We start from the raw sequence: 1,110,235 nt of genomic DNA, 5'->3' as shown, positions 1-1,110,235 counted from the left end.
AAATTAGTTCCAAAGTTAGCAGGAAATAAACTATAAAGATTATGAGAAACCAATCAAATGGGAAACAGAAAAACAATAAAGAAAATGAATCAATAAAATTGATAAATTTCTAGTCAACCCATCCCAAAAAAGAAGAAATAAATGACCAAACTCAGGAAGTTAAGTGAATTACAAGAAAGCATTATGAACAAATTGATACCAACACATTATGATACCAATTCACTGAAATAGGCATATTCTTTTTTCTTTAAGATTTTATTTATTTGAGAGAGAGAGATAGTGAGAGAGAGCATGAGAGGCGAGAAGGTCAGAGGGAGAAGCAGACTCCCTGTGGAGCTGGGAGCCTGATGCGGGACTCGATCCCAGGACTCTGGGATCATGACATGACCCAAAGGCAGTCGCCTAACCAACTGAGCCATCCAGGTGCCCTAGACATATTCTTAAGAAGACATTTTGATGAAGACCCAAATGTAAGAGCTGAAATGAAACCTCCTAGGGGAAAACACAAGAGAATACTTTTGTGAGGTCAAGTTAGGCAATGATTTATTAGATGTAGATGAAAAAAGCACAAACTATGACAAAAGTTGGTAAGTTGGACTTTATCAAATGTCTGCTCTATGAAAGATACTCTTTTCTTTAAAAAAAAATATATATTTTATTTAGGGTGCCTGGGTGGCAGAGTTGGTTAGGTGTCTGCATTCAGCTCAGCTCATAATCCCAGTGTCCTGGGATCCAGTCCCACATCCGGCTCCCTGCTCAGCGGGGAGCTGGCTTCTCCTTCTGCCCCTCCCCCTGCTTCTGCTTGCTCTCTCTCTCTCCCAAAATAAAGAAATAAAAAAAAAAGATTTTATTTATTTGAGAGAGAAAGAGAGAGAGCACGAGCAGGGGAAGGAGCAAAGGGAGAAGGAGAAGCAGACGGCCCCCTGAGGAAGGAGCCCGACGCAGAGCTCAATCCCAGGACCCTGGGATGATGGCCTGAGCAGAAGGCAGATACTTAACCGACTGAGCCATCCAAGTGCCCTACGAAAGACACTCTTAAGAAAATGACTAGGCACTCCACAGACCTGGGAGAAAATATCTTTCAAGACACATATCTCTTAAAGGGTTTGTATGTAGAATACATAAAGAACTATTACCACTCAAATAAAGGAGGTGACAAAAGGACATTTGGATGGAAAATTAAGATCATAGTGTTATACCACTACATATCTCCTAGAATGGCTAAAATGAAAAGGACTGAAAGTACTCAGTGATAATATAGATATGGAATAATTGGAAATCTCACACATTGTTAGTGGGAATGCAAGGTGGTGCGACCCCTTTGGAAAATAATTTCCCATGTATTAAAGACTTAAACATAGATGTAATATATATATACCAGGAATCCCACTCCTAGATAATTACCCAAGAGAGATGAAATCATATGTAAAAAAAGACTGGCATATAAAGGTTCATAATAAGTTTATTTATAATCAGTCAAGAACTGGAAATGCAAATATGCCATCAATTAATGAATGGATAAACAAATAGTATATCCATGGAAGGAGATACTATTCAGTAAAAAAGGGGAGCAACCTACCGATACACACACAACTATGGACGAATTTCAAAAGTCCTATGCTAAGTTGAACAAGCCAACCCCAAAAGGTTACACTCTGAATGATTCCATTTATAGCACACCTTGGAACATGCAAAACAATAAGGACAGAAATCAGATCAGGGACCAGGAAACAGGTGTAAAGGAACCTGAGGGAACTTCCTGGCATGATGGAAATGTTCTACATCTTCATTGCAATGGTTGCATGACCGTATACCTTTGTTGAAATGCATCTCACATAAGTAAGTACAAAAGGGGAAAAAGATTATTGGTAAGTATAATCCTCATGTGAAAATTCAGGTGTGGAAGTAGGTCTCCTTATCCTCGCATGCTAAAAACTCAATATTTATCTATAATCCAGCTGAGAACACTGGAGAATTACTTAGAAGTTCCACAGATCCGTGCACCTGGAATGGCACAGTTGGTTAAGGTCCATCTCTGGGTTTTGGCTCAGGCTGTGATCTTAGGGTGATGGTATCAAGCCCTGAGCAGGGCTCCATGCTCAGCGCAGAGTCTGCATGAGATTCTCTCTCCCTCTCTCTGTCCCTCCCGCTCATGCTGGCTCTCTTTCCCTCTCTGTAAAATAAATAAATAAATATGAAGAAGGAGAAGGAGAAGAAGAAGTAGTACTAGTTTCACAAGTCAGTGCACTGCCTGTATGAGGAGAAAGACATGGTCTAATTTGTCTGTATAGTCCCAGTTCCCAGCAAAAGGCCATAATCTCATAACTGCATAACAAGTATTTGTATAATAAATGGACAGATAAATGGTTTCTAAGATACTTAGCCAAAATCAGATGCTCTTCCAGGTGTGAAGGTGGAATATTAAATGGTGAAATCTGAAAACGGAAGATTCTATAAATTCACCCAATTCCCCACACTACTGTGTCAGTGGTCCCTGGGTGGCTCTTCTAGAATCTCAGCACATAACTGTACGGCCGAACCAGCAGAGAAACGTTTTTTTTTTTTTTTTAAGGGATTGTATATAAAGAACAAAATGCCTCTCCAATGACTCACTAGAAGATTAAAACAGATAAACAAATCAAAATAAAGAAACTCTACCCAAATCTTAAAATTCTCTGCAAGTACAATTGATCTAAGTTAGATAATACTGAAACAAGGTTCTGTAATAAATTTGTTTCCCTTGAAATAGGCAGAATTTCTTATTTTCTTGCATTTTGAAATCATGAAACAGACTCAAAGGCTTCTCTGCAAGCTGTTCATTTCTTAGCTCTAGATTGCTTTCAAAATAACATTCAAATCAATTCATATTATTTCTAAAGAAATGTCAAAACGTTCTCAATTATTTGTAAAGATACTCCTATCTTTTCTTGCCCAACTTTTTATTTTGCAAATTTTCCTAATAACATCCTTTATAGCAATTTTGGTTTTTTGATCCAGATGAAACTCACTGCATCTACTTACCATTCCTCTTCAGACTCCTTCAATCTGGAACAGTTCTTCTGCCTTTTGTCTCTCATGATATTTCCATTTTGAAGAGTAAAGGCTAATTTTTTTGTAAAACGCCCCTCAGTGTGGGTTTGTCTGATGCTTCTCATGCCTAGAGTGCAGTTGAGCATTTTAGGCAGGGGCCGAAAGACGTGAGGTCCCAACCTTCACATGGTGTCCCATCAGGACCCACACAAGGTTCGTTTGTCCTGGTGTCGGAAGTGTTAACTTGGATCACTTGGTGTCGGTGGCATTTGTCAGATTTCTCCATGGTAAAGGGATCTTTCACCCTTTGTAATTGATAAGTAGTCCCTGGGGAAATACTTTGATAGCTCATAATCGAGTTGTATTACATATACCGGAGTATTAAAGTATTATGAAATTACAAAGTATACCTTTGAAAATAAACACATTTGAAAATAACCTCATTTGAAATAGTTTTAGGATAGAAAAATATGTTTAGGGGCACCTGGGTGGCTCCATGGGTTAAAGCCTCTGCCTTCGGCTCAGGTCATGATCCCAGGGTCCTGGGATCGAGCCCCGCATCGGGCTCTCTGCTCCGCGGGGAGCCCGCTTCCTCCTCTCTCTCTGCCTGCCTCTCTGCCTACTTGTGACGTCTAGTCTGTCAAAGGAATAAATAAAATCTTTTAAAATAAAAAATATGTTTACTTGCTATCGTATATTTCTATTATTTTTGAGGCATAGATCTAAGTAGATGTTGCTAGAAGGGCTCTATAGAAGATGTCTATTTTCTTCCAACATGAGGCTCATTGCTTATGCTTTTGTGCCCATGAGCCCTGTTGGACAGTCGTTTCTTCTGTTTAAAATTCAAGAGCAGTGCTCTTCATTCTGGAGGAAACAGAATGCTCTTCCAATGTACTGAAAAATGTACCATCTCACCAAATATCAAGAAACCCAAGAGGCCAGACTAGATCAATAAATAAACCTTCAGCCCCTGGCCTAAGCTCCAATGATTTAGTCCCATTTATAAAGTGTTAACCTTGAAATATTGTTTGAGATCAAGCTGAAGATACTTTATTACAACACAAACTGGTAGCACACTACAGACTCCGCTTCTTCAAGGTTAGCGCCTTATAACAGAATGATCCCTAGAGTTTACAACAGCCAATGTTTTTACCTGAAATCCATCACTCTAACGTAGCCTTTGGTAATCCACTTTTCCTTTCTGGAAATCCAGTTACTCCTCTTTAAACTGGGGGCTCACAGTACTGACTCTGTGGGGTTGTCTAAGAAATAAAACATCTCGTGCACCAAAGAGCTTTGGAAGCCAGAAAACACTTACAAATGTTAGCCAAAGAGGGGAGAATGCTCTCCAAAACACCATTATATTGTTATTTCCCACATGAAAAATCCTTCAACTTAGACTTGATGCCAAATAAAAATCTATTTATTAAAGAATTTTCAATGCTCCAAATGTCTGAAAAGGCAGCGTTTTGATTGTACAAATGAAGCAACACTGAATAGAACAGAATTTAAACGATGCCAAGAACCAGGCATAAACGGCCCGAGAGACTGACTGCTCTCCATGCTCACTTCATGAAGTAAAGTGCAGGAGCAGCTGCCAGCTTGGTGGGAAGCCACCGCATACCTTTTACAGTGACGCTAGAGCTACCTAAACACACAGTCACAAGGAGACACTCAGTCACAGGCTGCTTTTTACCAGCCGTGTGTACATACACACAGGTGTGCATACACACAGCAGTTCTGGCAAAGAAACAGATCACTGAACCCCAAGCGTGATTCCCTTCCAGTGATGCCTGCATGCCGGTTTATGAGTTCATCGAAGCCAATCCTTGAGTGGTTAAACTTCAGGGATGGTGGATGAGCGGACCTTCCCAGTGAAACAACCAGAAAGGATGGAGCCCAAGGGCCCGGCGGTCTTGGAGCTGGTGCTCTATCAGCAAGGGCTACAGGAAGTGCCAGTGAAGGTTTCCACTTCCCCTGAAGCTTCAAGGATTATGGACCAGGTGAAAACGTTTTCAGTGAAATCAATTCTCAGTGGAAAGAAGCAGCAGGAGGCAAGAGCTAGACGGATTGGAGCTCAGAATGAAGGATAAGCAAGAGGAATACTGAAAGCACTTGCAGGCCTTGTGAACACAGAGAATGTTCAGAAATTAGTGTTGAAGTGCAGAAAAATGAACTGATCATCTGAATACTGACCTTGCTTGTATCCATCTCTGTCTCTATTCCAATAACCACAGCCCTAGATCAAAGACCTCATTACTGGGGCACCTGGGTGGCTCAGTGGGTTAAAGCCCCTGCCTTCGGCTCAGGTCATGATCTCAGGGTCCTGGGATCGAGCCCTGCATCAGGCTCTCTGCTCAGTAGGGAGCCCGCTTCCCCTTCTCTCTCTGCCTGCCTCTCTGCCTACGTGTGATCTCTCTCTCTCTGTCAAATAAATAAAATCTTAAAAAAAGAAAAAAAGACCTCATTACCTTTTCATCTGAGTTGTGTCTGCCCACTCTGACCAATCCATTTTTTTTTAAAGATTTTATTTTTAAGTAATCTCTACACCCAATGTGTGCCTTGAACTCACAACCCTGGGATCAAGGGTCACATTGTATCCATGGAGCCAGCCAGATGCCCCGAACCACTCTGACCGATTCTTACATCCTCTCTCATGTCATCTCCTTAGATATGTTCACAGGGATTTCTCAGGACAGTGAAATAACAGGTTTTTTCTTCTCTCCCATGTATTCTTCTCAAGTTCATTAAGCAAAAAGATGTCCACATCCCATAGTGTGGTAGAGAAATAGATCTAGGACTTCCTCAGCCTGCAAGGCCTCTTCTGTAGACCACCAATCCTATATCCTGGGTTTAAAGTATCTCATGGGTCAGGGCACCTGGGTGACTCAGTCAGATAAGCATCCGACTCTTGGTTTCAGATCAGGTCATGATCTCAGGGTCATGGGATCGAGCACTGCATCAGGCTCTGTGCTTAATGAGGAATCTGCTTGAGATTCTCCTCCTTCCCTATGCCCCTCCCCCACTCACGCTCGCTCTTTCTCTCTCTTAAATAAATAAAACATTTTAGAAAAAACAAAATACTTCATCTGTGGATGACACCCAGCACCACCTTCCCCTCACATCCTCCTTGCCATTACCTTTATGTATGTATTTATTTATTTATTTTAGTTGTACACTTTACTTATTAACTTATTTATTTTTAAAGATTTTATCATATTTGAGAGAGAGAGAGCACAGAGGGAGAGTAAGAGGGAAAGCAGACTCCCTGTTGAGCAGAGAGCCCAATGTGGAGCTTAATCCCAGGACGCTGAGATCATGACCCGAGGCGAAGGCAGCACCCAGGAACCCCTATTTATTCATTTTTTAGAGAGGGAGGGGTACAGGAAGGGAAGAGAGAGAGAATATTAAGCAGGCCCCACACCCAGCATGGAGCCCAACATGGGTCTCGATCTCACGACCCTAAGATCATGACCTGAGCTGAAATTAAGAGTCTGACACTACCAACTGAGCCACCCAGGTGCCCCACCATTACCTTTAAGTCTCTTTCCACACTCCATGAAGGCGTTTCTCCTTCAACAATCCACAATGACTACACCTCTCTGGTCCATGTTAATTTGGATACTACATTCAATGACCTTGTCTCTTGAGTCCTTGATTTCCGTACCTACAAATACCTTCACTTTTGCTTCACTTCCGCCTAATCTCAAACTCGGAGCACTCCCCCTGTAACCGTAGCCCTCGCTTCCTCCACCTCTGGTTTCTTCAAGGAGCTATTCTCTCAGCTAGAGGGGCCCTTGATTTCCTTGGTCATTCTATTGTTTTCTCTTTATCCGCCACTCCCCATCCTGTCTTCACTTCCTTCTCCATTTCACTTGGGTTTTGGACATTTATTCTACAATACCCACTCTTTTTTCTTTTTTTAAAATATTTTATTTATTTATTTGACAGAGATCACAAGTAGGCAGAGAGGCAGGCAGAGAGAGAGAGGGGGAAGCAGGCTCCCTGCTGAGCAGAGAGCCCGACATGGGGCTTGATCTTAGGACCCTGAGATCATGACCTGAGCCAAAAGCAGAGATTTAATGCACTGAGCCACCCAGACACCCCCACAATACCCTTTTTTCACTCATTTTCCCTCAGATCCAGTTGGCCAAACCTTAGCCCTAATAAACAAAAAACTCTCTACCTTGACACTGCCTTCACCAAGATGCTGACGACTGCTGTCGAGAATGTCAAACAGAATGGATTTGTGGCACCACGATGAAGGAAGCCAGACCAAACTGGGCCTCAGAATTCCTTTGATTGGAGAGCCTTTGTGTTTCTTTGGTCATACCTTTTTTCTAATTCTCACAGCAGCACTTGCCAGATGCTATGTCTGACGTTCCAAGAATACATTTAATGCACAAAATGGCACGAATACACATTGCTTTGAAGGGACTCACAATAATAACCTACAAATCCAGATAGCTTATGTTAAGAAAGATTAGAGAGGTGTCAGGGTGGCTCAGTCAGTTAAGTGTCTGACTTCAGCTCAGGTCATGATCTCAGGATCATGCGATCAAGCCCCATGTCGGGTTTTGTGCTGGCGGTGGGGCCTGCTTAACCTTCTCTCTCGACCTCTGCCCCCTGCCCTCCACTCAGGCACACACTTTCTCTTAAAAAAAAAAAAAAGAATGATTAGAAACTCTATAAAGCAAGAAAGTTTCTTTCTGATTATGAAAAAATCATATACACGGATATTCATATATATGACTATTAGATGAATAGTAATTCAATGGAAATGTAAGAAGAAAATCATAACTGAAGAAAAGAAAGGTACAAACTATTCTAGCTATCATGTTCAGATGCTCAAAAATCAGAAATGAGCTTCAAGTTTGGCCCTGAACCCCCTGGCTACTAAAGCAAAAAAGGGCAAGAAGATCTATTACGCGGCTCTTATTAAACAGGAAATGCAGGAACGTTCCTCGGCAAAGGGTATTCTTTTTTACCAGCAATAAAATTAACATTAAATGTCTCATGTAGGGCATGAACAGTGTCTTTTTTAGTAAATCAAAAATGTCATGGGGCGCCTGGGTGGCTCAGTCAGTTCAGCATCGGACTCTTGGTTTCAGCTCAGGTCATGATCTGAGGGTTGTGAGATCGAGCCCCGCCTCTGGCTCCACTCCTCAGTGCCTAGTCTGCTGGGGAGTCCCTCTCCCTTTCCGTCTGCCCCTCCTGCGTGTGTGCACACTTGCTGTCTCTCTCTCTTCCTCTCTAAAATAAGTAAATAAATCTTTAAAATGAAAGAAAATCATAAATGTCATGTTAAATTTTGTATGTTTATTTTTAGTGGAGGATTTTGACAAAGGTAAAAAGTAAAACATTCAACTGCATGATTGTACGAGGTGCTAAGCTAGCACCGTCCAAGGAGGTAGCATTTGCCAGTTCAACTTTATCCAATAACAGAATGCAAGTTCCTGGAACAGCGTTTCACACGTTGGCACAACTGACCTTTAGGACCAGAGGGTCCTTTGCTATAGGGGGCTGTCACTGTGGGATGTTGAGCAGCACGCCTGACCTCTACCCACCAGATGCCAGTAGTACCGCCTGTCCTCCCCGCAGCTGTGACAATGGAAAGGTCTCGAAACATTGCTGAATGTCACCTCTGGCCTGCGGACTTGAGCGATAGAAAGCAAATGACTCCTCAGCTTTGACCCTCCTGGGTCCTCGTGTACTCCCATCATCCCCGCCTTGCCGCCGGCCTCATGAGCAATTCACCACCGGGGACGGCATCTCCTGCAACATTTTTGAGCTTTCATTCTTGACCCTCCTCCAGTCTTCCACATTTCCTCTTAACCTGTCAAATATCTCTCGCAGACATAATTTCAGAAGATTTTAACAAAGAATTTTTTGCTCTGCAGGCCCTGTATTATATGGACACAGATGATACAGGCTTCTCTAGTCACGGCAGTTTCTACCAGAAGACTGACCTCCTGAGGGAAAGCGCGGGCACTCCTGTGACTGAAAATTGACCAGGCATGTGGAAACACGCTTTTCCATATTCATTTCTCCTCTCTCTCCAGTTCTCTCATGAATTACTGTGAACGCTGGTGTCGAGCCCTTAGAGTTGTCTCCTCTAGGGAGATGGCACTGTGGACCCCTCTTACTGTGTCTCTTCAGCTCCTAAAGCTCAGCGTTTGCCATGTGCATTTATCATCTGCCAGGCATTATGGGAGGCATTCGAAGGCATTCCTGGGGTCCCTCACCCACACTCTTTTATAGACATATTCCTGGCATCCGTTCGGGAATCTTCGAATAGGAAATGCTCAGTTAGATTTCGGGTAATACTAGGCACTCAGCTTAACAGAAAAATGTCTGCTGTCAGAACGGAGCCTGCATTTCTCAGCTTTTTGCTTTGTTTCAACTAACATTCTGTCTCTCCTTACCTCTAATAAGTCAATGGCTAGCTCTAACTTGACTTTTGATTTCCTTTTCTTTTTTCTCCTTACTAGTGCTAAAGGATAGTATCTTCTCTAACAACATTCATGTCCATTTGTCTTCGAATGGTCCAGAGTCCCTGTGTAACTAAGCGATGGTCAGATGTGTGTGGTTCATTGGCCTTCCCAGCTTTGCCAGAGAGAATATATGCCCTTCTCGTGGTCTGTCTTGCCAAATGATGTTGGATTTGCAGAGATTTCAATTGCCAAGAAATAAGGTCTCACTAAGTAGCTCAGGATGACACTTTCCGTGCTGCTGACCATAACCAAGAGACCTCAAACAACCAAAATGGAAGCCAAACACTAATGGATCTCACTGGGCGAGAAGGTCTCATTTGGAGGTTTACTCCACCATCCTGATTGTGGGTGTTCCTTCTACTTATCATGGGGTACTGTGCTAATGGCAGTGGCACTGACCTGGGAGAGGACCGTGAAGGATCTGACAGTGTAGATACTAACTTTTCAGGAAAGCCTGTCCCTTTGAGATGATCAAGAAGACATAATATTTTCCTTCCAAAATGCCAGTGTGCCTCATGAAGTCTGGGAAGCGTCTTATGATTCTATAAACCAGACTAGTTTCTATCTTTGTCATAATAGCATAAAGAAAAACACAGAGTTATTGCTAGGAGTGGGGTCCTAATATCTCCAGCAATTCTCGGTTGATGGATGATATAAGTGAAGCTCAGGGGTATTAGGATCAGAAATGAGCAAATGGAATGTAGTATGCTGAATTCTGACGTGGTCCCCCCAAATGCCCACTGCTCCACTGCACATGCCCTGTACATCCCCCTCTCTTTAGATGTGGACATGACCTGTGAATATGATGGGACAGTTGCTCCCATGGTTAGGTTACATTATTTGTCAAGGGTAGAGGAATTCTGCAGATATAATTAAAGTCCCTTGTCATTTGACATTAAATTAATCAAAAGAGAGATTGTCCTGGGTGGTTCTGACCTAAAGAGGTGAGCCCTGTAAAAGAGGTTTTAGAGATCACAGAGATTGTCCTGCTGGCTCTGGAGATGTAAGCTGACATATTGTGAGAAAGTCAAGTGGCAAGGAACTGCAGGGGTCTCCAGAAGCTGTAGCAGCACTTGGCTGACAGCCAAGAGGAAGTGGGGTTGTCAGTCATACAACTGAAAGAAACTGAATTCTGTCAACAACTACATGAACTTGGAAGTGGACCCTGAGCTCTAGGAAGGAACAAGGCCCACTCAACATTTTGCTTTCAAATTTGTGAGACGTTGAGCACAGAACCCAGTTAAGCTATGCATGGTCTCTTGACTCATAGAAACTGTATGTTTTTTAAGCCACTAAGTTTCTGGTGATTTGTAATGCAGCTAATGAAAACCAATGCATCCTGGGTGCCCAGCTGGCTCAGTTGGGAGGACATGTGACCTTTGATCTTGAGGTTGTGAGTTTGAGCCCCACATTGGATACACAGATTACTTAAATAAATAAAATTTTTTTTAAAAAAAAGAAGAAAACTAATGCATCCTTAATGTTAAAATATGAAACCCAACAGTTGGCAACTGAAGACCAGTGACATATATAATAAATTTGCTTCTTCCATGATACAGAAATGTTAAAGACATGGGCAATATTTAAACACCAGTAACAGAGGGGCACCTGGGTAGCTCAGTCTGTTAAGTATCTGTCTTCAGCTAAGGCCATGATCTCAGGGTCCTGGGATAGAGTCTTGCATCAGGCTCCCTGCTCAGTGGGGAGTCTGCTTCTCCCTCTCCCTCTCTCCCTGCTTGTGTCCCCTCTCTTGCTGTGCCTTTCTCTAATAAATATATAAAATCTTCAAAAAATAAATAAATAAACACCAGTAATAGAAAAGGATGTTATAGTTTATAAGCAAATGATTCTTACGTATTAAGATACTGACCAATGGAGCACATGGGTGGCTCAGTCGATTAAGCATCTGCCTTCAGCTCAGGTCATGATCCTGGGGTTCAGGGACTGAGCCCCATAGCAGGCTCCTGCTCAGAAGGGAGTCTGCTTCTCCCTCCCCAGCCTGTGCTCTCACTTGTATGCTCTCTCTTCCTCTCAAATGAATAAAAAACCTTAAAAAAAAAAAAGGCTACACTGACCATTTATCAGCAATAATTTCATCTGCATAGTTAACATATCCCAGATATTGGCTTTACTTTTGACTAGAAAAAGAAGGTACAATTTAGCTCAAAATATTGCATTAGATATTTATAAATGCATCACAAAGTCCAATTTATAAGAAGCAAGGGCTGAGATTTTTTTAATTAAGACTATCTTTCATACTTATTTACGTCTTATTTATGCCCCAGGCAAATTTGTTTTCAGAAAGCAAGGACTGAGGAATGAGTGTTGACTTCCATAAACAGTTTTTGCTTATCACTTTGTCACCCTCCATGTAACAGAAAGGAATTGTTGCAGGCTGATTCTAGTTTTCCTCACATAGATTGCTTGCTCACATCAGATGACTACATCAAATATCTATGTGATTGAGGAAATTATAGTTTCATACAATTCAAGTTCTAAGACTGTCTGTTGCTATAAAGAATCCATTGAAGTGATGTGAGGACATACAAAATTACCTTTGAAGACCAGAAGTAATAAGCCATCTAAAAACCTTAGTCAAGAAGGGTAGAAGCTTTTTGATATAAATTTACAGAGCAGCAATGGACCCTAGGTTAGAATCACTCAGCTTTGCTAGAAGTAAACAGGCCCCACAGACATAAATCAAAGTAAAGAAGATTCTGAGGTGCCTGGCTGGCTTAGTTGGTAGAGCGCCTGACTCTTGGTCTCAGGGTCATGAGTTCAAGCCCCACATTGGGCACGGAGCCTACTTAAATAAATAAATAAATAAATTTGTAAAAAGGAAAGAAAATTCTAATTAATATAAAAGGTCACAACAATTTCATCTTTGTAACAATTAAATGAGGTGCTTTGTGTGACAATGAGTTGCTAATTACTAGAAATGATTATGCAGCAGCTGGAAGATCGCTGGTTATGAAGACTGTGGGGAAATTTCCACACTATACTGGAGAGTCAGTCCAGTGACCCATAAAGTCCCCATTTGAACTCTAAGAGTTTTTATGATTCTAAAGAAAAATAGATTCAATAATTTCAAGAGATATCCTATACCATTATAAGCTTGCACTGGAATACTCATTCATTGTACATTTTCAGGAAAAACTTTATGACTTTTTTCCTTAGGTATAATGAAAGCTTGATAATTTGCCCTGACTCTTTGACGGGGAAGGTGGGGAAGAGCACCCAACCATAGCTTCTGGTATTTAAGGCCCATCCCTGGAGATTCTTTTATGTGGAGGGTAATAAAGAAAGGAAAGAGAAAAACTAGTCAAATGATGGAACATAATGCCACATGCATAGCTTTATCACTCACCACTTTCAGCACCATTCTAGAAAATTCTGCCTCGAACAAACAAGTTTGAAAGCCCCTCTGACCAAGAATGATCCTCAAATCAATTTCTTGAGAAATCATAAGCAAATTGGGATCTTACTAAAATAGAACCACATATCCCTTCCTCAGAGAATTTTCACATTTCTCAGTTAATCTTATAAGATGTTATCTCCCTTGCAAACTCCATGACTCTTGGGACCATGTTAGGTTTTGATCACCATCCCTAGTACTTAAAAGAAGGAGCTCAGTAATAAAACTTTATTAAATAGGAAAATATAAATTAACAAGAAAAAAGGGCAGGAGGATAAAATGTCCTTAACGTCAAAGACCTGCTCTTTCTCCCTCAAAATAAGAAATGATGATGGCTTGGCCTAGTGTACATCATTGGAGAAAGAAGTTGAGATATGTATGTTAGATTTTGAAGATAGAAGCTACAGGACTAACAAAGGGATTACTATAGAGGATGAGGAAGAGAAATGAGTCATAAAAGAATCTAGTTTAAAACCTGAGTTATCAAGTGGATGGTTTATTGAAATAGGGACTGTTGGAAGGTGAGAACGATTTGTATTAGTTATCTAACACCATTTAACAGATTACTCCAATGCTTAACAGCTTAAAGCAACAAACGTTTATTATCTCATCCTTTCTATAGGTCAGTAATCCCAGCGTGCCTTGGCTGGATCCTCTGTCTCAGAGTCTCACAAGAGCACAGCTAATGTGTCAGCAATGGCTGTGGCCATCACAAGGCTCAACTGTAGCAGGGACATCTCAAGGACTTGTTGATAGAATGCAATTCTCCACTGGTGTTAGGCAGAGACAGCTTTCAGTTTCTTGTCGTGTAGGCCTCTCCATTGAGCAGCTCACAACCTGACAAATGTCTTCATTAGAATGAGAAAGCAAGGAGAGCTAGAAAGAATGCAAGCTGTCTTTTATAATCTAATATTGGAAGTGACATCTCGTGTCATGCTTTTGCTCTACTCTACTCTATTCCTTAGAAGCACTCACTAGATCCAGCCCACACTCGGGAGAGGAGATTACACAAAGATGAGACTACCAGGAGGTGGATCCTTGAGCACCATATTAGAAATGCTCTACCATGGGTTTAGATGGAGAATGAAGAGTCTCTCTCTTTATCTTTTTAGATTTCTCAAGTTTGAACTTGAGTGGCCTCTGAGATATCTGCGAAGAGGTGTCAAGCAGACAATTGTCATGATTCATATGTGGAGCTCAGCAGGAAGATGTAGGCAGAAGACAGCACTGTGAGTATTTAAAATCATGGAAATAGATGACACCATCTAAGAAAAAAATGGGCGGGAGAAAGAAGGGTAAAGGGTCCAGTACCACATTTGGGGGAATCCCCCAAATTTCAGGTTAAGTGAAAGAGGGCAGGAAGGTAAGGAAAACTGAGGAGTCACCAAAGGACATGGAGAAAAACAAAGACTCTTGATGTTGCAGAACAAAGAGAGAAAAATGTAGAAGAATAAAAGTGGCTAACTATGGAACATGTTGCTGAGAGGCAGAAACCAATGAAGACCAAAAAGCGACATTACCATTTTCTAAATCAAAATACGGAAACAACCTAATTATATATTAATAGGTGGCCAGGTAAATAAATTGTGGCATATTCATGCAATAGAATACCATGTGCAATGAAAAGGAATGAAAGAAACATGGATATCAACATGGAAAAATTCCAAAAAACGTAACACTGAGCTAAGCAGAAGCAACTGTTACAAAGATATTATCTAAAAACTGTTACAATGACAGATACAAAAAGTATTTTTAGTAGACCCATTTGTATATAGGAATAATGTAAAAAAGCAAGCATATGAACTGTTTTTTAAAATTCATGAAAGCAGTTACAACCAGGGAGGGAGAGGGGCAGTGTGATCAGGGAAAAGCATACAATAGGCATCACCTTATCTGTAATGTATTAATCCTTTTAAAAGTTGAAGACAATATAGGATTATACAGGAGTATTCCTGATATTATTTTCTCTTTTTGTCTATATGTTTGAAATGTTTCATAGGAAAAATATGAAAGTAACAGAGATTGGCAAGATTTGGCAATTGCTTAAGAGTGATTTTATCTTGGGGTGCCTGGGTGGCTCAGTGGGTTAAAGCCTCTGCCTTCAACTCAGGTTATGATCTCAGGGTCCTGGGATCGAGCCCCGCGTCGGGCTCTCTGCTCCCTGGGGAGTCTGCTTCCTCCTCTCTCTCTCTTCCTGCCTCTCTGCCTACTTGTGATCTCTGTTTGTCAAGTAAGTAAGTAAGAATCTTTAAAAAAAAAAAAAAGAGTGATTTTATCTTAACTATATAGAACAAATGGATGGTTACCAGAGAGTAGGTGGGTGGGGGGTGGGGAAAATAGGTGAAGGGGATTAAGAGCACACTTACCATGATGAGCAAGCGATGTATATATAGAATTGTTGAATCACTATATTGTACACCTGAAACTAAAATGACATTGTATATTACCTATACTGGAGTTAAAAAAAAAAAAAAAGAATGAGAGGTGAGGAAGGGTGGGTTCTTTTTTTAAAAAGTTTATTAAAAGAAATAAATAAAAATTTAAAAAACATTTTAAAAACCTGTAACCTGTAAAAAAAAAAAAAAGAAAAAGAAAAAGAAAAAAAAGTTTATTTTACCTTCCAAGTGATCTTTTGTTTTGTTTTTTAAAGATTTGTTTGTTTGCAAGACAGCACAGGCACATGTGCCTGTGCAAGTAGGGAGAGGGGCAGAAGGAGAGAAACTTCAAAAAAAAAAAGATCTTGTTTTGCTCAGCATGGAGCCTGACACAGGGCTTGATCTCACAATCCTGAGATCTTGACCCTGAGATGAAGACCTGAGCTGGAACCAAGAGTTGGATACTCAACTGACTGAGCCACCCAGGCGCCCCTGCCTTCTCAGTGATCTTGAAGAAGTTATTCCACCTCTCTGAACCTTAGATTTCTCATCTATAAGGTGGTATTTATGTGTATGTGTGTACATATATATGCACATACGCACAGATTCACACATGCAAACACACACACAAATGCACATATAGACAAATGTATTGCAGAAAATAAATAAATGAGAGCTATAATTCAACTTTCACAGTGAGGGCTGAAAAAAAGACAATCTTTCAGAGCTTAGCTAGAATACGGATTACTGATGAAAGAAATGGCAGGGGAAAGAAAATGGCAAGGAATACTGCCAAGCTGTGTTCAGATCTGTCTGTATTAGTACAAAGAAATGCGAAGAAAAGACGATCTTCAGAAGCTGGCCAAACTTTGTGGCTGGACTATAGTTACGTGACTTTCTAAAGAAAGCAGTCTTCTGTCCCTACCCTTTCCACCACTGCTCTGTCCCAAAAAGCCTACAGTTAAAAAGGGAGTGAGCGTCTCTTCACCAAGAAAAGACAGGCTGGGTTTGGAGCCTGAAGGGTATGGCCAATGTAGTTGTGACTTTGGATGAGAAAGGCAGGTGAAGCTCAGAGACTCTGAACAGAAATTTAAAGGGAATTCATGCTGGAAAGGAGAGATGAGGCAGAATTCCCGCAGGGGGTAAGGAAGCAGAAGCAACCTCTCCCAAGGGCCACATGCCCATTACCGGTAGAGGGCCACTTGATGCTTGTTTTTCCAGTTTCTACCACGCGCCAGGAACTGTTGTGCCACTAGGAAGAAGTGGCAGACAAGGCAAAGTCACTGCTTTCATGACAGTTGTATTCTGGAGGGAGGACACAGACAATAAACAATGAAAGAAATGATCAGCAATGTTAATTTAGAAAAATAACACAGGTGAGCACCTGGGGGAAGGATAGGAAATTAAAAATACAGTGAGCAGGAACACAGTCCCTGGTAAGGTGACATGTGACACAGGTAAGGATGAGAGTCCGGGAGATGAGGGATGATTTGGGGGAGTCTGAACTTCTTGTGACTCCCAGTTCAAACAGGGATAAGCAGAGATTTGATCTGGTGGCTTCAGGGCACATCACTGGTGGCATCAAAGCTGTGAGTGTGGGGGGGGGGAAGGAAGGGCGGAGAGGAGGGAAGCGGAGTGCTCCCACCGGCTCCACACTGACGGCAGCCCAGGGGCTTCTTCTCAACGCTGGTTTGCTCTTCTAAGTAGCTTGAACCAAATAACCTACTGAAACACTGAACTGACAGAGGAAGAAATATATTTCGACTCTTGCCTGGGCTGGAAGAAGCTATGAAGAACGCTGTGATTAAAGGCATCAGTACAGGGGAGAGCCTGAGTCCTAAGGGAGATGACCAAAGAGACATCTAGATCTGGGCTTTCAGAGACATCATGATGCTGATGATGTCTAACGCATGGCTGAGAAGGCCTGGTGCCCCATGTCCCGGCCCAGCTCCACACTGATTTCACATCCCAGAATGATCCAGGACGGAGCTTTCCCTGGTAAGGGAGAAGGAAGGGTGCTGAGTGAACCCATGAGTATTTCATCTTCACATATATTTTTTTCTTTTTTTTAAAAAAAAAATTTATTTATTTATTTGACAGGCAGAGATCACAAGCAGGCAGAGAGACAGGCAGAGAGAGAGAAGGAAGCAGGCTCCCCGCTGAGCAGAGAGCCCAATGCGGGGCTCTATCCCAGGACCCCAAGATCATGACCTGAGCCGAAGGCAGAGGCCTCAACCCACTGAGCCATCCAGGTGACCCTTCACATATATTTCTGACAGAAATTCTGTTATTGACAATTTTTTTGATGTTTTATTTTTAGTAGGTGGGGGAAAAGGGGAAAAAAAGATTTTGTTTTTAAGTAATTTCTATAGCCAACATGAGGCTTAAACCTACAACTCCAAGATCAAGAGTCACATGCACTACCAACTGAGTCAGCCAGGTGCCCCTGGTATTGAAGATTTTTGATGTGTGTCTTCTTGGCAAGGAATGAGCGGACCTAGCTACCAACAAAGGTTCAACTCAGCCACTTACCTGTGCTAGGAAATGTGCTCAGGGCACGCACACTGCCAGTGATTCCCATGAATACAGACGGACTGTTCTTCAAAATACTATCAAACAATTGTACAATGCTCACACCGTACCAGCCCCTTTCCCAAGCACTTTACATGTCTTGCTTTACTGACTTCTTTCCATTTACACATTGGAGAAAGGATTAGGACGGGCAGATTTGAATTTGAACTGGCAACAGAGAATCCCGTAATTCATAGTTTCTGTTCCCTGGGAACAACGGAAGCATGGTCAACAGGATAGTCTGCACAACAAAGCAATGTGCAGAAGACTGCACACCCACCAGAACGGCCAAACTCGGGAAGAGTGACCACACCAGATCCTGACCAGAGTGAGGGTAACAGGAGCTCTCCTTCACTGGCGGTAAGAATGCGGAAACACTAGAGCCACTCCGGAAGGCAGTTTGGCAGTTTCTTATCAAACTAAACAGACTCTTACCATCTGATCCAACAATCATTCTTGTTGGTATTTACACAAGGGAGTTGAAAACTTACACACAAAACCTGCACACAGATATTTATAGCCGCTGTATTCATAACTGCCAGGCTTGGAAGCAACCAAGATGTCCTTCAGTAGAAAAATGCATAAATTAACTGTGGCCAAGTCAGATGACGGAATATTACTCAGCCCTCAAAGGGAATGAGCTATCAAGCCAGGAAAAGACATCGAGGAACCTTATACGCATGTTGCTAAGTGAAAGAAGCCAATGTAAAAGGCTATGTACTATATGATGTTAACTACATGACATTCTGGAAAAAGCAAAACTGTGGAGACAGTAAGATGATCAGTGGATTCCAGGGGTTCCCAGGGGAGGAATGAATAAATGAGCACCGAGGATTTTTAAGGCAATGAAAATACTCTGTATGATATTACAGTGATGGATACATGTCATGATACATTGTTTCAAACCACAGGATGTACATCAGCAAGTGTGAACCCCTGAGATAAAAGTGTTCTAAAAAAATCACTTGGGTGGAATTTAAGAAATCAAACAGATGAACGCAGAGGAAAGGAAAAAGAGAGAGAGAGAAGCAAACCATAAGAGACTTAACTACAGAGAACAAACCGAGAGTTGGAGGGAGGGAGGGAGGCGGCAGATGGGCTAGGTGGGGGATGGGCATTAGGGAGGGCACTTGCTGTGATGAGCCCTGGGTTATATGGAAGTGATGAATCACTGAGTTCTACTCCTGAAACCAATATTACACTATATGTTAACTAACTAGAATTTAAATAAAAATTTGAAAAGAAAACAAACCAAAAAAGGAATTAATAGCTAAGTGGTTGGAATGTGGACATCTAAAACAAAGGCCCATTCATAAAATCAGATTCCAGGAATTAACAAGTCCCTGGCTGGCTGAGAAAGGGATTCTAGAAACACGGTCACAGGCATGAAGTCTGGCTCCTATTGTATGGGACCTGTACGGGGTTATGTGCTCATATGAATTTCCTGCCAAGCGATTCCTCTCTTTCTGCTTGTCTGCATGAGACCCTATAGAAGAGCTCCATGAGTTGCAAGGGCCCAGCCCAGGAACCAGGGAGGAAGATAGAGGATGTCAGTGACGGACTGAGCAAATATGGGAAGTCAGAGCAGGAAATGGATGAGAAGCCACACAACAAGCCAGTAAGGAAGCATACCCAACCATCCAAGATCAGGACAAGTAAGGATTCCAAAGCTAGGTCAATCAGCAAGAAGTAGGAGTATATAAATAGGACTGGTATATGGGGCAAGCACTATTCTAAGGCGAACAATAGCCCAGCAAAGGGAGAAAATAGAGAAACAGTGTAAAACTCAGGAGGTCAAGTCAGATGCAAGTGCTCGAGCGGTGAGACCGGAGTTGGCCTCTAATGAGAGGCTTTGGCCTGCTTCATGGGAAGCCCACGACTTTCCCTGGTGTGGACAGTCTGATGCCCACGCTTGGGGTCATTTGGAAAAATCTGTCTGGAGGAGGGAATGGGGGGCATGGGGCTGGGGACAGAAGTGCCCAAGGTTAAAAAGCACACTAAGTCATCTACGGCATATATGAAAGTCACTAGAGAAAATAAATAAATAAAATAAATAAATAAATAATAAATAAATAAAATAAACCTCCCTTCCCCAAAAGCTTCCAGAGAAACACATTTGCAGAGTTGCATTACTCATTATTTTTCTAAAAAGATGGCAGAGCATAGTTGTACAAAATCAATTCATTCTACATTTAATGCACTCTGGTTTGCTTAATGCACATAATAACTACATTAACCTCATAGAGCCTCTCTCCTCCAACCACACGTAATATTAACAGGAACATTAGATATACCACAGACCCTCGTAACTTCCCCTCCACTTCCTTTGACGTAACTCGTTCAGGGACTGCTCTTCCCTTCTCCAGTGGGGTGCTTTGTTCTCCACCGACTTCTTTAATCACGAGTTCCCAGGAAGGGTTATGACTCCTCCACATTACTCCACAGTCTAAGAAAATCTAGCTCTCTTCTCTAGGCAAAATAGTCCCCATATCATTCCTTCTTTGCTTATCCTTCTGTGCCACTAGACAAACAAACTAATAAAACCGGAAAAAAAAAAAAACCATGACAATCCCAAGGTGGTTATTTTTCTGTAAAATGAAGTCCCAAGGACTATGGTGGCTCTGGGATAGCACTAGGAGAAATCTGTGCTGCGTCTCTCTCCTTACTCAGCCTCAGCATACCCTGTGCCTTTCAGCGGATGCTGGTTGCCTTGTGGGTTCAAAGTGGCGGCTTCTCTTCCAATGTTGAGACTCTGCCCACAGCAAAAAAAGAGGGAGCATGACAGGCAAAAGCCGCCCAAGTCAACTGTGTCTGTTGTCATTTTAAAGAGCATTCCCTGCGCGGCACCTGGGTGACTCAGTCGGTGAAGCGTCTGCCTTTGGCTCAGGTCATGATCCTGGACCCCCGGGATCGAGCCCCATGTTGGGCTCCCTGCTCAGGAGGGGAGCCTGCTTCTCCCCCCTCACCCTGCTCTTTCTCCTTCTCTTGCTCTCTCTCAAATAAATAAAATCTTAAAAAGAAAGAAAGGAAGGAAGAAAGAAGAAAGAACATTTCCTGAAGCCTCACTGTATAATTTTACCAACATCTTAACGGTTTGAATTATGTCACATGACCAGCTATAAATGCATAGGCGCCTAGGAAATGTAGATTTTAGGTAGAAAAATTTCCACCTCAAACAAAATAGTGTTATTTTAGATAGAATTAAATGGCAATAACACAAGCAGCAGAAGCAAAAGTCAACAAGTGGGGACTACATTAAACCGAAAAGCTGCTGCGCCCCAAAAGAAGCAATCAACAGGATGCCTGGGTGGCTCAGTGGCTTAAGCATTCAACTCCTGATTTTGGGTGGGGATATGATCTCAGGATAGTGAGATCGAGCCCCGAGCTGGGCTCCATGCTCAGCGGGGAGTCTGCTGGAGATTCTCTCCCTCCCTCTGTCCCTCACCCCACTCACATATTCTCTTTCTCTAAAATAAAGAAATAAATCTCAAAAAAAAAAAAAAGGAAGTGGGGCACTTGATGGCTCAGTAGTTAAGCATCTGCCTTCAGCTCAGGTCATGATCCTAGGATCCTGGGACCGAACCCCACATAGGGCTCCCTGCTCCACGGGGAGTCTGCTTCTCCTTCTCCTCCTCTCCCTGCTTGTGTTCCCTCTCTCGCTATGTCTCTCTCTGTCAAATAAATATATAAAATCTTTAGAAATAAAAAGAAGCGATCAACAAATTTAAGAGGTAACCTACAGAGGCACCTGGGTGGCTTAGTTAAGCATCTATCTTCAGTTCAGGTCATGATCCCAGGGTTCTGGGATAGAGCCCCATGGAAGGATCCCTGCTCAGCAAGGAGTCTGCTTCTCCCTCTGCCCCTCCCCCCTTCCCTGCCCCAGCTCCTGTGCACACATGTGGGCTATCTCTCTTTCAAATAAATAAATAAATAAATAAATAGAAATGAGAAGAGAAGGCAACCTACAGAATGGCAGAAAATATTTGCAAAGTATGTATCTGATAAGGGATTAATATCTAAAATCTATGAGGAACTCATACAACTCAATACCAAAACAAACAATCTGACTCAAAAATGGGCAGAGGAGCCTTCAGCTCGGGTTAATGATCCCAGGGTCCTGGGATCGAGTCCCACATTCGGGCTCTCTGCTCAGCAGGGAGTCTGCTTCCCCCCCCTCTCTCTGCCTGCCTCTCTGCCTACTTGTGATCTCTGTCTATCAAATAAATAAATCAAATCTTTAAAAAAAAATGGGCAGAGGATTGGAATAGACATTTTCCCAAAGAAGACATCAAGATGGCCAACAGGCACAAGAAAAGGCGCTCAACATCATTAATCATTAGGGAAATGCCAATGTAAAACCACAATGAGATAGTACCTGACACCCATTAAGATAGCTATCATCAAACAGACAAAAGGTAACAAGTGCTGGCAAGGATATAGAGAAAAGGGAGCCCTGTGCACCACTGGTGGGAATTTGAATGGTGCCGCCACTGTGGAAAACAGTATGGAGGTTCCTCAAAAACTTAAAAATACCATGTGATCCAGCAATCTCACTTCTGGGTATTTATCCAAAGGAAATAAAAACAGGATACCGAAAAGATATTTGTACTGCCGTACTGCAGCATATTCACAATAGCCAAGATGCGGAAACAAGCCGTCAGTGGATAAATGGATAAAAAGATAAGCATATACATGGAGTATTATTCAGTCATGAGAAAGGAGGAAATCCTGCCATTTGCTACAACGTGGATGGCCCCTGAGGGTGTTGTGCTGTAAATCAGGCAAAGGGGAGGTAAATCAGAAAAGACAAACACTGTCTGATCTCACTTACATGTGGAATCCAAAAGAGTTGAACTTGTAGAAACAGAAACTAGAACTGTGGTTGCCAGGGACCGAGGAGAGGAAGAATTGGGTGGATGTTGGTCAAAGGGTACAAATTTACAGTTGGAAGATTGAGGAAGTTCTGGAGAGTTAATGCACAACACTGTGCATACGCACAGTTAACAGTACTGTATAATGTATTTCAAAGTTGCTATGAGACTAGATTTTAAATGTTCTCACCACAAAAAAAGAAATGGTAATTATGTGACATGATGGAGATGTTACCTAAGGCTAAGGGAGGGGGCCAATCATACTGCAATATACAAACGTATTCAGTCCACACACTGTATACCGTAAACTGACACAGTGTTCTATGAGATTTGTATCTCAATAAAAAATGGGGGAGGGCAATAGATAACAGCAATCTGGTGACAGACATAAGGAAATAATTATAAAAATACACAGTAACACGTTTTGATAAATTGTAAGATGAAACAGTATAGGCTGGTGGAGAGTATATAATGGGGCAACGTGATCTAATGTGCTAAATAAAGATGAGATGGTCACAAAAACCTTATTTCCTTTTTTTAAGATTTTATTTATCTATGACAGAGAGAGACACAGCAAGAGAGGGAATGCAACCACAGGGGAGCTGGAGAGGGAGAAGCAGGCTTCCTGCTGAGCAGAGAGCCCAATATGGGGCTCGATCCCAGGACCCTGAGACCATGACCTGAGCCGAAGGCAGACACTTAATGCTTAATGACTGAGCCACTCCGGTGTCCCCCCAAACCTTATTTCTTTAAAGATTTACCGATTTATTTGAGAGAGAGAGAGAGAGAGAGAGAGAGAGCATGAGCTGGGAGAGGGGCAAAGGGAAAGCAGAGAACCTCCAGCAGACTCCCCGCTGAGCAGGGAGCCCGATGGCGTGGGGCTCAATCTCATGACCCTGAGATCATGACCTGAGCCAAAACCTAGAGACAGAGGCTTAACTGACTGCGCCACCCAGGCACCCTGATCATAAAAAACTCAAGTGAAACTGGAGAAAGAAATAGGAATTAACTAGGTTGGGGGCAATGTGTTTCCTCCTTGCCACCTTCACACTGGGGAGCTGGCCAAAGAGCCAAAATCGGAAAGAAGCTTTTAAAATTTACTATGAAATGAACTATATAACATGGCGGGTATGTATTTTTAAAATTCCTAAACTCGGAGGTAACAATCTTGCCAAAGCTAGTCTACATCGCGATCAATTCCTTTGTCTGACCGCACTCTCAGATTTGTGGAAAAAAGGAAAAAAAAAAAAAAAGCCAAGATTTGTTTTTCCTTTTTTGAGAAAGCCAGCACAGTGCTGCCAACGACAGAATGCAGCGAAGACACTCACCCACCCTTGCCCTTCGTTCTATATCCTTGTGTCCAAGCCCAGAGTCCTCGTCAAGCTAACGATTCGTCCTCGGCTGCCTAGAATGTTATTTTGGAGTGTTCTCTGTTGGGAAATGGAGGGCGATTTGCAATTTAATCATCACAGCTGCACCTCCGCCGCCTTGGATCCCACTTCTCAGAGGCAGCCTGCACTACTTGTATGGCGACTGCTTCCATGGAAGCATCCGCTCTGTGGCATCAAGGAGCCCTTGATGCTGTATATTCTCAGCAGCTCTTCAGGCGCGACTCTCTCTAGAATTCCTGAAACACACACCTCCACCCACGCTATACACATGCATAATCAAGTCTGTATAGATTTCTAGTTCTGTATCGATAGACATTTTTTTTTCTTCTCTTCTTTCCTTTCAAAGCACTGGAAACCCTGGTGCCAGGTTACTATCTTTTGCTTTCCTTCTGACTTTTCCACAATAACCTGGCTGAATATTCTGCCAAAACAGGCACTGAGCAGACACAGATGGCCATACCCTAGCACGCAAATCAGTACCAGCCAAAGGTCTGAGCTGGTAGAAATAAGCTTCCAGACTCACCAGACAACTGGAATATAACATTAAGAATAATCACTTGTAACTAGTAAGTCAGGCAGCAACTTGACATTGTAAAATCCAAATGGTACAAAAACAGGTCAACTACTACTCAGGGAACAGAAGGATAAGTGCCATTAGAGGGACATGTCCCCATTAGGGGGACACTGGGTTGAGGCTCCATGGGCACTAGTTGTCCTCTTTCTAGTTGAGCAAAGAGGGACAGACCTTAAGAAGCTTCTGCCCCATTTTTTTCTTGCTGCTTCCTAGCAGGAATCCACCGGGCACTGCTGACAGGGCTCACATCGCCAAACCTGTCTGGTGTCATCCGGATGAAGGAGTGCTGGAAGGCTCAGCGGACACCTTTCTGCTCTTGGCTCGGGGAACGTGTAGGAGAAAAATGAGATCTCAGTCTAGTCCGGCTTTTGATAAGCACATTCCTTGGTTCTCAAGAAAACTAGGGAAACATAGTTTAACCAATGGGCCTGACTTGAGGATCGTTTTCACAGAAGTACTAATAAGTGATTTGTATTAAGTCAGTTTCATAAGGGTTAGTGCTCAGTAAACCAGGATGATTTCATAGTGACTTAGGTAATGGGCTTAAAGAGTAAATTCACACAGTATTTTCTTAATAAGGCTAAGTTGGGGGATGTGGCTGACAGCTACAGAGAAGCAGCTGGAACAATTCTGACAAGCTGGAGAACTGGGAGAGTATGTACCTGCTGCAGGTCAATGACAACATAACTGGGTCAGACCATAAAAGAAGAGAAAAGGAATAGCCCCAGAAATAGGCCTATGTCACATTCACATACAGCCATTGTGAATCGGGCAAAACAAATCCTCAAGAGTTGGTTATTAGGGATTATAAGGTTGTTAGCCGCTACCAGTAAAGATGACCCACAAAAGAACACTTAGCAATGGTCTCCATGGGGCAGAGTCAGGGACAGCTCTCACTCCAAATTACTGCCCTTCCTGCTTCTAGATATCTGGATGTTCAGTGTTTGGGAGCCACTACCTGGGATTAGGTATTGTCCACTTGTATGAATGACTGACAGCTGCATAACAAATTACTCCCAAATTTAATGACTTACAAAAACATACACTTATTATCTCATAGTTTCTCGAGTCAGGGATCTGAATGTGACTGGCCGAGTCCTCTGCTTTCTGGTGTCCAAGGAGGCTGAAACCAATGTGTCAGCCCAGGCTCTGGGGATTCGTCTGAAGGCTCAACTAGAGAAGGATCCACTTCCAAGCTCATATGGTTGTTGACAGGATTCCATTCCTTGAATGCTGTTAAATTGAGAGCCTCAGTTACCGACTGGCTCTTGGCCAGAGGCGGCCATCAGCTCCTTGTCATGTGGGTGTCCCCAGCACCGTAGCCTGCCTCACCAAAGCATTCAGTCAAGAAAGCAATAAAACAATGGAATATTATTCAGTCATCAAAAAGAACTAAATCTTGGATGCCTGGGTGGTTGAGTCGCTTAAGCCTCTGACCCTTGGTTTCAGCTCAGGTCATGATCTCGGGATACTGGGACTGAGCCCCATGTTGGACTCCCATTCAGCAGGGAGTCTGCTTCTCTACCTCTCTCTCTCTCTCCATTTGTCCCTATCCCCTGCTCACACACGCTCTCTCTCTAAATGATAAATAAATAAATCTGTTTAAAAATAATGAAATCTTACCATTTACAATGACATGGATGAAACTGGAATGTATTATGCTGAACAAAATAAGTCCATCAGAGAAAGACAAACACCATATGATTTCCCTCATTCGTGGAATTTAAGAAACAAAACAGATGAACAGAGATAAGATAGAAAAATAAGATAAAACAGAGAGAGAGGCAAACCATCAGAGACTCTTAACTATAGGGAACGGGTGATGGGCATGAAGGAGGTCACTTGATGTAATGAGCGCTGGGTATATTACATGGAACTGACGAATCACTGAATTTTACCCCTGAAACAAATAATACACTATATGTTAACTAACTTGAATTTAAATTAAAAAGCAAAAAAAGCAATAGAGTCTCCAGCTAGACAGAAGCTACAATCACTTGTAAAGTAATCAAAGAAGTGACATCCCATCACTTTGCTGAATTCTGTTCATTAGAAACAAGTCACTAAACCAATTCCACACTCCCCAGAGAGACATAACTGTGAGACCACTATGAATAATGGATTCCAGATCTAGGTTCATTAGATTAAGTTAAAGTTTTATAGGAGGACCTTTGTGGAAAGACTCACACGCTACCTATTCATGCAACAAAAACACCTGACTCATATACATTAACTCTGTCTCGTCACATACTAGTTCTTGAATATTCCATGATCATTCTACTTCCTTGTCTTTGCTCATGCAGTTTCCCCAATTTTCCCTCCCTTTCCCATGCTTTAGCTTATCCTTTTCAAATCTCCACCTTCTATCTCCTAAAACAAATTCCATTGTTTTCCATGTCAAAATAATAAATTTCAGGGGCACCTGGGTGGCTTAGTCGGTTAAGCAGCTGCCTTTGGCTCAGGATCTCAGGGTCCTGGGATCAAGTCCCACATCAGGCTCCCTGATCTGCAGGAGCCTGATGAGTCCCTGCAGATCAGGGAGCCTGCTTCTCTCTCTTCCTCTGCCTGCCACACCCCTGCTTGTGTGCTTGCTCTCTCTCTCTCAAATAAATAAAATATTTAATAATAATAACAATAATAATAAATTTCAAACAGTAATGGTATATGGTGCTTCTGCCAAGAGATATGTTTCCCACTGTGGTAGGACATGAGTTCTGCCCTGATTCATTAGCAGTAGCCTTAACATAGATGGCATGGATTTGTTTAACTCATCCATGTACTCTTGTCTGGCCTTCCTAGAAAGGAAATTCTTTAGGGAATGCCAGGTATAATGAGTCACCCAGCTAGTTTCCACTCCCATAAGTAGCTAATAGAGGAAAAAAAAAAGAAAGAAAGAAAGTAAGCGAAGGAGCTAATAGAAGGTGATAAATGAATTAAATGAGCAGAAGGGAGCATGGACAAACACATCTCCATAATAAAAAATAAAACAAACTCAACACACTAAGAAGGGAACTCCCTCAATATGTTAAAGGGCACATACAAATAATCCACCGATAACATCATACTCAATGGTGGAAGACTGACTTTACATGTAAGATCAGGAATAAGACATGAATATCGGCTCTAACCACTTCTCTTCAACACTGTACCATAGATTTTAGCTAGAACAATTAGGCAAGAAAATGAAATAAAAAGGGCCCCTGGGTGACTCAGTCGGTTAAGCATCTGCCTTCGGCTCAGGCCAGGATCCTGGATCAGTTAAGTGTCTGCCTTTGGCTTAGGTCATGATCCCAGGGTCCTGGGATTGCGTCCACATTGGCACCAGGCTCCTTGCTCAGCTGCGGGTCTGCTTCTCTGCCTCTCCCCTGGCTCATGCGTGCTCTCTCTCTCTTTCTCTCTCAAATAAATAAATAAAATCTTAAAAAGAAAAGAAAATGAAATAAAAGGCATCCTATTGGAAAGGAAAAAGCAAAACTATCTCTATTTGCAAATGAAATAATTTTGTACACAGAAGCAAACATGGAAATTGCCTGAAGATGCAGATATGGTATCACTGAAATAATAGCAATGTCTTATATTTATGAAGTATTTCACAGCTTCCAAAGAGCTGTGCATCATTTTGTCTTCATAACCACCTGTAAGGTAAGTACTAGTAGGACCCCTATCACAGATAACAAAACTAATACAATTGACCCTTGAACAACACAGGTTTGAACTGTGCAGGTCCACTTATATGGGACATATATACGTGTATATATACATGTATATGTATATATACATATACGTATATATGTACATATATACGTGTATATACACATATATATGTATATAATTTTGGTTACATATGTACATATATACACATATATATATGTATGTGTATATATGTATATACCTATATATACATATATAGGTATATATATATGTATATATATAACAGTACTATAAATGTATTATCTCTTCCTTATGATTTTCTTAATAACATCTTTTGTCTAGCTTATTTCATTGTAAGAATACAGTATATAAAACATATACAAAATAGGTATTAATCAACTATTTATGTTATCTATAAGGCTTCCAGCCAACAATAAGCTATTAGTAGTTAAGTTTGGGGGGAATCAAGAGTTATACATGGATTTTTTACTGTGCAGAGGGTTGGTGACTGCAATCCTTACATTATTCCTGGGTCAAGTGTCCTTAGAAAGTGATGTACAGGTATCATCTGCTTTCCAAAAGTTCATGTTAGCCCACTTCCCTTTTTGAAAGATCTCTGTTTATACCTGGTTTTGCTAACCAAATGAAATCGAAAGAGAATTTTAACTTTTACCAAGAAAAGCCATTACTGTGCTAATATAGGTCTTCATACAAGCATAGTAGCCTAATGTAAACTTCCAGAAAGTGGGGGAAGCTCTTTGATTTACACACGTTTGACTTACAAAAGGTTTCACAGAAATGCTCTACTTTTGGATAGCCAGGGGAACCTGTTTCGGTTAATGGCGCCAGTCACTAAATGTCATAACTGTCATCCAAATCTCCAGCCCCAGGACTCTAAGTTAATGCATAACAGTTGCTTGATTTCTTATCTCGTAAGAGCAGCAAGGGCCGATAATACCTTATGCAATGGTGAAAATGTTCTATATCTGCATCATTCAGTGTAGTGGCCATCAGATACAAGTGGGGACTGGACACTTTAAATGTGGCTAGTATGACTGAACAACTAAATTTTTAAATAGCTACATGAGTCTAGTGGCCACCATGTTGGACACTGTAGCCTCTAGAGAGCTAGACCCTGTTCTGAATCAGACATTCCTTCTCATGGTTCTGTCCTTGGAGTAGTGGACCTACGTGCAATTCCTTATTGATTGATGAGGGGTAGCACCATGAGATGAACAAACCACCCTTGGGACTAATTACAAATTGCAGCACATCCTTAGAAGTACCTAAAATGGGGATGCCTGAGTGACTCAGTTAGTTAAGCATCTGCCTTCAGCTCAGGTCATAATCCCAGTGTCCTGGGATGGAGTCCCACATTGGGCTCCCTGCTCAGCAGGGAGCAGGCTTCTCCCTCTGCCTGCCACTCCCCCTGCTTGTGTTCTTGTGTTCTCTCTGTCTCTCTGACAAATAAAAAAATGAAAACTTAAAAAAAAAAAAAAAGGAATCACCTAAAATGATTCTCCAACATAGAAACATGTAAGAGATCTAACCAAGCAAAAATACAAGAAATACCTTCCTAAGCACTAGAGCTTAGTATTCATTACGGACGTGGTGCGAGGTCAGAAACAATACAGCTTACATTGAAGTGACTACATCCGCTTCTCTTCCCTTACACCCACTCCAGTGAAGTCTTGCTTCTAACTTTACCCCTATAGTTAGGCCAAACAAATTGCTTGCTCTTCTTTACTCATTTTATTTTTCTAGAGAGAGAGAGAGAAAGAGCGAGAGAGCATGCAAATGTGTGTGTGAGTGGGGAGGGGCAGCGGGAGAGAGAGAATCCCAAGCAGGCTCCATGTCCAGCAAGGAGCCCAATGCAGGGCTTGATCTCACCACGCTGAGATCATGACCTGAGCAGAAATCAAGAGACGGACACTTAACTGACTGAGCCACCCAGGCACCCCTTCTTGCTCTTCTTTTAAATACCCCCTTGTTATTTCCACCTTTCGACCTTTCCTTGGACTATCTTTTCTGCTGGGAATGTCCTCCTCCTTCACCTAACAATTCAAACATGCCCACATTCTTCAAGGCCTAATTCAAGTCAGCAATCTACTAGAAGACTGTGTCGCCTCAGATGGATGTCCTTGACTCTTCATTTAATTCCTTTGTAGTACCTAGTACTCTGACTGTATATTACAGTTACATGTGCACATCATCTCTGATGAGACCCAGGGTCAGCAAACTACAGTCTGTCGACAAAATCTGGCCCACCGCATGCTTTTGTATATAAAGTTTTATTGGAATGTCACCATGTTCAGTACATGACACACTGTCTATGACTGCTTTTGTCCTACAACAGCAAAGTTGAGTAACTGTTATAGAGACAATTTGGCCTGCAAATCCTAATATATTTCCTATCTGGCTCTTCACAGAAAGTTCGCTGGTTCTCTATTACTATAAGCTTCCAGAGTGAACTACAGAATCTACCTGATTTATTTTTTTTAATCTTCACAAACCTAAAATATTGCCCTACATATAGTAGTAAATCATAAATATTTTACATGAATTTTTTGTTTATAAGGAAGAGAAGTACTGCTTATGTATATCAATTTTCTATTCATAAACATTATCCCATCCAATTTGCCATTTCCTAGTCAAGACAACTTCCTGACACAGAGAAAGTAGGTCTCATTATCTACATTTTACACTGTGAAAAATTAAGGCACATGGTCACACAACTAGTAAGGAGTTGCAAAACTGGGTCATAAACCCAGATCTTCCCATTTCTGGCTTCAAGCTACCCCATTCTGCCTCTGTGCTTATCTGCTTTCCCTTAAATTGAACTAAGATGCTGACAGAACCCAAAATAATAAAACACTGTATCTGTATCTACTTAGTATATTAATAATCATGGCTCAAGTAAACCATGGTTATTTTTAATAGAAATGGAAGTATTTTTGTGAGAACTAGTCAGTTTAAAATATTTTTATGTATTTATGTTCTAAAAAAATTTTAAATTAAATTTAAAACTGAATTAAGATGTAAAAAGATTTATGAAAAAAAAAAAATAACCTTCTCCCCTGACCAAGAAAAAAAATAAATGAAGGGATCTTTTATTCAACACTTCAAAAGATACAGAAAATGTACATTTTCTACTCTGGTCACACTGATTCTCCCTGGTCTGTTCTCTTCCTTACAAAGGCAGGTACTCTCTTTTTTTTTTTTTTTTTTTAGATTTTATTTATTTATTTGACAGACAGAGATCACAAGTAGGCAGAAAGGCAGGCAGAGAGAGAGGGGGAAGCAGGCTCCCTGCCAAGCAGAGAGCCCAATGTGGGGCTTGATCCCAGGACCCTGAGATCATGACCTGAGCCGAAGGCAGAGGCCCAACCCACTGAGCCACCCAGGCACCCCATGCTCTTTTTCATTCAACATCTTCAAGTTATTGACTTCAAGTAACTATCAGATTAAACCGTAAGTAAGAATAACATGCCCCCATGGTATGTTCAGTCTGTCCCAGCCAAGTTTATCTAATTCAAGCCCATTATCTGCTCAGCAACACCTCTTGACTATTCAGTATGGGCTGTTTACACAGCTGATATGAAACACTGGAAAAAAGCAGAGTGGGGAGAATACAGGACAATTGTTTTATGTCTTCCAGTAAAAACATTCTGACTTTATTCTGAATGTATTAAACACTAAACTCATGAATTTTTTAAAAATAGTTGTAATGTCTTTGCATTTATATTAGATAACTACATCGTGTTTTGAAACACAAACAGGATTTTTTAAAAAAATATGTACCCCTTTCTCTGAAATGGGTAGCATTCTTTACAGTTATGGAGAGTCTACTTATTTCTGCCCAGTGAGAAAGAAGGGATTTGTTTTTGAGCTTTTTTGAGGTGTTAAATTATGCATGCAATTTAATGCAAATGAAAGGTTTCAGTATAAGCAGGTGGCTCTCTGAGCTGGAGGCTACCCTATTGGCAAAATCCATATCATGAAGTATGCATTTAATTCTCTGTGGGCAACCAATAAATGTTTGCAGACTAAAATAAATCTACGTCTATTTTTTTAAAGCAAGAATTAATATTTTTAAAAGTCACTGTAGTAAGTGTTATTAGAATGCTTGTAAATTCAGGAATACATGCCTAATGCAAATGTGACCTAGTTTCCTGGTTGATCACAGTAAAGGCCAGTAGGCTAACTGGGTGATGGGCTAGGCCCCCAAATCTTCATTCTTAATGCACAAAACTACTCTGTGGTCTTTTATATCAGTTTCTGTAAGATACGTTTCCACATTTGTTCATTTTCACCCTCCCTTCCTCCGAGAATAACTTTAAACAGCCTACAAAAGGACATATGATATATCTAAGATTAAAATGTGTTTTTAAAAATATTTTATTCATTTATTTGAGAGAGAGAGACAGCATGGGTAGTGAGGAGGGGCACAGGGAGAGGGAGCAGCAGACTCCTCACTGAGCAGGGAACCTGAAGGAGGGCTCGATCCCAGGACTCGGGGATCATGACCTATGCCGAAGGCAGATGCTTAACTGACTCAGCCAACCAGGTACCCTTAAAATGTGCGGTTTTTTGTTTTTATTTTTTTAAGATTTATTTATTTATTTGACAGAGAGAGAGAGAGCAGGAGAGCCCAAGAAGGGGGAGTGGCAGGAGAGGGAGAAGCAGGCTCCCTGTTGAGCAGGGAGCCTGACGTGGGACTTGATCCCAGGACCTGGGATCGTGACCTGACCCAAAGGCAGTTGCTTAACCAACTGAGCCAGCCAGGCACCCCTAAAATGTGTTTAAAATAAGAAAAATGAAGCATCTCTTAGCTCGTGTGACATGAGTATGACGTGATCCACAACATGAAGCAAAGACTACAGGTGCACTGGGAACTCGGACTGGGCTCCCTGCAGTCTTTGTGCCTAGAGTTTTGACGTCAGGGGTGACAGATGATGAAGCCAGGTCCCCTGGGATTGAATCCTGGTTCTGAATTTGGTGATGCACTGTCATGCTGGGCTGGCCGAATGGCCTCTCCTCCAATGCCTCAATTTCCTCAGACATAAGTCAGGGTACTAGTAACATGCCTTAATTCATACAGGATGTGGAAACGTCACCCAGCACCAAGAAAGCCCTACTATGTCGTCGTATGGAAGGAGTATTAGTATTAATCACAGTGATGTTTCATCATCAGCCCCACAGGCAGTGACTCAGGAATATACTCTGCCTTGGGCAGGGTAAACCACCTAAGTGTATTTTTGACATAGTCCCCATTTCTCGTCTCTTTTTTCCGTACATCTCTGCTTCCTCTTCTCAGTGGCAAGTGTCCTCACCCTCTTAGCATTCTTTGGAGGGCAGGTCCCATCCTGTGGCCACCAATAGGCCAATCCTTGCTCTTGGCTAATGGTCACCAACCCCTGCTCACAATTTAATATCACAGATTTCCCTACACCCTTAAAGACCTGTTTATGTCACCTGGGTGGGGCGGCAGATATAGAAGACTGAGAAGGTTTTCACCTTGATAAAAGTGTTCTATTGGTGTAACTAGCGGTAGGTTGGAAATCTCAGGCTACTTCTTGCTTTTGACCTCAAACACATTACTTGGTTAATCAGTGGGCTCTGAATGAGAGAAAGTAATACTACAAGGATGATGGAGCTGGGGGAGGGTATGGAGCATTTTAGACTATGGCATTTGCCAGGGAAAAGAACTGGAAGGACACCAGGACATCCGTTCCAAGTGTATCATGGGTTTTGGAAATTTCAGCAGGAGCCTGCCTGAAAAGCTCTGCCATGAGAGCTGTTGCATGGTCTTGGCATTGTCTCAGCATGGAAAAGAGTAGAAAAGTAGAAAAAGGAGATGCTCTTTGTCCTGGATATCTATTGCTATACAGAGAATCGCAATATGAGAATATGACTTCAAAATTCAGCAGTTTAAGATAATGACAATCATTGATGTTGCTCCTGAATCTGCAAGGTGTACAGGGCTTAGCAGGAAGGCTTACGTCTGTACCACACAGTAGCAGCTGGGGCAGTTCTGCTGCAGCTGGAGGCTACGATTCGAACATGGCTTACTCATGTGGCTAGCAAGTTGGTGCTAGCTGAGATCTGGTCTCAGTCCCTCCATGTGGGCCTTTCCACAGAGTTGCTTAGGCTTCCTCACGACATGGAAGCTAGGTTTCAAGAATGGGTTTTCTTTTAAGGTTTGGGCCCAGAAACTGGCACAGCAATATCCCACTGTATTCTATTGCTCAAGCCATCACAAAGCCCACCAAGATTCATGTAGAGGGGGTCATAGAATCTTTTTTTTTTTAATTCATTTGAGAGAGAGAAAGAGAGAGCACATAAGCAGAAGGAGCAGAGGAGAGGGAGAGAGGGAATCCCAAGCAGACTCCATGTGGAATGTGAAGCCCAATGTGTGGTTCAATCCCATGACCCTGGGATCATGACCTGAGCTGAAACCAAGAGTCAGACACTTAAACAACTGGACCCCCCAGAAGCCCCATGGAAGGGTTACAGAATCTTCCAATGAGGGGCATCAAGGAATTTGTGGTCATATTAACTTGCATCCTTTTAAAAAAGATTTTAATTTTAAGTAAACTCTACACCCAACGTGGGACTCGAATTCACAACCCCAAGAACAAGAGTCGCATACCTTTCCAACTGAGCCAGCCATATGCCTCATACCTTGCCATACTTAATTGCCTTAAAGTAGAAGAGACGGCTGAGACTCAACCTCTCTCTCCTCCTTCTCCATCACCTCGGCAAAACAGAAGAGTGGTGTGGCCCTTCCTCTAGACTCAAGATCACAGAAACTCTTTGGACTTTGGGTTGCCATATTTCAGAATCCCTTCTCGTTGGGTTCCTGGTATCCCTTCACAAAATCCACCTCCTGCTTTCCTGAAATTGATGGTCTCTGTCTCACCCAGTAAGATTAAACTGTAGAAATAAAATGTTACAGTTATGGGGAGGGAGGGAAGGATAAAATGAAATGTGCTGTGTTCCTCTCCAGGGATCCTTGGCTTCATCAGCCACCAGGTGATTATGAAATTTTGATATGCTTCAAAATGACATTCCCAACTCCATATTTACAGATACAGGTTCATTAAAAACAAAAAATTGGCTATTTTAGTGAGCTTTCTGGTAGTAAACTCATTAACACAACATCTAAAAACAAAAACTGATCGTTTTGGCATCCTTCTGGTAGTAAACCCATTAAGATGGCATTTATTTAGCCCAAGGCAATGGAAACATGCAAAAAGTTCTTGTAATATAACCCCAAATTTAAAGACATTAGAGAAATCTTGTTTTCAGTTATTTCTGCTTCAATATAGATATCTATTAAATCCTTCTGTCCGTAAGTGAAAATTTGTACATACCTACTCCAGAGGGCTATTTTGCTAAGAATCAACTTCCATTATGGATTTTATAATGGGTTTAAAGAGCAAATGTTAAGTGTATGATAGAATTAGTTTCTCAAATCCTAGGTTTGAGGGGGCCAGGAAATCAGAAGAGCCAAGGGATTCTCAAAAAAAGCTAAAAAGATAAAGCTGGTTTAGATGTAGGGACCAGGAGCAGTGACTCCTGTGGGAAGATTGCCTTTGTCTGGAAGAGAGGCAAATAGCTTCATTGTACCAAGGCTATAATCATTTTACCATTTCTCCTAACAGCCTGAAAATTTTCTTAAAAGATCAGGTTCTTAAAATTTACCCAAAGGGAAAAAAGAAGCAGGAGAGAGTCTAATGACTAATGATTTCTTCTCTAAAAATAAATCCCACTTTTGAATGTGGCAGCCTGGGAGGAGACAGGCCTGTTCACACAAGCATGGAGGCAGGAGGCTTGAGTAACAGGGTTGCGAGCCACCCCTTCTCCACTTAGCGCTGGCCACAGGGTTTTCTGTCACACTTCTGGGACAGCCTTCAAGTCAGAGCTACTGTATGATGGGCACACTGAAGCCATCATTTCACATCAGACCCAAAGGCATATCAATTCTTTCTGCAGAGCTCAGAAGAATGACATAATGCATTTAGTGAAGGCTCACATGTCTGTTAAAAGATGATTCATCAGGGTAAAAAGTAGGACAATAAAATTCTACACAATGGTTCTGTATCTCCAGGTACTTAGGGATAAAGGAAACACTGGAGGTGAAATGGACACTGTCTAGACTACAAAAATATATATAATGGCAAAATAAAGAGAACCAAGCAAATGATCATCTTGTCACAAGTTCTTTGCACTGGGGAGGCTCAGTAATGATCCAGCTGAGGTTCAAAGAGAAACTGTCAACTTGGGATGGGATATCTGTGATTGAGGCCAGTGCTCCTTGAAGTATCGTCCACCGACCAGCAGCAGCAGCATCACCGGGCATGTTGGAAGTGCAAATTCTTGGGACCCATCCCAGAGCGACTCAATCAGAATCTCTTGGCGGGGGTGGGGGGGGAGGATGTCCAACCATCTGTGTGTTACAAGATTTGCAGATGATTCTTAAGCATGCTAAAATGTGAGAAGCCCCAATTCAGACTGTGGCTAGAGAATAATAACAAAAGACAACTGGTTTACTCAGACTTAATTTTGAAGAATGCATAATAAAATGAGGCATAATTCAGGTGTCATTTAGGTGTTTTGAAAATTGCTAAGAGTTTGACAGAATCTGAATGCATGCTAATTGATGAAACCTGACAAGTTCACAGATCAGTTACTAAAAGGATTTGTCCCCATATTACTGATGGTGTATTTTGCATTTCAGGGAATGATGATGAAGGTTATACGTGGGGCGTAAAGATCTAAATAATGGGAAAGAAGCCAGGCAGAGTGCTGGGCCAGCGGAACATGCTTCCTGATACTGGGATGGAGGAGCACCCAGCCTCAGTACAGAGGCCAAGGGGCTGCGCTGGGCTGGACAGAACATGGCCTCCTGGCACTGAGAGGATGCAGAGCCCAACAGCCCACATAAACATAAGAGGGCACTGTGGACAGCAAGCACAGATGCTAAACCACAAGGTTAAAATCTAGCCTATTTCAATTTGTTTCCATTTTTACCAAGATGATACATAATATAAGGATTTAGGGGCCTAAGTTTATTAGGCACTGGCTCAGAGTGTGGTATGGGGCAGGCCAGGCTTCCTGGTCAACACAACCAGGCGGGTAGTAGGTGGGCTGCCTGGCAATTAAACACGATAATGCCACTCAGAAGCCATGTTCATAATTAAGTACACTGTTGATGTGTCCAAAGCAAGGGAACTCTACTCACTTATTCTCCAGCAACTGAGTAAGCGCCAAGAGGCAGCTGAACTCAGGATCCTACTGCTTTAAATTGGAAGGAGTAGTCAACCTGAACCAGACTGGCGGACCCTTGGCCCAGGCAGATGTCTGTCCTCCATCCTACCAGGACCCACATGGAGCTCCGCTTTAGAGCAGCGGCTCTCAGCCTCTGGTGCTTTTAATACATAATGTCGTCCAGGCTCAGGTCAATTGTGTAGCTGAAGGTGGGACCCAGAAGCAGTTTTAGAAAGCTTGTCAAATTATTCTATTAGGCAACCAGCACTGAGAGCCAAGGGGAGAGGAGAGGAGAGGAAACGCCAGTCTTGGCCCAGTCTATCTTTTGAGAGGTAGACGGAGGGAGGGAGGGACGGAGGGGAGGAGGGGACAGATTTGTAACAGGCCTCAGCTGAGCTCACCATGTTAGAAGCCCATGCGCCTGAAACCCACACTCTATCAGTTGTCTACAACCTGAGATCAAGCGTACTGAAAAAACAAAAACCAAAAAATGGTGGATTTCATAATGTTAACGATGTATGTTTGGGTGACGATGGGTAGATAAAAGAGGCACGGCAAGAGGAACAAAAGGAACCAGGTGACAAATGGGGAAAAGAACTAACAGTTCCTTAGCAGAACCTCAGTAGGGGTATAAGGTTCAAGGTTCTAGTAAGCTGCAACAGATCCCTTCCCTCGGTGCTGTGACATCTCTATTACCCTCTTATAATATCCTTATTTTACTCCCAAGGAAGTCAATCTCATGTAAGTGTAAAGCAAGTTGCAGAGCGAGCTTTCCAAATCAGTCCCCTCAAATCTCAGACTCTCATGCACTGTGTCGGACTAGAAGAGGTAGGAATGGCTGGGGGCACCCAGCTCGAAGCAGCGGCTGCTCCTGCGTCACTGCACTTGGTGTGTTTGAGTTTGAGTTCCTTAAATCGTGGGGACTTGATAAGGGGAGCTTAATGTAAGAGCAGCTTCTAGAATAGAGATTGTAGACACCTATTCAGCTCCTGCTTCTTTTATTAAAACTCCACCCAATAATGTCTGAGAGCCTGAGTCTTTGAAAGAGAAATTCTTTCCTCTATTAGTGGGACTACTGAAATGTATGTCTACCATGGCAACTTTGGTAAATATATTATGTCAGTGCATCTACATGCTCCAAATCTTACCTCTCGAGGCTTAAAAAACTCAAGCATTACACCCTCAATGCCCAATACTAGGAGATAAGTAGTAATTTCTTAATAATGGCCCATTGATGGGTGACCCCAGTGGTGGGTATTAAGGAGGCCATGTATTGCACGGAGCACTGGGTGTTGTACATAAACAATGAATCTTGGAACACTATATCAAAAACTAATGATGTACTGTGTGGTGACCTAACATAACACAATTTTTTAAAAAACGGTCTATTGGAAGAATGAGTGAATGAATACATGACTCCTCAGGGATTCCTCCTCCAGTTTCTGAGGGATTTTTTTCATTCATTCAACAAACATTGGGCATCTACTCTACACTGTGCACATTCCAGGAAGTAGAGATATAGCGATAAACACAAAGGCTGTCAGTTGTCAATACTATTGCATTCGAATTAAGGCCTTAAAAATTGTGCATAAGGTAGAGAGGAACAAGAATATGGTATGATTGCTTTTGCCTTCTAACATGACTTAATTTTACTTGGCTTTTCGGTTACACACTTGCTTTAAATCAGTCTGTGGCATTGTCCCGTGATTAGAAATGCAATTCTAAGAGCAATGCTGTCGAGTTTCTTCAAATTGCTGACTTGACACACAATCAAAGCCACCTGCCTATGAATAAGCCTAGGAAAATATCGGATTCCTCTACCCGCCTGAGCAGAAGCTGCCAGCTATTACTTCTGTATATCATTCCAGGCACATAAAGGGGAGTGAGGGGTCCAAGAACTCACTAGAGAGAAAGTTAATTAAAACACATCCTTCATTGTCCAGAATTTAGGTAATAAATGCTCTACAGAATGCACTGAGAAGGAAGTCCAATGCTCTGTGGTCACATTTTGCATCTTCCTTTCCAGCATTATGAGAACAAGCCTCTGAGGAGGTGCCTAAACCCGTGTTTAACGCAGAGCTTTGTGTGTCGATGGCTGGTCTGCTGGCCCCAGGAAGAGTGAGAACCACGATTATTATAATTTACTTCCAAGATTCTGGTTATACACAGATACGACATTCATGGCCCACTCTACATCATATTTTGTTTTAAAGCCTAGGCATTGGTCTTAGTCTGTTAATTATGGAAAGTCCATCTTTATTCAAAACCAATAGTCTTTGGGAAAAAAATGATGGGGAGAGGATTAATTCCATGGTGATTCTGAAAAATTCATTTACAGGGAACACTTCCAAAAGTCTCGTTTAATTACAAAGATAAAAATGCATCAGTTTTGCAGGTCAAGTCATTCCAGCAAGCCTCTCAGAGGAAAAATTCAAAACTGAAAATTGGTGTTGTGAGTGTACTAGATAGGATGACTTCCCCGTCTTCTTCAATAGCTTGATTGCTTTCTTTGTTTTTTTCTTTTTTTCAGTTTTTTTTTTTTTTTTAATGTCAATTTCTCCGTGTTTCTGGCCCTCTGGGCTGGAGGAGATGGCTTGGCAACATCGTTCTCTTAAATCACTATTTGTCTGGGCTCATAAAATATCTGAGAAATAGATGGTCATTCTTCTGGTCCCTTCTTTCCTAATGTAGACTATCAATCACCTATCACCTTCCTCTATTTTCAATTATACTCATGTGATTGTCAAGTAAATCATCGGAAAAGGCAACTCGCTGAAACTCCCGCACTTCTGACTCAGTTCAATTCCATGTGGTCCACCTTAAAAGAATATTAGGGATCATATAATGGATGTGGTTGTCTCTCAGTCTTTTTTTTTTTTTTTAATTTTTAAAAACTTTTTTTTTTTTAAGATTTTATTTATTTATTTGACAGAGAGAGATCACAAGTAGGCAGAGAGGCAGGCAGAGAGAGAGGAAGGGAAACAGGCCCCCTGCTGAGCAGAGAGCCCGATGCGGGACTCGATCCCAGGACCCCGAGATCATGACCTGAGCCGAAGGCAGCGGCTCAACCCACTGAGCCACCCAGGTGCCCCTGTCTCTCAGTCTTTATTACAGCAGCTGGCACAGCCAACCTTAACTAATGCAAATGCCCACTAAGTGTAGGTACTGTGTCAGGGAACAGCGTGTATGTGGAGAGATCCACCAGCCTCTCTCTGAAACTCTTAGGGTCATACCCATACCCCAAGTCATCCTTTTCCTTCTGATTTTAGAAATGTGAGCAATGCACATACCATTTAATACATAACCCACCAGGAGGGTCCAGAATAGCACCAAATACTCCAGCACATTTAGATTTCTGCAGCTACATGCAGGAACATTCACACGAGGCATAACAAATAAAGATTTCAAATAGATTCATGTCAGGTTTTGTTTGTTTTTCTAATGATTTTACTTATTTATTTGACAGCGAGAGAGAGAATAAGCAGGAGCTGGAGGGAGGGGCAGAGAGAGAGAGGGAAAAGCAGGCCCTGCACCGAGCAGCAAACTGGCTGCAGGGCTCGATCCCATGACCCATGATCATGACCTGAGCTGAAGGCAGATGCTTAACTGACTGAGCCACCCAGCTGCCCATCATGTTAATTTTTTAAAATGTATCTGATGAGTTACATATTGTATCAAGTAGAAAAGTAAGATTTACAGATAAAGAACCATTGATTCAGCAAACTTCTGTGGTACTACGGGTTTGAGAAATGAAAGACACAATTTTGTAGGGAAGGAGCTCACAGATACATAAAACACAGTAATGTAGTGTGATGGAAGAGCTAGCCAGAGGATGCCAGGGTCACAGAGAGAAAAGTCACTAAATATAGTTCGGGGTTTGGGAAGACTTCCCAGGGGAGAACAACGCTGAAGTTCATCTTGGGAAGTCTGAATATCATCTGAAGAAGGGAAGAATGTTCTCGGCAAGGAAAATACACTCTAATGCAGCTACTGGGATCAGGAAGGAATGAGCAGAGGATGCTTGGAATAAGCTGAACTCACCATCACATTTGACAATTTCTCTACAAGCAAATGATCTATTTTTTGTCTATTATGATATTGAACTTCTTTGCTCCTACTAAACATTGCTGTATATTTATGTCAAAGTTGCTTTTTATTAGACTTTTGTCTTTGTTTCTCTTGCATAATTACAGTCACTGTTCTGGGGCTATTTTCTTTTTTCTTTTTTTTTTTTTTAAAGTAAACTCTACTGCCAATGTGGGGCTCCAAGTCACCATCCCAAGACCAAGGGTCACACATTCTACTGACTGAGCCACTCTGACACCCCCGGGGATATTTTTAAATGTGAGTTGAAATCCATGCATGCTTCTTTGGCTTATGGAGCACTTTACCTCCAGGTAACTCAAAATCTTCACAGATATTTTCACAGCCCTACTCTATGCCAAATTAATTGGGCAAAAATAATCCAATCTGGTGTTAAAACCTACAGAAAAGATTTAGTGCAGTAAGAGCAAAGAGAAGGTGGAACCGAGATGGCGGAAGAACTCAAGCAGGTAAGACCCAGCAAAGCGGCTTTTTAAAACTACCACCAAAACACGTGATTCTGTGTAATTAAAAAATAATGAATCTGAGAAGGTCTATCATTTTTCCACTTCAAGCTTAATTCTCAAACACGGGCCTTTAAAATATTTGCCAGTTGAGTCCCTTTCTTCAAAGAGTAGACGAGAATTCAAAGCATAGAACATCTCTTCAGGATGTGCTTGGTGCGTTGACGAGGAAAGGCTCATCGTTCCCACTTTCTGAATATCACTGATGGGCTCCAAAGACAGACACAGCCGTCAACAGCATGCACAGATGCTCATAATCATTTTAAGAAGAGGCTTTCAGTTGGGGGAGCTGATGCGCTCCATTTGCTAATTGCTTCCTCTGCCTGTTTTTCTGTAATCTCCCATTCAGACTTGCTTTCTGTCTTGTGAGAGTCTCTAATGTGATGAGCAGTGAGAGATACAGACCTAATTCCCGTGTGATTGTTACAGGTGCGCACGTCACTTTGCATGAGCCGTTCATCTTGTCGTGGTGAATTTGTCAGTAACTTCTATAACTTGCCCCACCAAGTTTCAAACATGTTTTAATGACATCTGGAGGAAATCACTGCGATATACCCAATGTTATTTGTCTTAATTGTATAATCTTTTGTCAGGGTTGTTGAAAAAATTTTATTGCACTTGATAGTTTTCTGATTTAATTGTTAATGTTACTGTTTCACTATTAAAACTTGATGTTAATTTATGCGGTTGGGCCATTTCTTGGATCTCCTCTCTCCTCAAGTTTCTTTAGAACATTAATCGGTGAGAGGTTGCAAGTTGAACTATTCCATTTCAGCCTGGTATAGTTAGCAATGTCTTTATTGCTTCTGGATTGAGTGGCAGGGTCATGGGCAAATACAGCAACTGTCAAGAGAGCCTCGTGGACATGAACATAGGCAGGATGTGGGCACCCAGGATAAAGTGATGAGGCAGAGGGGGGGAGGCCCATTGGCGGCCATCCCCCAAAGCCTTTCTAGCGCATGGAAGGGCTTCCTAGATGAGATCCATATACACCAGTATTCAGATGATCAACTGTTCTATACTGTGTGTCCCGCAGACCTATAAAATTATGCAAAGACTGATATCCCATTTAAATAGCAATCCTGAGCTACCCCTGCTCTAAAAAACCAAAGACGATTTTTTTTTTAACCAAGCAAAGGAAAAACATCATCCCATACAAACTGAAAAGCACTTAGTCAACTAGTTCTTTTAAGTGACTGTGCAGCTGTTCCTGATGTAAGCTGTTTAGAAATAAAAGTTTTAGAGGTAGGATGTGTCAAATTGAAACAATCATTTTTCCTCTGAGTATGAACACTCACACATTTTCTATGATTTAGACATGATTTATGGGTTGACTGCCAAAAAAAAAAAGTCTTTAAAAAAATTCCCTTTTATGGCAGAACTTTCAAAATTAGGATTTTAGATGACAATTAAGCAGAAAAGACTATACCACCATAGTCAAGATTTCAGTACAAGTTTTACTGCAGATGGTGGCCAAACTGGATTTTCTATTCCAAACCTTTCACCTTCACTGCAGTCCCAGACTTTCAGCTATGGAGAGTCAGTTGGATGTCCTGCCCTCATCTCAAACCCAAAATTGCTAAATTAATTGGGCAAAAATAATCCAATCTGGTGTTAGAACTTCATTTTCTTATCCTTCCATCCACCTACCCAATAACAACCAAATAAGAAACAAATCAAAGAAAACCTTTGGTTCTGCTTCCCAAGTTCTCAGTTCCTTCTAAAGTCACCCCCATTATCTTGGGCTTATCCAATCAACACACGTAAGGAAAATATAGATACACAAGCCAGATGCCCAACATCCAGGGCACAGCATTAAACTGTGGAAGGTTTTGTGACAGTTATGCAAAAAGTATCAGGGAATAAGAATCAGTGGCATTAACAACAGTCTTTCAAGGGGGGTCAGAAAATCCTGAGAGAAGATAACACGTAGGTTGAGAACTAAAGGATTCAAAGGAGAAAGGGAACATTCCAGGCAGAAAGGAACAGTGTGTGAACAGGAGGCATGAAACTTCATGGTGAAATGCAAATCGGTCAGTGTGATCAGAGTGAAAGAGGTGGGAGCATGGCAGCACAGGGAGGGGAATGTGAGTAGATCGTGAAGAACTCTATTTGCTAAGAAGTTTGATCTCTACACAAGTAAGGAGCCATGTAAATGATTTTTTTCCAGATGCATTTCAAAAAGGTTATGCCAGTTTTAAAAGTTGGGGTTGTTGCTCAGAAAATATTCACTTAACTTCCCTTCTATTTGAGTGGGATATATACATCTTTGCCCCATGGACTTGGGCTTTGTCATGTGACTGACTTTGACCAAAGGAATATAACTCAAACAGTAGCTTCAAGTATACTTTGCCCTCCTATGATGATCACAAGAAGAGCATATTCTGGATATCCTCTGCCCCATCAGCCTGAGTCCCATAATGAGACCCAGGCTGCAGATATGAAGCCTGGAGTGCAAAGCCTGATTCCTGGATTCCAAAACCTGAAACCAAGCCCCACCAAGTTGCAGCATGAAAAAGAACCACTTTAGCCAACCTAAAGACTTATGAGCAGGAACAGAAAATGCACACTGTTATAAACCACTAAGTTTGGGAGTGATTTGTTACACAGTATTCCTGTAGCAGTACCTGACTAATACATGCATGTTGGGAAATATGAGAAAAAGTTTTTTAAAGGTTATTTATTGATTTATTTGACAGAGAGGCGGGGGGAAAGGGAGGGAGGGAATGAGGAGGCAGAGGAACAAGCAGATTCTCTGCTGAGCAGGAAGTCCAACGCAGGGCTCTATCCCACGACTGTGGGATCATGACCTGAGCCAATGGCAGATGCCTGCCTGACTGGGTTGCTCAGTCAGAGAACAGTTTTTAACTTCCATTTAACCTTATACCCCTTCCTCCAAATCCAAAATATCAAGGAGATATTCTTGTAATCCTTCTTTAGAATTAGATTAGAGAACAGCCTCCTGACCAATATTCTTGAGCCTGTTTGCTCAGTTCTCATCCGTCCTAGACTCTAGGTCTCCACTATTCTTCTTCAATACCACTGTCATGTCACATCTCATGCCACCATCTGCAGGGCTTCCCACTGTACAGCATTTCAGATTCAAATCCTGCCTTGTTTCCAAAAACCATGAGGTAGTTTAATTTGTTCATGGTTTGCATCCCAGACTAACTCTTTATGCCATATCTTTGTTCAGACAGAAGAATGTCTCTCCCTGAACCCCATTTGGAATATTCATTTCTTCTTTTTAGCCCATCTACAAAGCTTCACTTTAAGCCACCTTTCTTTCATGTAGTAATCATCCTTCCCAGACTTCTTAGAGCTACAAGGACTGTACCATTCCTATGACATTTTCAGTCTCTATCACAGGAGCATCTAGTTACACAGAGACTTTGCATATACATATGTGTGCCTATCTCATCTTCCCAACTACCTTGAAATCTCCTTGCAAGTCAGAACTATATCAAAGTTTACTACATTCTCTGGCTCTCCCCTCAAAGTTCTTTGCAGAATTGCTGGACACAAGAGGGAATGCATATTTGTTTGGTACCCTAAAATAGGCTTTCATTTGCTCAATCATACTGATTAATCACCTACTATGTGCCAGGCACTGATAAGTAATGACTGAAAAAGACGAATAAGCTACCGCCTATGGCGTGGAGAGCTTTATAATTTACAGCAACAATAAATAAATACATAAAAGGGAGCATTACTATTTTCCTCTGAAGGAGTTTCATTCTATTTTCTGCATATACTTTAAATGTTTCTATCCATTGCCAGACTAAAAAGATGGAAGTGGAGCACTAGGGATGCATTTCCTGAAGATGTAATCATGTCTCACCCAGAGAATTTTCTTAACCTGCCACCACTCTGGGAATATGATTGTCAATTCTTACTTATTTTCCTTGCAAAGGCAGTGAGGAGGGGCCAAAAGGGCTTGTGGGGATGGAATTTTCTGTCAAAGCACACTATTTATGGTTTTTCAGTTTACCAGAAACAAATATTTAAATGTATTTTCTTAATTTTCCCCTTTGTCATCTGACAGAAAGATAGCAACTTCCATAATTTATCAAAAGAGGTAGCATATTATGTTACAAAATCAATGCACCAACTAATGGAACTGCATTTTCTACAGACAGTCTTCCCCCCTGCCTCTTTTTTTTTTTTTCTTTTATAAATGGAGAAATGATCTAAATGACTGAAACTTTACACCTGGCACATCTGGGGGAAATTTTAAGTCCTATTGTTGATTATGAAGTAAAACTCAACAACAGAATTTTAAAGTAATACTGGCCAAAGATTCTGAAAATTAGCCTTGCCACGTTTACAAAAGTGAAATTTAATTGAAGACCACTTATAGCCTCTAATACCTCAGTCACACTTCGTGAATATAAGAGTTGGAGCTTAGATATTTCTAACTCAATCTGATATTAACTATGGAAGTGGATGATTTTTGCTCCCACTTTTGGTCCGAGTCAACCATGGTCCCCAGCCATGACAGATGCCGAATTAAAAGGGGGATTGAGGGGCACCTGGGTGGCTCAGTGGGTTAAAGCATCTGCCTTCGGCTCAGGTTATGATCCCAGGGTCCTGGGATCAAGCCCCCGCATCAGGCTCTCTGCTCAGCAGGAGCCTGCATCCCCCTCTCTCTGTGCCCGCCTCTCTGCCTACTTGTGATCTCTGTCTATAAAATAAATAAATAAAATCTTTTTATAAAGAGGGGGATTGATATACTGACTGGGTGAAGGTCTTCAAGTGAACAAGAAGGATGGCATTAATAATTATGGTGACTTAACAGTGAGATCTTAACAATTTAAATACATTTCTCTTAATACTTTAAGTCACTATGTGCCTAAAAATCTAACTGATGAAAGAGCATCAAAAAATTCATTATCTTCAATTCTCAATCTCTCAATTTTAAGGAGTGTTTTCCAAGGAAAGTAGAGTCTTCCCTTGCACCTGTCGGTGGGGGACAGAAGTCTGAAATGTGGAAGATTCAACTCTATTTACAGCTCACTGGCAACTAAAATGGGAAACCTGAGAAAATAAAGATAGCAGGACCCAAGCAAGAGTGGGAAAGATGGAATGGTAAAATTAAATTTCTCTGGGACCTCCGCCAGCTGATCTGTGACTGAAAAAAATATGAAGTGTTACAGGATGCCACTGTGAAAAACCAGATGTCAGGAAATACAGACCATAGGGGACTGTGCCTCAAAGATTGACCCTGTGGTGTGACTATCTCTGATCTTCAGATCACTTTTGAAAGTTTGTGCCCAAGTCTTAATTAAACTCACCTTTCCTTGTACAGAACCACAATTTCCAAATGAGAACCATTTCAGTACACGGGCAAAAACACAGAATCTGGGAAGAACAGAAATGGTTCAAGGACCACAGATTCAAGCTGTTCTGAGAGAAAAAGGAGAGCTGTTGCAAGTATTTTGGAGTCTTCAGTGGAAAAGGGACTGGGGGGGGAAGGACTTTAAGTGATACCAGTATTTCAAATTATTCTAGTCCTACTTCAGAGCACATATGTGGCATTAAATATGCAACAGTGAAAAGAAAGAACATAGAAACCGAGCTAGAATGAAGGACTAAACTGAGAGCTTCTGACAGAATTGATGCCTTGTAGAAGTCTATGAGCAAAATGTAACTCTGGAGTACTTGAGTTATTGGAATGGGTTGTCTCCGATATCACTCATTAGCTGAAGAATTAGAAAGCATGGAAGATATGGAAAGTTCATTTTATAGGAATCATCTTTTAGATTTAATCTAAAATACAACTCCTCTGCACACGCCCCTGAACATACAGCTTACCATTCTGTGTGTTCATAAACTTTAATAATGCTCTTGAAAACAACCCACCATAAGGAAATGTAGCAATACTAAAGTTCAGCCTTACAGATACCATACCCCTTTCAGCAGCTTCTCCCTCATTTCAAAGATTTCTCCCACTCCCAGATGCACTCCCCAAACACAGTTGTTGTACTTGCTTTATCCTGCAATCTTCTTACCATAAGAGCAAACCGTCTGGAGGGTTCTGACTGTATGTTAGTAACTTAGTAGCTTACCTCTCTCAGGACTATCTGCCTTTTAAAAGAAGAGAATGAGAAGTTTATGCTGGACTCAAAGGAATGAACTTCCCTAGGCCAACAGGGGAAGAATTTTTGCAGCAAAATAGCTGTTCTCTGACCCTCAAGTCACATTGTGTGCTGAGGCCTTCCTTTCTCATATGTATACGCCAGGGTTTCTCAACCTTGGTGCTACTGAAGTCCGGGGCTGGAGAATCCTTTGTCACGGAGGGCTATCCTGGGCACCGCAGAAAGTTGAGAAGTATCCTGGATCCTACCCACCAGAAGCCAATAGCATCATTTCCCTCAGTTCCGAAAATCAGAAATCCCCAGACATTGTCAAATGTCTCCTGGTTGTGGGGAGGGGGGTGCAAATTCACCCAGTTGAGACCTGCTGTCCATGGGAAGACAGGCCTCACTTGCAAACACCAATAATCTTAAATTCATTGCCTCACATTCTGTTTTTTATTCTTGTTCAGTTGCTATTAGCACATAAATCACTCTTTGGAAACAAAACAAAACAAAACAGGAAACCTGTTCATCACAAAATAATTAGCAGAATTGGACTCCAGTCAAGAGCTTTTGTTCTTGTTTTGCTGGAGAAAAATTTACACATGAATAATATTCTCAAGGAAGAACTCACTCAATACACCATCATTCTTTGCCCTCAGCCTGATTTACAAATATCAGCTTGAAAATGTACTAAAGGGCAAAAAGTGACTATATATATTCCTTTAGACTTATGTAGCCCTTGAAATTACTGTACCACAAAAACTGTTAAAAAGAAAAATAACTTTTAAGAAAACGGGAAGAGGCAAAGCTTTGATTTTACAAAAGTTCTAATATTAGATTCCTGCCTTGTATAATACATGTCACTAGCTCAAGTTAGACACAGTAATCTATAAAACATACTGACTTTAAAATGAATGTTTATTTTTGTTTTCTTTTTTGTATTCCCCATCTCCATTCCCTATTGTTTCCTGAGACCAATGGTTCTCAACTGGGGGAAATTGTCAATGTTTGTAGACATGTTTTGGTTATCACGGCTCAGAGGCACAGGGTTGGGGAGGGGGTGTGACTAACAGCTAGTGGGTGGAGACCAGAGATGTTGCTAAACATCCCACAATGCATAGGGTGGTGCCACAAAGAATTACCCGTAGTGCCAAAGCTGAGAAATCCCCATCTAGACACATAATTAGAATTCCCCCTAATAGCTCCTTATCTGGTTACAACCTATGGGAAAGGAATGGTACCCACATCTCCTCCATGTGCTTACTGACTACAGTGATATATCCACTACAGGTACCTAATGTGACTGTGACCTGAAAAATCCAATATTTTGGAAGAAGACAAAGAGATAGTATTATTCCTTTTGGTTAAAACATTCTTGGTAAACCAAAAACTTAAAGTAAGTACAGTTGGAATAAAATCCAATTTTTAAATGAATGAATTACAGCATTTGCCAAAAAAAAGCAAAAACCAAGAAAACGAGAACAATAAAGGTCACAAATCTGTTGGTTGTACATTTGAATCTCCAGGGGGTGCTCAAGGCTCTTCTTCAAGCTAGACAGCTACTTCTACCCCCTTGTCCTCCACCAAGAGTAGGCAGCTCCCTGATGGGCAATAATGTGAAGAGCCTTCTGAGGGCCCAAGGAGGCCACCATTGTGTGTGGGGGGGGGGGGGCGGTGGGAGGAGGGCAGTGAATGGAAAAAAAAGAGAACTGGGGGAGGGTAAATAAATAGTGAATATGGAAGCATATTCACTATCTATTTCTCTCTTTGCATCTCTTTGCTGCAATTACAGCTAAAATTTATGAATGAGAATTCTGATCTGACTTAATTTGGGGGGAAGATTTATATAAGAGTAAGCCATTGCTCCAAGTTCCCCAAAGGCAGTGGAATTTAAACAACAACAAAGGGCAGCCCGAGTGTTGAGGCACAAAACATGGGTGGCAAAATAGCTCAGGAAATGTTGTCACCTTGCCCTTGGGACTCTGGGTAAGCTACACTAGAGAACAAATCTGAGAGACAACATGTGGCCCCAGCAATACCATGTTGGTTTTTATAATCCTTGAAAATGTAATAAATAAACCAAATTGCTGCAAATAGAAATCCCACCAGCTCTTCTTGAGATTAAGAATTTAAAGCACCAATCTTCTCCTGGGCTTGGAGACTTTCAGAACAAAAAGTTTTAAGTGGAATTGGAAAACAGTTAAATATTACTGATGCACCCATATTGCTCATGTAATATTTATGAGCCACAGAATGATCATTCTGATTATTCCCAGCTGATTTTAACAAGGGATTATTCCCAGCTGATTTTAACAAGGGATTTTTCCCCCCCTCTCTTAATTAGGTGTCTGCATGCAAACAAAAGCCTATTATAGCACTCAGAAAGAACATACTGAATAAAATTAGAGTATATCTATCTTCTAAATCACTGGATAGTAGTCTAGATATAAAAATACAACAGTTGCCTGTAATCTGGATGTGAGTGCACTTGCAGTGAAACTTCAATGTGATTTCAATTGCCACTCTTTGCAATTAGGGCAAGTGAACCTAAAATCAACTCTTTCATGCTCTTATAGTGCATCTCACCTGAAATACGAGCTTTACCAGTGTCAGAGATACTATTGTCTCTTCTTCGGTTTAGAAGAGCAAATGGCTAAATGTTTTCAGGTAACTTCAAGGCAAATGACTAAAATTTAAAGGAAATTCAGGGTGTCAGGGTGAATCAGAGGGTTAAGCCTCTGCCTTCGGCTCAGGTCATGATCTCAGGGTCCTGGGATCAAGCCCCGCATCGGGATCTCTGCTCAGTGGGGAGCCTGCTTCCCACTCTCTCTCTGCCTACTTATGATCTCTCTCTGTCAAATAAATAAACAAAATTTAAAGGAAATAACTTTTCTTGTTGCTCAAAGCACATCAGAAATACTTCAGATTATACTTCAGAAATAATACAGATAGATGTAAGAAGGGTGGGAGTTTTAGAAGTAATCACTATCCTTAAGCTTGACTTTAAAAGTCTATTCAACTACAATTAGTGTCTAAATTTAAATCCCTGTCTGTTGTTGGAATAGAGGTACAAAGTTAGAAATTCTGCTCCAGTGTACACCTACGTGTCTTTTCTTGAGACATATTATCATATATGTCTGTTTCCAGAAAAAGACCAAATAGATTCAAAGGCATGATGGGATCTTTACAGGCAACAGTAAAAGGCTGGCTCCTTGTATTATATGATAATTAGTTTATGGAAGCATAACTTGGGAGTGTTAATGTCTGAAACATTGGGTCTTATTTTAAAATGCTGTTAAGGAGCACCTGTGTGGTTTAGTAGGATAAGTGCTAAACTCTTAATTTTGATTCAGGTCATGATCTGTGGGTCCTGAGATCAAGTCCCACATCAGGCTTCCTGCTCAGTGGGGAGTCCGCTTGAGATTTTCTCTTTCCCTCTCCCTCTGCCTCTTCCCCACTCATGCACATGTGCACTCTCTCTCAAATAATCTTTTAAAAATAAATGAACGAATGAATGAATGAATGAATAGAATGCTTTTAAGGATTAGACACCAGCAGATAGACCCTAAGATGGCTCCCAGTGAGTCCCACCTCCTAGTGCTGATATATACACCATTATCAATTTTCTTTTTTTTTTTAAGATTTTATTTATTTATTTGAGAGAGAGAATGAGAGAAAGCATGAGTGGGGAGAGGGTCAGAGGGACAATCAGACTCCTTGCTGAGCAGGGAGTCCGATTTAGGACTCGAAGCGACCCGAGCTGAACGCAGTCGCCCAACTGACTAAGCCACCCAAGTGCCCCAATCAATTTTCAAAGATAGCAATAATTACAAAAGTGCTTAATGCTACCATGAATAGGTATTATGGGAATAAAGAGGGACCTATTCTAGAGTAAGTTGTTAGAGTGGAGAGCAGTGGTACAGAGAAAGAAGACCAGAAACACTACCATTCTACATATGCTGGGTTTCAAGAAAAGCACTGGTTCTAATGTGAGTTAAGATCTTTAGGATGCCAAAATATGGAAACAACCTAAGTGCTTGTCAATGGATGAATGGATCAAGGAAATGTACCACACACACACACACACACACAGAGGAATATTATTCAGCCTTAAAAAAGAAAGAAATCCTGCCACTTATGACAATATTGATGAACATGGAGGACACTACACTAAGTGAAATAAGTCAGACACTGAAAGGCAAATATGGTGTGATCTCACTTAAATATAGGATCTTAAAAGGTTAAACTCATAAAAGCAGAAAGTAGAATGATAACTACCAGGGGCTGGGGGAAAGGAGGAGATATTGGACAAAGGGTATAAAGTTTCAGTTAGGATGAATAAGTTCTGCAGACCCAATGTACAGCATACTGACTATAGCTAACAACACTGTATTGTACATTTGAGATCTACACTTGTAGCAAATTTCAAGTGTCCTCACCACATACACACACACACACACACACATACACACAGAAGTATATGAGGTGATGGATATACTAATTGGCTTGATTGCTGTAATAATTTCATAATGTGTGCATATATATATATATATATATAAACATGTACACCTTAAATATATACAATTTTTATTTGTGTATTACATCTTAATGAAGCTGGGGAAAAAAATAAAAATCTTTAAGATGTTCTTTTCTTTTGTTCCCTAATTTTCTAATTACTTCAAAATAAATTTTTGTATTTGTGGGGCATAATTTAGTCTCTACAAGCACACTCTACTCATTAAGATTCCAATTTTCCTACCAGCACTGAATTATAGTGCTCATAATAACCATTTCATTAATACAGTGATTCAGTTTAGATTTCTCATGCAGTAATTACTAGAAGGATTTCTTTTCCATCCCTTCAAAGATGGGTAACATATATTCTTTGACTTGGTTTTCAATCCCAAGTGTATTTTGTTTTGTCTTTATTTTTTAAACAGGCAAAATGCCCTAGATATGTCAATCTTGCTAAAGTAGATAAGCTGCAGGATTCTTAGATCTAGTTCTCACACCTCCAGTTAGCACCATTTAACATATTCTAGCCTTTTGAAAGAGGTAACCAACCCCTTTTGAATCACAGGGGATGTCAGTCCTGGAGAGGTGGGTTTTTTTAGGAGGAAGGACCACTGTGAAGCCCCCACAACATCAGATCGTTTTGAGAACCCATTAGAACACCAAAGAATAAAAGCACATGGGCTGACCAATGCCCTTGACTCAACTTCGCACACAGACTCCATTTCTGAGACCCAGGACCATACTGGAATAATTCTGAAAAGCAAATTTACAGAAATGCAGCCATTTGCTCAGTTTGTTTTCCATCATTTAGCTACTTTTTAAATAAGAAGCAGCAGCAAAATCTATCAGTCTAAATGCCTCAAGATGAGAAAAACACTACCTGTTTGGTAGTACAGTTTCCGAATGTTTCCATGAACCAGAACTTATACTTTTATTTGTTTTACAAGAAAAAGCCCTTCTACAAGAAATATGATCCTGTGTGACGGAAAATTAAAATAAAAGTCTGGTGCAATTTACAAGAAAGGACAAAACAAAGTGAAAATGATCACAGAATTGGTCCCATCAAAGCTGATGAGTCATGGCAAATAAGGAGAAAAGAACTGAGTCTCATGGAGACTGCTGAATCACAACCATTCAGGGGCTCTTTTTAAAAAAGGTTAAATCTCTTAAATGGCTAGTCACTGGCAATTTGTTTGGCATGAATTCTCATAAAGCAACAACCTGAATAAGGAAAGGCTTGTTTGTGAGAAAACAGAGTGTGGGAGCTGAGGAATCACATTATAATTGATCAATTGATCTAATATTTAAAACTGGGTCTTCCCAATTGCTTTGATGATTGTAATTAACATATTCAACGGTTGAACAGACTGATGCCCTTGCCAAAAAAGTAGGTTTTCCTTCCCGCTTAAATGAAAATCAATGTACTGATCAAGGCCACAGCTTACCTGAAAATGGATGTGTAACCAAGAGTGTTTGTGTTTTAAAGGGTTTTGTTTTGTTTTGTCTTGTTTTGAAAAGACATCAAAGCAGAACAATTTTTCTTGAAAGAAACAGTAGCTATTAGAGGAAATACTTTTATCTTTCATGAATATCTTCCATGGTTTTCACTATCAAAAGGCCAGTAGACCCTTCTTTTTCTTTTGCTGACTTTTTCATGGCGAATTTATCTTTATTTGTGTGTGTGTGTGATAAGCTACACATTATTCAGACACTGCTGTGGCAGAATCTGAACACTACGGCCAGAGAACAGCTTGACAAAAATCTACTCCCCACATCAACGTCAGGGAACTTTGGGGTTCATCTGGAAGAAGAGAGGCTTACATGGAAAGAAAATGTTCGGGAGCGCCAAGGACAAGTACATAAAGGCTCCCTGTCTCCAAACTGTTCTCCAATGGATCCGCCATGGCTTCAAAAATTCGTAGTGAGAGTGTCACTGCTTTGAATGGTGGCATTTTTCTCTGAAGATCTCTGTAAAAATGCAAATGTCTTGTCCAGAAAGGGGAGTGACCTAACTATACCCACCCACCGACTTCAAAAGCAGATCATCATACACATAATTTAATAATCCACCAAGTAAATAGCAGCTCGTGGACTGATCTAAGCTGAGACCTTGGCCCTCAGTGACAGAGACCTTCAGGATTAGCACTAAAAGACTCTCACTTTCCTTGAGGCTGGCTGCCCACCAGACAGAGGCTGCCTGTAGACAGCAGCTGTGCCTACGGCTGTGCCGTGTGCACCTTCCAGGTAGAATTCAACCTTTCCTCTGTCAATTCTGTTTGAAACCAAGAATTTCATTTTTCCTCTTCCACTACCCTCTAGAAACAGAGCTATCACCTTCTTCATACAGCAAATGCAAAAACAGAAACAGAAACAAAACAACAACAAAAACCAATTTGTATGCCTTGAAGACAAAAAGAATATCGAAAGGTCCATAACGAGCACTCACAGGTAGAAGGCTCAGGCAGCAGGTAGGAAGGCTTCCTCCTCCCCACAGTTATTTAGCTGCATCTTATGGAGCCCCTGTGATGTGTCTGGCGTTCCTGTGTTACATGTTCTACATGCTTTAAGCCGTTGCAACAACCCTGCAGGGAAGATCACCTTTTCTCAACTTTATAGATATGGAAACTAAAGCTCAAACATAATTTTCTATAGCCCCAGTGTATCTGATTGCAGTGCCTTCAAATTTTCATGAGAGCATGCTTTGTCCTCTATTCAAAATGCTATCATTTTCTTTGGATAAAGATTTAGGCAACTGAAAATACTAAACGAAGTACGAGCTTCACTGGTTTGAGATAGCTTGCTCTGGTTCTCTGCAAGGTGCTGCTGTCCTCTGTGATGGGGTTTCTGCTCTGGGTCATCCGTGCTGGGCAGGCTCTAGGTCCAGAACAGAGAACCAACAGGCAGACCTCAGTGTGCCGGGCCAAGCCTCATTCGCCTGATTCTTCGCCTTTCTGACCCGGGCTGACCTTCCATTGTCTTCCTGCCCCAAATGCTCCTTCAGAAACTCTCTGCTCCTCGGCTGGGCAGAGTGGAGAAACCGGGGCTCCTCCATTAATCTTTCTCACTCTTTGACCTCATGGACTTGATCTCTCCTGCCCAGGCTTGCCCTGCTGCTACCCATGGCAGAGAGGTCTGCCTGGGTCAACAGCTCCTGGTCAGGAGCTGCCTCTCTCCTCACTCAGCCAGGAGCCCCCACTCTGTAACAACCTTAGATTCCTGGCGAAGCCCATCCGAGGCTTGGCATCCCACACTCACCAACAGCAAACTGTCCATAGGGCTGACATCCCACATCTCTTACTTTACTGTTTCCCAAACTCTTCAATTCCCAAGCGCTTCTGGTTTCTGATTATTGCTTTGAACTTCTGATCTTTCTCTTTGCTCTTTCCTACACCATGTGTGGCTCTGTCTCTTGACTCTGACTTTTTCTCTCCACAAATTCTTCCACTCTGGGTTGACCAGAGTTCACTAGGAACCACTCACTCCCGGTCTCTAGTTAAAGCCTGACTCCCAGCTTCCAGCCCCTCTTGGGACCTGACTCTGGGCCCACACCCTTGAGCTTTGATGAGGGTCTGTTGTCCCCGATCCCCTTTCATCTCAGGGTGCACAGGAAACTTCTATCGTTGCCAGCTGCTGCTGTATCCAATCTGGATTCTCCTCAAGACTTGAGTAGAATGAATTAACTGCCATCCTTGAACCTTTTCTGGCCAAAGACGTGTTTCACTGTGTGTTTCCTCGTGTTATCACAAGCTGGTCTCCATCAGTGTGGTTGCTTTCTTATAAATGATCAGCTTTCTCTCTTCATGACAAAAGAGAATACAAAAGCCCAAAACTAGGAATAAACACTTAGCATAGAGTTACACGAAGCCCTTCTTCCAATTGGAAGAATGAGCCTGCCTCCCAGTCTCTTCTACACACTGGTCCACTTGGGTTTCTGAGACCAGAGCTCCTCCAGCTTCATGGTCATTCGATGTACCTGTTAACATGCAGATTCTGGCTTGGTAGGTGGGGGAGGGGTGTTGTGATGTTTGTACTTCCAACAGGTTCCCATATGACATCCTGGCTACATCAAGGTCAACATTTTCTGCAGCAAAGCCCAGACCTCGGGAGGAATTTAAACCAGGCCTCCTTCTTAAGCAGTACCCACAAAATTAGAGAGCCCTAGTCTCGGATTCAGAACGCAGCCCTTTTCTTTGAAACATCACATTTTATAATACATTTAAGCAAAACCAAATGTTTTCAAATGATGATCTCCTTATTCACAGCTATGGGTAGGAGCCTGATTAACAGACACAGAAGCTGTCTCTTTCAACAAAGGGAGGAAAAAGGACAGAGGAAGTATGGATTAGAAAGGAGGCACTGAAGTAGAGGTTACTGGAAAACCAGCCAAAAATAAAGCTACTGAACTCTGCAGCTGAAAGACTAGAAGGCCCCCAAAGACATGAGCCCATGCAAGAGGGAGACGATGTCAAGCCTTCTGTTTCAAAATATTGCACTGGGTCGACTCTAGAAAAGACTTGACTGAATCTAGGCAATTAAGAATCTTATTTGTCTATTATCTTTTTTTAAAAAAGATTTTATTTATTTATTCATGACAGAGAGAGAGAGAGGCAGAGGGAGAAGCAGGCTCCCCACCGAGCAGGGAGCCCCACATGGCACTTGATCCCCCCAACCCCGGGATCATGACCTGAGCCAAGGCAGAGGCCTAACCATTTGAGCCACCCAGGTGTCCTCTATTATCTATCTTGAGGCCTAGCAGCTTTTACTGGCTCAAAAGTTGTCTTTATTTATTCTGACATACTCATGAGGCTAAGGCCGCCAGACCATGATCGCTTCTAGTTATGGCATATAATTGAAAACGACTTCTAAGTTTTTCCAATATTAAAAATTACCCCCCATAAGGCACTCATTATGTCTTTACATGCACCAACCTCGCTTAATTCTCTTAACAATACAAAGGGTTAGACCCATTTGGCAGAAGAGGAGAGAGGACAAGGAGAAGTCAGTGAGGTGCCTGAGGTCCTAGGAGTGAGCGATAGAATTCTAACTCAGGATCGGACTCTAGCCCTAAGCTTTCAACCACTTGCTATCCTGCTTCTTTGTTACTTCTTTTGTTTTGTTTTGTTTTCCCCAAACTGGACAATTCGAATTTATTTTCTTACATACCCTCCCTGGAAGACTTGTCTGGAATTATGAAAAGGCCTGCAAATGGACTCGAGAACAGGGACAGTTGTGGCCTGAGAATTGAGCCAAAGTGAGGACACAGAAGGGATATTTTGCTCCATGGACATGTCACATTTTCTTTCACATCTTACAGTATGTAACAGTTGGGATTTCTTTCCCTATGATTTTAACCGCTGCACAATGTATGGTCTGTCCTCTTGAGCTCAGTACCCTTTATTAAAAGTCATACTTGACTCGGGATATTTTAGGTTCCACATTTATTTTCAAAATTTTATTTATGTATTTGACAGAGATAGCAAGAGAGGGGACACAAGGCCAGGCAGGGGGCAGGGAGCGGAGCTGGAGAGGGAGAAAGCAGGCTCTCTGCTGAGCAGGGAACCTGATACAGGCCTTGATCCCAGGACCCTGGGATCATGACCCGAGCTGAAGGCAGATGCTTAACAACTGAGCCACCCAGGCACCCCTAGGTTCCAAATTTTAAAATAAAAAACAGACGAGGACTGGCTGAAAAATAAAAGAAATGTCCTAATACATATAACTACAGACCTCCCAAGACATGACAGTGTCAAGAACCCAGCTTCCTTTCAGCATTCCACATGGTCTTTGCGACCATGGGCCATGACTGAGGCCAGCCCTCCTCAGAGTCATAGGATGTTGGTGGCCAAGAACACTGAGAGCCACCTGCTTCCTCATTTGTACTTGAGAAGGGGGCTTCTCTTCCCCAAACTATCAAACACAAGTTCTGAGCTTCACTCGGAACCAACTCACCATATTCCACCCATTATGAGATGCGTACTTTTCGTATTGTAGGAGCTCTGCTGTCAAATATATCTAGATGTACTTTGTTACACATATACATTACATGTTCTGTTACATGTCGATGTATAGTTATGTCAGGGTTTTTCCTCATTTTGTTCTCGGTGGTACCTAAAAGAGTGTGTGCCCTTTCTGGCATCTAAAACTGGGACAACAGGCCTAGAGCAGTCAAGAATGATCCCTAGAGCTGGAATGGCCCCAATCTGTGCCAAATCCATTACTGCTGTATCCCATGAGGAAGCTTGGAACAAATGTTGGGAAGACAATCAAAATGTTAAGTTACTAGCCACAAACCAAGGGGAAAAAGCTAACAGTACAAAGTCATTCATTCTTTTATCTATTCACTTATTTATTCATTAAAATGAAAGCATTTATTGAATCCCAGTTATGAGCTGATACTCTTCAAGGTGCTAGGATATAAATGGCTAATAAGATACAGACTGTGCCATTGAACAGTTCACACTCTATGCTGTTCTTTACAGTTAAGTTACACACATACATATACACCTCTCTGTACATAAGTAATAAAATTATAATATGGTGATAACTCCTGAGTCATAGTCTACAAATATCCAAACAATAATGAAATACACAAAATGGCAAGGCCATAGACAATGTGTTATATGGAAGGTTACACCCAAAAAACTTTGCTGTGAGTGAAGGGAAACAGGTTTCCCTGACCCTCACAAAATCTGGTGCGGATAAGGCAGCAACTCAGATTCTGATTTTGGAATAAGGGTGGCCCACCAGCCCACGGCTAAGACACATCAGTGACTCACAGATTGCAAAAGTCAGGAAATAAAGAAACCCTGGGGATCAGATCACGACGTGTAGAAATCGAGAAAACCCAGTGGGAAAACCTCTAACAAATTCAGCCATCATAAAACATGTGAGACACACAAATGATCTGGAAGAGGGGAAGAACAATTGCCAATTACACATACTGACCACCAGATCAATACTATATTTATTTGTAGGGGAATCTTAAACCAGGGGATAATCAAATGAAATTGGACTGAACCAAAGGGTGATCATCCAATTTCTATGAGATTCTTGGTGCTGGGAATAAATTCTCTGCCTCAGCTGTGGTAGTATGAGATAAATGACAGGCATTTGTGAGGAGAGCCCCAGTGAGGTCAAACCACATTAGCAAAACTAGCAAGTGCTTTAGGCAATCACTGAAACCTTCCGGGAAAAATCATCTCACCCAGCCAAAGTGGCAGAGATTTGCAGTCAGCAGAAATTTTATTCCTGACTTGGCTTAAACACCTACTCTTCCTGTTCCCCTGGTGGTTCTTGGGTAGCTCATATCTATGAAGAGTGGTGATCCAGCTCATTTGCGTGGAGCATTCTTAGTTAATTTTTGTGATTGGGATGGAGCCAGTTAGTGCTAGGATGAAGCCCTTCTCTTCCGTTTTCTAGGTAGAATCAGTGGGATTAGGCATTTCTCCAGACCAGGATGTGTGGGCAATGAAGAGACAAAAGAATGATCAAGAAGGTCGAACACAATGTGGCCGCATCAGGCTCCGTTTGGGAATGCAAGTCTAAGGGCTGCGATCATCTGCTACAAAGTGCCAAGGGCCTGCGAGAAGTGACGTCACCAGATGGACTCAGGAAGAGAAGCAGAAGACACCCCAAGAAGCTTTACCCCATAGCCTCCCTTGAAAATCACTGCTTATTATGGGATGAAGGTTGTCATGGTGACAGCAGGGGGTGAAGGTTACTTAGTTGAAAGGGTGCCTTACTAATATACATCTTTGGAAAAGTGTCTCTTTTTGGTTTGGGCAAGAGACCCAAATCGCCTTCTCTCTTAGTGCCAACAGGCATCATAAAATTAGTAAAGCTTCCCAAAATACAACAAATTCTATCTGTCCCTGCTTTTGCTACAGTATCTTAGAAAACCCCCCAAATACCACAGCTCCTGGATCTGAGGGTAGAGGAGGAACGGACTAGCAACAGTTTATGACTGTAACTCCTAATCAGACTACCTGTGCTTTGGATATTCCAATAACGATTTGTGCAGGTAGAGAGGCAGGAATAAAGGCAGGGAGCAGTTAAATCAACCCTTTCGATCTATTAAACTAATGACCTTATGAGATGTAAGAATGAATTGACATGTTTGTTACATATTTTTACATAGCAAAGCATCTCCCTAATCTCAAATTTAGCCAGACTTTCACAGACCATAACACTTCACATTTAATCAGTGGGTTTATATCAAAATGGCCTTGGGCTCCTAACTCTTTGATCCTGATGATCAATGCCATCAGAGTAACTTTAAACTTGGACCCATTTCTAAGCTGTGGGACAACAACCCCGTACGATTGCTTTAAGGCCATTTGGAATCTCAACACCTAGGATTCTTTTAGTCCATTATCCAAGTCACTGATGAAAAGCTCCCTATTTTCAGATCTAAGGCCTAAGCCCATGGAAATCCATGGGTGATCTCCCCCCTGGCATGGCACTGCCCCATCAGTGGCATTCTTGGCAATGTCCCTCCACAGCTCAATTCATCAATATTGATGAGAAAGTTCAGCAACTTGGCCTGGTGTCAGTAAACGGATTGGAGCTGCACTAGAGGTGTCACCCAAGGCACTCTGCCATCCTGAGAGAGCTGAGAAGAGGTCCCTCTTGGCAGTCCTGTTGCAGAAGAGGAAACGTTGATGAGAAACAGCCTCTGTTTTCGGTCTATTCTCTGTAGGCACGATACAATTGGAGATAAGATCCAATGACCCAGATGGTTCAAGCCAAAATCCACACCGCTTCATGACCTGCCTAGCTGTAAGCTTTGCTTTAATAATAGCCTTGCCTAAAACTGTCTCATACACTGTATTCCCACTTCAGCATCCTGTTAGAAATTTCTTTACAATCCCAAGGTCACTAAAACTTCCCTAAAATGTGATCCAACTTCTAGGAGACTCTTGGTTGGGGATACAATTCACGGCTTCAGTTATGGTAGTATGAGATAAATGATAGGCAATTTGGACCAAAACACAGTGACTTCAAAACTAACAAGTGATTTAGGTAACCATCAAAACTTTAAGGGAAAAAACATTTCAACAATCCTAAACTTCCTCGAGGGACAACAGATGCTCCCTATCTTCCAAAAGGCATGCTTCTCTGCCCACCAGCAAACTCTTGGTTGTCTTTTCCTCCTCGAGACCACCTATCACCTTTTAAAAACACTTCCCTATAACAACTAAACAATAGCTAACAGCACCTCCATGAAAATATCACGTAGAGTAATATTCATGAGGGTAGTGTATGGCAGTTCAAAGAATCTCCAGATTGGAATGAACGTGATCAAGACAGGAGAGAAGATGAACACCTTACTCAGCCTAAATATTTGAAAGAAAACCTTCCACCAACTCTTTATTTTCTCTGACCAGAGAATAAGAAAGAAGTTGAAATGAAAGCAAATGGGATTTTAGTTGGCCTACTCATCAGGTCTCACGTGGTTGTAAGTGGCAGAAGGAAATGGTTTTATTGTCTCCCATAACTGGGAAGGATGGGGAGAAACGGCGGGGAGCAACTGAGTGACAGTGTGGTCTGTTGGTTGAGAACACAGGTGCTGGAGCCAGGTTGCCTGGATGTGACTCCTCTCTGCCACTAGTTACCCACATATAACTTTGGGCAAGTTACTTACCCTTTCTGCTTTGGTTGCCTTATCTTAGAAAAAAAAAAATACTAGCATCTCCTCATTGGGCTGTTGAAAATATTAGCACAGGGGCACCTGGGTGGCTCAGTGGGTTAAGTGTCTGCCTTTGGCTCAGATCATGATCCCAGGGTCCTGGGATCAGGCTCTGCTGAGCAGGGAGTCTGTTTCTCCCTCTCCCTCTGCCTACTACTTGGCCTACTTGTGCTCTCTATCTCTTTGTCAAATAAATAAAATCTAGAAAGAAAGAAAGAAAGAAAGAAAGAAAGAAAGAAAGAGAAAGAAAGAAAGAATATTAACGCAGTGCCTGGCGTAAAACAGTAGCTTTTACCATGAGCTAAACCCAAGGCTCAAACAAAAGGGGTTGGGGGTAACAGGCTCCCCAGTTGGTCAACAGAGAAAGTGATGGAAGAGCAAGAGAAGATGGAACCAAAAGAATTGGTGGACGTGTGTGGTCAAACAGAGAAAAGGGGGAATGAAGAACTCTAGATGGTGGCCACCCCCCCCCCCATCTTGCATTTCTGCTTCTCAGAGAAAACCCAGGAGGTCAGTGACAGTAGCACCTGCAAGGAACAAGCCCACTCCAGCTGCCATCTCAATCCACTTCTCAGTGTATCTTGGGCTCTGACACTCTGGGTCTAAACTGAAGGAAGCTGCTGAGCTTCCCCTCCATTCCTGAGTCTGTTAGAACAGGTGTTCATTGTAAAAATGCAAATGATCAGGGCCTAGGGTAAGAGCTCAAGGCATTGAAAATTTACAAATTCAAATGCTTATTGCTTTGAATGCATTGTGCAACTACAAGTCAAGCAGGAACCTGGAAGGCACAGTTCTAATTGAGGCAGTAAATTGTGACTCTCAAGTTAAACTTAACAAAAATGCCTCTATCAGGGTCTCACAGCACACCATCATGTAACAGTCCTGTCGAGTTCATTACTTCATACATTTGCAATAGTATTGGGTGGGAGAGGCAGTGTCTCCAATTTCTGAAGGCAATGAAATGGGTTGAAGTCCCACCGTGGATAAGATATATCTTTACATCTAAAGTCTTCCCAATTTCAACTCCAGGATGGCAATAAAATTCTTTGTAAATATTTAAAATATTTTGTATTGCTGTTATCTCTTGCCATGAAAAGCAGAAAAGAAACCCAGATGGGGTGCCTGGGTGGCTCCGTCGGTTAAGTATCTGGCTTCACCTCAGGTAATGATCCCAGGGTCCTGGGATCAAGTCCCGCATCAGGTTCCCTGCTCAGCAGGGGAGTCTGCTTCTCCCTCTCCCTCTGCCCCCGCTGCTCCCCTCCAGCTCGTGCTCTCTCTCACTCTCTCAAATACATACAATCTTTTTTAAAAAGGAAAAAAGAAACCCAGATAAGGGATTAAAACTCAGACCCAAGAGGCACCCGGCTGGCTCAGCTGGTGGAACATGTGACCCTTGATCTTGGGGTTGTGAGTTCAAGCCCCACTTTGGGTACAGAGATTACTTAAAAATAAATACAATCTTTGAAAAAGAAAAATCCACCCAAGCCATTTACTTGTTGATGGCTGGGGAAGTAGGGGCTGAAATGAGGACCATTAGAAGAGGATCCTCCAGTGTAATCCAAGTAAGTGTGGCCACTTGGAATGTTTAATCTGGCCTACTTGAAAAAAAATCAGCTGCATGCATACAAGCTGGACACTTAAAAATAAATGAAACTGGAGATTTAAGAGGTGAAGGGTTCAGGAAGATTTTGAATCGAAGTGAGAATCTTTGTGAATCAAAGGAATTATCACTTGGGTTACGAGAAAGGTTAAACAGTAGAAAGTGAAATCAACTTCGTTGGTTTTACTCACTGACTTTGCTTTAGAAAAATACCAGATTGGAAAGAAAAATTAAGTCTTGATGGAAGTATTTTGAAATCACAGATGATTGTTACATATCCATGCTCTTTTTTCAACTCTCTGCATGGCAAATTGGGGCTATTACAGCTAAAATAACATTATGATTATTAGAAGCAAACATTCCCATGGCGCAGAAAAGGTCCAGTTAATTCTACTCTTTGTACAGAAACTTTTATTTCCCCAAATTTGTATATATTTCCATTAGATTTTCAGCCGCTTTCAGGCAAGGTTTTGTAAGGACCTATTTTATATTTTTATTTTAGCCAGAGGCTTCCACTGAGGTTAAACAAGAACTTCGTTGTTTAACCCTTAGACTGTCCCTGCTCCCCTTCCCCCAGGGGACTTAAAAACAAGACCCGGAAACCAGCTCCAGGTGTGGAGGCCAAGAAAAACAAGGCTGTACCCACCTCGAGTCTAGCCCTGACAGAAGTACAGCCATCTTGGCAAAGCAAAAGCTGGCACCTTGCTCTGTAAGAGTGGGTTAGCATAAGAATGGCCATCCTGAAGGCCGGGAAGCCATTTTACTGAGCGTCCCTAACCAGCCCACAGGGCCTACGTGACTTGAGATAAAAGGAACTAGCTAAAACCTGAAAAAAACAACTTAATCATATACCACCAGGGCAGTTAGGTGGTGGTGCCACAGGGACCAGATGTTAAAGAAAAACAAATGGTTAACTTGCAGAGATCACAATCCTGCAAGACGGGAGTCTCCCTTGGTTTGTAAAATGTCCTAGTGATTTACAACAAACAAGCTGTCTTCTCAATAGCTCAATTTCCAGGGTCAAATGGCTCAGTTCCTCAAGGCCTAAGGTTGCCCTCCCCACCATAAAACTGAAGGAGGCTGAGGCAGAAGGAAATGTAAATAAAGTTAAATTTCTTCTAAACCTAAATCTCACTTAACCGCCAGGGTGACACCGGGGTGGCAAAAAGTTAAACAAAGTTAAACTGCCAAAGTGGAGCGCAAGATATGTATGTAGCTATGAAAAAGTGCCTTGAAAATGCTATATAAACCCTTGGCTTTGAGTGCTCGGGGTCCTTGTTATAACCCACTGCGCCTGGCAGACACTTGGACCCCAGCTAGCTGGAAATAAACTTCACTGTGTGACTTGCATTATCGAGAGTGTTCTCTAATTGAGGGGTGGTCGACTCCATACCCTAACATTTTGTGTCTCAGAGGTCTTTTTATCAAGCACAGTGTTTAAAAAAATGCTCCCTGATTGATTCTTTAAATTTTAAAACATGGAGTTCAGGAAGTATGACCATATTGTGAGAGATATCAGGAAACTATTATTTCCCCTTTTTTAGAAAGGAAAGAACTTTTTGATTTGGAGCTTAAGAAGGTTGCTTCTAAATAACAATCAATCAAGACACTATTCAGGTTCCATACTGGGAGGAAAACAGGCAATACCATTTTCTTTTGTATTCATGTATTGTTTGTTTGTTTGTTTAATTTAAGATGTTGAGAGAGTGGGAAGCAACAGACAAGAACGATGTTCCCTACTGACAAAAGAATGATGATTTCTGTTCCCAACAACAGTGACAAAACAGGAAGATGATTGTGCTGGACTCATCCTGCCAGACTCTCCTGGGACTCTTGAAGTGCAACATTTACAACCAACAATGAGAGGAGCGTGTGATCTTGGAGAAATGACAACAGCTCTGGGAGCATGTATACTGATCTAAATAAGCAGAAGTAATATCTTCTTGGACACTGAGATGCGTTACAGCAAATCAATGAGCTCTATACCAGATTACAATGTAACCCTGTAATGCTACATCTCTATGTCTATTTCTGCTTCGCCAGCCTCTCCCTGATAGGCTCTTTCAGTAGGGGAACTAGAGGGGGGCCGGAAGCCTGGAAGCGGAAGATGAGGATGGGTTTGCTCTCCTGAGGTCGGCCATGGGCATGCAATTCCCCGGGGGCGCCTCGGGAATGCCCCCTCGCTGCAGCAGCAGTTTGATCTTGCGGCTGAACACTGCCTGCCCCAGAGTATGGGCTGCGGGGACTCCCGCTTAGTTTCTAAACTCCAACAACTGCAACCTCTTTGCTCTTGTCCCTCAGCCACAGAGGTGGTGGGAGCTCTAGCAAGTGGCGGCCTCTGCTACCTCCCAGTCCCGCCTCTTACCTCTGCGGTACTTAGCACCTGTTTCTCTAGCTAATAATTTCCATGAAATATTGCCCGTGTGCTTTCCTTCTCCTGATTGGACCTGGCAAATCAGGAGTGACATGTGCAGGGATGCCTCGGGGAAAAGATCATCCAACGGAGTGGTCGGGGGAATGAAGATGAGGGTCCTCCAGTCCGAGTGTTTGCCTCCGACCTGAAAAGTCTGAAGCGTGAAAGGTGAGCTGGCTAGCTTCTCTGAAAGTGCTGTGTGGTGGAGGGGACCACTTGGCTGGATTTGAACTCTTAGGGTCCATCAGGAAAGATAATGGAGAAGTGCTTCCCAGAGACTAGATGTCAGCTGCTCTATGAGGGTGAGCAGGCGTAGCGTGGCCTTAATCCTGTATAAGATGACCCCTGGGAAGGGCAAACAGACTTAGCAGTGAAATCTGGAGATATTTCCAGATTTGTCAGGGCTAAGAAATGGGTAACAAGGACAGATGTAAATGCTCAAGATACTACCAAAAAAAAGTGGGGCGGGGGGGGGGGGAGGAATCAACTTTATATCTCTGCCTAGTGAGGACACCAAGGCTAGACCTGTCTGGCAGTACCCATCAAGTGAGAAGTTTCCTGGAATATTGAAAGTTGTTTTGTAGATGTTACCTACAAATATATCATTGTGTCCTTCAGCACAAGCTGCGCTCTCCTTCCTAGCTGACAGTTCTTGGCATCTAGAATAGCAGATAAAGAACAATCAAGTTTGTAAGATGTACAGACTTGCATATTTGGTGACCCTAAAGGTAGTGAACAGATTCCCAATCCCACCCAGAGATGAGTTTTAGCTGCAACATGGAACAACTATAGGACTTACTGGGGAAACATACAGATGTGCTGAAAAGCCTGGAAACAGCAAGGTAATTGTAACTAAGGGACATTCAGGACTCTAATCCCCACATCCTAGGTCTACAGGAAGACCAGAAGCGCCTTTCTATAAGCTGAACCGTCATTGGTACAAGGTGAACAGTCTCCTTTTCAGTAGGAAAAAATTCTTCCTTTTGCCTTTATTCTATTCATCAATTTTGACTTTTTAAAATACCTGTGAAAGGGTTAAGAGGGAAATTCTGCTTAAGTATTTGAATCATCTTTAGTAATGACGGTATATTTATCCCATTTGATTCTTTTTTCAAGTCTTACAAAGTAGATAGTATTACACTCTGAACAAATAAGTTGCTTCCACACACACAGCGTTTTCTTGCCTACCCCTGTTCTGTCTCCCTTTCCACGCTGGAGGAATCAGAAATCATGGTTAACAATCTGAGAGGGCAAGAGGAACTTAAGAGGAGAAAAGAGAGGAAAAGCCAGGCAAGCATAGTCCCTGGCCACAGTAGGTTCAAGGTCAGCATGAGTTTGATGGCGCCAGACATTTGAGTTATTGGATTAAGATGGTATTGTGCAACCAAAAGTGACCATAGGGCTTTGTCTTATCAAAGAATCACTAGACAACGTAAAACACAACTCTACAGAGCAGATTTCGAAGGATAAACGAAGCAAAACTAAAGTTGCTTTAAGATTCCACCCCCAAGTCCTTCTTTATTCCACACACTGGTTATAAGTAGGTAATCGAGGGACAGTAAGGTGAGAAGTTAAATAAGGTTTTGACTATCAGGCTAAAGAGTTTGGACTTCATCCCTTCAGGCAATAGGGAATACATTAAATTTAACTCCAACATATAGTGAGCATTGTGCTAGACACTGCCGATATAAACATGAATATAAGAGGAGGCACCACCAAAGAGGGAGCGGATATATACACGCCTGGATTTAACGTGCTTCACTACTCTGTGACGAATGCCACGATCGAGATGTGCGACCAGTGCCGAGCAGGTGACATGCACAAGGCAGAGCTTTGGCAGAGTAAATTCGACTACAGAACAAAGGCAAAATACATCTGAGGAAAAAAAAAAAAAAGAGAGAGAGAGCATATCCATCTTTGTATTATAGGAGATTTAAATCCCCAAGTATCTATGTGGGCACCAAAATTTTTAACCATGCTTAAATCCATAAATATCTCTAGAAAATTGTGCCAGAAAACTGATAACTGGCCATGGTCTTTAACAATTTCTTGATACGGATCAATGCATCTCAGTTTCAGACTGCTTCTCGGGGCCTCTTTGGTGGCACTGTGTGGCCTTGCCAATGACAGACTGAATGCAATGACAGCCAGAAGAAGGAAGCAGCAGGTAACTGGTCAACCTCAGGGAAAAAGAACTTGACTTACTTCTCAGCCTTTAAAATCCAAATGGTCCCTGGCAACACACACACACACACACACACACACACATGCACGTGTACATATGCACACACACACCCCAGATGGAAAGGAATACTGGAGGAAGGAAAAGAACGGGGAATGACAGGAAATCCTAAATGCTCCATAAGGAAGCCTCTCCATTTTGACATATTATTCTCCAACAGTATAATAATCAGTGCTATAGTATGTGTAATATGCTGGGCCCGTTCTGGGAGGCACACCCCAACTGCTGAAAAGGTTAACACACCTGCAATTTTCTGCACATGTTGTTCCTTTTCCACACTGATGGATTAGGGTTTCTTGAATTTGTTGAGTGATGCCCCATCATTTGAGACACTTGAACCTCCAACAGAGCTGCCTGTGGTACCATTGATTATTGTTTGCTGAGATGAATTTTTTCCCCTATGAGATACAGCATATGGCAATTAAGGTCTTTTATATCCTTTATAGGAAGTACTTGTGTTGAGGGCACCTGGGTGGCTCAGTCGGCTCAGCGGCTGCCTTCAACTCAGGTCATGATCCCAGGGTCCCGGGATTGAGTTCCACGTGGACCCCCTGTTCAGTGGGGAGTGTGCTCCTCTCTCTCCCTCTGCCCCCCCCCAGTTCGTGCTCTCTTGCTCACTCTCTCTCTCAAATAAATAGATAAAACATTAAAAAAAAAAAAGTACTTGTGTTGAGAACAAAGCATGTCTACTTCACTTATGGAAATTGTTGGAAGAAATAATATAAAGAAAAAGACACTCGTGTGTCTCCTTTTCTCACCACTCTGAGACAACACCGCTTCACTTCTGACACTGGATGTGTGGGTTTTGCACAGAGCAAGCAAATCTGTGACACTGGCTGAATGTCCTACAATTCAATTCAGTTCTCACTGATTGGAGGTCTCCATGCTCACAGAACAGAATTCAGTTTTACTAGATTACTGGCTTATTACAAAGGATATTCAAGGACACATGTAACCACCAGATGAAGAGATATATAGGGGTCAGTCCAGAAAGGTCCCGAGCACAAGAGCTTCTGTTTTTACAGAGTTTGGGGTGTGTCACCCTTTGACATATGGATGCTTCTTGTTCACCAACATGGATGGTCTCTGAACCTCATCCTTTGCGGTGTTTAGTGGGGGCTTCATTACACTGCACGGACTGGTTAAATCAATGGCTGTTGGTGATTGAGTCAACCTCTAGCCCCCTTTTCTCTCCTGGAGGGGGGAGGCTGAAAACTGAAACCTCAAATCAGGTATGTTCCCCAGCCAGCCCCCATCCTTAGGGAACCTGGAGCTTTTCAAAAGTTAACCTCATTAGCAAACTCAAGGGTGTTTGGAAGGGAATTGTTATGAAGGAGAAAAGGCATTTATCACTAAATTACTAGGATTTTAGGAGTTCTGTGCCAGAACCAGACAAAAACCAAATGTGTACTTCTTATCATAAATTACTGATGGGATAAGAACATGTTGCCCCCAAATACGGCATCTTGGCATAATGAAGCTGAAGGAGTTTGAGAAGACAGCAGAAGCGAGCAAGTAACTCTCAGCCCTCCTCTCCCACCTCATTCTCTCTAAACTAGGTCATAAAACCCTCAAGTGAGAGGGGGCCTCCCATATACATACATACACACATACACACACACACACACACACACACACGAATATCCTTACCTCTGTTGTTGAACACGCAGGTCTAGTTTCTTTGGCTCTTCAGTTCCTTCCGAGAGCTCCCGAATCACCTATAGCTTACATTAAATACATTTGCCTCCACTTTTCTCCTGTTGATCTCTTTGTCGGTTTAATTTTCAGACCCAGCCAAGGACCCCAGAGGGTTAAGAAAAACTTTTTCCTCCCCAACATCACAATATCATAATATCACCTACAATAATAGTTAGGGCTTTCCATTTAAGATTTCTTTTCAGAAACTACAAACTGCACTTTGATTTTTAACATGATTTTTTCATAATATCTCTCTCTTTAAAATAAGCTTGAGGCCCAACATGGGGCCTGAACTCTCGACCCTGAGATCAAGAGTCATATGTTTCACCGGCTAAGCCTGCCAGGCACCACTTTTTGCATGACTGTTTTAATGCCGATTAAATTAAACTTAATGGGACTGCTTGGGTGGCTCAGTAGGTGAAGCACCTGCCTTTGGCTCAGGTCATGATCCCAGGGTCCAGGGACTGAGCCCCACATCCATCGGGTTCCCTACTCAGTGGGGAGTCTGCCTCTCTCTCTGACCCTCTGTCCCCCCCTTGTCCTCTCAAATAAATAAAATATTTTTTTAAAATTAGAATTAATGGAGAGGCACCTGGGTGCCTCCATGGGTTATGCCTCTACCTTCAGCTCAGGTCATGACCTCAGGATCCTGGGATCGAGCCCCGCATCGGGCTCTCTGTTCACCAGGGAGCCTGCTTCCCCCTCCTCTCTCTGCCTGCCTCTCTACCTGCTTGTGATCTCTCTGTCAAATAAATAAATAAATAAATGTTAAAAAAAAAATTAAACTTAATGAAGTTTGAAACTAGTCAGTTAAGTGTCTGACTCTTGATCTCAGCTCAGGTCTCAGTCTCAGGGTTGTGAGTTCAACTGGGCATGGAGCCTACTTCAAACAAACAAATGAACAAAAAACCTACCAATGAGGGAACAGAAGGCCAGGTGAGAACAAAGCAGAAGCTGACACCCCATAAGGCCCCTGCCATGGGATATACTTGGCATTCCTCATGCACTCCTGACTGCCCCAAAGCTAAGGAAAGGAAAAACATATAGTTAACTTGTAGAAATGACAATCCTGCAAGACAAGAGTCTCCCTCAGTTTACAAATGTCTTAGCAATTTACAAGAACAAAGCATTTCTCTCAAGAACGTAGCTTCCAAGAAGAAAATGCGGATACAACTCAATGTCCTTATAACCTATAGTGCATTGACAGATACTTGAAGTGGGCAGAGTATAATGTTCCTCCAGGAAACTCCCAACTATCTTCCTGTTAATGCCTTGCTAGAAGACAAAACAACCTTAACTTGACAGTGGCAGGGCCTCCAATACCCTAGGAGTCTTCTTTAACACATGAAAATCCTTTTTGAAAACCTCCTTTTTCCTTCCTCCCCCAACTCCCAAGTATATAATCAGCCACCCCTGATGACCCTGGTACAGCAGCTCTTTCTGCCCAGGGGTTCTGTTCCGTGCTTTAATGAAACCAGCATTTTGCACCAAAGACGTGTCAAGAATTCTTCTTGGTCGTTGGCTCTGGACCTCACCCCACCAAACCTCACCTATATTCCACAACCCCGTTACTACCAACCATAACCTTGACTTTCATTGGCTTTTGGTATAAAACAGTATATGGGCAATATAGAGAACTACATTCTATCACAAAATGCAACTTTCTAAATTATGATAAATGCTGGAAATCATTCCAGATTGGTAGTAAAGAGAGAAGTGTCTCTTTACTCATTAGACATGAGTGTCTAATGATTTAAATATTATAAAGATGCTAATGAGCCTTACCACTATCCAAGTTGCACAGTGACTGGAAGTCATCCTCAACTCATGAAAATTCTTCCTCCTCCCCCATCATCCAGTACAATATTCTTTGGTCACTAGGTCCTGTCACTTTCACTTTCAATATCCCTCTAGCCCAAGCCCCCACCTCCTCAACCAAGGCTGGCATTTTTTTCCTTCCAGGCCCCTTGGTCGCTAATCCAGAGTATATCCATGGATTCCTAACATGAGCTTTTGTTAAAGACATGTATGTCCATCAAGAATCAATCCTCAAGAACCTGGATCAGAAAATCCAGAGATAGGCTCCTGGATGGCCCAGTTGGTTAAGCGACTGCCTTCAGCTTGGGGCATGATCCTGGAGTCCCAGGACTGAGTCCCACATCAAGCTCCCTGCTCAGCAAGGTGTCTGCTTCTCCCTCTGACCCTCCCCCTTCTCATGTTCTCTCTTATTCTCTCTCTCAAATAAATAAATAAAATCTGAAAGAAAGAAAGGAAAGAAGAAAATCCAGAGATGGACCTGGCTGTCTATATTTCTGAAAATCCAATATGATTCTGGTCAAGCAGACTTGGGAATCAAATGTATTAAGTGCTGAATTTTAATTGCAGAAAAGGCCAACTGAGGGGTGCTTTAAATACTAAAACCTACTTCTTAGGGTATATTGCTAAGAACTCTCAATTGGCCAGTGAAGAAGGGAGGAAAGAAAGGGATCAAAGCCAGGAGAAATCAGTCCTACAATTGCTCTTCAAGATAATGACGGTCAGCACAAGAAGAGGTCAGACAAGTTTACGAGAAAATCTGAAATAAGCAAAAAAGATGACTGGGTATCTCCAAAGGAAATACGGATTGTGTAGAGCACAATCTTCTGGGCTGACTCTAGCCTTTCATTTCCTTTGAGCTATTTTGCAACTCTATAAACTGTAGATAATAGCCATGTAAAATAATTCTTGCCTGAGACATGCAAATAAATTGTCTGGTAGCAGTTCAATCCACTCCCTCAACATCACCCACTGTGAAAAACCAGTTTTGTGTCCATTTGTAAATGCATTTCAGCATTTCTTCACTTCATATAAATTGTACTTTGAACTGGTCATAGCATCTTCCTGGTGCCCTCGTTTAATTAATGAGCTATGTAAAATATTTTATGTGTTCATTTTATATTTGTATGAGAGTCATGAGTTTGCCTATTGTTAAAAATTATCCTTTAATAGGTTCTATCAAGGAAGTTAATATTGAAGGGATCTAGAGGGAAAGGAGGCCAGCTAGTGAGTTCATCTCGCTTTTTCTTACTTATTTCTCTGTTTTTTCCCACAAAACCCACAGCTTTCCTATAAGGAGAAAATGCAATATCAGATATGACAGATATCCTGGTCTTCTGTACCTCAGGGTACATGAATTCTGACTCTGATGATAAACCAGCCTCTTATGAGTATGGTTAGGCTACATTTAAGGCTGACTGACTCAGTACCACACAAGTCCCATTTCTGAAACTCCAAACCTGAGGGCCAAATTCTGGAACATATGTTAGTAGCCTGCCTGCCTCCATTCAGTGACAATTCTATCTCAGTTCTCTGACTTCAACGTGGGGGAAAAAATTCTAATGCTCTTGAAACATTCTGAGTTTATTTTCTGAAAGGCCAAAAATGAAAAAGAACAAAGATGCTATTTAAAACAGATATAAAAGAAGGTTTCAAAGAATTTTCTACACAGAAGGAAGAACTAGGTTACACTAGAGGGTCATTTAAAAAGTGCATCCAGTTATCATGGGACTGTAGCACCAGTGAATCCCACTAAGGGTTTTCTATGGACTAATAGTGAAGCGGGCTCCTCCTGTTACTATATTCAGTGTTGTTGCGGTTCTTTTCTTTTCTTTTCCTTTTTTTTTTTTTTTTTTTTTAAAGACAGAGACGGAAGTGGGGGTTGGAGCAGAGGGATAGGGAGAGAGAATTTTATGCGGGGCTCGATCTCACAACTCTGAGATCAGGACATGGGCCCAAATCAAGAATTGGACACTGGGGCACTTGGGTGGCTCAGTCAGTTAAGCATCTGCCTTTGGCTCAGGTCATGGTTCCAGGGTCGTGGGATGGAGTCCTGAATTGGGCTCCCTACTCAGCAGGGAGCCTGCTTCTCCCTCTCCTTCTCCCTCTGCCTCTCCCTCTGCCTCTCCCTCCAGCTTGTACTCTCTCCCACTCACTCTCTCTCAAATAAATAAACAAGAGTTTAAAAACAAAAAACAAAAAAACAACAAATCAGACACTTAATCGACTGAGTCACCCAGGCACCCCAATATTCAGCATTTTCTAAGGGAATGGCTCTACATTCTATTTGAGCAGCTAATGTTCTCTAAAGCAGTCCTCTCCTCTCTAAGCCTCACACACATCTTTAACTGAATGTATTATAATCCCACCTTTTGGAAAGCAAGAAACAGAGAACAGAGTGGCCTACAGTTCCAGAGAGGAAAATGGCACGCTAACAAGGAGACTGAGTGGAAATGGCCAGTGAGTCGCAGATGGGGGTGGGGGGGGTGCCAAGGGCTAGGGCATCGGGAAGGCTCTGGCTCCGAACATCACACCCTCGATCAAGCATTGACAGGCAGTGAGAACCCTAGAGCTCATCTCCCAGAGGGTGTGAGCCATCACAGAGGAGGAAAAATATCTCTTCCTTCTATCCTTCAAGGTTTTCAGCTGGGACCCCTATAATGAAAGGCAGATTATCAAAAGAAAAGCATCTAAATATATGTAATACAAGTTTTATGTGGCATGGGATGCTCCATAATGAAGCATTATGAAGGAACCATTATACCTGAGTGTTTTTATGCTCAGTTGAAGAACTGAAAGTCATAGAAAAATGTGCTAGGGCAGAAGGGCATATAAAAGCTAAGCGTAGTAAAGCCAGGGAAGCCTAGCTAGTCCCATTCCTTCACTCTTCTCAGTACCTCTCTGCCTTCAGAGATAAGGATGTTCCTTTCCTCCAGGTCGAAGAAGGGCACTCTCACAGGGTTCTCTGCCCCACTTCAAGGAAAGATCAGAATGCCTTTCCCATGCCTGCCTTTTCCCAAAGTTCTTCAGCTTAAAATATTCAAATGCTGAGGTACCAGATTTGGGGGTAGTGTATCCTGAGCCCCATAACCGTTAATATACTGCCCACAGGTGTCTGAACTGATTCTGCAACTTGGCAAAGATGAGCCTAAAACACGAATTCACCAAGGCCCACGGCAGGGAGAAGCTGCAAAGAGCAGGCCTACCTCTGCTCGCCCCCCTCCATGGCCCCTTACTTGTCCTTCCGAAATCTGGACTCAAAACACCCCTTTCTTTGTCATATATTTTAGAAATTTCCCACGGTGATCTCAGGGTCCTGGGATCGAGTCCCGCATTGGGCTCTTTGCTCAGCAGGGAGCCTGCTTCCCTCTCTCTCTCTGCCTGCCTCTCCGTCTACTTGTGATTTCTCTCTGTCAAATAAATAAATAAAATCTTTAAAAAAAAAAAATTAGAAATTTCCCACGGTGTCGTAAAAAGACAAGAGACTAATCTTTTGGAAATTCAATTTTGCCATCTGTGGAGTAAAATGATACCCACTTAATAAGTTGCGAGGTTTCAATGAAATAAAATGCGTAAACTTCTATTTTCTAGGGTAAGGGAAGCTAGCTGAAGCTGAGTAGGAAGATCGTGATTTATATTAGGTTCCTTGACAATGAGGTGCTTCCTGTAAGTGCAGGGTGAACTAGGTTTAGATTTGCTTTTGGGCTGAGTCACTGGGGTGGCCTCCATTTTGTGAGTCTCGATATAAGAATTCACTTTATCACCACCTAAGACAGCATCTGGCTAATTTCTAATAAATGGTTTCCTGGTTCTTGCTGCCATTGTGAATGTTTTAGAGTTTTAGGCTAGTCCCTGGTGATAAGACTTTTCTATTCTGCTAAACTGCCCCCAAGGACACCAACAAGGTCAAGAACAAATCCTCAGTGAGAAATCAGCAGTTCCTACAATCAATTTATGATCCTATAATGAAAGACAGACTGACAGAGAACGACAATGCAAACTGTAGAACACTAGGGGCAAGACCCCAGGATGAGAGTGGAAAGGATTTGTATTATTTATAGAAGTTGCAGCCGGCTGGTGGTCATCGTGGACCACAGGACTGAAAAATGTGGCGGTAAAAATGTCACCTTTTTTCCTCCCTCACCTTTACTTAAAGATTCTCCTGCTCTTGGTTGTTCTAATTATTAAGCTTTCCACATGGAAAAAGCACTTCAGCCATGATGATTATTTTTAGGAGGTGCTAATGGGACAACTTGTGAACACTCTCTTAGCCACACTGTTCTCTTGTTAGTGTGATTAATGACGTCCCTGCATCTCTTTGTTCACCAAAGTCACCTATTGTGTATACCAGATCTACTGACATGGGCAACAAATATGTAGTATATTTTCCAGTTGCAACTCCTGCATCCAGCTTTAAATAGTTCAGTCAATTCTATCCTCAAAGTACTTTCTTTTTTTCTTTTTTCGACAGGGAGAGAGGGTAGGGGAAGGGAGATGGGGAGAGGGCGAGAAAAAATCTCACCAAATGGGGCGCATGGCTGGCTGGCTGGCTCAGTGGGGGGGGGGGGGGGTGTGACTCTTGATCTCAGGGTTGTAGGTTTGATCCCTACGCTGGGTGTAGAGATCATTTTTTTTATCTTTAAAAATAATAATAATTAGCACCAAGGAGACATATTGGATGGGATGTGAAAATTCCAGTCACTGATTTTTTTTTTTTTTCCCTGCACAGAACTGAGTGCTTGTTCAAAAGACCGTTTTAGGCAGTTGGGGCCCAGGCTGCACTTTTCTCCACCCTCTGATAACACTGTTCAGGGCGATCATGGTCCCAGGCTAACTGCAGCCCTCAATGAGCCTGTACTTGACCTCAAGTAGACTTCTAATGATATTGGTCTCATATAAGAATCCAGGAAATCAGTGACATTCTGGATGGGTGAAAAGAGGGGAAATAAAGACTCTGTTCCCCCTCTAGCTGCACCTCACCAACACATCCATAAACCCTTCCACAGCGCTCTCCCCAGACAAAACTTCAAAACAATCAGATCTGTCTTTGGAAACATGCCACCTTCCAAGAAAGTTTCTAAATTAGATGAGGTATGAGCAGCCCTCCATCCTCTTCCGCTTCTGAACAAGTACTCTCTGAGAGTTTCAAGTCTCTTTTGTTTTCCCCAGAAGGGCTCCCAGAAAAGGAAACCTTGAAGCACCAACAGTAAGGAAGAGTGAGGATCCTATTGTGAGACCTCATGGGTCAGTCAGTTTACGAGGGGACAGCTTCCTTATATACCGCCCTTACACCCCCGCAACACCTGACACAATTCACAAGCCAGACTGTACTAATGTCACTCAGTGACTTCCCACTTATCACATAAATGGCACCTCAAGAATCCACCCAATGGCCTTTTCTCAAAGTCTCCAATTTTACCTTAAATCAAAATACGAATACAGTGTGCCCTTTAGGGCCCCTAATTCATGAGCCAAGGAGGCCATTCCAGGAGCTTCAAGTAACATCTCATTAAATTCTAACATAGCAGAACTCTCCTGTGATGAACCTACACATTTTTAAATCTATTACTTGGTTTTGAGGAGGCAGGGAAAACGTTGTGGGGACCCATATGCTCACGACTGCTAGAGCGTTGAATATTTTTTTAAATGTTATATCAACATGTGACATTAAAACCTTAATTAGCCAGAACACTATGAATAACTCATTCATTTATTTTAAAATGAAATTTATCAAAAAGCCTTGGTTTTCACCTCTTGCTGCCAAAGGTCTCTCTAAAACGTATCACTCTAATGACTTTCAACATTGTTGAAAGGACCCATAGGATTCTTCCTTCAAACAAAAAGTCCTCAGTGGAAACTAATCCATGATGGTCGTAAGGCACAGCTGCTGAGCTTGGAACAGTGATGCTTCAGGCCCTACCCACCCTTGGCCTCCCCGGGGCTCTGAGATTTCCCACCACAGGGCTATTAAGAGGTGCTTCAGGATTCATGGAACGCAGTAGAATACGGTTTAAAAACCACAGTGTTGGGGAGCCTGGGTGGCTCAGTGGGTTAAAGCCTCTGCCTTCGGCTCAGGTCATGATCCCAGGGTCCTGGGATCGAGCCCCGCATCGGGCCCTCCGCTCAGCGGGGAGCCTGCTTCCCTTCCTCTCTCTCTGCTTGCCTCTCTGCCTACTTGTGATCTCTGTCTGTCAAATAAATGAATTTACAAAATCTTAAAAAAAAAAAAAACAACACAGTGTTAGCTAATTTTCTCCCTCATATCCAGAGCTTCAGAAGGACTGTTACTATTTCATTCATATTAATAGCCAAAATGACTACAAGTTCACTATAAACCAATTGTGTGCCCAGAGCCTTACTTGTTCTAATTACTTCAGTTCATCTTGGTATCAACACATGAGCATTTACTTACAGTTATTATATGGTCCTTTCTGCATAGGATTTGCTCTGTCTCCAGGTCATTATTTGAACAAGGCAAAATTGCAAAGTAGATGAAAGAGATCACTTCCGCCTTCACCTCTTACACATTCTCGGTTTGCTCTTTCCCCTGGAGCCTCAAGCTCCAGGCACCGTCTCTGAGTCACAGAGGTTTTCAGTGCCTGTGGACTAAGTGTTCATCATCAGGCACGGAGCCTACCCAGATAAATGAGACAATCTCTGATTTCCAAGAGCTCAGTACAGAGGACATTGCTCAGGACATTGCTCAGGACCTAGTTACTCTGCAGGAAATGGCTATGCTCAAAGCCTGGACACAGTTCGGACTTTCTTGGGGGGGGGGGAATGCCAATTTCATATATTTAAATAAAGATCCACAATCTCTTGTCTGCAATCCTTGGCACTGGATCTGTTTCAGAATTCAGAGTCTTTCAGATTTTAGAAAGATAAGGTGGCACTTATATTCATTTAACTGTCAGAGGAGGTTAGATTAGGCTCTAGCAACGAAGATCTGCAAAATCCAGGGTGCTCTGCATCATCTCCAGGTCTCAGGCTGTCAGAGCAAACGTTACCAAAAGCACAGCTGGTCAGAGTTCCCGAGGGAGAGACCCTGAAGCTGATTGCAAACTGCCTCCTCAAACTTCTGCTTGGAAGTTACATGCATCACACCTGGTCAAAATCCATTGGCCAAATCAAGTCACGTGGCCATACCTAACTTCAGAGGCGAAGGGAATTGCAACCCTACCATGTGCCCAGGGAGTGGAGGGCTGGAGATATCTGCTACACAGAATGTTGGATCTCCACAGCCATATACTATGTAACAGTTCTAGCAGAATCAGCCACAGCAAGGAGTAGTAAAACCCAATAACTATGCCACCAAAATGTGAATGTTTATAGTACAGGGAGTAAGAAGAGATTATGCATCACCTTCCATTTGTTCAGCTCAGTCTTCTAGGCAAATGAAATCGGGGACCAAATTTCAAAACTCTGTTTTTCAAGCCTTGGGCATTTCAAAATTAAGATAATAAAATTATGGAGTTGTGCTATGCTCAAGGATTTATATTTCAGCTCAGTTTTATGTTTGTTTTGTTATATAACTTGTTTCTTTTTCATAAAGACATCAACCGTTTACAAAATTAAATGTAGAAGCAGTGTAGCCATGACTTTGAGCCCTGGAGATAGACTCCCAGCTCTGCCACTTATGTCCTGTGTGTAACCTTAGACAAGTAACTTAACCTCCCTGTGCCTCAGTTTCCTTATTGGTAAAAATATGAAAATGAGGGGTACCTGGATGGCTCAGTGGGTTAAAGCCTCTGCCTTTGGCTCAGGTCATGATCCCAGGGTCCTGGGATCGAGCCCCACATCCGGCTCTCTGCTCAGCAGGAAACCTGCTTCCATACTTCCTCTCTGCCTGCCTCTCAGCCTGCTTGTGATGTCTGTCTGTCAAATAAATAAGTAAAATCTTTAAAAAAATATAGGAAAATGATAATGCTTCCCTCATAGGGCTGCTATGAGGATAAAGTGAGACACTATATTGAAAGTGCTCCAAATAGTGCCTAAATTTAAGCTATTATTCATAATTAATTAAATATGACATAATTCTCATATTCTTACATTTTAAAAAATCTTATGTTCTAAAACCAAAATTATACTCAAGAGTTGCTTCACTTCCTCTCCCAAGTCAAAACACTCTTTGGCTCTGTGTCGCATGCTGGTGTCAATTTCCTATTGCTGAGGAAAGGAAGCTGGCAGTAAGCAAATGCAGGGCTCCCCCCACCCCACCACATCCTGGGACATCTCCACTTTTCAATCCGATGCAGAGGTTCTCAAAAGCCTCTGTACATGAAGCACCTGGAGGGCTTGTTCAAAGTCAAAAAACTAGGCCCCATTCTAGCTTCTGCTTCAGTTGGCTTGGATGGGGCCTAAGATTTTTGCATATCTAAAAAGTTTCCTGGGGGCCACACTTTGAGAACCACTGCTCTAAAGGAATGCCTGGGACTACAGGAAAAATGGCAGTCACCTGGGGAGACAAACTGCAGCAGAAACATTTCCTAAAAAGGGTGTGCTTTAAAACAGGAGGTTTCAACCTGGCCATGCACTGAAATCACCAGGGCACTTTAAAAGAATTTTTTTTTCCTTTTTTCCTTTTGATTACTTTGTCTTACTGTGGTAAGGCTCTTAACTGAGATCTACGCTCTTCACAAGCATTTAAGTGTATAGCACAGTACTATTGTCTAGAGATCAACAGCATAGCACATCTCTAGAACTCATTCATCTTGCGTAACTGAAATTTTGTACCCACTGAACAACAACTCCCCATCCTCTTTCCCCTGACTCTTGGCAGCCACCATTCTACTCTCTGGGTTTTTTTTTTTTTTTAGGTCAGAGAGAGAGAGAGACAGAGAAAGAGCACAAGCAGGGAGTAGAGGCAGAGGGAGAAGCAGACTCCCCACTGAGTGAGGAGCCCGATGCGGGCCTCCATCCCAGGACTCTGGGATCATGACCTGAGCTGAAATCAGACACCTAACAACTGAGCCACCCAGGTGTCCCCTACCCTCTGTTCTATGAGTTTAACTATTTTAGAATCCTCATATAAGTAGAATCATGCCATGCCTGTCCTTCTGTGCCTAGCCGATTTCACTTAGCACAATGTCCTCCAGGTTCATCCATGTTGTTTATGGCAGGCTTTTCTTCTTTTACAGGGCTGTATAATATCCCATTGCATATGTATATACTACATTTTCTTTAGGCATTCCCTCATTGATGGACATTTAGCTTGTGTCTATATCTTGGCTATTACAAATAATGCTACAATTAACATGGGAATGCAAATATTTCTTTGGGATCTTGATTTCAATTCTCTTAGATATATACCCAGAATTGGGATTGCTGAACCACAGGGTAAGTTCCATTTTTTATTTTTTTAAGAAACCTCCATACTGTTTTCCATGGTGGCTGCACCAGTTTCCATTCCCACCCACAGTACACAAGGATCCTGCTCCCTCAACATCCTTTCCAACACTTGTTATCTTTTATTATTTTCATAATAGCCACTTTAACAAGTGTGAGGTGATATCTCATTGTAGTTCTAATTTACATTTCCCTGATGAGTGAGATTGAGCACCATTTCATGTACTGCTTTGGTGGCCATTTGTATGTCCTCTTTGTACAAATGTCTATTCAAATCTTCTGCCCACCAGCATAGTGAATGCAGAAATATAAACCAATGGAACGGAATAGAGAGTTCAAAAATAAACCCATGCATACACAGTCGATTGACTTTTGACAAGGGAGCCAGAAATACGCAACGAAGAAAGGATGGTCTCCTCAACAAATGGTGTTGGGAAAACTGAATATACACGTGCAAAAGAATGAAACTGGATGCTTAGCTTACACCATACACAAAAATCTACTCAAAAAGAGTTAAAGATTTAAATGTAAGACCTGAAACTACAGGGGAACCTGGGTGGCTCAGTCAGTTAAGCGTCTGACTATTGGTTTTGGCTCAGGTCATGATTTCAGGGTCATGAGATGGAGCCCTACAATGGGTTCCATGCTGGGTGTGGAGCCTTCTTAAAGCTTCCTTCTTTCCTTCTCCCTCTGCACCCCCTATTTGCATACACTCTCATTTGATCTCTCTAAAAGAAAAAAAAAAGAATTTAAAAAGACCTGAAACTATAAAACTCCTAGAAGAAAACATAGGGGGAAACGTCATGACATGAGATTTAGAAATGATTTATTGGAATATGACACCAAAAGCACACACGACAAAAGCAAAATAGACAAGGAGAACTACATCAAACAAAAAAGTTTCTGCACAACAAAGAGAACAATCAACAAAATGAAAAGACAGCTTACAGAATAGGAGAAAATATTTGCACATCCTATCTCTGATAAAGAGATGCCCAAAATATATAAGGAATGCATGCAGGAGCTTTAAAATGCTAATTCCCAGGTCCTGCCCCCTGAGAGTTTGATGTCAATAATCTAGGGTGAGCCCTGGGTATTAGGATTTCCAAAGCTCCCCAGGTGTCACCATTGTGCAATCATGGTAGAAAGCCACTGCTCCTGTGGCATTTCCTGCAATATTGAAGGAGGATTCTCTAGTTGGAAAAAACAGTGGATTTATCTTACAGCTTCTCTCCTAGGCCAATATAGCACAAGGAGAATTTTTTATTTTGTTCTAGGAGAGGAAGGAAGAATTTTGGAGCATAATCATGGTTCAAAGACATATGTGCTGCTATCCCTACCTTATTGGGAGGTGTTGGTTCTGAGAGTGGTTTCTTGTCCTATTTGCCACCATGGCTCAACGTTCCGGGGTGCAAGGACTAGCCACTGCTCCTGCTGGCCTCGATTCTACTTCTGGAAGGTGGAAATAGAAGCAGCCATCTCCAGGTTCTCTGAACACATTTGGCTGGTGACAGCCTCTCCTTGGGAGAGCTGTTTTTCTGACCTACCATTTGCAAATTAGCCTCATACATTGACCGTGCTGCCTAAAATCTGTGGTCTATTAATTTTACATGAAATTATAAATGCTAAGATCCTACCAACTGCTGGAAATAGATTGCTTGAAAAAGGCTAAAATAAAAGTCAGATTTGTGTCACAAGAAAAAAAAACAAAGATGAAAGAACCTGAACTAGTAGACCCTGCAAAAGGGTAAAACAAGTAAAATCAATTAAACGGCTAGTGTCTGGGTCAAATTACAGAAATAAGTAATGTAAACACCTCACACTCTCCTTTATTAGTTACTGCTTAACTGCAGTGTCCAGGTAAAGGTGACAGAAGAAACAAGATACTTATTTACTGTTGCTCCTGAAACTCCAGGAAAAGGCCTGAAAAAGGATTAAAAACATACAATCTCAGAATAAGAATTGGAGGGGAAACAAAAGACAGCAACAAAATCTGGGAAGCTGGTAAGCAGCTGGATGGGAAGCTGATGAGTTAGCAGACCAAAAGAAGACGAAAACCTGAACCAGCAGCAGGGAGAGCCACAACATAGCCCAACTTCCATCACGCACCAGGGGTGGGGAAATATCGGGTGCACGTCCATTCACTTCAGTCTTGTCTACGGCTTCTTTCCTGATACAGCAGCAGAGCTGAGCAGCTGAGAGAAGCTGTGATTTCATGGGCAGGCAGCTGCATGGTCCCCAAAGCCTCAAATAGTTACTATCTGATCTTTCAGAGAAAATGTTTGCTGATCCCTGTCTTGGTTATTGCAAAGGCTGGAGAACTGGCCATGTCAATTACGTCAGGGAGCTGGGGAGAAGATGGCGCTATTTAAAAAAAAAAAAAAACCAGGTTGATTAAAAGTATGTTTAAGAAGCAGTTAGATTTCCAGGTTCCTGGGATCTGCACTAAAAGGAACATCCTTTTTGTACAAAAAGGAACATCCTGTACAAAAGGAACATCCAGAGATTAAATAGAAAAGGAGGGTTCACAGAAATTAAAAATAAATAGCTCAATGGATGGGCTAGAAGATAAAATTGAGGAAATGTTCCAAAAGTAGAAAGAAAAAAGAGAGAGAGAGAAAGAAAAGACCAGACTAGTGGTTCAATATGTGGATATAGTAAGATATGGAGAAAGTAAGAAGAAAACAGGAGACACGAAATCATTGATATAATTATTTTTTAAATTTTAGGTACTGAAAAGCATGCATGTTGACACTGAATTGGCTCAGTGAGTGCCCAGCAAAACGAATGATCAGACACCCCAACTGAAGCCTGTCATCGTGGAAGACCAGAAGAGAGAAGATCCCTCCTCCAGCTTCTGGAGAGAAAAATCAGGTCGAAGCAAGGGATCAAGAACTGAAACGACTTTAGTCTTCTCAACAGCCGTCCTGGGACCAAGAAGATAAACATGGGAGCAAAACCTTCAAAATTCTAAAGAAAAATGGTGCCATCTGCTTGGCACAGAGAAGTATTAATAAATGTTTATTAAACTGCAACAAAGTACCAACTTGATTCCTGATTTGCATTTTATTTGTGTCCAACTCCAGTAGAGGGATGTTACATGGGTGGAGCAGTGCGAATACCCGGCCTATTCCATTCTGCCTAACAGAGGATTCTACAAATGACTGCTGTACAAATAGATGCATCTTCACTATGTCCAGGCCACCACTTTCTTTCATTTGGACCTTTTCATTACCCTCCCAACTGGTCACCCTGAGTCTGCTCTTTGCCCTTTAATCCTATCTCCTCACAGCAGCAAGAGAAAAAAACGAAACAAAACACCATTGGCTCAAGTCAACCTCTTACTTGATATTGTCCAATGACTAATGATTCCTTTTATAATAAGTTCTGTACCACAGACTAGAAGTGCTGCCTGATTGGGCCCTTGGGTACTTCTCCAGCCTCACCTCACTCACTGGGTTTCTGATCTTTTCTTGATAGAATGTGCTACGTGCCTTCTTGCCACAACGCCATTCAAATGGCCTTTCTTCTATCTGAACTCTTATATACCACTTTTCACATGGCTGCCTCCTTTGCAACCTTCAGCTCCCAGCTTGAGTATGACATCCTCAGAGAGGCCACTCCCGAACAGTTGGTCTAAAGGTGCTTCCCACTTCCATTATTCTCACTCATAATATGGTGTTCTTTTCCTTCAACACTTACAGCACTGTGCTGCTCCTCATTTTACTGTCTCTGCATGAGTGTGGAGTCTATAAATGTAGAGGTAATGTCTGCTTTGTACATCATAGTTTCCACAGTGTTGATCCTACTATAGGCTCCAAAAAGCTCATTTTTTAAAAAGGGGCACCTGGCTGGCTCAGTCAGTGGAGAGGAGACTGTGACTCTTGATATCAGGATCGTGAGTTTAAGACCTACGTTAGGCATAGAGCTTAGTTTAGAAAAAAGAAGAAGAAAGAAAAGAAGGAACGTGGGAGAGCTAGAGAGAGTTCTGGAGGGCAGTAATTTCATATACCAGACTTAGGTCTCTGTACCAATTTGAGATTCTATGGAATTCTGCCCGAATTTCTAGTTTGGGGACATAGGAATTCACCTCAAATTCTACACTTTCATCTATAGGACCTAGGTATTCCAGCATTGGTTTTTGCTCAATTATCAAGATTCTCCAGCTTGTCCTTCACTTCTGGTGTAGCCAGGTGGCAGAAGGAAGGATTCCAGATTGTAAAATCCAACCATTTGCTCATATCCCACTTATGAAATGATAGCTACTGCTCGCTTGGATTTTCCCCTGTTAAAAAACTGATTCCAGGGGTGCTTGGCTGGCTCCGTTGGTAGAGTGCGTGACTCCTGCTGTTGGGATTATGAGTTTGAGCCCATGCTGGGTAGAAAGATTACTTAAAAATAAAATCTTAAAAAAATTGATCTTAAAAAAAATCTTAAAAAATTAAGAAAAAATTAAAAAAAAATTCATATACACGATCCCATGTATCTGAAATACTTAGAATAGGTAAGTACAAAGAGATAGAAAGTAGGGCTCCTGATTGCCTAAGTCTGTACTTGGCTACAAGGGCTGGGAGGAGGGAGAAAAAGGAAGAGACTGTTTAATGAGCACAGGGCTTTTTGGAGGGGTGATGAAAATGTTCGGGAACTACCTAGTGCTGATGGTTGCACAGCACTGTGAATATACTAAATGCCCCTATATTGTATACTTTAAAATGGTTAAAATGCTGAATTTCATGTATATTTTACCATGATTAAAAAAATGTCCCCATGTGCTTTCCTTTTACTTATTCTCAAAATAAGAGACCATTATTATGCAAGACAACCTAATCCCTATTACCCCTTTGTCAGACACAAAATCTGGTCCTAAATTTATAATAAATGTTATTATACTGGGGGGGGGAACCTCCTCTTTTTAAAAAAATTTTAATTCTAGTATAGTGTTTTTTCAATTTTAATTCCAGTATCGTTAACGCACACTGTTGTAATAGTTCTGATGACACTCCACTCTCTTATTTCCAGTTGATGAGATGTGGGGGTTATTGTTTCTCCCTTAATTCTACCACAGCCAGAATTTTGCATGTGCTTCCTCTGTGCCCATTTTTTATTTGATGCTTTTATTAAAGTAATGACAGATTTTATTTTATCTATATATATTTTTAAGAGTCTTATTTTTAAGTAAACTCTACACCCAACATGGGGCTCGAACTTAAAACCCCTAGATCGAGTTGCGTGTCCTCTAAGACAGCCAGGTGCCCCAAAGTAATGACAGATTTTATTTTATTTTTTATTTTTATTTTTTTAAAGATTTTATTTATTTATTTGACAGACAGAGGTCACAAGTAGGCAAGAGAGGCAGGCAGGGAGAGAGAGGAGGAAGCAGGCTCTCTGCTCTACGATGTGGGGCTCAATCCCAGGACCCTGGGATCATGACCTGAGCCGAAAGCAGAGGCTTTAACCCACTGAGCCACCCAGGTACCCCATAATGATAGATTTTAAAATGGATCTTAGTATTAAGTTAATAATCAACATAAATGTCCAGAACACTTCCACAGGGTCAGAGTTTGAAGGAAACTTACTTTTAAAATGCAAAATCTAGCATAAAGTTCTATGAAAGCAGAACTCTTTCAAAAATAGGTTTTCTGGCAGGGATCAGTAGAGGCCTTCACTTGCTATTTTATATGCATCAAAATCAGAAGCCAATTTGCAAGAATGTTTAGCCTTTGTCCTGTTCAAAGCTTTGGCATTCATATGTATCTGGGTAGTGTGTTTTCTTGACTTCTCCACCGCACAAGTCTTTTCTGAAGCTCCTGGTCACCGCTGACAACTGAGGACTGATAATTATAAACAGGGGCCCCTATTAGTTCACACACACTGGATTAGAAGCCAGCATTGCCTTAGGAAGGAGGAAAGAGACCCGTTTTCAGAATAGCAGAAAAAACCTTCTCAACTTGCAGAGTGGTAAATGTGTCCCTCCACGATTTCAATAGTGCTAAAAATAAACTCCATGCCTTCATCTCCCTTCCCTAAGTCTTTTAAAGTAGGGGATAAATCTAGACGCTTGCTTGAAACCGACTGGATTTCTTCAAACTTTGAACACTGGATTTGTTCCCACAAAGGTACTGCTCTCTTTAAGCTTTTAAATACTTGAGGCTGAAGTATTTCTTAAATTAAACATTGTACACGCTTCTCAGTTTGGAATGAGTCTTCATATACTGGAGCTGTTTTTCTTTCCCAAGAGGGAGTGATGTGGACAAATTACCTATAGATACGAAGTGGCATATGGCTAACTGTGGGGGAGCAAGGGCAGAATGCTTCTATATTTCACTAAGTGCTGAGGGCAAGGGGAACGCAGTTACCAGCAAACACCAGAATGGCCTACAGGTAAACATATGGCATTTCTCATAATAATCATCTCTTAAAACCTCCTGACAATACTGTAAAAAAAATTCACCCATAGTTTATTATACTGCTAGAAATCCAGTATCACAAAAGGCCAAAAGTTTACTGACAGATTGATATATATGAACTTGACCTTCAACATTCACAAGAAAAGACCAATTACATGTACTGCGTCTTGTTCACAAAAGATGGCGTAGGTTCTTCCTCCTCTATAAACAAAGTTCACCAACAATAACAAAAACGAACTTGGGCAGTAAATGGCTATGAACTTCAAGGATATCATTCATCCCTTCATCATTCAATCTATAAATATTTATGGACACTCTGCCAAGTATCAGACCCTGTCCCAGGATAGGGATACAGCAGTGAGAGAGATAGACATTGTCCGTAAGTTCGAAGAATTTATATTCTCACAGGAATGCAGATATATAAGCAATTAGAAATAAGTAATCATTTTAGAAAAGACAAATGCTTCGTTCCTCAAGTTATCTATCAAAATACTAAATACTGCCCATTATGTTTGGCAAGAACACACTACTTCTTTGTGTAGAGACACAAAATGCTTCCCCCAAATGCTCCCTTTACATTTATAACGAGGGCCGTCTCTCTTGTGAATTAAGTAAACCACCCTTACCATGGAGACTTTCCTGGGAGTGGCTCTAGTCTAGAAACCACTGTAACTAGAAATCCAAGCAGCCAGAGAGATGTTCTCCATTTCTCAATAACTTTTGTATTGGTGGTGTGCTTGGAGACTTGGGAGTCCGGATGTTCCTTCCGGGCCCTAAACTCCTTGTTTCTATGTAGATCAACTGCCATGAAGGTTGGCAGAACCTTGCTTATGTGAGAACTCAAGCACACTTCACTATTTTAAAAAGTTAGAGAGACCCAAGTAAGGTAAACAAATGGACAAAAGCCCAACAACATCAAGTCCTAGCACCAAGTGTAGTAAACCAATCAGCATGCAGTGGTCCTCCCATCTAGCCAGTATGGTAAATGAAGTTCACACCACTTGCTTGACATTCTTTGAAAGAGATTATCAGATGGTAGACCTGTTGCCTGGCATTATCAAACTACCTTGATAAGCTCATCCACCCTTTAAGTAAGACTAGCAATAGGCCAGGAAAGCTGGGTATATGCCAAGAATGAGCCAGGCCTACTTAACTGAAATAAAAATTCCACACCTTAAACTCTCTTCTGAAGAGTTTAATTTAAAAAGAAAATTAGCACAGAGGCAAACATAAATGAAGGAGCAAGGTTATTGCAAGCTTTTAGCACCAGATTTATCAATAGACTCATAATTAGAAGCTCTGCCACTGAAATAATACAATTTGATGCTACATTTATTCTTGTGAGATATTGATCATCCTTAAAGAAACAAAGTGAACCTCAATACCATCACCAAATATTTTGGAAACTCAGTTTTGATCCTACAAATGGACACAATTGTTTTCCCCAATTGGGGGTTGATAGGTACAATTGGCTCCTGAATTAGAATTGACAGTAGTGGAGCACCCGGGTAGCTCAGTGTGTTAAGCATACAACCCTTGATCTCAGGAAAGGTTTTGATCTCCTCCTCATGAGGACAAGTCCTCTGTTGGGCTCCAAACTGTGGAGCCTACTTTAAAAAAAAAAAAAAAAAAAAAAGATGATGGTGGAAGCACTGAGAAACAGCAAAGTTTTTAATCCTTCGGAATTCCTGGGCACTGCTTTGGGTGTAGGAAGACTTGAAAATCATTGTGCAACCAGAAAATAAAATGTTTGGCTTTCTGCTGACTTTGTCCTCGTTTATTGCAACTCCTCCCATCTGGAAAACTTCCACTGATCCAAATGAAAGATATTTCCAAAGAACCATTTGAGGTTGCTGATGTAGCTTATAGCTTAAATATCGAAAAGGAGGGCAGCTACTGGGGGAAGGTGGGGAAGGCCATGAAAGGCAGGGAACCCATCTTCATGAAGAGCATTACGAGGGCAGGGTTAGTATGAAATGATAAATAGTGATGATGATGAGCCATCTTCCAAGGAGAAGAAACAATTCTTTTTTACACCTCATGAATAACAAGGCCAATCTGGAACTGGCAGCCTTTTCCACAATTGGTGCAGATGTCTCCACATTAGACTCTAGGGTTGGCACTCCCATGGGCAGTGTTTATCTTTCCTTTTTGTGGAAATGTGTACCTGTCTTGGAAATGTGTGAGCCCTCAACTCCTGTACATTACATTAAGCTGACATTTGGGGACTAGATCTTATGGACAATACACATGTATTTACTGAGCTGCTGCTAGGCACTGTAGGGTGGCAATGGGAAAGGTAGACCTCTGCTCTCAGTGGAGAGGGACAAATTATAAAAAACTAATCAACAACTCCATGTGTGTGCCTAAAGGAACTGAGAACAATGGAGATGCTGCTTTAATAAGGGTGATGGGAAAAGGCAGCCCTGGTGAGTGAGGCGGAATTTGAGCAGGCCTTGGAGGGGAGTCAGGGGCAAGTCCTGCCAAACAGGTGAGTTGTAAGCAAAGGAGGATATGGGGAGAGGAGGCTAGAAAAGGCACCCAGGAACATGCTTGTTGGGTACAAAGCATTTTTTAATGTTTCTTAATTTGTTCTTTGGTCCTCTTGAAAACCTCCCTTTGTTCAAACAGAATAGTAATTGCTTTGTGTATTTAATACCTAGTACATGATTTGAGACACCCAACTCAAAGAAGTAAATGTTAAAGAACTTCTTCTTTACATTATGTAACTGGAGATTTCTCTTTTATTTTTTTTATTTTTTTTTTTAATTTTTTATTTTTTATAAACATATATTTTTATCCCCAGGGGTACAGGTCTGTGTGGAGATTTCTCTTTTAAAATGGCACAGCCAAACCTGGTGATTCACAGACCTTACCCCCGGGGCTAATAATACATTATATGTTAATAAAAAAATTTTAAAAATTAAAAAAAACTGAAAAAAAATGGCACAGCCATTTGGACAGTTGACCGATCTCTTAATTTAAATAACATTTTCCAAAAAACATATTAATATTTTCCCCCAGCATTTTGATATACTTTTTGTGAGATGTCTGAATCATTGATATAACCAGTAGTATTTAATTTATAACATTAAAACAAAGATAGTATTTTAAGTTAGAAAATGTATGACTCTCAGAATTCCTATCATAGGAAAGAGAGATGGAAAAGATTAGGAAAAGGTAAGCAAAGGAAATAATATGACTTATGAATGCAGAATTACTCGGTAAAGATGAAATGCATATATTGATTTAAAAGCTTTTTAATTTTTTGAAGTTTTTAAGTGAACGGTTCATCTTTCTTAATTCATGCCTGTAGCAGTTTTATCTGCTAGATTAGAATTCATAAGAAATAAAAAAAAGAAATGAAATGTCATTAATACTTCTTTGTAACAAGTATCTTGACTAAATGGCTAGGGGCAGACAACAGTGTCTTCCTGGGGCTTAGCACTGTGGTATATATACACCCTGTAATTAACAACACGATTCATTAATAACACCAGTCCATGCTGACATTATACTCTTAACCAGACAAGAAGCTTTTCTCTTTTTTCTAATCTAACCCTTAAACAGTATCTCTGGGCAACATCAGTACCATAACCTCACAATTACCCAATTCTCTTTTTAGAGGAATTCAGATATTCTGAAACATGGATGACTGATGGCATGTGTGTATTCACTCAGGCTCTTCATCAAATAGTCATCAAATACCTACACTGTGCCTCCTCCACTCCCATTTGTTCTGCTGAGGGAAAACAACAAAAGTGCAATTTTTTGTACATAGCCCAGAGATGGCGTTAAAGATGGGTGCCCATACTCTGTCTTCTCCCATCAAAAGATGGAGGTTATTTCTCCTTCCTTGAATCTTGATTATAACAGTTCTGCTTTTTTCAGAATGGAATCTCTAAAAGGAACTCGTTACCCTCCATCCAGTAGTGAACTGGCCATTCTGAGAGTGAGATAAAGGCAGCCCATTAAATATCCCCTGGGAGGGTGCTGGGGTAACTCACTGGGTGGGAAGAGGCTATAGAACCTCCTGGCCAAGGCAAAGCCAGTGTCTCTAAAGGCAGATGGTCAGTTTCAGCTCCACTGCACCTCAGGGCTCACCCATAGCTCATCATCATCCCGCTCCCGAAACACAACTGGACTGATCATAATTGCCCAAGACCCTGAAGAGTTCCCAGAGCTGCCTTTCTTTCTGATGGACAAATCAGACCATATCAGTTCCATTTTTATTTTTTTTACAGAGAGAGCACAAGTGGGGAGGGGCATAGGGAGAAGGAGAGAGAATCCCAAGCAGGCTCCACACCCAGCACGGAACCCAGTGTAGGGCTTGGATCATGATCTGCATTGAAATCAATAGTCAGACGTTTAACTGACTGTGCCACCCGAGTGTTCCATATCAGTTTCATCTGAAAGATTATCAGTATTGCCCCTCTGCCCAGCCCCTGCTCTACATTCCTCAGCAAGACATAGAATAGACTCTTCCTATCTTCAGGTATTAGTTTCTTGTGGTTATCATAACAAATTACCATAAACTTTATGGCTTGAATCAACAGAAATGTATTCCCTCAGCTTTAGAGGCCAGAAGTCTGAAATAAAGGTGTTTACAAGGCTGTGCTCTCTCCAAAGGCTCTAGGGAAGAATCCTTCCTTGCTTCTTCCAGTCTCTGGTGGCTGCAGGTATCCCTCAGTTTGTGTTATATCATTCCAACATTCACCTCTCTCTTCCCACCGCCTTATCTGTGTCTGTGTTCTCTTCTTATAAGAACACTTATCACTGGATGTAGGACCCACCTGGGTAATTCACGATAATCTCATTTAGGAATCCCTAGCCTATTTGCATCTGCAAAGACCCCCTTTCCAAATAAGATCATATCTACATGTTCCTGGTGGAAATACCTTCCGGGATGGCACCATTTAATCCACTACACCTCACTCCTCCATGTCATCTCTTCCTCCCCATTGTCCCTGGCCCAGTGATGCTGTGATCTGGGCACTCTTTGCCACTTGCACTTCCCATGACACACTGTACTCATATGTGTGTCTGTATGAGGGCAATCACATGACAACACCCTTCTGCCATTAGCTATATGTCATGGAGGAACAAAGTCTTTGGGTCCAGTTCAGATGCAGCCTCTTCCATACAACCTTCTTAATACCTCACAGGGAAAATTAGTTGCTTCTCACTTCCCATAGCACATTGTCCAGGGTCTTACACAGTCATGGCTAAGTGCTAAATAGATACTTGCTGAACTAGATGGGTCAAGTTTGGCTTATGAGCAGATGCATGTAGCTTCTATCCCCCTCTATCAGGTAGATTACTGGCATTTTATTCCTTTGGGGTTCACAAGGCTTTCTAATCCTTAAAAGTCCTTTGTTAAAACATATGTATCTTGCTGGCTCAGTTTGTAGAGTATAAGACTTTTGTTCTCAGCTTCATGAGTCCAAGTCCCATGTTGGTTATAGAACTTACTGAAAATAAAAAGAAAGAAAAAAAGAAAGGGAGAGAAAACAGATATGTATCTAAAACTCTATGCCACTGCCAGTTAATACTTGGGGTATTATTAACAGCTGGAAGAGACGATCACTCTCAGGAATTAAACACTGGGGATAGATTGTCATATAGAGGGTGACAAAATGCTCACCTATATTTCCCTCTTTTGGGCATTCTGGAAAATCTATATTTCTAAGCCTCCCTTACACTTAAGTTTGGACCACGAGATTAATTCTCATCAAAGAAATGGGGCACCTGGTGGGCTCAGTTTGTTAAGCATCTGCCTTCAGCTTAGGTTATGATCCCATAACCTGCTAACCCTGCTCAGCAGGGAGCCTGCTTCTCCTTCTTCCTCTGCCATTCCTCCCACTTGTGCTCTCTAGCTCTATCACTCTATCAAATAAAGAAATACAATCTTTAAAAAAAAAAAAAAAAAAGGAAGAAAGAAAGAAATGAAGACAGGGTGGGGTACCTGGGTGGCTCAGTCAGTTAAGCGTCTGCCTTCAGTTCAGGTCATGGTCTCAGGGTCCTGGGATGGAGCCCCGCATAAGGCACCCTGCTCAGGGAGCCTGCTTCTCCCTCTCTTGCTACCCCCGCTTGCATGCTTTCTGTCTTTCTCTCAATCTTTGTCAAATAAATAAATAAAATCTTAAAAAAAAATAAAAGAAGAAGAAGAAGAAAAGAAAAGAAATGAAGACAGAGTGATATACTCCATTTCTAGGTCTGTCCTCTAAAATCTCCCAAGAGATCACTGGTTTTCTCTTGTTTCCATCTATGTGCCTGGAAATGAGGACGTCAAGATCACAGAACCCTACCATGCAAGGAGCCCAGATTCCTGAGTGACTATCAGGAAAGAGAAACGAAAGGAGACATATCCAACCTGCATTAGACTATAACTGAACAAGAAATACATATTTATGTTGTTACATTATAAGCCAATTTTTGTTAGGTTATGCTGTGGTAACCACTCCCCAAGTCTCAGTAGCTTATGACAACAAAGGTTTATTTATAATTCACATTACATGATAACTGGTTTTTGGCTGTGGCTATGCTCCTTATATATTTTTTTTATTCCAATCCATGCTGAAGGATCTGTCCCTATTTGGGACATGCTGTTCTCATGGCACAGGAGAACATGAACCACCAGCAGAGCTGCTATGCAAGGCTCTTAAATGTTCTGCTCAGATGGGACATCTATCACGTTTGCTTACATTCCACTGACCAAAGCCTGTCATATGGCCAAGCCTCAGTTACCAGCATGGAAACTCTACTTAACCCTCTGTTATGGGCTGAATTATGTTCTCCAAAATTCATAGACTGATACCCTAACCACCAATTTGACTATATTTGGAAATAGGGCCTTTAAAGACGTAATTAAGGATAAATGAAATCATAAGGGTGGGGGCCCTAATCTGAAAAGACTGCTGTCCTTATATGAGGAAGAGTCACCGGACTAGATCATGTGAAGATGCAACGAGGACGTGGCCATCCGCAAGCCAAGGAGAGAGGCCTCAGGAGAAATCAAACCTGCCAGAACCTTGATCTTGGACTTCCAACCTCCAAAAATGCAAAAAAATAAATTTTTGCTGTTTAAGCCACCCAGTCTGTGGCATTTTGTTGTGGCAGCCCTAGCAGACTAATATACCCCCACAAAGAGGCATCACAAGTTACATGGCCATGGATGAGAATGACAGTCTCCTTACCAAGTAGGCTAAATAACTGGGGACAATTAAACCATCTACTACATTATGCCACTGAAGTCAGGGGATCTTTTGTTAAAGCAGTGAGCTAGTGTTACCCTGACTTTTCAGATACATCGAGAGAGTCTAAATAGACACATGGAGAAAGGTAGTTTGAGGGACACCAACAGTAAAACACTCTTCTCTATTTGTCCAGGGCTGACTCTAGGCCCCTAGACCTCACAGAATGCACTGCTTGTTCCAAAAGAAGAGATGGATGTCATAGCTATCGCACTTCGTCCTTGGAACCCGATTTCAATTCTTTGAGTTCTACTGTGTTTGTTGAATAAGAATACTGCTAACTGCTTCCCAGGGTTGCTGTGAAAAGTAAATGAGAGAAAAGTCTTGCTACACAGTAGGTTTTCATCAAATGTTATTTTGCTCTCCTCCTACGTTCTTGTTAGGAACTGAAGAAATTCATCCTGAGGGGAATTTAAAGCTTAGCATGTATCAGTCTTATCAAAAGAGACATTTTCCTTTGTTCTATAAATCATTATTTCAAATCAGAGCTCATCTTACAGGACTAATTACCATACAGAAGATAGTGTGATTAATTGTTGGGGACTGGAGAGAGTGGAGATGGGAAAGGAAGAATGGAAGCTGTTGGAGGCAACCTGCAGGCAAGAAGAAAGGTTCAATGCATTTATTTAATAGGCCACGATGCAGCTGACTAGAGTTTATTTGTCATAACAACACTGGCATTTAAATAAAGATGTTAGCATTAATCATCAGTTGTGGTTAAAGCCCACAGCTATGGCAAAAGCTAAAAACATGCTTGGCTTTTTTTTCCTCCCTTATTTTCCCACTGGTCTCAGAAATGCAGAATCTCAATGGTCCAGAAGAAAAATTCTCTATTTTTATTAGAAACAAAATGGGGTGGGGGGAGGCTTTGAAAGTTATAGGAATATAGAATTTGGTGTGTTTATGTAAAGGTTCATAAAATGATGCCAGCTGTATTGTTTTTAATTCAGGAATTATAGGGCTAAAAAGAGATTTACTCACTATTAAATATCTATTTCCTTATTCTTCAATGCCATATTGTCCTTCAGTAATTTCATACTAATTCCAGAACAGTTTAATATTTACCCAACAGATAGCATGCAATGCGGTCACAGCTCCTAAGCTCCGTACCATTGTAGAAACAGATAATCTTTGAGGAGGAACAAGGAGCGGGGAGAAGACTTTCTAAAAAAATGCTCTCTCTGTTCCAGCTTCAAAACCTTCAGATTTGACTATAGTGATGCAGCTTCGATTAATAGCTTTGAATTAGAAACATGAACCAGTTTTCATGGTAGAATTCCTGATATGGGCAGCATTTTCTCTAAACAGTCATCCCCAAATTCAACTCTTGGAAGTAGGCAGGAATTGTCATTGAATCCCTGCAATGATAACTGCCAAGCATGATTTCTTTGTGCCCACTGTTGGCCCTGACTCCCTAGGAATTCTGTGAAACATTCCAGGTGACCAATCCTCCCTCCATAGCACCCATGATCTCACCCAGCTCCCCTGACCTCTATGCAGAGCCACCTACCCTCCATGGGCCCTATTCTCCCCACCAACCAATCTATTAGACTGATGGATTCTCGTGGACTCATCAGTAATTTATAGCAGATATCTGTGTAGATCTTAATATTTGCTCTTTAGATTTTGACATACAAGTACAGCATTTGCCTAGAATAGTAGTCCTCAACTGGGGAAGAGTTTGCCTCTGAGGAAACATAAAAGAACACCTATTTAAAGGCATTGTAAAAGTGTGCCTGGGTGGCTCAGCCAGTTAAGGGTCTGCCTTTGGCTCAGGTCATGATCCCAGGATCCTGGGATCTAGCCTGCATTGGGCTCTCTACTCAGTGGGGAGTCTGCTTCTCCCTCTCTCTCTGCCTGCAACTCCCCCTACTTGAACTCTCTCTGTCTGTCAAATAAATAAAAGCTCTAAAAAAATAAAAAATAAAAAAAAATAATAAAAGGGATGTAAAAAGTGGGAGGAAGTATGAGGAGAAGGGCAGTTCCATGTTTGGTCCAGGGCCTCAACAATATCAGAGTTCAGAGTCAGCTTCTTTGCTCTTTTAAGATTTGCCTCATTGTGACAATATGGTGGCCACAGCTCTGTTACATTTTCACAGAACAATGTTTTAAGTAGGAAGGGGAGGGAAGCCTCCCATCTTACCTTGTTCCTCTGTCAAGGAAGAAAGCTTTTACCCAAGCTCAGCTCTACGAGTTCCCTCAGTTCACAATGGCCAGAACTGTATCACTTGCCCATGCCCATGCCTTAGTGGCAAGGGAGGCTGGAAACACAGGTATCCTGCATTTTAGTGGGAGGGTGTGCCTGCTAGCAAGAAAGAGAATGTGGGAGGTTCCACAAGAAGGCACACGACAGTGCATACACTGCCTGGTCCTCCCTTTGTGGAACTCACAACCTACTGCAGGGAGAATCAGATTAGTACCAGGCAGTGCTGGTGGCTAACAGCTGCTGCCATCTAAAGTTAGAATATAAGGATGAGGGTTCCAGTCCAACATGATGACACAGGAAGGCCCTGAACTCACCTCCCCCACAGAACACACCAAATTACACCTATATATAGAACAATTCCTCCTAAAGAATAACTAAGGGCCCACTGAACAGCTTCTGAACAACCAAATATAGAACTGCTTCCCAGAAAAACAAATCACTAAACCAACCTTACAAGAAACGTTAAAGGGACTTCTTAAGTGGAAAAGAAATGTCCATAATTAGACATAAGAAAACTATGAATGAAAACATGTAAAATATGACAACATACACATAAGATGTGGAGGAGACAGTAAAAAGGGACAAGAGAAAGAGAAAAACAAAAAGACTTTTGTCTGTCTTTATGTTCATTAATTTCCTTTTTTAGAATGTCTTTGAACTTAAATGACCATCAGATTAATATCAACTGCTATTGACTTAGGATGTTATATATGAACCTCATGGTAACCATAAATCCAAAACTTATAGTAGGTTCATGAAAAACAAAGAGAAAGAAAGCCAAACATAACACTATAGAAAATCATCAATCACAAAGAAAGAGAGCAAGAAAAGAAAAAAGAAACAAAGGAGAACTATAAAAACAAACAGAAAACAAATAACAAAATGGCAATAAGTTTACTTATCAATAATTACTTTAAATGTAATTGGCCTAAATACTCCAATCAAAAGACAAAGGGTGGCAGAATATATTAGAAAACAAGACCCATCTCTATGCTGCCTACAGGAGACTCACCTCAGACCTAATGACACATACAGACTGAAAGTGAAGGTGAGTGCAAAAACATTTACCATGCAATTGGAAGAAAAAAAAAAGTCACGGTGACAATATTTATATCAGATAAAATAGACTTTAAAACAAAGACTGTAACAAGAGACAAAAAAAAGGGACATTACATAATGATAAAGGCATTCAATCCAACAAGAGGACATTGTAAATTATAAATACTATACAATTTATGATTGTGAATATCTATGCACCCAATACTGGAACATCTAAATGCATAAAACAAATATTAACAGACATAAAGAGAGAAATTGATAGTAATACAATAATAGTAGGGGACTTTAACATCCCAGTTACATTAAGGGTTATATCATTCAGACAGAAAATCAACAAGGAAATAAGATCTTTGAATGACAGTTTGGACCAGAGGGACATAACAGATATATACAGAACATTTCATCCAAAAACAGAATACACATTCTTTTCAAGTGTACATAGAACATCCTTCAGAGGAGATCACATATTAGGCCACAAGACAAGCCTCAGTGAATTTAAGAAGACTGAAATCATATCATACATTTTCTCCAATCATAATGGTATGAAACCACAAATAAATCACAAGAAAAAGGTGGAAAAAAACACAAACACATGGAGACTAAGCAACATGACACCAACCAACCAAAGGAACAATGAAGTAATCAAAGAAGAAATTAAAAAATGCACACAGACAAATGAAAATGGAAACACAATGGTCCAAAATCTTTTGGACACAAAAAAAGAAGTTTTAAGAAGGAGGTATATAGGGATACAGGCTTGCCTCAAAAAACAAGAGCTCAAATAAACAATCTAACTAACCAGGGCACCTAGGTGGCTCAGTTGCTGAGTGTTTGCCTTCAGCTCTGATCATGATCCTAGGGTCCTGGGATAGAGTCCCTCGTCTGGCTCCCTTCTCAGTGGGAAGCCTGCTTCTCCCTCTCCCTTTCCCACTCCCCTGTTTGTGTTCTCTTTCTTGCTATGTCTCTGTCAAATAAAATCTTAAAAAAAAAAAAAAAGACCTAACCTTACACATAAGTAAACTAGAAAAAGGACAAACAAAGCCCAAGATGAGTAGAAGAAAGGAAATAATAAAGATCAGAGAAATAAATGCCATTGAAGGGGCACCTGGGTGGCTCCGTTGGTTAAGCATGCAGGTCTTGGACTCAGGGCTGTAAGAGCAAGACCTGCATTTTGCTCCACACTGGGTGCAGAGCCTACTTATAAAGAAGAAAAAAAAAAAAGAAAGAAGAAATAAATGACACTGACACTAAAAAAAAAAATTAAAAAATTAATGAAACTTAGTTGTAAAGATAAACAAAATTGATAAACCCTTAGCAAGACTTATTAAGGAGAAAGGACCCTAATAAATAAAATCAGAAATGAGAGAGGAAGTAATAACTGACATCACAGAAATACAAAGAATTATAAGAGAATAGTATGAAAAATTATATACCAAAAACTGGACGACTTAGAAGAAATAAATTCCTAGAAACATACAATCTTCTAAAAGTGAATCAGAGGGGCGCCTCGGTGGCTCAGTGGGTTAAAGCCTCGTCCTTTGGCTCTGGTCACGATCTCATAGTCCTGAGATGGAGCCTGCATAGAGGTCTCTGCTCAGCGGGGAGCCTGCTTCCCTCTCTCTCTGCCTGCCTCTCTGCCTACCTGTGATTTGTCAAATAAATAAATAGGATCTTTAAAGTAAATAAAAAAATAAAAGTGAATCAGAAAAAAAAAATCTTAACAGACTGATTGCAAATAATGAAACTGAATTGGTAATCAAACAAGTACCAAAAAATAAAAGTCTAGAACCAGATGGATTCATAGGTGAATTCTACCAAACATTTAAAGAAGACTTAATACCCCCTCTCCTCAAACTATTCCAAAAAATAGAAAAGGAAAGTTTCCAAGTACATTTGAGGCCAGAATAACTCTGATACCAAAACCAGATAAAGATATCACAAGAAAGGAAGGAAGGAAAGCAGGTAAGAAACTATAGACCAATATCTCTGATGAGCATAGATGCAAAATCCTCAGCAGAGTATCAGCAAAACACATACACAATACTTTAGAAATATCATTCACCACGATCAGGTAGGATTTATTCCAGGGCTGCAAAAATGGTTCAATATTCACAAATTAATCAACATGATACATCATATCAACAAAACAAACTACAAAAATATCATCATCTCAATAGATGCAGAAAAAGCATTTGACAAAATTCAACATCTATGTTGAATTCATGATAAAAACTTCAACAAAGTAGAATTGGAGGGAATATAGCTCAACATAATAAAGGCAATATATGAAAAACCCACAGCTAACAACATATTCTTTTATATATATATATATATATATATATTGAAATCAAATTTTATTTTTTAACAACATATTCTATGGTAAAAAGATGAGATCTTTCTCTTTAAGCTCAGGAGCAAGAAAAGGATGTCCACTCTTTTGACCTTTGTTCAACAGAGTCCTGGAAGTCTTAACCACAGCAATCAGACAAGAAAAAGATATAAGAGGCATCTATAATGGCAAAGAAGAGGTTAAACTGTCATTATTTGCAGATGGTGTGATACTATACATTGAAAATCCTAGATTCCACCCAAAAAACTACTAAAAACAATAAATGAATTTGGTAAAACTGTAGGATACAAAATTAATACTTACAAATTGGTAGTATTTCTATACACTAATAACAAAGAAGCAGAAAGTGAAATTAAGAAAACAATTCCAGGGGTGCCTGGTTGGCTCAGTTGGAGGAGCATGCAGCTCTTGATCTTGGGTGTTTGAATTCCACATTAAGTGTAGAGATTACTAAAAATAAATAAATAAACTGTAAAAAGAAAAAGAAAGAAAACAAACCCCTTTACAATTGCACCAAAAAGAATAAAGTACCTAGGAATAAAAATCAAAGAGGTGAAAGACCTGTACTCCAAAAACTATTACATATTGTTTAAAGAAATAGAAGATGATACAAACAGATAGAAAGATGGTCCATACTCATGGATTGGAAGAATTTATATTGTTAAAGGTGCACATCACCCAAAGCAATCTGCAGAATCAATGCAACAGCTATCAAAATACCAACAGCATTTTTAAAAGAACTGGAACAAATAATACTAAAATTTGTATGCAACCAGAGAAGACCCCAAATAACCAAAGCAATCTTAAGAAAGAAGAACTATGCTGGAGGCATCACAATTCCAGATTTCAATATATATTACATAGGGCACCTGGGTGGCTTGGTCTGTTAAGTGAGCAACTCTTGATTTTTGACTCAGGTCATGATCTCAGGGTTGTGGGATCAAGCCCCGCATGGGGCTCCATGCTGTTGGAAGTCTGCTTTAGATTCTCTCCCTTTCCTTCTGCTACTCCCCCTGCTTGTGCTTGCTCTAAAATAAATAAATAGGGGCACCTGTGTGGCTCAGTCAATTGAGTGTCTGACTCTTGATTTTGGCTCAGGTCATGATCTCAGGATGGTAAGATCAAGCCCCACTTCAGGCTTGCACTCAGCTTGGAGTCTGCTTGAGCTTCTCTCTCCATCTCTCTCTGTCCCTCCCACTCTTTCTCTCTCTCTCTCTCTAAATAAATAAATATAAAAAATAAAATAAAATAAGTAAATCTTTTAAAATAGATATATTACAAAGCTGTAGCAATCAAAACAGTATGGTACTGATATGAAAATAGACATATAGATCAATGGAACAGATTAAAAAGCCCAGAAAGAAACCCACACTTACATGGTCAATTAATTTATTACTAAGGAGTCAAGGATATACAATGGGGAAAAGACAATCTCCTCAATAAATAGTACTGGGAAACTGGACAGCTACATGCAAAAGAATGAAACTGGACCAGTTTCTAACAATATACCCAAAAATAAACTCAAAATGGATTAATGATCTAAATGTAGGACCTGAAATCATAAAATCCTAGAACAGAAGCAGTAATTTCTCTGATATTGGCTATGGCAACATTTCTCTAGATATGTCTACTAAAGCAAGAGAAATAAAAGCAAAAATAAACTATTAAGACTATCTCAAAATAGAAAGTGTTTGCACAGCAAAGGAAGCCATCAATAAAACAAAAAGACAACCTACTAAAGGGGAGAAGGTATTTTCAAATGATATTTGTGATAAGGGTTTAATATCCAAAATACATAAAGTACTTATACAATCCAACACACACACACACACAAAATCTGTTTAAAAAGTGGGCAGAGGACCTGAACAGACGTTTCTCCAAAGAAGACATACAGATGGTCAACAGACACATGAAAAGATGCTCAATCTCATTAATCATTAGGTAAATGCAAATTGAAAATACAATGAGGTATCAACTTAAACATATTAGAAGAGCTACAATAAAAAAGGCAAGAAATAACAAGTATTGGCAAAGATGTGGAGAAAAAGGAACCCTCATGCACTGTTGATGGGAATGTAAGTTGATAACAGCCACTTTGGATAACAGCATGGAAGTTCCTCAAAAAAATAAAACTAAAAATACCATATAATCCAATAATTCCATTACTGGGTACTTACCATACCATCCCCCAAAACAAAAATGCTAATTCAAAAAGATATATGCACCCCTATGCTTATTGCCGCATTATTTACAATAGCCAACATTTAAAGTAACCTAAATGTCCATCAATAGATGAATGGATAAGGAAGACATGGGGTCTGTATGCATGTGTGTGTGTATACACACATACATTTATACATACATAATGTAATATTACATAGCCATAAAAAGGATGTGATCACACCATTTGTGATGACATGGATGGACCTAGAGGGAATTATGCTAAGTAAAATAAGTCAGACTGAGAAAGCCAAATACAGTATGATTCCACTCATTAGTAGAATCTTTAAAAAAAAAAAGAATAAACAAAAAAAGAAGAATCAGATGTATGAATACAGAAACAAATTGATAGTTGCTGGGTGGGGAGGTGAGGTTAGACAAAACAGATGAAGAGGAGTGGGAGACACAGGCTTCCAGTTATGGAATGAATAAATCAGGGGACTAAAAGGCATAGCATAAGAAATAGTGTTGATACTGTAAGAGCAATGTCTCAGGACAGAGGGTAGCTATACTTGTGGTAAATATAGCATGATGTATAAACTTATCAAATCACTAAACTGTACACCTGAAAATGTTATAACATTGTGTGTCCATTCTACTCAAATAAAAAATGAATAAATAAAGCTAGAATATAAGACACAAAACAGGAGCTACCCCACTGTCTGGAGAAGTCAGGGAAGGCTTCTCAGAAGATGCATGCCTGTTTCTCTTGAAATCCTGCTTCAGTAAGAATATCTCCACCCACATCGGAAGCCCAAGGAATTGTTTTCAAATCCCCCTTTTCCATCTTCCCACATGTGATTCACCTGCATGATTTATCACCATCCCTCTCTCCTTTACTTCCAGACTTTTGGCCTTAGTTCACAATCTCCTCATCCCCCTTTAACCTTTCTGATTGCTGGGCCCTCACCTTAATCCATCTTCCACAATATCACCGTAGTTATCTTTTCAAAACTTAGGTACGATAATGTCAAAATCCTTTGAAGACTCCTTTTTTTTTTAAACATTTTTTTAAAAGGTTTTATTTATTTATTTGAGAGAGGGAGAGAGAGCATGAGTGGGAGGGAGAGTGGCTGAGACAGAGGGAGAAGCAGACACCCTGCTTCGAAGGGAGCTCGATGTGGGGCTCAATATTAGGACCCTGAGATCATGACCTGAGCCAAAGGCAGACACTTAACTGACTGAGCCATCCAGATGTAACCTAATTTATTTTTTATTTTTTATTTTTTTAATAGAATAAAATCTGGCCTCCTTAGTGTGGCATGCAAAGCACACTACAGAGTCTTTCTTCACCTGCCTTCCTGGCTTCACCTTCTGCCTTCCCTTTTTCAACAGACAAGTTGGGCAATTTGCCATTACCCAGATGTGGCACATAATTTCATGCCTCCATGCCTCCGTGCCTTTGCACAGCCTGAATACCCTGCCACCCCATGGACTTCCCTTCTTTACTTGTTACAATTTATCACTCTGCCCACTTTTTAATCATTCTATCTAGGTCCAACTTAAATGTCACCATTTCCATGAAATTTTCTCAATCTCTGTGTCAGAATTAATTTGCTGACTCTTCCGAGACTTCAGAATGCTCTATAGAACTTTTATTGAGGAATTACTCCCACTGTTTCTATTGTGCTTCCTATAGGCCAGATGTTTATAAAAGAATTAAATATTATAAACTCATTTAATTTTTGCAGCAGCCCTCTGATAAGTATCATCTCCACTTTATAGATGGGGAAGCTGATGCACAGCGATCTCAAGAAACTCTTCTTGGTTTCCAGCCCAGTCAGTCTGACTCCAGACATGAGTTCATGATTTCTATACCAGTGCTGTCCAGTGGAACTTGTGATAACAGACCTGTTGTATAGCTCTGCTCGCCAACATGGTAGCCACTAACCACATGTGGCTATTAAGCACTTGTAATGTGGTTATTGTGATGAAAAAACTGGATTCTTAATTTCATTTTATTTTAGTGAGTTTCTGTGAAATGTAAACAGCCACATGTGGCTCTTGGCTACCATACTGGACAGCACAGTTCTGTACCATCTTCGTCTCCATATGAGGGCAGGGACTAGAGCCTGCTCATTATCAGACGCCCCCAGAATCCACTTCCAATGTTTGTTAGATTGAAATAGGCCTATTTCATTTTCAACCATAAAAAAAAGTAGCCCAGCTTTTCTACCCCTACAACTGACAGACAAGACTATTTTCCTGAGTTCCCATTTTGCAGCATATGCTGAACAATCCCCATTATTATAAATTTGGTTAACCGCTCTAACTGAAAATGCTTCTCAAAAGACTGCTTTATTACTTTTGATATAATGACCTCACAAAGTAATCTCATGCAGCTTAGAGAAGAATCTGACCTCTGTGTTCAAAAATGCAATTGCTCTTATTGACAATTCCTAGTTATATTTACAGGTCAACACATAATAACATTTATGAGGTCAGCACATTGCACCCAGGAATAGGAAATAAAAGTTAACTACAGTAAAGATAAGCAAATCCTCAAAGCTATTTGTGTTGCGTTGCTACAAAGCTTTTTTTCTTTTCTCCCTAAAAATACATATGTCCTATGGAAATTTATGCTTAAGAAACTTCAGCAGTTATCTGTATCAAGAAGTTACATTAATACAAATTTCTGAACACTATTCACAACTCAGTGTGAAAATATCTAAGTGACAACGGCAATATAGGTTTTGCCTACACCGTGTTATTTAACATATACATACAAGAAAGTTTGTTTTTCTCCCCCATTTGGCACAGTGTGTAGAGAAGAATAATAACTGCAGAAATAATTTTCCCATATGTTTAGCCACCAGCTGCCACAGTTTAAAGAGCACACAGGGTTGTTTCTGTGTTTTGGGTTTTATTTTCTTTCCCAGGGAGAGAAGAGAACCTGGCAGGAAAGTGGTATATTAAAAGTTGTAAAGCATTTTCAAATAATTCAAGGGATTATAGTATTGAATCTATACGGTATAAGCCTGCAATGGGATACTAATTGGTTTTGTTTGGATCAGAGGTTGTAAAGTGGTGGCCTTTTATTCCACTTACACAATGTTTTTTATAAATGTATACTTGGATGCTTTCAGATAGGACTTGCATGTTCCAATATTCCATTGTTCCCTTCATCCCTTCTTGTTTTACATCTGCTCCTTTCTCCTGTCTACTGTACCTGCCCAGCCCCCTGTAGACATTGAAATTTGCAACCCCTGGTTAGGCAGTATTCCACTACAGGAACTCAGAGCACTCAAATGCTTTCCAAAAGTCATATTCTTACCTAGTTATCATTCAAATGATATCATCATTGAAGGACACTGTGCAATGTGCCGTTCAGATGCAGTGCACTATCAGTTTTCCACGGTAGATGGATTAATCCTTTCAACAAAAAGGACAAATTCCTTTTCTGTTATCTACGAACCTTCTATAAACCTAGAGGAGTTAATTCATCTGGGAAATATTTATGGAATACAGAGCTGTAGACTTGTGTTCTTCAAGACACAGAATTCTAGCAGAACTAGAATTCTAGGATGTATTGGCAGCTCTCACCATCTACTGCAGTTAAAATGATTATAATTACCACATCTAAAAATACTGTCATTCTCCTTCCTCCATATCTGTTTCCTCCAGAGTTTGCTGAGCATCCCAATGAAATAGGAAGCTGGACCTGGGTTCACATGCTGCGTCTGTTCACGTATTCTACCTACCATCTTCAGCTTTTGTCCTTCTTCTCCCATTCTATTTCATAGCTTTGAGAACATTCTTGATCTTTATTCTATGGGAAGTGTTGAAACAAAATCAGATTTTACTTGCTGCAATATTGTATTTCTCCTTATTGGCCAAAGGGAAATGATATTTAAAATTTAAATTCCAGAAAGCAACCATATATTAGATACTTGGAAGTTTTACTGAACAATGCATCCAATATCAACTAGTTTTCCTCTAGGACCCAGATATCTGGAAGAGATCTCGAAGGTAGAGTTCATGTTTTAGTCAGGGTTCTACAGAGAAACAGAACCAATAGGATATAGAGAGATATATACAAGAGGAGATTTATAATAGGAATTGGCTCATGTAGTTATAGAGGTCAAGAATTTGCCCTTCTTCTGCCTTTTTGTTCCATGTGGGCCTCCAGTGGATTAGATGATGCTCACCTACGTTGATAAACGCAAATCTTTTTTCCTCAGTCCACTTATTCAAAGCAGATCTCTTCCAGAAACACTCTCACAGATACAATCTGAAATAATGTTTCATCAGCTACCTAAGCTTAGTCAAGTTGACACATTAAAATTAACCATCATAGTCTAATGCCTTATGGAGGAGGAAGGACTGTCAGTTATCATGAAATTACTCAATGATGAAAGTGAGACTAGAAACAGCTAGACCAGAGATTTACAACTCTCACTGTCTATCAGAATGACCATTATCCAGAGGGGGCAGGACTTTACTTTTACATACTGGTGCCTGGGCCCTGTTCCAGAGAACCTGGGGAGAGGTGGCAAGCATTGGTATTTTATAAACTTCCCAGGTGATAGATGTGCAGCCAGCATGGAGAACCTCAGGTCCAGACCAGCACTCCTCCAAGTATTGTGTTCAGTTAGGATTACAATCATAAGGAATGCCTGGAAAATGAAAATTTATGACTATACACCTCCCCCAAAAGCAATAGAATTAGGATCTCTGGGGCCAGGGTTCAGGCATCTGCATATTCCCAGCTCTCTCCGAAATATATAGGTCCAGTAAAGACTGTGAGCCACAGGCTAGACAGAAGTAGAAAACTACAAGTACCACTGGCTTTGGAGGCAGATAAGGATATTAAGACCAATTTGGCCACTTGAAAGCTGTGGGCCACCTGTAAGAGTCCGTTTCTTCCTTTCCTTTTTTTTGCCCCCTGTATAAGGTTCAGTCTCGTATCCTTTGCCTTAGTTTCTTTATCTCTAAAGTGAGACAATGGTAAGAACATCAGAAATAAATAATAAGAAGTAATAAAAGTAGAGTACCCAGACCCATGTCTGGGACAGATTTGGTGGTCCATAAATTCCCTTCCCCATTTTGCTATTGTCTAAAAGAAGCCTCTTTTTTTAAGTAAACTTTACCCCCAACGTGGGGCTCAAACTCATGACCCCAAGATTCAGAGTTGTATGCTCTACCAATTAAGCCAGCCAGATGCCCAGAAGCTTCTTTTTTTGTAATCTCATTTATTCTGCTATATCAGAAAATTAGGAATTTGTTGTCATGTCCTACAATTATGTTGGATAACAGAGTGCTTCCGCTTATTAAAATATTACAAGAATTGATGGAGCATATTTTTTAAAAAGATTTATTTATTTATTTTGGAGAGAGAGATAGATTGCATGTGTGAGTCATAGGAGTGGGAGGGGGGAGGGAGAGAGAAACTTCCAGCAGATTCCTGGCTGAGCACAGAGCCCAATGTGGGGCTCAATCTCATGATCCATGAGATCATTACCTGAGCTGAAACTAAGAGCAGGATGCTTAACCAGCTGAGCCACCCGGGCACCCTGATGCAGTATTTTAGAGTACTTTATTTGACCATAAGGAAATCCTCAGGCAGAATCCCAAATTTTGTTTTGTCATCATGAATACATAGGATTTTTTTTCCTCCACAGGTCAAAATAAGTTCACTAGCTTGTCAGGCCAATGGGCTCATCTGTCAAGTGGCATTTTTGTCCTCAGAGGAATCTGAGCCTTTATATTTCTTTTATATGTTATTATCCCAACAAGCCATTTGCTATCCAACTTCCAGGAGCAGTAGTAAACTAAAACTATCTGTTCATTGTGTCAATCATTTAGACAGAAGACATGCAGGAAAAGATATTTCTGGTAAGTTATCTCCTTTTTGATCTCTGAGAAAAGGAGAATACAATTTGTCCTGCGTTCAGCATGAGTTTCCATTTCCAAAGGTAACATTCTAAGGCTGAACTATGTCTAAAGATGGGAGGCCAACCTGGTGATATTAAAATTTTCAAACTAAGGGGCAAAGAGTAAGACAAGAATCTGGGTGTGGCTCACAGAAATTGACATTCTCCCTAGCTACCAGCTTCAACTGAGAGGACCGAGGGGGCATATTCTTCTCCTTCCCTGGTGGTTTCAGAGTAAGAAGTACCAGCCTCTGCAGTTCAAGTAGCCTGTGAAAGTCTTTCCCTCTCTGTACTGTTAATCTCTTCCTGATAACCAGCCAGTCAGTGAAACCCACAAACTGAGCCAGAACGCCATTCTATTCTTCCAACAAAGTACCCCAAGGGAAAGTATATAGCTCTTGCCTGCCCATCTGCTCTTCTCTGGCCAAATCTGGCTGTGGCACCACTTTGCCGCATCTCAACTATTTCCTCTTCTTGCTTAAATATCTTCTGGTTTAATAACACTCACTTATAAAGCAACTGGACTGAAGCCCCAGCTCTCTCCCCTACCATTATGATCCCAGTAGCTCTCAGTTCTCAAGAGGATGCTTCCCCCGTGTCCACAAAAATGTCTGCCAGCTATAGTCCATCTGAGATGTCTACCCTGTCCTCTGTTCTTGCTCTGGCTAACCTGGTCTCCATCCACTATCCACTCAGTCTCCAGAAGCAGCCTCCCAGCTCCCTGCTCAGGTCCCACCAAAATTATACCCGAGTCTCCCCACAGATGTTCTCCAAGGTGCCAGAATGGAATTGGAGTCCACTTAGAGGGACAGAGAAGTGCTTTGCCAGTCCTTTGACAGCCAGGACCACAACGCTTCTGTAATTGTGGTCAGGGTCCTCTAGAGTACTTGAATGATTTTGTTAACCTTGGCATCTACATTGCTTTCACTGTAGGGAATTCCAAACCAGCCCAAACCATTCCAGCCTCTTTCATCCTTCTAGCCTTTTATCTGTCATCCTCCCTGAATAGGATATCTTCTTACCTTCTCAGTTACCAAATAAATGTATAGAGATAAACAAATGCAGTGTTTGAATTGAGGGAGGGGAAAACAGGAGTTACTATGTATAGCCGGGGTTGGCAAACTATGGCCCAACAGGCCAAATCAGGCCTACTACCTGTTTTCCTAAACTAAGTTTTACTGGAACACAGCTATGCTGATTCCTCCTCATGTTGTCTATGGTTGTTTTTTCACTACAACAGCAGTTGACTAGTTGAAATAGACTGTGAAGTCTATATACTAGTTGTCCCTTCACAGAAAATGTCTGCTGACCACTGTGCTAGACTAATAACATGCTAAAGACAAAAATATGTGGTTACAACACTTAGCAGAATAGATAGTCCCTCTACAGGGATTCTTGGCAGATTTTATTTTAGGGCTACATTTTCATTTCTCTCTAACAGCAGAAATAACTACATTCCTTTAAATATAATGATGAAAACAGTTGATTCTGAAAGTGTCTTGTGATGTTGAATATTAATCCTACCAGGCATTACCCTGTGCCTTGACATGTGTATAACTCCTTGAAGAAGGCTTGATACTTACAAATGCAAAGTCATACGTTCTATTACTATATTATTAAGTCTTTATGTTTATGTTATGTTGCAAGGTGGGTTTTAATGAGATAATACATTTATACAGTAGTATATGGCTTATAATGCTTCTTCCTGAATTGTCCATTTCTGTTAATACAACAACTCTCTGAGGTGGGAAAAGAGTATTAGCATTTTAACCATGAAGAAACTGAGTCTCATGGACTTAAGCAGATTGTTTATAATGATGTAATTAGTGAATGAAGATTTCTTGAAATGGACAGATCAAAAATTACAGTCGAAAGTTCCAAAATTTTTTTCTCAGGAGTTGAACACGTAAGCAGAAAATCAGTGGTGATGTAAGACTTGACAAACATTATCAACTACCTTGATAATATGATCATTTATAGAATATTTCATTCAATAATAAAAGACTACACATACTTTTAAAGTATGTATAGAATATTCACCAAAATAGACTATATTCTGGGACACAAGACGTCTCAATATGATGTGGGAAACAAAGGCGGAAGAAAAATTATTAAATTTCCTTACTACCTATAGCGCATTGACAAGTCCTTGAAACAGGCAGAGTGACATTCCTCTTGGGACTCAACTGCCTTGATGTTAATACTTTGCTAAGGGCAAAATGCAATCCTAGCCTGAGCCCTCTTTCCCCCAGGATTCTGTAAGTCTACTTTAATGTAGAAAAATTCCTTTGGAAACTTCCTTTATCTCTAAACCCTCAAGATACTTGTTGGAAATCATCCCCAAAGCTTATGGCCCACCGATAAACATCTGAAGGGTCTCATGACTAAGGTTTTATTAGATGGTAATAAATGACCTTTTCCTGACAATAGCTAAGTCCCCTCAAGGCCTTGAAAACTTTGTTGCCAAAATTCCTTAAGACTTACTTCTATCCCTAAACCCCCTCCCAACTTGTAGGTATATAACCACCACCCCTCACTACCCCACTACAGCTCACAGCTCTTTCTGCCCGTAGGTACTGTCCGTGTGCTTTAATAAAAATTACCTTTTTGCACCAAAAAGTCTCAAAAATTCTTTCTTGGCTGTCAGCTTCAAACCCTAACGTCCTTCCTACATCAAATACATTTCAGATGATTGATTACTAAGATGTTCTCTGACTGTGACAAAACTAAACTAGGAATCAATAAGAGAGAGATACTGGGAAAATCTCTCACATATTTGGTTAGGTAACACAGAGCCCAAATAAGTCAGAGGCTGAAGAAAAATCATGATGGATATTAGAAAATATTTTAAACAGAATTTTGAAAGTGAAGACAGAACACATCAAAATTTGTGGAATAAAGCTAAAGCAGTGAATTACAGCATTGAGTGAATACATTATAAAAGAAGAAAGATCTCAAAATCAGTATTCTAAGCTTTCACTCAAGGAAACCTGGCGGCGCGGGGAGGGGGGTGCAAATAAAACCCAAAGTAAGTGAAAGGAAATAATAAATTTTAAAAGAGCAAACATCAATTAAACAGAAAGAAAACAAATAAGTTTAATGAAACCATTTTTTAGAAAATAAAGAAAAATGAAAGAAACTTAGCCAGACTGATCAAAATAACAAGGAATACAAATATTAACAATATCAGTAATAAAAAAGGAGATATCACCATAGATCCTACAGACATTAAAGGATATTACAGGAATATCATGATCAATGTTATGGCAACACATTTCAAAACTTGGGTAAAACAGAAAAATTCCTTGAAAGACACGAACTACCAAAGCTCATTTAAGAAGAAATAGAATACCGATTTGTAGTTTAAAAACCTTTCCGAAAGAGAAAGCTTCAGAGGAGGGAACTGTATGAACTCAGGGGAGGCTAAGAATTTTGGCATAAAGATTATTTCAAGTTAGAAGTAATCAAAACCCAGCAGATGCAGGAAAAGCTCTCAGCCTCCCTGTCGACTGCCTACATTTACATTGGAAAGGAGAGCCTAAAGCAGGAAGAGAGCTATTAATGAACTCTCCCCTTTACCTAAGGGACTTATCTGCATAACAGGGTGACCTTTGTATTTCAAAACATCTCTCACCGTCCTCCAATTCCTTCTTCCCTTTGTATCCTCAGACCCAACAGCTCTCCTTAGCTCATATAAGCCTCAGGTTACCTCTTTTCTTTGGAATTTCATGCTTGTGATTCCCCACACATACACCTATTTCCAATTTTATTTTCTCTTGCCTTTAAAACAAAACAAAACAAACAAACAAAAACCAAACAACCCCCCCAAAAATATTATTTTATTAAAAATAAACCCAGATAACTTCAATGGTGAATTCTATCTAATACTTAAAGAAGAAATAAGACTAATTACACATAGACTCTTCCAGAAACTTGAAATAGGGGAATATTTCCGAATAATTTGTTGAGGTTAACATTACTTTGACACCAAAATCAAAGATTATACAAGAAAAGAAAACTGGAAACAAATATCACTTAGGAACACAAATAGGGAATTCTTAATAAAATGTCAGCAACTCAGATATAGTAATATATAAAAAGCATAACATGTCTTGACCAAGTTGGGTTTATTCTAGGAATATAAGAACTAACATTAAAAAAAATTAATCAATGTAAAAGTAGGACCTTCAGTGATTGCACAGTAAAGCAGTCAGCAAATCTCCTCCCAAAAATCCATTAGAAAACTGGATAATTGCCAAAAACAACCATTTCAAAGTGCTCAAAATCAACCAAAGGCAGAAAAAAAAATCTGAGATGTATTTATTAATGAAAACCTGGTAAACCCTAAGTAAAATAATGGGACTCTATGGCACTCTTGCCTGGAACAGATCACACATACCCCAGTCTACTTGATTTGGGAAACAAAGGCAGAAGAAAAATTATTAAATTTCCTTACTACCTACAGCCCTTTGACAAGTCTGTTTTTAAAAAGATTTTACTTAGGGGCGCCTAGGTGGCTCAGTGAGTTAAAGCCTCTGCCTTCAGCTCAGGTCATGATCTCAGGGTCCTGGGATCAAGCCCCACGTCAAGCCCCGCATCAGGCTCTCTGCTCAGCGGGGAGCTTGCTTCCCCCTGTCTCTCTGTCTGCCTCTCTGCCTACTTGTGATCTCTCTCTCTCTCTCTCTCTCTGTCAAATAAATAAATAAATTCTTTTTTTAAAAAAGATTTTATTTATTCATTTGACAGAGAGAGAGCAAGCACAAGCAGGGGGAGAAACAGAGGGAGAGGGAGAAGCAGGCTCCCTACTGAGCAGGGAGCCCGATGCGGGGCTCGATCCCAGGACCTCAGGATCATGACCTGAGCCAAAGGCAGATGCTTCACCAACTGAGCCCCCAGGTGCCTCTGACAAGTCCTTTTTAACAGGCAGAGTGACATTCCTCTAGGGACTCAACTGCCTCAATGTTAATACTTTGCTAAGAGCAAAGGCAATCCTAGACTGACCCACCCTCCCACACACACTGCATCCCCAATCCTGTAAAACTACTTTAATGTATAAAAATTCTTTTGGAAACTTCCTTTATCTCTACCCTCCCCCAAATATGTGTTGGTAATCATCCCCCAAACATATGGCCCACTGATATACATCTGAAGGGTCTCACAACTAAGGTTTTATTAGACGGTAATAAATTACCTTTTCCCAACAATAGCTAAACCCCTCAAGGTCCTGGAAACCTTGCTTCCAAAATTTCTTAGAGACTTGGGCTCTCCCTAACCCCCTCCCCATTTCAAAGTACATAATGGGCCACTCCTTATGACCCCATGGCAACTCTTTCTGCCCATGGATCCTGTCCCTGTGCTTTACTAAAATCACCTTTTGCACCAAAGATGTCTCAAGAATTCTTTCTTGGCTGTAGGCTTTGAATCCCAATGTCTTCCCTACATCATTCATATTCACTCACTCAGATTATTAAGCAAACAGTAATACTTTGTAGTAGTGTCAGGTGGGGCTGATTGTGTAAAACGAAACATTCACTGCTAGATGGGGCTGCCCTGATTTGAAGCAGAAGGTGGAAAAGCCACAACCAGTGGAAGTGTCAGTAAAAATTCCAAATTTGGTAGGAAACAAAAAAGGAAAGTCCACAGCTGTATTAGCCTAAGGTATAATCCCAGTGGGGGCGAGTGGCAGACCAGCTGGAAAGTGAGAAATTTAATAGGCAGATCCTAACAATTTAGATGCATAGGAGGGCAAGAAATTCTCTACATCCATCCTTGGCTAATTGGCTGTGTGCAGGCTCAGGGCCAATCTGAGTGGTTCTAAGCTCTCCACAGATTCCTAGATGACTGGGAGGCTGCTTGCACATGCAGAGAAGACCCAAGAGGACCCAGCAAAAAATTGAAGAAGATTGAAAACTGCCTAGATTTTGAAAGTGCTTCCACATGCACACACATATCCATCAGCAGAAAGTAGAATCCTTACTGACATAATTTGTTCTAGCATAATTTCTCTCTAATCACTGACTGAAAATGAAGCTGTACAGACAAAAGAATGACCTATAGGAAGCCAGGTGAAAAATAAATGGGTGCCTGGGATGTCAGTGGAACATGGGACTCTTGATCTCCGAGTTGTGAGTTCAAGCTCACACTGAGCATAGAGCTTACTTTAAAAAAAATCAAATCAAATCAAGTCAATTAATCAATCAATCAAACTAAGACAAGTGTTAGCAAGGATGTGGAGAAAAAGGAATCTTCCTACACTGTTGATGGGAATGAAAACTGGTACAGCCACTGTGGAAGACAGTATGGAGGTTCTTCAAAAAGTTAAAAATAGAGCTACCCTATGATCCAGTAATCATGCTACTGGGTATTTATCAAAAAAACAGAAAAACATTAATTCAAAGAAATAAATGCACCCCTGTGTTTATAGCAGCATTATTTCCAATAGCCAAATTAGGGAAGCACCCCAAGTATCCATTGATAGATGAATGGATAAAAAGGTAACATATATGATGGACTACTGTTCAGCCACAAAAAGAATGAAATCTTGCCATTTGCGATGACATAGATGGAACCAAAGAGTAGAATGCTAAACAAAATAAGTCAGAGAAAGACAAATACCATATGATCATATAATTTCACTCATATGTAGAATTAAGAAATAAAACAAATGAACAAAAGAAAAAGAGAGAGAGAGAGAGAAGCCAAGAAACAGACACTTAACTACAGAAAACAAACTGATGGTTACCAGAGGGGAAGTAGGTTGAGGGGATGGATGAAATAGGTGACAGGGATGAAGAAGCAACTTGTGGTAATGAGCACTGGGTGATACATGGGATGGTTGAATTACTATACTGTACACCTGAAACTAATATAGCACTATATGTTAATGGTACTAGAATTAAGATTATAAAATATAAAGTAAAATAACAATAAAAATAAAACTTAGAATTGAAAAACAAACAAAAGAGACATCACAGCCACAAACATGGGGAATGAGGGAGGGATGGAAGAGATTCCACAGATCAAAGGAAAGCAAGTTACCAAACAAAATAAAACTGAAAAAGAAAAATTGACAAAAACAACAACCATAAGAGGAAAAAATGCAGAACTCACAGTTTCTACATTATCTAAAACATCTAGGTTTCAATACAGGTTTCAACAACAAAATGACACAAAGAAATAGGGGGATGCCTGAGTGGCTCAGTGGGTTAAGGCCTCTGCCTTTGGCTCAGGTCATGATCACAGGATCCTGGGATCGAGCCCCAAGTCGGGCTCTCTGCTCCGAGGGGAGCCTGCTTCCTCCTCTCTCTCTGCCTGCCTCTCTGCCTACTTGTGACCTCTGTCAAATGAATAAATAAAATCTTAAAAAAAAAAAAAGAAATAGGTAAGTATAATCCATATACAGAAAAACAAAAGGAGTTAAAAAAAAAAAGGGGGCGGGGGGCGGGGAAGGGCTCACAGTGGGTCCAGATGCTGGGTTCAGCAAAGACTTCAAAGCAGTTATTATAAATGTTGTTCAATAAATTAAGCAAAACCATGTTTATTTAAAACAATTAAACAAAAATGTAATGATGATGACTGAAGAAATGGGGAATATCAATATATTAATAGAAACTGTAGAGTCAAAAAGTACAATAATGGAAGTGATAAATTTGCTAGATGGCCATAGCAGCAGACTTGAGATGGCAGAAGAAAACATTAATAAACTTGAAAATACATAAGTAGAATTATCTAATCTGAACAATCGAGAAAAATGGAAGAAAAAATTAACAGACAATCAGAGACTTGGGGAACAATGTCAAGTGTATCAATGTACATGTAATGGGAGTACCAGAAGGAGAAGAGAGAAATAGAATATTTGAAGAAATAATTGTTGCAACCTTCCCAAGTTTGATAATACATACTAACCAACAGACCCAAGAAGCTGAACAAATCCCAAATAGGACACACACAAAGAGATCTGTACTTAGACACACCATAGTCAAACTGCAAAAGACCATAAAGAAGAAAAATCTTGCAAGCAGCAAGAGAAAAACAACTCACTATAGACAGTAGAAAAGAAAAATTAAAAGCTAACTTATCATAAATAATGAAGACAAGAAGGCAGTGAGATGATATATTTTAAGGAGAAAAAGAAAAAGAAAACTGTCAACTAAGAATTCAAATTCAGTAAAATTAACCTTCAAAACCAGAGAGAGCTAAACACATTCATTTCACATTCCAGAAAAGGCAAGACTATACAGGCTAAAATGAAAGCCGATGTTTGCCAGGATCAGAGGATTCAGGGAGAGGATTAATTGCAAAAGGAACTTTTTGGAGGGATATAAATGCTCTGCATCTTGATTTTGATGGCTGTTACATGACTGCACATAAAATTTAAAATTGGTTAAATTTATTGTTTGCAAATTACATGTCAATAAAACTTGATTAATAGGAAAAATAGTCTATTCAAAAGCTTTCTCCCTGCTTTACAAAATGAAGTCCATAACCCCAGTTTCTGCTCTAATAACTTTTAGTTAATACTTCTCTTATCATACTTGACTCGGTGTATAAAAATTATCTATTTGAGGGTGCCTGGGTGGCTCAGTCCATTGAGCGACTGCCTTCGGCTCAGGTCCTGATCCCGGACTGCCAGGATCGAGTCCCGCATTGGGCTCCCAGCTCCTTGGGGAGTTTGCTTCTCCCTCTGACCTTCTCCTCTCTCATGTTCTCTCTCACTCATTCTCTCTCAAATAAATAAATAAAATCTTTAAAAAAAATTATCTATTTGAAGTCAATATCACCTACTTGTTGTTGGGGCTTTTGTAAAGATTGTATTTATTCGAGAGAGAGTGAGAGCACCCCCATGGGCTGAGTGGAAGGAGAAGCAGACTCCCCAGGGAGCAGGGAGCCAGACGCAGGACTCGATCCTATGACCTGAACCAAAGGCAGATGCTTAACCAACTGAGCCACCCAGGTGCCCCAATATCTCCTACTTGTTTCTAAGATCGTTTGGAATTAAGAGCACATATTATCAATCTTAATATCCCAAATATGTAGCACAGAATCTGATGAATACTAGGCATTCAAACCTAAGTGTTCTAAGACTAGAACCCAAGTCTGGGCTAACTCAAGGTTCTTTTCGGTAGGCAAACCTTGTTTCTACAAAGTGGAGTATATGGATGATTTGCCCAAAAAATATAACAGAAGATGAATCAATAAGGAATATTTCGGGGTTTTTTTAAGGATTTATTCATTTATTTTAGAGAGAGAACACGTGAGCACATGAGCAGGGAGAGAGGAAAAAGAAAAGGGAGAGAAGCAGACTCTCCACTGAGCACAGAGCCATGAAGCAGGGCTCCATCTCATAACTTGGAAATCACAACCATGAGATCAAACCTCAGCTGAAATCAAGAGCTGGATGCTTGATTGACTCAGCCACCCAAGCACCCCAATAAGGAATGTTTCTCACTGAGGAACAGAATTATTAACAATGTAAAAAATAAGCACACTTTATTGTTTCAAAACAAAAGAAGGGAGTTCCTGGTTCAATGCGTCAGAGGAACAAGATCACCAAAGTCTCAGGATCATTTTGATTTTTTCACTTTGTAATCTTCAGTATTTTGCCTTAGTTTGTAACACCATGGTTTCAAGATGGATGCTATCAATCCAAGCATTGTACAACCACATTCGAGGCAGGAAGAAGGAAGAAAGTGAACCGCTGAGGAGGTATCCTCCTAAACTTGCTTTTTTCAGGCAGTAAAATCTCTCCTGGATATCTTTCAGCAGGCTTACCCTTATGTGTCCTTGACCAAAAGTCATATAAGCACCTAGTTTCCAAGAGGGGACAGGAAAGGGAGTTTCAAGGAAAACAGAATGACAGCGCACTTATTTAGACCACTGGTTTAGACTCATCTCCTGGGGGGGGGGTGTATACTGCCAGCTAAATAAAATTGTGTTCCTGGTGGCAAGGAGAAGGGGGAAGTGTTATTATGGATATAACTAACTTTGCCGCAGAAAGTAATAGAAAAAAATAGTCTTGCCATTTGAGGAGCTACTTCCATTATCACCAAAAATAGATTCATTCTCTACATGTCAATATTACTTTTGTATCTTTAAAAATAATCATATTATAAAAGCTCCAGAGCTCATGGGGACAAGGTCAAGACTTCAGAGTCCTAACGTTGAAGTGAGAACAGCAATCAAAGGATCAATAACGACTGTCTGAGTATGGTCATTGTTGATATTCCTAAAAGGTGGCTGATGAGTATTGACCTCCCATGGGCCTTGGAAATCAAGGCTGCTGCAGAGCCGATTCCAAGTTGCTTCCTGAGAAGGGTGAAAGTGAGGACCAAGACAGGAAACTCAATATTGACTTCACCTAATCGTGCAAAAGCACCTGACTCAATGTTGGTTGGACAAAATTGGATGCTAAAATTAAAACCCAAATCAAGCCCCTGTCTTCCTTACAGCCCACATTAAACAGGGCCCCTTGCCCTTCAACTAAAAAGGCCAAAGATCAACAGGATTTGATGAAAGCGACAAATACCCTTCCTTCATCTCAAGCTTAGTGGCAAAGTCTCTCCTTAGTGATTTGAATTCAGTGAGTAAAGCAACACTTTAAGAAGATGAACCTTTCAGGATAGAGGGCTCTGTGTTTTTTCTTGAAAGACACTAGAAAAAATAAAAATGACAATGCTTTAAACCAGATGATGACTATTTATAGCCACCTATTCAAAAAAGAAAGACAGAGGGGATAAATGCGACCATTTCAAAATAAATTAACAACGCTTCTGCAATATCCAGATGTTTCACTTAGTAGTCTCAAAATTAGACTCAAAACAGCAGGATATATTAAAACTGAAATAGCACAGGATTTAAAATAACAGTAATTGTTAAAAAGACAACCTGTAGGGCTACAAAGAGAAATGTCTATGGAATTTTGGCCAGCAAACATAAACTCTAAATTTTTTTTTAAGATTTTATTTATTTATTTGTCAGAGAGAGAGAGAGAGAGAGAGAGAGCACAGGCAGACAGAGTGGCAGAGGGAGAAGCAGGCTCCGTACAGTACAAGGAGCCCGATGTGGGGCTCGATCCCAGGACGCTGGGATCATGACCTGAGCCGAAGGCAGCCGCTTAACGAACTGAGCCACCCAGGCATCCCATAAACTCTAAATTTACAACTATGATTCAAGTTTTGGGTTTCTAATATAATTTAATGACTTTTAAATTTGTAACTTCAAAATGTCTTGATTTCAAACAAGAAAGCATGGGACTTAAAAAGGTGGAACTTGAAGAAAATGGGATTGTGATTTGGATTTAAATCAGAGAAGAGGAAGTAGGGCCTTAAAGAATCAAGAGGGGATTTCCATGTGGTTTATTAATCGGCTTCATTATTTCCTAGCTACACTAAAGGTTTTGATGTTCTGGCTCAAGGAATTTAGACTATATACCAGTGTGCTTTGCTTTAATTTGCTCTTCAACCAAGGTTGGATTCAATTTGTCTTCAATGATAGTATTCTATTAGCATAAATACTAAAGTTGAAAATATTATAGCTTAAAAGACAAAGCAATAGATTCCATTGTGGGGTTGAAGTCTATGTTCAATACTGACATATAAACATACACCACTTACTTTGCCCAGCATTTTTCATTTATTCAAAAGTTCTGGAAAATGGCCAGTGGTAGATCACACTCGGAATCATGCTCGAAGACGGCCGACAACATGAAAACTGGCAGCTGTTCCTGCTCAACGCCACTTCGTTCTTCCACATCCTGCCTTCCTCAGGTTCCCTCCCGTAGGCCTGCAAGAACACCGTGTCTGTGGACTTTATTCTTGCAGTAATTCAGGCCACAAACCTCAGTGTTATCCTTGACCCACAGTGTATCTTTATCCCATCAGCAAATCCCATTAGCCTTATATTTAAAACATATCCAGAATCCATCTCCAGAGAGCTCCACAGCTAGCCCAGTGGTGCCAACCCAACCTCCCTCATCCCTCTCCTGGGTAACTGCAACAGCCTTCCAGCTGGTCTCCTGGCCTTTACCTTTGCCCTTCGCTCAGCCATTCGTTTTCCTTCTGGGAATTCTCCCACACCGTGAGTGGGAGAAGGACCTAAGAGGCCACCGCCATCTCCATGCCAATTCCATTCCAGGAGAGAATTTCCCATGCCAAGCGTGAGCAGCCACAGAGCAGATTCTTAGCAACTGCATTTTTCTGAGGTGAGAGTTACATAACAAAATCTCGCTGAAAGGCAATTTAATAATCTGTCAAATTATTACATCTTTCATATAGTATTGCTTACAACTGGATGAAAAAGCAAAAGAGAGACAGGGACCTCTCAGCTCATGACAGACCTGAGAGAAACTTACCCAAAGAAAATTGTTCAGAAACCTAGACCGCTGAATCAAAGAGTATTTTTCCAAAGACCACTCATTTTTTAAAAAGATTTTATTTATTTATTTATTTGAGAGAGAGAGAGCACGTGTGCATGCATATGAGTTAGGGGGACGGGCAGAGGGAGAAGCAGGCTCCCGCCAAGCAGGGAGCTTGATGTGGGGCTAGATCCCAGGACCCTGGGATCATGACCTGAGCCGAAGGGAGATGCTCAACCAACTGAATCACCCAGGCACCCCAAAGACCATGCATTAGAATAATTCTTTAATATCCAATACTTTTGTATTATTGTGGGATTGTGGTAATAGCAGAAAATGATTCAGGGAAATACGATGTTATACTGATAGTGAATAACAAATTGATGGGAAGGAAAGAATACTGTCCATTTATTTTTAAGATTTTACTTATTCATTGTCAGAGAGAGAGAGCACAAGCAGGGGGAGTGGCAGGCAGAGGAAGAAGCAGGCTCCCCGCAGAACAAGGAGCCCAGCGCAGACTCGATCCCAGGACCCTGGGATCATGACCTGAGCTGAAGACAGACAACCCACCTGACTGAGGCACCCTGAATACTGTCCTTTTACTGTATCGCTGGTACTAATTGACCCAGTAGCCAGTGTAAAAATTCTTTCACATAATAGTCCATTTACATGAATGCATACTTATATTCGAAACTCTTTATGAAAATGAAAGTATTATTGTGTAACTCAATGGCCATGGCTAAATAATCTATCATTTAAACCTTATTCCTTAACTCTCATGAAAAGAAAGAGAAAGATGTTGGTGGGGTGAAAAAAAAAAAAAAAGCAAAAACAAAGAAAGAAAAGGGGAGGTTGGCAGCACAAAGTGTCAGGTGCAAAATCAACATCACTCCTGAGTCACAGCAATTGAAAATGAGATTAGGATTGATGTCAGGTTTTAGTCTATGGTAAACCCTTCAGCCATTTTCTTCTATACTAACAAATTATTCTGCAATATTCCCCTTGCTACAGTCACCAGCCACATCCTGCAAAGAAGCAAATTCATTCTCAATTACCCAAGTGCATTCTAGGCATGAAAAATGAGGATGCTACAGAGAGGAAGACGGAGCGTATCGCCATTAGCTGCTAGCATCACACGTAGCGCCCTACAAAGTTACAGTTCAGACTTCCTGCATTCCTCAATAACCTTTTCAAATTTGCTTTGACAGAAAAGCCATTTTGTAGTTTTTATGAAGCTACTGCACAAACATACGTCTTTAAGGAAGTTAGATGGGATGTTCACGACAGAGTGGAGGGTTATGTCAAGCCACCTTTAAACCCCTACTTAGACACCCAAAGCATTCTTCCCATCTCGAAGGCAACTCTAGTTTTCTATTTACTCAAGCTCTAACCTTGGAGACAGCTTTCACTCACTGGTACTCTCACAGTCCACGTACAACTGGTCAGGATGTCCTGTCGACTCTACTTTCAAATTATTTTCCCGAATCCAACTTCTTTTCTCTACCTTGGGAGCTTCCATCTTGTCTGACTCTCCCGTCATCTCTCGCTTGGATTAGTGATGGAGCACCTCCAAGGCTCCTCCCACGGGAGGCTGATGCTGCTGGTCCGGGGACCAAACTTGGGCAGTGAGGCTCCGGAGTGTGTTTCAAACTGAAGGAAAAATGAGAGGAGCGGAAAGACTAGAAGAAGGAGAGTAGCCCTGGCTGCGAATGATAGGACACAGAAGCATCTACATGCAGCGTATGAGAGAAGGCCCTGGGGACAGACCAAGCAAGTGAAGTCTCCTGCCAGCCAGCCGCCCTAACTTCCACCCCTGCCCCCTCTAGAGTCTGGTCTCCAAACAGCAGTCAGGTCCTGCTACTCCCAGTTCACAACTCTCAGGAGGCTGCCACTTCAAAGTAAAAGTCAGTCTTTGCAATGGCTCATCTGGACCTGTCACCACCACCACTTCCTTTCGTGCTGCGCCCTCCCTCCCCCACACACCACTCAGTCACAAGGGCCTCTTCCTTTCTGCTTGAGCCTCCTGCCTGAGACCTTCTCAATGCTAGTTCTTAGCCTAGAATGTTCTCTCCCATTATTTACATGGGCTAAATCCCTCACTTCCTTCAGGACTTGAAGCAAATGAAACCTTCTCAGGAAGGCCTACCCCGAACACCCAACTCCTCAACGAGCTCTCACCTGTCCCTCGCGCCGTCTCACCCAGCCACCACTTCCAGTCCCCTTACTCTGGTCCAGGTTTCCACAACACTTGTGTCTAACATACTCTACAAGGTACTTATTTCTTTATCACCTTCATCAGTTACTGCTTGTCTTCTCTACCAGAATGCAAGCAACATGGCAGTAGCAATTTTTTTTAGCTTCCTTCATTGATATATTCCCATTACCTAGCACAGCACATTGAACATAGCAGGTGTACAATGAATTTACATTGAATAAACGGAAGTAGTCCTCGGAGATAACATCTCTTACATTTGTAAAAGGCATTCATTATGAGAGGAAACATCTCAACAGAAAATCACCTTAAAAAAAAAAAATGCAGGGGCGCCTGGGCGGCTCAGTGGGTTAAAGCCTCTGCCTTCAGCTTGGGTCATGATCCCAGGTTCCTGGGATCGAGCCCCACATCAGGCTCTCTGCCCAGTGGGGAGCCGAGCCGACCCCCCCCCCCCGCCTGCCTCTGCCTACATGTGATCTCTATCTGTCAAATAAATAAATAAAATCTTTAAAAAAATTTTTTTTAATTAAAAAAAATAAAATAAATTTTTTTAAAAAGCATTCTGGTCATACACACACATGCACAAAAGTAGCGAGTGATACAATGAAGGCCGCAGACCCAACACGCAGCTTCAATAATGATGAACACATGACCACTCTTGTTTCATATATACTCTGGGAACTTGCTAGAAATGCAGAATCCCAGGTCCTGTCTCAGACTTACTGAATTGGCATCCGCATTTTTAAAAAATCCCCAGGCAGAGGGCACCTGAGTGGCTCAGTTGTTAAAAAATCCCCAGGCGATGAGGGAGCACGTCCAGGTTTGTAAAGCACCTGTTTAAATACTCTTTGGAGAGAGGCTTTGTAATGCAGTCATCAGGCCACACTCTACTGTGTGGCCGCTGGGCCAGGAGGCAGCTGGAACACAATTCACGGCCACTGCTCCCTTGACATAAACCACGAAACGAAACGACTCCCTGTATCATCTTGGCCTCTTTACAAACACCAGCTTGGCACTAGGGGGTGGACAGATAAGGAATACCGCAGGACAAAGCAACGAATGCGGTCATGTTTGAATTCCCTTCTTGAAAACGCATATGCCTTTGAGGTTTGGGAAAACTAATTGGATTATCTAAACTCCGATAGCCTCTAGAGCTCCAGGAGGATGTCTGTGTAATTACAAAAGGGGAATCATTGAGAATGCAATGGCTGGAATTCTGAAACTGAGAAATCACACCAAAGAGCAGCTATTCAGGAATAGTTCCTTAAAAGAGAGACTCCTTCAGCCCTCATGTATCCATCTAAAGCAGAAGAGTAGTTTGATTAGAGAGGATTTAAAAATACTGGGAAAAGGATTCAGGTGCAAATATTAATAGGAACTTTCCAAAGGGCTGTCACAGCTCAGGGTGCTTACACAGCTCTGTCAGAACCGTAAACTGACCCAGCTGCGAGAAGGAAACAACCCGTGTGAGCGGGGCGCTCCCTATTAAATGGCTGCGAGGTTCCTGGAACTACAAGGCAGACAGGCCCTGGGTAGGCACTAATGGAAGACAAAGAGGCAGAGGACGTTCCCCATGTTAACGTAACGCACAACGAACCTACGTATTGCAACAGTCTGTCTTCCCCTCCACTGGTGTCCGCGGGGTCGCCGCCAGCAGCAGGACACTCCCCGTTTGCTCTCCTTAAACTGCCTACATTTGCAGTGCAGAAAAATTTTTGTTGATTTTAGTAAATTCATGCTTGGCACACTGGATGAACCCAAGTCCCTTTGTTTTTATTTCCTTCTCCTTGCCGAGAGCTCCCTGTTCTCCAGGGCAGTCACTCGATCTGCCATGCAGTCTTTCTACCTGAAAGTTTTCATGAATGCTCTAAATACTTGACCTTGGAACAGTGCAACAGCCTGTGCTAATTTTCAGTCTATTCCAGTGGATCTCAACCAATCAGAGGCAATTGTGTCCCCCAGGGCACCTTTGGCAATGCCTGGAGACATTTTTGGTTGTTACAACTGGGTGGGTGGGGGGCCACCGGCAGGCACGTGGAGGGTGGAAGCCAGGGCTGCAGCTCACCATCCTACAATGCACAGGACAGCCCCACAGTAAAGCATCACCTGGCCCTAAATATCGATTTGTGCTGCTGTTTAGAAACCATGCCCTACTATAATCTGTCATACAAGCAAGGGCAAGAATCATTTTGTCCAAATCAACCATTCGGGAATCTTTCCAGTCCTTTGAGTTCCTATTTCTGGGAGGAAGCTCTAAGACCTTTTACCAGTGAACCTCCCTGAGCCCCCAGCCCCCACCTCCAGCCTGGGCGTACCCATCCGGCAGGGCACTCTGTTTGCTTGGTCTGCCCCCCAGGGCCCTCTCTCACATGCTCTGTATAGACTGCTCCATATCCTGTAATTCACAGCCAAGAATACCCTCCTCTTTTCCAGCCTCTCACCTCCTCTCAAACATCCTTCAGTTGAAGCACACTTAAGAGCCTTGCTCCCCAAATGCGGTCCCTACACCAGCAATATCCTAATTGCCCGGGAGGAGCCTCTTCCAGGCACAGAAACTATGTTCCTACCTAAGCGTTGTGAGTTAGAACCCACATTTTAACACCATGCCTAGGTGAGTCTCACACACATCAAAGTCTGAGACATACTGCTCTGGTCTAGAGCAGTGATTCTAGAATTTGTGCGCTAGAATCATGGGGCGAACTTTACCAACACTGATGTGTGGGCTTCACCTCCACAGAGCCTGATGTAACTGGTCTGAGGTTCACCCCAGGCACTGGGATTTCTACAGCTTCTCATAAGATTCTACGGTGTGGCCAAGGGTGAGAACTACCACTCTGGATTAATTGTTCCCGTTATGGTTGATACTGGCTTCTTTCGTTTATATATCCCACAGCCTATAGAGGAGTCAGTGTAATAGAGCAGTCAAGAGCCTGGCTTTGGGATTAAATTCCCTGGGTTTGAATTCTAACTGTCATTTACTGATTATGTGATCCTGGACAAGTTATTTAATCTCTCTTTGCTTCAGCTTCTCCAAATGTAAATGGGAATAACTACCTCATATGATAAGGGCTTCCATCAATCAGTCTTCAATCTGAGAAGCAGAGCCAGTAGGGGAGAGAGCGAGTGAGAGAAAGAGAGAGAGTATTTTACAAGGAACTGGCTTATGTAGTTGTGAAGGCTGCTTATAAAGCCTTAGGTCTTTAGTGCAGGTAGTCAGGAAGGCAGGATCGTAAGCATGGTGCAGGCCCGTGGGCATAAGCATCAGCTTGTCCATAAACATCTCTCTCTTTTTTTTTTTTTTAAGATTCTGTATTTATTCATTTGAGACAGAGAGAGAGAGAGAGACAGATCATGAGCAGGGGGAAAGGTGAGAGAGACAAGCAGACTCCCTGCTGGCAGGGAGCCCGATGCACGGCTCTGTCCCAGGATCCTGGGATCATGACCCCAGCCAAAGGCAGATGCTTAACCAACTAAGCCCCTCGAGTGCCCTCCCCCCAAACATCTCTTAACTCAAGGATGCATACATTCTCTTCTAAAGACCTTCTAGTTGACTAGGTCAGGCCAACTCAGGATAACTGCGTTTTGATGAACTTAAAATGAACCAATTATGTGTCTTAATCACACCTGGAAAAGCTTTTCATGGCAGCATCTAGACTAGTGTTTGTATACCTGGGATAAGATGTATGTGCTACGGAGCACCTGGGTGGCTCAGTGGGTTAAGCCTCTGCCTTCAGCTCGGGTCATGATCCCAGGGTCCTGGAACTGAGCCCCACATCGGGCTCTCTGCTCGGTGGGGAGCCTGCTTCTTCCCTTCTCTCTCTGCCTGCCTCTCTGCCTACTTGTGATCTCTGTCGGTCGAATAAATAAATAAAATCTTAAAAAAAAAAAAAAAGATGTATGTGCTAGTCATATAGTGATACCCAAAATAGTCACTGTGTCCCTTTCTTCCTATGATACTCTTGAAAATAACCCTTGTAGCCCACCCTAACCGGAACAGAATTCCCTAGAAGGGAACCACTGGACTCTTGCTGAGCATAGCCAAGCTGACACATCGAATGCTAGCACAGAGTGAAATGCCTTACCGCATCCAGCTCACTAAAGACACTACCTCATCCACAGTCAGCACTCAGTAAATGATTATTGTCTTTATCACCACCATAAAAGTTTTTTTAGCCAAAGATTCTTACACCGAAGTGCTTGGGCATATAATGTGTTCTGACGTGGCTGAATCTCAGTTTCAACTTTACACTGGCTTCTATTCCAGCCAAAATACGTTTTCATCCCTAACCAAAAATAGGTTATTTGTCACCAAAATGTCACAGATACCTGACAGGCGGCAAGAAATCTTAATAAAACCTTTAAGAACTCAGGGAAAAGAAAATATATACAAAAAAGAAAATGCAAGCCCAAGCACCTATACAGAAAGGAGAGCCTTACAGTGGTGCCCTTCAGAATCAGAATGAACTTGAAACTTGAAAAAAGTAAATAAACTCCTGGTCAGGATTCCTCAAGACGATCAAGGTCATGGAGAACAAGGAAAGACAGAGAAACTGTTACAGACCAAAGACTGGAGGGACATGACAACTAAACGCAACGTAGTATGCTGGATGAGATCCTTGAACACACAAAGGAAGAACAGAAAGACTGATGAAATCTAGATAAAGTCTGGAGTTTAGTTAATAGCGATGTCGCCATGCACCATGGAAGTCTAGGAACTGGGTGAGGGTTGCATGCGAACTACCTGAAGTATCTTCGAAACTCTTTTATAAATCTGAACTTATTCTAAAACAAGGAGGGTTATTTAATACTGTGGAGGCCGAGAAAATTAAGGCCATCCCACCTCAAGTTTAGCTGATGTGGGAAACAGAGGCAGAAGAAAATCATTAAAATTCCTCACCTACTGACAAGCCCTTGGAACAGACAGAGTGGCTCTCCCCTGGGGACTCAACTGCCTTCACCTTGAGGTTTTGCTAAGGTCAATCCTAGCCTGACCGACCCCCTACCCCGACAGGTCCGACCAGGATCCCGTAAGTCTACTTTAACAATTCCTTTAGGAAACTTTATCTCTAAACCTCCAAGATAGTGTCGAGAATCATTCCCAAGCATACGGCTAAAGGGTCTCACAAGAAGATTTTTACTACTGGTAATAAATCAGCTTTCTCCCAACAATAGCTAGCCCCTCAAGGTCCGGGAGACCTTGCTTCTGAAAGTCCTTGGAGACTTACATCATCCATAATCCCCTTTGTCCTCCACCCCTACTCTGCCTTTACAAACTCTGACTGTAATCTGGTTCGGGGTCCAAGTCCCTACTCTGCTGTGCCGGGTATACTTGGGCCCAAGCTTAAGCTTGTCCAATAAACCCTCGTGTGATTGCATCGGTGTTGGCTCCTTGGTGGTCTCTCGGACGTGAAAACTCGGGCATAACAATACAGTAACAAATATTCAATGATTCTGAAGCAAACTCTGGGGTTGAGACCCATTCCAAGCTTCATTTCTAAAAGAATACTTTCTATTCCGAATCGTTAATATAAAATCATCCCTCCAGGAAACAGCAGATACCTGAAGAATACGAGAGCAAGCCATGCCCAGGGTCCCTGCTGCACTTTCGCGATCCCTGACCAAAAGCTGCAGAGCCCAGGGGCATGCAGGTTTAGTCTTCTTTCATTCTTTGCCCTTTCTTTCACAGAGAAAAGTCCCCTCAGTTTCACCATCTGAGAACTTAATTATTGGCAGGGTAAATCCATTCTCCACAAAGCAGATTATTATGTACTCATTCTTAGGCCTCTGGTTGTATCATAGTGCACTTGTGTCTCCCTGCTTCTCCTGTCTTCCGTCCCACACGTGTGGGAGTGAAGGAGCATCGTGGCCTTCAACAGGCCAAGGCCCGGAGGCCACTCACACCCCCGAAGAGGACTGCAAAATGACTGCTCTGGCAGTTGAATTACAACAGTTAAAAAGAAAACCACAGTCCAAAATGGTATGGCTTACTTAGGTTAAGACCCCGAGTCAGTAAATCAAGACTTAATACCTGACCTAGTTTTACCCCCCAGGATGATAACCTTTAACCAGTCAACGGGGAATATCCTGATCAATACTAGAAAATACTAGGAAATAGACCCCTTGGGAGGGCAAATTTGCCTAAACAATGCAATCCTTGCTAATACATTTCTTTGTTCCTTTTTTAATGGCCTCTCTCTGCCTTTAGAAAACCTTTTGTTTAGCTGGGGGAACTTCCCTCTACTTGCTAAATGGGATGCTGACCAATTCATAAATCGTTCAAGAAAGCAATTAAATCTTCAAATTTACTTCTTTGAACTTTGTTTAACGCGACAAAAGCAAGTGAGCGCGCTGTTGCAAGACCATAGTTAGAGCAGAAAGGCTGTACGGTTTCCCTTGGCAATGTCCCTGGCTCTACTGTGAGTATGAAAGCTGTCTCAGTAGGCTCTGAGGCAGGATTTTAACACCAAAGCCAAAATGGAACGGAACGGAACGGAACGGAAAGGAAGAAAGAGCGCGTGTGAGAGTGAAAGCAGGAGTATGCGAGAGTGTGCAGGTACATGAAGGAAGGAGAAAGGAAGACAGAAAGACAGCTCTGGGGAAAAAAGGCGGTGTCATCTCTGACCAACTCAGCAGCATCTGAAAAATCTCTGTCTATCCCTGTCTATATGCAGATATATACCTCCTGTGTATACATACACACAAACACAATCACACACTCAACCCTCTAAAGGCCCATCAAGTCCTTTGATAAAGCACAAAAAGAACTGCCAGACTACTATAGAGTTTGTATATTAATCCATTCATCAATTCATTCTCATCAAATAATTAATAAGTACCTACTACGTGCCACAAACTGTTCTGGGAGCTGGGGACGTGCCAGTGAACAAGACAGGTTCTACCCGCAGAAAAATTTTAACATTACTAAATAACATTTATCAAATACGCACTAATTGTCAGTTATTGGTGTAGGTAATCCCTTTAAATAAATTTTCCCATTTATTCCTCACAGCGATTGTATGCGGAGATAAAATTATTACTCCCAATTTCCAGATGAGAACCTTGTTGTTTATCAAGATCAAGTAAGTTACCCAAAGAAAGTGATAGCGTGTAGATTTTGATCAAGAGAGGGTAATCACAGTACCGAAGCTAGCTCGTGCGACATGTCGAGTGCCAGATGCCAAGTATTAACCTATCTAGTAGGGGCAGAAAGTGCTGGCAGAAAGGACCAAAGCAAACATAAATATTGCTCTGTTTACTCCAAGATGGAAAGACTCTGGAGCTTTCTTTCTTGGCCCCCCTTCCCTCCCTCAGCTGCTGGGTCTCGGAAGAGGAGTGCCCTTGCTCGCACTTGCTCCTCATTCCTCATGCCTTCCTCTCTCATTCCTGGAAAGGGAACAGCAAGGAGGAAATCGCCTTTCCAACCCACGCACAGCTGTTGGAAAGAAGCTCTGGCAGGCGCCAAGCTCTCCCAGAAGCGGGAATCCAGGAGAAGCCGTTCCCTGTTCCCTGCTCCCTGCCTTGGCTCACCCACTTCGGGATGAGCTCTGTCCACATACCAGCTGTTATGTGCAGCTCAAGGTCTGGCACGGGCCGCCAGTCAGAGCCCAACAGTGTTCTCTGTTCCAGGTGGAGACCTAGAAGCAGAGGGAAGGCACATCTAAAAGGGAAAACACTGGACTGCGCTCTTGGAGCAACAGCCCTTGGAGACACTTCAAGAGGCAGCTGCCCAACTGGCAGGGTCTGTATCAGGCAGCTGTGTGCCCAGGAACAGGGAGCAGGACACATACGGCCGAGCGGGCCCTGCCATCTGTCACAGGCCTGTGCCAGTCTCTGTGTTTTAGGCAAGGTGGGAGTGGGAGGGCACCGGCAGAGAAGTGACCGCTCGCCAGGCTGAGCCACATGCCACGGCTCCCCTCAAACAATCTCTTCCTCTAAACATTTGGACTCTTCCACAGCGGCTCTGTGGCAGTTGCCAGTGTATCTGGTTCCGTAATTAAGGGCATGGAGTTCAGAGTCCGAAAACCCTAGGTTTGAATTTGGGGGTACAAGTGTGGGTCTCAAAGTGTCCATCTGCTCTTTTGTAAAATATACAATATAATAATGGTAATAATTATTAATAATACAGTAATAATGAAAGCTGCCATGATGATTAAATTCAGTAATAATTTTAAAGAGCAAAGGGCAGTGCTTCAAAAAATACACAGTAAGTATGAAGTCAAACAAAACGTTTTTCATGCTGAGACAAGTCTCTGATGGTAAAACACTCTTATTTCATAGGTGGTAGGTTTTCTGTCTCGGTTTTGGAAGTAGAAGGAGCAATGGAGCTTTTCGGCACACCGTGATGGGCATTCAGAGCCCCTAGGGATCTTGGGAAAAGGCAGGTTCTGGTTCGGCAAATCTGGGGTGGAGACTCTCGGGAGTCTCCATTTCTGGTGAGCTCCCAGTATTGATGCTGCTGGTCCAGGGCCCACACCTGGTGTAGCCAAGTTCTGGAAAACCAGCTGTGGGACCTTGGGCAAGCCATTTCATTTCTCTAGGCTTCAGCTTTGTAAGATGCAAAATTTTTAAAATTTATCTAGATCATTTCACATTCCTACCACATTATCATGTTGTGACAGGTTATCCACAAAAATGGCTGCCAACGGTTCCTCCCACCCTACCTGTCCTTCTGCAGTGCGAGTTTGCTGCTCCTCCCATGGAGAAGTGGAGTCCCTCCCCTTAAATCTGGCTTGTCCTGTGACCTGTCTGGACCAGGAGAATATGGCAGAAGTAAAGCTGTGTGATTTCAGGTTTAGGCCTGAGAAGCCTGGCAGCTTCCACTCAGTCTGCTTAGAACTCAGCTGCCATGTAAAAACAAGCCTGAGCCAGACTGCTGAGTGAGAAAGGGGGTTTAGGGCTGGCTAGACCTCAGCTCTAGGCACGGGAGCTGAGGGGCCGGACATGTGAGTGCAGCCATGGCAGACATTCCAGCCCTAGCTGACCTTCTCGCTCTCACAAGTGACCCCAGCTGAGAACTCACACAGTATATGAACCACCCTGCTGATCCCAAGCCACAGAAATTACAAAAAATAAGAAGTCTGCCTTAAGCTATTAGGTATTGGGTGGTTCCTTACACAGCAAGTGATAGCAGATACACATGTTCTGCTTGCATAGGAGAGAACAGAAATTTTAAAAGCCAAAACACTTGGAAGAACTATATAGAAATATGTCTACCAACTGGAGAGCAGAATATATGCCAAGATCTGACTTATACATTTAGAGCAGATCTTCTTCATAAAGACCTCTCATCTGTATTCGATTCAATTTCATAATTATTTTTTCAGGGCTACTGGGTGATGTAAGAAAAGTTGGAAACATAATTCTAAGAAATTTGTAATGTATTTGGGAATACTAGTATTTTACAAAGAAAAAAATTAGAAAATATGCCTCAATCAGTAACAGTACACTAAGCACATATCTGAGAATCAGAATATTTTTACATCAAAAACAAAATTCTACAGACACCTAGAAAAAGTTCAGTTAGTGTATTCTAGAGTTATCAGAGAACAGTCCAACAGAGGAGGTATAACTTGAATCTGAATAAATAGACGAGTAAAAATGAGTATGTAATGATTGAGCAGCGGTGTTCAAATCTGGTATAGAAAACTGAAAAAGTCAGCCCTACAGACAAATACATTCTAGAAAGTACTCAATGTCTTTATAGAGAGAATGACAATTCTTTTTTTTAAAGAGGATCCACGCCCAGCATGGAGCCCAACATGGAACTTGAACTCACGACCCTGAGATCAACACCTGGGCTGAGATCAGGAATTGGACACTTAACTGACTAAGCCACCCAGGTGCCCTGAAATGACAATTTTATTTTGTTTTATTTTTTTTAAATTTTATTTATTTGACAGAGACAGAGCACACAAGCAGGGGGAGCGGCAAGCAGAGGAAGAGGGAGAAATAGGTTACCCCTTGAGCAAGGAGTCCAATGTGGGGCTTGATCCCAGGACCCTGGGATCATGACCTGAGCCAAATGCAGATATTTAACCAACTGAGCTACACAGACACCCCAAGAATGACCATTTTAAATAGACATGGCATACGTAATTTCACTAAACTAGCAAATTGTGAGGATATAAGAATATCATAGAACATATGCTCCAGAAATAGTAACAGAATTGCAGAGATGTCATAGAGGTAAAAATTGTGAAGGTGTAGTGTTAAAGCCAAAAGATGACTAGAGCTTTGAAGACGAAAGGTGGACACAAACTAGTACTGGAAAATAAACATAAAGGATTTGATGAATGCAGTAATCATCTTTAGGCTTCTCATCTACATCTCAGTCATAATGTGCTTTTTGGGAAATATATTGGATTTAATGGTTGCTACTGGTCACATGAAACCTCAGAATTAAAATTTTCCAATAATATTCCAATAAAATGAGTTTCATATTTAAGATGCAAGAAAATATAAAAAGGTACTTATTTTTCTCAACCTCATAAGCATTTTCTGTAAGGAAATTATGTACTTACAAATCATGTTTTAACTGTACTAGATAATAAATAAATCAATCTACTTTGTTAGAACAGGAAATTAATCTTGTAGGCACCTTTTCAAAACTTCATTTATCTATGTTATCATTTTGCTACCTCTTTCCTCATGAAAACACAGGGAGAAGAAACACAATCCTGACATACTGGTAATGTGAGACCTCAGAATAGTACCCATTTTAGATGAAAGTTTCAACCAAAACTCATAGTCGATCAAAAAAAAAAAAATCATAGTCAAGTGTTCGCATACTTACACAGAGACAAAAGACTGGCTCAGTAGTGGTATAATGTTACCCTCCGACTAGCACAGAGCTCAGTGTCAGACCCACTGTTAGTAAGCAGAGTCGTTAAATGAATGGACTTCAATGTGGGCAAGCTTTGTCCAGGAAGGAGCCATTTGAGCAGAGACATGAGTGATAAAACATCCCAGAGGCAGGGAATAATTTGCACAAAATCATGAGTCAGAAGGGAGGGCTAATATTAAGAAATGATTATTGGGGCACCTGGGTGGCTCAGTGGGTTAAAGCCTCTGCCTTCAGCTCAGGTCACGATCCCAGGAGCCTGGGATCGAGCCCCGAATCCGGGCTCTCTGCTCAGCAGGGAGCCTGCTTCCTCCTCTCTCTCTGCCTGCCTCTCTGCCTACTTGTGATCTCTCTCTGTCAAATAAATAAAATCATTTTTTAAAAAAAGGCATGATTATCAGATAACAACAACAATCATACTTTAAAATAGAGAAACAGAATAAATAAAACAGAAGTATGAACAACGAAAAAAATGAAAGATGTGATTACTGGAGCTGGTTTGTATGTGCGTGTGCATGCCTATTCCCCCACTTTGGGCTTTGAATTTTGTACTGGAAAGGTGACAAGGTATTCCCCCAGCAAATATATTCAAGGCACAGAACTTCCAAACCATTAGCCCCAGTCCCCTGGGAGGATTGTGTTCAACCCCATCAGCAATTATCTGTACTACAGGATAACCATCTTTACCTGAGAGCAGGCTTTGAAAGGGCAAAGCGCAGTCCTTGCCAGAGGAGGGTCCTTCAATTGCATGTTCAATTGCCTAGGGAAAGACCTTCTGACTTCTCTGTTTGCTTTTCAAAGCGCTGGGTTTGTCTGTGTTTTGTAAGGGGGAGGGGCTTGGGCGGTGGAGGGGGGTGGTGAGGGAGCGGGGTTGGGGCGGTGGGGGATGCCAATGTCTAAATCGATCTCCTTTCTGTAATTCCAACATATCTCCCAGCTGTTTCTTTCTAGAAATCCACTGTACTAAAACAGAAGACTGCTTAATTATCATCTTTAAAAAAATCAGAAAACAGAAGTGCATACTGGAGGAAAATTATGAATGGGAAGTACAAATTGGCGGGGTTTGAATCATTGATTATTATCGGATACACCTTCTTGATGTGTGAGAGAAAAGCTGCAAAACTAACAAATACGATTCCTTGGGGACATGTGCATTTGTAGAATAAGGTGCCCTCTAAGCCAAGCACTTCACAAGAAACTTTAGCTTTATAAGTATGAGGCCATAAATTCATCCCAGCCACTGAAACTACAGATGGAATCATCAATCACATAAACGAGCCTCAACAAGATTTTTTTTTTAAAGTAGGCTCCATGTCCAATGTGGGGCTCGAACTCAAGACTCTGAGATTAAGCATCTCATGCTCTATCGACTGAGCCAGCCAGGCATCCACAATAAGATTTTGATTTATTTGAGTATATATTCAACTCAAAGCTTTGAAATAATAGTTTTTGTGCATAGTTAATTAAGTTTACTGAATAGAGACAATTTGTTGAGCAGTACTTCTAAGCCTTTTGGGTGAAGAGGGAGTTTATGTGCCTCTTTGAGGAACTCAAGAAAGTGGGGCGCCTGGGTGGCTCAGTGGGTTGAAGCCTCTGCCTTCAGCTCAGGTCATGATCCCAGAGTCCTGGGATCGAGCCCCGCATCGGGCTCTCTGTTCAGCAGGGAGTCTGCTTCCTCCTTCTCTCTCTGTCTGCCTCTCTGCCTACTTGTGATCTCTGTCAAATAAATAAATAAAATCTTTAAAAAAAAAAAAGTGATGAGCCCTTTAACCCAGAAAAATACGCCAACAGATAAGAATTTGCATCAAGCATGGAGGAATTCATGGGTCCCCTGTGTCTACTGTGGAAGCCCACTGCCTTCGAGACACTGGAAGCCAAGAGCAATACCTCAGGTCTGCGTGGCACTGGAAGAAGAATTTTCATTTTGTAGGTGGTATGCACATCCAGGCAGGCTGTGTTGACATACAACGTTTGTTTTTTTAATATGTAAAAAATCTTTTAATTGTGGTAAAATATATGTAACATAAAGCTTACCATCTTAACCATTTTTTAGTGTACAGTTGTGTTAAGTGTATTCACACTGTTGTGCAACCAATCTCCAGAGCTATTCTCATCTTGGGAAACTGAAGCTCTACAACAAGTCCCCCTCCCAGCCCCCCATAGCAACTACCATTTTACTTTGTTTCTATGATTTGACTACTCTAGATGCCTGGTATAAGTGGTATATAAGAGAGTATTGGAGGTTTTTATCTGTCTTATTGCACTTCGCACCATGTCTTGAAGGTTCTTTGCCTATGTTGTAGTGTTTGTCAGAATTTCCTTTCCTTTTATTTATTTTTATTTTTTTAGAAGATTTTATTTATTGATTTGACAGCCAGAGATCACAAGTAGGCATAAAGGCAGACAGAAATGGGGGGAAGCAGGCTCCTCTCTGAGCAGAGAGCCCAATGCTGGGCTCGATGTCAGGACCCTGAGATCATGACCTGAGCCAAAGGCAGAGGCTTAACCCACTGAGCCACCCAGGTGCCCCTTCCTTTCCTTTTAAAGACTGAAGAATATTCCTTTGTATGTATAGACCACATTTTGCTTATCCATGTGTCAGTAAACATTTGGGTTGTTTCTACCTCTTGGCTATTATGAATAATTTTGCCATAAACGTGCATGAACGGATATTGTCTCTTCGAGATCCTACTTTTAATTCTTTTAGATTAATACTCAGAAGTGGAACGACATGATGGTTTTGATACAGTCGTTTTGGTGGGCCCCTTTTATGCAAGGAACACCATGACTCAGCAATTGAGAGTCAGGTCCCTCAAAAGTGTCCCTCCCAAAATGTGAAATTGGTGTTTCATCACTAAGTCATGCATATGACAGACTTCTTGATCCTTGTGCTATACTTAGCCCCTCCTCAATTATGTGACTTTTACTTTCAGCTTTATTCCTTTCAGTATTTTTTTTAACTTTTACAGGTATGCATTAAATTTATAATAAAAAGGCAATAAAGATCTTTTAAAATCTGTTAAAACTAAGTATTTAAGGGTATCTTAGCTAACTCTTAAGATACCAATTAAAAATGAATATCAGTAAATGAATTCTATACAGAGAGAATATATATATTCTAATATAATATACATTAGATCTGTTAGAAATTTATTTGAAGACTTTATGTACAAAATGGAGCCAAGAATAAAGACACATAAATTCTTCCTCCTCTTTACCTTTAGTGTCCAACATAACACTGATGAATAAAACTGAGTATATTTGAGAAGACTTCAAATAACAGAGATGTCTGTCCCTGAATTATCAAATGGAAAAGAAAATAAGTTAAATTTTTAGTTGAGTTAAGTGGAACTCGTTGTTACATGTAAACAAGTAGAGCCATTGTCATTTTTTTTCTTTCCTTTTTTTTTTTTTTAAAGATTTTATTTATTTATTTGACAGAGAGAGATCACAAGTAGGCAGAGAGGCAGACAGAGAGAGAGGAGGAAGCAGGCTCCCTGCTGAGCAGAGAGCCCGATGCGGGGCTCGATCCCAGGACTCTGAGATCATGACCTGAGCTGAAGGCAGTGGCCTAACCCACTGAGCCACCCAGGCGCCCTGAGCCATTGTCATTTTAAAAGAGAAATTAAATAACATGAGATGTAGACCATTCAAGATGCCATGGAAGCTCCAAAAATGAGTGGTAACTGAGCTTAGAACGACCAAAAGTCCTTTATAAGCTGACAATGGTTAGTTAGCACATGATTCTGTCACGGGTAGTTTGCCCACCAGATGGTGCCTGAACCTTTTACCTTCTCACTTTTGACTCCCAAATGTCCCAAACCCACCACAAGGAGATGAGGCCTCAGGATGGAGAAACGACATCACTTGTTTATTTCCTGGTTGTCAGGACAGCTAGAATTTTAATGTTTTGGTTGGGGGCAGGGGTTGGTCACATCAACATGGTAGCATCAATAGGAACCTGAGTCACAATAGCTCTGACAACACGTCTGGGTTAAAACTATTTCATTAAAAGAATCTCTTCAAAATATCACATGCCCATTTGTGCTGCCCAAAGTCAAAGCCAAGAACTTGGCCTATGTCATTCCAATTATTGTCAGGTCATCAAAAATTGATTTCAGAACATACTCCTTTTGGAAATGTCCTTGATGATTGCTTTGCGACTCAGCCCGTGCATATGTACAGCAAGATTCAGTACCCTTAGCAACCTAGAATTTCTACTTATTTGCTTATGGCTGTTCTCAAGCACCACAAACACAAAGGGTAAAGGAGCTAGCTCTCCTTGTGAGACTCTTAAATGTTTTCAGAACAGGGACCCGATCTACTCTTTTTTTCTATCCCCTCCCCACCCTAGAGCTTAGTATAATGCTCTGCATGTCAGAAACATTTGTTAATTTTAACACCATCTCTTCTAGAAAGATTAGAGAACACTTTACCAGGATGTCAGAAAAAAGGAAACTGGGCAGATAAGCACCCTTGCGATTATAGTGTAAGCTAGATGCATCTCTCCTTCTCACACATATGAACAAATCTTAATGACAATTCACTGAGAATTTTGGTGAAAAAATAAATGGGTTTTTTTCCAGCTTTACTGACGTATAAAAAATGGATTCTTGAACCAATTCCCAAGGCTCTGATTTCTTTGTACCAGTGACTACTTGTTTGTATTTTCAGCCCAGACTGGTCTTTAGAGGGCCTGTCTACTATGTATTATTACCTCAGAGTCCCTTTACACTTCAAAATTGTCCAAAGCTGAGCTCATTTAGTTCCTAAAATATCAGCTCCACAAGAGCTAGGACTTGGTGTTGTTCACTGTTGGATCCCCAGGACCAATAGTGCCTATCATGCAGGTGTGTGCTCAGTAAAGATCTGTTGAATGAACTGATGAACGAATGAGTGAAAAGGTCTTCCCAGGAGGCTGAGTCTTCCATGACGGCTGCACACTGTAAGAGTGCTCGCCAGCACTTGACAGCTGAGACTGAACACTCTGCTTCTTCCCATGATCTCCTCCTGCCAGTCTCCTCTTCTTCCGTCAAATCGCCCTCTCTGCTGCCTCCTCCCTATCCATCTCTAAATATGCTCAGAATCTAACTATCAAAAACCCAAATGTTCCTTTCTTATACAAGGCTCTCCAGAAATCTGTTCCCAATCTCAGTTCTCTAGCCCCACCTCACCCTTCATACTCTTGTAATCTTGAAAACCCTAGAGCTCCCAACTTGCATCCCACTTGGCCTCTTCTGTGCCTTTCTCGGGCAAGGTCTGACTTGCTTGCAATGCCTAGCCCGTCTTATCCTCCGTTTCCTACTGCAGCCTTTACCTCCCTTATGGAGTCTTTCCCAGGACCCTTGTCCTCCCGGACAAGCAAACTGCTCTTGCTCTGTGCTCTTGTAATACCTTAAACTAGGACTTCCCAAGCTTTTTCACATTTCGGTGCACACAGAAGAAGGTTAAGGGTAAAGGGGCCAGGCTGTTCCTGGCCATAAGCAACTGGCCTGGGTCTCAGGACACCACAGTCCTTGTGCAGCAACCTCTGGGTATACCTGTAGCCCAGTCATGGCATATCGGCAGGACACATCACACTAGTTGACATGCTCTCAGCATGTCACAATCACTGCATTCACCCCCCTATGCTATAAATATTTGTGTTTGTCCTTCATTGCACCTGTGAACTCCTCAAGGGCAAGAACCCTGTATTCTCATTTTTCGTGTTTTAAATTATCACACGGTAAAGCTGACTTTTTGATGTATAAAGTTCTATAAACGTTATCACATGTATAGATTCCTGTAATGAGGACCACAGTTAGGATAGAGAGTAGCTCCGTTACATAAGGTATTATCACACCCTTCCCTAACCCTCACCCCCGGCACCCATTGATCTGTTCTCTGTCACTATAGTTTGTCTTTTGGAGAATGTCATATCAATGGAATCATACAGTACCTAACCTTTTGAAACTGGCTTCTTTCACTTAGCATAATGCCTTTGACATTTATCCAAAATTGTTGTGTGTATCAATAGCTTGTTCCTTTTTATTGCTGAGTCATATTTCATTGTAAAGATTTACCACAGTTTGTTTATCCATGGATCCGTTGAAGGAAGTTTGGGCTGTTTCCAGTCTGGGGCAATTTTGAATACAGCTGCTATAAACTTTTTGTGAAAGGTTTGTCTGTGAACATGAGTTTTCATTTCTCTGGGGTAAAGACCCAGGAATGGGACTGTATGGGTTTTACTGCAAACATGTATTAAGCTTTATGAGAAGCTACCAAATAGTCTCCCAAGTGGCTATACCACTTGACTGGTCCACTGTCCTGGCAATCAGTGAGAGTTCCGGTAGTTCCACATCCTGGCTAGCACTTGGCATTGCCAGCAGCTGTCCTTTTTGCCATTCTAGTAGGTGTAGTGCGGCACCCTACTGTAGCCTTGACTTTTATCCTCGTGCCCCAGCGCTCAGCACATTGGTAGGTTATCCACAAATATTCGTTAAGCAGAAATCAACTCATCCTATTTTACTTCTATTTTTAACCTCACTAGTGTTTTCATTATACTTCCTACCAAGCTTTGTGTTTAAAAAACCAAAGAAACTGCAGAGAAGTATTACATTCCTTCCTACCCGCCTGTACTCACTCCTCCTACCAGGTTCTAAATGAATCATTTTTCCCACTAGAAGACTAGAATCTTCCTACCAGAAGATACAGCAACATAATCTATAACTTCCTCTCAAACTTAAGCTGGACCTGAAGGCCTGCGATCCAGATCGCTTCTGAAAGGCTCTGCTATCACTGCTCCTAGCTTACCTGTGAACAGTAAGAATCATCCTCAGTAGGCAGATAATTGGATGAGCCAGGCACTGGGAAAGGAGATGTTCCTAATAAGAACTAACTTACCCCTCTATCCCCATGAGGTAGGTATGATCCTCATTTTACAGACATGAGGACTAAGACTTACTGAAACTGACAAAGTCACCCAAAGCCATAGAGCCAGTAAATGAAGCAGGAGGGTGCACACCCAGGTCAGACTAGTTCTGGAAACTACGGTCCTAACCATTCTGTGGGGCTACTCTACTGGGCAAAGAAAAACCAGGTGCTCTTTAATCAACAATAAAAACAACCTCAAGTCCCTTTAATTTTGAAGGTTATAAAACTTCAGGAAAGTGAACCATTCCCAGGGACCTCCCAGTCTAGGGAGCCTGTACTGCCTGGCTGAAGGACAGACTAAGGATTTTGGATCTTATTCCTGTGAAAAGTCAGCAGCACGAGTGAGACTCAGTTCTGAGTGAACGGGACCGGCAGCACTTGCTCCGTGAAGACTGCCCCTGCCCATTGAATCCTGAACCCCATTAAGAGTTCTATGTTCTATACCTGATGGCGTCCTCCACTCTACACATGAGCTGAAGTAATAATAATGGTTTGCTTTTTGTGTTGAGTCATAAAAATAAAATCATATTTTATGTATAAAAAGAAAACTAATAATATACTAACTCAGATCATCTAATGACTAAGCACATCCATGGGTAACACAGAACTTCAGTCTTTAGAAACTTATCTAGCAGTAATTCTAATAAAACAAGACACACGAGACTTGTCACCGGATACATGGAGCTAAAACCATGGCCAATAAACCATCAAACTGGAATTTGGTGGCTTGGCTTTAGTATTTTGATTTACAGTATTTCTTATCTCTTTCATTACCTACTTTCTCCCCAACCTGTAAACAATACGCTTCAATGAGCTTGGAGCTGAGTCTATTTCTTTTCATGTTACTGATCAGGCAAGCAAGAGACACAAATCTCAGGATCCTAGGGCTTAAGCAGTCATTCTCCTTAATCCAAATACAGTCAATCATTTCATTTTCAGGTATGAAATCAGGAAGAAAATGTGCACACTAAAAAGAAAAGTTCTCCAATGAAATGATGGCACAAGCAAACAGTTTGGGGACATCATAGTTGCCAGTTCTAAAATGTCACAGTCCTGTGTATTTTAATCCCATAGAATGACAACCTCTGTTTCTAAATTTTCTCTACAATGAACTACATAACAAAAAGAGGTTTCCTTTGCACCCATGCAAACTGTAAAAATGTTTTAAAACAGACAGTGCTAACAAGTGACTACTACTATGGAAAATTACGGCAACTCTAAACACATTTGGCTCAAAGTGTCAAGTGATAAAAGTCAAGGCTAATGAATTTTACCCATTTGGAGAGCTTTTCTTAACCTGTGGCAGTTCTTTTATATGTGGGCCTCTACACAATGTTCTCATTGCAATGCTTAAACACTCAATAATCATAGAATCTGCTGAAAGAATAGCATTTAAACAAATTCATAGGTGCCAGTGATTAATGAGAAAGCATTAAATAGCAGAATGACTGGAAACTTTCCAATTAGCATTCCAAAGTGTATGCATTACTGACAAACTTCTCACATTTGAAACTTCAACAACCTCAAGAAAGACTTACATATTTATATAAACCATAAGCCACTCATCAAGGATCTGAACTTTCTGTAAAAAGCAGTTTTTTCCAAAGTAGAAAAACTTATTTATCAAGACCACTGAAGATAAAGAAGCAATGAAATACAAACTAATGTGTATAGCCAATAGAGCATTTTCTGTTTCAAAATCAAAACTTTTCATCCTGATAGATACATTTGTCACTGAGAGCTACTACTTTTAAAAGAAAATAAGCACAGCACAATCCAATTTCCCTTGCAAAAAGCGTAGTCCAAAGTTTACTGTGAATGATAACCTATTATAATACCATATATAAAGATGAGCAGCTAAAATCAGTTTCTCTCTTCCCAAAAGTGCCTCTAGACAGTGAGTCTTAAGGAAATAAACAGCCAAAGCAGTGTATGGTTGTCACACTTTTCTTTGACAAGATATTCCTGCTTCACCTCCAATATTCTTTTTAAAAATTAGAATTATTGAGACAAAACTCATAAGGATCCCATCGGTTTTCTATCAAAGGCATCGTTTTTGTATAATTCTGAGACATGGTCTTCAACCCATGTCCAATTAAATTCATCTTACAAAAAAACATAAGCTAATCTCAGAAAACAATGATAAGACCCCAGATATTTGTACTTGAGGACTAGTACTCACTGGCAGGTATGTTCTCCTTCATCCTCTACTGCCTGGCCGAAGCCCCAGGGAGTGGAAATAGTCTGCCAAGTCTCTCCTTCAAGATCCTCGTCCATGGTAGGAAGGCAAAACAGCCCACCTTTTCCTAAGGATGGAAAGAAAGAACTTCGCTCTTTATTCTTTTAAAAGAAGAATGATTGTATCCTCGCAAACAACTAACTGCTAGGCAAGAAGAGTGAGAGAGGAAGGACAGGAGGAATCAATGCCGAGAGGCCAATCATATTTCATCACTCAGCTACTTGGAAACCAGATACGCTCAGACAATCACATGCTCGGAGAGATTTAAGGATGCAAAAGAGGAGCAGCTCTGTCTTTTGTAAATTATTCACAGGGACTTTTTTTTTTTTTTTTCTGACCATGAGCAAAGTTGCACAGGTTACCCATTTAAGAAAAAAGCAATCAGGTTCGGAATAGAGCATATAAACCGACCAGTCCAGAAACGAGATTTCTTCTGATTGAAGTTCTGCCCCTGACCACTATGAAGCAAGACAACCCAGTGCCGTTAGAATCAAAGTGGTAGTACACTGGGAATGAACTGGCACCTTCTGAAGGTCTGAAGAGGTCACAACTGCAGTTTCAGCGTTTGCCTCTGACGAAAATGAATATTCGCTTCTCGTCTTCTGAGAACTCACTATGGGGTGTTTTGCGCCATGAGCTGGAATGAAGCCACCCGCACGCAACTCACACAGCTCTCTCAGATTTCAAAGTGCTGCCTGACTTCTCTCATGGCTTTCTCGTGTTTCATCCAAATTTGATACGGTAGCATGTCTACCTTAAAGCTATTCAAAAGTTGCCAATTTTTAGGCTAGATCCTACCCAGTAATTTAAACCCAGTGGAAAAACGCCAGTCCGGGAAGCTTTGAGAAAGCATGGGTTTCTCGTGGCAAAGATGGGGGATGTCGGGGGCACATTGGAATTTGGAATGCTTCTTTTTCTCTAGACCGGGATTTCTCAGCCTCTGCATTATTGACATTTTGGGCCGGGTGTTTCTTTGTTGTGGGGGTGCCCGCTACATCAGAAGGTGCCGAACAGCATCCCTGGCCTTGAACTACCAGATGCCAGCAGCATCTCCCCAGCTGTGACAATCAAAAATGTCTCCAGACCTTGCCAAATATCCCCTAGGAAGTACAATCCCGCCCAACTGAACCCACTGTGCTAGACTCATTTCTTTGGTGAAGTTGTTCCAAAGAGGAAGAACGGGATTTACATTTGAGATAGGCTCCTGCCAAAGACAGGTGGTGGGAAAAGTGAAGGCTGTGGGTGAACCATACAACTGACATGCAGGTGGCCAGTTCGATTTGTCAGAATGGAGACCTATCGGGGGTGGGGGGTACCAACTCTCCATGGATATTTGCTAAACTGCTCACTACCTGTGAGGATGAATTCTGTGTCACCTTGACTGGGCTATGGGGTGCCCAGATTTTTGGTTAGACGTTATCTGAGGTGTACCTGTGATGGTGCTTCCAAATGGATTAACATTTGAATCCATAAACTCAATAAAGCAGACTGCCTTCCCCAACGTGGGGGAGCCTCCTCCAGTCCACTGGAGGTCTGAATAGAACAAAAGGGGGAGTAAGGGGGAAATTGCTCTCTCTGCCTAGTCTTGAGCTGGCCCATGGGTCTTCTCAGTCACTCCGACTAGAACTTATACCCGTGGCTCCCCCGCGTCTCCAGCTTACAGATGGCGAATCATGGGACTTCTCAGCCTCCAGAATCACGCGAGCCAATTCCTTAGAATATACCTCTAGGATCCCTGGTCCCAATATGTGCGTGTGTGTGCATGTGTGTATTCTATTGGTTCTGTTTCCTGGAGAGTCCTAACTAATACACTACTATAGTTTGTAAGTCTCCCAAACCTGCCGTTTAAAATATGCTAATTTCTCCTTAGTTACACATCCTTCATTTTACCTTGGTTTCTGTCATCCCGTTGCAAGTAAGGTTTGCTCTGGCAAACTATTCTGAGCTGATCTTTGACAGCAAAACAAATCAAGGCAGAGATAATGAGGACATAGATTCCCTGCTTATTCGTGTAACCTTAACTAACCCCAGTTGAGATTTTTCCTTATGAGCCTCAGATTAGTGCAAAAAAAAAAAAAAAAAGAAGAAGAAGAAGAAGAAGAAGAAGAAGAAGAAGTCTTTTCAGTTAAATACATTAACAGCAGTCTATTTACATTCAACACTGGGAAAATGAGGCAGATGGTTTCAAAAGCAAAAGCGCAGTTCGAGTCCACAGGTGATGGTGGACATCTTGTCATTAAGAAGGATGGCCCGCCTAAGGGTGCAATCTTGCAGACAGGACATTGTCTTGGGAGAAGGAACAGCCTTCGGGGCCTCAGAATTTGCTTTCTGAGTAGGAGTGGGTGTGACCCAAAGGAAGGCAAGTTTCCCACATGGTAAACTGTGTCAGTACAGCCACCTGTCCACTCCAGGGCTTATTCTAGAAATTAGTGTGGAGGGGTCAGTCTCTGAAGTGCTGAGGTTTGTGCTTTCAGGCTCCTCTGAGAAAAGGGTACGGAATAGGCAGAGGAAGAAAGATGCCTGCTCCATGTGCTTTGGGATAGGAAAGAGAAACGAAGTATCGAATAGAGCACATTGGTGTCCTGAAATGTGTAAGCCATGTCTTCCACTATGAACTGGACTGGAGGAGGAGGAAGCTGTCTGCCTTGGGAAATGTCCAGGATGCTCAGTGTGGCCTGGATGGGGGGAAGGACCCTCCAGGTAAGTGCTGGGTCCTCGAAGAAACAGCTTCAAGAAATAAATCTATTTCCAGCCTGTTCCCATGTTTATTCCTTGGCTGTGTGCTAGGGGTTTTTTCTTAACTTGGCAACGCTCATTTTTTAATAATGTCAAGAGCTACCGAGTGAACTGCTGCAGTTCTGCATCATTGCTGGATAGCAAGGGCTTATTAAACACCTACCAAATGGTCCGCACAGTGGCAAATATGAAAGACTTAGATCACGTTTTGCTACCCTCAAAAAGCCTATATCCTAGGATTCTATGGAGAGATGGTAAATATCCAAGAGCAGCACATTTGAAACGTTTCATGTCATGTTCTCATTTGTTTTTACATCAAACTGGGTTGTTTTGCCTACTCCAAAATACTAAGGTACACTTTGAGTGATTTTATTTATTACTTTTTAAGATTTTATTTATGTATTTGACACAGAGAGAGAGAGCACAAGGAGGGAGAGGGGCAGAGGCAGAGGGAGAAGCAGGTCCCCTGCTAAGCAGGGAGCCTGATGCGGGGCTCGATCCCAGGACCCTGAGTTCATGTCCTGAGCCAAAGGCAGATGCTTAACCAACTGAACCACCCAGGTATCCCTCTGAGTGATTTTAAATTACCTATGAACATAATCATCTTTTTTGACTAGTCAACAGGAAAATAAGACTATTATTTTATAGCTGAGAAGATAATTTTATAACACTTTAAGGAAGGCTTTGAGAATTGTTCCAAATTGTTCAGATCAAGTCCTTAATTCTAGGTCTGACATTCAAGGTCTGACATTTCAGTGCCATGATTTTCCATCTCCAAACATTTGTTTTTTCTCTGTCCTCCCATTAGAACGTCAACTGCCTTCCTCCTGACCAAAATCAATCTTCCCTCAAACACCTGATTCACAGCTGACCTCCTATGATGCCTTCCGCTTTCTCCAAGAGAATTAATCTCACCACCTCAGTACTCGGGAAGGACACAGTATCTCTATAAAGCAGCTATCACATTCTGCCATACATTACAGGTACTTGGGTATAATTTTGCTAGGCTCACTTACTGTTCTAGTAGGCTTCTTGTAGATGCTTTAGCATTTTCTACGTAGATGATCATGTGATCTACAAATGAAATCCGTTCTGCTTCTTCCTCTTCCTGTCCTTCTCGCCCCACTTCTCCCCCTTGCCTTAATCTACTGGTTAGAACCCCCAGTACAATGCTGAATAGAAGTGGTGAGCAGGGAGATCTTTGCCCTGGTCCTGATCTTATGGGGAAATCATTATTAAATAGTGGCAAGAGCTGATAAACTGAACTTTATCAAAATTTTTGAAGTGTGGTATTCAACAGGGTGGGTGCAGAGAAAATATTTTTTGTGTTTCTGCAGAGGTGGGGATTTCTGAATAAATTTTGCTGAAAACTTGGGATTCAGAGCCAAGAGCAAGCCTTGGGAAAGTCACGTAGAACAGGATAGAAACTGAGAGAACTCCAGCGAGATTCTCCTAACTCTGGAGGTATGTGTTAACATTTCAAGGGAAAAAAAGGCTCAGGGCCTTGGAAAACCTGTCATTCAGGCTTAGCTAGTCATTAAAAAGATACATTCTAAAAGGTTAGAGTGAGGGGCGCCTGGGTGGCTCAGTGGGTTAAGCCTCTGTCTTCGGCTCAGGTCATGATCTCAGGGTCCTAGGATCAAGCCCCATGTCTGGCTCTCTCCTCAGCAGGGAGCCTGCTTCCCCCTCTCTCTCTCTCTGCCTACCTCTGCCTATTTGTGATCTCTGTCAAATTAAAAGGAAAAAAAAAAGGTTAGAGTGAGAACCCAAGATCCTTTCACCCTATCCCCAAGAAGCAAAAGTTTTAATCCCTCTTTTTAAGAGAACAGGGGAAGACAATTGCCTGTTTCTCTTATGCATGAGCAGGGAACATGCATTCTTCTCCATTCCTCACCTATGGACCATCTGGTCTCTCAAAGGAGAGATTTTTTTTTCTATCTGACTTTCTTTGTGAGGCCCCAGGCTGTAAGATTGGGGGCAAATGAGCCAATGCAGTGATTATTAGTTTTTTAATTTTTTTAAAATGTTTTTATAAACATATAATGTATTATTAGCCCCAGGGGTACAGGTCTATGAATCACCAGGTTTACACACCTCACAGCATTCACCATAGCACATACCCTCCCCAATGTCTACAACCCTACCCCCCTCTCCCGACCCACTGCAATGATTCCTATGTAAATAACACTACTGATAGTCTGTCTCTGAGTCAGAAACCTCATGGACACAATCATGATAAAATTAATGAGATGAGTTATTAAAAACCTAACAAAAAGACTCTATGCTTTGCTCTCTGTCTCTCCTGATGCAGGAGGCTGTAAAGAATAGGTCTTAATTTTCTGAAAATTGGTAAATGCTATTAGGTCAAAAGCAACTTCTGTGCTCAGTTACCTGTCGGGTTTCTCCTTCATTTTTCCCCCCTGTGATTAAATATACATAACATTAAATTTGCACCATTTTTAAATGTACAGTTCAGTGACATTAAGTACACTCACATGCCATGTAACTATCACCTCTATCCATTTCTGGAATTTTTCATCATCCCCAAAAGAAACTCTATACCCCTGAGGTAGTAATTCCCCATAACCCCTTCCCACAGTCCCTGGTAAAATCTGTTCTACTTTCTGTCTCCATGAATTTGCCTATTCTAGATACCTCATGTCAGTGAAACCACACAGTATTTGTTCTTTAGTATTTGGCTTATTTTTCTTAACATAATGGTTTCAAAGTTTATCCGTGTTGTTACATGTATGAGAATTTCACCCCTATTTATAGATGAGTTAATATTCCATGGTAATGGATAGACCACATTTTTATCCATTCATCTGCTGATGGACACTTGGGTTGTTTCCACCTTTTGCCTAGAGCGGCAAATGTTGCTATGAATATTGGTGTACAAGTATGTTTGAGTTCCTGCTTTCGATTCTCTTGAATATACACCTAAGAGTGAAATTGCTGGATCATATGGTATTTCTATGTTTAACTTTTTGAGAAACTGCCAAACTGTTTTCCACAGCAGCTACACCATTTTTCATGCCCACTGCAATGCACAAGGGTTTCGATTCGCCACATCCTCGCCAACGCGTGTTATTTTACATCTTTCTTCACTTTTGTGCTTTTGTCAGCTCTTCGGTAATTTTAAGCTTTATAAAAAATATTTTATCCAGGGAATTGGTCTGAATGACTGACCCTGCCACTCTCAGACAGGAGGAGACCTCATTTTACTTCTTTTACATACTTCTATGACAGTACCATGCAGATTTGGTAATAAACCTCAAAGTAACATCATTGGCTCTATTAAATAACAAAAATTCAACAGAGTAAAACCTAAAGATTTAATTGGCTATATTGAATGATTCATGAATTGGGCTGCATCCCATCCAGCAAGTATAAAGGAACCCAAGTTGCTGTGCAAAATGGAAGGCTTTTATAGACAGAAGGGAGCAGAGATAAAGAAAGAGCAGATTACATCATCTCCCTTTGGGGGATAGAAGAGAGTCTATGTGGCAGATTACCTCACTGGTGCTAACCAGAAAATTCCAGACTGACCCATTAAGACTACATTTCCAGGGAAGTCTGAAACTGCGATTAGGTTAGGGATTAAGCCCTGGTTTGGTGAGGTGGGCCGGGTATAAGTGACTCCAATTGGGGTCTATGGTTTTCTTTTTAACAGCTCTATAGCATCAGAGAAAACTTATACTACTGACAGAAAAGTTAGAACAAATACATCTTTAATTTTACATTAAGATGTATATTATTTTGAATTCCTAGGTGCATTTTTGGTATTTCTCCATATACAGATTTCTGCCCTTCTCATGTGGTTGACATACTGTTAACGCAGAATGAACTCTAAAGATATATCAGTCATAGAATGAATGATTCAAAGTTGAAACCACCCTTTGGAGACTGGCCTGATTAGAGTTTCATAAAAAAATGTTTTTGTCTAGTAACAATAAAAGGTGACTTTAATGAAAATTGAGGACATGTTAACACTACTCTTCTGTTATCTATAGCATTCATTTATTTTTGTATTTCCTTTTATTTTCTCTATAAAAGAGTTAGGAAATTTCACATAGCTTGCTGAGGATAAAAACCAATCTTTTTCAACTTTGAACTTATAGTTAGAAATAATAAACATAGGATGAGATTCTACTTTCCCTGCAGGAAGAAAAGAAAATGTCATTAAAAATATAAATTGATTACAATCTTCTGAAATTGAATGGGGAATGTTCATCCTAAACTCCCTCTGTCAATCTAAATGCTCCAGTAATATTGTTCGAGGTTCAGATAAGTTAGCTATTAGCTAAATTAGCTTTGAACATACAAGTGGCACTCAAAAACCTGGCTAGCCATGAAAGATTTAAGTTGAATGGTCCCTGCAATGAGAAATGAGGAAAGGGTTAGAAAAGCTCATTACTTACAATTCACACAGCAATTCATATTTTCTATGCTTCTATAATCAGATGCAAGTCATTGCTCTAAAAGGCCCCGTGCAGTTTTTAGTGGGCAGCATTTTCCATAAAGCTCACAAAAGAGAATTCCCTATTTCCGCCAATCTTCCTTCCCTACCCAGTTATTCAGTGTTCACTGAGTACCCAGAGTGAGCCAGGTACTGCGCAAAGCAGCGGGGCTAGAGAAATGAATTAATGTCTGGGCAAGTTCACTGACTTTGGCATCTCCTTCCCCACAATGTTTGAGATGATGGCTGGTTGCAGTTTTGTTGTACCCGGATTTTGCCTTCTCGCTCAAGTTCTTTGATCGTTCCTCATCCACCACTTTACACCCATCTCCTATTTGGTACAGGATATGTCCTTATCTCTAAAGCATTGCTATTCACTCCCTCTACATTCTACATTTGCTAAGCCAATCCCAATCACCCTCTTTTCCTCAGCTCTGGAACAGGTCTAGCTGCCCAATGAGAGTTGGGATTCAGGATGACAGGTAAAATACAGGACCCCCACCATATCTGAATTTCAAATAAATAATGACTTTTTTAGTGTAAGTATATCCCATGTAATATTTGGGATAGAATAAACTTATACTAAACAATTATTTGATATTATCTGAAGCTCAGATACAACTAGGAGTCCTAAATTTTTATTTGCTAAATCTGCTAAGCCTAGTCGGGGTAAACAAGATATATTCCTCAAGGAACGGACCACTGTGATTTAATGCATATGCTACTAGATGAATTGCAGTAGGACTTGCTTGGGGCTAGTCTTAGGTTGAGCTCCCCCAGAAGCAGACCCTCAGAGAAGGATGTGAGTGCAAGTGGCTAATTTGGGAGGTGACATAAGAGAGGGAAGAGAAGGAAGTCAATGTGGTGTGCACTAACCAACAAGTTACTGCTGTGGGTAAGTGAGAACCCACTTCAGAACTGTCTCCCCCAAGGAAAAAGAACGCTGCAATGTCTTTCTTCAGCTCACATTTGGCCTCAGTGGAGGACCACTGCTGGGGATCTGAATTCCCCTGCATTTCCACCCAAGCATGTCTCAGCAGCCAGATGAAAGCCTCTGGCAGAGTGATAGTGAAAGCCTGCAGAAACGGGGAGTGCCAAGGGGATATGAACAGGCACTGCCGTGACAGCATCTGCTACAGTGATATCTCTGGATCATGAGCCCTGCATAAACTGAGTTAATTTGGGAATCAAGTTTAAGTCCAAAAATCATGGGAAGTAAGAACTGGGAAAGACCTCAAAGATAATCTAGTCCAACTCCCTTGTTATGGCTCAGGGAGTTACTTACCCAAAGGCAAAGAGTTACCTATCGACAGGTCTAAGATGCTATTTCTATTATTATTAGGTCATCAGACACTGACGGATGATGTGCAAAGAATATTCACGTTTCATGGACACCCGTACTCTACTCCCAAGTGAGAAGGAGCTCTTTTAGTTTGGTTGCGGGGGGGGGGGGGGAGGTGGTGTTGGGTGAGCACCAGAGTTATCTGGTAATTATGTAGACCCAGAAGGGATGCTCTTGCTGTGAGCTGAAAATCCAGCCTCCTGCTTGGGTCTGGGAGACAGAGTAGGACATAAACTAGGAAATCATACCTCTTGCATGCAGAGGTTGCCCTGCATGAGTACCATGTCATTGACCTTTCTCTGCTCCCCAACTTCAGGTCAGTGAGGTGCCTGGTGTTCCCCAGTTCACACAGCAAGATCCCATCTTTAAAAACTCACCTGGAGGAGGCCGGAGCAGGCTGGACTCACCTCCCTACTCTATCCACTCCAATATTCCCCCAGAAGGGTCCACACAAACCTTAGGGTTGAACAGAATCCTTGTTCTGATTCCCTCTCAACGTTTTGTGTGAAAATCGAGTGGGATCATGGTGTGAAATCTCTAAATTTCTATAGATTAGCATTCTGTAAAAGATAACATAACACTGAGATATTCCAGCTCCTGGTGTAGAACTGCCACATAGTAGATGCTCAACAAATGTTTAATGAATAAGGGATAGAGTCCCTGAACTGTAATTCATTGCTTGTCCTCACATAAAAATTCAATGTATTCCATTTCTTTTTGTTCAGTTTGTTAGAGACTCCTGACTCCATGATTTGCTCATCTTCCGTGATCTCTGATATAGGGTATGGCAATGGAAATAGGAGTAGCTAAGGACAAAGATGGCAAGAAGAAATATCCAGTGCAAATTCTGTGACCTGAACCAAGTATCTGCAGATCTAATGATCTTTGAAAGGTATCCATGAGGCTTTTATTTGCTTAAGCATTCATAATTTAAACCCATAACAAGAAAATCAATTGAGATAAAGTAATTGGTTCTAACTTAATAGACAATTTTTTCTTCCCAAACCAGAATTTTTCTTCTGGAAGATGTAAGCAACTAATAATTTTCTTATCTGGCCCATAAACAACTTCATAGTAAGTCAAAGAAATTCAGCTGAGATTTTAATGTTATATTTAACATGATTTTTCACTTCTTAATTCAATATACTAGACCCACACCTAAAGCATTATAGATAATAAGCAAACCCACCTTTCAAAGTTTCTTTACAAACTCTTGACTTTCACTTTAGCAAAGCCTTTGGTAAAAGCAGTGGGAAGGAACTAAGCAGCACAGTAAGTCTGCTGATCCAAGCACTTAAACACCAAACCAGAGAAATTAACTCAACCTGGAATGCTCCACACGTCTTTAAGACACATGTGGTAAAATATTTATGCTCATTTAATGAACACATAGCTTCTTGAAATCTTCTTTTCTAAGAAGACACTGAGGGTAACCTTAAATCCATATCACTTTGAGTTCCCAAACATAGTCTCCTGGATTCCAGGAAATACAGATGTGAGATCTGAGAAGGACTTCAGACACCACTGAGTCCATTTAACTCATTTTACGAATGACAAAATCAATGCCCTGGAAAGTTAAGTGACATTCTCCAGCCCAGGGGTCAGCAAAAATTTCCTGTAAATATCCAAGTAGTAAATATTTTAGGCTTTGTGGGCTATATGGTCTCTGTCACACCCACTCAACTCTGCTGCTGGCATGTGAAAGGCAATACTTCAACAAACGAGCATGTCCGTGTTTCAATGAAACTTTGTTTATAAAAACTGGTGGAGGCCTGGACTGTCAGACCCTGATCCACGGTGCACAATTAAATAATGTCAGAGCCAGCCCAGACCCAAATCCTAAGACTGACTATGTTTATTTATTTATTCATCTAACTAATGCCTATTAAGAGTCTACCGGGTACCACACATAAGGCAGGGTGGTGGTGCATTTAGGTACAGTCGATTAACTCCAAATTCAGAGTGTAATACTTTGTCTACAGGGATAAAATTTAGCAGTCTCTACTAACCGTGTCTCAAGAAAACATCTCCAATTGAAGATCAAATTTCTGATCATGGAAATTGTCCATGGACATAAAACTTTGATGTCCTTTAGAGCTAACAACATAATTCATCGGGAGTTGTAAGTCTCTGTTCTCAAATGCGTAAGTGGAATTATCATTTTATTACCAAAAAATAAACCATCAGGACTTCCAGGACCAGCATCCCTACCCAACCCCTGTCCATGAGCATTTCTTCCAGGGAGTTTTCACAGCATTTGGCTTATCCTACAACCACCCACCCTTCAATATACAGTGTCTCTGCCAACTGATACCATGGGAAGGAACTGGTTTCAGAGAAAAATGAGAAAACTAGATCCAAAGGCACTGGCTCAAGTGAGGCAGAGGGACAGGAGAAATGTTCAATCATTTGTTGAATCTCTCCAGAAATATTTACCAGCCCCCCCAAAAAAACATCCTGGGAATATTGGGGTATACTGTGGAGACAATATCTCATTCTAGAGGCTCATCTAGAAGGCTCAGATTTAGACTGTGGGGGTAGGATTAAACAGATAGTGATAACTTTTATGAAAACAAATAAGTAGAAGAGAATAATGGAATCGAGAGTAACTGAGGGTTAGGGCTGTGGAAAGAGGAGGGGGCTATATGAAATACAATAATCAGGAAGGTCCTCTTCAGGAAGGTATCTTTTGAGCCAAATGCAACATGATGGCAAAATCTAGACTCAAAGGGATCATGTGGGATAGTGAGAAGCACCGATTCAAATGGCCTGAGCAGGAACTTGTTTGGGATGTTCCATGTGGTCAGGCTAGAGCAGGTACAGTGGTGTGACAGGAGGTCAAAACAGAAGGCAGGGGTGGCTGCAACTAGAGAATGTGTCTACAGAGCAGGACCCACGCCCCCCAGGCATGACCCAAAACAATCCACCCGGCTGCAAGATAACAGTATCAGCACTTTAATTTAAACGTGTTTTTTGTCTAAAATAGTAAGAAAGAAATTAAGCTTTGCTAACAAGTCATATAAAGATCGTCAGTGGTACTCTCTCTCAGTTGGGATATCTGACGGTAATAAGCCGAGTATGTTACTGGAAATCTCCTGAGGGAAAAGAGTTACCAAAGGGTTTGTCAGGCACCTGGAATACTTTTGTTTTGTTGCAGCTGATACTGGCTAAGTGAATTTGCAGACTATATTCTCCACTTGGAACTAAAAGAACACTCACGCAACTCATGAATGGCTTAAAAAGCTCTGTGTAAAGGAATCAAGGTGTGACACTCATTGAAATAATGCAAGCACAAGAGAAAAGCAAGAAAATAGAGTTTACGTTTCTCCTTCTTCTATTATAACCTCTTGAACAATGACAAGTCCTGGACAAAAACAATAATGATGCAATTCAGTACTTTCAAAAGCATCTGACTACCACATTTCACATCATAATTTTGTATTTAGGTATTTATATATAGATGTGTAAGTATATACAGATACAGAGATAGGGGTATATAACCAAAAGAAGAGTTTCTTAAAACAATACTTATTTGTATTGTATCTAACATTTTGTCTTTTATTCTATTAAAAAGTAGTATTAGCTATTATTAATAGCATAATCCACCAATAGGTTGTGCTATTAATATTATAATCTACCAATAGGTTATGATATGCAGTCCTTGAAAAATACTGATACAATCAGATCCAAGGAGAAATCAGCCACACAACATTGAAATTAAGAAGGCTCCCTACGGTACTGTTAGCCATCAATCTCAGCACAAAAGTATATTTCTATTTTAGAAACTGGCTAATGGTAGCACAAAGTCATCAAAATTTGCAAAATATTTTAAAACTAAACATCCAGGGGCGCCTGGGTGGCTCAGTGGGTTAAGCCTCTGCCTTCAGCTCAGGTCATGATCTCAGCGTCCTGGGATCAAGCCCCTTATCAGGCTCTCTGCTTGGCAAGGAGCCTGCTTCCCCTTCTCTCTCTGCCTACCCCTCTGCCTAGTTGTGATAAATAAATAAATAAAATAAAAATAAACATCCAGACTATAAAAACAAACCATTACCATATTTTTCAATAATATTATGAACCTCACGGTTTTATGAGGAACCAGCCCAAGTGTCCCTTGACTGATCAATGGATAAAGAATATGTTGGGTGTGTGTGCGTGTGTGTGTATAATGGAATATTATTCAGTCATAATAAAAGAATGAAATCTTGCCATTTACAATGATATGAATAGTACTAGAGAGTATTATGCTAAGTGAAATAAGTCAGTCAGAGAAAGACAAATACCATATAACATCACTCATATGTAGAATTAAAGAAACAAAACAAAATGAGCGAAGACATAAGAGGTAGGGGGAGAGCAAGAGAGGGAGGGGGAGAGAGAGAGAGAGAGAGAGAGAAACCAAGAAACAGACTCTTAACTACAGAGAACAAACTGATGGCTATCAGAGTGGAGGGGGTGGGGGAATGGGTAAAACAGGTGATGGTGATTAAGAAGTGCACTCGTCATGATGAGCACCTGGTGATGTATGTAAGAGCTGGATCACTATATTTTATACTTGAAGCTAATATAATGTTGTATGTTAAGTATACTGGAATTAAAACTTTTACAGAAACCATGAGACATATTCAGTCCATTACTTTGCAAAATCTTACTAAACCTGATGTATGTTAAAAGTCTCAGGTCTCATTGAGAGGCACCTCGGTGGCTCAGTCAGTTCAGCATCCGACTGTCGGTTTTGGCTCAGGTCGTGAGCTCTGTGCTCAGTGGGGAGTCTGCCTGAAGATTCTCTCTCTGCCTCTGCCCCCTCCCCCTGCTCATCAACTCTCTCTCTCTCTCTGTCTCTCAAATAAATAAAGAAATCCTTAAAAAAATAAATAAAACTCTCATTGACGATCTCTTAATATATTAATTTAGTAGTACACTTATCCTCCCTTATCCAAGGGAAATGCATTGCAAGACCCCCAGTGGATGCCTAAAACTACAGGTAGTAACGAACCATATCTGCGCTATGTTTTGTCCTAAACATACATACCTACGATAGAGTTTATAAATTAGGCACAGTAAGAGATAAACAATAATAACTAATAATAAAATAGAACAATTATAACAATATACTATAATAAAGGCTATGTGAATGTGGTCTATCTCCTCAAAATATCGTATTGTGGTGTCCTCACAGTTCTTGTGATGATGAGATGACACAATGCTTGTGTGTTGAGATGATGTAAGACTGGTGATGTGCACTGTGATGGAGCACTGAGCTCCTACTGATCTTCTGATGAAACGTCAGAAGGATCAGCAGTTGACCAAGGGTAACTGAAACCGTGAAAAGCAAAACCACAGGTATGAGGGGACTGCTGTGTATAATCTAGAAATACACACACAGTATTCATGGCCGATCTCAGCATTTTTTGCTGAGATGATGTGTGAACAAACACGTTTGGAGATCATCACTACAGCTCACAGAATTTGTCTATCCTGGGCCTTCAGCAGCTGTCTGTGGATTTCCAAGACCCCAGAACTGAGAACTGTGCTTTTACACCGTATTTCCCCTGCTATTGCTTAAACTCAATGTTTGCAGTCCTTTATTACCTGAACTACTTACCTGGAAACTACTACTCGGTGAAGTCCTTCTCCCAAAAGCAATTAGCTGATGGACATAAGATATCATAAGACCAGGCCACATAGTAGTTCTTCCTATGGCAAAGCCTTGTACAGATCAGAGCATTTTGATTTGGCTTACTCTACAATCTGGATATCCTTGCAGGAGAATCAAATGTGTGAAAGGAGCTGGTATAGTCCCATCAGCACTCATTTTACCACTTACATAATCTGCCTTGGTTAAGAGAATTACCTCTAGAGATAACAAAGTTGGACTAGTCATATTAGATACCTGAACGTCAGCCAATGTCTTAGTCTCTCTATGCCTCCATTTCCATACTCATAAAGCACTGAAAATACTTACCTAATGAATCTTATGATAAGGATTCAGTGGAAAACCTACGGAGTGCACCTTAGGACAATGTCCAGCACAGAATGTGGATTCCCTAGGCTGTGGCTATCACTGTTGGCTATTGTTGGAGTTGTCCTTCCTGTAGAGACTGAGTTCTGTGTAGCCCATCTTCATAGGTCCTACACAGCTCACAGAGATGTGCTTTTAAAAAAATCAAGCCACCTATTTCCACATTCACAAATAAGAAAACAATACCATTCTAATTGTATTTGCAAGAAAACTAAACCAATCTTTGAACCAGATCTGCACTGCTGTCTTGGCCACTCTGTTTTCACAGCCACTAGATCAATTTTTGAAATGATGATGCTCACCTGTGTTTTTCAGAAATGAAGATGAAATGGAAGGGCGGGGTTTGGAATCTTGCATTTTATATTCCATTCTCTGGGTAAAGTTGGGTGATTAAGCCACTTATTTTTTTCTCTTGGTCTCTTTTCCATCCACCTAGAAGATAAATGATATCTGGTTTTCACTACCTTCTTTGTACAAAATGTGTTATACATTTTTAAAGAACAGTATAATCCACTCAGCTTTACTCACTGCGAGAATTCGCCTCCTGAAAACGTCACAAATAGCTGTTCTTCCAACTTTTCTATCTCTACCACCTTCAATTTAAACTACTCGTTAACAATGAATTATAAAGCCTCGTTCACATTTTTCTGCATAGGAACAAACATTTACTAGAGAAAAATCCATTTTACTGCCCAGGGAAACACTCACATTTTACTATAAACAGAAATTAAGAATGCCAACAAAATCAAAGCATGGGATGGTCAATGGAAAATATCCATTCAATTCTTCAGTTCTGGAATGTATCTTTGTTTTTAGGGAATCAGCAGATGACTCAAAGTCTTCAGGGATAAATGAGGCATCAACTCTCTAGAATATTCCCAGAGTAACAAAAGAATGACAGGATGGTTTTGCATATAAAGACAATAGGCCTGGTTGATTTTGCATTTGTTAAATAACCCCTAGGTCACTCAGGATGAAGTACATGCTTTCCCTAAAGGATACCAAAAGCTCCTAATTGCTCAGTTATGCATGCAAATCAAAACCACTGGCCACTTTCCCCTTCCCTTCTAAGAACCCTGTTCAGTCTTGCTGATTCCTGTGGGCTCTCACATCCCCTAGCTGGCTTCCTCTGTCCTCCCCCTTTGCTGTGTCTGACCACCCAATCCCGTGCCCTTTAAGGGCCTTCAGTCCTCAACCAGGCTCCTCTCTTCTTCCTCCCTCATTCCTTCACTTTTGTTAACTTTCTGAGCAGTCTTTGTTTATTTATGGCACATATTCCCAGTAGAAGCTATTTTCACAGACTCATGCGATGTGTGCCACTTGCCAAGGCCGCAGGATGTGTGGAAATCCAGTTTCCCCCCCCCCTCTGCCTCTGCTTGGCAGCCTATTGTCTCCTCCGGTTAGCACCTGCAGCAAAGTCACAGCCCAAAGTTGTGACAGTACCAGGAGATCCAAGGCAACCAAGGGCAAGGTCCTAAACATAGAATTATTTCAATGCAAGACCAAGCAGAACCCAAAGCTGAGTAACAGGTGAACAGGGAGCATGTCTTTATTAATGCTAAACTGACTCAAAATAATTTCTGGCTGTCATAAGAGTTCTCTCACAAATTACACAAAGAAGAGGCACTCTAAATTAAGAAGTTGTATGGTCATGCCATAATTCCTGATAAAATGTATAAAAGAACACTGAGGGAAGAAAATAATAGAGAAAAGAATTTCTAAGCTGTCTTTGTCAAACACTTAACAGTTCTAAGTCAGAAGCACTGAACTAGAGGCAAAAATGAGTGTTATTATGCAATAACATATAGTTTATGGCTGAACTATGAAATAATGTGTCATCATTTATGTAATAAGTCAAAAATATTAAGTGACTACCCACTACCAATACCCAGGGGAACCTAGGGAGGTCCTATAGACCTCTATAATCACCACTAGTTTCACCAAAGTCTCTTCAAATATCCACATGATCTAAATAAAAGCAGTGTGCCAGCCATACAAACACATCTCCCAAGTCATATACCTCCAACCAGTTTGCCACCCTAAACACCTCTTTAGTCCTGGTGCTTTATCTAAGAAGCAAAAGTCAAGACAAGATTAAATAAATGAGTATTTTGTTAATAGAAATAGCTATGCAAAAGAGAACTAACAGGGGTCCTGGGTGGCTCAGTCGGTTAGACGTCTGCCTTCAGCTCAGGTCATGATCCCGGAGTTCTGGGATCAAGCCCCATGTTGGGCTCCCTGCTCAGCAGGGAGTCTGCTTCTCCCTCTTTCTCTGCCTGCCACTCGCCCTGGTTATGCTCTCTCTCTCTCTCTCTCTCTCTCTCAAATAAATAAAATCTTCAAAAAAAAAAAAGAGAGAGAGAGAGAGAGAGAGAGAGAGAAACAACAGATGGGTTAAGGCAAGGTTAAGAGAACTGACAGACCCCCATTTACTTGAAGCATCCTAGACCCCTTAATATCTAAGGAAGGTTCAGCAAAGCTGTCTGGAGTTCTTGAGGCAAGGTCAACCAACAAAGAGATTGCCTCCTGAATACCCCCCCACTCAGCCATGGCTGGGGAGCAGCCTATGAGAGGCAAGAGACACAATGGAGCCCAGAGGGCAGAGGCTGGGGCTCTGGGACAATTGCTTCCCAGTGTAGGAGGCCTATGAAGTGAATTCTTGGGGACAACATGCCACTACTACATAGAAATTCAGAAGTTTTTATCTGTGGAATAAGTCTTGAGCTTGGCATTCAAATTTTCCCTGATCTCCACCTAACCCACGTGTAACCTTGGTTTTTGGCACTTCCTTTTTGGACACTTTTTTTTTTTTAAAGATTTTATTTATTTATTTGACAGACAGAGATCACAAGTAGGCAGAGAGGCAGGCAGAGATAGAAGAGGAAGCAGGTTCCCCACTGAGCAGAGAGCCCGATGCCGGGCTCGATCCCAGGACCCTGGGATCATGACCTGAGCCGAAGGCAGAGGCTTTAACCCGCTGAACCACCCAGGTGCCCCCCTTTTTGGACACTTTTACATTAGTCTAAGTAATCCCTTGGTCCCCACAGGAGCCCCAAAGGTGACTAAAATGTTTTGCTTTATATATACCATTCCCTCCCTCTAATACTTTCTTCACCTCTAAGCCTCTTTTCAAGCTCCTACCTACTCTGCTGTAAGGTCATTCTGAAATGCCAATACAACATCAAGACCAAATTCAAACCTCTCACCCACCTGCGTCTGCTCAACCTCTACCCTTGCAGAAAGGTTCCTTCTTGCCTTAAAGCACGCAGAGAACTCTGGATACTCTTGTGCTTAGAGTATTAAGCACTTCCTACTTATTTTAGTTCTTACAAGTTCTATCTTCATAGCCAACCCCAGGAAGAAAGGCAGACATTTTAAGTGTATATTCCTGTACAATTGTACAAACAGTGCATTGAAAAAAAAAAAAAAACAAATGAACTAATGAAAGAGAGATTCTGGCCCTGTGCCTATCTATTGACCCAGGACAAAAAATAAAGCTAAAAGAATTTTTTTTCTTATTTTCATGTTTGTGTTGTTTAAAAAAGATTTATAAGATAAATAGGAGGGGCGCCTGGGTGGCTCAGTCAGTTAAGTGTCTGCCTTTGGCTCAGGTCATGGTCTCAGGGTCCTGGGATCGAGCCTGCATTGGGCTCCCTGTTCAGTGGAGAGCCTGCTTCTCCCTCTCCCTCTGCCTGTAGCTTCTCCTGTTTGTCCTTTCTCTCTCTCTCTCTGTCAAATAAATTAATAAAATCTTTAAAAAAAGATAAACAGAAACTATCAAACCCAAACGAATGTTGATTCTTAAATGCAATGCAAAACCCCCACTGACCTGAGAAAGAACGTCACTGCAGTCATAGCAAATCCGCACAGTATAATTAGCTGACATAGGAAACTGACCCAATAAATGAATATTCTTCAAGAGATTTAAATATAAAATCCTATTAAATTAAACAAGGAGGCCATTAAATTGAGAAGGCTCTAATGCTGTGGAGACCTGCAAAAGCAGAGCAAAACCAAAGCCTCTAAATGCCTCAGGGTTACAAAATCAAAATGCTAAGAACAACCAGTCACAAACAGCCAACAACTAGGCATGGAGTGATGGCCAATCAATAATTGCCCTACTTTGCTTTCATGTTTTCTCCATGAAACTCTCTCCCCCAGCTCCTGTGAGGGGAGTGCTCCTAACCATTTCTGGTTTGGCAATGCCCAGTTTGAACTGGCATTTGTTCAAATAAACTCTAAAAAATTTTAATATGGGACGCCTGGTGGCTCAGTCGGTTACGCATCTGCCTTCAGTTTGGGTCATGATTCTAGAGTCCTGGGATTGTGTCCTGCATTGGGGGTTTGGGGGAGGTCCCTGCTCAGCAGGGAGCCTGCTTCTCCGTTTGCCTGCCACTCCCCATGATTGTGCTCTCTCTCTCTCTCACACAAAATAAATAAATAAAATCTTTATTAAAAAAGAAAATAAAGGGGGGCCTGGGTGGCTTAGTCAGTTAGCATCTGCCTTTGGCTCAGGTCATGATCCCAGGGTCCTAGGATCGAGTCCCACATTAGGCTCCTGCTCAGCGGGGAATCTGCTTCTCTGTCTGCCTGCTGGCCCCCCTGCCTGTGCTCTCTTTCTCTCTCTCTGACAAATAAATAAAATCTTTAAAAAAAAGTGAATAAAATAAAAATAAAAAAATTTAATATGCCTCAGTCGTTTAACAGTTCCAGAGCAATGAGAAACCAAACACAGGTACCTGCTGAGCCTCTTCAGCTTGCTGCTTTCTTGCTGCCTGTGGCAATAGTAGACAAGTCCTACTTGCTTCCTGGATCCTAGTTCCACAGCTTTCGTGTTATGAGCTTTCAGACTATTTGAACATTTCGTTTTCCGGACTGGGTCCAAAACTTCTAGGAATGGACTGGGTCTGACCGAAAAACTGGACTGGGTCTAGGGTCAGACTAGATCTGACTTTAACTGAATCAGTGCCAATGAGAGGCCTCAGACAAATAAAATTTTGTTTTAAGATTGAACAAGTACGTTAATCGTACCAAAGATAATCTTCAATTACAGTGGCTTCAGTGCGAACTTTTAACCATTTTAGATAATCTTATCAATTTACAAGATGCCCTAGAGAAAGAGGGGTTTCAGCCAGACACTGACTACAAAGGGTAGAGAGAAAATTATTTTTCTTCCTGTACAGTTTCTGGTGGTCAATATAAGACCAGCTAGGACATGGGACACCCTGGCTCAGGCAGGAGGCATCCTGGGAAAACTGGCAGAGGCCAGAAAAGGGTAACAAGTCTTACCAAAGTCAGCCCTCCCAGACCTCTGTTGCCTGGTGGAGCGAAGGTAAATTTCACATTTTCCCTTCCTTTCTAAATTCGGATCGGCGGAGGGGGAAAAAAAAAAAAATTGGTTATCCATTCTTTCTCTCCTAAGGACAGCGATAGCCTTTTTTTGTCTCATTTTGCATCTTTCAGAATTTGGCTTGGCAACCATCAGACTGGGGACCCCCAAGAGATAGCTGAACAGAAATGTGTGTTGTGCCTCCATTCATGGCTAGATAAGCCTGGGCAGAAATGTGGGTTGCATTCCATTTGTGGCGAGGGTCCTACCAACTGTTAAAACTCCTTAGTAATTTCAGCTCTCAGGGGGAACAGTCTTCTTTCTATTGGTGATCTTTAGGAGTGGCTCTGGATTTGGGAAAAGTATTATCTTTTGCACCTCTTTGAGAACTCCTCTTGGTTCCGTGGCATTGTTCAGTACTACCAGGAATATTTACTCTTTGCCCCAACTGAAACTTGACAAGTTACTCAAGAGGACTTTTTTTCTCCCCAAGTAGTTTCATGGTCATAAATTGGGCAGATTGGCCCCCGTTATACAAAACCGGGTAGGAACTGGGTGTTTTTTGTTCTTGTTTTTTAAGAGAGGGAGATAGAGGACATATATGTAACTGGGGGAGGGGCAAAGGGAAAGAGAGAGAATCTGAAGCACTTTTAAGTAATGTGAAGTTGTGGATCCCAATATAGGGACTCCATCTCCTGACCCTGAGATCATGTCCTGAGCCGAAACCAAGAGTCAGACACTTAACCGTATGAGACACCCAGGCACCCCAAAGATTATTTTTTAAGATTTTATTTATTTATTTGACAGGGAGGGAGAGATCACAAGTAGGCAGAGAGGGAAGCAGGCTCCCTGCTGAGCAGAGAGCCCGATGCGGGGCTCGATCCCAGGACCCTGAAATCATGACCTGAGCCGAAGGCAGACACTTAACTGACTGAGCCACCCAGGCATCCCCGAAGATTTTTTTAAAGTAATCTCTACACCCAAAATGGGGCTTGAACTTACAACCCCAAGATTAAGAGTCAGTCCCATGCTCTACCAAATGAGTCAGCTAGGCATACCAAAATTTATCGGTATTTTTAATTGAAGTATAGTTGATATCTAATATTATATTAGTTTCAGGTATAGAACATAGTGATTTGACAATTACTATCATGAAATGCTCACCACAAGAAGTATAGTTACCATCTGTCACTATACAAAACTGTTACATTATTGTTGACTATATTCCCTATGACTTATTTATAACTGGGAGCTTTATAATTTGGAAATTGCCAATCCCATTCACCTATTTTGCCTATTCTCCTCCCTGCCCTTTGCCAACCACCAGTCTCTATATTTATGAATCTGTTTCTATTTTTGTTTTGCTATGTTTATTTCTTTGTTTTATTTTTTTGGATTCCACATTTAAGTGATATCATATGATATTTGTCTTTCTCTGACATTTCACGTAGCATAATACCTTCTACGTCTATCCATGTTGTCACAGATGGCAAGGTTTTATTCTTTTTCATGGCTGAGTATTGTTCCATTGTGTGTATATACCACATCTTCTTTATCCACCTTTTTTCACAAGATCTTTATAAAAGTTATCTCTACACCTAATGTGGGGCTCAAACTTACATCTTCGAGATCAAGAGTCACATGCTCTACTGACTAAGCCAGCCAGGCACTCCTATTCATCTTTTGATGGACATTTAGATTGCTTCCATATCTTGGCTATTATGACTAATGCTGCAGTAAACATAGAGATGTATGTATCTTTTCAAATTAGTGTTTTCATTTTCTTTGGGTAAATACCCAGAAGTGGAATTACTGGACCATATGGTGTTTCTATTTTCGGATTTTTTGTGGAAATTCCATACTGTTTTCTAGACTGACTGCACCAATTTACATTCCCAGCAACACAGGATGAGGGTTCTCTATTCTCCCACATCCTTGTCAACATTTGTATTTCTTGCCTTTTTGATACTAGCCATTCTGACTGGTGTTAGGTGGTATCTTTTGATTTGCATTTTCCTGATGATGAGTGAAGCTGAGTATCTTTGTATGTGTCTGTTGGTCTCATGGCTAAATTTTTGTTTAATATTTATTTACTTATTTATTTATTTAAGAGAGAGTGAGAGTGAGTGAGCACTGTGGTGGGGAGGGGCAAAAGGAGAGGGAGAGAGAGAGAATCAACTCAGGGCTTGAGCTCAAGACCCTGAGATCATGACCTGAGCCAAAATCAAGAGTCAGATGCTTAACCAACTGAGTCACTCAGGTCCCTCTAAAAATATAAGATTTCTGTCTGCATTTCTATGTGTGTATGTTATAGATGTGTGATATTTTTCTACCTCCAGATGATATCACCAAAATTAATTTGTAAAGACTTCTATTTAATGAGCTTAAGACATGAAAGTATTTACATAAATCAGTATATTCTTAGAAATACAGGAACTTACCCAAATGGTTTTCAAGTTTATGTCATCTAGAATAATCTTGGTAAATAAAAGCTCGTTTAAGTGTTGTGTTGGTTTAATTATAATAGGCATGTCTTTAGAGTTACCAGCATTAATTATAATACTTTTGTTCTACCTAGGTTTCCTAAAAGTGAAACAAGCTCATGTTATCTTTGTTACAGAATATGTCAGCAAAAATGATGCTTAGCTGCTTAATGCCTTATAAAATTTTCACAAGTAATTTCAAGATAATTGTTAAGAACAAGTAAATTAAATATATGTAAGGAACATAGAGGTTCATAAATGCATTTTCAACAATAATTATGCCTAATTGTTTATCTTCTTAAAAACAGTTTCCAAAATCCAGGTTGGGAGGATAGGCAAACTAGGTGAAGGGGATTAAAATGTATAAAGTTCCAGTTATAAAATAAATCACAGGGATGAAAAGTACAGCATAGGAAATATAGCCAATAATATTGTAATAATGACATATGGCAATGGAGGGTAACTACACTTGTAGTAAGCATTTCATAATGTTTTTAGTTGTTCAATCACTGTTATACACCTGAAACTAATATTATTTATTTATTTGGGAGAGTGTGTATGCACATGAGAGAGAAAGAGAGAGAGGGAGAGGGAGAGCGAACGAGTGGGGCAGAGGGAGAAGGAGAAGGAGGTTCTCCACTGAGTAGGGAGCACAACACAGAACTCAATCCCAGGACCCCAAGATCATGACCTGAGTCAAAGGCAGACATTTAACTAACTGAGCCACTCAGGGGCCCCTCAAATTAATATTATATGTCAACTATACTATAAAATGAAAAAGATAATGTAAATAACACATCTAGACAGTATATTAAGAAAACTTAAAAAATAAAAAGAACTCAAGCCATTTCTACATTATAAACTGTAGCACTGAATCATGTTATGTGTTTTATGTATATATATTTCATTTGCCAAAAATCATCTGTTCTATTATTTCCATGATGGAAAAGAAATATTTTTAAGATATGAACTAAATATAAAATTATATATATTAATAATATGTGTATTCTCAGTGATCATATATGTATGTTTGTGCATATATATATGTACTTGTATATGTCCATATAATAGTACATGTTTCTTTTTATTTATTTATTTTTTTAAGTAATCTCTGTACCCAACATGGGGCTCAAACTCATGAGCATGAGATCAAGACTCAGATGCTCTATCCATTGAGCCAGACAGAAACCCTTAATAGTACATATTTTATAGGGTTAATATTAATTGTATTTAATATTAAATACAAAATGCTTAGAACATAAAAAACACTATAGATTTCGTTAAGATTACGATTATCAGTGGGTTATACAATTTTGGGGGGTCAAAAAAGATAGTTTTCAAAATCTCCTTTTTAAGTATTTACTTATTTATTTGAGAGATAATGAGTGTGGGGCACTTGGGTGGCTCAGTCAGTTAAATGTCTCCCTTCAGCTCAGGTCATGATCTTGGGGTCCTGGGATCAATGCTTATGTCGGGCTCTCCCCCCAGGGGCAAATCTTCTTCTACTTCTCCTTCTGTGATCTCTCTTGCTTTCACTGTCTCTCAAATAAATAAATAAAATTTGAAAAAAAAAAAAAAGAGAGAGAGAAAGAGTGTGGGTCGGAAGCAGTGTAGGGGCAGAGGGAGAGGGAGAGGAGGAAGCAGACTCTCTCCACTGAGCAGAGAGTCTTAGGCAGGGCTCCTCTGAGATCCTTACCTTAGCTGAGTGAAATCAAGAGGACCCTTAACCAACTAAGCCACCCAGGTACCCCTCGAAATCTTTTTAGTACCTGGAAACCTTGAAATTATACTGAGATAAGTTAAGTGATGGCTATTCATTGAGTATCTCAATGAATCATTCCAAATAGAATAAAATACTAAAACATTAATTACTGAACACAGCTTTATCCACTTTTGGCTTTCTTTTACAGAGGAACTAAAGATATTTGGATTGATTAGTAGACCTCTTTTATAACACATCAAAAATTTAACTGAGGAAGAATATACTTCTAGAAATTGTGAAATATATTTATAAATTTCCCAATCCACAGAATGCTAGTGTAACTGACAGTCGATGTTGCTTACTTCTTAGTTTTCACTAGAAATAAAGGACTCTCCGGATTAAGAATTCTAATCAACATATGTAATTTAAACTACTTAGGAGGGGGGTCTGGCTGGCTCAGTCAGAGAAGCATGTGACTCTGGTCTCAGGGTCATGAGTTCAAGCCCCACGGGGGGGGGGCATTGAGATTCCTTGAATAAATAAAACTTAAAAAAAAAAACCTACTTAGAAATAATAAGGGTGAAAGGAAACTACTGCATACTCCTGAAACCAATATTACACTGTATGTTAACTAATTACAATGTAAATAAAAAATGGATACAAAAAAAAAAAAAAGGAAGGAGGAAACTACTATGTATCTATTACCTGAACTGGATCCTGAATTCTAGTTTCCTCAAGTGTCTGGCTACAACTCTCCAGGCTAACATTTCTAATTTTCTCCCACCTTTCTGACTTGGAATCACCAAGAACCAAGGCTGCCCTTGAACCTCCCTGGAAGAAATCATAAACAGTCCTTCTCACTGCCAAGACCACAGCCAAACTTCAGGGACTTGAACTTGGGTCCACTTTTCCCCATGAAAAAGGGCTCCTCCAGACTCTTGGAATGGCATGCCAGCTGGAGATCTAAAATTCAAGTTGACTAGGGAGGTTCCTCCTCAGAAGCAGATGGCATCTTGAGGCGGACAGCTCCTCCAAGATCATGGATCAAGATCTTCATCTCCATTATTCCTTCTTCTTCTTTATTCCTTCTGCGTTTCCACCACTTGCCTCTTCTCTCTGGTAACGCACAGGAAAATAACGCTCCTTCACCAGGGCAACTATTGCTGAACTACTGCTCAGGCCATAGCTACACAATTAAGTCTCCAGATGTTCTTGCTAAGATGGTTTCGGATAAGAGAACTGCTTTAGGTGACTTACGGGCTGAACAAGGAGGAGCCGGCACCACAGCAAATACTTCCTGCAGCACCTGGACCAACACTCTGGTCTCACAGCAAATACAGTAAATTCACAAACCAGCTGCTTGGCTAAAACAGGCTGATGTCCCCTCTTTGACTTATTTGAGACCCATTGGCTTGGCTCATGGGGGTTGAGGAGTATATTCCAGTCTGTTAGTGTTATTCTTATAATAAGTCATCATTTTAGTGATCTGGTATGTTATTTCCTCTTAAAGGTCTTAAGTGCATGTTCACAGCCATCAGCAGCACATCAGATGGTCCCACTGGGCTTGGAGAAACAGAAACAAGAGGAACAAGATGAACAGCAGAAATATTTCTTCCACGGATCTGACATCATCACCTATGAGGTTCACAGTAAATTAAGAGCAACTTAACTCTGATGGTGACAGACTGGCACTCATACCAAGGTGCCTGGCTGGCTCAGTCAGTGGAGCATGTGGCTTTTGATCTTGTGGGTTCAAGCCCCACACTGGGCATAGAGTTTACTTTAAAAAAAAAAAAAGTAAAAAACAAAACAAACAAACAAACAAAAGAGTGCCACTAATACCAAAACGTGTTCTGTCACATATGAGAAAATGACCAAAAGTGGGAACAGTTAAATTAATAAAATAAAGAGGTCATTAGACTGAGGTGGCTGGAATGCTGAGGGCAGCCTAGATAAGCAAACCCAAATGCAAGCTTGTAAATGCCTCAAGGTTACGAAATCAAAACGCTATGGACCACCAATCACAAACAGCCAGCTAGGCTTTGAGGTACAGCCCTTCAATGATTTCCTGTCTTTGCTTCCTCCTTTGCTTTATAGAAGTTTCTCTCCAAGCTCCTGTTGGCGAAAGGCTCCTTACCACTTAAGGTTTGGTACTGCCTAATTCCAACGGTATTTGTTCAAAGTCTTAAAACATGCCTCAGTTTCTCTTTTAACAATCTTAATAAAACCTCTTCAGCTATCTATGTCCTTTTTATCACTGTATCACTTATCACTTATGTCAGATCTCAGTGTCCATCTTCTCTTGGAGCTTTTCGCTCTTGTTCACCTTTGTACCACATACATCCACAATTAATACAAAGAAATAAAATCAATAAATGCCTATAAGTTTCTTAAGACTCTCAAAGCAAAGATTTAACTGCTATTGTATTTTTAAAAAATTAAATCCTCTGAGAAAGTGTTTCAGGTGAATTCAAGAGTCTTAGACTAAAAAGACAATCTCCAAAGTAACTACTCTTACGTAGAGAACCTTGTAAACGTCAATAAAAGAACAATCAGTAGCAAATGAAGATCGATCAATCAACCTTTATCTCCAAGGATAACCTGGAATTTGAGGTTTACAGTAAGCCCTTTAAACTCCACTTGTGTTACCTGAAGCAACAAACAAACCGTGTATTCCTAACTTGGTTTAGGGAAAATCCAACTGGCTTATAAAATTTTTATCTCTTTCATGAGTTCATTTATAATCAGATTTCAAGAACCTCATAAGATGCTTCCAAGGCAGAAACATTTTCTCCAAGACAATTCGTGCCCTCTAAATATTATTAAAGTATGATTGTCACAGAGCCCTCGGGGAGCTGACACCCAGAGGGAAAAGAACACATCACTAATAGCTAGTCAAGTAGCAATTGGCTCTAAGCTGCCAACTCCCCTTCCTGGAACAACCAAGTATATCTGACCAAAAGGAACACTGATGATCATCAGGAAACATCCTCTGGCATCAATATGCTGCTGGTAAGGGATGAATCAGGATTGCAAATGTCACCTGAGTCACGCAGTGGGTTCAAGTACAGAGTCCAGATATATCCCGGAAGAAGCAGAACCTCAGGCCAACATCCCATTGAAAATTCTCAACCAGAAAGTTCTTCTCACATCTCAATCTCAAAAAAGTGATTAACATGAGAAATAGTAACCACATATAATAACTCTGCATACAACAGCCAGCCAAGGACTATAGCAATGCATTTGTAGAAAACAGTAAATTGAGAAACTATTATTTCCAAAATATATGCCTATTGTCAACGATTTCAAGTGCTCTGGCAAATGTGTTCTTAATTTTATACTGTCCTGAGAAGTAGCCTTGCTGCATTTAATTCCTCATTTGACTCATTTAAGTCAACAATAATTCTTGGGAGTTTGCAACACACAAGGCAAAAGTTAAGCAGAGTTAATAGAAATGACAGTCCAAATCCTCAAATATAAAGACCAGAAAAACCACGTCCAACAACAGGAACATATCCCCAAAGAAGGAGAAGGACACAGGCAGAGTGAAAACATCAGGGAGGAACCGGGGGCCATTCCTGTGAAGAGGCAGCAGCAGCTAGCCTAAACTCCAGGGGAATCCAGTTACTGGGAAACCAGTAACAAGAGACAGATGTCAGGTGGTAAATAACTCCAAAAGCAGAACTCTTAAAATATGTGGAGAAAACAATTCTTCCCTGAACTTCAACCTCAACGGTATTTCTATAGCAGTGATAAACTGAATAACAAAGCAATCTTAACTATTTACCTTCTACAACACAAAAAGGCAAGAACTCAAAAGTCTTGGAAAAAGGCCTTCCTCACTTTAGGAAAAATGGAATTCTGTTGTCCTAACATGGACTTTATTTTTTTTAATTACCCTAAAAAATGTCCACCTCATCTCAAGATTCTATCTCAAAATGATCAGTTTTAAGTTTGACAGAACAAAAGCAAGTATATTTTGCAAAATTTTTATCACATGAAAACATAAAAATTTTTCTTTTAAAGATTTTATTTATTTATTTGAGAGAGAGCATGGGTGGGGGAAGAGGCAGAGGGAGAAGGAGGTGGCCCACTGAGCAGGGAGCCGACACGAGGCTCAATCCTAGGAACTTGGGATCATGACCTGAGTCCAAGGCAGACACTTAACTGACTGAGCCATCCAGGTTCCCTTTGAAATTTCTTTTTAATACTGCATGACAAAGCTCAAAACATTGCATAATGCTATGCTTTGCCTCTTTGTGCTTCCTACTTTTAGTTATTATCAACTTCATATGCCAGAGAATAAAAATTGATATCCTGGATAATTATGTCCTTAGCAAGTATAGTTCTTCCCATGTGCAGTATATGAGTAAGTTTTTAATTAAATAAATGCCAAATAGCTCAGTTCAACCATGGGAATGGTCTTACTAAGGCTCTCTTTATGTACATAAATGTTGAAGAATATGGTGAGAAAAAAAATAATATCTTCACACCTTCACCTGTTTATTAAAACCAGTGATAGGAAAAACAAAATATTTTGACAGCTACATTTTTGAAGATTTCTGCAAGTATATTTGCTTTCTTAATAATTTGCACCATAAATATGCATCTCCTTGTTAAGTTTACCTTAGGAGAATAGGAAGAAACCTCATTTACATAGTGGTGTCAGAAACTGATTCAAAGTACATTTCACAAGTTACTTTATAGTCAGCATCAACTTCTTCTATGAGAGTCTTCCTAGTAAGCATTCTTTTAAAGCACACATGAAACATCCTACAGGATAGGTGCACTTGGGTGGCTCAGTGGGTTAAGCCACTGCCATCGGCTCAGGTCATGATCTCAGGGTCCTGGGATCAAGTCCCAGGGAGCCTGCTTCTCTCTCTGCCTCTGCCTGCCACTCTGCTTGTACTCTCCTGTCTCTTTCTCTCTCTCATTCTGACAAATAAACAAATAAATAAAATCTTTAAAAAAAAAAAAGAAAGAAATATCCTACAGGATAGACTATAGACTGGGCCATAAGAGAAGTCACAAGAAACTTGAAAAGTCTGAAGTCATACAGTGTTGTCACCATACGCTCTGAGAAGTGTGAGGAGTGTGGTCCATTTTACTGATGAAGCCTGGTGCTGCCTTCCTTCCTGCTCATACACAAGTAATTCCCAAGTAGAAGTTATGACTATGTGGTCCAGATGATGTGAAATGGACACACAGGAATATCCCAATCCCCACTTCACTCATCATCCATTTTTCAGGCCAGTGCACTGGTCTCTTATTTTCAGCTAATATGTAGTGAAGAAAGGAATCTTGCCACTGGACCATAACAATTCTTTTCTTAGTTATACCAGACAAAAGGATTTCATTAGCTTCCTTGTGATAAAGAATTACAAGTTGAGAACAGAACCTTACTGTATATCTGTTAGAATTGGGATTTTTGTACAAATTTATACCTGTTCCTATAGGTAAACTATACATAATTTGCATTCCAAGGTGTGAGTTTGGCTCCTCTTGAAAATTTCTATTGTCATCATACCTAAGCTAAAGCCAGGTACTTCCCAAAATCCTTTGTTGACAAAATCCATAAGAAGAGTTCAAGATTTAAACATTTATTTTTTTAGTTTTTTGTATCCAGAATACATAAAGAACTCCTGTAACTCAATAAAAACACAAGCCAATTTTAAAAATGAGTAGGAGCCACAAATAGTAATTTTACCAAGAAAGACACACAAATAAATAATAAGCACATGAAAGGATGTACGCCATTAGTCATTTGGAGAAACTAGAACACTTACATACTGCTGGTAAGTTTGCAAAATGGTACAGCCACTTTGTAAAACAGTTTGGCAGTTTCTTTAAAAATTAAATTTATCATACAAACCAGCATGTCTACGCCCAGGAACCTACCCAAGAGAAATGAAAGCATATGTCCACACAACACTTGTATGTGAATGTTCAAAGCAGCATTCTTTGTAATAGTCAAAAAGTAAAAGTGACCTAAACGTTCATCTACAGGTGACTCTAGAAACACAATGTGACACATGCATATAATAGAATGTTGCTCAGCAATGAAAACAAACTACTGGTACTGGCTAAGACCTGGAGGAAGCTCAAAAAAGTATGCTAACTAAAAGAAGAGAGATGCAAAAGACTATTATTATACAATTCCATGTATATGAAATTGCAGCAGGCAACTCTGTTCCAGAGAGAGAAAGCAGATCGTGTTTGCCTGGGCCTGGTAGGGATGGGGCTGGGAGAATCGGGCTGGGAATTGTCTACAAATGGGCTCAAGAAAAATTGTGAGGGTAATGGGAAAATCCTAAAACAAGACTGTGATAATGGTTATACAAGTCCATAAATGTACTAAAAATTTAAAAAGAAAACCACTGGGTTAACTTCATCCAAAATCTTTATTTTACAAGTAAGAAAACTGCCTTTTAAACCCATAAAAATGTCTGAATATCCTTCTAGTACCTTTGGTTTGTATCTCACATTTGAACTCTGATATTGCTTTCTAATTCTTCATGTTGAGGGTCCTATTCCTATGAGATAAAGTAAATAGAAGGCAGGAATTTGTGTTAAATTCTTGATGAGTTAATCTGGACTGAATTTACTTAGTTTAAATTCGTAGGAATAAGCATGGTGAGCCTGAGCCATTCTCCTGAATCAGACGGAACATAGTGGCTTTTCTACTCCTTAATTACTCAGGTTGTACTGTTTAAAATTCCCCAAACATACATAGGAATACTCACAACCAGGGACAAACAAAAAGTAGCCTCTAGGATAAAAACAAGAAACAAAAAACGAACCACAAACTGTCGTCTCATTGTGGATCAACAGTCATTTCTGCTTCTCATCATTAGCAGTATGGAGAGCTCTACATGCAAAATGAGGGGACGTGCCAGATGAGCTCTAGGATTCCTTCCAGTTCTAACATAAATCATGACCCTCTGTTATTCTGATTATTTATCATTTCTACCCATTATCACCTATTTCTGTAGTAGCTGAGCATAAATCTATTTTTGTCACACTATTCTTTTACCAAGAATAAATCCTTAGGAAAGTAAGATTTTTTTCCCCAAATTCAGAACAGAAGAAACAAAATCTCAGCTTTTAAAAAACTGAATCCAGGAACATTTCGAAATAGCTTTCTTAAAATCCAACATCGACATAAAGATTTGAGATTCCTAACGTAAAGCATTAACTGGTAGGATTTTTTTTTTTTTTTTAATGAAAAAGACGTGTATTGAAATACAACTCTTTTTCTTTCTTTCTCTCTTTCTTTTTCTTTTTTTTTTTTTTCAGTTTAAAAATGAACTCAAAGAGTGGAGCCTGGGTGGCTCAGTCAGTTAAGTGCCTGCCTTCAGCTCAGGTCATGATCCCAGGGTCCTGGCATGGAGCCCCCAGTCCTTGGGCTCCCTGCTCCGTGGGGAGTCGAATTCTCCTTCTCCCTCTACCCCTCCCCTACTCACTCCTGCCCCTTCACCCCACTTGTGCTCTCGAGACTCTAATACATAAAATCTTTTTTAAAAAATGAATTCAAAGATAAACTTAAATATAATTCATCGTCAGAAATATAATTCATCATCAGAAACATATACTCAGTCCAACATGGCCATGGGCAGGCAGGATGCTTAAACTCTGCCCAGAAAGGCTGTAAGAAAAGTGATTTTTTTAAGGATTAAATTTAGGAATTTTTAGGCTCATATCCTTTTATTTGATATTTTCTAGCACTAACGAACGTGTAAGGCAATAGAAAAATGGAAAAGTGGCTCTCTCTGGGGAATGGAATGGGGGCTATTATTGAAAACCAGATGCATGGGGTGCCTGGGTGGCTCAGTGGGTTAAGCCTCTGCCTTCGGCTCAGGTCATGGTCTCAGGGTCCTGGGATCGAGCCCCGAATCAGGCTCTCTGCTCAGCAGGGAGCCTGCTTCCCTCTCTCTCTGCCTGGCACTCTTCCTACTTGTGATCTCTCTCTCTTTGTCAAATAAATAAATAAAAGCTAAAAAAAAGAAAGAAAGAAAACCAGACATGGATTTTGACCTTTCACTTTGGTGTTTTTGAACTGTCAGACATTTTGGTCATGAACATATACTTCTTTTAGATTTCAAAACCTAATAAAAATTATTCAAAAACAACACACAACTTTTTCATTTTCTCATATGTATGTCCCTTGAAAGAAAGGAGGGCCATGGCAATAATGAACTTTAAAAAGCCCAATTTCAAATTCCCCAGCACTCCAGGTATATATATATATATATATATATATATATATATATATATACATATATATATTTTTTTTAATATTTTATTTATCTACTTAAGAGAGAGCGCAAGCATGAAAGGGGAGAGGGTCAGCAGGAGAAGCAGACTCTCCGGGGAGCAGGGAGTCCGATGCGGGACTGAATCCTGAGACTCCAGGATCATGACCTGAGCCGAAGGCAGATGCTTAACCCACTGAGCCATCCAGGCACCCCCCCAGGTATATATTTTTAAGCTTTCACCAGAGCAAAATGGTTAGGTTTCTCTGTCTCCTCCCTAAATAGTGACCAACTCTCTCACTCTCTCTTTAAATAAATAAATAAAATCTTTTAAAAGGAGGAGGGGCACCTGGGTGGCTCATTTGGTTAAGGGTCTGCCTAGTGAACAACTTTATAATTGGCTCTCAGTCTCGCTGATCACTTTCTCTCTTGTGCCTAACACACTGCTGTTCGTCATTCAATAAATGTTCATTAAGCAAAACTAAACCACTGAAGTTTTGTCCTCCGACTCCCATCTTTGTGATCTTTAGTGAGTCAGTTTCCTGCCTTCAAAATAGGTGACAGAACTACCTCACAGGGATGTTAATTAAATGACACAATGTATAGAGGAACTTAGCACCGTGCCTCGTATGTGGTAGTGTCCACTCCCGTCACCTCTTCTTTTAAGTAAGTTTCTTCTCAGTGGGGAAGAGTAATAACTTTCTCAAGACTAAAAAAAAAAAAAAAAAAAAAAAAAAAAAAAAAAAAAAAAATCAGCAGTACTTTTTCTGACTTTTAAATGCCAATTTAAAGGCCGCAAAGATGAGCCAGGTAAAACGTTAGCTTTGGTATGCGTTTCGGGAGTCCTAAGACCACCCATATGTTCAATGATTTGCTAGAAGGACTCGCGGGATTCAGAAGAAGTCTCACTCCGGGGTACGACGCCTTCCCGCAATCAGTAAGGGGAAAGGACCCAGCAGGAGGAGTCTAGAGGAATCCATGCCCGTATTTCCTGCTCTCTCCCTAGCAGCAGGAAGGAACGTGTTCCTCCAGCAAGAACATGCAGCAACACTTGCGGGGTTCTGCCCGGCGACGTCTTCCTGAAAACTCCGAGTTCAGGGTTTTTCTTGGGGGTCTGTCACGTCAGCATCATGACCCTCCACAACGGCCCAGCGGCTGGATGCCCGGAAGGAAGCAGGTTCTCAGTGCCCCGGGTGGGCAAAACAGCCTCGCACTGAGAGAGGGTTTCAAAGGCAGAGTGCCCAGGTGCCAACCAGGGACCTCACAAGAAGGCCTTTTAAAGATAGCAGCCTCGGGCCTCCTGCACACACGGCAAGTGAGAAACTGGGAAAGAAGGGCACAAGTTGCGGGAAGAAGAGTAGTAAGAGCAGCGGAAAGCAGAGAAAGGACAAAATTGCGGAAAAGACAGAGAGAAAGAGGAAGTCAAGTTAAGACCAGGAAAGAAGCTGGGGAAAGGGAGAGGGAGGGCAGGAGGAAGAGGAGATCATCTCCAGGAAATCATCTAACCCAACTTGGCTTCTTCCTCAGGGCCCTGCCCCTCTAGCTCCGGGCTCAGGGCTGCTCCTCCCACAGCCCCACCTCACACTTCACTTCCTAAGCTGTCACAATGCTGTCCTGTACGTGCCTACTTTCATCTCGTGCGTTTGCCCACACGAACAGCAGGCATGTGTGTGTGTGTGTGTGTGTGTGTGTGTGTGTGTTTCCTTTGTCCTGCTGGCTCCGTGTAATCTTGCTGCTTTGATGAGGAGATGGAAGGATAAGGGAGAGAAAACCCAACAGTGATGAGATTAAATAGGAAAAGGCATTTGAGCTAAATGAACAAGAGGACGAGAACAGGCTGCCAGAGTCCCTCTGAACTTGAGAGAAATACATAGCCCTTCCGGCTTTCGAAGACAAGAAATACTGGGAAAATACGATGGCAGAATGGATTCTTTTCAATGTATAGTTGACCCTTGAACAACATGGTCATCAGGGGCACTGACCTCTCCCCACCTCCATGCAAACTTCACTACTACCTGCCACTGACCCGAAGCCTTACGGATAATATCAACTGTCGATGAACACAGAGTTTGTATGTTATATGCATTATACGCTGTATTATTACAATAAAGTGAGCTAAAGAAAATATTTTTAAGAAAATCACAAGGCAAATACATTTACAGTACTGTTCTATGAAACATCCACATACAAGTGGACCCATGCAGCTCAAACTAGAGTTGTTCAAGGGTCGACTGTACTTTTCAATTATAGTGGCCTCCTTGACTTCTAAGAGGTCATTGGCTACTGTTACTTTGTCCATTTAAATATCTAGAGCAAGTTTATTTTTTTTAAGTTAAAAGATACTAGGGTTTTATTCTTCCAACCCTCTCTCTTTTTTGGACTTTGAGTTCATAAAAAAGAAAAGAAGATAACTGAGCTATTTCTTGCCATAGTGCTTTTGTAATTGAAAAATATAACAGATCCTTTTCTCCTTTTCTCACATTTTGTATTTTAAAAATTGCTGTCAGACTAAGGCTTTGCCAAGTTTCAACCCCAAGTGAAATCTTATCAAGAAAACTGAAAGATATATAAAAAGCAGATGGATTATAGGTATAATCATACAGCCTACACACATGTTATGGTTTTTTTAAACAAGTTCATCTCTCTTGTGTTAAAGGTATAATATTAATTATATTTACATACTGAAATAAATGTCTTTTTACAATTGCATTTTCATATTATCAGGAAGGTTTTACTTGTGTAAAGACCACATATGTATTCATCTGGATAAAGACAGATATCCTAGGTAAGAGAAGAAATTAGAAAAAACATGATAGTTTTCCAACTTCTGTTACTGACAAGTCTACTACATGGACAAGTGAGAAGAAATTTTGACAAGTCCAGAGGATGGAGGTTGAACAAATAGAACAGTTTTCATCAGGCACATTAAACTCACTTAAGGAAAGACCTGGTATCCTATATCAGTTAGTCCCTTCTAGAAATAGAATGGCTACTTCATTTATAATTGTCAAGTGAGGGGCATTGTCACTGAGAGTACTCAAGACTGGAATGCCAGTATTATTGAGGCTCTGAGAAATCAGTGGAGAGCCAATGGAAGGACTGGACAGAAGAGTGAACACAGAGATTCCCACAGAGGCCAAAGACAAAGATGGGCTTCCAAGAATGAATTGGGAGACTGGGAACCTTATTGACATAGGGCACATTCCGAAAGCCTTGTGAGATGGGTCACGTGGCCAAACACAACTAAAGAGGTCTGAAGTTGAAGTTTAGCACAAGCACAGAAGGGAATTCCAACTGGATAGAGAGAAAAGGATTGAGCTCCAAGAGGAAACCTAAGGGTCAGCAAAGAGAGATCTGGTTAGGCTAGACTACGTGAGGTAACAAATTCACCCTGGAATCTCAGTGGTTTAACACAACAAAGTTTATTTCCTGCTCAAAATACCTGTTTCAAAGTAGGGAGGGAGGGAGGTCTGTTTCACAGCTATTCTGAGGTCTGAGCTCACAGAGGTCGGGTGCTTTACAGCTGCTTCATCTGTATCACATGGGCTCCAAGTCCTCTGAACATACAAAACAGGAAAAGGCAGGAGCACTCAGACTCTTAGAGGACTCAGAAGTATAGTGAAGCTTCGCCTCTCACATTCCCATTGGCCAGAGCTCAGTCACACTGCCCCAGCCCAACTACAAGGGAGGCTAGGACACGTAAGGAAGGGAACCGCCATTCAGTGAGCTCAGTTGCCAGAGGAGACACGGCCCAGATTGAACACTTTCCAGGCAGAGATGCTATATACACAAACTCCATCTCAGTTTACTACTCTGTAAGGCCTTCCTTGCCCAGCCATTAAACAAGTTCTGAATTTCTGACATGGTGGGTTACCATTGTTTAAGCATTCAAACAGAAGCTGGGGAACGGCCAAAATCCAAAACACTGACAACACCACATGTGGGCAAGGATGTGGAGCAACAGGAATGCTCTCACTCATTGCTGGTGGGAACGCAAAACCGTATAGCCACTTTGGAAGACAGTTTGGCAGTCTCCTGCAGAATTATAAATACTCTTACCATATGATCCAGCGATTGCACTCCTTGGTGTTTACCCAAGTGAACTGAAAACTTATGTCCATACGAAAACCTTAACAGAGATGTTTATAGCAGCTTTATTTAAAATTCCCAAAATTGGAAGCAACCAAGATGTCCTTCTCTAGGTGAATGGATAAATAAACAGTGGTCCCTTCAGACAATGGACTATTCTTCAGTACTACGAAGAAATGAGCTATCGAGCCATAAAAAGCCAGGAAGGAACCTTCGACACATATTAGTAAGAGAAAGAAGTCAATCTGAAAAGGCCACATATCATATGATTCCAACTTTATAACATTCTAGAAAAGACAAAACTATAAAGACAGTAAAAAGATTATGGTTGACAGGGGCTTGGGGGGAGAGAGGGATGAATAGGCAGAATATAGAGGATTTTTAGGATAGTTTAACTATTCTGTATGATACTACTGTGGTAGACATATACATAGACATTATACATTTGTCAAAACCTATGGAGTGTGTGCACACACACAACCCTAATATAAACTACAGAGTTTGGGTGATAAGATTGTGTCAATGTAGGTTTATAAACCGTAACAAACGTACCACTCTAGTGAGGCATGTTGATAGTGGGTAAGGTTGTATAAGTGTGGGGGTGGGGGGTATAGAAGTACTCTCCATGCTTTCCCCTCAATTTTGCTGCGAATCTAAAAGGCTCTAAAAAAAGTTTATTAATAAAAAAAGTAGGGATGTTCCTCTTCAATAAGGCAGTAGGAGGGATGTATTTATTTGGTATGAAGTGAATCAGATGACCTCTTAAAGTCCCGTCCAACCCTGAGCTTCCCTGATTTCTATGCTCTATTTGGTGTTGAGAGACCACTGACTTCTTAGGACAAGAAGGGATTTTAAAGGTCACCCAGTGGATGAATTCTTTTCTCCGCGGCAGGACTGCTGAAAGGTCATCTGGTCTATGCTGGAAGACCTTCAGAGAATGGAAATTTGGTGCCTCCTCGATTAACTCTTTCAACACCTCCTTGAATCACCTTGTCTGAGAGTCATCCTTACACTGAGCCAACCTATAGCTCCATAATGCCCACCGTGTTGGTATATCAGTGGGCATCAGAAAGATACCGGCAAGTGTTTGGAGACAAATCTCATATCTATTCAACAGAAATCCCACCAAAAAATTGAAGCCCTTGCCTTATAGATAGGCTTTGCAGGAAAATGAGGCAGGAATCAGGGACAACCAGATAGCAAGCCAGACTCAGAGTGACCCTGAGGTCCTGAAGGACAGAGGCAGGGGCTCAGTTTAGATGCTTGTGAGGTTATCACTGTGTGGGGCCACAAGCAAATTTGGGCAAAGAGCACAATCATTTGTTTTGGATAGGGTCATCATCCTACTGATGAATATTGAGTTTATTTCAACTAAACCTTCCTATACCATACCTTCTCCAAAAGCTTCCTTTAAATTGATTGTAGACAGAAGTAAGAAGTTCACAGCCTTGTTTAGGAAATATAAAAGAATTGTGCCAAATCAACTGGATACTGTTCATTCCTTATTTTGCTTGGTATTCCTTAGAAATCTAACACTACTAAATACTCTTTCTTTAACACTTCCCTTTTCCTTGGCTTAGACCTTCTTTGTCTTGGGCCTATTTTGTCTCAACCTCCTTCATTGGATTCTCTCTCCCTCCTTCTAACAGTGGTGGTTTCCCCAAAGCCCAATCCCCAGCCTTGTTAGTAACACACCTCTACTGGGCAATCTATTCACTCCTATGGCTATATCTACACTCATATGTTGATGGATCCCAAATGTGTATCTCCTGTACTCCCAATTTACCCTCAATTTAACAGGGCACAGATGCCAAGAGTATGGGTGTTCACAATGGATCCCATTGTCATTTACTCCCCTGTTCATGCATTTCCAACTTGGCACCATATTTATCCAGTCTCCAAAGTTGGGAAACCAGAAGTCATCCTGTACTCTTCCTTCCCCATGAACTTCCATAATCCAGGCATGAAGCCCCATCAGTTCTATCTCCAGGCAGCTCTAAAGTCTACCTCTTCCCTCCACCCTCATCACCAATGACATGGTTCATTGTCTCTCATCTGGACTGTTGTAACACCCAGCTTTAACATGTTCCATTTTACTGCATTGTAGTTTAAGTTATTTTATAATGAACAACAAATTTCTTTTAAAGATTTTTAAAGTTTATTTAAGCAATCTCTACACCCAATGTGGGGCTTGAACTCATGACCCTGAGATCAAGAGCTGCATGCTCTACTGACTGTGCCAGCCAGACGCCCCTGAACAACAAATTTCTTGACTCGAACGTATCCTGTTCCGGTCTAGCTCCCCACAAACCACTAACTGAAACTATTACACATATTTGATCATCTAGTAGTCGACACAGTATCTCTAGATAGTATGCTTTATGTCACAATTTCTTGGTTTATCAAAATTAAACTTCTATTAATTTTCTGCTACTGTAGATGAGATTTAACCTATCTCTCTCACCCCCAAATTTCCAGTAGCCCTTCTTCCCAAAATTCTGTATTTATCCAAATATAAGGCAAGATTTTTCCTCAAAATCATCCCATCATTAATAAAGTTCTAACAAAATAAAATAAAGTCTTTATTAAGATTTTCATATTACAAACAGTAGGCATTCTCCCAACTACGTAATTTTGAACAACAAAGTGCTATTTGGGGAAGACACATTAACCTGAAATGACCTCAATCAAACTCAGCTTGAATGCTTATAGAGGTCACTTGACATGATGGGGGAAGGTAAATAAATTTAACACAGATCGAGTCACCATTTCTGGAGAAAGGACTTCAAACTGCAGCTCACGGTGCCACTGCATACAAGTTATTTTTTTTTAATCAATTTATTATAATACATTAAATACGTATGTTGGGGAGCTTACAGCAAAGTAATGGGCATATGTGAATCATGGTAAAATTTCTAATGGCAGCACCATGCTGAGAATAAAAAAGTGCTACAATCAACTTCGTGGAAGTGAATATGGTACTGTCTTCAAGTGGCTCTTGATGGAGGAGAAATGAATGTCAATGTGCACGTGTGGAGTTTGAAAAAAAATTGGTTCATGAAACATGAGGGTAAAAAAGAGCAGTTTTGCATAACTATATTTTATATGACATGAGATTTAAAACATGTAGATATAATTAAAGTTCAAGTTAGGGGTGCCTGGGTGACCCATATGGTTAAGCGTCTGTCTTCAGCTCAGGTCAAGATCCCAGAGTCCTGGGATTAAGTTCCTCATCAGGCTCCCTGCTCAGTGGGGAGTCTGCTTCTCTCTCTACCCTCTCCCTGACTTGTGCACACAGGCTCTCTCTCTCTCTGAAATAAATAAAATCTTTTTAAAAAAGTAATTCGAGTTCAAGTTCAGTATTATAGGTAGACATTTGGCTATTTCAACTCTTTCCCTAAATATTATATATTTAAGTTCAAAAAAGGAGATGTTGTTCTCAACTCTCTCATTTGGGAAAGGGATGCTTTCACTAATATTCAGGGTCCACTTATGCTTGGGCATATATTCTGGTTATAGCTTCAGATCAAGAACTCCACTGGGGGGCGCCTGGGTGGCTCAGTGGGTTAAAGCCTCTGCCTTCAGCTCAGGTCATGATCCCAGATTCCTGGAATCGAGCCCCACATTGGGCTCTCTGCTCAGCAGTGAGTCTGCTTCCCTTCCTCTCTCTGTCTGCCTCTCTGCCTACTTGTGGTCTCTGTCTGTCAAATAATTAAATAAAACCTTCAAAAAAAAAAAAAAAGACCTCCACTGGTCAATACTGCTACTAAGTACACTTTTGTTTCTCTATTTCATGTTCCCTCCATCAGAGGCACCATCTCTTGGCCCTTCATTCTGTGAGGGGAAGCAGTAATGCTCTCTCCTTTCTCTCTACTGCTCCTTCCCTGGCCCTACCAGCCTGATTCTATAACAAAACTCATCTGTGATGTGCCCAGCAAGGGTCGCAAACTGTGAGCTTCTGGGTGAACAATGACATAAATGTTTTTTGTTTAATTTAAATAGAAATTTCTAAGTTAAATTAGCTTCCCAGTATTTTAAACTGAGAAATGTCACCTGTAACCGAAGTACTCTTTTCTTATTTCTTTTGTGCTTCATTCTTTTGCCTTCTCAATTTTATGACCTTCACCCTAACATCTGGTCATACAGCTGCCTGGAGAGAGACTGGAATTCATTAAAGAAAAAAAAATCTGAAGAGAAAACCCAAGGAAATATTAATCTCCAGGTCTCTAACATCAGGTTTATAGAGCAGGGCACTAATCCTCCAAAACTAACTTATTGCTTGAGAGAGGATTTTTGCAATTACTTTATGGCCCTCTTAAGTTTGCCAAGGAACAAGCTTTGAGGACCTGGCCTCACAGATTTCCACAGTACCCTGACAGTAGCTAATCCGTCTCTGCCAGCTGGACACATGTTACGACAGACAGAGAATATCCCATGGAAGCTCACTAGACAGCCTGGTCTGACTCGTATGGTCCCGTTTTTTTTTTTTTTAGCTTTTTTTTTTTTTTAAAGATTTTATTTATTTATCAGAGAGAGAGAGGGGGAGAGAGCGAGCACAGGCAGACAGAATGGCAGGCAGAGGCAGAGGGAGAAGCAGGCTCCCTGCTGAGCAAGGAGCCCGATGTGGGACTCGATCCCAGGAATCTGGGATCATGACCTGAGCCGAAGGCAGCCGCTTAACCCACTGAGCCCCCCAGGCGCCCCCCTCGGTCCCGTTTTACACGTGTTGTCCCTTCAGCCTCTCCAGGGAATACCTCCTTTCAGCTCTCAAATGCATTCCAGGTCACAGGATCCATTTTATGGGTCACCCTAGCTATGACGGAAGCTAAGCAGCACCCTCTGTGATGGTTAATTTTATGTATGAACTTACCAAGCCACACAGTGCTCAGATATTTGGTCAAACACTATTCTCAGTATTTCTGTGAAGGTGTTTTTGAGGGAGATGGAAACTTAAACTGGCGCACTAGGTAAAGCAGATTGCCCTCCCTAACTTGGTTGGGCCTTGTCGAATCACTTGAAGGCTTAAATAGAACAAAAAGGCTGACCCGTTCCCAAGTAAGAGGAGAACTCGTCCTGCCTAATAGCTTTCAAACTCGTACACTGGCTTTTTCCCACCTTGGGATTCTAACTGAAACGTTGGCTCTTCCTGGGTCTTGAGCCTGCTGGCCTTCAGACTGGAATGACACTACTGGCTCTTCTGATTCTCAGTCCTTTGGATTCAGACTTGAACTATACTGTTGTCTCTGCTGAGTCTCCAGCCTGCTGAGTCACCCTACAGATCTTAGGACTCGTCAGCCTCCATAATAACATGAGACAATTCCTTCTAGTAAATATCTTTAGACACACACACACACACACACACACACACACACAGGTTCTGTTTTCCTGAAGAACCCTATTATACCCTCCTGTCTTCTGATCTGAGGAACTCTCAGAAAGAGAGAGAAAAGCAGGAGAGGATAGTAGAGAGTTGGGCCTCCTGATTTCTTTTCCTTAGCTTGTGCCTGGCAAAGGAGAGACATCATGGGCAAATGCAGGAGAACACAATCTGCAACAGATGAAGATCTCATATGTCTCTGAAGTGCAATCATATACCTTGCCTGATAACCAAGTCATGCAGGAGGAGACCCTCAAATTCAGCTTGCTCAGACTACCCTGCTTTCCACTATGGAAAAAAGCTGAGCTTCTAAATGTAGAATTTGCTAAAGAGAATGGCCACAGAGGGGGTAAGGTGGCATCCACTGAAGATTCTATAGAAGACCACTTAAATCAAGACTGCTATGGTCTCAATGTTTTTGACCTACTCCCCCCAAATCATATGTTGAAATCCCAACCCCCAAAGGTGATGGTATTAGTAGGTGATTAGGTCATAAGGGTGGAGCCCTTATGAATGAGATTAGTGCTCTTATAAAAGAGAGCCCACAGATCTCACTAGCCTTTTCTGCCATGTGAGGATACAATAAGAAGTCTGTGACTCAGAAGAGGGCTCTCACTCTGATCTTGGACTTCCAGCTCCCAGAATTGTGAGAAACTCATTTTTGTTGTTACTAGATACTCAATCTTTGGTATTTTATTAGAGCAGCCAAATGAAAGTCTGGGTCAGACTTCAGAGGAATGTGCAGTGACAAGAGAAAGATCTGAGGCCAAAGAAGCCACTGCAACACAAGACCCTTGCAAAGCCAAGAGTGGCCATATCACTGCTTCCCCCATCAAAGATGTAAGCCACACAGGCCTGCCAAGATAGCAGCACCCAAGGGAACAAGTAATAATGCTTCCAGAACCCAGAAGGTAACCCAAAGAGCTGGACTCTTCCCACCTGCCACGAGGTTACAAAAACTACACCCTACCCCACACACGCCAATGCTCTTCTAGGGAGAAAAGCAGTAGAAAACTGGGTATTTTTATACTAGTTTGAACCATATTAGTCAGCAATTTTCAACCATTTGTTGAAATGTTTGAAACAACCTCCAATATGACTATAACATATAAAAAGGGTGTGTGGGTGGCTCAGTAAGTTAAACATCTACCTTTGGCTCAGGTCATGATCCTGGGGTCCTGGGATCAAACCCACACTGGGCTCCCTGCTCGGTGAGGAGTCTGCTCCTCTCTCTCCCTCAGCCCCTCCCCCTTGCTTGTGCTCTCTCTCACTCTCTCTCTGTCAACAAACATATAAATAAATAAAAACAATATGAAAAGCTTACAACTCAGTAATAAAAAGATGTAACTTATTTTTTAATGTAGGTAAAGGATTTAAATCAACATTTCTCCAAAGTAGATCTACAAATGGCCAACATGTATATGAAAAGATGTTCAACAGTATTAGTCATTAAGGGAAAAAAATTGAAACCACAGTGACATAGCACTTCATACCCACTAGGATGGCTATAATCAAAAAGACAGACAATGACAAGAGTTGGCAAGAGGTGGAGAAACTGGAATGCTCACTCACTGCTGGTGGGAGTGGAAATTGGTACAGCCACTTTGGACAGTTCCTCAAAAAGTTAAACACAAAGCTCCTATTTGACCCAGCAATTTCACTCCTAGGCATATACATAAGAGAAGTGAAAACATGGGGCGCCTGGGTGGCTCAGTGGGTTGCAGCCTCTGCTTTCGGCTCAGGTCATGATCCCAGGGTCTTGGGATCAAGCCCCGCATCGGGCTCTCTGCTCAGCGGGGAGCCTGCTTTCCTTCCTCTCTCTCTGCCTGCCTCTCTGCCTACTTGTGATCTCTCTCTGTCAAATAAATAAATAAAATCTTTAAAAAAAGAGAGAGAAGTGAAAACATAGTCTACAAAAAGACTTGTACACAAATGTTCATAGCACATTATCCATAATAGCCAAAAAAGTGGAGACAACACAAGATGTCCAACAACTTACAGATAAACAGGGTGTGGTTTATCCATACAATGGAAACTATTCAGACATACAAAGGAATGACGTATTGATACATGTTACACAGGGATAAACCCTAAAAACATATTAAATTAAAAAAAGCCAGTCACAAAGAGCCACGTATTACATGATTCCATTTATATGACATCTCTAGAGTAGGCAAATTCATAGAGACAGGAAGTAGATTAGTGGTGGCCAGGGGCTGGAGGGAGGGGAGTGACCACTAATGGGTATGGGTTTTGGGGGTTCCTTGAGGTGATGAATGTTCTGGAGTTAGATAGTGGCAATTGTATAACTTTGTGAATATTCTAAAAACTACTGAATTATAAACTTCTGAAGGTGAATTTTTTTGGTATCTGAATTATACCTTAATAATTTAGAAAAGAGGAAAACATTTCCTGGAACTTCAGAGTGGAGTAACATTTAAACAAGTTTGACTTTTAGGTGTTGCTTGTGTCTTCTTGTGTTTTTCCTCTAGCCAGAGGAAGGGAGATTGGGAGAGGCCAAAATTACAGACTAAGTAATAGAATGAGCTCATTTTCTTCATATCTAGAATGTGGTATGAAAAGGATTTTCTTACCCTGTTATATGCATAAAGATCCATCTTTCTGGGGCGCCAGGCTGGCTCACTCTGTGAAGTGTGTGACTCTTGATCTCAGGGTTGTGAGTTCAAGCTCCAAGGTGGGTGTAGAGATTACTTAAAAATAAAATCTTTTTTTTTTTTTTTAAGATCTACTTTTCTTGTTCTTTTTAAGTGTTTTTATCTGGTAATAGGGGCTGGTCATCCTGTATGAAAATAACCCTCTCAGTCCACCAGCAGCAGTGGTAGCCCACTTTGGATGGGCCATACACTCTCCAGGTTGTCATGGCCCCTTCCTCAACCAGCATCGTTCACTCACACTGCCTCTCTAGTTCTGAATATATTTTAATTTGTAATTACTGGTAAAAAGAGTCAACTTCACATCTTCAACATCAATAAGCAGTGTTCGTATTTGTTTCAGTTTGGAATATGTTGAGCTGTGAATTACAAACATCTAGATAACACTACCTTAACAAATAGGGGTTTTTTTCCTTTCATATTTCAAGAAGTTTGGAATCAGGTAGTTATTCAAGTTGGATCAAGAGCCCAGTGATAATAAGATCCTGATGTCCAGAGGGTACTGGCTGTCTACCAAATATCTATTTTTCTCTTTTTTGTATTATTTGAAACCTGAGGTTATTTGAAGGGGCAATGTGATGAGCTAAAAACAAAATTTCCTGTTTCTCTTACAACTAGGAGTGTTTGAGATAGTCCTGGTCAATGTGATACAGGTAAAAGTCACCAAAGTGGACTTTTAGGAAGGCAATTTTAAGGGGTTAACACAGTGGGCATATACCTTCTTTTCTCTTTGCTCTTCCCCTTCTCTATGGCTAAAATGAAAATAAGATGGCTAGAGCTCTGACAGCCATTTTGAGAACAGGAGGATTCAGATGTCAAAGCACAAAGCCAAAAGGAGTATAGGTCCCTGGTTATATCATGTAATTACTATAGCAGTCTTAGACTACCCACTGTGGACTAATAGAGCCATAATTTAAGCCACCCTTTTATGGGTTTTTATTACTAGCAGTTGAATGCAATTTCTGATTCACATACTGCCAATGTACCTATGACTCCTTTGGCCTTTTCTTCAAAGTACTAAAATTGATGCTGCCTTGCTTATTACAAGAATATGGAGAGGGGAAAGGGTCTGTCATAGGCACAGCTTTCCTGTTTAGTTATAGGCACGGTAAGCACTGGGGCATTATTCAGAAACTAACTGGATATCTTAAACAGCTGTGGTTGAAATTAGGAATATACAAATTCTTCATTGAGTATGTACCACCACACTTCTTGTTAAGGAAGCTTTGCTGGTTGGAACAAATAAAGATGGCATCTATGCAAAACATCACCCTGTAACTCAGAATAGGCCACTGACGTTCTAGTTCAGGTTCTCTGAATCCCATATTTCCAACTATGTGTGCTGTGGAATAACTCGGTTTTCTTATCTACTCCCTCTATCCAAACTAAAGCAAAACTCTCGTTTGAACAGTTTATAAACGCAAATGCACTAAAAGCATGTGGACATGAGCATTCAATAAGATAAAGGCTCATCCAATTCACAGTAACAAAGATGTGCAAACAACCTAAATGTCCAAGGGTGGACAAATGGATAAAGAAAAAATGTGGCATATCCATACAATGGAATATTATTCTGCTTTAAAAAAAAAAAAAGAAGGAAATTCTGCTATTTGTTACAACATAAATGAACTTGGAGGACATTATGCTAAGTGAAATAAGCCAGCTACAGAAGGCAAATGCTATATGATTCCACTTAGATGAGGAACTCAGTGTAGTCAACTTCATAGAAGCAGAGAATAGAACAGTGGTTGCCAGATGCTGGGAAGAGAGGAGAATGGGGAGACACTACTCAACAGGTTAAAGTTTCAGTTTTGCAAGATGAGTAAATTTTAGAGATCTGGCTACAACACTGTGCCTATAGTTAACAATACTGTATTATGCAGTTTAGAATTTGTTAAGGGTGGGGAGGGTGGTTGGGTGGCTCAGTCAGATAAGCATCTGCCTTTGGCTCAGGTCATGACCCCAGGGTCCTGGGATCGAGTCCCCGCATTGGGTTGCCTTCTCCGTGGGAGCCTGCTTTTCCCTCTCCCTCTGCCTGCCACTCCCGTGCTTGTGCTCTCCCTCTGTCAAATAAATAAATAAGTAAAATCTTTTTAAAAAAAGAATTTGTTAAGAGGGTAGATCTCATGTTAAATGTTCTCTCTACAATAAATTTTTTTGATACACACTCATCCAGATAACTAGAAAAAAATAAATGTGTATACATATAATTTCCACCTAATGAAAACACAAAATTCTGGGTTGCCTGGATGGCTCACCCAGTTAAGCATCAGCCTTCCATTCAGATTATGATCTCAGGGTCTTGGGATTGAGTCCCACATTGGGCTTCCTGCACAGTGGGGAGCCTGCTTCTCCCTCTCCCACTCCAGCTTCCGATGCTTCTGCTCACTCGCTTGCTCTCTCTCTCTCAAATAAATAAATAAAATCTTAAAAAGAAAGGGAAAAAATGGGGCTCCTGGGTAGCTCAGTGGGTTAAGCCTCTGCCTTCAGCTCAGGTCATGATCTCAGGGTCCTGGGATCGAGCCACTCATCCGGCTCTCTGCTCAGCAGGGAGCCTGCTTCCCGACCTCTCTCTGCCTGCTGCTCTGCCTACTTGTGATCTCTCTCTCTGTGTCAAAGAAATAAACAAAATCTTAAAAAAGAGAGAGAGACAGAGAGAAATGAAAACACAAAATTTTTACATTCTTGTAGCAAACAACACACTCCAAGAGGACACCCTTTTGTAAGGCTCGGTTTGAGCCATACTGTCCTAAATAGTTAATGACCTCCGTCTTACTCCTTTCTCTGGAGCTTGTATGTGTTTCTCTGGCTGTGCTTGTCATTTTGTAATACTTTTCTTTGTTTTCTCATCTCTTTCCTACTTGTCTGGGAGCCTCTTAAGGTCAGCAACTGCTCTTCTCTATTTCCTTACAGATAAATCTAATGACTTAACACTGGATAAAATGTTCTATAAATACTGGTTGCTTTGAATGAAGCTCTAGATAAAACTCATCACACTTTGAAGGAGGCCCATCAGTATGACAAATTTGAAATTATCTTTACTTGCAATTTGTACAAACACAGAAAAGGAAAATCCATTAAAAAGTACTCAAGTCTTTAAGAACTTGACTTTGATGGCCAGCAAAGAAGACCAAGGAAAGCATGCTGTTCCCCTTGATAGGTATTTTTTATTTATCCTTCCTATCAGAACTCATAGATTTTGTTTATCCTTCCTGTTCAATGAGCACCAAGAGGTGTAATGGTTGGGAAAGGTCTCTAATGTCTTTGGCACCCTCCTTCCAGCCTCCTATTTTAGGGTAGAACCGATGAGCTCATTTACAGAAAGGCTTGCCAGGCTCTGCATATGGTTTGTAATATAAATAGATCACATCTTAGGCATATCAGCAAGATAGAGGAGGCTTGCCCTCCCCAAAATCTGCTGAAGTAGAAATTCTCACCTAAAAAAGTATGCAAGCCACCTCTACTTTCTACTTCTCAGGGAATTTAAGGATGTGTTGTGTGAAAATTTCTTTGGCAAACTTAGATGAGTCTTGGACGATCCAAAAATAAAATATTCCAAAACTAAAGACTAAATGGTAATTCTGCTTAATTTCAGACTTTCACCTATTGTTGGGTTTCATGACTACGTATTTATTAAGATCAATTTATGATCACAATCTGGGGGTTATAACCTATTGCATTAGTGTAAACATAGAGTGATTTGATTCTACAGTCTCACTTACAAATAAAACCTGATAATCTGATTTGCTCATGATATGACTCTCCAATAAAATAAAAATGAAACTACAAGGTAGAGTTGACAACAAAACCAAATGATTCGGAGGTATGCAATAGTCACAAACGGGTTGGGGGGGCTCTGTGATATATTTTAACATCTAAGTATTTGGTTTTTTTTAAAATTTTATTTATTTATTTGACAGACAGAGATCACAGGTAGGCAGAGAAGCAGGCAGAGAGAGGGGGTGGGGGGAACCAGGCTCCCCGCTGAGCAGAGGGCCCGAAGGACCCTGGGATCATGACCTGAGCCGAAGGCATAGGCTTAACCCACTGAGCCACCCAGGTGCCCCTAAGTATTTGTTTTTAATGCTTTTCTATTTGAAATAGCTTAAGACTCACAAGAAGTTGCAAAAATAATAGAGTTCTCTGTACCTGTACCCAGCTTCCCCAAATGAGAACATCTTACATAACTATGGTGCACTGTCAAAACCAGAAACTAACATTGATAGAATATTACCAACTCAGCTAATAATCTCATTTGGATTTCACTCTTTTGCTATACTTTTTGGGGGGTGGAGCTTCAGTGTCTAGTTCTATGGAATTTTATTATATGTTGAGACATGCGCAACCACCACCACAAGCAGGATACACACTGGTATTCTTTTTAAACATTTACGGAAGCCCGACTAGGCACTGTTAGGCAGTTTTATATAGTAACCTCATGAGGTAAACTTACTATCTTCATTTCAGAGTGAGAAGACAAATATAAAAAGGAGAAAGTATACACCATGGCTTCTTCCATCCTTTACTATCAGGCATGTGACTAAGAGGAACTCTTGTCTAATGACATCAATTTCAACATGAGGGACTGATTTTCATAATCTTTATATTGGGCCTTCATTAAGTCATAGCTCTTCATTTTTAAATGCATAAAGAGAGAGTTCACACAAGTTCAAGTTCACATCCTTCAACTATTTTTTTTTTTTTTTACTACCGTTAGACATGAAGTAAGAGAAGAGACAACAAAACAAAGAAGATCTACCCTGCAGCTCAGAATGGCAAAAGCCCCAGGTCTTGAGTCCCTTTTGCTTTCCCTCAAAACCATAGCAACTCTATTTCTGTTCTAGCTTTTCTCCTGCACCCAGACAATAACATTTTTATCCTCTGAGGATTATTTCTAAAAATAAAATGAAAAAGAAGAAACATGGAGCAGCCTCTATCTTTGGTTTGTAAATGTTACTTTTAACCGGCTATCTAGTTTAGTTCCCTACTAGAAAACACTGTCCAATGCACTGTCATGCAGTTAGAAAACATATGACCTAATACTTCATGTGCCTTGCCACCCCTATGACCACTGGGGGTCCCATAAAGGAAACGCAGTGGGGTTCACCGGGGCTCATCCCTGAGCCATGGGCCATTATTTCTTGTCTGACTTCCGCCTCTGCCTTTCCTCAGCCATTACACCCAATCCAGCCTAAACCGTTGGGACCTCACAGCTGAGTTTTTCTCCTACTTCAGTGGCCACTCCTCTCAGTCCCTTTCCCCATTTCCTCCTCCTCTTTCTGACCTCCAAAGTTGCGGTCCCTGGGGACCATCCTCAGCCTTTTGCTTAAGACAGTGATTCTCTCTCAAGCAAGGGCAATTTTCACCCTAGGGGACATGTGGCAGTGTCTGGAGCTGTTGGGGTTGTGACAACTGGGGGTGGGGTGAGCAGAGGCCAGGGAATGTTGCTAAACACCTTACGAAGTATGCTGTAGGATGGGACAGTCCCCCAACAAAGGATTATCCCCCCAAAAAAGAATTAACCCTCCCCAGATGTTAATAGTGCCAAGGTTATGAAATTTTGCCCTAAAAGACCTTATTCAATGCTATGATATACCCAGATTCAGTCTACATGCTGGCCACTTCTAAAGTTTAATCTCTTGTCCAGCCTTCCCCTGCCAACTCCAGGTTTTTAAAAGCAACTGTCTTCATTATGTCTATTAGGTGCCTCAAACTTAACTTGTCCACAAGCAAACTCTTGCTGTCACCCACACACCTGCTTCTCCCCCAACCTTTCCCATGTTAATGATGTGTGTAAATAAAGTTTTATTGGAACACAGCCACATCCATTCATTCATTGGTGTATTATGTATGGTTACCTATGAGCTACAACAGCTGAAATGAGAAGTTGTGACATATATAACCTGACCAGCAAAAGTGAAAACACTATCTGGTCCTTTACAGAAAGAGTTTGCTGATCCCAGTATCCGAAAAGAGCTCAGAGTTTAGAGTTTAGAAAAAATAAGAGATTTCAACTTTGTCTCAGCTGGCACTATGATCTTTGAATATGATTCAACATCTATGAGCCTCAAGTTAAATGAGGATGATAATACTTTCCTTGAAGGATGTTAGGAGTATCAGATGCAATGGCCATAAAGATTTGGAATATAGTAGGAACTCTACAAACACAATAATACTTATTAATATTAGTTATTAGTATTAACACAAACTCTACCCCTCAAAATTTCCCCTTTGATATGCTTTGAGAGTTCCTACGTCAAATGTCTTTTTCCGAAATCCAAGCAAATACAAAACTTCAAACGACTGTCCTAGTCCCTTTCATCTATTAGTTGGGTGATGACAGAACAGGTTCTCGTCACATCATGTTTTGACAGCAAACTGGAGGAAGGTTAATATCTTAATAATTCAAATGTCTTTGTACCCAGTCGTAAATTCCCTGAGTAATTAGTTTCCTGGAAAATTGTCTCCTGAGTGATAAAGGTGACACTATCTGAAATAGGAAATTATCCTGCCCTGCCCAATCCTCTTTCCAACTTTGTCATCCCAAGAATGTCACCATTTAAGTCAACAGAAAACGGGGAACTGACTTTGGGTGAGTAAACAGCATGTGGAAGGAGTCTCTGAGCTACCAGACCTCCTTGTCCAGAGAATGGCCTTGATTGTGACGGGCGCCCCTGCAGGCTTCCAGGGGTAAGAGATGGGAGAACGCATGCCTGACACTCACCTTGCCCGTAGCCTCCATCGGGGCCTTGACCTCAGCCCTGGCCACCTCCAGTCCTTCAGACGATTCTGCCATCCCTGGTGGCTTCTCGGCCTCAGGCTTGTGTCCTGGCTTACAGCTCATTCCTGGAGTGGAAAAGAGGTCAACTCTAGCTCTTTTTCTTTGTGTGACCCCATCCTTTGGCCCTCTTGCATCCTGCCATTTTCTCCTGCTCTCTAAGGTAGTTTCGGCTAGACAGAGAGTCACTTCCAGCCTCCTTAGACTTCCTCTTCCTGCTGAACTCCCCTTTCTATGGTACTTTCTGGGATGATCCACATCTCTCACGAGTGACAAGACGTCATCTTGCTAATTAACATATGGCCTAATTATGGCTGTGTTACACTTTAGAAGACAGAATTAAAGTCTGAAGTGACCTAAGTAATTAGGAGGGGCAGACAGAGACAAATGAAAGCAGCAGCAGTAAAGTGGGGGTAGCCACTGACTTGGCCATGTCCTGTGAGGCTGAAAACAACTGGCCATGACTCAGGTGCATGGGCACCTTGGGACCAGCTCCAAGCAGGCTTCTGTTGTAAAAAGGGAGCATCCTATATAGGACAAGATGGGATTTTCTTTCTTCCTCCTGCTCTTTATCCTCTCCTCCATCACCCCGGTGCAGAGGTGACACTCAATAAGATAGAATATGTGAACGAGAAAAAGTCATGCCCACAAGGTTGAATTTTCAAACAGTGCTGCAGAAGAGACAGGACAGAGGGGGTGGGAGGGACGTGACAGTGTAATCATTGTGCTGATGTTGACCCTGCTCGTAAGTGGACCCTGCTCTGCTAGCCAGTTTGCCCTGGAATTAGGACAAACGAGGACATGATGTGTGCTTCGGTTGGGTTCCCCCAGAATTCCACTTTGGGTCAAGAATGTGTGTACAAGTCATTTATTTAGGATATCTAGGAAACACTGGCAGGGAGTGAAAAAATGAGACAGGGGAGTGAAAGAAGTCAACAGAAAGTATGTTAGCAAGCAAGTTAGCACTGGGGAGCTCAGCCCAGCTGGGGAACTAAAGGAGACAGAGTACAATAGCGCTCGGCCCAACTTCCCTGTAAGGGCACAGAGTGAATATTTCAGGCTCTGGGAGCCATGCAGTGTCCGTCACAATGGCTCGATTCTGCCACTGTAGAGAAAAAGCAGCCCTGGATAATACATAAATGCATGTGTATGGCTGGGTTCCAATAAAACATTATTTACAAAACCAGGCAGCCAGCTCAAGGGCTGTAGCTTGTCAACCCCTTGCTGGAGAATAGTGCTTCTCAAACTCCCATGATGAACCAGGTCTTAAAAAGTGCCAAATCCACTGTAGAACAAGACTTTTGTAAAAACAACAAAAATCAGTTGCTAGAAAAATGAAATTTAAAAAAGACATACAAAAGACACACTTCTTTTTAAATTATTAGAATCAAAGAAACAATGTCTCCGTCCAATTACTAGAAGAGCTTCTAAACATTTACTGTGAAGTTCTGCACCTAACATCACCGACAGCTTGGGGCCTTGACTTCAGCCATGGCCATCACCACTATCCACATTTCTTATCAGGTGAGGAGGCCGGAACAGTCATCCACTGACATCTGCCCAGCATAATAAAGGGCCGCCCCCCAGGATATGGACTGCCTGTCTTTCTAACTTACTGGGCAAACAGGCCAAGCACACCTCTGCAGTGGGAGGTGGAGGACCACAGGGGCTCCTGAGAGGAAGCTGTAGGCATGTGTGCCATGTACGGAAAAAGTGAGAACAAAACACATTGTGGACAGGGCACTGTTGGTGTCGCTCCATTGTGATGGAGTAGAAAGACTGGGCTTTGGAAGCAAAGAAATTGAGATGAAAGTCCTGATTCTGCCACTTAACCTCTGTCTCTCCAATTCCTTATTCTAAAAATGAGTATAGTATGCTAAGGGCCAGCTTCAGTTTTGGGGGTTTCCTTTAAAGAAGGAACTTTAGAGCAGTTTGAGGTTCACAGCAAAATCGATGGGAAGGTACCAAGAATTCCTTTACATCCTCGGCCCCACACATGCCTAGCCTCCTTTGTTATTAACATCCCCACCACAGTGGGACATTTGTTACAAATGATGAACCTATACTGCCACATCACCGTCACCCAAAGTCCATAGTTTACCTTGGGATTCATTCTTGGTGTTGTACATTCTATCATTTTTCACAAATGTACAATGATATGTACCCATTATAGTATCATACAGAGTATTTCCACTATCTTAAAAACCCTCTGTGCTCTGCCTATTCATTCCCTACCCATTCCATCCCACTGCCTGGCAAACACTGATCTTTTTACGGTCTCTACAGCTTTGCCTTTTCCAGGATGTCATGCAGTTGGGGTCATACAGTATGTACCCTGTTCGGATTGGCTTCTTTTACTCAGTAGTATGCACTGAGGGGTTTTCCCTGGCTTTTTATGGCTTGATAGCTCATTTCTTTTCAGTGCTGAATAATATTCTGTTGTCTGGATGGACCACTGTTTATCCATTCACCTACTGAAAGATATCTTGGTTGCTTCCAAGTTTTGGCAATTATGGCTAAAGCTGCTATAAACATGTGTGTTCAGAGTTTGTGTGGACAGAAGTTTTGAACTCCACTGGGTAAATTCCAAGGAATGCAATTGCTGGATCATATCATAAGAGTATATTTAGTTTTATAAGAAACTGCTGAACTGTCTTCCAAAGTAGCTATACCATTTTACATTCCTACCAGCAATGAATGAGAGAGTTCCTGTGGCTCCACATCCTTGTCAGCATTTGTTGTCACTGTTTCAGATTTTGCCCATTAGGTGTGTAATGGTGTCTCATTGTTCTTTTAATTTGTATTTCCCCAATGACATATGATGCACAGCATCTTTTTATATGTTTAGTTCACCATTTGTATACATTCTACAGCGGTGTGTCTTTTAAGGTCTTTGGACCATTTTTTAATTGGGCTGTTTTCTTATTGTTGAGTTTTAAGAGTTCTTTGTATATTTTGGATAGCAGTCCTTTATCAGATATGCCTTTTGCAAATATTTTCTCGTTCTGGGTTGAGTCTTAAATGGCATGACAAGCCCTAGCATATGTGGAACATTTGGGCATATTTAACAAGAGCTCAGTAATAACTCCTTCCCCAGAAAATTCCAAAACTATATAAAAACTTAGAGCTAAGGGACACCTGGATGGCTCAGTGGGTTAAGCATCTGCCTCCAGATCAAGTCATGATCCCAGGGTCCTGGGATCGAGTCCTGCTTCAGGCTCCTTGCTCAGCAGGGAACCTGTTTCTACCCTCTGCCCAGCACTCTCCCTGCTTGTGCTCTTTCTCTGACAAATAAGTGAAATCTTTTTTAAAAAAAGGAGTTAACAGAGATCCAATGGACCATCTCCATGAACCTCTATTTTTCCTCCCTTATCCTCCATTTTACATCATTCAATTGTAGTCACTAACCCAGGTTAATGGTGGTAAATGTGGCAAGGATGAGTCATGAAGGAGATGTTGTGGCAGAAGGCACCTGGGAGAATGAATGGGATTTTAACAAGAAGGAGAGAAAGGAGGAAGTCGAAATAGTAAATGTTTATTATGCACCTATAATATCCCAGGCTTCATAGGGTGTTTAAGTGTAGGAATAAAGAACCGTCCTTATTTTTAAAGAATTTATAGTTTAATGATGATGGTTAAAAGAAGTCATAAGATGAATAATGATATTCATTGATTACCTACTAAGTAACAGGGATCTTGCTAGGTTCTTTGTATACATTAGTGATAAACTAGTTGACAACTGTGCAAGGAAGACATTGTTGACTTCATTCTAAAGAGGTAATTGATGCTCAAAGAAGATGAGTGACTCATTCCAGGCCATAGAGCTAGTGAGAAACAGAACTGGGATTCAAACCTAGGGCTGTCTGATTCTAACGCTCACACACTTCATATACCAAGCTGCTGAGGAAAAGCTTGTAATACAAATCACACATAATTTCACTGTGAAAAGTATAACCTTGACTGGGAAAAGAATACACAAAGACTTAAAATGGAAAACAATCAATACAGAAGATATGAAAAAATGGCCTAATATAATTTAAGTTTGTGAAAAACAAAAATAGGAAAAGTGGAATCACAAGATTGAGGGCTGTGACTGCAAGTCTATGGGTTCTGAAGGAGTTTGCCAGGGCAATGGACACCAGAAACCCTCAATAGGATTTTTTAAAAGATTTATTTATTTATTGTCAAGGAGAGAGAGAATGTGCACGCATGCGCACAAGCAGGGGAAGCAGCAGCAGAGGGAGAAGCAGGTTCCCTGCTGAGCAAGGAGCCTGATGCAAGACTCGATTTCAGGATCCTGGGATCATGACCTCATCTGGAGGCAGATGCTTAACCCACTGAGCCACCTAAGTGTCCCTCAATAGGATCTTTATAGGAGCTAGAAACAATAATTTCAGATTCAGCTCAAAAAAAAAAATCAATCAATCAAATAAGGGGCACTCAAATGGCTCAGTTAAGCAACTGCCTTCGGCTCAGGTCATGATCTCAGGGTCCTGGGATCAAGTCCCGCATCAGGCTCCCTGCTCAGCGGGAGTCTGCTTTTCCCTCTCCCTCTGCCCTTCCTCCCTGCTCTCTTTGTCTCTCAAATGAATAAATAAAATCTTAAAAGAAAAAAAAAATCAAATGAGGGTTGCGTGGCTCACTTGGTGGGTGGTTGAGTGTACGACTCCTGATTTTGGCTCAGGTCATGATCTCAGGGTCATGAGATTAAAGCCCCACAGTGGGCTCCACACTCAGCAGAGAGTCTGCTTGAAATTCTCTCCCTGTCCCTCAGCACCCCCATGGGTGTGTGCTCTTTTTCTCTAAAATAAATAAGCAAATCTTTTTTTTAAATTTCATATGGACTGAGGAGATCTTTTTTTATTAAATAGAGAAAAACTGGAAGAAATTTGAAGTCTAAATGTACAGAGTATCCTTAGAAAATAATGAAACATGAAAAAAAGAAATGCAGAAAACAGTTCACACAGCTGATATTCAAATGAAGGGATGGCTAAGGAATGACAGTACTTCAGCTCCACAGAATACTACTATATGGCCATTCGAATAATCATAAAAACTACAGCAACACATTAAAAATAGGTATGATGTAACTATGAGAAATATGGTATAATGCTTTTTTATTGCTGCTGCAACACATTACCACAGACTCAGCTGCTTAAAATAACGCACATTTATTATCTTATAATTTTGGAGCTCAGAAGTTCAACACAGGTCTTACTGAGCTGAAATTAAGGTGTCAGCTGGGTGGCATCCTTTTCTGGAGGCTGTACAGGAGAATCCATTTCCTTTCTACGATCTCTAGAGGGCGCCCACAATCCTTGGCCCATGGCCCTGCCCTGTCTTCAAAGTCCACCAGGGCCCATTGAGACCTTCTCACATCAACATCACTCTGACTTACCTCCAGTCACATTTCCCTCCGAGTCTTCTGCCTCTCTCTTCCACTTTCAAGGACTCTTGTGATTACATTGGGCTCACCCAGATAATCCAGAATAACCTCCAATAAGCAAACTTCTTGGTCTCTAATAAGCAAACTTCATTCCTTCTGCAATGCTAACTTCCAAATTCTTATATAACCTAACAAATTACCAGTCTCAAGGAATTAGGATACGAACATCTCTGAGAGTCCATTCTTCTACTATCATGTATGGTTTCCAACAGACAGAATAAAATATATAAAAATACAACTATAGGGGTACCTGGGTGGCTCAGTGGGTTAAGCTTCTGCTTTCTGCTCAGGTCATGATCTCAAGGGTCCTAGGATCCAGCCCCACATCGGACTCTCTGCTCAGGGAGTATCCTGCTTACCCCTCTCTCTCTGCCTGCCTCTCTGCCTACTTGTGATCTCTCTGTCTCTGTCAAATAAATAAATAAACTCTTAAAAATATATATATAACTATATAATAGGGCAGTGGGACAGTGAGTAAATATTTGGTACTCTATTTTCCAAACCCTATGCATTGTTATATTACTTCCGTGATCTTTTGCAGCCAAAAGAGTGGTGGCTGGTGGGGGCAAGATATGAGAAAGGTTTGCTCGGTTTCAGCCTACTCGATGCCGGGCTAGCACATTAACCAACTGAGCCACCCAGGCGTCCCTTCCGGGCTAGCACATTAAGAGCTATTGCATTGCCATTGCCTTTGCTTTCCTTCTGAACATTTTGAGATTCCTCTCAGTCCAGGACCGAAAGGTGCAGCCCTGACCCACCGCGCTGGTCAGCAATTCTTGCCAAATAACCTCTAACCATACCCAGCGCACACACGTGACCACCATTCATTTTTCTGGAGACTTCCTGTAACAGTGCTGCACAGAGGCGGGGCTCTGGCCTTCCACACATGCGCTAGAGGGTACTGAACGCAAAGAGCTCAGCAGTGCGGGAGCTGAGAGAAGTGAGCGCGAAGCAGGGAAGCAAGAAGGAAAGCAGATGTCAGGCTTTCAGCTTCATTACATGTTTCAGAACTAATATTCCGGAGAAGGGCCAAGTAGTATTTCCATTCAGGGAGTATTCAAAGCCAGGGAAGTCACAGGAAGGCAGGGGGCAGCACAGAGGAGGTCACCGACTGGAGGCCACCAGCCAGAAAGTCAAGGCTCAGGGGGAGGCAGCTCCAAAGGCTGCCATCACCTCGACAAGACTGGAACGAGAAAACAACTTCTTGCGACCATCTAGCCCTTGCTATTCAGTTTGTGGTCTGTGGGCCGTGGGGCACTCATGACCCAGCACCATGATAAAATGCAGACTGTGATAGAGAAGGTCTGCTGTGGGCCCAAGAACCTGTGAGAGTCCGCACTGTTAACAAACCACAAGCTGATGCCGATGCTGCGGGCCCGCGATCGCAGCCTGAGAGGGAAGGGTCACCTGGGAACTTGCAGGAACTGTAAATATTCCTGCCCCATCTCCGACCTAGAGAATCAGGAACACCATGAGGGTTTGGGGGGGTTTGGGTTTTTTTGGTGACCGGGAACTTTAATTCCCCCAAATCGGAATTCTTAATCATTTACCTTCAGGATTTGTAAGCCCTTTTGTAAGAAAACAAAACAAAACATAACCAAAATTGCTATGTCTCTACCACATAATTTTGAGCACTAAATATCCATGATGTTTGATACCCAACTACAGAACATGAAAGGCCTTCCTCAGCTGCGGCTGAGCTTTGTAACTCGCACAGCCATCAGTCTGAAAACTGTGGCACGTCTTTTATGTGTGTGTGTGCTTTCCACGAAGGGATCCCGGTAAGATACCTTGCTTAGAAAGAAGTCCAAGCTTTAGCTACCCGGAGGATGCTTTTACTCTGAAAGGGCAGCTGTGGTCCTCCAAGCTTTCTGCCATGCTCACTTAGAACAGTGGTAGGCTGCAGGGGCCAGCATCCGGTAGAAAGGCAGGAGCATCACTGCACCGGCCTGGAGATGCAGAGAGGCAGGAGACACGGGGGTGCCGGGCTTAGGAGGGAAACAGGAGAAATAGGGAAAATTACCCTCGTGCACATGACCTCCTCTCCCCAGAGGAGTGCGATAAACGCAAAGATCTTACCTGAAGCAACAGGAATCCCTCGCTTGTTTCTGCTCCTTTAATATTTGCTTACACCTCGGTATCTCAGGATTTGCTTACATCTCAATATTTATCACAAACATGGTCACAAAGTTGGCATGTAGGTATCGGTCTCGTCCTCTGGACTCTGAGAACCCACATCCTCAGAATCTTGTATGTGGGTACTCTCTGTATGTATGTCAACCCATGAGATGGGTATTAATAACATTAATTCAGGGGTGCCTGGGTGGCTCAGTGGGTTAAAGCCTCTGCCTTCAGCTCAGGTCACGATCCCAGGAGCCTGGGATCGAGCCCCGCATCTGGGGCTCTCTGCTCAGCAGGGAGCCTGCTTCCTCCTCTCTCTCTGCCTGTTTCTCTGCCTACTTGTGATCTCTGTCAAATAAATAAATAAAATCTTTAAAATAATAACATTAATTCACACAGGCAAACACATTCTGGGTTAACTTTTCTAAAGATCTTAGAAACTGGGTGTATAAGATCCCTCTCACTGAAATGGTATTAATTTTTTTGACTTTGCACATACTATTTTCTCTGCTAAAACAAATGGGGAAAAAACCCCAAGTATTCAAAGTTTACTAATGAAAAATATGCCTCTCGGGATTAGCTTAGACAAGGTGGAAAACCCTATGTTACTTGCATGGTTAATCTGCATTACTGTAAATCATAAATTATAGATTGCCTTTGAGCTAATTTGCATTATTCTGACCAAGTCAGAATGCTAGAATTCGGCAAAATAACGGTTTTGGTGTTTAGAAGTTTGAGAAGTCTATTTTTACATCCGATAGAGCCAACTGCTGAATATCAAGTTTGTCCCAAACAATACCTCTGTAGGAAATTATTAATTTAAAGTACAATAAAATTGGGGCACCTGGGTGACTCAATTGGTTAAGCATCTGCTTTCGGCTCAGGTCACGATCCTGGGGTTCTAGAATGGAGCCCCACGTCGGGCTCCCTGCTCAGTGACGAGCCTGCTTCTCCCTCTGCTCCTGTTGCTCCCCCTGCTTGTGTTTTCTCTCACTCTCTCTCCTGCTGTCAAATAAATAGATAAAAATCTTTTTAAAAAACTAAGTACTGTAAAATATGTTTAAAATTCTATGGGGTACCCAGCTGGCTCAGTTGGTGGGGCATGCACCTCTTGACCTTGGGGTTGTGTGTAGAGATTACTTTAAAAAATAAGATTTTTTTCCTCTCCCTGATATGACGAATTTGAGAGGCAACCTGGGGGGTGCAGGGTAGGGAAGGAAAAAATGGAACAAGATGGGATTGGGAGAGAAACAAACCATAAGAGACTCTTAATCTGACAAAATAAACCGAGGGCTGCTGGGGGGAGGGGGGTAAGGATAGGGGGTCTGAGTGATGGACAGTGGGGAAGGTATGTGCTATGGTGAGTGCTGTGAAGTGTGTCTGGGGATTCACAGACCTGTACCCCTGGGGCTAATAATACATTCTATGTTAATAAAAAATAAATTTAAAAAAAAATACTAAAACTAAAAAAAAAAATAAGATCTTTTCAAAAATCTATTAAAATGCTTAACAACTTTAAACTACAAAACTTGTCTTTAAGGTACATCTAATATATACAAATCAGATAATTAACATTCCTTAGTAACAGAATTAATAACATCATCAAGTGTTCAAATTTAAGGCATGGGAGTTAAAAACAAGGGGAAAGACTCCATCATTTTGTGGGAAAATGACTTGTAAGACTTTTAATCTGACTAAAAGTGATCATATTATTCATATTTTGATAGATAGCCACAGGTTTCAACAGCTCAGTTAAGCTGGAAAAGACCAATGCGGTCCCGAGAAAATGCACAGGGGCCGCACTTATACCCCGTCTTGTTCTTCCCTGCTCCTTCTCCCCCAGCTCAGGAAATGGCGACTCTCCTGTGGTTTAGGACAAAAACCATGCAGTGATAACTGATGCTTCCCTTTCTCTCACATCCAAACCTTGAGAAAATTCGGTGAAGTCTGTCTTCAGAATATATCCAGAATGTTCTCCTCAGCTTCCTTGGTATCACTCGTGATTTCTAGCTTGGATTATTACAATATTTATAATCCTAACGTGTTCATTCGTTCAACATGTTCATTCATCCACCCATCTCACAACTACTAATAAACAACCACTTAAAGCGGACATTCCGGTACTTAAGTACACAGAGACTGACCTTGTGGCCTGTATGAAAGGAATACCTCTTACCCATCCTGAATCTTCCTACGGTGTCTTGTTCTACACTGAGAAAATGAATGGCTAGGTAAGGAGTCATTTTTCAAGTTGGGATTTCAGTCTTTCACTTCTAAAGCAGACTAAACTGGAGCACATAACAGATATCTCATTAACAGTATTCTGCTCGATCACTCTCATGAAATCAGTTTTGGCATAGAACTCAGAAGGAATAAAAAGAACTGAACGACATTACTACATTAACATTCTTTTTATTCCTCTCAACTTAAATGAACAAGATGTTTTGGCCTCACATCTCTAAAAATAAGAGAGAGAAAGAACTGATGTTTACCTCTGTCACATTCTAGCAGTGAATAACATCAGTCCATGGAAACTTAAGCCAAATGATAGAAAGCCCGATCTCATTAAGAAATACATTTAATAAAATAGTACTTTTATAATTATTCAGAATTGTGATATTTATAATCAGCTATATACTAATAATAGTTGTACAGGTTTCCTCCACTATCTGAAAGTAGAGCATTCCTGTGAAAACTTTTGTAAGCCAAATTGGCATAAAGAAGCAATTATAATTAATTTACACTGAAAACTTGTTTGAGGGTTCCCAGACCCAAAAAGCCCTATCTCTCTTGGGCTTTTATGATACCTTAGAATATATCTCTCCAAATAGATGCACAAAATAGATCAAGATATAGCACAGACACAGTTCAAAAGCGTGGGCTGCTAGATGCTGAGAGGCTGGGTGTAATTCCCAGGGAAGGAGCTTGGTGGAGCCTCTCTTGCTCAGGGTGCACCCTGCTTGCTGCAAAAAGCTGAACACTATTTCTGCTTTTCACGTTTTTTGTAAAAGCGAAAATCCTCTACGAAATTTTTTCAGTTAGCAAAAACAAGTACTAGTGTAAGTCTTTCAAAAAGCAAAGTGACATAATGTAAACTTCCAAAAGGCAGAGGATGCCTGTAATGATTTAAGAGAAATGTTTCTCTGGATTGACTTAACATTTAGAACCTTATGATCACAAGATATTCAATAAATATACACACATTTGTGCTGCGGGAAAGAATGATAACGACTATGACTTTCATTCCTGGGGCACCTGGGTGGCTCAGTTGGTTGAGCATCTGCCTTCAGCTCAGGTCATGGTCCCAGGGTCCTGGAATCAAGTCCTCTTCCAGCTCCTTGCTCAGCAGGAAGCCTGCTTCTCCCTCTCCCTCTGCCTGCCGCTCTGGCTCTGCCTACTTGTGATCTCTCTCTCTGTCAAATAAATAAATAAAATCTTTTTTTAAAAAAAGACTTTCATTCCTAAAACCACACTAAGTGAGAGTAGAATTCTGTAGGTCAGGGTTTCTCAACAGCACAGCACTACTGACATTTTGGGCTGGTTAATTCCTTGTTGTTGGGGGTTGCCTTGTGCACTGTAGGATGTTTTGCAATATCCCTGACCTCTTTCCATGCCAGTGTCCCCCACTCCCTAGTGAGGGCACCAAAAATGTCTCCAGATATTGCCAAATGCCCTCTGGGAACCCTTGTCCCCAAATCAGAACCACAGAGAATAGCAATATGATGTAAAGTTTTGACTATCAAAGAGCTAGTTCACTTTTTAAAAATGGATGGTAGGTAACAAAAAAAATTTAATTCCATTGCATACATTTACACAAGAGTGTAAAATGACATTTTATAATGCACTGGAAATTACATTATTTGCCATTATTTAAACTTATGGGAAGAACTTTAAATGTTAGCTTAAAACCCATTAGCCAAAAGCATTCTGTATTTTATAGGTTAGGTGGGTAATGTACCTTCACATTCACTTTCTGATCTTTTCTGAAACCTTAATACAGTACTTTAAAGCACTCTCAAGTTTACCTCCTATAGCTCTAAGCCTTTTTCTGCCCTTGAAGAATATATTAAGATCTTGAAGACTACCTTTCTTGATAAAAATGTAGAAAACTGAACTGAAGATAAGGGCTTTTAAACAAACGTAAAATGTTTAGATACAAAGCAAATATTTTTCAAGATTCAATTTGTATAGACTAGTAACTTTTTTTTAATTTAATTCTTTTCATTGTAACAGAATTATTTATGCACCACACCCAGTGCTCCATGCAATATGTGCCCTCCATAATAACCACCACCTTTTTTTTTTACTTCCACTCTCCAAATGATGCCTCTACAATTCCAAGGATTTGGAGACTGCAAATAGTTTAAGAATTCTAAAAACCTTTTCCATACACCTTTTCCTTAATCCTATTACTATTCCACTGAATAGTGGGTCACTAAGCCCTATTTCTCTCAGCTCAGTTTACTGAAAAGAATGACAATAGAATCATTCACTCTAACCAAAAAATAAAAATGTATGTAGTGCTTTTATTGTTTCAAAGGACTATGGGTTTAATTCCACATAAGTTACCTAGTATTAATTGAACATATCTACAGGACAGGTAGAAAAGATGTTAAGGGTAAGAAATTCCCAGTTTAGTAATAACGTGGCTAGTTTGCAAATTCAGCAGCAATCAGCAGAGCTGACATCTCCAGAGCAATTACATCAAACTCTTTTCTTACGAAATCCTCATTTGAGATTCTGCTCAAAACTTCACCATGTCTGGAGTTTTGAGGTGCTTGAAGGCAAGTTAAATCAAATTATTGCCAAAGGTGGCAGAATGTCCTCAGTTGTAGCAGCCAAGTTTAAGCAGTCACTCTGTACAAGGCTTTGAAGCCTAAATCTTCCCATCTATATTCAGTGTAATACCGCTTAGAAATCACTTTAATAGCAAATATATTATCCAGATGTCCTAAGGTTTTTTCAAAGTTTGAATTGTGACATCACGAAGGACAACACAGTAAGCTCAACAGGTCTTCTTAAAAGGCTGACTCTTTTACAATCAAATAGATGTTGAGAATCATACAGATAAGATGATTTTGGTAATCCAGTATAGTAGATCCTTCTCATTCAGCCCCAGTAGAGCTGATCTATTCGTGCTCGTTCCTAGGCTCCTCTAAAAACCGTTGTTCAATCTCTAAAATTAACTCAGTTAAGACAGTTAAGATAATGAATACCGTTAGCAGGAACCACTTGTTCCTCAAAATAACAAGTACTCCTCATTTTAACTATTGTCGCGCTAAAACTAACAAAATACACTGCAATTATATATTCGCAGCTGTTGCTAAAGAGTCCAGATCCCCTAAAATTTATACCAAAACAGGGCGACATTTCCGAAGTTAGTTTTTTGCTTTTTTCCCCCCTCTCAGTGTGCAGTGACTCTGACAACGTGCCCCCGTGGAGCGCCAGGCTGCCACGGGTCCCCAAGGCTACCGCCACACAAACGCTTTCTGGCCCGCGGGGCGGCTGCAGCCCAGGTGGGGAGGGGGAGGGAGCGGGGCACCTGCTGCTCCTCAGGGACCTGCAGTGACCGCGCCGGGAAATTCACTTCGCCGAGGACAAGGAAACCGCTGCAGAGCCGGCCCGGAAAAACCGGCTTGGAGCCAAGCAAACCTGCACTTCTTTTTTTCCCTGCCCACTGAAAGAAACTTAAGATGTCTCCACAGATACGTCAGACGCCACACCACACGCCTTTCCCACGCTCTGCGCAGGCTCGGCCCAGGCTTAGAGACTCCGCCCCGCTCCGCCCCGGGCGCAGGCCGGGATGACGTATTCGGCGCAAGGAGGACGTTCCCCGCCCATGCTGCGCGCGCCGGCGGGAGGGGCGGGGCTGCAAAAGGCTTCCGCCTTTCACTTTCCTTTTCCCCCTTCAGAGGACCCTTTCCGCAATGGCGAAAGACAGGCCCTAGTAAAATTTGACTATCGTAGAAGATTAACCATTGCTAAATGTCATTTTGCCATCAGAGCTCGCGAGTATCTCCCTCCCGCAGAAGCGAGCGCTCCGCTCTACGGATCCGCCCCGGAGACGGCCCCACCAATCCGCGCGGACGCTTTCCGGGCAGCGCCCAGCGCGCGCTCCGCCCTCCACCGCCCCCCCCACCCCCGCCCCCGCCCCCGGTCTAGTCAGCCCAGCCAGCCACGCCCCCTGGCCGCCCTCCCTCTTCCCGGAGACCGGCGCGTGGGAACTGGGGCGAGCGGCTTCAGGGAGTGCCGGCACCTTTTGTTTCTCTGCTTCCTACTCTGCTCCTACTTTTCGGAGCGAGATCTTCTACCTTCTCTTCTCCTTCCGGGCGTCCCTCCTTTCCTCTCCGTAGAGCGCCGGCTCGCTCAGCAGGCGGTCCCCGCGACTCTCGCGCCCGGCTAATCTGCTGTTTTCTAACCCCTCCGGGTGGTTCTAATGCATGCTCAAGTCTGAGAACCACTGATCTGAGGCTTTTAAGGCTTCTCTACAGATCCAACCCCTGTTTCCCCCATTCATCATCTAGCATGGGATCTTAGGACGGACGCCACTGGCCGCATGACCAAAGGGTGAACACGAAGCAAGAGAGGACAAATGAACTTCCCCTTTTATCGCTCAGGGTCAGTTGCTGTTGGAGCAAGAGTTTCAAGCAGCGTTTCCCCCTTCAGCGCCCCCACCTACTACTGTGCCACTAAAATATTAGAGCAGTTTCAAAGTAGTTCTGCAAAGCCTCACTCTCCTTCCTCTCATTTTCATATAAATCTGGAGTGGGAGAGAAGTGTGCCATTGCCCACTTCTGCAGAGCATAGGCTGTGTATGTGACATTATGTCACATGGGTGATGTTCCAAGTGCAAGGGGATTGGGAGCCATTGATCCATAGACAGTGACCCTCCGGCAGGACTTAAGCCCTGCAGCAGCTGCTCACACTTCAGTGAGCGTGAATCCCCAGGAGACCTTGTGAAAGTACAGATTCCGCTTCAGTAAGTCTGGAGTGGGGCAGGAGAGTCCAGCCTGTAAACAGACTCCCAGAGGAAACTGATACAACTGGTCCATGGAGCACATTGGAGAAGCAAGGTATTACAGTACACCCTGTTCCCAGTTCCCCTGGCTTCCAGAAAGATACCCAGGTGGGTATGTAGGGTGGCCAACGGGATTGAGGGAGTTGCCAGGATGCAGCACTTATCTTGCTAAAACCAGGAAGGGTCGGTCATCCAACCCAGGTGCCTGTGTCAGAACTGACATTAGAACAACGCAATTCCTGGCAAGTGTCCTACACTCCCAGTTAATCTCTCACTGATCACGACTCTTTTCGCCAACAGAGCCTCGACTTGGGCTCCTTACGATCCTTCTTAATGCTGAGTTCCAGCCACCATTACCAATCAATTGACATTGGCAAAGGAAACAGGATCTATTTCCAACAGGATCTATTAAAAAAAAAAAAAAAAACCTCCGGCCCAAAATGGAACCTCTTAGGCCTAGACACCAAATCAGGGCTGATATCTAACCTCATTGCAGTTTCCACCTCCTGCAGAAATGTAGTCAGGAACCGGTCAGTCAGGAATTTTCTCATCAGTGCCAGTGAGGCAATCTGTCACTTGGCCCTCTTCATTCCCCAGATGAAGAGCTCATGTGCATGGTGAGATCTCCTTGCCTTCCTCCGATGAAAAAGTGACCTTGCCTGGAACAATCTTTCCCACAGAAACCTTCCATTTTGTACACCTCCTCAGAGCTCCCCCTCTACTTGCTAGATGGGATGCTGCCTGATTCGTGAATCACTTAATAAAGCCAACTAGATCTTCAAATTGACTCCATTGAATTTTTGTTCTTAACACAACTGAAGTTGGAACTAGATGTAAAAGGACAGGCTGCATTGCTTATTGCTCTCTCCACAGAAATGAGACATCCTGATAACTCAGCAAGAAATGGTGTGTGTATGAAGGGGGATCATTTTTTACATTTTGTAGCAGTAATTGTCGGTAGGAATAACGCATTCAGGTCACGATGATTAGTTATAAATGCAGCTTGGAAGAGTGGAAAATTCATATTGAGGCAAACATAGGTTAGGGTCTGAAAAAGTGACATAATTGCCATGAACCTGTCCCATCTGATGGCTTGATGGGGAAGAATCCACTTCTAAGCTCACTCAAGTGGTTGCTCACAAGATTCACTTCCTTGTTGGCAAAATTCACTTTAAGGGCTATTGGACTGAGAACCTCAGTTCATCACTGGCAGCTGACCAGAGGCCACCCTCAGTTCCCTGCCATGTTGGCCTCATTCAGTTTGCTTCTTCAGAGACAGCCTGTGAGGTGAGTCAGAGAGAAAATGTAAATATTTTGTAAATAACAGTCTTGTGATGTAATACCGGAAGTGACACCCAGTCACTTTTGCTGTATTCTATTGGTTAGAAGCATATCACTAGGTCCAGCCCACCCTCAAAGAGCAGAGCTTACAGAAAGGCATGACTACCAGGAGCTGAAGATGATTGAAGATGTCTTAGAGAACACCTACTACAGGCATCTCTTATAGAAATTACTGTTTCCCTCCCAGCTTCTAGAAATGGAAGCACAACTATTCCTCTGTCACACCATTCAAGGAATAAAAAGAAAAGACGATGTGTACTTTATTTGTCATGGTACAGTATCAAGACAAAAAGGTTGTTAGAGGGACCACCATGGAAAAATCATAGCCAATATGCAGTTTCCGAAAAATCTTGTTAAGTTGGCCTTTTGTCCTTGTTCATGCTCAATCCATGAACCCTGGTATCGGAAGAGTTCCTCCTCTTAGTTGCTCCCTAGCCCTCTGGACATCCCAAGTTTGCTAAAAACTCAACTCCTCTGAATGTGTTCCAAGATTAACTCTCTCCAGTTCCAACCATTCTATTTATTGAATGACTTCAAATAACTCATGAATAATGCTACATGCATGTCAAGAGTCAGCTATGTAGCTTGAGAATTCCTCCTCCCCATGAGTGTAAAATATTTCAATATTATGAATCATGTCAACCAAAATCATTGGCATTGAAAATAGAAGCAGAACTGGAAAGGATCTTAGCAATGATCTCTTTTCTAGTTCTCAAACTTAACTGCATATTTGGAATCATGAGGGGTTGTTCTGGGGCACCTGGATGGCTCAGTCCGTTAAGCATCCAACTCTTGATTTCTGCTCAGGTCATGATCTCAGGGTCATGAGATCAAGCCCCACACCAGGCTCCCTGCTGGATACAGAGCCTACTAAAGATTCTCTTCTTCTCTCTCTGCCCCTCCCCACTTCTCTTTCTATCACTCTCTCTATCTCTCTCAAAAAGAAAATAAAAATCCTGATGTCCAGAGCATAACCCAAAATGGTCGCATTAGAATCTCTGGGGGTAGGACTCAAAAAAATTAGTGTTTTTAAATCTCTGCAGTACTATAACAGAGATTTAGAACCATTGCTCTATTTTAGAAAATAGATGCTCTGGAGGTAGAGTGACTTCCTTAAGATGACATAGCTAAATAGTAGCAGAACCACCAGCACTATGCTTTCTTTAGAGCTGGTACTAAAGGACTGAATTGTCTGCTGGGTACGATCCAAAGCAGTGGTCCCAATCTTGGCTGCCTAATAGAGGCACATGGAAGCCTGTTAAAATATAAATTCCTGCCCCCACCCCAACAGAGATTCTGATTTAAATTTTTTTGAAGCTTGCCAGGGGATTCTAATGTGTAGCTAGGGTTGGGAACTACTACTGTAAAATTTTAGCATATAGCATATGCTGTCTTTCTTAACCACAGACCACAAAGTAGGAGGATGTATCTCCTTCACATCCAAGGGGCTTTATCAGAATGAAGTTGTATCAGTAAGTTCTTAATGTCCAGAAGGGAAGCGGAGAATGGACACAATACATTAAAGCTACCCCAAAATTACAGGAATTCCTTTCTGGAGAATGAGGAAGATTACCAAAAACATGCTTCATTGTTTAAAGCTTTAATACCAGAAGAAAATACAACATTGATCATGTGAAAATTATGCTACGCAAGGCATGGCATAAGGGAATTTGTGAAACAAATATTATTTTAAATATGAGATGTTCGAAGGTAATGGGAAAAGACAGATAAGTTCCTAGGAACCTTGAGCGAGTCAGTGTGAGAAGGATTTATTAAAGAGAGAGGATGTGGAGATGCCCAGACTGGGCTTCAACCAAGGAAAGTGTATTAGGTATCTATTGCCACATAACAAATTACCCTAAAAATTAGCAGTTTAAAACAACAAACATTTATTATCTTCCAGTTTCTCTGGGTAAGGAACTTGGGAGCAACTTAGGGGACTGGTTCTGCTTCAGGGTCTCTCATGAGATTGAGGTCAAGATGTTAGCTGGGCTACGGTCATCTGAAGGTTTGACTGAGGCTGAAGGATATATTTCCAAAAAGGCTCATACGGTGGACAAGTTGATGCTAGCGATTTGTATGATGCCTCAATTCCTTGCTAGACGAACTTCTTCAAAGGGTTTCAGGTATGCCTTTATGACATGACAGCTGCCTTGCTCCAGAGTGAGTGATCCAAGAATGGGCAAGGAGGAAGCCGCACGCCATTTATTTATTTGTCTATTTATTATTGTAATTCCAGTGTTGGTAACATACAGTATTGTATTAGTTTCAAGTGTACAATATAGCAATTCAACAATTCAATATATTTCTCCATGCTCATTATAAGTGTACTTTTTTTTTTTTTTTAAGTAGGCTCTACGCCCACTGTGGGGGTGGAACTCACAACCAGGAGATCAAGAGTCACATGCTCAGGGCACCTGGTTGTCTCAGTTGGTAGAGCATGTGATTCTTTTTTTTTTTTTAAGATTTTATTTATTTATTTGACAGACAGAGATCACAAGTAGGCAGAGAGGCAGGCAGAGAGAGAGAGGGGGAAGCAGGCTCCCCGCCGAGCAGAGAGCCTGATGTGGGGCTTGATCCCAGGACCCTGAGATCATGACCTGAGCCGAAGGCAGAGGCTTTAACCCAGGTGCCCCAAGCATGTGACTCTTGATCTCGGGGTTGTGAGCTAAAGCACCACGTTAGGAGTAGAGTTTACTTAAAAAAAAAAAATGCTCTACCGACTGAGCCAGCTAGGTGTTCTGATACATTTATTCTTAATCCCCTTTACCTATTTCACCCATTACCCCAATCTCCACTCCTCTGGTAACCATCAGTTTGTTCTCTAAAGGTAAGAGTCTCTTTTTCAGTTTCTCTCTTTTTCCTTTGTTCATTTGTTTTGTTTCTTAAATTTCATATATGAGTGAAATCATACAGTATTTGTTCTTCTCTAAGTGGTTTATTTCACTTAGCAATATACTCTCTAGCTCCATCCATGTCATAGCAAATGACAAGATTTTATTCTCTTTTATGGCTCTTTTATTTCACCTCATCTTTATCCACTCATCTATCAATGGAAACTTGGGCTGCTTCCATAATTAGGCTGTTGTAAATACTGTTGCCATAAACACAGGGCTGCATAGATTCCTTCAAATTAGTTTTTTGTATTCTTTGGGTAAATATCCAGTAGTGTGATTAGTGGATCCTAGGGTAGTTCTATTTTCTGACTGTCTTCCACACTGGCTACACCAGTTTGCATTTTCACCAGCAGTGCACAAAGGTTCCTTCTCCAAAACCTCGCCAACAGTTGGTGTTTCTTGAGCTTTTAATTTTAGCCATTCTGACAGGTGTGAGGTGAGATCTCCTTGTGGTTTGGGTTTGCATTTCCCTGATGATGAGAGATGCTGAGCATCTTTTAGCTACATGCCTTTAATGATGCAGCCTCAGAAGTCGTGTATTATCACTTCCACCTGAATGTATTAGAAGCAGGACAGTCAAGGCCACACTCAAGGGGAGAAGAAATAGACTCCACTTATTGAAGAATGTGTCAAAGAGTTCATGGACATATTTTAAAACATCACGCAAGGCAAGAGAGAATAGACAGAGACCTGAGAGTAGGCTTGTTGGTAGACCCAAAGCAAACTTCATTTCCTGTGAGAAGCTGATGACAAGCAACACAAACCCTTCATCCTTTGACAACTGCCAAGAGGTCCAGGCCTTTGGAACTGGCCAGAAGAGCCGCTGGCAGGAAACAGCAACTTCTAGAACTCTATTTCCTCAATCACTACAGTTATTTGTCCTTGCAACTGACTCCGTTGTGTGAGGGCCCTTTTTTGTGATGTTTCTTGTTCACAACATGTGTTAAGAGCCAAATCATACTCCTGGTGTCGCTCCTGAAAGTAGTAAGGTTAATTACAACATGTCAATAAATGTGGTTTTTTTGCTTTTTCTGATATCCGCTTTTACATGAACAAAAATAATATGTGAACATAACTTTGATATTCAAAAACAGTTTATTAAAGTTACCAACTAAAAAACTAGTTCTCAGATTTTTTTTTACATTCAACTTACTAATCATATTACTGTATCTATTAATTTACTGAATTTTAATAACTCTTGCAGGATCTTTAATTAATGTTTCTTCCCATTGCCAGTATAGTTGATTAGACTCTCTTCAGTATGTGAAACAGCACTTAAAATTTTAATATATTCTTTTTTTTTACATGTTTCAATTGTGTAACAAACCTTCCTGAGTACTTAAGTAATATTTACAAATCTACTAGATTAAATTTTAAGTATGTTAATAAACTTAAGTTTTCCTGAATTTTCTGATACTATAAATTTCATAAGATTTCAATCTACAATCATACATTTAATAACTAAAAACACACTTCAAATTTGTATCATAGAACTGATAGGTTATTTTAATAGGCCACATTCTCTTAAGTATAATAAAGACTTAAATACCAAATATGTATAGGTTATTTTAAAAATATTTTTGTTTATTTATTTGAGACAGAGAGAACATAGAGGAAGAATCAGAAGTAGAAGCTGACTCCCTGCTGAGCAGAGAGCCTGATAAGGGACTTGATCCCAGGATCTTGAGATCATGACCTGAGCTGAAGACAGAGGCTTAACCCACTGAGCCACCCAGGCACCCCTGTATAGGTTATTCTTTTTTTTTTTTCTTAAGATTTTATTTATTTATTTGACAGACAGAAATCACAAGTAGGCAGAGAGGCAGGCAGAGAGAGACAGGAGGAAGCAGGCTCCCTACTGAGCAGAGAGCCTGATGCGGGGCTTGATCCCAGGACCCTGGGATCATGACCCGAGCCGAAGGCAGAGGCTTTAACCTACTGAGCCAACCAGGCGTCCCTGTATAGGTTATTCTTAAACACAAAGATATTAATGCTACAGTTTTGATTCTCTTAAATTTTTTTCTAAATTCTAACTTTCCCGTGGATTAAAAGATGTTTACCCACTAAGAAACTGTTTCCTTAAGCACTCAGCACCTTGATGTTGTCATTCAAATACTTATGGCACACACACACCCCCAAGAATGTTGGGCTTATCTCCTAGTTCCCAGTGAAAAAGGCCCATGTCTCAGCCCCTGAGATACTTATACACAACCCTCAAGGGACTCAATGAAATCTCTTTATAGCTGATACATTAATGCTCTCCATACTGGGTGGTCTCACAGTTCAACTCCTTGTTATCTGATTCTGGAGTCTGCCAGTGAAAGCCTGGAACCCCTTCTCCAAATCGAAATGATTAGGTTTTGAGTATATTTGGCTCATGGAAGATGCTGGATACTTTCTCCTCTAGCTCTGAAGACTTGTGTGAACCCTATAGTCCTTTCGCAGCCTTACTATCATTAGAAAACAACATTCAACTGGCTAAATTTGAAGATCTAGTTGGTTTTGCTAAGTGACTCACGAATCAGTCAGCATCCCATCCAGCAAGTAGAGGGGAGCTCTGAGGAGGCGAACAAAATGAAAGGCTTTTATAGGAAAGAAGATGAGGCAAAGTAGTTATTAACCCAGAAAAAAGGGGAAAAAATTATTGTTCCTGGCAAGGTCATCTTCCCTTAGGGGGAAAAACAGGGGGTCTTATCATCTTATCATGCAGATGACTTCCAAAGTGCCATGTGACAGATGACCTCCTTAGTGCTTATGGGAAAATTCCTGACTGACCAGTTCCTGACTACATTTCTGGAGGAGGTTGAAACCAAAATGATGTTAGATTTTTTTTTTTTTCAGAATAAAATAACTTTCATTCAGTTATATGGAGCCAGATGTTATTTTTTAAAAATTTTTTATTTCTTTTCAGTGTAACAGTATTCACTGTTTTTGCACCACACCCAGTGCTCCATGCAATCCGTGCCCTCTCTAATACCCACAACATGTGTCGGGGAGGATGATGTTAGATATTAAGCCCTGATTTGGTTTCTGGGCCCAAGGGGCTCCATCTGGGGGCTGTGGTTTTCTTTTTAACACTATCTAGGAAAGTCATAGCATATAGTTACTAAAATAACATGCTACTAGAGATGGGATTGTTGGGCCAAAAATGGAAGCAGGAGGGAGAGTTAGGAAAGTTTTTCAGTGGCCCAGGCAAGACAGGACAGTGGCTGGGACCGGGGTGATACTGGTGGAAATGGACATATGTGGACAGATCAGGATTATGTTCTAGAGGCAACACTGGCAGGACTTAGTGGTAAATTGTAACTGTTGGAAGAAAGAAAGGAATCAGGAAGAACATCTAGATATTTGCCTGAAAAACTGTGTGGTTGGTACTACCCCAAGCTGAAGAAGACTTGAAGTTTCAAAAGAAACTTCAGTAATTGTCTTTTAGACATGTTAAGGTTGAGATGCTATTGATGTGGGGAAACAAGGACACAAGAAAAATGTCCTGACTACTTACAGCCCATTGACAAGTCCTTGAAACAGGCAGAGTGACATTCCTCTAGGGACTCAACTACCTCCCTGTTAATGCTTTGCTAAGGGCAAAAGGCAAGCTTAGCCTAAGCCCCAGGGTTCTGTAGGTCTTCTTTAACATATAAAAATTCCTTTGGAAACTTCCTTCATCTCTACCCCCCAAGATATATGTTAGTAATCATCCTCCAAGCATATGACCCACTGATACACATCTAAAGGGTCTCATGACTGAGTTTTTACTAAACAGTAACAAATGACATTTTCCTAACAATGGCTAACTCCCCCTACTTTGTGTCCAAAATACTTTGGAAGTTTGTGCTATCCCTAACCACCACGAAATTTGAAAGTATATAATCAGTCACCTGTCTCAACCCTAGTGCAGCTCTTTCTGCCCGTGAGTCCTATCCCGTGCTTTAATAAAACCACCTTTTTACATCAAAGAGGTCTCAAGAATTCTTTCTTTTTTGTCTCTTCTGGATCCCAGTACTTCATACCACATCACTATGATACTGTGATTTATAATAAGATAATTATCTTTGGTGGGTGGGGAGTGAGCCCCAGCACCAAGACAGAAGCAGGAGTATTTTTTTCATCAGACAGCCCAACACTTCGGCTTTATTTCTAGAAGAAAAGACAAGACTTGGGTTATCTACCACTAGGTATATTTGCTGCCTGAATCTAAAGACCCGTATACCTCCTTTAACATTTCTATAGAAACTAAGCCACAGCTTTATGTCTATGGTAGACATTGTTTATCTTCAGGTAAGCAGGAATAAGTCTTTTCATTATCAAAGCTTTGAATACATGGAATTCTTTATGCCAAGATATCTGATAAATGGTATTGCTTTTGAGAAATTGGATTTTTTACATAAAATAAATTGGTTCCAAATAACCTAATAGTCAAATATCTGCTCACTCTTATTGTGATGGTTAAATTCTATGTGTCAGCTTGTCTAGGCTACTGTTGATTGGCTGACCAAACACTAGTTTAATGAAGGTATTTGGTAGATGTGACTAACATCTATGATCAGTTGTCTTTAAGTAAAGGAGATTACTCTCCATAATGTGGGTGGGTCTTATTCAATCAGTTGAAGGCATTAGGACCAAACACTGAGGTTTCCTGAAGAAGGAATTCTGCCTCAAGACTGTAACAGAGCAGTCTTGCCTGTGTTTCTAGACTGCTACCCTGCCCTACACATTTAGAACTTAGAACTACAACATCAACTTCTGAGTTTCCAGCCCACCCTGCAGATTTCAGATTCATCAAACCATTTGATCACATGGCCAGCTTCTTAAAATAAAAATTTTCAATGTATGTATGCATGTATGTACACGCGCATATAGATACCCATACACATACGCATGGATCCCGTTGGTTCCGTTTTTCTAGAGAGCCCTGGTCAATATTCACATATTCTCATTCACATTCACACATTCACAATATTCACATATTTCATGCAGGCAAAAATTAAGAAGAAAATTACATTTAACAAACAAGAAGTATCCTTGGTGCTTCTCTAAGTCTGTGAACTGCCCCCCAGTACATCACAGGTGCTTCATAAATCTTTGATGAATGGAAGAAGGAAGAATAGAGGAAGGAATTTCCATCTGCGAACCAAACCTTTTCTGGAGTTTCTGCTTGGAAATAGAGAGGGAAGTCCTCTAGAGCAGCTGGCCTTGTTGGCGATAAAGATCATTCTCAGCACCTCTTGGAGGGTTCACCATGTGCCACTCAGAAAAGAAAAGGGCTGATGAGTTCTGCATAGAAGCTGAGGGAAGAGATTTCCAAAACCGGAACTATTTCCAGAGACAATATGCCATTGATAAGAAATTATTTCAAATTGCAAAATGCATCTGTGTAAAAGAAATGCATGTAAAAACCTGCACATCCTTTTGTTAGCAAAACTGAATTCAGCTAGATAGATAATCTTTCCCATATTATTACAAAGGGAGTTTTACATTAATTAGCAAGCTCTCCCAACAGAATGAAAGGCAGCTGATTTTCTAAATCACTTGCTTACTAATACATGATTGCAATTTAATAGGCCACTATGAATAGCTTATTTTTAGGACATATGTTTTGCATGCCATTATTTTCACAAAGAACTGTTTTGTCATATAAATTGTTTTTCAAGTCCTGAAAGATCTGTATATAAGTAGTAAATAAGAAATACCTTTAGTGGTATTTCTACATTTTTGCATTTTTCTACATTCTGCATTTTTACATTTAGTGGCCTAAATGTAAAAGCAGAAACCATAAAAGTTCTTGAGAAGTCATGGGAAAATATCTTCTTGACCTTGTAGTAAGCAAAGATTTCTTTAAACAGGACCCAAAAAGCGCTAACCAGAAACAGAAAGAGATAAACTGCACTTCATCAAAATTAAATGCTTCTGGTCACCGAAAGACACCTTTAAGAAAATGAAAAGGCAAGGGGTGCCTGGGTGGCTCAGCTGGTTAAGCATCCAACTCTTGATCTCAGCTCAGGTCTTGGTCTCAGGGTCCTGAGTTCAAGCCCCATGTCTGGCTAGGAAAAAATAATGAACAGGCAAACCACAAAGTATGATTGGATTTGTAATATACCATGAATGACAAACTATGTGAATCTACCTGATAAAAAGAGCTACTACAAATCAATAACAATATGACAGAAAACTTAGTATTTTAAAGGGGACTTGAAAAGACACTTCAGAAAAGAAGATCTTTATGGCCTTAAATAAGCACATGCAAAAGATACTCAGCGTCATCATTAGGAAATGCAAATTAAAAGCACAAAGAGAGGTACTTGGGTGGCTTAGTCAGTTAAGCCTTCAGCTCAGGTTATGATCTCAGAGTCCCAGGAGGATGGAGTCTGCATCAGGCTTCCTGTTCAGTGGGGAATGTGCTCCTCCCTCTGACCCTCTCTCTCTCACTCTCTCAAATAAATAAATAAATAAATAAATAAAATCTTCAAGGAAATTTAAAAATTTAAATAAAAGCACAATGAGCTTCTACTAGGAACTCAATAACACAGTTTAAATGAGAAGTTTAGTGTTAATAATAGTGATACCTAGGGGGCGCCTGGGTGGCTCAATGGGTTAAAGCCTCTGCTTTCGTCTCAGGTCATGATCTCAGGGTCCTGGGATCCAGCCCCACATTGGGCTCTCTGCTCAGCGGAGAGCCTGCTTCTCCCTCTCTCTCTCTGCCTGCCTCTCCTCCTACTTGTGATCTCTGTCTGCCAAATAAATCAATAAAATCTTTAAAAAAAATAGTGATAGCTAAGAGATGAAGCAACAGGGATTCTCATACATTGTTAGTAGGGGTGTAAAAGGGTGTGTGATATATTTGGAGAACGGTTTTGACACTTCCTTCTAAATGTTCCATACTCTTCATCCTAGGTATTCCACTCCTAGGTAGTTATTCAGCTGAAATGAAAACATATGTTTACACAGAGACTTAGATGTGAAAGTTCATCGGGACTTTACCCATGGTTGCCAAAAACTGGAAACTAACTTCCATCAACAACTGAGTGGGTAATCAAATTGTGGCATATTCACACCGTATTATGTTACCCAGCAATAAAGAAGGAACAAATTAATGATACATGTGATGTGAATGACTCTCAAAATTAGTATATTGAGTGAACAAAGCAGACGTGAACGAGTACATAGTGTATCGTTCCCTTTATACTAAGTTCTAGGACAGACAAAGCTTCTGTAGCGAAGAAATCAAATGGTGGGCACCGGGGCTGGAGGTAGAAGAGGTGGAGTACATCTGATTGGAAAGGGACATGCCGGAACTTTCTGGGGAGACAGAAAGATTCCACATCTTGATTGAGGATATGGGTATATAGGTGTATTCTTTGGTCAAAACTCACAGAACTGTGCACTTAACATCTTTGCATTTAAAAAAAAAAAAAAAAGACCGTTGCACTTTTCTGCCTGTATATTATGCCTCAGTAGAAATTTCTTCTTCATGAGTAACATACATTGTTGCTTCCGTGTTTTCCCTACTCGTAAAAATTTTCCAGAATCTTACAGTTAAGGTTATAGAATGTAAGATTTTTTTTTAAAGATTTTATTCATTTACTTGAGAGAGAGAGAGCGAGAGCAAGCCAGACAAAGAGCACAAGTCGGGTGGGAGGGGGAAGGGCAGGGGGAGAGGGAGAAGCAGACTCCTCGCCAGTCAGGAAGCCCCATGTGGGGCTCGATCCCACGACCCCGGGATCATGACCGGAGCCAAAGGCAGATGCTTCACCAACTGATCCACCAGGCACACCTAGAATCTAAGACTTTTTTCCCCCCAAAGGCTCCGAACAGAGCATGATCCTACGAAACTACAGCAAGTATTCTAACACTGTTACACAAATCTTTACTTTCTATAAAAGAGGCAGAATGGAGTAGCGAGAAGCTAGCATTTGACGCTACCTCTGCGGGCTGTACCAGCATGGAGACCTGCAGGAACGAGGTCACACGAGGAAGAGCAAACAGCATCTTTGCAGCTCACAGACTCTACCCAGCGTGGTCTCACTGGCCCCACACGTCGTGACATCTGTGCCCATGATCTATCGTGACATCTGTGCAGCTCTCAATAATCTGCTGTGGGGTCTGGGACCAGGGGGCCATGGTCCCCTCTCAAAATGTTGTTGGCTCTGTGGCCCCCAAGCCTCTCCAGGGAGCCCTCCACATCCCCTCTCCCCAGGCAATCCCAACACACCACCGGCAGTGCGTGGGTGCCCTCCATTACTTTAAAAAAGACTCTTAATGGGACCCCCCAGTGGCTCAGTTGTTAAGTGTCTGCTTTCGGCTCGGTCATGATCCCAGGATTCTGGGATCCAGCCCCGTGTGGGGCTCCCTGCTCAGCGGGAATCTGTTTCTCCTCCTCCCACTCCCCCTGCCTGTGTTCCCTCTCTTGCTATCCCTCTCTCTGTCAAATAAATAAAATCTTAAAAAAAAAAAAAAGGACTCCTACTTTCAGTTCCCTCTCCCTAGAACTGTGGCATTTATCATTTATGCCCATGAACTGGGATGGGCGGATACTTCCAGAGCATGCAAGGAGCTCTTCTATCCTTACTGGGCCCTGAACTCTCACGTCTTCACCTATGCCTGGTCTACTTCTAACTCTTTGGCTCTGCTGTCCAAGGGAAACTTTGAGGAGTTTGGACCTCAGCTGCTTCCTCCGTGGCTTGGACCTTAAATAAACCATCTGGCTCTCAGCATCCCATGTTCTACCCCCACAGATTCCAAACCCCGATCCAGGCGAGGGGCCATCAGCCCGTTATCCTCCACCTCTGTGGGTGGAAGTTGAGAAACGATGTATACCAATTAAGAATATGTTGATAAGAAAGCTAAAGTTTGGGAACAGTGTAAAGAACTCAAAGCTTAGCAGGTTTATATTATCCCAAATTTATAAATCACTTTTTCATATTTTGTAGAAGCAGCTGAAAAAATTCCCACCTTTCATCGCACTTTGGGCTGGCAGCTCCTACTGGATTCTTGATTCATAGAATGCTTTTTTTCTCTATTTGGTGTTCTGAGGTGTACTTCTGAATGGAAATCGTCTTTAAACTGCTATAATTCTACACACTCAAGCTTACAGGATAAAAATGCATTTTCAGAAATACTGTACCAAACCAGGGAGACGACAAATTTTTCTGTCAGCTGAGGAAAGTATTTTCCTTCAGATACATTTATTGGCCCTGAACCCACTTATTGTCTAAAAATAAAGAGCCTCTGTTTTGGTCTTCTACCCATCTGGATGCAGGAACTCAGTTGAGTTTATAGCCTAACCCAAGTAGCACATCTTCATTGACTGAAATCAAAAGAATGGTTTCTGCAAAATTAAGTATGCATCACACTTGAAAGCACTGAGGTTGAAGAGAAACTAAGACACTCTAAGGCAAGTCTTTTGTCCCAGGCTGAAACGCAACAGACTGAAGTTCAATTTAGAAGGCCGGAACTCTAATGTATTATTTTTCACCTTAGCCACCGTGCTGTTGAAATGGAAGATGTGGCTAATCAGTTCCAGCAGCTGAGGTGGAACACAGTGCAGTGTGTAATCTCTGAAGCTTAAAAGAAAATCCGTTTACAAAAATTCGGAGATACATCAAAATGACAGGGGGAATAAAAGTGCCTTCATTTTCAATTAACACCAGCCAGAGTTTTAGAAAGCTGTAATATCCTTATTCCCCTTTTCTCTAACTCTTCTAACATCTTCCAAGTTGATCATAAACATGTCGCGGAAAGAGAATTGATGGGATATTTACAAAACAGATGTTTTCAAGGGATGCTAATAATATATTTAAGCCCAAGATCTACCTTTCCAAAGGGACATAAATTACACGTGACAGAATACAAGGTACACAAGAATGCATTAAACTATGTAGCACCGAGCAGACAAAATCACGGGAAATGTCATCTAGTTGGTACCCACCGTATGATAGAAAGTTCCCAAATTTCTCCTGAAGAATTAATATGCTTGCACTCTGTCAAATTATGGACTATCTGTTTAGAAGATGACTCAAAAAGAGAAGCATGATACATCACCATGCTCAGAACCAACAGGGAAAGAAATGAGAATTCAGGATACTACCTTCTTACCAATGACTAAATGAAAGCAGAATCATATGTATGTGTGTGTGTGTGTGTGTGTGTGTGTGTGTGTGTACGCGCATACACACGCATCTTCGTAACAACAAAGTGCTTTTCCTGGACTTCATCACGAAGGAAATAACGCTTGTGTCTTCCAGTGGGGAGTGCCCTCAAAAGGGAACTTCGGTTTGGTCTTGGTGTAGCCGTCTGGCTGTTGGTGATGCTTTGGTCGCATTTCCTTCTTTGCTGCTCTGCCTGGACATAAGCTTCTCAGACCCAATACAGATTTCAGACCTCTCCTTGGCGCGGAGCAGTGAAGTTATCCGCATTGCTCTGGGTAGCCCAACCTCAGCTTCACAATCACTACTCCTTTGGCCACTTAGTGCTTGGTCAGGGCTGACTCTGTACTGTTAGGGACATTTGGCAATGTCTGGAGATATTCTGGATTGACACAACTGGGGGATGGATGCTATTAGCGTTTAGTTGTTAGAGGCTGCAGATGCTGCTACATATCCTCTGACACATACCACACACACCCCTGCTCCCATGACAAAGAATGTTCCCGTCCAAAATGTCAATGGTGCTGAGACCGAGAAACCCTGCTCTAGAGTTGGTGTAACTAGTTAGGTATAACCAGGTCTGCTGTGTGATGGTCTCCCCATGAAGCAGTTTCATTTTGGGATTTCAGAAGCAAAGGGTTGAATTAATCAAATTCTCCACTTGACGGCACATTTTCATCATTGAACTCTATGAGGTCTTCTTTTATTTATTTTCTACCCCCATCCCCCATTCTAATGCATTTGATGTATATCCTTTTATTTGTACATGACATTATATAGCATTTAGGAGGGTGTTTGTATATGTGTATTTTATGTTACATGCACAGCCTTGGGACTACACCCAGAACATTCTCTTTCTGACTTTTGTTTTCACACAGTGCTGTTTTTAGGATCTACTCATGTTGTATGCAAATCCAGTGTGCTCCTTTTAACTGTTAATGCATATTCCACAGTATACTTTCATCACAGTTTACTAATAACCACCCCCCCCCACTACCAGTGGTGGCATTTCCAATGCTCCACTCTTGTGTCATAATACATATCTTTGAAAATATTCCTATGGGGGCACCTGGGTGGCTCAGTGGGTTAGGCCACTGCCTTCGGCTCGGGTCATGATCTCAGGGTCCTGGGGATCGAGTCCCGCATCGGGCTCTCTGCTCAGCGGGGAGCCTGCTTCCCCCTCTCTCTCTCTGTCTGCCTCTCCGACTACTTGTGATTTCTCTCTGTCAAATAAATAAATAAAATCTTAAAAAAAAAAAGAAAATATTCCTATGTACCTATGCGAGAATTTCCTGAAGCCATATATCCAGGAGAAAGATTACTCAGTGTTATTTCAGATCCTATCACAATGGATCTTCCAAGAGATAATGTGAGATAGGCATCACTGTTTTCCATGGTACGGATGGGGAAACCAAAGCTTCGGATTATATGATTTGCCCAAGGTTACCCAGCAGAGCTAGCATTCAAATGTCTAAATTTCCTGAAGTTCACACCTTACTTTCTCCTCAGAAACCTCTAGATGCAAAAGAGAATGGAGCCCAGAGCAGAACAGGCACTGACAGAAGGGAGACATGGAGGGATTTGTGTGAGTCTGCACTCACATTCTAGAGTCTTCAGCCTTTCCCCAGAAGCATCTTCCTCTCCAGCCTTTTATTATCCCCCAGGAGCTTCGGTAGCAAACCTCAGAAGGGCAACTGGACCCATCACAGGGAGGATCAGGAGGACTGATGATCTGAGGTTCAAGCCCAAAGGAGACTTTGCAGAGAAACCCCCGATTATTCCTGGTATGTGAATGTCTTCACCATTTATTCTTCCACTCATTTTCTTTTTCTTTTCTCTTCTTCTTCTTTTTTTCCTTTTTTTTTTTTTTGAGGGGGCAGGGGTGGGAGGGCATAAAAAGAGAAAAATCTCTCTCTTTTTTTTTTTTAAGAGAAAGAGAGAGGGGGGGGCATGGGCAGAGGGACAGGGAGAGAGAAAGAATCACAAGCAGGCCCCTTGCCCAACGGAGAGCCCAACATGCAGCTTGATCTCATGACCCTGAGACCATGGTCTGAGCCAAAATCAAGAGTTGGATGCTTAATCAACTAAACCACCCAGGCATGCATCTTTCATTCATTTTCAATATTAATTGATCAGCTACTATGTGCCAAGCAAAACCTATCATTTGGGGGACTGCATTCCTATCTGTGACTCTCACATTACAACCAGAGAGTGCTCTTGCTTGGACCACTGTCTGAGCCACCACATACATGGTCTTCAGGGAAATGCCAGATGGCCATGACCTGAAACACAGAGGGGAGGTTTGGCAGCAGAGCTGGGACCGGCTTCTGTCCACAAGACCCCACTGCACAGGAGCTTGTCAGAGACCTCCTCCCCATCCCAGATAGTCAGACCTTGGTCAGTAGGGCCCCCTTGCAGCACTCCCCACACACCAAGGATCTCAGGGTGGCTAAGTTTCCTCCACTCAAAAGCACAGCTGCTGGGTCCAGAACAATACTTCAAAGGAGTATGGAACTAAAGCTTAAAAAGTCATCGGAAGTTGGAGGGAAGGTTGCTAACCAACATTATTTTCACAGTATCTTCCAGCCGAATCATGTTTAGAGGCTTTAAAACTGGCTATGACTGTGACTCTTTGGACCCAAGTAGGCATAGGCGGAGGAGAAGGCTAGTAGAAGCAGCCCTGGCTTGGGGTCCAGATACACAGGCCGGGGACCAAGTGTCATTGATCCTCTGAGCAACTGTGAGCAGCTAACTTCTCTGTGTCTCCCCAACCTCCTCGGGGAAAGACGTGAGGGTTTAGATTATGTCCTAGTATGCCTTAACAGTCAGTGAGAGTCCCTCAAGGGTCCTTTGGGATGAGAGTTTTATACAATGATTTTGCATATAAGACTTCCTCTTTTCACAACAAAGAGGTACAACACTAAAGAAAGATCTTGAAAATGATTGTTCATGATGACTTTAAAACTCTGCTCAAAAGAATAAATGAAACAAGATGGGATAGGGAGGGAGACAAACCGTAAGAGACTCTTAATCTCATAAAACAAACGGACGGTTGCTGAGGGTAGGGAGAGGGTGGTGGGGTTATGGACATTGAGGAAGGTTATGAAGTGTGTAAACCTGGCAATTCACAGACCTGTACCTCTGGGGCTAATAATACATTGTATGTTAATAAAAAAAATTTTAAAAAAAAACACCCAACTCTGCTCAGTGACTCATTACACTTCCCTTGACCCGAAAGCTCTGGCTTCCAGGAACTTTCCCTTCTCCTATAAAACAAAAAAAGTTGAAGGAGGAATCATGTTAGAGTAGACCAGAGCAACTTCTCTACTAGGCATAATAAGTCCAGGTCCCAGGGTGCCTGGGTGACACAGTTGATCGGATATCTGCTTTCGGTTTGGGTCACGATCCTGGGATCCTGGGATCGAGCCCCATATCAGGCTCCCTGCTCGGCAAGGAGCCTGCTTCTCCCTCTCCCTCTGCCTGCTGCTCCCCTTGCCTGTGCCTGCTCACTGTCTCTCTGTTGAAGAAATAAATAAAATCTTAAAAAAAAAAAAAAAGTCCAGGTCCCAAAATATGTTTAGAGGCTGATGAAAATTATTTTCATTTTAATTTCTTTTAAAGTCAGAAGAGGGACACCTGGCTGGCTCAGTCAGTAGAGCATGTGACTCTTGATCTCAGGGTTGTTGAGTTCAAGCCCCAAGTGGGGCATGGAGCCCACTTAAAAAAAAATCGGGGGTCGCTGGGTGGCTCAGTCATTTAAAAGTCTGACTCTTGATTTTGGCTCAGGTCATGATGTCAGGGTGGTGAGATCCAGCCCTGTGTCAGGCTCCATGCTGGGTGTGGAGCCCACTTAAGATCCTGTCTCTCTTTCCCTCTGCCCAGCCCTCCTCAAAAAAACAAACACAAAAGACAAAACAAACAAACAAAAATTTTAATTTAAAAAATTAGAAGAAAAAATATAGTAATCTATATATAATAATTAATCCAGCTTGGATTATATTGTCTTTATGTCAAAATTCTGGTAAGATATAATTTTTAATATCTATGCATATATATAAATATTAATTTGGGGGGCCAGCCCCTATACTAGGAAATACAGTCTTTGGGAGACAAGCAGATCTGGTTCCAATTCCTGCTTTTCTCTTATTAATTGCATGTTATTCACATCTGTGTCTCAGTCTCTTCATCAGCTAAACGGGACGACAGATCCCTCCAGGAGTTGCTGAGGGCTGAAATGAGCACACGCATGAAGCTGCGGCCCAGCTCAGGCCAAAGTGCTGGGGGCTCTCCTCCGCCACCCTCTCCACACAAGCTCCTAGCCAGATGGCATCAGCAGACGTTTCAGGGGACACTTTGACAAGATTTACGCCTTCAGCTTGCCTCTACGTATCTAAAAATCTCCTCCCCGCTTTGTTCTTCTGTGTCAGGGATTAAACAGAAATCATATCGTGGTCTTAGAGTTACCTGAGGCTTTGCTGTGGAAAAATCCCAATTTTGACTGAAATATACTACGGCAAATGAAGAAGTCACAGCCTGGACCTCACCCTCTCTCACTTTTATCCCTAAGAATGGAGAAGTCGCCAGACCTGACAACAGAAATAGAAAATAAACAGAATGTATGGTCCGATTGACATGAAAGCTCAATGCCTGGAAAGGTGCAAATAAATCCTGTTTTCAGAGAGTGAATCGTGTTTGCCTTTCAAAGACACAAAAACTTTCACACTTACAGATGATTATTTGCTATTTGAATTAAAAAATAAGAACATAACACTAGCAAAACCATTCCAAGTTAAAAGCATACTAAAAACAAAGCAGAAGTGATGAGATGCTTTAAAGCTATGGAGACAGCATGAAGAACTGTGTCAGAAAGTGAACTACGTTTCTTTGAGAAACTGTGCAGAAGGTGTGTATGTGTGTGAAGAGAGAGAGAGAGAGAGAAATAAGCACACATGTAACCAGTTAAAAGGTAATTAAGGTACAAGAGTGACCCATGGGTCCACCCCCATTTGGGTCACTTGGACTAAAACACGGTTGGGATCATGGTTTATGTGAAAAGGATGCTTCTACCCGGCCTCCCAGTGAGAGGGGCCTCAGCTGAACTCAGCTTCCCAGAGGCCCATTGAAGTTCCCATGGACTCCAAAAGCCTTGGGTCCTGGGGAGCTAGCACTTTGACATGTCCTGCAAACACCCGGCAATCAAATCTAGACTCCCCAGAGCCAACCTTTGGATTACTCTACCCTTGACACAGTCACTCCCATGCTCTCCTGTAAGAATGGAAATTCACAAGGGGCAGGATAATTCCACTCGAACATGGACCTCCGGTGCACATATACAGCAAAGAGTCCTGACCTGAACACTCCTTTCAGTGGAATATTAGGAGGAAGGTGTGTCCATGCCTCTCATCTCTTGCCAACCCCGGTTTTATGTCTACCCTTTCCCTGTAGGGCCTACTTCTTACTTCATACTATGTAACATATAATTTCTCCCAAATCTTGATAGATGACCCACAGGCAGCCAAAGGAGCCTCCTGTAGGACAGATGTAAGCTGAAATACTGGGAGTGATCATGTCTGGGTAGCAAGGCTGTGGGCAACAGCTATTTTCTTTCTATTATTCTGACTGCTAATTTTCGACCTTACCCTTAGAGTGGAGTCAGGGAGGATAGTTACTGCCAATGAACTTGAAACCACCCAAATGGTAGCCTCTCAAAAGAAACAGATCTACTTGGTGATTTGGTCTGGAATTAACCACTGCTTCCTTGAAGATGTAATCTATGTGATACCTACTTTAAGGGAAAGTTAATCTCACTTCCCAATTTATCATCCTAAATGTGGCCAAAAGAGAAACCAGTCCATGTCTCTTTAGTTTAGGGGATGACAGTCTCTGTTTCGAACAGTCTTTCTTAGGAAATGTCTTGTAGCCTCTTTACAAGGTTGCTTTCCTTCTAGGACTTTCAGGGAAAGCTCTTCTTGTAAGAAATAATAAATCAAGCTAAATAAAATATGGCCTAAAAATGGATTTACACTTGCATTTATGAGAATGGATGGTGGCAGTAGATGAATCAAAGTCACCTCATTTAATTCATTGTCGTAACAAGGATGGTTACCTGGCTTCCCAGCGTACAAGAAATAGAAGAAGCAAAGTAGGAGATGGACAGAGAGGCAAGGTTCAGAGATGTAGACTGTAAGGCTGCTGGTGGCGAGCAGACAAAGAAATGCCTGCTTGACCCAGAGGATGAAAAGAAGAGGGGTCAAGAAGTATTTTTAGGGGTGTCTGGCTCAGTTGGCTGGGTGTCCTGGGACCGAGCTCCCCATCAGGCTCCTTGCTCAGTGGGGGTCTGCTTCTCCCTCTCCCTCTGCTGCTACCCGTGCTTGTGAGCTCTCTCTCTCTGTCAAATAAATAAATAAAATCTTTAAACAAAGAGATATTTTTAAAGTAGATATAAAATTTTCAGAATATTTGTGAGGTACCATTGGACCAGACAATTTTAAAAAGTTGAGTTTTTTTCGTTTTGTGAACAGCACCACACACATAGTAGGCACATTACAAGTGTTTGTTGTATGAATATTGAATGTATAAATAATACAGATCCCTGACAGGAATGCAGTGAAATGATGATGAGACGTGGCTGTTGCCAGGAGAAATTATATTTTCTTTTGGCAAGTAATTTAGAAAAATACATCAGGCCTTAAAAATGCCCATGATTTCATGTTTAGCAATTGTAGTTTTAGGAATCTGATCTAAAAAAAAATAGTCTTAAAGTCAGAAAATGCCTTAGTGCAAAAATATTTCCAATGGGTAGGCTATTAGCAATAACACTGTAAAAAAAATCAAATTTTCAACAAAGAAGAATGGTTGTATAAACCCAGTAGAATATTGCACAACCAGTAACATGATGTTTAGGACATCCAGTAAAAATAATAAGAAAATGTTCTAAATTCTTTACATTTATCAGTTTATCTATATACATATGCCTACATATGCATGTGCATGTATATGTGTACAAAAGCATATATATGGCATGATTATAATTCAGAGTGAAAAGATTAACTATTTTTACCTATACCAATTGTACCACAGAACAATCAAACAGTTGTTGGAGGAAAGTTTCTCTCTATAGAAGTATTCCAGCTCAGGGATACCTGGGTGGCTCAGTCAATTAAGTGTCTGCATTTGGTTCAGGTCACAATCCCAGGGTCCTGGGTTGAGTCCCCATGTTGGGCTCCTTGCTCAGTGGGGAACCTGCTCCTCCCTCTGCTTGCTGCTTTCCCTGCTTGTGCCCTATCTCTCTGTCTCTCTCTCTCTGACAAATAAATAAATAAAATCATAAAAAAATGTATTACAGCTCAGAACATGGAGGCTTAATTAGAGTTTCTGCAACTCAGTAATTCGGGAGTGGCTAAGCTAGGGGTTCTGGGCTCAGGACCTCCCAGGAGGTGGAATCAAGATGCCAGCTGCGGCTGCAGCCATCTGAAGACCCGACTTCTAAGCTCACTCATGGGGCTACTGGCAGAAACCCTCATTTCCTTTCCACACGGTCCACATGACATGGCGGCTGGCTTTGCTCAAAGTAGGTGACCCCCTCCCCCAAAAAAGGGGAAGGGCAGAAGCTACACTGTTTTTATGACCTCACCTCAAAAATGGCATACCACTACTTCTCCGATATTCTCTTTCTTGGTCATTCAGACCAACCCTGTTACAATGCAGGAATGGGGCAGGAATGCAAGGAGACAGGAAACACTGGAGGCTGTTCTAGAGGCTGGCTATACCACAGTCCCCATTTTCCAACTGCCTCTGAATGAACGGATCTATACTATAATCATCGGTGGCTGCTGCCATCACAAGTGGGACAATCAGACCTAAAGTGCCACTTGATATAAGTAACAATAACAGCTATGAAGTAGTCTTGCCAAAATGCCAAAAATTTTGAACTTGAATCTGATTAAGCCTCTCATCATGTCTACACGTGTAAAGAAACTAGAGGGGACAAAGAACATGTTCAATAGTACCATGCAAATGCAATTAGCAAAGTCCAGCCCGAGAGCGTGTTTACAAGACCAAGAACTAATTTCTTAAAAGAATAAATTGCAAGAGGATTTAAAAAAAAAGAGGGGAAAAGCCTACAGATTAAAGACTGAAGGACAGATCAATAATTACAATGGTCAAACATTATTTCTATTCTGATCTGAACAAATAAGTTGTGAAAAAGAAGACTAATATACAAATATAAAGGAAACGCTTTAGACAAATACAAAATGCAACATTCTGAAATAATTCATTTTCAGGGGGAAGAGAATCTTATACACCCAGTATCTTAAGAAAACATAATAAAAACATTCATTTATCCATGTAGTTGACAAATGCTTATTGAGTACCCAACATGACCAAGGCATGCAGTAATTGCCCTGGACCAAAATAGAAAAGGGTATGTTATGCTTAATATCCAGTGTTCAGAAGCACAGAAAGTGAAAACTGTTATAAAAAGATTGAGCCTAATAATCCAAAATTTGACTTGGGCAGAAGACATCAATACATTCTCGTATCTTCTTTTCATTGATTAATTTTATATCAGATTTTTTAAAATTAAAAAAATTTTTTTAGAGTAAGCTCCACGCCCAACATAGGGCTTAAGACATGACCCCAAGATCAAGAGTCACATGATCTACTGAGCCAGTCAGGTGACCCTATTTTTATACCAGATGTTTTATTTTCTGTTATTTTTTTTAAAATATTTTATTCATTTATTTGACAGAAAGACAGCAAGAGAGGGAACATAAGCAGGGGGAGTGGGAGAGGGAGAAGCAGACTCCCTACTGAGCAGGGAGCCCAATGCAGGACTCAATCCCAAGACTCCAGGGTCATGACCTAAGCCAAAGGCAGACGACTAACGACTGAGCCACCCAGGCGCCCCAGTACCAGATGTTTTGAAACACTTCACCATTTTCCAATAATGGTTAACATGCCTGCCTTAACCATTTGAGGTTTTAGTGGCAGAGTGGTCCTATCTCCCTTCTTTTGGTATGATTAGATATTCTTATTCCCATAGTGCTTTTTTCATGGCAGTTTTTAGATAAAGATACAATTCACACATCATTAAATCTACCCCTTTAAAGTATACACCTTGGCAGTTTTCAGTTTATTCACAAAGTTGTGCAACTGTCACTACTATCCAATTCTAGAACAATTTCATCACCCCCATAAAGAAATCCTGTTCCCATGAGCGTTCCCGCCCCACAGTCCCCACTATCTGTGGCCTCCTTTCCACCCTAAGCGACTGTTAATCTATTTTCTACCTCTCTGGGTTTGCCTGTTCTGGACATTTCATATCAATGGAATCATACAATCTTTATGGTCTTTTGTGACTGGTTGTTTTCAAGACTCATCCACATTGTAGCATCTGTCAGTACTTCATTCCTTTTTAATGGCCAAATAATATTCCATTGTATGGATAGATTACTTTTGTTCATCTATTCTCCAGCTAATGGACATTTGTGTTGTTTCTGGGTTTTTTGGCTATTATGGATAATGAATGCTGCTATGAACATTTGTGCACAAGTTTTTGTGTGGACATACATTTCCTTTTTTTAATTTAAAAAAATTTTAAAAAAAGATTTTATTTATTTATTTGAGAGAGAGAGAGAAAGAGAGAATGCAAGTGAGTGAGCAAAAGCAGGGGGAGCTGGAGAGGGAGAGGGAGAATCAGGCTCCCTACTGAGCAGGGAGCCCAATGCGGTACTGGATCCCAGGACCCTTTGATCATGACCTGAGCTGAAGGCATGTGCTTAACTGACTGAGCCACCCAGGCATCCCAATGTGGACATACATTTTTAATTCTCTTGGCATATACCTAGAAGTAGAATTGCTGGGTCATATGATAATTCTATGTTTAATTTTTTTTAGTACCTGCCCCACCCATCTTCTTGGTGTCTAATCCACTCCAGCTCTTATTGGACTGGTTTGCCTCCATCACATGTCCCTCCTGAACCAGTCACCATGGTGGCCGAGGGTCTGCGGGGAGCTGACCAGCCAGTATATGGTCAGCCTTGGAGCAGCCTTGGAGCTGGAGCGGAAGACACCACTTCACATATGAGCCACAGGGACTGGGACTGAGGAAGGGGTGGCTCCCACGGGAAATGTGAGGGAGGCAGAACAAAGAAGAGAGCAAAAAGCAAAAACACCTGCCACACTGGCTTTCCAAGTACATAGAGCTAGCCCAACCCAAACCAGTCATGGATTGGGAATAAGAAATAATCGAATACTGGCACTTTGTACAATAGCTTGCACATAGTCAAAATCATTTTTAATACTTTCAAAATCATTTCAGAAGCAATAAATTCCATTGCAAGGAATTTGTAAAATAAGGAAAAGCACAAAGAAACAAAAGACTTACTACTGTGAGCGACCTTGGCTAAAATTTCAGTGATTGTGTAAATTCTTTTTACATACATACATAAATATGTACATACATAAAATAAATACTTGTTGATCAATTCAAATATTTCAATTTGACAGGCTCTCAAGTTATACCTAATTCATTATTTCATAAAAGTCTGGTTTTCTGCCATATGGTTGACATTTAAATGCCAAACATCACTCCATTTCTTGAATTACGTAGACATAAAAGCTCTTGTTACCTATTACCTGTTTATACTTTATTTTGCCTAAAAATTTTTAAAATTTATTTTAAAGATTTATTTATTTATTTAAGTAACCTCTACACCCAACACGGGGCTTGAACTCACCACTCTGAGATCAGGAGTCGCACACTCCACCAACCAAGCCAGCCAGGTGCCCTGTTCAACATTTTCAGATGCTTCTATTCGTAAAGGTACTTCTATATGATACAGTATCTGGAATTTACTTCAGAATAATCTGAGAGCTGTAGAAATGGGGAAAGGTATGAATAACACAGGACTGGCTGTGAATCAATAAAGCTTGAAGTTGATGATCATACCTGGGGCATCAACATTCTACTGGGTCAACATTTGTATATGTTCAACATTTCCTGTAATAAAAAGTTTAAAAATAAACATATTGTATACATTCCTTTCATAAACTTAAGCCAATTTTTTTAAAAAGACTTATTTATTTGACAGAGAGAGAGAGAGATCACAAGTGGGCAGAGAGGCAGGCAGAGAGAGAGGGGGAAGCAGGCCCCCTGCTGAGCAGAGAGCCCGATGTGAGGCTCCATCCCAGGACCCTGAGATCATGACTTGAGCCGAAGGCAGACGCTTAACTGACTGAGCCACCAAGGCGCCCCAAGCCAATTTTTTTAAAATGCTGAATTTATAGTTTTCATTTTGGTTGAAAAAAATCATTACACCCCCCTTTCCTGTTATAAAACTTCAAATATATTTCATTGGATAAATTTTCTCTTTGTTTTTTTGTTCAAGAGGTACTATAAAAAAGATAAATGTATATATTTGTGTGTTTTACATTTTGGTTTTAGAGTCCATGTGTAAAGGATCTCCCTATAGTGTCGATGGGAAGGGAAAATTCCAGAATCATGTGGCAATGCCTGAGATAAGCCACTTCCTTTAATACACTTGAGAGCTGACTCCATGTTGACAAATGGGCCACAGGAGAGCCAACTATGAAAAACGGTGCTGCAGTCAGAGGGGCCCAGGCAAGTATTGTTGGTCAAGCTGGGCATCCTGTGGCCCATTAGGAGCAGTGGGCCCAGCGTGCATGTGATGGCTTTCAAGCCGACAGGAGGCAAGTCTCCAGCAAAAAGCACATGATTGCCAGTAATTACAAGGTATTATCCATGTAATGCTGTCTTTAAAAAATCCATATTTTAAGCTAACTAAAATATGCCCAGACGCTCTTCGGTTGACTTGATCAAAATACACAACTCAGTCATCAACATGAAAACATAATTTGCATCCCAGCACTCTCCTTGCCTATCCTGATGGCAAGCTAATTTTGTAGCGCATCACAGAAAAAGATACTAGATTTGGTTCACTTAGACAGAAAATCTGGGAAACGGGAAAATGTCCTTAGGAAAAGAATACCTTTTTTTTTTTTTTAAGATCTTGTTTATTTATGAGAGAGGGGGCAGAGGGAGAGGGAGACAGAACCTCAAGCTGACTTCCCTGCTGATCCTGAGATCGACTGGGGCCTTGATCTTACCACCCTGAGCTCATAACGTGAGCCAAAACCAAGAGTCAGGCACTTAACACACTGTGCCACCCAGGTGCCCCGAAGAATGTCCTTCTTAAGATTATTGTTCACAATGAGACCTTAAAGATAAAATTATCAGTTTAGAAGGACTGAACACGCTATTGGAAGAATAATTTCTCAAAATATATACTGTGAAGTGCCCAAGGAAAGCATGCAAGTTTCTATGAACTAGGCTGAAGAGTAAATGGTAGGTTCTAAAGTGTTCTTTTTGCACCTGCCAAAGCCCGCATCTTTATGAGGTAGCAATTTACACAGTAATCCAGGAAATCAAAATGAAATAACTGTCATTTCCAAGTCTTCAAAAAACTCATTACTGGCACTTTGAAACTACTCTGCGCCTTTTGGAAAATAGAGTAAAAAGAGGATTCTGTTTCAGAGTGGACCCCTGACTGCCCTCTTAAGCCTTAAACGTCAACATCAACCAGCAGCCTCAAAACATAGTTAATGCCTCAATTTTGGTATCTCTAAAAAAGACATTTTAACAGATGGTGGAAAAGGAAATAGGACAAGAATCAAAGGAGATGGCTCCAAAAGGAAGCTTAGAGAAACGAAGCTAACGCAGGGAAACTTCGTATGTATTAAAAGAAGTGCCGGTCGGCTGGCCGGTGCATGAAACAGAATAAAAGTGCGTGTCTCTCTGTGGACTGATTTTCCTTAAGGAAGCAGAAAAGAGAAAGACCCAAGACTTCCTGCTGGGTTCTAGAAACTGGTCCCATCAAGCCAAAGGGGAGGAGCCAGGCCCTCAGGCCCAGTGCTCAGAGTTGAAGGGAAAAAAAATCAGAAAATGAAAAGATCCTACAAAGTAGGTACGGAATGGAAAGGGCTGAAGAGGAAAGCAAAACCCACATCCAAACCAAGGTGTTTGGAAAGGATTCTATTCATTTGTATTTCGTGTTTGAGGCAGTTCCTGGGGAGATTCAGGGTGGGCGGAGGAGCTGAGAGCTGGAACTTTCTGCGGGGGGAGTAGGAGGAGTTCAGGCATCAGCTATTCTAGTGATGTATACAGTTTCCGGCTAAAGCACTTCAGCAGGTGTCCGCGCCAGCCCCCGAGCACCGGGCGCTGTTTGAATCACACATGAACTACGTGGACAAGGGTACACAAGAGGAGAAGCTAAACACAGCCCCCCACGCTCACAAAACAGGCACTCAGAAGCTCAACTCTGCAGGGAGATGGGACTTTTCCCTTTCCACGGTGCCTCAAGCCCTTTCCTCCGCAGCCTGGAGCCCTGGGGGGAGGGGGCAACTGGGGGCATGGGGATGGCAGGGGTGACAGCTGGGCCCAAGGGGCAAGCTGGAAAATATGGCAACACAGCCACAAAAGACGGCATTTTCTTATTAGCTCTTAGAGGCTGGTAGGGCCTGTCAGTCAGTTCCTGCGAAAAGGAAACCCAGCAGGCAGCAAGGGCTTTTGTGTTCTGGTGTCTCCTTTGCAGGCAGAAAATAAACCATGCCCCGGGTACCTGGCTGGCTCAGTTGGTGGAGCATGGGACTCTTGAGCTCCGGGTCATGCGTTCGAGCCCCATGTGGGGTGTAGAGATTACTAAAAAATAAAGAAACTTAAAAGAAAATTAAAACGATGCTAACCAAGAACGGAACTGCGGTATAGTTCCTGAGAGTTGTAAAGGGCAATAATATTACTACAGTTTTGAAAACATGTACAATACTTGCTTTTTAATACACTGCGTATTGCTTGGCTGCCCTATTTGAATTTCAAAAAAGAATACTTCTCCTTGGATTTAACGTAAGGCATACTGTAGCAAAGAAAAGAATGGTATATTTGATTTAGATAATGCATATACATAAAAATGTATGAAACGAAGTATCTTTGGTGCTGAGGGTGGAAATCATTTTCCCTGGGATCTCTTCGACTTTTAAAGATTTTATTTATTTTTAAAGTAGTCTCTACACCAAAGGTGGGGCTTGAAGTCAGGACCCCGAGATCAAGGGTCGCACCTTCCACCGACTGAGTCCGCCAGTTGCCCCCTCTTGTTCCTTTACATGGATGATAAAAACGATGAGATGCAAACCGATGAGAAACTTTGCAATTCCCACCCACGTACGGACATGTGGGGATGTGAACAAAACCAAGAAACCATGACCTCAAAAAGCACTAATGTGTTCTGGATAAAACATGAAATGGTGAGGGTCTACTGCAGAAAAGTGCAGAAGTCAAAAAAAATCGCTCCCTACAAAAACGGTCAGGAGCGTTTTGAGCGTTTTGAAACCTTGCCTTGTCTTTTGCTTCATCACAAAGAACCCAAGAACTCAAATATTCAGTGTCCTGCGAACATAAAGCTAGTAAATGTATTTTGAAGACAGCAACTATCCCACTGTTTGCTTTTTGTTTACCAAACAGGATCTCACATGATCGAATATCCTTTCTCTGAGGATACTAAGGGATTTTACAGAATCTAAAAGGCAATGGTAATCAAGTAAGGAAAAAGGATGTGCTGCCATGTATTGCTCTCAAGTTATAAACGGGTCCATACACGGTACTTAACGCTATTAGCATGGCGTGATGTTGATGCCAATAACACGTACAAGCTCACAGCAGGTTGATCATCATAGTAACTTTACATGGTTTCAGATAGTTTATGTGGGTATTGTTAGAATCAGAAATCTCCTTCCTACAGAATAATTTTTAAATTCCTGTAGAATGCAGAAGCACTATTTCTCTAGAACAACGGGCAGCAAAGTACAGCCCACAGGACAAATCCTACCCACTAAGCCAGCCCTGCCTATTTTCTAATACATCTTCTGTGGCGGCTTACACACCATAATGGCAGAGGTTGGGTTGCAACAGAGACTGCCTGGCGCACAAAGCCTACATTATTTATTATCTGGTCCTTTACCAATCAATGCGCTAGACATTTAATTATTTATCCTCATTGTCCCATGGCACAATAAATAGCAGATAGGTAGATTTTCAATATCGAGTATGTTGTTTTCCTGAATGTAATTGATGGGATTTACATTAGGTTTTGGTAGATTCTCCTCGAATGTGGCTGCCAAAGGGTCTTCCCCTCACCATGTTGCATTCTTCTCTCTCCATCAAGATGTAGAGTTTATCGCCCCCCACCCATAGCACAGTATGACAAAAGATGCCTGGAGGCTTTTACTTTGCTCTCCATGCCCCAAGTCACCATGTCGAAAGTCTGTCTCCTCTGCTCAAGAGAGGGGCCCTGCCAGTCCCCGACATAGCAGGTGCCCCAGCCACGGTGCCAGTCATGAGTGGAGGCATCTTGGATGTTCCCACCCCAGATGAGCTCCCAGCAGAACGCAACCACAGAAGGGCTGCCCCCTCATGGAGCAGAATTGCCTAGCTCGGCCTAGGCGACCAAGGCAGTGAGAGGGAATTGTCTTAAACTACCAAGCTTTGTCATTATGCAGCAATACATGAACTCAACTTAAGGTTTTGATGTCCCATTTAGTATTTCAAAACTTTAAGATATTTAAAAACAGTTCTAAAACAAGCCAACCCCATCACCTTCTTTTATAACTTAACAGCAAGAAACACCATTCTGTTCAGACGGCAGTGGGAGCAGGCTCGATGAGAAACGCTTCTGCTAAACTATAGGTAAGATGTAAGACATAGAGAATTGTTTAAGAAAGAGCAAAATTGGGGCGCCTGGGTGGCTCAGTGGGTTAAAGCCTCTGCCTTCAGCTCAGGTCATGATCCCAGGGTCCTGGGGTTGAGCCCCGCATTGGCTCTCTGCTCAGCAGGGAGCCTGCTTCCTCCTCTCTCTCTGCCTGCTTCTCTGTGATCTCCGCTGTCAAATAAATAAATAACATAAAAAAAAAAAGAGCAAAATCATCTGGCAACAGCACAAGACACAAAATACAATCATACTCTAAACCCTGGAAAGATATTTTAAAATCTATCAACTCAGTGCCAGGGGTTTCAGAATCTCATCTTTGAAGAAAGCATTTTCCCCCCATCCTGCTTGTCTTAATAGACAGAACACAGGTCAGGAGAAAGAAAGACTTCATGGAAACAGAAAACATAGTTGTTGAATCCCTGTCTGCTGATGAGAGGTAATTATGATTGACTAGTGATAAAAGGATTCACATGGATCACAACTCCGGGGGTGGGGGAAGCCGGTTAAGGAGAGGAAGGCAGGGGCGCCTGGGTGGGCTCAGTGGGTTAAGCTTCTGCCTCTGGCTCAGGTCATGATCTCAGGGTCCTGGGATCGAGCCCCGCATCAGGCTCTCTGCTCAGCAGGGAGTCTGCCCCCCCCCCACCCCGCCTGCCTCTCTGCCTACTTGTGATCTCTCTCTCGGTGTCAAATAAATAAATATAATCTTTAAAAAAGGGGGGGGGGAAGGCAGTGAGAGAAGAGAAGACATAGATACGGACACGAAAACAAAAGTCCCCTTGGTGTCACAGAGACCTGGAGCAGGGGATTAGATTCCCCATGGAGTGTGGAAAAGGGGCTCAGGCAAATAGAATTTAAATCTTAGAGGGCAGAGTGGCGTCCACTAACCCTTGAAATACGTGTGCCTCAAAGAAGAGACGAGAAGGAAAAAATCTCCAGCATGGTTATGGCAAGCAGCTATGCTGGTGGGTCGGGGATGATTTTTCCCCCTCCTTTTAATTGTGCTTTGACGTGTTGGTGCCTTTTAGTTTTTAACTCGGTGTTATTTTAGAGGCCGGACACGGTAGTATTCTGGTTTTAAAAGAAATGGAGGTGGGTGGTTTGAATAATAACCCTAACATTTTTAGAAAATGATTTTTTAAAGACTAAGTAATTAGAAGAAAATAAAAGTAAACATATTAGAAAACAAGAATGTATCACTATAAATCCAAGAGCAAATTTCTTAAAAAGGCAGAGCAGAGATGACCTTTGACAAATACAATCCATTAAAAAGAAAATGCCTCCTAAAGGCCTTCTGAGTGTTGAAATGGACCTTAACAGCCACTGAAAAGTAACTCTGAGAATGTACAAACTGGGTAGCCCCAGCTGTCATGTATCTGGAAATCCAGACCAGGTGTGGCCAACTCGATCTGTAAGGGACCTGATAACACGTAGAGTTTCGGCTTTGTGGGCCCTACAGGCTCTGCGGTGACCACTCAATTTCTACAGGCCTGTGGGGAGCACTGAATTTAAAAATTAAATGTAAACATCTGGAAAAGACAATGAAGAATTCATTAACAATCGTGGGAGAGAGCTTTCTAGAAGTATTTTCACACATAGCCAGTGAGAGTGTGGATCCCAGTAATTCTGCAAAGGGAACGCGTTGATGCATGGGGATACCGGTGCAGGAGGGAGCGCTTGCCGCCAGGCTGCTGCTGGGGCCGGGCTGTAGCCAAGGGCCTACTGAGGCAGGGGCACCTCCCAGGACACTTCTTCTGGAAGGGCTGAGAGGAATTGTGGGCTGCCATAGCGTCCGGGACAGAAGGGCGAGCCAGTCCGTAGGCAGTCGCGCGTCCTCTGCTCTCCAGCGCTGCCTCCCCCAGCAGAAGCGGGGGTGGGGGAGACGCTTGCTTTGCCTCACGTTCTCAGGAAAAGAGCACAGCCTAGAGCGGTGGATTGGAGCTGCCAGATGATCAATGAAAAACTGGCAACACCTGAAACCTCTTTTTATAAAATTTCCCTCAAGTGCACAAAATACGCAGGCTATTTCCGAAACCCGAGCCTTGATTCCAAAAATCTTAAAGAACAGAACGAAAAAACTGGCATCAGAGAGGTCAAGTCTGAAAACCTGCATGTTAACATGCCAAGACATGAGATGGTAAACATACCATGGCAGGATCAAGGTCAGGTCAAACAATATTGTCAAACAATGAGATGCTCCTTTTATTAATTTATTACTACTTTTAAATCAGCTCTATGGCTTACGTGGGCTTGAACTCACAAACCCGAGATCAAAAGAGTCGCGTGCCCTACCGCCTGAGCCGGCTGGGCATCCCTAGATGTTCTTTTTAGTGATTTCTGAGGGGTGCCTGGGTGGCTCGGTTGGTTGGGCCTCTGCCTTTGTTTCAGGTCATGACTATGGGATCGTGTCCCACACGGTGCTCCCTGCTCAGGGGGAGCCTGCTTCTCCCTCCCTTCCCCTCCGCAAATGAATAGATGAATAAATACCTTTGGAGTGATTTCTGGGAGCACGCAGGAGATCATTTAATTACTTTTATCTTATTGCTCATTTTAATCGTGATTTTGTGATCAGCCTGGCTTGGAAGTTTGAGGACAAGGATGTAGTTTTTCTACAGTTTTATTTCTCATTTTTCTATACAGAATGCCTGATAGAGTACTACTTCTGCTAATCACAATTCTTTTCGGCAGTTATATAAATTTTAAACTAAGAGCAGCTGCATTACAGAGCACCTATAATGGAACGTGACATAAATCGAAAGACCTCAGGCAGCTCTCAGATATGGTTACACACGGAAAGCTATTGCTTTGATGACACCGGCATCATCTTCTATGATCAGCTGGTGCGGACTGAACCCAAAGGGCAAAGGGCACACACGATTTGTTGAAAAGAACATTAATTATGAGAATGGGCTTCTTGTATACTAATTCACTTTTGACAGGGGATGTGTAAAAATCTAAGAACATTCCACTATTTACTGCTTAAACAAGAATGATTTTCTCTTGTTTACAGAGACAATATTGTTTGACCCAACCTTGATCCTGCCATGGTATGTTTACCATCTCACATCTTGGCATGTTAACATGCAGGTCTAAAAAGACTTGACCTCTCAACTGAGAAAACCCAAAAGACAACTGGTTTGCCTTATTGAATCATGAACCTGAGACCCCTCAAAAATGATCTCATGTGGTACATTTGCCCCACTCAATGAAATAGTCCTCGGATGACCAATCGACTCCTTTCCACAGTGTCATTAATAGTTGCCCCAGAAATCAATCAGTGAACAAAGCAGCAGGCCATCACCTCCTATCCTGCTTTATACCACTCTGAAGTTATTTATTTCTAATTTCTATGAGACCACCAAATCATCCCCAATACTGCAGAAAAACACAGGGCAAGGCGAGAGTGGGCGATGTGAGATGAGGTAACATGGAGAAAGTTGCAGAGACCAAATTTTCATCCAATTTTTCTTCTTTTCAGCTCCCAGTGTTACAAATGTCCCACAAGACAACAGCCCTGAAACCAAACACCCAGGAACTCATAAAGCCAGCTCCCTGTCCAACAGGGTAACTTCAGACTCCAGAAAATGTGAAAAAGCATATATCTGACCACCCAGCAATTCTGAGTACGTGACCTACAGAAAGACTGGAATTTGAACACAAGGACCAAAGTACAAGTGCTGTTCTTTGCAGCACTGTTAGTAAAAGGGGAACTTGGAAGCAATCGGACTATCCAACAATGGTAATTAAAACTGGGTATTATATCCATGTGGTAGTCTTACACAGCAGGTAACAAGATTAAACTAAATGTGTGTATGTGTAAAAACACAAACTGATGTGTGTGTATCCATATACACACATATATGGATACACATACATGGATACACACACATATGTACACACAACACACGTTCGTTGCACATGCATGTGTATGTGTAAATATGCATCTCTATGTATGTGAGGAACATGATGAAGAATACGAGAGCAAGAAACTCCATGTGCACAATATGAAGCCACACCACACTCGGCTCAGGGTATTAGCCCCTCTGGGAGAAGGGCTGGGGATTGAGAACCAGGTAACGATAAAGGGGATTTCAGCCAGATTCAAAATGTTTTCTTCCTTTCTAAAGCAATGGCTGGAAACAATTTGCAACTACGTGGATGGAACTAGAGGGTATTATGCTGAGTGAAGTAAGTCGATCAGAGAAAGACAATTATCATATGATCTCCCTGATATGAGGAATTTCAGAGGCAGGGCGGGGGCTCGTGCGGAGAAGGGAGGGAAAGAAAATGAAAGGAGATGGGACCAGGGAGGGAGACAAACCATAAGAGACTCTTAATCTCAGGAAACGGAGTGAGGGCTGCTGCAGCGGGGAGGGGAGGGACAGGGCGGCTGGGGACGGACACTGGGGAGGGTGTGTGCTGTGGTGAGCGCTGTGAATTGTGTAAGACTGATGAGTCACAGACCTGTACCCCTGGGGCAAATAATACATTATTTGTTAATAAAAAAAATGTAAAAAACCAAAAAACAATGGCTGGAAACAAATCTTACCAAATAACAATAGTTAATTTTATGATAGAAGCATATTTTATATTCTCTTTGGTTTCTGCAAACTAAATTTCTTACAAAACAAAACCCACATAGTGTTAGCTCAAAATCCCAAGGATTTGTCACTGTCTCTATCCATTTTCTTCCTTGTTACCTGAACAGTGGCAGGAGTAGGTACATGTTCCCTTGGTTAGCTGATGGCTTCTGAAAAGACCAGAATTTCAGCAATTTCAGCTAAGGCAATGAAGTTTGAGCTGTGCCATGGAACACGATGCAAAGCAGAAACACCACAAAGACATACTGTGATGTTAGCTGTTGCTGCATAACAAACCACCCAAAAACACAGTGGCTTAAAACAATAAGCCTTCATTATTGATCAACAAAATATGCGTCAACTGGGTGGTTCTAACCTAGGCCAAGTTTGGCAGATTTTGGTTCACTTGTCTATGCATCCGTAGCGGGCTTGTAGGTAGGCTGGGGGTTGGCTGGTCTGAAGTGGTTTCTTCCACATGTGGGGCAGTTGGCTGGTAGGTGGTTGGGTGATGAGAATAACTAGGCAACATGTCTCTTATCACCCAGCAGGTTAGCCTGGGGTTGGTTCACATCTCAGCAAGGTTCCAAGGGAGAGAAGGGAAGTGAAAAGCACTTCTGCCCTATTTTCTTGGCTAAATCAAGTCCCAAAGCCAGACTAATGTGGGTTTCATACTAAGCAGAGCAGTTCCCTTGCTGCGATCTATTGAAAGTCAGCCCTCAGCACAAGAAAAATGAAAGCCAGACCAAAATCAAGGAGAAGGAAAATGGATCCTAACTCTCGATACGAGAAACTAAAAATTCACATTTGAACTTGATATAATGAGCACTGGGTGTGATATGCAACTGATAAATCACTAAATTCTACTCCTGAAACTAATGATACAGTATATGTTAACTAAATTGAATTTAAAAAACTTCAAAAAAATACACATTTGAACGATCAGAGACAGGAACATGGGTGTGTGTGTGTGTAAAGATTTAGAAGCATTTTGTGTGTGAAGATTTAGAAACATTTTTCAATCTACCACATCATGGCTTCTTAGGGACCACCAAATTAACAAAGGGGTTCAATGCTATGATTGGTTAAACTTTATGTGCTACAGAATATAAAGGCTAAGATGAATAATCATGTATCAAAAGAAATTCTTACTAGGTTGCCCTCCATTTTTGGTTTTCAGACTTTTATGTACTACCCAAACACACTTAAATAGGCTTCCTCCTCTAATACTTATAGGTGTGTTTCTACACAGCTCACAAAGCATCTTACCCAAAATCATTTTCTGGTTAATAATAAACAACTAATAGGTGCTGACGACCTGAAATTGTCTCCGAAGTCACCTTTACAATGGCGAAGACTGAGCAGTCTATAGAATTAGCAGGCTGGTGTAATTTACCTTGTGCCAAAGCGGATCTCCAAAATGACTTACTAAATCATTCCACTGAAAGTTGTAAATCTGAGTGAGAAAAGGACAAATCAATAGAAAAACACAGTCGAACACTTTACTACCTGTGATTTTTCACGACCTTCTGGAAGGATAAAGACTCATGTTGTAAAGAAATTCCAAAACATGAAAACTTGTAAACATGACCTGACTACGATTTGCATTATTCTTAATTCATGCTGTTTTTATAGTCACTAACTTCTTCTGTTTATTAACTTTCTTTGCTTCTATACTTATTCCTTATGCCCTGCCATGCAGAATTTGAAGGTCAAGGAGGTTTGAAGATCTGTCAACTCTGTATTTGCTCACAAAGAAAATTGTATGAAGGCACAGCACTGTGTCTTCTGAACTTCAGGTGAAGTCTGAACTCAGTGGAAGTGGAGAAAAGGAAACTCGGCCTGCCTTGGCTAGTGGTGCATTAAAGAAGCCATGTTAAAGGGCGCCTGGGTGGCTCAGTTGGATAAGCGTCTGCCTTCAGCTCAGGTCATGATTCCGAGAGGGGTCCTGGGATGGAGCCCCATGTCTGGCTCCCTGCTCAGCGGGGTCCTGCCACTCCACCCCACTTCTGCTCTCTTGCTATTTCTGTTGCGGTATTGGATCAAATAGCTTTTCAGGTCTCAAAAATGCATTTTCATGGTGTATATTTCTTGAGTTGTAGTTACATCCAATCCCTGGGTCTCCCTGTTTCAATTAAGTTATAATTTACATACTGTAAAATTCATCTTTTAAAAGCATACGATTCAGTGGTTTTTCGTAAAATCACAGGGTGGCACGTGATCACTAATTCCAGAATATTCCACCAGCCCAAGGAGACCTCAGGCCTCTTAGCAGTCAGTTCCAATTCCCTCCTCTCCTCGTCCTCTAATGACCATTAACCTATTGTCTATCCCTATGGTTTATCTATTATGGACATTTCATAGAAATGGGATCACAGACTATATGGCCTCTTGTATCTGACTTCTCCTGGAACCCTTCTGATGAGTTTCAGAACATATCAACCTGATGTCCTCATCTCTTGGGGTGCCCTTGCTCTTTATCCACCTGTAGAGGCCAGTCTCAGCCTGGCAGCCCATCTCCACTAAAGGTTAAAAGTACAAAACTACTTCCTCAAGCATTAAGTGAATGGTCGCTATTTTGGCAGAGTTACCTTATAGAACTGAAGGGGAAGAGGCTTAGTGCATGTCACCCAGCAAAAGCACCCCAATCCTTTTCCATTTCTAAAGCAGACCTTTTGTTGTTTTTCTTTCTTTCCTCCTCAGCCATCTCCAGTCTCCCCTGAGTGCTCAGCAGACTGTCCACCACCACATGAGCACTTGCTCATTCACCCTCTGATACTAACTGCAGTCCTTCGGCAACATGTATATCATCTCGAGAAGACGGTCTGGGCTAGGGTCCCAACAGATGTTCCAGTCAACGTGCAGAGAGAAGAGCTAAGCACCTCACCCCAGGCCTAGTGGACACTCACAGGGGACGTATATTCTGCTCATCCATCAGAGGAAAAGCTAAGGCAAAGAAACGGTCATTTACACCTTCACTTTGAGCTTAGATGTATTCCATGGAATAGGGAGGCAGAAAGTAGCATTCTCTTTTTACTGGATTAGGTAAAAACAACACAACTCAATTAACTTAAATACGCACTGACAATCTGTCCCAGATGAGCATCGGGGAGAATCTGGCACAAGAATAAGACAAACAGAATTAGAACAAATAAGTGTCTCTCCAATTGCGTTGCTTAAAAAAAGATTTAATTGGTTTATTGAGGAGTCTTATCTCATTGTGAAGTAAACACGATTTCCCCAAATTACTGCTTTTAATTTTCATCTGCTGAGACTCCCTTCCCCAATGGATATTAAGTCCCTTAACATTATGTTGGCAGATTTTTCAACTAGCAAAAAGTTAATGATCGAACTTACCTAAATGGACATTCATACATCAATTAGCAGTACAACTATCCCTTCTCTCTTAGACGGTGGAAAGCTTAATTTTGGAAAATGCTGCCGTTTATGATTACATTATACTTTTTATAGTTAAGAAGCAGTTAAAATAACACAATTCCTTATTATAGAACTTAAGGAAGACTCAGTCTTAAGTGCATTCCCCACCAAGGATCATCCCTTATTCATCCTTACCTTTCCAATACCTAGCAAAGTTTTTGCTGTGCTAAACCACAGCAGGTGGTTGTCAATACATGTTCAGATAAACTTACTGTTGACAAGCTAAATATTAAGGAGCAGAGGCCACTGAGTTATTAAAACAATGGAAAAACAGGGTAACTGCACTTCCTCAAATTACAGAGTTATTTGACAGACATTAATACAGAGTTAACAAAATCTAATGACAGATGTCAGCTTTTATAAATTGAGAGTTTAAAAAAGATTCTTTTACGTAGGCTCCACACCCAACACGGGGCTTGAACTCACGACTCTTGAGATCAAGAGTCACAGGCTCTATTGACTGAGCCAGCCTGGCGCCTCAGTAAATTTTTTTTTGCTTTTTTTGTGTACACTGTACAATGGAATGATTTATAAATCTACTTCTGTTCAGACAAGTGTTTTTTGTTGTTGTTGTTCTTGAATGTTCTTTTCAAAGTCCTAGTACAAGGACCTACTATACAAATTATTGAGATATTATTTTCAATATACCTTTAAATGGGAAACATTAACATGATAAATATACTTAACTGCAAGGTTTGGCACTTTGGAAAAGTAACAATTTAAAAATTGAGAAGAGTGGGGCACCTGGGTGGCTCAGTGGGTTAAAGCCTCTGCCTTCAGCTCAGGTCATGATCCCAGGGTCCTCAGCAGGGAGCCTGCTTCTACCTCTCTCTTTGTCTACTTGTGATCTCTGTCAAATAAATAAGTTTTTAAAAAAAAACTGACAAGAGGAAGATAGCGTATAATTTTTAGGAGAATGGCCTAGACATTTAAATCATATTTTTAACTGATTTATTATTTGAAAATTTATTAATGATATATAATAAAGGGACACTTGAAGGTCTCTTAATCAACCTAAGCTGTAAATAATTAGCTTATAGGAAGTTATGATTAGGAAATGCCTTAGGAAGAAAACTTTTCATTATTAGAAAATGAATGAAGGGGTGCCTGGGTGGCTCATTGTTAAAGTGTCTGCCTTTGGCTCAGGCCACAATCCCAGGGTCCTGGGATCGAGCCCCACGTTGGGCTCCCTGCTCTGTGGAAAGCCTGCCTCTCCCTCTCCCACTCCCCCAGCTTGTGTTCCTTCTCTCACTGTCAAATAAATAAATAAAATCTTAAAAAAAAAAGGAAATGAATGAATTGTGGTTGTCTCTAGAAGAACTCCTGGGGAAAAAGAAACACTGGCGGGGTCTACACAGTATACCTGGGGTAGAGACAGCGGAAGCAAAGGGGCTTTCACTGTGTGCTCTTTTGTGTCTTTTGGATCTTAAGTGACAAGAATATATTATCTTTTAAGATACATTTAGATTTAAAGGAAGGGAATGAAAATCTGTATGTAGAGACCTGGAGAGATACACAAGATCATGATTAAATGATAAACAGCTGCTAAAAAGGAGAAAATGAATGAATTGTAAACTTAAGGTATGCAACTGTATAAACATTCCCAGAGATAGTCGGTATCCATTTCACTGGAGACTTTAAACAAGGAGATTCTCATAAGGGAATTTTTTTTTCTTCTTTTCTTTTCCAGGCCATGAATAATTACTGATTAAATTTTTTCAGCAATTCAGAGCACACTGCCGGTGCACCAGATTTAATTAAAGAGGCACTGCATGAACCAAATGGAGATGAAACATAGTACGAACTCAGTGCTATACCTGATGAGACACCAAAAACCTGAGTTACTTAGCTACTAACCACGCTAAGATGATGTCTACTCTGATTTACAGGCTCTCAATCTCACTGGTCAATATATGCAGAAGTCTCTTTGATGGAACCACTGAACCATTTTAGATTTAAAAAAATCCCCTGTGGCCTTTGTCATTCATGACCAATAGTCTTTGGAAGTTAAGGTCAACTGAACTGAGCTACAAAAAAAGGCGGGCGCTCTAGTCAAGGCTTGTGTGGTACTGGGATCCCTTTAACTGAGTTACAACTTTCTTAAAAATCTAGGTCATTTTCCTAAAAATTATATTTTCCTCCTCTTGTCAATTTTTAAACTGTTATTTCCCTAAACTCCTATACCTTGCAGTTAAGTATCATATTCATCATGTTAACGTTTGCCTTTTAATCATCGAAGCAGAGAGGGGGTACAGGAGAGATTAAAACGAGGATTAGAAGGGTGACTGCAGGGGTACCTCAGTGGCTCAGTCGTTGGGCAGCTGCCTTTGGCTCGGGTCATGAACCTGGGGTCCTGGGATCAGCCCCGCATCGGGCTCCCTGCTTAGCGGGAGGCCTGCTTCTCCCTCTCTCACTCCCCCTGCTTCCGTTCCCTCTCTCGCTGTCTCTGTCAAATAAATAAATAAAATCTTGGAAGAAAAAAAAAAAGGGTGACTGCAGAGACCATCAGCTGGTAATGGTGTACAAGGATAATGTGTTGGCCCCAGACCACCTCAGAGAGCAGCAGCAAGACAGCAAAAAACTGCACTGACTCCCAGTAGCCACCTTATGGTCAAGCCACCAAGTGGGGCAAAATCAAAGAGGGATAGAAAACAAAAGGCCCTAGCAAAAAAGGCACAAAAGTATAACAAAATAAAACAAAAAGTTATGAGTCAAGAGATTACCTCACTGTTCCTTTGCAACAAAGAAAGAGGACAAGGCCAGAGTGAAAACTGGTTCTTTGCAACAAGATGGGCAACACTTTATTTAGATCACCAAAAATAAGGTTTTACAGAAAGGGAACCATAACATTACACAACAAAGTATAGCTGTAAAATCTCAAACAAGAGAGGCAACACTTTATTTAGATTACCAAAAATAAGATTTTGGAGAAAAGGAGCTGTAACAAGCAAATGTGTGACTGCAAATTTTCTTTTGCCATCAGTATTAATTCCCTCTAAAATATTTTGGTACTACTTTGTGATTTCCAAGCAAAACTAAAATTTGTTGGACAGAGTTTTTGAGCCTCATCACAAGAATGAAAACAGTTTGGAAAACAATTTCGCTTAACGCTAACAAATAACTAAAAAATGTGGTCATCGCTGACGAATTAACTCCAACAGCTACTGAAACAGCCTGACTTATACATAATTTCATTAATGCTTCACAGTGACCACAGCTGTTCTTTTTCTGCTGTCACAGATGACATGAGCGGTGGCAAGGGTCTCATGCTGGAGGCTGGTCAGGCACCTAGGAAGTAAACCTTAACAGAAATAACTATAGTATGTAAGCAACTCAAACAAATGGGCCCACCTCTGCCAGAGCCCCTAGGGGTGGGTGTCATGTCAGCTCTGTAAAGAAGGTCCACCTTCTCCCTAGATCTTCATTGGGATCCAGGAGCACAAAGCTAGGCAGAGAAGCTGTTCTTCTAGAACCATCAAAACTTTAATAAATTGCCCTGGGGTTCTTGGTGCTATAGTGTGCCTCACAGGCAGCAACATAGGCAGACTCTGGAAAGAAGTCATCATGGTATTCTGCCAAAAACCTGGGAAAAGAAGAAAATGGCCCTGATGATCTTTAACAGTGAGGACTGAATACCAGCAAGCAAAATTTTAACTTGCAACCATCCTAACATTTCAGATATTTTTGGTATTCCGAAGGAAGAAAATGAATGAAATCTTGATTTCTATGTACTCATCACTTTCATTGCATATATCTGGCTCCTCTATCAATTACCATTTCATTAGGATCCTTTCACTGTCAAGTGTACAAAGAGAAATAGAACCGAAACTCCACTAGGTGGCAGGCTTCATTATACAAACATTGGGGGAAAAATGGGGCTCTGACGACTACTGCATTTTCCTGTTATGAAAACAAACTACACTGGGACGCCTGGGTGGCTCAGTCGTTAAGTGTCTGTCTTTGGCTCAGGTCATGATCCCCGGCTCCTACATCGGGCTCCCTGCTAGGGTGGAAAGCCTGCTTCTCCCTCTCCCTCTGCCTGCCATACCCCTGCTTGTGTACACTTTCTCTCTGTCAAATAAGTCTTTAAAAAAAATAAAAATAAGCTATAAAAAACTATAACCTCAGGGCGCCTGAGTGGCTCAGTGAGTTAAGCCTCTGCCTTCAGCTCAGGTCATGATCCCAGGGTCCTGGGATGCAGTTCTGCAGCGGCTCCCTGCTCAGCGGGGAACCTCCTTCTCCTGCCCTTCCCCCTGCCCGTGCTCACTCTCTCAAGTAAATAAAATCTTTTAAAAAAAAAAGCACTATAAACTCAACAAATGTCACTTAAGAAATTTCCAATACTTCCTACAGGCTAAGCCAAACCGAAATTGAGCAGTATAAATAGTAAAGGGTATCTGGGTCCTAATTTGCCACCCAAAGGTGTTACAGTTTCAGCGTATAGTAGCAAACTTCATAAACAAGGCTGACTTAGTGTCTGGCCATGGACGTTACAATGAGGCCAGTTATTCAAAAGTTCACATTCCGCAGACGCTATTTTGTGTCTCAAGTGTCAAAGATTTCACCACAAGGGGCTTAAACATCTTTACATGGGCCATATTAACCGAAGGCTAATTAATTTCATGCTTGCTTCTCCAGCCTCATTCCACCTTTCCAAATTTCTAAAAAAGTAAGGATAAACCTAGTATCTTCTTTAGTAAAAACCGAGTCAAAATTCATGAGATAGCTAACTCTTCTCTGGATTGTGCCATTTTTAAGGTGATCATTGAGTCTACCGAGCAGTCATACCGAGTCTACCGTATCTACTGGATACGTTTTCAAAACCAATTAGAATATTTGTAAATCTTTCTACATTAATTCTTAAAACATTAATTTCTATTTTGTTTTGGGCATGACAAAATCAGCAGGCTTTCCTATGCTAACATGCAGCTATTCTTCATGTTTTATTGGCACTATTTGATTTTGGCCTACACAATCTTTATGCCAAACAGAATTGGGTGTTTGAGGGGAAGGCTGGAAGGGAAGAGTATATTTTTCATAATTGTTTCTAATAATGTGTAATAAACTCTAATTTCACTCACAGACACTCTACTCAAAATGTCTACATAAAAATACCCTTTAAAACTCCAAATACCCTTTAAAAACTCCAAAAACCTATTTCTCTTGCTGGAATACTTTCCACACCAATAAATCCTACTTGTTTAGCTCTTGCAGGTTGGAGCCTGACTACAAAGAGAAGGCACCCCCTTAGAGAGAAGGAAGAAACAAGATCAGGTAGATACATGAGCTGGGTAAGGCGGTGTGATGAGTAGCCTTGAACATGAAGCAGAGGAACTGGTCAGTAGACATCTGAATGGGAGAGAGCTGGGCCACAGGCACAAGTGAGTCTGGGGCCCACAGCATGGTACGAGGAGTGGGGGCAGAGCCTCAGAGCAAATGATCCTCAAATACAATGACTGGCTCTGTCAGATGCAGAGAACAGTACCTTTCTTTAAGTTTACAAACTGTCAGCATGTATCGGTCATTTATCTTAACTCTAAACACAAAAATCCAACCTGTAAATGCTAATATTTAGGTTAGTTTATGTAAATGCAACAAAGAAAAGCCTAATACTTAAGGTACTTCTAAATGAAAAATGTAAAACTAAATTATCAATCTCAATCACTTCTACTACAAAAAATTAATTTTCTATTCAGTTACCCAAATGCATTCTTCTAGTGACACAAAAATTTTCCCTTTATACAATAAATTACAGAAGAAGGAAATAGCCAAAAAAACCCTGATGTCATGATTACAGTTGGAATCAATCATTCTTAGCTACTACTGCTACTGTTTAAAATACCACAAAGCTAGCTTCCACATCTATTATGGAGAAGTTCAGAAAAGTCATATATAAGGCAGATAAGTGTTTACAAACAAATTTAAAATACCTAAGAAAGAGATCAAAGTGCTTCAGTAAAGCCTTCAGATTCTTCTCAGAAAAGGACATCTTTCCAAGGATTTCTGGAAGTTTCACTGCATTAAAAATAAAACCAAAACCATATACAACTGGCAGACTCTGGAAATGAGCATACACACTGAGGGTCCTTGCTTACCTTATTCAAACTGAAATTAACGTCTACATTATCAAACAAAACCAAAACTCTCACTGAACACAGTACAGTGGTACACATGGCACAAATACAATTTTTATGAAATTTAAGATTGAGTCAGTGCCTTTTTAAAAAAATTATTTTCAATGATTTTTCTTAGACCCTCAAAGTTACCACGAGAGGTACATAAACTAACAAGGGTGTTAAAACCAAAGTGGAGGGGTGCCTGGCTGGCTCAGCTGGAAAAGCGTGACTTCTGACCTCAGGGTTATAAATTTGAGCCTCACACTGGGTGTAGAGATTACTAAAAAAAAAAAGATTAAAAAACCCCCAAAGTGGAAGGGAGTGGGGGGCGGGGGAGGAAGAAGAAAGTAGGATTTCTTACCAAACAATCGTAGCAAGTGTTGTGCCCCGTAAATGTAAGACGGTGGAGGGGGCTGGTCACCTGGGGGGTAGCTGTCAGGTACAAGTTTCCAGGAGAGGACCTGAGAAAAAATACAGTGACAAATTGTTCAATGCATACTTAACACTGTCACCAAGAGATCTCAAAATTTAGAATCCAAGCGGAAATACACTTGCTTTGAGGTTCTCATCTCGAACTGAGGGTCAAATTCTCACTCCCAAGCTTCGTGGGCTCCTACCAACTTAGGAGTTGCTTCACAGCTGGACCCAGAAAATGGCAGTGAACAGTAATGACAAACCACTGTGGAATTCTGAATGCCACTCCTCTAACTTTCCCATGAAGCCTTTTTAGGACATGATCTCAGCATATAGGAGTATAATGCATTATGTTGAAAAGGATCAAACTACAAAATAATGAAATTCAATATGACACTTAGAAAAAATACACAATATAATGTACATAATTATTATGTAAATACACAGAAGACCTACCAGGAAGTATATATCAAAAAGTTAAATGTCCATTTCTTACTGCTGATGATTATGATTTAGGAAGTTTGGGAGGATAAGGTATGCATCTTCCATATTGATTATATATCAGCATATATCTAATAGTTCCCTACAACTTTTTCAAAACATTCTTGCCTCTTATATCACATGAGGATCCACCTTCCTTGGCAACATGGAGATACTGCTCATCACCTTAAGAAGTTAAACAATAAATTGCACATAGAGGAAAATATACAAAATATACAGCTCTATGTCAAAATAATAGAAAGCTTATAAAAATAAAATGTGGGGTGCCTGGGTGGCTCAGTCGTTAAGCATCTGCCTTCAGCTCAGGTCATGATCCCAGGGTCCTGGGATTGAGCCCAGCATTGGGCCCCTTGCTCTGCGGGAAGCCTGCTTCTCCCTCTCCTACTCACTGTCTCTCTCTGTCAAATTAATAAAATCTTAAAAAAAAAAAATAAAGCGTGTGTGTAGGGGGAGAGGAGACCTAAAATAAGATTAAGGAAATATTTGATTTCCCAATTCTCCATAGCTATGACCTATAAATTAGCTGTAACTGTTTTGGTCATTTTTGTCCCTTTTCCTTTATTGGAAATCATGCCATATGCAAAAACTAACCCAAACATGTTTTGAGTATTATTACCATTGTTTTAAGATTCCCTAATTTCCTGATATATTTGATTCCCTTTGGAAACTAATCCGAACCACTGGATCAAGTGAAAGCAGACTTCAATCCTGGTAACCAATTTCTTTTCCTTTTTTCTAAAATTTCAGAGCTGTGGGTGGACTTTGGGCTTTTGTTAAAGTCAAGAGCTATATTTAGAAGCTCTCTGAGTCTCCACAGAGATATTTCAGCACATTATAGGACTATTTTACCGAGTTGCTGCTTTGCCTTTTGGGATCTGTCAAGTTTAATCTGGAAATAGAGTAGGGCCAAAGAAATCCTCTGTAAGACAACGCAGAAGGATGCCAAAACCACCCCAGAAAGGCTGATGTACTAAATTGAGTACAAGTGTACACAATGAAACTGTAGAAGTGAGTCTCACCATGGTTCTGGATGGCTCCACGCTGCAAGTCTGGGCTTCAGCCCTGGCCTCACCCGCCCCACCCATCTGGGGTGTAGACCACTGAAGGGAGGGATTTGGTTTCAGCATCTTTATTCCATGCCCAGCACCTCAGCCTGTGGTGCACACAACGGAAGCTTGGCAACTGTTTTGACAGCAATACTTGAAGTTAACGTAGGGGAAACCGCAATCACTGGAACCATGAGACACATGTGTGCAGTTATCTGGCTACTCAGCAGGCCGGCCTACCTCACTCATTCCGCTCTGCATTTCGATACAGTATATCACCTTCTATTTACCAAAGATAAATTTCATGGGGAAAAAACGGGTTTCTAGCAGAGCGATTCTCACCTGGGGTATACAGACAACCACCTGTGAATCGTAAATGTGTACATCCAGACTCTACCCCAACGCACTAGGTCAGTGACAGTCTCAGGTGATCTGGATGCAGAGCTTTTACTAAAACACACGGAGACAGAGGCGCTCAGGAAAGTGGCAGTTTCCTAAGATGTCATGAGTCACTGCTGGGAGCCTGTCTCACTAGACCGCCTGCTCTACTGGAGCTTGCAGCTGTCCTTGTAACCACTAGATGGCGGGCTCTCGCTGCCAACCAGAGTGGAAATGGCCTTGCCTGAATATTCATGAGCCTCTTAAAAGAAAAGAGCTCCCCTTAATAACACCTGCAGGGCCTTGTCTGAAAAAAAGGACGTTAGGGACTGCTATAATAGGAATTTCCTAACTTTCCCTCAGTGTCACTGTAAAACAAATTAAGTTTTCCAGCTTTACTATCGGGGGTCAACCAGTTAAGGACTTCTGCCAAATCCAGCCTAACTTCCTTGTGCTAAAAATAAAAAATGACTTGTATTTTTAAGTGGTTAATAAAATCACATGAATAAATATTTCATGGCGTGAAAATCACGTGAAAGTCAATTACTAGTGTGCATGAATACATTTTGGGGGGCAGAGAGCCACACTCATTCACTTATGAGAAGCTCTCACACTACAGCAGAGTTGGATAATCTCCAAAGACACTATACAGTATACAACCCTGAAAATATTTGCAATCTGACTCTTTACAGAAAAAGTTTGCCAACCCTCATCTTTAACTGTTCTCTCTCCCTAGTAAAGCCATCTCCCCTATGCACAGAAACAGGGAAATCCTACCTCCTAGGTGAGATTCACAGAGTATCCCAGTAGACCAAGACATTTCTTAAACCCCCCGGTACATTCACTACCTACACATGAGTTAACTAGCCTTAAAAACAGAATTTTTAAGATTTTTTAAAAGATTTTATTTATTTATTTTTAAAGATTTTATTTATTTATTTGACAGAGAGAGATCAAAAGTAGGCAGAGAGGCAGGCAGAGACAGAGGAAGGGAAGCAGGCTCCCTGCTGAGCAGGGAGCCCGATGCGGGGCTCGATTCCAGGACCCTGGGATCATGACCTAAGCCAAAGCAGATGCTTAACCACTGAGCCACCCAAGCACCCCTAAAACTGAATTTTTATATGAAAAGTTTCCCCACTTGTAAAATGGAAACCTGATGGCAAGGTTGTTCTAGAGAATGTGAGGCGATTTAGGTCAAGTGGCTCACACAATGCTAACACATGAGTGAGGTAGGCCAGCCCGCTGAGTAGCCAGATAACTGCACACATGTGTCTCATGGTTCCAGTGATTGTGGTTTCCCCTATGTTAATGCTACCCACCCTCAAAGGGATGGGTACTGGTGCAACTATTAACAAAGAATTTTATATTTTTAAATAGTTGGAAAAACTCAAGAGAAGAACCGTATTCCATAACACGAAAATCATGATACTCAAATTTCAGTGTCCATAAATCAAGTCTTATTGGACCACAGCATGCCCATTTGTTTACAGAGTGCTTTCGGAATTGGGGAGTCTTGAAGGAGACTGTGTGGTCCACAAAGCCTAAAATATTTACTCTCTGGATCTCTCCAGAACAAGTGTGCCAACGTCTGTTCCATAAGATGAAAATACTCATATATTTCAATACTTGTGCTTACTTAAAAGACGACCATAAGCACAGGGCTGGAATCCTAGGATTTTCTCATTTTGGAAACCCAAACCAGTATAAAACGTCATCAAATGAAGCATTGTGTTGCTATCCACAGCAAGAGCAACACAGCGTTTCTAAGGAAACCTGATTTCCGCCCACAAGATTTAAGCCCCAAGGAGGCTTAAGGTCCTTTAAGGTCCTTTAAGGAGGACTCACTACGGATGACCAGCAACAGTAATGCTTTACCTCGTTTATTTCATTAGTTCTTCTGCCTTCAAAACCAGCAAACACGGCACTCCCTTCCTTGCTGGGGGTCAGAGGAACCGGTGAGGATGATCTGCTATGCACAGGTGTCTCTTCAGAAGGAAAAAATGTTAATTATTCGCTTGTAAATCATACAGCAACTGAAGAGTAATAACTTTGCTACTGTTTTAACAGTCATCTGGCAGTTAAAACAGTAAAGAAGTTATTAATCTTTAACAGTAAGACTTTCCCATCATCAAAGACAGTACCTGGATTCTTGGGGGGAAAAACAGGAAACAAGTATTGACATATGCTACAGCACGCTGAACTTTGAAAACATTATGCTAACTGAGAGAAGCCACAGACAGGTCACTTACTGTGTCATTCCACTCACAGGAATTGATGCCTAGGAGAGGCAAATCCATAGAGATAGGAAGTAACTAGGGATTGCCTAGCAAGATAGATTAGGGCCGGGAGGAGGGAACGCGGAGCTACCGCTACAAGACCCACGAGACAGCTAAACCGGCAGGGCCAAGCATCCAACTGCGGAGCCGAAGGTGTGGGGCTCCTCTCTCCAGGCCACAGGGAAAATGCCTCGTGAGTCTTGGTCGGAGCCAGACTCCCGAGTGGATTTCCCACAGCTGAGTGGGTGAATCTGGGCGTGGCCGCGCACCCAGCCTCCTCCTCCTCCCAGGCTCCCCTGTCCACTGGGCACCCGCCAAGCCCAAAGTGAAAGGCTTGCCCACACCTGAAAGTGGACCTACTCTTCTCCAGGTGCAGGAACAGCTTTGGCATGCTGGAGGGTGTGTCCTGCTGCCGGCGCTTGGGCTGAGGCGAGGCGCTGCTCTCAGACAGCCTGTCGCAGTTGGCAGAGTGCCGCGTGGACCGCCTCAGGGACTGCAAGGCTTCCGGTTCGGCTTTGCGCCTTTTGGGTGTGGCTGGCTCCCCTGTGGCGGGCTGGCTCTCCGTGGACTGCGGTGTGGATGGATTCAACAACGGTGGGCTCGGAGAGAGCTCCTCTTGGTTCCTACGGAAGGAGAGGAGAGAGCATCACAGACACCTGGGCCCCAGAATCTCTGCAAAACCGGACGTTCTTAAATGTCCTCCTTCAGGCAGAGCAGAAAACACTCTGGACTCCACTCTAGGAGACTTAAAACTTTTACTTTCAAATGTGGCAAAACAAGAGTTTTCTTAAAGAGTAACCATACGTACTCGATCATTTAAATCCTCTTGACTTGATAACTCTGCAAGGCATGCTGGCATTAAAGGCTGTAATACCCCTTTTGTATTTGTCTTTTAGCGATGGTTCTCAATGGGGAGTCACTGTGCCCTGCCCGGGACAAAAGCGCTATCTGGAGACAGTGCTACTTCGCTTGTCACAACTGGCAAAACACTCCTGGCATCTAGTGGGTAGAGGCCAGGACTGCTGCCCAACAACCTACAGCGCACAGGACGCCCCACCACAAAGAATGATCTCACTCAAAATGGCAACAGGGCTGAGGTTGAGAAACCCCAGTCAAGAGATCAGGATTACTGCGGTAGCTCCATGTATGGGTAACATAGAGGTCTGTGCAATCACTGTGTCTTACATCCGAAAGTAAAATAACATTGTGTCAACTATACTTCAGTAAAAGCTTTCTTTTTTTTTTTTTTTTAACAGAGAGAGTAAGAATACCATGTTATCTCACCACAGTGTAACTACTCACAAGACTAGAACGGAAAAGCCACAAGCATCTGCCAAGCTTTGTGGAACACACAGTCCACCCTGGACACTGGCAACCTTGAGATCTGGAGTAGGGCATGGGGACATCAACACAGGTCCCCAGCGAGTGGCACACGCCTCTCGCGTAGGGTGAAAGCAATGGGAGAGGCAGGCAGGCAGGCTGAGAGATGATCATGAGGCAAACAGAGAACCAGGAGCAAGGAGGCATGAAGGGAAGGGACAAGGGGGTGGTGGGGAAAGGTGGCCAGAGCAGAGCATGGCGTGTGACAAGTGGGAAGTTGTTAGTACCCTCCCTTGGGGAGCAGAGTTAGCAGGGGCAGTTGGTAGACAACAGCAGAGTGCAAAGTAGGCAGGAAGAGAAGAAGTGGAAGTCATGAGAACACGCCATTCTCACCAAGAGAGGCAGAGGAAGACAGGGAAGCAGCTTATACAGGTGAGGGTACAGACTTCAGGCTGGGGATTTCCACCCCTTCCCCCAACCAAACAGTAGAGATTTGGGCATGCTTGGTGACTGAGGGAAGAGAGCAGTGATGCAGCAGAGCAGGAAAGGAACTAACCTTTAGTTGAAGGCAAAAGGTGGCCAGCCCTTTCTGACCTTTCTCATTCAATAACTACCCAAGGAGGCAGCCGTTCTTTCCATCGCACAGAGGCAAAAGAAAGAGCCTCAGAAGGCATGTCCTCAAGCCACACACTCAGTAAGTGAAGGAGCTAAATTCAAACCCACTTCCGCCTTTCTCAGTCTGCGCCCTCTTCACCCCATTAGTCTTTGGAAAGACGGGTCAGCTGCTCAAAATCAAACCAAGTTCTCGCACTGGAACCTTCACTTGGTTCAATCTTTTAGAGCCATCTGAAAGTGAATGATGACTTAGCTTACCCAGGGAAAAACTCTACTTTTCAATCTCCTCCTCCAAATCTGTTGGCCCCATAGCATTAGGTGGAAATCTTCAAAGAAAGAGTCAACTCGGTTGCTGACATCTAACAGTCAAACTTCAGACTATCTAACTTACCTGTTTGTGTTTGTGGCACTTTCCTTAATCGGAAGGAAAAACTTGGATGAAGTCACCTTTTTATACTGAACTTGTTCATACGGATAGAGTAAAAGCAGTGGCAGCGTGTAATCAAATGTTATTCTTACTCCATCCACCATCTCCTTACAAAGGTCAACGCTAGGAGAGTAAGAGATTAGAGATGCGGTAAATACTTTCCAAAAGGTCATAATGAAGTTGCATGTTTTTAATCAGGCAGAGTTTTAAACTTAAACACCATATATTTCACCTACACATTTAAAAAATACAGTGAGTTTGTAATTTTTTTGCCACCAAAAAATTAAATGAAAATCTTGATCTATAATATAAAGTGAAAAAAGTACATCAGTCATTTTAACTTACTGCACTGAACACAAATGTATACATTCAGTACCACACAAGGAGTCCAAGCAGCCTGTGTTGCAGAACACAGACTACTGGACCCCAGTTACTGGGAGCGGAAGCGGGCAGACCTAATGAACCATTCCTAATACTTATTTCCAATCAAACCACTTGCCTGTCTGCCTCTAATCCAGCTGGGCAACATGCACAAGGCAGGCGATGAAAACGATTATCCTGGCTAAATAAAAACCTATTTGTAAACAAGCTTTGATAAAATTTTATTTGCCTATTCTGGTGCTTCTCAAGGACAAAGAGTTATCTCCCTATATCATATCACAGAAAAAAACTGGCCTTGGTGTTGAGGCAGTACATACTCAGTATATCCAGACCAGATATCTAAATAGTTACAGAACATTTCGTAAAAGGAACAATATTTTGGTGAGAAATTTCTTACTTAATGAATTATTAGGTTGATCGGATGATATATTAAATGAATTCCAAGTTACAGAAAGAGAGTGTCACCTGTTCGAAATGGAAGTCACTTCCCTAACACACAAAGAGCGAGCCGCTGAGACATCCATCACCCCCTGCCTCACTACTCACTTCTTTTCTGCTGGGATGTAATGCACGTTCATATTGGCATGTGGCATAGCATGATGGTGACGAGGCCTCTCATTGGCTGAAAAGGCTGCATTGATAGCAAAATGTTTCACGTAGGATTCCAAAATAGTTATGATGTTGGTCTGGCATGGAAGTTTCACTAACTGTTAATAAAAATACAGACATGTGATGCATCTCATTGTATAAACCACATGTGCCAAGAAACAGTGCTCTTGTCTATATACATTTTTTAACTCAAAAGTAAAGCCAATTCTGTTTGAGAATGTTTTAAATAAATATGCTTTGAAGGTCTATGATTGCTTCTACTAATCATATCCGCATGAAGACTACAGTATAAATTTTAAAAATAAATGTGACCCGTGATTCACATCTTAATGATCAATTGCAGCTACCTGGGAAGACTATGTCCACTGTCTGCCTCCGTGACAGATCAATTCTGTCTTAACCTCTTCTTAAAATATTTGAGAGAGAGTGCATCTGTGCACGTGAGTAAGGTGGGAGCGGGCAGGAAAGAACGCACGGAGAAGGAATGAGAGCATCTCAAGCAGACTCCCACTGAGTGCAAAACCCACTATGGGTCTTGACCTCAGGACCCCGAGATCAAGACCTGAGCTGAAACCCAAGAATCGGACGCTTAATCGACTGAGCCACCCAGGTGCCCCATGTCTTAACCTCCTAATGAAGCCCAGGAGTGAGGAGTTTGACAAAGCTCCCCAGAGGATTCTAATGGACAGCCAACGCTGGGAATTCAATCAGCAGCAGAAGAGTACGGTCAGAGAACTTTAAAACCTAACTCACTATAAAACTTAAAATATGAATTTCATTCTTACAAGGTTCTTAATTGTTTGAGTCTGTAACTGTAAAATATGGCAGAATGAAAGTTCTATTACAAATCCAGGTTTTATGTATTCTCCCCTACATACCCGTTTCCTCCTGTTGATATAGTAACAATCATCCTCAAGCTTCTTTTTCAGAACTTCAGGGATTTCTATAGTTATTGTTCTTTCTTCCATCTCCCTTTTTGTGTGCAGCTCTGGTTCTTCCTTCTGCAATATCACAATTTCATTTTTAACTAGTTTTCACAATAACAGAGTCTATCTCCAAAGGAAGACTAACACAGAGAGCCTACTATGAAACAAACCCCATTAATCCCCGACATTCATACCAGAATGCCACATGTCCTACAGAAAAGTACATTAAAGGCCAAAAGTTAATGTATTTTAGGGCACTAACCATGTTGCCGATGCTAATTTTCTTTCTCCCCCTTTTAAGTTTGCCAGTGAGATTTATGTTAACTTTGAAGGCAGGCAGAAGATGCCAAACTCTGATACACAACATTTAAAAACTAATCACGACTATAAAAACGAAGTTCATGGCCGTAATGGAAAGAAAGAATTAACTATGATTTGTGAAAACATCTTACAGGTAAAAACAGCGACCAAGAGGTTCATACAGTGACTATAAATATAAATAAAGGTTATTTTCCCTTAAAGATCAAGTACAGCTTTACAGTATCTGGTTAAAACAATGCACTTTTACAAAATTATCTGCAACTGAAGAATTTTATCACATATTTTTACCACTAAATATATACCAAAACCAGCATTTTTACAATAGAAACTTTATACCACTTCTGTCTTTTCTTCAATATCACTTTCTTCACTTATTTCTTCATCCTTTTCTTCACTACTGTCAGCAGAGGAACTGCTTATTGCTAGAAAAACAAAAATTATCAGGCATAATGGCACCATATACTTCCCTAACCTTTACAATTATAATTCTTTTATTTAAAAATATTTTATTTATTTATTTGACAGAGAGAGACACAGTGAGAGAGGGAGCACAGGCAGAGGGAGTGGGAGAGGGAGAAGCAGGCTTCTTGCCTAGCAGGGAGCCCGATGCAGGGCTCGATCTCAGGACTCTGGGATCATGACCTGAGCCAAAAGCAGATGCTTAACGACTGAGCCACCCGAGCCAAAAGCAGATGCTTAACGACTGAGCCACCCAGGCGCCCCTACAATTATACTTCTTTAAGGTGAAGCGTGTGTCCTACTATTGGCAATAATTAACTGTAGTCCTGCACATATTTTAAATGCCGAACATAAAAACTGTACCTTTCAGAATAGAAATTTATTTTGAGAACTATAACACCAATTTCAATGAGGGCAAAACCCACCCAAGTTAATGATCTGAAAGTGTTTAGTCACCCAGGATCCTATGGTTCTCTGTTGCATTCATAACTGGGGACAAGGCTCAGAAGTGCCAAGAAGGAAACATGAGGGGTTAGTACAAATAAAGACCCTCGCTGAAAAGGCAGCAGTCATGAGCAAGACTGATGAAGTATTATGGACTAACTGACCACTGCTTTAATTGTTAAGAACAAAAGGGGCACATGTTATGTGTGGTGAGCTTAATATGTTTCCTTGTCTGTAACTGCAATGACTCCTACCCCTCGATCCTGCGGTATAAAAGGACTAGGTAAAAGTTCTTTAAGCCAAAGAAAATGAAGTCAAACCACTTACAGTTTTCATCATTTTCATCTTTTTCTTCAACAGGGAGGCTTTTTAAGACAGAGTCAACACCGGGCAACCTGCAGCGCTTCTTCTTTCTTCCTGTGCTTCTCCTGAAAGAAAATAAACACAACCGAAATAAAGTTTGATGCTGACTGATACGGGTATTGAAGTACAAACAAAATATAACAACAATTCTTAAGAACCTAAAAATCATTAAATCCCAGAACATAAATGTTAATCTCCATTTCAGAAGATTACACATTAACCTCTGTGAAAACACAGAATTTAGAATACAAGAGCAATTCTTCATGAACACACTTTAAATATATAAAGTTATTAATAAGCCATGTTTGCCATATTTTTACTTTAATATTTTAAAGGTTCTAAACACAAAGGAAAACACGCTGAATAACAATTATGTCACAATTTTTGTGTTCTTACAGGCGAGCTACAGCTTTTCTTGCCAATTTACGCTGTAATCTCCGATTTTCATCGGTGTCACGAAGGACATGATCTTCAGCTGCCCATCTATCCCAGCTAATCAAACAAAAAAAGGAAAAGCATGTAAAATTCAGTATTTTAGGTTGATACGAAACAAATGCTACAAGCATCTCACAGAAGCAGAAGTGTCCCGGAAGTACTTATGTTTTAGAAAACTATTTAAACATTTAAAAATCACAACAAAGATGCAAATAAACTGAAAAAGAAACTCATGCAGACAGAAAGATCTAGGGTTTCTAGAATTATCCACAGAGAATCCAAATATAATTGACTTAAAAGTAATCCTTCTTCAAAATACGCAAGGTTTGATAAAGCAGAAACAGGAAGTGAAGCTTTTCTACAAGTGTTTCTAAAACTTAAATAAGTTTGCAATGTTCTTGTGCTGCAAAGATGATCAATTTTCAATCCCGTTGAACAAGTACACTCACCTTCTGTTCCAACCATTAAAATGGATCAGATATTCTGGGATCTTTCTGCCTTTTTCGTCTTTCCCAACAATAACATCGACAATCTGAAACCAGGAAATATTGTCCGCAAATGACAGAACATAGAGAATATTGGAAGCTAGATCAGGAAAACTAGATCACAGATCTCTTTTTAAAAGAAAAGAAAGCGTTCTCTCCTTTTTTAGACTGAAAGCTGGGTTGAAACATTTTTCCTTTCAATTCCATTTTTTTCCCCTGAGTGGATGCCTCAAAATAGGAAACATCCCTCCAACCAGCCCGCGATTGGTCTCAGATATTGAGACTGGGTTCAGCTTCTTGAAACCCATTGGCCGACCCATTTGTCACTAACGAGACAGTCCAGGCCAGACAAGAGCGCTGAGGCCCTAAGATCTCTGGGAGTTGTAGTATCCCCAGCTTAGCCGCGTCCAGGGTCTGGACGTTTGGCAAATTATGCCATCCCTCCGAGGTGTCCCTAGAGGGAACAACTGGGACAAATAATGAGGCGTGTGACCCCTACGGAGGCTCAAGGCGGGACGCGAGGTGGGATAGCAAGCAGCCGGAGGCTTCGGGGGCGGAGCCCGAAAACACAACTCGCAAAAGCTAGAGGCCTCGGGAAGTCCCCTTAAGGCCAGAGTCGCCCCGAAGCACCTGGGGCCCGAAGCCAGCCCCCAAACCCGAACTGCGGTGCCCACTCCCACTCGTCATCCAGGCCCCAGGAGCTGCGGTTGTGGCTCAGTGCCCCCGTCCCTCCCCCGCGTCCCCGAAACTTAGATGGACAGGCACAGGGCGCGACTCGGGGACCGAAAACCTAAATGCTGCAAGACCCCGAGGGACGAAAGCACCGGGTCAACACTGCCCTCGGGTGGGGAGTCGCGGCCTACGGGAGGGACGGGCCCAGACACGATTGGTGCTCCAGAGCAATGACGTCGTGAATCGACGGCCAGTGCTATGGCGCTACGGTTTAAGACCTGGCTCGGTCAGTCAGGGCGTCGCACGGCAGCCCAGGCAACGATGGGCCGCGCAGAATGGTGAAAGATTTAACAAGAAGCTGAAGGCCGCCAGCAAGCGACCTCGCGACGGTAGCCCTCGCTGGCGTCGGGTACGCAAACCGCCGTCGCCGCCCCAGCCTCGCGACACTGCACGCGCGAGGTTTCCGATGGCGCGTGCGCAGCCCAGCGCCGGGCGGAAGCGGAAGCATCTGGGCCCCGACTCCCCAGCGCCGCGCCCCGAGAGCGCCCCCTGCTGCACGCACGGCGCCTCGCAAGCCGAGGAGCCGCCGGCATGGAGCGCCGGGCCCCGCCACTTCCCCTGCTCCGCGCCGCCGTCCGCACCCGCATCCGCATCCGCCACCCGTCCCGGGGTCCCCGGCCCGCGCCTCCTCCCTGTCCCTCCGCGGCGGCACCTTGGCATCGTACAGCACTCGCGCCTTGGTGGGGTCAGGCTCGAAGCACAGCACTTTCTCCCCTGAGTGGAATTTAAATTTCATGCCCTCGCTCGCGCTCATTTGCTCATCGTGGCGGAGGGCGAGGCTCCGGGGCGGGCGGAGCGCGCGCGGTGGGGGAGGGGGGGTGGGGGCGGGGAGGTGGCGCGCAGCAGCGGGGGTGGGGGGAGGGAGCGGGGAATGGCGGAGGCTGCGGCCGCTCCGCCCTCGGTCCCGCCTCGGCCCGCCCCGCGCGGTGGCCAGACCTGGGAGTCTCGGGGCGGGCGCGCTCCCGCCGGGGCGCGTGTCCGCGAGTCCTGCTGGGCTCCGCAAAGACCGGCAGGGAATGACGCCCGTGGCGGTCTTCCGGCAGGACGGCCCCCTCCCGCGATCGTGGGAAAGGTGGCCGGCGCGGGCTGGGCCCGCGGGGTCATCGGGCCGGGCGCGCGCTCTCCGGCCCGGGCTGGGAGGCACCCAGGAGAGGGTCTGTCTGGGGGTGGGCAGTGGCGGCGGGGAGGCCAGCCGGCGGCCACCTTCCAGCAACCACCGGCCGCGCCGCGTGGGCCACCTTAGCAGAGCGGCGCGCTGCCCAGGGTGGCTCCGCGAGGAGGACGTCCGGCTCAAGTCGGGTCTAGGTGGGCGAAGGGTGGTGGGGGAGTGAAGAAAGCCCTGGCGCATACCTGGGCCGGGACAAGCAGGTGACAGGTCTGGAGCCATCCAGTGACGGCGGGTGAGCATTGGGAGTGAGGCTGTGAGGTCCTTAACCAAGTCATTAACATCTTAAGTGTTGGCATGGTTTTCAAACCCCGCACTCAGGAGTTGCTCGGTCTAGGTCTGCTGCAGTATGTTGAAAATTCCCCCAAGGGGGAAAGAACTGGGAAGCTGGTACCAGGAGGTACCTGCACCAACGAGGTGCTCAGGAGATCTTGATGAACAAGTGACAAGTGCTGGGAGACCAAGGCCAAACCTCCAGAGACAGGAAAGAAGGTGCCGAATTTTGGGCTTTGTTTTGAGGTATGAAAAGCGTTTGGGTAGTGTAGTGACTGGATTAAGATGGGCCTAGAGACCACCTTGGCGGCTCTGAAGTCGTGCTCTATTCTTGCAGCCAGAAATTTGCGCTTGCGCTCCCTTTCACTGGGTTTCTTGCTATACATCCTTCACAGTTCACCTTGGACATTGCCAGGAGAAAACCCCTCGGGCTCCCCCCCCCCCCAATCACATAGCCCTCCAGTATTCCCTCCCAGCCTCTACCTACCTGTTGCTTACATTTACGGTGTGCTGCAGTAGAATGGGCTGTTCGTTTCCAAAGTGCTCCTCATTAGATTCTCCGTTCCTTGAAGTTGGGAGGGCAGAGCTGTGGGGAATCTCATCCAGCAGACGGCATAGTCCTGGCACACAATAAATGTTTAGTGAATGAGTGAACAGATAACAGATTTATGAAATAGAATGCCCAAAACTCAGTGACCAGTTGGACTTGACAGGGGAAAGGGAAGGAGAAATCTTGAGAGACGTCCAGATTTTCTGGCATAATGAGTTGGGCGAGCAATAGATCCACTGGGCAAAATAAGGGCCCTGAGAGGGACAGGTTGGGGGAAGATGGACGGATAGTGAGCTGTGTTTTTAATAATAATACAGTGGTGAAACCGGAACTGGAGCTGTGATCCTTCTACAGGTTGTGGCTTATCAGGAATGAGCTGTTGATGGTGATGTTCCCCATAAATAGCAGGGGGAGCTCTAAGGCACAAGGAGTTGCCTGTCATGGCTAAACCACATCAGAATATTAGCAATTTTATTTTTCTTGTTGGAGAATGGAGATTTCCTTTCCAGACTCTAACCTCGCAGGGCAAGACTTTTAGATGCTTGCTTTTGTTTCTCTCCATTTCCACCCCTTCTTATGTGCTTGAGCCACATCTTTTCCTCTGTTGCCCCTAAACAGTCCAAGAATGCAAAAGCCTTCAGTGACAGCACCCCTTGCTGGCCTCCTCTGGATTGGGAACCACTAGAGAGGCCTCCATCTTTAATGTGGGCCAAGCATCCTTTTCCCTCTTATGTGCAAAGGTAGAGAACATAGAGGGCTTTGTGATCCAGTGCCACACTTGTCACTTCTCGTTTGTGACCTTGGACAAGGAGATTAGTCTCTCTGTGATGCAGTTTCCTCACATTTAAAGATAATAGTGGCTCCAACCTCCTCAGGTTGTTTTAGGAATAAATCTACTCAGTCTACATGTGTTTGTGTAGTGCCTGGCACATAATAAGTGGTGGGTACATGTTTGCCATTAATATTAGGCATTCCTTGGTCATTTCTCCTTGACCTCATTCATTCATTCACTGAAAAAAAATATGTGTGTGTGTATATATATATATATATATATACACACACATATATTTATATATATATTTTTTATATAAATAAATTATATATATATGTGTGTGTGTGTGTGTGTGTGTGTGTGTGTATGTGTGTGTGTGTGTATGTAATCTCCATGCCCAACATGGGGGCTTGAACTCACAACCCTGAGATCAGGAGTCACCTGCTCTACCCACTAGGCCAGCCAGGCACCCTGTTCTACAGATTTTTATTGAGCCTCCAGTGTTTCGGACGCTAGACACACAAGCTAGAACACAGGTATTACTCTTGGCCTTGAAGAAGAGACGTTTCAGCAGGGGCCCCGCAGTGAGCATCACGTGTGCTGTTGGAGGGAACAGACAGGTGCTTACATCTCTCCAGGAGGAGGCAGAGTATCAGAAAAGGCTCCAGAGAGGAAGTCTCTCCTGTTAAATAATAAACTGAAGCATATTAAACATCTTTAAGAATGTGAGCAGAAATCAACTGCAGTCAAGTAAATGGGAAGTGCTGAGGAGTACTTACTTCAGCGTTAGGAGCCCAGAGAGAGAGAGATTTATTTATTTATTTATTTATTTATTTTAGAGAAAAGGCAGAAATAAAGAGGTTCTTGATAGGCTATCGTGTAAAGACTGGTTGGCTATTTGTGACTGGTTACCCTTAGTGTTTTATGTCATGACCTTGAGGCATTTACAGGCTTGGGTTTTAGGCTGCCAAAGCATTAGAGCTACCTCAGTCTAATAGCCTCCTCGTTGAATTAATTTAACAATTCCCCCCTTTTGGTCCTCTTCTTCTACATGAGAGAATGACCAAAACGTTGGTATGAGTGTCACTCTCAGTCATCATGAGAGTTACGTTGCAGCCGTCTCACTGTGACCCTCATAGGTGACGATGTCAGATCCGTGGAAGAAATGTTTCTGCTGTTCATCTTGTCCGTCTTGTTTCTGTTTCTCCAAGCCCAGTGGGACCATCTGATGTGCTGCTGATGGCTGTGAACATGCGCTTAAGACTTCTGAGGGGCCCCTGGGTGGTTCATTGGGTTAGGCCTCTGCCTTCAGCTCGGGTTATGATCTTGGCGTCCTGGAATGGAGCCGCGCGTCGGGCTCTCTGCTCAGTGGGGAGCCTGCTTCCCTCTCTCTCTGCCTGCCTCTCTGTCTACTTGTGATCTCTCTTTCAAATAAATAAATAAAATCTTAAAAAAAAAAAAAGAATTCCGAGTGAACATACCATACAAGGGGAATTACAATGACAACTATGAGGATGATAATATGGAGAGACTTCACCAGGGCTCCCATGAGACAAGCCAATGGGTCTCAGATAAGTCAAAGAGGGGACATCAGCCTGTTTTAGCCAAGCGGCTGGTTTGTTAATTAACTGTATTTGCTGTGAGACCAGAGTGTTGGTCCACGTGCTGCAGGAAGCATTTGCTGTGGCGCCGGCTCCTCCTGTTCAGCCCGTAAGTCACCTAAAGCAGTTTTCTTATCCGAAACCATCTTAGCAAGAACGTCTGGAGACTGAATTGTGTAGCTATGGCCTGAGCAGTAGTTCAGCAATAGTTGCCCTGGTGAAGGAGCGTTATTTTCCTGTGCGTTACCAGAGAGAAGAGGCAAGTGGTGGAAACGCAGAAGGAATAAAGAAGAAGGAGAAGAAGAAGGAATAATGGAGATGAAGATCTTGATCCATGATCTTGGAGGAGCTGTCCGCCTCAAGATGCCATCTGCTTCTGAGGAGGAACCTCCCTAGTCAACTTGAATTTTAGATCTCCAGCTGGCATGCCATTCCAAGAGTCTGGAGGAGCCCTTTTTCATGGGGAGAAGTGGACCCAAGTTCAAGTCCTGAAGTTTGTGGTCTTGGCAGTGAGAAGGACCGGTTAAGATTTCTTCCAGGGAGGTTCAAGGGCAGCCTTGGTTCTTGGTGATTCCAAGTCAGAAAGGTGGGAGAAAATTAGAAACGTTAGCCTGGAGAGTTGTAGCCAGACACTTGAGGAAACTAGAATTCAGGATCCAGTTCAGGTAATAGATACATAGTAGTTTCCTCCTTCCTTTTTTTTTTTTTGTATCCATTTTTTATTTACATTGTAGTTAGTTAACATACAGTATAATATTGGTTTCAGGAGTATGCAGTAGTTTCCTTTCACCCTTATTATTTCTAAGTAGGTTTGTTTTTTTAAAGTTTTATTTATTCAGGGAATCTCAATGCCCCCCCCCCCCCGTGGGGCTTGAACTCATGACCCTGAGAGCTGAGTCACATGTTTCTCTGAGCCAGCCAGGCCCCCCCTCCTAAGTAGTTTAAATTACATATGTTGATTAGAATTCTTAATCCGGAGAGTCCTTTATTTCTAGTGAAAACTGAGACGTAAGCAACATTGACTGTTGGTTACACTGACATTCTATGGATTGGGAAATTTATAAATATATTTCACAGTTTCTATAAGTATATTCTTCCTCAGTAAGATTTTTGATGTGTTACAAAAGATGTCTACTAATCGATCCAAATATCTTTAGTTCCTCTGTAAAAGAAAGCCAAAAGTGGATAAAGCTGTGTTCAGTAATTAATGTTTTAGTTATTTTCTCCTAGTTGGAATGATTGAGATACTCAATGAATAGCCATCATTTAATTTATCTCAGTATAACTAGGGTTTCAAGTTCTCAAAAAAATTTGGGAAACTGTATTTAAGTAGACATACCGTAGAGAATATTTATTATTGAAAATATATAAACTTCTACTGACACTTATTTACTTGTTCTTAACACTTATGTTTAGATTACTCATGAAAATTTCATGAGACATTAAATAGCTAACTGTTCTTGCTGATATATCCTATAACAGAGATAACATATGTTAGCTTATTTGACTTTTAGTAAACCTAGGTAAATTCAAGTATTTTGTTTTAATGCCGGTAATTCTAAAGACATGCCTGTTTTAATTAAACCAACACATTTAAACTAACTTTTACTTACTGAAGATTATCCTACATGATGTGAACTTGAAAAACATTTGGGTTTCTCTTTCTGAGAGTTTGTTTGATTTATATGAATACTTGTTTGTCTTTAAGCCTATTAAGAAGTTTTTACAAATTAATTTTGGAAATACCATCTGGAGGTAGAAAAATACCGCACATATATAACAGACAGACACACATACAAGACACAGAGATCTTATAGCTTTCCGTGTTAAAATTTTAGCCATGGGACAGGTATGATAATGCAAAACTCGTTAGTTTAAAAAAGAATGGTTGTATCTAAATTTCCAGCAGAGAAAGTTAGAGTTACCTGCTCAGATGGCTAAAGCTTTTACTAATATTTGTGGAAAAAATTTTAAGATTTTTCATTTGGCCTAATTTCCAAATAGCTTCTTTTTGTTTTTCTTGTAAGAATTATCTTCCTGAAGTTTGCACTTCAAGAGATGGCTCTGGGTTCCTAGAGAAAGCCAGATAGAACGTTTGCATCTCAAAGCCACAGGGAAAGGCTGTTTCTCCAAGAAGAGCTTTTGTTTCCTAAATTCAGATCTTTTACAGTATCTGTGAGCCTTTGGGGATGAATAGGGCAGAGTTTGGGATTGGTAAAAGGATAGGTGGGCTTTGAATTGTTTTTAGAGCCGCATTTCCATTCTTGGAAAGACTCAATTGTAAGGTAATTTTTAATTCCTCAAAGAACTGGGTTGCAGTCTGAAGGATTTCTAGCCACTGACCCAGCCATCCAACTACATTATCCTCCATTTGCTTCTTTGTATCAGGGAGAAGATCTGCAATGAAGATGGTTATCAAAAGATTTATATGTTCCAGATTTAGACTTGGGTTTCTTTAATTTTTTTTTTAATTTAAATTCAAGTTATTTAACATATAGTGTAGTATTGCTTTCTGGAGTAGAATTTAGTGATTCATCACTTACATGTAACACCCAGTGCTCATCCCAACCGGTGCCTGCCTTCATGTCCATCATCCATTTAGTGCGTGTCCTCATCCTCCTTCCCTCCAGCAACCCCGGTTAGTTCTCCATAGTTAAGAGTCTCTTATGGTCTGTCTCCTAGAGCTGGGTTTCTTTAGAACATTTTATTTTAAAGATTTCCTTTAGAGAGAGAGTGCGGGTGGAGTGCGGGCAAAGGGAGAGGGAGACAGAGTCTCAAGCAGACTCCTTCCTGAACATGGAGACCATCGGGGGCTGGATCTTATGACCCTGACATCAGAGCCTGAGCCAAAACAAGAGTTGGATACTTAACCAACTGTGCCAGCGGGTTCCCTGTCTTTAGAACATTTTAGTAAATCCTTCCACAGTGGCTTCAGAATGCTTTTCTTTCATTTTAGCTTAAGGGAGAAGTCCTAAAAAAAAAGTTTTTATCAGGCTCTCAATATCAGGTTCCAATCTGGCCAATTATAACCATAGTGATGCTTTAAGAACTCCTTTGTTAGTATTTTGTCAGGTTTCAACTGACACAAACAGTAAATATTCCTGATAGTATTCAACAATCCCATAGAACCAAGAGGGTTCCTCAAGAGGTGCAAAAGTTACTACCTTTCCAAGATCCAGAGCCACTCCCTAAGATCACCAATAGAAAGAAGACTTGGACAATTCCCCGAGAGCTGGAATTACTGGATAATTTTTCTTCCCCTACAGTTTCTGGTGGCCAGGTTAAGACCTGTCGGGACTGGACTCCCCACCGCCCCCCCCCCCCCAACACACACACACACTCTGGAGTGTGAAGGCATCATGGGAAAGATGCCTTTGCAGAAACTAGCAAAGGGTAACAATTCTTATCAAATACTATCAGGTCCCACAGTTGGTAGGACTCTAGCTGCAAATGGAATGCAATCCACATTTCTGCCCAGCTTATCTAGCCATGAATGGGGGCGCAACACACATTTCTGTTCAGCTATCTTTTTAGGTCCCCTGGTCTGATGGTTGCCAAGCCAAGTTCTCAGGATGCAAAATGAGACAAAAAAGAAGGCTATCGCTGTCCTTAGGAGAGAAGGGACAGTTACCCAAATTTTTTTAAAGCCGATCCAAATTTAGAAAGGAAGGGAAAATATGAAATTCACCTTCTTTCCACCAGGCCAAAGAGGTCTGGGAGGGCTGACTTTGGTAAGACTTGTTACCCTTTGCTGGCCTCTGCCAGTTTTCCCAGGATGCCTCCTGCCTGCTCCAGAGTGAGCCGGGGTGTCCCGTGTCCCAGCCGGTCTTATCCTGGCCCCCAGAAATTGTACAGGAAGAAAAATAATTTTCTGTCCACCCTTTGTGGTCAGTAAACACTGAGTGACTGAGGGCCGAGACCCCTCTTTCTCTGGGGCACCTCGTTAACTGATAAGGTTACCTAAGATGGCTAAAAGTTCCTCACCGGGGCCGTACTCGATTAATACTTGTGCAGCCTTAAGACAAAATCGTCTTCACCTGAGGCCTCACGCAGGCCCCGGTCCGCTTTGTAAGTCGGCCCAGGCCAGCCGCGGACCAGTTTCTAAGGCGGAACCAGTCGGTCCCGGACCCGGTCCGGTTTTTAAGTCGGACACAGCCCCCAGTGCAGCTGCTTTCGGGACCCTGTCAGGAGAAAGAAATGCTCAAGTGATGTGAGGAAGCTCAGAACGCAGAGAGCGGCCGGGAAGGCTGCGGAGCGAGAAGGCAGGACCTGAGAGGGACCCGCCCGCCACCACCACACCCAGGGAGAAAGCAGCGAGCTCCAGGGGCGCCTCAGGTACTCGCGCTTGTGGCTCCGTGTGCCTGGGGGCTGTTGGGGGGTCTCCTCCGGTTCCCTGTTCTGAGATGAGAACTGTTAAACGCTAAGCTGGGGTACATTAAAAATGTTAAAGTTTCTTTGAGCGGAAATCGCTTTAAACGTGGAAGCACGGAACCGGAAGTGGGGGGCGGGCTCCGCCTGCGGGCGCTCAGGCCCGCCATTTCCTAGAGAAAAGGCGGAGGCGGAGTTAGGGAATGATTGACACTTCAGGTGTCCTTGGTTCTTTGTGTTGCTTATTGTTAGTGTGTCGATTTCATAACCTTGAGGCATTTACAGGCAGATTTTGGTTGGCCTATGTAGGCCGCCATGACATTATCACCAACTCTAGAAGGCTTTTATGTTTAACAACCGGGAGCTTACGTTTATAAAGTATTTTCTTCATTTTCCGGTTTTTGTAGGGGTTACGGATCAACGCCTACACATCTTTTAAATTTGTCATTATAGGTCACCTAGTGGGTGGCCGGCCTTCAGAGACGCCTTCTGTCAGCTCTAGCAAGGTGTGTCTACACCGCGGATGTAGTGAGGTGCTCACCTCCGGCCTTAGCTGTTGCCTGCCCCATGGCTGCTGGCAGAGCCCCAAAGTCCATGCAGGGGTGAAACTTGATTAGGCTAATGCAGTAGGGCTAGCTTCTAAGTATACTCTTGGAACAGCTGGGGAACTTTTAAAACCTCCTGTTGCTGAGAATTGGAATTTTGTTTCTGTAACTCTGAGGATTGATTCATCTGTGTGGGTAACATTGGGAACCTTTCCTCTTGCGGTGATTGGTTTCAGCATGGCCATGTGATACATTCCTTTCCTAGTGAGGGGAACTTCTGCCTGTGTGTGTGGGGGTGGGGAGTGCTTCTGGCAAAGAAGATTCCCCTACCCCAAGAAGAGATCACTGTGACATAAACTCTCCTCTTCCTCACTGGGCCTTATCCTCTGCGTGGAAGTGTGGCAAGTGCTGCAACCATCCCTGATTCTCTGACAATAACGGCAAAGAGCTGCGGCTCAGCTCGCCCACCTGGGTCCTGGATACTTTACTGAGCCTCTGACTCACCGGATTAACCAACCCTGCCGCCTCACTCCAGTCTTCTTGCTGTGAGGTCTAACAAAGCCCGGTGGGGCCCAAACCATCTTGGTCACACCTCTTCCACATTTGTAGCGAGTTCTTGGCACCAGCACAATTTATACTGCTACTCTTGGTGGTATTGGTGAGATGGACCTCCCACAGTGAGAATGCATTTTGCATTTTTACCTGGACAAGAAGGCATAAATGCTGGTACATTTGAAATAGCACTTCACATGTCTTCAGGATTAAATAGGCTTTGGGGGATGAACAGTAAACCTGATGACCATTTATGATATGGTTTCAATTAGAAGCTCTGTGTTACAAACCTTAAGTGAATTTCTGGAATAACCCATTTATAAATTAGGAACAGCTAGACACTTTAGAAAAAACTTTAGTCTTCAGTAATATGCAAGTGCATATTCTATGAATGTGGCTTGTGGTTAATGAAAATTCTGATACAAAGTTGTAGTGATCCTTTTACAGAAGTTGCAGTGCCTTCTTTTTTTTTTTAAAAGATCTCATTTTTAAATAATCTCTACACCCAATGTGGGACTCAAACCCACCACCCTGAGATCAGGAGTCATGCACGTTTCTCACTGAGCCAGCCAGGTGCCCCCCAAAGTCACAGTGCTTCTTAATCCTTATCTGTGTTAGTGTTTCTTAAGTGGGGATGACTTTTGCTTTCTGGTTCCTACCTCTGCTTTTTCAAATGATAAACAGATAAAGTTCAAGGTGAAAGCAAGCTTCCTACATTTTAGTTCCGTAACAAAGAAAGGGTTCTGGAACAATACCAGCAATGTCCTCCAGCTGAAGACCGTCAGGGACACACTCATTCAGCTTGAGTGGAACAAGGTGGGTTTATTGCAAGCTGCAGCTGGGGAGAAGTACCTTGGGGAGCTGCGGGGCCTCTCAGTGAGGGGGTTAGAAAGGACTTATTAGTGCACTGGACTTGTGTTCGGTAATTTGGGAAGGAGGTAAGGAACTGGGGGCTTTGGATTGGATGCTGCTAAGAAGAGGGGATTGTTTATGATTGGGTAGCTGAGTACTTCTTGCCAAGGAGGACACTAGAATGAGACAAATAAGCAGCAGTCATTCATTTGCTGGGAGGACTACTTAATATTTTGTGGTTTGGACAATATTCGTGTTTTCTCTGAGTTCAGGCGGGTTCATAGATTGGGTCACTTGGTGACCATAGTCTCTAAAATCTGCTTGTCTGATATTCTGTGACATTGTTTATGGTCACTAGGAGAATAGCAAGGACCAGCTGTGAAGGCCTGGCCAGCTTCTGGATGTCAGAGCCTGCGTTTTTCCTTCTTTTTTTCCCTCTCAATAGTTAAGACTTATTGTTTGTGTTGTACTAGGCACTGTGCTAAGTACCTACATATTCAAATTGAACCATCCGCCCCTTGTGAGGTGGCATTAGCATTGTCCTTATTTAATAGGTGTAGGAACCTGCAGGTGTAACACCTGCAGTGCTAACCAGTTTGTCCAAGGTTGGGGTGTAAGTTCAGACCGATGCCAGAGACCACAATGTCTTAACCGCTCCTCTCTACAAAACCATAAGGCTGTGCCTGGGCATTAAGACTCAAGTTAGGGCCACTTTATAAATAGCAAAGGTATTAATATATGTGGTGCCTAGCTTGAACTAGAAGCCAAGCACGAATCGGAAACAAATTATAATAGCGCACCTGATGAGGGAGCAGGAGGCTGGCTGAAAACAAAGCAAAAGCTGGCACCTTGCACCCCCTCTCCACCCGCTCCCCTCCGTAATATGTGTCACATTCCTCAGGCCCCCCTGACTGCCCCAGAAGGAAAACAAATAGTTAACTTGCAGAGATCACAGTCCTGCAAGGCAGGAGTCTTCCTTGGTTTACAAATGTCCTTGAGATTTACAACAAAGAAGTTACCTTATCAATAGCCCAATTTCCAAAGGCACATAACTCAGTTCCTCAAGCCCTAATGTCGCCCTCCCCTCCATAAAAACTGAAGGAGGCTGAGGTAGAAGGAAAAGTAAATAAAGTTAAATTTCTAAACCCAAATCTCACTAACAAGGACACTTGATAGCAGGAATGTAACATTCCACCAGGAGACTCTCAATTGTCTTTATGCTAGTGCCTCATTAGAGGGAAAGTGGCCTTGGCTTGATTGTAATCAGGCAATATCCTGACAGTCTTCTTTACCCCAATAGCCCTTCTGAACACCCCTTTGTTTTCACCTACCCAACTCCTGTGTATATAACCAGCCACTCCTCACATGCCCGGTGCAGCATCTCCGTCTGCCCACGGGTCCTGTCCCCGTGCTCTAGTAAACCACCTTTTTGCACCAAACGCGTCTTAAGAATTCTTTCTTAGCCGTCGGCTCCGAACCTCACCTAGGTTCAAGAACTTCATCACACCTATACTATGAAGCCCTTTGAAATTATGCTGTAGAAAGATACTTACTGACCTGCAAAAACTGTTGATGATATAGGAACAACCAAAAGCGTTAGAAAACGGAATCTGGATTTCTGCTCACCTGAGGAACTTTTTAAACCTGAAGTTTAGACCCACCGAGACAAAATACTGATGGTGGGGCTCCGGCATCCGTATTCCCCGGCATTTGAACTCTTCTCGCACAGGCTCAATGTAGCGTTTCGAGGGGTAAGCTGAGGCTTATTCGTCAGTTACTCGTCAGACTTTCCTGTTGTATGACCAAGAACATTGATGGTTCTCAGGAACTCAGAACTGTGGGACGCGGCTATTTAACACTGTTTCTGGACATTTTACTTAGCGAGGGTTGGCTGGTGCTCTTGAAGAACCAAATAATAATAGCAACTCTTTATGAAGTTACATGGCTCCACGCCAGCATTTTCATCCATCTTTTTATTTATTGCCACAAATAGTCCTCCGGTGTAACTATTATTACCTCCACCTAGAGCAAGAAAACTAAGACACAGGGACAGAGAGGGACTTGTCCACGGAGGCATGTCAATAATCGTGTCACTCTGAGCCCAGTTCCCATGTCCTGCTACTTTCTCAGTTTACTTGTTAACATCCCAGCAAGTTTTACAAGCTTTGAAAAAGGCATGCAAAAGTCTAAAGAGGTTTCGAATGTCTGTCTTTATACTACTATGTAATCTTTGCTTTCTGCACCTGTGATATATCAAATTAGCACTAGCACAGGGAATATCATTTGCATGACAAAAAGACACTGAGCTTACAGTCATAGAATCATTTCAGTCTTCATGATACTGAGAGTCAGATCAGCTACAATAACCAGATTAAAAGTTTCTTTGGAATTGGAATTCCAGAGATATTTACAGAAAAGAGTTTTACACAAGGTCCAAAATATCAAATCAGTTTTTTAAAAAATTTTACTTACATAATAGAGTCCAAATGCCAAGGCCTCTGGAATATTAATGCCTAAAGTTTGGTGCAGTAATTTTAAAGGGAGCACTGAATGTCTTATTCATGTCAGATTTGCTTTACTTAAGACTCAGATGACATTTCTAAGTAAAATGACTATATTCTTGGCTAATTTTACATGCAAATGACTTTGTATTTTGAATAATAAAACTACTTTAGTTGTATATTTTGAATTATTGGTGAATCTTGACTGAGGAACAAATTCACATAAACTGTACATTTTGCCGTTAAACATACTCTGAAATGGATTAGTTTCTTGATGATTTAAGCATTCACATTTCAGTTAATGAATCTTGGAAACAGTGTTGTTTGGTTTTATCATGTTTGAAAAATGGCTTTTTGGTCCCTATAATTAATTTTTTGTTTTTGAAGAAGGACTGATAAAGAGAACTGAGCTACAGTAAATGTTTATTATTAGCTTTCAGTTCTCCCAGGAATCATGGCTAGAGGTATACTTCCTTCCTCTTTACTTAAAGCTGTCATTAATGTTTATGTCATGATGATGTTGATTTTAAAAAACAGAATCTCATGAAAAGAATACCATGAGTATATGATTAATGGATCATGAAAAAGATTAGCTCAATCACCAAATTAAAAGTTACTGGTTTAGGGACGCCTGGGTGGCTCAGTTGGTTGAGGAGCTGCCTTCGGCTCGGGTCATGATCCTGGCGACCTGGGATCGAGTCCCACATCGGGCTCCTTGCTCGGCGGGGAGCCTGCTTCTCCCTCTGCTTCTGCCTGCCATTCTGTCTGCCTGTGCTTGCTCTCTCCCCTCCTCTCTCTCTGATAAATAAATAAAATCTTTTAAAAAAAAGTTACTGGTTTAGAGTTTTCTTTTTTTTTAAGATTTTATTTATTTATTTGACAGAGATCACAAGCAGGCAGAGAGGCAGGCAGAGAGAGAGGAAAGGAAGCAGGCTCCATGCTGAGCAGAGAGCCCGATTCAGGGCTTGATCCGAGGACCCTAGGATCATGACCTGAGCCAAAGACAGAGGCTTTAACCTACTGAGCCAACCAGGCACCCCTAGATTTTTCTTGTACTTGTATTGCATGTAGTAAAATCTAGATTAAAGATGGCAAATTTGAGGGACACCTGGGTGGCTCAGTCAGTTAAGTGTCTGCCTTCTGCTTAGGTGGTTCTGGGATCAAGTCCTGAATCAGGATCCTTGCTCAGTGGGGGGCCTGCTTTCCTTCTGCCTGCCGCTCCCCCTGCTTGTGCTTTCTCTCTCTCTTTGTGTCTTTGACAAATAAATAAATAAATCTTAAAAAAGTAAAGATGGCAAATTTGGTTCAAAAGTGACTGAAATGATTTTTATATCCAAATTTTTTGGAGATTAACATTTACTACAAATATAATATTTTAGGGATGTTCAGCAACATACAGGCTTCTGTCCCCAGTCTTATTCTGTCAACATACACAATACTCCCCAATGAGAATTAGCATTCACAAGGATGATTCCGAGGTATTGTCACAGGGTTTTTTCATGCCATCCGAAATACAAGATTTTGGGCATCGCCATTGTATGGGTTGTATGGTAATGATTTTATTTGGTAGACCTCAGAAAAATTTGCCATGTTCTTTATTGTGATAGTAGATCTCTCCCTCTGGCCCAGGCCTGACCCAGTGAAATATCTCATCTCTCCACCAAACCGAATTATTCCTTGTTCTTGTTACTTGGACATGGAGCAAAAGCAGCTTGAGTGGAAGGGAAGCAGACAAACTCTGACTGAAGTGACATCTTTCCCACCCCACAGAGAGGATGATGAATGGTAACAATGTATGAAACTAACTCATAAAGAGAAACAGAAACAAGTTGAAATCCCAGTAGGTAAGGTGTGTTGGTGGTGATCTTCCCTGATTTCTCAGATTCTGCACCTTTTTCTTAGATTCAGTCAGTGAGCTACCTAAGCTATCAAAGGCAATATGTTCTCTTTTCTTAAGCTACTTTCAGATGGGCTTTTGTCACTTGCAACCAAGAGTCCTAAAGAATGTAGTAGTCAACGTACTGAGTGCCTGCTCATATGGCCACTATTTTCTATGTAGCAAAAGCAGGAAAGTGAGCCAAGTTATTTTAGACACACTTAAAAAAAAGAAGATCTGTTTATTTTTGAGAGCAAGAGAGTGTGGGTGTGGGGAAGGGAGGGACAGAGGGAGAGAGAATCTCCAGCAGACTCCTGCTGAGCATGGTGTCTGATATGGGGTTCCTTCCCTCCACCGTGGATCAGGGTCTGAGCCGAAATCAAGACTCAGTCACCCAACTGACTGAACTACCCAGGCTTCCAGACACACTTTTCTTTTTTCCTTTTCTTCTTCTTCTTTTTTTTTTTCATCAAGTGCCCTTTTAAATGCTCATCATCTGCTTATCCCATCCCCCCACCCACCTCCCCTTCAGCAACCCTCAGGTATTTTTTTCCTATAGTGCCCCTAGACACACTTTTTAACAGGGTTTGAAATATACGGGATTATAGCTTTGTGCAGTGACAGTATTGTAGCCAATGAGCTTTATCCAAGGTGCAGTTATTGCTAATTGAAAACTTTCTCCAGTATCCTGCTGTGGTAACTAGAAATATAAAAGATTGTACCAGAGGTGGTATTAGAGTGGTACATGGCTCTCCACAAGCCTTATACCAGATAATTTTTCATTGTCTTGGCATGCAACTAAAATTTAATAATGAAAAATAAATATTAGGTATAATGATAAATCATATCCCAGGTCTGCACATGGTTTTCTGAGAGTGGTGCAAGCCTGGCTTGTGCATTTCGTCTCACAAATGTTTGTTGCAGTAAGAGGCTAGAGAGGTTGGAGAAAGATGAGTTCTCATATAGGAAGAGGAAGATTGAGAAAGAGGCTGATATGTTAAATTCTTCTGCTTTTCTTTACTCAACACTTGGTTTCCATTGAAGGAAAATAGTGAATCTAATTCTCAGTCACCCTTCCTGGGTTGTAATTAAACTTGGGGAGGTTACACAGACAAGATTTGATTTCCTTAGGGGTTAGCATGTGGCTAAAGGAGGTTAGGTTCTAATTAACATAAGAGATGGTGAGACCTGCAACCTTGACTCGTTATGGTGGTATTTCCCCAGAGTCTCATTTCCACCCCACCAGTGGGGCCATCTGTAACCTGCAAAATCATGAATCCCACTGCTTTGTCTCTACTCCACACTATCCCAGTGTCAGACTCCTGTCTCTAAACTACCTGCTTGTCTTGCACCATGGAATACTCACTCAAAGTATCTCAGTGCAGCGAGTCCAAAATGAAACTCCTCACCTCTCTTCCTAAACTTCCTGCTGTATCTCTGTGAGTTTCAGTGGCGAAATCATTCTGCACTATTGTTCAGGCATATGTCTGGATACCACCTGTTACTTTTCTGACTCACTTGGAGCATTCAATCAGTTTCTCCTAAATAGCTCTTAAGATTTGTAGTCATCCCTGATAACCCCTTTCTCTCTGCCCTCTCAGTAATCCTGCAACAAGTCCTCGCACCTAAATGCCTGTCCAACTCATTTATCTTTGACTGCATCTCTGCTGCTGCTACTGTGTTGGGAGCCACTGTCCCCTCCCTCCTGGATCAGCATGGTAACCTCCTAACTGGCTGCCTTGCTTCCAATCTGGACTCGACAGTCTTTTCACCATGGTACAGCGGGACAGGCTGTGCACTACATGGATCTGCCGTGACACTCCACTGCTTTTGATCTTCCAGGGGCTTCCCTTTGCTCTTAGAAAGAAGGTGTTGTGTGGTCTGGATGCATTTCTCATGGCACTCTCCTCCTCCCCTTTTTTATGTTATCTATGCTGATCTTGTCTCTGTTCCCTTAACATCCTATCCAGAATGTTCTTTCATCCTCCTCACTTCTTTTTATTGAAATATAATTAACATAAAGTATTATATTTTAGGTATACAATGTAACGATTCCACATTGTGTATGTTACTTGATGAGGAATTAATATCCAGAATATATAAGGAACTTACACAGCTCAACACTGGGAGAAGGAATCCAGTTAAAAATGGGCAGGGGTGCCTGGGTGGCTCAGTTGTTAAGCATCTGCCTCTCTGTGTCAAATAAATAAAATCTTAAAAGATAACAAAACAAAACGGGCAGAGTACTTCTTTTCCAGAGAAGACCTTTAGGTGGCCGACAGACACATGAAGAGATGCTCAAAGTCACTCATCATCAGGGAAATGCAAATCAAAACCACAATGAGATTATCACCTCACATCTGTCAGAATGGCTAAAATCAACAGCACAAGAAACAAGCGTTAGTGAGGATGTGGAGAGAAAGGAACCCTTGTGCACTGCTGGTAGGAATGCAAACTGGTGCAGCCACTATGGAAAACAGTGTGTCGATTTCTCCAAAAATTAGAACTACCCTATGATCCAGTGATTCCATTACCGAGTATTTGCCCAAAGAAAATGAAAATCGTAATTCTTTCATCCCTTTGCCAAGTTGCCAGATTAGTCTTCCCAGACCTCAGAATTAGGCTCAGGTGCTCCTATGTCCCCTGCTCTCTTCCTTTTATCTTCTTACTCATCTCAGATGATCATTATACATTCATTTGTATAGTTATTTGTCTCTCACTAGATTTTAACTCCTGTGAGATCCAGGTCTATGTTTTCTTTTACAGTGTATTCCCCAGAGCCTTACATTTTTCCATTCACTCGACATAATGGTGATTCAGTATATTTGAAACAGGACAGTTCATGCTTTACACCATGTGTATTATGCATTAAGTTGGCTTTGGGTGCCAGAGAGTAAACCTAACCGCCATTTATAATATAGTTTGATTTTTAAGCTATTGTTTAAGAACAACCAAACTGTAAATGAATTTCTGAGACCTCCAACTAAAAAGTTAGAAACTCTTAAATTAGAGCTATTTAATATACATATTATTAACTTCTGTCATAGTAATATAACAATGTGCAGACTATATTACCAGAAAGTGTTTGGAAATTAATGGATATTTAGGAGCGCCTGGTGGCTCAGTTGGTTAAGCCTCTACTCAGGTCATGAGCCTAGGGTCCTAGGATTGAGCCCCATGTTGGGCTGTCTGCTCAGCGGGGAGCCTGCTTCTGCCTCTCCCTCTGCCTGCCAATCTGCCTGCTTGTGCTCTCTCTCTGTCAAATAAAAAAATTAATAAAATCTTGAGAAAAAACAAGTTAATGGATATTTAGATGAAGGTCTTATAGTCATTTTATAAATGCCTCTTCTTTATGTTAGAGCTACTCAGGAGAGAAGGGACTATATCGATTTTTACTTCTCAGTACCTTGTGACTAATACAACATCTGTGACACAGGAAAAACTCAGTGTTTGTGGAATGAATGAATGATGCAGTTTAGTTTGCTTACTTTTAGCCCTTTACTCCTGATGCAATATTTCTACTTCTATTCCCCCTTTACTTAACTAACTTATATTTCTCTCTCTCTTTTTAAAAGATTTTATTTATTTATGTATTTGTTTGTTTATTTGACAGACATAGATCACAAGTAGGCAGAGAGGCAGGCAGAGAGAGAGAGGAAGGGAAGCAGGCTCCCTGCCGAGCAGAGAGCCCGATGCGGGGCTCCATCCCAGGACCCTGGGATCACAACCCGAGCCGAAGGCAGAAGCTTTAACCCACTGAGCCACCCAGGCACCCCTATATTTCTCTTTTAAGCTTCAGTGCAGGCGTCACCTGTGCAAAGTCTTCGCAGATGATGACTGCCCCTCTGTGTATGATCACGTGTGTGTGTATGTCAGTGAACTTCCCATGCTATCTGATCAGTGTCTGGGTTTCAGTCTCTTCCTGTGTAATCAGACCTCTTTGAGGAGAACTAAATATCTCTAGGGCCTTGCACAGTCCCAGGTGTACCATAATTTCTCAAAAAAAAAATTCTTATTAAGTGAAATAAGTAGTTAATTGATGAATGTTCAGCCTTCAAAAGGTCCTGGAGCCCAGCATCATTCTTGGTACATTGTAATTGCTCTAAAATTGCTTCTTAAATGAAAGAAATGAATCAGTGGATCTTCAGCCTTCAAAATTTATTTTGATCTCAATTTAAATTAAAAAAAATGTAGATAAGAGGAGCACCTGGGTGGTTCAGTCAGTTAAACATTCTGCTCTTGATTTTGGCTCAGATCATGGTCTCAGGGTCTTGAGATCGAGCCCAGTGTTGGGCTCCACACTCAGAAGGGAGTCTGCTTGGGATTCTCTCCTTCTCCCTCTGGCCCTTCCTTTTTCCCCCCTTTGAAAAAAAAAAAAGGTGGGTAAGTGACCTGAATATCTTTGATTTAAATCCAGATCTATGTATTTTTATTTTTATTTCTCAAAATGCAATAAAAAGATAATAGCCAAACAAAAAATAGAGCCAGATCCCTTTATAGATTTTAGTGAAAGCAACATAGCTACCCAAAATGGAAATCATATGCCAGAAATTTATCAAGTATTGACCTTTAAAAAAAAAGAAACACAAAGGAGCCTGGGTGGCTCAGTCAGTTAAACATCCAACTCTTGATTTCAGCTCAGGTTCTGATCTCAGTGTTGAGAGATCGAGCCCCACACTGGGCGAGCCCCACATCAGGCTTCTTGCTGAGCATGAAGCCTGCTTAAGATTCACTTCCTCCCTCTGTCTCTGCCCCTTCCCATTTGCTTGCTCTCTCAAAATCGATCAGTCAAAATAAAAAATTTACAAAACCACGGTTACATTTTATATAAAAAAAGAGATTCTTAAATGCAGCAAACTATACATATAATGAATATTAAAGATCTAGGGATAAAAAGTCATTGTTGAAAAAAAGGTCACTGTAGAACATTGCATTTAGCAGTGAATTATGGAAAGCTTTTCCCCTGAGATTGGGGAATGAGACAAGGAGGCCCACTATACCTCAGTCTTAGTCAATACTGAGGTCCTAACCAGAGCAAGAAGGAAAATAAATGTGAAGGGCAAATGATTCAAGGGCAGGAAGTGAAATTATCATTATTCTCAAATGACATCATTGTCTATGTAAAAAAAAAAAAAATCCAAAGCTCTATCTCTAGGTAAACTATAAGAAATAGTAAGTACATTTAGCAAGGTTGTTGCATAGAGATAGTTGTATTTCTGTATGCCCGCAATAAACAAGTAGAAAATGAAATTTGAAATACCATTTATAGTAGCATCAAAAATGTCAGATACCTAGAATAAATTTGATAAAAGGTACAAAGAGTGTACCATTGCTGAGAGAAATTAAAAAGACCTAAGTAAATGGAGGAATAGCTCATGTTTATGGATTGGGAGAGTCCATGATACTAGTTCTCCCCAAACTGACCTATAGATTCATTAATACAGTGCAATCCTGGCAGTTTTTAACAATTGACCAGGAAATTCTAAATTTTGTATGGAAATGCAAAGGTCCAGCAATTGTCAAGAATACTTTGAAGAGAGGCCTTTGGGTGGTTTAGTGGGTTAAGCCTCTGCCTTCGGCTCAGATCATGGTCTCAGGGTCCTGGGATCGAGCCCCGCATCGGGCTCTCTGCTCAGCAGGGAGCCTGCTTTCCCCTCTCTCTCTGCCTGCTTCTCTGCCTACTTGTGATCTCTCTGTCAAATAAATAAATAATATCTTAAAAAAAAAGAATACTTTGAAGAACAGAACAAACTGAGAGGACTTAAAAGATATCAGATGTCATGACGTATTATAAGCTGTAGCATTTAAGATACTGTGGTATTAGCATAAGAATAGAAAGACAAATTGAACAGAAGAGAGTCCAGAAATAGACACATTTCACTTGAATTATGAACAAGGGGTTGTTTCAGTGTGGTTGGGCGAGGAGGGATGATGCTGAGTCAACTCCATGTCCATATGAAAAAGGCATCTTGACCCGCTAATCCAACCATATGCAAAAGTCAATCTCAGATGGATTGTAGCTGTATATGTGAATGGTAAAAACCATAAAACATTTAGAAGAAAGCATAGGAGAATGTCTTCATAATTTTGGAGGTATCAAATTATTGGTGCCTAAAAGCACTAATTAAAAAGAAACTGTACTCATTGAAATTAAGAACTTCTGTTCATCAAAGGGCAGCATAAAAGTGAAAAAGCAAGTCAGAAGTCACAGTGTGGGAGACACGATATTTGAAAAGTGATGGACTTCAGCAGGCAGATGTACATTGTGAAGATATCATTTCATGCGCACCAAAATGCCTTAAATGGAAAAAAAACCAATAATACCAAGTTTTGGCGAGGCCATGAAAAAACTGGAGCTCTCATATCCTGCGAATAGGAGTATGCATTGAAACAACTCTTTTTGAAAATTGTTTGGGGGACGCCTGGGTGGCTCAGTTGGTTGAGCAGCTGCCTTCGGCTCAGGTCATGATCCCAGCGTCCTGGGATCGAGTCCCGCATCGGGCTCCTTGCTCGGCAGGGAGCCTGCTTCTCCCTCTGCCTCTGCCTGCCATTCTGTCCGCCTGTGCTCGTTCTCTCTCCCTCTCTCTCTCTGACAAATAAATAAATAAAATCTTAAAAAAAAAAAGAAAATTGTTTGGGAGGCTTTACTAAAGTGGAACATAAAATACCCCATGACCCAGCTGTTGTATTCTAGCTAGGTGCCCTGCAGAAAGGTGTGGGTAAGTTTCCCAAAAGGTAAGTACAAGAATGCTCATGGGAGCACTTTGCAGTAGTTCCAAGGCTGTCCACTGTCCAAATAGCCATCAACTGTAGGCTGGGTACATAAATTATAACATATAAATACAACAGAACACAATATATCAGAACAAATGCAGATGAATCTCTTAATATTATTGAATGGAAGAAGCCACGTACTAGGCAGTAAATACTGGGTTATTCTATTTACATAAAGTTCAAAACCAGGCAAAAAGAATGCATAATATTAAGAATTGAGATAGGGTATGCCCTTGTGAGAAGGAACAAACAAGGGTACTCTGGGTGCTGGGGATGTCCTGTTTTGTGATGTGGCCACTGGTAACCTTTGTGAAAATGTACTGGGCGCCTGGGTGGCTCAGTGGGTTAAGCCGCTGCCTTTGGCTCAGGTCATGATCTCAGGGTCCTGGGATCGAGTCCCACATCGGGCTCTCTGCTCAGCAGGGAGCCTGCTTCCTTCTCTCACTCTCCATCTGCCTGCCTCTCTGCCTACTTGTGATCTCTGTCTGTCAAATAAATAAAATCTTAAAAAAAATGTACTGATGTACTGACCTGTGTACTTCTGATTTGTGTACATTTCTGTGCGTATATGTCAATTAAAAAAATTACTAGGGTACCTGGTGGCTCAGTCATTTAAGCACCTGCCTTCAGCTCAGGTTATGATCTAGGGTCCTGGGATGAGCCCTTCCTCGGGCTCTCTGCTCAGCAAGAAAGGAGTCTGCTTCTCCCTCTGCCCCTCCCCCACTTGTGCTCCCTCCCTCCCTCTCCAATAAAATCTTTAAAAAAAATTACCTAAAGAATTGGCTTACATGAGAGGAAGAAGATGTCAGAGAATAATTTTTACAGAATGCTTAGGAATTAGTAAGTACAAGATTAATGACCTAAAAGAAAAATAACCAACAATAAATAGGCAGTCACCATGGGAGAAAGTTATAATGACAGAAGCATTTGAAAACATATATAACCTCTTCAGTGTTTAGGGGAAATAGGTCTTCAAACAACAATACCAATATCATGTTCTCAAATTGGCAAACATGTAAAGGCTAGATAATGCGAAGTTCCGGCAAAGATACTGGTTGGGGAAAATTCTTATATGCTGTTAGTGGGAGTGCAAATGAGCAAGCCCAGTTTGGAGAACAATTTGGCCAGAGATGGTAAAGTTGAAGATGCACTATCCTTTGATTCACCAATTCCATTTTTAGGAAGATATCTAGAAAAATTCTTAACCTTATCTAACAGGAGACAAGTAAGAATGTTCTTTGTAGTATTGCTTATTGCAAAAAATTATGAAAATGATCTAAATATAGGACAGATGGAGACTGGATGAAATATGTGTCATGTTCATACAATAGAACACTATACAGCAAATAAAATAACAGAACCATTGTATTAAAGCTGTGAAACATAATTTTTTAAAAAGATTTTGTTTATTTGACAGAGATCACAAGTGAACAGAAAGGGGGAAGCAGGCTCCTCGCTGAGCAGAGAGATCAATGCAGAACTGCATCCCAGGACCCTGAGATCCTTACCTGAGCTGAAGGCAGAGGCTTAACCCACTGAGTCACCCAGGAGCCCCTGTGAAACATAATTTTAAAAAACATGCAAAACAGGAGTGCCTGGGGGGCTCAGTCAGTTAAGCCTCTGCCTTTGGCTTAGGTCATGATCTGGTAGTCCTGGGATTGAGCCCTTCCTTGGGCTCCCTGCTTAGTGGGGAGCCTGCTTTTCCCCTTCCCTCTGGCCCTCCCCCTGCTTGTGTTCTCTCTCTCTCAGATAAATAAAATCTAAAATCTTTTAAAAAACACACAAAACAGTAGTGTCTATGATCTATGCTATCTGTATAAAAATGCACAGAAACCGGGGCACCTGGGTGGCTCAGTGGTTTAAAGCCTCTGCCTTCGGCTCAGGTCATGATCCCAGGGTCCTGGGATCAAGCCCTGCATGGGGCTCTCTGCTCCATGGGGAGCCGGCTTCCTCCTCTCTCTCTCTGCCTGCCTCTCCGTCTACTTGTAATCTCTGTCTGTCAAATAAATAAGTAAAATCTTTTAAAAAAAATAAATAAATAAAAATGCACAGAAACAATAAACAATGATCATGATGATGATTGCCCATAAGAAGGAAGACAAACAGGAGGAGGAAAGAGGTACACTTTGGGGAGGGGGTGTTCCACTTGCATAATTGTAGAACTAATTATATTTTACTTAAAAATAACTGAGACAGGATACAAGGTAAATAATTGATAAAGCTGTGTAGTAAGTATGCAGATATTATATTCTCTTTAACTTTCTCTCTAATCTTTTACAATAAAAAAGATTTAACAGGAATAAAAATTGAAATGCCGTGCTGTTTTTCACAAAAGTAGAACCCCCTCAAAAAAAGAGCTACTTAGGCATGTGTGGTCACGACACTTCACTGGATATATCTTACTGATGAATATTTTGTTCCTGCACTCAAAAATGCATCCAAAAGCATAGGGAGTTGTCTTTAAACAATAAGAGCTAACAGTTACATAATGCTTCCTTTGTCAGGCCCTTCCTTTCCCGCCCCTCCCTGTGGCTTGCTTTCTCCATCTCCGCCCCCTTCCTTCCTTTCCTCGTTCACACTTCTTTTTTAATTGCAAAGTGTTACGTTCATACAAACACTGCATACAGCCGAAACATATAGCTTACAAATTATTGTGAAGTGAATGCTTTGTAAATGCCCCGAACTGCGAACTGCGGGTGAGGAACACAGCCTGGTCAGCCCCCTGGGTCGCCCCTGCTGGGTTCTGTTGTAAGAGGCACAGAAAGGCAGCACACAAGTGTGCACTCACATTTCAGTTTCCACATGTGGCGGTTAAGAGATTCCTATCTGATTCTTAACTCCTAGGGTTGCTGCAAAGCTTAAATGAGAACGTATTAGAAAGTACTTAGAAGAGTGTGCCTGGAAAGTAGAATTGTTTGTGTTCCTCTGGTCCTATTTCTCCTCCTCCCCCACCCTCCCGCCTGTCAGATGTGACCCCCAGAGGTCAACAGGAACACTGTTTTCAGGACTTTCCTTTTCAGTAGGAACGTATGGGCAGGAAAACTCATGAAAGATGTGTGAAACGGGACGTGCATTTCCTGCTCTAATACTGAAATGAACACGCAGAAGTTTACAGTGGGCGCAGTTCCGAAATCGAGAGTCCTAAAGAGACATGTACCCTTTTTACCCAGCGGTACTTTTACATCAAGGAGAAAAGTTGATGTCATAGTGAATCTGTAATGTGGCTGAGAAGCAACACGAGTAGTGAAGAGATGATTGTGCATTGTGGTCATGTTGATCATTAAGTCATCCAAAAAATTTTTTTTAAAGATTTTCTTTATTTGTCAGAGAGCGCACAAGCAGGGAGGGTAGTGTTGGGTCCCCCCAATAATGGGTCCATGGTCAAAGGAGTGAGACTGATACAAAGTGAAGGTCAAGCAAAGCTTTATTTCTTGCCAAGCATTGAGAATCAAACCAACCGGTCAGGGCCGCCCCTTACAGAGAAGGCGACCCCTCCCTGCCTTACAGACTAACTTTTATAGAGCAAAGGCCATGTGGTTGAGCCTGGCCACACACATGTGGCCAGTGAGGTTGCAACACACAGAGAAAGCTGCACAGTCATGCTAGGTCACACACGGGTGGCCAATTAAATTATAATTCACCCCATAGTAGCTATTTGAACTAGCCTATCGTCTTGGTCAGAATGGGCGCCCAAAGGTCAGGGCCCGCGCTCCTTGGTAGCTAGGGAGACAGTATGCATGCTCTACTGATTGGATGTCTCCACTTGACCAGACTCATCCCTTCATTCCTGCTGTTATCTCCACCTGACCTGACCCACCCTTGTATTTGGGCTTTGTTACCTGGGACTGGTTTCCCGGATGTACTTTTAAGTCAGTTGGGGGGGGGCGTTTAAGTTTTACTGCATAAACAGCAAAATGGCTGTTCAACCAAGGTGGGGTCGCTCTGGCTAAATAGGCCCTTACAGTAGCAGGCTTAGGGAGAAGCAGACTCCCTGCTGAGCACAGAGCCCGATGTGGGGCTCCATCCTAGGACCCCAGGATCATGACCTGAGCCGAAGGCTGACGGTTGACATACTGAGCTACCTAGGCGTCCCCCCAAAAGTAGTCTGCCCTAAGAAAGTTTGAGGAGGTAACAACTCCAGTGCTTGTTCCTGGCCTCAGGAGACGAGGGATTTGACTCATGGACAAATTTACAACCTCAGCAAAGAAAAAAAATCTAATGATAAAGCACGCACAGAGCACTAAAGTTGCATCGAGAAGCAAGCATTTTCATGTGTGAAGGTCCAGGAAGGGTTTTCTGCGGGTGGAGGGAGATACTGTTCTGAAAGACCAGGAAGAACTGGAAAGGAAGCGGTTGTGGAGCTGCACGGGAAAAGCGTGTGCAGAGGTTTGGATGTGAGCGAAGCCTGCTTTGCTTGGAGCCTGCACATCAGGGAGCTTTGAGAGTTGCTTCATGCCCAGGGTAGCCTTTTTAACCACAGCTGACAACAGAAAAATGTGGTCAAGTATGTCATATCAGCTCACTGCATTTCCTAAATCCTCATGTTGGATTGTGGCTGATCTAAATCACCTGTCTTATAAACATCTTCGGGCTTTCTTACTGAGATGGATGATTAATTGTGTTAATTTTGCAGTTTACTATATTGAATCTTTTCTACCACTTTTTGTTTACATCCCAAAGGAAAAAATACAAATAATACTGGATTCCTTTTATAAACAGAAAGCTCCTAGATTCCCTATAAAGACTGTGTCTCTGCCCAAATAGATTTGTGTTATCAAACTTCCCTTTTTTGGAAATCTTTAAAAATTTTCATCTAACAGTGTTTAAAAAAGTTTTTAGGATTATCATAAACTGATGTTGTAAAATAGCACTTGGGACAAGTCATGCATTCTTTACTCACTGTTTAAACTCTGTCATTTCAACTAGACCTACATAATAATTCATTTTATTAGTTTAATAACATTTTCTGGGCGATTTTTTTAATGAGAACTGGTTATTTTGCAGATTGGTCTCTTACAGACTTGAGACCAATAGACCTTCAAAAAGGAGCATGAAAATGATAGAGTGTATAGTATTGTGACTTTTAAGTTCTTTCATAACTGAGGAATGAAATATATGGAATGAAATATATATTACATATATGTTTTTTCAGCTAATATATAATTTAAACTTTATGCTGTCTGCACCACTGAATATCTATATCAGCACTGTTTTTTTTAATTTTTAAGAAAGATTTTATTTTAAGGTAATCTCTACACCCAACATGATACTTGTGAACCCACTACCCCAGGATCAAGAGTTGCACACTGCACTGACCAAGCCAGCCAGCCACCCTTTTATATCAATATTGCTTTTAGTTACTTTATTTATTTATTGAGAGCGTGCCAGCAGGGGTTGGCTGTGGGAGAGGGAGAGAGAATCTTAAGCAGGCTCCATGCTGAGTGTAGAGCATGATGTGGGGCTCAGTGTCACGACCCCAAGATCATGACCTAAGCTGAAATCAAGAGTTGGACACAACCGACTGAGCCCCCCAGGTGTCCTCATCAACATTGTTTATATGAGATTTCAAAATCCAAGAGACAAAAAAATATGGTTAACAAATTACTCTGAGCTATCTATTTATTCTGGAAGACAAATGAAAGTAGTGGGCTTTAACATTAACTTGGTGGAAGAAAGAAAAAAAATCTCACAACCCATGACACCATTTCCTCCTAATGACCCTTTTTTTTAGTCTTGAGAACACTTTAATCCTTTGAATCTCATTTTCCGTATGCGAAGTAAAAGTAGCCATCCACATTACCCTACAGATTAGTAGTGATCATCAACCTCTTAAAGACTTTATGAAGACAGTAGTAAAGGACTAGGATTGTAGTTTGGAGATAAGAGGCCAGATCTTACTGGATAACCCAGCTATGTCCTAGGAAGGTATGTTAGTGGGGTGGGTTCTAAAGCTCAACTGAATGACTGCTTTGCTTAAGTGACTTCATTTCACTTAACAAGAAATATATGGACTTTTAGTAATAGACATTTATTAGTGTGTATGCACTAGCAGTATGTAGGGTTCTCCAAAATGATTTCAATCTTTAGAGTTCTTCTGAATTGACTCAGCATTTCAACAAGCAATACAACTTTGGAAAAAAGGACACTTGTGTCTCTTTGAATCCAGTGACCTCTTGGTGTTCTTGAGGGGGATGGAGTGTGCATTCCATTAAAATTTCTTTCACCAAGACCTCTGATTACCTTGTTCCTATACCAAGTGACAATTCAGTTTTTCAATTTCGCTCTTATTGGTCCTCTCACAGTATTTGGCCCAGTTGATGACTCTTGTTTTCCTTAAATGCTCTACTGCCTTTGCTTTTGTGTCACCATTCTTGCCTGTTCTCCAAGCTTTCTCGCACTCCTCAGCTTTCTGTCTCTGCTTCTCTTCCTTTGTCTGTTGGTGTTTCTTAGGGTTTTCTTCCATGCCTTCTTTCCTTTTTACCCTACCCCTTTCAAATTTCTTTCTTCCTTCCGTAAACTCTCTCTCTCTCTGTGTGTGTGTGTGTAATATATTTAGTTGGTACAAAATCCCAAGGGTACAAAGGTGATGAATGAAGACTACTTGGCTTTCTACTCCTAGCCACCTGAGTTCTTTTTCTAGGGGAACCTCCATTATGGATTTCTTGTGTGTCTTTATAGAGTCATTCTATGCATATACAGACACACAAACATGATGCTGTATAGTGTTATATGCAGTATTATTGTGTGTTGTGCTTTTAAAAAATTTATTGAGATGTAATTGACATAGTTGAGGTGTACAGCATAACGATGCAACATTGTGTAAATTATGAAATGGTCACCATGATAAACCTAGTTAGCATCTGTCACAAAGTTAATACAATATTATTGATGTATTTCCCATGTCCTACCTTACACCCCCATGACTTATTTATTATATGACTATAAGATTGTACTTTTTAATCCCCTTAACCTATTCCCATCCCCCAGCCCCTCTGGCAACCACACGAATCTGTTCCCTGTATCTATGAGGTTGAATTTTGTTTTTTTTAGGATCCATATATAAGTTAAATCATATACTATTTGTCTTTCTCTGACTTATTTCACTTAGTATAATACCCTTAAGATCCATACATGTTGCAAATGGCAAGATCTCATTCTTTTTATGGCTGGTTAATATTACATTGTGTATATATGCCACATCTTTATCTATTCATCTATGGACACAGGTGGTTTCCATATAGTGGCTATTGTAAATAAGGCTGGAGTGAATGTAGGGTTGCATGTATCTTTCCGAATTAGTGTTTTGCTTTCTTCAGATACCCAGTAGTGGAATTGCTGGATCATATGGTGGTCCCATTTCGATTTTTTGGGGACACTCCATACTGTTTTTGATGGTGGCTGCACTAACTTGCATTCCCACCAACAGTGCATTAGGGTTCCTTTTTGTCTACATTCTCTCCAGTGCTTTTTATTTCTTGTCTTCTTGAGTCTAGCCATTCTGACAGGTGTAACGTGATTCTCACTGTGGTTTGGTTTTGTTTTAAAATTTCCTCTCATTTAAGATTTTTAAAATTTATTTTTGCAAGAGAGAGAAAGAGCACACACGTGAGAGAGACAGAGAATGCATGCACAAGCAGGGAGAGGGGCAGAAGGAGAAGCACACTGTCCTCTGAGTGGGGACCCTGATGAGGAACTCAATCACAGGACCCTGGGATCATGACCTGAGCCAAAGGCAGATGCTTAACTTTAGACTGAGCCACCGAGGTGCCCTCATTTCTTTTTTTTTTTTTAAAGTGTATTTATTTATTCTTTTAAAATAATCTCTACACCCAACGTGAGGCTTGAACTCACAATCCTGAGATCAAGAGTAGCATGTTCTTCTGACTGAGCCAGCCGGGTAACCCTCTCATTGTGGTTTTGATTTGCAATTTCCCTGATGATTTGTGATGTTGAGCATTATTTTATGTGCCTGTTGGTCATCTGTATGTTTTTCTTGTAAAAATAATGTTCAAATCCTCTGCCCATTTTTTTCAAATCAGATTTTTTTGGTTGTTATTGAGTTGTATGAGTTGAACATGAATATTTTGGATTTTAACCCCTTATCTGTTATATTATTTGCAAATATCTTCTCTCATCCAGTAGCTTCCCTTTTTGATTTGTTGATGGTTTCTTTTGCTGTGCAGTTGTACAGTTGGATATGGTCCCATTTATTTTTGCTTCCATTTTCCTTGCCTTGGGTGTCACATCCAAAAGAACATTAGTAAGGCTGATGTCAAGGTGCTTACCACCTATATTTTTCTAGGAGTTTTATGGTTTCGTTCTTACATTCAACTCTAATCCATTTTGAATTACTTTTTGTAGTTGATGTAATATAGTGGTTCAGTTTTCCCACCACCACTTATTTTTTTTTAAGATTTTATTATTTGAGAGAGAGAGAGAACGAACATGAGCCAGGGGAAGGTGCAGAGGGAGAAGTGGACCCCCCCACTGAACAGGGAGCCTGACGTGAGGCTCAATCCTAGGACCCTGGGATCATGAACTGAACTGAAGGCAGATGCTTAACTGACTGAACCACCCACCACCACTTATTGAAGAGACTGCTCTTTACCCATTGAATATTCTTTTTTTAAAAAGTAGGCTCCATGCCCAAGGTGGGGCTTGAACTCACATCCTGAGATCAAGAGTTGCATGCTCTTCTGACCGAGCCAGCCAGGCACCCTCCGCATTACATATTCTTTTTTTTTTTTTTATAAGGTTTTATTTATTTATTTGACAGAGAGGTCACAAGTAGGCAGAGAGGCAGGCAGAGACAGAGAGGGGAAGCAGGCTCCCTGCTGAGCAGAGAGGCCAATGCGGGGCTCAATCCCAGGACTCTGAGATCATGACCTGAGCCGAAGGCAGAAGCTTAGCCCACTGAACCACCAGGGTGGCTCACCCCATTACATATTCTTGCCACCTTTGTAGTGAATTAATCGACCAGATACTTGTGGATTTATTACTGGGCTCTCTGTTATGTTCCATAGATCGATGTGTATGCTTTTTATGCCAATATCATGCTGTTTTGATTACTAGAGCTTTGTAGTATGTTTGAAATTAGGGAGCACGATACCTCCAGGTTTGTTCTTTCTCAAGATTGTTTTGGCTTTTGTGGTTCCATACAGATTTTAAAGTTGTTTTAGCTCTATGAAAAATATCATCGGAATTTTGATAGGGTTGCATGGATTCTGTAGATTGCTTTGGCTAGTATGGACATTTTAACAGCATTCTTCCAGACCATGAACACAGAATATCTAATTCAACAATACCATAAAACTCCTGGAAAAAATAGGTGGTAAGCTCCTTGACATCAGCCTTACTATAATGTTCTTTTGGATGTGACACCCAAGGCAAGGTGTTTGCATTTTCTTCAGTTTCTTTCATCAGTGTCTTATAGTTTTTGGCATATAGTTCTTTCACCTAATTTGCTTCTAAGTATTTTATTCTTTTTGATGCATTTATAATTGGGATTGTTTTCTCAGTTTCTCTGTTTATTAGTGTATAGAAATGCAACAGGTTTTTGTGTGTTAATTTTGTATCCTGCAACTTTACTGACTTTTCTAACAGTTTTTTGGTGGAGTCTTTACGGTTTTCCATATATATTATTATATCATCTGCAAATAATGACGGTTTTACTTCTTCCTTTCCAAGTCGTATGCTTTTTATTTCTATCTTTTGGCTAATTGCTGTGGCTAGGACATCCAGTACTATGTTGAATAAAAGTGGGGATAGTAGGCATCCTTGATCTTTGAGGAAAAGCTTTCAGCCTTTCACCATTGAGTATGATATTAGCTGTAGGTTTTTCATATGGCCTTCATTATGTTGAGATATGTTCCCTCTGTACCCATTTTGTTGAGAATTTTTATAATAAATGTATGTTAAATTTTGTCAAATACTTTTTCTGAATCTATTGAGATCACCATGTGATTTTTATCTTTTATTAATGTGGTATGTCATGTTGATTGATTTTGTAGTTGTTGAACCATCCTTGCATCCCTGGAATAAATACCACTTGATCATAGTGTATGAGCTTTTTAATGTATTGTTGAATTAGGTTCTCTAATACTTTGTTGAGAATTTTTACATCTATGTTCATCAGGGATATTGACTTATAATTTTCTTTTTTTGTGATATTCTTTTCCAGTTTTGATATCAGAGTAATACTGGCCTCATAAAATGAGTTTGGAAGCTTTCCCTGCTTTTCAGTTTTTCAGAAGAGTTTGAGAAAGATTAGCCATAATTCTTGTTTAAATGTCTTGTAGAATTCTCCAGTGAAACCATCTGGTTCTGGGCTTTTCTGTGTTGGGAGATTTTTGATTTAATTTCCTTACTAGTAATTGGCCTGTTCATATCTTCTATTTCTTCATCATTCAGTCTTGGAAGATTATAGATTTATAGGAATGTACTCATTTCTTCTAGGTTGTCCAATTTGTTGGTGTACAATTGCTCATGGTAGTCTCCTATGATCCTTTGTACTTTTGTGGTATCAGTTGTAAGTTTTCTATCATTTCTGATTCTATATATTTGAGTCCTCTTTTTTTTTTCTTGTATCTAGCTAAAGGCTTGTCAATTTCTATCTGTTCAAAAAACAAGCCCTTAGTTTTAGTGACCTTTTTAAATTGTGTTTTTAGTCTCTATATTATTTATTTCTACTCTGATCTTCATTATTTCCTTCCTTCTATTAACTTTGGGCTTCATTTAAAAAAAAAGATTTTAGGGGCGCCTGGGTGGCTCAGTGGATTAAAGCCTCTGCCTTTGGCTCAGGTCATGATCCTAGGGTTCTGGGATCAAGCCCCGCATCTGGCTCTCTGCTCAGCAGGGAGCCTGCTTCCTCCTCCCTCTCTCTCTGCCTGCCTCTCTGCCTACTTGTGATCTCTATCTGTCAAATAAAATAAATAAAATCTTTAAAAAAAAAAGATTTTATTGGGCACCTGGGTGGCTGAGTTCTTAAGTGTCTGCTTTTGGCTCAGGTTGTGATCCCAGGGTCCTGGGATTGAGCCCGGTATCAGGCTCACTTCTTTGTGGGAAACCTACTTCTCCCTCTTCCATTCCCCCTGCTTGTGTTCCCTCTCTCACTGTCTCTCTCTGTCAAATAAATAAAATCCTTTTTTAAAAGGATTTTATTTATTTGAGAGAGAGAAAGAACGTGCATTAGCAAGGGGTGGGGCAGGGAGAGAGGGAGAAACAGACTCCCTGCTGTGCTTGCAGCCTGATGTGGGGATAGATCCCAGGACCTTGAGATCATGACCCGAGCTAAAGTCAGATGCTTGGCCGACTGAGCCACCTAGGCACCCTGCATTTCATTTTTTTTTTTTTTAAATAACTCCTTTAGGTACAAAGTTAAATTGTTAGAGCGTTCTCTTGTTTCTTGAGGTAAGCCTGTATGGCTCTGAATTTCCCTCTTAGAACTGCTTTTGCTGCATTCCATAGATTTTGGTATGTTGTATTTCTGTTTTAGTCTCTTCATATTTATTGATTTCTTCTATTAGCCAGTGTTTTTTAGTAACATGTATAATCTTCATGTTTTTATAGTTTTTCCAGTTTTTTTTCTTGTAATTGATTTCTAGTTTCATACTATTGTTGTTGGAAAAGGTGCTTGATAGCATTTCAGTCTTCTTGACTTTATTGAGACTTGCTTTGTGGCCTAACATGTGATCCATCCTGGGGAATGTTCCATATGCATTTGCTGCTTTTGGGTGGAATGTTGTGTATATATCTATTTAGTCCATCTGGTCTAATATGTTGTTTAAGGTTGATATTTTTTCTTTTTCTTTTTTAAAGGTCTTATTTATTTGTTTGACAGAGAGAGAACACAAGCAGGCAGAGAGGCAGGCAGAGGGAGAGGTAGATGGAGGCTCCTTGCTGAGCAGGGAGCTCGATGTGGGGTTTGATCCTAGGACCCTGGGATCATGATCTGAGCTGAAGGCAGAGGCTTAACCCACTGAGCCACCCAGGCACCACAAGGCTGATGTTTTCTTACTGACATTTCTGTTTGAATGATCTATCTATTAATGCAAATGGGGTGTTAAAATCCCCTGCTAATATTGTGTTGCTGTGTCCTGATCTTGGACTTCCAACTCCCAGAACTGTGAGAAACAAATTTCTATTGTTTTAAAGCTATCTAGTTTATGGTATTATGTTATAGCAGTCCAAATGGACTAAGACAGTTGTTTAGTAATATATCATGTAGCCTGTTCCATATATGAACACACAGAGCTGCATATTTTTTTGGGTAGATGTAGAGTGTGCCAACATATGGATATACCATAATTAATTTAACTAGCCTCCTTGTATCAGCCAGAATTTAATGTAGAAAGTAGAAACTCACCCTATTTCTGGCATAAATGACGTTCAGTAAAGGGATTTAGATGATAACGAAGTAATTGAAAGGGGCAAAGGAGTCAAAGTCATGGCCATTGCTTCTGGAATGCTGATTTCCAAGTTTCACAACCATGGGCATGGCACAGAGCTCCAGAAGCTGCTGTTGCCGTAGCCACAAGTATCACTGCTGTCTCATACCCATGGAGCTGGAGGGTATTCCCTGGAACATGGAGGCCAACAGCCGCATCTGCTCATGCCTCTCTGTCGGTAACCTGCACAGTGTCAGAGAGATGGCCCTTGTCTCACTTTTACTTGGACGCTTTCCAGCCTTGATTCACTTTCTTATTGTCTAAGAGCGACTCAGAGCAGAACCTAAATAAAATAGAAAGGGGGAGTGGAAATGGATACCAAGGACGGATGCGTCAACACTGTCCACCCTTTTGGCCGTTTGGCATAAACAGCCAGCCTTCCACCTGTCCCTAAATTGCAGCAACATGGTCGTGCCTTATATAAAGTAATCATACCTTATGCAAGTGAAAATATATTCACCCTTCCTCCATAAAACAGAGAACCAGTTCCATCAGTTGCAAAATGCACCCCTGGGCGATTTTAATACTCTCGATATTAGTCATATTGGAACTTTTATATCCTCGAACCCAAGGACTAAATGATAACAACCACCACTATTTACATGTCTTGGTATAAAATTAGACTAGAAAGGAGGAGGTAGAAAAGGAATCTGGCTAAAGTATAAACATAAAAGGGCGAGGAAAAACGTCTATGCTGTTCCTCAATTTGACAACTGACTGTGGTGTTGTACTTGGTATTTACAAATGTTTTTCTTCATTTGGCATTCCGTGTTCCTTTTGCCTTTGAATGGTATTTCAGCTAAGTAGGGTGATTTGTACAGTGGGCTGGTAAGAGCCAGTATGGTAATGGAGTTGTCACTCCCTCAAACACCAAACTGGTGAGATGTCTCATCCCGGTCCGGTCCTCCAGCTTAGTCCCGCGCGCTGCTGTAGTCGCACTTCCGTGCAGAAGCCCAGTGCGACACTCGAGACCATTTCAAGTGGAATGGGACTGACTACAGAAGATCTGGTGCTTGAAAACTCACTGGAAGCGAGTCAGGAATTAAATTCGAGGGTGAGCACTGAGCCGATGGTTTAAAGGTCACACCACACTTGGTGTGGTGACCAAGTCAGACAACGGCTCTGGCTGCCATCACGGCTGTGGCTGTCGTCACAGCTGAGCCGCTCACTCCCGGAGCTAGCGAGGAGACCCTGGGGTGAGCGGAGTCCCGCTGCCACAAATTCTCACGTCTTGTCAGACTTCCCTTTCCAGACTCCACAGTGTCAGGAAGATGTCTCATTTTGATTTTCAGTTTCACATAAAAGCAGCTCATTGATCATATCTAAATCATGTCCCAGATCCTAGCTGCACGAGAGTCTGGGAAGTGCAGTGTTTAGTTTCTTCACATCCAGCAGATGCAAAGTAGGAACAAAGAAAGAGTGGGGAAAGTTCTGTGCTAGCACACTTAGAATGACATTTATGTTGTTTGCTGTTTTTTGTGATTATACCCAGTTTCACAAGGCATTTCTGTGTGCACGGACCTTTCCTACATATGCGGGAAAGTAAGTAGGATAAATTCCTGGAGGTTGTATTGTTGGTTTAAGAGAAAAATTTTCAAAGTGTTACCAAATCACTAGGTTTTATAACAGAGTGTGATCTGTGGACCAGCAGTGTTGCCCTTACCTGGGAGCTGGTTAGAAATACAAATCTCAGACCTAATCCTTAAGGCCCTGAACCATAATATGCATTTTCATAAGATCTGCAAGTGATTTGGGTGCATGTTTCCCTTTGATAAGCCTTGAGCTAGAGGTCGTAGATACTGGATTGCCGGTAGCGGTATCTGTATGATATTCTGTCTGTACCTTCACCGAGACTGTATTCTGTCTTCTTGATATTTTACAATTTAATATTTGAAAATGCATTTCTTTATTATGAAACTGAGTATCTTTTCAGATATTAAAATGCTTTTTAATCAATTTCTGTGAACTTTTTATATCTATTTAAGTTTTATCAAGTTAAAAATGTATTTAATACTGAGAAAATTAGCTCTTTGTCTTTGATGTGAGTTGCAAATATTGACATTTTGTCATTTGCCTTGTGATTTTGCTTATGGTTTAATTTCCACATAGGATACACACTTATCTTCCTATGTGATTGAATTTATTAGTCTTTTCTTTCACGGGTTGGAGATTTTTGTCTTATGTTTAGAAAGACCTTTATCACCTTGATAGTAATTTAAAAACTCTTTCCTGTTTTCTTTTGTGATGATCAAATCTTTGATCCATCAGAATGTGTTTTGGTGAGAGGTGTGAAGAAAGGATCCAACTGAATAATTATGCTAGATGACTATACCCAGGGGTTCCTAACCTAATGTTCAGGAATCCTTTTAAAGCCCTTAAACCCCTGCAATTGCATGTGAAGTAGTATATTAATTTTAATTTTTCTCAAAGATGTGTAGGGTCCATTAGATTCTCCAAGAGGAGTAAGGGTCATTGCCTTATGCCATGTTCTGTCACCCAGTACCGCTTCACTGGCTTTCTGTGTCTTCAGTACTCCCAAGTGTCCAGTCAGATCCTTTCCTTGACCTCCAGATTTGGGCACACCAGAATGGATGCACCCAGTGTTATCCTAAGGATCCTTATAAGAGAGAGGCAAGAAGCAGAGCACTTTGAAGATGGAGAAAGGGGCCAGCGGAGGAATACGGATGGCCTCTAGAAGCTGGTAGAAGCAAGGAAATGGGTTCTCCCCTGGAGCCTACCAAAAAAATTGCCGAAGGGTCTTTGATTTTAGCCCCTTAAAATTCGTTTAGGACTTTTGACTTCCAGAATTGTAAGAGAATACATTGTCTTCTTTCTTTTTTTTTTCTTTTAAAGATTTTATTTATTTATTTGACAGAGAGAAACACAGCAAGAGAGGGAACACAAGCAGGGGGAGTGGGAGAGGGAGAAGCAGGCCTCCTGCTGAGCAGGGAGCCTGATGCAGGGCTCGATCCTAGGACCCTGGGATCATGACCTGAGCTGAAGGCAGACGCTTAACGACTGAGCCACCCCAGGTGCCCCCATTTGCCTTATTTCAAGCCACTAAGTGTTTGGTAATTTGTTACAGTAACAACAGGAAACAAATACGTGCTGTACCACAGAGAAGGCAGCAACAGTGTAGGTCCAGGAATTTAACAAATTTACTGGTCTTAACCACTGCTGGTATCACAGGTCCAGAAAATACAGTATCCAAGCCCATCTTAATAGGATACATTTTATAAAGTTTTATAAAGTTAAAAAAAAAATGGAAGTGCCTGTCTGGGTCAGTTTGAAGAGCGTATGACTCTTGATCTCAGGGTTGTGAGTTGGAGCCACACATTAGGTATAGGTAGTACTAAAAAAATAAGAAGAAATAAAATGAAGTTGAAAAGAAAAGAAGAAAACATGACATACTTGCAGACCAACCCTCTTCTGTTGCCTTAAAACTGCATCTTATTGCAAGTGACTAGAGCATTATTGAAAGAGGTGGAAGAAACAAGCCTGCCATTAGAACCTTGGAGGAAAGAGTTGAAACCTCTCGTGGAAAGAGTTGAAACCTCTCGCTCTTTTCTAGCCCAGAATGTGAGAGGAAGAATGCTATGTCCAGGAGGATATAAGAGTACCCTCGTGCAGGAACGTATGCAGGGGGCAACAGGAAGAGACTGAGTAGCTAGTGCCCCTGCTGTTACCAAGGGGCATACCCTAGGGACCAACCAGCTGACTGCCTTTCTATGCTCAGAGAGCTGAAGAGCAGTACTTCCTGAAGATTTATTGTATGTGGAAATGAGCTGGGGATCTTGCTGAGTTGCGGGTTCCGATTCTGTAGGTCTGCAGTAGAGCCCCTGATTCTGCATTTCTAAGAAGTTCATAGATGTTGCTGACATTGTTGCTCCAGGGATCACATTTTGAGTAGCGATGGCAAAGAGTTACTTAATGAGAATTCAAACTTGTATATTGGGCATGGGACTCTGTGCTTTTCCTTTGTGTTGTAGAGGAATACCCAAGTTCAAATTCGAGTCTGCCACCTATTTTGTGACCTCAGCCTTTTGAGGCCTGTTTCTCTTATTTGTTGAACAGGAACAAAAGGACATACCTTATAGGATGTTCATGAGAATGGAATAGTTATTGTATGTGTGATATTTGGTAAGGGCTCAGTAATTGTTAGTTAACTCGGAACCAGCCACAGTTGCTAGTATTCCAAGAAGACTCAGAAGTTCTGGCTACATCCCACCAAACTATCTAGAAGAAAAATTTTATCAGCCTTCCAGATGGCTGTCGACATGATGCCAAGCATCCAAATGTTTGGACCGCATTCAAAACATATTCGACAAGCATCTTTCTCCTTTCGGATGGGTGTTTTGGCCTTAAGACCGAGTGAGGAGGTTTTATGTAGAAAGATGTTATCTATCTAACTTCACTGGCTCTTTTGTATACTTTGGAGCAGCTTACAGACACATTGGAAAACAGTAATGCATACAACATGGATAATCTCAATTTTCAGAAAGCCTTTGATACTGTTCCATCTAATGGGCTGCTTAAACCCAAGACAGCAGGGATTCTTGATGGAACCCTGGGAAAAAGGAGAAACTGGCTAAAGAACAAAACAAAAAGTTTAGAATGAGACAGAATGGAAAATAGATAGAAGATGGGGTTACATTCAGAGAGCAGGGGAAGAGGTCCAGATGTTACTGTTGTGACTGTGACCTAGGTTGGTGTGCAAGGCTGAGCCTCTGGGAGAGATGGCAACGAGGACCACAGTTCTCCCATACACGGGCGCCCAGATCAGTGGGGATGTACACTTTGTGTGACAGTCTCTTCACATTAGAAGGGCCGTGTGTTCGTTAGGCTAGAAAGACTGTTAAGGACACTAAAAATGGTATGAAACTAGTTCTGATTTAAGAATAAAAATATCCAGGGGCGCCTGGGTGGCTCAGTGGGTTATGCCTCTACCTTCAGCTCAGGTCATGATCCCAGGGGCCTGGGATCGAGTCCCGCATTGGGCTCTCTGCTCAGGAGGGAGCCTGCTTCTCCTCATCTCTCTCTCTCTGTCTCTCTGCCTATTTGTGATCTCTCTCTCTGTCAAATAAATAAATAAAATCTTTAAAAAAAAAAGAATAAAAATATCCAGATGCAGCACAAGACTTTAAGTATACATTTATATATATTTAAAGGAATTTAAAGGAATACATATTCCTTTAAAGCATCAGTTCTCAGGGTGCCTGGGTGGCTCAGTAGGTTAAGTGTCTGCCTTCGGCTCAGGTCATGATCCCAGGGTCCTGGGATGGAGCCTCACATTGGGACCCCTCCCTCTGCCTCTCTCCCCACTTGTTCTCTCTCTTTCTCTCTCTCCTCAATAAATAAAATCTTTGAAAAAAAAAAAAGGTTCTCAACTGGGATCAATTTTTTGCCCCCCCCCCCCCCCGCCAGGGGATATTTGGTGATGTCTGGAGACACTTTTGGTGGTCCCATCTTGGAGGTGGGCGGTGTGACTGGCATCTAATGGGAAGAGGCCAGGGATGCTGCTGAATGTCCTCCAGTGCATAGGCCAGCCCATGAACAGAGTTGGCAGCCCCAGATGTCAACACTGCCAAATTTGAGAAACCCTGTTCTAAATCATTGTACCCTGAAGTGTGAACAGGAGGGAAAACTTCATAAGGTAAGAATGTTCTATAGAAAACACTTGTCTAAAAAAGTACCGATCATTTGTAGAATGAAGTGTTCATTATCACTAAGCTGTAATGTGGTGCTCTAAAACTAGAAACAGGAGCAAGGAGGGGAGGCAGGAGAACAACAGAAATTTGAGCAGAAAACGAAAACAGAGGACCAAGACTTTTAACCTCTGCTGTGAACTTTTGTGTCCTCCTCAATCCCCTTTCCTCACAAGTCTTCTGCTCAATTCACTTCAAATGAATTGGCCTGGAGCTGGCTATAGAACAGGATCCATAAAAAACATCTGTTCCAGTCTGGCACCCAGATGTTTGAGTCTGCATATGCCAGCTAGTCACTTTTCAGACAGCATTTTCTTTTAGAGAAAAAAGGTCCAGTGAGAGAATGAGGGATGGTAGTTGAAATAAGGAAAGAATTCCAAAACTTTAAAAAATGTATGAAATTGCTGATCTTCCTTTTCTCCCTGAAAGTCAGAGAAGAAAGTAATACTTCTTACTGGATTTTCCTAGAAGTACATTAAAAATAAAAACAGCCTAGCTTTTGATAACTACATTCTAGGAAGTTGTGGTGTACATGGTATAGTTTCAGGGCTTCTGGAGAGGCCTAGGTCCTGCTGTCCACCCTACTTCTTTGTCATTTCACAATTGCTACTCTCTTCAGAAGTTTAGCCTTGTATTAGGGCACAAACTTTCTATTCAAGCCTCCTTTTTTTTTTTCTTTTACAGATTAAAAAAAATTCTTTAAATTTAAATTTAAAGAATTTTTAAATTCTTTAATTCTTTAAATTTAAATTTAAAGAATTTTTAAATTCTTTAATTCTTTAAATTTAAATTTAAATTCTTTAAAGATTCTTTTTTCTTTTAAAGATTTTTTTTTTAAGATTTTACCTGTTTATTTGACAGAGAGAGAGAGGTCACAAGTAGGCAGAGAGGCAGGTAGAGAGAGAGAGAGAGAAGCAGGCTCCCCACCAAGGAGAGAGCCCGACGTGGGGCTCGATCCCAGGACCCTGGGATCATGACCTGGGCCGAAGGCAGAGGCTTAACCCACGAGCCACCCAGGCGCCCCTAAAGATTTTCTTTTTTTTTTATTTGAGAGAGAGGACAAGGGGGAAAGGAGCAGGGGGAGAAGGAGAAGCAGAGTCCCCACTGAGCAGGGACCCCGACTTGGGGCTCGATCCCAGGACCCCGGGATCATGACCTGAGCCGAAGGCAGAAGCTTAACTGACTGAGCCACCCAGGAGCCCCTCAAAGTTTCTTCTTAAGCAACTTAGCTGACTCCATTTATTAGTTTATATGGAAGATGAACCAGAATGGAACGCAGGTCAGAAATTAAAGAATCCCAAGGAGAAAAGAAATCTGGCTGAGATTAGTAGCAGTAAAAGCTGTGTTAGTTTGCATTGTCCTCAAAATTGAGCCTTGTTTGTAGGAAGGCAGGGCCATGAGTCATTTAGAATTCCCTCTAATTTAATGGAAAGCAAAATGTACCTGTGACGGGTCCTTGGCTGTCAAAATGGCACTTACTGATCTCTGGCTAATTCCACTCAGGAGATTGTAATATACAGCCCAGGAACCTGGTCTGGTCTCCTAAAATGAAAGGGTTCATCAGGAAATTCACGAGTTATGTTGAATAATGTCATGCCAGAGCCGGAGACCCCTGAAGCAGCTTGAGCAGGACTCTGCTACTAAGCTCACTTATATGCACAAATATTCTCACAGATGGTATTGTGTTTCAGCACCATTGCCAACATTCTTAGTTGGATCGTTTAAAAAGATTAATTGGTAGAACTCTGTAAATTAATCAATTCAGTTTTTAAATTGATTTGTGAGATGTGTGTGTGCATGTCAACATACACGTGCACACGCTGCATACACGAACAGAGGAATTTGAGCACATTTTCATCTCTTTGTTCATATTCTATTTTTTTAAAAGATTTTATTTATTTATTTGACAGACAGAGATCACAAGTAGATAGAGAGGCAGGCAGAGAGAGAGGAGGAAACAGGCTCCCTGCTGAGCAGAGAGCCCTATGCGGGGCTCGATCCCAGGACCCTGGGATCATGACCTGAGCCGAAGGCAGAGGCTTTAACCCACTGAGCCACCTAGGCGCCCTGTGTTCATATTCTATTTTATAGTTTGTGAGGGTGTTATTGAATTTAAAGGTCTGTATTTGGTATCAGGTAGGGCCAGGTATACTTTTTTTTTTTTCAGTCCTTACCTGTAGATCCTAGCTCATGACTGAAAAATCCGTATCTTTGTTCGCAAATCGGAAGGAGCAAGAAGACAATGGTCAATCAGTGCCACCACTTACCCTCATCTGATCCCTTGGTGACAGGGGTCAGTAAGAGCATTTCTGTACACAAAGGGGAGGACATTTTATATATATTTAACATACCAGAAAGGGTTCTCAAAGGAGATAGATGGTCAGCGTGAGTTTCTAACATTGAGCAGCCAGTCGCTCCTCTAGGTGCTAGTCTGTCTTGTAACTGCTTATTTAGGGGCTAGTCTGTCTTGTAACTGCTGCGTGTAGTTTTATCAAAACAGTAGAAGTGAGATTGTGGTGTCCCAAGTATAATGACAGTTCCTCATTGGCTTTCTAAATACCAGTGGTTTGTTCAGAAATCTGTTTTGCATATGCTTTGGGGCCTTTTTCAATTACCTGTAAGGCTTTACTTACTTTTGAGGCTTTATTTACTTGCAGATGCTTAAAGGGGTAATGAGTAACATGGATAACGTGGAAACATCACAAATAGAAGCTGCTCAGTTCACATTACGTTTCAGTGATACATCATCATCACCATAAAGCATCATAGAAGTTTCATTATGTGAAGGCAACAGTTAACTTTCCACATATAAGGGATTGACTCATGATTTAGAGCCAACTATTCAAAGTAAATATAGAATATAGAGAAAATACACAAGAATGAAAAAGAACTATAGATTTCAGGCAGCTTAATAAGGAAGATTAAAATTTCTTGGAAGATTAAGTATTTTATGCCATATTCTTTATCTACAAATAGTACTTTTGTAAATGTGCTATTATCCCTAACCCTTATAAAGTTTTTGGAAGTTGACTTATTTTGCTTAGCATAATACCCTCTAGTTCAGTCAGGGAAAGACATTTGTCATGTGATTTCATTCATCTGTAGAATTTAGGAAACAAAACAGGATCATAGGATAAAGGAGGGAAAAGTAAAATCAGACAGAATGAGAGAGGGAGACAAACCATAAGAGACTCTTAACTATGGGGAACAAACTGCAGGTTCCTGAGGAGGAGGAGGCTGGGGGCCTGGGGTAACTGGGTGATGGGCATTAGGGAGGGCACTTGATGTAATGAGCATTGGATATTATATGAAACTGATGGATCACTAAACTCTACCTTTGAAACTAATAATGTACTATATGTTAATTGGCTGAATTTAAATAAAATAAAATTTTGAAGATGATGCATATGTTTTATGGAGGAAAATATCAGGGACCTATACCTGGATCATCCTCTAACGTAGTATACTCTGAGATAAAATCAAATTTGGTGCATCAGTATTACCAAGCAACTACCATGTGTGAAATTCTGACATTAGAGGACACAAAGGTGCCTAAGGAAGAGTCTCTACCCTCAAGGAAATGACGTTAATAATGATGGCAAGAAGACATAGACTTGAATAAGTTAGATGGTAAAAACGTTTTACTTAAACACCAAGACATTAATGGAAGCTGTGTCATCACTGACAGGTACACCCAGTACTGCTGTGCTGGGCGGAATAATGGCTCCCCAAAGATGTCTGCCTCCTAATCCCTGGAACCTGTCAATGTGGTTCCTTGCATAGCAGATCATACTTGGTGAGTGTCATTATGTTAAGGCTCTTGGGACAGATCATCTTGGATGATCTGGGTGGCTCTAGTGTTGTCACAAGTATTTTTTTTTTTAATTTATTTATTTGAGGGAGAGAGAGAGCATGTCCATGGGTGGGTTGGGGGTAGAGGGAGAGAGAATTTCAGGAAGACTCCCTGCTGAGTGCAGAGCCAGATGCAGGGTTCGATCCCACGACCCTGAGATCATAACCTGATTGGAAACCAAGACTCGGATGCTCAACTGACTGAGGCACCCAGGTGCTCCACAAGAGTCTTTCAAAGCTGGAGGCAGGAGGATCAGAAGCAGAAAAGGAGGTAGAAGGAGGGAAGCTGATCAGAGTAAGGCAGGGCCACAAGTCAAGGAACTCTGAGCAGAGGCAAACAAATTCTCCCCTAGAGCCTCTAGAAAGAAGGAGAGAAGTCCTGCTGACCCCATTTTGGACTTCTGAGCTCCACGTCTGTATGATAAATTTGTGTTATGTCACTGAATTTGCGGTAATTTGTGATGGCAGTCATGGGAAGCTAATGTACTTGCTATCAGAATCCACCTCATTTCAGTGGACTCCAAAGTTACAGCTGTCAGAGGGGGAAATGAGACTAAATTAGTATTTTGTCATCCCAAATCATACCCTTCACTAATGGTATATGTAAATATGCTGTCTTTCTAGAAGAAGACAGGAACAGAGGAAAAGTAGCAGAAGCTCAGAGGGGATGTGATGGGAGGCACTGCTCAGTTTATTTCTCTGGGCCTCTCCTGGAATAAAGATGGTAGGATTTTCAGGTCTTCTCCAGTTTTGTTTTTTTTTTCCTCCGTGGTCTTCTCCGGTTTTAACTCTGTACGAGGTAAAGTGAAGCCAGGGAGGATTGTCGCCAAGTCTACCAAAGTCATCGATTCTACCAACACTCGTTCGATTGGTTTGATTTTCAGTAACGAGCAAAAGTTTTTACAGGTATTTTTTTTACCCAAACAGATGTTCCCATTCTCAGCTAAAACTGGGTCTCATGGCACAGATATTGTTTTCTAATTATCCTTTTATGAAAATTTAAGTTTATTTTTTCTTTTTTGCAAAATAATACTCTGAATGTTTTTTTTCCAAAAATTGCACCAAGATAATGCAAAGCTCTAGTTGATGCGGGCGTGTTGTTCAGGCATTAGCAGTACTGCCCTCACTGGGCGCTCATTGGACAGTAGCGCAACCCCAAGAAAAGGATGGTTCAATAGTAATCTCAATGTATAGAGAACATTGGCATTGAGATAGGTGTGGACATGCAGGATCAAAGTAGAGGTGCTAATCTAAGAGCAATGGCACAGTGAGGGCAGCAAGCTCCTCCCTGTGAATGAAGCATCTCTTTTTGGCTGAAATCCACGAGAACAAGACAAGAGTGGTTATTATCCTAAGCTCCATGAAAAAAAAATAAATAGGAAAGTCCCTTAAGAGTGTGAAACCACTTGGTGTTCAAAGACATCTATTTTTGTTTTTAATTGCTGTCTCAGGGATGGCTAAGTGACATGGGCTTCTCATTTCTTAGAGGTCACAGGAGGCTCTAACTTCAAGACAGAAAGATAACAAATAAAAAGAACTCTATGCACATATGAAATGCCAGATATCCTAGTGTTGTTGGACGATCCAAATGGAATACCTCCATAATGACACAGGGGCAGTTTTCACCAAGGAAGCTGGCCGTGATGCGGATTCTGTGTGAGATGACAGGGAAAGTAAAAAGAACACAAGATACACAGCCCCCCCCGGCTTCTGCAATGAGAGAGAAGTTAAAACAAAAATGATCTGTATAGGAATATTGTGGAAGAGAAGAAGACCACCTCAAGAACTGAAGTGAGGTCATCCAAGGTGCCACCTTAGCTCCCAAATCAATTCCACACTATAGCTGAGATCTTTCCTGTGCTTCCCAGTTATAGTAATGGTAACTGCTTAAAAAACAAACAAACCAGTCTCTGCTTTAAGTCTCCCCTGTCTAGCTGTCACAGTCTTCCTGGGGAAGGTAGATCGACAGATGAGAAAATCAAGGCTTAAGCTATTTGTTCAAGATCTCTGACTGACCACAGAACCATGATCAACCCCAAATCTGTCTGGTTCCAAAGTCCATGTTTGCAAGTCCCCCCACTACACAAAAATTAAATTTACACATGCCTACAAGATTTCCTGGAGGGGTGCCTGGGTGGCTCAGTGGGTTAAAGCCCCTGCCTTCGGCTCAGGTCATGGTCTCAGGGTCCTGGGATCGAGTCCCGCATCGGGCTCTGCTCAGTGGGGAGCCTGCTTTCTCCTCTTTCTCTCTGCCTGCCTCTCTGCCTACTTGTGATCTCGATGAAATAAATACAATCTTTAAAAAAAATATATTTCCTGGCTCTCTGTCTGCCTTTATCCCCGCAGTTATCGCCGCCTCTCCTCTCCATCCTCCCGGCTCTGCTTCTGTTGACTGCATGTTAGAGCTCACCGTGTCGGCCGCTCCTTAGCCCCTGTTGAGCGATTGTGTCCGTCTTTGCCCTTCTGCAGTGTAATTTGGTCTTCTCTTTACATCTCTCTTCTAGTTCACAACTCTCTGGTCAGCTGTGTCTACTGTTGAGCTCATTTACTAAATCCTTTATTTTAATGATCAAATCAGATTCATCGCTCCTTGTTACTGCTCATGGTATTTGATTTCCTCACATGCTTTGTAAAGTCTGTCTGTGAGCTCATCTTTAGAAAGAATGATCTCCTGTAGGGATCCATTACTCAGCCCATGACTTGCTTTTTTCATGGTTGTCTTTGTTGGGGCTTTACAGGGTTTGAGGTTTCAAGAGGGAACGTTAGTCTCACTGCCCCGCTTTTCTCTACTGTGTGGAGACAGAAACAAAAGACACCCAGCACGTGAGGCACTGGATCTCCTTCACAGTCCTCCTGAAGGAAGGCCAGGAATGGGACAGTTTGTGGGCTAGACCAGAGCATGGTCAGTCGGCCAAATCCTGCCTGCTGCCTGTTTTCACAAGGCCTGTGAGCTAAGAATGGTTGTGGCATTGTTAAATGGTTGAAAAACATACAAATAGAGATGCCTGGGGGCTCAGTCAGTGAAGCCTTTGCCTTTGGGTTAGGTCACAATCCTGGAGTCCTGGGATCGAGTCTCACATTGGGCTCCTTGCTCAGCAGGGAGCCTGCTTCTCCCTCTGCCGGCCACTCCCCTGCTTGTGCTTGCTGTCTCTCTCTCTGACAAAAAAATAAAATCTTAAAGAAAAAATACAAATAATATTTCATGATGTGAGAATGACATGAAATTCAAATTTCATTGTCCATAAACAAAGATTTATTGGAACATACCATGCCCATTTGTGTACATATAGTCTGTGACTGCTCTCATCCTACAGCAGCAGAGTTGAGTAATTGCAACACAGACCATATGGCCCACAAAACCTAAAATATTTATTATCTTACCCTTTACAGGAAAAGTTTGCTGGGCTAGATCATCTAATTGAAATCATTTCTGTTTGAAAGTGAAAGTATACCCCACAGCTGTGTGTCAAAATTCTCCACTGATAGAAAGGAAAGCTCCAAGCATATGAAATAAAAAAGGACTGTGATTTTCAGTCCTTAAGATATCAAGTAAATACTTCAAACTCCTCCAGTTTTAATAGAAGGCACAGCATATCCCTATGTGACTAGTGACTAGTATTGTCTAGTGACTGGTACTAGTTTAGTGACTAGTACTGTCATAGCGCTGTATGGTGACCGATGGTAGCACAGTGTAACAGAGAGAGAAGTTGAATCACTATGTTGTACACCTGACACTAATGTAGCGTTATGTGTCAGCTCTCCTAAAAAAATTAAAAAAAAAAAAAAAAAAAAGATCCCCCAGTTTTACAAATTCGCCTGTCATTTTCTTCTCGGGAAAACATGCCACTCCTTCCTGTGACCACCAGATGGCGAGCCCAATGATGGGTCAAACGTTCCTCAACATTCACATATAGAGATACCTTAAGCGTAATTTAGAAAGATGAAACTTGGGGCCCTTGGGTGCCTCAGTTGGTTGAGCATCTGCCTTCAGCTCAGGTCATGATCCCAGCATCCTGGGATCAAGCCCAGTGTCGGGCTCCCCGCTCAGCAGAGAGCTTGCTTTTCCTTCCTCTGCTGCTCCCGTTTATGCTCTCTCTGTCAGATAAGTAAATACAATATTTAAAAAAAAGATGAACCTTGTGAACAGTCTGTATTTATAGATCAGCTAAATCATGTCAAACTTTGAATAGTCTCTTTGGGAAAACAGGCTGAGACCCAAATCTTAGCTTTTGGGGGAGTGGGGACACCCCAGAAGTAAGTTATATATGCTTGACCTAAGGCAGTGGTCACAAACTATAATGTACAAAGAATAATCTAGAATACTTGCTAAAAGCCATCCTTTACCCCCAAGCCATTCTGTTAGTGAGTCTGCCTTGACAATTTGAAGAGCCTGCTTTAAAAACAACAACAACAACAAAATCCCCAAGAAACCAGTACTACATATATTTCTGATGCAGGTGGTCTGAGGACAACAGATATACATATCCCGATTTAGGGAGATTTCTTTTCTCTAGGCCTGATGAGAAGGGTGGCCTATTGTCCAAATTACAAGGCCCAGTGAGGAGCAAGAACTTTGTGGCCTACTTTGTGGGCAGGGGATCAAACTTATGGGCAGGATGGGCATACTGTTTGATCTCTCTTTGCCTCAGTGTCCTTAGCTACTAATGGCATCCACCTCAGGGGGTTGTTAACATTAAATGAGTTAATGTATGTGAGGTGTTTAGAAGACTGCCTGCTTCCTAGAAAGTTCTGTGTAAGAGTTAGCTGTTAGTATGAGCCATATTGCTCCCATCACGTGGCCTCCAAGCTAGCCCATGGAAGTTCCAAGCTCTGCTTCCACGCCTTTACTCATGCTGAGCAACTGTGCCAGTTCAAAAGTGTTAAAAAATGTGCATCAGGGGGGCGCCTGGGTGGCTGAGTGGGTTAAAGCCTCTGCCTTCGGCTCAGGTCATGATTCCAAGATTCTAGTGATCGAGCCCCGCGTCTGGCCCTCTGCTCAGAGGGGAGCCTGCTTCCCTTCCTCTCTCTGCCTACTTGTGATCTCTGAAATAAATAAATAATCTTAAAAAAAAAAAAGATACCAACCAAGCCCGCATGATGCTGAATGCTCAGGGCTGGTAGACTATAAAAAATGTGCATCAGGAATAAGCAATTAAGACGTAGGACAGACTAACAGAGCATATATTGGGTCTGTGTCAGGCATGTCAGATGTATCAACCAGCAAGGTGCAGAATTCCTTTCTAGTTGGGCGCAGCCCATACACAGCACCCTGAAGGAGAAACAGTGATGGCCTGTTCTTAGCTCAGGGGGAGCCTGAGAGCAAAGCAGAGTCTCCACAGTTTGGAGACTTCCCTGAGATGACCTGGTGCAAAGGCTTTGCCTCAAAGGACAGTGGGAACTAGCTAAGCCGATGAGACTAGCTCTGAGTGAAATCTGGGTTGAGGGTGGGGGATACGGTGAGCATGGGCTGGTCAGGACATGGAGAAAAATGGAGCATTTGGAAGGAGGCAGAGGTGTCGACGGCCATACCCCCCTGAAAGTGCCCAATCTCATCTGGAAGGAGGTAGAGGGGCCGTGAGGGAGGTGCCATAGAAACCATGGGGAGACAGAAAGAGAAGCAGGTCCTGGAAGCAGTCTGGGGGCCCTGCAGGGATGAATAGTTCCTGTTCTAATATTGTTTATTGCCTCTTATAGTAACTCTTCCCTTTCCAAAGGAGGCTTTCTTAGAATCCCGAGGCTAAATACAGAGGATAATACATTTTCAAGAAGTTCAAGGAACAGAGATGGAGAAGGACATGCACCGAGATGGGACTTCTTCTCGGAGAGAGGTTGGGTGAGGCCCATGAAATCATGACCGAAAGGCTCTTCTTCTCCGACCGGCTCCCCTCCGCTTTCTTCCACCATCAGCCATGCTTCCTTCAGCAAATACAAAGCAGAGAGAACTTCAGAGGCAAAGGTAGACAGCTTGTGGGCCCAGGGAGTTCTCGCATGACTTTTTTATACTACAAAGTTTTAAAGGTGAGAAGTCTGAAATTAAGGTATCTACAGGGCCACCCTCCCTCTGAAGATTCTAGGGAAGGACCCTTCCTTGGCTCTGCTAGCTTCTGGTGTTGCCAGAATTCCTTGGTGTGCCTTGGCTTGTAGAAGTATTACTCTAGACTCTAGTCTCTGCCTCTGTGGTCACATAGCTGCCTTCTTTCTGTATCTCTCCTCTTTCCATATGAGGCCAGCCATGCTGGATTAAGGGCCCACCCTACTCTAGTATGACCTCATTTTAATTCACTGTATCAGTAATGACATTACTTCTAAATAAGCTATGTTCAGAGGCTCTGGGGCTAGAACTTCGTCATATCTTTGGGGGGACAAAATTCAATTACTAGGTCTCCCCCACCCCAACCTGCTTTGAGTTAAAGCAGTGTATTCATTATGGCAGAATGCTGGATGTCCACCAATAGTTGTGCTCCCCTTCTAGCATGAGGCGTGACCACCGAAAGGCAGCTTCCCTGCCCAACACTATGTTTGCCAGCTGCCCTTGCTTCTGATGTGACCATGCCATTAGTTGTCACCAGTGAAATGTGGATTGAGTTGAGTTTGTCAGCTCAGGTGGGTCTGGGCCGGCTGGTGCCTTCCTTATTCTCGTGACGCAAGGCCTTGGGGAATGGCAGATCCCTGTAGAGGAAAACTGCCTGCCCAGTGACCAAAAATATCCAAGTTGGCCTGTTAAATGAGTGAGAACTAAACTTTTAACCTGTTCAGTGTAGCCATTCAATTTGAGTGGTTTGTTACAGCAGCTACCACCACCCTAGCCAGTTCACTCAAAAGGCACGGTTGGCTTTTTTTTCATTATATTCACACAGCAGTTGATTCACTACTGAATATACCTTTAAGGTGTATAAAGGAAGGAAAGCAAAAAGTTTGAATGAATTCCAGATTCATTAGTTATATTAATAATTTAAAACTATTTTTTTTGGCCCTTATATTGCTACTAATAGTGAAGTAGCTCACAGTCTTTATATTGCACAGCTAAGGAGAAGATTAAGGAGATGGAGGAGACAGCGGACATTTTATCTTCATGGGTATTTTTTTTTAAAGATTTTATTTATTTATTTGACAGAGATCACAAGTAGGCAGAGAGGCAGGCAGAGAGAGTGGGAAGCAGGCTCCCTGCTGAGTGGATTGCCCAATGCGGGCTTGATCCCAGGACCTGGAGATCATGACCAGAGCCGAAGGCAGAGGCCCCACCCACTGAACCCCCCAGGAGTCCCTCTTTTTATTTTTTTAAGATTTTATTTATTCACTTTGACAGACAGACGGAGAGAGATCACAAGTAGGCAGAATGGCAGGCAAAGAGAGAGGGGGAAGCCGGCTCCCCGTGGAGCAGAGAGCCCAACTAGGGACTCGATCCCAGGACCCTGAGATCATGACCTGAGCCGAAGGCAGAGGCCCCATCCACTGAGCCACCCAGGCGCCCCGGGTGTTCTCTTTTCATTCATCACTCCAGCATCATGTGGTGCTGTCCTGGTTTTTGGATGAGAATGAAAGGATGTTTTAGTTTCCAAATGCATTCATTGACTTTCAGCCAAATATCTTCGTTATGTGCCTCTTTGTTCAATCCTATTGGCTCCGACGTCTTTGGTGACTGGTTCTGGCACCATTCACATTTTGAGATCTCAAGCACATGAGGAAGCCTAAGAGACTTCTCAGAAGAAAAGGCAACCTCACCTTATATGTACATTTTCGGATACAACACTCATGGTGACAGAAGGTCTTCAGAAAGGAATATCTTTGGTTTGGATCTAGAGGAGTTTTTCGACCTTGGGCAGTTTTGCCTGTCAGGGGGTGGTTGACAGTGTCAGGGAACATGTTTGGTTGTGACAACTGTTGGGAGTAGGGGAGTGCCGCTGGCATTTAGTAGGTAGAGATGAGGGATGCTGCTAAACATTCTGTAATGTGTAGGTCAATACCCAATAGAGAACTATCCGGTTCTAAATTTCAGTTATGCGGGCTTGAGATACCCTGACCTATAGTAGTAACTCATGTGAAAATAATTCATATTTACATTCTCCTTTTATGAAATTTGCTTTATTCTCAAAGCTGAAGTTTCACATAGAAAAAACGCAAGAAATCTTAGAATAATACTGACTTTCATTAAAATCAGACTGTGTGCCAAGCACTGTGATAACTGCGTTCCATAAGCAGGAGAGATTTGCATCAGTGATACACAGCAGGAGTGATTTACAAATTCCCTGATCTCCGTTATGTTTTTGATGCAGAAAATAAAGGTGAGACTCTAAGACATAGAAAATAGTGGCTTTTTAAAATAATAAATTTAGAGCTTGATTTAAAAATCATAGACACACTTAGGGGCGCCTGGGTGGCTCAGTCAGTTAAGCATCCAACTCTTGATTTTGCCTCAGGTCATGATCTCAGGACTGTGAAATTGAACCCCGTTATCAGGCTCCATGCTGCGTGTGGAGCCTGCTTCAGATTCTTTCTCTCCCGCACCCCCACTCACACACACTCTTTCTCTGTCTCAAAAAATCCACCAAAACTGCTTTAAAAAAATCCTGGAAACAATATATCATCAAATAAGCTTAATTCTTTGAGTGCTAATACTTTTAGGAGAAAAGTATAAACATAAGTAAGCATAATATGCCAACATGAACAAGTTGAGAAATTTTATTTAATTTTTCAAAAGATTATTTATTTAAGAGAGAGACAGAGAGCATGAGCTAGAGAGGGAGAGGGATAGAGAACCCCAAGCAAACTCCATGCTGAGCACAGAGCCCATGCAGGGCTCAGTCCCAGGACCCTGAGATAATGAATCTTCACCAAGAGCTGTGCACTCAACTGACAGTACCACCCAGGCACCCCATGAATACTTGATCTTTCTGAAGAATATTTGGCCTTAGGAGAACATGTGCATGATATTATGTTCAACAAAAGATATAACTATAAAATTTAAAAACATGATCTCAAGTCATACCTATGCTTTTTTGACAAATGAATACATTGACAAAAATTGGTAGAGAAAACACACTGTAATAAATGACATACCTTAAAATATTGTCTGGATTTTGAGATTAGCTGCTTTATTTTGGTTATTTTGTAAGCTCTTTAATAAGTTTTTCACACTTAGCATATATTATGCACTATAAAGAGAGGAAGGGAGGAAAGATAAGAGGAAGACACCACGTCCCCTTGAACAGAATATTTTAACATCATCAGTGAATAGAGACACACTTTTTTTTTTTAAGATTTTTTATTTATTTATTTGACAGAGAGAGATCACAAGCAGGCAGAGAGGCAGGCAGAGAGAGAGGAGGAAGCAGGCTCCCTGCCGAGCAGAGAGCCCGATGCGGGACTTGATCCCAGAACCCTGAGATCATGACCTGAGCCGAAGGCAGCGGCCTAACCCACTGAGCCACCCAGGCACCCTAGAGACACACTTTTGATTGAACTATTTATGATTTAATATTAGCTCCATTAATTGTATAGAATTAGATAATTGTGTGGGATAGCTTTGGTGGGATAAACGATCCTTTTTACATATTTAAGGAAGTTTAAGCAAAATTAGTTATCAATTCACCTAACCAAATGTGCTTTGGAACCCTTCATTTTCTTTGTGCTAAATTTATTTTTGTTGGGTTTTCGCTTGAAGGCATATGAAAAAGAGAGAAACATTTCACATATTAGCTACAGGTATTTCAAATATTCTAAGGCATTTATCTAAATAGAGAAATACTTCTTAAATCTTTAGTATTTTGATTTAATGTTCTTTACTAATGAGTCCAAAAACTGATTATTGAGAGAAACTATTTTCTACTTTCACCTTTCTTTTTTATAAAAAAAAAAAATCCAGTTTGAAAGCTTTCACAACTCAGACATCTTAGAACTCTGGCTTCAACCACAAAAGCCCAAGATAAATAGTATGGAGCAGCTAAAAACCAGAGCTCAGTAGTTTGAGCTTCGTACTTGGGAATGCAGCAAGGCACGTTCAGATTCAGGAATCTTCCCCCTTCAGTTACAAGCATAGATGAAAAGACTCTGGCCCAAATATGGGAATGGTCTCCTCAAAGATGAGAAACATTTACCCCCCCCCCATAATGAAGCTGACAGGATTTTGAAACCCAGTTACAAATTTCATGTTGCGTTAGCAGAGAGGCGGTTCCAGTTAGGGATAGTAAGAATGAGGGGCTCGTTTCTCAGTTCTCTTCATTATTATCTACATTTAACTAATACATCACTCACGTGGTGATAGACCAGTGGTTCTCTACCAGAGTGATTTTGGCCCTTGGGACATTTGGCAAAGTCTGGAGACATTTTTTTAGTTGCCCCAACTTGGGCCTGGGGGTACTAAGGGCATCGTGTGGGTAGAGGCCAGAGATGCTGACTTTGAAATGTGTTTTCGCTGCATACACATCTCGTTAATATCGACCCTATCTCCGAATTGGATTTAGAAATTTTAAGACATCCCTTACTGACAACTAATTGACAGGAACCATGAAATCATGAATCCAGGACATTAACACGCGAACTATGTGACTTATAATTGTAAAAGTTGATAGGTTTCAGAGTTTTAATTTACATACATTGGTTTTCTTAAATATGAACCTGGGCAGTACTAAGTTAACAAATAAGCTGATCATCAAGTTCTTGTCTCTCAGCCCAAGCCCGGTCTCCTGTACTCTTCTCTCAGATGTTGGCACCGAGAGTCTGCAGACCGGCTCCCCGGCTCCCGGTTGTGGTCAGGCACGGCTGGGGGGGGGGGGCGGCGAGAGGGAGGCTGCGGGAGACGAAAGGGGCTGCTCTTCACTGTTTCTTGTTCGTGTCAGTGTTAACCCTGGCCATGGCAGTGGCAGTTGTTTCAAGTTACAGGGTTGCTTTTGGTTTCTCTTTTCATTTTTTTTTTTTTCGTATTCCCAGAACCATCCTCCGTGCACTGGCTCAGAGACAGCAGCATCAGCCCCTCAGGGCCCGCTGTTCAGGGGCCTGCGTTCTACTCTGCTGCAGCTCCTCCACGGGCTCCACCCTGCTAACCCCACGCACCGCTACTTCCTCCGCTCCGGGCAGTGCTCTCACTTCTGTTTGTTTATTTTTTAAAAAATATTTTATTTATTTATTTGACAGAGAGAGAGAGAGATCACAAGTAGGCAGAGAGGCAGGGAAGCAGGCTCTCTGCTGAGCAAAGAGCCAGATTTGGGGCTTGATCTGATGACCCTGAGATCATGACCTGAGCTAAAGGCAGAGGCTTAACCCACTGAGCCACCCAGGCACCCTCTCATGTTTTTAAACCAATTCCTTAGGTCACATTCTCTGTTAAAATACCTGGCGAGAGTTTCCTTTTCCTGACTGGACCCTGACTGAAAAGTTACACCTTTCATAAAATATCACCACAGTATAGTTAATTTGTCTTCATCTGAATTATGAAGAAGTATAAAAAATCAATTTTTAAAAAAAAGTTTTTATTTATTTATTTATTTATTTGTCAGGGACAGAGGGCACAAGCAGGGGGAGCCGCAGGCAGAGCAGGCAGAGGGAGAAGCAGACTCCCCACTGAGCAGGGAGCCCCGTGCGGACCTCGATCCTAGGACCCTGGGATCATGACCTGAACTGAAGGCAGCCACCCAACGGACTGAGCCACCCAGGTGTCCCTAGAAAACAATTTTAAACTGTACTTGAATTTTATTAAAAAACAAAACTAGTAAATAATGTTGTAAAAAAAACTACTGGAAAACTAATCAGAAAGTAGGCAAAGCTATGGGCATCATTATTTACAGTCTGCTATTTTATACCTGCTTTCTTTAGGCTGACTTAAAACAATGCCACCTCTGTGGAATTACATTCTGTTTGACCAGTGAAAACCTTTGGGCACTCCTTCGGACTGTGTGTGAACCATTGGACAGTTTTTTGGCGGCATTCTCCACTTGCTTTTCAGACTTGCAAACACTCCCTGTGGTTCATAAAAGATAGGCAGCCATAATTGTTTTATCCTACATCCCTAGGTGCCTAGTCATTCTTCCCTATTATCTAGAGCAACGACATAAAATAAAAACTTATCAACCTCGGGGCAAAGCCCAACACTGCTCCTGAACATCAGGACCTTAGAAAGAGATAGCTAATAAATTCTGTGAGGCTCTGGAATCCCTCAAGAAGGGTTGCATCTGTGATGGTGGCATGTTTCTACCAAAGTGGGCACTGGAGAGCTGTCATTTGAGTTGGGTCTTAGAGGATGAGAGGAAGTGGTTTAGGTGGGACAGGGAACACTGTGAAGAAGAGGCCAGAGGGTCAGATGTGGGAAACCCTATGAGCTTTGGGGGGAATGCTCTGTGGGCAACTCACTGTATGGGTGGTCCCAGACCCAGGTAAGGGAATACTGTGATTGCTCTTGCTGGAGATGTGGGCCGTGGCCACTCCTCAACAGGAGTAGGGGGTCATTCTTTTTCTCTTCTTTCCTTTTTCTCTCCCATGTTTTTCTTTTTCTTTCTTTTTTTTTTTTTTTGGAAATTCACTTTGACATTCTAATTAAAATGTAAACAGCGAAATCCAATAGACTGCAGGGTTTTAGGTGTTTATTACAACAAATGTGCAAATTCCCCAGTATGTCATTAGCAGAAGACAGTAGAGAAGAGCTTAGTGGCGAAGGCTCAGTGGGAGTGAGCAGGTCTGGCGACAGTGTGTGAATGTGGGCATGGTGCTTCTGCAGCACCTGAAGGGGATCAAAAATAATAATAGTAATAATAATAAAAATAATAAGAATAAAAAAAGAAGAATAAGAATAATAATAATAGAGAAGAAAAACTAGGAGTATGGAAGTAGAAGTAGATATTGAGTTTAATAGTAGACTGAAGTCTGCTAGAAATCACATTGTGGATGTTGTTCACAAGTGCTATTGTAACAAGTGCTGTTTAAAAATCATTTTTTGCTTGGAATTTATGTTTTGCTTGAATGCTTTATGATTAAAACAAATAATGAACTGAAGGAATGGGGAGTGACTGCTAATGCACAGGGTTACTCCAGGGGGTAATGAAGAATTTCTGGAATTGGTGTGACGGTTGCACAATTTGTGAATATACTAAAAAGCACTGAATTGTAAACAAAGAAATTTGAATAGTAGCTTTAGCTCCTGTTTCAGTTGTCATCTTATCTTCTTTTAGCCAAATCAGAACACAGTTTCACTTGATTTTTTAAAGAAAGATTTTATTTATTTATTTATTTGAGAGAGAGAGAGAGAGAGCACACACAAGTGGGGGGAGAGGCAGAGGGAGCGGGACAAGCTGACTCCCTGCTGAGTGCAGGGCCCATGTGGGGCTCCATCCCAGGACCTGGGATCACGACCTAAACTGAAGTCAGATGCTTAACCACCTCAGCCACCTAGGCACCCCTGATTTTTTTTTTTTTAAGTAGGCTCCAGACCCGACATGGGGCTTGAACTCATGACCACATGCTCTACTGACTGAGCCAGGCAGGTGCCCCATGTTTCATTTAATTTCGAATAGATCTTATTTTATTTCATTATATTTGAATAGCTCATAGGTTAACTTGGTTCAAAAAGCAAAATACATTAAACACTATGCCTTGAGAAGTTTTACTCCCATGAATGTTTATTCTTATTTCTCACCTTTTCTTCACAAAAAGTACTGTTCTATATGTACTGTTAACGTGCCTTGCATTTTTCAATCCAAGTGTGACCTGAGCATCTTCCCCCATTGGAACATAGTGAAATTCCTGACTCTGGGATTTATAGTTGCAGAGTATCCACTAGTGGAAGCAAGAGGATTTCTTTAAGCGGGCCCTTGTTTCATCTGATTTTTTAAAAAATATGAAGATACCTTTAAACAGAATTTCAAAATGTCAGTGCGTGAAGAACACACATACATAGCTCACACAGACAAATGGTTTCAAATATTTTTACCTACAGAATGAACAGAGAGGGCGCCTGGGTGGCTCAGTTGGTTAAGTGACTGCCTTCGGCTCAGGTCCTGATCCTGGAGTCCCGGGATCGAGACCCACATCAGGCTCCCTGCTTGGCAGGGAGTCTTCTCCTGCTGACCTTTCTCCACTCATGCTCTCTCTCTCTCAGATAAATAAATAAAATCTTTAAAAAAAGAACAGAGAAAAAACCATTTTATTTATAGGTTCCAAAATAATCATTGATAGAGAATATCCTATAGAAAACTCATTTGGGGGGCGCCTGGGTGGTTCAGTCAGTTAAGCCTTTGACTCTTGATTTCAGCTCAGGTCATGATCTCTAGGTTGTGCGATCCAGCCCAGAGTAGGGCTCTGCACTGGTTATGGAGCCTGCTTAAAATTCTCTCTCTCCCTCTGCTCCTCCCCACAACCCCTACCACCCCTACCACCCCTACCCCTCTCATGCCTGCACTCTCTCTCTCAAAAACAAAGCAAAACTCATTTGGAATCAAAACACTCATGAGTTACAGAAAAGAAAAAAAAATCAAGAGGCATAGAGCAATTGTTTTTCAATATTATAAAGAAGATACATTTCTTTTTAAAGTTTATTAAAAGTTCACATACTGGGGCTACTTCTGTAATTTCACATTTGATAATAAAACAGGTAAAAGCCTTTTGTGATAGAAAATTTATTTTTTGAAGTCATTATTCACAATCATCCTGGGTTTATGTTGAAATTTCAAAAACAGACAACATGCTTTCATAGATTGCAGCAAAGCAGAAATATTTAATATCAGATTAAAGTTCAGATCATGCAAAATGAGCTAATTTTAAAATTTCACATTTAATAGGAAAACAGCAACCTTTTCCCCCTCTGAGAGACAGAGAGAAAACATGGACGTGTGAGGGTGGCCAGGGCAGAAGGAGAGAGAACACCAGGGCGGCTCCACTGCAGAGCCAGAAACGGGGCTCAGTCTCACAGCCCTGAGGTCATGATGTGAGCCGGAATCAAGAGTCTGATGCTTAACTGACTGACCCACCCATGAACCCCAAACAAAAACATTTAATGATAGTACGTTTAAATTTTGAAGTTTTGTTCGAGGGAATTCTAGATTAATCCTAGATCTTAAAAATCCACAATTTTTAAAACAAAATGAACGTTTTTGCCTTCATTCAAAAGCTGAGATATAAATGTTGACACTTGCAAGAACACCAAGAGTTTGTAAATCAGCATATGACATTCTTTTCCTATTCATCTTGATAAAAAAGTACTGACTTTGTATCATTTATACATTTAGAAATTATACCCTGCTTTGTAGGAGATAACGAAATGTGGGGAGCAATCATAAAAGTAGATGACATGCCGGAAAGAACAGTTGGTTCAGATATTTGTTAGGTAGCTATTAATGATTTGACCAAGATAACTTTGGGTTTTGAGAACTATTATCTGTAATAAAATACATTTCCCAATAAGCTAATGGGTGAGGTGATCATAAGTAGCTCTTTCACAATTCATTGTCTGTTTTCCATGCATTATACATTGGAATGTCTTAAGGGCCAACCATGCCATGTTTGACTTTTAAAATCTGATAGTCATGGGAAACAGTCCCATTTAAAAACAAGCATGAGTTTTCAATGCGATCAGTTTTGCTGCTTCTAGCAAAATGGCATGGGAAGTTACTTTTTAAAGTTTGTTTGCTTATTTTAGTAATCTCTACACCCAACATGGGGCTTAAATTCATGACACTGAGATGAAGAGGTGCATGTTCTGGGGCGCTTGGATGGTTCAGCCTTTTGAGCATCTGACTCTTGATTGCAGCTCAGGTCACAATCTCAGGGTGATGGTATCGAGTCCAGCCTCAGGCTCTGCACTCATTGGGGATTCTGCTTGGGATTCTCTCCCTGTGCTGCTCCTTCCACTTGGGTCTCTCTCTCTCTCTCTCTCCTTCTCTCTCTCTCTCTCCCTCTCTAAAGTAAACAAGTAAATCTTAAGAAGAAAAAGAAGAAGAGTTACATGCTCTTCCAACTGAGTCAGCCAGGCACCCTGAGAAGTTGCTTTTTTTTTTTTTTAAGATTTTATTTATTTGAGAGGGAGAGAGAGAACAAGCAGGGGGAGCAGCAGAGGGGAGGGGAGAAGCAGGCTCCCCACTGAGCAGGGAGCTCGATGCGGGGCTCGATCCCAGGACTGTGAGGTCATGAGCTGAGTGGAAGGCAGACACGCTCAACTGACTGAGCCACCCAGGTGACCCAAGAAGTTGCTTTTTGAGAAAGTTGTTTTTCATTGTGGCCTTTGACCGAAAATTTATTTTCTATTCCTGGTCTATAGGGTAATACCAGTCAGAAGACGATTCCTCCTTTCTTACTCTCCACATTCTCCATATCACAAGAAACTTCCTCAGATCCTTATAACTGTACATTGTAAGTGTTAATTAGCTAATTCAGTTTATTCAATTAATACCTTTAAAAAAAGGTCTACTATATGAAAACCCTATGAAACTTGCTTTTTGAGAGATAAAGCGAAAAAAATATAGTTGCCTAGAGCACATGTAGTGTAGCAACATGGAAACACATGAAAGTGTAAGTAGCAGTACCTGAAGTGGATACTATGATGTATAGCAGTCTAAGGGGAAAGCAGAACACAGGCAGAACATACATGATCGTGTTAGCTGGTTTGAATAGACACCCTATGGATGCAGAGAAGAGTGTGGTGTGTGTGTGGACAGGAGCAGTTTGAGGGGCTTCACAAAGAAAGAAAGATATCAACAGACCATGGATAGAACTTGGGTGAGCAGAGTGTAGGGAAGGTCTGTAGATGTGGGGGCATTCAGTAAGAACCCTCGGTCAGACAGAAGTCCTCCTGTTTGGGAGCCACTGACAGGGCCAGTATGGCTGGGAGCAAGAGTGAAAGGAGGGAAAGAGCAAGCTTGGGAAGGTGAAGTTGGAGTAAGGACAGGTCTTGAACGTGAAAACAGAGATGAGTCTGGAGTTTATCTTTTCTACAGTGGCCATGATGAATTCCTGCAAGTATTTACAGAGTGCCAGGCTGATCCCAGGGGCTGATCATGCGGTGATGGCTAAGATGCTCAGAGCTTCTGCTGCCCTGGAGTCTTCACTGTAGAAGGGGAAGGCAGAAGGGAAGCCAGAAAGCAAATCAGCAAGATCATTTAGAATAATGACAGTCGTGGTGAAAATAATAAAACAGGAAGGTGAGAAAGTTGATGACTGAGGGCTGGGAACACATTTGGATCGTACTCTTAAAAAAAGATTTTATTCATTTATTTGTCAGAGAAAGAAAGAGAGAGAGAGCGTGAGCGAGCGAGCGAGTGAGCGAGCACAAGCGTGGTGAGTGGCAGGCGGAGGGAGAGAGAAAAGCAGGCTCCCCGCTGAGCATGGGGCCCGATACAGGGCTCCATCCCAGGACCGGGATTTCATGACCTGAGCGGAAGGCAGATGCTTAACTGACTGAGCCACCTAGGCATCCCCATTTTTTTTTTTTTAAAGCAAGGAAATAATACTATCAAAATCACATCTTAGGAAGTTCCATTTACCTTGGCGTAGTAACTGATCATACCCCATTGAGAAAGAGGAATCTTCTGGCTTTCTCTCCTCTTCTGAGCTTTATAACACATTTACTGTGTTTACTGAGTGGAACTTTTCTGGGGACAATTAATCAGTTTTACTCTGTAAGTTAAATAGGAAGATCTCTAATGATAGAGATTTTGATCCAAGTAGAAAAGTGATGAACTCAAGGCAAGTTATCACCTTCCCCATGTGGGTCAACAGGAAGTTCCTTTTTTGGCTTCTGTTAATGATGATGTTGCTGAAGGAGCCATGACTTTTTGGGAAAAGGGCCTTCCCGATCCATACAGTGTCAACGACTATCCATGTTCCCTCATGCTCAATTCTACTGAACATAATCGTTCTTAAGGAAAAATAAATATGCCCTAAAGCCTGTTGGGTTCAGTCTGTGTTTTCCTAGGTTATGTGAATCAACACCATTGTAGGCAGTTCACATTTGCCCAAACGAGGCCCCCTGACCAGATGTGCAATGCTAAGCCAACAACATAGTCAGCAGAACTGCCTATGAATATGAACAAAAATGAGTGTTTCAGATAAGAAATGATCTCCTGGACTTCATGCCAGAAAACAACTGTGTGAGTTTAGAATTCTGGCTGAGGATTTCTGAAGCAAGTCAGTTTCATAGCATTGCTTACTTCTTTATCCTTAACATCTTTAGTTTTTCTTCTGAATTAAGTGTGTGCTTATCATTTGCCACTCACAATGTAAACTCCATTCTCCCCTGTACTTTCCCATCTTGTTCTCTTTTCCCCCAGGAGCCTTTGATCTCCCTAATCTCCCAAATTCTGCCCGGAGATGCAGATCCTAGCAGTTCATTCTACTGATCCCTCACCATTAAAGCACATCTCTCCCTTCGAAATTTCACTCATTTTCAACCTATAGCCGGAAATTCAGTGTAGTATAGCAGAAAGGGAGGGGGGCTTTGAAGTCAGAAAGACCTAGGTTCAAGAAGCAGCTCTGTCTGAATGGCTCTAGAGATCATGGCACTTTTTAAAAAAATTTATTTATTTATTATTTTTTATTTTTTTAAAGATTTTATTTATTTATTTGACAGAGAGAAATCACAAGTAGTCGGAGAGGCAGGCAGAGAGAGAGAGAGGGAAGCAGGCTCTCTGCTGAGCAGAGAGCCCGATGCGGGACTCGATCCCAGGACCCTGAGATCATGACCTGAGCCGAAGGCAGCGGCTTAACCCACTGAGCCACCCAGGCGCCCCAAGAGATCATGGCACTTTTTAAAGCCATATTTCCTCATCTGTAACATGCGGATCGATGACTACCATATCTGAGGTTTAAGTAATATAGTGAATATAAACTGCAGTGTGTGTATAAACAAACAAATAAAATGCCTGCCACATAGAAGGTGATATGCAGACAAGTGTTTGAAACTGAGCCCTCTGTTCCTCCTTTTCCCCTATGACTCCTTGTTTGAAAAAAATTACTATATTTTATGTATGTATGCAGAGTATATTTTTCCTGTTTCCCTAACATGTCAGAACCATGATTTTCAAACTTTACATACAAATCACGTGAAGCACTTCTTAAAATGCAGATTCTGATTCAGAGTTTGAGGTGGGCTGAGATTCTGCATTTATTTCATTTTCGTTTTCTTTCTTTTTTTTTTATTATTAAGATTTTACTTATTAGAGGGAGAGCGCACACATGAGCACAATATAAGGTGAGGGGCAGACAGAGAGGGAGAAGCAGACTCTGGCCTTGCAGGGAACCTTGGGGCGGGGCTTGATCCCAGGACCCCAAGATCAGGACCTGAGCTGAAGGCAGATGCTTAACCGACTGAACCACCCAGGTGCTCTGAGAATCTGTATTTCTAACAAGCTCTCAGGTGATACTTAGGCTCCTGGTTCATGGACCATGCTTTGAGTAGCAAATTCTTAAAAGGGAGGGTAACAGGTGTAGTGTTTGAAATGCATTTAATTGCATATACTATAACAGCTAAGAGTGTCTTATCAGGATTTGTCCTTACACATCGAGAAATCTAGAGATGGCAGATGGCCATTAGCATTGGTTTTGTGGCTCCATGATATCAAGCCCAGAATGGCTTGGATTCTTTTGCTTTTTCTTCATACTTGTTGGTAAATGGCCACAAAACACACTTCATATTTAAGTTCAAGGCTGTAAGAAGGGAGAATGCCTGTGCCAGCTGTTTTCTTTAATCATGAGCGCAGAAGCTTTTTCAGAACCCTCTGAAAGCTTTGGCTTATGTTACACATATCATCTTGGTGTCACATGGCCAACATTTGCTCCAAGACAGATTGGGAGAATGAGTCTTCTGGGAAGAATGGAGAGACTGCTTATTGAGTAGGCAGCTAGCAGAGTCTACACTATCTAGGTTCATCCTACCTTTGTTGAATGATTTCTATATACCTTTCCTCTGATACCTAACCTCTTGATATATACTTAAAAATACTTAGTAACTGCTTTAGACTGGCTGTGTACCCCCCAAATTCTTAAGTTGAAAGCTCACCCCCAATGTGATGGTATTTGGGGTATGGGGCCTTTGGGAAGTGATTAGGTCATGAGGACAGAGCTTTTATGAATGAGATTAGTGTTCCTATAAAGGAGACTCCAGAGAGCTTGCCTGGCCCTTCCACCATGTAAAGATACAACAAGAAGACAGCCATTTATGTACAGGAAGCAGACTCTTCCAGGACACTGAGCATGCCGGCATCTTAATCTTGGACTTCCCAGCCCCCAGACCCGTGAGAAATAAATATCTGCTGTTTGTAAGCCACCTAGTCTATGGTATTCTGCTATAGTTGCCTAAAAGGACTGAGACAGTAACCCTTTGAAAATTTATGTAGCTACTCCAGTGGGTCACTTGCTTTTTAGAGCTTTCATATCACACAAGACTAATATGACATTCAATATTACACAAAACACAATTGTGGGTAAATAAAGTCAGATTTCAGTTATTTAAGAAAATGTTCAAATTCTTACTGAGCACAGATCACATAATTTCACTTAAGTAATTTGGACTCTTAAATACTTTAATTTACATTTAATTAGGTTTTAGCAAAGGAATTAGCTGTTGGGAATAATAGGTCAAAGGGAACATGGGAATGTTAATCCCCTGACTATAAATAGAAGACTAGTGATACACAGTAAACACAGATCAAAATTAAGTTCAAAAGGCATGCCTGAAATAGACTTTTGCAAATGGGGCTTCTAAGGAGAAATTATTTTAGTAAAAATAACTCTAGCTTCTATTTTAAGAAACCACGCATGTTACAGTAATATATTTAACTAGTGGCAAATAAATTAGTCGATGTCTAATAAAATTGTATGACAGATAATTTGTAACATGATGAAGAGAAGCAAATTTACTTTGTAGAAAGGTGAAAGAACTCTTTGGAAATGGGAAAGAAAAAACTTCATATCAATATTAAATTAATATTGATTAATATTAAATATCAAAATCAGATTTCAATTATTCAAGTCTATATTGACATTTTTACCAACTTTAATGAATCAGTCAATATGCATGGGATCTTTCCTTTTCCTTCAAATTTTTATTTAAATTCTAGTTAGCACACAGTGCAATATTGGTTTCAGGAGTAGAGCATGGGATCTTTAAATAGCCTACTAGAGGCCATAAACTAATATTTTAAGTCAACATAATTACCCCTATGTCCTGTGATGGCATGAACCAAAGAAAAAATCTGATGTGCAAAGACATGACTTTGGGTTTAAAATCTGTATCTACCAACTTCAGCTGTCTGACCTCAAATTATTTCCACACCCTACTGCCAAGGGTGACCACATAGGCTTGTTCTGAGGGTTAAATGAAAGGATGTAGGTAAGGTGTCAAGCATGCAGTAGGCCCTCAAAAACATTTTTTCCTCCATACCTTTCAGAGAACATGCACTCTTCTTTCTGTTGTTTGATTTCCTGATACTAGAAAGGTGCTTTGAGGGAAAGCATAGTAGGGAAATCCGGGAGATCCTAACAGGTTGATTCCATTGTTTTAAAGTATTTTAAGTCCTTTAAGACTTCTGAGATAAAGACTAAAATAATATCTAAAAGCAAATGTAAATTAAGTTAGAATGAAAACTTTAAATTAAATTTAAAAAATTAAAAATCAAATTCTTTACTCTTTTATCATGGAAATCTCAAACTTTACCAGACTTTGACATAGTCGGATGATTAAGAGCTGATGAGTTCCAGAGACTAGATTAGGCTCAGGAATTGCTTGTTTTGCTTCATACTTTAAGAAACATCTTTTTAAAATTCATATCAGTTGGCCTCTGAGTTTAAGGAGTCCTACTGTGGAGAGAACTTGGGCAGCAAAGATCATTTCTAAAGAAAGTGGCATCCCCTGGCCAGACTTATCAAAAAGAAAAGAGAAAGGACCCAAATAAATAAAATCATGAATGAAAGAGGAAATAGCACAACCAACACTGAAGAAATACAAACTGAAGAATGTATTATGAGCAACTATATGCCAAAAAAATTAGGCAATGTGGAAGAAATGGATGCATTCTTAGAGAGGTATAAACTACCAAAACTGAACCAGGAAGAAATAGAAAATGTAAACAGACACATAACTAGCAAGGAAATTGAAGCAGTGATTCTCCCAACAAACAAGAGCCCTGGGCTAGATGGCTTCCCAGGGAATTCTACCAAACATTTAAAGAATAATTAATACCTATTCTTCTGAAACTGTTTCAGAAAGTCAAAATGGAAGGAAAACTTCCAAACTCTTTTTTATGGGCCAGCATTACCTTGATCCCCAAACCAAAGACCCCACCAAAAAAGAGAATTACAGACCAATATCCCTGATGAACATGGACACAAAAATTCTCACCAAAATACTAGCCAGTAGGATCCATCAGTATATTAAAAGGATTATTTACCATGACCAAGTGGGACTTATTCCTGGGCTGCAGTGTTGGTTCAATCTCTGCAAATCAATCACTGTGATGCATGAGGTAAATAAAAGAAAGGACAAGAACCACATGATCCTCTCAATAGATTCAGAAAAAGCATTTGACAAAGTACAGCATCCTTTCTTAATTAAAACTCTTCACAGTGTAGGGATAAAGGGTACATACCTCAATATCATAAAAACCATCAATGAGAAACCTACAGCGAATATCATTCTCAATGGGGAAACACTGAGAACTTCTCACCTAAGGTCAGGAACATGGCAGGGATGTCCACTCTCACCACTAATGTTCAACATAGTCCTAGAAGTCCTAGCCTCAGCAGTCAGACAACAAAAAGAAATAAAAGGCATCCGAATTGACAAAGAAGAAGTCAAACTCTCATTCTTTGCAGATGATGATGCTCTATATAGAAAACCCAAAAGACTCCACCCCAAAATTGCTAGAACTCATACAAGAATTCAGTAAAGTGGCTGGATATAAAATCAATGCACAGAAATCAGTTGCATTTCTCTACATCAACTATGAAACAGAAGAAAGAGAAATTAGGAGTCAATCCCATTTACAATTGTACCCAAAATCGTAAGATACCTAGAAATAAATCTAACCAAAGAGGCTAAGGATATGGGCTCAATAAACTATAGAACACTCATGAAAGAAATGGAGGAAGACACACACAAATGGAGAAACATTCCATGTTCATAGATTGGAAGAACAAATATTGTCAAAATGTCTATGCTACCTAGAGCAATCTACACATTCTTTGCAATCCATATCAAAATACCATAAACTTTTTTCACAGAACTGGAACAAATAATCCCCAAATTTGTATGGAACCATAAAAGACCCCTAATAGCCAAAGGAATGTTGAAGAAGAAAATGAAAGGCAGTGGCATCACAATTCCGGACTTCAAGCTCTATTACAAAGCTGTAATCGTCAAGACAGTATGGGACTGGCACAAAAACAGACACATAGGTCAATGGACCAGAATAGAGAGCCCAGAAATGGACCCTCAGCTCTATGATCAACTAATCTTTGACAAAGCAGGAAAGAATGTCCAATGGAAAAAGACAGTCTCTTCAACAAATGGTATTGGGAAAATTATGGACAGCCACATACAGAAGAATGAAACTGGACCATTTCCTTATACCACACATAAAAATAGACTCAAAATGGATGACAGACCTAAATGTAAGACAGGAATCCATCAGAATCCTTGAGGAGAACACAGGCAGAAACTTCTGTGATGTGACCTTGACTGCAGCAACTTCTTGCTAGTTACCTCTCCAAAGGCAAAGGAAACAAAGTCAAACATGAACTATTGGGATTTCATCGAGATAAAAAGCCTTTGCATAGTAAAGGAAACAGTCAACGAAACCAAAAGACAACCGACAGAATGGGAGAAGATATTTGCAAATGACATATCAGATAAAGGGCTAGTATCCCAAATCTATAAAGAACTTACCAAACTCAACACCCAAGAACAAATAATCCAGTCAAGAAGTGGGCAGAAGGCATGAATGAACATTTCTGCAAAGACATCCAAATGGCCAACAGATACATGGAAAATTGCTCAACATCACTCAGCATCAGGGAACTACAAATCAAAACCATGGTGAGATACCACCTCACACTAGTCAGAATGGCTAAAATTAACAAATCAGGAAACAACAGATGTTGGAGAGGATGCAGAGAAAGGGGAAACCTCCTACACTGTTGGTGGGAATGCAAGCTGGTGTAGCCACTGTGAAAAACAGCATGGAGGTTCCTTAAAACGTTGAAAATGGAGTTACCCTATGACCCAGCAATTGTACTTCTGGGTATTTTCCCCAAAGATACAAATGTAGTGACCCGTGGGGGCAGCTGCACCCAAATGTTTATAGCAGCAGTGTTCAGAATAGCCAAGCTATGGAAAAAGCCCAGATGTCCATTGATAGATGAATGGATAAAGAAGATATGATACACACACACACACACACACACACACACACACGGAATATTATGCAGCCATCAAAAATGGAATCTTGCCATTTGCAACAACGTGGATGGAACTAGAGGGTATTATGCTAATAAGTGAAATAAGTGAGTCAGAAAAAGATAATTATCATATCATCTCACTGATATGTGGAATTTAAGAAACAAGGTAGAGGATCATAGGAGACGAGAGAGAAAATGAAACAAGAGGAAACCAGAGAGGGAGACAAACCGTAAGAGACTCTTTATCTTAGGAAACAAACTGAGCATTGCTGGGGTGACTGAGTGATGGACATTGGGGAGGGTATATGTTGGAATGAGCACTAGGTATTATATAAGACTGATGAATCAAACCTGTACCCCTGAAACAATTAATACATTATATGTTAATAAAAAAGAATCACAATGGACCCTTTTAAAAAATCCCCCCCAAAAAGAAAAAGGAAGTGGGTATACCAGTACTGCAGAAGTGAGAAGCAACTTCCTACTTGCTATTTTGGAGCAAAATGGGCCCATTGATATTTGACTAATACAGCACTATCCTGAAGACTGGTTTCTTCTGTGATACAGTCATCATTGTTGCCAATTGTTTTGAAGGTCATAAAAATGATTGATTATATTCTTTTGTATTGAGGTATAATTGATGTATATTAGTTTCAGGTGTACAGCAGCATAATGACTTGATATTTATATGCACTGTGAAGTGATCACCCCAATAATAATTATAGTTAACATCTGATTGATGATATTTTTGATACAGGATTAAAGCAGGCAGGGGACAGAAGCAAGGACAATTTATTCATTATATCTTATGAGCATATGATTAAGGCTTTGGAGCTTTTCAGGGATTTAAAAAATACTTGAGATTTGAAACTGAATTTATGGGCTCGAAAGTACAAAGTGAAAACTGTAAAATAGAAATGAATAAATGTATAATTAAATGTCCACAAAGCCTAACATTATGTCAGTTTCAATAATTAATATATTTAGTATCCATAAACATTTCATTACATTTGAAAACCATCTGTAAGTTGTATTTTCTTATGTTGTGAGAGTTGATGTGTATGTATGATGACTGCTGAGAAATTATAACCAACTCATAAATCAAAAGTTACTTGTAGCTAAATATCATAAAACAGAATTATAAAATCCTTAACTTTTTTTTTATAGCAATGAATTATGCTTCCTCTGGGATATGGGTTTGTTTTAATGTTTCATAGAATGTAGAACGGAGACTACAAAATTAAGAGAGCATGTTTCGGCCAGCCCTGGTGGTAAAGACTTGGTTGTATATAAAAAAGTATGAGCTGGTGAGCACCCAGCCATTTTCTAGAAATCCCAGAACTGAGGAGTGTGATTAGTATTTGATACGCAATTATGGCAGTTACTGGTGGAAGCAATCTCTTTTATGCTTTCATGAAAAATGTATCTTTAAAATTCTCATCACCCTTGTCGTCTGTCCAATGTCCCTAATGATTCCACATTTTAAGACTTTTTAAATAAAAAATTCTAGGCTTGGTTTTCATGGAGTATCATAATTTACTTCTAATGGACGCAATTCTCCACAACTGTTAAACACTTTGTCTTGCTGGCATTACCCTTTCCCACTGCCCTTCTCAATAACCCTTCACTGGAATGATGCCCCTTCTCCTTCATTCTCATTCAGTCACAAGTTCATTCAGCGTTTATTGAGGTTACTATGTGCCAGGCATGTGCTGGGTTTGGGGAATGGGAGGGTGAGCAAAACTTGGTCCCTGCCTCAGAGAACTAATAATCCATCACCTTGCTACTCAAATGTGAAGTGTGTAAACCTGGCGATTCACAGACCTATACCCCCTGGGGATAAAAATACTTTATATGTTTATAAAAAAAATTAAAAAATTTAATAAAGTAAAAACAACAACAACAACAACAAAAACCCAAAAAACAAAGGGTGGTCTTTGGACCGGCAGCAGAGTCAACATAACCGTCAGTTTATAGAAATGCAAATCTCAAGTCCCATGCCAGACCTGGTGAACCAGAATATGTCCCTTGACAAGACTCCCAGGTGATTCATATTCTGAAAAACACTTCGGAGTAAACAATGACAGGGCGCCTGGGTGGCTCAGTGGGTTAAGCCGCTGCCATCGGCTCAGGTCATGATCTCAGGGTCCTGGGATCGAGTCCCGCATCGGGCTCTCTGCTCAGAGGGGAGCCTGCTTCCTCCTCTCTCTCTCTGCCTGCCTCTCTGCCTACTTGTGATCTCTGTCTGTCAAATAAATAAATAAAATCTTAAAAAAAAAACAATGACAGAGAAATGGCTATTAAAAGAATGGTACATTTTGCAACAGTTAAATGTGCTATGCAAGTGCTACTCCTTGGGCTCAGCTTCTACCTCTCCTATGAAGCCATTCCTGCCTGCTCTAGCTCACATTCATTTCTGAATGTCTGTAGTAACAGCATTCTACCACCCAGCTTAGCCCTTAATCATAGACCTCTCTCTTGTCTGCTGATGTTTTCAGCATGGGCTCCTCTTTTTCCCAAATGGAGTTTCCGTTTGCCAAGAGCAGGCATAGGGATTTACATTTCTGTACCACATGAAAGCAGCCAACATTTGCTGAACTCTGTAATTAGCAAATACTTCTGCTTCATCAGTTTAGTAAACTAAGATAAGGTAGGCTTCATCTGAGAAATCTAGAGACTATACCAGCTGATAGCATTCATGGTAGCTGAAATACCCTCAAAAGAGAGATTTAGATTGGACCTACTTATATATCTGAGTGAAAATGAAGTCAGATATTTCTCTAACTATCTGAATTCCTGTTATGCAAACATGAGCAGCTATCCAAGCAAATATACGCCAGGCCTGCTTGGAGAACTGTTCATTGTGGGAAAACTCAAGGAAACAGAAGCAGTAACCAGCATGCAGGTCTCTAGGGCAGCGTATAGCAATCTTGCAGGACCAGATATGCCTTGGGAGAAGGGAAAAATAAAGCAGAGAGGAAACTTAATCCAGTGGACAGCAGGAATAGAGAAAAGGGAAAAAGAGAAAAGAAAGATTGGGACAAAGGAAAAGCATACACTAAGTTGGAAAAGTGAACCCAAATAGTTTACAGTGACAATGTTTTTATAGCTATAATATATATTATATATAGTAAAAATAATTTTAACTCGAGTTAAAAAGCAATGACCAGCAGATTGATTTAAAAAAGAACTTTTTCTCTAAGTTAAATAAACATAACTTAGAGAAATATATATATATATATATATCTTAAAATCTTAAAACATATATATGTGTATATATATGCATATGTGTTTTTAAGATTTTATTTTTAAGTAATCTTTACATCCAACGTGGGACTCAAGGTTACAACCCCAAGATCAACAGTTGTATGCTTTATTTACTGAGCCAGCCAGGTGCCCCAGTAAATTATATTGTTTATAACAAATATATCTAAAACAAAAGCAGTATAGAAATGTTGAATATAAGATGATTAGAAAGGTTATATAGGACTTTTTTTTTTTTTGGTGGGCAGCAAATCAATGTTTATTGAGCAATAGCAAAGCGATAGTACAGAGCTTCCGAGGAGGGAGGGTACCTGAGAGGTTTGCCTGTATCAGACAAATATTAAGCAAGAGAAAGTTGGTATATCCATGGTATTATCAGACAAAATAGGCTTTAAGGCAAAATATATCACTAAGAAGGCTATTAAATATTAATAAAAGGTTTAGTGCATGAGAAATTTTTTCTTTTTTTTTAAAGTTTTTAAGTTCCAGTTATACAGTATAATATCAGTTTAATGTGTACAATCTAGTGATTCATAATGGATGAGAAATTTTAGCAATTTAAAACTTAGATTGTCTAATAATATAACTTCACAATCTGTAAAACAGGTATTGATGGGATTATAAAGAGAAATAGCCAACTTCTAATCATGGGGATCATTTTCACCTTTCCTTCTCAGTAATTCATAGGTGAAGGAAAGCATTATGATATGGAAGATAATATAAATAATCTTGGCCATATGCATATGTGTCTGTAGGTAGAGACACACATGCACACTATATAGAAGTAGACAATATGTATTCTTTTCAAGCACGTGTGGAACTTCACAACAGCTGACTATCTACTGGGATATAAAATAATCTAAACAAAAGTCAAAAAACCATTATTATCTCAACTTTTCTATCACAACTACATTAGAAATCAAGAACAAGCAAGATCATAGAAAACAAAAACCACATACTCTGGGAAATGAAGAAACATTAAGAGTTATGTACAGTTCAAAGGAGAAAAAACATTGGAAATTTGAAAATACTTAAAATTTAAAGACATTAAAGGTAGTACAAAATTTGAGGGATGTAGCTGAAGTGGTATTTGACAGGGAGTTTATAGACTTAGATGCATATAAGAAGGCTAAAAATAAATGAAACCCCAAATTTAATAAATCAGAAAAGAAACAGTTCAAAGAAGTAGAGACATGAGAATAATAATAGTAAGTTAAAAGAAAGAAAGAGTAGACTAAAATAAAAGCCAAGTTATATTTTTTAAAAAGACTCACAGTAATGACAACTGACAAAATTCATAAAATAGAGAAGGCAAACACACCCACCCATGCACACACACAAACCAACCTCACTATTAGGAGCATAAAAAGGGCTAACTTCAGATGCCAGAGATTTAAAAGCTAGTGAGACAATGGATTAGAATGTGGACAGCTCTTCCACAGGAGAGGGTGGAAGGAAGGGTACCTGGCTTAGTGCCAAGGCAATAGGAAGAAGTCTTGTGACTTTCTAGGTGAAACAGGAAGCAAGGACCTCAGATGAGAATGAGAAGGCAGATAGGGAGTTACACCTCCTTAACTATCTTGGAAGTCACTGTAACCTATCTTTTTTTTTTAAATATATCTTCTCCAGAATTTTCTCCTGTAAAAGAAGTAAAAGTATTCCCTTGGCAAAGACTTGTGAAGTATTCAACTTAGCAGTGATGAGGCCTTTTCCCAGAGTACTTGGGTAACCTGTCTTAGGAAATTGTGCTTAGTACAGTAGCAGTGAGTACTTTGAGATTATATTTAATTTTTTGACTCAGATAAAAGCCACTTGGATCAACGCTGAAAAGAAAGATGAGTCAAGATGAAAAACATGTATTTGGAATCAAAATAATACATAACTTTTTTTTTTTAAAGATTTTATTTATTTATTTGACAGAGAGAGATTACAAGTAGGCAGAGAGAGAGAGAGGAGGAAGCAGGCTCCCTGCTGAGCAGAGAGCCCGATGCGGGACTCAATCCCAGGACCCTGAGATCATGACCTGAGCCGAAGGCAGCGGCTTAACCCACTGAGCCACCCAGGCGCCCAAAATAATACATAACTTTAAAGAAAAAAGTGTTATTTGATTCTAAACTGACATTGGAGACCCTTTGTATAAAGGATTTTCACATATTTTAAGCAATAATAGCATAATACATACCACCTCCATAGGTGGTTATGGTGGAGAACTCACTCAACTGGCACATTTTTAAAAAGAATTAGGTTACCTTACTCATGATAATTGTTCATTTAATATTTGTTGGACTGAGGAAGCTGATTAATAAACCTACTTACTTAGTATGTCAGAGGTGCTCAATAAAGGGTAGTTATTTTATCAGTGTTTAATATTTTTAGTATATCTTATATATTAAAACATGGTTCCTAAAAAAACAAACATGGCTCCTACTCTGAAAAGTTATTTCTCAGTGATCCATTAAACAGATAGCAATAGACTGGGATATACACCATTATCTTTAGTTTATTATTTGAGATTTAGTATCGGATATTTACAGAAATTGCATATACCTATAATAATCATTAAAGATTCTCCATGTCCAGTAGATGATTAATTCCTCTATTCTTTATTATGAACTTTTTCTGTGCTTATCTTCCCGGACTAGGATGATGTCTTGCTGATGAGTTGAATTGACTAAGCTGGGAACTGGGGATTTAGTTTTCCTTAAAACTGATGGTAAGCAAATAATTAACATCAGTGGTAGTAGAGCCATTAGATTTATCTAGTTCAATTTAGGTCAGTACTGTTCCTTTCCAGTACAAAAATCCCTTCTGCCATTGGACCATGCCTGTGTAAATAGAAAGTAGCAGATTTATTAAGTTTATGACATCATGAGGCTTATGCACAGAAAAAAATGAATAGAACATCACATAACTGTACATTCAGTCTGGAAACTGATCTGTCTAAGCACTGTATGCATGTTAGTAGGATAAACATTTCTATCTCGTTTTCTTCTTTGTGCAGCCAATAGCTCACAGAGCAGTGTTTTTCCATTTGGATTCCATCATTTATTTTGTTTATCACTTCCTGGCCATTTCCCACGGGATAGCCCCAAACTGATGACTCAGGTTTCAAAAAGCTGCTCAATAGGGCAAAGATAAAGTTACTTCTCTTCTCTTGCTAGCCCCCTCCTCTTTGCTTGCTGTATCATCATGTAAACAATGTTGAACTCATCACAGCACACACACACTCAACGATAAAATATGAACAGGCTCTTATAATTTTTTTTAAAGATTTTATTTATTTGTCAGAGAGAGAGAGAGAGCGAGAGCGCACAAGCAGGGGGAGCTTCAGGCAGAGCAGGCACAGCAGGCAAACGGAGAAGTAGGCTTCCTGCTGAGCAAGCAGCCCGATGCAGTACTCATTCCCAGGCTCCTGGGATCATGACCTGAGCTGAAGGTAGATGCTTAACTGACTGAGCCATCCAGGCAGCCCATGAAGAAGCTCTTTTTTCAAAAAATTTTATTAGTATATAATATATCATTTGCTTCAGGGGTACAGGTCTGTGAATCATCAGTCTTATGCAATTCACAGCACTCACCATAGCACATACGCTCCCTAATGTCCATTATCCAGCCACCCTGTCCCTCCCCACTACCTGCCAGCAACACTAAACAAACTATAGTTTGTTTCCTGAGATTAAGAGTCTCTTATGGTTTGTCTCCCTCCCTGGTCCCATCTTGTTTCATTTTTTTCCCCTCCCTTCCCCCCACAACCCCCCGCCCTGCCTCTCAAATTCTTCATATCAGAGAGATCATATGATAATTGTCTTTTTCTGATTGACTTGTTTCACTTAGCGTAATACCCTCTAGTTCCATCCACATCATTGCAAATGGCAAGATTTTGGTGTTTTGTTTTGTTTTTTAAATGGCTGCCAAGTATTCCATTGTAGATATAAACCACATTTTCTTTATCCATTCATCTATTGATGGACATCTAGGTTCTTTCCATAGTTTGGCTACTGTGGATATTGCTGCTGTACACATCCAGGTGCAAGCGCCCCTTTGGATTCCTACATTTGTAACTTTGGGGTAAATACCCAGTAGTACGATTGCTGGGTCATAGGGTAACTCTATTTTCACTTTTTGAGGAACCTCTATGCTGTTTTCCAGAGTGGCTGCACCAGCTTGCATTCCCACCAACAGTGTCGGAGGCCATGAACAAGCTGTTTGCAACTTATCCCTTATCTACTGCTACAGAGAACACCACTCTTTCATTTTACCCAAAGTCAGGAATTTTTTTTAAAAATTTTATTTATTTGTATGAGAGAGAACAAGAGAGGGAGAGAGAGCACAGAGGGAGAGGGAGAAGCAGACTCCCCCCTGAGTACGAAGCCTGATGCAGGGCTCACTTGCGGGACCCTGGGATCATGACCTGTGCTGAAGACAGATGCTTAATTGACTGAGCCACCCAGGCACCCTTTACAGTCTGTTTTAAAGTCTGTTTTGTCTAACATAAGTATTGCTACCCTGGCTTTCTTTTCACTTCTATTTGCATAAGGGCTTTTCCATCCCTTCACTTTCTCTTTTTTAAATTTTATTTATTTATTTTATTTATTTATTTTTAAAGTTTTTTTTTTTTTTTTTTTTTTTTTTTTTGAGAGAGAGAGAGAGAGAGAGAGCGAGCATGAAAGGGGGCGAGGGGCAGAGGGAGAAGCCGGTTCCCTGATGAGCAGAGGGCCTGATGTGGGACTTGATCCTGGGACTCCAGGATCATGACCTGAGCCGAAGGCAGTTGTTTAATGAAGTGAGCCACCCAGGTGCCCTAAATTTTATTTATTATTTAACTGAGAGCACACATGAGTAGAGGTGAGGGACAGAAGGAGAGGGAGAAGCAGACCTCCCGCTGGATGGGGGCTTCCATTGCAGGACCCTGAGACCATGACCTGAGCTAAAGACAGAAACTTAACCAACTGAGCCCCCCTGGTGCCCTCCATCCCTTCACTTTCAATCTGCATGTGTCTTTAGGTCTGAAATGAGTCTCTTGTAGAGAGCATATAGGTGGATCTCGCATTTTTATCCATTACATCACTCTGTGTCTTTATTGGAGCATTTCATCCATTTATATTCAATTTAATCATTGGTAGGTATGTATTATTGCCATTTTGTTACTAGTTTTATTGTTGTTTTTGTAGTTCTTTGTTTCTTTCTTCTCTCGCTCTCTTCTCTTCTCTCACAGCATGTTGGTTTTCTTTAATGATTTACCTGGATTCCTTTTTCTTTATTTTTGTATATGTATTACTGGTTTTTGATTTGTGGTTACCATTAGGTTTGTATATAACATTTTCTGCATTGGCAGTCTGTATTAAGTTGATGGTCACTTAAGTTTGAACCCATTCTTTTTTTTTTTTTAAGGTTTTATTTATTTATTTGACAGACAGAGGTCACAAGCAGGCAGAGAGGCAGGCAGAGAGAGAGGTAGAAGCAGGCTCCCTGCTGAGCAGAGAGCCTGATGCAGGGCTGGATCCCAGGACCTGGGGCCATGACCCGAGCAAAGGCAGAGGCTTTAACCCCCTGAGCCACCCAGGTGCCCCGAACCCATTCTTTACACTTCTCCCCTCCCATGTTTTAGGTATAAAGTGTCATTCTATACATCCTTTTATCTGTGACTGATTTTTATAGATATACTTTTTTCCCCTGCTTTTGTGCTTCTTACTTTTCTTACTCCTACTTCTAGTCTTCCCTTCTCACTCAAAGAGTCTCCTTTAACATCTCTTGTAGGGATGGTTTAGTGGTCATGAATTCCTTTAACTTTTGTTCGTCTTTTTGTTTGTCTCTCTCTATTCTGAATGATAGACTTGCTGGATAGAGTATTCTTGGCTACAGGTTTTTTCTTTTAGCGCTCTGACTATATCATGCCACTCTCTTCTGACCTGCAAAATTTCTGCTGAACAATCAGCTGATAGCCTTATGGTGTTTCCCTCATATATAACTGTTTTTTCTCTTGCTTCTTTTAAAATTCTCTCTTTATTAGTACTTTTTGCCATTTTATTTATTATATGTCTTCGTGTGGATCTCCTTGGGTTGATTTTGTTTTGGAGTCCTCTTTCCCTCCTGGATCTGGTTTAGACTTCCTTCCCCAGATTTGGGAAGTTTTTAGCTGTTATTTCTTCTTTTTATTTTTAAAATATTTTATTTATTTATTTGTCAGAGATCACAAGTAGGCAGAGAGGCAGGCAGAGAGAGAGCTGGGACAACAGGCTCCCTGCTGAGCAGAGCCCAATGCGGGGCTGGATGCCAGGACCCCAGGATCATGACCTGAGCTGAAGGCAGAGGCTTTAACTCACTGAGCCACCCAGGTGCCCCTTAGCTGTTATTTCTTACAATAAATTTTCTGGTCCCCTTTCTCTCTGTCTTCTTCTGAGATCTGTATAATGCAAATGTCATTATTCTTGTTGTTGTCACTGAATTAACTAAGTCTATATTCATTTTGTATTATTATTTTTCTCTCATGTTCAGCTTGATTGCTTTCCATTTACTCTGTCCTCCATGTTGCTGATCCGGTCTCCTGATTTCTCCAGTCTGTTCATTTTCTCTAGTGTATTTTTTTAAGTAGGTTCCATGCCTACTGTGGGGATTGAACGCATGACCACAAGATGAAGAATCACATGCTCTGCTGACTGAGCCAGCCAGGTGTCCCTCCAAAGTTAGTGTCAGCAACATACTGGTTTCTCTTAGGTGCCCATGGTTTTATGCTGGGGAAATGGGAGGGAAAGGTACCTGCTATCTCCTTTTTTCTGGAGAAGTTGCCCAATGATCCATACCCCTCCAGCACACTCGGTGGAGGTTGGTAAATGAATCTCTCTCCCATATACCCCATGCATTTTCCAAACTGCTGCTTCTATGCTCTATCTCTGTAGGGCTGTTTGTTGTGCTGTCACTTTAAGGGTGCAGACTGTTTGCTGTCACCCTCTTGGCTCTCCCAGAGCCAAGCCTGCTGAGTTTTAAAGTTTCAGGTGTTAAGTCCTGCTGATGTGAAATTTGGCCCCTCTAGTTTTTAAAGCCGAAGTTATGTGGATTCATCCTCCCCTTGTGGGTCCCTGGTGTGAATCTGTTTTTCTCCCCTCTCCGTGCCTATGACATCCCTGTGGGTCTGTTTAGCTCCCCGCCACACCTCCACTCTTCCTACCCTGTTTGATGTGGCCCCTTCTCTACATTTAGCTGTGGAGTTTGTTCTGCCAGTCTTCAGGTCATTTTCTGGGTTATTTACACTGATGTGGGTATCATCTAGTTGTATCCATGGGATGAGGTGAGCTTAGGGAAGCTTCCTCTTATTCCACCATTTTCCCTGGAAGTTGAGATCAACCCAGGTTTCTGAGATCATGTCAGAGGCTTGAGTTCTAGGCCCACTCTTAGACTGTAAGTCTTGTGAGTAACTTCAACAGTTGGTGTTCTCTTTCCTTCAAGACTTTCCCCACTGGTCACTCACCTGTCCAACAGCATGTTATACATCTGAGTAAGGTATTGTGTGACAACAGTGCCAAGTTTCCAGGAAAAAACTACAGAATAGGCCATAGGCAGTGGTAGCTCACGAAAAGACTTTAGTTTAAGTTGTCTTCAGTTTACTTCTGGAAGAGTTCATGTCTTTAACACAGCAGATTCAATTATTAGTGGTAAAAAAATTATTCTTTTTGTCAATATAAGTAATTTGGGGATTCTCTTAAAAGGTAATTTCTCACATTTTATAAATATTTGCCTTCAGTCTAAATCATAAGACATTCTAACTATAAATTGTGTCAAAAGAATAATAATATTTAATAAATTCAGATGGCTGTTTTGTATGAAAGAATGAGGGTTTTCCTTGTTTATGTTAGCAGATGAGTGGAACAGGTGAACTTTGCATTTGGTCCTACAAGTGCAGTTAATGGTTTCTATTTAATCAAAACAGGAAGGAAATTTCAAGGTCATCCCTCTTGCATGGGAACTATCTTATCCTCAGGTCCTTGAAACACAGGCCCCAGGCTGTTATCATGTGACCTCCATCTAACCCTGCTCTTTAAAGATGGAATGGGAGCCAAGGGTGTCCATTAGTTGAGGTCTGCATCATATTGACCATAGATCCCTAGAATCTGGATGGTCCTCCAAAGACACACAGATGGCTAAGTGATCCTCAACAGATTCTAAGGCACAAGCTAACAGACAACAGGTGGGTTCAATGGTTGGGCCACTTATCCTTAGCACTTACTTTCCCTCCTGAATTTCAATACAATGGCTGCAGACTTCTGACAATGGGGAGCAGGCACTCTTCACCTGGGAGCTGAATTCCCCCCTGCTTAATGTCTTTAATATCTGGAGGGAAATGGGTCATTTGTAAGGTGCAGTCCTTTCTGCTTGCTGTCTCGCACCCTCTCTGACGAGGCATGGGTATTGTTATCTGTGTCATTCTGATAAGGAAGCAGCCTAGGAATAGGGAGGGGGTGGCCTGTTGGGATCACCTAGCAAGTTCCAGACACAGCAGGAACTTGAATCTTCTGTCAGGTCCTGGCCTGTTCTACATCACTGCTTTCAGAAAGGAGCCACCAGCTGATTTTCAGATGCCAGAATGTGACATCACACCTTGAAGATAGATGCTTTGCTGTCCGACACACTCATTGTTTCATGATACCAAACTGAATATTCTCACATTTCTGTAAGCTTTTAATTTCATTATTTAAACTTAGAGGCACAACTGAGTTACTTATATTGCTGAGCGCACAATAGATTACCCTGTACTTTACCCATGTAAAAATTTTTATTTTTCCTCCTCTATTTTCCTCTCACACTACACCAGTTTAATAGGTTCAGTCTACAGTTGACCTTAGAATAATGCAGGGGTTAGGAACTCTGACCCCTCCACATAGTCAAAAATGTAACTCTTGATATCCTACTGTTGACTAGAAGCCTTAATGATAACACAAACAGTTGCTTAACGCATATTTTGTATGTATATGTATTATATACTGTGCTAAGAAAATCAGAAGAGAAGAGATATTTGAAGTACTGTAGTATGGTGAAAAAAAATCCATGTATAAGTGGACCCACACAGTTCAAACCTGTGTTGTTCAAGGGCCAGCAGGGTCTTTACATTGAAAAAAAAAATCCTCTCTCAGAGCCCACTATTATCATTTCAGGCAATGTCTTTCTTCTGTCTTATTTTGTTAATTTTCTTCTTCATTCTGTACCCTGCCTTAGGCCATACACCCAGCCATGGTTAATATATGTCTTTGAAAAAGAAAGTATACTGGGAAAATATTCATTGTTGTTTTATATTTGTATATTTATGATTTTAATTTCCATAAATGCTGTTGTATTCTTGGTCTGATTCTGTTGCTTATATTTTACTTAACTATGTTTTTTACCAAGCCATTTTTATGCACTTCTAGTTCATTGCTTCTGTTCACTACTTTGTTTTTGATGGGAGACTTTCATTTTGGGGTTTTTAATTCATTCTGAGGTCACTTTTACACAGTTGTTTGAGATAGCAGTACAAATTATTTTTCTTCGTAGAGTCAATTTTACCAACATTACCCAGGAAACATTGTCATTGATTTGAATGAAATGAGTCAGGGTCCCCTCTCCTCCATTATTTTCCAGAAATTTAAGTTGAAATTAATTTAACTTAAATATCTTAAATATCTTAAATATCTCCCTACTCAGAGCTAAGTATTGTGCTAAGCAGTAGAAAGCTGAGTTGAATTAAAGCAAGTGTTCTTTTTACTTCACCTTTTACTTCTAGTAGGGAAATCACTTCTGTTAACAACATAATGTGGAAAATGCAATAATGAAGGCACATACTGAAGATTATGAGAGTCAAGAGGGAGACTTCATAAAAGTGATGTTCAGGCTGGGCACTGATTCCTTTTTTTTTTTTTTTTTTAAGTAGGCTCCACGCTCAGCATGGAGCACTTCATGCCCCCCCCACCTTTTATCCCTTTAGGAGGCCTTTATTCTTAAAGCAGTTGTGTTAGATAGTTTTAAGAAGTTATAAGTCACATTCTAAAAAGGAAAAACCTTCTTTAAGATACTAAGGTGTGAAAAGGGAAAGTGTGTTTTAATAGCAGCCAGACAATATCATTAGGAGAATGGAAGGGTGTGAGGGTGGAGCGCTAAGTTAGGGCTAGCCTGTGACGAAATAAGACCACACACGCTCCTGAGAGCTGGTGATAGTGATTGTGGTGCTTCACTGGGAGAGTGTCCTGATAAAGTTTGAATTCTTGAGACAAAACTTTGATGGCCTGGTGAATGCAACTGGAAGAGGAGGAGGAGGAGGCTGGTGTCAGGGTGACGAGTTTAGGAGGTAATGGTCGGAGTCAAGGGTGACATGGTGAGGGCCCAGTCCACAGCAGTGGCAGTAGTGATGCAGAGGAGGGGATGGGAGATGGGTCGGAAAGGTATTCAGGAGACAAAATTAATTTGTAAGCCACCCATGGCTCTGTAAGTTGAGCAGAGGTTCCTGTGGATTGATGATTCCAATGTGCCAGATTTTTGTTTAATATGGCCACAATCTAAGAAAATGGTGCTTTGTTTTAAAATTGCAGTCATGTATGTATGCTAAGAGATAAACTTAGAGAAAATAGCTTCTCTGTAGCTTAGGAAAACACCAAATGGGTCTCTAGGGTCTGCAAAGCTTTGTGCCTGGACCTACTCACACATTAGGCGTTTGGGGAGGATGAAGTTGCCTGCTCTGTACCTTGAAAGAAATAGATGTGAAGTCTTGGAACTGGGGCCAGAGGAGAGGGCTGAGGCCTCTGGAAAGGGAGTCAATACTAGCTTTCTCTGTAATAGCTATAGCTAGAGGAAAGCCAGAAGAGTGGGGGTGCCCAGTGCTAAGTGATTGCTGGCGCTCTAGGGCCATTCCTCGCCCCCATTTTTCAATCTTTGGTAGAGTTTGCTACACAACACACAATTCTTTGAGTTACATCTTGGCAGTGAAGAAGAGGAGACTTGGTATATCCGACCCAGGGCAAAGTGGTTTGAAGACAAAGGTAGCAAGAAGCCTGGAGAGGTCACTAGGATAGTAGGTATCAGGAGTTCGGGCATCTGCCACATTGTCCACCACAGTGTAGACACAGCGAGAAATTCTGAAAACTGAGAGTGCTGGAGGGAGGAAGTATGAAGTGGAGGACACCTTGGACATGAATTACTTGATTTAGACACCCAGCAGGTCAGTCTTGGGCACTCCACTTACAGATAAGCGGATCATGTAGACTAGAACCCGGCCTATAAAGTGTTTAAAACCCAGATCAGTTGACTTGGTGTGGCCTCAGTTTTCTCAGTAACTGAGGGAAGACGGGTCATCCTGGGTCCAAGATAACTTCTGGTTCAAAAATTCTCCTATATGCTAAGCTGAACTGCTTGTTCGGTTCTTTAAGTGCTGACCGACATGGCAAGTCTTGCAAATGGTTTTCAGAGTTTTGTTTTGGTCTACCATATTGTACACGAGTGTCAAATGTGTTCTCTTGGTGTTTTTCTTCTCATTCCCTCTTTGATGTTTTTATTTCACTTAAATGCAGGAATGTGCCCAATTAACACCCTGAGTCTTCACTCAGTTCAAATTTTTGTGCAACCACATGAAAGGAAATACCTCATTTTTTAAAACTTCAAAATGGTTTAAATTACTCACTGCATAGCTAGAGGGAATTTACTTCTCCTTTTGCTGGGGGAGATAAGTCTTTTTGTGCAGACCAGACCTTGATAAAGAGCATACCTCCCGCATCAGTTGCATTTTAAGTGACTCATGTTCCTCTATGACAATCCTAACATTCCTAAGCACCTTCGTTAGGTTGATCCCTTACTTCCCTGCCATTCCTTTGGGGTTACTGTTTTTTCCCCCCTGATTGTGGACTTGAGATCATTCTCAAAATAACTTTTATTATGAAGCTTAGATCTTTTCTTACTGTGCCAGAAGAAAGACGGGTAAAATATATTCTGTTTTTATTTTCTGAAATTAGAAAAAAATAGTTGTAGAGGAAGAGTATTTGCTTATATATTTCCAGCCATTGGCAGAAAGAAAATATAATTTTATGTAACATCTGTAATTCTCATTGGTGGTTGTATTCCCTAGAATGCTGTATGCACTGATGAGTGGTCGGAGCACCCCTCCCCCACCCATGAAAGTAGAAACAATGGGACACATCTAGTCAAAGTTCAAGGTCCAAATCAATCCACTTGCTCCCCGAAGGTGTGGTTTAGAACTTCAGTGGACTGAACGTGTTCGCTGCTCTCATTCATAGGTTGAAATCTTACCACTAACCGCACTCCCCCGCCCCAAACCTGCAGCCACTCACCACCATTGCCATGGTAACACGAAGACCTTTATGACTGGGATTTGTGCCCTTGTAAAGGAGACTTCAGAATGCACACTTGATTCTTTCTGCCATTGAGGATACAACAAGGAGACAGCCATCTGCAATCTGGAAGAAGGCCATTACCAGATGTGACTGTGCTGGCATCGTGATCTTGGATTTTCAGCTTCTGGAACGTCGAGAAAGAAATTTCTGTTGTTTAGAAGCCACCCAGTCTATGGAACTTGGTATAACAGCCTGAAATAAGGAGGCACAATTGGAATGAATTCTACAAAGAAAAAAAGAGAATGGCAAGCTTGGGCAGGAGCAAGTTAGTGATGATTGGCGCATGTGTGACCTCCTGTGAGCAAAGGAAGGCTGTTTATTGTGTCCTTGGAAGAGTGTTGCTGGAGAACTTGGTGTCCAGGACCTGTGTGACTTGCTTCTTAGGGTGCATGCATCAGATTCTTGGTCACATGATTAGGATATAATTGCCTGGAGGAAAATGCATTTTTAACCATGAGTGTGCGCGAACTCCCAGCAGGGAAATTCACCTTAGGAGGAAGGGCATTTGGCTAGCAGATACACCTTCGCCTGCTTTCTTCGCCACTGTTTATACCAGCTTTCTGAGCACACTTTATAGTTTCTGTAATGTAATGTGCTGAAGTATGGTGTGCTTACGGGGGGAAATGGTAGTTAAATGAGCAGTTTTATTTGTAACCTGTTTTAGTGTCTTTTGGCCTTTGGTCCTGATCACTTGATATTTATGTTGGTATTTTATTTTTTTATTTTAAAGATTTTATTTATTTGAGAGAGAGAGAACAAGCATGAACATGGGGGCAGGGGCAGAGGGAGAGGAAGGAGCAGACTCCCTGTTGAGCAGAGAGCCCGATGCAGGACTCCATCCCAGGATCCTGGGACCATGACCTGAGCTGAAGGGAGTTGCTTAATGACTGAGCCACCCAGGCACACCTATTTATCTTGTCCATAGCTGAGGAGGAATTTTTAAAGTGCCTGCGTTCAAATTTCCCAGCGTAATTCACCGGAGAGAATTACTTCATCTTGCCAACCATTATGGAAACATTATATATGAAAGAAAGTTAGGAAGGCATATCTGTAACATCTGTGTGTATAAACGTGCATATATATGTATGTCTATATGTATACGTGTATGTGTCTGTGTATGTATGTGTATACATGTATATTCACAAAAATAATTGGGACACATTATAGATTATTATGTAGAAAAGAAATCTGTTCTCACTTTTTCCTTTAAATTGCCCAGTAGCCTAGAATTAAATCTAGAAGAAATGATTATAGTGAAACAATTATTTTGTTCAGTTCCTTGGCTGAAATTTAGTATACTTGCATTCGAACCACTTTCTTTGGGAGAAAATTGGCATTAAAATATGTTGGAAGAAATAAAATTCATCAAATGTAAATCACTTACAGAATATTCAAATTGAATGTGCAAGCATGCCAGGCAACTAGATAAGAGCAAAGTAGTGTAAGAAACAGAATAAATTCAGAGTAGTATTAACTTGAAACTATCTTTTCTGACATATGAAGAATAGTAAGACAGCTTTTTCACATTTTGCCAAAATGGTTTTGAGTTAACAAGAGAAGTCTGGCTCCAGCAAGGACCACCAGACTAGAAGCTAAAGGTAGCGCTGAGAACACCCTCAGTTCACCCAACTCACATTCTTGTGGTGACCCAGTAACAAAGGGAAAGCTTATGGCATCTTTTATGTTGTTCTTACAAATAGATGTAGGTCTTAGCATTGAGGGCAAAACTCATTTTCCTATATATTCTAAGATCACTGGTGCACATCTTTTGTGGACCAATATATAAATATTTTGGTTTACTTCTCAGAATTTTCCTGCTCTTCTCCATGCCAAGTGTTACTTACATTTTCCACAGAATGAGTGGATTGAACTTCAAAAGCAGCACCATTCATTAGAAAAGTTTCCATAAAATCACAAATGGATTCTTTGAAAGTCTCAATGTGAAAGAAAGTCAAGGCAGTTCACAGAGAAGAAAAAATCCTCAGTACCTGTAATGCATTGTGTGTACATGCTATGCAATGTATTAGGTGACCGTAATGGACCGTAACCAACTTTCTGAAGACCAGCTTCATTTCAGAAAAAAAATTTTTTTGTTTGTGGAGATGTCTGTTAGAGAACTTTTCCAGAACAGTAAAAATTGTAAAAATAAATGGAAATACTACAACAAGGTCCTCTTTATAAACAGAAACTCTTGGAAAGAAAGAAATTGAAGTATGAGTTATAAGCAATCAAAAGTACTGCCCATTTTCTATCAACTGATAAACCTACCAAAACATAGACTAAAGCATTCTAGGTGTAAGTGTACTTACTAGTTCAAAAACTCATGGAGTGTTCTCTATGTGTCAGGCAGAGGTCTAAGCATTTTGCAAGTAGTAACTCGCTGAATTCTCCTAGGAGCTAGGGAGCAAAGACGGCTACTGTCCCATTTTTTCGGAGGAGGAGATGGAGGCACAGAGCTGGTAAAGGGCGGAGCCTGACTTCCCACCTGGCTCTGATTCCAGCATCCACGCTCTTCAGCCTTTATTCTGTTGCCTCTTGGATTTGCTTTTGCTACTGTCTGATTCGCTGGCTGGTGGCCACTGCGGGATTCGGCGGCCGGTGATGCCTGCACGGGGAACGGAGAGAGCTCTCTCTCCTTTGTCTTCTCCCGTTGCTTCCCTCCCTGCTGCTCCTGAGACGGTGCAGACCCCTTTACAACCTGTCAGCCTGCGATTTCTGACCCGCCACCCTATTTATTTCCCTCTCTTCCCGGGTTTCTATTCCCAGCAGCCCTCGTCTTAGCGCCCAGCATTTATTCTAAACAGGGATCTTTCTGGGAACTCTGAGTTTTTCTCTGAATCTCATAGATAATTGGGCTAAAATGCCTGACCCTAGCATGACTTGGCTGATAGGCACCCAAGAGCTAGTATCCTACTCAATCTTGCTCATTTCAGCCGCACTTCTAAGAAGCATTCTTCCGTCGTCTCTACAGTGCTGCAGTACTCAGGAAACTCATTAAAAAGCTGCTATTTTTCCATGTGAGTTATTCCTATAACCACTGAGCTCTCCTATTTAATTCCCCTTGCGGTTTCTGTGGAAATAATGAAGCAAATGGCTTAGAAATTGTGTTCTACAAATTTCCCTTCAAAGCCTAACAAGTAATGAAAGTTACATGTTTAAGCTTTGCTTTGTAAGACACATGTTTATTTTCTTTTAAAAACCGACTCCGTTACTACAGTGTTGGCGTTGCTTCTCACAGGGTGCTCAGTCGCTGCGGTCGGCTGAATGCAGCGACGGGGCTGACGCGTCCGCGGACTCCTGTTACCTTCCTCGCCTGCAGACGAGCAAGCGAAGCGGCTGCAAATATTTAGAAAATTGACCGAAGTACCGTGGTCGGTCGGGAGTCAGGAGCCATTCCTTAAATCGTGGAGTCCTGTTAAATTAGCCCATTTACTGCTGATCACTTGAGCTGATGTTATGATGTGGACGTTATGACCAAGAAATCATAACATTGGGGCTGATCTTCAAAGCCCAAGATGAAACAGAGTCCAGAAAATACCTCAGAAGAGTTGGGCAGATAAGGAATTCAGGTAACACTCAGCGAGGTCTCTGGCGTGGATTCCCCCCAAAATAGATACTCCCCTTGAATGTTTGTTTATCTTCCTTCCCCCAAAATAGACTCTTTTATTTTCCCCCAGAGCTGTTGGGAGAATTGTAGCTCTGTTGACCTGGCCTCAGAAAACTGGAGGGGATCCTGTCTTCTATTTCGGCACCAGTTTCTGGCTCTTGTCACGTCTTCTAGTTATTTAAAAGATGATATATTTTGAGGTCAAATTAGTCAAAGCACCAAACTTAGGATTTTGTGAAAGAAAAAAAGAGCACAAGGGCAAAGGTTTGCAAAACCTAACATGAACAGAAATGTTTGTGTAAGGTTTTTTAAGAATTAATGGAAACATGGGAGGTCACTGAAACACTGCCCCTGCAGGGCTGTGAACCCGACTGACAGCCGCGTCTGAAAGCCTGAGAACTAGAGAGTGAACATAACATGCCCTTAAAGGCAAATGTAATGCAGGGAAGTCAGCCAATGGCACAAGTGCTGAAACTATATTTAGTTCTGGAAACTATATTTTGTATGGAAGTGAAGTATTTTTACAAAGACTTCTTCTTTGAAATCACAGAAGTACTGTCTTTTCAGAGAGATGATAGATCTGTGGGTGGGATTAGAACACCCAGCCTCCTAAAGGTAAGAACCCCAAGGCAAGTGATTGTTTAAATCTCCTCTCAGGTCTCTCTCTTTTTTTTAATTTTTTAATTTTTTAATTTTTTAATTTTTTTTAAAGATTTTATTTATTTATTTGACAGAGAGAAATCACAAGCAGATGGAGAGGCAGGCAGAGAGAGAGAGAGAGAGGGAAGCAGGCTCCCCGCTGAGCAGAGAGCCCGATGCGGGACTCGATCCCAGGACCCTGAGATCATGACCTGAGCCGAAGGCAGCGGCTTAACCCACTGAGCCACCCAGGCGCCCAGTACATTTTCACAAAGGTTACCAGTGGCCACATCACAAAACAGGACATCCCCAGCACCCAGAGTACCCTCTCAGGTCTCTTAAGAGAAGCCAGACTTTGCTTTTCTCACAAGGACAAGGAAGCAGACCTTTGGGAACATTTCAGGGTCATCACCCTTCACATCTGCCTTGTTTGCTCAGGGTATTTATGTCACCCCCCCCCCTTTGCCTTTTGGATTATTGTCTTGGTCTGAGTTCTCTACAGACACATAGAAATCAAATATGTTACCACCTCCTCAGGAAGGTCTTTTTTCACTGTAGCCAAAGCAACCCGCTAGTCGCGTTTTCCACTCTACATAGCACATATTATTTCTTAAAATGATATATTAGCTTATTTACATATTTGTTATTACTCAAAATGATATATTAACTTATTTATGTATTTGTCATGTACCTCCCTTTACAATTTGGTGAGCTCTCTGAAGGCACGGAGGAGAATTTCCAGGGTGTAAGCGGTTGCTCACTAAATGTTTGTTGACTGACTCGAGAGATAAAGCTGAAATCATGCATTGTGGGGTGAAATGTCTCAAAAGGATACTTGACTTGAAATTGGAGGTTCAAGCGCACTGACTAAAATCTATCTAATTTGAGTCAGGTTAGTCAAAAGATCTGTGGCAAAATTTCTTTCTTTAGAAAGGTGGTGTGTGAAAATTAGTATTTCCAAGGTGTCCTGTGGTTGTCACAGAAAAGGGGCCGCATATTGGGAGAACTTTCATTTCCTTTAGCGAGAGAACATAAGAGCTGACCGAAAAAAATATTCATTTGGCTTCATTTGGCTTTCGATCTTACCAGATAAAGTCTCATTGAGTTCATTGCCTTCCTTTAAAAAGCTGGTGATGTTCTGCCTTAGACAAATAATTTGAGCTCCTAGAAGAGAAAGAAGCTGGTTGGCCAGGATTAAATCTTTTCGAATAAGGAGAGGCACCAACCAAATAGTCCTTGGGGCCCTGGGCTGTCTAGGGCCGAAGAAAGGGGTTCTAGGTCACCTTTATCAATTACTCTGTCCCTCCAGGGTACTTTGGGGTTTTATTTTATCTGGCCCTCTCATTTCCAGTGTTTTTAATTTGCCTTTTAAAACAATAGTAAATGTCAAACCAGGACACTAAAGCAATCTGTGAAAACAAATACTTTATCTTGCTGAAAATCGGTAATAATAAATCCATCTGGCTTCTCCTTAGAAGTCTTACTCTCTGGATCTGGTCAATCATCTGAAAATCTTATGACTCTCTTTTGGAAGCTCTTTTTTTCAAGCAAGATTCTGACTAAAAATAAGCAATCTCCTCATAATTGTAAGGATTTCTTCACTAAGTTAAAAATACACAAAATAACCTCTTAGTTTAGCCAATATATATTTTGGAAAATATACTCTTTTTGTTTTCTGAGGTAAAATTGATATGTAACATTTTATAAGTTTCAGGTATACAGCGTTCTAATTCGATGTTTGCCCACACTACAGGGTGAACACCACTGGAAGTCTAGATGTAATCATCCCCGTGCAGTTCAGCCCCTTTACCCATTTGGCCATTGCTCTACGCACCTTCCCCCTGGCACCCACCAATCCGTTCTCTGTGTTTATGAATTTGTTTTTGTTTTTGTTTTTTAGATTCTACATATAAGTAAAATCTTACAGTGTTTGTCTTTCTTCATCTGACTTATTTCACTTAGCATAATGCTCCTAAGATCCACCCATGTTGTCATAAACAGTAAGCTTTCCCTTTTCCCCATGGTTGAGAAGTAGTCATATGTGTGTGTGTGTGTGTGTGTGTGTGTGTGTGTGTGTTACATCTTCATCCACTTATCCATCATTGGACACTTAGGTGGTTTCCCTATCTTGGCTATTGTAAAGAATGCTGCAGGAAACATAGGGCTGCATACATCTTTTTGAATTCATATTTTTGTATTCTTCGGATGAATACCCAGATGTAGAATGGCTGGCTCATACGGTAGTTCTGTTTTCAGTTTTTTGCAGAACCTGCATATGGTCTTGCACAGTGGCTGCTCTGGTTTGCATTGTCAGACACACTGCAAGGGGATTCCCTTTTCTCCACCTCCTCACCAACACTCGTTATTTCTTGTCTTTTTGATAATAGCCATTCTAACAGGTGTAAGGAGATGTCTCATTGTGGTTTTTGATTTGCATTTCTCTGATAATTAGTGATGTTAAGTATCTTTTCATGTGCTTATTGGCCATCTATATGTCTTCCTTGGAAAAATATCTGTTCAGGATCCTCTGCCCATTTTAATGGGATTGTTTGTTTTTGTTATTGTTAAGTTGTATAAGTTCTTTATATATTTGAGTATTAACCCCTTATTGGTTGTATGATTTGCAAAAATCTTCCTCTATTCAGTAGGTTGCCTTTTTGCTTTCTTGACGATTTCCTTTGCTGTGTAGAAGCTTTTTGGTTTCATATAGTTCCATTTGTTCGTTTTTGCTTTTGTTTCCCTTGCCTCTGGAGTCAGATCCAGAAAAAAACAAAATCATTAAGACTCATGTCAAGGAGTTTACTGCCTATGTTTTCTCTTAGGAATTTTCTGGTTTCAGGTCTTGAAGATTCAAGTCTTTATCCATTTGGAGTTAATGTTTGTGTCTGGTGTAAGACAGTGGTCTAGTTTCATTCTCTTGCATCTGGCTGGCTAGTGTTCCCACCACCATTTATTGAGGAGACTGTCCTTTCCCTGTTGTATTGTCTTGTTTCTTTTGTAGTAAATTAATGACCATAAATGTGTGGGCTTATTTGGGGGCTTTCTGTTCTGTTCCATTGATCTATGTGTCTGTTTTTATGCCAATATCATACTGTTTTGATTATTATTGCTTTGTAGTCTAGTTTGACATCAGGGAGTGTGATACCCCCTGCTTTGTTATTCTTTCTCAATATCACTTTGGCTACTTGGAACCTTCTGTGGTTCAATACACGTTTTAGAATTATTTGTTCTTGTTCTGTTAAGAATGCCATTGGGATTTTCATAGGGATTGCATTGAATGTGTAGATTACTTTGGATAACGTGGACCTTTTAACAATGTTGATTCTTCTAGTCAATGAACTTGGAGTGTCTTCTATTTATTTGTGTTCTTCCATTTCTTTTATCAGTGACTTGTAGTTTTTAGTTTTCATTTCTCAACTGGTGGTCTCAAGGGATGCATTATCAAATAAATTAAGAGATAGATCCCCAAAACTAGTTTTAACTATGTGTGCTCACCTCCTCTCCTGACAAATCTTGAAGCAGACTTTAAGTAAGTTAAAGTTTAAGTTTTTTTTACACACCTAAAAAAAACAGTGGTGCCATATATATATATGGCACCATTTAGCTAAATTGAGTTAAAGTGAACTGAGCTGAAAATGGGTGAATTTAATGGTATGTGACTTATACCTCGATAACGTTATAGAGGGTGATCTCAGCATGTAAGATGGCAAAAATAATTCTAGCCCCTGTCATTCATTCACTTTTTTTCATTTTAATAACTGCCTATCTTGTATCAGCCATTGTGGAATATTCTAAGGCCAAAAAAATGAATGGAATATAGTCTCTCATATAATGGGCATGTTACTTGCCATTTCTGTGCCACAACTTTCTCCGTTTCTCAAGCAGATTGGGTGTTGTGTTTCTTCTACTTGTGTGATCTCGTTGCTGGTGGGGATGCTGACAACTAGGGAGAGAGGGGTGCAGACTTGAGGACATACTGAATGCATAGAAGACTGCCTTAGCAGGTGCTGAGATATAAGGGCTTACTATCAGCAAAGGTTGTGTGTGTGTGGTTTTGTTGTTGTTGTTGTTATTGTTATTGTTTCTTTTTTTTTTTAAGTTCGGGACCTTTGAATAAAAGGTTTATGTGATCACATTTCTTCCAGTCAGGCTCTCAAGTAGTTTAAACACACTTTTTCCATTATCTTAATGATCCACGTTGTGTCACATGCTTGAGCCAAATAGATACTTTCTTGGCCCTCTGCTTTATCAGATCAATCTCCATTTAGAAAGACACTTTTTGCTACAGCATGCAATTTGGAAATGCCCCAAGGATCATCTGGCTCAAGATAGTGACTTTCCATTGATGAGAACTCATTTGGGCAGAAGGAGCTGTTCTGAATAATAAAAGGGAATTTAGCAACTTATTTCTCATAACCTTATAACCCAATTTGGTAGGATTGATTTCCTTTTACTTTATAGATAACAAGAATTTGATGAACTTATTGTCATCCTACACATATCAGGCAGGTCATAAAATGTGAATAAAAGCCTTCTACTCAACTTCTTATTTGGTGGACATAAATTAAACTAAACACAGCTTGAATATGTCTCTTATAAGAGCACTGTGTCCAGTTTGGGGCTTCACAATTTAAGAGGGATATGCAGTAAGGGAAAAAATATCCAGAAGAAAACATTTAAAACAAAGCAATGATACCAGAAAACAAAAATCTGAAGACTTACCCTGGAGGAAAGAAGGCTAGAACTCCTTTAATAAGTGAAAATATGCACAAGAAACACAGAGCTATGGCTGTCTAATTTCCATCTGCATTTAGAAAGGACAAAGGGTTAAGTTCAAGTTAGAGATATGACATTCCCATTCAGGTTTTATGATGACCATGTTCTTTTAAAGTCAGATTCGACATTCATGAAGTGTAGTGGGAAGTGAGGAGGTTTCGATGTTAGACAAATGTGCCTGTAGATCACTGGTTTATGGTGATTTCACCATGGTGGAGATGGGAATAAGAACGTTCCCATTTTAGCCAAGTTGTGTAGGAATCATCTATGCAGAGGGTTTGGCACAGAATAGGTGCTTGGGAAATGTTAAGCCTGCCTTCCCCCTTCTTCCACATCTGACCCCCAGACCCAGATGCCTCCTGTCCTGTGCATGTGGTCTAGATCATGTCAGTGGGGAGATGAACGTGACCTTTTTTTAATTTGTCACACATCTTCCATAGAAAACATATTTTATAAACCCAGTTAGCATTGTGCGTCTGAGATGAACTTACTGGCTCTGTCATTGATCAGCTATGTTGGGAAAATCCTGGCTTTACCATTTATTAGCTCACTTAGGCAAGTCTGTAACCTCTTAGAGACTCAGTTTCCTCATTGGGCAATGAAGACAATAAATATCTCATCAAGTTGTGAGCATTAAATAAGCTAACCCATGTAAAGTACTTGGTGAAGCACTTAATGTGTATGAAGGATTGGCTATTATTACTGTTACTGTTATTAGGTGTTTGATTTCATGATGGTACATAGAAATAGACAAGCCTCGATAAGCCATACTGTATACTTTATAATTCATGCTAGTAAATTTTATTAATAATAGGGAACAGTTATTATGTGTGTGTTCTGTGTTGGAAAATGTACTAAATGGTTTACATCTTAGAGTTATAAACTCCCTGTATCAGAGGAAACATTGAATCTCTGAAGAGTTAAATAACTTTACCCAAGGTTGGTTAGTTGGTTTGTCTGTCTGTCTCTGTCTGTCTCTTTCTCTCTCTCTCTCTCTCACACACACACATACACACACAAAACCCTAGGATTCAAAGTTGGAGATGTCCAATTTAGAGGCCATGCATTTAACAAAATAGCAACAGTTGTGATAAACAGATGTCTACATCATTATTGCTTATTTCAGTCCTTTCACAACAAGTCAGAGCAACAGAGATATCTCCCTGTGATGCCCTGAGGATAATTCCAAGTTTTCTGAGACACAGAAGGCAAGAGCCAGCGGGACCAAAAGAGCCAGATCCCAGATGAGGGGACAGGGGCTGATTTATGATTATGGATTGAGCCCTTATTCTTATGTGATCTGAGCTGTTTCAGCCCTCGGCATACAAGGGAAAGCCAATCAGTCGTGGCTCCTGCTTCATGAAACTCATGATCTTGGGGCTGTTAGAGCTTGAACATATATGATTGCATTAATGAATACCATGTAATTACCGTTCTGTTGGCAAGTGCTATGACGAAGGAAAAGTCTGTGAGTCAAAGAGCATGTAACAGGGACCTAACTTAGCTGAGGCAGGAGGAATAGGCAGGGAGAGAGCTCCTCATGAGAGTCACTCTGAAGCTGAGACCAGGAAGGTGAATACGGATTTATCTTGCACAAGGGTAGTTGACTGTTCTAGTTAGTGGCCAGTCCTGTACTAAAAGTTAGATCTGGGAAAAGCAGCAGCTTTCCCTCACTGCTGTGTAAACCTTCAGTGACTTCCCACAGTCTGCATTTGGCAACTTTATAGCTCTGCTTTCTGGAGCCATTTCTATTTAAAAAGGGGGGAAACCCCTTAAATTTAGCTCCCTGATCCACAGCGTGCTTATTACAACCTGTGAGTGTCTTATTTTCATTCCTGTATCTTTAAAGGGGGTGGGAGTTCTTTGGTATGTCTCTAATCTGTGTCATGCCACAAAGCAGTGAACTGTGAAAAATACCCAAGGAATTCCCAATAAATCGTACAGAAGGCAAATGAAGGACATGCAGCTATGAACTTGAGCAGCTCTGCTTTTTTCAACCGGATCCCTCGAGATTTTCTTTAGCGAAACCTTACTGGGCACTGGTTCTCCATGCCTGTTGAAGAGTTTGATCAGCTCCCATCTGTCCTTTTAAAGGCCTTTTTTCCCCCCAGGCCTCTTCTGGCATTTGAATTTGCTTGGATCCCAGGTGTGTGCTCAGCACCTTAAATGAAGAGCGCATTAGGCACTAAAGAAGGTAATCGAAAGCCTCATAGCCCTCCAAGTTTGTCTCTTTTGGGCTTGAACTAGTGATACACTTCTTTGTGTTGCTGACCAGTTACAAAAAAACCGAGCCCCCACACCTTTCTTGAAACAGATGCATGGGCGGACAGAAGGTTCCAAAGGGGAAAAGCGCACTGAACTCCATCCTGAAGGAGGGTTAGAACCAGGCATGGGACCCAGCTGTGGCTTAGCTGCTGCTGTGCAAGGATGTGACTGTACTTGGAACCATTGAGTAGCTCTTCTCTTGCCTTATTTTTAAAATTCTCTATGATTGCTTTTTACTCAATGAATTTCTTGGTTCTGGGTTTTATTAAATTGTTACAACGAGAACCAAGCTGTGGCATGCTATGCTTAAGAAATACAACCAATTATTACAAAGTGGGTGGCTTAAAACAACAGAAATTTATTCTCTCACAGTTAAGAAGGCCAGAAGTTGGAAATCAAGGTGTCAGAAGGATTGGTTCCTTCTGGAGTCTCCAAGAGAGAATCTGTTTTATGCCTCTCTCCAGCTTCTGGTTGTTGCCCGCAGTCTTTGGTGTTTCTTGGCTTGTAAATGTATCACTCTGATCTGTGCCTCCATTTTCACTTTTCATGTGGTGTGTGTGTGTGTGTGTGTGTCCAAATCACCACTCTTTTCTCTTATAAAGACACCAGTCATTTTAGGTCCCACCCTAATCCAGTCTGACCTAATCTTAACTTGATTGCATCTGCAAGGACCCCATTTCCAGATAAGGTGACATTCTCTGGTACCAGGGATTAGGACTTGGACATGTCTTTTGGGGAGACATAATCTGACCCACTACAAGAAGCAAAGAGCTCTGTTCTCTATTTAGTCCACCCTCCCTCCCTCTGAATATTAACTAAAGGCATAATTCAACCATTACATGGTGTAAAATCTAGTTGTCAGTGTTCATGGAACATTAATAAGAACTAACCCAGGAGGTGATGGGAATGTTCTGGACTTGATTGTGTTGGTGGTTTCATAGGTATTTACAGCTGTCAAAACTCATTGATATAGTTTATTGTATCTAGATTATTCCTCAGTAAAGTGGATGAGAAAAAATATACACCCTAGGCACAGTACCAGCTGGTTTTCTTTTTTCCCTCCCATGCCCCACCCTGTCTTGTCACTAGAAAAAATGTTGAGCAAATAGGTTTTCCTGTTTCCATTCAATGATGAGAAGTCAGGATTCTGGGGAAAATGCAAATTTCAGAAGCAAAAATTTTACATTGTTTACTTTTAAAAATAAAAAATATTGAAAAATGCTTAGATTATGAAAATTTTAGAGTAACAAAATATTAAAAGTCATTTACATTATTACCTAATTAAAAAAAAGATTTTATTTATTTATTTGAGAGAGAGAGAAAGAGCAGGAGCACAAGCCAGGGAGGGGGCAGAGGGAGAGGGAAAAGCAGGCTCCCCGCTGAGCTGGGAGCCTGATGGGGGGATGCAGGGCTCGATCCTGTGACCCTGGGATCAGGACCTGAGCTGAAGACAGACATTTAACTGACTGAGCTGCCCCATTACTTAATTCTTCATCCTCAAAAGTAGTCTAAAACATGCTATGGGAAGATGTTAAAAACTAAGAAAGTAAGTACAGCTGAGCCATATAGCAGGTTTAGGTAAAATTAACGACTTTGAGACTCCAAGTGCACCTTTACCTGCAAAGACAGGAGAAAGCAAAACAAAGAAGGAACGCTACTGGCACAAAGTGTGTGTTCAAAATGTTTATAAACTGATGAGGTGCCTGGGTGGCACAGTTGGTTAAGCCACCAACTCTTGGTTTCGGCTCAGGTCATGATCTCGGGGTCGTGAGATGGAGCCCAGCATTAGCTCCACGCTCAGCACAGAGTCTGCTTAAGATTCTGTCCCTCTCCCCCTGTCTGTCCCCTCCAAAATAAATTAAAAAATAAAATTTTTATAAATTGAAACAGAATTTGGTTGTCAGCCAACTTGTATTATTATTAAAAGTCTCTTGAGATCAAGTTTCAAAGCCCAAACCGAAAGTGCTGATGGTCATACATTTAGGATGTGATGTTGGAAGATTCTTTCAAACCCATACTGGAACTTGACTTTTTTTTTTAAGGTTTATTTACTTATTTTAGGTGGGGGCAGAGGGAGAGGGAGAGAACCTTAAGTAGACTCTGCAGTGAGTTTGGAGCCTAACACAGGACTCCATCCCAGGATCCTGAGATCATACCTCAAACCTCATCTGCATGCCTTTTTTTAGAGAGAGAGGGTTCATGTTTATAGGTCTGGGCAATGTGAAATTGAGCCAAAAAACTGACCTTTTGGTATATAAATGTAGTAGGAGGCAAAACATTTCCTATACTCCTCTCTGAATACAGAGAATCCCAAATAGTCCTTCGTTTAACTCAAGTGCCCTACCATTTTTTAAAAGTTTTTATTTATTTGACAGACAGAGATCATAAGTAGGCAGGGAGGCGGGTAGAGAGCGGAAGGGAAAAAGGCTCCCTGCTGAGCAGAGAGCCCAGTGCAGGGCTTGATCCCAGGACCCTGGAATCATGACCTGAGATGAAGGTAGAGGCTTTAACCCACTGAGCCATGCACGTGCCCCTCAAGTGCCCTACCTTGAAAGGCTATGTTGGTATTGTTTAGTTGGTATTGATAGCACCTCACGAAAACTTGGGGGAGTGGTGAAAATCCCAGCTATGACTATTCAGAATCAACCACAATTCTTTTTCAAACATTTTAAAATGATTCATTAGCAAATTGGAAAGATTTGGATAGGTCTTTTGGGTGTTAGGCCAGGTGAACTCACATTAGGGCTGGTTGGTCATTCAATATATTTGGATTCATAAAGTAATTTAGAATGTATAGATTTTGTATAGATTATAGTTGTAACTCCTGTCATTGTGCTTGTTCTATCTGGAATGCCCTTTGCTAAGCATGCTGCATCCCCCGCCATTTCTACAGCCTTCCGAAGTGGATGTGATTTTGCAGATGGGGAAGTGAGATCGAGAGCCGTGAAATGATGTACACAAGGACACACAGCTAGATGGGAAAACAACAAATCGAAATCCATCCAGAAGGGATCTCAAAGCACCTCCAAAATGAAGGGCTTCTTAATCTGCAGTTCTAGTCCTGCAAGAGTTAGAGGTTAAGGTTAGGTGACATGGATCTGAATACTAGCTCTGCCACTTAACCAGGGGGTGACCTGTGGGACCGATCCAGGTCTTGGTTTTCTTCATTTATAAAATTGGGGGTTAAGTATTCTAACTCTGCGTGTGTGTGTATGTGTGTGTGTGTGTGTGTGTGTGTGTGTCTGTCGATTTCAATAGTGCATGCATGATTTCAGCCCAGTGCCTGCCATGTAGTAAGTTCCAACAAGTGTTAGTTATTATATTGTTATGATTAAAAAGGTCAGGACCAAGCTGTTTGAATAAGTGACCTTGAGTACAACACTAAATTCAAGTTAATAAATGCTATAGATATGTTCAGTGCTTTTTCCCTTTAGTGGTTGTGTGAAGATTTTCCCTCCCTGAATATTTCTTTTGGTAATAGAATATTTTTCTTTAAGCTAGAGAGTGGAACTTATTGTCTTAGTCTTCTCACATCATAGTATAGATTATGATTTAAGCTCTCAAATGTCCTTCTACCTTGCAAATCATTAAATTCACCTTCTAGAGAATATTTATGACAATTTTTTTAAGAGTTTGAGAGAGAGAGAGAGAGAGAGAGCACGAGCAAGCAAGCATGAGTGGGGGAGCGGCAGAAGCAAAGGGAGAAGCACACTCTCCACGGAGCAGGGAGCCCAAAGTGGGGTTCAATCCCCAGACCCTGAGATCATGATCTGAGCCGAAGGTAGATGTTTAACCAACTGAGCCACGCAGGTGCCCCAACAATATTTTCATGTTTGGAAAATGATCATTCTTCCTCAATGCTGGGTTGGTGTTTAAGACAGTGAGTTTTTGCTAATCTTACCCATATGGAATTATCCTGTGCCTCTAGATTTACCTCCACTGACATCCATCAATGGTAGTTTAAGTGACTAGGCAATTATATTCATTCAGGGAGATGCTACAATGGGACTCAGAAGAGACAATCTTAGTTCAGCTGCAAAAAATTCCTAGCTTAAAATCAAGCAGTTTGAGTATGGAGCAGTCTGGTTATTTAATGTAACTAGCATTCTTAAGTCCTGTAAAGTTCTCATATAGTCCACATCACATAGATTAAAAACCTGTCCCCCCTTTCATGTTTCAGGAACTTAGAGACAGAACTCTGGACTTCCTCTATAAGAAAGTGAGGTGCTGTGAACTGTTTACCGTAGATACCACTAAAAATGTAGAAATGATATCAGAGGGATCACACTCAGTTTGAGAGTCACAGGCAGAATGAAGCAAAAGTCAGTGATGAGAGCCAATCATATAGAAACCTGAAATATTACATGGCAATCAATCAGGAAGTTGAATGTGATTGGGGACGATATAAGCAATGGGATTATATAACAAACAAGGGCAAAATAGGATGCCCCAACCTAGAACATTAGACATCGGAACTCAAAAGAAATAAGCAACTGGAGGAACTCCAGAGGAGATCATCTACAATGATGGTTTTAAAGCAAAATATGAACTTTATAGTGTAGCCAAACCACAGAGTCAGACCCAAGGGGCATGATAAAAATCTACAAATAGTTTGAGGGTCTAAACACCAAGGGGAAAGAGGAATTTTGGCTTGAGATAAGAAAAATTTCAAGGGATAAAGTTAAGAAAAGGGAAATTTAGGCTTAACAGAATATATCCTTTGGTAGTAAGATATATGTGTTTGTAGAACAACATCTCAAGGGAACACAAAGGAAACTGATGAGTATTCAAGGGTCCTTGATAAGAGGATACCTTAATGTCAGACCAAGGACTCTAGAACTTTCATTAGAATATTTTTGTGCCATGACCAGATGGGATATATTTTTTATACTGAATTTCTAAGATAATTATAATGCGAATGAAGAGTGAACAGGCTGTGCTACCCTTTAATAGCAGGTATCCTAAGGCTTTGATTAACTTTGGTTCTGAGGGAAAGAAATAAACGTGGACACTACTTTTCAATAGCAAATGTCCTCGTAAAGGAGCAAAGTCCTGAGATCTGATTTTTAAAGTATATATATTTAAAAGCCATTTATTTCTAGACTACTGGTTATATTGCTTATGAAGCAGGCTGATGAATTGCAAGAAAGATTCTGGGGAGCATGTAACACAACCAGCCATTTTTGAAACTGTTGAGTGAAACCCAGATCTTCCTTAATCCAGATGGCAGTCAATCAGAAAGGCCAATGTGAGTTGGGTCTGTATAAGCAAAGGGATTATATAACAAACAAGAGTAAAATCGGATGCCTTAACTAGGAATGAATAAATATGCCACAAACCACAATGACTACAAAATAAACCTAATAGCTAGCAGTCAGGTTGGAAATCAAGATAGTTCAAAAATATTTTAAAAATCCAAATAATTTTCTTATGAATGCTTTTTTTCCCCATAAGTACCACTACATTTCCCCCCATGTTTTAAAAGCTCACATGCTTACACTGGGGTTTGAAAAAGGAGCCCAAAGTTAATTTTATGAATATATAAAACAATTTATTCATTGTTTCCCACAGTGAGGCAAGCTTTAGGCTAATAGAGGGTCAAGACCCATTGGAAACAAGGTGATGAAAAAAAAAAAAAAAGAAACAAGATGATGAATTAACTGGATGTGTCTGCCCCAAGCCCCCAGTACCAGTAGAGGAGTCCTTCCGCTCATTGGTTCTCAACATCCATAACCAGGAATATATGACTTTGTATCTAGAGCACATTCTTAGAAGCCTGGCATAATCATGGCAGGGTTCATTTTCAATTCCATGGTCATCATATGGGTTTAGAGGAATAGAATATATATGAACCATAAATTACATTTTCTCAACCACCTTGAGTTATAAGAGGTTCTATGAAGTGTGACTTTGTTAACCATCTACTTCAAATGCCAAGATCCAGTGAGGCATAACCAATGCCATGCAATGGTATCTGAATGGTAAGGATCGTCAGGGTTTTCATTATTAGTGACAGGTTACAGGGTGTTGTTAAGAAAGGAAAGGGCAGGCGAGACCTTCCTTCTTTTACTTCCAATGTGACTTGTTTGAGGGGGGAAGAGAGCAAACGCCAACAGTCCCCCAAATGTAATTTGGCGTGTGTAGTCAGGCAGGGAAGTAAGCAACGTGAAAATCTGTGCTTCTCCATACACACGTAATCATCAGCCAGTGGAAGTACTTCAGTCTCAGTGTGCTAAGCGATTGACAGCGGTGAGAGTCTTGGGGAATATATAACTCACTGTGTCTTCAGGCAACAGATAGGTCATAAAGTCAACAGAAGGAAATCCCTGGATACAGACTGTCCCACCACATTTACAAAAACCTGTGTAACAGAGATCCTGGGGGCCCAATGAAGCCTTTTGTGGAGGTGTTGGATTCTTCTGTTAGATTTCATGAAGTACTTCTTTCCTAGATAGTTGGATATCTAGGAACATCAAACATACTTTTGAAAAAGACAAAATTTTCCCCTGAAAATTTTATATGGAGTAAAAGAAATCTTCCAAAATCAAACTTGGACAATTCTTATATACCCATACCAAGGTGAACATTTGTGCCAAATACCTGTTTGTAAGTTCATTGTAAGTTTTTTTTCTTTAATACGATAAATGGTAGAGAAAAGTTACCTTTACATTCATATATGATTCTCTTCACCCTGAAGGGGTAAGAGGACACACGAACATAGTTTAAAAAAGTATGTAGGCATTTCCAACATTCTGCTCCCCTATTGAGGAGGTTATAAGTTGCGTTGCAAAACCTAAATGTTACTTCACAAAGCCCGCTAAGAGGCCGGCGAGGCTTTGAGCTTCTTAGATTCCAGGGGTTGGACAGTAGCTGGAAAAGCTGCTTCCAGACTTGTTTCCAAGTGAGGAACATTGACATCGCCAGCTTTCTTCAGCTTCTCAGGAATGTGGCCGCTGTGCACTTCGCCCAGAGGCGTCCCAGAGCGGAACCGGGAGACCTATCACTTGGGAGCGCCAATCTCCGAAGCCTCTGGGCGGACGCTGCTTTGGGCGCCTGCCTCTCACTCACCCCTCCTCCTCGAGTACATTCACACATGACCCTTACTGGGCCAGGATTCCCCCCACCTCCATAGTAGGTCCCCATCTCCAGCCCGTTCATTTGCAGTCACTGCTTTTGAACTGAAATCTGCCCTTAAAAAAAAAAAAAAAAAAAAAGAAAGAAAAGAAAGAAAAAGCTGTAGGGGTTGGAAAAGGAGGACAGGAGATTGAACTCCAACTTTAGAGCAACCGTCCTGGGCTGCCCATCTGACACCAGTGGGTGGGGTGCAATCTGACACTTCCTTTCCTTTCCAGAAACGTGAGTGGAGCTGGCGCCCCCTCTATCTGGGGGAGGGGAGACAGGGAGAAGGTCCGAACTTCCGTCCTCACTCGCTATCTCCCCTGGACACCGGGTATCAGCAGCGAGCTGCGCTCTCACAGCGCGGCTGCCGGGTTGGCGCCTGGAAAAACTCCACGTTCTGCTTTCTCCTGCTCTTGGCTCCGCCCCAGCTCCAGACCTGGCTTCCCTCCCGCCCTACCCGGCCCGCCCACCCCCTTCCCTCTGCCTCCAGCGTGAGCGTGCGGGGACCGCTCCGCTCCAGCTCTGGGCCCACAGCTGGGCTGCGAAGATCCAGAGCCTTTATCCGGTGGGGCTTAGACTCTCGCCCCTGGGGCTCTTTCCATAGCTCCCTGAGCGCAGCCAGGAATTCTCTCCCACCGTAGCCACTCAGCCCTCGGGAGGCCCTAGGCGCAGCGTGGTTCGTGTCCCCACTTCGTAGCAAGGTTTGCACCCCGAGGGATCCTGGAGCTTGGAGACACTCTCGCACCTAGCCAGTCGGAGGAGTGGGCACAGCAGCCAAGTGGAGGCCAGACGCGCAGCTTCAGGGGCCGGGGCACAAGGACCGTACAGCCCAGGCGCAGCTCGGGCGCCCAACTTCAGAGCGGAGGAAGTCCCTCTCGCATTGCAGGGGAGCGCAACAGACGGACGCGCCCTGAGCGCACGCCCTGGAGGCCTCCTCCCCAGCCCTCGAGACCGTCCTCAGGGCGCGAGGAGGAGCTTGCTGAAGACTTCGAGGCTGTCCAGAGCCAGCGAGCGGGAGCGCGGCGTCTCCTGCCTCGGCTGGGAAGGGGGAGTGGCGCTGGCGGGCTGGAGCTGGGAACCCAGAGAGCGCCTGACCTTCCTCCTCTTCCTCACCCCTTTCGAGACTTGGGCTCTGGGGGAAAGTTCTAGTGGCCGCAGGAGGCCATCCGACCTCTTTCCCTAGAAGGCTGGTGATGGATCTTCTGCTTCTGCACCCGCTGGGGCACTTGGAGCGCGCTGGTGGCGCGTGAGCCTGTCACTGCCCTCCACCGCCCTCCACCGCCCTCGGCCAGCCTCGGGCCAGTTCCGCCTGGCAGCCCAGTCTGAGCCCCCTTCCTTTCCCGGCTCCAAATCGCCTGCGTCCGGAGAGCGGGAAGAGGGTGGTCCTTAGGCACAGTCACGCCGGGATGTCCGCGCAGAGCCTACTCCACAGTGTCTTCTCCTGCTCCTCGCCGGCCTCGGGTGGCTCGGCCTCGGCCAAGGGCTTCTCCAAGAGAAAGCTGCGCCAGACCCGCAGCTTGGACCCGGCCCTGATCGGCGGCTGCGGGGGCGAGACCGGCGTGGAGGGCAGCTCGCGGGGGGCCACCGGGGGCCGCCTCTGCTCCCCGCTGCCTCCAGCCGAGGGTCTGGGCTCCCGCTCGGCGTCCTCCCCTAGGGGCCCACACCCCCGGGCCAACCGACTCCCACCCCCTAGACCCCTCTGCTCATCCTTCTCCACGCCAAGCACCCCGCAGGAGAAGTCGCCTTCTGGCAGTTTTCACTTTGACTATGAGGTGCCCCTGGGTCGCGGTGGCCTCAAGAAGAGCATGGCCTGGGACCTGCCTTCAGTCCTGGCTGGGCCTGGCAGTGGCCGCAGCGCCATCCTCTGCTCCTCGGGGGGTGGCCCTAATGGCATCTTCACTTCTCCCAGGAGGTGGCTCCAGCAGAGGAAGTTCCAGTCCCCCCCCAACAGCCACAGCCACCCCTACGTTGTGTGGAAGTCCGAGGTAGGTAGGGTCCGGTGCTGTGCATTCTCATGGCCCAAGGCTGGCCCCCAGGGCATTTGTTTCATTCCATCACGTTTACAGTGCCAGGGACCCATTGAGAGGTCTCCATGGTGTGGCTGTCCCTCTTTGGCTGGTTAAATGGTGCCTGGACATGGGATGTCCCTAGTGGCCACCCATGTGTGTCTTGTTAGGACTTCTTGGCTTCACTTTGGAGCAGTGGTGGGAGCTGCAGGGAGAGCTGGTGTGCTTTCCTGTCGGTGCTGCGGGCGGTGTCCGAGGGTCGTCTGATCCCTTCATGCACTGGGGATATTTTTCAGAACTCAAATGATCTAATTCCTGTGCTCTTATAAGGATTGGATGTAATGTGTTTTGAAATATGTCTGCCATCTGGTTGTTCTACAGAGAATTCAGAAACATTATTCTGGAGGGTGCTGGTGTGTGTGTGTGTGTGTGTGTGTGTGTGTGTTTGGGTGGAGTGGGGCGTAAATACTAGAATTCTCTAGTTTGATCTTATCTTCTCTCTACAGGTCTAATTTCAGGTATCTATGATACTGAGTACTAGTTTAATCTAGGCGAAAAAGAATCTCTGGTCAGGCTATGAGAGATCGTGGAAATATGCCCCAAGTTCCACTAAGGACAACGACTAGTTAGTGAAATATATGTGAATCGGGAATCTTTAATAAACAGGGAACTGAGAGGGAGCTATTTGGTACCTTTAAAATGTTTGCTGTCTGGTTAAGAAGAATGGAGACTAGAGCTCTTGGGAAACTGTGGTCGATGGGTACTTGGAAGGCAGCATGCTTTTAGAGAATAAATAGTAGTTGTTTTAGAAATGAACAACTTCCAATCTCTTTCAGTTCACAAATTCTATAGATTTGCCTTGGATCTCTTTCCATAAGGGAAGGGAGATTCCATCAGTTGTAATTAAATATTTTAAAGTACAGTTAGAATTACAGAAATGAAATGAAATACCATGTAATTGCTGGAGATTTGGACTAAATAAAGGAAACGCAACCAAGAAAAACAGTTTGAAAATAGCATCCAAGATCATACCTCGCTCTGTTACCATGAGATAACTATGAAATTTTGGCTTTTAATAGACTGTCTTAGAAAAATCAACAGTGTTAATCAGAAATATTAGTATCACATATTAATAAAATATTGGTTATTATGTCAAAGTAACTTGCTGTTGGGTGGGGAGTATGGATTACAAAAACTAACAAACCCTGCTGACTGTTCTGCCTATTTTCCTGAGGAAGATAGGCAGTAGAAAGAAAAGTCAAGTCAGAGAACAAGAGATTCTCTCCGAACCAGAGAGCTCAGCATTAGGAAGAGGATAAAAAATCTAGATGTTGAATTTCTCTTGGTCTTTAAAAGGGGCTGAATTCCTGCTGTACAGCAGAAGCACACATTATCAGAATAATCCTGTGAGTTGAGAGGAGAGAGAAATGCAAAAGCAAGCCAGATTCTTGGATTGGACAGCCACTGATGTTCACGTTTAAACCCGATTGCATCATTAAGAATGTCTCTGCGTTTCTTAACAACTGTACATACTTGAAATATAGTATCCAGATGCTGTTGCCGTTACGACCAAAAGGTCTTCTGCTATAGATGATCACGGCTGGTTAGAAATTATCTTCTTATCCACTAAAATCTCATCATCAATGGACAAGTATGTGAACTGCTGCAATACCGGTGGCTTTTCACTCTTCTGTGCAGTGTCTGGGCAGTTGGCTAGCTTGTCTACCATAACTTTCACCTCTTTGCACTGGTTAAAACTTAGTACATAGCCATCTAGCAAAAGAACATTTTCTCATCAAATGTTCACGTGGGTGTATGTGTGTGTGCGCGCACACAATTTCTTTAGTCTCAAAGCAGACATGGAGTGACTGGATGGAAGGAATGTCCGAGGCTGGTTTTGTTTAGTAGAGGCCCAGATATCCTATTTAACCCCTGGGTCTGGGATTTAAGGGTCTAGATTGCCTTTCAAAGGTTTAAGGCTTTGGAACCATCTCAAAAACCAAGGAAATTCATGCGGTTGGGCACTGCTTCTCTTCACTTGCAAACGAGCTGGCTCATCTCTCCTAAAAGTGACTCTTTATCAATAATGTCAAAAGTCCAGCAAATGGACACCTTGCAAGGTTACTTCACGTGGGCTCTGGAGGGGGTACTTGGGTTGCTTTGCTTTTCCTGGTTGCCCTGGCTCAGGGTTTCTCGGCCTCTGCATTGTTGACAATTATGGCCGGATGATTCTTTGTGGTAGAGGCCATCCTGTGCCTCATAGGATGTTTAGTAGTGTCCTGGGCCTCTACCCGCTAGATGCCAGTAGCACTCCTCCCCACCAGTGTGCCAGTGACAAATGTCTACAGACACCGCCGAATGTTCTGTGGGGGACAGAATTGCCCCAGCTGAGAACCACTGCACCAGTGAGCTGAATGTGGGCTCCTCGTGCTACCTATCCAGCGCGCGCCCATGTCATTGCTCTCAGCTGGCATGAAGTTTCCCTGAGGCCTCTGTCCCCTCCTAAAACCACATGGACCTCTCTTTGGTCATGTGTGCCTCTGACGGTTCATGAACAGTTCTGTTTATCTTCCACTGAATCCGTAGCCAGACCTGAGAATTCACCCTCATTCAGGTCTAGCCAGGGATGGATCACAGTTATTTCTGCATAGTTCTTTGAGCAGCTTCTCTGGTTTTAAACTAAATTGTTCCTAAAGTGGCTCCCGCTCCCAAGCTTCCCATAAGTGCCTGTAGTTCTGTGCCTTGTGTTCACTCAGAGCTCCCAAATGGCCCTTTTATGGCCTAAAACAAGGAGGTATTAAACAAAGTCAGCTACGACTCTATTAGTATTTCCTTACTATGTATTTCAGGATTGTTTTAACAAAAATGGATTCATGGACATGCTGGGTAGAATACCTGTTGAGTAGAAAAAGAGAGAAGGCAAAGGAATAAATGGTACATGGTGACCCAGTTGGTACGTGCTTCTCAACTCGTGTTCTTAGAAGCCCAGCTCTGTCCCTGATTCTGATCTCAGAGGAGTGAGGTCTCCTTCCAACCCTGGCATTCTCCTGATGCTTACGGGTCAGAGCTACCGATTATGCTCATAGCTGACTTGGAGCTTGCCGGCTTTGAGAACCCGTAATTAACACGATCTCTCTCTACCCATGACTTCTTTTCTTCATTCCTGCCATAAGCACTTCTCAAGCGCAAGATTTCTCTAGGTACCAGAAATACAGAGAGGCTAAGCTATGGTGTTGGCCCTTAAGGAGCTCACAGTCTAATGAGGAGGACAGATGAGTTGAGCGGTAGGTACAGTGCAGAAGGATCAGGACAGTGGGGGACTGGGCTGTGTGTGGGGTGGGTGGAGGGTGATGATTCATTGTGCTTTGGAGAATTTTGGAAGGCTTCACTGTGCAGAGAACACTTGAACTTGATCTTCTGGGGTGCCTGCCATTTAGAAGAAGGAGGGAGGTGATTCCTTGGTGGAAGAGAAAGGAGTGGACGCGCAAAGGCACAGAGGAGTCGGTGACGTCAGGACGTCCAACGAAGAGGACTTAGTGGCGCTCGAGTGCAGCGCTGGTCTGCAGGAGGAGGTGAGCACATCTGTGGCTTATGTTATGTAGCAAGCAAGTGGCTGTCTATATAGTAACCTAATGAGACCAGAAATCAGGCACATATTTGGGGGATCATAACTGACTCTGGGCATGGATGCCAATGGCAGGAAGGCCAGAGCTCATGGCCCACGCTCCCAGGCCCCTCTTGTTAGTAAATCTGCAAGGAAGTGAAAGGGCGTAAAGCGCTTTTGAAGTTGGAAGTCCCAGGAGTTTGGACTGGACATTTTGTGGGCTGATGGTTCTCAACCTGCAGGTGACCTCATCCCCAGGGGACATTTAGCAATGTCTGAAGACAGTTTTGGGGTGGTGATGTAGTAATTTCCTATTGCTGCCATAACACATATTTTTGTGGCTTAGAGCAACATACATTTATTACCTTCTAGTTCTGGAGGTCAGAAGTCTGAAATGGGCCTCGCAGGGCTAAAGGCAAGGTGTTGGCAGGACTGTGTTCCAAAGGCTCTACGATCTGTTTCCTTAGCTTTTTCAGTGCCCCCCTTCTTCCATATTCGAAGCCAGCCTTGTTGCATCTCTTCCATAGTCCTTTCTCTCTCTGACTCTCCTAAGGACCCTTGTGATTACAGCGGGCTCACTTGGATAACGCAGGCTATCTCATTGTTCTGAGGTCAGTTGATGAGCAGCCTTTAGTTCCATCTGCACCCTTAACTCCCCTTGCCACAGAGCCTAACATATTCACAGGTCTCAGAGATGAGGGCGTGGACATCTTCTGTGGACATTAGTGTGTTTGCCACGGCAGCAGGTGCTCTTGGCATGTAGTGGGGGAGAAGCCAGGGATGCCGCTAAACATCCAGTGATCTACGGGGCAGTTCCACAGCAAAGCATTCTCCGTCTTTCGATGTCAGGCGTGCCCAGGTGGAGAAACCCTGTGCTAGAGAATGGGAGAAATTGGTGATTTGTTTTAAAAGCATGAGGATGTAACATGATCAGATATGTATTTTAGAGCGATCAATCTGGTGTCTGTGAGGCGGTGGGAGACAGTGCATTAGCAGAGTGAAACACACAGGGGGTACAGAGATTCAGAGGAGGCCGGCATGGGAAAACCATGCCAAGCATCCTACAAACAGAAGGGAGTTGGCATATAAACACAATACTTCTGTATTTCTTTTCCACTTTAGCAAATTGTTTCCTGGCATTATTGAACTACTACTGGGTTCGTCTCTGTAGGCTAGTGGTTTTCATCTGCGGGTGAGTTTGTACCCTGAGCACATGTGGCGATACCCGGCAGCGTTTTTGGTCACCAGAGCTGGGGTATGGGGTCGCTACCTACATCTGGTGGGTTGAGGCCGGGGATGCTGTTAATCATCCTGCAGCATGTAAGACAGGCTGCTGTGGCAAAGAACTATCCTGCTGGAAATTTCAATAGCACTGAAGTTGAGGAACTTTGTGTAATGTGCTAGTTTATACAAGAAATAGAATTCTAGGTTTTGTTTTCCAGTACTTTTTCTCTCATGTCATTTTCTTCTTCTTTTCTAGTATATGTCAACCAGAACTCTGAATTGGGAGGGAAAAAAAAGCCTTTCCAAAAGATACTGAGGATAGGAAGAAAATGTGGGGTGTCTAAATATATGTGTAGGGAAAAATTGAGTGGTAAATATATAATGGTGGAAACTGGAATTAAAACTTAAAGTGTAGGCAGAGATGAATACTGTTGTTAAAAATAGAGGCTCACTGGTGTCACCAAAGAGAAAGTAATTCCAGTAAGACAGCTTCGCATATGAAATTGACAAAGGGCGTTTTACAAAGAATTATGTCTCAAATCAGCATAATGTTGTGAGAACTGACAAATTAGGAAGATAGTTACTCAGCTTTCATATGCTCTCTCTTGGATTATCCCTCTGTTAGAGTTCATCCCTAAAGTAATTTTAAACTTATTTATTTGACAGACAGAGATCACAAGTAGGCAGAGAGCGAGAGAGGGAAGCAGGCTTCCTGCGGAGCAGGGAGCCCGATGCGGGGCTCGATCCGAGGACCCTGAGATCATGACCTGGGCCGAAGGCAGCAGCCCAAACCACTGAGCCACCCAGGCGCCGCGTAATTTTAAACTTAAGTGGAGAATAATGTGAAGGTAACTTCTCAGATACCTGGAGATTGAACTTTCACCAGAATTTAGAGATTTGCAGGTTGGAAAGAGCAAGTTTTAGACTCAAGAAGGACCTTGGGTAGCATCCTCCTTAAAGCTACAGATTGGAAGGATTAAGCTCAAATTCAGATAAGCCAAGGGCAGAACTACCTGGAAATTCTTCTGGACTCTCAGTATAAAGTGCCAAACTCCTGGAAAAAGTCTGTGGCTACAAGCACCTTATTCCTTGGCAATCTCTTTTCCATCCCCATTACTTACAGAAACAGTTCTCTTGAAGGTCCCACGATTCCAGGACTGTTCTTAGACCTCCTTTGGGCTGGACTTCTTTTTATTTTTTTTTTTTAATTAAAAACATTTTTTTTAATAAATACATACTGTATTTTTATCTCCAGGGGTACAGATCTGTGAATTGCCAGGTTTACACACTTCATAGCACTCACCATAGCACATACCCTTCTCAATGTCCATAATCCCACCCCCTCTCCCACCCCCTCTCCCCGCAGCAACCCTCAGTTTGTTTTGTGACATTAAGAGTCTCTTATGGTTTGTCTCCCTCCCGATCCCATCTTGTTTCATTTATTCTTTTCCTATCCCCCAAACCCCCCATGTTGCATCTCCACTTCCTCATATCAGGGAGATCATATGGTACTTGTCTTTCTCTGATTGACTTATTTCACTAAGCATGATATCCTCTAGTTCCATCCATGTCATCACAAATGGCAAGATTTCATTTCTTTTGATGGCTGCATAGTATTCCATTGTGTATATATACCACATCTTCTTGATCCATTCATCTGTTGATGGACATCTAGGTTCTTTCCATAGTTTGGCTATTGTGGACATTGCTGCTCTAAACATTCGGGTGCACGTGCCCCTTTGGATCACTACGTTTGTATCTTTAGGGTAAATACCCAGTAGTGCAATTGCTGGGTCATAGGGTAGCTCTATTTTCAACTTTTTGAGGAAACTCCATGCTGTTTTCCAGAGTGGTTGCCCCAGCTTGCATTCCCACCAACAGTGTAGGAGGGTTCCCCTTTCTCCACATCCTCACCAGCATCTTTCATTTCCTGACTTAATTTTAGCCATTCTGACTGCTGTGAGGTGGTATCTCATTGTGGTTTTGATTTATATTTCCCTGATGCCGAGTGATGTGGAGCATTTTTTCACGTGTCTTTTGGCTATCTGGATGTCTTCTTTGCAGAAATGTCTGTTCATGTCCTCTGCCCATTTCTTGATTGGATTATTTGTTCTTTGGGTGTTGAGTTTGCTAAGCTCTTTATAGATTTTGGACACTAGCCCTTTATCTGATATGTCGTTTGCAAATATCTTCTCCCATTCTGTCAGTTATCGTTTGGTTTTGTTAACTGTTTCCTTTACTGTGCAAAAGCTTTTGATCTTGATGAAATCCCAGTAGTTCATTTTTGCCCTTGCTTCCCTTGCCTTTGGTGATGTTCCTAGGAAGAAGTTGCAGCGGCTGAGGTCAATTGGGTTGCTGTCTGTGTTCTCAAGGATTTTGATGGATTCCTTTCTCACATTGAGGTCCTTCATCCATTTTGAGTCTATTTTCGTGTGTGGTGTAAGGAAGTGGTCCAATTTCATTTTTCTGCATGTGGCTGTCTAGTTTTCCCAACACCATTTATTGAAGAGGCTGTCTTTTTTCCATTGGACATTCTTTCCTGCTTTGTCGAAGATTAGTTGACCAAAGAGTTGAGGGTCTATTTCTGGGCTCTCTATTCTGTTACATTGATCTATGTGTTTTTGAGCCAGTACCATGTTGTCTTGATGATGACACCCTTGTAATAGAGCTTGAAGTCTGGAATTGTGATGCCACCACCCTGAGTCACAGCTGCCGCCTCTCCATCTCCAGTGTCTCTTCTTGCTCTTCTGTCTCTGTGCTGGTTCATCTTTGTCCACCGATCCCCTCGGTCCTCTGTTTTTCCTTCAAATCATTCTCCTGTGATGATCTCATTCAGTCTTGCGACTTGAGCCATCATCTCTCTTGGGGACATGCTTAACATGTTTGAGTTCCTAACATCTCTGCCTTCCTCCTGGACGTCTGCTCACAGTGTCAGCTGGACTCCTCATGTTCTGCACGTCTGCAGCGGAGCAGGTCATGCCCTTTCCCTGTGAGCATGCTTCTCTTTCTGCATTCCTAATTTTGCCTGGTGCCACCATTCTTCCACCTGCTTACTTTTCCCAGGTTGCAGGCATCTCCAGTGCTCCCCTCTGCTTTCTCCTGTCTTCTCAAATAAGTTACTCAGTCCTGTTGTGTTTACTTCTCATTTGCTCCATTCTGAAATGGATTTGAAGTGGAATGTATCCCCGTTCCTACGTCTTTCTCCAGCTCTTCCTTCTCATTGCTGCCGCCTAGCCAGTGTCCTCATTGGCTGTGACCTCCTGCTTGGCCACCCTGCCTTCAATTTCTTCCTCTCCCCATCTGGCTTATGGCCTTTTACTCCAAAGACACTTTGTAATCATGTTAACTTTCTGAGCAAAAACCTTTCCTGGGACTCAGTATGTACAGGATGAAACCCAAACTGCTTGGCGAGTCATTTCAGGGGCTTTTACAATATAACCTTAGCCTACCTCCTCTGTCCCCTAGGAACTCTGGTCCAGGAAAACCAAACTGGCCACTCAGCTAGGCAAGTCATCAAATATTTATCAAGTACCGGCTGTGAACGTGACACAGGGACATATGTGGAACAAGCAGGCATGGCCCCATGAGGTGCTGACCCTTTTATGAAAGCAACATTTTCAAATAAACAGGTCCCTGTGCTGTTCAGAATGCTGTGGCATTATCATAGGACTACTGTAGACAGAGCAGTGCCCACCCCCACAACAAATGTCCATATCCCGATTCCTGGAACCCATAGTTACGCTACCTTACTTGGCAAAAGGCACCTTGCAGATATGATTAAGTTAAGAATCTTGAGGTGGGAGATGATCTTGGATTATCTGTGTGAGCCAGGGTCATTCCAAGAGTCCTTTTTTTTTTTTAAGATTTTATTTATTTATTTGACAGACAGAGATCACAAGTAGGCAGAGAAGCAGGCAGAGAGAGAGGAGGAAGCAGGTTCCCCGCTGAGCAGAGAGCCCAATGTGGGGCTCGATCTCAAGACCCTGAGATCATGACCTGAGCCGAAGGCAGAGGCTTTAACCCACGGAGCCACCCAGGCTCCCTCCAAGAGTCCTTGCAATAGGGAAGCAGGAGGGTCAGAGTCTGAGAAGGAGATGTGGGGACAGAATGAGTGAGAGAGGGTGGGAAAGAGAGAGGGAGGGAGGAAGAGGAGGGATGACCTGGTTTTGAAGGTGCTACACTGCTGGCTTTGAAAATGGAGGAAGGAGTCATGTGCCAAGGAATGGGGCATCCCCTAGAAGCTGAAAAGGGCGAGGAGATAGATCCTCCCCGAGAGCCTCCAGAAGGAGTACAGCCCTAGTCCAGTGGGACTTCTGACCTGCAGAACAGTAAGACAATAAATGTGTCTTGTTTGAAGCTGCAGAGTTTGTGGTGACTTCTTACAGCGGCAATAGGAAGCCAGTACAAGGACTAAGGGCGCCTGGGATGTCTAAACTGAAACCAGTGGATGGGGAGGCTTTGGCCAAACACAAAGGAAGGCAGGCGGCACGCTGGCTAGCAGGAACAACCTGTAGGTCAGCAAAACATAGTATGCTCCAGGAACTTTGAGAAGTCTCCCAAGAGTGGAGTATGAGAGTGAGAGATGGCAGAAAGTCTGATTGGGCCTTGAGCTTCACGATACAGATTTTATCGCTTAATGCCAAGGTTTCTGCAGAAATTTTTGTCTTCTCCTTCTTACTTTGCTTTTGATCAGTTGGTCCCCTATCTCTCTGAGAAAGCTCCATTTCCATTTCTTGGCTCAGCCAGATGCCATCTCAAAATAAACAGGCTTTGAGTATGGTACATGTCGTGACACATTCAGGATTTGCAGAATTGTGAGCTTATTTTTCCACAGTGGGATTCTGATTCTTCTGGTCCGGTGCCTGCAGCAGGCAAAGTGTGTTCATATCAGAAGCCAGTCAGTGATTTGTGGGAGTCTGTGTTCTGACAGCAGTTTTCCAAATCCTGGAGACACACCTTTGGGGCGTGACATCTTGTTCTAAAGTTTACTGCATCCTCTCTGGGCCATTGCTTCTGAAAAAGAGAGGGAGACTATAATTGCAACTCTGTTACAATACGGCAGAAGAGGTAGAATTTAACATGTGAAAAAATGAAATTAGTTATTGTGTTAGTTAAGAATGATACTTTCATGAGCTGTTAGGGAACTGCAGATCCAAACTACAATGGCATACCCCTTCGTGCCCACTAAGATGGCTGCAATAGAAAGGATAATAACAGGTGTTGGCAAGAATATCTCCCTTTTGAAAGGCTCCTATACTATTGGTGACAGTGCAAAATGGTGCAGCCGCTTTGAAAAACAGCATGAGGGTTTCTCAAAAAATTAAACGTAGAGTTACCATAGGACTCAGTTAATTCCGCCTCTAGGTACAGATTCAAGAGAAGCGAAAATTTGTCCTTGCAAAAACGTGCCCATGAATACCCATAGCAGCATTATTGTAACAGCCAAAATGGTGGAAACAACCAAATGCCCATCAATAGATGAAGGGATAGGCACACTGTGGTCTGCCCGTACACCGCAAGATTGTTCAGCAATAAAAAGGAACGAAGTACCGCTAACGTGCCATAGCATGGATGGATCTTGGAAGCAAGCTAAGTGAAGGAAGCTTGTCACAAGGGGCCACAAATGACATGATTCTGTTTATAGGAACTGTCCAGAAGAGCCAAAATCAGACACAAAGTAGATTAGTGGCTGCCAGAGGCTGGCAGTAGGGAGGGACAGGGAGTGACTGCTAATGGATACTGGGTTTCTGTTTGGGATGTTGAACACATTCTGGAACGAGATAGAGGTGATGGTTGCACAACCTGGTGAATATCCTTTAGGACATTGCTGACCTGTGCACTTCAAAGGGTTGGATTTTACAGGATGCGAATTTGAATGTCCGTTAAAAAAAGAATGGTGTTTATAACTTTTAGAAAATATACCAACATTGTTGCTACACCATCTTTTCAGGAAAACATAAACCCAGAGAGCAGTCATGCAGTTGGCCTAGGCCTAATGTATGTGAAATGCTGGCCTTGAAGACACAGCAAGGGAGGCAGTAATGGCTCAGGCAGATTCGGTGCAAGAGTTGACAGCCAGCCCAAGATTTTCTGAGATTGGTTACCGTGGAGATCCTGTAGCCTGATCATTATGCCTTGAAAGCAAAGTGCTTAAAAAGATTGTTTTTCAAAATACACAGGGACTTTAAAAACTACTTATGATCTTGAAAAATTGCCCAGCCATATCACACCAGACCTATTAAATAGCCAAAGATTTTGAGGAGCCATTAGAATTAAAAGCAAATTGAGAAACCGCCCATCAAATGATGTGCCGATGGACCCAAGAGAAGACTAAGCCTAGACTCTTCATGTCTGTGGAGAAATTGGAAATGAATTGAGTTGGGTGGCCCACTGATCAAGGAAAGTGACATGTTATTGTTTCTGTGTATCTGGGCCACTCATGGAAATAGGTGAATTCATACCACCAGTAGGAGCCGAAGTGTGAAGAAGCGTGGCATTGCTGATAACTTCATCTCTCAGGTGTTAAGAAGCAGTTAGGCAAGCTGGTCCTCTGAGACCTAGTGGCTCTTGAGCCAAATATCACTCTTCTCATGTTGGAACTTCCAGTTGATTCTCTGTGCCCTTATTTCAGTTGATGGACGTTGATGGTGATGGCAAGTGAAACAACAGTTCGTGTTTGCAGAGTGCTCACTGGTTTCTTTCTGTTATTACAACAATCCTCTGGGATGATGCTGTCAACGTTTATTTTGTACATGAGGACACTGAGACTCTGATTAAGAGGCAGCCAAACTGAGTTGGAGAGGAAGAAAGGGAATGGGTTAGAGCTGGACTCTGAACCAGACTGCCTGGGTTCAGATCCCAGCTCTGCCTTGTAGACTTAGAGAAATTACAAAGTGTATTTCCTCCTCAGTTTCCTCATCTGTCAAATGGTGATAAAGTGCCTGCCTCAGGGAGTTTTTGTGAGGATCTCAACACTTAATTACTTGGAAAGTGCCCAGCACATAGGAAGGACTAAAAGATACAAAGGAGAACAAGGTTAAATAAGTGGAGGAAGTGCCCAGGTCAAACAACTAGGAGGCAACAAAATTGAAATAAATATTAAAATATTATATCAGTAAAAAATACGCATTCCACACCTACTGTGTGCCGGCAAACTTAATCTTTTTGCTGTGGCTATCGAAGAGAGCTTAGGTGATCAACAAGTGAGTGAGTAGGCCTCGTTGAGTTAGACAACAGTGGAAGGCAATTTGAAATGTATTTTGCAAGCTGTTAAGTAAGATATACTTTTCGTGATAGGCGCTGTAGCAACAGCAGGCTGTCACTCCCGGTGTTTTGGCCTAGTGACTTGGAACACAGCAATTTGTCAGACTTGCGTTGTGGATTTGTTATAACCCGACATGCCAGCAGGCCTAGGGGTCGTAACCTTTATTCCCACATGCTAGTCATAGTAAGTTCATTGCATCAGACACTTTTTGTTTGTAGAACACTTAGAATGTTGGAAACTGGATAGCTCTCAGTCCAGCCCTGGTTCTCTAGCTGGTAAACGGCAGACTGCTTTCTCACTTCAAGCCTGCTGTTTTTCTCACCTCCTCATACCACCACTGTCATGTGAGATCAAGCTGACTTTGCTCACGGCTCATCTCTCCAGCATCTTCCCAGGCGAACAGGGTAGCATCACTAAATAAGGCTGTAGCATCTACGTTCAGATGCTTGTTTTTTCTCTCAAAATCTAACTGTAACTCCCATTAACATTTCTAGACTGACTTCAGCAGGCTAGGAACAAAAGAGAATATTAGGAGGGGAAGGCTTTAAAAAGTTTTCTATGTAGTACAGACACCCATGTGATACTTAAATCCTATCTGTGACATCTCCAGTCTATGCCTGGACCCCACAAATGAAGACCTTCACAGTTCTGCCTTTAGATTATAATAGACATGGAAATTCTTCCTGAAATTGTGTTAAAAAACCAGTCTCCCTGGTACTTTTACCATGCTGCAAATGAATTCTGCCACTCCTGTTCTGCAGATAGTCACCAATATTGTGTTATCCTTTTCTGCAAGTTGGCTTAGCTTTCTTTCTGAGTGTCAGCACAAAGTTTGGTCATATTTTCTTTTTGGCAGATAAGAATTGTGAATACATCAAACTAGAATTGAAGAATAGTTTAAAGTTATACTATTGACCCAAAGTTCTCTTGGAAACTACTTACAGAAATGCAGGATTAGAGCTCACTGTGTCAGAGTACCTAGGTGGCTCATTTGGTTAAGCATCTGCTTTCAGCTCAGGTCATGATCCCAGGGTCCTGAGATCGAGTCCTGCACTGGGCTCCCTCCTTGATGGGGAGTCTGTTTCTCTTTCCACTCCTCCCCCTGCTTGTGCTCTCTCTCTCACGTGCTCTCTCAAATAACAAAATCTTTTAGATTTTAAGAGAGAGCGAATGTGAGTGGGGGTTTTGGGGGAGAGACAGAGGGAGAAGCAGAAGCCCCGTTGAGTAGGGAGCCCAGTAATGGGCTGGATCGCAGGACCCATGAGATCATGACCCGAGCCGAAGTCAGACAGTTAACCAACTGAGCCACCCAAGTGCCCCAGACTTACAAATTTTTGAACAAATGGATTAGTGCATTTCTTTTTGCAATATTATTCTGTTTTGGTTATCCCCGGGAGAAGCTAGATGCAGAAGAGTTAGTAGGTTGTGATTGTCAAGTTTGTCTCTCTATACCTAGAAGTATCTCTCTTATAGGAAATATTTAAACTCATGCTATGTATGTTACTGTCCTCATAAGGCATCATTTCTAATTTATATAAAGATATGGTAGATTATCTTATGTAAATGTTCATTGAAATCTAAAACCATTCTAAAGAAGTAAAGTTATTTTTTTAAAGTTCACTGGATGAGAAAGTTGAATGGTCAAGAAGAAAATTAACTTAGTATACCAATGGAGATTTTCTCCAAGTCATTGTTCCTATGCAATATTTTTACAGTGCAGAAAGGTTAATTTTTTCTTTTTAATTTTTTTGGAGAGAGTGTGTGTGCATGTGTGAGCAGGGGAGGGGAGGGGCAGAGGGAGAGAGAGAGAGAATCTCAAGCACACTGCCCATTGAGTGCGGAGCCAGACTCGGGGAACTCGATCTCATGACCCTGAGAGCGTGACCTGAGCCAAAATCAAGAGTCACATGCTTAACCAACTGAGCCACCCAGGCACCCCAATTTTTTCTTTTATTTGGAGAGACTTCTTCCAGAGTTTTATTTATTTACCATTATATCTTGTAATTTAATATTTTTATTTTTAAATTTTTAATTGAGGTACAGTTGACATAATATTATTATTTTAGTTTTAGGTATACAACATAGTGATTCAACATGATGAAATTTTCACCATGATCAGCATCGTTACTCTTTATACAAAATCACTGCATTATTATTGACTATATTGCCTGTGCTATACTTTTCATCCCCCGACTTATTTCATTACTGGAAGTTTGTATCTCTGAATCCTGTTAACCTATTTTGTCTTCCACACTTGCTCCTGTGCCGCATTCTCTGAATCTGTTTCTCTTTGTTGTTATTATTTGTTTTGTTTCTTAGATGCCACACATAAGTGAAATCATGATACTTGCTTTTCTCTGTCTGACCTATCTTACTTAGTGTGATATCCTCTAGCTCCATCCATGTTGCCAGAAATGGCAAGATTGTATTCTTTTTTATAGCTGAGTAATATTTCATTGTGTATATACATAACACCTCTTCTCTATCCATTCATCTCTTTTTTTTTAAAAAGATTTTATTTATTTATTTGACAGACAGAGATCACAAGTAGGTAGAGAGGCAGGCAGAGAGAGAAGAGGAAACAGGCTCCCCGCTGAGCAGAGAGCCCCATGCAGGGCTCGATCCCAGGTCCCTGGGATCATGACCTGAGCCGAAGGCAGAGGCTTTAACCCACTGAGCCACCCAGGCACCCCTATCCATTTATCTCTTGATAACACTTGGGTTGCTTCTATATCTTTTTTAAAAATTATTTTTAAAGAGGGAAAGGGAAGGAAAATCTTAAGCAGGCTTCATGCTCAGCACGAAGCTCCATCTCACAACCCTGAGATCATGACCTGAGCTGAAATCAGGAATCAGGCGTTTAACTGACTGAGCCACGGAGGTGTCCCTGCTTCTGTGTCTTGGCTATTGTAAATAATGCTGCAATAAACATAGGGGTGCCTATATTTTTTGAATTAGTGTTTTTGTTTTCCTTGGGTAAATACCCAGAAGTAGAATTACTGGATTGTTCGGTTTTTCTATTTTTAGTGTTTTTAAAAAATTTTAATTCCAGTGTAGTTAACATGCAGTGTCATATTAGTTTCAGGTGTACAGTACAGTAATTCAGCAATTCTGTACATTACTCAGTGCTTGTCATGAAAAGTACTCTCTTAATCCCCTTTCGCCTATTTCACCCATCCTTCCCCCCACCTGCCTTCTGTCTGGCAACCACCAGTTTGTTCTCTATAGCTGAGAGTCCGTTTTTTGGTTTGTCTATTTTCCCTTTGTTCATTTGTTTTGCTTCTTAAATTCCACATATGAGTCAGATTATATGGTATTTGTTGTTCTCTGACTTATTTCACTTAGCATTATACTGTCTCCATCCATCCATGTTGTTGCAAATGGCAAGATTTCATCCTTTTTATGGCCAAATAATATTCCATCATGTATATATACACCACCTCTTCTTTATTCATCTGTCAGTGGACACCTGGGCTGATTTCATAATTTGACTATTGTAAATAATGCTGCAATAAACATAGGAGTACAGTATATCTTTTCAAATTAGTGTTTTCATATTCTTTGGGTAAATACCTAGTAGTAGAATTACTGGATCATATGGTAATTCTGTTTTTTAATTTTTTTGAGGAACCTCCATACTGTTTTCCACAGTGGTTACACCAGCTTGTATTCCCACCAGCAGAGCACAAGGGTTCCTTTTTCTCCACATCCTCACCAACACTTGTTTCTTGTGTTTTTGAGTTTAGCCATTCTGAGTGTGTGAGGTGATAGCTCATTGTGGTTTTGATTTGCATTTCCCTGATCATTTGTGATGTTGAGTGTCTTTTCATGTGTCTGTGGGCCATCTGTATGTCTTCTTTGGAGAACTGTTTGTTTGTGTATCTGCCTATTTTTAAATTGGATTATTTATTTTTTTTGAATATTGAGTTAAGTTCTTTGTATATTTGGATACTGACTCTTTATCAGATGCATGACTTGCTAATATCTTGTCCCATTCAGAAGGTTGTCTTTTAATTTTGTTGGTTGTTTCCTTCACTGTGCAGCAGCTTTTCATTTTAATGTAGTCCCAATAGTTTATTTTTGCTTTTGTTTTTCTTGCCTCAGGAGACATATTTAGAAAAATGTTGCTGTAGCCAATGTCAGAGAAATACTGCCTGTGCTCTCTTTTGGGATTTTTATGGTTTCAGGTCTCACATTTAGGTCCCTATTCCATTTTGAGTTTATTTTTGTGTCTGTTGTAGGAAAGTGGTCCAGTTTCATTCTTTTGCATGTAGCTGTCTAGTTTTTCCAGCACCATTTGTTAAAGAGACTGTCTTTTCGCCATTGCATATTCTTGCCTCATTTGTTAAAGATTAATTGACCATATAGTCCTGGGTTTATTTCTGGGCTTTCTATTCTGTTCCATTGATCTATGTGTCTGTTTTTGTGTCAGTACCATACTGTTGTGATTACTGCAGCTTTGTAGTATATCTTGAATTCTGGAATTGTGATACTTCCAGTTTTGGTCTTCTTTCTCAAGATTGCTTTGTGGTTCCATACACATTATAGGATTATTTGGCTAGTTCTGTGAAAAATGCTGTTGGTGTTTTGATAGGGGTTACATTTAATCTGTAGATTGCTTTGTGTAGTATGGACATTTTAATAATATTAGTTTATTCAGCATGGAATATCTTTCTATTTATTTGTGTCAAAAGACATTTCAAAGAATTTTAGACATGATCTATTAGCGTCATTTCTCTGTTTGTCTATATATCTCTACTCATTATTTTTAATTTCATAAAAACATCTCTCTTTAGAAATAAAAATGAATGGTTAATTACTACTATATATAATTAGAACAATCTGGATAAATTATTTTTATGAAAATATAAGTTTTAGAACTCCATGATAAAAATTTTTAAAGGGGGCAAAAGTTCTGGGTCTTAGTTTGAGTTCCTCCAAAGTCAGGACCTGGCTGAGTGCGGTTTATTGGGAGGCGATCCCAGCAAGTAGGAGTGAAAAAAAAAAAAAAAAAAAGGAGAATGAAATGCTGTTGTAAGTTGTGTCATGGAAGTTGCAGCTGTGGACAAAGGGACAACTGGAGTTCCATCAGGACCGCTGGAAAACACACAGAAGGCCTCTCAGGATGATCCATCTGTGTTTCACTTGCCTATTGCTGCATAACAAACTACACCCAAACTTAGTGGTGTGATTCTGTGAGTCAGGAATTAGATCAGGGCACAGCTAGGCACTTCAGTTTCACATGGCATCAGCTAATGTCTCCGGTGGTTGGAAAGTTCAAGATATCTTCATTTACATATGTGGTGCCTTGGTATTCTTTTGTGTGGCTCCTCTCTCAGGGGCAAGGGAAGTAGATTCTACTTCTTGATGGGAGAAGCAAAAAAAGAATATGTGGCCTTTTTTGTTCTGTCACAAGCTAAAAGATGGGGATCGGGGATCTGGGCAATGTCCCCACTGGTTTCCATCCTCCACTGGTTGAGATTCTTTCCAGGGTGTTTAGTTTACCTGATAACTTCTTGCACAATACTGTGCATTCACTATAGAGATGGGTCACTAGCGGCACAAGGTTAGTGTGAGCTTGCACAGAACTTCTCAGCACAGTTCCACCTGAATTCAAATGTTTAGCATAGGCTCATGGGGAGCAGCATTTAGAATTAGTCACGCACTGTCTTAGCTAACCAAAAGCATTACTGAAGGATGATATGACCATAGATTTTAGAGGTAGCTAAGCCTGAGGTCAAATCCCAGGGCTACTACTTGTGAGGGATGAATTTCAGTTTCTTCATCTTTAAGGGCAAATATAATTGTATTTTCTTTGTAGGTGGTTGTGAAACCAATGATGAGTGCACTTAGGACCCGTAAGAGGCACTCACACCCTCTGATGTATTATGCACCAGGGTCTAGTGTTTATTACTCAGTCAACTTCATTCTGAAATCCTATCACAGACAGATGCAGATTAATGACTATAATGCCTTCAGAGGAAAAAAGGCAATAATACTACGGTACATGTAAGTAACAAGTGTAAGATGCAATTTCAATCTTTTTAAACTGTAAGGAAAATATGTAGTAGTTGAAGAACTATGACATACGGTGTTTCTTCTATGTATTAGCTTTTAAGATTTGTGTACTGCATTTTAAATTGTATTGGAAAGAATGCAATTTGGTTCCTGTCAAATGGATATACCAATAAATAAATGGCAAAATAAACCTCCCTTTTAATTTTAGTCAAAGTTGGAGCAAAGAAGTTAATTAAGACTGTCCATCCGGTCTTACAGCAGTCGTTTATTAGAGGAGTCATTGTATTGATTGATCTGCCGCCTTTAGGGAATTTGCACATAGTCTTCATCTGGCAATAACTGCCGCTCACACAACCCCATTGGCTGTAAGAGTTGCCTTGTGCAAAGCTGCTTGTTCCTAGAACTTTGTCTTGTGGTATGTAGAGATCCTTCCAAATGACTGGAATGACAAAACACAGAGCAAAACAAACAGGTCTCTTTGGTTAAAACTGGCATTCTAAAGCTTAGAGGCATGGGGTGACAAATGAAAAAAATTGTTTCTACCATTAGCTGATAATGATAATCTATATCAGCTACTGAAGTATTTTACATCAGTAATTCTTCTTACCAGTTAATTCACTCATTCATTCTTCAAGTAATTCAGCATATCCTAAGTGTCAAGCTTGGGGTTAACAGGACAATAATTATAATAACCAATATTTATTGAATGCTTGCCTTGAACTAGTTATCCTACTAAATGCTTTGAAAGGCATTGGATCATTAAATCCTCACAATAATAAAAGGAAATCCAAAGCTGGGAAATAGGGAAGGTAGGGTTTGAATCCAGCTTGGAGAATTTCACCCAGAAAAGTAGGGGTATATGGTCCTTGTTCCGAAGGTCCTCCATCTGGAAAGACATGTAATAACCATAATAATAGCTAACAATTATTAACCACTTATCTGAGTCAGACACTCTTAGAATTACTTTATGTGTGGGAATTCATTTAGTTCTCCTATCAACTCCATGAATTGTTGTTATGAGCCCCATTTTATAGACAAAGAAGCATAGACACAGAGAATTAAGTAGTTTGTTCAAAGTTACACTGCTGGCAAAGAACTGGGTCAGGATTAGAATCCATATAGCCTGATTTTAGATCACTTGCTTGTAACCATTATTCCATGTAGGGTAGATTTAGTCCCTTCTCATGTGAGCTAAAATGGTTTTGTAGAAGGTGCTTTAGGAATGGAAAGTAAAACTTTGCTTGGGGAAGCCAGGTGAGATGATATTTGAGGCCAGTCTTTTTTTTTTTTTTTTTTTAATTTGAAGTCAGTCTTAAAACAAGGAGTATGAACTGGGAACAAAGAAGGGGAGGAAGGCAGGTAGAAGAAACAGAATGAGCAAAAATATGGAAGAATTAGTAAGCGGGAAAAGTTGTTTGATATGATTGGAAAATGGGTCATGAATTCTAGAGTTGTTTTGCATATGAGTTAATCTTCTACTCAACTAGCCATTAAGATCCAAAGAACGGGATAAACAATAAATATACAATACCTTTCTTAATGGTAATATCTCATATGACCGTGGTACATTTATGAAAACTAAAAAATAAACCTTGGTAACAAGATAATCTTAGTGATACCAATTAACTGCAGTACTTTTAACTGAAATAGAGAACTTACTTGGAGTCTCCAGGTTTCCTATTCTCGCTCTTTCTCGGTTTCAGGATCCTGCTCAGGAACCCGCATCGCATGTAGTTAGCAAACCTTCTTAGCCTCTTCCAGTCAGTCTTTCATGACCTTTGCACTTTGTGGAATGTTCCCCAGTTTTGGTTTGTCTGGTGTTTCCCATGGTTAGAACCAGGTGATGGAAAGAACACACACTGCATGTTTGAACACCATTGTTACTGTTTATACATCTACATTAGTAAAATTTAACGTATCTGTTAATGGAAGTACTTTTCACCCAGTGAGTCACCTCCTCCTGTCCTGTCTGCGTGGCAGCACAGTCATATGTCTGTTGAGCAGATGCAATATTGAGAGTATAGAGTGTGGTTAGGGGACTGAAGAAAGCCCCCACACAGCAGTGACCTTGCTAGCAACCAGTAGACCCTTGAGCCATATTCTCTCTCTATAACTTGGATTTGCCCACCCTTCTCCACGACCGGAAAAGCTCTGTCATAGTCTCCTGCTTTGTCTGTGCTTATTGCCACCCTGAGCCTTTAACGAGCATTTCTTTGGGTGCTGCATTTGTTGGGGTGTGAGGCTGGGAAAAAGCCAGCATCAGAATGCTCTTTGTCATTCCTCGAAGTTGGGGAGGTTGGTGGGGGGGGGAGATTTGGACTTGGAGTAAATATTCATTTACATCAGCTGCATTCCTCTGTGCTCTTTGGATGCTTGCTTCTCTCTTGTTAACAGTGCTAGAATAAACACATAATTCTACCAAAATATTAGCAGTGTGTGCTGTTTTCTTTCACTTGCCAAGATTGTTTTATAATAAATACCATTGGGAAAAATACCATTGGCCAGCATCCTCGGCGATTACGTTCATATCTCTAGGGAATGAAGTATGGATTTGGGAGGTGCTTTGCAAAGAGAAGCAAAATATGCCTGGTTTATACTGCATTCCTTGAATATGCTGATCTTGTTATCTTTGAGCCTGATTTGAACTTAAAATATTTCTCTTGGTTTACAAAATTTGATACAATTATTTCCTATGATATTCACTAATTAAATATCTTTTAGAAGGTAAATCTAACATCAGGTTTCTTTTGAAATGGAGTGGTACTAAAACAGATGTCTATAATGTACTTTCATGGTAGAAATTTGTAAATTAAATTGGATATTCCTATTTGTCAAAAACAATTTTAGTCAAATGGAAGAAATGGGTTTTCCCAATAGTTTAATTCACTTTGTTAATATGGTATCTTAGTTTCAATAATCAGTTCTGTCCTTTACAAGTGCAAATGGTTATTTACCTCCTCAATTGAATCCTAGTCCTATATTTCCATTTGTCTACAGGATGGTTCTTTTTGTAGGTTCAGTTCAAATTTTATTTTTTATTTTTTTAATGATTTTTATTTATTTATTTGACAGATAGAGATCAAAGTAGCTAGAGAGGCAGACAGAGAGAGAAGAAGGGAAGCAGGCTCCCCGCCGAGCAGAGAGTCCGATGCGGGGCTGGATCCCAGGACCTTGGGATCATGACCTGAGCTGAAGGCAGAGGCTTTAACCCACTGAGCCACCCAGCCACCCCTCATTTCAAATTTTAAATGCTCAAGATAATTAATGATCCTTTCTCTGCAAGAAGGAAAGTAAGTAGATGAACCACGGCTAGCTTCTTCTCTAAACTTTCCTGTTTTCTTCCATGATAACCATTTACAGAACCTTGGAACCCTGAAAATATTTTGATTATTCCTTCTTTTTTATATTCTGTATTCATACGCCCCCCCCATGGGGGATAACTTATCCTTCTTTCTAAATAATATTCTTATTTTTCCTTTTCTTTCTGTCCATTCTGGCACTGGCCCTCATTTCTCATGCTGGACCTTGTAACTAGTTTCCTGGATGACAGGTTTCCTCATTTTAATTCCTGCTTTCTTCTTCCTTAAGCACTAAGGTCACTTCCTATTATGAAGTCCTGTTACTATCAAAACAAAATATCATTTGTCATATAGACTCTCCCCACATTCATCCCTTGTTATCGATATTTTGTTCCTTTTTTTAAGGGGGGAGGGGCAGAGGGAGAGGAAGAGAATGTTTTTTTCTTAAAGATTTATCTGAGGAGGGGCGGACATGCATGAGTGGAGGGAGGGCCCGAGAGGGAGAGAGAGAAATCCCCAGGAAGACTCCCCATTGTCGTGGAGCCCAACATGGGCTTGATCCCAGGACCCTGAGATCATAACCTGGCTGAAATCAAGAATCAGACACTTAATCGACTGAGCCACCCAGGCGCCCCAGGAGAGAGAGAATCTTAAGCAGGCCCCACGCCCAGCACAGAGCCAACCTGTGGCTCAATCTCACAACCCTGAAATCATGATCTGGCCAAAACTCAAGAGTTAGATGCTTAACTGACTGAGCCACCCAGGTGTCCCAATAGTTTGTACCTTTTTGTTGCTGAGTGGTAAATTCCATGGTATGGATGTACTGTAATTTATATATTGACCTGTTAAATGATATTTGGGTGTTTTCCAGTTTTGGGGGATTGTGACTAGAGCTGCTATAAATAAACCTGTGTAGAGGTTTCTGTGTGAACATGGGTTTTTATTTCTCCAGGATAAATGCCAGGAGTTAGATTGCTGGATCATATGGTGAGTGTATGTTTAAGTGTCATCTTCTAGAACGACTGTACTATTTTTGCATTCCCGCCAGAAATGTGTGAGAATTCCAGTTGTTCTACATCTTTGTTAGCACTTGGTGTTGTCAGTGGTTTCTATTTTATCCATTTTAAGAGGAATGTTGTGGTATCCCATTGTGGTTTTGATTTGCATTCCCCTAACAGCTCATAATGGTGAATCTTTTTTTATGTGCCGATTGGTCCTCCTTAGATCCTGTTTGGTGAAATGTCTGTTCAAGTCTTTGCCCATAGCTTTGATTTTCATAAGAGAAAATACGCCCTAGGTTTCCCTAGGTAAGAGCATCATGAAGGCATTCATTTCTTAGCAACAGTGGAGGTAGAAGCTTCTAGCTTTTAGGAGTTGTCTGAAAGGTTAAGTTTCTGATGAGAGTGGCATCTGTTTGGTGACAACATAGTTGCAACAAAGTCAAGGTTTTGGAAGCAACATCTGCTGCACCCTCTGAGCTTGAGGAAGGCCAAATGCAATTTAATCATCAGGTCAGTTTGTGATGTGATTTGGGAAATTGTTTCGGGAAACTTGGTCCTCAGTATCTCCGTGATCCTGTTAGCTGCTCAGTATCTTCTTAATTGCCTTTCTGATTAGATGGATTCAGCTTCTAAGAGCTCAGATGAGGGTGATACACTGCATCAATGATCTCTGGCCACAGAAAACGATGTAACAAACGATCACAGAACTTGACTTCATCTAACAGTGAATAATTATTTTTGCACACCATTCTGTAGGTTGGTGGAGTAGTTCTGTTGATGTGAGCAGAATTCAGCTGATCTCTACGGGGCTTGCTTGTGCCTGTGCAGTCACGGAGCATGTTGGTAAAGGATATTCAGCTTGCTTCCACATGGTCTCTCATTCTCCAGCAGGCTGGTTCAGGTCTCTACTCATTGGGATGCAGGGTTTTAGAAAGAAGGATAAGATGCTCCAGAGCCTGTTGGGGCTGAGCTGGAAACTGTACATTGTCACTTCTGCTGTCTTCTCTTGTTTGGGTCACAAGGCCAGCCCAGATTCGAAGGATGGGGTGATAGACTTCATCTATTAATGGAAATTTCTGCCGCATTGCAAGGGCCTAATTTGGTAATCAGTCTGTTTTATGTGTAAATGACTTGGAATTTTGAAGTGAGTGTGTATTAAAAGAGAATCCAGCCAGAAATACATCAAAACATTAAATTGTATATTGTTGGATGAATTTAAATCCTATTTTTGCATTTTTATATTTTTATTTCTTCTAAAGTAAATAGGTATTGCTTATATAAATTAAACATAAGGGAGTGATTACTTCTGTCTGTGAGGAAGGCACTAACATTTCTTCCCAAATAGAAGAATTGTAAATGGTAAACTTCTGGGGGATGAAATTGTTTAGATTTTTTCTTTTTTTGGTGTAAAATGTTAAATGCATTATATTTGGATGGGAACCTCTGCTTTTTATCCAAACTTTCAGAGTTTTTACATGTTTTTTCATAATAGCTTTGTGCCAAGAAGATAGAGTGTAGAAGATGAGACATTCTAGTGTTAGCTCTTAAATTTGGGAGACTGGAATCATGTATGGGAAGGAACTCTGTGCAACAGACTGTTCTTTTGACTGTTGGGGGATGGGCAGTAGGATGGTGGATCCATGGATGAGACCAGGGCTAAGAAAATTGCTTTTCTTCCCTAGAGCTCATATGTGTTCTCACAAAAAATAAAAGTAAGTGCTGTTAGAGAATCCATTTATCAAGTAGATTTGAGTTACAGCCATTATTCTCTCTAATTTTTTAAGAAAGTTGCATTGAGATTAGTTCATACACCATGAAGTTCACCCATTTCAACTGTAGAATTTAATGATTTCTGATATTGGCACAGACATGTGCAACTGTCAGTTTTAAAACATTTTATGGCCACGAGAAGAAACCCTGTCCCCGTCAAACAGTCACTGTCCATTCTTTCTACTCCAGCCCCTGAACAGCCATGATTCTGCTTTTGCTTTCTGTCTCTTTGGATTTGCATATTCTAGACATTTTATATAAATGCAGTCATACAATATGGAGCATTTTGTCTTTGGCTTCTTTCACTTAGCACAAATTTTTCAAGGTTCATCCACATACTGTAGCATGTATCCGGACTTCATTTAATTTTGTTGCCGAATAATATTCCATTGCATGGAGAGGCAACATCTTGTTTACCCATGTATCAGTTGACGGACATTTGGGTTGTTTCTACTTTTTGGCTTCTATGAATAATGCTGTTATGAACTCTTAGTACAATTCTTTGTGTGAACATATGTTTTATTTATTTTTTCTTTTTAATTTTTAAATAAACATATAATGTATTATTAGCCCCAGGGGTACAGGTCTATGAATCACCAGGTTTACACACTTCACAGCACTCACCATAACTCATACCCTCCCCAATGTCCATAACCCCACCACCCTCTCCCTCCCCCCCTCCCCCTGGCCCCCCTCAGTTTGTTTTGTGAGATTAAGAGTCTCTTATGGTTTGTCTCCCTTCCGATCCCATCTTGTTTCACTTATTCTTTTCCTACCTCCCAACCCCCCCACATTGCATCTCCACTTCCTCATATCAGGGAGCTCATATGATAGTGTCTTTCTCTGATTGACGTATTTCGCTAAGAATAAGACCCTCTAGTTCCATCCATGTCATCGCAAATGACAAGATTTCATTTCTTTTGATGGCTGCATAGTATTCCATTGTGTGTGTGTGTGTGTGTGTGTGTGTGTGTTTATCATGTCTAATTTATTCATTCATCTGTTGATGGACATCTAGGTTCTTTCCATAGTCTGGCTATGGTGGACATTGCTGCTATAAACATATTTTTTAAATTCTCTTGGGTATATACCCGGGAGTGGAATTTCTGAGTACGCTAAGGTTTAAGCAAATTCACTGCTTAGGCTCCTTTGACAAATATAGTTGGTTTTGCTGAGAATACAGTCTTTGGGCTTAACCAAGGTGTGAGTGTGATACATGTTATGAATGAATACCTGAGGGGCGCCTGGATGGCTCAGTCGGTAAAGCGTCTGCCTTAGGCTCGGGTTGTGATCCCAGGGTGCTGGGATGGAGTCCCATGTCAGAACCCTGCTCAGTGGGGAGTCTGCTTCTCCTTCTCCCTCTGCCTGCCACTCCTCCTGCTTGTGCTCTCTCTTTGTCAAATAAATAAATAAAATCTCTTTAAAAAACGAATGACTCTGAGAAGTTTTCCAAAATTCCACTCTACATATACTCTACATATACAGAGTTTCCAAAAAAACTCTGAGAAGAGTTTTCCAAAATGCCACTCTACATATACTTTTAAGCAACAGCACAAAAGTTGAAATAGTGTTCAGCATCTTTAGTGAGTTTTAAAATTATATGTAAGTTTCTGCTGCTTGTTTCTAATATGTTTTATACACACACATGCATGTGCGCAGACACACACATATATATTTTTATATGCACACACACATATACATATATATATGAAACATTATATTTGAAATTGAATATATGGTATATTGCATAGTCTTGGTATTACCATGCTTACATGGTGAACTGGAGAAGATGAAATGGCTCTGTGCCCATGGAATGAAAGTGAGTAAAAGAAGGGGTAAAGTTATAAGCTATTAATTGGTCTGTCAAGCAGTGTAAGAATAGTCTGGAGTTTTTTTGTTTTTTGTTTGTTTGTTTGTTTTGTTTTTTCCCAAATGATATTTTTCTATAGGGAAAAGAGCATAATGAGAAAAAAAGATGAGAATGCAAGTGATGTCGTCGAGCTTTTGCCAGAATGATATGATTGATAATTACCTGCAGCTGAGCAGAAACCACGTGGGCATGCTTAGAATTTGCTTAAGCAGTTTCTAGGCTTTCCTCCCTGTGGGCTGTTAAAATTCTTCAGCCTAAGAGCATTTGAACAAGGAGAATATTGCCTTTTTCTAACTATAGAGTCTGTTGAAGCATGCAGAATGCAGGCTGTGCTGAAATGCTCCAAAGCCAGGTTGTGGAAATACTTATAATGTACTCATCAGTTTATTCACATAATTTAAATACATGCTTTTTACATTTCTATTTTTCTCTGAAATGTTTGTGTCTTTATGTCGGAATTTATTGCATCATCTGTTACTTTCCCAAGATGTCACATGTGGTGTGACCTTCAGGCTGAAAGTGACCGTTCAGCATATCACAATGAAAAGGTTCTCCTCTTTCATGAATGTTGAGACTCTGAGGTGCTTGCAGTAATGGTCAGTATGCCAGGTCCCAGGCTATGTGCTGCTGTTGCTGAAGAGTAAGATAAATGGCTTTGGAAGAAGTTTTCTCCCCTCTGGGCAATCTTCTTGGAACCACAAATGTCCCCTTCTTCCATGCAAGGGAATATATTTCCTTCTCCCCTCTCCCTGTGAGTATACTTTTGGCAAGTCCTTGTCACTGTTAATTCGGTGGGGGGGGGGCAGGGAGGGTGGCTGCCAATTCGAAGGATGTAGTGATTATCAAAACAAGACTCCGCATTTAACCTATACTTGCCTTGAGGCAGGATAGGATTCTTATGCTGTGATCCCTTGTGAAGTCAGATAATTAGGTGACTGTTTGTCCCAAGGACAAGTCTCCCTATTCCTACACCTTCTTACGAGCCAGGAAAAGAACTATCCATCAGCCCATCTCCCAGCAAGTATTTGTCAAATATCCGTGCCCCCGTTACTGTCCAAAATCTTGTTATGTAAAACTGCCTTAGCCTTCCATCCAGTTACCATTGTAGTTGGATAGTACATGGGGAAAAATTAGGGAATAACCCAAGTATTAAACTGAGGGAAAACTGTTGAGGTGTCTGATAATTACATCTAAATTGAAAGAAGGGAGAATCTGGAATGATCGGGAATGAGTGAACAAGACCTCATAGAAGGGGGGCCTTGAGCTGGCTCTGGAGGTAGATAGAACGTCAGTATAGGACGTGGGGACTCGCAGGCACTTGAGGCTAGGGAAGAAACATGATCCATAGTTCTGAGAGAGAAGCAACCCAGCCAACAGCTCTGAGGAAGAAGCAATCACTTTATGTACGAGGTTATAACTGGAGCTGCCTGGAACAAAGCAGCAAAGCCAGACGCTGCTTTTTAAGCATCTGAGCAAACCTCTTATTTTCTTGGTGTATCTTTGTTTGTCCTTTTGCATACTTTACAATAGAAGGTCCTTTAAGGCGAGGCAGCACTGTTCTTTATTAGGTTTGCATTTATGTTTTTGATTTTTGAAACCCCACGACTTTTGGAAGCCAACAGGGGCAGAGTGAGGATGAACACCCAATTCCAGTGTAGGAGAACTTTCTTTCTCCAGTTCATTGAAAAGATTAGTATTTTTGGATTTTTGTTATGTTCAGATGGGAAACAAAATACAGATGCAAGCCTAGAAGACAATGCAGATGCCAAGTTTATGTTTTCTTGAATAGTAGATGTGGGATCAACAAATTTAGCACAGTGAAAGAGCAGTGAGGATGAATTAAAGAGTGGAATTTTCATGTTCCCTTCCTGGGGGCATTAGTTTTATCTGTCATGTACATGTTATTAGATTTTAAAACTATGGAATCAGAAGCTTATCAAAAGTTGTAGGATGACCTTGCTTACTAAAAATCACTTAAGATTTTAATACACATTGGCTAAAACTTAAAAGAAAGCTTTACAAATGCGTGGTTCTCATCTACTTTTACTTAACCAGGAGTATGGGGATTGGGAGTTTGGTAGTAAAGCCGGTTGGTGATGATCTCTCCGTCTCCTCTCTACCCGCCCCTCCCCCCCAATAATCACAGAAGTGAAATCCTGTAAAAATGTACTACTGAGTTACAGTATCATATGGTTATTTACTCCAGAAGGATTATTTAAAAAATAATTTATGTTCTTTTCATTACTTGTTCAAGGTCGCTATTTTCTTTCAGCCTTATGTTTCTCTCCTTTCCATTCCTGCTACCTTGTCATTGTTTTACCATTTCACATTTATTATACTCTTTCATTCTTAGTTTCCATCCCTGATTTTTGTCAGTCAGAAATCCTTTCAAATGAGACCATGTCAATTCGTGCTTCCTAAAATCTCTAATTTTCAGATTAACTCAATTATGAACTTTTCCACTGACAAGTGCTGTGTTCCTTTGTAGCCTAACAGTTGTTTAAAAATAGGGTTTGTATCCATTAGATCTCATTTGTCCTAATATACAAAATTAGTACTTTAGGAGCGCCTGGGTGGCTCATTTGTTAAGCATCTGCTTCCTGCTCAGGTCATGATCTGAGGGTGCTGGGATGGAGCCCCACTTTGGGCTCCCTGCTCAACAGAGAGCCTGCTTCTCCCTCTCCCGCTCCCCCTGCTGTGCTCTCTCTCTGTCTGTCTCTTTCTCTCTCTGTCAAATAAATAAATAAAATCTTTAAAAAAAATTAGTACTTTAGCTTTTCTTTTTTACTAATAATTAAAAAAATTTTTTTTCAGTGTTCCAAGATTCATTGTTGATGCACCACACCCAGTGCTCCGTGTAATCCGTGCCCTCCTCAATACCCACCACCAGGCTCACCCACCCCCCTACTTCTCTCCCCTCTAAACCCCTCAGTTTGTTTCTCAGAGTTCACAGTTTCTTATATATTTAAGTCTTTGTATTAGTTGTTAGTCTGGGGCTACATATGATTTTTCTCTCATCTGCTGGAAATTAATACTTTCTTTTCGGTTGCTGATTAAAACTTAAATTTAATGTGAGGAGAGTAGTAATTTGGCCCTGTTTTCTCTATATACCAACTGATTTCTTCTTTTCTCGCATAGATACCAGGAGGAATTACCCTTATAACTTCAAACAAGTGAAGATTTTAATGGAGGTATAGAATTAAATTAATTAATTAATTAAGAGGGCACACACGGGAGTGGGGAGCAGGCTAGAGAGATTAGAAGGAGAGGGAGGAAGAGAATCTCAAGCACCCTCTGCACCCAGTGCGGAGCTTGACATGGGAGTCATTCTCACCACTCTGAGATCGTGTTCTGAGCTGAAATGAAGAGCTGGATTCTGAACTGACTGAGCCACCCAGGTGCCCCAGTAGAGAATGAATTTTATTTTATTTTATTTTTAAAAAATATTTATTTATTTGACAGAGAGAGAGAGAGACAGACAGACATCACAAGTAGGCAGACAGGCAGGCAGGCAGAGAGAGAGGGGGAAGCAGGCTCCATGCTGAGCAGAGAGCCCGATGCGGGACTCGATTCCAGGACCCTGAGATCATTACCTGAGCCGAAGACAGAGACTTAACCCACTGAGCCACCCAGGCGCCCCTAGAATGAATTTTAGATGGCTATAATCACTAAAAATAGCTAAACAGTTCAGTCAGATTAGTTGTGTGATCATGTAGACAAATCATCTAAATACCTGAAATTTGGTTATTTGCGCAGAGCCTCACCGTTATTTCAAGCTTCAGTTTTTAATGTACGCTAACTTATAAACAACTTTCATGGATTTAGTTCTGGTAGATTTACCTCAGACCATTGAGTTTCCATTGCTTCTGTCTGCATTGTTCAGTGGTATTCTTGCTCTTTTTTAACTTTACCATTTTCTTCAGTCCAACTGTAAACATTATTCAGAGTTTATTTGGGTTTGGAAGAGATAGTTCTAGATAGCAAATGCCTAAGAACAGCTTCTTGTTCCTATTTTTGCTTCTTCTGGTGATACTGTTTGTATATTGCTTTCAAGAGGTGTCCCACCACTGTAAGGCAAATTTGTACTATTAGCTATCTCTCTGTCTAATCCTCTGCTTTCCTTCCTTATGGGGACTAAAAATAGAACTTCTCCTGTTATCATTGAAAATTGTTACTTTTAGCCCTGACCATATTATTTTGGCAGGAAAACAGCCCATTTGTGTCATGGAACATCCTTTCTCATTTTTCTTTCTCTATAAGGAGAAATTCATAACTGTTTATCACCTGAACCTCCATGAAACTACTCAAAAACTAATTTCAGAGAGTCCCAAAAGAACCATTTTAATTTAAGCCACCCAGCCACTGGTAATTAGGAATATTTTTAAATGCCAATTGAAAACATTATCAAAATTTGCATTTATTATAGCTAACACTTTGGAGGAAAGGGTAAAAGCAATTACAGAAAGAAATTTAATTAGTTTTGAGAAGAATTTGGAAGAGAGAAACTTATTTAAACTCAGTAAAGTGACTTTTTGAGCTCTTCACAGAGACATTTGAACTAAAACTGTGCTTATTATCAAGTTAGTTTTGTCTCTGCTTTCTTTTAGTATAAATAGGTGTTAGTCTTGAATCAGAGTTTAAATAATTAGGCTAATGAATTTTGCTTTCATATATTATTAAATAAACCAGGTGGAATGAAAGTGAATGCAAGATTTAGAATAATTTTCTTTTCTAAAGTTCAAGTATTGTTAAAAGTAATTGATGCAGTCCCAGCAGAGTCCTGGATAATGGCAGGATTTTGTATCATATATTATCATTGATGCCTTTTGCCAGATTTTAATGGAATTGCCTGCCCTAAACATCAGCTTGACCATTCCAACTCTTACGTTTGAGATTTTTCGCCAGCACAGTCAGACCATGGTAAAACCCATGATGTGCTAAGTAATGAATACTGTGCAGTACGGACTTTTAAAAAAATGACTCTTCTTTAAAAAAAAAAAATCTCCATCTTGCTGTTAATTGCATATTGGATGATAGATTATTTTTCCTCTGGGTCAAGTTTCTCTGCTTAAATTTATAGCTTATAATAAGGTAGTACCTTGGAGCAACACTATTATTGGAAGGTAGTTCAACTTTGATTTCACAGAGTCTTTTAATTTTACTCTGCACAAAGTGAAATTATGCAGATATTTTTATCAAATTGATCATGGCTTAAAATTTTATGTAACATATTTGGTTGACTGAAGTTATTGTTAAATTTGGCCTAACCAAAATTTGGATTTCATATTCCATGGTTACTAGTGAACTCTAAGAAGTTGCGATTTTCTTGTGGTGGCAAGAATACTCAATGACTGTGGCTTTTATCTGGTGCCAGCTGTTTCATATGATTTAGTACTTCCAGTTTCCCATTGTACTGAGGAATCTGAGGAATGATGATGCCCAACTTAGGTTTGATCTGATGACCATGGAGATGGCAACCTCTACCCCAAATCTTGCTGGATTTCAGACAAGTCCTTTAATTCAGTGAGCATTAAACTGTAGTTCTGAGGACACAGCTGGGGGGAAGAAACCTCATCTCAATCCCTGTCCTGGAGAATCCTAGAAAATCTATATAATCCTCTTCCAAAGCCATTGGGGACCTTTATTCATGCTACAAACTCTAGGTGTGCCTGTAACCACCAAGCTTTAGGAGTCTTTCTGGTATCTGCTCTAGTATCCTGATAACAGTACAGAAGAAAAAAAGGGAAAACAACTATGCAAAAAAAAATACACTCTCACAGTCCTTGTCTCTAATTGACTAGTATCATGCAGCAATAATAAAAAAAAGGTAAAACAAATTACCCTTTTAATAAATGAACAAATAATCTGAGTGAGTAAATGTTCTTTTGTTGGTGCTGGTAAGACATATTAGCTATTGAATAAATGTACTCAAGTTAGTGAACACCCGTGTTCTCTACTAGGGAACTTTTGCTTAGGGTATTCCTATCATTTTATTTCAAAATTGAGACAGTCTGGAATGTGAAAAGGAGCGCTATTAATTACTGCTCCAGAGTAACAAGCATAACCTGAGATTGTACTGGGCAAACCTCACCTGGAATGTTTTATTCTTCGCCCTTCCATGTATGTTTAAGTGCTACCCACTTTGGAAGGCCCACATCAAGTGTCTGACAAGAAGGATCTTGGGAGTACTTTGGCCTTCTTTTATCTGAATTATTAAGACAGAAGTGGGGCAAGCATGTGGACATCAGGATGTTTTTTATACCTTAAAGTAAAGAATTATGTGCTATTATTTGTTGTGTATTTGTTCTTTCTCTTACCAATTAGAACACAATCTTCTTGAGCACAAGGACTGTCTGCCTGAAGTTCTGAGGACATTGCTATGTCCAAAGTGAAGAGCGAGGAAATTCTTGTTTGGTTGTTGACATTCCTTCATAGTAATATTCCTCTCTATGATTGTGACTAAAAGCATGGGTGATGGTGCAAAAAATGATTATTTAAAGATATTTCTCTTAGGTTCATAGTTTTATACAGTAGAAAGGGTTAAAGATTAAGCCACATATGGTTAATCATGACCCAAGTGCCCATTTATTTACCAAGGTTAGAAAGTATTCACCTGGATTTAGACATTTTAAGTACAACCAGACCTTTATAGGAATATTTAATCACAGAAGGGATCACTTGAGAATAACTTGATTTTGCCATTCTGAGCAAACTTATAATTAAATTTTACTAAGTATTCATTAAAAAATAGAGCATATTTCTCTAATTTTAAAAGTAATGTATGCTCACTGTAAAAAAAAATAGTAGAATATAGAAGAGTGTAGAGACAATGCTGAAAATCACCCACACTCCTTCAATTTAGAGATAATTACTTGCAATATCTTGGCATATATCCTTGCAGTATTTTTTTTCTGTATATTTATATATTATAGCATTGCATATAGCAGAGACTTCTGGGCAGTCTCTAAGATGGCCACTGATCCCTGCCTTCTGTCCTCACAGCCTTGTGTGATTGCTTCCCTGTGAGTAACTTGCTTATAATCAATCAATTTGAGGGGATGTCACTTCCGTGATTAGGTCACAAAGGATTGTGAATTTTGACTTGCTAGCAGGCTCTCTCTTGAAGCAAGCTGGCATGTTGGAGAGACCCACATGGCAAGGAACTTAGGGAGACCTCTGGCCAATCACCAGAAAGGAAATGAAGTCTGTAGTCTAATAGCCCTCAATGAATGGATCCTGCCAATAACCTGAGTAAGCTGGGAAGCATATGCTTCCCCAGTGGAGCTTCCAGATGAGACCTCAGCCTCCACAGATTCCTTGACCAGAGTCCTGTGAGACCCGGAGTGGAAGAACCAGCTGCGTGGCTCCTGTGCCACAAAACCTGTGAGATAAAAAATGTGTGCTGTTTAAGCACCTTATTTTTGAGGTAATTTGTTGCATAGCAATAGGTAACTAATACAATTAGGGAATGTCTCATTTAGAGTTTTATAGTGTTTTTATGTAACATTCTCTTATAAAATCTCCTGGGTCATTAAAAATTATTAAAAATTGATTTTCTTATGGATGCAGAAATTACTTAGTAAGGATATGCCATGTCTTAATTATTCTATGTTATTGGCTATTTAGATTATTTCTGATTACTGGCTGCTGTAGACAGTGTTATGCTGAATAACCTCACACATCCATCTTTGCCTACACATCTTTTTATTCCACTAAGGTTTATTGCTAAAGGAAGAATCAGTGATTTAAAGGGTATGAATAATGTTAAGGATTTAAGAGTATTACAAAATTACTTTCCAGAAAAGTTAGATAGGCTGTTTAACATGCCTCAGAGTATTTGACTTGCCAACACTGAATACTTAAAAAAAAATAGCCAACTTGAGAAATAGTATCTCCTTGTTACTGTAATCTTTATGTCTCTCATTATATTTTCACATGACTCTCAGTTGAAGCTTAGGAAACATTTAGATTAAAATAATTACATATGTATCTTAAACCACTAGATCTACAAGTAAAGATAAATTTAAGGATGTGTATAAGTGAACATTTATCAACTGCTCCTTATTCATCTTATGAATATTATCTTAATCTGTCTTTCATGCCAACTCCAAGGCAGATAGCACTATAATCCTCATTTTATTGAAAGTAGGCGAAGACCAACTTGCTGAGGGCAGCACAGCTAAGGAAAGCATGCTTTCAAACTATGTAGCAAGGCCACTGTCTTAGTCAACTAGGGCCACTATAACGAAATACTGGAGGATGGGTAACTTAAACCACAGACACTTAGTTGTCCCAGTTCTGGAGGCTGTTAAGTCCAAAATCAAGGCATGGGCAAGTTTGGTTCCTAGTGAGAACTCCTTTCTTGGCTTGCAGATGGCCACTTTCTTGCGTGTCTTCATCTGGTCTTTTCCTCTTCCTGTAAGGATGTTAATTCCGTCATGTAGGCTCCACCCTCATGTCCTAAACATAATTTCCTCCTAAAAGGTACTGCCAAATACCAACACATTGGAGGTTAGGGCTTCCATGCATGAATTTTGAGGTTGGGGAAGCTCAAACATTCAGTCCATAGCAACAGTGGATCAGGAGAACAAATCCATTTAAATACTGCTCCCAGGGGTGCCTGGGTGGCTCAGTCAGTGAAGCATCTGCCTTTGGCTCAGGTCATGATCCAGGGGTCCTGAGATGGAGCCCCCACATTGAGCTTCCTGCTCATCACAGAGCCTGCTTCTCCCTCTCCCTCTGTGGCTCCCCATGTTTGTGCTCTGTCTCTCAGATAAATAAATAAAATCTTTAAAAAAAATACTGCTCCCATGTATTTGTGAAAACTGGAAGAGTTTTTAATTTGTTGGTTGAGCTGTTCCTGCTGAGCCTTAATGTACCAAACAGAAGTACCAAAGATAAATTATATTAAGTTCTTTACACTGTGATCATTTATGCTGAATCTGTGGGAGTTAGATTGAGGTCAATTAAAAATGCAATTTTCTAAGGGAAAATAAGGAAGACAAATAATTCCAAGTCTCTCACTTAGAAGGTTCATGTTAAAATCAAATCGGAGCTGTGCAAATGGTAATAGTTAAACTATGGTCAGGGCATTTCAATTCTGTCCCTAAAGGCAGGTTTTAATAAGTCATAGAAACTCTAGTCCCAAAAGCTTTCTAACAGCAGGATAGGAAATCGTTATGTATCATTTATTATATTAGGAAATGAAATGTGCCTTTCCAATTGTCATCACCCTAAAATACACTTCAACAATTAAGCAGAAACCAGAAGAAAATTGTTTTTTCTGACTTTTCTTTCTTTTTAAAAAAAGATCGTATTTATTTATTTGACACACAGAGAGAGAGAGTAAGCGAGCATGTGCACAAGCAGGGGCAGAGGAAGAGGGAGAAGAAGGTTCCCCATAGAACAGGGAGCCCTACCTGAGACTCAGTCCCAGGACCCTGGGATCATGACCTGAGCTGAAGGCAGATGCTTAACCACCCGAACCACTCAGGCAACCCTTTTACTTTTATTTTCTTAACTTTTCTTATCTTTGCTATGAAAGACAGATGTTAGCTAATCTGTGTACAGCAACAAATGCCTGCGTGTTTTAAGTATTACCAAACTTCACTGACAGTGTAGCTTAATGGCAGTGCTTCATGTGTAGGTCAAATATGAAATTTAAAAATGTTTAAATTTTTAACATTGGATCACCAGCAGATCATCAGCATCGTATTTATTTTTAATTTTTTAATTTTTTAGTTTCTTTTCAGTGTACCAGAGTTCATTGTTTATGCACCACACCCAGTGCTCCATGCAATACGTGCCCTCCATAATACCCACCACCAGGCTCACCCAACTTCCCACCCCCCGCCCCTTCAAAACCCTCAGGTTGTTTCTCAGAGTCCACAGTCTCTCATGGATCATCTCCCCCTCCAATTTCCCTCAACTCCCTTCTCCTCTCCATCTCCCCATGTCCTCCATGTTATTCCTTATGCTCCACAATTAAGTGAAACCATATGATAATTGGCTCTCTCTGCTTGACTTCTTTCACTCAGCATAATCTCTTCCAGTCTCGTCCATGTTGATACAAAAGTTGGGTATTCATCCTTTCTGATGGAGGCATAGTACTCTGTAGTGTATATGAACCACATCTTCCTAATCCATTTGTCTGTTGAAGAGCATCTTGGTTCTTTCCACAGTTTGGTGACCGTGGCCATTGCTGCTATGAACCTTGGGGTACAGATGGCCCTTCTTTTCACTCCATCTGTATCTTTGGGGTAAATACCCAGTAGTGCAATGGCAGGGTCATAGGGAAGCTCGATTTTTAATTTCTTTTCTTTTTAAAAAGATTTTATTTATTTATTTATTTGACAGAGAGAGATCACAAGTAGGCAGAGCAGCAGGCGGCGGGGGGCAGGAAGCTGGCCCCCTGCTGAGCCAGAGCCTGATGCAGGGCTTGATCCCAGGACCCTGAGATCATGATCTGGGCGGAAGGCAGAGGCTTAACCTACTGAGCCACCCAGGGACCCCTATTTTTAATTTCTTAAGGAATCTCCACACTGTTTTTCCGAAATGGCTGCACCAACTTGCATTCCCACCAGCAGTGTAAGAGGGTTCCCCTTTGTCCACATCAACATCATATTTAAAGCAAATACTCCTGCTTCATTAAAGGACTCCAGTCAAATATTAAAGTAACGGCTTGATCTAGACTAAAAGTTGGTAAACTATGGTCCATGGGCCAAATTCAGCCTTTCACACATTTCACTTTATGGCCCAGCAGAACATTTTGTGGCACATGAAAATTATAGGAAAATGAAATTTCAGTGTCCATAAATAAAGTTTATTGGAACACAGACACACCTATTTATTTATGTTTGTCTCTGACTGCTTTTGTGCTATAATGCCAGAGCTGAGTAGTTGTGACAGAGACTGTATGACCCTCAAAGCCTAAAATAGTTACTGTTTGACCATTTAGAGAAACTGTTCGTTGATCCCTGCTCTAGATTTTTGTGCCACGCTTTGCCCACACTTTGTGGTCTTTTAAAACAATACTAGAACACACAAAATCTGGGGAATCATGTGATGATGAAAATAAAGTTCAGTTTAGCTCTTTAGGCAAGAGAGGACTACGGTTTATCTTGATGAACATTTTACTTAAACACATAATGCTATAGCACAGACACAGTGCAAGATCTTTTATCTCTGCATATTTGAAGCGATCGATTGTAGATTTCCAGGGGCCTGAATTATTTGAACTGCTATCTCTGTTACCTATACGTGACTGACATGTCCTTTAACCCAAAGGTGATTATCAACTCTCTTCAATATAGCTCTTTCCAGCATATAAAAAAAACATGGTGCCAGGCTGTCCCATGGGCTCTTTCACTGTTACTTCATTTTATCCTCTCAATAACCCAAGTACATTTCACTTTTTAACTTTAGTGATAAGGAAATGGGCACCCAAATGTGGCATTACCTGATTAACCTTGCATAGCTGATCCAAGGTCACTGCAGGACCTATACGTAAATTCACCTAACTTCAAAGCTTGGCTCAGAGTATTTTCTCTTATTGCTAAAGGGAGAGGGTAATTAATATGGGTCAGAAATCTTTCCCAGGGCACCTGGGTGGCTCAGAGGGTTAAAGCTTCTGCCTTCGGCTCAGGTCATGATCCCAAGATCCTGGGATTGAGCCCCACAACGGGCTCTCTGCTCGCCAGAGAGCCTGCTTCCCTATCTTTCTCTCTGCCTGCCTCTCTGCCTCCTTGTGATCTCTGTCTGTCAAATAAATAAATAAAAATCTTTCCCTAACTCATTGATTATTCTCTCTCTCGAATCCCTCCTCTATTCATCCAAATAGGGAACAAAATCTGTGCATTCATTCACCTTTCCATCCACCCAACCATCCATCCATCCTCCCTCCCTCTCATTCACCATTAATTCAGACATCAAATATTTATTGAGCACTTGCTCCATGCTCATCATCAGGCTACCTGTGCCAGGCATTAGGCACACAATTATAAGGAGACACGGTCCCTGCCCTCAGAGACAGCACAGTCCTTTTTTCACCTGCCAGAGCCACACGGAGGATAAATGTTATTAATCTACAGATCTCTAAGGCCCAGGCATCCCCATCACATGTGGAGTTCGATGTCTGCGTGCATCAGTCTGCTCGTTCAGAAGTCACTTGAATTGGATTGCTTGGATATTTTGCTTTTACAAATAGTCTGAATAGTGGAATGAAGATCTTATAGTTTGATTTTTTAATTGAAGGATGAAAAATATACTGGACATCAGCTTTATTTTTATCTAAGTGTAACACTTTATTTTTCTCTGAGCTACCAAACACATGCCAAATGTTGCTAATAATTCTCTCTCTCTATATATATATCTTTATATATACTTCTCTCTATATAAATGTTTATATATAAATAAAACATTTGGTTATATATTTCTCTTGATCCTATCTGAACAGATTTTTATCTATTGCTTGTTTTGAGAAAACAGAAGCCAGCGGGGGTGATTAACAGACTTGAACTCTAGGGTGAATAGACACGCATACTGGTTGGGGGGGGGCGGGCTCAGGTTCTTTTCAAAGGACTTTGCTGGTCAAACTTGCAAGCACTGTGTGGCTGCTCAGAGAAGTTTTGTTTTGGTAGTAGTTACTGGTTAGGCTCTGTAAATTTTCCTTTCAGACGTTTGGCTGGTTCTCAAGAATTGCCTTTAAGAATTGTATTTTGTGAGTTAAGAGCAGAAGCTATTATTAGCTGTGTGTTTGTGGTTGAAACATGAGGTCAGATTTGGCAGGGAACTCTTAAGGGTGTGTGAGGGGGAACCTCAGCCCAGCCTTCCTGCTGCCACTTGGTGCCTTGGGGGAACAGCTTATTCCTGGGCATAGAAAGAATGACTTTGTCTTCCAATTTGTGGGAGTATGTGCTTTAATAATGGAATGCTGCCTTTGGGAGCTAGGAGTGACTTGTGGCAAAGTTCTTGCAGAATTCAGTGTCCTAATGAGGATTTATATAATATTCATATTCATGATAGCTTTATTAGGTCAGGGACCATGTTGGTCTTGTTCATTATTGTACCCAGCTCTAGGTGCACTGCTTGGCATATATAATAAATATTCGTAGAATGAATGAATGAGTTAAAAATGACAAGAAAGAGCAGGTTTAGAAAGATAAGGACATACATTAAATGGAAGAGTAGGAGTTTGGAGTTGGAGCACGTTTCCGGGTCAAGTACTTCCAAAGGGTGGCAGATATTCCAAGGGGAGTTGGCCATCCTCATGAATGGCGTTGTAAGATAAATGCAAAGTTCTCTGGACCTGAGAACATGGACCACTATGAGGTTATGGGCTGTATTGACGACGAGGTCACTACTGGTAATGGCAGATGAAGGAGGTGGGGGAAAGGAGGCAAGTCCCTCCTTTCCTAGTGCTCTCTTGAAACGAACTAAGTCATTGTGTATCGATGTATAAAGATAGAAGACTCGCAAGACCCACTCTCCACCTTGTGTGTGCACATGGCCCATATTCGCCACATTTGGGAGCTGTGGGATGATTAGTACACATACTTATTTTCTCGTGATAGCAAAACGGGAAATATTCACATAATCTGAAATATTCAAATAGGGAGAGAACAATTCTAGTTTTGCCAAACTGTCTTTATATTCATTTTTGGGGAAAAGTTTCCATGTTAGGAAGAGGAGTTGATCTGTTCATTGCCTGCTTTTTCTGATGTAGCAGGTGTTGGTCGGATTTGCAAGGGAGCTTTGGAGGAAGTGGCTATCATCTTTCCACTTGACAAGTGCTATCTGAAATTGTGTATGCTTAGAATGTCGGTGTATATATGCGTTGTGTGGGGTGTGTGTATGTGTGTGTGTATGTATGTGTGTTTGTGTGTGCGTATGGTTAGAATTTCTGTATGCTCTGATATCAGCTTGCTGTAGAGTACCATACAAGGGGACATAGCCTTGCTTCTCTGTGTACAAATGTGAAATAGACAAAGAATGTAACTATTTTTAAAGGAAGCTTTTATAAAAAGAGATTTGTAAGGCTTTCAGTAAGAAACCTGTTAAGTCCTCAACAGTGGATAATAATGCAATTTTCTTTTTACAGATTCATTTGTATCTTTACTGAATCAGAAGATGATGTTGGGTGGACAGTTCCTTTTTCAGTGTAGCAGTAATGTAATTTTCTCTGCAGCTTTCAAATAATTGTCTGTGAAATCATTTTGTGATTTCTATTTCAGAAGTTTAGCCAGGACAGCAAAATCATAAATATTTTTCCCCATGTCAAACATTTTAGGTGTCACTCAGATCCACCTAGTACATTTTGTTTTCCTCTAAAGTCTCAAATATTACACAAGCCGGTCCTTTTCAAAGTTGTGGTGTAATAAACGATTGGAGAGCAAACTGATTTATTGCACAGAAAATGACTCATCTTCATTTAGCTTTTTTTCCTCAGATGTACAGTGACACTTTTATACTACATCATTAATGGAAGTTTACCTATGGGTCTAAAAATAGAAACGAAAGACAATGAGTTGACTGGAAGAATAACCTTTAGAATTTGAATTTTGTGGAAACTGTGGCTTTGTTCTGAATAGTCCACGCCACCCAAAGGCTTAGAGGTTGCAGATGCCAGCCTGCACGGCACAGGGGAAATGGTTTCTGCAACAGCAGTAACATTCATCACTTAATGAGGGGATGATTACTTATGAGACCAGGTACTTTGTGAATTTGGTCAGTATGCTCATTAGTCCTCCCTGAATCCTATGTAAATTCTGAGATAGGAAAGTGAGGCCCAGAGATTAGATAAGATACTCAAAGTCACAAAGCCAGTAAGGGCAGAAGCAACACTTAAAGCCAGGTTTGTGTTCTCATCACTTTGACCTCATGATGAGGTTGCTACCACTGTGTTCTTCTTATTCATTCAAAGTGGGAGAAACGTGATCATGAAGGCAATTTATTGTGACTGATACACTTAATGGCTAAACTCAGCATTTTTGCACATTTAAAAAAAAATCTCATTCTGGGGGCACCTGGGTGGCTCAGTGGGTTAAAGCCTCTGCCTTCGGCTCAGGTCATGATCCCAGGGTCCTGGGATCGAGCCCCACGTCGGGCTCTCTGCTCAGTGGGGAGCCTGCTTCCTCCTCTCTCTCTCTACCTGCCTCTCTGCCTACTTGTAATCTCTGCCTGTCAAATAAATAAATAAAAAAAATCTTTAAAAAAAAATCTCATTCTGCAACATGTTTTCTTTGCTCATCATAATTCTAATTATTCATGTTCTCTGATATATAGTATTCTATCTTATGAGTAGAAGATCAATTCATTCCTCCCTTTTTCTATTGATGATTCTTCAAAATCTTCTTGGCTGTTCTTGGATACCCCTTTCATATAAATTTTATGATAAGCGTAGTAAGTTCCTGAGCAATCATGTTGCAGTTTTGTTTGGAATTGCTTTGAATTGGTATATTAATTTAGGAAAATTGACATGTGCATGATATTGAGTCTTTCTATCATGAAATGGTATGTATCCATTTGTTGAAGTAATGTTTTATGTTATTTACAATTTTACAATTTTCTCAACTTAGCTTGTACTGATTGTATTACGTGTATTTCCAGGGATCTTATAGTTCTCATTGATATTTTGTGTGATGCATTTTCTTCCTAACTAGTTATTACTGGTATATGATAAGGCTCTTGATTTTTGTGTTTGGCTCTTTATTTGGCAACCTTGCTGGATTCTTGTATTTGTTCTAGTAATTTTCTGTAAATTCCTGTGGGAGATCATCACATCTTCATTAGTATGGGCAATTTAATCTCTTCCTTTCTAATTATTCTTAACTCTTTTAGTTTTGTTTTGTTTACATTGATTATGGCCCTAAAAAAAGGCTGGTGTGAAAGTGATAATCTAATATTTTATCTTAGGTGTTTGTTAAATGCTTATCAAGTTAAAAGGGTCTTTTAAAATTCTTACATGATAAGAGTTTTTAAAATAATGAATAAGTGATGAATTTTAGGGAATTTTTTTTTCTTGAACTCAAGGAGATGCAGATATGGCTTTTCATCCATAATATATATTAGTGTGGTGTATTAAATTTTTAGATTAAAAAAAACTTGAACCATTCCTGCTTAATCGATATACATGGTAGATTAAAAAAAAAGTTCTGTATTTTCTTTCAGACTTTGATATCTATATTCATTAGCAGGTAGGTCTCCAATTTTAGTTTTTTATTCAGTCCTTATCAAATTGGTATGAGGAGCATTCTAGCTTCATTCAGAGAATTAGGTGATTTTTTGTTTTTGTTTTTGTTTTTGTTTTGCATCTTTTGAAGTTGTTTGAACAAACTGTAAAACCATCTAGGCCTAGTTGTCATTTTCAAGGGCATACTTCTAGCTAGCAATTAGATTTCTTTAATGGTTATTTATTCTGGTTTTCTGTTTCTTCATTACCAATTTTCATAATTTACATGTTTCTTTGAAATTATTCATTTTACCCAAGTTTTAAAATTTCTTATGTTGATACTATTTTTTATGACCTAAATCTTTGCTGTATTTGTATTTTTTACATTATTAATATTGTATACATGTATATTTTCTCTAGGTATATCTTACTTAAGACTTTCCAATTTATTAATTTGCTTTTTAGTAAAAAAGTAGCTTTTGGTTTTATGTATCTTTTATTATATCTTGTTTTCTGTCATTAATTTCTACTTTTCTCTTATATTCTGTTTTTTATGCAATTTTCTTTTATTTATTCGTGAAAGTGTATTGAGGATATATCATAGACCAGGCACTGTTGAAATATTTGGCGTACAATTAGTATACAACTTCAGGAATTATTAGAAATTGTGTAGTTCATGGTTCAATGTCTCCTTTGCAGTTTTACCAACAAATATTAAAGGTAATATAGGATGTATTTCTTGGGCTTACAAATAATAAGATTTTACCTGGGCTGTTGATAAATGCTGTGTTTTGGTTCCATTCTCTTTGTTGAATATCTAGTATGAAAAACTTGGCATAGATCCATGGAGAAAATGCAAAATATTTTCTAGGAACACCTAAAGCTTTAATACATATATATTTCAAGCCTAAGATTTTATACTTGTGACCACTACATAATTTTTGCTAAGTAATTGAGCAAAAAGATGCCTTAAAATGATCTTTTAGGTTAATAACACCTTTGGTCAAGGATGCAGATATTGATTTCCCTCCTTTCCTTGTTTTGTAGATAAAGTAGTTAAAGCAGTCTCAGTTTTGTCCAGGATACATATTTCTTCCCATTCTATTTTTTTTTTTTTTTGGTGGTTTTATTGTCTTTACTTTTCCCCTAATGCTTGGTCACTATTTATTTGAAGAGGTTTTTTTTTTTTGTTTTTGTTTTGTTTTGTTTTTGTTTCTTTGGTACGTTGTTTCTATCTATAATTGATCTGTTCTGGTCATTCCAAGTTTTTATAAGCTTGTTTTTGACAATCTTTCTTTTGTCTCTGTACTTGAAAATAGAATTTTCTCTTTTAGTGAAATTAAAACCCATATATTCAGGTACCTGGGTAGCAGAGTTGGTTAAGCATCTGACTTCAGCACAGGTCATGATCCCGGGGTCCTGGGATGGAGCCACACATCGTCATCTTCATAGGGCTCCCTGCTCATAAAGGAGTCAGCTTGTCTCTCTCCCTCTGCGCCTCTCCTCACTGATGCGCGTGCACACACACACTCTCTCTCTCTTAAATAAATAAATAAAATATTTTAAAAGCAATACATTAAAGTAAGGATTATGAGGTAAACTACTAATATTACTGAAGTCAAGGTCATTTGGCATTTTTGCGAGTGGTACAGTTTAACTGTTGCAGCAATATCATTTTGTTTTTCATCTATAAGAAATACAAATGCTTTATTTCTTTTGTTCCATGCCTTTCCTCCAAGTTCATATTTCTTCTTGCTGAAATAAGTTCTTGAATAGTTCTTCTAGTGAGTGTGTGTGAGTGCTAAACATTCTTAATGTTTTGTACTACCATTATTTTGCCCTCAATGTCACGTGATAGTATCCAGGAATAAAATTCTGTATTGACAGTAACTTTTCATCTTCATTGTAAAGGTTTTGCTTCAGGTCCTTCTATCAACTTTTGTCACTTATCACAAATCAGCTTTGAGGAACACCTGGGTGGCTCAGTCATTAAGGTCTGCTCAGGTCATGATCTCAGGGCCCTGGGATCGAGCCCCACATCGGGCTCCCTGCTCAGTGGGAAGCCTTCTTCTTCTTCTTCCACTTCCCTTGCTTATGTTTCTTCACTGGCTGTCTCTCTCTGTCAAATAAAGAAATAAAATCTTCAAAAAAAAAAAAAGAATTTGGCTGTCAGTCTGATAGTCACTTTTTTTTTTTTTAGGTTAAGCTACTGGTTGTCTCTGCTGACTTTTAATACTGATATTTTTCAATTTCGCTAAAATATGTCTATGTGTAGGATTTGTTCATATTCATGCTGCTGAATACTAATAGTGTACTTTAAACGAGGATTTTCATTTTTTTTGATAATGGAAAAAGAACTGTTATGTATTTATGTACAGATACTAATCTTTAGTTGTTTCAGACTTCCAGTTTTTGAAATCTCTTAGGAATTTATAAATCTCTGATTAAGTCTCTAAAGTTGGAGATTCTCAGGCCATCCTCCTGATTCTTAAATGCTCTTTAACAATTTAAATTTCTTTTTCTATTTTTGCTGGCTTCTGGGCAAATTTCTTTTTTTTTTAATTTTATTTTTAATTTTATTTCTTTAAAATTTCTTTTCAGCGTAACAGTAGTCATTGTTTTTGCATCACACCCAGTGCTCCACACAATCCGTGCCCTCCCTAATACCCACCACCTGGTTCCCCTAACCTCCCACCCCCCGCCCCTTCAAAACCTTCAGAATGTTTTTCAGAGTCCATAGTCTCTCATGGTTCACCTCCTCTTCCAATTTCCCTCAAATCCCTTCTCTTCATCTCCCCTTGTCCTCCATGCTATTTGTTAAGCTCCACAAATAAGTGAAACCATATGATAATTGGCTCTCTCTGCTTGACTTATTTCACTCAGCATAATCTCTTCCAGTCCCGTCCATGTTGATACAAAAGTTGGGTATTCATCCTTTCTGATGGAGGCGTAATACTCCATAGTGTATATGGACCACATCTTCCTTATCCATTCGTCCGTTGAAGGGCATCTTGGTTCTTGCCACGGTTTGGCGACCATGGCCATTGCTGCTATGAATATTGGGGTACAGATGGCCCTTCTTTTCACTACATCTGTATCTTTGGGGTAAATATCCAGTAGTGCAATTGCAGGGTCATAGGGAAGCTCTATTTTTAATTTCTTGAGGAATCTCCACACTGTTCTCCCAAGTGGCTGCACCAACTTGCATTCCCACCAACAGTGTAAGAGGGTTAGCAGACACATAGACCAGTGGAACAGAGTAGAGAGCCCAGTAATGGACCCTCAACTCTATGGTCAAATAATCTTCAACAAAACAGGAAAAAATATACAGTGGAAAAAACACAGTCTCTTCAATAAATGGTGCTGGGAAAACTGGACAGCTATATGTAGAAGAATGAAACTCAACCATTCTCTTATACCGTATACAAAGATAAACTCAAAATGGATAAAAGACCTCAACATGAGACAGGAATCCATCAGAATCCTAGAGGAGAACATAGGCAGTAACCTCTTCGATATCAGCCACAGCGACTTCTTTCAAGATATGTCTCCAAAGGCTAAGGAAACAAAAGCGAAAATGAACTTTTGGGACTTCATCAAGATCAAAAGCTTCTGCACAGCAAAGGAAACAGTCAACAAAACAAAGGCAACCCACGGAATGGGAGAAGATATTTGCAAATTACAGTACTGACAAAAGGTTGATATCCAGGATCTATAAACTCAGCACACACAAAACAGATAATCATATCAAAAAATGGGCAGAAAATAAGAACAGACACTTCTCCAATGAAGACATACAAGTGGCTATCAGACACATGAAAAAATGTTCATCATCACTAGCCGTCAGGGAGATTCAAATTAAAACCACATTGAGATACCACCTTACACCAGTTAGAATGGCCACAATTAGCAAGAAAGGAAACAACATGTGTTGGAGAGGATGTGGAGAAAGGGGAACCCTCTGGGCAAATTTCTTGGTACCAAATTCTAATTTATTAATTCACTTTTCAGCTTTTTCAGGTCTAAAGACTATCCTAGCCTTTGAATTTTTAATTTTAAAACTGAATTTTTCCTAATTTTCAATTTATTCCTTTTTTCATTTTCCTGTCCTTTCCTCCCTTCTGCCCAATTTTGTGTCATAATTTCTTGTTTTTGTAGATGTGATCTTATCTTTTATATTCCTGAAGATTTTAAACACACTTCTTTTTATGTTTTTGTCAAGCTATTTTGTAAAATTATTTTAACTGGAGTGAACTCACTTAGGAATATATATATATTATTGCCTGTCTTTTTCAGTGTTATATTTATTCACAGGTTTTATGATTTGGGTTCATTGGCTAATTTTGAGTGAATTTTTTTGTTTGTGTTTTTTAAGCTCTCTCTTGCTCATTTGTTTTTGCATTTTTATTCTCTTTATGCACTCTCTCTCTCTCTCTCTCTTTAATGAACAACCCTTTGTGTCTTGACTCTTTCAGTTGACTTCTGCCTGGGTCCCCAGGACAGAACCACGTCCTGTATGATGGTTTGGAGCTCTTGTCCTATAGTGAGATGAGAGATAATACAGAGCCAGTCTCCAAGGCAGTAGCAGCCTGATTAAAATTTTGGTCTAGACAGGCGGTATTGATGCCTCCTGCTCTCATAGGTCTTCAGTTTCATGTAACCCAGGATTTCTTGTTACGGAAACTCTTGACATTTTAGACTAGATGGTTCTTTGTCATAAGGGGCTGTATTTTGCATTGTAGGATGTTTAGTGGCATCCTTGGCCTCTACTCATTATGCCCTAGTAGCACATCTTTCTCTCCAGTTATGACAACCCAAAATGTCTCCAGACATTGCCAAATGTTCCCTGGGGAGCAAAGTCATTTCTTCGTAACCAATGGTATAATTTATACATCTGAGAATCAGTTGTTAATAGTTTATTTTAATTTCCTTTAATAAGCAAGTGGTTCTAAATCCTGTCCAGCTTTAAGCCTAGAGCCCGGGTTCAGTCCTTCATATTAAATAGAGGACTTTTAATCCTCCACTGGAAAGGAAGTCCCACCTCTTGCTGCCTGTTTAAGGTCCCAACACCCTGCAGATTGTGACTTCACATTCACCACTACTGGTGAGGATATATATCTTTGTATCTTGCTGTTATCTTCTTTAAAAAGATATATTTATTTGAGAGAGAGAGTGGGCACATGCACCCGTGTGAGCTGGGGGAGGGGCAGAGGGAGAGAGAAAGGATTTCAAGCAGACATACTGTTGAGCATGGACCCAACTTGGAGCTTGATCTCATGACCCTGAGAACATGACCTGAGCTGAAATCAAGAGTTAGACACTTAACTAACTGAGCTACCCAGACGCCCCTTTGCTGTAATCTTTTAGTGTTATCTTTTTATAGTCCATTGATAATAACTATATATTTAGAGCAGAAGGGACACTATACAGCATGGACTTTAAACTCTTTCTTATCCAGAAGTCATAGAAGAAAGGTTTGCAAAAAAAAAAAAATGGGTTTTTTCTAACTGGGTTTGAGGGTTTTTTTCCCCCTTGGCACAGACACGTCTTGGAAATATTGTGAGTTTATTTCCAGACCACCACAATAAAGTAAGTGTTGTAAAAAAGTGAGTCAAATGATTTTTTTGGTTTCCCAGTGAATATTTAAGTTATTCTTACACTGTATTGTAGACTCTATTGTACACTCTATTGTACACTCTATTAAGTGTACAGTAGCATTATATCTAAAAAACAATGTACATACCTTAATTAAAAATACTTTATTGCTAAAAAATGCTAACCATCATCTGAGCTTTTGGCCAGAATAGTCTTTTTGCTGGTGGAGGGTCTTGTGTGTCAAATGTTGAGGGCTGCTGACTGGTCAGGGCAGTGGTTGTTAAAGGTTGGGATGGCTGTGGCACTTTCTTAAAATAAGAAAACAATAAAGTTTGCAGCATATACTGATTTTTCCTTTCACAACTGATTTCTTTGTACCATGCAACGCTGTTTGATAGCAATTTTACCCACAGTAGAACTTCTTTAAAAATTGGAGCCAATCCTCTCAAACCCTGCTACTGCTTTGTCAACTAAGTTTATGTCATTTTCTAAGTCCTCTCCTGTCATTTCAACAACCTTTACAGCATCTTCACCAGGAGTAGATTCTGTCTCAAGAGACCACTTTCTTTCCTCATCCATAAGAAGCAACTCATCTGTTCAAGTTTTATCGTAAAATTGCAGCCATTCATTCCCATCTTCAGGCTCCACTTCTAATTCTAGTTGTCTTGCTGTTTCTACCACATTCGTAGGTGCTGCCTCCACTGAGGTCTTGAACCCTTCAACGTTATCCGTCTTGAACCCTTCAATGTTATCCATGAGGGTTGAAGTCAGCTTCTTCTAAACTCCTATTAATTTTGATATTTTGACCTCTTCCCATGAATCATGAATGTTCTTAATGGCATCTAGGATGGTGAATTCTTCCCACAGGTTGTCGATTGAGTTTGCCCAGATCCATCAAAAAAATCACTATTTATGGCAGCTATAGCCTAGGAGGTGTATTTCTTTTTTTAAAATTTCCATTTTGTATTGAGAAAAATTGTATCCCTATCTCATACTACTTGGTAGTAACATTTCCCTTCTTTATGATTATAAAATTTTCTTTCTTTTTAAAATTTAAATTGAATTAGCCAACATATAGTATATCATTCTTTTCAGATGTAGTATTTAGTAATTCATCAGTTGCGTATAACATCCAGTGCTCATCACATCACATGACCTTCTTAATGCCCATCACCCAGGTCCCATCCCCCCCCATCTCCTCTTCAGCAGCCCTTAGTTTGTTTCCCAGAGTTAAGAGTCTCTAATGGTCTGTCTCCCTCTCTAATTTCTTCCCATTCAGTTTTCCCTCCCTTTCCCTGTGATCTTCTGCACTCTCTGTTATATTTCTCATATGAGTGAAACCATATGATAATTGTATTTCTCTGAATGACTTATTTTACTTAGCATAATACCCTCCAGTTCCATCCACATCGATATAAATGGTAGGTGTTCATCCTTTCTGATAGCTAATATTCCATTGTATCTATAAACCACATCTTTATCCATTCATCTGTTGAAGGACATCTTGGCTCCTTCCACAGTTTGGCTATTGTGGGCATTGCTGCTATGAACATTGGGGTGCATGTGCCCTTTTGTTTTACTACATCTGTATCTTTGGGGTAAGTGCCCAGTAATGGAATTGCTGGGTTATAGGGTAGCTCTATTTTTAACTTCTTGAGGAACCTCCATACTGTTTTCCAGGGGTGCCGCACCAGCTTGCATTTTCACCAACAGTGTAAGAGGGTTCTGTCTTTTCTACATCCTCATCAACATTTGTTGTTTCCTGTCTTGTTTATTTTAGCCATTTTAACTGGTATATGGTGGTATCTCATTACAGTTTTGATTTGCATTTCCCTGATGCCAAGTGATGTGGAGCATTTTTTTTTAATGTGTCTGTTGGCCATTTGTATGTCTTCTTTGGAGAAATGCCTATTCATATCTTCTGCCCATTTCTTGACAGGATTATTTTTTTCTTGGGGTGTTGAGTTTGGTAAGTTCTTTCTAGATCTTGGATACCAGGCCTTTATCTGATATGTCATTTGCAAATATCTTCTCCCATTCCATAGGTTGCCTTTTAGTTTTGTTGACTGTTTCCTTGGCTGTGCAGAAGCTTTTTATCTTAAATAATAAGACTTGAAAGTCAAAATGATTCCTTGACCATGAGCTGCAAGATGGATGTTGTGTCAGCAGGCATTAAAACACCATTAATCTCATTGTACATCTCCATCAGAGCTCTTGGGTGACCAGGTGAATTGTTAACAGTAATATTTTGAAAGGAATCTTTTTTTCTGAGCAGCAGGTCTAAACAGTGAGATTAAAATATTTGGTAAACCATGGTGTAAACAGATGTGCTGTCCTCCAGGCTTTGTTGTTCCATTTATAGACCACAGGTAGAGTAGATTTAGCTTAATATTTAGGGGCCCTAGGATTTTCCAGATGGCAAATGGGTATTGCTTTCAACTTAACAGTCAGAAGCTACATTAGCTCCTAACAAGAGAGTCAGCCTGTCCTTTGAAACTTTGAAGCCAGGCATTGACTTTTCCTCTCTAGCTATGTCCTAGGTGGCATCTTTGATAGAAGGCTGTTTTGTCTACACTGAAAATCTGTTATGTGCAGTAGCAACCTTCAGTAGACACCGAAGCCGGATCTTCTGGACCACTCACTGCAGCTTCTCCATCAGCACATGCTGCTGCACTTGGTGCTCTGACGTTGTGGAGTCAGCTTTCTTCCTTAAACCCTGCGAAGCAACCTCTGCTGGCTTCTGACTTTCCTTCTGTGGCTTCTTCACCTCTCGCAGCCTTCAGAGAACTGAAGAGAGTAAAGGCCTTGCTCTGCATTAGGCTTTGGCTTAAGGGAATGTAGTGGCTGGTTTATCTTCTATCCAGACCATGAGAACTTTCTCTGTATCAGCAATAAGGCCATTTCACTTTCTTATCATTCACAGTGTTTATTGGAGTAGTAGGGTTTTTTTTAAAAAAAGGTTTTATTTATTTATTTGACACAGAGTGGGAGAGAGAAAGAGAGTGAGAGCTCGAGCACACAAGCAGGGGTAGTGGCAGAGGGAGAGGGAGAAACAGGCTCCCCGCTGAGCAGGGAACCTGATGCGGAACTCAGTCCCAGGACCCCAGGATCATGACCCAAGCTGAAGGCAGACGCTTAACCGACTGAGCCACCCAGGCACCCCTGGAGTAGCACTTTGAATTTCCTTTAAGAACTCTTCCTTTGGGGGCACCTGGGTGGCTCAGTGGGTTAAAGCCTCTGCCTTCGGCTCAGGTCATGATCCCAGAGTCCTGAGATCGAGCCCCACATCGGGCTCTCTGCTCGGCAGGTGCTAGAGGCTGAGCTTTTGGCCTCTGTCATCCTTTGACATGCCTCCCTCACTAACCTTAGACATTTCTGACTTTTGATTTAAAGTGAGACATGTGACTCTTCCTTTCATTGGAACACTGAGGGGCCATTGTAGAGTTTTCAGTTGGCTTGATTTCAATATTATCATGTCTCAGAGAATAGAGGAGCCCAAGGAGAGGAGAGAAATGGGCGAATGGCTAGTCAGTGGAGTAGTCAGAACATACACACTTGCCAATTAGGTTTGCCATCTTAAATGGGAGTGGTTTGTGGCACCCCAGGACGATTACAAGAGTTGCCTCAAAGATCACTGGTCACAGATCACCATAACACATATAATAATAATGAAGAAGTTTGAAATACCATGAGAATTACCAAAAGGTGATACAGAGACACAAAGTGAGCAAATGCTGTTGGAAAAATTGTACCAACAGACTTGCTTGATGCAGACTTGCCACAAACCTTTAATTTGTTTAAAAAAAAAAAACACTCTCAGTGAAGTGCACTAAAATGAAGTATGCCTATAGTTCAGTTCCTTTAGATACTTCTTAAAAAGAAGATTTATTTACTTATCTGAGAGAGTGAGAGAGCAAGTGAGCGAGCCTGAGTGGGAGGGACATAGGGAGAGGGAGAGAGAATCTCAAGCAGACCCTGCACTGAGCGTGGAGCCTAACTCAGGGCTCATTCTCGTGACCTCAAGATCACAACCTAAGCCAAAACCAAGAGCCGGACGCTCAATGCACTGCACCACCCAGGCTCCCCTAGATACTTTCGTATTACCTTCTTGCCCCAGCTTGGGCAAAGCCTTCATAAGCCTGCTTTATTTTTAGCTAAATTCTACATTTTTAGTATTGACCAGGCTAACTCTAAACTCTAAAATCTCCGGATATTTTTGAATGTCTTATGCAGACATCTCTCTATGACTTTATATATTATCTCTGTGACTGAGCACAGGCATCTCATGTTGCACGTGAAGACAAGGAGATTGTCCTGTAAAGAAAGAAGTAAAGGGAAGTGCTGCCTGTAGTTGTAATGTAATGTAGAAGGACAGTGAAGACTATGAGGGGGAAGAGGACAGCAGGAGGTTTAGACCTTGCTGGAAAATCTTCAGGAATGAAGAGAAATGTAGCCAACTTGGAACCTACCCCAGCCCTTTCCCTCCATGTTAAAGTTAGTTAAGTCAATTCCAGTGCCTATTTATAGTTAAGCCTTGCTTTTGATTAATGATGTTGGACCGTGATAGGAGGGGGTGGGGGCTGCTGCCAGGAGAAAGGGAGGAGATAAAGCTGCAGAAGCTGATACGCTGCTCTGTTGTTTGGATCCTACTCTTCCTCGTGCACATATTTCTGGCCAAATATAATGAAAATTATTTTTATTAGAGGGCAATAATCTGTGTCAACATTTTCACTATAAGCCAAGTGAAGACATCAAATCCCTAAGCACTGAACAAACTATAGGATGAATTACGCTGCTCTTTTTCATTGAGTCATCAGACATGCATTGTCATGGACATAACCTGAGATTTAAAAGTCTTTATAAATTATGCTTTTATATGGTAACAAAGATGAAATTAATAAAACAATCCTGTATGAATGTTTAAGCATGGATTGTCCTTGAGCTGTAAAGAGCCATAGAGACACACGCTGGTCTAATATTTTAATATTGTGAAGGGGAAGACCACAATTTGAGAAACCAAGGACCTGCTTAAAGCTGCATAGTATCTTGGTTCCGGAACAGGGACTAGATCCTATGTCTTCCCCCTAATCCAGAGCTCTTGCTACTTCAGCCCAAAAGAGAATCAATTTTAATTTTGGTAGCTAGCCATAAATACTTTTCTGGTTGACTTATGTTCTCTGCTTTTAAAGTTGGAAATAGATTAAAGTTTATAGTTCTCATAAATTAGCTTCAGTTACTAAGGAGATTAGTGTATTATTAATCCCTCCTATTTAAATTTTTTTTTTTTTTACTGAAGCCCACCTTCCTTGAAATGTGATATTATCCAAAGGATTAACTCTCCAACTATGCCCTCAAACACAGAGGCTTGTGAATAGGGATGGCCTGCGTTTTAAAAATCTTCATTTGCCTGGTAATCACATGCATTTCAATATTATTGAAAAGTAGAGAGACTTACAGTGACCATTCTTGGCCTTCATTTAGGTGTTTAGCTGAAATGTCCTCTTCTTTGTATATATAATTATTGTTCATGTACAGGCAATTTGATTTTGTGTTGGAATTTCAATAGCGTATCCATCCATGAGACCCAGTCTTATATATGAATATGTATGTTATATAGGACAATTTTTAATTTTTTTAGCTTCCTATTCTTTTTCTCTTTAGTGATTTCTACTTGGGGCGCCATGCCTGTTGTGCAAATCAGTTATCCATGCATGGGCCCAGTATGGTTTATGGTAATTCACTAGGTAAAGTAGTTTTGGTAAATGCATTGCATTGTAAATGTGGAGGTGGTTTAGACCCCCAGAACACGTCAGCTCTCAATGAGTGTGCTTAATCAAAGTCATATAGATTTCTACTTCCTAAAACGCAGTCGTGTATTTTGCTAGAGTTTTCAATTTTGAAGGAAAGCTGATGTGCAACATAATTCACCTCTGCGTTTATAATGCTGGATTAGTGGCCCGTGCTGCTGTAACAAATTACCACAGATTTAGTGTCTTAGGACAGCACACATTTATTATCTTACAGTTCTGGAGGCCAGATGTCTGAAATGGGTATCAATGGGCGAAGCCCAAGGTGTTGGCAGTGCTACGCTCCTTCTGGAATCTCTAGAGGAGAATTCATTCTGTTGCTGATTCCACCTTTTAGAAGCCATTGTGCACCCTTGGCTTGTGGCCCCTTTCTTCATTTTTGAAGCCAGCAGCATAGCAAGCACCTTTCAGTTTCTCTTGGACACGGTTTTTGTCATCACATCTCCTCTGACCTTCCTGCCTCCCTCTTTTCCTTATAAGGATCCTTGTGATTATTTTGAGCCCACCCAGATAGTCCACCATCATCTCCCTAACTCAAGGTCCTTAACTTAATCATACCTGCAAAGTACTTTTGCCTTGTAAGGTGACATATTCGTTGGTTCCCAGTAAGGGGCTGGGGACATCTTTGTGGGGGCTATTACTTTCCCTGTTACAAATTGGAAGACCCTTTTTTCAATAACCTGTTCTCATGCTGTTTTGCATAATGAATATGACGTATACTGTTTCAACTAGCTATTTTCTGGCAGCAACAATCTCTATAGCACCAGTATCCAAAGAAATATAATGCAAGCCACAAGTGTTAAGGCACATATAGAATTTTAAATTTTCTCATAGCCACATTAAAAAAAGTAAAAAGAATCAAGTGAAATTGATTTTAGTTCTATATTTTATTTAATGCAGTAGATCCGAAATATTATCATGTCAACGTGAAATTGACGGAAAAATATTGAGGGAATTTGTATGCTTTATTTCACACTGTCTTCTGAATCCAGAATTATCTTGGTATGGCCTGGACACATTTCATGCACTTGATGCTTACATGTGGCTCATGGCTTTTATGTTGGAAAGCACGGCCCTGTAACCAAAGTTTTTATAATTCCCTACCTATTTAAGAGCTAATTTGTCTACTCAGAGACAAAGCAATATGATGGTAAACACACGGGACCAGATCAGGGTTTCTCAACTTCAACGCTGTTGACATTCTAGGCCAGGTAATTCTAGGTTATGGAGGGCTGTCCTGTGTAGAATGGTGCGTTTAGCCACATTTCTGATCTTTTGCACTAGATGCCAGTAGCACCTCACCCTCGGTTGCAACAACCAAAAAATGTCTCCCATTATTGCCAGAAATCTCCCAGGGGGCAAAATTGCCTTGGACAGAGAACTGCTGAACTGGGTATAAAAGGTTTGGGTTTGAATTCAGTTCTTTATATATTACTTTGCAACCTTGAGGCCTTGAGGGAGCCACTTGCACTTGTTAAAACACTTTCACCCCTTTTTTTAAAAAAAAAAAGATTTTATTTATTTATTTATTTGTTTATTTATTTATTAGAGAGAAAGGATGGTGGAGAACAGAGGGAGAGGGACAAGCAGACTCCATGCTGAGCTTAGAGCCTGATGTGGGGCTCAGTCCCACGACCCCGAGATCATCACCTGAGCTGACAACAAGAGTCAGAGGCTTACCTAACTGAGCCACCCTAGTGCCCCTACTTTCATCCTTTTTTTAAATGGGTAAAATATTATCTAGGTTGACTGAACGTTGAAAGAGACAGTACAGATAAAATAAACTACATATAGTCTGCAAGAGGAAGTCAGCATTATTTATATTTTATTTATGTTTAGCACTTGAATTCAAGTATAGCTATTTCAGTAGAGATGTATTTTCTCCTAATTTTTTACTTATTCAAAAATGTTCTATTTATGACAATTGGATTATATCTTGACAGACTTTCAGGTATTTTGTTTTCTTGGCTGTTGGTGCTTGTGGGAGTGCAAAAATAAGTGGAATTGGGTCTTTTCAGTGGCTGAACCAACTTTGAAGTAAGTGGGAGTTGCTTTGTGGCTTTCTCCACTCTTGTAGTGTGCACCTTGCCCAAAAACTCACAAATATGTTCTATAAACTACTTTGATTGATCTTAGCAGTTAATGAACACCTGTTCCTGCCAGAACATTGCTAGGTCCTGGGAGCAGAAAAAAGAATGAGGCAAGGTTCTGTCTCTCAGCATGCTTTTAAGAGTCACAGGAGAAAAAACACCAGCACTAATGAAAAATATTCAGATGGAAGCAGTGCTTGGAAAAGAGCGGAGTGGAAAGAGAAGGTTCGGTTTGTAAAACAGAGAGTTGATTGGGGGAAGGTCTGAGAAGGATGCAGAATGAAAGCGTGCTTGGACAGGCTCGTCATTCACAGAAATGGAGCGTAGCATATTGGAGAGACATAGAAAAGGGGTTAAGAGGGAACATAGCCTTCCTGGGAGAGGTGGGTCCTCTTCTGCAAAGGGTAGTTCTTGGGAGAAAGAGTCACCTGGAAGTCCTTAGCCAGTGTGCACAGAGCTGGGAATGGGTCCGTTGGGGTGAGGGAGCCAGAAAGTCACACCACAAAATCCGCCTTACAGGTTTCAATGTCTCTTATCCTTTTCTCTTAAGTAGACATTTTTAGACATTTTTTCCTATAATTGCCATCCCCCATGAAATGTTTTTAAAAATATTTTATTTATTTATTTATTTGATAGAGAGATCACAAGTAGGCAGAGAGGCAGGCAGAGGGGGGGGGGAGCAGGCTCCCTGCTGAGCAGAGAGCCCGATGCAAGGCTCGATCCCAAGACCCTGGGATCATGACCTGAGCCGGAGACAGAGGCTTTAACCCACTGAGCCACCCAGGCGCCCCCCCCAAGCCATGAAATTTTAATACCACAGATGTAGTGTATGTATTTTATACATAAAAAAGAGTAAGTTTTCTTCTCTCCCAAGAGTTAGTTTTTACTCCCTTGGTGGCAGTATTGCCTCCTTGAGAATGTATGTACTCAGCCCATCACTCATGAATTGTGTTCTTGTCCTTGGTTCCCTTGACTCAGAAAGGCCTTGAGAATAATTTTGTGTTTTAGGGGTTGCCCTGAAAAACAACCCTTTTTCCAAGCCTTGAGGGAAGAGACTGGAATTGGAGATTCTGAGCAGTGCAGGGTCTGTGATCCTGCTTGGGTGGGATGTGTCTGGCCAGTTAAGGTTAGAACAGTTGGCTGTGTCGGCCATGGAGAAGGGTCAGTTTGCTGAATTCGATAGATAGGGAAGTGGGTCCTGCCAGCAAAATTGCCTGCCTTCAAATGGACCATGTGTGCCCGTGGTGCGAGGAGCCCTCGATGAGGCGCCATGATGGCCTGGAGACCAGAGCCCTTTCTGTTTCTTGCCAAGTGCTCTTGGCTTCATCTGGGCTTATTAGAAACAGGCTCAGCTAAAAATAAAGTAGGACCTTGTCTTCACTTTTGCTATTTTTTTTTAAACACATGGAGTCTTTTCACAAACGTAGAAGTGGCCGATGGAGGGAGACGGCAGGCAGGACTCAGCGCAGAGCTGTCAAACACAGTCTTCCTAAAGGTGTGAGTCTGTTTCCTCTTCTCTAAAGAACAGCAACTTGGACACAGACCATAGTGCCAGAGTATGATGGGACTGACACTCAGAAGCCTTCGAGTTTCATTGTAGATGGCAAAGTATGAACTAAAAAATGTGGGAAGCTTCAAATTTGTCCTTTATCACCTACCGCAAGAAGCTCTGTCAAGGCTTTCAATAACTTCATGTGCCAGTTATGCTCTTGGTTGTTAGTAACCTAAGCCGATGGAACTAGCCAGAGGGCATCTTGTAAAAGTATGTAGGGATATCTGTGGATCACAAGAGCAGCGATAGAGGCAGATCTCAGGAAAAGGCCAGAACCCAAAATTAGAATGATACATGTATTATCCTGGATTCTCAGGTTGCTGTATGTCTGCTTTATTCATCTCCTCCTGTTCACAGTCCTTTTCCGATTCTTGGTTCCCACAGTGGCCAAAAGGTAGGCCTCTCTAAGGGGTTGTATCACATGGGCCCTGCTCCGCATGGAACCTGATAACAGCCCTTCGGCCTTCTAGGCCCAGTTCCCAGATGCAAGAATACCATCAGCCATGCTTAGGTTGGTTGAATGCTCCGGGTTGGTCAGCTGTAAGGCAACAGACATAGCTGCTGGGGGCCAACCCCTGGGGTGGGAGTAGGGTGGGTAGGTGAACAGATGATGGGTCCCAGAGAAAATAACAATGAATTGTTGGCTTCTGAAGGTATCTGCCACAGGCAGTAATCATTGGTTTTCCCACCTGGGATAAACCATTCAATTTTAGGAAATTATGGGCATTTTTATTAATGGCAGTGTTATTGTTTAAACAATGTTCTTTCCTTAATTTGTGTCTTGGCTGATAGGCTTAGTTGGTTGGTGTATATCCAAGGAATAATAACTTAATTTGAATTTAATTTTCAGTTGCAGTTTTATTCTTAATTCTTAAGTCAGAATTCATATAAATATCTACTGTGGACCCAAAGGGTGAGTGGGAATACAGAACTATTAGGAACAGAGAGGAGTTGTGCTCACCAGGGCTTGTGGGGGAGACGGGGAGATGCTGGTCAAAGAGTGCAAATTTTCAGTTACAAAATGAATAAGGGGATCTCATGTACAGCATGATGACTATCGTTAATAATACTGTCTTATACACTTGAAAGTTTCTGAGTAGATCTTAAATGTACTCACCACAAAAAAGAAATGGTAATTCTGTGGTGTGCTGATGGAGGTGCTAGCTGAAGCTGTGATGGTAATCACTTTGCAGCATGTAAGTGCATCAAATCAACACACTGTACACCTTAAACTCACACAATGTTAGATGTCAGTTACATCTCAATTATCCGGGGAAAAAATAATGCAGAAGGGTTAGCTGGCTGACAGCACTTACTGAAAGAATGACACCGAAGTGCCATCTCTGTGGATACTGAGTTATGAACTCTCCTCTGTGAGAACCGTTCTTTCTTTCCATCTCAAGAGTGGGACCCAATAAACATTTGTGGTATGTGTGGTGACAACTCATTGGATCAGAGATGGACACTTGACCCAAGATGGCCAATCTGTTTTTCTCTTCTGAAATTTAGCATTGAAATTGGGAGGCGTTGGTCTGTTTGGGTGCCTACAATGTGCCAGAAGCTAGAGGTTACATGTACAGTGTTGAACAAGAGAGAGGTCATTGCTCCTGTAAAAGCTTGCATTTTGGCAAGCAGTTATGTTCAGCCATGTGCAGATGAACACTCGCATGGAATTATAATGACTTTTACTTCCTCCCAAGGCAGTACATGTGGCCCTTCTAGTTATGTGAGATTGAGACACCACAGTATCTTTCCAATGATTATATTCAGAGGATTAAGCTAGTTAGAATTGATTTTTTTTAACTTAACACCAAAAGAGTGTGTGTGTATCTCTATATGTGAAATGGTTTTGATTATTTATATACTGATTGATTAGCCTCCTTTTTTTTTTTTTTTTCAAAAGTAAGTTCCTTGAGGATATGTATGGGCCTTGCCTGTTAGTATTTTTCTGTTCCTGGACCAAACACCGTGTTTGGCACATACAGGCACTCCGTCACCATTGCGTGTTATCCGGTGTCCTGAGCACTCAGTGGTATGGGGTGAATCTGAGGTGGAAAGTGGGGCCAAGGAGTGAAAGGAAATGTTGTCAAGAGGGGATGACATGGGGCGCCTGGGTGGCTCAGTTGGTTAAGCATCTTCCTTTGGCTGAGGTTGTGATCTCAGAGTCCTGGGATCGAGTAGGGCTTCCTGCTCAGCGGGGAGTCTGCTTCTCCCTTCTACCCCTCACCTCTGCTCATGATCTCTCTCTCACTCTCCTCAAATAAATTAAAAAAAATTTTAAAACTCTTTTTTTTTTTTTTTTAAAAAGGAGATGTAACATTGGTTTGAATTGAGAAAAGTCATTGGGCACTTGTTTTTGGAAGGTTCTGCTGGAAGATTTTTCCTGAGTTTCTGGGTAAATTTTAGGCAGCACATATAAATTATTAGATTTTTTAATGTTTACTTGAAAGAGAGAGAGTGAGAGAGCGAGAGAGGGAGAGTGTGTGTGCAGGAGCAAAGGGCAGGGACAGAGAGAAAGGGAGAAGAAGACTCCCTCCTGAGCAGGGAGCCCGATGCAGGACTTGATCCTAGGATCCCGAGATCATGACCTGAGCAGAAAGCAGACGCTTAACCAACTGAGCCACCCAGGCACCCCATTAGATTCTTTAGAAAAAAATTTTTTTTTTTGCTTATTCGTTTGAGAGAGCGAGCAAGTGAGCATGAGTGGTAGGTGGGGGTGAGAGGCAGAGGGAGACCAAGGGGAGAGGGAGACGCAGAGCTGAGCAGGGAGCCCCACTCAGGGCTCGATCCCAGGACCCCAAGATCATGACCTGAGCCAACGCTTAACCATCAGAGCCACCCAGGTGCCCCATAAATGATTAGATTCTTATTAGGTCCTAAATGATTCCTCTGGAAAGATAAGCTTTAGCGACTACACCTTTCACCTGAAGGAGGATAATCCTATTTATTCCTCATCCTGTGCTCTGTGAGGAGCAAAGATGCTAAATAGCTCTTTTTCTCATTACTATGTTCAGTAATATATCTGCACTCCATTTCAGTAAGTACATTATGCCCTGGCTTCTTGCTGTTTCTTTTGGAAGTGCAGTTTTGTCCCGTCCTAAAGGTTTTCTATTTCCTTATAAAGGGTCTTCTCTAATGGATTCATGTTAACTGTTCCCTTTGTTAGAAAGGTTGTTTTTAAGGCCCTAGCTCTAGAGATCTTCCTTAGGCTATGATGGATTATATGAAAACAACCTGATGGAAAATAATACGTATTTAGAATTAAAACATAAAAACAAATATTCACAGTGGCCTTACTCATAATAGCTAAATAAAGAACCCAAATATCCATTGGCTGATAAATGGATAAATAAAATGTGGTACATCCATCACATGGAATATCATGTGGCAGTAAAAACCAATGAAGTAATGGTAGATGCAGTGACATGGGTGAACCTTGAAAACATGAAATGAAAGAATGAAATGAAAGAAGCCCACCACAGAAGACCGCATGTTGTATGGCTGCACTTCTACAGAATGTCCAGAAAGGACAGATCTGTAGAGATAGAAAGTCGATGAGTGATTGCGGGGGGCTCGGGACAGGTGGATGGGGGGGATGGGGGATTGGCCTCTAACGGGGCTGAGCTTTCTTTCCAGGCAGATGACATGTTTTACAGTTGAGTGTGGTGATTTGAGCACAGCTCTGTAGAAACACTAAAAACCACTGAAGTATACACTTTAAATGGGTACATTGTGTCCTATGTGAGTTACACCTCAACAACGCTGTTAAAGAACTGAAGGCACACTTCTGAGCATGTGTGTTTATGTGCACGTGTTTCTGTGTGATACATTTACATATATTGGTGATGTCGCAGATTTGGACAGATGCGGCCTGAGTCAGGGTGGGCCCTTGTTCCCTATGACTGCTGGAGGAACTCCGAGTGTATGTAAGAAGCCGGGGCTCTGTCATTGGCTGTGTGAACTTGGGATGGGCCATTTCGCCTTTCTTAGGCTCCATTCCACGTCTGGAAAATGGGAATAAGAAATCCCTTTTTCATGCTCCTTGTAAGAATTAAATGAAATCGTCTATGAAGGCCAGCGGTCCATCGGGCACAGCAGGTGTGTGTCTGGGACCTGCAGTACGTTGGGGAGCCTAAAAAGTCCCTCCCGTTTGCCGAGTCCTTGTTCTGGACCAGGCACTTGGCGCTCCGGTCTCAGATCCTCACGGTGTCTTGGAACGGTAACTGCCATTGTCCCAAGAATAGCAGATGCTGTTATGCCTCGGCCTGCCCCCATAGCCCCTCCACAGACCTGCCGTTCGCCTGCAGCTATAGTCTGTGGCCTGCGGCCGGGTTCCCGCCTTCCCACCGCCAGGGCCTGCCAGTGTTCTTTGTGTCTCTCCCTCTCTTTCTTCTTGGCCTTCCTGATCTCTGCCTGGCTGCTTCTCTGGCATTCCCAGGGCCAGCTTTGTTGCCTGTAGAGGCAACCTGGAAAGGCCAAGGGGGATTGCCACTCCCCAGGGCAGCCCTGAGTGGATGGTGGGTGGAAGTAAGTAGAAAAATGCTACAGCCCTCCCTGTTTGTAGTGAGTGATTCTGAGCTGTGCTCCTTGTGGTTTCTCAGAGCGCCTCTGAGGAGGGAACCCCACCTAGCTGTGGCAGGAACCCCTCACTGAGGTACTGTTCACCGGCTTTCCTGCCGTCTTCCTCTCCCTCTTCCCACTCCCTGCCTTGAGCTTCCTGAGATCACCTCCCATCCAGACTACCTGCACCCCCATCCTTCTGCAGGGTTGGCGACTCCAATTAGCATAACAAGTTTGTAAATGCAAAAACTAAGGTTTGGGCCGGAGCTGGCCATAAACAGCGGAGCCAGGTTTGCAACCTGGGTTTATCTGGTCGCAGGGCATTCTGTCATCTGGTGGTTGCCATGACTCCTGTTACAGGTCAGAAGTTCCCTCCTTAATTCTGATGGAATCGGCCATTCCTGATGCCACCTGGATGTCCAGCTGTGCCCTAGTGGGCAAAGACCACATAGCTGAAGGGATGCAAAATCACAGTGTGTCACAGCCAGACTTGTCCAGCTCTGAGGCTGGGTTCCTTCTCCTAAGACCCTGTGCTTCTCCACAGTGGTGACGATGGTCGTGTTGATGGTGGTGGTGGTGGTTTTGATGGTCAGACTTTTCTAGCCCATCAACGTGCCATGTATCATGGCCGTGTTCTCATAATTAGTACATTCCATAGTTCAATTTTACAGAAAAGAAAAATCTCTATATTTTGAAGACTGAACTGCCCCAGAACCATGCTTTTCATCCTTATTTATCATATCATTACTTAAATTTATTTGTATTTGTAGGAAGAGTGTCATTTCAGTCTCTGTGATCCATGATCTTGCCATTTTTTGCACAATAATCCGTTACTTTCTCTAGTGTTGTGGCTGTGAAGTTTCACTTCATAAAACTGAAATTTATTTGTAAAATAGTAGAAAATGAGAGATTAATGAAAACCAGGGTTATTTTTTTTTTCTAGTAGGAAGGACAAAACATCTTTAAATAATAGCCTGTTCTATCCACAAGATATAATTTCATACAGATTGCTGATTTAATTCTTAAATTAGTGTTTTTGAAGCAAATACCCTATGAAGAGCCAAAATGTGATTCTTTCCCCTTATTTTTTATCATAGCCTATAGTGTCAGTTGTGCTGCTATGCTTTTGCACTGGTTCACTCAAAACTTTGTTGAAAGAAGCCAGAAGACTGCAAGTTATTTGTCAGCCTAGCTCTTTGGCTACAACTGCACATAAATTTAAAGTAGAATTTAAAGTAGACTATAAGGTCACTGTGACAAGCTATACTTTTATACACGACCTGATTTAACAGTAACCAAGCAGCCAGCAATAAGAATTAGATTACATTCCTTCAGAGCTATTTTTATAATATATATTTACAAAGGAAGATGGAGTTTTTAAAACCCTGAACATAACCCCAATTGTCAGTTACTTTGCCTGTGGTTCTAATTCTGTTAGCCTCATGGATTTTTCCTCTGGGCAACTCAAACCTCACCTGACCCATCTCTGAGTGCTAAATGATGGTAGGAATGCTTTCTTTGCTTGCTTTTAATGAAACGAAGAGTGTGGAACCAACTATTGTGCTGTAACAACCACCAGAGACACTCATTTCCACATCTGGCTTTTTCAGGAAACTCTGGACAGAAAACGCTGCCTATGAATGAGCTGTGGAAGTCGTGCATGGTCACGGTCTGTCATCCCTTTAGACTTTTGTTGATGTTATCATTTGAGATGGTGGGAACTAGGATAAGAGAAATAAGGTTCTTAGAAGGCGGCGTTGAATGCAGGAAGAGCTGAGCATTGTACATTGTCAAAACACAAAGGGGCAAAAAAGCCTACCTGCCTAGTCTGTTGGGGACCCATCCATACAGATTGTAATCTTAGCTGTACACAAGTGATAGCTAGCATTGAAGGGTCGTAATGAAGATGCTTCCAGTCTTTTACTTGTAGGACAGAAAACTTAGTCCTGAATATAGCTCGTGAATTGGCTGCTGTCAGAGCCAAATTCCACTTAATGAAATGAATACTTATAGAGGGTGAAGTATTTGAGCATCATGTTATAGGAAGTAAGATGAACAGAGGAAATAAGTAACAGACTGGAGAGAGTTCAGCATTGATTGAGGTGATTTTGCAATGTGCCATTTTCAATCACCACGTGTTCAGCAATGTTTATGTTTTGCTAAGTGTCTTCCTAACATATTTAAACTATTAAATTACTGATGATGGACAGGTTTCGTTTGAAAGTGAAAGTAGCACCTAAATGAAAGAATGGATAAATTTACTATTGCATCCAGATGGGGTCTTAAAGATTTTAAAAAGTAACACAGCCTCCAGAGATCTGAAAAGCAATCTGAGAAATGTTGTCTTTCACACTCACAAGATGCTCCCACTGCTTTCTTGAATGTTCCCTGGATTAAGCCTAAGGGAGATCCTGGCCACTGATTTCATGTCCACTTTAGCTGATCATGTGAGCCCATCCGGATCCACCCATTCTTTCTCTGAGTTTCATTCATTGATCCTGTGCTCTACAAGGACTGCCAAGCACCTTGGATCAGCATATATAACATTTGCCCTCAAAGAGATCATGAGGCATGTGGAGGCTATGAATAAGTAGAAGCTGCAGCTACTTCTTGGGGTTCTTAAAAGCCAATAACACAGTAAGGAGTAGCATAAAGCACAAGACAACCCTTTGAGAACCATCACAAGGACATCCCCTAAGTGTTGCACCTCCATCCCTGCGAATCTTTGTTCCTTCTCTCGTTTCTTTTGTATAATGTAGATAAAGCCAAGCCACTTCCTGTTGAGTCCAACTGGGTGTTGCAAAAAATGAAATTACACTTTAAAGAATTTGTTGCACTTGAAAGTATTAAAATCAAGTTAGATTGCATGGCACATAGAAAATCTTAAGTGGTCCAAATCCCTAAATCCTACCCTACAGCATGGTAGCCATCTTTGCGTATTTTCTGTCTCTCCTCTCTTCTTCCCCTCTTTTCCCTTTACTCTCCCTACTTCGCCTCCTCAGGATCTTCCCTCTTTCATAGCACTGCCCCAGCCCCCTCCCCCTCCTTTTCTGTATCCCTTCTTTTCTCCCTGGGATGGGGTTGCTCCTGGCTGTCAGATAGAGCATTCTATCTTCTCTGGGCTTCTTTCAGTTTACCTTTATACCCATTGCCCAGATCAGTACGAGCAAAGTCCCGGCCCTGTACTCTCCAAGCATGCTGCTGGTTTCCATGCAGAGGAGAGGAAGAGTGGACAGCTCCCTAGCTCTGGGTCAGCCTTGGCCATTTTGATCTGCAGCTTGGGTGTGGAGTCTCTCATGGAAATGGAAGGGCCTTAACCAACTCAAATCCAAGCCTAGGGACCAGATGGAGGACATTCCTCCCATTCTCTTCCTCCCTTCTCCTGGCCCTCTTGTACAATCACTGGCTCTTCTCTCCTCCCCCAGTTACTTAGCAGAAATTCCCCCAACAGATCAGTGGATACCAGCTGTGGTGGATTCTTCAGTGCTCTGTTAAGGACCCTTTCCAGGGACTGACACCCACCCAGCTCCAGTTGCTGGGGAGGATACCTTCCGAGGGCTCACAGATGCTCCCCCCCCTCTTTTTTTTAAGATTTTATTTATTTGACAGAGAGATCACAAGCAGGCAGAGAGGCAGACAGAGAGAAAGGGGGAAGCAGGCTCTCCACTGAAAGCTGCTCCCCTTACTGGAATTGTCTTCAGCCCCATGGCACTGACTTTCTCAAGTTTACATTGCCTCTGAGAGGGTGATCCATAGCCATGGACTGGCCAGTTTGGTGTTATAGAGGCCCTACCTCCTTGTGTCTGAAGGGCCACCCAAGTTCCAGAGCTCCTGTCTGCTCTGCTGAGGCCTCTGTTGCAACTGGATTGCAGGACTCCTCCCTGTGCCTGGTCCTTCCTTCCCCCACTCACTTCCTCATAGGTTTATCTCCCTAGAGGATTCTCTAATCAGCCTTCTGCATGCAACTCCCAGGCTCAGAGTGCTTTCCCAGAGAAACTAATCCTAGGACTACCACAAATGTTACTGTTTGGTGAGGATGGAGAACTTGGGGCAAGGCTCCAAATAAGCTAGCTTTGAGCTCAGTTACACAATAAATAATAGCTGTATTTTGCATGGAATGTGTAGATTTCATGTGAACACTGGAAATTTCTAGATGTTTGTAGAACCCAGTTTCCTAACTCACACATGAAACCTTGGACTGCTTTGTGATTTTAGGGGCAGTTTCCCTTTGTTGGTGAACTCAATGAATAAGTCATTCATTTCTACCTTTTCCAGAAAACCCGTTCCTCATCAAAATGTGCTTTGAGTGCTGGCATGCTCTTTTTCTTTTGGGTCATAGTGATGGGCTCTCTGTTCAGTATGATAGCTTGTGTTCTCAATTCTTCATTACGCATGTAGTGCATTCTTGCAGTGTCCTCGGGTGACTAGGATATATTTTTCATACCTCTTTGATGTTGGTCTTGGCCATATGACTTGCTTTAGCCATTAGTTGGTTAGCAGATATAAGGCCAGAGGAACTCTTACGTATGCTGGCATGGTTAGGCTTGGCCTTTGGCTTCCTAATGGTGCAGTGATTAGAGCATGCCCCACGTAGCTGTTACCCCTTCAACCTAGGCTTCAAGAAGTAGATCTGGACCCAGCTTGAAGCCTGGGGCCAAACCCAGTTGATTGCAGCCTGAAACAGAGCCGTGTAAGATACATGAGCAAGGACATCATGGTTTTCTTGGTGAGTTGTTTTGTTACGTAATTTTATCACAGTTCTAGCTGACCATTGTAGATCATTAGTTTTTGACCCATGGTTTCACATTCTTCAGACTAATTTACCTTAATCAAGGTTACCATCTTACCCTTGTTTTGTCCTTTTCCTCTTTTGAGCTTTATAGTCTCCTCTCCTCAGTTTATCCTCTGAGTGCTTCTGAGCCCCGGAGGCCCTCCTTCTTCCTGTTGTGCTTTCAGGTACATTGGAAGTGGTGCAGGTGGCAGAAAAAAAGAGATAAAGGAGAAAATCATTGTGGTTGGGATGGTCCGAGAAAGCTTCATGCAGAAAATGACACCCAAGCAAATCAGGTTAGATAAGAAATATTTTAGGGCCTGTGATTCACTCAGTAAGCACTGAATAAGTCCCTACTATGTGCTAGGCACTAAGGAATACAGTGGTAAGCAAAACAATCTAGATTCTTGTTACAGAGTTTATAGTCTAGTCTTGGAGGCAACCATTCATCAGAAAATGACACAAAGAGATACTGGGATTCAAGGAAGGTTAGGAAACTGGTGGTAAATGCCTAGGAACTCACAATCTGAATCCTAACCATGATGGGTCACCAGGAACTGAGTTTTTTTGGTGAGAAAGTAGCCTGTTTAAGCTATGTGCTTGGGCAGGGGTCATAGAAGAGTCAAGCATTTGAAAGGCCAAGACGCTATCTTGGGCTTTGAAATGGAATGTTAGGGCTTGTCTGAAAGGGTGGATAGTGCAGAGGTTTCTGGAGCCTGAGGTTCATGTCCATGGCAGCTGCTGATGTGAGCCTGCTTCAGAGTTCTGCCCATATCTATATGGGCCTGGCAGTTCCACCAAGGGGCTGGACAGCTCCCTGGATTTATGGGTGCTTCCTTGTTACCAGGCTTCTCCACTGTCTGTGTGGAGGGGGTGTGGGGGCATGTCAGAGTTAAAGAGTTGGAGCCCCAAACCCCTGGACTTCTTCCTGCTGTCACCTTATGAAGTTTGGGAAACGATCACAGTAATCTCAATTGGTTTCTTTCAACTTAAAAGAACTCAGCTCGAGTGGCTGATGCAAGGTGAGAAGTTGGAAAAGCATTCTAGGAAAAAACATTTTTTTCTTGAATTTAATCTCAAATTGGGAAATGAGGTGATAGTACAAAAAGGGAAAATGAACATTGTAATCTTAAGCAAGACTCCTTCACCTGTGGGTCTTGGTCAGAAGAGGACAGTCTTCACATCAAATGTTCATTGGTATAGATCCTCTTAATCTAAATTGAGTTTGCTATTTTCAGGATAAAAAAAGTTCTTTAGCAGTGGAATAAATTGCATGAGAACTAATTTAGGAATCTCACAACTTCTCAGAGTTTAAAGGCCACTTGAGAGCTACTACCAGTGGGATGGGCTAGAGGACCTCAGTGCTACTTTCCAGGATAGGAGCCCATCTTATAAGATGGTTATGAGGATTGGCTGAAGCTGGCCACTGGCGGACACATAGCTGTAACTCGGCAATTTAGGTTAGCAATTTACATTAAAAATTGTGAATATTTTTTGTTTGTGTTTTGATTTATTATACTCTTTTATCTTCTTAAATCAGAGGAATATAATATAGGCTATGTGCAATGGATAAAATATTTATGTCCCCTCCAAATTCATATGTCAAAATCCTGATCCTCAAGGTGATCGATCATAATAGGAGGTGGCCTTTGGGAGGTGATTAGGTCATGAGCGTAGATGAATAGGATTAGTGCCTTTATAAAGGAGACCCCAAAGTTCTCCCTGGTCACAGTGAAAAAAAGCCATCTATGAACCAGGAGGTGGACCTTCAGCAGATCCTAAATCTGCTGGCACCTTGATCTTGGATTTCTCAGTCTCCAGAACTGTGAGAAATACCTGTTTTTGCTTACAAATCCTCAGTTCATGATATTTTTGTTATAGGAGCCTGAACCTACTAAGACAGTGTGTATACAGACTAGAAAAGTACACCTTTAAGAAGATTCTGTTCTTGGGGCTCCGGGGGGGCTCAGTTGGTTAAGCGTCTGCCTTCAGCTCAGGTCATGATTCCTGGGGTCCTGGGATCGAGCCCCACATCGGGCTCCCTGCTCAGCAGAAAACCTGCTTCTCCCTCTCCCTCTGCCTTCCCCCCAACTTGTGCTCTCTCTCTTGCCCTCCCTTTCTCTCTCTCAAATAAATAAATACAATCTTTATAAAAGAAGATTTTGTTCTGTATGCATAAACCTGAGTCCTGTATCCACAATTCTGTTTTCTTCTTTAAGTATAAATTACATTATTTTTCTTACAAACTATGTTCAGGTATGTAATCCCTTTTCCCCCACTATGTGAAGAAGACAAAAAAAAAAAAAAAAGTCCCGTTAATAAATCAAACATCTAGTATTAGAGTCACAGAAACCACTGGCCCTTTGATGTTTCAAGTCTGATGTATTTAAAACACCCCCCGACTCATGCATGCTCACAGACACCCACACACACAAGGTGTGTAAACATTGCACACACACATGTATTTGTAAGCCAGAGCAGCAATTAGCTGAGGGAAAGACACATTCCAGAGCATTATTATTATTATTATTATTATTACCATTTTGCAGTTTTATACCTTTATTTGACAATCAGCACTTCATCCTCAGCCCACATTAACTGTCTGCAGATTTTGGAAAGTGGAGGCAGGTACAAAGGGAACCAGTGTTTTGGACTTGTTTGCTGAATCTTCACCCTCATTACATTTTCTGGGCAACTGCACACAGGTATGGTAGAGAACGTTCCTTACTCCTCTGACCCAGACAGCTTTGCTGAGCTCAGAGTCAGTGCACACATCTGGAGTTCCCATCTTCTTTGTGGCAAATTTCCAGATCTTTCTGAGGGCCTGAGAAACCCACTCTGTGATGTGCTTGTGAATGTGGGTGATGTATTTTCTGCTCACTCCCTCGATTGCGGCGGAGTGGCCATCATCACTACTCTTCTTTTCAGGAGCTGTTCTGCCGGGCCCCAGTTCGAAAGGGAGCCAGTCTCTCATTTTGTGTGAGAAACAAAAAGACTTCCGTATCAGAGCCTGGCCAATTAAAAAATAGGACTGCGCTGTTCACATTTATAGCTCCTCTTCCTCCGAATAGCACTGGCTTCTTTCCAGTATAAAAATTATTCTCTTGGTGGATTAAATTACCTGAGAATTAATTAGAAATCTCAGAGTTTCTGCTTAAGGTCTAAATGCCGTTTGAGAGCTTCTACCAGTGGGATCGACTGGACAACTTTGGTGTTGAATTCTGAGGCAGGAACTCTATTCTAACGGTCAGATCTAAGATCATATTCTTTTTTTAATTTATTTTTAATTTATTTATTTGACAGACAGAGATCACAAGTAGGCAGAGAGGCAGGCAGAGAGAGAGTGGAGGAAGCAGGCTCCCCGCTGAGCAGAGAGCCCGATGTGGGGCTCGATCCCAGGACCCCGGGATCATGACCTGAGCCAAAGGCAGAGGCTCTAACCCACTGAGCCACCCAGGCACCCCCTAAGATCATATTCTTGGTCATTTGCTCAGCACTGCACCCTCGACCTCAACACATATAACACTACCATAGCCTGTAAAACCACATGGTTATCGTAAGTTCTTTTCAGTCTTTATCTTCTTCATGTTTTTTCTACTCCACTGACCATTTGTGCTTGGTTTCTTTCAAATGCTTTCCTTCTGCTGACTGTCCTTCAGACGCTGGAAATGCTCCGCGTTCTTCCGTTCTCAGTGTTCACATTCTTCTTGGATGTCTTATTAGCCACCATGGTTTCTGCCAACATCAGGGTAGCAGAAACTGTACTTTACTGAAAGATCCAGTGGGGAAGAGACTTCTTCCTTCATATTCATCATGGCGTACCTGTAGGAAGTAACACAGTGCCTGGCACAGAGTAGATATATTTTAAAACATCTTTGTGGAATTAATTTTGCTCCCTATATTCTCATGATAGGCACAGATTGCTTCTAAGTTGCTGACCAGTAATGTCCACAGCATCTCTCTACTCGGCTTCCCCGTAGGTTTCAAACTCAACATGTTAAAAAAAAAAATTAAATCACGATGTTCACTCGAGGGTGTTCTGTTTTTCTGTGTCCCTGGCATAATGAACACTGCAGCCATTTGGTCTCTTGAGGCAGCCATCTACCAATCGTCTTCTTCTCACATTCCTTTACCATCACATTATTCGTGTCCCCTTGATTCCATCTCTCTCCAGCTCTACTTCCTTTCCCTGGCGTCACGCCTGCACCAGTTCTCCTGGGGATGGGCCCAAGAGCTTCCCGACTCTGCTCCTGCCTACTGTCCTGTCCCTCTCCCATAGCACCCCCCTCACCCTGCCCCAAACCCTCTTGGCTCCTACTTGCCCTCTATGACTTAGCTCAGTCAGCCACTGAGAACTGCTTGCTGGCACCCTTCTGTGGAGTTTGTGCCTCCCTGTAGTAGATGCTGTCAGTGCCCCTTAGCATTCATCGTTCTTGGGCACCCTGACCCATTGGCCTCTGGCTACCAGCACATGCTCTCCACTTCTGGGATTCACTTTGAGCCTGTGACCGCTGGTCACTGGTACATAAATGTATCAGCTTTCTTAGCTTTGCTGGGATAACTCTGATGCATGTTCTACAACCATCTCTCAGAAGCCCCAATGGGATCAATCCCCAGTTTCCCAAAGTGGTAATCTGCGCTACTGGATATCTTCCTTTTCCTATCTCACTTCACACTCCTCTACTAGTTTCCTGGGAACACCTCCAAAATAAACTACATGCGCTCGAATGTTTGCCTACTACCTGTAACTGGGCTCAGTCTGGCCATAAGACTTTGGGAGACCATGTAGAACCCCCTCAGAGTTATCCCAACTAGGGGCCTAGGAGATTGGTGTATTTGCCTACTAACACCTTATTTGTCAAAGTAAGGGCTGCTTCCAGGGGCATTAACTTTCTGGTATTTCCAGCTTGCCCTGTGTGAGGAAGACTTGCTCCTTCAGCCAGAAAAAAAGCCCTCAGGCCTAGATTTACTGGCGTTCCTGGTAGGCAGCCTTCAACAGGCAAAGGTGAAGGTCAGGGGTGGGGCATCAACCATATATACTCTACAAGTTTAAATTTTGTACAAGATTTTATTTTATTCCTGCAACACTGAGGTTTTTCCTGTTTGTTTCTGGGCCAAGAGTCTTGAAATAGAATATAAGACTATTTGCATCCATGTTAAACATGGAGAGCATCTGGTTCTCTGACAATCTTCTTGAGCTGGTATGTTATCATCCAGATATGCTCTGGGATTCTTACGTAGTCGAAGTTACAACTCTCCTTGTGGTTACCATTTTCCCTTGACTCCCTGTGGATTCCCAGGAATTCGTGCACCGGCAACACAGTGGCCTGTGTTCTGGTTAAATTGCTTTTGAGAGTGGCGTGTGGTATGTTGGCAATCACCACAGAGCCATTTGCCTACAAGAAAATTTACAGAAAAAAATGCCACAGGGCATTCTATCATTGAAAGTCCAGACCTATTACAAATTGGCACCTCTATTCCCTCTACTTTCTGCGTTCTTTATTTTGCACAAGTAGAAACATTTGTTTTGAGACTGTATTTGATTCTTGGGATGTGTTTCTGAAGTGAAAATAGGTATTTGGATTATAAACATGGCACTATAAATTGATGTGTTGTGATCTTAGGACTCAATGTATAAAGCAGCTGAACTCCTTGTCTCTCCAACCCCACCCAGCCCCCTTGCCCGAGCTCCCAGGCCAGTGAAGGGCACAGGGTCCACTGATTGCTGAAGCCAGACTCTCGAACGTCAGTTTCATCCGTTCCCTCTCGCATGACCCCATCCCACATCCAGTCACTTATCTCGTGACATGTCTTCTACTTAAACATCTCTCCAGTCTCCCTGTCTCCCTCCCCACTGCCCTATATTCCATCACACCATGGCCAGTGACAGCCTCAGGAATGGGCTTTTTGTCTCCAGCTTGACCCACCAACAGCGTACTCTCTCCTTTTGCTATTTGAGCGGTGTGTCAGAAAATGAAAATCTGACATCCGCTTCCCTACTCAAATACTTGGATGTCTTCCCATTGCTCTTTGAATCCAGTACAAACTCTGTGACCTTGTTGGTAAGACTCTCTGGGGTATGAATCTACCTCTTCACTTCCTCATCACTGGTCTAGCACTACCTGTCCTCTTCTCAAATTCTATCTCAAGCAACTCTTTCAGCTCCTTGAATACGCCTTGTGGTCTCTCACTTATAAGTCTTTATGCATGCTCTTCCCTCTGCCTGGAACATTATCGCTTCAGCTTGATTGCTTGCTTTTCTCAAGAGCCAAGTTCAAGGCTTGACCTGATGTCACTTTTTGATTAAAAATGTTGACTTTGGCTTTGCCTTTTATATTAACAGTGATAAACTCTGTAATTCCTTACAGCTCACAGAATGATACTTGCTTCCCTCATGGGGATTCAAAGTAATTTTTAACGTAACATATTTGACAGGGATAAAAGGGCAGATTCAATACCTTACTATTACTATCAAGAATAAAGGTGGTAGAGGGGTGCCTGGCTGGCTCAGTTGGTGGAACATGAGGCTCTTTATCCTGGGGCTATGAGTTTTGAGCCCCATGTTGGGCTTAGAGCTTACTTAAAAAAAAAAAAGGTAATAGAACAGATGTTAATCATCTATAGTAATTGGTCACAAACCTTAATCCTTCTCAAGTATTTCTTGGTGGTCATAGATAAGCTGTAAACTCTGTTAGCAAGGATTTTCTTAGCTCTGCCATATTTTTAAATGCTATTAACATTTTGGCTCTGTGCTTTTCTTTTTCTCTTCATGTTCAGGTTGCCAGGAACTGACCGTTTTGTCTAATTATAACAGTACTTGGACCTGATGATGAATTCATAGAAAAATCACTTATGAAAATGTCTTCTTAAAAACACAGTGACACAAATGCATGTGGTTGAAATTAATCAGAAATTTTTTAAACAAAAATTATGCTTAAATCCCTGTGTTAAGCCTGTGGAAAACACAGATAAGCTCATGATTTATATCAAAGTTTACAGAATGACCAACCACCCCTGTTTGCCCAGGCCTTAGGGAATGGAGTGCGGCTTCTGAGATACATACAGGACTTTCAGCGGTAAAGGTGGAAAGCCCCCAGCAAACTGGGATAGGTTGATCACCCTAGTTACTTGTCAAAGTATAGGTTCATAGCATGGGTCGTTTTATGGAAAGTACTATATAGTTAGTTTTAACAACAACAGAAAAAGAAGATTTATTAAATGCTTGAATCAGGTGGGCAGAAAAGAGACATGAAGACACTCATAAGCTAGGAACATAGCATGATCAAAGATAACGTGCTGCAGAACCATAAAGTGGATCCACCTAGAGTGTCCAAGTTTGAAGATAAGTGTAGATCAGGGGATCAGAAAATGAAGAGGCCAAACTCGAACATCTTCTAGGTTCCAAGCCTGGTGTGGGGACGGGGGTCAGACCTTATTTGCTAAGTCCTTGGGTGCTAGTTTTGGATAACTTGGATCCTTTTGGACATCTGTGACTGACATTATGATATAATAGAAGTGATGTTTTGTAGGAGTAGTCTAAGCCTTGTTTTGATCCTTCATTTTTAAGAGAATGGAGACATTGGTAGGAAATTGTGGTCATCCAGAAGACAACATCATTGTAGGCTTTGATGTTATCTTGTAAAATTCATCCAGAAGACAACATCATTGTAGGCTTTGATGTTATCTTGTAAAATTCCAAATCAAGTATTTGGAAACTTGTGCTTTTTCAATAATTGACAATATGACAAGCTATACTGAAAACTACCAGTCTGCCTAATTTAATGTGGAATCATTTTGTGAAAATACAGATTTACATATATCAAAAATGAGAAGGTTATTTCTTATATAAAAATATTTTTTTCTTTCTCTTTTATTTATTTTTTAAAAAGATTTTATTTATTTATTTGAGAGAGCGAGAGCAAGAAAGAGAGCACAAGCAATGGGAGGGGCAGAGGGAGAGGGAGAAGCAGGCTCCCCGCTGAGCATGGAACTGGGTTTGGAACTGGCCATGGGGCTCAGTCCCACAATGACCCTGAGATGTGACCTGAGCCAAAATCAAGAGTCGGATGCTTAACCACCGAATGAGCCACCCAGGTGGCCCAGCTGTCACTTCTTTGCTTAACTGAGGCTTGCAAGATCAGTAGCAGTTACAGTGATGAAAAACGGGGAATTACAGTCCCAGTAAGGGAAACATATGCAAAGATGCTGTGGCCAGGAGAGCATAGAAAGTTCAAGAAACTGAAGGAACTTTAGGTGACTAGAATTCGGAGAATAGGGTGAAGACAGGTGGGACTCCTCGCTCATTGTTTACAGGGGATCCTAAGCGCTTTAAGTGGGAGAGTGGCAGCCGCTTGCTAAGGCTGGGCTGCTTCACTGGCATGTGACCTGTGCAGTCACATGGGACCTGATGTTTAGAGGGACCCCCGCTGGGTTTAATGCTTTGTTGTCACCATCTTGGAATTCTTAATAATGTTTGAACAAGGAGCCCTGCATTCCCATTTCTGGGCTCTGCCGGTTAGCTAGCTGGCCTTGGCCAAGGCTCCACGGAGACGGGGCAGAGTGAATGAATAGCTACTGAGAGCTGAGAGGCCCATTTTTTTCTGCTTCCTACCTTTTTTCGTTAAAGAGACTCTACTTTTTAGAGCAGTTTTAGGTTTACAACACCACTGCGGGGAAGGTACAGAGACTTCGCCTATGCCCTTGCCTTCACACACAAGTGCACAGCCTCTGGCACTATGAGCACCCTCCACCAGAGTGGGACATTTGTTACCACTGTTGAGCCTACACTGACCCGTCATCGTCACCCAGAGTCCACATTCTACATTAGGCTTCACGCTTGGTGTCGTATGTTCTATGGCTTTGGACACATGCGTAATGATGCGTATCTACCTCGTAGTGCCGGACAGCGTAGTTTCCCTTATTCACCCCTGCCAGTCCCCCCTCCTTCACCCTCACAACCATGGACCTTTCTACCATCTCCATAGATCTCCATTTTGCCTTTTCCAGATTGTTGCGTAGTTCCAGATAGTTGCGTAGGAATCATATAGTAGGTAGCTTTTTCAATTAGCTTCTTCTCACTGCTTTATTTTTTCCTTGTTCAGCTTTCAATAATTCTGCAGGCCACTCTCTACGCGCCAAAGGTCACATTTCTACTCCTGCTGTAATAATCATGGGCACAGGAGGTATTATTGCCGGAGCAATCAACTTTAGAGGGTTAGAGGACACAGAAACGCTCCAGTAGTCACAATGTTCCTGAGCAATAATGTGAAGAAAACATGGATGGATGTGGGAGTTTTTATTCTCATGTTCTCTAAAGACATTTTTTTTTGTTGTTGTTTTTCCAGGTTAGTTCAAGGTGGTCTACAGCATTGCTAGGTCTAATCAGCAAACTAGTCATTCATTGCAAATGCTAAGGAAACCAACTTTTAGAAAACAACAAGCCAATGAGATTTATTAAATATACCTCATTCAATCCCAGACAATAACGTGATTTTGCATGCCCAACTTTTGTACTTAGAGACATCCCTTCCAGAGTCTGACAGAAATTCAAGGTGCAGGGCTGCCTGGGTGGCTTACTTGGTTAAGTGCCTGACTTTGGCTCAGGTCATGATCCCCGGGGGTCCTGGGATTGAAGCCCGCGTCAGGCGCTCCTCTCAGTGGGGACCCTGCTTCTGCCCCTCCTTCCCTCTCATTCTCTCTCTGGCTCGCTCAAGTAAATAAATAAAATCGTCTTAAAAAAGAATTAAAGGTGCAAATATGTTCTGAAAGAATGCTGGTTGTCAGTGAGGACCATCTTCTCCCCAACCAGAAATTTGCCGGAGGCCCTTCAAGCCACACTTCTCCTATAGGGAAGCCCCTCCGCTGACAGTTTCCCTGGTGCTAATGAGTCCTTGCTCCCTGTGCCACTCTGGATCTTAATTCTCTCTACTTCAAAGAAGGCAGCAACCACATCTTTTTCAACTTTCCTCTACATTTTATAGAATGTCTCAGAAATGCCGTCAAACCGTTATTATGACGTACGTGTGGTTACATCACTAATATACTATGTTTTGCAGATATCATATACCATGAATAGTGTTTTTGTTTTGTCCTAAAATATTTTGCTTTTTTTGGCCTATGTAATCAAAACATGCTTGTCGCAGATCCTGCCAGGGCTTCATCCTTATTCTCTGGCACCCTTATTTCCTGGGTGCTTTCACTCGCAACACCCAGTACCCTGTCTGCTGTTTTGGAGGACCAACCCTAGGCTATGGGTCCTACCGCTTAGCTGGCACACAAAGAACCACACATACCTGGGAATTTACTCCTCCTGGTGGGTGGGGCATGGTGAGGACGGCCAATGACTGGTATTGTGGTGACACGCACACACACGTGTGTGTGTGTGTGTGTGTGATAAATATTTCAGCTTCCTTAACAGGTGACTGATATGGATCCCACACTGTCTCCCTAGCTCCCTCCATCAGTATGGACTGAGCCATGGTTAACCTTCCTGAGATCTTTGCCTGATGCTACATCTTTCTTTGGCATCTTTACTTTCCTGGCCTCACTGTCCCACTTCGCTTCAGGTTCATCCTGGGAATTATTCTAATGAATCACTTTCTCTTCTTTATTTTTTTAAAAGATTTTATTTATTTATTTATTTGACAGAGAGAGAAAGAATGAGAGTGAGCAGAAACAGGTGGTGAGACAGAGAGAGAGAAGCAGACTCCCCACCAGATAGGGGGCCTGAACCCAGGCTTGATCCCAGGACCCTGGGATCGTGACCTGAGCTGCAGGCAGAAGCCTAACCGACTGAGCCACTCAGGCGCCCCTGCATCACTTTCATACAGTTCTTCACCTGGGTCTAATTCTGGGGAACCTAGTATAAGAATTTGCTCACGTAGAAAATTTGCAAATCATTTGCAACAAAAACAGAAAGAAGAAAAAATCACACACCATTCTCCACCCCCAAGGTACCCACCATCAGTCCTTTTCTATGAATTAAAAAACGGTTTATTGAGGCATATTTTGCTTATCATATAGTTCACCCTTTCAAGTATATATTCCAATGAGTTCTTCATAAATTTGCTAAGCTGTCCATCCAGCACTACAAATTGGTCTTAGAACTATTTTGTTACCCTAAGCAGACCCATTTAAATGGCATTAATCCTCATTTTCCTTCACCCCAGCCCCTGGCAACCACTTAGCTATTTTCTGTGTCTATAGTTTTACCCATTGTGGGCATTTCATACAAATGGTATCCTAACATGTGGTCTCTTGCAGCTGCCTTATTTTAGCCTGTTTCTGAGGTTCAACTGTGTTGCATCATGTATCAGTTCCTTATTCCTTTTTATTGCTGAATAGTATTCTGCTATATGGATACACCACCTTTTGTTGATTCATCACTTGGGGGCATTTGGGTTGTTTCCACCTCTTGGACTACTGTGAATAAGGCTGTTATGAACCTCACGTACGAGTCTGTGTTTGCCCGGTTCTCTTGGGTGGATACCTAAGAGTGGAGTTGCTGGGTCATGTGCTAACCCTGGCTTAAGTTGTTGAGGAACTGCCTGAATGTTTTGCAGAGGTACTGGGCCATTTTACAGTCCATCCGTGTATGAGGATTCCCGTTTCTCCACATCCTTGTGAAGTATCATAATGCAGGAACGGATCTCCGGGAGACTGTGTTTGTAGAGCTGTGATCTAAATTTTTCTCAAATCTGAATGGATTTCTTAAACTTCTCTGTTATCATTGTAGTACATTTTAAAAATACCTGATCCCTGTTCAGGTCCACAGAAGACTCAGGACACAGAAAGCCTATCCGATGTGTGTCTTCACTTACTCTGTCTTCACGCTGCGCTCTCGTTCGTTCTTCCTTCATGCCTCTGCTTCTTCCAAAACAAAGCTGGTTCTTGAAACCATGCCAAACGAGTCTGGTCTTTCTCTTACCTTCCAACAGCAACTAATTACTTCTTTCGATTTTGATGGGGGCATTTTGAATGTGTCTCACTGCTGACCTTTGTGCTGAGGTACTGGATTCTTAGAAGCTAACGGTAAATGAACAGGTCGCGCACATCAACAGGGGCTGGGGACGTGAGGGCAGAAGGGTTTGGGGTGAGGTAAATTTTCTCCAGCAAGTCTCTTAATGAGACATCACCCCAGGAGTGGGTTGGTCTGCATTTTGTCACTCTCATGTATCAACCTTCCCCCTCCAAACTAGCCTATTGGGTTCTTCATTAGATAATTTTCTTCGGGCTCAGCATTTCTGCAGATAGTAACTAAACACCTACTTTCTTTCACTCAGAAAATCTCCCTGTTTTTATAGAAAACAAGAAGAGCTTGCTGAAATATTCTCAAAGGCAGGCTTTCTAGATGAGTTTATTTTCCCAGGATTTTTATAGTTTAATCTACTCACAAACTCCTAGAATCGCGGTGTGTCTCTTTCTATGCAATCTTCTGCCTGATACCCGTGCATAAGAAGCTGTACCAGTGGTCATAGAGTTCTGCATTCTTTAAAAGCGCAGGAGAGCAAACCAGATGACTGTGTCTGATTTTCCTACATGCAGGTATTGACAACAGGATCACAGACAAGCGACAGAATACAAGATTACTTTTTAATAACAGCTTCATTGAGATACAATTGATAGACCCCAAAATTCACCCTTTTAAGGTGTCCAAATGAGGGGTAAGGGTCTTTTAGATTATTATTTTTTTTTTAGTTGTTGAATTTATTTACAGTTGTGCAACTATCATCACTATCTAATTTTGGAACATTTTCGTCACCCCCACAAGAAACCCTGTGTCATTCAGCAGCCATTCATTCTTCCCATCCTCCCCAGCCCGAAGAAACCACGAATCTACTTTCCATCTCTCTGGATTTGCTTATTCTGGACATTTCACACTGATGGGATCATACAGTATGTCATCTTTTCATGACTGACTTGCACTTCGCATGTTTCCAGGATTCATCCCTGTTGGAGCACGTGTCGGCACTTCTTTTCCTTTTGTTGCTGAATAACTTCCATTGCCTGCATCGAATGCATTCTGTGTATGCAGGCAGCGTTTGACAGACAGTTGGGTTTTACACCCTTTTGGCTATGAACGTTCACGTACAAGCGTTTGTACGGATGTAAGTTTTTCACTTCTCTTGGGTTTATACCTAGGAGTATTAATTGCTAGGTTATATGGTAACTCTACGGTTACGTTTTTGAGGAATTGGAAAACATTTTACCAAGTGGCTGCACTCTCTTGAACTCACAATAATCACAGGAAGGGATGATTATATTTGTAGATCGGGAAATGGTGGCCCAGAGAACTTTAAAAATCTACCTAGTAAACCACGCCTGCTATTATCAAAACGTTGGCGCATCTCAGAAGTGGGGCCTTTTCAGATTCCTTTAAGAAGGGCCGGTAACCGAGACGGAAGGCAGGAGCTTGGGGCCTGGGTAATAGGTGTGTCTCCCTCACACTCTGAACATCTCGAGGGTAATTCTGTAAATAGCAGAACGCATCTGTAAAAAATCGCACTTCTGGTTTTTTTTTTTTTTTATTAAATTAATTTATTTATTTTCAGAAAAACAGTATTCATTATTTTTGCACCACACCCAGTGCTCCATGCAATCCGTGCCCTCTCTAATACCCACCACCTGGTTCCCCCAACCTCCCACCCCCCGCCCCTTCAAGACCCTCAGGTTGTTTTTCAGAGTCCATAGTCTCTCATGGTTCACCTCCCCTTCCAATTTCCCCCAACTCCCTTCTCCTCTCTAACACACTTCTGTTTTTAACGATGAAAAATGGCAGTTATTTCTATAATGAATACATATCATTTCGGAAATCAGGGAGAGAGCTTAAATAAACAGAAAACATTATGCTACTGAAAATCATGGTACTATAAGAATTTCTTCTGTTAAAATCACCTCTTTTCCATAGTCTCTTTTGGTGGGGATGAAGAATCCTGTGGCGCATAGATAGATTTTTACACTGTTCTCTATCTTGCAGCGTATAAGGAGTTAATATTTTCAGCAACTCTGTCTCTGCTGAAAGACTCCCTCCTCTAGCCCCTCAACAACACGCGTGCCCTGCCTTAGTTACACTTCATCTCTTCCCAGGACTGACCCCATGGGATAGTTACAGCACAGTCTTTCCTTGAAGAGAGCAAACACCCCAGATTTGTTTCCTGTTTTAAATTATTGGGAACCGATGCGTCAGAACCATTCATATGGCCCATCCTTCTACAGCAGTCTCAGTACTCTTGCTGGCTGTGGTTTTCGGAACTTTTTAATCAGTCTTGACCTAGGGTCTTCGTTCAGATTGCCCTCTGTGCCTGTAGTTATCTCACAGATTCTTATCTACAGTTTTCATCTCTTTGACATGCATGTATTCTTCCCGTGGATTACCAAAAATATTGCTTTAAAATGTATGCAGTTTCATACTTTTCCATTACATCTACAATTATTACAATCCTAATGTTTTGGAGCTATGCATACAAAGGATCAGCCTCAGGATCTGCAGTTTTGACAGCGGAACAGCCTGAATATATGAGACCTGGGTGGGCTTTTATTCAGAAGTGAAGTTATTCATATTCCTTGAAATAGGAAGGTAATTTACAATACTCCAACACCCAACAGCCTGTGTGCAGACCTTCCTCCTCAGGGCACCGTGCAGGATATAGAATCCTGGCCAGGAAGGGATCAGTGGGGCCTTCTACTCCCTAAGGGGCTGATAAATACTCAAGAGGGGGAGGATAAATGCCCAACGGATGGGGTCTGTTTTTGGCTGGCCACACTAGCCACGCTGGCAAAATATCGGTTATTTGGCAAATTAGATCTGGGCAGCCAAAGTGAATAGTTCAGCATCTCCCCCCTGTGAGGTTTTAATAGCTGACGTGCTCCTATTTGATGATAATTATTCATCAAAGTAATACTTGTAATTAGCAGATTTTCATTTTTGTAAAATCCTCATACAGATCTGGCACATTTCTTGTTAATTTTATTCCTTACCACTTTACAGATTTATTTTTGTTTCTTCTGTGATTGCTTTGCTTTTCTGGATGAAATCTATTTTTCCATTATGTTTTCAATTTGGTTCTTGCTGGCATATAGGAACTCTATTAACTTTTATATTGGTCTTCTATCTGGTGACCTTATTGCTTTTATATTAATTCCAATACATTTTAAATTAACAGAGTTGGATTTGTAGATAGGAAAGCATTTATCTCCCAATAACAATAATTTGAGATTGTATTTTTTATCTGAGGTTTCTTTGTGTCTTCTTGTCATGTGTATTGATGGAATCTTCTGGTACAATGTTAAATGTGGGCATGTTTGCCTTGCTCCTGAGTATAATGGGGCCACTTCTCAGTTTCCACTGTTAACAAGGATGATTTCTATCACTTTCTAGTGGATACCCTTGACCAAGACGAAGCAGTTCTTTCTATCTTGATTTATTAATAGTTGTATTTTTCTTTAATATGTAAGCCTTTGAAATGTTGTAAAATATATTTTAGCATCTGCTGACATGACAATGTTATTTTCCTCCTCCTTTAATGTAAACACGTAGAGAATTCCATCAATAGTTGTCCTAATGTTGAACCTTGTTGAATCCCAGGGATAAAGCTTACTTGATCATGATTGATTATTATGGAGTTTTTAATTTACTTTAAAGCTTTGTGATCATTCTCCATTAAAAAACACTTACTGAGTAGGCCAAAATACCCAATGAACCATGAAGTTGTTTGAAATTATAGTAGGGAAAACAAATAGACTAGCTGGCAATACTGTTTGCTTTTTTCCTGAGTAATTCCATTCCATGCAGACACGAGCAATAGGATTTGATCTTAAAGAGAAATGACTCCTTGGCTGGGTAGACTGTATTTTTCCTGGTAATTCATTTTGTATCCAACACGGAGTAGCCTTCTGGCTTACTTTGTATGTTTAAACAACCTGTTCAAATTCACCTCAGTTGCCATAACCGTCACTTGCTGACAGAACACTTTTCTGAGCTTGTAGAAGTTATTACAACCAGGAAATTTAGTTGATTTCAGTGTGTGCATTTATCTTTGCCCAGTGATCTCCAGTTGCAGAGGCTCTCGCTTTTTCTTCCATCAGTTGTCAAGAGCAGTTAGTAGGCTGCAGTAGTTCAGAGTAGGAATCGTCTGGCTTCACACCCCAGCTCTGCCATTAACTGGCTGCCAAAACTGTAATTAGTTTCATCATTTTTAGAATGGGACTATTAAGATGCCTTATGGGTTTTTGTGGATATTAACTGAGTAAATAGAAAGCACTTGAAATAGTACCCGGGGCACAGTGAGTATTATGTATGTGTTAGCTGTGATTTTTAGGTAATCAAATTGAAGTCATTGATTTGTCAGGAGTTTTGTTACAGATACCATTGTCTTATGATTGCACATGAAATATACTTTCTTATATATGACTTAAGGAATTACATCCCATGTGGAATTTCACTGGGCCTTTACTCATTCAGTGCATTTCTGAAAATAGGCAGTTTTGTTTGAGTGTTTTTCCGGTAAAAAAAAAAAAAAAGGCTGGCTGATTTTTCCAAAATATTTTACGTTTTGGAAAACTCAGAAGGATGAGGTTGAAGCTGATTTTCAGGATAAGCCAATGGGTCTACTGATACAAAGAGAAAAGTCATTCAGCATTGGTCACTTATTGTCAACAAGCAGTGGGGCTCACAGAATATGGGTTGAGAGGCACGGGGTAAGTCCCACCTCTCCCTGCTCCCCACGGGGCTCTTCTGCCACCTGCATGTTGGCTCAGAGAGCTAGTGATGAGCTGGAGCAGCTTATGGGGGGGACTCATGATGGAGACAGAGATGGTGGGCGAGCTCTGCTCCCAGACTCCCTGACTTCAAAACTGAGCATCACCACTGCTCACTGCTCACCCACTAGTTGATCTTGGATATGTTTGCAGTGCCTCCGTTTTTTCATCTGTAAAATGGTGACAGTAATAGTAATTAACTTCTAGAGCTGTGGGGAGAATTTTTAAGGGGAAATCCCTGTTCTGGACCAGCATAGGACCTGGCACACAGGAGGTGCTCCATCCATGATGTGTTCTTTGGCACAAGGCGTTCTTTGTTCTAGTTTTTGTGGTCTTTGTTCTAGTCTGCAGGTCATCATATTTCCAGCCGGGCAGCATATCATATGTGAAGTCTGATGGCAGAAGAGTTCACTGCCTTTTATTTAAAAAAAAAATAGCAGTTTTTAGTATATTCACAGTGTTCACGGATGTGTGCAACCATCACTCCTGTCAGTCTGAGCACATTTTGGTCACTTCAAAAAGAAACCTCACACTGTTTAGCTCTTACTCCCTCCACGCACACCCCATCCTCTTTGTTAGCCCTAAGCAACCGTTAATGTGCTTCCTGTCTCTATGCTTTGGCCTATTCTGGATCTGTCATGTCAATGGAATTATACAATATTTAGTCTTTTGTGACTGGCTTCATTCACGTAGTTTAATGTTTTCAAGCTTCATTGGTGCTGTAGCATGCATCAGGATATCATTCCTTTTTTTTTTTTTAAGATTTTATTTATTTATTTGTCAGAGTGAGTACAGACAGACAGAGTGGCAGGCAGAGGCAGAAGGAGAAGCAGACTCCCACTGAGCAAGGAGCCCGATGTGGGACTCAATCCCAGGACGCTGGGATCATGACCTGAGCCAAAGGCAGTGGCTTAACCAACTGAGCCACCCAGGCGTGCCGATATCATTCCTTTTTATGGCTGGCTAATGTTCTACTGTATGGATAGAACACATTTTTTTTTTTAAGATTTTATCTATTTATTCGACAGAGAGAGAGATCACAAGTAGGCAGAGAGAGAGAGGAGGAAGCAGGCTCCCTAGAACACATTTTTTTAAGCATGAAATACTTTTAAGGTGTTTCAAATTTTATTTTATTTTTTAAAAGATTTTATTGATTTATTTGTAAGAAAGAGAGAGAGAGGGAGTGAGGGAGAGCACAAGCAGGGAGAGCAGCAGGCAGAGGGAGAAGCAGGCTCCCTGCTGAGCAAGGAGCCGGATGTGGGACACCATCTCAAGATCCTGGGATCATGTCCTGAGCCAAAGGCAGACACTTAGCAGACTGAGCCACCCAGACATCCCTAAAACACATTTTGTCTGTCCATTCATCCACTGATGGACATATGGGACTCCTTTTTTCTTAACAAATATTTATTTATTTAGTATTTGAGGGAGTGCAGAGGGAGAGGAAAGGAGAGAGAGAGAATCCCGAGCAAACCCCAAGCTGAGCGTGGAGCCTGACACGGGCCTATAGCCTACAACCCTGAGATCACGACCTGAGCCAAAACCAGGAGCCGGACACTTACTTAGCCAAGCAAAGCCCCCAGGTGCTCCAGGCTGTTTTTGCCTTTTGACCAATAGGAGTACTGCTGCAGTGGGCATCCATGTGCAAGTGTTTGCATGGGCGTCTGTGTCTGGTTCTGTGCGGGATACACCTAGCAGCAGAACTATTGGTTCATCTGCCATACAAGGAGCTGTCAGACCATTTTCCAAAGTGGCTGCGCCATTTTCCACGCCCACCAGCAGCATGTGAGGCCTCCAGTTTCTCCACCTCCTTGCCAACACTTGTCATTGTTTGGCTTTTTTATTATAGCCATCCTAGTGGGTAAGGAGCGGCGTCTCATTGTGGTTTTGACTTTACTTTCCTTAATGGGTAAACAACCCCAAGCATCTTTTCATGTGCAGATAGGCCATTTGTATATCTTCTTTGGGAAAATCTCTCTTCGGATCCCATGTGTAAATTGGGTTATTTTATTGAGGCACCTGGTTGGCTCAGTGGGTTGGGCAGCCAACTCTAGATTTTGGCTCAGGTCATGATCTCAGGGTCATGAGATTGAGCTTCGATAGGGCTCCATGCTCAGTGCTGGGTCTGCTTCGGATTCTCTGTCCCTCTCCCTCTGCTCCTCCCTCAACTTGCACTCATGCTCTCTCTCTCTCTCTCAAATAAATAAAGTCTCTCAAAAAATAAATTGGGTTTTCTTTTTAACTGTTCAGTTGCAACACTGGCATTATTATCGAGCTACTGTCTGGTGGGTCAGTGCTGCTCACCCGTCTGTGCACATAGGTCCCCTGGGGCCCTGGTTAAAATGCAGATTCTGCTTCGGTTGGTTCAGTGTGGGGCCTGAGAGACTGCATTTCCCAGAAGCTCCCAGATAGTTCTGCTGTCCATGGACCCCACTCAAGTATAAAACGAAGATATATTATTTCCAGGGGCTTAATTTTCCCCGCAGTGTGAAAGATCCGTAGGAAACACGAGTTCGGAAAAGAGGCTGGAAATGAAAAACACAATTTAATGAGGTTAATTGTGAACACCCAGGAGTTTGTTCAAATGAGTTGCTTTTTTGGGTCATCGTCACTCTTATAGTGTCCTCACCTATCCTCTGGGACATATTATTTTACTTCTGCAGGGAAGTTTCTGGCCTTTAATGAGTGCTGGCTGTAGTTAAGCCTCGTTGCAGTGGCTGCTGGTATAATTTGGAGGTGCTTTATGTTCTGCTGTTGAGACATTAAAATGGAAAATATGAGGCCAGAAATGATTTCTCTGGGGATGCACATACATGGTTAGAGCTCATAATGGACCTGTCAACATCTGCCCTTCTGCCCCTCCTTGGGTGAGATTTTGTCTCCTGACGCAGTTTTGAATGAGACTTTCATGAGGGCTGAGTCTCGTACCTTTTACAGTAAAATATTTGCCCAGATGAAGTCATCTCCTTCGGAATTTGAGATTTCTCTCTGAAAATACAGCTAAACCCACAAGCTGTGGAGAATTATAATAATTCATTTAGAGATACCTTTTTGGGCAGCTGGAAGCCCTGGGAATTTTCTGGATTGTAAACTGGGGGAAGTTAGGCAGGCTGAAGACCTCTGTCCCCGGATAAGTGGCGCTGAGGGAATTTGCCAGATCCTAACATGAGGGGAACGATGGGAGATAGGTTCATTTATCAAGTTCCTGAGTCAACATCTTGTTTCTGCGACTTGAAATAATTAACAGTTACTGTACACACATTGATGAAATTAGAAAATATTTAATCTAAAGTCATGTGACTGTAATTTTTAAATGTAGCTCAAATAATAAATTTAATTTATCCAGTTATAATAGAGTAATACTGTAGTATTGCCATACAGATAAGGCTTCGAGGCTAAGGAATTATAATTTTTTTCTTTATTTCTTTGTTCAGGCAAGTACAGACGCTTTAAAATCTGTCCTTGAAATTGTTGACTTTCTTTAAGTGGGCCATGCTTGTCCAGATAGTTCTCCAAGGAAAGTCCCCTTGAATAAAGGCAGCCTCTTCGATCATGGAAGTAACAAATATCCTCCACATGCACTGAGTTGAATTGATGACCCTCCACTTTTTATCAAGTTGGTAGAATCTCCACCTTGTTACTCACTGGCTTCCATTAGGAGACTGGAGGTAGGGGGTGCCCATGCCTGCCCATGGGACCCTGGGGTCCACTCTGCCCTGACCACAGCAGTGCTACCTTTACATCTTTTTCATGCAGAACCTCCACTCCTTTACTCTTCTTCACAGCGTATAAAAATGCCCTGTTGTCCGGCCCTGCCTCCCCCTCCGTCTTCTCCTTCCCTTCTTTCCTTTTTATCCCTTGAAACTTAGCGAGCGAGCTCATACATGCTAGACAACTGCCAGGCGTGAGCACGTAGTGTCCCCTCAAGATGATGCCGTGGTATGGGCAGCCTTCAGATAGTTGTGGGCTGGGGAATAGAAGGGGAGCACTGCTGGTGTGGGCGGAAGGAGGATGAGTTCCCGTTTTGACTCTGTGCTTTTCAGCGCTGCGGAGCCCTTCAAGTCAAGGTGCCTCATAGGCAGCTATAGAGCTGAGGCAAGAGGTCGAGAGGTAGAAATAAAAAAATGGATTGTAACAAGAATCAATAAAAATTCTTAAAGGTAAAGGCAGAAAAACCACCTGTATAAATCCTGGATAGAGGGGATACAACTTAGAATTATGTTTACATGTTTTAACTAAGAATCAGCTGGCAATGTAAGCTCACTTACTGAGGCAGTCTCCAAAAAATAAAAGTTTTCTTGGATTGCATTATTAGAAGTATTACATCTAGAATTAGGGAGGTGGTAATCTTGTTATATTTTAGGTCGAGGCTACAACTGGAATAATGTATTCAGTTCTTAGCTCGTGAGCTATACAAAACTGTGGAACAGGCTGGATTTGGCCTGCGAGTTGTAGTTTGGCAACCCAGGCTTTGTAGACTTCTGTTCTACTAAACAGCCACTTATTACATCTAACACTACTCGTAGGTGTGTAATGTTGTCCAGGTTTGTTAGGACAGTATTCATACTCACATCTTAAGGGTGACTAAGAAGATTAAATGTGGAAGAACATGTCAAGCCCTTGGTACAGTGTCCAGCACACAAGAGCCTGAGATACTAACTAAATGGAAGCAGCCATCACTTCTTTTCTTTGTCTCATGATCTTGGGCCATCCCTTCTGGGCCTCTGGTCTTCTGAAAAGGGGATATGGTCAGATAAGATGATTCCAGAAGCCACTTCTTCCTGATAGCAAGTGCTTGAGAAGAACACCTGCAGCTTTCTTCCCAGCACGTTCTAGCTGTTGTGGGTACCCACTGCCAGCACAGGGAAAGCTGGTAGTGTCAGAGTTAGTGACAGTGGGAGCAGCCCTCACATGGTGGTAGATGGGCAAATCATAGGCAGTCACCCCCCTTCTGATATTACTGAAGCATATCAGCCCTACCTCACAGAGTCTCGCTGCAGGACTGAATCCCAGTTGCCCTCGGTGATGGCTGCCTTGTTCACTCACATTTGCTGACTTCTTTCCCTTCTGTGTCTCACTTCTTCACTCCCCTACCAGTGTTTTCTGGTATCCCCTCCTGTGGTGGGCAGAATATTGGCTCCTAATAGATGTCCATGTCTTATACACAGCCCTGTGACTTTGCTACCTTACATGGCAAAAGGGACTTGACACATGTGGATTAAATTAAGAATCTCAAACTGGAACGCTGAGCCTGGATTATTCAGATGGGCCCAGCATAATCACTAGGATCCTTACAGGTGAAAAAGGGAGGCGGGGCAGGCATATTCAGGAAGGGCGAAATGATGACCAAAAAGAGTCAGAGACTGGAAGACGGTACAATGCTGCCTTTGAAGATGGAAGAAGGGGCCACAAACCAGGAAATGCAGGTGGCTTCTAAAAGTTGGAAAAGGCTGGGGCCCCTGGATGGCTCAGTGGGTTAAGCCTCTGCCTTCGGCTCAGGTCATGATCTCAGGGTCCTGGGATGGAGACCCGCATAGGATTCTCTGCTCAGCAGGGAGCCTGCTTTCTCCTTTCTCTCTGCCTGCCTCTCTGCCTACTTATGATTTCTGTCTGTCAAATAAATAAAATCTTAAAAGAAAATAAAAAAAATGAAAGTTGGAAAAGGCAATGAAATGGGTTCCTCTAAAGTCTCTAGAAGGAATGCAGCCCTGCCAACACCTTGATTCTAGCCCATTGTGACCCATTTTGCATTTCTGACCTTCAGAACTCTAAGATGGTATGTTTGTGTTGTTTTCAGCCACTAAATTTGTGGTAATTTGTCACAGCAGCAACACGAAACTGATACTCCTCCTAAGTGAACTGTTTGTCTACGAATCTTTGCTTCAGCATCTGCTTCTGGGGGAGCCCACATTAAGACATTTCTGGAGCTGACATTGTATGTTTATTTCTATCTCACTTAAAATATCAATGCTTTTTAATTGTTCCATAGGCACTGAGTTATTGTGTACTTCTTTATGCTTGATGTTGCTCTAAAGCTAGTCACAAAAGAGGAAATAAACTCAGCTGTCCCAAGTGGGATCTTACTGTCTAATGGAGGAAATAAGCCACAGATAATTCTAGCATGTGCCTTGTGTTATTCATTACTTTTTCTCTCAGAGTCACATAACCGTGTTTATTAAGTTTTTGCTGTGAACTGTGGTCAGATCAATACCATATATAAATATATGCCATAGTCACTGCTAACAAAAGGCAGATTCTCAAATCTAATTTTTAATAAAATGATAGTAATGCCTTTAAAGAGGCCAGTCTCTCATTTTGTCAGTAGGAAAAAAAAAAAAGGAGAACAAGGAGTTCTAAGTGAAAACAATTCAGGGATCCCATTTTAGGGAAATCGAAGCACTGATTTCACCTCCTGGTTCCCATAAAAACCATGCAAAGTTTGTTTTGTTCCCAAGGAAATTCACTGTTGTTTAGCTCCTGAACCATCAACACATTTTTAAAAATTGTAATTTACTGCAGCATTTGGCTGCGAAATATTCTGAAAGAAGGTTGATGTCAGATTCACAAGATATGAGTTCGAATTCTGGATCTCTCGCTTCATAAAGGCACGTGATCTCAGGCAAAAATGTAACTGCTCTGTACTCCACCTGTTAACTGACCACAGCGATGTGAGCCTCTCAAGTTAGTTGGCTGGGGCCCCTGGGTGTGTCAGTCAGTTAAGCACCTGCCTTTAGCTCAGGTCATGATCCTGGAGTCCTGGGATTGAGCCCCATGTTGGCCTCCCTGCTCAGGCAGGGAGTCTGCTTCTCCTCTCCCTCTTCCCCTCCCCTCCCTCATGCGCTCACCCTCCCCTCCCCCGCTTACCTTCTCAAATAAATAAATAAATAAATAAAACCTTAAAAAAAAAATAACGTCAGTTGGCCAGTGGAGGCCAACATACACTGATGTTCTAAGCCTTTCTTTATTTTATGTAGTTGGGTATCTAGAAGAGTAAGCTTCTCCAAACTTTATAGGTTCCAAGTCTGGAATCCCTATTCCTTTCATTTCTGCTGGCAGAATTGAAATTCTCTCCCAGGCTCCTCCTTTTCAGTTGCAGTCCCTTGCTCTGAATGCACCCAGGAGTAGCCAACATGTACTAATAGTTCATCTCTAAAGGTGCTGGGTCTGCCTTCCAGGTCATCGCAGGTGAGCATTTTAACAAGCGTCCCCCTGCTGCAATAGTGGGACTGCAAAGACAGTCACCTGTCTTTCCAGCTACTACTATTTCCTCTCTGCCTGTGACCTGATGGCTAAGCCTGTTCTACATGTTTTAGGTCTTGTTGATGACAGCACCTCATGTTAAGGTTCAAGTATCTCTACTGGGGCAGGCTAAATACTGCAACAAAAAGCTAGTTGCTGGAACAGTCTGAACGTTTCTGTGGCTTAACACATTAAAAGTTAACTTTTTGGTTAGCATTGGAATTACATCAGGTGTTTGAAGGGCAGACTTCCATGTGGGCACTCAAAGACTCAGGCTTCTTCCATCTTGTGGCGCCTCCATGTTCAGTCTGTGTGCTCCATGGAATGGCATGAGGATGGCGTACATCCCATGATCCTGACCTGGAGGTGACATGCAGCACAACCAGCTCTCGATCATATGGTCCCATCCTAGCTGCAAGGGGGTTCCAGGGAACGTGGACTCCTGGCTTAGCATAAGTCCTTTGTCATCAGCTTGCCATTTCTATCTCTCTGTGTGCTTGTCTCAAAATGTTGGTGTGGGTGAAAAATGAAAAATAGATGAAAATTCCTTTGAGAGTAAAGTGGTGCTATAAATGAAAAGAAAGCTTGTTGCCTGTTATGATTAGGTTCTCCCAAAGACAGTTATCCACCTCATCAGTTAATAGGGTTTGAGTGGACTTGAGCCCTCATCACTGAGTCTTAGCATTACTCTTCTGGGAGAATGACTACCTAGTCCAAAACTACTGGCCTAAAAATAGGCTCTTGGAACTGATTTCATAAGTTAGTAGCTTCCTCTGCAAGCTTTGCAGAGTCTATGTTCATTTTGATTTGATTTCTACTTTATTGTAGCTTAATTCAACTTTATATATAGTTTGTAGTTTTATGCTAATTTTATATCTTGTCTGTATTAAATATAAAGCACAGTTGCATCTCAGCCTGGAGTTCTGGAGTCGTTAGTGGCACTTACTGCCTCCTCTATGTTAGGTACACGCCAGTGTACCTCCTAGTAATGCGGCAACATATGCATGCTTACCTCTATTTGATTATTGAGAAAACCAACCTAGAGAGGGGTGACTGTATTAGTTTTCTCTTGCTTTGTGACAAATGACTAAAAACTTAGTGACTGTGTTCTGTGCTAGAGGCTCTTGGGGGAGAATCACTTGTGAGCTCCTTCTGGTGGTGGGCAGAACTCCATTCCTTGTGGTTGTAGGACTGAGGTCTCTGTTGCCTTGCTAGCTGTTGGCATGGGCTCTTTCTTAACTTTGAGAGATCATTAGCATTCTTTGGCTCATGGGATCTCCACCTTTAAAGCCAGAAGTGGCATGTTAAATCCTTCTTGTGCTTCCAGTCTCCCTGACTTCTGCCTTTTTTTAAAAGTTTTTTTTTTTTTAATTTTAATTCTAGTATAGTTAACACACAGTGTTATATTCATTTCAGGTGTACAGTATGGTGATTCAACAATTCTATACATTACTCAGTGCTCATCATAAGCCTGCTCTTTAATCTCTATCACCTATTTTACCCCGATTTCTGCCTTTTAAAAGGTACAGCCAGCTGATCTCCATCTCTGAAGGTTAAATTACTTGGGACTTCAGTTACATCTGCAAAATCCCTTTGTAACAGGACCTGGATTAGTGTTTGATTGATTAACCAAGGGTTAGGAATCTTAGGGGGGCCGTATTTAGAATTGTGCCTGCCACAGTAACTACGTTGCCTAAATTCACACAGCTAGAGAGTTGGGAAATGAGCATTTAAAACCCAGTCTATCTAGCATTATTAAAGTCTAGCCCTTTTCTGTCTACCGGGCTGCCCATCTTACAGGAAGGAGTGGCAGGCAATACCTAAAGAAAATGTCCTAGAAGGAAAACCCAACCCTAATTCCTAACCTCAAGGCATACAATTTAATTCTTACATTAAAAATTATAGATTTAAAATTGTAAAATCATACATCAAAGTAATACTGGCTCTTTCCAAAATGCCATCACCAGAGAGATGGTATGATTATAGGCTACACAGACAGATCTGGATACATTCCAAGAGTTGCCACTTACTCACTCTGAAATGCCAAGCCTCAGTTTCTGCACTGTAAAATGGGATAATAATAGTGTCTTACAGTTGCATCAAGAGACTGAAGCAATGGCACTTAGGAATGGTTTTCCTAGTTCCTGGCACACAGTAAGCACCCAGTTGTTGACCGTCACCTTCACCATCATTATCCTCCTCATCATGTTGTGGTCATTGCTAGCCATCAGCCCAGACAGCAACGATGTATTAAATGTATCAGGTATTTATATTCCATATAATAACATGTAAAACCAATCATGTTCATCTATCAAATGGGGAGAAAAAATTACTATGCCTATGATCTCATTGTTGACTTGGCTTCTGAAACCTTAGCTGTGGATTAATAAGTGTAAGACTTGGTAACTTTTCGGTCTCTTGGAGACTCAGAAATAAAAGGGGAGGAATTTTCTCTGCCACTCATGTAATTTAGAATCTGTCTGCTTGGTTCTGATGCTGCCGGTAACTTAAATGTATACAGATTTCATGTCACAATTCATGAGACCTTGTGTCACTTTCAGAGTCTTCCTCTCTGGGCGTCTTTGTCCATTTCTCTCTCGATCTGAGACCCATTATTGAAAGGTCTCTAACATATGGTTCATTTTCTTCTTACTCCAGACTTGAGCTTGCTGTAAATAAGATATTTATTTTTAGTATTTTTGCTCTGCATTTTATTCAGATCTTTTCCTGCATTTTTGCCACATTCCTCGGCTTCTGTTAAGCCAACTTTTTGAATGTGAGAAAAAGAAATGTCACGAATGAAGACTCTGTAGCACCCAACAGAAGTGCCAGGTTGAGTCCTTTGTGGGAGGAAGCTTGAGACCCCCGGACGGTGTAAGCAGAGATTGGAATAAAGAATTAAGGACAGAGGTAGGAGGAGGACCCTCCAAGACTGTTTATAAGCAGCAAATGCTAAAGAAGATGTGGGGATACCCAGACCTCAGTTAGGATGGGGGAGCGTGGTTGGGAGAGGCCACCGCGGGCCAGACTTTATCCACCCAACACCACGCAGGTAGAACGCAGCGGCAGAAATGGTCGATGGTACCGTAGTGTCGCCCTGGATTTAATCCCCTTATGTTGGTACTATGTATGATTAAAGCATGAGGAGAGGAGAGGAATTTCTAAGGGACAAAACTCAGTGAAATCCTTCTAGCTCGGCTCCCTTCCCCCAACCCCGAAAGCAGCCGCCTGCAGCAGCCTTTACGAGGTACTAATTCGCTTCCCCTATTAACCTTTAGTACTCTGAGTGTCTGAGTCGGAGTTTTTCAGTGGTGACCCTCTGGACATTTGGGGTTGGGTAGGTCTTTGTTTTCCCTCAGCATTCACTCTGCACCCGGAAGGCTGCAGCCAAGGGTTTCTCTCGCCACCCCCCCCCCCAATGCTGGCAGTGCTGGGAGTGAGAGTCTAGGAAAGCAGCCCCGGGGATGTGATGGATGGAGACTTGCCGGGTAGCTGTTTCAGCCTCCTTGTTCCTTAACTGGGACAACTCCGAGGCATGTTCCACACTGTCTCCTGCCATTCCCTGGTGGGGCGGAGGTCCAGGGCCCGCAGAAGTGACTCGTTAGTTAACACACCTCTATGGATGTCTTCCCCATTCTCCGACTCACCTCCCAAGTAAGCCATGTACCTTCATACCCTTGCCTCAGGCTCCACTTGTAGGGGAACCCAAACGGAGACTCCATGTCCCAAACAGTGCAATTCAGGCTGTTTAGAGAAACCCTGAACTAATTCTCAAAAGATTTGTCCATGAAATGCCATTGATCAGTGTTGTCACCAAGTGCTCAAAGGCCTGCGTTCTGGGTGGGCCAGGCCTCGCCGGGGACGGGTGTGTGCTGATGCGTGTGTCTGCGATGATGTGGGAATTGTTATTTCTCGTGGGTTTGTTCTGAGTAAAACTTTTGGAAATTGTGTTTTCCCACAAGTTCCACAAATGTTTCCACATTTTAGAAATTGTTTGAGCATGCTCTAAGCTGCAACTTGGAAAGTCAAACAATTTTGGCTGATGATATTATTTTTAAAGAAACAAAACAGTTTTGTTTTGTTTTTCATTTTGGCTTTTGTTATGCTTTGCAATCCTTTTCTGCTCTAAGGGCCTTTACTTCCTTTGTTTAGTGCGTGGCTTTGCAGAATGCTCAGGGAAGTATTTGGTAGACATTTTTGCGTGGATATGGTTGCAGTGATTTTTTACTGGTAATACTTTACATTCTAAAGCTCTTATGCATATAATGTTTCATTTAATTCTCACAAAAACCTGGTATAATAGGATTATCATCATGCTTTAATGAAAGGGAAAGCCAAGTTCCAGAAAGTTGAAGTGGTTTTCTGTTTAGCACTCTTATCTAGTCATGAATTAATGGGAAACTTTGATGAATGTGATCAGTGATTCTTCAAAGACAGCAAAGAAGGAGAATTAACTCAAGGGGATGCAAAGCTCTAAGAGGTGGGGGAACTCGGGGAGGAAAGGACACTGCCCTCACTCAGCAACCGCCAGTACCCTGAGAAAATTAACATGAGCGCGTCAGAGACCAGAGCGGCATTTTCCCAGGTGCTTTTTTTCACCTTCCAGGAAATCTTCACTATTACCGTCAGGCTCTGGTGACTGGCTAAGCACTGTGAAAGCTGTGGGCCATCTTTCCTGCTTCACTGGCTAGGAGACCACGGCACTGCTGTGTTGGTTCACACAATTCAGTGCGGGTCTTTATCTTGCTTGCGTCAAACTTTTGCCTGGCATGAAGAGGAAGTACATGGCTATTTCCGACGTCAACACTGGATTTTGAGGTGAGGTCCAAAGGGAGTTGGTTCTGTTCCTGCCAGGGGCAGCGATCTTGCCTCTGATAGCCAGCTCAGCATCAGAGTCCCCACTGGTGGTTGCCATGCCTGATGGCAATTAGCTCAGTCTAACTTCTTGAACTTTTGCCTGTTGCCCACTGTTGGTACCAGAGTTGCTCCTGTGGAACCCCGTTAAATCCTTTTGGCCCTTCTACCAACAGTGAACCTGAGTTATGACTAAGGCGCTCTGCACTAACCAGGATTTGTTTGGGAAAACAGAAAACCCTTTCATATTTCAAGAAGGAAGTGATTTAATACAAGAGTTAGAGGCTTACTAAAGAATTGAAAAGGACTACAACCACCATTACAGAATTAGGGAGATGGCAACATTAAGAAAGAGCCACTGATGATCTCAGTTAGCTGCTGTACCCAGAAGCACCTGGCAACACCTCCCATTGACCATCTGCCAGAGCCCACACGCCTGCCTGCCACCATCACATTGGGCTTTGGCTTCTCTTTTGCCTTATGAATGTGTTCTCATTGTGTGACCTCACTCTGAACTGTGATAACGAAAAGTCTGGGGGATGGATCTCCCAGACTTTAAGCCTCCGAGATACAGGGAACAGCATAAAAGACAGAACATGGTGCTGAGTAACTTACTGGTACTTCAGGCCATTTCCTGACTCTAGAAATTTTCTGAAGCTGAGTTGTAAGCCTGGGACACTCAAAGAAGAGGATGTTATCCCTCTAAAATCAAAGGTGCTAGGAAAGGTATTTCCAATCTGGGACAGGCCAATAGAAGTAAAGGATAAATCACAACTGGGAACATCATGGCCCTCAAAGTTGAGAATCTGTAATGGTGGCCTTGCCGCTGCTGCCACCCTGGAGCCTTTTGTGCTGCCCAGCCATGGTCAAGGCCACTGTGTGCTTCGACATCGCTATGGATGGCAAGCCCTTGGGCCACATCTCCTCCTGCCGAGCCTGAGTGGTCAGATGGCAGGCGTGTGGTCTTTGGCAAGGTGAACAAGGGCAGGAATATTGTGGACGCCATGGAGGGCTCTGGGTCTGGGAATGGCAAGACCAGCGAGATGATCACCACTGCCAGCTGTGGACAAACCTCATAAATTTGACTTGTGTTTTATCTTAACTACCAGACCGTTCCTTCCGTAGCTCAGGAGGGCCCCCTTCACTCCCATCTACTTGAAATACCCTGCAGTCTCTGTGCTCTCATTGCAGCTCCATGGGTTCCATATTTCCTTACTCCCCTCCAAGTCTAGTTGGATTGCAGAGTTAAGTTTATGGTGATGAAATAAAAACTAAACAACCACAGCAAAACAACGACAAATGGTTATAATGGTTGTAATGGCTCTAATAGTTGTGGATGTGACATAGGAGGAAGCTGGGCCTTATACTTTGAGCAGAACTACCAGGAACATTGGGCAGCTCTATCCTCGCATACTTACTAGGCATAGTACTTGGAGATTTCCTTACTTTCTTGTAGAATATGTTGCACGCTTTGATCAGCTGGCTGAATGTCTGTTCTACTCCTGTATGACAAGGTCAGAGTCTTGGATAAGTTGTCGAATAAGTCTGCTCCCCCAGAGATAAATCTTGGAAAAAGTCCCCAGGAGGCAATGGGGACTGGCCAGAAGGTCATCCCTGGATATATATGCCATCAGACTTTTCCTACAGGGCATGGGACCTGGCCAGGAGTTCTAAAACTACTGTAGGGGTTGCTTTTAGTAGCGCATTAGACTTGTCATCTGATTCACAACATTTGCTTCCAGAAGCTGTGCTTTTGGCCTAGGTACAAGTCTGGAAGGCCAAAGCATCCATGAAATTGACCTAATGCTGTGTAAAAACGTTACTGCAGCACAGGAGTTGTGAGGTCTGATTTGCTCTTCATTGAATGCTAGTAGTCAGTTTTCTTTTCTTCACAAAGTAAAATAGTCTTTGTGTATTTCTGATTGGGTTTTGGGAAGGAATTTTACTCTGCTTAGTAGATGAATTCATAGTAACTATCAAGCTGTGATGTGGGTTTTTTTTCCCCCCTCAAGAACACTTTACAAAACCAAAACTCAGTCAATTGTTCTTTCCGATAAGCCAAATGAAAGGTACTCTACCTGAGCACGTAGGGACTCTTGATTTAATCCAAGTAAAATATTAACTTCACATTTTTAAATGCTCAATTATTCTTCTAATTTATTTCTTCTAAGAAATTTGTATTGGAATTATCAGCATTCTAACTATTTTTAAAAATTCTGGTTGGAAAGTAGAGATCTATCCACCAATAAAATTTTCTTTCTTTGATAACAATTAGCAAGCAAACAGAAAGGCATAATAACTTAATAATGAAAACACTAAATTTTAAGAGTATTTTTCAAAGTAGATAATTAATAGGAAACTGTACTCTTTTCTCTCTCTATATTAGAATTTTCCTTTAGTTGCTCTGGACACTGGTTTATTGTCTCTCCTTGCTGTATCCCGTTTTTTCTTGAAGTAAAGACACCTTTTAGACTTGATATGATTTTTCTGTTGACAGGGATAAGATAGCATGTCTACAAAATGTTTAATAAGAGAGTAGGTTTGGGGGCTGCATCTGACTCTCTGTGACCTTTGACACATGATATGTTAGACCTCTAGACTAATATAAAAGGTGAGAAGTCAAGACCAAGAATGCTAAGAGACATTCTAAGCTAATGAACAGTAGCTTATCAAAGGGTGCAATGTTTTAGTTGTGGGAATAACCAAGAATACTAGATTTTGTTCAGAACTTAACTTCACATTGATTTAATCTGTAAACCTAAATGTGAAATTACGCCAGTTCCTTCTAGACTTAACTTGTGGTAGGAATTAGGAACTGGTAGCTGTGATTGTGTTCCTAATTCTTACAAATGATGAATATATGCAAAGTATATTTCTAGTCTTTGTATAAATGCATTAATGTTCTGGTTCATTTGGACTATCTTTCTGATTAATCAGTGGGTATGTCCTTATATGTGTGTGCATTCATATAAGAAAGACAGAGATGCTTACTCTTAATTAATGTGCTGCTGATCATTTACATCTCGTGGGGCTTCATAAAATTGAAAAATGATCTGGGAAGAGTGATAGTTCTCAGTATTCTTTACGACAGCTTTCCATAACGCCTGCTCTTATTATCCATGTTATTTATACCCCTTAACATCTTTATAATTAAATTGGATTCTCTTATGATTTTAAAATTTTTTAAATTTTAATTCCAGGCTAGTTAATATATAGTGTTATATTCGTTTCAGATGTACAATATAGTGATTCCACACTTCCATACATCACCCTGTGCTCATCACTAGTGAATTCCTTAAGCCTCATTACCTATTTCTCCATCCCTCTCACTCCCTCCCCTCTGGTAACCATTAGTCTGTTCTCTATGGTTAAAAGTTCCCCCTCCTTGGTCTTTCTCTTTTTCCCTTTACTCATTTGCTTTATTTCGTAAATTCCACATATGAGTGAAATCATATGGTGTTTTTCCTTTACTGACTTAGTTTACTTAAATTACACTCTCTGGTTCCATCGATATCATTGCAAATGAAATAAAATTTCATTCTTTTTATGGCTGAATAATATTCCATTGTATATGTGTACACACACACACACACACACACACACCACCTGTTCTTTATCCATTCATCTATTGATGGACACTTGGGCTGCCTCCATAATTTTGCTATTGTAAATAATGCTGCTATAAACATAGGGGTGCATATATATCTTTGAATTAATGTTTTCATATTCTTTGGGTGAATATCAGTAGTGTGATTACTGGATTGTAGGGTAGTTCTTTCTTCTTTAAAAAAAAAGATATTTATTTGAGAGAAAAAGAGAGAAAGGGCACAAGGGGCGGGAGAGGGAAAGAATCCCAAGCACACTCCATGCTGAGCATGAAGCCCTACACCTGTTCAGTCCCACGACCCTGAGGTCATGACCTGAGCTGAAACCAAGAGTTGGACACTTAACCTACTGAGCCACCCAGGCTCCCCAATCCAACCATAGTTCTATTTTTAACTTTTTGAGGAACATTCATATTCTTTTCCACAGTGGCTGTACCAGTTTGCATCCCCACCAACAGTATAAGATGGTTCCTTTCTCTCCACCTCCTCGCCAACACTTGTTGTTTCTTGTGTTTTTGGTTTTAGCGTTCTTACAGGTGTAAGGTGATATCTCATTGTATTTTTTTAAGATTATTTATTTATTTATTTGACAGACAGAGATCACAAGTAGGCAGAGAGGCAGGCAGAGAGAGAGGAAGGGAAGCAGGCTCCCTGCTGAGCAGAGAGCCCGATGTGGGCCTCGATCCCAGAACCCTGAGATCATGACCTGAGCTGAAGGCAGAGGCTTTAACCCACTGAGCCACCCAGGCACCCTCTCATTGTAGTTTTAATTTGCATTTCCCTGATGGTGAACCATGTTGTCTGTTGGCCATCTGTATGTTTTCTTTGAGGAAATGTCTGTTCATCTCTTCTGCCCATTTTTAATCTTTTTTTTTTTTTTTTGGGTGTTGAGTTGCCTAAGTTCTTTATATATTTTTGGATACTAACACTTTATTAGATGTCATTTGCAAATATCTTCTCCCATCCTATAGGTTGCCTTTTAGGGTTTGTGGGTTTTTTTTTTTTTTTTGGTTGTTTCCTTTGCTGTGCAGAAGTTTTTTATTTTGCTGGCGTCCCAGTAGTTTATTTTGCTCTGTTTCTCTTGCCTCAGGGAACCTATCTAAAAAAAGCTACAGCCTACATCAGGGTCATCACTGCCTGTGCTGTTTTCTAGGATTTTTATGGTTTCAGGTCTCCCATTTAGGTCTTTAATCCATTTTGAATTTATTTCTGTGTATGGTGTAAGAAAGTGGCCCAGTTTCATTCTTTTGCATATAGCTTGTCCAGTTTTCCCAACACCATTTGTTGAAGAGACTTTTTCCCATTGCATATTCTTTCCTCTTTGTTAAAGATTAATTGACCTGAGGCACCTGGGTGATTCAGTGAGTTAAGCCTCTGCCTCTGGCTCAGATCATGGTCTCAGGGTTTTGGGATTGAGCTCTCATGGGGTTCTCTGCTCAGCAGGGAGCCTGCTTCCCCATCTTTCTCTGCCTGCCTCTCTGCCTGCTTGTGATCTCTCTCTCTCTCTGTCAAACAAATAAAATCTTTAAAAAAAATTAATTGGCCATATAATCATGGGTTTATTTATGGGTTTTTTATTCTGTTCCATGGACCTATGTGTTTTTGTGTCAATGCCGTATTGTTTTGATTACTACAGCTTTGTAATGTAACTTGAAGTCTGGAATTGTGATACCTGGTGATTTTTTTCAATAAGTGGGTTTTTCAACTCTTGGCTCACTTAATTATAGTTGGTACTTAATTCATTCAAGGAATTTTAACATTGCAAGTACTTATTTGAAATAATATATTCATATAATATCTTTTTTGGTTTTCTTATTAGTTTTCTAATAAAAGTATATTCTCTTCCTTATTTCTTTTCAGCTTAATGCCTTTTAAAAATTGTATTAATATGTGGTCTTAAGGAACAATGTATCCCAAGTTCTCAGAAATCATTGTGCTTTTCTAAATAACTTGTATTTGTGGTGGGTTTCTCCCCAAAGCAGAGATTAGTCCAAATACACATAGCCTTGAAATTGAACAGTTAGGCAATTAAATTAGAAATATGACAACTGGCATGTGTTCAAAGTAATGAAGTTCCAAAAATAGAAAGTAAATCAAATTAACATAAAGGCATTAACTTTTTCTGGGTGGCGTGAGTTTGCAAAAGTCTTGAGTAATTAGATTTGCTTATTCTCAAACTAGTCCTCAAACCTTGAGTGACATTGCATTTCAAAGGTGGGAGCCAGAGGGAAGGTCGCTGTTGGTATTGGAGTGGCAAAAAAGGAGAGGTTTCACTTTGAAGTCACCTCGACTAGTACATGCTACTCTACTGTGAAGTTTTTACCCAGTACCATAAAGAAATTATTTTGTGATTTATAAAATAATCCCTGGATTTGGAACTTTACACAGCTTTTAGAACTTTATCTTTGCATGGTTGTCTCTTTTTTTCCAAGAGATTTTGTTTATTAGAGAGAGCGCAAGAGAGTGAAAGTGAGAGAAAACGTGTGAGAGTGTGGGGGGGGGCGGGGGGGATTGGGGGGACGGACAGAGGGAAAGGAGGAAGCAGACTCCTGGCTAAGCAGGGAGCCTGACTTGGGGCTCCATCCCAGAACCCTGGGCTCATGACCTGAGCTGAAGGCAGAAGCTTAACCAACTGAGCCATCCAGGTGCCCCTTATGTTTGTATAGTTTTCTATGTCATTTATATTTTCCTAACATTCAAGTAATAATAAGGTTGTTTTCATTTTGAAAAGAAACAATTCCAGAGAGCAATCCCATTATGTGGGCTCATTGGCTCTAAGTTTTGTGTTTCCTTGATATATTAGTTATATGATAATAGGCTTTTAAAAATTTGTACATAAGCGTTTTAAGAATGTATGAATGAATGAATGATCATGCCATTTCCATTACAAGCTGTGAGACTTGGTGTTTCATGCTGCAAGATTTGTTTCAAATCCAAAGATTTGGAGACCAGTGGGCAGTTCCCCAAAATACTACAGTAGTTCCACTATTTTGAAAGACAGTTTTCATTTTACATAATTTCTGGCATGTTCTGACAAAGGATTACATGCACCCTTTTTTGTTGACTGCCCCAGTGTGGCTGTTTTTTCCATTTTGTTGTTGGCGTTGTTGTGCAGGTCCAGACCAGTTCTGGGATGACGTATTACCCCTGTTGCCCTTGCTTCCTGACCTTCTGTCAGAGCTCCCGCTCCTTCGCTGGTCCTTAGGGTGGGCAACATATTTCATGTTGCCCAGAGGTAGCCATGCTGAGTCCCCTGGGCTGGCACCTTTTGTGGGAGCTCTTTCCTAGTGCTTCCCTCTTCAGATGGCTCTTGCCACTGGCCTTCATCTGAGTTTGTCTCACCACACTGGCCATGCGTAGACATCCACATGTTATGTTCTTGGTTTTCATGTGGGACAACTGGTGCTTCTTGATTGCGAGGAGGCTGAGGTCTCTCTTACAGCTTCCTTTCTTTGACATGAAAAATGAATGTGGATGGGGAAGGTTGAAATGGCTAGTCTGTTTTTGTCCAGAGCTGGTAGAAAATTTGGGTTGGCCAAATGTAACTATTTCCTTGGGGGCAATAGCTAGCCTTGATTTTATTTAGTGTATTAATTTTGAAAAATACCATTTCAGGGGTATGTGACTGGTTCACTTGGTAGAACGTGTGACTCTTGATCGCAAGGTTGTGAATTCAAGCCCCATGTTGGGTATAGAGATTACTTAAAAATAAAATCTTAAAAAATTATTTCATTTTTGTATACTTATTAATGTTAAACAGATCATAAGTGCACATGGTTAAAAAGTTCACATGGTTCAAAACAGATGTGCCTCTCACCTCAGTCTAAAGTCTAACATTTTACTTTCCCTGAGTCAACCACCAAGACTGATTTCTTTTTTTTTTTTAATTTTATTTATTTATTAGAGAGAGAGAGGAAGAGAGTGAGCACAGGCAGACAGGATGGCAGGCAGAGGCAGAGGGAGAAGCAGGCTCCCCGCTGAGCAAGGAGCCTGATGTGGGACTCGATCCCAGAACGCTGGGATCATGACCTGAGCCGAAGGCAGCTGCTTAACCAACTGAGCCACCCAGGCGTCCCGAGACTGATTTCTTGCATATATTTTTGTTCTTCCTGTGATATCATATGCATTTATAAGCAGGCATTTCTCTCTTCCTTTCTCTCCCTCTCACCAACCCCCCACACATACAGAAAAATTGTAGTATACTATTTGCACAGTTTCTTACACGTAACATAGCATGGAGATTGATACCTCTGGGTGTACATATGATTTCTTGTTTTTTAAGGGCCTCCTAGTATTCCATAAGATGAAAATTAATTATAGAACAGCAGTCCCTTATTTTATTTAACCCGCCCCTCCTGATGAACATTTATGTTGTTTTGGGTCCTTTACATTGGATCAGGGGTTGACAGACATTTCTGTAAATAGCAAATCCTGGATCTGTTCGGCTTTGTAGGCCTTGTACTCCCTGTCAGAAGTGCCCAACTATGTCCTTGTACCACGGGAGCAGCCACAGACTGTATGGAAATGAACAGGTGTGGCTGTGTTCCAGTAACATTTTATTTATCAGAACAGGCAGCAGGCCAGATTTGGCCCCTGCCTGGATGATTGGACAATTTTGAGAAGTACTGTCATCACACCTAACACTCTGACTGGCCTGTAGTAAGTGTTTGATAGATATTTGTTGATTGATAGGTGGGCTGTGTGGAAATTTGTGTTAGAAATAAGGAGAATGCTGAAGAATGAAAGGCCTGAATTGGACGTATTGATATTGGAAAAGAGTTAAAAGGAAAATTCATGACCTTCAGAGATTTCTACTTTTTGGTGTTTAAAAGATTTTTTAATGTGGTGCTTTGACTTCTTTTTTAAGTGTGATAAACACAAATGTGAAAATTATGTAATGGAGGAAGGATTGATCTACTCTTCCTAGCAGTGTTAATTACCCACTGAAATTTTGCTTCTTGCCATATGGGGCCTCAGTCTCATCAGTAAACTCAGAATCACCCATAGAACTGGGTACAGTGACATAGCTCATGGTCATTAAAACCACTTGGTTTTGGACAAAGAGTGTATCTTCTTGAAAATGAGTATCATTTCCATAATATTTCCTTCTGAGTAGCTTTCCTGGCTTTTTCATCTTTGTGACTCTTGGTAGGAGTCTAAGATACCACATGACAGGACTTCTCCTTTTATTAGATGCTTAATTCAGTACTTTTGAATTATTTGAAGTTGTTGATCATGGATCAGGCCCAATCCAACCTGCTGCTTGTTTTTGGAAATAAAGTTTTATTAGAACACAGCCGTACCCGCTTGTTTATGTACTGCCTGGGGCTTCCTTCCCGTTACAACGGCAGACCTGAGCAGTTGAGACAGCGACGATAAAATTCACATGGCCAAAGTATTTACCATGTGGCCCTTTATAGAAAAAAGTTGGCTAATCCCTCTAGATTGTACTGTTCTTTTACCAACTTTGAGAATTTGGTGTTCTCTGGTCTGAAGTTACAGGGGTCTATTCCTGTTTTTCAAGAGAGACCTTGCAATAGGCCTGTTTCTTGGCTTTTAAGGAGCAGGCATGGTTGCTGTTGTTGTTTTTGATTTGTCTTTATAATACAGTGAACTCCTAGTTTTTTGAGCAGACAATTATTGAACACCTGTTCTGTTCAAGCCTGGGCATACAAAGGCAGATATGACTGATTTCCTGTCCTAAAATGCTGGGGCTAATGGTAGACACAAATAGATCAGTGGTTATAGTGAGTGACAGAGGTTTGAAGGGACTCCTGTGGGAGGAGGAACCCTCTTTATTATCCTTGAGGACAGTGAAGTCTTCTTTATGCACGAAGGTGAAGCTTGAGCTAAGTTTTGAAGGCTGAGTAGGAGTTGGACAAAAAAAGAAGCAGAGGCATAGAGGGCAGATAGAGGGAACTTGTAATGTGTACAAAGGTGTCGGGGCCTTAAACCACTTTAAATCACCGGAGATAATGGAAGAGGAGGTGACAGAGGAGGAAAATAGCCTCATCCTAAAGGACCAAGGATATGGATGCTATAAAAGTAAGGTGAAAGCATTGCCTCCCCTTTCATACCATGATCCCCACTAGGGGATCATGACCTTGAAATTGCTGGAAAATGAAGGACTCTGAAGTTCTGGAGGAGCTGCTGTTGTCTCTGACTTCTTCAAAGGAAGGGAGGATGAGGATTTGTCGCTTCAGCTGAAAAGTGACCATGGCCAAAGCAAACAAGTCACCAGAGGCCGAAAAATGGGTCCCAGTAAATGCCCGAAATTCTTCATCTGGAGGTAGAGGGAGTTTTACGTGACTTCACTCTAGAGTTTTCCATGGGGAGGGACATCTTTTGGGGTGTAACAAGTCTCCTTTTCAAACTCTAGCTGAAGCTCTTTATTTTGGGAGAAAACTAGAGTTGATAAAGTCTCCATGACCCTCTGCAGACCAGTTCAAGTTAAAAGCAAGAGAGGAAAACAAAAGCAAATTAAGCCCATTCTTTTGCCAAGAAGAAGTGTTATTTGATTTTTATTTGCATCCTGAATGTTCTTTGGAAAAGAACATGCCATTTGGCAATGTCCAAAGGCCTGTTGACAATCCTCCGACATCATTTTCTGTTTCCATTGCCTCACTCGGCATGAGGGCTCTCATAAGCTTTCCAGTCAACGATGAAGCCCAGATGTTGTGGATAAACCACAGCCTTTGGGGGGAAAATAAGCAAATACTAATAATAAATAATGCCTCAAGGTCATGCTGTGGCTCTCTCTAAAGTGGCCTGATGATCAGGCTTCATCATTCCCCAGGCAGATTACTTGGATTTTAATCTTGGCAGCAAATAACATGGAGCATATGGCCTTAGGAATGGTAGCTCCATCCCAGTAATTCCTGGTGATGGTTCCATTCCAGCTTTCTTTAACTTGGTGATTTGAGTGTGTATTGTGGTGGGTCAACAAGCCATTTCTGTCTAGAACGATTTAGACAGGCTGCTCCCAGTCCGGGCCCTTTTTCATCCAGATAAGTCATTGGAGGCCATATTAGCCTTATGTATAACTTGGGAGTTAAAATTTGCTCAAAAGCAAGCCTGGGTTTGATTAGCAGGTTGGAGGTTAGAAACATCCTTTCTTGTGATTTGACCCCAAATTCCCAAGTTATATTGTGGCACCTGGGGCATTTTTCTAATTAAGGATGACTTGATGGTACCACCATGGGGATGGTTTTTGGATGAAGTTCAGTGTGCTAACAGGTTATTCCATGATAAGTAACACTGGAACAAATCACAAGGCTCATCTTTGGATAAGAGCAGCGTCTCTCCAGTTTGTTTGTCTTTTTTTAAAGGGTTATCCCTGAAATGATGTTGCTTGTGCCTGGGCTTCTTAAAGCTATCTCTATTCGTTTCTTTTGTGAATTGTTTTCTTTGCATCTTTTTCCATATACTTTTCGCATTGCAGTAAAAGCAAAGAAGCAGCTTAAAATTCAAGAGGTTCTCGGGGCTGTGGGCTAAAACGTGCAGTCTCTCGGTGCCACTTGTAACCTCTGCAGACTCCTAGAGTTTTACTCCTGTTTCAGCTTTGGGGCTGCTGTCTTCCTCATTGTGAGTAATCTAGCATTCATGCTGCATTCTATTCATAGTTGTCAGTACTCTCTCTGACAGCATGATTTCAGAACTTCTGATCTGCTTCCAGAAAGAACTTTTACATGAGTGATAGGATTTAGAGAGGGAACTGTCAACTGAATAACAGGTACTAACTTCCTGGAAGGAGCAAAACACGAAGCACCGTCTCCTCCCCCTCCTCTTCCTTTTCTTTCTTCTTCTTTTCTATTAGAGAAGCTTGGTGTGCAATAACTTGATGTTTCCTTTTTATAACAGTGCCTTTGTATTCTTCAATAGCAATGTCCTAGGGTAGAAAATGTGATTGTTGTGGGGGAAGAAGCAGGAAAAACAACTCACTTTGACAAAGATTTAATGAGTTCTTGCTAAGTGCCAGACTCTTATTGGAGTACAGCTGCAGATAAGACAGCTTCTCTCTCTTTGGGAATTCTAGGACTTAGTAGGGCTACAGTTGCATAAATATTGTACAATATAGGAAGCGATGAGCAGATATTCTGGAAGTGCTAAAGACTCTGAAAGCTGAGTCCTTTTCATTTCTTGGAGAAGAAATATAGGTTCTGAGATTAAATTCCTGAAAATAAGGGCAACCCTGGAATCACTGTGGCATGGTTAGCAATAGTTTGTTATCCTGATAGTAACTGAACTCCTTTTCTTTAGTTCTCAAGGAGCCCCAACTTCAGTTTTGGGGGTGGGAGGGCGGTGTTAGCTTTGTGAAAAACTCTATTGTTTACAAAGAATGGGTCTGTTGCCAGAAGTTGGCCAACTGAGTGTTGGCTAGTCAGATAGCAGCCTTGCTCTGGTGTGGCACAGGCTGGCCAGTTCCATTGGCGCATGGCCTGGCACCTTGGCTCTGCCTTGCAACTCCGATCACCTTGTGAGCTCTGAGAACTAGAGGGAAGTCAGACCTACCTCTCGCTGACCCCTTGCACCCAGCTCTCCTACAGGGAAAGGTGTTGTGTCTTGGCCTGTTATGTGGGAAAGCATCCCAAGCAATGGTTGTATAAGAAGTAACATAATTTGGGGGGGATGAGGAGGAGCAGGGGGAGGGGGAAGAGGAGGAGCATGGTGATGATGATAGCGATGTCGATGGTTCTGGTGCTGAGGATAATGGTGTTGATGGTGCGTGCTGCTGCCAATCTGGGTGATAAGGATGTGCAATTGCAATAATAGGCAGGGACTGGTTCTTTTTTTTTTTTTTCTTTAAGATTTTGTTTATTTATCAGAGAGAGAGAGAGAGAGAATGTACAAGCAGCGGGAGTGTCATGCAGAGGCAGAGGGAGAAACATGTTTCCTGAGAAGCAAGGAGCCCAAAGTGGGGCTGGATCCCAGGACCCTGGGATCACGACCTGAGCAGAAGGCAGAGGCTTAACCGACTGAGCCACCCAGGCGCCCCCATTCTAACTTATTATATGCCTGTATTTGGTACAGAGTAGGGATTTCAAAATATTTTTTGAAGGATGGGGTGAGGGCTTAGTTTTCCTTACGAGGTGATGCAGGGGGGTGCCCAGCTGGTTCGGGTTGGTGGAGCGTGCCCCTCTAGATCTCGGGGTTGTGAGTTCAAGCCCCATGTCGAGTGCAGAGATTACTTCAAAAAGAATCTTAAAAGAAAAAAAGGTAATGCAGGGCATGCTACCCCCTTGTTCAACATCCCGCAATGGACTTCATTTCACCGGCATACACCCTGTTTGTTGCCTTGGCCTCTCTGCACTCTGGCCCTCCTCTGATGTCACTCTAACCTCTACGGTTATCACTCCCTAAGCACACCGGGTTCTTCCCTTTTCTTCAAATATTGGTACATATTTCCATCTCAGACTCTTCCGTCTGCCTGGAATGCATTTCTTCCAAATATGAATGTGGCTCACTCCTTTACTTCCTTAAATGTCTTCTTCTGAGAGAGGTCTCCCTGAGTACCATGTGTAAAACAGCATTTCCTCTCTCTCCCTCTCATGTCGCTTTATGTGGCATCAAGGGCTGAATGTTTGTGACTGCCCCCAAATTCATATGTCGAAGCGCTAATCCGCCCGTGTGATGATATTTGGAGGTGGGGACTTGGCAGGAGAGTTAGGTCAGGAGGTGGAGCCCTCATGGATGGGATTAGTGCCCTTATAAGAAGAGGCGGGAGCAAACCTTTGTCCCTGCCACGGGAGGTGGGGGGGGGGGTAAGTCAGAGTAAGAAGGCAGTGGCACACAAACCAGGAAAAGTGCTCTCACACTGAATCCGGTCCTGGAATTCTCAGCCTCCAGAATATGAGAAATAAATGTGTATTGTCTAAGCCGCCCCAGTCTATTGTATGTGCTTTAGCAGCCCGAAGTGACTAAGATACCCAGCTTTATTTTTCTTTGTCACATTTACATACGATGCATTATTTATGTTTTTTCATCACCTGCCTTTCTTTTCTCGCACTGTCTCCACTGAATCAAACTGTATGAGGGCAACTGCTTTGTTTCCTTACAACCATTCCCCCAGAACCGAGAACCGTGATGGTACATAGGCAAAGAGCCACAAATACTGGCGACTGAATTTGAAATGAGTTGATGAATCCTTTATGCCATCAAAGGACAGATATATTTCTAGGTATTGTTCTAGGTTTGTCCTTTTCCTCAGCCTCCCGGCTCTATGAGGCCTTTCAGTACAGACAGCCCATCAGAAACTTTCGCTGTCCCAGAGAGAGCCCAGCACAGACTTGTTTGCAGAATATTGTTCAGGGAAGGCTTCTCAGTAGGCCATCTAAAAGGCCCAGCTGATGGGGCTTGATCGCCCTTCCCTGTGGGGCTTTTGCCACATTTCCCAGTTTCCTTGTTTTCCTTTCTGTGTTTTTACATGTCCGCATACTTTCTTTCATTCTCGATTTCCACGTATACAAAAACCATTTAACCCTCTCCTCTTAAATAAAGGCGGTGGGCTCAGGCTTCATTTTGTTTTATTCAGACCCTACACCAAAGACCAACTACCAGGACAATAATAAGAGTCAGGGTATTTTTTTCTATTTTTGATGAAACATAGTTTCTCTGTAAAAAACCGAAATTCCTAACTTTGAAAGATTGAGTAGGATGATTCTTAAAAGGGACTTTTAGGGGCACCTGGGTGGCTCAGTGGGTTAAGCCACTGCCTTCGGCTCAGGTCATGATCTCAGGGTCCTGGGATGGAGCCTCACATCGGGCTCTCTGCTCAGCAGGGAGCCTGCTTTCCCCTCTCTCTGCCTGCCTCTCTGCCTACTTGTGATCTCTCTCTGTCAAATAAACAAATAAAATATTTTTTAAAAAAAGGGACTTCTAGCTAATTACATTTAGTCCAAGCTATTTAGATTTTGCCTTGGTGTTTAGCATTCTTAGGAGCTTCTGAATAGAGCACGTTGTCACAAACTCAGTGCCCTTGAAATGTCTTTCTGAAATAGTTAAGCTCATGTTGCTATTCACATGGAACTCAGTATCACAGCTTCCCTCACCCAAAGGAGCTTGGCCAGTTCCTTGGCCAATTGAAGCTGGCCTGGTACTTGCTGACACATTTTTCAAGAACTGGTTGTGCAATACATGTTGATATTCTGTGTGCTCCCTTCCCTTATTCATCCATTTGGCTCCTGCCTTCTTCCCTGACTCCCTCTCTGCCCTCCCCCTTGGCTTTTTGGAATCTATTATCTGCTTTAGTGAACTTAATGGTAAATTGCCTCAAGGGTAAAAATGCTCTGCATTTCTAATCGGAAAGGACTGTTTTCCATATTTCTTGAGCATCTCACTCTCTCATAACTCTTGTTTTAAACAAGTTTCAAGCAAGTATTTTGTTTTTTCAGGATTGGATTTTCTACTCACTTGAGTCTGATTTGTCACAAATAAAGCTTAAAGAACACTTCTCCCATCCTTCCTCACAAGACATATTCTCAACTAATAGTTTTCGTTTTCATTGGGAATGTTGTCTTAGTCTTATAGCAAGTCAACTTCCCCCAGTTTTGATCCTGTCTTTGTTGTCCTCCCTTATGGCCCACTGTATTAGTGGGCCTGGGCTGCTGTAACGAGTAGCACACACTGGCAGGCTAAAACAACTGAATGTGATTGTCTGTCAGTTCTGGAGGTCAGAAGTCTGAGATCCATCCAACTCTTGGCCTCTTTTGGTTTGTAGATGCATCAACCTGTTCTCTGCCTCCATCTTTACATGGTGTTCTCCCTGGAGTGTTTCTGTCTCTGTGTCCAAATGCCCTTATTTTATAAGGCCACTACTCATGTTGGAGTAGAACCCACCCCAATGACTTCACTTTAACTTCATTACCTCTGTAAAGACCCCATCTCCAAATAAGTCACATTCTGAGGCCCTGGGGGTAAGGATTCCAGTATATCTTTGTACAACCCAATAACATGCGTTTTCTGTATATCCAGTATAGTCAGTATCTCTTTGTATACTGTATACAGTATATCCTTGTATATACTTTGTATACTGTATACTGTATATCCAGTATATCTTTGTACAACCCAATAACTTGCATCTTCTGAACCCTGAAGCTCTGGGGTTAATGAAAGGAACCTGTTTTCTGCTTTATCAAGTCTTTAATTTTTAAATTTGGATGTATTTATTTATTTACTCTAGAGGAAGGAAGGACAAAGAGAGAGGGAGGGAGAAAGAGTCTTAAGCAGACTGTGCGCTAAGCACAGAGCTCAAGGCAGGGCTCTGTCTTATGACCCCGGAGATCGCGACTGGAGCTGAAACCCAGAGTCGGTACTCAACTGACTGTGCCATCCATGTGGCCCTCAAGTCTTTAAGTTTGACTCTAGATACAGTTGAGCTTCACCTGATTCAGAAGAAATGCTCTAACAGATGGAATTTTCTAATTTACTTGAGAATTAACAGGTACATGACTTTGTGAGGTGTGGTCTCTGATTCTCCAGTAGAATATACAAAATTGAAATTGTATTTTTAAATTTTTTTTTTTCAAAATAGAAATTTTAACAATTACCAGTCTTTCAGTTCAGTTCATAGTTTCCCATCCTGACCTCATTACCCTCTCCTAGGCCCACATTTCATTTCACAAACCCACCTGCTTGCCCATTATAGCAAAAATCACTACCCTGATCTTGCCTGTGAGTTTCATCTCAGGCCCTTCTTCCTTGTTCCAGTCACTCCTCCACCTCCTAAATCTTACTTCTCTGTCCTGCTTTTGGGCATTTGCATTTGTTCTCTGGATTTCACCACTCATCCTCCCCTAAAGAATTTGTCTTCTATGTGCTCTACTGGCTCTCCCTGACTTAAATCCTGTTGTTGGAGGCGCCCCCCTAGCCAGCCCTTTGATGTCAGCCACCACAGTCAAGTCTAAACACCGGTATACGGGGTGGGCCCCCTTAGTTTCTCCACCAAGTAGGGAATTTGACGAGAGACTATATTGTCATCTCCAAGGTAAGTATTATGGTAGCCTTCTAGGTGACTTTGCCCATGGCTCTTCTCTACCTTGTCTGATTCAACTAGGGTGCAATTACCTGCATCACCTTTCTAATGCATACTTCTGGAAATTCAATTTGCTGCTCCACATCTCTCTGTTGCCCATTCATTGAGTGCAAATTCTTCGCCTGACCTTTACCTCCATATATGGGCAAGAGTTCTAAACCAGTGGTTCCCAGCCCTGGCTGCTGCACATTGAAACCACCTGGGCAGATTCACACACTGATACCTGCATCCTACTCTCACAGGTTCTGATTTCATTGCTTTGGGGTCTGGTCTATGTGTCAGGGTTTTTTAAATCTCCCTAAGTGATTCTAATATTCGACCAAGGCTGAGAACCACCTACTGAGAGCAGTAGCTCTCCAATTTTAATGTGTATAGCAGGTGACTTGTTCAAATACAGACTCTGATGTATGGGTCTGCAGCCAGCCAGGATTCTGCATGTCTAATAACCAGTGATGCTGCTGGCCCACACATTGAGAAACATGGTGATCAATTGAGCTTTCTGAGGTCCAGGACCCCATTTTGCCCAGTTTTGTGCCTGCAAAGTATAGTGCAGAGGTTCTCAGCAAATGTTTGAAACCAAATTCAGTGTCAGCCTACCACCAACTGTCTAGCCTTTTGCTCTGCTTATCAAAGTCCATATAAGCTTGGGTCCATCTACTTTTGGAACCTATGCCTCGCCACAACCAGAAGGCCAGTATTTCATTCAGTCATTCAACTAACATTTGGTCATTATGACCAGGTACTGGGCACTCAACGGATGATAAAATGTGATTCCTGCCCTCAAGTTTACATGTTGGTGGAGGGGATTATCCTCTAGGCTGGTACTTCATAGATTTCCTATGCAAGGACCAGCTGTTTTGTTCCAATCTCTTTAATTTTGTAAAATACATTATTAGGCACTTAGATGTCTCAGCAGTGTCCAATTGCTATAAAAGTTTCTGAAATTTCAAAGAGAAGGGACTGGAGATCAAACTCCACTTAGAACTGCCCCATTATCTTCCTTCAAGTGTGGCCCATGGACCAGCAGCATGGGCACCACCTAAGTGATCATTAGAGATGCAGAACCTCAGGCCCCAACCCAGACCTGCAGAATCAGCAAGATTCCCCAGGTGATTCCTATGCACATCAAAGTTGGAGAAGCAAGGGCAGTTTTCTTCCTGTAACCCCTTTGCAATTCCCCTGTTCCTTCCGCTCCCATGGGAGATGGACTCACCACAAAGGGAAGACCATCAAGAGTGCAGGCACATTCTTTGCTTGGGAATTCAAACATCTGTGTTCACACTGCAGTGTGACCGTTGTAACATGTTCTATTGGAAAGTCACTACCTAGATGCCATCATGTAGAGCCATAAGCTATTTTTAACTTTTCTGGACAGGCCAAAGATTCTGCTGCCCAGATGACTCCAGAGAACATGAAGCCGATCCGTCTCAGATTTTCCTGTAACCCTTGCTTTTCAAAAAATATCTTGGGTGTTTACTCTTGAGTTCAACCTTGTTTTACTAACTAAAGAAGCCCACACATTCACTGTCCCACTTGTCAGGTTGTCCTTTTCCCCCTCTTCATTTACCAAAACATGTTAAGTTTCCTGGCACTGCTTTATCAGAGAGATAGAACCAGAAATTGATTTGATACGCATAACATTATATCAGATGGTCATGTCCCTTCTCAAATTTTTCTGGGGGTTTGAGATAAGGAACATTGGACGTGGTGCTGGAAAAGAGACAGGGTGGTGGAGGTTCGAGTTTCCTCAGTTTTTGTTAGATGAGTTTAGATGTTGCTGGGAAGTGATTAACAAATAAGCAGGCAGCCACCTGAGACAGTCCTTGGAGACTGGAAGAGCAAGTATAAAAAAAGTGGCCACAGGAGAACGAAGTGACTTAAGCCTAACACAATTAGTTGAAAGTGCTTTTCGAATGTGCGCCATTATACCCTGTTTTGTAACCCTCTGAACACCCCCCAACACTCCTGATGGAACTTGGGAAAAAATAGCTGTGAATTTAGGTTTAAAACTTACTTAATCCTCACACTTATGTTGTACAGTCTTTTGAAGATTTGTATTTTAAAAAATCCTTGCTGCCGTCATGAAATTCTTCCCACTATGACAATTTAGAAGGGCTCATTGGCTGGAGAAAGGCATTTACATACAGTAGTCATCTTTTATCACAGACCCAATAAGTGCCAGGCATTAGGGGTATAAATCTGAATATAAATAAGATAATGTCATAGCATAAAAAGCACAAACAATATATAAATCAGGAGTTTCACAGGAGACAATGAAATAACCCTTAAATCATAGTTGATTTCTTAATTCTCCCAGTAGGAACAGGCTCATTTTTCATGTTTTTCTTTATTATTTTGAAGGCAGGACTTCAAAAGAAATAAAAACAGAAGGTCAGCTGCAGGGCAAATCACAGTGGCTCCGTTCTCCCATATCCAGATGGGCGTCACCTGTGTTTACCTTCCCAAACTGGGGATTCTTCCATCCCTTCAAAAAAAACGCGATCCCTTATTATTTTGTTACTGGTAGGAAACATGCTGTTGATGGTAAGATAGTTTGTGAGTGAAATAAAATTAACATTTCATAGCTTCATTTCAAGGTGCTACCTCAAGCCAACTTCAGCTTCTGCACTCTTCAGAACAACTTTCTGAACTGAAGACTCTTTAATTCTGTCATAAGGGTGTTGTGACTAGAATTTGAGTGATAATTTTCTCCAAACCTCTAGAAATGAAGGATAGAGTCAGGGTGTCCACCTGACCCCCATGCTTAATTTTCTAAATGTTACCTTGCACACTGTGTCTTTTGTAATCTAGAAGTGATAATTGATGGGCCATTTTGAAACCCAAATCTAAAAACAAAACAAAACCCCAAAACCCAAAAAACCCTACCAAAGTCCAATAGGCTTATCTGAAAGAATTAGCTCCTTTTGTGCAAAAATTTGAAGGAAATAAATTATATAGCTACGTGAATTATTATATTTTAAACTTAAGGGTTATTGAAATTAACAGAACTGTTATCTAATTTCATATTTCCAGATGAGAAGCACGATATCTACTTGAAGTCAACATTGCTGCAAAGCATTATTATTAGGAGAACTGAACATTGGTTTGCCAAATAAGATTTTTCCTGTTCCCGGGAATTATATAATAGGATCAGGGGCCTTTTGTAGTTGCCAAGAGTCACTTCCTGTTTCACGCAGAGCACTTTCCTCCTCCTTCATTTTATAAATGAGTAACTCAGAAGGAAAAGCATTTGCTTCAGGTCACACAGCTTGCCAGTATCTGAGATGAGTGAAACCTGACAGGCTGTCTCATTCACCTTGGGATGGATCTCCAGCTGAACATTAAATGTGATCATGAGCTATCTACATATTTTGTTTATAGGGTGTTTCAGAGCGACGAGATAATTTCTTCAAAGGTTTTGCTTGTTTGTTGTTTGTTTGAGATAATGTTCTAATTTCTGCCAAATAGCTTCAGCCCTGTTGGAGGACTGGCATAAAATATTTATCATTTTCTTTATTTGTTGAAATGTTTATCTTGTTACCCTTGCATAGGAACAGTCTGGGGTCAGAAAGGCTAGTGAAGAATCAAGGTGTTCACAAGACAGAAAGCATACTACTCAAATGGCCAAGATATCAGTGTAAAATGAAGTTCCACCAGAGAACTGATGCTTGAAACAAGTAAATAAGATGGACAATAGAAGGAGTCCCATTCTAAACAGGGCATCAACAACTGTAATGATGGCTTAAAAGACACTTGTCCTTGGTTCCAGAGTTTTCAATCTCAAAAGTAAATTGGTCATGAAGCCGGTTTCAAGACTCAGCTTTTAGCATTGGTTAGAACCTTGGCCATATTCTTAAGGCCACTCAAGTTTTGGCATGGCTTAACCATTTGCCGCTTTGCCCCACATATAGTAAATCTCGGACTTCTAACTCAAGTCTTGCCAGTGGAGCTTTCCCCATATGTAGATTCAAACATTTTGTGTTCTCTTAAATAAACATTGATTAGACGTTGATTATGCCCATTGATTACGGGCAACCACTGTTGACGTGGATCCTCTAGTCGTACACTCGTTTTTTAAATGGTTTCTCTTCATCTCTTACTGAGCATCATCCCTTGTGTGGACAGTGCTCTTTTCACACATTGTATGTTTTGTGTTTCACTTTATGTGCCTCATAATAATCCTGAATATCTAAAAGTCTTTAAACTGGTCTATGTACAAGGAAAGAGTTGTTGGAAGCCCCAAGGCTGAAGTTACCTTCTAAATCACTAATGATTGAATTACCCTTGATATGGTTTTAGCATGAAGACAATTTCCTTGCAAATTGGTAATCCATCTACCAATGTATGCTGCATTGTTCTGTTTCTTAGGGACTCTTGACTTCAGCTAAGATTTCAAAAATTAAGCACATTTCCAAAATGAGCACCAGAAGTTAAAACTCGCCTCTTCCCCTTTTCTCTACACACATGTAATTATTTGCAGGGTTTCTGGGCCGTGCATGTAATGTACTGTTTAGGAGTACACGCTTTGAAATTAGGCAATCTTGGATACAGACTCAGCTTTGTCACACTCACTTTTGACACTGGTGGGCTGCCATCCTCATGTGAGCAGCAAAGTGGGGAGGATGATATTCACCTCTTGGAGTTGGTAAGGTTTAGCAAGATAATTTGAGCAAAATACTTTTGCATCTTCTAAACTAGGGTCTCTTACATTCAGCATTAATGACATTTGGCCTGGATAATTCTTCGTTGTGAGGGGCTGTCTTGTGGGCTGTTGGGTATTTCCAGCATCGCCAGTGTCTGCCCCCTAGAAGCTCCCCTCCCTCTCTTGCGATAGCCAAGAATGTTTCAAGACTTTGTCAGATGTCTTCTTCAGAGCAAAATTGCCTCAGGATGAGAACCACTATTCTAAAATGATATGAAATGCCTCCCCTTCTTGATAAAGCAAAGTAATTGTTAAATATTCTCAGACTCCTAAGAAAAGGAATGTTGAAATGCATCAAACCACTAAGGCCATTTGAACTGAGACGCTGCAGAGAGCAAGTGTGTTCACAAGTGCCTAAATCTAGGAGGTCTGAGGGCCTCTCCCTGTCTTCCCTGCGCTGCTGAAGTTCCATTAGTATCTGCAGTGAATTATTATGTAAACACTGCCAACTCCATTTCTCAAGTCACTGTTTCATCTCTCATTGGAAATCCCAGGTAGTAAAAGCTTTTCTTTTAGATTATCCCCAAATACATGATTTTTTTTCCTACCTGAAAGAGACTCTTCCCATCTCATGTCCTAACATGTCTGTGCATTGACTCTTGGTATATAAGGCAGTTGATCAAAAGATTAATGTGAACCAGCTGATCCTCGGGTTTTCCCTCCCGCAAGCCCAGAGGGTTTTCTAACTTCACATGTTAGGTCCATAGACTCTTGAACCTCAAAGAAAGTCTTTCCATAGCATCCTTGACTTAAGGTCCAGGATGTGACAGATGATGCTTGTGGACAGGTGGAAGTGAGAGGGGAGGGGAGCAAACCAGCCTGTTTCCAGGAAGTGGAGTCAGCTCCATGCCCTTCCATCACACATTTCTGAAGGTTGAGTCCCAAACTCACACTTGAAATTGGGCACATTGCTTGAACTAGGGGATTGAGAGTGAAGCCTGGGCATGATCTGTCCATAAACCATAGAAGGTTCCTTGTATCCCTCGCCTCCACTCTCCCCCATTCTCCTTCCTCTGGTTGCATTGGCATGAAGACGCACTCCTAAGGAATGAGCTGACAGAAACAGGATTTGTTTGAGCAGAGCTGTCTTTTCCCTTTGGGAGAGAAAGAAAAAGCAAATTAGTGATTTGCCCAACCATTATTTACAGTTCCAAGAAACAAATACAGTTGAAATCTAATGGGAAAAAAACCAAGTAGAACCTTAGAGACAGAAGTTGTTCGCAAAAAGCTCGCCATTCCTATTCCAGAGTACAGCACTGAGACGCCTTCAGTTCAGGTCAATGGACATTTTGAAAACTGAACACTTACATGGGGCTTACAAGGCTTTTTATAAGTAGTAACCAATTATTTGATTTTCATATCAGTCATATGTGGCTGGTATTATTATGATGATTTCTTCTGCTTCTCATTACACTGAAATGGAAGGAAACTGAAGGGCAGAGGTAGAAGCAATTTGCCCGAGGTCGTGAAGCTGATACACGGTGGCTCCAGGAGTCAGGTTTATGAAGCAGTTACCAGATGTACTAAATCCTGGACAACAAGGGAAAAAGTCTAGAGTTCTGTGGGGGAAGCCTTGAAATTGTTAGTCCTGGGATGAGGTGGTGAAGTGCTATTAAGCGTACCTTTTTTAATCTGTGTTTCTGATGATTTGACCTCTGAAGTCTTGCTGACCCCGCAGAGAAATGCCCCTCCGGGGGTTAGCCAACTCCTAGCGACAGTCAACCCAGTCAACCGGGGACCTACAGACAGATTTTTCATATGTAAACTAGGCAATCTGCAGTCCCTACCACAACTACCTTTTTTTTTTTTTTTTTTTTAATAGGGCTCTCATATTCCAGGCCACTGTTCCCCTGCCCTGATTATCCCAGGGCACCAAAACCAGAAACAGCCCCCTTCTCCCCAAGCCTGATGAAATTATTCACACTCCCCGATCCGAAACCTGCTTACCTGCCTCTCCCATTTTTTCCCATGGAAACCACAATAAAACTCTTGCCCACGCTTTTCCCTTGCTCTCTTTGCCTCCTGACTGACCCTAAGTATTTCCCCTGTATGGCCCTGCCTGGCATCGTGCGCTCCCTCCTCTTAGAACTGTCAGTCATAAGCTCCCTTTTCAATGGCAGTTGTCTCCTGCTCTGTCGGCCCCACCATATGTGAATAATAATGAAACCGACATTTGAAAACAGTTGTGTGCTCATGTCGCTCCATACGGCACTGAGGAGAGGAGCACAGCTGGACGCTGTTCGCAGACCACTCACGGCGACGCCATACTGTGCCACCATATGTAGTTCCTATGCCCTGGCTAGTCCCCAGCAGCTTTTCGATCCCCCCACGGGCCTGGTTTGTGCAAATGGAACAGATGACTGCATACTGTTCATAAACTGCAGCCCGTGCAAACATCACTTTGCTTTAGCAGGACCACTTAGGAACAGCTCCCATCACCCCAGGACTGCTTTGTCCATTCCTTAATTAAAGGAGCAGTGTGCCTCAGTTAAAGCAACAGTCTTTTATAGAATTTTCTACGTATACTCTCAGGGCTGTGTTGGTGTCGGTTAGCCATTTCCAATGATGAAAGCCGCTGGCGGCTGCCGAGTGGGTGCCAGTCACCTTTGGAGGCCTTCCTGTAGGGCCTAATGCCCTCTCAAGCTGGCCTGGCCATTTGGCCGAGGAAAGACAGTTCCATGTCAGGTGGGTAATCAAGCCTTTGGAACCTCACTCCTCCCCTAAAAGGTGACCATTTATCATGATTGTTGAAAAAGAAGATTCTAAAACTGGGAGAAAGAATAGGAGGAAACTTGAGGTCTCTTGTCGCAGAGGGTCCCTTAAGCTATAGTATTGATCCTCATGGAGGTTTTTCTAATTTAATTCCTCTAAATATTGTACTTGTTTATTTTTTATTTTTTTGCCCCTAGCTAGCAAATAAGCTCAGATCTAACTGCTCTACCCACCCTAGTTAGTTATCTCCCTTAAGCTTAGTGGCTTTCATCCTCATAGGTTTACAAGAACTGCTTATAGACTTATAGACTCAGTGGGGCTCAGTGGAACAGAGTGTGGGGATGCATGAAGATACACGGGTACTGTGACTGCAGGTCTGTGTTTTTCTCCAGAGTGAGAATAAAGTCACATTCCTTTTCGTATTCTCAGGACCCAAAAGTGGACAGTGATTGGGCCCCCCGCTAACATGTATTGGATGAGGGTATTTCCTGGTGTTAGATCACTTAGGCTAGTTTCAAAGTGGGAGTTGTGGTCTAGATCTCTGGGAAACATTTCTTGAGAGGATGAAAGAAAGTGTTAACCCCCAAAGGTCAGGGTCTATGTCCATGTGGATGGCTAAGGGGTCATCTGTTCAGCAGGGCAGACAGCTCAGCACAGAGAGAAATGAACGTTCTTGGAACTGATGGAATAATTTTAAGTAGACTTCATGGTAATGAAGCAACGTTCTGGTGTGGATCCTACCAGGAAAGTATAGAGTCATATTCCCAATTCTGCTAAATTTGCTATGATGAGTAAGTTAGTTTTCTTAGTAACCAGTTTATCGCACAGTTGAGTGGTGAATTGGTGGACCTCTCTCAGTGGTTCTCTACTGAGGATGGTTTTGTGATTTTTGGAGACATTTTTGGCCGTCACAACTCAGGGAGTGCCACTGGAATCTGGAAGGTGGAGGTCAGGGTTATTACTGAATATCCCACAATGTATAGGATGCCCCCCCAACAAAGAATTGCCTGGCTTCAAATGGCAGTAGTGCCAAGTTGGAGAAATCATGATCTCTATTTACACAGAACAACTGGATTAGTTTTTAGGAATCTAGGCTAAAAATCAAGTGTCCAGAATGTTAAGAAATGGAGAAAATGGGGTGCCTGGGTGGCTCAATGGGATAAGTGTTGCCTTCAGCTCGGGTCATGATCTTAGGGTCCTGGGATCGAGCCGTATGTTGGGCTCTATGCCCAACGGGGATCCTGCTTCTACCTCTTCCTCTGCCACTCCCCCTGCTCGTGCTCTCTCTCTCTCTGCCAAATCAATAAAATCTTTGGGGAAAAAAAGAAATGGAGAAAATGATTGTCTAAAAATGAATTACTTTAATGTTTTAAAAATGAGAAATATTTTCTGAAAAGTCAACTGCTTTCTGTTTACTGATATCTAATACTGAGACTATGCATAGCTCTCTCTGTGGGAAATTCTGTCATTCATTATTATTGTATACATTCTGGGAGTTAATTCTTCTTCAAATGCAGAAAAAAAAGTTACAAAAATTTTGAGTTCTGTAATCTTCATGAACAAAAAAGCCGTTCTGGGTCTCTTCTCTGAGCAGTTGATATTTTGAGAGGTACAGCTTGTGTTGTTCTTCTCCTGGAGATACATTTTATTGGGAAGTGCTCAACCATGAAGGACTAGGGAAAAAAAGTAAAGAAAAATCTAATTCAAGATCTCAGGGTCCCTTTTGTTACCAGATTTGATTGGGCTTGGACCCTTTAAACAGGAAACTGTGATCTTTTGATATTTCCAGATGTCTCAGATTGGAGGAAACTTAGAACAACGGATTCTTTTTCTGAAATGATCTTTGAGACCAGCGAGCCAGTTTACATGTTCAATATTAAAAATATCAAAGGTTGGGGTGCCTGGGTGGCTCAGTGGGTTAAGCCTCTGCCTTCGGCTCAGGTCATGATCTCAGGGTCATGGGATGGAGCCCCACATCGGGCTCTCTGCTCAGCAGGGAGCCTGCATCCCCCCTCCCCCTCTCTATCTGCCTCTCTGACTGCTTATGATCTCTCTCTCTGTCAAATAAGTAAATAAAATTAAAAAAAAATCAAAGGTCACTCTTATGCTATAGTTATTTTTTCTCTCTTCCTCTCATTTGTATTTGCTTTGGGCTTTGGAGAAACTATAAGAAAGAATTATCTTAGCTCAAACTTCCAGAATGTGGAGCTACAATGGGGCCAGAACATCCTTAAGAATGACCACCAGGAGGGTTTCTGGAAAGTGAAGGAATTCCTGCAGAGCCAGGGGAAGCCAAAATATACCCTTCTGCTGTACCATGTGATGATGGGTGACAGCAAGGTGGCCTAGATCCTTGCCAAGGAGACCTTCATGGCCACTGCCCTCCAACTCCACTGCAGCCTTGTCAGCTATGTCCAGCAGATAGTGGTACCCAAGGGCAGTTAGAGTCCTGGGCCTGACCCCTGCCCCTTCAGACTTTGCAGGTTTTCAGAATACTGTTCCCAAATTCCGGTTCTCCAATCAAATTCCTGAAGTCTACACATCTTCGAGAAAATCTCTTCTCTGGGTTTGGTATCTCTGACTCTTGGGCCTCTGCTCCAGTGGCAGCTTCTCTGGACCAGTGAGTCCAGAGACCAGAGAACCTTCCATAGCTCTCTCAGTGCAGGCTGCTGGCTTTGGTGAGGGCAGGCAGTCTTTTCCCTCCTCCCCATTCTCTGTGAAGAACAGAGAGGATTTTTATGTTTCTTTTCTGATTCTTTTTTTTTTTTTTTAAGATTTATTTATTTATGAGAGAGCGAGAGAGAGCCGGTGAGGTGGGAGAGGGGTAGAGGGAGAGGAGAGAGAGAATCCTAAGCAGACTCCCCACTGAGCATGGAACCCGATGTGGAGCTTGATCCCGTGACCCATGTGATATGACCTGAGCCAAGACCAGGTGTCAGACGCTTAACTGACTGAGACAGCCAGGCACCCCTCTCTTCTGATTTTTGAAGTATTATGCGAAGGGCTGCCTTCTGGTAATTCTTTTTTTCAGGTATAATCTTTATTTTAATAAATATTTTTAAGTGAAAAGTTAAAAAAAAAGAAAACTATCTGTACCTTTTAGAAATGGTGAGCATAAATTTTACAAGGGGAAATACCCTTTTCTGTCCCAAAGGAAAAAAGAATATTAATATCCGGTGGCACCTGGGTGGCTCAGTGGGTTGGGCCTCTGCCTTCGGTTCAGGTCATGATCTCAGGGTCCTGGGATCGAGCCCCGCATTGGGCTCTCTGCTCAGCGGGGTGCCTGCACACCCCTCACCTGCCTCTCTGCCTACTTGTGATCTCTATCAAATAAATAAAATCTTTAAAAAGTTAATATCCACATCTTTAAAATGAGTTATTTAGTCCTATGTTTCTCAAAGAATGGTCTGAGGAACTTTTGTGGTCTTAGGAGTTCCTTGAGGTTAAAATTATTTTCATAGTAAACTGAAAACATGATTTGCATGTTTTCATTCTCACAGCCTCAGGAATGTCTAATAGAATTTTTCCTGAGAGCACATGGTATATGATGGTATCATCCTGCTGATAGCTACTGAAATACATGCTTATGTTCTACAACTTTCTCCATTTTCATTACTAATCTGATAAGTAGAAATACATGAAAACCACATAAATGCAAGGATTTGGAATCCTCAATGATTTGTGAGAGTTTAAAGCGGTCCTAGGGCCAGAAAGTGACAAGACCACTGTTTTAGTGAATGATGGAGAACATTAATCAGGTTAAACAAAAATTCAGGACTCAGAATACTTCAAATACCATGGCTAAGGCCTGGGTCAGCACCATCTCTGATTGCTTTGTAGCTATCAGGGAAGCTAAAGGCATTTGGATTCTGTGCAGTGCTTAATAGAACCAGAAGCAGTTGTCTCTGAGTTCTTGCTTCAAATTCAGAGTCTAATCCAGAGTTTCAAAGTCGCAGTGCTGTTGACAGTTTGGGCAGGATCATTCTTTGCTGTGAGGACTGACCTGTTCATTGTAGGATGTTTTAATAGCATTGCTGGTCTCTGCCCATTGGATATCAGTAACAACCTTCAGTGTGATAATTAAAAATGTTTTGAGACATTTCCAAATGTCTGCTGAGTGACAAATCACCATAGTTGAGGAAGACTGTCTCTTAAGTCAGTTCTCTGTTGCTACAGGACATTTATGCTTCTATCCCACTGTCCAGAATGTAGTCACATGGCTATTCCTAACTAGAAAGGAGGATGGGTGACATAATATTTGTTCCAGCTGGACATATGCCAGCTAAAATTGGATTCTTTATTACTGTGGCAGAAGAGAACAAGTACTGGGGAAGCCCCAAGTCTCCATCATGTATGAAAAGAAAAGTCATGCCTGAAACATTTGTGATTATAATGGCACATTCTACCAACTTGAGACAAAAACAAGTCATTGGATTTTACTGATGTATTTAGGTCTAGAAATTTGGAGGTCGTTCTATTGAAAACCTTCTAACTGGCCATTTTCTTTTATGTAAAAGTCCTATTCTGTTATCTGGGAGAGTTCAAACATACCATTTATCCTTGATAGTTATGGCACAGGGCAAAATTCAACTACCAGAAGGAAATATGAAAATAATTATATGGGCTCTTTGCTTTCTCCCAGTCACGTTGCAGTCCAGAAATTTTTTGTGTGTGCAGATTTTCATACTGTAAAGCTAAATTATTTTTCAGCTTTCATTAAGACTTCATCATCTCTCTCAATGGTTATTGTTCACAGGCAACATAATATTTATCTCCTAATGAAAATTAGTGTGATTTGGGTGGGGTTCTCTAAGAAGTAGGATCTGATTCTAGGATTCAGGTTCAAGGGGGTGAACTGAGGAATACCAGTAGAGAAGTAGAAAAGAAGTGGGTGAGACTGAGAAGGAAGGAATCCAATAACCAGAGGATTATCAAACAAATTTCCATCTTAACCACTGGGCCACAATCCCATTAGGAGAAAGCAGTGTAGACCCTGCCTCAGAGCTATCCTACCCAAGGGCAAGGCTGAGGGGATATTTATCCTCCAACAGGCTTGGGGCTACATCCTGGAGCTTGAGCTGTGCCACGTTTCCTGGCCGGGAGAAAGTCTTAGGCCCAGAGCTGCACACATGTGTAGGAGGATGCCATTGTTGTGCACTGGAACAGTGAATGCTCAGAGGATGTGAGGGGCCACCAGCTGCCATCTGCTTCCGCCTGTAAGCTGGTAAGTTGGCTCAGCTCAGTCCGCAGGCTCTGGCCAGCCAGCCTTGGTGTATATGTTCTATTGTGAGGTGACTGACATTGACTAAGCAAAGGAAAAGCAGCTGAAGCACGACCTCGAAAGCCTTACATAACGAATCAGTATGCACATTTCACCGACTTGACGCTTAGGAAGACACAGACTTTAACACATGTGCCAAGCTAGTCTGCAAGAGCCCTGGGGATATAGCATTCAATTCCAGCCCAAAGGAGAATGCAGAGTGACAATGGGAAATTGAATGTTTTTGCCCTTGTTTGACTGGAACATATCAGACTCATCCTCTCTAGGATGTTAATCAGGGACATCTTTGCGCCATACTTACTGTCAGATGTAAGCCAGGCCTCAGTTAATGAGTGTCGGGAATGCAGCCCTAGGATCAGTGTCTGTTTCAACACAGATGGGCATGCAAATGAGAGGAGGTGGGTGGTTGTGCAATGTGGAAAAACAATATGGTGACCTAAAGAAGGGCAGATGCCCTCAAAGCTTCTTTTTTTAGAGTACATCAAAGCTGTTGACCAGTGCGGAGAAAAGGCCCTAGGTGGGCCTTTGTGGCCTGGTTTCCACAGGAATGCTTATTATTTGGAACATAAGTAAACCAAAGGACCTCGTATAAGGATGCAGATGCCGGTTGAGCCCACATCGTTCGCAGAACACTGCATTAAGCCTGCCACCCATTCCATACAAGATTGATGGAATTTGCTCAAGGAGATGGTATAGCTCAAGTCTACATGTGAGCAGGAATGATTCTAGAAAGCAAGTGTTGGTCAGTGAGCCGAGGGACATGATGAAGGAGACATCAAGACTTCTCTGGTTGGTGGGGGAGGGGAGCGCATCAGAGGTACACCAGAAGGAGAGTATCGTAATTCAATTTGTGTTTTAGACCAAGGAGGGTAGCAGTGGTCAGATAATGAAGAGGCTAGAGGGGCAACTTGTTCATAATTTTATGTCTGTCACCCTTTATTGCAGTAAAAAAGGAGCCACGTGGGGCACCTGGGTGGTTCAGCTGGTGGAGCAGGTGACTCTTGATCTCAGGGTTGTGAGTTCGAGCCCCATGTTGGGTGTAGCGATTCCTTAAAAATAATAAAATCTTTTTTGAAAAAGGAGCCATGTGATACTTTCAGAACATCTCTAATATGTGATTAAAAATATAAAACTAAGCTTGAGGGGGTGGAGGGGGAAAAAAAGGTGAAGAAACTAAGAGGCCATCAGTATACAGAACTGCACGCTGTGAGATCCTGTACCTGTATGGTCCAACAAGGTAGCCTCTAGCCACATGTAGCTATCGGGCACTTGAAAAATGGTGAGTCCAAATGGAGATGCTCTATAAGGCTCAAGTGGGCACACTGGATTTCAAATACTAACATGGAAAAATTGTAAAATATATCATTGATAATTTTTATGTAGGTTAACGTGATAATACCTTAGCTATATTGAGTTAAGTAGAATATAGTTTAAAAATTAATTTCATTTCTTTTTCTTTTTAATATGGCTACTAGAAAATTTTAGATTACATGGTAGCCCTCACTCATGGGTTACATTACATTTCTTTTGGATAGGGCTGTTCTGTACTGTGTCTTACACCAGTGCCTCTCAACTGGGAGTGATTCCTGTCCTCCAGGAGACATGTGGCAACGTCTGGAAACATTTTTGGTTGTCACAGCTAGAGGGGAGAGGGTGTTCCTGACTTCTGGTGGGTAGAGGCTAGGGATGCTACTGAACATCCTACAATACCCAGGACAGCACCCCCCCCCCACAAAGAATTCTCCAACTCTGAATGTCGGTAGTGCTGAATTTGAGTGACCCTAGTTGAGATGATGCAAATCTGTTTTGCTCATATTATCTCACTAAATCCCAACAACTCCAAGACGTACAGGACAGCCCCCTACAATAAAGAATGATCCAATCCTAAATGCCATTAGCACCAAGGCTGAGAAATCCTGCCCTATCGCATCAGTGCAGGAGTGCTGGGAGACCTAACAGTGGACTACAGTATCAACAGACGTGTGAGGGTACGAAGGGTTTTCTCCAGAGCGGAGGCAATGGGACCCATAATAACATCCTTTGCCGCTCATTTGTGAATTGCCAGGCAGTACAGCACGTACGCCTGTTGATGTTATTTAACCCCTGTGAGAGCATGAGTGAGGTGGGCAGGATCTCCGTTTTACTGGTCAAATTCCCTGTGGTTCATAGGGTTCAAGGAGCTTGGCTGAGCTCTTGCGTTCAGACAGTGGGGAGGTAGACTTGAATCACAGCCATTTCACTCCAGTGCGGGAGCTTTATCCACCCCAGAGGCAAGGTCTCAACTGCTTCAAGTTCAGGTCTTCAGATTCCATTTCTTTCTTCCCATGAAAAGGGCCACTACCCTGGTCTGGGCCACCTAACTGGTATCTGCTATTGACCACTTTAGTCCCCCAGTTCTTTTCTCCACATTACAGTGATCTTTCCAGAAACCCCAGACCTTTCAATTATTCTTAGGTTGTACTTAAGATACAGTCCACACTCTTTGTCATGGCTTAGAAACTGTGATTTGGGATTCAATAAATTTTTCTTAAGGATGCACAATATATTTTGGGTTAAGTGGTAAGAATCAAAATATAACTGCACGATATTGTGTTAGTGACTATCAGTAATAGAAATATAGCTTGAGGACAGAGCTGGTGATGTCTCTCTCCTCTGTGAACAAAGATTTGGGGGCAGGATTTTGCTCATGTATAGTGGGACCCATGACCATTTGGGTAAAAACACGCTTAGAAAATTTAAATAACTACCAAACCAGAACAAATTTATTGGAGTGAGACGACTACTTTGGGAGTTAGGTAGGATGATTTATGTTTTACTTTAAACATTTTTTACTTATTATTTTTTTTGTTAAGAGAGGAGGGTGGAGAGGGGCAGAGGGAGAGAGAATCTTAAGCAAGCTCCACGCCCAGCACAGAGCCTGAAGTGGCGCACAGTCTCAGAGCCCTGAGATTGTGACCTGGGCCACAGTCAAGGGTCAGTCACTTACCCAACTAAACCACCCAGGTGCCTCAGATATTTTTTACTTTATTTTCTTCTATAAATTTTTGTTTATATGAGAGAGAAAGAACCAGAGATCGCGAGAGAGAGCATGAGCGGGGAGGAGAGGGAGACGCAGGCTCCCCGCTGAGCTGGGAGCCTCCTCCCAGGACCCTGGGATCCTGAGCCTAAGGCAGACGCTTAACTGCTTAACCTACTGAGCCACCAAGGAACCCCATATTCTTTACTTGAAATCAGCAAATTTGTTTTACTTTAAATCTACAAATGAACGGTACTTTGGGGGGAGAGGCTCTGATTTATATCCTTTTTCTGTATCTCCAGCAATAATAATGTACAGTAGGCTTTGCTAAATAGCTGCTCTCAGTTAAATAGAATACCTAATGACAATCCTGAAATAGGTTAGTTTTGAAAGTATAAAGGCTCCTAAGTGCCACCTAGTGGTAACGAGATGATACCTCACACAATATATTTAAAAGTGTGTTAGTGTAAATTTGTTCTCTTTATCCTGGCAACCCCAGCATGACTTAAGACCTATGAATATAAAGCACAAAAATACTGTCTCCTTAAGAATAGGCATTCTTACGCTTCATTCAGTTCACCTGAATCAGCATCACTCATCTGTGTGCCCCCACCCCTTGACTTAGGCATCAAAAAAGAATTTTTTTTTCTTATCCATGTTCTTCTTAATGCTTCTATATGCATTGAGTTTAAAAGCCAAAAGTCTTAAAGTGGAAATGTTCAGGAACGTGTTTATGTTATTATAATTCCAAAGGAACATGGCTAAGAAATGACATCAACTAATAAAGAATGAATGGGTGGGGGGGTGTGTTTTTAAAGAAACAGCACGTGCTTGCCCGATGCTTCTGTAATCCTTACTCACTTCTGCACACTGGCTCAGTGCAGGTGGGTGCTTTCGTAGGGTCTGAGAGGGGCAGGGCTTCTCGGAGGTGGATGTGCCTACACTCCCTTGGGGGATCTTACCAGCACTTGGAGGAGGCCTGCGTTGCTTTGTCTTTAATATCGGTGTTGCTGGTGCTTCTGGTCCAGGAACCCCACTTTGAGTAGTGAGAGAACTGCGCTCATAAGGGCAGGACCTGGTGGGTGGTCGGTTGGTTGGTTTGTTAGTTTTCCCATCTCCACAACCTTACGTGCTTTTTGGCTTTAATGGCTGGGACCACAGGCAGCTGTCAGGATTTTGGACAAAGCGGGGATGAGTAGGGGAGTGGGAATTGAAACTCAAAGCTTGGGATGGCTCTCACTGCACTTTGTGCAAGAGAAAAATCAGTCCCTTGTTTAAACCTTCTTCATGCTGCCTTGTAGAGTTTTAAGAGCCCAGCCCAACTTAATGCCACTGAAACAGACAGAAATAATGAGATGCTTTGCTTTTTCCTGGTGCTGTTAGTCTGGGACACTTGGAGATAAAAATTACTTTGTATTGCACTGTTAGCATACCGTGAAATGAGCGTTTTAAATACTTCTCTTATTTTCACATTTCATTGGTTACCATGATCTGTAATAGATCTTTTCCAAGAATTCTATGATCCTGTATATTAATTATACTTCAGTGAAAAAGTAGCAAAAAATGAATTTTACTCTATCATTGTCATTTTCTTGTTTCTATAATAATTGACTGGGTCTTTGGGGAGATACTTAGGATATTTTTGGTTTAAATAGAGGCATTTTCAGAAGTGCCGAAGAGCCTAATAAATAGTCAAAATCCTAACAATATCAAGAGTTTGTCATCTGTTTTTGGAGAATGGTTTCCTCTTGATATTCATCTAAGTGTCTTTAGCAATACCTAATAATATTGATGGAAATTAAAAATAATTTCTAGTCAAAAGCTGGAATACCAAAGTCATACTCTGAGCACATGAATAAAGACACACCTGATTGTAGTGGATACGACTTTTATACGCATATGAAGTCTTGGTACATTGTAGACTTATAACTGAAAGAAAAAATTAATATAAGATTTCTTCCATTTTTGGGTGGCTCAGTTGGTTGGACGACTGCCTTGGGCTCAGGTCATGATCCCGGAGTCCTGGGATCGAGTCCCGCGTCAGGCTCCCAGCTGCATAGGGAGTCTGCTTCTCCCTCTGACCTTCTTCTCGCTCATGCTCTCTCTCTCTGTCTCTCTCTTTCAAATAAATAAATAAAATCTTTAAAAAAAATAGAGGGGAAACAAAAACATAAGACATTGTATATATTCAAATAATTTTGGATTATAACAGATTTTAAAGCAACAAATGGCACACAAATGGGAATTAGCTGTCTGATGCAGTTTAGATTTAAAAAATAAATGTTATGGCACAAAAAAGGAACTCCTTTCAGTAGGTATACATAACAGACATGAATGAAAAGTATTTCGGCAAAGAAAGGAAACCGAGTGACAGGAATGGTGTGGGGTTCAGGTAGGAGGGATATCCTAGACCAACTAGAGAATGCTCCTTTTTATTTCATGTTATTTTTCATGTTGCCAGGAGAGGGCAGCCAGTCCCCAGACTGGAAACAAGCTAACAAATTAAATTTTTCAAGTTTGCACATACCATTTTCAGAAAGTATGGTGGTACGCAGAGATTTTTTAAAAGCTTACCCCTACTGCCCATTCTGTTGACCATAATTGGAAGTTTGATGCACATGGAGAGCACTACACCAGGAGTCTTACAAACAGATCTGAATTTGGAATGTCTTTGCCTTAGATCTTAGCAATTCTGTGCCTGCAAACAAGTTCATGAACATCCTAGAAGACTTTTCATCTGTGAAATGATGTGATAATACCGAACCTGCCTCCTCGAAGAGTGGCAGTTTATGAGGTCATGTCTGTGAAAGCCCTGTCATTCATTCCTTCCTGCGTTCATTCATTCATCTGTTCACTTGCTCAGTTACATATTTGAGTCTTAATATGTTGCGATGCTGGATGCCGAAATACAAAGATGAGCATCTCACGGACTTTGCCTTCAAAGAGGGCGTGGCAACCGGGATAGAAACAGGATGCTGGTGCCGTGACAGCCCTGCAAGCAAAGTGGAAGGCCAAGGGCGCTTGCCGGGGGCCGCTGTCGCCTTCAGAACGCTGCTGCCGTGTTGTCCTTGACTCTCATCGCTCTACGGTTTGCTCACACTGTTTGTGCACACGGCTCTCTCAGCCCGCCTTCCAACTCACTCACGTTCCCTACTTCTTTGGGAATTTGTTTGCTATTCCTTGCCTGGAAGGCTCCTCCCCTAGTTACCTACAAGGCTCCCTCTGAGGGATTGTTTTTAAGTCTCGGCTCACGTGCACAGTCCTTAGAGAGGCAGCTCGAGCGCATTCTTGAAAGCCGCGGTTTGATTACTCTGTATTTCAGTGTCCCTGTCTGAGAATTGAGACCTCCTTCCCTAAGGCATCCGTTGTATGTACTGCATCAAATTCTCTCCTCTGGATCTAAATTGGTAATCACAATGCATCATCTTTGGGGAAATTGAGAAAATAGTTTCTCAAACCCCTTTCCGTGTTCTGTTGAGGAAAGCAAGTTGAGTCTGTGTTTTAGCTTCTTCATAAAAACTTCCCACTTCCCAGATACTATATTATAAATACAGTTGCTAATTTGTTTCTCTCTCTTTTTTCCTCATTAAAACACAAGCTCCAAGAAGATAGGAGCTATGGCTTGTTCGTTGTTGTATCTCCGGCATCTCGAACGGTGCCTGGCAATTTGTCCTCGTTGGGTGGATGGCTGGATGATGGACGGATGAAGGAAATGTTGAGAAGGCGCTTGGGAGAGAACGCTTGATCTGGATCTGATAAGCTACGCAGCATTTTACTTGGCAGGCGGGATTGGGAAAGCTATTCCAAGTAGTAAAATAGCATGGTTTAATGAAACAGGCTTGTAAATTTGAGAGTGCCATATCCAGGTAAAGTGGTGGCTTTCTGAAGGAGTAAATCCATATGCTTTTTAGCCTTCCTCAGGTTTATTTTCCCTCTTTGAGGAATATCATAGACTGGATACATATTGTATTATTTGCAGTACATTTTTTAAACAAAAATAAATTGTATTCACTGGGCAGACACCTCCATCTGTTTACAGTCTTAGGTGCTCAGGAAAATATAGGTTTTAACATTGGCCTAAATCAGAAATTTAACCTACCGGGGAGAATATTGTTGGATAAAATTTCAAATCTAACACATTACTTTGGCTTATCATCGTTATTCTTCTCTCATTAATAAAAGAACCAAATGTCAACTCATTGATTAAAACAATAATATTCTTGTAGTAGGAGAGAGTGTCTTTTCAGTGATGAAATGTATAAGCAGTCACCATTAGATCTGTGCTACTCAGAGTATGGTCCCTGGACCAGGGCTTGTCCTTGGACAGTCCTTTCAGGTCTGCAGTGAGATAAATCAAGAAAAAGTACACATCTAGAAACTTTCATAGATACTTAACAGTATAATTTTATATCTATTGAATGTAATTTTAAAAATTAGGTTTATGTACATGACATGATACTATTTGTAGAGAATCCTAAAGATGCTGCCGAAAAACTACTAGAACTGATAAATGAATTCAGTAAAGTCATAGGATACCAAATTGATATACAGAAATCTGTTGCAGTTCTATATGCTAATAATAAAGTAGCAGAAAGAAAAATTCAGGAAACAATCCCATTTATAATTATACCAAAAAGAATAAAATACCAAGGGATTAAATTAACCAAGGAGGTGAAACACCTGTACTCCAAAAACTATAAAACCCTGATGAAAGAAATTAGAGACAACACAAGTAAATGGAAAGGTATTCTGTACTCATGGATCAGAAGAACCAATATTGGTAAAGAGTTCACACTGCCCAATGAAATCTACAGATTTAATTAATGCAGTCCCTCTCAAAATTCCAATAGCATTTTTTGCAGAATTAGAACAAATAACCCTGTAATTTGTATGGAACCACAAAAGACAACGAATAGCCAAAGCAGTCTTGAAAAAGAAGAACAAAGCTGGAGGCATCACAATCCCAGGTTTCAAGATATGTTAGAAAGCTATAATAATCAAAACTGTATGGTACTGGCACAAATACAGACACACAGATCAATGGAATAGAATAGAGAGCCCAGAAATAAACCAATGCTTATATGGTCAACTGATCTACGAACATGGAGGTAAGAATACACAATGGGGAAAAGACAATCATCTCTTCAACAAATGGTGTTGGGAAAACTGGGCAGCTACATGCAAAAGAATGAAACTAGACCACTTTCTTGCACCATCCACAAAGATAAACCCCAAATGCACTAAAGACCCACACGTGAGACCAGAGATCATACTACTATTAGAAGAAAACATATACAGTAATTTCTTTGATGTTAGCTGTAGAAACATTTTTCTAGATATGTCTCCTCAGGCAAGGGTAATAAAAGTAAAAATAAACAACTGGGACTATAACAAAATGAAAAGCTTTTGCACAGCAAAGGAAACCATCAAAAAAAACCAATAAGGACATCTACTGAATGGGAGAAGATATTTGCAAATGATGTATCTAACAAAGGGTCTGTATCCAAAACTTGTAAAGAACTTACACAACTCAACACCAGAAAAACAACCTGATTAAAAATGGGCGGAGGACCCAAATAGACACTTTTTCAAAGGAGACATACAGATGGCAAGCAGACACAAGAACAGTTGCTCAACGTCACTCATCATCAGGGAAATGCAAATAAAAACCACAATGAGATTATCACCTTAGACCTGTCAGAATGGCTAGACTCAAAAAGACAGGAAGTAACAAGTGTTGGCGAAGATGTGGAGAAAAAGGAACACTCATGCACTGTTAGTGGGAATGCAAATTGGTACAGCCACCCTGGAAAACAGTCTGGAGGTTCCACAAAAAAGTTAAAGGTAGAATTAGCATATGAGCCAGTAATTTCACTACTGAGTATTTACCCAAAGAAAATGAAAAACCCAATTCAAAAAGATATATGCAAAAATGTGGAATGCACCTAGATTTGTTGCAGCATTATTTACAATAGCCAGGATATGGATGCAGCCTAAGTGTCCATCAATAAATGACTATAAAGAAGAGGTGGTGTATGTATATAATGGAATATTACTCAGCCACAAAAAGAATGGGATCTTGCCATTTGCAACATGGGTGGACTTAGAGGGTATAATACTAAGTGAAGTAAGTCAGGTGGAGAAAGATACCATGTGATTTCACGTATATATAGAATTGAAGAAAACAAACAAATGGACAAAGAAAAAAAGAGACCAAAAAAACACAGCCTTTAAAAAAAAAAAAAAAAGATTTATTTATTTATTTATTTATTTGACAGACAGTGAGAGAGGGAACACAAGTACAGGGAATGGGAGAGGGAGAAGCAGTCTTCCTGCCGAGCCCGATGTGGGGCTCAATCCCAGGACCCTGGGATCATGACCTGAGCTGAAGGCAGATGCTTCACAACTGAGCCACACAGGCACTGTCCCCCCAAACCCAGACTCTTAAATACAGAAAACAAACTGGTGGCCAGAGAGGAGGTGGGTGGGGTTGGGGCGGGGGAAGTAGATAAAGCAGATTAAGAGTACAGTCATCATGATGAGCACTGAGTTTTGTGTAGGGTCAAACCAGCGAATCATTATACTGTGCACCTGAAACTAACATAACACTGTATGTTAATTATGTTTTAATTAAAATACATAAATTAAAAAATAAACTAAAAAATTGGGTTTGTGTTTTATATGCCTTTCTTCCATTTTTGAGGAATTTATTTGTATTTATTACATTGTACAAAAGTACGAGCCTGCAATGGATCAAAAACAGAAAACAGAACAAAATCCTTGTCTTTCAGTACAGGTCATTTAAGGAACATTGCTCCGGAATGTGGTTTGTGCTGCCTTTAGTCCCACAAAATTTGAACTATAAGTTTGCTGATTGGTACATCCATTCTTTTTAATTACTGGGTGGTTTTAGTAACGTTTTGAGAACTGAAACCATTACAGTCGTACATGAGTGCCGGAAAGCCTATGAGTTTCTGGTTACTTGTTTGTTTGTTTGTGCATGCCTTGGACACCTGTTGGAAAACTCAGAAGTTTAATAGTGACTTTTGCTCTGGGAAGCCTAGCTTACTTGACCCAGAGACAAAGCTATTAGTATCCAGAATATGGGTCCTACTGCATGAAGATCTTGCTGTAACTGGTTCAGTTCTAGGTGGGCTAGGGCTGTCTGTTTTTCAGAAGCCCTGGATTTCACAACCTCATTGTCCATTGTAGTCCTTTCAAGGCATCCCAAGAATCTGCACTGATAACATTCTATAGATTAAAAGGACAACCTCTTCTATAGTTTCCTATATTTGGAAACCCTGTGGACCATGCTAGGCAACCTTGCGAGTAAAATGCAGGCAATGCAATGCGAGGATCAGTGGAGACTACGTCAGGGGTGCGCCTGAATGGAATGAGAGGATGGGCCCTGGAGAAGCTGGATCTCACTAGCAGTGTTTCATCTCACTCTGTGCTGAAAGGTTAGCAAATATTTTATATGAACGCGTCACAGGAAGGCACTATAAACATTGTCTGTCACTAGAATAAATAGCTGAATGGACTGTCTCTTCTCAGAATTCTGGGTCCTGGTTCTTCAGTGATTACTCATACAAGAACGTGAATCTTTAGACGAAGTCTCCTGAAAGAAGTCCAGCCATATGTCTTAAAAATTTTAATAGAAATTGTAAAACTAAAAAAAAAAAAAGAAAAAGAAAAAAGAAATTGTAAAACTGAAATGAAACTCGTATCCACAGGTCCTTAAATCTTTTGTGCCCTTGTGATCAGGCATATTCATGTGATATAACATTGCCAGATTTAGTAAATAAAAATATAGGATACCCAGTCAAACAAATCTCAGTAAATCAGTGAATTTTGGGGTGTAAGTATATCCCAATGCAACATTTGGTATTTAGTGTAAGTATGTCCTATGCAATACTTTTTTAAAAGACCGTAATGGATAATACGGTTTGAACTCCAGGGCTTCTAGAAAGCACATTGACCCCAGTCCATCTAGAATCATGCTTTATTTGGGACATGCTTATACAGAAAATATTCCTTGATTGTTTGAAATTCAAATTTACCTAGCGTCATCAATGAAAAGCTGTGGGAACAGCAGCAGAGTGGTTAAGCTAAGCTAACTATCATGCATTAAGTAGTCACTGCATACCAGGTTCTGAATTGCAAGTTCTATATGTATATCTTGTTTAAATTTCTCAGCACTCATAGATGAAAGGCATATCATTAAAAACCTTATTTCACAGATGTGCAACTTGGGCTTGAAGACATTAAGTCACTTGTCTAGGGTCAAATGGCTACCGAGTCCTAGAGCTAGGATTCAAGCTCACATTGAACTTTGCAACACATCAGTGTAGTCCAAGTGGCATTTAATAACACTTTGGAAGAAGAGGGACTAAAAGAACACCCGTACCCCCATAATTAGCAAAGCATCATTGAGATGAATTCTTTAGTCCTCTTCAACACTGAAGTAATGGTTTCCAACATTTTCATGTATGAAGACCTCCTCCCCATTTTTACCTCTCATGGTTCAAATTACTAATTGTGACAGTTTTAGTATTTGTTGTCTAAAAAATCCCACAATGGCAGAAATTGGTAAATTAGGTTGTGCTATAAAATATATTCATATGATTTTTCACAGTAGCATCAAACCACAAAAAAAAACCCCACAGTAAAATAAATACTTTGAGATAAATTATTTATTCTGGAACTGATGCTTGGTGTGAGAAGAGATTTAAGGATTCCCCACTTCACCTCCAAGCATCTGTGTCCTGCTGGTTGGAAATCTCTAAGTTAGAGCAATTAAATCTTAGAGATAGATTCCAAACGAATGAGCTTCCTATCCCTGAATGCAGAAGTGAGCTCACAGGAAAAGAGACAGAGACTACGGGAGTTGGGGAGAGATGCAAGGGGCAGGGGAGTGCAGGGTCAGTGATTTGATTCTGGACCATAGCAGGTGCTTCTGGTTCCCTTCCCACAAGCTGCCCACATCCACCCAAGGACTTTATACTTTGAACCCCTGAAACTCTTCACTAGTAAGCTTCCTCTTCCACCCCTCCCGACTCGTGTGTTCAGCCAATAACAAGGCAATCTGGAAACAGCAGGGAGCTCCCCCGCTGGAAGCAACCCTTAACACAACCAGCTTCTTTGCCTCTTAAGTGGGAGGACTCTGAGTCAAGCTCCACACAGTCTCCCAGGGGGCCCAACAGGCTTGAGCCCCAGTTGTCCACAGTAATCACCTGCTCATTAATGTGCTCTGAGTTGGCTGCCTTCTCCTCCCTTCCAAATGCTTCTTGGGAGCTCTTCCCAATTGAACTACTTGCGTGCACATTCTCATTATACTGTCTGCTTCTGGGATAACCTAAGGTTAAGATAAGGATGAAGAAGGGATATATATATATATATATATATATATATATATATATATATATATATATTTTTTTTTTTTTTTTTTTTTTTTCAAAATCTGCCATGGGTACCAGTACTGGAAAAGATTAACTCTCAGTTCTTTTTTCTGGTATTCAGTGCCTTGAGAATGAGTCTAGTCTTTTGAGAGTTAAATTTGTGAGCCTGGTTAATATCAGTTCTCGATGCGGGGGCGGGGGGTGGCCTGTGTAGCTACTAACAAGATGTATAAATAGAGCTTGGTGTCAGTTAATCATTCTTGCATAGATTCTTTTCCTCTGTAAATTTTGGTCACTGTACATAAAGAATTGACTGATTTTTATATACAGCACATGGTGAATAACTGGTGTCCTTCCTTGCCTCCCTCTTAGCATCTTTTTGAGGCATTTTCCTTGAACTAAACTGTGAGAGATAAATTAGATTGTTTTATTTGGTGAGAAAGTTGTGTAAGAAAACAGATGTATCTGGGGCACCGGGGTGGCTCAGTGGGTTAAAGCCTCTGCCTTCAGCTCCGGTCATGATCCCAAGGTCCTGGGATCGAGCCCCACATGAGGCTCTCTGCTCAGCAGGGAGCCTGCTTCCTCCTCTCTCTCTCTCTGCCTGCCTCTCAGCCTACTTGTGATCTCTATCTGTCAAATAAATAAATAAAATCTTTTTTTAAAAAAAGAAAGAAAACAGATGTATCCATTTAGTCTCATGCCTGGCAGGATGGGGTAGTGAAAAGTGAAATTAAACTGGGAATTGGGATTCTTGATTTCTGCATCACCTTGGAAAATCCTATGACATCTCCAGATTTCCCCTTTTCCTTGGGGACCAAATTATCTAAGAATCCTTCCACCAGGGGCACCTGGCTGGCTCAGGTCATGGTCTCAGGGTCCTGGGATCGAGCCCCGCATCGGGCTCTCTCTGCTTGGCAGGGAGCCTGCTTTTCACGCCCTCCCACCTCTCTGCCTGCCCCTCTGCCTACTTGTGATCTTTGTCTGTCAAATAAGTAAGTAAAATCTCAAAAAAAAAAAAAAAAAGGAATCCATCCACCAGTAACTGGGTATGATCTTTTCCACCAACAAAATCCCTGGTGTAAATTGCAAAATTGAAAGGGATGCTGGATTAAAGACAGACTTCAGCATCTCAGACTTTTTTTCTGCTCAACCATCCTTGGGAGGAGACCATGCCTGCAGCATCTTGAATACCTGTGAAGATGGGTATATGGTTAGGATAGGCTAGAGGAGTGGTTCTTAGCCAGGGCGATTTATTCTCCCCAGGGTACATTTGGCAAAATCTGGAGACAATTTAGGTTGTCACAGCTGGGGAGGCAGAGTGCTTTTGGCTCCTAGTAGGGGTGCAAGACAGCCCTCCACAGCCAAGAATTATTCAGCTCCAAGTATCATTGGTACCAAAGTTGAGAAATCCTTGGCTAGAATAAGGATAGACCAAAGCATCTAATGGCTCCAAACAATAGAAATTACTTTTTTTCTTCTGTAACCACCTAGGATGGTTCAAGCTAGACTGAGTTGGAGTTGTGAGAGTCGAGGGGGATAGAATCAGCTCTTCTCCATGCACAGATACCATCTGATTGTGCTCTTCTCATTTTCATGTATTATCTTCAGGGCCACTCTAGGGTCCCTCCATTCCAGCTGCTGGAATAGGGAGACCCAGCATGTGTGGGAGCTTCATATGTGCCAAATCTGGCAGCAACACAGAGCTCTTCCTGTCATAGTCCATTGGCTAGGAACCAATCAATGGCCACACCTAACTGCAAGGAAAGTTGGGAAATGTGTACTAGTCATTTACTCAGAAAAAAGAGGAAAAGATATTGCTGACTACTTATCTCTCTTTGCCCTAATTGGGTAGCTGCATCACTTTCTTTATTCTAAAAATGAGAGTGGTAATAATACCTTAGGTGTTGAATACCACTCGTATGCTTTTTGAATTTGCATACATTTTGCATGGGTCAATTCATTTAATTCTCCCAGTTTCCTAATGGGATACAACCTGTTATTATTTTTGTTTTGCATTTCAGGCAGCAGAGGCATGAGAGGTTAAATAATTTCTCCTAAGTCTGCAACTAGTAATGTCCGTGCGCAGCTATGAACCTGGGCTGTCTGATGCTAAAACCCGAACTCTACTCACTGTACTATCATTCGTCATTTTCTCCTTGAGTGTTCCTATTCCTTCTACTGAATCCAAATCTGCCTTTCTGTCCATCTCCCCCCGCCCCCACCGCCCAACACACACACTTGCTGGTTGTTCTTTTGTCATTGGGGAGAAATAGACCAATCATTTTTTTAAGTTTTTAATTTTAATTCCAATATAGTTACCATGGAGTGTTCTCTTAGTTTCACTTAGAATTTAATTTAATTTAATTTCTCTTAGAATCACTTATAGTGATTCGGTGATTCTGTACATTACTCAGTGCTCATCACGATAAATGTACTCGTTAATCCCCATCATGTATTTCACCTATGCCCCTTCCCCCCTCCCCTCTGGTAACTAACACAGGGAAGTAGAGATGTGAAGGTAAGAGATGCAGGGCCAGGTGACAGAGCAGCAGGGATGGGAAAGAAGCAGACAGGCTAAGAGATGCAGCATTCACAGGAAAGCACCTCACCCAGCGAGTGTTAGATCTGTGACACAGTAGGTACTCGGTAGCTGTTATCTTTGCAAATGAAAATGTGAGTGTGGAGAGAGTTCAGAGTTCCCCAGAAACAGGTTTAGAAATAGTCACATAAGATTGACAGGAAACCTGGGTGGTCTGTGTCTCCTCATAAACAATCAACTTGAACAGGGAAGTCATTTCCTTTCCATTGGAGGTTCCATGTCTGGGGGTGGTTTGGCAGTGCAGAAGCTCAAGTGGTCGTTTGACTCTGACTCTGTAGTTTAGTTTTCATTTCTTATTTTGGAACTACCAGTAAAATTTCATCAGTCATATGAAATTTTGAGATAAAGCTCAACTAAATTTTAGAGAATGTTTTGAGCAAATAAATTGTTTACTGCTCCTGGAACAGGACAGATTTCTTCCATTACTAATTTGTATGAATCACTTTTTACTAAACAAGATGATTTTGTGCTCTCAACAATGGAACATTTGGTTCTTTTAATACAAAATATGTTTTAAAAGAAAAATAACAGTGAAACATGTAGAAGGCAAATGTCCCCAAAATATCTGAAAAGGTATGCATTTTCCTGGCTAAAGAGCTGTTATCCAGGTTCAGATACTTGGCCAAGATCGAGAGGAAGCTTTGGTTATTAAAAAAAAACAAGTATACTTTTAATGCCCCAGCAAGTATATGGTATATAGCTGCTACTCAAACTGATAATTTGAAGAAGTCAAAATAGAGCTCCCTAATATGAGAGTGTGATTAACACAGAGCCTGGGGAATGACTGCAGCAGGATACAGCTTTTCCTTCTTGATTACTATATTAGTAAAAGGTTTAGGAATAATTTCAAAAGTTCTCTGTACCCTTAGGGACCTATAAACTAACATTTTCTTGTCTGAGAATCTGAGAGAGTTTTTCTTCCTGTATAAAGCCTGGGTCCTGTGTTTAAGGAAATGATAATGGAAGAAGGAAAAGTCAACCGAGCACCATGTAAAGCAGACTCTCTGGGATGGCGTGGGCACCACCGTTCTATTCCAGGCCCTCGGCAGACCTTAGTAGTTCACAACACGCTGCTGCTGAGCCTGGATGACAGCCTCGCCTTCTCATTGCCATGCTGCAAGCAGCCACTGTGGATTAGTTAGTGTTTACCCATGAGATAAAACTCATTGTTTACTCCATACCTATGCACCTATGGGAATTTTCAGAGGAGAGAGATCAGAGAGGGTGGGATTGAAAGTCTCATGAGAATGGACCATAGGAACAAATACACAGAAGTGGAAGTGCATGTGGTGAGCGTGTGAGTGTGTGCAGTGCATACACAAAGGAGAAGAAAGCAGTATTACGGAGACTCAGCTGGTGTGTTGGGTGGTAAATGTCAAGAGCATGGAGGTTTCTCAAGAAATTAAAAATAGAACTACCGTATCATCCCAGCAATCCCACTTCTGGGTCCTTATCCAAAGGAAATGAAACGGATATCTCAAAGAGATAGCTGTACTCCCATTTTCATTGGAACATTATTCACAAATTCAAGGTATGGAAACAACCTAAGTACCCACCAATGGATAAATGGATCAAGAACTTGTGTTTATATATGTATAAACTACACACACACACACACACACACACACACACACATACACACACACAGAGGAATATTGTTTGGCCTTTAAAAAGAAGGAAATTCTTTAGTTGTGACAGCATGGATGAACCTAGAGGGCATTATGCTAAGGAAAATAAGCCATACAGAGAAGAACGATGCTGCATGTATCACTTATATGGAATCTTACAAAAAAATAATTTCGGAAAATAGGTTTGACTTGGTCAAGTTAAGAAGTTAATGAAAATCACACAGAGGACTTTGGATTTCCAGTGATAAGAATGAAGAACTGTTTGATATACTAAAAAAAGAGAAGCCTGCGCACACCAGATAGATCGGAGATAGGGTATAGTCAGCAGTATCAGATAGTGGGTTTCAAATGGAGGCAATTTGGCCATGCAGGGGACATTTGTCATTTCTGGACACATCGTTGGGTTGTCCCAATTAGTGGAGGAGGTGGTTCTACTGGTTTCTGGTGGTAGAGGCCAGAGATGCTGCTAAACATTGTGTGATGCATAGTATGGTTCCCCCACAATGAATTTTCCAGCCCAAAATGTCAGCAGTTGAGCTGAGGTTGGAAACACTGGTAAAAGCTAACTGCTATGAGAAATAACCCCACATCTGAGACTTAACTCAGCAAATATCTGTCTTGCTCATGCAAAGACCAAAGTATTGTTAGCTGGAAATCCTGGGAGTTGTCCTTGAAGTAGTCACTTGGATCCTGGCACCTTCCATCGTGTAAACCCGCCATCTTTAATACATAGGTGCCAAGGTAGCCATGGAAGGGGGAAGAGACTGTGTTTGTAGAGAAGTCACACTTGCTCTTATGTGCCTTGGACCAGAGGTGACCCATCATTTCTGTTTGCCTCTTTTTGGTAGGAACTAGTCCTATGCCCCAGCTAAGTGCGCGGCAGCTGCAAAATGTCATTTGGTGCTGTGCCTAAGTCAGTCTCCTTGAAGGTGGTCTTGAGTCTTACTTAATCTTTTCTGAAGTCTGAACTCACTTGGGCAGTTCATGTTCCACATTTCCTGCATGAAAGAAGGGACGTGTAGAGATAAAGGAGATGGGAATAAAGCCTTTGATGTTGTCATTGTTGGTTTGTTTGGTTTTTGTTTGCTGGGGGATCCTGGGGTAGAGAAAAATGATTTAAGATTTAGAACATGATGAGTTTTCAGTGATGATAAAACATTCTGATAGAACTGGCCCCTAAAACATTAGGTAAGAATACAGCATTAGAGGGGCACCCGGGTGGCTCAGTCGGTTAAGCGTCTGTCTTGGGCTCAGGTCATGATCCCAGGGTTCTGGGATCGAGGCCCACATGGGGCTCCCTGCTGAGCAGGGAGCCTGCTTCTCCCTCTCCTACCAACTGCCCCTGCTTGTATTCCCTCTCTCGCTGTCTCACTCTCTGTCAGATAAATAAATAAAATCTTTAAAAAAAGAAAAAAAAAGAGTACAGCATTAGAGAGCATTAGAGATATGGTTGTAGCGACAATGATCAGGGGACTGGATTTCATGGCTATATCCCTGGAACCCAGTTCAGAAGCTGACACAAAATAGATAACTAATCATATTTTGTTGAATGCATGGATCAATGTATATTTGAATATTAGAAATGAGGAAAAGAATAATTTCCCCTTTCATTAGAATGGAAGAAACCTGATGCTAATATATCTGTGTATCAGCTATTGCTGCATAACAAACCACCCCAAACCTTAGTGTCTTCCAACGCTAAACATTCATTATGGGTCAGATACCTATGAATCAGCTCAGTGGTCTTTCTGGTCTTGCCTAGGCAACCTCATGCCTATGTAGTCAGCTGTGGGTCCTGAAGATGGCTCTGCTGATGGCTGCCTCTCTCCCATGTTTGGAAGTTGGCTGGTCTAGGGTGGTCATGTGAGAAAACTGGGCTCATTTTTTATCATTTTTGATCTCCCATCACACTCTCCTGGGCTTTTCTCATGGTGTGGGCAAGGATCTGAGAGAGAATGGAAGCATTCAAGACATCTTAAGGTCTAGGCTCAAAACTGAAGTCCATTACTTCTGCCACCACTGAGGAAGCAAAGCAGTGTATGGGGCCAGCTTATATTCAAAGGTGGGGAGATAGAGCCAACTCTTGACGGGTGTAGTTGCCAAGTAACATTTGAAATGGTGTGGATTTGGAGAGACAATTAGTTGGTATCATCAAATAAAATCAGTCCATCACAGTCTGGAAGGAGGTTATTACATAGCATGGAAAGGGAGAACATTAAGCTTGATTTATTCACTTCTGGGCATCCTGATCTCTAGAGTAATTAATGAGATCTTCAGGATAATTTCAAGGTCATTTTTAGTACTCTTGATTAGTGAAGAATCAACTAGGAAAGCCCAGCGTATTCCCTGCAGTTGAAAAATGAATAGCTGTCAGACTAAACGGATCTCCTGATACGTTAAATCCTGGCTCAATTTGCCTTGACTGTAACCGAACTATTTTCATGTTCCGGTATATAGAGGAAACAATTATAATTTTGTGGCACTCTAGGGTTAAAAGAGCAAGACCACTTGTAGTCAGGGAACTTGGTTTGTGGACTCTGACTCCCTCTGGGTCTCATCTGGCTGGCCTGAGGGCTTCCCACCTCCACATTCCTATAACCCACCAGCAGGACGGGTTAGGATGTTGTGCAATGGATTGAATTAATAATGGGTCCAGTGACTCCCACCACTTAGTTGCAGGATCGGGCACAGAAGCCTCTTAACTCAATCCCAGGCTTTCCATGAAGCCTGTATTGTCTATGTGTGGTCACTCAATGCACGTTTATCGAGTACCCACTGTTTGTCTTGAAATCTGCAAAACCCTGAGGATAATGTAGAGGACGTACAAGGCCTGGCCCCTGTCCTCCCAGGGGTTAGGGAAGGAACTCTCATTTACCTCTTTTGATCTCTTCTCTGTGTCAAGTGTAAGGCCCTGTAAGGAGGCAAGTGCATCTCTTCTGGAACTACAAGCATCGCATGGTCATCTTCCTAGGTTTCAGTCACTGCGTTGAACACAGCATAATCCACAGAAGTGCAGGAAACAGAATCTGCTTAAAAATCCCTGACAATGTGAAGCAGTGTGAGGCTTGGAGACTTCATTCTGGTGGATCCTCTGGTTCTGCTACTTAAACGTTATTTTAAATATGTTCACTCCCTTTGATACAATTACTACTAATTGTTTACTAGTTTATTGTGTGTGTGTGTGTGGTGGGGGGAATCAATTGCATATGTATTGCTACAAAATTCCATGGTTTCGAGTAGGGTCGAAAACCTTTTCCTGGGAAGGGCCAGCTAGTATTTTCAGCCCGTGGGCCACATGGTCTCCATCCCCACTCTTCCTTCACGCTGCCCTATCCTGAAGCAGCTACAGGCAACATAGACATGGATGAGAGTGGCTGTGTTCCAAGCAAACTTCATTCACAGACACTGCGCTTTGAATTTCATGAAATTTTTATGTGTGTAAAAATCTTCTTCTCTTTTTTCCTGCCCTGGAAAATGGCTGGCTATTTTAATTAATTACTGACTGGCTGGGGGGCGACTTCGGTGGCAGCCTCATTTGGTCTGCGGGCCATAGTGTGTGGTGGTCTCCTGGCTTCCGAGGACCATCATTGTCACTTGCTGGTCTTCAGGTCGGGGCAGGGCTTTGAAGGGTGGGGGTGGGGGTGTGACAGGCTGGTGTCCACTTGGGCCAGGTGACTTTGCTTCAGGCTCTGGACCTAGCTGGGCTTGGCTTTTCAGCAGGTGGAGGATAACGCCTTCAAATGCATGTTTGTTCTAGGGCTCGGGCTGAGTGGCAGCAGCTCCCGGGGGAGGCTCTTTTCGTGGCTGTGGCACACGCACGAGAGAGAGCCAGCAAGCCCAGTCACCGAGTGCAGCAGGTGCATCATGCAGGCTAACGTCCCATTGGCCAGAGCAAGTCACATGGTAAACTCCAACATCAACAGGCAGGAGCATCTACTCTTAGCGAGAGAAGCTCCATACAGTATGAACTCCGGGAGCTGCTAAGAACTGGGGCCGCTATTGCCATTTGCCGCACCCACTGTCCCCTTCCTGTACTGAAGAATGTAATGGTCTCCATCTTTCCTTTCCAACCTTCTTCAAGACAGAAAAGAAGGGAAGAAGGAATCCATTTTATATTCTTTCTGGAGAGAATCACTTCCTGTGACCATTATTCTTAGTCATTTGCAGGAAAATGCCATTTATAATTTCGCCGTCATTGCGCTATCTCTTTTACTGGAAAGTACACATTGCATGTTTTTGACTGGGCATTCCACAGCCTAATCTGATACACAAAAGGTCAACCAAATGTCTTCTATGAGAGCATTTCAAACCATCACCTTCTGTCTGTGAGTAGCCTTTGTTTAGCTTCTGAAGTTTCCGTGTTACCCAAGAGGTCCTCTTGTTCTACACGCGGGTAGGTGAGAGGACTTGATTCCTGGAAGCGCGGCCTATGAAACCACTGGACCTTTTCCTACAAGGGCTGTACCCACGTCACTGACTGCGGACTGTTTCGCATAGCATTTTTTTTTTCTTGCCTTTAGCTACATTCCTTCCACTTCACCATTTGTTGATGCAACTTTTAACACAGGACAAAGTGTCCTATGTTTTTCTAACCTTTCTCACTTTCTGGATTTCTTTCCTGATAACCTTTTGGGTTTTTAGAGTTATGAATTTGAATTCCTGAATAGAACATTTCTCAAAACACCACCACTTTTTTTTTTTTTTAGCATGCACCCTGATTTTTAAAAATAATAAATCAATGAACAACAAAGCATCAAGGAGGACCAAGAATGTGCAGTTTCCTTATCAGGCTAGAAGACCCGCATGGCTTTGCAGGGCCTGTTTCTGCATCTCAAAATAAAAGTGACTTGCAACTTGGAAATTACATGATTCTGGGGTGCCACAAAAAGCACAAAACTGGAATTCTGCATAAAATTTGAGGTAAAGTTCCAATAAGTTACTTTTATCACCTGGCTATAGGCTATATATTAGACCGAAAAACAGTAATTTGAGAACCTAGGTTCTCCCTTCCTTTTCCTGACTCTCCCCAACCCTTCCTGGTCCTAGGTACCAAAATCTTTAATTTAATTTTATTTCCCTAGTTAAGATGACATGAATCTTTAAGGAGTTTCTCGTAGACTGAATGTGTCTCCCCTAGATTCATACACTGAGGCCCTAACTCTCAGTGGGGCTATAGTTGGAGTATGGAAGTAATTAAATGAGATCGTAAGGGTGAGACTTGATCTGAGAGGATTAGCATCCTTGTAAGAAGAGACACGAGAGAGGTTGCTCGTTCCCTTCATGCACAAGAACAGAGGACAGGCGACATTCCCCTAACTTGATCATTTTCGCAATTACATTCATATACGTTCACGTACACAAATACCTTCATGAACATAATCCTGGTCTGTCACACTCAGAACAAATCAAGCAGAGAGTATGTAGATATATTTACAGCTACAACTATGGTAAGACTCCTTGCGATACATTAAAAACCTTCAAGAGAGGCAGCACAGTGGTTGAGAAGGGGAAGCCTGGAGCCAGAGCCCAGGGTCGTTAGCTCCCTGATCTCCTCCCACTGACCACGTAATAATGGCAAGCTGTCCTAACTCTCTGTGCCTGGTCTGTAAATATGAAAAGGGGGGAGGAATAATCAAACCTACCTCGTAGGGTTGTTATGTAGAGTAAGTGCATTAGTATTTGTAAAGCACCTAGAACAGCATCTGACACACAATGACCGTGATGTCAGTGTTCAAGAAATAGAATAATAGTAAGCATAGAGAGACATGAAATGCATTCATCAGTACAGAGAAAATTAGAAAGAAGTGGGGCATTTGGAGTTTTTATGGGAACTTGTATATGAGGTGATCTTATTTCTCCCACAAAGATAGGAACGGGGACACCATGAGAGAGGCAAGGGAGGGGCAGAGTGGGTAGCGTAGATGTCTGGGTCTCAGCTCTAGCTTTGCCACTGGATGCCCTTGGACAGCAAGTCGCCTTTCCTCCCAGGGGCCTGCCTCTACATCTGTCTAGAAACAGCTGGACTAGATCTGTATAGTAGTTGATTCCAGGAGTAGAAAGGAAGGATCCTTTGTGATCCCAAAAGCACATTGGGCAATGCTGCTAGGTCTCGTTGGCTGTGGTTTAAAATAAAGGGGTTAAATGGGAGGCAAAGAATCAAGGATCCCAGATATTTTCAGAGGGGAGGAGAGTGAAAACTGTGAGAAAATGCAAAGAGGTATTGGTAACCAGAAGCTTGACGTATTGGACGGTTTCAGTGCTGAGCATGAGCACTGAGTGAATAATTCTCAAGTCCTTGAAATTTGTCTAATGACATCTTCATAGCTGCTCTTGGTAGAGAAATATTCCTGACCTTACTCTACGTATTCAAAGATTTGAAGCCTGGGAAGATGGCGGCCATTATCATAGGATGAAAGACTTTGAGAAGCTTTTAGGTTATTATTGGTAAACACCCCTGTTTATTCTGTGCCCTCAGCTTCATGTGGTAGCCAGCATTGGGGGGCCAGACAGCCTTAAGAATGACTCTGGATCTGTGGGTTTTCCAGGTGACTACAGGCTGTGGTTCCAACAGTGGATTGCATTGTGGCCCAGGTGGCTTAGATGATACAGATGTCCATTCTTCCGCTGGATTCTGAGTGTGTGTGTGTGTGTGTGTGTGTGTGTGAGAGAGAGAGAGAGAGAGAGAGAGAGAGACAGACAGACAGACATTGAGGTTGAGATTGAGATCTAGACCAAGGTTGCTGACCACCAATGCGCTTGAATCTCAGGGCGAGATATGTCTTTTATGCAGGACTTCTCTGTCTGCTGTAGGGCATTTTGCAGTATCTCTGCCCTCTACCAACCGGATACCAGTAGCACTCCCTCTTCCCACACCAGTTGTGGCAACCCAAACTGTCTTTAGACATTGCCACGTCTCCAAAGAGCATAATTGCCCCTAGTGGAGACACATTGCCCTCTACTGAGAATCAGATGGCCTGCTCTGTCATTGTCTGAGTGACTTTAGGAAAGCCTTCAAACTTTATAAGCCTCAGTTTCTCATCTATAAAATGGGTATTCAAATCCCTAACACATGGGCACTCTGAAGGATTGAAAATTCATGTAAGTGCAAGTGTGTATGAAAATAACTATGCTGTGATTTTTAAAGACAGAAATGCAGATTTCCATTGCCATGAAAATAGTGGCAACCCATCTGAACAGATATCCTTGGTTTTAGTGATGTGTAGAGTGAGATGTGGAATCCTTCGCACTCAAGTGTGTCCTTTAACTGCTTAGAAGCTGTGCTGCCACGTATATACCGTATGCTATGCTAAAGTCACTTTGTGGAGAGGGTAGGTGAGGCGTTCACCCTGGAAAGAGCAGCCATCACCTCCCTGTCCCTGACCATAAATATTCATGTTCCTTTGTAGTGGGTCACTGAGTCACAGACTTCCAGATACGTCTCAGGACATCCTTCCTGCTTTAGGATGAGGCTTTTATCCTTTCACTATTAAATAACTTGTAGGGATTCAGGAGTGTATTAATAGATCATGCACAAGTAAACAAATATTTTTGCATTTTATAAGGCTCTGTGCTCAGTAAAAAGTAGTGGAAAATACAAAGGCGATTAAGACACAGTACTGAAGTAAGAAAAAACCTTCAGATAGACAACACTAATAAAGACACAGGCTAAAGAGAGGAACTGGATCTTCTGACTGAAGGCTGGGGGGAACCAGGGGAGAGTTAGGGGAGGAAGAGCCATTGGATTGGGGTTTTGCAGGTTGCATAAAATTAAATAAGCCCCGCTCAAGCTCTTCTGTATTCTCAATTTCATGACTCTGTGTCATTTATATATTTGACTTACTCAAGTGTAAAGTGAGGGCCATCCAACCTAATCTGTTCGGGCTGCCTCAGCAAGGCAGGTGGGACCTTGTAGGAGGGAGTGGAAGGCGCTACACTGGGGGGCAGTGTTCCTGTTGAGCAGCTTGTCACCTCCATCGATCCTTCCCTCTTATGTTACTCTGGGGGGAAAATTTCAGGGAAACCTCCATGTTTTTTTAATAAAAGCCATCTGGATTTTCTACTTTGGAAAACAAAAAACACCTTCCTCCAGATATCTTAATTTGCCATGGCCAGGGACAGGTACAGAAAGAACACCCACTAGCTTTTGGGCTTCCTCTTCCTACTAGGACTGTCCTAGTGTAGCATCTGAAATATCTTTTGAACATTGTCTGTGGCTGTTAACTACTTCCACTCATTTTTACCCCTGTGTGTTTACCTCCAGGAAACCACCATCCTCCATTCCATGACCTTCGCTGAACTTCTCTTCAGCCTTGTGTTTCCTGGCTAAGTCAACCAATGAATGGGTGTGTCTGTGTGTTTTCCTCATTTGACTAAAGATCTCCTTGTAAAGCACTTAGGGTAGGAGGTGAAAGATGTAGTTGGATTTTAATCAATACTCTGCATTGCATCTTATTTAATAGCCACTTGGTGAGCAAGTTTAGATAGGACTTAAAAGTGTTCTAGAATATTTATTTATATATAAAACAGTGGTTCTTAACTGAGAGCTGTTTCGTCCAGCGGGGGACATTTGACAGTCTCTGGAGACATTTTTGGTGGTCACAGCTGGGATGGAGGTGCAATTGTCATGTAGTGGATAGATGTCGTGGATGCTGCTGAACATCCTACAGTGCCCAGAGCGGCCCCACAACAACTAATTATCTAGCTCCAAACGTACATAGTACTGAGACTGAGAAACCCTGATTTAAGACTTATACTCTACCTAGGTTTGTCAAATGAAACATAATAAGGAGTCATTACAAATGAAAGTAGAACTGAAACAAAATAAAAGGAGCAAGAGCATAGATGTAACCAAGGTCCTGAAGTGACTTAACCATTAAGGTTGAACATTTGATTTGAGTTTGGAATTTCCTGACAAATTTTAAAAAAAGAAGAAGAAGAAAGCATAGGTATAGGTATATGTATGTTTATCAGTAAAACTACCCTCCCCACCACTGAATTCAAAGAGAAATAGATCTTTCAGGGATTTATATGTGGGAGGGATGTTGTGTAATAAAATAGACATATTTTCAACTGTGGTTTTTGCAAGAGACACATGTGTGTGTGCATGTGCGTGCGCATCCGCCCGCCCGCACTCATGCATACAAATGGATATTTCTGGTCTCAACCCTTTACCAAAAAGTAGCAGAGAGTATAACATTAGATCTTGTGAAATTAAAGGCATTTCTTTGAGGAGCTGAACAAATATGATCCAGGTATTGTCTTTGCTTACGATACAACAAATAAGGAATAGCGTTTCTGAGGATCTGGGAGAGAGGTGGTTGACATTTCCATCAGACTCTGGAACTCTTTCTGGATTAACAAATGATTTCAGTGGGATTTTGTCAAAGGCTAAAGAGTAATCAGTTCACAGAGGAGTTGTCTGATGAGCTCCGCAAGTGCTTGCTGAAGCTCATTCTGTAGCATTTATCTCTGCTCTACGTTGGATCATCCACTGTGTTTGTCTTGGTGCTCCCTGTTCTCAAGCAGCAGGCAGCCTCGCCCTTGCAAGAAGATATATAAATAATCACGAGTTAGTACACATAGTAATGTACAGTGTGCCATGGGAACTTAGGGGAGGAAGTGATTAATTCTGCCCCATGGCTACAAGGAAGGATTCAGTGAGGAAGTGAGTTTTGAACCGTGTCGGTTATTAGAGAAGTCTTCACAGGTTTTATCTGTAAGCATTTTATTGGTGTTTAAGATACATGCAGAAAGTGTTTAAATCATAATGCATACCTGGCTCTATTTTTACAAAGTGGACCCACCTGTGTAACCAGCACGCAATCAAGGAAATAGAGCACCAGCCGAAATAGAACCTTAGAACCCCTCATACTCCGTTCTCTACCCCCATTTGCCAAAGGTTAACCCCTGTTCCAACTTCTAACCACGTAGCCTAGTTTTGTGCTCTATAGAAATGTAATCACACATTGTAGGTTATTTTGAGTCTGACTTTATCATTGTTTTTATGAGATTATCCAGGTTGTCACATGTAGTTGTAATTCATTGGTTTTCACTGCTGGGTACTATTCCATTGTAGGAATATACCGCAATCTATCTGTTCAGCTATTGAACATTTGTCTTATTTCTGGCTTTTGACTATTTTAAGTTGTGCTTTCATGCACATTTTTTGTCCATGCCTTTTAGTGAACACATTTTTATACTTCTGTGTGTATATATCTAGAGATGGAATAGCTGAGAAGTATATAGTATGTATATAGAATCATATATATAGTGTAATATCTAGAACATAATTTGTATATGATATAGGATGGAATATGTACATTGTAATATGCAGTATATATATGTAATATGTATTATACTATTATATGCATGTATATATTCAGCCTTATAGACTGCTTATACCAACTTACGTTATTGCTGACAATATATTAGCGGAGAATCTACAATCTGTGGCCTGAAGGCCTGTTTTTGGAGGTGCGTTTATTCACACACAACCTCACTCATTTGTTACATATTGTCTGGGTCCATTTTTGTGTAGTCAGATCAGAGTAGAGTAGTTGTGAAAGAGGCTGCATGGCCTGCAAAGCTGAAAATATTTGCTATGTGGCCTTTTATAGAGAAAGTTTTCTAACTCCTATCTTGGATTTCCAAGAGTTTCACAACCTTGCCAACACTTGCACCATCTGTTGTTTCCCATTAGCTATTCCTGCGAGCATTCTGGTGGGTATCGCGTATCACGTTATGGTATTAACGGGCATTTGCTTGCTTGCCCTCTGCATACATTACACTGCAGGCCTGTAGGAGAGAGCCGCCATTGCGGTTAAATGTTGAGCCCAGCTTGAGGTTCTGTAAATGTCCTCTCCACAAGACCAAAAAAGGACCTGATTATTCTATATGATTTTTCTAAATGATACACTATAAAAATTTCATTTAAAAAAAAATGCTTCTCTTTGCTTCTGGATCTTAAGTTGTGGGATGTCATGAAAAGTGTTTCCCGGTGTGCCTTGGGAAAGACTTTTCTTCTCATGGGGTGCAGCGTGGTAAGCTCTCAGGTGGTGGGGAGAGGCACAGACACAGAGAAGGAGCGCCCACAGATGAGGCAGGTTTCAGCTGCAACGGTGCTGAGGGAGCCTCTTGGGAAGTACCCTCCAAAGAAAGAAAGGGCCCAATAAATAGTTCTTATCTGAATAAAAAGAAGAAAAGGTGGACCAGGTGACTCTTAATGCCCTTTCAAATTCTTTCATTTTATAAAATCATACACGGAGGTTTTTACAAACGACTTGGCAGTTTTCTCCCTTCTTCAGATATGTTCCTATCTTAAAGACTTTGCTGGAAAAGTGTTACTCTTTCAATGAGAAGATGCAGCAAATAGAACAACTCATGACGACCTACGTCGGAACCCGTCTTTCAGAAGAAGGCCGGTGCGGGCGCGCACACACACACACACAAACTGTGGACTTGTACTCAGGAAGTCTTCCTGCTTCAAGATTGTTTCCGGCTGAAGTCACGCTTGGCTTACATTTTACATTTTACAGTCTTTACATTTGTCCAGTGGCAGACCTTCACTGTGCTGCTTCCTCTTCCCGTTGGCACCCAGCGGTGCTTGGGAATGGCTGAGATCAGAGTTCCTTCAGGCAGTAAGAATGAGATGGAAGAAAAAAAAAAAGGAATGAGATAGATGAAGAATGAGGACATTAACATTGGGAACCCGAGGTCAGGGAAACTGGAGCCCAGGGCTGCAAGGAGATGTGAGAGAACAAGTCATTTTGTGAATACCTGAACATCAGAGAAACACTTGCTCTCTGGAGAGGGGTTACTGGAAAAAGATTCGGAAGCTCTGTGCTCTTGGAGGACATCCCCCCACCCCCCACCCCATGCTCTTGGAGGACATTGAGAAGGAAAATGAGGAGACACCATTTTGTTTAAAAAAGGAAAGAAGTAGAGAAGCACAGGACTACTATTTTGAAGATAAATAGATTAATAGAAAAAGAGAGACCTATGATGTGTTTAGAAGGAATAAAAACTACCAGAGGAGGGGCGCCTGGGCGGCTCAGTGGGTTAAGCCTCTGCCTTCGGCTCAGGTCATGGTCCCGGGGTCCTGGGATCGAGCCCCACATCGGGCTCTCTGCTCAGCAGGGAACCTGCTTCCCCCTCTCTCTCTGCCTGCCTCTCTGCCTACTTGTGATCTCTCGCCATCAAATAAATAAATAAAAATCTTTTTTAAAAAAAGAAAAACTACCAAAGGAGGTTGAGAAAACATTTTCATAAATGTAAATAAACTTCAGAAATGTCTTCAGATCAAATGCGTGACTGACTAGAAGAAAGATGAATGACCCTGCATTCATCCATAAACACCAGGGTTATGTCTACACACAGAAGTCGGCTTGACTCCATGCATTAGGGGGAGAAAAGATTAAGTCAATAAAACAACCAATTTTTAAAGTGCCAAGTACCTGCTTTGTGCTTTGCCTGAATGTTTTAGTTTTTAGTTGTTTTGGCATCCTGTAGACACAACCAGAAAATATTACAACAACAGAAATATCTCATTCCAGGATGTTGTTTTAGTTACTGGGACAAGGAAAGGGACAGTTGCTTTCCAAGTATTACTCAGTTGATCGGTGCCCCTGGTTCGTAAAATCGTTATCAGAAATTGTTAAGATCCTGAACAAATGTAGCTATGTATGTTCATTTTAAAATGCTTCCAGAAAATGCTCTTTTACCAATTGGCTTTATTTAAAACACGGCCTGAAATAATTGGGGACACCTTTTCTATGTATATATAGCTTTATTTCAGCAACAACACAATGGTCTTTGAAAGCTGGGACAGTATATTATCCTTTTTAAAACCGTACCCTCCCCCACATGCTTCAGTATAACTTCAGTTCAAACTTTGGTTTACTTTTTACCCTTTATTCAGTGAGGTGACTGTTAACCCATTCTGTGGTTGTGATGAAATTGAAGTTCAGAGAGGTGAAATGAGTAGGAAGGTCTTGAGGCAGGTCTTGAATTGAGTCTTTTGGTTTTTCTTCCCTGACACCCCCACTGGACTTGGAGCCAGTTCTTTGCTTTGATTTCAGTAACACAAATGTAGAAGCTGTCTGTTTGCATAAGAATGTCGTAAAATGATATTAATAACTGTAATAATTTTTTTGCTAGTTCAAGATAATCAGAAGGCATTTAACCAAAATGAATCACCCTCAAATGTCAGTGCTAATGAAGAACACATGATAAGTCTGTGAATCTCACTTGTTCGTTTGAATATAAAGTTAACACAGCAGCTTTTTGGAATGTTATAATAGATATAGCATAATAAATCTTATAATAAGCAATCACTTGTTATTATGCTAATGAAATTTAAAAGTACAGAAAGACAGGATCTGCCCAAGAAATTTCCCTGTGTATCAGCCAGGCTGCTTTTGGCTGTGTGAAACAGAAGACATGACTGAAAATTGCCGAGGCAGGAAGGATATATATATTTTTTTAATCTCACATAGGCATTGCATTAGTTATCTATTACTGTATAAACAATCACCACTAATTCAGTGGCCTTATTACCTCACAGTCCAGACACAGCTTAGTCCAATCCTCTACTTCAGGGTCTTTTATGAGGCCGCAGTCAGGGTGACAGCCTAAGCTAGGGTCTCATCTGAAGGCTCAGACTGGAGAAGGGCCCATTTATAAGCTCACCCTGACCATTGCAGAATTCAGTTTCTCAAGGGATGTTGGAGTGAGGGCCTCAGTTTCTCACTGGCAGTCGGCCAGAGGTCACCCTTGGTTCCTTAACCTATGGGTCTCTCAGGACACATTCTCAGTGAATAAAAGAGGGCATTCCATGTTTGTTATTTTTAAAGAAAGACTTTCCCAGAAGTCTCCTGACAGACTTCCCCTGGGGTCTCATTTGTCAGCATGGGGTCACGTGCCCGTATTTACATTGCAAAGGAAGCTGGGAAAGTACGTGTGAGGACCTGGCATTTTGCCCTTAGTAGGAGGCAAGTCTCTGCCAGCAAGAGAAGGCAAGCAGAGGGTGGGAGTTGGGAACTTGCTGTTGAGGAAGCAGTACGGATCTATCTCTATCGGATCTAGGATCTATCGCAGGCATATGTGATAAGGGACAGACTCCTTCAGGGCACGTGTCTGGTGTCTGTACTCCCTTATATCACGTGATGGCTGAATCTGCTGTCTCTTTTCTCTGTTCTCCTTGCTTGAGAGATTTATGCATATAGTGAGCTATGATGTCATTCAGTTTGTAGTTGACTCAAACATCCTTATACAAACAAATGCAAATACAGGTTCTGAAGCTGCCCAAAGTTCCCTATTATCATTATGCTTATTTTTCTTCCAATGTTTACTAAATAAATTGAAATTACTAAGCTACTTTATTCTCAGGTGTCTTATCTGTAAACATTTGTCTGTTTTTTCTTTACTTCACACAAAAGTTACTGGTTCTTTAATGAACCATTAACGTGTAATCATTGAAGTCATTTCTTTAGATATGCGAAGATTATTATTAAAAGAAAAATAGGCAGTGGTACGAGCCTTTGATCTACCCTCAACTCCTACCTCTTTAGCACAAGGCCCCAGATAAATACACAAATGGTGGGTTGGTTACAAAACAATCTCTTCTGTAATCACAGCTGGAGACTGTGACCACAGCACCTTAGGTTATGAAGCATCCAGACCTTCTCGTGAGTCCCTCAAAGCCTGGTCACTATCCCCCCACAGGTGAGCCTGTGACCAGTCAACTTAGACAGCTGTCAGGAATTTGCACAAAATGACTCCTGAGAACCACTCCTTCGGGTAGTCATGTTATAGTTTGCTCTAGCAGAACTTCTTTTCACAGTTGCAGAAGCTAAATCATGTCTCTCTCCATCCTATAATTTGCTGTTGGTGGTCTGGACTCAAGTGAATAAGCTTGTATTTATTCTGCTGGAATGGAGTCATATTTATTAGGCCCATTTGCTGCGACCTTTTTAATCCTTCTTTAATCTCCCATAATTACTGCCATGCTCAGTGTTGTGTCATACACGTATTTTAAAAAAAGCATGTCCGGGCATACTAATTGACAGGGCCAGTGTTCAGTTATGTCCTAAATGGTCTGACCATTTTGTGGAATTTGAAAAAGAAAAGGTAGAGGGAAAGTAATGATTTTTATTAGTTCACTTAAGGCAGTGGTTCTCAACCTGGGTGGGAGGAATGGATTCCGTGCCTCCCACCAGGGTATATGTGCTAGTGTGGGGAGACATTTTCTCATTGTCACAATGGGGGAGGGAGGGCATGCCATTGACGTCTAGTGGATAGATGCCAGCAATGCTGGTAAATATTCTGTAGTCCCTGCCACAAAAGATGATCCGACTCCAAAGGTTTATACCATTGAGAAATTCTGGTTTAATATAAGAAATGCCATATAGTTTTGTATGGGAAAACTTACATACCCTTTTCTGTCAATTTGATGTGAATTTCTGTTAATTTTTAAAATATTTGAATGTAGAGCCCAAGTCTTACCATATTTGCCCACATCTTTGTCTTGTTTTTCTATTGAACAGTTCTTGCTATGACATCTGGACCCCACAGCTGAGCTCTGTCCCAATCTCCCAACCTGTCTGGGGCTCAGACACCCTCAGGAATACGATCCTGCTCTTCATACTCCATGCCATTGGTAGTTTAGAGCACAACCATGGTCACACCAAAGAACAGTCAGGTCAGGAAGCTTCCCTAGGGATGCTTGCCGCCACTCCTGTTAGACTCAGTGCCACTGTCATCAGCATGAGTAATCTCTCATTGTCCTGTAACCCTGTGTCACTCTCTACAGATTCAAAGTGTTAGTCAGGTGCATCTAATTTGGTCTGTGACCAAATCTGAGCTTTTGGGATGGTCTGTGGACCAGAGGATTCAAATGTATTAATCTTAAAAAAAAAAAAAAAGATTTTATTTATTTATTTGACAGAGAGAGACACAGCAAGAGAGGGAGCACAAGCAGGGGGAGAGGGAGAGGAAGAAGCAGGCTTCCTGCTGAGCAGGGAGCCCAATGTGGGGCCTGATCCCAGAACCTGGGATCATGCCCTGAGCCGAAGGCAGATGCCCAACGACTGAGCCACCCAGACGCCCCTAATCTTTTAATCCACCGAGTAATTCTCATTCCTCATCACCATGTTGATTCTCCAGAATCAACTGTTAACAGTTTGTAGAATATCTTTGCAAACATTTTCAGTGCGTATATAGACACGTGTCTTGTGTGATGTACTCTTCACATTATAATCTGCATGTAAATTAGGGTTGGCTAAGATGTGATGAGACTACCCTAATTAAGCAGTTTAAAGAATAATGAGATTCATTTCTCCTTCATGTCCAGGTTTGATGTCTGTAGTCTAGGTTGGAGGGCAGCTCTGCTGTAGAGCATCAGTCATTTGGAAACCCCAGTCACTGTGTCTTTGCCATCTTCAGTGCCTGGTCCTCCAGGTCACTCTGGTGGTCACCATTCCACCTAGTGAGAAAGAATGAGACACAGCATGAAGAAGAAGGCACATACCTCAGCTTAAAGGGCAGGTTTGAGCAAGAACTGAGTTGAATGGCCCTACCTAACAGTCAGAAGGGCCAGGAATTGAAATGTGGGGAGGCAGCCATATACCTTGCTACAATTCTACTCTACAATGAAGTGGAGAACAAATTTTGATGGCTAGCTGCCTAATTGTAGGGAGTCTCTCCTCTCTATCTCAGTTTCTTTCAGCATAAATAGGACCACATTAAACAAAAACTGTGCTTTACTATTGCCCATATCCATGAGGCATCCACAAAGATGCCTCTGTTTAAAACAACTATAATAGGGATGCCTGGGTGGCTCAGTTGGTTAAGCAGCTGCTTTCGGCTCAGGTCATGATCCCAGCGGCCTGCGATCGAGTCCCGCATCGGGCTCCTTGCTCAGCAGGGAGCCTGCTTCTGCCTCTGCCTCTGCCTGCCATTCTGCCTGCCTGTGCTCACTCTCTCCCCCTCTCTCCCTCTGATAAATAAATAAAATCTTAAAAAAACCAACTATAATAACTTAAATGCATGAATTATAGATTCTTGACTCTCATGAGGCAAGTGCATACTTTATTTCCCCATAAAGTTACTCTTCTGAGCCTTTCCGTCTGTTTAACTGTTGATCGAACGTTCAGCATATATAGAACTTGGCCAATATATATTAGTGCTTTTTTTTTTTTAAAGAGTTTATTTGTTTATTTGACAAAGAGAGAGATCACAAGTAGGCAGAGAAGCAGGCGGGGGGGGGGGGTAAGGCTCCCCACTGAGCAGAGAGCCTGATGCGGGGCTCAATGCGGGGCTCGATCCCAGGACCCTGAGATCATGACCTGAGCCGAAAGCAGAGGCTTAACGCACTGAGCCACCCAGGCGCCCCTGTATTAGTTCTTTTTGAGTGAGTGATTAGGGTTTCCTTTTTTAGCCTTTCTTTTCTGGTACAGAAACTTGCATTCTTATGTGCAATGTTTGGTTTGTAATTCTCCAAAATCATATAGGAAGGAACTGTTCATTTGTCCTGTTTTTGTTATGCTGTTAAATAACAAGGGTAATTAGGATGATACACAGTACATTGTATTCCATTTTCCAAGAACTGGAGAAAAGTCTAAATTCCTCTGAAGTCTGTTGCTGGCTTGCTTTTACACTGTTGACATACGTCAGAAGAGAGGGGATGGCTGCAGAATAACGTGATGCCCATTTCAGTTCTGACCCTGACGGCTTCCTTCTCGCACTTCGCTCTTCTTTGGTGTTACAGTTTCAACATGAGATATTTTTCTTTTTGAAAAATTGTTGGGGTTTTTCGTTCTGTTGTCTCCATTTTGATAGACTAGAAATAGTCTTCCTGTCCACAGTTAAGTCAAATTAGAGCTTCATTAAAACAGTTTTGCTATGGTTTCTGTCTACCTCCCACCTGTGATTTGAAAAGCAAGAAGAAAATGTAAAAAGCTAGTAATATCTGAGGCATTTCTGCATTGGAGTCTTCTAAAGACTATGAATAGACATAAACTGGTGACCAGTACCAGATCTGGACACGAGCTGCCATCTGAAACACCACCAACGTCTGGGACACCCTGTTCCTAATCATTTATAGTCATTTCCTATTGCTGCATCACGTATTAACATGGAGCTAGAGGCTTAACCTCCCACATATTTATTAGTTCACAGTTCTGCTAGGTCAGGAGTTCAGGCAAGCGTAACTGGGTCCCCTGCTCAGGGTTTCACAAGGCTCTAATCAAGGTGTCAGCTGAGCGGTGTTCCTTTCTGGGGCTCCAAGTTTTCTTCTAACTTATGTGGCTTTTGGCACAATTCCAATTCCATGTAACTCTCTGATTTTTGACTTCAGGTGACTTGAGGAATGGTCAGACTACTGAAATGAGGAGAAAAGCCAGAAGGAGGCGGAATTCACCATAACATTATCAGTTTTATTTCACCCATGTTGCATCCAACTGGAGCAAGAGACTTTCCTTTGCTGGCTTTTAAAAAGTTCTGTGGATCAGAGCCCCCAACCAGGGGTCAGCAAACTCTGGCCTATGGGCCAAATTTGACCCACCTGCTCATTATTATAAATAAAGTTTTATGGGAGCACAGCCATGCCTGTTTTTTTAAGTATGGTGTATGGTTGCTCTTCCAGAACAAAGGCAGAGTTCAGTAGTTGCTATGGAGACTGTCTGACCTACAAAGCTGAAAATATTTATTAGCTGGCTCTTTACAGAAGGCATTTGCTGACCTGTGCTCTAGACCAAAGAGGATCAAGCTTGTTGTTGTTGTTGTTGTTTCCATTTAAACTTCTGTAGCCTCCATTCTCTCCATTTTATCCCTCTGTCACTACTCACCCCAGTTGACTCTTGTTATCATACACCTGGATAGACACAGTCATCTTCTAATTGGGACCCAGCAGCTAATTAGGGCTGCTCTCCTTTGAGACTTTTGATGGATTGCTGTTGTTTGAGCATCTCAGGCTCTTCCCTGTCTGGTTTCAAATTCTTTTTTTCCTCTCTTTCCCTATGTTCTTCAGTAGAAACCCAGCTTTGCCATGCAAAGTATTTGAAAGCAAATACTAGCTCAAAGACTTTATCCAGTTTTGTCTCTGTCGAGCATGGGACTCACTTAGCACTTCTCATAAATTGTTAGATTCGGTAGTTTTCTCTCACCCTGCATGAGCCCTAGCTCCTTCGTAGAGGATAAGATCATAGCACACGCACAGGGGCTGTGTCATACATTTTGCATCTGATAAAATGATCAAGTGGTAGGTTGAGCTAGACAAAGAAGTATAGAAAGTATGCACTGTTGATAGGCCTGTGTGGCAAACCACTTTACTATTTTAAAAAATAAAGCCTCTGCTTCATTTTATGTTACTTTAGATGGTGGTGACTTAAAAAAAAATCCTTTAAATTCAAACTTAAGAACAAGTTGCCAATGTGATGCCCCAACACTCTTAGTACTTTAGTGTGTCATTCCTGCAAATAATGATCATAACATAATCCCCCAGATTGGGAAATTAGCATTGATACATTACTTCTAGTTAGTCCCCAGGCCCTTTGCAGGTTTTACCAACTGTCCCAATAATCTCCCTTATATCAAAAGTTCTCGTCCAGACCATGAGATGGATTTAGTTGTCAGGTCTCTCTAATCTCGTTCAATCTAAAACAACTGCTCAGTCTTTTTGACTTGCAAGACCTTGATATTTTTTAAAAATATTTATTCATTTGAGAGAGAGAGAAAGAGAGCACAAGCAGGGGGAGAGGCAGAGAGAGAGGGAGAAGCAGACTCCCCGCTGAGCAGGGAGCCTGACATGGGGCTTGATCCCAGGGCCCTGGGATCATGACCTAAGCTGAAGGCAGACACTTAATGACTGAGCCACCCACGTGCTCCCAGGACCTTGATATTTTTTTTTTAATTTTTTATTTTTGATAAACATATATTTTTATCCCCAGGGGTACAGGTCTGTGAATCACCAGGTTTACACACTTCACAGCACTCACCAAATCACATACCCTCCCCAATGTTCATAATCCCACCCCCTTCTCCCAAACCCCCTGCCCCCGGCAACCCTCAGTTTGTTTTGTGAGATTAAGAGTCACTTATGGTTTGTCTCCCTCCCAATCCCATCTTGTTTCATTTATTCTTCTTCTACCCACTTAAGCCTCCATGTTGTATCACCACTTCCTCATATCAGGGAGATCATATGATAGTTGTCTTTCTCTGCTTGACTTATTTCGCTAAGCATGATACGCTCTAGTTCCATCCACGTTGTTGCAAATGGCAGGATTTCATTTCTTTTGATGGCTGCATAGTATTCCATTGTGTATATATACCACATCTTCTTGATCCATTCATCTGTTGATGGACATCTAGGTTCTTTCCATAGTTTGGCTATTGTGGACATTGCTGCTATAAACATTCGGGTGCATGTGCCCCTTTGGATCACTACATTTGTATCTTTAGGGTAAATACCCAATAGTGCAAGGTCCTTTTTATGAGGCCAGCATCACCTTGATCCCAAAACCAGACAAGGATCCCACCAAAAAAGAGAGCTATAGACCGATATCCTTGATGAACACAGATGCGAGAATACTCAACAAAATACTAGCCAATAGGATTCAACAGTACATTAAAAGGATTATTCACCACGACCAAGTGGGATTTATTCCAGGGCTGCAAGGTTGGATCAACATCCGCAAATCAGTCAATGTGATACAACACATCAATAAAAGAAAGAACAAGAACCATATGATACTCTCAATAGATGCTGAAAAAGCATTTGACAAAGTACAACATCCCTTCCTGATCAAAACTCTTCAAAGTGTAGGGATAGAGGGCACATACCTCAATATCATCAAAGCCATCTATGAAAAACCCACCGCAAATATCATTCTCAATGGAGAAAAACTGAAAGCTTTTCTGCTAAGGTCAGGAACACGGCAGGGATGTCCATTATCACCACTGCTATTCAACATCGTACTAGAGGTCCTAGTGCTGTGAAGTGTGTAAACCTGGTGATTCACAGACCTGTACCCCTGGGGATAAAAATATATGTTTATAAAAAATACAAAATTAAAAATAAATAAATAAATAAATAAATAAATAAATAAAAAATAAAAATAAAAAAAAAATGTTGAAAATAGAACTTCCCTATGACCCAGCAATTGCACTATTGGGTATTTACCCTAAAGATACAAACGTAGTGATCCAAAGGGGCACGTGTACCCGAATGTTTATAGCAGCAATGTCCACAATAGCCAAACTATGGAAAGAACCTAGATGTCCATCAACAGATGAATGGATCAAGAAGATGTGGTATATATACACAATGGAATACTATGCAGCCATCAAAAGAAATGAAATCTTGCCATTTGCGACAACATGGATGGAACTAGAGCATATCGCTTAGCGAAATAAGTCAAGCGGAGAAAGACAACTATCATATGATCTCCCTGATATGAGGAAGTGGTGATGCAACATGGAGGCTTAAGTGGGTACGAGAAGAATAAATGAAAGAAGATGGGATTGGGAGGGAGACAAACCATAAGTGACTCTTAATCTCACAAAACAAACTGAGGGTTGCTGGGGGGAGGGGGTTTGGGAGAAGGGGGTGGTATTATGGACATTGGGGAGGGTATGTGCTTTGGTGAGTGCTGTGAAGTGTGTAAACCTGGTGATTCACAGACCTGTACCCCTGGGGATAAAAATATATGTTTATAAAAAATAAAAAATTATATTAAAAAAAAAAAGGACCTTGATATTTTTGAAGAATATAGGCCAGTTGTTTTATATGATGTCCCTAAATTTTTGTTTGTCTGATGATTCCTCATGACTGGATTCGGGTCATTGATTTTCATCAGGAACATCGCATTTGAGGAGCTGTGAATATTCCATTCCTCATCAAACTTTTACCCACTAGTTTCAGCATCTGTTGACATTTCTTGGCTAAATTATTACTGTGATAATTGCCAGATGATAATTTTCTACTCCATGAAACCTTCAGCAAATACTATTTGGTATTCCACCATAGGGAAATGCTTTATACTCTTACTATTTATTTATATCATGATAGTCTTATGGATTCCTATTCTATTCAGTGGGTTGTAATCCATTACTGTCATTCATTCATTCATTCGTAGAGGAAGAAAGAGAGACAGAGGAGGGGCAGAGGAAGACGGAGAAAGAATCTTAAGCAGGCTCCATGTCTAGTGTAGAGCCAATGGGGAACTCGATTGCACAACCCTGAGATCATGACCTGAGCCAAATCGAGAGTCCAACACGTAACCACTTAACTGACTGAGCTACCCAGGTGCCCCCATTACTCTCATTTATTTTGATGCTCAAAGAGTCCCTATACTTAGCAGTAGGATGGGGTTGTCAGATAAGACACAGCCAAATTTCTTAATACACTTAGCCAAATTTCTATTTCAGATAAACAATAAATAATTTTTTAATATAAGCATATCCGAAATATTGCATGGACATACTAGAATTAGTCACTGTTTACCCGAATTCAAATTTAACCAGGTGTTCTCTGATTTGATTTGCTGAATCTGACAAACCTATAGTGGGAGTCCCTTCAAGACCCTTTTGGTGTCCTTCCAGTAGTCCCCATCATTCTTTGAACACTTACTTGTTTTGTGGCCCAACAAGATGTTCCAGGATCATCATACACTTTTCCTGCTCTAGCGCTCGAATAAGCCCCTGGTTCTGTTCATATAAAATGGTATTTAGAAACCAAGATCTCAGGGGTGCCTGGGTGGATCAGTCATTTACACAGCTGCCTTCGGCTCAGGTCATGATCCCAGGGTCCTGGGACCAAGCCCCAAATCATGCTCCCTGCTCAGTGGAGAGTCTGCTTCACCCTTTCTCTCTCCCTCTGCCTCTCCCCCGCACGTGTTCTCTCTCCCTCTCAAATAAATAAATAAAATCTTTAAAAAAATAAGAAAGAAACCAAGATCTCAACACAGATATACTCATTGCTATTGAGAGTCATAACCCCTAGGCCTCTTCAGTGGGCAGACCCAGGGGAATATATGTATGATTCTATGTATGCATATATGTACACCAACTTACATTTACATGTGCATTTACTTCTCTGTCTAGTCTTCTCCCACTTTTATTGAGAAATAATTTATCTACATTACTGGATATGTTCAAGGCATACAGCATGATGGTTTGATTTACACATATTGTGAAATGATTACCATAATAGGTTGGGCTAGCATACATCTTTTCATATAGATACAATAAAAAGAAGAGAGAGAAAAGGCATTTTTTTCCTTGTGATAAGAACTCTTAGGATTTAATCCCTGAACAACTTTCCTGTACATCATACAAGTGTTAGAGTTATCATTTGTACTTTACATTCCTAGTACTTACATATCTTATAACTAAAAGTTTGTATCTTTTGGCTGTCTTCCTCCAATTCCCTGTCCCTCTCCCCTCCACCTCTGAAAATCACAAGTCTGATCTCTTTTTCTATAACTTTGGAGGGTTTTGTGTGTTTTTATTTTTAGATAAAAAAGTGAGAACATACAGTATTTGTCTCTCTGACTTATTTCACTTAGCATAATGCTTTCAGGGCCATCCATGTTGTTACAAATGGTAGGATTTCCTTTTTTATGGATAAATAATATTGGTGTGTGTGTGTGTGTGTGTGTACAAATGCTTTATCCATTCATCCATCAATGGTCACTTAAGTTGTTTCTGTGTGTTTGCTATTGTTCATATAACAATGCTGATATGAACATGAGGGTACAAATATCTTTTTAAGTTAGTGTTTTTGTTTCCTTTGGATGTATTCCCAGAAGTGGAATTGTTAGATTAAATGGTAGTTCTGTTTTTAATTTTTTGAGGACCCTCCATTCTGTTTTCCATAGTGGCTGTACCAATTTCCAGTCCTACCAACAGTGCGCAGGTGTTCCCTTTTCTGCACGTCCAAACCAGCATTTGTGATCTCTTATCTTTTGGATGATGATCATTCCAACAGGTGTAAGATATCACATTGTGGTTTTAATTTGTATTTTCCTAATGACTATTTACATGGGGCATATTTTCATGTACCAGTTGACCTGTCTTTGAGGAAATCTCTCTTTAGGTCTTTTGACCACTTTTTAATTGGGTTATTATTATCATTTTTCTATTGATTTGTACAAGTTCTTTATATACATATTGGATATTAGTCTTCTACCAGATAAAGATTTGCAGATATTTTTTCCCATTCCATAGGTCTTTTTTTCACTTTGCTGATGGGTTCTGCTGTGCAGCAGCTCTCAGTTTAATGTAGTCCCACTTGTTTTTGATTCTGTTGCTTGTGCTTTAGGTGTCATATCCAAAAAATCATTACCAAGACCCATGTCAAAGAGCTTTATTCCTGTGTTTTCTTCTAAAAGCTGCATGCTCTCAAGTCTTACATTTAAGTCTTTGATCCATTTGGAGGTAGTTTTTGTGAGTGGTGGTGTAAGATGAGTCCAGTTGCATTCTTTTACAAGTGACTATTCAGTTATCCCAGCACTATTTTTTGAAAAGACTGTCTTTTCTCCATTGAGTGTTCTTAGCTCCCTTGTCAGATAGTAGTTGACCGTATATGCTTAGATTTATTTCTGGGCTCCTGGTTCTATTCTCTTAGTCTATTTGACTGTTTTTATGGCAATACTGTACTGCTTTATGGTATAGCTTGAAGTCAGGAAGTGTGATGCTTCTTGCCTTGTTGTTGTTTGTCAGGATTTCTTTGTCTATTCGGGGTCTTTTGTGGTTCCATAAAAATTTTAAGAGTGTTTTTTTCTACTTCTTTAAAAAAATGCCATTGGAATCTTGACATTCCTGTCAATCCTTGCATTGAATCTATAAATGGCTTTTGGTAGTATTTATAGATTCTAAAATCCAAAATCCTAAATTTTAATAATATCAGTTCTTCCAATTCCAGAACATAGGATACCTTTTCATTTATTTGTGTCTTTCAGTTTCTTTCATCAATGCGTGGTAGTTTTCAGAGTAGAGCTCTTTCTCCTCCTTAGTTACATTTATTCTTAAGTGTTTTATTAGTTTTGATGCTATTGTAAATGGGGGTCAGTTTATTTCTTTTTCAGAAAATTTGTTGTTAATGTATACATCAACTTTTTATATTAAAAATCATGGCTACACACCTGTATTTCCAGTTCCAATCCAATACTACATGGGTAATTCTAGTTTTCTCCCCTCACTTCTCTGACCGTGAGGAATTTGGTCCTCTCCCCATCAATATACCCATAATGGATCAATCAGTCCCCCCTGTATGTATCCATTTCTCCATTGTCACCACCAACTCTTACACCTGTACGTGGACATCTTTCTCATTTCTCTTGGGCTCCCACATCCCGCGCCAGCCTGCCTCTTTCTGTCTCAGGCTCCAAAACACCACATCAAGCTGCTGCCACTGTCACTTCCTACGTGTGGCACATGGACACTCTATTCATCCCTTTCAGGTGCCACAGGCCTATACCAGGCCAGTACCATTGCCTCTCTGTGTGGATGCCTTCCTCATGCCACTTGGGCTCTAACCTCCAGCAGCAGGCCACCTTGAGCAATGTTCTTCTTACCGTAACTACTTGTGTTCTGCTGTGCTGGGTTACCACCCCTTCCCAGCCCTGTGCAGATTCATCCCTATCCTGCACAGCCCACCTCATGGCTCTTGGATTAGATTATTTTGAAAGAAAGAAAGGAGGAAAGGAAGCTCTTCATGCATTTCTCATTATGTGAAATTATAATTGATTTACTCTTCCATTGTTTGTTTCCTGCTCTTAACCTGGTTTGTTCTCTGGTATTTTACCAAGGCCTAGAAAAATTTCTTCTCTGTAACGGACACTCAAAGATTGTCCATTGAATGGATACATGAGTGAATGAATGAACAATGAATACATGGAGATCTAAGGTTTGTTCATCCCCCCAAAATAAATCCTAACACCCTTAAAAATTTCTTCATCTCTTGGGACGCCTGGGTGGCTCAGTGGGTTAAGCCTCTGCCTTCAGCTCAGGTCATGATCTTAGGATCCTGGGATCGAGCCCCACGTTGGGCTCTCTGCTCAGCGGGGAGCCTGCTTCCCTCTCTCTCTCTGCCTGCCTCTCTGCCTACTTGTGAACTCTGTCAAATAAAAAATAAAAAATCTTAAAAGAGAAAAATTTCTTCATCTCTTAAACTCACTTGACTTATTTTTTTAGAATTCACCCACGGTAACCCACTGATTGTTTTGGGTTTCCTACTTGACCTAACATAACATCTGGGCAAGTTTATTTTCAGGTCACTATAGCCCAGCCTTTTTATCCTTGCAAGGGAAAGGCCAAAGCATCATTTTTCCTTATTAGGAGGTATCTTGTATGTTTGTGTTGGGCTCACATTTCATGCCTCCCAAGACTTCTGCCCGCATCCCCTATGCAGACTTAATAGTATGCCTAATGGTGATTTCAATGTACAGAGATCAAAATCAATTGGTACTTCTGTCTGTGAATCAGAATGCTAACAAATAAGACATCTGCTCAGTAGAGCTACTTCTACTCATAAACAGAAAGAACTGAGGACCGCTTCTGTGATTGGTATGAGTGAGTTGTAGAGAAGAGGCAGTAAGGCACCAACCAGATGCACCTGGGGGTCAGGAGATGGTATTCTCATCCTTTCACCAGCTAGCTAAATTCTTGTGGGAAAATCCCTTCCTCTTAAACCTGCAAACTGGAGAGATGTAGCAGCTTGCGCATTGCCTCCAGCCTAGGTCATCAGAAGGAGCGCGAGCAGTGTAAACAGGCATCGCAGTTTATGAAATCATGTTTTCTTTTAGGTTTATTATAACTGGTTTCCTTTAAAATCACATAAAAATATTACAAAGTATTATACAGTTTCCAAGTTTATTTTACTTATGTACGTGGAAAAGAGAGAAGGTATATGGATCTTTAAAAATAATATTTATTTCATGACTAAGAACTGCCTCAGGGGCTGAGAAGGAAGACTAACATTGCGTAGTCAGAATATTTTTAGAAGTTAAATGGCATTTTGTACAATTTTACTTCTAATGCATTCAGCTGCTCACCTCTTTCAAGACACCGTGTGCCTTGCATGCCTTTTTGGAAGGCTTCATTCTTCCTTCCCTCTTTTCTAAGACCTTTCCCTGATAAATCATCACTCATCCTGTAATGAAGAACATTTTCTCTATGAAACTTCCAGTGGCTGTCCCATGAGTTTATTTAGACCAATTACCATGCACTGAAATTATGTATTTATGTTCTCTCTCCACCATAGCCTGTGAACTTTCAGACAAGGAGATGTTGCATTTCATTTTGTTTTATTTTGTTTATGTTAAGGATTTCAAGTGTACAGAATTGAGGTAAATGTCACTGGCTCACTCGTGCCACTCTAAATGATGTGTTATGTTTCTTTTCATTTTTAGTACCTGGCCTTCAGTGGCATTTAGTGTAAAAATGGCTAAGAGCAGGACTATAGACTTGGATGCACCTGGACTGAATCCCTGTTCACCTCCTCCACTGTGTGACTTTGGGCAATTTACATAATCTTTCTGAGCCTCTGTTTTCTCAAATGTAAAATGTAAATAATAAAAAGACACATGAAAAAATGCTCCCCATCACTTGCCGTCAGGGAAATACAAATCAAAACCATACTGAGATCCCACCTTACACCAGTTAGAATGGCTAAAATGAACAACAAATGTTGGAGAGGATGCGGAGAAAGGGATGGATCTTACACTGTTGGAATGCAAACTGGTGCAGCCACTCTGGAAAACAGTATGGAGATCTCGCAAGACATTAAAGATAGAGCTACCCTGCGACCCAGCGATTGCACAGATACAGATACAGATGTAGTGAAAAGAAGGGGCACAAGCACCCCAGTGTTCATAGCAGCAATGGCCACCAAAACAAAACTGTGGAAGGAGCTGAGGTGTCCGTTGACCGATGAATGGATAAAGATGGCACGGTTCCTATATACAGAGGACTCTCGGTCAGCCCTCAGAAAGGAGAATACGTACCATTTACATCGATGGGGATGGAACTGGAGGGGATTATGCTAAGTGAAATAAGTCAGTCAGAGAAAGACAATTATATGGTTTCACTCATGTGGAGTATAAGGGATAGTGCGGAGAACTATAGGGGAAGGAGAGAAAAGTGGATGGGAAGAAATCAGAGAGGGAGCCAAACCATGATGGACTCTTGACTCGAGGAAACAAATTGAGGGTTGTGGAAAGGAAGGTGGGCAGGGGGCTGGGGTGTGCGAGAGAGCACACACACAGAAGACTGGGTGATAGGCATTAAGGAGGGCACGTGATCTGATAAGCACTGGGTGTTACACGCAAATAATGAATCATTGAGCACAACATCATAAACTAATGATGTACTATATGTTGGCTAATTGAATTGAAATTTTAAAAAAAAAGGATGTGGAGTTTAAGAAAACAAAGGAACATGTGGGGAGGAAAAAAAAGAGAAAGAAAGAAAGGAGGAAAGGGAAGTAGACGTGCAACTGTTAACGATAGAGAACAAGCAGGGTGGATGGAGGGAGCTGGGCGCGGGGTGGTCTCAATGGGTGTTGGGTGGACACATGTCATGATGAGCATCGGGTGTTGTATGTAAGGGAAGAATCACTGAATTCTACTTCGGAAACCAGTATTATACTATATGTTAGTTAGCTAGAATTTAAATAACCCAAAACTTCCTATTTAATATTTTTTTATTTTTGAGTGTTAAATGTAATATTGAAAATTAAATGCTGAAGAAGGTTTATATGATAGGAAGCAGTTATAAATTTAAGATTTTTTTTAATGGATTGGAGCCCAACAGATTCTCGAGTTAAAGATCTATAAATTTTTTGGAATTCCAATCCAGTATACACCCCCTCCCAACCCGTCCTTCTCCCTAGTCTTCTTTTCCCCTCACTTCTCTCTTTCTCCTTTCCTTCCTTCCTCCCTCCCCCCAGCCCTTTTGTCATCTCTGAGCCCAGCTGCTGCAGAAACCAAGGCAAAGTTGGATCAGGTACCCAAGTCTTTTTCAAGGAAAGCCAGTTTTCAAGCTCAGGCACACGGACTTCTAGGATGCAACCCAGACACTATCAAATAACAGTATTAAGCTTCTTTGCAGATAATGCTGGAATACCTCATTATCCAAGGGTTTTAAATTTAGGGAAGTGGAACCAGGCACTTCACAAATGTTAGTTCAAATAATTCTCTTAACAGTCCTGCATGGTAGGAATCATTATCTTGCCTTTACGGATAAGGAAGCTGAAGTTAGTGTCACTCTAAGAATTAACTTTTTTATAGTTCCAGTCTTTCAGCTGTTTCCTTCCCTGATTGGTCTGCTTTCTCCTACTACAGAAGTCTTTCTCCCTGTAGCCATAGAAAGTGATCATTGGCCAAAAGAAACATCGATCCTTAGAACTCATAGTCCCAAAGGGAGTGGAGCTCTATGAAAGCATCTAATTTCCTAACCGATCTTATGGGAGGGCTGTGATTGGATTTCATCTCAGGACTCTTTCATTGGTAAGCTAAAGAGTCATCAGCAGTGGCTTAAGGGGAAACAAAATGTTTGGTTGTTTCCCAGATCTAGAAATCTAAAGGTGAGGGGCTCTCAAGTTGCTTTGGGGACTCGGTGAAATCACGAACTGGGCCGCGTGTTATGAATCTATTGAATTTATGCTCCTAGTTGCAGATGGCTGTTGGTGTTTCAAGCATCACTTCTTTACCTCAGTGCCATAGGGAGACAGGAAGGATAGTAAAGGGGTTTTTCTTTCCACAACACTGTTATTTTTGGGGAGTAAAAAAAACTACTCTATAAAACCTTAGTAGTACACAGCTGATGAACCACTAAATTCTACCTCTGAGACTAATAAGAAATAAATTAATAACAATAATTTTAAAAACCTTAGCAGACTTATTTTTATATTCCACTGGCCAGAAATGGGTCACGTGTCCACTCTGAGAGCAGTCACTGGCATGAAAAGTTGGGGTTGCCACGAGTAGCTGGAGCAGTGGGGACTCACATTGTGAGGCTAAGGGAAAGGACAGCTTTCCCTGAGCTAAGGGTTCTTGGCTTGCGGCCCCGACACATTGCAGGTTCTGTTGATGGGGCAGGAGGGGGCATATGTACAGAAGGTTGTTGGTAAGGGGATGGCTGAAGTCTGCCATGGCCCATTTGGGCCACATGTTCATCCCTCAGGTCTGTTGAGGACACTGGATAAGTTTTGCTTCTGGTCACATTCCTGAGTTGCAGAGTCCGAGACTAGGAAAATAGATCGGGAAATAGTCTCAGGAAAAAACGGTAAGGGAGGCGAGTCGAAGTAGGGAAGTGGGCTCCACAAGGATTCAAGGTTTCGCCAAGTCCTCTTCAGAGAGTAACTGGAGCTCAGTCCCAGAGAGGAACACTGGGGACAGGGTCGGTCCCACTCAGTGCCACTCTTCCCATTAGGATTGCCGCCGCTACCTCGTGGGGAAGGAATGTAAATTTCTAGGTGCTTCATGCTCTCCACATGTGCAGGCAGAAATGGTTCTGGAAGCCTGAATGTGGTCTTCCAGCCAGGAGATACAAAACTGGCTGTTTGGAGTAAGAGCACTCCAGAGCTACCGAGGAAATCCTGGGAAAGGGATGGGAGTGGATAAGAGCAGAGCCCAGAGAACATCTCTTACAGGACATTACTTGGTGGTTGCCAAGCAAACTAGGACAGTATGGGTGTGAGGGATAGCTCCAACAGAAGGTAAGTGCGAGGAGGTGAACTTCTTGCACACCCTCTCACCGGCCCTCTGCACATTCCCTCAACTTGTTAGGGCCCCTTCAGGAGGGGTGTCATGTGTGAACAGGAATAGTGGTTGCACAGGAGCTTTCTGGAGTCAGCCCAACTCTCATCTTGCAATCCAGCAGCTGCTGGCGTACCCCCTGTCAGTGATGACTTCTAGTGTGGTTCCTCTCTGCCAAATTTGGTTCCTACGACCCTTTTTAGCTGAGAGTAGGGTTTCCTTTTTTAAAATTTATGTATTAGAGAGAGAGAGAGAACACAGAAGAGTGAGAGAGAGGGAAGGAGCAGGGGGAGAGGGAGAAGCAGACTCCCTGCAGAACAGGGAGCCTGATGTGGAGCTCGATTCTAGGACCGTGGGACCATGACCTGAGCCAAAGGAAGATGCTTAACTCACCGAGCCACCCAGGCGCCCCGAGAGTAGGGTTTCTCAGCCCCAAGAAGTATTGGTATTTGGGGCCAGACGTGTCTTCATTGTGGGGATCGGTCCTGTGAAGTGCAGGATATTTAGCAGCATTGCTGGCCTCTGCCCACTTGATGTCAGTGCCACTCCCATTGTGACAGATGTCTTCCAGACTCTGCCAAAATTGTCCCAGTTGAGAACTTCTGGCTTAGAACAATGGCCTCCTGGAACTCGGGGTTTTAGGTTTTCACCTGCTAAACTTCAGAAAATGTCTTCCAGGTGGTGGAACTCTATGACCTTTGTGGGAATTTGTCAGATCTAATGCAACAATTCTTTTATTCTTTATTACTTATTGAGTTAATTTAGTATTTGCATCTCTTTTTTCCTGTGCTAGGGGAAGAATACTGTGGCCTATTCAGACTCTCCTCTGCCCTCTCACCCTTATTCGGCATTACCCTGAGACTTTCTTCCTTTGGAATTAGGGTTGCCAGATGTATCAAGTAAAGTTGAATTTCAGAGAACAAGTGAAAAAGAAAAAAGGAAAACAAATACTTTTTAAATGTAAGTCTATCCTGTGTAATATTTGGGATATACTTATACTACCAAAGTATGTGTTCTTTATCTGAAATTCACATCTAAGTAGGCATCTTGTATTTTGTCTGGCAGCTGTACCCGGACCCCACCAAGGAAATGCCCGCCATTACTAATGGGCAGTGTGCTCAGCTTCTGCTTCCACCACGGAATCCCTGCTCTGCTGGCCGATCAGTTTCTACTCGACTCCGCACAGCCCCACCACTCGGACTGTGCCCTTCACAGTGCTTTCAGCGCTGCTGCTACTCCCACCTCCCTCAGACCCTTCTTTTCTCCAGCTTTTGTGTCTTTCCCCAACTTCATCCTATGGGCATGGACTTTCAAGGCCTGATGCAGTTGTGTGTGGATGTGCCTGGGTGTGAGAACAAAACCGTTACTGTCCCTAAGAGAAGCTCATGGGAATGGAATAATTGAGTCATACAGCCGCAGAGGATCTTGGGGAAGGAATTCTCCAGCATTCCACAGTAGCCCCTGTTCTGAAAGCCTCCAGTCAGCACAGCCATGAAAATATTAGAGGCAGAGGGAAAAAAATCCTCTGTAAATAATAACACTCCAGGGGATGTCCTAGTAGTTTGTATTTTTAAAGACCAGATGCAGTTAACCTTTGATATGTTGTTCATTCTTTGGATGATTTTTCTCAGAGTTTGGTCACCAATACTATCGTGGCTTAAAAGAACAGTTGAATCTTGAGTTGTTCGAATAAAGCCAGTCAAAAAAGAAGAAAAAATATTGCTTATCAGCTTTTGAAAATGTGTTTCCACTGTGTTAGAAGACAGTGGGGAGTGTAAGTGCCTAGGGAAGCTACAGCTGGGGACAGAGATGTAGGAGGCAGCATCATGGGAAGCCACTGCTATCCAAGAGACTCAGATAATTCACATTTCTGTTTATGTAATGGCTGAGGGGAGTTTGGGCATGGGTTATAGCGTATGTACTGCTGATTTCTTTTTGAGTGTCCTGCTTCATTTAATTAAAAAAAAGGAAGGAAGGAAAAAAAGAAGCAGCTGTCATGCTAAAACTTTAATAATTCCTTGACATTATTTTTTTTTAAATCAGCTTTGCTGAGACATAACTCACACAACCATAAAATTCACCCATTGAAAATCCACAATTAAATGGGTTTTAGTATATTCACAGAGTAGTACAATCATCACCACAATCAACTGGAACATTTTTATCACACCAAAAGACACCCACACCCTTAGTCATTACTTCCCATGCCCCCCTACCCCCACCCCTGCTTTCACCTCGCCTCAGGCAACCTTTAATCTACTGTCTGTCTTTGTGGACTTGCCCATTCTGGATATGTCATATAAATGGGATCACGCAACATACGTTTTTTTATTTCAGAATTCTTTCATTTTGCATAATGTTTTCAAGGTTCACCCATGCTGTAGCATGTGTCAGTACTTCACGATTTTTATTGCTGGGCGATACTTTATTACGTATGCCACGATTTGCTTACACAGTCGTCAGCTGATGGCCATTTGTGTCGTTTCCACTTTGGGGCTGTCACGAATAATGCTGCTGTGAACGTTCACAGAAGGGTTTTTGTGGAGGTATCTGTTTTCATTTCTCTTTGGTGGATAGCCAGGAATGGGGTTGCTGAATCACGGGTGACTTTATGTTTACTATTTTCTGAGGAACTATCAAGCCATTTTCCAAAGTGACCGCTCCATTTATGTTCTCATTAGCAGTGTATAAGGGAGGGTTCCAATTTGCCCACCTTCCTGCCAACACTTGCTGGTATCTAACTTTCTGATTATAGCCCTCTTAGTAAGGGTGATATGATATCTCATTGTGGTTTTTCTTTGCTTTGCATTTCCTTGATGGCTAATGATATTGAGAATCTATTCATAAGTTTATTGACCACTTGTACATCTCTGAGGACAAATGTCCATTAGATCCTTTGCACATTTGTAAATTGGGTTCTCTTTATTATTGCGTTGCTAGAATTCTTTATATTTTGAACACAGGTTCCTTATCAGATATATGATTACAGATATTTTTATCCCGTTATTTAGGTTGTATTTCTTTCACTTTCTTGATGGTGTCTTCTGAAGCACAGAAGTTTTTAATTTTGTTGAAGTCCAGTATATTTTTTCTTTTGTTTCTTATGCTTTTGGTGTTCTTTTTATTTATTTTAAAGATTTTATATATTTATTTGACGGAGAGAGAGATCACAAGTAGGCAGAGAGGCAGGCAGAGAGAGAGGGGGAAGCAGGCTCCCCACTGAGCAGAGAGCCCGATGCGGGCCTCGATCCCAGGACCCTGAGATCATGACCTGAGCCGAAGGCAGAGGCTTAACCCACTGAGCCACCCAAAAGCCCTGCTTTTGGTGTTCTATCTAGGATGGCTTTGCCTAACCCAAGGTTATAAAAATTGGCTCTTACGTTTTCTGCTAAGGGTTTTACAGTTTTAGCTCTTACATTTATGTCTATGATCCCTTTGGTGTTGAATTGCCTTGGGCCCAGCGCAAAATAAAAACACCATACCCCTGGGGCGCCTGGGTGGCTCAGTGGTTTGGGCTGCTGCCTTTGGCTCGGGACATGATCTCAGGATCCTGGGATCGGGCCCCGCATCGGGTTCCCTGCTCCGCAGGAAGCCTGCTTCCCTCTCTCTCTCTCTCTCTCTCTCTCTCTCTCTGCCTGCCTCTCTGCCTACTTGTGATCTCTGTCTATCAAATAAATAAATAAAATCTTAAAAAAAAAAAAAACCACCATACCCCTTTGGAAGAAATTGTTAAGAATCTCGAGATGGTAACAGCTGAGCTGCATTCAGCCAAGTTCAGAGCCCTTCGGAGTATGGAGCCCTGTGCACAGGTTGTGCCCCCAGGAAGCTGGCCCTGAATTGAGTTTCTCTAGATTTGAAAATTTATCGATTACATCTGCTGCGCAGTACCTGCCTATAATCCAAATTACACATCTGCAGATGCTTCCTCAGCAACACAAGTTACCCCTGGACCTGTAGATCTGAGGGACGCTACCCTGCCCAGACGAGCATGTGACTGCGCGTCTCCGATTTGAGATCTCTTTCGCTGAATCTTCGCAGGGGCAGCGTGACGAGCTGGGCTGTGAGGTTGCCCTCGTTTGGGAGGGCCCTTGCTGATTGTGCGGTCATGCAGCTTTGCCTTTCATGACAGAAACAGCCAAACGCCATGGGCGATGCATTGCTGCTTGTGTGGCGAGCACTGTTTGTCCAACGGCGTATGAGAAACCCTCTGACACACAGGGCTCTCCAGCTTGGGACTCCCCAAGTCAGATTAACCGTGACCGCAGAGTGCACGGGTTGTTATGAGTAACTCTGGGAGAAAGCTGCATTTGTTTAAAGTGGGCACTGAGTTGATTCTGGATGCATTTTAAGATCTCTGTGATGGCCACACTGCTGTGTCAGTAGCCTCATTGCCTGCCTGAAGCTCTTTGCGTGCGTGTGTGTTTCTGCTAGGAAACAGAAAATGTTTGGCTTCTCAATTTAGAATCCCTTCTTCTGTGAGTTCAAAGATTCTGGGCTTCCACATCTCAGCAGCCTTCTGTTTTTGTTTCTTCAGGCCCTCAGAGGACTAGAGCTCTGTGTCACTTTGCTCTCAGAGGAATTTTGTTGTTGGTAAAGAATAGTCTTGAAATGTAGCATCTTGGGAATCTCTAAGAAAACATGAAAATAAGTACAAATGAACACAAGCTCTGAAGAACTCTCCAGCCCTCAGATCTTTCTGACTTTAAATTTTATTTTGGGTTTTTCTTTTCCGTGCTTTGTCAAGGTATAATTTATATGCAGTAAAATGTACCAATCTTATTCACCTTGATGAGTTTTGAGACACGCACACACCCATTTCCCAGATTAAGATAGAAAACATTGTCAACCCAGAAAATGTACTCAGGCAACCCTGTCCAAGGGCAACCACCATTCTGATTTCTATCCATGTAGATTGGTGTTGTGTGTTTTTGCAAACCCATATAAATGGAGTCATAGTATATGTGCTTTTATGTGCCTTTCACTTAACGCGTGCTTTTGAGATTTGTCCAAGTCGTCATGAGCAGTGTTAGTTTATCCCTTTATAGCCAAGGCCTTTTCCATTTAAAAAAAATTATATTTATTTTTAAAAAAATTTTTCAGTGTTCCAGAATTCATTGTTTATGCACCACACCCAGTGCTCTGTGCAATACGTGCCCTCCTCAGTACCCACCACCAGGCTCCCCAATCGTTGATCACTTCTCCTGTTGATGGATCTTTGGGTAGTTCCCAATATTCAGCTGTTGCAAATAAAGCTTCTGTGAACATTCTTGTACAAATCTTTTTGTGGACATATGCATTCATTGCTTTTGAATATAAAGCTAGGAGTGGAATTGCTGGGTCACAAGCAAGCTGTTTATTTCATTTTAACTGCCAAAAAAGTTTTCCATCAAGGCACAAGAGTTCCAATTGCTTCATATTTTTGTTGATACTTGGTCGTGCCAGCCTTTGTACTGTAAGTCATACTGGTGGGTATGTAATTGTAGCTTATTCTGTATTTGTCTTAAAATCAACTTTATTGAAGTATGATTAGCATTCGAGAAAATATGCCATTTTTAACTGCATAGGTTGATGAGATGTGACACACATATATATGTATATATCTGTATCTACACACACAGATACGCACACACCCACCCATGTAGCCACCCCAACAATCAAGACATTAAATATTTCCATCAGCACAACGAGTCCCTTCCTGGCCCTTCTCAGTCAGTGCTCCTCCCTTGTACCAGCAACTGCTGATCTATTTTCTGACCCTATAGACTAGGCTTATTTTGTTCCGCAATTGGAATCATACGGTATGTGCACCTTTTTTTGGTCTGGCTTCTTTTGCTTAATGCATTTTTGAGATTCACATACATTCTTGTGTATATCAGTAGTTTGTTTCTTTTTATTGTTGAGTCGTATTCAGTTGTGTGGACATATCCCGATAGTCGGTTGATGAACATTTGAGTTGTTTTCATTTGGGGCTGTTATGAATATTAGCTACTATAAACATCATGTACAATTCTTTTGGGGGCATATTTTTTCATTTCTCTTGGGTAAATATTGAGAAGTAAAATGGCCAGAAGTGTGTATTTGATTTTTTAAGAAACTACCATGCAGTTCTCTAAAAGGTTGTCACATTTTTACACTCCCATTGGCAAAGTATGAGAGTTCCACTTGTTCAACCCTCTTGTCAACATTTGTTTTTCATACCCCAATCGTACAGTGTTTCAATTCTAGTAGTTTTATAGTGGTACCTCATTATGGTTTAATGTGCATTTCCCTGATGACTAATGATGATAAATATCTTCTCGTGTGCTTACCAATCATTTAAAAATTTAAAAATTGGATAATTTGCCATTTCTATTTTTGAGTTGTAAGAACTCTTGTTATATTCTAGGAACAGATATAAGTACTATGGACATTTCCTTCTAGTCTGTGTCTTGCCTTTTCATTTCTTAACAATACCTTTCAAAGAATTGGGGTTTTTAATTTTGATGGAGTCCAATTTTTACTATTTTTGTCTATGCTTGTGACTTTTTATATCCTAAATCTCTTGACCACAAGATCACAGATTGTCTTCTGCATTTTCTTCAAAATGTTTTATAGTTTTTACATTTACACTTAGGTCTATGATTCCATTGTGCACATGCGTGTGTGTGTGTGTGTGTGTGTGTATGTGGCGTGAAGGGGGCTAGTTTCATTTTTTTAAAAAAACATTGTTCTGCCAACATCTTTTGAAATTCTGTTCTTGCCTACTGAATTACCTTTTGATATTTTTGTTGAAAATCAATTGATTATGTGAGTGTCTGAGAATTTTCTATTCTGATTCATTGTTCTATATATCTTTCTTTATGTAATAGGACTGTGCTTGATTACTGTAGCTTTATGGTAAATCTTTAAATAAGGTAATATAAACCATATAATTTTGTTTTTCATTTTCAAAATGTATTAGCTAATTTGTATCCATTCCTACACAATTTTAGAATAAGTTTGTCAGTTTCTGCAAAAACTGATGCTAGAATTTTTATTTGGATTACTGAATTTACAGATCGATTTATTATTTCTTTTTTCTTTTCTCTATAATATTTTTTGATTTTCAGTTTTTTGATTGTACATTATATTTTATTACATTCATCCCTGAGTGCTTTATGTATCTTGATTAAATTCTAGATTATATTGCTTTTCTAATTTTATGTTCCCCCTTCATTGATAGCAAATAGAAATATAATTATTTTTGTATAATATATTCACCTTGCATCCTGAGACTTTGCTAAATCCACTTACAGTTCTAGCAGCTTTTGGGGGTATATTTCTGGATTTTCTTTCTACATAATTAATACATGACTGTGGTTTCTGGGAACAAATTTAATTTGTCTTCTTTGTTTCCTGTGGATGTGTCCTTTATTTCTTTTTCTTGTCTTGTGGCACTGTCTAGGATCTTTTAGTTAATCTCACTATGGCTTTATATGCATTTCCTTGTTGAACACCTTTTCATATGTTCATTGACCATTTGAGTATTTTATTTTGAGACTTTCCTGTTCTTATCTTTTTTCCATTTTTTATTGGGCTGTTTCTTTTCATTATTTATCAGTAGTACTATTAAAACATGTATCTGAATACAAGTCCTCTTTTAGATATATGTTTCATACATATTTCTTCTAGTCTGTGGCTTGTCTTTTTCACTTCTACAATGGGGTCTTTTCCTTTTTTTTCAATGTAATGAAGTCAAATTTATCAAATTTTACATCCTAGGAAATGTTTGTCTACTCCCAAGTCAGAAACATATTCTCTGATGTTTTCTTCTAGAAACTTTTAAGTTTTAGTTTTTATAATTAGATATATCATTCTTTGTGTGTGTGTGTGTGTGTGTGTGTGTGTGTGTAGTTTCTTTCACACAATATACAAATGCTTTGTCACCATTTTTCATTGGTTAAATTTGAGAAAGATGAACGATGTGTAATATATGATGTTGGTGATTGGGTAGGGATATGCTAAGATATGCTGCTGGAGGTGCTTATGTATGTAGTCTTTTGGTGTGGGTGGGGGACAGTTCTGTAGTAGAAATCAAAAAAGTTTTAAAAATGTTAATTCCCAAGACCACATGGGTCCACATCCAGAAATATATTCTGTGGAAATAATCCTGGGTGTGTGCCAAAATTTCAAGGATGTGTTTTCACAGCTTTTTAAAAAAATTTTTTTAAAATTTATTTGACAGAGATCACAAATAGGCAGAGAGGCAGGCAGAGAGAGAGGAAGGAAACCAGTCTCCCTGCTGAGCAGATAGCCCGATGCGGGGCTTGATCCCAGGACCCTGGGATCATGACCTGAGCCGAAAACAGAGGCTTTAACCCACTGAGCCACCCAGGCACCCCACAGCTTTTTTTTTTTTTTTAATTAAGACGAAGAATCAAAACAGTTGACAATAGTAGATTGTTTAAATTATATATGCCACTGTTATGGAACACTGTCTAACCAATCAGGATAGTGCTGTAGAATATTTAGTACCATAGATGATGTTCATAAACATTTTTAAGTGAAAGACAAGTCCTAAAATTGAGCTTATGGGTTGATTGCCTTTTGATCTGTGTGCACACACGTAAATGCCTATATTCTTACCCTACGATTTTGTGCTTATTTGTGTATCTAAAGTTCTTAACAGTGCACACATATTCCAGGAAAAGCTACATATTTAAAATTTTGACTCTGGAAGAGTAGAAAGTAAGAGGGAGGGGGAAGTGTTGAGGTCAATGATACCTGGAAGGGAATGTGTTACAATGAGAACTTTTCTATCATGCTATAACATGTCTTAAAATTGACATATCTTGGCTGGTTTATGCTATAAATTTGTTCCTTTCAGTCTGTGTCTATTCTTCTGTATGACTAAGGAAAGGGGCCTGCCTAGTCCCCTGGCTATGAGTTGAAAGCTTGACAGAGAAGTGTTACTGGCTAAACGTTTCCCTTGTGGTCCTGTGTTCTATCACTGGAGCTACAGTGCCTTGAGTCAGTTATGATTTGGGGAGATGTATCTGTTTAAATTCCCACTGGATGAAGATGGAAATAGACTTAAACAAGAAAAAACTTACCTGATGTAGGGAAGGAGGTATGCAGACCCAGAGAAGCACCAGTAGGTGAGGCTGTGGATAGACTTGGGCAAGAAACCCTGGTATACCTCTGGGCATTTAGCCAAGGCTGACTCAGGGGCGGTGCAAGGGTGACACTTCTAGAAGACTGTGCTCAGGTTTTTTTGGAGAGGTGTGGACTATGTCAAGCTTATGGCTTGTGGGAAAGAGTAATCAGAATGTGAAAAGGCTTGTCCAGCCTTTCCTGAGGCACTTTCACCCACAGTACTAGGGCTTCCAGGCCCTGAGGATACACATCGAATTTCACTGTACAAAGAACCCAGCACGAAAGCCCTGGGCCCCAGGAGCCTGGATCTAGCAAAGCAGTTGTGCAGCTAAAGGCAGTTTAATCAGGCCACAGGTGTACAGAGCTAACCAAACTGAAGGTCAAACTCTGCTGGAGTTCTTGATCTCATTAACCTTCATCTTTGAAATACTCTTTACAGCTTTGCAGTAGAAAATTCACTTGTAGACAAAATGCACCTTTTGGCCTAAATTGTCCAAGTGAGCATTTTATTAGTTTTTTAGGGCTGCCAAGAAAAATGACCACAAACTGTGTGGTTTAAAACAACAGAAATCTATTCTTTTCAGCTCTGGAGTATAGAAGTCAAAAATCAGTGTCAGCAGAGCTGTGCTCCCTCTAAAGGCCAGGGGGAGGATCCCTTCTTGCCTCTACTAGCTTCCAGTGGCTTCCAGCGATCCTTGGTGTTCCTTCCCTTGTGGACATATCACTCCAGCCTTTGCCTCCTATGTCCCGTGGCCTTCTTCCCTGTGTGTATCTGTGTCTGTATAGATCTGCTCCTCTTTTCATAAAAACACTGGTCACTGATTATCTGAACTCATCACACCTGCAAAGACCCTCTTTCCAAATAAGGTCACAGTCACAGGCACTGGAGGTCAGGACTTGAATATATTCTTGGCGAGATGGGGTGGGGGAGGACACGATGCAACCCATCATCAGCATATGCAGTAGAAAAATCACCATTGAAATCTCCTTCCTTGGCTGCTATGTCGTACTGTTAAGCTGAAAGTCATTCTTCTTTTTTTGCATTTCTGACCCCTACCTCTACCATGTCTGTCATTCATAAGATGACTCTGAGGACCTTCTAGGCCCTTCTGTGGCATTCATAATGGACATAGTGGGTTTTTATAGTCACAGAAACAGAATGTTCAGCTTTAGCTTTTTTTTTGGTATTTTTTAAAATTTCTTTTCAGTGTTCCAGAATTCATTGTTTATACACCAAACCCAGTGCGCCACACTGGCAGTGTTTGGAGGGAAAGTGGGTGTGAGGGAATGGCAGGGAGACTAAGGGAAGATGAGGCCCAGACACGGAGCTGACCTGGGCAGGTGTCAGGGATGACCTGCTAGAAGATGAGGGTAGAGACAGGGGTGAAGAACCGGAGACTGAGCCCAAACAAGCAGGAATGTCACAAGTCTGGCCCAGTTGGACGCAGGGGTGGACTTCCAGGAACATGGAAAATGGGGCACATCGTGGCAGACACACGAAGAGTGAGGGAGCTTATGGTTCCCACGCGGTCCACCCACCAGGCCTCTCAGCGCTGTACTCCATGTGCCAGATTTGTCCGATGTCTCCTCATTCCCTCCACTAAAGCCCTTTTCCAGCCCTTCCTGTTTCTCTCCTAGACAGTTCAGTTCCTTCTCCTGCAATCCCAACACTGCTCTCCACAGAGCAACTACATTTTTAAAAAGTGAACGCAAGTGACCGTATGACCCAGGTCCTGCGCACCTGTCCTCTGTCATTTCACAGCAGCCGCTCTGCTTTTGCTGCGCTCTCGAGCATAGCATCCTTACATCTCACAGCCTCGGCACATGCTGTGCCTACTGCCTAGAACTTTCTGTACCCACTTGTCCGCAACTTGGCCACTTCTCCTTGGAATGAGCTTCTGTGACCCTCCGGTATAAAGTGGTGCCTCCCATCACTCTCTAGCCGTCATCCAATTTGATTTGATTTTACTTCTCCTTATTACTACCCGAGAGGCTCGCTGGTTTCAGTACTTCTCAGCCTGGAGCCGTGTGGCCTTCTGGGCACATTGGGCACCACTGGAGGAGCTGTTTTGGGCGCTCATAGCTTGGGAGTAGGACTGCTGCTACTGCTTCTAGGGACTAGAGGCCAGGGTGCTGCTGAACATCCTGTCGGCACAGGGCAGCCCCCAAAACTAAGCTTTATGTGGCCCTTAAATGCCAAGAGTGCCAAGGTTGAGAAACTGATTTATCTGTTGCTTTTCTGTTCTCTCTCTGTGCTTAATCTCCTCTTCAGATGCCCATTCCATGAAAGCAGAGACCTGTTCTGGCGTCCGTTTTCTTCCCTGCTCTATCTCTGGTCCCCAGAACAATGCCCAAGCCATGGTTGATGCTCAAAAAATCACTGACGGAGAAATAAATGAATGAATAAATGGCTTCAAGCCCTGCATCTGCCCTTTGCCAGCTTCTTGAGCCTGGGAACATTGCTTAACTGTTCGAAGTTCTGGTTGCTCCCTCTGTCAAATAGGGACCCCAGGGTGCTGACTTCAGAGTTACGTGTTCCAAAGACATCGACAAGCACCCTTGGTGAGTAGCAAGCCTGTAGTTCCCAGTCGCTCTTCCGGCTGCCACATGCCCCTTGCCCTAAACTTTTGCTCCCACGTTCTTTCTCTTTTTCCATGTTTAGAAAAGGATACGTTCTTCTCCCAGCCAGCTTGGCTTGAGATGACCATCTCAGCTTTGTACCCTCCCTTTGCCTTACCCCTCTCGCCATGGTCAAATTCTTTCCCCTGCTCAATGCGCACCTCTTGGACACAGGACAGGGAATAATATTCTTGCTGTACGCTGTAACGCCTTTCTTACCGTGTGTTCACACAAGAGACCCTCACATGTTTCTAAGGGAATTAAGCTACTATTGATCTGGTTCAGCCCTAGTCTTAGGCGGGCTCTGTGTCCCTGATCTCAAGGGTCACACTGTGATGTTTTCCTTCCCCCCTGGGGATGCTTTCCTGCCCCACCTTGTGGGGAGGGAAAGATTTTTCTTTTCCTTATATTTTCTTTCTTCCTCTCTTTCTTTCTTGCAAGAAGAATTTATTTTTATGTATTAATTTGGGGAAGACTGATGTCTTTATAAAAAAAATTTTTAAGATTTTATTTATTTGAGAGTGAGAGAGAGAGAGCATGAGAAGGGAGAGGGTTAGAGGGAGAAGCAGACTCCCTGCCAAGCAGGGAGCTCGATGCGGGACTCGGTCCTGGGACTCCAGGATCATGACCTTAGCCGAAGGCAGGCGTTTAACCAACTGAGCCACCCAGGCATCCCTGATGTCTTTACAAAATTAAATCTTTTCATCCAGAAACAGAACAGAACAGCATCCTTTAAGAAAATTTTATAGCCCATTCGCACACATGTATATTACTAATGCAAATGTCTTTCTAAATTGATTCATAGCTCTTTTTTAGAAATAAAAAAATGAAAAGCTTTATTGACGTCATAATTCGCATACTATACAATTCACCTGTGGTGAGTGTGCAAATCAATGATGTTTAGTAAGTTTGTGCAGTCATTGCCACAAACCAGTTTGGAGCACGTCCACCACACCAAGAATTTCCCTCCTACTAGTTTGCTGTTGGTCCCCACGCCTGTGCCCAGACCCAGGCCCTGTACTTATCTGTCTGCCTTCTGTCTCTATAGATTTACCTTTGCTAGGAATTTCATGCAAATCCAGTAGGGTTTTTAAATTGTGTTTTGTGTGTGTGTGTGTGTGTGGCAATAGCAAAGAGGATTTTAATTTTTGCTGTTATTGCTGGTTTGAAAGTAAACTATTGATAGTTGAACATAGTTTTGCTATACTAAACATTTTATTTAAATCTTTTAATAGTTTTAAAAATAACAGTAGCATTGCATTGTCAGGTTTATAATTTGCATTTTTAATTTTTCTTTGATCCAGTAATTTTTTAAGAATGCTGTTTCTGTTTCATTTTTAATTTTCAGGTGTAAGGGGCTTGTTTTTTGTTTAGGGTTTTGATTGTTTACTAATTTTAGGAGGGCTTGGGTGGCTCAGTCAGTTAAGCGTCCAACTCTTGATCTCCGCTCAGGTCTTGATCTCAGGGTCATCGAGTTTAAGCCCCGCACCGGGCTGCATGCTGGGCCTGGACCCTGCATGGAGCACTGGCTGGGATGCATAAACAATGACTCTCGGAACACTGAAAAAATAAAATTAAATAAAAAAATAAAAATTCAAAATTCAAATAAAATACTGATTTAACTTTGTAAGTTTATGATGACCTGACCTTAGCCCTTTTGGAATTAGCTTATATCTGCAGAAGAGTTGCGTAGATTGTACAGAGTTCCTGGAGACGGCAGACGCTGCTTCCCTCGCCTCTGATGCTATCTTCTCCTATTACTGTTCCCTGATCCTTTTTCTCCTCCTTCTGGTGTGCCAGCCCCTCCAGCTGCTAAAAACTAAAATTTTAATTTAGTATAAACAGCCAGTATCATACGTGCAGACAGTAAGGAAGAACGAGGTCTCGGGAGGGGGTAAAAGTAAGGTCGCACTGCTGTCTCCAGGATTGTCACATACTTTGGGAGGCCCAGCGCAAAGTGAAAATGCAGAGCCCCTTGCTCAAGGCTTAAGAATTTTGAGACGGCGACAGCAGAGTATCAAACTAGTTGCGGGGAAGTTTGTACTCAGCCACGAAGGCCTGGTGACTGCCCAGGTTGCACACCCATGAAGCCAGCCTCTGCTGCCTCTACCGATATTTCAACTCTCCCCATGATCCAAATACCTAGTGAGTTAAGGGAAAGTCTTCTGCATGACCTAGCCAGATCTACTGTGTGAGTTTTTCTGGAGCCACACTCAGAGTCACAAGCTTCGCAGCCTGCTCACCTCCTAAATCTCAGTTCAAAGGCTTTGAGGTGAGGACAATGGTATTAGCTACCCTGAAATGGCAGCAAAGCTAATACTAAAATAACATCCACATTAGCTCACACAGGCCGATGTTTTCTTTGCTGAAGATCAGGCAAATGGAGTATTGGTTTTGAGTGCCTTCCAATAGTACTTACAAGTAGCCAAGAATGCTTGGGCTCTTGGAAATCGTACCTTATGCCCGGAGGCTCTTGATGAGTATATTTTTTTAACCAGGTTTACTCATTTAACTTGTCCAAATGGGGCACTTTCACAAGGGAGCCCATCAGCCAGTCATTTCTGATGAAGTCACAAAAGTACCTGTGAGGAAATGAACTGTGAAAGCTCTAGGTAAGCTGGGGCTTTGAAAGTAGCTGGGGAAAACACACGGCTGGAAATTGGGTTAGCTTCATCATTTCTTTATCAACCTTCCGCAGCGTTGTATTTTGAAATCTGAAAGCATGAAGTCCACTTGTAGTATTTGCTTGGCCGAGCTGGTCAGACAGCTGCGTGCCCAGGTTGACCTACAGTGTGAGCTACATACCTGCGGTGTGGCACACGCTCCCTCCTGCCCTCAGGGCCCCCGTTTATGCTGTCAGAGGAGGATTCTGGTTCTGGGGCTGCTTTCTTCTGTTTCTCTAACACAGGCCCTGGCTCCCATCACATAGGAGAGATGCTCCCTTCTCTCTCTCCCGCCTCTTGTGAGGCATGGGTGGTGCCGCACTGGCTTCTGGGAACTGACATCCACTGAGAGCAAATGGCAGATGGCTGCCGAGAATGACTTTGGGAGAAGCCTTTTGCTCACCGCCATTCCGTTCCCCCATGTGTCTGTGCAACTGGTGTGCAGACCTCATGCGTTTCATCGTGCCACCCTTGGACCTTAATTCCTGGGGTGCTAACAGGTCGCTCGCTCAGAATTTCAGGCTGTGTTCTAGGGGATTAGAATTGCCAGAAGTCTGCAAGAGATTTGAAGCGAGAGGCTGCTTCAGAGGCTCTATAACCACTCTATGGAGAGGCTAGGAGCATAAGGTGTATATCTGTAATTATATATATGATTATGTGACATCATTTTAGTTATATAGTTAAAGATACATAACTATATAAAACTAAATATATGTAATTATATATAGCTATATAAATAAATTTACAGTTGAAATTATATATACTTGGTTCCTGGGTAGCTCAGTCAGTTAAGTGTCTACTTTGGGCTCAGGTCATGATCCCAGGGTCCTGGGATCCAGCCCCACATTGGGCTCCCTGCTCAGCGGGAGGTCTGCTTCGCCCTTTTCCCCTGCTCATGCTTTCTTCCTTGCTCACTCTCTCTCTAATAAATAAAATCTTTAAAAAAGAAATATATACTCATAATTACTATGTAATATATATAAACACACACGTATCTGAACAAATGCTACAAGTGGACAGACATCCTGCTCTCACATTTCAAAACACACGCTTGTTTATAGCTTGCTAAATAGCCGCAGTCTCGAAGCCAGCCTCTCTAAGGGCAGTGGATTGCTTTGACTTCTCTCTCTATAGATGAGCTGCCCTCATCTTTGTTCTTTATGTAAATAGAATTACACAGCATGTGCCTTTTTGTGCCTGATTCTTTTGCTTGTCATTATATGTGAGTTCACCCACAATGTTGCATCCATCTGTTGTCTGTTGTTTCCAGTTGCTCTGTCGCGTGTCCTTCTGTGTATATCCCACAAAGTACCCATTTTCCTGTCAGTGTGCACTGGAGAAACAGCTGGAGTTGTTCCCCCGGTGAAGTCTTAGGCAGGAAATTTTCCTGCTTATGACTGGAGGGAGGACTTATCCTGTTAGAGTTCCGGTTTTATGGGCTGCCCTGCTCAACTTGCCAACTTGTTTTCATGACTGCAATTTGCATTTCGTCCCCTAAATCCTATGAGGCCAGAACACTAGAATTTAGGTTCACCTGGTTCAGCAGATGCTTTCCAAGTAACCCCTGGCTATAGGGCTGCAATGTCCTTTCTGATTATTTTGAGATCGAAGTGTTTCTTACTTTCTTGCCTACTCATACATACAGTTAATAGTTTTAAAATATGCTGTCCAACATTCCTAGTTGTTTTCCATGGAAGGTTGTCTGGATAGTTACTCTGACTTTCTGTAAGAAACCTATGTAAATAGGTATTTTTATAATGCTCCTTGCTTTGTGAGATGCATGTGTCTGTTATAAAACTTTCAAAAGATGATATATGCTAATATTTCTCAACTTATATAAGGACACCAACAACGAGACTGTAGTGCTTTACTAAAGTTGTTTTCCTCTTTTTTTTTTTTTTTTTTGGTGGAGAGTAAATAGGCCCACTGCAGAGATTTAGACTTATTTCTTTTTAATACTTCCTTCACAGTAATTTTGGGTGATTCAGGCAAAAAAAAAAAAATTTTGAGAAGCTGCTTTTTACGCAATTTTGAGGTAAGCCAAAGATGGTAGTATGAGAAAGGAGCGAAGGGAAGTGCCAGTTAGACAAAGGGAAACGTGAAGGTTGCCATTCAGGTGTTGTCAGGGAAGCGTCAGTGTAGGAGGAGGACCTGAGCTGTCCTCGTGGCAGAGGAGCGGACATCCGCAGCATGTGAGCTTGGACGGGAATGGGTAGTTGAGTTGCTCGTGAGGACATTCATTAACTTAGACCTGCACTGTCCCCTGTGACAGCCACGGACTCCATGCAGCTCATGGGCACTTCACACTTGACACGTAACATGGCTAGTGCGACTGACAACTGATTTTTTAATTGTACGTAACTATCATGACATTAAATTTAAACTCTACACGAATATTATGTTCAGTTTTTGGAAAACCTTTAAATATGTTCAGGACAATTTGGGTATTTGAGTGTACTTTTCCATCTGTATATTATGTGAAATCTAAATCCAAATCAAGTAGTTCTAATGAAAATTTGCTGTCCCAACTGAGATATACTATGACAATGTAAAATGTCTTATTAATAATTATTTTTACATTGACCGCCTGTTGACAATGATACTATCTGGGGTATTGGGGTGAGCTAAAATACAGAGTTGGTTATAATCAGTTTTATCTGTTTATTTTTACTTTTTTAGTCTGGCTACCAAAAGGCTGAAGATTACATATGTGGTTGCACCATGTTTCTATTGGGCAGTGGTGCTCTAGGCACAGGAAGGTTAGCGTATCAAGTGGAAGTGTCTTGGCAGCTTTAGCAAGTTAACTTCTCTACCGTTTTGGCCTTGTCCAGGTAGTATGAGGGCCAGAGTAGATTTGCTCTGCAGAGCCCATATCAACACAGGAGCACCCGGTTCAGTAATTGGGTGTCCTAATTCTTATCTTTAAAGAGATCAAGAGGAGAGGCGACTGGGTGGCTCAGTCAGTTAAGAGTCTTGATTCCTGATTTCGGCTCAGGTTATGATCTCAGGGTCCTGAGCCCGAGCCCCGCATCCGGCTCCCTGCTCAGAGGGGAGTCTGCTTCTCTCCCTCTCCCCCTCTCCATCCCCCTGCCCATGCATGCTCTCTCTCTGTCTCTATAAAATAAATCAATCAATCTTTAAAAAAAAAAAAAAAGACAAAATGGCAGGAAACCAAGTTCTGCAGAAAAGGGAGGAAACTCCAAGACTGCCCGCCTTTATAAAATGTGTGAGAGCATGAGTGGTTCTAAGGCTCAAAACCCAAGGATCAGTGGGTCACGAAGAGTGCCCTGCAGCAGAACAGCAAAGGGGATTGGGAGCGCTGGAAAGAGATGGCGGGTGAGCCGTGCACGCGGTGGAACCTGAAGGCTGTTCTAGCTCTGACTTCGCCATGAACAGCCGGGGGTGAAGGGGGTCGGTGAGACCAGCTCACCTGCCATGGCTCTTTTCAGCATCTGCAGAATGATATTCCTTTTGGGCCAGTTTAATTTGGTGAAAAGAAAGAGAAATAACTTGTTCATGACCGTTGGTTTTGCTTTGCACATGAGGCTCATCGTGGTTAAGTAAAAAGAGGCAATTTATCGCAAGCAAGTTCTGAGGAGCGTCTGATGAAAGACTGAAGAAAATGAGCAGTGTGTGCAAAGGGGAATTAACTTGTGGAAGAAGGGGTTTGGCAAATTCTTTAGCTTTGCAGTTGAACTTGCTTGGCAATTACTGGAGATAAAGAAAGGGAGGAGGATCTGGCTAAGATTCATTAACTTTTATAAACAGGTAGGAACATCCTGTGCCTTTTCCCCTCTAATTATAGTTTATGAATGATTGTTTGGGTGTTAGGACACCTGTCTCTTGTTTATCTGTGATTTTGTTTCCGTTTTCATGTCTGTGCACTTTTAGCCTGTCAGTAAAACTAATCGCCCGGGCTTCAAATGCCGAGCAAGAAAAGCTCAGCAGGGGACATTTGAATTGAATAAAAGTAAATAATCTTGACTTACCTGGAGGGCAAGCCGTCACTTTGTAAATGTTCCTCTTTGCAAGACGGCTCCCCTGTGATCTAACTTTGGCCAGGAAGAGGGCGTGCTTTTGATATGGCAAGGTGGGATTCATTTTATGTGTAAACAGTGCATGAATAAGGATGAGAGATTTAGCCGCATATATGAGAAAATGGAAAAAAATCCTATAGCTTACAAAGAGCGGAGGTTATGATTTTCTGATTTAAAGGAGGCGGGGATGGCGGCTTCACCTGTGCCTGGGGCCCAGGTTCCTTCAGTCTCTGTCCTCCAGCTTCCCGGCACCCGTGTTTCTCCTCAAGGGCGCTTCGTGGTTCAAGATGAGTGCCACTGGCCAAAGTCAGAAAACTGAAAAATGCCAAGTGTTGCCGAGGATGGGGATCTGGGACTCTAATGCACCGTCAGGATTGAGACTGGTGCAGCCCTTTGGAAGCCGGTCTTGAACCGCTTGGTCAAATGGAAGCGCCCTCATCCGATGACCCAGCGCTTCTGCCCCTGAGCGAATACAGCCCAGAGAAGTTCTTACATGGGTCCCTAAAGGGCCACACAGGAGACATCCATCGCAGCCCCTCATGGCAGTAGGGAATCACAGGCGATCAGGGGTCCGTCCCTGGGGCAACAGATAAGCGACAGGCGGTGCACTGTAAGAGGTCGGGAGGGGAAGAGAAGGCGAGGAGCATCCGTCTTTAAGTGATGATTGTGCCTTCTCGTGCCTTTTATCCCTTCGTTCTCTCCCGCCTCCGTCTCCACATGCTTCACTCCCATCTTGAAGAGCACGCGTAGTTGAACTTGAGGCCAATGCACGGCCCGCGACGTCACTCCGGCCTGTCTCGCCCCTCCTCCCACGCTACCTTCCACGTTGCTCGGGTGTCTCGTGGGCGCTGCCGTCCTGACTGAGTGTAGGGAGAAAGGAGTCTACCAAGGCCACCGAGGAGAGACACATGAGATGCTGTCATAACGCAGTAGAGGGTTGGCTGCCCAGACTTCTAGCGGCGACAGACTGAACTTCTGACACAGACAGGAAGTGAGAGATGGAAAAAGGGTCTTGAATCCTTTACAAGGTCTCACCACTACATTTAAAAAGCCATTCAGTCGACCATGGTAGTAGAAGCACGTGTGAGGTCCAGCTCTTGGCGTGGCCGTGTGTTCTCTTATGTCGTGTCACCGTGGGATACTAGTTAGAGACTGAATGAAAATGCCTTGTCGGGTGCTAGCCACTCAAAATTGTAAATTTGAATACTGTCCTGCCACAGCCTTTATGGGGAGAGGAAATGACTGCTTTCTAAGATTTGGGAGATCAGAATGTCACATTAAATCTCTTAAAAATTTGATGAATCAATTTGGAATGAATTTCCAAACACAGTGTGGTGGGGATGTTCCTTTCTTTTCTTTTTTTTTTTTTTTTGACTGAGTCACTAAAACAATATAATTACAGCTATATTCCTATTGTGTTACTCCTTGACCAGAGCTGAATTGAATTCAGAAAGTGTTTTCAGAGGGTTGGGAGGGAGGAAACACAAGGATACCATTACTGCGCCAGACAAATAAAGCGAAAGGTCACTTTCCCACATCATCTCCAGGTTTGATGTTAATCTAAGACAAACATGCTTTGAGATATATATATATATATATATATATATATATATATATATATATATTTTATGGCGAGGGCACTGTTGTGGGTGGAGGAGAGATGGGGCAGTTCCCTTTGACTCAGATGTGACTCAGCTTAGGTCATATCTCTTGGCCTAAATTTCACGGAGAATTAGATGTGTGCGATTTTACAAGTTGGACTCTTTTTCAGCCATTTTTAAAAGCACAAGAAGGAAATGTGCAGCCTACCATGTGCTAAAAAGCCAGTAGACACTTCTGCTTTCTGTATGCCTCTGATTCCTTTTGCGTCTCATAAATAAAAGATTTCTACCAAAATATGGAAAATATCCTTGCCCTAAATTAGGAAAGCAGCTTTGCTTTAATTTCCTTCCCTGCAAGTTGGCAACTGGGTAAAAGAAAATATTTTGACTTCCAGAGATGCTGTAGTCCCTCCTCCAGCCTCTCTCCTAGCTCTGGCTTATGGGCAGGGTACGCGGCATCCGATCTGGCCAGTTCCTGGTCAGACTGGTCTGTTTCTCCTTGCGGGGGCCCCTGGTTCTCAGCCACCAGAGCCATCAGAGGGAGGCTTCACTGCCTGGAAGGAGTCTGAACTTCAGACACATCTCTTGGCTCCATCCTTAGCCTCCAAGATAGGAATATATTTTCCTTGATAACGTTCTGCTGAGCTGTCCCGTACACAAGAATAATTTTGTTATCCTTCTTGAGATGTGTTTCCAAAGCCTGGTTGTGATGGTTAAGAGAAAAACCGCTCTCTCCCCTCGCCTGAACTTCCTCTCTTGCTTTTTCTCAATGGTTTTTTAAACAGCTTTTTTGAGGCAGAACTTGCCTACCATAAAATTTGCTTATGCGAAGTGTACAATTCAATAATTTTTAGTAAAGTTGTAGAATTGTGTAACCATCACCATGTTTCAATTTGAAGAGCATTTCCCCCTGCCAAGTAGCGCCCCTCGTGCTCCTCAGCGGTCACTCCCCATTGCCTCCGCCCACCCCTGGCCAGCCGCTGCCGCTGCTGCCACTGATCTTTGTCTCTAACTGAGAGAGCTTTGCCTATTCTGGACGTTTTCTATAAAAATGGAATACTACGCCATGTGGTCTTTTTTTGTCTGGCTCCTTCTTCCACTTCCCATAAGTTTTGAGTTTGTATTTTGATTGCTGTAGTTTGTATCAGTACTTCATTCCTTTTTGTTCTTGACTAGAATTTCATTGTATGGATATGATGCGTTTTGTTTATCCATTGACCAGTTGGGGGACATTTGGATCGTTTCTGTCTTTGGCTCTTATGAATAATGCTGTTGTGAACATTTGTGTGGGGATTTCTGCCTCTAGTACAGGAGACTGGGGGAGCAATAATACATACATGATACAATTACATGTAAGTACAATGAGGAAGTTAGAATTGGCTAAGGAGTGGGGTATGCCGTTTTAGATAGGACAGTCAACAAATACTCTCGGAGGTGGAGATTTGCTTCTGAAGCCTGAACGGATCTGTGTGCATATTGGTGAGACCCTGCCTGATCTCACTCCTTCCTGCCTCTATAGCGGTTTCTTCTGCACTGCTTGTCCTTGGTCACCGTACAGCTGCTGCAGTGGCCCTCTTACTCCTTGACTATGTCAGTCATTCCGTCCTCAGAGCCTGTCTCTTCTCGCTACCTGGAAAGATTCCCACATGGTGGGCTTCTTTTTAGGTCAGATCTCTTCCCAAACAACTGGAGTTAGGTGGGGCTATGACTGGTCTCAACACATGCGCTGTGAACAGAAGTAATGGGTATTCCTTCGTGACCAGGGTGGTAAATGCCCTTCAGCTCTCTCTAGGCCATGGTCAGACGTTGGCGTCTGGATTTGGAGGATCTGCCACCTGCTGGAGTCCATGAGTAACGATAAGATGCAGGGCATCTTAAAACCCCAGTTGAACACCTAGCATGAGTGAGAAGCATGTCCTAATTTCATGAAACCACGCGGGGCCATGGTTAATTTGTGGCCCCAGTGTAACCTAAACTACTCTATCTAATGCAACCCATTTGAATAGAGTAGAAACTATTACCTGCCATTAGAAATGAGGAAACTGAGGCACAAAGAAGTAATAATTTTCCTAAGTTCACAGCCAGCAAGCAGAACTGAGATTTGAGCCAGGGAGTTTGACTCCCAGGGCTGTGCTCTAACCCCCAGTGATAAGCTGCAGGGGGAACACAGAGAAAAACACCTAAACAGAAATTTCTGGCTGGAGGGAGCAGTTCTGTGGTAGTACATGTAGCAGGGGCCCAGTACACATTACATGAATGAGTGAGTCTTTTTAAGGAGCAGTGCATTCAGTTTCTCTGGCCGGGTCACAAAGTGCTGCGAAGGCGCCATCTTGGAATAGCACACCTTGATTGTCTCATCATGAGGTTGCTGGGGGTTGGGGGTCCAGGCACATCCGACAGGAACTGCCACTCGGGATCATACACAGCTGCAGAGAAGGTGTCACCTGAACCTCAGGATCCTCTTCCATGCTCATGTTCTTGGCAGAATCTGGTTTCTTGTTATTGTAGAACAAAGATCCCTCTTTCTTGCAGGCTGTAGCCAGAGGCTCCTGTCAGTTTGTAGAGGCTTCCCCACCATTCCTTGCCATGTGGCCTTGTCACAGGCCCCTTCCCAATATGGCAGCCCACTTCTTTAAAACCAGCAAGGGGAAGTCTTTCTCCAGTCAGCTACTCTGGAGTCTTATATCGTGTAATGTAATCACAGGAGTGACATCCTATCATCTTTGATAACAAAGCTTACCTTATATTCCACATTTATATTCCTGCCTGCCCCCAAGGGGAGAAGGTTATACAGCATGCAATTACTGGGTGGTACGAGACTCACGTGCTGTCTTAGAATTCTGCCTACCACAGCAAGGAACAAAGAGAAACTGGTAAACTTTTGGGAGGTCAATCAAATCCATTGGCTACTCACTCTTTAAATGACAAATCCAGTCCTGGAGTCTGTGGAGAGATTCAAAGCTAATAGTTCACGTAAGTCATACTTCAAGGAAAAGACAAGAGAGTTAAGGGAAAACACAGAAATCACGCTTAGCCCATGCATTAGAGACACAGCTAAATGGAAATGTTCTGCAGGGTAAGTGGGGTGAATGGAACTGATGATTTCAAGATACGCAATGCAAATTTTCCAGCCCCCCTTTTTTCAAGGATGTATTTATTTATTTCAGAGAGAGAGAGCGAGCGAGTGAGCAGGGGGAGGGGCAGAGGGAGAGGGGAGGCAGACTCCCCACTGAGGGGGGAGCCCGACTCAGGACTTGATCTCACGATCCTGAGATCATGACCTGAGCCGAAACCAAGAGTTGGGCCCTCGACTGACTGAGCCACCCAGGTGGCCCGACCCAATGCTCTTTAAAGCCAATTTTATTGAGGAATAATTTAAGCATAGTAAATTGTATGCATTTTCAGTATAAATTTGATAACTTTTGACAATTACTGTGAAAGGACCACCACTGAAAAATAGCAAAATATTTCTATCAGCCCCAAGAGACCCCCTCATGACCCTTTGCCATCCCAACCTCCCGCTACCTCCTCAACTTTCACCCCAGGCGATCAGTCCAGCACCCATTAACTGTCCCTTTAGTTGAAGAAGGGCAGTATGGTATAGTGGCTGAGTGCTTAGTATTTCTGTCAGAATACTTGGATTTCCTTCTTCCTCACTTACTTGCTGTGTGTCCTTGAAAAGTTGACTAATTTTTCCATGCCTCAGATTTATTAGCTCAAAATAGAAGAGTACCTCTCTCAAAGATGGTGCCTACACCCAGAGTTGCTGTGAGAGTCAGTTTAGTTAATGTACGAGAAGGCCAAATAACACTTGGCACACACTAGGTAAATGTTTGTCACGTCTCTTTTATTGTTATTGTCAATATTGTTTAATTCAATGAAAAAACCGCTATGAAGATGGCTAATGGAAGATATTTCATATACACTAAAGTATATTTATGCCTCTGCCTAGGGCAGTCTTTCTGTAAATATCAATACTTCAACTTGCTCTTGTCCTTCTAGTATTTTCTCTAATGTCAGCCGCCTTATCTGATACTACACGCTGACCCCCCCGACTCCTTCCCTCCTGCTGTTTTTCGACCCTGCTGTACTCTTCATTTTTTTCGCTAGCCAAATACCTAGGAAACACCATCTAAGATCCTAAGTGGTTTAGTGGTGTATCATGTTTCCTATTTAGTGTCAATCATGTCTTGCTAGAATGTAAGTTCCTCTAGGACAGGTTTGCTGATGTACCCCAGCCTTTTAGAACAATGCCAAGCACATAAACAACACTTAGTAAATGCTTGCTGAATGAAAGAAATGGGCATGTGTATTGTGAGTTTTATATATATTCACATATAATTATCACGACAGAACTGTGAGACGTTGATGTTGTTGCCACATTTAATAAATGAAGAAAGCAGACACTAGGGAGGTGTAGTGGCTTGCCAAAAGATGCACAGTTTAGTTGGTACACCTCCCAAATATACTCTTTCAGCCGTAGTATTCTGGATGAAGGGGCGTGGAGGAGCCCGAGGGCAGATGCGATGAGTCAGGCATTATGGCCCAGCTGTAAGAACCCACGAGCAATTTGTATGTTTGTACACATTGGGTTTTAGATCCACTGGCTTATGCCAAGCCGATTCTTTATCCCTGCCCTGCCACATTTTAAAATGCTGGAGTGGCAAGAGGCAGAGGCATATTTCTGAAGGATTAGCTCATTCCCTGGCCTGCAACCTTGCCAAAGTCTTCAGTAAATCCATGGCAGAAGGTTGGACTCCATAAAGCTTAGGATTATCTTGCTTTACTACAACCGGGACCTCAGGAAAGTCAATATTTGAGTCATCATGGTAACTCCATGAATCAAAAGCCATCCTGTTAGAGGAAAGAATTTGTTTTCATGCTACGATGTTTCAAGTATGACTTCCTTCCATTTTTGAGGCCGTGTCTACCCATCCCAAAGCAAAGATGTCAGTTATGGACCCTGGATATTTGCTGTACATTTATTTCTTTGTTCTGTGTTACTGTGTGCTTTCTAAAACCAGACTCTGAGACCAGGAGTTGAGTGAAAGTAATTTATTTGGGAGGTGATCCTAGGAGCCCAGTGAGGGAATAGGGAGGTGGTGGAGGGAAAAGAGGCAAGCCAGCAGATGATGGGTTCCGCGAGCTGATTACTGCTGTGGGGACCTGGGGCTGAATTCTGCTGAGACACTGTGGAGAACACACCTGAGAAATGTCCCGGTGGGAGGTGATGGAGCAGAAGTTGGTGTGTCAACATCTGGACTCTTCCCTGGGCCTTCAACCTCTCTGCACTTCTGGTGTGCCCTGGGCAAGTGATTCAGGACACCTGCATGGCCAGAGACTGCTCTGAGGCAGACATAGGAAGCTACCTGAACATGGGGAACTGTCGGTTGGTGACCTCTGCTGAAAGATGAATCTCTATGTGTCTGTCACAGTCCATAGATTCTGAGTGCACTAAATATTGTTTTACAATTGTAAGTGGTGCATCTCTTAATGTTATAGTTGGTAACTGCTGGCTGCAAGCTGATCAAAATGCAATTTGTCTTTGTATGTTGAAATGATCACAGCCACTTTGCTGAACCCACCCATTCATTCTAATTATCTGTAGAGTCTTTTAAGTTACCTATGTAGGCAGCTGTGTCATCTGTAGATAATGACAGCAGGCTAGAATGTGCAAACACTTTCATGTGTACCGTGCCAGCTGATTCTCCCAGAGCAATTTTTATTCTCCCTATCTTAGAAATGAGAAAATAGATCCATAGACTTCAAGTGACTGGCCATAGGTACCAAATGACTGAAGTGGAACATTCTGGACCCTTGTCCTCTTATTTCAGTGTACTAGGATGAGTCCTGAGATCACTCACCATGAGAAGGCGTTGAAAATTACAATAAGAGAGAGGTCACAGATAGTGAAGGTAGATGAGAAAGAGGGACAAAATTTTAGCTACCATGGGGACATCAAAATACCATGAATTTGCCACAACTTGCTTTATTGACCAGAGGGACTTACAAATTCTTCTTCTCCACGCCCCCCTCCCCCGTTTGTAAGGTTTAGTACCACTGCTATCTTTATAAACTTCGACGTCTCCATTCTGGCCCAGCGCTACTGAGGTCATGAAGTCCATGGCTAAAGTCACACAAATGGCGAGGCAAGGTGAGGCCTTTCTAGGTTCACATGATCACCTTGTAAATGGTAGGGACAGGGCTCACTAACTGGGCCGCCTTTCACAATGCTTTAGATGATGACAAAGATGTCACCAGTGAGTCTACCCATGTTTATACCCTCCTAACCATTATTCCAAGTAAAAGGTCACAGCTTCTTCTTCTTTTGTCTTCCCTCTGCAGAATCTGCAAAAGTACTTGAAAGTTTGGATTCTGTACGAGTAGATCCCATTTCTTCCCGTGGTTATTTTCAAAAGAGGCCTGGAAAGTAAGTGGAGGAATTTCCATTTGGTAAATATAATAATTTCTTCCACTGTCTTGGAGAATATGTTTCCTCTCCAGTGTCAAGTAGATATATTGGAATCTGCCCATTGAATAATCTGCCCAAAGATTAAGTGTTGGTTTCCATGTTTCTAATAAAGATCTGGCATCTCCCCAAGTTGTGCTTGGAAAAAAAAATGTGTTGTGTTATAAAGCCAAATAGCTCCTATCCCAAGGTAGTACAGTATTGGTCCCTAGTCAGCAGTACTTCCAGTCGTGAGGCCAAACTCGATTGAGGTGCATGTACCGAGTAACAAATATTTTGCATAGTAAACAGCCTGTGTCATGATGTCCTCCCCATGCCAAATGCTATCTGAAGCGCCCAGCGTGGGTCAGGGACTCCATAAGTACCCCACATGAACCATGGAAGTGTAAAGTGAGGGTTTGTAAGCGGGACCCGCAGCTGTGACTCATAGAATGCGAGGCCGGAGCGGCTGTACAGTCAGTAAGCAGGCCGCAGCGTAAGCCTAATCATCTCCAAGACCTGAAAACCACACTCCTCGGTGCCTGCCAATGCAGCTCCGTATGGAAACTCTACTATAGGAAGTACTCCAGTGAACTCCAATGCCATATTGTTGGAAAGCCTCCTGGAGAAACAATAAGCCCCTCTTAGTCAGTTACTTTCTTTACAAAAGATACCCTGGAGTTTATTTCAGGGGCTGCAAATGAGGCATCCTTGCTCTCTTTCTGTACTCTGCAAGCTTCAAGGAGAGTATTTTAGGGCTTATTATCTCAGAAGTGTGATTTTCTCAAAAAGGAACTTCACCATGGAGGGTTCGTTGAGAGCCCACTCATTTCAGAAGTGAATCTTCAAGAAACAGCTCACCTATGAGATGGACCCTTTTTCTGGTTTCTGGAATAACATGAGACAGAGTCAAGGAAAGACAATGAAAAACACACCTGAAATGCAGAACCACAGTCGATAGCTCTGGAGGAGAGGTTAATAAAGCATATTAATTTGGAATAATACAAAAAATGAGAGTTGACGTGCATGTTCTATATGCTACTTTGCCTACGTTTCTTTGAGGGGGATATTTTAAAAAAAAGTCTAGATTAACGAGCTTTCACAAGCTGAGCAATAATATACCTTCAGAGGGCTAGGAATATGTCATATAACTGATGTTTGGCCTAGGTTTGGAAGAGTCAAAAGAATACTGTTCGTATCAGAAATCATTGTGAAATAACCCTGTTAACTTACATGAACTTCTTGGAAATCATCAAATAGTCAGTATCCAGAACTGCTGCTTGCCTCTCCCATCCACCGCCCTCAAGCATGATCGCCAGATCCACACCACTCTCAAGTGCTCAAAAGCTCAAGAATCATTTCTGTGAGACTGAGTCCGCTTGGAAGCCAAGGCAGGTACACACGGAAGCTGGATAAGCCAGAAGATCCTTAGCATCTTCTTGATGCTTCTTGGCTGTGGCAACTTTCAAGGCTAAGAAAAATCATCGAGCTTCGGCTTGATGTCCCTATGCTATTTATCTTAATAACTAAGTGAGCTTCCTGCCTTTGGACAAAGCCCAGAGGACTTTGCCACAGAGAGAGATTCTTGTGTACTGCTGCTATAACAGATCTCCTTGGACTAAAACCCTGATTCACTAGCTGAGTGGTGAAATTTGAAAATTGGGAACTTTTAATTATTTGTTGCGAAGCGTAAGATTCTTCAGAGGTGTGATTCTGAATGGAGGTGGTCATCAAAAGAGCTCCAAGTGTAATTTCGGTCAGGAGAGGTGGATCTCTCATGCATAGGACCTTAGGAAAACACAGCCATTGAGTTTCTGAATATTACTCTGATTCGATTATGTGGCTTAAACTCTTTATAGACCATAAAGCCTTAGAGTGGTATAAAACCTTATTATTCTCAGCCGTCAACTGCCTAGCACATAGTAGACATTCCATGGATAGTCCTTGAATGAATGACATACTCTCAAGCCATTGATGGAAAATTTAGAATTTTAGATTGCATCCACACTCCCCCAAAGTCTTCTGCCAGATGCCTTGATCTGGGGTGTTTGTTCATAATTGTGCTCTTTCTTGGTTTTTCCAAATTATTTTCTGAGGTTCTTTTGTTATCCATTGGTTTTCATCTTCTCTTAAGTGCCAAACATAAAAGAGCCCTCTCAATTCAGTAGACATTTATGAAATTCTTTTGTTAAGTGCCAGAGAAGATATCGTCTCTATCTTCCAGGGGTCTCCCGTCTCACAGTGACTTCAGACATGTCACTACAATGGAACAGATTAGGAACAGGTGCTGTGGGGATGGAGAAAGGGCATCATCTCAGCTGGGGAATCTGGGGGGGGGTGACATCTGTGCAGGGTGCGGGAGGCAGTGTGGGCAGAGGTACCAACAAAAGCAGAGCTAGAGGGGTTGGGAGTGGCCAGAATTTCATACTTCAGATCATTTATTTACTCATGCTCCCCATTTCTGCGTTCACTTAGAAGTGGAGTCAGTAGTCTAGAAGAGCCTTCAGGATTCGTGTTTCCCCTAGGAATATTCTCCAGAAAAAGCCCCATGACAGCTAGAAGAACTGTGCATGTGGATGCTCGTCCTCGCTGTGACTGAGGTTCTATTTCTTGAACTGTAACGTGTGAGTGTACCGATTTCTTTCTTATCACAGTTAGAAAATCCAGTCTGTGATGAATGGATAAAGAAGATGCGATGTGTGTGTGTGTGTGTGTGTGTGCGCGCGCGCACACACACACAGGAATATTACTCAGCCATCAAGAAGAATCAAATCTTGCCATTTGCAACAGCGTGGGTGGAGTTAGAGTGTATTTATGCTGAGCAAAATAAGTCAGTCAGAAAAAGACAAATGTGATATGATTTCACTCATATGTGGAATTTAGGAAACAAAACAGATGGGCCTATGGGAAGGGTGGGGGAAAGAGAGGGAAACTAACTGTAAGGGACTCTGGTGATAGAGAAGGAGCTGGGGGCTGCTGGAGGGGAGGCGCGGGGGGGGGGGACACGCTAGATGGGAGATGGGCATTAAGGCAGGCGCTGGCTGGGATGAGCACCAGGTGTGATACGTAAGTGATGAATCACTAAATTCTACTCCTGAAACCTGTATTGTACTATATGTTAACTAACTAGAATTTAAATAAAAGTTTGGGAGGAAAAAGAAGACAATCCCGTCAGCTGGCACTGGGAGCCTGCTCTGCGAACTCAAAGGGTTACAGGAAATGCACCTTGGCTCTGTTGCTATGGCAACAAGTAGCTCCAATTTTGGGTTCCAACCAAGCCACGCGGATAACATTTTCTCTTGGGGACAATTATGAAAAGAAGAATTGGAGAAAGATACAAAGGCAATGGCTTGGCATTTGTCTTTGCATTTAGCAGCTGAGATAGGTTCCCGCAACTGCTAAAGGTATCAGAATGAACCTTTGAAGAGGTGATTACTGTCGAGAACTCTCCTGAGGCTCCCTGTGACAGTGGCTTTAGGAAAACTTTTAATGTCCCTGGGGCTGAGCTGGCTCGCCCAGCTGGGTCTGCAAAGAGGGTGTTGGAACCTGTCACCTGGGGTCTCTATGGACAGCCCCCTTGATTCCCCAGCAAGATGCTATCCTTTGGACCAGGGGTTGTCCATGGGGGAGGGGGCAGGGGATTCGCCTCCCCCACCAGGAGACCTTTGGCAGGGTCCGGAGACATTTTTGATGGTCACATCCTGGGGGGGCAGGGTATGCGAATGGCACCCAGGGGGTTAGAGTCCCACAGGTGCTGCTCACCTTCCTGCAATGCACAGGACGGGCCCCATCCTGTCTGGTCGCAAATACCCATGGTACTGAGGCCGAGAAAGCCCGCTTTTGAGCTGAAATTTCAGGATTTGGGAATGGCTGGAGTTCAGGAAGGAGCAGCAGGGTCGGGGTGTAAATCTCACGCCGTGACTCAGATTTCTTCAGGGTGAGTTGTCCGTGGCTTCTCGGAGCACCGTCGGCGACGCCCCGCCTCGGGAGAACATGCGGTACTAGGGGTGGCCTCGTGAGAGCCTCCCAGGCAAGTGTTCATCTTGAAGCTCACATGACTCAGAAGCCTGGGAGGTTCAGGTGCTCAATTCCAGAAATAAACTCCCTCCCGCCTCACACTGCATTCCTTGTTTAGAATTTCATGTAGGTAGCAGAGCACATGGAAATGACACGTTTGTTGTACTTCGATTGAGCACCATATGTTGAAACGGCTGCAGGAACAGTAAGCTGTTTTCCAGAGAATTTCACTCACCCATCACCCCTCTCATCAATCTAGGATCGAACACCCGGGAGATAGCAAAAGAAAACACACACACACACACACACCCACGAACACTCACGCACATACACACCGGCTCGTTCTTTGCTCTAGAAATGGGATTTCCAGTGAAAATCAAGTGTCAAGCTCGGGTGGATATCAACTCTGTGTTGGCCTACTTCTTGTTCTGGAAACCTTTTCTTAAAGGAGCAGGAACAGACTACCTTGTTGGTACCTGGGGACTGTTCTGATAACAGCTGCGTATATACGTGGCTCTGGAAGGTGCTCACTCCTCCGCCATAGCTGTGGGGGTGACTGCCACCCCTGTCTCCGGGAAATAACATCACATTTGTAGAAGTGTCTTCGAGTGTTCCCAGCAGCCCCGTGGAAATTTATAGCCTGTTACTCTTTTTCCAAGCCAGTACTTTCTACACAGGTCAGTCTGCGAGCATCTACTCACATGTGCCCAAGGCCTTTGTGCTCCCTGAGGGCCATCAGCTACAAATCGTCCTGGAGTCCTGCTGGATCCTTGGACTTCTTTATATCACGTCCTAAGCCTTTATGACCCCGTCTCCTGCAGCTCCTGCCAGAGCCTGGGCTCAAGGATGCCAATCTAGAAACCAGGGAGGTGCGGCTCCTGCGTTCAGGAGAAGTGGACCTGGGGGGGAGGTGCCTGTGGGAAGCCGGTGATGGCTGCTCAGATGTTTGTCTCCCGTGGGAGGTGACTGATCTATCTGGCATTTTAGAAAGGCCATTCTGGAAGTGGAGAGGGGCATGTATGGATTGGGACTTGGGAAAGCCCAGGGAGACCAATGAAGAGACTATGAAATGGACGCAAGAGAGATCTCTGATGTGGAGCCAACTGGCCTGGGAGCCTGTTGGGTTGGTGGGAGGGGGAGGCAGCTCAGCCAGCAGTGGCAAAGAAAGGCTGCTGGAAGATCTGGACTCTCATGCGCTTCACGGGCATCCTGTTCCCAGCCACTCCAGGTGCACATAGAGACCGCGTCAAAGCAGCTTGCTCCCAGCCTCCCACCCACCCAAACCGAAGTGCTGTGTATAAAATTCTGGACTCATCACTAGCCCCTGTCTTGGAAAATTGAGTAAAGGTAAGGCTTTTACCTGAAACAGACACTTTAAGGTGGGAGAGGGGAGTGAGTCATGTTTGGTGTTTCATGATAAATTTGAGATGCCTGTGAAATGTCACGTGTGGGTGTCCAGGGAACTCTGCGGTAGGTCGCTGGAACTCAGGAGAGAGGGCTAGGATGAACATGTCCATCTTGGAGGAATTACGGTCTAGGTCAGTGGTTCCCAGCCCTGATCACATCACCTGGGGAGCTTTAAGAATCCTGATGCCCAGGCTGACCCCTAGACCAATTATGACAGATTCAGACACGAGTTTACGTTAAGGAAATGTGGAAGAGTTCTCAGCAACAGGTGAGTTCTCGGTGAGAGGTAACCTCAAGTGATGCAAGTCTGCGGACAAACTGGAGAAGGGGAGTGGATGTAAGCTGAGAGCTGAAGGGACCAGAGAAGGGAGGAACGCAGTGGACTGATGGCCACACATGCTTTGGGCCCCCTGAGAGGAGAACCACAGATTTGTGTCCAGCCTGTACATGGTTTTTAATGGAGGTAGAGACATGCAGCGTTGTGTTCATTTCAGGTGTACAGCGTAATGATTTGGTATTTGCGTACCTTGCAAAATGATCACCACAGTCTGGCTAACACTGCTCACCACACATAGTTACAGAATTGGTTTTTTTCTTGTGTTGAGAACTTTGAAGATTTACTTTCTTGGCAATTTCAAATATGCAATAAAGTATTATTAACTATAGTCGCCACGCTGTAGATGACATCTCCATAGCTTATTTGTTTCGTAACTGGAAGTTTGCACATTTTGACTACCTTTACCCAGTTCACTCATCCCCCCGCCCCCATCCTTGGCCACCACCGATCTGTTCTCTCAATCTATGAGCTTAATCTGGGGTTTGTTTCTTAGATTCCACATATAAGTAAGATCATACAGCATTTGTCTTTCTGTCTTACTTTTTGCACTTAGCATGATGCAGTCTGCACATTTGTGCAGTTTTTTTTCTCCACGCACTAATGTCCAGATTGGGGGAGGGGGCTTGGTCCTGCTGGTCAGGAGTGGACTTTGCTGAAAGGGCAAGAATTTCTGCAGCCAACCCTGGAATCCAGGCTGGATAAGGAAGATGCTCAAGTTGAGAGGGGGCTGCTCATCCGGAAGCAGCTCAGAAGTGGAGGACGGATTAGAGGCAGTGCTCAAAGACTAGAGCAGTGCAATTAGGGGGCGCATGTGAGACAGGGTGGCTGGATTTTCTGGGAAGTGGAAGCCATTGCAGTTGAGGTGGAAGTTTTAAGTGTGGAGAAATTTGTGTTCACTCCTCTGGTACTCCTTTCCTCTGTGGTTTCTTCTTCACGTTCTCTTCCTTCTCCTTGTTCTTTTTTTTTCTTCTTCTTCTTGCTTACTGCCAATTTCCTTGACCTAAGGGCTATCTCACAGTGATTGTGGAGTGTTTTAGTACAGCTGTGTTCTACAAAGTAGATATATTATATCTCTGTTACTTAAAAACACCCACCACAACAAATCAAAAACTCTCACCCTTACATCAACCAAACTCTTTATGTCCATTACTAATCATTTATGGAAATTGCATTGCCTCAAGCAATGCTTTCAGAGTCAGCATCTTTTAGAAACACCTGCCTTTTGTTCTTGATTTGTAATTGTTTGCATAGTTTGTTACTTAGTCTGTAGATGACATTGTTTCTTAAAGACTATTACCTATAGACACAAATATTTTTGGCTTTGCAGACCAGGAGGTCTCTGTCACAACTACTTGACCTTGCCTTTGTAGGCCAAAAGCAGACATAGACAATACATAAATGATTTGTGGCTGTGTTCCAATAAAACTTTATTTGTAAAAACAAGCCAGGGGCTAGATTTGGCCCACAGTCTATAGTTTGCTGACTCTTCATCTAAGTTAAAAAGAAGAAGAAGATGAAGAAGAAGAAGAAGAAGAAGCAGTAGCAGCAGCAGCAGCAGCAGCAGCAGCAGCAGGAGGAGGAGGAGGCAGAGAAGGAGGCTACTCCAATTGGTTGTGTAATTTTGTGGGAAAGTCTCTTCAAGTTCATATTTTAATTGGATCAACTTTCCAATTTTGGCTTTCTAAAAACATACCGTAGGGTTTGTTATGACTTTATAGAAATGAAATAACTTGTAAATGATGATGACACATGTAAGGTTTTCTGACTACAGATGGGTTTGTGGAAACCTAATAGGTCATGACAGTCTGATGTAGACAGTCACTGGGTTTGTCATCTTAAGGTACTTCCTAGAACACTCACACATGTCCTTACTGGTCTTGAAGGAACATGGGCATCCCCTTCAACTGGGTAATTGATTGGCACAAGTGAAACTATAATTCAGCATTTGCTGTACTAATGCCTGTCTTCTAAAATATTTCCTCGTGGAAATTCACTGTCTTCTAGGAAAACTAACACTGGACTGAAAATCTGTTCCTAGCTTCTAGAAACTCTTCATTAATAAGCACCTTTTTTTGGATAGTGAAATATGGCTTGGCCAAAAATATCTCTGACAAAATGTCAAGACTCAATGTTGCTCTTGTGATTTAGAAGTCTGACTGACGTGGGAGGCTGCTTCTCCACAAATAAGTATTTCTTAGAATCTCAGCCAGAGTTACATGGTTTCATGGTATCATTAAAGGAGTTAAAGACTTGCTATTAAGGCCTGGTAAATATTTACGACTATGGTTGCCACTCTCTAAGGTGGTTTGATGTTTCAGTCATGGCTCAGAAGGGCTGCTTTCCATCAGCCATTCTTTGGAGTTAAATGTGTACATGTTGGTAGGACAGGAAAGGAATGGAATGTCAACTTTCTGCCATTGATTCTTCTGGCCGAAAGGAAATTTCTCAATTTCTTTCTTGTCAGTGTGAGTCACATGGAGAATTTATCTGAGGAGGACATCAAAAGAAGGAGCGAAGGCAATTAAAAAGGAAAAAAAAACAAAACAAAACCCAACTCCTAACATTGATGTTGGTCTTACTCCTATTGGAAAATGGGTACCAGGTTGGATTGCTGTTACCATTTTGTTTTTCTTTTTCAAGCATAATTACTGAATTTCTCATTTGGGTTGTGCCCAGATGGAATAGGCCTTATTTAGGCCTCATTCTGAAAGAAGAGATAGGGAAATTCTCATTAGAATGGCCAGTTGAAGGGCACCTGCTGGCACAGTTAAGTATCCTTCTCCTACTCTTGGTTTCGGCTCAGGTCATGATCTCAGGGTCATGAGTTCAAGCCCCGGGTGGTCGTCAGGCTCTGCACTTGGCAGGAAGTCTGCTTGAAATTCTTTCCTCCTGCCCCCGCCCCTCGCTCATTCACTCTTTCAATCTCAAATAAATAAATCCTAAAAAAAATTCTTAAAAAATTAAAAATAAAAAAAATAATGGTCATTTGAGGCAACTTCAGGGAATGCTATCTGAAGAGATTCTTTTATTTCAGATGGTAGAGCAAAAACAAAGAATTCATTAAGAATGATTAACCTCGGGCACCTGGGTGGCTCAGTGGGTTCAGCTTCTGCCTTCGGCTCAGGTCATGATCTCAGGGTCCTGGGATGGAGCGCTGCATCGGGCTCTCAGCTTAGCAGGGAGCCTGCTTCCTCTCTCTCTCTCTCTCTCTCTGCCTGTTTGTTATCTCTCTCTGTCAAATAAATAAATAAAATCTTAAAAAAAAAGAATGATTAACCTCTGGATGGGATATATTAGATTTACAGTTTATTTGGAAGTGATGCTTGAACATACACACACGATAATCAGAGTCTGACACTTCCAATCCCTCTGTATGAAGCAGCTGGTGAGCACATACGGCACTGTGACGGACAGTTAGCTCTGCTCAGCTTGTGACTGCTCTCCCTTCTGGACCACTCAGTGAGCATAGCAGGTCGTGCGCATGCTTGAAATCTCACACCTGTGTGCTTTGAAATGTCCACGCCCCATCCTAGGTATTTTTCTAGCTTTCACTTGCTTTAACTCAGGGTTTCTCAACCTTAGCACTCTTGTTATTTCTGGATGATTCTTTGCCATGACAACTGTCATATGGGTGATGTCCGTATGCTGTCAGGATATAGGGGATTCTCAATGGAGGACGTCACCCATCATCTGGCTCCTCCACCTCTCACGTCCTACCCGCTTCCCATTGTGACAACCAAAATATCTTCAGACATTTCCCAGTGTCCCCTGGGAGGCAAAAATTGCCCTGTTTGAATCCCACGGCTCTAATCTGATACTGCCCAGCTCTGGGTTTGACATTAAAGTGATGCTCCAAAAAGCATTGGATACATCCCCACGCCACCCTTGGTTTCTCTCTGTACATTCGATCCCAGCTTTGCAGTAAATGGTGGAAGGAAGGGGCTACATGGGTAGGGTGTCCACACATCCAGATTTGCCTAGGACAATCAGGTTTTTGTCTGTTGTCTGGATGTAATTATTCAGTAGCACCACCATTAAGAGTGTCGGAGTCGGGTTGAAAGATATCCAGCCCCCTTGCAATCAGGGCATTTTGGCCCTGGAGAGTGGGGAAGAGTTTTAAGGGCTCCTGCAGTCTCAAAAGGCTTTTTTCCTCTGCAGAGGTCTTAGACTCCTTCCTGTCTGTTTTCAGGAGCCTGGAAGTTTAACCATTTCATGCCCATGTGGACCGCATACTCAAACCCCGAGTCTTAACTCCCAGGCACTTCAGTTTTTGACCAAGTAGGCAAAGTGAGCTCAGACAATAGGGAAAAGAACAGTGCCCTTATGCAATTGTTCTTTGCTCTATAGAAACAGAGTTTAAGGTTCTAAGTAAGAAGGAGTTGCTACTGAATTTATAATGGCTTTTATATTGGCTTTTGCAATTACACTTTTATTGGGGTCAGGCTTCCTGCTTGGAAAAGTGCTGTGCAGTACTTCAGACAGAAGAGAACAAGTTTCAAACAGACTGGGCTACAATAGAAAAGAGTTGAAATAAAATCAGCGGTGGTTTGAAAAGCAATCATTCCTTTGGTCTTAAGAATAAGGAAAAAAGATTTTTTTTCTCCCTCAGTAAACACTGTCACGTGTAGAGCAGAATGCTTGTTAATGCCTTGAGTGGACGTTTGGATTGTTTGGTTCCTGGCATGTACCTTCGCTAGAACACACACACATACACACACACACGTGCGCACGCACGTGCGCGCACACACACACACACACAATCTGCACATGTTAAAATGCACTCTAACCTGTAATCAGAATCAGCCTCTTGCCTGGAAATATGAAGACAAGATTTTTAGCCCATAATGAAGGCGAAATAATTATGTGAAACCACTCTGTTGAAAAGGTCAGCATGAATTCAGTTATCTGCAACTCAGTACCAGTTGAGATGTGATTTCTAAAGTGATGCACATTCATGGCATCCTCCAGATATTAGACACATAATCTCCCTTCCTCCCCACACGATACTTCTTTGTCAGCCTCCTAGTGCTTTATCTTCTCTTTAACTCAGATAAAATCCAGTAGGTCTGGAGGGCTGAAGCTGCAGATCTCTGACAGAGAACAGTGAGGCTAGCTGCTTTCACGCACCAAAGACTCTTTGTCCCAATCTCCTTATCTTTACGTTATGATGTTTTCTCTCTGGGTATAGCTGGCATAAAACTTGTAATAGATACTATCTCTAACACTTTAGCAAAGATTGTGTCTTTACCTTCGTTGGATTTCAGGAGATTTTTCAGGTATTTCCTGGGTCTTGTTGCTCTTCCATGTGCCTGGCTGTGAAATAGGAGTGGGCAGATGTGCTGTATTTCTCTGTGGTTCTCAGTCGGGTAGGCTTCTATTGAAACAGTCAACTCCCAGACTGGTCGTTAGCCCCAGATAGTAGCCCCTTGTAAACTAAGGGAAACCAACTAACTATACAGCATATGATAGAAGTGACCATCTGAAAATTGTTGAATGGGATTTTGCTTTGGAACGTGTTTCATAGTTTTCTAATGATATAGAATGCATATAATATTTTAGGAGGGCGTGAGTGTGCCTCTCCACAACTACAAGGGGCTGCAGTCTCTACTCTGCCTCATGAGGAAGTCTTATATGATCACCTGAACCTCAGCTCGAATGCACTCCAAACATAAGAAATGGATCTCACGCTAGTATGCCTGAAGGCTAAACAGTGCCCCAAAGAGTGTAATTTTGATTTGCCTAAATTTGGAGTGTCAGTATTACAGAACGGCGTGCCTCATAAGAGGCTACCCAGCCCTGCCCTTTGTCTTTAGAGCCCAAGGTTGCCTTTCTTTCACTGTCTTTTGAACCAAAAATATGATGTCCTTTTGCCGAAAGACATATGTTCTTCACCATTTGAACATAAACATCATCATCACAAAGAATTGTTTTTTGAAGCTGAATACATGTGATGGAAGTACTACTTACTGTGGACACAGAGTATGAGATGTTTCTTCTCCATCAAAAAAGTATGTGCCCAAGGGGAGCAAACAGGACAGAAACACACAGAGAGAGAAAGCCCGAAAAGTGCTAAGTGTTTCATGACGATGGATGAGATAGCTACACAATAAAACTGAAAGCTAAAATTTCAGTCAGGAGTTAGGAGGGATAAAAATATAATCCAACAGGATGGGAGTTTTCTTTTATCCATTACAAATTACCCCTGGGCTGCCAGGGACAGAACTGAAATCAGAGTGTCTTAAACAGGTGGGTGGGACTTTTCCTTGCGCATAGAACACATGAAAGCACTGGGCTAGTATAGCAGTTCAGCAGTCACGAGTGTCTCTCATTCTTTTTGTTTCCATTCTCAGCGCCAGCTTTCATATTCTAGGTTGTCTCATGGTGATAAGATAGCCGCTAGACATCCAGCCATTGTGCACATGTCTTAGACAGAAGAAATAAAGACGAGGGGAGCTCTGAGACAGCTTCCCTGTAACAGTTTCCTAGAAGCGGTACACACGCTTGGTCTCTGGCGGCTCCAGTTTCCTTCCGCCAGGTCTTATGGTGCCCCCTCCAGTGCTACGATACCGGGAAGAACAGTAGATAGCAGATAAAACAATAAGCAAGCCCTGGGATGTGGCTCAGCTTTTGCTAATATTTAAAAATCAAAACCACCTAGGTCTTATAAAGTAGAGGTGACCAAACCATGCGTGAGCTAAATTCCACCCACTGACTGTTTTAGTCAGTAAAACTTCACTGGGACTCAGTGACACCCTTTAATTAACATACAACCCATGGCTGCTTTTGTGCCGTCACAGCAGAGCTGAGCGAAGCTGTGACAGAAACCGTCCGGCCTGCAAAGTGAAAAATACTTTCCATGTGGCCCTTTACGTGAAAATGTTGCCAACCCCATTCTGGACAGACAACTCAGTGGGAAAAATGGGCAACCGACTAGAAACAGACACTTTGCAAAAAGGATATCCAAAGATCAATACACATAGGAAAAGCGCTCCAACTCCTCAGTCCCCAGGAAATGTTATTTTTTTTTTTTAAAGGTTTTATTTGTTTGACACAGATCACAAGTAAGCAGAGAGGCAGGCAGAGAGAGAGAGAGGAGGAAGCAGGCTCCCCGCTGAGCAGAGAGCCCGATGCGGGGCTCCATCCCAGGACCCTGGGATCACGAACTGAGCCAAAGGCAGAGGCTTAACCCACTGAGCCCCCCAGGCGCCCCCCACCCCCAGGAAATGTTATTAACGCCGCAGTGCGCATCGCCCCTTGCCCATCGGAACGGCTCTCACGAGGCAAGGGAGAGCACTCGGACCTCACCACGGATGGCACTGAGGCGGGCCAGCCGGACTTCTCGCGCGTTGCCAGCGGCAGAGAGAACTGCACCCGGGCTTCGGAAGACCGTCAGGCGGCAGCTACTGAAGCGGAGCATATGTTCCCCGGGAATGCAGCGCTTCTACTCCCAGGTGTAAACCTGACAGAAATGCCTCCCTACGCTTACTAAAAGGCATGTACTAGAAGGTTCCTGTGAGCACTGTTCTGGTAAAATGTCTCTCAGCAGTAGAAGTGGGAGACGATTGTCTTTTATTCCTGCCACGGAATGCTTCTCAGCGAAGAAGATGAAGGGCCACTAACATGCTTTAACAGGCAACAGCGAGGGAAGAGGCCGGCCCGAAGACCAGACGGTCCACCGTGGGATCGTTATGACGGGAAGTTCAGAAACGGGCAAACGAGACAAAACCTCTGGGGTCAGTGGTCAGGCTAGGGGCTCCTTTGGGGGATAAGACATAGAAGGGGGCTTTTCTTGATCCGGGCAGTTATTATTCAGGGCCCTTCACTGTGGCAAAATGCGCTGAATTGTGCCCTTACGAATTCAGTACTGTTTGGCTCGTGTTCTGTAGTTCAATAAGGAGTCCCCCTCCCCGCCCCAAGAAGGAAAAAGAACACACATCTCTTTAAAGCTGGAAACCCAGCAGTGCTACTGTCAGCCAGGTTTGTATTAAAAACGTTGCCCATTATGCTAAGTGAAATAAGTCAAAGACAAATACCGTATGATTTCACTTATACGTGGAATCTACAAAAGCCAAACAAATGAATGGCAACACCAGCACCAACGATCACGACAAAAAAACAAAACAGAAACAGACGTGCAGGTATGGAGAATTATCTGGTGGCCGTTGGGGGGTGGGGTGGGGCAAATTTGGGGCAAGGGATTCAAAGGGACAAACTCCCAGTTATAAAAGAAATAAGACAAGGGAATACCAGGTACAGCCCAGAGAACGTAGTTAATAACACCTAACAACTTTGTACGCTGACAGATTTATTGGGGGATCACTTTATCGTATGCACAAATATTGAATCACTATGTTGTATCCCCAAAACTAATGTCATACTGTATGTCAACTACACGTCTGCGAAAAAGATGAAATGTGTATGGAATCAACACTTTGGACCCCTTAAACTTACACAGTGTTGTATGTCAGTTACATGTCGATAAGGCTGGTGAAAGAAAGAAAAATCGTTTTTAGGAAAATGTCTCCTATGGTGATATGTTCCTCATGAGACAACTGAACGAGGCTCCCTAACCAGCCGTGCCCTTTGTCTGAGACGTTGTCTGCATTCTAGTCTCAGGAACAAATGGAACACATTTCCTCCGCACAGCTTTTCTGCATCAGACGGCAGCCACCCTGACAGCGTGGCCCTCTGGGGGCTCGGAGCTCCGGGGGCCCCACCGCGCAGCAGGGATGGATGGCTGTGTCTAGCTGCGGTCGCTTGGCCGGCGGAGTGGCCCCCGTGTCCCTGGGCTTGCCGGCCAAAGGAGCAAGTGAAGGCTGGGAGGCCAGGGGAATGTGGAATTTATGGATCCTAAGAAGGCAATTTGGAAGGAGGGATTTTTTTCATTTATGTTTAGTCTTAACTCTGTGAGGTTGTAAAGAGGCGCTGGAGACGGAGGGAACTGTTTGTATGCTAAGTGTTGTCTGCCTCAACTGTGCTCTTGTGTTTGGGCCGGCTGCCCAGTCTTGTGTGGGAGGCTGCTTGAGATATGTGCACGTCTCCAGAGCATCAATTTTCGATTTTAAAAAGGATTAAAGTATTATTTCTCTAAAGCCATGGAGCTGAGGCAGGTTTTAAAGGAGAAGGGCAGAGGAGGGGCACGTGCGTGGCTCAGTGTGTTGGGCATCTGACTCTTGGTTTTGGCTCAGGTCATGATCTCGGGGTCATGGGATCGAGCCCCGTGTTGAGCTCTGTGCTCAGTGGAGAGTCAGCTTCTCTCCCTCCCCTTCTCAAATAAATAAATAAATAAAATCTTGCAAAAATGAAGGAGAAGGTCAGAAGAAAGAGCCAGGTCTTTTTAAAGAATCATCCAAATTTTTGGCTGATAGATTGTGTTACATTTGTTTCTCTCCTGGAGGCAAGAGAGGAATTGTAAAAGAAAGGAAAACATTAAATGCTAAGAATGAATAAAAGGGAAATAATAACCCAAGCATTAATTGATGGCCAGACTTAAAAAAAAAAAAAGGCACTGCTATAAACTAGGTTTAAACAATTGGATAATAGTAAGTGTAGCTGTTCAATCCAGAGGTTCCAGTACATACATCAGATGTACTTCTCACGTTTCATAACTAGCCAGGATCTTTAATCTAAAAATATCATGTTTATGGATTTTATAAGACTTGTGACTATATATGTATATGTGTATAAAGATATATATTACCACGTGTGTGTATATATTTGAGTACATATGTGTAGACATTCACGAGATTTTTAAAATTACCATCCTCTAAAAGAAAGAAAACAACTGGCAAGTCATGAGAAGGAACCAGAGCTGACTGTTTATAGGAATCTCAGAAGATTTAGATTATATTGCTGCGGCCTCCCAGGTCTGGTATAACACTTGAAAGGACAATTTTTTGAGAAAAAAATACCCAAATATCAGTTGAAGAGAAGCCACCAAAAACTGCCTGACTTGCATTTTTGTGGAAATGGAGATCTGGCTGTAGAAAGCCAAGTGACGCCCACCGCCTCGGCCGTGTTTGGGTTACTCCTGATCAGGGAGGTAACTTCCCCGTTCCTTCTGTTTTTTTCCCTTAGCAGTCCCCAGAGGAGAGTGCGGTTGGGGACTGAGGGCTTTGGAGCAAGGGTGCCATTGCCAAGCTCCTGTGGTCAGAAGCCAAGTGGGTTCCTTGCTTTGTGAGTCAAAACATTTGGAGAGCCCCGTCTTAGGAGAAGCAAATTGTCCTGCCCCATGGTGGCCCCTCAGTGTTAGTCCATCTTGCAGTGTCTGATTCCAGAGATGAACAGAGATAAATGTGTCAAGATGGGATGGGCTGTTCTCAAAACTCGGCCTTTTGGCAGGATTTGGAGTGGATTCCCCTTGTTGCGTGAGAAACCGAAGCAGAGATCCTGCCTACTAACCCCTGCGTGGACTGATATGTCTTTAGGAAGCTCTCCTGTTCTGTGAGCCGCATCTGCCTCTTGCTCATGCTGAATTCCTTTATGGGGGGGGGGGCCTTGAATGTAGCTACTCTATAACCTAAAATGGTGGCCCTGAGGTTGGACAATGTCCCTGGAAGTTCCTGGGGACTCAACTTTTCTAGAGAAGTGGCGAATTCCTTCCTAAAAGCCAGGATTGTGATTTTAAAGGCTTTTGCTCTTCTGTTGCTTGTCACAGTGTCCTAATGATAATTGAGAGCTGTCTGCAGCATGGACCGCGAGGGCAGGGGAAGTCCAAACTGGAACCAAGGAAAACGATTGTATTGGCTAAATTATCAGATTACTCCAGAGAGCGATCACTGCCATCGTAGCAGATTCTGGTTCGTGTTCTTTGTAGACTTGCTGGTATTGTCATTACTAAGTGTTGATTGTTCTAATCTCGTGGACTCATACATAATAACAGCACTCAGAAGCTAGTTCTCCAGTGGTTGCTCTTTGGTAGGCACAGGACCAGGTCCTGGAGGTACAAAGATAACAAGAACAGCCCCTGCCGTCAAGGAGAACAGTGTTTAAGGAGAAAACAGACTAGATGAGTGGTCTAGCAGAAGTCTGACCAAAAGGCCTGCAGTGCCTCCTATTGGGGGGTGGTAGTGGGATGGGTCCGTAAGGTCCTGGGGAGCCAGAGAAGCTAGTGGGAGGTGTACAGGCAAAGGGGAAATGGGAGGTGGTGGCTGTGATGCGGTGTTACAGGCGGAAGGGTTCACTGACCCTTGAAAACAAAGGACTCATGTCTAATGTGTAACCTAGAATTTCAAAGGGCACCTCCCCTGGCCAGAAGCCACGAAGGTGGATGGTCACATCTTGGAATGTTCAGAATGTAAAAAGGGTGCTGCTGGCATTGGGCTAGTTGTAAAAAACGGGTTGGGTTCTAGTGACCTTCCAGAATCTTGGCTAGTCTGAAAATTTTATATGTACACACATTTGTCTTTACAGTATGGCATGACCTAAAAGTCACAGCCTGATACAACGTTTAGGTCATAAAAAGAAATAACAATCTGAGGTCTAGGGTTTTTAAGGCAGGGCAAAACGGCCCGACTCTGAGGGCCAAATATAGACGTGGTTGTTTTAGAATCTTCTGCTTTTCTGGTCTCAGAACGTGTGGCATGGCATGTAACTGAATCCAGTGCAGATGGGTGTGAACCCAGTTCAGTTTTGGAGGGAGGGATATTAAGGAGCAGCATGTGTCTAAGATCAGGATTAAACTTGCCAGATGAGGGCACAGGGAAAACTTTCTTTCTGATGAGACCGCAAGTCCCAGTCGGGAGGGACAGCTGATTGGAGGAGAGTAAATACAAATGAAATAAGGGAATGTTTGTTTCTAGTTCTGGTGTATCTTATTCTAAAAGAAAGGGGGGTGGGATGCCTTCTGCAGACTGAACGAAACCCACAAGTCAGAGGTCAGTGGACATTTTGGGGAAAAGACCAGGTATGTTAGGGCATCAAAAGCGGCCATAGACAAATGTGTACGTGAGCGGGCGTGACTATGCTCCAGTGAGACCTTATTGATGATGAATGCTGAAATTGGAGATTTTTGTCATTTGCACATGTCATGAAACCTAATACTCCTTTTGGTTTTCCTTTCAACCATTCAGAAACATAAAAACCATTTTTACTGACTCCTATGCCAGATTGGAGACAAACATCTCCCCTCATTTGTTCCTTTAGAACTAACCAAACCAACCCAGACAAATAGCGTTGAAGAGCAACGTGCTTTCTCTTCAGGCTTTTATAAATTCACTGAGTGATAACTTTTCACCTTTGGTATTTTCTGGGATTTTTTGGAATGCTTTATGCTCCTGCTAGAATGGTTTGGGCCCTTGTAATACTTCCTAACATCAGTCATCATGCATTTATTAAGTGCTCACCATCAACAGAGATGCTGGGGACAGACGTCAGAGGAAAAGAAAATATTAGCAATAGAAAGTGGTCCAGAAGCTCCTCTATTTATGGAATTTCACCTTGTGCACTTTCACAGATACAAACAAAACCAAACTCTGGAGTAAAGCCCTCTGGCGGTCTCCTCACTGCCAAAAATATGCATTAAGAGTTTCTGGGAGCTCGTTTTGTTTCTGCCCTACCCCCCTCCTTTTGTTTTTCAGTCTACCTAATATTTACTCCCTTTCTATTCAGTACTGAGGAGTTTTATCATTAACCCCATCTTGTATGGTAACCTCAGAGGAAGTGGGAGAAGAAAGTGCTAGTAGGAAGTATCAGAGGGGAAGGTGAAACAGAAGCCATTTTTCAAAATTGAAATAGGTAAACAAAATTGTTGCATGTTCTTTGGCAGAAGAACCATTTTTTAAAAGATTTTATTTATTTATTTATTTGACAGAGCGAGAGAGAGAGAGAGAGAGAGAGAGAGCACAAGCAGGGAGAAGCGGCAGGCAGAGGGAGAGGGAGAAGCAGACTTCTGCTGAGCAGGGAGAGGGATGCAGGGCTCGATCCCAGGACCCTGGGATCATGACCTGAACTGAAGGCAGATGCTCAACCAACCGAACCATCCAGGGACCCCAGCAGAACAATTTTGAGGACAAAGACCTCACCATATAACCTGACCTTACCTGTGTGATGACAGTAAACATTGATATAGAGCTTATATATATGCCTGGCACTGCTCTAACCTCTCTCTCTCTCTCTCTGTCTCCACACACATATACACGCACACAGGCACACGCAGGGATGCGCACACTCATTCGTATAATCTCTACAGCCCCCCCAAATATGGTAACCAGTCAGTGATGTCGTAAAATGATGGATGAAACAGAGAACATCTAACTGTGTTGTTAGGAATCAACAGCTTAAATATGTTTGTGATGATCTATAATTTGGCAAAAGGAAATCAATCCAGTAAGTAAGGTAACCCAGTCCTGGATGGTTCTGTGGATTGGCAGCTTTGGGAATCTACCGAAACTTAGTAAGTGGCGAAATGACAACGGGGGATAGCGAAGCTGCTGAGAAATTCCCTGGGACTATGAGCAAGGAAGAGCGTGAGCGGGAGTGCCAAGCCTCGAAAACCGGCTCATACTTCATCCTGCTGGAGATACTTTGGAGGCTACAAGTTTCCACCCTGCTCAGGACCTCCGCACATAGGAACAGAGTCCTAAACAGCCTTTAGGGCTTAACAAGTTTTCAACCAGAATGTGCAGTGCATACTTGCTATTGGTGCTTTGCCCAGAATATCACAGATCTGTTATCAGTTTTGTGTGCCTGGCCCATCCCCCAGCTTCTATGTGGTTTGCTTCTAATGACCAACATCTGTGAACTTCAGAGGCTATCCCTTGGGATTCTTGAGCAGTTTCCCTGCACCCACAAAGAACAGGAAGTGCCTGAGACTTTACATCACCCTGGGGCATCCCATAGCCCATGACTGGCAGGTGTGAGAGTGTTAAAGCTCAGCTCCCTTGGTTTGAGATGAGACAACTCTGAGATGGAATCGACACTCCGGAACTCCCCCTGCCCCCGCCCCCCAGGACCAGGCTGAGACGGGGACTTGGCCAGAAATCACACCGTTACTTGGCTTCCTCCCCTGTCTTACCCTGTTACGCTTGCCCCTTACCGATTTCTCCTGGGAACGTGTCCTTAATAAATCACTTGCACATGAATCCTTATCTTAGTGTCTGTTTCTGGGGAACTCTGCCTCAGGCAAGAAGCAACTCTTACTGAGACAAGTCGCACAAGGCCTTGCCTTCAGTTAGCGTTGAAAGGCTGGATGAGAGAGTGGACTGAAAAAACTAATAGAAACCCATCTTTAGCCTGGAGCCACTCGTGTCGTAGTCAGGGAAACAGGAAAGGGATGAAATGTCGCAGGTGCAACAGTGAAACTTCTCACGTAGCGCAGCTCTCCAGCTGAGGCTCTCCGGGCTCGGCTTATTAAATGTTGTCCCGGAGAAGAAACCACCTCGTCCTGGGATAGCTGCCTGTCTTCTCTGGCACCACTCCATTTATTATGAAGACCTCCTCCTTCCCTCCCTCCTTTCCTTCTTTTTATTAAAAATATTTATTTACCTGAGAGTGTGCACACATACACAGGCAAGATGGGGAGGGCGCGGGGGGGGGAGGGGGACAAAGCGAGTCCCCAGCAGACTCCCCGCTGAGCATGGGGCCTGATGCAGGGCTTGGTGTCACGACGCCGACATCATGATCTGAGCCGAAATCAAGAGTCAGATACTTCACCGACTGTGCCACCCAGGTGCCCCTTTCTTTCTTTCCAGTAGCTTTATGGAGATCAGATTCACGTTTCCTCCAGCTGGACTTCAGTACACTCAAGAGTCGTGCAACCATCCGCACAATCAGTTTTTGACCATTTTCCTCACCCTGCGAAGAAACCCTGTACCGAATTCGGGCTCTCATCTCTTCAACTCCCCATCCTCTCACCTCCCCGGCCCTAGACAACGACGGACCTGCTTTTGGTCTTTGTGGATTTGTCTATTCTGGGGATATTTCTGATAAATGGAATCCTGTGATCTATGTGGTCTTTTGTGACTGGCTTCTTTCACTTAGCATCATGTTTTTAAGGTTCATCCATGGTTTATCATATAACAGTATTTCATCCCTTTTTATGGTCAAATAATCTTCCATTGTATGGAATGTGGATAGTCCACATTTTGTTTATCCATCATTCAGTTGATGGGCATTTGAATGGTTTCCATTTTAGGCTATTATAAATAATGGCACCATGAACACAAATGCACAAGTTTTTGTGCAGACATATATAATTCCTTTTTGTTATATACCTGGGAGTGGAATTGCCAGGTTAAATGTAGAAAGTTTTTTCTTATGTTGAGCCAAAATCCAAGTCTTCCTAATTTCTCCTCTTGAGTCTTGTCCAGCTTTCTGGAGAAAACTGACAAGGCTTTCCTTTCTTACACATGGTGTCCCTTCAAATCATTCATCATTGTCTCCATGGCCTTCTTTAGCTCTCACAGACTGAATTTTCATTGTTCTTTTGATCATTCCACTGTAAAAATGGGAGTTACAGAAATGCAGACGGAGAGCCTTGAAGTTGTTACATAGTCTGCTATGATGTACAAACCAACCTTCCTTTGTTCCAAATCTCAAACTCTCCCATCAACCATAGGAGAATAGTGGCTGGCAACTTTATTTAGCTAAGATGGGAAACGGAATTGTTTCTAGGTGGGAAGGTTTTTCAGTAGACTCTGAAGGGATTTTCCCGTTGGAAAATCTAAAAGGACTAATAATTTGTGTGATTTATACACATTTGTCATTTTTTGACATGTTCATGTGAGAAAAAGGAATTCCATGGTTTTGAAAAATTAAAGTTTAATGGAGATCAGTTATCCTAAGAGCTTTGAAAGAAGTCATGTGTAGCATTCTTTTTACCGTTAGTCACAAAGACAGTGGGGAGAAAACTTGACAAAACCACAGGAAAAATGTAGCAAGTCACTTAGCAGGCTCTAGGTTGTGGTGAACTGGGCCAAATGTTATGTTCATTTACTCGTTAATAACTACAAATGGATCTGATTCTGGCTTGTTAGTCATGGAGTTAGGAATGTTTTCTACATTCCTCTAACATTCAATCCAGAGGGCCGGATGGGTTCTGATGTTGTCTTATGCTAGCTGCATGATCTTGAACAAGTCATTTGCCCTTTCTGGGCATTGGTTTCTGTGTTTTACTACCCTGGCATCAGTGGCTTTCCAACTGTGTTGTTGTACGTGATAAGAGTCAACGGATCTTGCTAAAAATGTCCGTCCCGAGGTGGTGCTTCAAGAGTTTCTGAGTCATTGTGTTTTGGGGAGGTCCTCACAATTTTTTTTTTTAATATCCCCTGCCAAGTGATTTTAATGTATGTAGTCCTAAAGACCATACTCTCAGAAACACTGATTAGCCATTTATTTCTAATGTCTTTTCCTCTTGTCCTGTGTTCTGCTGAAAGGGAGAAGAAATCTTATCATCTCTCCAGGTCATATCTGTCCCTATATGCTGTGTTTATGAACGTGAACGAGGATGGCAGCTAAAATTGAAATAATGAAAAAGCCTTAGTCCAATGCTTAGATTCTGCTGTATTAAAATTATTTTGGCTGGAACAACTTTATCTATAATGCAGGGTTTCCTCAACTTTGGCCCTACCGGTACTGAGGGCCAGGACATTCTTGGCTGTGCATCTGTGTGTTTGCAGGGCGGGAGTCGGTGTGTGTGTGTGGGGGGGGTGTGCATCTTGTTTGTTGAGGGATGTCTGGCAGCATCCCTGGCATCTATCCAATAAATAGTAGTAGCAATCATGTCCCCACCCCCTCTTTTGACCCCCCCCCCCCAAAATCTCTGGAAGTTGCCAAATATGCCCTGAGGGACAAAATTGCCTTGCCCCTCGTTGAGAGCCACTTTTATAAAGCATGGTCCCAAAGAAAACAAATCAAGAAATTAAGCTTGGAACAGCTTTCTTTGGTTGGCTCTGACCGCGCAGTAAGGTGGTAAAGGCCCTGTTGAATTGTTGGTGCTCAATCTTTCTGATTCAAGCATTTCGTGGAGATCAGGAACTCTCTGGTCCATCCTCCCTGTTTGGTGGATTAATGGGCTACAAGCAGGTTTAGGCGACTTGGCAAGCGAAGGGCATTCTGTCTCCTCATTTTATTACACTTCTGGCAACATATTCTTAATATTTGCCTTATATGTCCCTCTCCCTATGAAAAATGAAAATCATAATCACAAAATAGGTTAAGGAGGGGGACAGACACCGTTCCGTGTGAAATTGCTTTGAAAGTTCTAGGGACGAGAGTTATGCCAGGTGCCATCATTCCTAATATTGCGGAGCCTCTGAAATGAGGCGTTTTTGAGGTTTCAACAGTGGTTTCATTGCGTGACTCGTCAAGTGCTCCAAAGGACTCTATAGCTGTCTGTTTGGGTCACACAAATAGCCAGTTTTTACTCTACCTGCTAGCCTTTCAACATGCCATGTTGCCTGGAGAGCCACTTGTGGGTAAGTCCCGTTGCTCAGCCCTACTCTTCTGCTCTCGGGATATTTCTCCTTGTTTTCTTGGGTGAAATGTTACCCACTCCACTGAGAGAAAAGTTGTTGTTGGTGTGGGATGCGCTACTAAGTAGAAATTATTAAAGGATGGGTTTCTTAGGTATGTGGAAGGTTTAACAACCTTGGCACTCTTGACATTTTTGGCAAGATAGTTCTTTGTTTGGGGGGAGGACATTCTACACATTGTAGGACGGTTGGCAACAGCCCGGGCTTCTCCCCACTGGCCACAAGTGGCAACCCCCACCCACATACACATTTTGTGACAACCAAAAATCTCTCCAGGCATTGCCAAGTGTCCCTTTGTGGGGAAAAAGAACTACTGGCCTCAGAGATATGGCTGGGGCACTGGTGGTGTCCAACCCCGTGTTGCAAGAAGCCCCCATAGTAATCTCATAGATGAGTCTGACTTATCAACGAGAGTCTCTACATGGAAATGTATCGGAATGGTCCGCAAGGAGATATGGACCCATCTTTCATTTACATCTCGACTTCGCCATTTACCAGATGTGCAGAGCAAGTTAATCACCCTCATGAATAAAATGGGGGATAATCATACTTTCCTCATACTGTGATTCCAAGGATCCAGATTTGCTATTCGCAAAGCATCCAGTTGAACAAAGGACCAGTGACGTGTGAGCTCAATAATTAGTGGGATTGTTATCGCTCCAAATAGTAGCCCCCACACCTGCAGCCCTAGGGCAGCCAGGAGCGTCCTGCGGGCTTTCCGTGCTGCGGCACCACGTGGGGAGAGGGCGTCCTAATAGGTCGAGCAAAGGCAATAGACTAACATTAGATGATGGATATAATGAAAAGCAGTTTCCTTAATCTCACACTCTTTTTGGGGGTATCCCATAACCAGAGGGATTGCAGCCTCCTCTTTTTGCATACTGACGCTTGAATAGAAAATTCATTTTAGAAATGTCTCTCTGTGGATACTTTTGAAGGGCCCTTTCCCTGGCTCCCTGATATCGAATACAGCAGTTCTTCAGGGAGAATATCAAAATGGCAGGAAAAGGACAAACCAGTCATACCAAGCTGAACCTGTTTTCATGATCACTTGATCCTCACCGTCCCTCCCTTGGCTTTCCCCCCTGCATTCACAAATCATCACGTTGTCAGTTCTGGCTGATATATCACTTTTTTTAAAAAAAATTTTTAAAATTTAAATTCAATTGGCCACTACATGCAGTGCATCATTAGTTTTTGATGTAATGTTCAATGATTCATGAGTTGCATATAATACCCAGTGCTCATCACGACGTATAACTTCTTGATATTCTTTGTAGGAGGGATCAAGGCTGAACGCAGTAGGAGGAGGGGTTGCCAGGCCACTCTTCTCTTTCTTCTCTGTCCTTTGTCATCACAGCTCCAGGCACCATTCCCAGCATCCCCAGGAATTCCTCATTTGCTGTTCTTCGGACAGGGTGTGTCTTCAGGCTGGGGGTTGTCTCTCTCTAGCTTACCTGGAGCAAGGAATAGGATCCTTTATTCTTCCTTGGGTCCCTCCCAACTACACATCCATGTTAGAGTTAAGAAGAAGGGGAGAAATTGTGGCCATGGAACAAAATGGTAATTCCATAAGTGGCACTTATGTTTCCAGTTGGGTTGCTGAGATACTGTGCCGCCCCTCCCCGCTCCCAGTATACTGACCTGCAAAATAAAATGTCTTTCCCCAAAGGCATAGCTGATGTGTCCATCGCTTTAACTGTATGTGTGGACAGAGTCAGCAGTGGCATGATGTGAGCAGGGCTAGTCAAGTCTTCACTTACGGGATACATGTGATTTGGGACAAAGAGGACCTTAAGCTTCTTCCCCATCTCTCCTTCCTGGTCCTAGAGTTTGATTTCCTGAATTGTATCTTTGTAGCCCCATGAGAAAACCTAGAAGAGAGACAACTCTAAACTATGTTCAGTCTTTATATAAACTATGTTCAGTCTATTTATACTGTAGTGTAAATAAAGATTCGAATTGGTACAATGAGTTCAGAAAATTATTGGGCACTGTCCAATAAAGTTAAAGACATGCATACCTATGACCTAGCAAGTCCGTTTCTAGATCTGCACCCTACACAAATGCATGTGCTTGTGCCCAAGGAGGTTTGTGGAAGGATATACAAGCAGTATGGCTTTCAGTAGTCCCAGACTGGCAAGGACACAAATGTCCATCACACTTGGAAAGATGAACAGTGGTAAACACACACAGTGAGATCCTGGACAGCAGTGGGTATGAACCAACTATGTCTACCTACGCCATGGAAGAGCCTTAAAACAATATTGAGTGAAAGAAGCACATGTAATAAAGTATACATAGGAATCATTTATATAAAGTAAGAAAACCGGCCACGCGGAGCTCTAGTATTTATGGATACTCAACTTCCTAAGAAGCAGTAGTTCTCAAAACAGGGGTGATCTTGCTCCCCACCCCAGGGAGTATTAGTCAATATCTGGGGACAGTTGTGGTTGTCACAGTTGGTGGGGGGAGATAAGGCTGGCGTCTAGTGGGTAGAAGACAGCCTCCACAGTCAAGAACTGTCAGTATGATACCAAAGCTACAAGAAACAAAAGCAAAAATAAACATGTGGGATAACATCAAAGTAAAAAGCTTCTGCCCAGCAAAAGAAGCAATCAACAAAATGAAAAGGTAGAAGGAATGGGAGAAAATATCTGCAAACCATGTATCTGATGAAGGGTTAACAGCGAAATAACTCAAGAACAAAACCAAAACCAAAACAAACCCAAGCAGTCCAGTGTAAAAACAGGCAAAGGACTGGAATAGACATTTTTGCAGGGAAGACAGACAGATGGCCAAGAGACACATGAACAAGTGGTCAGCATCACTCATCATCAGGGAAACACAAATCAAAACCACACAAAGATATCATGTCACCTGTCAGCGTGGCTTTTATCAAAAAGACACATGATAGCAAGTGTTGGCGAGGATGTGGAGAAAGGGGACCCTAGCACACTGTTGGTAGGAATGGAAATTGCTGCAGCCCCTGTGGAAAATGGATGGAGGTTCGTTAGCTACTGTATGATCCAGCAATCCCACTTCTGGATGTATGTCCAAAAGGACTGGAGTTAGGATCTCAAAGAGATACCTGCCCTCCCATGTTCATTGTAGTATTATTTACAATAGCCGAGATATGAACACAGCCTAAGTATATGTCTGTAGCTAAATGGATAAGGAAAGTGTAACAGCTCTCCACGACCCCCATCTCTCCCTGTCTCTTTCTCTGTCTCTCTTTCTCTCTCCCTCTCGTGTGTGTGTGTGTGTGTGTGTGTGTGTGTGTGTCTGTGTGTCTGTGTGTGTGTACGTACACATATTTCAGCCACAGCAAAGGGAACTCCTACCACTGGCAACAACATGGACGGACCTCGAGGCCATTATGCTAAGTGAAATAAGTCAGAGAAAGACAAATATTGGTGATCTCACTTATATGTGGAATCTAAAAAAAAGACAAGCAAATTCATAGAAACAGAGAGTACAGTGGTGGTTGCCTGGGTGGAGGAAATGAGGAGATGATGGTTCAATGGTACAAATTTCCTTCCAGTTATAAGATGAAGAAGTTCTAGGGATCCAGTGTGTGGTGCGGTGACTGTAATTAACAATTGTATGTTGTATATTTGAAAGTTTCTAAGAGAATAGGTCTTAAATGTTCTCACTACACACACAAGATATGGTAACTATGTGAAGTGATAGAAGTATGAACTCATCTTATTCTGGTAATTATTTAAATAAATATTTAAACTTAAATAATGTTATATGTTAATTATATCTCAATAAAGCTGGTCGGGGAGTGGAAGATTATTGGTTCCCAAATGTCAACAGTGCTAGGATTGAGAAGCCCTGCTATAAAAGGGAAGCAAAGAAGTCAAGTCCATAAAATATAGGGCAGTGTCTGCCACCGGGAGAGGGCGTTACAATATAGCCGAGGGACTTGGGACTCTCTGAGACACCAGCGGTATTCTCTCTGTTGACTTCAGTGATGGTGATCATGGGCATATGTTTTGCAAAAATTCATTAAGCTACACATTGTATGTTATCAATTTTTTAAATTCAAAATTTGGAAGGTATTCTAGCAGGTGGATTGACAAGACAGTAGGATGGAAGAGTATGGGCACTGGGTTTTAGGGAAGGGGTCCCCCCACCCAAGAGGGTCTCAGAGCTACTCTGTGACAGGGCAGGGCCTCCAAGCGGGGCCTTCTCCTGCCAGCCTACATAGGTTTTAGTGCCCAGATGGCCCTGAGCTCCTCCTAAACTCTGAAGCTGAATTTGCTTCCATGGGCTTGGGTAAAGTTTTCCTGAAAAACTCATCACCCCTGGGCTGGCACCAAGTGTGGAAAATGTCGACTCAGCTTATAGGCAGGCAGAGTGAAGGCCAACAGGGGTTTTAATTTCAGTGTGCTGTGGTGGCGAGGACCGCCCTTAGTCCCGAAAATGCTGGAATGTTCAAGGGGCAGGAAGACAAGGAAATTCCACTGTGAGGATGACACATGTTTATCTTAAAAGTGATGCTGGTAGAGGAACTCCTAGAGATGATTTCTGAGTCCTCTCTGGGGGAAATGATAAACATCAGAGCAATGTATTATTTTTTTGAAAAGGTGACTAACCAAAAGAGAACATTAGCCACACCGTCTCTTAACGTAACGAGCAAGCGGCATGAACTTCAGCCTCCGCTAGGGGAGGGTTCGTGTGCTTGGGGTCATCTCCCATAGTCACCCAACAGACAAAGATCGGAATTTCGAAACCACCTGCCATGTTAAAATGTAGTCTAAATGACCTAGGACAATACCGGCAAATTGTATGCCCTTAAAAATATTTACTGAATGAGTGACCGAGTGAATAAATAAACACCATGGAGAGGATACTTAGGAGCAGAGGTGTGCAAATAAGACTTTTTGATTGGAGCGGTGTTTAAACTATGCCTTGAACTATATTCAGATAGAAATAATGTGTGGAATTCAAATTGTTTAAGACTTAATAGGACTTTTCAAGTTTGGCACAATCTTCTAGGTCCCGTCTTGAGTCTTGAACGAGCAGACTGAGAACTGAAAAGGTGTGGCATTCTCTCTGAGGTGAATTTCATGTCTTGCAGCATGAATCGATCCTTTCCTTTCTCAAATGCTTTGTCTTATCTCCCCAGACCTTTCAAACACGGAAAAGCAGCCCTGTTGCACTTAAGAATTTAACTCTGACTTAGCAGTGACAATTTAGCAAGAAATATGCCAGCAGGCAGAAGTCATTCCTAGAATGTAAGCACGCAGTTCGGGAATGATGGAGTTTTTCTGGCTTACGATAATGCTGTTTCGTGACAACACATTTTTCAAAGGTGGCACCCCAGCAGTGTGAGGTGAGCCAATTTAACATGGGGGTGCCTTACTCAGGGGTAATGATCAAAGCACTGTTGTTAAGGTGTTTTTTAAAAAATTTATTTACTTATTTGAAAGAGAGCATGCACAAGTTGGGGGAGGGGCAGAGAGAAAGAGAGAAGCAGACTCCACGCTGAGCAGGAAGCCCCATGCAGGGCTCAATCAATCCCAGAACCCCAGGATCATGATCTGAGCTGAAGGCAGAGGCTTAACTGATTGAGCCACCCAGGCACCCCACGGTTCAGGTTTTTAAATCCAGGGACATACCTTGTATTGTTTATGTATATTAATAATGAACCCGTTTCTGTAGGGCAAAGGATTTTTAGCTTTGGAGGTTCAGTGGCCAGTATGACAGAGAGAGAAATCCTAAAGCTGGAGAGTTCAGCTTTCTAAATGGACCACGGTGAAGCGAAGGTCCCTAAACGGGTCCCGGCTTCATTCTCTGAAAGATGCCGCGTGGCGAAGCCGATGCTAGTTCTCTGCCTTATCCCACGGGTCTTCGCTGCCAGAGCTCTAAGGCTGCTTTCCGCAGCAGAGCAGAGCCGAAGTGAAGAGGGGACTTGAGCATATCATTTTTCCAGCTCTGCCTTGGAGGTGTGAGGAAGCAGGGAGGGCCTCCAAGGTGAGCAGGCGAGCTCTGGTCTCCCAGGCAGCAGAGCGGAAGGAGACCTGTGCAGCGTGGACTGCGGAGGGACTGCCGGGGGACTGCGGAGGGACTGCCGGGGGACTGCGGGGGGACTGCGGGGGGACTGCGGTGAATGGTGATGTGGACTTTCTTTCAAGACAGGCGGCAACACGCTGGTCATAAGTTCCCGTTTGGGACAGGGCACTGGTTTAAAGCTTATTTTTATGTTACTACAGTATAAAATACACATAGCAAAGGGTGTAAATTACAGGAATCTGAACTGGAGTGCTCAGTGAGATTTTCCATGTGGGTGTCCTTGGGTAAGGTGTCTGACCGATGAAGATACAGAACGTCTCCAGCACCCCGAAAGGTTCCCTTGTGCCCCCTTCCCAGTCAGTACCAACTCCCTATCTTGGTAATAGATATTCATTTGTTTATATTTATTTCCTTGTTTATTTATCCCTGTTGTGGCTTCTGTAACCATAAGTTGGTCACAGCTGCCTATTTCAGTTCAACGTTTGAATTTCAATTCCGGAATAAGTAAATAGAATCATACACTGTGTCCTATTTTGTGTATGACTTCTTTCAACATTTGTGAGAATAATCCATGTCATTGTGTGTGTCAGTATTCTCTTCTGTTCATTGCTGAGTAATATCCCATTATATGAACAGACCACCATTGGTCCATTGAGGAGCTGTTGATGGGCATCTTGATTGTTTTCATTTTAGCAAATCTACCTGAGGATTTTAAATATCCTCGTAGGTGAGGAAGCCATTGGCACCCATTTCTCTATGTGTCTGGGAGTGGAATTCCTGGATCAGAGGGCAAGCTTGTAATCAGCTTTAGCAAATGTAATCTTAGAGCTTTCCAGAAAGATGAATGGTCATGGGATTATCTGTTCCTCAGGATACCTGTGCCCCTGGCTTCACATTCCTGGTTGTTGTTGTTGTTGTTGTTGTTGTTTTTACAATGTCCATATTTACAATTATGATGCCATTGTTTTCAAAATATTAGTTGGGTGGTTCATCCAACTGAATTGTAAGGGTTCAGACACGGGGGACACATCTTATTTCCCTTATTCCCACCTGGTGCACCCACACAGAGCGCAGGAAGTGCTCCTGGCCAAGTCCAGCACCGGGGGAACCCTGAAGAATGGAGACAGGCCACCCAGAAACCCGCCTTTCCCTGGGTAGCTACCCGTCTTGGGCTTTGACGGATGGATTTCACTGGGTCTGGAGTCTCCACACTGGCCTCAGACCCTGCCTTTGTGTGGACTTAGCTTGTGGGGAACCTCAGGTAAATCACAGAATGCCAGGCCGAGGGAGGGACCTCTGGGGTGTTACCAAGTGCACACTTCCACAAGGGATTGTACAGCGGAGGCCAGTTTTCAGTGGTGTGAACCTCCAGTGTGTTCTAAAAATTATTTGGTTCATCTGGCAGCATTTGCAAGGAGTATACGTTTCTTCTGTTTCCAGATTCTTGCGGTGCTCTTTTCTGATGTGCACCTCAGAACTAAGGCACAGAAAGCAGCGACCCCAGCCCCCAACTCCGGTGCAGCCCGGGACCGACACCAGCCGCTGCGTCCCGGCAGGTTCTTACGCGACTCCCGCTTCCCGCGGGGTTCCTCAGACAGGCCCAGGTCCCGCAAGCTCTCTGGGACTCAGTTTACCCAAAGTGGCGCGGTCAGGCCGGCAGCCGGCCGGGCCTTCCTCAGGCCTTCTTCAGCTCCCCCGAGCTGCATTACTTGGCCCCTCTCAGGCCTGCCCTCTCCCGGGGTTCCCGCCGTCGAGACTCTCGCAAAGGAGGGCTTTCCAAACACCAAAACTCCGCCCTCGCCGGAGCGGGTTCCGAATCGCCTTCCAGCGACAGGCCCACACCCCTTTCAAAGTTAGCGAAAGTCGCTCTTTCTTGGAAACCCAAGCTCGCCCTCTCGCTGGTGTTGAGGGCTTCAGCAGCCCCAGCGCTGGCAGCGCGGCTCCCACGGGCCTGGCAGGGGTGGCGGGGCAGGAGGTAGGAGCGCCGGCCGCCCTGACACCTGTCGTGGGCGCGCTCCGTCGCTGCAGCCCCCAGCAGCTGGCGGCTGCGGTGGCTGCCGCGACAGGAGCCCGCCAGGAGCGGAAGGAATTAAGCACCCGCCCATCCCATCTGACTCGGCCGCTCCCCTCTCCTCCTCCCCCACCTCCTCCCCCTCCTCTCCTCCTCCTCGCCCTCCTCCTCCTCCTCCACCTCCCTCTCCTTCCTCTACGCCGCGGCCGCCACCTCCTCCCGGTCCCTGTCAGCCTCTCGGCGGGACGCTGGTGCCTGCGGGCGTTGCGGCGCGCTGGGGGCGCGGGGAACGGGGCTCGCGTCCGGGGGCTGGCCCGGGATGGCGGTGAAATAGGGGGACCTCGGAGAGGCGCCGCGACCCCAGGCTGTGCTCAGGGCCTGTCACTCCTTCTCAGTGGCGACATGGGGGACCCGGTACACCGCCAGAAACCGCAGCTGCACTACGCGGTGAGTGTCCCGGCGCGCACACGGGCGACAGGGGGCGCCACTTGGCCGGCCTGGGAGGGGACAGCTTGGGGTTGACGGGACCAGTGTCTCCCCAGAGGTCCTCGGTCGGGGGTTAGGGTGGTGGAAGGCGTCCTGGGCGTCACCCCCGAGCGTCACCTGCTTAGAAACTCGGCTGCACCCTAGAAAGGGAGCCCCCAGCCCTGAAGCCCGCGTTCCTTTGCCCCGCGCGGTGGACACGGCGTTCACGGCCAGAGGCTGAGTCCTGCCGCCGCCTCGCTGGCCAGGGCTGAGAAACGGGGCTCCTGGGGCCCAGGTTTGCCCGCTCAACCTTAGGTCAGATATGCGGCAAGAAGGAGAATAGAACTGGCGGGGAGGCAGGGCTGCTCCGCGATCTGAGCGTGGGGCTAGTGGATTCTCCGGAGAAAATGCAGCAGGGCACTTTGGGGTGCAGCCGGTTTGCTTCTGGAAAAGAGGGTGTGCATCTCCCTCAGAGTTCGTGGCGGGACAGAATGTCGCACATTATCCGATTAACACAAGGTGATGCCAGGGGGTCTTCTGCCAGTGGCTTCTCTCCTCCCTGTTGACTCAAATACTCCTTAGATATTTACCGGGGGCTTTGGGCTAACTGAGTGCCATGCACTGCGTGGACTCTGCTCGGGGGTCGGCAGGACACCACAGACTCAAAGCTCAAGGGCTTTTCCTCTTTTAAAGTAGGAGTCAAGGTTTCAAGGTGAATGACGGACCGGCAAATCCAGATTCCAGATTGAGTTTATTTTTGAGAGAGAGAGAGAGAGAGAGAGAGAAAAGATGTTTTTGAGGAATGAGTACTACTCCTGAAGATTCTGAATGCCGCCTGCAGGGAGCCGGCAGGCAGCAGCCTTAGCTCACCGCGGTGTTCGTGTTTGGACATCTATTTTCCAGTTGTAAGATGTGGTGTTTTGAGATGGGCCATTGCAGTTGTCCTGCCATCTGCTACTTTACCGAGTTGTCTTTGACCTGACGTTCACTGCTGAAATTATACATGCTACTTTAAAATCGGAGAGAAGCAGGCACAAATTTAAGAATCATCAGTATTTATAATTAGTCTGACAGTTATCTGTCTGGAATTCCTGTCCTCCAAAATGCCCTCTCCACATAAAAAAAAAAACCCACTAAACTAAGAAAATATATATTTTATTTAAAGAAAGGAGTGGAGAGTGGACAGGAGTTGTAAATACAGAGGTCCTGGTTCTTGTTGCCAGGGATGGTCCTGGATCAGCTGGGGGCCACTGGGCTAATCTGGAAGCCCTACACTTTCATGCCGATGCGTTGGGAGGAAAAAAAAAAAAAAGAGGACCTGAATTAGAAAATCATCAGGGTCCCTACCGGTGAACATTCTAGGAATCTTATGATGGCTTTCTCTAGTTTTGCCATTAACTTGCCTTGAAATGACAGCTGAAACACTGGTAAGTTACTAATGCTCGTTTTTGTAGACACTCGTGGCTCAGTGATTTTCCTTTTAAAGTGATATTAAGGGTAACCCAGTTTTGGCAGAGGTTTCCTCGTACTGAAGGTTCTGGAGTCTGTGCTCATTACACCCAGTCGACATTTTACCCCACCACCTTTTCCAGATTTTGAACTGTGTGCTGATGCCCTTTGATTTGCAATCTGAGGTCTCTATGCCATTTCCAAGGTGGAGGAGGAAAGGTGAGAACCTTACTTTAAAAAAAAAAAAAATCTATCCATTCTACAAATGGTTATTGCCTCAGTTAGGCAGATGCATCCCCAAACAATTTAAAAACTATTTTCATTCAGCTGTCTCATCCTGCTAAAAGCATAAACTTAGAGTCAAGCTAATGCTGACATCTCCTCTTGTGCTCTGAAGATTCGCTGATGGACTAGCCTTTTATTCAAGCACAGATCACCACATGCCTATTTTCTGATTTAGGGCTATAAAAAAGAAGATTCCAGAGGGAATTTGTTGGCTTTCAGGTTGGAAGAAATCACCCGGGGTCCTCTAGAAGTTTCTCATGCATACTTAAGGGTGATAAAGCAGCAGCATTCAGCAGCTCTGTATCAGTCACAAGTCAAAAGAATGTTCTTTATTAAGTGTGACCCATTGCTTTTCATATCAACCCTCTAAAGCTTAACATCTCTTCTAACACTGCTCTCTTCGTCTGCTTCCCCCATCCTGGTTTAAGTAATTCCAAAAGCTCATTTTGCCTTTTAGCACAAAGAATCCACTTCCTTGGCGCTACGTGGTTCTGCCCCGCTGTGTATTACCGTATCTTAGTACCTCCTGCCTACCCTGAGATGTAATCCAGGGGGCAAGTATTTAATGTTCTTCCTCCGGAGCTTTTTCATTTGCCCAAGACGAGACTTCCCGTAAGAAATCAGTGGCTCACATTTTGTTCACTCAACAAACATTTGTGAAGTGCCTATTGTGCGCCTGCCATTTGGTCTGTTTTCTAAAGGGACGATTGAATAGTGAAAATGCCAAGAGTTGCCACAACACTTGCTCATGTTTTTACATGGTCATAATAGTCTTCAGTAGACACGAGCATTCTCCATTTGCATAATGTGACAGTTTTCCAACGTATAGCACCACGGTCTTCTTGTTTTCATCATCAGAACAAAAACGTCCCTAGCAGCTAATGCTGTCCTCCCAACCTTTCCTCCCGCCGTTTTCCCACATTTGATTTACGGTGTGACTCCGCCCTTCCCGCTGGGCCTTGTCCTTCCCGCCTTCTGGTGACTTGGTCAGATTTGCATTCCATCTGCACGGAGCCCAGGATGGCGTTGAGGGTGAGCAGGAGGCAGCGTGCATCCTGGCGGTGGGGCCAGGGAGAGACGAGAGAACGCCCTGCGTGTGACGGCAGCTGGGCCGGAGGTGGAGAGCAGTTAGCGTGTTCGAGAGATACTTAGGACAGCGAACCAGCCGGTCTTCGTTTGGACGGGCTATCGAGATGCTGGAGTATGACGGTCACAGACGGTGTGCATGGATCCGTGATTGCCTGGCAACACTTTCAGAGAAATGGCAGGTCATAATAAATACCTCCTTATTGTCGTCTTATACAACTTGTGAAGTGTTTGGGTATGGGCTGTGTCGAATCCAACTAGTGGGTTAGACAGGTTTTCTATTTTGTGTTCCTTGGAAACCCAAGCCTCAGTGGTGGGGTTCAAGGTGGCACAGGTGTGGCTGGTGACAGAGTGGAGTGCTCTCTCCAAGCGCCCTGATTTCGTACAGCTCATCTGACTCATTTAGACGATTGAGATAGATGAGCCGAGTTGCCCTTCCTCCTCCCTGTTCTATCACCATAATAAACCAACAATCAAATATTGTACCTTCGTTGACTTACTGTGACCGTCCACGTTGTTGAATTGCATGGCCAAGTAGCTCTTTAATTGAACAGGTATAGACAAAATCCCAATTTTAAGATACCTGTTGAGTTCAGTGCTGTGTCTTTATGTCTTTCTTGGGGTTTCTTAGCCTCAGCAAAGTGAGCATTTGGGGCAGGATGATTTTTTGTGGTAGGAGCTGCCCTGTACACTGTGAGATGGTGAGTGGCCTCCCCGGGTTCTAGTCATTAGATGCCAGTGGCACTCCTCCCCCCAAGCTGTGACAACCAGAAATGTCTCCAGACATTGCCACATGCCCCCTAGAGGACAAAATCGCTCCCACTTGAGACCCACTGGTGTGCGTGTGATTTTCATGCATGCTTTTGAGAAGAGGTGACAATTACCACATAATAAGAAGATCTAAAAAGAGGAAACATGGTAAATGTTATGAGTCTTATGTATGTTATTCAGGGAACATACAGAACTTGAGTGACAGGCCGACACAGAGGCTCAGAGAGAGGCTCAGACCCTGGGGGCAGAGTAATGGGTCACCTGGTTTCAGCGATCATGGCTTTAACAGTGTCTTCCTGCTCTTGCTGACCCTGAAAAGTTAGGTTGCTTGGCCTGGCTTAAAGAGTAGGTTAATCTACCTTCCCCAACAGTCCCCATATGCGTTCTTCCGTTAAACACAAACAAAATATTACAAACCTTGATTGTCTGCCAAGATCATGGAACAGGTCTAATTTCATGACAACTCACGCAGTTAAGTACAGTGACTCCTCCAGCAGAATGCCTGCGCTGAGCCGTAGTTTTAGAGCAAGGTATCCGGGGCACTTTCGAGCTGCTCCTGAACAGTGTCTCCGAAGCAGCTCCCTGGAGTCATGCTCTTCCTTTCACCCCGTTCTACGAAGGGGAAACGAGGAAGTTTCAGGAGGCCCCTGGCTGAGATAAATCGGTCCGTGGGGTGATGTGTGTTCTGTTCACTGAGCTGTGCCAAAAAGCAGGGGGATTAGACTCTGACTTGACACTGATCCCTGGGGAGTCCAGCTGTCAAGGTGTAGCCCTTGGCGTCCCTCGGACGGTCTGCTGCCGAGCTCCTCCATTGCTCCCTCACTTCCTCTTTGGTGCGATTGCCCCGCCGTCTGTGCTCTCGACCACAACCTCGACGGTAAATGCTGACTATTCCCTGGCTCTGTGTGACCCCTCCTTAAGGAAGCCACAGGAAGGGCTAAGCTGCCTACCCCGAGCGGGAGCCTCTCTTTATCGCAAACGGTTAAGATCTTACTCTGCAAATTGCCAGATTTGCTCTCTGTGAACATTCGATTTCCAAAGACTTGGAAGCTATTGAGTTCACTTAATAATTCAGAGACACCGATTATAGGACATTCTTTGGTAATTCTGAAGACACCCTGAGCTGTTGCAGGGCCGAGCTGATACGAATTGGTTATCACCCATCAGCACTACGGGTGTAGACATCTTAAGAAATTGAGCAGGACTGGTACTGACCTGCTATATGGCCCAGAATTCACCTTTGTAGCTCTCTGCTTATTGTCTGTCTCCTCACAAAAGCTAACGTTTTGCTCATTACAACTAAATGGGAAATTATTGAACCCCCTTAATTCACAGCTCTAATAATTGTGGATACCTTTTCCAGCCTCACCCCAACCTCACAACGTGCTCTCTTTTCAGTTGCTCTGAGAGCTTTTCCTTTATGTGGTCCCTTTGCTGTGGAACTCCCATCACCTTAGGAAATCATGCCTCCCACCCTTGGAGACACTTTTTTTTTTAGTTTCTGTTTTTTTAATTTAATTTTTAAATTAACATATAATGTATTACTTGCTCCAGGGGTACAGGTCTGTGAATGGTCAGGCTTATGTGCTTCATAGCACTCACCATAGCACATACCCTCCCCAGTGACAGTTGGGTTATGGACATTAACCCAACCATCCTATTGCAACCCCCTACCCCCAGCAACCCGCAGTTTGTTTTGTGAGATTAAGTGTCTCTTATGGTTTGTCTCCCTCCGGATCCCATCTTGTTTCATTTTTACCTTCTCTACCGCCCAAACCCCCTACTCTGCCTTTCAAATTCCTCATGTCAGGGAGATCATATGATAATTGTCTTTCTCTGATTGACTTGTTTCACTCAGCATAATACCCTCTAGCTCCATCCACATCATTGCAAATGGCAAGATTTCACTTCTTTTGATGGCTGTATAGTATTCCACTGTGTGTGTGTGTGTGTGTGTGTGTGTGTGTGTGTGTACCTCTTCTTTATCCATTCATCTGTTGAGGGACATCTAGGTTCCTTCCATAGTTTGGCTATGGTGGACATTGCTGCTCTAAACATTCGGGTGCACACATACCTTCGGATCACTACATTTGTATCTTTAGGGTAAATACCCAGTCGTGCAATTGCTGGGTCATAGGGTAGCTCTATTTTCAATTTTTTGAGGATCCTCCATACTGTTTTCCAGAGTGGCTGCACCAGCTTGCATTCCCACCAACAGTGTAGGAGTGTTCCCCTTTCTCCGCATCCTCTCCAACATCTGTCGTTTCCTGATTTTTAAATTTTAGCCATTCTGACTGCTGTAACGTGGATATCTCATTGTGGTTTTGATTTGTATTTCCCTGATGTCGAGTGATGTAAAGCACTTTTCATGTGTCTGTTGGCCATCTGGATGTCTTCTTTGCAGAAATGTTTGTTCATGTTCTCTGCCCATTTCTTGATTGGATTATTTGTTCTTTGGGTGTTGAGTTTGATAAGTATAGATTTTGGATACTAGCCCTTTATGTGATATGTCATTTGCGAATGTCTTCTCCCATTCTGTCAGTTGTCTTTTGGTTTTGTTAACTGTTTCCTTTGCTGTGCAAAAGCTTTTGGTCTTGATGAAGTCCCAATAGTTCATTTTTGCCCTTGCTTCCCTTGCCTTTGGTGATGTTTCTAGGAAGAAGTGGTTGCAGCCGAGGTCGAAGGGGTTGCTGCCTGTGTTCTCCTCAAGGATTTGGATGGATTCCTGTCTCATATTGATCTTTCATCCATTTTGAGTCTATTTTTGTCTGTGGTATAAGGAAATGGTCCAGTTTCATTCTTCTGCATGTAGCTGTCCAGTTTTCCCAACACCATTTGTTGAAGAGACTTGTCTTTTTCCATTGGACATTCTTTCCTGCTTTGTCAAAAATTAGTTGACCATAGAGTTAAGGGTCCATTTATGGGCTCTCTCTTCTGTTCCATTGATCTATGAGTTTGTTTTTGTGCCAGTACCATACTGTCTTGATGATTACACCTTTGTTATAGAACCTGAAGTCTGGAATTGTGATGCCACCAATTTTGGCTTTCTTTTTCAACATTCCTCTGGCTATTTGGGGTCTTTTCTGGTTCCATATAAATTTTAGGATTATTTGTTCCATTTCTTTGAAAAAAAAAAAAGGATGGTATTTTGATAGGAATTGCATTAAATGTGTAGATTGCTTTAGGTAGCATAGACATTTTCACAATATTTGTTCTTCCAATCCCTGAGCATGGAACGTTTTTACATTTCTTTGTGTCTTCCTCAGTTTCTTTCATGAGTACTTTATAGTTTTCTGAGTACAGATTCTTTGCCTCCTTGGTTAGGCTTATTCCTAGGCATCTTTTGGTTTTGGGTGCAATTGTAAATGGGATCGACTCCTTAACTTCTCTTTCTTCTGTCTTGCTGTTGTTGTATAGAAATGCAACTGATTTTTGTGCATTGATTTTATATCCTGACACTTTACTGAGTTCCTGTATGAGTTCTAGCAGTGTTGGAGTGGTGTCTTTTGGGTTTTCCACAGAAAGTATCACATCATCAGCAAAGAGTGAGAGTTTGACTTCTTCTTTGCCAATTTGGATGCCTTTTATTTCTTTTTGTTGTCTGATTGCTGGGGCTAGGACTTCTAGTATGATGTTGAATATCAGTGGTGATAGTGGACATCCCTACTGTGTTCCTGACCTTAGGGGAAAAGCTCTCAGTTTTTCCCCATTGAGAATGATATTCACTGTGGGTTTTTCATAGATGGCTTTGATGATATTGAGGTAGGTACCCTCTATCCCTACACTTTGAAGGGTTTTGATCAAGAAAGGATGCTGTACTTTGTCAAATGCTTTTTTGGCATGTTTTGAGAGTATCATATGGTTCTTGTTCTTTCTTTTATTAATGTATCACTGATTGATTTGCAGTTGTTGAACCAACCTTGCAGCCCAGGAATAAATCCCATTTGGTGGTGGTGAATAATCCTTTTAATGTACTGTTGGATCCTATTGGCTAGTATTTTGGTGAGAATTTTCACATCTGTGTTCATCAAGGATATTGGTTTATAATTCTCCTTTTTGATGAGGTCTTTGTCTGGTTTTTGGATCAAGGTAATGTGGGCCTCATAAAATGAGTTTGTAAGTTTTCCTTCCACTTCTATTTTTTGGAACAGTTTCAGGAGAATAGGTATTAATTCTTCTTTAAATGTTTGGTAGAATTCTCCTGGGAAGCTGTCTGGTCCTGCGCTCTTGTTTGTTGGGAGATTTTTTTTTTTAAAGATTTATTTATTTATTTATTTGACAGAGAGAGATCACAAGTAGGCAGAGAGGCAGGAAGAGAGGCAGGCAGAGAGAGAGGAGGAAGCAGGCTCCCTGCCGAGCAGAGAGCCCGATGTGGGACTCTATCCCAGGATCCCGAGATCATGACCTGAGCTGAAGGCAGCGGCTTAACCCACTGAGCCACCCAGGCACCCTGTTGGGAGATTTTTGATGACTGCTTCAATCTCCTTACTGGTAATGGGTCTGTTCAGGTTTTCTATTTCTTCCTGGTTCAGTTTTGGTAGTTTGTATGTCTCTAGGAATGCATCTTTTTCTTCCAGATTCTCAAATTTGCTGGTGTATTGTTGCTCATAATATGTTCTTATAATTGTTTGTATTTCTTTGGTGTTGTTTGTACTCCTCTTTCATTCATTATTTTATTTATTTGTGTCCTTTTTCTTTTCTTTTGGATAAGTCTGGCTAGGGGTTTATCAATCTTACTAATTCTTTCAAAGAAACAGCTCCTAGTTTCGTTGTTTTATTCTGCTGTTCTTTTGGTTTCTATTTCATTGATTTCTGCTCTGATCTTTATTATTTCTCTTCTCCTGCTGGATTTAGGCTTTCTTTGCTGTTTTTCTCCAGCTCCTTTAGGTGTAGGGTAGGTTGTATACTTGAGACCTTTCTTATTTCTTGAGAAAGGTTTATAGTGCTATATACTTTTCTCTCAGGACTGCCTTTGCTGTGTCCCACAGTTTGAACAGTTGTGTTTTCATTTTCATTTGTTTCCATGAATTTTTTCAGTTCTTCTTCAATTTCCTGGTTGACCCAGTCATTCTTTAGTAGGATCCTCTTTAGCCTCCATGTATTTGAGTTCTTTCCAACTTTCCTCTTCTGATTGAGTTCTAGCTACAGAGCACTGTGGTCTGAAAATATGCAGGGAATGATCCCAGTCTTCTGATAGAAGTTGAGACCTGATTTGTGACCCAGGATGTGATCTATTCTGTAGAATGTTCCATACACACTAGAGAAGAATGTGTATTCTGTACATTTCAGTGAGGGGGGTGTTAAAGTCCCCTACTATTATTGTATTATTGTCAATGTGTTTCTTTGATTTGTTATTAATTGGTTTATATAGTTGACTGCTTCCACGTTAGGGGCATAGATATTTAAAATTGTTAGATCTTCTTGTTGGAGAGACACTTTAAGTATGCTATAGTGTCCTTCCTCATCTCTTATTATAGTCTGTGTCTTAAAATCTAATTTATTTGATATAAGGATTGCCACCCCAGCTTTCTTTTGATATCCATTAGCATGGTAAATTGTTTTCCACCCCCTCACTTTCAATCTGGAGGTGTCTGTGGGTCTAAAGTGAGTCTCTTGTAGATAGCATATTGATGGGTTTTATTTTTTATCCATTCTGATACCCTTTGTCTTTTGATTGGGGCATTTAGCCCATTTACATTCAGGGTAACTACTGAAAGATATGAATTTAGTGCCATTGTATTGCCTGTAAGGTGACTGTCACTGTATATTGTCTCTGTTTCTTTCTGGTCTACTACTTTTAGGCTCTCTCTTTGCTAAGAGGACCCCTTTCAATATTGCTTGTAGGGCTGGGTTTGGTGTTTGCAAATTCTTTTGATTTTTGTTTGTCCTGGAAGCTTTTTATCTCTCCTTCTATTTTCAATGACAGCCTAGCTGGATATAGTATTCTCAGCTGTATATTTTTCTCATTTAGTGCTTTGAATATATCCTTCTTCCAGTTCTTTCTGGCCTGCCAGGTCTATTTGGATAAGTCTGCTGCCAATCTAATATTTCTACCATTGTATGTTACAGACTTCTTGTCCTGAGCTGCTTTCAGGATTTTGTCTTTGTCACTAAGACTTGTAAGTTTTACTATTAGATGATGGGGCATGGACCTATTTTTATTGATTTTGAGGGGACTTCTTTGTGCCTCCTGGATTTTGATGCTTGTTCCCTTTGCCATATTAGGGAAATTCTCCACTATAATTTGCTCCAATACACCTTCTACCCTCTCTCTCTTTCTTCCTCTTCTGGAATCCTAATTATTCTAATATTGTTTCATCTTATGGTATCACTTATCTCTCTAATTCTCCTCTCATGGTCCAGTAATTGTTTGTCTCTCTTTTGCTCAGCTTCTTTATTCTCTGTCTTTGGTCTTCTATATCACTAGTTCTGTCTTCTGCCTCATTTATCCTAGCAGTAAGAGCCTCCTTTTTTTTAAATTATACCTCATTAATAGCATTTTTGATTTCAACTTGGTTAGATTTTAGTTTTTTAAATTTCTCCAGAAAGGTGTTTTTTTTCTCCAGAAGGGGTTTCTCTAATATCTTCCATGCCTTTTTTGAGTTCAGCTAGCACCTTGAGAATCATCATTCTGAACTCTATATATGACATATTACCAATGTCCATATTGATCAGGTCCCTTGCCTTCAGTACTGCCTCTTGTTCTTTTTTGTGTGTTGATTTTTTTTCCACCTTGTCATTTTATCCAGATAAGAATATATGAACAAGAAAATAAAATACTTAAAGGGTGGCAAGGACCCCAGAAAAATGTATGCTAACCAAATCAGAAGAGACCCAAAACCAAGGGGAGAATAAAGGGGGAAAAAGAAATTAAATATATATATTTTTAATATATTATATATATAAATATAAAATATATAAACATATTTAAATATATGTATATTTACACACACACACACACACACACACACTGGTAAAGAAAACAGTGCCACCCACTTGATTTTGGGTGTGTTTTGGTCTCTTAAAAGAAACTACCTCCCAAAATTTTAAAGGAAGAAAATCTTATATATATACACAAAAATAAGGGTAAACACAGTGAAGGGATGGGCTATGACTGTAAAGATGAAAATTAAAAACAAATTCTAAAAAGGGAATTGATGAGATAAGTTGCTTGGAAAAAGAAAAAAAGAGGAGAGAATGTGCTCAGGCTGGAGACTAAAAGAAAGCCATGTGCTAGATTTAGGGTATATTTTGATCTATTAGAAGAAATTGTATTCCAAAATTTTTTAGAAAGAAAAAAAACCTATATGTATATAAAAAATAAGGTTAAATTCAATGAAGATATAAAATATGACTATAATGATGAAGGTTTAATAAGATTTTTTTAGAAAGGTATTGTTAAGATAAACTAGTTTAAAAATGTTAAAAGCAGAAAGAGGAAAAGTTAAAAAAATAGAATAAGAAAAAAATTTTTAAAAACTTAACTTTGAAAGACTATCAGATCATGGGGAAAAAGCCATGAATTCTATGAGTTGCTTTCCCCTCCTCTGGAGTTCTGGTGTTCTCCTTGATCGGTGAGCTTGGTCTTGGCTGGATGTTCTTGCTGATCTTCTGAGGGAGGGGCCTGTTGCAGTGATTCTCAAATGTCTTTGCCCCAGGTGGAATTAAACCACCCTTGCCTGGGGCCAGGCTAAGAAATCTGTTCAAGGTCGCTCTCTGCGCAGTTTTGGTCTCGGGAGCTTTTGTTCCCTGAATGCTTTCCATAGAGCTTTGGAGGACAGGAATGAAAATGGTTGCCTCCCAATCTCTGGCCCAGAGGAGCTGAGAGCTCAGGGCCCCACTCCTCAGTGCGGCCTCAGAGAAAAGTGCTCAATCACTCCTGTCTCCCTGGTTTCTAGCCATGCTCCATGCTCACCCTGCCTGTGACCGAGTGTTTCTATCTCTGGCGCACAGTCCCGTTTGGAGTCTCCAAACCCAGCAGATTCCTGCTGCGCTTCTCCTCCTGGAGGAGGAAGGTGAGTCTCCCCGGATCTGCCCCTTGTGGGGTCCCTGCTCAAAGACCAGTGGTCTGACTGTGCCTTGGATCATAGTTTAAGGTAACCCCGAGCAGAGAGCTCATTCCTCAGCTCCGTCTCTGTAGTTGGCTTCCCCAGTCTGATACCCGGGAGCTCTGCCATACTCAGATACCCCCGATCTCTCTGTGACCCCGCAGGACCTGAGACCACGCTGTCCCCACGAGGGCTCCACCCCTGCTTAGCTTCTGGAGTGACGTCCCTCACTGGAGCATACTTCCAGAAGTTCGGATTTTGTGCTCTGCCACTCCGCCAATTGCCAGGAGCCAGCCTCTCCCCCTGTGGTCTATCTTCCTGTTGCTTTGGATTCACTTCTCTGCACGTCCTGCCTTCTAGAAAGTAGTCGATTTTCTGTTCCTAGAATTGCTGCTCTTCTTGTATCTCTTGTTGAGTTTGTAGGTGTTCAGAATGGTTTGATAACTGTCTAGCTGAACTCCTGGGACCTGATGTCATTTCAGTCCACTACTCCTCTGCCATCTTGCAACTTCCTTGAAGACACTTCTTAAGCACCACTGTGAATGCATAAATAATCTGACTCCTGTTGCGTGTTCCGCTGCATCTCTGCCAATCATGGGAAAACAAATACTACTCTTTGCCTCATCCTTTCTGGTAATGAACTCCTGTGATTTACTTCTCCCGTTCCCCACCCTGTGGTAACTCTGGACCAAGTGCTCTTGATTCTCAACTTGGCTGCGATGTTATTGTCTCATCCCAGGCAGCCCTTGCTGGCTTGCGAATTTCTCACTCACCCCGTGCCCATGTCACCCTCAGTCTTTGCTGTCTCAGTAGGTGGCTGGTCACTGGGGGAGCCACACAGGCCTGAGCACCTTGGGAGCAGCCCTGCCGGATCTGTTTTGCAGTGCTCTCCAAATGCATCCTCTTCTTTGCATCTCTACTGCTGTCACCTAAATCCAAGCACCCAGCTGTCCACACTAGGAAAGTGTGGTAACCCTATATCCCAATAGTGGGAGCAGCGAGATCTTTGAAAAAGATAATGCCCTTGTGACATTTCAGCACTTAATGCTCTCCAGTTGGCTTTTTCATTGCTTAGGCCAATATCTTTGTCTGTGACTGTGGCCTTCCAAGTCCTCCCCAGTGACCCCACCTGCTCCCTAAAACCCTCCCTCACCTTTCCACTGCCCGGCCACCTGAGTGTTACTTCTGGTCTTCGAGTGCAACCAGCTCTTTCCCACCCGAGGCTTTTGTACTCACTCTCCCTTCTATCTAGGATGTTCCTTGTGCAGCAGGCATCCCTCCAAACTGCAGGGGAAAATGTCATCTTCCCTGAGTGCGCTTCGCAAAGTGCTTCTGATCTCACTCAGTAACCTGTGATTAGATCACGCTGGCTGCTGTCTTCGTGTTTGCCTCACTCCTTGGTCTTCTGTCACACATTTCGCGGTTTGTCTGTCTCTCCCTACTGATGTGGAAATGCGTTCAGGGCAGCGACCCAGTCATTCTTTTCCCAGGGTAGCCCCACCGCCTCTAGGGTGCGCACCCCAGGGTAGGCACCCAGTAAATAGCAAGGAGTAGAGGCCCTTTGTAATCTTGGGCCTTAGTTTTTAAATATTTCCTGTCCGCTCTCCTGTGTCAGAGTGTAACTGACTTCTTGATTTATTAGTGTCTAACAGCCTTGTCTAAATTTGCTACCTCTATTCCGATGGACCTGGGGTACCAGTTTATTAAATCTGTTAATCCCAGCTCTAAAATTAGGAATCATAATCTCTGAACTCGCATAGGAGCGATTCTCAGAAGGCCTGTGTGCATAGACATGGGATCCGTGACTATGTGAGTAAGGAGCTAAGGTCCACTTCCTTTCTGCAACTACCCCTCGAGGATGTGATATGGACAGGCCTGCTCCAAGGAAAAATGCAAAGGCACTGAACAAAGAGTAAAAGGAAAGAGGAGGGAGACAGCTCCCCCTTCACTTTTTGCTCTCAGTCCCATCCACTGTAGCGGTCTCCTGGGCAGCCCAGCCTGATGGGTATATTGGTGGTCTGTCTAGCTTGCCATCAACAAGGACTGCAGGGCCCTTTCTTAAGTCCTGGCCACATGACTGAGTGGAAATTATGCAACCTGCTTTAGATTGTAAGCTCCAAAATGATGGGAGTAAATGGATTTCAAGATCTTAGGTGCTTGTAAAACTTTGGACTAAGATCCACCAGGGTTTACAAATGAATGCAATTAATTTTTTTTTAATTTTTTATTTTTTTAAAATAAACATATAATGTATTATTAGCCCCAGGGGTACAGGTCTATGAATCGCCAGGTTTACACTTCACAGCACTCACCATAGCACATACCCTCCCCAATGTCCGTAACCCTACCACCCACTCCCTACTCCCCTACCCCTGGCCCCCCTCAGTTTGTTTTGTGAGATTAAGAGTCTCTTATGGTTTGTCTCCCTCCCGATCCCATCTTGTTTCATTTTGAATGCAATTAATTTCATATCTTTTAACATAGCCTCTCAGATTTTCTGGTTCTAACATTATTTTCAAGAGACCTGCCTCTCTGATTTCTTTTATTCTCAATTACATTCTGAGTACCTAGAAACTTGAAAGATCAAACAAAACAGCATGGACTCCTACAAGTCATTCTAGGGTATGGCTTTCTCTGACTTGATGGTGATGACTTGGACACAAATATGGGATATGTCTCAATTTGGATGAGTTGTACACAAAGTATAAGACTAATTTGTTCACTCAAATATGATCATCATTACTAAAGGCTTTTTCCTTGAGAAATGCACACAGGTCAGGATTTTGTCTCCTTCTCTCTGGTTACTTGACACATTCTTCAATCTCTTGTAACTTAAAAATTTTTCATAGTACAATTTGATTGCTTGGAGAGTCAGCTAAATTGAATTTCTGAAATGAAGTTTTCAGAAGAATTTGGAGTTGTGGCTTTGGGGAAGAGTTTCCATGGAAACAGCAAAAGACGGTCGGATGAATAAACTTTAAAAATATTTTTGAATGACCCTTTCTGCAGCCGACTGAAATATCTGGTAAAGAAACATATAAGACCATCCAAGTGAAATAAAGAGCCGACAGGCCTCCCGCCAGCACGTGGAACCCCTCGGCTGCGCATCCGCGGAGCTCCCCTGTGCCAGGTGGGGGCCGCTGTGCCTGGGCAGAGTGCCCCGACATTGCTCTAGATTCCTTACTTGTCAGCGCCAGCACCGTTTTCATTAGCTCCACAGGATAATAATAGTTTAGCGAGAGAATGGAATCTCGAGTTTGCTAGAAGACTTTGCAGACGGTAACGTGTAGTATTACTTTTGTAAGTATTTATGCGCAGGACCTTCAACAGTCCCATTATGATGTCACTTTGATGGTCTAGGCAAAATGTAAAACACCGATCTCAAAAGATGAGGCATTCCCCCCACCTTAGCTCCTGACTCACAGCAGCAGGAGGATGGCACACCCCAAAAGCCTTCGCTTCCCGAATGAACTCTCCCTGATGTGCCAGTACTTTTAAAGGAACCCAAAAGGAATAGGGCAGCATGGAGCGTTAGCAACATGGGGAAGCTGTTACCATGTGGACACAGGGAGGGGCCGGGGTCACCAGAAGCCAGTGACTTCCAATCTCCGCTGAAGGGACCCCGGAAACATGCCCAGGGAGGATTGCAGCAAGGGCAGAATATGGAGAGGCAGGGATGGGGTGGGAGGAGCAATACTGTGACCTCTTGGGCTTCTTACTCTCTCCTCTCCCCTTTCTAGTACTGAGCCCAGCACATCTACCAAGAGGCAGTCCATGGGGGTCAGCCTCACAGGGTGCAGGCCAGCGCAGAGATGGGCAGAAGTGTTTCTTTTGTTTTGGCAGAAGTGGAGTGGGAGACTTTGCACCCATGAAAGTCACCCTACTCGTGTTCAGTTTTCTTTGGGGTTTACTTGCATTATGAAAGACCCTAAATTCCCAAGCAGGTACAGGATTTTTGGATTGCTTAGAATGTCTCTTTTCTCTCCCCTGGGGGTTGTTTCAATGACCACATTTAAACTAGTAATGTGTTACACCAGCTCCATCCATATGAGATGTGCATATCTTTAAAAATATTCATATTACAAGCCTGTTAAAGTACTTACTCTTCACTTATTATACCATGACATATTTTACATATGTATTGTAATGAATTTCATATTAAGAAGCTCCATACTTCATTCAAAAATACTTTGGTATTTTTAATATAAGCTTAAACTATAATTAATTTTTCCCTTATATGCTCATTGAAATAGTCTAATAGAATTTAGTTCCCAGACAATGAAAAAGGAAGAATTGGTGTGGCTCTTTTTCTGGTCGATGCCTACAGAGTTTGAATCCTTGACATTATACATCGACACAAAATGGGTTGATCCGTGCTTTCATGAAGAGTTATTCTCATTTCTCTGTGGTGGGTAAGGAGTGGTTGCAAGTGAGGTCTGCGGTTTAATCACCGTATTAACTCCAGTTAACTTAGCAGAGAGAAAACTACCATTTCAGCCCTGACTACAGAAAGTGCCTCTCATTCCTGAGTTAGTTTCCTCTCGAGGCCTGTGTATCCACTTTTGTGATACCTATCCTGCTTGTAATTGCTTCTTTAAATGCCCTATTCACTACAGAACTGAAAAATCCAAAGGGGCAGAGGCCAGGACCAGGGGCGTATCTGGACTCCACATCCTTGGCCACAGGTAGCAGGGACCCGACACTGGTATGTGCTTGAATGCCAGCAAAGTTAATGACTTAGGACTCTTAGAAATAATTAGGCAGATATGTTAAGAAAAAAAAGAAAAGAAACAATTAGGCAGACTTACAGTAATAATACCAGCCAATATTTATTGAATGCTTCCCATGAGCCCTTGACATTCTACATTATTTAATCCTTAAAAGAACCCTGTGAGGTTCTTGAGGACCTGTGAGGTCCTAAATCTGTTTAAAAGAGGAGGAAACTGAGGAACTGAGTTGAGATGTTTCAGGGTCACACAGCTAGTAAGTTGAGTAGTGAGACTGGTTCTCCAATCCTTGTCTCTCCGACTGCCGAGCCTCCATGCTTTGAACCACTACATAGTGGCCAGTGGTTAAAATGCGATGAGCTTATCTTTGAGATGATAGTTTCAAAACTCTCATTTTGTAATGATTGTAGACTCAAAGGAAATTGCAAAAATGCTACCGAGATATCCCGTGTCCCCTTGACCCAGCCTCCGTCAGTGATAGCTTCCTACATAACTAGAGTACAATATCAAACCAGGACATCGACGCCGGCGCATTACTATTAACTTGTCTACAGACCTTGTTCACATCTCACCACCAATTTTTTACATGCATTCCTTTGTACACATGTGAGTGAGTGAGAGAAAGAGAGAGAGGGGGAGAGATGCAGTCCTTTCCCACGTATAGATGGGCATATCTGCCACTCAAGATACAGAACTGTTCCACTGCTACAGAAAAACCCCTTCACGCTCCCCCTTTGTAGTATCAGCCATGCTGTGTCTTACCCCTTCTCTGATCCAGGCAGCCGCTCACTCATTCTCCAGAAAATGACACCTTTTAAGTGATCCCCCATCTCTCCTTCCCGCACAAGGGCAACATTCCTTTCTTCTTCTTCTTCTTCTTTTTTAGAGGGGGGTGTTGAGGGGAGGGGCACAGGAAGAGGGAGACAGAGAATCCCAAGCAGGCTCTATACCCAGTGAGGAGCCTGACGCAGGGCTCGAGCTCACGACCCTGAGATCATGACCTGAGCCAAAACCAAGAGTCGGATGTTCAACCGATTGAGCCACTCAGGCGCCCCACGATGGCAGCATGCCTCTGCTCACGCATCGTTTATGCCCAAACCATCCAGAAACGTAACAGAAGAAAGTAAAATGAATAGATAATGAGATCAGAGAGGATTTTTGTATTCTTGTTGTTAGTAACATATACAACCGCAAATAAAGAACATCCTGTTTGGTATTTTTAGCTGAGCGTGGTGGTAATTTTGTCATTCCAACTCTTGTGTTTTCTCTCGAAAAGGGCTTTTGATCAAAACACCACAGGCTTTTTTAGCTCCTGCACGGAGGCCCCGTGCCCCCTCTCTGCCTGGCTGTTCTGATGGAACATCCATTTCAGGAATGATAGCTGCATGGGTGAACTTGCAGCAGCCTGGAAAAGGTACATGAGAACTGGCACTCTGCCCTCCACAAGGCTCTATGAGCAAGGAGAAACACACGTCCCACATGTACTTGCCACAGTCATGGCCCACTTGTGCTCTGGGCAGCCCAAGGGTTATGTAAACCCTGGCATTCAGGAGACACATGCATTTTTACTCATTCACTTCAGAGGGAGTGGTGGTTCATAGACCTCTCTTGGGGAAAAGTTTGAACCTTATCAAGATTAGCCGTTTCAAAAAAAAAAAAAAAAAACTTAATAGCTGTTTTTATCCAGGATAGCTGCAGAGTAAAACCTTATCATCGGGACACAGTTATAAAGACTTCCTGCACTTATTTGGTTCCCACTATTTAAAAAAAAGGTGTAAAAAGTGCTGATGCTCTGCGATTCTGCAAACACAGGCATACTCTTCTTGGATGTTTCAATTACTGCAGAGTTTTACTATATCATTTGCCTTGATCTTTATTGGAAAAGGAGACTTTTTTTTTTTAATCTAGACATTCTTACACCATGCTCTGGCTTTTAATTAGGTAGGTGTGCAGTGCCATCATTTCCATGGTGGTTCCTCCTATCACCCTTGTAGGGAGTCTCAGGAGAACCTGGATGTAAAGAAGTGTAAGGCCTTCTACGGGATTTCTGCACTGGGAGACACTTTTTACTTTATGTATCTTTCAAAAGAAAAGTCTAGAACCCCTGGCATGCAGATACATAACACCCAAAATGGTGCTTGGCTGTGTAGTTCTGTTGACTGAAATGTAGAACTATCTCTTCCTGTTGGTTAGCTAGTGCCACACTATTCCATATGACAAGCTACTTTGACATTCAGTGTCTTAAAACAGCCATCACTCATTTTCCTGAGTCTGGGGGTCAGCTGGGATCAGCTTACTGGGGCAGAGCTCAGCTGTTTGACCTGAGGCCAGGCTGCTAGTCCCGCAGGGCTTGGCTCCTCGATTAGTTGTGCGCTGCGTGTTTATTCGGGGGTGTGGGTTTGTGGGCAGCACCCACCTGGGGAGGTGCAGGAGCACGGGTATGACCAGCAGAATGGATGGAAGATTCTTAACGCATAGGTGGGACCTTGGAACACACTCATCTCTACGTAGCCGCCATTGGCCCAGGCGAGTCACGTGTCCACGCCTAATGTCAGAGGATAGGGAAAGAACGCTCCGTCTGTGATGGAGCCCCAGAAAGTTTCTGAGTGCAGTGAGGGGTGAGAAGTGGGGGGAAATCATATACCTTCCCTCGATATGTAATCAGATTCATTTGAACATGCTGATGTTTTGAAGAAGGCACAGATCTATCTGTCTCATTTTTTTCCATTTGGTCAATGGGCTGTCTCCACTGAGGGTGTGACTGTATCCTTCCTTATGACCTAATTAGATGACAAAGGTAAGATGATGGGTCCATCCCACTGACACCAGTCCCCACAAAGCCACATTGATTGGATGGATATAGACTGAACAGATAGCAATGGAGTATTTAGAAATAGGATGAATAATATTAACCTTTAAACAGAATTATTGTAGTACCCCCCCCCCCCGCCGCCCCGGTTCCTTGTGTGTAGCAGCTCTGGTTCCTCAATCTGTCAGAAGGAAAACATTCGGAATCACCTCCTGGGAGATTTTTTTAATCTGCTTTGATTTACTGGTGTCACTTTAAAAAGATTTGTAAATTTAGCTCCTGTTTTAAAACCCAGAATAATTGTAGATGAGGTCATGTATAATTGGAAGAAAAATACATTTAATCCTTTAGTTCAAACAAATCGGAGCTAACCTTTGGAAATTAGATGGTTAATTTGATCAATTTTGACATGTAAATGGATAAGCTAAATTAAAAATAATGCACACACACACACACAAAATCTCCTCTCTGAAGTTTAAAACCTTTGCCCTGTCTTCTTCCATTATATCAATTGGTTGAACAGTTGCCAAATCCTGGTGGTTTCTGTGTTTGTCCCCCCAGTTTGCTCTGTAGTTGATTTGACCCAGCAGAGCACCTGCTGGATTTTAGTCACTCAGTTGTCTAAATTAGGGGTCAGCAGACTGCCGCCTGCTTTTTTATAGCTCACAAAGCACAGAATAAGCATTAGGTTTTTAAACAGTGGGGGAAAAATCAAAAGAAGACTATTTTATGATAGGTGCAAATTATATGCAATACAAATTTTAGCATCCATAAATCCAGTTTTATTGGAAACAGCCACACCCATCGTTACGTGTTGGCTATGGCTGCTTTCAGGTTAACACCAGAGTTGAGTGGTTGCAATTGAGCGGTTGGCGGGAAAGCCTACACTGTGTGTTATCTGGCCATTTACTGACACACTTTGTCAATCTCTGGTCTAAAACTCTGCCTCGCGTTCCCACAGACATGGAGGACAGATCTACTGTTGATATAAGAACAAAGACCAAAGAAAGGGGACACACATCCTTTGAGTGGAAGAGAATTCTGGGAACATTCGGATAAGGGCAAAATAAGATCAAACATTCACATATCTGCCAGTATGTGTGGAGAACTGGGTATGTGTCCAGTGCTCAAAGAAAATTTCAAGAAAGGATAATATCTGGTTTCTACTCTCAGGATTCCTCTTGAATAAAAAGCACGATGTGTCCCCATTACAGGTCATAGAGTCTGAAACCTCTCTGCCTTGTCTAATTCTCTAAGTCACCAGAAAACCCTTTGGAGTTTTTAAGTTGAACGTAATATATTTTTTTCATGGCTTATCTTGTAAATATTCTTGGCAGAATCATTTTCACGAGCCTTACTGTTCTTACTCAGTTCAAAGCTGAGGACTGAACTCTGAAAAAAATGTCATTTACTCATTGGTTTAAAATGCTGGCCCCTCTTGTTTTGCATTGGAGATTTTTACATTAGTGTGTCCAGAACTCCCTCAGAGGAAAGAATGTAAGGGGCCTCGGAGGGCTGACCTTTAAAACACCATAGTCTGCGGCGCTTGCTGCGCGCTTAGTCACAAGAGGTGTGTGGGGAGAGAGCTCTCAGTCCTGCCAGTGCAGCCTGTGTTTTGCCAAGGGATGTGGCCCCCTCTTACGCTTTGTGATGTTTCTCTTGGCTGACTTTTCCACATTCTTGTGACCCTTTGAATGGAGATGTCTTTACAGCGTTAGCCCCTACAACATGGCCTCCCGCTATCATTTCCTGCAGGTCTTGTCTTAGATCTCAGCAGCTTCCTGAGTAAATGTCACCTTGGTGTCTCCTCAGAGGAGCTTGGGAGGCTCACAAAACCTGGTTCCCACCAGATATGAAGCCTAACGTCTATGAGTCGTCTTCTCATTAGACTCTGCAAGAGGATGAGCCTGGAATTCTCTTCAGTTCCAAAGTGAGGGGCAAGGTATGGCACCAAACAGGGAACCAGGAAAATGCCACACAAGGTGGGGATCAAGTGACCCCCAGAGGAGGAAATTCCAGTTGAAAATAGAAAGCCGGTCAGCACCCTTGTGAGAGCCAGTGTACTAGACTCTGAAACTAGCCACCTGTGGCCTGTGAAGGCTGCCGTCGGAAGGTCATGGATTGGCCTGAAGAAGGGTGTTGTGTTTCAGGGCAGTAATTGGGTGGTACAAACCCAAAACGAAACATTATTTATCTACTTGCACAGTTGTGCTGGGCTGGAGAGTTTTGCGGAAATGACTCAATTTCTTATATTTGACATGTTGACCAATGGTCAATTCATTAATAGAGAAAGGAAATTTGGGAATAATATTCTCTTCAGGACTATAGCGTACGTATTACATGACGGGGGGCAGAATTCTAACTCCCCATGATAAGAATTTTGTTATTTTGTTAATTAAATTAAAATATCTCAGTAAGTGTTCCTTAAAATGACAGATCTATGATCGACTGTGAATTGCTCACATTATGGGGTTGCTAAGAAAGCTGGTAGCTCTTTGACTAGTCAGAACTTTCTAGAAAATCTTTGAAGAGAGTTTAATGTCTTGACACTTTACCAAAGCGCTGAGGAAGCTGTGGATCCGGGTGTCTTTCTGGAAAGTTTTGTTTGTTTGATTCGACCTCTGATCCAAATTTGGAGGAGATGAAACCTCTTCAGGGTTTCTAATGCAGATAAAATAAAGAATATGTGCCATAAACAGTTTTAACCTGTTTAACTTGGTGCTTTTTTGTGGGAGAGGGATGCCGGAAGGGGGCAAAATGGACTCTCTTGATTTTAAGGAGGAAATCTTGTGCGATGGAAAAGTGCTGTCTGTTGGTCAGTTGTCACAGGCTTTTTATTTTTCAGCGCAGAAAACAGGTTTGCCAGACTGGTTTTCAGAGATTTCTTGGCAACCTTTGATTTATTTGTTACTTAAAAATTGTCAATATTAGAGACACCCAATCCTTTGTCTATAATTAGGATTTTGTTCATGGAGAGATATTTTTAAAATCTGTATTTTGTGTATGTGTGTGAAGATATAATGATTTCCACAAATCTGTAGCAACAGAGGGTAGCTGAGTGGTTGTCTGGGCCTTGCGGGTGGGAGAGGGCTGTGACCGCAAATGGGCACCCGGGACGTTATTAAGGTGATGGAAATGTTCTGATACTGGATTGCGAAGATGTTGCAAAGCTTGGTGAATGGACAGGTAAGTTTTATGGTATGTAAATAGCATGTAAATAGCATCTCAATAAAGTTGTTTTTAAAGAGGATGCACTGATTCGAGAATCAAAAAGTGTTTGTTTATTTGCAAATGAATTGAAAGCAATGCTATACAACTGAAGTTGGAATACATGCGTAGCATTACAGCCTTTCTTTTTCACTTCTAGACCACCCTCTTAGAAAAACCAAGTGATTTATTAAAATGAGAAAAAGCTTCATTTTTTACTACTTATTCAAGAGTCACAGTAATCTGAGCAAGCATACGTTTCTGGGTAACGCAGGAACATCACACTGAACTAATCACCAGCCTGGTAAGAAATTGAACTTTCTCAAATCAAAAGCCAAAAAGGATCTGAGCTACCATCAGAATTGTCTATGTAATTTGTTGAAAATGTTTTAAGGCTGGATTTTAGTTATGGTTGCACAATTTGGGCATTGGCTGAAAATCATGGATCTGTACATTTAAAGTGGGTGACTTTGACTATGTATAAATCATACTGTGATGAAGTGAACATAGAGGACTTCCTGGTGACACAGCCCAATGCCTGAATTCCATATAATGAAGTCACTGCCTCCAGGCCATGGTCTTGTCTTCCTCATCTTATTTGCAGCATTTTGGCCATGGCCATGTGATCATGAAATTTGCTTGGGGCTGTGAAAATCATTCCCTTTGCTTAAAGAGATTCTACAGGAAACAACTTTTCACTTATCTTTTTCCTTTACTTTATTGTTTTGTGCAGTGGAAAGATCCCATTCCAACATTAGCTTGTTTCCTCTCCTCCTCCTTTTTCCCCCCTAATTTCTCTTTATCATTCCCTTACTCTTGTGGTCAAGGTCATTCGGACCCTGTAGTTCCATTGGTATGGGCTTTCATTTTCCTAGCAGTTGGTAAGACTGTCCTGTGATAGCTGGAGATATGTGCATTAGCCTGACAGATGTGCGTGTTACATGGTCTCGCACAGACACACTGAGGTTGGGTAGCGATGCCCTCCTCTCTAAACTCGAGGGATAACTTTGTTTGTTTCACACATGTAAATAACAACTCATACAGTGAGAGTGTACAGTTTGCTACATTTTAAGTATATCTGCAGGATTTCATAGTGATCACCAAGAGCTAGTTTTAGAATATTGTGTCCCCCCCTCCCCCCACCGCTAAAGAAAAGCCCATTCGCACTGGCGGTCAGATTCCATTCACTTCTGTGACCCTCCAGCCCCTGACTGCCACCCATCTCCTTTCTGTCACCATGGATTTGCTTATCCTGGATATTTCATATGAATGGAATCATACGCTATGTGGTCCTTTGCGACCATCTCCTTTCGCTTAAAGTGTTCAGGGTTCACTCCTGTTGTGGGATGTATCAACACTTCATTACTTTTTATTGTCGTATGATGTTTCATCATATGGAAACACATTTTGTTTATCCATTCGTGAGTTGATGGACATTTGGATGGTTTCCACTTTTTTGCTCCTATGAATAATGCTGCTGTGGACATTCATGTAGAAGTTTTGTATGGCTGTGTATTTTCATTTCTCTTGGGTATATGCCTAGGAGTGGAATTTATGGGTCACTACGGTAACTCTAAGTTTAATCACTGGAGGAACGTCCAGGTCGCTTTCAAAGTGACCATGCCATTTCCCAGTCCCACCAGAAGTGCACGAAGGTTCCAGTTTCTCCACATCCTCATCAACACTATTATCGCCTGTCTTTTTTTATCTTTGCCATCCTAGTCAGTGTGAAGTGCTATCTCAGTTTTGTTATGATTTTCAGTTTTAAGCAAAGGCATAATAGAAGGTGATTATTTGCTTTACAACTCTCTTTGCTGTAGTGCTCTGAAATTGCCTATATATTTAAAACAGTGTCCTTTAAAAGAAATAGCTCACTGCAGTCTGCACACTCTGGCAGTATCCATTACAAAAAACAAAGTGCACACAAAGGGCTCCCTCCTTCTCTCCTTGCCTTGGCCTGTGTGTCTCCTGAGTGTGGAGGCCATACAGTACCTTTGCGGTGCTCCTGGGAGGACATGGCAGGGCTCCTCCAGCTCAGCAGTCCCCAGCCCTGGTGCTCGGCAGGCAGACTCTGAGAAGGCCAGAGGGCATGTGTTCCCAGGTTCCTGCTTGTGCTTCTGAGTGAACAACTTGACACAGATACCCAGCGAACCATGGGGTACAATCCAGAGACCTCCCTCCCCCTTCTCGGAGGGCTGTGGAACCAGATCAACCTGACTGTGGCACTTGTTGTATCTGTCACGGCTTGACCTAAACATCAAGACGTCCAGGCTGAAGAGGCATTAGGTGGCAAAGAGAAGGAGAAAATACTCCAGAAAGAAGGAGTCCTTTGTGCAAAGACCCCAGGGAATAAGGAGGCAGAGCAGGTTCGAGGAAGTGAATGAAGGAAGTCCAAAGTGAGTGAGAGGAGGAATGGCATGAGAGGCATTTGGAGAAATGGGTGGGGGTGGGCAGGAGGAATTACTGGGTCTTGTAGGCCACAGAGTAAGGATATTGGATTGTAACCCAGGAGCAAGAGAGAGCCATTGAAACATTTTAAGCACTGCAAGGGTTGCGGATTTCGTGTGTGTGTGTGTGTGTGTGTGTGTGTGTGTGTGTTATGACTGATTTCCTCATCCGTGAAAAGGACATGATGAAATTGTGTTATAGCCTTTTGAACGCCGAGGATAGGAGATCCTTTATCACCAGGACACCCATAGCATCTTCTGTCCCAGGTTTTGGTCAACCCTGGTAGGAAGAATTCAGGGATGACTGTTGTGGGATCCTCCTATGTTAAAATCTTCACTCTGTTCCTGGCTTCTTCTGCCCTGACACCCACTGAACACCAGTGACCACATCTGTCAGCTAACTAGCACCAGAGAAAGTCCCATTGGTTCAGTTAGGGCAGTGGCACGCATGCTGGGAAGGCTCTCTCACTATGCCTTCTCCCAGGTTTCTGCAGATTGGGCGGCTGCTGGATCGCCACCCCGGGGCCAATTGGCCAGGGTTCAGGGCTGGTCTGTAGGACCTGAGTGGACTTTTATGTTTAAGGAGCCCCCAGTGGCTGCTCACCTCAGGAGGAGGTAACCATGGGCAGGAAAGGACTTCGCTGCCCTTCTCTGTAACAACAAGCAAAGCACTGCCAAGGGCAACAGTAAAAAATAATCTTGTAGGATTGGGGCAAGGATAACAGATACTGTAGGTGAAACACAACGCTTGCCACGCTCTTGACGACAATGCTTGTCACATAGTGTACCTTGAGAACTTGGTTGTCCTTTTTGTTACTGGCCGTCCCATTCCGCCCAACCCCTCCCACATCCACACATACCCTCAGTAGACTGCGTGACAGGCTGCCAGGCTGGGGTCTTAATATTTGACGCAGGAGCCAATGATAACACCTTTGACCAATGGATGGATGACTTATAGTTCTATTTTCATAGCTTTTTTTTAAAGCTACGGTATTGAAGTCATTTGTTTTTTTTTTAGTTATTAATCTTACTGCTTCTTCCAACGTTTTGTTGAATAGCATTTCATCATGTTTTGGTTAAGTGATTTATGGCTGGCTCACAAATTCCAGTCTTAAGATTATAGTTACTTACAAATTCCTCAGGATGCTCATTGTGCTAGCAGAAATTTAAAAAAAAAAAAAAAAGAAAGAACTGTAGGATAACATTCCTGTATCTGATTCCTCCACAACTCTGTTGGAAGTTCTACCTCCTACGTCCACTCTATTGACCTCCAAACGGCCAGTAAGCATATGTAACATATATACAGTTGACCAATAAGGAGATGAAAAACGCTAAAAATCAGCAGCCATCAGAGAAATGCCAATCAAAACTACAAGGAAATACCACTTTATACCCTCTAGGGTGGTAACAATCAACACGTCAGATAATAATGACTGTTGGCAAGAAGACGGGAAAACTGGAACCCTCATACATGGCTAGTGGGAACATAAAATGGTACAGACACTTTGGCAAAAATCTGGCGGTTCCTCAAAGAGTTAAACAGTTTTCCTATGACTCAACAATTCCACTTCTAGGTAGACACCTAAGAGAAAGGAAATATGTGCCTGCATACAAACTTGTATGTGAACGTTCATAGGAGCCTGGTTTGTAAAAGCCCAGGGGTAGAAATAGTCCATTAACTGATGAATGGGTAAATGAAATGGGATAGATCCATACAGTGGAATATTATTTGGCATTTAAAAGGATGAAGTGTTGATACATGCGACAGCGTGGATGAACCTTGAAAACACTGTGCTAAGTGAAAGAAGCCTACCACAGAAGGTCGCATATTTGGTGATTTTAATGTAGGTGAAATGTCCAGAATAGGCAAACCCATAGGGAGAGAAAGTCGACTGGTGGTTCCCTAGTGCTGGGGCTGGGGGAGGGGGAGTGACTGCTACTAGGTGTAGGTGTCTCTCTGAAGTGATTAAAATGTTCTAAAATTGGTTGTGGTGGTGGCTACGAAACTCTGTGAATATACCAGAGGCTGTTGAGTTGAACATCTTAAATGCATAAATTGTAGAGTATGTGAATTATATCTCAATGAAGTGGGTATTAAAAAAATAAGCAAAGAAAGCCAACCAATGCGCGACACCAATGGCGCACTCCACTGTATGGTAATTGTCTAGGCCTATTTATTCATGGCAAGATTCCTCGGTTCTCTATTTATGTGTTACTTTGCCATATATGTACTTAAGAAACTTCTCAGTTTACTTACAATATATATGTGACAGCCAGTTTATTTTATGTCATGGGAAACAGAAACAGAATGAGCAGAGGACTGTTTATGTGAGCACAGTCTGGCCTTTTGCTGGAGACTGGGATATATTTTAGTGCCCCAAACCACCCACATACCCCACACATTAATCAGGGCCAACATGCTGGGAGCAGCCATGACTGCCGACCACAGGAAACTAGGATGTGTTTTATGTGGACATTTGTAGGCAAATGTAGCGTAATCTATTTAACCGGTGCTATTGTTGTGGTGGTGGTGGTGGTGGTGGTGGTGGTGGTGGTGTGTGTGTGTGTGTGTGTGTTTACATTGTGTATGCGTGTGTGTTTACAGCAAGCTCAGTCAGAATGCCCTAGGCCAAAGAGTACTGTGAGCTTCTAAAAAGGAACAAAGATCAGTATCTTTGAAAATGTACTCTTGCACTCTCTCTCTCTGTTGTTCAAGGATTGCTTTTCCCAGCTGAGGCCCAGGTCAGTCTTCTGTAGCCAGAGAGTCAGGAATGGGAAAAAGAAGTTTCCCTCTAATATCCACTCCCTGTCATTTTATTTGATGCCTTGTATGTGTACTTTCTAACCCTTGGAACACCTCTCTAGTGAAGTTTATTTATCCCATTTTTTTGGATGAGAAAACTGGGGCTTGCCAAGGCTAAGTAATTTTCTCAAGGTCACAAAGATGTTGAATGGTGGGAATCGGTTTTGAACTCATGCTAGCTGATGTGAAAGACCACCTTCCTCCTCCTTCGTGGTAAGCTGTTTTCCATCTCCCAAGGAGAAACAAGACCCTTTATTCTCTTGCTGTTGACTTAATTATACTCATTAATAAAACTGAAACAGAAATTAATTATTTGAGTAGAGATGAATTATACAGCAATTCAGTCTTTATACCAGGAACCAAGGAATTTCAATTTCCATGCCAGACCTTAGCAATTCAAATTCTAAAATTAGTTTTTTTTTTTCCTGGGAAAATATAAAATCATAGAGCAAACCCTTAGTTTTTAGGATAGCAGCCTACAGGAATTACTAAGGATTTAAGGAAAAAAAGAAATAAATAAACAAACTCTCCTGAGAAGAAAAGCTGGGGTCCAGAGAGCACCTGCTTTTACCCAATGATGTCATCCTTCATGGATCTGTCTTACAGAAGGAAAGAGATGTGGCAGCCCATTGGTGATAAGTACATGAGAAGCTCGCCTTCAGAATCAGAAAGCCTGGAGAAGCCACTGTAGATAATGAAGGGAAAAGCAAAGAGAAATATAGGAGTAGAGCTGGCCTGGTAGCAGCCAGCTGGCCACCTGGGACTTGGGTGGGCACCATGGTAGAGACGAAAAGCAACAGTGGTATAGCAATTTGCCCATACTGTTGCCAGTGGGCACGAGAGAGGGCAGTGAAGAGGTAGAACCAAGAACTGCTCTGACATTCAGAGGAGAGGAAGCCAGCAGTCCCTCACACGGGGCCCAGGAGGAGGTTGAGCGGAGTGCCACATTAAAGAGACATTATCACTCATAATGGATTGTCACTGGGGATGGCTGGAAACACATTCGCTTCATGTGGTCCTATTGTGATGGGCTCATTCAGCTCTGAATTCGAGCTGTATTTTCACCTATAATTATGCCTATAAGACTAAGTGGTTCAGTGGTTCAAAAAGACAAGGAAATGTCTCCATTACAAAAATAAAAACTTAAAATAAGATGGTTAGCGCATAAACTTTGGGCTCTCCGGGATGTGTGCTTATCTAGAGTGACTCATTCCTAGATGATCCAGGGTCGCTGGAGGATTTGCTGTACTGGCCCTGAAGAATGGCAACCTGCTGTTTTAAAAAAACAAAAACAAAAACAAAACAAAACAACTGGAGACATTTTTCCTTCCTGAGGTTACCCACAGCAGTATACTTAGACCACATTTTCTTTGAGCTCTAGATTAGAGGGAAAAAAAAAATCCGTAGCCACCCACAAATACAAAATTTCTTAAGATGAGGCTTTCAGGGGCATAACAGTTATGAACTGAAAAGAAAATTTGGTTCCCGTTGGCAGGCACTGCTACTTTCATTGAGTTCTAATTACATGGAATAGTTTCTAGGTGAATTAAATGCAAAGCAAGAGGATTGTTTTTATATTTGCATTTATATGTTGAATTAAGGAGATTGAAGATTGACTTGAATAGATTGGAAGACTTGACAGTTACCGAGCCTAACACTCATCTTTGGAATCTTGCTCCAGTGAGTTATACAGATTTTAAGGCTTTGATGCATGGCTGACATTATTCGCAACCTGAAGTCTCCTTGCCATTATGGTAGTCTCTGGAGCCAAAGGTTGGAACGGCTTACAATGGCTGAGTAAGTGCAAGACAGATTAGCCGTGGGAGATGCAGTGGGTGGAGAGGCTCCTGAGAGTGATGAGGAAGACGGCTTTTGCCTCTGACCCCAGCGTGACTCAGTCAGGTGGTGGTGGTAGGGACAGAGAGGAGACATGGAAAAGCCAGTGGTACCAGCAAAGCATAGAACGGTGGAGCTCGGCTCTCTCCGTGTACCAATCGCGATTATGGTATTCAACCTTCTCTTCTCTCTTGCCTGGTGCAGGCCTGGCCTCTCTCCATCAGCGTGTCTTTTTGAAGCATTGCAGAATATTCAACATCAGCACTTAATTATGAGCCTGTTCCAATGTTGGAGCCTGTTTCATCTCCGCCTTAACATGGTTTAAGTATGTCTGCAAAGGAAGAACATTTACTTACATTGTTAACCATCCCTTTTCATGTCTCAAAACAGCAGATTTGTTTATCCAACAGATTTTGCCAAGAAGGCAGTGAATGAAATTTCAGTTTTCAAGTACGTTTGAAGTTAACATTTTGTGATAGAGAGCCAAGCTCAGTCAAGCAACACTTTGTTACGAAAGCATCTTTGAGCTTGACATAAATCATGACTTAAAGTAACATTTCAGCCTTCAGACCAGTGCTGTCCAATAGAAATGCAGTCCAAACCATATAGATAATTTTAAATGTTCTAATGGCCATGTTTAAGGAAGTTCAAAAAGTAGAAACAGTGATCTGTCCCCCCACCACCCATATATCTGAAATAGTAACATTTTGATACACAATCAGAAACATTAGTAAGGAGATGTATTATCATGGGTGGTTCTCATTCCAAGTCTTTGAAGCGTGGCATGTATTTTGTGCTCCTGTGAATTTCACACATCTTAATTTCAACTGGCTACATTTCAAGCACTGGAGAGCCGCAACAGCTAGTGGCTACCATCTTTGACACCAGAGCTTTAGAGGACTGGGTTAGGAGATGAAAGACAACAGATCTGATGCGGTTCCCTGCCGAGGAAGTTTTTAAATCCATTGGTGGGAATTTCCACTCTCCCCCATGCCTGTACCCCAGCCCCAGGCACCCCACGACCACACTTCCCACCGATACAGTCAGTATTTGGCATCTCCGTAGGCCATCTGGGTACAGAGCCCTGTTTTCTTGTTGCATGCTAAGATCTAGCAGCTGTTCTCTGCTGGGGTGCTACTCAGCTTTGAATTTCAGCCCCTTGGCTTTCCCACACTGAACAGCCAACGCAAACTATTGTTTGCCATGATACCTGTTCCTTTCTAAGAAGATGAAGGCAGTAATCAGATTTGCACTTAGTACAAGGTGTTCAAGTGAAATTACCTACTGGTTTTGGCAATCCTCCCTCCCAAATTGCTGGGGTGTTATCTTCATTGGGGTTATATAAATAGGAATTGCCCACCTCCTAAATAGAGTGTGTAATCCTGGAGGTAACCTAGGCATCCTCCCACACCCTGCCACAATTGATGCCCAATTATTCCCCAGAACACCTAAGCCTTTATGTAATAGGGTCCTGGAAAGAAGGGAAGTGGCAGGCAAAAGTGGAATAGATATTTCAAACATCGCCCATGTGGGAAACGTTCAGATCTGGCATTTTTGGTGCAAGACTCCTTTTGCTTCCAATATCAGGGTTTGTTCTATCGCGAGCACGCTGGGTGCTGCCAGGCCATCTTGGAGCTGATACATACAGAGAGCCCGCGATTTACTGCTCTTCTTAATACAAGCACGATTATGGCCAAAGCCATCCCAGAAGAGGAGATAAAGCTCGAGTGGTTACAATGCATTTCCTCATGCAAAATGGAGAGCACACTCTTCTATTTATTAATGAATCTGCTGTATAAAGCTTTGCTGAAATTGGGGATGGGCTCAAAGCAGAACTCACTGACAGTCTTTAATGTTTGGAGAATGTTCAAAGAAGATGGAACCAAAATGGATGGAAAATTTATATGCTCATTTGAACTATTCTTGTATGTTAGTATGTTTGTCATTTTTCTTCAAAATGAGACAGTCTTAAGCCATTTAGGTATGGTGTAATCATGTGGCCAGGAGCTTGGGAATCATACCCTAAGTTTCTGGACAGTGTCATCCTTTGGGTTTGTATTGGGAGTCGGGCATGGCTTCCAACCCTGAGTCTGGAACTTACTAACTGGGTGACTTTGAGCAAGTTCTTTGTGAACCTCAGTATTATTTCACAGTCGGGTCAGCAAAATTATCTCATAGGGCCGGAGTCAGAACTAAGTAGAATGATGTATGTAAAGTGCTGGGATAGGGATCAGGACAAAGTAACCCCCAAAATAAATGGTAACTACTCAGTTTTAAAAGTTAACATGTTCATAACCCCACCCCCCTTCTCCCAACCCAAGGGAGGTGGGGTTATGGACATTGGGGAGGGTATGTGCTTTGGTGAGTGCTGTGAAGTGTGTAAACCTGGCGATTCACAGACCTGTACCCCTGGGGATAAAAATATATTATATGTTTATAAAAAATTAAAAATTAAAAATTAAAAAAAAAACAGAAATGAGAAGTGTTAAAAAAAAGTTAACATGTTACCAGATGTCTTTCAGTTATATGTGTGTATGTCTGTATATGTGTATGTGTGTGTATATTTATATGAAATGAGAACATATAATGTACTAGTTTTTAAACCTAATTATTTTATTTTTTTCAAAAGCAGAAAATATGTCCAATCGTGTTTTTATTAGTCAAACAACTTAGTCAAAAGTCAACAAACATTTGCTGAGTTTGGGTTATGTCAAAGAATTTACTGTCGGGTGATGAGGTGTACATTATTGTCAGGTGGTGTGTCTCCGAACATCCTGTACATACGAATAGCTGTTAGATCACAGCTTCCTTCCTGTAGCTCTTAGAACATAACACGGGTTGCCCTGTGGTCCTCAGCCGGGGACCAATTTTGCCCTCCCCTCCCCCAGGGACTTTTTTGGCAATGTCTGGAGACATTTTTGGTTGGCATGACTGGGGGAAGGGGGCAACCGGCCTCTAGTACGTAGAAGCCAGGGATGTTGTCCAACATCCTGCAATGCACGGGAAACCTCCCACCATGTATTGTCCCGCTCTAAAGGTCAATAATACCAAGGTTAAGAAGGCCTGGGTTCAGCCTACCCTGATCTACCCCCATTCCTGTTGTATACAGTCACACACTCCCGATGCCCAATGGGCAGCACCCCTTGACGACCAGTGAGGGCAAGTGTCTCCCACATGTAAAGCCCCACTGCCTTTCCTGTTACCTCCTGCCTTCCCCTTCCAAATGTTGGCAACTTATTTTAAAAATGTGTGTTGTTTGACTCCTGCTCTTTCTGTTTTATATTTAGAAAAAAAATGACTTTGTTTATCATCATAGGTATGCTGCTAGTGAAATACCATATTAAGACCAATTTCCATCAGCTTTTAAGCCCTTGAAATTGTCCGAAACTGCCTTTCAGAGCTGTATCACTCCAGTTTTAGAGGCCTTTCCTGGTCTTTCTCTTGTTAAATCCCTTTGTCCTGAGGCTTCGGGTTTCAGGGTAGGCACAGTTGTCTTCATCGGTGGTGTTCTACTGTTTCAGGTAACTAAGTAGCATTATTGCCTTCTGTGGGTCTTCACTACCTGTGTATAAATTCCCATGGAAATGTGGGTTAAGTAGATTTCTTTAAGTTAAGTCTAGCACAGTGGTCATCTTTTGTGTCATGGTTTTTAAGAGAAAATGGGTATTGAGTTTCTTAAGAGCTGGCTGACAAATTAATTTAGAAAAAGAAAATTTTATTTTTAAAACATCATCCATCTATCAGTGGGGGTTGCGTGCTTGTTGTCATCTTATTCATAGTGACTACCTGTCGTGTCAGCATTCATGTGTGCAGAGGGAACAAAAAAACATGATAACAATTTCACCATGTGTAGGGTTTTTGGTTTTTTTTTTTTTTTTCGTCATGGGTAGGTTTAAATGTTCACTGCTTTGCCTTTTTTGCAGCTGGGGCAGTTTTTTTGTTTTTGTTTTTGTTTTTGTTTTTTGTTTTGTTTTGTTTATAGAAACAGTTTCTGGTTGCGGTCTGAGAGAGCACTGCGTAGTATGCCAGCTTGTAAAGAAATGCCCTGAACAGCCACTAAAAAATGTAAAGTGTCAGAATTATCAGTTGAGGATCAGTAATACATGCCTAATAGGGGCTGATGAATCTGCTTCCCAGACGTCATTTACGCTCTAGACCATAGGTATTAGCCGGGCAGCTTTGGTCCCAGGGGACATTTGGTGAGGTCTGGAGACAGTTTTGGGTTTCACAAAGAGGGTGGGGGTACGTACTACTGGCATTTAGTGGGCAGAGACCAGTGATTCTTCCAAATATACATTTTACAGGACAGCCCCCCCCCCCGCCAAAGAATTAACGCAGCCCTAAATGTCAGTAGGATGAGACTGAGAACCTTCCCTAGAGGTTATGTGTTTTTCTAGAGTTTATATCTTCTCTCTTCATTCCAGGTTTTGACCAGGCTATTCAGTCTGTGGAGGTAAAAACCAGCCTCTCTTAGGCTGGCTGGACATAAAGCCATGAGGGTTAAGGTCAAGGTGATACCTACCCATAAGGGTTGTCAGAGGGAATTTGTTTATCAGGTGGGGGCCTGGATTAGCTCCCCTTGGATGTCTTTCTGATCCCAAGATCCTCTGTTCCCTTCCTTTGCCCCACCGAGCTGTGTTTCAGTGAGAATCCTTCCCAAAGTTTGTGGTCATCATGACCAGCCTGTTCTCAGATCCCGCCATTAGAGCCAAGCAGAGTATTTTTGGAATGTTGATGAATGTGCTGAGAATGTTATTTTTAAATAGCATTCTGCTATGCAACACCATGATACAGTCTCTTGAATGGAACTGATTCCAAGTGGAGGCATGACCTCTAATGTCTAATAGTAAACCATCGAAAACCTATGAAGACAAACAGTGCTAGGGGTTTCCAAATCTGTTCACATGACCAGCTGCTGCCGCTGTCCTCCATCCCCCTAGACACATAGACAACCCTGTCCTTGCAATTCAGGACCTTAGATATTGGGAAAGAAACAGAAGACTGCCCAGTCCTAGGACGTGTGTCATGATACAGTGGAAGGTTAAGCTAGGTGAAGGTTAATCAAGAGTCTGATACTGAAATATTTCTGGATGAAATGATGTGATGTCTGGGACTCCTTTTGATAGGATCTGCTGGGGTAGAAACCTACAAGCCAATGTTTTTAAGTGCAAATGGTGAGCCACAGGAGCAAGTGTAGAGGCTTAGACAGTTTGCGTTTTGGCTGCCCGTTCTTCTGGTGACTTCCTCTGGAAGCAGAGGCAGATGTGCTTTGTAGCAGGGTAGGGCACACGCTTATGGATGGTACTGCCAGCGGGTGTTAGCCTTTCTTTTTGTGCCTGGAAAAGCAAGCAGCCTCACTCTGTCTTCTTTTTCCTCTCACCTGAAGTGCCTTCTCTCCTCACCCAGATCCAGTGTATGTTCCCGAAGACCTGGCTTGGTTCTCATGGCCTTCTTGAAGCCTTGGAAGGTCTTTAAACATCAGCCATATTTCCCTCTCGGCTGAATTCCTGCACCCATGCCTCTTGGGCATCTTTTGTAAACCTCGAGATAGAACTCATAGAACATAAAATTCACCATTCTAAGAAGTGCACAGTTCAGTGGGTTTTAGTACATTTACCGAGTTGTGCCTCTGTGACATGGTTTAGAATAGCTTTCAGCACCTCAAGAGGAAGTGCTGCATCCACAGCCATGGCCCCTCTACCGTTTGCCTTGGACACCCCTTCCCCTGACATCCAGTAATCACCTTTCAGCCTTGCCTTTTCTGCCTTTTTCCCCTTAGTGCGTTTTCAAGGGTCATCCCTGTTGTACCATGTGTCAGAGCTTCACTCCTTTTTAGGGCCGAATAACCTTCCACTGCACAGATAGACCACATTTTGTTTATCCATTTATCGGTCGATGGACATTTGGGTTGTTTCCCCTTTTTGGCTGTCACGAATAATGCTGCCATGAACATTCATGGGCAAGGTTTTTATAGACACATGTTTTCATTTCTCTTGAAATGAAACATGACTAGGAGTGGAGTTGCTGGATCCAGTGGTAACTCCGTGTTGATCTGTGCCTTCCCACCATAGCAGGGTTCTCCTTTTCCCCCATCCTCTTTGACATTTTGAACGGCCCAACTCTGTTACTATGATTATTTGTCTTCCGGATGTGTGATCTCACATGTGTTAGTCTCACTTCCCCAATTCAAGGGCAAGTTACTGCAGGCGCAGTCCATCGGTTCAGTCTTTATAGTTCAGCAAGTGTTTCTCGATTGCCTTCTGTGTGCCAGGAACTAAGGAGTGAGGCTATGAAAATGAAAAAGTTCTCTTTAGTAGGGGAGGTACCTACAATCATGGCAGCCCATTTCTGCACCTATTCAAGGAACAGCCTTTGCTTCTCAGAATTCATGTTGATTGTCTCCCTCCCAAAATGTCATACTTATAACAAACACCAGTTAAACCTGCCATTTCATACATTCTATTTCAGAGAAGGAACAGATCTCTGTGTGTGTCCTCCTTTTAGTCCAAATGTAGGAGCTCTGATCTTTCCCTTGGGCATTTGCATTTCAGTACCACTTAACAAATATGCTTAAGGAAGTCAATGCCAGCAATATTTCTAGCAGTCACTTTGGAAGTACAATGTGAGTTATTTTGAAACAGTGAATCATCAAGAATGTTAATCTGTTGACTTGTAAGTATAAAAGCTGCTTGAGACTCTCGGCTAAAGAGAGAAAAGGAACCTTCTAAAATTTTAATTCCTCGGGACTCAAAAATAGATTGTCCATATGTTGCTTTCACCTGCAGTCAGTCTGGTTGTGTGTTTGTCTTCCTTCAACTACAAGTCAGGGGTCAAGAGATGTTAAGATATTGGTGTCAAGATAAATGGTGTCAAGAATGAAGGGCATCAGACTACAAACCGTTGAAATGAAAGACGTGTTAGGCTATAGAAAGGTACAATTGTCTAAATATAGAGATACGAGCATTAAAGTGCATTTTATATTGTGCCTTTTGGTGATTTCACAATAGCATCAAATGGTTTTCGTCTGAGTTGTTAATTACCTAATTAAAAATGTCAATGTTCGCAGCGCCAAAGCAGTGACTTAAAGGCATTTCTTGAATTTAGGAAAAAGTTATTGATCGTCTGGTGCATTCGAGGAAAGAGAACGGCACTTTTATTCCAGTTTGTAAATCACATTGATTTTAACAGTGACTAACAAATTCTTCTGTGATTTATTCGAACTCCGAAAAGAAGTTTGTTTGTGGTAAAGAAAAACTAAGACATTAAGAGTGAATTATGTGTTCATATTGAATATAGATGAGTGAAATTCGTTCTGACTCCTTGCACATAGAAGAACAATAAGGTTCTCCCATGGGTTCAGTATTTTATAAGCACTTACACAGCACTCAGTATTTACCAAGCACTGGGTTAGGATTTTTACAAATACTGACTTCTTTAATCTTCATAATAATCCTAGAGAATGTGTACGATTATTATCCCCATTTTGCAGATAAGGGAACTGAGAAATTCAGTGACCTGCATAAGGCCACCCAAGTAGTTAGTGTAACCTCATGCAATTTGGCACCAGATTGTCTGCTCTGGCCTGTCTCTCAAAGAATGCAATCACTGAGTTAATACCAAAGTGGGGATTCTGTTGGCTTCACAGCATTCCAGGTTTCAGAGGGCAGTTGGCTGCAGGTTTTTTTCAAAAGCCCAGGAGAGCACTGAACTAAGTGTGGGAGGGAAAATGTATCATACATTGTAACCTGTATTTCCTATGGTCTAGATGATGCGTTATCCATGCCATGTATTCTACATTACAGATACGATGGATTACATTGCATTTCCCTATCACATTATGAATGTCATACGTTGTACCTATATGCATGTGTATGTGCCTCCATAGCCTAGATAACCATGTAGGCTCTCCACCCTTCCTCCTCCCTTCTCAGACTTCCAAGAACTGTGGACTGCTCCACTTCTTGAAAGTTATTACTCTTCCTTCTCGGTGAGAAGTATAGTGAGAATCGACAATGTCCATCTGTCTTCAGACACCAAGGTTAGATCACGGAAGAGAGGTCTGAAGACTTCGGGCCTGTCTACAGCTTGGTGGCCTGACACGAGTTTTTCTGGTGTGGGGCAACTTTCACAACAATGAGTTTTTTGTCACCGTTCCTTCATACGGGAACATCTCGTGGCAGTTGCTTGTGATATCAGCTACTTCCAAGAATGACAAACCTGCGTTCATCTTCTGGGCTGTGGCTTCTCAAAGATGGGCCCCATTTACCAGCAACTCCTATTGGCAGTAACTCTCCCATGTCTAATCATTTAGGGTGTGTGTGTGTCTATGTGTGTGTGTGTATGTATGTGTTTTAAAAGGCCAAAATAGGGCACATGGGTGGCTCAGGGGGTTAAGCCTCTGCTTTCAGCTCGGGTCATGATCTCGGGGTCCTGGGATTGAGCCCCGCATCGGGCTCTCTGCTCAGCGGGGAGCCTGTTTCCCTCTCTCTCTCTGTCTGCCTGCCTCTCTGCCTACTTGTGACCTCTCTCTCTCTGTCAAATAAATAAATAAAATGTTTTTTTAAAAAAAAAAAAAGACCAAAGTAATGAATGTTAACAAACCTATTATTCCAGGCCAAGAGGATCTCAAATTAAGTAGGACTTTGCAGGTGCTCATAATAGCAAGTTCATTGTAAAGGCAAGGAAGACACTCAATTAAAACCAATATCTCCATATAGGCTCTGAGATTTCTTTTTTAAAAAATAGAGCTTACATTGAACAGATATAATGAGGAGAGTCATAGTTACATAGGCTTCTTTAACTTAAGTCAGTGTTTCTCATCTTGGCATTCATTCCAGAACTTATTTTTAAATGGGCTGCTGTGTGCACAGCATATTGCCTTGCCTTCCAAGTACTGTATCACAATTTGGACCGGTACCCAACAAGAATAATGAAATTATGAGTCCCAGAACAGTGCCTACCTATAATAAGCATTTGATAAATACTTGGGCGGAAAAAGTGGATTTTGGCGACAGTTGTAGCAGGTAACAGAAGGAAACTTGAACTCCTGACCGCCTGGGAGGAGGGAGCAGCTACTCGGAGAGGGGCAATCGCCCCAGCCCTCTCTGGGTACAAGTCACCTCTGGGCACAAGAAGGGCAGCGGAGGAGGGGTGGGGAAATTCGGGCCTGCTGCGTAGCAAGATGGCTCCCACCTTACACGCCGTCTGGAAGTGTCTCCTGTGCTATCATGCCCAGAGCCAGAATTTGGGTGACCGCCTCTTTTTTGGTTTTTTTTTTTAATTTCTTTTCAGCATAACAGAATTCATTGTTTATGCACCACACCCAGTGCTCCACGCAATCCGTGCCCTCCTCAATACCCACCACCTGGTTCCCCCAACCTCCCACCCCCCGCCCCTTCAAAACCCTCAGATTGTTTTTCAGAGTCCACAGTCTCTCATGGTTCACCTCCCCTTCCAATTTCCCCCAACTCCCTTCTCCTCTCCATCTCCCCTTGTCCTCCGTGTTATTTGTTATGCTCCGCAATTAAGTGAAACCATATGATAATTGACTCTCTCTGCTTGACTTACTTCACTCAGCAGAATCTCTTCCAGTCCCGTCCATGTTGCTACAAAAGTTGGGTATTCATCCTTTCTGATGGAGGCATCATACTCCATAGTGTATATGGACCACACCTTCCTGATCCATTTGTCCGTTGAAGGGCATCTTGGTTCTTTCCACAGTTTGGCGACCGTGGCCATTGCTGCCATAAACCTTGGGGTGCAGATGGCCCTTCTTTTCACTCCATCTGTATCTTTGTGATAAATACCCAGGAGTGCAATGGCAGGGTCACAGGGAAGCTCTATTTTTAATTTCTTGAGGAATCTCCACACTGTTCTCCACAGTGGCTGCACCAACTTGCATTCCCACCAACAGTGGAAGAGGGTTCCCCTTTCTCCACATCCCCTCCAACACATGTTGCTTCCTGTCTTGCTAATTTTGGCCATTCTGACTGGCGTAAGGTGGTATCTCAATGTGGTTTTAATTTGAACCTCCCTGATGGCTAGTGATGTTAGAATGGCCAAAATTAGCAAGACTGCCTGACTTTTAAGAGGTTTTGGAGTTCTTCTGAGGTGGGCACCCTGGGGTGGGCTAGTGATCCTCGACGTAGCCTGTGGTGATTTGAAGTGCTGACGTTTCAACCTGCCATGCCATCTACCCTCATTTCTACTGGAAACAACTAAAACCGACAGTGAAGTCTTCTCTTCATGCTTTTGCTCTAAAAAGTACGAGTTGCATGTCTCTGGTATGATAGTACTCCTACAGGGTGATTTATAGGTTAAATCATTAGAACAGAAAAGAGGAAATATTTTTACTTGGCTAAGCCCTCCTTTTTAAAAACAAATATTGCTCTTTAAAAAAAAAAAAAACCCTTATCACTGGCATGGTTTTCAGTTCCTTTCACAATTGGTTACTCTTTAAGCATACAATCTTTAACTATGAAATCATTCAGAGATAATTACTTTTGGAAGGAAAATGACAAGGGAAATAGTTATGTAGTCGATTTTTGATTATCCATGAGGATTTTGCCACTGGAATTAAAATTACATTTGAACAAATAGCAACAGTTACCTTCTGTCTTTGCTCACTCCTGGAACAGAATGTTTTATTAGGAAACAGGACTGAATTTTGTTTCTCCTCCCGAGCCCTGGGCCTGTCCTGTTTTCGCTGCCTGTGCTACTGAATGTTTTCCCCATCTCAGCTGCGGGCTGGAGCCGGCTAGCCCTGGAGAGAGGACTGATTGGGTGCCTCTCTTTCCAGCCCCATGTTCCATTCCCCACCTTGGTCCCTTGGAAGCAGCCACAGTGGGAGCATTTACACCATGGAAATTGGCGAAGGCTGCAAATCGGGGCTTTTCTCCAGAGGGTCAGCTATTAAGCATTTCCCCAGCACACGGCTGCCCCGTTCAGTCTTTACTCGTCCTGATACATACCCTCTAAAATAGATGGTAGGCCGCCCTCCTTGCAAACATGTAATGTTTGTAATGGAAAAGGTCACTCTTTCTTTGCTCGTTGTAGTAATTCATATACCTGGGTCTGCTTTTCTAGTGTCCCTTTCTCCACGTTTCAATCAGAAGGAGGCATCTTCCTTCTGAAAAGCTTTGCTCACTTCTCATTAGCTCACTGTGATTGCCCACACGGCCCAGGATTTAGAGAGCCAAGGCATCTAGGTGTGCATATAAAAGAAAAACAAACGAGAGTTTGAGGAGTCCTATGATAGAAGAAAGTTCTCGAATAAAGTGCATAACCTTGGCCCAGGGCTTCTGCGGCAGCCGGTTTGGGTGCCAGGATTGACTTTCTGGGCATTAGCCATGGCCAGTCACTCATGGCCCCGGGCTCAGAAGGGCTTCACGCATGGTTTCCTGCTCTGCTGTCACATATCTTGAAATTCTGAATTCTTTTCGAACAAGAGGTCATGCATTTTCATTTTGCTCAGGGCCTCATAAATTATGTAGGCGATCCTGAGAGTTGTTCAGATGTCTTCTTTGCTTCTGATTTTAGAAAGTCAAATTTCTTAGAAGTCTGGTGTCTAGATCAGTGGGATGTTTCTATGTTAACCACAGATGATGCTTGGTCAGATCCCTCTTGAATCCTGAGTAAGTAGTCTGAAGAAAATGGTGTTTGTTCTCCCTTATTTTGATTTTTCTAAGGCGGTGGCCCAGTTTGAGTGTATGAAATTGGTTTCAGTCCTTCATTTGCAAGTAACTATTTTTAATTTTTTTTTCTTAATGCGTACTTTTGAAATAATGTTACTGATGTATTTATTACGCATCATAAGATTCATCCAGCTGAAGTACACGATTCAGTGCTTTATCCTGAATTTACACAGAGTTACAGACCTCCCCACAATCCATCTTAGAACATTTTGGTCACCCAGCGGGATTACTTATGCCCATTTGCAGGTACTCCCTGTCCCCAACCCTAGCCCCTGGCAACCGCTCATCTCCTTTGTTTCCCAAGCCTTTTGCCTTTTATGGACCTTTTGTATAAATGGAACTACACAGTCCGTGACCTTTCACGACTGGCTTCCTTCACTCAGCATCATGTTTTTAGAGTTCATCTGCGGTGTGGCAGGTAAATGCACACTTTTAGGCAAAGATTCACAGCATGGGTGACATTTGTGCAGGACGAATAATAATCATCCCCTTATCTGTGAGTGCATAGTCATTGTACCTCAAATTTCCATTTAGATTGAAAAGCTAGCTCCAATGCGTTCTAAAGGAACAGCATCTGCCCGTATACCATTTTGGCACCTTCCAGATCACCCATGTACCCCCACATCCGAAGAAAACTTAGGTGCTGTTTCTGAAGGTCTACGTGAGCTTGGTATTTGAATTCAGTGATTACCAAGTATACTTTCTATGCTTTCTAGAATTACCACTCAATTACAATGATACTCTGACAGTTGCAAAGAAGTTTTTCAGAGTCGATGCTCATTAAAAACATATTTTTTCACGGCATAAAAGCAAATACAGTAAAAATTCCATGGATTCAAATTCAAACTCAGGACTCGGGCAGCCCTCGGCTGAAATCCTAGCTCTAGCCCTCAAAGCTGCTTTGAGGGCTAGAGCTAGGATTAGGCTACTGTAGCTCTCCAAGATTCAGTTTCCTACAATTAGGTTATGAAATAATGTTAGACCCTACCTCCGAGAATTGGCATGAATTAAAAATAGGCTACTGTAGCTCTCCAAGATTCAGTTTCCTACAACTAGGTTATGAAATAATGTTAGACCCTACCTCTGAGAATTGGCATGAATTCAAGAAGCCACGTCTCACCTCGGACATAGCACTTGGCGCAGTCAATGTTCGCTGCATGTTAACTGCGAGGCTGATGGGTGTGATGATTCTGTCTGTCCTGTGAAGTTATCTACCACTCTTCCAAAGGGGTACCTGGCATTGTTTGGGTCCACATTGGAATTTGTTCCCTTTGGAAAAATCTGGCCTTTTCTTTTGCTTTTGAAAGTTAAGACAAAGATACATGGATTGCGTGGCCTGAAAGTTCTGATTTAGGATCGAGTAATTCCTTATTTGAGGAATGCTTTTTCGCACTTTCTATTTCACTTCTATGCCCACCTAGCACCCAACACAAAACCAGGGGCTCAACCGTTGATGGTTCACAATGCCAGCGACACATTAGAATCGTCTAGGAAGCTTTTGACACTCAGTATTCAAAGTGTGACTCTTAGGCCAGCACCGTTGGTATCAAGAAATGCAAAATCGCAGGCACACCCAGACCCACTTGATCGGAATCTGCATTTTAGAAAGAACACGGGGGAATCTGTATGCACATTAAAGTTTCAGATGTGCTATACAGTATCATACCAGAGGCCAGGCCCCTCCCCTGGAGATTCTAATTTATTTGGTCTGGGGAGGAGCCTAGGCATCATTAAATAAAAGCCCCAACCCCCAGTTGATCAGAAGAAAATGTACAGCCAAGTTAGCCCCTGGCATGGTCCTTCTCGCTCACAGGCCGTCGATAATCGGCTCACTATCTAGCAAGCACTTGGAAGTGGGTTTCATCACTGATTTAAATTGCCTGTTTTAGAACTCCCGGTCATGTTTTAATGTGTTTGGGCCTCTAATAAATAATCTTAATGATTTGTAAATCTTCCCCTAAAGTAGTCTTCTAGTTTCCATTTAACATTACTCTTATCACAGATCTGAGGCTGGAGATGAAGGATTAGTTTTCTTTGTCTTTCAGCCAAATAAGACTCTTTCTCCAGCTTTAACCACACCTGTGTTCTCATATTTGAGGGTCATATCATTTCTCACTGTCCACATGCTTTGCAATCCTATAAAACATCTTAATATGCCACTTTCATTATGATTTCCATAAAGTGAATAAATTTACTAAATGGTTTGGGAGAAATGAATATAAGTGCATTGCTTCCAAACCCTTTATTTTTCTACAAATACATAATTTGGGGAGTTGAAAGTATCATATTCCACATGAATATTTAATTTTAGGCATCACTTACTAAATATTGATGATAAAGCAGGCTCTTTAGAAGTCTTCAATTTGAAAAAAAGTCTCAGTTTGTCTGAGTGTAAAGTCAACTCCAACAATCAGATTCCATTTGAAATTCAGTTTTCACTTCAGTGTACTGGTTGGCCAAGGTTCTGTCCTCCAGTCCTTAATCTCTCATTGTGATAAGCCCATGGAATAATTTTGTTTGCGGTTCAGTTTTCTGTGGTTGGCCTTTTTGTTTTTCTTTAATTTGGCATAAAATGTGTCCACACTGAAATTTATTTTATTTGCATTGAGATGGGAATATTACCCATTATTTGTGGAAATGTGAACTGTGTTGTTTGAGCAGGATTTCTCCAGCCCGGCACCACTGGGCCAGATTTGAGGCCAGATGGTTCTGCATTGCCCTGGGGGCTGTCCTGCTCACTGCTTGCGGCTTCTCAGTGCCCCCTGCACCCCCTCAGTGGATGCCAGTAGCGTGGTCCCCAGTTAGGACAATCAGAAATGTCTGAGACATTGCCAGACGTCCCCTAAGGAGACCAGACTGCCTCAAAGTTGAGAATTTGTAGACACTTTCTGATTTAAATAAGACTTTCTCAGTGTTGCTAGTTTCCACTCGTGTGTTTGGTTGAATTGTTACCAGTATGAAGAGCACTGGTGTATTAGATTTCTAGCTCGAGATGATTGCAAATATTCAAGATGATTAGTTGAGAAAACTTTCTTACTTTCCTCCCTCTGGGTTTTAAAGCTCCTTAAGCCAAGTGGAAAATCAAGTCGTTTATCTGCCAAGGTCAAAGAAGGAAATGACTTTGGACACAGTTACTGGAGGGCTTCAGGTGCAAGTGGCTATTCTGGCCTGGTGATCTAGATGCCACGCTTTTGCTCGATATGTGCAGAACAGTGGGTCTCAACCCTGGTTGCACACTGGAATCACGTGGCAGTTGTAGAAATTTCAGGCCCCAAGCCCCAGAGAGATTCCAGCTCTGTGTTTGAGGGTGGGGCATATGTATGTCTTGAAGCGGCCCAGGTGATTCTAGGGTGCGGCCAAGGTTGACAGCCACGGTGGGGGGGGGCAGATATAACGCTTCACAGCCTTTCTCCTTCATCAGGCACTTTCCCACATTCACCTGGGCCTGGCTTTCTTCCTCTCTGCCAAGTGCCAGCCCAACTCTATTGCCCATGTATTATTATTCTTTTGTGACCAAATGGTCTGTTGCAAGTATCTTTCCTTTGCTCAGACTTGTAAGGAAACCGCTGGCTCAACCTAGTCCCCTTAAATCTATTATGAGCTTCCTCTGACTGCTGCCTTCGCTTCACCTGTGCACCTCTTGGCACCTGAAAAACCTTTTTTTTTTTTTTAATGATTTTATTTGTTTGACAGAGATCATAGGTAGGGAGAGAGGCAGGCAGACAGAGAGAGAGGGAAGCAGGCTCCCTGCTGAGCAGAGAGCCCGATGCGGGGCTCGATCCCAGGACCCCAGGATCATGACCTGAGCCGAAGGCAGACGCTTAACCCTCTGAGCCACCCAGGTGCCCCCTGTTTTAGGTTTTAAACACGTGTTCCTGCTTCTGCAAGCAGTTCATGATCCTAGTTCCCGTGGTATCTTTTCCATCACCACCTGCATCGATTTTCTGCCCTCTGTAGCTTACGTTTCTTTCTTTCCTTTGTGGTCCCTCATACTCCTTTCTCATCCTTAGATGACATGCCCACATTTTGCAAATTCTTCAGTGTGTTTCAAGATGCCGAGAGAGTGTCCTCGCTTGGCTGTTTTGATCTTCACCTGCCTGTTATTTTTAGCTCAAGACCAGTGTGTTTTGTTTGCACATTGGTTATTTAAAATGTATGCTTTTATGTCCCCGTCTGCCCCACCTGAGCTCTTAAATGTGACACCTCATGTCTGCAGGGCTCCCAGGTTCCTATTATGGCTAGTGGCTCCGGGCCAGGCCAACCCTTCCAGGCCTCGGGCATCACGTCACGTCTAGATCCACCTCTCCCCTTCCCGCAGGACCGGCTCACCTGCCTTTAGGGAGCGTGCGGCCGGCATCTCCCCCAACCCCTGTCGTCTGTCAGGCTGTTGCACTTCTAAATGGGATCAAAACAGTCTTTATCCTTGGCTTGCCCAGAAGTACTTCTGCTCAGTCCCACCAGCAGCTTTCATCTTGTTTCTTCGGCTAGTTCTTCCAGAATAAATCAGCTGTGGCCTCATCGCTAAAACTTATGTCACATGCTCTCAACTCTGGTGGCTGAATCACTCCACAAAGACCTCTTGGATTCATCTCAGTAGTTTTGCAGTGGAGGCTCCCAAGGTACAGTACAGTCTTGCAGTGGGGGCCCCTTTTGGCTTCCTTGTTCAAGCATAGGAACAGATTCATGGTGCCCGGTCTGTCCTGTTCCCTTTTCTAATTTTCGAGGAATTGTCTTTGTTTTCATATCTCCTTTAGGACCCCAGTAACAAACCTGTTCCAGAAACATCACTCTACCTGTGGTTTTTCGCCTGAGCTTCTGTTTGTGTCTACACAGGGACAAGACTAGTAACGTCGAGCCTGCTTTGTATAATTTCTCAGTATATCCACATCAAGTTACACTTTTAAAAGCACCTTTCATAAAATTTCAAACTCAACTTACAAATCTTTTACTTGTAAATCTTTAACATGCTTGCATTAATGTTAAACACACAGACAGACACAAACACACTTTTCTGTTGAGGTTTCAAATACTAGCCAATTAGATTTTTTTCCCCCAAGTCTAACCCTTAAAACTTCACTGAACGTCTAAATGTTCTAGAGGCCTAAATTTCCAGGGTTTTGGGGGTTTTTTTAAGAGATTTTATTTTTGTGTAATCTCTACACCAAATGTGGGCCTCAAACCCTCATTCAACCCCAAGATCAAGAGTTGCACGCACCACCGACTGAGCCAGCCGGGCGCCCCGAAATTTCCAGGTTACGTACATCAGATTTGAATAGCAGTTACAAATGTAAATCACCAAGTCCCAAGTATGTTAATGAAAATGATACATTTAATAAGTCCGATTCTCCTAGTGCTCAAAGCAGAAAAGGACCCAGGATGGCAGGACTCCTCCTGTCTAGAGCACTGGTTCTCAGATCTCTCTAGAATGGTCTGGGAAACTTTCGAATATCCCAGGCCTGAGTTCCAGCTTCAGAGATCCCGACTAAATTGATCTGGAGTAGTGTGCAGGCACTGATATGTAAAAAAACAAAACTAAATGAAACGAAACGAAAACCACCTCTCCAAGTGATTGTCACATGTAGCCAGGGTTGCGAACCACTTTTCTGTACTCCCTATCTCACCTAAATTCAGCAGATCTCAAACTGGACAGGCATGGGTGACATTTCCAGGAAACATTTCCCAAGGGAAATAAAATATACCTTTCTTGTGTAGATCATGTTGTTGTTTTGGAGTATCATCGTGTTCTCGTGGGTTTCTGCAGAATTCTTTTTTCCCTTTTTTGATGTTTAATTTGACATCTGTTCATCAGTGTGAAATCCTTTAAGCTGGCTCGTCTGTCCGTGTCACCACCATCTCTGAGAGCATTCGTGCTTCCTGGTGGTGACGAAGTGTACCAGGTCAATTCTGATTCTTCTGCCACAAGTTGTGGATTTGATTACTCTCCAAGGATCCCGGGGCTCCTTTTAGTGGAGAGAGTTGTAGAGACAAAATCTTGGCTATTGGGGTGCATGTCGGGGTGTTTTACGTAAGTACTAATAGCAGGTGGGTCTTGGACCCATGAGCACATCTCCAGCTGAAATCCTTGATTCTCTCAGTGCGGTTTCTGTGCATCTCGTTGAACATCCTATACTTTTTGTATCTCTGTCTTATCTACCCCCCCCCCGCAACCGATATTACAGTGTTCTCTGTACATTTTTGAGCATTAAAATGCTCTCACTTCTTAATTTACTCTCTTTCAAATTTCTATTGTGTTTGAATCAGGAAAAATATGTGAGCGGTCTTTGTGTATTTTCTGGTTTATGTTCAGAGGCCAGGGGAAACACACTGTTCTCTTTTCCAGGCCCAAATTCTATTTCCTTTTATAGTTTGATAATTTCTCCCTTCTCCAGTCTTCATATTTCCTGAAGTTTCGTCACTTCTTAGCCGATTTGTTCATAAGCCATAGCCAAGTAAGTTTTATGCACAAACTGGAAAGTGGATTTTCCTGTGCAGTGAGAGGAAGTCCCTATTTTGATACTATTTTAAGAAGTGGCGAACCACTCTCCCAGTCATCACCCCGGCGGGTAATTTGTATCTGAGGTTGTAGATTCGGGATAGGGGTCAGAAATTTGGGATTAGAACAGCACAGACACAAATGGCAGGGACCACAGGCAAACGATTAATAATAAAATTCACCTCAGGGTTATTTTTGGTGTCATGTATACTCCGTCTGGGTGGTTTTGTAAGGAAGGCGAAAGAAGCGTGAGGTAACCTCCAGCAGGGCCCGAAAGCATTCTTCTTGACTTGATCTTAGAGTAAGTCTTAACTTTAGAATTCACTCTGAGAAGACAGTAGGCAAACCCTCACACTATCCAAAGGACTGCCCTCATTTGGGATCCTGAGTTTCGTCAAGTAACTTTAGATCAGCAATAAAATCCTGTTGAGAGTTTCCAGATTTTTCTCCACAAAGAACCATGAAGCAGGCTGTTTATTTGTGGAACTCCCAGTTCTGGTTCTTTAGAACTCCTTTCTCTGCTGACCTAAAGATAACTAGCAAAGAAAAAAAAAGAGGCACTTAAAAATACATGCCTTATTGATTTTGGAATGTTCTGGTAAATGCCAATCAGACTGATGTCCTTTATGTAGGAGTGACTTTGGTACAAGACCCAGGATGATTATAGCCAAGAGGAAATAGAGTATCTAACAAATGATGTGAAGTTTGCGTATATATGTAAATGTTACATATACATAACACAAAATAACAGTTATGGTTGCTGATAATAGGACTACAGGCACCACGCCCATCTCTCCATTTAGGTATGTTTCTAGTAGATGAATCCCAGTGAAATTTGACATACACATAAGCTTCTTTGGACTTAATTATTTTTTAATTTTGTTATAGGTACATTTTCAATTATTTTTTGTTGTTGTTGGTTTCATCTGTACTTTGACTTGTTTTGGGCAAAAACTTGGTGATTTTTTAGTGACTTAGGAAACAGTTTAATAAATATGCACACCCATGTTTCCGACTTGTAAATGCAAGTGATTTTTCTGAGAATACCCTCAGAAACTAAATCTTCTGATTGTTCTAAGATGGCATAGCTGTATTGGTTTTGGTTGTACATATAACACATCCTCATTGTAAAGATGTCCCAACTGTAGGGAAAATTTTAAAGAGCAGATTGCAGTAAGAAAAAAGTTCTGTGTATATGGCAGACTCCATATAGTATGTGTATTTTTGCTTTTATATGGACATAAATGAAAATGGACCAAAAAGTCATCAGATGAAGAGCCAGCCTTTTACAAATACAGCTCTATGGGGTTTTATCTGAACACAAAAGCATTCTCTATGGAATAATCATTAATTTAGCATTTATGTAACAAGAACCTTTATATCTATTTGCTTATTAATCTTTGTGTTTGGGGGCCTTGAAAGGTTTTCCAGAAGGTACGGATGCCCTGACTTTAAAACAAGTAAAGGAAGGGGCACCTGGGTAGCTCAGTCAGTTAAGCATCTGCCTTTGGCTCAAGTCATGATCTCAGGGTCCTGGGATCGAGTCCCTCCTGCTCTTTGCTCAGCAGGGAGCCTGCTTCTCCCTCTGCCTCTGCCCCAGCTCCTGCTCTGTCTCTCTCTTGCTCTCTCTCAAATAATATATAAAATCTTAAGAAATAATAAAACAAGTAAATGAAAAAGCTAGGGCTAGGGAGAGGCTTTAATTAGCTACTTATATAAATTGCTTTGTCCAGTCTTTGTCCTATGGGGGCAGGCTTTCACGAAATTTAGCTAAAATCTCCATCACCTTTGCCACTGTTCACATCTTCCTCGCCACCACCATCACTACTACTGCAAGCACTACCACCGCCATCGCCACCATGGGCAGCATCGCCAACCTTACTACATTATCTTTAGCAGGCAGAGACAACACAAGCCATTTCAAATTATCCTATGGACATGGGAACAATCTGAAAAATATCTGGGTTACTCTGTTTGCAAGTTTCTTCTTATATTTTGGAGGAGTTGAAAAGCCACACCAGTTACATTCAAACATACTATAAAAAGAAAGGTCTTAAAAATTGCAAACACAGGGGCACCTGGGTGGCTCAGTCATTAAGCGTCTGCCTTCAGCTCAGGTCATGATCCCAGGGTCCTGGGATCGAGCCCTGTGTCTGGCTCCCTGCTCAGCGGGAAGCCTGCTTCTCCCTTTCCCACTCCCCCTGCTTAAAAGAAGAAGAAGAAGAATTGCACACACAGAATTATCAAGACAGGGATAGCGTATTCACCGCTTGCTGATGGAGTAGATGAAAATGCAAACAAGTGGGTAGGGATGTGAATGGCATCGCCTTTTCATACTTGATTCAGGGATGCTAAAGGACAGCCATTTCTCTCCACATTCTTTCAACAACTCACTTCTTCTGCAAAATAACTTTGCTGGCCACTGGTCATGCACTTTCTCATCTCCAAGGCACAGAACTTTCTCTTTAGTAGCATTAATTTTTACATGTCTTATTCCTAATGCTTTATCTTAACTGTAGAGAAGAAAGAGCACCATGAGACAGTTAACTTTGTCAACTCTTGCCTCCTGGAAACATAAAAAGCTATTGCTATGGTGTTTGGAATAGAAAAGCTTCAAAGAACCTTATATACAGAAGTGGTTCCTACAGACTTCTCTGCTGAATCTGTGCCAGGAGGTATTTTTATCCCATTAGGAAGTAACTGAATTTATTCAACTCTGGCCCGCCAGCCTCTGCCCAGCGCATCTGCCGAATGCTTGTGAGTGGTGAGAAAGTGTGGTACTCCTCCTGGTGGCGAAAGAGAAAAACTAAGGACAGTGCTCCTTCTGGGGGACCTTTGTTAGGATCTGAGATATGTAAATGTTGCTTTACCCAGTTAGCCAGTCTCTTGTGCAATTCTTATCTCAACTCCTTTGGTTGCTTTTGTTCTTTGGACAACAGCTGATTTTTATCTTCTAAGGTCATTGAGATGCGAGGGACTTGACGAGCTGGCAGAGCATTCTAGAGACGTCTTGAGAAACATAGCTATGTCTTCAATCAGGATTATTTCAGAATCACAACAGTATGTTCAGCATATTAGTCACAGAACCAGGTTTTGAGCCTCGTGACCACAGAAATAGATCTTGGGCTTCTTTTCTGGTTGCTGCCTCCAAACGTTCTGATTTCTCAAACTCGGTAGACAGAAACCAAGCCTCCTGCGATCAACAAAGTTTGGAGGGGGTTGGAGCATACAAACAAACAAAGCTACTCACTACCTCTTCTTGAGGCTTGCTTCTGGGCCAGCCGCAGGCTACAAGATCAAATACATTCTCCTTCAGTTGGTCCTTCAGCACAGCTCTATGGGAGAGGCGAAACCATCCTCTTGATTAATGATTTGGACCTTGCTACCCTGAATCACGTGGGTAGTAAAAGGGTGCACCCAGAATCCAACTCTGATCTTTTCTATTCAGAACATACCCTCCAAGGCAGTGGTTCTCATGGGGGACAGTTTAGCAACCTGAGGACAATCAGCAATGCCTGGAGACATTTTTGCCTCTCACGCCTGTGGAGGTGAGCTGGAATCAAGTAAGCATAAACCAGGGATGCTGCTTGGTGTCCTACAGTGCATACAGCAACCCCTACCGCAAAGAGTTATCCGGCTTTAAATGTCAGTAGTGGTGAGGCGGAGAAAATTTGTTCTAAACCAGCGCTACTCAAAGGGTGGTCTGTGGACCAGTGGCATCCACATCACCTGGAAGCTTGTTAGAATGCAGACTCATGGACCCCATCCCAGACCTAGTGAACTGGAAGCTCTGGGGCTGGAGGGTGGGGTCCAGGAATGTATGTTTTAACAAGCCCCCTAGGCCCTTCTTACACACTCAACTGGGAGAAGCTGTGCTTTAAAACACCAGGCCATTCTCTGTCTTATTGAGCTGGACACAGTTGTATGGTTTCCTCATCACTTTCCAGCGTTCCATTGTCGAATAGAAGTTTCTCTTGAGGCATCCAAAAGGGGAAAGTCTGGCATACACAGGAACAAGTGTGACTCATGGGGAAATCAGCGCAATTGCAAATTCAGGAACCGTGCCCAGCTGAAAATCTAAGGGGGCTCTTTTTTTTTTCCTTTTCTTTTTCTCTCCGCTTAAGGAGAGAAGTCTTGGAGACTCAGCCCAGGTTTAAAAAAAAAAAAAAAAGTCAACATATATGCTGGTTTGGTTTGAGGTTTGATTATCTAAAATTAAACTTACCTCAATTTAATAAAACCACTTTTGGAGAGCGTAAGGGCCACAGAATTCTGAATTGCAAATGACTTTGAGTTTCTGCTTTACTGACAGTCCTCAAATAAATCTTGCTCTTTGTATATGCATATTTTTTTTGAATCATGAATTGTCTTTTGGAGAACCAATGGGATAATCATTTTGATCCGGGCCTCTCTTCAAAAATCGCTATCACTTGGTACTTTATGTGATTGTTGTGGGAAATACATTATGCGCGAGAAGAGAGCGGTCAGAACACCGGTGTGCCGGGATGCCGGACCATCTCTGCCTCACTCCTTAACGTGCTGGAACCTGAAAAATTAAAGTATTTTTAAAATCTGAAAAAAAACCAACATCCCTTAATTTAGAGCCATTTTACTCATTGACTCCTTTGACTTTGGGAGGTTAAACTTTTTATAAAACCTAAAGAAGGTTTTCTAACTTGTTTTTTTTTTCCCCCCCGCCATCTATATTATGGCTAGGGAAAAAAAAAAAGTCTTCTTCTCAAGTATTGTACGCAAGGATGACTGCATTAAAATCACCTGGGGTGATCTTCTGCTGGGATCCAGATTCAGGAGCTGAGATGCTCAGAAACAGTTTTGTTTTTTTTTTGTTTTTTTTTTAAAAAAAAAAAAAAACAGCCAAATTTAGCAATTGGCACCCTAGCGTGAGTTTCCAGCATCAATAATTTCCTGACGGACGGAAATCATACTGATGCGTCTTAGTTACGCTTTCATGATTTTGGGGGCAGAGTGTTTACTGTAAATATTTTATCCTGTTATTAAGTAGTCAGAAATATAAATTAGTGGACCCACCGGCTAAAAGAGATCTAGAAATTCAATAATAATTTAAAGAAATAATTCATGAAGCCGTTTGTATCCCCTCTGTGTAAAGTTGCTATGACTTTGCTAGGGAGGGGGAAAGGCCCAACCTTGTTGCAGGCGGAAGAATTAGGGACAGCAGCATCACTGACGAATTGAATCTAGAATGATCCTCCATCCACCAGGCATTGCGGAGAAAGGCCTGGGAAATATCTTGCAGGAGTTTTCCAGATAATTGAAGTTTTACCCTTTCGTTTTCCTCAAAATTATTAGCGTGAAAACCTAAAACCGAGGAATGTCCGCTTAAGAAGTATGAATTGCACATCCACCGTGTACCCCAAGCTGGGGAGAGCCACGGCTGAGGACACACACTTTGACCCCCTCAAGAGGTCCCGCTCCTGAGGAGGAGAGTGGGCCGGAGCCCCTCATGGCCGAGCAGCAGCCTGTGCGATGGCGCTTGCCACAGGTGAGCAGGAAGGCCAAGGAGGCAGCACCGATGGCCTCTGGAGGTCGCGCTTCTTGTCTCCGTGCATCTGACCTTCACCGTGGGTGTTACCTGCACAGGAACTCTGCGGAAATGGGGGGGCCTTCAGGGAGCCTCGAGATGGGTCCGAATGTTTGCCTAGTTCCAGTGACTCCAGACACTCTAGCTACTCTAACTGGTTTTCTTCTTTCCCTTCATCCATCACTGGCTTCCAACCTCTTGGCTCCGAGGGCTGAATTTAAGGCTGTCACAGGAACCCAGATAGCCGGGCTCGTTAAATAACCGTGGTGGTAAACACAGTATGAAACTCGTCAACCCTGGCCAGAGGGGGAAAGGGTCTCAGAACTTCCCTATCTTGAGAGGCAAGTTCATTGGAAAGCCTCGAGTCTACTTCCAGATTTAAGATTATATTCTGGATAGTTCAGGCCCCTAAATGACAAATAAGTGGAGGCATTTCTGTTATGTTGCTCTCAAGGACCCGAAGGAATAAATATTGCCATTTGTTGTTAAAGGATTTGATTTGGTACATCTCACGACATGTATTTTTTTAAAATTTTTATTAACATATAATGTATTATTAGCCCCAGGGGTACAGGCCTGTGAATCGTCAGGCTTACACACTGCACAGCACTCACCATAGCACATACCCTCGCCATGTCCACCCCCCGGGCACCCTCAGTTTGTTGGTGAGATTAAGAGTCTCTTATGGGGGCGCCTGGGTGGCTCAGTGGGTTAAGCTGCTGCCTTCAGCTCAGGTCATGATCTCAGGGTCCTGGGATCGAGTCCCGCATCGGGCTCTCTGCTCAGCAGGGAGCCTGCTTCCCTCTCTCTCTCTCTCTGCCTGCCTCTCCATCTACTTGTGATTTCTCTCTGTCAAATAAATAAATAAAATCTTTAAAAAAAAAAAAAAAAAAAAAAAAAAAAGAGTCTCTTATGGTTTGTCTCCCTCCGGATCCCATTTGTTTCATTTTTTCCTTAATTCTGGTGAGAATTCAGAGAATTGTATGCTCTTCAAGAAGGTAATTTGTTTGCAGGTTTCTCCTTGTCATCTTTGAAGGCTTCTGGTAGCCTCTGGATTCTGGGATAATTTATCTTTTCCTATGCCAAACGCAATGGCCACTAAGGGACAGTACCAGGGAGCACAAGTGATAGCAGAAAGAAAAACATGGAATATTCTTAAGAGTTCTTGTCTGCGTAGGTCCTGGCTCCGATGTCAAAACAGCACACTGGGTGGGAGGTACATCGTGTGAATGAAACAGGACTTCTCCACACGGTTTTTAGTGTTTTATACCTTCAAAGGTTCTCCAACATGAAAAATGAAATGTATCGTGAGCACCAGGATAGGAGACGTTGTTTTAGGTCACTTGTATTCAGATGGGACCTGTTTTAAGAAAGATAATTCATGGAATCCCACATGTATTAGAAAGATAGATGGATGTTTTCTTGTTTGACTAAAAAGAATCACTGACTTTTTTTTTTTTTTTTTTAATCGAAGACACATTTCCGCTTCAATCCTTAAGTAATTCACTGGAGATGAACAACTTGTTTGTGTCGAATTTGGAAGGCAGGAATATTAGCCATGCTTCGTGATTTCCAGCAAAGGTATACCGGCTCTGACTATTATAATTTAAGACAATAGGACACTGAATAATTGAGACCCAATGATTAGTGACAAGATTTTACATTTGTCCAGGGCTGTAGAGTTTATAGACTCTGTTATGTAACAATCATATTAGCTATTCCTGCCCGTGAGGTGGGGGGAGCAAGAAAGCATTATTAGCGTTGGTTTATAGAAGAAAGAGACGGAAGGATTTACCAAGACCACACCACCTAGTAAGTGACAAGGCCAAAATACGAAGGGAGGCCTTTGATTCCTTTTTATGCTCACTTTCAGGATCCTTCACAACAGACAGCGTGCTTCAGCAGACTTTCAATTCTCTGATCAGCTGGTTTTGTTTTCGTTTCTGAGATTTGGGGTGTTTCTAATATTTGTTTCCTTCTTTTCGCTCTTAAATGAAGATGGTCTTAACGTGATTTTGGTGCTGGAGGTGGGAGCTTCGGGTGAGGCAGGGATCCAGGTCGAAGGCAAGGCAGGAAGTGGGAGAAGGTAACAGGAATTTGGGGTTCAGAGTCAGCAAGGTGACACTGTTACATCTCTCTCCCTCTCGGACAGACCCCGGCTGGGGAAGGTTCTCGCTCTAAAGACCCATGGGATGAGAGTAGGCCCACTTGGATAATCCCAAAGACCCTCTCGCCATCTCCAGGTCCATATGCGTAATCGCCTTTGTCAAGTCCCCTTTGACAGGGACTTGCCCTTACAGAGAGTTAGCCTCCCTTTACAAAGGGGACTTTACAAAGGGAGGGTAACTTGGTCACAGGCTCCAAGGGTTGGCGGGTGGGCCTTTTTGCGGGGCTATTACTGTGCTCGCAACACCATGGCAGTCAAATCAGTGAGTTCTGGGGATGGCTCCCCCCGACTCCACTCGACTGTGTTCGTGAGTGTGTGTGCCCAGTTGGCTCTTTGTTTTCTCCCTTCTCTACTTATATCCTCGTTGGGTTTTCTCTTTTCATGATAGATCCTTGTTTCTCCCGTTTATACAGTCTCGGTGACCTTTGCTACGGGTTTCTTTTTTCCTTCATTATTACAGTTCTGGCTCCCCCCACCCTTACCATTTTGCTCGTGTTTCTTAGTCATTTAACTATTTATGGCTGTTTTGAGCTTGTTTTATCTTCCTATTCCTTTCTAATTTAATTTTCTTATCACTTGCTTTCCTTTGAGCCCTCTTGGTCTCCAGTTTTAGACACAACGACCCAATCTCCCTTTCCGTGCTTCTTCAACTTCCCCTCCTAACCCTCGCTCTCATCCAGAATTCTTATCTCCATGGGTGCACATGGTTTCACTTCTGTGGCTCCTTCAGCCCGGGCCGTGCAGTTCCTATCTTAGAAAACAAGGGAAGAGGGGAAGCAGACAGAACAGGGCAAAGTCATCTGTGCCCTTAAGCACAACCTAGGCTTGTACATGTCTGCCTTGGAATGCCCCAAGCGCTGCATCCAAACTTGACCTTCTGCAACTCTTGCTCAGATCTCTTAGGAAAACCTTGACGGACAAAATGTACGCAGTCATTGATGACACATATGTAAATATAAACATATGCCCAGTAAGAAGGGTCAGGATAGAATTTAGAATGACCTAAATGATTTAAGTGTGGGTTCAATTCTTTTGGGTTGCAAATCTTACTACATTTACAACAGCAAGCCTTTAAAATATAAACATTCCCCGTGTGGTTGCCTTCTCAGTTTGTGCTTATCTATTTTCTACGATTCTAGTACAGTGAGCATTTGATCAGTCGCAGAACTTTCAGTTATGGATGTTGCCAGGAACAGTGTTACAGATAATGGAATGGCTTTACACACACACACATGCAACTGAAGTTCGTAGTCTTATCAGGCCCCAGATGGAATCCATATGGAGTAAGATCTGAACTGTGCCTTTCGTCTTCAAAGAATGGCACACATACAAAATTTTATATCCATTTTCAGAAGGTTCCGTTGATAAATTTGTTCTAAAAGTATTTACTGAGCACATACAAAGTAAACAAAACACAAAGACTGTTCCGGGCACAATGGATACATCAGTTAGTCAAATAGAAGACTTCTTTCTCTGGAGTTGACATTGTGGAATGGGGAGTGACCGTGGATCAGTAAGTTTTAAGCATGCCAGGTCCCAGGTCCGAATAAGTAAGATTAAGAGGACCACAGGCTGCAGCTGCTCAGAGGGTAAGGGAAGCTCTCTCACAAGGTGATCTTTAAGCAGAGATATGACATAATGGGGGAGCTGATATTTAGAGGATGAGTCAACCATCGTAACAGCTTGCTATCACTTAGGTTCCTGTGTGGGAAGGCAATTGAGATAGTCAGACAAAGCCCCCTTTGTCTGTTAATGTGAAAAACAGGTTTTAGTTTAAATTCCTACACATAGCCATGAGTAGGTAGAAATGAACACATTCCAGGGAAGACGTGCTGTTTCAAATTTGTTTGGTTTTGCAGTTTGACTAAGCAAACATGTGATTATCCATTGAAACTGTAGCTCCAAAGCTAGGATTAGGTTGCCCACTTCTGGGGAACTGAGAGATCATCGCAGATCAGTTTTGAAAAGGAAAGTTTAAAAAGCTGACACTTTCCATTTCTATAGCGTCTAGATAGGCAGGTGGTCCATTTTGGGGACGCTGGAAATCTTTCATAGGTGTTCCCCCCACCCACACCAAGCCCCTGTGGAGTGCCCCGAGGGCCAGAGAGACTAACTCTCAGCCTGGAGACTGGCCTCCTTAAGGTCTGAACAGTGGCTCCCAGGCACCTGGTCAACTAAGCTACGGTCCTCCCGGAGCCAGTGTTGAGTTTTCAGACTCCGTCTTCGGTCGCTCCGTCTTCGGTCGCTCCCTGCCTGGTACCACAGACACCAAGGCTGTGGTGATCCTGTGAAGGAGGGAGGGCCCCTGGCGCAACCCCGCTTCTTGGCCTCAGCAGGCCAAGCTGTAGAGATCGCTCCTCGGGCTTGTGTTTCTGTCTTTGGATCATTTCCATGGGTCAAGCGGCTTGATTCGGTTCTTTTCTTTTCTTTCTTTTCCATCTTCTGAGAAGCAGGTAATTGCTCAGTCTCAGGCGACAACAAGAAGTGGCTTCCACACTGGGAGAGTCATCAAAAGGATGGGTCCTGCCTCTGTAGGACGCCAGTCTACACAAATATGGCTCCTCGAGGAAGAGGAAGTTTGGGTGCAAAGACTGGGCTTTATTTGCCATCACTCAGAGCCCCAATCCAAGAGAAAGAAGTCACGAATCCAGTGCACCTCATGTGCACCACTGGTGCCCACGTTCCTGAGGCGTGTTCGCCACCGTTCGGTGGTCCCGGTCCAGGGCGGCCCAGCTGAGAAAAGCTGGTGAAGTTGAATCTGTGCCCTTTGCTTCAATTTCATCCTCAAATGTGCCCTTCAGGATGTCACTGCATTGGTGTGTGTGTCAATAACTTTTCAAAGTGAAGGCACAATTCCTTTGTTATTTATATGCTCGAAAGGTATACTTCCTATTTTCCAAATCCACAGATGCAATAATTGAATTTTCAAAGTTAGGAAGTTGGGGTCAGGTTTTAGCCCTCGTGCTTTAGAGATTTGGGTAAACATTATCATTTTCTTTTCTTTCTCTTTGTTTCTTGCTTGCTTGCTTTGTGTGTGTGTGTGTGTGTGTGTGTGTGTGTGTGTGTTTGTTATAAACATGAGAGGAATAGTGATTTTTTTCCCTCCCAAAATAAAACAAAATCCCTTGTTTCACATTTTACTTCTTATTTGACTTACCAAGCAGAAATTTGTTGAGTTGGTTTCTTACCTACTGACATCTAACATCGGTGTGTCCTGGGGTTGAGCGTTGGCTATGACATGCTCTTTAAAAGGCTGGTACTGATGGGCAGAGATTTAGTATTCTTGTCTTTTTTATTTGAAAGATTTTATTTATTTATTTGACAGCCAGAGATCACAAGCAGGCAGAGAGGCAGGCAGAGAGAGAGGAGGGAGCAGGCTCCCTGCTGAGCAGAGAGCCTAATACGGGGCTCGATCCCAGGACCCTGAGATCATGACCTGAGCCGAAGGCAGAGGCTTAACCCACTGAGCTACCCAGATGCCCCGTTCTTGTCTTTTTTTAAAAAGGTATTTATTTATTTATTTATTTGAGAGAGAATGAGAAAGAGAGCATGAGATGCAAGAGGGGCAGAGAGAGGGAGAAGCAGGCTCTCAGCTGAGCACTAAGCCTGACTTGGGGCTCCATCCCAGGACCCTGACATCATGATCTGAGCTGAAAGCAGATGCTTAACCGACTGAGCCACCCAGACACCCCAGAGATTTAGTATTGTAATTACAAGAAATATATAGAAGCGTTGATGAAGTCAACAATACACTACATGTTAATTGATGGAATTTAAATGAAAGTATATAGCACTGAAAAATTATAAAGCATTCATGTAAAAATTTGGCATTATTTGAACATATTAGTTTCATGTTTAGGAATTTGTATGCTTTTTAAAAATAATTTTTATTTTAATATCTCCATATAGTAAGCATTTCTTGAGTAATTTCTTTGTACCTGATAAGGAAGGAAGGAATAATGCAACATGAATTGTCTTGGTGTTTGAATTTCCAAAGTCTTTCCTTAGCCTTTCAGAATAATTGGAATTGTAAGCCATTGTTCCAGTTATTAATAACTTCTTAATTATTATTTATGATGCACATGAAGTAAGAACTAGGAGGTCAGTACTCTAAAGTGAAGGTGGAGATTTTTAAAAATAAAATCATTCTTTATCACTACCCACTTAGTTAATCACTGATTCACTGATCAGAGAGTATTTGCAATGTGAAAAATACATAATTTCACATATTGACTTCAAGTAATAAAAAGCTGATAATAAATATAGATATTAATTATGTACTTCATTTCCTGAGAAAAATAATTTTGTTGAATTTTCTATCTGATTATCATGACACATCTAGATACTGTGAAAATAAAACCACAGCAGGTACTTGGGGGTCTTTGAAAGGAGAGAGACTCTATTTCAAAAGTAGCCTAAATGTCCATTAACAGATGCATGGAGAAAGAAAATGGGAAGTACATATGCAACGGGCTATTACTCAGCCATAAAAAAGAAGAAAATCTTGCCATTTGCAATGAAATGCGTGGAGCTAGAGAGTGTTGTGCTAAGCGAAATAAGTCTGTCAGAGAAAGAAAAACACCGTATGATTTCACTCATATGTGGAATTTAAGAAAGAAAACAAATGAACATAGGAGGGGAAAAGAGAGAGTTTGTTTTATGGCAAACCATAAAACAGACTCAGCTCTACAGAACAAACTGATGGTTACCAGAGGGGAGGAAGGGGGGATGGGCTAAATGGGTGATGGGGCTCAAGGAGCGTATTTGTTGTGATGAGCACTGGGTGTTGTGCGTAAGTGATGAATCACTAAGTTGATGAATCACTGAGTTCTACACCAGAAACTATTATTACACTGTATGTTAACTAACCGGAACTTAGGTAAAAAAAAAAGAAAATTAATGAAAAAATACATTGGCTATTTCTAAAAAACAAACAAAACGTAGCCTAGACCTGAGTTGCAAATTACTCATGTCAGATGGTTTTGTCTCTCCTTTTTTTTTTCCTTGTGGAATGTAAGTATTCATGCCTTATAATTAACTGAAGCAGGATACAGGGATAACCCTCTTCTTCATTTAAATATAATTTCCCTTTATTGGCTCTAGGTTCTCAAATAATTACATGTTTGCATTGAGGTGCATTAAATCTAAATTAAGATGATACTATACTTTTATAGTGAGATTTCCGATATAACTCACAGAGGAGTCTTTTGGATGAACTTGTCTATTCCCAGTTAGCGCATCCTAAGTTAGGCTTAGGATATGAGCATAACCTCAAATACTAGTTTTTATTGACCATATATTTGTAGAAGTCAAAGATACTGAATATGTTATTCATATATATGTAACATATCTTTCTATGTTATTACCTGCCTTTTCCCACTTGAATTCTAATATGTAAAACTTTATTATCTTTAATAAAGATATTACAGTAATTATTATTACTAAAGAGAAAGACATATTTTTCTCACCAATAATATTTGGTTTATTTGTTAGTGACTAACTATATACCAAAGAGATATTGGTATAGAAATTTTTAGTAAAAACTTCATCATGGTAGCTTTTTAATATCTTTGGGAAGGCTTATAATTATTTTAAATTATTAAAGAGATTTATGAATTCTTCAAACCAAATCAGTACATCAATTATTTATCAGGGAGAGCTTGGTTTTTTGGTTTTTGATTGCGTGTGTGTGTGTGTGTGTGTGTGTGTGTGTGAAGTACATAGTATTTTAGTTAGGGCCAGATTGTAAATATTTTAGGTTTTGCTGACCCTATGGTCTATGTTACAACTCTGCTGTCTTAGCACAAAAATAGACATAAACAATGCATCAATGAATATGCATGGTTGGTTCCAATAAAACTTTATTTCCACTAACAGGCAGTGGGCTGGATTTGGTCTGTGGGTCATAGTTTGCCAACTTCTGGCTTAGAGGAGAAACAGCTTTGTGCCTATAGAACCAGTCTGGTGAGAGAAACACTTCAGTGGCCATGTTCATGTTGCTGCTGCCCGTGTCCTGGCCACCCGTTGTCTAAGAAACAGCCATCTCTCCAATGACATAATGGAAATGTGCTAGAGATTTCTCTCCCTGTCTTCATGGAGATCATCTTAAGGAATTTTTGAGATTTATGCACCAAATGAGATCTGTCAGTGCCAAGGGGGGAAATATGAATTGTATCTACTTATTTTCTCAATAAGCAGGCCCTCTTTTGCAGCCTGATAGTTGGGCTAATCTTCTGTTATGAACATATGTTCTATTGTACTTTGAATGCACTTAGATGTACTCTGAAAGTGGATGCCATCCACCCGCCATCCAGGTGCCAGGATAGCCGCTGCAGGAGGGAGCTGAGTTAGCCGGTAGATAGTGGTGGGCCTCAGGCAGCATGTTCTGGTAGTTCTGTGAGTGCTCAGTGTGAGAGCCATCTTCTCCTTTTGTTTTTTTTTTAATATTTTATTTATTTATTTGAGAGAGAGTGAGCGAGAGTGAGGAAGAGAGAGCACGAGAGGGGAGAAGGTCAGAGGGAGAAGCAGACTCCGTGTGAAGCTAGAAGCCTGATGTGGGACACAGTCCTGGGACTCTGGTATAATGACCTGAGCCGAAGGCAGTTGCTTAACCAACTGAGCCACCCAGGCACCCGAGAGTGATCTTCTTATGTTCTTCATGCTATAGGTACTGTGGTCAAATCAGATGTGAAATTGATAAGTTATTAAGTGAATTGATGGAAAGTTATAATCTATAGTGAGCTTTGAATTGTAGGAGGTGAAAATAGAGCATGTTGTGACTCTAAACTCAACGTCTCATTTTACAATGCCTAATTAGAGATTAATTTTCCAGTGAGAAAATTATCCAAGTTTCTGTTCTCATTTTTCCCCTTCCATTGTTAACTCTGCCCAGATGGAGAACTCTGGTCCTGCATTAGGACTGACATCAGAGGAAAGAGAAATGTTTATAGCTTCAGATGAGGAAGAGGAGAATAATTTTGATGACTGCAGCAATGATTGTGACCCCATAGATTTAAATAGCAAATCTTGTTTGCAGATTGCTATTTCAATCCTATCCGTTCATGATAGTTAAAACAAGAGTTCTGCTTATGTGGCTTTTGAAAGCCTAAAGGAAAGAAAATAAAACTGAAAGACTTGAAATTTTGCCTCCTGGTACCCAGTTAGGAAAAAGAGGAGACAAAGCTTAAAATGAGACCCAGTTTTAAAAATTAAAAAAAAAAAATGAGACCCAGTTTGAAGAGTTCTTTTGTTCAAACTGCCTGTTTTTCTAATAGTCCCCCCACTGGTTCTTCTGCCAGTAGTACTAAGTTTTAGAAGAGAACGCACAGTTGAACAGTACCTGCTCCTGGCTGCTGTTACAGACGCACGTGAACTCGGGGAGGCAGCCAGAGCCCTGAAACCTCAATTTGCCCAAGTGACAATGGAACATCTGTGAACTGGGGTTAATCACCATCTTTCAACCAAATGTTTGTTCCTGCTTTTCCTATGGCTCTGTTCAAGTCCTGATTGCAAGTCTTGCACGTGCTGACCACTGGGTAATCTGGCATGCCCAAGTGTCCTTTTTTACGGCGCTGTTCAAAATACGGCTCATTACCCTCTGATGTTTCCTTGAATGAGTACCCTGTGAGGTTAAGCTTTGAACAGAATGGGAGAAGTCGCAGGGAAGTGCTACACAGAGTGGACGGGAGAAGAATGTGAGCTGTAGTTTAATGACTGTGATGATGACAGGTTTAACTACCACCATTTTTGAACATTCACAATGGGTGAGAGACAGTATTGTTTCATAGTGGTTATGTTCTTTCATTCTCACATTAATCCCCTGAGATGGATCTGCTTTCTCTCTCATATATAAGAATAATGAGCCTTAGAGAGATCAAATACTTTATTAGATCTTGAAGTCATACAGGTAGTAAGGGATAGAGGCAGGACTTGACCTCAGCGCTATGGCGTCTAAAGCGCACATTCAGAAGTACTAAGGGGAACTGTCTCCTAATGGCTGCTCTTTACGTTTGTGGCTAATTAGGAACACTTGCAGACCCTTGACTCTCCAAGTGTGGCCTTCAGCCCAACAGTACCGGTAGCATCCAGGAACCAGTTAAAAATGCAAAATCTGGGAGCACGTGGATGGTTGAGTCGTTAAGCGCCTGCCTTCGGCTCAGGTCATGATCCCAGGGTCCTGGGATGGAGCCCAGCATCTCAGGTTCCTTGCTCAGCGGGAAGCCTGCTTCTCCCTCTCCCACCCACCCTCCGCTGCTTACATTCCCTCTCTCGCTGTGTGTCTCTCTGTCAAATAAATAAATAAAATCTTTAAAAAACAATGCACAGTCTGTGTTCCCATTCCAGACCTGCTGAGCACAATTGGAATTTTCACAGCTGCCCTAGGTGATACATACGCATATTAAAATTTGAAAAGCGCTGGCCTAGATTTTTCTTAGACATCTACTACCCAATACCCAATGGTCTGAAGGTCCACAGAAATGGTTTACATCAGGAAGGGGACTGGGGAACAAAACAAACAGAAACTACTGCAATGTACATGAAAGTGTTCACTGGAGGCCCCTGAAGTCCACATATAGAATATTGTAGAGGGGCTCAAGTGAGTCCAAGAGAGTAGTGGACACAGGTTCATTCGGACCAGGATACTTTTGAAAGGGAAAGTGTCACTAGTAATAATGACACTGGGACATTAGGCATAAACTAACACTTCCTTGAGGAAACTGGGACATATGGTCAACTCCATTACAGCACCTAAGCCTTATTTGGTGAGAATCCATGAAAATATTAGGATTCTCTAGTCTGTAAAAAATGAGAGTGGAGACATGGGAAGTTTAAAACCTGCAGATTAAAAGGGGGTGACAAGTACTTGTTTGTTAAACTATTTTATTTTATCCCAAATATTTATTAAGCCCTCTCCTTCTTTGTCAGGTATTTTATAGGCTGCGGGGATAACAGAGGTGGACATAATACAGTAGAACCCAACAGGACTAGATAATACCCTTTACGCAACATTAAGAAACATGGTTATAGAATAAGAATTAAGCTTGTGGGAGTTGTAAATGGAAAACATGTTTGTTCTATTTTTAAACCTGTATTTTAAGAAAGTGATATAGCCTAACATTTTTAAATGCAGAAATTCTAAAACAAGTTTAGATGAAATCATGGAAGATGAATCCAACCGTGATCATCAAGGCAAGTTAAGACGTTAGTATTAGAGGAGGGATAAGAATGCCATTTGAGATGATAACAAAATGAACTTGCCCTCTCTAATACGTCACGTGGGTCTTCTGACACATACGGAACCTGGGGCCAAATGTGCCATGATAAAACTTGAACACATATAAGTTTTGGAGTTCATCCTCTTTTGTGGGTCCTAGAATGGAGTATTTATCTTAAGGGTTTGTCTGCCCTGAGCCGTACCTCATAAATGCAGAGTACGGCATGTGCGTCTCCCATGCTGAAGAATAAACAGCAACCTCATCTTTCGTAAACAGTAATGCAATATGCTTAGTGAGATTTACAGATGCATCCGTTTAGATAAACAGTAAGAATCCTTATTAATAATTAGACCTTATGCAAGACCCATGGCCATGTATACTACATGGGAAAATTATTTCATGACCACCCCTCCTCTCCAGTGCCTACAACAGATTCTAGCACGTAGTAGGAAATCATTTAAAATTTGTGGGACAAGTAGATGAATCCCATGGCGTTTCAGAGACGCTGAGAGAGGAGAGCAGTGTTCCTGGTTCCTATTTCAGTTCTTTTCTCAGAGTGCTGTATTGCTCCAAGGCAGCTCACGCCGATCATCCTAGCTCAGCACAGGAAACCGGGTAGGAGAGGGCAAGGATTGACCTTGTGGCTTCGGCAACTGTCTCTTCTGTTCTAGTTTTGTTTCCTTCATTGGGAGAAGTAGATGTGCCTGCCCGATAGGGCGGAAGCCTGGAAGCCCCAGGATCTGGAGGTAACAACGTCCTGGTCTCTCAGACTTCCTGGGTGATTCATTGGCCGGCCACAACTATAAATTCGTCACTTCCCAACCCCATCGGCTCTCTTGTGAGATGGGCTTATATTCAGAGCAAGTAACAATAACTGGCAAAGTCCAGACAGCTCTGTTGTTTACACATACTACTTTGTGAGCTTAAAGCAAACAAATTTAAAACTTGATATATATTCCGGGTGCCTGGGTGGCTCAGTCGGTTAAGCCTCTGCCTTCAGCTCAGGTCATGATCCCAGGGTCCTGGGATCGAGTCCCGTGTGGGACTCCCTGCTCAGTGTGGAGCCTGCTTCTCCCTCTCCTTCTGCCCCTCCCCCCACTTGTGCTCTCTTGCATGCATGTGTGCTCTTTCTCCCAAATAAATAAAATCTTTAAAAAAAATAACAATAAACATGAAATCTTTAAGAAAAACCTTGAAATATTCCTTTCTTTTTTTATTATTTATATATCCATTCTTTTTAAAAATTTTTTATTTCTTTTCAGCGTAACAGTATTCATTGTTTTTGCACCACACCCAGTGCTCCATGCAATCTATGCCCTTCCTAATACCTACCACCTGGTTCCCCCAACCTCCCATCCCCCGCCCCTTCAAAACCCTCAGATTGTTTTTCAGAGTCCATAGTCTCTCATGGTTCACCTCCCCTTCCAGTTTCCCTCAACTCCCTTCTCCTCTCCATCTCCCCATGTCCTCTGTGTTATTCCTTATGCTCCACCAGTAAGCAAAACTGTATGATAATTGACACTCTCTGCTTGACTTATTTCACTCAGCAGAATCTCTTCCAGTCCCGTCCATGTTGCTACAAAAGTTGGGTGTTCGTCCTTTCTGATGGAGGCATCGTACTCCATAGTGTATATGGACCACATCTTCCTTATCCATTCGTCCGTTGAAGGGCATCTTGGTTCTTTCCACAGTTTGGCGACCGTGGCCATTGCTGTCATAAACCTTGGGGTGCAGATGGCCCTTCTTTTCACTCCATCTGTATCTTTGGGGGTAAATACCCAGTAGTGCAATTGCAGGGTCATAGGGAAGCTCTATTTTTAATTTCTTGAGGAATCTCCACACTGTTCTCCACAGTGGCTGCACCAACTTGCATTCCCATCAGCAGTGTAAGAGGGATCCCCTTTCTCCACATCCTCTCCAACACATGTTGTTTCCTGTCTTGCTAATTTTGGCCATTCTGACTGGTGTAAGGTGGTATCTCAATGTGGTTTTAGTTTGAATCGCCCTGATGGCTAGTGATGATGAACATACTTTTAATGCCATTCCAATCAAAATTCCACCAGTATTTTTCAAACAGCTGGAGCAAATAATCCTAAAATTTGTATGGAATCAGAAGAGACCCCGAATCGCTAAGGAAATGTTGAAAAACAAAAACAAAACTGTGGGCATCACGTTTCCTGATTTCAAGCTTTACTGCAAAGCTGTGATCACCAAGACAGCATGGTACTGGCATAAAAACAGACACATAGACCAGTGGAACAGAGTAGAGAGCCCATATATGGACCCTCAACTCTATGGGCAAATAATCTTCGATAAAACAGGAAAAAATATACAGTGGAAAAAAGACAGTCTCTTTGATAAATGGTGCTGGGACAACTGTAGAAGAATGAAACTCGACCATTCTCTTACACCGTACACAAAGAAATATTCCTTTCTTACAGGTAGTTCCCTGTGAAAGTCCTGTGTCAGTTTGTTCTGTGGTAAAAGATCTGTCCAAATGAAAGTCAAATAAGCAGCACAGACCCCTCTTCTTCCCATATGTGGGGTAAAGACATCTGTCTTTCTAACCAAACCCCATGCAGTTGTGCTTCCTCAGGGTCCACTCCAAATAGTATCATCTCACTCTCCTCCAGCTTCAACTTCTCTACATCCTCAGTTATCTCCTCATGTCAGAAATCCCTCTTGAGCAAACCCCTCCTGAAAGGCCTCTCTTCTTTTTCAGCTAAACCTCACATAAGGATAATTTATGCTCAAAGCTATTTTACATTCTCATCTCTATTCACTTGTCAACCTTGGGCCAGCTGACTTTCACACCATGACTCTTGAATCTCCTTTATTCAAGGTTATAGAAGACCTCATCACCAAGTTCAGAAAGATGAACCCTTATTGCCTTTAAATTTGGAGGCCTTTGAATCCAACTCTGTTTCTTCCTGGCAACCTCTTTTTCTCCATTCCCTACAACTCCTTTATTTCTCTGGATTTCTCTGAATAATATCCCTTGATCTCCTCTGCATGCATCTTTTCCTTCTTCTACTCTTTAAACACATTTCTATCTCAGCTTTCTTCCCTTATCACTGTATACACATTCTTTTCACCCTGTTTCCAATTCCATGGCTTTAGCTACCATTTACTTGGCTTTAGGATATTTTTTAAACTATTTTTTATTATGTTATGTTAGTCACCACACAGTACATCATTATTTTTGATGTACTGTTCCAAGAGTCATTGTTTGTGTATAATACCCAGTGCCCCATGCAATCCGTGCTCTCCTTAATACCTACCACTGGGCCAACCCATCCTCCCACACCCTCCGCTCGAAAACCCTCAATCGGTTTCTCAGAATCCACAGCCTCTCATGGTTCATCTCTTTTGTGTTGCAAGGAACAGAGACATGCTTGCTTATTTCAAATAGGAGGAATTCATTATAAAGTTACAAGGGAAGGAATGCGAAGAGGAGAGAAGCATTCTTAGTCCTTGGGAGAACTGGCACCCTACTCCAGGCAAGACTTAGAAAGAACTCATCACTGTGCAAAATATGAGTCTTCAGCAATGCTAGACATTTACCAGACTAGAGACTCAGCTTGGCTCACTGTCTTTTTCAGTCTCTCTCCTCCCCACCCCTGGCCCACATCATACCTTCCTCCCTTAATCCTGCCTCTCTTCTTTACCCATTCCCTCTCTCTAGTCTTAAATACCTTCTCTTTCCCACATGGCTTCTGCTCTTTGTGTTGTCTTTTGCCTTCTGGATTCTGCTTTTTCTCTGACTACTCATAATTCCTTGGTATATACACTTTATTCTAGAGCTTAAAATATTGCTGTGGTGTTTCCATTTGCCTTCTGGCTGCTTTCAGTGCCTTCTGGGAGTAGATGGAATATGTACTTATACATGTATAAATGTATATACAGTAGATGGAATATGTACTTATACATGTATAAATGAATGAAGGAAAGAAAGAAAGGAAGGAATGCAACTTTGAACCAGATCCAATTTCATCTTTGTGTCTTCAGTGGCTGCCCATGACACTGATAGTGTCCAGTTACTGAGCACCTAGTATATATCTGACATTATATCATTTACATACAGTTCTGAACTTCACACACTTTAAAAAGGGATGGTATTTTTCCTTTCTTTTCATAGAAGGAAACCATGGCTCTCACAGATTAAGATACTTGTACTAGATCACAGTACCAGAAGTGGTGTACCCAGGATTTTAAAACCATTATGCTTTTCAGTAAATACTCGAATACCTGAGTAAATAATGATTGTGCAATATGGTTTTGTGCTTTTTTTTTTTTTTTGCATTCCTTTTTAAATAAAACCAATAGTAACCATGGTATAGTTTGACAATAGTGAATAAGACAATAACTGGTTGGTGTCTTATGTCTCTAGAATTCTTAGCTTGTGAAAATACAAACCAAGAGGAGAAATAACTGTCTTCAACTTTGGGAGTCCTGTTGGATGGGTGGGATGGGTAAGGAAGCATTCAGCTACAAGTAACAGAATACTCCCCCTCCAACAGAATTAAAGAGCAATGAAATTGCAGTCTAACATCATAAGAAATCCAGAGTGGCATAAGATCCATGTGCAAAATATTAGGGTGGCAGGTCTTTCGCTGTGCAGACTCTGTCCTGCTCTCTTTCTTGGTTTTCAAGATGGCTGATTGGTAACAAGATGGCCACATCAGTTCTAAACATCACGTTGCTATCTGACAGGGACCAGGGAGAGAAGTACAGGCCACGTCTTCCTTCCTCCTCCTTAGCAGAGGACTTTCCTGGAATCTCGTTCATAGCTCATTGGCTGGGATTGGGTTGTGTGCTGTGCCAATAACTATCGGTCACTGCCCCTCTCCCCAGCTGCCCTGCACTGCTTCCCATACAGCTAATTGTGGCCATGTGACCAATGAGGGCTTCCTGTTGGCTGGAGGACAGATATGTTTTCCGGAGCCCGAGCAGCCATGTTGGGCCCGAGGTAGCACTGTAAACTGACAGGCAAGTAAGCTGGTGGGAGCCTCCTCCCTGATGGCGTTGGGTGCTCCAGGATGCCTGACACCCGGCTTCTTTCTCCACCAGGGAATTCTACTTGCATCTTATTTGAAGCCACTGTTATTTTTATTTCTCGCTCTTTTTGTGGTTGTTATGCAACTGAACTTAATCTGATGTCCATTTCCCTCCTGAAAACAGGCCTGGCAAATGTAAGGGCATAACCACAACTGACTAAAAATAATGCAGCTCTAGCATTGGAACCAGGGATGGGTCACGTACCCTTCGTCACCCGGGGGCAGGTTGAAAGGCTTACAAACGTCAGACTTCCGGAAGGAGGAGGGAAGGGGAATTGACTGCTGGAGAGACAACTAACAGAGGCTGCTCACCAAGTTAACTAGCTTTCCCAAGGTCACATGACTAATTATTGGTAGAAGAGAAATTCTGGCTCAGGTTGTCTACAAGCAAGTTCGGTGGACTTACCTTTACCAGCGGAGTTTAGTTGACACTTTGTCGTTGATATTACAAGGGAAATTCATACAAATCTGGGAGATGGCACCCCAGCTCTTAAACATCTCTTGCTTCCTGGATTCCCTCCTACCAAGATCCAAATGGTTAGCAGTTCCTTCTGCACTGGAGGGGATCATAGGCCTATAGATGATGTTACGCTCACGTGGAAAAATAGCAGGCAGCCAGACCACTTTAGAGTTAGACACTAGGCCGTGGGTAGTAATGTAAGAAAAACTTGCCTTGCTCATGTTGTGTGCCTGAGCCAAATGTTGAAATGGCATGTATTTGCCTAGCACGTGAGCGGGGAGGCAGTGGGGCCAGGGGGTGGGGTGAACTGGGATTGTTTCAAGTGGTAGGAGGAAGCCAACCCAGTTGTATGTTTGTGGGCTTTTTACAGATTGAGATCATTTGGAAAACGATCTGCACTGCATCGTGCACATGGGTTTCTTTGTCAGTACTATCCCAGTGCTGACCCTAGAAGTTTCACTTCCTTCCCATACTGTGGCCCCATTTGGGGATACTGTGTGGCACGTGGATTTCAAGGGTGGGGGCCTCGTTAGCAATTTGTAGAACTCAGTAGCCATCTCAAACAAGCAAAACTGTAAGAATGATACTGCTGGAAAATCCTGTAACTCAGCTTTCTTGTGTATGGTTTTATCTTTTCCTTCTTGTTTTAAGAGGGCCTTCAAAGTGAAGTAGCTGAGGGCAATAGTGCCTTGTCATTATATGTCTATATCTAGATCGATTTCTCTTATTCCAACTGAAAAGGTGGGAAAAACATTTTGTGTTTGTGGACAGTGTTTGCACAAGATCCAAAGGCAAATTTGATCTATGTGACTGATAGATATGTTGTGAATCACCTTCTGTCCCAGTGGATTTTACAAAATGAACTCACTGTTACTGAGCGAGGCAGGAGAAAGAAAGCAAATCTGAAATCTGCAAGATCCCTGGAGAAGTATCTTCTCAGAAGACAAGGGCAGGGATATTTTTCTAAATGTGAAGCAATATAATATAAAATTATAGTGTTTAATGATGTTTGTGCCAAGATGATTGGGAATTTTGAATACACTGGAATCTGGTGGTAGGAGGTTTGGTACTGATTGGACTAATCTTTTATTATAGGTTTAAGTATGATTCAGAGGTTTTATTGACAGGGCTTATGGGAAAGACTGATTATATTTAATCTTCCTTTAGGGGCTCTTTACAAAATTAATTTGTTAATTTTAAGTAAGTTCCTCTTATTACCGAATGACATTTATTCTTCTGTTATTCTGAGTAATTAAGTGTTCCTGGATGTAAAAAAAAAAAAAAAGTTGCTTATCAAAAGTGAGGCTTTTCTGGCATCACTAATTCAGGTTGGATCAGTTGTCTCATGGAAGATGGATGTGACCCTATGAGATTTCTCTTTAAATGGATGTCATTACCCCCTTGAAAGACTTGATCCTCATAGAAGGAAGAAATGGATCATACAGAGTACCATTAATATTTGTTCTTTTAAGGAAATGCTATGGCAGATACTACTATAAGAAGGTGTTATTAATCAATGGAGAATTTACCCATTCTATTATCTATAGCATTCTTCTAAATAAGATGTTATTAATTTTTAAGAAGATAAAAGCCTCAAATTTAATTTTGACTTTCTGTAGGTCTTTGCATTAAACATTCATAGACACAAATGGATGGCCTTTAGAACAGAATTCTACGACCTAGAAATTCCACTCCTAGATGTCTTCCTAATAGAAATGAAAACCTATATCCACACAGAGACATGCACAGGAATGTTTATGGCAACATTATTTGTAGTAGCCAAAAAGTGGAAACAATCAAAATGCCCATCACCTGATGAATAGATAAGCAAACACGATATAGGTAAACAATGCAATATTCTTCAGCTATAAAAAGCAATGGTAAGTGCTACGACATGGACGAGCCTTGACAACATTATGCTAAGTACAGCGTGCAGACGCAAGAAGCCCATGCTCTATGATTACTTTTATATGAAGTACCCAGAACGGGCTAATACGTAGGGACAGAAAGGAAATTCATGATTGCAGGGACTGGGGAAAAGCAGAATGGGGAGCAAATGTTATTGGGTATGGGTTTCTTTTTGGAATGATGAAAATGTTGTAAAATTGATTGTGGTGATGGTTGCACAGCTCTCTGAATATATTTAAACCCTCTGGACTGCAGACTTTAAGATGGTGAATTTAATGGTATGTGAATTATATCTCGGTTTTTTTAAAGTGGTAGTTAAGACACAAGTTTGAGCAAAAGCAGACCTGGTTGGTAATTCTAGCTCCTCCCTCTACACAGCAGAGATTTATTAAGAAAATTGCTATGTCCCTAGCACACCACTGGTCATGACTTACAGGCTACCCAAGATGATCCCTGGGCTGCAGGTGACTTCTTAGCACAGAAGAAAGACGCTGTGTGTCACTCAGGCAGATCTGTGCAGCCAGCTAGAGAGGCCCCATATTTGAAAAGTGCTGTGACATTGGGGGAAGAAAGTAAAAAAAATAATGCAGCTGTTTGAATGCAATGGCTAGAATTAGGAGTCCGATCAACTGACCAAGAAACATAGCAGATTTGGAGACCAGTAAAGGCAGGAGCCCAATCATGAGAGTGTAGGACACAGATTTCTCCAACTCCACCCCTAACTTAAAAAGAGAAAGAATTTCCCACCAACTGAATGGGAGAAAAGCCAGGAATCCTGTGAATCAGAGCCCCTTGGATTTCATCCATCTGCATTGCTCTGGAAGTGATTAAGTCCAATGATGAACCAGTGTCTGTAAAGAATGACGCATTGTGTATGTGTCTGTCATTTTGATATTAATTAAAAAGGTAACCAGAAGAAAATGACTTCCCAGTTCAGCGCAGTTTGGGGGTGGTTCATAAGCACAACACCATGGTAATCAAAATCCACAATGAAATGCTCCGAGACTGCAGGAGCGAAAGCCACGGCATTCTCAGTTGACCCAGAGAGTCACCTACTGGCAGGTCATAAGGCTGTGGTGAAATTCCCCAGCAATACAAGGTGAAAATGAATTAACGGGAGCCACAGACTCAGTTAGGACCAAGTGCATGGCCAAGAGCAATGAAGAGGTAAAGCAGATATTTGGAAATGTGCTCCTTCAGCAAGTATGCCCTACAATCATGTTCTAGTGTTGCTTTAGCTCTGTAGCATCATTGTCCTCGTTTCTGGGTCAAGGCAATATGGACGTTTTGTGTTATTTAATGATGTGATAGATTCTCAAGTTGCTTTGGTGTAATTTAACTGTGTAGCGATTAGATGGTGGTAAATCTTCTAGAGAGTTTTGTTAGTTATTAAAAGGTACCTATATTATATTAAAACACAGTGTATGCTATGATATTGAACCATTAGAGTACTGAAGTGCAGACTAAAAAAATTGTTAGTGTCCCATCAGACACAAAAAAAGTATATTTTTGAAAAGACAAGTTAAAAAAAAATGACCAGCCATCAGAAAATTTAAGGAAAAAAAAATACCTGTGTTGACAGACTACTATGATATTTTGCCACAAAACAGCCCAAACCATGTTTTATCACTTCGATGTCCAAACACTTCCAATTAGGTTCAGGATCGTTCACCCTAGTGAAAGCACAGACTGCCACCATGGGTGAGTCATTCCTCATTCTTTAACCTGAATCCTCTGGAGAAAAAGCCAAAGGTAACTGAGCAGCAAGGGGCTGGGGAGCTCTGGCTGCGTGCCTCAGAGCTAAGCTCTTGGGAAGACGTGAAAAAACATGAGGCAGCATCCATCCTTCTGAGGGCACGGATAGCACATAGGGTGCTAGCAAACTGTCTTCCCCACATTGTCTTCAGGATAGGATCAACCTTAAGTGAACTTCTGAAGTTTGGTTCAGGCCTTTATTATTTAATTAGCGTGGATCTATGAAGGAGGCTATGCCACCTGCTACAGCCCTTAGCCACCCAGAGCCATTGGTAGACTTCGTGTCTCCCGTTTCTAAGCATCTCCTTCTCCCTTAATGAACCCACTGCATCTTCTTCCTGGCTGTCGTCAAAAGTCACGTAGGAGAATTGAATGACAGTGGTGGGACCTCTAAGGCCATATGTTTGGCCTTTCCCGCAAAGCAGAAATCCTTTTCTCCACGCTGAGAACGGGAGAGCCCATGGTTATCTGCACAAACCTCTTGACTGTTGAGTCCCCTTACCCCTAAGTCACTTCTTGGGTAAATGTTTTCTTTAGAAAGATCTCCTTGGGAAAGGCCAGACCTACTCCCTGGAATTCCAGCCATTTGAAATCTTCTCTCTTGAAAGATAGGCCTGATCTACTACTGAATTTATCTGCTGGCTAGTCAGCATTTCTGTTATCCCTCATTTCTACTACCCCAACCCCAGGCAAGACTACACAGCCTTAATGCCTTTCCAGAAACTTTCTCTCCTAGCCACACTGCCCTATTCAGGGCTTGCCGGATTGTCTTTCAAAGCTGTGCTCCTCCAGCACAGTTTGCTGCTCCTGGAGTATTGTAGTGTGGGTGGACCCCAGGGCATTATCACTTTTCTTGAGTTGGATTCTCAAGTTCTTTTCATGCAGCCTAAGTTAACTTTACCTGGTTTAGCCCTATTGTCAGCTTTCCTTTGTGCTTAGTGGATAATCACAGAGCTCTACCTATTCCTCAAGTCACTTCTCTATCTCTGATTAATTTTTTTAATAATTTAAATGCAAACTTCTTTCTAATTTTTTGAATCTTTTTTGTTTTAGCCTCATTCTAAACATTTGGATCTAATGAAATTCTTATATGTAAATTTAAACTATATTTTCAAACCCTAAGTCTCTCTTATTAGCTATTTTTCCTAGCTTAGTGCCGCCCGCAGATTTGGTAAGCAGGATCTATACTTCTGGGTCAGTTTTTGGTGAAGTTGTTGAGCAAGGCGGGGCCAAGTGTCTACCATTGTAGTCTTGCCCTCTTTGTTAATTAGTTCTTTCCCATTTTTTTAGACGGGGGTGGGGTGCAGGGAGGGGCAGAGGGAGAAGGGGAGAGAATCTTAAGCAGGCTCCACGCTCAGTACGGGGCCTAACTCAGGGCTCAATCTCACAACCCTGAGATCATGACCTGAGCAGAAATCAAGAGTCAGATGCTTAACAGGCTGAGCCCCCTGGTGCCCAGGTTAATTAGTTCTTAAGTTCACATGAAGGTACAACCATGTCTGCTGCATTTTACTGTCTGGTACACAAATGTTCCAGAAAGATTTGTCCAGTACTTCACTGAAATTGGTCATTTATGTAAACCTTCAGGCTTCTGGGTAATGTGAGAAAAGTGGAGATAGACGTTTTGTTGAGGCAAGGTATATTGAGGCTGATGAACTGTTGGGACATTCTTCTATATAAAAGAAACTGTAGATTACCATGTTTACCTTTGAGTTTACTCTATCATAGATCGCATTCCCTTCCTAACGAAAATTCTATAATGAGTAGTCCTTCTTTTCACATTGAAGGATGATGATAATAATGATGGCGATGGTAGTCGTGGTGGTGACAATGATGGTGATGGTGATGATGATCATGATGATGGTGGTGAAAACATATGTGTATGTATTTCATTTAATCATGACAATGAGCTTGTAGGATAGATGTTGCACACTGACCCTGGACCGTGACTAGTTTGGACATTCACAACTATTAGGTTCTCTTGTAATGGAAACCATTAAGGAAGTGCAAGGTGGTAGTTAACCTTTAACTACTGCTCTACCGTATCCCTATCAGGTTTTATGAAAGACCAAATTCTTCCATACATATAACCATTTATTAGCCATCAGGCACCCAAAATCTTATTAGTTTGGCAACAACAAAAAGTTAGCTTCTCTATCCTTTCAGGTATTCTGAGCACCTCTTTGCATGAAAAGTTTGCCTGCTGCAGTCACAGAAGACTGTTGGCTCATTATAAATCCCAGGCAGTGACTTGTCTAGAATATGACTGCACCCACTTTACGGACACACCCTTTCCAATGATGGGGTCAGGGAGAGTGACCAGAAAGTACTCAGAGGAAGCCGAGCAATTAGGGAAGAAGGAATTGAAACAAGGAGGTACCTGGCAAAAACTCAGTTGGGCCGCTTGCCACGTATTCTAACTCCTTATCCTAAGCTGGATTTGATCAACTACCAAGAAATAGGTGTGGCCCTTGGGACAATTTAGCCCAATTAACATGTCTGCCATCCTTTTTTTTTTTTATATATATATTCTTTTTCTGGTGTTTTATTTTGTTTTGTTAATTCTGAGTATAGTAGAGCCTTCCTGTTGAGCAAGACAGATGGCTTCTGGTCAGGCAACTGTAACCCAGCAAGTGTATCAACACCCAAGACTTGTAAACACTGGTCAAGTCTGGTCAACTCCCTGAAAGGAAGAAGTTTAGTTCTCAGGGTGACTGGAAATTAGGACTTTTTCAAAAAAGCTATTTTTCTTTTTTAAAATGCTTTTGCCTGGGAGAAAGCCCTGTGTGGAATTAATACCTTTTTCTGGTTCCACAGCACCATCCAGGTCTACCTAATGTGGATGAGGAAGTTATTTTTTTGCCTTCTTTCCAAATGCCCATGAAGGAACACTTTCTTTCTGGGGCTTACCTCTGTGTATCAATCAGACTGAGCCATCCAAGGAGCTATGGCTGCTCCAGAGGATGGACTTGTGTTGATGCTTCTATAATAGTATAAAGGATAATACTTTTAACAACCGATGTAGATGTATGAACTTGCATCTTACTTTGGGTTTGGAAACCTGTTAGTGAGACAGTAATTTCTAATTAGCAACCCACAGATAGATGTACGCTCGAACTCCAGAGTACAATTTGAAAGCATTTTTAAAGGTCACTTAGCATCCCTATTGTATGAAAAAGCAGTATGTATATATATATATATACATATATATACATATATATGTATATATATACATATGCACAGTGTATATAGATCAATTTAGGTGAAATATAAAATATTTATTTATGTTTATATATATTCTGTGCCAACTAAAATATCATTCTCAGGCATTTATTTTAAGAATAAGCCCAAATCTGTTCTTTCTTCATTTCAGATTCCCCATGGAAGTGAGAATACTTTATCCTTGGGGATGATTAAGTAAGAAAGATGGTGGTGGGTATGACATGGATTGCATGGGGCACTCAGTGGTATATGTAACACTTGTAACGCTTGTAGTACTACATCAAAAACTAATGACATACTGTATGGTAACTAATCATAACATAATACAAAAATAAAATAAATTGAGATATGATTAAAATACCATAAAATTGGGCCCCTGGTGGCTCAGTTCATTAAGCAACTGCCTTTGGCTCAGGTCATGATCCCGGAGTCCCAGGATCGAGTCCCACATCAGGCTCCCTGCTCAGCAGGGAGTCTGCTTCTCCCACTGACTCCCCTCTCTCTCATTCTCTCTCTCTCTCTCTCAAATAAATAAATAAATCTTTTGAAAAAATACCATAAAATTTTAAAAAAAAGATATAACAGCAAAGCTGAAATATCATTACTGGCTCTGTACTGGAAATGATTCATGTGTGCTAAAATCTCTTCTGGTCCCCTCCCTGGAGGACAGGCCACCACACTGAACTTGGTCCTTGGTCCTTGGTCAGTCAAAGACCGATTGACTGACTTAAGAAGATAGCAGATTTGGGAAACCCTTGGCTCTTCCATGGACCACTGTGGTCTTCAGTGGTTCCTGTGCTGTCTTTAAGTAAATAATGCAGCTTGGGCTTTCTTGGGCTGCAAAGACTGAAAGTATGTTGAATGTACTCACTTCAGCATCACCACTGTCTCCCTTGGACAGGCTAAGAGTGTGCCTTTTTAAGGCTCCTAGGCAGTGAATATTTTTCATCTCCTAGCAGAATATAATCTGCTGATAAAATCATCTAACATCTCCTCTCTTGCACTGTTAGCTCTGTGTATGTGTGTTGTAACGATTTGGATTTGCAATTCATCAACTTTTACCAAAGTCTCTTTGCCATTGATGAGAATGGGATCCTTTACACGTGTAAGTTTCACTAATCCAAGAGGACTGTTATGTAAGAGAGAGTCTCTCAGTTGATTTGAACACAATGTTATTCAGATCCCAGGTCTAATCTTGATTATAGCTCTTTCACTTTCTGTCCCATGGCTGAGCATCTCTATGCTTTAGCTGGTTGTCCTATAGTTGTCTTTTTGGCCTGGGGAGGAGCCAGCTGATGTAGATGAACAAGTACAAATCAATCCCCAAAGCAAGAAGACAACAGCTAGAGTACTCATAGTTCAAGCCTGGATCATGGTTTATTCTTCTCCCAAGAAAAGACAAAGATACTTCTTTGTAGACAAAAACATGTTCGCATGGAACATGGCACGGTGGAGTGTGTGCATGCATGTGATGGGTCTCAAGTGTCCTAATGAGTGTGTACATGTGTATATGTGTCAGGGGAGAGGCAGATCTGTTACTGTATTAACGAGGCAGCAAATATGCCTGTTAGTTACCATGGCAGGTGCCGAGTGTTGAACCCGCCGTATGTTTATCTGTGTAACTTTTTACTCTAGCGATCACCCAAGCACTTCCAGAAAGGAAAGGTGAGGATTGATTTGTCAATGCCTAAGGGTCTCCCAACGTGTGGTCTACAACCATGTTTGTCAGTGAGTTGTTTGGGCCTCGGCAGGAATTTTCCCACAGAAAGGATGTTCTAACTGGCAGGCTCCCAGGACCGCCCACAAATCCATTTAACCATAACAGAGCTGATGAACACTGTCAGGGCTGGAGTTGGCTTCCAAGTGGGAAGTCAGCCTAGTATTAATAGCACAGTTCCAGCTGTACTGTGGGCCCAGCGGACTTCTGATGGACCCGCCTGGGAACCAAGGCGCTCTTTGTAACATTTATAGGAAATGGATTCCTTGGTGAGCATGGTGGGAAGGGAATACTGTGGTGGCAGGAGCACCGTGGCTTCCCATTTCTCCCTTCTACTCTAATCACTGCCAACACCGGTGTCCAGCAGGAAGAGACCAAGGGGAATCCTTCTCCTGCCTTCAGACCTGGGGAGAGCCTGCCCTAGTCCTGGTCCAACTCACCTGGGTTGGCTGTTCCCACATACAGGATATTTGTAAGTTGGGTGTTTCTAGATCACCTGTATTTAATTATGTGATATAGATATTTTATTTTAACATGGTAGCTGTTGATCCAGGCAAAGTTATATTAGAATTTAAGGTTTATTTTTGTCTTAAAAACCTTTATTCATTTGGACTGATTTCAGCCCTGATTATGTTCTTTGTGCTTCTTTCTTGGTTAAAACCATTATTTTTTATGCATATTAAAGGATGTGCATGGTTGCTGTAAACCGTTCCATTTTCTGGTTACAGAAGGAAATGGGGAAGGTGGCTGGTGCCGTGTGTGTATGTGTGCGTACGATCGGAATATGTCCCAAAGGTGTGTGATTTGAATATGACCTGAAAGTATGTTGTTCAAACCAAGACATGCTTTAAGGAATTAAAAATTGTGGTTGTACTCAAGGGAGCTCTTTTTCACTAGCATATTTGGAAATATTTCAGACCATTTTTTTCTTTGGGCAAAGGTATTAGAATTAAAAGATTTTCTCCCCTGGGAACTCTTTGAATAGGTTCCTTTTTAAAAAGGACTTTTAAAGACTGGATGGCAACCAGTAAATTATTTTCCACTAATCCTAAGTAAATTTTTCTGTGATGTCAGTGCTGTATTCAAGGTATCTTATGGGGTGCACGTGACCCAAAGGGAAAATAATTTGTGTGGTAACTTGATTTTCTTTCTTTTCTCGTTATTCACAGGTTGTCAGATTCATCCTGTTTGGGTAGTATAACTGTGGGAACTTGTAAATGAGGAACAATTTTAAAGCATAAATCAACTGAAATGCGTATGAAACCTTGCTGGATTCTTAAGAGGTCTCTTGGTATTTCTGAACCACACTTCTCTTTTCTAGGATTCTCTTTTGGGACACAGTCATAAATGCAAAAGGAAGATTTCAGCACCAAATTTTCATCTTTAAAATGTTGGGCCTCTTCAGCCCCTCCCAAACATTGAAAAACTCTCTGGAGTTTGAACTGCTGAGACATGGACTGTAACTCTTCTTCCAGAAGACTTGTTCAGGAAAAATTACATCTTAGGGCTATGAGTCTAGAATTACAACACACACAATTCACAATACTTAATAATCTTGTGTAGATACATCTAGATTATCTCTATAAGATCTCTTTAATTCATCCAGCCCCGTAATTACATACTTGGGGAGGTAAAAGTGAGTGCACAGGATTTTCAAAGGGGAAGATCTATTTGGAATCATTCTAACACAATTGTTCATCTTCTAGGAGCAGAAAGTGGAGACCAAGGGGTTCAGTGACTTGGGCAACCTGTTGCTATTGGGGGCAAAGCTGGGAGGGTGATGGGAAGCAATGGTGAGAAAGTCATCGCCTGCTGAAAGTTCTCTGTCTCCTGGGTTTACTTACATCTTTTCATTTCACCCTCACAACAACTTCGAAAGGCAGTGGGCCATCTTCCGCTTTTAGAAAGGAGTAAACTGAAAGATGGAAGGTGCTCTAACTGCTCAAAGTCATTAAGACATTAAGGCATTAAGAGGCAGAGCAGGAACTGAAAGGCACACCTACCCATGCTGATGGTCTTGTTTCTCCCTTGTATGGGCTAGCTCCTAGGCCTCAGGGTAGCCTAAAGTCCAACAGCAGCCCTTCTTTATACATGTTTAGAGATAGGCAAGAGCATCTGTATTTAAGCAACCACTCCAGTTACTGAATTTGCTGGGTAGTGGTCTAGAATACTGGGTCTCCTTACCTTAATTTTTCTGACCAAAAATGATTGTCCTTCTCCTCCTAGATTTAATAAGATTCCAAAATTTGTCTTCCATTAATGCTTCCTTTTCTTTTTTGGAAAGTCTGTATTTTGAGTTATCTAGGTCCTCTATTTAGATCTAAAGCAGAGTATACTCTTTTCTCTCATTCAATGATTCATATGTTCAGTAAATATGTGTCGAATGTCTACTCTGGGTTTTGGAGATACAGCTCTGAATGAAACAGATGCACACCCCTACCATGTCAGGGGATAGCCACTAAATGGCAAAAAATAGACTAAGTGAGAAGGGATCACTGTCCCAGAAACAAAAAAATAAAGAAATAAGGTAAAATCTCAGGGAAAGGAGACACCATAAAGGCGAGGTGGGCATTATTCAAAAAGGGTTTCCCAGAGAGGCTGAATTTGTGAAGTGTTTGTTATCACATTATTGGTTCAGAGAAAAATGCTACTAGGTGTCTCTATTTTCAGGAAGTTCCTTTCCAAAACCATGATTCTCCTATACCCACCAGTGGTCTCTGTCTCCATCCTAGTGATACATCTTTCCAGCCACCACTTGTGGCAACCATTATTATCCCTATGGTGGAAAAAACAGGAATAAAATGGGTTGCCCACCAATCTGAGGGGAGATGAATAGATGGCAAGACCAGCATAGCGCCTGGTCTACTCAAGCATCTAATTCAGATTCACAGGGAAGGAGACTAAATCTCAAAGATGGTCAAGTGACTAGCCCAGAATCATACTGTGCTCATTATTTCATTTAACCAGCAAGTTCTGGATGGAGAGCCTATGGCGGGTGGGGCAGGCTACTGACATGAACCCAGGAGATTCCACAGGACTCACAGGAGATGGTCTCTGGTCTAAAGCCACCGAAAGGGACCTCTGACCCCAACCCAGTGCTCTTTCTCCTGTACCATGATGGAGGACGCCTCTTCTTACCAGGGTCTGAGATGAATGAGAATTGTGTTCCCATTTATGTTTATACTTCCCACTCCGCACTTCAGGTTTGTTGTGGGTTAAATGAGACCACATCAGGTGGCCCGAGAACCCAAATCACTATGCATATGATTGTTTCTATGGGAAAACACCAACCATCTTTACAGACCTTCAAATTGCCAAGTGCCTAAGTTGGAAAATATGAACAAAGATTGTTTAGGGCTCCCCAGCCTCCAAGATATTGACCATCTCCTGGAGTAAACAACTTCCTCTTCAGTCCGGAAGGCAGCATCAAATGAGATACAAATGAGTAGTAATGGCTTCCTGACAATTGTATGGAAACATTTTTCTTCTCTCCACTATGAAGGCAAATGGGTGTTTATAAATATTTTCCTTTAAGAGAAAGGTCCCCAAATGCTAATCTGTGGAGTGTGCCTACTAGCCATTCTGTACTTTCTCATAGTTCTCTAGGGCCGTGGAGATCTACGAGGCAATTGCAGCTCATTTTAGTCTCTGCTTACTGCATTGTCTAGGGGTGGGGCTCACGTTCCCCATCCATGGCGAGTACCGCACATGCTTGTTGAATGGAGTGGAGTGGGGACAAATGTTCTCTTGGTCATTGGGTATGCTAGCAAGTGGCAAGTGTTGTTTTCCCAGCTTTTCCCCATAAGAGGAGTGCCATGGGCATTTCAGTTCCTGTTCTTTACTCTTGTCATCACTTGCTTGATTAGAATGATAATGCTGTAGATAATAAGGACTTTGAATTTATATAAGCTTCCTAAGGAAACATGAACTTGGATTGAACTACAGTGGATGCTCCACCGAAGTTCAAAGGAAATATGGTTACGGTTGCCTTGGCAACCATAGCTCTGCACTCTGTTTTATTTCTTCCTATTTTCCTATTCTGTGATCATTTTGAGGAGAAATGAAGGGATATCAGTAGGGTCTTATTTTCAATTTATGAGGCTACTGGGAATGATACAACTTTTTGTAGCTGCAAAAGTGCCTTTTCTTAAAATTTCCCCAAACACTGGAAAGGCCAGGCCTGTTATGTTGAAACATAAATGTCATCTTTACTCTTTATAAAGGTAATTATTTTTAAAGGGCTGGAAAGGAGATCACCTTTCTATTTCTCTCTAGCATACAACTATGACTTTTGTATTTCTTTAAAAAGGGAAGAATTCTTGGTTAATAAATTTTCATAAGTAGTTTTACATGTAATGCAGTTATTCAACTCCAAATAACTGTACAATTAAAATAGTTTTACGCTAGGAAAGTGCCAGTTTGAGAGATTGTCAACATGTTAAATTATTAATCATCAACACACATCCACCGTTAGGTTTCCTTTGTAGGCCACACCAATTTTTTTAAAGAGAAAAAATGGTAGTTAGTATTTGAATCTCTTATAATTGGTTTGTGAGTATTTTTTTTTAATTTTTTATTTTTTATAAACATATATTTTTATCCCCAGGGGTACAGGTCTGTGAATCACCAGGTTTACACACTTCACAGAACTCACCAAATCACATACCCTCCCCAATGTCCATAATCCCACCCCCTTCTCCCAAACCCCCTCCCCCCGGCAACCCTCAGTTTGTTTTGTGAGATTAAGAGTCAGTGATCCAAAGGGGCACATGCACCCGAATGTTTATAGCAGCAATGTCCACAATAGCCAAACTATGGAAAGAACCTAGATGTCCATCAACAGATGAATGGATCAAGAAGATGTGGTATATATACACAATGGAATACTATGCAGCCATCAAAAGAAATGAAATCTTGCCATTTGCAACAACATGGATGGAACTAGAGCGTATCACGCTTAGCGAAATAAGTCAAGCAGAGAAAGACAACTATCATATGATCTCCCTGATATGAGGAAGTGGTGATACAACATGGAGGCTTAAGTGGGTAGAAGAAGAATAAATGAAACAAGAAGAATAAATGAAACAAGATGGGATTGGGAGGGAGACAAACCATAAGTGGTTTGTGAGTATTAAAAGAAAAATAGAGATGTATATTATCATATGGCAATAGTATGAAAAGTCATTAAATTTTTCCTTTTGTCTAATCTCTTATTATTGTTTCTATGGGAAAATTTTATATGTTAAGGAGTTCAGAAAGTTTTTTATGAAGGGCCAGATGGTAAATATTTTAGGCTTTTGCCCGGGGTTTGTTATAACTACTCAACTCTGATGTTGTAGCTGAAAACATCCAGAGATAATATGTAAAGGAACAGAGCAGGCCATGTAAAATTACTACTGTATTTACAGAAACAGACAGCAGACTGGATTTGGCCTGCAGGTTGTAGTTTGCCAACTCCTACTCCAGGAGAAACACTGTTCTGCTTACTTATCTGATCACAGCCTACACTCGAGTGCAGTGCTTCCAGCAAATTGGTTCTTTTAATTAATTAATTAATTTTTAAAGTGTGCTCCACACCCGGCGTGGAGCCCAGTGCAGGGCTTGAATTCATGACCCTGAGATCAAGACCTGAGCTGAGATCAAAGAGTCAGGCGCTTAACCAACTGAGCCACCCAGGTGCCCCCCAAATTAGTTCTTTTAAAAGATGCACCTAAAGGACTGTCCTCTTACTCCCTTTTTTGTAAAATGTCACAATTACCACCATATTGCTTTCTAGAAATAGAGACGAGTACGGGGGAGGGGAGAAGCAGATATTTCATAATATGTTGCTTAGTGTAAAAGCTGGTAGAACATGTGACAAAAATAAACTCCTTCCATGCAGGGCAAGTTCAACACTGATCTTGAACGTCAAAGGCCTGATGTCTGCTACCTGCATATGCCAGTAGTGGAAACAGAGCCAGGCAGTCTGAGGTGGAGCCCCTTTGCCTCCAGCTGGCCTTCCATCCCTCTGGGGGTCTCCTTGGTCACCTGACACCAACTAAAACATGTCTTCTTTATTGTTCCTTCAGAGTATTCTCGGAGGCTTTGTTCCAACCGATCTTAACATATTCTTTTAGTTTTAATCAAATATTTCAAAAATATAGAAAAGTTTAAAAAAATAAAAAACTTATGTATCTGTCGTTCAAATTTAATAACCATTTATATTTGGTATTGTTTTTTTCAGATACTTTGATCTTTCATTTTTATTATTTATTTTAAGGATTTATTTATTTATTTATTTATTAGAAAGAGAGCATGAGCAGGGGGAGGGGCTGAGGGAGAGGGAGAGAGGATCTCAAGCAGCAGTGAGCATGGAGCCTGATTCAGGGCTCTATCTCATGACCCTGAGATCACGACCTGAGCCAAAATCAAGAGTCAGATGCTTAACTGACCGAGTCACCCAGTTACCCCATGATCTTTTTGTCTTTCTAAAGAAATCCTACATATGGACACAGTTGAAGCCTATACCAGACTTCTAATATATATTATTTTTCTACTTTGTAACAGTTTTTAAAGAGGTTATTTACCTTCAGATTAATTGGAATCCTCTCCTACTTGTTCAGATGAGTTATTGAGAGCCAAGAGGGTAGAAGGATTAGGGATTTGATTTGGGATGTGCACATTATTGTTGGTGAACATTATGACAGTTTGATCTGATCTAATACGTTTTTCTAGGACTAAATAACACTACCGGTTTACTCCTAAGAAACACTTTGCAGATTCCCCACATCTCTCGCCTATTGTAAATGAGGTGTGCATCCAAGAGACAGTAAATATAAATCGTCCGAGTTCATTACAGAGGGCTGGATACAGCTTTTGCACGGCATCTTTTTCCAATCCATTATTTCTCCCTGCTGCCCTTAGCATTGTGTTTGGTGGAACATGTGCTTTTACAGGTGATCTGTCATTCAATCCTTGGGACATTCTGTGTGATAGCTAGAACAGAGAGCATTGCACCCATCTCCCAGGTAAGGAAATTAAGGAACAGGGATGTCAATACAGTGTTTGGAGGTGTTGGCCGCACCTGAGCAACACCTGGGATGGACTGTGGGCATCAGCATTTTTAATGGATTCCACTGTGCAGCCAAAGTTGAGAATTCCTGGTGGACCAATAGAAATGGGACACCTTATTCTTGCCCCTAGCACCTAGTGGGTGGAGACCTGGGAGGCTGCTAAAACGTCCTGCAGCTTCCCTCCCACAGAGAATTATCTGGCCCCACGTGCAAATAGCACTGAGGTTGAGAAACCCCCACTTAACCTGTACAATGCTGGAGTAAAGTCTGGCTGACTCTAAGCCATTGATGTTTCTTCAGACCCAAGCTGCTAGGTGATTCAAATTAGTCATCCTCTTATTATTGCTGCTAATAGCTTATATTTTAAATAGGTAACTCTGGGGCGCCTGGGTGGCTCAGTCATAAAGCGTCTGCCTTCGGCTCAGGTCATGATCCCTGGGTCTGGGGATCAAGCCCCATGTCAGGCTCTCTGCTCTGCGGGAAGCCTGTTCTCCCTCTCCTGCTCCCCCTGCTTGTGTTCCATCTCTCGCTGTGTCTCTGTCAAATAAATATATAAAATCTTTAAAAATAAATAAATAGGTAATTCTTTGAAGCTGAAATGTCTACAATGACTTTTTAGTTCATCAGGAACTAGGTGAACTTGCATCATAACCACACTAGGAAAGGCAGAAACCCCACTTTTGTCAGAATACCAAAAGAGCACAAAACAAGCGAATAGGCAAGAACAAACAAACAAACAAACAAAAACCCCAAGAGCTCATAGCATCAAAAAGAAGAAAGGAGCTATTTCTCAGCTTCAGTGTATATATGTCTGATCCTAAATGAGTAACATGTATTGTGTAAAGTTGTGGTTCTCACACCTGAGCATGCACTGAAGCTCGCTGGAGGGTGTGTGGAAACACAGATTGCCAGACCCCACCCAGAGTGTCCGATTCTGTAGGTCTGGGGTGCAGGGCAAGCTCTTGCATTTCTAAGAAGTTCTCTTCTGAGGCTGGCCCCGGGGACCAACTCCTTGTGGCTTAACTGATGGGAAATATGTTTCCACAGTAGCTTTTCAAAGGAATATTAACCTTGGGGGTCTCTATTGAAGTCACAAGTTAGTACTTCTAAAAATGCCAAACTTACTTCTTCATAATGTACAAATAACTTAGAAATATGATTCATTAGGAACGACAAGGGCCTTCTACCTCTAGCATTATGATCCAGACAGACCTATGGAATGGAGGCTTTTGCTCCCTCCTCTGAGAGCAGCAGGGGCTAGCTACGGTGGGCTTTATGGAAAGAACGTGTGTAGTGTGAAGAATGCGCGCTCTCTCCACCTGATCAGAAATGAAAAGATGCCAGTTTGCTGAGACATTTAAAAAGGCATCTGGTCCGTGAGAGAGTCGAAGTGTCCTCCGGTACCTGATCCACGTTCTTCAAATCAGAAGTAGGTGCTCGGCTGAGAAGTGACTGGAGCCAGATTGTTTCCTCACTCTGGGTTTGTCAACATATGATTGTGGAAGGGTGGTTAGATACCTAAAGTTTCAGCAAAATGTATCCCCTATGTATAAGATGACACACACAATTCCTGCACTAATTAGAACATCAGCCCAGGCAGCCGAATAATTTTGAAGTAGGGAATTGGAAACCTATTTTGGGTGTTTTCAGGAACAAGCCAGTTATTCTTTCAATCCATCGGCCAGTGACACTTTACGGACAGTGATTGAGATGGTGTGTTCCGTGATTGTCCTATGCTAGCCTGAAGTGAGCTGTTACAGCATATTTTGTAGGTGAAAAATTGAAACCCCAAAGTGGCAGAATTCAAGAGTACCCGTACCTTATTTTCTACAGCAAGAGCTCAGAGAAGAATATCCCCTTATCTCTGCCTCTTGGTTGTTTTCCGAATCCCTTGATAGTGAAGATTTTGTTACTTCCTTCTAGAGCCTGGCACACTTCCTAGTACATACCAAGTGATAATTACATGTTCATTGAATTTACTTAAATAGGTATATGAGAAGTCTGTGTAGTCCTCCATTTCATGAATTTCAAAGAATATATTTCAGTCCCATTTAAACTTAGGATGCTCATAAAGAAAATCCTAAAGTGGATCCAGCCTATACTGTCCAAAGTGCAAATTTTTAATGGGGAGCAAAGGATTAAGATGAATAAAGGGCAGCCGTGGGTGAATTTTCCAAGAAGTAAACACTTCTCTAATGCTGGTCTTGATGATATCTACAGCGGTCAGCAGTGATAAGACTCCCAAAGGAGAACTAAATTACCCTGTACAATAAAATATGTTATCAAATTAAAAGTGCTAAGAGAACATATAAAATCTAAGGATTGAAAAAAAACCATAGCTATTAGCATCATTCTGCTGTTGTGTGTTTAAGAGCAGATTGGGAGGTTGCTATGACATCGACTCATGCGTGCATAGCAACAGAGCGAGCTCAGTGATTCAGCTCGATAAAAGAGGAAATTAGCTCACTATTTCCCTTTCCCCAAATCAGAGTCAGATATCCAAATATTTCATTTAGAAATGGTATATCCATCAACATGTTCTAATGGATAAAAGTCAATAGTGGGGGCTGGGGGGAAAGGTCACAAGATGAAATTCATATGCCATGGGCTTACTTTACAGAATGCAACTCATGTCTAAAGAATCTATTAATATCTGTGAATCCTGCTTTCTCCCGATAGAATGGAGTTTCTCAGTGGCATATGTTGGGTGACTATACCATGATGAGTAATAATTTGGCAAAAGAGAGCAATTTTTCAGCCCATACAACTTTGTTCTAATGAAAGTTGATCATGATAATATTTTGAGAAAGAAACATTGTTCAGCTGTGAGACTATAATACTTTGTGTGTAACAGCCCTCCAGGGAAGGGGTAGATTTTGCCAGGGTAATATGTGAAGTTTAGTCATTATCTGCTGCACAAAGCAGAGGTCAGCCGTGGGTGTGTATGTGGGAGGCACCATTGTGAAATCAGCCCACAGCCACTGCACCCGTGGGGTGAGCCAATAAAAACAGAGCCAAGTGTCCCAAATGCTGACATTTTATCACATGATTATTTTAAATATTATTTTAACCACTGTCTTTTCTTGTATTGTTTATCTCTACATCTTGAGTTTGTTTCCGGTTTCCTTTCTTTAAACTGATAAATGAGAAATGAGGAAGTATGGTTTGAGTCAGTACTTGACCATGAACATGGGGAGTTAATTGACCCCCCCCTTCCCAAAAGAGCCCCAAGCCTATGAAGCTTGGATTCTTTGACTTGCTCTGAGTTGACTTGGGTTTTGGAAACACCACAATTTTATTCATTTGTTTTTTAATTTATATACAGTAAAATGCATCTTGTCGGGGGGGCAGTACTATGAGTTTCGATAAATGCATGATGTTGCGTAACTACCACCACAATCAGGATGTAGAAGAATTCTGTCACACTCCCCCAGCCCCCCGCAAATTCCTTCACGCTGCGTCTTTATTGTCAACCCCTCCCCGTACCCCCAGGTCTAGCAACCACAAATCTGTTGAAGTCATTCTATTTTGTCTGTTCTTCTCTTCTTTGTTCATTCATGCAACAACCATTTATTTTGAGAACTATGCTCTGGGCTTTGAGGTGTGGGGATTAAATAGCCAACAAGACTGACATGGAGCTTTTCAATGCAAAAACAAGACAATGAACAATGGTACAACAGTAATTCCAAGTTGTGGTAGATGCGGTATAGAAAATAGATTTCTGTGGTAACAGATATCAGAAGATGGACTCTAATTTTAGATAGAGTGCTAGAGAATAGTGCTCTGAGAAGGTGACATTTAATCTGAGGGCCAAAAAGAGAAGGAGCCAGCTTTGCGAAATGGGCAGGGGGTGAAGGCACACGGGGCAGTCATTCCAGGCAGAAGGAACAGCATGTGTAAAGCAGGGTCTGGTAAGAGAAGTGAAGATGAGGGACTGTGGACAGATAGGCAGGGCCTAGCTAAAGGGTATGTACTTTATTCCATTGCAGACAGAAGCCATTGAATTGGGATGTATCTTTTTTTAGGGATGATTTGATTGATGTTTTGAGTTCTGTGTAGAACATGGATTATTATTAGAGAGTGAGAATGGATGCATGGTGGTCATTGGGCCACGACAACCATCCACTTGACTGTTGAGGGGCGATTGGGCTTGTGTAGCAGCTGTGGAGATGGAGAAGGGATGGATTTGCAATGTATTTTAGAGGTAGACGAAAAAAAGGCTAGGTGTTTAATTGGGTATGGGATAGGAGACTGATGAAGGAAAAGAAGGAACCAAATGCAACTCCCAAGTTCTTGCTTGGGCAGCCAGGTTGGTCATGCTATCTACCCACATGAAGGAGATACTGAGAGAGAAACAAGATTGTGGGGTGGGGGGAGTTAAGTTTGGTCTCTGGACAGTTTTAAGAAGAGAAACCCACTAGATATCCATGTGGAGACTTGGGCCCTCTAAATGGATATATACCTTTAGAATTCAGAGGAGAGCTTGGAGCTGGAGAGAGAAATTTATGCCATCATTTAATAATTATTTATTATATTAATATAACATAGAAATATATTTAGTGTATGTATTATTAATACACTTTTGATGTATTGATATTAACATAATATTAATCCATATCATACATATTAATTTAGTCACTGATATTTCTTGAGGGCTTACTATGAATAAGGCTTAGATGAAGAAATGGGAATACGATGATAAAGAGAAGCCTACATGATCTGAGCCAGGCTGGCTGGAGAGAGGACTTCGTTAAATAGTTGCACACGTGTGTATAAAATTAAAGTGATAGTAAATTCCTCAAAGGAGAGGATTCTGTGAGGGGGCCCAATAGAGAGATCTGACTTACTTTGGGTGGTATTGGGGTTCGGGAAAGACATCTCCCAGCATGGAGGATGAGGAAGAGGGGAGGGTATTGGGTCAAAGAAAGAGCATGGATGAAAGGTCACGTGGCAGAAGACCAGAGATTTTGGTTCTCAGATGTCAGATTGACTGTGATTCCAATTTAGAAGTCCAGGGATGTATCTCAGATTTTCACAAGCACCTCAGGAAATTCATTTCTTCAACCAATATTTCTTGAGCACCAAGGAATGCCTGGGACTCTTTCAGATTCTGGGAATTCAGCACTTGATGTGAAAGGTTTCCTTCCCTGATGGAGCTTATTTCTGGTGAGACTGATTCAAGAGATCCATAGACACTGAGCACCTCTTGAGAAGGTTGGACTGAAGAGATACCAGCCTAGGACAGAGCAATGAGGTACGCCATCATTTAAAGCTTGAAAAAAGGAAGAGCAGCAGCAAAGAAACAAAACCAAGGGGCTAGTAAAGGCAGAAGTGAGGAAAGTGATGTATTTAGCAAAATATAGGAGAGGAAACAGGTGCAAGATGACTGGGTGAGTGGCCAGCTCAGCCTAATGCTGCTGTGGAATCAGGTGGAACGAAGGCAGAACAATTTCTCCCCTCACCCCTGCCCTGAAATTTACAACACGGTATCATGGGTGATCTTCACCAGACCAGTTTTATCTGAATAGTGGAAGCAGAAAACAGACTGAATTGTATTAAAGAGCACCTGGGAAGTGAAAAATTGTAAAGTGAGAAGACATGGACAATTAGAAAATAAAAACGTGCTGATGGGTCTCAAAAAATTTGCCTGCAGCTTGGGGCTTCATCATTGTCCTGTAGGAAAGAGTCTTATGGCAGTAGTGAGGTTTATTTTATTGAAAAATAAACACACTAATAATAAAACACAAGAAAGCAAATGAAACTCACCAATTATTATTAGGTGTCTCTCTCTCTCTATATATAGACAAATATATTGCATCCTGGTGTATTTTTTCCCTCCAGTAGAAATACTGTGATTATCAGTAGAAAGTACCAGTAGGAAGATTACCCAGAGGGCCAGAGATCAGGAAGCATTCTCAGGACTCATTAAGGAACCTAAAGATGATGGGCTCTAGGAGTCTCACGGAAAGCTTGAAAGGTGTGTATCACCTATTGAAAGAGAAGACTTAAGGAAAGTAGACTTACTCTGTGCATGTCTCCCTGAGATCTTACTTATGGGCTCAGAGGAACAGCCTCGAGCAGGCATGTGGAGAAAGCCCAGGGACATTGGACCCAGTACTTGGTTCCATTATTCCCCTACAGTGGCAAGAGTGATCTGTGGAAGCTCTGCTTTCTGGGCCATCTCTGGTCTGTGTGCGTGTTGCCTGGGAACTAGAGAAGGGAAATGGAGCCAGACCAACCCCCAGATTCCTTCCCAAATCTCTTGGTTTGGGTCACTTGAAACTGCCATCTTTATAGGTCCAAAATTGTCAACGGTTAACTGTTTCATGAAGTTCAACCAAAAAGTATGATTCTGATAGCGTAAGTGAAGTGGTACGGATGGAGGGAGACCTTGTTGGTTTAAAGTTGGATCAGTGAGTTGAAGCCCGGAACCACATATTAAGACCTCTCAATTCTCTGAGCCAGAGCCACGGCGATTTTGTTCCCAACTCTGTTTGAGTCACATCTTGGATGAGAGAATGCCAACATCATCTATTTATTGCCTTCCATGCTCAGATTATTTGAAGAGAAAGGAAAAGACCTTTAAAGCTGGAGTGATTGTCTAGACAGTCCTAAAATAGCTGCTCCCAGGTGCAAAGGAAGCAGTAAAATGCAGACAAAGCATTAGGGTCCTTTGCCAAAAATACGGTGATTGAACTTTCATAAGCTCCCTGTAAATTCCAAAGGAGAGAATGGCCAGAAGACTAAATCCCAGTAATTACAGTCATTAGTTACTTGAAATTACCACCACTTACTTCAGACAGAGGCATTCTATGCAAACTAAATTAAATGAAATATTTTTTGAGATAATCATTTGGATAATTCAGAGCTAAAATAGTCCCAGCTAAAATATTTAGCTGACTGAAACACCTGTGCAAGCTTTAATTTAAAATATGCAGAAAATTGACTGCATTTTCACTTCACTGTGGGGGTATTGTAATAAAAAAACAAGGTGGTTTATGTAATTCCCCACAAAGTCATATTACATTATATAGCATGGGTGCAGATAAGAAAATTGCATTGAATCAAAAATGCTTTTCTGGCAAAACAAACCATGGTGTGGTCATACCACAGAACACAGTTCGATCATAAAAAGAAATGAACTATTGATGCACTCAGCAACTTGGATGGATCTCAAAGACATTATGCTGAGTGAATAAAGCTGGTCAAAAAAGGCTACATGCCATATGATTCCATTTATATAACATTCTTGAAATGACAAAATTATAGAAATGGAAAACAGTTTAGTGGTTGCCAGATTTAAGAAGGTGTCAGGTTGAGAGGGAGGTGAGAGTTGTTATAAAGGGGTAGCATGAGGGATCCTTGTGACGATGGAATGTTCTGTGTTGACTGTTGTGATAGTCCCATAAATCTACCCAGGTGATAGAATTGCATAGAATTAGATACACACACATTCACACACACAAATGAGTGCTTGCAAGATTGGTGAAACCCCAGCAGAGTGGTTGGGTGGTATCAATGTCAGTTTCCTGGCTGTGACATTGTACTACAGTTACACAAGGAGGTCTCCCCGGGGGCAGCTGGGTGATGGGTACAGGAGAGTGCTCTGTATTATTTCTTACAGCTGAATAGGAATCTACAATTATCTCAAAATAAAAAGTTTAAAAAAATGCATTTTCTCAAAATTGTTTAAATTGGGTCGGACTCTGGGTCTTACTGTTGGAAGAGAGGCTCCGTTATGCATTCAGTCCACTAGATAGCAGATGGAGGACCCTCTGATATCACCAGCAGGCCAAACCACACGTATACCAGTGGATGGGGTTTCTCCACTGTGGACAAGGGAATGCATGCACCCTGTAGAACGTTTTAGTTGGCTTTGCATTTGCATCATTAAAATTTGCAAATGAAGGTGAATGTATGTGTAGATCTCTACAATTCATCAGCACTCAAATATAGGAATAGACCAGATGTCATGGGGAGGCTCTGTAATGGGAAGTACGGGAAACAACTGAATAATTGGAATTTATTCAGACAAGGCATGTTTCTAGGGGACAGATCTAAGAGGAGCTTGTTAATGAAAATAGTGGTAGTGGAAAGGGTCACCAAGTTTAAGCAATGGTTCTTAGGAGAACACGTTCGCTAAACCTTTAGGGACTAAAATGAATAGACTAGAATGGGAAGTAGACATATCATTGGGAAATATACTTGGGCGCTTTGTTCTCATTGATTGATCAATATGCTCAGTTTTGTTTGTTGTTGTACGTAGCTTCACAGTTACTCTTAAAGTAAGCCATAGCCAGATATGGCTCTTATTTCTCTATGATCAGTTCCATTTGCCCAGGGAAGTCTAATCAACAGAGTTATCAGTTACCCATGACAACCTTGGGTGAGGTGACATATCAGGATTAGACCAAAAGTGCTTCTCTGGGATGGCCTCAGACCTTCAAACCAATAAAGCAGAAGAAAAACACATGGTAAATCAATTACAGATACGTAGCATTTGAATTCACATGGATGGTTTGGTTAGTGCGCCTGATTAAATAACTTCCCTTTGCAGCTCAAAGAACCTTGTATTCACTCTGCCTGCCTGTCTCCATCACAGTTTTGTCCTTTAGAGCATAAGCAGTTGGCTTATTCTTTTACTTAATTTTATTTAATAAACTCTTCTAAAATGCAGACCATGTGCCAGGAACCATTCTAAGAGCTTCATAAGTAGTAGTTCATTTTAATAGTCAAAGCAAAGCTAGTTTATTTGCAATTTGCATTTGATTAATTGCAATTTGCAAATGAGGAAGGCAAGGCACAGAAAGGCTAAGAAAGTTGCCCACAGTCACACAGCCAGTCCAGTATGATTTCCTTTGGGGATTCACCTCTTGACATCAATCTCTATGATCAAGCCATTAGTACGTGTTCGGCTAGAGTCCTAGGTGGGCCTAATTGATGAAGCTGATTGAGAAGGCAGGGAGGATGCTTCTACCTGATAAGCCATGTCTGTCCATTCCCTCATCTACTTCATCCCTTCACTCCTTCATTTGGTTCTTCCTCAAGTGTTTTTCAAATGCCAGCCGTGGTCAAAGCATTATGATGGGCAACGTAGATAAAAGTATGATTTTGGTTCTGATAGAATTTACATGCTGTGTGGGAGATGAGACTTGTTACACAAGGTTTTTTTTGGATGAAAGGCCTTCGGGGGCAAATGTTCTGACAATGGCCCGGATAAAATGTCTAGCTGGGAGTAGATAAAGCAAAGATCGTCTCCAGCTGGGGAAGGAAGGGAACATCATGGAAGCTGGCCCGGAAGAGAGAGCATTTGAGCGGATCTCCAGAAGAGGCAGCGTGTTGATACTTGGGAGGCTACTTCAGCCAGCTGGTCTACTAGGGACGTGTTCCTGAAAGGTAGTGAAAGCCCTCGGACTGGAGACTCTGTAGTGGTAGAGGGGAGGGGAAGGGAGAATAGGGAAGTCTCAGAAAAATGGGGACTACACCGAGGGGTAGGTTGAAGCCAGCATGGTTGGGCCAGCCCATGTGGGCTGTCCAAAGCCCTGAGGAGTCTCTGGTTGTCCTTTTACAGTATGGGAAGCTGTTGAAAGTGTCGAGGCAGTGGAGTGCCGTCTGTAGACTTCCGCTGGCAGTGAACAGGAAGGATTAGAGAAGGAGAGGCTTTGGGCAGGGAGACCATCTTGCCACATGAGTCCAAGCAGAAGCGTATGAGGGGTTCATCGAACATTTAAATAGAAGCACCACACAACCCAACAATCCAATTCCTAGGTGCACACTCCAGAGAAGCAATTCTACTTCTAGGCATGTGTTTCAAAAGAATTGAAAACAGGTATTCAAAAAAAAATACTCATATGCGAGTGTTCATTGCAGCTCTATCCACAGTAGCCAGAAAGTGAAAACAACCCAGGTATCCATCAACAGATGAATGGGCAAAACGGGCAAACAAATGCAGTCTGTCTTTGCCATGGATTATTGTTTGGCCATAAAAAGGAAAGAAGCACTGATTCATGCTACAGAAGGGGTGAATCCCCAAAACATTAGGTCACGTAATGTATGGTTCCATTTATAGGAACCATTGAGAACAGGCAAATCCATAGAGACAAAAAGATACATGAGTGATTTTCAGGGGTTGAAGGAGAGAGATTGGGCACTACTTAGTGGCCCCTGGCTTTCCTTTAGGGATAGTAAAAGTGTTTTGGAGCTAGACAGAGCGGATGCTTGCGCAATACAGTGCGTGTCTTGAATGCCAGTGAACAATACACTTACAAATGACTGATTTTATGTTAGGTGAATTTCACCTCAATAAAAAACAAAACAAAACAAGAAAGCCTCTGTGGACCTGGGCCAAGATCGTGGGAATGGAGGGGAAAGAGAGAGCGGTCTAAGAAGAATGTCAAGAGAATTGGCCAGTCTCGGGGAGGCAAGTAGGGGAGAGATCCTGAAGTTTCTACCCTGACTGCCGAGATGAATGGTGACACCATTTGCCAAGTGTCCCACGTGATTAACCAAATCTATTCTCTTCACGTTGTCTCTGCCACTTCCTAGCTCTGAGTCTGTGGGCAAGGTTGTGTACCCGTCTGCCTATAAACTGGGGACAGTGGTGGTGTTGTCCTCCTCCGCACACAGGAGGCCCTCAATTAATATTTGTGAAATGCCTACAGGACCACGTTTGTTTTTCAACGTAAGACAGTTCTATGTAGAGATGCCAAGAGGGTAGTTGCCATGCTTTCTAGAATTCTAACACCCTCGTGTATCTCATTAACCCTTGAGAAGTTCGCTGCATTCCCCCAGGATTCTGAAGCAGCATGATGGAGTTCCCAGGGGGGCCTAGAACCACAGTGCTTAGAGCAGTGGCCGGCCCACAGGAAGTGCTAAGAAATTGTTAGCTTTTGTTGTTGTCATTGGGGTAGTTGTGTGGTTATAAACTGATGGCCAGAGTCTGCATGGGAATGTACTTTAACACAGACGCAACTCACAAACACCTTGTCATGAAAGGAGCTGGGATAGATAACAGAAATAAGGGTTAGCTGCTTGGGCTCTTTAATTATGAAACTCATCAATTCATTAAACACCTGTCTATGTCAGTACTTAAGTTGAAGTATGTGAGGGGGTAAATGGCTTCAATTTTACAATTTGTCATTCTTCCTATCTAAACAAATAGCTGCTGATGATAAGAATGTTAGATTATTGAATACTCAAGCCAGAATTGTGAAATATTGAAAAGGGACTACTCCAACACTCACCCATAAAATCCTTACCATCAGGGAGAAAACGAATGACTCATTCCCCCAACATCAGCTCCAGGAACTTCCTGTAATGATCTCCTAACCCCGGTGTCCGCCTTGCCCTGTGTTGTCAGCCTTCAGGAAGTCCATTATTGAAGGAGAAACCTGTTTTTGTGTAGGTGTGATGGGGTCAGTTGAATTACAAAGATGCTAGAGCATCTTTGTCTATTTAGAGGAAAAGCTTGCGTCTAGCCCTTGCCTGTTTTTTTTTTTTTTTTAAGATTTTATTTATTTATTTGACAGAGAGAGATCACAGTAGGAGAGAGGAAGGGAAGAGATCACAGAGAGAGGAAGGGAAGCAGGCCCCCTGCTGAGCAGAGAGCCCGAGGTGGTACTCGATCCCAGGACCCTGAGATCATGACCTGAGCCGAAGGCAGCGGCTTAACCACCTGAGCCACCCAGGCGCCCCAGCCCTTGCCTGTTTTAATGAGTCACCATAATGCTTTTGGGATTATCGAGGTGGTTGCCTTTCACAGAATTGGCCATTTTGCAGCCTTGGGAGAATTTGGTGAGAACATTCCGTCCTTTGGTCTGAGGAACAACCTGGCTATGGGTTAATATTCTTTGGATTAAATGTGTTGAAAATTAAATGAAAATTAGAATTTTGTACACCGAAGCCTCAGGTGACTTTTGGCGACTCCAGGGCACCAAAATAACTCTAGATTTGGACACAAGTTGTACTAAAAATACTTCATACTGCTTCCCACCCCATCCAGTCAACCCATCCAGCCTTAAGCTGCCCCATTAAGTAGCTGGGATGTGTTCCTATAAAATAGCTAATCCTGCCACATGGACTAAGGCTCCAATGTTTGGGGATAAAGGTACAAGGTATGGAAACGATTTTGGACACTTTTTTGTTCTTCCTTCAGTAAAATGAGAACATTATCACTAAGCTAATACCAAAACAACAGCATTTACAAAACAAAAATGATTTTCTTCTAGTGTAAGAAATTCCATATAAACTGTTACTGAATGCTGTCTGAATGGGTGCCACCTTGATGCATGTCCAGAGAAGCAGGCCACACTAAATCAGCAGGGGCTGTGTTGCTGCATTTGGCCACCCCTCTAAAGGGCTTTTCTAAAGGAGCAGGTTAAGCAAAGATTTGAGGGGACTTCTGCAGTTGCAGAGCCCGTCGCAAATGAAGATCCAGTCTTTTTTATTTTGAGAAACATAGCCTATTTCCCTCTCAAGCATAAGATCACACTCAAAAGCAGGCTCTGTTTGACTCCACACTCTTAGGTACCCTTGTATTGTCAGGCTCAGATTCAACTATTTGGATCTTTATATCCCAGCACCCACTTTCCGGGCACTGAGAGGGATCGGTAGGTAGTCACTAAATGAACTTACGGTATCCATATTTTGGCTGAGGGATGCTTCTTGCTTTTCTTTCGGTTTCCAAATGCCTCTATACTCCCCAGTAGTGGCCTTCTGGATTATGGTGCTCACTTGCTGTGCCCTTCCCAGAGGGGTTTACCATTTTAGAACTGTTTGGTACTATGTAAAGCATCCAGTAACATTAAGTCTCTCCCAACCTTTAAAAAAAAAAAAAAAGATTTATTTATTTAGAGAGAAAGAGCCAGCAAGGGAGGGACAGAAGGAGAGGGAGAGAATCCCAAGCAGACTCCATGCTGACCTCGGAGCCTGATGCGGGGCTCCATCTCAGGACCTTGAGATCCTGACCTGAGCCAAAATCAATAGTCAGAAGCTTAGCCGACTGAGCCACCCAGACACTCCTCTCCCAGTCTTTAAAGGGCTGAACTCAGTTTGGCCTTAAAAGAAATGGATTATGGTCATGTAATCTACGGTGATACAACATAGTGATATATTTTGTCCGGGACTATTTAAAATTCAAGAGGAACTTTTGTTTTTCATTTCAAGTCTTTGAATGGAGTGTGTGAGCAAGATTTCAAGATTTCTAAGATCTCTTAGATGGAGTGAATGCCAGATGCCCTTTGCTTGCCTCAGTTTCTCACTCCTTACCCATTTAGAAACTTGAGACCTGTTTCCTGAGATGTTGATGACCTGTGTTATCTAAAGAATACCATGGGCACTCCAGGAAAGTAAACACATAGGAAACATTTCTCTTCCTTCCTAGTGTGAAGTTCTCTATTTTTCTTTCCTGTGGGTGGGGTAAAACATGAGTAATTTACACAGTGCTAGTCCCTAATGTAAAATTATAAAGTAATTTGTATTTAGGAACATGTTTTCCCTTTTTTTAAATTATTGTGTATTAATTGTGTAATCAACGAATTATTTGTGTCAGGTCTATCCTGTGACTTAATCAAAGGGTCTTCCTTGGCATTCTTTATTGAATTAAAAAATGGTTTTATTTGGAAATGATACACTGACCCACTAAAGAGAAATTGTAGTCGAAGTTGGACAAGTGCTTTGTTCGCAACGAGGCATTTGCAGCTGTAAGCAATCATATTCCTCAGCCCTTACTGATTGGCATTTGGGACCAATCTTTTTTTTTTTTTTTTTAACTGAAATGTAGTTGATATACAATGTTAGATTCAGTTCAGGTGTACAGCATAGTGATTCAACAGCTGTGTACATTACACAGGCTCCCCACTTGTGAAGTGCTGTGCAGTGCATTGTAGGCTGTTCAACATCATCCCTGGTCCCTACCCAGTGGTGCCCTCCCCCGCGTGGTGACATCCATAAATGTCACCAGATATTTCCATCTGTCCTGTGAGGTGCAAGGCACCCCAGCTGAGAACCACTAATCTAGCAAGAGAAATATAGCTTTTTCTTTTTATCTGCTTAGTTTAATTTTTTTTTCTTTTTTTAGTTATGTTCAGTTAACCGGCATATAGTACCTCATTAGTTTTTGATATTGTGTTCAATGATTCATTTGTTGCGTAAAACACCCAGTGCTCATCACCACAAGGATCTAGGATGTTTGATCTAGGATGCTTTTCTCCTTCAAATGAGGTATCTTTTAGACCATTATAATTTCAACAATCAGTGTCAAATAATTACAGAAGTCAGAATTTAGATTTGAGATGTTTATCTGTGTGGGAATGTGAGTAACGTAGTGACAGTATTTTCCAAAGGAATAATTTATATGTACAGACTAACATATTTTTCTGACTTGTGCATTTAATTATATGAAATGTCTTTTGGTGAGATGATAATGTGATTATATTTAGTGATAAATGAATCATCTTCGTGAGAAAATTATAAAAGGAAATGAGGAAGAAATGAACAATTTAGAAAAAATTATAGCTTTCATATTTTTCCCTTTATTATTGAAGTAGGCATGTTGTCACCACTTGCTCAAAAAGCAAAATACATAGATACAGAGAACAGAATGGTGGTTGTCGGGGTGGGGGAGGAGCTTCGTATGGTGATGGATATTAACTAGACTTATTGTGGTGATCATTTGCGTTATATACAAATATCAGATCATTACATTACATCGTACACTTGAAACTAATACAGTGTTATATGGCAATTATACCTCAATAAAAAACTATTCTTAAAAATTTCCAGTAGGAACACCTGAGTGGATCAGTCGGCTGGACATCCGACCCTGGATCTCAGCTCTGATCTTGAGCTCAGCATCATGAGTTCAAGTGCAAGTGTGGAGGCTACTTAAAAAAAAAAAAATCCAATATTGCTTGTCAAATTTGAGTAATTCCTCTGCATTGTCACTGAAGTATTATAATTTTAGTAGTTATTGATAAGCATTTTGATCTCCAGATTTATTATCACTAAAAAATGTAATCACATATTTTAAAATATACTTAGCCAAGAAAATGTGCATATTTTCTTTATTTGGAATATTAATTTCTCAGGTTAAAAAACTAAGAGTCAACAACCTGTGGCTTAATATACTTTCTCTTTGTTCGTTTTACTAGCAAGTTCTACTAAGACAAATTTTAAGGACAAAAATCTCCCTTAAATGGTTATTGTGATTGAGGATTTCTGTAATAATTTCACTGGGGAGTTTCCCCCCCACCACCACTGATTACTGTCAATATTTATCTAAGATAGATCTGATAACAATAACAAAATCTTTAGAATTTCAGGGTGTACCGTGCTTGGGAATATTACTCTGAGATTCTCTTTAAACAGGGGAAACAGACTGTTTTCCTTCATCTAAAGTATAACAATAAGCAACACGGTTCTTCTTACACAGTTTCCAGTGCTAACACAGTCTGTGCTTCCATTCTGAAGAGAGCATTATGTAAAACAGTGATAACGTTTTGACTTAAGCCCAAAATCACAAATTCTGGATGAGAATCCTTGGGTGTTTTCATAAAATCATCAGAAGTATTTTAGTGTATTTCTTTACATGTTTATACCTAAGAAACAGTCACTCCATATTTGTCAGTCTGTTGTGATTAAATATGAAAATTTGTATACGACACTTTGGCAAAATTTGCAGAATGACTTCTGCATGAATGTAGGTTTTTGGAGAGTTTTATAATATTTATGTCAGTTGATCAGCTAAGTTTATGTAAACATGTGCTCCCAGTGCTTTTCGCAGGGTGGTGGGGAGAGTTTTGCCCCCCAGGACACTTTGGCCAATGTCTAGAGACATTTTTGTTGTCCCAGTTGGGAGGGGATGGTTTGCTACTTGTATCTAGTGCGTGAAGACCAGCCATGGTGCTAAACACCCTTCAGTGCTCAGGACAGTCTTCTACAGCCAAGAATGATCTGGCCCCAAATGTCAAGAATACCAAGGTTGAGAAACTCTCTACTACAGATGATTCATGAAAATATTTTTCTTTATTCTCCAATAAACTCTTGAGATGTTTCTCAGACCTGAGACATTTTGTGACTCTAAAGTTGGCATCCGTGTCTCCGTGGGTGTGCCAACTGTCTTACTCATGTAGGTCCCATCACAATACAAAGACGAGATGATCTCTGATCTCTTATCTCATTTTCCAGAGCTGTCATTTTAACTGCAGTCCCTTCCTAATGATTTCTCAGTAAGATATGGGCAACTTTGATATTTATGGTCAATTTATAGTAACAATGGGGGCTGAAAGTTTTACTCTATTGCTGGGACAAATGTTTTTGAATTTCTGATGCAAGCTTGTTTTGAGTCTCTGCTTTGTGTTTTGTCTGGGCACAAGTCTGTTTTTAACAGGATTAAATTTAATTTGAAAATGAGTGTGTGTGTGTGTGTGTGTGTGTGTGAGAGAGAGAGAGAGAGAGAGAGAGAGAGAAGGACGGATGGAGAGAGTGAGGGAGAGAGAGGAAGGGAGCTAAGAGGGAGCTAAGACTTGAAAACCAACAGATTTTTAAAATGCATTCTTTTTTCATTCATTTAGTTTATTACGGTTATTTGTGAGGAGCATTTATTTTGCTATTTTATATATAAAATATTACATTTCTTTAGAAAAAATATTAATTTTGGAAAGTGTTGGATTTTCCTGTCTTTTATACTGAGTTTTACTTCAAAATGCCATTTTGCAACTCAATTTGTGCCTAATCAAACATGATTTAGAAAAAATTGAAACTACAGGCCAGTTTTTGCATCTAGATACTCTTAGGAACAGCCTCTCTCTTCTACTGCAGTGATTCCAATCAGTTCTCTCCACAGCACAATCTGTGACAAATTACCTTTTATACTGGACGTATCTTTAGCACCAAAAGAAGAAAGAAAGAAAAAAGAAACACCACTTAAACGTATCTACAGCTGTAGATGCTAAAATGAAGATTTTTTAAATCACAAAATCTGAGCGTGTGTGCACACACATCCACCCATCCATCCATCCGTCCGTCCGTCCGTCCGTCTAGCAGTATACTCAGGGAGAAAAAGATACTTTCTCTGAACTGGCCAAAGCACACATCTTCCTTTTCTCTTTTAGGGCACAAGTTTTGTTCCTCTTCTCCCATCTCTCGTGCTGGCCTGAAGTCAGAGACACCTGTGGCAGATCGCAGGTGGCCGTCATTAAGAACCATTTCAGTAGTGAAATCCATCATCCTTGGGCTCACTCCCTGTCATTGCACATCACCTCCTCGCCCCAGACAGTCTTTGCTTTGACCTCGTCTGTAAACACGTACCTCCCTTTTCCGTGTCAGCATTTCATTTCCTGGAGAAGTAACCTTTGTTTCTTAAGGATTTGAACAAATGGAATATGAAGTTTTTCCTGACTGCACCAGCACAGAGTGACTGGCTTTTTTCCCCTCGGTCTTGCAACTGTTTACCCACTAGAATTACCAATTACATGTCCTTGTGTACATGTCTTGTCTCCCACTAATTAGTACCCACGGAGGTCTGAGACAGCACAGCCCATATTCTTTTAACTTGACCCTGAGGAGATGCAGGCCTAGCTTTTATTTAGGTTAAGGTTGGCATCCGGGGAACTGTGTTCCCATTACACGGTGCAAACATGAGCCAATACAACCCTTAGATCCAGGGCTGTGAAACCAACACAAGGAAGCAGGCTTTGTTCCTCTTTGTTCTTCGAACCACACCTCGCATATGGCTAACTAACGGGGTTGACATCCAGCAAAGCCAAAATTGACTGGAAGTGATGTGGTTGGTTTGGGACTTAGACAGTGACTTGTAGACCTGAAAAAAAGAAGTTAGGAGAATAACATCTGCTTTTCTGTGTGATATTTTCTCGCCGTTGTTTAGAGAATTATAAATTGCTCTGTCAAGCGCCTGTTTACAAAAGCTTGGCCAATTTCAAAACGAACCTGCCTTTGAGTCGTCCCCGTTTCATCTCACTGTTTGGAAAAGAAACCTGAATTGTTAAAATGTAAATACATCAAGTTAAAAGCCAAAGGCAGTGAAAACCAAGTCAAAGCAAGAAGTGTACCGCAATCGAACCATTCTCCTGGGAGGAACACGATACCTGGCAGTCATTTTTCTATCTGACAATTTTTGTTACTCAGTGAAGTGGAAAGAATTGGAAAGCACCATAATATCTGTTTTCTCTTGGATGTGACGCTACGGTTTATATCGACAAGTGGTGATAATGGAAATTAAAGTATGTGAGGGTGGCCATATGTTCCCTAAAACACAAATTGGTAATGAGATAGAGGTGAAGTTGGAGGCGTAAGTGTAGGCGACGCTTCTCGAAGCATAGTCTCCGCACCCATGGCAGCTGCAGTGCCTGGGAGCTGATTAGAAATGCAGACCGTGATGGGCATTAAGGAGGCACGTGTTGTGATGAGCGCTGGGTGTTAAACACAACTGAGGAGTCACTGAACACTACATCAGACACTCATGATGTACTGTAACGGTGGCTAACTGAACATAATAATAATAAAAAATTTTATTAAAAAAAAGAAAAGAAAAGAAATGCAGATCATGTGCCGGGGCAGAGACATGCCGAGTCAGAAATTCTGAGGATGAGGGTGTGCGAGTCTTGTTTGAACAAGCCGTCCCGGGGATTCTGGTGCATGTTCAAGTTCGAGAGCCACCGACCTATAGATGGATGGATGGGTGTGGAGACACAGCTACAGGTACAGATGTGGGTACAGACATACGGACAGGTGTGAATACAGACACAAATACAAACATAGATACCGATAGACATGCAGAAGCATGATAGTTAAATGTGTATGCAGATATCTGGAATCGCCGCCACAGGATTTCTGCAGGGGAGCAGATTACTTTTTTGTACTAAGGATCTGGCTGGGTAAAGCCTGTTCTTTTCCTAGGGAATGGCATTATGACTTAACAAAGGGAAAAACTGTGAACTCGTTGAACATTCCTCCGTGCTGTTGATTTAGTGCCCGCCCCGTCGTGTCCGTCGCCGGAGCAGCTCCATCCCTGAGAGACTGGTTTGCTCTTGCCTCGTTTTTGCCCTCTTCGAGGTTGCTTTCTGAGATTGGCTCGGCAAGGGAATGGTAACAGAATTTCAAAGCCAGTGGTATCCTACGCACCGGTCTACTTTTCAGATTGCTTTTGTGCTTGTGTTCGTCCCTCCCGTTTTTGGTTTTGAGCAGCGTCTAACTGATGTTCAGCCGGCCATTCATATGAAGCGCTGTCTGCAGTATGGGTGAGTTAGAAACAACATAAAGAGGTGATCGAAGGGACCTTAAACATACATTACAGTAGATTTCAAAATAGTAATAATACCATTTGGGAACAAAAATCTCAATATGCAAGAAATGTATTTGGGAGAATAGTCACGAAGACGTAATCGGTGATTCTTGGATTATAGATTATTTTTATATTATCTGTTTTGCTTATTTCTGTAGTTCTGGTGTTTTGGGTTAGAAGCTTGCATTGCCTTTATAATAGGCAAAGGTAATATGATGAATTCATATAAATTCATATACATAATAAAGGGAGGGATTACGATTTTATCTTCTTCCCCGCCCCACTGCACCACGAATTAAGTAGCAGCTCTATTTGTTCTTCGGTTTTCACATTAAAAAAATTACTGCTGGATGGCACAATTAAATGACACCTCTGCCTGTGGAAATGACAGGAAGTCCATTCCAAGTAGATCACTGAGTCGTTAAAACCATGTAGCATTCCTGTTTAGGGAGAAGGGAATATTTAAGTGTATGTGGCCATAAGAAAATGTCTCCCTTTGCTTTTTATGCAAGATGTATGGTGACTTGTCCTGCTCAGGAAGTGTTTTGAAGTGGCTAATGGCTCTTTTCCTGATATTCAGAGTCACGTGGCTTAATCCTCTTTTGAAAACCTTCCTTTGAAGATAAACAGAGGCATTGGCCTTTGCTTAATTCTCCTTCCCTAAAATCCCTTTCTGCTCTAAAATTCTACAGTTCCATAATGAGTGTGGATAAGTGGCAATTAACAAATGGGAAAACGAGCCATTTTATTTTTGTCCTGCACAGGAAACTGAACCCATAGGATCTTGCCCCAAGGTGGGACCTAGGTTATTTGGCCAAGCTGTAGGATGGGCCCAGGATAAAGCTGTGTATTAAGTGTGAACTATGATGTGGACCCCAGATCCCTTTGATGCCCCTGGCTGATAATAACAGCAAAATCCACTTAAATCAGCTTACATAGTTGGGAATTACAGATAATCACAGGTATGGTGGGTTTCATGTAGACACTCTGGATCTTTTTCCTGCCATTTTCTTCTCTTTCTGTTCCTCGAAGCATCTCTAAGCCAGTACAGAGAGAACCTGTGGCAGGCAGTCGAGATAAAGCTGACAATGTTTAGGCCAGTGGTTCCCAGCTTGGGGTCATCCCCACCACCACGACCACCAAGGGACACCTGGCAGTGTCTGGAGCGATTTTTGTTTGTCACAGCTGAAGAGCTGCTGCTGGCATCTAGTGGGGAGAGACCTGAGTCACTGCTAAACTCCTGCAGTGCCCGGGACAGTCCCCTACAACTGAGTGGCCCAATGCAGAATGTCCGTAGTGCTGTGGTTGAGAAACCCTGGCATACAGGAAGAAAATGTTCCCTTTTCCCACGTCTCCTCCTTACATTTAAACAAACATTTTGCAGAAGACCCCAGCCACCTCTCTCTCAAGTGCCTCTGGCTGTAAGGAAGGCTGATGGCTTTAGGTCTGGGTTCCAGAATCATTCATGGGCAGGAGGGCACGGTATCCCCAAGATCAGCTCACTCATCCCCAAAATACGCGGGAATGGCCGCTCTACCCACTGTTTGTGTGAGCGACAGATGCACATCGGGGTTCATACTATTGCATTATGAGCAAGAAAGTGTAATTCAGGGCTCATTAAGAATCCTGCGAGCTGCTAAGGAGTAAACACCTTCTCCACAGCCATTCAAGTTCTCCCTGCGGGATTTGGGGCAGTTCTTCTGTACCTGTATTTTTTTTTTCTGGGTCATCTGCATTAATACCTTTTTAAGAAGAGGATAAGACTGGAAGTGACTCATTGACTATCCAAAGATTGCTTCAAGAAGTTGTCTTCATCAAGGAGAAGTGACTGTTTTAGAGACGGTTTTGCAAAACCAGATTTTATTATTTTTATTTATTTCTTAAAAGCTTTAGTTTTGTAAGTAATCTCTACACCTCTGTGGGGGGCTCGAACTCACAGTTCCAAGATCAAGAGTCAGATATGCTTCTAACCGAGCCAGCCAGGCACCCCAGCAATCTTATTATTAATTGAGGTGAGACACGATGTTAGCTTGGACGAGGAGGGAACAGTGGAAATGAGTAGAATAGATCAGATTCAGGCATGCTTTGAAGATAGAGCCAACAGGCTTTTGCTAATGGGTTGGCGTGGAGTATGATATGGAGTCAGAGGGAACGGGGAGTCAGGGTTTTGGCCTGAGTCACTGGAAGGATGAACTTGCCATTGACTTAGCTGGGGAAGATCCGAGAGGAACAGGTTGGGAGGAAGTTGAAGAACTCAGAGAATTCAGGAAAAAACAGCCACTTTTGGCATTTGAGCAAGCCAGGAAGCTCTTCCTGCCTTCAATTTTAGTTTTCTTACCACTATCCACTTATAGCCTAAAACGTAGTCAAGTTAAAGGCTAAAGCACTTACCTTACTATCCTTTTTATCTGGCTAAATGGTTCATCCATCCCCTCCAAGGTGAGAAATGTCTGTTTCTTTCTTTCCAGGTGGATATGCAGGCTATGAAAGACATTTACCAGGGATGACTTACCCAAAAAGGCTACCGATAATGTGCATTTATGGGCCTTTAGTGAGCTTAATACAGTTACTACTGTATGTTTTTCCTTTAGGTGAAATGTTATCTTGGATTGCTCAGAATTAAACCATACATTTAAAGAGTGGACACCGGATCTCTGTGGTATATTTTTCTAAAACAATCCATATAGTCTAGATAGAAGTAACAGCTCTCAAATTTTATTTGCCTAATAATTTCCTGGAAAGTTTCTTAGAAATACAGATTCCTGAGCCCCAGAAGGCCTACTGTGCTCAGTTCAGGACTGGACTCCAGCTGGCCCATGCCATCCATTACACATCATTATCTGATTACAGGGCCCAAGAACCCCAAGCTTTCCAGGAGCCCACACAAACGTCTGCAAGCTGAAAAGGAAATTATTGGCTCCCAAGGCAATTATGCAAATGCTTACCTAAATATCTAAAAGCATAGCACGTATCAATTTCATTGTCAGTGTTTCGAAACAGTCTTATCTCATGTGAAAGCAAATTATAATATACACTTTGCTCTCTTAGCGAATGTTCCTCAAAGTGTACACTGATTACTACAAATCACAGCCAAACCAGTCTTCTAGGAGTTACTCATTGCCAAATCATGTCAACATCAAAATTACAAAAATTCTTTAGAAAACTGGGTGATAGACCTCAAAAGTAGGTGTTTAGGGACACCTGGGTGGTTCAATTGGTTAAACCACTGCCTTCGGCTCAGGTTGTGATCCCAGCATCCTGGGATCGAGTCCCACATCAGGCTCCTTGCTCAGTGGGGACCCTGCTTCTCTCTCTGCCTCTGCCTGCCACTCTGTCTGCTTGTGCGCTCCCTCTCTCTCTCTCTCTCTTTGACAAATAATAAATAAATAAAATCTTTTTTAAAAATTAGGTGTTTAACACAGAGTCCGTGGGACTCTACTGTTGATTCTTTAAAAAAAAAAGTCATCCTCAGGTGAATCTAATTCTGATCCTGCACTCACACTCAGAGAACCTAAGGTCTGGATGGGTGTTTAATATCACCAAAAAATTCTTGCCTGTAGCCAATCGTTTATTAGATTTTTGCAGCATCTACTATGTACAGGCGTGATGCTAGATGCTGGAAATACAGTGGTGAACAATATTATTGTTCAACTTCCATGCCAGTGAGAGAGACCAGTTAATAGACCAATGGACAAGCATATGAAAGCAAATACAAGTTCAGATAGATGCTGAGAAGAAAACCAGCAGGGTGTTGACATCAAGAAGCCAGGCGACATTGACCTCAGACTGGGAAGGCAGGAGAGGGCTTCTCTGAGGGTGTACAGAATAAAGAAGGAGGAGCCAGCCCTGGGACGAGCAGGGAACAGCATGAGCAAAGATCCCTACCCTGGACCAAGCTCGCTTTGTCCTAGAGTGTCAGGAGAACGGGAGGAAAGAGAGAGAGGTGGAGAGGGGAAGGCGGAAGTTGGCCGACACCCTCTGGCACAGGGACTTCCTGTGTAGATGGATTTTACTCTATAGGTGCAGTGCAAGTGAAGTGATAGTCTTTTCTTGCTTGTCTGTTATTCGATAAAGCTTGGGTATGGCATGGTACTTTGTGTAGTGGTGCCTGGCCCTGGAGTGCGAATTCTAGCTTTGCCTCTTAGAGGCAGAGTGACCTTGGACATGTTCCAGCCTGTCTTCGCTCAAGTCCTCACCTGCAGAGCGGAAGTGACGGCACCACCTGCCACCGAGGTAGTTAGGCGCATGAATGAGTCCATGATAAGCACTATATACATCTCAGTAAGGAAGCCGCGTGTGTCTCTGAGCATTCTGGCTTCCGACATGGACAATTAACTGGGCAAGGGCAAGAGCAGACACATTTAGGTTGGTTAGGAGTCTGTTAAATTTGTTTGGGAGAAATGTGGTGGAGGCTGGAGGTGAGGTGATGTGAGCAGAGTCGGAGACGAGGGCTCAGATTCCTGGTTTGTGTGGGGCAGAGTTGATGGAACCCCTGGGAATGGATTAAACATGGGACACAAGGTGAAGGCAAGAATAAAGAAAAGCTGCTCCGTTTCTGGCTTAGCGAAGTGGGTGCATGAAGATCACGGTCATCAATCATCATCAATATCAGCAGCAGCAACATTTATTGAGCGGGTGTGCCTGCCAAGCACGGAGATAAATGCTTTATAAACACCTCTTAAGATGTGGGAGGCTTAGGTACAAAGACATATGCCAGAAGGGAAAGTCAAGAGTTCAGCATTGGTTGAGGGAAGCTCGAGATGACCCTGAGATACCAGCTGGAAGGGTCAGGAAGGCAGTTGGAGAGCCGACTCCATAAAACTCCGAGATGACTGGTTTGGAGATGATATTCACGAGTCATGAACTTTGCAACGGAATTCACCACAGTGTTCTTTTATATAATGATCTGGGCTGTCTCAATAATGTTTTATTTCTTTTGGCTGAAGCCTTTTTGAGTTCAAGGCTTGCTTCTTAACAACCTTCATGTCAATGGACTTTTCAGTTGATTCTCTATAGTGTGACATAAAGTATCACATTAATATTTCTGACTCCGAAACAGAACTCTACTGACTCAACTTGTCTAATCTGAAGTTCACATTCCCTGTGAAACATATCCGAATTAAAACCCAAAGACACTGTAGTTCAAGTTATGGTCTGAAGTCGACAGAATTATATTAGTTCATGTGGGTATAGAAAATCACGTATTTACAGTCTTCCAATTGACATTTAAATTGACATTTGAACGGTTTTTCCAATCCCACACAGTTAGTGGCATAAGGTCTTGAGAAAGCATGAAACATTTGTTTATCAGCCTCATATTTCATCGGGCTTGCCAAACACAGTTCATTTTCCATAGAAATTCACAAACCTGAGCAGTGGCCAAATTGTCAGAGTCGCTGAATGTAAGCCAGTGAATAAAATTGTTAAACCCTTTGATTTCCCCCACTTTTTTCCCTTAAAAAGTAACATAGCGTGTGCCTCTGAGTTTTATTATTTGACATCTATTACCCACAGCACCCAAGTGTGTTTGAGAAAAAGCCTGTATGAATGTTCTAGCACAGAGCAAACGCTCACAGGGTCTTATGGAAACATTCACTTGCAGCGTTGCTCACCCTCCAATGGGAAAGACTATCCCTTCGTAGATGCACGGACATCCTTCTGAGGACAATGGTACCCACTTGGAAGAACAAATAATTTTAAGGACTTTTAAGGGTTGAAAAATTGTAAGGCAAATTCAGAAGAGGCAAAACTTATATATTGGTGCAAAATGTGATACATTCCGGACGCTGCATTGTAGTTAACTGGGGTCACTAGCAAACCTTTCTCTCTCTCTCTCTCTCCCTCTCTGATTAAAGAGAGAGAGAGAGAGAAAGAGAGCAAGCACAAGCAGGGGGAGTGGCAGGCAGAGGGAGAAGCAAGCTCCCCGCGTAGCAAGGAGCCTAATGAGGTACTCGATTCCAGGACCTTAGGATCGTGACCTGAGCCGAAGGCAGCTGCTTAACCTGCTGAGCCACCCAGGTGTCCTGCAAACCTTTCTCTTAAGACTTTAGTTCTGGGGCACCGGGGTGGCTCAGTCAGTTAAGTGTCTGCCTTCAGCTTAGGTCATGATCCCAGAGTCCCAGGGTCGAGTCCCACATCAAGGGACTCACCAAGCAGGGAGCCTGTTTCTCTCTCTCTCTGTCACGCCCGAATAAATAAATAAATAATCTTTAAAAAAAGATAGATTTTAGTTCTAATAGCAGAATGCACTGATTCAAGCAACATCTTGAGCATGGGGCAGGTTGGAACTAGTTATCATGAAGAAAATAATATTCATGGGAATTGGTCCATTGTGCCCCCAAAATAGTTTGGAAAGATAAAGGATATGTAAATGAATAATAATAATCATGAATATTAATAGTTAGAATGTGTCCATAACTCTAATGTAATTTTCTTAGTGGATAATAAAATTATCTCAGGATGTTGGATTTTTTTTTTTTTAACTCAGCACTATGGTATTCTCTTCATTGAATCGCTTCCTTCATTGGCATCACCTGCTAATTTCGTTTTTACTAATGATAGTGAAAATGCACAGTAGCCCCTAGAGGCAATACCCTTATTTTAAAATTGCTGGGAAAAAAATCCTTTTCCTTCAAAAACGGTGAAGGGTAACAATTAACTTCTGAATTTCAGCTGTAAGAAAGTCACTCAGCTGTGAGATCCACAGTGCAGAAGTCACATGGAATCTATTCAGGGAGGGCAGCCGCACAGGACAACGGCAAACTGTGTTCAAAAGGACTGTCACAAATGGGACCCACAGGCATGTTGGAAAGGGAGTCGCCACTTGGGAGTGGGGGTGTCATATAGGAGCAGGGCTAAACCACGAAGCTGGAGCAGGACTCTTTTCATCAGTGGCCTAGAAACGAAGTTGAAGAGAAAGGTCCCAATATGCTAGAGGCCAGGATTTGTCACTCTGTGCTTGCTGGAAGCCCCCTCTCCCCAAGACCCCTGCCGAGCCCCATTGGTAAATCAACAGGCACAATGATGACCTCAGAAGCCCAGTGTAATTGGGGAAGGGTTGGGGCAACGGGATGAGAGCCAGCATTTCATTTTTAATGTAACAGTTTGGTTGAGATATAGTTCACATGCCATATAATTCAGTCACTTAAAGTGCATACCTTAATAGTATATTCACAGAGTTGTACAGCCATCACCTCTGTCAATTTTAGAACAGTTTCATCCGACCAAAAAGAAACCCCGTACCCCCTAGTCATTACCGCCTGTGATCTTCCCATCCCCCAGAACCCTTGACCACCACTCGTCTTCAGCCACTCTACAGGTTTGCCTATTCATGGAATCCTATAACATGTGGTCTTTTATGATTGCTTTCTTTACCTTAGTAAAGTACTTAGTGTACCGTTTTCAAGGATTGTCCATGTTGTAACATGTACCGGGACTTCATTACTTTTCATGGCTGCATAATATTCCATGGTGTGGATTTGCCACATTTCATTTAGCCATTCATTAGTTGATGGACATTTGGCTTCCTTCCACCTGTTGGCTCTCATGAATAATGCTGCTGCGAACACGCTTGTGTCCAAGTGTCATGTGAACATCTGTTGTCAGTTCTCAGGGATATAGGTAGCCATGGGATTGCTGGAGCATATGATAACTCTGGTTATAATATTTTGAGAAACTGCCAAACTGTTTTCCAAAGCATTTTACATTCTCATCAATGGTTCTAATTTCTCTAATTAGAGAGTAGGAGAGTTCTAATTTCTCTACGTCCTTGTCAACCTTTCTTTTATCCATCCTAGTAAGTGTGATGTGCTATCTCGTTGTGGTTTTGATTTTGCATTTCCCTGGTGGCTGATGATGCCAAGAATCTTTTTTTTTTTTTTTTTTTTTTTTGAGAGAGAAAGAGAGTAGGGAAAGGGGCAGTGGGAGAGGGAGAGAGAATCCCAAGCAGGCTCCATGCCCAGTGTGGAATCCAATGCCAGGCTAGATCTCACGGCCCTGAAGTCACGACCCTGGCCAGAATCAAGAGTCAGACACCCAACCAGCTAAGCTACCCAAGCGCCCCCTCAAGAATCTTTTTGTATGCTTATGATCTTCAGAGAAATGTCCCTCCAGAGCCTTTGCCCACTTTTCAATCAGGTTGTCTTTTTATTATTGAATTTTAAGAGTCCTTTAGATATCTGGATACAAGTCCCCTATCACATATGTGGGTTGGCATCTCATTTAAATGAGTTGTTGCCTCCAGCATGCCTGTTGCCTCTCTACTGCTTACTGTCAACTGACATAGGTCTACGGAACCTTTTACCTCCGCTTCCTGACTTTAGAGTCTTTTCCCTGTAAGTGCTTGGTGCCTCTCTGCTTTGTGTGCTGAAGGAGGCCTTCCAGAGCTGACAGCTCCCCAGGGTGTCTGACTCAGAGGATCACAGTGACCCCCCAGGCCTTCTCCCTCCCAGGGCCTCTAGCTGCACATTCCAGCCAGGGAGCCTGCCTGCCTGACTCCTCTAGCTCTTTCAGCAGGCTCCCTAGCTCCAGCCTCCTCCTCTGTTCCCACACTGGCCGGGGGCTCTGCGTGGAGACGATGGGGGGTCAGTTCTGCCTGGAGCTGCTGTTGCTGCTGAGGTGTAAGGACCCTGGAGAGGTAAGAAGATGCGGCGCGTGCATTTCAGGCTCTGTGCCTCGTACCTCCTGCTTCGGGCGAGGCAGATGTGAAAGCCTTCACGGGGGTCGTGATTCTGGAGCAGCAGTGGGGGCAGGTGGACACGAGCAAGCAAGAGCAAGAGAGGCAGTAGCTTTGGAGGGCTTCGCTCCACTTACTCCAGCACTCGGGTCTCTTTTAACCTCAAAGTTTAGATGGTTCAGAGGACATTTACAGCGTCTCTGCCTGTTGCTTTAGGAGAAGGCTCAGAGCCTCTGAGCCAGGGTGACTGGAATGTTGTAAATCATCACGAAGACACTAATGTTTGTATTGCAAGCTCCGAGCACATCTCAGTAAGACCGTCGTTTCTCTGCACCTTTCCTTTTGGCTCTTTATTTGGGACTTTTGAATCGATGCATTTTGACTACGCATATGGGCGTATGCTGTCCTTGCATAGTTCTTGGTGGCCTTCTAGTGTGGTGTTTTTCTGTGTTGGGTGACGAAACGGAGGGTGAATGTGGACCACGTTGTGTGAGGCAGGGTCAGCTGGCTAGTCTGTGACAGAAATGAGACTAAACAGCATTACTCTGTAGCCTCTCTCTGGGTCTGGTTTATTGGATACCGTATAATGACAGACATTTGGGACAAGGGCAAATGGTGTCCTTCGTCTCATTATGATAAAGGAGCAGGATTCAATGACATTGACAAGCAATATGTGTACTGGTGTGAAACCACAAAATGTGGCCAGCCTCTTCCCTGTGGCCACTCTGTGCAACAAAGATAGATGATCATTTCAGAAAATCAGAAAACCTTGGTTCTGCTGCCTGCAGCTTCTGGTACAAATCTTATTTTTTTTATGCTTCCAGTTTTTCATGAAAGAGTCTCAAAATCCATCTTTTCTTATTATTAACTTAGAATATTATCAAAGTGTTTACAGAGCTTAGGTACGTGCTGGTTTCGGATAGCTCCGAGTGAAAGTTTCTTTGAATCCTTCCTTAAGGAACAAGATGGTATCACATTAAACACTGCTTTATTTGGTGAGTTAAAAAAACAACAACAACAAAACAAAACAACATACCAAGGTGAAAGCACAAGCTTTGTCACAGATTGGCTATGTATAAAGCAATGTAAACATGTATTAATTAATTTGTTAAAAAACAAAAAAGCTTTTGGAGAAAAATTACTGCTCTCGATCACCATCCTTTATTATCTGTGGAATGCTTCCATTTTGAAGGAGGGCAGAGAATACTGTGATTCTAATTATTTACAGTAATAGCAACTAGAAAATAAATCAACTCAGGTTGCCATCATGGCAGGTTCTGGATAGTGCCTACTGTTCCTTGGGAGACTTTGTGTTCTGTTTGTGGGAAAATGAGCCACAGAGGCAGTAAATCCCTTTCTGTTTTCCAACTGTCTTTGTAAATCCCACTGGTAGGAACTGCACATTTAAGCACTGTTCAGTAAGTGCTTTCAAAAGCCACCACTGTGTTTGTTTTTTATTTTTGTTTTTTAAAAAATTTTAATTACTTTGAGAGAGAGAAAGAGAGTGCATGAGCAGGGGGAGGGGCAGAGAGAGAAGGAGAAGCAGACTCCCCACTGAGCAGGGAGCCCGATGCCAGGCTCCATCCCAGGACCCTGGGATCATGGCCTGAGCCAGAGACAGATGCCTAACCGACTGAGCCACCCAGGCATCCCCTCACCACTATCTTTAAAAAGAAATAGATTTTGACATTGCTCTGCTGTGCCCATCTTGAGATGAAGAAACGAATCACTTGTGGAAACCTGAGTGAGCCCAAGTTCCACATTCCGGGTGCAGTTAGGACTTTGTCAAGTCTCCAAGCCTGCATCCGTTCTTGCCTATGGCTGTGCGAGGTCGTGAGCATCTCCTCTTCTGCGGGGTCCCTGCAGCAGCAGCCAGTCCTTGGCCACCTCCATAGTGAACATTTGGGGAAGCTTTTTTTATCTTTTAATCTGGATGTCAAGGGCCAGGGAGAGAGTCAGTGTCCCACGAGAGATAGAGCAGCCACCCTCCTATTGTGGCCACTCCCGGAGAGCTTCCGAATGTCTCTTGAGACGGGCTCCCTGCAGGTGCCGACTGGGCGTTTCACGGGCTACTTGGCAAGGAAGGTCACAGAGGGCTGGGGCTGGCCTTTTCTAACAGGACATCATTGGTTCCTGCTGAACGAATCAGGGGGAAAGATAGCACCTTGCGGTTCCTGCGAGGACTGGACTTGGTTGGTTGGTTTTCAGTCCGTCTTCGGGAACCAAGGAAAGAGAGTGAGGGCCGCTTGTGTTCAGGCGCGCACCTGCCCCTGGGATGGATGGATATCTCCTATTTCCAAGGCAGTGCTGCCTTGGCGTGCTGAAATTGCCCATATATACAGAAGTTTCTTCCCCATCTGTGGGGGTTGACCACAATGGCACAGAAGTTACGGGACGGGGACCTCTTCACTTTTCTTTGCCATTAGCTCCTCAGCCCTCGGGAGTTCAAATGGACAGGAAAGACTAAGTGACAAAGGAGACGAGCTTCATGACTCTGGTCGAGCTGAATTCATACGTACTGTTTAGAAATAGAGGTGGTTTTAGTTAGGATCCTAGAGGCAGATGATAGATTAGTTTGCCTATCAAACCGCAGTGATCAAAAATGGGAGAGTCTGTGTGTGTGTGTGTGTGTGTTAAGGAGTGCATTTCTTTTTAAAGCTGAACGTTTAGATGAGTCCTCAACTGTAAATTGGGATAGAGACAGCATTTCCTCTAAAGGTCGTGAGCATTAAGTGAGCTAATATGTGTCATACGCTTAGAACAAGTCCAAGAGTATAATAAGAGCCCAATAAGTGTTCGATGTTACTACTAACATTAGTTTTATATTACAGTATGGTGGCTTTCTTATGCTAATGATGGTTCCTTGAGCAGATACTAAGCACCCTGACCAGTTTCTACGGATTTTTCTAAATCTCCTCAAGGAGGTTACGGGCTAGTGGAGAGACCAAAGTAGAAACAAGTAGTTGCTTGAAATAGAAGCATGCCCAGCATATCCTGGGAAAGCTAGAGGCCTGAACACTCCAGCCCACATGGACCAGTAGAAGAAGGTCCCTCAATGAGCCGGCATTGACCTGATGTTCATTTATGGCCCTTCTGCTGTGAGGTATACGGGGGACAGATGTCACATAGAGGAGTGTCTCGAGTTTGCTGTTCGGACAGATAGGATGTCTCCTGATCTGAGTTTGTCACATATTGTAGGTCGCCCGAAGTCTGCCTTCCAGCGAAGTGGGTCTCCTCTACTTATAGCACACCGTTTGTGTTATCCATGGCTGTCAGAGGTTTTCTGGTAATAATATTGTAACAAAAACTTTGTCATACTTATCAAAGAATACTCATGCAGAATGATGGTTCTGAAAATCGTGAGCATTATGGCATCTTAAATCCCTACCCACTTATTTCTCATTATTCTGCCAAATTCAAGCAAATCCCAGAACAGGACTCTTCCCAGACAAACTAAATGAGTTCTAATTCAGTAGTTATACCAATGGCTAATAGTCTGGTTATTTTTCTCCTCGTTATCACTGAGGCAACACAACTTTTTTTAAAAGATTTTTTAAATAGATTTTATTTATTTATTTGACAGACAGAGATCTCAAGTTGGGGGAGAGGCAGGCAGAGAGAGAGAGAGAGAGGAGGAAGCAGGTCCCCGCTGAGCAGAGAGCCCAATGCGGGGCTCGATCCCAGGACCCTGGGATCATGACCTGAGCCGAAGGCAGAGGCTTTAACCCACTGAGCCACCCAGGCACCCCAACTTTTAAGTAACCTCCCAAGAAACAATGAACACATTTTTAAGTAACTTTTATTTTAAATATTTTATTTATTTATTTGACAGAGAGAGAGAGAGAGAGAGAGAGAGAGAGTGAGGTGGGGAGGGGCAGAGGGAGAAGCAGGCTCCCTGCCGAGCAGGAAGCCTGATACAGGCCTCGATCCTGGGACCCTGAGGTCAGGACCTGAGCCAAAGGCAGCTGCTTAACTGACTGAGTCACCCAGACACCCCTAAGTCACTTCTGAAGAAACGAACAACTATTTTAGTTTCTGCAGAATGGTTTTGACTTAGAGACCCCAGCTCCTTTAATCCTGGTGCAGCTATATCTTTTCTCTTGCAAATTTTTTTAAAAGAGTTTATTTATTTATCTGAGAGAGAGAGAGAGAGGGCACAAGCAGGCAGAGAGGCAGGCAGAGAGAGAGGGAGAAGCAGACTCCCCACTGAGCATGGAGACCAATGCGGGACTCGATTCCAGGACCCTGGAATCATGACCTGAGCCGAAGGCAGCCGCTTCACCGACCAAACCATCCAGGCGTCCCCTCTCTTGCAAATTTTGTTTAACATCCTGGCCACTCCCCAAGCTGTTTGGATTTTGCTGATATAATTGGTGGAGGAAGTGAAAAGCCTACTGTATGAGGACCTACATCAAGTTTACCAACATTAAGATTTGAGCTCCTGGTTTTGCTTTCTCAGTTACATTTAAGAAATGTATACAGACATCTCCATTTGTTCACTGTTACTGTATGTTAAGTTCTGAACACACAGCGTGGTTCAATATTGGCCTCGTTTTCTAGAGCAGTGTTCCCATCTTCAGCGGTGTTGACATTCAAGGCTGGATCATTGGTTGTTGTGGGACCTGTCCTGTGCACTGTTGGAGGATTGGCAGCATCTCTGGTCTCTGGCCACTCGGCACCAATAGTAGCAGCTCAACCCTCATTCCCACCCCCTCATTGTGCCTCCGGGCGTTGCCAAATGTCCTCTAGGGGGCACAGCTGCCCTGGTTGAGAACCACCGCCCTAGAGAAAGAGTTTGGTAAGAAATCCCTAAAGTGGAGTTAGCTGACCTGTGACCGAAGCCAGAGCAACAAGGGAAGGGTTGGAGTCGGCAGTCACTATACATCGCAGCCGGGCCTTATAAAGAAGGTCAAGAGAAGACAGAGGGAGGAGGCCGAATGCTCTGGCCTCTAATGAGTCCTGTGCAGCCAGCCCATGGGACCCTACTGGTGGCTTTCATCTCATATCGCTCTCAGGGTGACCTTAGGAGTGGCAAAGAACCGCCTCTGGGGGTGTCGGGTACAAGGCGGGAGTCATGTAGGGTAGGGGGGTCATGTAGGGTAGCCATCAGTAAGGAAGGTGGTCAGGGGCTGCACGTCAGAGATGGCACATTGGTAAGCGACATGTGTTTGGAGCCTTCAGCATAGAAAACTTCCATGTTGTGTCCAAATTTTACATCATTTCCGATTCCAGCTGTGTAGTGTTCCCTCTGCGGGGGTGGGGGCAGGCAGAGAGCCTGGAGAAGACTTCCTTTCTGACTAGAAGAACTATGGCCAACATTTGTGGAGCCTGGGGCTCGTTGATGTGAAAGGACGCAGAGAGAGTACATTTTATAGATGAGGAGACTGAGGCACACGGAGACTGAAAAACTGGTCCAGATTTGCACAGGAGATTGGTGGAGGTCGTGCTTGTGAAGCTGGATGGTCTGGTTGTGAAGTCTGCGTAGCGCGCCGGCACGCTGAGAAGCCGTCTTTGCCCTTGTGCGTAAACGTAACTGACCGCAGAGCCCATACGTTCCACAGACTAGAAGCATGGAAAATTTGGGGGAGAGGAAGACAAGATTTGGTGGTTTTGAGGAAGATATTTAACATTGTTTAACACTTTTTATTATTTATAAAAAGAAAGTAAATGCTAGAGCCTGGGCTATTTTTTGTTGACCATAGGGAAATGTTATTTGTAAGGGGGCTTTATTGATCTTCTTGTTTATTTTGTTTTGTTTTTTTGTAGATTATTCAGGTGCAGTTTATCAAGGCAGATGTTTTGGGACCCAAAGGATCATTCCTGTCTTCACTCCTCACCACCACTCCTAGCCCGATCTTATTCCTCAAGTATTATTTATCTTCTAGAAGAGTCAGGTGTTTCAGATGAGGCCAAGATGAATTCTTCCCAGCAGGGAAGTATTTTTGGATAACTAAATGTCAGCCAGTGATCCCTGCTGATAAGGCTCTAGACCAGTGAGGGCAAAAGGAATTATAAGCCAAATCACCAAACAATAAGCAAAAAGATCAGTTAATAAGAATTTCACAACAAACATAGGCTGATGACTATTTTATTAAAGCAATATGGAACACTACTAGAGATCGCTATGTTCTGGAAGTGTGGGAATTGGTTGAAACTATTTTTCTCTTGTGATTCCCATATTAAGCTGTTCACAGTAGGATCTCTTTTGTTTTTTTCCCTAATTAATAGAGTTGTTAGCTCTTTTACATTCTTTTTAAAGTCTTGGTCTTAAACTCAAGCTTGGTATTTTCAGCAGTTGTTTACTACTAAGAGGCAACGTTCAGGTTTATGGGAAAAGTCAATGTTTTCATTTTAGTGGAGTTGAGAGAGGAGGTAGTCAACTTGACATTGCATATAAATAAGATAAGCAACTTGACCTTTCTTTCTTGATAGAATTTTATCTTGGAAGAGGTGTAGTGTGCCATAATGATAATTGATACAAGAGCCATATCTAAATGATTAGAATGGAAAGAAGCTTTATGGAACACTACAAGGTTCCCAGATAGTCTGTGTCTCTGCATGTGTCCTTTTACTACAGGTAAACTCAGTGGGCAGTACACACGCACAAACGTGTGTGCGCATGTGTGCGTGTGTGTGTGTGTGTGTGTGCACCCATTTGTCCTATGTCACACTGTTGCTTTGAACCACTAAAGAGAAAAGAATGTAAATATTTTTGATGTTTCCAGGCAGTCAACCACCCTTAGGGATGGACAAAAGTTTGTGTTCTTTTCTTACTTTTATCTTTCCATCAGCTTAAACTTTGGCCTGTTCCCAGGGAAGCCCTAGGTCAAGGGCAGCCCCAGCCTTCAACCTCCAGCGTGGATGTGGCTGGTAGAGGTCTGAAAAATGAATGACTATTCCTTTGGAAGCAAAATAGTTTTTCTGATGAGGAGAAAAAATAGTGTAGCTGAACTCCGAATTCATCTGTTTTAAAAGAGAACTGGAGGGAAAACCATTTTGGTGTGTGCGATTTGACCTGCGGCATAGAAGGGCGCTTCTACAGTTCTTCGAAAATTTCCGTACAAGATCAGGACTCCTGGAATGCTTCGGAAATGACTTGTTATGGATAGTTGAGATGTTCAGCTCTAACCAGCAAGTCTGTTTTGTTTCATCTTTTGTTTAAAATCTTTCAATTAACAGGATTTGCTCTTCTACCTCAGGAAATAGTGTATAGAGCAGTACTGTCCAATAAAACTCCTGGCAGTGATGGAAATGTTCTGTGTCCACGCTGTCCAATATGGTAGCCACTAGTCCCACATGACCTTTTAGCACTTAAAATGTGTCTCGTGTGACTGAGGAAGTGAAGTTCCAGTTTTATTTCATTTTAATTCTTTTAAATTCAAATAGCCATGTGGGGATACATACTGAACAGGGCAAGTATAGAGTGTAATTACCAGTTAGTATATATCTCTGATTTCAAGTATTCTATCGTATTATCTCCCTACGTATCTGAATTTTCATTTGGAAAATGCTGCTAACTAGTCACTGTCTCTGTCAAAGTGAAGATGACTTCCGGCTAACCCTTTGAACCCCTGTCTTCAAAGCATACCATCAAGGTATGTGGTTGTATGCTATCAGGGTAGGTGGTTCTGGAAATCCAGGCCAAAACCCAAGTTTGTGAGGTTACATTTTCCTCTGCCCTTTCTAACGCGTGAGCTGGGAGCATTTTCTGATGATTCGGACCTAATGTCATTAAACATAGAAGAGGAAAAAGCACATTGTAGCAAATTGAAGCCCAAAAGTGAAATCAGATAATTGATGAGTTTTAAGGCATTATTTCAATCAGAGGAGAACCCACTTCATGTGAGAAGTCAGTGCAAGCACCCAGCTCTTTAAGAATTTAGGGGTTAGATGTTGTGTTTGACCTCTCACCGGAATTTCAGAATTTTAGCGGGAGCTGCTTTGACGGTCATTTCTCTATTTTATTTTATTCGTGCTGTTTCTAGTTCTTCTTTTTTCATCCTATAATGCTCATCTCTTTTTTGTTGTTTGATCTTGTTGTTCATTTTTGTTCCTGCTAAAGCCAGTAGTTCCTTTCCCTTAGCCCTTCTTCGGTCAAAATGTTTCTCTGAAAATCAAGTACGCATGAAGTCATTTCTACTTGAAATTTACCTGCAGGGTACCCACCAAGAACCAAAACTCACATCACAGGGAACTGAAGGAAAGAGCTATGTCTGCACTGAGGTAGAAGAAAGGGAGAACAAACTTTTAAATAAATAATTTAATGATTCTAGTTTACAGAAGCAACTTACATTGATTGTGGGAAAAATTGTGTCTTTGTACAAACAGTTGCATCTCGTTCCGAGTTTTTGCCAATGCACATTTATGTGTATTTATGTGTAAGTAAGTTAGTTACATGTTAAGGCCACGTGTAGTAGTACGTATGATAGATGGTTTTGGTCTTAAGTTTTAGTTTGTCACATTTTCTCCACTAATAAATTTTCTTCTAAAGCATACTTTTTTTATCACATTACTCCTTCAGCTAGAGGTAAGAAAATTGAAATTTCTCATAGTATAACTAATGTTGTGACCAACACCTCTGCGTGTATCCTTTCGTGTATTTTGATGGCTCTCTTAAGGTAATTCCCGCACACACCCCCCCAAAAGGATGCATATTGAAGTCCTTACCAACAGAGAGTGAACAGGGGCAGAGTAGATTTCAGATTTATTAGTGACATGAGAGTGGTTCTGACTGACTTATTTTGCTCCGCATAATACCCTCCAGTTCCATGCATGTCGATGTAAATGGTAAATACTCATCATTTATTAGTGACATGAGAGTGGTTCTTGTGAGAAGGGAGTTTCCTTGAGGTGGTTTCCTCAACTTCATCTGTCTCTTCAGCTGAATTTCAAAGACGTAGTACAGCTTCGTAAATAATCTACTTTTGTTTGTTCCCTGATTTAAGAATTCTTCGGGCGAAAGTTTGGGTTTATTAGTGCACTTATGGCCAGTCCTGCTATCTATGTCAGCCTGTGCTTTGAGGCTCAGTCATTAGAATCTAGTGATTTTATCCCATATTTTACTCAAGTACAGTGTTGGGCAGCTGGCTATGCCTGAGTTGTAATGAATTAGAAATGCTCTGTTTATTCATTTTACATCAGCTACATTCTTCTATGTGGTGACGGCCACATCCATGTCAGAATTCTGTCGGTTGCAGCCATCTGCCACAGTTGGGGAGTCAGGAAATAAAATAGCCTCAAAACCAGGGTGGAACTTCTGAAGTAACAATCCCAAGGCCAATGTACTTAATTTTGTTAGGGAGAATATGTTTACAAATAAGCTACACGTTACAAGATGTAAATATACATTAACAAAAAGAAGTGATAGCCAAGAGCCGAAAGGAACAATTACAGTGAAAAGGCAATTTAGAACAGGCGTTAAGAGCTTCAAGATCTCTGAAATGCCAACACAACACACTTCACTGACAGGTGTTCCTACGCCTCATTCTGGATCATCAGAGAGGTGCTGTGTTGTGGTTAATAGACATTGTTTAATGCAGTAGAATAATGTCCGTTGTAGCCTACCATGAAAATGATTCTATTAAAACACATGTTTGGCCATTGAATACACAAGTTTCTGTTTCTCATAAAATTAACTTACGCATTACATCTCATTCTATAGTGAGTACTTTTCAGAGTCCAAGACCTGACTTTTTCCCTGTAGTTCAAAATGTGATTTGAGTGTGTGTGTGTGTGTGTGTGTGTGTATAAGTTGAATCATTATAAAAGGAGAATTATTTTGTCAATGACTTTTCCAAATAGAGAGTCCTCTTATATCAGAAAAATTGAAAGCAACTCCAGTCTCACTCCAGAGTTTCTGCTTTTTTTCCAGTGTCACACATCGTCTCCCAAGTAACATCAGCCCTTATACCCTCCAAATGTTTCTCAGCAGAAATGAATGTAATGACAATATTTTCATCAACTGTGAAAGGCAGTGTGTGGGGAGGCATATGTTTTCTGGAATACACCAGGATATATATCTCTATCTATCCACTGGCTTTTTTTCCCCCAGGAAATGCATTGACAACATAATTCTTAGTTCTGGCCAAATAAGCTTTAAATTATTGAAAGAGACATGACATGACACAAATGCCGGGGCTCCTGCTATTGATATCATGACCCACAATTGAAAAGTACTGTTATGGAAATAGAGTGTTTTATCCATCTAGGAATAGATGGTTCCAGGGTAGGTTAATTCAGGGACACAATGATGCCACCAAAGACTTAGGTCCTTCCTGGTCATAATATGGTAGACATAGCTCCAGGCATCATATCCTCAAACAAATAGACCCAAAGACAGAATAGCACTCTTTCCTAGCATGAGTGTGTGTGTGTGTGTACTTTTCCTTTTTCTTAAAAATTCAATTAGCCAGCATGTAGTACATCATTAGTTTCAGATGTAGAGTTCAATAATTCATCAGTTGCATATCACAACACCCAGTGCTCATCACATCACGTGCCCTCCTTAATGCCCATCCCCCAATTATCCCATCCCCCCACCTGCGTCCCCTCAGTTGTTTCCTGTAGTTAAGAGTCTCTCATAGTTTGTCTCCCTCTCTGATGACTTCCCATTCAGTTTCCCCTCCCTTCCCCTGTGATCCTCTGCATTGTTTCTTATATTCCAGGTACAAGTGAAACCATATGATAATTGTCTTTGTCTGATTGACTTATTTTGCTCAGCATAATACCCTCTAGTTCCATGCATGTCGATGTAAATGGTAAATATTCATCCTTTCTGGTGGCTGAGTAATATTCCTCTGTTTTAATGTACCACATCTTCTTTATCCATTCATCTATTGATGGACATAAGGGCTCTTTCCATAGTTCGTCTATTGTGGCCATTGCTGCTACAAACATTGGGGTGCATATGGCCCTCCTTCTTTTCACTACATCTGTATCTTTGGAGTAAATACCCAGTGCAATTGCTGAGTTTTAGAGTAGCTCTATTTTTAACTTCTTGAGGAACCTCCATACTGTTTTCCAGATGTGTGTGTATTTTTTAATTGGAAAGTAATCTTGCCCCCCAGAAACTCCTCCTCTCCTAGGAAATATTCCTTGTGGCCTCCTCATTCATCGTTCAGGTTCCACCTCAACCCGTCCCTCAACCAGTCACTAGCAAAGGGAAGAGATTCCATATTTGGTATGGATATGGTGTTATGGTAATTGATGCCATAATTGGCATGGAGAAGTGAACATTCATTCCCTGGGACAGGGGAGGGGCTCATCTGTCCTGGGTTTGCGGAAGGCCAGATGCTGGGAGCAATTCCAGCTCTGCCAACACAGAACGAGTGGTGAGGAAAGCTATCGTGCAGCTAGCTAAGGAAGTCTGCCGTATTTGCCAGGGCATCTTGACCATACTCCTGTCCTAGTGTTAATGGTGCTAGGCCTTCTCTTGTCAGTATTTCTTAGCTCGTTTCATCCCTTTGGTAGGTTCTAGATTTCTTAAGGATGGGAACTTACTGCTTTCACCAGGGCATGGAATAGTGCCTTACCCTAAGGGGTGATAAATAAATATTTTCTAAATTGATCAGGATTGGTTCGTGCGAGTTGATTAAAAGATTTCTTACATTTTTATGGGATCCTAGTTCTTTTAAATCAAGTTATTTGTTTAACTATCAAGACCCTCCCTGTAAAGTTATGTTTATTCATGCCAGAAAATGATTAAGGAGCCTTGATCATAAAGGTACTGTGGGTGCTGTGTAATGTAAACCCTAAAAGGACTGTTTACAATTCTGTGTGGGCGTAGGAGGAAAAAAGTATTCGAATATAAATACGAGTGGGAAAGAAAAGTTGTGTTGAGTCCATTTTATGCATCTGTTAACATTTGGAAGACTATACAGTACAGTTTATCATCTTAAAAATTATTAAGTGAAAGAAATGACTTGTGTACAAAACCACTGTGAGTCTCTGTTTGAAGCTTCATTTAATAAAAGTTTTCTTAGGAAAACTGATTACCCCAATCATTTAAAATTCAACACATTGTTATACATATCACATAATTTCAGTTAAAAATCCTTTTCAGTAGAATGAGATCAAAAGATTGGATTTTGGTTACTAATGTGGTGCAAGGTATAAAGCCCATGTTCCAAGTCTTAACTTGTTTTGTAATATAAACATTTCCCAAGGGCTTATTTTTTTCAATTTAAAGAACTCTTCGTATAAACGTCCCTTCATTTGATTTAGGTTCAGTAACTATACATGTTCATAATTTTTCACTTCATCTATTATGATAACTACTGCATAAACTTCTGGGTTTTTTTTTTTTTCATGTTTTGAGATGCTATCCGTTTTCTCCGCAAGGAAAAATAGCCCTCACTTGCCTGCAAAATGGTCAGTTGTGCAGGTGTGTGAGCAGTTCCTACCTTATCCGAGAAAGGCCATTTATAATACCTTCTCTGAAGTGACATGAAATTGTAAGCTTCAAACAACACAAAGACGTGAGTGATTATTAAACCATTTTATTGTTTGCTAACGGTACTGATTTTTAGTTACAGAATTTACTAAGTGAAGTGATGGCGGGCAAAACGCGTCGTGCTCTTGTGTCATTCTGAAAGCGCCTGAAGTGTTTCTTCTCATTTCCTGATGTCTTAATCCTTAAAATAATAACAAAAGGAAGAATTAAAATAATTTACAGATATTCCTAGTGAGTATCATTTACAATCTCACCTATGGCTTCCGTTTTGCCATAATGATGTACAGCCGTTTAAGTCGAACTCTGTAATTTTCCAAACTTCTTTGTTATCTCATTGTTATTGGAGAGGAGGTATCCAGAGTGAACGTTCCTGCCTTCAGGACACTTCCAACTCTTCCGTAATAATAAAGTACTAATAGCTGCCCTTTCCCTGAGGACTTCCTGCGTGCCAGGCTCTGAGCTCATCACTTGATTTTTATTTTCCGTAAAACAACTCTAAGAAGCTACTAGTATTGGTACTCTGATTTTACATAAGAGTTTTTTGGCTTTTTTTTTTTAAGAGTTCAAACTACCTGCCCAAAGTCACCTTTCCAGAAATAGTCTGGCAGGATGTGAGCACATTATAAAGTTCATGGCCTTAATCATTAATGAAGCAATGAATAAATGCACTTTCTATGTAGAGGGAACAGTACCTTAGACTAGAAGAATCGATGAGAGGCACCAAATTCTTTGGGATATGATTTCTAAAATTCTGCCCCATATTCTCCACAGATATGCTCATAATTATGAAGCCATAAATGGCAGGCACTGTAATTTTTTGTTGGGAAACTATGGTATTTGTACTTGGACAGAGGCTGGAAGTTATCGAAGGTAGTCACTTTTTCTTCTTTTACAAAAGGGAAAACACCCATAAATTTGAAGTAACTTGGACAGTATCATTTTCTCTTCGGAGGCAAAGCCCAGACTGGAACCTGGGTATCCTCTAGCTCCCCATCCAGGCCATTTCCATCTCCGCCCTCACTGCTTCTCAGTAGAAAAGTCCTCAATACTGTTTGTAACTTGGAATTACATATGCAGTAGAATTACATAATCTCATATACACAGAATATGGATTTGTGGATATGAATATGAGTCATTTATTTTATTGGCTTCTTCCCACTCATTTGGAAGAACTTTCTGTAATGCAGTTAATTTTGTGCTTGTGGAAACTTCTTGCTGAGAGTTTAATCTATAGAACCCAGTACTGAGAATGAATCTAATAAACCATCTAGCTTCCTCCGAGTTAGATTAAAATCCTCTCTAGACTGGTAATCTTCCTTTAAAGAGATTAAAGAGGTCTTCAAAGAGATTTCCCACCTACCTTTTATAGCCTCTTCAAATATTTACATCCCCCTCCACTTTCAAAAATTACTTTTTTTTTTAATCTTCAGTGCAATTCTAGCCTATTCTTCCTAGTCAAACCCTTGAACTATAAGGAGACCTGATATTCCCTTACACTGCTCTCCTTAAAATTAATGGGTTTCAGTAACACATATTCTGGGAGAAATTCAAAATAATCGTAGGATTTAAACCCACCATAAAAACTATGGTCATAATTCCTAAGCTTCACTGATAAACTTACTTATAATATGAAGTTACAACACATGCTTGGACTCATAGAGTCACTAACCTGTCTAGCTCCTGAAACTCTAGACCCTGGATTGTTTGAGAACTTAGAACTCGGGGGGGTCAGTTTTGCTTTACCATTTTCCCAGGCACCGAGTGGCTTCAAGCGCTACTCACCACTTCCTCCCGCTTGGTCTTGTCAGTTGCTGGCCAGGCTTCCAGAGGCAGGTCAGGAAGCATGGGGGGCAGGGGCTGTATGGGGAACATCGGAGGCAGAGGTGGCTGTGGCGGCAGGGGCTGGATGGGGTGCACGGGTGGCTGGGGCTGGATGGGCTGGTGAGCCTGTGGCTGGACGGGCTGGGGCTGGAAGGGCTGCTGGGCTGGCAGAGGGAGGTTTGGCTGGTGGTGTTGGGTTGGAGTCATGGAGTGTTGGCCAGGAACTGGCATCATTGGTTGCTGGGGGACCACGGGCTGCTGAGCTGGCATCATGGGGATGTGGTGATGAGGCTGTAGGGCGTGGTTCGGGGGATTCTGCTGGGACAGCACGGGAATGATTTGGTGGTGCAGCCATCCACCCATGGGTTCGTAACCATAGGAAGGGTACTGGTGAGAAACAAAGAGTCAGGTTTACCATTGGCTCCGTTGACTTCCAGCCGGAGAAATAGTCATGTTTTCTTTGTCATTATTACTATGAGTATTTATTCATTTTTTTTTCCTGTGCAAGAATTTCTGACTGTGTACACAGATATGACCTTTTACAGGCTAGATTTTCCGTTAGTGTCTGTGTGTGGCATAGATATGTTATTTCATTTAAAGGGGAATTGAAACGCATGCTTATATTTTAAGGGAACAAAGAAAAAAAAATCTACATACCGGATGCCTTATCATGTTCTGGTACCACTTCAGGGGGGTAAGCACCTTAAGAAAAAGAGACATTAGAAGACATTTGCTTTAATTTCGTTGCATGAAATGCAGACTCACTGTCGCAGTCCTGTCAATACTGATAGCCTGAAAGCAGGAGTTCTACAGAACAAGAATAAAGTTAACATTTCTCAGGAGCTTCCTAAGTGCTGGGCGCTACATTACCTCCATCACACACATGTTTCATGGGTTCTCAGATACCCTGAGGCAAGTATCCTCACCCTCACTATTACAGACAAGGTCATGGGGAGTTCAAGAGGTTCATGGGCTTGATCAAGGTCACAAAAGTAGTAATTCTGGTCAACTCCACAGCACCTGCTCTTGTTTGCAAGAGCAAAACAAAACAAAACAAATAAATGTGCCATAACATTAGTCATATCCTTTTTTGATTTGCTGTCACAATGAAAAAATAAAGAAGCCAGAAAATCTGTCCCTCAACCTAGAAACTCGGGTTTTCTGGTCAAATATGTCAACCTTTTAAGGTTTCACAGGAAATCTTGCCTCTAAGTGTTACTCACAATTTCCTCAGCTTGTATGAGTAAACAGATTCACAGAATGTCATCTGAACCTTGGAAAGAAGTAAGAGTTTAGTCCTCCCTAAATGGTATATACTTGGTTAACCTCAGTTCTGGGGATTTCGTGGTGTAGTAGTACAGTGTTTGATATGAATACAACAATTACTAACCTTGCTCAAATTGTACTCGACAAAGCACCTGTTATATTGCTTAACTATTTTGCTCCTCAAGCCATATTTTGAAGTGTGGGTATTATAATTATTTCCCTTCTCCAGATGAGGAAACCAAAGTTTTAGAGAGAGAAAACTATTTGCCTATGGTCGTGTGATTTGTATGGGGTTGGGAAGAGCCTCAAACCTGATTTCCAGAAATCTCTTGCTTTCCATTGCTCTGCAGAATGTCTCACAGACCCCTTGGTCACTGATCACTGATCTTTCAGTAAAGACGACAAAGGCAACACGTAGAGCGTGAACATCTTAGAATCAAGAGTTTCTAGTTGGGAAGGATCTTAAATAGCGTCTTACCTGACCCCCCCCCCCACCTTCCCCAGGCTGAAATAGAACAGAGCTGTTCAGCCAGAGTTCACTTTCTGCACTACCATGCAGCCCCACCCTGAGTGGGAGCTCACGATGAATAGCTTTATAGCCATGTAAGGAGGAGAAACTGAGTCAGAGAGGCCAAGTAGGAGTGTGCTGGGGCAGTACAGGCTTGAGGCAACCTATCAGGGCTTAAACCAGGAAGCTGGTAATGGGAACTAAAAAAAGCAGGACTGAGAAACATCTTGAATAAAGAATCAACACACTATTCTTTACAGAGCCCGGGACTTTGTTAACTCAAACAATGGTCAAAATTAGTAAAGAGAAAAATTACCTCATAGCTGAAGTTGATATAACCAGGGTGCCCAGGATGAGGTGGTAGCTTTTATAGAAGGGAAAGGAGGAGAAGAAGAAAGAGGGAGAGGGAGAGAAGAGGGAGGGGGGAGGGGGGGAGAGAGAGAGGAAGAGATTAAGTCAATATGCAATTGTTCACATTAAGAGAGACTGAAGCTACTTTAAAAAAATCTATATGGTGCTGAATATATTTAAGGTCTACTTTTCGTTTGAGCATGTATGCTGTGTAGGACAGGAGTCCTCTTATTTTAAAGTGGTCCAGAGGAACTAAATGACTTTCCCAAGACCTAGAAGCAAAAACCAGCACACGTTTATCCTCCAGTGATCTTCAAGACACCCCCTTCCCCCATCCGTGGGGTCAACTAACCCTGCTCTCTCCCGTCTGCCATTTTATGTCTTCCTGCGGCTCGCTCCATGTTGGAAAGAGAGATGGGTTTCTCTTACACAGTTAGGAGATACCAACAGGAAGAGAACTAGCTCACAAACCTTCCCTTATAGATCAGGAGGTGGGTAAGTGCTTCAGTATGGAAGACAGTCCTCACAACGGACATGCAAAGCACATGCACAACAACAGAAGCGACAACTACCTGTGAATTCGTGATGAGTGTGTGGGGATGGGTGTGGTCAGGTGGAAACGTTACGAGTCCCATGGAAAGTGGAAGAGTTGATTTATGAAATTTACTCTGATTCTTTTTATGATTCTGTCAAAGTTTTTATGGCAGAAAAAAAAATTTAAGTTAAAAAAAAAAAAACAGCCTGAATCATTATCTACGCAAGGACTGTCTGTGCCATCAAAAGGGAGGCCACGTGGCGGATGCCCGCATTGTGCAATGCTGGTTGGCCCTGGAGGGGGGGGGTAGGAAGAGGAGCAGGGACCGTGTGGAGCCTCTCCTCAGACATTGAGCTGATTAAGGCTCTGTGATTTTTAAATGCTCGCATTTTATAAGAGGGTTTGTTTGCTCTCATCTGAATGTGAATTCTTCTAGTCAGATAACTGCCTTTCCTGTACCTTCTTGATAGAAGCCCTTAGGGAGTAGGGTTATTCAATTGAGGAGTGGAAAAAGGGCTCAATTTGTAATGCAGAGGCCCCTCAGGGGCCTAGAAATTGCCCCAATGCAGGATTGCAGGAAGGCAGAGCACAGAATCTTGGTCTTGTGGGCAAGAGAGGAAGAGAGGAGGCAGACACACAAGTTTGCTGGCTTCTGGTTGTATCAACTGCTCTCTGTGCCACCGAAAGGCAGCTGGGTCCTGCTTTGCCTGCGTGGGATCTGAGCTCTCTAACCTTATGAATCTGTGTCTAAAGAGAATGGGTCAGACTTCCTGGTCCTTGGTACATTCAAATGGAGAAACTATCCGCACAAATTGGGCACAGTTAGGATTCTGGACGACTGCACGGAAGCCCCCATGTGCCGAGCAGGTGTGCGCAAGGGGACGAGGCCTCTGACAACGAGGAGATGGTTCAAGAAGGAAATTCCTGACATAGAAACCTTACCCTCTGAAGGATAACAAGATAGTAGGGTTCAGAGGGCAGGAAGAGAGCGGGACATTCATGAGAAATTGGGGTTTAAAGAGAACTGGTTTTTCTGTAGTATTTGCCTAAGGCTGATTGAGCACTTTCTCTGGAGGCCTTTCGAGGGTCCCTTCCAAAAGTTTCCTCCATCTAGAGATGGGCAATGATATTTACAAGTGACTTGTTTGCATAGACCTCCTGAGATGCTTGTTAAAATGCAGAGTCCTGGGCACTGCTCCGACTCTGGCCGTCCTGAATCAGAGAGAGGCTTGGGTGGAGGCCTCTGAGAGGACTTTTTCTAACAAACTCTTCCAAGTGTTTCTTAAACGCAGAGACATTTGAGGACATCTGATCTCGTACTGTCTTAAACCCGCAAGTTGGCCAACTGTGGGGCAGATTTTTATTTCCAAGCTTGTGAAATTGGATATTGACATCTGCAGGGGTGTTTTACTCACAGGCATAGCAAAGGCTGCTCCCAAGAGGCAGGCAAACAAAATCCAGGTCCCCATGTCTTGATGGCCCTGAAATAGAAGTTGACACTTTTCAAAAAATGTTTTTGCAAATATGGACATAATTAATGCTCCCTAAAACCCACATAGCCCATATTAGTCCATTGCCAGTAAAAAAGGATCGGGGCACATTTTGTGAGGTGACTTCATTCACATGTGATTCCTAGTGCGGAGCTCATTCCATTGCTTTTGGAATCCCGATAGTGGTGAGGATGCTTCTCATTTCATCAGAGAGCAGAACAAACTGTAGCCATGTGAAGCCATCAGTACGTGATCTGCTGTGCTATTTTCCTACACGTCTGCAGCCTGGGGAGTCCTAGAAACTAGCTGTAGCTTATAATTAATGAGCCCAAGAACAGAGTGAGCTCTAAAAGCTGCACAGATCTTCAGGTTGGCTATTTGATACGCAGTTGGCAATTTGATACTTCTAGAACCAGGAAGGCACAAAAATGGGAGTGTTATTGGTTTTGTTTTGTTTTGTACAGTCCACCTGACCATTGCTACTGTTAAAAGCAAAGACTAATCATCTGAGAAGAGGCATTAAAATAATCTTCCAACATAGAGTAAGGAAAGAGTAAAGTGGAGTTCCAGGTGTTTCGACGGCGAGGACTTCCAGCAGGACCTGCAGGAGACACCTGTAGAGCTCTAGATACGGAGCAACAGGTGTGGTCGAATGGAAGGGAGAGGGCAGTGCCAAGACTTTGTGGTGATCCCATGAACTGTGAATGACAGCTCCTTGAAACTTGCCATATTTAGTCAATGACATCTTCCTTTTTGTTTGGCCCGGCACTGTAGTTATACACTTTATGACCCTTGGGACACGAAGCAAAACAGGCCATCCTAAAATATGCACATTGCTCTGTGGTAGGAATTGTTGACTATGAAAGCTCTCAGACGCATCTTAAATTTTGCAGAGAAAGTGAGTAGCTTGTGTAATAATGTTTGCCATAAAAAGCACACTGATGTTTTCTACCTCCCAAATGTGTTTAAGTTTGAATTAATGAGAAAACACCACATTTCGTTGATGGTTCTATTTGATGTAATTAAACAAAATGGATTTTAAAGTAGTAGATGACAGCCTGTGAAAAAGATCATTTTTATCTTAACTGATAAGTAATTAAAATAAATATTTTGCTGTGAGATTTGGCCCTGAAAAGTGCTTTGGGATGCTGGAAGTAAAATTTAAAAAAATAATACAGAGAAACATTTTGCTGCATTAGAAGGTAAAATAATTCATCTAAGTAATCAGTCTAATTGAATTATGGTCCAACTGAAGAAGTAACCAAATATGACAGCATGAAGTATTAGAAATGCAGAATACATTTGCATCTTTTATACATGAAATGCAGAAAAAGAAGTAAGCACAATAGAAAGAGTACCAAAGGAATAAAATCCACATACCTTTGAATATGTGTATTCAGAGGAAGTTTCTGTCTGAAACTCAGGGATGCTTGATCCTGTAGCTTCCTTCCAACTAAGAGCTCAATTTATACCATTCACAGCATCTAGGGCAGCCAATCAGATTTCTGAAGGAAAATGTGTTGAGTCTAACTAAAAACCCCTGTATCATGAAGTTTTACAAACTATGATCAAACAGAAGGCTGCATGTTGTCATTAGTGCAGATACAGTCTTTCATTATGGGCAATAATAGGTTTAACAGGCAAAAAAATTTCATCGGACTGTTTTTAAGTCCACTTTTAAGTCAGCAAATAAGTTGGCTGCACATGCTGATACATTCAAAGTTACTTTTAAGAAGTAGCTGTGTCGTGTCTGGTCCCCGGCTCCAGCAAACACAACATTGTTCTTTACCCAAAAAAGCTAGATTGTTGAATTTCTGTAGTGTAATCCACATGTCCCCTACGGTTCCCCAGCTCTTTCAGATCAGGAGATGTTGATTCAAACTCCCATTCTGGTAAACCCCCAGGGTTCTCCCCAGTATTTCTCTGGGGGGTTCTAAGTTCGGGATCACCACCTCTGTTTTCTACTTTCATTGAAAGTATCTTCTCTGTTCCCGGTGGCCATTCCTTTAACAGCAATCCAGTGTCCCCTGAAAGAGGAGACAAAGGCCCTTTCTCTGTGGCCTCATCCTACCACGCATCTGCCCCGCAAGCAACCATGAACCCAAGACGATCACAGTAGCAAAACTTGGGCTGAAGGTCTCAGGACAAGGCAGGAAAGGGTGTCCCGCATCCCACAGAACAGCTCGGCCTCTCTCTCTATGATGGTCCTCCTTTGCCCACATCCTTCTGGCCCAATCCCTCTTTCTCTTATGAACAAATCCAAATTCCTCTCTTTCTTTCTCAGAGTCTCTGAACTTCCCTGGTAGGCACGTTGTCCCCATGTTCTCAGCAGCCTCTCCTTTGCCTAAACGACAGCAACCAAAGCTCTTCCCTCACTGAGAGGACTTCTGATCTAGCTACTCAATCCATATGCCTTTTACTCTCCTACCTTAGTAAAGCATATGGATTCTTTTCCCTGTTGTTCTAGCTTCTCATCAGTTAAAAAGCAAATCTGTAACTTTTGATGAGAGGTGGCTGCTGAGCTGTCTATGAATATTAGTTCGGTAGAGGGAATACTGAATTTATATATACTCAGACACTAGTGGTGGTATAGCCAGATCTCTTTTACTACTTAAGTAATATTTTTTTAATTTTAAAAGATTTTATTTACTTATTTGAGAGAAAGAGAGCAAAAGTGGGGAGCAGCGGGTAGAGGGAGAGGAAGAGTCAGGCTCCCCGCTGAGCAGGGAGCCCAATGCGGGACTCGATCCCCAGACTCCAGGATGGTGACCTGAGCTGAAGGCAGATGCTTAACCAACTGAGCTGCCCAGGTGCCCCAGCTTAAGTAGTATTTTTAGAGTTTATACAGGTACATATATTTTTATATACACGCTTCGCATTGGCTGAATTAAATTCAAGGAGAAAATACCTGTGAAAGGCAATGTAGTACTATTAAGAACTAGAGCTTAGACTTATGTGGTTCCTGACCCCAGCTTCACCACACTCGGCATGGAGTAAGGGTATAAAAAATGCTAATAAGTAAGATTACAAGTTGATCTTTGTGGATGAATTAGTAGGGAACAAATAACCATGGTGAAGAAAGGTGGATCTCTCAAGCAGAGAGTGAGAGACAGATCGCAGAGAGGAAAGTGGAAGATGATGACAGACAAAAGGTCTGAGTAAAAGTGAAGGTGGACTATAGTTCTAAAAGCCAGCTGTGTCCAGGGTTTGCATTTATTCCTGAGTATGTTAGTGGTGAGTTGTATATCAGAGGCAGGAAGGATTCCTTCCCTTTGAAGGAAATTATGAAATGGATTTTAAGAGAATTGGCATCAGCTTACTTAGAGGAGGAGGAGGTGGGGGTGTGATGCAAAGTGGCACGGGAAAGGAGAAGGGAGAGGAACAGCGATGTAGATCACATCATATTCTTTTTCAATCGTTTTTTCTGTTTTATTTAATTACATATAATGGTGTCTGAAAAGATTCAGGACATATATTTCTTGCAAACTCATGGTTCATCTCTACTAACAAAGTCACTGGTGAACTATTAGTGGTCTTGTGTGTTACAGAACTTACCTCATTACTTTGTGTCCCACTTCAAGAATGAGAGACTCAAGTATTTGTCCACAAGAATCAACAGAAAGATCCCGCATTGCGGCATGAATTTCTCTGGCCCACTGGCTAGTGAGTTATTGCCATTCCACCGTGGACAGTTGTTCAGGCTTTGAAGGCAAATACAATAGTAACGATGTGGTTCTTTCTGTTTATTTTCTCCCACTGTGTGTTCTGAGTCGTGGGGTATTAAAATATGGATCTCTCTGCTGAAATGTCTTCCGCTAATTTAGGTACCACATATGCAGTTTGAAAGTTAATGTTTGGGGGGGGGCAAAATTTCAATTGAAAATCTTTTGCTGTAGGCAATTATTTCATTTATGAATACATTGAGTTTATAAAAGAAAACAGAATTACTGGATCGGCCGCTTATTTTGTCCTGTCGAGGCTGTAACATTTCCAAAGTATTTGTTCTTGTTTTTCTTACTCTTTGATGTCAGATACTGTCTTCTCTTTTTAAAAAGAATTGCTATTTTAAAAAAAATGGATCATAAGTGTAAAATATTTTTCTCTCTGGCATTATCCCTGGAACAACTGCAACAAGATGACCCGAGAAGGTATCTTCGTTCACTTAGGCTTTCGTTCCATATACGGATGCTGAATACCGAAGAACCTGAGACCATTCGTATTACTGTAGCAGACAAATACATCCTGAATTGATTATCATCTCTAGAAGCTTTTCTCCAAAACGATGAATGAATAAACACCCTTATGGATTACAGGTTCCCATTCTTGCTTAGTGGGAAGAAAGAGCGTCTAAGAAAGGGTTATTTAAAAAAAAAAAAATCACACTTGGGACATCTTTTTGCCCAGAAGCATCTGCTCTCAAGTCCTTCCTGAGACCTGTAGGATCAAGCAAGGCTGCAAAAGATGCAGCTCGTGTGGAAGGGCCTCAGGCTGGGAAGCCTTCTACTGTTATTGGCACAAATCAAAACCCAGATGGTTCCCGCCTGTGGTAAGAGTTGAGGGAAAGCACGGGTTAATCCTGGGCGGCGGGAATCTGACCCACCGCCATTATGTCTCCTCATGTGGGCCTCATCGGATCCATTTAATGGAAGGAGGCCATGGCAGTCAAGAGCCGAAGCAGTCTGGAGCTCTGAGAGGAAGCATGTCTTAAATGTCTTCACCTCCCGCAGTGCCTGGCTTCAAACAGTAAGCTTTCAACAACAACAACGGATTTTATGGTTATTCTTTTCCTTGACTCGCAACTCATCGCATTCTGCTGTGTCCATGTTGCTGATGCCAACAGCTTCTCCCCTCCTAGTTGGCTGCTTCTAATTTACAGTGTGCCGGGAAAATCTGATGGCCAAGCTTGTTAGAATTTTGTGTGGACTGCAAGCGAAGAGATGCCCTAAGCGGTATTGGCGCTGGAGGCTCGCTTGTGAGAAAAGTTCAAACGTTTCAGTCTTGGGGCCTTGCTTTTTGACCGCTGGGAGGAGCTTTGGTTTTGTTTTGGAGGTTTTCCCCCTTTGCTTAACTTCCTGGGTTCGAGCAGTGATTGAGGCATACAGGGGACCTTCAGATAAGTCGGGTGTTAGGAGTTCCAGAAGCCTTTCTTATCTTCTAGGGGAGCTCAACTCTCAAGTCTTTCTTTTAAAGCAGGTCCAAGATTGTCCAATATTCTGGAATAATTTCAAGAGTGAGTATTCTTAAGTAGTTGGAGCCAAAGTCAGCTTTTAAATGTTTCTTCTGTGGAAATTTATTTACAAGAAAATCTTGATCTCTAAGCTGCTGTTTTGGTTTGGTTTGGTTTGGTTTGGTTTTTTGCTGGAGTGGAGTGTACCCTCTTGAGAACTCAGGTACACTGCTGCTAAGTGATTCCAGTCAACGTGGTGACTTCCCTTTGCAACCCATGGAGGTCAGATATTGTGTCTTAAACGTTTTGGGGAGCTCTTTGTTATCTAGAAAAATCTCTTTCACATTCTAGGTGCTGGATGAATGTGTTGATTAATTAAAGAAAATGTAGAGAAATTATCTGTGTCACTCTGAAAATGCATAAAGAAAGTCCTTGATCTATGTGGCTTTTCCATAGACAAGGAAATCTTGATATCTTGATATCTTGATTCACCAGAATGATAGATGACTCAGCATCACTGTCAAGTCTTCCAATGGACTTTCAGGCAAATGGCTTCTAATAAGAACCTTCAAAGGGAGATACTGTAAAAGGTTTCCAGTCCATTATCCTAACATCCTTATTATGTTTGGCTCTGATCTGTTAGTTCAAACTATTATTTACTATGAACAAATATACTATGATAGATCCACTTGATCTTTTCTTATTTGTGACTGAGTTTGTTTGCTTAAGATAATAAAGCTTTATTATATTATTATTATTATTTTCTTGGGCTTCTAGAATCACTTCAGCCCAAGGAGTAATATGAAAAGAATAACAACAAAAAACCCTCTCTCACTCACATTCACATACTTCGTTGATTGCAAGCCATCAGTATCTATTCCAGAATACCCTGGAAATAACCATGTTTTAGGACTGGTTGTTTGAAGCTATGAAAAAAAGGTGGGATTGTTTACTGGCTAACAGCATTTAATAAGTGAGTAGACTTGGGACAGGGAGCATAAGAAAAGCAGTAACAGAAGTAAGGAAACAGAAAGAAAAAAGGCGCACAAGTAAGAAGAGGGAAATGTAGTGATATTTCGAAGTCGTGATCAAGGATGGGGACAGGCTTAGTAGCAAGCCACCAGTGTCCTGAAAAGAGAAGATAAAACTTATTAATGAGGGGTGCCTGGGTGGCTCAGTGGGTTAAAGCTTCTGCCTTTGTCTCAGGTCATGATCTCAGGGTCCTGGGATTGAGCCCCGCATTGGGCTCTCTGCTTGGTGGGGAGCCTGCTTCCCCTCTTTCTCTGCCTGCCTCTCTGCCTACTTGTGATCTCTCTCCCTGTCAATTAAATAAATAAAATCTTTTTCTTAAAAACTTATTAATGAAGCAATAGGAGATAATACAGCTACACGGAAAAGGGAAAGGGCCCTTGGTCACAAGCTCTGAACATATTCCTTAGAGGCCAAAATCGTGATGTGACCTCAGCAGCTATGGAGCACATGGTATATGCCTAACACAGTCGTCAGCGTTGGTGTATAAATGTGAAGACGACAGTGGTCCAATTCTCAAGCTCCTCAAGGCCTCTAGAAGATTTCTCCACTCTGAGTTGGAGGGGAGAATGCTGGGTGTGCTCTTGGAGCAAATCATCCTTCTTGCCTTCAGGAAGCTAACACACTCTGTGTCTCTGTCTGTGTTTGTGGATGAGAAAGGGGTGAGGAGGGAGCGGAGGGAGATAGTGACACCAAAAGGCAGCAGAGGCTATGGTGAAGGCAGGCCTTCTGGAGCATTCCAGTTGTTCTTTGGGTGGGCCGGGAAGGGGCATATTAATGATAACAGGACCACTTCTGTCTTTCAGCCTGAAGTCCTTTACTTTCTGCTTCGGCACGATTGAGCATTAACTGATACACACACACTGAGTCGGTCGGGGGAAGACTTAGTTATAGCCAGTGCCTGCTGTTTCCATTACGAACTAACACGGAAAACAAAATGTCTGCCAGTAGGGGGCTGGCTCAAGTCACCTGTGGCCTGTGCAATATTCAAAGTGAGAGTGTTAATGTGTATTGGCTGACACAGAAAAATGTCTGTGACACATAGTCTGGTGAAAAAAGGTCGATGCTTAAAGTTCTCTTTCTCTAAAATGATTCTTCCTCCGTCTCTTCCTTCTTTTCCCTCCCCCACCCTCTCCCTTTCTCTCCATTTGAGGAGAGAGTCACCAAAATATGAAAGGTCATCAGCTAAGACACTCATTTCTGAAAGTCTCTGGGAAGCCAAGACTTTATTTTATTTATTCTAAATAATCCATGAATGGAGCAAGTGCAGGGGAGAGACAAGAAGTTCGGGGCATAATTTCTCAATCATGTTCAGTAAGAGTGATGAGTGAGTGACAGTGCCATGTCTCCCATAGGCCCCGGGTTTATAGAATATTCATTCTCAGAGGAGGGAGGAAAAGCTGAACAGAAAATCAAAGTCAAAAAAAAAAAAAAAAGATTGTTTTAAGGCAATAGGCTCCCTTTTAGATCAGTAGTAGAAAATATCCTAATAATATAAGCATTCACAGAAAGAATTCATACAAGCTTGTAATTTGAAAGATCTATAAGCATTTGCTAAATATCTGGTGAAGTGATTTTCAATAAGGGAAATTATATGCAGATGGATCGTGTGTTGTTTGGGTTATAATTAACTGGTCACTGTCGGGAGTGAAAATGTTACATCTGTGTTAACAGAGATACCACAGTAATGTAAAAACAAGCATTCCTACTTCTGCTTGTCGGTCAAAGTACTCCAAAGTAAGCTGCACTTACCTCCTGGGGTTTCAGCACACAAATGCACAGACTGGTATTTTCTGAACAAAAGCAACGTGCCATGGTGGAGAGAACTGGACTTTGGCAGGACAGCCTACATCAGAACTGTGGTTGGGCCACTGACGCACCATGCCTGACTTTCACCAGTGTTCTTGACTCTTTGGTACACTTACCTTATGCCTGGAAAATGGGAAGACACCAGCAAGGGAAAGCTAGATGTCCTTCAATACACATTTGACTCTTCGCAATCATGATTTCCAGTATCAAGAGTGGCAATGTTAGTCATCGCTCAAGGGGCAGAGGGAGCAAATTGAAAGAAACAAAGGAAATAGTTGACCACCTTAAAAGTTAGAAATGATCCTTCTCACGTATTTCCTCTGCAGAGTTTCTTCCATTCCTGGACAGAACATTCTTAGATTGTCAACAGTTTGGTGGCATACTTTCCATCCTCATCTCTTAAGGAACTGCCCACAGGGAGACAAATATAAAAATGTCAGAATACGGTTTTCCTACACTCTGCTCATTCTACAGAGGACAGGAAATAGGCGGCGAGACCTAAGTGTCAGTGATGGGTTGTCACTGCTGGTATCCATTCCAGTCATTGTTTTAGCTAATGGCCCTTCCAACGGTGCACAGAGCCCTGAGCAGCTCTCCCGCTAGCAGCCTCTTCTTCATATCCCTAACTTATGTAAGATCTGGTGATAGCAGTTGAGAATCATTTCCAAACCTCTATTATAAAATCACATCACGAGTGGTATATCTGCTTGGAGTATTAACTAGATTTGAAGCTGATACAATCTTGAAAAATGAAATGAATCAGGAAGAAGATCAGCAATTAATTTAATTCTATGCACATACATTTTATTTTAGGGAATTTTTACTTGAAATGAAATTAGACAGATGTAATTGTCAGTCACAGATATCTGTGGAGTGACTGCAAGGTTGTTCTAATTGTAGTCAACGTTTCCCCCAGTATAATGCTAATGTAGCTTTAAAATAATAATAAAATCTCCATTCTGGGGTCTTACCTAGTGCATCATCTTTATCCTCCTCATGCTTTTAGGAAAATCATAGTCATGTGCTAAGGTTTTTTTAATAGCATTTCATGCATCTCCCTACTTTTTAAATCATTAGTATAAAATATTTATTGAGTATCTATAATATCCAAGGCATAGGGATATGTGGCCTGATAGCCATATGATGAAATGGTATTAGCCATACAAAAAAATGAAGCACTGATACATGTCACAATGTGGATAAATCTTAAAAACGTGCTGAATGAAAGAAGCCAAACACAAAGGACCGTATATCATAGGATTCCATTTTTAGGAAATGCCCAGACTGGGCAAATCCATAGAGACAGAAAGCAGATTTGTGATCGCCAGGGGCTGGGGAGAGAGGAATGGGGAGTGACTGCTAATGGGTTTGGGTTTGGGGGCAGGGAGTGATAGAACTGTTCTGGAAGTTGTGGTGGTTAGTTGCATAACCTTGTGACTGTACCAAAAGCCACACTGCTGTACACTTCAAAGTGGTGAATTTTAAGGTGTTTGAATTATATCTCAATCTAAAAAAGAAAAGACCTATCAAAAATACATACATGTCGGTCTCTACTCTCAGAAAATTCAGTCTTTATACAAAATAAAGAGGGGCACCTGAGTGGTTCAGTCAGTTAAGCATCTGACTCTTGATTTTCAGCTCAGGTCTTGATCTCAGGGTCATGAGTTCGAGCCCCACTTTGGGCTTCATGCTGGGCATGGAGCCTACTTAAAGAAAAATTAAAATAAAGAAACATGAAATGCTAAACACAGTGCAACAGTGAAGAATAATGGTACAAGAGTTGCCACATCATGGTACACTTATTGATAATCATGACCGTGATGGTGGAACTTTATCATTTATTGAGTGGCAACCAGTGTTCTGGCACTGTACATGTTTTTTTTTTTTTTAACTTTTTTCATTTTATTTTTTTCAGTGTTCCAAAAGTCATTGTTTATGCACCACACCCAGTGCTCCGTGCAGTATGTGCCCTCCACAATACCCACCACCAGGCTCACCCAACCCCCCACCTCCCTCCTCTCCAAAACCTTCAGATTGTTTCTCAGAGTCCACAGTCTCTCATGTTTGGTCTCCCTCTCCGATTTCCCCCAACTCACTTCTTCATCTCCCCATATCCTCTGTGTTATTCCTTATGCTCCACCAGTAAGCAAAACTGTATGATAATTGACACTCTCTGCTTGATTTATTTCACTCAGCATAATCTCTTCCAGTCCCGTCCATGTTGATACAAAAGTTGGGTATTCATCCTTTCTGTTGGAAGCATAATACTCCATAGTATATGTGAACCATATCTTCTTTATTCATTCGTCTGTTGAAGGGCATCTTGGTTCCTTCCACATTTTGGTGACCGTGGCCATTGCTGCTATGAACATTGGGGTACAGATGGCCCTTCTTTTCACTACATCTGTATCTTTGAGGTAAATATCCGTTAGTACAATTGCAGGGTCATAGGGTAGCTCTATTTTTAATTTCTTGAGGAATCTCCACACTGTTTTCCAAAGTGGCCACACCAACTTGCATTCCCACCAACAATGTAAGAGGGTTCCCCTTTCTCTGCATCCTCTCCAACACTTTTTGTTCACTGTCTTGTTAATTTTGGCCATTCTAACTGGTGTAAGGTGGTATCTCAGTGTGGTTTTGATTTGAATCTCCCTGATGGCTAATGATGATGAACATTTTTTCATGTGTCTGTTAGCCATTTGTATGTCTTCTTTGGAGAAGTGTCTGTTCGTGTCTTCTGCCCATTTTTTTTGATGTGATCATCTGTTTTGTGTGTGTTGAGTTTGAGGAGTTCTTTATAGATCTTGGATATCAACCCTTTGACTTTGGTGTCATTTGCAAATATCTTCCCCATTCTGTGGGTTGCCTCTTTGTTTTGTTGACTGTTTCCTTTGCTGTTCAGAAGCTTTTGATCTTGATGAAGTCTGGGAAGTTCACTTTCTCTTTTGTTTCTTTTGCCTTTGGAGACATATCTTGAAAGAAGTTGCTGTGGCCCATGTTGAAGAGGTTACTGTCTATGTTCTCCTCTAGGATTTTGATAGATTCTTGCTTCACATTGAGGTTTTTTATCCATTTTGAGTTTATCTTTGTGTATGGTGTAAGAGAATGGTCAAGTTTCATTCTTCTATACATAGTTGTCCAATTTTCCCTGCACCTTTTATTGAAGAGACTGTCTTTTTTTCCACTGAATATTTTTTCCTCTTTGTCGAAGATTATTTGACCATAGAGTTGAGGGTCCATATTTGGGCTCCCTACTCTGTTCCACTGGTCTATGTGTCTGTTTTTGTGCCAGTACCATGCTGTCTTGGTGATCACAGCTTTGTAGTAAAGCTTGAAATCAGGCAACGTGATGCCCCCAGTTTTGTTTTTCTTTTTCAACATTTCCTTAGCAATTTGGGGTCTCTTCTGGTTCCATACAAATTTTAGGATTATTCATTCTAGCTCTTTGAAAAATGCCAGTGAAATTTTGATCAGGATGGCATTGGAAGTATAGATTGCTCTAGGCAGTGTAGACATTTTAAGAATGTTTATTCTTCCGATCCATGAGCATGGAATGATCATCCATCTTTTTGTGTCTTCTTCAGTTTCTTTCATGAGTGTTCTATAGTTCCTTGAGTACAGATCCTTTAGCTCTTTGGTTGGGTATCTTACAGTTCTTGAAGCTGTAGTAAATGGAATTGATTATCTAATTTCCCTTTCTGTATTTTCATTGTTAGTGTATAAGAAAGCAACTGATTTCTGTACATTGATTTTGTATCCTGCCACATTACTGCATTGCTGTATGAGTTCTAGTAGTTTGGAGATGGAGTCTTTGGGTTTTGCATATAAAGAATCATGTCATCTGCTAAGAGAGAGAGTTTGACTTCTTCTTTGCCAATTTGAATACCTTTTATTTCTCTTTGTTGTCTGATTGCTGTTGCTAGGACTTCTAGTACTATGCTGAACAACACACAGTACATATTTAAAAAATTATTGATTGTGCTCCCCATGCAGCCATGTTCTAAATTCAGCTACTACATCAGGGAGGAAAATACAGAGATCCCTGCTCACAATCCTGCGGAGAGCAACGATGAACAATAGATGTAATAAATAATGGTGCGTTAGAAGGTGGAAGGGCTAAGGAAAAGGAAAAAGTTGGGCTGGCTAAGGGGGATTTGAAGTGCCGAGTGGCAGGTTTCAATAAGGCAGTTATTTATCAACAAACCCTTCGAGGAGATGAAGCATCTCCTGGGCATCCCTAACGTCAGTACAGGCCAGTATGAAGGCATCAATATGGAAGTGCTCTTGGTATGTGGGAGAACTGGCCAGAAGCTGGTGCTCCTGGCATGTGATAAGGTTGAGGGCCATGTGTAGTACGAGATGATTCCCAAGAGGTGACATCTTGCCATGCTTCCATGGGCTTAGCAATTAAATGTCCAATTTCTTACCTACAATAACTGCTGTCAGTGATCATGACCCAGAGGCTCTGGGGAGAGGCGTAACAGTGTCTGGGCTTCAGGGATACAAAGAATTTGGATGGACGAAGATGCAGTTCCATCACAGGGCTTTGTCATTGGAAAGATCCAAAATGGAAAAATGCAGAGCATGTTTGGGTGTGCCAAAGGAGACCAGCTGGGTGGGAGCAGAGGTTTTAGATGGAAAAAGAGCAATAGAGAGGGCCCAGAAGAGAGAGGGCCCAAATGGCAGGCAAGGAGTGAGTCATATACAATAGGCAGTGGTGAAGCTGTGAGCATTTGCTTTCCCTATCCTTGCTTTCTTGGGTTTCTAACAAAGAAGTTAATCAGGAAGCTTAGACTTGTGGCAGGAATGAGGAAGTTGAGGCACAAAGCGGTCCGATGACTGGGCCATCTTCGCACTGCAGTGAGAACCAGAGCAGAGGCGAGACCCTTGGGTTTCTGCCCTGTCCCAGCCACTCTTGACCTGTTTGCTCACAGATGAATGAACTGTATTTCAGGGACCCAGATCAAACAATTAACATTATGGGAACAATTGGAAATTAAGCTATTTTGGCAGTATAGAAAATCTTGAAGTCTTTCCTGTAAGACACAGGGTTGCATTTAAAAAGTGTTGCCACAGAATATTCTCCACTCAAAACTAAAGCTACTCAAAAATGCTCTCCAGTATTAGTTCTTGTGCAGTAAGAATAGGAATTACTGCATGAAAGACCTCTCAAAAGAATTTTAATAACTTTATCGATGTGGAATTTACATACAAAGTTCCCATTTAGAATGTATAATTGAGTGGGATTTAGTGTATGTTTTTTGTATCTTTACAAAGCTTGCCACCTTCAACTGCAATTTAATTTTCATCACCTGAAATGAAACCCCATCCTCATTAGCAGTCATTTCACATTTCCCTTTCCCCAAGCCAAGGCCACCACCAATCTATTTTCTATGTCTATGGATTGGCCTGTTCTAGACATTTTGTTTCAATGGAATCATATAACATGTTTGGAAAATGAGTCTCTGAGAACCTGTCCTGGAGGTTTTGTCAACATTGGCATTTGGGGCTAGGTAATCACGGTGGGGGGCCGTCCTGCATGCTGGGGGGTGTTGAGCAGTATTGCCAGCCTCCACCCACTACATGCCAGGAGCTCCCCCTCCCAGTTTTGATAGCCGATACTGTCTCCACACATGGCCACATGTTCCCTAAGGGCGAAGGGGCACAAAATTGCTCCCAGTAGAGTACCACAGATCTACGGTTACCAGACAACTGAGCTGGGCATAGAGGCGGAGGATGTGGGGTCGGTACCTGGACCCAGCGCACTATTGTGGAAAGATCACTGTTTCAGGGTTTTTTTTTTTTAAAGATTTTATTTATTTATTTGACAGAGAGAAATCACAAGTAGTTGGAGAGGCAGGCAGGGAGAGAGAGGAGGAAGCAGGCTCCCCGCTGAGCAGAGAGCCCCATGCGGGACTCGATCCCAGGACCCTGGGATCATGACCTGAGCCGAAGGCAGCGGCTTAACCCACTGAGCCACCCAGGCGCCCTGTTTCAGGGTTCTTGAAGGGTCAAACATTGAACCCCAAGTTCTAAAGTTCTGTGATTCCTTCTAGAAAATGGTGGAGAGATGAATAGGGGAGAGAAAGCACCATAGTTATTTGGATGAAATGATTGTTCCAAAAATATCTGGCAGGAAAAAATCACCCATTTTTCAGATTATTTCAAAAAGATTGAAATTGCTATTTTAAAAAATAAAATAAAGCCAAAAATGCCAGGCCTTTTACCTTCATTATAAAGGATTGGCACCACACGCGGTGCCAATAATTCAAAAAGCATATAAATTTAAATTTGGCATGTTCTGTGTTAGAACCATAGAGGTGTATTAATGGTTCCCAAGGACTTTCGTTTAACTCAGCATTAAAACTGACCTCGTGAGCAAGCAAAAAGAAGCATGAGATTTGATTTATACTGTGGCCAACGAAAACAAGTGGGCAATCACAGTTTAGTTGTGTCTTACTAATCTAACTTAGTCTCAGGAATGGAGGAGAGAGAGGAAGTGTGTGAGATTTAGAAATACATAAATTTCGGGGAAAAGAATCAGTTTATAAGTGTGACCTCTTTTCTGTTCAGAAATGCACAAGTGGAAGAGGCCCTCATCCTCCGCTAACTCATTTCTAGATGGATGAATGAAAGGAGATGGTGCCTGTGGTCCATTCCCTTTCTCAGGCTGTGCCCTGCTCAGGGTGGGGACCTTCCAGTCATTGAGGTAATAACTGACATGTTTCCTGCTCTCAAACTGAAGGAAGGGTTTGGTCGGTCTGCCTTGGTCTGTGTGACCTTGACCATCTGGGAGGTCGATACCCTGTGTATGGCACTGCCATCAGACTAGTCAACTTGAATTGTGTTTATGAGTAGGTTACCTTTCCACAGTGGCTTCTCTGTAAATACAATCACAGAATGTTCCTCTTAGCTTTTGTTTCTATTAGGGATATTATCAAGTGCCTTAAAGTCATGCTGACTTAAATTTATTTCAAAATCCATGTTCTGAAGATGTTTTCAAGATTTTGAGTGTGCATATTTAAACAGTGTTTGTTTTTTTTTTTTTTTTTTCCCCTTAACCTCTTCTCGCACTCTGTCAGTTAGGTGATAGAATATGTAAAAGTGTCCAAAGGAGCCTGGGTCTACCCGATCAGCGATAAAATTGGGTGAGAGCAAAACTTCTAGAAAAACCTATCTGTGTGGTGGTTCATCTGGAAAGATCCATTAACACTCTGTTCTTTATAGAATTATTGTGGGGACCAAACAAAATGATTGAAATCAAGCCCACAGAATAGCGTTTAACCAGAGGGAGCCCTTCCCAGACCAGCAGCATGCTTCTCTATGTATAAGCTGAAACATCTGACACCATCACATGGTACAGTTTCACCCGGTGATCACTCTCTTAGCGGCCCTGCACAGTCTGAGACTGAGGCATGTGGGGTCTGTCTACAAAAATGCTTCTTGAAAGGCCACTTCGGACTTCTTTAATAATCTTAATTTAGAGGAAATTGGACTCAGTGCAGGCTGTACTTTAGAACCACTTGTGTAGCTTTTAAATAACACTCCTGCCTGGGTCCATTCCACCTGGCTGCCGATTCAGCTGGTTGGAGCCAGGGCTCCGGCTCCTAGTGTGTTTTTGAATTACCCCAGGAGCTTTCAGAAGTATCATTGCCGGCCAGGCACATCTCCGGATATTCCATTTCAGTTGAATTTAAGGTGAGCCGAGGTTGAGAGGCAATGGGACACAGTCTATCCACCCATCGTGTACGGGTCTTAGACCTTTACTGCACTTGAAAAGTTGTGGTTTTATCCACTTTCCCCAAATCAGTGGGGCTTTTTTTGCTTTTAAGGGAACGTCCATCCTGGGCCATGGGTGGAATTAAGAACACTCAACGCAGTGACACTGGCAATTGATTATAAAGTAGTAGACTCAGACCTACCCTTTCATCATGACGGAGACCCACAGTGAGCATTCAACAAACGTTTGCTGGTGATGGGCAAAAATAAGCAAACAAACAAACAAATAAATACATAAGAAGTGTTTCTTATGGTCTCTTGGTTTATTCGTGAGTATTTCATTTCAAACGGGATCTTTCACAGAGTCTGCATGAGGCTGCTAAAATGTTGATTCGGTGAATGGGCACATTTCAAGAGCCGCCACCCATCCAAGCGGGTTACTTTGGGTGCAGGTGTTTGGATTTTTCCTTCCTCCGAATATATGTTTTTGTTCATTTAATCAAACAAATCCAGTTGTTGTGCCATTTTGCAGACACATTCTTGGTGTGGCCAAGAATCCTGTTTGCAGTGGCCATACCGTAACTAAACTTGAATGTGGAGCAGCCCAGCAAACAAGTGCTAATTAGAATCAGTTGGTAAGATTGCCAGCAACAAACTGACTTGACCTCCACCACTGGGTTCTGTTAGCTACCCTACAGGCAGGGAACTAGGTTTATTTCATTACCATTTCCTTCACCCATCAGAAACTCTCATCTTTACTGAATGATGAAATAATAACGATCTCAAACTTAAGGCATATTTTGTTCATCTTAACTTCCTATAGATGCTTTTTTCTGAGTACAAACATAATACATATTTGTAAATAAATTCAGCAATATAGGTATTAAGCAGAATGCTAAAGTCCCTAAGAATCCCATCCTAAAGTGACAGGTACTATTAACCATTTGAGGGTATAATTTTGTGGACTTTCTGTGCTTACACTAACATGTATTTCCAGTAGAAATTATAGTAGACATGTTATCATACTGTTCTGAAACTTTCTTGTTTAAGTTTATATATAGTGGGCATCTTTCCAGGTTTGTAGAGAGAGAGCTACTTCATTTTTTCTTAATGACGGCAAAAAATTCTATTGAGTAGACCCATTTTGTAGTATATATAGCTTGTCACCCACCGATGGACATTTAGGTTGTTAATGTTTATATATTCATATATGTGTGTATGTATATAATGTGTATATGTGTGTGTGTATATAAATATATATGTATAAAATACGCATATAGAAAGAAGCACAAGCTTACAATTTAATCAGTTTCCACAAAGCGAACACACCTATGGCAGATGCGGAAGCAACATGACCAACATCCAAGAGGCCCCCTTGACTCCCTTCCAGTTACTTCTCCCCAACAATAACTTCTTACCTGCTTTTCCTAACACGGATTGGTTTTGCCTGATTTTATACTTTTTATTAATGGTTTCACACAGCATATTCTCTTTTGTGTCAGACTCCTTTTGCTCAAAGGGGCGTCTGTGGGATGCATTCATCTTATTGTAGGTGGTTGGTTGGTTTATTCTTTCTCATTGCTGTGTAGTAGCCCATTGTGTGGATATACCACAATGTATCCATTCTCTTTGGGTGGGTGTTTGGGTGGTTGACAGAATTTGGCTGTTGCAAATAACACTATGGTGAATGTTCTAGCACATGTCTTTTGGTGAACATACGCATGCATTTCTACTGGTTTTCTTTGCTATCAGAGATGGTGTTGAAATGAACATCTGTGACTGTATCTTGCACATTTCATAAATATTTCTGTAAAATGCATTCTTAGCAATAGAATTGCTGGGTCAACTGATATGAGCAATCACCTTTTGAGCTGATATGGCAGATCTGTTCTCTGAGAATATTTTGACTTTTAAGCTTGGTCTGCACCCCAAGCAATCCATTGTGGCTGTATTCCTTTCCTGTTGCCATTATCTGTGACGCAGATGCTGCTGTTGTGTCTTCTGGACTACAAGGCAAAGCTAATGAAAACCAGGATCTTCTTTCTGGCCCCTCTCAGGCACTCCCTAGTGGCCTAAGGCCTCTCTCATGTGTTCAGTGAAAGACAGAAAGTAAAATGACCTAATGTCCCAGGGTGTCAGGGCATACTATGCGACTACCGGCTGAAATGATTGAGTAAACCAATGCTGCGAGAAGGTGCACCAAATGGACACCATGGCTCTACGTGCCCTCCACCCCAGGGTGAGAGGACCTCATGTCCCAGACTGAGACAGAGATTTCTAACTTGGAAATGAGAATCACGTATCTTACCCACAGATGGCCCCTTCAAAATGCCTGGCCTTTGGGAGGTGTTAGGCTAAGGTAGTGTTTCCTAGCCTTGGAACTCTTGACAGTGTGGGATCGTTCTCTGCTGTGAGTGTCTGTTGTGTGCACTGTAGGATGCTCGGTGGCCCCCTCGGCCTCCGCTCACTAGATACCAGGGGGGCTCCGCCTCTCGTTTGTGATGACAGAAGATGCCTCTGGGCATGTGCCCATGTTCCCTGGGAGGTAGAATCACCCCCAGGTGAGGGCTCGCCGGGCTGCTGCTGATGGGAGACTGGCTCTACATCAGATTACATTCAGGTTTTGGCTCCATTGCTTTTCGCTGCATGGCCTTGGGTGAGGTCCCTAAATTCCCTGTACCTCAGATGGCATATATATACTGTACAGATGTTAATAGTGACACTTTCCTTAATTGTTTCTTAATAAAGATTAAATGAGAGTCCTTGTGTGATGCATGTAGTACAGGATTTGGCATAAAATAAGCATTCGATGTTATTAGCTCTAATAGTTGAAGTCTTTATTTTTATTTGTGTTATTATTATCTAAAAGCTGAGGTGATGGGAAAAAAGTATTCACTTTCTGGAAAAGGATGTGGATAATGTGTATTTGAAAAACATCAAAGGACCGTGGGTTCACAGCCCTTGGAACAGGCAGTGGGAAATGTGGAGAAAGCATTATTTAAGTGCTACAAAGGAAAACAACGGCGTTTGGTTGTACCTCTGTTCTTTCTCAAATGAGCATTTATGGAAACCAGAATTTGTGGGAAAGGGACTTTGGCAGCAGAATTAGGCACTTTTAGGAACATGCGAAATCACTGCGGGGAAATATTGCATTCTTCTCATTAATATAAAATTAGTAAATATTCAATAGTTTATTGAATGCTTTTATTTTAAATAATAAGATATGTTGAGTGCTAAAGTAGCCACGTTGTTTTTGATATTATTGAGGAGAGAATTTGATCTGTTATGAACTTTGTTGGGTTGCTTCTCACCTGATATCCTTTCCTCCCACCAGAGGTTTAACTTAGAACTCGAGTGCCAGAAAAATGGTGTCCTCTTCTCAGTGGTACAGAGTGGCATCCTAGACAGGTTTCCAGATGAGGAGGGTAAAGCCAAGGTTGTGACTTTGTGTTGCCAAAGTGCCAGCTTGGTGAGTCATTTCTTCCCTTTTGGTCTCAAATTCTCAGTTGAACAGGTAAGATTAGTTCAGCGGTTCCCAACTATGTTCCGAGAACTCTAAGGGTTGTGAAGACATATTCTGGAAAGAAAAAAAAATGAAACAGAGGTGAGATTATAGTAAATGTATTTAGAAGATACTCTGAGTCACAGTTCTCCCTCTGCAGAACAATTTTTCTGTAGTTATTGTTTAACATGACTATTTAAGATGAGACCAACATGAACAGCTTTCTTGTGAAAGCTAACATGAACTAACCTGATCATGGAGCAATTTAGGAAGTTTTGCCTTAAATGATTTATGAGTCCAGGGATGCCTGGGTGGCTCAGTCTGTAAAGCATCTGCCTTCAGCTCAGGTCATGATCCCAGGGTCCTGAGATCAAATCCTGCATTGGGCTCCTTGCTCAGCAAGGAACCTGCTTCTCCCTCTGCTTATGCTTTCATGTGTTCTGTCTCTCTCTCTCAAATAAATAAATAAAATGTTTAAAAATAATAATAAATGATTTATGAGTCCCTTGTAGACATAGAAATTTCCTGATCCCTTTTGTATTCATTTCTCTCACTGGTATGACAAACTACCATAAACTTAGTGGCTTAGAACACCACATACCTATGATCTTACAGCTCTAGGTTAGAGATCGGATACAGGTCTCACTGGAGTGAGATCAAGGTGACAGTGGCACTGCATTCCTTCTGGAGGCTCTAGGGGAGAATCCATTTCTTTGCCTTTTCTTTCTTTTGGAAGCCACTTACATTCCTTGGCTCATGGCACCCCATCTCCATCTTTAAAGCCAGAAATGTTGCATTTCTCTGTCTCTCTCACTGTGAACTCTACTAGAAAAGGGTCTTCTATTTTAAGGACCCATGTGTTTACATTGGGTCCACCTTGATAATCCAGGAGACTCTCTCCATCTCAGAGTCATTAACTTAACTATGTCAGCAAAATCCCTTTTTCTATGTGAGGCAACATATTTCCAGGTTCCAGAAATTAGAGTGTGAACATCTTTGGAGGCCCTTTAGTCTGCCGACCACTTTATCTGTTTCAGTGGCTTCTCTTTCTCAATCGTGGAGGGTGAGGTGTAGTGTTCTGTAGAGCCAGAAAGAAGCTCAGGTGATTATCCTCCTCATTTATTTGCTTCCTAGCAACTCTTATGGCACAGAATGACTGTCTTGCAAGAGATAGTAAGTCCTTCTGGCTCCCCACACCAGGAGCAATAAAATCAAAGAACAAAAGAGCAATTAAAACAAGGCTATTGATCTAATCAGTGCAATATTTTTATTTTTAGCTTCTCTCTTGATGTAGACAAGAATATTTCCTTGAAATGAACTAGGCTCCAAACTGTAATTTTTTTATGTGAAATTATCAGACTAGATATTAACAGTTAGTCTTTGAAATTAAAATATGAACATAAAGGGATTAAAGACTTTATTTGCTTTTTTTTTTTTTGGTATAGCCATTACCTGGTTAATTTCTAAAAAAAAAAAAGAAAAGAAAATAAAAAGAGTGCTTTAAATAAAAGCTTAAAAAATGAATGCCACCACAGTGTTTAAATTTTTCAAGCTACTCATGACCCTCAGCTTGGGAAAAAAAAGAAACTGAAGGATATGTTTCTTCTCACTGCTGGGTAAAAGCTCTGATGGCCAGTCTGTATGGATTGGAAACACAGTATGGGTTTGCTGGAGGTTGTTGATATTTTATCTCTCATAAAAGGAATGAGGTGGAAAATGAGTTTTACACTACAAAATATTTTTAGATCTTGGTGTTTCAACCCATGTCACTTAAGTTTTTGTTGTTCTTTTTGTTGGGCTATTTGAGTTATCGTATGACCCAGCAATTCCATTCCTAGGCATATACCCAAGAGAATGGAAAACATATGTTCACGTGAAAATTTGTACCTGAATATTCACAGCTGCTTTATTCATAATGGCCAAAATGTGGAAGCAATCCAAATATCCATCAACTAATAAATGATAAAACAAGATTTGGAATATCTATACAATGAATATTATTCGACCATAGAAAGGACCATGCTCCAACGTGGATGAACCCTGAAAACATGCTAAGGAGAAAGAAACTGGAAACAAAAGGCCACACATTATGTAAGTCCACTTGTATTTAAAGTAAAAAATAGGCAAGTCTGTAGAGACATAGACTAGATTAAAAGTGGTCAGGACCTGGGATGACAAGAGAATGGAGAGTGACTGCCAATGCATTTAGGGTTTCTTTTGGGAGTGATGAACGTGTTCTGAAATTCAATAATGGTAATGTTTGCATATATCTGTGAATATACTAAAAAAATTGGATCATATACTTTAAAGTAGTAAATTTTATGATATGTAAATTTTATCTAAAAATAATTGCATCAGAACTTTGGATATTTTGTCTGGAACATAAGAAGCCTAGAAGCCACCACTTCAAGTATTAGTCTGAACAAACTAAAAAATCAACAACTCTTCTTAGATCTGTAGGAGAAGTGAGTTCATAGGGCAAACTGCTAACTCTAAAAATTGGAGAGGCTGACAGATCAATATAGAGAATCAAACTTACTGGAGCAGCAATCTCCAAGGGAACCAGTGCCAGGGTAGGGACACCTGAACTGTAATTGATAAATTGCTGGAGGCTCAGTGTGGACAACTCTGACAGTTAAAAAGTCCAGGGAGACCCAGTCATCAGGAGGCCCTTATAGTTTTGTGGGCTAATTTAATGCTTGGATCTCCACTAGGTTCACAGATGATGTGATTAGCCATGTAAAAAATATGAAAAAAAAATCAGCAAAAACAACCCTCTTGGAGCTGATAAGTAATTATAGCATGGATGTGGGATACAAAGTTAGTATACAAAATCCCATCACTTTTCTACATACCAGCAATGAACAAGTAGAATTTGAAATTAAAACTATGATATTATTTACATTGGCACCACTGAAAATGAAATACTTTGGCAAAAATGTATTAAAATATGTACAACATCTGTATGAGGAAAACCACAATACTCTGGTGAATAAAGACAAAGAGCTAAATTAATGGAGAGATATTCCATGTTCGTGGATAGAAAGAGTCAATATTGTCAAGATGTCTATAGATTCAAGGCAATTCCAATCAAAATCCCTGCAAGCTATTATGCGGATATTGGCAAACTGATTTCTAAAGTTTATATGAGGAGGCAAAAGACCCGGAATTGCCAGCACAGTACTGAAAGAGAAAAATAGAGTTGGAGCATTGATACTGCCTGACTTCAAGACTTAGTATAAAATGGCAGGCATCAAGGCAATGTGGTATTGGCAAGAGAAGAGATAAATAGATCAATGGAACAGAATAGGAAGCCCAGAAATAGACCCACATAAATATAGTCACTTATCTTTGACAAAGGAACAAAGGCAATACAATGGAGCAAAGACAATCTTTCCAACAAGTGGTGCTGGAATAACTGGACATCCACAGTAAAAAAAAAAAAAAAAAAAAAAAAAAAAAAAGAGGATCTCGACATAAACCTGTACCCTTCACAAAAATTAACTCAAAATGGATCACAGACCTGAATGTAAGATGCAAAAGAATAAAGTTCCTGGAATGTAACACAGGAAAAAACCCAGATGACCTTGGGTATGGTAATGACTTTCTATATACAGTACCAAAAGCACAGTATAACAAAAGCACAAATAACTCATCAGCTGGCCTTGACTAAAACCAAAATCTTCTGCTAAATCTCTGACATCAAAAGACAATGTCAAAGAATAAGAAGACAAGTCACAGACAGGGAGAAACTATTCACAAAATACACATCTGATAAAGAACTATTGTCCAAAATATACAACTCTTAAAATTCTCTCAAAACTCTCAATAAGAAAACAAACAACAGGATAAAATGTGGGCCAAATACTTTAACAGACAACTCACCAAAGAAGATATACCAAGTAAGCACATGAAAAGTAATATGTGATTATGGAGATGCCAGTTAAAACAACAGTGGATACGACTGCGTACTTAGTCTAACGGTCCAAGTCCTGGAACACCGGTGACGTTAAGTGCTGGGAGTGTATGGAGCCCAGGCGCTCCAGCACATCGCTGCTGAGCATACAAAATGGCGCAGCCCCTTTGGAAGACAGTTGGGCAGTTTCTACAAAACTAAGTATACTTTTATCGTTCCATCCAGCAATTACGCTCCTAGGTATTTACCCAGAAGAACTGAAAACTTATGTGCACACAAAAAACTGCATAGAGATGTCTATTCACCATGGCCCAAACCTGCAAGCAGCCGACATGTCCTTCAGTAGACGAATGAATAGATGAACCGTGGCCCATCCAAACAATGGACTCTTACTTGGCACGAAAAAGAAATGAACTATCGAGCCATGAAAAACCATGGGAGACCCTTCAATGCACATTACTGAGGGAAAGAAGCCAATCTGAAAAGGCTGCATGCTATGATTCCAACTCTCTGACATTCTGGAAAAGGCAAAACTAGGGAGACCGTAAAAAGATCAGTGTTTGCCAGGTGTTCGAAGGAAGAGAGGGATGAATGGGTAGAGCATGGAGGATTTTAAGGGCAATGAAAACACTCCGTATGATACTATGATTATAAATGCATGGCATCATTCATATCTCCGGAATTGCCATCACAGCTGATGATAGAACATAGAACACCAAGCGTGAGCCCTCATGTAAACTGTGCAGTCTGGGTGATGATGGCGGGTCAGCGTAGGCTCATCAGTTCTAACAAATTTCCCCGCGGGGGAGGATGTTGAAAGTGGGGGAGGCCGTGCAGGTGTGGGGCAAGGGGTAGTTGGGAAATACCTGTATCTTCTACTCAAGTTTGCTGTGAAACTGAAACTGCCCTAAAAACTCAAGTCTTACTAAAAATGCACCCATGAATGATAAGTCTCCAAGCTGCCGTAATAGATGACTGTATTTAGTTTGGGAAAAACTTCAGTTCCTGTACCTTTCATTGCTCAAAGGAAGCGTTGTTTTCCTCATGCAAACACATTTAGCCAGGTCTGGGAAACACTTTTTAATTTATCATTTTAAAAAGTAGTATATATATAGAAGGAAGCATTTCCAGAAAAAAAAAGTCTGAAACATAGTAACTAAAACCTTGGATCTGTTCCAGTAAGTTCAGATGGTTGGTTTTTATGCTTTTTTATGTCATACCTGGCGTTTTGTATCCTTCTGAGAATTGATTTCTCTCTGTTCATGTGTCACTCTTACATGTTTTGACACTTGATAGTAAAAGCCAGGAAGCAAGATTTTTTCTTTCATTTTTACTGGAAGTGATTTTAGCTACTTTAGAACAAATGTTGTCGATATAAATATGGCCCACTGATCTTGTTTCCGTGCTAATAGACACAGATAGCTTTCTGTATAGATGCTGTAGCTCTTTCCCAAGAGCTTTCTTTCAACCAACAGATATGCAAAAACACAAACCTCAAGTGCTGTTTCTTCTGACTGCTGCATCTGTGCTTCCAGAATGTACAGTCAAACAAGGGAGAAAAGGTACAAAAGCAGAGAATCGATGTTTAAATCAGGGTCAAGAAAATAGCCGAAATATGTGTGTGGGGTGTGTGTGTGGTGTGTGTGTGTGTGTGTGTGTGTGTGTTGGGGGGAAGTGAGTGTGAAGATTAGATAGGAGGGAGGTATCTTAGGAAGTTAGAGTTTTCTGGAAAAATAAGTAACATTGAAACATTCCCAGTCCTCTTGCTTCTCTCCGTGAGACATGGCATGGACATTCCCTACACATCTTAAGCATCTAGGTCATTTGGATCCTTAAAAGAAACGTGTAGGAAAAAAATAAGCTGTTGAGCGATCTCTATGGACCCATCTCCTCATCCATACATATGTATATGTTGTAATGATGGTTGTAAAAAGAGGCAGTTCCCTTGTTGTTTGACACAGTGAAACGCCCTAGGAAACTCTATCATTTCCTGTACTAAGTGTCTGGTGATTTTTCAGCGGGTCGAGAACAAGGTCAGCAAACGTTTTCTGTGAAGGGCCAGATTGTACATATTATAGGCATTAGGAGTCCTTCATCTCTAGTGTAACCTTTCTGCTCTGCTGTTGTATCAGGACACAGCCCCACACAAGATGGAAATGAATGGGTCTGCCTGGGCTCTAGTTATTAAACAGGCGAGGGCTGGGTGTGGCTGGGGCTGGACTTTGTCCATCCCTGCTATAGATCAACATTTGCCACCTCAAGGTCAGCACATGCCTCAATCAATGTGTTAGGAGTAATATCGCCTGTAATAGATCATTTACGGACTTCATTATTTTACTTTGTGGGGAAATGAAATGAGAATGGATTTCATTCTAATGTACTTTCTTGAGTCATACCTTGCCACTCCTTGAGAGAAAGTTATGGTACTCACCGGGAGGTCGCGTGGGGAGATGGTTAAGACCCCAAACCCTGGGGTTAGGGCCTATGACTTTGAACCCCAGCTCTGTTACTTGCATCTGTTGCCTTGGGCGAGTTACTCAACCTCCTGGCCCTTGATTTCTACACCTGTGAGATGGGTGTGTATCCATAGACCTTACCTCCTAAAGTTACTTAACAATTAAAGCAGGGAGTACATAATTGGGGCTAGGAATAGTGATGGGTACATATGTACATTCACAATAAATGTTAGTTATTCCTCGAATTTCTAAATCCCCTGGGGATGGAGCATAGCTCCCGGCTTAGCTTATCTGTGCTGTGAGTCACCATGAGCAAGACTTACCATTAATAGTTTTGTTGACTCCAAACTCTCATGGTGCTAATGGGCTGTAATTTTGTATTTTCTTACATTAAAAAGTTGCTCTACCCATAGATGGATATTTAATAAGGAAGAAGGCAGCAAAACTCAGTGTAGAAAATGTGAACATAAATCAACAGTGCCTGTGAGTGAAAACAGCATTGGACTATGTCAGGCTATGGCTATTGAGATTTGCGGAAAGGTTGACCAACTGTTATGTGCCTGGAAATCGTGCGGTATGCTCTTTGGTTGCTATCAGTGAGCTCTGGAATTCTGAGTCTTACCATTTTTAGGAATAAGGTGATGTGTATTCGCACACCCTTCCTTGTTCCACTAATAGTAACCAGCAATGAGTCAATAAAAATGAAGACACGCTACAATAAGTAAGTTGAATATTTTGTAAAAATCACATTAGCATATTCTTTTTTTCTTCATTAACCACTTTCCAAATGGTTTTCCTATTGCCACGTTAATTAATCATGTGCTTAGAGGATGCTTTCATGAATTCCGCAATTTCCTCCGGAAAAGTTTGCCCTGCTATTTGTTTTAATCACCACAAAACTGTGTGTATGTGTGGCGGGGTTGGGGGGCGGTAGGGAATAAAAATCTGGATCTAGGGCAGTGGGTGTGTCACCCATGTCTCATTCATCATGCAAATGACATGCGGCACTCCACCTTCCCGACAGGATCCTTCTTTATCTCCCCTTTCCCGAGGGTAAGTGAGACTGAGAAGGGTTAGACACCCACGTGGCTATTTGTGGGCTGAGCTCCACTTTCAAGGCAGTCAGACTATGGAAACCTCCGAGTGGCCATGGTGCTGTAACACTGTGTCCTGCGGGGAGGAAACAGCTGCAAATGAGCACGTGAGACCTGCTTATCACACTGCCCCCAAACCCCACGACCATTAGCACTATTCCCTGTGGCATCCGTGGCGGAAATCAGAGAGAGGCATCTGGATCAAGCCTGAAGAAAGGAAAAACAGTTTTAAATTATGGGTGCCCACGTTGGGGGATTTAATTCCCAATCGGTAGTATTATGAGGCTTTTATTTCTGCTGCCAGTGGAAGAGAAGGGGAAAGGGTAAAAATCTGCCCTTGGTGTCAGAGAAATCTGGCAGGGGCAGTGGGTGAAGGAATACAGAGCTATAGTGCCCCTGTCACAGGGGAGCTTGGAGGGGGTGAGAGCGGGGAGGCGTGGAAGGAGAGAGGCAAAGGTGTGTGGCAAATGCTTCCGTGGAATTTGGAGAAAAAGGAAAAAGAACAAGGAATTTGCCACCCCACTGGTTTCCTAAAACCCCGGCCACTGCAGTGGTTCTCATCTTGGACTGCTCACAAGAATCCCCCAGAGGGCTTTGTAGACCTACCAAAGCCCGAGCCCCAGCCCTTAAGAGTCTAGCTGTTCTGCTCTATACTCGCACAGTCCAATACAGTAGCCACTAGCCACTGTGGCTATTTACATTTAAATCAGTGAAGATTTAGAAAACTAAAAATTAAATGATTCCATTCCACTAGCCACATCTTAAGTACTCATTAGCCGCAGGTCACCGATGGCCCCCGTGTTAGACAGTACAGTGATCCTAGAAAGGTCTGTTGGATCTCTCTGGTCTGGAGGGGTGCATGGGTGTGGGTATTTTTTGAAAACCGCACTAAGTAATTGCTTTTCTTTTTTTTTTTTAATTGAGGTATGCACCAAGTACTTCTCTCTTTTTTTTAAGATTTTATTTATTTATTTGACAGACAGAGATCACAAGTAGGCAGAGAGGCAGGCAGAGAGAGAGGGGAAGCAGGCCCCCTGCTAAGCAGAGATCTTGATGTAGGGCTCAATCCCAGGACCCTGAGATCATGACCTGAGCCAAAAGGCAGAGGCTTAACCCACTGAGCCACCCAAGTGCCCCGACAAGTGCTTCTAAGGTGCAACCATATTAGAGACCTGCTGGTCCTTAATACAGTTTGTTCTGACATTTATTGCCACTTGTACCTGAACTCATTTTGCTTTTGAAGCAAATACTCCGAGAGTATTATTAAAGCTGGACTCTTCGTGCAGTCTAGCAGTGCAGATGCATATATTTTCATTTCAAATAGCTTACTTGCTCGTCGCTCAGCAACTCAAGGTTAAGTTAGATGAGTTAACTACCAGCCTTCCGCTGGAATGTATCAGTTGCTTTTTCCCATTGAGGTTGAAGAATTACAGCAATTCATGCTGATTTGGAAGTACTTGTTGGGGGAGTTTAAGAAGATAAGGTATCTTAAACTGAAACCCAGAGGCTGACCAGCCACAGCTCACACTTGGGGCCCAGATCAGAGGTGACCGATGTTCACACACTTGGTTGATACTCGAAACTAATTCATTCGGGTAATGAGTTTATTACGTTTAACGTCAACCGTAGGAAGTTGTTTTCCTTTCCTGTTGGACAAAAACCTCGGTGAGGGGAGACTTTGCGGGGTGATAGGTGCAGCTGATGAAACAAAACATGGTCAAGTGTGGCGTTGAAATGAGAAACCAAAACGGAATTCACTCTGCTATTTGCCGATTTTGTCTTGCCGACGAGTTTCCAGCGCAGATCTTTCCCTCTCCTGAGTATGATAGTCATCTCTCTTCAAGGCTTGCTTTACTTCCTGCTGCTTTAAGAAGACCTGATGGGGAATTGAGTTCTCCAGTTTGGGTAACATTACTTCAGCATCCTGAATGTTTCAGTGAGCAGTGGATCCCCCACCCCAGGTCTGAATAAATGACCTGTTCTGCAGAGTCTCCCCGTGACATCTCCCCCAGAACCAGTGTTCTCTCATCTGAGGGGCCTTTCTTGGGTGAACCCTGCAGCCTTCATTCTTAAACTCAGCTTTCCTCGCACTGTGGGTAGAAGGAGCCGCCTGAGAAAGGCAGGCCACTCTGTGCCGTGTATTAAAGCCAGTGACATCATGTCCGTGTGTCTCTGTGAGAATGGGAAGAGAATGGTCTTTCCTAGGTCTACCCTGCCCGACCCACAAAATGACCTTCAGATTTCTCACTCTATCCCCCGACCCCCGAGGGCACTTCTCCCAGTAGCATACTGGGCCCGGCCTCCCTGGGGATCCACATTTCTTGGAAGAATTGAGGGACTGTCCTAAAGAAAGCATCCCTAAGGGGTGCCTCGGTTATGGCTGCCGAAAGCCTTGTTTCGTCAGTCGATGTCGTGCGTGAGGCCTCCATTTACTGATCACGCCGCAGACCTCAAGGTCTGCTCGCCCTCTCTGTCCCCTTCCTATCCGCTCTGCTGCACTCGGCCTCATTCAGCTTTCCTCAAACGCCCCTTTCCTCGTGTTACATCTCTACCCAAAAACGTGGGATGCGTATTCCTGCTGGCAAAGGATGGGACACTCCGAAGTTTTCTAAAATGCCTGCTCCTCTTTCCTGAAAACAAACCCCAGGCCCTCCCCTTGCTCTTGGAGGCAGTTGCCTCAACAGCTTTTCTTTTCTTTTCTTTTTATTTTTTATTTTTTCCTTTAGGCACTCAGTCCATAAGGGATTCATTGAAAAAAGGTCACTGACTCAGCTGGGATGTACCCTAAGGGTTAAACCCCTTGCATTTGGAAACAGACCGCCTACGTTTGAACTCCTTACTCCCTAGTTAGTTAAGTTCCCTTTGTGTCCGTTTTCTCAGCTGCAAAATGGGGATAATCCTAGTATCTGCCTCCTAGACCGCAGCAAATATCCGTGGAGGCAATGAGCTCTAAGTATTACACGTTCTTTACTATGGTTTTGACTGTTCAGATCCATGGCCTTAAGTAACTTTCGAGTTACCTAATACTTTGTGTTTTTATTTAAAGATTTTATTTATTTATTTGACAGACAGAGATCACAAGTAGGCAGAGAGGCAGGCAGAGAGAGAGAGGGGGGGAAGCAGGCTCCCCGCTGAGCAGAGAGCCCGTTGTGGGGCTTGATCCCAGGACCCTGGGATCATGACCTGAGCCGAAGGCAGAGGCTCAACCCACTGAGCCACCTAGGTGCCCCCCCTAATACTTTGTTTTGATGGTAAGTTTTTAGATCTGAAGGATCTAAAATTCACTCTCTCTGCAAATGGGTCACAGTGGTAGCAGGAGGATGCTAGAGATAAGACCAAAGTCAAGTACCGGGGCCGGGCGAGGACAGAGAGAGCTATGGTTAAAGAAGCAAATGACAGGAGCAAGAGAATGCAGAGTCCTTGTTCTGTGCTTGTACTTGGCACCCCACTTCAGCAAGTTCTGATCAATCCAAAGGTGGGGTCCAATAGGTAATTGAAATAAAAGATACCACATTTTTGCTACATGCTTGATGGTAGCAGGAGGACTAAAATGTCCTTCACTGTTTGCATTTTTAATGTATAATCGGAAAACATCAAGACCTTATGTGCCAGTTCTGTAGCGTTGGCCAAAATAGGTTAATTGAACCAATTCATCAGTAATGAATGTGTCTAAATGAAATTTTGCTATGCCATTTTATCAGATGGAGTCGTAATCCTGAAACATAGAAGCATTACCTGTTTCTAAATATTGACTATATATTATTTAAAAACTGAAGGATGCCATTAGATACGCATTTATCTTCTTGCTCATAAAAGACTTTCTAAACTGTCTGCAAAATGGTTTATTAAGGTTAGTTTTTATTTTATTCTCCAGTTCACCAGCCACTTTCTTTCCATGCGAACATGTAGAAAGTCAAGGAACGAGCTGTTAGGCGGTTCAGTAGGGAGACATACGGGAGAGAGTCCAGGGGATGGTTTAGGTTAAGGGAGGTGAGGTTAGCTGCTACGTCACATGCATCCCCAAATCCCACCAAACAGGTGTACTCCTCCCTCATGTCATCCCCGTGTCCATGGCTGCTGGGATGGCTAAGCCCCAAGCACGGAGTCCAGGGCCCGGGCTCTGCTCTCTTCCACACGGGAAGATGTTGATTTGCTTATCTGTGGCTGCATCACACACTATCCCAAGACCTTGGTGCTTAAAACAACCACCATTTTATTTGCTCGTGGCTCTGCGGTCCAACCTGGGCTCAGCTTGCTTTTCTGCTGACCTTGACACTGGTCTCTCAGGAGGCTTTATTCAACCTGGAGGTTGGCCGGAGGATGGATCTCGCTGGGACGTTGGGACAGCTGACCTTCACACTCTCTCTCCACATGGTCTCTCCAGTACAGTAGCCAGACTTAAGACATGGTGGTAGGAGGGTCCCAAGGACGCAAAAGCAGCATTCTCCAGGCCCTCCATAGTCTGAGGTCCAGAATCATCTCAGCATCATTTCTGCCACAGTCGATTGCTTCGAGCAAACGACAGGGCCGGCCAGGACTGCAGGGCAGCAGACGCTAGGACGTGAATACTGAGAAGTGTGGTTTCTGCCTGGAATGGCCACGTGTAGCTCTGAGAACTCTTGTCTCCAGGTTGTCATGGGCTAGAAGTGAAGCTCATCGCTTTCTCCCACAGTCCATTGGCTAGAGCCTAGTCACGTGGCTGCTAATACCTGCGAGGGCCTGGGGGCAGTGGCTAGGAAGGAGTGAGAGTCTGTGAGCAATCCATCGGTCTTTTCCTCTGTTTCCGTGCCTCCACCCCCTCCTCTGTATCAGAGAGTTGTGGCAGGGAGTGAACACATGACCCACGTACACTGCTTAGTACTTAATACTGCTTCATTCCTTTTCTATTGTGATCATTATTGTTGTTATTTGTTATTATGCAGTGACTACTTGACTTTACGCCATTTAAATCAACACACATGGATGGCAGTGGAGGCCATGCGGAGGAGACGTCCAAGGGTTTTAAGCAAAATGGTGTTGTCATTGGAAATGTACTCACCCCAAGAGTTGGACAGAGCGCTTGTGTAATATTTTTGCCCTGAATGTGCAAAATGTCCCCAGTGGCCTATGAAGGAATAATCCAGAAGAGCCAAAGAAGAAGGTTGAGTGAATGCTTAGGGGCGTAGATTCTGAAGCGATAGGCTGGTGTGTGGCGCCCTCGCCTCCTGAAGAGTCAAGTAGATAAAGGATTGCTGTCATGTTCTAGGCGCTTCCGCCGAGCAGGCCCTTCCGCAGATTGGACCTTTTCATTGCTTCCCAGTATTTATTTCTAAGGCCATCTGGGGGCTTTTTTGGCCTCTTGTGGGTTCGACGTAAAGAGCTGATATTTAATAAAGAGAAAATTCTTTATCTTCGCCCTTTGTCTTTCTGGCTTGACTGCATTTTTCCAAAGAATGCCAGGGATACACAACTTCTCCATTATTTCTGCATTTCCTCTCCTGGCCAGACTCGGTTCCACTCTTAAAACAGACTAGGAATTCCCCAAGACGTTGTCTCTTGAGATTATTTGAGATTGTTCACTTAAAGAAATAGTCACTTTCTTATGAAACATTTGTTAACCTGACCATTAAATAATTGATTTCACAGGCCACTCCAGTCTTAGGTAATGATTCTTATTAAGTTACTGTGTCTAGTTCTCATTAGACATTTATGACATGGCGCTGAGTAGTGTGGGCTGAGGACTGTGGCTTTGTCATCCAGTTAATTTGTAAGCCCCGTAGTGGTTGGGATCACAGCTGCGGTACTTACAAGCTGCGAATCTTCGGGCAAGTTACTTAACCTCTCTGAACCTCTGTTTCCTCATCTGTAACATGGGATATAATGTAACCCACGCCTTACAATTCTTTTAGCAGTTAATGAATCAACACCCATAAAATGCTTAGCAAAAGCGTCGGGAGCACTTAGAAAGCTCACAATGAGAACTACATGTTGTTTTCATGTATTCATAATCTAAGAGATCACTTGCCTAGCAATGAGAAATGAACTGCATATTTATCAATTTCCCGTGAAGTAGTATACGAGATACATTTAAATGAGGGTCTCAATTCCATTAGCCAGTGTTCACATTGCGTGAACCACTCTGCTGGAATGATGACTATTTTCCACATCTGAGTTTTTGGGGTAGTGGATGGAGGTGGAGCTCTGTGAGGAGACAGGTAGATTTTGACTCGGAATTTCTCTTTAAGTATAACTGTCGTAGTAAAGAAAACCATCTGATGTATTTTATTGTTTCTGAATTCCTTTCTCTTGCTAAATAAATACCAGCAGCAACAGAAGCTGTGTGTGGCTTATATCAAGTGATGATTAACCTCACAGAATCCTAGTAAAAAACATACCAGAATCTCTAAGTTTTGAGTAAGATGTTCCATGAAATCATTTCTCGGTTTGTCAGTTATCATCACAGTGAGAGCTGGAATTCACTTGAGACCACAAAAGAACTATAACTTCCTATCGACTGGAAAACTCAAATGACTTTTTGAATTGTTTTTTGCCTCGGTGCCATGTGGCACACATGGAACTCAAGGTAATTAGGGATCAGGATATGTTTTGAATCTTTCATCTTTCCTTTTCTTTCCGCTCTTCCTGGATTTCCCCCCGCCACCCTCAACTCCCACCTGCACCCTCTTAAACATGGCCACGTGATGCACATCCACGCTGCCCTCCACACCCCCTGTTCAGGAAATGAACAACTTCTCAAGGACTGTTGTTCCACAAAGAGCATAAAATTCAGAGCATGTGTTATGCTTCAGTCTCAAAGAGAATGAAATCTTTTCCTTTTTCAATGTTTTTTTTTTTTCCTAGTGTTAGAAAAATGAAGACGCCTGTGGTTTTAAAATATAATTTAGGAGTTGAGAATTGGCCCTACACAAGGAAAGCGTCCTGTGTGCTTTATCATGCCCTCAGGGGTTTTACCCGCGGCTTCCAACATTCTTTGGTTGATTCCTAATAAGGACAGTTTGCACAGTTACAATCCAATTACCATTTGTAGATCCCTCTGGAAAAGGGGATTTTTTTTTAAGAGGAATCTTTTCCTAACTCCAGAATATCTCTTCAAAATAGTCTTATTAAAATAAAAATCAGGAAATCCAGTTGCAATTTCTCTGCATTCTTTTCATCACTCCCCCCTCCTCCATTCTTTTTCTCACGCGCGCGCGCGCGCACACACACACACACACACACTGACTCACTCACACACTCTCTCAGTGACACAGCCTGCCTCCCTTCTGAAGGGACGGGAACTTCTCAATAGTCCAATGACAAGATTGCTTTTTTTTTTTTTTTTTTGGTCCCAAGATTCACAGTAGCAGAGATCTCTGGCACCAAAAGGTACTGTGGGAGAGTCACTGCCCTGCAAGCTGGGCCACTTCTCAGACACTCTTGTAATCTGCCATTGCAAGCTGCATTTTTCACCAAAAGAATAATTTTCTTTTTTAAAAGAACAGACTCAAGTTCCTACTCCAAGCTTAGCTCGGTTAAATTAGGACAGCAAAGACCTGGCCGAATAGAATTCATGGGTAAGCGATATCAGTATCTCTGCTTATGCTTCTTTCCGAGAAGATTACTGTGCTAAAATGTTGTGCTTCTTACACATCTATCTTGTAATTTGGGAAGAAAAGTGGATTGATCAGCGTCTGAGCTGTGCGACAGCCCAAGTACTGTCTGTGCCAGGAGAGATTTATGAGCACGTTATTTTTAGATCAGTTGATAATGTTAAAGCAGCTTGAACTGAGCAAAGCAGAGCAGAGAGGAGCCTGCCGTGAGGACATGGGATAGCATTTGCTGGGCTGCTTTCTGCGAAAGCTTTGGTGCAGGCCGTTTTGAGTTCTGAAAGAATAAAGTGGCTTATCTCCTGGGCTTCTTGAACTCACTGCAACATTTTTTTTTGCTGTGCATATGATAAATAAGGCTCATAAAAAAATTCTCATGTGCTCTATTTTTACCAAAGAGGAAAATCTTAAGCTCCTGGATTTTTCAACACTGTCTGGCCTGCCCTGCTGTAGGGCTGTGTCCCGTAATGAAAAGACTTGGCGGGGGAAAGAGGCAGAGTGGGACCCTTATGTCCCAGCTCCTGTTCTGTCATTGTAGGAGCTGTCTAACCTCTTTGGACACTGCGTTCTTCCTTTGTAAATGGAGGGGCTTGGATCGGTTTATCATGAGAAGTGGTGAAATGCGTACAGTGGGTTGGGGTCTGGATTCTGGAGCCCATAGCCTGGCTTCAGATCCCAGTTCTGTCACTTACTAGTCACTTCAGACCCGTGCCTATGTTTCCTCATCTGTAGTATGGGAATGATGATGGTAACATAGTCCTTAGGGTTGCTGTAAGAAGGAAACGAGCTACCACAATAAAGGCTCAGAGCAGTCACTAGCAGAGAGTGAGCTGTCCATGAGTGTTAGCAGTATCTTCAAGGTCCAGTCCATGCCCGGAGGTCAGCCATTTCTACTGTCCGTGAACTAAATCAAATTATAGAAAGATAAGCAAAACCATCAGCTGCTGGTCCTGTCACTGAGAATTTCTCATTCGTGCAAACGTTTCCGTTGTCCATACTCTGGGATCGGTGCAGGCTGTGTTACCTCCTCTCCATCCAAGATGCAAGTGAAACTTAAAACTCAGAATAAAATTGGTGGTGGGTAGACCAGTCCATGATCTAACTGAGGATATACAGAAATGGAATTGGCCTTTTGTTCTGATGGTTTTGCCTTTGGGGACTCCCAACCTGTCACTGTATCCCCTCGATACTAACCGTTAGAAAGGTTCCTTCCACCGGAAACGAGATGTGAGTGACATTTTATTTTTTTGAACGCTGGTAGTGCCATCCTCACTCAACAATGTTCATTTCTACTTCTTTGGTTTATCAGTAATTTAGATGAGTAGGTCATTTGCAGATAACCACTTTTATATAACCCTGACTTTTATATCCTTTCCAATATCCCCAATTCTTACTACACTATGTGATTTCTTTGTAGTCTCTTTGGGATGTTGCCCAGAGAAAATCTTAGGAGAGGAGAAAAATGATGATCCCAAAGACAAATCCAAATCATAGAGGTGCCTTTGCTTTCAGTCTGGTCCAGGGATCAGCAGGTTTTATCTGTGAAGAAACAGATAATAAATATTTTCAACTTTGCAGGCCAGTGAAAGCAGCAGCAGACGATACCTAAGTGAATGAGTGGCTGTGTTCCAATAAAACTTTATTTACAAAAGCAATCAGTAGGCGGGGTTCAGTTCACAGGCACTTGCCTGCCAAACCCTGGCTAGTCCTCATTCCCGTGCCATAGTTTAGGAAAACAAAGCATAGGAGGGAGAAATAGCTTCCTAAAAGCCACAAGGCCGGAAGGTGGCAGAAGTGGAGTTTAAGCCCTGGCAGCCTAGCTTGCCAGCCCTTGCTTTTAGGCACTTCCCCAACTGCCCTGGTGTCAGTTCATCTCTGCCTGAGACTCTCCTCTCCTGGAAGCTGCCCAGCTCATCACCTCACCTCCCTACCTAAGGGTTAACTCAAATATCATGTTCTTGATAAGGTTGCCCTGAACCCCCTCCCCTACCCCAGCATGCCTGATTCCTCTCACCCTGCTCTACCTTTTTTTCTCCTAGGGTTTTAGCATCTTGTAGCTTGCTATGTAATTTACTTGCTATGTAAATTACTATGCTCTGTAATTTACTCATTTATTATGTTGATTTCTTATCAGTTTCCTTCACTAAACAGGAAGCTTCTTGAGTGCAAGGTTCTTTGTTTTGTTTACGGATGAATCCACAGATTTATTATTAGATGTAAGAACAGTGCCTGGCCCTTAGAAGCTGCTCATTTAATACTTGCTGAATGCGTGAAGTGTACATTTCCATTACGCTATGGTGACTTTTTTTGATACTTTTTGTATAGCAATAAAGAGCTACTACTCCAAAGGAAAAAAAAATGGACTGCCATACCTACTAACTGTTCAGAATTTTCTAAAATTCCTTCTTTAATTTAAAAAAAAAGACTAGAATAGATTAATAAAGCATAAAGATTATGCCCGACGTAGCAGAAGTATTAAATTTTCCTAAAGTTCTTTTCAGAAGGAGTGACTGACACATCAAGAGAAGAATTAGCCAATGTTATTCTATTGAGTACCTCAAGGAGAACTTCTTTTAAGAGTCCAAACAGGGGTGTGACAGCTACACAGATACGGTTGGCTTTGCCCAGAAGCTCATCAAGAAGGGAGTTCCTTGTCATTGGTGATGTGTTTATTTTGGAGTTATAAAGGACCAAGCAGCTCTTTTCATTTTCAGAAATGCTGGTTGCAAGCCTGGTATTTAAACTTATGCCATGCTTCAGCAACACATTGTGATTATCTGGGAACCTTGGCTGTGCAGATGACAGCTGGCCACAGCAGAAAACAGTTAAAAAGACATTTAGCCTCTGGTATGGTTTATCTAAATGGCGTGCCATTTTTCAGTCCTCAACAGACTGATCTGATCTGTTCTTCTGCTCCTCACCCATGGGGAGCCACAAGCCAGGTGGTGAGCTTGTAAACACCTAGAGAAGGCATCTGACTCACAGTGGAGCCATTTATTACTGAATTCAGTGCACATTTCTTAAGAGTTTTTGGTGTCCCTAACCCGGCCAGGTTTAAAAAGGGGATGCAAATGCAGAGTCATGATGATTAATATTATGACATAATTACCACGTATTCAGGGCTTGCAGGGAGCTAATAAGCCCTCTCCAAGAAATACCCTTGCGTTACTTCATATGATTACTACAAACCCATGAGCGGTCTTGTTCTTTGCTCCATCTTTGTGATGAAGGCAGTGAGGCTCGGGGATGTTCTGCCTCTTGCCAAAAAGCTCATCTCCATCATAGCCCAAGTCTTCACCACCATACCAGTGGGTCTCAACCTTCATTGTGCAAAAATAAGAATCATCTGGGTTTATGATGAAGGTGCTCGAGCCCTACATCAGCCCTACAGCCCAGAAACCTGCATGTTTAACAAGATGATTGAACAATCATCTGCCCAGGTAATTGCATGGCCCTAGGTCTGCAGCCATATTTGGAGCAGCCCTGCCCCACTCCTTTCTGGCTCCCTCGGCCTTGGGAAGTTTACCGTTGGATGAGGTTAAAGAAATGCCACAATTAGAGACTAGTCTTGAGGACATAAGAAAACAATGTGGTATAGACCAAAACCAAAGTTATTTCAATCAATTTTATTTCATGGGAAAATCAAGTCTGTTTGTAAAGATGCAATTTAGCTCAAAAGAATGACCTTTCGGAATAAATCACAGATATTAGATTGTTGGTTTTTCAGTTTGTCTTTTGCCTCTTTTTTTTTCGAAATATGGAGACATGCACTTCTGGTGGAAAGGAAGTCTCTTTAGTTAATGTTTTCGGTGAATCCGTTCTCCAGTTGATCCAGATTCTGTCATATGGAGACCTTTCTTTGGTTTGTTTGTTCCACTTAAATTGTTTTGTGCTATTTGTGTTTCTTAATGCTAGTCTTAAATAACTTCCATAATTCTGTTTATTTATGTAATATGCAGAATAATACATGTGTAATATACAGAATGATGCATCAGGTACTTAAGAACACACAGTGCATGCATTTAGTATTAAATCAAACTCATCAATGATTGTTAATAGCTCCTGACACCATCATTTTAAGGAGATTCTGAGTAATCTGGGCCTAACAGCAGACCTAAACGTATGCCATGCCAGGGTTTCTCAGCCTCTGGACTATGAACATTTTGGGCCAGACATTTCTTTATTGTGGGGGCCTGTCCTGTGTGTTGGGGGATGTCGAACAGATCACTGACCTTTACCCACTAGATGCCAGTAGCAAAGCCATCCCCAGACTTATGACAGCCAAAAATGTTTCCAGACATTGCCAACAATCCCCCGAGGGGGCAAAAATCACCCTCAGAGACCACTGCACGATATCTTTTTGTATCATATCGCTACCCTTGGTTAACGCTGTGCAATAGTACTCCAGATTTAAAAGATATTTTTACAACTGTCACAGCCTTTAGTGTATCCTGAAACATGGGGTCAGTTTCAACTTCACCTTACACTTACGATATTTAAACAAATTTGAAGTCATCCATTCTCAACCTCTAAAGAAAAATCCTATGGCAACCACTCGAAAGACTAGAGCCAGAGAGCCTTGAAATGAATCATCCATTTATGAGATGAACGGCCACCAAAGAAACAAGATGGCCTGGAACACAATTTGGGGGTCGAGGAAAAGCCAAAAGCACATCCTAGGCTGCGCTGGTGGGCTTTGGCACTCTTCTGGCTGCTTGCCATGCGGATCGCAGAGCAGTATCGACCTTTGTGTTCATGTCTACCTGCCCGTGAGAGGTCCGATGGTGAGCGTGGGCATTACGGATTCATTATTCTTCAGTTCTGATATTATAATGTTTATTTTCTGCCCTCATATGCTGCCATTTTTTGGCTCAACCACAGACTCTGTTTAAAAAGACTGTTCCTTTTTTGTTTTTAAGTGAGAGGGAGTACATTATATGTTAATTAATTTAATTTAAATAAAAGAGAGGGGGGGAGAGGGAGAATCTTTTTTTTTTTAAAGATTTTATTTATTTATTTGACAGAGAGAGATCACAAGTAGGCAGAGAGGCAGGCAGAGAGAGAGAGAGAGAGAGAGAGAGAGGAGGAAGCAGGCTCTCCATGAGCAGAGAGCCCGATGTGGGACTCGATCCCAGAACCCTGAGATCATGACCTGAGCCGAAGGCAGAGGCCCAACCCACTGAGCCACCCAGGTGCCCCGGGAGAGGGAGAATCTTAAGCAGGCTCCATGCCCAGCGTGGAGCCCAAAAGACTGTTTCTTAGCAGTTTATTCAAATCCACAGGACATCTCCCACGTAGATAAAACGTTACATGGGTGCTTTGTTTCCAATTTATTACTGAACTCATGATGTACCTGATTCATTTAGTCCATAGATTGACAAATATTAGTCAGTGACAGTTAAGAGCCAGGTACTGTCTTGGGTACTAGGAACATCAAGGTGAGTAAACCAGGTGAGTTTCTTCATTGAGCGTCTGCCTTTGGCTCAGTTTATGATCCTGAAGTCCTGGGATCAAGCCCCACATCGAGCTTCCCACTCACTGGGGGGCCTGCTTCTCCCTGCCCCACCACCCCTGCTCATGCTCTCCCTCTTTCAAATAAATAAATTAAATCTTTCTTTAAAAAATAAGCAGAGGAGTAGGGCACAGACATGTACTGAGAGAAGACCGTGTGAAAACAGAAAAGATGCCATTGAAAACCCCAAAGATCCTAATCTCTCTGTATCAGGGGTTGGCAAATCTAGCCAGTGGGCCAAATCCAGCTTGCTGGCTGTCTTTGCACCACCAAGCCAAGAGCAGTTTTTACATTTTTAAATGGTTGAAAAAAAATCACAGAAAGAATAATATATGGTTCTAGGTGTCTTTCTTAGAGGCTTAGAGAGTGTAAGTCTCTACTCATTCAAATTTGACTCGGCAGCATACCTAACCTGGCACCTTTGCTGATCTCTACGTGTGGAACGTGCTCCCTCCTTCAGTTTCTTTCAAAATCTGTTTCCAGTCATCTTTCCCATATGTAGATGGAATCAGGCTCCACTAGCAGTAAAGGTTCCTTAATGTCTAGCCATCACCTACTGAGTAAAGTCCAATCGACCTTGCAAAGCCCATGGAAGAAGCCCTATAGGATCTGGTCTTGACTTCTGCATGGCCTCGCCTCCCGCTATTTCCCTCCCTCCAACCTTGTGACTTCCCCAGACAAGCTCGTTCTCTCCAGTTCATTGGCCCTAGCACCCACTGTTGTTTCCAATTTTGCATTTCTACTAGGCAGACCCTCCCTCCTCTTACCTAACCTTCTGGTCTTCACTGAAACACCACCTTCTCTAGAAAGCTTTCCTTGATCCCCCAGACAGATGTCTGAGCCTTTTCTCCTAGGCAGCCCATTGCATCTGGTACTGACCTCCAGTTTCACAGTCTCTATGTTTGATGGATCAAATGTGCTTTTCCTTATTCAAGTTTAACTCCTTAGGGACAAGGACTGTGTTGTCACTTTGATAACCAAAAGCCTAGTACTGTTCTCAGCATATAATAGGTACTCATTAAATTTTTTAAAAATAATTAACCAAGGGGACATAGAAAATAAAAATAAAACATATCTTATAGGGGTTGGTTTATTTCCATCATAGGCTATGGTTCAGAGCTTGGCCAACTGTAGCCCAGTGGACAAATCCAGCCTTCCACCTGTTCTTATTAATGAGGTTTTATTGGAACACAGCCACACTCATTCATTTCTGAATTGTCTATGGCCGCTTTCTGCCACAAAGGCAGATTTGAGTAGTTTTGACAGAGACCACATGGCCTGCAAAGCCTGAAATATTTACTGTCTTGCCTTTTACAGAAGAACATAGTCTAGAGATAATTGAGCCAATTGGAGGTCACATTCTTAAATGCTTCTTAAATGAATAGGCATGTAATCCCATTTTGACACTTCAGAGAGCAGTGGGCTTTCCTGGATACCTAAACTTCCTATTTAAAAGTCACCGACTCATCTGGAACTTTCATTTGGGAGGAAAACACTGCAATTCACTGATCCTGTACCTTGTGGTACCCTAAGCCTGAAGGGTGTGAGTGAGAGGTACACCCAAGGCGTGAGTCCCTAATTCCTGTCTAAACTTGGGTTTCCTCTGATTATACCAAAAAACAGGAAAAAGAAAGAAAAAATGCAAAACATTCTGGGCCTGGAAGAATTCATTGTTCGGTTCGCCAAATGCGATGGCCGTCACCCACTTTGCCTAGATTTGCTCACTCGCTTCCTCGCCCAGACTGTCCTCACATCACGCCCCTGAACCCAGCCTGGGCTCCTGTTACTTCTCACCATTATCCACGGGACACAAACTCAGACATGTGAAGACGAGCCAAAAGCCCTCACTTGCTTTAACTCCTTCCCGGTCATGGCGTTCCCTGTGTGGCCTCTCCTAGCCACTCTCTCTGAAACACAAGTCGTGTCCTCTCCCTACACTGCCAGTCCCTTCCCTGCTTTTTGGTCCATCCCTAACCGTTACCATATTTAGCACACTATACCCTTTACTTACCCTGCTGATTGTCTGCCCCTACTAGAGGATAACCTCTCCGTCTGTTAAATGCATGCAACCCTACATAAGTGGGGAAAACACCAAAGAATGAACAGAGTGCCATTTACTGTCAGAAGGAACATTCTAGGCAGGAATTTGCTACCACGAGGGAGTGCAGGTGTTTTACTAGCTGCCGGGGCCTTTCTTGTCTCTCTTCTGTGAGGTGAGCGGTGAGGATGGTGAGGTCTCAGGGGACTTCTTAAGGGTTCCTCAGGTCCCCAGCAGCTCCCGAGCACTGCCCTTGGGGGCCAGCACTGTCCCTTCCTTCTGGAACTTTTTTTGATGGTCAAGGCACTGCTAGCAGGTCTTCCAAACTCTTGGGTGATGGCTTTCTGTGGGTCCCAGGAAATCCTCAGTAAGGGGACGTCAGGCTTCAGAGGATCGTGAGGACTTATTTCTTGGGGCATCACATCCTCACTGTCTGCAGGGAGGGCAGAGCTATTCGCCCTGCGGGTGTGTGCGTGCACACAAACGTACTCACGACTGGAGGAGTCTTGCCTTTCCTTCTTTGATGTGGAGGATTTTAACATCAGATGTCTCTGTAATTATACATAGTTCTCATAGATCACATCTCTGTACCTCTCGTGATCAAAGCAGCTCAAGAGTGCTGGAAATAGAAACTTCACTGGTTACAATTTAGCAGCGTTTGAGGGCACGTGTTTTTAGCTTGAGTTCTGATTGGTTCCCAGTCTTGTGAAGTTTTATGATTTGGGGAAAAGTACTTAACGTCTGCAAGCCTCAGTTTCATCTGCACTATAATATATTCACATATACTGAATATTACTATAACGTATCATACACATATGTTATAATCATGTATCATAAGTATATATTTGTATCTAAAAATATATATTATATAGTATAAATATACTAAGTTGTATTATTGTATAGAATACTGTATTATTAAATACTATGCAGTTTACTCTTGAACATTGTGGAAGTTGGGGCACCAACACCCCCATGCAGTCAAAATTCCATGTTTAATTTTTGACTTCCCCCAAATTTAACTACTAATAGGCTACTACTTGACTGGAAGTCTTACCAATAACATAAAGTCCAGTAACACATATTTTGTCTGTTACATGTATTATAGACTACATTCTTCCAACAGAGTAAGCTAGAGAAAAGAAGATGTGATTAAGAAAATCATAAGGGGGCGCCTGGGTGGCTCAGTCAGTTGGGCGTCTTCCTTCAGCTCAGGTCACAATCAGGTCCCGGATCAAGCTCCGCGTCTGGCTCTCTGCTCAGCGAGGAGTCCACTTACCCCTCTGCCCCTTCCCCACTCTGCTCATGGTTGTGTTCTGTCTCTGAAATAAATAAACAAATACCTTTTTTAAAAAAGAAAGACATAAGGAAGAGCAAATATATTTACCATACTATACAGTATTTATCCCAAAATATCCAAGTGTAAAGTGAGTGGACTTGTGTAGTTCAAACCTGTGTCGTTCAAGGGTAAACCAAAAGTGGTAACCACCTCATCAGGTTGTTGGTAGGCTGTCCATACACGCTTGCCCTCGCGGATCTAGCACACACAAAGGCAACTAGCAGCGATTGTTGCTGTTCCTGAGATACGTAACCACAAAGATCCCGTGCATTCCTAGAGAAGAGAGGCAGTAGGACCCTTGAAGTGTCTTTTCCAGAGCTTTCTTTGGCCTCTGTGTGAATTGTTATATGGGATCACGTGATCCAACAGCTCCTAGAGATTTGGATGTTTGCGACGGACGGAGAAAATTCCCGGTTAACTGAGAGTAGATTTGATTGGAGGGATGGAGAGACGATTTTGGAACCGAAAGAGGAAGTTTACTTGACTCTGTGACTAAGAGGAAGGATGATCTTTGTGAGACCTAGACAAGCTGTGTAACGCCTGGTGTGTTCTTGCTCTGCAGGGTGATTTCACCTGGAACAGCATGTCGGGCCGCAGCGTGCGGCTGAGATCTGTCCCCATCCAGAGTCTCTCAGAGCTGGAGCGAGCCCGGCTGCAGGAAGTGGCTTTTTATCAGTTGCAGCAGGACTGTGACCTGAGCTGTCCCATCACCATTCCCAAAGGTAAGGCCGTGTGTGCTGTTGCACCAGGGAAAGCTGTGAGTCAGACGTCTGTTTTGCCAAAGCTGCAGACTCATCTCACACCTGACATTAACACAGGAAGGAAGTGACAGCTTCTCGGTTGTTGGCTGGCATTAGTGTCCACTTTGAAAGACGTATTCAAGGAGGACAATTGACATGTCGGCCAATATGTTTATTTAAAGGGAAGGTCAGCATGAGGTATTAAAAGGGAAAGCCATGTGTGTCTCACTAGTCTACATAACTTCAGAACAGTCCATCGAAAAGAACTTTCCAAAAGGTCAACTTCAAGGACTCACGCTAAAACCGTGTCTATTTCAGCAGGATTTCAAAATAATCTGTTGAAAAGAATGTTTTCACAATCTATTAAACGTGTCATTTGACTTTATGCTAACCCAGAATCAGTGATTATGCTCAGGTTAACTCATTTTTATTGTCTTTCACCTGGCATGTCCCTGCTGAGCCATTCAGACCTGGTCATCTGAGGTTTTCACAGATACGGGTCCTGATTCTGGTAAAGATAAGACGCATGTATTTGAAATGTTGTCATCTATGAAATTGTGTTTTTGAATGTTTACCCTCTTCTATGAGGGTCCTTTATACTTGGTGGAAGTGTGTAGCACAAAGGTGACCTGTTCTTTTAGTTTCTCAACAAAACAGAAATGTTGTTGGCAAACCTGATTTGTAGAGAAGGGAATGAGGACTCTAAATAAAGTTCTACGAAACCGAGATTGGATGCACATCAGATAAGATACCAGGGAACAAACATTCTTTGTAGCTTTGTTTTTCAATCCGGTTAATTTGATGTTTCTCTTTGTTCCTGCTTTTTAAAGCCTCCACTAAATAAATAACCTTTACCAAACAGACAGTTTTATAAAAATTGTCTGCTGGAAGCTCTGTCTCCGTTACTCGTTTCCGAGACTTGTGGTTCCCAGCATATTCACGGAAATATTTGCTCTGTTGAGATGTTCAAAGATGTTTGGGCTATTGGAGTTATTTTGATACTTTCTATCAAAATAGGAACTAATGATTTACAAATAATTTCTTACTGATGGAGGAGAGAAGGAATCGTGTGGCTGGGTAGAGAGAAACAGGCATCAACCCACCCGAGAGATCTGAAGCTCTTGTTCGAGGTAGACAATTGTAGATATCAACCGAAGTCCTTCAAATCCAGGACCAGCGCTGAGTGCCAAGATGGCAGCTTTGGTCCAAGCGTGGCCACTTGGCTCCATGTGAACCCCCAAGTCTGACCCGAAACAGGGTCAGACTCACTGTGTAAATAATTTATTCAGGAAAAAGCAGTACAGTGGCCACAGCCTAGAGCCTAAAGAAATGATGACAAACCTAATGAGACAGTGGGTATGATGAAAATGAAAACATTCTCGAGCTCACGCTTCTGTTCTTTGTCACTCTAGGAGGATTGTAGGGATTTGCTTATGGGTATCTGTTTGGAGACCCCTCTTCGAGGGTTCAGATGAATGAAGCCTGGCATATTCATCAGCTACTGGGGTTCCCCTTAGAAAGGGAAGAATCGAGGAGTGGATGGTGGGGGAGTGACCGAAGCGACTCCCCAGAGTGACTGCAGGGATGGGGTCCAGAGCACCAGCAGAGTCTGACCTCTCGAGCTATAATGAGAGCTGGACATCGGCGACAGGGCGCAGAGGCAGGCCGATTAAAAGACGCGGTCAGCGAAGTAAGAAGCAGTGCCATCTCCTAGGAGTGAGGGTGGTAAGGAGGTCCTGGAGGCTTGAGGAAAGAGAAGAGGAGGGGAAGAGAGGGCGGCTGATGGCCCTGCGGAGTGGCAGGATCGCAAAGCAACCCGAAAGGTCCATTTGAGGCTAGTGGCTGGGAATTCAAATTACAAAATAAACATCCTGGCAGTAAACATAGCTAAACCGGGACATACCACTTTGCGCTTTAAATTCCCAGCCCTGGAGAATCCAATCTCTCCCCAAACTTAGGATTTTCTGGTTGAGCTCAGTGATGGTGGAGAGGGACAAGGCCATGGTAAGGACAGGAGTGGTGGGCAAAAACCCGCACTCCCAAAGGTGGCCACGTCCTCCTCCCTGGAGCCCACCAGTGTTCCCTGGTAGGCCTCCAAATCTTTGCAGATGCCATCAGTCAAGGTCCTGGAGATAGCAAGAGGATCCTGGTTTATCTGGGACGGCCAAGGCTAAGCAGTACAGGGTTACTGGAAAGCAGAGAAACTGTCCCAGCTACGGCTGAGTCTGAGAGAGCCAGGACTATTGGAGGAACAGTCAGAGCGAGGAAACGGATTCTCCTGAGAGCCCTGGAAGGGATACAAGCCTGCTGGTGCCTTGATTTTAGCCCAGCGAGACCTGTTCCAGACTTCTGACCTCCAGAAATGTGAAATGATAAAATTGAGTTGTTGAAGCCACTAAGTTGATGGTTGTTTGTTACAGAAGTGGTAGGAGGCTAGTTAATACAGCGTCCGCGGGAGTGATGAGAATTCCAGACCGTGGGGTCTCAGTTGGATAAGAAGAGGAGTTAGGAATAAATACAGAAGTCTGTATTTTTCTTGAGTAATAAGAATCCGTAAAGCAAAGATGTCAGTTATGTCATTGATGAGCTATAAACTGAGTGTGATTCCAAAAACTACACCAGAACAATTTGCTTTTGGATCATCACTAAATTGTTCTAAACATCGAGACAAATAACTGTGTACGAGTAGGCAGGGGAAATCTGAGAACGAGGTCAAGTGGAGAGTGTCCCTGCCCATTTATTAAAATGTCATACCACTAGAGCATTTAAAAGTATTATATTGCTGCCCATGGGCAGATCAATAGAAAGCAGCGGAGCCCAGAAATGAGCAAAAGTAAATACAGCAACTTACGACGTGATAAATACTACTTTTTTTTTTGATCAAGGGGAAAATGATGGATTATTATTAAGTATTAGTGACAGTGAGACAACTGTTGAGGAGAAAAGGTTGGACTCTAACCTTAGTCCTTACGTCGAAGTGAGCTGATATAAACTGTCAGTGTGCCAAAACAAACCATAAGTGGATATTTATTTATTTTTACATTGGAGAAGGCGTTACCCAGAAAACATAAAGAAAGAGAATGACATGTATCACTATGTTGAAGAAGAAAAGATAGAACCATTTGCGTGGCAAACAAACAAATAGAAATTCACACCACATCTGACCAGCTGAAGGCTGCCTTTTGTACCGTATAAGGCTTTATTACAAATTGCAAATTACAAATCTAGAAAAGACACATAATTAAAATATGCGCAGATTATGGGCAGCACACAGAGAAAGCAACACAGTGGCTGAGAGATACTGAAAAAGGTGCTCACCCTCCTGTGTACCAAAGACATGCAAGCGAACCACCAAGGAGGGTTTGTTCCCCTCTTAGATTGGGGTGGCTCCAGAAGTCGGGTGATAAACTGTGGTAAGCTCGAGGAGAGGACAGACACTCGCATGCAGTTGGAGGGGCCGCTCTTGTGGTAACTTACAAGGCAAATGGGCCACAGCCGACTTCTAAAGGGCTCAGCTCTCGTACCTCCCAGATACACCCCTGTGTTAGCTGAGGTAGGCTAACCCTCCGTGCCTTAGCATGACAGAAGTTCCTTACTCAGACATGTGTCCCAGGCAGGGTGGCAGTGGGAGTGGGGAGAGGGACCAAACCGCATGCAATTATTCGGGGCCCTAGGCTTCTCATGTCTTGGGACTGCTTCCTTCCCAAGATCCATTCAGCCAGGAGACAATGCAAACTAAAAACGGATACTTAGGTAAACCTTACAAAATGACTGATAAGCTTAATTCGCTATCCCTTCTAATCTTAAGCTGTTTCAAAAAAGGACTTTTTTTCAGATGATAGTTTTAATATCTGTAGAGTTAGTTACATTTAAATTCCTTAAATAAAATTCCACTACTGAGTTTCTGTAACTAGTCACATGTCTAGAAATGGCTTAAGGGACTAGAGAACCTAGAGAAATCTTCAATGGTAGCGATCAGGAGGTCTTTCGGTGGTAGAGATGCTACCTGTGATTTCCCTCTGAGCTTGAGTTTCCCCCATGGAGACAACCGTGGCATGTTTTTCCTCCTGATCAAAAGCTGCTCTCGGCATAGGCTTTGGAATCAGACCTCCTAGTCTGTAAATGGCCCAATCCTGAATAGCAGAACCAGGAAAACAGATGCGGGGAGCGGGGTCACGAAATTCAACAACACCTCAGGCCTGCGTGAACTTTTCATTTATTCACAACACATCAACGGAGTACTACTTACCTATCAGATAGCAGGTTAGGCTCAGTTGACATGCATCTGGTAGCTTTTTAATACAGATGGTCTGAGGCGGGGGTTAGCCACTGGCCTGCTGGTCCTACCCAGCTCCCCAACTGTTTTCTGTAACTGAAGTCTCCCGGGAACGCCGCCGTGCTGTTCCACGTACGTCTTGTCTCTGGGGCTTTCAGGCAGCAAAGGCAGACTTAAGCTGTGACAGCCCCTATGTCTCACGGGCTCAAGTGTTTACTCTCTGGGCCCTAGCAGGAAAATTTTGCTGTCGAAGGTAAGATGAAAGGAAATGACTGATTTCTTCCACAGTCAGAAAAGCACGTTTCTCCGGGCGCTGTGGCATCCCCTCGTTCTATGAAAAACGAAGTATTTGAAGCCGAGTAGTTGTTCCACAAGACAGAAATGCTTAACGCATGTTGTCTGTAGTGCTCTCCCCACCCCCCCGCGTCATTCAGCCAATTTCTGCTAGCACATTGGAGAAAGGCTCAGTTTATGTATTTTGAGAGTACCCTGATGCCTCAGAATTGCTCTCATACCGCTTCCTTATAACATGGTCCCTCACCATTGTCACCGGGATAAAACCCAAGTAAACAACTCGGTGAAAATCAAGAAAATGGTATTTTTGGTGGGGTAACACTCAAGGTGTCTTTGGGATGTCAGTGTGGTTTGTGATTTAAGTGTTGATTTGAAAAAATAAGGGCAACCTGACGGACAAGGAAACGGAGCTTGGGTGTTCACGTGCCAGCCCTGGACAGGAGATCTGACTATCCTCTTCCCGCGTCGCTCTTGCTGGCAGAGTCCAGGGGGAGAGGCGATGTGCTGGAACTGTTTGTCAAATCCTTCTGTGTGTAAGTAAAAATGAAAATGAGAACTGGAGTAAAATCCACAAACTCCCCTAGAGGTGGAAACGTGGAAAGGAAGTCCGTGCCGCCCAGCAGGGCGATCAGAGGATAATGGTACCACTGGGCTTTGAGGCACTCAACGTGGATCTCCGTGGCGTGAGCTGCCGAGCTAGGTGCGTCTTTCATGTGTCCACACTCACCTTTGCTGAGGCCTCCCAGAGGACTGTGATTCCCCCAGGGTCAGCCTCTGTCTTAGTTCTCTTTGAATCTGGAACACCAGGTAAACCACCCACTTCTCTGCCCGATTCCGCCGCCCCTCCGCAAATCTTCGAGAACTGAATGAACGCACACAGGCACCTCTCCTTTCAAATGAAGCTCCTTCCTCTCCTCTTCCCTAACTCCCCAAAGGGCATCACCCACGTCTTTCTCTCCTTTTCCCCAGGAGCCCCAGGAATGATTCTGGGACATAAGTGTTTCCCTGTTGCTTCACCCCATGCTCGGTTTCCGACTTTGGTTGATGGTCTCATAGGATTGATGTGAGGTTCAAAAGAAGTAAGGTGCTTCACACCTCTCCCGAAACTATGCACACTCTCAGGGAAAGTTACCTGTCCCCATCTCCGCCATCACTGTGGTCAGCACCAGGTCGCTTCATCTTGCACCTGCCCTCAGCTCGTCTTTATCTCTCATCTAAGCTACAGCCAGAGGTCCCCCACCTGCTTCCCTAAATTCGGGGCTTCTCCCTTATTCTGCCCACCACACCTGGAAACATGAGAGTGGTCTTCAACCACAGAATCTACTCCTTTCTTGGGGAAAAAACAAACAAACAAACAAGATGAAACAAAACTCCTGGGCCTCCCGTTGCCAACTAATGTCGTGATCCAAACCATTTACTGCACCGTTGCATAGAAAAGAAAAATCCATTTTGCTTGCAGCCTCTTGTGGAAAAACACCACAGATTCATGCGCATTTGTCTCAGAGCACTAGGTTTCAAACTCTTTGTCCACCGTCTACCAGTGAGGGATACATTTTACTCCTCAGTCAGGAAACATATGAACCAAATGGTGCTCATGTTTATCAGAGATACACTTCGATGTTGTCTCTACTGTTCTGTCTTATCCTCTTCTATATGATTCTTTATCCTTTCCTAAAACACACTTATGTGACCCACTAAATTTTCCTTGAGATTCACTGAGGGTTTGTGACCCACAGTTTGAATAGTGCAGTCTTGGAAGGAAGACGGAATAGAGGAAGGGGCAGTCAGGAAGGAAAGAACAAAAATGTCAATGTGGAAAACTTGTAGTTGTTCTTTGCTTTGGCTCCTAGGGCCCTGGGAAGGTGGATGGGGCATTGTTTCTGTAGGGCCACAGAAAGGAACCAAGGTTGACCTTGGCCTAGGTACCTAGTCCCTTCTCGGTCCAGAGCCCAACTGTGGACGGCCAGCCAGGAGGCTTCCTTGTGCTGCTTCACTGCTCTCTCTCTCTCTCTCTCTCTCTGTCTCTCAATACCAAGCTAGGCATACAGCCCGGAGGAGGTAGATATGTGGGGCTTTAGCTTCTCAAGAGGTAGAAGCCTTTAACGAAGGCTGCAGTATCATGTCAGAGGTAGTCCATGTCCTCTAGGACTTCCTAGTCAGTCAATAGAGAAAACACAGATCCATCAGTTATATGGAAAGAAAGAGCAGTGGATGGCATTTATCCACGATACCATTGGTGACACTTAGAGATACGAGCTGTCTCGTCTACCTAGTCCAGCAAAAGCTGGGAATGACAGAGCGGTTTCTCTGCAGGCTCCTCTGTCATTTTCTTCTTAGATGCTCTCCTCCGCATCCCCGGGCGTAGACCATGTCAAGTTCTCCCATGTAGGCCGCTGTATGATTCTGTTCTGCTGCTGAGTGACCAGCCCGCATGATAGCAAGTGGTTCTTCAAGCCATAGGCTCTGTGCCTTTGTAGTCATAAGTGGTTTGCTTTATGTTCTCAGACCATAGTTTTCTATCCAAGGTCTTGTCCCTACTGGTCACGTATACACGTGACCATGTTTTATATATCTTTTATATATATATCTTTGTTGGAGCGGCAACTATCGTTACACAAGGCTTTAGCATCTTGAACAAAGCTTTTGTCACTGCAGTTTCTGAAATACTCTGGCACCTTTCAAGGGTTTGAAGACTACACTATTCTCTCTGTCGGGATCATGACCCAAAAGTAAACCTGATAATTACAAAGAATGTCTCATCCCTGAAATATGAATAGGAGCTCCCATTTTTGCTCTTTTTCTTTGTTTCCCCCGGGGGGAAACAAAGGCAGGTAGGTATTAACTGAAATTAAATACTAAGTGCTTTTAAACCAATCAGGCTTTCCAGATCATTTGGAATGAAGTCCTCAGGATGATTTCCAAATTGAATTAGTGGGTGTTTATAAAATTGTTACAAAGGGAAAGCTCTGAAAAAGTAGTTTTGGGGGTCTTCACTTAAGATAGGAGTGAACAGACTGCAGCCCAAAGGCCAAATCTAGTCCACTGTCTATTTTTATAAATAAAGTTTTATTAAAACACAGCCACCCCCATTTGTTGCTGTATTGTCTAAGGTTGTTTCAGTGCTACTGCAGAAGAGTGGAATAGTTTTGGCAGAGACCGTATGGCCCACAAAGCTGAAGATATTTACAATCTAGACCTTTACAGAAATGGCTTGTTGGCCTCTGAGTTAAGAGATTAATATTAATTTGATATAGTAATTCAGTTATTATCTATGTAGTTGATCAAGCATACCATTCTCTTCATTTCAGTGTCTTCACTATCTTTATTTGCAAGTGTTTTTTTAATGATCAGACCTTTGCAACTCTCAATGTTTTGAGTGTTCGTTGTGTTTATGCCTTTTTAAAAAAGATTTTATTTATTTATTTGACAGAAAGAGAGAGCGAGGGAGAGCATGAGCAGGGGAGAGGGGCAGAAGGAGAGGGAGAAGCAGGCTGCCTGCTGAGCAGGGAGCCCGATGCAGGGCTCAAACCCAGGACCCTGAGATCCTGACCCGAGCCAAAGATAGATGCTTAACTGACTGAGCCGCCCAGGTGTCCTTAAGTGTTATATAGTATATGCATATTTTATTTCTATTATAAACACTCAAATATAAGCCATATTATATTCATATTATATTATACAATATAATTCTATTATATTCACTTATAATTCACTTATAATTCAATTACCCTCCTTATCATAGATCCCACCCAATGTACAAACATTCTGACTTTCCAGGGATGTCTTTTGTAGGGATGCCTGGCAATACCTGTCAAGGCTGGTGCTCATATAAGTAGAAAAACACATCCCACAGCAGAGTTTCGGATTATCCACTGTTAAGATGCTTTGGCTGCAAATTACAGAAACCCAACCCAAAGTGGCTTAAGTAATAAAGAGACTGATTATATTGCTTTACAAGGAGCCCGTAGATAGACTAGTTTTAGGACTTGGGAATTTCTTCTTGGCCATCATGCGTGGGTCACTCTGTTCTTTGGCTGGCTTCCCTCGTCACAAAATGACTGCAGCGGCCCCCGGTGTCCCAGCCTCTATAGCAGCACAAAGAAGCAGAGAAGCAGGGACTCTTCATCAGGTATCTTTTGAATAATAGAGGGGTGTTTCCCTGCGGCTTCCCAGTAGATTTCCCTCCCTTCCCCATCCCCAGAATGGCAACGTCTGCCAGTGCCCAAACCCACAGGAGCAAGCAGAAAGAAATCACTGGAATTGGTTGGACCTCAGATTCCTTTCCTGAGCCTGGGCTGAGTACTCACCCCAGGCTGCGTATGTGACCACTGGGAGGGTGAGCACCTAGCAAATCAGGGAAAGAAAAAAAATTGGTGGGGAACATAGTAGGGTAAAGGTGGATTTAGATTGGAAAACTATCGGTATACATAACGGCAACGTCATCCGTCATTGCAAAGAAGCAATAGGAAGGAAGCCATTCTTCGGTCTCATGTACTTGCTTTGGTGTCTAGCATGGGCCTCGGCATAGATCTGTGGCTCAGGAAATAGGTGAGAAATTGAAGGCAATGGATTTAGAATTCAATCAGAGCACATTTATTTATACAGTGTTTTCCGTGTTGTGAAGAATGATTTCCCATGTCTCAAAGAATAATCAAAAGCAAGGATGGAAAAAGAAAGGATGAAGACCCTAATACTTTTCCTCTAATTACGTCATTGGTCCGGTAACTGCCTTTGTGAGAGCTGTTTTCATGGGAGCAACTGGCAGAAATTTGGAAGCATTCCCAAGGCTTAAAGTTTATGACTTAAAGATATTTGATTCTCTTCTTACGTGTTCACTATAAAACAGCAGCTGTCAAAAGAAAGTCTGTAGCATTGGCCCCTTACGCTGATCAAAAATCAGACCGTGTGTAGACCCTTGTCTGTCTACCTTTTCAACTTGAACTACAAGCTTTGGCTTTAAAACAAGTCATGATGAAACAACTTCTTTAATTTGGAGTTTAATTTCCTTAACAATCCAGGGCATTTCTTTGGGATAAGTGATCTTTGTCTTTTTGTTTTCCTGCCTGCTTTCGTTCCCTTATGCTCCAGGAAAGAAACATGGCTTAAGGAAAAGACCTGCCAAAAGCCATTTCTCTTGCTCTGATATTTGGAAACTTCTGTCTCTGCAAATATAATGCCTACCTAGGCTAAGTTAAAAGCATTGGTTTTGATTTAAGGAATATGCTGTAAGAAATGCAAGTTAGGATGCCTGGAAGACAAAAGAACAGCAGGGCTGCTCCTTTGGAACATGGGCTTATAGCTTTTTATTGTCTTTACTCACAGCATTTAAATATGGAAAAATGACAGCAAGTAAAAGATCCTTCTAGGGCATAATTTGATCATGACTGGTTATTACAGCAAGCAGTGATTATGAAGAATGCCTGGTTAAGGAGAAACCATCGTTGAGCTTTTCAAACCCATGGAGTCCCAGCCATGTGATAAGCTTCCCTACCTTGCGTTTTGATAGAATAACAAGATGTGAGCAACACATCAAATATCTCAGTGATTTTCTGTAATAGAAAAACACCTGCTTTGAGGCTCAAAAATCTACAAGGTGTTTTTTTTTTTCCTCTTAAGGAAAAATTTCAGAACAGAGTACTTTGCCAAAATAATTTACACAAAGCGGAGAAGGCTTCTTAGCATTTAATTTAACGGGAAGCATGGTGACCTCCAAGAGCTGACTCCCTTTACAACAGTGAGAGAGACTCACAGAATGTTCTTGTTTTCTGACCGCAGCTTTGCTAATTTCACCACCACTTCAACATGTAAACTGCGAGGATTAGTACATTTCACAAGTACTTTGTGGGGCCTCCGCTCTAAGGAGAGGCATCTGTATTGCTTAAGAATGCCATAAATATTTTCTTCCCTGAGAAACATAGACACTTTGGAAACAGATTTTGCAAAATCTAACCCACAGGGTGCTAGCAGGCTAAAGAAACAATGCTTAATTCATTGGGGTTCACACCAAGAAAAATTACTCAATCACCGTGTTTCTACTTGCCTCCTATTACAATCAAGGTTAATGGAAGAACTGCTAGGGAGAAGGTGATATAAAAACGGAAACTTTGACCTTTGAACTTGATTAAATAACCAACAGTCTATAGCATGGAAGATTTCTTAAAACCTGAAAAAATATATAGTCAGATCCAAACTTGACCCAACAGTGGGACACGTTTGGGCTTGAATACATTGTTTGCCATGATTTCCATGTAGACTGTTTTCTTCCAGAATTCTAACTTGTCACTCTCCTGAGCCCTAGATCCCACTAAAGAAACTATGGGGGTTAGTAAGCTTCTCATCTTTTTTCCCCAATAGAGTGCTTGTTTGATAAAGGGTTGGATTACCAGGAATAAGAGGCTTAGGATAAGAAAGGACCTCCTAGACTAAATAGTCACCATGTCATTTAGTGGAGGGAACCCCCACCAAAATTCAAAGGCCCCTGAGAGGCCTCACCTCGTCCTTTAAGAGTGAACGCGAACGTTAGCCTTCTCAAGCAGAGTTGGAGACACAGCCTTCTCACTTCTGACCTCCCACTTGCTAGATGCCTCCGCTGAAATGTTTCTTCATTTCACTTTCGTGAGTTTTCCATGTATCTGTCTTTGGCACTAAACTCTGTGTCCGTTCACCTGGGTTCATAGCACCAAGCTCCGTGTCCCCTACAGCATGGGCTGTATCGGTGTCGGATGGAGGGATGGATGGAGCAGGGATGGATCAATGTATGGGGGACGAGCCCGCTTTCTGGGGGGACAGCACTGTTTCAACAGATAACTGGTACAGTATAAATCATATTCCCATGCCAAGGAGATCCGTCACATTCTGTGGCACAGTATCCGGGGACAGAGAATATTTGTTTGCACACCGAGGCCAGAACGCTGTTTCAGCTCCTCTCCTGAACCTCTACAGTGAATCCCAGTTCAGCTTTCAGACTGCAGCATCGCACTGGCCACATCGGGTCCCCTATCCTGGGCTTGCTGCCGCATTTCCTGCCGAGAAGTAGAGGTATCCGTTTTCCTGCTAGCTACCTCCCCCTTTTTATCAGGACTACCCTCCCTTCTGTTTCTCCAGATGGACTTTGAAAAGGCAACTCAAAGCAGTAGGGACAATTTCAAGCCCATCCCACTGAGGATGGCGATGGCAGTAACAACTGTCCCCAACCCACCCAGCCGCCTTTTCCTGGGATGGGTCTTTGCCTGGCGTTTTGTCATCAGTCCTGCCAGGCTTTCAATATTGACTTAAACACACCAGATGAACTTATACCACTGAGATGAATCACTGGAAAACACTAGATGTGGAGTATGGGTGCAAGGAATGGCCTTCAGGTGCCAGGACCACTAATAATAACGTAACTTCTTTGACAAACCTTCCTGTCCCAAACTGGAAAGAAAGTATCTGATTTAGTCTTTTTCTTGCTTTCGATTTAGAAGTCTGTGGCCTGAGAGCCCTCAAAAGGGGAGGCGGATGAGACTAAAGGATGAGTTTGAGTTTTAGTGAGGGATAAAACATAGTTTTAGCAAACATTTTGATAAGACATGCACATCCATTGTACAGCTTGCCTTATCCACGTTCCTTCATGTAATTTAAACACTGTATTTCGGTTCATCAGAACAGTCATGGGAACTTGAAAAGGAAACAGATGTATATACATATCCGTGTTCTTGGAGGCAAACGATCAAGCAACAAGTCTGGATAACTTACGCAGAAAAGGGATTTAGGGAACCTAAGAAATAGGAGGGATCATGGGACACTCTAATCCGCCACCTATGAAAATATCACCAGCGCCATAACAACACGTGGTCGAACCTCTCATCTGCCCACTCCCTTTCCAGGAAACGTGCTACACCAGAATGGCAGGCATAACAGATGCTTTACATTGGCCCAGACCCCTGGTTTCTTCCAGATCAGAGAGATGTGACTAGGAAGATTATTTCAGGAGTTCCAGCCAGGTCAGAAACTCTGACTTGGGAGTCACCTTCTCACCATGAAGTTGAGCTCTACGACCTGTGTGTTTCCGAGGACCCCCGTGAGCCGTGAGAGCCTCCACCTTCTCGTGTGTGTGACAGATGAGGCCTCAGCCTTTGCTTGAATTCGTGCAGTACCGGGGCGAAAGGGTTTTTTTTAAAACATCAACACGACTGCTTTATTCTAGAATAATTTTAGATTTATAGAAAAGTTATAAAGACAGTTACAGAGTTCCCTTCTACCCCTCAGCCAGTCTTCTTTAATGACCTTGTGCCCTATGTAACCTTGGTACACTTATCACCACAAAGGACCCAACATCGATACGTTGCTATCAGCCAAACTTCAGACTTTGATCCGATTTTACCAGTTTCCCCACGAAATATCCTTTCTCTGACCCAACATCCTATCTACGATATGCCATGCACTTGGCCGGGCATCTTTTTTGTTTTTCTTTTCTTTTCTCTCTTTTTTGAAAATAGTAAACATTTCTGATCTCACACAGTTTCCGGGACTATCACAGCCCGGCTGCTCTGGTTTAGGTTCTGATCTGTGAGGTTTGCCGTCAAGCTCAGCTGGGGCCGCAGTCATCTGAAGGGTTGACTGGGGCAGGAGAATCGGTGGCCCGGCCCACTCACAGGGCTGCTGGCGAGAGACCCCATGTCCCCACCGCATAGCCCTTTTCATAGCACTGCTCATGACGTGGCTTCCCCCAGAGTGAGGGATTCGAGACAGAAAGAGCAGCGAAGACAGAAGCCACTGTGAGCAGTGCTTTCTTTTTTCTTTTCTTTTCTTTTTTTTGGGGGGGTGGGTGGGGTGAAGCAGCTCATTCCATTGCTGAACAGCTCCATTTGCTGAGAAAACAGCCTTCCTGTAATCTCCTCCTGGATCCGTACTCTGGCCAGTGGAGGGCTGGCCAGGAAGTCTCTCCATCCACCATGTTTAGTCCTCAAAAGAAAAAAAGAAAAAAAAAAGAAAAAAGAACTAGTGTCCCCTGAGTCTTCCCCACCTGCCAAAGACACACTTATGCATCCATTCAGACAACCGGTCATCATCAAATGCGGTTCCGCACCTGACCTAAACAAGGGTGAGATGCTTCATACAGAGAAACGGAAGACTGTTTATTCAAAGAACCTGCTCTATTCCCCTATCTGTAGACAGGAATCTGGTAGAAAGATAGCCATAGGCAGACTTGCCTTTCTTTCCAAATTGAAAGAAATTGTTATTCAACTGGATACGTAAAAGCTCAACACTTTATAAACATTTTTTATTGTTCTGCCTCAAACAGAAACAGAGATTGGGTATGGGTCGAGCATTGTGATAACTGGGAAAATGTGACTCTTCTGGAGTTGGGTGTCACATGGCTGGAGCCTATAGCTGTCCTCTAGGTAGAGTTATGCACAGATCAGGGCTTCTCAACCAGAGTGATTTTGTCCCCGCGGGACATTTGGCGACATCCAGAGACATACATTACTGGTTTTCACCACAGGGACTGGGTGGGCTCTCTGGCATCCCGGAAATTGAGCCCAGGGATGCTTCTAGATATCCTACTGTGCACAGGACAGTTCTTCCCAGCAAAGAGTTACCAGCCCCCAGCGTCGCTAGATGCAAGTCGAGTGGTTAGGTGCCATCTCTTAAGGGCCACTTCCCGTTCGGCCACCAAGTGTCTCTTTTATAGCATTTTCCCTTCCCTTTTCACTGAGCTCCCCTCGCTGCCTGTGAACTCCTTCAGTTTGCCTTCTCTGAGAGTCTAGGTTTCTGGTCCAAGTCAACAGCAAGGCAGCTGGGGTTGGGAAAAGTAAGGGAAGTGGTGCCAAAAGACATTCTTTCAAACTTCCCTCAGCAGGAATTTTCTGGAGATTGGAAACAAGCTAGAACCTTCCTATGAGGCTAGGATGGAGTACAAACTCCAAGACTTGCCAGGTGTGCTGTGGCCCAGGGTCACTTATCCATGCTGACCTGGGGTGAGTGTGAGGACTGTCTCATGAAGTGAAAAAGAGAATGTTTGTATCTGTTGTAAATAGCTAAGCATTTTTTAAATTGTAGGCCACTATTCACAAAGATCACATTTTTTTTCCCCTATAAGGAGGCTTCAAGATAATGTTTGGAATCTTGGAATTTGAAGTACACATTATCTTTGTGGGACTATGTGAACTCTCATGCTGGTGGGAATACAAATGAGCGAACCTACCTGGAAAATGTTTGATGTTACCTAGTAGAGGCCAAGATTGCATACGTGCTAGCCTGACAACGCAGCTTGTACATATCTCTCCCCAGAACAGTGGCTTTTAGATTTCAGTGGGAACTAGCCCCTGGTGGGCTGGGGAAAGCACACATTGTGGGGCCCCACCCCAGAGTTCCTGAGTCAGTAGCTTTGGGGTTGGACCATAGAATTTGCAGCTCTACAGAGTTTCCAGGCACTACCGATGCCAGTGGTCCCAGAGCCACATTCCAAGAACCACTGTCTGAGAGAGGGTCTTGGACATGGACATAGCAAGACATGCACAACATTTCTCAAAGACATTGGTCCTGAGAGTCTCAAGCTAAAAACAACTCAAATTTCCAGTGAACCATGGTATATTCGTACCAGAAAGCAGTATACAGCCACCTGAATGAGTGATCCGCAGCTACCTGCCTCCACGGGATGAATTTCCAAAGTGTTGATGAATGGCATAAAAGAGGCAGGAGAGAATACCTACACTGTGACTCCATCGAGGGGATCCCAAAAGTTGGAAAATAAACTGTATTCTTTATAAATGCATCTGTAGATGGTAAAACTACGAAGAAAAACAAATGCTTGATTATTGCAAATACCAGACCAGTGATCACCTGGGGGGGAAAAGTCGGGAGACACACAGGGGGCTTGGGCATGAGCGGTGGTCGACCTCTGAACTTGGCTGTTGTGGTGTGGGATTTGGCCTCTTGTTATTTATTGAAACTGCACATTTGTAGTTATTCACATCTTTATATATGCTACAGCTTCCAATTAAAAAGAAGTTTTAAAAAAACTATCTTTAAAGAAAATGTCCCCTATCGTATCTCTCTGTGTGCTGGTTCTTTGACAACTTGCTTGAATTTTAGGATCTGCCCACTGGTTATACGAAAACGAAGTCTCTTTAGCTTTACTGTATAGTTTAGTTATTCTTCTATTTGGTTATTATTCTTTAGTCAATGATTAAAATGAAGGAATGATGGAATGTTATTAAAGAAATATACCCTTGTTACAGTCAGAGACGCATGGAGATGTGAAATGATGAGCAGTGTTAACAAAGTAAAAGTCCTGTCCTGTTTGGAGAATGGGATTTGAGTCTTGTGTTGTTAGTATACTTATTGTCATATATTTTATAATAAGTTATGGGTAGGCCATTTAAATAATCATCATCTAGACACTGGAGATAAGAACATACCCATAGGGAGAGGTGGCTGTCTCTTCGCCGCATTACAAGTGACTTACTCTTGCCCCCCTGTACAAATCTCATGGCTGTAAGGGTGCAGGCTCTTACGAACTATGTCCATTTTGTGGGAGGAGAGGCATTCTTGCAATATTTCTTTGCTTTTTGAAAGAAGAGGAATTGTCTGTGTCTGTTGATTATACTGTGATATCTTTTGCCTCCAAAAGTCTGGAGAGAAGAATTGGGAACATCTGCAGCCCCACGAGGATCCTGGGAATGCTCATTTCTGGTTAAGCATGTGCATGCTGTCTTTTTCTGCTATCAGCGTTTGGCTTTGAAATTTTATTGGGCTGAGTCTCCTTCTGGACTATACTTTTGAGTGTATCCTGTAAAAAAAAAAAAAAAAAACTTTCTAAATCCTCCTTTTAAACCCAAGTTTCCTTGCAGCATGGGCTGCATTTCCCTTACTTGACCTCGGTGTGGATTCCCGAGGTGTGCCTCCCACACGTTAGGTTGACGGTTGTGTAATTTTGAAACACATTCTTGCCATGATGACTGGCAACGTTTTCCGATGACATCCCAGGAATTTGATTGCAGCTGCCTACTGATATGAGTGGTATCTTTATTATTTGGAGAGTTAGCCAGACATGCTACATACGTTTGTTGCAAGTGCAAGATGCTGGAAGGGGTATATCCTTTACTTACTGTAGTGAAAACTTTGAAATGACCCAAATGTCCATTTAGTGGGAGGATGGTTAATAAAACTACAGTACAGCCACAGAGATCTACAGAGAAAGTAAATCTGAATTCATGCCTATGAGTCAGGGTTCCCATGAGGCATTTGATGTACAACGTTTCAGCAAGTCTCACAACAACCTCATGAAATTCCCATTTTATAGACGAGGACGCAGAGACTTGTCCCATGTCACACAGTTAGTAAATGGTGCAGCAATAGTTAGATCTGACTTCTCTAGACTCCCAAACTCATCTCCTTATCCAGTTACATTGTACCAGCTTATAAATGTCAAAATCATATGTCCTGTTGACTTTCCTCTCGTGGAGATTTGATTCAAGATGACATTAGTTTGCATAAATATGAAAAATAGAAAGAGACCCATTTAATAGCAACAGAAGACATATCTAAGTGTCAACACTCAATTAATTCTGAAGGAGGTACGTTTCCTGTACTTTCATGATTGAAACAAAATTTGAGAGCATACATCAAGGTTCTCGTTGCGTGCACTATCAAGTCAGGGATTTCTGTGTATTTTCAGAGCCATTATTCTGCCTAAAATGTCCAATTAGGAGCGAAGTAAGTGAGAAGTCATGCTTTTGCTCAAATGTAGGTATTGATGGTATAAGATACCACATGTATGCTTCTGTTTACAACTTTTCTTTCTTTTAATACTTACAGATGGACAGAAGAGAAAGAAATCTTTGCGAAAGAAACTGGATTCACTAGGAAAGGAGAAAAACAAAGACAGAGGTAAGGTACAGAATGAACTAGAGCCGAGGCATCTTCCATGGAGCATAATGGTTGAATTTGGTGGAGTTTTTGAATTGCATAGATTTATGCGGTTCGACTCTATTATGCAAACTGGATTTCTACAATGGAATGTCATTAAGGCCTGTTTTGGTCTACTCTTTTGTGTTTGAGTGGCCCTGTACTGAATTGATGAATTCAACTGGTTTGAGCAAAGTGTGACTTGGGCCAAGTTTATGGTTCCAATTATGATGCTGGCCAATCAGCAGCACATAAGAAGACCCTGGGTTGAGTAGCCATGGACAGCATCTCTAACGCTAACCAGCTGTCTGGCAAGGCCAGATCGTTAGGCAGGGCTAGTTGAACGAGAAAAAGTTTGGATTCGCCTACCATGGCTACTGGAAAGAAACAGTCTCCTCTTCGTGGACTACAGGAGATGGGCCATTCTCAGCATTTTTCTGTCCGATCACAGCATGCTTATTTTTTGCCCTATATGTTTTGGGAATTGTTGACTCTGTCCATACTGGTTTGTGTCCCCCTCTATGTCTATTTAGGGAACTGACACATTAGCCACTCTTTCAGAGGTATTTATGGTCATTTTAAACTAATATTCATTGAGCCTGCATAATGGGCACCTGGGCCCCATTAGTGCAGTACAACTCTCTGTGGCTTGTTTGTATGGTCCCATATGAAATGACTGCTGAGTGGTGTGGTTGTGTGAATGTATTTCCATTTTATGTGACATAATGAATGAGTGTTGAGTGAGCTGAGCCATATGTCTCACCTTGAAGTTCTTTTCCATAATGATTGAATTTCTGCTTGAAAAATTATGAAAGGCAGTCAAACCGAAGGTATAAAAATAAATGCACTATGGTCAGTACTGGACAAGACCTAGTCCACACCATTGATCCCCGACTCTGCACCCATGTTGTGAACTGTGCCTAAAGTATCATGACATTTGGTTCTCCGGACTAAAAGGAGATAAAGAATTTAAAAGAATGGGAAGTCAGTGTTTTACTTCCCTTAGAGCATGATTTCTCAACCTGGGTCTATTGACATTTTAGACTGGATAATTCTCTTTTTTTTAATTATATATTCATGAGAGAGAGAGAGGGACAGAGAGAGAATGAGTGGGAAGAGGGGCAGAAGGAGAGAAAATTCTCAAGCAGATTCTCCACCAACCACAGAGCGCTACACAGGGCTCCATCCCAGGACCCCAAGATCATGACCTGAGTCAAAATCAAGAGTCGGCTGCTTGACCGACTGAGCCACCCCGGCACCCCCAGACTGGATAATTCTTTGTTATGGAGGCTATCCTGTTCACCGTGTGAGTTGGTTAGTGGCATCTCTGGTCCCTACCACTGGATGCCAGTAGCACCGCACCCAACCACAATATCTCCACACATTTCAAGTGTATGCCTCGGACTAGAGAAAGGGAGTTGAAAATGTGAATGATCCCTGCCTCTCGCTGCCAAATCTACTGCCGGAATGATCAAGGCAAAGGGCATTAGCTCTTGTCCAGCTACCTATCGCTGTGTGATTGATTGTTTTCTAGTTCATCGGTCCGTATGTTCTTACCCTTCTTTGTAAATGAAAATTAGTAATCAGGGTAGCTTTTTCACATGAGACCCTTACTCATCCTATTCCTGCCATCCATCACCTTTACCTCACTAGATTAGAGAAATTCTTAGTGTTTATTGAGAGGATTAAAGGAGCCACTCAGACTGGCATTAGTAATGTGTATCTTTGAAGTTGGTTTACTCTAGGCTGATGTTACTGATCTGAGGACTGAATCCTCATAATGGAGACTTTTGGTGATTCTTCCAAACTGCCCATTCAGGCTAGACCAAGCAGAACGAGATGATTGAGATCCCCCAGCAGAGAGAGATGCGTGTGTGCTCGCTTAGGTTACAAAACAACAGGTAGCGAGGATGTGAATGAGCAGAGAAGGGCGGGCCAGGGGAGGTGATTGACCAATGTGTACTGGGCCATTATACATTTTACAGACCTTATTGTATTTACATATTACATAAGCTCAGGGAAAACTTGGCGGTGTTCTGGAAGGCTGTACAGGTTGCTGGCTGGGGAAAAGGAAGGCAGGTTCTGGTGGTCCAGAGAAAAGACACATCGCCCAACCAACTAAATTAGGGAAAAAGATCAGGCTTCGGGGCACTTGGGTGGCTCAGCGGGTTAAGCCTCTGCCTTCAGCTCAGGTCATGATCTCAGGGTCCTGGGATCGAGCCTCGCATCGGGCTCTCTGCTCAGCGGGTAGCCTGCTTCCTCCATCTCTCTGCCTGCCTCTCTGCCTTACCTGTGATCTCTCTCTCTCTCTCTATGTCAAATAAATAACTAAAATCTTTAAAAAAATATATCGAGCTTCATAGCAAAAGAGGTTTGCTTTTTTTTTTTTTTCTCTTTTAAAGTAGCTCTGATGTTTAAAAAGATGTCCTGGGCTTAAGTGAAACTTAATCACCGGGCATCTCTTCGGAACAGAGAGTCCTGTCTGTGCACTCACATCCATTCCACGGTTGCCCTGGGAAGCAAGGCAGGAGGGGTCAGCGTGCTGGTCTTGCCGAGCTGTAATGGTTCACATGATTTTCTTGCACTTGAACATTAACATTGGGGTTCCTAACAGCTGCACATGTGGAAAATGATAATCACTGGAGTCCAAAAGTAAAAGAAGGAAAACAGGAAGCTCTCAGTGACCTCTTGGGTTAGGGCATCTAAAAATAAGTAGGAGCAGCTTTTTAGAATCCAATTGGTCTCCCAATAAAGAGTGATTCATTAAGTGTTTGATATGCTGCTGGATTAATTGATTCAATCAGAATGAATCACGTCCTGTATTTTATTTAATTGCCTTGACATCAGACACAGCAAATCACATGACACTCCCGTGTCCCCCCTGCCACTTAAGCCAGTGCCCGCATGACTCTTGAATTCCGAATGGAAACAAATTCAAGATGGATGCTGGGTGGGAAAACATATTTTCATCCAGAAGAGTTCCAAGCCCTTAATTTCTCTTAGTTAAATTACTTGGCAACCAAAAGCACTTTTTAAACTTCCAGAACTTCAGCAAATTTCTTTCATGGGTCCAAAAGAAACCACTTTTGGGGAAGTGATTTTAAAATAGCCACTTCATTCCAGTTCATGTGGTTCCTAGTCGGAGCGCAGGGGCAATAGGTTTTACTGCGGCATATGTCTGGGAGATAGGCCCCCACTTCACAGGACATTTCAGACTAATATATCTGCCACCTATTTATTGACATGAAACCTGGGGAGAATTCAGGTCTGGCACATTCCTTTAGGCGGCAATAGTATCATGCCATGTTTTATTGTTCCGAGTATGTTACTACACTCCAGCTATGACTTAGCACTGGATGGGAATAATTGATACAATTTTATTTTGCATCACATTAAATAGCAGGATACAAATCAAGTATCAGTTATCACTATGTAGAAATTCTCAAAGAGACTGTATCGAATGCTGTCTTTGGGTGCTGTTAGGGGAGTGCGAACCCAAGAGAGAATAGGGAGGGGCCCCCTCACGCTGGACTGTGTGAGCCCCCCACGGTGTTTGGTCTGTATGCTGAGAACGTTGAGACGCCATCAAAGTGCACTAAGGAGGGCGCCTCCTAGTGGTGTGTTTTAAGAGCTCGCCACCCGGCAGTGTGGAACATGAACTTGGGGTGGGGGGGTAAGATAAGAGTGGAGGGAGGAAGCCTGATTCTTGAGGCGAATCCCTTCTGGAGAGGACAAAGGCCAGGATGGGACCAAGGGAGTGAGTGGAAAAGGTGACATGCAGGAGGAAAGTAAGGGGAGAGGAGATGGTCAAGGTGATGGAAGATGGGGAATTAGATGGGCCATTTAGGTAGCCATCCAAGCTGCCGAGAGTGATGGTAGCCTGGGGGTCTGACCGCTAGTCAGTCAGTGCCAAGAGAAGAGAGCAATGGGCAGGAGACAAAGGAGCCTTGTGATATCTGGTTTCTGCCACACAGTGAGAAGGTGCAGATCTAGAAATGGCAGTAGGGAGCAGAGGATGGCTGCTACCTCCTGACCCCGCCGTTCACGGGCTGGGAGAGTGCACAGTTGCTGCTAATGAGTGCAGCAGGAGAAGCAGTCTCCTTGGTGAACACGTACTGTAGATTAGAACACGATACACACTGTCCCTGGCCCCAGAACACTGAGTCTTGGGAAATGTCCATCTGGTTTTAAAAACCTATTATCAACTGTATTAGCCACTATCAACACAGAGTCTCCAGGGGTTTTTCCCCCCGAGAGAAGAGCTTTGAACCCACAGATAAGCATGTATGCCCAATGTTTTATTTACACATGAGGAGTCTATTTGCTAAAGTCTATTTGCTAAGTAGACTTGCAATGATTCCTAAATTTCACAATAGCCACATTTTGAGAAGCAGTCACAGTCAAGGAATCCAGCCTAGAATTTTCCAGAGTCTAGACACTGCAGCACAAGTTTAGGGCATAGGGAGGCCTCCTTTCTGAAGCTTGTCAGGGTTCTCGAGAGAAAGCAACAAGAAACAAGTGACCACATCAAAACTCTAACAATAAACTCAGCTAGGAAAGAAAGCCCATTAGGGAAAAATAAAAATCTGTTAGCAGGTCATCTCTTGAGTGAGAATCAAAGAGAAAGAAAAGTCAGAAAGAACGACTTCGTGTGTCCCATCTATTTAATTTGTGTCAGTTATTCCCATTTGCAGGGAGAGTGGCAGACTTTGGGACGTTGAAAATGACAGGTACCAAAGGGCACCAGTTTTCTTCTTTTTTCTAGGGATATTAGAAACTCTAAGTGAGTGCAGTTGGTTTTCCTCACACGGCAAAACTGGCTAAGAGAAGAATCAGTAGTTCCCATCTCCTGTGACAACGCGGAAGCGAGTGTGCCTACGTCACTCAATACATTTATTGTTGTCCTTTCTGCTGTTGTCACCCCCCCCACACACAGTTTTTGTGTAGTCCCCATAGCTGTCAGCCTTGGCGTCCGCATGTTTCTAGACTCTCCCCGGGTTTTCTGAAGCAAGACTCTTTGCTTCTTCCCATACACAAGAGAGCACTGACTTACACCATGTATCCTGGGGTGCGTGGCACGTGGACTGCTCTTCTAATTGTGCTGGTAGAGAAGATGGCCTTTTAGCAATAGTGAGTATCAGATCTTGTTATGCCGTCTACACCGATCACTCAAAAACATGCCGAAATTTTGGTTTGCGTTATTATCGTATGCCACCTAGTTTGTCTATCAAGAATGGTAAGCATCTTCCGAAAATCCCCCAAACAGACTGCATGTTGTGATGGAACCCGAGGTTCAGACCTCCTAAGTGCCATTTCTGCTTTTAACATAGACTTGGCCATTAACCCAGTGATGGTACCATGTTGCATGGACCAAGGAGGAAAGCCTTTGAAAGCCTCTTTCCACCTGATTTGAAGTTAGCCTTTTCTTTCAAAGAACAAACCCTTAGAATTGTTTCCCCGTCATCATTCTGGTTCTAGTCATAGGGTTATAAAAACAAGGGAGAAGCTAGACTCCCATATTCTGCTGCTAGATGTAATTTTGAGTCTAAAAGAAATAATGCATTGAATTTCATTATGAATGCTTTTTGGCATAAATCTAAAACAATGCCCAAGAGGTGGCCGGCCCTAAGGATCCGTGTGCTTATTACAGTGTATGTGTATGAATGTGGAAACAAAGCAACTGTGTGTCCATCTCCAAATGAAGCAGTAGATTTCTGTGATACGCTCCTTCCCCCAGATTGTCCTTACTGGAGGATTTAACGCACTGTATCGTGAGCCCTTCGCTGGTTCCTTAGTGAGGAGAGTTATTATATAAATTTATTATATAAATTTCTCACAGGGCCCTGCAGAATGGCTTGAGTACATAGATCTTGAGAGCGACAGCCCCAGCCCAGCAACCGGAGGCAGCCAGTGGGGACAACAAACACAGAGGGGAAAAGCAGACTTCCCCCGAGCTGCTCCCCTGCCTCTCGGGTCCTCACTCACGTATCTGGCTCTTTTACCGGGAACCCCAAAGTGTATCCACTTCACAAAACGTCAGTCTTTGCTCCATGCACCTGAGAGACACCTGTGTGATTCTTTCCGTATCTGACTCCCGCTGCCCCACAGGCCCCCTGCTCTGGACCCTTCAGGAGCCAGCACTACACCTACGACTACCCATCACGGTAGCTGTTCTGTGAGTCCCTGTGGACTAAGCAGATGCACCTAGACCTCTCATGCCTTGTAAATTCTGGGGGCTCTTGAGACACATAAACCCAAGACTAACGGTTTGTAAAATGGTATCCTTGTGAGGATAAGGCATCGTGTACATTCTGTCAAAAATGTCACATTTCTCCATACAGTTCTTTACTTTAAGACATACTTGAGGGACGCCTGGGTGGCTCAGTTGGTTGGACGACTGCCTTCGGCTCAGGTCATGATCCTGGAGTCCCGGGATCGAGTCCCGCATCGGGCTCCCAGCTCCACGGGGAGTCTGCTTCTCCCTCTGACCTTCTCCTCGCTCATGCTCTCTCTCACTGTCTCTCTCTCAAGTAAATAAATAAAATCTAAAAAAAAAAAAAAAAAGACATACTTGAGATATGTGGGGGGAAAACTAGCGGCCTAGATTTCTGAAAACCCATGTTCTTTACCCATACTGGCCTCCTTGACAGTAATAGAAACTTGGGCCACTCTGACACACACCAAAGTCCCTGTATTTGACTGAAGAATCCGTTCTTCAGGAACCAGTCATTTGAATGCGGCTGCGCTTGGGTCTGAAGCGTGGGTGCGAGCCTTCCCTGGCCCAGCCATGTCTGAAAGTGTTTTGTTTTTTGATTCCAGAATTCATCCCGCAGGCATTTGGAATGCCCTTATCCCAAGTCATTGCAAACGACCGGGCCTATAAACTCAAGCAGGACTCGCAGAGGGATGAGCAGAAGGATGCGTCCGATTTTGTGGCTTCCCTCCTCCCGTTTGGAAATAAAAGACAAAACAAAGAACTCTCAAGCAGCAACTCATCTCTCAGCTCCACCTCGGAAACACCAAATGAGTCAACGTCCCCAAACACCCCCGAACCGGCTCCTCGGGCCAGGAGGAGGGTGAGTGGGCCAGGACTTTCTCTGACACTACTGCTGAAACAACCGAAGCATTACTAGGTTATTCTCTGAGTCTCTCCGCTCTTGTGAAAACTGGAAAGGGAGCCCAGGGATCTGTCCATGAGCCCATGCGGGGACAGCATGCCCTGGGCCATGTGGCATGTGACACAGCCTCAAAGCCTTTCTCTGACCACTCTCAGAGCTGCTGGGTGCCCCTCCTTGGATCCCCATGTGTGTGCCCCGTGATGTCCTAAACATTCTAGAGCATCACTGTTGATCGTGCTATAGCGTGATCTTCTGTCCTGTGGATTTACCCTGGAGACTCTGCGGGTTGGGGGCGGGGCCTCGGCGGGATGGGGGCGGGGCCAGGCGGTTCCTTAGTCTCTTCATCTCTAATCCAAGAACCACACCTAGCCCCCCAGCGACCTGACTACCAGTCTTCATAAGCAAGGATATATTTTTTTATTTGATTATTTTTAATCAATGGAACTTTTTCCCCCCGACAAGAAACCTACATATATATCGTGTATCATCTATCATCTATCTGGTACAGCATATCATATATCACATATATATAGAGAGAGGGGGGGGGGCACATATGTCCTCTTTCTTTATTTTTTAAATTTACATCCTCTTTCAAATCAATTCTGTAACAGAATCAATTTCTTGTTTCAGGTTTCCTGTTTCAATTCAGGAAAGCTGAGTTCTCAGGCAAACTGGTTGGTGATGGGCTGAGCCGGTTGAGAAGCATCTCTAAAATTTCCCAGGTCCTTGGGAGATCTTCTCTCCTTCTCCTCTTGCCCGGAGACCCCCCAAATCTTTGCTGCCTCTAGCCACTCACTACTGCTCTAGTCAAAACCCCAAACGCTTCCCACTTAAAATCCACACTCAAGATAAAGGGGTACCTGAGCCACTGCTCTTTTTCAAGGTTCTGGTTATGTTTAAAAGCGGAGAAGTGCCGACTTCCCAGGGTATTTAAATGGATGTGACGGAGCTGTTCTACAGTCCTGTCATCGTTTGGGTGTCATAAGGCCATAACACCCAGACTCCACGTGTGCGCTTTCTGGGAATCAGGAGCCCAGGCAGCGGGCCTCCCAGATGCCCTCCCCTCTGTCCAGGCCTTGCTAAGACATGAGCAGTGAACCCCTTCCTCTCCGCTTCATCAGCCGGGGCAGGGGGCGGGGTGGCTGTGCAGACACAGCCGGTGCCCCGCTCCCCTCCACTCGGCCTTTAGCAGTCCCAGGACACCAGAGCCCCCCTCCCACTCGCCAGCACCTCGCCCCTGCCAAGGGCTTTCACGACGATCAGAGGCACCAACCCATGCAGGTGATAGGCTGCAAGGGCTGAGACACTGAATGTCACCTCCCCGCCCCGACCAGAGTTGCTCTTAATCAGTGACTCTTGCGGCTTGTGGTTCCCATAGCCCAGCGCCCTTGCTCCTGACCGCAGTGGGCTCTGAGCTGCTCGACCCACACTGTCTCCCAGAGGCGCCGGGAGCTTGGGCACGAGCTGCACACAGGCTTGTCTAGACGGGGGGACGCTCTCCATCCGCTGCCCTCCGTCCCCTTTCTCGACCCCCTTCCCCCTAGGGCTGTCTCCCAGCGCCACGTCCCTGATCAAGTTCTTGGTGCCAGTTCTGGGGGGAAGCCCAGCCAGGGCGGTTCCATGGAATCCAATGTTAAAGATCTACCTCCTCGAGTCCCAGTCGAGATGTTTGGTTTTTATTCACGAGGCTTCTCGGACTTTGCCTCATTCATCCATCATGTGATCTTTTTCTTGTTTCAAGAAACGAAGTGATTGGGTCAAAATACAACAACGCAACGGCTGCCCGCTCCCGTCTTCCATTTGGCGAATGTTGTTTGTGGAAATTGTAACTGCCATTCCCTTCCCCTGTTGTGGTAGTTTCCTGACTTCTTCAAGAGGTGTTGGCCGTGTTCCTTTTACGGAACGAACGGCATGATTCGATGAAGTGGCGTGGTTTCAGGGGGACGCGCAGTCCTGGGCAAAAGCGTTACCGGCTGGCATGCGACGGAACTTGCTCGTGTTTTCTCCATCCGCGCCCTTCATTCACGCCTCTGTGTGGTTTGCAGGGCGCGATGTCAGTGGACTCTATCACAGATCTCGATGACAATCAGTCGCGACTGCTAGAAGCTTTGCAACTGTCCTTGCCTGCGGAGGCTCAGAGTAAAAAAGAAAAAGCCAGAGATAAGAAACTCAGTCTGAATCCCATTTACAGACAGGTCCCCAGGCTGGTGGACAGCTGCTGTCAGCATCTTGAAAAACATGGTAAGCAGATTTGTCTGTCCATGATGGAGTATGAGAGATTCTCGGTTATTCAAGCTTGGTGGATTTAAGCACCCAGTTCAATGCTTTGTTCATCTGCTCAGACTCTGGGCTGAAATTTCCTTTGTGAAGAAAGTTTACAGATCTGACTGTTGGCTTTAGAGAGTACTGGGCTATACATGATTGTGGGAGAAAAAAATCAACTTGATGGTTTTCAGGCCACCCAGCACCCAAGGGTCCTCAGACGTGAGCCTGGAGGCCAAGATCTATTGGGCTGGGTCTGTCCCCAAGCCTCTCGTCAAACACAGCCCAGCCACTTTTATCTTTTTTTATGCATCAGTGTTGCCAGCAAGGCTTCCTTTAAAAAAATAAGAGTCTAGCTACTTAAAAAAAAAAAAAAAAAGATTTACTAACCATTCTTTGAGTAGAAAATACATGGTTTCTGACAACAATTTTCTATATTGCTATTTGCATTTTTGTGGAAAGATGTTCACTTCAAACTTCTTCACAATGACCCGTTGGCAACTCTATACCAATTAATATGTGACTTAAAAATATACTTTTTAAAAAATTTTTCTGAAGTGTAGACTTATTGGCTCATCAGACTGCTATTTCCATAACCTGAGTGTGTTTCGTGTAGTGTTAGCGTGTATTTTATGGACACGAGAAAAGTTCATTGCTTTTTTACTATAACATAATACATTCATTGTAATCAAGAGGAAAAGAAACAGAAAAGCTAAGAAAATCCCGAGGCCATCCTGGAGACACGACTACTGTTGATATTCTCATCTCCATTTTCCTAGTGTAAGCGGGACTTCGTAAGAAATGATGAAGGAGATACCTAGTTATCTTAATCACTAGATAACATGTGGATGACTTAACAAAATGAGTACATATTGAAGCTTTGTCTACACAACATTTTTTTAAAGATTTGTTTGAGAAACAGAGAGAGCACGAGTGTGGGGAGGGGGAGAGGGAGAGGGAGAGAGACCCAAGCAGATTCGTGCTGAGCCTGGAGCCTGATGTGGGCCGAAACCAAGAGTCAGATGCTCAACCGACTGCGATACCCAGGCGCCCCTCTGTACAAGATTTTTATATGTACCTGTGTGTGTGTGTGTATCTATCTGTCTCCGCTCCTAAGAAAGCACACTGGGATTCAAGGAAAATGCCTTCGTAGTTTGAATTCCCAACAGTTAGTATCATGATTAATATAATGTAGGTGCTCCATAAATATTACTTACACAGAATTATTTTTTAAAATAGCTTAACGACAAAAGTGTTCAGTACCATGAATATGTAAGTTCAGCCTAAATTCCGCTGTGAGGCAGAAAAAGAGATTCATGCTTTTACGATTATAGTTTTTCACCATAAAGAATGTAGAGAGTGGACTGTAAGCAGTTCGAAGAGTCCTAAGTGAGAAAATTCTGCTCCAGTCCTGCAAAACTCCAGTGCCAGGCTGAGTAACTCTTTATGTGAAAGACAACTTGGTATGTCTTTCTATTTTCTTTTTCAAAATGAATTTTCATGAATTATAATTTGTAAAATAGCATTTCCTTGAAGCTTAGTAAGAAACTGGACAGTTCTTTCTCATTTTGGCATGGTTAACGTGCAATGTAGGGCCTAAAAGAAAAAAGATTATCCTGTCAAGGACCTGATTCTGCTCCTGGTTTCCATGGTGTTTGGCTCCAGAAAAATACAAGACATATTCAAATGCAAACGGATATTCTCCCTGGTTACTTGAAACCAATGCAAAAAAAGCAAGCCTCAAAAACAATTCTCTCATAAGACTTTATTTGCCCATTTGGGAAATGGGTAAGACAGAGTCGTAGTCACTGTATCCTTATAAACATTTGTCAGAGACTTTTTCATTCCCTCCACAACTGGTCTTGGACAGTTATCTTGACTCTTGTCTGTGTCTGTGTATAACACCCTTCCCTACCTATACTTCACCCAGATGCTTTCTGAACGGTTAGCTCAAAATTCCTTACGCATCCTTGATTTCCCAGAAGCACAAATTAAAACAAACAAACAAACAAATACCACCACCACCAACAACAAAACCAGACAATACAATGGAGGCTCAAGCCCTATTACATTTCTGGGATTGGGGCTGATTTTAGGGTGGGGCATCCTGCTTATTCTGCCTGCCCGCTTTATTGGAATTCCCTAAGCTTGAGACCCAGGTGCTCCGGGGTCATGTTTCCATTCCAGTTTCTGCTGAAAAGGAGAGAAAGATGATCATGTCAATTTCTGGGACAGGCCACTCAAAGTCACGTTACCTTTGCCAGGTCAATGCCTTTTTGGATGTACGCCTGCTTTATCAATGACTGTCTTAAGTCAAGGTTACTAAATGCCTAGACCGTATCTCCTCTCTGAGGAAAATCACCGTATAGCTCGTGGGAGAGAATGGCTTTGGCCTTCTGATGGCTGTCAGTTGCTCTCCCTAGAAACAAGCAAACAAGATATATTTCAAAAAACTTGAAAGAGATTCTAACCAACTGAGATATATAGGAATTATAGCACTTGATCACTAACTCGTTATTTCTTCAATTACAGTCATTTTTGCTGAGTGAAAAAGTAATCTAATTGAGGAAATAATAATGTCATCAAAATGGGCATTTCTGAAGGCTGGAGACATTTAGCCGAATGAACAGTCCTGCCTGTGTAGAAAATGCTCTTATGCTATTTCACTTCTGTAGAAAATTCAACTCTCCGGAAACCATCAAAAAACTAAGAAAAAAAAATGCAGCCAAAATTAAAATTGCTAACACCTGCTATTAAAGTTTTCTCTCTTGTGCAAAGGAGGCTCATTCTGTTCAGTCAGGGTCTGTTTCTCTCTCTATAATAGATGCCAAATATGATTCGAAGAACTCTATATGCATTAATTAATTGAATCCTTGCATAACTCTTCAGACGGATACTCACTGTGTTCCCTTTGCAGGTAAAAAGTATAATTCTGGAGTGACTCGAAATAGCTCGATTATCCTGTTCACAAGCTCCCATCGAGGTAGAAGCAATAGATTAGGCTAGGGGTTGGCCTCACTTGTGAGGAAGACAGACTGAGAGCAGCAACAAGGAAGGTATGGAAGTCTTTTGAAAATAGATGCAGGGGCGCCTGGGTAGCCCAGTGGGTTAAGCCTCTGCCTTCTGCTCAGGTCATGATCTCAGGGTCCTGGGATTGAGCCCCGCATCGGGCTCTCTGCTCAGCAGGAAGCCTGCTTCCCCTTCTCTCTCTACCTGCCTCTACCCCTACTTGTGATCTCTTTCTCTGTCAAATAAATAAATAGAATCTTAAGAGAAAAAAAAAGAAAAGAAAACAGATGTAGAGCAAAATCCTACCCGAGGGCAGTCACCAACAAGTGATTCCACAAATCAGCAAGAATTAGCCTCTCAAATTATTCCGGAAGTTCAGGATACCATTTGTAAGCTATAGAACTGGTAAACAGGGTTTATGGATTTATAATTATATTTATAAATGAGTTTGTAATTATAGATACTAATCTTTTCTAACTAAAAAGCCCTGGAAATCCAGCCAAAAAGGGATTATACTTAATACATAAAGTGGCAAGACCATAAAATAAATATACAAAAAGATATCTATTTCCTATGTAAGAGCAGTAATCAGTTATATACTCTAACTGTAAAATAATTCATTCATATTAATATCAAAAACATACCCAGAGTATCTATAAGAAGCAGCAAGGAACTTCTATAAAGAAAACTGTAAAGTTCTACCAAGAAATCTAAAACATGATTTAAACAAATTAAGATGTTGACTTTGGTTCTGGATTGAAAGAAATAATGTTATAAAGATTGTAATTCTTTCCAATTTAATGATATGTTGTACTACTCCGAACTCTTTCAGTGGCAAGAGAGAGGAACCCGTATAAAATTAGATTAAGGAAAGCACCCCCCCCTCCCAAAGATCCTATTTACAAACTGGAAGTTTCAGTATTATATCGAGATTGAGACACAGCTGGAGCCAGGATTCAAACGATGGTAGGAGAGCATGAGTCTGTCCACTGTCTTTCCTCGCGGGCCAGCTCTCTCCACGTGGCTACAGAATGTCCATACCAGCATGGGCGGCTCCAAACCAGCATAACCCTCATAATTGATTATCCCAAATGAAGAGAAAATGAGCCACCAGTGAAAAAATAAATGTAGGCGATGACCATCAGTGATGATGATTAATGGCTTGTGCAGGAAAAGGAGAGCCACTCAGACATTCCGTGCCCCGTCGAAGGAAGGAAGTACATCATACTTCTTAGGAAGTGTTCTGCTGCCCCCTCCCCCTGCCCCAGAATCAAACCTGAATCAGAGAAAACTCTGGCTCAACTATGTAAAAAGCAAAAATACACACACACAGACATACATGGAGAAAAGACTGGATAGAAATAAAAGAGAATATTAAGAGTGGTTATTTCTGCATCAGGTATTTTTAAAAACATAATCTTTTACATTTTTCTGCATTTTATAGATTTTAATATGTACTTGTTTTAATTCTAACCAGTGAAACAATAAATGTCTATTTTTAACATTGATAAAGAACTAAGACTTCATAAAAAATGCGTGTTTAAGTAATGATGAATCTGAATGATGAAGAAAATTGTATTTTTCATATAGGGATGATATGGAAATACATAGTATCACAGGGAAAGTTTTTCATCAAAAACATTTAACATGATGGGTCCCTGGTGTTTAGAGGGCTACGCTTCGGGTACCTGCAGAGGCTACTGGGGAGTAACTAAGCAAGCATTCGTGCACGCCATCGTGACGTTGCTGTTCCGTGTGTTGCTGGCATTCTATTCTATGTCCACAGTGCTTTCCTCCAATTTCAAGCCACAAAACGGGACTGTTGACTTTGTTTTCTTCTTTGCAGGCCTCCAGACAGTGGGGATATTCCGAGTTGGAAGCTCAAAAAAGAGAGTGAGACAGGTAAGTGAAAAGCGAAGACTGTCTTGTACATTTCTTGACTTTCAATTGAATTACCTTGCACGAAGCTCCAGCTTCTGCAAATGCATCTCAGAGCAGCTCTTCTGAATCCTCCCACCAATTACAGGATAATCGACTCCCAAGAGGTAAAAGGCAACGCCTCAGAAGCTCAGCAAGGTTGTGATGGAGTTAGGATCAGACCTTTGAAATCAAAACGTTTGGATGTGTTCATGGTGTGTCCGGCCAAACAAAGATTATTTATAAACATCTTATTGAAACTGTAAAAGCAGGAGATTCAGAGAGCACCTAATTTGGAAAGGATAATAAACAGACGACAATTGTCTGGCACTTGTTTTTACTAAAACGTAATGAAATGATGCCCTTGACATTGCCTTCATATAAGATGCTGTATTTATAGTTTTACTTTCTCAAAAAGAAATCATTCTTCTTTCATTTCCGTGGAACCACTGGTTCCTCCCACCCCCAACTCACTGTACACGCGGGGACCGTGCCCCTTGCTCCTTCAGCATCGTACAACATTCCCGCGACAGAAGTTTGATGCTAGACCTTCAGGAATAGGTTCCTGTGAGCGGGCAGGTAATTGTACTCATGAGGGCTTCACAAGAGGCAAACCGCCCTTTGAAAAAAGAATTCATTTGTTGGCTAAAAGAAAATTAAAACGTGACGTTTCCTCCATTGGTCCCAACAGACCAGTAAGCAGTAAGGAACACAGCAACTCAAAAGCGAAGCCAAATGAAAATAATTTTTAGCTGATAAAGCTGAAGGAATAATTGTTCATAGTGTTGAAACTAACTGAAATCAACACCCCCTGATACTTCTTTTTTATCAAGAGAAAAGGGGCTTCCAAAAAGGAGTCCTTTTTCTGTTTATTTGGTGGGTGCCTTTATTTGTAATAGCCGCACAAGGGACTACAGAACATGCAACACTTTGCCACAGAGCTTGCAGGAAGGAAGGCAGAATGATAACATTCTGGGGCCTTCTCGCCTGGGCAGAGCAGCAGAATATTTTCAAAACATTATCTTACTGACTCCAGCCACCGGCTGTGAGAGGGGCCCCTTCGCCCACTTCTTTCGAGGCTTAGAAAAATTAAGAAATTTGATTCAAGATCACACAGTTTGCCCCAGGTTCCGTTCAAGCTCAGGGTTAAACTCAAGATCCCACAATTTAGATGAAGCCTCTTCCCATGGTTCATTCTTTCTGCATGTGCGTGTGCCAGGGAGAGAACCTGGCGGGTTTGAGGGATCACAGGAAGGAGTGGTGCCAAGGGGGAGACTCCCGTTCTGGCTGCCTGCTGCACACTGCTGTTGAGTTGCCGGGCATCGGTGGGCAGCTCGGGACGGGAATGGCATTCTCACCAGGCGGAGAGGCGGCTAGTCTCAGAAGTTATTCCTCACTTACATCGGGACCCACCAAAGGGAAAACCTTTGCATAGAGATTTATTTAAGGATTATCCAATCAGAATATAATTTGTGGTTATGGAGACTTCGATTCCCAGGGTGACATATCCCCTAACCCACCATTTTACTCTTGAACATCACTTCTTAGAACCCTACACTTCTTAAGTCAGAACAGTTGTTCCGAATAACAATATTAACAGCAAATTAATCATCTGTGGGATTACCAGTTGCTCATCAGTCTCTCCAGCAGCCTGAGAGCTGGGGAGGGGATAGGGACATTGCCTCTTTGTTCCCTAGCATACTTGGAGAGCCTAGACCTCTGCCCGGTGCACAGGAAATCCAGTGAATGAATGAATGAGTAAGTGAACCAGTGAACTCTTAGAGAAGCGTATTGCATAGAGGAGATTGAGGAACTCGCGGACTTGTTTCTACAGCAGAAAACAATACATAGGAGAAGTTGAGCTGCCGGCCATAGAAGTTGGCTGCCGAGTTATGACTCCCTTCCTCTTGCTATTGTGCTTTCATGTTGTCATAAACGCTAATGAACCCAGGATAACGAATAAGGCAGGGACTCCCTTTGGGAATTGTTAATAAGGCTCCTTTGACTAATCTAAGGCAGCTTTTATTTAGTAATTGTCATCTTTTGAGGCTTAGTCACAAATGGCTTATCAGGGTTTTTAGTTTCATCATGCGCAGCAAAAAATCTTGCTTTCTTGTTGAGTATTTCTGTAAAATGTCAAAATTCCAACCTGGTAGGATCGCTGACATGCAGAACTGCTGTGTGATAGATGAATTCCTCCCTCCCACATTCACCCTTGACCTAACCCCCTCAGCTCTTTCCTCCCAACCTTCTGGATGTCATTCTCCAGCCCTTCTGCTTGCATCATTAACAGTAAACCTACAGATACATTCATTTAATAATGCATTTATTTAATAATGCATAATGATGCATATATATATGCGTGTGAAAATACATTCATGGTTAGACTCTGTAGATCAAGGCAACGCGCTATTTTCTTCTCCTTTCTGGTGTCTGTGTGAACTTAAGACCAGATACTGCATGTCCCCGCACTTCGTTTGCTGGGCTCTGAACACTGAGATAGGTGTCGTGGGATATATGTGATATATGGTGAGATATGTCGTGAACCATTATTTTTCCAGTTACGTGAGGAATTCGACCGTGGGGTTGATGTCTCTCTGGAGGAAGAGCACAGCGTTCACGATGTGGCTGCCTTGCTGAAGGAGTTCCTGAGGGACATGCCGGACCCCCTTCTCACCAGGGAGCTGTACACAGCCTTCATCAATACTCTCTGTGCGTAACGCGGCCATTTGCAGGAACATGTCTAGGGATTTACTGGGATGACCGACTCACTCATTGGACCTTGTACATGTGTTTCCCAATGACTTTTTTTGCTTCTTATTTATTGGTCTCTAATGAGTGGCCTATTTGGGGAATTTTCTGAGATTTACCCTGGGGAGCATTAGCAAGAAGAAAGTTACCATAAAACAAAGAGGAATTTGGGATGCTTTCAGATGACCCCAGCCCAGTAGAAAGTGCTATAAACTGATGCTTTGCAGGAACAGCAAGAGCTCACAGTGAGTCTGTGCCTTAAAAGTGAGTTTGCGTTTCTGGTATGAGGAAGGAGGGAGCCATAGAAACCCGGAGTGAGGAAAGGGAGCAGGCAGCATTCCAGGGGAAAGCAGAGTGGCATAGCCCAGGGGCAGGGCTTTCAGTATGGCTGCTTGAGGGCTATCAACCCAGATGGCATGGAGGAGCAAAGGAGGAGGGGCGGGGAGAAACAGGCCAGAACTGGGACAGCCTCCGTATTTTTCTTCCTCCGATGCCACAATTAAAACAGGATCACGGAAGAGCGTGAAGACTGCCATTGTGCCCTGGCTTTGGCTACTGCCAACAAAAAGTCAATTCCTTGTGGATTCCTCAACAGAAAAGGGCCTCAGATCTGCTATAAACTCAGCTTTTAGAATGTTCACCAACTCCCAGGCACTGTTAGCAAATATTTCCTGAAAATGGAAGATCGCAGTCTACACAGTAAATGATGAGAACGGCAGGGAAGGGAGAGAGAGGACAGGAGGGGACTTGAAGCTACCGTTCTTCCCCAGGGTGGTAATGCTCGCTGCGCCTGGTGCATCCCCCAGGGCTCCCTGATCTTTACGGCCTTCATAGGACCTGGTGCTAAATGGCCAGGCCAGCGGGAGGATGGGTGCGGTGGAACGTGACTGGCCTGGCTCATCCCTTTCCGAAAGGGGTTGAGAGGGGCCTCTTCTCGGGACCTGAAGAGTGGGAATTCCCCCTTTAACTTACTCAGAATGCCTCCCTTTGCCTTGCTTAGTGTTGGAGCCCGAGGAACAGCTGGGCACCTTGCAGCTCCTCGTCTATCTTCTACCTCCCTGCAACTGTGACACCCTGCACCGCCTCCTCCAGTTCCTCTCCATGGTGGCCAGGCATGCCAATGACAACGTCAGCAAAGATGGGCAAGAGGTAGGACGCGCCCCCAGCGGCCTTTGATGCTGTGACTCTTCCCTTTTCCAGTTGCAGAAGAGTGGGCCATCAATTTGATGATCTGCTTCCCCTGGAGGAAATGGCACCTGCCCTTTCCTGACCCTGCTGTTGATGTAGAAGGAGAACCAGTGCAGGCCTTTTTCAGGAGGGACGGTTCCTAGGATCACATAGGCCACTGACGTCCTGTGTTTCCAGAATGCTTCTAAACGAGGCTGCCATTTTCCCTGATGATGCTTTATGCAAGACCTTGAATTTCCATTTGTGTGAAGAAGACAAGCGATGGGCTATGGAGGTGTTTACAGCTGTGAAAAAATGGAGTAACGGGGGCAGGGGGAGATTGCTGTCATTGTCATTAATTTGATCTGCTTCCTTAACTTGGGCCCCCACTACGTTGTCACCTTGTGATTCTTCCAGATTGTCCCTCAAGCTCCCATCTGCCCTATGGCTAAAGGTGTGCTATCCTCCTTTTAAGAGGTTCTTTCTCTCCTTAAACCCTTCCCCTCAAATCGACTGGCTTAAAGCCATGGAGAGTCAGTCCTGCTTCCAAACCTGGTGGAGAAGGAAGTAGAAGGATCTAGAAGGCCTGATCTACCATCGCCATGCATCTCGATGCCACAGCATGTCAGCCTCTGAACAGATTCTGCACAGTCCCGTGGGCCCTCCTGGGATATTCTTGTTGAACCTAGTCCCCACTAGGGCCCTAGGGTGACTCCACCCCCTGTGCATCTGAGGTCCTGGGGTCCGGTTCTCTTTGGTTCATATGCAGCCATATGCTTCAAGGTGGTTTTGGTTTCACCCTCGGACAAAGGAGATGCTGACTTCAATTTTAGGTGACCAGTTAACAAGCAGCCTATTCAGTCTTCACTGTAACAAGAGATCTGTTTCCCTTTTTGGTACCATCCAGTCATACTTCTCCTTGACCTTGGACTGCTCCGGTGATCTCAGACCCTTTCCTATGCTAGTAACACTCATTACAAATCAAACACGAAGATGCCAAAGGCCTTATTCCACCACAGAACCTTTTCTTTTCAATCATTGTTAAGCAGAACTCAGCCCTATGGTGGATTCGGTTCTATATTTATCACGTTTCTTTCCTAAAAATCCTGGTCCTATTTTTTTTTCCACTTTAATCCAGAAAAGGCAGTTCTGCATTTCTTGAGGTCATCCTCGCCGTTGGTGCAAGAATGGAACTTTCCTGACTTAGCCATGTCTCTCTATCGTAGTTATAATTAGTGAACCCTCTGCTGGCTTCAGGCTTCGTAATATGGTACCGACACCTTATTTTAGCAGACACAGCTCTCCCTGGGATATACTGTAATTCTCATAATTGTTAAGTGGTAGTTGGACTCCCCGCCTGGGTGTCATCCCTTATCAGCTGCGGATGCAACGCAAGCGGTGAAATCACCTGCCAAATCACTGGGTGGAGGCAGGGCCCTGTCTGCGTTCCTAGGCGCGCCAACCCCTTCTCTGATGCTCCTGCAGTAGCGTGGGAGCTGACAGTCGGGTCTTAGGTGACGAAGAAGAAGGCATCGATGAAAGCAGGAAGTCCGATCAAAGCAACTCTTGCTTTTTTAGAATCCTTTGCAGACACTCTCTCAGTCCAAATGCTGAACGAAACCCCATCACCTAGGCCCAAAGGAAGAAGAGATTCCGGGCTGGGGACCGACAACCCTTGGCCTGTTGGCACTGTAGCTGTCATCGCCCTCTCTCCGACCTCATGCCAGCTGCGTGCCCGAGGCTTTATCACGATACAGTCAGTCCTCCACTGCACAAGGCCGCGGTCACTGCCTCCGCATTTCAGAGGTGGAAAGCGAGGCCTAGGGGGTTAAGTAACTCCACCAGGATCCCATAGGGGCACAACTCTGCGGGAGGCACCCTGGACCCCATAGACACGATAGATTTGCAGAGCAAGCATGACAGGACCCTCGAAGATGGCAGGAGAGGGAGGGCCCGTCATTTTCATTTCCACGACCTTCTCGTATGGGATAGTGGTCGGAGCCATCCAGTGACCAGTAAAGTCGCAGCTGTGGCTCAAACCCAAACTGGTCTAGCTTACTAAGAAGACAGGAATCTAGACTAGGAATTGTAGGAAAAAACCCCATGGGTCTAGCTGGGGGTTTTCTACCCTCCGTATGATTGATATTTGGGACCAAGTACTTGTAGGGCTGTCCTGTGCATTCTGGGATATTTTAGCAGCGTCCTGGGCCTTTATCCTAAATGCTTGACGTCGGTAGCGGCTCCCTACCGTGCCCCCGTTGTGACAACCAAAAGCATCTCTAATTGCCAAGTACCCTGTGAGGGGTGGGGAGGGGGCAGAGTCACCCCTGGTTGAGAGCTCTGGGTAGCTTTATCACTAACTGACCAGGTGTTCTTGGAGAAATCTATTAACCTCCCTAAACCTGAGTTTCCTTACCTGAAGTTTGGGGATACAGAGTCTCCACCCGGCACGGCACAGTTGGGAAGACTGCGTTACTCTAATGTGATGGTGTCCCGGGAACAGCAAAGCTGAACCTTGAGTCAAAAGGAAGCACTAGCAACCAAATGTTCAAGCAGCTGGGGAAAGAGGAGCAGCGGTTTGCTTCTGTGGAATGGTGAGATGTCCCAGGCGAACAGGCAGCCCACGCGGCCATCTCGGTTGGAGTAGAGGCTCTGGAGTGGGAAGGTCCCGAGGACATATGAGAGGAATCGGGCTGTGTTCACGGACTACCGGATGCCTTTGTAAGGGCGTAGGTGCCGCATTCCTTTAAGCCCTGCACGTTGGGAAGGATTCTGCTAAGGCTGTATGACCCATGCTGTAGCTTGGTAGAGGTGGGGAGAGAGAGTGTTGGGAAGCCTCTGTGTGACTGGCGATGTGGAAAACAGCAGTTCGCGTTGTCAGTGTCTCCATGGAACAGTGGCCTTGGTGTTCGAATCACGGACATCCTGGGCCCCGATCTGAGTGTTGTTCCAAAATTGTCCAGTTGCTGCTCCTGGGATGCTGCGGCCCCTAGGAGGTGGAGGAGGTGAGGACACGAGGCAAGTGTGGAATTAGGGGAGGCAGTGCACAGTCAGCCCAGAGTCTCGGGAGAAAGGCGGTGAACACGGTCCAGGAAAGTTAGGAGTGGCTTCCTGGAGGAGACGTCTCAAGGGGCTCGAGTGAACGGACCACGTAAGCCCTGCGTGGGGATGGGGGTGAGCCCGAAGCCCCTCTGGTCGGGGCTCAGAGTGGAGGGGGAGGACTGGCGGTTGTTTGTGAATATTTTGTTGGTGGTGGCTTGGCACAAGCACGTGGAGGCCACGGGATGGGCGCACTGCGGCGAGGCGGGGCTCCAGCCGTCAAATATGGTCCAGAAACAGAGCCGCCTTCAGCTTTTCCTCTCGCCCGTTCGGTTCTCGGTCTTAGACAGGTTCTGTCTCTGCTGGGTAGTGATTGTGGCTCGCAACGTGGAGAGCTGCCGTCAGAGAGCATCGAGGAGCTTGGAGGCTCCCATACGCCACCAGCGCCGCGCTGCCCAACCTGGTTTCTATGACCTAGAGGAAGAGGGAAGAGAAGGGAGTTGGGCCGGGGCATGGTCTCCGCTTCCTCCTCTGTGAGATGAGCAGAATATTTCCTTTCTAATCGGCACTTACAGTGTCCTGCATCATTAACTAATAGGATCTTAAGGATTTTGACAAGAAGGGCGTGAGAACATTTGTTGGCTGGGAAATTGGGGGGGAAATGATAATGACATTTCACTATCTATGCTCACTTTGTCTGATTCCATTTTATTTGCTTTGCTCCTTGGGGAAAAGAGAAATTCCCAAAGGGAATAACGATTTCCTTTCTTTAAGAAAGAATACTGCAGGAACATCACTGAAACCTCTTGAGCCTGGAAAAAAAAAAAAAAAAACCCTAGTGGATTTTCAGGTTGTCTGAGATTGCTCTGGTACTGCAGAAAGTGTGGTGTGGATATGCTCGTTTTTGGTGGGAGAGTCCATAGCCGGCCTTCAGTTCTTCACAAAGTCTGCGAGGCAGAAAAGACCTTAAGAGCCACCGGCATAAAACCAGGATTACTGATCTCTGAGGAGGTGTAGACCTTCAGGAAGTGGGAGGTTGGCTTTGGAACTGGAGCAGGACCAGTGTCTCGCCCTCCCCACCCCAATCCCAGCCCTTGCTTTAAAGTTTAGTTTTCCCATTGCCCCATGCTGTGACCAGGGGGAGGTGTCGGCTCTTGGGGAAGATTGGGGCTGGCTCCTCCACACCCCCCCCCCCTGCCCCGGGCTCCGGGCATCACTTCCCTGGGTGTAAAGAAAAGGACAACAGTCCAGCTGCTTCCCCAGCTTATAGCACAAAAGAACTGAAACAGCCTATGGAAAGTTCCTAGTCCGGTGACCATGCACGCCAGACTGATCATCAATGCGAGCGATTCCTGTTAGGTTTAGAAAGGCTCTGGGATGCTTATTTAGTGAAGATAAAATCGGTGGTTTAATTGGCTGGCTCATAATTAGCTCATGAGCTGCCCCCAAGGGCACGTGTTGTAACCTAGACCCCTGTAGAGGTAGAAGCTGGACCACGGGCTGCAAGGCTGGAGGCTGTCTTCGAGCGAGTCCCCTTTCCAGTCTCACGCACAGTAAAACAAAAACAAATCACAACCCAGCAAAGAAAGCATTAACAAGCCACAGCAGCATGGTCTCCAGCTGCAATCTCCCTGCCATTCTACGGACGGACGGATTGGATTGCGTTCCCAGAATAGCAACAGGGGAAGGAGGGAACGGAAACAGAGTTTTGGACTGTCCTTGTGCTAAACATTCTTTTAAAGGAAAACAAAATCTCCTATTTGTTAATGTTGAAAAAAAAAATAGGAAAACCCTGATACGACTTTAAGGGGGTAGAGGGAAGCGCTCCAAAAGCCTAAGTTCCAAAGGGATGAATTTGAACATGACACATAGTTGATTTTATCCTCAGCCGTAAATTTCCAGGAAGAGAAAGGAAAAAGCAAATGAAGAAATGGCAACTTTTATATCCATGAAGTAAAATGCAGAAGAAAAATAATCAAACAGTCCTACGGATAAAGAGTATTTCCGTGAAAATGCCCAGTGTTTACATGTGAAAGCATTTCACTTGGCAGGAGGCCTGAAAAACGGGCTCACCTTCTAAAAATAGCACCTGCCATGTGCCATGCCAGGATCGCAGGCCTGGGCTGCCACCAGCTCCAGCTCAGGACTCCCCAGGACAAGGGTGGGACCAGGAGTCTTTCTTGTGGCTGTGAATCAGGACTCTTGAATTCCATGCTGGGCACCCAGGTGCCTCTCAAAGGCTCCGCACGTCTTCCCAGACCAAGGAGCCCCACCGAACAGCCACAGTCCCCACACGTATCCCTGTGTTCCTAGATTTGCAACTAATACCGACAAGAGAAAGAAAAAGTTGCCTGGCCTAGTGGTTCTCAACCAGGGGCAGTTTTGCCCACAGGGGACACGTTGCCATGGCCCTTGCCCGCCTTTCCCGCAGAACCCTCCCCCCCATGATGCTGTTGCCGGGGGGGGGGGGGGGGTGGGGGGTACCTGGATGTAGTTTACGTGTTCCTGTTGTTGCATACGGTGTTCCTCCTACTGTGAAATCGTCGCTTGCCTCAGCTCCTCTGCTTTTTGGCCTAACCAACTCCATTCCTCTTTCATGGTTTTGTGCAAATATCACCACGTCTTTGAAGTGTCCCTGGGGCCGCCAGAGTTGATAGCTTCATGCTTTGTACCCAATCCCTGTAACTGATATGTTTACTTCCCCTCTAGAAAGTGACCTCTATAAAATAAGGACTGTACTGTGGTCATTGTTGGGAAAATTTTAAATAATTCAAATCCATGAAAATGGTGTAGCCTGTGGTAGGCCCTGAGTGGGTGATTTCATAGAGGGGTGATGGGCTGATAGATGCCAGGACAGGCGGAAGGCTGGCTGGCTCGGATGGAGGGACGAGTGGTTGGTTGGATGGATGGGTGCGTGGATGCAGACACGGAAGACATTTTATAAATACCAGTTTCACAACGGATAACTTAGAGATGTGAAATTATACTTAATATGCTATCGAAATGACCACTAAGCTATGAGAGTCAATCCAAGATATGAAACAAAAGGGAAGTGACGGTGCTCCTCATGGATTCTGCCAAAGGTGATATAGTCCTTGCAGGGGAGGGAAAAAAAGGAAAGGAAAAAGGTCCCTTTGATGACCAACCCACCCAGCAGTTTGAAAAGCAAAAATAACACCAATCCTTGTGTCGTCCACTCTTACAGGTCACTGGGAACAAAATGACCTCTCTGAACTTGGCCACCATATTTGGACCCAACCTGCTGCACAAGCAGAAATCATCGGACAAAGAATTCTCTGTCCAGAGCTCAGCCCGGGCTGAGGAGAGCACAGCCATCATCGCTGTGGTGCAGAAAATGATTGAAAATTACGAAGCCCTGTTCATGGTAAGTGGCTCTCCTTAGGCAGGACACCTCGGTAAGCTGCCTCGTGGGGCTGCTGGGCTGCAGACCCAAACTCACGCACACCATCTCTGGTCTACAGGGCCAGTCGTTGCCCGAATTCACTGGAAGCCAGGCAGTTTCAATGGAACTAGAAAGGTACAGAGCTGTGGTGTCACTGGAAGTTGGTGATCCCACGTTTAAACAAACATACCCAAGTTATAAATGCATTTTGTTGTCCCCTAGACCATGGCCACATTTTGGAGTGATTTAATTATCCAGAAAGAGAGGTCCCTGCTCAAAATATTGATAACATCCTTCTTTTGGGAGTTATCTGTGACCCTCCCGAATTCACATAATCCATAACGAACCCCCGTCGACGGCATCTCCTCCAAGGTCAACGTTGACATCTTACCTCCTCCATGAAGCTTCACCTCTCTCTCCCATGTCCTTCTCATGTCACTTCTTTGTCCCTTAAAACCCATCACTCTTCTTATTTATATTTATCTTACTCAACATTGTGTTACAGTCGTTTATGACTAGTTCCCTGAGTGGTTTCTAAATGCATCTGAAACATGGGCTGTGCTCTTGTTATCTTCTCTCTGTATCCTCTGTACACTCTTGGAAGGCCCTCCATCTGGCAGGCACTCAATAAATAGTTTTTGTATTTGTATTGAATTACCAGTTCCTGTTTTCCTTCAAAAAACTGCACTGCTTGCTCCAACTTCCCTTGAAACATTAGAACAGATGCCAAGCCTCTTCTATTTCTGTTCGCCACTCATATCGCATGTCAGAATTTACAGGAACTTTCTCCATGTTTCCTCTCCCATTTCTCCTGTCAATTTGCAAACGCTGACCATAAATCTTCCCCTATTCCGCCAGAGCCTCGTGTGGCCGCTTCAGCCGAGCGTGTCAGTTCCCTCTTTTGCAACCCCTTAGTATTGTGTCTGCATTGATCAAATGCACTGCGTGAGATTTACTTCCACGCCTATGGTATTTTTATCAGTTTGAGAGCCGGTGCTTTACACTCTGCCCTCTGCGTCTTACCTGTGTGATCATGACCAAGGACTTCAGTGCTCAGCAAACATCGATTTTGGCTTTTGTGAAATGGAAAGGTTAAAAGTACACCCTATTTCCCAGGGTGCTTCCCAGAATCATTTGATACGTGAAAGCTTTCTGCAGGCTCTAAGAGTCTATGTTAATGTTCATTAAGAATCTCGTTGGTTGGGCAACATGAGCTGGTCCAAATCTCAGGACTTCAGCACAAACAGACGTCAAGATCTTGTTGATGTGAAATGTAATCAGACGCGTGTCAGACAACTTTGCAGCTAATGATTTAGGGTCTTGAACTCCTGGCATCTTGAGATGCTGTGATCCCCTAGGATGTTACGGGCCGTACCTAGAAGGGCATCCATCACGTCCACTCAAATCCCATTACACAGGCCATGCTTAACGACAAGGGAAGCTGGGAAAACGGATTCCTGCCGGATGCCCAGGAAGAAGAGAAAATGGATTTACACACAGTGGGAAAGTTCACTGAGGTAGAATGGTGTCTTGCTCCCCTCTGAGTCTCTGAAGCGCTGTTCTGTTTGCAAACAATGAACTCTCAAAAAATATGGAATTAGTCATTGCCTGTGTGTAAGTTTCACACTTCAGCCAAAACCCTCATAATTAACTATGTATTAAGATGAATCAAATAACTGAACTTTTCACCATTTTCTTCAAGTTTTAAATCTCATGTCATCTTGCCAAGTAGCATTGGCATGACTTCATGCTCTCTGGATTTTTTTTTTTAACAAAATAATACCTCTCACCAATCTGAATTCTGTTCTGTAAATTCCATATTCTAAGAAAAGTTCTTTAGATGAGACCACAAATCATCAGGCATTTCTTTTCCATGCGGATACCAACACAACCTTTCCTGGCCGCCGTTTCCTGCTGCCCGGACTATGGTAAACAGCAGAAGAACATCAATCCATCGGTTCCACCTTTTCCAGCCTTTTCCTCGCTTGCTCTTCTTGGGAGATGTTGATGCCCGGGGTCTCTGGGCTAGTAGCTTACATTTGTGCTCCACAACCCAACTGTGGTCTTTACTTCTCAGGGAGGCCTTTCCTGGCCACCTGGTCTAAAATACAGCCCCGCCGCCACCTCCATGTGCACACCCCCTCACTTCCTAGTCCCTCTCCCTGCTTTTTCCCCATGGCACTCATCACTACGAATACAGGATTTTACGAAGTTCTCTCGTTTGTTGTGTATTTCCCCACTGGAATGCGAGCTCTGCGACAGGATGAATTTGTGCCCGTTTCCACCTACTTTCTTCACTGCATCCCCCCTGTGCCTGGCACACGGTAGAAACACAAAAGCTATTGGTTGAATTAATGAATGAATTGGTGGTAGTTCTGGAACATACGATTTCCGTATTGTTAATTTTTACTCTGTATACATATGAAAAAGTTTAGACATGGAGGAATTAAGGATGCCTTTCCGGAGTAAGTTAAAACTAATACAAGCATTCTGGATTCCCTGGACATATAATGGGAATTACATATGGAGGGGACAAAGGGGAGGAGAGGTGAGATGAAGATCCCAAGCCAAGGTCAGTAAAAAGCAAACCGGCTCTGGAATCAGGAAGCTTTGCTCTAGTCCTTTCTTTGCTCCACATCAACTTTCTGAGATGCCTGCTTCTTTAGGTATCAGAGGGCAAGGTTAGAACAAATGAAAACCAAGTTCCCTTCTAGTTCTAAAATCTACACGGTCCTGTGCCCTCGCCCTGACTTTACCTCTTTTATTTCTAGAAAGCACAAAAGAAAATGAACCTTATCACACTGGTGGGTTCTCTTGGCATATTTGGCATCTCAGAATCTAGTTGGTTATCCTCAAGCTGCTGGCTGATTGGCAAAGCCGGTCTGTGTGGGTGGACAGAAATTCAGTGGTGTATGTCGCTGTTTCATTTTGTTTCTTAAAGAAGCTTTCAGAGTGAGCACAATAATCCCAAGCAAGGATGGCCGAAGCCCAGCGGTGAAAGGTTGTTAGCCATCATGCCATTTCTTGGATTTGCGGGGAGGCAGGATTGATGAGCTCCGAAAGGGAGACCTTGCTCCCCACTGGCATTAGAAAGGCAGACTTGTCAGGAAAGTTGAATGGATGGAGGCAGAATGGATGGAGTAGTCATGCAAATCCCCAGAGGCCTGGCGACCACTCAGACATTTGTTCTGAGTATTAATAATGTCCTCCATGTCCTAGTGTAGAGACTGCCTCTCCCATGCAAGAGAGGCATCTGACTTAGTGAGAGAGGCCCGATAAGAGCCTGACTTTGTCCCATCATCAGGAGAGGGGCCTACATTCAGAGGCTGGCGCAGGCTTTGAGAGGCTGGCTAGGATAGGCTTTCACACTGGTTGTTTGCTTTTCAGCCACTGGGTTGGAAATCCTAGAGCTGGAGACAGGTCCTGATAACAGCCCTTGTGATTCCTCTGTGGAAAACTGAGGCAGCAGATTATAAGAGTCACTCTCAAGCTTGAGCTTGCAGCAGAGGAGCAAGGAAACCACATCTTGGGAAACCCCCAAGGTGCAGGAAAGACCATGAGCTCTGGAACACACTTGCAGAGTTCACATCCTAGTTCAGCCATGTATTTGCTATGTGACCTTGGGCCCATACTCAGCTTCCATGAGCCTTGAGTTTCCTGTTGTACCAAAATGAGATGAAGTTATCTCCTCTTTAGGATGATTTCGAGAATAAGAAGTAACATTTTAAGGTCCTTGGGACAAGAACTGACATATACTAAGCACACAGAAAAGATCGCTGGTGTTACTGCGTGAAATTGATAAGAAGCTCCCCTCTCACGCACTCCCAAACACGTCGGCTGTGCGGGGACGCCCCCCGCGCGCGCTCTGTCCCAGCGCCTCACGCCTCCCTCCTTCCCCACTGTTCGGTTTGCTCTCACCCTTCAGCTCACTGTGTAATAAATATATTTCCTTAGGATGCAGATTGAAACCTAATAGAATGTAAACTTGAGGACAGGGAATTTCACCTGGTTTATACAGTTCGCCGATGTCCCATAGAGCAAACGGGTGCCCAGTAATGATGTGTTGAAATGCATTCCTGTTTGTTTGTGCTTGGTTCCGCGCCCATGCCCCTTACTCCCTCACCTCTAAATCCTGCATTTCTGCTATCAACAGTTTCAAAACCAGATAACATAAAATGATATGCGCGGGGAACGATGGAAATAAAAGAGAAGGCTCCTGCCTATCTAGAAACCCTCCCCGGTATCACTGTAAGGTAGAAAACACTCCCCGATGAAACCGTTAGCGGGCGCGTTGTCCCGCAAGCTGTTGCTTCCGTAACTGCTGTTGGCAATCCCAGAGAAAGCTCATCGTTACTCCTGGAATTAATAAGAGCTTCAGAGCAGAGTGGGGAAAACGGTCAGCTCGTTCTGAGGGCCGATTCTAAATGATCCCTACCAGGGTTCCTTTTTTGGAGAGAGGGAAAGAGGAGAAGGCGCTACCCTTCCAGGCTGATGAACAGCCCGGGGTGTACTGGAGACGTGGGAACGCCGGCGAGCTCCCAGCCCGCCCGGTCGTTAGCCCGAGCTGAGGACCAGCACCGCGCACATGGGAATTTTCATGAGAACCACTGGGAGCAGGGGTCAGAGGCCGACGTGAGGATTCCAAGCTCAGAAGCCAAGCTTTGCTCCATGTTCCCTTCATTCTCTGACACAAACTGCAGGTTCTTAAAACAGCTTTTGCATGCCAAATCAAAGGAAGTCCAGCTATGATCCAGGTCCTGGCACAAGGAAGCAGCCGCTACCAACATAGCCAGATCATTATATATCATGTCCATTTCCTTTGTTTATATAATCGCTGTTTTTTAAAAGGACCACTGTTGATGGACCAGGGGTCGGGCCGGTCGTGATGAACACCACCAGCTCATCTAAATGTCACCACCGTGTCGTGAGAGCAAGCCAAGGTAGTTTGCCCAAGTGATGCAGCAACTAAGTGAATTATTTCTACAGCATGATGCCTCCCCACCCAGAAGACAAGGTGTTTGAATGTGGTGTCTCGACTATGGAGTCCATTTGTGGGGGAGAGAGAGACTGTGTTAGCCAGTTTGAAAATGGGGAGCAAAGACGACGTTAGCCAGCATTCATCTCTCTGGACTAATCCTAACACTGACCCGCTTGATGTTCAGGCCGGCGGGTGGCTGCGGGAGCGGCTGCGTGTTCCCGCGGAAGCCTGCTCACCTTGTCCCTGCCCGCAGCGACAGAACGCAGGTGTGCTGGTGACACAGGCAGAGAGGGGCAGAAGCAGGCGCCTGTGCAGTGCCTACCGCCTTCAGCCTGACGCGGTGGAGTGAGGACTGCTCGCTTTTTCTTCATCTTCCTTCCTCCCGTTTTCCTCCAACCACAGCTCTGCGAGTCCTGGGCTCCTTGACTGTATCTGTTCCCTCACGTGCCCCGGTTGCCAGACACGCTGCCTGGCACGTATCAGGCCCTTGAGAAAAGTGTGTTGAATTTCATGCTTACCGACCCTCCGATACACCCAGAGCCCCTTCCCATAATGTGAAGCCATCCTCGGCAACAGTCACATGGAAGGTTCTAGGCTGGGCCTCCTCATGTTTGAGCTTATACTCCCGTGAGCAACCCAAGAAATTAGTGATTTCTGTCAACACGTGCGTTGAGTTATAGAAATGTCATCATGACTTCCGGTGCCACTTGCTTTGGCTGGAAAGTGGTAGAGTTTGCAATGCTGAAGCCTCCTTCCTGGTCCTCTGCAAGGGGATGGGTTGGTATGGAACACTTGGAGGAACTAACGTTTGTAAATGGAGAAAACTTGAGCCATTTGGCCCTCTCTCTGCATTATAGAATAAGCTACACCGTTAAGTGTTACACCCTAGGCGACCGTTCAAGGTTTCATTTTTAATTTGATAGGGTGGATTTTTATTGTGACAGTTTTATTCCTTCGTATGTGCAGTGCTTACATTTTTTCTCTGAAGCAGGAGCGTCCAAAGTTCTTTTGATTTTTGAAATAGCATTCTGCTTTGAAGGAACACATGAAAATCTAAGGAGTTGAGTCTCCAGATAAACACAGCCATAAATGGTACCCTTGGAAAATATCTAAACTTACTACATAGTTGACCAAAACCCAGTAGAGATTTTGATGTGAGTCAATAAATTGTAAGTGAAGAAGGCGCTGGGGCTAGGTTTTGTTTCTTTACTCCGATGTGCAGAATTGGTTGATTTTTTTTAAACTAGTGTGTTTTTCACAGTCCTCCTTAGTTTCTATTTTGCTATGTACAGAATCCCAGAAGAAAAAAGATAAAATGTGTTTGGTTATGGAGTCATACTTTTCGGTTTTTTCTCTTTTTTTAAGTAATCTCTATGCCCAACGTGGGGCTCAAACTCATGACCCTGAGATCAAGAATCACATGCTCCCCTGACCGAACCAGCCAAGCTCCCCTCATTTCTCATTTTTTTTTTTTTTTAAAGACTCCATTTATTCATTTGACAGAGAGAGAGATCACAAGTAGGCAGAGAGGCAGGCAGAGAGAGAGGGAAGCAGGCTCCCTGCTGAGCAGACAGCCCGATGCGAGGCTTGATCCCAGGACCCTGAGATCATGACCCGAGCCGGAGGCAGAGGCTTTAACACACTGAGCCACCCAGGCGCCCCCCTCATTTCTCATTTTTTAAAAAAGATTTTATGTATTATGTATGTATGTATTTATTTATTTGACAGAGAGAGGATGCACACGTGAGTTGTGGGGGTTGGGGCAGAGGCAGAGGGAAAGGGAGGGAGAGGTGGGGAAAAAAATCTCAAAGCAAACTCCACACGGAGCTGGGACCCCCAATGCAGGGCTTGATCTCACAACCCTGAGATCATGACCTGAGCTGAAACCAAGAGGCGGTTAACCCACCAAGCCACCCAGGTACCCCTCATTTTTCATTTTTCTATTAATGAGACAATAGTTTATGAACATGTCAGAAAATTTCTGATGATCCTCAGTTGGGAAAGGAAATTTATTTTCCAACTCTAAAAATTAATAGGAAGGAGATTTTGCTAGAGCATGACACTGGCACTGTTTATAAGCACAGAGAAGCATCTACGCAAAGTTAGCAGAACCAGTGTACATATGCCATGAAGACCAGTAATTCTGGGTTCTTCTTGATTATTATTTGCTGCCATTCTGACATTTTTTTGAGCACCCATTGGGTAGGAAAGTGCCCCTAGCTTGTGTTCTAGAAGAATACAGTTTTGACCTGTGAGAGTAAGTGAGTGATGGGTCATTGGTGTGCAGGTAGGAGCTTCCGGAGAGAAAAGAGCAGGGAACAAAGAGAAAGAAGAGGCATAATGGAGAAAGCATTTGACTGCTGGGAGGAGAAAACTCAACTGCTGATGGCTGCAAACAGCAGGATTATTACATCACAGAAACAGCCTAAGGGGCGGGTCTTTAGTGGCTCACCTGCACTTCAGCTTCAAGACACTCCAGTTATCTCCAGCATCTCTTGCCGCCATCGTCACATCCACTGATGAGAAGAAAGGTTTCAGGACCCCCATGAGGGGCACCCGGGCCAGGATTGGCCCTCGTGAGCTTGCCCGTGCTGCGAAAGAGGCTAGCTGATGGAGAACTACAACCTTGGGAGCCCCTATCACTTCTGGGCAGACAAGTCAGATCGCCCCTGCCCTCTGGCAATTTACCTTCCACGCATGTGATCAACGGAAGACTTGGGGTCTGGCGGAAGAGAAGGAACCAGAAGGGGGAAGCTACATGGGGTTGGTCAAGACCGTTACAGCTGAGGGGCCAAGAGATCACAAACTTCAACTCTAGAAATTCAGGCAGAGGTCAGGAGCAGAGACATATTAAGAGGATATCCCACAGTTTAGTTACCCACCCAAAGTCTTAAGCAAAGGAGAAGAGAGTGATGCTTCTCTAGGAGCGCACAGGATAAGAGGCAGAGATGGATGGCTGAGTCAAGAAAAAAGTTGTGGAATAAATATTGGCCATCTCCATGTTATCTGCTTTTATTTGGTTCTTAAAAGTATTTGATTTATTAATTATTTTGTCTATTTCTAACAAAATTTCTTATTCTGAACCTCTTTGCAATTGGTAGGGTACTTTCAAAACTGTTGGTCCTTTTGATCCTCATCACACTTAAATAAAGGTAAATGGGACAGATAGGATATGCCTGGATTTTCAGATGCAGGAACATAATCCTAAAGAAGACTGTTGATGTATCCAAGTTTACATTAAGGAATTATAAGCAGCAAAGCTGATAAAACCTGGACCTCGGGGGCTATCGACTCTTAATCAGAAATTCTTCTGACAGCATCCTGATTCCCACAGAGGAACATATATAGGAATGATGTGTCTGGATATTTCTGACTTACCGTAAGCTCCTGTTTCCTATCAGTTCATTCCCTTGACTTGTGTTTTCTCTGTTACATACCTAACTTCACAGAAAATGAATGTTCATCCAATTGAACTGAGCCAGTAGTTTGAAATTTGTATTAAGTAATAGGAAATGAAACATGCAAATAGAGACAAAGATTGGAAGGATTGTTGGGGAGACAGCACTGAAAGCCGTTATACGAATATTACAAGTCAGTTCTAGGCATCGTTTCAAATTCTCTACTCTCATTTTCCCACTGGCCCCAATTTTCTGTACCATTCCTTAACAAACAAACAAATGTGGTTTTATCATATGAATTTTTAAAGCTGCTTTAAGTCATTTTGTAACAAGATGGGATATAAATAAACTAATTAAAAGAAATGGATTATGTACACTGGAGTCAGTCTTAGCTAATACAGAGGAAAATATTACCTACCCTTCCTGTAGTACATGGATCCACATTTTGAAGCTATAGCTTTAAACTTATTTTTAAAGAGCGTTTCCAAACCAGAATGGCATTATGGGCCTTTTAAAAAGAAACTATAGATAGATTTATAGCCCTGGCCCTTTCTATTTGCATTTGTTAGCAAGTAAAAGTCATGTATGCTACATAAAATAAACCTCAATGATTATAATTGGTTGGGAACCGAGCCGAGTTGAGAGAGTTAAAAACTCTGAATTATGGAATAATTTAACAGAACATTATGGAATGTTATGTTTTAAATAATGATACTTCCTGTAACCTATTCTAATAGTGTACCCAAGTTAATAATTTATTGTTAGACACACTGTCTACTCTCACAGAATTAATACCATGATATCCCACTCCAAAGGATACGCATGAGGGTTGTTTATTCTTCAGTGGGAATGGATTAGTGTTTGGAACAAAATTTTTTATTACGTGTCTAAGCATAGAAAATTTTAAATTAAACTAACTGGATGAAAAACAAATATTTTTCCTCATTTGCTCATGGAAGTTTCTTTTACAAAGTGTTCAGGATATACGTTTTGGCTTATATTATTTTTTGCTTTCTGTTCATTTTTCACAAATGAGTTCTCTCCTCATTTTTACCCTTCAGGCATTACTTTTTTTTTTTTTTTTTTTTTTTTTTTTTTTTTTTTTTACGGATTGGTACAATAGTGTGTATCTGTTGGGTCGTGTTGCTCAAAAAAATAAAAATTATCACTCCTTTGATGTTCAATTTAGTCAATAAAGTAGAGAATCGAAACCCTTAGCCTTGACCTAAAAACCCTGCCCCTTCTCTTCTCCTTCCCATTCTCATTCCCGGGGCCGCTGGATTTGGGCACAGAGCTTTAAATGCCATCTATATGCGTCTCCCAAATTTCTCTGTCCAGCCCAATCCTCTCTCTTGAACCCCAGAGCCTTATTCCCAGTTGCCTCCTACATCTCTCTTTCATTTGGATGTCCCCCAGGCTCCCCGCTCCCTTACCCTAGCGAAGCCACCCTCCCAGCTGTGACCTTCCACCTCCTCCACCTGCAGCTTCTCTGTACAGGTCAGTGTTAGGGGCAACCCCGTGCCTCCAGGTGCCTGCTGGCTCCAAACGTTGAAGCCGTCTTTCCTCTTCTCCTCCTCCCTCTCCCTCTTTCTTTCTCTCTCCAGCCAGCAGATCAGCTAACTCGATCATGTCTATCTTCACTGTCTCCAGGATGCACAGATACCTCATTGGCTCACCAGCCTGGTCCAGCCCTCTGCCATCTGTCTTCTGGACATAGCAGCAGCCCCTCTTGGCGCTCCCCGCATCACCCCTTGCTTCCCTGCGATCTGCTATCAGTGCAGCAGCCAGCGATGCCAATTCACGTTAGTCTTCAGCTCAAAACCCCCCAGTGGCTCCCCAGCCACCTAGATTGAGAGCAGATGTCCTTATCCTGACCCGTAAGACTCCACAACATCTGGCTTTGGCTACCCGACCCACTTCCTACTGCTCGCCTCCTTCCTCATTCCTTCCAGCCTCATTGGCCTCCTCTCTGCTCCTGACTCATGAGCTTGCTGATTTTTGCTTCCTTCTGCTTGGAATTATTTTCTCCAGGTCCTTCATCAACTTCAGTTCTCTGTTCAAGTGGCAGTTGCTCTGTGACCTGCCATCCTACTTAAATGGCACTTTCCTGCCCCGCCCCCTCCCCCCCAATCACAGTCCTTTGCCCCTTCTCTGTTTTGTTCATCTCCATCTCCGTGTGATCCGCGCTATGTTTGCTTTGCTTATTTGTTTAATGCCAGTCTTCCCATAGCGATTGTCAGTTTCAAGGACACAAGGGTTCTCGTCTGTTTGGTTTATAGCTGAATCCCCACATCCAGTGCCTGGCAGTCGATAAGCAGTCACCAAATATTTATGTAATGAATGAAAGGAATGAGGTGGGAAAAGGGCAGAGTGAGAAGCTCAGTGGTTGCTGAAGTAGAGAGCAGGAGAGGGTGGCCACCAGGGGACAAGATGGCGAGTGGGGGGCTTCCACTGTAGGGATAAAAAGGTTTCTGAGAAAACGTCTTGATCAGGGCACTCGAACAACCACGGAGAGAAGAAATTAGACACTGGTGGTGAAGGAAATAGCCAGTGTCCAAGTTAGCAAGCAGTTGCATCAAAGGCCCATGAAGGATGTATCTTTCTTTTCAACCAAAATATCAAAGTAGTTTAAGGAATTTGAGGTCCACAGGCAAACACGGCCTCAGGCATAGGTTTACCTAGGACTCATGCTATCCAGAGATCCTTTCCTTTACTTGCTGTAGTTTCTTCCAGCATCAGCACAATCCTCAGGCCCCCATGTGGCTTCCGGCCCTGTGTTGTCTCTTCTCAGATGCCTCAGGGACACTCCCCCAGCTCTTCATGACCTTGAATGGAGTCCCATGCCCATGGCACAGGCAGCGCTGGGAATGTGGGAGGGGCATGATGGCAGCCTTAGACCAGCTTACACATCACCCTTGAGCTAAGGGTTGGGGAGCACTTGATTCTTCAGAGGGAACTTGGGGCAGAACTGTTACAACAAGAGGGAAATGGAAGCTGGTAATGGCCAACAGATGCCACTACAAAGGGGTAACAAGGGCTTGAACTTGGATCAGTGTGGTCGGAGTGGAAGATAGAGGAAAGAAGGAACAAGCCTCCCAGAGCTGAAGTCAAGTAGGTCTCCCGGTTCTGAACAGGGAGGGGAGAGGACACAGAGAAGCTTGAATGCAACCCAGACTTTGAGTTTATGTGAGTAGGGTTTGGCAATGTCATTAATGAAGACACAGGATTAAGTGGGAGGAGCAGATTTATGGGGGAAGGAAAGTTTTGTTGTTGCTTTCTCATCCCTGTTTTTATTAATAAAATTGTTTCCAGCTTCTCAGAGCTCAAGAAGAATTGAGTTCTGCAAGAGGCAGGAGGCAGATTCTTCTACCTGCCGCTTATTCTCTGAAGACTTGTCCCTGCATGTTTTAAGAGCCTGGTCTCCGAGCCCTTCTGTGAGAGAATCAGACACAAATGTTGTTTCCTCTCAATAATTGGAATTTCCTTTACTTGCGCTACCAGCATCTGTAGAGTAGAAAGCCTGTTGGAGCTGAATTCAGTCTTTTCTCATAGAACATTTTCACACAATATTGTGGCTCAGGATTATGAGGCCATCTTCTAATATGCTGTGGGTGAGCCTAGGGAAACGTGACACTCAGCTCCAAAACTCAAGCAAATGCCTTGTCAAATGCTGAAGCGAGAAACCTTTTTCATTGTCGTTGGAGCAGGACACATGGACAGAGTGAGGGCGAGCACCCAGTGATCAACTGACATGGGCAAATACAGTAGTCAGCAAGTTTTTTCAAACATTGACTACCGGCTACTGTTCTAAGTTTGCAATGGGTACTAAGTCATTGGATCACCACAGCGACCCCTTGTGGTGAGGCCTATAATTCTCTCCACTTTACAGATGAGGAAACTGAGACCAAAAAAGGTCACATGCCTTGCCGAAGGTCCTACAGCTAATAAATGGAATGGGGACTCAAACACAGTCCGGCTCAAGGGCCTGTTCTCTTTTTTTTCTTTTTTAAGAGACAGAGAGGGGAGTGCGTGGTGCAGAGGGGGAGGGGGAGAGAGAATCTTAAGCAGGCTCCACCCCCAATGCGGAGCCTGACATGGGCCTCGATCTCATGACCCTGAGAGCATGACCTGAGCCAAATTCAAGAGTTGAACGCTTAACCGAATGAGCAATCCAGGCACAGCCAAGGGCCTGTCCTCTTAATAAACTAATCTTATGTTCCAGAACTGCCCAAGACAGTTATAATTTATGCCTGTCATCTTAGCTTAATTATAAATAGGAACTCTAGAAAGTGTCCCCATTTGGACAGTAAATTATGAACACTGCCCCTCGTAACCATGATATTTTGCTTATTCAAAGCCAGGAAAACCTCATCTGAGCAATAGAGGTATCAAGTGATTAGGGTACCTCTCCGGTCATAAGAGGGTGACAGTTCGGACTGAATATGACGTTTTGGTCATTATCCACTTTTTCCTGAGAATTAAAATGGTTGAATGAGTTGGTGTAAGTTTGATTTTAACTGGCAAATCACTCGGTCCTGTTACGACTCTTAAGGCTCTGTTTTATGTTACCGTAGAGTTGCCCATGACCATATTTTTCCTCTTCCCCGAATGGTTTGATTTATGCCTCAACATTTGGTCCCTCCAGGTTTCTCCAGATCTCCAGAATGAAGTCCTGATCAGCCTGTTGGAGACCGACCCCGACGTGGTGGACTATTTACTCAGAAGAAAGGCCTCCCAGTCCTCGTGAGTAGACCAGTTGCTCATCTTCTAAAGCTGCCATGGGGATTCCTCCTTTCATTTCTAAAGAATTAGGGAAGTTTACATAATTCCACACAGGGTGACTGGAAGTGGACATTTGGCAACTTTCTGGCAAATCTTGTCAGTCCACCTGCCTGGAAAATGCTTCACGTTTCCTAATCCACTTATTGAACAACAAACTGGAGGTTTGTTGTTTCATTTTTGGCTTTTTCTAGCCCCCTGAGGTCCCTTTGACTGTGTTTAAGGGGTGGGGGGGGGACTAAATCCCTGGCAAGAAGCACAAAGGAGTCTGATGCACACCAGTGATCCTTCTTCTAGAATCCGGATTAGCTGTACTTCCTTCCGGGTCCCTTAGGCTGCACCTGGGTGCAGCTAACTTGTGTAACTTACTAGTCCAAGTGACATATCACCAAAACCACAAGACGATCCTCTACCAAAGCTTAGGTGCCCATTTGAAATTGGAGGGGCACGCCCTCCAGACTCTTCTGCTCTTTATAATGAGCATCCTTTTGGTAAAAATGCGTGCTGGGCTCCTCACACAGCCACGTTTGCAATGAATAAAATGCAAGCCGGGCTGTAGGCTGTGCTTAGCCGCCATTTTGCCCCGAAAGGAAGACCACTAGATTTTGCTTTATCCAGACTTTAGGATTAATCTCAAACATTTGGTACACAGGCAGCGTATATGGAGGTGCTGAACACTTGGCAAAGCCAGCGACAAGGGTATTATTGTGTTATTAACTAGAAGCGATGCTGCCACTGCGACGCCCAACCTTAAATTTGGCCGAAGAGGAGTTGTCCTCTCATGAAAGCGTCGTTTATGTCGTGCTTTTAATTTGTTGAATGTCAACAACTCTAAGACACATTTTGCCCCTTATTTTATCATCTCTGAAATTGAGAATCATCTTAGTAATCAATGACATGTCCTAATATAAATCACGGCATTTTTTGGTCTTTCTTAGCTGTACGTAGCGTAATGGTATGTCTTATCCCATGGTGTCTCGGAAATATTGATGCATGTTGAATTGTTCCTTTATATCGATGTGGAACTCGAGAGACTGGTGTTCATTTGAAACTATTTCAGATATAAAATCTTATATTCTTTAGCGAAATGCAGTGAAAGGAATTCCACGTTGCTCAGACCTCCTTCTTTCCCGCACCATTGCATGAGTAGCACCGTAAGACCCAGCTTCCGTCCATTTCCCGCAGAGCAGGAAAAATTTTTAAGTGGTTCGTCTTTTCAAATGCACTTTTTCAAAAGTTCATCTTTGTGCCAATTATCATCAGACCAGATTCTGGTTCAAGTAAGGCGTTTCGCCTGGATTCCGGCCCTAAGAGCCACGAGTGAATAAGAATATGATCAAATTGTCTAAATGGGCTGACATTTTATCGTCTTGCTTTTCATTTCAGATAATTGGGCTCCCTTAAATTTTCCCAAGATTTCTAACTGTCGTCAAGGTATAAATTCTAGTTTAAACTAATGCAAATGGCTTCTCTTCATAGCAGATCTTATATCACCAGAATTTTAATGAACTCACTTCTTTCCCTCCCCGTGCAAGAAGACAGACACAGTGGCATTTCTGTTTGTGAATCCCTTGTTAAGCTGCATTTATGCCATTTTATGGGTATTCTGGGGAAAAGCTGGAAAACACACACCCGAAAAAAAACACTGGTGTTGACTTGCCAAATTTCCGCTTTGATATGGCATGTTGAAATACAGAAATATTGTGCTTTGAAGAATAGTTGATAGAAGTTATTTTTATGTGGTTTTCAGGTATGCTCTTTGCATATAAATACCAAGAAGGGAACCTTTGTTTGCTACTCTTAGGAAAAAGAAGGAGCTTACAAACTAAGATCATCCGAAGCTGTACAGTTGTCTAGCTTCTCCCATTCTCTATCCCTGTAAGATTAAGAATTGTAAGGTCAAAACAACCTGGCCCTAGACCAGGGTCATAGGTCAGTGTCAGAACCTCAGGGGAAGGGAAGTGAGCTCCCAGGTGCTCTGTGGATGTCAGAGACTAGCATCATTGGACAGAAAACCTTTGGAGAAGACTTTGTCTGTTTTCCTCTAGGTACAGGCCACGGAGCAGCCAAGAAGGGTTGATAATGATGCCGTGAAGTAAAAATAAATAAATAAATAAATACGTATTTAATTAAGTAAAAATACATAAATAAATACGTATTTAATTTGAGTTGCTTTTGAGGCTTGAGAGTCCTACTCCTTGAGCTGTAGATAGTGTCTTCATACCTTACGCCCATGCTTTCTAAAGCTTGCTGTGTCTACAGATCACCAGGAGATCTTGTTAAAAACAAAAAACCCCTGTCAATCAGGAGGTCTGCGGCAGAGAGTCTGAAAATCTGCATTTCTAGCAAGCTCCTAGGTATTGCTGTGATGCTGCTGGTCCGTGATTCACACTTTGAGTAGCGGAAGTTTAAAATCTGAAGGCATGTTCTCGACTCCCAGAGCTTGCAGACTTGTTGAAGGAGGCCTTCGAGGATAAAAATAATATGAAGCCGGTTATTAAGTGTGTCTCAGAGGGCAGAGTGGTTTGTGCTGGGCCATTGGTTCTTAGACGTGAATCCCCTGGGGAGCTTGAAGAATGATCATGTCTGAGTGCCTCCCCTAGAGATTGTGATTCATTTGTTTTAGGGCACAGTGTGGACAGTAGGAATTGTTAAATCTCCCCGCCATGAGTGTACCGAGCAGCCCCAGGAAAGAACCTCCAGCTTAGACCCGCCATGTTAGATGTCACAGATTTGCCATCACCAGTCACTTTATTTGAGGTGGGTGATTCTTGACATTGGAAGGGAGTCTTCATGTTGACAAAGGGAGGAAACCAGCACTCCAGACCAGAAGTTGGAGAAGAGAAAGAGATGTGACCTGTAGTCTCAGGGATGGCTTGTGAGAAGAGCAAGGATCTGCAGTGGATTTTGAAGACTGGAGAGGGGTCCACAGGCCTGGACGTCTGGGAAGCTTGAAGCAGGGCCTAGACAGAGTAATAACTGTGTCAGCTGGCCATGGGCACAATGAAGGTGTCGGCCAGCACAGAGGGCAGAAGTCCTTAAATGGCAGGCTTCGGGGTGGCACTAGTATTGAGAAGCAGTGGCCCCTGGTCCTGACCGACGACAGGGATGACAAATCACAAACTGCCGGACATTGCAGGCTGCATCGCTATGTCAGTTGCACGTCAGTTGCCCATCAGTAGCGCGCCCCTGCAGAGCTGAGCACGCTGGTTCTGGCGTTGGGATCCGGAGCCAGATCCCCTGTGTCAGAATTCCTTTTCCACGGCTTTTTGAGCTGTGATCTCGGGTAAATAGATTCATCCCTCTCTGTCTCGGTTCCCTCACCTCAAACCAGAGATTAAAAAGCAGCACCAACTTTACAGAGTTTTTTTTTTTGCTGTGAGAAGAGTATCCAGTCTCTAATAACTGCTTAACGGAGGTCAGTGATTTACTTACTATCATGTTATTTCGAACCTCACCATTTTGTTCATTTAAAACCACTTAGCAAAGACTTTGGAGTCACTACTTTCTACCTATCTATGAAGGCAATATGACACAAGAGAACCTGTCCACCTTAAACTGTGGCAGTGTCTGAAGGCAAAACCCACCCGTACAGGCCTGGTCCCACTAGCAGCAGGAGGGTGGCATCGATTCTAGAACAGAGAGAGGGTGAGGACAAAAAGACACAGACGTGGGAAGGCGACCTGCTCGCGCGAGGCCGGGGAGAACTGCGGAGGATGGGAGGCCATCGCGCGTTTGCAGGAAGTGACGGAGAGGCCTGGACAAGCCATGCCACTGCGGTCACGGACACAGTTCTTATTTTGAAGTTTTGAGTGAAGACTCAGCTACAAGGCGGAGAGTAGGGCTAAGAGAAGTAAAGACTATGGGGATTGGCGGGACAGCCGCTGAGCGGGAAGCAGCGGTCGTCTGCTAAAGGCCGTCGTTAGCGGTTCAGGTCATCTCCTAAAACGCCTACCTGAGTGCAGTGATGCATGGTGGGTTTTCTTTGTGATTCTCCTCCGACCCTTCTGGTTTTTTCCTGAAGCTTCTGTTCTTTGCCATCAGTTTACATACCTAGATAAAGTGTTTGATTCCTGTGTCGCACATGGCAACAGCACAAGACTGAAGCGGGAGTGGAAACGTGAGTTTTCTGAAGGGGGAGAACCAAGAACAAGAACATATTTATGATAATTTCTGTCTTGAAAGAGCAAACAATTCGTGATATTTGGGAATTTAATGTTTTGTTTTCGTTTGACTTTTTCCTCTTGTGCGACAACAGAATCAGGGCAGCGGTGAGAGGAGCATTCATTATTTTTTCTTGTGTTTGTCCACTGACATTTTTGGCTTCAACCAAAACGCAATACCAAAGGGAGATTAGAAGAGATTTATATTCCTGACTGCAAGACTTCCAGTTTTTGCATTGCTTGTCTGGAATATTTATTAGAGTCTATGCTCCTTTCTTCACACACACTCCAAATAGATCCCCCTCCCTTGATTTAGAGACGGAAGGCGATAGGGGATGAGAGCGCAAGGCAAATCCAAAAGGACAAGGCATGTTGAGCGCGGGTATTTGCAACAGAAGCAAGGCCCTGTGGCAGGGCGGGGAGTGGGTCGAGGAGAGTGAGGTGCTCGTGTAGGTGCCAGAGGGACAGGATCAAAATGAACAACGTTGACATGCCATATTTTTAAAAATCAAAGTTAGCACCAAAAATCTATGCTGAACAAAATAGTTCTAAAAATTTAAAAGACTAGTACGATGCCCAGCCATTCTGGAGCCTTCCTGTACGTCCTGTACGTCTCCCCCTGTCCTAAGGCAAAATGTATCCTCTGCCCTCCACGGAAACAAACTCATCAGTGATGCTTTGAAAATGTACTGCTTTGCTTATCTTATTTTTCAACCAAGAGAACTGCTGTGTTTGACAATTTCTCCTGACCAAGTAACAACCCTTAACTAAGTTAACCTGAACTAAATGATACAATTCTGTTTGGGCACGAAGGAAGCATCTAAACTGAATATAACTGTTAAAAGTTCCAATGTGCCAGCTTAGGGATTTTCAGTAATTTTCAACTGCTTTAAATGTTCTGGGGAAAAGCCTAACCATTAAAAATTACATAAAGCCAGGTCTACCTATACAGTATACCCATGTGGTATACAAGGCTCGGTAGAGCATTTTCCTTCCTGTATTCTGGAAATACAATCAAAGTACATTAAAGTGCACTTGGGGAGAAAGCCAATACGGATGAACCAAACCTATAGGTGTACATTTGTGAATTTCATTGTATTTAATTCTGTTTGTGGCCTTCACACGGTTTTTACTGCATAATAAGTTTTTACATAGCAAAACTGGCGACCAGGTGATCAAAACCATGGAAGAAGACTCATGGCCATCTCGAAGGATAACATTTCAGAACTGAAAAGTAATTGTTTAATGAACTGGATTCTCCTCCCAGTGAATTAAAAAAGTCCACCTTCTCATTGATGGAGGAGTGTAAGGCTTTCTCATAATTTCAAGGCACCGTATTTAAATTATCCAATAAATATCCTGTAGATCATTTATTTTAACCTTTCAAAGACTGTCATGGAAAATGTCTTCTTCCACAAAACCATGGAGTGTTACAAGATGAATTGTAATTTTGATTTTCCTTTCACTAGGATTTGTAAAGTCAAAAAGTTCTCAGGAAATTTTAAGAGATAAGAAATCAGACGTCGTCAGTGTAGTGTGCCAGTCATGAGTCCATTGACTGACAGTAACTATGGCCTCAACTGTCGTTCTGCTCCGACATCTTGGAAATTAATGAAGCATTAACACCTGTGTCCCCCACCCCCAACACACACGCTGTTCAAGAAAGCCTTTTCTTTTTTTCCAGCCAGTTTTAGGAAAAATGTATGTAGAATAGGGAATCCATAATGAAAAATTCCAAAAAGTCTTGAATGTGCCTTCTAGGAAAAGCCGATTCAAAATGGAGGGAGAATTTATCACATCATCTCTTTCTTCCAAAGTCTTTGTGGTTCACAGCTTCTTTATAAACTTGGAAAATATTAACTTGAACATGTTTTATCAGGCATACTGTACAAAAAGAGAATAAGGTCAGCATCGTTTTCTCTTCCCTGTCCTAAATGCCTTCATGGGCCACGGCTATTAGGAGGGAATTCATAAGCGCTAAAAGGGAGGGGAGACATTTCACCAAAGCCATGAGTAAGTCCTAATGTCCAGGGCGCTGACCTCATCTCCTGTGGGGAGTTTGGCTCCATCGTCAGCTTCTTCTTGGAAGGGGGCGCCTTTGTCTGCATAAGGGCTGCTTTGCAGAGCCGAGCATGACTCATGTGAAAATCCTCCATAAATCCAGAGCTGTCATGTCCGTGGATTCCATTCCCTGTACACCGAATCGTGTCTGAGACGGTCATGTGCTTTGTGTTCCAACAGACAGAGGTTTATCAGTTGAACGATAAAGGCAAGGATGAAGCCAACACAAGCTGGTCGTCTCCAAGGATGTTTCTCACTGGGGTGGCTCAGCAAGGGGCTGGGCCGACACACCCGGTGGTTGAACCCCAGTTTTCCATTTATCCGCAGAACAAGTTCTGTGCAGCCGGCAGCAGGGCAGGCCTGCCCACAGTACCCTGCCGGCAGCGTCCTAACCCCCTGACCTGGAGGGACCAGCGAAGGGTGAGAAAGCGATTCGCTCTCCATGTCCATCTCATGCTTGTTTTGTTAGCTGAGATTGGCCACGCCAGTGTGGATGGTCCTGGGGTGTTCAGGTCTCATGGAGAAAAGCCCCCCATTCGCGGAGGCAAACCCTTGCCATCTGGTTACCTATCCACTCACCATTCCCGACCTCCCTCGGCTAAATTCCAAGACATAGAGAGCCCATTACCTGCCTCCAGACTATTCCTCATCTAGTGAATCACTATTTTCTGTAGAGAAACACAGATCTTTTATTACGTTGACTTGCAGCATTGAACTGAAAATTGTCTTCACAGAGTTGAACCATCCTCGAGGCGAATGTGAGTGAAGGCAGTGGTGGCCGCTTGTCCCGTCTTTCAGCGATACCCAAAATAGGGCTTCTGGTTTTGTTTCTAGGAGATTTAATGATAAAGCCATGGAATGCCACCCATTTTGTTTTTAACCTCGGAACTGCCTACGTTGTCAGTGAGAGTCCCAAGAAGTGAATAAAATAGTTTGGTTTCGTTGACCAACTGGCAGGCTCCCATGCAGAAAGGCGGTTCTGGATGTGGGTTCTTAGCCAAATGTGGCCACAGCCTCATGGACCTGGGCTGAGAAAGTGGAATGACAGATAGGAAATAGCTCCAGCATTTAAGAGGGTCATTAACTCAAGGTGTAACACATGGCATTTTCCTAGCGAGATTTAATAAGACTGCCGTTTTTCACATAAGTTTGAGAAGTGGCTCAAGCCCTACAGTCCCGGCTGCTAGAAAGACACACGATTGCCTCGTGTCTTTCGCTCACCTCGGGACCGTGATCAAGGACCAGGAGTGTTGTTGGCCGCAAACCATAGCCTCGTCTGCCACTGAGCTGTGCCACGTGGCTGGGGGAGGAAGGCATCCCCTCTCTCCTGTCGCTCTGCTCCTGTCCCTGGCTGCAAGCCCAGCCACCCCAGCAGGGGGCGTGCCCTCTGGTTTGTCCCCTGATTGGTGCCCCAGACGTCGTCACTTTGGTGGCTTGACTTCGGAGAATGAACCAGAAGAGCAGAGAAAGGCAGGTTGGCCTCTCCTGCTCCCTCTCGCCTTAACGCGTTCGGACCCACAACCAAGCTACATTCAGTGACCTGGGTCCGGCGGACTGGAGCCTGTAGGGTGGGCACACACGCCCTTTCTTCACACCCCCGCATCCCCCGCCATCAGCCGGTGTTGAGGTTTGGGCCACTATCTGCGGTTTCCTTCCCGATTTGACTCAGTGGAGCCTTAGCCCGCTGTCCTCTCTATAGATGAGGGAGGGAAGGCAGGTTCCGCATGGACGTTCTCAAACTTGCCCGTGTAGCACACTTCCCCGGAGGGATTTCTGAAGCACAGTTTGCCAGGCTGGCACCCAGATGCCCTTTCAACAGGCAAAGCCGGCTTCGCAGTCTGTGACCCGGGCAGGTGCACGGGACCCCCATGGACCAGAAGCCCGCATTTGGCTTGATGATCTGTGGTCACCACCTTGAAATTCTTAATAGTTCCCCCGGGGGTCCCAGCTGTTACAGCCAGTCCCTTCAGCGGGCCCTGAATAGAGCTAGAGAATTGGCTTTTCCAGCAAGTTCGCAGGTGGTGTTCCCCATGGAGCAGAGGAAAGGGCCCCCTCGTCCTCTCCCGCCTCTCCCCCACCAGAGCCAGTCACAGGCACGAGCGTGGAAGGGAACTCGTGTGGCAGCTTCGATTATTTTTGTTACCGCTGTGATTGTTCTTTGTTTTACTGTGTTTGGGTTAAGCACATTCAATGTTCTCATGAAGCCTTTTCGGTACCCGCAATAATTCATGTGCGTGCGATTTCCTTGTCTGTACACCAGTCCACAAAGAGTTTGTGGAAGCAGCTTGCCGAAGTACGTGCGTGGAGCAATGTCGTCGTGATTCGTGTGAGAGCCGAGGGAAAGGAAAGGGGCAGAGCGAGCGATAAGAGAAGATGAGGTCGGGGCGGAGCGCCCCGCGGCGCCCACAGGCTTCCTGTGTCCCGACCCCCGAGCGGAGCCCGGCGCCTGGGAGCCCTTCGCAGCCTTTGCCCAGAGACGTGCGTGACTTATGACGTCACACACGCTTCCCTGGGGGTGGGGGGTGGGGCGCCACCTACTTGCTCGGCAGGAGCCCAGATAGATGTTCCTGGTACTGAGACTGGAAACAGTTAGGGGACCTTTCTTTATGCACGTCACTACTAGCAGAATCTGCAACGTGTCACATTTTGCTGACTATATTCTCTGTTTTTTAAGACAGATGAACGAGACATGACACAGAATAATTGGGGTCTCCGTGAGTGAAAATATCACCTTTCTGACATTTTTCCTCCCAGTGGGAGGGACCAAGAAAGCCTTCGTAGCCCTGATGGGTATTCTCTGTTGGCTAATGAATTGACTTGGCTCTCTTTGAAACCTCCCGTAAAGGAAGGCTTTCTGGCCCCGCTGGTACTGATAGAGTACCCTGACTTATTCTCGCCGAGTAGACAGAAGACATTTTCATTAATGACTGGAGAAAACCCGTCAACTAAATGGGGAGAACAAACGGAAAGGGGCCCAGTCATAGAATTTCTAGCCCTGGTCTGAACCCTGATTCTAAGCCGAGCAATCTGATCGACACATTCAGTTTTTCTTATTTTCATAGTGAAGTTTCCTCAAGCAGAGTCAAATTCATGACAGACAAGCGTCCCTTTGTTTTGCTCTGTGTTTCCCCCGCTAGAATTAGGGAGGAACCCCCGCCCCTTGAATTAGAAGTGGAGGTTAAGTAGTCCCCCCCCCCAACACACACACAACCCCTTCCAGCAGAAAATAGTAAGTTCTTTTAAGTTCTCCTTCATTCACTAGAGGCCTAACTAGTTTCTGGAAAAACATCTTCATGGTGGTTCTCTGGCTCTTTCCCAGAAGAGTGTCTGTCACCAGTTTAAAGAGGAGGCAGGGAAAGGACTTATTTATTCCATGTGGGTAAGAAATTGCCTCAGCAAAAAGTGCTCGGGCCCTGGCTGCGTCAGTGACAGGCGAGGCATGTCACAGATGCTGAAATGCTTTTCTCCTGGACGCCAACCCCCGCTGGAAACCCGAGACGAAGCTAGGTCCCCTGTGAGTGCAGGTCCTCCATCGTCCGGGCTGCGTGCACACAGCCAGCTCGTTAGGAAAGATTACTCAGGCATGTGTTTACCTTTAAGATCCCAGAGGATTTGTTTTGAGGAATTAAACCAGAAGAAAACAAGGACTAGTAAAGAGGAGTGAAGCAGGGTTGGCAGGGAGAGATGGAAGGGGGTTCTGGAACTTTTAATCATTCTGTGATCATTTCCCTTTAAGATGTCAGGGCCACTTGTTTTGAGGAAGGTAGAAAATACAGATGTTCCCAGGTAAGACTTCCAACACTCCTGATGTTCTCATTTTCCTGTTCCTCTCGCATTTTCACTGTTGTTTCTGTTGGTGTGACAGCCCATCCACATAGAAAACATCATGGACGTGCTACTTAACCTGTTTTATATCAGTTTAGGAAAGCACTAGAGCCTGGTAGAATCATTTCAGGAGTATTAAAATACAGTGAACTCTGGTGATGGTCATCTATTTATGTCGTTGGCCTGTACGTGAAACTGTTACTCCCCCCAGAAGCATCAGCACCACCATCACCATCGTCATCACAGGAAAGATGGATTCGCGCCCATGAAGTATTTGGGCGGGGGAGGAGACATTATCTATAAAGCCATCATGAACTTCTTGTACAGTTTCAATCATAGTTTTATTCGAATTATTTTTAAATTCAGGATATGGAGGAACGTAAGAGAGTTCTCTGCCAGTTTCGCCTTCCTTAACAGATAAGGAGCATCAGACTCTCATTTCCCAATGGCAGTGGGAGTAACTCAGCAGGCATTTCAGCGCTGCACAGTGAACACAGGGCTCCATGTCTGTCCCATCATCCCGCACCCCGCCCCGTTCCCCTGCCGACGGTGGGGTGTCACTGCCCTCTGCCGGCCGTGTCGTGGAAACGCTTTCACATTCTTGCTGTACAAGTCTTGGAACCTTGCTCCCAAGGTCTTTTGTCTTGGCCCCTGTGCCCATGCGTTCTCCGCCTGTCATTTGTGTAACGATCATATTGTTTGCGTCTGGTCGCTGAGTATTAACACGCTCACACACTTGCCATTTTCTCCTTACACCAGAAGCCCTGACATGTTACGATCGGAAGTTTCCTTTTCTGTGGGAGGAAGGCACTCGTCCACCGACTCCAACAAGGCCTCTAGCGGAGACCTCTCCCCTTATGACAACAACTCCCCAGTGCTGTCTGCACGCTCCTTGCTGGCTATGCAAGAGGATGTGGCCCCGGGGGGCTCGGAGAAGCTTTACAAAGGGCCGGAGCAGTATGTGCTGGTGAGCCACTTGCCATCGTCGAAATCAAGGGAGAGTTCTCCTGGACCAAGGCTTGGCAAAGGTAACTGGCACCTGGCTGGCGCTGGCCAGATCAGTGACTCTCATTACAGGGGCATGGGAAGGGCTCTCGGACCTCCTCTTCGTCTCTTTCTTTTTCTTTCTTTCTATCTATCTATCTTTCTTTTTTTTTTTTTTCTTTTTCTTTAATAGCAGAGTAAGGGTTCCATGGTCAAATACATTTGGGGAATGCTGGGCTAACCAAGCTAATAGTTTCTCTATCGTACAATTTCTCAAACCCTGTAAAGTGCTAACGGGCACCATTAATTCGCACAATGGAAGGGACAGCGTGGTTTGCCGTTTTTCCCGAATTTCTTTGACTACCGAATGTGTGGCTCTGTTCTTTCCCTCCACAGAATAATTCCTCAGTGCCAGGACTCAGCAGGGCAGTCTGAGAAATAAGTGGAAGACACAAATTCTTGCTCTCTTATCCTACACGTATCACTTAATCCAAAGAGACCCCCTGAAAGGGCTCTGGTTTTTGATGGGTTGGGTTTGTTTTTTTGTTTTTTTGTTTTGTTTTGTTTTGGTGGTTTAAATCCTAGCACATTTATTTTTATTTTACAAATAGTCATGTCAAAAATAATTTTTAAAAATTGTAATGAAAACAGTAACCCATGTCCCCTTCAAGCATAAAATTTGTTTTTAAAATGTGAAACTTCATTTTTTCTAATCCTTGTCCAAATGCACCTCTAATTTGATATATTTGTTTTAAAAGCATAGCTACTTTTGAATTAAGCTTATTCTACTTAAAATGGTATCGTTAACATTTTCTATTTTGCTAATATTCTTCATGCCCACTGTATATTCCCATTAAATCGGTGTATTGTAGATTTCTAACTGTTCCCTTTCTAATGCATACAGATGAGCTCTCATTTTTGCTCTTTCCAATTAGTGACAAATTTTCTATATGTGGTATTCTCTGCAATGACAAAAAGAGATTTTTGCTCTCATGAAAGGCATGGTATATTCGGGTTTCTTAATACAAATTCAAAGGGAGATGAATAGACAACTTACAACCAAGAAAGCTTGATTCTTTCTTCCCAGGATCCGTGTGTTTGCTTCATAGTTTCTTAGCACATTGGCTAAGATACACATTCGCTCCGATTAGCAGGTGAACTAAAGCGCGTGTCCATGCTTTCTGTGCATTCGTCTCAGCCAGCTCTAACACTGCCATCCTCAATTCTGTGTCCCCAGAGACATCTGACAATGTCGGGAGGTATTTGGGGTGGACACAGCCTAGGACAGGGTGCTGCTGCTGTGTAGACAGTGAAGCCCAGGGCTGCTGCTCAACATTCCACCTCACAGAACGGCCCCACACAGGGAAAGTTCTGGCCCCAAATATCACTGCAGCGGGGCTTAGCAATCCTGCCTAACTGCAACTTTCTCCCTGGAAATAACTGCACCCTGTGGGAACTTGAAACAGGTCGCCGGCACCTGGGTGGCTCAGTCGGTTAATCATCTGCCTTTGGGTCCTGGGATCGAGCCCCGAGTGAGTCTCCCTGCTCAGAGGAGAGCCTGCTTCTGCGCCTCCTTCTTCCTCCCCCTGCCCTCTGCTTATGCTCGCTCTCTCTCTAATAAATAAATAAAATCTTAAAAAACAAAACAAAGCAAAAGGAAACAAGTCGCGTTAGGGGCGCCCGGGTGGCTCAGTCGTTAAGCATCTGCCTTTAGCTCAGGTCATGATCCCGGGGTCCTGGGATGGAGCCCTACTTTGGGTTCCCTGCTCAGCGGGGAGCCTGCTTCTCCCTCTGCCTGCCGCTCCCCCTGCTTGTGCTCTCTCGTGCTCATTCACTCTCTCTCTGTCAAACAAATAAAATCTTTAAAAAAAAGCAAGCAAGCAAGCAAGCAGTCATGTTAGAACCCTATGGGGGTAAGAGCCCTCGATCTGGATTCAGTAACCATCTTGGTACTTTGGATCTGCAGGATCTCGTGTGAAAGGCTGAGTTCTTTGGAGTCCCTGTTCTTCCTCGCATGAGAACTAGGAAACACAGCCGTATTAATTCATAGAGTTTAACCAGCTAATCCATGTAAAGTCCTCAACACAGACCGTGGCATGTAGGAAGCGCTCGGTAGTCCCTCCCCGTACACGCGGGCAGTTCTTAGCCAGTTCCTTCTGCTGCCGGCCTCACCTCTAAAGCAGACTCGGGCCATGGCCTGGGAATTCAAGGAGAGCCTGGTAGACGTTTGCTTGGAGAAATACTTACAATCACATCCCAGGCTCTCACACACTCCCCCTCTTTCTCTGAAATAAATAACTAAAATTCTAAAAAAAAGATAGAAACAATGCACGCATTTATTATCTTCCAGTTCGGGACCTCAGGAATCCAAAATGGCCCCACGGGGCTGCGTTCCTTGAGGACACTCTAAGAACCAATCTCTTCCCTTGCCTTTTTCCAGCTTCTAGAGGCCGCCTGTGTTCTTTGGCTCTTGGCGCTTCCTCCGCCACTAAAGCCAGCGCTGTAAATCTTCTCTTCTGCCTCCCCCTTGTAAGGACCCTTGTCATTGCGTCGGACCCACCCAGATAAGCCAGGATCATCTTCTCGGCTCAAGACCCATCATTCCATCACATCTGTAAAGTCCCTTTGGTATATAACACCTTTACAGGTTCCAAGGATTGTGGCGCACACATCTTTGGGGGGCCTGATTCTGGGTACCACAACCATCATAGAGAGAACCTTTCTGTAAATCGCAAATGGGCGAAGGCCCCGAAGGGCAAGCATCTTCTGTCTTGTATCCACCACAGCCTTGAATGTGGCGCTGTGTTACCAGAATATTTGTTTCTTGGTTTTTTCCCTTCACTTTTCATTGTGAGTGACGTGCCTTTCTCTATACACTTTCTCCTAGATATGTCAAAGGAGCCTTTCAATATCTGGGGAACTTGGCATTCAACATTAAAAAGTGGTTCCAAAGACCCAGGAATGACAGGTGACATATTATCTTTTAAAGACCGTTTATTGCATTTACTTTTAAAATTAATTTTCTTTGATTTTTGCCTTACTCTCGTATTACATACTTGTCAAGCATTATTTGGAAAATGCTGAAAATAGGGGGGAAGACAGATCAGGCTGTACTTAGCCCTTCTGCCAAAATACATCAGTCTTTCACTATATTTCATTTTACTTCCTTTGCAAGAGTTTTTAAACACAGCTACCATCATTCTGTCCATGCCACTTGATATTATCTGTTTAACTTCCATTTCCTGCTGACTTGTCATTTTTATTGTTAAGGGCCACATAGTATTCCAGAGGACATAGTCATATTTTACAACCCATTATTTTTGGTCATTGTTGTAGTAAGTTATGCTGTCAGGAACCTCTTTCATGTACTTTTTGTTTTGTATTTTCAGTGATTATTAGATTCACAAAATTTTGGAAAGCAAGTTATACATCCAGAATAGGACAGTGGAAATTACGCAGCTTTCCAAGCAATCCTGTCAGTGTTGTACATCACTGGGTTTGCATTTTTGCCAATTTGAAAACCAGACTGGGGGCGCCTGGGTGGCTCAGTTGGTTAAGCATCTGCCTTCGGCTCAGGTCATGGTCCCAGGGTCCTGGGAACGAGTCCTGCATCGGGCTCTCCCTGCTTATCAGGGATCCTGCTTCTCGCTCTCCCTCTGCCCCTCCCCCTGCTCATGCTCTCTCTCTCTCAAATAAATAAATAAAATCTTATTTTAAAAGAGCAAAATTGTATTTATCATTTGCATTTGCATTTCTTTCTCGCCATTATTTTCCAGTTTTTCTCTTAATCAGCTGAACCTCCCCAAGCTGGTGTTTTGTATTTTTTAATTTTTAATTTTTATTTTTTAAAAGATTTTGTTTATATATATTTGGGGTGGGGAGAGAGATCAAGCAGGGGGAGGGGGAGAGAGGGAGAGAGGGAGAGAGAGAGAATCCCAAGCGAACTCCAGGCCGAGCTCAGAACCTGATGCCGGGCTCGATCTCACAGCCCTGGGATCATGACCCAAGCCGAAATCAGGGGTCAGCAGCTTAACTGACTGAGCCACCCAGGCGCCTCCTCCCCTATTCCATTTTTAAAGCTCGGTGCCTCTTTAATCTAGTGGCCTCTAAGCCAGCTGAGTTTAGTACCGATCCATTATCTAACCACATTGCGTTGTACCCTATGAAGTGATTTACTGCCTTTTCCCCCAAGGAGAAACACTTCCAAGATGTTCCGCTCCATTTCCTTCTGCTATTTCAACTCTGATCGGTCCCTGTGCAAATGCTCATACCTCCTGCCCAAAATAATCTTTCTTTCCCTGCCTGCTTTTGAGTAAGCGAGAGGACGAGGCCGGTCTTGCCCACAGTGGTGGTCATGACGTCCACACAGCAGCTGCTGTCTTCATTACCTTCTGGCCCGAGATGGGGCATTTAGCTTCAGGTCATTCATTCCAACACCTTTTACTAACACGGTGGGAACATCAGAGCATCGTCCTTGGTTTCTCCTCAGGACTGCGACTCTCACCGAACGAGAAGAGAACACTTGCTTTCCCTTCCAGGTTCAGAAGCCCTGTGGAAGGGGCCTTTCCCGAAACAAATCAGTGACAAGGACCGTGGGATCTCGTGTGACATCTGCAGCTGGAGCTGATCCCTGAATTGTGCCAATAACCAAAGTGTCACTTACTTCTTTTCCCAGGACGCGGCTTACTTTAGCCAGTAGCAGGAGTGCCCTGTGCTTCCGTGATTTTTGAAGTCGGCCGTGGGAAGGAAAGTAGCAGGACACATCCCAGCAGGGATTCTACAAACTAATTGCATTTCTTGCCCTTCTCTCCGGCTTCCAGGTTCCTATGGAGACATTTTTGAAAGCAGCTCCCTACGACCGGGGCCCTGCTCCCTTTCACAAGGGAACCTGTCCCCGAATTGGCCCCGGTGGCAGGGGAGCCCCACAGAACTGGAAAGTGGCCCACAGGTCATTCGGAGGACTCAGACCACGGCCACCCTCGTGGAGTGCAGGGCCTGCCCTCCCGTGTCCCGTGTCTGCAGCCCGCCCCACGTCCAGGGCGGCGGCAGAAGGTGTGAGCAGACCACAGCGAAGTCAGAGCAGTATTTGACTCTGAACAGCGCCGAAGACCTCGCGGAGAGCGAGCTCGATGTGGCCTGGCGGCAGGGCAGGCGAGCCAAGCCTTTGCACCAGAGAACTCGGGAGAGTGAGAAGCATGACAAGAGGCCTCCTCCTCCTTACCCTGGTCCAGGGAAGCAAGCTGGGGCGTCGTCCCACCAGCCAGCAGAGCCGCTGCTGTGGAGGCCTCAGAGGCCAGAAGAAGGTTCCAGAACAGCTTTGGAAGAGGGAGGCCAAACCACCGAGCGAGAGCGAGAGCGAGAGGGAGAGCAGCAGGCCGCTGCGCAAACACTGAGCAGCGCCTACTCCGCCTCCGCCAGTGATGGGAACAGTGAGACTGTGGGGGGTGCCACGTGGCTCGAGTGGCAGAGGGAGCGGTGGCAGATCTGGGAGCTCTTGTCCCCCGACAACCCCGACGCCCTCCCGGAGACGCTCGTGTGAGCCCGCCCCAGCTCACGGCCCATGGCCCAAACAGCCTCCTTTCGCTCCGCAGGGAAAAGCTGGTGTTGGACGGTTGGACGCCGACTGATTTTTCTTCTTTAACACTTAGGAAAAAATAACACGAGAGAAACCCGGTTCACCTAAAGGTATAGAGCACTAGTACCCTTGTCATTTATAAGAAACTTCTGTTGCATAGCCAGCCTTAGGAGAAAACGAAAACAAAAATAGATGGTGATACCCAACCTGAAAACTACTCCCATTGGCTTTGTAGAAGATAAAATCCCTTGCTTTGGCATAGCTTAATTGTATTTATGTAACTTAGTTTTAACTGTTGTATATTCTGTAACAGATTATGTATGATAATCGTATATGTTATAGTCACAGAAACAGAACAATTTTAAAAAAATCACTTCACTTATACTGAGTAAGGAGATTCTATAGAATGTTCTAGAATATGCACAAGCAGGTTTCTGTGCTTTTGCCATAGCTTTTTAGCTGGGGACAGCCCTTCCTTCAACACCGAGGAGAAACACTAACAAAACAGATTATGCCAAGCCATATTTTTATATAGTAGTGAGAGACAAAAGAAAATGTAGTCACTGAATGCTTTTTCGTATTGAATGTGTTTTAAGGAAGATATTAAATTTGATACATTATGGAATATATTTTTAGAATCTGTTTAGAAATGATTCAGTTACTCAAACAAGAGAAAGGCCGTGCCTAACAAAGACAGAATAACTAAGAAGTTGTCCTTCCCATTTCAGATCAAATTCAATTTTATATAGACCCTATATAATATATATTTATAATGTATACTTTTTATGTATTTTTCAAAAGTACAAACTGGAATCCAACTATAAAGCGTTTAAACACCCAAACAGAGTATTCAAATCACAGGACAAAGTTTTGCCTTTTGCCCCCTAATCAGTATTAACCCAATTATACCCAAAGCGTTGTAAAGTGAGTCGTGTTTGGACAAAATCTTCAGCTTTGTAGTGACATCGTGCCAAAGGCTGAGGACATGTTTTCTTCGGTAATTTTGTGTGTATCGTAAATACTCCTACCGTACTTCAGTAGTTTCAAGTGTTTCAACCGCAAAACCACTTTTGACCAGCAGGTGGCGATTCGCTTCAGTATTTTAGGAGTTGTTTTTGTTTTGTTTTGTTTTTTTTCACTTCGTAAGGGAATGTGTCTTATAGAAAAAGAATTTTTTATGAAACATGCTACTCTTAGTTTTCATGTCAGCAGTGACATTTTCCGTGGTGTTTCGTAAAGTTCTATCTTGTGCCATGATGAATAAAAAGTTAAACAAAGGCTTTGCTCTCTGGCATTCAGTCTGATGAATGAACTCGCCACTCCCGGTCCAGACATCCGCTTCGCTCGCCGCGAGTCCGCTGCCATCAATAGCAGCGATGCCATGCGTGCACAGCTCCAGGGCTAGTGAAGGCTGCCCGATGGTTTGGGGACACTGACACACTTGGGACGTCGTACTAATTACATGTTGCAAGTGAAGACTGAGGGTCGCTCAGTTGAAACCTGGTTGTTGGTGAGGAAGGGTTTGGTGCGGTGCAGTCCCTGTCCACGTTACATCTGTCCTAAAAGCCTTGGATGCTTCTAGACATGGTGTCTGCCGTTTCATACTGGCCAAAGGATCTGGCTGTCTTCAGGCTCCTCCGCTGGGACTCGGGAAGGATTTGCCCACAGGTCTCTGGGTCTTCCTGGCTGCCCACATGCAGCCAGAAGTTGTACCCAAGACTCCGAGCAAATGCTACCTGACTGTGACTCACCAGTTGCTCTTCTGGGTCACCCACCCCCATTCGTGCTCACCGTGTGTCCTCTGGGCTTTGAGTCCGATTGGGAGCTGCCATTCTAGACTGAACCGCCCCATGTCTGGGACCCTCTGTCCACCCGGCTTCTGCTCTAACAGTTCTATTTCATCAAACTCTGAGGTTGATGTCTGTGACACAAAGGTGCATCCATCTGTTGACAGGTCTAGAATAGCCGGCCCAAAAAACAGGGCTTGGATGTGTTTTAAATAAACTGTGTGTGTGTGTTTGTGTTTGTGTGTGTGTGTCTGTGTGTCTGTGATGAACGATATTCACAGCATCACTTTCCCTTTCTCTTTGTGTGGCCGTATCTTTTAGCTGAATGAGTGAAAGCTAGGTATTTAGATACCCTTATCACATTGAAAATAAGCTGTTTTAAAACACACACACATGGGGCACCAGGGTGGCTCTGTTGTTAAGCGTCTGCCTTCAGTTCAGGTCATGATCCCGGGGTCGTGGGATCGAGTCCCACACCCGGTTCCCTGCTCAGTGGGAAGCCTGCTTCTCCCTCTCCCACTCCCTCTGCTTGTGTTCCCTCTCTCGCTGTGTCTCTCTCAGTCAAAGAAAATCTTAAAATAAAAAAAATAAAGTAAACACACACGCAAGACTCACGGACCTGAGCAGAAATGGAAAAAATGTATAACACCTGGTCAATGATACAATAGCTGACAAGAAGAAGATGGAATCCAAGCTTTTTCAAGTTGGACAAAACCATTCAAGAGATTGTTCAAGGCCATGGTTCCTGTGAGCAGAGAGCAACTCGGGGCGAGAAGAGAGCTCGCGCTGTGCCAGTGGAGTTGGTGCAAACGGAGGAAGTTTCTAAATGTAAAGCCCAGCTTGCTGCTTTCCTCGGGTGCATTTTACCACCCCTGGGCTCGGCAGAGGGGCAGAGGAAGGGCACGAGGAGTCCTCGTCAGGAGCCGTGGGGACAAAGTGCAGGCCCTTGGCATGTTGGCTGATAAGCTGGCCGTGGCGGGCGGACTCCACAGAGCAGGGGGGAAGGAAGGGCAGCGACAGGAAAGGGGCCCACGGAGATGAAGACGGGACCACAGCTCGACCAGACCGAATTTTAAAACGGGACCAAATCAGCAGCAAATGTTCAAGAAAAGCAAACGAAAAATCCAAAAAAAACCCCAAATGCATAGCAAAGGAAAATTCTAGTGAGGGTTGAGAATCTTCGGCACAGCCGAAGCAACAGACGGCGTGGTGCAGAGGGGGGCCTGCTGAGACGGTTGGCTGGGGTGGGCACCCCTGGCCCACTGAGGCCCCCAGTGCATCCGGCCGCAACCGAGGGCCCCCTGCCCCCCACCCCGGGAGATGGCTGAAGGTCAGAAGATTCCCCAAATACAGTTCAGGCGACATCTGTTCAGCCTAGGGTGACCCGGCCCCCCCAGTTCGCCTGCAGCGCTGCAGGTTTAGTAATCAGAACTCCATGTCCGGGGGCACAGGCCATGCTCTGAGCCGGCAGGCAGGAGGAAGGTAGGTCGGGGGCATGGAGCCCTCTGTCTTGGCACCTCTCAGGTAGAGTCACCAGAGCAGATAGAGGACACCCAGTCCAACAGTCAGATAAATGAATGTCCATGTTTTAGTATGAGTATGTCCCGTGCCATATCTGAGATGTAATTCTATCTTTTTATTATGTTACGTTAGTCACCATACAGTAGTACATCATTAGTTTTTGATGTCGCGTTCCATGATTCGTTGTTTGCGTATAACACCCAGTGCTCCGTGCAGTCCGTGCCCTCCTTAATGCCCATCACCAGGCTCACCCAGCCCCTCCAGCCCCCTCCCCTCTGAAACCTTCAGTTTGATTTCCAGAGTCCACAGTCTCTCATGGCTCATCTCCCCCTCTGACTTCTCCCCCTCCATTTTTCCCTTCCTTCTCTTAATGTCCTCCATGCTATTCCTTATGCTCCACCAATAAGTGAAACCCTATAATTGACTTTCTCTGCTTGACTTATTTCACTCGGCATAATCTCCTCCAGTCCCATCCATGTTGCTACAAAAGTTGGGTATTCGTCCTTTCTGATGGCTGAGTAATATTCCATTGTGTATATGGACCACATCTTCTTTATCCATTCATCTGTTGAAGGGCATCTCAGCTCTTTCCACAATTTGGCTATTGTGGCCATTGCCGCTATGGACACTGGAGTACAGATGGCCCTTCTTTTCACGACATCTGTACCTTTGGGGTAAATACCCAGTAGTGTGATTGCTGGGTCATAGGGAAGCTCTATTTTCAACCTTTTGAGGAACCTCCACACTGTTTTCCAAAGTGGCTGCACCAACTTGCATTCCCACCAACAGCGTAAGAGAGTTCCCCTTTCTCCACATCCTCTCCAACACTTGTTGTTTCCTGCCTTGTTAATTTTGGCCATTCTGACTGGTGTGAGGTGGTATCTCAATATGGTTTTGATTTGAATCTCCCTGATGGCTAATGATGATGAATATTTTTTCATGTGTCTGTTGGTCATTTGTATGTCTTCTTTGGAGAAGTGTCTGTTCATGTCTTCTGCCCATTTTTTGACTTATTTGGTTTTGGGGTATAATTCTATTTAAAAAAACAAAAGATTTCTTGCCCCAGATACGGCACAGGACATGCTTACCATCCAAAGTATTTAAAAGTCATTCCCTGGTTAGCGAGTGTCTGTTGGCTAAGTCTGATATCCCCGATCTCCAGCCTTGGTAGCCCACTCGGTCCCCAGTGGCATGATATCTTCACTGAGTGTCGCACAGAGCCCCATCAGTTCTGAAGGACCAGCTGCACGCCTCGACTTCCATGTGGAGCCACATTCTCTGCTGCCTCCAGCCACCTGCCCCCCCCCACCGCCCCGCCTAGGCATCGTACCCCAGCGTCCCCGGGGTCCCAGCTTGCCTCCTCTCTCGCATGTGTCTCCCGTGTGTCTGCCCTCATCCCCTTAGCCTCCGGTTCTTGGGTTCCCTTCTGTCTCCTTCCTCCCCGCTCCTGCACACCAGAGCCCCTTACACACACCTCGCCCCAGGCCCGTCCCTGCGGCCAAGCCACTGATGCCCTCCTCCCCCTCTGGCCCACAGGACGAAATCCACACTCCTCGTGGTAACCTCAGAACACTCCACAGTCCAGCCTCCACTGCCCTTCCTCCTGTCGTCTCTCCCCAACACCATCCCCCCCTACTCTGGCCCATCTGGGAAACAGCGCTTTCCCACACGTGGGAGGCACTTTGGCCTTGAGTGCTCCTCCCTGCTTTTCCTAGTCATGCAAAAGCTATCTTCCTTGTCTAGTTAGCTTGGTTCTTCCCCTCCCATAAACGTGCAGGTTCATGACTTATTCAGACACTTGGCTCACGTGGCCGTGGTAAGGAGCGTTGCTGGGCGTTATCAGGAAGGCTGCGAGTCTTATCTTGAGGTCATCCCCACTCTGTCCTTGATGGCAGGGACTGTGTGCTCGGGACTGGGCAGAGACCCAGCTTATGGCTGGCATTTGATAAATGCTGGCCGAACGGATGCATATGACCGCAATCCGGCGGTTTCCCATATAATGGAGAAAAAAATACGCATGACCGTTGACCTCCCGCCTGAGCTTCACGTATAAAACCCACGGCTCCATGCGATGCAGAGCTCGAGGTATGTTTGCCCAATAAAAAGGCTTTTGAGGAAATGGGGACACAGTCTGGGGAGAAGCTGAAGGCGAGCGCCGAGACGCTGTCCCCTAACCAGCCAGGCCGCACAAACACGCGTTGCCCAGCTCTGTCATGTCTGGGACAGAGAGGGCAGGTGGCTTGGATGTGGCCCCTTTCCATTCTTAAGAGGAAAAATTTACTAGTAAACATGGCAAGTAAATGCATATTTGCACGCTTCCTGGTCGGTGCTCACTTCAGATTGAAGGAACAAGGACCTTTCCAAGTGTGAGCTTCAGGGTCAAAGGCGGGGGAGGGGGGTTGAGTCCTGGCTTTATCATTCATGAGCTGTGTAAGGCCAGGCCCCCAGGCCCGTTCACCTCACCGACTCTCCATCTGCTCCGGTAGTCAGGTCATAACAACACCTCGCCTTCAGGATTGTTCTGAGGGTTAAGGCAGAAACAAGCTAGAGCAGTGCTGAATGAGGAGTCAACAACCAGCAGCGAAGTGGGGTTCCACGTGCCGTCACTTTTGAAGAAACAAGTTGGGACCATCCGCTGCCGAAGGCCTGTACTGTTAACTCACACTAACAGCATCTGCTCAAACCCAGGTGTTTTACTCTGACACCCCTTTAACCCCCACAAGCAAAAGACAGGCGCCCCAACCTTCCTCTCTTGCCAGAGGGCAGAGAGGACTCAGAGTCACAATCAAATGGGTTGCCCCGGGTCACACAGCTACAGGGTAGCAGAAGCAGCTGTCCAGGAGGGCCAGCCTGCCGTCTGGATAATTCAGAGTGACGCGCGCAAAGCTCTGTGGGTCCCAGGGCCCTGGTCTCTTTCAAGAAGGAGCGGGGCTCACCCGGAACCCCGGGGGAGGAGCTCCTGCCTCTGGAATGACAACGGAGTCAAAAGGAGGACTGACCTTCCATTCTCCCCGGGGGTGCTGGGAGAAGGCTGTTAATTGTTTCCCTACAGATAAGCTGCCCGCATTTGCTCAGAGGCTGTAGAGGAGGGGAAAAAACTCCAAAGCCTTTCCTCCTACCCTTTTAAGTGTCTTAACCAGAGCCTGTGAATTAAACCAGCAAAAGACAGCTTGACAGGAGAAAAGGGTTTGTTTCATACGCATAAGAGGAGCCTAATAGGGGCCGACAAAAGAGTTGCTGGTTCCTTAAACGGTTCAAGTTAAAGGTTTGGATATCTAACTTAGGAGAGGAAAGGGAGCTGGGAGAAACAGCTTCTTTTTTTTTTTTATATTTGGTTGATCTGCATTTTATTTATTGTTTTAAATTTAAGATTAATTAACATATAATGTATTATTAGTTTCAGGGTATAGGTCTATGATTGGTCAGTCTTATATAATAGCCAGTGGTCATTACAGCACACACCCTCCCCAATGTCCACCCCCCCATCACCCCACCCTCCCGCTCCCTCCCCTCCGGCAACGCTCACTTGGTTTCCTATGATTAAGGGTCTCCTATGGTTTCTCTCCCTCTCTAGCTGCGTCTTGGGAGAAACAGCTTCCATGAGAAAAACAAATGGGTTTTTAGGAGAGCAGAGGGGAGAAAAGGAAGTTTGTGATAGTGTTTGTACAGGTGGGAGCGATTTCCCTATCTCCTTCAGGACCATAAAACTTCCCCAGAGAAGGGATTTGTGGTGGCTTCATTTCCCGAGAAGTTGCTGCTCTTAGATACGGGAAACTCTGAGAAGGTCTTTATCAACAACAGTTGAATCTCAAATGTGTTCACCTTAAAGTCGTCTTGATGCCAGCTCTGGGGTTCTGAGTGGGTCTCCGCAAGGGTAAAATGAATTAGAGAAGGAATTAGAAACACGCTTCTTCCTTCAGGAGGGGAACGGGGGCAAATCATCATTCAGGAGCCTTGTCAATTACTTTGCTTGGTCCAAGATCAAGGGTCCGGGTCCAGAATCTGTTTGGGAAAGTCAGTCTCGAGAGGAACACGAGGGCAGATGAGCCACCTGGCTCTTGTCCTTCCTCCTGCGTTGCCGGACTCTCTGCATCTGGTCGTCTTGCCCCCCCACCCCCACCCCAAGAGATTTCCATCAGCTGCTTAGCCGGCTGGGGAAGGCTGGGTGCCACTGTGGCCATAAGCACATCCAAGCTTGGCAGAAGGGTGAATACTTTCGAGAGACCAAGCCAGTGCTGGCTCTCAAGGTCACTGCCGAGCCAAGTGTGCAAAGGCAGTGGAGCACTTCAGCGGTGACAGAGCTGGGAAGCCAGAGGGACAAGCTGGACCAGCCCTAGGTGAGGTGTTTCATGGACATCCCGCAAACGGCCATGTTTTGTGTGGAATTGTGTCTGCCGAAAAGATGTTGAAGTCACAGTACTTGTGGATGTGATCTTATTTGGGAAAAGGTTCTTTGCAAATGATCGACTTCAGATGAGGTCATTAGGGTGGGTGCTAATCCCATGTGGCTCGTGTCCTAATAAAAAGGGGAAATTGGGACGTAGACACAGACACACATTCATGTGAGGACTGGAGTTCTGCTATCCCAAGCCAAGGAACTACCAGAAGCTAGGAGCGAGACCTGGCACAGAGTTCCCCTGGCACCTTCAGCGGCCCGGCTCTATGGACACTCTGATCTGACTCAGAGCTACCAGAACTGCAAGAGATTCACTTTCTATTGTTTAAACCACTCCGCTGGGGGTGCTTCATTGTGCCCTAGCCAACTGACACTGTGACCAGGTTCAAGGATGCGCAAGGAAGTGCCGCTCACATCACAGCACCCCCCCCCGCCCCCCCCTCACCCCCCCCCCCCCCCCACCCCGACCAGCCAGCAGCGGTCTCCTGGGAGCTCTGTTAGGAAAGCAAGTCCTCCCTGACTTGCCCAGTAGGGACCCTGGGGGTGCCCCCCACCATCTGTGTTTTAACAAGCCTTCCAGGGCATTCTGCTCTACACAAAAAATTGAGAAGCATCAAGCTGAGGAAACCACAAAAGGGAGAGAAGTGGCGGGGGGCAGGACAGGCGGCAAGATCCAAGATGCGGCTCTAATGCAACGCTTTGCCCGACCAATATTGGATCATATATATATATATATATATTAGAGTTTGCTGAAACAGGAAGTCATAAAATGGTTACCTGCTACATTTTAATCGAAAAACACGTAAACATATATCATTTGTTCATTGGCCACCATCGCGTGTGGGGAGGGGGTGGAGGTGGACCTCATCCGTCTACCGGTCCGCTTCTGCTTTCTCCGGGGCAACTCGAAAAAAAAGCCGTGAGCCATGAGCGGAGCATGTTCTGGAGTTTTACAAATGTTTTCCTGACTCTTTTGGGGTTCAGGGAAATATTTTTTGTGATTCTCCTTCAAACCCTTCTTAGCCACTTATCGGCATGTATAGACTTGGTTTCTGCATTTACATGGCCTTGTCTTGACTTTTGCTTCATTAAAATGAAGTTAGTGGCTCTTGGAAAGCTGACATTCAATTCCCAGCGCGGGGCTCGGCCAGCACAAGTTCTTCTTTCTTAAAAATAGCTTCAGGGAGCTGTAATTACATACCATGGGGGTCGCCCATTTTCAGTTGCCAGTAGAGTCACCGAGGGGTCCAAGCAGCAATTTCAGAACATTTCGTCACCCCTGAGAAGAAGCCCTGCACCCACTGGCAGTCGCTCCACATTACCCCCTCACCCCGGCAGCAGCCGCCGGTATCCTACGTTCTGCCTCTATAGCTTTGCCTGTTCTGGGCATCTCTATAAATGGAATCATACGGCCTGTGGCCCTCGGTCTTTGGCTTCCTTCACTTAGCGTGATGTTTTCAAGATTCCTCCGGGTCGTAGCGGGCCTTGGTGCGTCTTTCCTTTCTATGGGTGGGTAGGACTCTAGACTAGTCTAGTGCTAGGTGGGTAGGACTCTAGTCTAGTACGGCTAAACTACCACTTATCTATTGGTTCGTCGGTTGATGAACGTTTGGGTCATTTCTAAGCCAGCACATTTGACAGAAGGAAAACGGTGGCTGGCTAGGAATTAGCCCAAGTGTAGGCCAAGCGAGTCTACTGATGTTCTTTCTGTGAAAACTAGTTTGAAGCGGGCTTTCGAACCACATTATTTTCCCTTTGCTTGTGCATCCTCAGCCCCAAACATGGCACGACCCAGCCTGTCTGAATGTGAGAGAAGCAGGCTGCATGAACCCTAGAAATCTGGTGTGGAAGGAACGTGGAAGATAATCTGAGGAAGGTGAATTTTCCAGATCTAAAGTGACTGTCCGCATAACCCACCTGGCAAATACCAAGAACGAGCGCACAACGAAGATTCTCTTCCGCCTTCCGATGTCACGCTAGCCACCCGCTCCAGATTTGAAACCCTGGCATCAGAAAGGGGCCCAAATGAAGGAAAAATACCGTAATGAAATGATGATTAAGTGTGGGATTTAAAAACCCATAGTGAGATAAACCTCCGGTGGGTACCACAGTTTATTCTAAATGATTCATCAGATAAGGCTAAGCACCAGACTCTCTCCTGGGAATGGACAAGGGAAGGGGGTGGCAGGACACAGACCTGATGCTGAACTGGCCAGGTGAGCTTCCAGTTACACCACTTTCCCATTATGATGCTTCATCCTATACTGTCCCTGGCTGCGGGAGCCGCCCTCCTGACAACATCACAGCTAGCGGCCATCAACAAGCATTGTGAAGCTCGGGCAGCAGCGAGGAGCCATCTGAGGATGCTGGAAGGAATCCACCCTCTCGGGACCAAGATCAAACCAGGCATGAGAGAGCTGGAATCGACCAGGCACACACCCAACCTTGCACTTGTGGTGAGGAGTCCGAGCAAGGGCTCTGAACTTGCACCACCCCCCGGACTACTGCAGGCTGTCTTTAAGTTGGAATTCCAGAACTTACCACCATTTCATTTACAGAGTATCCCTCAAAAGACTGGGTACCTCATACCTCTCTGGTCGGGGCTGCCCCTTTCACATATCACATCCCCAGGACGCGGCAGGAGGCACCGCTCCCTAGATGACAGGGAACTGCTAGGAATGGTTCAGTTTCATACATGAGCCCAGTTCCAACCCCACCTCATCCACCGATACCTGGCCTCGTGACAGGAGTTTGTTCTGATTATGAATGGGGCTAACGCCACAGAGAGAAGACTTAGCCTAAAACCCTGGACGTCTGAAATGAATTCCAAGTTCTAAATGAGACTTCCTGTCAGAGGAGGGAAGTACTGACCCCCGGACTGAGCATGATCTGGCCCCCGAGCTCCGAAACCTAGTAGGCTGTCTTCTCCAGAAGTGCTGGAAGGTGGAGCGACTCGTGACCTTGTCCTTGGCTTTGCTTGACAGTTTCCCGCGGGCATGGCTCTTCTCAGGAACTAACTAGTCTGGCTCTTTAGAACTGTGGTGCCCGCGTGTGGCTCAATTTCCAGCTTCCAGTTACACCACTTTCCCATTATGATACCTCATCCTATACTTATCCAGCAGTACTGAGACCCCCCCCCCAAATATGGCAATAGTACTTCCTTTTCTCAGCCGTCTGAACCGTGGTGAGGGGAGAATGGCCGCCAGAAGGGAGACTACAGCCTGACTTCGGCAAAGATCATCTCTGTAGAAATGACTGCGAGACGCAAAGTAACTCTTAAAGTCCAAACCTGTCAACTATCAGCTTTATTTTATTTTAAAATATACAAATATTTTGACATGTAGAAGAGCTTCAAGTTGTTGGATTTTGAAACCAGCACACAAAACTGACACAACAAAGAAATCGGTACCAACCGAATCACTCCAGACTGCCAGTTCCTTCTGCTAACCTAACGCTAGACTCCAAGGAAATCGAAATGTTATCAACACTTAAGAAAAACCCCAACAGTCGCCGGGAACATGCTGCTGTAAGGAGAAAAACCGGTTTATGAATCACTGGTAGAGAGGATTTCGACGGCAAACTTAGAGCGCTTTTAAAAAAGAAAATCTGCCCCGAGAGAGCGAGTTGATGCTAACACCGTGTATCTGGGAAAAATACTCCTCTTCTGAACCCTAACATTCAACAAAACGGAATCCCATTTTCGAGAGGGACCGTCCTGCTGCTGTGATGCGCAGCCTTCAAGGCTCTGGTGAGGCCGGCGGGGGCGGGGGGAGGCGGGCTTCGGGCAGGAGGAGAAACGGGCTCAGGCATGGGGGAAACGGGTCAGGGGCCGCGGGCAACGGGACTCGCTTGCTGGGAGCTGCGGTTCGTAGCGGGATAGTGGGAATTTAAGTCTTTAAAAGCTGAAAACATAGATCTCAATGCACGTGCATCCTCAAACCAGGGGGGCGTTGAACTATTCTAGAACAAAGTCCAGCCTGAGAAATTCTCACCGCTGAGAACTCGGAGCCAAGATGCCCCTCCGTTTGCAGAGTCCGTTGCCGGCGGGTAGCTCTGCGTTTTCTTAAGGGCGCGCTACTCCTGCAGGGACAGCAAGACGCTGGTGACTTTTCCCAAAGCAGAACCACTTATCTGTGACGCACAGTGTTGGTTCCAACCCCCGGCCAGCTAAGCTCCTCCGCAGAACACGGGCTTCCGGGTGTGCGTCTCACGGACCCCAGAGAGCCGGGAAGGGAAAAGCAGCTCTCTTCACACGACAAACGTGCTTTTTCAGACGTTGTTCACTTTTCTAGATCAAATACACAGGCAATAATACCACGGCCGAAGGAGAAACCAAGGGACTGCTTCCCACTGAAGCCAAGTGGGAAGGAAACCTGCAACGACCCGCTAGAAACTGGGGAGAGTAAAAACCAAAGTACGCGGCGCGGGGCGGCCTCGCCCCCCTTACATCACGAGAGCGATTCGGTTTGGGGAAATAGTTTAATGTATTGCTCGGAAAAAAATAGTTTCTATCTCCCCATCTCTGGCGAAGCAGCGGCTAGGACGTCCAGCGCCACCACGCGACCTTCATCCTGTCCCACACGGCTGACAGCGAGTCCAAGGCGGGCCGCACGTCCAGCACGGTGAACTGGTAGTCCTGGTTGACCTCCCCGCCGTCGTAGTAGTCGATGACGTACCGCACTTCCGTCCCGCAGCGGTTGATGATCCAGTCGTGCCGGTCGAAAGGCAGCTCGTACCTGGAATGAAACACGTTTCGGAGCATGAGATGCCTGCTCCCGGGCGCCGGACCTCCCTCTGGCAGGTGAGGCTCGGGGGAAGACGGGGCCGCGGAACCGTGCGGAGCCCAGGTCGGGCGACGGCTCATCTGTCTACAAAGGCAACGCGGTCAGCGGGGAAGAGCCCGAGGCCGGGGAGGTCGCGGAGATGCTGCAGAGCTCCACGTGCGAGCTGAGAAGCGGCCAACCAGGAAGGAAAGGCGGCGACTAAGTGCCGGGACGCAGAGAGACCACAGGAGGAGGGAGAGGGCGGATCCAAGAACACAGAAGGCAACTCAAACTCAGGGCGACGACAATCAGACAGGAATGACACACGGCGCCCGGAGAAGCCCGCCCACCGACGGGCAAACTTGAGGGAGAGCAAGGACTCTCCGGCTGAGCGCCGGTAACGTTCTGGAAGGTGGCTGCGCAGTCCTGAGACTGCTTGGCCTGGGTGCCACGAGTGGAGGACTGGCCGGGAACATTTCTGCAGCGCCACTCACCCCATCCAGGACCGAATTCTCGCCCTCGGGGAATACTCTTTCGCTTTACCTCCGAACCGGATCAATGATGGACCACAAGGACACTCCCTAGAAGGTCCCAAACAAGAAAAGCCTATTAAAATACTTCCCCTCCGTTGAGAAAGGCGGCACTGCCGTCTCTTAACAACACACAGTTTTCTGCATGCATTTTATATAATTTCATTTTGACAGAGTGAGGGAACTTTCAGGACAGCTCAAAGAAATATCCCTATTCGGTAAAAGTGCTGCTCTTTGCTCCTGGATCGAGTGCATTCCACCCTCCCCGGCACTCCGAGCATCCGCGTCTTCCCAGGAGGCAGAAGTGCACTTCGCGTCTGCTGGAGGGCTAGAGAGGCATATTCTCAGGGGAAAAAAAGAAAAGAAATGTGAAGTACTGAGCATTACACTTGACTTTCACACCCTGCAGCCGGATTTTTTGAAACAAATAAATGAAAATCTACTTTTCTTTCATTTGAAACCAATGAACAAGGCTTCATGAAGAAAAATGCTAAAAGAATCCCTAAGAACAAATGAAATTCGTGCTGCACTGGCCCTTTAAGTAAGTAAATACGGGATAGGGGGCCGATCTTGTTAGCTGCCATCACTCTTAGGAGAGACTTCAGCCTTACCCCCCTAACGATGTGGGCAGGAGAGAACAGGCCCGAGGGTGCCCGAGTCCTACTGTGAGGCCCATCAGAGTCACTTTGCTTCCTGCTTTATCAACGACTCACTAGCATCTCTTCTCGAGAGGGTCCCTGGAAGCTGCAGCAGGTGTCTTTAAAAGGCTGACCTAATTTTGAGGGACCCTGGAAAAGACTAGAAGGGGGGCTGAAATTGTCAAAGTGGCGTGTCCTCGCCTGTCTTCTCTGCTCTGTCCCGCCACAAGTGGTTGGCGGGGCTGTGGCTCGGCATACGTCCCACCCTCGCAGCTCACATCACTAGTGAGCCGGAGGGAGGGCAGCTCAGAGTCCTGCTGCCCTCGGCTTCCCGAGAAGGGAATCCTGCTTGCTGCGGCATTCCCTCCTCACAGGGACCCTTCTTGGGCTTGGTGCCTGGCCACCCACATCCAGCAAGTGCTACTAATGAAACTCAGAGTCCAAGTGTTTAAAAAAAACAACAGGACATCTACACCAAATCGTTCCAGGGACTTTTGCCAAGAAATTAACCACATTTTATCATGAATTTATTTTTTTAAAGATTTTATTTATTTGACAGAGAAAGACACAGCAAAAGAGGGAACCCAAGCAGGGGAAGTGGGAGAGGGAAAATCAGGCTTCCTGCCGAGCAGGGAGCCTGATGCGGGGCTCAAACCCAAGACCCTGGGATCATGACCTGAGCCGAAGGCAGTGACCCACCGAGTCACTGAGGTGCCCCTATCTTTTATTTTTATAAAGATTTTATTTGTTTACTTGAGAGAGCAAGTACAACCTGGAGGAGCCGAGGGAGAGGGAGCAGACTGCCTACTGAGCAGGGAGCCGGATGTGGGGCTCCATCCTGGGCCTCCACACTCCACCATCATGACCGGAGCCGAAGGCAGACGTTTAACCACTGAACCACCCAGGCGCCTCCTATCAGGAAGTTACAATGTAATCCGCCTGGGATAATGCAATCCGGCTATCTGTGCTGACATTCCCCACCGCTTCTCAAAGTGGCCTCCTCAAACCAGGAGCATCTATGTTGTTATGGAAATGTCAAGTCTGGGCCTCAGCCCAGATCTACGGAATCAGAAACCCTGGGGTGGGGGCCCGGCACTCAGTGTTTCAATAAACCTGCAGGCGAGGCCGACGCGGCTCAAGTGCGAGGACCACCACTCCAACAGACTGACGGTCCATCGCTGCCGACACACTCAACTGCATTCACCGAGTCCCTCTGAGGAGGAGGCCCACGGGCTAAGACTACCCTTGATGTTTAATCCTACTGGGAAGTCAATAGGGCTAAGGGAACAGAACTGGTTTTCTCCTCACCCCTGGGGTGGAGAGCACTGTGCCATCTCCACACACCACAGGATTCCTCCTGAGGCACCGCAGGATTCCTCCCGCTGAGAGGTGCAGTCCAAGGTCCCTCCCCTTGAACCTGGGCAGGCTTGCGGGACAGCTGAAGCCAGGTCATCAAGAGAGATGCAGCTTCCCTGGAGCTTTCTGGAATTCTAGCTCTGGCAACCCAGCCACCATGGTGTGAGGGAGCTGAAGCAGCCACAGTGAGAGGCTGGGGGAAGGCGTCCTGGCTGACAGCTGGCACCAATCAGCAGACGAGTGAACGGTCCAGCCTTCAGAGGATTCCAGCCCAGCGCTGCCAAGCCATCCCTGATCAGAACCTGGATGAGGCCCGAGCCGTTGGAAGCACAGACAAGCCACCCCTGCTCTGTACCTTCTGCACTTGGGACCCACCGAATCCACAAGCACAGTGAAATGCTTGCCTCTCACACAGCTGCGTGGGGGCAGTTTACCCCACCAGTCACGGAAGCAGGCCTGCTGCCGAAAGCGCTGTATTAGAGGGATGCCGGCGGGCTCCGTCAGTTAAGCCACTGCCTTCGGCTTGGGTCATGATCAGGATCCTGGGATCGAGTCCCACATCGGGCTCCCTGCTCAGCGGGGAGCCTGCTTCTCTCTCTGCCTCTGCCTGCCACTCTGCCTGCTTGTGCACTCTGACAAATAAATAAAATCTTTTAAAAATATATAAACAAACAAATAAATAAATAAAATAAAATGTTGTATTAGAGTAACATGTTGTTTGAATAAAAGGTTTAAACTCTAGAAAGCAGAGATGAAATAAGACAGATGTTGGAAGGATGGTTTTTTTAAAAAGATCTCAAACATACTTACGCAGCATGAAGGGCTTCCCACTTCAAAATCTCCTTCCAAGCTTGCTCGTTATTCTGATTGTGAATTCTGATGATGTTAGACATATCTTTCTGACTAATATCCTCATCCTTCCACTTCCACCTAGGAGAGAACGTCCGGTAGAACTTAGCAGAACCTTACCGAGAATGCCATAAAACCATCCCGCATATTCATTTCAGCGAGTGACCAAAAACCACTCACTCACGTATCCAGGAACCACAAGGGGACACTTTTTCAGTAAGTACCACTGATTAGGGATTCCTCAACTTTTTCTAAGTATTTTATGTAACTGTATTTTTAAAAACGACTGCTGGCTATGATGGGTTAATCTTCTGTGTCGACTTGACTAGTCGTAGGGGGGTAGGTGTTTAGTCAAACATTATTCTGGGTGTGCCTGAGGGTGTTGTGGACAAGAGTAACACTGGAACGGGTCAAACAGAGGGCTCTGCGTAGCGTGGGCGGCCTCATCTGATCAGCTGAAGCTCTAAACAAAACAGGAATGAACCTCCCGCCCGAGAGAACTCTGCCTGCCTGACTGCCTTCCAACCGGGACCCTGGTTTCTCCTGCCTCTGGACTGGAATGAAAACATCAGTTCCTCCTGGGTCGCCAGGCTGCTGACTGCAAACCGTGGGACTTCTCAGGCTCCATAATTACGTGGGTCAACTCCTTAAAATAAATCTCTATGTATAAGGACACACACATCCTCTTAGTTCTGTTTCTCTGGAAAATCCCAGCTGATACACTGGCCTTGAATTTAAATTCTTTTAAGTCTGAAAAATCAGTTGAATGTTATATACTGACGGGTGTTTGGGGATGAAAACATCTTTAACATTTAATTCTCAGATGAATCTGATGAGCCTCAGTAAGACGCTCACTCACCCTTTCCGTAACATGGCATTCCAGAACATCTGTTCGGAAGGATACACCCAGTTTTTCTCCGAATCTGCTCTCGGAATGGACGACTCCTCTCTCGCCGTAGACAGTGCAAACGGCTGATCGGGGGCCGGCATCTGATTGGGCGGTGGCATCTAAAGAAATTAAGCAGATTTTTTAAAATGTTGGAAACAGGACGTAAAGTAGAAACAAACAATACTAATCAACGACTTTCTGGAAAGCAGCGCATTGCACACAGGGTACAGGTCCCGATGACGCCAGTGACGGCAAAAGTTCAGCTCTCTCAGATAACCTGGCCACTCTGAAGAGCCAGAGTTCCAAAGTTTCTCCTTGTTGAGGTTCTCACAGATGGTAAAATCACACTGTGCTTAAGTTTTCTGTCTCTTTCTCCCCAAGGATTAAGTAAAAACAAATACCGTGACTGCCAACGTTTCTGTAAACATTTCTACGATGAGCTTTTCAAAAATGACTGTTCACTCTTCTGAGGGACAGCACCATCAAGTACAGGTGTGCCCTCACTGTCTTTTTAGATATTCTTTACTTTTTAGGATCTGGCTGATGCTCAGTCTCTGGGCTGAATACAAGACAGACGAGCAGCGACACCGCGCCGGTGGACTGGAAGGCGGGGCAAGAACCCTTCCCCCCAGACGCCAGGGGCAGCAACACCGTTGTGCGAACACCTTCCCTGGACCAGGGTTCTCACCCCAGGCCCCGATGGCATTTGGGATGGACAACTTTCGGTGGTGGGGGTCTGTTCTGAGCGCTGCAGGATTTTCAGCAACCTCCCCGGGTCTCGACCGTCTTGGATCCCTCCTCCCACGCTGTGACAACCCATGTCCTCCCAGGGGCAAAACCATCCCTGGCTGAGAACCCCGGGCCTAGAACTTCTTCTGTGTTTCCAGGTTGAAGATCTAGCAGATGCCCGTTTACTATTAAGTCACGCTATGGCCTCAGCTCGAACTGTGGCCGCGGGAGAACTGGGTGCGTCAGGCGCCACAGCGAGCACGTGACCTGCATCGTCGCCCCAGGGGGCTGAAGGACAGGTCAGAGGCAGCTGGGATTCACTGGGGGCCGCCGCTTCCCCGCTGAGCGATGTGGGGCGAACTGCACCCTCGCTCATTCTCGGTGGCTTCAGCTCTCAACATGGGGACATTAACACCCCTGGCTGCCGGCGGGTGTGAGGATTACCGGGGCGTGTGTGTGGTGCCCAGCGCAAGGGTAACAGATGTCTCCAGAAGCAATGCTGGCTAGTATTAATTAATATTCTTGCTACAGGTAACAATCCCATGAGTAAGAGTCTAGGTCTGTGGGATTCCAAAAGGCCCATGTTCTGACCCACTAGGCTATGAGAGATTCTCTAGAACAGTAGTCCTACGGTGGCACTTCCCGCGATGTCTGGAGACACATTAGGTGGTCGGGACTGAGAAAAGAGGGAATCACGGCATCTGGGGGTGAGGACCACGGACGCTGCTAATGTCCTGCAGAGCAGAGGACAGCACCCCGCTCACGGAGCTGCCCGGCCTCAAATCTCAACAGTGCTAAAGGTGGGGAGATCCTGATCTCGTCCGCCAACACAACAGTTTCCTTATAGCTTGGCAAGCTCATTACTGACTGTTGCGGCTGCATGTTTGTGTCCCTCCAAATTTACTGAAACTGCCAACACCTTCCAATAGGACTTCTCGGCCTCTGGAACTTTGAGAATGGCATGTCTGTCCTTTACAAACCACCCAGCTGATGGTACTGTTCTATGTGTGTGTGCATGCGTGTACATATATATATGACATGTATGTTGTCACACACACACACACACACACACACACAATCCCACCGCCCTTTTCTTCCAGACTAAGTATATCTGGTTCCTTCAAATGTTAGCCAAGATTTCTAAACACCTTGGATAACCCTAGCCTTTTTTTTTTTAAAAAGATTCTATTTATTTATTTGACAGAAAGAGACAGTGAGAAAGGGAACACAAGCAGAGGGAGTGGGAGAGGGAGAAGTACACTTCCAGATGAGCAGGAGCCTGATGCAGGGATTCATCCCAGGACCCTGTGATCATGAACTGAGCTGAAGGCAGCTCAGTTTTTTTTTTTTTCAGTTTTAAAATGTTTTATTTCACAGTTTATTAAAAAAAGTATTATGTACAAGACTCAAAGTAAACAGAAAGGCAGATTTCAATCACAAATGGATGAGACAGTAGTCATTCAAACTCTACTGTGGAAGCATATTTAAGGCACACACCTCAATGTTAGGCATAAATAATTTTAACTATGCAGTCCAAGTTCTGGGTTTTATATCACATCTGCAAATATAAGACCCTGTGGTCAAATTTTAAGATTGGTAAAGTCAATCTGAAACTGCTTATATACTGACTACAGGCTTTACTTTTACAAATACAAGATGTTAACTAACAGAATAGCAGTCCTCAAAGATCTTTGTCCCACGCTTGTACATCAGCAATCTGCTCACGACTGCTTAACTACTGAGCCACCCAGGTGCCCCAACTCTGGCCTTCAAAGCACCCCGTTCTGGCCTTCCAGAGTACGGATCCGAACATGTCTGTCTCTCCATTAAAATGTGATTTCAAACAGGAAACCTCCATTCCCTACACTATCACAAAATGTGTTGAGGCCATGCTTGTCTCGCCTTTGCTTTCTCAGTGGCATTCCACTGGTGGCCGCCACTTGATGCTGCGCCACAGCAGTGACTCTCACACAGGCTGGCACGTGGCTGTGCCAGAAAACAGAGCCCTAACCAGGCATCGTGCCTGTGAGGTTTCTGAGGACCAGAAATATCTTTACCCAGTGTTGCAGAACCCCTAACGGCACTTCCCTGCCTTCTATTATCCCTAAAGGAAAATCCCTTTGCTCTGGCTTCTTTCCAGTCAATCTATTCTGGCACTTCGCGATCAGTGTTTCCTTTACGAGGCACTCTCCGAAACTCCGATTAGTGATGCGTTCAGGAGTTTCAGTGTGGACGGGATATCAGACTTCATTTTAAAAGGAAAGAAGAATGAATTCTAGCAGTCAGCAGTCTGTCTTAGGAGGCCATAAAAACATCTCTGCAGAAAAAGTTCCAGAAGAGGGGCTGAGTGTAAATTACCAGATTAGAAGGATCTAGGTTCTCCTTATTCTTAGCCACAGCGCCCGTAACAGGACATTCCACATACTCGTACGCACGATCCTGGTGGGCAGGCACGGCATTCGTTTTGTTCTCACAAGCTGGTTTAGATGGCTCTGCACTCACTGGACAGCCTGAAATAAATCAAGTCAAAAACAGTGTCACCACAAAGGCAGGACATCTGGCTCTCTCAATCCCGGCCCTAAAGAGCTGGCTTTCTGACCAGTGATCACCATCAAAGGCAAAGCCAGCTTTCTACTGTTCCAAGCTGCCAAGGGCTAAACCAGCTAACGTTCTAAAATCCTATAGACGAGGGGAAGGTTCTATAAATTTACTTTCCCCTTGAAATAGAAATGGGTACCCATTCCCTTATCGTGTCATGCCTGTAGCAAAACTAAACCAAAACCAACCAAACAAAAAAACCTCAACATTTGCAAGAGAAATGTACTGTTCATTGCACGGTTTTAGCGGTGGGTGAGAAGGTTCCCACATGGGTCCCCGGCAGTGAGCTGTCGCCAAACAGACTAAGCAGAGGCCCAGCCATGCTTTACTGGGTCTCCCTGACTTTCAATTCAGAGTCCAGACAAGGCCCGGCCTGACCAGGACACAGGACGTCGGGCTTACCAACACCCTCCCCCAGGAACTGGAGACGGGAGATGGAATTGAGCAGAGGAGCCTTCAAAAAGGCTCCTGGAGACAAGTCCAGATGGTGCCCTGCTTGTGCTTTGCTCCAGGACAGATACAAGGCACAGAAAGCTACCCCTTGATGGCGTTCTATTCCCCATCAGTGAATAGCAAGCACTTAGCAAGAAAAGGCACATATTAAAGAAAATGGTCCATAGTCCACGTGGGACCCGCTGCCACTTAAGAGGGAAGGTGTGAAGCTACAAGAGCCCAGCAGGTGGGGCAGCTGACACCCAAGAATCCAGGGTGCTCCTGGAAGCAAGCATGGGGACTGAGAAACGGGTCTTCCGCTATCGAGAGGGGGCAGGCACCTGGAGAGCCATGACCCAGAAGACAGCTGCCCCAGTAAGGGATCCTTGCGTTAGGCAGCAGCAGTGACACCAAGAATGTGCTAGATGCCCATACACACCAAAGACAAATTTCTTTGCACTTCCATTCCTCTGTTCCTCCTCGCTGACCCTTACTCCCTAGGACCCTGTATGGCTGTCCGCTTGAGGGGTGAAGGGAGACTTTTCCACCAGCTTTCCACTCCACCATTCAAAATGCCCATCTCTCCATGGTCACTGATCCCAGCTGGGTGTGAGAAAATACTGTTACATTGTCCATATAACCAGGAACCCCATTAGTCGCCTACAGATATCCATATTCTTTACTTTTGCAAACAAATCTGACTGACAGCGCTTCTGGATACATAGTAAATGAAATCAAACCACATTCAGGGCTCTATGATCCACCCGGGGACACTCAGCACAGATAACACAGATAACTGGACAACAGCTCTGTCCAACTCTGTCTCCACTCTTCCTGTACAGAGGGAACCCTGGAAAAGCACTGGGTCTGTCCTTGTCCAAGGTCACAGAGTTTTTGCTGGCTTTGCCACTTACTAACTGTGTGGTTTTTAAGTTTTGTGAATATAAAATAGACAGAAAACCTAACCACACTGGAGTACGAGGATGAGAATGCGTACTCCACCAGGCAAAGGATTTCTGTGTTCTATGCACTGCTATCTCTCGGTGCAGAAACAAAACCAGCCGGTGCTTGGCACAGAGTGGGCGGTGGGTAAATTCTTGCTGAATGACCAAGGGAATCAAAGAGTACAATGCAAGAAAGTGTTTTTCAGGTCATACTTTTATATAAAACATCTAAAGCAAATGTGGACCAGTGAGGAATAAAAGACACCTTTTCCATTCTCGCCTCTGCAGCTAAGGAAGCAGCAGGAAGGCCATAGTGATGACTTACTTTTACAAAGATGAATAATGCAACGGGTGTAAAGTTGCCTTAGTAGATAGAGACAGATCTAGACCAAGGTTTCTCAACCTTGGCACTGCTGATATTTGGGGCCAGGAGATCTTTGTTGCAGAGGTACACTGTGCACTACAGGATGTTTACCAGAACTCCTCGTTTCTACTTGCTAGATGCACCAGCTCCTCTCAGTTTTGACCAACAAAAATGTTTCCAGACATTTCCGAATGTCCCCCCCTGGAGGGGATGGGTGTGGCCACCCAGGTTGAGAACCTCTGATTGCAAACTTTGAGGGGTAAGGGCTAATGTATGAAGCCACCACTCCACTCTCGTGCACTGTCTTAATTGTCACAACAGCCCTGTGAAATATTATTATATCCTCACCTTTCGGATGACAGGTTGTGACTTAGAAAAGTAACTTGTTTATAGTCACATACCTTGAAAGTAGCACCATAAGGACAGAACTCACTTTGCCCCACTAGTGTGCTGTGCTGCCTCTTCCTTAAAACCCTTTCAAGAATTCTTTTTTGTTTTTATTTGCTAGACAAAGGGTCAATTACCTTTCATTTTCCCTTCATGCATGGGACATCCGGAAGGCGGGGATGCTGTCTGATGATCTGAAGCATTTGAGGTCTGAACGGCAACAGCAGGGGTAGATGCAGACAAACCCATGGCTGGAACCAACGCGCTGAATCCAAATAATTCTAAACTCAATCGTGCCAAAGCAGAAAGACAGGTTAATGCTGATGCCTGGGCTCCGACAACTCCCTCGGTCTTCTTAATCTGTCCAACCCTCCTTAATCTACCCAACGGTCTTACTTCCTCATCATTCTGATGTAAATCTACAGAGCAGGGTATCCACTTCAAGAGACAGCTTTAATGTATACCCTTTGGGAAATAACAGTGTGAAATCTAAACCCCACCATTCTTTAGGGTCACGTTTCTAAGATGCGCGGATTTTGGGGGTGAGGTGATGGGGTCCCTAAAAAACTACGTCACGGATAGAGAGCGTGGGTCTGGGGAACAGGGAGCCCTAAACGTGGTGACCCAGAGGGGAGTCCAGACTAAACCCTCAGACCCAGGCTTAGAAAAGAAGTGGGAATCAGGGCAGGGTACCGCGCGAAAACGAATTCGAGAAAGGAAGGAAAGGACCTCCGAGGGGGAAACGCGGCCAAAGCTGTCTTCACACGGTCCCTCCGCGTCCCACCTGTTCCAGTCCCGGGACCCCGAAACCCACCGGCCTCAGCCAGCCTCCTCCTCCGCACCTGACTCCTGTCCCGAACCGCTCCGAGGAGCCGGCCCCGCCTCTAACCGCCAAACCGTGGCCGCCTTCTCCTCTCTGGGTCACCGCTATCGTCGCGGCCACCGCTGGCGCCCTAGCGCACTGCTACTTCCTTTTCCGAAGGCGGGACTTCCGGGCGCACAGGAGGCGGGGCGAGGACTGAAAAGGAAGGGCTTCCGTCGAGCCCGAAGAAGCGGGCCCGCCCCCTCCCGCCTCGACCTATAAGTGCGAGTGCCGGTCCCTGGCCCCGCCCCTCCAAGCCAGCGCGGGCAGGGAGTGTTTGGGCTGAGCCCGAGACTTCCATAGAACGAGGCTGTCCACTCTAGCTCTTTGAAGCCCTAGAAGGGTTGCTTTGGAGGTGTTAGTTTTAAAAGTCTTTCTCTTTTAAGCTGTATCCCATCAGCTTTAATTATAGCAATGACTCGAGTACTATCAGTAGGAGTCCAGAACTGTGGCCGACTCTGGAGATCCCAAAATGAACAAATCAAGGTTCCGGCTCCCAAGGCCTTCTTAACTGGGTGTGCGGACTTGAAGGTCTGTATTTTCACTTACCTCTAACAGAAATCTAGTATTTTTTCCACCAGGAATGCAGGCACAAATCCTAGTAGTGTTAGCAATATGCAGTACTAAGAGAAATCACAGAGAAATTGTCAACAAATGACGGTTGTTTCTGTCTTAAGATAATTTCATCTTGTTACTTAAAAGTGTTACTAAGAGGCATATGCCTTTCTGTATCTGTGATACACTGTGATGGAACTGTGAAGCATGCCCAGATGGCCCTTTAGGGTCTGCACACCATCTCCAGGGTGCTGGGGGCTGTTAGCCGCTGACACCGCTGAGCTGAGTCTCTCCCCAGGAATTGTCCTCTGCCAAAGAGAACTGCATCAGGCAAAATCAATCCCCTCCCTGAGCCCAGGCTGCTGCCTCCAAATGGCCTCGGCAAGGGCACATAACCCCCAGGCCCTCGACTCAAGGAGGTCACCTCAGAAGCCCCCCCCACCCAGTGTCAGTGGCTGAGACTTCCATGGTGACTGCATCACAGCTCGACTTCTCCCTTTGCCTAGACCTCCCGTGACTCTCCTGTGTATGAGAGCACTCCGCTGCATATTTCTTGGAGTCTCAACCATTTTAATAAGTTTAATTATTAATTATTATTTAGATTTGGTGAGGTCAACGAATCAGGAAACAACTGCCATTGAATAAACAGTTGATTATGCTCCCAGATCCCAAGAGAGGGGTATACATCACACGGTGGGGTGCCATACGCAGGAGCACTAGATCCTTCATGAGCCAGCGGGAGAGGGGGAAGAAACAGGAGAGGCAGGCTCTGGGGCAGGCGCACAGCGTATAGTGGTTCAGAGTATGAGAGCCCAACCCGGGAGGTGGTTGGCAAGTGCGGACTTAACTGCTCAAAAAAGGGAATGGACCAGCCACTAGGCAGGGCCTTCAAAGTGGATCAAGACAGCATTTTAAAATCTATGTTATATCAGTGTATATTTCCTGGGGAACCTGGCCTTTAACGATCAAAATCTGTTTTTCTAAAATATGTGGATAATTTTGTTTCAATCTACTAATTTTTAAGTGATTTCTTAATTCTGTTTTACGCACGTAAAAATATTACTCTGAGAAGATACTCAGAGATTTCACCACAATCCACAGGGGCACATGGCACAGAAAGGCCCCGCGCTCTCTGGTGATGGGAGAGACGGGCATGCTAACAAATAACCGTATTTACATCCCAGGGTGTGTATGTGCGGACTCTTGGAGGCAAAGGGGAAGAAGTGACTGTTTCGAGGGTCATGTGCCAAAAGTGGACAGGAAGGAAGGAGGTAAAAAGGATGCTTTATAAAAGAGCCGCCAAACAGGGTGTTGAAGGAGAGCTGTACGTGGCTAGGGAGACTGGGAGCACGCTTTCACCCTCAATCCCCACTCTACCCAAAGACTTACTGCCCCTTCACTGTTTCTTCTACTTTTCCTTCATGTTCCAAACAACATGGTAACACAAACACATGTGTCCCTCTCCTGTGCCAATAGCTACACAGTTTTGGATACATCACAGTTTAGTATTTCTATTATTGTGACTGTGAAAATATTTGTTATGACCAAAGATGGATTGTTTTTCAATAGAATTTAATGCCTTTTCCCCCTTTGTCTAGATTTTTAGGTTATCCCTAAGCTTTCTGTCTGCATTGTAAGACTCCTCCTCCCAATGCATTTAAATATGTCAACTACTGCGTATGTTTCCCTTTTTTCCCTTGAGACCTCACTCAGATAAGCAGCTCACTTCGGCCACTGCCTAATTCTAAACTGTTTGGAAGTGACTTATGCTCGTCATCTTCTAGGACTTCCTTTTGACCTTTTCCTGTCTTGTGTTGGAGCTCTGGTTCTTCCATATCCTGTATCCTTCTTTGCATTGTTTTGGGAGCACATCAGTTTTCAGTTTTCTGAAAATCAGAAACTGTTTTTGGTTTACCCTCCCATGTGATTGGTAGGTGGGATATATAATTCCAGGTTTAGAAACATTTCTCTCTGAATTGTTAAGCGGTTGCTTCATTGTCTTTTAGTTTCCACTGCAGATGTTGAAAAGTCAAGTGTTGTTTCTTCTTTTTCCCTCAACAATATTATTAACTTCTCTTTCTTCTAGTAGCGTGGAAAGATGTGCCCTGATACAGACCTCTTTGCTTTCATTGGCTGGGCACCTGATGGGACCATTCATTCTAGAAACCTATAACCTTCCCATTGGGGATATATTCTTGTATTATTAGTTTTCTTGGTAACTTGCTCCAGTTTCTCTTTCTCTTTTAAGGAACCTCTCTTCCTCAAATGTTGGATTTCTTGACTGACACTCCAATTTTCTTCTATTATTCTGTCACTTTTTCATCTTGTTTTATTTTTCCTGAGATTTTAAAAATTTCCCAACCGGGGCGCCTGGGTGGCTCAGTGGGTTAAGCCACTGCCTTCGGCTCAGGTCATGATCTCAGAGTCCTGGGATCGAGTCCCGCATCGGGCTCTCTGCTCAGCAGAGAGCCTGCTTCCCTCTCTCTCTCTCTGGCTGCCTCTCCGTCTACTTGTGATTTCTCTCTGTCAAATTAATAAATAAAATCTTTTAAAAAAATAAAATAAAAATAAAATTTCCCAACCATTTTATTAGTTTATTTCTGTGATCATGTTTGAAATTTCCAAGACATGTGTGCGTATATACTTGTATGTGTGTGTGTTTGCGTGTGTACATGTACACACACGTGTGTGTGTCAGTCTATGTGAGTATGTTTACGTATATGTCTATCTGCCTAGACAAGGCAGTGTGTGTGGGTTTGCGAATCTTTGGTAATGTGATATGCACTCCTGCTGTCAGACCCAAGGGTTTAGGAAAATTTGAAGCTCTTTTATAATTACAAACTGAAGTTAGGACTGGTTCTTGTAAAATAAGTCTCCTTTCCAAACCTTTGGTTACTTAGTGTTTACAAAGTGCAGCTTTTGTACTTCTTAGAGCTCCCACAATTCCATGCCTTGTGCCTGACTCTCCTTCCCCCCCCCATAATTCCCTGTTTCTTTTATAATTCCCCATCTCTCCCCAATTCTCCACTCTCTTTCACAATTCTCTGCTCTCTCATACTGTTCCTCCCGTTATAGTTCCCCGGTTGTCCCACAATGCCCCTTCCAACAATTCTCTGTCCTTTCCCAGAATTCCCCATGTCTTCCACAGTATTTTTTGATTTCCCACAGTTCCCTGTCTCACACAATTCTCTGTTGTTTCCTGTGATTCTCTGTTTCTTCCGTAACTCCCTGTCTTTCCCATAACTTTTGTGGTGGGTTTTAGAAATACTTTTTAAATTGAGTTTTGATTGACATATAATTTTCAATTAGTTTTAGGTATACAACATAATGATTGGATATATGTGAATACTGCGAAATGATCACCCCAATGAGTTTAATTAACATCTGTCACCACACAGTTAATAATTTTTTTTCCTTCCGATGAGAACTTTTAAGATCTGCTGTCTTAGCAACTGTTAACAGTTGTCGCCATGCTGTGCTTTATATCCGCAGGACTTAATTTATTTTACAACTGGAAGTTTGTACCTTTTGGCCACTTCCATCTATTTTACCCCATCTCCACCACCAGCCCCTGGCAACTACCAGTATGTTCTATCTATGAGTTTGGTTTTTTTTTTTTGTTGTTGTTGTTTTGTTTTTAGATTCCACATGTAAGTGAGATCATACAGTGTCTTTCTCTGTCTGACTTATTTCGCTTAGCAAAATGCCCTCAAAGTCTGTCCATGTCACCAAGGACAGGATTGCCTTCTTTTATATGGCCAAATAATATTACATTGTGTGTGTTACCTTTTTTTATCCATTTGTCTGTCAGTGGACATGTAGTTTACTTCCGTGTTTTGGCTATTGTAAATAATGGTGCAGAGAACACAGGGGTGCATGTGTCTTTTTGAGTTAGTCGTTTCCCTTGGATAATTACCCAGTGAAATTGCTGGATCATAAGAGAAGTTCTATTTTTCAGTTTTTGGGGAATTTTTAAAAATAATTTTACTTATTTATTTGATAGATCGAGAGCACAGGTAGGCAGAGCAGCAGGCAGAGGGAGAGGGAGAATCAAGCTCTGTGCTGAGCAGGGACCCTGATGTGGGGCTCGACCCCAGGACCCTGGGGTCAGGACCTGAGCTGAAGGCAGCCGCTTAACTGACTGAGCCACCCAGGCAATCCCTATTTTTTTTTTAAGATTTTATTTATTTATTTGACAGAGGGAGATCACAAGTAGGCATAGAGGCAGGCACCCCTATTTTTAATATTTTGAGGCACCCCCGTAATTTTTCTATACTGGTTATGTCCATTTACATTCACACCAATAGTTCACAAGGTTTCCCTTTTCTCCATACCCAACTGGCTATTTCTTGTCTTTTTGAGAGTAGTCATTCCAACAACTGTGCAGTGAAATCTTAGTTGGGTTGATTTGCATTTCCCTGATGATTCATGATGTTCAGCACTGTTTTAAAAAAGATCTGTTGATTGCTTTGAGAGAGAGAGAGTGAGCGTGCGCAAGTGCACCTGCGCGGGGAGAAGGGTAGAGGGGAAGGGCAGGTATCCTCTGGCAGGCTTCCCGCTGACTGCAGGGCCCAATGTGGGCTGGATCCCAGGACCCCAGATCATGAGCGGAGTTGAAACCAAGAGTCGAAGCTTAGCTGACTGAGCCACCCAGGCGTCCCTGTTCTGCACATTTTGTGTAGCTATTTGCCATCTAGGTCTTCTTTGGGAAAATGTCTACTCCGTTTTTCATTGGACTTTTTTTTTTTTTTTTTTTTTTGCTTTTGAGTTGTATGAGCTATTTATATATTTTGGCTCTTAATGCCTTACCAGATACCTGATTTGTAAATGTTTTTGGCCATTTTGTAGGTTGCCTTTGTGTTTTGTTGGTTCTTTCCTTTGTTGTGCAGAAGCCATTTAGGTTGATGTTCATTTTTACTTGTTTACTTGTTTATTTTTGTTTTTGTTGCCTTTGCTTATGGTGTGAAATCCAAGAAAATTATCTCCAAGACTGATGTCAAGGAGTGGACTACTGGTGTTTGCTCCTAGGAGTTTTATAGTTTCAGGTCTCATGTTCATGTCTTCCATCCCTTTTGAGTTAATTTTTGTGTCTGGTGTAAGATAGGGGTTCAGTTTCATTCTTTTGCACGTGGCTGGCCAGTTTTACCAACACCATGTATTCAAGAGATTGTCTTTTCCCCATTGTATAGTCTTGGGTCTTCTGTTGTAAGTCAGTCGGGCAAGCATTCATAGGTTTATTAAGAGGTTCATGATTCTTTTCCATTTTTTATATGTCTGTATTTGTGCCAGTACCAAACTGCTTTTTAGTGCTAAAGCTTTGCAATGTGGTTTGAAATCAGAAAGTGAAGTGCCTCCAGCTTTATTCTTCCTCAGGATTGCTTTGGCTTTTCAAGTTCTCCTGTAGATCCATACAAACTTCAGGATTGTTCTATTTCTGTCAAAAATGCCCTTGGAATTTTGTTAGGGATTGCACTGAGTCTGTAGAATGCTTTGGGTAGTATGGGTTCTTCAATATGGATTCTTCCAATCCGTGAGTATGGAATGTCTTTCCATTTATTTGTGTCCTCCTCTGTGTCTTTTATTAACATCTTACAGTTTTCAATATGCAGGCCTTAACACCTTTTTGGTGGAATTTATTTCTAGGTATTTTGTTCTTTTTGATGCAATTATAAATGGGATTATTTTCTTATTTTCTCTTACTGATAGTTCAATATTAGTGTATGGAAATGCAACTGATTGCCCACAATTTCCTGTCTCAAGCACAGTTCTCTATTTTTTCCATGATTTCCTGTTCTCTCCTACAATTCTACATCACTCCAGCTATTCTTTTATTTCCCAAAATTCCCCTTGTCTTCCACGTTTCTGTTTTTTCTCCACAATGATACCATCTCCCACAATTCTCCATGTCTCCCACAATTCTCTGCTCCCTCTCATAATTCCATGTGTCTCCCAAAATTTTCTATCCCACCCACAACTCCCTGATGCTTTACAGAATTCCCCATTCTTTCCCAGAATTTCCTTTGTCTCCTATACTTCCCTATTCTTTCCAACGATTCTGTGTTCCTCAGAATTCCTCTTTTCTCCTACAATTCTATTTTCCCCCACAATTCTCTACTTGCTGCCACAATTCTCCCTTCCCTTTCTCACTTCCCTATGACTCCCACAGTTCCTTGTCACTTCAACAAGCCCCTTTTGTCCCACATTCCCTGTTCTTTTCCACAGTTCTCTCTCTCAAGTATAATTCTCTGTTCTCTCCAATTTCTTTATTCTCTCCCACCATTTTCTGGTTTCTTCCAGAATTCCACATCTCCTACAGTTCCCTTTTAAACACAATTCTGTATTCACTCCCACAATTGTCTCTTCTTTCCCACAGTTTTTCCCCTTATCTCTCACAATTGTTTCTCTCACAATTCCCTTTATTTCTAACAATTCTTTATTCTCTTACCCAGTACACCATTATCTCTCACAATTCTCTCTTTTCCCATTATATTCCTTTCTCTGACAATTCTTGTTTTATCTCACAATTGTCTTTTTTTCTTCTTACAATTTTCTATTCTCTCCCGCAACTCCCTGGCTCCCACAATTCTTCCCTTTTCCCACAATTTCCTAGTCTCCACAATTTTGTTCCTTCCCACAATTCTTGTTTCCCACAATTCCCTGTTCTTTCTGAAAATTTCCCTTGTTCCCCACCATTCTCTATTCTCTCCCACACTCACTTTGGACCCCCACTACTCTGTTCTCTCCTACAGTTCCCTTTGTTTCTCACAATTCTCTATATTCTCCAACAACACCTCTGGTCCTGCACAATTCTGTTTTCTCCCATAGTTCCTTGTTCTCTCCCACAGGCTCTCTTGCTTCCCACAATTCTCTATTATCTCCTACAATTTGCTTTGTTTCCCACAATTCTCCATGCTTTCCCACAATTCCTCTGCTCCCCCATAATTCCTGCGTTCTCCCATAATACCCTTTGTTTCCCATAAGTCTCCATGCTTTCCCACAATTCTCTGTTCTACCCCAAAATTCTTCTAAATTTCTCCTAAAATTCCTCTGGACTCCCCATAATTCCTCTCCTTCCCCATAATTTCTCTGGTCCCCCACAATACTTTGTTCTCTCTCACAAGTCCTCTTGTTTCCCACAATTCCCTATTTTATCCAACAATTCCTTTTGTCTCCCATGATTCACCATGCTCTCCCACAATTCCTGCTGATTCCCACAATTCCACTGGTCCCCCATAATTCTGTTCTTTCCCAAAATTCCCTTTGTCTCCCATAAGTCTCCAGGCTTTCCCACTATTCCACTGGTCACCCATAATTCCTTGTTCTCTCCCACAAGTCTAGTTACTTCCCACAATTCCCTATGTTCTCCCACAATTCCATTTGTCTCCCATGATTCTCCATGCACTCCCACAATTCCTGTTGTTTCCCATAATTCCACTGGTCCCCCACAATTCTGTTCTTTCCCACAATTCCTGTCATCTCCCATAAGTCTCCAGGCCTTCCCACAATTCTCTGTCATCTCCCATAGTCCTCTTCTCCCCCACAATTCCACTGGTCACCCACAATTCCTTGTTCTCTCCCACAAGTCCCCTTGTTTCCCACAAACCCCTATTATCTCCCACAATTCCCTTCATCTCCCATAAATCTCCATGCTTTCCCACAATTCTCTGTCCTCTCCCACAGTCCTCTTCTCTCCCACAATTCCACTGGTCACCCACAATTCCTTGTAGTCTCCCACAAGTCTACTTATTTCCCACAATTCCCTATTTTTTCCCACAATTTCCTTTTATTTCCCATGATTCTCCATGCTTTCTCACAATTCTCTGTTCTCTTCCAGAATTCTGATCATTCCCACAATTCCCTTTTCTCACCCATAATACCTCTGGTCCCCCCACAATTCCCCCGTCTCCCACAAATCTATGTTTTCTCCCACAAGTCCTCTTGTTTCCCACAAATCCCTATTATCTCCCATAGTTCCCTTTGTCACCCATAATTCTCCATGATTTCCCACAATTCCTGTTGTTGCCCAGAGTTCCTCTGATCCCCCACAATTCCATTTTCTTTCATATACCACAGATATGCTTGAAAATTTGAGAAATGATGTAAGTACATTTTTATTCATTGTAGTGTTGTGTTAATAGGAATATATTAGAAACCATCCAAATTTATATAATTAATGAAAGACCAGTTACATAAATTATATTAATCCAGGCAGTGGAATAGTATACAACTGTATACTATGTTTTATGTGACTATATGGAAATCCTCCAAGATATTTTAGGTAAAGAAAAACATGGGTAAAAACACTCTGTGAGGTATGATGCCATTTGTGTAAGAAAAAATGGAGGTGGGGAGAGAAGCACTCTCCTGCAGCATGTGACAGTGTCTGCTAAACTGGAGTAAGCCCTCCTTAGCCGTTAAAGTCAATTCTGGGTGACGGTTGCCCAATACTGTAAATGTGCTTAATGCCACTGAGTTGTACATTTAAAAATAAAGTTGGGGGGGGTCAATTCAGAGGTCATCTCCTCCAGAGTAAGGGCCATGGCTAAATATATTTTCCTTATATTCCCACAGTAACTTTATAAATTAGCCACAATCAATGAAATTGTCTGAATATCTGTCTGTCTTACCCCCTAGCGTATTGGTGAGACTGTCGGTGGGGACCATGCCCCCCCCATTATATGGACTCTGAGACTGGCTCCACATCCAACATATGGTAGGTGTTCAGGAAATATTTCCCTGACAGCCTGTCCTACAGACAGCCTGGCAACTTCTGCTGAGTTTGGTATTTGCATATACTACAGAGTGATCACCCTGATAAGTAGTTACCATCCATAATCATACAGGTGGCTTCCTTCACCCTTTTTTGCCCACCCCCATTCCCATTTTCCCCCGATAAGCACCAGTCTGTTCTCTGTATCTATGCGTTTTGTTTGTTTTGTTTTTCATGTTTCACATGTAAGTGAATTCATATGGTCTTTGTCTAATTTCTTATGATTTCTTTTAAATTTATTTTTTTAAGATTTTATTTATTTATTTGACACAGAGAGAGATACATCACAAGTAGGCGGAGAGGCAGACAGAGGGGGGGGGAAGCAGGCTCCCTGCTGAGCAGAGATCCCAATGCAGGGCTTGATCCCAGGACCCTGAGATCATGACCTGAGCCGAAGGCAGAGGCTTAACCCACTGAGCCACCCAGGTGCCCATTTTCTTTTAACTTTAATTACCTCCCTGAAGATTACTAGCCCTAAAGTAATATTTGGGGTTAAGGCTTCAACAAGTGAATTTTGAGTAGGACGCAGTAAGTCCGTAACAGTAAGTTAGACATATTTTCTGTTTATCATTTTGTTGTTTCTTTTTTCTTATGGTGAGTTTTGCTTTAAGTAAATTTTATGCACCTTAATTTGCACAGTTTTTTTTTTTTATGGTTTCTGGGTATTAGTAGCATAGTCAGAAGTACTTTCTTTTTAAGTTCTAAATAAATTCTTTCTTATTTTTTCAAGATTTTCAAAGTTTTTACTTTTTATTTTTAAAACATTAATATATTTGAAATTTATCCTGGTGTAAGGAATAAGTTATAGCTCCAGCCCCCCTCCGTATTTTTCAAATGTTTACTTCATTGTCCTAAGATGATTTATCCAATGTTCTATCTGCCCAGACACTCCTTCACCCATACTTAGATTTGAGATATCTCCTCGTTATTAAGACGTTAAGTCCCCATGTATTCTTGGGCCTATTTTTGGATTTTTTACTCTGAGCCATTGTTGTATTCAAGAACACACCAATGCCAGATTCACTGAAGTATTGGGACCATCTGGCCAATCACTAACCTCTCATTATACTTCTTTTTCAGAATTCTTCCTGGTACTTTTGCTTATTTATATTTCTGAATGAAATCTGTAGTTGGCTGGTCAAGTTTTTTTTTTTTAAACCTGGATGGAAATTTCATTGAGGTTATGTTAAATTTATATGCTAGTTTAAAAAGAAGGGGTATATGGACCCCAAAGTTCATAGCAGCAATGGCCACAGTCGCCAAACTGTGGAAGGAGCCAAGATGCCCTTCAACAGACGAATGGATAAGGAAGATGTGGTCCATATACGCGATGGAGTACGATGCCTCCATCAGAAAGGACGAACACCCAACTTTTGTAGCAACATGACGGGACTGGGGGAGATTATGTTGAGGGAAGTAAGTCAAGCAGAGAGAGTCAATTATCATATAGTTTCACTTACTTGTGAAGGACAAGTAGTGGAGGACACTGGGAGAAGGAGAGGAGAAGAGAACTGGGAGAAATCAAAGGGCGAGACAAACCATGAGAGACTGTGGACTCTGAGGAACAAACTGAGGGTTTTGGAGGGGAGAGGGATGGGGGGATGGGTGAGCCTGGTGGTGGGTACTGAGGAGGGCACGGATTGCACGGAGCACTGGGTGTGGTGCATCAACAATGAGTTTTGGAACACTGAAAAGATAAAATTTAAAAAATTGTATGTTAATTTAAGAAGACTAAAACTCTTTTTTTTTTTTTAAAGATTTTTATTTGTTTATTTGACAGACAGAGATCACAAGCAGGCAGAGAGGCAGGCAGAGAGAGAGGGGGAAGCAGGCTCCCCGCCGAGCAGGGAGCCCAACGTGGGGCTCGATCCCAGGACCCCGAGATCACGACTCGAGCTGAAGGCAGAGGCTTAAACCACTGAGCCACCCAGGCGCCCCAAGAAGACTAAAACTCTTTAGAGAAATTAGTCAACCTATACAAGAATATGCAGGACCCTCCCAAATGTTTAGTTCTTCTTTTATGTTCCTCAATATCGTTTTTAAGTGTTTCTTCAAATCTTAGATATTTTTTGATGAGTTATTTATTGGTATTTAAACTTTGTAGTTGCAGTGGAAGGGAAATCCTTTCTTTTCCTATGTCTTCAGACTTACTGTTGGCATATTTATGAAAGCTATTGGCTACATTCACCATATGTTCTACAATGTTTTGAAATTTTTTATTGTCTTTGGTCTTATTTTCTGTTTATATTGGGTTTTCCAGGGATTCTTCCATATCATCTCAACTAATAAGAACTTTAGTTTCTTGTTTCTCATTCCTAAATGTCTTGAATGTCTTAAATGAGAATGCCTAAAATGTCTTTGTGCTGCTAATTGCATGGGCTAGGGACTTCCAGCAAAATATTAAATAATAGAAGTGGTGGTGGGCATTTTAAAATTTTTGGGAACGTTGCTAGTGTTATTTATCCATGGGACATTGTATTAACTTTTAGATGGCTTAGATGTAGTTTTCTTGTTTTTTAAAGATTTCATTTATTTATTTGACACAGAGAGAGAGAGATCACAAGTAGACAGAGAGGCAGGCAGAGAGAGAGGGGCTATGCAGTCTCCCCGCTGAGCAGAGAGCCCGATGCAGGGCTCGATCCCAGGACCCTGAGACCATGACTTGAGCTGAAGGCAGAGGCTTAACCCATTGAGCCACCCAGGCACCCCTAGATGTACTTTTTTAAAAATCATGTTCAGAAAGTCTCCTTATGTCTCTGTTTTATTATGAGTTGTAACAAAATCAACAAACGCTTTGGTGAATGGATTTCCACAGAAGATGATAAAGGGGTTGTTTGCTGTCTGAGTTAACACGAACTGAGCCAGCACAGGCCAAAGGAGGAGTCCACAGGCAGAGGTGACCGTGGGAACGTGAGTCCTTGGAAAGTATCATGTAACTCAGGGAAACTTGATCTTCATGGATCTGGAGATTCGAGTAAAGCAGATCGTGAGCTCCAGGGGATAGGGAGACCAGGCCAGCTGACAGTGGCTTAAACTTTGCTTAAGGGTGAATTTATTAAATACCTATTATATAAAATATGGTGAGTTGATCATAAAACATTCTGTGGTCTTAAAGTTATATGCGTGTGTCTGCATGCCTGTACAGTTGCTTTTGATTTTATAGTTTGGGCCGATGCTTCTCATCCTTGAACGTGCACACATGTCCCTCCAGGGGCATGTTAAAATGTGGAGTCTGATTCAGCGAGTGTAGCTGGAGGATGAGCATCTGTGTCCTCACGAGTGCCCTGGTGACGTGAGCGCTGCTGCTCCGATGCCATACTCTGGAGTTTTAGAGTAGCCTGTGTGTTTTTCGTACAAAAACATACAGAGATCCGGAGCAAGTATTTGGAGAGTTTTGCAGCAGTGTAAGTGATTTTATATCTGGCGAATCCGAACTTAGGCTGGTGTTTTTTATGTTTGCTTTTTATTCCATCTACAATTTTTTAAAATTATTTATTTATTTATTTGACAGAGAGAGAGAGAGAGAGAGAGATCACAAGTAGGCAGAGAGGCAGGCAGAGAGAGAGGGGGAAGCAGGCTCTCCATTGAGCAGAGAGCCCGATGTGGGTCTTAATCCCAGGACCCCGAGACCATGACCTGAGCCGAAGGCAGAGGCCCAACCCACTGAGCCACCCAGGCGCCCCCATCCGCAATTTTTTTGTTTTTCTTGTTTTACAAAAATACTGGTCTGTAATTAGAAATTTTAAAAAACCCTAGTCCTTCACTGTAGTTAGCTCAAGAAGCTCTACTTTAAACTACCGTGTAGTGGGAGAAAAATGCTGCTTTCTCTTTTCTCACATGGAAGCAAGAGCATTTCTCTGAAGTCTTCAGTTACCCCAAACGAATTCATCTTTGTAATATATTCAGCGACTAGCAGAGATGAGTATGACTGTGCCACTATTTACAGTAATAACATAATTCACCCCACCTTTATTTACGTAACAGTTTTAATAATAATAATATACTTGATTTATTTTTAAAAATTGCTTTATGGTTGCTCCAAGTGGTCTTATTCTTTAATTCACTGCTTTTTGCAGTATTGCCGGCTGAGCACTGAGCCGCGCGAGGTAAGCGAGGAGCGCGTGCGCTGATGAGGTTTGAGGCCCACCTTTAAGAGCCTCCCGTCTGAACCCCTTTACCCCCAGGTGAGCCTGCGTGGGGTTGGAATTCCTCACACTGAGGAATGGCTGCTAAAATGGGGACGTCATGCAATGCATATTTACTGCGTCAGGTGAAATAGAAACAATTGGTTGCATTTGATATTTACAAGAAATTCCATTTCTGGGAACTCCGCTTGACTTTTTTGTTATCATTGTTGTGTGTTCTTCTGCTTCGTTCTCACATGAGAATTCCACCTCCATGTATGCTGGAGAAAGGGTGAAAATTAAGAATGGTCTTCTACCTATTCATTTAAAGATTTCCTTTAAATCTTTAAGGAAGATTACTGTGTGTGGTTACTGTGTGTGTTACTGTGTGTGTGTTTGCATGTGGCTATTATTTTATTATAATGGTGACCAGGTCAGTCTTGTCCCCAAAGGATGAGAAAACTCTGAGAACCATCACTTTGAACCATTAATTCTAATAGATTAATTTGTTGTGAAAGTTATGTCCCTGAAAAGAAACCTCAACAGCATGCTTAGATCATGTGCTAAGGAGGACAAGGGGATATGTCATGATTGGGTGGTGTTTATTAGTGGGAACGTCGGGTCTTTATAGCATAATTTCTTTCTCTACCTTTCCTTTCTATATTATTCCCTCTTTTCCCTCACTCTCTCCTTCTCTTCCGTCCTTCCTTCTGCCTTCCATCCTTCTCTCCTCATCATCCCCTTTCCCTTGCTTTTATTTTTTTCAATTTTTATTTATTTCTTTGTCAGAAAGAGAGAGCACAAGCAGGGGGAGAGGCAGGCAGAGGGAGAAGCAGGCTCCCCGCTGAGCAAGGAGCCCGATGTGGGGCTCGATCCCAGGACCCTGGGATCATGACCTGAGCTAAAGGCAGATGTTTAACCGACCGAGCCACTCGGGCGTCCCTCCCTTGCTTTTAACAAATTATTGAGGACCTACTATGTGCAAGATATTATGCTAGCATGCACAAGAAGATGTGCTTTGGCACTAATAATGAGGCTCCCAGACCACTGGGATTTAAGATGAGATTTGATGAACTTTACCCTTCAAAGTGGGGATCATCCCTGTCCAGAGGAGAAGAATGTTCTCTCTGGAAAGGAAATAAGATCTGAGTAAAGGAAGCTGAGGGACATGCACTTCCGCTCAGGACTTCCGAGTAGCAGGAATGCTTGGTGTGTAGGAGGTTAGCAGCGGGTTAGTATTATTTACAGGACGATGAGCCTGGCCTCCAAGCCAGAAGGGCCATGGGGGCAAAGCCTGGCAGGTGGCAAAGCAAAAAGAATTCACCGTGATCTGAAAACTGTCGAAATACGGACTCCATTGTGGGCAGGGAGGCAAGAGCCTTCCCTGTTCTGAGCTGAAGGTGTCTTCAGTCTGGACTTGCTTTCTTCAGTCCTAGTTCTTCCCTTTCTAGAAAATGAGGTGAAATGCTTTATACCAACCACAAAAAGCACTTACTGTCTGTAATGCAAATTTGTGAGCTTATTATGCTATACAAATGCTCCTTGTATGTTTCACATGTAATGTATGTTCTCTCCCACAAAATAGTTCATATTTTTGGAATCCCAAGGAGCCCACCACTTGTTTTTCAGAGAAAACATTCGGTGGCTGTCGCTAGATGAGTTCTCTCCTCCACTCTATGCAGCCAAGGCCCACTAGGTCTCTAGGCCATCTGGATGCCACCCACCGAGAGTCTTTTCTGGCCTTAGGGATTTGGTACTGGTTATTTCCACCTTCTCTGAGAAAGGAGCCTCGGAGTAGAGACCAGATTGAAAAGTCTGATCACTCTTTTTTGCTTCTGGAACCATGAAAGCAAGTACTGTATCTTACCTATCCTTTCTCCTTGGCACCTCACACAGTGTCTGGCACCTGCCTAACGTAGGGGTGGGCAGAGGCAGGTCATCAGGGAAGAGAAACGGAGCCCACAGCACACTACTAAGTAGCCTGCGAAGTCATCCCTCCACCCAAGACCCACTCCTTCTCCTTCATTTTCTCTAGGGTGCCTGTCTCAGCCTAAGTGGGTAGATGGGAGCACGGGCTGATTGGTGGATGAGGAGCGGATGGCGTAGTAGGTGGGCGGAGGGGTGGGCGGTGGATTAAATCTTGTATGTCAGTCCCTACTGACCGTTGACTGCTTGGTGCCCTTAAACTATGTTTGAGGACTCGAGGCGCCTGTGTCACCTGTTTTCGGGTCTCATCTGCTTGCAGTGTGAAGTCACTAAAGCTTTTATTCATTTCGTTCTGCCACTTCATGTATAATCTGCTCAAAGCTTTGCCCACCTGACAGTGATATTTCTGTGTGCGTTGTGTGCGTTTGATGTCGGCTTTTGCAAAGTTATACATATATGGTTTATAAACCTTCACTTTTATTGGTTTGAATATTTTCTCACCTCCTTGGACAATGTTACAGAACATTTGATGGTGGAAAAGTTTACAAAGGGATAGATAGCACAAGTCCCCAAAAGTCATAGTAATTACTAACGGTTTAATTGAACCAGAAACAATGGAAACCCGGGTCTGGATCCTCTAAATAAAAAACAAACAAACAAACAAAAAAACCTAATTTGAGGTAATTGCTTTAATACTGGACTTTGCAGCTATGGTAGGTAGGAATTTTTTTGAAGGGGCACCCCAATTGGTGAGGTCCGTCCAATTGTATATTTCTTGTCCGTCGCATGAATCTGTGACCCCCGTGACCCAGCAACTATTAGTATGACGTTACTAATACGTGTCCACACAAACTTTTCATAATCTTCAGTGTGAGAATTTAAAAAAAAGTTTTTGTTTTTTTTTTAAAAACAGCTTCCTAAGGATGAATCCCAAGCCTTTTGAAGACTATCCCTGACCAAAAAAACACTTTGCCACTGGGGGGCGATGGAGGTTCAGAAACCGCCCTCTTATTCCCTGAGGCAACCGAGCACTTTAGCTGGTTTATTTATTCAAAGCTGGAATTTGGACGTTCGAACCACCAAGCTCAGAGAAATTCCTGGATGAGGAGCACAGTCCTGGGAAAAACCTACCAAAGATGGAATTAGCACCTTGGCAGACCGCCTTTAACACAAAGATCTTTCCTTCCTTGTGGGTCGTAAGAATTGACTTCGGCTCCCATCAGCGTGAAACAGAGGGAGCCAAGTTAAACTGTGAAGACCTGAGACAGCACAGAAGCATGCTTATTTATCCGTACCTGCAAACACACTTGAGCATGCCGTTCACATGGCCTTAAGGCCTCTCGCAGTCGCTTGGCTCAGCGTGCTGGCGGGCGCGGGCAGGCCTCAGGCCTCCGTCAGGTCCTCTCCTCTGCAGAGCGGGCAGACGTCGTGGAGTTTCTCGCAGGAAACTCTGAGTCATAGCTAACGCTTGAGGTGACAGCTGTAGAATCCAGCCAGGGAGAGTTTGGACAGGTTCAGGGAGGTGTCGGCCGTGCTGGGCCCACTGGTAGGTTTGGGGTCCAGCCCTGGCACCAGACTGTGCCTCGCTCACTCTGTGAAGCATTATCAGTGTGTGGGCCCAGCCGTAAATCCTACGTGGTCTTCTTCTTTTCCCCAGATGGATTCCATCAGTGGCCCAGCCTAAGGCTTTTGTCTTGCTTCTACTCCAAGATGGGCCAAAGGATAGGGAGATGCAGAACTCAGGAATACATATCGAAGAAATGAGGTTGTGTCCCGTGTCCCGTGTCCCATGGGCTGTCCGTTTCTAAGACCCTCTGGCCTGGCAGAGGAATGGCCTAGGGGTGCTAGGACCGCCACTAGGAGGGGCCCCCATGGACCCCAGCGCCCAGTGCCCTGTGCCCTCTGGGAGTTGCTGATGCGTATTTCTGAGAACACTCGGAAAATCTGGAAGTTTGTTATATTGGTGAGGATCTTTTGGGTTTCGAGTGAGAAGTCCGACTTGGACTAGTTAAGGAGACAGACGAATGTGTTGGTTCACATGCCCGGGAAGGCGGGGGGGGGGGGTGGGTAAGAGCTCAGGAAGGGCTTGGTGCGGGGTGGGGGCGGGGGGGTGGGCTCCGCCTCCCGGCCTCCTTCCGTCAGCACAGCATCCCTTTGTTGGATGGCCTCTCTCCCGGCTTCTTTCACATGCTGGGGACTTGGCTCCCATCGGGTCACATAGTTTCCCTCGTGTCAGCTGCTGTATCTCAGGGTAGAACGGGGTGATACGATTTGCAGGGCCCTGGAGTGTTGTACCTGGCAGCCCATCTAGGACCCCGTGAAGTGGGCACGAGGCCGCTGCTCGGAGGAAACGATGTGGATACACAAAAGCACAACACTCCGCAGAGCGTTCGTCTGTGCGCACGGGAAGATCAAGAAGCCAAGTCTTGGGAAGAGTCCTTGAGCCAACAGTAAAAGTCATCCCAGTTGCCGTTTTGCTTCCTTAAATTCCACCGAAGGCCTAGTGAAAAGGCTGTGGGTTCACATGCGAGGAACGCCTCCACGAATTCAAAGAGGATCCGAGAACTGTTTCCCATCCACAAACGTGTCCATAAACAGGAACCGCAGTTGTAATAGATACAATGAGGAAAGCAGCCTGAGTTCAATGTCAGATGCTGAAAAGGGAACATACTGGCTAGTAATGAAGAGGACCAGCGATTGCATTTAGGACTAACAGTCGCAAAATTATCCGTGGAAACCCCTTAAGGTCTACATAATTATTTGCAAGGCTCCCTTGATGTGCACGATCTGCTTTCTATGTAAATGCTAATCATACAAAACACATGCCCTGGCAGAAAACAAAGTGAAAGAAAATAAAATTTTAAGAAACCGAGGACCTGAAATAGCTATAAGCAAAAACTCGCCAGGTGTGGATGGGGACAGAGGGACATTCGGGCCTGAGGGACAGCAGGCAGGGAGGCTGAGGGGGAAGCCGTGGTGCTGGCGGGACCATTGACCCAGGCCGCAGGCGATGCCAAGGTCTAGGAGAAAGGCCCTGGGGTGGCCTGGAAAGGGCTCCCTTCCCCGAATGAATGTTCGAGATCTTCTCCAGGCTTGCCGGCTCTCGTCGTAGAGCCTCCACCGCCTCATGGGTGACGTGGCAAGCAAGAATGCAGCCTAGGGAGTCTTCTGCGGAGGAAACGAGCTGTCCTCTGTTGGCCCAGAAGGGCTGAAGAGGAGTGGTCGGGGGCTCGGTGAGCCAGACTGGCGGCCGCTCGGCTCTGCCTCCTCGCAGAAGCCTGGGCCGTGTGTCCGTGGTGGCTGCAGCCATGCAGCAGTAGAAGTTGATTTACAAAACCCAAGTGGCCTTCCGAGTCGGCCTGCGGGCCCTAGTGTGCGGTCCTCCCGTCCGCCCGCCTCTCGCCCCTGCTCGTCCTCTTAACCCTCTTGCCCCTTGTCAGAGGACGTCTTTGTGTGGACTCACTCGTGCCCCCCAAGTTCATGAGTTGAAGCCTTCATCGGAGATGGGCCTGTCTTCGGAGACGGGCCTTTAAGGAGGTAATTCAAGTTCCATGAGGCCCTGAGAGTGGGGTGTCAGCCCGGCAGGGAGAGACGGCGCAGCGCCCTCTCTCCACGAGACGAGGACACAGCAGGGCAGCGCCCCGGGGTGACGCCCGCAGCTCAGGCTCCCTGACTTTGGCACTGTGGGAAAATAAATGTCTGTCACTTAAGCCACCCCGTCTGCGTCTGCCCATTAATTCCCTGTACGAGGGCCGTGGCACCTGACGGGTCTCCCTTCTCTTACCTCCTCCCTCCTCCAGAAATGTCCACGTCTCTCCAAAGGAGCTAAAAAACACCTGTCCTGCGTATCTAACCAAATCTGGGAGAGGCTTAATTTAATAGAAGACGTGACGTACCATATAGGACGGGCGGTCACTACGGTATTTCTGCTTAAGCTCCGTCCCCCGTCGTTGCGGAGAGAAACTACCCCAGGGGACAGCCGACCTGGGCCCAAATGTCGGGGCCCCCGCGCCCAGCCCCCGAGGTCACACGGACATGGAGTGTGTGTGCCACAGGCAGAAGGGGAGAGGAGGTCGGGCTCGGAACAGAGGACAGTTGAATGAAGGAAATAATGACAGACTTTGAAGAAAACCAGCTGGGTCCCATGCCGGACGTTACAGGGGTGGGTCTGCTGGAGACAAAACCCACAGTGTCCGTGGCCTCTTCAGCTGCCCTTTGTCCTTCTCTTCTCTTCCCTCAACCCCAATCTCCAAGAACAGCTCCTAGTTCCTCCCAAAAATGTTGAATCAAGTCGTCTTGTTGGGATCATTCCTCACATGATTTACATATACAGGTCCCAGTAATAGTAACAGCTACTATTAAAAGGTACTTCTGGCCTGGGCACTCCTCCGCTAGGCACTTTCTGGTAATAAACTTTTAGTTTTAGAATAGTTTTATTTTTAGAGGGAAGTTTTCCAGACGTGCAGAGTTCCCGCACACCCCACACTCAGTTTGTCCTATTATGAACATCTTATCTGAGTATGGTACATTTGTTGTAAGCTCTAAGCCAACTTTGATACGTTAATATTAACTAACATCCATTCTTTACTTGAATTTCATCCATTTTTACCCTAATGTCCTTTCTCCGTTCCAGGATCTCCTACAGGATGCCACAGTACAGTTGATGGTCATGTGTCCTCTCGGCTGTGACAGCTACTCGGACTTTCCCTATTTTTGATGACCTTCACAGTTTTGAGGACTACTGGTCAGGTATGTTGTAAGGTTCCTCAACTGGGATTTGTGTGATGCAATGCATTGTTTCTTATTCTCATGGCTAACCTTCAGTGTCAGTGTAAGTTACTCATTTCATCCTTACATATGAAAGCACTGAGGCACAGAGAAGTTAAGGAGTTTCCCTAAAGTTGCACAGCTAGCAAATGATAGGAACAATGATTCAAACTCAAGACTGATACACCTTCATGCCATACGTTTACTTTTCCTCCCCAGTCCCTCTCTGCTGAATTCCTGACAATGGAAGAGGTCCCTTCGAGGCTGTCAGGGTGATTTCTTTGATAATTGTTCCTTCCAAATAGTTTTAGATGATTTACTATGTTAAATTAAATTAGAGCAATTTCCCCAATCAGTTATCCGCTGAATTGATTATTTGTGTAGCTTCAGTGGCTGTCTTCTCAGGACAGTTGATTAATCCAGAAAGAACTTCACGAAGAAGTATTCAGGTGTCTGTGTTTCTCCAAGTGGCTCTAAAAGTGTGTTCACCTGGAAGGCATGAGGATCACCCGGACTGCTTGTTAAAGGCCCGCTTCCCTGGGGTGGGATGACCAGCCGGCCCAGTTTGCTTGAAACTGGGCAGTTCCCCGGATGTGGGATTTTCTGGCTAAAATCAAGCCCGGGACGGACCCAGGCAAGCCAGGATGCTTGGTCATCGTACCACAGAGCTGCCATGAACGCTGGAGCCCCGCAACCTCCTTGTAAGCAAACCACCCAGGAGATTGTTCTAAACACACACAAGTAGGAGATCCCCTACGTCAGATATGGGAATGAATTCCCGGAAGAACCGGTGGTGGATTTCTGGAAACGCCGAGAAAGTACTGAGTTTCACCTGGGTTTGATTCTGCCTGAAGTCGAGGTAGAAAATTGTCACCCAGCGTTTGGCCCAGATGACATCAGTGGGGATGCTTTTTCACTCTTTAGGTAAGAAATGAGCACTACTTTTCCAGCTCTACAATTTTGTCGAGGGATTATGGGAGTGCCCAAAAGGTCCTTCTGGTCTTTCTGAGGCCGTTATTTATCAGTGGGGATCGATGGCTCTGTGTTAAGCTGGGGCAGTGCTTCTCTACCTGGCAGATGAATGAATCAGCGGGGAGAGTTTAAAAACACTACTGCCCAGGCTCACCCCAGACCAGTTTCATCAGACTCCCTGGAACTGGGAGCCAGGCAACAGTAGTTTTCTAATGTGGATCGAAAGCAGCCCTGTCCAGTAGAAATAATAGGTGAGCTGTCCTTTTCTGGTAGTCACATTTTAGAAAGTAAAAACAGCACGTGAATTTTAAGAATATATTAAATTTAACGTAGTATATCTGAGATTTTATCTTTTTAACCTCTAATCTTTATAAAAATGATCAATTACACATTTTATGTACATTTTTTTAATCCCTGTGTCTTTGAGATCTATACTTCACAGTACTTTACAGTTCAGATGCTGAGTTTTCATCAGAAATATGATCTGGATTTAGATTCATACATACCCCAGTTGTTCCAAACGTGTTTACCTTAGAAGTAGTCCAATCACAGCATCAGGCATTATTTTCCAAATTTTAATTTTAATTAAAATGAAAAATGCAGTTTCTCGGTCTCACTAATCACATTTCAATTACTCGATAGACACGGGCAGCTAGTAGCTTTGGAGATGGTTATCATGGTTCCAGGGCAGTGTTTCACAGACGAATTCGGGCATACGAATCACCTGCAGTCAGTCTGGTTAAAAGCTACGTTCTGATTCAGGAGATCTGGGGTGAAGCTTGGGAGTCTGCATTTTTTTGAATTTTTTTTTAAGATTTTATTTATTTGACAGAGAGAAAGACAGAGATCACATGTAGGCAGAGAGAGAGAGAGGAGGAAACAGGCTCCCCGCCGAGCAGAGAGCCCAATGTGGGGCTCGATCCCAGGACCCTGAGACCAGACCCGGGCAGAAGGCAGAGGCCTAACCCACTGAGCCACCCAGGCGCCCCAAGAGTCTGCATTTTGAACAGGCTTCTAGGTGATGCTGATGCTGCTGGTCTAGGGGCCAAATTCTGAGCGGCAACAGACTAGAATTATCTTGAATGAGGGGTGCCTCGACTCTGATTTCTCTACCGGCTCACTGGTATTCTCTCATATTAAAGGCTGGCAAAGGTGCGTGCGATCTTGTGAATACACATAAAATACACTTGTGTATATACAGACATGCAAATGTATGTTATGTGGCTGATTACGCTGAACTTGTGTTATCTGAACTTGGTGTAGACCCCTAAGTTAGCCTGCAAATATTATCATTCTTCCATGTGTTCTTTGCCCTCACTTTCTTTTAAAAGTCAACTTACTCTTCTTTGGTCACTGGAACTGAACAACAGCTGACTGTTTAACCTTGATTTAAGTCCCTCTGTGTATTTGTTTGCTTTTTTTTTTTTAACTGAGTGCAATAGGTTCCTGCATTGTATTTCAGTGTTTGAAGGTATTTAAAAAGCATTTGATGACCCATCCTCTCTGCGGTTTTGTGTATAGTGCAGGGTAACCTCCAGTTCCATCCTGTTCCCTTGTACTTGTGCGTGGAAATATTATGCCCCAGTGTCTGTGTTTGTTTCTGTAGGTGGTTTCTCATTCTTCTTTAGATGTCAGTACGGAAAGGTTGTGAATTACTTCTAAAGTGTTGTCCCAACATTTACCACCCCCCCAAACCAAACAACAAAAACTAAAATTGACTGAGTTCTCTTTTCCAGGATTTATAATCTGAGAAAATTATTGGAACATCAACAGCAACCAAAGTCATAGTGAAGTTAGAGAAATTGGTCATGCTTCTCCTTTTATTATCCTTTAGTTTCTTTTAAGGGACAAGTTTTCCGTGGGAAAACACCATTATTTTTGGCAGTTACTGGAATCAGACAAAGGATGAGATGAAGGACATAGCTATTATATACTTTGGGGGAAAAAACGGGGAATAACACTTCCTTCCACTAAAATGGAAGGAAATAAAATGAGGGATTACAACTGGGTATATCAAAGCAGGATGGAGGGTGAAAACATTATTTTTATTATTATTTTTTAAAGATTATATTTATTTATCAGAGAGAGAGAAGGGGAGAGAGCGAGCACAGGCAGACAGAATGGCAGGCAGAGGCAGAGGAAGAAGCAGGCTCCCCGCTGAGCAAGGAGCCCGATGTGGGACTCGATCCCAGGACGCTGGGATCATGACCTGAGCCGAAGGCAGCTGCTTAACCAACTGAGCCACCCAGGCGTCGGTGAAAACATTATTTTTTACTCTAAACCCAGTTTCCATTTTATTTTCTGTTATAGGCCATGTGTGGTGGAAAAAAATTACATATCTTTCTGAGACACGATACTTACTCTGTGTACTGTTATAGATCCCAATAATTACAAGATTTGGCATCATCCATGAAAATGGCTACTAATTCAAAAGCTCAGTTCATTGGGCTGCATTCTGGAGAATTCAAAAATCTCCAGGGAAATCAAGCTAGAGCTCAGTGTGACTAGTCTCTTAATTTTATTTCTTTTGATTTGGCAAATGGGTGTCTCTGGGTGAAGTTTTGGATATGTTACATTTTCTATTTCCTTTGGATCATGCTGTATTTAATTATAGCTAATAATAATATCTAACATTCATTAACTGTTTAATATGTGTCAGGGCCTTATTAATTACTTTATTTGCTTTATTTTATTTAATTCTGATTGCTACTTCATAAGATAGGTACTGTCAAAAGTATAATTTTTAAAGAACTAAAAACATAATCTGGTACAAATACAGAAAGAACACCTGTCAAGAATTTATTCAACTCATTAATGATCAGAACTATAAATGGGTTAAGCTGATTCCAAGAGCATTGTGAGAAACTTGGTATTTATAGGCATTTTGAGGGGGAAAAAGGTGTTGCAGTTAAGATTTCTAGGGTAGATTCAAAGCTGATTACTGTCCTACAGGTCAATAAAACCACAACCTTTGGGGTTGTCTTTTCTATTGGACAGAAGTCTGTGAATTAACATGTAACTTCAGAGCATCTGAACTCTAGTCAAGTGAAAAAACAGAAAGTCAAGCACAAGTGCATTCCCGAGGTAACGAGGTAAGTTGTAGGTAGGCAGGTTGGTGCCTCAGTAAGATTTTGAAAGGTCATGCCACAGCCCATTTCACCTCACTTAAATTTGGGAATAGTTTGCTTAAGAAAACTATATGTATCCTCATTGTACCAGTGAGGATGCTTAGAGATGTTAAACAGTATGATAAAGGAGTCACAGAGCGAACTGAAACCTACTCCCTTACACTAGGTGAAATCCATCTGACCTGGTTTATGAAAGTCTGTGTGTGTGTGTGTGTGTGTGTGTGTGTGTGTACATGTACATGTACATGTGGCAGAAAAGAGGATTTGGAAACTGGCATTCTAACCTGGGTATTTCGGGGGCTTTGATTGGCAAAACTTATTCAGATGATACTAACATTTTGACCATTTCTTCCTTTTTCTGAAAAAAAAAAAAATCTCATCCCTTGCCTACTAAAATATCCATCATTAGAGGAGGAGTCTAATCTCTTGGTTTCTTAGGAATGGGGCGGGGGAGGACTTGCACTGAACCATCACACGTGTTATCCTTGCCCTTGACCACCAGCACACGTTTGAGAACTAGCTGGCTAGGGGCTGTTAGACTTTGAAGTTCTGAAGCAGGATTTTCCTTGGTACGAAGCAGACTGTGTTCATGAACCCCAGTCTGTAATCAACACAGCTACCTAGCTTTAATCCAAGAGAGTTAATACATGCCTTTTAGGTGTAATTTGAGTGAAAACCAGTCTTAAATCTACTGGATTTCAGACAGAGGGAGAGAGAGAGAATGAGAGATTACATTAATTGAAGGCAAAGTTGAATTCTGTACCCATTGGGAGATCAGAGGCCGGATTGAAAGGCTAAAATGTGGGGGGGGGTGGATATGGGGATTTGGCAGTACGGCAAACTCCTTACCCCTTCTTGGGTCTCCCACCTCTAGCCTGTTTGCCTCCCACGAGCCAGGCAGCTGCCACAAGTGGGGGGGGCGGGTAATTAGAGCAGGTGCAGACTTGGGCTCTGCCAGGGCGCTTGGGAGTTGGAGAGAGTGGGGTTAGACTACTGCACAGGGGGTCACCTGATGATGACCAGAGGATGGCAGATCCCGCTCGGGCCTGGATGATGATCCCACCTGAGCGTGCTGGCTGGCTGTGATCCACACGAACAGTAGAAAATGAAAGGTGTAAAAACTGCACCAAAAAACCCACAACAGGTCTTGTGGCCAGTTGTAGACATGAGGATGGCAATGGGCATATTTTCTTCCTGTTGTGATATGGATGTGTCTGTACATATAATAAAATTTGGTCTTCTTCCCTCTGCCTATTATGTAACATGAGGAATGAGTTGGGGAGGGATGGGGGGTAGTTGATTCAAGTAGGACAGAAGCATCACGTCGTTCACTTACTTGGAAGTTGAAAATGCGTGAAAGGACAGTGTTGGGACGCTGCACTAGCCAAGGGGTGGAATGTGCTGGACTGTCCGTGGCCAAGGAGGCATCACCACCACCCCTTCGGAGATGTCTTCTGAATTCTTGAAGAGAAGCAGGGCACTGCGTCTCCTGCGGTCCCTGTCCCCAGACCGTCCCGCGTTAGGGTTGCCGATGTGGTCACATCTGCTGTTTTTCAAGTGAAAGAGAAGTAGAAGCTGGTGTGCTCAGGGGTGCTTGCAGCTGGGTGTTGGGCAGACAGGAGGCTCGTGGTGGCTTTGCAGCGGGAGCTCGAGAAGCAGTGGCTTTTGCTGGATGGAGCACGCTGAGAGGCAATGCAAGGTTTCTCAGATGATCTTACGGATCGGAGATTTCCGTAGAGCTTTGGATGGGCGCCCACATCGCTATGCCAGGCTGAGAGATAGTCAGCGTCTGCTTCCCAGGCCTTTCCTAGTGACTTTCTCGACCCAACTGTCTCAGTGTATTCTGGCATTGACGTAAGCCTGACTTAACATATTAAGTCCTTTATTCCTGGAATGTTTAGAATGACTTGATTTTCTTGACCGAATCTAAGCTCATGCCAATAGTTGGATAAAAGATGTGCATCTCAATGCATTTAAGGAAAATGCTATTGGCAAGCAGACACCATAAGATCACACAGGAATCAGGGGTACTGCTAAGCGCATTTTAAAATACAGCGAATTAAGAAGCAGTGTAGTTTTCAATTTGACCTTGCGATCTGCAGCTTTCCGTAGGTTTCAGTCTGTTGGAGAGCCATCTACATATTATTTGAGGGGTTGGCAGACTACGGGCTATGAGTCAAACCCAGCCCGTCAACTGCTTTCATAAATGCAGTTTGGCTGGAACACAGCTCTGCCCATCGGTTTACATCCCGCCGATGGCCGCTTTCAGCACAGCGGCGGAGCTGAACGTTTGCAAGAGAGACCGTGTGGCCCACCAGGCCAAGGACGCTGGCTTTTGGCCTTTGACAGAAAACCTTTGCCGACCCCTGTATTATCCTAATTCCTGCTTCCTTCAAAAGGGAAAGCCTTTTCCTCTGTCGTCAGCTTGGCTCGCTCAGTGGGATTAGGCTAAAACATTAAGGCTTTTTGGCAGAGCAGTTGCAGATATAAGTACCCACTTACCAACCCTTCTAACTTGGCATGGCAACATGTCATTTTTAAGTCGTGGAATTCCTCCTTAATCATCCTGGCTACCTTTGCGGTGTCTTGCTCCCTGCATGGCTCAAGGCGGACCAATCTGCCGCGGCCCTGCTCATGCGCCCCAAGTGCAGTCCCCACGCGGGCTTTTCTGCGGAGCGGCTCTGTTCTCTAACTGGACTTGGAGTGTCGGCAACGCGGGAGGTGTTCATGTCTGTCCTCATCTTCACACACTACAAAGAAAGGTTTAATAGAACCGTGGAGCCTTACTGCACCCTAAATTTAACATTTTAGAAGCTACTGACGAGTTGTTATATACGTTACCGGAAATGCAGACGAATGGTGATTAAGATGCTTTAGAAGCAAAACCTTTGTCGGTGAGTCTGTTTGGACTTTTTTTTTTTTTTTTCATCACTTGGCTATGCTGATCTGTCTTTGTTAGTAACACAGAGGAGCTTGCCCTCTCCTCTAAGCAGTGACAATTGAAGAGAAACTCCAGAAAGGTATAGTTCAGGACTTGTAATAGCCAGGTTGAGACACCAGAGAGAATTCTTCAGCTTTTTGTTCTGATACTGCATCTGCCACCATCCAGTGAGCCCACAGATACATAAGATGATGACTCCTTTGATAAATGTTTTCCATCCCTGTGCACATGTCGTTAAGTCCAGCCTCTGTTTGCTGAACTCATGTAAAAAGTATGTGTGTATTTATGCGTATGTATGTACGTATTTGGATCCTACTATAGGCCAGGCCCCGCTTTTGTTTTGGGCCATATGAGCACAGGAGGTAAATAATGAGAGAAAGGAAAGTTCTGGAAACCTCTCCGTCACTCATCTTATTTTGGAGAAGTAGCTCAGTTACACGAACCCTTTATTTGTGGCTGTGAAGCTGAAGGGCTCTGGAGTGGCTCGGGCAGGCAGCCCCCTCCACGCTCACTCCTGGCTTGTGTCCTCTTGCTGTGTGAGCTCTGCTCACCGAGCAACCAAAGGAAAAAAAAAAAAAAACAAAACAAAACATAGGAGGATCATTTTAAATGGATGTTTTTGTGAAGAGTCAACTATAAAGTTTGTATTGGACCGAAGTTAACACGGAGCAGCAGGAAGCCTCTTGCACTCCCCCTTCCAACTCCATAGTCTGAGATTTATTCTTCTTGACAGGAAGATAGACTGCCAACTTTGTTTTTAATTATTTGAATAAAATTACATACATCATTCTCCCTTTTCTTGTGCCTCCCTCTGAAATCCCATCTTCTGTGTAGCTGATGCTGATGAAATTGCCGGTTTTGGCATTAGTGCTTCTGTCAGCCAAGTGAGATGAACTGAGTTAATATCCACACCCTGAACCGAAGCCAGGAACATTTACCCCCGGGTTACCCCCCCCCCCGCTCCGCTCTTTACCTGCCACCCTGCAGACATACCGCGCGTCTCCACGCATCTAACCTGGCACCTGAATAAACATTTTCCAAGTTTCCCCCATCGTCCTCTTTTCTTCCTTTCCTTTCCTTTTTCTTTTTCTTCTCCTTTCCTTTCCTTTCTTTTCTTTTTTTTTTCTTTCCTTAACTCTTTCTTTCTTTCTCAAAATGGCCGGACCCTCCTTTTTTGTATTCTAGTATAAACATGGAACAAATGTGTAGCTCATCATAATGGACATCTGTTACATGAATAGTGGTGAACTCGTATCTCTCAGATTAATCACTGTTTCTATTCATTTGGAATTAGCAACCTGTGACTTCAAGTAACTCCCTGATGAAACAGAACACACATTCTTTTCACAGATGTATAGAAACAGGAATAAATCTACAATTTGGCAAGTGCGCCAGATGCAGAACACAGTGCATGCTTATAATAAGAAAATATAATAACTGTCCTAGACTAAGACATGGTAACTCTGACAAAGAGGAATTTATATAGTCGAAACTTCTTGAAAACAGCCTCACCTGCGTAAGTGTTTTCTAAACTCTGGCCCTGAGGGCCCGTCATTTCCTGACAAAGTTTTCTCCTGTTATTTGTCCTCCTTGGAGACTCGAAATTCTTCATCACTTAGAAGCAAGATAGAAATTTGGAGGCTATGAAGCATAACAGAATTATCGTCTGTAGGAACCAGGGTCTTACTGGCTACCCTTCTTTGTCAAGGTATGTTTTGAGAAAGACTGCATTTCTGTGGGCTAGGACTGAGGATCCAAGACATCTATCATATACGGACCATTGACTAGAAGTCCGCAGAAGCTAATGATTCACAGTTGTATCCCACTGTACAGTCACACAGAATATTGCCCTTGAACCCAAATAAGGAGTGTCCAGCACAAAGTATTTGTTGAATTCATTTGTGCTGTGAATAATGCCAGCTTTTACAACGAGGTCGTTCGTTCATTTAGCAATGGCTTATCAATCCCGTTTTATCAGAACCTACTGGTCCGATCCTGGGGCTGTTCTGATTTGGGGTTTGAACACATGAACTTTTTTCCTAAAAAAAAAAAAAAAAAAAAAAAAATTCTCATGAAGGAGCTAGGTGTGTGTACACATAAAGCCAATACTGTGACAGAGCCTCTGAGGGGCATCTGGACTGCAGAATGGTCAGTCTCTCTTCAGTGGGCTACAGGCAGCAAGAAGAAATCCAGAAAAAGCTAGAAGGAGAGGATAGTGTCTTAGCAGAGTCTTGAAAGAGAGTTATTGATCTGGGGCCTTGGGAAGAGTGTTGGACGCAGGGTGGGGACAGAGGGGGACTGTTACTGATGGTCTTCCTTAGCTTGCATCCTGTTTCTATTCTGCTTCCAGAAACAAACTTAGAGTGTAAGAGATGGTAGTAGGAAAATTCTATAGCAGGGTCAGGGTTTGAGAGGCCGAGATAAGGGACAGTTGAGGCTACTTACAGTGATTATCATCTGGTGGTAGGAGAAACATCAAGTCGTCCACCTCTGGTTTCCTTTAATCCACCATGCTGAGGGTAGACAAGGTAATAAGAAAATTGTGGATCAAAAGCGGTCAAATATTGGGTCGCCTGGCTGGCTCAGTCAGGAGAGCGTGCGACTCTTGATCTCGAGGGTTCTTAGTTTGAGCCTCACGTTGAGTGTGAGGTTACTTAATAATAAAATCCTGAAAACAGTTTTCTTAAATGGTCCAATATTGGTAATTCCATAAGGTTCGGTCTAATACGTATGACATGCGTGTACATGGCACAAAATCCCCAAAGCACAAAAGACCGTGAAAAGCACGTCTCAGTCCCTTCCCTCTCCCCTGCTCATCCGTTTCCCTCCTCAGAGAAGACCACTGCTAGAGTTCCTCCAAAAGATATTTGTGCCACATCCAAGCATTTCCATAATGTAAAATGTTGTTAAAATGGGGCTCTTCTAGGTCAGTTTTGGCTAAGGAATGAAGACAATGGCCACTGCATTCCAAGATACCACCGGGACAGTAATTCTCAGTTGACCACGGAAAACCTGAAGAGAGGAGTCACTGACATGGGAGGTAAGAGTTAAGAGGAGTTTGTGGGTGTATGTGTGTTTGGAGGCACTTCTTGGAGGAAGTGGCACCGAGAGTCCCACTAATCCTTACCCGTCGGAATGAGGGCAGGGGACTCCTGCCTCTAGCCCCTGGCCTCCTGAGGGGTGCATCTTTGGGATCAAGCTGAGACACATGAGGTCTGTTCCTTGCATCTGAGAAGCCCAGAGGGCTGGTGCCTGGCTCATCTGATGGGCCTGAGCGGCTTATGATCAGAGGAAGGGCGCTGTATCTGGAAGGAAGCTGCCCTCCCTCCCCAGTTGCATGGATCAGGAGATCGTATGTGGAGTTCGTGATGGGAATCTTAGCCCACCGGTGTTCTAACAGGGATCTGGTGGCATGGTGTTGCAAGTCGGGTGCTCCCGGAAGCATACCATGAGAAGGAGGTCAGTGCGCACGTGTCTAAAAGGGGTCAACACCTGAAAGGGGAGAAGAAGGAAACCATGCTGGGTAGAGGGAGAAGCTGAGCGGCAGTGCAGGCCAAATCAGCCTTGGCCACACCCCTGGATAGCTCTGGCATGAAATGGCCCATCCTAGTGATCCCTCTTGGGGCCAAATAGCGCAGATTTTATACTTTTACTTTGATCGACCATCGTTGGGTGTAGGCCACCCTGAGAAGGATGCATCCTTGACTTGGACAGTCCTCTGCCGCTCAGTTGCTGCCAGCAGAAGGCTGTCTACCTGCAGCCCTCTCAACAGCTGGGGTGACCAGCCGTCCCTGGAAGGGGGACCTGGACAACACATCTCAGTGTCCATCAGACAAGGTCAGGGCACCTGAGCGTTCGGGGGCGAGTGTGCCTAGTGCTGGGGGCAGGAGCCAAGAGGGGACTGGGAACAGTGAGTCAGAGGAAGGGCCAATGAGATTTGAGCCTCGGGAGAAAAGGACACCAGTGTTGAAGTTTCTGTGATTTCGTTCGTTGCTTAGAGATGGGCGCTTAATTCTGCTCTGAGGACCATTGCTCTTCAGCTGTGGGAACGAACAATGACCAAAGCAGACCCTTTTGTTTTGCCAAAGAGAAGCTGTAACTTGTGCCGTCTGCATAATTCTTCCCCGAAGGCTGGAGTTGTGCCGTCCCAGGAGCGGGAGCCTGGGGCTGGCGTCGGAGTATAGGCTGCTGCTTCCTCTCTCTAGGTCCCAGCAGAGTTCGGGAAGTGGGGGACACAACGGCCAAAAGCCCTCCCAGGGTGAGAGGATAGTGGGGGGCGGGCTCAGCGTCCCTGCTTGGGGGTGGCAGAGTTCATGAGGCCTGCTGGCCGAGGCTGTGAGGCAGGAAGTGTTGAGGTCCCATAGCCACAGGGCGCGAGGGGGAGCCGAAGGAATAATCTGGGAATTTCTGTAACAGAGCGGGGGTAGAGAACACGTGGTGGCCCGAGGTGGGGCTTGGCCACTATTACAGGGACCGGAAAGGCAAGCACCACCAGGAGGGAGGAGCACTTGGCCCATTGGAACACAAGGACCTTTTGTGGTCTCGCGGAAGACCATCTTGTGAGCCCCTGTGTGGGTGTCTGTGGCTCTGGTTTTGTGTCGTTGGCCGGTGCCACTTCCTAGAAAATCCTTTCCAGTGAAAATTAAATTCAGGTTTGCTTACCTGCCTCTTCCTAGCAGTCTCTTTATTTTGCTCCCTTCTGCACGTTTCAGTTCAGCCCTGCTTTGATCAAGAGGCATGGCGTATAGTAGAAGCATTGCGTGGGAGTCATGAAAACTCCTTTTCAACATTGACGACTTCTTCCTGGCGGCCAGGACTGGCCCAGATGACTTAGCTTCTCCCAGCCTGAGTCGGTAGAGCTATGACTTAGCAACTTGGCTGCACTTACTCTGTTTGCTGCTCAGATCATCACAGATTTGACTAATAAGGGCCTCTTTAAGTTACTTTCAATGTCCTTCTGAAATGACTGTATCTTTGAGATCTTCCCTGATTTCTGGCACTACGTGATGTCTCAGGCTCGTCTTATATCTTCTCTGCCACTGATCGAGATCTGGAATTGGCCATTTTCCCAAGAAACTCTGATACCTTTCAGTGGGGATTGGAATTGGAGACCAAAATCTGGGGGCTTGGTCATTTATTTCTACTGGTCGTTTTAGTTGACCTTATGCAACTAGGAAAATAGAATGACTGTTTTCATGTATTAATCAGAACATCCGTGATGTATTGGTCAATGATAAAAGCAAATTGTGGAGTAATATAGTACTATTTTGGAAAGAAGTTTAAAGGAAATAGGCATATATTACAATGAGTCTAAGAAAGATGTAGAAGGATATGTAGAAAGTGCTAAGAAAATTGTGCAATTTGAGAAGAGTTAGGATATCTTTATTTATGTAGCTTAGTACTATATGGTTTCCTACAATGATTGTGTATTACCTTCTTTTGTATTCTGAGATCTGTTAAAATAATCTAAATCACTCATACACAAATACAGAGAGATGAATTTGGGCCTACATTTAAAAAAAAAACTTCATTCCATTTTATTTTGTCTACTGTAAGCTCTATGTGTTGCCACAGATGATCTCTGGGGCTCTATCAGGGGGAAACATGCATGATGGAACCCATAACAGACCTTCATTCTTAGATTTATGTCAGTCATTATACCTTTACAGAGTCTTGTTTCAAATATGTGTTACTCTCTGGCAAAAAGACACCATGTTATATTGAATGATGTAATAATAATTACTGTTTCAGTAATTATTGTTTCAGTCACATAAGAAAAAGTTACTTGTATGTATTTTTATATCTCCTCGTTCAGTAAAAATCGATTTTTGCCGGATTTTTCAGTGGTTATACAAGTCCTCTCCTCTTCTCCCATGTCTGGTTCAGGGACATCTCAGTTTCACTTTTGACCTCTGTGAAACACCAGAAGGAAGTGTCAGTAGCTAATTCAAGACCTATGAGTTGGTGATCCAGTGTAGCCATTTTAGGTAACTCCGCTGAAATGGTCCCTGTCACTCCCCTTGGATGCCATTTGGTCTGCTGGACAGTGGGGGCAGGAGTGTGATTTATGCTCAGGTTGAAGGTTACTCCTCCTCTTTCTCTATATTTTGTCCCATGATAAATTGCCAAGGCTTCTCAGCAATACAAAGGAAAACAGGCACAAGGATGATGAGAATGTGACCAATTTCTGATAGAAAATAGTCCATAAATCCAATATGAAGATTTTATTGAGAAACTAAAGTTTGTAGATGCTTTGAACTTTTATTAACAAGTTTTAAATGCTGTATTTATGAAGATGCCCCCACCCCTTAATTAGGATCTAAAACAATAAGCATTCAATCTTCAAAAATTTAAATATGAATAATCGAGTAATAGTAATGATTTAGGATTAATAGGATGTAGTTCTAGAACATTCTTTCAAGCTCTTGTGGCTAATATTTTGGAAAAGATATTTTGTCCCATATAGTTTGTTCTGTATATCCTCAGTGAACATTTAGTTGGTATTTTAATATATTTCCCTTCATGACCTTTCTGCCAGCTTCTTTCGGTCAGAAACAGCATAGCGTTAGGTCTGAGTTTGAATGCAGTCTCGGTCCAGTTAGCCAACCCTTCAGGAACTCGGCTTTCTCGGCTCTGAAATGGAGATGAAAATGTTGTCTCAAGGGTTAAATTATGTAATAGAGAAAGGAACCTAGGATGCCTATTTAATAAATGATAGTTATTAATATATGGAAGTAAACATTTTATAGCTCTGCATTTCTGAGGAGTGAGCCAACAAATGGATGCAGGGAACACCCGCAGAAACGGGGAAGGGGAGAGAAACCGCACGAAGGACGTGGAGACGTGGGTAGAGGGTGTTACGCTGAGTGAAAGAAGTCAGGCAGAGAGAGAAACGCCATAGGATTTCCGTCATCTGGGGGATTTAAGAAACAGCACAAGCAAAGGGGAGAGAGAGAGAGAACACTAAACAATAGAGTCTGATCTACAGAGAATAAAGTGACGGTCACCAGTTGGCAGGTGGGGGGGGGCTAGGCGATGGGGGTGAAGCAGCACACTTGTCGTGAGCACTGGTGATGGGTGGAAATATTGGATCACTGTATTTTACACCTGAAACTAATATAATGCTGTATGTGGACTAACTGGAATGAAAATAAACACTAAAAAGAAGAATACTCCCTGTGATACATTGAATTCTGGTGGCCTAATATTACAGAGAATATGTCAGTATTTAAGTGAGCCCTCAAATTTATCATAGGACTGCATTGTGTAATGAATTATTTATAACTGTGGTTTCTACTTTCACCAAAACAGCATAGATTTTCCTCGAGAAGATTCAGCGCAAACGTATCCTCCTCAAAATTAATCGTATTTCCTTCAATCCAATTAAACTAATTGTTGCCAATTCACAGGAAATTCGGTTCGAAGAAAACGTTTCTAATTTTGGGATATCATTCATTGGAACGCCACAAAAGTAGAGCACAGATTAATAGAGAAACCGTTTCCAAACCAATGTCTGGGATTTTATTTGGAATTATCCTCAAAACCCCAATTCTGGAGCTTAACTGGTAGTATCAGATGACTTTCCATGTCAGTTCCTCCTCCCGGTCCATCATTGTCCCTCCTTTCTGCCAAATACTTTTCCCCTATAACTACGGTATTAATTCGTTCAACTGAACCCCCTTGAATTCAAGCAGACTGAAAAACTCACATGGTGTCAAAGATGGAAATATCAGCTCATGTTTCCGATCGTGCTGTAATGAGATCTAGGCTATACACCGTAGTCGTTTGTGTTGCGTCCTTTTGGAAGGTCTTGTGGACCACTGACACATGCAGTCGATTGTGCCTTCCGGGAGCTGGAAGTGTTACAGATTTCGAGTAGCAGTTCTCTGCGCTAGTATTTGAAACGCAAGCTCCTTTGTGTGCTATTCTATCCCCCCCCATTACTGGTATGAAGCTGTATATTTCAAAAATGTCTTGCTTCTGAATACTAGGCAGAGAGAGCACCCACGTAAGCATTTAGAAAGGAGAGAAGCAGACTAAACCAGACGAAGAGAAGCATAGTGAATTTTGGAAACCTTGCTTGTTTTTCCGAAAGAAATTCCCTGGTTTCTTTGCCACTCCCCTCTTCCCAATCCTTATGGAGTCGTTTTAGAGCCAAAAAGAAAAAAAAAAAAGAAAGAAAGAAAGAAAAAAAAGAACAAGAAAGAAAAGAAAAGGAAGAGGAGAAGGAAGGAAACAGAGAAGAAAAATGGCGTGTCAACTTTCATAATGTTGCAGTATTCCTTTCCTATCTTTGTGCTTTTCCTTTCACGTTGAACAAATAATACATTTCTCTTTGTCTTTTGCCGAATTTCCTGATGAATTGGCATTTGTAGCACTTGGCCACTGGGGAAACATTTATAAAACAATTTAACCCATTACTGATGTTTGGATTTTGCCTGTCGCTGTCACTAGTGTCTTCCGATTTCCTGTCGGGCGCGCCTTCCCTTGCCCTGCTCCATACAAGCAAATGCCTGCGGCTTTCTTGCCCGTCCTAAGACTATTGCGCGTCTAGGATTTTTGTCGCTCTTATTACTGATTTTGGGACCTTTCACAATTTTGTTGCCCACCATTCATATTTCAGTCCTTAAGGAAATTCTACAATAAGTAATACTTTTGATCCTATAGCCTCTCTCTTGGCAAATGGATTCATTTTATTTTATTTTATTATTTGTAAAATTAAGTTAATTTCATTTTTTAAATTTTGGGATTTTATTTTTTAAATCTTATTATTTTATTATTTTATTTTACTTTTTAAATTTTTAAAAAAATTTTTATGCTTCATTTTGAATCGTTTTATGCGCAAGATGACAGGCAAATCAGCCGCGTCTGCCATAGATATAATTCCTGAGAGAGGAGAAACCGTTGGATTCAAAGTATAATTGTTCACATGAATTTATTAAGGACTAAAATTACCCATGTCGTTTTGTACACCTTCATTTATTTACATCCAGCTGTATTTATATTGTCTATTGCTAAATTTATGCAAAGACCAAAACATCCAGTGAATTGGAGAGAAGAATCAAGGAGAAGCAGTGCCCTTCCTCTCCCAGCCTTCTCTTTGGTCACGCAGGCTTTGCCGGCTCCATTACTAAAGGGCAGGTCATATCAAGACAGGAATCTTTAGTTCCCTTTATAAAAAAGGAGGGGACTTCTAGTTCCTCTGAGAAGAGAGGGTGACTCTCTGAGAACACCCGCTCTCCAGATCAGTATAAATGCTTAAAATGCGATCATTACTTTTGCCTTAGGATTTTGGATCATTTCTTTTTTCTTTTTGTGCTCCACAATTTTTTTATTTGAGCCTCCAAACAACCCTATTGAGCAGATAACATGAGGATTATTTTATTTTTTTATTATGTTCTGTTTTGTAGTAGAGTAAAAGCATCACTTTTAATATCCATCTTCTCATTACTGTGGACTCTTTCTTTTCTGTCCTCTTCAGCATGTCCCGTAATTCTCTTTAGCACCTTATCTAGAGGAGAAATGTATCTGGAAAAAATTTAGTTGGGATAGACCTTGTATCAAGCATCAAAATGAAATTAGGGTTTGTGATTATCATGGTTATTTAAACTATTACCAGCTCCTGATAACACACACACACATCCTCAGTTGGAGTGAGATTTGACTGACTGCTCACGAACAGCAGAGGTTTGAATAAAATGTTTAGAACCTAAGTGGATGTTAAGATCACATTGTTTTCCTTCCTGATTATATGCTGTTATCTGATTTAGGATTATTTCATTTCCTAGCAGTAGAGAGCCAATTCAAACTATTTAAAGAAAGAAATCGAATATATTGATTTATGTAACTAAGGAAAGAATTAGTACCGACTTCAGGCGTGGTAGGATCCAGGGGCTCAAATGATGTCATTAGAAGATATGTGTGTGTGTGTGTGTGTGTGTGTCTTTGTTTTCGCCTATCTAATCTTTTTTTTTTCATTTTTAATTGTCTTGGGTTTTTTAATAATTTTTATTGTGATAAAATATGTATAACATAAAATATGCCATTTTAACCAATTTAAATGTATAAGTCTATGGCATTCACTACATTAACAGTGTTGTGCCATCACCACTACCTGTTTCCAAATCTCTGTCACCCTAAACAGAATCTCTGTAACCAGTCATTAAGCAGTAACTCCCCATTCCCCTCTCCCCTCAGCCCCTGGAAACCTCTAATCTTCTTTCTGTCTTTATCAACTTGCCCATTCTAGAAATCTCATGTAAGTGGAATCGTACGATATTTGTCCTTTGCTTTCTGGCTTATTTCAGTTTGCATAATGTTTTCAGGGTTCATCCATGTCATAGCAGGTGTCAGTATTTTATTTGTACTTATGGCCAAATAATATTCCATCATTCAGATAGACCACATTTTATTTATCCATTCATCTGTGGATGGACATGTGGACTGTTTCCTTCTTTTGGCTGTTGCGAGTAGTGCTGCAACAGACTTTGCTGTACAAATATCTCTTGGAGTCCCTGTTTTCCGTTCTTCTGGAATATACCTGGGAGTAGAATTTCTGTCTGGTCTTGATTCCTCCTTCCTCTCTGCGGTTTCATTCTCAGGTAGACAAAGGCAGTTTGTTCCTTACTCCTCAAGTTCCTGAAAGATGGCAGAGATTTTCTCTCCCGTTGCCTATATTAACCCCCGAAGAGCAATTCTGATTGTCCATATTCAGATCTCTACCTCTGGGTTGGTCACTAGATCTAGGAAGAAACTTCTTTATGACTGTGTGTCTAACAACCCACTGGGTTGAAGGGCAGCTCTCTATAGAAAAGGGAGGCTCGGCTTCTAGATATTTCTAGATGCCAGTGGGCAGAGTAAGAGATGTCCACTGCAGTCCCATTCATGGTATAGGCAAAAAACTCATCTTTGCTTTTTATCAGGGACCCTTGGATGAGAGAGACAGTTTAAGAATGACACAGTCGGAGTTTGACAAGAATGAGGGCGAACCACCTGTCAGGGCTGCTGATTGGAATACTAATGCTCTCACCTCTTGGGAGAACATTTCAGTGACATCTAGCATGGCTGAAAATGTGCAAACATTATGACCCAGCAGCTCTGCCTCCATCTAGTCCCAGGAAAACCTCTTCCACCTAAGTCTCTGGAAACAGGGACAAGACTCTTCTTTGTGGCATTGATTGTAATCGTGAAAAATGTAAAAACCCCGAAGGTTTCATCAGCTGGCTAAAAGAGAAATTGTGGTGTATTTATAGAAGGGAATGTGATACCACATTTAAAATGATCTAGGGGCCCCTGGGTGGCTCAATGGGTTAAAGCCTTTGCCTTCGGCTCAGGTCATGATCTCAGGGGCCTGGGATCAAGCCCCGCCCGCATGGGGCTCTCTGCTCAGCGGGGAGCCTGCTTCCCCGTCTCTCTGCCTGCCTCTCTGCCTACTTGTGACCTCTGTCAAATAAATAAATAAAATCTTTTTTAAAAATGATCTAGATCTATAGGTATTAGAATAGATAGGCCCAAAAGTGTAACAGGGAATGAAAAAAATCAATTTGTGTTATCATAGGTGCTGATTTGATAGCATTTATTTACATATCAGAAAACATACAAGACCCTGTTCTGCATTTTTGAAGCCACATTTAAGATATATGTGTATAAAATAAAAGTATAAAACCATGTCCTGGTAGGGTTCTCAGCCAATTAAATAGTTATAGGCAAATGGGACAAGGTGGGGGGAAATCAAAGGGATTTCAGTGTTTTCTATATTGCTCCTTTTTTTTTTCATTTTAAAAAAATTATTTACTTATTTAAGTAACCCTATGCTCAGTGTGGGGCGCAAACTCCTGACCCCAAGATCAAGAGTCACATGCTCCAAAAACTAAGCCAGCCAGACGTCCCCCCTCTTTTTTATTATTTTAAAATTAGCTCAGTTAAAATGGCTAAATGTAATCAATTGTTAATTTAGTCTGGTTGGTATTGTATTGTTTTTTGTTCACCATTCTATATTTTTCCAAGCTTTTCACAATTATAAAAAGTAGCACATTGTTAGAGTTCAAATGCAAATCTGATTTTTTCCCTTTAATCTTAAAATTTGGGGGTATGTATGCAGATAGATGAAAAAGGTAGATGGACAGATAGATAGATAGATAGATGGCATATTACAATTCTTTTACTTCGTGTTTTTCCCAAGTAATCATAAGAAGAGGCTCTCGCCAGACTCGCCCTGCTGTGCTGGACTACTTCACGCCATTTTGTGTCACTTCTGTGTTAGAGTACATTTCTCCTTAATCTTGCCTGTGCCCCAGTATTTCCCCAACTAGCAAGATACCCAGTGTGTTTCCCATTAACCTCAAAATTCCTACCAGGATTTAGTCTTCGAGCCCTGAAGTGCCTCCTATCGTTTTAGCAAACAATCAGACTGCTCCCCACACGTTAAAAGCTGGCAAAAATCAACTACCCAAATCAGTATTCCTACGAGAACAAAGTCCTGGGAGGTGCAGATGGATTTCAGAAACCCTATTCCTACCACAAGGGAAAAGTCATTAAATAATTGTGCTTGAGGCAGTCGGTGACAGCGTGTCTCTTTCGGTTTTGCAAAAACGCTAACAGAAAGATTTGCAACATCTTGCCTGATTCTGAAGTGGTTAAAATTTTATAATAGGAACCTTAATGGCAAGAAAAAATATCGCAGCGAGAGCATTGCTCACTGAGCACTGACATCAGCGCATGGGAATGAAGATTGTCTTACACAATGGAATGCGCTCTATCCCTCCTCCGAGAGGGAATTTGGCTTGGTATGCAAATTAAAATATTGTTTTGAAAAATCTGTTGCATCAAATGACAGAAACACTTTTTTTCTGATCCGGCTCTTCGGTGCATTATTGGCAAAGCAGTTGACAGCGTGCTCTTGTAGCTGCTTCGTCTGGGCCACGCTCTTGGATTTTGTAATGGAGCCCAATCAAGCAGGATTGTCCTTTGGCGACGATGTCAAAGAGCCCTAAATTCTTGGGGTCTCTGTTTCACTAGTTTTATTGGGCATAAAGGAAAGGAAGGCTCATTTACTTGAAATGCTTGCAAACCCTTAAAAGCATTTCGAATGTGAGTGCTATTTTTTTTTCCCTTTGTTGGAAGTTGGCAGGGGAGGGAGGGGCGCGCGGGCTTGTTTGGTGGCCGCCTTCCTTCCCGCCTCTCAAGCTTCCTCCACCGGGTCTCTCCCCAGATGAAGTCTTCCAGTCTTAAGTTCTGCAACCTGGCAATCATTTGAAACGACTCAGAAATGTTTCACGGCTCTGCTCTGCAACGTCATTTGACTGGGGTTGAGCCGAAGTTCACAGGTGGGGATTCGGGGAGTGACCGAGGCCATCACTCATGCTCACGGCTGCGGCGTCACCCCGGAGCACTGGTTCCCCGACGGTGGCCCTCAACAGCCTCAGCGGCATCCCCTGGGAGCTGGTTAGAACTGGCGATTCTTAGAGCCCACCCTAGACCTCCTGGGCCGGGACCCAGCGATCTGGTTTAACCAGCCCTCCGGGTGATTTGGATACACGCGCCAGTGTGAGAACCTCTGCTCCAAGGAAATCTGTCTGCTTGGGTGTAGAGAAGCCCAACTCTGAGCCCTCTTTAACTCTTCCTTCTCCTGCCATGGCTGAAGTCCATATACCAAACCTGTCATCAAATAGTTTATGATGGAATAATTTTAAATGGATTGCCATCACACGCAAGGGACTTCCGGGGTTACCTGGAATTTGCAGGGCCATGTTTTTCCACAAGGAGTAAATGTAGTCATCCTTGGTTGTAAGAGGGGACTGTTAGTCTGGGACTAGTCCCCTTATAAAAGAGGCCCCAGAGAGCTTCCTCTGTCCTTCCACCATGGGAGGTTATACAGTTCGACTAGTGTCTATCCGGATCCCTTTTTTCTTCAAGAGATAAACTTGTAATTAATATGGGAAGAGTCTTTCCCTGAGATTATACCTCCCCTAATGACTCCTTTCACTTGTTTCTTGGTACAGGACTCTTTTCAGAAATGAATTTCTCATCTTGGGTAAGAGTCCTCAAACAGACAGTGATACTTTTGGTTGCTGGACGTAAGTGTATTATGTATATCGTAATACCTAAGTGCAAGGAATGGAAAACTGTATCTAGATGATTCACCTTCTGGTTTGCTTGGTGTCTAGTTTTTAAAAATCTCCTTAGGGGAATAATGCTATAATTATTGATGGGGGATGTTGAGGAAAAAATTGACATTTATCAAGCAGCTAGTAGTATAAGCCAAGTGTGCTTGCCATATGCTATCTTATTTTTTAAATATTTATTTGTTTGAGAGAGAGAGAGAGAGAGAGAGAGCAGCAGACTGCCCACTGATCAGGGAGTCCTGTGTGGGGCTCGATCCCAGAACCCCAGGATCATGACCTGAGCCGAAGGCAGATGCTTAACCGACTGAGCCACCCAGGCATCCCCATACACTATCTTACTTAGTGTTTCAAACAATTATGAGAACAGATTATTTTGTCCAATTTACAGACAAACAAACTGAGCCTTTAATTACTTATAGCCATTCATTGGCTGCCCAGTGGTGACTTCTTTTTTATCTATTGTTAAGAGAGGAACTCAGAATTACTGTGGTATCAGGTAAAGCTATGTGCTCAGGTAGGAGGGTTCAGTCTCGGGATATGAAATGTGATGGAGCTCAAGTTGAGCGTGATTATTCTACCTCAGAAAATTTGTGGGAGAATGCTGTGAAAAACCTATCCTCCCCAATAAAGTGAGACCGGTACAAATAAAAGACCTCATTCCTTCTTTCATTGGACTGCTGTCTTGTAAGGATGTGGTGCTTTGTTCGAGCTGCAGCAGCCATCTTGCAACTATGAGGAAAAGGCCAAGGGAGAGAGCTGTAGGGGTTGTCCTGCCTGGCATTGTTCTGCTTTTGGATTTCTGGTTGTGTTAGTTAACAAGTCTCTATTGTTCAAGCCACTTTTTGTTAGACATCCCATTGCTTGCTATTAACAGTATGTATTCTGAGAACATACATGTTTATCAGACACCAGATTAGGGACTCAAACCCAAGTTTAACTAATGGTAAACACCCACCTGGTTTGGTCTCTCTCTTACCCACCTGCCTTCCAGTCTTTTCTTTAACAAAAGTAAACTTCATCTATCATCAGCCTACAGAATTTGAAGTCATGGGAAATGACTAACAAAAATGAGACGGTCTTTGGAAACATTCTGTTAAGTACAGTATATTCCAGACCAGATCGTGACAAGGAATGCTTCGTCAGTATTTTTCAAGTAACCTGATACATTTTCGGCATGTATGTGATAAACACATTCTTCTTGTAAAAATCCAGATATTACACCAGGCCAAAATTGTCCAAGATTTATTCAGTCCTGTTTTCCCTTCCAGAAGTAATCATCCGTTGGCTCTTAGTCAGATATCTCCCTAAATTATTTTTTATGCATTTATATATTTACATGCTCAGATAGAGATGAATTTTAGAACACAGGTAGTGTTATATAGCTTGTATCATTCCGTGATTTTTTTTTAAAACTTCACAGTATGTCTTGTAGATTCTGCCACATCAGTTGATTAGGTGTATTTTATTCTTATATTCTTATTGTATGTAGCCCAGTGTTCTATAGAGCAGTGAAAGGTTTTATCTGCTTATCCCTTTGGGTAAAATAATACATAGCATACAATAGGCATTTAAGTAAATATTTGTTAAACAGATTTGTCTTTGAAGTTCCTTAGGGTGTTCATAACTTTTCCTTGTTTCAAACACTGTTTCTACTTAAATTGGAGAGTCAGTTTTTCTTTTTGCCCAAAATTAATCCAATTGGGACTTTGATTGGAATTTAATTGGCAGGAATTGACATTTTTGTCATACTGAGCTTTTTCCATGCTTTTTTTTTTTTTTTTGCGTAAGTATCTCTGCAGGACAAATACCTTCAAGAGAAATTGATGATTCTAATGGAATAGAAATTTTTAAGATTTAATAGTTACTGGGACGCCTGGGTGGCTCAGTTGGTTGGGCAGCTGCCTTCGGCTCAGGTCGTGATCCCAGCATCCTGGGATCGAGTCCCACATTGGGCTCCTTGCTCCGCAGGGAGCCTGCTTCTCCCTCTGACTCTGCCTGCCACTCTCTCTGCCTGTGCTTGCGCGCTCTCTCTCTCTGACAAATAAATAAAATCTTTAAAAAAAAAAAAGATTTAATAGTTACTGCCAAAATTATTTCTAATAACGCTTCTACGGTTGTCTGTACTACCAACAGTATAGGGCGGTGGCAGTCATGGTGGTGATGGTGGGAATGGTGGTGACAACAGTGGCGTAGTGGTGGTGTTGCTGATGGTGAGAATGGTGTCCTGGCGAGTGTGGTGGTGCCTGGGAGGGCGGTGGCGACAGTGGTTTCTGTCACAGTTCAGTTTAGCTGCAATCATCCTCAGATGCCTGATCACTTAAATTTTATGGCTTCTCAGCGGTGCCTGGGTGGCTCAGGCAGTTGAGCTCAGGTCATGTTCCCAGGGTCCTGGGATGGAGCCCTGCATCAGGCTCCCAGTTCAGCGGAGAATCTGCTTCTTCCTCTGCCCCTCCCCCTGCACATGCTCCCTCTATCTCTCTCAAATAAATCAATAAAATCTTTAAAAAACATAAAATAAATTTCATCGCTCCTCCCTTCAAGTGTGGAGAGAAGTACTGATTCTTCAGCTAAACCCACGTCTGGAAAATTAGGCTTGCCTGAGAGTGTACATTTCACAGTTGCTACCAAAATATTGAGCCAGTCCTAGGTGAATGGTCACATTGCAAAGTTGAGTAGTGCTGCATTTCGTTTTAGGAGTAGGAACTCCCACAGTCTCCAACAGCTGTCGTAAAGCATCCCAGGACGGCAAAAGAAGACTTCCAGCAGGAAAGGCGAGCAGGGAAAATTAAATAGTTGATTGTTGGTTCATGCCTATGTGCCAGGACTCTCAGCGGAACTGCTGCGTGTCCCCGTTTCCTAGTAAAGACCCAAACCCTGTATGGAGGTGGATCCGGGACCTCAGAGGGAACACAGCTGCCTGCTTCATTTAGACCTTGTTTCCACGTTTTTCAGCTGCCTGTGCAGGACCGAGTACTCCTGACCTTCATCTCATGGTGACTGGCTCACCTTCGGGAACTCGCAAAACTATGGGCAGACGAAAGACTGCTTTTGCCACCGTGTTTGGTGTGTGTGTGTGTGTGTGTGTGTGTGTGTGTGTGTGTCTGTCTGTCTGTTGTAGTTGTGTGTGTTTCTTTGACAAAGTATTTTTGTGCCCAAGGATTAATGCCACTAATCTAGTTAGCAATAAACCAGATCAGTTGCTCTAACTTGAATATCATGCCACATTCAGTATTGGTATTTCTGGTTTTACGTATATAGTTTCATTCTGAGTGACGAGTTAAATGCTGAAGTAAAATGGTTGGAGAAATTATGAATATTCTGAATTATTGAGATTCCGTAATTCAAGTGTATTTCTAAAGAGGGTCTGGAACACTTGCATAAGAGTGAGACACAGAGGGAGGGACAGAGAGAGGGGGAGAAGCAGGCTGCCCGCCAAGCAGGAAGACAATCGTGGGGCTTGATCCCAGGACCCTGAGCTCATGACCTGAGCCAAAATCAAGAGTCAGATGCTAAACTGACTGAGCCACCCAGATACCCCTTAACTTAAATACTTAAAAAAACAACAACAACTTAAGACTCAAAATACGTCCCCAGGGGATGCCAAATATACTGTCACTATGATTTTACTGTCTCTTATCTCATATATATGTGATATATATGTATGATATATATATGTATGGTGTATATATATATACCTTATATGATAAGGTATATATATATACACCTTACTTTCTCTTATAATCCTTATAATCTTCCTTACTATCTCTTATAATCCTTATAATCCAAAGGTCAATTTGGGGCAAAATCTGTTTCCTTTATATCTGCCTGAGGAGCAACATTGTACCTAGCAGTCACAAGGACAAGAGTCCCCACTTGATTATAGAAGCAGGCTCTGGCCTGTTTCAGGGAAGGACTCACTGACCTGCATTCTTCCCTCCCTGGCTGTCAGGCAGAGTGTTCCTGCCAACCAATGTGAGCTGAAGTGTTGGTGAGATGTTGCCTGCGGTCCTTTGCTCTGGTCCCAGATGATTCTGGAAGGTCTGCTGCCTACTTTGTGGCAGCTGCACGTCAGGAGGAGTCCTACAGATTGGTGATGGGAATATACCAGAGAAGATGCATGATTTTGATTTAATACAATGATTTTGAGCTAAGAAAGACATGAAAATTAGAATGCCTTTCCAGAAAGCTTCTTTTCAATTCTGAAAGCTACCCTTTGTCCATTGCTGGGACGCTGGCTTGTATGTTTTGACCCTAAAGCAGTCAAATGTTGAAGCCTGAACTAAGAATGCACACAAGGAGAGAGGTGCCTTCTAGAAACAGAGAACATAACCATAGAGAAAAAAATACCTGCCCCTGACAACTCAAAGTGTGGACCATGGACTAGCAACACCTTGTAACCTGGAAGCTTGTTAGAAATGCAGACCCTACCTTGGGTGCCTGGGTGGCTCAGTTGGTTAAGCAACTGAGCCTTCAGCTCAGGTCATGAAGCCTGGGTCCTGGGATCAAGCCCTGCGTCCGGCTCCCTGCTCAGCAGGAAACCTGCTTCTCCCTCTCCCACTTCCCCTGCCTGTGTTCCCTCTCTGTCAAATAAATAAATAAAATCTTAAAAAAAAAAAAAAAGAAAAGAAAAGAAATGTGGACCCCTGGGCTCCACCCCAGACCTACTGAAATCAGAATCTGCATTTTAACAATATGTCCTGGTGATTCCTATGCACGGTCAAGCGTGAAAGGTGCTATTTTAGGCAGTATTAAGACTGTTTTAGGCATGATCACCTCTGGAGTCACCCCACCGCATAATACCACTTGCCATCACATGTCCCAAGTCGCTTCTGAGCGTTTCAAAGGAGCTTCCCAGGAAAGCATCGCACGGACTTGCACAGAGTTCGGATCAGAAATGGTAATGACGAGATCATCAGGGAGTTAATGGTAGAGCTCAAGCAAGCCATGTAGTCGATAAGCTCTGTGCGGTTCGAGTGGGAAGCCCCGGTGCTTTAAGGGCTGACCCTGAACAATTATAGGCTGACACAGAGATTAGGGCCATGACACATGGGCAGGTTTTGGGTGAATCAGCATGAGATAATGCTGGCTAGAGACAGATGAAAGGTTATGATCACTCATTAGGTGCGGGGTTGTGCCTTTCTTTTAATAGCAAGTCCTGTCGTGTCTGCGCCCGACTGTTAAATTCTATGAATAAGAGAAGTGCTGGGATTGTTTTATGTTGACCTTGGGTGGCCTGCAGGACTTGGCTTTTAACGCTTGTATCCTGGACTCGCTTTGGAGCTGACTCATTCTCAATATTCAGAAATGGTGACATTTGACCTTGTACATTTTAAAAGTGAGGTATAATTAAGCTATAATAAACTGCACACATCTTCATTTCGATTACATTTTTGACAACTGTATGTATTGACTGTCCAGAACACAATATAGACCATTTCCATCATCCTGGAAAGCTCCCTTATGCCCCTTTCTGGTTGATTCAGCTACCGTTTTGATTTTCATCGCCACACATTACTTTGCCTGCTTTAGAACTTCATACAAATGGATTCACGCCTGCCTGGCCTCATGTTTGGCTTCTTTCCTTCTGCACAATATTTTCAAGTATCATCCATGTTGTGGATCATCGTGTCTAGTGCTGAGCAGCGTTTTGTTGTGCGAACGTACAGAGTTTAACCGCTTGCGTGCTGATGAACATAGACGGGTAGTCTGCGTGCTGATGAACATAGACGGGTAGTCTCCAGTTTGGGACTTCTCTATGTTCTCTCCATCTCCACTAGTTGCACAGCAGTGGAATTGCTGGTTCTTAGGACAGCCGTATGTGGACCTGTTGGAAACTGCCGAACAGTGCTTTAGGCTCTGACCGGAAATGTCTGAGAGCTCTGGTTGCGCCCTGTCCTCACCAATATTTGATGTCAGTCTCTTTGGTTTGGGGGTAATTTGCATTTCCTCGGTAGCTAAGGACAGGAAACATTAGGTCACATGCTTTTGCCTTTCGTATCATCTTTCGCAGTGGGTGGGTCTGTTCAGGCAACTCTTTTGCTCATTTGTATTGAGATGTTTGTTTGTTTGTTGTCAGCTTGTGGGAGTTGTTGCAGATGGATTTCTTTTACCACACCTGGCAAGCCCCCTGCCTCTAGGCCCTCAGAGCCCAGAGTGCCCCTGATGCCTTTTCCTTGGTTCTGCTTGTGGAGAATGGTGGCTTTGCCCCTGGGAAAGGCCCTCTTCATCTCAGGGGAAAATCCTTCTGCTGCCCTGTTCCAGCGTTTGGCATGATAGCCCTGAATACTTGGTGACGATCGATGGGAATGACCCATCAGGGTCAGTGCTGGCGTGTTCAGTGGCCGAGGTCCTTGGCACCCTCCTCTCGTCCTGCTGGATCATGGGCAGCCATTGGACTTTCACTGCGATCCTGACGAACTTCTCCTTAGCCTCTTCATGCGGCTTGCTTCTCCGCCCATCACTCTGCTCTGAATGGGAACAGTCATGGCTCTCTTCTCCCCTACGAAGGGCTCATTGTTCTCTGGAAATCTGTTCGTGCATGTTACTTTGCACTCCCCATCCTGAGATAGATTTGATAAAACTTTGGTTTTGTAGCTAATCAGGCTTCTCTGGGTGGTTAGGTGAGAATGATGCCCTCTTGGGGTGCCTGGGTGGCTCAGTGGGTTAAGCCTCTGCCTTTGGTCTGGGTCATGGTCTCAGGGCCCTGGGAGAGAGCCCCGCATCGGGCTCTCTGCTCAGCAGGAAGCCTGCTTTCCCCTCTCTTTCTGCCTGCCTCTCTGCCTACTTGTGATTTCTCTCTCTCTCTCTGTGTCAAATAAATACATAAAGTGTTAAACAAAAAAAAAAAGAATGATGCCCTCTTGACTTTTCTGCACTCTGGCCAGAAGTGAAGTCCTGTGCGCTCTCTCCACGCCATCCCTTCCTACAAGGTTCCAGAAATGCTCTCTGGACTGAAACCTCGAGAGAGAGATTGCCTTAGACATAAGAAGCCAGAAGGTTCACCATAACCCAGTGTGGAAACCCTGGAGTTAGTAGAAGACCCAAACTATGTGACAGCAGTTGACATCACTGTGACTCAGTTTTCTTGTCCATGAAAAGGGAATAAAAAGAGTCCTTGCATCACAGGGTTATTGGAGGACTAAAGAAATGGATGTTTCGAATCATACTTCTGTTTTAAAGATATTTATTTATTTATTTATTTGAGAGAGAGAGAGAGAGAGAGAATGAGTCAGGGGCAGAGGCAGAGAAAGAGGGAGAAGCAGACTCCCTGCTGAGCAGGGAGCCCAATGAGGGGCTTGATCCCAGGACCCCTGGATCACAACCCGAGCCAAAGTCAGACGCCCAACTGACTGAGTCACCCAGGTGTCCCTGGAAGCATCCGGCTAAGGCACATAGTAAATACCTGATAAATGAAACAGCTGCTATTAATAATATGGTACTACTGGGCCTCCCGGGTAGCTCAGTCAGTTATCTCAGTCTTGATTTTTGGCTCGGATCATCATCTCAGGTTATGAGATCAAGCCCCGAGTCAGGCTCTGTGCCCAGGGGGGAGTCGGCTTGAGATTCTGTCTCTTTCTCTCCCTCTGCCTCTCCCCCATCTCTCTCTAAAATAAATAAATCTTTTAAAAAACAAGCTATGTTAGTACAAATGACAGTAGTTATAGCATAACAAGTTCCTTTAATCAAGGACGTCAGTCTTCTCTGTCAGTCCCTTTCATGTGTTAATTCAACTTGAAGTTAAAGCCTTCTTTTGGGATTAGTGAAGGTTTGCGGATACAGTCAACCAACACTAGTCAGTGTTCCAGTTCCACGAACAAATGGGTCAGAAAACTGTGGCTTAAAACTTGGTCCCCATGTTGATAGTTAATATTACTTAGCAATATCTTCGGTCCTCCTGCTTTTGGGTGGGATTGTATCTCTGTGCCTCCTTGATATGGGGCAGGGCTGTATGACTTGCATCGGGCAACGAAATGTACCTGAAACGTATCACTTCTGGGCAAGCCTTGAGAGCCGCTTTGCAGTGCAATGAGCTCTCTTCACCCAGCCACCAGAACTCGAACAAGTGGCACAGCTTCTGAGTGAGGGTGACTTGGAGCAGACTCATGGCAGGCCCATGGCGAGTATGCAGAATAGGCCAAAAAATGAACATTTGCCTTAGAACACAGAGAATCCAAGGCTGTTCCTTACAGCAGCATCACCAAACCTATCTTGATGGAAGGCACAGTGCCCTCAGGCTGTGGGTCACAATGAGCTTTGCTCTGGTTGGGCAGGACTGAGTCTGGTGGATGCACCAGCCCAGCAGAGGACTCCTAGAGACCACACTTTGGCTGGAGGGGTAGCGAAAGGTACGGGTGCCAGAGAGCGAGTGCAAACCCTATCTAAGACCAAGCGCCAAATAGTCAAGTGTCCAAATCTGTCCAGAGCGCAGGTGTGGGCCTGGCAGCAGGAGACAGGAACGAGAGCCGAAAAGTCTGGAGCCGAGTAAAGACAGGGAGGGAGCAGGAACTGACGAACAAACCCTGGAACAAACCCTGGAACCGGATAAGAGGGTCTGCCCGTGTTGTTTTGCCGGGGAGCAAAGGGAGAGCCAAGGCGCGGTGTTATTGGGTGCAGCTGTTGGGTGTGTGGTGGGCTGGCTGGCTGGCTGAGAGTCTCAAGGTCAAGTCGGCAGCGCCTTGGGGCTGTTTCTCTTTGGATGCGTCAGTCTTTATACCAGCAAGATTCCTTGGTACCCCAAGGTTCGAAGAACACCACAGAAATTCACTCTATTCTGGACAGTTGTTCTCTTTCTTACGCTGAGAATCTCCGAATCCAGATTTAAAGAGGGATCCCTCTCTGATTAGCTCAAGAGTCCTACTCACTCTGCCAGGGTCACTTCTGAAACATCAAAACATGTACGCTGGCTCCCTTTTAAGGTACCATGTCATGTAAACCGTGTAAAATGTTGCCAACACAGAGCTGTCCATGTATGTTTCTAATTGGGTCAGCAGAGTTAACACAGCGGAGAATTTAAAAAATTTTCCCCAATCCTTTTGGAATTCAGCTCTTGGGCTTAACAGACATGTATTGACATAACTAACTTGTTCAGCATGTCTTTCTGTAAGTTGTAAGTGAGGGGAAAGTAAAGCTTTGCATTAAACTAACAGATGAGATTTTTGTATTAGGAATAATATACTAATACGATACATGCTAATAGGGTACATGTCCCAAAGTGCAGTTTCATCACTTAATGCAAAGTTACCTCTTACTGGGAACTGAAGATTATTTTACAGACAATATAAATAACAGAAAGCCTTTCTTGACACTCAGCAACAACCTGGGATGTGGAAGAATTTACTGCGTACCATTGGCCATGTGCGATCTTCTCACATTGAAGACGATCAGTGGTGAATGGCTTGTCAGGGCTGGAGGGTGGGTAATTCGTGTTCTGACAACCAGGGACCAAAAGCTTGTTTTTGCTCTCACTTGTCCCATTAACGAACTACAAAGGTAGAAAATGGTTGCACGGATCTGTTTCTATTTGCAACTGTGAAGTTGTTTAGCATTATTACTTACTGGTTAAAGCTGTGTGAGGTTTTGAGGTAGTCGACTTGTGGGTAATCGTTCGAAGTGATATTCACTAGTACACCCATCTCGGCAGAGTAGACGTTTAATGAATGGTGAGAGTGATTTTATTTGTACATTTATGAAGTTTGGAATCTACATGGTCAGAAAGTCAAAAAGAACCCTTCAGTTAAAAAAAAAATTCAAAGCAATCTGAAACATTTGAATAGTTTGTAATATATGTGCGTGTGACATGTGTTAGACATATAAATATGGAAATATTTGACAGGAGATATCTCTGAAGAAATAGGAGCAGATAATCTTTTGGTGGTTAGAGGAAGACTTGTACGAGGAGGATAGATTCAAGGAGAAGAGCTGCCTGAACTTATTTTATTGCTTCTTTGCTAAAGGTATTTACTCAGGACATCAGAAGTAAAGCTTTAAAGTCAAATGTCTGGAGAAATTTAAATATATGTGAATGCATGTGTTTAAATTGAAGAAGAATGTTGACAGAAATAAATCACTTTTAGAGAGAATTCCCAGGACCTGGTCCCTTTTAGGAAAGCTCTCTTGGTCCTTGTGCAAATACACGGTCCTTTAAAGTACTGGCACACGTAATTTATGGGTTTATGTCTGTACGCCTCTGTTTATTTTTGGCATAAAAATCCTTGCTTATAAAAGGGGTAGTTAAGTACGGTACTACATAACTGTGATCCCTTTTGCCTGACTTCAGAATTTGTACTTGAGGAACATAAACGAGAGTCGAAGGTAATTCAATGAACATTCTGAACACACAAAGGTATGCTTGCTTCTCAGCTTTAGGGCACGGAGCAGAGCCATCAGATTAGAGCAGTAATTACAGCATGTGTACACATTCTTCAAAGTTTCACGAATTGCAGGGCCAAGCTCTAATTTCTGATGTTTGTCTGTCTGTCTCTGGAGAATCAACTGAAATAGAAATCTTGAAGCCAGAGAAAGTTGAGCTCACATAACAAAAATCACCACCTTCGTTCACAGACACGTATCCAGGTCCCCCTGTTTTCTTACCGCTCATGCTAATTCGTTACCAAACTCCGTGGACACCAGGTCTGAAATAGCTCTTGAACCTGGCTACTCCTGCCTGCTTTCTTTGCCATGGTCCTGCGGCAGGATGCCATCTTCTCTTGCCCATGTCAGTGTCCGTGATCTTGTACGTGTTCTCCCTGCCCCCATACTGTCTCCTCCAGCCTCTCCTTCGCTTTGCACAGGGCCATACTTGTAATAAATAAAATTTTACCGAGAAGAACGCGGTGAGTCTCAGCTTAGACAGACTTCCCTGGGGCCATCCCTGGTTTCATCTCCCTTCCTCCGCCCTCCCGAAACCTCTGTAATTCCTCCGTTGTGACAAGTGTCACGCTTGATTGTGACTCCTGGTCTAGTCATCAATTTCAGGAAATCACAAGCTCTGTGAGGGTAGGGACTGTGCTCGTCTCGTTTCCCTCTGAGTCCTCGGATTCCAGCCCAGCATGGACTTTCACATTACAAGAAGTTTATCAGAGCTCTATAGCACGAGAGCAGTCCTCGAGCCAAGGCGTGTACCAACACTGTCTCACATACCAGTATGTTCTTTGTCTCGTGCAACAACATTTATGTCTCTCAAGGAAAATTCCCTGAACTGGTGTATCCCCACAGGCTTTATTTTAACTAGTGAGGATAGTAGAATCTTATAAATTTCTCCTTGAACAAAGGGTACCGACTTAAATTCCTTCTCTTGACTAAGGCTAAAATGCTAAGAAGGGCGGTTCCAAAGACTTTTATTTTAGGCATGCTTTATGACATGTTAATATGGAATTCCCTACAACTGTGGTGTAAAATGTATGAAAATCTGCACATGTGTGGAAGGCGGTGTAGCATCGTTTCCCTTAACTGTTAACATGTTAGACGACTTTTCGTGCGTTTTTCTTATTTCTTCCTCTAACGCCTTATTTACGGGGTTTTTTTCCCCATGACTGAAAAATCTGGTTTAGTTTAGGCTAGAAGAATGTGATATAGGAAGAAAAATTGCATGTGTCTCTGTGTGTGTATTTGTATGTATGTATATATGATGATGGATTAATGACTATTATGAGCAATAAGAAAAATGGAACGTGTGGGAGTTCGTGGAGCAGAAGTTCATTCATGGCTCTATTGCGAAGGAAAGGTCACTGTCAGTTCAAATGAGATCTTTTTCCCCCACCTTTATTGAGATATAATTGACATACAACACTGTGTAAGTTTAAGGTCAAAGGAAATCTTGTCTTCATTATAAATGTTAAAAATGAGTAGCATTGAACAGACTTGGTCCCTGTTCTGAAAATAGTAGAAGTGAATGTAATTCTCCTTGCAGAGATAAAAAATAGTCATTTAGTTACGGCCATTGATAAATTTGGTATAAAATCTCACACAAGAAATATAAACTTTAAACATATACGTACGTACAGAACTAGTGATGGGTGAAGTGGTATAGTCTGGGGTAAGTGGGGTGGGGGGCGTAGGGGACTAGAGGTACGGAGGAAATAAGAAGGCCCTGAGTTGATGTTGCTCAAACGGAGTGTTGAGTACATAGTGGGTTGTTAGATATTCTGACCTCTGCCTATGTTTGAAAGTTTCCATAATGAGTTATTTTTACAAAGAGAAAAAGAAATCCTTTATGTAGAAGTAGAAACATCCTAAAGCTGATAAAACTTAAGCCCGAGGACCCACCACTGAATGGGTCCCTTCTGGAACAGTTGGAGTAGCCCCTGTGGTGTTTTCTAATGTTTATGTGGTTTTGTTTTGGAAAATTTGCACAAATGAGATAATTTAACCACAGTGGGCTAAGACAGCTGTCTCTTCCCATTTCAAAATCCCCTCCATTACACTTCGCTTTGTGGTGAGAGGTGTTTGAGAGGCTGTGGGCTTTTGAAGGATCTAGCGAAGGGGAAGTTGAGTTGGGGACACAAAGAGCCACGTTTTGCTATTTTTACTGGTGGATGAAAGATACAGATTTCAGATTCCCAGCAGAGACATACATGTCGGCACCCCCATAATTATTGGTGGGAATATTGATTTATTATCCGTCTCTTCTGTGTGTATTGGCACTAGTTCATTGTGCTCATGTAGGGATGGCTTCTAGCAAGGCTCCTGTCCAGGCTGCTGACTGTTGTGACTTGAGGCGTCGGACTGCAGACTGTATCGGAGTGTGAATATGCCCCACGGTGCCTGGCACGAAAGCATCTAGACAGGAGAGGAGAAACGAGGCCGGAAGTGTGCGAAGCCAGAAGCCAGTCTATGGATGATTTTTCTGCCTAACAGATGTGTCAAGTTACAAGCTTCAGAGTTGGCTCCTCCTGATAACTGATTAAAACTAGGAATCCTTTCGAGTCAGATATACTCAAAAAGGCTGCAAATACAGTTATAAAGGCATCATACTTCTTGTGCACTTCTATAGACATCGAGAGAGAGATAATTTAGCAAAATGTTGCGTTGATAGTGCACAGACCTCCACCAGCGGAAACATAAACTTGAGTTTGACTATGTGTAGCTGCTTAAATATCCACTCATTGTGTATTAGCTTATCGAATGCATTTTCCCCCTAAAGTAGTGTGGGCTTCCAAATTTGAAGAAACACAAAACTGCCTCTGATGCAACAGAATGACCGGAAGCACACATGTGTGCCTGCAAAGACATGCACGTGCGCGTGCACACACATGCACGCACACACACACACACACACACACACTCGCTGGATTGAACCAGCAGTTTGCATGTGACAGGCATTCAGACATGAGTAAGTGGATGAAAATGTTGCAGTCTAGTGAATATTCCTATGAACTGAAAGATTTTTGGAAGCCCGCTTCCACAGTGACTTAAAATACGTAATGTGCTCCTTGAGGATAAAATTTAAAATAAAATGAAATCAGATGCGTTTCTAGGTTTGAAACCAAAGTTCCTTACTACTTTAAATTTGAGCCCTTTGTGAAGATGGTTTCAAAGATAACAATCTAAGTCTTTTTTAAAAATAGAGTCCCCTCCAGAGAACTGAAGTGCAGCCAAATCCCTCCACACAGAATAGAGCAGTCACTTAAAAGAGAAAAGCAAGTCATCCTGTTTCACTTGGTTATTTTCTCTTCCAAATAACGGAATCTAGGCATCTCGAAAGGGCAACAGCAAGTTAATATTCATCACGTTTTGTTTGTCTTGGCTTTTAAAATACCCATTTCTTAAATTTCTGCTTTCTGTAATTTCCCTATTTACCCAAGCCGCCTTATATCTTTCCAAGTTTTCACTTTAGAGTGAAGATCTTAGTCCCTTTTCCTCAGGTTTTCCTTCTTTCTTCCCATACATTGTTCATCATTTTTTTCTAAGAGTCTGTTTCCTCAGAGCGTGGCGGCAGGATATTTTGTCTCTGAAACCAGATTTAAACACATTCGCACACAGTCGGTGCTATGTGTAGTATGTGTGGGTGAGCGCAATTACATGATCCACTGATCTCTTCCATAGCTTAAGACAGGTTAGCTGGTTCTTGGTTTGTAAGTGGTTATGCCTTTGATTAAATTATCTCAACTAGCTATGCCTGTAACAGCACAGAAGTCTTTCTTTTTCTTAGCTGAATTTTCTAGGATATTGTTATGGATAGGGCCTCTCTGAGACAGGGTTCCTCAAATATCAAGGCATTTTCTCACAAACATAGCTCTCAGAGCTGCATGCAAATACAGCAGCAGTCAATGTATTAAGGTACGGAACATTCTGCAGTGACAAGTGACCTGCGGATCTCCATGCCATAACCCAAGCATGGCTGACATTGCGTGGGGAAAGGCTTTATTATGTACAGATATTCGGGGACCCAGATTCCATAAGTTTTATGGCTCTACCCTTCCCCACAGGCTCAGGATTTGCTGGGATCATCTACGACCCAATGGCAGAAGAAAGAAGAGAGAATGCATGGAGGCCTGTGCAGGGTTGGGGGGCGGAGGGGGGCGATTCGGGATTCAGGGACCTGGCCTAGTAGTAGCAGACATCACGTGCACCGACGTCCTATGGGCCAGAATTCAGTCGTATGCCCGGCGGCGTCGCAGGGAAGGCTGGGCATATGTGTGACAGCGCGGCCGGGTGGGCAAGAACCGGAGTTTGGTGAGTTCGCAGCATTGTCTTTGCACCATCCGGGTCAACCTGCTGTGATTCCCGTGGCCTGGGCTTCGTGGATGTTTAGCGATATCCCTGGCTTCTACCCCCTAGACACCAGTAGTGCTCCTCAGATCTGATGACCAAAAAGAAATTTCTAGATGTTGCCAAATGTCCACCAGGGGTCCAAGTCATTCCCAGTTGAGAACAACTTGGCTAGAAACTTCAGCGACAGGCAGCACTTGCCATGACAGCAGCTTGTCTGTGAGCAAGGGACATTACTTTTGTTAGGTGAAAAAGTTAGGAGTGTGTTTAATGCCTCTGGAAGTCCAGATGCTGACTCTCTCTCGGGAATTCTGCACTTGCGGTGGGCGTTTTATTATCTATTCTTGACGATCTGTCCGCTTCACAAAATATCTCTGCAGTTGAGATCTGGTACATGGACCCGATTTTCCCCAAAGTTAATAGTTCAGCTTTTTCAAGTGTTTCTTATGGAATATATAGTCATGGAATAAAAAGATCATAGTTAATAATCATTTGTTTATTATTTTTTGGAAACTTTGACCAGCAGGGAAGTATGAGGATTTTTAGAAATCACCAGGGTACAGTGAAAGTTGCCAATAAAAATGTAAAATAATACAGATGTTGTTATGAAGCAGAAACATGTTATGTTTTAAATAAATCAGTATCCTTAACTATTTAGCAAGAGAACTTGAGTTTTTAAAAAAGAACAATGGTATTATAATTTTATTATCTTTTTCCTACACATCTGGAATTTTGAAAACTTTTTGAATAAAAAAAATCCCATTAGATTATTTAAGTCATTTTTGAGTTTAATTGTAGTTTTGAGAGTATATGGAAAAGTTCTGTTTCAAATCTCTTACAGAATCTTTTTAACATTTTCAAAGAATTTATCTGTGAGTTATTGCCTAATCTATGTAGGGGAAATTCAGAGAGTCTACAAATTTTGCTTTAAAGTCACACTACTTTTCCTACAAAACTATAAAATTTGAAAAATAGAAACAAATATAAAGAAAGTAAATGTGATTTATAATATTTTTATATAATTTTATAGCTTTATTCTTTGCTTATATTTTAGTGCTTCCCCAGCTTTAATGTGCATAAGAATCGTAGGGAGAACTTGTTTAAAAACCATGTTCTACGTTCACTGCAAAAGAAGGGTACGGTGTGGGGCCTGGGAAACCGCATTTGAACAGATACGCCAGAGGATTGTGATTCAAATGATCTCTAAAAAGCGCTCGGGAAAATCTGAGTATGTTCTTATGTTGCCATAATATCAGGACCATTCATTGACTGGTTAGGGGTGCTCCCCACTCCTTATAAATATGAATTCTTTCTACAACAGTTAGCTTCTATTTAAAGACACAGCAATCATTTTAGTCTTTTAGTAGCTTTTTTTAGGTTATTTTCCATGAATTGATAATCACTCAGTGTTTTTTGTTGTTTGTTTTGCCTTATGTTATTTGGAAGATACATGATTAATCCATTTAAGATTTAATAATCTCCGCTGAACAACTATAACACTTGACTTGTATTTCTCTTGAGATGTGTCAGTTCTAGGCAGGAGATAACAGGGGGTGAGGGGTGTGAAACACACATTGTCAGTGTGCAGGGAGAGGGGTGGCATAGACCTGAGTGAATTGGGGGGTGGGGGGGGTGGAAATCTGTAGTAATTAGCACCTGTTAAAGTGCAAGGGCAGATGAGAAGGAGGTGTCTAGATGATCTCAAGTTTGTGAGTCTGAGCAGCAAAGAGGAGCTGTGTTGGGGAATTTGGGGTTATGGGAGTAAGGAGTATAGAAAGGGAAGGATGATGCAAAGTTTCAGGGGCCAATGGCTCACCCATCAGGAATGTGTATAAGCAGTTTAGAAAGTTTGAACCATGCTTAAGAAGTCAATCAAGAATTGACATAGAGAAGTAGGAGCCGAAGAAGTGAATGGACTGAGCAAAAGCGGGCAAAAAACGAAGCTATGAAGTCTGTCTTCATCTAGAAGCCTGGAGAGGGAGGGCGGCCTGGGTGGTGCAGTCAGTTAAGCGTCCAACCCTTGGTTTCCACTGACCTGGTGACTCAGGGTTGTGGGATTGAGCCCTGCTTCAGGCTCCACGCTCAGTGTGGAGTCTGCTTGGGACTCTCTCCTTCTGCCCCTCCCCCCTGCACCTCCCCACCGCACTCTCTTTCTCTAAAATAAACAAATATATTTTTTTCTAAAGAAGCCTGGTGGGGGGTGGGGGTGGGGAGAAAGGAATGAAACAGATCAGAAACAGCCAGAGAGGAAGCAGGAACATCAGAAAAAAAGCCTGTCCTGGAACAAAGGGAATGCATCGGCAAGGAAGATGTGTCCAGCAGCGACAAAGCCAGTAGAACTGAAAGACTGAAACAAAGTAGTTGAACTGGGTGGCCCGATTTCATTGGTGACCTCTGATGGAATTTCTGTTCTTGAAGTAGATTTAAATTATTGAAAAGCCAAGAGCTTACAAGAGAACTTGAAACTTGGAATCGCAGCAAACATTGGACTCCTCCATCTACTTATCGTGACTTCCTTACTTTGCTCTCTCAGCTAGGTGTGACGCTTCAGTGGGGCTAACGGGTTCAACTGGCCATTCACGCCCAAGGCAGCTTGTCATCCCCGGACTGAGCTCCTGATGGGGTATGCCGGGACATGAGCGAGGACTTGAACTACTTTTCTCTAACCCTTTCACTTAAGGGCTACAACACCATCTCTCTCCCTTTTGCTTGGCTATTTCACGCTCAAATGCTAAAACCACTCAATTCAACTTATCAAATCCCTGAAACAACTTAATAAAATGATATAATTCAGACATTTGGAAAAGGCCTATAGTGGGGGTTGATATGTACCTGCTCCCATTCTTCTCTGAGATTCAAAGTGCATATTTAAGAAACCATTTCGTTTTCTTCAGTGGGTCCTGTTTCAGGGTAGTAGCTTCTCTACTGGGAACGATATCTAGTGTGGTAATATGGCCATGAACCTACACATAGCTTTGGAAAGCTAAATAACCTGGAAGTTGCAGAGTTGAATTTGACTTCAGTTTGGTCTGACTCCATTACCAATAATATTTCTGCCATACCATGCTACCTTGGCAAGTCATCTTTCTCTTCAAATTTTGCTTTATAAGAATGGATAGTTGACATATTTTCTTTGTGCTGCCTCCTATAGAGTACATAAATACAAGTAAGAAATAAAACCAAGAAAATGCATTATCAAATTGATTATGTATGACCCAAATGCTTAGGAATGAAACATTTAACCTTATACTTATTCATTATGCATCAGCAGCCAAGAACAAGTCCTAGTTTTCTAACGTACCTCTGGATGGGCTGAAAAAGGACCATAATGAGCTCATCTTCCATAACACATCTCTAATGTTTATAAATATTGTATATAAAGTCGATTCATGGAGTTAAACTTGTACCAGATTATGGGGCCTGACAGATCCCATCTTTTTAGGGAAAAGTTGAAAATCTCTAATTCAAAGCCATCATAAATTATTTATATGTAAATTAAAACTTTTAAAGTCTCATTTTTGGCTTGTCCTCATTTTCAGAGAAGGAATGGGCTGTTCTCGATATGATAACAAGCTGTAGGTATAGTTATATGAGATGTCAACTTATTTCCAGATACTGGGTTGAATACCCCATAAAGCATGCTGGGGAGCTGTGTATCTTATTTCTGGATTTGAACACTTGGAGGCATGGGCTAGGGTGAGCTTGAGGACACCGCACCGAGGAAAGATGTGGGTTTGGTTCTGAATGGTGGATGTGTCTAAGGTAATATGATCTGGCTGCTGAGTCAGGGTGTCAGTCACTGGAAGGACAGACTTTGTGGTCATAGATGATGAGTCCAGCAGAGGACCACCCCAGACAGTAGCTGTGGGTCTAGGGGAAAGAGTACCTCTCATCAGGGGACAAAGTTGGCAAGAGTTGGGAAAGGTAGGGATCGTAGGAGAGCTCCAGGCCATCCTCGTGGAGAACCCAGAGGATAAGGATAAACGCTACAATGGGAATTAGGGAAATTATGATGACCAGCAGTTGGGTAGCACTGTCTCCTCCTGATGGGAGCATGTGGTATTCCATCGCCACATTGTCTCAAACTCGATGGCCTTCAGCTTGCGGCGATAAGCTCAGTTACAAAGGGCTGAGGAAGAGGAAAGCTGACATCTTCCAATCTGTTGGTCTTTAATCCTACAGTTCCATGATCTTAAATACTTTATTTTGGTTTTTATTTATTTTTTTGAGAAAGAGAGAGAGAGAGGAGGGTCAGAGGGAGAGGGAGAAAGAGAATCCCAAGCTGGGTGTGGATCCCAACACGCACGGGGCTTGATCTCATGACTCTGAGATCATGACCTGAGCTAAAGTCAAGAGTTGGACATTTAACCAACTGAGCCCCCTCGGCACCACCCACGTGCCCTTTACATACTTGATTTAAAAAAAAAAAGATTTTATTTATTTATTTATTTGACCAAGAATGAGAAAGAGAAAGAGAAAGAGAGTGAGAGAGAAACAGCACGAGCGAGAAAGAGAGGGAGAGGGAGAAGTAGGCTCCTTGCTTGCGGCTCGATCCCAGAACCCTGGGATCATGATCCAAGCTGAAGGCAGACAGGTAACCAACTGAGCCACCCAGGCGCCCTAAATACTTGATGTTTATGTGCGTGTGATTAAGCCTCTCGAAAGTCAGCAAAGCAAATAGTGGATCTGAGCACAGACTCTGGAGCCAGACTGCCTGGGTTCAGCTGTGGGCCCTTGGACGAGTTACTTGACCTCTTCAAGGTTTAGTTCCCTTATCTGTAAGTTGAGAACAAGAGTCCTACATTGTTAGTTTGTTATGAGGATTAAATGAGTTAATATTTATAAAGCATTTGGAACTGTAGCTGGCAGAGAGTAGTAGTTCTCAATTACATTGCGAAATCCAAAAATAAAACTTCATCTAGCTTAGTGGGGCCATTTGTAGCAGTCTTTAATAGGGGCATTATTTAAAATGCAGATTCTGGGGTGTCACCCCAGACTTACTCAAATTCTTAAGGGTGACCCTAGGAATCTGTATTTCTCAAGAAATTCTTTTGGTCCAAGTCAGATTTGGGAATTAAATAAGCCATGTGACCAGTTCACAATAGATTTGAGGGCATTAGCAAATTATTTTTCGACTGATTTATTAAGAAAGACCCTTAATACATGGGACAAGGATGGATTACTTATTTGGAACACAAAGGATATAAGCAAATCAGACTTTCTTCCTCTTCTAACTCCAGGTACAAATATATTACATATATTTGATAATATACATATATAAGATAACACTCTCAGTTATCTTTTTGGTATGTCATTTAGTAAGACTAACCTGGAATTTGGTTTGGATTATCAGGTATTTATAATACAATATAAAGACAATGCAGTTGTTCCAAATGTTAAGTATCCTAAGGAGAGTGCTCAATTTCTAAAGGAAAAAAAAAACAACAACACTGTGATAGGCAATCGCCAACTATTCATGGATACATTTTTTAATAGTGTAGTCATGATAGAAAACCAAACAAAAGAGCCTCCACAAAGATTTAACCAACTGTAGCTGCCAAGACAGTAATGTTGCATTTTAGCAGTAACATGACTTGATCATCTTAGTTAAAACAAAAACAAAAACAGAAATGTGATCTGGTCTTCTGTAAACAAGTTCAGGAGAACAGTAATATACAAATGACTTATTTGAAAAGAAAACGGAAAATATTTTTTTTTTTTACTCCTGTCCTGAGTGTTTATGGGTGGCCTCATTTGGGCAAAGAAGTCCCCATGTATCTTCAGCAGATCCTGTGCTAGAGGAAATGGATTTACCCTGAGCCATTCTTTTTTGTTGTTGGCTTTGTTCGGTTTGGTTGTCTTGTTAGCAGCACTAATTTTAAAGGTGATTGGCTCCAGTTAAGGACCCATTTCATGACCTCGAAGCAAAGCGAGTTAATTAACATAGGAAAAGATTCTGTTAGCACTTGTATCTCAACCATGAAACCAGATGGGCAAGGTAACCTAACTGAAAAATTAACTGTATCTTTTCTTGCCTGTGGGCTTTTAACAAGCGCAAATTTCAAAAAAAAAAAAAAATCTTTCTTCCTCTTGTTTTTAATGTAGGAAACTAGGTGTGGCAGATTATATTTTCTGAAAATTGCCTCAGCAATATATCCAGTCCCACATGTTCCTCCAGAAACATGCCACACTCCTACCAAGAGGTGGAATCTATTTCTCCTCCTTTGAACTTGAATAGGACTTGGAGACTGGCTCACCTAGTAGAATGCAGTGGAAATGACACTGCATGACTTCTGAGGCCAGGTCATAAATACTACTACGTCTGTATCTGGCTCTTTCTTTGGGGACACTCACTAGGCTATGAGGAAGCCTCAGACACATGAGGAGACCATGTGTTCATTCCTGAATGATAACATTAGCTGAAGTTCCCTATCGGCAGCTAGTATCAGCTGCCAGAAATGTTAGTGTGCTGGCTTCCAGATAATTCCATATCCCAGTCCTTATCCTGTGAGCAGCCCCCAAATTGCAGCGTTTTGAGCAAAATGAGTGTTGCCATTGCTTAAGCTGCAAAGTTTGGGGATGATTACTTGTGTGTACCCTTTTTTCCCCTTTTTTCTTCGGGAGACAGATTAGAGGCCCTCATTTTCAAAAGCCAGGGAGAACAAGATCAGGGCTCAAAAAATTCAAGCTGTGAAGCAGCAGTCCAGCCCTTAAAAGTAAAATTCCTAAGCCCCATGGATAAGATCTGGGAGTTCTGAGAACAGTGCACATGGTGTTCCAGTCCCAACTGGGCGCTGAAGAAGGGGCAGGACCTCTGACAGGGCTGGCAGTGTGGGGGCCTGTGGACCAAATACTAAGCTCAGTGATCTTGGGAGTAGTGGTAAAGGCTGTCACAATCCCAAGTGGGGTGTGGGATGGAAGGGGGAGATGGTGTCAGAAAAGCCAGCTGTCTTCAGATGTGCTATGAAGAGCCAGAGCAAAGAGAGGTGGCGGAGTTCTAACCACATACTAAAGGACATCCTTGGAATACCTGTCAGCCCCTGGGATCCTTGTCTGATCCTGGGAAGAGGACGGGAATTTCAGAATTTATGCTGATAAAGATTTTATATCTATGTATATGAAAATTGCTAGTCATTTGTTATCATATCATTTACCAACTGGCTGGTTTTTTGGTTAATCCTTTTCTTACCAGTTTGAACTATTCTATTATCATATGCCAAATATTTTTATGTATTTGGTTTTGCTTTTTTGTTCCATTAATCTGTCTATAACCACCATAGGATTCCACTTTAATAATTTTATATTTACATTTTCATATCTTGTAGAGAAATGTCTCATCTTTGTTTTTTTCCCAGAAGTTTCTTGGCTTTCTCACAAGTGTATTCCTCCAAATAGGCTCTCAAATCATTTGGCGAGATTACCTCCCAAAACTCACTGGGGCTTTGATTTTGATTGTCTTACATATAAATAGTTAAGAATGGCAGATTGAACACACAGGTACCTGAACTCCTCTTCCTCTCAGAATCCCACTAAATGAGAGTAAAGGAATGTTTAAGGAAGATACGAGTACACAAGGACAAAGAACGAGATAGGAGACAATAGTAACAAAATTTTGGAAGTTGGTAGGCGGATAGATGGGAGTTAAACAACTTAGCAGATGGGGGAAAGCTGAATCCTAAACTGGAAGTTGGGAAAAGGGGAGAAATAACCTAATGTACATTGCAGAATCCTCCAAAGGAGTAGGATTTGGCAGGTGGAGAGTTGGTTGAAAGTCTGTTTAAGAATTTAGTACCTAATATCTCCATTCCAAATTTAGGCACCTGAGCAAACATCCTTCCCTCATTCTGGCAGGAGACTCGAGGCTTATTCTGTAAAGAGGATAAGCAGATGATCTTTGAACACAATACCAGGCACCACTAAGATGGAGAGACCAAGTAGAAAACATAGGGATTAAGATAAACCTTATATATGGGACTTGAGATCTTTAGCCTTCTTCCTTCATATGACTCAAGAATTTTGGCAGCCAGATATGTACCTCCTAGGCAAGAGGTCAGAAGCTTCTTTTCTGGAAACCTAACATCCAAGAGAAATGAGCACAAAGTATTCAAATCTGAGATCTTCCAAATATTACCCTGGAGAGAAAAACACTGTTGACAGGCATCTTCCCCCAAGAGCTCCCAGTCATCTTTTTTAGTGCCCCACTCTTAAACATGACCAGATGGCTAAGGACTGCCAGACATCTATTTAAAAAAAAAGTGGAAATACCAATATAATGGAAAGAAAAAAGTCTATAATAACTATTATTATCTTCAGAGAAGATATGAATCTATGAAACAAGAAGTGGATACTGTAAAAAAGAAATATTTAGTAAACACAAAACGTTAGAAATTAAAAATATGATAGCACAAACTATTGGAAGATATACTGCAGGGAAGCCTCTAGAAAGTAGAATAAATGCCAGAGAGGAAAAGAGGAAATACACAATTAAAAAAAAATAGAGACCCATCTAGAATGTTCTAGGATAATTGAAGTTCTGTGAATAGAGGATAGAGATAACAAAGGTAAGGAAACCATCAATAAAATCGTTCAAAACAGATTTCCCAGAATTGAAGAACATGAGTGTCCTGATTGAATGAGATAGTAAGTGTCCAGAACAATGGATGAAATACCAACACCAAAGCACGTTATCAAGAGATTTCAGTAAGCTGGGGACAGAAAATAGATTCTGCAAGCTCTCAGGGAGGAAAAAAAAAAAAAAAAAAAAAAAGTTCGTCCAAAGTATCAAGTGTTAGAGGACATCAGACTTACAATAGTAGAAGCTAGAAAACAATGGAGAAATAACACACTTGGAATTCTGAGGAAAAACAACTTCAAACATAGAATCCCATATTTAGCTCCTAAGAAACAAAACTTAATTCCCATGTAGCCCTTTCCGGGAAGCTGAAATGTGCTTCTACAAAATTATGGAGTTAGTCAAGAAAGAAGAAACATAGGGTTCAGGAAATAAGGACTCCAGTCTAAGAGAAAGGCTAAGGGGATTCCCATGATGGTAATGAAGGGAAATTTCTGGATGACTTTTAGGTATTAGGTACATTGGTGGGCAGAATTATTCTAAGATGGTTCCCAAGAGTCCCACCCCCTGATAAATGTATCCTGAATAATCCCCTGCCCCTGAGTCTGGGCAAGACCTGTGAACAGGATGGGCTATCAGTCCCATGATTATGTTATGTTGATGATGAAGGCAAAGAAGTTTTAGAGATGTCAAGGCCCCTAACCAGTTGAATTTAAATTAATCAAAAAGAAGATTATCCCGGGTGAATCTGACCTAATTGGGTGAGTCCTTTAAAAGAGGAAGTAGAGATAACAGAGTAAAGAAATCAGAGAGATTTGAAGCAGCAGAGTTTCTCTCCTGTTGGCCTTCAAGAAGTAGAAAGCCATTGTGTGGAGAGTATCACCTGTCAGGGAATGGTAGGTAGCCCAGTTCTATGTCCAAAAGCAACTGAAGAGCCACAGGAGTTTGGAAGAAGGTTTTGTGCCTCAGATGAGAGCACAGACCTGGCCATCACCTTGATTTTAGCACAGTGAGAACCTGATTAGAAAACAAGTTTTGCCAAGCCTAGACCTCTGGCCCAGGGAAACAGTGGGATAATAAATATGTATTGTTTTCAGCCACTAAATTTGTATCAGTAGGTAACTAATGAAGCTTCCAGAATGGAGCAGCACAGGACATTGGAGGGATTTATCCAAAGTTGTAAAATTGTCCCAGAGTTCTGGAAGATGTACACACCTTGAGGATAATTAGAAGGTATATTGGGAGTAAGTATACACAAAACTAAGCAATCAAACACAAGACCATTGGTAAGTTTAAGAAAAAACGAATTTTTCATGAGAAAATAGTCCTAGTATATAACCAGACTCAGTTATAAATACAATTTACGGAGTCATAATAATGTAAAACCCAAATTACAACCTAAACAAAATTACCTGATAAATACCGTAGAGGAGGGAAAAGTTTCTTGATCCTTTTTGGGCCCCTGGCTGGGTCAGAAAATTAGATTGACAAAGATACATTAACAGAACAGCTTACAAATTTAATGTAAGTTTTATGAGACATCGGGTCCTCCATAAGGAAATGAAGACCCAAAGAAATGGCCGAACCTGAGTGTTTACATGGCGAAGTTGTGGAAAAATGTGATAGGACTTAAAGGGGTATGTGCTAAATGCTAAATGTGTTATCTGAGAAAAAGCACAGCTAGTCCTCTTGGTTCAGATTCCTCTTGCTGGGCCTTCGTCTTCAGAGATAAAGCTGCTCCTTTCCTCCAGGTATGGGAAGGACACCTGTCACGTGTTTCTCAGACCAGCTGCAGGGTGAGATCAGAGAGTTAGCCCTGCACGTGCCTTTTCTCAGGTTCCTTCAGCTGGAAATATTCAGTACGGCGAGGTACCATATTTTCGGGTAGCATGTCCTAAACTCTGCTAATACATTGGAGGGTTGGAGATGGAAGTCGTATGTGGGAGTAGGCATGACAGTGAGATGGAGCAAGATCAAAAATCATCATCATCCCTGGCAGAAGTCATAGCTAATGACCAGGACTGAAAAATTTAAGAGTAGCAATATATATCTACCCCAGTGGCTGTGGGAAGGGAAAAATTGGAGTCGACGAGGCAGGTTACTTTTGTAATCAACTATTATTATGGACCTTGCTAAAACCTTGGGGAAGTACTTGACTTTTTATTTATTTATTTTTAAAATAAATTTATTTATTTATTTATTTTTAAGATTGTTTGTTTATTTATTTGACAGACACAATCACAAGTAGGCAGAGAAGCAGGCAGAGAGAGAGGAGGAAGCAGGCTCCCCGCTGAGCAGAGAGCCCAATGCAGGGCTTGATCCTAGGACCCTGGGATCATGACCTGAGCCAAAGGCAGAGGCTTTAACCCACTGAACCACCCAGGCGCCCCAGTACCTGACTTTTTAAAAAATTGAACATAATACAGTAATTTAAAAAACAGACTGCAAGTTACAACACAATTAAAAATGAGACAGAAAAAGAAATAAAAGAAAAGTAAATAAATAAATTATGTGAATATATATATTGGACAAAAGTGAAAACGAATCTAAAGCAAAGAATTGAATGTTCAATAGAATAAAGATAACTAAGATTGGTTCTTGAAATGACATTTTCACTTAATTGCATTTTCAAATTCCTCCCGTTTATGGGTTCTTTATAAATGAACAAGATTATAAATGGTAAAATTCAATTAGCTTATTCCATGTGTGAACAAATGCCACAAAAGAAAAGACTTTGTTTTCACAGTCACCTACATTTCCCTTGAAAAGTGACCTTCAGGAAGCTGACCAGACCAAATAAACAAGAGCTGCTACTTGTCAGTTTTTAGCACATCACCGAGTGAGAGGATTGTTTCTGTTTACCCTTCTGTTTCTGAGAGTAATTAAAATATTTGATAGGGACACCTGGGTGGCTCAGTCAGTTGAGCATCTGACTCTTGGTTTCAGCTCACCTCATGATCCCAGGGTCGTGGGATCGAGCCTCCCGTCAGGCTCCCTGCTCAGCATGGAGTCTGCTTGGAATGCTTACCTTCTTCCTCTCCCTCCCCCTCTGTTTCTCCCCTGCTCATGCATGTGCATGTGTATGTACACATGGTCTCTTTTAAAACATTAAAATACTTGTGATATATTAACACCCTCAGCCTGGTGAAGGATCAAACATTTCAGTGTTTGTTTCTTCAGTAATCAATTTCTCATTTGGAATAGTGGGAATCTAATTCTTGTTTCTCACACTTTCCACTCTCCAGAAGCTATGATTTGGATGGATCCAGAAAGAGATGTATTGTGCTGGTTTCTAGATTTTCTGTTGAAAAGTATTCACTAGCTGTGTACCAGAACTTGGTGTGCACCAGCGTTGTGCATCCTTTGTACAGACACTCACCGTGCAAGCTCCTAAACCTTGTTCAGCAGCTGTTTCCGTCTCTGTACAAAGGATCGCTTAAATGAGATAAGTAGGTGAAGGGCTTAGCACAATGACTAGCGCAAAGTGAGAAATCAACAAGCATTAGCTGTTGTAATTATTCCAGAGAACACAATTGCCAATAACAAGCATTTATAGTTAATGTTTCATGAATGTAATAATGAAATTCTAACTTTAACCCAGTAGGAGCTCTTCAGTTCTGTGTATGGAATTTTCTCCTCCACTCCAAGAGGTAAATGGAAAGTTGATCCATTTCTGCCCTCTTTCTGAAACTCAGACTTCATAGAGCAGTCTGTGACTCACATACTCCTTTTTTATCCATTTAAATCTGTGCAGTTGAAAGGAAATTTTGGCCACAGGGGCAGGTATAGCCATGAATTTTACGGTCATTTTTACCTATTTATTTCTTGCTGAAAAACAAATTTTAAAGCACAAATATCTGTGCTTTCACTTTTCTGAATGATAAATTTTTAAAAATTGCTTTTAGCAAAATGGTCATCATTTCTCAGGAAAAATTCTCAACATAAATGTAAAGAATAAAAGCCCATAAAGACATTAATCTTTTGTTCTGTTTTGTTTTTTTTTTCTGTTGTTACCTTGCAGTCCCTTAAAGACCAATGAATTAAGAACCTTGGAGTAGGGACTACTGAGTTGAAAATTTCCCTAGAATGCTTTCTTCCTTTAATAAGCCCATGGAACTAAACGCAAATTCTGTTACCATACGATCTATGTGCAAAGTCCAAATTTTAGAACAGTTGTCAGGAAATTCCAAAGGTTCTACAGTCCAATTATGTGGGTGTTGTGGCCTGAATGTAATTTTTCTATTCCTCCTTCCCTTGAAAATGTATACCTTCAATGCAGTTCTGTTCATGTGGTAAAAACTGTGTCAGAATTTGCCCAGGGTCTATAATTTGGCCAAGTTCTCATTGCTCCCCAAATCCTTAACTAGGCATTTCCTGACTTTTGATTTTTCACCCTTTAAACAATTTTGCATTAATGCGTACCATACAGAATACCCACTTGACAGAAGAGGAAGAAGCTCAGGATTAGGATATTTATAAACACATGACATGACATCCGCAGAACACAGTTCAATAAAGCCAGGCTTGCTATGTGAATAAATACACTTTTTTACTCAGTCAGCTTGTCCTTTTAAGCATGACGAGAGAAAGAGAAAGACACATCTTGATTTTGTATTTTGTATAAAAGCTGTGCTAGGCTTGCCTCATTCATCATTCGGCTACAAAATGGAAACTTGGCCTTTGTTCACTCACAACTCTAATTTTTCAAGAAAGCGTGCACAGATTTGAACAACTCCCACTTTTTGTGAACAGTCAACATGAAACCCTCGGTTTTTAGAACTTGGGGAAAATTTTTTTCACAAGATAAGGGAACGGTTCAGCTTGGAGATTCAAACCCTGACGTACTGGAAACCTATAGGGGGAACTGGGAATCAAGAGAGACCCGAGATTTCCACAAACCACAGTTAAAATAAAATTAGTTCCAATGTGGTACACAGTGAAATTACTGTTGACATAATTAGTTAATATCATAGTGCATTTAAGGGATATCTTTTCTGTACAACCATAGGAAACCGTGACTGCTGTCTAATTAATAGAGTGGGGTTTTTTCTTCCTGTTTCTTAGCTGACTTCTGTTGCCCCCTCCTCATTCCCCGACCCTCTTGCCTACTCACCTTTCTCTCTCTTTCAATTTGCCAAGTGGGACAAAGTTGGCTGGAGATGGGGGTCACAGCTGCAAGTACCTTCTGCCCTCTTTTTTTTTTCTTGTCTAAATCTTCCTATTTCAGAACCCCAACTCTGGATTCACATTCTCTTAGCACCTGGGTTCTCCCTTGCCTCTGCCACATGGCTCTCCAGCTTCTGTGTGCTCTCTGATGGGGCAGCTGGCAAAAAGAGCCAATAAGAATTTGTTGCATATAACCGTGTATCTGGCATGTGGATTGCAGTCACTCTGATGGCTGGTGTTTTTCCAGCTTAACCTAAGACTCTACCTACAGCTACCTCCTTGCGGCCCCACGCCACTGCCTGACATGGTGAGCACGCTTTCACTCATTTTTCGTGATCCTGGACTCCCAATTTTGTTCCCTTAGCCTTAGGAAACTGTCAGATGTTCTGCTCAACTTCTCAGCCTTTCAGTCCCTTCTTTTGGACTTGACAGATGTCCCTAAGGGAGAAGGAAACCCCAAATGGCAGGCTTACCTCTATGCAGTTCTCTTTCCAGTTCTTTGACCTTAAAATTCTTTACTCCTTTGTAAGCTGCTTAATGCCTTAAATCAGCTGTTTTTATACCATGTCCAGGAGTTCATAGGGGGATGGGTGGTTCCAGTGATCTAGTCTGTCATTATTGGAACCCTTGACCTTTTAAGATTCATTTCCACATTCTTCCTCTATGAGATTATATCTCTGATACCCCATCCTTCTGGGCAGAATTCATCATGTCATTCTCTGTGTCAGCAAACTCCTGGGCATAAGCCTGATTAGAGAGGGTATTCATTTCATAATAACTTAATTTAACATCCATTGTAACCAATAGACAGTTCACATGTGAAGGGCATCAGGTATATCTAACCCATTTTTGTATTCCCAGTGCCCAATATTGATGCATATAGTAGATGTTCAGTAAATGTTTACTAGCAGAGATGGTTGGCATTTCATGTAAATTTCATGTTTGTAAATTCAGTGTCTCGAACAAAAATCATGTAACAGCTATCGTCCTAGAAGAAGGAAAACAAAAGAAAGAGCAAAGGTTCTGTGTCTCTTTCAGCATACTTGAGACAGGGAAATTTTAAAAAGCAGGTGTCTTCTTTGGTTTTGTCAAAGGAAAGATGGGGAAATAGGCAAGGAGAAGTACGGTAAACATAAAACAGTGCATTTTTGGCATAAGCTATGGATGGGAAATAATTAAGGAAATACTAATTTTTACTCTCAGTGGAAATTCTTTTATAAGATAAAAATTGCCTCTTCAATGTATGGTACATTAATTACTGCACACAGCATAAGCAGATGGAATTTGTGTGGAATGCTTAATTAATCAAATAATATGAAGAAGTTTATCCACAAACAGAATGTTGCCGTGACAAACCATTGCCAGATGTGATATTTTATTTCTTCAGCTCCTAGACTATGAAGCAAGTAGAAAACAAACATGAATAAGGGTAAAAGGATGAGAATTTGTCTCTTTTTTGGGAAGATTTTATTTATTTATTTTGAGAGAGAGATTTTATTAAATTTATTTTTATTTCTTTATTTATTTTGAGTGTGCAAGCAGGGGGAGGGGCAGAGGCAGAGGGAGAGAGAGAATCTCAAGCAGATTGTATACAGAGCATGGAGCCTGATACAGGGCTTGATCTCACAGTCCTGAGATCATGACCTGAGCCTAGATCAAGAGTTAGATGCTTAACTGGCTGAGCCATCCAGGAACCCAGAGAATTCGTCTTTATAATAAAAATGTAAAAGTATCAGAGGATTCATACCAGTTGTACTGTTCTCTATTATAAAATACATAAAGGAATATAGTATATGACACTCATTTCTACCATTTCATTCTTGTCCCCCTTCCCATTTTTTGTCTCTATACCTTCTCTATACCTCTAAGAAAATTGGCACATGGACAATTTCCCTCTGTTCTTTAAGGAGGTCCCATTTGTAGAACAGTACTATCCCATAATAATGTTTCTAAAGTCAAATTTTATAGTAAAAAAAAGAAAATGAACCTGCCGTTCATATAGGATCAGTAGGCCACAGAAATCATGCTGTGACAGTGTCTGAAGTTGCTTTTCGAATAATGAGGGAAGCAAGCTTCACCATCATCTATTCATTCAGCAAGCTTCTAGTGTTAAGAAAAAACTAGAAGGAAGCCTATATAATAAGCATTATGAACCTTAACACACCAATCTTGTATTCTTCCCAACGAGCCTGAGAGGTAGGTAATATTACCTTCCTAGAACCAAGGAAGCAAGCCTTCTGAGAAATGTGAGCTCTTATCCAAAGCAAGGAAGTGAAGAGAATCAGAGCACAGACAATTAGAATCTCTGCTCTGTCCACTTGACCACCCTGGCTTCAGTCTTGGGGCAGGGCATGAATGGGTCATGGTCCTAACACATGAAAAGTTCAAATCCTCCAATATAATGCAAAATAAAATAATGCCAAACTCTAAAATAAGGACAAAAATGTCCCACAGTGTTTTATATTTACCCCAAGGTAATGATTTTGTTCGGTTATGGAAAGATCAGTAACCATGTATTTTCCAAGAAACCACACCCCTCTACACACACTTTTCCCCTCCCTCCCTCCCTCTCTCTCTGTCTTGCTTTGGTGTTGTCATAAGCACAGGTTTTGTCTTCCATTTGTGTAGTCTGTTACCAGGCAAGATAGGAAAACCTTTTCTCTGGAGCAGAGGTTCTGAGGTAGCATATGGACAACTAAGTGGCCAACAGATGAACTAGCAGTGTTGATGAGAGCCCGGGAATGTGTGCATGGGCACTTTTCTGGAGTGAAGGCCAGAGCTTCTGTTGCCATCTCAACAGACGAAGAGCCACTGCTCTAAACAAGTTGGGGACTCTAGGAATTCATTGAGAGCAGGAGAGGAAACGGAAGAACAATTAAAGAGAAGATTATGCAGACTGCTTTTACCAGAGAAATGCTACACATTTCACTCATCTGCTTTTATTTTTTAAAAAGTTTCATTCAAATCCCAGTTAGTTACCATGCGGCGTTGTGTTCATTTCGGGCGTATGCTCTAGTGCCACCACACTGCCATCCATCGCCTGGTGCTCGTCCTGACCAGTGCACTCCTTCCTCCCCATCGCCCATTGAACACTCAGCTGCTTTTCCATCAAGAGCAAGGATTAAATTTTATGCAGTACCTGCCAAAAATTAAGTAATGGTTCTACCTTTTATGTATGAAACCTTTTTTTTTTATTATGTTACGTTAGTCACCATACAGTACATCATTAGTTTTTGATGCAGTGTTCTATGATTCATTGTTAGTGTGTAACACCCAGTGCTCCGTGCAATCTGTGCCCTCCGTAATACCCAGCACCGGGCTCACCCGTCCCCCTTCCCTCTCCCCACTAAAACCCTCAGTTTGTTTCCCCGGAGTCTCTCATCATTCGTCTCCCACTCCGATTTCCCCCCTCTTCATTTTCCCCTTCCTTCTCCTAATGTCCTCCATGCTGTTCCTTATGTTCCACAAGTAAGTGAAACCATAGGATAATTGACTTTCTCTGCTTGACTTATTTCATTCAGCATAATCCCCTCCAGTTCCATCTAGGTTGATGCAAAAGTTGGGTATGAGCAATATTCCATCGTGTATATGGACCACATCTTCTTTATCCATTTGTCTGTTGAAGGGCATCTCGGCTCTTTCCACAGTTTGACGACTGTGGCCATTGCTGCTGTGGCCACTGGGGTGCCTATGGCCTTTCCCTTCAGTACATCTATATCTTTGGGGCAAATACCCCAATCATGCAATTGCTAGGTCATAGGGAAACTCTATTTTTAATTTTTTGAGGAATCTCCACTCTGTTTTTCAAAGTGGCTGCACCAACTTGCATTCCCTTCAGCACTGTAGGAAGGTTCTCCTTTCTCTACATTCTCTCCAACACTTGTTGTTTCTTGCCTTGTCAATTTTTGCCATTCTCACTGGTGTGAGCTGGTATCTCAATGTGGTTTTGATTTTCCCCATACCCAGCATGATTCCAAGCATTTCACACATATCCTCACAAGAACCCAGTGAAGTTAATATTATCATTTCCATTTTATTTAAGATATTCCATAAATAAAAATATATCCTAGCTCTATATTACTACAGTCCATAATGGAGAAAGACAGAATAGGGGAAGGGAAACAAAGAGAAATAGGAAGGAAAAATAGAGCAGAGGACGGGTGATGGATGGAAGGGCGAGGGGGAGAAATCTAATACCAAAATGCTATAGGAAGAAAGAGGAGTCCTAACTATGTAGAGACTGGCGTGACCAGAGCTGTAAAAACACAATTCTGCTGTTTGCCAAAGCCACATGCACGAACAGATTAATCATTTTAGAAGAAAAAATATATATAAACGATTAGATTAAAAACACGTATAAACACTGTCAAAATTTATTAGAAGCAGTGTTTGAATTTCAGCCTAATATTTGGAATTACAGACATTTCTGAAATGTTCTCTTTTCTTCATCTGATGGTGAAAATCCTCATTCACACGCTGCAGAAACAGCCTGAGAAAATAGTAGTTCCACTGAATAAACAGTGGTCTCCCACGTGGTCTTTTGGACTTTTAATTAATGGCCCGTCGCAGCTCGCCCTGTGCATCGGTGAACTTAAGCCAAGAACTGACTGGAGACCACAGGTGAATGCTAGTCCATCCTTCCTTGCTTGCCAAGTCTAGCATGAAATTAAACCCAGGCTGTCGTAATTGGAAAGTAAATGATCTATATTGTACTCTAGTGCTCTCAATATGTTTAAAGTAGCCCGTATACTACTATGATAATAAACATCCTACATCCTACTGTAGCAATTTCAACTGGTTTCAAAGAAAAATTAGCCAGGAAATTTTATTAAGAATTTGTAAAATGTTAAATTCCACTCTTTTGTTTTCTTTGTTTTTTTATGAAGTGTAGTTGACATACAGTGTTACATTAGGTTCAGCTCTTCAACTTGGATTTGGCCACTCGATACACTGTGCTGTGTTCACTTCAAGTATAGCTACTGCAGTGAACACATTTAGCACAAAGAAGTTTGAAGGTTTTCCTATGAAATTAGAAGAGGTTTGTTATGCAACGGGAAAGGGATGATTCAGTGTCAAGCTTCTCATTGTATGTTTTCATCTTTAGAAATACGGCGAAAAGAATGGATTTAAATATTAAAACTGACTTTGTTTTTCTACCTTTGTTCTCAGTGATCAGAGTGGTCCGAGGATGTATCTTTTCTGAGTGTTTTCTAATAGTCTTTGTATTTGTTGCGGAGAAGCCTGCCCTACCTCATTCCCATCGCCCGTGTACACCGTCTGCTCTCCACGACTGCAGGGCCATGGTATTGCACAACTTGGGGGACAGGACTGGGAGGCCACAATTTGGGCCCTACATGAATTGTCTCACTCGTGGAACTAACTGACACGTAACAATTAATTTTGCCTAAGTGGTTATCAAAGATCTATGTTAAATACCTAGAATTGGCTCCAAATGACCAATTTTTTTTTTTTAAATTTAAGCATATGTATTTCAAAGAAAGAAGGGCAACTTGCTTATTTACTACTCTCTTAATATTCACTTATACAAATACGTACTCCCTACTTGCCTGTTCCCTCTCACTGGACATAGACTGTGGTCACAATCAGCTCATGAAGCTGTCAGCAGGTCCGCGGAGACCACTTTATGATGTCAAAGTGAAGGCACAATAACATCGATGCAAATCCCATGGTTATTAACAAAACAAACAGAACTCATTTTAAATGACTTTTACAGTTGAGGCCCCTCTCTGGAGTCTTCCCCACTACTATGTTTCCATTTTAAAGTCACATCTCTGTTAATAATATCATGGGATTCTGAATTCAGATAGCTTGTGCTTTGCTAAATCTTAGGGAAGACTCGTGCTAGAGTTCCAATTTCCCTTGGGCATATTAGAAAACCACAAACTATTTAAAAGTTTGTTTTTAATATTGGTTAGACACATTGTTTGTTATAATGCTATATTATTGCATCAGACTTTAAAATAGTCCCTGGAATTGGAGGTATCGAGTAAAAGAGAATTCAGCTAAATTGCTAAAATGTTTGCAGATAGAGAACATTTGAATGAGGACTTCTCCAGTTTTTACTCTTTCTCCCCAAAAGAACATTTATTAAGTGCTTACCTTATGCCAGACTTTGGCTACATGTTAAATAGGGGGAAGAGACTAATGCAAAAAAGGAACAAGAACACCCACGACACTCGTGGGTTTTATGGAGTTTAGGAGTGAGGGAAACACAAACCCACAATTCCAGTACGGCGTGCCATGGCACGGGTATGCCCTGTGAAATTGGGAGCCCAATGCCTGAGAGAATGTGGTGATGAGTCTTGGAAGGAGAATATGAATTTGGCCATCAAAGAGGAAGAATGTAGTGGATGGTTGCTGCCTAGATCCATTTACACACTCTCCTAATAATTGAGAAACGCTTGGCCTCCCAAAATAGAAGGCAAAAAACCTCTCCCGAGCCCCATTGGAAGCTAGACACTTGCCCATGACCTAGATTTCAGCAGTCAGAGGTGCTTGTAGGAGACGTTGCTATAGAAGTGAGCAAGAGAAGTAGTAAGTATGTGAGATTTATCCTCTGGAGCCAGAAGTAAAGTTTTGGGGTGAGCTCTGCAGGAAAGGGGAAAGTTGTGATGTGTCAGTTGGAGGAGAGTAGAGCAGTTGGCATTGTTTTTGGCTTCAGAGTAAACAGGTTGGCCCCTGGTTTTCCCGAAGATTCTGTAAGTTTCCCCATACCACTCAGAAGATGGTATGAGTGACTAATATCCTATTAAAAATCTTTTTTTTTTTGCTAGAGCAGTTATGGTGTGGACCCAAGGATCTTTAACCCACTGAGCCACCCAGGTGCCCCAGGACCCCAGGATGTTGACTGATAGGAATATGTATGTATTTGTGGTCCAGACAAGGTGGAGGGAAAAGGATGTTCAAAGAAAAGGAGTTAAAAGAAATAGACCAAGTTGGGTATTTGACACAGGTGGTTTCAATTGGATTATTTGTGGTAAAGCTGGAGTAGGGAGAAATACAAGAGGAAATAAAAGGAAGTTGATAGCAGACTTTGGGGGAATGAGGATATAATTCCTCTTAATCCAGACTTTGCCTCAGAGAAAACGGAACCTCTAGAAGATTTTAATTGGAAAAGTGGCAAAGATATTTTTGATATATTTTCAAGCGAGAATCCTGGTGGCAGTGAGAGGAGGCAGAAGTGAAGAAATGTTTACGATGGGGAAACGGGTTTGGAAGTTGATAGCGTAGTTCACAGAGGAGATAAGGAGGCCCTCATGTGATAGTTATAATGAAGAATAGAATCGGGGGCGGGGCTGTGAAGTCTTTAGGGGGAGAATCATTGAAAGTGGTGGATAACGAGGAAAATAAAGAGTTTTCTCATTTAAGTTACTAGGTGAATGGTAATGAAATTTATTGAGATGGGAAGTATAGTGGAAGAGGCAAGTCCTAAGATGAATTTGCTTTTAGACATAGTGAATTTTAAGTACTTGAAAGAGAAGCGTAGTTAGGAGACCTTTAGAGTAGTCAGTGTTGCAGCTAAAATTTGGAATCATTAGTAACTCAGTGGTAGTTGGAGTCATGGACTTGGGTACAGTAAACACGGGAGAATATGCAGGGACCGAGGAGCAGAGATCTGAGTGGGGGGCTGGGGAGGTGTCACGTTAAGGGGCAGAAGGAAATCAATAAAGGAGACAGAAAACTGGAGAAGGCTCATCAGTGAGCCTTAATTAATTAATTGTTGTTAATGTAAAGATGTTGTTTATTTGAGAGAGAGAGAGTGAGCAGGGGAAGGGAGAGGGAGCGAGAGAATCCCTAGCAGACTCTGTGCTGAGCGCAGAGCCCAACAGAGGGTTGGATCCCACGACCCTGAGGTCAGGACCTGAGCCAAAACCAAGAATCAGAAAGAAAACCAGAAGAGATGCACAAACAGACTTGAGTCCTTTAATTGTTCGAAATCCATGGCTTTATTTTTATCTGACCCACATGAAGGCTGTATTATCTCATAAAATATTTTCTTTTCACTGGAATATTCCCCACAGCATACATTGGAATGTCAGCTACTAATTCATCTTGCAAACATTGTAGTCAAGGTTGGAGAAGGTGTGATGTGCATTAGATAAATACGACAGAGGAAACATGAAGCACAAGGGGTGGGTGTCCTGAGACTGGCGGTTGGCCTTAACTTAGCTTTTTGATTGCAAGGCACTGAGCCTCTTCAGTTTACCCTCGGCATACCCCACATGGTCCTCTCCTTATGAGGTCTCCCCTCACTCTGGATTTCTATTCCTTTCACGACTCATTGACCAGTGGTATACCAAAGTCTGGGGCAGGGGAGTTGGTAGTATTTTATCACTGACATTGTTTAGAATCACAAGTGCGTGGTAACAACGAAAACAAGACCAGCTTTTAGCCAGTTTTATTATTCTTTTCAGATTATCTGTAGATAATGTACCCCTTTTTATCTGCATTCAGGGTGGACTGGTCCCCTGTAGCCACTATGGCTGGTTCATTCTGGTTCATTCCCCAGCTCATCTATCTTTTCCTTACCTCATAGCTTCAGCTTACTTATGACTCGTGTATCCTCCTAACCACAGCTTCTGTGTTCATGGCCAAGGTTGCCAAGAATGGCTACCTAGGTTATGTACTACACAACTATGGGGATCCTGCTTGTGGCCCTTCTTTTGCTTCACTGCCTTTTAGCTGAGGCTTTGGATCATTCTAAAGAGCAGGAAAGAGAATCTACAATTTCTTTTTGCATTTGCTAATTTAAATTTCCAGGGGACAGGAATCTGGTTGGCTTGACTCTTTTTTGTGGTAGGCCACATGGAAGGATGAACTCCATTGAATCATGGACCCATCTTGGATCTAGTAGGTGATCACCCTGCCCTGTCTTAGATGGAGTCCCATGAGAGGAAGCTTCCACTTAAAAAAAGAGAGTTAGACATGCCTTGGCATACTAGTGGCAACTTTTTTGTTACTTAGATTTTCATTTATGATATAAATTTCCTACCAAGAGAACTCTTTTAACATATAATGTATTGTTTCAGGGGTACAGGTCTGTGATTCCTCAGTCTTACACAATTAACAGCACGCACCATAGCACATACCCTCCCCAATGTCCATCACCCAGCCACTCTATCCCTCCCCCCTACCCGCCAGCAACCCTCAGTTTGTTTCCTGACATGAAGGGTCTCTTATGGTTTGTCTCCCTCTCTGGTTTCATCTTGTTTCATTTTTCCCTCCCTTCCCCTATGATCCTCTGTCTTGTTGCTCAAATTCCTCACATCAGAGAGACTCTGTGCTGAGCGCAGAGCCCAACAGAGGGTTGGATCCCACGACCCTGAGGTCAGGACCTGAGCCAAAACCAAGAATCAGAAAGAAAACCAGAAGAGATGCTCAAACAGACTTGAGTCCTTTAATTGTTCGAAATCCATGGCTTTATTTTTATCTAATATGATAATTGTCTTTCTCTGATTGACCTATTTTGCTCAGCATAATACCCTCTAGTACTGTCCACGTCATTGCAAATGGCAAGATTTCGTTTCTTTTGATGGCTGCACAGTACTCCATTGTATACATATACCACATCTTCTTTATTCATTCATCTGCTGATTGGACATCTAGGCTCTTTCCATAGTTTGGCTATTGTGGACCTTGCTGCTATAAACACTGGGGTGCATGTGCCCCTTCGGATCACTACACCACCAAGAGAATTTTTGTAGAGGATGTTCTCTGCATAAAACCAGCAGTCTTCATTTCTGTTTACAGATTTCTAAACAGTTAAACCCACAAACAATTCTTTCTGATAAATGACAGCAGACAATCTGGGGAGTTTCCTTATGTAATTACTACCCTCAAGGATTTTTGGAAAGGCAACCACACCAGCATAATACCGATAATCCAGACACCTTAGTTTGACCTCTCAACAGATGATCTAAATAAGAACAAGTTTTGAAGGGTCGGGAGGTGGGAAGTTGAGGGGGGGGCCAGGTGGTGGGTATTAGAGAGGGCACGGATTGCATGGAGCACTGGGTGTGGTGCAAAAATAATGAATACTGTTATGCTGGAAATAAAAAAAAATTTTTAAAAGGAAGGATTTTAGAGAAAAAAAAAACAATCAAGTCTACATGTTCACAGGATTTGAAACATTCAGAACCTCTACAGAAACCTTTCTTTACAGAACTTGATTGAAGTTAGCAATCATGTGTTCTTTTCTTTTTTAATATTTTATTTATTTGAGAGAGAGAGAGAGAACAGGAGAAGGGGGAGGGGTAGAAAGAGAAGGAGAAGCAGGCTCCCTGCTGAGTAGGGAGCCCAACATGGAGCTTGAACCCAGAACTCCAGGATTGCAACCTGAGCCGAAGGCAGTTGCTTAACCAACTGAGCCACCCAGGCACTCCAGCAATCATGTTTTCTAACCAGGGAATTTTAATCACTATCCTTCTAGTGACTCTCAGCATTGACAATAGCCTCAAAAGGCCAGAGTCAGCTTGAGTACATTGACTCCATATCTGTGATTTTTGAATATTCAATTTTCCAGATTCTTCTACTAGCACGTATTTCTCCATCTTGGAGAATTCTGGGAGGAGGAAAACATTCTCCACTCCTTTTTTATTATTATCGTTATTATTATTATTATTAATTCAAAGATTTTATTTGAGAGAGAGAGAGTGAGCAGAGGAAGGGAGAGGGAGAGAGAGAATCCCTAGCAGACTCTGTGCTGAGCTCAGAGCCCAACAGAGGGCTCAGTCCCACGACCCTGAGGTCAGGACCTGAGCTAAAACCAAGAATCAGGCACCCAACCAACTGAGCCACCCAGGCACTTCTCTCTGTTCCTTTAATGTGCTGTTGCCATTTTGCCCTGTCTTACCTGGAATCATCTCTACACTCTCCCTCTGCCCCTAAATTTAAAGAGAAGGAGGGACCCTTACCCCATTTGTATAAGAAATCACCACCACCACCACATCCAGTGCCCCTTCGTCCTACATTTACTTGGTACTCCTGGTGGTTTATGCAAAGAATCCTGAACAGAACTACCCTGATTGCAGATAGGTTCGTGATGGTAACCAGCAGCACTTACGGAATTGTTTAGCACCTTCAGTACACACCCAAGTGCGGGCAGAGTGAAGGACCGCTACAGGTGGAGGTTGTCAGAGGTGGATAGAGTGAACAAGTTGAAGGCTTCCAGGAGAGCTGATGAAGTGACTGACCCTGGAATCCAAATTGGAAAGGTCAGTTTATGAATATATTTATTCCTTTAGCTGGTTATTGTGTGCCTGTTTCTCACCAGGGCCTGGTGACTCTTCTATCCCCAGATATTTGCCTTTTTTTTTTTTCCAAAAATGGAAAGGATTTAAGGAAGGAAATGACAGCCTTTAAGCCCAACTCCTTGACTCTGCTTTCCCAGATTCCCTGTCCGCTGTCCCTAAGACGGTCTTGCAGTCTGTGGCCTCTTGCACTCCAGTCTCTGAAATGCATTTGATTCTTCTGTCTTCTGTACTGAGTTCCCGGGAAGAGCTGTCGTTCCCATGCTTTGTTCTGTTTTGGCCTACGTGAAACCTTCTTTCCCAGATTTGTATTATAGCGAGCATGCCACTCAATAAAGAAGAAAAACTTCAGTTACAGTAGAAACCAGTCTGCTGAGGAGAGAGGGAACAGAGTGGGTGTGACAAGGGAAGGAGGAAGAGAAAAGCGGGAATGAAGACAGAAACAAAAAGAAAAAAGAAGCTTGGAAAAGCTTGACACAAGAAATTGGAGGAATTAATTTTGGCTGAAAGACTATGGGGAGAGGTCATTAGGAAGTCTTTAAGATTTAAAAAAGGATAGTATCCAAATCTGGAGGGGTGAAGAGGGCATTAAGCATCGCTAGAGGTGGTATGAATTAGTATGGCTCTTTTGGCAAGAATCTAGAGTTTGGCAAGAACCTTAAAGCTGTTTGTACTATTTGGCTCGATATGCTTCTCGGAATATGTCCTTTAAAATATTTCTAAATCTTGGGGCGCCTGGGTGGCTCAGTGGGTTAAGCCGCTGCCTTCGGCTCAGGTCATGATCTCAGGGTCCTGGGATCGAGTCCCGCATCGGGCTCTCTGCTCAGCAGGGAGCCTGCCTCTCCATCTACTTGTGATTTCTCTCTGTCAAATAAATAAATAAAATCTTTAAAAAAATAAAATAAAATATTTCTAAATCTTGAAGGAAAAAAGAACTTTTTGTAGAAAAATTTCTTCTCAGTAATGTTTGCGTAAGTAGTCACAACTAGTATGACTAACAATGGATGCATGATTAAATAGTTTTAACTATTAAATAATTCCTGTCACTTGATTGGATATTAGGTAGCCAATGAAAATGGTGATTTTGAAGACCATGTGATAGAGAAAATGCTTCTGTTGTCATAAAAACAGGCTATAAAAAGGCCATATGATCCCAATCATGTTTACAAATGAAAAAATGTCTACGATAAATGCTGAGAAACACACCAATGTGTTAATAGTGGTTATGTCTGAGTAGTGAGACTACCAGGCTGCTTATGTGGTTTTCTTTCTTTTTAACAAATAAATTTCTAAATGGTTTTATTTAGATCTGATAAAATTCACCCGTGTTTAGTATGCAGTATAATGAATTGTGTGGTATTATATATAATTAGTTGTCACCACCCTAATAAAAAAGTTTCCCAGTGCCCTTTCAGAGCAAATGCCTTCTCCCCACCCCTGGCTCCAGACAACAGATCTGTCATGAAAATTTTGCCTTTTCTAGAATTTCACATAAATGGTATCATATAGAATATGAAATTATAGTTTTTGAGTTCTAATCTCCTTTTAAAGTGTTTCTTCAGTGAGTGCATTGAAACATGTTTTGAACCTAAAACATAGAGATTTTACCTGTGCTTTCTTGGTGGGTAAAATAAGTCACAAAGTAAAAATTTTCCCTCTCAGTGGGAATAGCTGTAAGTATTTATTGCTTTCATGTCTTAGTACATGGGCTACAGCGTCTATGACAATTTTAGAAACTGTGGTGCTATTGAGAATGCATTTGTACTTACAGTTAAGCGTGAGACTGTTTTCCTAACAGAGATGTTAATTATTATGTTACAGAAATAGTCCTGGATTCTAAGACTTTTAAAAATTGGAAACAAGCGGGACGCCTGGGTGGCTCAGTTGGTTAAGCAGCTGCCTTCGGCTCAGGTCACGATCCCAGCATCCTGGGATCGAGTCCCACATCAGGCTCCTTGTCCCACATCAGGCTCCTTGCTCAGCAGGGAGCCTGCTTCTCCCTCTGCCTCTGCCTGCCATTCTGTCTGCCTGTGCTCGCTCTCTCCCCCTCTCTCTCTCTGATAAATAAATAAAATCTTTTAAAAAAAAATTGGAAACAAGTATTGAATTGAACAAAATAGCCCCTTAACATCTATTTGAAATAATGTTTTTCTCCTTGGATATATTCAAATGTTTAATCAAAATAATAAAATTACTAATAATAAATCTAAGATAAATCCCATGTTTTCAAGGCGTGTCATTCAAATAATATACAGCAGTTGTTTTAGTACTCTTTCGATTTGCTTTTATTTGATGTTGATTTTTACTTATGGACTTAAAAAATATTTTAGGCTGTAATTTTCTCTGTAATGTATTCTTGTCAGATTTTTAATCAGCTTTATGTTTACTTATTTCTTATGGACTGAAATGTTCCTAGAACAGCAGTATTCCATCTCTTGAAGATTTGGTAAAACTCATTTGTAGAACTCTGTAGACATGGTGGAACTTTGGGGAGATAATTCTTGAAACCATAGAAGAAATTTTAAGATTTTTTAAATTTATTTATTTGACAGAGAGAGATCACAAGTAGACAGAGAGGCAGGCAGAGAGAGAGAGGGAAGCAGACTCCCCACTGAGCAGAGAGCCCGATGTGGGACTCGATCCCAGGACCCTGGGATCATGACCTGAGCTGAAGGCAGCGGCTTAACCCAGTGAGCCACCCAGGTGCCCCAAACCATAGAAGAAATTTTAAAAAGTTTTTGTTGTAATCAAAACTTTTCTATATCTTCTGTCAGTTTGGTAATTTATAGTTTGCTAGAAATAACCCATTTATTATGACTTTTAAATATGTTGGCATATAATTATAATATTTTAATATTTTTAAAAAATCTCTGTAACTGTTATATACTGTTATATATATCCCTTTCTCTTATTCACCTTTTTGTGTTGGATACTTAATATTTTTTTACTAAAACTTGATTGAGGGTTTTACCTGTATTTTTAAATTTTTTCAATTAGTTAAGTATTTGGTTTTATAATTACTTTATTCTATTTCCTTTCCCTAACTTTTCTTATTATCTTGCTTACTTCCTTTTTTAAAGTTTTTATTTAAATTTCAGTTAGTTAACATACAGCACAATATTAGTTTCACATGTACAATATAGAGAATCATCACTTGATACAACACTCAGTGCTCAGCACAAGTGCTCTTCTTAATCCCTATCACCCTTATTAACCTCCCTTCTTTTTATTTGTGATTTGAGTTAGCTCATTCATTTCCATTGTCTTCTTCTATTAATATCAACAAAATCTGAGAAGTTACCTTTGGGTATAATTTTGACCCAGTGTGTATGTTATGATATGTTGTAATTAGCTTTAATTGTAGAGCTTATTTTCCATTATAAATATGATACAAATTGAGATTAATGCTTTAAAATTTGTGACTTGTTAAATTTTGTGTATATTTAACTAAAATTTTATTATGAATTTCTAATTTGTTGCATTATAGCCAGGAGAATTTCCACTTTGGGGGAATCTAAAAATAGTTTTGTTTTTTTGTGACTGATATTTGTTTTTTTTAATTATTTTTATTAACATATAATGTATTATTTGCCCCAGGGGGTACAGGTCTGTGGATCATCAGGCTTACACATTTCACAGCACTCACCATAGCACATATCCTCCCCAATGTCCATCACCCAGCCACCCTATCCCTACCTCCCCATTCCCCAGAAACCCTGTTTGTTTTATGAGATTAAGTGTCTCTTATGGTTTGTCTCCCTCCCGATTCCACCTTGTTTCATTTTTTTTCCTTCCCTACTCCCCAAGCCCCCTGTTCTGCCTCTCAAATTCCTCATATCAGAGAGATCATATAATTGTCTTTATCTGATTGATTTATTTAGCTCAGCATAATACCCTCTAGTTCTATCCATGTCATTGCAAATGGCAAGATTTCATTTCTTTTGATGGCTGCATAGTATTCCTATATATATATATATATATATATATATATATATATATATCTCACATCTTCTTTATCCATTTATCTGTTGACGGGCATCTAGGATCTTTCCATAGTTGGGCTATTGTCGACATTACTGCTATAAACACTCGGGTGCACATGCCCCTTTGGATCACTACGTTTGTATCTTTAGGGTAAATACCCAGTAGTGTGATTGCTGGATCGTAGGGTAGCTCTATTTTCAACTTTTTGAGGAACCTCCATGCTGTTTTCCAGAGTGGCCGCACCAGCTTGCATTCCCACCAACAGTGCAGGAGGGCTCCCCTTTCTCCACATACTCGCCAGCATCTATCATTTCCTGGCTTGTTAATTTTAACCATTCTGACTGGTGTGAAGTGGTATCTCACTGTGGTTTTAATTTATATTTCCCTGATGTCGAGTCATGTTGAGCACTTTTTCAGGTGTCTGTTGGCTATCTGGATGTCTTCTTTGCAGTGTGGCTGATATTTATAAACATTCATCAATGTGGATACACATTCTTTGTAGAGGGCAAAGTTCTATGTGTAACTATTGGGTAATTTTGGCAATTAAATTGTTCAGATTATCTATATTCTTATTTTTGTTCTATTTAATATTTCAAGATGGTTTTATTTATTTTTTTAAAGAATTATTTTAGATAGAGAGTGTGCATGCACATGGGGGGAGGGGCAGAGGGAGAGAGTGAAAGAGAATCTCAAGCAGACTCCGCACTGAGCGCAGAACCTAATGCGGGGCTCAATCCCACAACCTTGAGATCACAACCTGAGCCAAAACCAAGAGTAGAATGCTTAACTGACTGAGTCACTTAGATGCCCCTCAAGATTTAACATTAAAACATACACCTTCTAAGCTCTCCCTTTAATTTTAGTAACATCTACTACATATATAATGATACCCAAACATGTACTGTTCAATATAATAGTCACTCACCACATGTGGCTTTTTTAATTTAAATTTTAATTAATTAAAAATAATTCAGTCCATCTGCTACTCTGGCTGTATTTCAAGGGCTCAATAGCCACTATTGGCTAGAGTCCACCATATTGGACAGCACAAGTATAGAATATTTCCATTGTCCTGGAAAGTTCTATCAGCACTGATCTGGACTATTATATTTTATTGTAAATTATGCTTTTGGTCAGTATAATATTATTATTTTTATTATAGTCTGTTATATTCTGAATTTAGTATTTTCTTTTTTTAATTTAATTTAATTTTTTTATTATGTTCATTTAGCCAGCATATAGTATATCATAAGTTTTTGCTGTAGTGCTCAATGATTCATTTGTTGCATGTAACAGCTAGTGCTCATCCCATCATGTGCCCTCCTTAATGTTTTCTGTTTTTTCATTTAATCACTTGACACATGTTTGCTATCCTTTTATTTTTAACATTTTATATATATTTTTATTTTTTTAATATGTCAGTATCTTATTCTATATATCCTCTTATAAATAACCTGCAGTTCTATTATTTAAATTTTTAAATGAGTTTAACAAATTTATGTTTATTTTTATACGTTTTTTTAAGATCTTATTTATTAATTTGACAAAGAGAGAGAGAGAGATCACAAGTAGGTGTGTGTGGGGGGAAACGGCTCCCTGCTGAGCAGAGAGCCCAATGTGGGGCTCGACTCCAGGAGCCTGAGACTAAGACCTGAGCTGAAGGCAGAGGCTTAACCCACTGAGCCACCCAGGCGCTACTATTTTTCTACTTTTATTTTTGATCTTCTAACATCTTGGTTTATGCTTTCCTGTTGGTTTCCACCTTTTGATGCATGTGTAGAATGTTAAGACCACTAACTCAGGCATATGCTTGCCTGAGCTTGGATCCATTTTAACATTTCAAGAATCAATAGTGCTTAGATTCTTTTTTTTTTTAAGGTTTATTTATTTGGGCGCCTGGGTGGCTCAGTGGGTTGGGCCTCTGCCTTCGGCCCAGGTAATGGTCTCAGGGTCCTGGGATCGAGCCACACATCTGGGCTCTCTGCTCAGCAGGGAGCCTGCTTCCCCCTCTCTCTCTGCCAGCCTCTCTGCCTACTTGTGATCTCTCTGTCAAATAAATAAATAAAATCTTCTAAAAAAGATTTATTTATTTATTAGAGAGAGAGGAGGGGCAGAGGGAAAGAGAAAATCCTCAAGCAGACTTCCTGGTGAACATGGATTCCAGCTCAGGGCTCAATTCCAGGACCCTGAGATCATGACCTGAGCTGAAATCAAGAATAGGCCACTTAACCAGGCCACCCAGGTGCCCCAGCTCTTAAATTCTTTTTACCTAAATGTCCTCATTATAAAATGTATAAAATGGGCATAAAATAATACCCAATTCACAGTATTATTAAGAGGGATCTAGAAATGAATATCTTGAATGTGCCTGGTACATAGTAAGTGTTCATAACTATTAATAGTTAATTCCTGGGCTGTTTTCCTCTAGAAACACTGAATATGTTTTCATTATAATAGTTCACATTAAATTTAAAAAACATAGCTATCGCTAATTTTTGATTTCATAGAGGAAATACAATTATTTGAATCCCACATAAGATGAGGTCATTAGCTTGTTTTTATATCTCCCTCCTCTTTGTATACCCATTTCATGATTTTTGTTGGAAAATCTTGAGGTTCTAGAGCCACATTATTTAATATTGAAACGATTTTAACCCATAGGTGTTTGCTTTCAAGAATGATCAATTGTTTTTGCAAATTTGTAGTATATAAGTATTTGATTCATCTCAGATCGAGTGTTTTCAGTGCTTACCAGCAAACCTTTTAAACCTTTCTTATATTCTTTTTCGTTTATATATTTACAGTTCTTAGCCAAGAAGTATCACACTGTGTACATTTTGAATCTGCCTTTATTTCCTTAGCAATTTTTGAAAAGCAGGAAGAGTCATCCCAAGAGTAAAAAATAATTAGAGTTCAGCTGATATGCCAAAACACGTGAAATACAAACATCCAACTTTCTCTACTTATTCACATGGTTTGGACTGTAGAGTTATCTGTGCTTGGGTGGTGTCCATTTGGCCATTTCATTATGGGTGTGTCACTCTCTACATGCTTTGCTTGGAGGCTGAAATGCATCTCTTCCCTCTGCTAAGGCGAAGTGTATCATCATATATGATTTCAATTACTGCATGAGCCTAGACCACTCCAAAATCTGCGTGCCCATTTCTGGACTCTCTTCCTTTTTCTAGTACAATAACTCCAGTTTGGGTTTTTTTTGTTGTTTTGTTTTGTTTTTTGTCTTGTTAAGCATTTTCTTTTTTTTAATTTTTTAAATTTATTTTCAGTGTAACAGAATTCATTGTTTATGCACGACACCCAGTGTTCCATGCAATATGTGCCCTCCACAATACCCACCACCTGGTTTCCCCAACCTTCCACCCCCTGTGAGCCTTCAAAAGCCTCAGATTTTTTTTCAGAGTCCATAGTCTCTCATGGTTCACCTCCCCTTTCAATTTCCCTCAACTCCCTTCTCCTCTCCATCTCCCCTTGTCCTCCATGCTATTTGTTATGCTCCACAAATAAGTGAAACCATATTATAATTGACTCTCTCTGCTTGACTTATTTCACTCAGCATAATTTGTTCCAGTCCCATCCACGTTGCTACAAAAGTTGGGTATTCATCCTTTCTGATGGAGGCATAATAATACTCCATAGTGTATATGGACTACATCTTCCTTATCCATTCGTCCGTTGAAGGGCATCTTGGTTCTTTCCACAGTTTGGCAACCGTGGCCATTGCTGCTATAAACATTGGGGTACAAATGGCTCTTCTTTTCACTACATCTGTATCTTTGGGGTAAATACCCAGTGTAATTTCAGGGTCATAGGGAAGCTCTATTTTTAATTTCTTAAGGATTCTCCACACTGTTCTCCAAAGTGGCTGCACCAACTTGCATTCTCACCAACAGTGTAAGAGGGTTCCCCTTTCTCCACATCCCCTCCAACACATGTTGTTTCCTGTCTTGCTAATTTTGGCCATTCTAACTGGTGTAAGGTGGTATCTCAATGTGGTTTTAATTTGAATCTCCCTGATGGCTAGTGATGATGAACATTTTTTCATGTGTCTGTTAGCCATGTTAGCCATGTTTGTATGCCTTCATTGGAGAAGTGTCTGTTCATATCTTCTGCCCATTTTTTGATATGATTGTCTGTTTTGTGTGTGTTGAGTTTGAGGAGTTCTTTATAGATCCTGGTTATCAACCTTTTGTCTGTACTGTTATTTGCAAATATCTTGTCCCATTCCGTGGGTTGCTTCTTTGTTTTGTTGACTGTTTCCTTTGCTGTGCAGAAGCTTTTGATTTTGATGAAGTCCCAAAAGTTCATTTTCGCTTTTGTTTCCTTTGCCTTTGGAGACATATCTTGAATGAAAAGGAGAGATCACAACTAACACCCAGGAAGTAGAAACAATCATCAGACGTTATTATCAACAGTTATATGCCAATAAGCTAAGCAACCTAGATGAAATGGATGCTTTCCTGGAAAACTATAAACTCCCAAAATTGAGCCAGGAAGAAATTGACAACCTGAATAGACCGATATTTGTAACGAGATTGAAGCAGTGATCAAAAACCTCCCAAAAAACAAGAGCCCAGGACCTGATGGAGTCCCTGGGGAATTCTACTAAACTTTCAAAGAAGAAATAACGCCTATTCTCCTGAAGATGTTTGAAGCAGAAGGAAAATTTCCAGACTCTTTCTATGAAGCCAGCATTACCCTGATCCCCAAACCAGGCAAAGACCCTATGAAAAAGGAGAATTTCAGACCACTATCACTGATGAATATGGATGCTAAGATTCTCAACAAGATCCTAGCATACAGGATCCAACAGCACATTAAAAAGATTATCTACCATGACCAGGTGGGTTTCATTCCTGGGCTACAAGAATGGTTCAACATTCGCAAATCAATCAGTGTGATAGAACAAATTAATAAGAGAAGAGGGAAGAACCACATGGTCCTCTCAATTGATGCAGAAAAAGCATTTGACAAAATCCATCATCCGTTCCTGATTAAAATGCTTCAAATTATAGGGATAGAGGGAACATTCCTGAACTTCATCAAATCTATCTATGAAAGACCCACAGCAAATATCATCCTCAATGGGAAGAAGCTTGCAGCCTTCCCGCTGAGATCAGGAATACGACAAGGATGCCCACTCTCACCACTCTTGTTCAACATAGTATTAGAAGTCCTAGCAACAGCAATCAGACAACAAAGAGAAATAAAATGTATCCAAATTGGCAATGAAGAAGTCAAACTCTCTCTCTTCGCAGATGACATGATCTTTATATGGAAAACCCAAAAGACTCCACCCCCAAACTACTAGAAGTCATACAACAATTCAACAATGTGGCAGGATACAAAGTCAATGTGGCTTTCTTATACACTAACAATGAAAATACAGAAAGGGAAATTAGAGAATCGATTCCATTTACTATAGCACCAAGAACCATAAGATACCTGGGAATAAACCTAACCAAAGAGGTAAAGGATCTGTACTTGAGGAACTACAGAACACTCATGAAAGAAATTGAAGAAGATACAAAAAGATGGAAGACCATTCCATACTCTTGGATTGGAAGAATAAACATTGTTAAAATGTCTATACTGCCTAGAGCAATCTATACTTTTAATGCCATTCCGAACAAAATTCCACCAGTATTTTTCAAAGAGCTGGAGCAAATAATCCAAAAATTTGTATGGAACCAGGAGAGACCCCGAATCACTAAGGAAATGTTGAAAAGCAAAAATAAAACTGGGGGCATCACATTACCTGATTTCAAACTTTACTACAAAGCTGTGATCACCAAGACAGCATGGTACTGGCATAAAAACAGACACATAGACCAGTGGAACAGAGTAGAGAGCCCAGATATGGACCCTCAACTCTATGGTCAAATAATCTTCGACAAAACAGGAAAAAATATACAGTGGAAAAAAGACAGTCTCTTCAATAAATGGTGCTGGGAAAACTGGACAGCTATATGTAGAAGAATGAAACTCGACCATTCTCTTACACCATACACAAAGATAAACTCAAATTGGATAAAAGACCTCAACATAAGACAGGAATCCATCAGAATCCTAGAGGAGAATATATGCAGTAACCTCTTCGACATCAGCCACAGCAACTTCTTTCAAGATATGTCTCCAAAGGCAAAGGAAATAACTCCAGTTTTAATGCGTTATTTCCACAGGTCTATTGTCCATAAGATATGTATTTGTTTATCCATAAATAGTGAGGTTAGAGTAAATGATCTCAAAGGTTTATTCCAGGAATAAACACCTGTGATCTATAAGCTGCCATTCTTTGATTATGCCACCAAGAGTGTTCTTTAAAATGCTTTTAAACTCCTCCCTCTGAATTTGTTCTTTTTTCACTGTTGGTCTAGAAGGTAGCCATTATTTCTCTAACAAATTGAGCCCTAATTCTACTGGGGTGAACAGCGTTGGTGAAACACCCACAATCTTTGATCCCCTCAAGCCTGCTCCGTTACATTTAGGGGCTCCAGTATCCAGCTGCTCACCAGTTCCTTCTTTTTTACTCATCCACACGTGCTCGCAACTCTTCAAGTCAGCTGATAAGTCACATTTGGGTCCTGCTCAAAAAATGGTATCCAAAGAGCCAGTACAGGGGTATGAGGGATCAGCTCAAGGGATGGTGGCTTTCCCTCTGTTTCTATTTTCTCTTTCCTCTTAAAGACTTTTGGTAGCCCCTTACCACCTCTCTCTGCCTTCTTTCTTTCTTAGCTGGTACTCATTTCAGTCATTTTACACCATACTCTTTACCTCAGGAGTACTGGCACCATTTTAGTCCAATAGATGGGACACATGCCACATATTAGGAGCACCCGAGAGAGATGGGTAGACCTCGGAGGCTCAGGGGGTCACTTCCGTCAAAGGATGATTACATTTGGGCCATGATCTCCAATGATGGTTTTTGGCTCCAATTTACTTGGCTAGTCAGAACACCTCTCTCACTCACTCACACACTTTCCCTCGCTCTCTTTAGCATGAGTTTTGGCCTCTAGACCATACCAGAAAGATTTCAGGTCTATGTCCTTAAACAACTGCTGCTCCCAGTACTGTTGTGCAGGCTTCTGTTACGGCCACAGCCACAGTTGTCGTTCTTGTAGCTCTTACTCTGTGACAGGAAATGGGCAAAACTCTTTACACACATTATCTCATTAAATCTTTACAACAGCCTTTTTGGGTAGTTTTTACTATGAGCCCTACTCAAGAGAAGAGGAAACGATCTTAGGGCGGTTAAGTACACTTCCCAATGTGTCTGAGCTTGTGCTTTTCAGCTGAGGCCTGGTCGATTACAGAGCCCACTCGCCTAACTGCTACCAAGCCCCAAGCTGGAAAATTTCTGCTCATGAGCTGACACCGTCTCATTCTGGAGTACTGGCAAATGTTGTGAATAGTCTCTTACCTTCTGTCTGCCTAAACCCAGATACCATCTCAGAATCCCTCAGAAAGGGCCTAGGCAGCCACTAGGGAAACTCCATCAGATTTGGCATATGAGCCAAATCTGAGTAAAGCCTGTTTGTGAGCCCTGCCGCGCTTGGCACAAAATGGTGTCTCCCCTCTGCTTTCCATTCCGTGGTTCTCCTCTGGAACTGAGATGACAGAGGTTAAATTCAAAGCACAATCACTTGAGAGACACAGTAATATGGAGCCACAGGCAGAAATTGAAGCTGTCGCCACAGTTTACTCCTGTCCCTTTTCTTGAATGACACATATTGATCACGGCTGCATATGCTTGAACACTGGCATTGAGTTGTGGAGTCAAAAGAAACCCAAATATTTTGTATATATTCTTCCTTAATATTTTTTAAAGTGTGGACAGCTCTGTAGTTCCCACATCATTGACCGCATCATCTCTCCTCCCTGGAATCCATTTTTGTTATTCGGAGAATGGGATTTATAGTACTGAGAACTTTCTATAACTAGAAAGCTTTCAAATAATGAAATGTACATGTATGAGAATCACCTGGAAGTTGAAGACAATTGCAATTGCTGCAGTGAAGCAAAATGAAGCTAAAAATGCATATCCGTATGACCCTACCCTTAGAAAAATGTCCATTTATTCTTTGTGTTGGTGTAAAATGTGTCAATCCAAGGAGAAGAAGAGATTTCTTCCTGTTATTATGAAGCATTGCCAAAAAGAAAAGATCAATTATTCTCAAGACACATTTAGTTGAGCCTTCTTCCCACATCCTAAATGCTTATGTTTATGTGAGGTATACATCTGTACAATGCAGCGATTGTTTCATCTTTCCCAAACTAATAGAGATGCTAGAAACATCTGGTAGTTGATAGTTAATTCATTTTTTTCATTGCACCTTTTCATAGGAAGCAGGGAACGCAATTCAATATATCCCCTGAGAGCGTCTTGCATTTATGACAGGTGTGTATTTCTTAGCAAGTCGTTGTTTGACACCATTGCTTCTCCTAAGTCCAGCTGGAAGTACACTCATCTGGCAAAAAAAGAGAGGGGAGGAAAAGTGAAATTTGAAAGGAAGTTGGAGTGTCAGGTGGTCGTTGCATAAAGCATCCAGTTCACTCTGGTCGTATTTATTCTGCTTATTTTGTACAATTTCCCGCAACTGCCTTTTACAAGTCTGTCACGATGATGACTTTCTCTGTTTTGAGCGTTATTTAGGTGCATACTACTAATTTATTTGAGACAGTAAAATGAGGTTTCTTTTCAGCACGGAACCAGGAATTGATTCGATGTAAGGCTTGACCACCAGCCACCCCCTCCCCCAATCCCAGCACAGCGTCCCAACCCCCTCTGAGGGTCAGAAAGAACAGAAGGATATAAGATGAGTCATTACATCCTGAATTTTCTGACCCCTTCTCCGGGTACCTCTTTGATCTCTAAAGACTTTTTTAGCTCCTTGTGACCTCACTGAGATTATCTCTATCCTCCCTAGCAGTTACGATTAGCTAAGGTTATTTTTACTGAAAACATCTCGGGGCTTGAAGTGGGAGGGTGAGGATACTGCATTCTTGGTGGAGGGCCCAGTGTTTGGAATTCTTCCCTTGATGTGACAGAATCAATCTTAATTGGCCTGCCCTTGGGCCATGGCACAGCAATCCCAGCTGGCTAAATTGAAGGACTGGCGCTGTTTAGGGAGAGGTTCAGAAGTAGCCCCAAGAAGTGCCATTAGTAGGCAGACAGTGACCACAGGGCCACCTTGATGGCCAAGAACATGGCATCTACCCTACTGGCTCAGCGACTTTCTCATTTGAAGACTTAGCTTACTAGATAGCTACAGAATATTTATTCAAACAGAATCAATGCTGCTGGTGTTTATGTCACTCTTGCTTATCTCAGACTTCGCAGACTCCTAGGTGCTGTTGACACTCCAGCCTTATAGTTTTGTAGTTGGCTTAAAGTATTCTTTCCTAGACACACACGCACACACACACACACACACACACACACACTGAATGCAGAAAAGCTCTTGTGTTAATAGAAATATTTGATTGGTCTCCTTTTAATGTCCAATGTTAGGCAAAATATGATGCTTATCTACTGACTCAGTGACTTCCTCATTGGATTTCAGTGATGGGAGCTTGGAATATGGACTATTTCTAATTTGTTCTTGAAGGTAAAAATTAAAATACGTAAAAAATTATAGAACACAGGACAGCAGTACCCAACTCTTGTCATCCATTTCTTTCAGGAGTCATCCAGTAATGAGTTGGTGATACTATTTCCACTGGGCTCATGAGGTCACTGGAGCAATAAGGGGTTTAATAATTTGACCAAGGTCAAAGCTAATGAACAAAGTGACCGTGCCTCCACACTGACTTGCCCAGCTTGTCCTAGTCATATAATTTCACTTAGCACGTGAAATTATTTTGAGTTCCTTAAGGTATCTATTGTAAGGTGGCAGAGCTAATCCAAATAAGCAGTTGGATTTAGACAGGACCAGGAGGTGGTAGGGTGGCTGATTGAGCTCAGATGACCTCAGTGCCCAGGCATCTCCATCCCCTTGAAGTCTTCTCCTGCTGATAAGTTTAGGAAGGAGTTTGCTCAGTTCATGCTCTTCCATGATTAGCTGGCATGCCCTCCCTTATCCTTACTGTCACTTAGTGGCTATAAAGAAATGTGTTTTCCTGAGATATCCACTTGGAAGTGGCTTTAATAATTGCTGTTTGTGCCTCCAGTCAGTCTTCTTTTCTTTGTCATTAGAGGTGGTCTGATGGCCTCAAGAATGCTACAAATGTGAGGAATGTGCACAAGTCCGGGGCTCTGATTTCAAGGCAATTTCACCTGAACTCCTCTCCCCTTCCTTTGTGACTGGAGTCAAGAGAACTTTAGTAATTAGGTTAATCTCTTCAGGAAAAATTTCTTGATAGAAGTTGTGTGACAGCACTGGAAAAATCACTACAGAAAGGTATTCTGATTCATCTTGGCCACTCTGTCTTAAAAGTTTTCTTTGTCTTAGAAACCAATGTAATAGATTTTGGAATGACCTAATGAGTGTTATATTTCTTCCATAGCAGGAAAGAGAGAAATTTCTTTTCCCAAGTATGGTCTTCTATTCCTCTTTTCTTTAAGTCCCAAGAGTGGTATTTAATCTTTGAGAACATTATGCTTTGCATATGGTAAAGATTGTTAAAACCAATGGGGAAATTTACCAGGAAATTGGCGCATTTTTTCCTTCTTCCTTTTCTTCACCGAACTAACAATGATCCTAACACTGTTTTCTGTGATCTAAGACTCACAGAAACAGGGTGAGTTTTATGGATTCCACCAGAATCTCTGCAAACTGGCTTTGCCCATATCTACTTGGCCATGTGATTGACAGTGAAGCTCCATTTGAGGGAGATGCACCAGAATCACCCAGAGAGTTTGTTTGTTTTCATTTTATAGTATTTTTTATTGAGATATAACTGACACACAATAATATATTAGTTTTGGATATATAGCACAATGATTCAGTATTTTTTATGGACATTCAGCTAGCCGACTTACAGTTTGTTAAGACTTAGATTACTGCCTACTACTTGTATGGTCTCTGATTCATTGTGTTGCAGTTTTGCCTGCAACAAGTTCTCTGGTGATACTGATGTTGCTGGTCCCTGGACCACAGTTTCTGAGAACCATTGGAGAAGGAGATGAGAGTACGTAACAAATGCCCCACAGCCAATATCTGAAACAAGTCTTCCCTGTGCTAGGGTAACTTGTGGACTTGCTCTGTTGGAAGAGTTAGAACAACCTATGCTACTACCAGGAACTTGCTAATTCTGTTATTGCCCTGTTAGGATGCTTGAAAAATGGGCCAGGAATATATTTGCAAAATTTGACTCTAGCTTCTTAAGAGATACGCAAGATACCATTATTTTTGTTGTTTTTTGTTCCACTCCTTGTCTTGGAATTGTGTTGTGGGAAAAATGGCTATAAAAGCCACCAGGAAAGTAAGGTCTTAGTATGATTTTCAGTTTAATACCTCTTGGAGAAGGACTTGTTTTTCTGTGTCACATGGCTTAAAAGGTTAGTTAACCAGGACAAGCCTTGATGTGTCTGGATTGAGCTAATGACTAACTGAACAGTTTACCCAGAAGTGTGGAGTAATTCTCATGACCATATGATATAACATGGAAAGTAATCAACAGTTTCAGAAACTGACATCACCCATCCTATTGTTTTCATTTGACTTAACTGATAGTTCCTACGTGCCTTCAAGGGAGAACTGGACTAATTAGTAGAGGAGGGAGAAACCACCTGGCAAAGAGGCACAACTCTAATTACATAAGCAAGCCCAGCCACAGTTTTTCAGTTACAGCATGTGGAGATGGGTGAGAATACAGGGCAGTAAGAAGCCAGTGCCCGGCAAAGATTAGAGGTAGATCCTACTGCCAACAGACTTACTGACAAGTTCCAACAATGTCACAGATGCTTTGTGAAAGGAACAACCAGATTATAATAAGCCAACAGGTATAAATGAAGTTAATGATGTCTTCCTCTTCTAAATGACCTCTTGAGAGAGGTATATATATATATATATATATATATATATATATATATATATATACCTCTCTCAAGAGATCTATCTATATCTGTATCTATCACTCCTGACAACTTAGTGATAAATCAGTAATCTCTAAATGCAGAAGTATATTTGGTGCAATTGTAAATAAGATTGCTTCCTTAATTTCTCTTTCTACTGCTTTATTATTGGTGTATGGAGATACCTAGGAATAAATCTAACCAAAGTGGTGAAAGACCTGTACTCTGAAAACTCTAAAACACTGATGAAAGAAATTGAAGGTGACACAAAGAAATGGAAAGACATTCCATGCTCATGGATTGGAAGAAAAATATTCTTAAAATGTCTATTCTACCCAAAGCAATCTATGCACTTAATGCAATCCCTATGAAAATACCAACAGCATTTTTCACAGAGCTAGAACAAACAATCCTAAAATTTTTATGGAACCACCAAAGACCCCGAATAGCCAAGGCAACCTTGAAAAAGAAAAAGTTGGAAGCATCACAATTCCAGACTTCAAGTTATATTACAAAGCTGTACTAATCAAGACAGTATGGTACTGACCCAAAAACAGACATGTAGGTCAATGGAACAGAATACAGAGACCAGAAATAAATCCATAACTATTTGGTCAATTAATCTTCAACAAAGCAGGAAAGAATATCCAATGGAAAAAAAAGAATGCCTCTTCAACAAATGGTGTTGGGAAAACTGGACCACTTTCTCACACCAAACACAAAAAAATAAACTCAAAATGGATTAAAGACCTAAATGTGAGACCTGAAACCATAAAAATTCTAGAGGAGGACACAGGCAGGAGCCTCTTTGACATTGGCTATAGCATCCTCTTTCTGGTTATGCTCCTGAGGCAAGGGGAAAAAAAGGCAAACTATTGGGACTTCACCAAAATAAAAACCTTCTGCACAGTGAACAAAATAATCAACAAAACTAAAAGGCAATCTACAGAACGGGGAAGATATTTGCAGATGATGTATCTGATAAGGGGTTAGTATCCAAAATATATAAAGAACTTATCAAACTCAACACCCAGAAAATAATCCAACTAAAAATGGTCAGAAGACACGAATAGACATTTCTCCAAAGAAGACATCCAGATGGCCAACTGACACATGAAAAGATGCTCAAGGTCACTGATCATCAGGGAAATGCAGATCAAAACTGATGGAATTTGAGTTTGGGGGTTTGTGAGCAAATGGCCAAGAAAGAATTCTTGACATGTTCTTGGTGCGAAAAGGTGATTTCATTATAGCATGGGGACAGGACCCGTGGGCAGAAAGAGCTGCACGGGGATTGTGAGGAGTGACTAATAATATACTTTTTAATTAGTGGGAGTTAGGGAGAGCGTAAGTCTCTGAGGAATTTGGAAGCAAGGCTTTCAGGACCCTGAAGGGCTAGCTGCTCTTAAGATAAGGCTACTTTTAGTCTTTAATAAAACATAAACCTTAAGGCACTAAGGCAGCCATGAGTTCCTTGAGGAAGGTCACGCCGTGCATGGTTCAGGTGTCCATCAGTGGGTACAAACTGTAAGGAGATTTAATTTAAAATGCATTTCTCTTACCTTTGTTTCCCTCATCAAAAACCACAATGAGGTCTCACTTCACACCTGTCAGAATGGCTAAAATCAACAATACAAGAAACAACAGGTGTGGAAGAGGATGTGGAGAAAGGAGAACCCTCATGCACTGTTAGTGGGCATGCAAACTGGTACAGCCACTGTGGAGAAGAGCATGGAGGGTTCTCAGAAAGTGAAAAAGATCTACGCTACGATGCAACAATCATGGTACTAAGTATTTACCCAAAGAGTATAAAAACACTAATTCAAAGGGATACGTGCACCCCAATGTTTAAGGCAGCATTATCTACAAGAGCTAAACTATGGAAACAGCCCAAGTGTCCATCAGCTGATGAATGGATAAAGAAGATGTGATACACACACACACACACACACACACACACACACGCATGCACAATGGAATATTACTCGGCCATGAAAAGAATGAAATCCTGCCATTTGCAATGATGTGGATAGAGCTAGAGCAAAATAAGTCAGAGGAAGAAAAATACCATACAGTTTCACTCTTATGTGGAATTTAAGGAAGAAAACAGATGGTCAAAGGGGAAAAAGAGAGAGAGGCAAGCCAAGAAACACTCTTAACTCTAGAGAAGAAACTGATGGTTACCAGAGGGGAGGTGGGTGGGGCAGTGGGTTACAAAAGTGGTGGGATTAGGGAGTGCCCTTGTGATGAGCACTGGGTATTGTATGGAAGGGTTAAATCACTATATTGTACACTTGAAATTAACATTACGTAGTATATTAACTAACTGGAATTTACTATTTTTTTTCCTTAGAGAGAGTGGGAGAAGGAGAGAGAGAATCTTAAGCAGGCCCACACCCAGTGCAGAGCCTGACACGGGGCTCAATCTCATGACCCTGAGATCATGACCTAAGCCAAAATCCAGAGTGACCCTTAACTGACTGAGCCACCCAGGCACCCCAACTAACTGGAATTTAAATAAAAACTTTTAAAAATGCAGAAGTTTAAAGCTTTTTACAATTTTAGGCAAAAATTAGTTTCTGATATTTAATGGCAGGAAATAGTACAAGACTATAAAGCAATAATAATAGGCTAACAAGTGACTTATTGATGGATAAACTTACTTTTTGAACAACCAGCTCCGTGCCTCTGTGTTGTCCAATGAGGATTTTCCCTGACGAGTTAAAGAACTGGGGGACAGCTATACAGGTTTTGGGCTGTGGATGCCTCTGGTCATGGGGCACTTTCTATTCTATTCTCCAGAAGGCACCTGAAAAGGAAAGCCTAGAGACACCTGACCAGGGAGGCTTTGTCTCCCTCAATGATCCTTGTCTCCTAGCATTCCCCATATCTGCTCCTTGACTGCTCTTCTGTCATTCTGTCACCCTCCTTGTGGTACTGGTTTCCACCCCCTGCTTTCTGTCTTCTCCCTTGCTGCCACTGCCCACACCAGTCAGAGAATGTGTCAAATCCCAAGCGAGTCTTGTCTGGCCTATAAAAGATCTCAGCTCTTTTGGGTGCTCCCAACCAAAGAAATTTTTGCTATTTCAGTTTTTGTCAATTGCCTCAGATGAGGCTGAAGAACCTTGGTCCACCCTGGAACTTACAAAAACCACTACCTCCTAGTGCCTGCCCGATAAATGGAGAGCCAATAAAATAAAAGTCCTGTCTGACCTAGATTGAGTACTTGGTATGGTAGGCATTTTTCCAAGCCCTTGGATCCATTGACTTATTTTAGCTGTATGCAGTTATTCTAATATGTAGTTACCCAAACTGTTCCCATTTTACAGATGACGGTACTAGGCACCATGTCAAGTAACTTATGTAAGTTTCCCCAGCTAGTTGCAGCAGAGCTAGGATTTAACTCCATGTGCTGAGATTCTTGATCCTGAGTAGTGAATTCTCCCTCCTGCAAGGGTATCCACCATCTCCCTTGAGCACTGTCCTGCTCCCACTAAAATCCAAGCGATCTCATCTTTCTACTCCCTCCTAGTTGGACAGGATCATTTCCGGCTTCCCCATACACAGGAAGCACCAAGCACAGAGACCTCTGGGGAAAGAGGGGTGAGGCCATAGAGAAGCATTCTCAGTCTTGCTTATTCACTGAAAAAAATGATTGAGATATTTCTCTATCAATAGTGAGAGAGCTCTCCTCAATACTACCCCCTCTTTAACATCAAGATCCCAGCCTTTCAAGTAAAAATAGTCCTGATTAATCCGAATGGACTTAACCGGTAATCTGGGATAGGCGGTGTTTCTTTGTAAGATGACTCCATTCCATTTGAGTTGCTGAGTACAATTAAGATAGAAACTAATTGTCACATACTCGAAACATATACAATTTTACAAGAATATACTCGTACCTATATAGCGCTTTATTCTTAGAAAAATAGAGATAAGTGGATGGCTGGGTTTTATGGACATTGGGGAGGGTGTGTGCTGTGAAATGTGTAAGCCTGATGATTCACAGACCTGTACCCCGGGGCAAATAATCACTATATGTTGATTTTAAAATAGAGATAAGAAATCAGGATTTAAGAATTGACTTTCCTAAGTGTGCGAAAAGTGAATTCGACTTGCTTTGATAAATGAATAGATACACTAGTTCTGGGGGAAAAATCCTTAAAAATGAAACTTTCGGTTTCCATATAAATTTTGAGCTCATTCATGTCTTCGTCTAACAAGTATTTATTGAGTTCCTTTTGGATGCTTAGCAGTGAGGAGACAGCCCTGAACAAGAGAGATGTTTTTTTGTCCTAGTGGAGTTTAAAGTCTACTGGGAAAAACAAATACCGAAGTGATTATGGTCAAATCTGTTGGGAATAAGGGTGGTGGATGAGACATGGCCTATGAAGCTTTCGGTAGGGGACCTAACCATGGTAGAAGTGAAGGCCTTCCAGAATATTTATCATTTATGCTGAGATCTGAAGGATTTGGAGGATCAGCCTGGTGATGAGTGAAGGACAAGCATTCTTTCCAAGTAGAAGCAAAAATCTGAGATGATAATGTATGTAGTATATTCAAATAACTGAAAGATCCTCCAGAACCAAATTTCATTCAGTCAGTGAGGACATTCGGACCTAGAAGGGTGAAGAAAACTGTCCAGTGGGGCCAAGTGTAGAGTGCAGTTCACCTGATTTTAGCAGCTAGCATCCTGCCATAAGCCCATGGCCTTCTGTGGACCGAGTAGGCCTTTTGGGAGGGGCCGCTGCTAGCTCATCTGGCACCTTCACGTGAATTAGGAATATATCCTATTTCTAGATCATCGTGATACAAAAAAATATTGCTAAAAGAAGTCTGCCAGAACATTATGGCAATAAATATCTAAACCTATAGCATCTAACTTCTTAATGGTTCCCCATGCAAAATGGTATTGGCCTCTGTGGATTCCCATCAAACCTGAAGTAATAATCTTTGAAGCTTCTGTTGGGGAAGAGTCTATAACCATCCCATACCAGCGGCTTTTTAATGGTTTCTGATGGGCTGCCTAGAGTGGAACCATTGACCTTGACCTCATCATAGGCATTTGTGTTCTCTCAGTTTCTGATTGATAACCCATTGCCTGCTGTGACCCTGTGACCTTCAACACTTCCTGTCTGTTCTCCCACCTGCTTGCCTTCTAGTTTCTGATTTATTACTTGTTCCACTATCAGGTTAACTTTTTCTGTCCAAGACAACCATAACCACCAAATCATAGAATTAAACATTTAATTTTGAGTTTTCCTTCCTTATTGGGTTTCTCCCCTTCTTTTATTTAGTCTCTTTTTTTGTGTGTGTGGTTTGTCATAACCCTTAGGGCTTTGTTTGGGAAGTTTCCTGGAGTCTCTTTTCTAAGGGGCAAGCTGGAGGGAAGAATGTATTCCACTTGGAAAACACTAGTTTTGCACAGTGTCCACAAGTGGAAAGCAAAGAGGGAAGATTCATTAGTCGAATCATCCTGGACAACTGTGGGATAAAAAAGGGCCACCATCTTTCTGCACAACCATCTTCAGAGTCATTATTATGCTAACATGGTTATGAATATGTATGTGTATGCAGCGTTTGTTAAGATTTATTTGACACTTTAAATAGTGAGGTTCTTGTGCCCCAGGGCCTACCCTTGCCACCTTGGCCATAGAGGACTTGGTTCAGAAGAAGAAGGAGAGAGTAGCCCAATCCTGGATGCCCATGGAAGCATGGCAAAGGAAGGGCTCATTCTGGGTGGGCTGTCCATATCCCAGGCAATATTCAGTGGCAAGGAAAGGAGTGGCTAGGGAAGGCCAGAGGCAGAATCCTGCTCCGGGTAGGAGAAATGATAAAGTCTGGTGATCACAGTTTCCGTTAGCTGGTTAGGGCTGGCCTGGAGCCACACTCAGAAATCGGAATGCCCATATGGAAACAGGGACTGGAAGATAATGGTAGGGGACAAGTGTGGTGCTCCTAATAACTGCCTCAAGGTCGTGGCAGAGTGGTCAAAAGCCTTGAATCCAGAGTCATACAGATTTTTGTCTTTCTCTCATCCAAGTCTGAGAGAGAGTTGGTGGCCCTTGGCCATCTTGAGGCACAGGCAATTATATATGCATGCATCCTTTTACTTATTTATTTAATTTATACAAATGGCAACTTATTTGTATCGTGTTCTGTACTTGGCAATCTATCAGTGAAATCACTCTATATAATGCTACTTCAATTTTAAAATAATGACAGAATTCTCATGCATGGGTGTGTCGTAATTTACTTAGTCTTGCATTGGCGGGCATGGATATGACTTGTGGCTGAGATGTGCCCCTGGATATGGCCTACTGGTCCTGAAATCTCGGGAGATTTGGATAGTTCTACCGAGATTTGGACAGATATCCCGAGACATGTGTCCTGAATCTCCCATCCACGGCCGGAGATCTCATGAGATTTGGATCAGGTGTCCCCATATCTGAACTGCGGTCCAACTAGATTGGCCCCTTGATCTCGCTGACCGGGCCCAAGGTCTCAGGAGAGATGGATGAGTTCTCCCGAGATGTAGACTACAATCAGGAGTGATTTTCCCCTGGATCTTGCAGAGGGGGCCCAAGATTTCACAAGATGTAGTTTCTTCTTCTGAGATTCGGACTGAAAGTGCACAGGTTTTTACCCTGGTTCTTGCTGTCTGGACTTGAGAACTCAGTGACTTTGGGTGAGTTCTCCTGAAAATTGGCTTTAGGTTACCTGAGATTTGCTCCCTGGATCTCACTGACTGGGCCCCAAATCACCCGAGATTTGGACTGAGGCTACATGAAGTTAGATGCTGGCTTCTCACAGAATGGCCTTAGATCCCAGGAGATTTTGAGTAAGTTCTTCCGACATTTGGACTAAGATCACATGAGATTTGCGGGTGAATCTCCCTGCTGGGCCCGAGATCTCAGGATCTTTTGATGAGTTCTGACCAGATTAGGACTTAGATCCTGCAAGATTAGCCCCTGGATCTCGCTGAGTGGGCCAGAGATTTCATAAGATTTGGAGAGTGCTAGCGAGATTTTTAGAATCTGAATTTTTAGAAAAGAAGATTTAAATTAGAAAATCAGCTTTTTAAATTTAATTTTATCTTTTCCGTGTTCTGGGATTTACTGTTTATGCACCACACCCAGTTCTCCATGCAATCTGTGCCCTCCTTAATACCCACCACCAGGCGCACCCAACTCCCCACCCACCTCCCCTCCAAAACCCTCAGTTTGTTTCTCAGAGTCCACAGTCTCTCATGGCTCCTCTACCCCTCTAATTTACCCCAATTCACTTTTCAAAACTAAGCATTTTAGATAAGAGAGAGAAAAAAAATAATGATACAAATAAAGAAAAGAAAATCAGGTTTTATATTTTCTTGAAAAACTTGACTTTGGCCCCACAAACCCACAGTCAGTTAGGGTCAGTAGTGATTGTCTTCCTTAGGTGGGCAGTGAGCACTCACGGTGATCATAGTCTCCTGTATTTCTTTTTTTTTTTAAGATTTTATATATTTATTTGACAGAGAAAGCAATCACAAGTAGGCAGAGAGGCAGGCAGAGAGAGAGAGGGGGAAGCAGGCTCCCTGCTGAGCAGAGAGCCCGATGTGGGGCTCGATCCCAGGACCCTGAGATCATGACCTAAGCCGAAGGCTTAGAGGTTTAAACCACTGAGCCACCCAGGTGCCCCAGTCTCCTCTATTTCTTATCACATCCCAACACTGAGCCATACTTTAGATGCCATTTACCATCATGTATTTATAAAATGTATGTGTGTCTAGGCGAATTATACACTTATACATATATACATACAGGAGAGTTAAGAGGAAAGTGAAACATTTCTTGTCTACAGTAAAGAGGGAAATGTGTGTTGATTATGGTCATATTACATACAGAGCCCAAACAACTCTTTGCCCAGTGCCCCCAGCAAATAGGAAGCACTTAATGAAAATATGTGTATTAATGGTTGGAAGCTGGATTAACTGGGGTTGCTCTAGAGTGGACTTGCCTCTTGGGGGCCTTCAGTACCTACAAATGACTCCAGGGCTGATATTCAATACATGTTTATTGAATCAAATTGAAAAATCTAATTTTAAAAATGATTCTTAAACCCTGGGATCTTTTTGCTAAGCATGCATATATTTTAAATGGTTTAGTTTTACAATCTTGATTTAGGATTAACATCCTGTCCAAAAAAAAAAAGACATAAAGAACAAGAAAAGGAGCTTCAAATACCAATAATGGAATGTGAGAGACTCAATACAAATGCCTTAGGTCTAATATTTTGCATTCCTCTAATATATCATAGAGAGCTAGGCTTTGATTTCCTCCTTAGGTCTTTATTTACACTGTATATGTTCCAGGCCGTCTCCAGGGGAGACTTCGCGTGGTGATCGTCTGGGTAAGGGAAGGATCCTGGGTCCCCCTTTGTCTCCTAGTGTGCTTCAAGGAAGGCAAGCTATCTTGGCTTTACTTTCCCTCATCCTAAGGGGAAAGACTTGAACTTAATATGTTTTCATAACTGAGGTGGGGAAGTAGGATACGGTGACCTCTAAGGATCAATTAGGAGCCAGCTTAAGTTATAAGAATAGTAACTCTGCTCCCTCCACCCCTCACGGAGCTGGGTGCGCAGCGGTCATGGCAAGTGTTCTTGTAACATCAACTTCTTGGACGACCTCAATGTGAGCTGGAAAAAAGACAGACATGGAAGTGGACATCCAGCATGCTCCCAACAATGTAAAAATATCCATAACACAGAGAAGACTGAAGGAAATGCACTGCAGCTCTAGCAGTGGTCAGCTCTGAACAGTGGCATGGGTGACAGTCGTCTTTCCTTTTTGTTGTTGTTGAAGTTTCCAACCTTTCTAAAGGAAGTTTTACTTTTATCATCAGAAAATTATCAAGCTATATTTATATCTCTGAAAAAAGGAAAAAGACACCAGTGACTACCCAAAGATACCAAGCAAGTGTTTGGCTAGCTGGCCTGTCCCCGCTGCTTGAGTCATCTCTCCAGAGTGCTGGGCCTTCCAGGGGACATGCCTCCGGCCTCTCATCCTGCTGGTGCCCCTCTGGTGCTGTGGGACCGCGTGCCATCTCTCTCCTCTCCTGCTCTGGGGCTCTGTGGGGAGGAATGTGATTGCCATCAGAGACCCCCACAAGAACTCTTTCCACCGAGCCTGTCTCTCGAGGGCAGTGCTGCTGGAGTAGCAACCAATGTCATCTGTCAAGAGTGTGGATGGGGGCCGCCATGTCACCCCCGTGATCACTGGAATGAAGCAGCCATGGCCATCAGTGCCTCTGCTAATGCCAGCTTCTCTTTCACAGTCACAGAACCTCTGATCCTTTGTGCTTCCAGTAGCCCTCGGAAATTTCACAGAAACAATTGTGGTTTATTAGAGTCTCTTTGTCTGGAGACTCAGGGTGAATCCACAATGACTGAACAAGGGAACAGTTCTGATGTAGGATGTGTGCTGTGCTCAGAATGACCCCTCGTTTCAAAGCTCACCTGTTATCTTTGAAACACACTTTTGCTGTTGACTCTTTGTTCTCTTGGGATGAGTAATTTCCCAAGAGGCTTCTGCGTTTCTTTTGTGCATAGATCCCTGGCGATTTCACTCTGCTCTATCTTCTTGAATCACAAGGTGAGAAAATAGTGGTAGCTCAAGCCCCTGCCTGAGTCTGGGATCGCTGATGGATGGGAAATCCCAGTTCTCAAAAGGAGGTAGAAAAGAAAGAGAAAAGAAAAGAAGAGAAGGATCGAGGAACCCTGAAAATGTTGGGCTGTGAGGAGAGGATCAGACTATCTCCTTCCTCCCTCTGCCTCTATGATATTCATTCCAGAAACCATCCAGAGCAAGAAAAAAGGGAAAAGAAGGAATGGCTTTTTGTTGAGTGCCTGTGGGGAGGGGTTCATGTTTAATATCTTCTCTAACCCTTACAAATTCCCGTAGAGCACATATTAGGACGCTGAACATGTAGGTGAAGAAATTGAGATGGAGAAACATTTTGTAATTGCCCGAGCTCATGTGGCTGGGAAGAGGCAGGCTCTGGATTCTGACTACGAAGACCTTGACATTTCAGTGAGTTCCTGTTTGTTCACCACCCTGAATTAGAAGTTTTTCCAAAGTCCAGAGATGCCCCATGCCTGGCTCTACCCAACGCTGTCCTCCTTGGCCACATAATCTGGCTGCTTGTGCCTCACCAAGGTGACCATTGGGAGTGCCTTCTTTTAGGCCAAGGTTTCTCAATCACTGTGCTAACGACATCTGGGGTCACATCATTCTTGTCTATGGGAGGCTGACCTATGCATTATAGGATGTTTAGCAACATCCTGGCTTCTCTTCACTAGCAACCAACAGCCTTCTTGCCCCCTCTTGTGACAACCAAAAGTGTCTTCAGACATTGCCCAGTGTTGCCGGTGGGGGAGGACATGGTGGGGGACAAAACTGCCCCTGGTTGAGAACCGCTAATTTAGAGGTTCCAGTTGTAAGGCATCAGTTCTTAGATGAGTCAGCTTCTCTGCTCAGCTCCCGTAACATTTCCTCGTGACTCACTCTAGCCACATTTGCCATACTAATGGCTGGCTCTTCTTAGATGAAGATACAGAGACCTGCGCATAAGGTGAGCTGGGCTGAGTGGACCACCGGAGCTCCAGACAGAACCTGGGTGAAAATGATGGCCCTGAAAGATAAGCGATGGGCCAGGTGGGGATGAAGGGAGAGAGTCTCCAAGTAGGACAGACTGATGCTTCAGTGATCGTCAATGCTTTTCTCCCCGCTGGATGGGCAGGAGGTGGGGCGGTATGGCTGAGGCCTTGGCCATGCCTCCACCTCTTCCACTCCCATCCTCAATAGATTTTTAATTTTTGTCTCAGGTTGCTGTCTTCTCCTGCCCCATGTTGTCTGTCCCCTTCACCATTTCCTTGCTTTCTACCCCTTCCATGGAGAGTCTGGGCATTCCAGGTAAAAGGGGAGACTGGTCGGGATGAGTTGAAGTCTGTGTATCAAAGGAAGCATCGTTTCCTTTACATTGACTTCATTCCCTTCCAATGACAGTGACTCTCTGAACTCAGCAAATTCCACAGCAATACTTGCCAACTGTGATTAGACACATCACAGCACACATGGACACACATGTGCTTTAACACAAACACAGATAACAAGACTTTTGCTCCCCCTGAAATGGTGTATTTTTGTTCCTCTACTCTATTGTCTTATCTAGACACCTCTTAATGCAGGACAGCTATAAAAGTCTCCTTACCTTTGATCAGGTCCTCACCCAACTGCAAATAGCACCCCTGTGTCTGCTTGTCTGTCTTTAAAGAACACTAGAGAAGGATGACTCAGTTCCGATAAATGGTCTTGGTGGGGGACAGATGGCATATGAGTGCTCACTGGTTGGCCTGAAGAATACGGACGACCAGTGTTTCTGGCTTGGCTTTGGGTATCTTCCCATGTTATGGCTGTGTCTGAAGTCCTTGGTGTTGGGGTGAGCTGTGCAAACCGTTGTGTTATGGTGGCTTCTTACTTCCTGTCTCTAGTTTATAGATGGAGAATTGTACACGCCATGGGAGCTACAGTCCAGATTTTAATTTGCTGGTCTTGAAAAATGCATGTACCCTTCCTGCTCAAATTCAATGTCAATCAGATGCCTCCTGTTTACATCCTGTTCCAGCCACTACAGTTTTTGTAATCCGTTCTTTGTTGTCACCTGAAAGTTGACCTGCATCTTCACTTTACACCTCTCATTAGCCATCTTACCCCTCTCTGGTGCGCTCTTTACCCTCTTGTCCCCAACCTCTTCTTTCCCTTTCCTTTTTTCCCTCTGTTCTGCTTTTCCCAGTTTATAGTTATTTTTTCCTTTGCAAAATTGTTTGCATCTGTGTCCCAATTAGAGTCAACATTTGTTGGTGCTGAATTTGGACAAGACTTTGTGTTAAAGTATCATGGAAAATAGAAATACAGACGTGAATCATGCCCTACCCTCCAGGAAATCCATAATTGGAATTATACTACAAGACAAATTACAAAACTGAATTTTTTTCAGTCCAATAATTTGGCAAAAATGTCCTGAGTAAAATATGTCTGAGGCAATGTTTGAGACAGGGGATGCGCCCTGGAGAACAAAATAGACCCCCATTTCCCGTACGTAGCTTACAGTCTTAGAATCATAAGCTATGTCTTGAATTATAAGGTGCAACATCTGTTTAATAATACATTTTTCAGGAATAAAAGCTGCGTTAAATGTTTGTATCAATTGTAAGATACTCCTTGACTTCAGGACGTTTTTAATGTGGGGAAAAGAAGTTTGTTTTCAGTTTGGTCCCCAGAAACGCTGAAATGAGGATTTATTTGTGAGTGATGAAGAAAATGCTTCCAGGTGGAGCTGGCCTGTTCTCCACAGGCAGCAGGACCCAGCGAAAGCCAAGGTCGCGCAAAATCCCACTCTCCCCCAGGGTGAGGGGCTCCTCTCCAGAGGAGCTCAGGGAAAACAATCTATACCTCAGAGATTGCCACCCGCTCTGGTGCCAGGGAGCTTCCTTCTAAGGCTCCCATCTCGTTAGTCCTGAGCTAAGATCACCTCCCAAGTAGGTCCAGGATGTTAGTGCAGCCAGAGTTGCTCTCATAGCCCAACGGCAGTGCCAGGTCAAGTCGCTGGAGGCCAAAATATACCCCAAGCCGGGGAGGTGGCCCGTGGAGAGTGAGAAGGACCTCAGGGGATCTGGAAGGAACAGAAGTGTCTATTACAAGGTCATCTCAGATCAAGGACCCATGGGAAGCATTATCATTTATGGGTGTGTTTGCACACCTGTGTGTACACACACAGGTACATACGTGTGTGTGCATGGATAAATTTTTAAAATGGATTAAATTTATAAATGACATTGAAAATGTAAAAAATATATGAGTAACCAGCTTCCTCATAATTTTTTTAAATTTTTTTATTTATTTTCAGCATAATAGTATTCATTATTTTTTCACCACACCCAGTGCTCCATGCAATCCGTGCCCTCTATAATACCCACCACCTGGTACCCCAACCTCCCACCCACCCCCGCCACTTCAAACCCCTCAGATTGTTTTTCAGAGTCCATAGTCTCTCATGGTTCACCTCCCCTTCCAATTTCCCCCAACTCCCTTCTCCTCTCTAACTCCCCATGTCCTCCATGCTATTTGTTATGCTCCACAAATAAGTGAAACCATATGATAATTGGCTCTCTCTGCTTGACTTATTTCACTCAGCATAATCTCTTCCAGTCCCGTCCATGTTGCTACAAAAGTTGGGTATTCATCCTTTCTGATGGAGGCATAATACTCCATTCGTCCGTTGAAGGGCATCTTGGTTCTTTCCATAGGCGACCGTGGCCATTGCCGCTATAAACATTGGGGTACAGATGGCCCTTCTTTTCACGACATCTGTATCTTTGGGGTAAATACCCAGTAGTGCAATTGCAGGGTCATAGGGAAGTTCTATTTTTAATTTCTTGAGGAATCTCCACACTGTTCTCCACAGTGGCTGCACCAACTTGCATTCCCACCAACAGTGTAAGAGGGTTCCCCTTTCTCCACATCCTCTCCAACACATGTTGTTTCCTGTCTTGTTAATTTTGGCCATTCTAACTGGTGTAAGGTGATATCTCAATGTGGTTTTAATTTGAATCGCCCTGAGGGCTAGTGATGATAAACATTTTTTCATGTGTCTGATAGCCATTTGTATGTCATCATTGGAGAAGTGTTTGTTCATATCTTCTGCCCATTTTTTGATATGATTGTCTCTTTTGTGTGTGTTGAGTTTGAGGAGTTCATTACAGATCCTGGATATCAACCTTTTATCTGTACTGTCATTTGCAAATATCTTCTCCCATTCCAGAAGAGACCCCGAATCACTAAAGAAATGTTGAAAAACAAAAATAAAACAGGGGGCATCACGTTACCTGATTTCAAGCTTTATTACAAAGCTGTGATCACCAAGACAGCATGGTACTGGCATAAAAACAGACACATAGACCAGTGGAATAGAGTAGAGAGCCCAGATATGGACCCTCAACTCTATGGTCAATTAATCTTCGACAAAATAGGAAAAAATATACAGTGGAAAAAAGTCTCTTCAATAAGTGCTGCTGGGAAAACTGGACAGCTATATGTAGAAGAATGAAACTCGACCATTCTCTTACACCGTACACAAAGATAAACTCGAAATGGATAAAAGACCTCAATGTGAGACAGGAATCCATCAGAATCCTAGAGGAGAACATAGGCAGTAACCTCTTCGATATCAGCCACAGCGACTTCTTTCAAGATATGTCTCCAAAGGCAAAGGAAACAAAAGCGAAAATAAACATTTGGGACTTCATCAAAATCAAAAGCTTCCTCATAATTTGAACATCCAGTTACAAGTTCCCTTGAAGATTTTGGTGTGTGCCATTTCAGCCTCGCCTCTTTTCAGTTCATGCCATTTTGATGACAAGAATGAGACTTTCCAGGGAAGTTTGGTGTAATATTTCTCTTATGTTTCTGACCATTTGTTGACATTCGGGAAGGCTGGGCTAGGTTTGCCTGCTCCCAGGTAGCTGTATACCGCGGGAGAAGAGCAGACCCATGACAGCAGGTGACTTTTGCTTTCTCTTCTTCCAAGGAAATGCCTGGGTTTCTAGTTCGGAGTAACGACGATTACTTCTGTATAGTATCATCCATAGTTTTGTCGTTGTTACTCTTTCTTTTTTTTAATCAAATGGGCAATTAGTTGAACACTGAGTGTAAAATCCGTGCGTTGTAGTTACAGACTTCTGTGCTAGGCAAGAGCAGAAGTGTACAGATAGAAAACCCTGTTAGCAAGGAATTAAAAGGCAGTTCCTTGTTCTGTCACGTGGTAATAACCTGTGTTAAATATTGATATGATCAGGTTCATTTTAATATGACTTGGTGTTGCTTTCGCATAAATAACATCAATTTGATTGTCAGAAATACATCAAAACTTTTCCCTTTGCTATTAATGATGATTTTGGGTTTTGCTCATGAAATATCATCTTAGGAAGGTTTTTTATTTCTAGGAGGTAATGTCCCTCAAAAGATAGGTGGCAAGGGGTGCCCAGGTGGCTCAGTGGGTTAAAGGCTCTGTCTTCGGCCCAGGTCATGATCCCAGGATCCTGGGATCTAGGCCCACATCAGACTCTCTGCTCAGGAGAGAGCCTGCTTACCCCCACCCCCGCCCCGCCTGCCTCTCTGACTTTACTTGTGATCTGTCTGTCAAATAAATAATAAATAAAATCTTTAAAAAAAAAAAGATAAGCGGCAAGACTCATGTGTGTATGCTTCGATAGAGATGTGGCTGTCGCTTTTTGAAAATGTTTTTACTTTGAAATAATTAGATTTGCAGGCAGCTATAAATAATACAGATACTCTATGTGCTGCATGCCCAGTTTCCTCCAGTGGTTAGGTCTTATGTAAATACACTACAATGTCAAAGTCATGAAATTGACATTGGTACAGTGCATGTGTATAGTTCTGTTCCATTCTATTACATACAGAAACTTGTGGAACCACCACCACCACGAGATATAAAACTGTTCTGTGACCACAAGTCTCCTTCATGCAACCCGCTCAGTGACACCCACTCCTCGTCCCCATCTCTAAACTTTGGCAACCACTAATCCATTCTCCATCTCTATAATTTTGCTGTTTTGATAATTTTATATAAATGAAATCATACAGTATGTGGCCTTTTGAGATTAGCTTTCCTTCCACTTGGAATAGTTATCTGGGATCCATCCAAATTGTTGCACGTATCAGGAGTTTGGTTTTTTCTGTTGCTAAGTCATATTCCATGGTATGGCTTTCATAGTTTCTAGTGTATACATCAGTTGATGATGTTGGGTTGTTTATACTTTTGACTATTATAAATAAAGTTGCTGTGAATATTGCATACAGCTCTGTGGACATGAATTTTCATTTGTCTGGGATAGATGCCTAGAAGTATGATTACTGGGTTATGTTGGTATAGATATAGTTTTTTTTTTTTTAATATAAAAACTACAACCACACTGGTTAATTTTTAGATGTCAGCTAGAAGGTATGGACTCAGCCAAACATGTGTTATACTTTCTTAGAAAAGATGAACTTAGCATTAACATAATGGTGATTTTATAAAAGAAGGGCTTTGTCCACAGGGAATTCACATTGTAGATATTGTAGTTTTCTGCTGTCGTGCTATATTTCTAGTCCTTGTTCTAACCTATAATTTTATAACAGGCTGTGACTCCCAGTGAATTCACCTGGAATGGCTTTTCTCTGCAGTAAGGGACACTGTTCTTAATATCAGACCATCATTATCCCACGTAACTGTACTCTTTCTGTGCAACTAATCGTTTCAGTCCAGTGCAGTGCCTCTGAGCCTGATGTAAATGTAGCCAGCATATATTGTTTCTCCTTTCAAGGAAAACTATTTTAGCTTCCAATTTTCTACCTGTTTTGGTTTTTTTTGGGGGGGGGGAGACACATGTAGTTTCAAATGCCTATGAAAACTGGCAGCCCCTTGTATTTCAAAAGGCATTGCTACTTTGTTGTCTCATGTTGTTTTCTAACTTTTAAACCTGGTAGAAATAAAGTGTCATTGTTCCCTCACATAAGCCCCTAAGCCCGAGCAAGCCGAAGCACTTCAGCTTCCACAGGGTAAGGCCGACCCCCCTCCGCCCGATGTTGAGTCAGCTTGATGAAGCAATTTCACGGTATTCAACTTAGTGAAGATTTCAGGCGCTGTCACACTAGCCTTCTGGGATTCTCGTCACACAGTGAGTCCAGTGACTGAAGCATGGAGAAGAAAGATACTTGCCAAATGTGTCGCAACAGTTGATGTAATTTGCAGTTCATTTTGGGTGAAATACCATGGGGCATATGTTGCTAGCCTAAACTTATTTTTAAGTCAGGATGTATTGAGAAGTGAAGAGAAACTGAAAGGGAAGAGAGAAGCTCCTGAATTAATTGAGTGGCCCTTTAGATGCGGGCGTAGCTAAGCTCTTGAAAGCATATGTCTCAACCCTGGATGTCTGTGTTCCAGCCCTCGGTCCTCCCTCAACAACAGCTGTATTGCATTGGATGTTTATGATTTATGATTTGCCACTTACAGAGTATTTATAACATTTTGGGGGAGAAGAGTCTGACCAATGTCCTGACTACAAGACGAGGGTTTAAACGAGTCAGCCTAAGTCCAAAAGGAAGTAAATTCTGAAGTTGGCATTAGATATTGGCCCAAGGGAGTCCATTTTCCCAGGAACGTCCAGGTTAAATGGTCCCAATGCAAATGCTAATAGTGCCTCTTAATTTGCCATGTTTCTCACTTTTAGGACAAATTCTGTGTTCACTCTGCTGGTAGTTGCATTAGTATATTTTTCCTGATTTCCTAATTTAAAAGATTCATCCGTTTTTCCATTATGCAAGATAAATAGGTGACACTCATTGTGTCCTTCAAGTCCTTCCACTGAGAGAAAAACTTCAGTTTGATGATTGATACATTCTGCTGGTTAATATTCGGATTTCATTCCTCGTTACACACCCAGGGGAAACAAATGCATATATCCACAGTGTTATCAGTCATAGTCCCCAACTATTTTTTAACCCCACAAATATCTATTAACAGGGTCTGTGGTATATTGACATGATGGAATACTATGAGGCAACAAAAAAGAACAAACTGCTGACACGCAAATTTATATGCATGAACTTTAGAAAAATATTTCATGATAAAAAGGCACAAAGAGTACCTATTATGCAATTTAATTTATAGGCTTAAAAAAAAACATGGACAAGGCCAATCTTCATTGACAGAAATCAGAATAGTGCTTGTTTTGAAAGGTGTGGGATAGGTATTAACTGGGTGGAGGCCGGGAAGCCTTCTAGGGTAATGGAAATATTCTGTATCTTTGTCTGGGAGGCAGTTGCATGAACGTATACATATGTAAAAATGCATAGAACCTTAATACGTTGCATTTGAGCATTTTATTATTTATATATCCATTCTATAAAAAGCCAGAGAAGAAATTTTGTAAGAACCACATCTATTAAGGGGCACCTGGGTGGCTCAATCTGTTAAGTGTCTGTCTTTGACTTGGGTCATGGTCTTGGGGTCCTGGGATAGAGCCTGCTCAGTGAGGAGTCTGCTTGTCCCTCTCCCTCTGCCCCTCCTCTATCTCATATGCTTTCTCTCTCCCTCTCTCTCAAATAAATAAAAATCATTTTTAAAAAGAAGAACATCTATTAAACATTTCTATTAAATTTCTGCAGCATGGCTGTCTTTGACATATCCAGAGAAGTAACCCAACGTGTGAGTAAAAGATCATAACTCATTTTGATTAAGAATGAATATCTATACCTTACACCAGTCAGAATGGCTAAAAAGTCAGGAAACGCCAGATGTTGGTGAGGATACAGAGAAAGGGGAGCCCTCCTACACTGTTGGTAGGAATGCAAACAGGTGTGGCCACTCTGGAAAACAATATGGAGGTTCCTCAAAAAGTTGGAAATAGAGCTACCCTACGACCCAGCAATCACACTACTGGGTATTTACCCTAAAGATACAGGTGTAGGGACCTGAGGGGGCACGTGCACCCAAGTGTTTTTAGCAGCAATGTCCACAATAGCCAAACTATGGAAAGAGCCTAGATGTCATCAGCAGATGAATGAATAAAGAAGATGTGGTATATATATACAATGGAACACTATGCAGCCATCAAAAAACTGAAATCTTGCCATCTGCAATGATATGGATGGAGCTAGAAGGTATTATGCTGAGCGAAATAAGTCAGTCAGAGAAAGGCAGTTATCATAAGATCTCCCTGATATGAGGAATTTGAGAAATAAGACTGAATCATAGAGGAAGGGATGGAAGAATGAAACAAGACAAAACCAGAGAGGGAGACCAACCATAAGAGACTGTTAATCTCAGGAACAAATTGAAGGTTGCTGGGGCAGAGGGCGGTGAGAAGGCTGGGGGCGCTGGGGGATGGACGCTGGGAGGGCGTGTGCTGCGGGGCGCGCTGTGAACTGCGTAAGCCTGATGATTCACAGACCTGTACCCCTGAAGCAAATAATACATTATATGCTAATAAAACAAAAACCAAACAAACACAAAGCATGGGTATCTCCTTCTCTCCTCCCTCCCTTACCTCATCATCCTTGTTGGGTCTTGACCGTCTCTCACCAAGGTTTGTGGTCTTGGGTGAAAAAGTTGAGCAAAGGAGACCCTTTCTATGGCCTTATGACATTGGGGGCGGGGCCTTGGTGGTGTCCGAAGGTTTGGTTGGCAGTTTCTAGAAACCTGAGAGGTCGGTGCTGAGTGTGGGCATCAGAATGAGGTCAGAGACAAGCACTTGAGGCACTCTTCTCTCATTGCTTCCCTTTCTCCAAACTCCGGGCTAAGGAAGGGAGAAGAGGAGAGAGAGAATTTGAGGTTGGAAGTGCACCAATTGGTTCTTTCCAAAATTCGCTACAGAATAATATCATAATTACAAACAGGCAGCCTCTGTTTTCATGGCAACAAAAACACACTTGAAGGCAAAAGTGTGATGGGAGTGAGGGAAGGCATATGGTTCATTAAAACAACTTTCCTTTTCTTTTTTTCTTCACCAAAACATTTCAGTGGCTTTAGAGCTAAGGAAGGTTCATAGTCAGAAGTGCCAGTGAGTTCCTTTTTATCCCACTTTTCATCTCTGCTTTTGTTCCTGTGTTGTGTCCGGGTTTATATATAGGTGTTGAAGGATTTAGACCAGTGGTTCTGAGTCTGGGGTGATTTCGCCCCAAAGGGACAGCTGGAATGTCTGGCGACATTTGTGGTTATCACAGCTCAGGGGTTGGAGTGCCGCTGGCATCTAGTGGGTAGAAGCCGGGGATGTTGCTGAGCAGGATGGCATGGGACAGCAAAGAACCATCCAGCCCCAAAAGTCAATAGCGCTGAGGTTGTGAAATCCTGGTTTAGACTGAACCCCACATCCGGGATTAAGGGTGAAGGCGGAGTGTGTTAGGATCCAGAATCCCACCGCGGAACTCGTGTCTTAGAGATCTTTTCATTTTACAATAGCATTACTTAGATACAAATTGTTATCAAAGGGTTTGGGGAGATCCAATCCTTACAGCATTTCTCAGTGACTTTGGGGGGCATTAAGACAAGCCGAGCCCCAAGAATGAGTTCGTTCTTGCTATTTTGATTCAAGATACATCAAAGCAAACTGCAGTGGGGTTATAATGGGGGAGCAAGTTAATACTATACAGTAATAAAACAGTCTGCTAGAGGAGAGGGACAATGACAAATGAGAAGATCATTGGGTGAGTCCTCAGAAGACCAAGGTCCTAGGCCTGAATTGTCCTGGATCTTTAGTTTTGTGACAGTAGACAACTCAGAGGCCCTTTCTAGATCTTGTTTTGTTTATGGATCTTCATCCATACAATGAAGAGGCCAAAGTAGATCATTTCAAAATCTCTTTTAGCACCAGTGTTCAGTGATTTGATGGGAAACGACATGTCCCTTACTAAAAAATAATTGATGCCATTCATTTTAGAATATCTTCCAACAATGAAATGACTAGAGGAATATAAAAGTTGTTATGCAAGAAACTCTCCTTTAAAAAATTGATCTTATTATGCCTGTCACATAGACAGAGTTCCTTTGTCTCTATAACATGAAGATGTGTCTTTTTAGCTTGTCAGTTTAACTGTTTGGCAAAATGTGTTCAGGTAAAGAAAAATAACTGTGCAGAGCTGTTTAACATTTGTTCCTAATGTTAACTTTTAAACTCTGCTTAGAAAAATAATTCTGTTCAGAAATTTGATCTCTCTGCCTTCCTTTTGTATTGCTTTTGGCTCTTCCAGAACTCAGAATGTCAATTTGTTATTCATGTTTGCCTTCACTAATCCTTCCAAAAGAATGTGAAAAGGCCCACAGTCTTTTATATTAGGAAATAACGGAGATTAAAACGGATTAAGTCTGAGCTCTTCTTTTGCTCTGTATTAATGTAATGAGTGTTATCGCAGCATTTATGAAAGCGATGGGGTTTTTCATACGAAACTATAATTTCATTGTATGAGCTTTCAGTAGGGGCATTGATACAGTTGGGCCTGGTGACTTTTCACAAGTTAAATGCCAAGATCCTGCAGCGTCCTTCTGAAATGTTGGACAAGGTGATGGATAGGGAGGGGTTAGAGAGACAGAAGTATGTGTCAAGTCAAAGTCTTGAAGAGGGGACAGAGGGGAGTAGATACACTGAGGGTTGTTGACTTGGAAAACCAGTGGGAGATTATAGCATGGTGGGAGCATTCATCTACTAATGAATTGGAAATAGAATTGTTCATGCAACTGTCTTCTACCTATCTACTTTTATCACCAAGAATAATAGAATCTTTTCCCTTTACATGGAAGACAGCATAGGTCTCACATCAGGAGGATGATGTCTTTATTTTCCAGTAGTTATAATGAATATGCTGATCTGTCCACACCCCTTCGTACAGACCTATTTAGGATGAGACACTGTACCACAGGGCACAGGTAAGCAACCTACAGAGGCTGAAATGCACATGGGGTTGGGCTTCCATTCTAGTCCCTAACTAGCATGTCAGAAATTTTATAAAGACAATGAATGAGTTTTTAGATTTGTTAGATCTTACTCAGCTAGATTCTCTAACTAAAAGCTAAGAGAATGCTAGATCCAAATTATATCAAGGGTCTGGGCAAAAGTGTTCCCATTTTAGAGATGGCATGAGAAAGTTTCCTTCCAGAAATGTGAACTCTATTATTGCTCCCAGTAGTTGTACTTTCCAAAAAGGAGAAGTTATTGTGTGAGCAGCTTATGTCTGCTGCCCTGTACTGACCACCCAGCTTTCAGAATATTCCAAAGAGCCACAGAGCATGCCTTCCCAGAGCTGTATGGGGACCGCAGGAGTCACCCAAGTTCCGTCTGAAGGAATGGCTTCTCAGACTGGCCATGACAGTCCAGCGTCTAGTATGGGGAACCAACAGTCCAGGATGGAGGGGACAAGCAGTTAAATAAATTATTTTTTTATGGTTTAGTCAAGGAAATAGTTGTGATGTCAAATCCATTTTGGTTTCAAATGGGTAACAGACTTAAGCTCTTTATACCATTCAGAAAAAAAACATCTGCAAAGTGAAAGAAAAAAAGAAAAGTTTACCAATGGATTCTCTCCGTGCTAGAGAATTTAACTACAGCTCTTCATTCCACCTTCCCTCACCTCAGCTGACTAATTGCTTAGACTGGATTGCCTTTTGTTTTTTGTATATTTCATGTATTGGATTTTACAACTGGAAATAAGAGGAACATAAATAAAAATAAAAATCTGTTCCTTCAAGCCTTGACATCTTCCTTAAAGCTCATCTGTTTACTTAAAGCTTACATCTCAAAGGTCACCCATGATAGACTACTATGAAAGTCATGGCATTTCCTTAGTGATCGCTCAGTGTGTCTGCTCCATAGTGGTCAGCCTTGCTGACTAAGGCTTCCTTATCCTCTCCTCTCTTTGATCACTTGATTTTGCCTCCGCTTTCCATTCGCGTCATGTAGGAAGTTGTCTCTCCCTCCTCCCTTCCTTCCCATGTATTAGATGTAATCGGTGTCCCAGGAATATTGTCTGAACCTGGTAGTCACTTGTCATGTGTGGCTTCTGATCTTTTGAAATGTGGCTCCTGTGACTGAGAAGCAGAACTTTAAATTTTACTTTTTTTTAATAAATTGACATCTCAAAATGATTCTCAATTCAGTTATGGGGAAACTTATAAAGAAGGGATTTCATTCCTTCCTTTCCTTCTTTGCTTCTCCCTTTCGTGACAATACTATATTAACATGGCTTTCGCTACTTCTCCTAATTGGAAAACTTTGCTTATTTTAATTCATTACTGACCCAGCCTTTGAGTTCCATCTAGACCAGAGTTTCTCAGTATTAGCACTATTGACATTTGGGTGCCAGAAAGTTCTCTGTCGTGGGGTTGTCTTGTGCACCGTAAGGTGTTTAGCTATACCCCGTGGGCATCTACCCACTAAATGCTAGGAGCACTTCCCTAGTTGTGACAGCCCAGAGTATCTCCAGCTGTTGCCCCATAACGCAAAGATATCCCTACCTGAGAACCTCTGAGATAAGTACTGACCAGCAGTAGGCAGCAGGGAGTGCACACAGGTCTTGGAAAGAGGAAAGATGGTATTAAAAAGAACGAGATTTTACCTAACGGTGAGATTCATTGGGAGGTATATTTCAACAGTGAGATTAATTGAACTTTTCTAACAAATTAGAAAGGAAACAGGGGCGCCTGGGTGGCTCAGTGGGTTAAAACCTCTGCCTTCGGCTCAGGTCATGATCTCAGGGTCCTGGGATTGAGCCCCGCATCGGGCTCTCTGCTCGGCAGGGAGCCTGCTTCCTCCTCCTCTCTCTCTCTCTCTCTCTCTCTCTGCCTGCCTCTCTGCCTACTTGTGATCTCTCTGTCTGTCAAATGAATAAATAAAAATATTAAAAAAAAAAAAGAAAGGAAACACATGCTTGCTTCTCCTCACAGAAGATAGTTAATTTTGGAAGGTTTCTGTTTTCATACAGTTTTTTAGCTGTAAGTAGCTAAATGACAATAAAGAGAAATGGTGTCCTTAGAACTTTTGTCTTAATTCTGTATTAAAGATCACTTCTTTGACCATTTTTTCCCATGTAAGAACAATAAACTCCTTTTGCAAAGCTCTGGAACATACCCAATAACAAAGAGAAGAATCGTGTAGTTAAAGGTTAGACAAAGTACAGGCTTAACCTTTAGACATTTCAATTAGACAAGGCAAACATTCTCCTTGAAGCCAAGCGTCTGTCTCTTTAGTGTCTATCAATTTAATTTTATCAGTTTTAACTAACTTTCTAAGAATTAAATAAACTGTGTTTATATCTTTAGAGAAGACTCTAAATTTAGGACACAGAGAGCTTTGGGAAAACAAGCCAGTCATTCAGCTTTTACAAGACAGACTTGCTTCCCAGGGGATCTTTATCAAAATTGCAATTTTCAGACGAAACTTATTTAAGTGTAGGCACACAAAACAAAGAAAACTACCGTGAACTTTTGACTAGATAGTTATGTTCCCGGAAAAGTAACCTTATTTGCAGTGATCTCAGTGAGGTCTGTTTGGATTTCCATTGACTTTAAATCCTCATTTAGATTAAAAAGACAAGCAGTGCAGCCATATACAAATTGGTTTTCTACTGCTGCTATAACATATCGCCACAAACACAGCAGCTTCTAACAGCGCAGACTCTCACGGCTCTTTTGGTCAGGAGTCTCAGTTGGCGCAGCAGGTTCCTCTGCTCAGGGGCTCACAAGCCTTAAAGCTATGTGTCAGTCACCTGGACTCTCGTCAGGAGGCTGTGAGGAAAATCAGCTTCCAAGCCCCTTCAGGTCATCAAGGCTCATGGGCTACCACTGGCCCACTCGGACATCCGGGAAGCTCTCCTACTTTAAGAAGAGCTGGTTCACAACCTTCATTCCATCTGCACGACCCTTTCACAGCTTTAGGTAGGTTAGTGCTTGAGTGGGTAACCAGCACACAGGAAGCTTGAAGGGACACCGTAGAATTTTGCCTACCACAGTCGAGGCACCTATATGTGCAGCAGAAGTCTTTCCCAACTAATGTCCTCACCTCTTCCACCAAACAGGTAGGCACTATTACTAATTTCTTCTTATCCTTCCAGAGTTTCTTTATGCATACAAATAAAGTATAAATATAGACATTCTACTTTCCTCCCTTCTTTTACAAAACATAGCTGTCTACAGGTAGCATTTTTCATCTTACTCTTTCAGGTATGGCCATATCTTCGAGAACTTTCCATATTGGTATGTATAGAACTTTCTCATTCTCTTTCACTGCTTTAGGGTAGTCAACCATCATTTATTTAGCCAGCTCACTAGTAGTATACTATAGGGTGGTTTCCTGCCTTTTGCTACAGCAATGGTGTTGAAACCAATGCATTATCTCATTTATGTGCTGATGTGTTTATAGAATGAATTTCCAGAAAGGAAATTTATAATTTCAACAGGTATCACCAAATTGCCCTCAATAGTGAATGAACCAGTCTACCCTCCTTGTCGCAGAAGCACTTGAGTGGTACTTTTGTACAACCTCGTGAGCGCAGTGTTGGAAGACTTTTAGACTGGGGCCAATCTGGGAATTGTAAACTTGTGTTTCCATTTGCATACCGTGCTGCCACATATTTGAACTTCATGACCACAAACGTGTTTTGTCAAACCATGTAATGCTTTAAGAGGCTATTTTTCCTTCGCATCCCACCAGAGTCCCCAAAACAGTATATTTTTCTTAGAATAGAATATTATTCGGCTAGAAAAAAAGGAACAGAGTACTGATACATGCTACAACATGAATGAACCTTGAAAACATTATGCTAAGTGAAAGAAGCCAGGCACAAAGGACTACATGTTATATGAGTCCCTTTATATGAAAAGTACAGGATTGGCAAATCCATAGAGACAAAAAGCACATTAGTGGTTGCCTAGGGCTGGAGGGAGGGAGAGAAGTGCCTACTAATGTGTATGGGGTTTCTTTTTAGGGGAATAAAAACATTCTCAAATTAGATAGTGGGGATGGTTGCACAGCATTGTAAAAATCTGCTGAAAACCACTGACTTGTACTTTGAAGGGGTGGATTTTACGGTGTGTAAGTCATATCTTTGAAAAAAACAGGTCTGGTCTGTACCGTGTGTGTGTGACATGGGCATATGAATTATTGAAACTATATGAACCACAACTGTCTCTCTTCTATAAAACAGAGGAGGGTTCCCTCCAGGGATGTTGGAGGGATGAAAGTTGATGGTGTTGGTGGAGCTCCTGCCCATGGCCTGCCCTCGACACATGGGAGGGCACTGCCTCCTCCCCTCCCTGCCCAAATTCCAGACCGGGGCCCCATGAAGACACTAAGGAACTGGTGCCCACAGGGGAATAGGAGCACCAAGGAAAAGGACTGAGAACTGGCCACCCTAACCTGACTGGACTCTTTCTTCATGAACTGGTTCTGGTCTCAGAAATCCCACGCTGGACTAGAATCAGGAATAGCTCTTTGGAGAGATGACACATTCATCAAAGGTCAAGTGTATGAAATCTTCTGCGGCAATAGCATGACTAAAATGATACGCTTTACTCTTTCTTAAATTTTGGCATCTGTTTTCTTTTTAGCCATGTGGTTGCCAACCATATAAGACAAATAATTTAAGAGAAACTCTTAGAAACTCAAAATGTAAGATTCTCCAAAAGAAATTGAGACACAGTTTTCATGTGAAGGGAAATGATTAACTTGATTGATCTGGGTGGGGCTGGGGGGGGTTCTTTCTCAGTGTGGAGGAAAGCAGGCAATATACCTCGTTAAATGATTTCCAAGACATTGATCTACTTAGCAAACATTTACTGAATGTCTGCTTTGTTCAAAGCATTTTGTTAGGCATTTTTGGGGAATAAAGAATTAGATACAGTCCTTGAACAGAAGGAAGAAGGGAAACCTATGTTTTTGGAGAGACTGTGACTTATTTAAGCCCTACAGTAGCCCTGGGAGGTGAGAATTACATTATTATTTTCCCAAGTTTTTAAAAAATTTTATTTCTTTATTTCCAAATTATATATACCTTTTTTCCTCTTCAAATACCATATGATAATAAAAGTTTGATATTAAAAGGTACTCATGTTTCACTTTGGGAATGCATCTTCCTTTTTAGGCCAAATTATTTTAAGGCAAACACATTAAACATCTATATTTTACATCTGTAACACTATAGACCTATTCATTTCAATCCATTTTCCTGTTATGTTAGAGTTTCACTAGGAGTTCTTTATTTTCCAGACATTGTACATCTCCTGAACAATCATCTCTGCTCTTTGATATATAACCGTGGTGAGATACATTTATAAGTCTTCTTGATATCAAACATTTGGATATTAACCCTACTGAATGAGGCCTATCATTCATACTGTCTGAATGTGTGATACCAAATTTTTTTGGTATTAAGGGAATTAAACTTTTATAAAAATTGTATAGTGAGCAACAACTCATACATGTACTTTCTTTTTATTACTCCATATTGTTTCTCTTATTCTAACATTTTTGTAATTTCTTTAAGATATTTTCATAAACTGGGACTTTAAATGTAATCTGACAATATCATTGAAATAGTCTGTATATTTCACATACGTGTAAATTCATAGATTGAAAATACAATTTTTGAGGTTAATATATTTAATGTTTTTAAAATACAGGTACTTTATATACACATGCAATTAATTTAAACAAAAAGTAAATAGTTATGTGAAAAAATATATCTTTTCCACAAGGATTATATTTCTACAGGAGTATAGTTCTGTATTTATTTGGCTAGAATAATGTTAAACATTTTTAAATAGACAGGATTTTCCCCCCACAAAAAATGTTGACATCTCTACCATCTACACCAACTCAGTTATTTTTTAATAACTTTTCCCTTTCATGCCTCTTTCTCTTCATCCATGAACCTCAATTGGCAGCAAAAATTGTTGGGACTATTTTGTGAGGTTTTTGAAGCCTGTAACAAGAATATATTAGTGTCAGCACTAGAAGGCACATAATTCTGTTTTCAATAATGGGAAACCATATGATAAAGTTTATACATTGATGAAAGTAATATTTTGTAACCAACTTATGGAGACAGAGATGGAGAGATGATTACCTGAAGGCAGATCCAGCTCTCTGGGGTAAGAGTTCCAGGGCCTGTGATGATCAGCTCATGAAAAGCTTTCATTTCAATTAGCTGAGCTGCTTAGACCATTGAATTCAGTAAACATTTAGCGAGTGCCTGTTACATAAATGACACAGTTCTTTAGGACTTACAGGCAGAGTAACTTTATTTTCCAAAATGAAACAAAGAATATTTTATATTTATGAAGACATTGGTGTAGAGTATTTGGGGTTAGGGAAGATAATGATCTCAGGGAATTCCTGTTAATGTCATTATATCTATTATGTTTCCTGTATGTCTCTGAAAGACAGAACAATTGAATATTCTCTCTCACTTGAGAACTTCTTGATTTTGAAGGCAGGGAAACACGGTAAGAGGAACTAAGAAGACAGGGATTTCTAGCTTTGGAGATCTAAAGATCTAAAGGGGAAAAACTAGAGAATGGTTTGTCCTGGGTGGCTTAGATGGTGCTTACTGGCATGCAGGCGTGGAGCTTACGAAGCCTCCTTATATGCGTCAATGACAGAAACCAATAGATTGACGTAGGGGAATATGCAGAGGGCATGGGATCCGGGGGACATGGAGAGGATGTGGATTTGAGAAGGACAAAGGGTACTGATTTTGAATCAAGATGGCATAACTAAGGTAGCTGAAGATGAAAGACGAGGTGAACGGCTGTAGATGATCCCAGTCTTCTCAGCAAAGGTAGCCTCGTTCAAGGGTGAAGTGGGTGGAGGTAGGTTTGGAATTCCAGACAGAGTAGAAATATTTGTAGCATCTACTACTGAGCCACTGGTGAGAAATCTTCAAGGAAAAAAAAATAGAAAATTCAGAGACTTATAAATGTTCCCAACTAGTTTGGGATCTGCTCCAACATCATTCAGAAACTGATGAGCAGGAATGAGAAAGTCCACTATTGGCACAGAAGTCAATCAAGGTTGGGGACTGGCAAGGTAGAAGTCCAGGAAGGTCTCTAATGAGAGGAATTATAGGGTGAAGCAATGGGCAAAACTGAAATTATTGACTGTTGGCATGCTCAGAACTGGGTCAAAAGGCCATTCAGCTGCATGAGTGGTAGATTGGTTTCCTATCACTGCTGTAGCAAATTACCACAAACTCAGTGAATCAAATAAAAACTAATGTGTTATCTTACAGTTTTGGAGCTCAGAAGTCCAGAATGAGTTTCACTGGGATGACATCATGGTGTCAGCAGGGCTGGTTCTTCAGGATGCTCCAAGGGATCATCTGTTTCTTGCCTCTTCCAGCTTCCAGTGGCTTCTAACATTCAATGGCTCGTGGTTATATCACTCTAATCTCTGAACTGTGGTCCTCCCACTTCCCTCTTAGTCTGAGAACTTCATGAGTACACTGGGCCTAGTGGGATAATTCGGGATCCTTCTTCCACCTCAAAATCCTAAATTTAATCACATCTGCAATTTTATTTTGCCATTTGGGAGGCCACTGTCCATCTGAGCGCAGATGATCCACTGGGAAAGCAGGGAGAAATCAAGGATCAAGGAGATGGATGTCATGATAGGGAAGGAGTTTAAGATCACAGTTTGAGATCTTAGTAGCAAGAAATGGTCAAGTGTATTATGATGCTTCCTTAGAGGGTTAGTGCTGAAGAATTGTGTACTTACTGCTATGAAGGACAAGGATCTATAAGGTGTGGTATCAGAAAGGGCTTCAGTAGGTTTTAGAGCCTTAAAGGATGATAGCCACTGAAAGGGAAGACAATGCTAAATGCCCTGTTTCTTAAAGGACCTGGCGAAGGATCCTAGGATGGAACAAAGGTGAATGGCAAAGAAGAGTCGTGCAAGACCATGGGAAAAGGCTTAACAACTAGGAATATTACTACATGTTGATGGTGGGGCAAGAACCTAGATACCGCGGAGGAGAGTAGGGAATGTTTCTTTGCCTTCCAGTCATTCTCCCCATCCCTAAGTCATGGGAGGTGTGACAAAGAGCAACCTATCTTCCTTTGGAAAGGTCAGGAAGGGAGTTGAAGTTGTAGACTGTGGGTCCCACAATGATAGGGGTAGAGCAATCTTTTGGGGACTGGGACTAGAATGCTTCTGGATGCTTAGGAGAATTCTATGGCAATTACAGTGGGAAGACATTTCAATTTATAGTACTGAGTGCTGATACATGAGGCAGTGCCTTTTCCTCCTAGAAGGAGAATGCCAACACATTCTTTTGTCAAGTATTTACCGTAACAGAGATGCATCTGAATAAAAAATACCTACATCCACCATCTTGATACTTACAAGGCTTCTTCACAAACTACCATTTCTGTGAAGCCTCTACTTGTGCTCTAGCTATTGGTGTCATTCTTTTCCAGATAAGGCCCCTGGGCTCGGAGGGATTATAGGACCAGCCACAGTCCATGTGGCAAAAAAAAAAAAAAAAAAAAAAAAAAAAGTAAGATTGACTTGATTTCCCACTTCTTCTAATCCAAGTCTAATCTTTCTTTCTTTTTTAAAATCTGCTTCTAGAAAGGAGAGTGGCCTGAAAAAGACTGCCACAATTGAAAGGAGTGTGAGAAAAATAAGGGAAGTTTATTAAACCACCAGATAATTTAAAAATTGCTGTTCAACAAAAAAGGGAAGGGGTGGTTAAGAGAATTTTTTAAACTTAGAAGTAAATATGAAAATGATACCACAAAATCTTAGAGGAAAAAATGTATTGCCCTGTGAACCATGGTTGTATTGACTTGTTGTTCATTTTGTGGTGGATCCTGAAACAGTTGGCCTAAAAATTTTTCATGTGGTGTGGACACTGCAGTTCTGGCTTCCAAAATGACTGTATCATTTTGGAATTTCAAGTGACAGAAAGGACAAACTCCCAAGCAAAGCAGAATTAAGGTCATTCTTCCAAGTTCTTGAATGGGAAAAACTGCAGAGTGATTGAGTGGGGTGTGTGTGTGTGTGTGTGTGTGTGTGTGTGTTATGTTCCTCAAGGCTATTTATTTGAGGGCCCAGAAATCACTTTTCTTCCAAATTAAAGTGCCCTGCTTATAAAATCTTTGGGATATTTGAGTCTGTTTTGGGGCCAACTAAAATGAAAATCAGATAGAATGGAAATATAACACTCCTTCTTTCTAGAATTTTAATTTAAAAGTTGTGAATACTGTGTAAATGTGTAATTTCTTTAAGCCAGATCTTGAGAGGCTATCATTTAGCTAAAAGTTTAAACATTTTCCTAATGTTTTTATTTCCAGTTTCTGGTAAAGATATGGCAAAGGAAGGGAGGCAAAGAAGAGTTGAAAGAAGAGAAGTTTTTACACACAAGTGCATTTTTGTCTGTAATTATCATGAAAAGAAAATTAAACATTGTCAGAGATTAGAGAAACAAATTCTTTCAGGTGGCTTTTTTTGGGGGGCCTTTCAACAAAATATTTTACCTCAACTCAATTATTCTGCTGATGTTTATGTGAAGTACTGTGGAGGAATTTTTAATTTTATTTCTGCCAGTAATTTAATTATATGTCATGAGAGTTAGTTTATTTTAGCTCAACTAGTGATGAATACTTTCAGCTTAGGAATAAATCAGAGTTAAAAGATTTCAGGGTAAGGGGATTATTCATTTAGGACATTTTTAACTTTTTCCTGTGTCAGACTTAGGAGATGTACCTCCAAAGGAGACCAAATCCAGTAAGCACCTGTAATGGCTTTTAAGCATGGGGGGAAAAACCACTTTGTTGCTGAAGGAAATGAGGAACCCAGTGAAAGGGTTGCAAATCATATTAATGTTGCATTTTCGTGTTCAGATAGAGATTCTGCTTGACAAGCAACCAGAGATCATTACCAAACACTTTAAACCTGCAACTCTTCGTGAAGGCATGAGCACTCTCTTTAATGGAAAAATGATGCATCAATTGCCAAGAGACTGGCTTCCAGAAATGCATTGCCCAATTGCTGAAGGGATGAAACAGTATATATCACAGAAGACAGGTTGCTAGAAGGAAGGGAGGCATATCATGCTACACATTCCGAAAGGAATATGGAACCATTACATGGGGAATAGGTTTTCAGGCTAGGAAATGAGAAGACTACATAAAATATTGTCAGACACTCAGCTCACCCCAAACGATTATGCTTTTCTCTGGAAAAAGTGAGGAGCCAAAGGCTTTCTCGGTTCAGTGAGTAAACACAATAACATGAAAAAGTCATGTAAACCAGTTGGTTCTCTTTTAGTTTGTGAATAGGGACACTGGTGTCGACTATCTTTGTCTTGCAGAATTACCTCTTCCTCTCTCCTCCTGGCCTTCCGCTCACCATCATCGTCTTAGCTCAAAAGTCAGTCCACTGTGGAGATCCAGTCTGTTGCCTCCACTCCCGTTTCCCCACACCGTAGCGGTAGCTAGACAAGCCCAGGTTCCAAGGGCCCCTTTTTTCTTGTCGTATGTGTCGCAGCTTTGGCATCATACATAAAACACTTCAGCGCTGACTTATTTTTTCTAAAGAGAAGGAAGACATTGCCTTTGCAGGATTATTGTGAGCAGAAGATAAGGTAAAGGCAAGTAAAGTGCCGACCGTTTGATCAATAATATGTGTTGATATTAAAATTTTGAATGCCACCCGTCTTCCCCTCGCAAGGCTTACAGCCTTTCTTCCACTCTTTCTTACCTTCACTCTTTAGTCCTTTCGAGGACATTCCCAGCCCACTAGTCTGCCAGTTTCTCAACCTCCAGCACGGGCCTCTGCCTTTACCTCACCTCTCGGGCCTGGCCCCGACCCTGCCGTCGCCCCAAGCTGCCCGGCTCTGAGTACATCACCTGCCTCCTTCTGCGTCCTCCATGTCATCCATATGTTGCTGGACTCGGGCGTCACAGTGATGCTCACAGGGTGCTCTTGCTATTGCTATTTTAGAAAAGGAAACCGTGACGCGGAAAGACGATATGATTGGGCCAATATTGGACGATATGATTGGGTCACACTAGCAGGAAGTGGCAGAGTCCAGATTCCAAAACAGCATTAATGGAGGCAGGGGCTGTGGCCTTAGTCACTGTATCCCGCTTCCTCTCGTGGAGTAACGCGCTCTTGGGGCATAGTCTCCAGTGTTCAGTGGGAACCTGAGACCTGTGGTTCCTCACTCCCCCCCCCCCCCCCCGCAGGCTTCCCTCTACTCTAGCCAACTCATTCTGTACCTTCGCCTGGGCCCCACAGACCTCTTCCAAGTCCTGGAAACCTCCGAGAGCATCAGTTTATGTTCGTGGCTGCTCCCTCTCCAGTCTCTGGGCCTCACTGCCCTCTCCTTGCCATCTCTCACGTCTCTCAGGGACATGACATCTCTGAATTCTGTATCACTGGCCTTCCCCTTTGCATTTCCCAATGTTAGGAGCCCACTGCTCCTAACATCCAACAGCACCCCACTCCGCCCCTTAAAGAAGTCACCTATGCCTGCACATTTTTTACACGGGTGGCTACACTATTGGTCCAGCCTTGTCCTTGAAAGCCTTGGTCATCTTGGTTCTCCGGCATTCCATGTGTTCCCAACCTGGTAGTTCTACCTCTGGTTGTCTCTTCACCTCCGCCTCGGGCTGCTCCATTCGTGCTGCTATCACCTGGTTCCAACACTTACTAATTCCCCATTTCCCCATTGTTAGGACCTCCCCGTGTTTGTGCTTCTCAAATAGCAGGATCTCCAGCCCCATCTGTCTTCATCCCTTCCCCAGTCCGTTCCCAGTAGCCTTCTAAAGCCTACTGTACTCAGAAACTCAGAAATTCCCCACTCCTCCCCTTTGAGAGAGACAGAAGCTCATTTTTAGGGAACATGGAGGACATGATAGGACCTGAAATCAATTCACAGAGATTGGCACTCTGTGCTAATTCAGAAGGCAAGTGGGCCTCATAGTTTCAGAAAAAGCTGAAGGGTCAAAACCAACTATCTCAGGGAACTGCAGGCGACAGGAAGTAAAATGAATCTCCACACACTTACTGTTTATATAACTGGAGTTAAAATTTTGCCAAATACGTATTTTGAATAGTAAATTGAAAATCAATCTTTAGAAAAGCTGGAAGAGCAGAACACACATAGAGTGGGGTCACATAAAATTATTTTGGTAGTTTTCACTCAGCGGTAAGTTAGCAGATATCCAATTCAAACCAGCACGTGGGTGTTTTTGTATCACATATTTAACATAAAAATGTTGAATCCGAATCCCTCTGGATCAAATGTGGAGTGATTCAGGAAAGCTCTGTAGGTACAGTGAATATGATTGATACAAGGAAATAAATGTGTCATGTAAACTAGTGAACCAGGAATGGTTAGATTGCTAAAATGGAGTGTTAATTTCATGACAAAGTAGATTGTCCTAATAAAAATTTTAACATCAGAGAAACAGAAAGTGGACTGTCATTAACTTCTCTTTGTCCTGTAGGACTCCATTCAAGGGTTAACTTACCTTGGATATATCTTCTTCTCCTGCTTTCTAGCCCCAGGCTGAATTACTTGAGAGTTCTTCTCCTGGAGACCTACCTTTGTAGGACTATGTGCATCTTTTTGTGCTACTGATCACAGTCTTATCACTTTTTATTTTCTTGGCTGCTTTACCTTCTAGACTTTCACCATACAATATGGTAGCCACTAGGTCCATAAGGCTATGTCAACTTAAATTAATTAAAATTAAATTAAGAATTCTTTCCCCAAGTTGCAATAGCCACATTTTAAGTACTCATTGCCACAAGTGGCTAGTGGCTACTGTATTGGACAGTACAGATATAGAACATTCTCATCATTACAGAAAGTTGTCGGACACGGTGATAGCCTCTGATCCCCTGAAGGGATTGATTTTGCCCTTTTTATTTCTATATTCCCTATACCTAGTACATATCAGGAACTCAGTAAATATTTGTGAGATGAATAAATACAGGAAATTCAAACACTGAGATAAGAGAAAATAATTATAATCTGTTATTATTTTAGAAACTGTATTTTCAAGTTTCTGTCATTTGTTAGGTTGCTCTGGTGAACATCTGATTGTAATTAGAAATGATGGATTAAAGACAAAATTTCCTGAATTGTGTGCAAGATTGGCAAATATGTGTGCATTCAAGTGGCCTGAGCTGCAAAGGCATTGCTTTCCCCAAGGATTAATGGATATCATCTTTGGTTATATTGCCATCCAGCTGTGAGGTTTGCCTGCAGAAATAATAAAGGACATCTCTCTTCTCAGATCTTCAGAATGTAAGCCTGTTTGCTTTCCTTTTGGAGCATCAGGTTACCAAGTGTAGCAGTACAGTTACCCTATGATTTTTTTTTTTTTTTGGAAGGAATACTTTGAAAACGGATCTTGGAAGAAATGAGAAATAAATGCATCCAGGAAGTAGCATCAGATAAGAGGTTTTAATGGCATGCATTCAGAAGCAGGACATCTCAGCTGGGCCAACTTAAAACACAGAGAGAAATATTAGCACACATAAGGAAACTTCCATAGATGTAGCATGTTCAGGGTGTTTGATTCTGTGACTTCGTGATGTCAACGAGGGTCCAGGTTCTCAGCACTACTTGCCTGGGTCATCCTGATGACTGGTTGTACTTCAAGCAAGACGGCAGCAGGGGTTCTAGGCATCACCTACAGACACAGAGCTTTCTAAAGAAAACAGAGAGACAGTTTTATCTGTTGCTCTTCCAGAAGATTAGTAAATCTTTCCCAGAAGCATCTATCTGATTTCCTCTCATCTCTCATTAGCTATAATAAGGTCATATACCCATTCTCTAGCCAGTCACTGAGAGGACTAAAGTATTACCCAGGATTGATCAGGTCTGTGGGTGGAGCTAAAAAAGAGATTCGGCCTCCCTCGCACGAGACACATGGTGGCCCGAGAGTAAGGGATGCTTGAATGAGATGGTGCTACTTTAGCGAGCAAGGAAGGAAAACATGTTGAAGAGGTTAATGAATAATTTCTACTAGTAGATCATCCCTGTATTTTAGAATATATGACATAGGACCCCTTATAGTCCACTGATGGTCACCCCAGGATCTTTTGGAAAGTCAGTCAATTCACTAATAATGTCAGTAGAAATCAATCTTATCATGCCAACTAAATCCTGAATTCATAATTTGGCTAATACTGTCTCTTATATTCAATGGAAAGTAATGAGTTATGAGATTTAGGTTCATATTCAGGCAATTCAGGACTCAATCCCAGGACCCTGTGATCAGGACCTGAACCAAAGGCAACAGCTTAACCAACTGAGCCACCCAGGTGTCCCCATTTTATAAATTTTTTTTTAAGATTTTATTTATTTATTTGACAGAGAGAGAGAGAGAGATTACAAGTAGGCAGAGGCAGGCAGAGAAAGAGGGGGAAGCAGGCTCCCCGCCGAGCAGAGAGCCCAATGCGGGGCCCGATCCCAGGATCCCGAGATCATGACCTGAGGCTTAAACCACTGAGCCACCCAGGTGCCCCTATACATTTTTTATAATAAAGCCAGTTTATAGTATACTAGCTCTCATGTATTGATTCATTCATCACACCATGGGCCATGCGTGGCCCTGAGCTTTGAGTATGGAGAGGGAAGTAAGATACACAGGCTTCTTTTGTGGACTTCCATGCTCATGTAATGACACAGATGAAAAAGCAAAAAAAGGCTAGCACCAGGATGTCTTCAGATGGTAGGCGTGGTGAAGAAAGTAAGACCTAGTGACGTGTTAAAAAGTGATGTGCAGACTGGTTCTGTGATGGTCAGGGAAGTGCTTCCTGAGATTTTAACATTGGCATGAAATGTGAATGAAGGAAGAGGCAAGTATGTGAAAATCAAGGGAAAGAACTTTCCAGGCAGGGGGAATAGCAAGAGCTAAGACTCCGAGGAGAATGTGTTCCAGAAACAGAGAGATAACCATCGTGCTCCAAGCAGAATTGAAGGAGGGGAAGGAAGGTGGGAGCTGAGGCAGCGTATAGACCTTTTAAGGCTGTGAACATCAGAGTGCAGGAGTCCAGACTATGCTTAAATGTGGTTGAAAGCTTTGGGACAATGGCGAGCACACAAGACATGGGTCTTCATACGTTTGGAGGGCTCACTAACTGTTCTCTGAAGAACTGATGACGGAGTCAGGAGGGAAGGCAGGCATCCCAGTTATAAGCTATTAACATAATACTATGTTCAGTTATAGAGGAAATCTAGTAAAATTTGATGGATCCCATACCGCCACTTGGAAAGGCAGATCCAATTCAACAAACTGCAAGGCAGAGATGACGACACTATCATCCAGTCCCCGAATGAGGAGTTCAACCCAGGAGAAGACAGATATATGCGGTCCATTCTGCTATGAAGAACTCGGTTACTGGTCATTATTCCCTTGGCCAACAGGAAGCTCAGAAGTATACTTGTTTAGTTCTATCAGATATGAGTCACATTTTCTTTTTACTTCCTTCCATGACCTCAGTTTCCAATTTTTATTTGTAATTTATGTACTTACTTGAAATCCATCTCAAATCCTGCTTTGAAAGAATTGACCAAGACATAACAGAATAATGGAGTCTGTAATTTTTAGGATCTACTGAAAGTTCTGGAATTTGTTTTCCCTTTGTTCCCTTAGTTTCTCTTTGTTTTTCTTAGTGTACTGTGTTACACTGGCTGTGGAAAGAAGCCCTCAGAAGAGTTTATCATACAAGTGATGACCTGACAATTATGATTAGCACCAAAGCACTGAAACAATGATTTCGTAATTGTTCAAGGATGCCGTGGACCTTTCTCATCAGTGCTGAACTCAGTATACTTTGCAAAGTGAACTCATTCTTGTATATAAATACAAACATTAAAGAAAGTTCTAATTAGTTCTTTAGTGGGAAAGAACTCTGGCTGTGACAGATTTCTCCATGACTGTTACTAGTCTGAGCTGCATAATTAAGAGAAGAATTCAGGGAGAAATGGCATGTCTAAGCAACACTTTCATTGGTTCATGGAATGCTGGGCTCATATAAGGGATACCTGTTTCTCAGTAGAAGCACCGTTGTGTTTGACATGCAGGCAGCTCTTAGAGGCTAAATGCAAGGCTGAAATGCACGATTTCTCTATGATGGTGTCACAGCTCGGATCTACCAGAAAGGTGGTATCCTATCCACTGGAGTCTGTGCTCAAACGCGCCGGACCAGTCACAGCAGCGCTGTTCCCTGATACATGTGCTCGCACAAGATTGCATTCTGGGAACAGAATTTATTTCTTATTACTCTCTCTGTTTTCAAAGCCCAGAATAGTGCTTGGTGTGGTAGCTACACTGAAAGGCCATTTGTTGAGTCAGTGAATGAATGAATGAATGAATGATTCTCTAAGGGTGGAGGACGCATACCTAGATAAACATGCTGTAGGCTAGAATCTGATGAACACCCTAGGGAGAGTTACAGACAGCAACCAGGGTAGCAGAGAAAGCTTGGGGGTTGCAGAGGCATATGAACTGGGACGTGGAGTCTGGGTGGGTACGCAGATCGGGGATCCTGGAAAGTCATCTGTGCTGGGAGAGAAGCATAGACAAATACATCGGACACACTGAACAAATGGTTCTCCTTGGCAAGATCCACAAATCCCAACAATTAAGGAATACCAAAACCCTTGTGTGGCAATACATCTCTTTTCCCCTGCCCTTACGAATTAACAAAAAAAGTATTTCATCATTTTTTTCATAGTGTAAATGAATTAGTTTTAAGTAGAATGTATTTAATTTTGATGAGTAAATACTTGTTTTCAGGTTTTCGTGGTTATTAACTTTATTAATGGTATATAAAGACAAATTTGTTTTCCCCATTTCATAAGTTCCCATTAAGCGGTCTTTTAAATTTTATTTTTTTAATTGTGTTTTATAAAAATATCGAAAGTCCTTGGGGGAAAAATGAGGGTGAGGGGAAGCATGACTGTTGACAAATAAATTACTGGCTGTGGGATACTGAGCCAGTTGTTTACCATTCACCATGACCTTGTCTGCACACACAAGTCACTGCGCCTGGTCCACAAATTGTTACAAGCATTAAAAAACATATTGGAAGACAATTAGCAGTTATAATGGGCCACACAAATGCAGTACTGGATGGGGAGTTTGGAAATATCTCTCTACTAGTTTGGAGCCTACTGTACAGTCTAAATGAAAGAGAAGGAAGACAGGAACTAATGGTAGGAATTTGGAGAGGATCCAACGCATGTGTCATTTCAGGAACAGCATGGATCAAATTCAGTGGCTAATTAAATGAACAAAGTTCATAGGAGAAAGACATGAAAATGGCTAAAGTCTTGAACCTATATAATTAGGCAGATATCAGCACGCTTAAACACACATATAAATACACAACATGCATACAAATATATTTGTGTGTGTGTGTGTATTTTTTTTAAGATGAGACTAGAAATGAGATTCTAGAGAATGTCTTTCATCTATTTGTGCAGCAAGAAAAATCTTGTTCTTTGGTGGTTTTGCTAGTGTTTAGGGCAAAGTAGGGTTGAACTTGACCCTGTTAGGGAAATGGCCGCCATCCCTCCAGTAGCTTCTAGACGGTTGCACAAGATAGAATATGTGATTGCAGAGGATTTCTTTAGCCATGAGTGTCACGCAGCTCTGGAACAGAGTGGTAAGGATGCCTCAAAGCCAGTTTGACTAGAGTTTTTCAATACCAGAGAGCTGATCATGCACCTAACGTAGCTAGCTTTCAGACCGGGGACGAACAGCGACTGGCTGTCCTCTGTGGTTCCTGATCATCTGTAAAAATGGGGATTGGAATTGCAGAAGGGGAAGGAGAAATACAAAAAGTGAGGAATGTCTGAATTTAGTCATCTCTGAATCGCTGGGTCACTCTGAGGGCACAGATGTGCCCGACCTCATATCAGTAGCGCCCAGGGCAACAACCAGGTACAGCCCGGTCCCGCTCTCAAAGTAATCATCACATAGTGGGGGACAAAAAGACCAAAGGGATTGCCGGGCTGCCACTATTTGTAATTCATAAACCCCAAATGACACAGTTTAAACTTTCCATCTACTTTCTGCATTGCCTGTCATGTCTCATCATCCCTGAAATCATTGCTGTCACTCGTAGATGTGTGACAATGTGACCATGTCACAGGGGAGTACGTTATCAGGGCTCAAATAGGCAACCACTTGTGTGGTGGGTTCCTGACATGTACCAATAGTTCCACTTATTTAAAAATAGCCTCCCCAGCAGCCACGTGGGAGGCCTGCCTGCCGTACTTGGAACATAGGATTAGACCTTCAGAAGTTCCTTTAAACTGTTAACCTTAGTAATAGTTCCCCAAATGGGTTCTGTGGACACTGCAGAGAAAAAGAAGAGTTCCATATTTAAGCACATTGCAAAAACGATCTGTACTGCTCGGACACACCTACGATATTTACCGTGAACATTAATATGGAAAGCTCTGGAAATCAAAGGTTTGAAAAGTTTTGACTCCCCACAATCTCCTCCACGGGACTCTTCTTTTCTTTTTCTTTTTTTTTTTTTTTAATTTTTTATTTTTTATAAACATATATTTTTATCCCCAGGGGTACAGGTCTGTGAGTCACCAGGTTTACACACTTCACAGCACTCACCAAAGCACATACCCTCCCCAATGTCCATAATCCCACCCCCTGGGACTCTTCTTTTCATGGGACTCTTGTTAACAGCCTGTAAGGCATATGGCTTTGGGAAATGCTGCTTTGTTAGATTGGGTGGCATCTGCAGAAGCAGCAAGTTGGGCCTTGAGGGAATGGGACGGCAGATGAGCACGTCTGAAGGGCAGTGGGGGAGAAGATTCTGGCCCATGCGTTCTCCTGGCGCCCTTCTGCCTGCAGTGTTGGCCATCCCACCCGGCCGGCCTGAATGCTGACCCACACAAATGTAGCAAAGTCCCATTCTCAGCTGCTTGTTGCTCAAGGAATTTTTAAGAGACAAGGGTGAGGATTCCAACTGCAAACATGTATACGTGTGGGTGTAAGAAACATAAACAGAAAAGAGCACTTATGGGGAACAGAAGTGCCAGCTGGGACTTTAGAACTGGGTGGTTTGTGTTTGCACAGTTTTTTTTTTCAGTCCAGAGTAGTTCTTAGAGTACATAATCCATATGGTGTGTTTAAAATAGACCACATAGTCTGAAAATGGAGCTCCTGAGAAATTCACAGATAAAAATCTCAACTGTTATTTTCATATGTAAAAGCTGGAATCATCTTGTAAAGATAATTCAGGATGAAATATTTCCATTTCCATTTGAACACAGAATTATTTGGTTTTCATTGCAAAAAGCTCCAGCCGGAGCCCCCTATTAAAGTCACATGCCTGGCCCCAGGCATTTCTGAAGTGTCTGTTACAACACTTCAGTATTTATCTGGCAGGAAAAGATATAAAGAGAAGATAGGCGAAGAGAAAATCTGGAATCAGCTGTTCTCATAATTAATTCTACTGGGAAACAGGGAAAGGTGACTTGTAGAATTAGAGGTATGGAGAGCACTTGACTACTCGGCTTTATGATAAAAAGCCCAAATCACTCTCAACTCTGTTCTTTGCTTGAACTGCTTTAATTCGTTTCTGAAAATCATTAAATGAAAAAGTTTCCATTAATTAGCTGAAATAGATGCTAAGGAGACAAATACATAAGCAGACCTTTTACCTAAAAGTATAATGTTGGGGAGGTTTGTTGTTATTTTTTTCTGACCCATTTTCCTGAAAATTCCTGACTGATTTTTCAATGCTTTGGGGCTGATGGTCATACATACGTGTATGACATACATACAAGTAAAGTCGTAGTGCAGAAATATACTTTCGGGGAGACATTAAGGTTAACTATGACTGTGTTTCAAATGTGGAAGTGGCACGTATGGCCAATAGCCATTGAGCTGGCCCTCCCTCTTGGTTGATGTAAGGACCAAGCAAAATTCTTTAGGTTTATTCACACATGGTATACATGAAATCTGTTCCATATTATTGTATTCTCTGACTAAAAAATTGTTATGTGAAGTAAATTGGTGAGTGTGTCGTTGCCTAAATTAGTAATGTTGACATATCACTTCTTAAAGTTTATTTATTTAGTGTGTTTTGGGGTGAAAAAATTGGTGTTCCAAGGGGAAAAAAAGAATTGTTCTCAAAGTGATATAACTTTTCAAAAGCTGCTATGGCAAAAAAAAAAAAAAATCATTAACTGCACAGTTATCGCATATTAAGCATTATATATTATATCTACTAAGTCTGTATTACAGTAATTTTCAGCTCACTTTAAAGAAGAATTGTGCTGCATGCTCAGTGGAAGCATTTTAATTTGAGATAAGAGGATGGGAATAAATAACTTGCTCGGGGACTTATATCAAGTTTATAATAAATTAAAAAACGCAACTTTACACAGCTATTCTGGAACATTCAATTCCAAAAAAGTCAAGCAAAGAAAGATTAGTCTGTTGGGAAGATCCCAAGCAGAGTTTTTGTTCCAGATTGGCCACTAACCAGCTCTGTGGCCTTGGAAAAGTCTTTTAACATCCGGGAGCTTCTCTTTCCTCATTTGTAATAAAGGAGGTGGTGGCTGTACTAGATATTATTGGTCCTTCAAGTATTTATGTTCCAGAAGCCAATGATCTTTTAGTTTGCCTCTGAAAGCAGAGAACACAATATACGTGGGATTTCCAATTTAAGATGTCCCCGGTGCTTATGGAGCTATAGCTATTCCTGTTCATCTGCCTACACTGGCAATACAAAGAGATCAATTCGAATGCTTTGGAATAAAATCTAAGTCATCTCACACCACTTTCCTTTATAGAAATTGTGGGACCCTCCAGGGTCCAAAAGGATTTGAATACGACACCAGGTTGATAAATGGAGACACTAACAAACTACCCAGAAGCTTGAAGTGCAAACACATTCTGAATTGGAGTCAGTAAATCGCTAGATAATTGTCAACACCTACTACGTGCAGAGCACTCTGCTTCATGCTTTTGTATTCATCTCTGGGGTAGCAGTTCGGTGCCAGAGCAGTGTTTCGGGGAATTAGTTGCTACTGAGTTTTTCTCAGAATTTCCAGAAGTTGGTTTAGTGCCACATGGGTGACCATACAGGTGACCTATTGCTACTTTACGTAGTCATGAAAATATAAAAGGTGTGCCTTCAATGAAAGGCACCAAAGTCTGAAAACCAAAAATCTGCTGATAAGATTTGTATCTTTTTAAAATTGGATTTATACTCCTTTGGTCCCATGGAATGACAAATATTTTAAGTCTAAATCAGGGTGTCTTGAACTTGGCTCTCTTGACATTTGGGGCCAGGTAATTCTTTGTTGCGAGGGGCTATCCAGTGCTCCAGTAGTACGTTGAGCAGTGTCCCCAGCCTCTACATGCTAGATGCTTGTAGCATGCCCTTCCCCACTGTGACAACCAAAAACATTTCTAGACATTGCCAGATGTCCCCTGAGGGGCAAGATTGCCCCCGGTTGAAAGTGACAGCTTTTAAGATACGTTGACAGTGATATTATACCACAAGTTTTGTCTTCTTAAAAATAACACTGGAGTTATTATACATTTGACGAGAAAAATAATTTGATGCTAATTGAACCCTGCTTTAAGTTATCAGTGCTGCTGCGCTGTCCTCTACTTTTGAATGGAGTTCAATAGAGTTAATTTACTGCCCTTTTAAATTATTAGGCAACATGGAATTAATTCACTTATGTGGAATTGAAGCTGGGCAGGGAATCAGGAGTTAGTCCATATATTAAAATGGGTGGAGGGAGATTACCCTCAAAATTGCACAAAGAAGAACTTGTTTCTTTCCCTTGGAGTGGACCTAAGAAACTTAATTTATGTTGATGTTTTTCTCCTTAAGAGTTAGCAACAAAGAAAATAAAGCCAAAACACAAGAACATTGAAAAGTGAATAAATCAGTTGTCTCTCCCATACTTATTTCAGTTAAGAATGTTCTCACCAGATGATAATGGATGGACTTCAACTTCTCCTGGAAGATCATTGTGCTTTTGCCCAAGAAACTTACTATAATCAAGATGCAGGCTAGCATTTTGTGAAAACATTCAAAAAGGGAGAGTCCCGAGGAGTTGATGTTTATATGTATAAGTGTGTGTGTGTGTGTGTGTGTGTGTGTGTGTGTGTGTGTGTGTCTGTGTGTCTGTGTATTATAACCCAGTTTTGTCAGAAGCTGAGAGAGCAGCCAGGGGACCACTGTAATAACCTAGGAGAGACCAGACCAGGTAATTTGCGCCTCCATGGTCAAAGTGGAGTTGATGAGAGCCGGTGATCGGATTTGCTGATGAAGCAGATGTGATATGGGAGGAGTCCAGGATGTCCCCAAGCTCTTTGGCTAGAAAAGAGAGATGGGTGGAGTGGGCAGTAACTGAGATGGAAAGACCAGGAGGAGCAGAATTGGCAGCAAATAACAGGTTGGGGAATAATAAAAGCTCCACGCTGGCCAGGGGACATTTGACATGCCTGTTAGACACCCACCAACAGATGTTGAGCAGGCAGTTCAGGAATAAGAGTACCGAGTTAGGGAGCGAAGTCTGAGTTGGAGAGGTGCTGCATCTGCACAGTACCTGAGCTGCATGACTAGAACAACCCACTAAAGAGTGAGGTGGGAAGGAGAAAAAAGTGAAGACGCAGGAGGACTCAGTCTCAGGGTAACCTGATAACAAAAAAGATCAGGTACACAATAACCCAAAGGTATAAACAACCCAAATGTCCATCACCAGATGCAACAAGCTGTGAGCTATCCATACAATGGAGTATTAGTAAGCCATAAAGAGAAATTAAGTACTGACATGCTTCAAATCATTATGCTGAGTCCAAGAAGGCAAAACCAAAAGGTCATGCACTGAATCGTTAAATCCGCAGAGGCAGAGAGCAGATGAATGGTTAGCAGGGACTTCGGGGGAGGCAGAAGAAGAGTGACTGCTCAGGCGCTGTGGGTTTTTCTTTTGCAGATGGAAATGTTTTGGAACTAGATAGAGGAGGTCGATGCCCAACATGGGGACAGGACTAAAGGCCATTGAGTTGTTCATTTTTAAATGGTTCACTTTAACTTGTGTGAATTTCACTCCAGTTTTTCAAAGAAGTCAGGGAGAGAAGAGACCGACAGAGGAGGCCGAGAAGCAGCAGTCAGAGGGGCAGAAGGAAAACTAAAAGAGTGCGGTGTCCTGGCCGCCAGGCCTCGGGTGTTTCAAGGGCAGAGCGGCGGGCTCTGTAACCTGGTGCCGAGCAGCCGGGCCAGGAGAGGACTGAGACTGGAGGCTGGATGAGGAACGCAGAAGTAACCAGGGAAACTTCAGCGGAGCAGCCTTGCCGTATGGTGCCCGAAAAAGCGTGATTGGCAGAAATTCCCAAGATCGGGAAGCAGGGAATTAGAAACAAGAAACAGAGACAAAACTCTGAAGGACTCTTGTTGTAAAAGGAAGTCAAGAAACGGAGCAGCGTCTGGAGAAGGATTGGGTGACGGGGAAATAACTGCATGTTTTGAAAATGATTTTAGAACCTTGACTTCTTCCTCTCTCCACCCCGTAATTACTCAAAAGTGGCTGGCAGGGATTACCGTCGGAGAGCAGACGCACTTGCCAACCAAGCCATCACCCTAGCCTCCTATTATCACTTAGGGAAGAAACACATCCAGTGAGCACAATTATAGAAGTGCAAGATGACGGAGTGACATTTGTGTACTTAAAGGGTACACAGCACACACGAGGCCGCACACTCTACTGACTGGCCCTGACTAAAGGGAGCGGAAACACAGTATTTTAACTGTGTATCGTGATGCTTTTTGTGGCATTGTACCAGATTGGGACGGGCTTGTTGATTCTAGAAAATACGGCTGCCTGCAAATAATAGTTGACAATAGATTAATATTTGTGTTGCAGGATGAAGTTGTAGACAGCATTTTCACTTTAATTTTATTGACCTAAGGACCCACCGTGAACAAGTGTAGCCATGAGCTAGTACAAGAAGCCAGTCTTGAACTGATGCACAAGCCTAATTAGAACATAGTCCTGGGGCACCTGGGTGGCTCCGTTGGTTAAGCAGCCGACTCTCAATTTTGGCTCAGGTCATGATCTCAGCGTCCTAGGATCGAGCCCCGAGTCTGGCCCCATGCTCAGTGGGAAGTCAGCTTAAGGGTTCTCTCTCTCTCTCCCTCTGCCCGTCCCCTGACTCGTGTTCACGTGCGTGTTCGCTCACTCTCTCTCTCAAATAAATAAATAAGTCTTAAAAAAAAAAACAAACAAACATTATTCTGGGGGCACCTGGGTGGCTCAGTGGGTTAAGCCTCTGCCTTCGGCTCAGGTCATGATCTCAGGGTCCTGGGATCGAGCGCCACGTCGGGCTCTCTGCTCAGCAGAGAGCCTGCTTCCTCCTCTCTCTCTCTCCGCCTGTCTCTCTGCCTACTTGTGATCTCTCTCCGTCAAATAAATAAATAAAATCTTTAAAAAAAAAAACATTATTCTGAAACGAGAGTGGAGAACTAGAAAGAAAATGAGATTCAGCGTGGAAGTAGAGATGAATCGTTTCGTGTTTGGGAGGCTTCTGTGTGAATGGATTTTATAGTGAGATAAAGAAATTGAAGTAGCATAAAACACACAGGAAAAGAGATATTGGGCTCCGAGTATAGACAATTCTTTAGAGGAATTGTGTTATAAATGACAGGAAATAAGGGATGGGATAGCTAGAGGGGATTGGAATAAATACGCTTTTATTTAAATAGAACAAACAGTAGGATGTCTGTAAAGGTAAGCTGTAAAAGCTTAACTTATTCCTTTCTTCACTCATAATTTTTCCAAAGTTACTCTTAGTATGGGAATGCACCAGCGAATCAATATCCATCCCCGTCACCCGATGGCGCCATATTACGAAAACAACCACGGCCATTTCTTTTCCCCTCCTTTTGGAAGGTTAAGATCACCGACATTTGTTTCTCAAAATAATAAATAAGAACACAGCTTTAAAAATCTGCATTTCACAAGTTTGTGAGCTTTCCCATGATCTTTCCTCACTAAGAAGCGATATAACTGGTGTGTCGATTGGCAGGGACAGTGCCCAGGAGAATGGGGAGACAATATGGGAGGTGACTGGTGGGTTCACTGGATGATCAGCTAATTACAGAGGTTTGTAGAGGAGCAAACCACATGGACATATTGATGAGTACACAGGCCCAGCATTAGGGATGAGCTGAACCTACTCCCATCTCTCTAAGAGGAAAAACACAAAGAGCGGGATGCGTGGGGAATTGACCCGCCAAACATCTGCATTCAATTTGTCAGCAGCAGTGACCACCCAGCGGGCAGCAGCTTCCTCCCAAGGAAACTCGATTACACCAGCACGAGGTGCTTAACATCCTGGAGAAAAACTCCTACCTCTAGTCACACAACAAAATCTGCTTTGGAAAGAGTGTCCCAAAGTCTTGTGTCTGCTTTGGTTCGAGAAGGAGTTTTAGAGGATGACCTTCTAAGCCCCGTAGTTTCCCTTCTCCTTTAGTGGCAAGTTCTGGAGAGGGCAGGGGAGGTAAGAGGGGTTCACTGTGGTGCAAGTCAGCCGGTTTGGGAGTTGATGAGATGCCCAGTCTGCTGAAGTCATTATCACTCGAGACCAGGGCATTCTAATTGGGTGTGTTCCCGGAAGAATTCAGAACCATATTCCTTTAGGTCGGCCCTTCTTTCGGTCAGCCAGAGAAGTTTTTAAGGCTGGCCCCCAAGCACTTCTGTGTGCTAGAACATCTTCGAATGTTCCAGGAAAAGCCATGTTGGATTTGGACGAAGATGCAGGGAATGTTCATGGTGCCTCTGGTGCCACTTCCTGGCCCAACGAGCCTGCCTTGCCCTTGGCTCAGTTTAACCCTTTATATAGTCATCATCCCAGTACATTGGCATCAGCTCTTTCTGGACTGTGTTCCGCCCCTTTTGTGTGCAACAGCGGGTTGTTTACCAATCTTGACCTCCTTGTACGTTGTGAGATTTACCTTTATAAGGTCCAAGGCTGAGACTACATTTCTTTTCATGATTTTGCCCGAATTATTTGCTGGAGTGTTTACTGTTTTTATAGCATTTCCTCCTGTTGGACTCTAGCATACATCAGGGAGTGTCTCATTATTTCCTTGAATCTTAATGAAATGGCAGCCCGCCTGCTGCCCTGCTCACCCCATTGCTCTAAGGATAGATTTCAAGGTCCCTCCCTCTTTTGTCTTCAAGCCTGCCATCATGCTTGGCATATGGTAGCATCCCGTGAGTATGTGTTGAATGAATGACTGGAAGGGATGAAGTGGCAGTCTTTCAGGACCTGATACATAGTCTGCACGCCAGCCTTCTAGAATTAAACCGTGGACTCTGGCTCCAGGTTATCCTAGCTTCATCCCTTATTGGACACTGTGACCTCACTCTGCCTTGGTTTCTTCATCTCTAAAATGGATAAGTAGTAATACCTACCTCCCGAGCCCTGAAAGGCTTACTAAGAGTAAGTAAGCAGGGAAAACTACGCAGGGTATGTTATTAACACTATGTAAAGATCAACGATTTTTTATGTCTTCTCCATACCCCCAAATCTTTGCTCAAGTCACATGTACTCTCATACCTGATGCTTTGTGGATGCTGTCCTGTCTCCTGGAAGATGGTTGTCCCTCTTCTTTACTTGTCATGTCCCCCAACCTCCAGCTAAAAAACTTCTTGGGCTCCCACAGTCGGTGCCAGCTGCCTCAGTCACGGACATGGGCTATCAGCACGTATACCTCTACTGGAATGCTTATATTATTTTGTAACTGGCTGTTGTCTGTCCTTCCCACAAAAATATGAGCTCCAGTAGGGTTGGGACACGCTTTTATCTGCAGATCCCTGATGGGGCCCATGAGCAAAATTGGACCTCCCAAAATGTCAGACATTGAGGAGTGTCTGGACCACAGTGACATTTCTGAGTAAGGATATATCCGCGTGTTTGACTCTGACTGTGTTTTTGAGGCATTAACTGGATAAAACGCTAAAGCAGCTTTTCTCCAGGAGTGCCTAGAAGATTCAAAGAACTGAAAGCTGAAAGATAATATGTGAATTACAAGGATGCGAAAGAATGCGAAAGCTAGCCAGGAACTTATCAAATTCCAAGTGCAGTAAATTAAATAAAACCAGAGGCTACTGCGAGAGACAGTTTTGAAACTGATATGGTTCAGTTGGTGGAAGGAGGCAGCAGCCAGGCTGCACTGTGCCAGTACACTTTTTTAGCAAACTTCTCAACCTTCAGAACTCACCCCCCCCACCACCCACCCCCAGACTCGGGGTGATGTTATCATGTATGGTGCATTATCAGAATCCTATCCTTAGAGCAGAAAAGAAACATTAAATGTGTCCATCACGGGTACAGAGAAAAAACACCATGTGCCCTAGGGTCAGGTACACAAGTTTGGAATCTAGAATGTCTGAAATTTTCTGATATCAGCATTTATTTTCTTAGTTCCTTTGGCCAAATTTCAAACGCTTTGGTTCATTTCTCACCAGTGTTGAGGTTTGGGTCACATAGAGTACTGTGTTTGGTGATATTTTTTGCAGTGATTAAGGCGAAGAGATATTTCTTATCATTGTTAAAAGTTGTTTATTAGAACAGAGTCAGTATCTTCACAAAGAGGTTAAGAGGAAGGACTCCAGGGCCAGATGTTCTCCGTTCAAATCCCAGCTCCACCACTTGAGAGCCTTGGATGAGGTCCTCTGACTTTTCAAGCTTCAGAGTTTTCATCTGTAAAATGGGCATCATGGCCCTCACTCGGTCAGAGGGCTACTGTGAGGTTAACAGGCAACAGCATCATTCTGGAGCTCAAAAAAGGGGGTGTTCACGGACATCCATGGATGGACTCTGGGCCCCAAGGGGCCTGCGGGCCTGCTGTGGTCTCGCCATGCTTCCGAGGCACATCTGATCCTCTCTCAGGGACCTATGCATCTTTACTCTCTTACAGAGTGATGTGGTCAGGAGAGCGGCAACACTTTCCGGGCTGGTTTAGCGAGTCATTTCTCTTTATTAATAGTAAGGAGGCTGACCCCCAGTTGTAAGGTCCACAGACCTAGAGTACGTGAAGTGTAATATGATCGTTCTCACTCTTGACTTCCAAGGAGAATCCACTCTGTTTTAAATAAACACCAATGTCCAAGCCTCACCCTAGAGCAATTAAGTCAGAATCTCTTGCAGGAAGACACCTGGACTTCAGTACATTTTAAGAGGTCCCCAGGTACCTAAATGTGTTGCAAAGGTTGAAAGAAATTGTGATAATTGCTTGATGCGGTGGGAAGAAACTAAAAGGACCAAAACTTGGCAGTTCCAAACTAGATCTGTTGGTGGTTTCTCAAAAAGTTAAAGACAGCATTTCCATAAGACCCAGCAGTTCAGCTCTGGGGTACATGCCCAACAAAAGTGAAAACTTACATCAACATCAAAACTTGTATGTGAATATTATTAATGGCACTATTCATAAAAGCCAAAAAGTGGAAGCCACCCAAATGTCCATCAGTTGATGAGTGGATAGTTAAAATGTGGTCCAGCCATACAATGGAATACTATTCAGCCATAAGGAAGAATGACATGGTGGTTCATGCTATGACATGGATGAACCTTGACAATATTACCCTAAGTGAAAGATGCCAGGCTCAAAAGACCACTTATTGTACGACTCCATTTATATGAGATGCCCAAAATAGGCAATTGCATAGAGACAGAAAGCAGAGCAGCAGCTGAGGGTAGGAGGGAATGAGGAGTGATGGCTATTAGATATGGGGCTTTTTGGTGGGAAAGGGTGATGAAATGTTCCAGAATTTTCTAATAATGATGATTGCACAATTTTGTGAACATTAAAAAAAAAAAAAAAAAAGCACTGAACCATACACTTTAAAAGGGTGAACTTTGTGGTGTATGAATTGTGTCTTTGAAAAACTAGGTCTAGGGGCGCCTGGGTGGCTCAGTGGGTTAAAGCCTCTGCCTTCGGCTCAGGTCATGATTCCAGGGTCCTGGGATCGAGCCCCGCATCGGGCTCTCTGCTCAGCAGGGAGCCTGCTTCCTCCTCTCTCTCTGCCTGTCTCTCTGCCTCCTTGTGATCTCTGTCAAATAAATAAATAAAATCTTTAAAAAAAAAAAAAGAAAAACTAGGTCTATTCCTTGCCGTTTGTGTGACATGGGCATATGAACTATTGAAACTCTATGAATCACAAATGTCTCTCTTCTATAAAACAGAAGAGGGCCCCTTCCAGGGATGTTGGAAGGATGAAAGTTAATGATGTTTTTGGAGCCCCTGCCCATGGCCTGCCCTCGACACATGGGAGGACACTGCCACCTCCCCTCCCTGCCCAAATTCCAGACAGGGGCCCCATGAGGATGCTAAGGGACTGGTGCCCACAGGGGAATAAGGAGCACCAAGGAAAAAACTGAGAACTACCTAGTCACCCTCCCACAACTGGCCTCCTTTTTTATGACCTGGTGCTAATCTTGGGAAAGCCGTGCTGGGTGTTGTAGACTAAATGTTTGTATCCCTCACTACCCCCGAAATTTTTATGTTCAAGCTCTAAGACCCAGTGTGCCGGTATCTGAGGCCTGGATGAGGTCATGAGGGTGGGGCACTCATGGCAGAAAAAGTGCTTTTACAAGAGACAGCAGGGAGCTTGCTCTCTCTGTCTCTCTCTGCCATGTGAGGACACAGCAAAATGCTCTCCAGTAAGAGAGCCTTCCCCAAGAGCCAAACTGGCTGGCACCTTGATGTTGGACTTCTCAGCCTCCAGAACTATGAGTAATACATGTCTGTTGTTGAAGCCCCCCAATCTGTGGTATGTTGTTATGACCGTCCAAGCAAAACAAGACATGGAGTAAAATAAAGAATAGCTCTTTGGAGAGATGAAACCTTCATTGAAGGTCAAGCGTATGAAAAGTTCTGCAGCAATAGCATAGGTAAAATGACATGATTTCCTTTTTTGTTCATGTGGTATGTCTTTCCGTTTTAGCCACATGCTTGCCAAACCTATAGAAGACAAATAATTTAAAAGAAAACTGTATTCTCTTTTTCTAAAATGGGAAGATTCCCAACTGAAGCCTGTATGATATGATTATTTTTCTTACTGTGAAGGAGAAAGCAGTTAAATTAGGTTCACAGAGCAATGAGATTAAAGTCCTGCTTGGCTAAGGCAGTTGAATTCTGACTGGATAAGGAGAAGGCAGCAAGCTCAAGTTAGTCATCGGCATTTCTCTCCTCAATCCTGGAGAGTTCCCAAGCTTTATCTCTCAGTGTTGCCAATCATCAGGACTTGGAATGAGAAATGAGAATTCTGGGGAATCCCATATGTTATTCTCTATTATGCAGTATCATTAAAATACATCAGCATTTTTCATATAGTTTTATTAGCTATTATGGATATTATAAATTGTTTAGTAAATGAGGAATTCTCAGATTAACATTATTTAAAAAGAGCTGTGGCCCATGACAAATATTCAAACACTGGAAAATGCTGATGAGTATCATTGGGTGGGATCAGAAACAACCTTACATTCAGATCTCCTTAGAAGACAAACAACATCACTTGAGTCACCCGGGGAAGTGGCCAAGTGAAGGACTTATTTTGCTTCAAACACTTGTAATTTCTTGAACACCAATCATATGCTTTGTATAAGGTATAGTATGCGTGTCAACTGATTTCCGTTTCTCCTGTTTACAATGAACACACATGTATCACATGGCAGCAGCTGCGGGCAAGGCTGACCGGTGAGCTCACAACCCCCTTTCTGTGCTCCTGTCCTACTTCCGGAGATGCCGACCGTGTTCTTTGGCTCCATGCACGCATCAGAGTTTCCCCTCTTACTTTTGACTTTGTGTCCACGGCTTTCCTCAGACCAGTTACGTCTCCATGTTGATTGTTCAATTTTCCTTCGTGGAGGAGAATTAGAACACCTTTTCTCGTTACCTTAATGTGTTCAGAAATTTTTTTCGTGGGATTGGGTTTAAGAGACGCACAGAAGTTCCCTGAGAAATGCCAGGAAGGAATTCATATGTGGAATACTAGTCATAATAAGGCCTGGCCCGGCTGGCTGTGGACTCCAGTCGGTTGGAGCAGACTGGGAGACAGGGGAAGGAAGTCAAACAGCATGCACGTGCGCATGCGCACAGGGTGGGGCCAGGGCCTGGGCTCCTGGTCCAGATGTAGGGGCTGGAAGAAAGTGTCACCCGACAGGTTGTGAAGGCCATGAGCGTGCACCTGGCAAATCTGTGACTGCGGGAGGCATAACCAGACCAAGGGGCCCAGCGGCTACAGGCTGAAATCCATCACGAGGTTTATGCAGAAGCTCCCTCCCACAGGTTGCTCCATTCCACTGACTAAATGATGACAAGGGACTAAGGCAGACCCCTTCCTGAGACACATACTACCCCTCTGATGGGTCACCATGGTTGACCTGCTCTCACAACAGCTTCCCGAAACTTTCTAAGACTGAAGGGCAGACTAGGAGCTTCCACCTTCTCCCCTTCTGTCCTTCACTCTAAGTCCCTGTACATCGTGATCTGAATGGTCTCTCTACCTTCACCATTGGCCATCCTAGCTCCTTTCGCTCAGGCATGTCCCCCAATGAAATCCTTGTGCACTTTATCCTGTGTTAGCCATTGTTTCTCAGAGGAGATGGACTAGCACACAGGTAGATCACAGTACCCAGCCATCATGGCTGTAGAAATTAGGGCTTAGGAGATCCAGTAGACTGTCTGACGAGTGGAAGAAGTGCACTGGCAGGAAATTCAGGAGCCAGTGGGGATGTTCGGCAATCTTGGCAGAGATTTCACGTATGTTCTTCCCTGAACTGATGGAGAGCAAGAGAATACAGCCCCCCACCACTGTAAGGTACCCAGAAGCGATGAAGACAGCACTCTCCCGAGGAGGCTGAGCTCATTCCAATGACTGAGATACAAACTGGGCCCAAGAGGTGAGCCAGGAGGCCATAGGTGAGGTGACCATCCTGAGAACAAGGAAGAAATCCAGTTACAAGAACTGGGGGTAAGATCAGAAGCAAAATTGTGGCCAAGAAAGTATAAAAGGATGTCCTAGATATTAAACCAGAATTCCTGAAAGCCTCCCACCAAAGATAAAGGTTGGTCCTAGAAAGTAACATAGGGTTGAATCTTCAAGTATGGAGAACGTTTTTTGTAGGAAGACTGAGGGCTCAGCTATAGGAGAGAGTAGAGCTGCTGAGGGTCTTGAAGAGCACAGTCAACATTCATGTGGCCTGAAGAATGGGGCCACCCACTGAGGTGACTGGCACAGTCACTTTACTAACTATTCCTGAGAGCTGGGCTGGCCCGTGTGAGAGAACATCAGCCTAGGGACTGGCGCAACTGTGGACTGAAAATGCTGGGTGGTTTGAAGTACATTTTGAAATTGGAAGTATGTGTTTGAAAGTTGTCCAAGTCACAGTCTGGCCTTAACATATTTTGGCTGATTGATATGGAGAAATATTTATGGAACTATTCGTTCTTCTCAAAAAATATTCATTGGACAATTCCGTGCAAGGCAAATATGGAAAGATGCTCTATTGTAAAGATATTTGTATTTCTGCTGCAACACGTCAATTATTTGCACCTGAAAAGTGTATTTGCTTTGTTGAAAGTCTTGAGAAACCATGAAAAATTAAGTGTGGAAATAGCCCAATGTAATCCAAGACCAACAGAATTTAAAATAATGAGAATACACCAGTAACGAGAGGGTAATAGGTAACTTTATTCATTTTTATTGAGTATCCCAATAGATGAAATCAAAGATTCTAGCATATTTCCCCCAAGAAATATGGGGTATTGGCAGCATTAAATCTGAATGTGTTCTCCAAAGAAATCTGGAGGCCAATATTTCTCTGACTTATACCACTCTTGTTATGATGACCAAATTTGGCATAGCTATTCTGGAACCAGATCTTGTGAGAAATTAAAGTGGTCTAAAAACCAGGAGAAAATTAGAAGTAAAATCTCCTAATTTAAATGCAAGCTGAAAATATAAGCCAAATTATAAAAGCCCTCTTTTTTAGGTCACTCAAAAAGTGACCTGTGGCTGGCCACATGATCACTAATCAGAGAAAGGAATGATACAGTTGAGTCAGGTCAATGCATATATTTACAGTCTAACATATTTTAAAATGTTTAAGCTGAATAAAATAAATTGAGATCTTCCCCCACCCCTGTCATTGCAAACTTATCAGTGGAGATAGGAAAATATTTTATGAGCGTTCAGAAAAGCTACTCCCCTAGTGTCAAGACAAAGGCTAATCTTGTTCATGGATTTCAGTCTATCTGTCTCTATGGTCTTCTCCATACCATGCTTAAAAAAAAAAAAAAACCCACATGCCATTGTCATGTTCTGGCTTCACCAGAAAGCTGCCCTTGGAACATGTGGGTTATGACGATTGCCTTCAGTGTCTCAATGATATTACCAAATGTTATGCCCAAACTGATGGCCTAATGTTGCATTCTGAAAGGCAAGCCTGATTTACTGCCATGTCTGAAATTTTATTGGAACAGGATACTGTGTTTTCTTTCCAATGACTGCACAAGAACTATATGCTCTCTCAGAATTAGCCCAAGACACCTATAAAGCTACTTTCAAGTGTTTATAAGATTGGAGTCAAAACGTGAGATCATGAGTCTTTTGCTGCAAATATCATTATTTGTTTAAATGTTCTTCTCTGTCATATTACAGTATCAGGAAACTACTCTTTATATGTTCACTAATAGCACAACTGAAATCAGAAAAACCAGGCTCATTGTCCACCTGGGTTAAATGTCTGTGTTGGTTTAACTTAATTGAAAGGTTGGAAAAAGGAAAAATAAAATTCCCAAATCCTTATCTCAAATTGATTTACTTTAAGTTAGATGAGGGCTTAATTATTTTCTCCTGATATTCATAGGACACCTACCACATGCAGAGACAGAATAACAGGACATTGGGAGCTAAGATCATCTCTGTTCTCAGTGGGCCGTCACAGTCGAGTAGGGAACAAAGTACCCTGATTACTTTCAAACAAAGTGTAAGATCAGAGACAAAGGTCAGCAGACAGAGGCGAAGTATGACTGTCCAGGTGGCTGCATAGAAATGACATCTTTCCCGAGCAGGGTTCATGGCTTGGCTCTGCCTTGGTCTCCTGGACAAGTACACTCAGTTCCAGCAAAACTGGCATCAGCAAGTAGCTGATGACTCGGCGTACCACACAGTCTTCAGTCCTTTGCATGCATAATGTTCTTCCTGGAATGTTCTCTCCTCAGCATCCTCTGCCTCTACCCGATCCCAACTATATCCACTCACTTGGCCTAATTCCTATTCATTGCTAATATTGCAAACTAACCACCAGTTCTTCTAGGAATCTCCCACAACCCCTTTCCAAAGGGGCTCCTTCCTCTTTGCTCCATGGCATCCTTTATTTCTTGTATTACAGTGCTTACAAGTGCTTCCTTAATTATTTGATTCTCCTAATATAGTATTGGCTCCATGAAGACAGAGACTGTGTCAGTCTTGCTTACCCGGGTCTAGTACAGAACCTGTATGTGATAAGCATCCAATAAGTACTTAATTGAGTGAACAAATAACCTATGATAATTCCATAGAAAGCTTTCAGCTAAGGGTGTTGTGAACAGCTGGGCAGGTACAACTCCCAGGGACACTGTTCACTTTGAAGACTTTATGAATGACTCTCCCTGGAGTTAAGCAGTGTCCAACCAGTACAGTCTTACATGACGGTCTTGCCTCCCATCTGCTATGTATTGCGCCCAAATTTTCCTTTGTTGAGTTAGTTGAAACATAGACTTTTAGAGTCTAATAAAAGCCAGAAATTACATTTTAGCCTGCATGTCCAATGAAACTCAATAAAAATTCCTTGGAACAATTGCATATGACTTACAAATCTAACATTTGCATGGCCCTTCACAAGGATTAAAGTCTTGGAATCTGGTATAGCAGGAAATTGTTTGTCATTAAAGAAGGCTTTCTGGTGGTGGTGACGGGATATGTTTAAACAAAGGAAATTAAGATAGCCTTGAGTGAATCACCATTCTTGTTCTTTACCTGCCTTGTCCTGCTAAGAAAAAGCAAGCCCTTTCATCTCCAATTCTTAAAAAATAAAGAAAAAAGGAAGAAAGAAAGATGGGAAGGAAGTAGGAAGGAAGGAAGGGAGAGAGGGAAGGGGGAAAAGAAGAAAGGGATGAGTTTGCAATATCCCAGGATCGATGGACAAAAAGAATCCTAGGGTGGGAATGGGAAAGTTAAAGTTATAACATAATACTGATGTGCTTTGTAGGCTATGATATTATCAAAATTAGCTATAAACTTAATGCTTATTTCTCTGGTTTTGCTCAAACACAGGAGTGGTGTCCATCTCCCTGTCCCAAGTCAGTCAGCCATTGATGTTAAAGCCATTATTGCCAAGGGATGAGCCAAGAGATATCTATTGACAATGGGGGCTCAGAAAGTTACTGACTGGCTAAGAGTCTCGGCATTTTTGCCCTCTGATTAAGTGCAGCAACTTGGAGTGTAGTATTTGCCACCTACTCGCAGCTTTACATATTTCAATCCCCAAGAATGCTTTCCTATACTCCAAAGTTGTTCCATCTATAAAAAGTATGCTCTTCCCTTGAGGATTGCTGATGCTCCTATATTAATAGCTTCATAAATATAATAGATGACTCATGTGTCACCAAACGGTTGGTTATATTGTCTTCTAGCTTGGTTTAAGGCCTTTGAATAATTCTTATGACTTCAAGACTTTGTTTCCCTATTAATTCCATTCAGGTCTCAATGACTCCTGAGGTCATTTTGCAACTCAAGACTTTAAACTACTCCTTTGGCTTTTGGAGGTTCAAAGACAAAACACGATGGAGACATTTTGACAGTAGTCACTAGTTAAGTTGCTGAAGTGGTTTGATCAACAACACACAAACATTTGCACCAAAGCTAGTTTATAAATTCTCTTTCTCCTATACTGTCTTACCTCTTTGTACCCAAAAGCCATCTTGCAGGTGTCTGGCTTCATGAAGGTGGTACATGTCTGTGGTGAGAAGCCTCTCCCAGAGCCAAAGAATATTGATTGCTGTCTTCAGATGGGGCTGGAGCATCTGTATTTTTTTTTAATTTTTAAAGTTTAACTATAGTTGGTACGCAATGTTGTATTAGTTTCAGGTGCACAGGTGATTCAGCTTGCACTAGTGATTCAATGCACTAGTGATTCAGCATGTCTACTCACTGTGCTGCGCTCACCACAAATGTAGCTACCATCTGACCCCATACAGTGCTATTACAGCATCATTGACAGTATTCCCTGTGTAACTTTTATTTCCCTGACTTACTTATTCCGTACTGGAAGCCTGTCTCCTCCTCTGCCCGTCAGCCATGCTTCCCATCCGTCCCCTCCCCCACCCCCATCTCCTTCTGGCAGCCATCAGTCTGGACGTAGAGGATGTTATGCTAAATGAAATAAGCCAGACCGAGAAAGACACATACCATATGATTTCACTCATATGTGGAATCTAAAAAACAAAACAAATGAATAAGCAAACAAACAAAAAGCAGAATCGGACCTATAAATACATAGCATCTGTCTATTATATCTGGCACAGCAACACTGGGGAACCCAAGAGATAGTTTGAACCTCTTCCAACATGCCTACTTTTCTTGCCTCGTGGTTATATCCTGGTCTTGCGTTTTCTGTCCGATATGTCCCTTGGAGAACAGGACTACATTCTATGCATCTTTACTCTTCAAGTGGTGCCGAGGGCAATGTCTTGCCCAGAGAAGGCATTCAGGTCAGCGTTTGTTTCGTTGAATCAAATAGAATATATGCTTGAGAGACACGTAGACAAATAAATTGGGCCATGTTTGTGTGGAATTTCAGGGAGAATTCTATTTCATCAACAAAGCAAAATTACCTGCGTCCTTGGCCATTTACCTTTTGGTTTTTCCAGACTCTATGAATTTAGGTGCTCCTGGAAGGATAGGAAAAAGTACAAGTTTGATCTTAGGGCCATCTGTAGAGCAGCACTGTCCAAGAAAACTTTCTAGGATGATGGGAGTGTTCTAATCTATGTTGTTCAATATGGTAGCCACATGTGGCGACCAAGCAGCTAAAATGTGGCTTGTATGAGTGAGGTACTAATTTTTTAAATTTTATTTAGTTTCAGTTGCTTTTAATTTAAACAGCCTCATGTACCTACCAACTTTGCTATTGGACAGAACCACTCTAGACTGTCGGTAGATAGCCTTTAGCACTAAGATAGTGAGCATTTTTACCCTTCTCTCTCTCTCTCCCTTTTTTTAAAAAAGATTTTATTTATTTATTTGAGAGAGAGAGAGAAAGAACATGAGAAGGGGGAGGGTCAGAGGGAGAAGCAGACTCCCTGCCAAGCAGGGAGCCCGATGTGGGACTCGATCGTGGGACTCCAGGAATCTGAGCTGAAAGCAGTCACCAACTAACCAACTGAGCCACCCAGGCACCACCCTTCTCTCTTTTCTTCCTCCCCATCATAGTGTCTGGTACATTATCTGTTTATTTATTATTTGCTTTTTGTTAACCTGAACTGAAAATTTTCACTCTTTTTCCTTCCTTTCTTTGGCTCTTCTCATTTTGTTTCTTGTTTGTATTTCGGTTTATTTATACATACATACACACATACATACCCATTTTTTTTATTTTTTATTTTTTTTTACACACTTCATAGCACTCACCATAAACATACTCCATTTAAAGACATTTTCCTTCGTGTGTCATATTCTGTCCCTTTGGTCCTGTTGGTGACCCTCATGGATGAAATAGAATCTGTCTAAGATACAAGACTTTCATCTCCCTGAACTTGATACAGTTTTAAGGATACAAAACCTCCTTGGGCGAGGGGATCAGCAAATACTCCTTGAAGGTTCTGGATGGTTTCTATGTGGCTCGTCACTGTTCTTGTCCACCTGGAGGCTTTGATCTCCCATCATGAGGTCACACATGGGTTGGCCAGACATTTCAAGTATGACTTCCTCTCCCTTTGGCCAAACCTGAGGCTTAACACCCTTGCAAGTTCAGCTCTCTCACAAAGTACGCTGTCATGCCAAGATAGGTACAGAGATGGGCCCATCTGATTAAAAACCCAGCCATGCAGTTTAAAATGTCAGATCGTTAAAATGTAGAACTAAATGAAGCAAGTAATCCAGTGATTTCCTAGCCAGGAGTACCAGATGCATGCACCTGGACCCCGTTTGTAGATGTCGACAGGGCTGCTCTGCTGTAATCCTTTCCAGCTGAATCCTCTGGTAATGGATTGTGCTGGACGGTCTTTAGCTTGGATGGTTAACTTCAATGGCATCAAGAAGGAGATCATATGGGTCTTGGTTTTCAGGGATGTTTAATAGACATCATCTCTTCCTTCCAAATATGACTTCAGCACTTTGCAGGGAGGGGCATTTCAAATATTAGGGCAGTGGTTCTCAAACTCCAATGTGTCCTGGAGGGCTTGTTAAATACAGATGTTGGGTTCCCCTCTCAGAGTTTCTGACGGTGGGGAGGTCCTGAGAATTTGCATTTCTGACAAGCTTCCCAGTGATGCTTCTGCTCTAAGGACCAAACTCTGAGAAATGCTGTCATAAGGAATATAGAGCCACCATAAGCGCTGAATTTTCCAGGATGGTTCCAATGTCTTATCATTTTACTCTTTTCTGCAAAGCTGATTTTTCAGAAGTTGATGGCTTAATTTGTATGCATTTGTCAGATCTTTTATGAATATATACATATAAATTTTTTCATTTGACAGGCATTCCCACTATGTGCCTAACCCTATGCTAGCTTCTGAAGCTACAGGTGTGTGAACCAGACTGACTGCCTCTTACAGAGACTGTGGTAGTGAGTGAGGGCACAGGCTGCACTGCAAAGTAAACAGGGAAATATGGTAGTGACAGGTACTAGGAAGGATAGAGCATCAGGAGCTTGTTAGCACCCAAAGGTGTTTACACATGATGTGAACTTGGATGCTTGGGCAGGATGGCGGGGGGCTCTTCCTGGAAGAGGCAACATTTAAGTTGAGATGTAGTGAGTAATTAGTAATTAGGTGGTGTCAAAGAGAGGGTGGGGCGTGGGAGGGGAGGAGACAGTACAGCAATATGAGGGGCTGGGGACGAGCTATGGCACAGTTCCCTGCAGGCAGTGACAGAATCTCAGTGTGCCTGGAGCATAGAATTTGAGGAGGAGGGTATTACAGGCCTGCGAGGGATAAGCAGGCCCAGGACCACACCAGGCCTTAGGAGCAGTGGTTAGCACTTTGGGTTCTTTCTCTTAGCCTCAAACCACACTTCCTATCTGCTGTATCCTTCATCACCTTTTTCATTTTGGAAAACATGGCCACCTATGGGGGAAGGAAGCAAAAATGAAGTTTATTTCATTAAAACGGCCTGATGCATGTAGATCAAATAAGGACAACAGCTGCTGCAATCAAAATGCAACTTTAGGGGCCACCTGGGTGGCTCAGTGGGTTAAGGCCTCGGCCTTCAGCCCAGGTCATCATCCCAGGGTCCTGGGATCGAGCCCCGCATCGGGCTCTCTGCTCGGCGGGGAGCCTGCTTCCTCCTCTCCCTCTGCCTGCCTCTCCACCTACTTGTGATCTCTGGCTATCAAATGAATAAATAAAATCTTTTTTTAAAAAAATGCACCTTTATCTCCCACACTTTACTTGGGAAATTTGAATGTCTCCTGCCCCAAGATAAAAACTTTTCTGCTCGTTATTGTAACATGTAGCTTTTATGGTTATAGAGAGTTACATACGGTCTTGGTCTGCAAATCAGTATCCAATCCAGGATATTAATGAAAACGCTGAACTTTGATTTAAAGGCAGCACTTCATCACTTTCCCAGGCTTGAAGCCTCCTGTGGAGAGAGGGGGCACAGACTTGGATTTTTTTCCCCTTCCCTGGTTCCCCAGCATGTTGGCCAGATGGCTCAAGGATCTGGGCATGAGGACGAATAGCAAAAGGAAGGGGAAAGGAATGCTGGCTTTGCTTTCTCTATGCCTGGCAGATGTTTAAAACTGGGTTTTTTGTTTTGTACTGTTTTGTCTGTCATGTGGGCCTTTTTGAGGGCTTCTTGGGGGATCTCTGCTTGAACCCTCTGACCCTCATGCCCTTGAGTTAGGCGGATGCTTCTCTCTTCTGTTTGGTCACTCATGTCATCTCCTTCTACCGGCCCTGTGTATCAGATCCTCATGGTATCTTTCCCTGTATGCTCTTAGTCTAAATGATCTCCCTGAAGCTGGGATAAACATTCCATACATTTTACCAGCATGCCTCATCTCGGTCTCACCATTGCCTTGTTTGGCTTCTAGGGGATCTTCCAAAACTTTAGGCCTTGAACAGCCACTGCTCTGAAGTGTAAGGGGAATGTTAATGCTCCCAGAGGTGACCCTTATTACAGAAGGGCAGTGAGAGTTAATGGATAAATTGTTTTATTTCTTTTTTTTTTTTTTTCACTTGCTGTGACATGTCTGAGATCTGTTCTACTAATTCCACAGATGGTCTTAACTGGGCTTGTGCCCAGTTGCCTATACTGTTTGCCAACTCAGTAACTCATTCTTTTGTGGCTTTTTCTCCCTTCCCTGTTCCACTTTCCCCATTCCCTCATTTCTGCTTTGAATATCACCTCCCAAATTAACTCCACTCACATCATTAGCTCAGGCTCTGTTTTCAGGAAGACCCAAAGGTGCGATACCCTGGTAATCCAGGTTATCTTTTACTAGGATCCTTCTACTCTGTAGAAAGACCAACTAGACCCCAAACCACAACCCACTTACAATCTCTCTTTTGTTCCTTACGTTTTGGCCAAAGGAATTACTAACACGGCACTTGAGTTATAAAACTTTGGGAGTGTGGACCACCCCAGCTGGCCAACCCAGCTCCACTTCCCTTTGGACGGAGAAAAACAAAATTTCATTTTCCCTCTTTGTCCATTTGGTATGCTATACCAAAAATACCATAGACTAGGTGATTTCTAAACAGCAGAAATGTATTGCTCACAGTTCTGAAGACTAGAAGTCCAAGATCTGAATACCATCATGGTCATGTTCTAGGGAAGGCCCTTTTCCAAGCTGCAGACTACCAACTTCTTGCTATGTCCTCACATGGTAGAAAGTGCTAGGTAGCACCCTGGACCCTGTTTAATAAAGGCACTAATCCCATTCCAGCAGACTCTTCTCTCATGACCTAATCACCTCCCAAATGTAACACCTCCTAATATCATCACCTTGGGGGTTAGGATTTCAACATATGAAAACTGAAGGAACACTGACATTTAGACCATAGCAAAGAGGAGCAATAAAATTCTCATGGGAGTTTACCTGTCTGCCATATAATTCAAGAAAAAAAATCTAGAACTCAAGTACATGAATCTCTGGATCGAAAAGACCCACTAAGAGTATAATTCAAAATACAAAAGACCCCCATCACAGTACATCATTGTGAAATTATACACATAAAATGGCATTTTAAAAATCTTAGAATATTCCAGGGAGAAAATATCAGGTCCTAAATGAAGATCAGGAATGAAAACTATTTCGGACTTAGAAACTTCGATACCTAGAAGGAAATGGAGCAATAACTTCCAAAAATTCTGGGGGAGGATAATTTCCAACTGAGAATGTTATACCAGCCAAACTATTCATTTAAAATGAAAGCAAGACAAAGGTTTTTTAAAAGGTATCTCCAGTGCATCTTCTCTTAGGAAGTTTCTGGAGCATGGTTTGTACTGCAGCAAACCAAGAAAAAAGTGAAGTCTTGGAAGCAGGAGATACAACACAGGAAAGAGGAGAAGGTTGATGATAAAGAGAAATTTCAAAGAAAACAACTGTCAGAAATCCAAGAAAGTAACTGGTCCTAATGGAACACAAAGATGGAGGGTTCTAGACAGGAAGTCATAAAGGAGAAAAAAGCAACTGATACATGAACTGAGAGATTTGATTGCATGGAAATCTGTGTTGCAGTAGTATGGTATTGGAAGAATTAACTGTAGGCAAAAGGACAACTAAGCAAAGGAAAATAAGACAGTTATTAGCACCAGGAAAAAAAAAATTTTACGAGAAAGTTAGTTTAATCATAGTAAACATTTGGCTTATATTTACCCAATGATACTGAAGAACAATTTAGCGGAAAGTTATCATCTCCCCATATTTGGATGGTGGGTTGAGGGAAATGGGGATGTAAGAGAACTACATAATTATATATCAAAATGGCTAGTAAGTAGATGATGTCACTTAAAAAGAACTGGTTCTGATATGAAACTAGCTTAATCAGAGCTAATTTTGGATTTTGGAACTTGCTATCTTGTATAAACTATTTCCCCCCAGTGTTTCCAAAACATCTTTAAGAAAGGTTTATTATTTTCCATCTAGATAGTCTAGTAAATTCATGCTTTGGTGCACAGTTTCTGTTCTCAGCACTTGGCAGTGAGATATAGATAAAGAAGATGTGGTCCAAAAAGATTTTTTAAAAAGCACACATAAAAAGAGTAACATTTCCATAGTCCAGAAATATAACAGAAAAGTGAAATGATAGGCAAAGGTAAAGCAAGAGACATCTTGGAATCTAGGTTTGATAGCAGAGAGTTGAACTTCTGCAAAGTAAGGGAGACTTGAAGTACTTTCTGGTCCTCCATTTTCCCTTGAGATGTACTAGGTTAGGCTCATTGCTTATAGCTAGGGCTGATATGGGACTTCCTCTCCCTGACTAATGAAAGGAGAATTAAAACTTTTCTGTCACTCACTGCCTCACTCATAGTTACCTGTGGGCCAAGCCAGTGGAAGAACTCAGGCATAGCTGGCTAACTAGGAGCTTAACCAAATTACCAAATAGCTTGGGGCCCAGGTCTAGAAAGAGATAGGTGATCATTGAGAGAGATGGGGAGAGAGCAGAGTCATAAAACAAAATCTCCATCTCCAAATAAGCTTGCAAATCAAAATGTAAAAAGAAGAGAAAAAAACCCAAAGCAAGGAACATGGCCAAAATAAAAATTAAATCAATATTTAAGTTCTTCTCCACTTAAAATTAATTTCTAGAGAAGCCTGACAAAGACTTTTTTTAAAAGGACATGTGGGTGGCTCAGTTGGTTAAAAATCTGCCTTCAGCTCAAGTCATGATCCCAGGGTCCTGGGATTGAGCCCCATGTCCGGCTCCCTACTTAGTGGAGAGCCTGCTTCTCCTTCTCCCTCTGCTGTTCCCTCTGCTTGTGCGCACGCTCTCTCTCTCTCTCTCTCTCTCTCTGTGTCAAATAAATAAATAAAATCTTTAGAAAAGATAAACACCAATTTACAAAAACAAATCAGGCATATTAATGTATTATTAAATAGAATTTAAGAAAAATGTATTAAAAGAGAAAAAAGATATTAAAATGGAATGAGTAAGGAAGAAGTAATTAATTAGTAACATTATTAAAGGGTTTTGGTATTGGTGAAATGTGTTTGACTAGGAGTTGATGATATCAAGAATCTTAAGGATTTCTATTTGTGGTAAGTATTTTATTAACAAATTAGAGGAATTTCTAAGAGAAAGAAAATTGATATCCAGTCTAAGAATCACAATATTGAAAAAGAGGTAGTGCAGTGAGTAATTTACAAAGGGCTAAGACCATGTTTTTATCTATTTTACAAGTTCCTGGTTATCAAAAACAAGGTGATCAGGCTTCCACAGTAATGATGCATTTAGATTTATTAAGTTCTTATTCTCAATTTTTATTATCTGTAGAGAAATACAAACCACTTACAAAAGCAATTCAGTTTTTTAAAGCTCCAAATAAAATACCAGAATGTGTGAATATTAGAATGTGGGACTATATTAAAAATGCTACTCACTAGGTAATTGATAAGGAAATATTTATCTTGTACAAATATTAAAGGTTTTGATATAGATATAATCAGTTTCACCTGGGAGTTGGATATGTCAAGAAGCACATTTTCAGGGATAAATTTCAGAAAAGATATGGCAGGAAATTGACTCTATAGGGATGGATAATTACATTAGTATTTTTTTAAGAATGCTGATACTCGGGTCATACCTGTGCTCATTTCCCCAGTCTACAGTTGTATGTCCTGAAAATAACCAGAGAGCTGTTCTCATTGCATTATGTGTCACAGAGTTTTTATAACTTGTCATTTTGATATCCAAAGCCTTTCACATTATTAACATGTAAGTTAATTTGTTGCGGGTTTGATTGCTTTACAAAGCTCCTGTCCTTGTGAGCACAGCCTTAGAAACAGATACTCTCGATCTAATTGTCCTACTGATAGCAGGATGGCTACATCAATTGAGGCAATGTCAACTAGAATATCTAATATCTATATATCTCGATCTATATATTATATATCTAATACCTAATCGCAGAATTAGCAAACAGAACCGCAGTGATAGGATAATATGGAGTGAAAGACCTTTGGGCAGAATTCTATGCCCTCGGACTGTCAGCATGCAAAATACAATGCTTGTATTAAAAGAGAATAATAGGGATGCCTGGGTCATTCATTCATTAAGCGTCTGCCTTCAGCTCATATCATGATCCCAGGGTCCTGGGATCAAGTCTCGCATTATGCTCCCTGCTCAGCGGGAAGCCTGCTTCTCCCTCTCCTACTCCCCCTGCTTGTGTTCCCTCTCTCGCTCGCTCGCTCTCTGTCAAATAAATACATAATCTTTTAAAAAATAAAATCTTTTTAAAAAAAGAGAATAATGAAGAGCTATTGCAGTTGGGCAGCAAGATAAGTGATTTTCTCCTCTTCTCCAAAATTTTTCATACAAATATTATTTTATAATGCAATTATTTTACTTTATATAAACCCAATGCGATTATATTTTTAAATGATTAAAAGTAATTTGAGTAAGAGTGGAAAAAGACAAACTTTTGGAAGCTGAAAATATATCAAAGAAAAGAGAATGAAGGCAGCATTAAAAAGGAGGTTCACAATGGCACATTCAGCAGAAAAAGAGCAGGGGGATTCAGGCCAAGGAACAAATCAAATACCAATGCCCAGAAGGAAAAATAACACTTGAGAGTTAAGCACTTCGGGTTTTTTATTAGCTCTTAGTAAATAAAGTAAGATTAAAGGAAAGCATCGGAGACAGCCAAGACATCTTCACCCTTCAACCTCCTCTTGTCTTGGCGGTAAGCACGAAGGAATTAAATAAAGACCATATGTTCTATTATTTTACCTGGTCAGCAGCCTGTATTTTTGAAGGAAAATAAAATGAAGACAAGTTCCCAAAGCATTCAGGTGTGTAGCTCAGCTTAGAAAGCTGAACTTTGCCTTCACTTGAAGTGGTCACTCAATGCAACGAAGAGTAGCCCTTGCTAGAATAGAACTGTGCTCAGCTTGACTTCTCACAGGGCTTAAGAACTCTGGTCATGACTGCCTGTAGCACTGACTTGGCCTTTTTCTCTCTTCAAAGCATTTTATGCACTCCTACTTTTTCCTTAAGCAAACCCCCATTCTGCCCCAGAAGTTTAACTCATATACAGAGGAGACTGAGACAAACAAGTGTGCGTGTTTCCTAAATTTGAAGTGGAAGTGCAACCAGAACAGGATTTTCTAAGTCGTGTCCCTACTAAAGGTTGACTCTAGTAACTTGTTTTTCATAAGTCCTGAGCTAGTTTTTAAAAAATCTAAGCAAAATATAAGTGAAAATTGAGTGCCCAGTCAAGAATGCTGTGTAGACTCTACCCATCTTCCCAGCCTAAGCATAAAGACATAGGGCTATTCCAGCCATAAGAGTCACTGACACCATCCCCTGCCCTGCACAGAGCCCCAGGAAATGGAGCATCCATCTGGTTCTAGTCCTGAATCTTAACTTCCTAAACTTTTTCTTCTAAGCAGGGATCTAAGAGTACTTAATGTCATTCCACATGAGTGCATAACCACTTCACTTTTATTATTTAACACAGAGTCCACCCAGACTCCATGAGAAGCAGTACATCAGTAGCACCCAGGTGAAAGTAATTTTTGATATTCTTTCCCTTAATGACATCAAACCTAACCTTGTGATCAAAGTAAAACTAACCGGATGATCTTCTGCTCCAGCCCCAATTACTGTTTTCCTCATTATCATGTGGATGTCTTATTATGTCATTGAAATAAGGTGGGTTCTTAATTCCTGGGCCACCAGGAATGGAAAATGTGTGGAGAAGTTGTGGCATCAACCTTCAGGATCTCTAGTCAGTTTCTCACAATTCTCTTGATTCCTCAAATTCCTGTGGTTAAAAGAATGCCAATTGTGTCAGAGCTTTGCTGCTTTCTCTTCCTGCATTCTCTGCCTCTTGCTCGTGGGTTTGGCTGACCTACACGTTGTCTATTGAATTTACTAATTTAACTCCTACTTGCTGATCTTTAGGCTTTTCCCCTAATCCTACAAAATTGAGCCCCCCCTTGACTTACCATTTCCATTCAGCAATTTTTTTTTTTAATAAAGACTGGCATTATTTAAATCTGGGCTGAGATTTGCAATTGTGAGTGCACTTAAACGTACTCTTTTCCTCTCATTGATTATACAGATTTGGGAATAATATTGGTAAGAATTTATTCTAAAACTACCAACTTTCTTGGTTTCAATAAGCAGTTTTCTTGGTTTCAACAGATAATTATAGGATTTCAATAAGTAAGATAGTTCTGATCTAGAATGAGGTTGATGTTTGTCATGAACTGTTTAGCTACTCTATCTTCTCAGGGATGTCCTTGGAATTTTTAGTAGTCATCACAGAAAAGCAGTAAAATTGCCTTTGACAGTTCTGATCATGTCCAAGAAAATCCAAAGCAAAAAGTGCCACCCAAATTTGCCTGTCAGATAGTTCAGCATTTCAAAGGAGGTCTCTTCTAAGAAAAGCAGCTAGAGCCAAAGAAAACTCAGCACTATTATGTCATAAATTCATCATTGCTAAGTTTTTTTGGCTGAGAACCATGGCCTCCATGGTCTAGGGAAATATTCTTTAGCATCTTAAAGTTCTCCTATGAATTTTTAAACTTATGTGTTTTTGTGTCAATGATAATCTAACAACAATATAAACATATTCTGGATCACATGTATGATAATATAACCAAGAAGTCAGTCCACAATTATACCAAATCCCTGAAACCAGATGTGTTTTAGAATTCACAGTTTTTCAGGTTTTAGGAAGATTTCATGGTGCATATACTGAGTATTATATAACACCTATAGTGGAGGCTGGAGAAACCCCAGAAAATCAATCGTATGAATATTTCTGTAGTGAAGCATGTAAATATTTCTGTAGTGAAACTAAGTATGATAAACATAGAATATGAATAGACCCTATTCTGAGCCATAAAATAAACCTGGACAGATTTAAAGTAATTGAAAATATTAAAATTATGTGTCTGACTAAAAAGTAATTAGACTAGAAATCAATAAGTTATCCAGAAAACACTCAAATATTTAGAAATGAAATAACACACTTCTAAATAACCCATTAGACAAAAAGAAAATCACAAGGAGGTTAAAACATATTTTAATGAATTAGACAAAATATAAATTGTGTGGAATGCAGCTAAAGCAACATTAAGGGGGAAATGTATAGCTTTAAATGTTTCAAAACAAAGGCCTCAAACCAATTTCCTAAGTTTCCACTTAAGTAAATTGGAAAAAAAGCAAATTTAACTAAAAGCGAGAAATAAAAGAGTAAGCAATAAAGATAAGGCCAGAAATCCAACAGACACATGAAAAAGAAAAAGTGCTCCACATCACTCAGCATCAGGGAAATACAAATCAAAACCACAATGAGATACCACCTCACACCAGTCAGAATGGCTAAAATTAACAAGTCAGGAAATGACAGATGCTGACAAGGATGTGGAGAAAGGGGAACCCTCCTACACTGTTGGTCGGAATGCAAGCTGGTGCAACCACTCTGGAAAACAGCATGGAGGTTTCTCAAAAAGTTGAAAATAGAGCTACCCTATGACCCAGCAATTGCACTACTGGGTAATTACCCTAAAGATTAAAATGTAGTGATCCAAAGGGGCATGTGCACCCAAATGTTTATAGCAGCAATGTCTACAATAACCAAAATATGGAAAGAACATGAATGTCCATCAACAGATGAATGGATAAAGAAGATGTGGGATATATACACAATGGAATACTATGCAGCCATCAAGAGAAATGAAATCTTGCCATTTGTGATGACATGGATGGAACTAGAGGGTATTATGCTGAACAACACAAGTCAATCAGAGAAAGACAATTATCGTATGATGTCCCTGATATGAGGAAATTGAGATGCAATGTAGGGGGTTTGGGGGGTAGGAAAAGAAAAAATGAAACAGGATGGGATCGGGAGGGAGACAAACCATAAAAGACTCTAAATCTCACAAAAAAAACTGAGGGTTGCTGAGAGGAGGGGGGTAGGGAGAGGGTGGTGAGGTTATGGACATTGGGGAAGGTATGTGCTATGGTGAGTGCTGTGAACTGTGTAAACCTGGCGATTCATGGACCTGTACCCCTGGGGCTAATAATACATTATATGTTAAAAAATAAAAAAGTAATAGAAAATAAATTAAATAAATTTAAAAATAAAATTAAAAAGATAAGACCAGAAATCAACAGAATTGAAAACAGAGAAAAGAGAAAATCAATAAAAGCAAAATCGATTATTTTGGAAAAAAAAATAAAGTTGATAAAAAAAAAATTTAGCTGAACTGCTAAAGAAAAAAGAGAGTACTCACAAATTAATAGTATCTGTGATGAAAAAGGAAACATCACTAAAGATCCTAAGGACATCAAAAAGGAAATAAGGACCCCTGGGGATGAAAATATATGTTTATAAAAAATAAAAAAATTTAAAAAAAGGAAATAAGGGAATATTTTGAACAATTTTATGCTAATAGATTTGAAAACTTAGATACAATGGAAAAAATTACTCAAATGTTATAAATCTACCACTGAAGCTCACTCAAGAAGAAACAGGTAAACTGAATAATCCTATACCAAATAATGAAATTAAATTTGTAGTTAAACATCTTCCAACAAAGAAAACCATGGGCTCTGATAACTTCACTGGCAAATTTTACCAGACAACAAAGGAAGAAATAAGACAATTTTATATAAACTTTTCCTGAAAACAGAGGAACATGAAACACATTCCTGCTCAAATTATGAGGCCAGCATTACCCTGATACTAAGACCAAAGACATTTAAAGGAGAGAAAATTACAGACCAATATCCCTCAGGAGCATAAACACAAAATTTCTTAACAAAATGTTAGCAAATAAACTATAAGAATTAAATTATATTATGACCAAGTGGTACTTACCCTAGTAATGCAAGGTTGGTTCAACATTAAAACTTCAATTAAATTTATCATGATCATCTTGATAGATGCAGAAGAATCATTTGACAAAGTTCAATATGTATTCATCAGGCACATGGTCTTCATTCTGATAAAGGGTATCAACAAAAACAGCTATAGCCAACCTCATACTTTCCTATTCAAAATCAAATATTTTCTTTCCAAGATTAAGAATAAGGCAAGGATTTTTATTTTCACCACTCCAGTGAACATCATACTGGGAGATTCTAGCCAGTGAAATATGGCAATTTTTTTTAAAGGCACAGATTGGAAAGGAGTAAATAAAACTTGTCTTTTTCTTTAGCATTGTGATTGACTATGTGGAAAATCCCAAAGATTTTACCCCCCCCCAAAAAAAACCCATTAGACCTAATAAGTGAGTTTAGAAAGTTTTTAGGATTCCAGATAAAGTGTTGGTTGGAATATAAAATGGTTACTACCTCCAGTGTAGATTAAAGTTAACCATACACCTATATTATTATTAAGCAGTTTCGCTCTATACTTACCCAAGAGAAATGAAGACACTGAAGACATTGTCCACACCAAACAACTGAGTGTGTGTGATTTAGCAGTTTTTTTGGTTTTGGTTATTTATTTATTTTTTTATTTATTTAATTTTTAATAAACATATAATATATTTTTATCCCCAGGGGTACAGGTCCGTGAATCGCCAGGTTTACACACTTCACAGTGCTCACCATAGCACATACCCTCCCCAATGTCCATAACCCCACCCCCCTTCTTTAGCAGCTTTATTTTTATTTTTTTCTTCAAGATTTTATTTAAATTCCAGTTGGTTAACATAGAGTGTAATATTTGTTTCAGATGTAGCATCCAGTGATTCATCACTTACATACAACACCCAGTGCTCATCACAAGTGCCCTCTTTCATCCCCATCACCCGTTTACCTTGTCCCCCGCCCATCTCCCCTCTAGTAACCCTTCAGTTTGTTCTCTATAGTTAAAGAGTGTATTTTCTGGTTTGTTTCTCTTTTTCTTTTCCCCCATGTTCATCTGTTTTGTTTCTTAAATTCCACATGAGAAATCATATGGTATTCATCTTTTTCTGCCTTATTTTGCTCAGCATAATACTCTCTAGCTCCATCCACATCATTGCAAATGGCAAGATTTCATTATTTTTATGGCTGAGTAATATTCCATTGTGTATATATATATATATACCACATTGCAGTTTTACTCCTAATTTTGGAAACAACTCCCATGTTCACCAGTTGGTGAGAGGATAAAGAAGTGGTGGTATACCCATAAAATAGAATACTACTAAGCAATAAGGAAGAAACTATTGATACAATACAGTTGAATCTCAAAAGCATTATACTGAGTAAAAGAAGACAGTCTCAAATGGCTATACACTATATGATTTGAACTTCATATCTAGCACCTTCTAAAGTTAAATGCCTTCCTCTTCTGGATAACACAAGGGTAGTATTTTCTGAAGAATTTGTTTGCTAAAGGTAGGGAAAGCTTAAATGAGGAGTGCTTCATGGAAAGTGTGAACAAGATCAGAGAGCTTATTCTCCAGTTGTGAAAGGATGACTGTGTCAAGATTCAGAGCACAGTGAGATGATAAACAGAGAGCCCTTGACATCCTGCCAGAGGGACATTCCAACAGGTTAGAAAAAAATGTTTAAAAACATAATATTTGCACAGATTAGGCAATAAACCAGCTTTTGTGAAAGAAAATTCAAAATATACAACTTGGTTGGATTGTTTAGATATGTGGCTATGTTATGCCTTTTTCACCTTTAATTTTTAAATATCTCCCATTTGAAAGAAGACCTCCTTTTGGTCCAACTCCCATCACCATATCTTTGCCCCTTTATACACACCATCTCCATTTCACGCTCTCCAAATCTCTTACATACCCATTCTAATCACTCCACTGAAATGACCTCTTGTCAAAGTCATGAACGATCTACATGTTTCCAAATCCAGTGGTCAGTTCTCTGTTCTTAATCCACCTCAAAGCATCATTCAGTACAGCTGATCACTTACTCCTCGAGCTTCTAGGACACCACACTTTTCTGGTTTTTCTTCTTCTCACTACCTGATTGTTCTCAGCTTCCTTCCTGGATATCTAAGTATTGGAGTGCTTAAGGACTCAGCCCAGCCACTGTCTCTCTTCTCTCCCCAGCTGGCCTCACCCAGTACCAAGTTTACTTATTCAACACTCGTTCCAAACTCCTCTAGCTTTCCTTCTAACACTCGAGAGGTTGTAAAACTAAAATGGCATATCTTTCTTATAGCTGGCAGGGAGACATGTGGCTGAATTTCTTCAACTTATATGCACCAGTGCAAATCTGGGTGCACATGACTAGGAGAGATAGGGTCACCTTTCATGACTAAGGCACATCTGCTTTGTCCAAAGGAAGTCAGATAGATTTCCAATGTCCAGTCCCTAATGTCACAGTGGGCAGTACAAACAATGGTGTTTCTATTGGAAATTTCCCACGGTGTGGTTGGGTGTTTGCTCTGGCTGTATCATGTCTGGCCATGTAATGGCCACGTCTTGTTCTGTCTATTCTTGGAACCATGTAATACTCCCTTTTTTCTTTTTTTCATTTTATTGAATTTTCTTTATTTGATCAGCCTATACAATTCTACATAAATTAATAATACTTCATTTAGCACATTTATTTTATTTTTTTAAGTACTCTCTGTATCCAACATGAGGCTCGAACTTAGCAACCTGAGGTCAAGAGTCGCATGCTCTACTGACTGAGCCAGTCAGGAGCCACCTTATTCAGCACATTTTTATATTTTGACTTAGCCTAAATGCATAAATACAGAATAAAAGTAGGAATATTACAACTGTTTTTTTCCCCACATTTACTGATTAAGGATTATTATAGTTTTACATTTTTAATATGAAACATCTACTCAGAGCCAACTTTTACTCCTCTTATGTTGCAATTCCAGTTGTTACTTTTTATTTTAGTTGCTATGGTTGTTTTTTTCTTTTTTTTTTTAAGATTTTATTTATTTATTTGACAGAGAGAAATCACAAGCAGATGGAGAGGCAGGCAGAGAGAGAGAGAGAGAGAAAGCAGGCTCCCCGCCGAGCAGAGAGTCCGATGCGGGACTCGATCCCAGGACCCTGAGATCATGACCTGAGCCGAAGGCAGTGGCTTAACCCACTGAGCCACCCAGGTGCTCCGTTTTTTTCTTTTTTGAGTGGAGTTGACACACAATGTTACATTAGTTTCAGGTGTACAACATAGTGAGTCAACATCTCTATACATTATGCTATGCTTACTGCAAGTGTAGCTGCCATCTGTCATCATACAATGCTATGCTATACCTTTTATTCCCATGACTTATTCATTCTGTAACTGGAAGCTTGAATCTCCCACTTCCCTTCACCCATTTTGCCCATCCCTCCACCCCTCTCCCCTTTTGCAACCATCAGTTCATTCTATTTATAGGTCTGATTCTGCTTTTTGTTTCTTTACTTATTCTTACATTTTGCTTGTTTGTTTTTGAGATTCCACCCAGGAGTGTAATCATATGGTATTTGTCTTTCTTGGTCTGACTTATTTCACTTAGCATAATACCCTCTAAGCCCATCCGTGTTGTCACAAACAGCAAAATCTCATCCTTTTTGTGGCTGAGTAATATTCCATTGAATATATTATACACTACATCTTCTTTTGTTTTATTTTAAATTTTTAAAATTTTTTTATAAACAAATAATGTATCATTAGCCCTGGGGGTACAGGTCTGTGAATCGCCAGGTTTATACACTTCACGGCACTCAAGATAGCACATACCCTCCCCAATGTCCATAACCCCACCACCCTCTCACTACCCCCCTCTCCCCAGCAACCCTCAGTTTGTTTTGTGAGATTAAGAGTCTCTTTTTTTCCCCAAGATTTTATCCATTTATTTGACAGACAGAGATCACAAGTAGGCAGAGGCAGGCAGAGAGAGAGAGGAGGAAACAGGCTTCCCACTGAGCAGAGAGCCCAATGCGGGGCTTGATCCCAGGACCCTGGGATCATGACCTGAGCCCAAGGTAGAGGCTTTAACCCACTGAGCCACCCAGGTGCCCCAGATTAAGAGTCTCTTATGGTTTGCCTCCCTCCCTTCCTACCCCCAAAACCCTCCACATTGCATCTCCACTTTATCATATCAGGGAGATCATATGATAATTGTCTTTCTCCAATTGACTTATTTCGCTAAGCATAATACATTCTAGTTCCATCCACGTTGTCGCAAATGGCAAGATTTCATTTCTTTTGATGGCTGCATAGTATTCCATTGTGCATCTATATCCCAGATCTTCTTTATCCATTCATCTGTCAATGGACATCTAGGTTCTTTCCATAGTTTGGCTATTGTGGACATTGCCGCTAGAAACATTCAGGTGCACGTGCTATTTGGATCACTACATTTCTGTCTTTTTTTTTTTTTTAAGATTTTATTTATTTATTTGACAGACAGAGATCACAAGTAGGCAGAGAAGCAGGCAGAGAGAGAGAGAGGAGGAAGCAGGCTCCCCACTGAGCAGAGAGCCCAATGCAGGGCTCGATCCCAGAACCCTGGGATCATGACCTGAACCAAAGGCAGAGGCTTTAACCCACTGACCCACCCAAGCACCCCACTACATTTTTATCTTTAGGGAAAATACCCAGTAGTGCAATTGCTGGGTCGTAGGGTAGCTCTATTTTCAACTTTTTGAGGAACCTCCATGCTGTTTTCCAGAGTGGTTGCACCAGCTTGCGTTCCGACCAACTGTATAGGAGGGTTCCCCTTTCTCCACATCCTTGCCAGCATCTGTCATTTCCTGACTTGTTAATTTTAGCCATTCTGACTGGTGTGAGGTGGTATCTCATTGTGGTTTTGATTTGTATTTCCCTGAGGCCATACACTACACCTTCTTTATCTATTCATCATTCAATGGACAACTTAGGTTGCTTCCATTTCTCGGCTATTGTAAGTAATTCTGTAATAGAAATAAGAGTGCATATATTGTAACATCCCATTTCTATTTAAACTGGCTGGCGGGGGTTTTGTTATCTGCAGTTCAGAAACCTGTGCAATACTTCTCTTAAGTTTTTATTTCCAGCCAAGCATCTAACTTTAGATTCATACTCCCAAATGGCTACTTAATATCTATGCTTGGATATCTAAAGAGTTCCTCAATGTTATCATGTTAACAAATGAATTTTTGATCTCCTCTCAAATTAGCTGCTTTCCCTAAGTTTGTCAGCTCAGTAAACCACACCATAAATATTGGGGCCTTTATTGAGTCATTTTTGATACTGAATTCATCTGCAAATTTTATTGGCTTAGTATTTGCAATGTATCCCTAATCTGACCACCTCTTATAGTTCCCACCCCTGACACTGGGGTTTACTTTAACAGATTCCTAAATGATATCCCTGCTTGTACCCTAGTCCTACCACAGTCTGTTCTCACAATGGTAAAGGGATCCTGTAAGTCCCCTTTTTATCTATATTGTGTTGCTTTTCTCATCATTGATTTCCATGTGACATTGTTCACAAAGTCAATCATCTAACCCTCTAATTTGGTTGCTCTTAAATTACTGCTGAATTTAATGTAAGAATAAAAAATTCATAAGAATATTCCTTTCAGAAGAGGAGAGTTACATGAAGAATGATGATCTCAGTATGTCCTAACATCTTTGACTTATCTCAGAACTTCTGTTTGTATTTAATGGAGAAACCATATTTTCAGATCCCCACACTCTGAACTTCAGAATCCCTTGACTTTCATTTCCTTTGTAGTAATCACTTCCTCTTCCAAGCTTTTTTTTTAAAGGTTTATTTACATATTTATTTGAGAGAGAGAAAGCGAGAGACAGAGCATGAGCCAAGAGGGAGGGGCAGGGGAGAGGGAGAACTAGACTCTCCACGGAGCAGGGAGACCAATGTGGGGCTCAATCCCAGGACTCTGGGATCATGACCTGAGCTGAAGGCAGACACTTAACCTACTGAGCCACCCAGGTGCCCCTCTCTTCCAGACTTCTATTTATTTTTTCCTTGAAATCATTCTAGTTTTTGTTCATTTATTCCTCATTTACATTGCTGCTATTCTGCTTATGTACTTTATTGATCTATATGAAGAATATAAAATAATTTCATTACTAGCTTCAGGTTTTCCTTTATCCAATCCTTCCAGCACAATGTCACTTGAATGATATTTCTAAGTAATTATTTTGGTCATGTCATTCTCATATTTAAAAAAAAATTGTCTCCAAGCTCCAGTTTGGATGTCAAGTACTCCACAGTAATTGACCCAACCTGGCTAATGCCAGGCAATCAGCCAGGCATGTATCTTAGGGGAGTGCCAGTCACTAGGAATAAGAAAATTATGAGCTGCACGTAGATGGCTCCCATAAACCAGGAAGTAGGTAATGAATAACACCAACTCAGTACCATGGAAGAGCTCAAAAGAGAGCAGGATCATCCTTTGGAGTGACCACTGAGGTCATACGGATGCTCTGGTTTGGGGATTTGTGAGTTATGAGCCAAGGCAAGATGTGAGTTCACAGAATGGGACCTAGCCTATACTGACCATGGTTCAGGACTCTTGCTATGGAGATGTCAGGAATAAAGTTAGACTGTGGGTTTCCTAGGGTAATATAAACTCAGTGAGGACAAGAATCATGCAAGAATCTTGTCTAGTAGCACCTTGTGTCCAGCAACACTCCTTTACATGGTAGCTGACTGTGGAATGTATTAACAAATAATTTATTTTTATTTTTTTTAATTTGATTTTGTTTTATTTATTTTGTTTTATTTCTTTTCAGTGTTCTAGAATTCATTGTTTATGCACCACACCCAGTGCTCCATGCAATGCGTGCCCTCCACAATACCCACCACCAGGCTCACCCAAACCCCCACCCCCCTCCCTTCCAAAACCCTCAGTTTGTTTCTCAGAGTCCACAGTCTTTCATCGTTTGTCTCCCCCTCCGATTTCCCCCAACTCACTCTCCTCTCCATCTCCCCATGTCCTCCATGTTATTCCTTATGCTCCACAAGTAAGTGAAACCATATGATAATTGACCCTCTCTGCTTGACTTCTTTCACTCAGCACAATCTCTTCCAGTCTCATCCATATTGATACAAAAGTTGGGGATTCATCCTTTCTGATGGAGGCATAATACTCCATAGTATATATGGACCATATATCCGTTCGTCCGTTGAAGGGCATCTTGGTTCTTTCCACAGTTTGACAACTGTGGCCATTGCTGCTATGAAGATTGGGGTACAGATGGCCCCTCTTTTCACTACATCTGTATCCTTGGGGTAAATACCCTGTCGTACAATTGCAGGGTCATAGAGTAGCTCTATTTTTAATTTCTTAAGGAATCTCCACACTGTTTTCCAAAGTGGCTGCACCAACTTGCATTCCCACCGACAGTGTAAGAGGGCTCCCCTTTCTCCACATCCTCTCCAACACATGTTGTTTTCTGTCTTGTTAATTTTGGCTGTTCTAACTGGTGTAAGGTGGTATCTTGTGGTTTTGATTTGAATCTCCCTAATGGCTAGTGATGATGAACATTTTTTCATGTGTCTGTTAGCCATTTGTATGTCTTCTTTGGAGAAGTGTCTGTTCATGTCTTCTGCCCATTTTCTGACATGATTATCTGTTTTGTGTGTGTTGAGTTTGAGGAGTTCCTTGCAGATCTTGGATATAAGCCCTTTGTACTGTCGTTTGTGAATATCATCTCCCATTCCACGGGAATGGTTTGTTGTTTTGTTGACTGTTTCCTTTGCTGTGCAGAAGCTTTTGATCTTGATGAAGTCTCAAAAGTTCATTTTTGCTTTTGTTTCCTTTACCTTTGGAGACATATCTTGAAAGAAGTTGCTGTGGCCAGTGTCAAAGAGGTTACTGCCTGTGTTCTCTAGGATTCTGGTGGATTCCTGCCTCATGTTGAGGTCTTTTATCCATTTCAAGTTTATGAAGCTGTTCAAAAAAAACTGAAGGGGAAAGAAAAGCATTTTTATTTTTTACATGATTTTGTCTATTTAGAGAGAGAGAGAGAGAACATGAGTGTAGGGAGGGGCAGAGGGAGAGAATTCTCAAGCAGACTCCCCGCTGAGCGTGAAGCCTGATGTGGGACTTAATCCCAGGACCCAAGATCCTGACCTAAGGCGAAATCAAGGGTTGGACACAACTAACTGAGCCACTCAGGTGCCCCTAAATAATTAAAAAGGCAGAAAATGAATACCTGTTTCACTAGTTATAAAACCATGGTTCTCAACAGAGGGTGATTTTGTCCACTAGGGGACATTTGGTGATCCCTGGAGACATTTGTGGTTGTCATGACCAGGGTAGGGTAGCTACTAGCATCCAGTGGGTGGAGGCCAGGGATGCTGGTAAGCATCCTACAATGCATAGGACAGCAACCTCAGCAAAGAACTATCTGACCACAAATGCTCACGGTGCCAGGGAGGTTGAAAAACCATACTTATAAAGCAAAACTTCAAGTATCTTTGTGTCTTTTATCTGGAAGTAAAGAAAATAATTTCTAATAGGTAGAGGAACATAATGACTTTGCCAACATTTTTACTCTAAGGAATTTGAAAAGTAACAAGATACTCCATTGGCTCTGGCGAATGGGCTCATTACCCTAATGAAAAACCTGGCATTGTCATTCCACTGGTAAAGGTCTAAAAAGACATTCTAAGTTCCAAAAGGAGAACTTGGCAGAAACCAAACATTATTGTCAAAAGACACAATGCCCTGGGAGAAACCTGCTGTAAGCACAGTCAGCTATGTAGAAACTTAGATCTTCAGGTTCTAATGGCGACTAATTGAATCCATGACCGGCTGTGTGGGTAGGAGTCTCGAGTCTCCTAGTGCTTAAAATGCCATGTCTTCTAGAGTTGCCTTGCCAATGAAACTGTAGAATTCTTTGAAGCTGGAAGTACAGCAGCGGACTAACTTTATGAAACTGAAAAGTGAGCAAAAATGCTAATGTTTACTTTTTAGCTACCATGAAAGGTGAATATGTAGACCACTAAATTGTACCTTGGTTCCATAAGAGAGATCAATATTCTTCATGATGAAAACTTTTTGCCCTCATGAAGGAGGCATTACCCATGATGATGACTCAGTGTTCTTAAATATTCTGGCAATTGATGGAATACGTTTCCGTGTAATATGCCCTCCTTTTAGGACTGTTTTCCAAGTTTTCTTTGTGTCAACTTATACCCCCAGAAATAAAACTCACATACCTTGGCTGAGCTCACCCAATCAAGGCAAAATAAAAAACCAAAAAACAAACGAAAACCCCCCAAGCACTTTTAAAAGCTCTGTTCGGGATACTAAAAGCAAGAGTCGTGGAGGGGATTGAACTCTTCCAAACCTACACATTTTTTAGACACAGATTTAAAAGTGCACCTTTGTTCCTGCCACACAAAAGAAAAGTAAACCTTTGTTTAATGGTTAACAATTTTTGGCAGCTACTACCTTTTAAACTACTCCAGGGCCAAGATGACTATCTGGAGAGGCGAATTACAGATCACTTAGGCAGCAGATTATGCCATGTTGACCCTCTCTGAAGTTTGATTTTAAACAGAGATTATATTCTTATTGTGCAGGCTACATTTTCTTGAGCCTTGTTATCTGGGCTGAATGGTAATAGAGCAAGCGAATACATTTGCGCAAATGTTGCAGAAGACCTCAGGGGCTATAGGGAGCCGTAGAACACAGCACGATGGTTCTGACCGAAGAAAAGTCTTGTAACAACCAAGAATTTAAGCTGAGATATTAATTAAACGATTAGAGCAGAACACTCCACGTCGCTTATCTTTAAATCGACATAGTAATCTCTGGATGTTTGTAGGACTCAACCGTGAACTAAAATGGAACTCACTCAAAATAAAGTCTTATCTGTTTCTGAATAAAGTAGAAGTTAAACTGGCAAGGCAAAAAAAATTCCTTATTTGGGTTTCATTCCAAAACAAAACCAAAATTTCATTTGGCTGAAGCCCCTAATGTAAAACACACACACACACACACACACACACACACACACACACTCACCTTCTCCCCTTGATGGGACATTTTATTAATTCTCAATCATGCTGAGGGCCTACTATGAACAACCCTTGTTTGCAACAATGCCACCTAAGAGAAGTATGTCCTTCTTTGACCAAATAAGGAACCCCTTCCCGTGCCCCCCACCTCTGTATTTGTCCTCTCCACTCTGCCCCGGACTGGTAGTGCCCACCCATGTATTCACTGCCAACAGAATCAGTCAGCTACACTGTTTAATAGTGGCAGTCCTCTTTTAAGTGTTTTGATCTGTGGGTTAATGATATACCAATTCTGTACTCTTGATATCTGCCTTATAATCTCCAATTGCTGCTGTGTAATAAAAATATAATTTGAAATAGCTAAACTATAACTTGGGTAACAGCTGAACTAAGCTCAAACTATTTCTGAAAATTGAGTGGAACCTCAATCATCTGGAGGTAGGACCTCAAATTTTTTAACTTCTACCTCACATTATAAGCAAATTAAATTAAAACAAAGCAACTTTTGAAAAGACATTTTCAAGGCAACTGGGGATATTTGAGCATAGGCTAAATATTAAAGGACATTAAGGAATTATCATTAATGTTGTTACTTGCAATTACATTTTATTTTATTTTTAGTTATTCAAGGGATTCATATTGAAATGCTTAATGGTGAAATGAGATCAAGTATGAGATATGCTTAAGAGAACTCCAGAAAAAACAAACCGGAAAATAGTGGTGGTGCTAGATGAAACAAATTGGCAAAATGCTGATCATCACTGAAGCTGGGTGAATGGTTCATGCCGATTTATTATATCATTCTCTCTACTTCTGTGCAAGTTTTAAAAAATGCTAGAAAACAACAATAATGGGGGTGCCTGGGTGGCTCATTCGGTTAAGCATCTGCCCTTGGCTGAGGTCCTGATCCCAAGGTCCTGGGATTGAGCCCTACATCATCGGGCTCCCTGCTCAGTGGGGAGTCTGCTTCTCCCTCCCCCTCTGCCCCTCCCTGCCCCCCCCCCGCAGGCTTACTCATGCTCTTTCTGTCTCTCTCTCTCTCAAATAAATAAAATCTATATTAAAAAAAGAAAATGGGTTACTTGCTGGATTAAAAAAAAACAAGGTAAAAAAACCCACCTAGGATAATTTAGAACATCAAAACTTAAAGGGATCACAGTGAGATATCACCGTACCTGTGTGAGAATGGTTAAAAATGAAAGAAACAAATAATATGTAGCAATATCAAGTGTTGGAAAAGATGTGGGACAATGGGAGCCGATACATTGCTGGTGGAAATGCAAAATGACCAGGTCTCCTTGAAAAGAGTTTAGCAGAAAAGAGCTTAGCCACCTGGGTGGCTCAGTTGGGGGTGCCTGGGTGGCTTAATCATTAAGCATCTGCCTTTAAGTCAGGTCATGATCCGGGGTCCTGGGATCGAGTCCTACATCCTGCTCAGCAGAGAGCCTGCTTCCCTGCTTGTGTTCCCTCTCTCACTGTCTCTCTCTGTTGAATAAATAAATAAAATCTTTTTAAAAAAAAAGAGAGTTTAGCAGTTTCTTGTAAAGTTAAACATAGAATTATATGATGCTGCAGTCCTACCCCAAGGTATTTACCCAAGAGAAATTAAAATTTATATTCACTCTAAAATCCATATGTGAACCTTTGTAGCGGCTTTATTCATAATTACCCAAAACTAGAAACAATCCAAATATCCTAACAAGTGGTAAATGAATAAACAGTGGTATCTTCCTACAGAAAAATACTATTCAGGAACAAAGGGAGCAAACTACTGATACATTTGCTGTCTTTGGCACAATGGTAGGCACCTTCCTGAGTCTTGCTTTCCTTTGCTTCTAACTTGACCATATCGAAGGAACAGGTTTACACAAAAACATGTATGCAATCGTTCATTGAAAAATTATTCCATAGTAGCCAAAAGGTGCAAATGACTCAAATGTCCATCAACTAAAGAACAGATGGGCAAACCACGGTTTATCCACACAATGGAATGTGATTCAGCTGAGGAGGAATGAAGTAGATGGACCTCAGAAACGTTATGCTAACGGAAAGGAGTTAATCAAAAAAGACCACCTATTGTATGGTCCGCTTTATATGAAATGTCCAGAAGAGGCAAATCCATAGAGATTTCTAGAGCTGGGAGGAGGAGGGTATGGCGAGTGAGTGCTAGTGGGTACAGAGTTTCTTAGTGGGCTGATAGAAATGTTCTGGAATTAGATAGTGGTGATGATTGCACAACTCTGTAAATATACTAAAAACCACTGAATTATTCTCTTTAAAATGATGAATTTTATTTTAGGATCAGTAGTCTTTTGGCACTCTTCACAAAAACATAAAATTATTGGTTATATTTTATGAGTACAAATCACAAAGTCCTAGTGAACTTTGGATGCTCATGCCTGGCATGTAGCAAGGATTCGATGTTTATGAATATTTCCTGAATGAAGATTCTTTTGGATGAGAACCATCTCTGTTTAGTTTGAAGAGGTTATTAAACTTCCTTTTCTCATTTATTCAGTTCTTCATTAGAAGAATTTTACCTGAATGTTCCTCCAGTCTGGACTGAGGAACCTCCATTAGAACTGAAAACTTTTCCTAAACTCTTTGCCAGTTGCACGCAACTCTCTGTGAATTCCTTCCAGCTAAATATTCCATCACTCTTTTGTTCATTAAAAGAAATGAATTCCAGCAGCTCAGCTTTGTAAACAACTTTGCAATAAAAAACAAGTGTTCACATTCAATGAATGAAAACCATTTTAGACAGGAAATGGGCTTCAGGTTCCAAATCCAGTGCTTATGTTCCAAAAAGAAATGTGATTAGGAAAATATTGAAATGGGAATTGGGAAGCTTTTTCTCTAAATAATTAACTGAAGACTTTTCTGTTTCTTCAAAATTGAAAGAAATAGTGGATCTCAACACCCTACCTTTTCTGTAGTCAAGGAAATCCTAAATTTCTGTAAGTAAAAATGAGAGGAATGAAATACTATCCTTTATTTGCTGGGATGAGAAAAGATTCTGAAGCTGCTTCTGTCTGCTGAATGCTGCTTCAGGTATCTGATGTGGGTAGGAGTGATAAACTCGGACTAAGAAAGCTTGGGCTCCAATCCCAGTTCTTTTGCTTTCCTGCTATATGTGACCTTAGACTTGATGAAATGAGGTTAATATTGCCTAACTAGAAAACTCACTATATGGGGTGCCTGGGCGGCTCAGTGGGTTAAGGCCTTGGCCTTCAGCTCAGGTCATGATCCCAGGGTCCTGGGATCAAGCCCCACATCGGGCTCTCTGCTCAGCAGGGAGCCTGCTTCCTCCTCTCTCTCTGCCTGCCTCTCTACCTACTTGTGATCTCTCTATCAAATAAATAAATAAAATCTTAAAAAAAAAAAAAAGAAAGAAAACTCACTATGAAGTGTAATTGATGATAAGTAGAGGAAAACCCAAAGCACAGGTGCTGGTGGCCCCAGATGTGATGAACCAATCTAAAGTATTTATGGAGTTGTATTATGTGCAAACCACTGTGTTAGTGCTGATGACACCCGGAAGAACAAGCACTTAGTATCCCTACCCTCACGGAGTTTACAGTCCAGTGAGGGAGCACTGCCAACTTGGGCAATGAGAACACAACATTTCTTTTGCTTGGTCTTCATTTGTCTGTGTCAGTGAGTGCAGTGGCATTCTATGTGGTCATTTTCAAGGGAATAGCAATTAAACAAGAATATTTTAAAATGAATATTTGTTGTGCTCAGTTGGTTAAGCAACTAACTGCCTTTGGCTCAGGTCATGATCCTGGAGACCCGGGACCAAGTCCCACATCAGGCTCCCTGCTCAGCAGGGAGTCTGCTTCTCCCTCTGACCCTCTCCCCTCTCATGCGCTCTCTCAATCTCTCTGTCTCTCAAATATATAAATAAAACCTTTAAAAATTTGGTTGCCCAATTTGTTGAATTGTTGCCCAATTATTGAAATGTTTCAAGATTGAATTGGTTGCCCAATTTGTTGAATTGGGCAACCAAAGAGGTCAGACTAATAAAACCAGTAACTGAATATTCAGTGGGAAGGTAAGTAAGAAACTGGAACGAATCAAGAGTTTTGTGAGCTAAATATTTCACAGAGAAGGAGCTGTCCCCCAGGTGTGGAACCAGAACCCATTAAGGTAAAGATACTGTAATCCTACCTTATCTTCAAGGTTTCCTTTGTAACTTTTGGACATGTTAATTTCATCACCCCCTCCGCCCACACTGCTCCTGCTTTATGTAAATGTTAGATTGTAACTCAAGGAGCTTTAACCACAAGTTTTAGAACCATTGAAGAATTATGTCAGCATCTTTCACATTTCTTTTCTTTACAGAGAGAAATCTGGAAATTCACTTTCCTCTTACAGCCAAGGAATTAGAGTGGGAAGTTTTGATCTAGATCAAAGTAGTACTGCTGGTCTTACTCAATTTTTATTAACCCAAGACTTTGAAGCATGAGGTTGAAATTAGGTTGTTTCTGAAGCTCCTTGGTCCCTATTCTCCCACACATCTAGGTACTTCTTGATTGCTGTGCATTTCATGATTTTAAGTGGAATTTCTCAATGTATATTATAAATGATGGTATTCAGCTCCACAGCCCAGGAAATGACTGTGGATGTGATTATTTCTTTTAAAATCTTGAAACATTTCAATAATTTTACATTTAGTTGAGAATTCATGTTGTTTCCAAATCAAAGAATATGCTGTTCAAATAATTTACTCAAATATTGAGCTGATCTTTCAAAGCGAATGACCCACATGAAGGTTTCTAATATATACACCAAGAAAAGCCCCCGGGGGAATCTGGAATTCAACAAAAAGAAACCGAATAAAGTCATTGCACACACTGAGAAACGTTCTTAGCTTATGACTTGCACAGTTGTTGAAAGATTGCAATTTGAAATGCTGTTGATTCACATTATTGCTTACTTGAGGCAACTAAATATTTCTGTGTCCCGCGGCCCATATGATGGTACCACCCACTTCTTTTCTATTGGCAATTCCAAGCCTTTAAATCAAAACCTCAGAGTGGAGTCCTAAAATTGCTTAGTGGTGAATATTTTTCAGTGAAGCCCTATCTTACAACCACATCTGCTGAACCATAAGGTTTGTCAGGCTGTGGTCACCCTCCAACTGCCCTGTGGCCTACTTACTTTATGCCCAAAGGAATGCATGAATGTTCATAACCCTGAGACTCCAATTATTCCATAGTCTGTTTACCAGTGTTTGGGAATGAAACAGTTATTTTATTTTTTCCAAGGTAAAAGCAAATTGCTGGCAAGTTTCTCACCTGAAATACAATTTGCTTAATATTCAAACTCTAATGTTACAGAGCAGTAACTCGAGACATGGATCCGTGCATGTCGTACACCAATATTCAGTCTTATGAAATTGAAAACGTAAAAACGTCTTTTTGGTATTTTACTGAAATTGACTCTTTTACTTCAAATCAAATCTTTAAAGTGTGACACAGCTTCAAATTAAATTTCCAGGGAACCAATAAGACATTATGGACACTGATAATATTGAAAGGGGTTTCTCTCTTTTTATTCATTCCCCGCGATGAGTGGCTGTATATTTTGCCTATCTTGCATTATGTTTGCATCTATATAACTTCCAAATCTGTTAAAATTATAAAATATTATAAAATTAAACAGCAAAGAATCCCCAAATGCTTTCATGCTCCTTGAGAATAAATATATAGAAATAATCTTCACAGGGATGCCAGGTATAGAGAAAGGATTTCAAAGATTAAAGAAAAGCCCAGAGGGTTCAGGGAGAATGGAATTGATATCTTACTCCTTAAAGGGCTAGTTAAATGTCTTTTTTATATATTCTTACTCTCCTGGAACAAAATTTTGTGGAGTTCCCCTTTAATTTATCCTCTTCTATTTAGACATCATTGTGTTCTAAAAGCTTATGTTTCAAAGGTATAATGTTTAAGAAGAACATTAAACAAAGCACCAGGTCAGAGATGAATCAAAGGATGGAGAGAATGTTAGTGTTTCCCTTTTTCCAACCTAATGAAATAGTTTAAGACAAGAACTTGGTTCTCTGCAGAGAACTGGCTCTCTAAACGTTTTAGATGTTAAAAAAAATATATATATATATATATATATATATATATATATATATATATATGGATACTCGGCCCACATTTGCAGATTCTGATTCAATAGGTTTTGTTTAGGATTCGGGGATTTTCAAAAAAAAATAATAATAAGGTTTGTAATGTGCAGCTAAGTTTGAATTTCCCAAAGATGCTTGATCATAAACCTTACCAGGGAAGCATTTCAAAATGCATGGGCTGGTAGGACAGAAGAATAACTATTTATCCCAAATTCCATGGGTGATTATTATGATCCCAAAGTTTTGAGAAATGCTGATCAAGAGACAAAATTGGACAGCAGGCTTAAGTAACATGGAAAGTATGATACACGCGTAGATTTTGTTATCTTTGTTTTCACGAATGACATGTTTAGCATAACACATTTCTAAAGCAAGTGATGGTCTTGACTAAAAATAGTACTACACTTATCTTTCGAAGAATTTGGCTTTTCTAAGCTTATGGAGGTGGGAGGAGCCTATGTAGGGAGAGGTCTAAGAGAGAGGAGAAAGGATCAGCCCTAGGGCTCAGGGCACAGATTTTTTTTTTAAGATTTTCTTTATTTACTTGACAGACAGAGATCACAAGTTGGCAGAGAGGCAGGCAGAGAGAGAGGAAGAAGCAGGCTCCCTGCTGAGCAGAGAGCCCAATACGGGGCTCGATCCCAGGACCCCGGAATCATGACCCGAGCCAAAGGCAGAGGCTTTAACCCACTGAGCCACCCAGGTGCCCCTCAGGGCACTGATATTTTATAACCACCATTGCTTTATATGCAGACCATCCTTGTACAAAAGTGATTGTATTCTCTTGAGATCTTCACCCCACTTTCCAGGATAAAATCCTAAGATTTCAAGTCATCCCTCTAAAATAGCATATCCCAAAGTGCCTATCATAGAGTGTTAGTTCTACCTGAGGGTCATAGTACTGTGAAGGAGGTAATTCCCTGAAAAATGAGCAATTTGGGAAAACATAGCATGTTAGAGTCATCTGGAGATCCATAGCACATATTAGCATATTTAAAGTTCTGATAAATCTCACATGCCTGGTTACCATTGTTTAATCCACATTTTTCAAATTAATATAGAAGTCTTTTTTTTTTTCTTTTTTAACAGGAGTACCTATTCACACTGGAGGATCTGTTCCTTGGAGAAATCTGGAGGAACATTGTTTTAAGGTACTAATATGGTACTGACATCTAGAATTATTTATGGGATTTAATACTGATGACAAGGAATAGACATTTACTGTGTCTTAAGAAGATGAAATTAAAGAGAAAATTAGGTACGCTGAAAAAAATGCATTTGTTCAGTAGCTGATGGAAATAACCACATAGAACAAAGAAAAGAAATTTTCTGTTTTGTATGTCTGTTTATATTCTGGGGTTTAAGGAGTCAAACAAGCAATGGAACTCTAACTTCTAAGTCGAGCAAGAGGCACGCATTAAATACTACCAGTTGCTCTGTTGGTTGCCTCGGACGCTTCTGAGGGGTAGGGATGCAGGGATTCTAGTAGATTCATGATATTGACAGTGAATGCTTACTGAGGCCCTAGCATGTGCTAGAGTCCAATCTAATGCTTTACATCTATCATCCTGCTGAGTCCCTACAAAGCCATGGAAGGTAAGTACTGATATCATGCCCGTGTTTTCTGGATGAGGAACTTTCCTAAAACATACTAAAATCTCAGCTTTGTTTGACTTAAAAATATATTTTTCAAATGTATATTTATATTTTAATGTATTTCAAAATTTATAAATACGTATGTATGTATCATTTGGCTTAGAAAACATACAAAAAATACCTCCCATCAATATATATGCGTGTATGCCGGACATTTGCTTGAACTTACATTCCTACCTCTTCAAGGAAGCTCCTGCCCCATCCTTTTGTAGGAACTCTGTGTTTTGAAAAAAAAAAAAAAAAAAAAAAAAAGCTTGGCCAAGGTCGTTTTTCCCCTCCGACTGCAGTGCCAGGCTACGTGTGCATTATCAGTCTCGTTTGGACTCTGTACACGGGTGGATTTCATAGTCTGTTATTACTTCCCAGCGACATGGAATTAAAGGCCTTGTCTTGCGTTCGTTGGCAACTTTTGGTTGCTCGGTTCTACTGAGGTACTATGAGCATGAAGCAACCCTACTGGGTTACTGGGAGTTTTAGTCGAGCATATTACATACGATTTCAGGCAAATCCCACGTGTTCGTTTTCTCTTGGTTAAGTTTGCTCTTCTCCCATCCCTGTGGGCTTCTAGCTTTGAATATTTATTTACGCTTCTGTTGGTTTAGAATGCACGCTTTCTTGTACCATGGGATCCTTTCAAAATGTGAAGTCGACCGTGGAGATGACAAAACACTCTTATTGAATTATCTTTTCTTCTGTTGCCTTATTCCCTGCAGTGTCTTGGTGGGGGACTAGGGCAAGGCTTGCTACTGACGGGGTGCCAAGCTGTTCGCCATATCACGTGTGTTGACCATACACATGGTGAGCGCTCCCGTGCGGGACCAGGGGTGTCCTTGAATAAGCTCCTTCGCTTCCAAATTCCTTCCAGGATGACTTGCCCATTTCCTGTCCTGCTGATCACACCCTTGGAAGGGATTTGAAGTCTGGAGTGTCTTTGATGTTTTCTTCTGGCCATGCCAAAGCCGCCCCGGGAGACAACAGGCTCTCTCAAGCCTGTGCAAATGGGTTTTTAAGTCAGTGTGTCTGCCAAGCTGCTGTGTTTCTTTGCTCTCTCTTTGATGTCCATCTAGCATGGTGCCTTGTACGCCTCACCCAAGGCCTGGCATGTAGCAAATTCTCATTACCATTGCCTCGGTATGGAAACTTGTGTGGAAAATATTTCTGGAACTCCCTCCCACCCATCCCAAGTTTATTTCCTTCTTCCTGGGCCGTCGTCTTCCCTCTGCCCTCTACCGTACAGACATCTGCCAGATGCGAAGGAAATTCGGTAAATTGGAATAAAGCAAAACAAAACAAACAAGTAAAACCAAGCAGAGATAAGAGTGTGGTTTCTTTAAATAACAGACTGCGGGGTTGGAATCAGTGGAAGTGTCACTTTATTCATGCGCGGAGAACGCACGGTTGCAAGGCTTCAGATCTCCTGACAAGGCTTTGGATTCATCTAGGGAGCCCCATTTAAATATATTCTGCTCTTGTTCTTTCTGAGGTGTGAGAAGAGTTTTTATAGAAGGGCTGATCCCCAAATGAGGTGTTAACAAATCGGACAATCCCTTTCACCACCTATTGACGCGTACATAGAGGTCTATTGGCAACTTTCACCGCACTCATTTGATTTTATGCTTGCTGGTCGGTTTCCAAATGAATTTCCTTTTTGTGAGGAAATGAGTGAAATGAAACACAAGGGAGGTGACTTTAAAGGATGCTATGTTAAATTTAGAGTTTGGATAGAGTTTGGATGGCATTAAAAATATGCAGGCATATACTTCAGTTTCTAGAAGCTTTGACATCAGATGTTGCAGTGTGGTTCCCTGGGAGGGAGTAGAAAAGAGGTTGGTGAAATGTGGACACGCTAAGGGGTGTCCAAGGTCATCACTGAGCTGTGTTTTCTCTCGAGACTCTAAGCCTTCTCGCTTTCCTCCTGACTGGTGACTCTAGCTCTGCTTCTTCTGGCAATCTCCGACCTTCTTCCTTTTCAACGTGAATTGCTCTACCCGGGGCGTGTCATTCTTGCATATTTGGTGTTTCCCTCCAGCATGCCTCTCCTCTTTCCTTTCCACTTTGGGTTTCCACCAAGAGTGCCTCTTTCTGCTTCAGTGTCTGTTGTCTTGTTCGTCTTGGTTGCTATCTACAATGAATGACTTGCCGACAGGAGATTATTAAGACTAGCGTAGTATGGGCAGACTTTTGCCCTAGCAGTATTTCCCAGGGGGCTGGTCAGGCTATATGGAGCCCTAAGATTGGTGGCCTCACGCCCCTTTGAATGATAATAAATAATGCAAAGGGACGGACAGTGTTTAGGTGAAGAGGGGCAGAAATATTTCTGCTTGTTCTTCATTCACTGTGGAATGGCAAGGAGCAGAGACACAGATAATGCAGATACCTGAACAGGATATTTGCCCGTGGCTTCAGGGTGCTTTCTTTGTAATGAAATTTAAATGTGAGCCTTTTGATGTTCCAGACATTCACACCTTACACACCAGGGCTGCTTCAACACTGGACTGGGGCACAGGGCAAGTTGTCCAGGTTACTTCGGAAATCCTTCCTTCAAGTCCGATTTGCCGAAGATGGGTTACAGCCCATTCTCTGCTGCTCCTGGTAACCTCCGCTGTTCTGGTTGAAGATGTGCACTTTTGCAGTTCAACCTGCCTTTCAAGTGCAAGAGAGATCATCATGAGAAGTGTCAGCTCGGCATTTCTGCCACTGTGTGCTTCCTCCTTCTGCGGAGAGCATAGCTCAGAAAGTCTTGCCAAAGAAGTGTTCAACACACAGAGTGTGGTCTCCGGCAATGAACTTCTTTCATGATTATGGCCAAATGTGTTTTCGGAAGGAAATAAATACACCAATACCTGAATAGATACAGTAATATACAAATATCAGATATATACTTTTATTAAAAATTTATATTTATTTATTTATTGGGGCACCTGGGTAGCTCAGTGGGTTAAAGCATCTGCCTTCAGCTCAGGTCATGATCCCAGAGTCCAGGGATTGAGCCCTGCTTTGGGGGGGCCCTGCTCAGTGGGGAGCCTGCTTCTCCCCTCCCCCTGCTCTTGCACTCTCTCTCTCCCTTTCAAATAAATAAATACAAATCTTTATTAAAAATTTGTATTTATTTATGTATTGATTCGTTTATTTAAAAGAAAACCTACTTCTTGCTGGAGTGAAGAAAGGATTTACCTATGATAAAAATCATGGAAAATAAGGAGTTAAGGAGACCATTGGACCAAATGTCCAAATGACAAAAAGCGTTGCTCTAAATACACAATTTTTTGAGTTCTTTATAAGTATTTATGAAAGTTTTATAATATGCCTTTCTCCATCTTAGATATACTGGTATCTAAAAAATAAATACAAGAGATTATCTTTGCAAACAAGGGCTTTACTATTTTAAAAACAAACTTTGCATTGGGCACCCAGGTGGCATTGAAAAAAAGAAGTTGTATGAAAGAATATGCCTTCAAATTATGTTGGTCATAAGAAGTAGAGAAAAAAACCTTCACTTTCACTTAATGCCAAAACCAACATAAATTTAGAAATGTTTGCTCACAAAAAATAGTTCAGGGCTTCCTTAGTGATATGTCCCACTCAGCAAAACTTATAATGACTTACCATCCTATCTTTGCCCAGAATATACCAAGAGCAAATAGAGACTGGGAGAAGGAAAACAAGAATTGGGCAGACAGGAGGGCCATGATTCATTTTAGAAATGTGTTTCCCTTTAACCATGCCTAAAATTGATTATAAATTATTAGATTAAATGGTAGTCTCTTTTGAACCCCAAATGGAACCATTCAGAAGACGGTCAGAAGACAAATTGGAGTACCAGCCAAGCCTGCCTTATACGGGCTTGGGACCCCTGAGATTAGATTCTAACCACACCCTTGAACGCTTCAGCCGACTGTCAGATGTAACTGTAAACGTTCACGGTTCTTAGACATGAATGTGCTAAGCTTAAACATTGTTTTCTATACAAAGATTTTAGATTATATTACATTATGTATTACAGTACGACAGGCAGTTCCTTCTATACCCACAATCATTTGCTGATTCTTTTGTTGTCTCTCTTCCCCCTGGCCTCTTAATTCTCAGCTGCTGTCCGGGAGTCTGTCTACCTGTTCCATAAAGTGTCTGTGGTTGATAACAGAAAGGACTGTTTTTCCTTTTGGCCTGTGCAGGCTGACTGGCTGTGTTCAGTAGCCCATGACACTCACCCAGGAAAGGTTGGAAGGTGATGACACAGAGGACTCAAACTGAAGACCGCTTGTCTGCTCTTGCGTCGGATTGTCCCTGGTTTCTTGCTTGACATGTAAGAATGGGGTAGCGGATTACATTTGTTGGAATTGTGTCAATTTGCATAACAGCCTTGTTTACATAGCATGTGAATTGGACATATTGTGCGCTCAGGGGTGAATGGATCTCGAGTGTGAGGTTTAACAGAACATAATGTGTTTGGATGGGTTCCCCAGTTCTCGCTACCAGAAGCCTGACCCTACCGTCCTGTGTGGGTGTAAAAGCACCCTATTAGCCATGGTTTTGAAAAGTGGTATTTTCTGTTCCTTATGTAGAAACTGAAAATAGAAAGCCAGAAAGAAATTTGAGATTGCAGGTAAATCTTCAGCTCCAGAACCCCTTTGTTACAAACAAGAAGGGACATGTGCTCATTATTTTCATGTAGCTAAGAAATAGAAGTTCAACTTCAGTTTAAATGTAATTTAAACTAAATTCCTATGACAACTCTTAACAGGTTAATTAAATTTGCCCAGGTGCTTAAATACACTACTGGGCATATTTTGTGTAATTCTGTTCATCACACTCCAGAAAAACAACTATTATAGAAGAGCTATGTACATTTAGGGGAGGGGGTCACTAACATCTTTTTCAATATTTAATGTGCGCTAGACCAGTGCTTCTCAAATGAATTCTAAATAAGATTTTAGCAAATCAAATCCAACAATATATTAAAAAAGGGTAATGTGGGCGCCTGGGTGGCTCAGTGGGTTAAGCCTCTGCCTTTCGGCTCAGGTCATGATCTCAGGGTCCTGGGATCGAGTCCTACGTCGGGCTCTCTGCTTGGTAGGGAGCCTGCTTCCTCCTCTCTCTCTGCCTGCCTCTCTGCCTACTTGTGATCTCTCTCTGTCAAATAAATAAATAAAATCTTAAAAAAAAAAAGGTAACGCATCATGATCGTGTGGGGTTAATCCCAGGAATGCAGATTGGCATAAAATACGAATATCAACCAAAGTTATTAGAAACTAGAAAAAGAAAAAGCTGTATGATAATCTGAATATACCCAGAAAATGCATTTGTCAAAATCCAACATCCATTCCTGACAAAACCTCTCAGCAAATCGAAATAGGAGACATCTTCCTCAAGCTGGTAAAGGGCATCTACGAAGAACCCGTAGGTAACATCATAGTTCTGGTGAAAGACTGAAAACTTTCTCTCTAAAATCAGAAGCAGGATCAGGATGTCTGTTTTAGCACCTCTATTTAAGTTTGTCCTGGAGATTCTAGCCAGAGAAGTTAGTTAAGGAAAAGAAAAAAAGATAGTAAAGGCGGGTATTAAGGAGGGCATGTATTGCATGGAGCACTGGGTGTGGTACATAAACAAAGAATCTCAGAGCACTGAAAAAATAAAATTAAATTTTAAAAAATTAGGAAAGAAAAAAGCAAAGCTGTCTATATTCACAGATGACATCATAGCCCACATAGAAAATCTGATGGATCTACAGATAAAAAATCTGCTGGAGCTAATAAATGAGTTTAGCAAAGTTGCAAGACACAAGATCAATATACAAAGATAATTATAATTCTGTATACTGGCATGGAACCATAGGAACTTGAAATTAAAATATCATTTACAATAGCATAAAAGAATGAAATGCTTTAGGGATAAATTGGACAAAATATCCAAAAGAAACATGCAGTTAAAGCTATAAAACATTCCTGAGAGAAATTAAATAATTACCCACATAAATGGTCAAATATGCCTTATTCAAGTGCCAAAAGACTCAGTCAATATTGTTAAGATGTCATTTCCCCCCAGGTTGGCTAATAAATTCAATGCACTCTTAATCCAAATCTCAGCAGGTTTTTTTATAGATGACAAACTGATTCTAAAATTCATATGGAAATTCAAAGAACCTAGAGTAATCAAAACAAGATTTAAAAAAAAGTAGAACAAAGGTAGGCTAACACTACCTAATTTCAAAAATTATTATTAAGCTGCTATAATCAAGCCAGTTGGATGGTAAACATAAAAATAGACAAATAGGAGCAACTGGGTGGCTCAGTAGGTTAAGCACCCAACTCTTGATTTCAGCTCAGGTCATGATCTCAGGGTCCTGGGATCGAGCACCATATTGGGCCCCACACTCAGTGGGGAGTCTGCTTGAGGATCCTCTCTCTCCCTCTCCCTCTCTGCCCCTCCCCCTGCTCTCCCTCTCTCTCAAATAAATAAATCTTTTTTTTTAAAGATACACATATATTTCAATGGAATAGAATAGGGAATGCAGCAATAGGCTTGCATATATATGGACAACTGGATTTTGACATAGGTGCATGAAACAGAAATCATAGTCTTCTAAAAAAAAATGATGCTGGAACAATTGGATGTTCATACACATTCAAAAAAGAAAAGAAAAAGAAAAATGAAACTTTGGTCTCTAGTTCATATACAATATATATGATCTGTGATCAAAATGTAAAGCCTAAAACTATAAAACTTCTGTAAGAAAACAATGGAATACTATGCAGCCATCAAAAGAAATGAAATCTTGCCATTTGCGACAACATGGATGGAACTAGAGCGTATCATGCTTAGTGAAATCAGTCAAGCAGAGAAAGACAACTATCATATGATCTCCCTGATATGAGGAAGTGGTGATGCAACATGGGGGCTTAAGTGGGTAGGAGAAGAATCAATGAAACAAGATGGGATTGGGAGGGAGACAAACCATAAGTGACTCTTAATCTCACAAAACAAACTGAGGGTTGCTGGGGGGAGGGGGTTTGGGAGAAGGGGGTGGGATTATGGACATTGGGGAGGGTATGTGCTTTGGTGAGTGCTGTGAAGTGTGTAAACCTGGTGATTCACAGACCTGTACCCCTGGGGATAAAAATATATGTTTATAAAAAATAAAAAATTAAAAAAAAAACTTCTGTAAGAAAACACAAGAGAAACTTTTCATCTTGAATTAGGCAGACTGCTTAGGTAGAACACTAAAATATGATCTATAAAAGAACACATTGATAATATGGACTTTTTTTATTAGTTTCAGAGATGCAGTTCAGCAATTCATTGGTTGAGTAAAACACCCAGTGCTCATTCCATCACGTGCCCTGATTAATGCCCATCACCCAGTTACCCCTTACCCCCACCCACCTCCCCTCCAGCAACCCTTCGCTTGTTTCCTAGAGTTCAGTGTCTCTTACAGTTTGCCTCCCTCTCAGTCTTCCTCTTATGTTATTTTTTCTTCCCTTCCCCTGTGTTCATCTGTTTTGTTTCTTAAGTTCCACTTATGAATGAAATTATATGGTATTTGTCTTTCTCTGACTGACTTATTTCACTTAGCATAATACCCTCTAGTTCCATCCATATCATTGCAAATGACAAGAGTTCATTCTTTTTTTTTTTTTTTTTTTTTTTTTTAAGATTTTATTTATTTATTTGACAGAGAGAAATCACAAGTAGGCAGAGAGGCAGGCAGAGAGAGAGAGAGGAGGAAGCAGGCTCCCTGCTGAGCAGAGAGCCCGATGCGGGACTCGATCCCAGGACCCTGAGATCATGACCTGAGCCGAAGGCAGCGGCTTAACCACTGAGCCACCCAGGCGCCCCAGAGTTCATTCTTTTTGATGGCTGAGTAATATTCTTTCATTCTTTATTGAGATATATATATATATATATATACACATATACATATACATACATATGATATGGTATATATATGTATGTCTACATATATGTGTATATATATACATCTATCAAAGGACATCTGGACTCTTTCTGTAGTTTGACTATTGTGGACATTGCTGAGATAATCTTTGAGGTGCATGTGCCCCTTCCAATCACTATGTTTATATCCTTTGGATAAGTAATTAATTAGTGCAATTGCTGGGACATAGGGTAGCTCTATTTTTAACTTTTTGAGGAACCTCCATACTGTTTTCCACAGTGGCTGTACCAGTTTGCGTTCCTACCAACAGTGTAAGAAGGCTCCCCTTTTTCTGCATCCTCACCAATATCTCTTGTTTCCTGAGTGGTTAATTTTAGCCATTGTGACATGTGTGAGGTGGCATCTCATTGTGGTTTTGATTTATACTTCCCTGCTACCAAGTGATGTTGAACATTTTTTCATGTGTCTGTTGGCGATTTGTATGTCTTCTTTGGAAAAATGTTTGTTTGTGTTCTCTGCCCATTTCTAGGATGGACTTTTTTTGTTTGGAGATAATACAGGCTTCCTCAAATTAAAAATAAATTTGTTCTTTGAAAGCCACAGTTAAGGAATCAAAAGACAAGCACAGACTAGGATAAAATACTTGCAAGCCATATATCTGATAAAGGACTTGTATCCAGAATGTGTAAACAACTCTTTAAATTTAATCATGAGAAAACTAGCCACCCATTAAGAAATGAGCAAAATTCTTTTTTTTAATATTTTTATTTATTTGACAGAGAGAGATCACAAGTAGGCAGAGAGGCAGGCAGAGAGAGAGAGGAGGAAGCAGGCTCCCCGCTGAGCAGAGATCCTGATGTAGGGCTCGATCCCAGGACCCTGAGATCATGACCTGAGCCAAAGGCAGAAGCTTTAACCCACTGAGCCACCCAGGCGCCCCAGAAATTAGCAAAATTCTTAATACATACAATGCTCTTCTCTATGCCTAAGTTCACAGACCCAGGATCCTTCCACCATGTAGGACTACATGAAGGATCCATAAAGTGGGAATTTAATGAGCCAGGCCTAGGGGTGTAGTGTACACATCACTCCTGCCCACATTTCATTGGCCACAATTCAGTCTTGTGGTCATACAGAACTACCCAACAAAAGAGGAAGGTGGGCTTGATAAACAGCTAGCTAATCTCTTCCACATTGTGCATCATTAAAATTGGCAATGTTAGTAGATGCTTACAGGTGGTTTTATGGCAAATAAGAATGTTCTATAGCAATTCCCAAAAGTATAAAATCATTACCACTATACCATTAGTTTGACCTACTTTAGCTCTTTTTTCCTTCCTCTTTTTCCTTGTGACTTCATGGGGTAAAGAAATACTCTTTCTGGTTGGGTAGAGTTATAGAGATACCTCTTTTTTTATCCATAAATATGAGAATATTTACATAGTGGGGAATAGTTGAAAAAATGTTATTTTGGCCCTGGCCTGACAGGAAGAGAGCTAATAAACCAGTTAAGCTGTAGCAGGTGATCTCCTACTGACATAGTCTGTAAAGGAGGATGTTAACAAAGATCAGGGTGGGAGAGGAAATCCTGGATGCAGAGTAGAGATCAAAGAAATGAGGCAAGCCTGGGAATGTGAGAAATGTGGCAAGAGGTTGGAGCCTATGGAAAAAGAGTTTATGGGAAATTCTACGATGGGAGGATGAACAGCAGATTTTAAGGAGAAGGATGCTAAAGATTCAGTTGTACTTCATTTGTATTCTAAAGGTCAATGCCATCTTTTGCCTTTAATCTTCAACAAAACACTGCTATCCATAGAACCAGTGTCATTGGTACCTTGAGTGGCATCTAGCATAAGGCCGTAAGAGCTATGTCAATTCAGGATCTCCGAGAAGCACAGATGGAGAAAACACTAATGACAGATAAGGGGGAGAGAGAGCAGGAGTAGGCAGGAAGAGCCCCTGATCCATTATTCAGCTCTAATACCTATGAGGGGAAAGAAGGAGGGAAGATAGGGACAGACGCCTCCTAGACTGCAGTGCAACTCTAGAACCATTGTGGCCTGGCTGATGGGGAGCCTCTGAACAAAGTTTGCCCATTAGAGAATCAGGGGACTAGATCAAGTCCCCTTCCATGCTCAGTCCTCGGCTGGGAGTAACCTTGAGGCAGTGTAGCACAGCATCAGTGCCATGGCAGATCTGTAAATACAGCAGCTGGTCACTGCCTGGTAACCATATTCCTACCTGGAAATTCTCTTGAGAGATCCAAGTGGTGCAACCCCATGGCCACCAAAAAGAATAAGCTCAGAAGGATGAAATGGTTGGTCCAAAAAACACCAAGCTAATTCATCCAAAGCAGGAATTGGGGAGTCAGAAAAAAGGAGAACTCCAAGCATCACCAACCCCTAGGCATCCTTGGAGGGTCTCTAGAGCAGCTGGGACAGAGATACCAACGATTTCATGATGATCAAAAGGGAAAGCATGGCAGACTGACATCTGGGTTGTACCCTGAGTCTTCTCGAAGAGCAGAATGTTCAGCCAGTTTCCCTCTCATTCCTCATCTGTGCACTCTGTTAAGCAGTGCCACAAGGAGATGAGAAAGGTCTCAACCCAAACACTTCCTGTATAATGGTCAGTTGTGAAGGAGAGGTAAGAGAGGTGTCTAGTTGTTTTTCAGGTTTTTAACATGTAATTTTTGAGTGTAAGTAGAGCTGACTATTGAACAACATGGATTTGTACAGCCTTTGTACTCCACTTATACACAAATTTCTATTTCAAGAAATACAGGACAGTATTGTAGATATAATTCCATTATGATTCTCTTAATAACTGTTTCTTTCGCTAGCTTACTTTTTCTTTTCTCTAGCTTACTTTACTGTAAGAATACAGTATGTAATACATAGAGCAAACAAAATATGTGTTAATCGACTGTTATTGGTAAAGCTTCTGGTCAATAGTAGTCTATCAGTAGTTAATGTTTAGGGGAATCAAAAGTTATATACAGATTTTTTATTGCACCAGGGGTTTGGTACCCCTAACCCTCGTGTTGTTCAATGGCCAACTGTATCTCCTTTTCAGAGGTCCTTGCTTCCCACGAGATGCATTTAGCCATGCTCCCTAATTCTGGGCATAGCTGAGTGTGGACAATGGTGGCAGATTCAGGTATAGTTTTTTTTTTTGAATGTTACTACCAGAATATATCAGCCACTGGTGACTTTTTTCATATTAAGTGGGCATTCCATTATCTTGGAGAATTCAGTGGTCGTAATGATAAAAGTAGCTATTTTATAAATTCCTTTCTGGGACCTAAAATCACACTTTCACCCGTACTATAAATGTCCCTCTTCCCCTCATAGTAAATCACTAAGTTCATGGGCATCTCAGACTTGACATATATCTTAGGGAGAGTTGATTTTCTTTAATTGAATTTGTTTTAGAATATACTGTGTTTATATCAATATCCTGATTACTCTGGAGATATTAAACTATAAACAGCACTCATTTTAAACTTTTAAAACATTTAAGGTTTTATTGTGGTTTCAGAATTTTTTCTTCCATTAGATACTGCGAGCATTTCCAGGGATGATCTCAGTTCTGGGCACATGAAGGATGGTCATGTGTTCCAATATCAAACCCAGATGGGTGCAATTTGCAACACCCTTGACAGGTTTCCCTGATCTAGGGTAACCAAATCCTCGTGAGTTACCATGACTTTTCTGGGCACTGAAAGTTCCACATCTTGGGAACCTCCCCAGTTCTGGGTAAATGGGGCAGTTGGTCACCCTACCCTGCTATTATCTTCAAACAAAAGAAGAAAGTTTCAGCAGGGTGGTCATTCTTAGCTGGCAAATTAGTTTCCTGTTTACTTTCCAAGGTGGTGAAAAAGCAGGACCCCTATAGACATCTTTGATTACTGTCACATTATTTCAAACGTTTAAGAGTTACAATGGTGTTGGGTATCTAGTGGCTTTACCTATAGTTATTGATTTATCAGAATACGTTCTTCATAAAATTAAATACTGAACACATTAAAAAATACTGCTTATTTTCCAAAAGCAATAAAGAGATGGAAACACTTGTGTTTTCAACCATCTACATATATATTATTATTGTCTTCTCTCTTGAATTTGAATTTGCTTTTACTCAGCTTCTAACTCCTTAGAGCTGCCCTAAATGAAGAAATCAGATTAACAGTGAACCAAAGCATGCATGAAACTTCTTTTTTAACTTCAGTTTGTGTGGGTGCATGTGTATACATACACACATGTATGTATAGATATATAGATCTATACATACATATGTATGTATTTCATGGCACATCTTGCAAATCAATAAATCATAAGGGAGAAAAAACTAAAAAGTGGTGGCTTACTCCTCAAAGCAAATTCAGTCCAACTGAATTACTATTTCAGTTCACAATGTGACAAAGCCAATTGGGAATTTCCAGATGCAGAAGAGGTAAAAATGCCAACTTTATTAAAATGTAAGCCAAAGCAAAATCACAGTCTGAGATGGAAATGGGATTGAGGAAAAGGCTAATTTTGTTTGGCATGCACTGTAAAATTCTAATTTCATGTAGGTTTTTAAAAAATGAAATGCCCACCCTTATAGAGCCATAGAGGAAAAGACAAGCCCACACTAAGCTGATTGTCCATGGTCCTTAAATTTTTATGTTAATAATAATTTAAATTGTTGATAACATATTGGGGCTCAATTGATAATGGCATTGGAAGATTTCATGAACTAAAACAAATTATTTTAGTAGAGATCATCAGAAAAGTGATATGATTTGATCTTGGGAGACCAACTTGGACCTACAACATAGCTATACGTATCTTACATATGAAATCATAGAGGATCCACATTTTTAGAGAAGATTGGAGGTATGAGTACCTTTTTTTCAACCAAATAAAGCCAGTTTTTTTTTTCAGTGCTTTAGGTATGATTTCTCTTAGAAAGTTGGCCTACATATCTGTTCATCTGTTCACCTACAGATGAAGGCAAAGGGGTACATTTTCACAAATATTGGAGGTATTCATAATTAAGGAATTCTCTGTGACTTTGGGTTTGACTTCCCTTAGAGTGATGACCGAAGTACTATGCATGGTAGTGGGCCAAGACACCCTGTAATTGTAGGATTTGAAGTAATTCGATACATAGTAAAACGATCATGAGTTTCAGAGTAAGGTACACCTGGATTCAAATCCAGCACAACTTAAATATATACAAAATATATTAAAGATGGATAATTGAGTGTGGAATAGCCCCTGGATCAGAGAACTAGTAAGGAGCAAAATAGCATTTTTTAAAAGATTTTATTTATCTATTTGAGAGAGTAAGTGTGTGCATGAGCAGCAGAGAGGGGCAGAGGGAGAAAGAGAAGCAGACTCCTTCATGTGGGGCTTGATCCCAGGACCCTGGGATCATGACCCAAGCCAAAGGCAGCCACTTACCCAAGTGAGCCACCCAGGCGCCCCACAAAATAGCATTTGAATATAGGACATCTTCCCTTCAAAATACATTATGGGGGCGCCTGGGTGGCTCAGTGGGTTAAAGCCTCTGCCTTCGGCTCGGGTCATGATCCCAGGGTCCTGGGATCGAGCCCCGCGTCGGGCTCTCTGCTCATCGGGGAGCCTGCTGCCTCCTCTCTCTCTGCCTGCCTCTCTGCCTACTTGTGATCTCTATCTGTCAAATAAATAAATAAAATCTTTAAAAAAAAAAACAAAATACATTATGTAAAAACTAAAAATTTCTGACCTACAAAAAACCTATCATACACAAAGTTGAGAAACACATGAGAAATACAACAGGTGAGGAGCTGGTTTTATTAAGATATAAAGAGTATTTACAAATGAATATCCAAGAGACATATATGGGCAAGTCACAGAAAAAAAAAAAACAATGAATAGCTTGTAAGCAAACAAAGCTCCCACTTTACCCATGTTTAAGTGAATATATATTAAAACAACAAAATATTAAAGATTTAAATTATACCATGTATTAGGAGAAATGTAGGGAAGCAAGGATTCTCAAATTAGACATGTCGACTAGCAAATCCTGTTTGGTATCACTTAAATGAACAATAAAGAGTGTGAGACATGTTAGTCTGCTATTTTGCAAATAAGAGAATACATGGAGCACAATGGCTTAAATAAGTCCATGTTTACTTTTCTCACATAATTTGAAGCTTGAAGGTAGGTGGCTGCTGGTTTGGGGGCTCTGGGTTGTGGGGTGGCAACATGCCTACCATAGCAACAGGAACCATGTCTGCAATCAAATAGTAAGGAGTGACAATGAGGGTGGCATCAATGCTGGCACATCTGTCCCTTCATTAAGTAAATAAAAGCTTACCAAGAGAGGTCCCAGCGGACTTTCATTTACACCCTACTGGCTGGAACTATGAGATGTTGAACACACATAACTCAGGGGAAACTGGGACAGGAAGTAAGAGAGAAAGAAGGTGGGAGCAGTTGTTGGTTCAGGTACCTTGCAGTGTCTGCTACACATTTGCATAACTGTATTTGTACATGCCATCTGACCATATAAAGTATTGGCACGATTGTGAAGCAACTGGAACTCTCATATTCTGCCATGAGTAAAAAATGGCACAACCACTTGGCAAAACTTGGCAGCCTCTTATAAAGTTGGACATATGCCTAGAAACTCCACCCCTGATCATTTTCCCAAGAGAAATGTGCCCATGAAAAACATTTGAAAGAATATTTAAAGAAGCAATATTCATAATAACCCCAAATTAAAAATAACTCAAACGTCTATCAAAGATGAATGAATAGACAAATTGTAATATATCCATATAATGGAATACTGCTCAGCAATAAAAATAAAGAACCATCAATATACAAAACAGCATGAATGATTTTCAGAAATATCATCCTGAGCAACAGGCGTCAGGCACAAAGGTATGGACATTGTTTGATCCCCTTTCTATGAAATTCTAGAACTGGCAAAACAAACTGTGGTGATAGGAAACAGATAAGTGGTCACCTGGAACCAGAGGTTGGGGTGGATTTTCTGCAAAAAGTTGTAAGGGAACTGTCTCAGTAATGGAAATTGTATTAGCCATATTCCTAGATTCAGCAAACTTGATGCTTTACCATCTACCCTCTAAGCAGATGCCAGACATACCTTGTTCCTGACACCTTATTTGAGTCATCTCAAATACAAACCAACCAATAGAGAGTCTACACCGTCCTCTGTAATAACCAATAAAGGTCATTCCCTGCCCCCCACTCCATGCTTCCTGCAAAAAACACAATTTAGGCTTGGACACACAGTTGCACTCTTGTTCACTGATTTTGCTACCTCACCCTTGGTGATTCCCCTGTGGCTCCCCCGTGGCATGACATGTATTCCCTCTCTTGGGAACTGTGAGTGTAATAAGCCACCCTTTCCTCCTGATCTTGGCCTCACCTTTCCTCAATAATAATAAAGATTATTGAAACAGGAAGATTCTCTTTCTTAATTGTGTTAGTGGTAACGCAGGCACACAAACTTCACACTTTAAATTTGTGTATAAATGTCACACTTTTGATTTTATGTGAATAAAGTTCATTAAAATTTTTTTAAATGTACATATGTTTTATGTCTACAACTTTATCGCTTGACTGTATTCTTTAGATATCCTTGCACATGTATGCAAAGGTAAAACAAGATCTTCATGACATTGCAGTAGACTTAGACTGAAAACAACATAAATGTCCATCATCTGGGGATTGTCTGTTAATGCGGCATAGCCTGTACTACCAGAATGGATATTCTACTGCATCTTAGGATTTTGAACTAGACCCTCCTCCATGCCTCCAGCATTTGGCCAAGTGTGCCATCAAGTCAAGTCCCAAAGTGTGATGAGATATTTAACTATTAGGGAAAAAATGGGCAAATCCATGAGGACTGAAGAGAAATAATGGCCTAGAGAATGTTAAGAGCAGTGTGCACTCTGCTCCCAGTTATGTTGGTAAATATGGGGCAGGAGCAGATTTTGTAATTGTATATACTATGTATTATATTTGTGTATGCATAGACTACATAATAGCAAGAGTTGCTTCTGGGGAGGACTGCAAACTGGATACAGGGGAAGGGGGATGAAAATGAAATGTGGTTTTCCCTGCATATCCTTTTATAAAACTGGATTATTGTCTGATCATTGTGTAAATATATGAATGTTTTAATGAAAAGTGACCAGTTTTTTTATAAACAAAATAAGGAAAAGTTAAAAATTAAAACATTTAGAATTTGCAGAAACACAATTTGTATGACCCCTCAGGCTGATATAAGAATGATCTTATTATTATTGGATTGGCTACTCTTCTTAAATCAGTAAATAAGTGTAGCAATCCCATGTTTTGCTGGGGCCAAATATCTCAATGGGGAAGGGGGACCCAAAGAGTTTAGCATGTAATAAACGTGGGAAAATAGAAAACAGATTCCAGCATGCTCTGGAGGTCTGTAGTTCTCCTGACTGCTCCCTTGGAATGGAGTGCCTTTTTTGATTATAGCTCACTTTATGCAAAATATACCACATTTCCCCTAACACTCCCCCACACACTCACACACACTCATTCTCATAACCATCTTGGGAAATATCATTCTTGTCCTTGCTTTACAGAGCAGCAAGAGGAAACCTAAGATGATGGTGGTTTGCTTCAGTTATAAAGAGACATTAGAACTCTGAGTATTGTGTATATTCTCATCAGTTAATTTTTTGATAGTTGAGTTCCATGTCAAATCTATCTCTCAGAGAGAAAGAGAGAATGTGAGTTAAATATAGAACTGACTATGGTTTGTCATGGTTTGTATCATAGTTTCATATGTTAGTGGGAGGCTCAGAGGAAAAGAAAAGAATTATGAGCCCCTTGCCTCCCTTTATTGTCTCAAATAAGCATGAGGATGCTGATGAATGTGACATATATGGATAAAGTGGTGCAGATGGCCAACCCAGAGGACTATAGGTGGGTCAAGCTTAAAATCATGAAATGAAGTAAGATGCTAGTTGGGATAGCACAGATTATGCTGCGTTAACAAACAACCCCCAAATCCTAGTCATCTAACACAATAAGGTTTATTTTTTTTTATCACACTTGATAAATAGCAGATGTCTGTAAGAGGTGCTTCTCTATGTCATTCTACCTCTGGAGCCCAGGCTAATAGAGATACCAACATATGGTACATCACCTGTCATGACAGCAATGGAAAGAGAGTGCTGCAGGGTCTCACAATGGCAATGAAATTCCCCAGCTGGAAAATGACATAGGTTACTTCTGCCAACAGCCTTTTGGCCATTACTAGTTACGTGACTCTGTCCAATGTCAAGAAAGTTTGTTAAGTGAATATCCTCCCATAGTTCTAAGGGAGAGGAGACTCAGATATGCCTGAACAGAAATCTCTACCACCAGAATGAAAGCAAAGGCAGGCAAGAATAGTGAGCTGGCATCTGATGGATTGACAGCCCGCGTGGTCTCTTCACCTTGGAGTCATCGTCCAGGATCTGAGGTAAATTTCGTCTTGAAACAGAAAGAAAGGAGAGGATGGTGGCAGAGTAGGAGGACCCTAGGCTTATCTTGTCCTACAAACACAACTGGATAACTATCGAATCATCCTAAATACCCCCCAAATTCACCCAAAGACTGAAAGAACAAACTCCACAACTAAAAGGAGAGAAGGGGCCATATCAAAGAAGGTAAGAAATGCAGAGATGTGATTTAGAGGAGAAACAGATCTTGGGTCCTATGGAGGGGAGGGAGCCATAGTGGCAGAGAAAGGCGAGAGAAAAAGGAGCACACAGGGGAATGCACAAGGAGGACATAGCCCCATAGCTACTGGCTTGGAAAATGAGTTCTTGCAACCAGCAGGGCTTAAAGCCTGGTGTTTTAAAGGTCAGCAGGCTTAGTTGGGATAGAGCCTGGAGGGCAATGCACTGTTCCTGGAGAGATGGCAGGCAGAAAACCCAGGAGCAGACTGTGTGGAAACAGTGATCTGAAGAGTGCCTGAGGCACATGGGTTATTTGCTTTTCTCAGAGCACCTCCCTGAGAGGCAGAATTCTTAGAGCTCCCTCTCTGGAAACAAAGAAGCTGGCTGGCAACATTTCCATCCCCCATCCCCATCAGCATAAACACAGAGCCACCTGTGGGAAGCAGCACAGCACCGAAGCTGGCTGCCTAACTTGCTTACAGCAAGCCACAGCACCTGCCCTGGCAGGACTGCCCTTCTCAGTCAAGCTTGCCTAAGTCCCATTGTGGTAGGCCTCTCCCCGCAGAGGACCAGCACAAACCCCTGCCCACACCATGTCTCCAAACCAGAGAGTCTTGCAGGGCCTCAGTTCTGGTGGAGTTGGTGTCAGGTCTCATTTCACAAGCAGACCAGAACACACCAACTTAACATTTGCCACATTCAGGCCAGGGATAAAACACTGCCCACAGCAAACAAGGAGAGCCTCTGCAGATGACTGGCCTGAAGGATAGGCAGCCAAAACACAATAGCAGAGCACACACAGCACATATCAGAGACACTCCCTGATGTTCCAGACCCTGGGCACTACATGACCTCTTCTCCTTAAGGCCATTACTTTCAGAAGCAGGAGTAATAACTGGCTTTTCTAACACAGAGAAGAAGGCAGAGACTTAGACAAAATGCGAAGATGGAGGAATGTATCCCAAATGAAAGAACAAGATGAGGCCATGGCCAGAGATCTAAGTGAAACCGATACAAGTAACATGCCTACTAGAAAAAGCAGCAATTATAAGGATACTCACTGGTCTTGAGAGAAGAATGGAAGACATCACTGAGACCCTTAACAGAGATAAATGAGTTAAAAAAGAATCAGAGATGGAAAAATACAATAAACAAGATTGGAAACAGGCTTGATGCTATGAACAGAAGGTCGGGAGAAGCAGAAGCATGATATAGTGACCTAGAAGACAAAATAATGGAAAATATTGAAACTGAACAAAAGAGACAAAGAATTATGTAACAGGAGAATAGACTTATGGAACTCAGTGACTATCAAATGTAGTAACACTTGTTTTGTAGGAGTCCAGAAGAGAAGAGAGAAAAGCAGTTAGAAAATGTATTTCAAGAAATAATAGCAGAACACTTCCCTAATCTGGGGAAGGAAACAGACATCTAGATCCAAGAGGCATAGAGACTCCCATCAAAATCAACAAAAGTGGACCAACACCAAGGCATATTGTAATTACATTTGCAAAATACAGCAATAAAGAAAAAACTTAAAAGCAGCAAGACAAAAAAAAATCCTTAGCTTACAAGAGAAAACCTATAAAGCTAGCTAAAGATTTCTCAACAGAAACTTGGCAAAACAGGAGGGGGTGTCATGATATATTCAAAGTGCTGAATGGGAAAAATCTGCAGCCAAGAATACTCTATCCAGCAAGGCTATCATTCCGAATAGAGGAGACATAGAGTCTCCTAGACAGACAAAAACCATAAAAGAGTTCATGACCACGAAACCAGCCCTGAAAGAAATATTAAAGAGGACTCTTTGAGTGCAGAGGAGAGACCAAAAATGACAAAGACAAGAAAGGATCGGAGAAAACCTCCAGAAACAACAACAAAACAAATAATAAAATGGCAATAAATACATATCTATCAATAATTACATTGAGTCTAAACAAGCTAAATGCTCCAATCAAAAAACATAAGGTATCAGAATGGATTAAAAAACAAGATCCGTCTATATGTTGCCTTCAGGAGACTCAATGGAGACCTAAAGACACCTGCATATTGAAAATGAGAGGGTGGAGAAATATTTATTATGCAAATGGTTGTCAAAAGAAATCTGGAGTAGCAATACCTTTATCAGACAAACTAGACTTTAAAACAAAGATTATAAAAAGAGACAAAGAAGGGCATTCTATAATCATTAAAGAGGATAATCCAACAAGAAGATATAACAATTGTGAATTTTTAAACACTAAATATGGGAGCACCCAAATATAAAAAACAATGACAAAACTTAAGGAACTAATTAATAATAACACAACCCCCACTTATATCTATGGACAGATTATCTAAACAGAAAATCAACGAGGAAGCAATGGCTTTGAATGATGCACTGAAACAGATGGACTTAACAAATATATTCAGAACATTCCATCCAGAAACAGCAGAACACGCATTCTTTTCAAGTGCACATGGAACATTCTCTTGAATACATCACATATTAAGTCACAAAAAAGGCCTCAACAAATAGAAAAAGATTGAAATCATACCATGCACCTTTTCTGACTACAGCACTGTGAAACTAGAAGTCAAGCACAGGAAAAAATTTGGAAAGACCACAAGTAAATGGAGGTTAAACAGCATGCTACTAAACAAGGAATAGGTCAACCAGGAATTCAAAAAAGAAATTTAAAAAAATACATGGAAACCAATAAAAGTGAAAATGCAACAGTCCAAAACCTTTGGGTTGCATCAAAGTGGTTCCAATAGGAAAGTATATAGCAATACAGGTCTACCTCAAAAAGCAAGAAAAATCTCAAAGAAACAACCTAACCCTACACCTAAAGGAGCTAGAAAAAGAACAAACAAAGCCTAAAGCCAGCAGAAGGAATGAAATAATAAAGATTACAGCAGAAATAAATGATATAGAAACTAAAACGAAACAAAACAGTAGAACAGATCAATGAAACCAGGAACTGGTTCTTTGAGAAAATCAACAAAATTGATAAACTTCTAGCCAGAATTATCAAAAAGTAAAGAGAAAAGACCCAAATAAATAAAATCATAAAGAGAGAGGAGAAATAAGAGCCAACACCACAGAAATACAATTATAAGAGAATGCTATGAAAGACTATATGCCAACCAATTGGACAGCCTGAAAGAAATGGATAAATTCTTAGAAATATATAAACTACCAGAACTGAAACAAGAAGAAATAAAAAACGAATAGACTGATAACCAGCAAAGGAATTGGATCAGTAATCAAAAAACTTCCAAAAAAGAAAAGTCCAGGGCCAGATGGCTTCACAGGCAAAATCTACGAAACACTTAAAGAAGAGTTAGTACCTATTCTTCTCAAACTATACCAAAAAATAGAAAAAGAAGGAAAACTTCCACATTCACCCTATGAGACTAGCATTACCCTGATACCAAAACCAAATAAAGACTCCACTAAAAAAGAGAGCTAGAGGGCGCCTGGGTGGCTCAGTGGGTTAAGCCGCTGCCTTCGGCTCAGGTCATGATCTCAGGGTCCTGGGATCGAGTCCCACATCAGGCTCTCTGCTCAGCGGGGAGCCTGCTTCCTCCTCTCTCTCTCTGCCTGCCTCTCTGCCTACTTGTGATTTCTCTCTGTCAAATAAATAAATAAAATCTTTTAAAAAAAAAAAGAGAGAGCTAGAGGCTAATATCTCTGATGAACATGGATGCAAAAATTTTCACTAAAATACTAGAAAACCAAATCCAACAATACATTTAAAAAAATCATTCACCAAGATCAAGTGAGATTTATTCCTGAGTTTAAGGGTGGTTCAATATTTGTAAATCAATCAATGTGATACACCATATTAATAAAAGAAAAGATAACCATATGATCATATCAGTAGATGCAGAAAAAGCATTGACAAAGTATAAAATCCATTCATGATAAATACTTTCAAAAAAGTAGGTTTAAAAGGAACATACCTCAACATAATAAGGGTCATATATGAAAAACCCAAAGCTAGTACATCCTAAATGGGGAAAAACTGAAAGCTTTTCCTCTCCGATCAGGAAGAAGACAACAGGAATGTCCACTCTCACCACTGTTATTTAACATAGTACTGAAAGTCCTAGCCACAGCAATCAGACAACAAAAAGAAATAAAAAGCATCCAGATCAGAAAGGAGGAAATACAAATTTCGGTATCTGCAGATGACATGATACTCTACATAGAAAACCCAGAAGACTCCATCAAAAACTGCTAGAACTGATAAGTAAATTCAGCAAAGTCGCAGGATATAAAATCAATGTAGAAGAGTCTGTTGCATTTCTATACACCAATAATGAAGCAGCAGAAAGAGAAATTAAGGAATTAGTCCCATTTACAGTTGCACCAAAAACAGCTAGATATACCTAAGAATAAACCTAACTAAAGAGGGGAAAGACCTGTACTCTGAGAACTATAAAACACTGATTAAAGAAAGTGAAGGTGACACAAATAAGTGGAAGACATTCCAAGCTCATGGATCGGAAGAACAAATATTCTTTTTTTTTTAAGATTTTATTACTTTATTTGACAGAGAGAGTGAGTGAGCACAAACAGGGGGAGCAGCAGAAGTAGAGGGAGAAGCAGGCTCCCCACTGAGCAGGGAGCCCAATGCAGGGCTCAATCCCAGGACCCTGAGATCATGACCTGAGGCCAAGGCAGACACTTATCTAACTGAGCCACCCAGGCGCCCCAAGAACGAATATTCTTAAAATGTCTATATTACCCAAAGCAACCTACATGTTTAATGCAGTCCCTATCAAAATACCAACAGCATTTTTCACAGAGCTAGAACAAACAATCCTAAAATTTGTGTGAAACCACAAAAGACCCTGAATAGCCAAAAACACCTTGAAAAAGAAAAACAAATCTAGAGGCATCACAATTCCAGACATCAAGTTAAACTACAAAGTTGTGATCAAAACAGTATGGTACTGGTACACACAAAAAATAGAGACCTAGATCAATAGAGCAGAATACTAAACCAAGAAATGGACCCACAACTATATGGTCAATTGATCTTCAACAAAGCAAGAAAGAATATCCAATGGGGAAAAAGGAATGTCTTTTCAGCAAATGGTGATGGAGAAACTGGACCACTTTCTTAAACCAAGCACAAAATAAATTCAAAATGGATTAAAGACCTAAATGTGAGACCTAAAACCATGTAAATCCCAGAGAAGAACACAGGCAGTAACCTTTTTGACATTGGCCATAGCAACTTCGTTCTAGATATGTCTGCTGAAGCAAGGGAAACAAAACCAAAAACAAACTATTGGGACTTCATCAAAATAAAAAATGTCTGCACAGCAAAGGAAATAGTCAACAAAACTAAAAGGCAGTCTACAGAATGGGAGAAGATATTTTCAGATGACATATCTGATAAAGGGTTAGTATCCAAAATATATAAAGAACTCATCAAACTCAACACCCCCAAAATGAATAATCTAATATAAAAAATGGGCAAAAGACACAAATAGACATTTTTCCAAAGAAGACATCCAGCTGGCCACCAGACATATGTAAAGATGCTCAATGTCACTGATCATCAAGGAAATGCAAATCAAAATTACAATGAGGTATCATCTCACACCTGTCAGAATGGCTAAAACCAACCAGCCAGTGAACGACAGGTGATCAAGGCTTCAAAGTAAAAGGCATATCCTCATTCCAGTAAATCACACCATTTCATGCTTAGTTCAATCCTGAATAGCATCCAAAATATTTCCTCAAATGCCCCTTCCATCTCTCAATATTTCATGCATTATGAGAGGGTTATTCTTGTGAGCAAGGAAGAACATTCTGTAAGATTTCCTAACTGCTGGAGCAGATCACTGGTGGTGGTGAAGGGGGCAGCTATCTAGACTGATCAGAGAAGAGGCCATCGGCTACAAGGAAGGAAGAACTTGCAAAAGTCATCTAAGAAGGTGCTTCCACTTGGGCCAACATGAGAAGGAAGAAAGTTGGATGGTAACCTGACCCCAAGATCAAGAAGAAGAGAAATGCTGGAATCTTTTTTTAACTTACTTTCGTAAAGAAGAAAAATGCCCCTGCAGAGATTTCCAGATTTCTATTTGCTTCCAAGTAGATGGTGCTGGAGGATGATTGACATCCGAGCTCTTCACATGACAGTATGTGAGTTTGGAATCATGTTTATTATGCTGAGAAGGACATTCTGGGAAAAGCACATGCTTCTTTGCATTTTAAAATCTACAAGCATTGACCATTATGGGAAGCTAGGTCTTATTTACACAAAGGATTGCTTTTCCAACCTTCCGTCCACTCAGAATTCTTGAAGCACTACATTACATTGTTTTATCGTGTGGTCATGTGTTTTGGGTTACCCTCGTCATAAACTGCAGCTGCAGGAACGAACTGAGTACCCAGTCTACTTGAAACTTAATAAAATCTTCCACATGGAAAATGAATTTTCTTTAATTTTTATTATGTTATGTTAGACACCATACAGTACATCATTAGTTTTTGATGTGCTGTTCCATGATTCATTGTTTGCGTATAACACCCAGTGAATTAAGCCATCCTGTTGTGGTACATGTTTATTGTGATGACGCCGGGAAGGGGAGTGTGGTGCCTGGGTTTTTGAGGTTTTGGTTTAGGCCATCAGGATTTCAAGGCCCCCCCTGGGACATTGTCCTTTGCAGAGGAAATCCACCAGGACCTCAGTATTCAAAGACTGAAGTGACTAAGTCAGGTCTCTGGGGAAGAGAAAGTGTCTGCCAAAGCGATTGGGAGGCTCTCTTCCCAACCCCTTCTTTCTCAAAGCTGACCAGATGGGCAGGGTCCCGCTCTAAACTGGCCACCCTTCTCAGGGGCTGGTTTGTCACCGACTCCCAAATGGCTTAGAACTAAAAATGTTTTAATTAAAATAGATTTGGAGCTCGCAGATTCCCTGAACCTTAAATCCAGAATCTAGCTTCAGGATGGATTTGGTAAAAATGAGGAAGGGGTAGAAGAGATTCTCCAAGGAACAAATAAATAATCAAGCCCAAACGCAGAGTCCTTGTGGATCTGTGGCCTCTTTCCTAAGTCTCATGTGCCTGACACAGGGCCCTCAAGTAGTATTTGTTTAGAAATTCAAGAAGCTTTGACCCTATCTTCTTTTCCACACAAAGGGAAAGAGTTTTCTGTACAGCCTGTTCCTTCATCTCCCAACTCGTGCGTGCGTGCACGCATCTATTTACATATACAAAATACTTTTATTAATGTTCTTCATGTAATATTATACTTCAAAGCCAGAGAAGGCACAGATAGAGATAAAAATGAGAGTGAAGTGCCCCAAATCTCTTAAAATACTGATCGTTGGCTGAGCCTTAGGTAACTCTACCCTCTACCCTGCTCCTGCTTCTGGGATGAGTGTCTGTGTTCCGAGAAGTGGGTGTGTGTGCCTTGCTGGAGAGGGGGACAAAGGGAGCAGGAGAAGGGAGCGAGAGAAGAACCTGATGACAGCACAGTTATTACTGTGATAAATGCGGGATATAGGACATGGACAGCCTGGAGCACCTTTGAATTTCTACTGTCCTCTTTCTCCCGGGGATGCATTCTGCCGTGTAGGTTGAAACATCCCCCAGCTAATCACCAACAAATCCTTACGGATTGCCCGTTGCTTTTTCCCACAGGCAGCTGATTATGTTGGAGCATCTGAAAGCTTGATGCGTTTAATGCCAGTGCTTAAGGACAAAATGGCAAATTATTTCATCAATGCCACCCAGTCACTTTAAAAATACGTTTAACTGTTGGTGGTTGTGATTTGTACTTCCCTGATGCCAAGTGCACTAAACTCTACCTCTGAAACTAATAACCTGCTTTATGTTAAGTAGCTGATTAAAAAAGACTAAATAAATAAAAAAAGAAATCTGACCATCTAAGGTAGACCTTTAAAAAATGACATTAGGTCTTTTGGGTTGAAATGTGCCCATAGTTGTATTTGGGATTTTCTTGCCATTGACTAAAGCAAGTAACGGTCTCTTCTATGAAATATTTATCCAGCGTGAAGATAAGGCGTGCATCAAAGCCTCTCAGAGTGTTTGATGAAATCACAAGGGACCGAAGCAAATCTTGTTTGGTGTCACGTTAGTGCACGTGCACACATGCACATACACACACTCACTCACATAAAACTTGTCACTGGTCAGACCCTGCCTAGCCTCATGAAACTCTGTTTTGGAGGAATGAATTTGCAGAGGAACTTGGCCAATATCCTGTATGAACCTAAGGCCCAAATCGTGGTGCTGCTTCAGGTATCAGCTCAGATTCCCTGCGGCTTCTAGCTGGAACTGGAATGCTCCTTCCAACGCACCAGAGAATTGCCACTCCGCCCAGATTCTGCTGGATTATGTGATTCTTGGCACCTTAATTATACTCAAAACTTCACACCATCTTGAAAATCTGTTTCAGAGTTCAGAGCTGGGTTGTCCCATACACGGCTGCTGACAGTTGCTGACAAGGGCCATAAACCATCGAATAGTTTAGAACAGTGATCACAAAGCATGTTTGATTATGCAAGCCTAGAAGTAAAAATAAATGCACATGGATCCTAAAAATAGGTATGTCAACTTATAAATTATATATATGACTCAGGATCTATCCTTTTTGTATATTATAAAATATGCCTAATGGAATAACAATGAAGTAAGTAAATGTGTTGTTCATGAGGCGCCAGGGTGGCTCAGTGGGTGAACAAGCATCTGCCTTTGGCTTAGGTCATGATGGCACGGTTCTGGGATCGAGCCCCGCACTGGGCTCCTTGCACAGCGGGAGCCTGCTTCTCCCTTTGCCTGATGCCCCCTTACTTGTGCGCTCTCTCTCTCTCTCTCTTTCTCTGTCAAATAAATAAATTAATTATTTTTAAAAGTATATTGTTCACTCTGATGTCTTCAGCTTGTAGGAAGGCACATATGGCTTCATCCTATGGAAAGGCTAGGTAAGGTTTATCTATAATGGAAGTGGTTGTCAATTCATGTTTAAGTGGATTTCTTGATAATATTAAATATTTGTGGCTGAGTTCTCTTCGGCTATGAATAGAGTTGTAGAGCGGCTGATGATGGCCCAGTTGGCAGAGGAAAAGGGTTGCTTCTGACATTTTCTCAATCTTAAGTTAAGGGACTTGAGATTGCAAGGATAGTATTACCTCAACCTGTTGTTTCCTTACAGACAAACTTTGAAGCCACTGGTCCATTATTTGAGGTTTATTCTAGTTAAACTCAGATAATATAATCCTTAAATTCACTTAGCTAGGTTCTTACAAAAGGCAGTGCATTGCAATACTCCACGTGACTATCGGTCATAGGGACTATAGGTAGGGTGCCAGTGTAAAATATTTAAATATTGGCAAAATAATTTCTTATTTTCTAGATTAACAATAAATGCAAATATAGGTTCTAATCCTTTCTTCCTGTACTCCAATTGATTATCTTGCCCACCTTCAGTAGTACCCACACCCCACTTTGGAGCTAAAGAGAGGGGCCACGGTCATTTGGGCTCTTAAGAACCTACAGCATGAGCTCTTTATAATCAAATGACAGCTCAAACATCCCCTCTCCAGAGACATCTTTCCGTAGAGTAGCATCCCTTCTGACACAAACAGAGCCCAGCCCATCACTATCACCAGAGCTTTGACCCCTCTTGAAACTATATTGTTTGTGTATTGGCTCATTTATCTATCAGTGTATTATTTCCCCCTTATCCTCCCTTAGAATCTAAGCCCCACAAAAGGAGATGCCCTGTGTGTTTACACCACCCTTGTCCCTTGACCCGGCAATCTGTTAAGCTTTTGATTGATATAATCATAATATTAATATAATTTGGTTGGGTAACCATGTACTTCATTCTCCTCAATACGATGACATGATTACGGTACCTTTACAGAGCCAAGAAGAACAACCTGGCCATCTTCAAATCTTCCTACTCTACCTTCTCAGTTGCTGAAATGGATAATCACATATGATGGTTGGCTTGCGAATGAGGGGAAGAATTCCTAGCTTTTACCACAGAAACCAAAAAATGTTTCTAGTTCCTATGTTGTAAAATGCCAAACCCAAAAAGTACTTAAGTAAAAATTATATGTAGGCTCAAAAAATGTGTTTCCTCTGTATTAATTTTGAAGATGAGAGGATACAAACTATGAAATTATTTCGTGGAGCTTTTCCAAATCACAAAATGACATCTGAAACCGAAACAGTTATAATTATAACAACTGAAATATTTGTTTCCTAACTCAGGGAAAATGATATGTATAAAAATGGTATGCAATGAATAGGAGATGATTTTGAGCACTTTCTCTACATCAGTAATTTTACCGGTATTCATAACTTAAAATTCAACAATTTAAACACTTTAAAGTGGTTATTTTTATTCTCATTTAATATGTAGACCTCAAAGCAACAGAATGTACCTAGGGTTGTGATTTTTTTTTTTTAACAATCTTAGGGAAAAACTAAAAACGCTCATAGAATAGTTTTTATTTCCACCATTTTACATTATTTACAACACCAAAGACAAAGAGTTACAAAATTTGAAATAAGGATTTAGTAGATGTTGTGGCAGGCAGAATAATGGCCTCCGAAGATGTCCACATTCTAATCTCTGGAGCCTATGAATATGTTACCTTACATGGCAAAAGGGACTTTGCAGATGTGACTTAGCTAAGGATCTTGAGATGGGGAGATGATCTTGGATAATCCATGTAGGTTCAATGGAATCAGAAGCATCCTAGAAGTGAAAGGGAGGCAGGAGGGGCCGAGATGTAAGGATGGAAGCAGTGTCACAGCCCTGTGATGTGAGAGAGACTAGGCGGGCCCTTGCTGGCTTTGAAGATGGAAAAGGGGCCATGAGCCAAGCAATGAGGGCAGTTTCTAGAAGCTGGAAGAGACAAGGAAACAGAATCCCTCCAGAGCCTCCAGAATGAAAATAGCCTGGCTGACACCTTGGTTTTAGTTCAGGGAGACTCATTTTGGACTCCTTTTTTTTTTTTAAGATTTTATTTATTTATTTGACAGACAGAGATCCCAAATAGGCAGAGAGGCAGGCGGGGGTGGGGGCTATGGGGTGGGGGGGCAGGCTCCCTGCTGAGCAGAGAGCCTGACAAGGGGCTCCATCCCAGGACCCTGGGACCATGACTGAGCTGAAGGCAGAGGCTTTAGCCCACTGAGCCACCCAGGTGCCCCTCATTTTGGACTTCTGACCTCCAGAACTATAAAATAATAAACTGGTTTTGTTTTGAGCCACTGACCTTGTGGTGATTTGTGGCAACAGCAGCAGGAGACTAATACAGCTATCTTTTCGAAACATGCACTTTTAAAAATTCATCAGTTCCTCTGTGTAGCCTCTCACATTCAGCCTAGGACAAATTTTGATGGCTTCAACAAAATAGTTCTTGAAATCTGAGCTTTTGTCATATTAGAGAAACATTTTCAGTCATGCAAATTAGATAATAAGGCCACGTTTTTGTGGATCATTATTTATAACTCTAAGTTTCATATGTAAAAAGACACCTAGTTGACACAAAGCCATGTTGTATCGTAAACTATCTGAATGTTCAGTCCAAGCCTTCTATTTCATGGGGATTGAGCAAATCCATAAGGAGTATGTGCTCAAGAAATGTTGACAGAGCAATACAAGAGACACAGGTGTCTGGAAGGTAGCCTTTGGACCTATAGATCTTCCCTGAGTCTGATACTTGGCTGTCTACAACCCATTCCTCTAATGAAACTTATGGGATCACATATCCGGTATTGTTTCTCAAATAGAACAGGGAAGAATAGTTTGGGAAATGTACCGTTAGCTGGAACTGGAAAGGATCATGATACTTGAAGAGTCTTAGCACTCTGGGTGGACTGTGATTTTCCATTAATCAGGTTAAGTGTTGCTACCCAGTCTTTACTACACAGTGCCCTGGAAAGCAAGATTCACCAGTAAAATGCTTTATAAACAATCCATATGGAAACCATTGGCAATAACATATCCTAGCATATGGCAAGTGACATGTATACATATAAAAATAAGAACTGTAAACACTGCAAGCTATTTCAATAGTGAAATCATATTCCTCCCCACCACCACCTCTCCAACAAAACACAATAAAGAGTCCCCTGCCCCTCCTCTGCCACCCAAGCCACCCAGAAGGAATGCAATTTGTGCAATAATGGCTGTGCTCGGTCACTGTACCAGTTAGATTCCCAACCGGAAGCAGAGGGCACACTGAAGTGAGTTTATGTTGTCGTTAATGAACTTTTTACAGAGGATTGGACAGAGTTGAAGGACTGATGAGGAGATAGTAGGCACCAAAGGATCAGCAATACTGGGAAACTTCTGGTGCCACTCCTAAGAAGCAAGGAAAAGGAATGTTCTTTCTGGTACTAGAGAGAACTAGAGCTATGGAAGTGGGATGTCCTGCCAGGATCTGTTCCCATAGCAGAATACAACCACTGGCATAACCACAGCAGGGAGAAAGTGGGAAGGGTAATTACCATGACTTCATCTTCTACCCACCCATCTATCTCTTGTGCGATCTTCCTCTTGGCCAACCCTATCCAAATTGCAGCTGGTCAGTAGTCTGGATGATACAGTCCATGGACGTCTCTCTGGGAGAGACACCTGGACAAAGCAAGAGAAGAATGGATGGAACATAAAGAACATGGAGCAGCTTTTCAATTCAGGGACTGTTATAAGGAGCACTTACTGTGAGCAACGCTCCATGAGATGCATGCGGTCAAAGAGGTAGAAGTGGCCAAGTTCGCATTACAAAACTCAGAGACACCAAGGGAAGACAGAAAAGCAAATGATGATATGATGGCAATGATACTATGAAATAGGAAGAGCGGGGTATTATGGAAAAACTTAAAGGATCAAGCATATATAAAGGGGTCAGTGAAGGCTTCTAAAAAGGAAGCCAGATCCAAGCCAAAATATGAATTCATTCGCCTTCACTGACTTTCAGTGAGGACTGTTCTGAGGGCTTCACACATTGTAGCACATTTAATCCCTCCAAGGACCCTATGTCTCAAGATCTATTATTTCCCAATTTAAACTTGGGAAATTTGATACACAGGAACATGACTTACCCAGTGTCACATACCTTTAATTGGTGAATTCAGGTATCTAACTCCAGACTCTGACTCTTAGCGATCCTGGTGTTGGAGGTCTGTGTCAGAAGACAGAGATAGATCTCCAGCTATGAAAGGGAGATCTTAACTATGACCTTCTTAACCATCACCCTAGAAGTAAGGAGAGTTCTAGGTAGAGGGAAAAGCCCATGCTAAGGGTTTGAGAGTTCAAAGCCTGTTCAGAAAGCTAAAATTTAGTCTCGTTCATATAGAGAAGGGGAAGGGTCCAGGTGAAGTGGAAACAGGATTAGAGGCTCCAAAAATGAGAACACATCACCCAGGCTCCATAAACAATGTAGCTAGGCTTTGGTTTTAATCTAAAAACAATGGGAAGTTTCTGTGGGGCATTGTAACAGAGTCAAACAATTTCCAGATTTGCGCTTTCAGGAGATTCTAGCTGTGGTAGAGAGAAGATGTTACAGTGGGTCAGGATGTGAGATAAGTAGAACAGTTAAGAGACTGCTGTGCAACAATTTGCTGTACAACCCAATAATTCCAGTCCTAGAAATGTGACTTATTTCCATTGGCAGATTTGTGTATGAGTGTTCACAGCAGTATCATTCACAAAAACTCAAAAGTGAAAACAGCTCTAGTGTCCATCAGTGGGTAAACTGAGAAACAAAATGGTCTATCTATACTAAGTGGACTATTGTTCAGCCATGAAAAGGAATGAAGTGCTGATTCATACTACTGTATGGAGGAGCCTCGAGCACATTATGCAGAGTGAAAGGAGCCAATCACAAAAGGTTACATACTATATGGCTCCATTTATATGAAATATCCAGAAAAAGTAAATCTATAGAGACAAACATTAGTGGTTGTCGAGGGCTGGAGGTGTGGACAAGGATTAAGTCTACTAGTAGAGAGGGGTCTCTTTGGGGTGATGGAAGTGTATTAAAACTAGATTGTAGTGATGGTTGTACAACTCCATGAACTTACCAAAAATCATTGAAATGCACACATGAAAGGGGTGAATTTTGTAATATGTAAATTACATCCCAATTACTTTTACCAAAAGCAAATGAAATGAAACAAATCAGGTTGTTTTGATAATGCAAAGAAGACAAGATGATGGCCTTAACCAAAGTAGGGGCAGTGGGGAGGAAAAGCAGAGACGTGATTGAAACTGATAGTGCCACATATGGTTGGGAGAGATGACTGGAAATTTTGGTACCTTGACCAAGAGGCTTTGAGAAAGAGACTATGGCTCTTTGACATCGTGGTGCTAGAGGTCTCCAGCTATGGAAGGGAGGTTACCCAGCTGTCCATGCCTTCAGATGAGCAGTAGCTCTCTGCTGATGATAACACGTACAATTCTTGAATACAAATTTCCTGGCATTAGAAGGGAGACTTTGAGAATTAGCCAAATGCCTTTGACGAAACTCGAAGAAGGTACTAAGGACAAGCCTAGCACGATGTCTGTGTGGATGACGGCCCTCAAATGTGTCAATCAGTTTTCCAAAACAATCAGGATATCTGGGTTCTTGAGTTAATACCCCTTTCCACATCAAGTATAGTGACATTCGGTATCCCTTGAGGAATGTTTGGGTTGCGAGGTCCCCTGATGTAGCTTTAGAGCCAAGAAAATGTCAGTGATCTTTCTGCTTCCCCCTCGAGCCACAATAAAATCCAGAGTCTGATTAGTTGTTTGGGCGACACCTAGTCATGTTTTGATGGAGTTTGGTAAAACAAGTAAGAAGATCCATTTTTCCCAGGCCCATGAAATGCATGTAGTGGTAAGAAAATTGGGTTAGACTGTGTTTCCCCTGCCAGGACGTACAGTTCTCCGTGTAGTTCAATACCCCCTAAGGGATGGTCAAACCTTTCAGCATATGGTTAGTTAATCTCTCTTATGCTGGGTTATCAGTGGGTCAGCTGAAAGGTCAGAAGCTACAACAAGAACATGAGAAGTCTGAGCTCAGACTTGTGCACCGTAGGGTGACTTTTAAGAACTTGGGAAGGGGGTGAGGATGTCTAGGGCATGGTAAGAAGGGGGAATTTCCTGCTCCATTTCAGCAGCTTTTCTCTAGTCTGCCTTTTGTCTCCTAAGAGATCAATGTCACTCACCTCCCTGATATAAAATTTGCTCTATGTATTTACTTTTCTGGCAGCTGGGAGGCAGATGTAGCAAAAGGCTGCCCACTCTTTGCATATCACTGATTTTAAGCTGAGATGTGGGCCACTTGATTTAAAGCAAAATATTTCTTCTGGTTCAAATATCTTGAGGGAGATGATCTGGGCTGGCAATATAAGCTAAGAATTTGGTGTGGAGAAGCCTGCGTAAATGCTGGCTTTATGTGTGGTTTCAGCTCTGAGTCAACACGGACGAGTCGGAGTGACCAGAAGGAAGCTTTTGCATTAACCCTTGATCAGTTCCCGCTCCGCGCAGTATCCCCTGCTATTCCTATAGCCGTGAAAGTCATCAGAGGAGCAGCTGAGAATGTTCCTTATTTACAAAAGATTTTCCTAAGTTCTACTTTGTATTGGAAGCAAATCATGTTCTGCCCTTTGAATAATAAAAACTGAGAGATGACATATTGGCAGAGTAGGACTTTGTTTTCTTTCTTATGCTTTTAATTCCTCATAAGTCTTCAGATCACGTTATTTGCTTTGACAGTAACACTTTTTCAGCCCGAGGACTTGGGAAGCAAGTGAGCCAATTGAATTCCACACTGCCTGGTCGAGAGCTGAGTAAAATGAAAGCTAAAATTGGATTACTGCATCATTATTAAGAGAGAAGATTTAACAGGCAGAAGGAAGACAACCCAGATTTCTCACACTGTGTTGAGGACCTTATAGCTTTCTTTTTTTTTTTTTTTAAGATTTTATTTATTTGAGAGAGTGAGCAAGTGAGAGAGAGCACAAGTGAGAGCACAAGCAGTGGGAGGAGCAGAGGGAAAGGTAGAAGCAGGCTCCCCGCTGAGCAGGGAGCCTGACTCAGTATCCTGGGACTCCATCCCGGGACTCGATCCAGGGACTCAAGGATCATGACCTGAGTTGAAGGGAGACTCTTAACCAACTGAGCCACCCAGGCGCCCCAAGGACCTTGTGGCTTGAAATAACATATCTTGGTTCCAAATACATTTATTAGAGAATTACCAAGAAAGAATAAGCCTAGAATGTTATGTTCTGGTTTTGAGAGGACTTTTTGGACAATAACATTTGCAAATCTGGACACAAACTCCAAGAAACTTGAGTCACAATAAGGAGACACTTGAGAGTGACTTGGAAAACTTTCTTTTTGTGTAAGACATCATTTGTGTTGCTTTGTTTAAACCATACCTGCCCACTAACTCCATAATGCTTTTACTTCGTGGGCTTGTTTTAACTCAAAGGGAACATCAGTGAAAATATATTTTTGGTAGCAAATTCCTTCTGAAGATAAGAAAGTTTCTTCAGTTTACCTTTGGGCTGAAATACTAACCTTTACCATTCTTGGCTGTTTCCCTGAAGCAGTAAAGTGTTTGGGGAAGCTTTGGTTTCCCTGAGAAAAAGACAATTGATGTCTATAGCACTGAAAACAAAATGTCAAGGTTGCTACAAATCGTGCAGAGATCTTAATGAAATATTCTTAAAATCTCACTTAAATGTAAGCAAAAGAGACTGTTTACTTGGGAGATTCTGTCAGGAAAGAAGATGCATGTAAACACATACACTCATCAGTTTGGTGAAATGCATCATGTTTAGTATCTCTTTCAATGTAAGGTATTTAAAAATAGCCTATAATTTTAGGGGCATCTGGGTACCTCAGTCGGTTAGGTTAAGCAGCTGCCTTTGGCTCAGGACATGAACTGAGGGTCCTGGGATGGAGCCTGAATTGAGCTCCCTGCTCATCAGGGAGTCTACTTCTCCCTCTCCCTCTGCCCTGCCCCCCACCCTGTCCCTGCTCATGTGCTCACTCTCTCTCAAATAAATACATGAAATCTTAAATGAAATTAAATTAAATTAGCTTATAATTTAATAACATAGCCTATATAATAGCACAGTCTTTTTTTTTTTTTTTTAAAGATTTTATTTATTTATTTGTCAGAGAGAGAGTGAGCGAGAGCGAGCACAGGCAGACAGAGTGGAAGGCAGAGTCAGAGGGAGAAGCAGGCTCCCTGCGGAGCAAGGAGCCCGATGTGGGACTCGATCCCAGGACGCTGGGATCATGACCTGAGCCGAAGGCAGCTGCTTAACCAACTGAGCCACCCAGGCGCCCCTAGCACAGTCTTTTTGAAGTACCTCTGCCACATTCCCAAGAGAGTTAAGTAGTGATTAAACTTTAAACTTTGGTATTCTGATGAGGGGGGGTAGTTTAACCTGGAAGAGTTTAACCTGGAAGGAAAGGAATGGAAATTGGAGCCACCACTATGGGAAACAGTACATAGATTCCTCAAAAAGTTAAAAATAGATCTATCATAAACATTGATCCAGCTGGGGGTGCCTGGATGGCTCAGTGGGTTAAGCCTGTGCCTTCGGCTCAGGTCATGATCTCAGGGTCCTGGCATTGAGTCCCGCATCAGGCTCTCTGCTCAGCAGAGAGCTGCTTCCCCCCCCCTCTCTGCCTACTTGTGATCTCTCTCTCTCTCTCTCTCTCTCAAATAAATAAATAAATAAATAAAATGTTTTAAAAATATCCAGCCATTCCATTTCTGGGTGTATAGCCAAAAGAAATGAAAACAAGATATTGAAGAGACCTATTCACCCCTATGTTTAGAGCAGCATTATTCATGATAGCCACAATAAGGAAATAACCACGTGTCTGTCAACAGCTAGATGAATAAAGATGTGGTGTATCTATACAATGGAATATTATTCAGCCACAAAAGAAGGAAATCCTGCCTTTTTCAACAACATGGATGGACCTAGATTGCATTATGCTAAGTGAGATAAGCCAGAAAAAGACAAATATTGTATGAGCTCACTTATATGTGGAATTTTGAAAAGCTGAACTCATGAAAACAAGGAGTAGAATGGTGGTTTCCAGGGGCTGGGGTAGGGGATGGGGGAGATGCTGTCTAGGGGTACAAACTTACAACTAGTACATAAGTAAGTCCAGGAAATCTAATGCATGGCTTCGTGATTATAGCCCTCAGTACTACAGTATAAACTTCAAAGCTGCTACCAGACTAGATCTTAGTTCTCACCACAAAAAAGAAACAATAATTATGTGATATGATAGAGGTGTTAACTAATGCTACAGGGATAATCATATAGTAATATATAAATGTATCGAATCAACACATTGTACACCTTCAACTTAGATAATGTTATATGTCAATGGTATGTCAGTTTTAAAAATTAAAAGTGGAAATGAAAAATCAACTTGGTGGATAGATTGGACTAGGTCATTTGTTAATTTCAGAATACCTTGTAAAGAAGAGGCTTGGAGCCAACTAAGATGGAAGGGAAGGTCAATATCCTGAGTCCTACCCAATTAAAAGTTTACAGCTCCCTGCTAAAGGCGTCACAAAGGTGCCCCTCATTCTTCGACACCAGTGATTCTCAAGCAGGGGAACTGAGCCCCCCCTCCAACCCAGACATGTGACCATGAATGGAGTCATTCTTGGTTGTCACAACTGGAGGAGAGTCTATTGGCATCTAGTGGGTAGAGAAGAGGGATGCTGTCAAATGTCCTTCGAGGCCCCCACAACCGAGAATGGGGGCACAGGTTGGCCACAGGGGCTCTTAGCCATGTGATGTCAAGTCCCACGGGTGGCAGTGTGGCAGTTCCAGGCAGTCAGCCGCTTTCAAATCAGCATTTGAGGTAGAATAGGACTTTCATCAGACTCACTAAGAAAAGACCTCAGTTTCCACAGATCGAGAATTGGTGTCTAGAATGATCCGTGCTTATGGAGAGTTTAGAAGGGAAGAACACAAAGGGATTATGTCCCCATCACCACCCTCATGACCTAGCACATGTTCGTCCATGCCCAGCACCAGCATGTGACATCTGTCCCACAAAGAAAACAATACAGCTGTTCTAGTCAGAGTAACTAAGGCCAGCTGTTGTAATAAATAGTGACTTCCCGTGACTGTTTATTTTTCACTGCCATTTGATTCCAGTGAGGTTGGTCAATGACAGTGGAAAAGGAGGAATCCAGAGATTCCTCCCAGTCTAGCAGCTCTCTGGTCACTAGAGCCTTCAGGACCTTAGCTCTGTTCTCAACATCTAGCCAAGAGGTGACTGAAGGGCGTATTTCAAGGACCACACCGAAGGCTTTAGAAGCAGGCTACTTGCCGCAGGCCGACTCTATCCCCTGGCCTCCCTTAACTGCAAGGGGCTGGGAAATGTTGTTTAGTTTTGTGCCCAGGAGGGCTTGGCAAGCACATGCCAATGTTGCTGCCAGGATATCATTTCAATATCTGAGGAAACTGTGATGGAGCTTGAAATAGGATAGTATTTGAGATCAGCTGTGTAAATTATGAAATGGATTCTCTATATTGTGACAGGGCAAAACTTACGTTTTTTGACAAGAAAGTAAAAATAATCAAAACTCATGAATTTCAGGGACCTGTTCTTCACATGTCAGTTTTTCCTCCTCTGTTCCTTCACCCCTCTCTCTCCAACTTAGGATGTTGAGGTCAGCTCAGGGCCAGTGAGCGACTGAGCTGGCAGCAGAAAGGGGCCTGGGAGTCACGATAAGGACTGTTTTGAAGGCCCAGACACCATGCTAGCCCATAACATTTGTTATGGAAAGGACACAGCTGAGACATCACCAGACCCCACAGCCTTGAAGTTTTCACGTCTACTTCCTGTCAAAAGCCCAGCGGCGATGGTCAATTCTCCTAGGTTAGTGCTGCCCAACTCGGTTGTATGCAGGAATCATCTGGGATCCCATGGTGGACAGATTCTAAGGACCCTGCTCACTGACTTTCTTTTTTTTCTGGTATTCTCCTCATGGTATAATCCTCTCCCTTGAATGTGGGCGGGACCTGGGACTTGCTTTTAACCTAAACAATATGGAGAAGGTAGTGGGATGTCACTTCCATGATCACATCACTAAAATGAGAACCTCCGTCTTACTTGTGGGCTCTCTTTCTTGCTGGCTTTGATAAGATAAGCTGCCATGTTGGAGATGCCTATCTGAAAGGTACTGAGGGTATCCTCCAGCCAACAGCCAGCAAAGAACCTAGGACTTCAGTCAAACAGCCCTGAAATAACTGAATTTTCTTAACAACCTGCATGAACTTATAAGTGGTCCCTTGTTGGACCTTCAGATGCAGCCCCATCCCCAGCTGGCAAATTGACTACAGCCTTATAAGATCCTAAAACAGAGGTACCATCTAAGGCATGCCCCAATTTCCTACCCACAGAAGCTGTGGAATAATAAAATGTGTGTTGTTTTGAGCTATGAAGTGTGTGGTAATTTGTTTACAACAATGATAAGTAATATAGATGCTTGTTAAAAATATAGATTCCCAGGTCCTAGCCACAGAATCTGTTTAGCAGGATTGGAGAAGGATTTAGGAATCCCAGTTGTTCACCAACACGTCAAACGGATTCTGAAGTACCAGGTTTAGAAATCACTCCAAATCCAATAATCTTCATTCTTATATCTAGTCAGCCTCACCAGAAGGTTATATAACTCAGCAATATGACTTTTGCTCCCAAAAGAAGGGACTTAAAAGTTACATTTCAGCGATTTTCCTCTTGGTCCATTATTTAAAAATCTGCACTTCTTTTCTATTGTGGTTATAACAAATCACCATAAATATAGTGGCTTGAAAAAACATAAACTTATTATCTTCTAGTTTCAGAGGCCAGAAGTCCAAAAAGATCTCACTAGGCTAAAATCAAGGTTTCAGCAAGGGTGGTGCTTTCTGGAGTTTCTAGGGGAAAATCTGTTTCCTTGCCTTTTTCAGCTTTTAGAGGCCACCTGCATTCTTTGACCCATGGTTCCCTTCTAGCAATGGCATCGCTGGACTTCTGCTTCCATCATCACATGTCCATCTGACCATGACCCTCCTACTTATTTCTTTTCCATATAAGGACTTTTATGATTAATTGGGCCCACCAGGATAGTTTAGGAGATTCTCTCCATCTCAAGACTCTTAACTTGATAATGTCTACAAGGTCCCTTTTGCTATATAAGGCAACATTCACAAGTCTGGGGTTTAGGACATGAACATCTTTGGGGGAACCATTATTTTGTCTATCACAAGATCCACTGAATAAAATAACTACGTCTTAATGCTGGTAAAATGTAATATGTTTGTCTCTTTCTTTGTATCACGTGAACTATATAATTTGTCTTATTTCCTTTTCTGCCCTAGCTACGGGGGCTCTCGGAGCTAATAATAGTGCTCAGTTGTAATAACTCTGCTGACATGCTTTCTAATCCAACTGCTGCCCTTGGTTTGTTATTTTGTTCTTTTTTTTATTCTTATATTAATAGTTCTGTTTTGTCTGTGTCACTTATTATAAGTTGATTTTGAAACATAACTAGAATATACAAATCCCCATATTTAAGCTTAACCCCTAGATCCTCTGGTTCCTAATCTCTTGCCCTCCAAGATCACCAGTGAGTGAACCATTTTCTCACTTGGTACCTGGACTTTCTCTCTTCTATATCTCACTCTACTGCTCCTTTGTCCTTCCCACCTGGACCTCCAAGCCACTCACCAATCTAGCTGTCAATTTCCCCCAAGGGACTGTGAGTGAATAGTTCACCCTCCACCCATTGGGTAGAATCTGCTAAGGCCCTTCATACTGTGATGGATGAACTAGTCTCTGAACCCTTGGTCAGCCTGCCCATGGAAGAAAGATGTTCTGAACTGATCTCAAATACACTGGACTCATTAAAGTACTTGAACAAATTGCTCTAGTAACTCCCATAATAGCCACACACCTCAGGGAGACAAATAATATTATCCATATGTTACAAGAGGAAATATTGAGTCAAAGAAGGCAAAGAGAGCTATAGATTCTATTTCTTTGGGAAAATTGTCTCGGTTTCAAGGTTTTAGATGACTTAGATGGATGAATCCCAATCCTAGTTTTCCATTTCATCAGTACACCCCAATTATTGTTAGCAGTGGTTTGACAAAATAATTTTGTTAGCCTAATTAAAATATAGATTTCAGATACCATATTTTGGAATGGTCAGAAGAGTGGAGAATGGAGTGCGAACTTTAGAAACACAATGATTAAAGTATCTGCCAAAATGTTTTGAAGTTAAACACATATGTTCAGCCCAACAAATTTTTATAAAACAAACACCTATATAGCCACTCTCTCCTTATGCCCAAATCCTGTCCATGTCTCAAAGACCAGATTATATGTCCTTCAACAAAGCCTTGCATAAGCCTCTTCCTTATAATATTTTTTTCATTAAATTCCAGGAACATATTAGTTGGATTCTTCTTATGTCCTATAACATCTGTATTTAATGTGGTGTGTGTGAATCAGAATACATACATATACATAACCATCTATGTACATATATATCAGATATATAACCATATATATGTAATAGATATATTTATGTTAGATATATATATATATCTGATTCACACATACATTCACTCTGTGTCATTGTTTCACTATAATTTAAATATAGTTCACCAGAGAGGCACCTGGGTGACTGATGGTTTGGTGGGTTAAGTGTCTGCTTTTGACTCAGGTCATGATCTCAGGGTTCTGGGATAGAGTCCTGCATCAGGCTCGCTGCTCAGCGGGGAGTCTGCTTCTCCCTCTCCCTCTGTCCCCAGCCCCCACCCGCCACCGGCTTATGTGTGTGCACACTCTCTGTCTCAAAAAAATAAATAAAATCCTAAATAAATAAATAAATAAAGTTCATCAGTGAAGAATGAGTGAATGAATGAGGGAGGGAGTCATTGAGGGGTCAAGTTAATGGAGAAGGTCACCCAGCCCAGGATGGAATAGTCAAGTCTACCATATTCAGGGAGTTGGACAAGGGCCAGTAGGCCAGGTGAACAAACACTTCAGTCCAGACTTTAGGCTGAAGCTGGTCTTCACTCTGTCCACTTCCTGGGATTAGATGACCTGGGGGCCCTTCAACAATGATCAGGGTTAAAAGGGAATCAGGTAATTTTCAAGTGCATCCTGCTCCTGTTTAAAGAGAGATAGGGTGACTGTAAGGAGAGTAGGGCATACTCTGCCATCGCTTGACCTACATTTGTATCATGTTTGACTCTTTGCAGCAGCATTTCACATATACATTCTTGATTCAAGCTCAGGGGGAAATTAATTTTGCTACTGCATTCTTAACTGTTGACCATGGAAGCCAGTCTCCAAGGGCATTAAGCAAAAGATTAAGCATTTATATTAGGATACTTGCTCTTATTGATCTCATTTCATCCTCAGAGAAAACCTAAGAGATAGAAATTATTATCCCTCCCTTTTTACAGATGATGGAATCAGAGAGCCTCATAGAGTTTTAATGGCATCCTGAAGGTCATCTGTCTACTTCCTGGATGACCGTGTGCTACTCAGCTATGGTGCAGGGGAGTCTAATTCGTAGTGATAAAGCAGACTTAGGGATTTGGGGTCAAAGGAAGGGGACCAAGTTGTTCTAATTATGGTCTTGTTTATGACTAAGTTTAATATGAAGTGATAACAGTTAAGTATTCTTAAATATGTACCCTGATTTATTGTAAATGGTTGAGTCCCAACTATGTGCAAGCCACTGGGTTAATGGGACAGTGCACCCCACAAAGCTGCCTTTTCCTCATCTCCCAAGTGGGAAGTAGGACACAGCGCTCTTGCTTTCAAAAATCAAATCTCGGGGCACCTGGGGCTCAGTGGGTTAAGCCTCTGCCTTCAGCTCAGGTCATGGTCTCAGGGTCCTGGGATCAAGCCCTGCATTGGGCTCTCTGTTCAGCAGGGAGCCTGCTTCCCCCTCTCTCTCTGCCTGCCTCTCTGCCTACTTGTGATCTCTGTCAAGTAAATAAATAAAATATATTTTTTAAATCAAATCTCTTTGGTTCTTTTTGTTAAGTAAAATTTATTTTAATTTTAATTTTTTTATTATGTTATGCTAGTCACCATACAGTACATCATTAGTTTTTGTTGTAGTGTTCCATGATTCATTGTTTGTGTTCTTTTTTTAAAAACTTCTCTGATCAGAATTAGCTGGGGCTCATCTCTTGGTATTTAAAGAAAAACTTTTTAAATTAAAAAATCCCATTTTCCCTTCAAAAAGCCCAATTTTTACATCTCAAATGAGCTTTGGTTTTGGATTATTGTGATTTGCTCTAAGTTTACTAACTTGATTCAGCAGAAATAGTTGAGTTATGTGTTCTAAGTAGTATCTGAAAGCAGCATGCGCAGAAAGAGTTTGTTGCTACCTGCCACGTACAAGGAACAGGTAGAAGGCACCGGGGAGGGAAGCACAGGGATCCCAACAAAGCTCTTCCATTTATTACATAGTACTATAGTTTATGATTATAATAGACATATACTATGCATATTATCATATGCAGTAATCCCACTACTCTTGCACACTTTCTCAACTGATCATGCCAGGTGGAAGCCTGGAGGTTTTACAAAAAAATCTGTTCATTCATTTATTTCTTCTATAGGTATGTAGATGTTTAGAGATTAGAGATTAGGAATTTGCCATTAGAGGTAGAGATAGAGGTAAGCAGTGGTTCTTACCTGGGGGAAATTCTGGGACACATACACACGTACCCATACACACAGTGAAGAACTCTCTGATCCAAAATGTCAGTGGTGAAAAACTTTGAGATAGATACAAAGATAGCTAGATACGTAAGTAGATACATAGATGCACAGGAAGAAAGCTAGTTATATGCTAAGTGCCAGGCACTGTGCTTGGCAGACACTGACCAGGGCATCCCTCACTGACTGCATAACTTACCATAAAGTCATTGTATGTTTTCACATCTCAAAATCTCAGTCTTGTTTCCAGGCCATTTACAACCCAGTTTTTTGAGGAAAAATGAAGTTTGGCTTCTTCCAGGATTTGTTGTCTTTCTAATCAGTATATTTTAGGAGTAAAACCACCTAAACATACGTTTCTAGGAAGTTAATTTTTTGCACAGCGTACGTAGTTCCTAGCACTGATAACAAATTCGGCAGACTTAATCAGATTCAGATTTGGTATGCTGTTTCAGTGGAAAAGGAAAACAAATATAAGAGGGCAATTTAGAACTTCGGCCCTTATTAAAGAGTTTATGTAATTTGCTGCATTAAAGATTAGGTCCAAGCTCACAAGAACTTCACATTTATGATATAAAACTAATTCAAGATGAAATATTTAGTCCCCTGAGATATCTTTGCAGATCTGTGTCCCTACTCTCCTGCTTCCAACATGGCAACCATTACCAAAATCTCAATCTGTTTCTATATGGAGATTTCTTCCATCTAATATGGCACGTGGATTCTCTGATCAATATCAATAAAAGATTTGGAGACCTGGGTATGGGTATCCCATCCACAAAATACACGTTTGGACTGATCCAGGGAACACACTAATCAAATACTTTTGAAAGACTATTAATATCTCGCATTTAACCTTGTCAAGACTATCCTGACTTCAAGTCCTTTTTGGAAAAAAAAACATGGAAAATGTAAGTGAGTGCACACTGGTCTGCAGAAATTCTTAGCATGAATCAATTGCAGATTAATTGTGAGGTTAAATGATCAGGGAAACTTCGGTGAAATACCAGGGCTCCTTTTAAGAAGAGAACCCCAAAGACTTCATATGTGCAATCTTGAAAACCTAACCTAACCATAGGGATTTTTTAAAACTTTTTTTTTGCTTCCTTTTACATGTATTCCCAGGCAAACAAAAAGCTAGACTAATTTCTAAATAGAAATACCCATGAGGATGAAGTCCAGGTCAATCCTAAATGTATCCTTCTGACATTAGGATACTAGAAAGTATGGGATTCTCAAAGAAAAGCTCTGTAACACGTGATAGCTTTCAGTGTCAAAAGCTTGCTGATCAGTCTGTCAAAGGTTCCTGAAAAACTTGCTAAACAAAAGCTATTCATTGACACATCTGCCTTCAAAATCGCATAGGAACAACAACACCACCTAACATTTGAAAATGGAAAAAGGCTGAACAGTTTCTCAGTACTCCAATATGTTTTCAATCTATGTCAAATCTCTCAGTGCCTTTAAAGGCTGATCTTTTTTCTTTTTCTTTTTAAAGAAGATTTTTATTTATTTATTTCACAGAGAGATACCAAGCAAGAGAGGGAGCACAAGCAAGGGGAGCAGAAGAGGGAGAAACAGGCTTCCTGCTGAGCAGGGAGCCTGAGGCAGGGCTCGATCCCAGGACCCTGGGATCAGAAACTGAGCTGAAGGCAGACACCTAACAACTGAGCCACCCAGGTGCCCCTAAGCGCTGATTTTTTTTCTGATCTCTGTAACTTAAGAGAATAGCAGGGAGCCACATAACAAGGCACTGGAGTTTGCACACCCTCCTGGAGCCCACCAGAAGGATCCGGACTCTTACTTCCATATCTGCCTGTTTCTCTTTGCATGTTCCTGCCTCTGTCTCTGCCCTTCTTGGATGGGTCTTTTCTTAATCTTGTTTTTCCTTCTTTGGCTACAGTATAAAACTGTTGCTCTTGTTCTGGGGAATCTTAAAAGCATTTTTAAATAATCTTACTCTTTTATTTTTGAATCATTTTAGATCAACAAAAAAGTTTCCAAGTATGTACAGATACATCTTATATATGCTTCACCCAGTTTTTCGCTGATGTTAATGGCTTACATTTCCATGGTACTTCTGTCAAAACTAAGAAATCAGCATCGTACCTTCCTGCTAACTAAGCTCCAGACTTTATTTGGATTTCTCTGTGTTTTTGTTTTGTTTTGTTTTGTTTTGTTGTTTTAACAAACGTCTTCTCTCAGTTCTAGGATCCCACCCAAAGCACTTAGTGCATTTAGTCATCATGTCTCCTTAGGCTCCCCTGGGCTGTGAGTTTTTCCATCTTTCCTTTCCTTTTCAAGACTTAAACAGTTTTGAGGAGTACTAGTCAGGTGTTTTGTAGAATGTCACTCAGTTTAGCTACAACCATCTGAATGTTTGTGTCTCCCCACCCAAAACTTCATATGCTGAAATCTTAACCCCCATGGTGATGATATGAGGAAGTGTGGTCTTTGGGAGTTGACTAGGTCGGGAGGGCAGAGCCCTCATCATTGGGATTAGTGCACTGAAAAAGAGATCTCAGAGAGCTCCCTGGCCCCTTCCCCCATGTGAGACTATGACAAGAAGTCTGCAGCCCAGAAGAGAGCACTCACCCAACCATGCTGGCAAACCGGTATTGGACTTCAAGTCCGTTCCATGGGTTTGTGGAAAAATACCACAGAACTGAACTTAAGCGTCCTTCTCATGACATTGTAACAGGGATATTTGTATGCTTCATAAAACATAACTTTTGAGGGGTGCCTGGGTGGCTCAGGGGGTTAAAGCCTCTGCCTTCGGCTCAGGTCATGACCCCGGGGTCCTGGGATCCAGACACCCACATCGGGCTCTCTGCTCAGCAGGGAGCCTGCTTCCTCCTCTCTCTCTGCCTGCCTCTCTGCCTACTTGTGATCTCTGTCAAATAAATAAATGAAATATTTTTTTAAAAACATAACTTTTGAAATACTTCCAACATTTAATTAAGTTGCTATTATCTACCCTAATATATGAATGTGTGTCTAACACGTAACATTTACCCAATATTAGTTGGTAAATAAATGAATGACTATGTCTGTCTCGGTCCTCATCTTTACTCTAGTTCAGGGCCCTGGGTGGGGAAGAAGGGAAATCCTAGGCAGCCTAGATGCTAACCTGATGGTAGACCAACCCTGGTTATTGATCTGGGTTTTAAAGAGTTAATTAAAAATTACTTTGGAAAACCGTGATGTATTTTCATCTTCCTAACAGAATGTTCTAAATTTTCATTTAGTTTTGTTATTCAACTGTGGTGTTTTAAACAGTGCTAATGAAGTGAGAACTAAGCAGCTAGGAGTGAAGAAACACAGACCTGGGGAAATGGGGAGGTGGTTTAGAATTATTGCTGTAAAATTGCTTGTTTTCATTGCTCTTTGAGGATTTGCCCTCCCACGTGGTTATTTGCCATCTCATTAAAAGGAAAACTCTCAACGACCATGGTCTTGAGACACCTGCCTAGCCAAATGGAAAGAGGCAGTCTTTTAAGAGCTGCAGTTTGATTTTTTCTGTAGCTTGATGGAGTTTTCTTTTTCTTTTTTAAAAATGTATTTATTTTATTTTGAGAGGGAGAGAGTGTGTGCACGTGCGCGAGGGGGCAGAGGGAGAGAATCTCAAGCAGACTCCCATCGGAGTGCAGAGTCTAAGGGGAGCCTCGGGAGGCTCGATTCCAGGACCCTGAGATCCTGACCTGAGCCAAAATCGAGAGAGGGACGCTTAATGCACTGAGCCACCCAGGGGCCCCTTGACAGAGTTTTCATACTTTATTCAAAGCAGTGACTTTTAAGCTGCAGACAGACACAACTGAAAAATGCAAAGTTAAGTAAATTGTTGAAAAATACAGCCCTCTTTATTTTGCAGAACATGCATCCCCCCAAAGCTAAGTTTAAAAGGCCAAAATGATGGCTAGCCTTTGCTGGTGTCACCAGTGCTTTTGCGGGGAAGTCAGCGGCTCCAGTGCCAAGACATAAAGAAAAATTGTCTGCCACTGTGACCTGAGGAACTAAGAGTTTCTTTGATTTCCTATTCTTTTCTGCACTGCTTGTTAATAATTTTTAAATGCCCTGGCATTTTTGCCAGCAACTTGAAGGCCCCAAATTCCCAGGTGGGGTGGTTTGTGGGAGTAGGCTGGGTGGGGAAATCAGTAATTCTAGTCTTCTGTTTTGAGAATAAACATTCTTGATTAAAATGAAGGTGAAAGACCCCTTTTCTCCTGCCTTGACAATGGGTCCAAAAATCAGATGATAGGTCTCTGAGGAAACCGTGTCAGCCTTCGCTCCTCTTCCAGTTCAAAAAATACTAAGTAAACCATGGGTGACAGAAGAGGCTTCTACAGGGAGTCAGACACCCCAAAATCCATTTAAAATAGAATTTCAAGAACAAACTGCTCAGGACAATTCATATACTACAGCACCGTTGCTCTTTTGGTACTTGGACCCTGAATTGCAAAGGAAAGGTTTCTTAAGATAAGCATTTGTGGTTCAAATTTCCCCCACTTGGCTCTTTATGATAACAGCTTTCATAAATAGCGTAGCAGTTGAAACATTTATTATTGGAACAGAAATGCAATTACATGCAGATGTTGTCCTGTGATTCATTGCTTTGTGCTACACACATTTTTAAAGCTGGAGGAAGAACAAGCAGGCCATCAACTAAATGCTCTAGGCTGAGCTGCACTTATTCTCTTGACTCAAGTTATCTCATCTCCTTCGTGAGTGTTGCCACAATCCAGGCCTCCGTGGCCCTTCTTGGCAGCCTTGTTTCATTGTGCAATTACTCCAACTACCGTCAAGAATGTCTCTTCATCCAACATAAACGTTCTTTGCTTCATCCAAACCTGGTTCTTTCTCCAACATTCCTGTTCCGAGACATATAAAATGACCACTGCCATTTCTTTTTTCGAGTGTGTCATTGTTGGCTACTTTGTGTCAAGGTGGGTCTTTTCTTCCCTTTTTCCTTTCCTTTTCTCTTTTCTTTCCTTTCCTTTCCTTTCCTTTCCTTTCCTTTCCTTTCCTTTTCTTTCCTTTCCTTTCCTTTTCTTTTTCTGGCTTTGCAATGAATGAACTATGGTAATGTCAGACAGCCACCCCAGACATGGAGGAAATAAACCGGGTCAATTACAGAACCACGGGAGGTGGAAAGGGCGGTGACTGGCAGTCCCTGCTATCATGGGTGGCCCCCTACTGGAGAAGAAGACAATTTGCATACGTTCTAAGAGTTTAGGAGCTAGTAGTGAAGATGTGTTCTTGGAACATTGCTTTCCTGTTGCTGCTGTAACAAATTCTCGAAAGTGTAGTGCCTTAAGACAGCCCAGATTTATTGTCTTACAGTTCTTGAGGTCAGAAGTCCAACACAGGTCTCACTAGGCTAACATCAAGGTGTCAACAGAGTTGTATTCTTTCCAGAGGCTCTAGGGGGGAATCTGCTCCTGGCTTCGAGAGGCCGCCCACATTCCTTAGATCGTGGTCTCCTTCCTCTATTTGCGAAGCCACCAAAAGCTAATCCAGTCCTTCACAGGTCATGGCTCAGACACTGATCTTCTGTCTCTGTCTTCTACATTATACGGACCTTGTGATTACATTGGGCCCGCCCAGATAATCCGGGATACTCTTCTTATTTTAAAGTCAGCCTACTAGCAACCTTAATTCCATCCACAATATTAATTCCCCATTGCCATTTAACTCCCAAGTTCCAGGAACCCAGATGTGGACATCTTTAGGAGGCCGCCATTCTGCCATATGCACCAGGAGGAGCGCTCCAGGCAGTGCGAACAATGTATACAGAGGTCCTGAGTTCTGAACGAGATGGGTACATTGGGGAAGGAGAAAGAAGGCCAGTATGGACATGGTGCTGTAAGATTAGTCTGGAAAGGCTGACAGAGGTCAGACTGGAGCATTCTGTGGGCCATGGCGTGGTGACTAGATTGTATTCTAATTATGACAGGATACCGCTAGAGGTTTTAAGCTGAGAAGGGGCATGATCTGATGTATATCTTGAAAAGTCAGCCTACTAGCAACCTTAATTCCATCCGCAACATTAATTCCCCATTGCCATTTAACTGGTTTTGGCTGCCCTGTGAAGTACAGACTGCAGAGAAGCCAGGGCAGAAGTAGGGAGAACAATTAAGAAGCAATTACAATCACCGAGTTCAGAGGTTTACCAAAAGGGGTAATTTTGTGCTCCCCCCCCCCACACACAGGAAGATTTGGCAATGTCTGAAGATACTTCTGGTTGTTGTGACTCGGAGGGTAAGGGGAGGGGAAATGCTCCCAGCATCTAGTGGGAAGAAGCTGGCGATGCTGCTGAAAATCTTGCAAATCTCAGGACTGCCCCATCACAAAGAATGTTCCAGTCCAATTATAACTGAGCCTGAGAAACTGATCTAGCCACAGGATGACACTGGCTTGGAATGGAAGTGTCAGAGCCAATGGTCACAAGTAGTCGGACTCAGCATTCAGGGGCATTTGCACAAAGACTCATGCATAACCAGGCTTTAGCTTTCAGGGCTTTATCAAAGGAGGGAGAGGCTATGGGGCTGACTGCAAACCAGACCGCACTGGAGAGGGAGGGTGGGAGAGAGGGGGGACGGGCGGTGCAGGTGTGTATCAGGGAGGAAGGAACACATGGTGTCTGGAGCGCTGAGCTTTCCCCCGTGCACCTGAAAAGACATACCACAAGGCTTCCATTGTATTTCGTGTCGGCTCTTTATCCTCCCAGCCTCTGTGCACTTGGTGCTTATCACGATTTAGAATTGTAAACCCAGGGAGCCTCGGTCCTGTTTCCTTCTCCATTGCCGCTAGCTTGTTGACGTTACACCATTGACTTCACCTTCCTCGTCGCCATTTTCGCTTTTGGCTAATAAGGACATTTGCTTCATTGACCTCAGCTGCTTATGAAGAACTTGGGAGAAAAAAATGCAAAATGCTATGTGGTTATACCTTGTTGCAAAGTTTTGTTTCCTTTAATTTCATCATTTTAATCCTGTTCTAGGTTTTCTTATACTTTTTCATCTTTGATATTTTTGTAGCTGAAAGGCAATATAACTGATAAATATTTGGCAGATTGAAATGGGAAATTATATTTTGGATTTTATTTCTGTGACATCCTCAAGAATTACATATTCTAAACATATATAATCTTATTAATAAATCAGATGATTCATGTTCAAGCTATAGGAAAGGATTAGAAATAATCAACAGTTTTTGTCTTTATTCGGAACATCCTTGCAAAGGCTATGAGAACTACGAGAATATCAGTAAAGTTTATGGATTAAGAGCTTGAATTTTGGAATTCCAGAAAATCAGGGAATGAATCATGGCACTGACATTTATTAACTATATGACCTTATGTGAATTGCTTAATCTCCTAAACTTTTTATTCTCCACTTGGAATTTTGTATAGAAAATGTTTATTTTGTAGTGTTGTGAGAATAATTTGTGATAACATATATCAGTCATTTATCAAGCAATGGTGCATGCAAAATAAAAAGTACATTATATTTTTTTAAAGAATTACATATTCTAATAATTTTTGAATATTTAATAAGGAGGCTGGTGTAGTAACATTTCTAGCTAATTTCATTTCTTTTTTTTTTAAGGTTTTATTTATTTGACAGAGAGAGGCATCGAGAGAGGGAACACAAGCAGGGGGAGTGGGAGAGGGAGATGCAGGTTTCCCACTGAGCAGAGAGCCCGATGCAGGGCTCGATCCCAGGGTCCTGGGATCATGACCTAAGCCGAGGGCAGACGCTTAACCGACCGAACCACCCGGGCGCCCCGCTGATTTCATTTCATTTAGTTCACCAGTTTATTCACTAGCACCTGTGTGGAAAAGCACTACTAAGGGAACTTGAGCAATGGGAGTATGGCCAAAACAGGGTCCCTCTTGCTTTCTAGGCACTTGCAATTAATATGAGTACCTTGCCGTTCTGGGATACTTCTTATAATGTAGAGAGAGCAGGGGTCTGCACAGTTTTACCCTAAGGTTGGCGACCCAGTTTTGTCTATAAAGTTTTATTGGCACCCAGCCATGCCTATTCGTTTCCATATTATCTGTGGCTGTTCTGGACCACAATAGCAGAGTTGAGTAGTTGTAGGAGGGAGACTTATGGATGGCAAAGTTGAAAATATTTACTATCTGGTCCTTTGCAGAAGAAGTTTGCTGACTCCTGCCTCAGGGTACTTAGTCTTTTGGAAATTTCTGCTTTTGCCTCGAATTTGCTCTGATTTCTTATTTCTTAAAATGAGGTTCGCCAGTGAAGCAGTGCTCTGAGAATTCCTATTTTCCAGTGCTTACGTGGCAAATACCACCATACCAAGGCCTTTACAAGTAAAAGTGCTAAGCTGTCAGTGTATATTCAATTTACAGGCTTGTTTGTGCTCAGCATAGCTTTTCTACCATGTATTTTGTAGACCAGTCATTCCAATCCTCTGTTTGTCCCTGTTGGACATAAGGTTCTTTTTTTTTTTTAACGTCATTCCCCCACCACACACTCTTCAAGGTCATTTTGAATTATAATACAATCCTCTGAGGTGTTAGCTATCCAATTTGGCACCATCTGCAAATTAAATCATCTTGTCTTTTATTTCATCACTCAAGTAACTGATAGAAATATTAAGAAGAACCTGCCTTAGGACATCCTTTTTAAATGTCACTGTTTCCCTCAAGGTTCAGCCAGAACCACTGATTAATCTCTGAGTCCACCTTTAAGCAAGCACTCTAATGGAAATTGGAGCTGGTCAGTAACTTCCAAACTTAAAATGCCAGTCCTTTTGTGAAGGGGGCGTCCAATATGCCTGCTTCCTTGATGCTTTCCTCCAGCCACATGGTTTGCCGTATCTGTCATGTCTTCATTTGTCATGAAGTCTAGCTCTGTCTCTTGCTTTGAAGTTAAACAGGGCCAGAGGACTTGCTGTGGCCCATGGAAGGTGAGTGGAAGTTTAAGTGTCCCTTATGAAGTGAAGTTTTGAAAGGCAGTGCGTGATTCCCCAGGTCCCTGTTTCCTGTCTCAGCAACTGCCGAAGTAGTTGTTGAAAGGAACCTTCCTCAGCCTGGGCTCCTGAGTGGCTATGAATAGGAGAGCCTTCCTGGTTGATCTGTGTAAACATGTGGCATGAGTGAGAGAAACACCTTTGCTGTTACAGGCCACTGAGATCTGGGGGGGGGCGGGGGGTTCCTTGTTACCAGAGCATAACCTTGCCCATCCTGCCTGATATAGCACCATAACATTTTTCTAGAAAGTTCCCACTAAAGCTAGGGGACCATGTTTCTTCTGTGTATCCTCTCCTATTTGCATCCTTCACAGACCCTTATCCATAGTAAAGTATCAACGAAATGCTTACTGAGTGGAAAGGAACTAAAAATAGATTAGTAGTTAGATAATGGGCTATAGTTGTATGCTTTTTCCATCACGTCTTCATATATAGAATTAATGATGAAAACGAACTCCCGGTACATCCAGCTTCCCAAGCGTCTTCAAGATGTTTTGCAATTGAACGCGCCAGTCTTCCTCGATTGTTCAAAGGATGTGTCATGATATGATAGACGCATCAAGTTTTACCCTTTCCCTGATATTTACCTGATTTGGCTCAGGCCAGGCCCACCAAGTTTAACCATAGTAAGGCCAGCCTCTAGCCGGAGAGAGCAGTGTGGACTGACTAGAGTGAAAGCGTTACCTCGGGCATTTGTCTATTAATACTTCAACATGTTTGCGTTATGAGAAATCTGGGAATATGTTAGAGTTTCACATTCCATAATATAGGTGTGCACAACCTCTCCTTGAAGATCATTAGCTGCACGATGGGGAAGACATGCCTGACTTTCTCATGGCTGTATTCCTAGGATCTAGAAGAATGGCTAGACCATGAGAAGCTTCAATAAATTCACTGGGAATGGTTGAAAAAACACCCGTTAGGTACTTGCGGTAATCTGTGAGACGTGTAGCCATTGTTTTCCCCTTGGAGGTGAGGCTTCAAAACATTACCCAAGGTCACACGACCAAGACATAGAACCAGTGTGGAAGCTGACTCAAGGGCATTTGCACTTCCTTCGGTAGTGTAGTACACCCAGGGTGCGGTGGAAATAGCAAATGTTCTAGAGTCTGAAGGACCGGGGTTTGAATTGTAGCTCAACTACTCATTCGTCGTATGGCATTGGGAGTTTCTAAAATATGTCCCCCGATGTTTTCCTTAAACCACTAGGATATTTTCTCTCCTTCAAGTCTGTCTTGTATTTTATTTAGTTTCCCATAAGTGCGATTTTTTGGGCCTGGTGTTAACTACTTAGCTCTATGCACTCTCTCGCTGGGGGCTTCTATGTTCAGGTTGAATTCATGCTGACTCAGTGTCCCAGCCTTTCCCAGACCATTTCTTGAGGCGTCCAGAATGGGTTTAGCAGAGGGTTATGTTCCTTCTTTGAAATATGCTACTTTGAGACCCAAATTTCATTTTGACCTTCCAATTCAATAATTATAGCCTAAGATATTTCGTGTTTAAAACCTAAATGATTGCTTGCTTAGAATCCTAAGAACAAATTTGGAGGCCAGCTTAAGGCACTTAAAGGTTTCGCCTGCCCTGGGGAA

At 42.2% G+C, this 1,110,235-nt stretch overlaps 4 protein-coding genes, 2 long non-coding RNA genes, 1 other non-coding gene and 1 pseudogene across 12 annotated transcripts; 2 read left to right on the top strand and 6 right to left on the bottom strand.

Annotated features, from left to right (window-relative positions):
• Positions 1-120,628: 120,628 nt before the first annotated feature.
• Positions 120,629-121,234, bottom strand: LOC123394703. Its single transcript, XR_006609426.1, has 2 exons — positions 121,041-121,234; positions 120,629-120,797 (listed from the first exon to the last, which is right to left on the bottom strand). It is a non-coding gene; the product is annotated as an uncharacterized LOC123394703 (long non-coding RNA).
• Positions 121,235-143,525: 22,291 nt separating this feature from the next.
• LOC123394702 lies at positions 143,526-195,198 on the bottom strand. Its single transcript, XR_006609425.1, has 3 exons — positions 194,756-195,198; positions 158,430-158,559; positions 143,526-143,638 (listed from the first exon to the last, which is right to left on the bottom strand). It is a non-coding gene; the product is annotated as an uncharacterized LOC123394702 (long non-coding RNA).
• Positions 195,199-250,343: 55,145 nt separating this feature from the next.
• Positions 250,344-266,626, bottom strand: MSL3 (MSL complex subunit 3). The gene is made up of 13 exons (XM_004758831.2): positions 266,469-266,626; positions 265,049-265,131; positions 264,561-264,656; positions 264,129-264,229; positions 263,235-263,320; positions 262,530-262,652; positions 261,589-261,749; positions 260,626-260,784; positions 258,660-258,922; positions 257,899-258,008; positions 254,046-254,145; positions 253,499-253,583; positions 250,344-251,151 (listed from the first exon to the last, which is right to left on the bottom strand). The coding sequence occupies exons 1-13, from the start codon at positions 266,568-266,570 to the stop codon at positions 251,052-251,054; spliced, it is 1,569 nt and encodes a 522-aa protein (XP_004758888.1). The 5' UTR covers positions 266,571-266,626; the 3' UTR covers positions 250,344-251,051.
• Positions 266,627-281,477: 14,851 nt separating this feature from the next.
• LOC123394762 lies at positions 281,478-281,664 on the top strand (annotated as a pseudogene).
• Positions 281,665-310,693: 29,029 nt separating this feature from the next.
• LOC123394749 lies at positions 310,694-310,819 on the bottom strand. The gene has a single exon (XR_006609511.1). It is a non-coding gene; the product is annotated as a U4atac minor spliceosomal RNA (small nuclear RNA).
• A 57,564-nt stretch (positions 310,820-368,383) lies between these two features.
• Positions 368,384-849,673, top strand: ARHGAP6 (Rho GTPase activating protein 6). Of its 4 annotated transcripts, none has more exons than XM_004758826.3 (13): positions 368,384-370,037; positions 776,329-776,488; positions 793,878-793,949; positions 800,787-801,043; positions 803,131-803,326; positions 808,203-808,258; positions 810,835-810,985; positions 812,025-812,173; positions 818,436-818,615; positions 831,655-831,752; positions 842,597-842,865; positions 845,709-845,789; positions 847,642-849,673. In XM_004758826.3, the coding sequence occupies exons 1-13, from the start codon at positions 369,459-369,461 to the stop codon at positions 848,358-848,360; spliced, it is 2,967 nt and encodes a 988-aa protein (XP_004758883.1). In that variant the 5' UTR covers positions 368,384-369,458; the 3' UTR covers positions 848,361-849,673. The 4 variants fall into 4 exon arrangements, with proteins under 4 accessions (XP_004758883.1, XP_004758885.3, XP_012915042.2 ...); XM_004758828.3 differs by lacking the exon at positions 368,384-370,037 and adding an exon at positions 599,714-600,421; XM_004758829.3 differs by lacking the exon at positions 368,384-370,037 and adding an exon at positions 766,824-766,847.
• Positions 726,662-732,873, bottom strand: AMELX (amelogenin X-linked). The gene is made up of 5 exons (XM_013059591.2): positions 732,528-732,873; positions 730,543-730,590; positions 729,110-729,154; positions 728,414-728,839; positions 726,662-726,812 (listed from the first exon to the last, which is right to left on the bottom strand). Exons 1-5 carry the CDS (start codon positions 732,642-732,644, stop codon positions 726,807-726,809), a joined length of 642 nt encoding a protein of 213 aa, XP_012915045.1. The 5' UTR covers positions 732,645-732,873; the 3' UTR covers positions 726,662-726,806.
• Positions 849,674-859,390: 9,717 nt separating the features above from the next.
• Positions 859,391-871,569, bottom strand: LOC101682029 (holocytochrome c-type synthase). Of its 3 annotated transcripts, none has more exons than XM_004758822.3 (7): positions 871,422-871,569; positions 870,717-870,860; positions 868,213-868,364; positions 865,096-865,244; positions 864,198-864,317; positions 861,358-861,444; positions 859,391-860,836 (listed from the first exon to the last, which is right to left on the bottom strand). In XM_004758822.3, the coding sequence occupies exons 2-7, from the start codon at positions 870,826-870,828 to the stop codon at positions 860,638-860,640; spliced, it is 819 nt and encodes a 272-aa protein (XP_004758879.1). In that variant the 5' UTR covers positions 870,829-870,860; positions 871,422-871,569; the 3' UTR covers positions 859,391-860,637. The 3 variants fall into 3 exon arrangements, with proteins under 3 accessions (XP_004758879.1, XP_004758881.1, XP_004758880.1); XM_004758824.3 differs by having other exon boundaries at positions 871,364-871,560; XM_004758823.3 differs by having other exon boundaries at positions 871,394-871,560.
• Positions 871,570-1,110,235: the final 238,666 nt, after the last annotated feature.

The sequence above is a fragment of the Mustela putorius genome, unplaced genomic scaffold, assembly GCF_011764305.1.
Source record: "Mustela putorius furo isolate JIRA1106 unplaced genomic scaffold, ASM1176430v1.1 tig00003836_pilon_pilon_pilon, whole genome shotgun sequence".
In the NCBI taxonomy this organism is placed as follows: Eukaryota; Metazoa; Chordata; class Mammalia; order Carnivora; family Mustelidae; genus Mustela; species Mustela putorius.
The sequence above is the reverse complement of the archived record's forward strand: the minus strand, read 5'-3'. Positions and strand labels throughout refer to the sequence as shown.

Coding starts and splice junctions, on each gene's coding strand:
- ARHGAP6 (XM_004758826.3), top strand. CDS start 369,459: ATGTCCGCGCAGAGCCTACTCCACAGTGTCTTCTCCTGCTCCTCGCCG. Junction 793,950..800,786: donor GGAGAAAAACAAAGACAGAG/GTAAGGTACAGA, acceptor TTTTGATTCCAG/AATTCATCCCGCAGGCATTT. Junction 842,866..845,708: donor TGGACCAAGGCTTGGCAAAG/GTAACTGGCACC, acceptor ACTTTCTCCTAG/ATATGTCAAAGGAGCCTTTC.
- MSL3 (XM_004758831.2), bottom strand. CDS start 266,570: ATGAGCGCGAGCGAGGGCATGAAATTTAAATTCCACTCAGGGGAGAAA. Junction 265,132..266,468: donor GAGTGCTGTACGATGCCAAG/GTGCCGCCGCGG, acceptor TCCTGGTTTCAG/ATTGTCGATGTTATTGTTGG. Junction 263,321..264,128: donor AGATGAAAATGATGAAAACT/GTAAGTGGTTTG, acceptor TTGTTTTTCTAG/CAATAAGCAGTTCCTCTGCT.
- LOC101682029 (XM_004758822.3), bottom strand. CDS start 870,828: ATGGGTTTGTCTGCATCTACCCCTGCTGTTGCCGTTCAGACCTCAAAT. Junction 864,318..865,095: donor AATGCCATGTTACGGAAAGG/GTGAGTGAGCGT, acceptor GTTCTCTCCTAG/GTGGAAGTGGAAGGATGAGG. Junction 861,445..864,197: donor TGGGAAGCCCTTCATGCTGC/GTAAGTATGTTT, acceptor GGGACCTTCTAG/GGAGTGTCCTTGTGGTCCAT.
- AMELX (XM_013059591.2), bottom strand. CDS start 732,644: ATGTCCATATTTGCAAAAACATTTTTTGAAAAGTGTCAACTTCTATTT. Junction 729,155..730,542: donor ATATCAACTTCAGCTATGAG/GTAATTTTTCTC, acceptor CTTTTTCTTAAG/GTGCTTACCCCCCTGAAGTG. Junction 728,840..729,109: donor AGAACATGATAAGGCATCCG/GTATGTAGATTT, acceptor GTTTCTCACCAG/TACCCTTCCTATGGTTACGA.